This window comes from Papilio machaon, chromosome 14 (assembly GCF_912999745.1).
Source record: "Papilio machaon chromosome 14, ilPapMach1.1, whole genome shotgun sequence".
Lineage (NCBI taxonomy): Eukaryota > Metazoa > Arthropoda > Insecta > Lepidoptera > Papilionidae > Papilio > Papilio machaon.
In genome coordinates this window covers 1314719-2415505 of record NC_059999.1, presented here as the reverse complement: position 1 = coordinate 2415505, position 1100787 = coordinate 1314719, and the positions used below count along the sequence as shown (strand labels likewise).

The following is a 1100787-nucleotide window of genomic DNA, read 5'->3' as shown; positions in this document are numbered from 1 at the left end:
GGTTATTTTTTAATTTCCACAAAAGAAATCAAGTAATATAAAATACATATAGATCTTAAATATGAAGCCAATGTTCTTTTACTCAAAGAAGATAAAGTTAAGATTTAAAATAAAATCCTTAAACATGGACACAAAACATTTTACAAAATAATTACTCGATCATTTCATTATATCAATGAAATTAGCTCGGCCGTAGCGGGGTGAAGTAAGTGGGGGAGTAGGTAAATATGATTGCGGCTTTTTATGAATAGAAAGTATGTAAACTATTACTTATCTTTGTATGTGCGCGCACGAACACAGATATATTTATTGCACTCGACCAATAGTTTTTTTAGGTTTTTTATACAAACAGGTAATGACAGAATAACCCAGTATAGAATTACTTCCAAATCTACATTTCAAATGACATGTAAATAAGTTAGAACTTCTTTTATTTTCTCGTTTACTTCATCATTATTTCTTATCAAGCAAATAGGTACTGACAAACCCTCTGCAGATATACAGCGGACCCATATGTTAGTGGTAATTATGTCTAACTAGCTATCGCCTGCGACTCCAAACGAGCATAATTAAAAATAAGTAATAAGTAGCCTATGTTGTCTCCCAGATTATGCTCTACATCTATGCAAAATTTCATCACGATACGTTAAGCCGTTTTGGAGATACCTTCAAACAAACATCCATCCAAACAATCGCATTTATTAGAGTAAGATAAAATTTGCAAGTATAAACATTTAAAAGTAGGTCTTTAAGTACTTGCATATGAAAAGTCTTGAGTTTCCGCCGACTTGAACAGTAATGGTTTCAGGCTTAAGTTTGATGAAACAGGTAAATATGCAGTAAAATAAAAATTACTAGCATTTATTTCAATGATGTAAGTCTTTTAACTGCTTATTAAATTTAAGTCCTAGAATTTTTTTTCATTTTTACACAATTCAAAGAATAAGGAAAATATAAATTTCAAATAGCGGTCGGGCTTCAAAATGTAAACTGTACTTACACTGTACATCTGTGTTGTATGTTTGTTAGTTTCTCGAATAAAACGTGAACTAACAAACATATAAAAACAGCCAATCCTTTAAAATATCTTAATGTTCGGAATAATATTATAAATGCGAATGTTTAGATGGATGGATGGATGTTTGTTTGTAGGTATCGCCAGAACGGTCGCATGAATTTCGATGAAATCTTAAGTTTTTTTAATTCCGCGCGGACGGATTCCCTTGCGACAACTAGTAATTTTTTAATGTGTAATAAAAGAGATGTGTTTTCAAGATAACTGCACTTCATAATAATGTAAAGAAGAAAATATTTAATAATGTCCGAAAAAAAAAGTAAAAAAAAAACAAACGTATAAAAAAATTATTAAAAATATAACAAGCATATTATCTACGTGTTACCTACTGGAAATTTATTATTAAAGTCAGTTCTACTTTCCATACAAAAGTTGTAGGTCCCTTTCTTAATACTGGCCTATGTTGATAACTTTAAAAATATACTTTATTATAAAATACTTTGCACTGTAAACAAAATCTTTATCGGGACGTTAAACCTCAGTACTCCGTGACCGCGAATGCTGGAAAGTATTGAAACGTTGACAGTGAAAATATTTATTTATTTATTCTTTAGCACTTTTATAAGTACAAGGAGGACTTAATGCCTAAAGGCATTCTCTACCAGTCATCCGGTATATGAGAGGAAAGTATAATTATGTGCAGGGCAGATATGAATTGAAGATACTATAGAAGAAAATATTGAATTAAAACAACACGTAAAACAATTTAAAGTTCAGTTTAGTGCTTTTATAAACAAAATAAATCATTTTTCGTTAACTCCTGTCAAATATCAAACAAGTGAACTATTTCTAATTCTTTAAAAATATAATTGCGTTATAATAAAATATTTATTTTAATAACTTTGCTTTTTATGTAAAAAAAAATTTTATTGAAATCATTTTTTAAGCAAAAGATTATAAACTAAATTAAAAACATAATTTTATTCGCAAAAACTTATACCCTTCTGTTTTGGTTAACGAGTAAGATTCGAACATCGGAAATTCGGAATTTGATTTGACTACTAGCGCCATCTTGTACTGAAAAGCTATCATTACATAAATTCACTCGACAAAGTACAGGAAAATATAATTTCTTATATGATTAGTCATATTAGATTTAATTTATTGGTATTTTATATTCTAACTTATAATTAAGAATAGCATTTTATATATTTTCGGAGTAAACATAAAACTCGCAGGTTTACAAACAAACCCCTTACCATAGCTGAAAGACGTTAGTTTTTAAGGTCTACCTTAAGAAAATTAATTTTCCTTTCTAACGTGAGTTTTGACAACTTGGTAGAATATGAGTTTGATCTTATACTTTTTAGCACTTTCTTTTTCTAAGAAAAGCTACTTTGGATAAAACCGTAAACTTACCTTTACATTTCACCATTCATCAGCAACGCCTTCAACAAATTTTGAGATTTCCGATTAATTTTGAAAATTTGATAAAATCGTTTGGTTCGTGATCATAATAAAAATAAAGGTAAAATTTATTAGTTAATTTATTTATTTAAAAGTTACAGTTTGAAAACTAAATTCAACAGCGCCATCTCTTGGGGAATAGCTATAACTAAACAAAATATTTTCTTAATTTTCATTAAATATATTACTTTCAAAAATTATTAATTCTTCTACCTTTTCTGAACTATTTCAATTATTTTGTTGATTAATAGAAAAAAAATAAATGAATACTAATAATTGCTTTAATACCAAAACCAAACAAATGAATTTAAAATATTATCGTACACACAAAATAATATTTGTAATGCTTTGATATATTTTTAAGATTTGAATTAAAACATGAGTTTTTATACAGTTTCGGAGACTTCGTGGCCCCAAATGAAACTTATTAGAAGATTCATACATTCCAATAATCTTTTGTGATCTAGTATTGCATGAAAGATTAATATTGGATTTTGTTACTGTAGTACACTGGTTAAATAACAGATGGCGTAAATCTCAAATAAAAAAAATACATGTTCCAGATGACACCGTTGTCGTGTTAGTGAAATAATTAAATGCATTCTTACTTAAGGATTTTCCTATTACACGAATTATTTTTTTAGTATTCAAAATATCTTTTTATTTTCATTACTTTAAGTGTTTGCAATTAATAAGGTATTATTTCTCAAACTGTGTTGAAAAGGAACACATTAAGCGAAATAAAGCGACCATTAGTCTTTACTATCGTAGTAACGACTACATAGAGACAAGCGGCTGTCCAAACAGTAGACGGTTGTAATCAGCTATGAACCGGTTCAGAAGTTCAGCTCACTTAGACTTAAACCGTTGAGCTGCGGCTCGACAAAGTACAATAACTGTGAGAGCCGAGTGACTCGCAGTGTGCAGCTCGAAGCGCAAACTGGTCCAAATTGATCCAAGCAGTGAGTCGGTTCACTGATCTGCATCATACATGTGAACCGTGAACTGATCTGCAGGTCATCAATTTAATTGAGTTACCTATGACTACTAAACAGCAATGGTACTGCAGACTGCACTGCGCCATAATGTCTATTAATGAAGTACCGAAGTTGTCATGTTTTCTACATTATTAAGCGTGGTCAGACTCTAGGGAAGCTGGCAGATAAAACTTCTCAACATCACTCTAATTTGCACTGTATTTTGTGAAGTCCGTTGAAGGAAAATTAAACTATATTCCAATGGTCTTTAAGTCGAAATTTATTTGACGATTGTGTTAAATATACCTTGAATTCTGGTGGACATTTTAAAATGCTCTATTCAAACCGATGTAAGAGTTTAATGTACGGAATAAATCAGACTTGATGTCTCTTATTGTTTTGATATTTCTTTTATTATATTTCTTGCAAATTCTCGCAAGAGATTCCGGAGTAAACCAATGATTTCTAAATACAATAACATGCTTAAGCACCTTGATCAATCTAACATATAAAATTCTCGTGTCACAGTTTTCGTTCCCGTACTCCTCCGAAACGGCTTGACCGATTCTCATGAAATTTTGTGAGCATATTCAGTAGGTCTGAGAATCGGCCAACATCTATTTTTCATACCCCCCCCATTTTTTAACTGCGCGCGGACGGAGTCGCGGGCGACAGCTAGTTATTAATAATATTCACGCTTCGATAGTGAAAATACACTCCAATCTAAGTTAATAATTTAAATAGATTACTCAATATAGTAATCAGTCAGACAAAATAAATAATGTATCTTTTGAATAACACGCATCGAGCGTCTGGTTTTCCAATAAGAATAAAATTAACAAAAGTCATATGAATATGGATACCCTAGCGGCAGTGGCGAGACTGACCAATAGGCGGCGCGATGGGGACCCCGCCCGGCCGGACCCGCGCCGGACACTTGATTGATCTTTTTGTATCGCTGCATGCTATGTATGGACGGGGCAACGCGTAGTTATAGATCGCTGTAGATAGATTACAAGTTTATTATTTTGTTTTAACTGTAAATAAAAAAATACCACTATCGCTGCGATTGTGTGAAATAAAGAAGAGTATATTGGATGCTTGAGGGAATAACTTTATTTGTTATTGTAGACAGGTACAAATACTACTCGTATAATATAATGGATATATACTTAATTTACTTTAAACCTTAAAAAAAAATCAGAATTATATTAGTGTGAATAATTTTTAAGAGCGATCAATGATTTCTAGATTTAAATTGTAACTTATCTAACCGTTTTTTATCACAAAACTGGTTTTAATTATATTTATTATAATAATACATACTCTGCAAAGGTTATTATTTGCACTGGCCATCTGCTTTCGCAGACAATGCCCAAACGTTGGTCTTTCGCATGTGCAAAAATATAGGGTGAGTGCAATATAAAACTGGTTTGCAGTTTTCTAACTTCACCTACAAGTATTTCATAGAAATATTAGACAACGTAGGGTGTATAAATAACGGCCGCGAAAATAGCAGACCAATAGTGTAATTCAGCACTTAATCGTGAATTTCCGCCAATACACGTCTCAGAAACGGTTTACTGTTATCCCTGTTTATATTTTTTTTTAAACTAGACGTTGCCCGCGACTTTGTCAGAGCAGAATTAAAAAAAATAGCCTATGAAATGCTCGTATACATTAGCTACATACCGTCAAAGTTCGGTCAAAATCAGCCCAGCCGCTTCAGAGATCACTTGGAACAATGGCCTTGCTAACAAACAGACGGACAGTCAGATAGACAGAAATAATAAAAATTGTTTTTTTGTTTTCGATATTGCATACAGACATTCTAATTTTATTGTACAGATGAAGGGTATGGGCAATAAACTTTATGAAAGAGTTTCGACAATCGGTACTCAAAATGACAATGTCGTAAAAATGTGTTTACTAAACGCAAAAACTATCCACTGTCGTCTTTTTAGTACGTCACCAGTATATTCCAAATAGCTTTTACCCGCGACTCCGTCCGCGCGGAATAAAAAAAAGAAAACGGGGTAAAAATTATCATATGTCCGTTTCCTGGTTCTAAGCTACCTGCCTGCCAATTTTCAGTCAAATCGATTCAGCCGTTCTTGAGTTATAAATAGTGTAACTAACACGACTTTCTTTTATATACATATAGATAGATAAGTTCATTTAATTCTACAACCATCAATAAATTCTTATGCAATGTAAACTTGAACATCAAAATAATTCTTGTATTACTCCAAAAACACTGTTTAGTTAAACACGTGTTTCAACCCTTTGAGCGCCCGCCGTTGATTGATATTATTGACGTCAATGTGGTTATATGTTTCACCATAAATATGTATCACCACAATGCTTTCGGTATAAGTACTTCATTATTTATTGGTAAAGATCGCATTTCACAAGCGTACATAATGTTTCAATAACCATGATTTGTTAAAAATCCCCGACGGGCGCTAGAGTCAAGGTATAAAAGGGATGACGTATGTTTAAGCTAAAATAAATTTGAAACACTAAGATTTTTATAGTAAGGCCCTTCATATTTTTCTTTTACGTTTTTTTTTTTTTTATAAGGGATATTTATAATTACATTTGTAATAATTTAGGATCGTTTATTAAAAATGTAATAAAATTATTGAATCAATTTACGATTAGATAAAAATATATATTTTTATTGAATACTTAAAAAATTATGTTAAAATGTAAATAAATAAGTAAAATACACACTGACCCCAATACAAAGTATAGTCCAATTCAAAACCAATAAGTTATCGGGACATCAAAACTGACAATAAATGCGACAACACGCCACGACATATGTTCCACAATAAATAATAAAACTTTATTACTAGAAAATAATATTTTATCCCCACAAAGCGCACGCGCCTAAAGGGTTATAATTTTTACAGAAAGCTGGGGAAATGGGTCGCCGAGGTCACTCTGTTTTGGGGCCCACGTGAAGGGTTAAAACGCCCTTACAACTGAGTAAAAGGAACCTAATGTCCAATGAAACAAACCGGTTATGTAGCGACAATGTACCGTTTTTAATTATTACGATTATTACATTAATCTAATCTTTATTTATTTGAGTATAATATTTTATACAAAGTTAGAGGAAGACCAAAATAAATTTAGATGGTTTGTATGAAGAGATACGACGGCTGATAGGTATATGGAAGGCACGATTATGTTTTCATTCAAAATTTGTTTTGATATGGTTATACTGGTTATAAGGCCGGCAACGCATTTGCGATTCCTCTGGTATTGCAGATGTCCATGGGTGTCGATGAACACCTTGGTGTTCCCGCTGCTCGTTTGCCCCCTTCTCTTATAAAAAAAAAATACTGTTTTGTATGTAAGTACTCATTTAAGTCTAAAGATTTTGAAAACCACGCCATCGAAATTCAAAATCTTCATTTAAGACCGTCCCAAGGATGTAATCAAAGCAATAGACAAAATAGGTGTGCATAGTTACAGACGACCAGTATCCCCTGACCCCCCTCACCCCGCGATTATTCTACAATCAGATTAGAACAGAGGCAACAAATAATCCGTGAGAGGTCTAATTTGAATGGCCAAGTCGTTCGCTACACAATCCGAATCAAAATTCAAAACCGCGCTCTCTCTTAATCCGTGTTGAGGATCACAATAAAAGGTAATACATTTTAACTTCTGCAGTCTTGATATAGCATATTAGACTTTATTGTGAGCAGGCTTACAGTTAGAATGCCGTGTTTAGCACAAAAATAAGATTATCCAAGCGAAAGTAGAAGGTGAAAGGGAGACATTTTCTTCAAAGGCCTGGTTACATCAAGGGGAAAACTAGTATCACTGTAAATTACAAAAATCTACTAGTCTTCTAGTTATTTAAAAAAAAAAACAAAAAAATGGGACCCATCTGCAAGCACTTCCTTTCGATTAAAATAATTTTTATCAAAATCGGACCACCAGGGGCGGAGTTTCGCAGTCACACACATTAAAAAAAAATTCAGTCGAATTGATAATCCTTCTTTTTGAAGTCGGCTAAAAAAATAAAATTACAACGCTGATATAATAAAACGCATTTTAATAGTCGCATAACTGTATCATTTGATCTGAACTTATTTCTTATAATTTTATATTTTGGTATAGACTTTAGAAACATTTTGTGCAGACAGGATTTTTTTTGTACTAAATAATTTAAAGGATCCTACCTGCGTAAGTATTTTCTTATGATAAACTGAATTATTTCCTAGAATGCCGCCTTTTGCAATGTCCATCAATGGCATGACCTTAATTATTGCGCTCGATTTCACATACATATCTACAATACTACTGGAAAATCCTTTGGAAGTGTAGCCTGGTGCTATACAGAATAAAAATAGCGTTCCATCTTTCGATATTAAAACTTATACTTAACATCAATTGAGATTATGTGCAGATACTGTTTTATTTAGTGAGAGACATTAATATCCTTTGTGTTGTTCTCAGTGTGTTACTGCCCTTACCACAGGTGTCGGTCGGCGGGCTATGGCAGGCGAAACTCGCCTCGCTCATTTGTGCTTAGCAATTAACCCGCGGGATCGTGAGGCGAACTCATAAGTGCTCCAAATATTAGGCGGTTTTACTCCGTGTTATATCCCGCGCAGTAGTGTGTACATACCTTTATTGTAAAAAAGACTAAGGATAATCGGCCATATATGGTCAATGTGATTTTTATGATTACTATTAGATGGGCATTTTGTTCCGTCATCTTCGCACTGATAAGTAAATTGTTCCAACATCAAGGTTGATCAAAAGCTTTCAAATGTAAATGCAATTAAGTAATTTTACCGTCTTAAATTAATGGTAAATATAAAGAATGTTCTCCACTTTTACATCAATAACGATACAATATTATTATATTAAATTTATAATTATACTTTCTTCTTAAAAGCAAACGTCCGCAAACTCATTCAAATAAGTATTAAACCCAAACATAAATGAATCATCCTGAAGGTAGGTGGCGTCGCAGTGCGAGGTAAATAACAAAGAAATATGTAGCACAAAAGGCTTCCAGGGAGGGAGCGTGGACAATTTTACACGAGTATTTACAACCGGCTGTCCAACGGTCTAGGGAAATTGTGTCTCTAGGGACGTGCTGTGGTTGCGATACTAATGTTTTGTTACATCTATCGAATGTCGATAATTGTCATTTCTTCAACTTTACAGTGCTTTAATTATTTGACTTCATGACACGTCACAGGCACACTCACAATCTACTACACAAATTAATACACGTAAACCCGTACATTGGTCACCGGTAAAACGACGGTCAGTGACTTGTCAATCCTTGAACCCTTATTGGACGACTTTAAAAATAAGCTGCTAAGATGAAAATTAAGATAATAAGTAAATTCAATTTTTTATGAAAATCATCATCATCATCATCATCTCCCTGGCCTTTTCCCACTCACGTGGGGTCGGCACACAAGGTTATAAAACCTTAAAGTTTTGGCTTTAGTTTTTGCGGCCGGCCGCCTGCCTGTCGCCAACCCTACTTGGGAGGAAAATCATAACATACATAAATTATACGCACGATAGTTTTTTTATTTTTTATTTATTTAATCAAAGTATTATTTATCGAATCAACTCTTCTTAAATGCTATTAAAAGATTTTTTATCATGTCATACTTTAAATCAAATATTTGCCTTTTTTTCGAAAAACACCCCTACACCTGACAGATTTTCGTATTAATATAAGACGATTGAAGTATTAAAAAATATTTAATTGTAAAACGAAAATTATCGATAGATAATGTATATATGTTTCAATCCCTAGCAAACCATCATCAACACCGCATTCGGAAAATCTACACTCAACCAGAAGAGCCAGCCCTCCCATTTATCCTTACACTCGCAGTGTCCTGTGGGGGATGCCCCCCCACGCCGCAGGGGGACGGGGGACTAATTCGGGGGGCAAAGGGCAATGGGCGCTAGCGCAACCGACCAAGCGCTACAAGGCGTTAATTTCACTTTTTAAAGTATCGTGTGTTTCTTCATTTTAGCTTTATACGGGTTGTGGCATTATGATTAAAATCTTATAATTTGTAACAACGGTATCGGAATAATATAGATATAAATAAATACCAGCTTCATACCTCAACACGTTCCTGAGAAAAAGGGTCTTGACACACAATCAGACGGACGGACAACAAAGTGATCCTAGAAGAGTTCCGTTTTTATTTTCGAGATACGGAACCCAAAAAAGATTTAGAATCATCAGTAGTAACACACCATTTGATTATATAAAATAGCTTAATTATGTCATGATTGTAAAAATGACGATAATTTTATTTGCAATTACAGGGACGAACAATAGGAGAGCAGATTTATTTCATATCACTTCATATTTACGGAGGTGATTTTTTTTTTATTTTAGTATTTAAAAAGTTTCATAACACCACATATTTTTGTAACATCTAAAAGTATTATACTTTATTACAACATTTTAATGATTACCATAGTAATATATTTATTTAAACATACGTTGTTGTTATAATTTAGATTCTCGTATGTTAAACGGACTCAAAGAAAAGTTGCGGCGTGGATATGCCCCCATCCTCCGAATAGGGGAGGTTAGGGAGAGACGGGCGTTCCGGGCCATCAGTCTGGCCACGGCAATTCAGATGATGAATTAATCCAACAAATGTGACGCTATCACTTAGCCCTAATGTACGGGTATAATGTTACCCCGAAAATTCTCCTCGAAAACAGCTCGCTTACCACACTTCTATTACTGCGACTTGCTGTTTTGTTTATCCGCTAAAGGTTACGTATAATGTAATAAGCTGGTTACTTAACTTCATGCCACACCACATGGCCTTATATAAACTTTTACTTTAACTATTACTTGAACAAAAATTACACTTTGTTCCCTCTTTAATGATGTAATAACAAAATCATCCGTTGTTGAATCTTAAAACGTTAAGCTTATGCGTTAATAGCTGACTATGGTCAGATGGTTGATGATCGACAAATAATTCATTAACTTTCTAGTTAATGTCACATAAGCTTTGATAAAACATTATGTTATTTTACTAAAATTATAAATGAGAATGTTTAGATGGATGGATGGATGTTTGTTTGAAGATATCTCCGGAACGCCTCGACGGATTTTGATGGAATTTGTCACAGATGTAGAACATTGCCTTGAAGAACACATAGGCTACTTATTAAGGTTTTTTTTAATGCGGGGACAGAGTCGTCGGCGACAGCTAGTAATAAATAAAAATGTATATCGTACGTCACATAAGAAGTAGGTATCTTCAATGTACCTACAGTTCCAGCGTTACAGTAATTACCTTATATGTGTTTGGTTTTTATAATTTCTTATCAATGATTCTCATTCTGTGCATACAAAAATATATATTTTTCCTAAGAAATGTACTGAGTAATGTAAAAATATGCCTTCTCTCTATTAACTAATATATATGTAAAGAAGTATGAATTTGGAAAGGACCTATGTCAAACTAAAACTCGTTACAAAACGACGGTCCCAAATAAAGGTGTTGTTTTAATTACATTATCAGGCCGGGACACGCGTGGGGCCGGGGGGAAGGGGGTTTGGACCCTTCTCACGGCTTGAAACATTCAAATAATACTCTTCGGAGAAAAGTGGGACGTGTAGAACTGGGGGGAAGTTTTGATTGCGATCCTCTGTCACGCCTCACGCGTCTAATGAATCTAATGCGTTCGTGGTTAAGGAGTATTTTTGATTATTACACAAATGTATGATTACTTTTAGGAGAGCTTTTTAAGGTCTAGTTTGCGTCTTAATTCTTCATCAAGATTACTTTGAAATTTATCTAGGATTATCATGAAGATTATATGTTGATTAGATAAAGTAACATAAAAAAACAAATATCAGCGAATCGCCGCCGTTTTTTCTATACGACCAGGAAAATTTCCGGTGCGCTGTTTCAGTCTTGGTTTTTGTTTTGAGTTGTGGCTTAGAAGTTCCATTCCTAGAAAATTGGCTCTAATTTTTTAGTGTTAATAATCTATGTGTATCATTAAAAATAATTAAGAAAATAATTATAGAAGATCTATCTACCCTATTTTGTAAATATATTTATTCTCTCATTGTAGTTCTGTGTTACTTACCCACACAAACGCAAATTCGAACACCGCTTGTCCGAAGGGGTAGAGTTGACCAATAGCATGCTTTTAACCCTTCACTATAATAGAAGCATTGTTTCAAATGTCTTGTAGCTAAGGGTGTGGACACACAGATGATTTTTCTTTTTACATGCATTTAATAAGTATGTGGTTACTAAAATGCCTACTACATAAATCAATGGCAATATTAAAATATTTCTTTTTTTTATTGAAATAGTTAGCGCTTGACCACGATCCCACCCGATGAGGTGATGATGTAGTCTAAAGATGGCACGCGCTAGCTTTGTAGATGCCTATTCTAACCTATTTCAAGGTTTCATTTGCGAGGTTGAGCCATTTTACTGATTGGACTGTACAATAGTTCAAAGTAGAAAATCAAATTGATAATGAATAAGTTAATTAAGACTGTCTATTGTGAGCTTTTAACTCCAGATTATTTCAGCAGCTAAAAAGAGTCTTCAATTAACAGCCCAGGATAATAAGCAATACAAAGTAAAAAGTAATTAAATTATATAAGAATACTGTCCATCAAGGTTATTACATTCTGAACGATAACATTGTTAACAGGAAAGTTAGAATTTGAAATGGGCATAAATCATTTGAATGTAGAAGTTTATTAGAAATCGATAGTTTGCGAAACTATTATTCGTGTGCCGCTACCCTTAGCGGCTGAATTCGCAGTCGCCATATTGCCCATTTAAAATGGACGCTGGAACAATGAGGGGCTTTGTTCGGCCGCAGAAGCAGACGGACCGAATCGCGGTGACTGAACGAATGTACCCATTGTTTTAACGTTTTCTAATTTTAAATTTTTAATAGCGCCGTATGTCAATGGATAATTGTGATGCTTTTTTATTGTGAGATCTGTTTCAGGTATTATTCCGTTTTGCGACCGTTAAAATTAGAGCAGTGACATTTAAAATGCTGTTTCAGTTTTTGGTTTCTTTTATTGTGGTTTTTCATGATAGTTATAGAAGACTTCTATTATATAATAGAGTAGTATTCGAGTTCGATCCCAAGTTATATTATAAATCTTATCTTATATATATAAAAGAAAGTCGTGTTGAATCGATAAGAAAATCGATTTGACTGAAAATTGGTGGGCAGGTAGCTTAGAACCAGGAAACGGACATAGGATAATTTTTACCCCGTTTTTATTTTTTATTCCGCGCGGACGGAGTCGCGGGTAAAAGCTAGTTAATAATAATTACAATAGTATTAAACTTTTATTTCAAAACACAACATACCTCTGTCCTGAATGCTCCTTAGCATATAATGCATTATAATTTTGTCATAAATTGCTTCAAGATATCACGAACATATTGATATTCTTATTAAATATTTGTTTCGGAGTTTAAACAAAAAGGAAACTAATAATTTTCAATTAATAAATAACTAATAAATTCGAGCGAAACTAATAAATTCAAGCGATGAGTACTCATACATTACGTACACAATATTATCTGTCTAACTCATTTCATCAAATTGTTCCAAATCGTGCCCCATTTTTTAATAAAAATTAGATAGGAAAAATGTGAAATAAAACCGGAATTTCTCGTTCCAATTGTCACCTTTCAGAGCCATACTTCGGGGTCACGTAACTAGACCATTCTTTTGTACATCGAACGGCCAACTGCGCGGTGGCTATACAAAAAAACTATTACCCGATTTAGGGCAATATTGTCCAATTTTCGGTAATAAAGTTTTGTCAACACTGGGCGCGATGCCCCGACAACATTTTAGGGTTGTTTGACAAATTGTTGCCAGTTTAAATTAACGAGTGTTGATAGTTATTTTATAACATCGATCATAATTCAGGTTTGTTACATTTGTTTGTGGATTTTTGTGACATTAAAGGCGATAGAATATAAATTTAATTACAGTTTCACTATCACCGCTTCATTTTAGCTCTACTTAGCGCTATATTCTATAAATGAAACAACTTCTTAAAATAACTGTGAAAAATGCTATCAAAAAAATTTATCGATATTTTGTACCAAACAAAAAAAGACAACTCGTTATGAACATGTGTGTACATACATTATAAAGCGCGTCGAAAATTTTACACTTCGTTTTCAATTGATGCCTGAAGTGAATTTCAATTGTGTTGTTTCACGCGAACCTTATTTTGGTTTGTAAAACATTGTTTTGTTTGATTAAGTGTATTTCGAGGGTGAGACTGAAATTAAAACTGAGTGAGTGTCACATTGCAGTCGCAGAACTGCCGGCTGCGATTTACCAATTAGAAAGCTTTCACATAGGTGCCAATGAAAAAAGTCTTTATATTTGCGCCGCATTTAAAAAATTCAATTTGTTCCGTACAATAATATTCAAAATAGGTTTCACATTGGCTCATAATTCCCAACAATCATTTTCATTCCCATTGTACGTATGCATACTGTTGTTATTTGATTATGTGAGTTGTATATAATGTATATTTTGATTTTTATTACTTCATTATGTTTAGAAAAAGTTTAATTATATAGTTTCTAAACATGTGAACTTTTTGGCGTTAGTAAATACTGTCTTGACACATCAAAATTATTTTATTATCAAGGAACCCTAATTTAGAGTGAATCGTGCGATATTGTGACACTTTAATTAGCGCTAGCAACACTAAGTGCTTCGCAATTGCCACTTTTTCCCCTGATTGTGGGTTTCACCTTTTTTACTCGAATCCAATGACGTCACGTGGAACCTCGATGTGCCAATTAATGGTGATTGCGTGTAATTGTGGTTGTTGAAACCGCGTAGAGGAATAGCTACTGAAAAGAAGTACATAGTGATTGCGTTATTTTTTCAAATACGAAAAAAACAAAAGAAATTGTCATCAGTTTGTTGTTTATGATAAAAAGAATCTTAATCTTAATGAATATCCTTTTATTTATAAGACAATGTAGCAATCAAAGAGCAGGGACAACAAAGTAATGATCGCCGCCCTTGGATAACCTCAACACCACAGGAACTGCAGATGTGTTGCTGGCCTTTGGGTAAGAAGCAATAGGAACTAAAATTTTGACTAAGAACTTACACATTTTAGTCTAATAAAAGGTAAACAATATTAAGTAAAAAGAAAATTAGATTAGAAATATTTTAAACCAATTCCTTTTACGTTTTGCAATTTTGCAAATTCTTAAGTTTTTAATTTAATGTTTTGAATTGGATTTTATTATACAAGATAAATATATGTATAGTCAATGAGCAAGCTTATAATAGGTATTGATGAATGAGGTTACATGTTCCTGTAGCATTTTTTTAATGGAGCGAATGCTACTTGGGTAGCGCGCAAGCTGAGTGCAGTGGGGCACCGATGCGTTCCACCGGAGATCCCGGAGCCCTGTCCAGGTTTTAGTGGGTGAACCCCCACATAATCTTGCTTCTCTCCAGGAGCAGAGTAACTTTTTTTAAGATTTCTCCCTTGATACCAAAAAAAGGTATTGATTAATGAACATAACGATCTTCAAAAGGAGAACTAGTTTTAAATCGCATTCACAATTGAGAAGTAATAAACCAAGTCGATGAAGTCTCAAAAAAAACTTACAGAATGAAGGAAACAATTGACTCGTACAATAGTGGAGTATTGCAACCTGGTTCTTTTTCAGAATAAGTGCACGTTTTAGTGAAACAATAATCGGAATTATCGATCTGCCTGTAGCGCTGTTGGATAAAACCATCTACGGTTAAGATCGGGCCAGCACTCAGCGGGATGGTTTTCAACAAACAGTGACCATGAACTCGGGTTATTGTGGTAAACTTGATGTTACATCATCATCATCATCATCATCAGCTCACTATACGTCCCCACCGAGGGGCTCGGAGCCTACCCCAAGTTAGGGGTGACTAGGCCATAGTCAACCACGCTGGCCAAGTGCGGGTTGGTTGACTTCACACTTATCATTGAATTTCTTCTCAGATATGTGCAGGTTGCATCACGATGTTTTCCTTCACCGTAAGAACGTCGGATAAATGTACATATGTAAATCGAAAATCGAAAAACACATTGGTACATGGCGGGATTCGAACCCAGGACCTGCAGATTGCAAGTCAAGTGCTTAACCCCTGAGCCACCGACGCTCTCTCGGTGCGTCTCTGATGTTACATACGTCAGTTTAATAGAATATTATTAAGCCTTAAAACTAACTTTTTAAGCTTGCAGGTAAAGAATCCGATAGACTGATAAGATGGTAAAGTTGTTGTCGCGTATGTAAGTTTGTTTTCATGCATGTCAGTTTGTATGAAAATGCCATTGTGACAGCCTAAAGCCTCAGAGTGTCATAGTTATTCACAGTTCAGTTAGTGTTTAGCAAAATTCATATAGTGATATGAATTTTGTTTCGATAGACGTAGGAAGTGAAATTCTCGAATATAGTAATATGTATTCAACTATTTTTTACATCACTAAATGAACGGCTCAACGGATCTTGATGAAATTTCGCACAGATCTACAGCACATGTTCTTTACATCATCATACACATAGACATTGGGTAATAATTCCTTTTTTTTTAGATTCCAAGCGGACATGTCGCGGACGACAGCTAGTATTTGAATAAGAAAATGGTTTATTAATTGCGTAATGTCATCCATTCAGGGTTTCTTGGATTTTTTAAGCTTATGGTAATTTTAAAACCAGTCTTGTAGTTTTTGAGGTTATCTAGAACAAACATTTTCTCATAAATAATCTCTAAGTATAATATTGCAATAAATAAAATATAATATATTTTTTTTTCAAATAATCAAAATTGTTGTTTCAGTCTTGCATCGCATCATTTAAAGTCGAAGTCTTCCAACGAGCTATTATTAAGCGGTTTTTAATTCTTGATGTTTTCCACACACGCCACTCCATATGTTGATCTGAAACAAAAATCGATAGAGATTTGACAAATGGACAAAATGGTTGTGTTTAAATGTGATGTAACTCTAATATTTTTTTCTTGCCGTATTCAACAACTTATTATGTAATTTGCTTACACTATTACATAGGAAAGGCATAACTTTAAAATTATTTTTTAACTAGCGCTTGCCTGTGTTTTCACGAGTTCAGAAAAAAAAAATAGCCATAATATGCCAGTATGCGTCAGCTACCTTGCCGTCAAAGACTCGTTAAAATTGCGCCAAACAAACGTGGCCTTGCCGATGCGTGGACAGGCAGGCAGACAGACAGACAAAAATAAAAATAAATAAGTCGTCATATGTACGAAATATGTTTTTTTTATATTACATACAAACACTCCAATTTTATTAATAAATAGAGATGTTATGTTAATTCAAGTATTTGGGATTTCGGTATTATACTAATTGGTTTAAACATTACTTTTCGCTACGTTTTTTGAACTAAAACTAGTTTAGAAAATTAACCTAAATAAATTTTGACAAAAAGCTAAAAAGAATTTAAAACAATGTCAGAAAATAAAACAACTTTCCATTTACAAGTGAAAGAAATATCGTGAAAAAAAGCCGCAACGAAAGCGCAACACCGTTTTATTTATCTAATTAATGGAAAAAAAACTAATCCAGAGCGCATTCCGACTAAGGCACTCTATCACACAGGCAATCAACATTTCACATTAACAGACACAATAGCCGGTCGCATTAGAACACTACCAGTACATTTCTAACCCCAACAAACCGGCAACACTGCCATCATTTCTCCTTTGAAAACTGGCATAATGGAAAGGGTCTTTTGTTACGAGCCCGTACAGTATGGAGGTTGCATTCAGTGCACTCGAATCAGCTCATTAAAAGTCTTTCCTCTGCATCATTTCCTTCAGACATCTTGTTTTCCCAAACAAAATGTATGGCACATTTGAAGCATAAGTAGACGCTTGCTACGTCAATGTTTTTAATTTTATTACGAGAAAGAATGAAAAGAAATGTATAGTTTTTTTTTTTTTCTAAATGGAATATCTGCGGGCTCAGCCTCTTCTGTTCTGATTCTATTTTGTATGCTCATTTTCCGTTTTGTATTTGTTTTACTAAGCTTACTATTTATTTCTTAACAACATTTTTCCTTTAAAGATAATTTAAAGCAGAAAAAAATAATAATTGATATTTATTTTTTGCAACACATATTAGGAAAATATTATTAAATATTATATTAAAATAACTCTTACGGTTTTTCACACTATTTTTACGAACGCTCAAGATGAAAATTTTAATTCTGACTTTCTTTTGTTTTCTTTTGAATTAGTTCTAGGGCCACTCTTTTGACTCATCTATACTCTAGCACTTTTCAAAGATTTCTAATTCTTTAAGAACCATGAAATAGTAATGTTACACTAGATTAAAAAGTGTTTTTTACTATATGATTAATAGCTGATTTACCCGTATTCATACATCATGGAAACCTATTTAGACTTACCGTGGGTTTTCGAGAACAAAACTCACATTTAAAACATATTTTTATTTTGGTTTTGTCAAAGATAATGACAGGGAGGAAGATAGATGACAATAACGATTTATGGCTTAATGGGATCTTAATTAAACAACTTAAGTGCACTTGCTTTAATGAATATAAGATATTAAGGTTTTACCTGATTATATAATTATTAATCCATTTGATATTCTTAAAAAAATACCGAGACAAATGACATTCGACACCAAAAAGCCGCGGGAACTTAGTGAAAAAACAGCGAGCGTTCGACAAAGCGCGGCTACCGCCTTGTGTAGAGTCGTCAGTCGACACTTTGTGACTGACGACTCACTTTTTAATTAGCGTATTTCTCTTTGTGGTAGGCCGGTGTAAATTAGCCTGTGACGTCAAGTGCTACACATCGTGACACGCGTCCTACCCTATTTACTATGACTTGTGAGGCATTAGCAAATTACTGTTTTTATTCACCGATTCATTGTAACACGCCGCCTCGTTGATCAATGTACAGCTTTCTTTTGTATTAAAATGTTGTAACAATACGTTGGTATCTCTTTGAAGAGTTGTTCTATTAAAATCACGTTGTAATTATTTATCAGTCATATATTCTAAAGTATATATAAGTTTTTTTTAATAATTATTGTAATAAAGAAAAAACTACACCTAATTCCTATTTCCTACTGCGTCGTATTAATTCTGTTAACTTTGTATCAGAGGTTGCCAACCTGATTAGAACATAGAAATCAATATGCAACCAATTAAAAACTTGCTGAAATCTTCATAACAGTATATATCAATATACAATTATGTATTTTTTTATTTTGTTTACAGAGAAATCGTTAAATTATAAACTTAATCAATTATTCTTAGTAAATACCTAATTATATTAGTGTGATCATTGCGTTTGAATACATTTCGCTACTTTATGTTTTACGTATTTATATTTTACGTTGTTTGCTATCGACTGGTTGGCTACCCCTGCTCTATGTCGTTTGATACATCACCATGGTGAAGACACTTCAACATACACTTCAATATTCACAAAGATACCAATATCAAAAATAAAGGTACAAAGATATCAATATCAAAGATATTTCATTAATGACGCGATAACTCATAGCTTTGAATATAACACAAAGGGTAGAGAATTATGATTAAGCAAATTCGTTTTTACCTAAACGCCCGTCGTCACTTGAACAAATTCTAATACACAGCTTAACGGAATAATTAATTACTAGCTGTAGCCCGTGACATCCGCGCGGAATTAAAAATAATCAAAATAAGTAGCATATGTTTTCTTCCAGACAATGATCTACATCTATGCCGAATTTCATCGAGATTTGTTGAGCAGTACTGGAGATACCTTCAAACAAACATCCATCCATCCATATAAACATTCGCATTTATAATATTAGTAAGATAGTTTGTTTAGTTAAAGATGAGTAGTTTGACAACTAGCGCCTATGAAGTATCGAATTAATTTTGTATGAGGGTTAATCTTGTACTTAATGTACGGTTGAAAAACTATGAACTATAGAGAATCGGTCTTATATTAAAATTAATCCATCAAATAAGTACTACAATTTAGGTATTTTATTACTAATTGAATTTATTAGTTATTTGGCTATGTTTCCCACAGTTAATTAAAAATAAAACATTAAATACATTTTTTTGCTTGTCAAAACCTCAATTTTTAGTTTAATGTTTTATTTATTTATGTGGTTTAGAAGAATAAAGTAGGAAGAGAAAGAAAACATATTAATATTGTATTTCAAAAACAATAATTACGAAATGTGTTATGCAATTTCTATGAGAGTCAAGAACCATCGAAAATTGAAAACATTCATAACCGATTTTACTCAACCCATCACTAGTGAATTGTAAAATGAATTTTCAAAGTAATCATTCTTAAATAGACACACTATATACGACTGTTTAAATAATTATCAATGCAACAGTTATTGTTATAGATAGTCTACTTTTTTCTCCCGTACGTACTCGTAGTAGGATCGTAGAAGTTTTCAGTATTAATATTTCTATTGTATTGTAGTAAAACATATAGTGTTTTACGTTATTATATACAAGAAAAAGTTTTATAGGCATTTTTAAATATTTACTTTGCAGTTACAACTTATATCAAATACTCCGTTTGTGTACAAGTTATTGGAAGCAATACCACGCATGATTGCTTCGTGTTCTACGAACTACGTATTCTCTATAAATTATTCCGGCATGTTTTCTGTATTATATTACAAGTGAACTGAAAATGTTTTACTTTGTTTAGGTACATTGGCTAAGAGGTTCAAGAACATTGATATCCCGAGTAATGTTGTTATAATAATTTTATCACTAATTTTTGAATGGCGATTGCTGGGAATTGTTATGGACAAAGCATAATATTTTAACTGTATTTGTACTAACAAGCCATGTAGGGTTAAAGTAATACAATTTTTAGTACTATTTAATATACATAAACTTAGTAGTAATAAATGTAGATAAAATTGTATTATAAGTTAAATAAATTAAGTTATAATCCAGTGTTATAAGTTAGTTTGTCGTAAATCACATCAGCAAAACACAAACACTACCCAAAGGCGCTGTAGACACATTAGAATTTTAACTTGGAGCAGTTTCAGCGCAAAGATTAACTAATCCCAATCACGGGAGAGATTCGCGTATTCATAGCGAAGTTTGCCGCCCATGGAGAAAGAGATGGTGCGCAAAACTTAGGCTCTACGACAGGGATTGTAAACTTATAGTCCGCTAGTAAATATAATTTTAGTTAAAGCGTTTATACAAATTAAAAAATATATTGCCTTAGCTGAATAGGAAGAAAAGGCAATATACTTTGCGGTAGTTACTTTATATGAATTAACTATAAGTAAACATAATTATAAATTAAATATCGAATTGTTTCCTCACCCTGTACCAAGTCAGGATCTTTTAATGCTGTATATGTTCTTATTTACAAACATAACAGATTATTGTTTCCAATTCTAAATAGTGTCGAATAACTGACAAATGTACACAAACCTGATTCAAATAATTGTATGAAAATCATATAGTGAGTATTATTTCCAAAATATCCGTTGGGAATATAGTTGAGAACCCCTGTAAAAGAGCGAGACAGACATATTGCTAGGGTTGCCAGTACATGGCTCTGACATAATGATGTATTAATTTCTGTCGCGGGCTCCCATTGTTTTGGTAGGTATTTTACGATGTGACGTATGGTCATTAGGTTTCATAGTTTCATAAAGGCTCGAATTTCAATGGAGTCTGCAATAACGAGGCACTAACGGCTTTGTTTGTTTAATTTTCGAAATATAAACACGTTGGTGAATCCAACACTATTTACGAACATTAAATATTTTGTTTCAACTAATACGTATGGTAAAGTTTAACGTTGCCATGTTTTTTACAACTATATTACCAATCAACGCACTAATAAAATATAGTAGAACTTGAAATTTTATTTTACAGTACACTTTTTAATAAATCCTTTATGATAAAGAACGCTGATTTTTTTTAATTCAGCCAATGACATCTTATTAATATTATAAATGCGAAAGTTTAGATTGATGGATGGATGTTTGTTTTAAGGTATATCCGGAACGGCTCAACGGATCTTGATGAAATTTGGCACAGATTTAGAAAATAGTCTGGATGAACACATAGGCACTAGCTAGTACCTAATCTATATATATAAAAGAAAGTCGTGTTAGTTACACTATTTATAACTCAAGATCGGTCAAACTGATTTAGCTGAAAATTGATAGGGAGGTAGCTTAGAACTAGGAGACGGACATAGGAACTTTTTTATCTTGTGTGCATTTTTTTTATTCCGCGCGGACGAAGTCGCGGGTAAAAGCTAGTAAATGATAAAAATAAAATGCATGGTGTAGCGTTATTAAATAAATAACTATGAAACGGTTATCTTTGATTGAGTTATATTAGTTGTTTTAGGTCGAAATAATACTAATGGTTTTTAAAAATTCAGTAAGATTAATTACAGAACCCAGATCCGCTAAAAAGTTTATTAAACAAATAATAATTTAGGCAACCAATTCATAAGGTTTTAAATTTCTAACTAATAGAAAGTAACAAGCTATTATGGCTGCATCTCAGATGATTAGCGCGTCCAATGCGCACCCTCGACATATGCTTTAACGTTCTCGCAAGTCATCGCTTTATTTAGGGGATTACATTTTATTTACTTTAGTAAATAATTAAAATATATGCTATATAACATCTAAGGTAACATTACATCTTTAGTTTATTGAATTATTTCAACAGATTAAGCCTTATAATAAGGTGATAAGTGATATTTGGATTAAACTTTGAAAAAATCATCACGTAAGCTGTTACTATTTATATATTATTGTGCATTTGCGCTTGATATAATGTTTTAAACCGCTAAACTATAAGTAACGGTTCTTAAAAATAACATTTGAACATCATATTTGTTCAGTTCTTTTGTTTACTATTTTGGGAACGAAATTAAAAATTATATCTGTTTTACTTATCACTAAGTATTTAAGTAAATAGTAATCGTAGTTGAAACATATAAAGTTAATATATTTACTAATAAACGTATAACGGAACGTAATTCAAAAACAATCACTCTCCAGCCGCTCATTGCTGCGGACGAAGCGATTCCTCTAACTTTACATATTAATTACCCTGGTATAAGCAAACACAATATCTGCCTACACACACCCAACAAATATTTCACTTGATATCCGACATTTCTTATCCAACCCACTTAAAACATCCGAAGGGCAATGGGTCCATGGAGTGTCATTCATCAACAACTCGCTTCCAACTTTGTATGTACCTAAACCTCTTATTATTCGCCACCCCAGACTATAAAATTGGACCAAACGTATTCTTATACTAAACATTATATCCCACCTTATTCAATAGTAATAGAGTTTAAAATTAAACAGCTGTGTTTGTTTAAACACAGTCGTTTAAAGCATTAATTATCGCTTCGCGTCCCCAGCTTTAGGGTTACCCTTTACGAAATTTTCGTCCCTTGCTGGTCACCCTTCGAAGTCCAAGCGCGTGCCTTCCAGTCATTAGTATACGCTATATCAGCGAAGGTATGTTGAAAAGGTCCCGTTTAATTTCCTTACTGATATTTGCGACGCAATACTTGGAACTAGATTTACTTTTGTTTGGTTCTCTAAGCATTTGTATACTTTGCACATATTTAGTTAAATTATTATTCTTAACGTTATTACATTTTATTGTCACTTGCACACAATTTTATTCATTCCGATATTTTCATTTTACGAGTACATAGGTATTTTTCCATTCTCGCTTTTTCTATGGTCCGTCGATAGGGCTCATCAGTTTTAAATTAATAAACATAGTTGATCGTTGTTTACTTATAAAGGTTCTTATTTCCTGCGTCGTGGTGTTTATTTCGTATTTAAATTGGATTGTATCTGTCATCACCTGTCAGAGTATGAATGGCTTATAATCTTCACGGTGAATACGTCTACAAGTGCTCTTGTTCTAGGCGTATGTTGTGGCGAATTAGTTTTCCAATAAAGGAGCCCTCCCTAAGCCGTATTAGCTTATCTTTCCACTTGGCACGCTGTAAATTGGTCAAAATCTCGTTGCCTCCTCGACTTTACCACCTAATAGGGTGACAATAGGTTTTTACTAAAAAAAACAACTAATTAAAAATTATACACTTGTCTAACAATTTACTATTTTCATGTTGTAAAGATCGTAAAATAAAGCATAAGATTATTTCGTCACAATAAAAAAAATTATTGATGTCTTTCTTGATATAAATGGGTTTAGGTTAAAATAATTTATTCTCAAAAAGACAAAGAAAAAAGGAACTTAAATGAGAACTATATCGCACAATGTTCATAATTTAATGTAGTCGCCATTTTAATTCATTGATTTACTTTTTTTTACAACAATCTAAAATGTATTGAACTAGCTTTAATTTAAATTAAATAAATGAACTTACAATTTTTATAGTTGACGATAGCAAATTGTAAAGTTGTATTACATCGTATGTTATATTTTTAAGCCGTAGTTAGTTCGCAGTTCCGGCAGAACAAGACTTGCTGAGTGCTGCGCTTATGTTGATAACTTTATGAATGATAAGTTTTGATCTGTTTGTTGATATGTACATATACATATAGTTGATTAACAGTCATTATTTTGATTTCGTTGTAAATCTTGTCAGTTCTCGTCAAAAAAGGCTATTGGAATACAGGTTTTCGTTTCAATTAGTGGATTTATCCTAATTTTAAAATTAAGTTGGTATTCCTATTCAGCAGCCAGTGGTTCTAAGAGGCATATCAACGGCGTACGTATGCCCACCGAGTAGAAAGATGGTATCGGAATAGTTAGCAACAATAGGTATCTAAACACCCCGTTATTATAAAACTATTTATAAGTTGTATTAAACCATGTATTTAATTAATTAAGAACGGCTTAACTCACGTTTTGATCGTCCGGTGGCGGCACCGACTAGTTTCGGACCCATCGGGGGTCCATCTTCAGGGCGAGTGTTCAATTCGAGGACTTCGCGGTCGCGTCGCGTCTCGCACTGCGGGCCATAGCGCGTAGCGCGCGGCTCGAGGGGGCGGCGGGCGCGGGGGGCGCGGTGGCCGTTGCGTGCGTCGGCGACGGCGATGTCGACGAGTTCAAAATTGACGAGTCACTGTTGTTAACATTAAGTTAAGAGTTAAGCCGTTCTTAATTAATTAATTATGATGTCTCACGAAAGTTTAAACAATTTAAACCATGTATTGCATATTTGCTTCTGTTTTTTTTTTTACTGACGGTTAAATACACCGAAGTGATTAATCAGTATTATTTAATATAACCGCACATTAACACGTTACAGGAAAAAAATATAAGAGAGAGAGAGAAGGGAAGTAGAGAGTGACGACACACTTATTATACTCATAGCATTCTTGATACTTTATCGTACTTCGATGTCTACCAGAAGATTTTCGTAGTCCAAACCAGAATCATCTGTAATAAGACAAAAGATAAAGGTTGCAAAAATATAATAATGAAAACTAAGCACAAATTAAAGTACGTAGAAAATTAAATATATGCAATAGTAGATTACATCTTACTAATTACGAATATTGCGATGTATGGATGGATGGATGTTTATTGAACGGATCTCGCTTAAATTTGGGATATATGAACATAGTCTGGAAGAACACATATGCTACTAATTTTAATTCCGCGCAGAGGATATCGCGAGCAACAGCTATTTCAAATAAAAGTTTAAATTCTTCAAACTCTATGTTTCAGTCCTACCAACTTAATGATATTGTACGTATTACATTTAGAGTGATCATTATTGCCAACTAAAGTAGGTATGCGGCATGATCTGACCACATTAAAAGCATCGTCAAATAAAGCGAGAACACACACACCTCATATACGATTCTGCGAACTACATTAATATTTCAGAGCCGGGCGCAACTTGGGGTCCTTTCCAAACAGCCCTTGGTCTTCCAAAGTTATTCCAACTTTGTTCCCAAGTTGGAAACCTTCTCATTGGGGGCGCGTGTAAAGATTATTTCGTAGGATGAGGGTAGTGCCTTATCTTTAAGTTTTGGTAGCCTCCAGATTTTTGATAACCGTTAAATTATCTGCTAAATATTATTTGTACAATGCATGTTTTTCATTGTTTTACCTAAAAAACAGAAAAGATTATGCACAAAGGAATAGAAAACCAAGTGCTTTTATTAATCTGAGTTTAATACTCTATGAATATAATGCAGACGTATCCATGATTCAAATTCAATAATAATAATAGTTCAAGTCTACAGCTCGGACGGTCACGAGTGTAACGAACACTGCGCCATTGCGTGCAGATTCGCACACATGCAAATCTCTGCACAAACTAACAAGAACTAACAACACGTACACACACACTCACGCACACTTGTCCGTGGCCGAGCAAATTTTCAACATGGCACACCGAGTTAGGGGTGGACTACACTCGTGTCCTTCCTTTTGATTGCAATTAATTCGGAAACTCGGAGGAGGGGTGGAGATAGGGGGGTAGGGGGCGGGAAAGGGTTCCCTCGGCCAATGCGCTGGGCCGAACTTTGTTGAATTGTTCTACTCGAAGTGTTCGCTTTTGTTGGACTTTAGTTTTAATTGTTGACATTGTCCAAGAAGTTATTATGGATGCGAAATTTATTGTTTCAATTGCTAATAACTTAGACAATTATTTATGTCGACGATAAATCTTAAAATATGAATTAGAGACATTTAATTGTTGCTTAAAACATCGCTTAGTGTTGATTTTCCATACTAGATCTACACTTGATCTAGTATGGTCTTTATGTGACAGATAAACATGTAAGAAAAATAAATCACTATTTTTAACCCTCATTGTAGATATGCAGTTTTAATTTTCAGTCACAATAACTATTTATACATTCAATTAGTACACTTCAAATGTGTTTTCTTAATTTACCATAATAATCATAAAATAAATTAAATTTTAATAACATTACAAAGAATCCGGCCCTGTTTTGCCGACGGACTTTCGCTTGCACTGTAAAATATCCAAACATTTATACTTTGTGCTTACATCATATTGTTGTTGTATTTTTACCCTGAGTTTTCACTTCTACAATATTTACAAAAACATGTCGTCAACTTTCTCTTTTTCCTTGTTAATAGAGAGATATCTACGAATATATGTTTTTGTACATAAATTTAAACAATGAAAACACACGCGTACATTAAGTAACTTCTTCGCGACAAAACTTTTTATTTATATTGTTTTTGTGATTTTACTAAGATACAAAATATTATTTTGTATACTTTTCCTTCAAATCATTGTATAATCCACATTTTAATTAAACACGAAATATTTATATTTATACAAACCAAAAAAAAAAAATAGGATGTGCAATCACATTTAAATATAGAAGCATTTCAATTCAGTCATATTAGTACAATATAAGATACTGGGTTATTGCTAAAATTATGTCAAAATTGTAGACATCAATACGAAACAAAGTTTTAATTTACAATCGTCGTAAATAAAATTATTAACAATAAGTATTACTAAAGAGAAAAAAATATAACAAAACAGGATTGCAATTATTTATTCCCCAGTGTCCTGTCTTTCCGATTACTATTCCTATCTATTCTGTCTGTCCGGTTCTTCGCGCGGAAATTGTAGCGTCAAAGATGTTTTAAGCTCTAGATACTCAACCAGGGACATTAGAAAATCAACTTAATTAACTTATTATTGGTTACTTTGTAAAATCTCGCATAATCCAAGCAGTGTGAAAAAACTTTTTTTTATGTAAAATTTTCCGTCTCTGTAATTTAAAAATAAAGATTCGTTTAGTCGTGCAAAACCACCTCAAAGTTATAATACCTACATTTTGAAATTTTACTCTTGCGCGTCAAATTTGTATGGAATACTCTATCTGATTGTTTATAAATCTACGGTGGGCGTCTCATTTCAATTCCACTGGCTTCCAGTTCGGCGGACCGTTCACAGCCGGGCACCGCTAATTACTCGGACCCAGACAGCTCCATGTTTTTACTATCTTATTTTGTTACAGACGTTATAGTATTTAAAAGGAAAACTATAAGTAAATAGCAATATTTATGGAGTAGACATCAGTCCTAAAAAGATTCATAATTTAGTTTGATTGAATACGCGAATAAAAGTTAATCTGTTTTACGACTTTTTACTGTTCTGTATACTACAAAGTGGTCTCTGGTTGTATCCAATTTGGTATCAATCTGATCTGTTTATATAATTTAACAACAAATGCTATATATTGTAACTGTCAATTCTTTTACATAAGGAAATACACAATCAGTAGAAAGTATTATTTTCTACTAGCTTTTACCCGCGACTCCGTCCGCGAGGAATAAAAAAAAAAACAAAAAAAGAAAACGGGGTAAAAATTATCCTATGTCCTATTCCTGGTTCTAAGCTACCTGCTCACCAATTTTCAGTCAAATCGGTTCAGCCGTTCTTGAGTTATAAATGGTGTAACTAACACAACTTTCTTTTATATATATAAGATAGATGTTACATATAATATATTTAGTCTTAATTACACCTGACATTCTCATTATAATACGACGTAACGTCCCCCGGTGAGAGGTCAAGTGGTCATAACCTTTCACCTGAGATCACAGCATCAATGGACCGGCCGCATCTCGTAACCATCCCTTTGTTAAGTTCAGAACCGGTCAAATGAATTTGTGACACTGAGAGGGGACAAAAAATTAATCATGTCCATGTATAATTTTTTGTTGTCATTTGAATTTCAGCGTATTTTTTTTCCAAGTAAAGAAAATAGAAAATCTTATAATTAGTTTTCTAGCATGGTCTAGTATGGTTGATAGTTATGGAATTGTGACACTGTGTTCGCTGAAACTAAAACTACCCATGAACATGACTCAGACAATGAACAACAAAAAAAAAACAAAGATCAAGTTTTTAACGTTTCGTTAAAAACTTGATCTTTGTAACCGTAGATAAACTAGCCAAAAATTAACAAGTTTAGGTGAAACAATTTTAGTTTACAACAATCACTTATACTACTTAATATAAATATTAAAGGCAATCTTTAAAGAATTCTTAATATATCATCATCATCATCATCAGCTCACTATACGTCCCCATCGAGAGGCTCGGAGCCTATGCTAAGTTAGGGGTGACTAGGCCATAGTCAACCACGCTGGCCCAGTGCGAGTTGGTTGAATTCACACATATCATTGAATTTCTTCTCATATATGTGCAGGTTGCATCACGATGTTTTCCTTTACCGTAAGAACATCGGATAAATGTACATATGTAAATCGAAAATTGAGAAACATATTGGTACATGGCGGTATTCGAACCCAGGACCTGCAGATTGCAAGTGCTTAACCCCTGAGCCAGCGACGCTTTCCTTATTACGTACCAGAAGCCATAAATGAATCGTTGCATATCTTTGTGATAGTTTGTATGTGGCATGCCCGGGGCGAACGAAAACAAACTTCAAGTACATTCGTTACAATTACTGCTTGCCGCTCTACTAAGGCAGTTTTATCTTGGACGTGATTCTCCCTCACATTGTCTGGGCACAAATAATGGGACCTAAGTCATACATTGAAACATTGCTTGTACGTTCCATTAAGTATGTTTTAATTTCAATACTCGTCCAATGATCGGTTTAATCGTCATTTATTAAATTCCAAAAATTGTTATAAAATTATATTTTTCTCTACTCAATGTAATCAACTCTTCTCATAGACCTTAGTATTACTCGTAGCAAAAATATTCAACGCATTCAAATATTACAAACATTACAACGACTTAATAAAGTATTAATTACAAAATATAAACTCTATAACATACTTTTTAACGTACAATAAAAATTAAAAGTTCTAGAGCTATACAAAAAAAAAAACAATTCATTTGGAACGTATATCTTTTCGTAAGGTAAGTTTTTAGTTTCTTAATTGCAACACAATAGCCTCGGTGCATTAAACTACACATTTTTTTTTATTAAAATAAGTAACTACAATAAAAATTCTAACATTAAAATTTTAAAGTTTTGGCTCTTTTTATTTTAACAAAAGTAAAAAAAAAGTAATTACAGCGAAGACAACATTAAACAAAAACTCCAAAATTTTAAGTTTTGTAAGAAAGAAAATATAACTTATTACAAAAATACAAAACTTAAGTCTAAGTACAATATATACGTTTATAAATAAAAATACATATCAATATATACTTTGTTTATAGAATACATAGAATACATTTGTATATAGAATACATAGAACAACTAGACCCTAACCACAATGGTTAGGACAGAGCATGAATATGCGCTTTAACCCTTCAGGTCCACGCGGCAATTATTCAAAGAGAATAGTTTAACAGAAAGGATTGTAAGGATTGCTTTGTTTACATCTAAAAGACCTAACTAAATGCATAACACATTCAAATTTCAATCTTTTTACCATATATTTAGGTTCAAAACTCGTTGTGTTTTTCATTGTAGTTGTGATAAATTTTCATAGGAGGGAAGAAATTTTAGATATATTTAGAATGTTTATATATATGTCCGTAGTGGGTTTACATGGACACCCGTGTTGGATGAGGCACTGTAAGGTACATAATAGGTGCGGTGATTTAGTGCGGGCGCCGTCGGCTCCGGAATTAGTCTGGTCGAACGTTGTACACCATTTTGTTTACGGATGCCATTTGTCAAAAATATAGAGGTGCTTATATTTCAACTTAGAAACATTATAAAAATAATTTGTTATAAACCATGTTTTATAACTAATAGAGCGTATAAATATATTTTATCTAATATATAAAATTCTGGTGTCACAGTTTTCGTCACCGTACTCCTCCGAAACGGCTTGACCGATTCTCATGAAATTTTGCGAGCATATTCAATAGGTCTGAGAATCGGCCAACATCTATTTTTCATACCCCCCCCCATTTTTTAACTGCGCGCGGACGGAGTCGCGTGCGACAGCTAGTATACCTATAATTTTCCAATATAAAAGTCGTTGTAGTAGGTACATATTAGACTGATTGTATTTTATGAGAAACAATTTGGAGAAAACCTTATACCGCAATTTTTATGATTTTTTTCTTTGTATTTATGTTCAAAAGTTCTTTGGTAAGATGGGATCAATTAAGGAAGCTATAATGTAATGAGAGAAATCCATTTTATTCGGATTCAGCGTAGAATAAACGCATGATTGCATGCGTTACGTATTAAAACTTATGTAATTACAACGCATAATTATTCATTTAATGTGTTACGGCCTCTTAAAACGAGTCGCGTAAAATACCCAGTGTGGAGCCCGCATTCTGAGCGTATCTTTCATACTAAACATGGAGACGGACTTTTATTATATTTTAATTTAAAAAAATTGAGACATTTTAGATTCTGGAAAATAACAGCAATGAATTGGTACTTTTACAGAATTGGAAAATAAACGAAGCAATGACATGTAAAGGACCTTCTTAGACGTTAATTTAAAATATTTAAGTCGACCTAAAATTTAAAATAACACATCATCAAAAATTAAGCAACTTTTTAGGATATAATTGATTTAACTTCGGAGGATATTTCAATTGATATAGCTACATCAGCAAAATTATTTGGATTTTAATTATTCTTACTCCATACTTCCGTAGCTTTACCAAGGATATGCTCCGAAATTGTGGAAATGGCAATGACCATGCGAAATAGTAAGCATCAAAATTCCATGAGAGGAATACTATTAGCGGAGCGGGACGAGGGTAGCTGCAAATGTTTTTAGTTTCACACAACCCCCCCCCCCTTACCTACTCTCGGTATGTAGGACAGGGAATGCATTAAACATAATATAAATATTTTATTACTGACGACTGGAACATATGATACTTTACATTCTTTAACTATGTTACATGTCAACATATATGTAACATATAATAAAAATAAAAATAATAATAAAGCATCGAAGTACGAGTGTATTTATTGACCAGCGCATAAAAATATATTTCGAATAGGATCGTAACATTTTTTGCGTCCTTCAGTTGATTTTTACTACATTCTTTTATATGACTTTCATGAAATATGATAATAAATACAACTAATACTGCCGATGAAACACACATCGAAACATTAAACAGAAAAAAACACACTGTGAAAAAAGTTATGGCAAAATAAAAACCTACAATATCTTTTTGTATACTCCACGTGTAAAAATTTTCCTCAGCTACAAAAAACAATTACTTCCACGCATCCCGTCTGTCGCTCCGGAAAATTATGACTCTAGGAATGACCATGCGGAATGTCAACCGCCAAAATTCCTTCCGCGAAAAGAGGGGGCGCCTGCTACCCCATCCCCCAGCTTCCCCCGGCTTCCCTCGAACTGGCACCTAGAATGGCATGTGCAGGAATTAGTAATGCAATGTTAGTTTTCACGAGATTTCATTTATAAATGTTATGCGATTTGTATCTTTTAACTTTAAAATCACATTTATAATTTCATAGAAAATAAGCTTTTTTATCAAATCTAGGTAAGATGCAACCTAAGAGTGTACTCAGAGTACCAATAACGCAAAAGTAACCTAAACAAATTATTTAACTATCACAACTTAACTACTAAAAATAAATACATATTAGAACCAAATATAATGCCTTAATTTAGCAGGTCTACGCGTAGTGAAAATCCGTATACACTTCCTAACCCTAGTCCTTAGTTCCTGCCTTTTATGTCTATGTATGCATACATTTTGTAGTATGCATTTAAAGTATACTAGCTTTTACCCGCGACTCCGTCCGCGCGGAATAAAAAAAATGCACACAAGAAAAAAAGTTCCTATGTCCGTCTCCTAGTTCTAAGCTACCTCCCCATAAATTTTCAGTCAAATCAGTTCGACCGATCTTGAGTTATAAATAGTGTAACTAACACGACTTTCTTTTATATATATAGATAGATTTGCACAAACAAAATTGAGTTAGGAATTTAAGAAGTTTGTCTGTTGTCTTAAAACTCTGCCGTATTCTTAATCATAGTTTAATTTTGACATAGACTAAACATAATACACAGACATCAATTCTAAACGTATACGTAGGTTGTATGTATATGGTAGGCAGTTGCCGCACATCCACAAAGAGCCACAATGCGCCGTTACGTATTAATCATGTGACTTGGGCCGGAGAAAGACGGTCGTTAATCATTGGGCGGACTCCGCGCCCGCAATCCGAACCAGCCTATGTACGCTCTTTTTGTTAATTAATCTATGTACTTAATCGCTAGTTGAGTTAACACATAAACTGCCATACTCAAGAGTATTGTAATGTTTCTTTAATCCTACCTTAGTTTTGATTTCTCTTACTAAATCCACACTAAGCGGCTTCGCTTATTGACGATTTAACAATTTGTACGGCAATAATCACATACTTGCATTTAAATACATCTACTTTATATTTATAAATGTAAACTTTACTCATAAGATTTATATTTCTAATAAGAATTTAGATTTAAATAGACAAACTTTTATAAAATTACTAGCTTTTACCCGCGACTCCGTCCGCACGGAATAAAAAAAATGCACACAAGATAAAACAAGTTCCTATGTCCGTCTCCTAGTTCTAAGCTACCTCCCCATCAATTTTCAGCTAAATCAGTTCGACTGATCTTGAGTTATAAATAGTGTAACTAACACGACTTTCTTTTGTATATATAGATGTTTTTCAAATTACATACACATTTAATAGTAAATAATCAACACACATTTCAAATAGACAAGTAAAGATACTTCAATAATTTTCCTCACAGTTGCTAAGAGTTTTCCTGTTTCACAGTTAAAGGACAATTATAAAGGCTCGCACACACGTTCTGTTGATGCATTTACACCGTCGTTAGGCAATGTCTTTAGCTGTGACGCCATTCTAATGTCCGACCATTACGATCTGCCGTCTCACTCGCACAAACCTCTCACTCCACCCACCCCATGCCATAGGGCTATTATGTACCATTGGAACGGACACATCCATTTTTGCAACAAAAAGGGCAAAGGAGTGAGTAAATAAATGTAATTAATAATTTAACTATTTAAGGTATTTTAGCAAAAAAAAATTACTTTGAATAATAACTTTTAAGTAAGGTTGCAAATAAATAAATAAGCAAAATAAAATAAACTTTGTGAAAAGTTAAAAAAATATTTGCGATGCTTTTTTATCACGGCAGTAATTGTGTAAGATACACTTTTGTAAAATAACACAAGGATAATTAACAACTATAAATACTTACAACAAAAAATATATATAAGTACTACGTGTCGCCCGCAACTTCATCCACGCGGAATTAAATAAAACACTTAATTAGTAGCCTATGTATTCTTCCAGGCTGTATTCTACATCTGTACCAAATTTCATCGAGATCCATGTAGCCGTCCTGGAGATACTAAACATTCGCATTTATAATATTAGTAAGATTGCAAATATCTAATACTAGCTTTTACCCGCGACTCCGTCCGCGCGAAAAAAAAATAGAAAACGGGGTAAAAATTATCCTATGTCCGTTTCCTGGTTCTAAGCTACCTGCCCACCAATTTTCAGTCAAATCGATTCAGCCGTTCTTGAGTTATAAATAGTGTAACTAACACGACTTTCTTTTATATATACCTTATAGATAGATGAAATTGAAAACGATGTCGAAAATCTTATTAGAATTAATGTTAATTATCTAACAAGATCTATGACCGAAGGTTTAAAGATAGTGGTACGCCTTTAATCCAATAAGAGAATGAATAAATATACTAAAAAGGTTTTTGATTATAAATTCAAATTGTATAAGAACTTAAATAGAAGTAAATAAACTATTTTTAAGTATTTACTTATGAAATTGTTATTCATTTTATTTTCTGAAACGTTAGCATCTGAGACCAGGCAGAATACCCACTGCTACGATTTTATACATTTCGTTACGTTTTGCTTTTATTCATCCAAAAAATTAAAAAAAAAACATTCAGCGTGATTATTATTAGCCGACTGTCATTTAGTAATGTATTCCCGTGTATATGTAAAATTGTTTTTATGTGTTTGGGTTTGTATATATATAAAATTCCATTGTGACGGCCTAGAGTTTTAACAACTGAACCGATTTTGAAGAGTTACATGTCATTTGATTCGTGTTATTCCCCGGAATGTGATACAGTTTCGTTACAAAACACATATACGTAGAGGACGTGAAAGATAAAGTTCTAAAAAATTTGTGTTCGAATCTCACTCGGCATAATACTTTTTTGATTGCTAAATCTTATTTACAATATTTTTGAATATATTCTAAAATAAGGAAGTGTTTTATATAACATCACAGTTTATTAAGTTTAAATTAAAAAATTTAAAATCTTTGTTTTAAAATGCAGCCAATAGATGGCGTATTTCATCTACTAGCCTCAGGATGTCGGATTTTTGTTTTTAAACATTAAGGTTAGTTACTTCCTTTATTTAGGACAACGGTATTGTTATAACTATATATTTTTTAACATTATACTGCCTAATTTTGGTCGAGCGAGATCCAATTCGGTAAAATTAGGAATTCCGTCACCAGAGCTACTGAGGCTGAGACGAGAAATATGAGCCCTACGTTACGTGTCATGGAAAAAATTCACAAAAACATCGGACTGTCAACTTGAAAGTAACTTCAGCGTCCTTTACACATGACAAGACAGAAATAATGAGATGCGAACTACTTATATTTTCACAAAGACTATTGGTAGACAGACGGAGGCAATAAGATGTCCTTTGAGTTAGGATGGCGGAGTGAAACGTTTTTATCTCATTATTTTGATGTAAACAATTTTTTTTTATATCGCAAATAACATTTAAACGAAAACATAATATATAGTCCAGTCATTTTAGTAAGTTCACCTCGGAATTCGAGATACCCAGCTGTAAGTCTGTAAATACTTGTATATTGACACCCTAAATGTTGTCTCAAAACCTACATATGATAGGGTGTAAGCAACTATTAAATTTCAAGGTCAAAGGTCACAAAAATCGGGTTTTCGCGCTTTTTTTGGAAATATCTCATTTCCTATGGGTTTTTTGCTATTTGTATTTCTTATCAATATTGTAGAATACAAAATTCTCTACAAATTTTGTTTAATTTTTTTTTTTATACGATGTACCGTTTTCGAGATAGAGGGCGGAGAGCGCGCGGTCACAGCATCACTTCAGCCTCCGGTCGAAAACGCGCCATATAGTTGATGAACTATCAATAAACCAATTATTATAAATATTTGTAAATTTTTTATTAACTGTTATATTCTACTTTATCATTTTTTCCTAACTTATCCACTTTTTATTCAGTATTAATTTATTTAACAACACTTACCTGCCCTTGTAATTGCAGAATTGTTAATGAAAATATAGGAATTATATGTCGCTCTGATATGGTAGAGCATTGAGACAAGCTTGCCCATTACATTGGCCACAAGTTTAAGAGCATTGCAAGCCCGCTTTCCTGCATCGGTATCGCGAACCACAGCCACTCTTGCAGTTGCAGAAAATTGTATTTAGCAAATCTTCTGGAGCAGTTGGTAAAATTGTCATGATAGGCTCCAGAAAATCGTTTCGCATTGCCCAACCCCATACCTGGGGTTCCAAATCATGTCCTAACCAAGTTTGAACTTGATAATATACACGGTTGAAATGTTGATGAGTAGCTGCACTTGTTGGTGCAATATTTGAAAGCTGCACAGGTTTATTAAGTTTTGTAGACTTGACGTAATGCATGTAACGAAGATGATCGAGACTTTTTACAGATTTCGGAGCATTATAGACTGCTAATAAGGTTTGAGTTCCACTTTCTAATAATTTCTGGGCCGAACAATTTTCTTCCTCAAATGCTGCAGCTAGTTCATACAAATTTGTCAGTAATTAATTAATTTGACAAATATTTATAATAATTGATTTATTGATAGTTCATAAACTATATGGCGCGTTTTCGACCGGAGGCTGAAGTGATGCTATGACCGCGCGCTCTCCGCCCTCTATCTCGCAAACGGTTCACCGTATAAAAAAAATTCTTAAACAAAATTTGTAGAGAATTTTGTATTCTACAATATTGATAAGAAATACAAATAGCAAAAAACCCATAGGAAATGAGATATTTCCAAAAAAAGCGCGAAAACCCGATTTTTGTGACCTTTGAACTTGAAATTTAATGGTTGCTTACACCCTACCATATGTAGGTTTTGAGACAACATTTAGGGTGTCAATATACAAGTATTTACAGACTTACAGCTGGGTATCTCGAATTCCGAGATTCTTACCTAATTTAAGCTTAAATGACTGGACTAATAGTCATCCCTCTAGTTTTCTTTGAAAAATTGTGGTACACCAAAAAATATTTTGTTACCAGAATGTGTTTGTTTTGTTTTGTTGTTTTGTAATATGATTAAAAACCGACCTTTAAAATTATTAAAAGATTTATAAAAACAATCTTATTAATATTAGAAATGCGAATGTTTGAATGAATGGATGGATGGATGGATGGATGTCTGCTTAAAGGTATCTCCGAAACGGCTTAATGAATCTTGATAAAATTTGGCACAGATGTAGAACATAGTCTGGAAGATCACATAGGCTACTTATTAAGTTTTTCCGAAAGGACAGAGGCGGGCGACAACTAGTATTTTATAAATCAGTAAAATCGAAAACATGATTCACCACAGCATTCAAAACCGTTTATGGCGACGTCGTTTAGAACAACATACCGGTTAAATTGACCAAAATCAAAGGTCCTGGCTAAATGTTATATGACCGCTGTATCGAAAACATTGGTTTTTACGACATTGTTTACTACGACATACCGCATTAAGCGACCACATTAGGTTAATGTTTTCGGAGAATTATATCTGTAGAACGACCGGCTCAGCTGTATTGTAAACAGTTTGAATAGGTAACAGTATCCACATCTGGCACAGTATAATAGTCAAGTTTCACAAAAAACTATAGCTAACTGCTTTGGGCATGCAGGTTTTAAAGATCTTACAAGTCTTATAATAAGAACCTCAGATGATGTGATTGACGATGATGAAGCGGACAATATTTCTTTGGCTCAATTAGCCCAAAATTTACGACCTACTTTATCTACTACTGAAACACACGAGTTGATTGATGTAGATCAGTCTATTGCAATTTGTGCACCAGCTACGGAGGATGAAATTGTACGTGAAGTTCAAGAGGAAAATGAAAATGAACAGGAAGACTCGGAAGAACAATTTACAGTGCCAACTTTGATTGACGGTCTTAATGCTGTTAGTGTATTACGAAAGATTGTTCTTTTTAATGAAGAGTACCACATGCAGGGAAATTGTGACGATACGCTGATTAAAATCCAACGTGAGTTACAAAATGTGTATGCACGACAGAAGTGTTTCAAACAAACTAATATTACAGATTATATGCATACAAAAATGATGGCAAAATGATATTGTTCTTTAATATTATACGTTTGTATTGAAGTAAACAAAATGCGGTTTAATTTCCTACATGAATATACATATCTTTCCTATTAATACCTGTCACCGGTTGTTACAACTATCGGTTTTTACGACTCAATATGAGTAGTCCCTTCGATGTCGTTATAACAGATTTTGACTGTATATGTATTTGTTTATGCGTTTAAAAAATCTTTATAACAAATTTCAGTACTATTTTTATCAATGGTAACTATATATTCGAATTTGAATTATTTTTACCTCTATATTTCCAATAGCATTTTTAAATTAAACTTTTTTAAATTACTTTCAAGTAACGATTTTGACAGATGTTTTTTTGTTACATAAAAAAATGAGTGCTTACTGTAAATATTTTATTCGGTATTCAAAGCTTTGAGAGAAAATAAATCAACGACTAGTCAAATCAAAATGTAATTCAAACGCCCACTTTAACGAATTTTTCCGCGCCGGTTATAAAAAACGGAAGGGTTGTAACTCTATTAGCACTTCTTTCACCGAGATTATCAAGTCTGGTATTTTATTTACGTTTCTTGTAGTAAGTTTAATGTTTAACTATCGTCTTATCTATTTCTATCTTGTTCTTATATTTCACACTGGCAGTTGCACGCGACTTCGTCCGCGTGAATTAAAAAAAAAATCTACTAATAAATATGGATGGTTTTGCTTTTTAAAAGTGAAAGAATTTTTAAGTAGTTTCGGAATCTATTCAATGCAGACAAACATACACATTAATATCTTACCTCTTTATAATATTAATATGGAAAGATATGTGGTGAGTAGAGTAAAAATAACAAATAAATTTTCTAACCAATTGAAAAATTAGAAAGTTTTTTTTTATTTAAAAGCTTATTTCAAAATCTGTTAATTCGTATATAACAGATTGTTGGAATGTAATAATGAATTATTTAAAATAAGCAACAAGAAAACGTAGCTCCTCCCAGACGAATGTTCAACAGATAAACACATTTATACATCTATAAACTAGTCGATAATCAAGGCAAATTGGTCGTCCATATGCCACATGCGTCCAATAAATCGATCCGAGTCAATCAGTCCGCGCTGCCGATCAATCAAGTAACTAGATCTCGGTTCGGATATGGCGTTCCCCGCCCGTCCACCGCCTATTTTAACTCGCCGCTAAATGAGTTTTTGTCGAGGAAATAGCCAATATGGCCTAGGCCGCAAACGGGGAAGCTCCATTCGAGTTTCTACTTTGATAATGATAGGGAAGAAAATAGACAGTGACATGTCTGTTTGGATTGTAAGTCTTTGGCGTTTTCTTTTGTACCTATATGTGAAATTTTCTCATGTATATCTTCGAAAATATTATTTTGTAGTTTATTTTACGACTACATGATATTTGGAATAAATGCGTCTGAACCAAATTACATAGAAAAACAAAAGAAAGTTAAAATTAAAATTGAAAATAGTTTCGTATGCTACTTTTTTATATGCTCATAAAAATTGTCGAGAATTTTAAAAACAGTATTCTTATGAAATAATTTGAAGATGGGAACTGAAGCGTTCAAGAAGTCAGTCACTTTCGCTTTCGTCGGAAGTTCGTTGCATTTTTCACCCCGCGACTTCATCCACTTTCACTCACTAACTTTTATATAATATTGAAAACTTTAACTTCTTTAAGTTTTCAAAAACTCTGCCTGTTAGTTATGTACAGTTTTTGTTTATTTGATTATGTGATTCAACCTGAATTTCAAATCTGTTATAGATGTCATAGTATGTTAAATATAACAAGGACAGATTTATGAAATTTATAAATTTATATGTTTTTTACCAACCGTTAATAACATTGTCGTAAAAATAAAATATACTTTAACGTAGGATGACACACTATTTGATGGACATGTGTCCATCTTAAGTTTATGGAAAAGTCTAGATTCTGTACTTTGGTAATAACTAAGACTACCAAGTACTCGTATTAAACTTCCTTATTTTGTTTTAACACATTAAGCAATGATGGTAGCGACCTCTATATGCTATTAAGCTTCTGCTACAGTTTCATTCTACTCGACAATAGATGGCGCTTTGTAATTTCTAGTTAGAATTGGCCCAGCGACTAATTTATTTCTTCTTAAGATTACAATAATTGTGATTCAGTAACATGCAACAATAAGTCATAGTCAACAAGTCGATTTAATTTTTAAAATAATCATTTGAGATTGGATTATCTTAAGATCCTATATTAATTTTGTTGTCTGTAATTTGCCTTTATTTTAGACATTAAAACAGATTTTATTATATTTTTTACTTGAATCTCAAAGTAAGATTATTTTCTGAAAACAATAATTACACAACAAATATTCTTAATATATTTTCTAGCGATAGTTGACAAATTAAGGTCATTAAGGCGTAATTGTTATTGCAATCTTCTAATAATAAAAGTTATATCTTACTTAAAATAAAAGAATTTATGAGTAGAGGAGCAATAAAATCATACACTTTTCTGAAAGAAGCACAAATATGTTCTGGTAGTCGTTTTTTTCTGGTAGTCTTACTTACTCTACCACATCGTAGTCAGTAAGACTAGCTAGTCAGTATTTTGAATGGTATAGTCATAGTACATAGTTTCAAATAAAAAAAAGTAATATTAGAAAATATATTTACAGAGTTATATCTCGTTAGATATAAATAGGGAATAAATAAATCCCAAAGCAAATCGAAATCAAAACTACGCAAACGTACTCACTAGCCATGGGTCGATCCGACCGTCCCCCTGCTATTTAGTGTACACTGCCCACAAACAAAGTGCATAACTAATATGCACCTTAATTCAACTTGTACAAGGATCAAATTGTTATAAATAAACAGGACCGTTATAATGTTTTTTGTACGCCGAGGTTGTTTAGAGGGTGTACTGCCCACGGGGGGAGAACTGTCCGCAAAGGGTCGTCCGCCGTGCCGCGTTTGAATTGCGATATTTACTTGCCTAATATTTCGTTTGATATTTGCAAAACTTTAATAGCAAAAATTTTGTTAAGAAGGATATTTGTTTCTATTTAGTGTTAAAAGTTTAAAACACGAGAAATTATAATAATTAATAATTCTTTCACTAGTATTTACTATTCAGTGTTTTTTACAAATATGTTTTTAAGTCAAAAACCTTCTTTAACATTATCAAAGCATTTAAAGTTTGTTAAAAAAAACAAAATTTACTATGAACAGTAAAGTATGATTATTTATCATATCTGGATAATTTCTTTTTTTACGTAAATCCTTACAATACAAGATTTTATAATTTATTAACTTTAAAACTAATCAAGTTAAATGGCAATTTCATCTCAGTTATATCTTAACTGAAGCATTGCAAATGGAGAATATTTATAAACAAAAAATAGAAAACTATTGCCAATCACTGTGCAGAGACTATCAAGTAGCGTGGGAGGCAAGTTGCAAGACTCGGGAGGCAGAAGGCAGCACGGGACAGCAAGGGTAAGGCCGCTGTGCATACATTAAGGACAGATATCTCCAAGCTTTTTGGTAGGATTAAATTAGTTTAACTTATTTGCCTTCACTTGTTTTGTTTGATAATTAAAATTAATTTGAATATAGAATTTTAATTTTTCAACATTTTTAAGTTCCTAAATGTCACAAGTACATAATTAATATGTTTCTGCAAAACGTTTCATGTTTCGACTTTTAACAGATTATAAACTGATAGAAATACTGTCTTAATTCTAGCCACAATATTTCATTTTTAAGATGAAAGTGCTATGAAGTTTACATCATAACATCACTTCGTAGTCCGTAAGGGTAGGCAGATGTAACAGGTTTCCATTTGGCACTATAATGAAATACCTCACCATGAATTTACATGTAATTACTACAAAAAATATAGGTGTTTGGAATAGAAATTTAAAGTTAGTAAGCAAAACGTGTACCGAATACGAAAAGTATTTATTTTAATAAAAACATGATGTTTTGTTAGAAAAGTAAAAGGGCCCATTTGGTGTAGGGCGTAGGGCGGTGTAGAGTAAACAGCGGTAGTGTAGGTGGCCGGAACAAGACGTCCTGACTTTTTATTACAAGTTGAAAGGCAAGGGTCGGGTAATGTAGCAATATTTGTTTTGGTAACGGACGAATGTAAACCCGTGGTCCGAACTAGTACAGTCAGGAAAAATTTAACTGTTAGTTTTTTTTACACTAAAATTCGCTACTCATTTCGGAGACATTGGCATACGACTTTCGACTACAACAATAGTTTCTATTGTTCTTTTTACATATGAAAAGGATTAAAGTGCTAAATAAATCGTAGTTTATTATTTTTTTATTACAACGGTGTTATTTTTTGATATAGTTTGGCAAATATTAAGCACATGCTCTGCTTTTGGTCGTTGATACGAACAAGCACTTAACCCTTCAACGAACTGTTAACCTTCGCAGACTGTTAAATCTTTACAAATAAAAGTTTACTCATTTAATAAAAGAATCAAAGCGAATTGGGCTCCTGGTCAACGTTACTCAGCGTAATTAATTTCTTATAGCCGTATGACATAACGTTGAATGGTAATAATTACAGTAAGGTAGATCGTTTCCATATTCATCTGAAAGGCTTTTAATAGGAAAAATTCAATATCAAGATATATATTTCAATCGAGAGATTCTTTATGTTATCTATATAATACAGTAAACTTTGCGATATTTGAGATAAACAAACAATTGTTGCGACAGTACCCAATGGACACCGCAATTTATAAGGAGACGGGTCGGGCAATTCGGGCAAGGAAAGGGTTCGCGGGACAGCGGCTGTTATTGTATCGGAAGGTGGCCCGGCCTTAACGGGCTTAAAGCCAATTCAATAAAATGTTTAGACATGACAATCTTTTGGTGTTAAAATTGTTTCCATTTAACTCTAAGCGACTTTTATCATTTCTTGCAAGAAAAAATGCTAATAAAAATCAACATGCAGCAAAATTTGACATTGGAATCAAATAAATTAGAAATGACATGCCGTCTTAATGAATCCATATTATCAATTGAAAAAAATATAGGTGTCATCGTATAAAATGTTATTAATTTCGCTACTGACCAAAAATAGAAAATGCGACATGTTTTTTTATAATGGCGCATCTGAAAGGTTCTTAACTCTATCAAGTCACATTTGCAAATACAACGTCTACGTTTGTATTGGTGCATAGCTACACGTTGTCCCTTACCCACACAGATAGAAAAGGGACAAAGGTCACCGGCCACCGCTTTCTTATATTTGTTTAAGTCGTGTATTGTAACCAGAAACCAGTATTTTGCTACAAATACGTGTAGATGTGTTTTCTTTAGTTTAAGTGAAACTAAAACTAAATAAAACACAACTAGTACTTCATTATTTTTTTATATAAGGTGGAAAACAAACAAGCGGCCACCTGAATACGCTTAAAAAGCGAAGAGACCGCTGCCCATAGACATCCACAATTGCAGATGCTTTGCTTTTAATCGGCAGAGGAGGAGACGTACAGAAAGAGGATATATCTCCTTACTATACGTCCCCTCCTCCATCAAATTCACATCCCCTTCACATCTTTTCCTTATAAGAAAAGGGTGGGAAGGGAACGTGGGCTATAATTAGACCTCCGGCACCACACTGATCAAACGAAACACGGAATTGCCTCCACTTCACGCCTGTCTTCTCTGAGGTCGTGACATTTTTGTTTATTTGTTTTAGTTAAAACAAAAAATCTATTATAATAATTGTTAATAAATTTAAAATAACTATGAGAGATGCTCAAAGTATAGCTTGAGCTTTAATGTTTGGTAAATTATTTCAATAAAAATTAACCATCGGAGTGTCTCTTAACACGCTTACCGTGAGTTTCTAAGACTAAATTCTTTCTATAAAACATGTCGTCATTCCTGTCATTGTCTTTGACAAAACAGAGATAAATATATGTTTTAAACGGATTTTTTGGTCTCAGAAATCCACAGTTAGTGCTACCGACTCACCTACCGAGTTCACTATCTCATGAATAAATTCGTAATAGCAAAGATAAATTATCCAACGTGAGACATTAATTGTAAACACATGAAAATTGATCCATCCATTCGGCCTCGTAAAGCCCACTGCTGGGCATAGGCCTCCCCCAAAGATCGCCACAGTAATCATGGAAATTGATAGTACCACGATATTAGCAACAAATTGCATTTATCCATCGAAATGCCTATATTCAGAGCTAATTCGGTAAAAGTCCACCCGGGCCGTCTACGTAAATAGCGATCCAGTCTATAACCTCCTGAGGCTCAAACGTTCAATCAAAATGATAGGTAATTCAGTTAGACAACCGCCGGACGAATACCTATGGTACAATTGTGTACACAAGTGATAAGAAGTCAATTTACACCAATCAACATCTAAATTCCACATTCAAAGTGGTTAAATTACTAAGGGTACCTCTTAGTGTAGATTTAATATTAGGTGTGTACTCTAAGGGACTGCTTAATTAAGCATTAAACTCTGAGTAAGTCATATCCGTAAGTTGAATTATTATCAAATTGAACTTTTGTATGTGTAAGTTTTCGTACGTCTACCATGTAACAATAATTATTTTTCCTTAAAAATCTGAATTGCACCTCATTGTAACTGCACAGATAAGAATAGTAAATACGTAAGTAATGTTGCATTCGTTTTGTTATGCAATTTCGTTCATATTTAAATTTTATTTGCAGCAGTCGCTTAAAGTTTTTCGTTCCGATTGTACATGTCGTATCGTAGACCACTACACGTTTCCCCCCTATTCCCTAATTAATCCTGTATCGCTCGGAATCTCCGGAGTTTTGCTCCCGTAGGATGACCCCACCTTAACTCGTTTAAATGCTCAATCATGATACATAGGTAACAGCAACGTAGTTACAAACATGTACATACTGGGAGGTACTCCGTAAAAATAGTATCTAAAAGTGATGTATGAACACATGTACTCGTACTTTTGTTGATAAACCAAATAAATAAAAAAACTTGAGAGGTGTCAAGGGACACCTGGATGGAACGAAGTTCTTTTCGATTAATTAGTGAAGGAACCAATGTTTATTCTATGAATAAAAAACTTAAGTCTTCACAAGGAGTACATTTTATTTCTATGAATTTTCGTTATATATTGTCACGTCGTTGCCATGGTGAAGTAGCGCTCATTCGTCGTTAACATACTTACTATAGCAAAAAGTGTCGTGACAACTTTTCGTAAGAATTTTTTCCGTCTAGCCCCCTTTCACAACGCGCGATAAGGAACTTCGTTCCAAAAGTACTAATGTAAATAATTTTATTACGTTGTGTTTCCATTGCTGAAATACTTGTTTAATAACATATTATCAACGTTCTTATTCGCCTCGATAATACTGAGATGACTACCATTTTATATGTGTTGTGCCGGCAGTTAAAACGCACAGTAACGCCATCTGCTGTCGTATAAACTTACCTTGAATTATTAAATTAAAAGCACTAATGTGCTTGTTTGTAATAGTCTGTTTTATCTGTAAAAATTGTTATTAATAAAATTGTCCACGATATATCAAAATATGCATGGATAAATGGATTTTTGTTTGAAGTTATCTCCGAAACGGCTCAACGGATCTTGATGAAATTTGGCACAGATTTGAAACAGTCTGAAAGGACATATAAGCTACTTGTTAATTTTTTTATTAATTCCGCGCGGACGAAATTGCGGGTGACAGCTAGTTTAAAGAAGCTATAAGAAAAACTTAAAGTTTTTAACATGTCTCTTTATTTGAACTAGGCTAATACGTCTTTGCATTGAATAACTATAACTTATGTCATAGACAACAGTGTCAACAGGGAAATAATTTTTCATATCGGTTCAATAGTTAAGGAGCCTATTCGATGCAAACAAACAAAACTTTCTTCTTTATAATATTGGTATAGATGTGAAATAAAAACACAAAATATTAAATATCGTATATAAATAATGATATATAGCATACCCGGTCCTTTTGCGAAGTTAACTTTTAATATTTAAGCAACTTAATCTATCAAAAGCAATAAACTTTTGACCCGTGGGATGACCTTTCCTTGAATGAATCAGATGTAGCGATGTGAGTAACAAAAGGGATGTATCAACATTTCTAATACATGTATTTTAATCTATATATAATCAATAAATATGAAATGTCTGTATGTAATATCAAAAATAATTCTTGAATATTATATATTTTCGTTTCTAATTACGAAAATCATTGTCATTTAAATTTAAATCTTGAGTTTGCTGCTGTAATTTTCATTTGCTTTAACTAAAAAAATAAGTTATATATTTTGATTTATTATTTATGAAACTGTCATTAATAATTTATTTGATCATTATGTGGCTGCTATCTAGATCCTCTTAGCATTATCAGCTATTTATTTTATGAGCAACTAGCTGTTGCCCGCGATTCCGTCCACGAGGCATTAAAAAAAACTTTATAAGTAGCCTATGTGTTCTTCCAGACTATGTTCTACATCTGTACCAAATTTTATTAAGATCTGTAAAGCCGTTCTGGAGATACCTTCAAACAAACATCCATCCATCTAAACATTCGCGTTTATGATATTAATAAGATTAGTCCTATTGATTACCATAATTTAAGCAATTATTTTGTCGTATTAATACGATATAAACGATATTTAAGTTATATTTATATTACTTTAAATACAATAGTTACATTATTCCTAAATATGCAATTATTTTTTTATTTATCAATCCACAAAATGAATTAAAATATTTTTACGTCTTTGTTCATCAGGTATATGAAATTTTCAATCAAATTAAATTCCACATTTCCAGATTGCTCGTTCACTAACGAACCGAATCTCGGGAGACGAGTACGAAATTTCACAAAAAGCCCCGCGAACGTATAACCGGGCAAAGTTAGCGGATGTAATCGATACGGCCTTAGGGCATTGGGTATAAATTAGAAGTTCCATCGATCACTGAATCCCTTTGCCCAACGGCTCGTAGTTTATTGATAGTGAATGTTAGACGATAGTTCACTGAGTTATGGCTCGTAAGTGGGACACACATTTTTAGTTGAAAGAAGCTTCGCTTGTCATGTTATTACGATATTTTTAAATTTTGTTTTTACTAGCGTTATCTAAGGAACTGGCCAGCAAGAGATACATTCAATTGTTTTACAATTATATGTAGCGATAGTATTCTGATATTCATTCGTACTCAACTGCTATGAAAGGGAAGACGCAATGCAAAAAATATGTATCTATCACATATGGTTCGCAATATTAAGAAAATGTAACTTGTGCAGAATAAATATTAAAGAAGGGTAAGTCCCGCTCCCGTTTTAAAGTCCGAGGGTCATCTGGGGACCGCAATAAAATATTCGCAGCAGGTCGATATGGTTGTAAAAACGTTGTTTTTAGAACCGCTCTCAATAATGTATCCCAAAAGAAACGTTAAGTGCTTCTATCGGAAGTTTTAAGGTATCTATGATCGTAAAATTACACTTATACTATACTACATAATTATACTTTCCTCTCATATACCGGATGACTGGTAGAGAATGCCTTTAGGCATTAAGTCCTCCTTGTACTTATAAAAGTGCTAAAGAATAAATAAATAAATAAAATTTATAAGAATTCCATGTATTGGTATCGAATTCTACGCATTACATAATAATTACATAGACTATATTATTTAATTTTTAATTTGAAATTTTAATTTATTACATAATTTTATTTTAGATCTTTGAAACTACCAAATTTTCTTATCTCATGATCTACGTGGTTGATCCCGCGGGAGGTGCTTGATGGATGAAGTCGGCAGGGCAAGGGTTAACCTGCCCCAATGTAAATATTTGACGAAGTTACCTTTATTACTTATCTTGCCTAGTACGTATTAGGCTAGTGGATACAATTTTCCGTAAAGTTCATGTATACATTCAAAATCCGAGTTTTCACTTCCGAAACATTGAAACAAAAACAAATGGGCTTCTCGCTTATTTCCTTTGATAAAATAGAGATAATTATACGCGTATATTTGCGTACGATTTCGTCGAACGCTCACGGTTCAAATTGTACCGTTCGCTTCATAAACAAATATGGATGTATGAAGCTACGTAGCTACGATGCTACGAACTAACGAAAAAAAATATGTAAAAATGGACAATCTCTCTAGTACAAAAATGTATTAAATACGATGCCAGTTAAATAAAACAAACTTGTAGAATTTGATTCAAATGAGAAATACAGAGCAGTACGTGAGAATTACCCGGAGTTTTATCCCGAATTCGAACCCCGGGTAGTCCCCCGGGTAACCGCCGTCCGAAAAGTTTGCATTTGACCCTTACTTGTTGGGAATTACATAGAGCTGTTTGCCTTCTGTATCGATTAAATGAGTTTGTTATTATAACATAATCATTTACTTACCTATCTAAAGATTGCATTTTATAAAAAAATATTAACAAAACATTTTATATAAAAAAAAGTACATCACCGGCTACGGAATACTAGGACTCAAGAAATCAGTGGTCAGCTGCAGAGACAGCAACCTCCTCACTATGCGCGCGGTTTCTAAAATAACTGCCTTTTGTATCAGGCCCTTACTGCCAACTATTTAGCGAGAGCTTTTAAAGATATGGGTAGAAGCTCTTCGCCGTCAGTCCATTCATCGGTACGATTATCGCAATAATGGTAGTCGGTTTCATTCGCCACATAGCAGTAACGTCATGAGCCAAGTCTAAGTATTTTAGCAATTTAAAAAAATAAAAGCCAAAAAATAAAACAGTGCTAAGTAAGCCAAAAAGAACAGGTCCTGCGACATAGTTGCCATCTTTAGCAAGTACTGAGATCGTTTCGTTATTTCCGATTTTTAAATTAAAAAAATATTCATCGATGTCACATCTCTAGTGAGATCGTCGACCGCGATCCCAACAAGACGAGGCCAGTATCTCTCCAGTTTTCTTATCTACTTACTTCACAACATATAGGCGAACGAGTCCCTCGGGCGTCCGCCCCGCCTCTTTACGGCCTGTCAATGACTAGTAAATTTAGAACCGGCCCGCCATTGATATAAATGTTTTTTGTTTTCCCAAAACGACCCTTCAAATTGTAATTTAGTGACGAGAGCGGTCGAAATGGCCACGGCGGCAACGCAATATCGGAAATGAAGACAGGTACTACGACATCTTTTTAGTGACTGTACACAGCAATAATTTCACGGTGGAAAGTATGATAGGAATTGTACAGTTGTGTACAAAGTTTTTTTGCGAATTTTTTTACTGTCATAAGTCAGTTAAAAATACAGTGTAAAAAGAAAGTTTTCGGGTTTATTGAAGTTAAATCGGTAAAAGAGTTTGCACAGCTCATGTTTACCTGCACTGTGAGACATTTATATGCAGGTATTTTAGAAATAATTCAAATAAAATCGATGAGTGTCTGCGTCGGCACGGTCGAGTGACTCGGTGCACGCGTGACTGCATGTTTGAGCGCATTCGTAGCGACATATTAAATTTCAAAGGGATTTATTTCGCATTTGACGCACGCCTCCTTGAGCTCACCCCCTACAATTTCATTTGCATCGGAAATAAAAACAGTGAGTCGCTTTTTAATAGCAATGCAGGTTTGTGCTGCTACTGTGTGCGGCCGTGACGTCATCTGAGTAACGGTTTTACAATTTAAATTAATGTTTCTAATTATTTTTTCTTTCGAAAGAAAAGAAGCGGGTAAAAAGGGTCTAAATAAAGTGACCACGAATATCAACGGTTTAATGAAAGGTAATGTTTAATTTGAAAAATAACTACAATCAACTTAAGTCACTTAATGTAAGATCTTACAAAAATAATTATTAAAATTAAAATAAATGAAATCTTTACTGTATTTGTGTCGTCTCCGACAGTTTATCTTTGGAGTATTTTTGGAAACTAAACTATAGCTGTGCTTACTTTATAATGTAGTTAATCCACACCTGCCTATATTTCAATGACCAATGAGAAACGGCGTGCGTCATTTATTCACGTATCCCCTAACTGACCAATAGCTGACCGGTTCGGTGCCCCGCGTCGCGTGCGTACACCCCGATCGACCAGTACTGACTACTGACCCTTATTCAGTTACCATGTAGTAGTATATGAAAATTGGGACACAATACTTTAACCCTATAATAGGACAAGTATTTGATTATTATCTATATGTAGTTATTAATTTAAAGTATGAATAAACCTTGGTGATTATACTTAGCGAGTGAAAACTACTAATTAAATTAATCTCTGTATTCAAAGTCGGTCAATTCGGGACTATCCGTTAAAGTGATAAATTATGGTGATATTACACAAACTCGTGCCAACGGGTTTAGTTATGCTCTTATACCATGGACCTCGGATGTTGATCTTTAAAAGTTTTAACAAACAATATTTAGGATCGGTTTCACGTTTTATTCAGATAAACGGTGGTTTGACACGAGCCGTGGTTTGACCACTTGCGGTATTCATCTGACAGGGGATGTTTATTGAAGATTTATCTCACAAAAGTATGTGTCGCGTGCTTAACCTGTTTTATAAATGATCCGTGTAAAGTGGGAACCTGTTTAATTTTTTTTAAACGTGTAACAATTATTATAATATTTAGAAGAGAAGCATGATTGCAAATAGATGTTTGTGTTAAATATGTAAGAGGTATTTCTGGTAATTGATATGTATTATAGTATTGTACTGTTTTACAATAATGCCAGCATGGTGCGCACATCTATAACAATATTTATTTAGTAATAAGCTAGATGACAGACGAACAAATGCTGCCTCTTAGATTACAATTGACTAACATGTAGTCACGTTCCGTTCCAAAAAACTGCATAAAACAATCACGGAAATACTGTTCGCATTTTCTAAGAGTGCCCCGTCCCTGTGAGTTCCGTCCGCTGCGAGTTGCGAGGCGCGAGTCCAGAGCCGTCGTCATAATCCCGCCCTAATGCCCTGTCCTCTGCAAGGGACATTTCCATTTATTATTGAGCACTTAATTTATGTGTTTTGTTATGGACCAACAAATGGAGCGGTAACCGACTGAACGGCCTACTTTCTAATGCATTCCTCAAACAAATTTTAATCTTAGTACAATATTGTAAGGTTGAAGTTACCGTCAAAATGTATAGCTAAAATAACGTTATAGAACATGTCTAAAAAATTTACAGAGCGGTACATTTTGAAACTATTTTTAAGAAATTATATTCGGCTCTATGTGACGTATTTTTAACGTTGAATTTTGCGAGTCAAGTTTACGTCACTTCAATTCTTCTAGTTACGATGTTAGCGACATTCAAAAACAAAAGTCATTTTACTGATTTGCGAATTTGGATTAAATTCTCTGAGCTATAAGGTTGTTTATTCTATCTAAGAGAAAGGACTATAACACGTTACAATAGTACAATTGATCACTTAAGAATTGTTTAGACAATGAACGTGGCAATCCGTTCGCTTCAGAGCCAGGTTTTGTTAAAGAAGGGGTGAAATGACATTTTGGGATAATAGCAAATCCATTGGATTTGAGGTCATTTTTCAAAATAAGCTTTGGTACGTTTTATATTTTTCTTTGCATGGCATTAAAAACATATAGAGTAAAAAAGAACGTTTTAAAACTTCAATAGTAACTTTTATGTGTACCATAAAGGGTTTAATGGAACAAAACATAATACTTCGAAGATTATACTATTTTTGTTATAAGCATATTATGAGTCAGCTAGTAAAAGCTCAAATATAAAATTCAAAGGCACAAGTACGCTTTAAATTCAGCCGCCCACATAAGCCTATGAAAGCATAAAAAATCAAGAAATTTTCATGTGAACCGAAACACATGTAGAATAAACAGGCTATGTAGGTAGATACTTACAAAAATATGAAATTCACCACAACATTTGCTCGGGATGGGTGGAAGTACCGACTACAAAACAGTTTAAAAAATATTTTATTCATTTTATAAAATTACCTCTAGTTACTATTGATTTATGTATACACATGTAAAACTGTCATAATTTTACTGTAGGTGTACCATGAAAAAAATATTATAGAGTATATATAATGTTATCTTCTCCATATGGATTTAGTTGATCAATCGATCATCATTAGCTAAATCGTCAAATAATGATATATTACGAAACTGAACCTAATAAAATAAATAAATGAAAAGATAGTTTATGATTGTGGAAGGTTCGATACAATACATTCTTATGCTGACGGTACTGCGTTCACTCGTCCATAATGCGAGTTGATAGGTAGATGTATTAAAAATAGTATACATTAGACATGAATACGACATAATATGATAGGTAAGTTGCTATCTGTAGAACGCAAAGTGTATTACTGATTACTCACCCTTTTGATAAATCTATTTTTTTTTATAAATTTGTTTTATTAGATAAAATTATTTTTGTTGTATTCATCGATTATTTTCATTGGTTATATCCTTTTATGATATTATTCTTAAGAAAATAATAACATTTAATGTTAACTGACACTAAATACAACTTAGTTTCCCAGTTTTATTAAATTTATTGTCACCACTCGGTTCAAGCGTAAACTGTTGTAAGTGAATTTAGCGATAATTTTTCGTTGGGGTGTGATTAACTTTTAACTGAAAATTAAAGTAATCTAGTATTAAAAATTTAATTTTCATGCAACCGTTGGACCGCAAAATCACACCGTTTCACAAGTGTAAAGGCGTCGGTATCCGGACAATTTTTCGCGCATAAACTCGACTCCATCAATCGTAGAGCCGGGGTGGTCCGGGCTCCATTAGTTACCTATTGACACACCGACAGACAGACCACTGCGTTCCGCTTGTACTGCCTTACCACTACCAACTGTTTCTCGATGAATGCGAAAACAAGTTCGAGTAAAATTAAGAATTTAAATAGACTCAATTATAACAGAGGACTGCAGAAGGCTGAATACAATAATAATAACACTGCTTAGAAAAACTTACTTGCTATTATCTATCATAAAATAAATGTAAAGATAGCTAATAATAAACTTTTCAATTTTTTATAACAATTGAGTTCGAAATTTCAAAGTAGGGGACTATGTCTTTAAGATTAATGTAGTTAGGAGTTTTTACTTGAACTCAGACTACTGAGATAGAAAGAAATTTTAGAACCCATTCGTATTAGCATAATCTACCTGACGCACAAAAAGTCAATCGAATTGATGGAGTTTTCGTCGTCTATCAATCTCGAAAAGACGTCTCTAGGTCTGCTTTTTTATGTCAAAAATACGCTTATAGTTTTGATAATATATCACATAAAAATATTTTTTTAACTTATTATTCGTTTTATTTATATTAAATTAAAATGGACTTCGGATAGAAGACACCTCATTGAAATCATGAGACTCTAAGAGATTTCTCTGAAAAAAGTATATTGACGAAGACAATAACAAAATTATACCAAAATAACGAGTAAAAGCTTTGCCATCATAAGCCGAAAATAAACTATCGTATGTTACCCGCAAAATGTACTAACAGGGTGATAAAATGACGTCATAAACGGAAACACGAAAAACTGGACCCCTGTAACTATCAGTAATTTATCTCGGTCGCTGAAAAGTCCCCAGCTTAACCCAATACACTCTGTCCTAAGTAAACTTTAGGTAAACTTAAACGCCAGAGTCCCTTTCTCGGCCACATTCTAAATAAATAACATCTAATGGAGGACATTCATCAGCGTTTCCACGTTTTTAGAGGAGACCTCACCCCCCCATATTGTCTGCTGTTTTGGAAAACGAATACGCTAACGTACGCTAAATAAATTCATTCAAATTTCTACTTTATTTCATGTGAATAGAGATAGTTTTGTATTGTTGTCGTTTCGTACAAATTACATTCATAAAATACACAGATTAGCGTTGGCGACTGCTGAGATATTAGGGGGAAAGAATTGTGGGCGGCGGGTGGACCGCACCACCCAACTCCCCTCTCCGGCTTTTTGTTGCATTTTTTGCTTGAGCTCGTGTAGTTTTGGACTGCATAGGTGAGATATTTTTTTATTTATTGCCTTATTTATTTTTTCTATTTCTTACTCATAGAAATTTATATAAACACGTCTGTGAAATGAAAATGTCTCTATTACAACTAACGATAACGGATTCGTGATTCTTGAAAAGTTATTATTTTGCGTGATTTATAAAAATACTTTTGAATATTCATTTGGTATAATTAGTATCTTTCATTAAACAACACGTTCAAGTGCCTATAACGTTCAGATAGCATTAGATGTAAATACGAGAGGAAAAATCCTATTTTTTTTAATCTTTTTTCGTAGGCTTTGTCTTTCAAAACAAAAAGTGACATAAACAAATCAAAGTGTAACATTAGCAAGAAAATGTTTCCAAAGTGTCACAAGTGTAAAGTGTGACAGTTGACCGCACCGTCGTCAGTGCTCGGACGCGGCGCCAGATAACACTTGACGAGGGTCACTTGTCACACTTTTGGCAACGTAACTGTCGCGTTTTTGATTATTTATATTTAATTTATATTTATTTCCAAACCTTCCTAAAAAACTGACTGACCTTAAAATGAAGCACTACGTATCTTGTCATCTGATATTCTGAGATTCATTAACAGCCTTTTGCCCACTGCTGGGCAAAAGTCTTTCCCAATGCCTTCCACAGTAAAAAATATGATTTAGGTTAATTTTCCCACAAACAACCGTCTGTGTAAAAAATTGCTTTGTCTGTACAATTGTCTATTAAACTAGGCACATTACAATTGCGTTACATACTGCGAAATCAACGTAGTTAAGACCTCAAAGTGTCTAAAAAATTTTAATCGTTATTTATAACTATAGTAAAATTTCAGTGATGGATGAAATATTTTAAAACCTGAAACTTGTAGCGTGCAAAGTGTAAAATAAAAAAAAAAAACTTTATTCAGTAGCGAATCGAAATAATCCGCATTTAAATTTAGTTTCCCCCGTTAGATATAAAACCACGGTGACTACTGAACGGGGAAAAAAGAAAAAAAAAACAATTTTAAGCTTTTACTAACTCAAAATTTGCACACTCGAAACGTTCAAATGTACGGCGACAGAAATTGCAACATTACGAATTTGTACTGAAACCGACCGGTAACAAGTTGCGCTGTATTTTAGCAAGTTTCCGATCGCCAGGGTGACCATTTATATTTATGCTTAGTAATTAATTTATTTTATTTTAAAAGTAGTGTTAAGAACTTTAAAAGTATAAGATGTAGTTATTCAGAGAAACAAAAAGTCTGAGAGTTCTTGAAAGAAATAAACCACTATACAATTTGCATAAACGATTCGAGGTCTTGACAATGTCATTAATTTTTACTTTTTATACCTTCATAACAGTCACTCGCTGTGTTTTAATCTGCTTACGTCATATTATCAATTTACTGTCACGAAACTCGGTCATATATCAGGGACAACTACTCTTATAACAAAGACACTGAAAGTTTAATCTTCCCGAGTTTAAAACTTCAAAGAAATAAATCTCTTTTACATGATGCCTAACAGCTCTACGGACCTTTATGAAATTTGGCACAGAAGTATAACGTAGTCTGGAAGAACACATACGCTACCAATTAAGTATTTTTTTTAATTCCGTGCGGACGGAGTCAGGCGACTGCTAGTTGTATATATACCTTACATAATTAAGTCTCTGATTTTCTTTTAGTATTTCAACAATATCGTCACCCTACATCTAGCAGCTGCCAAAGGCCAGAGAGGAAACGCTAACTGAATGGAACTAAATTCCAACCGTTTCGAGTCGAGACGAGGCCGAGGCTGGACGGTGGGAATGTTAGCCTTCTAATGGCTCCAGACGACATCGCAACCAATTTGTAACTATTTTGTTATAAGTAATACTTGCTATAGGTACGAAAATCGCTTGAAATCATTAGAGACAAACGGTTAAAAACGTATGCTTTAGTTTTATCGTATCTAATGTATAAGGTGTAAGCAAATAAGTCTAGTCTAATTATAGACTAACAGAAACCCTTTATCAGATAGCAAGGTCTTTAACGTTAAATAGTCCTCAGTATTTTTTTTAAATATTTGTCTGTCTGTTTGTCTGTTTATCTGTCGGTCTGTCTGTACTTATATCTGTCCACAAGGCGGCGTTTGTTCCGGGCAATCTCCGCAACGTGTGGACCAATTTTGATGGGACTTTTACGAGAAGGTAGCTGATGCAGGCCGGCATATCATAGGCTTTTTATCTCGCGGTGACGAAGTCGCTGGCGACTGTTACTTTGTAATACAAATCCTACATTCATTATTAAAAGAAAACCTGTGAAAACCGTTAGTTATTCTGTGAAGTAACACACCAAAAAAACAACCGAAAGAACGAATCTGAAAGGAGACACCGTCTTTTGTTTTCATTGTGCCTACCTATAACGACACGGCGTACGCAACAAAAACAAAAGGAAATGGCTCTATTATGTGAAAACAAGCCAGAGACTACCGCGCTTATATTCACCCGTGGGCTGAATTTATACGATATATTCAATGTTCAACTTACCAAGATAACTTGACACCTATGATCCTATACACGTACGTTGTAGACATCCTCAGTGCATAGAGCTGAGGGGAGGGGTATAGGTCATGTTATTGTGGTTGAGGTAACATATTTCGAATATCCAAAAGTATAAATTCCAGCGGTAAGCTATCGACTTACTTTTTATATTCGGCGGAATCGCGGCGCACGAAACGGCCGCTGTTTTCAAGACAAACACGCCGCATGTTGACTGAGTATTAAAGAATGAGATATTTTCCAAAAAAAATATGGATACATATCATTTTATTGGTGTTTGCCGCTTGGGATTCATGATGTTCTGAAAGGACGATTGCATTTCGAAATCCTGAATCGCAAAAAAATTAAAAATCGCTCTACAAAACCCTACATCTCTAACATATTGGGTAATCTAAATTAATCGTCTTATCTAAAAAACAGAAAGTACTATTTACTTAAAGAAGAAGAATGTTTCTAAGTGTTTAATAAAACGGCTGAGAAATATTATCATTAAAGGCCTAACCACATACAGGGCATTATAGCTAGCAATGTACACAACAAAAGCGGTCTCCCGAACGCCCGTGTTCTCCAAACCTTAATCTTTTTGTGCCTCTAATTAAATTAACAAAACCCAGCCGCGTGGAAACTGGACACGCACACAAACAAACACCAAAGTCTGCGCTACACAGACACACAAACACATGCAAACGGCACTCAACCCTTCGCCTGTGTGGGTGAGATCGCTGTGCGTATGTATATGTGTGTGTTTTAGTTAAGGGTCGTCATTTCTCTTGGACCCTCCCCTGTAGTGTCCGCGGAAAGGTGAGTTAAGATAGAACTCCTGAGAGATGATACAACTTTACTTGATTTAGTTTTGGTAGAATTAACATAAATTATAAAGATTATAGAACATTTCATTATTAAACATTCAACTTAGTACACATTATATTCAGTTACTTTAAAATATCATAATTAATGGTAATATTAATATCTGTGTAAATATCTTGCTGTGTTAAGATTGCTAAACAATAAATCATTTCATGATTGTAACTTTAAACCTTGTCACTCGTGACTGTCATAAGGAGCATTTAGATATCGTTCTATATAGCATACTATAGAACGTCGGTGGCTCAGGGGTTAAGCACTTGACTTGCAATCTGCAGGTTCTGGGTTCGAATCCCGCCATGTACCAATGTGTTTTTCGATTTACATATGTACATTTATCCGACGTTATTACGGTGAAGGAAAACATCGTGATGCAACCTGCACATATATGAGAAGAAATTCAATGATATGTGTGAAGTCAACCAACCCGCACTTGGCCAGCGTGGTTGACTATGGCCTAGTCACCCCGAACTTGGGGTGGGCTCGGTGGGGACGTGTAGTGAGCTGATGATGATGATGATAGCATACTGTTACCAAGAAACCCTACTAACAAAACTTGTCTTTACCGATCTTCTGCAATCGTCATTTGAGAAAATAAAATAAGGTATAAAATGAATAACACGACGAAGTTGTAACATCTCAATAGATGTCCTACAGACAAACAGACATCCCCCGGCATCCTCCCTCGGACTTTAATATTGATCAGTGTCCAGCCGCGGTCAGGTAGTAGCCACGGCGCGGCGCATGCGTGCCACCAACTCTCGAGCCTTTATTGCAACCTCTATACATGTAACACTTTCCATAGTTTAAACTGGAACATACTCACGTACTATCGTAATTGATGAAAACTATTGCACAGTTTTAATGATAATTATTTCTACTAAAGAGGACGTAGGCATTAGTCATTTGTCTGAGATGTAGCTCTTTAATATAACTTGAGAAAAGTATACTAAACTATTATTTAGATATATTTAATACTCGTACAATAATCTGGTAATGGAAGTAATTACATATAATTCGACTAAAAAACTAAGATAAGTATTTACGTAAACTTCGGAATTCAAGATTCAGGACCGAATCCTAATCGATGCGAAAGTGTACCATCTAAACTTTTGTTATAACAGCATTGTTACATTTGACAATTACGAGTACTATAGTAACAGTGTTCTGTAATAATGTAAAGACTCTTTTAATTTAATAATAAAGGTTAAAGAAAACCGTATCAAAAATCGGCGACCACACTACAAAGTACCCCGACGTCACGGGAACAAGATTTCCCCCGATTTAATATCAGAAAGAAGTCCGTAAATTCCGTATCATGTAAAAGAACACTTTCAATATTGGAATTGGTATCCCTTTGGCCGTAACAAGGTTTTATTAGATCCCACTAAAGGGCATCTCCGCACAAAGGTAGCATAAGAAACCCTTTTTCTACCTTACTTCAAATATATTAACTGTCCCACTACCTTAGACGACACGGAACTACAACTACTGGATAAGCACAGATAAAATCTGAAAATACAAGGGTATTTTATAAAAAATGCAAACCTCTTGAAAATCTATATCTAATATATAAAATTCTCGTGTCACAGTTTTCGTCACCGTACTCCTCCGAAACGGCTTGACCGATTCTCATGAAATTTTGTGAGCATATTCAGTAGGTCTGAGAATCGACCAACATCTATTTTTCATTTTTTTTATCCGCGAGGACGGAGTCGCGGGCAAAAGCTTGTATGTTATAAAAATCTCAATAAAAAATTGTTGGTTTTAATTTTTATTCAAATTAAAATGAGATTCTGTAAACATGACATTTCCAGTGGGGTATAAAGCTTTGGACGAGGCGGCTATTTTCTATGCCTTGTACTTTTGTCGGGGGAAATCTCGTCTTATAACCGTTAGTATATTATCTAATACGGCGTTGCCTAGTGATCGTCGCGATGGTGACCGACTGGGATAGAAATAATCTTTAACTCGATTGCCTCTTATTACTTTTTTTCCTGTAATATTAATACGGTGTATTGTGAGTACGCCAGGTTTACTTGAAGATGGTTTTAGTTGTTTATACTCTTATTATTACGAGCTTATTATCTATTATCCTATGAGCAATAACTTTTCGTCTAAGAACATAATAAGTTGGGTGAAATTTATATTTAAAAAACACGTAACAAAAACTAATCAGTCCGCCATACCTGTAAGTACCTAATAACACGATACCCGATACCCTCGTAAATAAATTTCCGTTAATGTCGGAATATTCAACCCTTTCTAGGTAATAACATAACAAAGTCAATAAGGGTAGCGGCCGAACGGGATGGTAGCAAAAATGAATGCCCGGCCGAATAGCAAACACGCTAATGGCGTCGTAAAGTTGGCTATAACTCGCCAATCTAACATGACCCTCCGCCCCTCCCGCATCCATAGCTACGTTACTTCGATAAAAGGAAAAACAGTACCCGGCCTGAGATCAGAATAATCTAGATGCGTAGATTCAAATGTAACATCGCGCCATTTGCCTTTATTGGCCATTTGGCCAGTTCGAATTTCGAAATCTGCGTCCGCTCTAATTGATTCCTCCCCGTTCCATATTCGAATGATTGCGTCAGGAGATTTATTGAGTAAAGGGGAAGCCATATTGGAAAAATTCATCGAACCATCAGCAGGAAAAATAAATATTAATTAATCAAATCAAACGAAATGACTTGATATAATTATTGGAATTTTTTAATACATAATTAAAAGTGTGTTTATTTTTTTAAATACTCTACATATTTTGTTGTTTATACGTGTTCCTTAAGTTCATAAAACTTTTCATATTAAGATTTTAAAAACAAATTTTATATCAGTATTTAAACTAGCAGCACATTAACTCTTCAATGTCCAGATGCATTTTAGTGGCAGTAAATTATATTACCTTTGCCTTATGCATGGCGGTCTCGGCGAACATTGTGCTCGGGTCTTGGCAAGAGGGTGGTAAAGGGGGGGCTTCCACTGACCGCGACATTTGTAGCCTGTCTACGACTACCCGCCACACAGCTATAAGTAGATAGATGTTCTCTTACCTATCTCATTTAGTCTCTAAACATTTTGTGTCTTTGCTATTTGCATAACACTATAAGAGATTGCTTTTTTAATGAAGTTTAATTTGCAGTATGTGGTGTTTTTAAATCAATTGTATTTTCTTATTAGTAAAATATAACATAATATCTTATATCTATTAACTTTAATTGTACTAAAATTTTATACTTTTTCTAAAATTGGATTTAAATCCATTGTTCCAATGCTAATGGATTCAAATAAAATACGAATTTGCTAATATTAGTTAACTCCCCGACCCTCTATGCAGTCCGGGGGAAAATGGACAGGGATAAAGGCGCAGGGGCGGGTCCAGTGGGGACTGACCAACACCCCTCGCCCTCAAGCCGGCCTATTTACTGCGAAAATTATGCGCACGCCATGGCAGAATATGCTTCGATCGCTTGCCAGTGAATTAAGTTCAGTAGCGAATAACAATTTGGTGTACTTTTTAATTTTAAAATGCAGAGTAAAAGGAAAAAGTCAAATTTATTTTAGAGATACGTTGTAGTATAATAATGATTACAGTAATTTTTAATTAATGTTAAAATATAGCAGAAATACAGACCACAATGTATCTTTACTAAAATAAGGCAAAATATAACGTCAATAAGCATTTGTATACTCTAACAAGGCTCGTTTTACGCTGGTAACTTGACTAACAAACTCGTAGCATGCAGACATTCCTATGTTAAGAATAATTGGACCCATCCGAGTGGCTCAAGAAAAATATCCCACTATTTCCTCAAAAATATGTTACGTCGGTATCGAGCCATTGTCCTTTGAAAAAAGAATATCGCATAACGAAGTTGAGTTCCGACTTTATATCAAATATCACGCATGACACAACTCCCCGTCTCCCCCCCCCCAGACTCCCATCCCTCCTCCCGCCACTCAGTAAGGGTGGGCAATAAAAAATAATATATTGGAATATGTTGGAAATAACAAAGTATCCTTTGCATAGAAACGGAATAAGGACACTCGTATTTTGACGAGTCCAGCCTCTTTTTATTGTCTCGAAGGAAGATGCTGACGTGTGTAAGAGTTTCGTGTTTGTTGTTTTGTCTCGCGCCAACGAAATTATGAACATCTTTTATTACGACGACGAGTAATTTGTGAAATTGCAAATTGAGTCCCGGCTTTCATGATTTGGTGCGTTGGTATAAGTAAGCAATATAAGTAATATTGTTTAGTGAAAATAAAATCTATTTAAAAATACATAACGTAGGATTACTATTAAAATTATTTATTAGTAAAAATTAACTCTATTATAAATAGAGTTCTTTTTTATTTAGTAACTTGGAGTTTTGAAGAAAATTAGCGTCAAATAATATTTAAATATGTACAAATAATAATAAACAAATTATATAGATTATAAATTTTAAAATTTAGTTCACTCGAGAAGAAGAATCTAATTCGTATACACTATATAAGTTAGATGAAAATTATTAAATTGTTAAAGTTAATCTGCTAATTATAATTTTAAAAAAAGTTAAAAACAATCCACTCACCGTGAAAGTGCCAATATTTCACAAATACACTATCACTTTTATATTTTTAAGTATTATTACGTCACATTTCCTATCAGAATTTTAAGACCGATATTTTGCGCACACGCATCCACCGTAAGATTCGGAAAGGCAATGGATCAGGAAGTAAGGTAAGCCAAGGCGGGTCAGGTAGCGGGGCTTAAGAATTACTGCCGCGTTAAAGGGTTAACTGACAAAAAACTCGTAATTATTATTAAAGGGTTAAGCACAAAGACGAACGTAAGTTTCGGGTTACGTTGAGGTAACGAGTTCGAAGACTGAATAGTTTAATTTATGCCCATTCAAGATGAAATATTCAATGATAACTATAATTTTTTCAATTTGAATTTTTAAAAATAAAATTACCTACTCAAAAAAAACAAATACTAGTTCAAGAAAAAATCAAATTTTCAGAGGAAGCCACATAAACTTTTAACATTAAGAAATTATTAAATATATTTTTAGATATATTACATATTACTATACATATGTTGAAAAAAATATTTACTTCATTACCAAGCTGAAGGTAACAACGCTTCTAATATTTCAGTAACCGATATTGTCACATTTTACTAGTTAGATTTGCAAACTAATTTTTATAATACGTGCTAGCTATTCGCACTACCTGACGTCACATTCGCGTGTGAAAACTTGACTGTCATTTTGTTAATACCGAGGTAACCCTTCACATGTAGCTTAATGTACCTGAAACTTTCGAACCCAATAATTCATTACACAATACAATAGCAACACTAACTTGCTCTCTAGTAATAATAACCAAACCCTTTATACCGCTACCGTTGTCTACGCGACCCTTTGCGAAATTTCGCGACACAAATAAAACACCCGTTTGGAACACAAATATTAAAAAAAAACGCGTTCGCTTTTAACTTTGTCTCTGGCCATAAATCAGTTTAGAAATAACAAACCGTTGGAGAAATATATTCTATATTTGAACTGAAGCATGATCGATTAATATTTTTAACTTTTTTTTTTGATGAAAATATGCCGGTAGTATTCAATGACAGTTAAAACGAGACTTCTATGTCTATAAAATAAAGTAGGTTAATAATACACAAGCTATTTACATAAAATTACACTACGCTACTTGATATTTCAAAGAAATTTCAAGAGAATTATAGTTCTAACTATTTAGAAATTACAAACGAATTAAAACTATTCTACATATCACAAGGAACATGTAGTCTTTTAAAAAAATATTAAACAAACTCAGTCGTAAATAAGCAAAGAAAAACATAATTTACAATCAAACCGACTACGTTAGATTTGAAAGTAGATAAAACACAAAAGGTATATAATTTTGTACTTGACATGTGCCCTAATGTCGGCACTTACAAATTACTCGCTTAGTTTGGTTTATTGAATGCTAATAAGATCATCAGATAGCCCAAGAGGTACTTACGATAACGTTAAATTACAATGACGTGTGCTAGTGTAGGTACGTGATTATTTTAAGTGTCCTTATTCAAATTATGTACGCGGTATAAAATCATAAAAGTGGTAAGTGAAATATTTATGCATATCTTAAAATTAATAGTGTAATAGAATTTATTAATAGTTTGTTTCATAATATAATTTAATTGTTTAATTGGTTTAGTTTCAAATTAATTGTATATAAGCATTTGAGTAAAAAAATCATAACTTTTAATATTTTTAATTTGATTGCAAGAAAGTGTATTTCTCAAATTATAAATTGAAAATGCAATATATGCGTTCTAACGATAAACGATTTGCGTAATAAAAATACTTATAAGCGTGTTCTATTAATTCGTTTTTGAATACGTATTTTCCATTTATCAGACGCATCTGCTTCGAGCTTCTAATGCACTTTAAACATTAAAAGAGGGGTCTATGCAAAAATTGAATAGAAAGATTTCGCGAACACACGATGCCCCATTGTCATAGATCAGGTATAGGCAAAATTGCAACATTCAAATTAATAAAATAATAAAACTGGTCCGCACATAATGCAAGGGTTAACCCAGATTTATCAATAGTATAATATAATACGTAGAATATACCTTTAAAGCATAGAGCTTTATATATAAAGCATGCAATGCAAAGCAAGCAGTAAACGATTAGTGTAAAAGTAAAACATAAATTACTAACAGTTAAAATTATGGATTTCTTCATAATATTATAAAAATAACATTAAAACTGTATCAATTTTGCACCTACAAAATAAAATAAGGTTATTAAGGGTCATGAGAACTCTCGAAAATTTCACACCGATCGACTCTTGACACCATAAAACATTGTGATTTTTGCCGATTGGGGCAAAAAATACACAATATGGGGAAACGAGGGTTAAAAGGACATGTTTGGATACAAAAAAAAACGTGATAAATTGTTTGGCACAACACTAATTACGTTTGTATTGGATTCTGCAGTGGCAATTTGTTACCCTTTTGAACGTTTCGTAATTAATTGATATAACTATAAGTGCTGGAATTTAACTATCTTTTTTAATTGTACGATATTTAATATGTATTTCAGTTAAGATACAAAGGCTAAATAATTCTTAGAAATTTGTTACATTGTGTTGTTCATTGAAACCACATTGATTTCATACTTTTGACAAATTGTGTGTTTCACTTATAAGTTAATTCTTAAGAGAAATCAACTAATACACAACTAGCCAGCTCTACCACTATACTAGCTCAAAACTATACCATTGTACTGTGTTAAATAACTTACTTGCACTAATTTTTGTATAACATTATTTGTAATGTTACTGTTAAAACAATATTTTAGATCCTAAAGTATACAAAATCCTTTAACGGGAAAAGATGTAAAAAAAATGCGATTGTATTTAGTATTATGGTAGCTTACATCGCGTCTCTTTGAACAATTTTTTTGTCCCGCACCTAACTATTGTATCTTTTTGCCAGAGTCAACGAGTAACAGTTTTTTTATTAGTTTTTTTTTATAACAAAATCCTATTTCTCGGATTTAAAGGGATTTAGACACTTTGTTGTGGCAACAATGACATTTTGTGGATATCGTATTTGTTTTGATTTAGTATCGAGCGAATTTTAGATTTCCCACGTTTTATTTATTTAATGGCAACTCAATATAGGTTAGGTTAGTCATTGGTTTTTAGATTTGTTTCGAAACATTTTCTTATTGCTAATTTAGCATTAAAATGTTCGCGACGATGAAGTTAGTAGGAAATTACTAGATTTTTTTCTCTATATAACTTAACCAATTTTCTAACAACGCACAAACGAACAAAGTCACGCCTCTTCTAATTTTTTATAAAAAATTTTCAAATAACTGCAATACTAATATAGATAGAGTATTAAATAAAATAAAACACCCTATTGGCAGAGATCATGAAATTTTTTTTTACACAGATCCCACTATATTTGAAACACGCAAAAAACTTTTGCGACAAATCTTAATCATTTCACCCCATCCTCCCCATTGGCATCCAATCTCGTAGCCCCAATACTTGGCTTATCAACATTCGGACACCATAACAGGCATTTTCTAGCCTCATACATATTTTAGAGGGCGAACACCCCGCCTGGTCAACTGTCAGTAATGATTTGCTGCTTCCATCCCTCTGTACGCCCCCACGAACTATCGCCAAACTATACTGAACTACACATTAACAATTTTTTGAATCTGTTCCTTGATAAAATTGGACATACGAGACCAAGATAAATTGGACAGGTTATAGGGCAAGGGGCGTTTGGAAAAAGTTAGATTATCTACTATTTTTTCGGACGTACGGCTGCCGGGGTGGATATCGCTGGAAAATATGGCTTCCTATTCGGAATTATTTTGGATTCGCAGTTCTGTTTACTGCTTGCCTCTGCAACTCTTTAATATTTTGCATTTTTATTTTTGCGTTACTTTATTTTTGTGTCTACCATTTTTTTCCTGAATAAAAATAATATTAATGAAAGTGATGAATAATCTTTATTCATATAAATTACGAGACGGATTTTATGTGAATATTTGTTCTCAATTATGAAGTACAATCATCACACAATCAGAAAGATAAAAAAAAATTCTAATCGTATATGCGTCATTAGTTCGACCTATATAATGCTTTCTCTGTCGGGATATCAAGTGACGCTACGAGAGAGTTGTTTGCAAATCGGCAGACGCTATTTGCAATGTCGGATCCATCGGCCACTGTCGGCGTCACGTCGCCGTCGCTTCGGCTCACAACTCACAAACATAACACAAATACATCTAAACGTCTACGTCTGTTTGCTTTGCATACCGTGTATCTGCAGACGACGTCTTAAGTCTACCATTTAATACCATTCAGAAGAAAATTCCCATTCATATATTTACTAGCTGTATCCCGCGACTACGTACGCGCGTATTTAAAAAAAATCTTGATTCGCCTTAAAAGCCTATGTGTTCTCCTGGAATCATTCAAATTCGTTGAACCGTTCTGGACGTACCTTCCAATAAACATCCGTCCATCCATCCAAATATTCACATTTTTATAATATGTATTACCAAAATTTGTTCACTTCAAATTCCACACACCTTCGTATCGGCTGCGTAGAATAGGCGATTTTTAGATTCGGTTAAAATTTAAAAGTAATAAATTAAGAGTACACAAAATCACTTTTTATATTTAATGATCCGTGTCTTAGTAATCTTCCAACGAAATTGAATAGAAACCTATTAATTTTCACACTTGATCAGACAACGTGAGATCTTATAACAAAAAAGTACCGAAATATACAAAGGAAAATAATTTCACGCGAATCTTGGAGCATCTGCCGCCACCTGCTATTTGTCTAACCCTTGATTACCCTTCAACTTTCTGACACTCCTCTAACCCTGTAGCGGATATTAAAGGGTTTGGTCTTTTGTTCGACAACAGTTATATTACGGTCTAAGACCAGGTGGGTTGCGTCTTCCGCGTTCTCACGACTTGCCGACGGATTTTGCTATTTTTTTTGCTACGAAGGGGTTAAGTTGACGCAACTGTATTTGCTTAGGTAATAGTCCACGTTAACAATGACAAAGTCAAGAACTTACTACTACATATTTTTTAGGAATCCGTTAAGTTTACAGTCACGTAAAACACGGGTTGTGACGTAAAGAGCTAAGTAGATAATGGTAAAATTCTAACTGATAAATATAGAGAATGGACATATACAACTATTCTGTCAATAATAGAGGACTACTCAACACGCAATATTACTTACAGAACTTCAGTATTCCAAAAAGTGAACCTTGTGGTACTTCAAAATTTGTCAAGCCAGTCGTGTAAAAAAGAAAAGTCATCGATAGTTTACATAAATCGAATGTGCATTCGGAATTCAAAAGACATCGATAAGTGTCTCCGTGCGGGTCATGTGAGCTTTTATTCCAGTAGACGAAGCGAGTTAAAGACACGGTATACGTGTCTACGATGTACTGTCGCCTCTATGATATTTAGTCTATATATATTTATTTTAATTTTTATACCTATCTTGTATGCGCTTTTGGGAGACATGACTTTATATTCAACCAAATCATACATTGCGTAACTAATGAAATTTCTTTATTCTGTGTTATTCCTCTCCTTTAATGTTACATTAAGTTTAATTTGCTTAAAAAGATAGGGCATACAAGGTAACTGTCAGGACTTTTATTTAATTTTAAAAATCTGTCCTTACTTAGTTAACGTTCCATTTAATTCAAAATTGAAACAATAGAAAACTAAAAATTCCAAAATTTGGCATGTCTGTTTTTCGTTACTCTATGCCCTTAGTTTCTATACGTCTGGGGGCGAATAAACATGAACGTATTTTTTCATTTTGGTACGTTATAACAAGTTATGATAACTTATTTGTGAAGGTTCGGTAAACTGAGTGTGCAAACAAAATTGATACACTGTGCTTTGTCGGCGGCCTTATAACATTCATAACATGTTTCTTTTAATATATAATTTACGTAATGTTATTTATTTAGCTTTAAACATATTTATATTAGTCAAGATAGACCTTGTAGATACAATATTGAGATGTAAAATTAATGCTGAAAGATTGCAAACAAACGCAAAATACAAATCCGTTATCACGTATCCTCTTGATAAGTGCTTAATTTATTTACAAGAATTTTAGTTTAAAATTGCACTCACTATAGTATTTTTTATAATTAATTTTGATAGAATTTCGAAATGCTTTAATTTTAAACGTACGAATAAAACTTAATATTTTTTTTTAAATGACATTTCAATCGACGCATCAAACTCCTACAATACTCGACTCACTAAAGAATCAAATCCCACTTGAAATAATTAATACTCATTGAGATCACGTCATCCGACCCTTCAAATGTCAAAAGACGCCGGATATAAACTAACCGCCTTTTCTTTGCGCTTTAAAAAAAGAATAAAAAAACAACAAACGTACCGGCAAAGGTCTGCGCCTCTATAAAAAGTCTACCTTAGCAATGTTACGCCAATTTTGCTTTCAAGGAAATTAGATATCCTCTTACAATGGAGACGAGGCTTTTAACCCTTTGTCGGGTGTGGGAAATTTCGCCACATCGCATTTTTGATAGCTGTTTCGCTAACGGGATGTTTTAGAACGGTTTTTAACCTAGTGCTGTATTTAAATAAAATATATGTATGATAAAAAACGATTACGATTCATTTTAACCCTGAACTTGGATGTTGCAGTTAATTTATCATTAAAGGTATGCATACAAAGCATTTGCACCTTTCTTTTTGCGGATGTCTATAATCATTATTTCAGGTTGCTACAAATACAGATTAATTTTGTATCTAGACTCTTTATACAACTTAGAATCAATAGAAATGTCTGTATGATTTAAGTAAAGTAATATTTATTATTTAATTTTAAAATTCATCCCGCGTTATAAAGTTTATCAAAAACTAGCTGTGGTCTGCGATTTCGTCCGCGCGAGATTAAAAAAAATTATTTAGTTGCCTATTTGTTCTTCCAGAATATATTTTACTCGTACATTTATGCCAAATGTCAGCGAGATCCATGGAGCCGTTGTGGTGATAACTTCTAACAAGTATCCATTCCTCTATCCAAAATATTTTTATTAGATAAGTTAGATTACTTCTCTAACTTATTGTGGAAGCAACTAATTTTTTGGATTCTCCAAAGATCTGTTCACATTAATTCAAGAATGAACCTATATGAGACAGTAACGCGGCCAAATGCAAAGCAAGAAGAATATTACATGACGCCGGCAGCGCCGCGACGCGGTCGCCGGCCGCACTAATTTCCCACAGGATACCTTTCAACAGGGATGAGTAATGCCCCCTGGACGCTCCCAACTAATGTTGTTCCATTGCTTTTGTTCATTTTTGGTTTAAATAACTTTAATAAAATATTAGGAAGAAACTGCAATGACGTAAAAGAATTACAACTGTTTTTTTTTTTCTTCTAATTGTTATGTTTATTTACTATGTTTTGCATAGCCGTCGTTTGGCTTCTGTATAGTTTTGTACTAAGGATTGCACGACCATATCAAAAACAACTTAACACATAGATGAACCCATTTCTAATAGTAAAAAAATATTTTGATTAATGTCATTCTTTCATATATTCCTTCATAGAGAAGAAGTTTATAAAAAACAGACAAATAACCATGTGACCTACATTGAACAAAACAAATGACAGGAGTCTTCAACGAAGATGAACTGCCTATCGACTTCACAAGTCGGCATAATCGAATTACTGCTCCATAATCGATACACCGCGTATCGAATCGAGTGCCTGGACGTATCAGTATAATGGTATATTGATGATTCTAGCACAGACTGATTAATGATACCGTTACATAGAATACAATAAGCACTATGCCTACAAGCCACTTAAGGGTTGAAAATATTCGGTCATATCTAATAGCACGATATACATCACTGCTTCTGTGAGATCAAAGTAACAGTGTTGGGTTCTAAAGCAGCAATGTAATTTCAAAGATAGTAGAAAACTTAAATATATTATGTCATGATACGTTGATCGAACTCAGTATTGTCGCCAGTACAGTGACTAGTAATTTCGCGTTGTGAGTTATGTGACTCGAAAAAAACTAATGTAAGCTTGATAGCGTTGATAGCGTCTTACATATCCAAAAGAGTTATCTTTTTTTTATAGAAATAGGCAATTTTAATAATCTAGTTACTGTAAAAGATGTAGCAATAAATTTGAAAGAAAATATTTTTAAACCATTCGATTGGTTCAACGAAAATATATTTACAATTTTACCGTTGGTTTCTAAAACCAAAAGCTCTGTATAAAACTTGACGTCATCCCTGACATTGTCTTTGACAAAACAGAGATATCAAAATGTTTTAAACGGGGATTTTAATCTCAGAAACCCATGGTTAGTGTTGCTATATGTACGTCAGTATCAGAAGAGAAAGATCCTATTATTTTCTAAAAAAATATTCATTTTATTTTAAAAAAAATTTATTTCAAGCTTCAAAATATATTCGGACTTTGTATGTATGCACTCTTGGGCATCTGTGCACTGGGTTCTACCTTTATTTATCCTTCTTTTATGTAATTCCTCCACGGGGGTCCATCACCAACCCGCGGCGAACCTCAATTACCGCTCTGTGGGTAACTTGCACTTATACTAATTCGGACAGACTGGCGTCATTTAAAAATTGTAAGCTGTAATCAAATTTAAGTAAAAACATCACAAACGTATTTGTTGACAAAAACAAAAGAAGGACTGTAGTTTTAGAAATGTTAGACATTCCAGAGACAAAATACTTAGAAAATGATGAATTTCTTCATACAATACTCAGAAAAAATATTACCTATATATATTATTTTTTTTAATGATAAAATAGTATCTCAACATACACTCCGTATGTATACTATATGTTAAATAAAAATTATGAGAGCAACGCATGCAACACGCAAGCTGTCGCATCTAAAATCAATGGTTTTTTTTTATTATTAATGGTTAACCCTTTGTCGCTCTGGCACCAATCGATTTTCGAACCCCGCGGCTCAATACAATGCACATTTTAAAATTTAAAATCCGATATCTGTAGTGAATTTTTTTATAGCACAACGATGCATTTTTAACCCTTCACCGTATGTCTCTCATAGACAGTGCTTCTCAAAATTTCTACGACTAAGTTTTTTTTTTATTTAATCGGTAGTGTGTGCTATTATTCAAATATATTTTATAACAAAATAGCACAGATTTATGTTAAATTATTTAACAAAAATCAACTAATGACGATATCCGAGATGTTTTAAAATGACATGAGTAGAGTCTACCAATTTATGTTTTTAATTTCTATTTCGCCTACTTTTTATGAATGGACATTTTTATTGTAAAAAAAACCCCAGGTACAAGCTTATATCGAATGTTTCAATGTAATTCAATTCAATACCTATACCTAATTAGCAATCATATTTCCCATTTTGTGTTAATAAATGTTTGAGAACCATTAAACCCGGATTGTGTAACCGCTCGGTGTCTGTACGTGACAATTTAAACAAATTCTGGGCCATTTGGCTTCTGGGGTGGCTCGCTTTTTTTAAGGACTTATTTTGAATAAAAAAAACTACGCCATTGAGCCGGCTTCACCCGGTGGATGGTATGCGGGATGAGTGTGTGGTCGGTAATGAGAACCGAGCCATGATGTTTTCAATTTATACCGGCCGTTAGCTGAGCTCTTGTGCATTTCATTGTTAAATTTAAATACGTGTTGTCTTCTACAATCATTATACTAACCTTGTATTATTTAAGATAATAAAAAAAATATTACAAAGCAGCAAATCGACGAAAATATCACATATTGTCGCAGTAACATATGACTTTTTCATCAACTTGCAAAAAATTATTTTTTACTCAGAAATGATTGATTTACAATTGAAGAACAAAATCTCTGTACAAAACAAATCGACATCCCTATCATTATATTTGACAAAACAAAGATAATAATATGTTTCAAACGAGGATTTTGGTTTCAGAAACCCATGGTTAGTGATAAGTTGCTTTTTATTATTTTCAAAAACTTTAATTATGAAAAAAAAGAATGATTGTAATTGTTGTGTGTTACTGAACATATTTTTAAGAAATCCTTTTACATAAAGAGCTAATTGAAGTGTACTTCAGCTACTTACATAAGAAATCATTTCTTAGTAAATAAACATGTAAAGTAAATACTCCGCGAGCACATCGAGTCTCAATTGAATATTTTATATTTTATATGTGATCTCCGACGACAATGGCGATCCTATCTCTGAGATGCGCTTACGCCCGATAATCCCTCTCCGCTGGAGACCTGCTCCAGGAAACCATTACGGAAGACTCGGATTTTAAAAAACATTGTATAGTTACTGTATGAAGGTAAACTTAATGTGATTATTGTTTGATCTTACATTTGAAATGTTCACTTAAATATTTGGCCGGTGAAATATTTGCGAGAGATGTCATGTGTATATTTTTAATAGGTATGGGTTGATAAATTTTAATTTAATTTGGTCATTGACTCATCACCGTACTATCTTCTAATGTCTACGACTGTAATAGACTTGTGTATCGTTAAAAATTGAAACCAAATATTGTAGAAAATATTAAAGTAGGTACGATAAAAAGTTAAAGGATTACTCAAAAGTACAGTTCCGCACACAAACGTACACCAATCAAACACAAGCTTCACGATCTATCAGCACCACCGCCCACACCGTGTTGTTCACGAAACGCCATTTATAAACGACAGACAGATCAATTTATATAAAGCATAAACGAGGGACAGGAATAATTGAATGTAAAAAATCGTCCATTTGGCGGCCAATGTAGGGCGGGGGACGACACGCCTGAATTATTTTAATAATACATTATGTAACATACTGTAGTTATACAATTTAGATTTGTTTTTATGTTACATTTTTGCTTGTAAGCAATAATTGATGTGCAAACTAAATATAAATAACCAATTAATTGAAAAAGGATGAAGTCAAAAAACAAATTATTTCGATAAATTACTGGCAGGAATATATTTATTATACTTACGTGACATTAGACAGTGTTTTATAGAAAACTACGTATAAATTCGTGCAAAATCAAAAATATAAGAATGAGATCAAAGGTATAATATTAGTATTATAGAGGATGTATAGAGGCGATTCGACACAGCCCCTTCTGCATGTCCAAAGCTAGGCCGGTTTATATCTCCACCAGATCCCGATCTCCCTATGAAAATCACACGCTCGCCGACGCAAAAAGTATTTACCAATGATATTAAGATTCTAGATGCGACATTAACTTTAATATTCATTGATAGATTTTAATACGTCAAACAAATATTAAGTCCCACAAATGTAAAAAATTCTGTCTTTCTATATTTCGTTCAAATACAAAAGGTTTATCTATATATATAAAAGAAAGTCGTGTTAGTTACACTATTTATAACTCAAGAACGGCTGAATCGATTTGACTGAAAATTGGTGAGCAGGTAGCTTAGAACCAGGAAACGGACATAGGATAATTTTTACCCCGTTATCCATTTTTTTATTCCGCGCGGACGAAGTCGCGGGTAAAAGCTAGTAATTTATAATATTTAATTTTCTTCCCTAAATCGACGTTTTGACCGTACGACGTAACGAAGTATCAACTTGAAGTCGAATAAATTTTTTATCTATATCTTAAGCCATATGAAATAAAAGAAGCGTTAACAATAATCTATTAAAATATTAAATAATAATACACCAAATACATGTACATAAAATTATATCACATCTTTTAAAATGATGGAGACTTACCTCTTCCAGTGTTAACACATCTATGTAATCTTTGCTCACAATACAGTTTTTTTATATATTTTCTGATACATTTCTTTTCCAATGCATCTTCAGGGGAGATATTATTTGTGCGATAGTACCACTGAAGCGTTATGAATATAGAGTGTACTTTAATAAAGTAGTTCTCTTCCATACGTCGCGATTTCGGCCGATGTTCTGTGCGTTTGGTGTTCCGACTTCATATTGACAAATTATTCGACGCACTTCGAGGATATGCTATGCATGCATATATTTTTACGACTGATTTTATCTATGAAATTATTTACATAAAAATAAATATGTAGGTATTATATCTAGGTATTATTTACCTAAACATAAATTATTAATTTCTTATTTGAGATCAAGATGTGAGGTAAATAACCGCCATTAAAATACTGGTAACAATTACGTTATTTTTTAACGAAACAGTTAATTCTAATAATTAATTAAAATTTGTCTGCAATCTTAATAATATTATAAATGCGAAAGTTAAGATGGATGTATGGATGTATGGATGTTTGTATCTATGATCTTGATATCGGAACAGCTTAATGAATCTTTATGAAATTAGGCACGGATGTAGATCCTGGTCTAGAAGAACACATATACTCTTAAGTTTTTTTTAATCCCGCGGTGACGGTGTCGCAGACGACAGCTAGTCTTTTATAAATACGGAGTCATCAATATTTGTGTCGTTTATTTAAACAACATTCTCTGTCACTGGTAAAATATGACGAGACCTTTGAATAGCATAAGCCTAATGAAGGCTTGCTGTATTTTAAAGCCAGTCGTACATACAAATATAAGGTACACAACTGCGCGCTATAGAGACACAAAATCATCATAACCCTCTTAGGACGTCTACTCACGTACATCGCATAGCGCTAAAAGCTATATTCTTTATTGCATTGCGATCGTTCGCGAACGCGACACGATCACCGGTTCTATCCAGTTCGTGCTTCAAATTTTACGTGACCATTCGTAGGTGTGACGGGGACTTTACCTACGTAAAACAATCTTTTTATTAAAAATGATGACATTAATATTGACAGCTTCAATGACCCCATAATTCTTATTTTTCTTAATTTTCTTTACAATGTAGATACGGCGTTAGCTTCAATGAATTTTGGAGTTAAAAAGTTGTGGTAATCCAGACGTGAGTTAGCCACTCGCCCTTTAAATTTACATATGTGTAACTTTACATATCTTTTTTATAAGAGAAGGGGGCAAACGAGTGGCGAAAAGGACGAGGTGATCATCTACGCCTATGGACATCTGCAATAACAGAGGAACAGGACGTGCGTTGCTGGCCATTGATAAGGTGATACAACTCGCTTCTTGAAGGACCTATATAGTATATAGAACCTATCGTAAATTATTGTGTTTTATAATTCAATTCAAGGCTGACGTAAAACCATCATAGTTAGTACACTGACCTACATCCGTAAGGCATATTTACAACAAGAATTTGGAGCAATGCCGTAAAATGCACGTAAGCTCCTTAGGATAGGTATTCACTGTTAGTCGTAAACTCTTCGCCAATAATCTACCGTCAGCAGAAAAAATAGCCATAGTAAAACCTCCTATCCGTACCTAATAACGCGAGAATATTATCAGAGAGTCGTCGGGTCATAACCCGAAATTGGTTTCGGGGTCCGTAAGTCCCCAGTTTTATATGTCGCATTATGAAGGCCGTCAAACGAATTCACGTAGAAAATCGAATCTATATACGGTGATATTGCCGGCTCCCGGCCCTGGCTGTTTCAGATAATAAAATAATATACCTCTTTTTACGTTACCTTCCTCTGCTCGCATTTTTTTCTTGTTTAGTTCGCGGTCACCCGTGTTTTGAGATTAGGGTTACATATTGATACGCAATTTGTTTAACGTGTATTTGTGTACTACTAATTTGAGCCTATTGATATAACAACTCGCTTCATTTCTATTCATCATACTATTCGACCTACGACTTCAAAACCTTTTGGTCAAATTGATTATTTGTGATTTTGTCGATGTTTGACGATGTTTAATCCTTGCATAATAAAATAGCCTATCACGGACAGTCTTACTAATATTATAAATTCGAATGTTTAGCTGGATGGATGTTTGGTTTAAGATACCACCAGAACGGCTACATATATAAAGATGAAATTTGGCATAGGCATAAAACATAGTCTGGAAAAACACATAGGCTACTTATAAAGTTATAAGTTTATTTTTAAAATTTCGCGTAGACGAAGTCGCTGGCGCCAGCTAGTCTTAAATAAACAATTGAGAACAGACATAATGTACGCATAATTGTGAATACTTTTCAAGTCAATATAGTACAGAGCCACCCCGCGTGAACACATTATTACCGATAAGTGTACGGGGCGGAGTGCTCGCGAGGATTTTGAATAATATATTATATTCGTATGTAAAATGCCCGATTACAACCAGCCCAGAGATTTTTGCGCCGCCACAAAGAAAAGCTCCTTTATGGCACTTTATACGTTTTTGTTCTTAAATATCTCTCGTGTATGTGCGCCTGTTACGATGTCTATTGGGTATGAAAAAAGTTTATTTACCTCGTTACATTGTATGTGTTTATATTTTAAGGATATTTTTCATATTGGTTACTTCCTTATAACACAACGGTTAGAAAGCGTTATGGTGCGGCGTTGAGGTCGAATGCCGGTAAAATAAACTGTGTTTTAAAAAAATCACATAACCTCAAAAAACAAATTCACAACAAATCTGTCTTATTTTCTTTGAAAAATAGATGAATAAGTAAATTTTACTAGTGGAAACTCGCTTAAATATTAAGTTTTCTTAAACTTTACTAGCAGGCATCTTATGAAAATTTATCTTATAAGTGTAAGGTACATAAGCAATTTTTTGGGAAACGTAATCAAGTGGACCCGTCCATTTTTTGAAAAGGCAACGTAGGTACGTTGCGTACATATCATAGGTTCCGTAAGTTTGATAGGATTTAAAAGAAATTACGACTTCTTCTTAACTGTACTATCCAGTAGCCAGTAATCTCCAAGGGCAATAGATCATAAGATCATGAATCTTAAACAAGAACGCGCCATATAAAAAGTATCAACCGCGTGTCCCCGTTATTTGAATTATGAAAACTTGAATAAATATTTAAGAGGCCAGGCCGTAATGCGGGTGTTAAAAATTTCTCAGTATAGGCACATATTATCTTCTGAATTTTTATGTTATGTTAATATTACTTTTTATCAATATTAAAGATTTGTTATCGACAAGAAATTATCATTGTAGACAATTATATCGTATCTAGACAAGATAAGAACGATGTTACTACGAATTTGAAATTACACAAAAGCCTCCCTTTTAGATTCCAATCTAACACTTATGGAGAGGTATATTTAAAGATTGTTGTCGAGAAAATCTTAAATCTTATTAATAAAACAAAGCGGACGAAGTTACAGACGATCACTAGTGTAAAATAGCATACTGAAATTCTCAACAATATTCTACAGTTGTAAGACAGAGCAGTACAAACTGCAGTACCGCTATTATTTGATCGCACACATCTGGTCGTACTACTTGTTCTATCTCGGCTTGTTTCGTCAAACAATAGCAGTACTGTTCTGTCCTACTTCTCTGCCGCTGCCTTCGTGTGAGACTAGCATTATCGAGTAACTGTAGCCGCTTGATGAAAGGTTGCGGGGTTAGTGAGGGCTCGAGCGTGTATGTACGCTTTCCGGCGATTTAGATATTAACTCCCTCAGCCGACCCCATATCGCTTACTCTCTCTTAATTTATATTAAATTACGTCGAATATATAATTTTATTTAATCTTAATAAATAGACCTACGTTCAGCGGTAGACGAATTCAGGCTGATAGTTATGATGATGAAATGGGCAAATATTTAATATACACGAGATAACAAGAATTAATAACTTCAACATTGCGTACGGTAAAAATGGTAGTCTAAATACGAACAGACACTTACATGCCAAAGAAATAGCAAAGGAGCGGAAATACGTCTCGAATATGTAATAATATGTTGAAAAACAAATTAATAACGAAAGATAATAAACTAAATCCTACTCAGTACAATACTCATAAAAGTTATAAAATTTTGAGATAGTATAGCGTTAAGAGATTTAACAAATACTTATCCGCATTAGACTTCACAGGAATACATGCACTGTCTATTAGCCGGCATTCATCACCGCAAAGTGGATGTAATCATAACAAAGCGCACAATATGACGTCCGCGAGCCCTGCTCCCATATCCACAAGGAAATTGCTATACAGGGTGTTGAATAGATCCATTCTTATCTCTGTTTACATCTACACTTACAAATGTGTTACATCAGGACATACTTATCTTGCGCTTCGAGTTAACGTATAGGGTTGCCAACATAATAATAATAGAGAAATGATTATATTCCTATGTCTAAATACTTAGGACACTCAAACTAAAATGGTCTATTTAATTTGAGTAACAATTTAACAACATTGTATAAATACTTGAGTTATTTATACAAATTGCAATTAGACCGCGCGTAAGTACTACTCCGCTCCCGCTCCATTCGTGCGCGTCTCTGAATTGTTCTATACTTTTGGTTACATCGCCCCTCACCGCCCTTTGCACCGCGCTGCTCGTCGCAAATTTCGTTCCGGCGCCCGTCTGGTAACTGTTTCTAGCATTGCATTTTACTTGGAGTCATCATCATCATCATCATCAACCTGCCCTTATCCCTATGTAGGGTCGGCACAGTATGTACTACTCCTCCATACATCTCTATCAGCCGTCATATCTGAATTTACCCCCTTCTTACGCATATCCTCTTTCACACAATCCATCCATACTTTCTTTGGTCTTCCTCTACCTCTTGGAGTAACTTGCATATATTTTTGGTGAGCTTATCACGGATATATTGATTAGAAGTATATAAATAATAATTAAATGTAAATAAAAAAATCTTTATAAGATTTTTTCATTGGTAAATAATCAAAATTAAGATACGTATGACGTTCAATACATTTTTATCACCTTATTGTAAGTATTAAAAATAAAATGGTTATAGTCCCCTAATCGAAAAGATCCCCATATTATGTAGATTAGACTATTTACCTTTGACCTGCAACCTTTCACAGCATCCCTCGCTACAGTTTCGATCTGACATAGTCTATGGCACGTGGGAATTATCCTTATAAAAGGACACTCTCCCTAGGTCACTCTGGTCAACGAAACAGGTTTACAGCATCCCCTTGATACAGTTTAGATCTTGTGTCCATTGTAAAAAGACACTTGATCTCAATTCATATAGGGGTCAGTCTGTTCTTTGATATGTTAACAAGTTGAATTGAAATTATATCACCTGACAATAATGGTTGGAGTAAATCGGATGTTTTTTTTTTTTGGTTATTGAGGTATTGAAAAGGTGTTTGTTAGTTAAACTGTATGATGATTTTAAGGGTGCTACGACTATTTAAATATAAATTATGTATTCGTACGTAGTTAAATATCAATAACTTTAGAGATTTTTCTCCGTATCGTGCTTGGGGTTTTTAAAGGAAAACCAAAAGGCTTAAAACGACGCTTAAAAGATTGTGGTATTTCTAAAAGGGACATAACATTTAACCTAGTTGTGTAATATGTTCTTGTATATTACCCAAATTAATCTGAAAAGGCACTGAATTTCGATGACTGGCAATCCAAAACCGTGCGGTTATTGCGAAACTTTCTGCCTCACACAACCTCGTTGTAGAATTGTCTGTCCTCGGCGGTATTTCCAAACCGCTACGACTTAGGGTCTTTCAAGAAGCGAACGTCTCACATTCTCAAAGGCCGGCAACGAATCTGCAGTTCTGCTGGTATTGTAGATGATGTGTAGGGCATCGATGACACACACTCGGTGTTTCCGCTGCTCGTTTGGCCCTTTATCGTACAAAAAAAAACATCTGCAAAATGTTTACTCTTTTCATTTCTGACAGCCCTGAGCTCAAGTTTGTTAGGTTTAACACCATTTATATAAGTTTGAGGCAGTGACCAAACAGCCGGTCGCGGGACTGAACACCCACCGAGTGCTAGTTGACTTAACTAACGTTACTCATTGCTCATTGTCCCCTTACTTTAGAATCATACTCATCTAATGGATAAAGGTAATTTTCGTATATTACCACAACTTATTTTCACAGTTTTCAAACATCATTAATCAAATTGGAAAACATTCTGATGGCAGATAAAATATCTTTCAATGTGAGATTGCGCGGGAAGTGGCAGACGGCAAACGGCAGCAGCAGGCTGCGACGGCATTTGCCGCAACAGCAGACAGCATTATTTCGCAGTATTAATTTTTATGATCCAGAGTTCGATACAAAATTTGCCGTCTGCTGGGTCAAGCAAAACTACACATTAACCTTGCTTGAGTCTTCCGTCTTGTGTAAAAAAAAATCGTTGTATTTACTTTATAGATAAGAAATGTTGCATAGTGTTCATTGTCACACTATAAATAAGTAAAAATTATAAGAGCGGAAATTATAGCGATAAGTAGGTTTGTTTAATAATTAAAAATATTAATTCATTAAAGTACCTAATTTATAATATTATGACGTTAACAAACAATGTAAATCGGAAGGGAGATATATGTGACGCAATCTGTTCGAAGCTGTGAGCATCGGTTAAACCGGCGTCCCTTCGTCCCAAAGTTTTAGCTCGTATCTCAGTAGCGACCTTCGGAAGGGCGATACCTTATCTGTTATCTTACGCCGCAAAACTTACAACTACATGCTACGTACTATCATATGTCACATAGTATTATACATCATATAATAAAAAGTTCCAACACAAAATTTCGGAATTGAAATCCGTTAGTTAGTGTACAAAAAATACATGTTATGTCTACACCTAAAATTAAACACTGAAAATTTAAATCTTACTACTCGTAATATTATAAATGTGAATATTTGGATATATGGACAGATGGTTATTAGAAGGTATCTCCAAACCGGCTTAATTTGGCATAGATGTAGACCACAGTCTGGAAAAACACATAGTCTTCTAATTAATGTTTCTTAACCCGCGGAGACGGAGTCGGGTGCGACAGCAAGTTACTAAATATTGGTGACACAATTCATAGTATTAAATTTATATATACAGTAAAAAAGTAAAACTACTTCTACGAGAGAACGTCTACTGAAAACGATTCGTTTTCCGCTTACGAATATAAAAGGACGAAAAACATAATATAAAATTATCTGAACCCGATATGTCTGCGTATTGAAGTGTGTATTCAAGTTAAACAGCCAATGGTCAAGCGGTCAGATACACGAAAGAGATAGTATTATAAAAATGTACAAGAAAGCAAAGGATAACATCATTGTGTACACACAATGGGGATGATCAACCCTTTAGAATTAAGCAATAAGCGAACATTTTATACGGTATTGAAATATTGTGAAAATAACTATGAAATTACCTACGTTTAAAACGTAAAAAATCAGAATTTAACCTGTGATTATTTCTCTTAAATTCCATTGTTATATTAAAGTCACCTGTTTGTAGATAAATAATTAATTGTGACTTTTCTAACACTTCGCAAAGGAAACTTTAAAATGTAAAATAATCAAAGTTTCATATTTGTAAATAATAATTTTATCTGCGAAGTAGTTAATTTTCAAAAACCTTAAAAAATGCGTAGCCCGAAACATAGAAAATATCCATAATCGACAATTTTTTTATAAACTCCCCCAAATGAAATATATAAATGGCATATAGCTGAATTGGTTTTATATATTTGAGCTGAGTAAGGGATTACCAACAGAATTACTATTGATTTGGGCTCGCCAGCCGCTTGGCCGCCTTTCAAATGAGCAGACCCTTACTTACATCTCTAGAGTTGTACAATCGTGCGGATACAATTTTTAATTTCATTTTAGTAAGTGTTGTGAACAGCGCTAGGTGACAAAATGGTAACCAAAAAGCGATAGAGCTTTGAAACGCTTATTAGGAAAATACTAATTAAAATATTAAAAAATTAATTACGTTAAATAATTAAGTAAGTTATGGATTTAACTTACATCAAGGAAAATCTAAACGTTATTAGAGATAATGTTTTTTTTAAATATATCAACAATAACAACTCCTATAACCGAGGGGTAGGCGATCACGGACCTCCATTTGGCGCGGTGCTGACACACCGATTAAATAAAATAAAACAAAAAATATGTCTTTAAAATATACCTTTTTAAGAAACAAATAACTGTTGAATATAATACTAATAAATATCCTTATAATACCAGGTACGGTACTTACGGAAAAAGTTGTAATGTAAAAACATCTCTATGTGATGTCCATAAGAAAGTTTCGCAAGACCCAACCTGAATTTATTAAGCTGGACCCTAGAAAGGTTTGCCGTATGCAGATAAGGGATTTATTTAGCGGAAAGGTCCGTCCCTGGGTTAACGCTAAAACGCCTTTTGGGTCGGCGATGACCAGGATTGGGACGAAATTTATTGTCGCCTTTCGGCTTTCGCGTTGATTTATTCGGCCTTACTGAATGAAATCAGCGCCTCGCCTGATAACGGCTCTGCCCTATTTGTGGGACGACTTATATTTATCGCGTTATATTAACGATTTAAATGTCGGAAGATTGTATGCTTTAATTTTTTCATTGAACTTTTTATAAATTTGGAATCAAAATTTTATTAACATTTGTTTTGTAAGCTTGACACGGACCTACACTCTTTATTCTCTCCCTTGTTAATATAAGGCGTCTGAAAACTTACTGAAAGTGTCTCTTAGTGTTAATTGGTCATACTAAAACTATACATCTTTAGGAACTATTATCTGTGAGTGTGGCTGTAAATAATTAAAATACAATTTTTCAATCAGTGTTTTGTTTTAAAGCATGTACTAGGTAACTTGTAATGTTAACCGAATAACTCATCTAATCTTCGATGTCGTTGGTTTAACTGAGCCCTTTTAACCTCCCTGCGCCATATAACTGGATATTGGTTTGCGATGGACGTAAGACAGAAGCGTGTAACGAAGCGACGGCCAGGGACGGTAAATGGCGGCAATTACGCGCTGCCGGCTCGGCCCGCACGTGATTCGATTTAAAATGGTCGAAACGAGAATGTGCGGCCGCACGATAGAATAGCAAGGATTAAGAAAATAATTATTACTAAAATAATTTCAGAATTAGTAGTATAATATTCCTATTTGCGGATAAAATTTACAAAACGTCGAATTCTTTGACTGTCTTATAAATTCATAAAAAAAATAGCATTTGATAGAAAGATCTAAGTCTAGCTATCTAGCACTAAGTAAGAAGTTACGTTAATAAGACAAAAAATTTTCTGTGATTTTTGGCTTTTCTTATTGGAATTAGATAAACTCCCACAGCGCCATCTATGTTTTGAATGTCAATTATTGACTAAAAATCATTTTGTATTCTATTCGACAACAGATGTCGATATTAACTAAATATTTCTGAAGGTCAATTAATTATTTTTTCTTTTAGGTACTAATTAATTTTATATCTTCTGGTATTTTCGGGAGGGAAATCAAAACATTTTTTACCATGTTTCCACGTAAATCGTAACATTAAATCGTGTATTATAAATGTTTCTTATCCTCATTTTCTTATGATTTAAATTCGGACGGTCCTAACCCAAAAGTTGGCCCTTTAAGTTCGTACACATGTACCGCGGCAGAACACGCGTGCGTTTTACGACCGGCGGGCGGTCGTGCTATTGGAATCGTCCGAGAATAGTGGCCTTCCCAATTTTTTACCTTCGTGTGAAAAATTGCTTTCAGTTCCACAAGGGATGCCAGTTGTATTTTATTATTTTATTTCCATCAACTAAATTATTTTAGGAGAGTATAGACACTTAAAGACGATAAGATTTTTGTGAATTGATATGGAACGGCTTATCTTTTAATAATTTTAGTGCATAAATTCAACTATGAGAACACATCTATACTTTGCCCTACTTAATTTTATCATTGCATCTTTACCTCATATGACTCTTACTGAATTGTAGGGGTAGATGAAAGCACTATTAATTAAAGAAAGTATTTGCTTGCTTTTATTTCATAAACTCCTTTTATTTTACAAGGTTCAACTAAGTTTTGCGACAACCCTGTGCGATAGCTAGTCGTTAAGGATCGCCTATTCCTGCCCAAAACGTTTTGTTCGACCGCGACACTGTGATTGATGTGGCTATATATTTTATTTTCTCGGTCAATACACCGGCACACAAGCGTTCGTCAACAAATTGTACAATTTTATTTTACACGTAAAGGTTAACATATAATTTTGAAACTTAGTTATTAATTTAAGTAAATAATATACGACTACTAAATTGTTAAAGGTCAACCCTGATGTGTTTTGTATACAGTTCGTGAAGAATTGAGTTAAAAAAGGTGTCACGACTCAGTAGTATAAATAGACAAACTAAACACTCATCAAACAGACTATAACAAAATAAAACCAAATTTTAGCGGAAAAATGTCATTTATTCGAATAAACATTGAATTCTGTTTACATTAAGATTTCGTTAAGACATACATTTTCTTTACAACATCAATCTAGACACAAAATAGATACGATTTTCGGTATTAAATTTGAGTATTTACCGTGGGTTTCTGAGACCAAAGTGTCCGTTTGAAAATACATTATTATCTCTTTTTTGTCAAAGGTGACAGGGATGAAATGTTTTACTTACAGATTTTGGTCTCAGAAACCAACGCTTAGTAAATCTATAATTTTACACAGTCATTGTGTTTTATTGTCTAAATATATACGACATAAACTACACACAAATATATATTAAAAGTTTCCAAAGGATTAGGTAATCCTAGCTTCAAAAATATAACAAATAAAAAAAATATTTTAGGACATGCGTTAAACATATTATTTTAATGGGTAGAAAAACTGAAATCTCTAAGTAGGTGGCGCTAGCGTCAAGAGTGGGCTGTCATCTGTCAAAGTTGTTCTAGCGATTTAAGAAACGTATTTTTTCATTTTTGGTTGTAAATAATTCATGAACTATATTTTAAAAAGGTGTAATTTGATGGAAGCCGTTGCTATGACTACAGTCCAGAGTGTTTTATATAAAATAGTTTTTTTTTTCTATATCTGTGGTAGATTTAATGCAACTTCCACTCTTGACTTTCTAAACTGACAATGACCCATACGCAGTTTTTCATCCTATTAAAACTGCTTTTATCTCTATTTGAAAAAAAAAATCTTGTACTGAACTTCTTCTATAATACGTATCAGATATTGTACACATTTTTATTCTATCTTTTTAAAGGTAAATAACGATAGATGTATTTTTTTATTATCTTATTGTACTTTCTATTGAAATTAAATAATTGAACAGAAAAAGTTATGAGTTTTGATACCCTGTGGATTCCATCGGGCAAAATAAACATTATTATAAAAGATTTTAAATTAAATTAGGTATATTTGGCACCTAATGTTAAATAAAGATATTGTTAATGTATTATTATTTTACGAGATATATTTAGCTTGGTAATTAATAATTATTTGAATTGGAGGTAGAAATTATTGTAAAATATTAGATTTTGGTGAAATAAAAATAATATTTAAATTTGTAGACTTTATATTTTGAATACTATATATGAATTTAACAAAAGAACATTTTTGTCAGAATATTTGATTACAAAAAAAAAGAAAATACCAAACTAACCAAGGAGTATTTTCAACATATAGTATTTCAAAATATAAAGTCTACAAATTAAAACAATTTTTTATTTCACCAAAAATCTAATATTTTACAATAGAAATAAATGCGAATGTGTTATTTATTTGAATTAATTATTAATATTTAATTAATTTATTGATTACAATACAATATTTTTTAACTGATAAAATATTAATAAGAGATTAATTAAGAAACGGCTTAACTCACGTTTGATCGTCCGGTGACGGCACCGACTAGTTTCGGACCCATCGGGGGTCCATCTTCAGGGCGAGTGGTAAGCCGTTTCTTAATTAATTTATTATGATGTCTCACGAAAGTTTAAACAATTTATTAATAAGAGGTTAATATAAAAAATGTACAAATGTAATTCCAAATATTATAACGTATGTGTGCATTTACGTACAAAATATTAGAAAATGAACCCTGCAGCGCTTTAAGTAAACTTTTATAAAATATTAATAACTAGCTATTGCCCGCGACTACATCCGCACGGAATTTAAAAAAACTTAATAAGTAACCTATGTGTTCTTCCAGATTACATTCTAAATCTGTGCCAAATTTCGTCAAGATCCGTTCAGTGGTTCCGGTGATACATTCAAACAAACATCCATCCATCCAAACTTTGTTGAAATAACAAACTAAGCTAATTATGATATTAATAAATTATTTTAAACAAAACATTATTATTATAGACAATAAAAAAGTAAAAGATCTTACGTAAGGCAAATCAAAAACGCAGAAACAAGCTTTAATTTTTAATAGCTCCATACATATCATACATCCATACAAACTACTGATATTTTAACAACTTTAAAACAATAAAAGCCTTAACACTTAATACCAAAGAGCGTAAGCAGAACTGGACTTTTATTTTTACAATCGTTTGACATTTCATACATCATCCATACATCAATCCAATCCATTAAATTAAATCGCACATCATCTAATTGGAAACTTTCCACCAAGCACCGAATATCACCCGTCTTACAATCAGACCTTTAAGAGTTGGTACAAAATATTTTTTTTTTATTTCATCTAAACCGACAGTTATTAAGCAAATTAGGAACTGAAGCGATAACTCGCAATTTAAACTTTAAAAATATAGCAAATAACGTTCATTTTACAATATAAAACTACGATTTTGTTTTTATAAAATTAAATCGTCATTTATCGTTGTAGGATATTTAATATTAAAACGTAATATCACAAAATTAATTTAAACTTAAATCATCTATAATTTTTATACAAAGATAAAATTCAATTTATTTAATAACAAACTGTCGCACGCGATTCCGTCCGCGCGAAAATAAAAAGAAAAAAAAAAACATAATAAGTAGTCTATGTGTTCTTCCAGACTATGATCTACATGTCAAATCTCATCGAGATCGTTCTGGAGATACCTTCAAACATCCATCCATCCATCCATCCATCCAAACATTCGCATTTATAATATTAGTAAGATAAAAAAAAAACATAAAAAATGTACAAGCTAACACTTTATAAAATTTATATAGAATATAGATATCGAAGAATACGCTAATATCAAATTTTTTATATATTTTTTACCAGAATATTGAAATTTAAAGACATTGTTACAGAAAAAGAACTTTAAAAAAAATCCAAAATACACTTTATTCTTTTACAATACAAAGTAAAATACATAGCTAACGTAAAATTCGTCTATTCCGAGACATCAATTATTGTTGTCTCAGTTTTGACAATAACAATGAAAGGGGATAAAGATATTATGTATATATTTAAGATACACGATTGTTAAAATGGCAATTTATATTTTAAACTAACAGTCGACCACAATTTAGTCAGCACGGAATTAAAAATAGTCTATAACATGCCCACATTCATTAGCTACCTTCCTGTGAAAGTCCCATCAAAATCGGTCCATACGTTCCAGAGAATACCCGGAACAAACGCAGCTTCACGGACAAACACACAGACAGAATTTTTTATTAATTTAATTGTTTTTTTGTTACAATTAACATACTTAATGTTCACGATTTTTTCTTTATATTACATACTAGCTTTTACCCGCGACTCCGTCCGCGCAGAATAAAAAATAGAAAACGGAGTAAAAATTATCCTATGTCCGTTTCCTGGTTCTAAGCTACCTGCCCACCAATTTTCAGTCAAATCGATTCAGCCGTTCTTGAGCTATAAATAGTGTAACTAACACGACTTTATTTTATATATATAGATAGATATAGACAACCCAAGTTTTTTAAGGATTTGACTATTTATGACTATACCATGCATAGTAATCACTTAATATTTTTGGCTTATCCAGCCTTGTTTATATTTAATCTTTAGTTACAATTTGGACAATAGTTTTTATTATCTTATTTCCTTTTTCATAATGCAACAGATCCAAAGAAGGATCGTTAATTTTCTCTTCTAATAAATTGACTAACTCCTCTCGTATAGTTTTTAACATTTCCGCCACCTGGAAATTAAATTTTAATATATTTCGTCTAATAAATAAATGTACATTCGAACTCCATAAGCGAGAAATTACAGTGAAACTTCTACAAGCGAGAGAAATATTGCCCATCTTTAGATTCTCGCTTATCCAAGTTCGATTGTCATCATCATCAGCTCACTATAAGACCCCACTGAGGAGCTCGAAGCCTACCCTAAGTTAGGTGTGACTAGGTCATAGTCAATGCTGACCAAGTGCAGGTTGACTTCACACATATCTTTGAATTTCTCCTCAGATATATGTGCAGCATCACGATGTTTTCCTTCACAGTAAGAACGTCGGATATATGTACATATCGACAATCGAAAAACACATTGGTGTATATCGGGATTCGAACCCAGGACCTGCAGATTGCAAGTCAAGTGCTTAACCCCTGAGCCACCGACGCTCTTACTAGTTAGACTGTATTATTATATAATTCTTGCATATTTAAAACGCATCTAATATATAATTCATCTAACAAGATACTAGTAGCGCCCTCTACATGATAGAATATTTTTAAGAAAGTGCCATCTATCGTTAAAAAATTACAATTTACTTTATTTCTTGGTTTATATCTTATAATTTTGATCTATTTATTTAAAATTACTTGTTCTAGTAGGAATGTATACATACCTCATGGTTTTCTACTTGGAACATGATCCAGCCATCTTCCAGAGACACGATGAATGTACCGTTATGTAACTCTACAGCCAAACTGCAACCTGAATTAACACATTGTATATAAAAAAAGCAAAAGCCTAAAAGTATAAAAAACGCAGGAGACCAGTAAAAAGATGGGTAGACGAAATAAGGGCGGGACATACTTAGACCAGAACGACAACACAAAAAGAAGAATGGAGGAAGTTGGAAGAGGCCTATGTCCGTAACGGACACACAAATAATACAAGAAATAAAGAAATGTAACTATTATTATTATATTAAAAAATATATGTAATAAGAAATACATATATACATGTGGAAAGAATTAGTTTTTTAATTAAGATTTTTGCTTTTGTATACTTTTTGGTAGCTTATTTAATCTTTTGTATTGGCAACACTAAGAGAAATGTCATGTCTGACAGTTGATTGTAAAAAAGAAGTCACGATTTGTTGTTGTGCAAAGTTAAATAAAAATTTTCAAGAAAACCGCTTTATTTTAATAGCTGATCCCACATACATAGACCAATTTTTTTTTTTCAAATAGCCTATAAGAGCTTTCTATAAAGATAGGATAATTTTAATAAGATATATAGTAATAGAATTAAATTTAGATAACAAAAAGAAATGAAACCTACAATTTTAATGAACGAAAGTAATACTAATTTTTTCAACGTTAAAATAAAATATCCTTACTTTGATGTAGATTCATCATATATTTCCAATTTATATCACACGAAATTAAAAAAAAAAAAAACTTAATTAAAACTTAGTATGCGTTCTTTCAGATTATTTGATACATCTTTTAGAAATTTCAGAGAGATCCCTTTAGCCATTCTGGAAACTGAAGGTCTTAAATATCCATCCATCCATCTAAGTTTTTGCATTTAGTAGAGTAAAACCTTCAAAACTTACCAGAAAACAGTACCAGCGGCAGTTGTGGTACCATGGAGCACTCGCGTATAAACACCTTGGACGTCTTCACCTTCTCCTGGTACACTAAGTAGGGGCTGGTGAAGTGTCCCACCACAGAGTTAACAGATGAGGGATGCAGAGACACGTAGCCGTCACTCTTCGTCTTAAACCTGAGCTCTGCTGGTGTCGGCTGACGTGGTATTGCACCACCCACTTGCATCCTGAACGATTTCTCTGGAGTCAGGACCTGGAATGAAAAAGTTTTTAGTCAGAGGGTGCCTTTAATTGAGTGAGCGTCGGTGGCTCAGGGGTTAAGCATTTGACTTGCAATCTGCAGGTCCTGGGTTCGGATCCCGTCATGTACCAATGTGTTTTTTAGGTTCTCAATCTACATATGTACATTTATCCAATGTTCTTACTGTGAAGGAAAACATCGTGATGCTGCACATATGTAAGAAGAAATTCAATTAGATGCGTGAAGTCAACCCGCACTGAGCCAGCATTGACTATGTCCTTCCTAGTCACCCCTAACTTGGGGTAGTTTTCGAGCCTGGGGACGTATTGGGGACGTATAGGGGGCTGATGATAATGCCTTTAATTAAATACCCTGTAATATTAGAAATAAAACTAAAATTAATAATCACCTTAACAACGTTTGGGTACAACGCCGCGCACAAGATGGCCGCCAACAACTTCTCATTATTACCATTTATGTTCAACTGCAAAAAAAATTAACAGTAAATATTTTAAACGCAACAAATTTATATATTTCTAAATAAATTCTAATAATTTATTTTACATTTCGATTAATTAATAATATTATTAATCAAATAATTAACAATTTATTAATTAATTAATTAGCAAGCTATTAATTACCAATTTGACAAATAACTAATTAATATTCTTAATCAATCAATCAATTAATTAATTATACTATTAATTACTTAACAATATGTTATAATTTTAATTAATACATAATTATATTTTTATTAATCAATAACCTTTAGTTTCTTACCTCTTCGCCAGTCAAATCAGCGACGGAATCCCTCCTCATCTTGCGGCGCAGCGCCGGCATGTCAGGGACGAAGCCGATGGCTGCCAGCAGACCCAGCAGCTGGTGCTTGATGTCCGCCAACATCACCAGCGTCTTGTGCGACAGGTAGCTCTCACTTGCGAACGTCATCGCATCATGCATTGTTGATGATAAAGCATACTGCCATTTCTGTACCAAAAAATGATTAATTATATTTAAAAAAGAAATTGTTTTGCAATAAGAGCTTAATTGGTGTAAGTACTGAATAGTTATGTGAAATTTTGGAATCAGATTTGTAGTTTTTTTTTTCTGATATTAATTTAAATGATAGTTTTAGGTCCTAAAATAAAGAAGTGTCAATGTGGACATCTTAATAATATTATAAATGCGAATGTTAGGTTGGATGGATGTTTGTTTGAAGGTATCTCCAGAACGGCACAACGAATCTCGATGAAATTTGATACAGATGTTAAACATAGTCTGCTTAGGATACTTATAAAGTGTTTTTTTAATGCCAAACGGACAATATGGCGGGCGAGAGCTAGTTTAAAATATGTTTACCCTATAAGCTCGTAGTGTTGTCAGCTGATCGCTGTTAGCGCAGGAAAACTCTCTTCGTTTAACATCAGCTTCCGCCTATAAAAAAAAAGTTCCAATAAACAATTTCATTTCGTATTGTATGATTTTTTTTTATATTACAAAGTGGCAAACAAGCAAGCGACCGCATGAATTCGCCGAAATGGCGAAGCGACCGCTGGCCATAGACATTCGCAATTGCAGATGCGATACCCTCAATCGACGGAGGTGACGCACAAAAAGAGAATATTTAACCTTCCTATGCATCTCCTCCTCCGTCCAATCCCCCCTTCCCATACTTTCCTTATAAGAAAAGGGTGGGATTGGGATTATGTCGTTGTAAAGAAACAAGTCGAAATCTGTTCAGTCGTAGAGCCTATATAGTACTTCACAATGTAATTTACATACTTACAAACTCACATACATAAAAAAAAGTTATATTTTAGTCATTTAAATGCATACCTTTTTGCCAAACGGTGCAACGAAAGGACTCTTATGACTTAAACAAGCAGCTATAGTTAATGCGGAGTCGACACAGCAGAAGATGGCACCAAACAGCATCAGCTTGCCAATGCGCACATCTACAGGTAGCGCTGCGAGATGCTTGCCCAGTGCCGTAAGCGCCAGCGCCTTGTCCAGTGCGCCCACATCCTGTAGGCGCGATAGAGCGCCATCTATATTACTCTTTGTAGGCGGCTCTATTACTTTACCTATAAAGACATATGTAGATTTTTTTTGATATTATGTCAATTTCTACAGCTTAAAAGTTAAAAAATATAAAAAGTTGTAAACATTTATTGCTATAGATATAGTGGTTATAAATTTTATACACCGAAACCAATCTCGTTTATATCTTAATTTAAGGAACTTAAAATGTTAAGAAGCACGAAATATTATCTTCGTTCCCATACTATTTGAAATAACAGTATGGGATTAAATTCAAAATTAAATTTTAAGACAACTTAATCCAATATAAAGATAAACTTTTAAAAATTTAATTAAATAAAAAAATATATATACATAACCCACCTAAAACCTTATGTACATCCATATCTTGAAACAAAGGTAATATCTTCACTCTTAATAACAACTGTTCCAGAGGTATCCGATGTATTTCTGGAACTGGTTGTTCAGCTAAATGATGTTCATATCTATGTGATGTGAACAGATGTATGCAAACACCTTTCATAACTCTGCCTGCACGCCCTCGTCTCTGCTTCGCGTTAGCTCGAGACACCCACACTAAGTCCAGAGATTCCATATTACGATTGGAATCGAACCTGGGAATTAAGGTATTTCTTTAAATCAGACGATAGCAAACATGCAAGCTGTCCATACTGCCCATTCATCATCAGCTCACTATACGTCTTACTGAGGGGCTCGAAGCCTACCCCAAGTTAGGGGTGACTAGGACATAGTCAATGTTGGCTCAGTGCGGGTTGACTTCACACATATCATTGAATTTCTTCTCAGATATGTGCAGCATCACGATTTTTTCCTTCACAGTAAGAACGTCGGATATATGTACATATGTAAATCGAAAAACACATTGGTACATGGTGTGATTCGAACCCAGGACCTGCAGATTGCAAGTCAAGTGCTTAACCCCTGAGCCACCGACGCTCTCTATGCTTCCATGCTGCCCATAGACATCCGCAAAACAGATGCATTGACTACCTTTATTGAGAGAAGAGGAGACGTACATAAAGCTTTCCCCTTTCCTATGTGGTCTCTTCCACATACCTACATCCCTTGCCTTATATTTGTCTCGCGTATATATAAAACCCCCTTTATTTAATTCAAATTTCTCGCTTATGTAGGTCCTTCTTTCAGGACCGGAGAATGACTCTCGCTTTAAGAAGTTTCTCGCTTATAGTTCTTATTTATATAGTTCTCGCTTATCGAAGTACGGCTATATATTGTATTATTGAATTTTTCATTTCACTTTACATTAACGTTTTAATGTATTTTATGTAAAATCATCAAAATTAATAGAAAAATAATCTATATATATAAAAGGAAGTCGTGTTAGTTACACTATTTATAACTCAAGATCGGTCGAACTGATTTAGCTGAAAATTGATGGGGAGGTAGCTTAGAACTAGGAGACGGACATAGGAACTTTTTTATCTTGGGTGCATTTTTTTTATTCCGCGCGGACGAAGTCGCGGGTAAAAGCTAATTAAAAATAAAGGATTTCTAATACCTTTTCTCCTTCATCCTGCCGCAATCAACAACAAACACACAATCATCAATAGTAACTGATGTCTCAGCGATGTTAGTTGAGAGAACAATCTTCCGAGCACCAGGACGTGGCTTCTTGAACACTAGAGATTGTTCCTCACTTGATAAAGTAGAATGGAGCGGCACTAATACATATTTACGGTTCCTAAAATAATAACATAATAACATAATTAACTACTTTTAGAGTTTAAAATTGTCAATATTCGAATTTAACTTAAAATTAAAGAATACTGTTGTCTAAATTTTTTTTTGTCAAATTAAACGAAAAAAAAATTACCAAGGATTTTACCAAATTAAAAGATAAATATCTATTAATTTGACAAAATTAGTTTAGGTCAAATTAAATCAAAAAAAATTACAAAGGATTTTGTCAATTTAAATGAAAAAAAAAATAACAAAATTGGTTAAGTTAAAATTAAATGGAAAAAATTAGATTTTTGACTGACAAAGATTTTGCCATATTAAAGATAGAAAGATATTTATGGCGTCATGCGTAACTTTTAAAGAAAAAAATATTCTATTAGTTTAACTCATTATTTACTAGTGAATTATAAAAAAAAATAAAAACGAATTAAAGATTATTTTTTTTTGTGGAAATCCGAATAAATGCATAAAAAATTATAAAGACATCTTTTTAATTATTTCACCTGATTATATTTTAAATACCAAAACTTACTTTGGTGAGAAAGTGGGACTATCATTCAATTGATCATACAGACTCATGATCTCAGCTATTCCTGGTAGAAATACCAATATGGCGCCCTCTTTCGGCCATCCGTGATCTCCTTCTACTATGTATGTTAAAACATGTTCAATTAGCTCGAGATTTATCTGCGAATTACAAGAAAAAAAAATTAAATCACTAATTATTAAATTGTACCAATTTCCTAATTTAAAAAATAACGTATTACATCAAAAAAAGCTGAAATTTCATAGAATACTTTGTCTAATTTAAAGCGAATTTTTTAAGGATAGATTTTCAATGGGAAAAATAGTGTCTAAAAGTATGCCTATGTAATAAAATTATACTAATATTATCAATGCGAAAGTTTGGATGGATGGATGGATGATTTTTTTACTATGTATCTCCAAAATGGCTTAACAGATCTAGAACATATTCTGAAAATGCACATAAGCTACTTAATAAGTTTTTTTTTAATATCTCGCAAACAAAGTCGCGGTCATAAGCTAGTATTAACATTATTAATGCCATTTACTTTACCTTTTCAGTGTTCATAAGATACATGTTCTTGCAGGTGACTTTACTGCACTTTGGATAGCGGGCCATCATCTGCGGCACTGTCAAGTTCTCATCTCGTATGCTGACCTTCGGCGGCTCAGAGGCATCAGGCCGCACGTCACACGTCTCCAGTTCCACCTCCAGGTCCTGAAGGTGGTCTTTCTCTTCTGTAATGTATGTTTTTTTATATTAGCAGATTATATTTAATCTCCTAGATTCAAATCCATTTAATTTCTTGTTTAAGCCTTTCTTGGCGGATTGGGCGAAATTTACTAGTATTTCTTGCAACGATTTGAATTAAGGTAGTTATTTTTGTCTCTATATTAAAGTTATTTTGTTGTCATACTTGTTTAAAAACATTTCATTAAAAAATCTCTCACATTAAAAAAAAAAAAAAAAACAAGGACAACTTATTTGAATTCAAGAGCTATAACAGTGGTATTTCACTGTTCAGGTTGTCTTATAAAGATAAAATATAATATAAACTAACTTTTCTTCATTTTGCGTGAGTACGGTCCATTCTCTTCTAATACATATTTAGACATTTCCATTATGTCTTCCAAAAATATTTGTTCCACGGGAAAAGTCCTACCTAAAAATTAAAAAAAACATTAAATTACAAAAATTAAATCCATATATTTCACTTCTTACTAATATTATAAATGGTTAGATGGATGGATGTTTGTTTGAAGGTATCTCCGGAACCGCTCAACGGATCTTGATGAAATTTGACACAGATGTAAAACAAACATAATCTGGACGAACACATAAGCTACTTATTCAGATTTTTTTAATTACGCGCGGACGTAGTCGCGGGCGAAAGCTAGTAATAAATAAAAGTGGAGTGTCTGTATGTAACATCAATAAAAAAACATCATATTTCGTACATCTAATAACGAAAAACCTTTTCTTTTTTGTCTCTCTGTTTCTCTCATGTCAGTTTGCGAGGCCACATGTGTTCCAGGTAATCTCCAGAACGGCTGGACTGATTTAGACAAGACTTGGATAGAAAGGTAGCTGATGCTGGGCATATTACAGACTATATTTAAACTCTGCGCTGACCAAGTCACAGTTTAACAGAATAAAAAACCACAAACCTGGTATATCAAGTATGGGTATCTTATCAAAGTACTCGGAAAACAATTCAGCATTTAATGTAGCACTCATTAGTATGACTTTCAAGTCTTTTCTAACTTTGATAAGGTCTCTAAGAATAAGTAGAAGAAAGTCACTCTCTTCAGATCGTTCATGTACTTCGTCTACTATAACATGTGTGACTGACTCCAATTGGGGATCATATTCAAGTCTTCGGAGTAAAATACCAGTTGTGCAGAAAGTTAATCTTGTATATGATGATACTTTACTTTCCAGTCTTATCTAGTAGGAAAGAAAAACGATTTCGTAAGAGAAATGTCTATCTATCTATATATATAAAAGAAAGTCGTGTTAGTTACACTATTTATAACTCAAGATCGGTCGAACTGATTTAGCTGAAAATTGGTGGGCAGGTAGCTTAGAACCAGGAAACGGACATAGGATAATTTTTACCCCGTTTTCTATTTTTTTATTCCGCGCGGACGGAGTCGCGGGTAAAAGCTAGTACTTAATATAGCCAAGTTTTCTTCTATAACAATGAAATTAAAACTAAAAGGAAGTGAAATTTAATATTAAATAAGGAACATTTGACAACAAGTTACTTTTAGTGATTTTTTATACAAAAAATGGACTATTTTAAGAAGATAATGAGGAAAAAAAATATTCATCATACTAATATTATAAATTGGAATGTTTAAATGGATGTTTGTTTGAAGGTATCTCAATGGCTCAACGGATCTCGAAGAAATTTGGCATAGATATAGATCATAGTCTGGAAGAACACATAGGCTACTTATTAGGTTTTTTTTAATTCCGCGCAGACGGAGTCGCGACCAACAGCTAGTGTCATTACAAGTATTATAATAAATTACAGAAAATCAAAACACACGAAACCTTTTACATTCCCAATGATTCATTCAAAATTCCAAAAATTACACTGACAAACTGAAATTTTTTAAATTATCGACATTTGAAAAATCACTTGGTTAATACACTAGTTGCCACTTTACCTGGTATCCAACAACCTTCCCAACTCTTGATATCCTCTCATCTGCCACTCTCTCAGCTACTCCAATAGCAGATATCCTCCTGGGCTGTGTACACACTATCTCAGCATGTTGCTTGCCACCTTTGTTGAAGTTCTGCAGCCATTCGTCCAGAATGTACTGCGGAACTTGTGTACTCTTACCACAACCCGTCTCACCGCTGATGACTATCACCTATAGATTTTTTAATTAATTTAAACCCACTACACACCTTAGTTTCAACTGCTAAATTGAACTGAACAGTTGAACCATAAGTATAGTTAAAATATTACGGGTGTAGGAAATTTTTTATATGTTACCTAAACTCGTTAATAGTTACTCAGTTTTGCCTACATATGTCTGATTTAACTGTACAGTTTGACTGTGCAGTTAAAACTAAAGGTGTGTAGCTTTATAGTTATACACTTGATTAAATCCCCAAATTTAGGAATGCTTATTTATAGAAAATGGTTATGCCAAAGGCCATCTAATTTAGCTAAAATAAAGAATTAACTGATGTTCACAGACTTCTTCTACAAATTAAAATGTTGCAAAAAATGCCTACTTTTAGCTAGAGACATTGCTTTTCCAATAACTTAAGTATATACTAACAGATACTACTTCATAATCAAATAAAAAAATCGTTTTCCGAGCATTTCAATACCAACCTGAGATTTGCTCAGAGCGCTCAATATTTCTTCCTTCTTCTTCCAAGCAGGAAGTTCTTTCCTACTTGATAGCATTCTATTATATCTACTATTATCACGCTTTTCTAGCCAAATTTTAACTATATCTTTATTAATATTTATTATTTCATCAAAATCTACTTTAGATCTTGCATTATTTTTCTGTTCCTTCTTATAGTGTGAAGGGTGTTTCTTTTTGTCCGTACTTTGATCTCCAGTTAATTGTGGATACAAAGTTTCCGATGGATCTGGAAATGTTCTTGTATCGAATTGTATAAAGTTTAATATGTCATCTTCATTTTTTAATAGTTCCGCTAATGAGTATACACTTGGTACGCCATCTTGTGCTAAATTTTTTGCTTCGTCTAAAAGTCTTAAAGTTATTTTGAGTAATGTCAATTCCGGGATGATTTTTGTTGAACTCAACACTTTAACAAATATTAAAGGTGGTTGATATGGGTATACAGTTTCTTCGGAAAATCTTACTTCTAATTCATATTTAACACTTTCCACTGGATTCGGATCTGTAGATATTTGCGCACTGGGTTCTGTTTTGGTTTCATGTGAAAATTTACAATTAGCCCCAAATCTGCAGGGTCCTTTGAGATAAAGTTTACACACTTCTTTTTTCTTTTTCACATTATTATTGTAATTTATATTTTCTTTCTTTTTTGAAACATCTGGGGTTTGTTTAAGATACATTTTTGTTATGTAATCTAAATTTACATCAATAGACCAAATATTACTTTCTTTGGCTCTGAAACTACTGTCATATATAGATTCTAGGACATCTTTTTCATCTCTCCTCATGTCTAATAAATCTGAAACCGGAGGCAGATCATGTGGTTTATCTTGGAAATCAATTTTAAAATATTTGTGGAAAAGTATTTCCAATGCTTTCTCTAGATTCTCGCCGGCCACTTCCAAAGCTTCTGCACAATGTGCTTTATGAAAGTTATACCTGAAAAACAAATCATCATAATACTTTAAATCTTACTAATAATTTAAATGCAAATATTTGGATGGATGGATGTTTCTTTTAAGGTATCTCCAGAAAAGCTGCATGGATGTAGCTGAAATTTGGCATAGATGTAGAACATAATTTGAAAGAACTCATAGGCTACTAATTAAGTTTTATTTCCCCGCAGGCAACAGCTAGTACAATATACACATATAGGCATATGTGAAAATATAGGATATTCAATATGTATTCTGGCAACACTTTTTCATCAAAATTATTAAACGCACAGCACATATACAACTTATAACATATATCACTACAAATTAGACACATTTGTAACACAGCTTATAAAATGCTAAGCAAGTCAAGAAGAAATATAATAAGGCACACATTAGTTTGTATATAGTTTCATATTGAAGATTTATTTGTACTCACTTTTCTAATTTCGCCAAAGCAAATGCTCTAAGCCTTGCTTCTGATGTTTGTATGTCAGGTTTAGCTGACAATGAATAATCAAATCCACCTTGAACAACTAAGTTGCCTCTTTCCATCCAATAGCGATTACCCAAATTAGTACCTTTATCCTTTTGAGAAAATTAAAAAAATTATAACATAACATATGAGTATTCAAATTGTTAAATTTTATTGAAGCTTTAAGTTTAATTAGATTTACATAGATTTTGACATACAAATGCTTAGCAATATAATTTAAAATTAATACATATCAATTTCTGTTTGAGTTTTTGTGGTTTTTTTTTTGAGACAAAATAGCTTTTAGTCAAGAAACAAACTTGTTTTCTTTTAATAAATATTTAAATTCAAACAAATCTAAAAAAATCAGCTCAATCAGTTGAAGATATGCTTCGAAATAGAATTGCAAGATTCCACATTTTTATACATACATTGCAAGTTAAATAAATGTTTATAAAATAGAAATGTTATTTTAAATACTCCTTTTTTGTTATGTTTCGATTATTTTATATTTCATACCTTATAAACACTAGCACTTCCAAGTTTGAAATCCGGCCCATGGATAAATCTTAATGTGTCCAAAACAAGTTTCTGTGAATCGGAATTAAGACGGATCGTTTGCATTTCCACTTTAAGATTAGGGTTCGATTCTTCTTGGGGTTCATCTTTTGCTTTTCTGTAAGAAGTAGCATGAAAACATTTATAACACAATATTGCACCATATATTTAAAGGTTATAAAATGTCCCTACCTTATCCGCGCATCAACTGGTTCTCTTAAAAAGAAGTCCTGTTCAAATTCTCTGCTTTGATGATCCATTTTATTTTAAAATACCTAAATAAAAACAATAATAGTAATTCTGAGCTAAACCAAAACCAAAAATCCAAATTTGACAGATGGTAGGTGACAACTAGAGTGTTGCCAATGAACATTTTTACCCGGCCGTGTAATAAATCGTGTTTACGTGTGGCCCTAGCGTTACTTAAAAAAAAGGAAACATATTTCATTGCTCGCTAAATGGAAGCGCCATTGTAACGTTTTTAACTATATTTTAAACATTTTATTAAAAGATTTGCAATTGTTCCTCTTTTTTGATAAATAACACACCTTTTTAAATCAGTAATATTTTAGATAAATTTTACTATTCCGGTACAAATCATTTAAAAGCTATTTTCGAAATCGTACTCACAGTCCTAACTCTTTAAAGTGAATTGAAAAAAATCGATAAATAACAATAGATTTTCGAAAAGTCGTATATTTTACTACGGACATAGGGTTGTGGCCTTAGGCCGTACATTTTGTAAGTTGTCAGCCTGAAAGGCATAGAACACGGCAATTGCCATTGGAAACACTGATCCAGATACATCTGACATTAATAGAAGATAGTTTTTAAAATATCGATTTACAGCAAATTTCACAAAAGTTCAAAATTTTGATACTTTTGCTTTAGTAATTGAAATTTTAAAAATTTAGGTATGTTTTAAATTAATAAAAATCTAGATTACATTGCGTTGACAATGTAATCTAGATTTTTATTAATAATATTATATAACAAAATGTTGGGCGAATTATAACTAGGATAGGATCAGTTATGATCACAGTACCTAAACAATTTTCTAACGACTTAATAGGTATAGATAGAGGAGCGGTAGTAGACGCTGAGCTACAACAAAACATCAAAAGATGTTAAGGTCGAAGCCAGATTATCTAGATTCTAGCCAAAAGTATAATATAAATCTAGAATCCAAGTAATCAAACTTGATTTAAAAGTCCTACTTTCGCCAAAGTGTTAGATTAAACATGTTTGATATAAATGGGCTTTTGCATTTCCTAGTATAATATTTGTCATTTAATAAACTAATATGTGATCTCGCTGAGGTGCTAACATCAAAAATTAGGCTAATCACTGAAACACGCGTAGAACACGCCAAATATTCGTGTATTTCGCGTGCAAATCAATTTAGATTTTGTTGTAAAGCGCATGCGAATCGGGTATTTTCTAGTTTCGTAGTATCTAAATAATATTGTGTTATCACAGGTCTTAAAATTGGCCATAAACGATATCAAGGTAGTGGTCGCCGGAAAAATCTTCCCGACTTTTAACATCATTGTTTAAATGAATGATACTGTAACACAAAAAAACCTATAAGTACTCTGTTCGAATTTCATCTGCTATTGATTATTACTAGCACTATTACCATGCATAGAAATCTTTCTTTAATTTGTTGCCATCATAATAAAAAAAAGCAATTTGATAAATACCAACATAAAAAAATAGTAAAATACGCTTTCTATCACTGTTTTATAAGGAAAACACATAGATATATGTATAACCCATGGGCTATAGGTGGAGTGTTTCATACTTGCTTGACGTCTAATCGAGAGTCGATTACTACAAACTCAGAACACTGAGTTTGTGGTAATCGACATAGGCCTCCGGGATAAAAAGAAGTATCAGTGGCTCAATTGGTCAACGTGTGAATTTCAGATTACGGACTAGAGCTTCATATTCTTAGCACTAGAGCTTCCAGTTGAAACTTTTAAATTATACCTAATTCAATAGTAGACAGATAATTGACAAGAACCCCAATTACTTACACATGTTTGTCCACTTTTATGTATACGTTTGTTTTACAGATAGTTAAATTTTTTTCCTAACATTGACCATGGTAATAGAAGGCAAAGGTGAGTTGAAATAGCATCGTAAACGACATAACGAGGTAAAGCAATTATCTAATTAATTTTGCAATTTTGTTTTATATTAAAAGGCGCTCAATTCTGAAATCGCTCGATATTTACTCGACTAGGAATTTTTAAATATGTAAACTGTAAAACAAAATACCAACTGTTTATTTTTAATTTTATATTATGTTAAAGCTCAACGATTGAGACAGTTTTTACATGTCGTGTGTCATAAAAAATATAAATTTTAATATTTTCGTGATATATTCCTTGATTCAACTAGGTACATCGATTTTTAAAATTTTTGGAAAAACACTGACTTCGCTTGCGCATTGCATGACTGTACCTGTAAAATATGCATATATTTATGGTACAGTCATGCAATGTAAAATTTATTTTTTCCACTGATCTTTCGAGATAGCCACCCTTGACAGTCAGACATTCAATCAAACGTCCCCGCTACATCATTACGTATTCCGCCAGTGGCGGGTACTCGCTGAATCGTACATGATAGCACACCAGCGGTCATTACGCCTGTGATTAGAATACCAAAGCGATGTAGGAAGACAGTTTGTTGTACCTAACCGATGTCATTGCCAAACTAGAATAGATTTCTTAGATCTTGCTAAATTATCAAGAAAGATGTAGAGTCGAACATCAACTATCTCTCTATTTTTTATCTATCCAGAAGGATTGTGACCATCACTGCTTGCTCTGTTCTTTATTTTCTCATGAAGTCAAAGGTTTATTAATATAAGATTTTAATGGTAATACAGCTATAATGCACCTAGCATTATGCAGGTACATTATAACTGTATTACCAAAATTTTACGGTCAAGGATCAACAAAGAAACTAATTTCTGGATTTGTTTCTGGAGGTATTTCTGGATTTTTAGATCACCCCTTGTATTCTCAAAAACATAGCTAATCTCTAAACGAACGTGGCATTCTAAGGTTACTCATTAAAAACTTGGCATTGTGATTATAGTGGACAGTGTCAACAAAAGTGTCAAGACACTCAGCAATCAAGTAATCTGATAAGACTCAATTCCTTGGACATTCAACGACTTAATGAAAAAAGTCCTAATTGGGACAATATGACTGTTTATACTACATTACAAACATTGTTTGAATTTAGTTTATTTTACAATTCGCGGCCTCTTTAACGAGGTCAGTGGAACCTTTGTCACTGTTTATACTTTCATATCTGATTATCTGATGGATTATCAAGTTTTCATATCCTATAAAAATTTCTATGAGAATAGAAAAAAAATATACACTAACAGTGAGCTTATGTACGATAAAATATTGTTATTTCAGTCTTTTAAATGAGACTAAAAGGGATGACTGTAGGTCTTTGTGCAGAAGTTCCGACAGTGGAAGCCAACGGCTACTAAACGAAAGCTTCATCCAATAAATTTTATGTGGCAGTTGACTCTATAATTGTAAAGGAATCTTAATAAAATCTTAAAGACACAAAATACTTAATTCCTTCCCACCTGGATGAATTTGACCACCAAAGAAATTTCTTTATCCATGTTTTAGTCACTTTTTTATCACGTCAAGAGATCAATGACATTGAAACGCCACGACAAGTCCGTCGGTCAAATATTTGCTTGCAAGACTTAATCACGATTAATCCACGCATTAAAGAATTAGTGTGAAAGCCTTTAAACAGTCGTTAACGTCATGTCGGTCGGAATCTAATGCCTCGTGTCCATGATCGAACGTTTAATTTTATTATTACCAGCTTTTTTCCTGACTTTGTCCTTATTTAATTACAAAAAACAATTTCAAACAAAATGCATTCAAAAGTACCATAAAAAACAATTTCAAACAAAATGCATTCAAAAGTACCATAAAAAACAATCTCAAACAAAATTCACTAAAAAGAAACAAAATAATGACATGAAAACTTCTTTCTTTCTTTCTTCTCTCTTTCAAAAACCCTCTAAACTCTAAAGAAAGTTCTCTTCTTTCTTGTAACATGTCTATATTGTATAATTATTGTTATTTCGCAGTCGGTGTCGGCCGAAGTCAATATAATATTATACATTTTATGTCCCTACTTAGGCCGAAACCGACTCCAAAATAACAATAATTATACAATATAGACATGTTACAAGAAAGAAGAGAACTTTCTTTAGAGTTTAGAGGGTTTTTGAAAGAGAGAAGAAAGAAAGAAAGAAGTTTTCATGTCATTATTTTGTTTCTTTTTAGTGAATTTTGTTTGAGATTGTTTTTTATGGTACTTTTGAATGCATTTTGTTTGAAATTGTTTTTTATGGTACTTTTGAATGCATTTTGTTTGAAATTGTTTTTTATGGTACTTTTGAATGCATTTTGTTTGAAATTGTTTTTTTATGTTACTTTTGAGTACATTTTGTTTGAGATTGTTTTTTTTGAAGTCGGCTATTTTTTTTTCTTAAAATTTTTGTTTTATTTCACAATTTTTAGTGAATTTGAAGTTCAATTACAAATTTCCTTAATACGCATGAGGAAAGAAATAAGACAAATAAAGAAAAGGACTTTCCTATTTAATATGTGTGTACTCAAAAACTAATATACAATGCAGCAGATAACCACTATTCCTTTAAACAATGAACTAATTATCAAAATCGGTATACAAATTGAAAATTAACGAACTAATACATCGTAGCTTGCCTCTAATTTTGTCCAGCCGCGCGCCGCAGTAGCATTTTTCGAATGCGCGTAGTTTTTAATCATTTAATATCTTCCAAACTATTGATCAGAATTACATAGTTTAAAGGCTAATGTAATCTGCATTTAATACTCTAGCCAGCAAACATATTTATTTGGATAAGGATTCATATCGAATATAATATAATAGCGCCGTAAGTTTACGACGCTGTTTTTCGTGTGCATTTTAATCGAAGTTTGTTCACAATAACATGGTTTTTGTGAGACATCCATCGATGATAGATATATGCCACCTGAGACTTTTATTTAGCAAATTTAAGGATCTATAATTACTCCATACATCATTTTAATGTAGGTCATATAGTTTGACCTACGTAAGCCCAGAAAGCAAATTTGTGCTATTCATTGTAACGCGATGTAGCATTTTTCGTTTCCGCGTAATTTTATTCTTACGATATCTCCTAAACTATTAGACAGAATGAAATAGTTTGAATTGCAAATATAATCTACATTAAATTCTCTTGATAATGAACATATTTATTTACATAAGGGTTAATACTGAACTTGAATAATAGCGTCGGAAATAGGGCATGAATTTAATTAATGTTTCGTAAAGAAAAAAATGGTTATTGTGAGAAAACTATAAAAGATAGATATATGCTATCGCGGACTTTTATTTAGCACATTTAAAGAGCTACAATTCGCCATACATCATTTTGATGTAGGTCTTATAGTTTAGCCTACGTAAGCGCTGAAAGCAAAAATGTCCCTAATTTCCGCAACAAATTTTGAAGCTATATTCAAATTCTACTATTCTTCTAGTTATTTAAAAAAAAAAACAAAAAAATGGGACCCACCTGCAAGCACTTCCTTTCGTTTAAAATAATTTTTATCAAAATCGGACCACCAGGGGCGGAGATTCGCGGTAACACACATAAAAAAAAAAAAAAAAAAAAATTCAGTCGAATTGATAACCTCCTTCTTTTTGAAGTCGGCTAAAAATGAAACTGACTTATTATCGTACACGATATTTCGTAGCTGTGTCTATAACTAAATCCAGCCGTTCTGCAGTCACTTAGCCATAAGTATGCATACATCCATCCACCCAAACATTTCCTATTTATGATACTAGTATGGTTAATAAGTTTGTTGTAGTTCTCATATTTAGATTATTATCAATTTAAATTAATTTTGGACACTTTGTATATTTCAATAGTAATTATTATTATTATTTTGTAAAATGCTATTGCTGTTGCATAATCTTGCAATAACCTTTTTTTGTAATATGTGTTGCGTTATTTAATATTTGTGGACGCCAAGTAAGTAAAAGCATTAAATTTAAAGACATAATAAATTTAATGTAATCTGTCGACGGATTTAAAATATGAGGGATAATAAATACATTTTACCACGAATTTTTTTACTGCAGTTTATATAATAAATTTACATCGGATATTCTATTTAAAGTGACAGTTATTGAAAAGAAAAAAGTATACTTTTGAGATGAGAGTAACCTAAAACTTTTTTACATAATGTAAAATTCGCAGTTACTATCAATGGATTTCGCAAGCCTCTCAAAAATTATAAGAGAAAAAGTTTAGTAGTTCATTTGGTTTGCTGTAAATTACGATGTTTTATTCTTTTAACATGGTTTTTGTTAAATTTTTTTGATCGTCGGAGAAACGGTATCAAGTAAGATGATGGTAACGGACAATTCGGAGTCAGTCGGCTGTGACAAATGAACGCGGACGTCGTAGGAGCCTTGACACCAGTTTCTTTGTCTATAAGGGTTGTGTTACTTCATTGTGACCACCGCAGTTGTCTTATAATGATAGAGATTATTTAGTTTTTTACTTTAACCAAAACTTAGAACACGACATAAATATGTTATTGAATAATAATCCGTGGAGTATACAAGAGGGGTGGCCAGGATCAAGTAGGAGTACGGGAATTTATTTTTTTATATCATAAGGTGGCAAACGAGCGTGCGGCCACCTGAATTCGCCGAAATAGAGAAGCGACCGCCGTTCTTAGACACGATGCGTGAGATATTAAAATTGTCAAGTATCGAGGTCTTACACAAGTTACAAAGAGATTGGGAAATGTAGAAATGAGTTTTATAAATCAAACATTCCGTGATTACTCTTAGAATTTTACAGAATAAATGATATTATTATAAGAATCTTTGTTGACGGGAAAAACCTGTGATTTTATCCTACTTATTAAAATTCATACTATGTTGCTCGTGTTTGTATTATATTCTAATAGCAATTGAATCTCGGATTTATAGAAATGTCATTGAATTCGACCATTGTATTGTTATCTGACGATCGAACACAAATCTGACAAGGGAGGAAAAGTAGCACAGAAAGTGAATGTCAAAATTTAAATAAATTACAATTTTGACATGCCTACGACGTGTCGGGAAGCGACGTATGAACGCCCAACGATGTTTATGATGGAAGATCAGAAGGTTACAGTTGAGGAAGGTAAGAGAGATTATTCTGCTAATACGGCAGGTATTTTATTATTTTACTCTGTGCAGATTCTTATAATTTGAATACTATAAACTATCTCAAAAGGGCATTGATGACATAAATAAGACAAACTTAAGTATTAGTCAAATGTTCCGTGAAGGTTTTAATGCGTACTAAAAATTTCTCAGAATGCGTGAATTATTGGGAATTTTGTATACTGAAATATGACGAAACTACGGTTCAGTTAAACATAAACTATAGTTCTAATTAAGAGTTGTCTGCTGTCATGTCTATATAACCAATCTTAGAGCCAGTTCACAATTTCCCTAAATAACAGATCTGAAAAGTCAACAGCTAAAAAATATTTTTTAATAATTTACTTGGGTTTTCAGAGACTGTGTCAATAATTTAATGAGGCATTATTATACCTGCAATAAACAGGGAATACCGAATTAACGTCTATGGCTTTACACATTGTGATTAACATACTTTGCGAGTCGGTGTTGATTTTTTAAATGACTTCTAGTTTATAACGTTTAGATAAAGGAATAGATTAAGATCCTCTTGTGTATGTTACTTTAAACATAACCTAACCGACATGTGTCGTACAAGTGTAAAGTCCTGTCTTAACATTGGCGCAGTAACGATTTATATAAACCGATATTAAGTATTAAAATAATGGACGTTATGAAAATATCTCCTAATTAAAAAAGAGACACATGACGTGAAATTAAATACACAGCAAATGTTAACATCAACAATTACTGCATTGTATCTGCATAGACAATACTATCAGTACACGAATACGTCATATTAGTCAAAGCATCTTAGAGATTTTAATGAGTTTCATATAATTTATACCAAATTTTAGCCCACTTAATACATTTATCTATACAAATATAGATATTATCATTTTATAAAGAATACTTTAGATATGTTTAGTTGTATTACATTCAGTACTCTGTTTTCTTGTGATATGTTACTAATTTTTGATCGTAGCGTTAAAAAAGTAGCAAGAGTATAAAAATACTAAACTAATTACCCACATTATAACATGATTGTATAGTTACAAATGAGTTACAAGTGTTTTACATTGATAACAAAAACAAAAACGTTTATAAAACATTGAAAACGGAGCAGAAACATTTTTTCAAATGTAGGTGACCTTTGTCTCTATCCCGTAAGTTTTGATCTTTATGTGAAATTGAATTAATTTCAATAGATTTGATGTAAAATATTCAAACGTTTGTGCGACAAAAACTGTGATAAGTTTTATTTAATGAATTTGTGTATTTATTCTGTGTGTAATTTTGTAACCCTATCATCTTACGTGAGAGATAAGAGAAGAATTTGGTGTTTAAGCCGTCAATACTAATTTCTGGCACATTCCTAAGTCAGTACTAAAAACAAGAGATGTATAACTCTTCTAAATGGACTAAAAATAATTTTTAAGGATTATCTTTATGATGGATTAGTAAAAAATTGTTAAGAACAGATACAGGATATTAGTATCTAAAGTGCCTCTTTTTAACAATAGGTCTTTCTAATAATTGTTGCAAAATCATTAAGTAATATACAATCATATGCTGAATTGGAATATAGCTACTTCCAGCGAATTTAATGTCATTCGTCACTACAAAAAATAAGAATTTAAACCCATTTTCCGAGTGCATTGTCATGTTTGGGATGTTAAAAGTTACGTGCTTTGTGTGTGCACACAGTGACAACTGGCGGCCACGTTCAATGCCGGGAACTCCCGTGACATTGGCTCAGATAACCATGGGTTTCCACTGGCGAAATATTTGTACAAAAATATACAGTCAACTCTTTCATTCTCTTTGATATGACAGAGATTACAATACGTAGAGGAGTTTTACAAAACATAAATAAATTTCAAATACGTATTTTATTGACAATACTTTGTTTCATGTTTAGGTTAATATGATTAATACAAAAATAATACGTATAACAGCTCTCACCCGCGACTCCGTCCAGGCGCAATTTAAAAAAAATACTCAATTAATACCCTATGTGTTTTTCCAGACAATGTTCTACATCTATGACAAATTTCATCAAGATCCGTTGAAACCGTACTGCAGATACTTTCTAACAAACATCCATCCATTCATCCAAACATTCGCATTTAAAATATTAGTAAGATGACTATTAAATTACATTTTATAAATCAGAAATTGTTTTAGTAATGCTTAATTGTATAATTTTAGTGTTTATGTTGAATACGTAATAATTGGAAAAACATCCTATGACGTATGTAATAATAATGAGTAGACTATGAGTGACGGTGTTGAGATATTGAATCAGTTTGATATAATTGTTTTATTAATGACATTCATCAAAATGAGTTAACGATGCGGCTTAAACAATCAATCGTAAATATTTCTTTAAGTCCAAAGGTTATTTATATACACTAAGGTAACTTAATACATGGTTTACCTATTGTTAATTTCAGTATCAGCTAATTCGATTATTGTGTGTTATATAAAACTCTTAATAATCTATTAAATTACTTTCTTCTCAGTTGCATTTTTAACATATATGTATGTACCTAAGTACTTATATAAATATCTACTATACATAATAACTATGTAGTTATCAACTTCTTTGTCAACTTGTTAAAAATTATGATACTTAATTGTTCCGGATCCAATATGGAATTGCTCACGTAAACGTGTAACACATCGCCTTTTGCAAATTTACTCCCATGTCAAAAACCATTTTAACAATTATTTAAACATGATTTGATTGTAAATATGAGTTATTGTATTATGTACAATAACAATAAATGTCTGTCAGTATTAAATTACCAAGAAATCAACGTATGTCTTGATCAAATTTATTATTATTTTAGGTCGAAAAAATAACAGAAAGGTACCAGAAACCCAACTCAAGAGTCTCTCACGAGGGATTCATAGACATCTAATTACTTATAGGTGTGCTTGTACAAGGTGTTAAATTGTATACATCATGAATTAATTTGAAATCATTATTCAATATTTATAAAGCTTCGTCTTCGGTAGGGTTACTACGTATGCGCGTCATGTTAGAGTAGCGGCAAATTAACGACTTTTACATGTTAATATGCATTAAATTAAACTAAAGATATCAGATTTCAGGAAGACCTATCGGCAGTAGGTCGCCTACCTAGTGACCTATGCCTACTGGTCATTTAATGCATGATATTAATATTAATGATTTAGATTAGAAATATGTCACATTAAAACGCCCTTGCAGGATGATATATGCGTGTATTGCTTTACTTCATCTATATTAATATTGTAAAGAGGAAAGATTGTTTGTTTGTTTGCCCTAAATAGGCTACAAAACTACTAGAACAATTCACTCTTGAGAAGCTACACTATCCCCTGGTGAAATAGGGTATATTTATTTCTATTTTTTTTTTATTCCGTTCGAATGACTCGGATGAAGTAGCGGGAAATTGCTAGTACAGGTTTAAAAAGAACGTAAGTATTAAGATAAGCAAGAAATTTGCTCTCTTGTTCTTTGTATAACATTATATTTAAAGATAGACTTTTTTACTTGTTTTAACTCAGGCCTAAACTATTAATTTTAAAACATCAACAATATTATTGTTTGCAGTTTCTTTATTTGTTGAAATGAACATTGGTACTCGTAACGGCTAGGTAATTCTAACTACAAAGTCAATAAGGTCAAAATTGTAAAGTGAAAGATAGTGGAATCTTTCTTTGTCTTGAAATTTAAAAGTATAGAATGATGTAACAGCATCGCGTAGACAACCGCTATCAAGCGCAGAATCCTCTTTAATCCGCGGCCATAAACGGAAATCTTTCGTTTGAACGCGTTAGCACTATCATTGTATACATCAACTTGTACGTACGTATAGCAATAGCCTTACACATTATCCTTTACGACGAGTTAATGCGAGATGTTGCCGTCAAACATTTAGAGCTTGTTGTATAAAAAAAGGACGTATACGCGGGTGGACCGCGATTTGCGCGCGCGCGCCTCGGGAAATCATTTGGACGCATCGAGCGCTCGAGTCGAACGTCAACTCGAACTAAAGTGACAGTTCCTCTTTTTTTAATTTCAAACTTTCAACGATGTATCCACATTTATACAGCTTTAAAAATAAAGCCGATGTGCCATAGTGGGATACGTTTAATCTAGGACGATGTTTGGAAACAACGAAAGGTGTTTGAATCGTTTCACGAAAACTCTGAAGATATTACGATTTTTAATGCTGCAGTTAGTTTTACCAATGCAAGGAACTGTTTGGATTTTAATGTGATTAATAAAAAAACAACAATACGTGAATTATATTAGTGTAAATACTCCGCTGTGATAATTAACATAAACAGTAGTAAAATAAAAACGTTTCCAAGATGATGTCCAAAAAGCAACTGGCTTGTATGCTGGCCCTGCATATCGTTTATCTTCTTGTCGGTGCGAGTATTTTCTACCACATCGAAAGTCCCGTAGAATTGGCGCAAAGAGCCGAAGAAAAACTGGAAAGACTTGAAATCCAAAGTAAGTCCATTGCCATTTGTTTATTTATCATTCCTACACTCGCAGCGACCTTAGCTGTCAATCGCTACATTAGAAATTATATCCTTTTTAATGTACCAGCTCCATCTAATTGCTCTTTGTTCCTTAGAATAAAACAACTTTGTAACTAGTTGAAATACCTAAAACCAATATTTTTTAAGGACGGTATTTACAAAATATTTAATGACGTGAAGCAAAATCTAGTTTAATAACATCCTATGTTTTTAAACGAAAATTACAATTCTTAGTAAAACCTAGGCTTAATCTTCGAATTTTTTCATAAAGACAGAAATTCAAATTTCGAATTATAGAGCAGCAACGATTAAGCGTAGCAACTCAAGTAAAATTTATTGGTAAAAGATGTAAATTTTCTTTATATTAGAGAACTATTATATTGATGTATATTGCTCTAATCAGATAAGTGAATAAATGTAGTTTCCACCACTGCATACACTTCACTAATGTTTGTTCACATTATCGATCCACTTGATTTAGATTCCATATCTAGTGCAACCGTCCAGTAGACGTGTTATACTCAACAATTAGTACCATTTCATTGATACAAAAGAATCTCGAGTGTACCATCTTGTCTTACATGGTCGATATGTCCTCGTGTATTTAATTGCCAATAAACTATTTGTTTTCTAATCCTCAAAGATTGTTGCCACCTTTCGTGAATGTTACAAATTATTTTTATGACTTACACATTCTTTCGTTTTATCTAATAAGTTGCTTGATAGTTATTCAGTAAACAATATACTAAATTCCGTAATAATGTTTAATGAGAAGAGAGAGTTCTAATTCGTACTATTCTTAAACCGTACCCTTTGCGAAGCTACGGTACGTCCTTAAATACACCAATATCTTCTTTCTGTGCGAAGCCTTCTCCGTCCTTTAAAGATTGGCAACACATCTGCAATTGCAGTTGTCCATTGGTAGCGATCACGTCGGTATTTCGGCGAATACTGGACAAAAACAAATAGTAGTTGACTTTAAGTGGGAAATTTTCGATTTTGATCTTCAATAAATGAGATTAATTTCATCTCCTTTTAGTAACAAAGTAAAGTATAGTAAGTATTGTTATAACTCCCTCCAATAATTTCGGTAATGTTCAGTATAAAAAGAATGATTACCCTGATCAAACTTTTATTATTCAAATACGCGTTAAAACTTAAAAGACGAAAAAAACTTTCATGAATTCTGGACAATGTATAAACAAAGAAGTAGAATTCTGTTCATATAAAACTACTGGTCGACAGAAATAATAAATAGTTCGTTTGTTTTGAACAATAATCATTTCCTTCTCAACTGTAACAAGTCGATGAACGAAAAGTTTAGGTAGTTAAGTTTAGTAGTAAGTTTAGTTAGGTAGGTGTTAATTTCGATTTGATCGAATTGTGTTACAGGATGTATTAAAACAAAAAAAAATATTTTTATTTTAAGTGTTGCTTGTAATTTTACAGTTTCAATATCTTCACAATATTTTATATGTTCCATCATAGGCGATATCCGCCTTTCGTGCTAAAATATAACATCATGCGTCTATTGTTTCGTCTTTTCCACGGCTCTCGATAAAAACTTGAAACAATTGATGTCATAAATAGATTGTTCGCCTTCATTAAACACTAATAGTCCAGTCATTTTAGCTTAAATTAGGTAAGAATCTCGGAATTCGCGATACCCAGCTGTAAGTCTGTAAATACTTGTATATTGACACCCTAAATGTTGTCTCAAAACCTACATATGGTAGGGTGTAAGCAACTATTAAATTTCAAGGTCAAAGGTCACAAAAATCGGTTTTTCGCGCTTTTTTTGGAAATATCTCATTTCCTATGGGTTTTTTGCTATTTATATCTCGTATCAATATTGTAGAATACAAAATTCTCTACAAATTTTGTTTAAATTTTTTTTTTATACGGTGAACCGTTTTCGAGATAGAGAGCGGAGAGCGCGCGGTCACAGCATCACTTCAGCCTCCGGTCGAAAACGCGCCATATAGTTGATGAACTATCAATAAACCAATTATTATAAATATTTGTCAAATTAATTAATTACTGACAAATTTGGATGAACTAGCTGCAGCATTTAAGGAAGAAAATTGTTCGGCCCAGAAATTATTAGAGAGTGGAACTCAAACCTTATTGGCAGTCTATAATGCTCCGAAATCTGTGAAAAGTTTCGATCATCTTCGTTACATGCATTACGTCAAGTCTACAAAACTTAATAAACCAGTGCAGCTTTCAAATATTCCACCAACAAGTGCAGCTGCTCATCAACATTTCAACCGTGTATATTATCAAGTTCAAACTTGGTTAGGACGTGATTTGGAACCCCAGGTATGGGGTTGGGCAATGCGAAACGATTTTCTGGAGCCTATCATGACAATTTACCACCTGCTCCAGAAAATTTGCTAAATACAATTTTCTGCAACTGCAAGAGTGGTTGTGGTTCGCGATGCGGATTCAGGAAAGCGGGCTTGCAATGCTCTTTAACTTGTGGCCAATGTAATGGGCAAGCTTGTCTCAATGCTCTACCATATCAGAGCCACATTAACGAAGATGGAACCTTTGACCCAGAAATCATGGAAGAACTTGAGACAAATGTCGTTGAAGAGGATAATGAAGACCAGTTTGAAATTTACCGGCAGCCAGAAGACGACGATGAAGAGGAAGAAGATGATTAAAATTATAAATTGTAGTTTTTGTACCCTTTATTCCATTTTTTTACTTTCAATAAAAATTAATGTATTCAATGATATTTTTAATAAAAAGATTAATTCATAATTTATTCGTTTTTTTTTTCATCATGTAAGAAGTCATTAATATTAATTAGGTTAAAATTCAAATAAAATTCCTATATTTTCATTAACAATTCTGCAATTACATGGGCAGGTAAGTGTTGTTAAATAAATTATTACTAAATGAAAAATGGATAAGTTAGGAAAAAATGATAAAGTAGAATATAATAGTTAACAAAAAATTTACAAATATTTATAATAATTGATTTATTGATAGTTCATCAACTATATGGCGCGTTTTCGATCGGAGGCTAAAGTGATGCTGTGACCGCGCGCTCTCCGCCCTCTATCTCGAAAACGGTTCACCGTATAAAAAAAATTTTTTAAACCAAATTTGTAGAGAATTTTGTATTCTACAATATTGAAAAGAAATACGAACACCAAAAACCCATAGGAAATGAGATATTTCCAAAAAACGCGCGAAAACCCGATTTTGGTGACCTTTGACCTTGAAATTTAATAGTTGCTTACACCCTACCATATGTAGGTTTTGAGACAACATTTAGGGTGTCAATATACAAGTATTTACAGACTTACAGCTGGGTATCTCGAATTCCGAGGTGAACTTACTAAAATGACTGGACTATAAGTGCAGTTGTTTACAAGGAATACTAGAAATTACAGAAAAATGATCTTCTCTGATTAAATTGGTACTGTAAAAATGCTTCTAAAAATATAGCAACGGAAAAACCGTAAATTTTGGGGGATTTTCATATTTAAAATAAAAAAAACTATGGATTCTTAAGAGATGATTTATAACTATGAATAAAGTTTCCAGTATATAATAAATTAATAAAAGAAATGCTATGTTTTCAAACACTTCTTATCTAGATAATTCAGAGAAATGCAAATAATATTATCTCGCTACGTTATAACCTAAACGGGGATTTATGTGATCTCGCTGTTTGTTTCTCCATTTTGAAGAAATTCATTATATTTATAACACTAATATAACTGTAATATAAATAATGATAACAATAAAACTTAAGACAAGTCATTAGTTAGCCATATGCTGTGGTGGTTTTTATATGTTGTAATCTTTTTTCTTACTTCTTTTATAAAGCTCCAAATATGTCCCATATTCAATGAAAAAAATAACGTCCTTTTTCGTCAAATAAAATAAAATTATTATAAAAATAAAAATATACATGTTTTTAAGCTGACATCATCAACGTTTCGCAAATTTTTAATTACAATTTTAATACATATTTTTTTATTTGCAAAATTTACAAAAAGGTTTTATTCTATCTTAGTTTTTTTTAAACTTAATTTATTTTTAATAATTTTTCCCCAATTTCCCCATTCTTTAAGTATATATGCTGTATTTATATGGTTATTTCTTTCTAGGTCATTCAGTAGATTGATTCCAGGTCAATAAGATTTTAGATGTTCTTGCATTTGTTATGTTTTCGTTACTGGCTTCTCTCGCACATCATATTTAATTTTGGAATAGTCTTAACATTCTTTCATCAGTCAATCTGTCTACATCAATTGAGATGAAATGCAGATACTTTATTAGGATTAAATTAAGAACGAGTAGAGTGAAATTAGGTCATCTTATTTTAGCTCCGTATAAAACATCACTACTAAGATTTAAAAACTATCGCAATAAGCTATGATATCTTATATATGATTTAAAAAATACTATTTTAATTCTTTTAACGACTTATTTTGAGTATATATTACAGCATAATTTGTAAATTCAAAATCTACTAGTCTTCTAGTTATTTAAAAAAAAAAATGGGACCCATCTGCAAGCACTTCCTTTCGATTAAAATATTTTTTATCAAAATCGGACCACCAGGGGCGGAGTTTCGCGGTAACACACATAAAAAAAATACAGTCGAATTGATAGCCTCCTTCTTTTTGAAGTCGGCTAAAAAGGAACGAAAATTACAACTATAACTTTAAAGTAAAATACAATTTTACTGATAAGTAGCCATTATCAATTTCATTACTTGATTTTATACTAAAGGAAGAAAATAACTAAAAGCAATTACGTATTGTGTAGAATTTTCTATGCGTTATTTACGACAGGGATGAACCTCAAGATAATCCATAGCTCGTGCTGGTTAAAACTTTTACACGGCTAATAAAATTAACATACTTTATATCTTGTTTACGATACTCTGATAGCGTAATAAATGTGTAGAGATATTGTTTGGATTAGCAACTAATTTCCTATTGAACTATAGAGCTTTCTGTATCCTTTAACGAGATTTACGTGTTTTTAGAGATTTAGCCTCTATATTATTTACATTTTATAACATACTTATATAACTACTAACTGTCGCCCGCCACTCCGTCCGCGAGCAGTTAAAAAAAAAAATGAAAAATAGATGTTGGCCGATTCTCAGACCTACTGAATATGCTTACAAAATTTCATGAGAATTGGTCAAGCCGTTTCGGAGGAGTACGGTGACGAAAACTGTGACACGAGAATTTTATATATTAGACTAGTGTATTAAATTAATCGTTAAAACAAATGAAACTTTAGATATTAAAATGTGATCGTTTATGTTGTTGTTATTTTTTAAATTTTTACATACTGTTTGGAACTTTGTAGCCAGGTGTAGTCGAGTTACTAAATAAAGATCATACACTTCCAGCTTATGTATATGAAAAAAAAAAAAAAGAAAACAAAACAATAAAATATTTGTAGAAAAGAATCGTAAATGAATACGAATTCACATAAACCTTACGTAAACAAGTAGTTAGTAGAGTTTAATAAAATTCACGTGTTTTCTTTTATAACACACAAACTAATGTTATTTTCATCACATGTAAGAATTAAATGTTCAAAAAGTATTAATAACGATACTAGATTTTTCCTGCGTTGTTTTCTTCTTTAAGAACAAAATTTTAATGACTATTTTTATAGTCATTGAAAATTTGTTCAGTGAATAGAAACAAAATTTGATAGACATAGAAAAGATAAAACATAGAACTCTAAAAAGTAATTTCCAATTTTATTTTTCTTCTTCATTTTAAAAATCATTATTTTACGGATTAAGAAATCTTTACTTCCTTAATAAGAATTACAATTCACTTAATTATTTTTTATTAACTAAATTTTTTAGGTTTAGGTAGCATAGTTTTTTTTTGTTTAGGTTATATTTTTTTTCGTTTTCGTTGATGTACTAACGAAAAAATCATTCAATGTAACGGTGTAAAACTATTTCTATTTTATATCTATATTTATCATTAGTTATTTGTACTGTACCTAACTATATTTATTTATATCTCAGTATTTTCTCGTAATTATTATTAAAAAATATTTTGCGTAAATTATATATATAAATGCCATACTCATTCATTGTGTATGTCATGTCACTGATTCTATAAAAATAAATATGTGAGAAATACAAATTACTGGCAATTATAGTTATACGTTAAAATAACTAAACATTTCCTGAGATCACTGACACATTGAAAGAAACGTAATTCTAAACAATTAAACAAATATTGTTGGGACATTTATTTGTTTAGTTACAAATAACAAAAGATGTTCAATGGGCAATTACGTGACAGACGGTTTGCGTGAAAAGAAACATTTCCTTCAATATTGCCTAAGTGTTGAACAATAAGCGCTTCAGTATTTGTAGTATTGTTGAACAGAAGTATTGTTGTAACTAAGATATGCAGTACAACAATTATAATGTATAAGACTCCTAATACCTATGTAACAAAGAAATTAATGTTGCAATTTAAATAATGAGGTAGTTAATATTCCTGTTACACAAAGACGAAATGCGTATGAAGTTTTAATCGATATCCATTGTAATATTAGTTAGTCATCAAGAAATCATTTAATGAAGAATATAATCTAAACGATCAATTTTATTAAATTAAACTTTGTTTACATATGATATGAACACGATAGAGCTTCAAAGTGTAAAAATTGCGTGGCGCAATCAAATTGTTCGAGTTAAACACACTGTTAGTCTCAAAATTTCTTAACATAAACGGTAATAAATACTTGCATTAGATTTATGGATAGGATTAGCAAAATAGGCTCGATTACCTTAAATTCATAAGTCGGTCATGTTCGAGGTTCACCGTAAACAAGTTTCCTCTGCATGCTAAAGCGTTAGAAACATATGCTTATTATATCCACGATAAATATTGCTGTGGTTCGTAAACATATTCATGATATGGCGATATACTAAATATACCCATTTATCTACTTTGTTCGCGCGGAATTAAAAATAAACTTAATAAGTAGCCTATTTGATCTTTCAGACTATGTTCTACATCTGTGTCAAATTTCATCAAGATACGTTGAACTATTTCGATTTTACTTTCTAACAAACATCCTTCCATCCATCCTTTAAACTTTCGCATTTATAATATTAGTAAGATATATAAATTTATGAGTAAATAAACACTCTCAATAGACAAACACATTTTATGTGTTATATACTGAAAAATTGCTTTTGTGCTACTTTCAAATTCAATTGTACTTTTGTCTTAAACAACGTATGATTTAATGTAACGATCTTAAAATAAAATAGTATTGTTTTTATTTTGTTATTCAATTGTTTTTTACCTAGAAATTTCTACAGTTAGAAAAAAGCCACAATTTTTCCTGTGGCTAATCGCTAGCTAAGAAGGACGAACAGCGCGTGTGTTGTTTACAATTTCATGCGGAAATTAAAGTGAAATAAATATTATCATTCCGAAGTAGTGTCATCAGGAAGACATAAGGAAAAGTCGACGCCGACGCTCAACAAACGGACGTCCTCCCAAGTTCGCTGTCCACTGAATCTTTGATGATTTATGCGCTTTGAGATTCAATTTTCCTCTACTTTTTTCGTTTGGTCTGTTTTTATTAACCGTGTACAATAAATGTTTCGCACAAAATACAAGATATCGACCGTTATGGTAGCTACTAATGTTAAATTATTAACCGTTGGTTTCTGAGACCAAAATCTCTGTATAGAACATATCGTCATCCCTCTCATTATCTTTGACAAAATATAGATAGAATATGGTTTTGGTCGCGGAAGCCCAGTCTAAATAATGTTTTTTTTGTGCGGAAAATTTACTGTTATATCTTTTTAAAATTTAAGACTCCTTCTTTGATCATAAAACAAGGTAGTCTGGTGGCGTTTTTATGCGACAGTTTTAAAATTTTTTTTAAATTTGAAGTTGTATATCGTTTACTATAGCGTGTAAAACCTTGCAGGTATTACCCAATTACAGTTTTGTATTTTGTTTATGTTACACGATCATTTGTGACATCGCCAACTCTTTAGAGAAGATAGAATAAAATTTTCTTCAAGATTATCTGAAGGAAAATCGTGTCAAAAGATAATTCAGCGTTTTTATTTGGCGTTTTGGCGACACTGGGTATTCTTATCGCTCTATGCTTTGCCCTAAATTTAAAGTTTTTATATTATAAGATGGCAAACGAGCAAGCGTTCACCTGAATTTGCCAAAACGGCAGCGCGGGAGGAGACGTACAGAAAAAGAATATTTCTTCTTCCTATGCGTCCACTCTTCCATCAAATCGGAGTGGATTTTTAGCCTTCTTCCTCTTCCCATCCTTTCCTTATAAGAAAATGGTGGGAAGAGAAATAAGGCTAAAAAAGGAATCCGGCACCACACTCATCGGGAAAAACTCCGATTGCTCCGAGCGAGCCGTTTCGTGCAACAGATATTGTTTTTTCTGGCGTCTACCACTATTTGGTTGTCGCGTCAAGTATAAATAAATTTGCCATAATCATGTTCGCACATTTTAAACTTAATAAAATGGTGTTTTGAGAGAAGAAAAGTGTGGCAATTGAACTTGAAAATTTTCCACGCCGGAAATCATTGAAAATCTTCAATTTTATACTGTAGGAAAGAGGAAAATGGTTAACTATGAAAACCGAGACTATAATTGTATTATAATATGACCGTCACCATCTTGTAAGCAAATATCATTGGCCTCCGTCCACAATGCTTCGTGATCTCAAAATTAGTGTTTTCATTCGTCACGTCACAACTACACCAAGTGACAAATACACGTAAATAGCCTAACAATTGAGTTTCAAATTTGTTAATATCCCGATTTTTGAATACGGTAGCTTCCGGCTAACTTAAGGCTGGTCTACGAAGGATATGAGAAACAGTCATCGCAAACAAATTCAATGGACTTCCGAAAAACATAGAAGTTTCTGTAATGTAGAAAATATAATTGTAAACTAAGTCAATTGTTGTAGGATTCGAAGATGCAACAACATAAGCCCACAGAAAAGCGACAATTTATAGAAATTTATTACTTACCGTGCGTTTCTGAGAACACAATCCCCGTTTAATACATATACCAAAGGGTGTTTGTTTGAGACTTTTCAGACTTTGTATGCTTTAGTTGTTGTGAAATCTTGTAGTGTCTTTGTTATTGAGGTGTCGATCACCTTCTCCTTTTCAATTCTTTGCTGGATAAAAATACTCTTCTTTATAATTCTACATTTGCGAATATTGAATGAAACTACGTGACCGCTGTTAACAAGGCCCTTTTTGATCGTCAAACATTGTAGTTGGTTATAACGTTCACACAGTATCTAGTTAAGGTTCCGCTGCGGTTACGGAAATCATTAGCGGTTTCGATACCGCCGCTGTACATTGAAAGACTTTTATAGAGCGTTTGAAAAGAAGGAGCGGCCCAGCATCGCCGTCGATTGATTAACATCAAACGGACATAAAATCGATTTACGACATCGCGTCAATTCAATCGGCCAATAATGGATAACGGTTGAAGGTCGAACTCACTGTCAAGATTATCCGACATCCAACTAATAACTTTTTTGTTTTTATAATTTTTATAGAAATTATGCTATGATAAATATTATAATAATTTCATTGAAATTACTTTTACTGACGAACACAGAATCGTTAATTGATCACTAAATGATACCTTTAGTGGAAAAAGGGAGACCACTTAACTGCACTGCTAACATACTCAGGTACGGCACTTAATTTTTAGATTTTTAATCCTTCTGCTCTACTATGGTAATTTAATTTTTCTTTCTGGCAAAGTCAAAGTTATGTTACTTAGTAACTTAGTTTAGATTCCTAGGTGGGGGTTTTCCAAGTGACCATTACGACTCTATAACAGTAATTTATAAAATTTCCAAAGGTATGGACGATGAGTAAATATTCTATTAAGGTTATAAAATTAATTTTAATTACTTTATAAGTAATTATTGATTGATTTTATAACACTTGCGGTTTTTATTCATAAAATAAAATTTTAACTCTCGATGTTGATTAGCAATTAAAAATCAATGAATTTGATCGTCTATTGTTATTTTATAAATTGATAAATGGAAACTTGTTAATGTTAAACGACATTACAGCTTAGTGCTTAATCTTACTAATATTATAAATGCGAATGTTTAGATGGATGGATGTTTGTTTGAAGGTATCTCCGTAACGGCTCAACGGATTTTGATGAAATTTGGCATAGATGTGAAACATAATCTGGAAGAACACATAGGCTACTTAAAACGTTTGTTTTTTATATTTCCGCGCGAACGGAGTCGCGGGTGAGAACTGTTAATAATATAAATTAAAATGTTATCTGTTTACATAAATGTTAAAATTTTGCGAAATATTCCAATTTTAGATAGAAATTAAATAATTACGTTTTATTTACTGTTTTACTGAAGAAAAAAAGAAATAGCTTCATTCTTGATCACAACTATTAAAATCAAATACAGTCGAACCTGAATACTCGAGAGGCTAAGGAACGGCGATATTTTTCCTGGTTGATGGTGTTCCAATGTTCCAATGTTCAAATGGTTCCTATCTAACTAACCCAAGTTTCTCGCAAACGGAGGTCATCCGTCAAGACCGCACAATGACTCTCGCTTAGGTTCGATATCTCAATGGGCATGATTATTGTACCTACTAGTATCTTGGAGTTATTAATTAATTATAGAGATAGAAAGAGTTCACAAAAAATGACTATGCAATTTGCGTTGGTTCAACCATAAAATTCACGTCTGTAAAAAAGCAATTCGTACTAATTAACGCCCTCTCAGTAAATTCGTCGTGATTCCACAATTATTGCCGTACTTTGTTTAACGAGATCCTCACGAAATAGTAAATGCGGAGATGTTCGTGCGACAATTTTGTAAATGAAAACTGCAAATAATAGCAACGACTACAGTGTTGGCGCTAGATTTTTATTAGTATCTTAATAATATTATAAATGCGAAAATTTAGATGGATGGATGTTAGAAAATATCACCAGGATCTTTATAGTCACGATAAGCTGCCGCCTACGACTCCGTCCCCATGGAAAAAAAAATTGAAGGAATGAGATGTTTTATTATATTGGACTTAACATCCAAGTCCAATATAATAAAACATCTCATTCGGTTTTTAAAAAGTTGAACTAGTACTAGATGTATTAACTGCCAGTATTTTTATGACAGGTATATATAATTATGTATTTTTGTCATTCCAGATCTCTTATACGAGAACTACATCCCAAATGATCCTGAGAAGCAGGATAGTATACTGCGAAAGCTGTCGGATTATTGCGGCAAGTCCATGTTCAACTACACCACAGAAGATGAAGAGCCACCATTTAAATGGGACTTCTACCATTCATTCTTTTTCTCCTACACCGTCGTCAGTACTATTGGTAAGATTCTTTAACCCATGCTGATTGCATTTGTTTTCTTTCTCACATTTTATGCAAAGAAGAACAAACGCCTCTCATCATGATCATTATCATAATAGGATTTAGATCCTCGAGTGGACCCGGGTCTGATCCAGTAAATTTTTTCATGTCGGTCTACTTTGGCCTATTGTTTCCAACCAATACATTTAAGATCTCGTTCCACATTATAGAGCCATCTCAATTTCTTTGTCCGAGTAGTAGTAGATGTTAACGCGCCTTTACATTCATATTATTTTAAATGAGCGCTAAAATGTGGTTTTAATAATGTAACGAAACTAAGGAAAAAAGTAAATATACTTATGTCAGAAAATACATTATTATAATACCACATTTTACTATGTACAAAAATTAGATGTAAGTGATAGATAAACAGTCTGTTTCCACTGCTGAAAATTTGCATAACAACAAAATTTTCATCTATCTAATTCTCTAAGAAATCACAGAGATAACATGTTTTTAGATATGTATATCGGCAGTGAGATGTATATGATTTTTTTCAGGCGTGTTTTTATTTATTTCAGGATACGGTAATTTATCTCCAACAACACATTTGTCGCGAATCCTGATGATATTTTACGGACTGTTTGGTATACCGATCAATGGTATTCTTTTAGCAAATCTCGGCGAATATTTTGGATTACAGGTAATTTTTATACCTTATATATCAATAGGACACTACCTAATTTATTCTGTTGATTTTAAATAACAGTTGGAAGTATAAAACCTTTTTGTACATCTTTTTTTAAATTATTCACGCTCTTATTAAAGAAACCCCATTTATAAGATTATTTTCATTTTTTGGAAGAATTTATAATCAGTTAATAATTGTTACGCACTCCATCCTATTAATATTGAACATGTGTTTCAAAATTTTCTTAAGTAGAAAAACTTTAATTAAGGTCTGATGGTTTTGTAACAATTATTGTAAGCTAAGATTGTAAGTATTGTATCGTGAGCAAAAGGAAGCGTTCAACTTAGTAACTACCTTCGTGTGATTTAATGATAGGGCTCGTTTTTATATTCCAATTCTTTAATCTTCAGCTTATATCAACATACCGGAAATACAAGAAGAGAAATGAAAAAAGAGCTGACAATTTGGACTACTTCTTCAACAACCTCGGTATGCTGGGACAAATCATGCTGTACTTGATTCCTGGATTTCTTTTCTTCATATTTTTGCCCGCTTGCATCTTCGTAGTATTTGAAGGATGGGATTATGTGGCTGCTGTCTACTATGCATTCGTCACACTGACTACAATTGGATTTGGAGATTTAGTTGCAGGTTGGTATAACAAAATGTATTTTTATAAATTTGACGGCATCCGTCTATACTTTTACTTGTGTTCTGGGTAAATCGAATACTTTTCTTACATTATTAATATGTTATATCACCTTACTCATTTCAGGAACTGTCAACAACGGTTTCAAGTATGGCTACTACTTCACGTACCAGATATTCCTTATTATCTGGATTACCTTTGGCTTAGGATACATTGTCATGTTACTCGGATTTATTACCAGCGGAATGAGATCCGAGCGAATACACAAATTGGAACAGAAATTGGCATACCAGTTAAAATCGACTCAGAGTAAAATATTCCAAGGTTTTACAAAAGACATGGCCAATATAAGGAAGATCATCAACGAAGCAAATCTTTTAAAGTTAAAGGTAAGAACATTATTAACACATAATTATTATACGACTTTTTCAATAAAGAGAAGTTACGCATAATTTAATTACATCTTTTACATTTTATTAAATAATCCCTTTATTTTCAGCCAGTATATGTAGAAGCAGCACCGCAAATTCATAGAAGTGCAAGTTGCCCCATACTTACTTTTGACGTAGAACCAAGAGGGCCGATAGTGAAAAGAAAACGTGCAAACTCAGAAAATATTGCCCTTTCGGCGAGAGACATGCTTCGTATACAATCAGATACAGATTTACTTGGAATTGATAAGGAAAAAACATTTACAGCTTCTGCTATAGTAAAACCAGCAGAGTTATTAGCGAGAGTTGTTAATGTTTTAGGGGGATTCGAAGCGCAACAAGAGAGAGGTGTACATATGTTTGATGATGATCATATACTGGCAACTGAAACCCCGCCTATATTCAGCATAGGGCAAGAAATTTTATCTAGTTCTCCAAAAAGAACAAGAGCCCTAAGTGTTGCTGTACCTAATTATAGAAAAGAATCAGTTTCAAAATTAGATCATGATTTCACTTGGACAAATGGGGATACCGCAGAAAAATACAGAAAAGAGGCCAATATGAGAAGTGGAAAGCTATCGCTTCCCACCAACATTGACTCTACAACCACCGATAAAGTGCAGCCATCAAAAAGTTTATTTTCAAGACTATTCAGAAAACCAAGTGCACACGAAAGTCCTACAGAATATATTAAAAATTCTATGAAAGGCAGAGTTAGTCTAGCGCAAGGTTCTAGTGACAACATTCAAGAAAAAACTAGACGCGGTAGCATGTTCCCATCATTTGGATTTGGAGAATCCTCTCCAGAACACAAAAGCGATGAAAATTCGTACAAAGAAAAAACTAGACGAGGAAGATACAGTATCTTTCAAATGTTTGATTTTAACAAAGACGAAGACGATGAAGCAAAAGCTTATAAGGAAAAGACTAAGCGAGGCCGACATAGCATATTTCCAACCTTTGACTTTTCTGAAGATGAAGATATGGCTGCAGCCAAAGCATATCAACATAAACCAAAAAGGCATAGTATTTTTCCTACTTTTAATTTCAGTGAATATGAGAATACGTCCTCTTTAAACGATTACAAAGAGAAAACTAACTCTGGTAGGCGCAGTATATTTCCTACATTTGATTTCAGCAATCTCGATGAAGACGCTAAACGATACAAAGAAGGAACCAAACGTGGCAGACATAGCATATTCCCAACGTTTGATTTTAGTAACCCCACAAGTAATGACGAGGATGATACAGTCGATGAAGAGGAAGTACAGAAATATCAAAATCGAACACGAAAAGGCCGTCTCAGCCTATTTCCTACATTTGGAAAATCAAAGAAAGATGATGATGATACGCTTCCAGAGAGTTCTGATGAATTAGTCAACTATAAAGAAAAAACACGTCGCGGACGAAGTAGTTTGTTCCCTACATTTGGTAAAGATCGGAAAACTAGCTCACCGTGCGGTAGTACCAGTGATCTTGAAACCAGTATAAGACAATATCAAGACCAAACAAAAAAAGGTAGGAATAGCTTATTTGCAGGCGACATACAAAACTATAGAAATGCTACCGAAGGTGGTCGAAGGAGTCTTTTCTCTGGCGATATAGACGAATACAGAAACATGACTAGACGGGGTCGTCCGAGTTTATTTGATCCTGACGTAGATTTGTCTACTCTATCGGAATCAGCACAAGTAGAAGTCTTGGAACAAACTAGTGTAGCAGACTTACTTCGAGCTTTAGCAGCTTTAGAGACTGCTTCTCAAGTAGCTAACAATACGATCGGGACAGACGGAGTATCTGATAATGGACAAAATAGAAGGCGTGGATCTCTAAGGCCTGATTTTTGTTTACCGCCACTTCCTAGTAGATTCGAAACAGAAGATGTAACAGGGCCAAGACGTAGAAGAGTTTCAGCTAGAGCGGCCGCTCCACAATTTACACCGACCCTTGCTACTGTGGTTGCTGGTGCAGAATTACAAATTACAGCGAAAGCGGCGAGAGAAAACAGAATGTCTATGTTAAATCAGCCTCCGCCACCATACACTGAGAGTACACAAGAAGAGCCACAACAACCAAGGACTAGGAGATATTCGCCAGCTCCAACTGATTTAAGCCGTTCTAGTGGTCCCGTGCCTAGACTTTTTTCAAGAATACGTAAAGAAAGTACTTCCAGCCCCGAATCTAGTTCAAGGCGAGGCAGTTTAACGGATATTGTAATTGATAGCGGTAGTAGTAGTACGAGTAAAGATAAAACATAGTCTTAAATACGTGCCTTTTTAGTGCAATTTTACTTTTAAGTAGTATTTAAGGTCTATATTTAGTACCAAGCCGTCCATTTTTAAAGTTGCATTGTAACATTCCAAAATTTTACAATAATTGCCTGTTACATTGTGAGAGTGTTGTGTCGTGTTGTATTTTATAAAAAGGTTGTAATTTTAGTACAATTTAAAATTTCTATTTAATATACTTATTTATTATTATTATTGTAAGTAAAACACAAATTATATGTGATATGTTTTAATTAGTACTTCCTGATAAATTTAGTACAACTTTTATAAAAGTTGTATCTAGTCTTTACACTAATATAGTGTATACAATAAATATAACGTGGTATTTGAACAAAGTTCATCAGAAGTCACTTTACAGTCTACATCTTTAGAAATGTAATCAAACAACTTAACATTTTATGTATACATTTACATTTTATGAATACAATTTGTTTCAACATAATTTATTTATTAACTGAAATGAAAAATTAAATGAATTGAATCGTTCAAATCAATTTGATTTACAAAATAAAAAAATTATAAACAAAAATAACTGTAACATAATTTTAACAGATTTAACAAAGTTATATTTCATATAGGTTGTAATTTAATTTAATGTCTCTTAGTTAAGTATTCAATATCTTATTTATTTAGAACATAATGTACCACGATAAGTAGCCAAATATTAAAACGTAACATTTTTGAAATAGTACTGTATTTTGCTGAATTATTTACGTATTTAGTTAAAATTAAAGCAATAATTTGTTCTTTTTATATACTAACTATGCATTTAAGAAAATTAAGTGACGGCTCCTTAAGCTACTCTTTAACGTGAGTATTTTAACACTTATTGTTAATACAAAAAGGTGTACAATATAAACTTAACTATATCATTTTACAACAAGACAACAGTCTTACGATATTTACACCAAGTCGTGACCGCTTCGATACAATCCGTTTAGTCACCTGTCCTCATACAGTAGTACCTGCTACTGCCAATCTAATACACAATGCACACAAAGTCAAACGTGTTCAAGTTTCAAGTAGCTAAACTGTCTCTTCTAACGTTTTTATCTAAACTTAAGTTTGAATAGCACTGATCAATGTTTCCATTGTCATCCTTCGTCAGGGATTCGAAGATTGATATTAGATTGTTAATACCGATCAGATATCCATCTTCGTGGTTACCGACCTTCCATACAGAGTTGTGATCGATGGTCACATTATCAGGTACAGGAACGGTCTTTGCGAAGTCGATCATCCAAATGGATGCTTTCCTTTTGTCGTGGACGAAGAGCAATGAACTACCGATCAGTTCGTGTGTCTTGAAGAAGTGCGACTCTATGAGAGTTGCTCGAATGTTTTTCAGCCTTTCCAGATATCTCGGCTGTTGAAAAAAAGAGTAAGAATATAATTAACAAGAAAATATAGAACAACATAGAATCAGTGTCATATCGATTACGATATATTAAACTAACTGAATTCCCGATCAAAGGTCTCAAACAAGATAGAATAGATATTAATATTTTTAATGAGTTTTGAACAATTAGAAAAATTTACGTAAAAAACAAAAAATGTTAACTTACCACAGCGTTTGGAAAACTATTTGTGAAATCTTGAAATGCTTCTAAGATTTGTTCCCTCGTCTTCGTAGTTTTAAAGTCTTTCGAACTGGTTCCATCAGCTTTCTTGACTCCGTCTATTCTGAAGCCCAGAGTTGACGTGGAACTTATAGTCTCCCTCCAAATCATGTATCTCGGTTTCGTCACTCCTTTACTTCTATGTTCTTCTTCTGTTGGCGCCTTGGGGTCAACTTGTATCATTTTCTCATACATGTCCTGTAAAAAAATAAAGCTCGTTTTAATATCTCTGATTTATCATCGCACTGTTTTATTTATAAAATTAAAGTCCCCGAAGTGATAATTTTTTCATGTATCTACTACTACTAGCAGTCAACCGCGACTCCGTCCGCGCGGAATTTAAAGAAATTAGTGTATTATGTGTTCTTCCAGACTATGCTCTACAACAGTGCCAAATTTCATCAAGATCCGTTGAGCCGTCTATCCATCCATCCAAACATTCGCATTTATAATATTAAGTAAGAAAGTAAGATTTTGACATTATTCTTAAATCTATATAAATGTAAATATAATGTTTATTGCTTGATATTTTTACTATTTCTGTCTCAATTTACGTCAAAGTTATAAATATGGAGATAATATAAAATGTTTTCATTCGATCTTAAGTAGTAAATAGTTCGCAATGTTATCAATTAGTTGCCTTTATGATTATAACTTGACCTGAATTAACCAGCTTATAACAGTACATTAAAATAGAACAAACAGCTGTTGTAATATTATTTTCGTTCTTATCAGCTATAAAACGTTATATTAAGGACTAAAAATAAATCAACAAATTATAAAAATGTTGTGTTAAAATTAACTCCTGTTTAGATGGCTCATTAGATAAATTGGGTACTAAATATTGCAAGTCTTAGAAAAAATCGTCAGGTTTAACACAGCTATAAGCCGAAACTGTACATCAGTAAGAAGCGTTTCAAGTTACTTACTATTGGTTTCTGAGACCAAAATATAAAACATATCGTCATCGCTGTCATTATCTTTAACAAAACAGAGATAACAGTATGTTTTAAACGGGAAATTTGGTCTTAAAAACCCACGATTACTAAGGTTCATACTAAGAGAAAGCTTTTCTTTGTGACTGAGTAGTCATTGTTTGCCATGAAGAGGCATTTACAGTTTCACCGGGCTTGAGGTGGCTGGGCGCAGATGGCGCTTAGCCTAAACCTCGTTTAAGATTAACTAGGCTCGCGGGCTCCTTCAGGAGCCTCTGCTCGGGCTGTTACTTCATTATTATTACCAGATTGGGAGGAGAAAGCAATAGTCACTCAACTAATAAGTTAATAAATACATATATAGACATATACTTACTTTTCTTAATTTGGTTTTCTCTTTAGCTTTCGCTAGTTCTTCCTCCAAGTATGTCCTAACTCCAATCTTGCAGTCCATAACACATGGAGAATCGAAGTCACTGAGGAGGTCTTGAAGTTGAAGGTACACTGTTTGGAAATATTGGTTAAGGAAATTTTTACAATTTAACGATAACATAAATACTTTGCACTAATTCTAATCAAGTTAATTACGGTTCAATATATAGTAAATATATACTACTAGTGTAATACTAGAAATTGATGATTAATGACTGAAGTTTAAATATTTTCTGAAAATAATATTCGATTGAATAAAAAAAGGATACATTCTCCATCTTCGCAAGTCACTTGTCCTTTATATTCAGGTACAAACGGCCGGAGGATGTCTTTCATCAGCAACTGGAACGAAAATAGAATAAAACATGCATTAAAATAATGAACAATTATTTGTAAGCAAATTGTATCAGTATTCTTACTAATTTTATCAACAATTCTTAAAGTTATATAAGTTTATTTACGTCATACTCCGAGTGAATTCGTTGACCTTATGTTTTGTAGATAAAACGGATTTTTTTTATCATCAAATCGTAGCTACAAAGAAAATTCGTAATAAAGAAGACAGTTGAATCATCATCTCCCGGGCCTTTTCCCACTCATATGGGGTCGGCACACAAGGTTTTATAAACCTTAAAGTTTTGGCTTAAGTTATTACGGCCGGCCGCCTGCCTGTCGCCAACCCTACTTGGGAGGAATATCTTAAAATTAAACATAATAAATAAAAATTTAAACTAAATAATTCAAAATTAAAAATAATTAATTTAAAATTAGTAATAAAACATTTTAAATATAACACAACTTCATGTTCTTGTCTTGAAGACAGAAGACAGTTGAATCAATAAATAATATTTTTTATTACAAGTACAGTCATGACTACCTCCGTACATTATTAATGCAGAGCCTCCGACAGCGTCAATTAGTTTTATCTTAACAAGCGATTAATCATATTGCTTTTCTACACACTGGTATTTATTCATTCCGCTTTGAGTAATGTAAATACCTGACTTAGTATGTTGTGAAATTAAGTAAAACCCATTAATTTCAAGTGAGCAAAATACGTAAGGAAGCAACTCTTAACAAGACACCAATAATATCCCAATTGCAAACGTTTGTTTGACTTTTTACGTTTTCACGTTTTTTTAATTGTGTGCCATTGAAACTTTCACAGTTCCTTTCTTACTTTTGTCAAACACAAACTTTAGTAGATATTCTATCACTAGTTGTCGCCTGCAACTCCGTTCGCGCGGAATTAAAAAAAAACTTAATTAGTAGCCTATGTGTTCTTTCAGACTATGTTCTATATCCATGCAAATTTCATACAGATCCGTTGAGGCGTTCTGAAGATCAAACATCCATCCATCCATCTAAGCATTCGCATCTATATTATTAATAAGATTAGTAGTTTCTAAAAGATTTTTTCAGAGACGATAAGTTATTCGAAAATAAAATAATTACCAGTCGATAAATAAAAATAGTAAAACGTTTATCTTAATAAATTATAGTGCTTTAAAAGCTATTGATCAATTTTAATGTTTTACGCCAATGCCAACAGTTCATGTTTATTCATTACAGTGAGTAATTAAAACTGAATAATTCACTTTTAATTTATACGTGCGTCATTCTACAATCAATAGAGCGATCAATTTAAAAAAAAGTAAATAGAATTCTTATGTGTAATTAACGATAGGAGGTGTGTCAATCTGTACGTAATGGATGCGTCAGATTGCGACAACGAGGGTAAACAATGGCGATTTCAATATGAGCCGATATAGTCTGACCCTGCCGTGACATCTGAGCCTCACCCGTATTGTAGCTTTACTAATTTACATTTTATGAGCATTCAAAAATTGCTGTGATTGTGAAACAAAATGTTATTTTTTAATTATTACACCCAACTTAGATAAGTTTTTCATGTTTATTTATCATAAAATTCTGTCTACCAACTTCGACACTTCTCATTCTACTTAGGTTTATCTATTAGTCGCTATTAGAAAATACTGGAATTAAAAATAAAGAGCAATGAATCATTTCGAAAAAAGAATAGTTTGAGCGTGTTTTGTGCAGGGTGGGACTGACGTCAAAGTTTTGATATCATTTGTTATCAACATTTTAATTAAGTTTTTCAAGTTGAAACAGATAAATGGCATATAAAAATTAATTTGGCTAAAAAAAACTATTTATTAAAACTTAATAAATAGTTAAAAAACTAAACTTTAAAAAACTTAATTTAATCTTTTCATTCACATTATTATCTGTAATTACTAAATTAATGATTATTTTTTTAAAAAGTTAATTTGTTTTATAGTAAATCTGACTTTTTGCTTGAATTATGACGCATTTTAGGACTTGGTTATAAGATATACGTACTCGTGTCTTCGATTGACGTCAATACACGAATATATAGTGTAGAATTTTATACCTACCGCTTACATTGTGAAATTTAATATGTATCAGGAAAAGTAATAATCTTACGTCAACACTTTTTAATATTGCATTTACGATGTTACAGAGACAACTTAGTTTAAATGTTTATATTATTATTAATTTAATTGTATTAAAATAATGTAATTTCATTTTATTTTCCATTCATCGCCAAATCCGAAATTGTTTAGAATAAATAGACAAATAATGTATAGGTTGATCGTCGTCCATCTTTTGATAATTTAGTTTCGTCTCATTCAACATAATATTTTGCTCGTATCATAAAATTAATTGTGTTTTAAATAGCGAAAATATTATCGCATTTTGCCAGATGGTAAAACCCAACTGTCAATCATTTTTTCGTAGAAATTTTCCGAATAAAATGAGTAGTATAGAGAAATTATAAAACCGCAAACATTGACGTCACTCTAGAATGATTAAAAGACGATATTTTTTTATTCAGGACACAATATTAATTGTAAACCGCAAGGTGAATCCCTAGGTCTTGTTTGACGTAAATAATAGTGGTCTAAACCCGACCTGCTTCGTTAAACGCAATCCCGTGTCGCCTTGTGGTTTTGTATGAGACATACATAAATGTAGAACTACGCACAGTTTAATTGTGTCAAAGTAGACTTGTTTAGGTAAAAAAGTTTCTTTTTCAAATAAGATGTTTTGAGAAAGAAAATATATTAAACTAGATATTATCGTTTTCAAAGATTCCTCACCTTAAAACATCGCTCTTCCTGAGGGCATAGTTTCTTCAGTATAGTCCCTTGGTCGGGCCCAGCCTTAAAGTTCCCTTGGTGTCCAGCGAGTTGTATCCAAGGGTATCGCTGCTTCTTGTATGTCTGGAAGAATGGCGTCCACTGCACGATGTTACGGAGCTTACGCCATCTTTCGGACTGCTGAAAGGAGACAAGAAGATTCCTAAGTATACAAATACCATTTTACGAGGAGTTTATAATTAGACATTCCTAACGAATACAATTACGGTATACCTTTAAGTATGTCTTTGATAAAAAGACTTGATTTACAATATTCACTGATATTTTAATAAAGTTAGCTGCCTTTGGAACCCTAAATTGTTATGAACTTGAAAAGAAAACTAACTAAAATAAACTAACTAATTAGTGGTCGTCAGCCCATGTATATTCCATGTATACTGGGTTAAAAGCCTATCCGTTATTAGGGTTACTTGTTACACATATCTTTTAATATCTTCGCAGATATGTGCAGTTTGAATCACGATGTTTTCTTTCACCGTAAGGACTTTGAATAAAAGGTATACATGAATTTCGAAAATCGAAAAACACATTGTGGTACAGGAACCGCAGTTTGATAATCAAACGCTTAAACCCGGGGCCACCGATGCTCCTAATGTGACTATTTTATTTTATTTTAATTAGTCTATCGACAAATAAGCGGAAAATTTAATCAAATATAATTACTTAAAGTAAAAATGTCTGTCAATTAATAACAACTGTAAATCCTGGAAATTCATTAAGAGACTAACATGTGAGGAATTTTTCCTCATAATTGTGTTTATTCCATGATCATTCATATAGTGGCTTATTAATTACTTCGGGATTTTACTTTAACATTTTGATTGCACCAAGTTTTTCTGTATGACGTAGAAACTTCTTAAAATGCGATTTAATTTTCGTGTTTTCATGAGAGAATTCCAAATTTGTAATCGTATTTGTAATGAAATATGTTGCAAATTTAACAACCATGATTTTTTTTTATAAATATATTTTTAACCGATATTATTTTTGTTGGCTGTGGCCAGCCGTAAAATTTAAGCCAAAAACATTAAGGTTTATAAAACCTCTTGCGCTGACCCCACGTGAGTGGGATAAAGCCAGGCTGATGATAAGGTACTTAGAAATTGAAAACTTTAAAATAACTTAGTGTTACACCAAGTTATAATGTAGGTACGTAGGTACTACGCAAAGTTCTTATTTTAAATATTTATCGCAATAATTTACTTTTAGTAACATATAAAAATTGGCATCTTTTGTAATTTACAGCCTAATTAAATTTGAAAATACCTACATTTGAGAACTAAAATAATCTGTTAAACATAAAAATAAAATAAAGCATACCTTATTGTTTTGAGAAATGTAAACCCAAAAAACAACATCCACGAAATCATCGATGTGAAAGCAAATATTTCCAGACAACATTATCACAGATTATCACAAAACAAAATTATAAGCAAACAAACACTTTCACCAAAACAATTATACAAATTGTAATTACAGTCTTACGATATTTACAAATGGCAGTCTACACAGTACTGACCATTGCGAAGAACGGAACGCTAATATAAAACATAATAATCTGTTGTTCTGACTCAGTTGAAACCGCAAAGCTAGATGTGACGTCAGCAAGTGCGGTTCTTGCACGAACTCCACGGATTGGTGGAATACCGGACTGGTTAGGTGGGCGACGTATTAATTGCAAACGCGTAAAATATCCCTGTAATTACATAAGTTTACAATTGACATTTTTTTGTTTACGTATATCACAGAATCAATTATATGTAAATTTTCACATGTAGTTTTTTTAGTTATTTAAAAATAATTTAAGACTTAGGAATTCTGAATACGCAATTAACAAAATCATTAAAACATTATCTGGAATTAATTTTGATTTTTAGAGCTCGTCTCACAAATATTGAACAGATGGGATTATGACTTTAATCCATAAATGTATAAAGCAAAAAGTTAAAGGCAAAACACCTTGTAGACTATTTATTAAAAAAAACCCAAGGATTTTATTTGGTGGATACATTATTAAAATGTTCTTGACCTAATAACGCTGAAGTTGGAGTAATTGGTGAAAATATTTCGCGAATAACTGAGCCAGAAATTTTAAATGGAATTTAGCAGCATTTATTAAATGAAATTGCATTTCAAACCTGGAGAATGAAGTCAATTTTTATAGCAATCGCAACAATTGAGTTAGTATTAAGTTTTTGTTAAAACAAACAAATAGTACCAGTAATCAATTTTATGTGAAAGTTGATTGAAAGAAAACACTGTAGTCCTTCTAACTAATCTAAATTAGGTCAGTTGAAATAATAGTGATATCTAATATATTGTTTATGCAAATTCCCCAAAATTGTATCTGTGACGTGACAAAATGATACGTAAGGAAAATGACGAAATATTATGCGGTGATTTAGTTGAAATAAGTAAACGTTTCTGATAATTCCGAATTAGAATGACTCAACGCCTTTAAGTTACAGAGAATATGACGTATTGTTCACATATTGCCAAGTAATTTACCATCAATTTGTTATTATTTTCAATATTTTGATTTCAGTTCGTATAACCTAAATAACATGTACACCAGGGCTATTGAGATACGGCGAGTATCTGATTGTTCTTGCTTTTAATACACTGTCTTCTGCGACTCCGTCCGCTCCGAATAAAAACAAAACCTAATTAGTTACCTATGTATTTTTTTGATTACGTTCTACATCTATGAAAAACTTCAGCGAGATCCGTTTAACGGTTCGGGAAATATCTTCTAACAAAGACCTTCCATCCATCCAACATTCGCATTTATAATATTAGTAAGATAAGGCATATTCCTGTTCTGATAGGGCATTAGCATTAACGAAACTGAAACCTAACCGTAAGCACGAGGAAAGCACGCACCTAATCTCTACAATAAAAATGTAGCTGACTTATATACATATGACGTATATTCTCCAGATAAGCCTGCGCATGTCCGCCCTTGAGCAGCCTAGTGAAGATTACGTCGGAAACAATCTAACAAAATTCCTCACCTGTAAAATGTTAGGGATAAAGATACGTCCCAATTTCTTTCTATTTATCATCTTCTCCGTGCCCTTTTACCTACGGAGGATGAGCACAATATGTACTACTTTTCCAGGTCTCTATCAGCAATCATATCCGTATTTACCCCCTTCTTTCGAACGTCTAATAACTTTGAGCATCCGCTTTCAATATTATTTCTTGTTTATGTCCCCCTGTCTCTCTACATAATATTTTTATTCTAGGCTATGCTTTTTCTTCTCAATATCTTTATCTCTGGCGCATCTATTAAACTTCGTTTTATATCTATCATTGTGCATGTTGCCGAAGGCCTAATTTTAGTCCTCTTTCCCTTCCCACCCTTTTCTTATAAGGAAAAGATGGGAAGTGGAGGTGGATTTGATGGAGGAGGAGATGCAGAGGAAGGTTAACTATTCTCCTCCCTCGACGATTGAGGGTAAGCAACGCATCGGCAATTGCGAATAACTATGGGCAGCGGTCGCTTCGCCATTTCGGCGTATTCATGTGACCGCTTGCTCGTTTGCCACGTTGTAATAAAAAAAAATGTTACTCCGTGCATAGCATAGCATCAGAGTAAAGTATCTTAGATTGAAATCTCGAGCGTCAGTCAATTGGTGGCTCCATATAGCCACGCAGCCACACCGTGATCGTACAACCATGTCTTGATCCCACAATTGCCCTCGTTCCTTCTACATTAAATTGATTGCTTTGAATTTGATTTAATAACCACCAAACATTACTTCTCTGCGTGATTTGGTGAATGATTTAGTTGGCGACACTGATTACTGGCTAAATGTGACATCATGGATATGTGACTACAGTGATTTTAAAGTTAGATACGTTTGGAAAAGTTCCTTTTAAGCTTAACACTTTAGTTCGTCAGATATCGATCCAATTTCAACTTGAATTGTTATAAAATATTTTGTAAGAAGTTCATTTCTCGACAGTAGAGTCTGGAAGCTCCTTATTATAGCTTCATAAGTAATGCTCACAAATAATAAAAAAAATCATTTAAGAAACTTGTTATACTACATTATATTTCACATTAGAGAACAATTTTAACTCAAGCGCGTATGCTTTCCTAAATATATGAAACAATTGCTATCGTGCGATGCATAAGGTTTATATGATTAAAAATAAAAAATAAAGAATAATATTAATCGTCACGAAATATACTAATAAAATCAATACGCGAGTTTTAAGGTTACTGACATTTGTTGCTGTTAACGCCATTGAGGTCGGGTTCTATAAAAAATAGTGATGTTGTTAACCTCAAAATTTATCTGATTCGGTTTGTTGTGGTGCGCGCTAACGTAAATATGGTATTAAGAAATTAATACTTGAATACAAAACTAAAAAATAAGTGTGACAAAAATTATAGACCGATATTTTTGTTACTTCCAGTGTATGCAAAAAAATTTCACAGTGTTAATTTGACACTAAATAATCTTGTATATTTCTATACAAGTTATAATGTGCTGTTAGCTGTTACTGCTGTTCTAATCCATAACCCTCATGGCGGCTAGCTATTTCGTACAAGACGCTGCGCAGAACATAATTTTAGTTGCCTGTCTCGTTAATGGATTCGGGAACTGGACAACCCTGTATACGCTTTCCTCCACCAGCCTGCGAGGCTAATCACGAGCCGTCATAAAGTTTGAATCTAGTAATACGGATAATTTTACAATAAAAGCAAGTTTGTATAAGAATTTGAACGCTATGGGTGGGGATTATGTCAAGATCGCTCGTGACGCACGTTATGACTTTGGGCGAATCGACCAAGCGCGCTACGGAGGACCCATTGTTTACGCAATATCTATAGGTATTTATTTACATCAAACGATATATTTGTATAGGTGTTTAGGTATACATATATAAATTCATACATATATAAAAATTTTCATTGAATTTTTCTATAAGGTTATAGTAATTTTTAAACGAAATGTTATATTTAGAAACGATTATAACAAGTATATATATATATATATGAATGATAGTGATAAATAAAAAACAATACATTGATGAAAGGAAATGTGAAAATTGTTTTTATAAATTCGTGAAAAGGAAAAAACAAGACAATCTCTATTCTAATATTCTCCAATCATCAAATATCCCATGACTAAGTTTCGGCAGATTGTAACTTTATTGTAATATAACAGTTTTTTGACTTCGTCCACGCGGAGTTAAAAAAAATGTAGCCTATGTCACCCGGGGATAGTGTAACTTCCCAACAGTGAAATATTTTTTTTTTATTTGAAGTAAGAAATAAATAGGAAGAAACTGGACTTTAGACAATTCTCGACATATAGCATCTTCGATACCAGATGGTTATCTAAATAACGAACAAATACAAAAGTCAGTGTCAGCACAACTATGAAGTTGTATGCGTTTACAATAACATCAATGCCGCAAAATAAATACTTTATTCTGAGTTACAGTCAAACAAGGATATCTGGACCGGTGAGGGAGGCGTTGTTGTTATTCTGTCAGGAAATATGTAAAATCTACTTAGGCATAGATATTGAAAGAAAGAACTTGATATGACAGATACGACAAAGATCTTGTAACACTTTTGAGATTGACAGAGGGACGCTAGTGGGCCATCGTAATTTAGTTTGATGTAACTGGTCAGATAAGTTTGTCGATCTATAATACTGTCATATGATGTTTTCTTATATTTTGACGTCATGGATCATGGATTAACTATATATTGAACAATTATATTATCGTGAAGAAATAAATATCTAAATGGTTAATAAAACAAAGACGCGAATATAGTAATATTATTTGCTTTATCTTTTATGCTCAAAAGAATAAGGAATGATCTTTATCAACTAAGCAAGATAGTGCCTAACGGGTAGCATTGGGTACTGTGGGCCTAGCACAAATATTTTTGCACCTGAGATAAAAAGCCTAAAAATTCGTTTTTACATTCAATAATATTTAATTTTGATACGGTATATAAAACATATACCGTGGGTTTCTGAAACCAAAATTTCCGTTTAAAACATATTGCTATCTTGGTTTTGTCAATGATATTGACAGGGATGACGATATGTTTTATACAGAGATTTTGGTGTCAGAAACAGGTTAGTGGTAGCAATGGTGGCCAATTAATATATGGTTTATAAACACGGGTTTACTTGCACAGAAAAACTACATTACATACTACATGCAACATTATACTTTATCATTTAATAGGAAACTATTAACTTGACCAGTATACAAAGACTTTATCGATTACGTCAGTTGCAACAAAGAATTTGCATACATGGCACCACTGTTTAAATACATAAACCAGTAAGTACTTTTTACTCGCACTAACCTTTTTTATATCACGCAAATAAAACTTTATAAGTTATATTTCTTCATATTATATATTATAATTTAACAGCCTAAATATAAATTTCAAGCTTCTACCTGAAAAATTACTTAACTAAATACATCCATCTTTTTTCGCATTAAAAAGTAGCTTATGTGATTTCTCAAGCTCTAGACTTTCTGTGTACCAAATTTCTTTTAAATCGGTTTGATAGTTTTCTCTTGAAAGCAAAACTAAAATGTATTTTTAAGATTACGTGGTAATATAGTGGTAATTACGAAGAGACTTTGCGTCACATCACTAAAGCACACATCCCTAATTTGGTTCACATGTTTTTACCTGTATAATTAAAATGGCGGTAATTAGTATTTAAGCGGAAATGGATCATTAGCAAATAGATTTTCATAGAATTTAGATAAATCTAATAAAAAATAGCCAATAAATAATCAAAAATTCCTTGTGAATTATGTTAGTAAATACATTATGTTTTAACGCTTACGTTGTTTACGTGTGTATGGATGTAACTTCTCAAGAAGTATCCACTCAACACGATGATTAGGCAGCTGACTCACACGCTGTACCAAATATGGCGTCTTCTGGAACAGTTTCCACAACGAGTGTTCTGATGAAACCGTAATAAAGTTTATTGGATGAAATCATCCTCAATAACTCCGACGCCTTCATCACTGATGGGATGTACCAGATTATACTGAAGTCTCATTAATAAATCACACCTACGTTGCAATGAAATTTAAAATACATGTTTCCTTTGATTCCCTCTGTATGACTTTACAATCGGATAGCATTAGCAATTTACCTCCTACGGATTTGGAGTCAGAAATTATTCCATGTACATAAAAAGGGATACTATATTAGGATTGTGCTAATAATACGTTTGGCAGCGGTCATCTTTTGTCTGTTACAGGTTATTTTAATTATCCATCGTGTTAATAGTCTTAACATGACAAATTTTTGTGCACTTTATTCGATCTTTTATTACAGCGCCATCTATTTATCTTACTAATATTATAAATGCGAATGTTTAGATGGATGGATGGATGTTTGTTTGAAAGTATCTCCGTGAAGGCACAACTGATCTTCATGAAATTTAGCACAGATGTAGTTTAGAAGAACAGATAGGCTACTTTTAAAGTTTTTTTTTAATTCCGCGCGGACGGAATCGCGGGCGACAGCTAGTACATACATAAAAGATTTTTTTTTATGAAAACCTGCTCTAGTTCGTAGCTTCTTCTATCTTTATTCCCCTAAACTGAACTTTTTTCTTAACAGCTATTGGTACAAGATACATACATATTATTGATAAGCTAGTTCTTGTAATTTAGTAAGGTAACCAATTCTTTTCCTCTTTGACATTTTTGTTACAAAAAAGTGTTCAGTAACTCACTGACCGTGACAGAGGAATGACTTTGCTGACAAATGACTATCATGAATTAATAATGAAATCCATTGGCCTTCGATCATCATAGCACTTTTCCAAATCGGCTGACAGTTTTCCTCTACGTTGTCAATTTATTTGATTACCATCCTTATAGTCTACGACCTTCTATGTTACTAAAATAGTTCTACGATATTTACAATTCTTGTTATTTGAAACTTATAACTTTATTTAAACTTTCTAAAACGGTTAACACTCACGCACTTATCCGGTATCGGTAAGGACTAGTTTCGCTCTGAAGAAGGCACCCCAAAGAGCTCGAAACTATTAGTTGCCGTCATCTTATAAATTTATATTAGACACGAACTTGGGTTGCGTAGCCCGACATTAATATTTAAAACAATCTAATTTTTTTGTGATAAAGTAATCTTAAATAAAACAATCTTCATGACTGCAACAACTTTATCTTTTATATTGCACCGTGATTAAGTAATAAATCCGAAGTAAGCAGCTTTATTTTCGACTCCACGAAATAACATCGCATTAAAATGGAGTGCGTCAGATATCTTAGTAATAAATCTGGCGTCTTAACTTATCTATATTAATGTTTGTGGCGATGCGTGTAAACATACGATGCCTTGTATGGACCTTTTATAGACGCTGATAGAAAGACAATTTATTTCTTTAAAAGAGGTACAAAAAAGAATTAAGAAGTCCAAAGATCTGCAATGAAAATTTCATCACAATTTGTCAATTGGTTTAAAAATGTATATTAACATATTAACTTTGTTTTTATTTAAAAATATATATATATTTTTCTTCCCAGATAAGGATTGTATGACCAATGTATATGACCACTTTTTTACTTGTAGGTAAAGTTTACGAAACTAACTAACTAACTAATTAGGGTGACGCAGTGACCCAAAGTGGGCCTTGGCCTCCGACAACAAAAGTCTCCACTTTCTCCGATCCCGCGCCGTCCCGACCCAGTCTCGGACCTGTAGGTCCCGAAGATCCCTATCTACCTCATCCATCCAGCGATATCTGGGACGGCCAACTGGACGCCGACCACTCGGTCGTCCCATATATGCGCGTTTGACACCACGAACATCATCCATTCTTTCTAAGTGGCCGAGCCAGCGGAGTCGTTGCGCTTTTATCTCGCCAATGATGTTGGGCTCGGCCACCAGTTTCTCGATCTCAGTATTTTTTCTGATGCGCCACGTTCCATCCTCTTTTTGCACTGGCCCTAAAATTTTTCTTAAAATTTTCCTTTCGGTGACTAGGAGTTTTGCTTCTTCCTTTGCAGTGAGTGTCCAGGCCTCACAGCCGTACATTAGAATCGGTCTAATTACCGTTTTATAAATGCGATTTACGAAACAAGAAAAATAATTTATTATACGAGTAGAATAAGTATTAAATAAGACATCAATCATTCGTAACCATAACTTGATATGTTCAAAGACGTTGCGGTTTTGGTTTAAAATTTCAAACCGTGTTCTTTTAAATACTTTTGTGGTTTTAATCTGTGATATCATTATAAATAACCCGTTTTTATTTTATTAATATTTTTCCTATGTTTCTGTTTAAATTTACTTTCATAGGAGAGATGAGAATTTAATTTAATTTTTTAATTTTTATGGGGTTAACACTTTTAAAATTATACATTGAAAATGTTGCGAAAAACTTGTATAAGGTGAGCCGCTTATTTACCTTATTCTAGCGAAAAAAAAAATGGCACTTTTAGACGCAAGCTTTATAATAAATTGTACAAGCTATGTAATTTTATAAGTTAAACTCGATTAAAGCAAATCACGTTACAGTCAAAGCAGATTTAACCTACATTTGGATGATCGTAAAGCGGTCCAAGAAAAGACGTTAATTTTGTCTATTAATGGTTAAAATATTCAAATGAGGCGGTTTGCCTAGCTAATGAAATGCAATATTACCATAAGTATCGCTTCTGTTTCCAATTGAACAACCTATAAGGGCTAAGACAACTTGCTACATTAAAATTTGCGAGGACTTGACAGACAGTGCTGTTAAACTGATCGAAATAAACGATAATTTTATTATGAATAAATTAACATACTTTTAATGTAAATAAACAATTATTTAAGAAGAAAACATAACCAAGATTCATCGCAGAGTATTGTCAAGATTTACAAAAACATTACAAGGAAATCAAACAATATCAACAAGTCTGAAACTTCAGAACAATCGAACTCAATCACCAAATCTGACTTGAGGCGTGAAGGTTTTAATGAAATTAAGTTTTGTGGATTTCTTTTAATTTAACAACAAAAATGACAATGAGGAAACATTGACAGCTCAGCACGCGAAAGTTAATAGGCAAAAGTCGAAAAATTTATGTTACCATAAATAGGTTGCTTTCTGTTTTTTTTTTAAAAAAAACAAGTACGAGAGTCAAATATTTTAATAGTTAACGAAATTCATAACCGGATAAAGCTAAATAAAAAAAAAGAAATCTTACCAAAACATGTTCAATATTAGCTTAAAGCGCTTTCGAATTACCTGCAAAAAAGCAAAACGAAACAATTAATTAAATCTTCCAAGGAACAGCAATTCAATTACAATTTTTATAAATTAACTATAAGAGGTGTTGTAAAAAAAACATGACGTCAATCCTGGCCGGAAATCGTCATCATACAAAAAAAACCGTCTATTGTTACTCACTGGAGTGAATCGGACCGAATCGAGTAACTGCTGGTCGAAAAAGTCTTCCCAATGTTATAGTCATAACTGTTTAACATCTACCAAATTAAGATCTTTGACGTATATAATTTATGTATGTATAAATGTATTATACATACATATGTTAGCTATAATCATTATATTACTTTGGGCTTCCGGGACCAATATCCCCGTTTAAAACACTTTGTTATGTTTGTTTTGTCAAAAATAATGACAAAGATGACAATATCTTTTAAACAGAGATTTTGGTCTGAGAAACCAATGGTTAAAGACGTATTTGCAACAATTCATAAACATAGTGACTAGTCGATAAGCACATCCAATCTTTTTAGGAACGCCTCGTTGGTTTCTAAACCGACAGCAGTTAAGATTTTGGACAGGAAGAACTAAATGTCTAAATATTTAATACAAGATAGTAATTGTTATATCTAATTTAATTGTATGAGACAAAGTACATTTTGACAGTTAAAATATATCAAGATATCTGATCATATTCAACCATAGATTTGATAAAATACGAAGTTATTCACCGGTGACAAAATAGTAGATTCTTCTGTTGAAAAACCTATGCAAAAATATATTATTATATTTGAATTTTCAAATGAAATGAGAGATGAAATAGTAACATGATTTTAGAAGTCTTATAGCAATATAATCTTACGGTTAGCCGAATTAGCATGTACCAAAGAACATAAATGTGTAAGCACATTATAAAACACTTCGAACGTGTGTAAATTCAATATTGTTCGGAATACTTCACAATGAGATGGTACTTAAGTCAGGTAGGAATGTGACAAACATAAAGTGGGTCAGCAGTGACGTCAATGTATATAAACGGAGAAGTAAGCACCTCAAACAAGCGAGAGACACGTTTTAGGATTGCGAAGTAGCTACGATTGCGAAATCGAATAATTTCCAACTACGAGTACACATACACTTGTCGCATTGTTACATTATACTTAAACAAATGTGTCAAATTAAGGTTAATATACAATGTGACACGATTACGATGGAAGGTACGAATAATTGACAAATTGAAATAGAAAACTAAACCTCTAGCACCGACATTAGATACAGGATACTCACGTGAAGATGATAAATTACGGAATATAAAACTCCAGAAATTTAGAAATATCGAGAATTAAAAGTAATAAAAGTTTCAGTTGTCATATTTTTTCACCTCAATATAAATCCACTTTTTCTAATATTATATTAACGCATCTGAATGATATCATACATTATTATTGTGGCGCCAAACTCTTACTAGTATCTTGTCTTAATTACTATATCAAATCATATCTTTATCATTGCAATCTGTCATACTTTTTTTTACAAAAAGAATTATAATCGATTATTTGTCGCTATCATTTACGTCTATCAATTTATAATTACAGTGCAAAGTAACTTTACAAACTAGACCGTAAAACCAAAGTCTATATTTGGTCCTTAATTGCTAATATTGTATTATGCCTGTCGTTATTTGGTGCTGAACCACGACTATAATGTCTATGTTAGTTAACTTAAACTTCTAGACCAATTTAAGTTATTATTAACTTGATAAGTTGTCAAGTTTCTGTTTGTGGTCATAGTTAAAGTATTACTGCTTGTTATATGTTCCGAATCTAATGAGGGACAATGAATTTAGAAAATGTGTTTTACTCAACTAAATAATAAACTAAGCAAAACATTTTATATCTCAGTAAATAATAATGTACACTGATAAAATGTAAACAGAAATTTCGCACTTACTATTAAGAGACTCACGTTGGTCGAGTCATAGAATTCCGTAGCCGATTGTACAGTGTTCAAAATAGTTTGGGAATCCCTGATATAAAGAATAAGATTAATAAATAAATGAAACGCAATTGTAGGGAGATTCAATAGTAGACCTGCAGCAAGATGACCTTAGACACACATTGCAATATTCCTCAACTTCCTTCTTGTAGCTTTCTACTGCCGTGACACTTCAATTTTCTTTTTCATCGAAGTGTCAGTCTGCTTCTACGAGTATGGTTACTAATCTTCATCAACTTCCTCATAGATAACTAATAAGGTGGCAGTTTATCACCCAGCCGTGACACTGATCACTGTCATCAGACTAATCTGTTCCTAATTGACTATGTCATTGTCCGTGGCGGGAGCGTGTGGTAAACAAATTAATGACGTCATTCATGACGTCTGAACTTTATAGATGCATATTAACATTAACGAGAAATATCTGTGTTGATATACAACGCATAACAACTGCTTAATCGTCCCTTCTATCAAAAACTTCGTATCAAGAAATAGCTAGTATAAGAGTGCTATTGATGCTTACAATTTCAAAAGAGACGCTGCATAAAAATAATTTTACGGAATAATAGGATGTACATAGTAATAATAGGATGTAATAGTACATTTGGTGTAGACACATCTTCGTACTTTTCTCCAACTGCATAGGGCCTAACCTACAACCTAAGTACCTTCGAAATTACGCTTGCAGCTAACCACGAGCCGCAAAAGATTGAATGTTATAACACTCCTATAACTTACGACATGTTCAACGTTAGGCTGATATGTAATTATAACTCAATTGGAACGTAATTGCTTATATTTATTGAAAATATTTCTTGGAATTTAAATCATAGTGTCATTAGAGTTTGTCTAATTTATCTTTAAAGTTGCACATACAAACGATATTAAGTCTTGGCTAAATTTATACTCTGCAATGTCTTTTAAGAATATACACAGGAGAGCTAAAATTAGTATTAAATAATTTGGTTATTTACTCGTTTAAAAGTAAAAATAAATCGAATAAGATACGAAGTTGTATAATCTATTTAGTATATTCGTATTTAACTAGTATATTAATTATCAATAGTCCTTGCTCTTATTTATTTATTTTTGACATTTCTTAATTTATTTATGATACACTGTTACCTGGAAGAGATCGCTTATAGCGTTAAGGCCACCTTTGCTTTGTAAATCAGTTTTTAGTCATTTTTTCTGTATTGGTTATAATAGCAATAAGAGACAATAAATAAATAAATACGGCCTTAGACTACGAACCGTCAAGATGGGTATAAATATTTAGAGGGAATTCGGAGTTTATTCACTATTAACAAAATTATATTTAGCAGCTAAAATATATTTAAATGGTTTCTCAAAATACACCTCAAGGTTACCGAGAAATAGAACTAATGACCCACAAAATATACTTGCAAAAGAATGTGTTGTGAAAATATTAACAAAAGTAAACTGTTTTTTAATATACATGATTATTTGTTTATGAAAACCTCAATAAAATTTTAATAAAAAAATCTGCGACTATCCAAATATATCGCTAAGTAAATTAACTAATAATAATGACTCTATAGATTTAAATGTTGGTATAGTTGTAAAACTTTATAATGGGCACGTTTTACGTTGCAATTGTCTCAGGACCACCGCAGTTGCCACTTGTTGGACGATCATAAAATCACGTCACGCATTTAGACCTGATGAAGCAGAGTGCTATTACATATTATTTTTGTACCAGCAATAACATAGCTCAAGGCCTGTAAAACAGAAGAGATCGCAAACTAAAAACATTCATTAGGCGTAATCTTGGTAAACTTACATCTACGATAACATGCTAGTCAGTTACGGATACTCCCTATATCGTCTTTCCTTCTTACTCATATTTTTCACTACATGTAAGTATTCTGAGACGACCACTACCTACACTGCAACTCAGTTCTGCATTTAAATCTGACTAATATTATAAATGCGAACGTTTGTTTGTTAGAAGGTATCCCCAGAACGGCTGCATAGATCTCGCTTTCAATTTGTCATAGATGTAGAGCAAAGAAGCCTGGAAGAACACATAGCCTATTAATTTGGTTTTTTTTTATTCCACGTGGACGGAGTCGCGACCGATAGCTAGTATTATTATAACCTCAGTATTAATTTCTGTCTGGTTTAGTAGCTGATTTGGACTAATAGAAAATTAAAGATATTTATTTCATGTTATTACATTTATCTAAAACTAGCTGTCGCCCGCGACTCCGTTCGCGCCGAAATAAAACGTAATAATGTGTTCTTCCAGACTATGTTCTAAATCTGTGCCAAATTTCATCAAAATCCGTTGAGCCGTTCCAGAGATATCTTCAAACAAACATCCATCCATCCATCCATCTAAACATTCGCATTTATATTATAAAGATTAGTAAAATAGTAACTGATGTAAACCTGATTTTTAAATTAAAACTATTGCTGTAATATTATAGGCATACCCGTGTTATTTCAAGTACACATACTCGTATATGCATATCATATATTATTAAAAATATACATTTGTCTAACAACTCCTGTAACTGTAATAAAATTTAACGACTGACTTCCATCATTAAAAATACAATGATTCATACGTTTCAAAAGACAAAAAGTAAATTACTTATTTGAAGATAAATAACACACCAATAAAAGAGACGACTTTGTTTAAAAATTAAATATTGGTGTCCAATAATATTTTCTAGATTTAATATTTATTTTTTCATTAAATTTAAATTATTTCAAATGGTTTTATAAGTATTTTAGGTGAAACTAACAGATCTTAATCCCTCTGAACAAATAATTCAATACTAATGGTCGCCAGCGACTCCGTTCGCGCTTAATACAATAAAAACTTTGTAGCCTATGCATTCTTAGACACCACCATAGATATGCTGGACCGTTCTGGAGACATGTAATAAATATCCATTCATCTATCTAAGCTTATACATTTATAATATTAGTAAGATGTGTTGCAACACCCACAACAATCTTTATATCTGTAAACAAAAATACCAAATCAATGGTTCGTGTACTATTTTTTAAGGCCTTAACTCACTCAGTATTAAGTACGTGTGTAAGCGAAACTTACAATGTACAATACAACTGACAGTTAATATTTTACCTGTTCAGTTAAACTGTCGATTAAAAATGGACGACTATAGCGGGCTTTATATGTAAATAAATATCTGGTTGTTTTTTGCCCGCTGTAAATTGTAGATAATTTAAAAAGCGACGAGTTTATCGACAAGTTAAAAAAAATATTGTCGTTTCACTTGATATGGATATCCGCGACAATTGTTTACAATTGTTCCCATGTTGTCTGTTAACCGAATCCGTTTAACACGGATGCGCTTTTTGCATACAAGACGTATGGTAACACAATTTTTTTTATAGTTTGCATAATTTAAACATCTATCAGATAAAAAAATTATGTTAAGTTACACAAAAAGGGTTGTTTTGTTATCAAAATTAATAAAAAATATTCATATTAAAGTAAAAATTAAAAACTACGACTACTGTCATTTGTTAAATTATTTTTTCGTTACTGGAATAAATGACCTCGTAATATTAATACACTTGACAACCAAAGAATTTTGCTAAGCGATGCATTTCTAGTAATTTGCGTCACACTGCAGCAGCATGAATCCTTCAACTTATTACATATAATAATTAAATTATTAAAAAGAGGAAAGATTTGATTGTTTGTTTGTTTGCATTGAATAGCCTCTGAAACTACTGAATAGATTTGGAAAATTCTTTCACCCGACCCTTCTCCCGATTCTTCGACCCCACGTGAGTATGAATAGCTAGGGAGATGATAAGCTGTAAGAATAATATGTCACGACTTCTGTTAATGCTGTCTACAATACATTTTCTACAACTTCAGAATAAATTATTAGTTTAACCAGCCATTACATGAGCAATGATTAATCGAGGAAATGTATTGTTACTTTATATGGCAAAATAATTTATAATGAATATTTAATTATACGATAGGAATTTATATATTACTCATAGTTACAACATCAATTACATTATTCATGGAATGGTATTATTTTATTTTAATTAAATATATTTAATTTAATTCCACATTAACAGTAAATGCATCTGCAAATGCAGATGTCTATTGGCAGCGGTCACTTTGTTATTTTAGCTAATTCAAGGGGCCGCTTGATCGTTTGCCACCTAAGGCTATAAAAATACTAAATTAAATGATGGATTATTTTATCCTCCAACAAATTGCTCATTACAAGTAAATAAGTTGTTTTACTAGACACTAGCCTTTTCCCGCGAATCCGTCCGCGCAGAATAAAAAAAAAAAAAAAAACGGGGTAAAAATGATCCTATGTCCTATTCCTGGTTCTAAGCTACCTGCCCACCAATTTTCAGACAAAACGATTCAGCCGTTCTTGAGTTATAAATGGTGTAACTAACACGACTTTCTTTTATATATATAGATTACATATCTATTGAAGTAAAAGTAATATAAACCGAATAAATAAATAAATTTTGCGTTTTATAAATTCAATTGACACAATGAGAAGACATAGACTCAAATATGTACAGCAGTACATAAGGCATTCCTAACACAAACACTAAACAAACAGAATTTTAAAAAAAATTATCGTCTTATAACAATATTGAGGAATGTTTCAAATTTAATTAAAAAATCGAGTAAGCAATCTGCATTAATATCGGGACTCTCGTTTAACATCAATTTTTTTAGTTTAGCCAAACATGATTAGAAAAATTGCCAGATACACTGAAACATCGAGCCCTGATTTATGTTTGTGTATCAGAAGAGGATGTGTATGAGCTTACGATGATCAATTATTAAGAATTTATTTTGTCGATCTTTTCTAGAAGAATAACACTAAGAGATAAATTAATTTGAAGACATGTATTAACAAGCGCTAAAAGCGAACGCTGAATGTTTTGTGAATGTATGTAAACAGCGTGAAATTCAGTCGAGGTATTGTTTCAACATTTGCGTTGTTATGATTCATATGTTTTTGTGCGCTATTCGACAATTAACAGAATGCTCGGTTTTGACGTAATTATAGCTCCTCGAATTATAAGTGGTAATTCTTCGAATTGGAAACTTTTCTGCATCTCAATAATAGGATCGGTATTTAACTTACAACCGAACTCAAAAATCTATACGTAACATCGATCCGATATTTTTTTTTATTTGTTAAGAAGATCGTACAGAAATCTACGGAGTTAGTTATTGATGTTGTCGCGACGTCATCGTTAGGACAACGGTTTATATAGAACTTTTCGAAATCATTTGTAAAGCAAGGCAAAGCCGAGTGACCTTGATTGCCTTTGAATTTGCATTGAATCCCAGCTACTAGAAGTCGCAAATAAATCAAAGTATAACTGTCAAAATGTTGTAACTTTATCCCGTAACTCACCTTTTAATCGAATGTTATTTGTAAGCTTATAAATAAAAGTAATATCACGTAACTAGTAAAGAAAAAAAAACTTGAGAGGTGTCAAGGGACACCCGGATGGAACGAAGTTCCTTTCGATTAATTAGTGAAGGAACCAATGTTCTATGAATAAAAAACTTAAGTCTTCACATGAAGTACATTTTATTTCTATGAATTTTCGTTATATATTATCACGTCGTTGCCATGGTGAAGTAGCGCTCATTCGTCGTTAACATACTTACTATAGCAAAAAGTGTCGTGACAACTTTTCGTAAGAATTTTTTCCGTCTAGCCCCCTTTCACAACGCGCGATAAGGAACTTCGTTCCAATATATGTAATTGACTAGTTAACATTTGTATTAATATTATTTTAATTTTATTAATGATCACATTAACAAAATTAAAATTTAATGCATTACTTTTTTTTTGCATCAAAAAAACGTTTTTGCGAATGTTTACGTATTTATAATACACCATAGCATATCCGGATGCAATTCATCTCTTTGTGGATGACGTCAGTAATCCTACCTTATTTTATGAAACATTTATTAACAAAAGTTAAATAGGACCGCATTCTTCAGAAACAAGAAATTGTAAAATGCACATAAATCACCATACTAGTAGGTAACATGAAGTTACTTATTCACTCAAACATTCCGTTAACTTTAATGAAGAATTAATATTTTAATTAAAACAAAAGAAGAACATATAATATCAATCTTTCGTAGTTTTTATTAACATACTGTTCGTAATAAACGGGATTCTTACCACGATTAAGCGGTTTACACAAGTGAGTGTAGTTTGTCGAGCAAAAAGTAACATCGAGTGCGGACTTTCAGTGAGAACGTGAACAGAAGTAGTGGTCGCTGAATCATAAAAAAAAACCAATACGTACCTATATCTTTGACATTTTTTCACACTACCGCACAACACCAGTCAACTAGTGATCATGGCGCATGCAACTATGCCGAAATATCGGAAGCTCAAACAGCTTAATCGTGGTAAGAAATCCGTTTCTTACAAACATTATAAAAGTATAACAGTTATAATACATTGACATGGAATGTAGCAATAGATAGATTAAGTTTACAGTTGTCTTAATATGTTGTGAGGAATAATAATAGAAATTAAAACATATCTGACACCGATAAAACGTTGTAGCACACAGTCACGAAAGCGATCCGAAACAAATGCTTACCACATGCATACTGATTTCATATAAAAATTTCGCTTCGCTTTGCTTTTCGTTCGCTTTCGCTGCGCTACAAACGCTAGAGATAGTTAGCGGAGGTTATCGCAAGTCAAGATATCTCCTACGTCATTGCATAATTAGCTCTCAAGGCGTGGTATTGACACGTTTTACTCAATTAATTAGATAAAAAGCAAATATTCATTTTCTTGCACTTTACCATCCGTCGTAGTATAAGTGAGATTATTATTTATACACGTTACTAAACAAGGAAGGAGTTATTAAGAATAATAATTAATATGGAGCTTGCATTATATGGTATATAATGTAAGAGATAACTCTAATTTCATAAAAGTTACAAGGATATTATTTACTAGCTGTCTCTAACGACTCCGTGCGGATTAAAAAAAACTTGATTAGGAGCCTATGTGTTTTACCAGACTATGTCCTACATCTGTGCCAAATTTCATCAAGATCCGTTGAGCCGTTCCGGAGATACCTTCAAACAAACATCCATCCATCTAAACATTCGTATTTATAATATTAGTAAGATCTGCCTAAACGTCAAAGAGTGCATGATATAAAATAAGTACTACGTAAGTAGTAGTCATTCAAGACAAGTTATATTTATCAAGAAGTCAAGGAATGCTGTATGAAATTATAAATTAAAACTTAACAATATTCCCAAACCACACAATAGTGTTGGGACACGAGACATTGTCGGATACGATGCACAATGAAACGATAAATCTTTTACACAACCGATGTCGGATTGGATTATAACAAGTGAAAGCCGAAAACAGGTAGCTCGATGTTTTTTCTTTATAATTTATTACTGAATTAATACAACCAAATTATATGATCAAGTACTTAAAATATTTAAGTACTACTAGCTGTTGCCCGCGACTCTGTCCGCGCGGCATTAAAAAAATCTTATTAAGTAGCATAAGTGTTCTTACAGACTATGTTCTACATCTGTGTCAAATTTCATCAAAATCCGTTGAGTCGTTCCGGAGATACCTTCAAAGAAACATCCATCCATCCATCCATCTAAACATTCGTATTTATAATATTAGTAAGGTAGTATGTACTTCTTTTTAGAAGTGTATAATTTATACCGTTAAAATGTGGTAAAGGATAGGAGTATAGAGTTGGGCCTAGATCAAATATGTGGATCACAGATTCGGAGTTGCCTTTTTTACTTTTTGCAAGAGATGGGAAATTACCCTTTATCACTTTCATTTTAAAAAATGAAGTAAATAACTAATTAAATATTTTAATACTCATTAAATACTAACTTAATTTAAGCTAGAATTTTATTCAGGAAATTTTATGTTGCTTCCTTAGTATTACTTATTCAAATGGTAAGGACCGTGATTTACCGCGGAATTTATTGCTCTTTTATTGTAACTATATTAAGTCGAACCTGGATAAATTAGAAACCGCTAACAGCGAGAGTTATTGCCAGGCCCAGACGAACGACCTCCATAAGCAAGAAACTCGGGTAAGAGTGACATCTCTATAAGCGAGATTCTCGGTTATCCGCGTTCGACAGGTACAATAAGATTTTATTATGTTCAGAGTTACAGTTAAGCAATAATGCAATACACAATAACTTAAAAGTCATTATGCATTCAAGTATGCAATCACAAGTGTTTACATAATTAACTTCACATGAGTAAACTCATCAAATTACATGACTCGTCCTACGTTTAAATGTTAATTTTGAAAACCACCGTTTTTTTGCTTCAGGCGCATTCTTTTCGTTCTTTAATTTTAAAATTGAAACGTACATCGTTTTTATCGTTAACATCAAAATAAGATACATTAAAACTTTTTTCATAAACTTAAAGTTTTCATTCTATTTATTCCCTTTCATCTAATAATTAAAATTAAAATGTCTTTAAAGTATCTTAAATCGGACTTTTAAAGAACTAGCTGTCGCTCAAGACTCCGTGCGCACGGAATAGAAAAAAAAGCCTAATTAGTAGCCTATGTATTCTTCCAGACTATGGTTCTAGATCTATATTAAATTTCACCGAGATCCAAGCAGACGTTCGGGACATACCTAGAAATAAACATCCATCCATCCAGACATTCGCATTTATAACATTATTAAGATAAAGCAAAATAATTTTTATCTATCAATATATATAAAAGAAAGTCGTGTTAGTTACACTATTTATAACTCAAGATCGGTAGAACGGATTTAGCTGAAAATTGATGGGGAGGTAGCTTAGAACTAGGAGATGGGCATATGAACTTTTTATCTTGTGTGCATTTTTTTATTCCGCGCGGACGGAGTCGCGGGTAAAAACTAGTATTATTATAAATACAAGATGCATGCTGTAACAAGAGGTGTATCTTAATTAAGTAATTACATTAAGATAGAAGTTAATATACGTGGGAATTTACTACAGCCCAACAATGGACATGACGGAAATTAATAATGTAGGTATAAAAACAAAATACATCTAAATACCATCAACATCTAATATTACGTAAAACAGATTTACGTAATTAACAATAATACATCGTCATTATAACAGTCGTATTAGTTGTAGAAGGTCAAATTCCAAAGGTTTGTTTCTCTTTATTCCTTCCTATTAATTAAATGATCAATCTATTACTACCTAAAATCTCTAACATTTTTAACATTACAATGGTTTTCATGTTGAAGTTTTGAAAATTTTCAATTTTACACTAAAGCATAACTAACCTCAAACTCTAACAATGTGATTTCACTCTAATAATTGTGTAACGGTTGATGTCTTGTTGCATACCAACGACCCGACAAGAGGAATATCTAAGATCTGTTAATGAAATTAGCTCATTGACAATAAAGTGATAGAGACAATGTGACAATATGCGCCATGCGTGAAAGGAAAGGGGGCAATTGGAACAACAAATCTTGTAACTAGAGATACCATTAAATTCGCTTTTATAGGAACCAGAACAAAAATTTAAACGACAAACCGAAATACTTATATAAAAACAATTGTTGTTTCTGTTTTTTATATATTTTATATATACATAATATAACGACTACTTTTATACAAATATTTCGACAGTGGTAGTATTGGTCAATAACAGACAAATACTATTACAATTAGCCGCTTATTACATTTAAGCTACTCGATTTTAGAACCTAATTGATAATTGATCGATTTTATGTATATACTTTTTGTTAATGTTACGCAGTAACACGCACGCAAAATGAAGTTGTTTCGTGAATTTCGTTTCGATCACGACATGAATAACTCTTTTATATAATAGTAACTAGCTGTCACCCGCGACTCCGTCCACGCGCAGTTAAAAAAAAGAACTAAATGGGGGGGGGGGGGTATGAAAAATAGATGTTGGCCGATTCTCAGACCTACTGAATATGCTCACATCGGTCAAGCCGTTTCGGAGGATTTCAAGTTCGAACCCCGTGACACGAGAATTTTATATATAAGATTTTATCCTGTTCCCGGATATTAAATTATGGACATAGTATAGTCAACTAACAGTAAATTTATGTGTACAACACTGACACCCATTCGTAGTGAAAGTATCTGTGCTAACTACAATACGCATCGAAACGGTACACGACAATATCCGACTATCTTGATTCACTAGTGACTAGACAACTAAAGAGGAAGTGCTGATAGTATTATTAATTAAGGTTTAAGCAAGAACAAAACCAGAGCTATAGAATAGTTGGTCAAATACTAATGGTTGACAAATGTAATGCAGAGAACACGAGCTCAAAATATAAAGCAGATGACTATAAAAGTAAAAAGTTGGATATAAAAGTCAGATCATCGACGAACAAAACATGTTTAATAAAAATATAAATAAAAAATCAAGAAATACTCATGACCTTCAAGTAAAATGTTGGTATATTTCATTGCACATTTAAGACGAATCGAAGATTGACGAATGTTTTATAATTATTATATTGTATCAAAATATAAATCTGCATCATAATCGATAAACCTTTAGTGGAAGACTCTGAAACTACAACTAAATATAGCTGAACGAATGATTCCGAGACTATATAAAAATTATAAAGAAATATTAGCACTTGGAAAACCACAAAACTTATTACTTCAATTTAAAAAGAAACATTTATCCTGTTGTAAATCCCTAATTGTAGCACTTAAACCTTTAAAACCACATGACCTATAAAATACTTACGCAAGCTTTACCATTATTAAACTGTTTTATTTTTTATATTATTCAGTTTATTCGTCGTCAAGGTTAAAGCACGCAACCGGTTTTTATAATTAACATTTGGACTACCTGTAGAGACCTGGCTTTTGATAATTATAATCGCTTGTGTAAAGTTTACCAACGACATTTGTTAATCAACAGCTATAACAAAGCCAAGAAATATTTTTTGTACATATTGTTATAACACGCTGGTGCGAAATAACCTTCACCTTATTATTAAAAAGTTGAATTATTCGATTGTTAAACAACAATAATTAAAGTTAATTCTTATTATTTTATGCTGGTAGGAAAATTTATAGGTCTATAATTATTGAAAGGTGAAATTATCAAGTCTTAGACGAAATGTCGAGAACAAAGGAAAGTTGAAGAGGGGACTATAAGAATAGCTCAATGTACTACCAACTCTTAAATAAAAGGAACCGCAGACCTTAGGTTACATTTAGGATGTAAAGTTTACATGTAATTCTTCTGCTTGGTTATATTAAAAATATCATGTGTCATATTTATAGTTACTGAAAAATGGAAAACTTTTAACAATTATTATCATCTCACTGGCAAAAAGGATCAAATTACATCGATACACTGTAACATAATTTAGCCGATTCCTTTACTCAAGTTTGACCACAACATTATCCTAATCCATAACTATTATAAAACTGAGTCATGTTTGCGCATTGACGCATAAAAAAACCTACGATTTACTTGATTTAAAGTAAATTACTATTTTTAGGTCGTATTTTTATACGTTTCGTAGTTTTTAACAAGTTGGAGCTGTCAGTTTGGCTGACATTGGTGGCATTGGACGCGTTGAGATACTTAGATTTATTACCTCTTTGGTATAAGTTGCCAGTTAGTTTTTCCATCCAATTATGACATGGCTATTAAGAGAAGAGTAAACAGACTATTGGTAAACTATTACTCTCTTGGCCACACTGATAAGGGAACGTACCCATACTACGTGACCCGTTTAGGGGGGGGGGGGGGGGGCGGAGTCTTTAAAATACTACGGTCAGTCACGGGAGGGGGGGTGGTTCAGCTTTTTGTCACGTAGTCGATTTTAATGAGAGAAATCTCGTATTTTTTCGGCCTATATTCGAATATAGCGCGGTGTTTAGCGCTTTGTAAACTCACAGTTGGTGCATGGTGGTGCAGTGGACAATCTGTCTCGCGTGCGACCTCTGCGGATTCTATCCAGGAGGCTACAAGAAGTTTTATGTGTTTTGGAAGTCTCGTCTTTATTGCATAAGACTGCAATAAAGACGAGTATGAGTCAAATTACTTTTTTTTTTTCAATTTTTGCCTGTGAAATGATTAAAAATCATAATTATGAATTACTACGTGAAAACTAAAGGGGAGGGGGGGGTCTTGGCGTATACTACGAATGGTCACCGAGGGGAGGGAGGGGTCGAAAAATCTTAAAAAATAGGTCACGTAGTATGGGTATGTTCCCTAACATAGTTTTGTAAGCATTTTTCTTTGCTCGGTATAAAAATTAAAACTGTGATAATACTAAGAGATACTGAAATTACATCATCTTTGTCTATTTGCTTTAAAAGATAACATTGTTATCTAGATAGCCTAGTTAATTCAGTAGTCATATGTATTTGTAACCACAGAGATGTAACCTCAGTGGTTTATTTAGCAATAGTCTAATATAGTCTTTAACTTGAAGGCTTAGTGTGAGTTGTAGTTTTTTCATTAATAATATTAAAAAGTAACATTGTTTTAATGATTAATTTTAACTATATATACATCTAAAACTTACGGTTAAAGAAAGATACAGAAGAGCAAGAGATCAGATGAAATGATAATGGTTCGTACCGTAACAAGCAAATTCTTGACTTTGACGTCAATTATTTTTGCCTCCACCTTATGAGAGGTCATTGCTATTTAGTTTTTGTTCTAATTCTTTTTTTTAAGTTGGAACTTAGGAGCTGGTTACAACATACGTAAATTGAATAGGTTAGTAAAATAAATAAATCAATAGAGTGACTAGATATAAAATATAAATCCAATTATCTTACTAATAGTTTAGATGTATGAATGGATGGATGGATGTTTGTTTGAGAGTATCTCCAGAACTGCTCAACGGATTTTGATGAAATTTGGCATGGTTGTAGAACATAGTAAGAAGAACACATATGCTACTTATGAAGTTTTTTTTAATGCGACGCGGACAGAGTCGCGGGCGACAGTTAGTTTTTTTTTTTTTTAAATAAGCAATTTAGTATTTTTTATTGACTATTAATTCCATTTTATTAATTGTTGAACAATTCAAACTACAATGAACTGAATTATTAATATAATAATTAATTTCAAAACATGTCACAAAAAAGTTATATTAAAAAAAAAAAACTGTTACATTTTCTTTTCAGTACTGTAACAGGGTCAGAATATATGTTTTCGAAAAACTTCGTTTCAATTTGCAATTCAATTGAGTAAGTTAATTACAAATTCTGTTGTGTCGTGCCACTCTATAGATATCCAGTTTTTTACTCGTTTTTACGCTTTCAGGTTTCCAATGCGCACATACCGGCGCGGATATAAAAATATTTTTGTAATACAATATTTGTATCGACGAAGTCAGTTATTGTTACATTAATATCATAATATCAACAAAGAGAATGTCCAAATGATCCTGCGTGTATTGTTTACATATTAAATTTAATGAACCGTTTGTATTATGAGTATCAGTTATTTTTACCTTAGGTGGTGGAGATACCGGCTCCGGTACGTCCGAATCCCACTCCGAACTAAGGTCATCACTGGACGCTTCAGTAAAATCCTCATTCCACGGCACTTCTGATAAGGAATTCTTCATCTGATCGTACCCTGGCGACATAGTCGGCGGTCCATACCCTGGCGGCAGAGGACTGGATGACCTGCAGTCTTCACAATTACAGGGTTTAGGTCCGAACGTCTCTTTGTACTGCAAATCCGCTGTCAAATCAGACTTGGAGTTTCTTTTTGAGTCTCTTTTTCTAGCACTTCTTGGAGATAGTTTGTTATTGCACTGCGGAGGTATGTAATACCTGGTAGGTTCGGATAGCCGTCTACCGCTGTCGGGCGTTTCGATCTTGACAGGTGTCAGTAGGGACATCTTTTTCGTCAAAGGCTGCTGCCTTTCGCCACTCGGAGATCTGTCCTCGGGATCCATCGTATACCTTATGATGGGTATAGAGAAGGGGAACGGTTCGGGGCACTCTGGCATTTTGTTTAATCACAGAACACAAAATAGTCTTCCGCCGGTCTTCGGTAGAAGAGTTAACGACATTTTAGAACTGGTCACCGATTTGTCCAGATTCGCTCCGCGTCCGATCGGTTGGGCGATGCGACGCGCGCGCAATGCTCGCGCGTTCCTCCAACACTGGCAGCTGGCAGCGATCGTATGCTGCCTGTTCTTTTCGTAGGTTGTACGCGCACTAAAATAACTCAAGCAACGCGTTGATAGCGCGCGTTTGCTTTGAAACTGCCAATTTTTCTGTTATACTCGGCAAACGAGGTTTCATCGTTCAAGTACGAAACTAATTGGTTACGTTTTATTGCAGCGTATGTCTGATGACGTCGTGTGCGATAAGGCTCTCCCTGTTATCTTCGTTATGTTGGAGCGTGCTCACCGAGCGGTACATGTTATATTGTTTTTGATTAGTTAACAACAATTTTCTAATTTAACATAATCTTTTCTTTGAAATTTTCAAGAAAAGAAGTTAATAATTTAAATTTAAGTTATTTTTTTACACACATTTGTGGTAGTTGATATAATTAAAATTACATCATTTTTTTGCTACATTATTATTGTACCTTAAATTTCAAATGAAGAATATTTTATGATCAACCCGCTGTCGCCCGCGACTCCGTCCGCGCGGATTTAAACAAAAAACTTAATTAGTAGCCTTTAGTTCTTCCACACTATGTTCTACATATGTGCCAAAAGCCGGTCCAGAGATACCTTCAGACAAACAAACAGCAATCCATCCATCCAATCATCTAAACTTACGCATTTATAATATTAGTAAATTTATAAAGGTCGCACCGTACGTGCATACGATTATGGCTTACTTGTTTACTACTAAGCTAATAACTTTTTATGTATAATCTTCACGATGTTTGCTTATCTAAGTTCATAAAGGTCCATCTAAATATAGTCGCGAGCATTTGACGTAAATGTCGCGTTTCTTATTGTAATAATTTGTTGATTAAATTCACGGAGATGCATTTAGCTCAAGAATCACGATAATTTCTTTGTAAATATTGTCAGAGGACAAGATAAATTTAATTTTCTGAAGAAAACATCGAAATATAATAAGTTAAAATTTCCATATTTTTTTTTAAATATAATTAAATATATTTTTATTTAGAAAATAAATATGATTAAATATTTTGATGACGTTTTTTTTAAGAATTGTTTTCGAACCATTTTATTTAAACGTAACCTTTATGGTAAAGATTTATTTGTAAAAAGCTTTATAAAATATAGTAAATTTGTAACAAAGCTATATTGCGCCTACTGTATAAATTCGATTATATTTACTAAACAGTAACTGTACTATATAAATTATGTAACATATCAAACGTTAGAGGTGTTAAACAATATTTGTAATATCCACATAATAAAAATGTTAAACAGGTTGTTATGGGCAACGGGTTAGAGTCAAGTTTCAGTATACAGGCAGAGATAAATCGATTATATACTAAATAGGAAAGTAATACAAAGTCATTTTCTTAGTGTCATAAATATACGTGGATAGTTGACACGTATGTACTTTAGACGTACTTGGATTTTGGTTCTTGGGTTCCAGGATTCCAAGTTTGAATGTAAGGAATATAAGAAGCTTTCTCTAAATTTGTATTTAAATTAATGGTATTAATTAGGCCCTTCATACTCAAGGAAACTAAGATTCTCGAAAGACATTTAGCCGCTAAGCGACTTCGCAATTCGATTTCATAGAGCTTCGTACACAAGCACACGTCCTCGCTGACATTTCGTTCTTTCGCCACAGTCAGTTGATCGCAACTGATAGCAAGCGACTGTCTTTGATGAAACGGTAATAAACTTGATTAAAGGTAGGCAACGTATTTGCAATTGAAGACGTACATGGGCGCGATCACTTCGCTATTTCGGCGAATTCGAATGGCCGTTTGGTCGTTTTATAATATAAAAAAGAACACAATGTCGGCGACACGTATTTTACCTTTATCACATTCGAAAAGTCACATAGGGACAAAAGTCGCTGGGTTTTGATAAAATACATTGCCTTGCGTACGAATGGCCCAATAAGTGGCCCGCTTGCAACGGCTGGGTACAATTAGTATTTCGATGGCTCCTACGAACAAGGATGTGCAAATCGAAAACTTTTCAGGGGAGACTCTCAAAGTTTCAACCGCATAACAAAAAAGGGCCGCATAGGCCATTTTACTTCGTGTATTTTGTTTAATACATGTTGATTACTAGACTAAGAGGTAGCTTTTAACATAAAAGAGTAAAAATCATACATTTGTTACTTTGGCCCTTATACATAGGACCAATCGATTTAATTTTCATTTAAACTTTACTACATAGATAAAAATGTAGAATAACTTAATACAATTGATACTAGTTATAAAAAACTGCGTACTAATAAGATAAGATACTTTTTTGTCATCGGTTAACATTTTTAGCGATTGTATACTAATTGTATACTTCGATTGACGCACAAACCTGATTGTACTACAAGTATTGTAGTTACTCGGCCTTGGGTCGGGAATGCTGTGCCGTGTTTTTTTTTTTTTTTTTGTATTCGCCTACTACACTTTTTTATCCTTAAAATATGATATGCAAATTTGGTATTTAATTACAATGTACAGATGATCTATAATTTATCGATAAAAAAACCTACAATTTGTTCAAAGTCATCGTTTTGACTATCAAGAGCTCAAGCAGCAATTTCAGACAATCTAAGAGATGATATGGATGGTTCCTACGTATAAGGGCCAAAGTAACAAATTGATGATTTTTTATGTTAAAAGCTACCTCTTAGTTTAGTTAACAACTCTAAATAAAATACACATTTACTGGTATAACTTTGTATTTTTTTTACTGAAGTAAAAGGGCCTATATGGCTCTTTTCCTATATGGTTCAAACTTTCAGAGCCTCTACTGAAAAGTTGTCAATTTGCACATTGGCCCTTGTTCGTAAGAGCCGTCTGTATTTTTTTTATAAGAGAAAGGGAGAAACGAGCGGCTGAATCATCGACGCCAATGGACATCTGCAACATCAATGGAACTGCAGATGCGTAGCCGGCCTTAAGATGAATGTAATATTCTAGGAAGATTCATTTTGACACTGTTACAATCGAGGAAATCCGTAAAACCGAACAGTGTAATAAGATGAAAGGATTGTGGTTTCATTTTTTCAGGTTAGAATTTCAAAATAATTAATAGGTTCAACATGTTTGAGCGTATCATTTGAGATTTTTATTTCATCAGAAATATCACAGAAAATGACAAGGCCATAATATAATTAAAAAAACTTGAGAGGTGTCAAGGGACACCCGGATGGAACAAAGTTCCTTTCGATTAATTAGTGAAGGAACCAATGTTTATTCAATGAATAAAAAACTTAAGTCTTCACAAGAAGTACATTTTATTTCTATGAATTTTCGTTATATATTGTCACGTCGTTGCCATGGTGAAGTAGCGCTCATTCGTCGTTAACATACTTACTATAGCAAAAAGTGTCGTGACAACTTTTCGTAAAAAAATTTTCCGTCTAGCCCCCTTTCACAACGCGCGATAAGGAACTTCGTTCCAATATGAGTCAATTATACTACAAAGTGGTATACTTTTTTACCGATTTCAAAAAGAAGGAGGTATTATATAAAATCAGTTTAATGCAAAATGTTTAATGTTATTCTGTAATGTCATGTATACAACAATTGATACTTTATATGTGTTTTAAGACTATCATAAGTTTTTCTCTAACCGTGGGTTTCTGAGATCAAAATACATGTTTAATATATATTGTTTTCTCTGTTTTGTCAAAGATAATGACGATATTTTAAACACAGATTTTGCTCTTAGAAACCCACTGTTAATCATAATAATTTCGGTTTCATAAACGCCTATGTATTACTGAATACCGCCGTCCTATAGCGGAATTTTAAGTTACATAGTTGACATGTAAATACCTGCTTATAATAATGTTTAAACTTTTGGTGAAATAAAACGTATTATTATTGAAGTTATAAAAATTATAGCGAACTTAAAAACAGTATCTGTAATATTACTAAATTATAAGGCGTCGAAATCAATGTCATTAACGAGAAGCAAGTTACAAATTAAGGTTAATAGTTATTATAGTTAATTAAGTGTCATTGAATCTCTTATGGATCGTAATTTTATTGGCATTTCAACGCTGTTTTATGCGATAGACCACAATATCGGTTACTATCGGAAAAGATTTTTCGTTACTCAGATACAATCGAATTCGATGTATATGAGGAATTACATTTACACATTTCACAGGTTGACAATATCGTTTATTCCATTCAGCCTCGTTACGCCCACTACTGGGCATAGGCCTGCCCCAAAGATCGCGACTATGATCGGTCCAATGCAACCCGCATCCTGGATACTCCCGCAACCTTGACTAGATCATCGGTCCATCTTGCGGCAGGCCGGCCCACGTTGCGTCGACCTGCACGTAGCCGCCATGGCTATATCATTTATTATTAGGTGAATATACACTAGAGCATTTTCTCAAGTATTTCTATGTAATTTAACTTTCTTACTAATGGTTATGTTTGTAATATGGTATCTCTCCAGAACGGCTCAACGGATCCCGATGAAATTTAAGATAGATGTAGAACATAGTTTGGAAGAAAACATAGGATACTAATTTTTTTTTTTAATTAATCCCATCGACAGCTACAGCGAAAGCTAGTTGGTAATAAGTGCAAAAATGTATCTTAATTTTTAAATCGCATGGTCACCCAAATTATGTTAAATAGCTTAACATCAGATCTTATCAATTTAATTCATAATTCATCATATCGCCGATGCAATTAAATGAATTCACAATAACATTCTGAAATGTAAAGAAACTTACGCTTCTGACCTTATATAGTCCGGAATATTATGTATTAATTTAGTTACACATTTATACATAATATGTAGGTGGTGTAATAGAGCTAGTGTTATATAATAACTAGCTGTCGCACGCGAATCAGCTAGCGCGGCATTAAAAAAAAACTTAAAAAGTAGCCTATGTGTTTTAACAGACTATGTTCTACATCTGAGCCAAATTACATCAATATCCGTAGAGTAATCCTGGCGATACCATCTAACGAACATCCATCCATCCATCCATCCACCCATCTAAACTTTAAGTATAATATTAGTAAGATAAAGGTAGAATTGTAATAGTCAGAGATTCAATACAAGGTCGCCTCATAAATTAATGTACAAGAAAAAAAACAAGTTACTTAACTTAGGTAGCCTGAAGAAAGTAAGTGGCAATGGACATAATATTGATGTATAAAATACTCTTATAGATTAACAAACCCAAAAACTCTCAATAAATAGGTTTAATGGACAAACAGGTGATTAAAGAAAAACAAGGGAAAGGTACTTTATGACGTAAGTTTGACGCACGACTACATCTCTACATTCAGTTCGCGTCCGGTGACGTCACTAAGAACGAGACGTGCCGATTGTAATCGATTCCCATTAACAAAGCATTACGAACCCTAGGATAAAATCATAAAGTTCCTTTTCGCGATTTCTGAAGCAGGTAGTTCGATTTGTATATACGGGTACCGTGGACCAGTGTAAATACGTCAATTCGATAGACCGTGTCGATTGAAATTGCCTCATTATACAGGAATGGTGGTTGCATTAAAATTGTACCTCATTAATGTCACCGCAATGACTGTTACATTTTGCTGCTGGCGAATGGGAATCAGTTTGAACGGCATAAATATTTGTGGCATTTATTATATAAATTCTAAAATGATAGCAATAGTTATTAAGGGCTACTGCAATTACACAAACACATATCTAAAATGCTTAAAAACAATGTTAAATTTATATTTGTGGCTATTTTTTGAGTCTATAATTTTAGTCTTAGTCAACCATCTGCTTAATTGACAGGTAAAGTTTATACATAAATATTTGATATTTATTTTTACATCGTATGGTTTGGTATTAAAAATAGAGTTCAAGTTATAGCTTGAAGTTACAAAGTTACTTAACATAAATAAAAAGCGCCATCTGTTAGTTACTTTAGCCAACTCTTAAAAGTTAAGCGATCGAAGTATGTCACTTGGTACGATCGAATGAAGTTCTTAAAGTTACGCTAGAGGGCATTATCAGTCTCGAAACGAACTTTAAATAAGATTTATTGATATTATTTGTTGCAATTAATAACCAATTAATTTTACGCAATAATATAAAAAGTTATTACATTTAAAACAGTCTAAAATCTAAAATAAGTCATACTTTTATTGTGACATGTGGATGGAGTAATTTCATGACAAGTGTACATGCACGGAAACTTTAACTTTTAACAGATGATACGCATAAGTTTGTTATCAGTATGAGTGAAAAACATACCTTTTTAAAGGATTTATCCGCCAGGTTCGGCATGTAGAAGTCAACGATGCCCAGCAGACAGTCGTCACAGCGACACACATCACTCGGCAACGACGACATTGACCCGAAGCTGCTGCAGCTGTCTAGAGAGTCGGTCCGGACCAGCTTCCCCGTACTGAGCGCCTCCATCTTGGCGACCAGCAATGACTCCATCAAAGACCGCGGCCGAGCCGGAGACCGGGACCGCCTCGGGAAGTCCGGAGATAGAGTTCTCTCAAGTAAATCCGGTGACAGTGGTCTTAATCTCGAAAAATCCAGTGACAAATCGGGTGATAATGCCCGATGTCGCGATAGATCTGGCGACATGGGGCACGAGGACGTCAGGTCCGTGGACGACGCCCGCGACAGTGGCGGCGTCGCGCTCCTGCAATGCGACGACGTCATCTTCGTCGCCCGCATCTGTGACGCACTAAATGCTCATCTGCATTAATTACACATCTCACAGCACTACACGCTTGTCAATGTTCACATCAGGATTGTCACAAACGATCAATTTGCAATTTTATCGACTTCACTCCTTCGTATTGATATTTTAATATTGAGCTTTATATATGTCATACCGTTGGTTTCATTGACATTGTCCACAATATCACTGTCACGATCTTTACGATAATGGTGAGGGTGAGTATAAGTGCGAAGTTATTATGTGCAATATGGAATTACGATGTAGACACAAAGGGAAATCCTATAAAATGGTAAATAAAACCTTTACTGATCGTAATAAGAGGACATCAAGCTAATAATATATTACCTTAATAGTATTTTGTGATAGTGAAAGGGTATTAAAACATTAAATTTAAATATTTTTAGGACCAATGAATCCTTTTTTATATTCTTATTGCAATTTTTGGTTATACTGTTCTATATTTTGTATCAGAATCATAAAATACAATAAAATGTGTTGATTTTGTATTGGAGTGAAAAAGTGATATGAAATTTACCATAAACATTGTAAAGTTATTATACAAGTACGAAATATAGTAATTTACATTGGAATAAATGGTAATTCGTTTATCATAACAACGTTATAAATTTTAAAATAAACACTCGCTAGTGCCCACGATTCTGTTTGCGTAGAGGATAAATTTTCAAAAAACATAAAACATATGTGTGTGCTCATTTATTTCTATTGAAATAATTAAGACGTTTTTAAATTAAATATGGTGAAAACAAAATTGTACATAGAAAATTGTATCGCATACTTTAGACCTTTTAAAGTTGAATTTGGAATAATGCTTTCTAATAAGAACTACCTGCATGTGAGCGAACTAGTACTCAACTTTGCTACAGAAATCTCTGTGTAAAATTTCAACTATCTAGGCCCAGTAGTTTGAGTTAGGCGTTGAGATATCAGTAAGTCCATCAGTTTCTTATATTGTCATATATGTAAACATAGATTACGTAACAAAGGGCTGTTATTTATTCTGTCCGCGTAAAACGTAGCCTTGTTTGTTAAATGTTACTGAGGCGCGTAAAAGCGTACGCATTGTTGTTTTATTATATCGTAATATACATGGCTTATTATTGTATGGTTGAAGAATGCAAAGCGCGTTTTTAAAGAAATAATTGTACCTGCTATTATGTGAAAAGCTACGCATTACAATGTCTAATATTAACTAGAAGAATTAACACCAAATGCGTTGCTAGCTTTTTCTGATAAAACATAAGCTGGAGAAACCACTTAAAAAATGAATGAAATAATTGCTTTACTCAAAACACGGAACGGTATATTTTGATCGTCTATAAATTTGAGGATCTACGTTGCGACACACGGAAAGAAATCGTTATGTATTAAAACTTCTATATGCTATCTAGATGTTGTAGGTGGGTTTTGATAATTATCGTTGAAGTTAAGGATTTTTGAAATCACATGAACGAGGTAAAATCAAAATTTACACAAGATTACCTATTTTTTGGTATAATTTAATTTAAGTACAAGCCTACGTGCTTAATGTCACATGTAAAGATATATGAGTTGACAGTAGACAGTTTTCTGTTCATGCAAATTGTTTGGTGCCCGTTGTCTAAAGCTCTCGTTGCATAAAGCGAACATTTATCATTATATTTGATTTACTGAAATTAATGTATGTGGAAATACGTAGCGGAGCTTTGACAAGATTGAATGTAATAAGGACATTGTTTATATGTTTGAAATTTCAGTGGTAAATCAAGTCGCATTTATTAACAATACAACCGAAATGTCAAAGAATTAAACAATAGAATGACAATTATAATATAAAGCCCGCTACACACGTAGGTTTCAACTGTACAGTTCAACAGTTCTGTTCAGAATATGCAGTTAAAACTTAAGATGTGTGTCGTTTCATTTTAATACCTACCAATAAAATAATTCCGAGAAAGGCTTTTAATTTGTACACTTGTTTGTACATTTGTAGAGCTTGGTGGTCTAATAATTTTTAAAAATGTATTCAAATTAAGTATTTTGTTATTATTCTAGTCTTAAGTTTAGTGTCTCTCCAAACGCAAGCTAATTGCAAAACCTATTAAGTTATTAAAGCAGACCGAAACTTAATATATGTTTCGACAACTTACGTCCATATCTAGCGAAGGATCAGGCCTTACGGAATTTCCCGAGCGTTACGTTACGTTTGACATTAGCGCCAACCATATTACTTATGGTCAATCTATAATTGATAGAGATCTACAGGATTGTACGTATGACATTAACGAATAAATCTTGGTATGTAATTTTGACAATTTTACACACGTAAAAGTAAATGATAATTTACTGCCAGTTTATAAAGTATGAAATTTATAACTGTTTAGTAATAGTATTGTCACTGCATCCCTGGTAAAATAGATAATATTTCTGTTATCTCGAAGAAATAAGATTAATAATACCCAGTATAGTTTTGTAGATATTTTTAATTGTGCTTGTGGTATATAATGTACATTAAAATCCACGATTAGAATTGAAGTGAAAAAGAAATACAAAAATAATTTAGTGTCGTTTCATATGGTCTGTCTTGTCTTGCTTCAGTTGTTCATTGCATTTTCACAAACAAAATTCTAGTAAATATAAAATTTATGTTGTCTTCGGTGTAAACATAGTTATCACAAAACTAAAATTTTATATATACTTACTACTTACTTGAATAAATGTATATACAATTCATATTCCCTTCACTTGTCTTACAATTGCTATGTAAATGCTTCATTATATAAACGTATACATAAACAGCAGAACAGCAATATCGTCTATCAAGATAGCGATCTTTAAACACTGACTGATTGAATTAAATCAAGCAATTTGTCCCATAATATAAACAAACCTTATTTAGAACACATTACTATTTCATGAAACACTTTATAGAAACTCAGAGAAATTAATAACAATATTACTTTCACTTGTTAATTAAATTGAATTGTAAAATTATTCCGAGATTTCACGAATTTAACGCTCCTAATCAAGGGTAGACTAAAGTGTTTGACGTCTAAATGTCAAAGTTGGTAACGAATTACTGTTTTTTCAATTATTTAATTCAAACACTAACAAAAAAATAACACTAACACTAACACTAATAAAGAACAAAAATTAGTTATAATTAATTAACTTTTAATATTATTTGAACAAATGAAAGACAATTTTTACACTTTTGTTTTTTTTAACAATTCGTCTGCGACTGGCAAGCAGACTGCCAGGTAAGATTTTATGAAAAATACACTTGACAGTTATTACTAACATTAAATAACTATCGATTGTATTAATTTTATGTGTTTTAGTGTGTCAATGAGTGCTTGTGACTTTATTAAAAAAAAAAACGCGTAATCCATCAAAGAAGGTAAGTCACACACATATCACTTTTAAATTGTATACAAAAAGAAACAATTGCAAGGAATTAATGCTATATGGCAAATACTTATCCTCATACAATAATGCCGCCAAATATCATCAAGTGCGAAATTTGAATCAATATTCAAGAGGTAGTACCTATCGTTCACCAATAACAATTCGCAGCCGCAAAAATTTACAAATCTTAGTAGGAAAGAAATCAAACATAATATTTATAACTTGACAGTTTAATATTAAATTTATATTGACAAAATTGGGTTAACTTTGCACAATGATTAATATTATATTTATTATATTGATTGCAATATTTACTTCTCGCCGCATATCTAAGTTAATCTGACGGCTTGCAATAACACATGTTAAGTTCACGAAGTTATTTTGAATTTTTCTTTCGTAATAAAAATACTTTATAAGGTACAAGGATTGATTTTTACGTAGTAAGTATGCTCACTAGGAAACCATCGAAAAATTCATCGTAAAATTGTTTCACCGTTTGTAATAACTACCGAGAAGTGTTTTTTAACGAACAATGACTTGTTACGAAAATATGTTATTAACTTTATTAACTTAATTATTACTGTTTAAAAATGAAGCATCATTGGCGCAGTTGTTAAGCGCTTGATCGAACCGGACCGAAATCTATACGTCCAGGTTTGATCCCTGCCGTATACATATCAATGTGGTTTTCGATTTTCGAATTTTCTATGAACATTTACCCTTTTTATGTGCAACCTGCACAGATCTAGCAAAGATATGTGTGAAGTCAATCAATCCGCACTGGGCTAACGTGGTTGACTATGTCACCCTAGCTTACTTCGGTTAGGCTCCGAACTATTCGATATAGACATGTATATTGACGACGACGATCATACTTATATTACAAATGCGAAAGTTTAGATGGATGGATGGATGTTTTTTTGAAGGTATCTCCAGAACCGCTGCATGGATCTTGCTGAAAGGCAGATGTAGAGCATGGTCTGGAAGAGCACATTAGCTACTAATTAAGTTTTTTATTAATTCCGCGCGGAAAGAGTCGCGTGCGATAACTAGTTTGATATAAATTATAGTGCGACGTGGACGATTACGTTTTTAAATTTCGAACGGTAAGTATCGAATCGAAGACGTTTCGCTATGTGTGGTCGGCGCGAGTCTACTACTGCGAACCGTGATTGCAATTCAAATTGACCTATTACCAACTAATAAATATTTTACGAGCCTATGAAGTATTAGCAAGCGTATATAGACAGATGATATAACGAATTCATTTCAAATAATCGTGTGTGGTTTTCCAAATTTAATTTTATGTACGTAAAGTTCAACAAATAATAAGTATCTAAAAATGTAGAGATAATGATAATTCATCCGAATTATCACATTGTGTTCACATTAGGTTCACATCATGGTACATCAAATTCATAATATTTTATTATATATTTCTTGCCCCCCGCATGTTTAATTTTATTTATGAAGTAGAACGTTTTATTTATATCTGTAATAGAAATCCTTTAACAATGTTCAGTAAAGCCTCAATAAATCTATACGTGAACACTTTAAAACTATATATTTAAGTCGTTCATAATTAAATTAATTACAGTTGATTTAGGAATGTTGTAAAAACGAATGCCGCTAACGTATCGGTATGTTGTGGGTCGCATATTAAAATAATTAACTGCATTTAAAATCATTCCTTCGTTAATCTTTAACCGGCTTCTGAGACCAAAATATCTGTATAAAACATAATATTGTCCCTGTCATTATCTTTGACAGGATAGAGATAACATGTTTTAAACGTGGGTTTTGGTCTCAGAAACCCATAGTAAGTTAAGCAGTATACCGCCAATATATACGACGACTGTAACTAGTCATTTCTAAAAATCGATTGTAAAATTAAAAAGTTCAAGATCTAAGTTTGTACCTCAATTTTTTAGAGTTCCGTACCATGAAAGGAAAAGACGGAACCGTTATAGGATCACTTTGTTGTCCGTCCGTCTGTCTGTCAAGACCCTTTTCTTACTAAATAAGCTATTTAATTACGCTTTTATTTATCTGTACTGTTTACCCAATTTTTTTTTTGTTTTTACACATTCTCTGTACTTTTACATTAGTTTTTCATTAAGTTAATTTACATATCTGGTGCGATTATACAGGCTGTTCGAGTTGCGGTCACCATTAAAGGAGCCGCTTTCTGCTCGTAATGTCGGCAAAAAAACAACCAAAAAAGGCAAATACTTATACGTTGAATATAAAACATTTATATACAGAGAAACAGTTGGAATGAAGGAATTATTAATAAATTTAACCTTTTTTTTATTTAGAACGCCCTCAACCTATTAATTATTATTTTTGATAATGTATGTAAGATGAAGTAACGCTAAACATAAACAGTATTACTCCAATAAATGTGTGTACAGTTAGAAAATGTTTAGTTAATACATGTTTTAACCATTTAACCGCTGTTGATTTATATAATGGATGTTAACGTGGTTAAAAAAATGTGTTTTACCCTCAAATATGTATCATCAAAATTGATTCAGGTATTAGTAATTTGTTATTTATTTGTCAAGATTGCATTTATGTATTAAAATAATTCAAAAAATCATAATTTCTGGCAACATCTAATATCAACGTAAAATTTGACATGTGTTTAAACTAAAATGTAATAAAAACACTGTCTACGTTTTTTACGATTAGGCCCGTATTGTCTTTCCCAGTTAAAAAATACTAGGTTTCAGCGAACACGTTTTTTTATATTTTTGTTTGTACAACGAAACAATAATATGGAATATTATTAAATTACAGAGTACTTAAACAGTGCTGTGTGTACACTGTGCCCATGGATGGTAACTATGTGAATGGTTTGTTTTCTGTCTACAAACTGATGTTACGTATTTTTTGTATATCGTTGAAAGATTTCCAAATGATCAACATGTTTCATGAATGTTAATTATCATGTCGTCAATATTTCAAGTCGAACCATTGAGTTTTAGAAGAAATTTAGAAACTGTCATATTTTTATAAGAGAATGTTTCAAACGAGCGACGGGAATATAAGGTGATAACAGACCGTTCCATAACGCGGCTGTACGTGGCAGGAAAATTCAGCGAAATCGCACCGTTGAGAGATACCAGCAATCCAAGTAGTGTGGATGGTACCTTGCGGTCAGTCGCATCGGCTGCTGACGAAACTCAGCAGTAGGACCCGTTCCAAACAGTTCCGCGGAACAATGCATTGTGGAAACGTCTAAACAAAACTATATTGTTATCCCAACTTAAACAGAAAAAGAGGGGACAGTCATAGTAAGAAGTTTTGACTGTGGAAATCAACTAAGTTTCACGTTCCATGGCAGAGGAACCCACTGTTAATAACTGTGAAAATCTCTCGTCGGTTACTAAAATAAAAAAACATCTTGAGGACCAAAAGTACCTCATAAAATACCACCCGCAGTGGTAAATAAGAAGTTGTGTGTACTAACTGCCTTACTGAGCGACTTTATCTGCCGCTGCGAATTGTTCTGGATTCTCTCAACGACGCCATTTTCTTTATCAATAAATCGCGTATATTCTTTTCTTTTTTATATTTCTTAAAACTCAACGTTAATTATGTATGTTATATGAAAGCAAGTTGAATTAACAAGATGTGAATCGTAGAAGAAGGACTTTTTTAAGTAAGCGTTTATTATTACTAAATTAACTATTAAATACAGATTCGAGAGTTATTTGTTTTACATTAAACTACAAAGTTTTAGGAAGACTAGTAAGTGATTAATTGTAGTCACTAGCACAATCTCAATAGAAACAAGTAAATATCCAATCTAGGACAGGATAACACAAAATTCCTATACTGCAAAATAATTCCAAATTCATTTTTATTGCCAATAAACTATGAGACGTGTTCTATTAATACTATTCTACGTTTTAACGTTAATAAACTAAAATAATCTTAAAGTAATAAATCAAGCAATTTAACAAACGTTTACCAGTAAAATCAGTGATAAACGCGACTATTACAGTTCATATCCTCTCACCGCAACAACATTACTTATATTAAATCATTTATCCGACGTGTTAATAAGTCTATAGATAACGTTTAAGTATCGGAAACCGTTTAAATTATGAAGCGAAAATTATATACAGTTTAATATTATGTTACATACCTAGAATATTTTATGTAGCTAGCTGTCGCCCGCGACTCCGTCCTTGCGGATTTAAAAGAAACTTAGTAACCTATGTGTTCTTCCAGACAATGTTCTACATCTATGCCAAATTTCAGTGTGATCTATCTAGCTGTTCTGGGTAAACAAACATCCATCCAACCATCCTTTTAAACATTCGCAACTTATAATAGTAATAAGAAGCAAAATATAATATAATATAAATATAGTTTAAGTTTAAAATTGACGCAATTTATAATGCAAGTAAGTGGTGTTATAAAAAAAACAACAGTTTTGTAGTCTTTTGAATTATTATGGGTAAATTACTAGTATTTTAAGGGTTCGTGTTGATGATAATTAACATTCATGAATACTTTATTAATGAGTTCGCAAGCCGCTGAAAATTTTTGCATGTTTTCGACACTCAATTCCATCGCCTTTTTTATATTCAACAATTTAACGGACTTACGCACAGCCTCGCATGCCTTATACCTGCTATGAAGGACAATTATTATTAAACTGTTTCCAAAAAAGTATTTTAAAGCATACTAAATGTAATCATAGTGCACTTGTTAAAGTAACTAAACGATACTATAGATGTAATATATTTTGTATCTATTAAGTTATAGAAAACTTCAACAATATCTTAGAAGTTAGATTTGCTTTGAACAATCGTTCCCCAAAAAATTCTTACTCATGCCAGTGTTTAGATACTTGAATGGATGGATTGATGTTTAATAGAAGGTATCTCCAGAAAGACTTTGTAGAACATAGTCTGGGAGAACACATAGACTACGGAGCCGCGGCCGTCAGCCAATTATTACTAATAAAAAAAAAGAAAATGAATTCCAGATCGGACCTTGGTATTTACTGTTATGTTACTTAAAATGATTTTTCTCGGTATAAAAAGCGAAAATATTTTTTCTTTAAAGCATATAAATCATCAAAGTTATAAGATAAAGATCTTTCCAGAATATACGATTTCATAAAATAAACAACTATGTAAATATTAACCTGAAGACGTTATAACAAGGAGTTATTGCACAATAAATTGCGACGAACAAATGCGACTGTCGTCGTATATTTCGTTTTCCGATTCAGTACAGAAGTATGATGATAATACCCCATCAGTCTGCAGTTTACAATAAAATTAATGTTTTACTTCAAGGTAATACATTAATTTAAGAGAACTTTAAGGCTTGCTGCATACAGAAAACTGTGTACAATGACTTTTGTATACGTAACTTTACGGCTTAAAATATAGCTGGGGATAGTACATAATTTTTTTGAACAAAGGTCGCTATTTAGAAATAAAAATATTAACATGTAACACTAGCTAGCTGTATACTATAGAAATAGCAAACGTTTAATCGTTAGTACTCATTGTATAACCGCCCTAATGGAAATTGTCCCTCAGTTGATATTAAAGGCGAAATCTTTATATTTATACTACATAGATGTTCACTGAGTGGAATACTCGTACATTTAAAAGCACAGCACTAATGTATTCTGTATCCATCGTGGCTATCGAAATCAAAGGACCATTGTTTCATGCGTATTTATGGTCCAAAGATAATTAAGACATTAAACAGTTTATCGTTTACGTTGAATCGGCATGAACAGTTAACTGTGAAGCAGTTAATTATCCAGAACAAACTGTAAACGGGTTAACTGCTTAATTCGACCAATGCCGCGTTGTAACGGCGCCGAACGTATAATTTTCAGTCTTAAAAATAAACATTATTAGGGACGGCACTTTCATAACCGGCGAGGTGCCTCACAAACCATACATACGGACAAATTGCGCGGTGTATAATTATATAAAAACGACCTGTCTTGTGAGATCAGAAAGTACTGGTTTCCGGGTATTTAAGGATTATACCAATTTTGTGTAAGTTGCAACGTGTGAGGCCGATGTAATGCTTTTATCTTTATGACTTTATGATCGAAGAAATCTTATTATTGTGATATTTAAAGAGTCAGAACATTTTATTTATCTTAAATTGTAAAAGTTATTTTTAACTACACAAGCATTTAACGAATACTAAAATGTAAGAATGAATAATAAAACAATAACTTTAAACCGTTAAAATATTTTTGTTACTTACCAGGTAACTAAAGGCATGGTAACTAAAGCTAAGGCATTTAATTTAAATTTTTAGTTGAATTTATAAATCATTTTCTATAAATATCTTATGTAATAATATCAGCTATTGTATAAGCCTTGTTAGTGGTATGTTGGCTTGTTATCTGTCACATTATTTTTGTTAATCTTTAGCACTAATTACACAGAAACCAGTTTGTATTGGATCACAAATCACATACAACGGAACGAGGTATTGACTAAAGAAATTTCACGCCTGTCTCGCGAATCGATTCCGTTCGTTTTATTGATCCTAAAGTAATTAATATAAACTTGATTTGGTTTTTTTAATTATCTTATAAGGTGGTAAGTTGACTTAAATTATGTGGAACTTGGCCGATTTGTTTCCATTTTAATTTACATAATTTTGCCACTTAATGATTTTAATATAATTTTTAAAAGTTTGGTGAACCGCAATAAAAGGGCAGCGTACCTGAATATATAAGTATTGACTTTATTATAATTTATATTATACTAGCTATCTCCCGCGACTCCGTCCGCGTAGAATTTAAAAAAAACGTAATACGTAGCCTATGTGTCCGTCCAGACTATATTATACGTCTGTGGCAAATTTCATCAAGATCTGTTGAGCCGTTCCGGAGATACCTTCAAACATCCATCTAAACTTTCGCATTTATAATATTAATAAGATATTTTTTTTATGTAACACACCACGGCAAGTTCATATTATTAGATTCATCCTGATATAGTGTTAATCGGATTTTGTACTCGTATTTTATTTTAAAAAAAACTGTTATATATACCTCTAAAAAGTCTCAGTACACACATATGTAATTTTTCTAAAATAATTCATAAAATAACTCGTTATTTTGTGTGTTTTACCACAAAATTTATATGTAAATATTTTATAGTAGACCACATAACTATGCTCAGACGCTTATGTAAATCTGTTCCTAATAAACGCAATAAATGCCGTCAAAATTCACGTGAAATAATTATATATACAGTTGCATATAAGTCACTCCTTTTTTATTCGTGTCTTCTGCGTATTGTAAATTATGTAGAGGTAAATTTTATTACGCACCAAAAACGGTTTACGAGAAATGTAACAAGCTTAAAGATAACGATCTACCGTTGGTGAAAGAAAACAACATAATTTGTTGTGAATTATCATTCAACTACTTTTTACACATGCACCATTTATCAGGTCATGTAACTGACAGATATAAAAACATACGTCCCAGTTAATATTTATATTTCAGAGAAAGCAAAACTCGTTAAATCGGTCCGAATTGTTAAAATAAAAAAAAAATCTGTTTGCAACATTTTGGTTGGCATTTAAAATTAAGGCAAAGGAATGTGATTGTTTCGACGGTTTAAGGAAAACGTACTAAATCTGTCTTTATACGGACTTTGAGATATTTTGATCATGTCCATGATAAAGGTTTCAACCTCCTTTGCAAAGAAGTTAAGTTTCGGTTAACTGCTTTTCACATTATGTATACAGAAGCATGTATTTTAACAGTAGTAGATGTAACAAACCACATCTGTTGCATGAATGGGCCGGCTCATAAGGTGTATTACCACAACTACACAGAAGACAGGTGAGACGTGGAAGTTATTCCGCGTTTTGTCTGATAAGTGTGCGTTCCGTAGGCTTAGTTTTACTCCTCTTCCCCTTCCGACACTTTTCTTCTAAGGAAAGGAAAGGATGAGAATGGGGTGGGGAAGGGGGGTCGCATAGGAAAGGGAAATATTCTCTTTCTGTGCGTCGTCCATCGATTAATGGTAGGCAACGCATCTGCAATTGTGGATGTCTATGGGCAGCGGTCGCTTCGCTAGCGAATCAGGTGGTCGCTTACTCGTTTGCAACATTATAATGCATAAAAATGCCAATAATATCTATGAAGTATTGAATAAACGTGACATTTAACATTTGATCTCATAATCGACAGTCTAAAAAAGGAACTCAAATGAATCGTTTATTAATAGAATTACAATAACGATTTAAAAAAAAAGTGTATTGCGAGCAATATAATTACAGTTTACGACCGAATTAATCTCATAAAAATAATTAAAAATGGCGTCGTAAAAAATTTAATAGTGACAGCTTTATTATGAATACAACCCACGCTTGCAAATTGCAATTCATTAGTTTAATTTGTATAGTTGTGTATTAAGATCGCAGATACGTATAGGTGGGCGTTTGTAAGGCATTCGTTATTATTCTTTTAATTTAAAGAAGAGTTGTATTAAAGTGATTCAAGGATTAGAATGTCCACATTTTAAATGTTAGTTAATTTTGTTATTATTTCATTTTACTTATATTTCGTTGTGTGCAAGAAGATTCAAAGTTCTGTGGCGAAGAGTTATGCCTTAATCCGTGAGCTTCAAAAATGTATTTAACTTATTTAAATGCTGTATACAAATAAATTACAAAGTACTAGCGGTCTTATGCGACATCGTCAACTACATTCTTGTCAAAATCTCTAAATAATTGAGCCAGTTGTTTCTGAGATTACCCGGAACGAACGCGAATTTGCTGACGTACAGTCAAACAAAGAATTTTAAATATTAGTTTTTGTTTTCTGCAACGTAAACACATCACGTGTACGAAATATGTTTTTTTTATTTGATAATACATATGGACACTCTAACTTGATTAATATATATGCTCTGCATATATATTTATCAATACAATATTAACGTTACATACAGCTAACCTTAAATTAATTTTTATAATAAGAAATTGATAGTCACATTTTCATTAACTAAACCGTATTTTTATTTGATAATCTGTTTTGCAAACGGTGTGATTTGATTGATTTGTTTTATAGACAGATAAGTAGATTAATCTTTTTTCACTCATGCCGTATCTGAATTCTCTGTACGACAGCTGTGGCATGTATTATTAATGGTACTAAATGTAACGTCAAAATTACAGGTTGAAGTTTTTTTTTATATCGACCAAATGTGTTCAAATTGTCTTACTACTTTTTAATTTATGCTACCACTGTTTTTATTATCTCTACTTACATAAGTGGTCTTTTTGACATCATGATATGCCAAACAAAAGTTTCGTACCGCCCATATTAATTTCGTATTTTTTAATCTGTCGAACGTCTAGAAAATAAATCAAATTTCACTGCAATGTCGCGCTCACGTCGATAAGTGTTAAATACAGGTTGTGTATGATAAACTGGTTATTGCCCCGTCTTATAGAAAGTTACCATTTAGGCCCCTAACACACTGTCGTGATGGCGAAACGGATCATATTTGATAACCGGAGGGTGAATACTCATCCTCTTTCTCTTCCCACCCTTTCCTTAAAAGAAAAGGACGAGAAAGGCAGTACTTCGAATTAAATTAATTTCGTTCCGATGAACTGTTTAGAAACAATATCTAATATGCTTCGTTTTTATGTCTAACGCGATACGCTTCGCTTCAGTTCCGGTATTCGCAGCAGTATGTTACAGGCTTTAGGTTGCGATCGCTACAGTATCATTATCCGATGCATTTCATACTATAACATATATAATTGTTAAAAATACAGATATAACATCATTTTTTTCTCCATGTATATCACCAGTGTTAACTCATGGATACGCAAGACACAATGTGGGGAATCGTTTTTTTAGCGTTACGTTTAAACATATTATAAGTAAAGTAATGTAAAAGATTTCAACGCGCATTGACATTAATTTACAATTTAAAACATACAAAAATTGCAAATCTAACTTTTAACTTTGTATATATCATATTTTAATATACCATATTATATTAATTATTATGTTACATTATAAACGCAAAAGTAGTAGATAGATGGATGTTTGTTATAAGGTATCTCCAGAACTGTTAAACTGATCTCACTGAAATTTGACATATATATAGAACATAGTCTGGAAGAACACATAAGCTACGAACCTCGGTTTTTTAATTACATGCGAATTCCCGTCGAGGGCAAAACCTATTATACTATATATTTGAAATAAATACAACAGCGTGAATTAATAAACTCTTTTAATAAACATTACGTGATCTGTAAACACTAAGCTGGGCAACAAATATGAAATTAATTTAATGCATTTTATACGAAACTTATTGCTGACAACGTTCAAACAGTGAACAATATCACTGGAAATTACTGCGAGTTTATTGATTTATTGCAATAACTGACCACTAACAATAAATAAAAGTTAAAGATCTGATCAATGGTTGTCCGACCTTTTTGTACGTACGACACTAAAACGTAACAAATAAAAACGTAGTCTCTATTCATTGTTATTTTTAACTGTAATTATAGCTCTTAAGCAATTTTTAAGCGACCATGAAAAAAAAAATTATGATGCACTTCAGCAATCGTTATATTCCAGAATGTTGGAACTATTACTGAACCCAAATGTGCACAAGGTTCCCTCTCGATGGTGGGAAAATATAAGATTTATTTGAATGAATACTAGCGCATGGTATTTGAAACCGAGACATATTAATATCTATTCCTAATAAGGAATATTAGAAGCCAATGTATTGTTTGCTAAGTACTGCGTTCTTTTTGACCTAATCCTTGAAACAAAAATAAAATAAAGCTTTAAATTGAAAATTTGCGACGGCTGTTGACATAACGCTTTGACCAACCGCGCTACAAGTTTCATTATTTTTTATTCTAACAATTAGGATAGAGTTTTTTTTACTATTGTATAAAAACTAGCTAGCAAAAAAAACGCATCGACTATAAAATCGAAATTCAAAATTTCATTACTGTTGATAGAATTGAAACGAATTTTTTTTTTTTCGATTGGACGAAAAAGGCCATACGAGTTAGTGTTCGTAAGCCGGCGATTCTTTGCACCGACAGGGCAATTCGCGACTCGCGCTAAATTTGGCAAAGCTGGTAGTCTGAGAAATCCATTATTTATAGATATGTATAATTGAAGCGGCGATGTAGATAATTTTTTGTCTTTATACATTTGGATACGTTTATGACATCTTCGTCTTATAAGCAGAACTTTTAGTATGGTAATTTCGGACCAACAGTGTACAAATGTTTGACGTGAAATCTTCTTTTGGTACTGGACTAAGGAATGAACCGAAATGAATTCTGCTCATTTGCAAGTCGGAGTGTAATTCGCGATTACTTTGTAATACCTCATCAATACGAATATATCATTTATGTATATTTTATATATTCATTTATTGTATATTTTATATTGACTTCTAACTTTGTCAAATATCAATACTGCACAATATCAAATTATTAATGTAATGAAAATATGAATAAAAAAATGGAATCCTGCACGTTATACATGTCTTCTATATTTACCTCATAAAGTGGTTGCGCATGACCAATGCTAAAATTTTCAAACCCTTGTACGTATGATATTATTTATTGGCGTAATGTTTGACAAACACGAAGCAATGCGAAACAATTTATTGGTTTAACTTTGTGCATAATCGATCTCTGGCTCGCTCCAGTACAAGATATGTGACAATATTTATGACCACAGTGGTTCGTTAAATATTCATATGTGCTACTATAAAGCTATGTACACACTATCGTTATCATTTATATCATTTTCGTCCTAGGTAAAATACGACTATCATGACACTTTTTACACATTTTATAGCCTGTTTCTGCTGAATAACTAACTAATAAATAAATTAACTGACACATACTCGTAATACTTCCTGTTAAAATAATTTGCTTTTCACAGCTTATTTGGAGATTTATAAACCTTCAATATGACCGCATCTTTGCAAACAAAACGCGTAGTTGTGAACGTTTAAACATAAGATACTTGTATTACGTTGTTAAATATTTCTACGATGTACTTATGAATTTTTTTTTTCAAGTACGAAGTTATTATTATAATAAGACCAGATCTATTGCTAGGAAATTGCAAAGGAAAAAGACATCGTTATCAAGATAAAATACGAGTCTTTTTTGTCTTTAATGTGCGAATTTAATTCCATTAACAACTTTGATACAATAATTATTTATTTTAATACATAAAAAAAATCGTAAGAGTTTTTATTTCCAATATTTCATTTGTATAACATCCTCTTGAGATATGTTAGTATTTAATTTTCTTGAATATCTAAGATTTGAAATATCTCACATGAAGACTGCTACTTTGTTCATCCCAAGGCTTTGCTTCGCAAAGTAAATTTATTGCTTATCGAAAATGCCAGAAAATAAAGAATTTTGAATTTAAATTTTAATTAAAAAAAAACATAATATCATCTCGCTTTTGTTTTGGTATTAAAAACTTCAGCTGAATCATATTTTTATTCAATCTTTAACCCCTAGCGTAGTGGCCATTAATTTTGTCTTCGAAGTGTTTGTTGTAATAGTTCAGTATAACAATTTTACAATATTTTACACAATAAAAGGTTTGAAAGTTTTTAAATCCATATTAGGTGCAAAAATCAGCTGTTTATAAAACAAATATTGGATATCATTTTGCTAAGTTAATAAGTAAATGATTTTTCATACCTTGTCAATATATTCGTTATACAAGGCCATAGTTTGCGGTTTGTTGCGAGCAAGCTTATTTAATATGGTATTACAGCTAATGATGTTCATGTTAAGTTTACTTATATCGACATCGATATTATTAACGTTTGTTATGACCAATGAGGAAACATAAAAAAATTGGCTCCAGAACATTTAAATAACCAATTTTAACAAACTGTTTAAAACTAATTATTGCGTATTTTAAATAAAAAGAAGTACTTATTTTTACAATCTTAACCTAAAACTAAAACTAAAGAGGAAAGATTTGTTTGTTTGTTTGTTTGCTATTTAGCATTTACATATATATGGACTCCGAAACTACTAAATTGATTTGAAAAATTCTTTCACTGTTGGGAATCTATACAACCATTGGCTATATTTATTACTAGATTTTTTATTTCCCGTAGACGAAGTCGCAGGCAACTGCTAGCGTTGAAATGAATAGCTTGCATAAAGCAAGCTAACGCGGAGAAAATTGATGCAATTGCTCGTATATAATGTAGAGCAGAAATGGAAAAGGGTTTAAAATCTAATTCACACTTGCCACTCCTTTGCACATTCAGTTTGTTTACTTACTTATCTTTATTTATATATAAAGTGTTACAATTTCGTTATTTCGTTATTACAGTATTCTACAGTAATTGCATAAAATGTATTTTAACTTTGCAATCATTTGAGTATATTAGATATTAGTAAACCTATAAATAAAAGGTTCTTGACTGTCTATGGCTGTTTTGGTACAATTTTTCATTTGAAATTTAGTTTTATAAGTCTATTTAAAATGAAAGAAAAACATCGTATGATTACAATCACTGGTTACTTTGTTCTATTTTACCTTTTTGGTAAGGTTTGTTAAAGCGATTTTTTTTTTCAAAATCTGGATTAATATTCTCACTTTCAATTAGGTTTTAATTTATTAATGATTTAACTATGCATTATATCTTGCGAAAGAAATATACAGTGAGTTCTAATTAAAAACAATTTTAAATTCAAATCTTGTAGTTAAAATTTCCAGAATGTAACATGCTTCTAGTTGTTCAATCATTAAATATAATAATGTAAAATATCAGCTTTAATGTTATAAAATAATTATGTTACAGGCTAAATATCATAGCAGCTGTAAAGGCTACTAAAGACTACTTCATTATAAGACATCCATTTTGCAAACGTTGCTCAGTCCCTGTTCTCTCCTATGTGAGATTTAACATATTTCACGTCAATTACACCAATTACCGTGGCATCGATAAATCTCTAAGTGATTCGAGCAACGCACTGCCAACTGCCATAGATTAATATTCATTAAACTTAAGAAATTCTTACAATTTGTCGTTGAGTTTTTTACGGGAATTTATTACTGCACCATTTAGGGCTGTTTTGCATTTTATTGTATAAACCTTTTTAGAGCTTGCTATTAAAGCTTATGTAGCTTTTTTTTGTTTACTAATTATACAACGTTCACTATTCATGTTTCTAAAAGAGCTGTCATATATTAGTCATTATATCTCTTTTTATCTTTTACTACAAGTTGCCAGCGACTTCGTCCTCGCGGAATTTTATAAAATATAGTAAAAAATATAGCTTTTTGTCATCCGGGGATAGTATAGCTTTCTAACAGTGAAGGATTTTTTTAAATCCACAAACAAAAAACCATCAAATCATTCCTCTGCATAATATTATTATAGATAAAGTACTCAAAATGTTTACATAATCTTAATATTTAAGATTGCTGTATATTTTATATAAGATAGCTCTATTCTAATTAATTATATTCTAACAATAAGAATTTTACAGTATAACAAGCCATATTTTCTTTTAAGGCTTGAAAGTTTTCGTAACGCACTATTATAAACGTAGTAAGGGTAATATGGATACAGAAGCTTCTAGCAAATCTCGAAAGAATACCGAGACGTAGAAATAGAAATTGAGAGTAAATAAGAAAATTTATGAAAAAAAAATTTTAAGACCGCTGTAAATAAATTGATTTCTAAGACCATGGTATTGAATCCTTAAATTTAATAAACAAAAATATATATGAGTACTAGCTGTTGCCGGCATCTTCGTCCGCGCGCAATTAAAAAAACACTTAATGGGGTATGAAAAATAGATAGTAGCCGATTCTCAGACCCACTTAATATGCACATTCAATTTCATAGAATTCGGTCAAGCCGATTCGGAGGAGTATGGTAATGGTAATGTTAGTTACATTGTGACACGAGAATTTTATATATAAGACTAGCTGTCGCCCGCGACTCCGTCCGCGCGCAGTTAAAAAAAAAAAAAAATAGATGTTGGCCGATTCTCAGACCTACTGAATATGCTCACAAAATTTCATGAGAATCGGTCAAGCCGTTTCGGAGGAGTACGGGAACGAAAACTGTGACACGAGAATTTTATATATTAGATATAGTTTACTTACGCGACGCAATTAAGGTATTTGTATCATTCAACAGCCGTTAATGCGATTTAAATAGTAGGTAGGCAAATAAAATATACATTACGGTGTCCATTTCCAATGATATACGAGGTATTTAATTTAATTAAACGCGGTAATAAAACGGGGCCCATAACGAGAGAGATTCTTTACCCAACAGTGCGTAGCTTTTTGTAACCATCAATAATCGAAAGTATTTTTATTGATATTGTTTATAGCCGGTATTGATTGCAAATATTTTAAAAAGATTCGTGAATAAATGCGAAAGTAACTTTGTCTATGTGTCTCGGTTTGACACCAAAATTACTGAACAGATTTAAAAGAAGTATGGTATACACATAGTCTAGAGCTTGAGAAAGGACATATTGTGCTTTTGGAACGAAGCATTAGAAGTATTTTCCTTATCGCGCGTTGTGAAAGGGGGCTAGACGGAAAAAATTCTTACGAAAAGTTGTCACGACACTTTTTGCAATAGTAAGTATGTTAACGACGAATGAGCGCTACTTCACCATGGCAACGACGTGACAATATATAACGAAAATTCATAGAAATAAAATGTACTTCTTGTGAAGAAAGTTTTTTATTCATAGAATAAACATTGATTCCTTCACTAATTAATCGAAAGGAACTTTGTTCCATACGGGTGTCCCTTGACACCTCTCAAGTTTTTTTAATACGAAATTAGTGTGTAAGGGGTTGGAAGGGGCGATGAAAAGTTGTATAAAAGTAACGTCTTTATAATAGTCAGTAGCTTGAAACTTATTTTTTATGCTGTAAATTTAAAATTGAATAAATATGACATTCAAGTTTCTAAAAGTTTTATGCTAAAATTTGTATATATTTAATAGTGTTCGAAATAAAATTCTTCTATTTCGGCAATTAAAAACTTAACTTTTTGATATAAAAATTTTCCAGATATGTTAAGTGACACAATATATTTAAATACTAGATAAAGACTCGATTTTCAAGACATTTTTCTACAGCATCTTTTTATTTTTTCCATTACAGTTTTATTTTTAAAATACAAACATAACTTTTATTTTACCGTCCTAAGTGTACTAAGTAACTTTAATATGCTTAATATACAGTCAAGTAATTAGATGTGAAGATATGTCTGCGGGAGGTGGAGGACATTAAACAGCAGGGCAACTTAATCGTATTTTTAATCTGATTTTATAATTCTTGTAGTTATTTCTAAAGCGTCCGGTCAACGAATAAATTTTTTTATTAAATATATTTCATCACATTATATCGCTAAATACAATACGTTAAAAATCAATAAGTAAATATTGAAGTTAAAAAATGAAATACATAAATGTAACAAAGAATTATCGAGATTGTAAACTGTGATAACGTTAAATTTATTGTTACGAAAAGCATGTAAGTTCGAAATTACAATGATTTCGTATATAATTATGTAAGCTTTATCTATAAAGTCTTGTAAAATCTTTTTTTTTTTAAAAAGAAAAATATTCAAGTCATTCATCAAAGGAAAGTCATTTCCCAACAACTCAATAGTTAGATTATTGACGGTTTCGCTCAAGATTTAAATGTAAAAAAATCCTGCGTCTTTGCGTTAACATTTTAGGACTTATTAGTCCCACATCACACTAATTATTTTACCTTAATTCTGTTTTAATTCACTAATGGAAGATCATTAATTAAATTACATAAAAGAATTTACAATTTGAAAATTTTTGAAAACTTTAAGGATTTTTTTTAAAGACACTTCTCGTGGGTGTCAGAATAATGAAATAAAATTGTATACTTTAATATAATAAAATTGAGATTCAAATTACATCGCTTATCTGACAGTCATAATTTCTTAAAGCTTACGTTCGAATGCAATCGCACTGAAAGGTCATTTTATTACCAACTTTATTGATATTATTTTAAAAAGAAAAAATATTTTACTTAGATAAATTTTATATAAGCGCATTAAAATTACTTAATCTGTTCTCACTTATAATTTAATGTCTAATATATCTGATTGAATTCTTAATGTTTGTTTTCACAAATAATCTTCATTGATTTCTTCGCTTTAAAAAAACAGACATAAAAGCTTTTTCCGCAGTAGATGCCCACGCTAAAACTTTACCCATGTTATTTGTTTTACTGATTGCTTATTTTCGTTCTTGTGTGTTCTTGCGATATCAGAGCTTAATTGTAAATAATTGCCTGTAATAATGATGTAACATTTACTTATCTCCGATTAATGGAGTTCACTTATTGGCAAAATAACTTAAATTTATTAACTTTATTTGTAAGTCCTTATCAAAAGAGATAAGTTAGCTAAGTAATGTGTATTCATTTAAAGTATAATTTAAAATATATAAGCCATGTTTAATCATTTCTTGGTTTACGTTTAAGCAGAGATTACTAAGTTAAATTTTGCACTTTCTTTGTGCACATTACTTATAGTTTACTCTTGCTTAATGTGCCAAATCAACCGCCGGGTATTACATACTAACTTTTGCTCCCAACATCGTCCGCGCGGAATTTAAAAAAAACTTAGTAAGTAACACGTCTGTGTCAAATTTCATCGAGATATATTAAGCGGTATTGAAGGTATTTTCTAACAAACATCCATCCATCCATCTAAACTTTCACATATAATAATAGTAAGAAGATAGATTTTATTAACAATATGTATGTGTTGTTATCTGTCGCTGTAGTCGATTCAATTCGATTTTATTGATAATATAACTAACAATTTTTTTTTTTAATTCCAGTTAAAATCTCCTGTCTTCCACTCAAATTTACATCTTATGTTTTCAATCATTTTTATAACTTTACAGTTTCTATTAAAATAAATCGTAATTCGTTCGTAATTAATTCTACCAGAATACAGAAGAAATATGTTGTTTTATTAATTTATGTCTTATAAATATATCGATAGAAGGCGAACTAAAAAAGGCGCACATGTTTGGTTCAAATAACACGGCAACATCTGACTTTGTGTATATGTGCGAATATGCCGGCGCCCTCGACATATGTTGTGCACGTTTCAATGTTGTATATTTTTTGTGCCAAAATTCCTGTATACAATGGACAGTTATGGCTGTCGTGACGTTGTAGAAACAAGCGAACGTTAGCTCGACATATTCAATTTTTATAATTGACTACAGTAATTATGGTTCAATTGTAACAAGATTTACGAACGCGAACAAATTTCATAAATATAGCAGTTACTATAATTTCTAGGAAATTGTGTATATATTAAATTCATTTTATACTTAGACAGCGTACATAAACTGTTGAACTTTAAGTTATATTTTTACGTGTACCAAACACAACAATAAAAATTTAACAATAACGTTTGCTACCAGAAATTTGTTATGAACAACGGTGTTTAATATTCAGTCGTGAAATGTCAGACGAGATGGTGTAAATGCGATTTGTTGTTATGTATCACAATGTGATACATTCAGTAAAACAATGAAATACTTGGTTGAAATAACAATATATTTATCGATATATTTGTTCAAATACCACGAACAAATACTGATTTATTTAAGAAGCGCTCCTTAAGTAATTCTTTAAGTCTGAATACCTGAAAAATTTATATCTCTATTCATGTTTGTGATTATTTCTGGTTAAAAGTAAATATAAATGAGTTAATAAATTGTGGGCGAAAGTTTCATAAATAACTGACACAATTTATATTAAAATAGACAAATACTCGTAAAAAAGAAAAGTTCTTGTGTCGTATAGCATAGCAAAATCTGTTGACTAATAAATATTTCAAGTAAATTACGCAAAAAAAAACATAGCAAAAAATCTTTCAAAGATTTGTAAGCAACTATCGGTTACATTGTAAAAAAAATTCAAATATTTTGGAATATAGTTAAGTAGAGCTCACTCGTCTTATAAGAATTCGTTGTTGGGATGTTTTTCAACAAGTTAGCAATACACTTATAAGGGATTCGATTGATATCACTCAAGGATACGTCACTAGTTACTATCGATAAATTTTAAAGGGTTTTTATTTAACTTGATCTGATAATCTGTATCAAATGTAGTTATTCAAATTAGAGGTAGTTCCTGTTGATAAATTAATCTCAAATTTGGTCCACAACTTGAAATCTGGTGACAATATAATATTATTATGAAAAAAAGCTTCTTCTTTGATATTTTTAAAACGAATAATTTACAGTTAGCTGAACAATTAGATAGCTAAACTCTTAAGTAATTGAATTTAAATTGTATGAGACGTGTTTTAAAAAAGTTGTTTTGGTTATAATAACAATGAGGTATTGTTGAATTTTACAAGGCAAAGTTGTCACCTTCAACATTCTAATAAGTTTGGAAAAATTATATTTTGTTGAAAAATATAAACTACAATTTCGATTTAAAATTAATCTATGTATATGACAATTCATTTTCATATTTAAACAAATTATATTTTATTTAAATGTACTAATTTCATTTAAATTCTTAAATTTAATTTGAGCCATATATATTTTCTTTGGCCTGGTCACCCCTAAATTGGGGTAGGCTCCGAGCCCCTCGGTGGGGACGTATAGTGAGCTGATGATGATGATGATGATGATGATGATATTTTCTTTTATAAAATGTATTAAAGCTACCAATATTTCTTTCCTTATCTATAGCTATTAGTAATTATTACCTCTATTATTAGTTACTTAAATAGTAACTTACTATTTAGTAATTAAAATACCAACACAATTGGTGACAAAAAAAGGAATCATTGATTTAAAACTCAATTAAACCTAGATGCACTAATTTTTTATACGACGCTAACATCGATACAAATTCTTAAAACATATCGATAAAAAAAAATATCAATTAGCGTCACAACCCGTCGAGATCGGATTCAAAGATAACTTCCATCAAATCAAATAACGCGAAATCCGACACGCGTTACATCGTAAACAAGCGTCGTACTTATTTTACTCATCCAACGGTGCATTGAGACATTATCGATCAAAATATACCATTACATTTGACAGAATAAATAATAATAAATCAGATATCGATATAAAATATATTGTGTACTATATAGTGTGTTAACAAACCTAAAATTATGATTAATAATTATTGATGTCATGTGATACGTTACACACTGTCACCCTTCACTATAACATCGATATGAACGCGATTAATCGATAATTTGCGACATCACTAAAATTCACTTATAAAAATATCACGAAAATATTCAATAATACGAGGCGAGATAGCTAGTGTGGCGAACGTGCAAACGCCTCACGCGTTGATACACTACTGGCTAGGAGGTCTCTACCTTGGGGGAGGTAGTGGCTACAGCAGGCTCGCTATCCGCGACCAGTCTGTACAGCCTATGTCTGTGACCGATGTATTAATTCATGATCCGAGCTACTAGCAAATATGGATGGATACTCGTGGGATCTAGACGTTTGTTTTTTTTTATTCAAGGATAACGACACGTGTACACGGTTACGTTTTTCATACGTAAAACGGTCTGAATTACATATTCCTTTTATAAAGTGACTCTGACGCGCGTCTATTGTAATACTGAAACCTTGACATGGCGTCATCTTAGTTATTATAAGAAATGTTACCGTTGTAACAGCACCTTGATTTTTAAGTGGAAAAATAAACACTCGCATGGCTCAGCGGTTAGTACATAGGTATTTATCCAAAAACCTAGTGGGAGTTAGATTCGATTTTAGTTAATTATAAAAACGAAAAGATCATAATTCTGTACAAACTGAGTTTATCCTAATATCTTATCTTAGACTAAAATCCCCGTTTAAAACGTATTAATATCGCTGTTTGGTCAAAGATATTTATAAGCGTAACGATATATTTTATAGAGATTTTGGTCTCGGAAACCAACGGTTATTATCACTTCTTAATCGACCAAAAAAGAAACGATTATCTATTTAATTATATTTTACGTAAATATACCTGTCCTTCTAAGCTTTTTAGTATTGTAACTCCCAAAATATACTTTAAGTCGAAATTAATAGAATTTTATTTAAACATTTCGCTAGCTGACAATAACATTAATAGATTTATTTTGGACTGTTTTAGTGTTTAAATTGATGTTATAGACATGTCTGTTTTTTATAAGTGTTAGGTAAAATTACACATTTGTATTGAATTCGACAAACTATACGTATAAAGTTTTCACATTGCGAGTTAATACAGATCATGTCTGTTTCATAATTGTTCCTCTCACGGTTGATATGTTCAATAAATAAGAATTAAAAATCAAGCGAAATAAAATCCACAAAATAATTATTGAATGAATTTTTTCAATGTTTTCATAATTTTAAATGTCAAAGTGCTAAATAGCTGGTCTCCTTGTTACAATAAGTGAAATATGAAAAATCTATATATATATATTAATAAAATTGGAATGTCTGTAGAAAAATCGTATTTCATAAACCTGATGTATTTGTGTTGCAGATAACGAAAAACCATTTATTTTATTTTTGTCTTTGTGTCTGTCTATGGCTGGGTTTGTTCCGGATAATCTTTGGAACAGCTGGACCGATTTTGACGGGACTTATAGCTGACTGACCGCCGTCTGTTCTGTGCCGACGATATCGCGGGCAACCGCTAGTACTGTAATAAATCTTATAGGATTACGAAAAGCAGGCATTTCGTTCCCATTCATTAATTAAATAACTGCCCTTTGACAAGGCTGAAAGATTGGAATTTCATTTTTACTCCCATTCACTTGAAATTAACTTCAATGAAATTGAGGTCAGATTTAAATTTGGTTTTCATAATATGAATTATATAGCTCAAATAAAAAGAAATAACGAAATGATTTCACATAATTATACATTTACGCCAATGTTACGCTTATTTAAATCGTTTTTTGGACACAATTTAACATAATTAATGCATTTAATATTTATATCAATGAACTACTTTACAAGAAGTCAGTAGACAGAAAAAACATTTCTTGTAAAAATATTAAAGGTCACATTTAATACTTCGCATCTATTATTTTATAATCTTGCTAATATTATAAATGCGAAAGTTTAGATGGGTGCATGGATGTTTGTTTAATGTTATCTCTGGAAAAGCTCAACGGATCCAGTAGAACATAGTCTGGAAGAATACATAGGCTACTTAGTATATGTTTTTATTATTCCGCTCGGACGGAGTGTGGGGCCACAGCTAGTCATAAAAAAGTGAAAAGATTTAATATTTGTTATAGGCAAATTTTGTATCTTATCAAGCGATTTAATTAATTTAAATAGGAAGGATTAAATTATGTTTGCCCTTTAGAGCTTTCGGACGTCTTAACTTATGAAGCAAAATTATGAAATCATTGATTTCCAAAACATTATCAAAAAACAAATCACTTGACCACCAAACACGAGTAGGGCTGACTAGCTGTCAGTATCCAAAAAGCTTCCAATTCAAAATAAGTTAAGACAGCTTAAATGGCATGACCCTTGAACTTTAAATTAGAAAGTAAGAGCTTGTTTTTATTTTTTATTAATTATCCAAATGTGAACCGTGTATTTTGGACTCATTAAATCAAAGAACATTTAACATGACTAGTTGTTGCCTGCGACTATGTCCGATTTTCAACGATCACGATGCAAATTTCTAATGAAACAGATATTCACATATCTTAGCATGAATTTTTCAAATTCTGAAGTATGTTTTATGTTTCAATTATGCCTATATTTCTTATAATAAGCTAATAATTAGCTACTTTAATAAATAGAGAGACAAGGCATGATGTAGCTTGTTAGTTATAGATAGACCAAAACGTAATACCGAGCCGTAATGGCCGCTCGGCTAGACGAAGGTATTCGATATTTTCTCTTCCGCATTCATAGAATGATCTTATCTATATACGTTATAAGCCTACCATTTTAGGTGACAAAGTTACAGACAGTAAGATAACTGTAAGTTATTTTGTCTCGTATTTTGTATTACTATAGTAAAATGAAGTCTTTATCAATCCAAGGGAACGTAAATGTTTCGTGTTGTGTTCCAAACAAAAAAGTGGTGCTCTACTAGTGGAACATAGATATAAATAGAATGTAATTGAACGCTTTTTTCATATAAAATCGTCTAATATAATTGGTAAATAAATGAAATAAATTCAGATATATTAAAGTGATTGAATGATTTCGGACGTCTAATTTCTAATGCACCAAGAAATATTTGAAAAACAAACACGGAAAGTTGTATCCGCCATTTTGATTTTTAATGTGTCATTTTATGTTTGCGAATGGCCGTAAAATGTAATAAAGTGGTGCATTATAAAAGGAGCTACAAGCGGACCCGGTCCATTAGCCACCAAGTTCGTGTATCGCTTCCAACATATTAATTAATTACCCGACGTACCATATTTAAGCAGCTATATGAAATATTCAATGATTTTGTATCAAATAATCCACGATTTATAAGAAGCTACGAAATATAACAATGTATGGAAATTATACAGTTGAATAATTAACTTAAAACGTGAGTGTGATTTTTTGTGTTATACTTTGATATCTTTAGACGACCCCTCTTGCCATACTTTTATGACTCTTCATCATTTTTTATCCCTAAAGTACCTAATCCAAATCTTAGTAATATTATAAATGCGAATGTTTGTATAGACGGATGGACATTTGTTAGAAGGTATCTCTGAAACTGCTCAATGAATCTTGATGAAATTTGTCACAGATTTAGAACATAGTCAAAAAAAAGATAAGTCTCTATTGAAGTTTCCTTTTAAATTCCGCGAGGACGGAATCTCGTACTTTCATAAATATTGACACTTGTGTAATAACAATATGGATTATTATCATCTTCATAACATAAAATAATCTAGCAGTATTAGTAGAAGTGTGTAATGTCTATCCCACTAAAACTCCGAATCCATCTCCACATTCAATGAACACTCGAGAGCTTTTCGCGCGCGAGAATAAAGCAAAAGTAAAAGCCCGCCAACATTGTTTCCAACCTCCGCGTTTGTAATAATGTGAAAAAGATGCAAGTTTCACATATTAATAAGTATAAAAAAACATGGACACAAAAAATTTGAAATAAAAACTGTGTAAATAATTACCGATTCATGAAATAATTTCGATGCCTGTGCAATTTGATAACGCTAAACAAGCAGAAGTTACTTTTGCTATTTAAATTTATAAGGCACCATCAGATGTTAAATAAAAAGAAATTTATATTTAAACCATTAAATAACACATAAAATACTCCAAGTTTTACAAAATAACTAAATATAAATATTATTTTATTAATTATGTAAAAAAAATTAGAGGAAATTTCTTCATTCACAAAATATATTTCCTGCACGAGTATGTTATAGATTTGATATTAAACAATCTACGACAGATGTGTAAAATAAACAACTTACGTAAACGACTCAATAAAATTTATTCAGCATACATACATGTTTTAATAATGAACAATATAACAAATCACATAAGAGCGTGACAAATGGGAAACACTCAGGTTTTTTGACGTCACTAAAAGTCATTAATAGTCAACGTAATATAAAGTCGATAACAGTTTATAAAGTATAATAATATATATTTATAATGTAATAACAATTATTCATGAGTGACAATAAAAATTAACAACAGTAAATAATAAGGCAAGAAGGAATTTTGGTACTAAGTTTTACTTGGTTCATCGACGTTTTAGCAAGCATTAACACGCCGACCTAAAAATTATGTTGGAAATAAAAAAATAAACGAAACTGTAAACGTACATTAAACGTAAAAAATAATGCTGCAGATTACGCACATTGCAAAAAAAAAACGAAAATCTATTTTACATTCAAAATAATTACTAAATTCTAAAATAATAATTGATATGTTTCATTCTTTGTTATTCTTGATTGTTTAATTATTAAAAATTATACTAAAATGCAAAGTAAAGGAATGTACTAAGAAAATCTACAAAATAATACTTTAATGGTAAATAACTTAATAATTAAATAACTGTATACTTATGCTAAAATCTTAAGGGCTGACATGCACGGTTTCAAGCGTCGACGTTGGGTAATCAGCTTTTAATATTTGCCATACACGAATAGTGTCAACGCATCTGCATTTGCGGATGTCTGTGGGCAACTATCGCTTCGCTATTTCGGCGAAATCAGATGGCGAAGAAGTGGGCAGTTGCTTATAAAGAATGCCACGAGCATTACACCGACTGCATGAGCCAGTAAATTGCAGTTGTAACTTATTTTTCAATAATTATATTTTAAACATAATGAGAATCGTAACTTTATATTGCTTTTAGATGCTACTTATGCTAAATAATATATTTTCATACAATTAACATTTTTAACATTAATAAAGATGTATGTCAAAATGCGACAGAGAATAACATTCTTAAGGTAATTATTAAATATATCTTATTTGTAAATAATTGCACTTTGTATATAACAGATCTCTAAAATAAATATTACAAATATTCTATCGATAAACAAAAAAAGTGGAATGAGGAGGTCCGTTTTGCCACGACAAATGGAGGTCCGTGATCTCTGCCTACCCCTCTAGGTTACAGGCGTGAGTTGTGTGTCTATCGATAAACAAATCAAAATAGTAATAGAAACCTTTAATAAAAAATACTGTAGAAATATAAAACAATATATAAGGCAAGTTATGAACTTGCAAAACAATCACTTTTCACTCATAAGATTTTTAAAACTGGTATACGATCGACTTTTCATCAAATCGTCGGCCATTTTAGGCCTATAATAGACATTTTTCCATATAAATTTCATTGATTTACTTAGATAATTAACATTGAATAATTTATAATAGAATAACAATAGCTTAAGGAACAATAGAATAAAAAAATGCAATTTTTTTTTTGTTAATAAGGAACAATAAGAAAGAACATTTAACTGTATAGTTATTAAAAATATACTACAGAATATAACTCACTAACATAACAGAATATTAAGGTCGTAACGAATTAAAGAATGATCCTATCCGTTTAGACCTCACGGAAGTTGCAATTTAAAAACATCAAAAACGAATCCGCTTCATTTAACCGTACCAAAAAAAACTAGGTATAAATTAAATATAGGCGTACCAATTAAAAATATTCTAGTTGATATTGTATGGAATTCGACATTCTCTCCTTTAATATACTCTTTTATAGATTGTGCTTTATATAAATAGTGCGTGTGACGTCTAAACGGAATGGTCTTTCAACGATGAGGCAATTAGGTTAATATCAATATAAATTTAGTTGATTTCATTTTAATATCACAAAGTTTCGCAATTTATTTTTATAATGAAAACTTTTACATTAATAAAAGCAAAAAGATTTATAACATTTGATATCATTAATATCCAGAAGAAAAAAATATTGTTTTATTTTAAACGTCCTTTTGACATATCGAACTGGTATAATTTGACAAGACGTCTTTTTTTAATTAACCTAAAAGCTTGACATTTTTTTTTTCGAAAGTAACATTGGAGCAAAAAATGTTCTGGTTTAGTCTCTGTTTTCAAACGAAAACAAATACAATGCAAATGCTCAATAATATTAACAATGCAATTAAAAAAATCAATAGTAAACATTTAAAAAAAACATTCAAAAACAATTGAATGTTTTACAAATCAACATTTATAGCTAAATTATTTTGATTCGATACTTACCGTGGTTTTCTGAAACCACTATACGAAACATATTTTCATCCCTGCCGTTATTTTTTACAAAGCATAGATAACAATATGTTTTAAATTGAGATTTTGGTCTGAGAAACCCACAGTTAGTATACGAAAAATACACGTTCTTCTTAGATTTGGCTTTGAACACGTAGACAGTTGTAAATTCTTCGACTTGGCTTCATTGGTCTCGCCGCTCCCAGCCGCACCCCGCAGGTCGCTCAGGACGCCAAATGTGCCCGTCATTCGGTGCTTATGATCTGGAACAAGCAATTTTACTTTTTAATTCTCTCGAAAAACAAAATTCAGGGGATTTAAGGCATCCTGAGCGACCTGTTACGGAAGATGACATACAATTTATTAAGTAACTTGCGAACACATTACAACATTTGATTTGTTTAATTACGTTACTAAAATTACGAATGGTAGCTTATGAGCTAAAATGTCTTAACATGTTATTGCAAGTTACTTATAAATACATGTGTGCCTAAGCCTTAGTTGAAAATGAACTAAACTATTTAATACATATTAATTCGTTGGAAAGCGACGAATCTTTTGTCAATTTATTCAAAAAGAAAAAGAACTCTGCATAGTTTGAACAAGCTCAGCGTAGTTTTTCACAAATTAAAGAATTTTTTTCTCTCTGAAAAGTTATAGAGGACCTTGTTTTTTTTTCTTGATTGTTTTTCGAATAATAATTCGAATGAATTATGATAGCTCATTCTTAATTAATATTCCTACTCTCGTTTTTAACAAACAACACCATAAAAGTTTGCTTAAGCTTTAATAATTACCAATGTTCGTGTTAATAAAAAAATTAAACTGTTGTGTAAAAGTAATGTTTCTTCAACACAAATTGTTTATGTTGAAGCGTAATATTGTACAAGTTTATAAATCTATTTTATTATAAGTAAAACATTGACGGCGGTAATAAAATGTTAACATAGAATAAAACATTGTAGTTAGATAAATGTGTATGACGTCTATGAGATAATGTGCTCATAAAAATGACAATAACGTAGTATAAATTTTAAAATATTTACAGCCAAGAGTTCCCATCAACTTGAATACTCGAACTTTGTTAACCTTAAATACTTTTTTATGAGTTTTATACATAAATTAAAGTTAATTCACGAAGAAAATAAGTTGTCTAAAAATTATATTTCCTTTGCAAAATACTGTTCAAACTGATGTGATGTACGCAAATTCCAAAAGTAAAATATCATTAAGAATTGAAATATAACATATAGAATCTATATTAGATTTATAATTCGTCAGATTACAAGTACAAGATACTCTATTGTAAAATATTCCAAACTATAGTATCTATAGTCCCACCTATAGAGAGTGCTCGGCAGTGCGGCAGAAAACAAACCAACATTTCAACATAAACCGTTAAAAACCGCAGAGGGAACATTGACATCTATTTAAAGCAAAGTTCACATATTTAGCAATTTATATTTTCAAGGAAAATCCCTTTAACTCTAAAAGGGAAGAGCCGTTACTAAATAACGAGACATCGACATCAAATTCAATACGTTTAAAAAACATTTAGTTGACAATGCACAAGTGTGGTTTAGGCCTATTGAAATTATATGTTATGTATGCTTTGGAATTAAAGCATGAAAATTTGAAGTTAATTGACTAACTGAAATGACGACGTAAAGGACTTACGTGCCGAATAGAATTTAGCTGAGATTATAATTAGGATAAGCTTCATGACATAATTGAAATGAATTGTATGAAGATTTCATCATCATCAGCTGACATTGGAACGTGCCAACCGGAGATCTCAGAAATTAGCCTTATACCTTCACACGTCTTTCATTCATAATTAGTTCCTCGCAAACATAGTGCCGGCTGATGAAAATTAATGAAGGATAAGTTAATATACAAAATATATCCGAATAGGATAATACTACATATATGCGATAGTCATAAAAAATAATGAGAGTAGTCGGACATAAAACGCGATGCACAGCGGAGCACGCAACACGCACACTAACTCAACTAATACATTAATAACACCCGATCTGTTACATGCATCATCACGCTCTCGGTCAAACAATGAAATGTCCATTTTGATCGTATGCGCAGATACATTTCATTTGCAAAGTTTAAAAAGTAAATATAATCCTCATTTAGTACATCATCGTATTTTTAATTTACATAAAAATATATAGGATGAAAAGATAAGTAGAAAGAATGAATAACTAATAACTTCTTTTTCGTCTTGCTCTTATCATAAGACGACAAAAACGATGTGATAGTTTTAAAACATTTAGGTACACAAACTAGTAACCAAACCTAACCAACCCAATAAACACGTTATCCAAAGCAATAATTTAATTTCGACACATCATTGAAATTTATAATTTCGATTAATAGCTGCTACACAAGGCCTGTTTAGTTTGAACTATACCTAATATCTCGTGGTAGGATAGGGTTGTGCTTTTAAAACGTAATTATATTAGTTTGATAATTGTAATATTTTATTGACATTACAGACTACAATATTTTTTACATAAAATAGCCGCCTAAAGACATGGACTGTTTACATAACTTCCATACAAATTAAAATTATTTCCAATGAACTTGAACGCTGAAAGCGACAAAAACAGAACGTAGTAAATGATCTCTGATAAAGAAAAAAACATACCAGTAATTTCTTATTAACTATGATGCATTGGTTTGGAAAAGACGAAAAAACTTAACTTATGACGGCCTCGTCCAATGACTAGAATGAGATAAAGTTAGCTTGGATTAAACGTGATTATTGATTTTTTCTCCAATGTTTTGGTAAAAAAAACACTTCCTTTTAATTTCAAAATATTGATTGTATGAGCATCATTAATATTTGACTAATATTCTGGGCATTTTTCTTAGTAAGTGCCGTACTTCCATACCCTTGTGTCCGTACTGTACAGGTCAAATGGTCGTGGTTTTGAATACGGCATTCGATTTTTATCGCTAACTGTATCTTAGCACAAGCTTTAACCATAATTGATATAATAGTAATAAATTATATCCCTAATCTATTATCTTTAAACAGAAAAATAATATTAGTGGTTGATGTGACGGCCCTGTGCAGCCCACGCCACACACACGCGCCTCTGACCGGTCGCTTGACGTCAATGGCGGGCGGGGACGGGTATAAAAAAAATTAAACTATCGGTTTACTACTGCAGGAAACAGTAACCATAACAAGCCATTGTTTCCTTACGTACCTACCAATTAACTGTTTACTAACTAAACATCTCATGCATCGTTTTTGTGACGGTAATCATCCATTGAATGATTTATGTAACACTGCAAATAACAAAGTTCCCATTGTGTGATAGCATTATAACAATAACATTCTTAAGATGGCAATTTTCAATTATTACATAACAGAAATTAATAAGTGTTGAAATAAAATCAAAGTCGTTGATTAGAAAATAAAAACATTTTTATTTGATTCAATTTCTAACTATTCAAAATCTATTCAATTGTTTATGTTACAGAATCTTAATAAATATAAATAAAAACCGACATAATATGTACATACAAACATACCAACACATACAAAAACTTATCCACTCGTCAGTTAGAAAATTAAATTTGGAATCAATCGATGCGAGCAAAGAAAAGAAAAAGAACATCAAAAACTTTCATCAAGTACAGTCGTATACACTTAGCTAAGTACGTACGAGTAAAACACCGTTATTTGGATCGTTCTATTTTTTGGATTAATAATACTTAAGTAGTTATAAATCATGATAACCGAAAAAGATATTAAGTGTCGAATTATTTTTATATAACGAAAATTAGCAAGTTTAAAAATGTATTACATAAGGAAAACTGCTTGTTATCGATTTAACAGGAGTACATCTATTTTGAAACATCTCACCGTGGGTTTCTGAGATCAAAATCTCTGTATAAAATATATCGTCATCCCTGTCATCAACTTTGACAGAACAGAGATAACAATATGTTTTAAACGGAGATTTTGGTGTCAAAAACCCGCGGTTTGTGTCTTAAGAAAAATTAAATAAAATAATTTCCTACCTCTTGAGTGTCGCAATTTCAATAAAATGTATTCTTTGAAAAAAATATACAAAATAAATACAGCTTTTATCTTATACCTATAAATTAAAATAAATTGTTTTAATTTATCTCAAATATCTTTGAATTGAGATTATCACAACTTTTCACATTAAAAGAGCCTAAAATGTAAATTTTTTGATACTTTTTAAAAATTTTAATTAGTTTTCTATCCGACAAAAAAAACAACAACAATAAAACAAACATTAATGTTTAAAGCGGTTTAATTAAAGCGAAACTGTGTTAAAGGATTGACGTCAACGCCGTCCATGAGATGGATTCCGCTGTGACACCGGCAGATATGAACAAATTTACATTGCCTCTAAACGCTTTAGTGACTTTAGTTACGCTTTGTTAAGATAAAGGTTAAAATACACTATCGATAAAAAATCTTCAGTATATCATAATTGTTTTTATGTCTGCTACTGTTTACAGTTCTTGTACCACTGACAGGAAAGTAAATCCTGTTTATGTACCTACTAGGTTTTGAATACTGACTCTATAGATGGAAAGGCTATAGACCGTGGTATGTTGTGCCTATTTGATTTTCACCATTTTGGCGCTGACAGTTTCTGTTGGTAGCGGTGGTGAGGATTCGAACTAATAATAGATATATAATTATCTGTTAAGTACTTCAACAGGCGCATTTATGTCGGGATAAAGCAAAAGCTGTTAATTCTGAGCAGTGACGTATTAATAGAGATCATTGTTTTTTTTTTATCAGGACTTTGGTTCAGAGATCACTGTGTTTGCATGAATCTTGTTGTGTCATTTTGTAGTAAAGATTTCCTTTTATTATTCCTTAGAAGCTTAACGCTTCCACACACTGAAACAACCCACAAATGTTGTAATGCAGATAGGTTTGCGAGAATAGGGAAAATGTTGCTACTGGTCAATTCCCGAGTTATAGTACCCTAAATTTACATTTTTTTTTTGATAAAGAATAATCCTTAGGTTTACTAGTATGTACAACGCCTTATTAACTAAGTGCGTTTGTACAGTCAACATTAATCCTACTTTTGATGTTGACTGTACATCATAAGTTGACAATTAGTCCTGCTTAAATATCTTTTGTTAATTACTTTAACAAACTTGTGACGATGGTTATTTTTTATTTGTTTGTTATACGTCCGCAAATACGAGTAGATGATGTATTCTTATAGCAATATTTTGATTTTATAAATTCAATGTTTATCTTACTAATATTATAAATGCGAATGTATTGATGTTTGTTTGAAGGTATCTCCAGAACGGCTTATGTAGAGCATAGTTTGGAAGAACGCATAGGCGACTAATTAGTGTTTTTTAAAATTCCGCTCGGACGGAGTCGCGGGAGACAGCTTTCAATTTACAAACAGTATTTTCCAAAGGTCCGCTATATTGTAATCTTCTTTTCAAGAAATTTCTGATTTCAATAAATTAAACAAAATATTAAAATGGCACCTCAGGTACTAAGAACTCATTAGATACAAAATATTTCGTATTTTGTTATTTGCATTTGCTGCTGCTGCTGATTTGAAATTAATTTAAATTTCTGTGCCTAAAATTCGAAAGAATAATAGTTTCTCAGTAAAATGTACCACAAAATGTAGACATTGTGAGATAGTTACTTCGATCTTCTAGTTATCAAACATGCAACTGGATCAAAAAATACAGCCTTAAAGTCCATTTGACTATAATTGATTGAGATTGTCAAAAGACCTAAGCCTATTACTTCAAAATAAATGTAGATTTATTAACAAAGCAAATTATATTCAAACAATTTGAATTCATTCACAAAGGTAATATACTGAACTTCCAGTAATTTTGAATTTCTGTTATTTCACACAAAAAAATCACCGGAACAGGATAATTTAGACGTGTCTCGGTCCAGTTAACGCGGAGAGTGACATTATAGTGCACATTTGACGGATGTCAGCTTCCGCGCACAAATGCCTCGATGGCACGGGATTAAATATGTCATACCGAACCCATGATAACGTTCAATGGAAATGTTTGTTACGGAATAACACTTGTATAACGTCCTGTGATTTCTGATAACGAAACAATAAACATAAATGCGCTATAGTAGCAATAAAGTTGAGTTTACAGTTTATTTTTTGTTACTCTACTACTCAACCATATGAAAGGAATACAATCGTGTATATTGAGGTTGAAAATGTATTTCTCTATTTGTTGTATCTTTCAACTTATTAGGTGTCTTGGGTACTAGAAACTAGAAGTATACACGTGTATTTTATCGGCTGAAAATATCTATATGTTATCTTCGCAGTCTAATATATAAAATTCTCGTGTCACAGTTTTCGTTCCCGTACTCCTCCGAAACGGCTTGACCGATTCTCATGAAATTTAGTGAGCATATTCAGTAGGTCTGAGAATCGGCCAACATCTATTTTTCATTTTTTTTTAACTGCGCGCGGACGGAGTCGCGGGCGACAGCTAGTATTTATATAAAAGCATATATTACATACCCTGTCTGTAACATAGAAAAAGTGTGAAAATGTTATTGCATTGTTGTTTTCAAAACGTTATTACAATAGTATTGCCATCAGATTAATGATAATCGAAAACTTTTACATTTCAATTTTGTAAAAGTTTTATTAATCAGTAGAATCCTTTTATATACCAACGTATATATTTTATATAACTTTTACGTACCAACTGAACCATTATCAAACAAACAGGATAACCGGTTCGGGACCGCGTTGACGTCACGGAGGCCGCCGATAAAAGCTAAAGGACGTAGAATTAATTAACATTGTTCATTTGCCCACAAGATACGTTACGGTGGCACTTTCACTGATTGTCAAGTGTCAGATTAATATTAGGTCCTTACATATGAAATTGGCGTTTTTCGTACTGGCCACTTTAATCACGAATTTCTCCTCTTTGGTAAGGAATTCCAAATTCAAATTTGTACAGCTATAGACTCATGTATCTGTGGTTCGATGACCGTCATTCATTTGTTTTTTTTCATCTGTTTTTTTCTGTTTGCGTCACTCATTTTACAAAATGGAAAACTTAAAATATCGCATTATTTACGAGTACGAGTTCCGCCGTGGCACTAGTGCTGCGGAAACGACTCGAAGGGTGAATGATGTGTATGGCGGTCGTGTTGCAAAAGAAAACACAGTTCGTTTTTGGTTTCAACGTTTTCTTTCTGGAAATTTCGATCTGCAGAACAAGCCCCGTGGATGGGCTGAGACTCAAGTTGATAATGAAGAGTTGAAGGCTATTGTGGAAGCGTATCCATCGCAAACCACGTCCGAGTTAGCTGCAGGCTGCGATGTTAGTGATAAAACTGTTTTAATTCACTTGAAGCAAATTGGGAAGATTAAAAAGCTTGAAAGGTGGGTACCTCACGAATTGACTGAAGCAAACCGGCAAACGCGCGTCGACTGTTGCGTTACATTATTAAACCGGCTCAATAATGAAGGTATTTTAAACCGAATCATTACCTGTGATGAAAAATGGGTTCTTTACGATAATCGGAAGCGCTCAGCGCAATGGTTGGATCCTGGCCAGCCAGCCAAATCCTGCCCCAAGCGAAAATTATCCCCAAAAAAGTTACTTGTAAGCGTTTGGTGGACTAGTGCCGGTATTGTTCATTACAGTTTTCTCAAATCTGGCCAGACTATTACGGCTGATGTCTATTGTCAGCAATTGCAAACCATGATGGAAAAGCTAGCGGCTAAACAACCTAGGCTGGTCAATCGCTCCACGCCACTGCTGCTTCACGACAACGCTAGACCACACACTGCGCAACAGACGGCTACTAAATTAGAAGAGCTTCAATTGGAAAGTCTAAGACATCCTCCGTACTCCCCGGACCTTGCTCCAACAGATTACCATTTTTTTCGAAATTTGAATAACTTCTTGCAAGGGAAAAAATTCAACTCCGATGGGGCAGTCCAAATCACCTTCAAAGATTTTATTGATTCCCGTCCGACTGTTTTTTTTAGTAAAGGGATCAATTAACTACCTATGAGATGGCAAAAGTGCATAGAAAATAATGCTTCATACTTTGATTCATTAAATATATTATATTAAAAATATTCGACTTTTTGTTCCTCCCATACAAAACACCAATTTCATATGTAAGGACCTAATATAAACAAATGATATGTCGTTGTCGTCTCTATTTTTAACCAAAAGGTGGCAAAGGAGCAAACAGTCACTTAGGTTCATTAAAATAGCGCAGTGGATGTTTCCTACAGACTGCAGTAAGTTCAAAAGTTGCTCAGATGCGACGGAAACTTTGATTTTCTTAGACTGAAACACCTCTTTTTTGTTTTTGTTTATTTTTTAAATGTGAATACACTCACATATAAACACACAATGTCTTTGACATTGTGTCTTTATACGAGTGTTTCGGCTGTGAAAATTCTAGCCCTACTTGACGCAGCCCTTTCCATTTTTTGCAATGAAGAGAGCTCCATACCCCAATCTATTTATTCTATTTTCTATTTCTCTTAACCACATTGAGCCATACGTCGAGAAAAGACAAAGATCAAAAACATAGATTTTTATTAATATACCTTAATTTGTTAAAGTTAAATCCTTGTACGCAGTAAAAACAAGTGCAACAAACAACGGCTGCAAACAGCTGACAAACTATTATAGAATGGCATCTGTCTCGCAGAATGAATAATTAACACAAAATGTTATTAGATCCATGAACACGTGCATTTTATACGTTTTATGTGATTGTATAATTTGTTGATTACCATCTTATATTGTAGAAAAAATGTAAATATACAAACCATAAAACATGTTTCTTTAGCAATTAATTAATTTAAAATCATAAAACAAAATGCACAGCTTTTCTTAAGTACATAAAATAAAGTACTCTTTTGCATTCACTTTTGTACAGGAAAAAATACACTTGTGACACATTTATAGAACTTGTTGTTTAACTTATCTTGTATGATTAACTTAACTTACCTTGCTATTTACTATTTGTCGTAATCGAGTTGCAAAGATACAAAATAACAAATATCATAAATAAAACGAATAAGACAATCTTACCTTTTTAGGAAGCGTTGGAGACTCGAACTCCTCATCATCCCGGCTGGAGAGCGTGGAGCAGGAAGAACAGGCAGAGTCCGCAGATAGGGATCGCGCTCGCAGCCAGGCCGCCTCCTCCGCGGTGGCTCCCACAACCACGCCGTCAGAGTAGTCGCTGACGACGACGCTGGGCGTGCGCACGCAGCGGCTGCGCGTCTCGCAACCTTCACTGCCCTCGCTACCACGCCGCCCCAGCTGCACCACGTGCGCCTCCACAAGCGTGCGCTCGCGCCGCGGCGAAGGCGCTCCAGGCGGTGGCGTCACATCGCGCGGGTGCGAGTGACGGCGCGGCCGGGGCTCCAGCTCCACGGCGGAGTCGTCGCTCAGGTCGCGGCTACGGCGCCGCACCGCCGCGCGATCATCGTCGTCGGAGGAGGTGATGTCCTCGGGCGGGGTGGTAGCACGTGGGATCCGCAAATACTGCATGGGCGCAGGCTCGAAGCGGCGCAGAAGCTCAGAGACGCGCGGCTGAGCGTGCCGGAGACGCGCGTGCGGTGCAGCGCTCGCGAGCCCACTGCCGCTGACGCGTCTCTGCGCGTGCGACTGCGCCGGTACATCTGCCCGCGCCTTGTCCGGCTCAATGCCCGCGCTCAATTTCAGGTAGAACAGGCTGTGGTTGAGGGCTTTCTCGCGCAGCACGCGGCGAAAGTCCTCCGGAGGTTGTTGCTCTAGTCGCGGCATTGTTCCTAGAAAAATAAACATGCTCTTGTAATATAAGTATAAACAAATGATTTTTTTCTTTAATTACATAGAACACAGACAACATTTATAATAAAAGTGTCTATAAATTCATTCCAGGTTTGACAGTATAGATTAACTATAAGTACATATTCATTTTTATCGGTTCAAATAATAGAAATATGTAATTAGCCTTTATTACATATTAATACATTACTGGTTTGATACATTAATGGTTTAAGATAAAGTTGACAAATATAAATTACTACAAAAATCTGTTCTAATATCAAAATTTAATATATAAATCATAGAATGCTACTTTCAACAATTTTTGTTTTACGCAACAAAAAAAACAAAGAGGTTTATCTAAGAAAATCATGATGACAAATAATTTAATAAGTGTCTTAAAATCGCATATAGTTTCGACCTTCGACTGTCCTTTGTAGTAAATGATTTGATTAAAAAGCAATAAAATTAACATTTAAAAATTTGTGACAATATCCTATATACACGTAATTGTCGTTTTAAAAACAAATCATGTAAATTAAACATTTTGTTTCTCGTATTGGTGTTACGAAAAAAAATTCCACTCAGAGACAAAAGAACGAACATGTGCCGTGACTTGAAATAGGTCATTGTATAAACATGCTACTCCAAAACAAACTCGCTAAAGCTCTTTGTAGATGACTCCAATTATGTCCAAGTTTGTTTACAAATTACAACAATTGTACAAATTGTTTTATGCATCTGTCGATGCAGACGATATTATTACCTGTGTTATGTCACTCCGTTGCCGAAATGTCACTTAACATTGCATAGAATCTGAAACAAAGAAATCTAATATTAATGTAAACAAACGAAAACTTTACGTAAACTAAATATTTCCGTGTCAAGTATGAATTAAAAAATAAACATTATTTTATATTCAAATAAAGATCTAAAGAAGGATTTAAAATAAAAAATAACCTGACAATTCAATTTTTAAAGTAAAGTTGTGTCAAATAATATTTGCTCTTATAAATAAACTTCAATTTTTACTTTTTGAAAGATTACTTTGTTTTATTAAAGTGTGAATTCTCGGTATAAAGTTACGAAGCTACTATACAGTTACGAAATATAAAAAAAATTACACTTGGTTTATTAGATTCCAAAACGTGAAACGAATTGATACGCAAGGCAAACGAGCATAAATCTTTTAATGCACAACTAAACTGCCATACAACTTTTATGAATGATCTATCTATACAAAATTATTATGTACAAACATAAGCACTGCAAACGAATCCTTAGTGCATAATTATTATATTGTTAATAAACAGCAATCTGCATTGTTCATATCAATGTTCCTAACTATAATAATACCTTAATTTCTAAGTTAATACTCAAAGACACCAAACTTATTGCTGGAGTCTAGCAGAATATGTTATTTAAATACTCCTATGACCTCCATCTTGATAATATATGCAATGCACCCGCATAAACCTGATATACTAGAATCTTATCAACTATAACAACAATCAACTATACGTAATTCTCATTTATTGGTTATTTTAACATACCTATTGAATGCACACACAAGATATTATTTTTACCTTCAACGTTTTAGGGAAATATAACATCCTCATTAACACCAAAGCATCTTAATATCAGAGCTGAAGCACCAACAAGGCCCTTAACAAAGGATATTTATAATAAAAAATGTTGCCCCTTTCACGGTCTGCTTAACTCAAGATAATTCACTGCCGCATTCAACAGTTAAATTGTTGGGGCGTAGGGGCCAACGCCTACTAAACGACGCATTTATGGGACTTTTTTAACAAGCGGTAGGAAATTTGGTAGCATGCTGTTGTTTAAGTGGTTTAACCTAAAGCATTAACCTGTGTTATTTGATAACCATCGCCTACAAGCTATACTGTCACGCAAACATCAAAAGATTTTAAAAACGCTTATAGAATAAACAACAGTCAACAAAAAATAACAAGTAATGAAAGAAAGATTTCATGCTATTAATAGTACTACTAAAACTAATAGTTCTACTCATATGTTCCAATATCCATCTATAAGCTAAGCTTTTATATAACTTAATGATTTTTTTATAAATCGCGCTTGATATAGTGTGACAATGCCTTTATACGTCGCCAGTCACTCGCTGCGTGTCCTCATGATGTGACGTCAAAGCCAGCCTTGTGCCGGAGTAAGGGCGTTATACTCGCTCGAGAATGGCTTAATTTAGACAATATAACAAATTGTTTTGATAACTGTCCACGTAATTTATTTAATGAAGACAAACCATTTCCTGCTAAAAAAAACATATAACAATAACAAGCTGTATAATTTGGCTTTTGGATGTTTTGCGCATTTTTTTTTTATATCTAGTTACACGAAATATTCCGAAAGAACAAATTTTAACTTCAAATAATATTATATTTTGTACGAGTATTATTAATAATACTGTATTTTTCTCGCTTAAAGAGGTGAGTTTCTAACCCCAGTTTCTCCGTCGACAATGACTCTCGCTTGTAGAAGTTTCTCGCTTATCCAGGTTCGACCGTATATAAAAATGAATCCCTGTTTCCATCGATCAAGACATCACGTATAAAAAAGGCTGGGTCGATTTCGCAAATTCTTTTTTTTGTGTTTAGTATTGTCAGAAGGTTATTATTAAAAAAAATCTGGAAGGCTATTATCAAGTTTGATATTTAAATAAACGCGGACGAAGTCATGAGCAATGGCTATTATTAATAAAATCACAACACGAAGTCGCGAGAAAATATAGTACCTATATTGTAAAACATACCTGACGGCCTAGATAAACCAGATAAGGCCAAGCTAACAGCGATAGCAGACTAGACGGATCGGGGGCACGCGGCTAGTGTAAACACTTTTATCTCGAAATGCGGAGAGAGCTTTTAAAGATGTGATATTATATTTTGTTATATGAACACAATTTGATTACTCGAATGAATGACTCTAAAATCGATATAAATGTCTTGTAACTGTAACTCGTGTTAGATATTTGATGCAAAAGTATTTTAAAAGAAATAAACTAACAGCGAAATAGTGAATTTAACTCTACTTCTAAATAATCCTCGCAATAGTATAAATTCAAACCGAACGTAAGTAAACAAAATGTAACAAGAATGTCAGACGTTCCGCAATGACGGATGGAGAGAGACTGCCTCGAGCAGCAGCGCACGCTTCCTTATAAAACCTTTTGTGAGACTACCCTCGACAGTCTGTTAGATATTTGACATGTCTAGTGCTGCGCCAATACACCGGCACAGTGTTGATTTTTGTCTCTAACAGTTCGGCCATCCTGCATTTCCTTCGTCCTCGAAGGAGTATTGATCCTTGCTGCATCGTTTTACACGCTGTCCCAAGCGCCATGAAGAGCCAGAACACCTCCAAGAAAAAGGACCTAAAAGCAAATCAGCCCCGTAGGCAAAACATATAGCCCTGTAGGCACAACTTAGCCCCGTAGGCAAAACATATAGCCCCGTAGGCAAAACACAGCCCCGTAGGCAAACATATAGCCCCGTAGGCACAACTTATAGCACATTTTGTATCAACCATGTATCTGAAATAAAACTAATAATAATTGTTATTAAACATACGCCCCGTAGGCAAAACATACGCCCGGAGGCTAAACATACGCCCGGAGGCAACATACACGCCCGGAGGCTAAACATACGCCCGGAGGCAACATATACGCCCGGAGGCTAAACATACGCCCGGAGGCAACATATACGCCCGGAGGCTAAACATACGCCCGGAGGCAACATATACGCCCGGAGGCTAAACATACGCCCGGAGGCAACATATACGCCCGGAGGCTAAACATACGCCCGGAGGCAACATATACGCCCGGAGGCTAAACATACGCCCGGAGGCAACATATACGCCCGGAGGCTAGACATACGCCCCATAGGCAATCTTTGATTTTCTTTTATCGATCATGTGTCTGAAATAAAAATTTTATTATTATTACCAATCATACGCCCCATAGGCAATCTTTGATTTTCTTTTATCGATCATGTGTCTGAAATAAAAGTTTTATTATTATTACCAATCATACGCCCCATAGGCAAAACATACGCCCGGAGGCTAAACATATGCCCCATAGGCTATCTTTGATTTTTTTTTTTTATCGATAATGAGTTGCGACTACAACGATTATCACGGTAACGTTCTGACATTTTTCTCTTAGCCTTTATTTTCACGAAAATACAAACACAACCACAGAGTGAGCAAAGTGGATAGAATCACGAGGATCCTATCCCACTTCTGAAGTTAGATATTTGATGCAAAAGTATTTTAAAAGAAATAAACTAACAGCGAAATAGTGAATTTAACTCTACTTCTAAATAATCCTCGCAATAGTATAAATTCAAACCGAACGTAAGTAAACAAAAATGTAACAAGAATGTCAGACGTTCCGCAATGACGGATGGAGAGAGACTGCCTCGAGCAGCAGCGCACGCTTCCTTATAAAACCTTTTGTGAGACTACCCTCGACAGTCTGTTAGATATTTGACATGTCTAGTGCTGCGCCAATACACCGGCACAGTGTTGATTTTTGTCTCTAACACTCGTATGACCCAAAAGAAATTGATTAATTCAACTAAAAAAATTTTTTTTTTTTTGGGATCTTGGTAAAATTACATTAACTAGTGATGGTATAATTAAGTTAGTTATATGCTGCTATGTTATTTTCCAGTAAATTTTTTCGCATAAATTAATGATAAAAACATTGTTAGTTTCCTTTATCGTTCATTCATGCGAATAAAAAAATAGATTTTATATTTAAATGTATATAATTAATTTACAAAGAAGAAGTGTTATGACCATCAAGTTTAGTGCATAAAGCAATGCACCTACTACACACGTATTTTTAACTGTACAATCACAAACATAATTCTTTAAGTACTGTGAACTTATTGTAAACTAGTGGCGAATGATTCTTCACATATAAATCGTAACAATTGTTGAATAGTAAACTTTTTACAGTTAGGTTTTTAAAGCTTTTATGTGTTTTATTGTATCTAAAAAAGCTTTAAGAGCTTACGACGAAATAAAGCTTAACAATAAATATATCCAACGCTCGGTAAACGATCATTTCACGACGAAATTGTTTTGTCAAATTTTATGAGTTTCACCAATTATTTAAAATAAATATTATAACAGTTGATTTTTACCGAGTCATATAAAATATAATCTAAAGTAATATTTGGTTGTGGAAAATTAATAACAATAAGGTTAGTAATTTAGTGAAATCTACTTTCATCAGATTCTACTTTTCTCTGGAGATTAACATCGTGTTAAGAATTACCAGCGAGCACAATGGAAAGGAATTAGAAACCGTAACGTACGGACACCGCTCGAGCTCATTGTTTTAATAATGTATAGATTACAGTTATTACATTACCCTTGTTAGTATATCCGGGATTAAATCCCTTTCTCCGAACTATATGCAAAAATAAACAAAACACACTACTAATGTGACCACAAGTTTATAATATTTGTACGTCATATTTTATTATAAGTATAATTTGTAATCAGATTGAATTCGATTGAATTCACTATTGTGGTATAATTCAATTAAAGAAGAATTAATAATTTAATTCTTTTTAGGTATACAGTCTATTAAAGAGCGTCGATGGCGCAGCTATTAAGCGCTTGACAGAACCGGACCGATATCTACACTTTCCAGTTCGATCACTGCCACGTGTTTTTTCTGTTTTAGAATTTCATATGTACATTTGATGCAACCTGCACATATCAACGAATAATTTCAAAAGATATGTGAAAAGTGGGCCAGCTTTTATATGGTATAGTTTCCCGTTTTTATGCTATTGAAATGGAATGTCGTCTAAAGTACATTTAGAAAACAGGTGAACGTGAAACTAACATTAATTTAGTAACGCAATTACCGTGCGCTTCCGTTGGCCTTTGCGCTGACGAAACGTGAAATATGAGATAAAGTTTAATTTGCTGATAACGTGCCGCTAACGCAATACAGCCCGCTGCTATATTACTATCGTTTTACTGTCTAAAAAATATAATATAGGTGTATAAAACAAAGCAAATAGAAAGCTAGATAAAAATCGTTCACATATTTCATCAAACCAAATATACATTTATACAATTGATTTACTAGAGTTAGCAAACGCCGTATTACCCAAAGATAGAGCGAGCTAGCGGCGTACTGAGGATGCCCCACTACGGGGACATAGGACATTAAGTCAAGTTAAGTCGAGTATTACCTAAACAGTTTTATAATCAACTTTAAAATAATAACTTATAATACAGACGGAGTTTTTAACACAGCTATTCTTGACAGGCATATTCTATCATCAATTTATCTTTAGTTAAACTTCACTGTATCTGCAACCGTTATTGAAGCCTACAGAAATAAACTCGAGTCGTAGAATATACGGTCCAGTGTCAGATTGCTGACGTCATAAGATGGTAACAATAGCTGTACAGCGCAGGAGATTGATTTTAACCAAACTATAACAAGAAATTACCTTCAACATTGCACTAAACTTACAATAAGATGTTTAATATTGTTCTATAATATTATAAAATGTTATTGCACGTATTTCGCACGTTTGTTTCGATGAAAGAATAAGTACAAAATAGGAAGAGGGGAGAGAGAAGTATCTGTATCTCGCCAAAAAGAAATCCGCTGTTTCTGCGTGAGACGTGGTTTGTGTGGAAAGAATAAAGATAGCTTTTAATGCAATAGGGTAAAGTCAATATAACTTTAAAAACATTTCCAGTAACACACTTTTATTTTATATTTTTAAAAGTATATAAACTGTTATAACTAAAATCTCATCTGTTAAGAAATGAGTAAGATTTTGTTACACATTACGTTAAGCGTGAAACTTTGATAGGTGACTCAAATGTTACTGACGTTAATAACTTCGGAATTTGTATTTGCGTCATTAAGAGAAAAATATATAATCCCTCTTGCGATTCATGATGATTATACAGTCGAACCTGGATAAGCTAAAATCAAAGAAACTACGATATTCTTCTCGCTTATAGAGGTTTCTCCATAACCCGAGTTTCTTGGTTATAGAGATCGTCCCTCGGTTCCGGACAATAACGCTTGTTTATAGAGGATTCTTGCTTATCCAGGTTCGACTGTATTTGGAAAATGATGAGTAAAATTTTTGCGTAAAACGCTATTTACGTCACGTCTTAAATAAAAATTAAGTAAGTTATAACTGTCAAACTTATTAAGAAATGTACGCTAAGGAAGACCATCCCTTAGTATAGACTACTAAATCTCCCTTAAGATCCAATGAACGACGCAAACCGGTAGTAAGTTAACTGTCACATTACGAAATGGATCTTTGCATTACCATTGGGACAAAAAAATAGGCCCGGCCAGGAGGTTGAGCTTGTTACAGCGTTATAATTAGTTCGGTTATCGATGTGTTCATTAAATATCGTTGCGGGGGCGTTGCGTATACGTCCGATATGCAAGCGACATGATAACTGATTTCCTGCGTAAATACCAAATTTGATTTTCACGCGCGATATAGTTATAATTTTTAATTAATATTTTAACTAATCTCTATGTCAATTTGGGTGATCATGCTTTAAAATAGTATAAAGTATAATTTTTCATCATCATCAACTATATGTCACTACCGAGGGGCTTGGAGCCTACCCTAAGTTATTGGGTGACTAGGCCACAGTCAACGACGCGACGCTGACCCAGTGCGGGTTGGTCAACCTCACACATATCTTAGAATTTCTTCTCAGATACGTGCAGGTTGCATCACGATGTTTTCCTTCACCGTAATAACGTCGGATAAATGTACGTATGTAAAACACTGGTACATGGCGGGATTCGAACCCAGGACCTGCAGATTATAAGTCAAGTAAGTCAAGTGCCCCTGAGCCACCGACGCTCTTTTATATGTAATACCGATAATTTTTACAAAGCGAAGACAACAAAAACATCACATGCTGAACAGTGTGATGTTTTTATAGATTTTCGAAAGATTTTATTCATTTATGTATATAAAAACGTAAACAAGTCTGTTATTTTGCACTACCCTGGATGACATGACGCACAATAGTGCGGTGACGCAGTTTTGTGCATAAGTGTCCGCAAAGTGCGTCTCCGATCTAAGTAAATGAGCAGAACATTTGTAACTCTGACGGCATCCGTGCAAGGGTCGATATCCGGGCTAAACGTATGCGAATGCATTTTTTCATACGTACACCATGAATTTGTTAATTTACGGATAATCCTGTTATTTCCTTCATCCGTTTTTGACACTTAAAATTTAATTCTATTAGCAACACTAAAAATGATGAAGGTTGTCTTTCTTGTCTTAAACTAATAGACTCCTGTAATCTTAGCTATTATGTAAATTGCATCGACCAGTACAGGGTCGCAATTCAAAAACCCTTTCGTTATAAAAGACCTCAAAACAACATAATTTTTTGGTTGAACATTTCTAATCAATGTTATCGTTTTTTTTTAAGTTTGATAAGCACTATATTATAAAAAAAAACTGTAAAATCAATCCAATCATGGCTTATTGTTAAGGTATTTTTTAGAAAACATTCAATATGTAAGGACTTTTTAGGACTTTTTGTCTGTCATTTTAGCTCATGTGCAATGAAATTGAACATGACCTAAAATGTACTTTGATATTTTTTGTATATTTTCAAAAAATGATGGTTACTATCGGTAGATACTGCGATTTTTTTTACGCTGTGCTTGTAGCTAAGGCATAATAGATGCGTTTCCATTATTTATATGTGCCGTGACGGTGAGCATTGAGACAGGTTAGGTTTTCATCACAAACATATCAGGCAACTGTTTTTAACTTCCCATTATGAACAAAGTAACTGCGTAGGTGCATACAATCATTTCGACATATCCATTATTATTTCGACATTTAAAATGATCTGTTATTTCATTTTCATCATCCGTTCAATGATTTACTTGGTAAACTTTAATAAGTTTTTTTTATATTACAAGGTGGCAAACGAGCAAGCGGCCACATGAATTCGCCAAAATGGCGAAGCGACCGCTGCCCATAGACATTCGCAATTGCAGATGCGTTGCCTATCGACGAAGGAGGAGACGCACAAAAAGAGAATATATAACCTTCCTATGCATCTCCTCCTCCATCGACCACCTCCACCTCCCCTTCCCATCCTTTCCTTATTAGAAAAGGGGTGGGAAGGGAAAGAGGACTAAAATTAGGCCTCTTATTATTTTATTTATGGAAAGTCTTGCTAAGAATCGAAACAAGTTTGGTTAACATTAAAATTTATAATAAGTTATTTCCTTATTAAAGCAAATTAAAACAAATCGAGTGATACTTTATTTCATCTTACTCGTATTCACAATGTTGCTGGCCAGTTATTTGGCCCACTTTTTTTGTCAGCCATACTCGTTTCTCAGCACGTAAACTTAGGGTCAAGAATGTTCAGTACTAACTTTTTAATAATGTCTTGATCTAGTTCAAACAACTTATTACTTGTTACAAAATGGATACGAGAAAGAACCTTTTTATTTAATTTTTGCAACTTCGACACACAACGTTCTAGATATTTTCGTTTTGTTTTTACACACTATACGATTTATATTTCTGTTCAAAATAACGCAATCATTATGTTTCATTTTTATTCTTAACTACGTGTTAACACTACAACCGTCAGCGCTAAAATGGCAATAATCGAATAACATATTTAGACTAGCTGTCGCCCGCGAAAACGTCCGCGCGCAGTTAAAAAAAAAATGGGGGGGGGTTACGAAAAGTAGATGTTGGCCGATTCTCAGATCTACTGAATATGCTCACAAAATTTCATGAGAATCGGTCAAGCCGTTTCGGAGGAGTATGGCAACGAAAACTGTGACACGAGAATTTTATATATTAGACTAGCTGTCGCCCGCGACTCCGTCCGCGCGCAGTTAAAAAATGAGGGGGGGGGGATGAAAAATAGATGTTGGCCGATTCTCATAGATACCGGATAAGCACAAAAAATTTCATGAGAATCGGTCAAGCCGTTTCGGAGGAGTACGGGAACGAAAACTGTGACACGAGAATTTTATATATTAGATTACCTACCGTGAAACTCCACTGCGGTAATACTTGTATTGACACGTATTGCTGTCTCTGTTTTGTCAAAAAGAATGAAAGGGAGTGCAATATGTATCAAAACAAGTGTTGCCACAGTCATAATAACGTCAAAATTTTCGTCTAAACATGTTTGTCGTTATTATGTTAGACGAGGTTTGCAGGAATTCTTGAAATCATTAATACTTTATCAGAAACTTGCATGGTTACGTAATAATTCATAGTTACACATAAAACTACTTGCGAGTTGCGTTACGTTATTACTTTTATGGCACAAAATTCCAATAAGAATTGCAGTTTTAAAATTGATCGTTCCCGTCACGGTAAGAGGCAGTTGCAATATTACATGAAATCGGCAATTTAATGTCGACTTTTAAGGTTAAATGTTTAACTGTACGATATAAAATTATATTGGCGATATTTTCTTTTATCGAACAAACGTTTTACCTGACATTAGATGATTTCTTGATATTAATTTAATTTTTTACCATGGTCACTTGATATCACTTATTATTTAAAGTAAAATAATTTTGGATACAATTTCCTTAGTGTGGAAAAAACCCGCGTTTTAGATCTTTAAAAATATTTAAATAAAAAAGAGAATAGGTCGAGGCTAAACAATAGCTATGACTAAAATCGTTGCACAAGAAAAAATCGATCAGAAATTTAATTCAGTTGGAATTTCGAATGTATTTTAATTATTATTAAAAGTTTGTAAAACATTTGATGTTAGAGACTTAAAAAATTCAATGGATATAGGTTCCTGAAAGTTCTACAATCAACTAACACTCTCAGGGACAATTAAAGGTTTCTTAATATATCAGTCCGTATAATTTCTATCTATTACAAGTAGTTATATATGTTTTATATGGAATTTATAAAGCTAAGTACATAATTAAGTCTCATAGTTAAGATTTCTCGTATTCAATGTACACTAAGTTTTTTTTATATCAAAAGATGGCAAACTTGCAAACGGCCACCTGAGTTCGCCGAAATAGTGAGACGACCGTTGCCCATAGACATCCGCAAATGCAGATGCGTGGCCTACCTTTAATCAACGGAGAAGCGGATGCACAGAAAGAAATTATTTCCTCTTCCTATGCGTCCTCTCTTCCGCCAAATCCACTTTCCCTTCCCATCCTTTCCTAATAGGAAAAGAGTGGGAAGGGGAAGAGGTACTCAAAGTGATTACTAAGTGACCAAAAAAGTTAACGTCTCAGTGGTAATAAGAATAAGACTTCTGCTTTCATTACGTATATCAACATTATGAACTCTTGTATGACCCTATTCTGCACACTGTATACGTATCCTGACTAACACCCATTGCATCATTGTTAAACTCTATTCAAACACTTGTATTATCCGCTCTAACATTTTCTATTTCCTATTCTTTATGCAGATCGCTTATAAAACAATTACAGTACAAAGATATATTTATCATAGTTTTGTAACAATCTTTCTATTTAGATAAATAAACCTTTGCCGAACTACAGAAAGCGTTAGAAAAAAAGATAAATTTAACTTAATAATTTAATACGTATTTCATAATATCTTATTATTAAACAACAACACAAATAATACATATAAACCAGAGGTAGGCAGAGATCACAGATTTATATTTGGCGCGATACTTGCACTATCTCGTTTTTAGCCGACTTCAAAAAGAAGGAGGTTGTCAATTCGACTGTATTTTTTTCTATATTCTATTTATCATATCTTCCTAATTTTGTTGGTACAAGTTCATCTGAGAATCTAGAACTAGTATATCTTATAATTTGATAAGTAACAAAGAGGAGTAGTTTAGTAGTAGTTTGGACACGTCTTGTTTCGTGTGGGTGGGCATTGCGGTGTGTCCCGTTTAAATGAATGATCTTTCAATTGATCCTAACAACTTTGAAGTGCGATCAGCCAACAGCCGGCTTGATACTACTATTTATTTATTTAACTCAATTTTATTATCAACGATTGCCTAATGCATACAACGTGCACGTAGACAACATGTGTACAATAAAAGATATCAATGAATGTATGGGTTGTCATTTGATGAATAATTGTTTATTATTGACAATATTTTGATTATTTAGAAAAGCGTTGATGGTATATTGATATAAGTACCCAAGTAAATTTTGCAGTTTTATTTTTGCTTTTTTTCTTTATATTGAAAAAGTTAGCGCTTGATCACGATCCCACCCGATGAGGTGATGATGTGGTCCAAAGATGGTACGCGCTAGCTTTGTAGATGCCTATTCACTCTACTCTTGAAGGCCCCCACATCGTACTTCGACGGAAAAACTGACGCCGGCAACTTATTCCAGTCCTTAGCAGTAAGCACAAGGAACGATGATTATGTTAACGTCATTTAGTTAGTAGTTTTATACATTTATTTTATATTTCGTTTATTTAAATATTAACAATGGTAATAGTAAAGTTTTCGACGAAAAACATTTTCGTCGTCTTATTTCGTGAAATATGCACTTTCTGAAATCTTATAATTACTACTTAACATGAGTTGGAAATCTTGAGATTGTAATCTATAAAACTTTCTCATGTTAGTCGCATTTACACGCGAAATATGGTGCAGTTATATTGTGTGATGCAGAAGATAACCGACACTTTCTTAGATGGTTATCTTACAACAGTGTTTTTTTAATATTTTTTAGTTATATTTCTAGACGTTCACTATTTAATTTTATATACCTAAAAAGGAAAACTACTTGTTAACTTACAGTGTCTGTTTACGAAAAAAACATTATAAGGGTGTTTCCCAATTGGCCTATTGAATACATATGGGTTTTTTTTTAGTTGTGAGGATTCAATCGGACCAATGGGATATCATATTGGGTCGATTGGATTGGATCACGGAATCATTGGATGTTTACGGGTTCAGGAAGAAACAATTCACATCATTACACGAGTTCCGTTTTAATTTAGAAAAATATCGGACACGGTAGAAGATATTGACTGTCTTACAAAAAACATAGCGTTGCTTTTTCATAACGGTGACTTTCGAATGTTAATCATTAGTTCATTAGTAATTATCAGTGCAGACAGAACATGTACGGAAGCGATTGAATTCATTATTTTACGTTATAGTGTGTAACGATGTGTGCGAAATGTTGCGTGTCGGCGCCGCGGAAACATTGCACCTACATTTCTGTTTGTCTTAACCGTTAGTTCTTACCGAAACTTTTGAAAAATACATTTGATGTCAGCTTTTTAGAGAAAGGGGTAGGGGTCAAAAACAGATGTTTGATCTAATTTATAATTTACACTTTTGATTACTAATGTTACGTTCATATCATGTGTCGATTAAAACTACAGGTTTGTGATGAATGAATTAAGTAATACCAACCTACAAGAATCGCTTTTTTGGGTAACAGAAAAATGGCGTCAAAACGTTCTATTTTTAAACGACTTCAAAAAGAAGGAGGTTGTTATCGCCCGTATGTTTAAAGATTAGTACAGACAGACGCAATCGTGGGATTTTATTTTATAACATTGATTGTAATACAAATGATATTACGAGTATATTGTACAATTACAATGACTAAATGGAGATTAAGATGACAATACTTCCATAAACATTTATCATGACATAATGTAACAATCTCTTATTCTATGTTTAATTGCGTACTAACTTTAGAATAAAGTCAACTATAGAAACTAGAAGCGAGAGAATGGACTGTTAAAGTTAATAAAAAAATAGACAAATATAAAAAAATGTGTCGATTAAGAAACTTCTCCTTACCCCACTCATACCTTACAACAGGCAATAACATAAAGGTCGATCCCTTCCGCCCCATTCCCACCGAACCCGACGGACTTTGATGCTTTTCGTGGAAGTCTCGCATCTGCGACGTTTTATGCTTACAATTCTACTAACAACGTATACAAGGAGTAGTACAATGTACAAATTCCATGTAATATTCTATATTAAACCTCCTTGAATTTAAGGTCTCGTTAACAAGCCATAAAATCCTCAAAAAAAAAATAATCCTTGTTACCATTTTCTAGCAAGTAAGTAATTTGAATATAGTTCAGTTAGTCACTGAATGAGTCGTAAGTAATACCTGGAATCTTGGTGTTGGGATATTGTTAGGTCAATGGCATTAAACGATTTGACATTTGTAACAACATCGTGTAACAAAACAAGGTCAATAACCTTAGTAACAGAAACCTTTTGTAAGTGATAATACGGTGTCAATCAGAATTTTGTCACAACAATGATGCATAACGTATGGAAAAAATATCCTTGTTTCAGAAGATTACACGTTTTGTTTATTTTTACAAGCTCCTCTTCCCTTGTAATAATTCATCATCAGCCCACAATAAGTCTCCAATAACGAGCTGGGTGAATAGATTAACCAAGATGGCCCAATGCCGGTTGGTTGACTTCACACATATCTTTGAATTTGTACGCAGATATGTGTAGGTTGTATCACGATGTTTTCCCTCGCCGTAAGAACGTAGGATAAATGGATTTATGTAAATCGAAAAATATTGGTACATGGCAGGATTCGAACCCAGGACCTGCAGATTACAAGTGCATAATTCCTGAGCCACCGATGTTCCGACCTATTTATCTGCATTTATTTATTCACCAGCAATAATTAATGAAGGTATTTACACATTTTTATTTTTACTTACACCCCACCTTGCTGTTTCCACATGTTTTTCATCAACTTGCCGTATTCGGCAAGACCGGTGTCGCCCCTCTATCCCTTAAAAGGAATTCGCGTTGATCGAAAGGGCTTCTTTCATCGAAATGAATAAATTAATGACATTGGATGACAGCTTACACAATGTACAATCGTGTACAATTGTTTAAATGTGTTTTTTTTTATAACTACTTCAAATATATCAACACGATGTTCATAAGGTATAACACATCCATGTCCATCCATGTCATTATCTTTCACAAAACCAAAATAACAACATGTTTTAAACGGGAATTTTGGTCTTAGAAACCCATGGTTAATAAAATTGAAGAACAACCAGATTTTTAATTGAAACTTTCTCTTTTGATCAGAATTATATTATACGTGTGATAAAATAATTACGTTTACATTGGAAGGTTATAAACAAGACGTACCTACAGAAACGAGTAATGAAAAAATGCATTTACAATCGTTCAATTAAATGCATTTGTATGCGTCAGCTTACAAAATACAATGCAAACATAAAACTCGCATTAAAACAGTACAACAATAGCCAGAAAATAGTGCTAAAAATGAACACATAAACACGTGTTTTATTTGTTAGATTACAAAGTAATTTAAGGGCCGGTTAACACTCACCTAGATTTGAGGAGCGCAACAGTACCGTTAGAGCCACACAAACACCGTACTCATTCACAACAATACAGCACAGATTGATAACAATCAACAACAACCGAGCCGCAGATCCGCGACCGACCGTCGACCGCCGGCTGCGTAAACCGACTGCCGCTGCCTCGCCGCCAGCACTCGCCCGCCGCCTCAGATAACTGAATCAAGATAATGCACTAAGGTAAAAGCAAGCGGTCTAAAGGCGCGTTCATATTCGCACCACAATGCGCCATTCATGTTTTTTTATTTTTTTATCTTGTTCTGGCCACCTGTATCTTAACAACTCAACTTAATACTTTAGGCGCGTATAATATGTACAAGTGGGTTTGTATATATGTAATTTCCTTTATTAAGGCCTGGAGCCTAAACAATTGAACCGATTTTGACAAGTGAGGTATGAAACGATTCTTTCCCGGACTGTCTAAGTCAGACTGGTTTCTTTTTTTTTAAGTATATGCAACATGCAACATGTAAACAGAATTGCTTATGACATTAAGAGGACTTAATACTTTCTTCTTGAAGGTCTCTAAGAAGGTCATAGTTGAGCGAACACCGTTGATGGTAGTCGAATCCAGTTTTACCGTACGCGGCGAAACCGCCTCGAGCAACGTAGGTCGCCGAACATCAAGGTACTTAATGATTTCGGCAAACGAGTCTTTAATTTGTAGAATACTCAATTACTTATTTCATCATCAAATTAATGTTTTCACTATATTGATACTAATTAATTCTCAATTCGTTTTTTTTACAATTCATTTATAACTACCGTCACCAATAAGTGACATTTGTGACAATATTTAATTATGTTCTATATCCGTGCCAAATTTCAATAAAATCTGTGAAGTAAATATGTAAAAAACAAAACAAACGTATCCCCCGGGAACTGTTACTATTTCTGGGATCAAAAGTAGCTCATGTGTTTTCCAGTCTGTCTTACATCTATCATCAAAATCCGTTGTGCCGTATTGGAGATATCTTTTTAATGCAGATGACCTGAGGTGATGTGACATCTTAGCCTCTATACGTTAATTAAGGATGCAGCCATTTGGAAATAATTAGGTTAGATTATAAAGAATTAAGAGACGAGACAAGTACAATACAGTTCATGTGCTTTAAATCCGGATCTACAAACTCAAGCAACCATATTCCTTAGATAGGAATTACTTTTACTCTAAAATTCAAGTTATTTGCAAAATTATTTAAAAAATTTAATGTTGGGTAAAAAAACTTGCAACACTTGATTGTAGTTTTTCGTTATTCACGTGTACAATGGAATGGTGACTTTTAGTACAATATCTAGTTAAATTCAAGGACTCCTCTAATGTCAAGAGAACGGCAATCCATTGCGTGTTGCGTTTTACCTTAAAATTGCATTAGCTCCGCAAATATAACATAACATTTTAATGTGTTGCCGTGAGTTTACACAAAAAGGTTGACTATATGTTATCTCATCCGTACTCTTTGGAAAAACAAAGATAACAACATATTTTTGTAAATGTATTTTGGCAGTGGAAACCGATGGTTACAGATATTTGCACATGTTTGTTTTGTTCCACAATGAAAAGCTTTTAAATTTCTATACAGTAAATTGTAGAATTGTTGTGTGCAAGAATATAAGTATTTATGCAATAATTCCAAATTTGAATATGTAATAACAATCGTATTGTTATTTAATTAAAACATTTGAAACACAACAGTTAGTAGTTATTTTGCTTTTGTAGTATGGAGATGGATTTATTCAATAAAGCAGTTGCTCACCACTTCGTCCGCGCGGAATTAAAAAAACAGTAATCATAATGGTATAAAGCCTTATGCAGTAGAGATGATATCATGCAGAAGTTATATCGATTCAACCCGACGATTTTTAATTGAATCGCTTTTACGAAAAAAATGATGAATTTTTGCGTTGTTCCCATAAATTTACCTATAAGATTTTTTCGAAAAGAGGGCAATTAATTAAATTTTACTCACATTTCAGATGTTGTTATATAATTGTAACAAAATTTACTTTCCCAAAACGTAAGCAATGTTAATAAATAAAACTGTACCAGCACAAAAATGTCTGAGACGTCTGGAGAAAATGAAAAGTAGAAACTTTCCATTCGTTATTCTTTATTCATGTGAAGTGTAACGCGACGTTAGATTAAGTAAGTCATATAATATTTATAAAGATAATACGATAACATTTACAAAGCAATTACTGAATGAAAGATTGTCACAATATAATCTTTTGATAAATATTAAATATATTACAATTTCTTTATTCCGTCGGAGAAAAATAAATGAAACAAAACATAAACAATTTGAGACAGGATTTGAAAATGGGTAAAAATCGTTGAACAGAAAAAACTATTATAAGAAGTGTATGTATGGATCGGAGATTTGGGAAGTTAAATTGACGGATGAAAAGATAGTATGGAGCAATAATGTTGGAAAACACGAATTAAAGTGTAAAGGGTTGGAAGATGAAAACCTATTCAGACCACTCCATATAAAGTGGGAACATGGCAAGATGTTAACATAATAAAAATAATAATATTCGTATTTGAATCTTGAATTGCTAAATCCTAATATCCATTTAATCACCATAGTGAATAATTCGATTTACTTTGTATGTGGTAGTGAAGACCCTAAAATACATGAACAGGTCACCGGGCTTTCCAATTTGCAACTTAACAGCCGTAATAACTATCTTTCCTTATTCTTTCTCCCTCAAACATTATGTCAATCTAAAAAGCTTATGGACTATATCTTTTTCCTTTTATCAACTTCTAAATATAACCTTGAAAAGTTATAACTGCAAAAAAGACAAAGACATTATTGATTTAAATATCTAACGATTGAATATCTTTATCGCCTTATAAACCAAAATAAACTTTCGTTTTTAGCACGCTATCACGTGAAATAATAAACCTGGTGAATAATAAAAATGGTAATGGTGATTAATAGGAACGGTAAGACTTTGATTAAATACATTTTAATTAATCTCACATAGAAACTTATCGCACAGAAACACATTAAGGTTTATAAACTTTCATGTCTCTTCACCTCAGATCTTTTATCCATTTTAGATTTAGACGAATTCAGCTGGCGTCGGTGGTTCAGGGGTTAAACATTTAACTTGTAATCTGCAGATCCTTCAAAGACATGTGTGAAGTCAACCAACTCGCACCGTTTGGTTGACTATGGCCTACTCACCCCAAACTTAGGGTAGGCACCGAGGCCTACACTGAGGACGTCTAGTGAGCTGATGATAATGATGATTGATTTAGGAAATTAAAGGCTTCAGATATTTTTCGAGACGTATTTTAAAATGAAATGATTCTTACTTTTTTACAGCCTATGATGTTTTACTTACAAACTGCAAGTAATGAATTCATGGAATTATTTCTGTTTATAAAATAAATCTTAATTAAAGTAACCAAGACCCTGTGAAATGTTGTATAGTTTTTTCCTGCAAATAACGAGTTAACGAATTTTTATATTTCGGGGAAAACAGGCCATGTTTGATAGCACTAAGTGTTATGTTTTCACATGAAATCACGAACCACATCTTTATTGTACGTAAAATTCCACAAAACAGTATCGTACATTATAACGTAGTTATCTTTCGTCAACAAACGCGACGCGCACAAGCCGCGGAAGATTTTCACAGCATCTCTTAGACCTAAATGAACTTAAGCCCTAGATAAAGTTCGTAATCTAAGCGAGGACTAAACTTTCCAAAGTATGCAGGTCATAGCCTAGGTAATAACAAATTTTCCTATAAAATCCAGGTCATGTAATTAAGTTGTTTGATTTAGCTCAACTCTCATGGCAAGACTCGATTATGATACCACGTTAGGGTTGGCGAAAAGCAGGCGGACAGTAATTAAATCAAAACCTTTTTTATAAAACCTGTTCTTTTCAAAACCTTGTATACCCATCCCACGTGGGATGGATAAATCCAGGAAAACGATGCTAGAGAATATTTGCAACTAGACTTAAGTGGGCCTTTGCTTCCGACAGTAAATGACTTCTTCAAAGTCTCCTGAACGTGATAATCCTTAAGCTAAAGCCTTAAGCACACGCCAACCCTTAGTGATGCATATAAGTGCGCTGAAATTAATTTGAAGTAAAAGATGCTCTACAGATCTAAAGATGACTTACGCTGTAATGCTGACTCAGCGGTATTATTGCTAATCTTATAAAGCCATAAAGCTCTAATATTTTTTCTGATAAAATTTAATTGACGTAAGGAGTATCTGAATATTTTTATAAGATTACTAGATATAAATGATATAATGCGTTCGTATGTTTACTTCTAGATAGTGTAATGAACCTTCTCCTACCAACAGATAATAATTACACACCAAATTTGGTAATATAGAAATACAGCCCCATACATCTAATACGTTACTATTTCTTGAACATATTCTAACAAAGATATTCACATACGTATTGCAAAGAATTAAGAATAAAGATAAGTTATCTACAGTTATCAGGTTAATTCAAACATACTTAGATGTGACTGACAGCATGGCAAACAGTGTCGCATCTGAAAATGTAACAAACACGTAAGAAAATAGCCCTGACACGAATTTAAGCAAGACCATAATAAAAATTTTTTACTGTCCGCAATCTTCTTTTATATAAATGAAAAAATCAATAAATTATGAGATCTCTAGATCTATGGATTTAGTTTTAAGCTAGTGCTAGTTTTAATATATCAGGTATAACTCTTTTCAAATATCTTGGCTACCTAAGGGCATCCGGGCGTTGCGATGTGCTCTCACATCCTGCTACCTAAAATTGTGTTCTGAGTAACGACTCGCACGAAGTTAAGAGTGTACGTAAGAACACGTTTGAAAGCCAAAGTTATATCTAACACTAGCTTTTACCCGCGACTCCGTCCGCGCGTAATAAAAAATAGAAAACGGGGTAAAAATGATCCTATGTCCGTTTCCTGGTTCTAAGCTACCTGCCCACCAATTTTCCGTCAAATCGATTCAGCCGTTCTTGAGTTATAAATAGTGTAACTAACACGACTTATATATATATAGATTATAACTAAAAAAGGTTAACCTATAAAATTCAAGAAAATAAAACAACAAATTCAGCCACAGAAAGTTTTATTTTTATATATAAAAATAAATCTTAAAAATTATTTCCTTGTTATCTATTTTGTCCCTATCACTCCTCATAAGAACGCAGGTGGAAATAAAAATGTCCACTGATGGATAATGGTTTTGGTGTTAGTGGGACTTGAATCATGAGCACCAGTCGTCCATGAGTGACTTCAAACCTTAGCAGCTAGCCCACCGAGGGGTTCCGCCACTTGTTGAGATGATTTACATCTCAAAACACTCAAATGGAAACACCACCGCAGTTCTAAAGATGCTGCAGTTCGACGGCGCCATAATAATAGCCCAAATTCAAACAATAACCATAACACCATCCAAACTGCGAACTATCCCCAAACACCATTACGAAGTTAAACCTAATATTTACAAAAAAAAAGTAACAACTTTTTTTTTACAATACGCAGTTCATTTGAAAAATGACAGGAATTAATGACATAATTTTATTAAAAAAAATACAATCGAAAAGATTGTCAACTATCAATTTTTTTTACAGCATGTATCTAGAATACAATATCACAATTATATTTGATTCAATTATCTACCGAAATTATACAAATTTAAGAAATTACTACAAATTATTTGTATTATTCTACATTCAAGAAAAAAACATTAAAGAAATATAGAAAAAACCCTTCAGTTTTTTTCTAACCTCAAAATATAAATTGGTAACAAATAAATGTTTATGTCATAATGTGTAAGTTTTTCTATTTTTACTGCATAAAAATAGAATTTTTGGAGACAAAACAAACAATATTCTTATAATTATTTATAATTACTTCAGAAAAAAATTATATTTAATTGAAAAAAAAAAATACTTTGTAATAACTACGTAGTAATTATAATTTTTTTTTAACTAATTCTCATAAATCTTTATGAAAAAAGAGTTTACAAAAAAAATTGTAACAGTTAACATCAAATATGTTATGAAATAATATGAAAAACGTTTAAATGCAACATTTTAGTAATTTGCAATTGTTGAAATGTTTTTTTTTTTCACTTTAAGAACTAATAAAATGTTGCATTCAATTTTTTTCTTTAGTATCCATTGAATTACTCATTTTCAGAATTTTTTTTTTAAATTACATCTCAAAATTACAATCAACAGACTTTAAATCTGCTACTTAAATAAAAAAATGTTCAAAAGCAACATTTTAGAGCACCTTAAAAATTCTCAAATAATAAAAAGTCATTTTAGACTTTGTGGGGCGATAAAATGTTGCTTTTAATATTTACATGTATTATAATTTTACATTATACTTTTTATTAGATTTAAATCTAAATGATTTCGATGTCTTCAGACTTCATTATCAGCTCACAATACGTAGTTGGGACAAAGTAATCTCACAACTCTTATACTTAATATGTACACAGCAATAGATGTGCTTTATATAGTTCACTTAACAAAAGCTTCATGAGGTATTTTACCCTCAGATTGGAGTTTATTGAAGATGAACATTGCCTTTTGGAGATCCCAACCGGTCTCTTGAAGGCAGCTGGAAAGAAATAATTATATTTTGTAAGTGAAATATTAATATTTTGTAAGTGGTAGATCCCGCAACAACAATATTTGGTGGCTGCACGAATTGACCCGGTCGTCCGGTGCAATACCACGATCACACAGAAGACAGGCTTGAAGTGGAAGCAATTCCGCGTTTCGTCTGATGAGTGTGGTACCGGAGGCCTAATTTTAGTCCTCTTTCCCTTCCCACCCTTTTCTTATTAGGAAAGTATGGGAAGGGAAAGTGGATTTGGCGGAAGTGGGGACGCATAGGAAGGAGAAATATCCTCTTTCTGTGCGTCCCCTTCTCCGTTGATTAACGGTAGGCAAGACATCTGCATTTGCGGATGTCTATGGACAACTGTCACCTCGCTATTGTGGCGAATCCAGGTGGCCGTTTGCTCGTTTGCCACCTTATGATAAAAAATAAATACAATACACATACATAATTGTTTACCTGCGATAAACATAACCTACTTTTTTTTGAGTAAAAAATAATTTAAATAGTTGACATGGTTTTTGCAAATTATTTTTATACATATATATGCTTTAGTTTCATTGAAACAATAACTTTGATAAGGATATTATTAATTTCCAATATATTAACTTACTTCATACTCCAGTACTCGTTCATGCCGGTCTGCTGACCGAGGGCATTGAGCAGCATCTTGTGATGTTCACTGTGGAGGGCCATGGGCGCGGCGGAGGCTGGGGCAGGGGAAGGTGCCGGAGAGGGGGCGGCCACCGGCTCAAGTGCAGTCGAAAGTACACCGGATTGAAACATTTTCTCTTCCTAATTCACAAGTTTTTTTTTAAGTTTTCACAAACAACAATCGTTAGTAAACATTTATAACACCTCATATGTGTGTCAAACAAAATTGGGCGGTATATAACTTCAAACTTTCGTGGTTTTTCTTGATATACTGTTCGTAAGAAACAAGATTCTTACCACGATCTTTAATATTTTTCACACTACCGCACAACACCAGGCAACTAGTGATCATGGCGCATACAAACTATGCCAAAATATCGGGAGCTTAAACAGCCTAATGGTGGTAATAATCTCGTTTCTTACGAACAGTATATAAGATTGGACTATAGTCCGGTCGCGGAGCACGAAGAATTTCGTACATTGAACTCGCATTACCTGTCTCTGTCACTCCCGCGTAAATACAATTAGTCTCGCTCGCACAGAAACAAAGGCCACCGTCCTCAGGGATTGTAAACCTTTAGTTTGTTTGTTTGCATAATAAAAATTTTATGGGCTCCGTTAGAAGGATTACCGAAAAGGTTAATTATTGGATAGTTCGTAATGAAAAATCGAAACGAATACTTGAAAGACGAAAGTGCAGGCAACATCATCTATTTTATTGCCGGCTTTCCGTTACTTTTTGGTTTTAAAATATTATGCAAATGAATTCTTCACTTCTCGAAATTTAACAATAAAGCAAAGTAACAGTTACTCCGAAACAGAGGAATCGGATTCTGATTTTTGTTTTTTTTTTTTTATTATTAGATACTTGTCTAGATTTTTATTACTTGTATTATTAAATCTAAATAAATGATTTATATAATAATAATAACTATATTTTATAAGTTGGTAATTTTTCTTTCTCCTTCAAATAATTCATGTAAACCGCACTAAATACAAAAATGTTTGTAACCTCTGTCAGTAGGTAAAGAGGTCATTGTACGAAATTCTTCCTGATCCGCGACCGGACTATAGTCAATGTCATTATTAATTGTGCAAAAATATTAATCTTTTTTTGAACTAAGACATTGTGACGTCATATCTCTAAAAAATTTCCTGACGGGAAATAATGCACAATTTTATTGTAAAACAATTTAAGTAAAAGCAAGCTTATAGAGTCGCTAAGTAATATAAATGATTACCTGTTCCTTGGTTGTATTGGTGATGAAGACCATATCATTGACGATGCAGAAACCACCACCATTGTTAGGAACTATCATAAACGTCCGATGGAACGAACGACTAGGATTGCCCTGCGTCGTCGTCTCTTTGAAAACACCATTCATTGACACCATTATCATTGTTGGCTGCAAAAGAAATAAGGAATTTAATATTTATATGGATTTTAAATATAAAAACATGGTTAAAGTAATATAAATGACTTACAGTATATATAAGCACATCAACAGCGAAGCCCATGAGATCGTGTGTTGTCTTTGGTAGGTCAGAGAGGAAGGCAACCACCTGCAGCTTGCCCGTACGAAGGTGTCTTCGTCTTGACTCTCTATCTGTGATCCTCAATATGTTCCGACTGTTTGGCATGTACTGTTGTAACCTGAAGAAAATTAATTAAGAAATTAAAACCACAAGTACAGCAAATAGTAAAGGTCTTTACTCGAGTACATTTCATTTCAATGTAACGTCTAAATTTAATATATAAAGGAAGATCAAAATCATTTTTTTTTATATTACAAGGTGCTAAACGAGCAAGCGATCACATGAATTCGCCGAAATGGCGAAGCGACCGCTGTCCATAGACATCTGCAATTGCAGATGTGTTGCCTACCCTCAATCGACGAAGGAGGAGACGCACAAATAGAGAATATTTAACCTTCCTATGCATCTCCTCCTCCATCCAATCCCCCCTTCTCATCCTTTCCTTATAAGAAAAAGGTGATATGGTAGCTAATTTGCTTTGACACTTTTTTTTATTATTTTGTGAAAATCTATATATATAAAAGAAAGTCGTGTTAGTTACATTATTTATAACTCAAGAACGGCTGAATTGATTTGACTGAAAATTGGTGAGCAGGTAGCTTAGAACCAGGAAACGGACATAGGATAATTTTTACCCCGTTTTCTATTTTTTATTCCGCGCGGACGGAGTCGCGGGTAAAAGCTAGTTTTATAATAAATTAAGGTAATATTTTATATCATAATATACTTACTATTATTAATTACAAAAATTATTACTTACTTAGTAGCGGGAGAATTTCTTATATCATGTGTGAGATAAGTCGATGTCATAGACATTGTTGCATTTTCATGATAGGCATCCATTAATGTCTGTCTAGATTCAGAGTCATACACCGCGAAGTACTGGGCTAAGAACTGTCTCACAAAGTCCTGGGCCGCTGGCTCGATGAGGAACGACTGTTGCTGAGCGGGCAGCGCTACATCTTCTGACACGTCGAAACCGATTGCAGGCGGCAAGTCAACACCATCCTGGGGAATTGTGTAGCAAAGGAGATCAAAAAAAAAGAAAAAAAAAACATAGAATCTTTTGACATCAAGAACTAATTAAACAGCTGCAGATTTTGCAGCAGAGAAGATAAATCTTATTTCAAATGATGCTTTAATTTTTTAAATATCCACAACAGAGAAACACAGGTTAGAGAGAAACCCCCTATAAGGTAGAAAAATATTGTAATTCCTTGGATTCTTGCTTATCCGAGCTTGACTGTATTCAACTTTTATGATAATTGTATAAAATAGTACAATTTTATACTAAAGATAATGCTAAATTAATGTGAATAAAGTGAACAACGTAATAAACTTACCAGTCGTACAAGCTTGGGAAACTTCTTCCGCACAGTGCTGGACAAAAACATTGCAACAGGTGAACATGATCTCTGAAAATCTTACTCAAGCATCAGCTAAAATACATTAGATGTTTCAAAGCAAATGCTTTGGTAACATGCGTTCTAAGAAGCAATCTGTCCATACAACAACATATAGTATGCTTCCCATAAAAATGTGCATTTTAATGACCTGCCAAAAATTGCTAAAAGAAATTAATTCCAGAGAAAAATATTATGTTATATTGATGTGCCACCTTCATATGGCGCAGGTTCATGCACATTCTTATTTGAAATTAGTACTTATTCAATCTTCTTAATAATTCTACTTAGAACATTCATTACCAAAACAAAGATAAAAGCATACTTATAAAAGCACATAGTCATAATAGGTAATATTGGGCCTAGAAATAAAAATTAGGGAGGATGGTAACATGTGGCAAAATATTATAAAACAAAGCTTGAATTATTATAGTTAAAGAGAAGAGGAAATAAAAGTTGGAACCAATATCAATAGTCTTAAATCAAGAGATTAAAGTGATTGTATAATTTTTTAATTTCACTCAATTAAGATATTAATTCCAACAATAATTGATACATCAAAAGAGACCAAAGGATGACGGATTGGAGGAAAATTATTATTGGTAGTAATTACATCTGTACAACTTTCTTTTTATTAGACTGAATATGGCATAATCTGTAAATTCCTGATTTACATGTGAATTACATTTACATAGATTATCATAAGAAAACCGTTATTCAAAATTTCAGTCATTATCATTAACTAATATAGGAACGGCTAAAACATTAACGTACACATGTCCGGTGTCGGCTCCGACTAGTGTCGAGCCAATCGGGGGCCCATCATCAGGGTGAGTGGGACTGGTTTCGCGGACGCGGCGCGTCGCTCCCGATGAGCTCAAAACTAGTCGGTGCCGACACCGGACATATGTACGTGAGTATTTTGGTCGTTCCTATATTAGTTAATAAGAAAACCAATAACAAAGCAGAACACAGAAATTTGCAATGAACACTGTCTACACAATACTATGCAAAAACCATTTACAATATTATTTATAAGATTTATTTTATAAAATAACTCTACCATAATCAATGGCTGTGAATAATTTCAACACCCTTATGTATTTCTCCATACATTAATCAAATTATGAAATACAAAGTATAAAACATGATTTGTAGATTAATCAATTATTTTCTGTGCAATATAATGAAAAAGTTAATTAGACAGATTTTTCAGAATCATTTATTGCAAAAAGTGTCATTTTTCAAGGAAAAGGAATGTAGTTATGATGAAGATTACAAATTTGCCAACAAATTTCATCCATTTTGTAATTACATTATTAGTCGGCCCACAGTATTTCAAACATTATCAAACAAATAACTACATATTTAAATTATTGTCTGAAAGTAATCACTGTTTTTTTTTTCACTTTTTTTTCCATCTCCATGCCAATCTAATGCACAACTGAACCTCATTATTCAAAGAGTTCAATTTCAACCATGTTTCAAACCTTATAAAAGTAAATCCAAGGCTTCCAGCTCTTGGATCTTCACTCAAATGGTATTTAAATCAATTAAATATTACCTGACATAATCATCATGATCATTAAACCTGTTCTGCAACGGGTTGCCTTTAAGCATCAACTCCACTAGGGGTAGGCTTCTTAATGACTCCAGTGACCCAATAACAGGTATCTGTAAGTTTTGTTGTGAAAAACCATTATTTTTTTATATTTAAATCTTAAAGTAATATCTCCACATTGCCATGAGAGATAAAAAAAATACAGTTGAATTGATAACCTCCTTCTTTTTGAAGTCGGCTAAAAAAAACATTGTATGGAGTTGTTTTCCCAACCCATCATACAAAAAAAAAATAGAAACATATGAGATCTCATGAAACATGTAATGCTTTTAATGTTATGGGTTAATTAGAAAAGGTTAATTAAATTAATGCTTTGACCTTTCATCTGTTCGAAAAGAAAAAATAATATTACAAGTTACAAATAGCATACCCTGTTATCGCCTAAATATAAAATCTTCAAGTTTTTCAATTTTGTTGCCATAACCTTGAGATGGTCCAGTCCATGTAGTTTGTTATCATTGAGATTCAAGGCTTCAATGTCGGGTATGTTTTCTGCTATAATATCTATTGCTGTGAGCATGATGACTGGCCGAAAAAGGCCACAGAAGATTTCTGACAAATCTAACAAAAAAAAAAACATTAAAAAATGATAAATTTTCAACCAAACTTTGTTATAAACCTAAACATGATACAAATTTTAACCTTATTAATGATTAAATTGTTTAAACTTTCGTGAGACATCATAATTAATTAATTAAGAAACGGCTTAACTCACGTTTTGATTGTCCGGTGGTGGCACCGACTAGTTTCGGACCCATCGGGGGTCCATCTTCAGGGAGAGTGTTTAATCCGAAGACTTCCCTCTCCCTGAAGATGGACCCCCAATGGGTCCGAAACTAGTTGGTGCCGCCACCGGACAATCAAAACGTGAGTTAAGCCGTTTCTTAATTAATTACTTATTAATGATATTAATATAATAAGGCACTCACCAGGATCAGCATGAAATTTTGTCATGTCCAAGGCTTTTGTAGCTGGATTGTATCTTTTAGCCATAACCAATTTCATTTTTTCTTTCATATTGGCATCCACATTAACATTTGGAACAGAATTCCTCACTATCACAACCAATTTAAAGCCATCTGGCATTACAATCTTTTTATCCGCTTTAAACAAACTCTCTGCAGATTTAACATCATCCACATAGAAAATAGCAGCATTGCCATTATGTCTATAATAATGTGGAATGAAAATATCTGGCGATATGTAATTAAGGAGAGCTCGTAATATAACATCTTTCTCATGCTTTGCTCCATATGGAATAATTATTTGATACCAGGGCAGCACACCAGGCGTAAACTTCTTGCCAGCATGTCCAGGTCTTGGCGCAGGAGAACCGAGTCGCCCTCCGCGACCTCTAAATGGTTTTCTAGGCCCTTGTCCTCCTGACATGCCCATATCAACATCATCATCAAGTAATAACTTAGCATTTTTGTTCCAGTTATTAAATTTGTTCTTGCCTTTGTTTGTACCTGGTTTGAAGCTCACTCGTCTCGGGTTATGTGTTCGATCATCATGTTCTATAAAATATAAGCTTGCATAAGAACAACTATTGTTGTGTGATCACATTTAATTAGAAGAAAAAGTGTCATGATAAAATACACCGAAACATAGTTTTTTTATACAGTAAATTATTAAATGACAAAAATGCGTAGTTACCAAAATGATCATTATCAGTTTTCCAATTTTTCATACGTCCTCCACCACGTTTTGGCATGTTGAGATTTTTATAACTATTTTTATTGGATAAAACTTCAAAGTTGATTAATGTGGTTCCCCGCCTCCTATTTATTTAATTATATATTGTGGATTATAATATTAGAAAAGTAGAATATTTAAATTCGAGTTTAATAAAACATAAATTAACTTCGGAATAAAAACAAGACAAAGATGGCTGCTGTATCCTATCAAAGATTAAGCAAGTAACATGAAGCAAAAAAGCAGAGGTTCCACAAATAAAAAGCGATGGTGTAGTCTTTGACGGTACAGATAAAATAAGCAATAGTCCTAGAATTGTAGATGAAAATAATTTCAAACATTTCCCGCCTTATTACAAAACGTGGTCTAACTATAAAACCTGGTTTAAACCTACATTCGAAGTGGTTTATTTAAAATTCATATTACAAAACGTAGTTTAACGTTAAACCTGGACTATCTATGGTAACAACTTTAAACCATTGCGTTCCCAGGTTTAACTATTTAGACCACAGATTTAGACTTATGTCAGAAGTGTCGAGTTACGAGTTTTGTGCCTTATCGGGTTTTTGTTAAAAATCTGATTTGGTTAATTTAATGGACATGGAAGACATTGATGATATTGAAACAATGGAGATATTAGAAATGTCACGTCAACCTAATAAACGTCGAGTTCGTTTGGATCCTTTTGTCGAATTGTCGAATGAAGATTTAAGACAAAAGTACCGATTTACCAAACGTTTTGCGGAAAAAATAGTGGATGGAAAAAGTAACGCACGATTGTACGACTAATTGACGCAATATTTCATAAAATATTAAAAATAAAATAATTCTTCCGGATCAAAGAAAGTTTTTAAACGTAGTAGTAAATTAAGTAGTGGGTAATTAATTATTTACTTTCTTCTCAGAAGTCCAATTTGCAGATCATTGTGCATATTGTTGATCCATTTTCAATTAGTTTATTGACAATTACACACGTAAAAACGAAGATCGCGCGGGGCGGGCACTTTCAAAAGAATTCCGTTTGACGTGCTTTATTCTATTCCATTTTATTTACATACCCGATAAGAGATAGCCAGATGTTACAACTTTCGCAGAAACGGAACGTTTATTATCGAATGACATTTAGTGAGCGAATGATTATCTGTCATATGCGATTGACCGTGGTTCAAATTCATAGTTTATGAAGTTCTGGTTTGGTCTACGTTTTGTAATACGGATTCATTTAGACCATGGTTTTAGAGATTAAGCTAGACTACGTAGTTCGGGTTTAAACCAGAGTTGTTGAGATTTTTTGTAATAAGGCGGTTCAGAGAAAGCTCGAGGTTTTAGGTTAACAGTTCCTTAATAGCGTTTTACCATATATTTGTAAGACAAGTACAAAAAGAAGAACTTAATCGGCGGTATTAAACTATACTAACTAGCTATAGCTGAAACCGTAACGATTTTAGTTGTTGACTCTGATATGAAGGAAAATTCTCTGTTTTACAAGCTCACGAATTTTATATAAAGTATCATGTCTCAAAATAAAGATTAGTAATTGTTTTGTTTGCAACAATTTATATGTGTATTTTTTAAGCATTTTAAACCCTCTGATTGCCTCTAATTGGATTGTAATGGTACGGTGTTATTATTATAACCCGTGTTTTTATTTTATGAAGATTCTTAATCACATCTTTTAACATTTTTGTATGCATTGATAAGAAAATAAATTTACTCATAACAGTGATTGTACACCACGCCATGTACCGGTGCAGCATTTTCGCCTGAAAAATGCGTGAACGCCGCATAATCACGCGAAATTCTGTGAAGTTTAATTTTTTATCTGTATTCGACAAAATACTAGGTTTTTATTTGATTGAAAACTGAAAATTATTTCAAAATTATACTTCAATAAAAGCCTTAAATACATACTGGAATAAATCTGATAAGTGATTGCGTTTCTCTATGGCATAAGTTTTTTTTTCGTAAACGCAATTTTGTTATTAGTGATTGATTATTTCTGTTTCACCATAAGATAAGATTAAGGAAGAGATAAATCTTTTATTCGCATAAAATAAAAAATAAATATTTCATCTTTATTTGACAAAAGAATATATGTCTTCTTAAAATGGAACGTAAGAGAAACCATAAAGTTTAAAAATAAAACGACCACAGACAAAGTTCGTGTGCTTTTCATCGAGTCTGCCATGTTTTGTCCTACTTGTCGCGCTTGATCAACGCGTTCGCGATTTCTGTTCCAAACTACTATTTTTCTGAATGTATTACAGGCTGTGTTTTGTTTACAAATAGTGTAGTTTATGACTCTGTAATTATTTAATTGTAGCTTTATATTAAGCTACCACTTTTGATACTCGTGTGAATAATGGTGTAGTTCGTATTTCATCAAATTTTAAAACCGTTCAAAAGCTTGCCACAGTTGTAATCTGTATTCGGTGAATCCGTCGCAATTTTTGGAAACGTTTGTTCGTGTCTGCCGTGGTGATTACCCATCACATCGGTTCTGTGACGCAACCCACGTGCACATAATAGAGCAAGCATCTCATGCACATTTGTTATTATTTTGTTCGCGGCTCGCGAGTTCGTTTCTAAGCTGTGAGGATCGAATCGGATCGAAGAAGGGAAATCGCATCGTCTGTCTTGCTCCCTCACGGCGCGTTCCATTCTGTTGCATTTATTCATTTTCATTAATCGAAATAAGTTTTTTTTTCATTCGGGTGTGCATAATTGTTTTCGTGCGCGAAGGCTAGTGTTTGTTGGTGGTGCGAGCGCTGTGGAGGCGCACGGTACACGTGACGCGGGCCGAGTGTTTGGGTGTCAGTGGTCGGTGGGCGCGCGTACTCCGGTTGCACTCTGCAGTGCGGCGTGCGTCGTGCGTCGGAGGTGATTCACCGGGCGGCTTGTTGATCGTGCTTATTTACCCGCGAGTGCATCACAAGTGCGTGGAGGAAGTGCAAAGGCATGTGTGGCGCGCGACGGCGCCGATGACACCGCCGTCCGGGGCGACGGCGATTTAAAACAGTGAACCGTGTGTTAGCTATGCGTTTCGGGTTATGAGTGTGTGACAAAGTTGAAGGGTGCTGAGGACACTGGAGCCCCTAGACGGAGTTGGGCCCGCCGGGGCGGCCCTGGTGCTTCTTGGGGCTCCTCACGAAGGCAAAATGGCAGCGTGGAACCGCCATCACCACTTCAACATGCTCATGGATGAGAATGCCAAAAACAAATGTAAGTGCCACAACACAATTATAATTTACAGTAATCCAAATATGAAATATTTATCAGGTGCAGAAGTTGATAGTTTACAAGCAAAATTTCAAAGATGTGGTTTTTTTAATTTTATCAGTCTATAAATGTTAATTTTAAATTCTTTATAAAAAAACAACACTACACATCTAAAATAGCCTATAGTTAAAAAATTGCATTAAAAAAACAAGGTTATGAGTTTATTTAAACTACCCTTGTGTTTTATTTTCAATCTTTGATAATATAATTTTTTTCTTGATTTACTTGTTTTTGTTATAATTTAACAGAATGGTATTTATGAAAAATGGAGATTTTATAAACAAATTTTTGGATCAGATTAAAGTTGTTAAACTTATAACTACCCCAACAACTTATATTAGTGTACCCCCATTTAATAATTTTTTTATTTTTTACTTACAATAAGGTATTTTTTTTAATTGTTTGTTCAACTTTTCAGTTTTTAGATATTACAAAAAATATACAGACATAGATTGTAACTAAAAATATTAAACTGAGTCTCATATTTAAGGCAGATACACTTATGTGTAGTTTTTTTTTAAATGTTGAGAAAAAAAATTCTCGATGCATTCAAGGAATGAATAATACAAATATCATATATGCATTTATTCCTACATGTGTTTGAAATGTTTTATACATTGGGGATGATTTGTTGTACAAACATTATTTTCTTATTATTCTGGTCTATATTTAAATGTCTTCTGCACGAATACCAGACAACTTATGATAGAGAAGTAGGTATGAGTTAAAATGGGCTAATTCCTTTCCTGACTTTGATAGAACTAATACAACGCCTTCATTTGTATAATACTATAAATTAAATGATATTATGATGTAATGAATCCATATGATCTGTTATTTACATTTATAATATTAGTTTAGTATGATATGTATTACAGTTAGGTTCTTATTTCTATACACAAACATTGATAGACTTGTTGTGGAAAAACTTGATGGATTTTGTACTTAGCGCATTCAGCATTCAGTACCAGTCATAGACTGGATTAGATGCTGGAACCTATAATGATGCCCCAGTTGCACACAATGTGGCGATAAGATGATTATGTGAAATATTGTCAAGAATTATAACTATGCATGCTGGTGCAACATTTAGATGTTGCAGTCTTATATTAAATGGTCTTATGTAGTATTCAGGTTAGCTCAGATTATTTTTTACATAAAGGTCAGGTGATGTTCTTAGTTCTTAACTCTTAGGTAAAATTAATCAAAATAATTTTATATATATCTACGAAACGTAATGTCATAAATATACGAATTCTAATGATGTATAACCATATGGGTATCAAACCGGCGGCCGTTTGATGTCGCCGACGTGTAACGTTCCAATAAAAGCACGAATGCATCAAGTTACATGGACCCCTGACTCGTTGGGCACAATACAATTTTCCGTCCTATCACCTCCTTTACACGGCCGTGTACACAATTGCAAGTAGAGTATATCCTGTAGGTGTATATTATTGGATGCACACCCCCCCGCGTCCTGCGGGGGAACGCGGTGCCCTACATCCCTTTGACCTGATTTTCAACTGGCATTTGACTGGAGTTTAGTTGCGGTTCCGTTAGGTTTGATTGATCGATTTTACGGTTCTCCTATGATTTGCTTCAGTATATGTAACTATGATTTAAAATTAAATATTCTCCTTAAAGGCATAAAGTATATTTGAACTTTTAAATAAATAAGTACGTTAATACTAAATACTTAAATTCAAAATTAGTATGGAAAGCATCAATGACGGCAGTTTCAGTATGTTTAATTTCATATCGGTTACTCAACCGGAAAGCAAAGATTGTTTTACGACATAATTAAGAGTTTATTTTGGGACGAATTATGATCGTTCCATGTAGCCTCGACCCCAAAACTGCTTAATACGCGAATTCGACCTCCCCAACCTTTAACCTAATTCCACGTCCACCCCCGCAGATGATTTCTTGCATCGATGCTTTTATAAGATAACAACACTCCCACGCCATAGTCTCGACTCAACAATATACTATTGAAATATTATAGTGACTTTCATTTGTTGTTCTATTCATTGTTTATGGTATGACGATTGACGATGGTTACACGAGGCAGATGCGGGGCTTGAATACATTCGATTAACGCACCCTTTTATGAAATAAATTATATTAGAAAAGTTCATTAAGCGACAATACTGATGGAAGTGGAACTAACATTTGTCATTATTATAATACAGTCATAAATGTCTTATTGTGGCCGTCTCGAGTTCAGTCACTTCCCACGCTTTTGGCACTCAATTGGCGCTCATTATATTTGTCGGTTATTCCGAAATAACACAAATAAACCGCTCCCAATGACCGATTTCCAGGAAATTGGTGACATTATCTCTCAGTGCATCTTTTTTGTTTCATAAAATTAGCTTTTCTCTGAACACATTGGTTTTGTTTTGCGTAAATATTGTTTAAACTATTTATAAATTTAATCATGAAATGCAGCAAATACATAGAAACTTATTTATTTTGCAAAATGAAAACTCTTATTTTGGAGTAGAATTTTTGTAAAATAATTTCAAGTTTTCTCTTTTTTTTTCAACTACCTTCATGCAATAGCAAAAACAGAACATGGAGACGCTATGGTTGCGGCAGTTGCGATATTTGCAGCGGTTGGTGTTTGTGCGGCTGTGTTGGTATTTTTGCTTGCGCGATCAACTTTCGTTTAGCGCTGGCTGTCTCTATGCGGATGCTGGCCTCACGGTGTGCTGCTATTAAGCCCAAACGCTCGTGCACCGACCGCCATGTAGATGCTATCGTGCTCTTTGGAAAGTAACCGACAACGGTTTACTTCGGCGTTAAATCGCTCTCTCAATTTCGTTTCCGTGAACACATTTTGTATTTAAGTTGTCTTCAATTGGAAATTTAAGTCTTACACTCCATTTGAGGGAAACAGCAATCGGTATCCTAATTTTAATCACTTAAGTGCAAGACAATTGGTTAAAATGAACCAATTGCTGTTAGAAATAGAATTTATTTTTGTACCCTCGTCCAATTAAGAATACTAGTGTTTTAATGATTTATATCAGGCGCAGCTTCCAATCTAGAAAGGTTAACTGGAATCGACACGTTCTCTAGACGCCCCAGTTTTAAATATATCTCGAAATATCGAATCCAAAAATACGCTGGCAAATGATGTAAGGGAAAACAATGCTTTTATCATTTCCGCCGCTATAGCTTAACATCGTTTACGTCGAAAATACATCCCTGTAACACATGGTAACAAGTAATTTAACGGTATCGAGTGAAGTGAGCACAGCACGTCTCGACAGCGGCGCGGTCGGCGACGGTGAATGGTCACCTTTCTCCGACACACAGTCTAGACAACTCAGTTTCGACCCGTGAATGAATTTAACATTGGAATGCGGAACGACAAATTTTTGTCATGATTCATTGGCCTCTCGATGCGGCCGGTGCGGTGAAATTGTTTAGATTTATTACTCGCATCGTTTGCTAATGCAAGGTTCACATTTTTATACTACAAACAGCGTTATTTTATGCTCCGCAGTAGACGTGTATCTTTTAATTAACTGTTAATGTTTCTACTAATTATTTTAATTAAGAAATTATTTCACGCATTGTAGATTTATATTAAAAGGCTATCCTCGTTTAACTAAAGTTTAGTTGTTTTGTTAGCCTCATAATTTACCAATTATCCCGTTATTGGATATTAAAAAAGAGTATTATTTACTTTCACTGCCTTTCAGATTTTTCGCACCGAAGTTTCGAGATTTAAGTCGACTTTAGTCATTCTTTAAAAAAACTTTTTTCTTTACTTCATTTTGAAATTCTTTCTCAATTTCCAGATCAAATAAAGTCCACATCAAATGCTAATATTTGGTGATTTGCTATTGACATTATGCATCTACGTAGTGTTAAATAATCCGTTGGTTTTTCCCCCACTGTTCATACAACACAAAGTTCAACAACAATTCGTCGTTTGGTCGAGTACAATGCGTGGGCCACGTGGGCATGGTGGTCATTGTATCCTGTGTGGGCATTCAGGTACGCTATGCTAATGCTAAGATTTCTCCTGCGCGCCGTCGATGGACTCAAGCCATTGTATCTGTTCTCGAGGTTTCATTGCGCGCCACGAACAACCATTTGCATTTTAATTGCTTGAAATCTCGCTTACATATTACGTGCTTTTGGTCAATTTCATAGGAATAGTTTTTTAGTGAAATGCAACGTGACTTGTTCATCGATCATTGCTGCAGTTTTAATTGTATGCGACATAAGATAGCGTTTCTTCCGCACTGTTATAAAACTTAATTGTAAATAGTTTTTTTTTTTTTTTAATAAATAAAAAGCGAAGTCTAACTTGTGTAATATTGTATAAAACGTTCTCTACGTTGACGCTACATATCCGCTTTCATAAATACTAAAAATCATCACGTCTGAGTCGTACTTAATCGTGTGATTTTATATAAAATCAGTCGCTTACTGCCATTGGTATTGTGCAACAATAGTTCATTGAAGCGATTATTGTGTTTTATTGTTACTTTAATATGGTTCGTAATTTCCGCTTGTCACGAAGGAAAATAAACACAACGCAGTAAGCATTATCGTTGACCGCTCCACTGACGAGGTGTAACGAGACAGCCCTAAAGTGCCCCTCGGTGTCGATGACCGGCTACTAAGGTTTTTGCGCGGCGGCTGTGCTTTATATTTTAATAACTGATTGTATGGGAAACATCGATTAACGGTTGTAACGCCAACGCAACACCTTTATAAGATGCAGCTCTGGAACTTTAAAAATCCAGGGTAATTGTTCTATTAGAGCTGTAAATTTAGAAGCGTCTAGCTAATTAAAGTAGTTTAGAAGCAGTAAATTGTTAATATTAAGCACGCCTTCAACGCAAAGTATGCTAGGTTAGCCGTAAAAGCCATTTTCTACTGATCTTATAAACATCTTGAAATGCAAATGAGTCTTAAAGTTTCCAGGATATAGAGTTTATGATGTTTTCCAGTCGCAAATCCTGATGCAATTTGTCTTTGTTATTAGTAGAGAACCCTTTCAAGTTTCGTCATATTCTTTTTTGATATTCTTATGCCTAAATAACTTATCAGTTTGTTTTTCACGACAATAAAAATATACAGCGCTTAACGTCATTGGCTAAAGGACGAGGATACAAATGTTTCAAGTAAAACTTGTATACCGCTGACGAATGTTTTTCGATCCGATCTCTCCACGATGCCAGCTAGTATTTTTGCGACCTTCACACCTCGGGTGTTCGTTGCCCTTTGTGTTTCGAAATTCGGTTCGAGTTACGTGTCGGCTTGGACAATAACCGTCGCCTAATGGACATCAGAAAACGGCTTTCGTCTTGGTTCGCCTGCTTTGATAATGGAAGAATTGCGTAAACTTTAATACCTAATTGCAAGTTTTAGCGTTAGTCAATCGCTCCTTGTTAAAACTGATTGAGCTAGAGCTGAACGCTTCGAGCACAAGTATTGCATTCGCCCCTCGATTTCAATACAAGCGCTGCGGGCGGGTATGTCTGAACTGAAGCGGGAATAATAGATATGAACTCGATTGATATATCTAACAAAACAAAGTTGGTTACACGTTCCAAACTCGGTTTAAACTTATCTCCGCGCCGTACACGCTCCGCTTTACTTCCTTATGTAACAGGGAAGTGATAAGTTATTTAGATACTTTGAACAAATAAACCTTTTAGTGATAACACAAATGTGATTTGTTTTCATAATTTAATTTATAAATATCACCTTGATAATTATAACAAATTGTTAATAGATAATTATGAATGGACTTTAGTGTCATTTTGCATAACACAATTTACTTTTTTTAATCATTTTTATAGGATATCTGTAATTATCATAAAGCAGTTCTCTGCTCTAGTAAGCTCCATCTATAATAACCATTCTGAGTGTAACAAATTCTTATATCTATAAGAAATGTGTATTATAAAGTTGGATTTACATGACTACAAGAGATTACGTTTTATCTTGTTATTTTCCGCCTTGTATATATTTTATTGAAGTACTCGATTCGAGGACATGTTAAAGGTGGAGCTGTTCGCGTCCACAGGCATGACCACTATCTTTTGCTAACCACCCTGTACGTGCCCCCCGGGTGGTGCTAAACGAACAGCAATGCCGAGTAACAGGCGGCAGTCAACTAACCTGTCAAATGGCTATCACAAGCCAAGAAGGACTAAATCCCTTCTAAAAGAGTGATCGCGACACCTTGGGAAAGTGTCACGAATATCTCCTATCTCTTTTATTTATGGAAATGTCGAAAAATGAGTATGTGATGTCATGCGATCCGGCTAACCCCCGGCGCTCTCAGGTATCCGGGCTTGAGAGTGAGAAATATGTTACCGAAGACTGCGCAGGAGTGGGTGACCAGGCTCCTGGGTCAGTTAATGCCGCTGGAAGCTCCAAGAAAAAATTGATCCAACAAGCATTTCACCCAAGTATGTTTCTAAGGCCAAGATCATCATCCTTGGGAAGTAAACCAACATCTGACTCCAACCCTGAAGCACAGCCTATGGATGTATCTGCTTCCAAACCAGACGCCATCTGTCCTCCCTCATGGCAAAGAATACCCACAAACAGAAACACTAAGAAGAGAAAAATATCTGACAGTCGATCTCCAGAAATAATAAAAACGTCGAACAGATTTTCCACATTACCGACCAACATATCTGACCAAGAAACAGAACTTAAATCTAAAAAACCGAGCAAACCACCTCCAATAATATTGTATGGGATAGAAGATGTTAACAAATTAACAGAATTACTCCAATCTGTTGCTGAGAAAGACCAATTTATATTCAAAATCATCAATAAGAACCAGCTGAGAATAAATTGTGGTGATGCTGAAACCTACAAAAAAGTCATCACGGTAGTAAGGGAGAAAGGACTAATTGGCCATACCTTCAATAAAAAAGATGAGAGATGTTATAGAATAGTGATAAGAAATCTCCATCCAACTACACCAATTGGAATCATTAAGGAAGAAATAGAAGCAACGGGTAATAGTGTCACTGGCGAAATTATTAACGCCAAATATGGACCAGACAAAAAGCCCACTTCTACATTTTTCGTAAATTTAGCTCCTGGCCCGAACAACAAATGTGTAAAAAGTCTTAAATACATCTATCACCAATCAATCATAATCGAAGATCCTAGAAAGAGAAAATCTATAGTACAATGCCAGAGATGCCAACAATACGGACATTCAAAAAATTACTGTATGAGACCATTCCGCTGCGTTAAATGTGGAGAGTCACACAAAACTTCAGAATGTAAAAAACGCGACCGTAACACGCCTGCAACATGCGCCTTGTGTAACGGTCCGCATCCAGCAAATTACAAAGGCTGCGAAGTGTACAAAGAAATCCTGGCGAGAAGAAGCAAACAACACACACAAATTAAAACAGTAACCCACCACCCATGGCCAAGGTGTGAAATAAATACAAAACCACAACACACACATACGAAAACCTACGCAGACGCTACAAAACAATCTCCTGAAACTAGCAGAACCTACGAAAAACCGGAAACAAGCGAAACCTACTTAAAACCCAACCCAAACTACATTGAAGAACTATTACGCAGACAAACAGAAAAATTTGACGTAATCCTACAACAAATGAACACATTAATGTGCCTCATTACAAAACTCGTCGATCGTATCTCAAAATGACCTCCATAAGGCTAGCAGCTTGGAACATAAATGGTCTAGCTCCAAATATAGAGGAAGCTGTACTGCTAATGACAGAGCATAAGCTGGATGTGCTATTAATTTCCGAAGCGCACTGCACAGCAGCTACCTCTATCACACTAAAAAATTATGCTTGTTATGTGACCTGTCATCCTGATGGTACTGGACATGGTGGAACTGCAATAATCATTAAAAAATCAATCAAACATCACGAAATGCCACAATTTAAAACAGATCAGATTCAGGCTACGACAATAGCTCTGGAAGACTATTCGGGATACATCAATCTATCGGCTGTGTATTGTCCTCCTAAACATAAAATTCAAGAGACATCATATTCGACGTTCTTTCAAACACTTGGTGGCCGCTTTGTGGCAGGTGGAGACTGGAATGCAAAACATACTTACTGGGCCTCAAGACTCATATCAACGAGAGGAAGACAACTTAAATTAAGTATTGACCAAAATAACCTCATCGCAATCTCAACTGGCGAACCAACTTACTGGCCTACAGATCCCAACAAAACACCGGATCTTCTAGACTTCTTTGTCGCGAAAGGATTGACTCGACATTACTTCAAACCAGAATCCTGTCATGATAGCTCTTCGGATCACACACCGGTTTTATTGACCCTAAGTAAACTGATAGTGGAACATGGAATACCTGCAACACTTTACAACAAACGTACTGACTGGAACTGCTTCCGTGAATTTATAGAGACTAACATTGATCCACGAAAGCCGCTTAAAACACCCGACGACTTAGAAGATGCCACGGCATACATCACCATGCTAATCCAAAAAGCATGCTGGCTGAATACGCCTGAACTAGATTACAATGTAACGAATGATAACTATCCTCTAGAAATTAAAATAGAAATTGCCAATAAAAGAAGACTAAGAAGACAATGGCAACGTAGCAGGCTAAAGACAGATAGAACAGCTTTCGAAAAATCGGCCCAACTTCTGAAAGACAAATTACGAATTTGGCGAAATGAGACTCTTTCTAACCATCTAGAATCTCTCACAGCAACCTCATCGACTAATTATTCCTTGTGGAAAATTACAAAGAACTACAATAGACCGCAACTAGCTAAACCTCCCATCAAGCACAATAATCGGTGGATTCGTACAATAGAGGAAAAGGTGGAAACATTTGCCCAGCATCTTGCAAATGTATTCACTCCAAACGACAGCTGTATGGCTGAAACAGAAGAGGCGGTTACAAATATCTTAGATCAGGATCTACAAATGTCACTCCCGCCTAAACCAATTAATGTGCGTGAGGTCTGGAAGAACATAAAAGAGCTAAAAAACAAAAAAGCACCAGGCTTTGACCTTATTACGAAGGAAGTGTTAATACAACTTCCCAGGAAAGCAGTAATATTCCTCACCACACTATACAATGGAATCTTAAGAATTCAATATTTCCCACGACTATGGAAAATATCACAGATACTGACATTACATAAGGTTGGTAAGCCAGCTAATGCTGTGAGTTCCTATAGGCCTATAAGCTTGCTGCCAATTCTATCGAAGTTGTTCGAAAAAATGCTACTAAGAAGACTTCTACCTATCTTACAAAATAATAAAACAATACCGGACCACCAATTTGGATTCAAACAGCATCATTCCACCGTTGAGCAAGTCCACCGAGTTGCTGATAGGATACGAAAGACGCTGGAAGAAAAAGAGTACTGCTCTGGAGCGTTCCTGGATATACAACAGGCTTTTGATAAAGTTTGGCATCAAGGTCTTCTTTGTAAAATAAAAAACCACCTTCCCCACAGCTACTATGTATTGCTCGATAGCTACCTGTCCGAAAGACTGTTCCAGGTTAAAGAAAAGGAGATCACGTCACAGTTCTACCCGATCCGAGCAGGAATCCCTCAGGGTTCAGTACTGGGTCCAGTTCTCTACACGCTCTATACTGCGGACTTGCCACATGTACCGAATGTTACCACAGCTACGTTTGCCGACGATACCGCCATACTCGCCAGTAACAAAAATCCAGAAACTGCGTCGAAGGAACTGCAAAATGGTCTTGACTCGATATCGAAGTGGCTGAAAGAATGGAGGATAAAAGTGAGCGCAACCAAGTCTGTACACGTCACCTTTACCCTACGCAAAGGAAACTGTACCCCTGTCAAGCTGGATGACACAACTCTTCCACATTCAGACTGCGTCAAATACCTGGGCTTACACCTTGACAGACGACTAACATGGAACCAACACATAAAATCTAAAAGGGATGAACTAAAATTTAGGTATAAAAACCTTTACTGGATACTGGGCAGAAACAGCAAATTGTCCACTGATAACAAGCTACTAATATATACGACGGTCCTAAAGCCTATATGGTCATACGGTCTACAACTATGGGGAAATGCCAGTAACTCCAATATAAATATGCTGCAGAGAATGCAGAATATTATCCTACGTACAATAAGCAACACGCCATGGTACATAAAAAACAGCGAAATACATTCTAACCTTAAAATACTAAGTATCAAGGACGAGTACATAAGTTCTATCAAGAAATATCATGACAGGCTGAAACAACATCCTAATGAACTGGCGGCACAACTTATAAATAAAAATTATCAAAACCGGTTGAAGAGAAAAGATATTCTGCCGTATACCAATTCTTAAGTGTCTTAGCACTGTGCATCAAGGGTAGTTGGCCTTAGTGGAGGTCACACTCGTAAAGTTATGAATTCACACTTTCAACACATCTGATAAAAGTAGTAACTGATGGCAGATGAACACAAAAAAAAAAAAAAAAAAAAAAAAAAAAAAAAATGTTAAAGGTAAAAAGCCTTGGTGGTATACCCAGCGGGCCCCGACGTCGTTGACCGGCGGTTTTTGCTCGGCCATAACCACTTGCCTCCGCAAACTAGAGCAAAACTCAACACCACGCTATATTATCATTTGTATATTATTACCATAGGATTATCTTTATTTAACGTTATTATTTAGAAATCGTTATTCCATAATTTAATATATAGTTTTTTTCCAGATGAGTTCTGATACAGAAATAATGTCTACAAATATGATGCAAATATTTTATGGTAGTACTTGATTCATACATCTTAGATTCCAAATCAAAAATTACAGATCAGTATCATTTCGGCGATTAGGGATGAGACATTTCACAGTATTTTGCGTCAGTGGTGATAAGATTAACTGCAATGTCACATTAATGTCATACCAAAATGAAATGTGAAACGCTTATCTTTTTTAGCATTTCGCAGATGCTTTATAGAATTCGTCATATCTTGGGAAAAACGTTGGTTACACTAAGCGATTAATAAATCATAAAGTATGCGATAACAACAAACAACTCTCAACATTGGAAAATCCTTTTCTGTTTGTTTTTACCATTTACAATCTTCTAGACTTTGTATACGATCGTTACTGAGTAAACATGCCGTTTAAGCTTCGCTAAATAGGTAGAATACGCCACAATACAAAACGGTGTTGTAATTTCCTGGGGAGAAGAGAGAAGCTCTCTAAACTTGTATCTATTTTTACTTTTATTTTATTACTAGCTGTCGGCCGCGACTTAGTATAAAAAATACTAAATTGCTAACCCATGTCTTCTTCCAGACAATGTTCTATATCCATGCTAAATTTCATCCGGATCCGTTGAGCTATTCTGGAGACGCCATCATCCAAACATCACAAGGAGACACAAACGTCCATCCATTCAAACATTCGCATTTATAAAATAAGTAAAATTTGTTATTTACTAGATTTTGTCGGCGACTTGGTCCGCGTGGAATAAAAAAAAACTTTCTGATGACTAAAAATAATTAAATCGGTAAAAATAAAAATCATTCCTCTTTATAATATTTATTTATAGGTTAACCTAATTTTATCATGTGGAATTGAAGAAGTAAGATGTTGTCTTGATCAATCATGAGACAGAAATTCGCGTGTCATCGACAGTCGGGCGCGATAACGGCGCGGTGTTTTCGCGCGCGCTCGCCGAGGCCCCCGCGCGGGCCTCGGGTGAACGGCCAGACAGGCGGGCGGCCGGCCGTTAAACCTGCCCGGGACCCGTCCTGCGGCCTCGCCTCGCCTCGTGCCTTGTGCCTTGCCTCGACTCGATTCGCGAAACGCCTCACGAGTTATGACTGCGCCTCGATTAATGTCTCCACGATGCCGGTGCATGCGGTTTTTTTATCACACCCAGTGTAAGACTATTGAAGTGGGTATATAGATAATAGGGTATGTAGGTGGCATAGTGTTTATAAAACACAATACATGTATATTTTATCTTTATTAAACTCACCGTCGTAGTTACATTGTTAATGCTTAGTTTATACTATTCTAATAGAAAAGTAACCATTATTTTTAAATATTTCAAACTCAATTTGGAGACAAATCTAGTTTGAAAAATTATTACTTATAACTAACATATACATTTTAAACGTGCATTTTTAATGATAAGTATCATTACATTTGGAAAAACCAGCGACCACAAAACAGGATGGTTTAAAATTACGTGAAATATTATTTTTATAACTGAGTGTACATTTTTGTAGCATATCACGAAAAATGTTTCATTACAATTATAGCACACGTTTAATAGTATTCCATTGATGATTTGCTCAAGTACTGTTTAAATTATACATTATAGCCTAATTAGCATAACAATCTTAACAGACGTAGTAACTAGGCAATTAATTACGTGACGCTAGAATGTGTTGCTAGGTAATTCATTCAGTATGCCTACGTCATGCGGAGTCAGAGAGTTGTCTACATCTTTTATCATTTTAAAATATAGAGTTTTCTTACTACTGAACCTATCGGCGTAACATCCCTTAACATTTAGCTAGCTTAAGTTTTTTGCTTCGTATCGTTTTAATTAGAAATTGTTATATCGGTGCTAGCGCCACTGTCTAGGTACACCCCAGGTAGTTGATAATTCTTATTGTCCCAAGATTGTAAAAATTTGTGCATGACTAACGAGGCTCGTTTGCACCGAGGCAAATGAAATTAAAGGAAAGCTCTTTTAACAAAGTCCAAGACTGCAATCGTTTTGTTTTAATCACACAAAGATTTTTTTGCAGTCTGTTTTGATTGGTTTTGTAGTTGTTAATTATTCTCTTGTAATTTTTAATATTTTCTTTGTCTATATTTTCATATTGAAAGCGTTGGGGGTAGTGAATACTGCTATGTACAGGGTCAATGCATTATTGCATTTTCAATTTCTCCGGTTATCCCAGAATTAAAGATTTTAACGCCTAAATTCATTGCTCATTGGTTAAAACCATGATGTTTAAGATTTTAGTCGTATTATAATTTAGGTAACTGATAAGTTAATATGATGTCGATTGTTTATGAAAATGATAATCTATATATATAAAAGAAAGTCGTGTTAGTTACACTATTTATAACTCAAGAATCGCTAAATCGATTTGACTGAAAATTGGTGCGTAGGTAGCTTAGAACCAGGAAACGGACATAGGATAATTTTTATCCCGTTTTCTATTTTTTATTCCGCGCGGGTGGAGTCGCGGGTAAAAGCTAGTTATTTATAAATTTTAAATAGCATCATGATTTGCGAAGATCGTGCTGCGAAATGATGAAGCAACAATTCTACCTTTTTTCAACTTCTTTATTAATATATGAATTACTGTAGTTCTATACTAAACTATTATTTTATTTGCCATGATTTATAAAATAATTTAGGTGGTGATTCCTAAAGTTTTATATAGAAAATAATTATTTTAGATTCGTGGTTACGCGTCTATAATAATTGTGTCCTAGACATGTTTTCAAAACAATGCTGTTTTTGAAATAAAATTGCAAAAATGATAACAATTTAAGTCATCCCTTGCAGTATAGTGTACAATAGAAACAAACAGGAAAGAAAGTTGACGCTATCAGTCAGCTAAAATATTCATCGGTCGGCCGTCGTGTTCGCTATTGACTGATTTATTTCTCCCGGAGCTTCGACGAAAACAAAATTTGTCCGCAGACGCCGCGCCGCCCGGTCTGGCTGAGGCGATGCAAATGAGAAACACGGACGGTCTTCTCGTGTTTATGCGGCGCTTCTGACGCTATGAAAATCCACTAGATGCATTATTCTTTCGCCTAAGTGCTTAATAGAATATCCGCTGAATAATTCACCAGTCGAAGACGGCTAATAAAAGCATGGCTGACAAGACGTCGCTCAATATGTAAAGATATGAGATCCGTTCTTGAATAATATCCCGGTGAGACTGTTTGGGGCGCTAGTTCTCCCGGCGCGCAGTCGGGACACCGCGCCGGGGCACAGGTGGGTTCGGGCGGACGTCTGCGCCGGGTGCTCTTTCATTCTTTGTTTGCGCCAAGGATTTGCATACAATCGGAGAAATTGCGTAGCTGCTAGCGGCCGTCGGAAAAAAGGAATTCGTGTAGTTTTATATGCACACGAATGTTTCCAAGTGCGGGCCCTTACCTCGTCTTTTTCTTCTAACGTATCGCGCTTAAAAACTTTCCGATACTGTTTCCATGTATGAAAGCAACTTATTTTGTCTGGAAAGTTTTTTTTGTTTTCCTTAAATTTCGTGTTTACATCTCTGACGTCCTTTTTGCCTTAAAGTCTAACAATTTGAGAGAAAAAAACACAAATATAGTAAGTAGTTCGGTTTTACCGATTCCGTAAAATTGGCACAGTCAATCAGGGTGAATGTAAATATTAATGTTTTATTTTGGACTTCAAGTAAAAAACTTGTATGCGTTGACTTTATTTTCCTAATATATCTAATAAAATTTCACTAAATATTTATTTAATATCTGCATTTTTACCGAGTTGTATTTAATAAGCAAACATTAGTTATTTACATATATGTATCTGTCGTCGTATTCTTAAATGATCTTGATTCAGTATTAAACACGATGTACCGTAGACGGTGTTGCATAATTTTAATACAATGGAACGATTTGAAAACATTACATTGAATTGTTGTCGTAATGGGCGTTTAGTTGAACTGTGCTGCGCCGTCGTCGATGCCACACTCGATGTCAAGTAAATCGAAGTTATATAGAATACGGAAAACACTACTAATTAAACACAAATTGTGATTTCAAAATCGTCCTTTTTGTCTGTTTACGCTCTTGTAATTTCTGAGCATGGCGTTTTGAAGCTGTATACTTTGTATAACAATATTTTTTAGGGATATGTCGATTTCAAATTTTATAAATTAAGCCCATCCGAAGTATATTGAGTGAATTTGGTTTTCTTAAAATAAGCTAATAGTTAATTTACTTCAATGGTAGGGTACTAAAATAATTTAAAAAAATGCCTACATGAAGTCTAAGTTTAAAACTATGTCCAACAGTCTATTATTTCGGTTTGGACGCTTTTTAAATGCGTACTCTAATTTTAAATAAACGTACATGTCAATACAATTTATTGTCTATAAATAGCTTGTTTATTAGAGCAATTGCTGACAAGGAAGTAGGAAACGATCGCGTCGATAGGCGCGCGAATCATCGATAAAATCGCGGCGGCTATCGTGGAGTAAACCTGCATGTTTGTCATCTGAATCACGTGGCCTTCCGCTCTGTTATTACTGACGGCGATCAGCGACGGCGCGCGTTAGTTGAAGCGGGCTTGCCGCGCCGGCACACGCCGATGCTGCGTTCCAACGTTTGCGCTTCCCCACAAAAACATCGACACGTGCACAAACATTGTTGCACAATACGCGCTCGCGAAACGGAGTTGTCCACGATATGCGTTCGCGTTCTTTCAACACTTATCAAAACAAGTTGGCGCCGAATTTTACGTTTACCAGACGTTCAAAAAATGAGCCGTAAACCCTTCGCGTGCCATTGGCGAACGATAGCAGTGTTCTAAGTGTTGCAGTTTTGTTTCAAGTGGTCACTATTATTGTGTTATGTTTAGTGAGAATAGTGTGAAGAGATGATATCAATCACGGGAGACAAAGGCCATGAAAGTAAGTAGTTCGGACGAGCTGCGCTCAATGTCGCCATAGCTTTGTAGGTCCACGAATATTTTTCTACCAGCGATATGTCAAGGATGCCGACTTAATGGATTCCTCGAAGTGTCGGACGACGAACTGCGCAGTTATTACACGTTAACCGTACTCGTTTGAACTTCCAGCTAGTGCCATCATATGACCTTGTAATAGATCCGATACAGGGATGTCATAAAATAACACGTGCACTATTATTTGTTTACTATTTCGAACTGTGCCGATAATGTAAACAGTGGATAGGCGAAATTCATAAAGTAAACACAAATATGTACTTCTTATGCGTATATTTTATGTACTTAATATTTCATATATGTTTATATTGATTCGTATTTACATTCGTAATGTAAATAAATTAATTATATTGGACGAATAAGATCAGACATACAATGTACTACAAAAATTTTAAATGTAATTCTATAATGGAAACCAATCGGTAAATGTTGCTGTAGCTCTAAATTAATTTACTCTGAAAACTGCAATTGCGAGTCGTATAGGACGATGCCGACTGTGTTGAACCTCCCACGCCAATCTACCGGCGGCTAGTCGCATTCCACGCATACTTACCACAGGTTGTCGGCCGGCACCGTGGCCGGTTCCGACCCGCTTGCAGCGGTGACGTAGCAACTCGTCTCCGCGCGTTCGTCGGCCGCGTGATGCCATCCATGTGAGCCCTTCCTCCCCCCTCCGACCACTATATGCTAGCGGATAGAACGGGACATTCGAACACTATCGCACGGTCCCACTTACGCTGGTCGCCGCTACTGCGCAGTTTAAATGCAAACTAATTATAGTGTACCATGGGGAACCAAGATCGCGTGCGCTTTTGCCGCGTGCCACCTTTCTACGTCGAATTTGACATACGGCTCCGAAATAAGCCGTAAGGTGAAAGACATGTTTCACCTCTTTGGCATTGAAATCCAATAAGCCGAGTATTGATCCGCGGGAGTAAGTACGCCGTAAAGAACACAACATTAAATTTTATTCCGTTCGGAATTACTCTCTATGCTGTATAAATGTGACCTGTTCGCGTATAGTACGTTACATTTTTTTGACTTGGTAGGCACCCAACCAACTGAAGAGTTACAAATTGCCGAAAGTTTCGTGGTTTTTATTCGTTTTGTCGCTTTGAAACGAAGAAGATCTCACAGACTACGTCTCGGCGCTTTGTACGGAACAGTATAGACCTTAATGCTAATTCTTTGATGCGGCCTGATTTTCAATCGCGTATACGTCATTCATCACTGCGCCGCCATCGCGTTGGTTACGTGTGATGTGATGTTATGAGAACGCGCCGAACGACATTGATTTATTTTGATATACAGTACTCGTTTGATAAATATCTGACAAAAGGCCTATCAGCTGATAACTAATAATAATATGGTTTATCAAAAGCCCTTTGTAATATAGTTTAAACGTTAGGGATAAATTCGTATTACATAATGTTATTATTATCTACACACATACCTATATTATGATCACATTTCTGTAAGAAATATAAAAAACACGCAACCAACATAGATAAATGTTAATACAGTAAACTGCGATAGATTCTAGCTGGATCTTACAACATAACTGTCAGATCTAAATTACATTTGTTGGTGAAAATTGTTCTTTATAAATTACCTCACATATTTACTAATTAAAATATAAATAATTGTTATTAACAAGTGATTAATTAAGATGATAATAAGTCGGTGTTAGAACAACACAAGAGATTGCGCGATCATTCCGAGCGGCGACTAGCGACTGTTAGTAATATCATCTTCGCACACGTAACGTATAGTTTCCCAGTCAACTACGCAGTTGTTTACACGTGGACATGTGCAGTCGCATCATGCAGCTTGTAATACGTCTCAATATTACATAAGTCTTCACTACACAATTATTTCATTTGCAATATCTCCTGTAAAGTTTGTTATAAGATACATTACAGATCGGTTTCATTATTCTATTCGATGACATAAAAATTATATTTTACTGATGAGATTAATCATAGTTATTAGAAATCTGTATTCTATTATATCTTAAAATACGAACATATCAAAAAGAATCCTTAGGAAACAAAATAACAATGCATGATATCGGAAGTATTGCAGATAAATCGGATCAACTGAATTAATTTACTTGGTTTCTCTCAGACAACATTTTCCTCTTAACCAATAAAGACTCAGATGTGCTCTGGTTCTTGTGACATTAATTTATCATACTTAAATTATTACTTATTCAATAAAGAATTGTATCCAATTAATGAGAGTTGCAATTAAACTTTGTTTATAAAATGGAAACTTACAAGACATTCAACCAACTTTTTGCTCAGAGAAGTCGCCTTGAAATAAACGAGAGACTCGAACGGTGATGTTTTATTATGAAATGTCACGTTGTGCCAGACGGTACATAAATAAGCCTGAATTAACTCGTCTGCGACCTCTGGAGTGATAAAGTTCGCTGTCACACCTTGGATTAAGTTCTGGAAAACGAAGTTTAATTTTTTAAGTAAGTGATCAAACATTGACAATACCAATCGTATATGTATACGATTGTCTTTAACTCCAATAGCACCTTACCCTTACAATGCACTTTATTGGGTAACAACTTTTATGCATATTGAATCAAAACAATTTTTTACAGTGGCGCATGCTAACAAGGTTGAATTTATTAGTCTTTCGTAACATTTTGAAGTTAATAAACAGTATCGAGGCCAATGCTTTTAAAGTAAAATCGACACATAAAGTGAAACTGGAGATTTACTGTTTGAAGTTTTCGGAGCACTCCCCTAAAGTGAAAGTATAAGATTATATTCAGAGATGTTTTCGCGCACATCAACTCCAATGTAAAGTTCTTAAGAGGTTGATCGGTTCGCTCGAACACCTTTGACGTGATCAGAGCCAACCAAATTTAGAAGGCGTGTGAACAGAACGTGTGTCTATTGTCAACATTTTTCAAATTATGGTTGAGTCACGATTCAGGTTAATGAACTATTGAAAACGTGTTTGAAGGATTTTTTTCGAAAAAGAAAAAGAATTTTTAAATTTACTGGTAGTGGACCTTACTTTCTTTGCCTTATAATAGTGTGTTTCATTTGTCTAAAATTCTAAGATTATTTGTCGGATTTTACGAAAAACTTGTACACTGTACATTATTACGAGTAATATGTTAATGTAATTGATACGATTCATATGAAATAATTAGTGATTCACTTTCTGAAAATACGTGTCATATCTAAGTGGTGATTCATTTTGTACATGGCAAAATATTGGGTTTGTGCGATACGTGGGCAGGTAGATAGGTATCACCTAAGCCACTTGAAATTCAAACTTGTATTGTTGACTTGATTAAAACATAGCTCTCGATCGCCTTTACAGTCCAGTCCGCATTGTTAAAATTCACATGAAAATATAGGTTCTCAGTTATTTTTCGAAAATAAATACAGCAAGTAATATTTATTCACATTTTTGATTTACTTTGTCCAATAATAATAACACGTAGTTAATGTCTAAAAAACGTAAATGTTATATTTAAATCAATAAATTATGTATTTCTGTGTGTTTTCTCATCATATGAATGTTTTGTAAAAACGTTTTATTTTGTTATTGTTGCAGTGGGCGTTGTGGGCGGCGGCATGCCGGAGGGCGCGGGCGGCGAGCGGCGGCACGTGCCGCTGTACGGGCGGCTGGTGGCTGAGGACCAGCTGCCCTCGATGAGCGCGCCGTCCGACATTCAGGTGAGCGCTAGAGCGCGCAACACCCGAGCTTTCTGCCGCTACCGTTACCCTCAACAGGTAATTGACGCACGAGACGGTTAGCAAGCCGTATGCTGCACCGGACCGTTGCATCCGAATACCCTTAGCCTAACAACATATCTGAAAGCAAGTCCTCGATATGCGAGCAACTATTGCGTTTTCAATTATTCCATATTTACAATTTTTTGTGTAATAACGGTCCGGTACAGTACGCGGACGACTTGATCAGGTAAAACCAAAACTTAGCCCAAATTCTGAATACATATACGTCGAAACAACGATTCTATTGGTTGTCGTACACACAATAAAATACTTGAACAACCCTTGAAAACAGTCTACAACTTGCAAGTGAATTAAATTGAATCGCAAACCGCGACTGTATGAGGGACGTCTGAGGACAATAACCTGCGGAGAAACTCACTTTGAAAATGTTGACTAATTGAGACACAAAGTAGCGACAAGGTATGGCTCAAACTTTTCCAAGATTATTTAATTAAACACGTTTATACAACAATGTTTTCTTTATTTTAATTAAAAAAATAATAAGACGGTAAATTTCTACCAAATTTTGTTTCGGTGATAAAGAATCCCCCCAGTCTTGTAACATTATGTAAAAAGAAAAATCTATTTTTCCCTGCCGATTTCGACCCTTCTAATGTAGACATTAGAACAAAACGCTTAGTCGTCCATCATGAGCACTACAAATGAGTGGACTACTTGTCGGTGCCTTTGTTCGCGTCCCATTATGACGCGGAGAACATCAAGAAAAATGAGGATGGACTTATCGAAAATATCACCTATATAGATCAGATTTATATGATCGTAATAAAGAACCACTAGATGAATCAATGCTTAAAATACGATTAAATTAATTATTACTATTAATTTTGATATGTTTGTATTAACTATTATATATACAGTAAAACTGTTGTCTCGATGTTTTCTCAGTTAACTATTAATCAGTCTCGATTTCAATTGTCTGCGTGAAAATATTGGATTTATCATTTTTTACGCAATGTCATATCGTGAGTTAAGGATGTATTTATATATATACTGATTGTTATAGATATCGTTCGACTGTTTCTATGTATGAACCAATTGTTTATGAATTATTACCGTATGCGATAGGTGTTTATTTGAAACCGTCTCGTGTGTTAAACTCGCTTTTAACGCCCACTCTTTATCTTTTGATTTATGTTAGTATTGTTGTATTAAGTTTGGCTATCTTTTTTTCTCGTTACGCTTTCACATATCTAGTAGATTGTTCTATTTCGTATGCCTATATTTTGTAGATCGCTTTTAGCTATTAATCGATTTTTTCATTTTTCGATATCACAAAGCACACGTTTTCTATTTTCATCACATATCACCTTATGCATCTCATTTAGTTTTGCTTACGCAGGTTTTTGTCATGTGATTTTTAATAACCAGTTCTGTTTTGTCTAGGCCATGCAGGCGAGAATACCACACCACTTTCGAGATCCTTCAACAGCACCGTTAAGGAAACTCAGCGTGGATCTTATCAAGACTTACAAACACATTAATGAGGTAAGTTAATTCTATTTGACAATTTGTAATATAAATGGTATATATGTACACGAATACGGAAACTACTGTATAACCTTGTATGTGTAAAGATATAATTTTGGGCTTGAATGTCGTGATGTGTTTGTTTAAATGTTTAATTGTAACACGGAAAATATCGTTTTTCTTACAACTTGTAACAATTGTAAATATATCACGACTATAATCTACTAAGACTTGAAGAAAGTTGACGAACTAATGTTTACTGTCATCCACAAACACTTCGGTTGCTTCTTCTATATCTATTGATATATATACTTCTCGACGTTTTAAATATTCTGTTTTGATAAGTAAATGATGATTAATTTCAATGTATAAGTACCCAGGCATTAATTTGACACATCTAGCAGTAGATTGCTCTTGTTTATTTAGTCAAATATAATTTAATTGAAAAAGATTTAAAAATATAACCCGAGGTGGAAAAAATTAGAGTACGACCTTTAGCATTGCACTGTGGACTTTCTGACACGATTCTAGGAGGTGGGTGGCGTGGGAGTGAAATTTATAGCCACGTAAATAAGAAAAACTCAATGAACCAGTAAACTGTTCAATGAAATAGTGACCGGGTTATTGCGGCAACGAATTATAATTTTTACACTCTGTAATCGTGTTAACTTTGGTAATAAGTAGCTGTGTTTATATGAACGTTAGTACGTAAAAATACCTTTGATTTATGCTACTACTTATTTGTATAATTTGGCTATACGTTCTGTTTGCGTTTATACAAAAATTTGATAGAGATTTTTGAAAAAAACTAACGGAAATAATTTGTCACATCTTCCAATTTTAACTCCCTCTCATGATTAGTAGTCTCTGGGTAAGGTTATGAATATTACAAACATTAAGACATAAATTACTCAGACTTACCGGACTTAAAGATAACAGGTAACAATATAATTTTCGATGTTGCCGCGACATGATGACCTGTTTGATAACTATTTTGTCCATCTCCTAGTGTTTTCTTTTTGTACGGTTTCCATAACATTGCAATTATCCTTGTTTATCCTGTTTACAATATAATGCGCGTGTAGCTTCCGTGACCTTTAGCCCGAGTGGGCGTAGTTTTCACTGCAGCTAGAGTTGCGTAGGCGGTGTTCCTGCGTCATGTGAGACACGAGTAAGTACGCCACGTTTAAAGGAATTAATAGAGATTATTATCATTATTTGTTTATTTTTTACGGTTACTAATTAAATTATTAATATAAAATTGAAACAGGAATTTTCTTCTTACTAAAGCTGGTATAATTTAAAACAAGACTGTTCTTAATAAAGGTAGAATTGCAATTTCTGTTTTGTTAATATTCGTTTAATTACATCGTATTTAAACGGTAATATTCTATTTAATAATAATAGGCTAACTGTTGTTGTATTTGTGTCGGTGGCAAAATAAACTTGCAACCCAATAACTGGCAATGTGCCATTCGATAATACTCATCAGGGATAAAATCTGCGCCTTATTTATGATATATAGTTTCGTCGAATCTGGGAATCAATAAATTCTTTGAATGACAATTTTTGATGTTTTTCATCTAGATTTGATAGGATATATAGTCTTTAGAGCTCTTTACCATTTGATACTGCATTTTTCTTTATATATTTCTAAGATATATATTTATGGGCGCTTTTAGAGTCTTCATTTTTTATCCAAGTTAGTAAAGTATTTTCTTTTAAGATGGATATAAAAATAAAAGTTTCTCCAAACGTGTTGCTATACAAGAACAAAAGCCGGTGTAATTAATGTTGACGCCTGGCAGACACGTGGAGTCCTCCCTCCAAAAGCTCTACGTTTATATTTGAACGGTTTAATTATAGATTATATTCTATTTGCGTACGGTGCTGGTCGTTGCTCTATATGTCTATATGGTGCTCTGTTTACATGGCATCCTGCCAGTCTTTGTGTCTTGCGCCACGTCTTCTATGTAACTTTTAAACGTCATTGATTTTATATTTACGACTTCAGTTATTTCAAAACTCTTGAGGTGAAACTAACATTCTAAAAATAGTGTGTAAAAACTTAAACGAGAATCATTGTTTTGTATAGATTAAAAAAATATATATATGTGAATCTGAAAATAAATTATTTTTTACGTTAGTAAATCTTGCCACATCATCATCAAACTCGAAATTCTGAAAATCACTGGCGATTGTAAAAATTAGTTCCGTAACAAAATAGACCGATTTAAATGTTGTTCTTCATTTCAATTGTAGTTATTAACAATTTTCCTTAAAAACTGCTATCACTTGTTTCTTTTTTCAAGTTGTAACTCTAAAGTATTGCAAACAACAGGAAGTTTACGATTTAAAACCAATTGATTTTGTTGACCAAACCCGACTGTTGGCGTAATTAACAAATACGTTACCTATTGAAATAATAAAATGTGAAGTTAAATTTAAGTCTGTAAGCGCCAACGCAATTTCTACAATATCGGATTTAAAAACCAAAGATGTACTCCCTCGAACTATTACAGAAGAATTATGTACTATTAAAGAACACGAACATTAAAGTTTAAATGATATTAATTGTGCTGCAATTTTCATACACGAGTAGAAAGCGATAAAATGTTTGTTTTGTAAACTATCTATTTTAAAATAATAATTAGTGTTAAAACTAAATAAGTAATTTGGAGCATTCGAGTATTATTTAGCTGTTCTGCTGACCGCGTGAACGGTCTCGAATGACCTCAATTGCGTCACGTGCTCGACATTCCACTGACGGTAAATAGTTTTCAACCGAAATGCATACATTGCACAAATGCAATATAAACAAGTTATACTATTAAAAATATAAATGCTATTTGATTTGGTTTTTTTTTTTCAACATTCATTATACTAAACATAAGGAGACATTAACATCCGCCGCTTGTTGTACATCGACCTAAGTTAAACCAGCTAATCTACTGTTTATGTACACAATCATCACAAAAATACAAAAAAGTTTTTTTTTGATGTAAATTACGCTGAAGAGGACGTATAAGTTATTTTACTACATAATGATTTGACAACAGACTAATTCGAATAATGTCATATTTGTACAATAATATTTATATTGACGTGTTCCATTACAAATAACTGAAATACTAATATTCAGAATTTTCCTACCTAAGTACGTGAATTTTACTGACATTTTTGATTATTTCAAGTGACTTCATTTAATTTACACTTAAACATTTATGTTGCGTTTATGATAAGATACATTTTAACTCGCGTTAGCTAGATTACAATAGCGTTAATCCAATCATGAACTTGGTAATTTGAAATTAAAATCGGATTTCAAAAAGATTTTTTTAGGTAGGAGAGAGGTAGAGATTTAAGAAAGAATTTTTAGAAATTCAATTCTAAAGCGCCTAATAACGTCACGGGCAACGACACTGTGCAATAAGTTGTTTACGTATAAAAATATTGCAATGCGGTGACGCAACGGCGGCAGTCGGCCACCCGTACTAGATGCAGTAGGCGACAATGAGTAAGCCACTGGCGAAATTTCGCAACGGCCCGGTCGATGCCAGTCCGATTGGAGTCAAGGAGACCGCGATCAATATTTATAGCTAGGCTGTCGAGTTCGCTTCGACCTCTTTTTTATCCCTATCGTAAGAAATTTTATCTCGTGATTTACGATCTCATTATTGTTTCATTGCATTTTGCGGTATCGGATACGACGGCGTGGCGCGGCCTATCCTCACAGGAGATAGCGAATTCACTCTGCGTGCCGCTCGTACGCCGCCGCCGTCCCGCGCCGAGCCGGTTACAAATTATGTGCGTGTTATGTTAGGTTTTTGGGTTACTGTAAGATTAATGTACTTTTTCTTTAATACTTTGTGTCGTAGTTCGTTTTTATTTATGCTGAGAATACAGACACATGTGTAGTTTGAGAATTTACTGGAGGTGTGATTTGAGAATTTGTGATATTATTTCTAATGTTTGTTTTGCTACCAGTATAGTATTATCAAGTGAAACACATCACTTGATAATAACGAAAATACTCGCACTAGGCGGATATTCATTACAATCAATGTGCTATCAATTCTAACAATAATTAATTGTGACATCCCAGTAAGAACCATGAGCATTTCCACCCAGGTGTCTATTGTTGTTTTATTGCAGTCTGTACTCAATAACGTGCATCGGTACTTCGGAGTGAGGCGGACATCAGCTGTGGACTATCCGGCTCGATTAATTGCGATATCTAGCGTTCGCACTGGTTACAGATTAGAAATCATTGTTGTCTCACTCCATCTGTTTCAATTTGTTACTGTTATAATGTATATTTGTTATTTAGAAATGGCAAAAGTTAGATTTGATGATTGGAAACTAACGTCACTATTGTTGCGAATCTTTCAGCAGTATGTCTACACGAGGTTCAAAATTTTACATGTAAAATTTTACAACCAGGTCATCGTATTGAATAGTATTGTTCCGCAAACAGTAATAAAATCGTTTATTTATGTCAATAACGCTTGCATGTAAATGCGTAATTATAATAATATGATTAGCGGGCGCGTCACTGCTCGACTCTACGCTTGTTTTGGTGACGTTTTCCTGTTTGTGATGTGTTGCTACTCGCTTCAATGTCTGGATTCCGTCTGATTTAAATCACATTTCATTGTGTTATACGAAATACAAAATGTTCTTGTTCTAGTCAGAGTACGTAAAATTTAAAAAAGATACGTCACATCCGGTAACGCTTTGAGATTTGCCGCAAGACGCACCTTTCATATATTATATTCGTTCAGAAATAATTATCTCGTCAAAAAGTTTCATAAAACCTTTTTGATATGTGATAACTCTTCACGTATAGGTTTATTCATTAAAAAAATTCTATTAACTGATGATTAACGTTACCAATAGAATATAACAAGATTTCATTAGATGTTTGTAATGAGGAGACAAGCGCAATGCAAGCAAGCGGTACAAAGTGAGTCAAGGTGAGAACGCGCGTTGCTACGCGGAGCGGGCCGTCCGGCGTATGCCGTTGACGCGCGAATTATATCCGCTCATGTACACTGCTGGACATAGGGCTCTACAATATTTTAATAGTAATAGATGCCAGCAACAACAACAGTTGTTGCACGAATGGTCGGCGAATACCTCGACCACACAGAAGACAGGCGTCAAATGGAAGCAATTCCTCGTAGTCTGATCAATGTGCTTGCGGGAGGTCTAATTTTAGACCGCTTTCCCTTCACAGCCTTTTCTTATAAAGAAAGGATGGAAAAGGGAAGCGTAATTGACGGAGGAGGGGACGCATAGAAAAGAGAAATATCCTCCTGTGCGTCGTCTCTTCCTCTGTCAATTAAAGGTTTGACAAGCATCTGCAGTTGCGGATGTCCATGTGCAGCGCTCGCCTCGCTATTTCGGAGAATTCAGGACGCCGCTTGCTCGTTTGCCACCTTATTAAAATAATCACTATCTATCCGGTAAACATGCTTCTGCAACATCTTGTGGAATGCTGCAACTACTTGGATGTCATAAGTCGCAAAAATACCTGTTTAAAAAAATGATTTTATGATATTACACTATCTTTAACGTTGTGTAGAGATTAAATCAGGCCATTTCTGTGTATTTGCTCAAGGAGGTCAAATAATAACAAAATTGTTGCACATGTTTTTATTGCACGCAAAACAAACCTGATTCAACGTCCTTGCCTCGTAAGTAACTTTTACGAATTGCTGACGGATTTGCGTCAATCGGATAACGAGAACACTTCCTTAATATTTTTTTTGAGAATATGTGTCGTGATAGAGAAATGATCAGACATTGAAAATAATTTCGAAAGTAAAAAATTTGGAGCAGCCATAAAATTTGGTTGTATTGTGTACGGTTTATAAACGACAGATCGCGTGCACCAAAACAATGATCAACGCTAGTTATTGACCGCCTGTTATCAAAAAAATGCGTTGCGCATCAAAAATTAAGCTATTCGATGTCATCTTTCAATTCGATTTTCATCAACGCCAACTATAGTTGTTGAGAAAATTTTGTTTTTCTGAAAAGAAATGAGCCACATGTCCCTCGGCGGCTTGTGTTATCTGTGCCAAGGTACCACGCCGTGTTACTAATTGCGTGTTAAAATTTACTTGACATCGCTCAACCTTCGCTAGTAACCAATTCAAGTAGATCCTTCACTTCGTTATATCGTTTTACGTTAACAATACACTCTGGAAGGTCTAAGGCGAATGGCCGTCGAGTATGATTTACTCGGAAACGTTAGCGTTTACTATTACGTTGTTTCTCAGGTGGTCGTCTGTACAACCTTGTCACAGTTAACCCCAATGGTGGCGCATTGAAAGTTCCGCGGGAACGGGGACAAGCTCTTTGCCGACCGCTGACTTCATTGTTTAATTAATGAACCGGCCTCATTTTTCAATCTTTCATTGATAGACTCACATACCGTCAATAAACAATGAAATGATCTCGGACACATCTCACTGTCTCACGTTACTTCCCTCGGAAATCCTATATTCTTCATAAATAAACTTATATCGTCTTATCCAAAATTATAAGTTACTTATCATATTTAATTTACTAGTAATTACTGTTCACTGAAAACAATAACCGCTATTTAACATTTCGACCACATCCACATAACTTGCGTAATGACATGACTTGTTTCATTTTCAACTCAATTGAACGGTGACATTTCGTGTTGATGCAATGCACTTTGTTATGTAACGCGCAATAAACAACGAGTAATCTGTATCGACGGAGAGTAACACCTAGGATGTAGTATCGAGTGATATAAAGTAAAAAAAAAAGTTTTGTATCAGGCGATGGTGTTTACCGTCGAAATGTGTGTCATGTCCATAACGCGCCTGATAATAAACTGTTTCAAGGAGACGATTAAGTAACGTTATGTCTTACAACACTGGCCACGCACACGTTCAACTATTAATAAATCTTTACACCGTACGCATGTATGTACGCATAACTGTTCCTTAATTTAGAAATATATAAGCCATTTATTTAACTTTGCTTTAACCTATACCATACATTTTTTTTTTAAATTAAACCATCAACATTTCAAAGTTTTATAAACTGCCATATATTGAATAGTTTAACTAATAGACAACGTAGTCAATCAAATCTGATCACATATTTTAAAATGTAACTTCTTTTGTTATCTAACATAAATCATTATTTAATATACTTGAAAGATAAAGTATACTTGATTTCAGGATGTAAAAAGAAAACACTGACCAACACTAAGAATGCCATGTAAAAAAAAATCACTGGTGATTTTTTCTTTAAAAAAAAATCCCTTACAGTAATTGGATTGAGTCAGGATCGATTAGAGCGGCCGGAGTTACATCTCGCTAAGTTAGAGTGAATGCATTCGCCATTCCTCTTAGCTAAAGGACTAATCTTTTTAGTGATTAAACTAAAAAGAATATAAAGAAATGTTCAAACCAAGTTCAATCTTGTCCAGCTAATTGTAGCCCAATGAAGAAGTGCGAAAGAAAAACGACTTTTAACAGTTAAATACTTTTAAAAAAGCCAATGTTAAAACAGTGAGATAATTTTGAAATATTTGTTTTGATACTATAAAACGGCATGAGAATTATATGTATGGATGTGTGTTTGTATATTGAAGTGCGACTGATAGTAAACATTTGTCCCCTCTGACTTCACATCTAGACGTTTGAGTTAAAATAAAACATACAGCGAAATACCTGAATAGCCCTATATGAACTAAATAGATAAATGTAATGAACAGTTGGCGGTGCGGCGGCGTGGCGGTAGTCGATCGACATCCTGTTGTGCGGTTGTAACCCGAGAGCGGGAGCGGTGTGCCCGCGGCGCGGTGATAGTTCACGTTACAAGCTGTCGGCACCGTCTCCACAGTCGCGACACAGCCTCCGACTCTTTTCCCTTTGCCCGCACCTCTCCCCGCACCACCGCCGAATGAAACATGACGATGGAAGGATCGGTGCCAGTCTTGCCCTATAAATAAATAACTAGCTTTCACGTCATGCGAACCGTTTTGTATTGTTTTAGTCTTATTTCAATGCGACAATGTATATTTTACATTTAATTGCCCCCTTTCACCATATTGAAATAAAATGGAATTTCTATTTCTCGGAAATCGTTTCTATTGTCGACCTAGTTAGTGTTATGTATTTTAAACTATTGTTTATTCAGTTGACTTCTGACTATAAGTGCCATTTGTTCATACAAATAAAACCTTTCTCTACTGTAGTAACAATCAGTGTCGATATTAGCCTTTCAACCAGTCTGTTGTGTTTAGCTCATTGTTATTAATCCTGAATCAGAACATATACCAGGTCTTTAAAACTCTAAGCTTGAATGTTAAAATCCGGAAAGTTATATTGTTCATACCTAATAATCCAATTAAGCAAATGGATATTCAGCTTATGAAGCGTGCCGTCGTAATTATCACGGACGTGCCGGCAGCTAAGTTAACGGTGTCGATTTTACGATGATTACTTAGTTGCTAAAATACAAATGTTATCCCGACGTCTGTCCCTAATAAAATAAGGTCTATTAGTGGCGCTGTAAAAGGAATGAGTCGGGACTGGTAAACAGAGTTGTATTCGTTTAGTGCCTCTACAGTGAGCGTTAATCGCGTTTTTCGCAATTAGCTGGCGGCCGCCGCTATTGCTCGCTGCGGTGGGGCAAATACGTTTAAACGTTTCGCTCTCACTTTCTACTTTTGCTAACGAACGATGCAATTTCCAAGCCAGCAAGAAATTTTACTATACTAAATAACTTCGAAATGTTTAAGAAGTTGTCATTGTTGTCAATCAAAAGTTCGTCTTAAAATTGAAACTTAAAAGAAAGTTATGTTGTATGAGGTTGTACCTCATTTTTCACTAGCTTCGAATTTTATCTCTTACGTTCACTGTGTTTGGGCCTATGTATGATATCTGTGTCATTTCGGGGAAAAAGACGAATTGAATGACAGATCATTCGTTTAAATAGCTTAAATCGTCTAGGCTGTAGGCCGTTACAATGAAATTTACATATATACAAACCCACATAATTTTTTTCAACAAATGATAACTTTTTAACTATATATTTCCTTATCGTATTTATAACTCCTTATCCTTCTTATAATATTCAGGAATGTGCTACGTTTGTTTCCCGCCGGTAATGAATATTAAAAAAAGAAGTCGGTTTTCATGGCGCCCAGAAAGTGTCCCCCATATTTTATGTGTTCGATTTATGCTAAATTTAGGCGAGCTGCATCCGTTGAATAACGTATTGGGTCTACTTCCATATGCGTTCGCCGGCGATTCTTTTATATTCCCTGCGTTGTTGTGCGTCGCTCTTTGGGTCATCAGACCTGTGAACTTGCCACTGGCATTTATTCACGCCTTGGCCTTACTTGGAATTGCAGTTATAAAGTCGCTACCAAGTTCCTATTTGGTTTTTAAACGAGTAACAGTTTTTTTTTTGTCTCATAATTTGTCTAAAATATTATTAAAAAAAAAGTTAATTCACTTGCAAAAATGCTGACTTTAAATTTAATATGGTAAATTAAGAATTCCTTTTTTAATTTACTTTTGATTTTTGGGAAAATATTAAATTATTAAGAATAGAAACGAGCTTTGATGATGAATTTAATTATTTAGTTTCTTCTTGAATTGACGGAAATTATTTGAAAAAGTTACACTTTTCATGTATTCAGTTGAATGGAGTTGTAGTTTATTGCCTTATCATCGGCGCGACGCCGGCGTGATATTGGGGTTCAGATGGGATATCAATATATTATTAATTAATGACGCAAGTCGGAGGTGCGAGTGTGACAATACGTGAGCCCAGTTCGACGAACCGCGGCTGAGCCCGGGTCACCTTTGGGTCAACCGTGTCACCTTGTTGTCGAAACTTGATCGGCGACATTATTATCGCGTGCGCAAATACCTGGTTTTCATTCATCGTTATTGTTTTAAATGTTAATTGACTTTGTCAGCTTTGGAGAACGTTTGAAATTAATTTTGTATTTGACTAGAATTTCTAAGATGGGATATATTTTTCAAGTTAGAAAGTCTTTCTTAAACACGTTTTGATGTTTCTTTATCTATTATTTTACTGTTTATACAGTATAAAAAGTTATTTTTTTTCGTTATATATTAAAACATTAATTACCAATTTACAACTACTTTGTAAGTAGCAAGTTAATTTTTTTTTAAACTAATATAGAACAAGAAATTATAACTATCAATTATTGTATTTAATTTTGTTGTTGGTTTCTCTCGGTTCTTTGTTACCTTGTTAAAAATATCCGTCTCACAATTAGAGTCAATAACAGTCGGCGCGGTGCGGTGCATGCAAGGCCGTCGCCCGCCGGTGAATCAGCTGTTGCGACCGACGACCGCGCCGCGCCGGCCCCGCTCGTTTACATGTAAACGTTCTTATAACCATATAATTTTTAACGTATTTTAATCCGCCAATGAACTTTTCGATCCGTGGAATTCTCGGGAATTCGATTCCTGCTTATGTTATTTCTTTGTTTATTAAAATTATCAAGTCATTAAGATATATGGCGCAGACCATGGTGACATTTTTCTGTCAACCTAGCCTTCACTAACATCAGTTCTTATCTCCTGCTTAGTGAAAAATTAAAATATAGGTACTAGAATTAATAAAATAATTATACGAGGAAACAAACGTTTTTACATGATCTGATTTGTTGGGCTTAAATAATATTAACAGACTTTAGTTCTCGAAATATTAAAGTAATTAACATAAAATATGATGGTTTAACGCTTCCAATTTTTTTTTCACTAATGCAACGCAGGTAGTTTTTCAAACATAATGTCGAGGAAGGGAAATATGTAATTATGACGGCTAATTCCCTGAAGGCGACGAAACAGCCTTGTAAATGATTATAGTAGCGCGTCAGGTACAAGCCGACTGAATAGGTCTGCCGTACCTTTGGCCGCGTGGGATTGCGGATGTGTCACGGGTTTACCCAACCGGAAAATGTGAACGCCACCCATTATCGTTATAAAATTATTAAAAATAACACCGTCCAGCAAGTTTAATGCGACGCAAATAATGGTCAAATAAAACTACTATTGTAACACTTCAGTTCAAATTAAAAACCCTATGTTTTTATTAATCTTATTTTAATTGAAAGATAATGTTTTTTCTTAATTTGTCTGGCTCTAATAATTTAAATAATTTAAATTGTAATGACGTAATATTTTTAAATTACACTCAATACAATTTCAATATTGTTTGTTGTAATTACTTATCAATTCGGCGTATGAATGGCAAAAACCCATGGTTCATCTATTCAAAATTATGTTCGGTCCTATTTTCAGCTTAATAGATATAAATCATTGAATTTAAAGACAATTTAAACAATTTGTTATTCACTTATGATAATAAATTCATTTGCTAGCAAAAATAAATAACGTTTTTTGAAGTCTTGATTGTCTGATGAATAATATTCTTCGGAGCGGTACCACGGTTTCATTATCATAACTAGGTGTATCTTAGATAGAAGTGGGAAACAATAGAGTTTCCCATTCCCACTCGCAGGCTCAATGAGTCAGCTGGTGTGGTAATGTCAGTCTGTGACTCATTGGTGATATCACGATGCACGAATCTACTAGTCGGATACGGTATGTTGTGTAATACTCTGATGTAATTGCTATGTGCCAATTACTTGCGCTGCTGGGATGTGGCTTACACTACGATATATTGTGAGAGCAGTCAAACTGATAAACTAATTATATATTCAAAAGTAGAACAGAAAAATTGTTTTTAGATTAAGTTACGTTTTCGGATGTTTCCTCGCAACTACTCTTTAAGTGGTGTTAAGATCAGATTTACTATTTTTCTTGTGAAACAATTTAAATACGCTTTATTTTTTAGCTAAGTGTAAATATGACTTATCAAATCAATCATGTGCTACAAACAATGAAAATCCTATAGTATGATTGAAATCGATTGCGCAATTGTATAAAACATTACTGTAGCAAATCCCAATCAATGAACAGTGTAAACAACGATGACGGAGTGGCCGGTGATGTGAGAGGCGTGACTCCCTCTCAATGTAAACTGACGTAACTGATAAGCTGATTGCTGTCTGACATAGCGGACAGAAAGATGCTCGAACCTCAATCAAAACCTTTGCAGAGTTTACGTCGAATTTGTCAAGTTTTATAATGTTTCTATTGGATTCAGCTTTGTGTCGATTAAGTTTGAGCCCGTCAAATTGTGTACGAAAAGCCACAGTTTCGTAACAATGTGGATTTTCTTCAATGTAAAATTATCTAAAACAGGTGGCTTATGAAGTGCCTATAATTTTTTTAGGCGTTACATTACGATAATTTTATTTTGTATTGTAACTAGAAAATTATTTTTATATTTGTACAAAATGTACTCGCTAAAATTTGTCCTATATAAAAGTGAAATTAATTCTAAGTATCTTTTATTAAGATGTTAAATAGAAGTTAACTAAATAGTATAAAAATACACAGGTTTTTATTATATTTCAATTTAAAAAGCAAACGAGAAATAATTGGATTAAACTCGGGTGTACCGCCCTCGGTAATCCTCGCCATGGTTATTAAAGAACAAATTGGCCCAAGTAACATTGTTAACTTTTTTTTGTTGCAAAATGTTGCCATGACTCTGCGCCTTCCCTTCGATACAATATAAAGTGTAATATTATCGCGTACCAAATGGACTTTTATTAAAATACAAAAGCATATCGTTTTAATAATTGTTGATGGGATACTTCAATTTCGTTTTTACTGTAACTGTCAATATTGTAAACGATAAAAAGTAAATATTTAATAATTTCCTAATCATTTCTTTATTAAATTTCATTTAGAAATTATCTGGGCTAGATACCAAGTAACAAAACTTCAAGCATAGTTAGTTAAATAAAGAATATAAATTACCAACAATAATGATGGTGTATTCATAACAACAAATAATTGCATTATAATAACAAGACATCACGATACACGAATCACGTCGTTGTCAGATAAATCGCCCGCAGATTTTTTTACAAAAGTCGCAAGGTTAATAAACCGTTGGGAACTGACCGACTATCTTTTAAATAAACATCCGCCGATAGCCGGGAGCACCTTCGCACTGATAGCGGTCAACTGATAGTGAATGATTGACGCACTCGCAACCTCACCCAACCGCACACGTCGTCCACATGTTTGGATTAATATCCCAGTGAGAGTACGAAGGCTGTTGATAATTTAGCGTGTACCATCTTTTCAACTTTATTGATTTAACAACTTTAACCAAAAGATATTATTATTCTTGGCTGCGATTAAAAGAAAACTTGGATTATATCAGAACAAATGTGACTGATGTAAAAAAAAATAATCTAAAAATATTTTACTCAAGGAAACAACAGTAGCTTAGTTTGGCATAGAACATGATCCCTGTCAACTTTATCCATCAATCTTGTAATTATGAGATACTAGCTAACGCCGGCGACTCCGTCCGCGCGTAATTAAAAAAGAAAAAAAAGTTAATAAGTAGCCTATGTGTTCTTCCAGACTATGTTCTACATCTGTGCCAAATTTCATTAAAATACGTTGAGCCGTTCCAGAGATACCTTCAAACAAACATCCATCCATCTAAACATTCGCGTTTATAATATTAGTAAGATAACCATCTAGTCACTGGCCTAAATATATACCCAATACTTTAATCTATTTCGTAATGTCTTAACCTTAAATGATTAAAAGATTTGTCATAGCAAAAAAAATCATCCAAGCTGTGGATTATACTCAAATGTTTTATTTCACTGTGGCAAACGATTCCCTAGCATATTGTGAACTTAGGCTTTTCTGAAAAGTTCGTAGATGTGTAATCTGTTAACAAAAATATTGAAATACTTTAATACGTGATTATGTATATAATGAAAACAAGATGATGACAGGAAACTTTAAATTTTTGTCAACCGGTTTCGGAACTATCGATAAGCTGCTATTAGCCCGACTTCCGGCACCGCTTCCGGTTTGTATTTATATAATTGTATCGAATTGTTGTGTTGACGCGATGTCGCCGACGCCACAATTCTATTTGAAACAGACATCCGGTTGTTATCGCCTCCGCACCGCGCCGCCGCCGTGTGTCGCATGCACTCCTCGCACTCAATTACCTTTTGACATTCACACCTGACGGTCGTATTGTTTGACGTTTATTATTATCGTTATGTCGATATTTTCAATTTCAAATTGTTTTGTGACATTGTTGGTTTTGATTTATTTATTTCCTTTTTTCATTGAGCTCGAAAAATTACGAGCAGAAATCAATCTAATCCTCTACGGATTCGTTGTTGTAACACTGTCTTCTTAATTTTACTTTGATTTACCAAACGATTTGTTTTATTTCTCGTTTATCTGAATTAAAAAATTGACAAAATAACGCGATTTCTATAACAGTAGACTGATGTACTACCAATTAATTTTTAGATTTGAGCCGGTATTAAATGTTTAAAAATGTTTTGAACTAGCCCTTGCCCATCTTATTCCTCTTTATAGATTAACTAAAATTATAAGAGAAGAGGAAATATTGGTATTTTATTAATATAATTAATTAAACAATTTAATTTATTAATATACTAGCTATCGCTCGCGACTTTATCCGCGCGGCTTAAAAAAAACTTAATAAGTATCCTATAGTAACACAGGTTCCAGAACACGTTCCACATCCTTGCCAAATTTCAACAAGACCCGAAAATACCTTCAAACAAACATTCATCCATCCATCTAAACATCCGTATTTATAATATTAGGAAGATTTCAAAGACTTTCTAGATAATGTCTTCTTTCCAGGGACCAGATTAGTATGTGATAGTTTACAAAAGTTTTATTTTAATCGATCGTTCGATATTTTCCCTTATCTATTCCATTGAGTGAGATCTTGAATGCAGGCGCCGATCGTGGCACAATCGCACTGTTTTATAATATAGTCAATAGGGCAAAGCGAACAATGCCACGAGCGGCCAAACATCCGGCATGTTATCGCCCCGCTCATATACAATCCGTCCGCTAATCGCTATGAATGAAACTGACGTTTTTTTTTAATTGTACCAACGACTTGTTTTAACTCCAGGTACTATTAACAACCGAAAAGTGTTACGGAATCATAGCTCCCTAAATCAGAACGGTTCATTTTAATATTCTAGAAATTGGTAATAGTATGATGCATTCTTTTTTCGCCTCACATTAATATTTAATTTCATTATTACATTATTTATATTAAGTGCAAGAAACAAGGGAATCCTTAAAAATATTGTAACACCATCTTGCAACATTTTTCAAGTTTACTGTCCAAATATAAGTATTTTACTGTAGTTCTTGTATATGAGCGTAAGAATTTTAACTGAAGCGTATGTAAAATTATATTTTTCGTAACACATGGATGGCGTCATTATTAAGGTGTAATATCCGTATTTATCGTCAAACAAACAGACATTGATTCAAATTTAGAATTGATGACGTTTTATTAACACGTCCAACTTTATCCTGTTTGTTCACTCACGGTTATAATAGACTTAGTTTAGGCTCAACGGTATTCCAAAATTTGAATCAATTTGGCTGTGCAGCGAATGAATGGCGCGTTGCGCGTGCGTTGGTTGCGCAAATGGTGACGTAACGCTCAGGTCGGTGCATAGGCCGCGGACCGTTGCTAGTTAGTATGCAAAGCGAGCGGAATGCCCGCTCACCGTTCCTTCCAGACACACAACTTATACTCTACACCCCCTGCCACTGTCACACGTGTGGCACATGCTCCGTAATTGTTGTTTATGGCTCATTTTGAAAGTATAGGTTAAATATCGTCGTACATGACTCTGTATACCACAAGGAATATTTCTTATATAATTTAAATTTTCTCGATTTGAATCGCTCAGTACACTCTGACTAATATTTAATAATGCATATTTAAATATCAAGTCCATTTTTGTTAATAATTAATTATTTAAAATAAATACTATACGGTGACTACCTGCGCAGAAAAGCCTAGAACGCGCGGCGTGAACGGAAATCGTTCGCCGCGTTATTTTGCTCACGTCCACGGAACACTCGAATGCTCCTTCCCCTGCGACCTCGCTTCGTTATTATTACGCTATATACAAATGCTATATGCTAATAGAGACTATGTACCCAATAAATACTATATAATCCTAAAGATATTTTGATAATAAAAAAAATATTATAATTCTAACAACGGCACCACGTAACGTATAAGTGTAAACTTTATCGTAACTTTACACGCGTATGCAAATCATTAAGCCTATGTTATCTTAAGTGCTTCGTTAAGTTTTTGGTAGTTTCTACTTTGATGATTTTCATGCACCAACAAATTTCACACCTCGTTTTAACGAACACTTAAAAGCCTTTCACGTCAACTTTCTGCCATATGCCTACGTGGAGCGGCGTGAATAATTAAAATTGATAATATATCAAGACGTACATTCACACATAAAATATCTTAGTGCCATTAACTTTCTAATTCATCTAGTCTTCTACTGATTGTATTGTTATTATAAAGAATCGGGCCATAGTCTTAATATTTCAAAATATCTGTAGTTTATGTTGCTTTAGTATTTCCGCGCCTTCCATTCAATAAGAGCAATATTTATCACTTCTGAGTATTATAACCGGAGAAAGAAATTAAGTTAATTTGATACATTAATTAATAACCCGTTCCGAAAGTTGTTGGCGCACCGAAAACCACAGCAATTGTAGGTTCGACTATCAAGGAAAAACGAGTACGGATTTCACCCGCTACAATTCAAAGTTACGTCGCAAAGGAGACCGATGCATTCCTGGAAATGCACTGACGTGGACCGTATCACGCGCGATGTCTCCCACAAACGATTTTATACTTTGCAGCTTTGGTTTTAAAGTAGTTTCAGTTTGCAAGCTATACAAGGAGACGATTGGTGGGGCGTTGGCCGGTTGAGAATGTTGGCCGCTGACCTAAGTGGTCAATAATGATCTGTTATGCCGCTTATAATACTTATTTTTATTACTTTCCTAAAAGACTTCGCAAGAATGGTGGTACACCAAGACGTAGAAGTAACCTCGTTTATGATACAAAAATAGATGTCTGTTTTGTTTTTTATTAATTCGCCTCTTTACGGTATCACAAACGAAAATTATTATGGAACTTAATCAGTAAAACAACTTAATCTGATAATCAAGTCTTTCTCATTTCTTCCGCATAAGATAAAAAGATGCGATACTAAAATGTGTATAATATTTTGTATCATGATTAAATCCAGCTAATCTTCAATAACCGTGATTTCTTGTGTTATGATTAATTAATACATCATTAACCCCTGTTTCGAAAAAAGTTTTTTTTTTATTTAAAAAGTTGATTTTATACGACATGGGGGAAAACGAGTGGCGAAGTGATCGACATTCACGAACATCCGCAACACCTGAAAAGAGTATCACTAAATTCGCATTATTATCACATGGCCTGCGGTTAGCTGTGAATAAGCTACATATATTGTAAACTAGCTTTTACCCGCGACTCCGTCCGCGCGGAATAAAAAATAGAAAACGGGATAAAAATTATCCTATGTCCGTTTCCTGGTTCTAAGCTACCTGCCCACCAATTTTCAGTCAAATCGATTCAGCCGTTGTTGAGTTATAAATAGTGTAACTAACACGACTTTCTTTTATATGTATAGATACAGTCATTTAATACTGAGATATGTAGGTTCGTTATCGTATAGTTAAAACCAGCATTTACAGACTAATCGGTAATTTCGTACCGATTGCTTTAAGCGGTCGGCGTATGGTCTGTTATATTTTTAACTGTGCGTGTAAACTGGCGTCCGTGTCAATAGTAGTACAATTACTACCAGATTTCGCTGCTTAAAGCAGTAGGTGTGTGGCGGCCTTTAGTGGTGAGAGAGAGGTCCGCCGGCGCGGCTCGGTGTCCTAGATCGGCGCGGTGCCTGGGTGGTCGCAGAGCCCGGGATTTATCTGTTCGACTGCACTCGAGGATGCCCTTGCGGCGATTACTTTCCAATTTGCCCACACAACGATCGAGATTAGCGTTTACTTAGAATTAATCTGAAGACATTTCTAGAAACTGTAGAATGTTTATTCGGAATTTGGACCGGACGAGGATCTTTTCATATTGTTATCACTTATTAACATTGGAAAATAATTTATTCAAATTACGTCCATTTAAAAATAGTGCACAAAGTTTCATAAGGAAAAGGTGTTTGGGTTCAGTTCCAGTCTCATTTTTCTTGATAATTGTGTATAATTTTACATAAAATTAGTTTGATGGTATAATAAATTATTACATTAGTTTCAAAATAATCACATACAGTTACTCCTTAAGAAGAATTAGCCTTAACTGAGTGTATCTACGATACAGTCGTACAGTATTAAATATACTCCAGTGAACCAAATTCGGCACGTGTTTCCCTTCTGAATGAGCTGTCATTAGACAAATTGAGAAAATGCCTCGGAAAAAATACAGATAGACGTGTTGAAGAAATAATACCATACTTTATTTTATCCGGGAACATTAGTCGATTACTTATTTTACGTTAGTATTTTATTACACCTATTGTTAGTTAACGCTTATATTTAGTTATCATTATGAAATTGATATTCAATAAGTCAATTCAAACAGCTTCAAACTTTTTTTTAAATGTACGACACATACAGAAATTCAAGAGTCATAAATAACCGACTCATGATTTTTAAGAATAAATTACAAAAAATTTCATTAAAGTTAATTTCGTTGATATACTCCGACTCATATTAAAAAAATCTCATAAATTTCCTCGTGTTTCGTTTTACGGGCCGGCAATGTGTAAGTTTTATTTGAAGTCGGATACGTACACTTGTTGAATTGCAAATAAGCAAACCAGCCTTCAATATTATTCTCCAATTCTCTCCATTATTTAGGGCCCGGGAGGCGCTTGCGAAAATTGCCAAAGTGGATCAGATAAATATAGGCGTGTTATATTCATTACCGGCGATCATTCCGACTTTGCTACGCGGAAACGTTTTATCTTGTTCTTTACTGCTGCATCAGGATGTTGTGACTTTAAACTTTGTTGGACGTCTTCCTATTTAGATGTTTATCATTTTATATATGGACCCCTTATATATTTTACGCATATTTTGTCTTTAGATAAAAAACATTCATACGCTTCATCCTTTAGTTTTGAATCAGCAAGTCTTTTTTCGCTCTTATCGTTTTTATGACAATGTTTATTTCGTAAAATGATTCATTACGTTATTTACTTACTTAAGAATTTTCATTCTTCATATGTATTACATCTCAGAAATAACTTAAATAACATCAACAAATATTCTGTTGATAATAAAGCGTTAGTTCAACTGTAAAAGAATGTAGTAACACATTGAAACCCTCCAACGCTCTTCAAGGGCGCCTCTATTGTATAGAAATAGACATCGATTGGCCGTTTAAAAATAACACAAGCGAAGTTGCGAATCGTGAAATACGTAGGCGTCACCTTTGCTTATTACCTCAGGAGAGGCCCAGCTATTTATAAAACATAAACAAATTCGACGAAAAGGTGGCGTCTACCTGCCTTATGCATACCTGCTGCTTGTTTCGAGACCTTTTAATTGTGTTCCTTTGAATTTACTTGAAGTTTTTATTTTGAGTTCCGTTTCGTATTTAAATGTTTAATTTTATTTATCACTAAAAGGATATTGACTTTTCATTTATGTTCAAACGAATACTTCAATGGTATTGTTAGTTGTCACAAAATATATTAAAATAAATTTTAATATGATTATGCTACTGATTTCAAAATCTGAATTCAAATATGCTTTTTTTTGTTTATTTTGACAGTGTAAATCCACGGTTAGTATGCGAGTAGCAATAATATGTGATCAAGATGACGACGTCAGCGTATACGGCGAGGAGTGATTGCTTATTATAAGTATAGTGGAGCATTGACGAGCGTATGACGGATTCATTACAGTTAATACTATCAGTGACGTAGGCTGTGTACAATGTAGCGCTAGTATCGCATCAGCGTTGCTCTTACGTGTCGGAAGTAATATCGTTCGTCAATGCATCATAATGGAGCAGCGTAATATCCTATGATATAAATTAACTATTATTTTGAACTGATATCGTTACTGTTATTGACTGGTTATAAATATTGTAGTAAAAATGGGGCGCAAAGTATAAAGCTTTTTTTTTAATTAATTTTTATTGATTTTATTCTTGCGTGGTCATATTTTAAAGGTTTTAAAAATCTAAATGTATTATTTTAGTTCTTTTCTAGTTTCTGATGATACATTAATTTACTTTTTTTTGTACGAAAAACTAAGTGTTCTATCGTGCTTGTTTATTTAATCAGTCTATTTCCTACACAGAAAGGTTTTACTTTAAGATGGCGACGGCAAGTATTGGCGACAAGATAATGTAAATTATACAAACACAGAACATTTGTCTAGTAAGATGGGGGCGGTGATTACTCAACTAAAGTCGAAGTTTTATTCGAGCGTCGTAATAATTAATGTTTAAACGTTGCCGGAAAACAAATCGGCTGTCAAGTAATTGTTTCTGGGAATAGCTAATAAAAATGCGGCGTCAATTAGCCGTGATATTGCGGCCCGCTTTCCTGGAAGTCGGGAGGAGGGTGTTTGTTGAAGCGCTGCCTGTCCTCGGGTCGACGCCGAGCGCCGGCGCCGTCACCCCGCCGGACGCTTATCACTTCCGATTATTGTTTGCGAATACTCGATACGTTACTTTTGCGTTATGATCGTGGCTCCCTACTTGAACTGATAAGTAGTTTTCGCGGTTGAATTTCACCATTAACTTAAAAATTAACAACTTATACTTGATTTTCTGGACTTTTTTTGTGACCGTCTAATTTTCATTCTGTGAGTTGAATAAATAAAAAAGTTGAGCAATAGCATTCCGACGAATTTTCTTTATGTACATTTAAACTGGTTGTTGAATTAAAAAGCATAAATTAAAACATATTGTACCTGTCTCAGTTCACATCACACTAATTCTAACAATGTCTAGACTAGTCAATAGCCGAGATATGCAAATGGTTGTAAATGAACGAATATACCGCAACCGTCTGCAGTCATGTACGATACATGCCATTCACCCTGCTGTGTTATATAATAACCAAAAGAAAATCTTTTTGGATTTTGTGATATTCATTTTATTGTTCTACATTAATATACATTCGACCAACAAAATTTAAATTGATTGAACAAATGTATTAGAGTGTATGTCCCTTTCTGTATGTCGAAAAATTAAAGGTTATTGACGAATCTACTAACTTCTACTTACTACTTGATATACTCTTACTTTATCGGAATAAACTTATCTAAGTTCTGTAAGTTTTTAGAATTACCTAAGAATCAATTAGAAGATTATACGCGTATGTTAGGCTTCGAATAACATCGTTTGTTAATTAACTTGTTGAAGGTTATTTTTTGCTCGTCTCGATTTTTGTGAATGAATTTTTGTTTAAAAATAATTCGTTTTAGTGGTAAATGTAGATGAGTATAATTCATTTAAAGGCTAAATTAATTTAAAATTTAATTGTATTTTGTCGGCAGAGATAGGAATAGCTATTCATTTTTCGATGTTAATTCAATTGTGGGTTCAATGCCCCGATGACAATGTTATGTAGGTTTATTAATACAAATTTGTAACGTATTATCTGTTTTAAATGCTACGAACCACTTAATATTTGCTATATATTTTTTAAATAAAGTTACAGGGCAGCTTATCATTACTTCAAAAATATGTAATATTAAGGTATTACTTGTACGATTTCTGCTTATTTCCATTTCACAAATGTTTTACCAATATACATTGTAAGTACGAGACGAAATCATGTATTCGTCGAAATGCTTAAGCTCGTAATATCCTGCCTTATTTCGGACAATGGAAACGCTGGAGGGTGACCTTTCTGCGCGTCCTATTCAAAGAACTCTCGTCGCTCGTCTGGCCCAAACATGACCTTTAGCAGACCGACCTCAAGCGATTCATTATTAATGCCTTTAAAAAACCGCATAGCACTTCCTATTTATCTGAAACGCTATCATATTTACAAGTTTGTACAGTAAATTTCATTTGTTTTGAACACTAACTTATTAACTGCCGTCAAGTGACACTGAAGATCTTTAGTAAAGATTTGGTATAAGAAATCTGACTGAGGAGGAGACGCACAGAAGGAGTGTAGACTTCTCATCGTTTCACTATAGGAGAAAGGAAGGAAGGGAAAGAGGACTAGAGTCTAGAGTTTGGCCTCCGGCACGCACATTAAAATGAAACACGGAATAACTTTCACTTCAAGTCTGTCTTCTGTGTGGTCGTGGTACTTCAAGTAATGCTTCTGCGGGTTCTATCACTGTTGAAAATATTAAAAAAATAATTTTAAAAATGTATAAAATATTTAATTATAAAAAATACTATCCTATTAACATGAAATAATTGTTTTGTTATTTTAATTTCAGGTAAGGAAGTAAATTCATTTATAGCAGAAAATGTAAGTCATGTTGTTATATTTTTTATGAACTAAGTTTCTCGTAACCTTCACCTTTTGTGCGACATATGGTTACTTATTGGGTATCGTAGGACTGTAAAAAATTGTCGTACTAGACAGCTGCTATCCGTGTCTAAAATTAGTTGTTCACATAGATGTAGAAAGTATTTAGATACGGCAACAACAATTTAAATTTTAAAAACATGCGTAATTAATAATTATTTAATATTGATATTTAGCGAATATGCTAAAGTCTAGTGACTACGTCATTTCAATTTTTTTATGATTGTTTAACGTATTTTCCATATTATTGGCTAATATAATACAGAAGACGAAAAATACCAATTACAAGTTTGGGTTCCTGGCGATTATTAATGTATCCACGCATACCTATACATAATTCTCTGTAAATATGAAACTGCAGTGAATTTTTCCCTTTAAAACAGTTAAACATCGTTAACTAAAAAGGAAGCTTAAAAAGTATGGCTATTGTGTTGTTGTTAACAATTTACTCGGCTATCGCGTACAATTTACAAATTACGTTATACAGTTCAGAACGTGCAATGTTAAAAGTGCAGTAGCAATTTAAAACCCCAACTTTAAGCAGAGTAATACGCTTCATGCAACTTTTAGCCTTCGGTAAATATTCGAACCTTAAAAAAATGTTACAATTAATTTCTGTTATTTAAAAATATTTCTGTAATTTCTTCAGATGTTAATTTGTTTGAATTTCATTATATCTAATATTTAACTGCTATAATTTATGTTTACTACTTCATACAAAAGTTTAGTCGACATTAAAAGATTTTGTTTATTATAATTTTAGATTCGTAATAAAGAAAGTAATACATAGTTATACAATATCTTTTTTTACTTGATATTCTATTAAATTGATATTTAAATGATAAAGAATTTAGTTCAGACATCACACATTAGTAGACTATAAGCGATAAATCCGGTTACTTGGTTCCCCGGTATGTGATATCAAATCATACGTACGATATCATTCAACTAACGTAAGCGCCGTGACACAAAAAGTGCCACTCCTTACACCTTGCGGAATTCGACCTGTGCAAATACACCATATCGTAATGATAAGAAACCTAATAGATATATTTTATTCGCCAAACAAACAATCTCAGACTTGTAAGTAGGGCAAGTATGAAATATCTGCTAATCGTGTCGTGTAACAATTTGGATTATGGATTATGACCGTTCATGACGAGAAGCATTACATTTTTCGTTGTAGTTCTTTTAGTAAATGCTATTTATGCAGCACCTGGTGTCAACAGTTTTTCGTCTTCAAAACCAATCTATCAGCTTTCAGTAGCCCAACTGTCAATTTGTATTCTTGTCCATTTAAAAAAGTAACGCAATATGTATTACAAACGCATATTTTACTTTGATATTGAAGTTTCCCAATTTGAGTGCTATTAATAGAAGCTACCTCAACCTTTTAAACAAAGCTGGATGTTAAAACAGCCAATTAATCATTACTTAATTGTTTGTTTTTCGGCCATCTCTAGCTTTAACAACAACGGTAATTGCAGTCGGCAAGGTACAGCCGTTTGTTGGCAATGCCGTAGCAGCATTCACACAGAACCTGTTTTGGCGTAGATTATGAGAAGAGCCGTCAGGTCCATTCACACGGTCCGGACGAGGCCGAAACCTGTTCCCTAGAGGCAGGTGTCTCGCGGGGACTATGGGGGGTCGTTTTGTTTATTTTCGTATATAATTGCAGTGACCTTAAGCCGATGTCGGTGCCGATGGCTCTATCACGTTGATCCGTGATCGATGTGACGCACTTACTTGACGGACTGCACTATGCCTTGTTTAATGTGTTGGTGGTTGGTAAATATCATTTCTATATCATTGAATACCATGTAAATATCTTTCAAAATTGTTGTTACAATTTTCTTTTGCGTTTTTGATTGTATTAAAAACATTTATCACGCTTTTTTACACAATTCTCCAAAAGGAAATGTTTTTTAAAGTTTATACCTGTCTCCCAGTTTGCGTGAAACGGTATCAAGAAATTTAAGAAAACTTTTATCAAAAGACCTTTGAAGGAAGCCAAACTCTTATAAGCTAAAGCTTTGAGGCATGTGTAATGCTCACAGCGCGCCGTGTACCGGAGCGGCGTCATATTAACTTCTAATCTCCCGATATTGTGAAAAGCTTGCGCCTCGGGCATACTTGATTATATGGCTACCTATATGTGCCCGGCTGCCGACGGGGACTCTTAGCAAGAATATGCAAACATGTTTATATTGCTACTATACCTATCTGGAATATTCGTTGCATTGTAATTTTTTTATATTAACGACCACTACTGCGTGAGACCTTCTTTAAAACGCCTTAATTTCCGGTATGATTACTGAAACATCAACGATTCAATAAAAATCCAGATTGATGTTTTTACATTCAATGTCGTCAGATACTGTTAATAAGTTTTAAAATGATCGATGTTTCATTATATGCATAAAATTAATTAGATTTGTTAGCAACAGTTAACGTAAAATTGCTAGGTGGCACGTAATTTCCCAGGGGCGACAAAGAGCGCAACCAAAGGCCCTAACTCAAGACGGCCGAGCGAAAATGACGATCCGGATGAAATTTAAATATAATGTTAAAGATACCAAACTAACAATTGATATTTCGATCACCTTTGATCTGATGAACTTATCACTTCTATGAATTAAAGATAAATGGCGTCATATGATGAATGCATATGGGAAAGTCCTGGAAGTAGATAGAAATGTAATTATGATAATGATCTTATATCGAGTTCCAAATCCTTATCAAAATACTTCAAATTAAGGCGCTGCAATAATCTTTGAGATATATTACCTTTCGTTTATTGATAACACAACAATATTACATCATTTTATATACCTTTATATATATTACCTTATTATATTATATTTTATACCTTTATTATTGCATTCCTAAAAGGACTCTTTGTTTAAAATTAAAATGCTGTATTTTTGTATAAAACATACGTTCAATTCCCTAATCCTCAATATAACATTAAAAACATCTCTCAGTCAGAACACTTAAGTATATTTTGTGCGCAGGTGTCCAACCATCTGCGGCGTATCCCCGATCTTTATTTAAAAGTATTCGGCAAGGAAATTCTCTTATATACCCAATCTTTGTAGCCACAGTTCGAAGTGTTCCAAGTAAAAAGAAAACACGTAAAACTTCCACAATACCTACAGTCGTATAATTACACGGCCGCTCGGTATCCGAGTTATTTTCGTTGCTAGGAGAAATTTGCGCTACAAGGTCACTCGGTATCTCCACCCAACGCGGCCCGCGAACCTATAATTAATGCGAATGCCTTGTGGTGGCGACAACTCTATGAACTGGTATCAAGAACAGGCAAGTCTTAATTAATTTTAAACGCGTACCTCAATACCTGGTCGATTTTAAGGTTTATTTAAAAAGTTGCATAGATTATAGGTATAGTTTGGTGGGGAATTGCCTGCTTGAAGTGATATTGACGGATCATAACCAACGTCAGCTATTGTCTTTTTTTTTGTTATTGATTCATACTCAATATTCTACAAAATCAGACAAAACGCCGCTCCTCTGATTTCAAATAAGGTTTTATCACATTTTTTCAGAGATAACGTACACGCATTGCAATTGATGAAATACGGTGCAAATTACTTTACTTATTTCGTTTAATGTTTATTTAGTTTTAACACAAACTTTATAATTAAAATGCGTTGCGATGTTGCCTTTTAAACTGACCTTAGAATTATTTTTCACACGACCATGTAAAACGGCGTCTAATTATGTCAACTGTCATACATCACGTCAACAATGTAAAGAAGCGCGCCGCAGGAGGACCGCATTGAACTAGTTTCCACGCACTGATAAGATTAATTTGGCGCCAAAGCGTCAATTCTGGTGAGTCATGTTGAAGCAACAACATTGTTTATCATTTTGACGCTGTTGTCAACTGCAAGAGTACAGTCAATGTAAAAAGTTTTTATGTTGGTATTTTTTTAATGAAATACTTTTAATTTTAATATATACATAAATATATATGTCATGACAATAAAAGATATATGTAACACTAATTCGCGTCCTAACATGACAGTACAATGTTACCTGACATAGTACATTGACCACCAAACTTCAAAGTCGGACATATCCCCAGAGTACGGTGCCGTGTTGAATTTCTTGTTAAGTCACTTAATTTCGCCTATCGTCCAAATTACTATCAACCATTTAATTGACCGTTAATTTGTTTGTATAATTTATGGGTTTGTGACATGACTGACGCTTGATAATAAATATTCGTACTTTATGATTTGTTTCTGCTAGTAAAAGAGAAGTAAGATGATTTTAAAATTACCAATGCATATTGTAAAGAATAATTAAGAATACATCTTTATTTACTGGTGTTAAAAAAGATATAAAAATAATATTTTGAGTAGTAAACTATCAGATATAATTGTTGTCTAATATTATAAGCAACAATCATACATTTATTTACAAGTTATGACCGTTGCTCATATCCATAAAGATCCACGTGCCCGAGTGCATGTGTACTCGTGAACTGAACCTCACGAATTTCCCTCGTGATGCGAAACAATCGTTTGGTTATCGCTTGCCATCGATAGTGCGACACGCGTGCCTTAAAACGTTTCTAATTAAACAAATTAATCTATCGTAAACTCTATCAACGTTAATTAGCTCAAAGTAGTTAGTAGTACTTTGTACTTTTCTTGGTGTGTGTAAGTTTTTGGCTGTGTGTAAGGTTTGGCTGTGCAATGTTAGCTAAGATGGTCACACTTGAATATTGCTATTGCTATTTTTTTCTACTAGGTGTGCTTACAATTTATTGCAAAACAATGTAATTATTACTATATCGAGATAGCATCACTATTTAAGCAAAATCCTGCATAGAAAATTAAAGTTTATCTTTCCACTTAGCCGCCGTAAACATCATCAATTGAGATCAAATGATTTCATTATTTGTTGTAGTAAATTAAGAATTAGGTATTATAATATTCCGAAAGGCTACTATAGTAGAGCCAATACGGTCGTCCTTAACCAATACACGAAATCAATGGTGAAAGTAAACTTTTTTTTTAAAAGCGAAAAATCTACACGACCGACTCGGTTCAAAGACGAGTTAGCTTTGTGAGTTCGCGACGCCTCTCACCTGTCAATCACAGTACGTAAACAAAACACGCAACTAGACAACAACAAAGACAATTTTTGGCACAGTTGGCAACCGGGGCCAACCTTGCATACCGCGAGTTCCGGGTTTTCGAACCTGCCCTCGCCGCTGTTATATACGTTTCTGACTTTGATGTGGTGATAACTTTTTGATGCGTTTCAACTCTGCGGCGGCGGTCGTAAAGACCTCTTTTAGATGTAATAAGTCGATTTGTGTATAAACAAAATGTCAGTGCTGTTTCTTTATATTGTTATATTTGGGGCGTCAGCATTTAAGTCAATTCTTATTTGTTAATTATCTGAATATGAGATAACGGATTTCGTATAAAGAACATTTATATCTACAGATTGAAAATATTAATCTGTTTGTACCGATTTTGATAATGGTATTTATATAAATGTAATGTTAACTAAATCATTAAAGTGGAATGGTATATGTAACAAGTAAGTATTTTTATAAATCTAGAATGTCTTATAATAATACTGAAGCCATCTATCTATCATTAGCAATCCCCGGCTGACAACTTCTTAGATCATGACGTATCGCGCACATTCATAGCGATTCCTACGTATTTCGTTTCGAATACGATTTCAAAAAATGCATTTCGACGGGCGAAACAAATTTAATAATAGATTAAACAACTATTCCGTACCGTCAGGTCCAAATGTCCGGTGAGTCATGCCGTTTGGCGCATAATAGCTGTGTTTGCGACGAAATCGCGAATGCAATGGCGTCTGGGACCTATCGGAATTTACCAAATATCATAATTTCAACTTGAATTGTAATTTTTTTAGTTTCCAAGTTTATCCATTACTAGTACTAAGGTAATACGAAGTGAATGGTTACATTTAAAATGGATTTAACTAGGTTTGAGTAATACAATGATGACGTTGTTATTAATATCTTTTGTCGTTAAATCAAGTTAGTAGTCATTTATGATCATGATATATATAGGAAAATAATCCATTATAATGTTTTTGAACTATTAAATTTAACGCAAAGCAGTTGAGGTTACAAAATTGTTTTAAAATAGCTATTAGATTTATGATGAAAAGGCAATAAAATGTATGGAACCGCAAAACAATCTTCGTGCATACAGCGAAGTAGTGGGGCGGGGAATACCCGGCGTGGCGCCGCGGTGTGCCGTGACCGCCTCCACCGCACGCCAAATTGTTGAGCTCGTAAAATTAAATATTGCCCGGCTGACTTTTATGGTTCATTGATGAACATGCAAATTCAATTGATCGTGCATCATTTTATATGTTCCGCAGACATTTTTTTAAGTGCAGAATATCTTTTACATATAAAACTCCACGGTATAGTTACATCTGGTACCATACTGAGATTCCGTAGTTAAACATTCCGTAAACAAAAGTTCATAATATGTTCTTGAACATGTTATTTTCGTCCTATTTCTACTCACAAGTCTAATAATAATGTCTTGCAAATGTAAATAACATGCCGTTGTACTTTTATCCATGAGCTACTACCGCATCAGATGTTATCGACTAATGCGACCCTGCGAAAAAAACCTTCCTTATTTATGTTTGAATTGCTTTTAGCTGCGATTTATGTGGCATGTTCGTTTTTGCATTTATTGCGCTTACATCGATTTTTATTTTAATTTCTTTCCCTGTAATTGACACAGTTTAGATAGATTTAGCTATGTCGTAAATATTTTTCTTGTCAACCGACTAGACGACACACAAATTTATTTCCAATATTTCTTAAAAATTTAACTAAAATAAGAAGTTAACTGATGCTTTTCCAAACTAAACTATGTCCAAATTCTAAACTGCCAAATGTGATTTAATTTAATTATCTACAATCAGTTTTCCTTTCAATAATTTGTAAGATTTTTTTATAGTAACGGAATTATTCATAAAATGTCATGATCTTTCTCAGTATAACGTGATCGTAGTCGGCGGTCCAGCAATGTCTAGACGCGATAAATATAAGACGAAAACTATTTTATTTGGTGCGGGAGCTCGAGCCTGTCAGATTTCTTTTGTTGCCAAATTGCTATAGATCCCAGAGGCTCATTTGCATACTACTATAAATAATCATACAATAAGCGATTCTTTTGTATAAAATGAGATTCTTTCCGAAAATATTGTTCACGAAGCTATCAATGCTTTGTCAGATTTTTGTTGGAAATATGTAGATTTTTGTGATTTAGTATCACAGGATCTGTATTTAGCCTAATATTATAGGCTAAATTTTCTTTATTATGTCATTTTTAACAGCAGCTATTACGAGTACTAGCTAATTATATCGCAAAGCGCTTTTGCAATTGATCATAATCAAAGCGGTACGAACGGTACAATGTAAAGAACAAGCCACACCAATCGCTTTAAAGAGTTGTTTACGTTTTATTTACGCCCGCCGCTGCCCAATAATTTAATCAAAAGCAACGGGCCGAGCTCGAAGTATCGTCGCACTATGAAAAGGGATTGCTGTGAGACCGCGCTCCTATTGGAGCGACAGACGTTCGCTCGCGAACTACATTCGCCATCCTCTTTATTTGTGATCGTAACAATTGTATGCGACAATTGAAAAGTTGAAGCGGTCAAATGTATATGACGTACTTATTCGGACAATATGAATAGTTTACACATGAAGTTCTCATCATCAAAAGCAATTTCAAAGCAGTGCATTCAATTACCTTCAATGTATTGTCAGTAGGTGCTGCTATACTTGGTTTAATTACTGTATAAATGACGCCATTCTATAACCATATAAACAAGCCCTGTGGGCTATCGAGTTTCGAGCGCAGTGCACACAGAAGGTCTCTATGTCATGGCATATTCAAACCACTGAATAAGATGCAACGTATCCGAAATCTTTTAATTAATTACCGTTCACTATTTTAAGCGAAAGCGATACATACGCATAGAAATGCTCTAGGCTTGATAACTTTTTAAATAATGTTTTGGGCTTTTAAAGGCGTGACTGTTAATTCTCACCTCTGTTGCCGAAATTGAGGACTGTAAAAAACATTAATTTGGGACAACCCTACCTTAAGTGAGTGCTGAGGCTTTTGAACTGTCTTGTTTCGTTATATTGCTCGATCTTGCAAATTACCGCGAAAGTTTTTTTTCTTTATGTAAATAATTTACATACGCGTGTGATAAGATCTTCTGGTCCGGTTTAATCGGCACTTATTAATGAGGCTCGTATATGTTAGTCGCCTTTGCCTCGCATAAATCAGTACGGTAATATTTTAACCGCTCATTATTATATAATGGGGAAACGAGATTTTACTGTGCTCCTGCTAAATCTTATATGTACTGTTTGATATACCGCGTAAACATACATTTGTGTTGTAAAGTTTTTTTTTTGCTTTTTAATTAATTTAATTATTGCTTATTTCAATCTGACATTTGATGGTTATTATCTTGTCTTGATTCTTGATCTAAATAGGTAGTAAATGTATGTGTTAAAGATATTATAGCTATTTAAATCTTAAGAAAGCTCTTTTTAACAAATGGAGTCGAAGCCGACTTCATTTGTTAAAAATACAAAGTTTTAAGATGTAACTATCTAAGCGATTGTTTTATAAAACTATATACTTATTACTACTACTATATACTTGTTAAGAATTTACAAGACTAAAAATGAATATAAATTATAACTCCTCGAAAGCATATTCGTATAGTAGCACAAGCAGCTTACAGTAAGACTGTTTCCTGAGCTTAGTAAAATGAAGGCGTGGATAAAAACCTCAGGAAAGTCTCGAATATCCTCCAGCAATAGTGGCTAGTGTGCGCAGCGCCTTAGCAGACCTCCATATATTGGGCAAACATTTGACTACGACCCAAATTGCCCTCACTTGTCATGCGGAGTGTGTTTTCGCGTGACTGGGGAAAAATGTTGTATTACTTACCCTTATTGGCGCAATTAGTGTTAAATAAAAAAGTACGAGGTAGAGCGTCTCCCGATTTATTCGGTCGTACATAAATATACATTTTATCAAGATATTCTGGATAAACAATTTTTTATGCTAAGTACGGTTTAGGGATGTACATTATGATTTGTTGTGAGCCATGAAACAATTTTTCTACCGATCAGATTCAGTTCCTCTAACACGTTACTCTCTTTAAATGAGATAAAAATTAATTTATATATTACTCATTGTAACTTACAGCTGTCATTAGCTGCAACGCCCCTGAAATTCCATCGATGTTTTGAAATATGTGCAGATTGGACATTACTCACCATCTGTTACGAGTGTGATGTTATCGTTTGCCTCTGCTGCAGGTAAAAATTGAAGTCTTAATTATTGCCGCATAAAGTTTCTAATAGCATTCCGTATGTACAACTCGAAGATAATCTATTCACGGTCCCCAAAAATTCGCAAATGTATTTCTTGTTTTAATGAAGGCAAATGAACTCGTAGCAGCAGAATTCGTCAGTGCAGCGACGCAATTGCTCATCGCGAGATTCGAACAAACAGGATGTGCAGTGCACGGGTGACACAGTTTGATTGATTTCCCACCTTGTTTCAGTACCCACTGTAGTGTTTGTGTCTATGGAATAGATACAATTCACTGTCTCATGTACCACACTGGCAGGGACAGCTGTCTCTGAGTAGTTGAGTGACGAACGCGGTACGAAGCGGACGTGCGCCTGCGCTCCAGTGTGGTAGTGGTGAGCCAGTGTCTGTCCTTAATCATCTTTAGGGACCCTATGGTCCTACAAATGGCGACGAGGTGAAAAAAAAAAAAAAAAAAAAAAAAAAAAATAGAAAATTGGTAACTATGTCCGTATTTTGCGCCCTAAGTAATAAAATACTTGTGTGTAAATTAAAACATTGCAATCAAGATATTTAATTTGATGCCTAAAAGTAGAGTACAATTATTATAGATTTCATAATAGAAGAAAGATGACAATATGATACGGGGAACATTAGTTTACAGTTTATACGATTTTATAAGTTGTATACGTGTAAAATAGTAATGATGATTTATTGCAAGCATGCGATATCACTTCCGCCGTCGTTATCTATTTATTATGATGAGTATGAATATTTATCTATTAAAGTTTAGTTCACAAAAATTTTAATTGTCAATAATATTTACAAATTATTACAGCTAACTGTAAAAAATTAATTGTAAAAAAAAGCGATTGAAATTATTGTAAATTATTATACCTTCGAGTACTTACAATATCAATCTTCATAAGTGTAAGGAATGTCAATAAACGGCGGGGTCAACGGGTGGCCTGATTTATTTGTAAAGATGTTTTAAATCTGTTATATTAATCTACCCACTATTTGGTCATCAAATATTCTCTGTAACGAGACACATCAAATGCTACAATAAGTATCAACTGACATATTTATTTTGTTCAGAAATAATTATATTTCTGGCAAAGGTATTTGTGAATCTTCTTCAACGAACCGTTCTAGGATCTAAGACAGTGTCATACGAAATATGGGTCTATTATCTATTAACTGCAACTAAGTATTTCACGTAAAATGACAGGTACAGGCCGTATTTTGAAAATCGGCTATCATTTTAACTAAAACTAGCTTTTACCCGCGACTTTGTCCGCGCGGAATAAAAAGATAGAAAACGGGGTAAAAATTATCCTATGTCCGTTTCCTGGTTCTGAGCTGCCTGCCCACCAATTTTCAGTCAAATCGATTCAGCCGTTCTTGAGTTATAAATGGTGTAACTAATACGACTTTCTTTTATATATATAGATAATACAGATATGTAGTGTTCTGGATTTCCATTAAATTGGTGATATATCTTCGTCTATTTTGGATATCCATTAAATTGGATATATGAATGCGTAAATAGGTAAACCTAATAAGGTAAGGTAAAATAGTATTGAAAAGTATACATTTATAATTTGGATTTCTATTAAATTAGAGATATTCTAAACTATTTTATTACCGTTGTACAAAATGAAATTCATTAGATTGAATTTAATGTGTCTCGGACTTCTTTTAAATAAGAAGCATTAGTAAAAACAAAAGAACTTTTATTAAATTGAAGGTATTTTAGATTTTAGATTTAAATCGAACATTTTCAGTAGGAAGCAGCTGATATTGCAACGACTGCTAAAAAGAGAGGTACATTATTACAATAGCGAAGATAATTTGTTTGTTTACAACAAAAAAAAGTATACGCTAAAACGAGAGAAAATGAAGAAAGAGATAGAATAATTGTGTTAGTGTAATTATGATTTTTGCGTATATCGAAAGATTGTTTTAAAATTAATAGAATGTCGTTGAAAATAAGTCAAAACATATTCTTACTAATTGACTATAACGATTTTATAGGTGATAAGAAAGATAGAAGACATCACCCGCAATCGGTTGTTTTCGTTATGTCGTGGTCGTGTGACGTACACTCTGTACACTGAGAGCAATTTAACTTTATTTAACATATAACATTAGATCCGACGATATATCATCAGATGCTAGAAGTTATCGATGGCATCTCAGTTGTATAGTTTGATGCGTTGAGATATATCACTGGATTGGTTATATACTTTATTTATCAATGTTACAATAAGTTCCCTCTGATGTTAAGAAGTGTTATTGATAAACGTATGTTAATAAATAAAAAAGTAGTTAATACTAAAGTCTGTTCGTGGGTCCTTAGCAAAAAAATATATATATATTACCAAATTATACGTAAAATTAAATGTTCAATTGTGGGAGCATGAGCAAATGAATATCCGGGTGCAAATAGTAACAGATACATGTAAATACTGCACAAAAGTTTTGATTATTTTCTTTTGAATATTACCAGGTCTCACAGTTTAATAGAAAATTGTTGTCTAAATTTAGTTAACTCTAATTCCGTGACGTCGGAATGTCGATAAAAAAAAACTGAAAAGGTCATTTGTCCATCATTGTCAGTGTAGTATACAAGTGTGTGTAACTAGTGCACGCTGTCATGTGTATTGTACAGGCAGTAGTACATCGGCCCAATCGTCTAAGTTTTATTTGAATTTAAAATATAACTAAACTATAGATAGGTTTAGCGTTCGTCCGTGATTTCGTAAGCGCGGAAAAAATATAGCCTAGGTTCTATTGATAGTCTCGACAAAATCGGTCCATGCGATTCGGAGATTATTCATATGGCCATTTGCCTGATTGTCCCTTATAATATAAACAAAAATTAACTTTAACTGTCAACTTTAAATTGCGTTAAATATTTATTAATTAAAGGCTTTAACGATTAACGAAGTTACATTTTTATTTAACGAATTAAAGATTAACGAAGTTAACTTTTGCTTAACTGTGCCCACCTGTGACCAGGACCATAACAGGTTCCCAAATTATTAACATCCTGAAGGAACTCTTTAGTCGACTGGGCTATCCACATTCAATCACTGCAGATTGTAAATGAGCCAGCAGTTTGTAAATGAAGAGTTTAAAACTTTTTGTGAAGATTGCAACATTAAACTTTTAGTACTGTTCCATATTGGCCGCAAATGAATGGGGAAGTCGAGCTTCAAAATAGGGATATCTTAAAGTACCTTAGAATAAGTGTAAGCGAAAAAAGAGACACGAATATAAGAGAAACATTATATTAGTATTTTATGATGTATAACTCTACTCCTCACTCAGTAACAGGAAAGACCCCTTCAGAACTTTTCTTTAAACGAAAGAATAGGAATAAGATTCGATGCTACATGATATTATTATTATTATTCGGGTTAGTTTCGACATACAACATTTTTCAATTATTTAATTCAATACTTAATTTTGACATTAAGCTTGAGTGTTGTTGATACGCCGGCTTGATAATACATCATGGCGTCGGCCGGAACGCTGAGTGATTAGTGAATTGATACATACAAAAACCAATGATCTTATGACTTATGATAACATTGATACTTAGTAAAGCAACAACTGCAATTTAAAAAAAAAAAAAAAAGAAAAGGAAATGGATTAGCTAAGTGTGTGTAGTAGACTAACACATAATTATCGTGATTAAATAGTAAATACTTTATTGGCATGGCCGTTTGGTTTATATGAAATTTATGCATAATAATGCATATTATGCAAAAAAAAAAAAAAATTAGATTTCAACTTAATTTAAGGTTAATCTATATACTTTTCTTCGTACTATTCATGGCGATCATAGTATATCTTCGAGGGGGAGTTCATTGCAGCCACTGATAGTGACAATGACTCACACTGTTGTTGTTTTGTTTTTAGCCGACTTCAAAAAGAAGGAGGTTATCAATTCGACTGTATTTTTTTTTTTTTTTATGTGTGTTACCGCGAAACTCGGCCCCTGGTGGTCCGATTTTGATAAAAATTATTTTAATCGAAAGGAAGTGCTTGCAGGTGGGTCCCATTTTTTTGTTTTTTTTTTTAAATAACTAGAAGACTAGTAGATTTTGAATATAGCTTCAAAATTTGTTGCGGAAATTAGGGACATTTTTGCTTTCAGCGCTTACGTAGGCTAAACTATAGGACCTACATAAAAATGATGTATGGCGAATTGTAGCTCTTTAAATGTGCTAAATAAAAGTCCGCGATAGCATATATCTATCTTTTATAGTTTTCTCACAATAACCATTATTTTCTTTAGAAACATTAATTAAATTCATGCCCTATTTCCGACGCTATTATTCAAGTTCAGTATTAACCCTTATGTAAATAAATATGTTGATTATCAAGAGAATTTAATGTAGATTATATTTGCAATTGAAACTATATCATTCTGTCTAATAGTTTAGGAGATATCGTAAGAATAAAATTACGCGGAAACGAAAAATGCTACATCGCGTTACAATGAATAGCACAAATTTGCTTTCTGGGCTTACGAAGGTCAAACTATATGACCTACATTAAAATGATGTATGGAGTAATTATAGATCCTTAAATTTGCTAAATAAAAGTCTCAGGTGGCATATATCTATCATCTATGGATGTCTCACAAAAACCATGTTATTATGAACAAACTTCGATTAAATTGCACACGAAAAACAGCGTCGTAAGCTTACGGCGCTATTATATTATATTCGATATGAATCCTTATCCAAAAAAATATGTTTGATGGCTAGAGTATTAAATGCAGATTACATTAGTCTTTAAACTATGTAATTCTGATCAATAGTTTGGAAGATATTACATTATTAAAAACTACGCGCATTCGAAAAATGCTACTGCGGCGCGCGGCTGGACAAAATTAAAGGCACGCTACGATGTTTTAGTTCGTTAATTTTCAATTTGTATACCGATTTTGATAATTATTTCATTGTTTAAAGGATAAGTGGTTATCTGGTGTATTCTAAATTAGTTTTTGAATTGAAGTACACACATATTAAATAGGAAAGTCCTTTTCTTTATTTGTCTTATTTATGTCCTTATACGTATTAAGGAAATTTGAAATTAAACTTCAAATTCACTAAAAATTGAGAAATAAAACAAACATTTTAAGAAAAAAAAATAGCCGACTTCAAAACAAAAAAGCTATCTCAAACAAAATGCGCTCAAAAGTAACTTAAAAAAAAAACAATTTCAAACAAAATGCACTCAAAAGTAACGTAAAAAAAACAATTTCAAACAAAATGCACTCAAAAGTAACGTAAAAAAACAATTTCAAACAAAATTCACTCAAAAGTAACATAAAAAACAATTTCAAACAAAGTGCATTCAAAAGTACCATAAAAAACAATCTCAAACAAAATACACTAAAAAGAAACAAAATAATGTCATGAAAACTTCTTTCTTTCTTTCTTCTCTCTTTCAAAAACCCTCTAAACTCTAAAGAAAGTTCTCTTCTTTCTTGTAACATGTCTATATTGTATAATTATTGTTATTTTGGAGTCGGTTTCGGCCTAAGTAGGGACATAAACGTAAGTATGTCTAATACATCTCAAATATTAAATGTCACCTATTTACTTCGGCCGACACCGACTGCGAAATAACAATAATTATACAATATAGACATGTTACAAGAAAGAAGAGAACTTTCTTTAGAGTTTAGAGGGTTTTTGAAAGAGAGAAGAAAGAAAGAAAGAAGTTTTCATGACATTATTTTGTTTCTTTTTAGTGTATTTTGTTTGAGATTGTTTTTTATGGTACTTTTGAATGCACTTTGTTTGAAATTGTTTTTTATGTTACTTTTGAGTGAATTTTGTTTGAAATTGTTTTTTTACGTTACTTTTGAGTGCATTTTGTTTGAAATTGTTTTTTTTACGTTACTTTTGAGTGCATTTTGTTTGAAATTGTTTTTTTTTTAAGTTACTTTTGAGCGCATTTTGTTTGAGATAGCTTTTTTGTTTTGTATTTTCTGTACTACAAAATATATCTAAATTATACGTAAAATGTTGTTAGCAACAAGACCTACCGTTCTCCTATATCAGTTGTTAATTATTGTAGATATCCATTAAGTTGGTTGTACAGTCACATGCACGGAAATGTAAACATTGTTCTTGTTATGACGACATGACTTCTGATGGCGTTGTTCGATGAGTACATCATTTAATCAGATTATGTAAATTTCTTTTAATTTAATTAATTTTTATGACTACCATTAGGTTTAGGTTTAAAGATCTTTATTTGTCAAAAAAAAAAAAACAATGCTTCATTTACAATGAAAAAAAAAAAAAAAAAAAAAGGAGTAGATATGTTCGGAACCGTACCGCCGTGCGTAAACAACTTCTGTAAATCCGTGCTCGTAATTTTATTTAAAAAAAATATAGTTATGAGTAATTGCATTTATTTAAAGTAATAGTTATAGTTTTTCTGTGCGTTGTAAGGAAGGTGTAAGTTTAAAGCGTTTGCTATAAACAAATGTTTTGTGAAGTTTTTAAATGTTATTAAACTATGCTGAACAATTATTGATATACCCGAAAAATAAATATGTGTATCATACAGGCTTGCGGGTTAATACGTAATATAGATACAGAATACAGGATCAATATAAAGCAAAATAAACCTTAACACAACTATAGAAGAGAATCTAACTTGACAGAAATGACAAAGTTATATATGTAGATAATATTGAGAGATTATTACAGTTCAGCGATGATATATGATTTAAGTTTATTTTTGAAAGCATTAATATTGTTACAATTCTTTATCTCGTCTGACAGTTGTTAAACATTTGAACGCCTTCGAACGGAATAGTTTTATTCCATAGATAGTTCGCGGAGTAATAGATTTAATTTGTGTTTGTTACGTCAGTTATGTTTGTTATCTCGTTTTTCGAGTTTAATGTTAGACTTAATGTTTTTATTTGTTATGTTCATTATGAGAGTACAAGTCCTAAATTTAAACATTTGAGTGACATTAAGTAATTTTGTTTGTTATAAAGTTCATTAGTTGGAGTTCGGTAATCAAAAAATTAATTTGGTGGTAATGATTTTCAGTATATATGAATACATTAAATTGGATTAATACAGTGTCAATGAACACAGAGAATTCCATTCAATTGGAATTGAGGTTACCATTCAATTGGAATTGAGGTTACCATTAAATTGGAAACACTTAGGTTACCATTAAATTGGAAACAGTTAGGTTACCATTAAATTGGAAACACTTAGGTTACCATTAAATTGGAAACAGTTAGGTTACCATTAAATTGGAAACACTTAGGTTACCATTAAATTGGAAACACTTAGGTTAACATTAAATTGGAAACACTTAGGTTACCATTAAATTGGAAACATTTAGGTTACCATTAAATTGGAAACAATTAGATTACCATTTAATTGGAAACAGTTAGGTTACCATTAAATTGGAAACAGTTAGGTTACCATTAAATTGGAAACAGTTAGGTTACCATTAAATTGGAAACACTTAGGTTACTATTAAATTGGAAACACTTAGATTACCATTAAATTGGAAACACTGAGATTACCATTAAATTGGACACACTTAGATTACCATTTAATTGGAAACACTTAGATTACCATTTAATTGGAAACAGTTAGGTTACCATTAAATTGGAAACACTTAGGTTACCATTAAATTGGAAACACTTAGATTACCATTAAATTGGAAACACTTAGATTACCATTAAATTGGAAACACTTAGATTACCATTAAATTGGAAACAGTTAGGTTACCATTAAATTGGAAACACTTAGATTAGCATTTAATTGGAAACAGTTAGGTTACCATTAAATTGGAAACACTTAGATTACCATTTAATTGGAAACAGTTAGGTTACCATTAAATTGGAAACACTTAGATTACCATTAAATTGGAAACACTTAGATTACCATTTAATTGGAAACAGTTAGATTACCATTAAATTGAAAACACTTAGGTTACCATATTTAATTGGAAACACTCAGGTTACCATTTAATTGGAAACACTTCGGTTACCATTAAATTGGAAACACTTCTATTGCTGACTACAGAGAATTCCATTCAATTGGAATTGAGGTTGCCCCAAAGGACTCGAAATTTATGTTAAATAATTAGATAGGACAAACAAACTTGCAAGTACATTTATCTCTACGCCTCATGTAGTCGGAAAAACTACATGTCACGTTAAGGAATGAAGAAACTGGACAAATACTAAGAATGAACGTTACACATCTAAAAAGAGTGGAAGGGGAATGGAAATGTAATGGAAATTTAAATGAAGATACATCAAACATTAATGAATGAAACAATCTGGTTGGAAATTATTAATTTATAATTACAGTAAAAAATATATATAAGATGTTGATTGAGTTGAAAATAATAATAAAATAAAACTTGTTAACAAGGAAGGGATGTAGTGTTTGTGTCTATGGAATAGATACAATTCACTGTCTCATGTACCACACTGGCAGGGACAGCTGTCTCTGAGTAGTTGAGTGACGAACGCGGTACGAAGCGGACGTGCGCCTGCGCTCCAGTGTGGTAGTGGTGAGCCAGTGTCTGTCCTTAATCATCTTTAGGGACCCTATGGTCCTACACCCACTATATATTTTGTATAAATATTCAAACTTAGCGATATTTCATTTTACTACTAAAACGCAACACAGGATGTTTTATTTTTCGCTGTATATGTACTTATAATTACGTCTTTAAATTGATGATATGAGAATTGTGCACGTTTAGCCATATGACTTCTGAATAATAACCAGCATATTAGACTCGTAATTGGTTGAGTAGGGAGAGAGATTGTTTGACTTTCAAAATGAAACATCATCATAAACAATAACTGCACTAAATTAAAACATTTAAGATAAATACAAGCAGCGAGAACTAGAAACATATAGTTGGTAGTGTAGAGAGCAGACAGTGGATATAAGGGCGTTGGGGGCGCCGCAGCGGCATCGGGAGGCGTCCTTGACTCGCGGTCGTTGACGCCGGCGCCGCGGGGGGACGCGGCCCTACATTATGCACACGCGACTGCCTGATCGCTGGCACAGTCTAGCCGCCAACAGCGCGACTACTCTCCCGATGCGAACAAATGCTGCTATGGTTGACCAGTATTTAAAATTTTGTCAGTTATTACAACTTACGGGTTATAGAGTATTATATCTTAAACCTAACAATTGTTTTAATAAATGGGATCTTATGTACCACACCAGAATAACAACTATACTATAACTCACGCTCGTATCCCAAAGAGGTAAGCAGAGACCACGGACCTCCATTTGGTACAGTCCTTAGTCCTTAAATACCTACCTCGGTTCTTCTACATTCATAGATGCTCGTCGCTTTCGGGTGCTCCTAGCGCCCTTATTATCAGAGTAAGGTAATAAAAATATTAACAACTGCTTTTGAAATAAAAAAGAAAGGCAAATAATATTAATTTTAACAAGTATTTTTTTGTTACGGTTGATTAATATATTTACATTTTTAAAAGTTAGGTACTCTACTACTTTACTCTCTGCAGCTGTAGTGTGTACACTGTGGCGTGCGGCGTGCGGCGACCCCCTTCTGATCAGCGAAGACGTGCCGCGGTGCCCCGGGCACGCGCCGGCGACTGTTCATATGGCGTAGGGTAGCAGCAATCGAATGTGTGGATCGTCTCCTCTTATGATTCCCCACTTTACATAAAAACCGAGGATCGCATTCCAGTCCGGCTCCATGCCACTTCTACATTATTACTTCCGCCAGCCTCCGAGACCGGAGTGTCAATGGATATGTGCAAATAACCCCTAAGCGCCTGCCTCAAATAACCCACACGCCCAAAATAGAACGAACGAGTCACACGTCATCAGGCGCCATTAATATTTTTAAAAAGCTGTTCGTTGACATTGTAAGAGGTGCGTTACAGTATCTTCCGCCGCTTATCTTAATGTACAATGCGATTCGAGAAATGATTATTATTGTAATGAGGTTGGTAAAGAAATAAACATATAAGTGCTAATAGAAAAAAAACTACGTATACACACACACGACACGGCGGGTTTTTCCGCCATGAACTACATCCCTGAGGAAATTAGCTTCTTACGATACGCTTGCTCTTTGTACAGACGTTGACAATTGAATCTTACGTCGCAAATTGCTATATATTGCTACTTTACGATTGATCGGTGAAATTTATTTTTGTCTGGTCTCACCTGAGGCTTGCGACTCGATAAATGTTTCGTCATTGCCGCTTTAAATTACAAACTGACCCACATCCGCATAACGGACCGTGATATTTCCTCGAAAATTTTATATCGATCTGAACTGCTTTGTTTTTGCCCTAAAAATTCATTCATATTGAGATATTTTAGTACTCTGAGTCAACAAGTATAAACTTTCTTTACAATATAATATGGCTGATCTTAAAAAAACTTTAAGGGTGATTTCTTTGATCATCTTCCAAGTAACGGCGATAAGGTAAACACGTAAAAAAGCACTCGTGAAACTTTCCGTTGACAGCTACACTTTAAGTTGTTCTATACTGTGGTTGTAATGTCGAAACTATGCGTCAAACTGCACACAATAAAACTGTCAGTGGTTATATCTCCTCGGTGTCTCTTCGCCGCTTTACGAGCTCCCATCAAAACTTTCCTAGTCGTGTTTGATACGTAAAAAAACGAATCACTCGCTGCATTTTCCGAGTCGCACTGTGACTGAAATAAAGCTGTACGTGTTTATTTCGTTTAATATTTCCTCGCAAGATCTTTATTATATCTACAATCATTTTAACTTTTACTAATTGAATTCTTATTGAGTAATTACTTTACTAAAAAAATCTAATTAAAGAAAGAAAAAATCCTGGTCTATTGTCTCAAAGCTCTTCTTTTCGAGCTGTGTTGCTAGTCGGCCTATTACAAGTGGTTTACGACTGCCGATTAGGCGTCCGTTATTTTCCGACGAAGTCTTACCGAGTGCCAGCGACGTGCGATGCTAAACGCGTAGGGGTATAATAGTTCTCGTTTATAGCGGTTATATTTGGGGTAATTGCGAGCCGCCGCGCCCAAGGAAATGCCCCTGCTAATGTCGATGATTCGACTCGTTACTAACACCTCGGTAGCGCGAAATCGTAAAACACTAGCTGATTAAGCTTACTGTTATGTGCTTGTAGGTATATTTTTGTACCACACATCTTCATTCATAAATATTGGCATCGGAGTTGCGATATTGTTCCTACCTACTTTGTTTGTGTATACCATTTTTTATGGAAAACTGTATTATCCAATGATAAATAATTCAACTTACAGGAAACTTACAGAAAAAATTAAACTTAGACACCCTATCAGAGTATTATTATTAAATGAATCAGAAAAGAATCTAGAATGGTACTGCCAAACTGAGGCGCTTACATCGAATACTGTTTAGTTTTGAAACACTGTATGCATCAGTCGCTAACTTCGTTCAACGTTCTCGCTTTTAGCACCGAATTAGTTCCCACGATAGTTTGTTTTGTAAGCAAACCGGATTTCATGAATATTTATTTGTTTTTCAACTGTTGTATCACAGGGTGCTCTACTTCGATAAAAACAAAGAGACGTCTACATTTTCGATTGGGAACTGCAAAAATTTAATGTATATTTATAAAAATATTTTTCTATAATTTCGACAACCCTGGGTGTATCAAGGTGTTATTTTTTATAGCAAAAGGTGGCAAATGAGAAAGCGGCCACTTGAATTCTCCAGATTAGAGAATTGACCGTTGCCCGGAGACAAACTTGCATTTACTGATGCGTTGTCCACCTTTAATGAATAAAAGAGGGGACGCACAAAAAATTGACATATTCCCGTCCTATGCGGCCTTTCCTCTGCCAAACCTGAGGTAGGTCTTATCCCTTCCTTATAAGAAAAGGGTAGGAAGAGGAAGAGGACTAACTAACATTAGGCTTCCGGCGCACGCACTCATCAGACGAAACGTAGAATTGCTTTCCCTTCAGACCTGTCTTCTGTGTGGTCATGGTATTACGCCGGGAGAGACGACCCACTGTTGAAAAATAGTGTTGTAGATGTTAAAATATATCTGGAGGTTGTCGGAACAAAATTAGTATACGCATATAATAGTGTTATTTGCATTCGGAGGCGGCGGCTTGTTATACGTCCGATCATTTTTCAGAACTTGAAGTCGATCGCCGGTCGCGGCGCGGCTTCGTAATTTATGCAAAATGTCCTACGTGATTGGTGCGGTGGATCGTTTTAGACCTTTTTTTTAATAAACCCTTTGCTACATTTGGCAACGGAAGTACATTTATCTCATATCGTTATTATCACCCTTATTTTTTCTATATGGTACGTTTTTTTACCATAAAAAAAATGAAAATGGATCTAGTTCATTGTGCGCTAAGAAGGTTACAGTAAAATTAAGTCCATTTGCTTTCGCCACAAAATTAAACGTTTTGTTTGTGCAAAGAGTAAGTTTTTAAGTCACCTCAATTCGTAATTTTCTTTAGTAAGAAGGACAAATTATAACCATGTCAATTGTCGAAAGTAGGGCTTATCGTGCTTCATATCTCAAATTTTGTTTTTCTTACCATGTTTCGTTTGTTATCGATTCGCCTGAAATAAAACTAAAAAATAAATAAATACGTACTGCAATTAAGTCTTAATAAAAAGGGATTTAAAAAGATTGAGTGATGTCCTTCATCATCTGACTAGTTTAAACGAGTCTACATTAATATTGATGTCATGATGTAAAGTGTTATATTTTAATAAAACTACTAAATTAGATTAATTAGTGTTTTATTAAGAAGCGAGGGTAAAAATGTAGTTAACACAGATTAAATCAAAGTGACAGATATATGACGCCAGTGCTGACGTCTAAAGGTGCGTTCCATATCCCACACTCTCCCCCATCTATTCTAACTCCAAGCTTAAATCTTAGTAACTATAATTTATTAGAAGTAACTTAAATAAACAGTAATTGTTAAACTTACATATAAAATAATCTTACACAAAAAATCTTAATCAACTGCCTGTACATATTCTAATGACTGTGAGCAAGCCATCATTTGATTCACATGTCGTTTCCATTTTACACCTTCTACATCAATTATGTAACTTACACCTGGTATAGAGTCTTCTACTATCAAACCCTGAACCCATGGCTTGCCACCCTTCCTGTAATCTCTTACCATAACTTTCTGTCCTAATTCAAATTTTAGCTGTCTGTTTCCTTCCTCTCTCTTTCCCACTTTCTCCTGCACTATATCAGATATGGGTGGTGGTCGCAATAGACTAAACCTGTTTCTAATTTCCCTACCTAACATTAACCGAGATGGTGACACTCCAGTTGTATGCTGAGGTGTGCTTCTATAATCAAACAAAAACAAATTTACGGCTGAGACCAAACTGTGACCACTTTCTCTTATTTTAGTTATAGCTGATTTAAATGTTTCCACAAATCTTTCCGCCGCACCATTGGTTGCCGGATGGTAGGGTGGGGTAAACGTATGTTTAATTTGGTTTGACTTACAGAAATTAAAAAATTCTTGACTAGTAAATGTACGACCATTATCAGTAACAAGATGAACAGGATAACCAAATCGAGTAAACAAACTTTTAAAAACATCTATTGTACGGTTACTTGTAATATTTGACATTTCATATACCTCGGGCCATTTTGAAAAACTATCTACTACAACTAGAAACATCTTGTTATAAAAAGGTCCCAAAAAGTCAGCATGTATCCTATACCAAGGAGATGGGGGTATAGGCCATGGTTTCTGGGTTTGTGGAGGTGATTTACAATTTTGTAAACATATCAAACATTCTTTTGTTATATTATCTATATCTACATCTAGCGAAGGCCACCAAAAGTAGGATCGTGCAATTTCCTTCATTCGGACTATACCAAAATGACTTTTATGCAATTCAGTCAACACTGCTTTTCTAATGGGCTGTGGCACTAATATACGATAGCCCCAAAATATACATCCTCTATCTAAAGTTAGTTCAGTTTTCCTATTATACAATGGTAATATTTCACTATCTAATTCTTTTTTTTCTGGCCAACCATCTGTTAAATACCTAATTACTTTTGAAAATACTCTATCTTTTTTTGACTCTATTTGTATTTTCTTCCAATTTAATGTATCCATTTGTGACTCATTAGTATAACAAACTATACTAGAATTTGCTGTGGCACATAAGGAATGTATTTCTAATTTTTCATTCTCATTCTCTACTATTCTTGACAAAAAATCTGCTGGATTTTCTGATGACTTAATGTGTCGAACTTTATAATTAAACGCAGAGAGAAATATGGCATAATGCTGTAATCTCTTAGCGGCCATTTTTGGAATACTTTTTGTTGGGCCGAATATTCGCACTAAAGCTGCATTATCCGTTTCTAGTTCAAAATACCGTCCATAGATGTAATTATAGAATTTCGTTATTCCAAAAACAACCGCTAATGCTTCCTTATCAATTGTTGCATATTTCTGTTCAACTTTATTTAATTTCTTACTAGCAAAAGCTATTGGTTTGACTACACCATTTTCATCTCTGTTAGACAGCACTGCTCCCAGGCCTGTGTCTGAAGCGTCACAGGTTAGGATTAGTGCTAATGTAGGATCATAATGCCTTAAGTTACCCGCTGATGCTAATTTTCTCTTAATAATTTGAAAAGCTTTCTCACATTCTAATGTCCAACTGAAGTTATTTTTTTGTGTACATTCATATAGTGGTGTTAACACAGTGGCCATATTTTTTAAAAAACGAGCATAATAACTAATTTTACCCAAAAATGACTTTAGTAGTGTTAAATTGGTTGGCGTTTTTGCATTCAACAAGGGCTCAATATTTGATTTAATTACACTAATGCCATTTTTGTTTACATGAAATCCAAAAACCGCTAAACTAGTTGTGAATAATTTACATTTTTCTAGCTTCAATTTAAATTCACTATCTTGTAACTTTTTTAATACCTGACACAAAGTTTCATATGTATCTTGTACATCCTTTCCTTTAATATAAATGTTGTCTATGAATACAATTGTATTAGGGATATTTTTAAGTTTTCTCATCATTAAACGTTGAAAGGCTCCTGGGCCAGAACTAACACCATATGGTAAATAATTATATTTGAATGTTCCAGCTTCGGTTACTATAGTGGTACAATTTTTACTTTCTGAACTAAGCGGTGCCTGTAAGTAGGCCTCTTTCAAGTCTAATTCGCAGTAATATTCGCCCTGTTTGAGAGTATCCAAAATGTCATCCACATGTGGTAGTGGGAAATGATCAATCTCTAAGCATGGATTTACAGTTAACTTATAATCGCCACATAGTCTTACTGAGCCATCTGGTTTTAGAATGGGCACTACGGGAGTGCCCCATTCACTTTGTTCCACTTCAGTAATACGACCATTATTTAATAGTCTAGTAATTTCATTATTTACCTTTTCTCGAAGTGCAAATGGTACTCGCCTTACTGGTAAACAACGAGGCTTGGCATCTGGTTTTAGTTTTAAGGATATTGTTTCTCCTTTAAAATTCCCCCAACCCGGGCTGAATACTTCTGCGAACTCAGATTTAACTAGTTGTTGTGCATCTGAAACATTTTGTATTAAATTAGTTCCAATCTCAAAATTATTACTCAAATTTGGGGGCCATAGATTTAATTCATTTAACCAATCTCGACCAATAACTCTGGGGGCATTATCTTTTACAACAAATATATTAAGTATCTTAGTGACCTCATTATATTTAACAGATAAATTTGTTAGAATACCCAAAGGCTTTGTAATGCTCTGGTCAAAATTTCTAAACAAAACATTAGAATCCTGAATTATTAAAGAGTTGAAATACAAATTTTTGTCATTTATAGACATAACTGTTACATCTGAACCAGTGTCCAACAAAAATTTGAGGTCGAAGCCGCATATATTAAGTGTTATGTAGTGTGGTGGTACCCTACTTACGCTTACACTGTATGTTTTATATTCTTCTTGAAATGAATTTTGGATAACATTTTCTTCAGGTTCCTCTGCATCCTCCTCTGGTTGCTTTGCTTCCAGGGTACTAATTTGGCGTTTCTTAGAACACATCTTATAAATGTGTCCCTGTTGTCCACATTCACTACAAAACTTTTTGATTAAACGACAATCAGCTTTCACATGATTTTCTTTTCCACAGCAAAAACATTTTATACTATGCTGTTTACTGTTATTATTCTGCTTATGCTTAGGTCTTGTTCCAGTATTTCTTATTCTTTGTTGATAAAAGAATATATTTTCTGTCGATTCACTTGATCCATTTGCATGTAATAGCGCTGCTTCTACTGTTCTACCAATTTCAATGCATTTTTCCAATGACATTTCCACTTGACTTTTCATCAGCTCAAATTTAATTAACTTTGAGGATACACCATCCATAAACTTCTCTTTAACTTGGTCATCTGCATCTTTAAATTGACATTTTGCTGCTAATTTTTTTAATTCTAATACATACTCTTGGATTTTCTCATTGGGTAATTGATTTCTTTTCCGGAACTCTGCTCTTTCCAAGGTCGTTGATAATGGTTTGGCATATTTCTCCTTGAGTTTAGTACATAACTCTTCAAACTTCAGTTCTAATGGTTGAAGTGGTGAACATAAATAGGTTAATGTTTCAAATACTTTTGGAGACAGTTTAGTAATAAGCAGGGGTACCTTTTTATCTTCAGTGATATCATTGACAAGTATGAAACACTCAAGTTGTTGTCTGAATACCTCCCACTTCTCTCCCTCAAACTGTCTTATATCACCACAAGCTGACATGGTTATTTTCGGTCTCATGATAAGTTTAATGGAAACTGATATACAGTACTAGTATACAGTTACATAAAAATATTAAATTCTTCCAAAATGAATATGCGGTCCACGCCTCCCAGTGCACAACTCGGGTCGATGTTTAGCAGTTTCGTTAATAATGATGTTTTGTTGCTTTCACTGTTTTTATCGTCGCTGCACTTATGGTCCTTAATAAGACTCGTCGCCACTTGTTATATTTTAATAAAACTACTAAATTAGATTAATTAGTGTTTTATTAAGAAGCGAGGGTAAAAATGTAGTTAACACAGATTAAATCAAAGTGACAGATATATGACGCCAGTGCTGACGTCTAAAGGTGCGTTCCATATCCCACATAAAGTCTTAAGTATGCTCCAATAACAGAATTGTAGATTTAAAAAAGTTTATCTTTCCACGGGAATCTCGAACGGGTCGCTAGTAATTTCAAAGTTTGTAAATTTTATAATTTAGTGAAGCGATCAAAGCTTTAGATTAATAAAGCGAAATTCCCACCATGCGCCATCTGGAATAATCGCGGGCGCCGGCGAGCGAGGCCGCTGCGGCCCGGGGGAAGAATTTCAATAAGTTGTTTTCATTTGCAAATTGCGCTCCGCGGTGACACCTAATGGAATAGGAATCTAGCGCTCCGCTACCCGCGTCCCTCTACCCCCGGTGGCCCGACCCTGCGCTCGATGCCCGATGCGCTCCCTCTTATTGGATTATAGACTCCCGCTATGCAACCCCAACTACACACAGCCTGACCGCACTTTTGTCAACTAAAGAGCTTTCCCATTTTGTCAAATACGCTTATGCTTAAATATATTTAGGATATGTTTATGTGTATGATTGAAGTTGTTCGTATTACATTATCATAAACGTCCCTATTTATTGTACCTACCACTGAAATTAGTAATCGATACCTACTGTTCTTTGTGTTTTAGTAGAAAAAAAAAACTAACTTTTAATATTAACAAATTTGTGAAACGGATTAAAGATTAAGCATTTAAGGCGACCGGCATCAATAATTCACGAAGCCACAAAAATTCGTCTACCTAGCTTACCCCAACTTAAGTGTTTAATGTTTGTATAATACACGGAGACCATTCATTCTCGAGTTACTTAGGAACCGCCGATGGGGAAGGATCTTTGTCACGCGGCGCGCCGGTGAAAAATGCGCGGCACATTATTAGCAGCCCCGGGATAAATTGGTATGCCGCAAGCTCCCTTCTTCGACCTCTATTATTCATTTATTCATCAGACGTGTATACTTAGGAGCGTCGTTTTTACTTTATTATTATTTTTATCGCGACTTTACATGTAATTTCATAATTTACCACTAAAATAGTAATAATTGTATTCAAATTTTAGTTGAACAAACTAAAGAATGTTATCAACAATTGGGAAGACAGCGGTTGAGTTCTATGTAAAAGGGGGAACTACAAAATCAAACTGAAAGTCATTTAGTAACAAGCATTTTATTTAACCCTAATAGGTTTTGAATTTGAATCACGAATCCAATCGTAAATTACATACCGCGACCATTACCTACGCAAAGTGTAATCCACTTTAACCTCGACAAAGGGAGCGCAATTAAAAATGACTAACGATGAATTTGAATTAGATTAAACAAAAAACCTTATACGATATAACAACAGTTGTGCGTGTCGATTTATTCGCGTATCGGGTATTTTATGTTTACTCGTAACGGGGATACTGGCGTGAGGAATGCGGAAGCATAGTTTTCAATAAAGTCGGGCGCGCGACCGCCGCAATCTCAACCCGGCATTCCTGTTGCTCATTCGATAGGTCTAACGTACGCGGTACTGATTGCTTCAAATGTAACAGGGATTTTTTCTCGGGACTTTTATATAAACCGAAGTTTTATAATTGAGTTTATGAAATAAAGCCGAATCATAAAAATTGCAGGATTTTAATGATTTTACTTGTCTACAAGTTCATTCTTTTTCTCATATGGCAAAAATGTTGATTTGATCTTCTCAGTTATTTCGACATGAAATAGTAGTAGATTACTTCTCTATCCGTTCCAAATTTATATAGTTCAATAATCCAAACTCTGCATTTCATAAGATCGTTATAATGTACGATGTCGCATAACTTCTAGCCCAAACTGTTCTCTCAAAGTATATTCCTTCCAATAACAAAACATTGTCTATTTCCTATATGACACTGTATGAACACGGAAGTGAGAAATGCGTTACAATATTGAAGAGATTAACATCTGAACGTAATGCAAGCAATAGGATAATTCAAGATTTCCTGGACCGTACGGGTCGTCACAATAGATCCGCCGCATCCATCCTATGTAATAGTTAAATCATTTCCCTTGAACGGCAATTGCTTACGGTTGCGTGTAACGAGCTTAAACAAGTTACATGTGGGCAGCTTGAGGCGGCCCGCAGGAATGCTGGTGCAACCTGTGGCCCGTTTAGGGATCAAAGTTTGCTTTGTTGTTTGAACCGTACCCAATATACAGAGTTTGTGATTGTTCCTTTTTGATTCTTATCTCACCCTATTACTAACATGCAATTGTTCCAGTACAAAATCCAAAATACCCGTATGATTGTTCCGACTATATTCTAGGTGCTTTAACTCGAAGACGATTGTGTAAACATTTTTTTTTTTTAATTTCGTCTCACATTATACTCGTCTCTTATTAATGACTAAATCTATATATATATAAAAGAAAGTCGTGTTAGTTACACTATTTATAACTCAAGAACGGCTGAATCGATTTGACTGAAAATTGGTGGGCAGGTAGCTTAGAACCAGGAAACGGACATAGGATAATTTTTACCCCGTTTTCTATTTTTTAGAGTCGCGGGTAAAAGCTAGTTTATTTATAAATCTTTATAACGAAACCTTAGCGGCTTCAGTATATACTTACTTTTTTGTTTTTATACTTAGCTTTTCTCTTATTCATATCGGGCTGTACAGTAATATGCCGAAACGGGACGAAATCGGTCAGATGTATTTCCTGATGCGTTCGCACGACAATCGACTCGTAAAAATACTTCAAAAGGAATAACAGAGTCTTATAGATTTATTTATTTCTCAAGTGAGATGACTTTTACGCGGAATAAAAGCTTCTTTCGCGAATGTGTCATTGGTATGCTATCATAAAGCTTTCGGATATGGCACCGTGTATAGGTTAAATTTATGTGGAGTTCTTAGAAAAAATGTTATTGTGTTTTATGTGGAAACATTAATATTTTGCGCTGGGAGTTTTATTATTCACACAAGGATACGTATTTTCCAATCGACACTGAATCACGCTTTTTATGTTTCAATATTTCAATATCGATGCTCAAAGTTCCATACATTTATTTAAATAAGTTAATAGATAGTTAATAGATTATATCTAAATAAAAAATTATCATACACGAGACTCCGTCGGCGCTGAATTTAAAAAAAAGTATCCTATGTATTCTTCCAGACTATGTTCTGCATCTATGCCAATCCGTTGAGTCACCATCATCATTTCATCACCACCCGTTGAGCCGTTCTAGAGATACCTTCAAACAATCATCCATCTAAGCATTCCCATTTATAATAATAGTATGATTAATATATATATTTTCCTTGTAAAATAACGGGTTAGAAAATTTCATATAGACTGAAGTATAAATGCGGTGTATATTATATTTAACTTTATTCTTTTCGTGACCCAAATACATTGAAAATACATTTACGACGAAGCTAAAGACATCCGGCTTCAAGTAGGAGAATACTGAAAAGGAGATACATTATTTTAAATATTGCTTTCAGTTCAATGTCGACTTCTTTGCTTCAAGCTTGTGATGTAAAGTAAGACTTAATTGTATTCACTTGAAAATTGTAAATCTTTCTTTTGGCCTGATATAAATACAAATCTGTTTTAGTAAATAAAAATGTTCTTAAATTTAAAGCCACGACTTTTATATTTAGAGAACGTATTAATGACGAGATACGCCAACTTTCAGTACATACTAGACTAAAAACCAACTTATTTGAATCCTAATATTAAAAAATTGCATACTTGATTACTAGCTAAGCTTACAACTATTTCAGTTAAGTAAAAAAATCTTAACTGTGGACCTCATGTGTATTATCCGCATGAGTAGGTCAAGAAGATAAAACAAGTTTTCTACAATGCTATGTCAGGTTGTACTGAAATTATGTACATTCAGGCTCGGTCCTAATACGTGCCGCGCAATTGTCGGCACGTTGAAAAGGCACCTTAACACCTTGTGCCGTTTGCGTGACATTTCCGCGGAGTGCTAATTATCGCGCGTCGCCCGCAGTCGTTACGGCCGCGTCGCGTATCGAGTGCCCTCTGCCATGCTGAACTGTGCTGCTACAGTGTCGACACCGTGTTGCCTCCGTGCCGCAGCCACGATGCGTGACTTGTGCACGGTGCAACACTCGTCGAGGCACGTTGTTAAAAGGATATTTTTTTTAATTTTATTTCATTGGCGATAAATGAGCAAAGCTCTTCCTCGCTATGGTGTATTTTTAATATCTTTTTAAAAATATGGCCGACAAGCTTTTAATGCCTGAAAAGATGTAATTAGACTTGATACACTTATCCTTAGGAACGGAGGATCAATAGATTGAGCGCTTCTTGTGAAGATATTCCTTTTACTTCCATTTTTCGTTTCCTTCAATCATTCGTTGCTAAAATAGGATTGTGGTTATTTTTTTTTTAGATAAAACAAAATTTCTTCTTTCTATAAGTCTAAAAACAAAAGTATGTATCTCAAGAAATATTTGCAATAAGAGCATCGTCGCGACCTTGAACAGTACAGTTGCAAACGGTCCGTAGTCCGTCTGTCAATCAAGACGGCGGGTTGCTACATAGAACCCGACGGCTGCGGTTTCGTCAGCTGTTTGCCAATTGACCCAGAATGCGGCGTCGTCTCCTACGTCACGGATCGAATTGGGCCGCTGGGCTCGATGCGTCAATGCACAATGTATGCTCGCTCGCTCGGGACACTCGGCCTACGTCATCCCCCTACACCAGTATCGATATGAATTAAAATTTACAACGCAAACAAAATACAGTCTCCAATTTTCCTTCAGTAAATAAGTAATTAATTATTCATATAATTTCAATAACGTTAACGCATATTGTCTATTTTACCGTAACACGAAGCAATAGACCGTAAATATAAAAGATCACAGAATTGTAATCCGCAATGTTTCTTAACGATCAATATCCATAATCCATAACCAGGTACCGTGTTAGCGTATGGAAATTGCTTTTGGAACATATTGTTTGTAGATGCCGCCGCCATGGCTCATGGACTACGAGCAGGCACAGAGTCGGCCTCGGCTATTGTTATGAATGCAAAATTGATTCCGCTTATAAAAGATTAGTGGAGTCTAATGTAGAAAAGTAAGTCGCCTAGCATCTTTGTGATCGTGGGTTTAAGATGGTTATTCTAAACAAATAGAAAACGCAATAGTGAAGCTCTAAATACCCGTATTTATGATGTGTTTGTGATTCTCGGTCGCCGTATTAATATTAAGCAACTTTTTGTAATTGATATCGAAAAAAAAAATTCAACCTCAACATCTCATCCAGATATCCACAAAATGTGTTCTTAGCTAGACAGTGTATTTTGCTAAAGGCCCGTTTAATTTAAATCGGTTCCGCCATGAATAAAAGTTGCCTTCGACGTTGGCTCGGATTAAAAGTTCTCCGGAGCTCTTATGCGGGATTTAAATTCTTTTCCTTGCGCGATATCGACGTTCGCACTCCTCGAAAATCGTATACTTTTGCGGAGTTTCACCCATCCTAAATAAAAATTGTACTTTTGTTTTCCCTTGAAGAAATAGTACTCGCTGTTCTCATGATTAGAATTTTTTACAGTACCTACTACAGCTAGAAATGTTTAAAACAAGACAATTGTATCTATAAATGAAGAAAAATTAAAGGTGATGTCTTAATACATTATGTTTTTTGCTCCTTCTTGAAGGGACAATTTTATCTTGTTGCATAGTTAAAAAAAATAACTTGTTTATCTATTTAAAATATACCAATAGCCGACCTCAATAATATTTGTTGGTGAACGTAGAGAAATGAGATCTAGGCCGGCACTCGAGCCGCCGTGCAATGCCATCATATGCCAAAATGTCCGTAGGCAGACATGCGCTATGAAGACACTTGCCAAATGACGGTGTTACCTCAAGTTAAAGGTTTAACGTCACCAACATAAGTCTTGATCTAGGTTTCACCAAATCTAAAATTAATTCTATAAGCTAGTTTTATATTAAAATTCTTTCTTTTTATATGTGATTTAATGTTTTTTTCTTTTCTTTCTCTTGAATAGTAACACAAACTATAATAGCCAATAACGATACATTAAAACGAACCAAATTTCATCAGATAATTTGTGAAATTCACAGAACTTCACGGTGCCTTTCGTTGATCAGATTTGCAACGTTTGTAAATGAGCATCCGCTGCACAGCGTGGTTTTTTTTACTTTATTTTTCTCCAATCTTCGATGGTGGCGATAATTTAAAACGTGTTTACGTGTACAAAGAAAATATTCGATTTCTGGAAACAACGCCGCGGGCCGCACGAGAGAGATGCTACTAAAACCGCGGTAGGGCCTTTAATGTTGGGGAATACATTTTAATGAAATTAATTTTCAAATAGCCGACCGCTACGTTTTTTTCAACCACCCTTATGCGTGAATACAAATTTGAATAACACATGCTTTATTTCGATACCATATACGAGATAGGTAAACATTTTTTGTTGATAATACTTTTACTCTAATTGCGTGATAATTAGGTGTTATTAACAGGGGTGAGTCAACAAAAATTATTCAAACCACGTGCAACCAAGTCAGCCAGGTATATATAAAGTAATTTAAATAATAAAATACAACAATTATCAAACACTGGGCTTTAAAACAATCATAACACAAAAAATTACAGTTAGTTTTATGCCAATTGATGAAAACTATTTTTGTTTAGTGTCCAATTCACCTGTCCAAAGAAGGCATACGTTAATGAAATTAATCAGGGATACTTCCGATAAGTTGTCGAACGCGTGACGATCGACAGTAACCAAACCTCGACACAACAGCTCGTTCTAATTTGATGGCATCGAAATCGTTCCCAACAGAACTATATCCATTCGCCGGTCGAAGGAGCCAGACGATATTAATCAGTGTACCAACTCGATCGATACGGAAAATCCTTTATTGGATCGCCAATAGTAGGGGTTGTAATAAATATGGCATATGTTCACTCGCCGAATACAATTTCACTATCGGTTTTCGTCGGATTATTACCTTTGTGTATTGATGCTACTACAGAGAGGATAAATGAAAATTGATATTTGACTCTGGTTTTAATAAGATAGGCCAAAAAAAGGTTTTATTTGCATAAGTATTTTAGAAATATTTACAAAGGCAGTATATCAGTTTAATCACAGAGTATCATACGTTTTTATTCTATATGATTTCATCATCATCATCATCTCCCTGGCCTTATCCCACTTACGTAGGGTCGGCACACAAGGTTTTATGAACCTTAAAGTTTTGGCTTAAGTTTTTACGGCCAGCCGCCTGCCTGTCGCCAACCCTACTTGGGAGGAATTTTTTAAAATTAAATATAACATAAACATTCTATATGATGTAAATTTGCAATATAATTGAAAAATTTCTAAATCTATAATAAGCGCTGTGAACGAAAAAAAAATAGAGATTTGGCAATGTATTGAAATTATTTACGACAAATAATACGCTCTCGGTCGCGATCGCGTCAACTGTAATAACTTTCTCTTTGTAATAAGCAGTGTCCGATGCGGACAAGTATCTGTTTCATGTGGCAGCATCATTTCCGTTATAGCGATCTGTCAATAACTCGTAATATATACTTATATAACATAATCCATGGGAATTGTTTTGTATTTCCCTCGAACGCGATGATTGAATTACTATTGAATTAATAGCTGTACTGTTAACGAAATCTTTATTGTAAAGTTAATCTTAATAATATTATAAATGTAAGTTTAGATGGATGGATGGATGTTTGTTTGAAGGTATCTCCTGAACGCACAAATTCGGCACAGATGAAGATTATAGTCAGGATTAATGCTGCGCTACTCATTTTTTTTTTTGTTGTTATTAAATATTTAATGTGTTTTTATCTTTGCTCTCCAATTCAATAATTTGTGGTCTAACAATTTGAGATACAAGTCCAGCTATTCCATTTACTTTTCATTTTACAACGCAAATTGCATTGACAGTAGATTAACTTTTAACACACCTGTCTGTAATCGGTTCAAAGGAAACTAACTCTTTATTCGTTCACGCAGCGACCAAAGCTGTAGTTCGATTATCTTTATTTATTTTTCTTTTTACTTTGTGTAATGGTTCATTGTACGTACGGACGCGTCCTCGACGCCAACGGGAAATGTTATTGTTTGTAACTTGTATTTTACCGACTGTAACGCGTACACATGCGTTTGAAGAAGAACTGAATTCGTGGACAGCTGGTCCGTTTTATTTTATTGCTGCGCGTATTTACTGTGCTCTAGCTGTGTAGGCGTCATTGCGTCATTTTGTTATCTCACTTTCGTCACGTCAAGTCTAAATATAATTTTATGTTATGGTGGGTTTTGGTGTTGCTAGGCTTATAATATTTGACGATTTAAAAGAATATTTCTTCCTACAATTGTATAATATGTTACTTATTATGTAAAATTACACTCAATACGTGTTTGACAAGTAAAACGTTCAATATTTTCAAATTTTCATTAATTGTACGCATAATGGAAAAGGTGTTTACAAGCACTTTCTAAAATTCTGTTTTCGCCCTCTCCTTTATCTATAGAGTGATAGAAACACCCCAGGCACAATTCGTCCTAAAAGCTCGGCTCGCAATAAAACTGGCCTTGTCAGGCTGACGTCATTATTCAGTACGTCAAAACACGCGGCGTGTTGACGACCCCGATGACTTGCATCACTCGCCGCACGATCTCGTATCGATCTCGCAGGCCGCTAACCCATCCTCGCGTTCCTCGAAAAAAAAACCCAAGCATTCATATAAAACGTTTCATTGTTTCAGGTAAGTACCTACATCGAAGGGAGAGTCGACGCCCGCCAACACTTTTGTTCCGCGTATGAATTTTGAAATACCCGCCGGGCTTGCTCGCCCTCTCTCAGTGATACCGGTGGATCATCGGTGGCCAATTAAATTTAAATTTTAATGTATGCTTGTGTCGGTATCGCTTGTTTTTGGAACAGTGTTTATTGATTTTAAAATTATAAGTGGGTCAAACGTCCTACGTCAATTTGGACTATATCGTTTGTTTGGTTATTTAGTATGTATACTATATTAGGTCTATACAAGATACGGAGATAGCATACAAAAGGAAGTATGTAATTGGCTCTAGATAAAACGAATTTTGATCTTATCTCCAATATAATCGCCAATAAAGTGCATTTAGGCATAAATGATGTTGTGAAAAAATAAACTCATATTATTGCGTTTCCAAGGTAACATCCATCAAATCATCAAATCTATATCTATTCTAATACTAGCAAAAAGCGGTGCGTGTGGAAGGTTCTAAGTCATTTTTCCTACCTTGTCCAAATATATTATGATGAGTTACAAATACAGTAAAATTCTAATAAAATTAAATCTTCATTTTTAATGTAAAATATAATTTTTACGATAAATAACACATTTGGAAATAAATTAAAATTATTGTACCAAAATGCAAATCTAAAAGATTAATAGTTTCTTAGTAAAATGTATCACAAAACTGTAAACATTAGGATATTAGAGGGCTCTCTTCTCTCGCCTTAATCGCTCGCCCTAACAATGATAAAGAGGAAAGATTTGTATTTTGGTACGCAAAGAATAATCTTAAAAACTAATACACCGTTATCTAAAATTATTTTTCTATAAGAAAGCTACTTTAGTTACGGAGTAACAAAGGATATATTCATTATTAGACTAGGATTCACCCGCGACTTCGTCCGCGAGGATTTAAAGAAAAAAACTTAATTAGTAGCCTACGTGTTCTTTCAGGCTATGTTCTACATCTATGCAAAATTTCAGCGAGCTCCATGCAAGCGTTCTGGAGACACCTTCAAAAAAACAAACATCCATCCATCCAAACATTTGCATTTTATAATATTAGTAAGATGAATTCCGCGCGAACAAAGTCGCGGATAAAATGCAGTAACAAATAAATTGCCTACATCTATGCTAAATACAGGACCAGTACATCTGGCGCAGCCACGTGCTGGTCTGAACGTGTAAATATTTAACGTCGGTTAAACGGTTGTTACGCCGCCGCCATAATTATCATTACGCGCGGAGATTGATGGTCTAATAATTCAATAGACACAACACAAACTATACTACATCGCATGGTATTATTTACTTAATAATTTTTATTTACAGTTCTTTGAAGCATTAGGAAAGCATTCACAAAACTTTAGACTTTGATTTCTACAACTTTTTTCTGTCAACTCTTTTTTAGGTAACGTCGCATTGCTTTTCGTCTGTTAAAGCGTTACTCAGCCGGCTGTTCGGCACCTTCAATCAGCAAAAATGCTTCCGCTGCGTTACGTCGGCCCCGTCCATTCGAATAGAATTGATCGCGAGACCAATATCCTAATGTGAAACACAGACTTGGGGGCGGCCAGATAAAAATCAAATTGTGGGAAGCTTCAAAATTTTCTAATGTACATATATCACTATATTTCACCAAATGTTATTTATTAGTGTTATGTTCGCTACGTAAAACTAATTGTATACCATTTACCTTTAAGTTTTTATTTATAAGCAGCGTTTGTCGAACAATTTTTTATTCATTGTCATCTATTCCGGAGCTTCACGTAGTTTTCTTTTGGACCTAGATTTTCGCTAAGATGCGGATTTATCCGATAGTTATTTTTCTGGATTTACCGTGTTAAACATAATTTTGTGGTTGTGTATTGTCGGTATGACAACTACATCATAAGGTATCGATTATGTTCTATACTTGTAACATATGGTTTGATATTAACTGCCTATAAATGTTATTGTACCGCGGTATAAATATGAAAGGTGGGGTTTTGAGCTGGCGAAGCTGGTGGCGTCCAACGGACGGTCGGCGGTGGCGGGCGGTATCGCGGCGCCGATCTATTTGATGGAGTCGCTAGTCGCTGCCGTGGTGCGGTATAATCCCCTCCCTAGGTGTGCGTCCGCCACTAATCGCATCATGTGATCTAATACACACATGCCGATGCACGCTACCAAATATTTTGCTATCGTAACATATCCAATGTTTTATTTACGCTGTTTGCCTTTTTAATGTATTGGGAATTACGTATTTTCGCTTGTCTTATTAAAATTAAAATAGGTTTATAGTTAATTAGCAGATATATTATTGTGATGGCCGTTGATATATAGATATGTTCTACCGCCTGCGAAAGACCTCAAGGTTACAAACTATGGGCTTAGTTTTTTCAATGGATACTATTTATTGAAATATTGTTCTTTCTTCTGTTAGAAGACAGGCATTTAAACGCTTTATTTTTAATCCCCGTTCCCTTGTAACTTGATGAAAACTCAAATTTATTTTTTTAAATCCCACATAATCATTGACAACCCTCTTATTCGTCCACGTATTAACTTTATAATTTAATATTTTTAATCGAATTTCCTTTTTGACGAACGTTATAAATTTCCTTATTAAAACATTTTTTTATAACATAAATACGTTAATATCATAGTACAGAGATAAAGTATAATTAATTTTAGTGATACTATGTTCCTCTTGGCTAGCCGTTGAAACTTAGCGCGTAGAATCGCTCAGGCATAGGACATTAATTATGAACCTTCGATAATGAGATACCTGGCTAGCGCTCGGCAATTTGTTACTATACCGTGATTTAAATTTCAAAGCAGACGTCTCATAATAAAGTTAGCGGTAAAGAGGCAGGAGGAACAATAAAAGCGCGCGTGCGCCGGCGCCGAAACGCTCCAGTTGTGCGATGAGCGAGCGCGCTCAGTCCGCACCGTCTGCTCACACGCGACACACGAAAATGGACCTTAACAATATTAATCTCTAACGCCTCATATATATTTGCAGTTTTTTAAAATTAATGCTATCTGGAGCGTTGAACAACACACTTCTGAGTTTTTCGTTTTCTCGTTATTAATGGATTCTTCGACTTCATTCATGTTAAGCAAATAATACGTAACGATGCTTTTGTTGAAGGAAATTAGTTTGACTTGGTGTGAACTTAGTTTTGATCTTAGTTCTTTTATGTTTTGCAATAATCTTCGTTTCGTCGTATATTTATTTATAACTTTTACGGACGCTTAGTAATTCAAGAAAGTATTTGTAAGGATTTTTAGTAAATCCTAACGAATAAATACGAATTATTATTGAAAACTAAAAGAGCGATTGATATGTATTTTAACGAATTTCGTTTGTATTTTTTCATTGTCAAATAAAAAATAATTATTCAAAATTTATTTAAAAGGTTAATCTGTTTTACATTTTTTTACATGGAAAAACATTTTAAAACTTCCAAATAGTGTTCACAAACGTTAGAACCCTTTGCGTCGCAATTGCGGTTTCAATTCCCACCGATGCAAAACTCGTGGGTCGCAGTCGTTAGTCCAATTTGCAGACAGTTAACACTGCGTTACCAAGTTTCAGCCCCTTATGCGCTTTTTCGGTCTCTTCAACCACCATTGAACATTTTGAAAATCTCTCTCCGACCATTCAGTTGCATCAATGTGACGCCGTTTTGAGCGTCGCGACGGCTGAATTGTTACTTTTGTATTCATTTTTTTTCCTTTAAGGAGTTTTCTGGAACATGAGTATTGTTATTTTATGCATACAATATTTAAAGTAAGGGATGTGTCAGGGAGATTTCCTAATTCATATACCTACGCTAATTCTCCCAGTAAAATAAAAACAAGAGTATAATTTCAGTTACTAATATATATTTATATTTTTTTGCTGTATGAGAATGGTATTGTAATCGTAGTGGAAAAATAAATATTGCGACGCTCGAAACATACAATGTATTGATGTGAATGATTGACGTGCTGTAAATATAGGCAAAAACACCACGATATATACTGCTAACTTTCAAATGAAGAGGCACCAAAATATAAGTTTAAATTAGTTATATTTGTAGTGACGACTTAGGGGTACAATTATGTTAAATTGCACCTTATGTTATAGTAATTGATCACGGCGCGGTCTCGTGATCAGTTCGCTGACGTCAAAGGTGACGTTGCAGCATTTCCTTTGTTCTGACACAAAATGAACGTAAACGATAAACGTTCCGATACACGTGGCCGTTTCTCTGAAGGCAAAGCGTTGTGTGCATTGCCCGGTTGCGTCAAGCGCGACGTCTAGTCGTAATAAGGTTAATGTTAATTTGTGCATTTATTACTGTACTAGTCTAGTACCGGTGTATTTGAAAACAAACGGATGCAATATTCGAATTTATTGTGCAATAATTTCATTTGAGTACAATTTATAAAAAATACACGAAATAAGTAACCAATAGCGCTTAACAAAATCTAATAGAAGTTTTAAAACAAGAACCTTTAAAACAATCTAGAGTGGACGATTCCGAGTGCGACGGTGAGATATAAAAATAAAATAATTAAAGAATAGGTATTGGAGTTAGGCGTCATGTGGCCCAGTTAATGTTTGTAGACCTCAGCCGGTCAAAACTCTCACCGCACGGCATCGACCTCGGCCGCGATAAGATTGTTTCGATTCGGCTAAATTTGAGCCGGGCCGCGCGCTACAAGGTGACCGTGTGGTTGTGGTGCGTTGACATTCAGACGTCTCTATCAAATGGAGTTGCGAAGCGGCTGTGTATACCGCCTGATGGGCGCCGCCAGTTGCCAAGTGCATGCGTACGCGTTACGCGCCTTCTGTCTTATGAAGTGCGATGCTTATTATACTTTCGATAGCTTTGGTATAGGAACAATATGTTATATATGTTAAGCAGATCGGCCGCAACCACACGGGTAGATAATGAACTTGTCGTTTATGAATTCTCTTGATTTGATTAGGATGTCACAGATCTAATTGATAAAAAATATTTATACTAGTAGGTATATGAAATAGATGTATTAATATTTATAAATATAGAGATGATATAATACCGGAACCGCTTGGCATCCCAACTGGAATTCGACATCTTGTCGAAAGCCAATCTATCGGATAATGGCTGGAATTGTGCTCCGTCGCTCCATACATTTATTGACTGATGCCGTCATCGTTCCGTCAGACTTGGCCTTAGATCAGACGATTCTCTATAGACAGATGCTTATGATAACAATAATTTCACTTGATTTATTTAATATTCCTTAAATTAGATTTTTTTTATTCTAAATATTGAGACTACATTTTTCACAACCTATTGAGGTGTGCGCAATCGCGATTGTGTGTGCATACCGGTCACTTTGCTATTTTAACGTTATCCGGAGTCCGTTTGTGCCTTGTACTATAAAAATTGTATTGTTTTTTTTATCGCGAGTACGGTGCCGTCAGTTCGGTGTAAGCGTAGGCAATCATCTGGTGCAATGAAGTCTATTAGATCCGCAATCGCTATCTCCCCGCGTCACGTGATCGCTCGCCGGCGAGCCAAATTCTTTACGCCTATTACATCTGCCTAATGTCTATTGCCATCATTGCCCGCAGATAGTTCGCTTAATTTAGTTTTTAAAATATGTTTTTGATGATATCGTAAAGGTTAAGGAGGTGATAAATTTAATAAAATTATAAGTAATGTTTTAAAGTTTACGTAATAATTTAAATATTTTAGGGAAATTATTATTTAGATAAAAGAGAATTGAATTTTAATCAAAAGCATTGTTATGAATATGTTATTATAGGAATGAAATCTGGTAATAAGTTGCGGTTTTTCATTTTGTATATCAATAGAAATAAATAGCGTATACGTTATTGGAGGCATCGATTGTCGTCTGGGATCGCCCGAGGCCGTCGCGGGCCAAGGAAGGAAATAATGGAAATTATTCGTCGCACACAGGCCCACTGGCTGGTATCGACGGAGGCAAATTGCTGAATGCGGCTCTTATTATAAAAGCCTTTCTTTTACGTTTGTCTAAGCACATGGCAGTCGGATTAAATACTGAAGTTGAACAAACATATAATTAAAAAAATTATACGTACCTAGTATTTTATTTTTCATACGATAAAATTACATATGTTTTATAATACTGTACATTTGTCAACCAGGTTTGAACATGATAAGGGTTTTTGGAATCACGATTTGTAAACTTCCGAAGATTATGTAAATTTCCCATTATCAAGTTATTTACATGAAGTTACGTATTTAAGTAAGAAAGTTGTAACAATTTCTTAAATCAACGCTTTGATAAAAAAATATTATGTTGCAATTAATATAGATATGTCCATAAATGTTTGCAATCGACTTCGGCTTATAGTTGAATCATGATTGTGTTGACATATCAATCGGTGGTTGCAGGTTGGTTGATCCTCATATAATAAAATACAAACCCATAAAATATAACTATTTTGCGTAATAACTTCTTATGTAACACTTATTTATTATTAACGTTTTATTATTTTCAGTTATAAAATTGGTATGTAAACTCTAATTTCATTAAAACCGTAACATTAATTAAAACCAAAATAGAATTTTCCCCCCCGATTGAAATAACAGTCTCGTTCTCTATGCGTCCGTTCTGTGATGAAATGTCGTCTACGAGGCTCGCTCCCTACATCAAAGCGACTGATCAAAGGACGAATAAATGACTCACATAAAAATATTTAAGGTCCGCCTCGCATAATAATCCTGGAGCAACGCAAACACTTGGGTCGACGCGGCTCGGCGGAGATTTGTCGCCAAACGAGATAAGCGATTCATACAAATTTAGATTTGATGAAATTTTCTTCTTAAGTTTTATGACGTCTGTAAAGTATTCAAATTTATATTCAAAGATAATAACTTTTATTTTGCTATTGATAATAACTTTAATACATTGTAACCTATTGTATCAGACAGAATATACCTAATAGTGATTACTTATGTAAAAGTTATTGAAAAGATTGATGAAATTAAAGTTTGTTTTGTTTCGATGTTTTTAAATGAAAAATTGTACAAATTCTTCAATAAATTTTACAGCAAGGATAATGTGCTAGGATAAGGGAAATGTTTGATATAATACATGTGGGATAAATTAACAGATTCGCGCTATATAAATTGAATACCGTATTATCTGAAGCGTTTTGAGATGAAATTCTCTAAACTGCGTGCTCTATCAACGAATATTTGAGATGCCTTCATGGCGACGCCTCTCACGTGCATTTCCTTTATTTATCATGGCTGAGAATCCATGTGTAAATTAATCAATCTAAATCTACCTACATGGATATTATCTAAATTTTACATTTAATTGTAGAAAAGTAAATTTCGTTTAAAACTTCATCTTCACTTGTCTTTTTCTCAAAACTGAGCACCAATTTTAGTTTTTTTTAAAAAAAACAAATCATTATTATTTCATTTATGTTGAATGTTGTTAATTCCTAATGTTTATTCTTTATTATTTTTTCATCGGTATACGTCATCTCAATTGTTTCTTGTTATTTAAATAAATGTTATAATTTAATTTTATATATCATAATCGAAGAGTTATAAATGCCAGTAAACCATGTTGACCATAATATTTTTTTTTTTTTTATACCCACCATTACAACGCAATAAAAAACTAACATATTACAAAATAATTATAAATACATAAAACAGAATAAAATTAAAATTACACTAGCATAAAGAAACATTTATAATTAACGTTGCAATGCTGACCGGATAGGGTCCTCCCTCAGCTTTGTATGCTGGGTGCTCCTCTCTGGAACACTCAGCGCTGATCTTCCGCGAAAACCCTCACGACTATCCGCACGCCAGTTGCAGCGGTGGATAACCAAACATAAATATTTATATATAAAGATAAATAAAAATTTCAATATTACAAAAGATAAAATAAGATAAGAACTAATAAATAATATAAGAACTATGGTATAAAAAGAAGTTAAAGTTATGTATAATTAACGGGTCCTAAGTTCAATATGCAAGGTATTTAAAACAATATTAAAGAAAAGAAAAAAAAAAAACTTATTCACTATCATTACTTCAATGTAACTTAAAACAAATAGAAATTCTGGAACAATATTAGTCTCCCTTTTACATATGTACATTTCGATAAGCAGCCAGAGTGCAGGAAAAAAAAAATTAGAAAAAAGATTTATTATAAATTTTCTGCTTTTGGACTTCTAATAAAAATACTTTTAGCTTTCTTTTAAAAGTTAATTTAGTTAGCGCATTCTTAATAGGTGGCGGGATATTATTCCAACACCTCGTGGCAGCGTATCGAAAACTACCTCGAAATGCGGCAGACTTATGTCGCTTTGTGCATAGTTGCAAAGACCCCTGTCTTTGTTTGGGACGGCTACCTTTAGACCACTCAAGCTTACAAAATAGGTAACTAGGTGACTGTAAATTAATTATATCAAAAAGAAGACAAGCTAGATGCAGTTTCCTACGGTAACCGATCTTTAAAATATTGTTTTCATTGAAAAACGGCGTTACGTGACTACGTGGCGGCACATTAAAACAGAAACGGGCACATGCGTTTTGAACCCTCTGTATTATCTTTTCAGTCCTAGCATATAAACGCGGCCCATAAACTACATCTGTATAATTTAGTTTTGACAACACCAGCGTGTCCACCAACTGTTTACGAAGGCGTTCATTTACATATCCCCGAATTTTGTACAGTAATTTTAATCTATAGAAACAGTTGCGTACGATTTTAGATATGTAACTTTCGTACCGTAGGTATTGGTCTAGCTCTAATCCTAAATTTCGAGCTTCATAAACACGCTCAACAATCTCATTTCCTAACCTTACCTGGCAATCAGTCGGTATACTGTTAATTTGATACTTGGATCCGAAAATTATGTACTTCGTCTTGCCGGGATTTAGAATAAGACTGTTGTTTATGGACCAATTTTGTAACCTTTCAAGGTCTTCATTAAGAGATTTTATAGCAGAGTCCAATTCACTACTTTTAAATGAGATGTATATCTGTAAATCGTCAGCGTATAAATGATATTTGCAATTTTGTATGCACTTTATTATATCAGCAGTATATAAAACAAAGAGAATAGGAGATAGGATATTATGTGAAATAATGGCATTTGTTATTGATTGAAAAAATAGTATTCTGAAAACGAAACCTGCATAAAAACAAAAAATAAATAATTCTTCCAAATTCAAACTTATTTCATTTAAGTTAATTTTTTTGCTTAAATATTGAATCTGGGACCTCACATAAAATGATACGCGACTTCAGCTGATTTTTGGTTTGATAAATATTTAATAACGTATATACTAAGAAATTTATGTGAAATTATCGTAAAAATCTTTCGTTGAATGCATCGAAACGTATGTACTGATGCGCGCGATTCGGCCTAGACATAGTTATTGCTGCGTCATCGCATTTCGGGCCGCGCGCGCACTATTCTCGTTCGAAAGCCGCGGTAATGCACACGCAGAGGTCGCGTCCGGCGCCACCTTGCCACATATACTGCGTCCTTTGTACTAATAGCATATCAAAAGCTCTGACTTATTGCCAATAGTCTTATAACGAAAATAGTTACATCATAAGAGATGTCACTATTTCTGTAACATATCTAGCTTTTCGTTGAATCGGTCAAAGTGGTTTCGGCTATACGGACAAAAACTTAAGATCAGTCTCTGTTGGTCGTCAACAATCTTCAAGTATTAAGTTACTGGAATTGAAATTAAAAGTTGTATGTATTAACACAGTTTGCTATTTTTAACTCCAAACAAACCGCTCTGAAACTTGCTTATACGTTAAGATGCGTAGGTGTACGTACAGTTGAGATCGTGGGTGTTAAATTCAAGAAATGTGTACCATTATGAAGGAATAACCGAAGGAATATTTACTCACTTTGCGATATCTCACCAAGGAAGGTTATTCTTTGATCAAAATGATTTTTATTTTTAAATAATCTCAAATCGAAAAATCGTATAATTTGAACTGTTATTTTGAGTTCACTTCAATATGTAAAAAGTTGAAATATTTTGCGTAAATGTTTTCTATTACATGTTATATAATGTGACTTCTTGTATATAAATGTTACATGGATTGTTGATAACGCGTCCTTATATCTTTATATCGATAAGATCTTATATAAGAAGATACGACATGAATGTGTACATATTAATCAATAAGTAATATAAATTCCATCGCAATTTTTCTTTCATAATTCTTTTAATTAAATGTTTTTATTTAAAATTAATTTTGGTTATTTTTTTTTTTATTAATTTACAAATATAATATGTACTTAATTATATTATTTGAACTTACTATTTTCTTTTATGTTATCTGTTTTATTGACAACGGTAAAGTTTTTAATTTATTGAATAAAAGGAATATAAGCTATACACCTGCGTAAATTTATAGCTAAATGTAATTGCTTGGGTGTTATTTAAATTTTGGGATGTACATAGAAGAAGGTTTTGAAATGCAATAGGTACTATTAAAATTTTGTTGGAATCATATCGAAACTGTAAACAGAGAGAATGGTAGCCATTTACTGAATCAAATATCAACAAGCGGCCTCGAATAGTTTATAGAGTAAAAATATTTTTAGATAAAATAACTAACTTTTACGCTAACATTACAATATGTTATGAATTTAGCTTTACTTTCTGTGTATGTTTCAAATGTCAGGGTAGCATGTCTCAAACGGAAGTTTTATAATAATGAGCATGCGTTCCTGTGCCCTCGCCACCCTTATTATTGACATTGTCAAGTGACAGCATAATGACACCCCATTGTGCACTAAACATGGGCTCCGGACACCGGCTACACAGCGAAGCAGCGTTAATGGGCCACGTTTAACTTTTATAGCTTTGCTATTATCGAGTTAACACTATCACGATTTATAGCTAAACAATGAAATGTTTTCAATTTAAATTGTAATATATCTAAAAGGATATAGAACTTCTTCTGTTTTCTGTTTAGTTTACTAAGTGGGAATATAAACATGTACTTGACGAATACGAACATTAAGAAGAATTTCAGGACGTCGACGTATCCGGAAAAATCTCCCTGTCAACGACCGAACCCGATATAGTGCGGTCCCGTTACCCGAGTGATCGACCTGGACTGCTGCCACAATCCCGACGCGCCGCTAATTATACATACGCACCACGGAATAAACAGTCGAAAGCTAATCGTTGGAAGGAGCAAAGTCCCATGCGACGCCGTCTGTTCAACCATGCTAGCATTCTGTTTTGCCATTGTAAATTACGTGTATGCACACTAATTGCAACGACATCAAGATTCCGTACAGATTGACGACCTTTGTCGGACCCCCCGCCGATTTATACCGTATGCCGCAAGTCATAATTGTGACGTGTTAAATATGTTCTGCACCCCGAAAAGCAAAAGCTTAAGCGACAATCAACATTAATTTATTTAGATTATATTTGTTAAAGTGTTGAAATCGTCTGATATATAAATGTGATGCATTGTGGCAAGGAGTCATTGAATATTTTTAGTACAAAGTACACATGACGCGTACGGCATTTTTGTTTTCCCGACGAGACGCATTTAGGACGCCAGGCGAGTGACCAAAACAACGAGGCCGCGCGATCCATTAACGTACACCGGCTGTCTGGCGAGCTGAAGAATAGGTGTCGGCGCGATAACAGGCCAGTCGCGTCCTCGCGGCCGATAATTGCGGTTGCCGTTCAATATTATTATACGCACGTTTTTAATGAAAATGAGCGCGTGAGCAGTGGTCGAGTGCAGTGAACCAGGCGGGATGGTGCGCGCAGGGGAGAGGACCAGCGGTGAGTTGCTGGCCGCGCTGGCCGCCACGCTTCGGTGGCGGTCGCTCCGACTTCTCTCCTTGGTATGTTCACTACATGGACTTCTCCATACAACCGTTGCGAATACTTACTTTGTTTTCTTTATTTTGCCTTTAATGTGATGCAGATTTTGAATTATTCATAGTATGAATTCGTAATACGCGTAGTATTTATAAGTGTATGAGTGATACGGTTATAAATTTTTGTTTTTGAATTATTTAAATGTAGTATTAGTACCTCGTGATATATTAAAAAAATCAATTTTTCGGATTATTTGCGTTTGTAATGGCTTTTATATTTACACTTCACGATCTGAATTATAATATTTTTTACCAGTGACTTCGTTTAAAGCTCGTACACTTTCCTAGCGGCTCTCAAACTTTTCCTTGGGCTTGTTTAAACTTTACGCCGCTCGAAGTATTAATATGTGTGCAAACTTTTGTTGGGACCCATTCAATTGTTGTGCTTTATTAGCAGTGAGCGAGCTCGTTACCGACGACGGCTCGGACATCACAAGAAATTTGCGCGAAACTTTACGGAAAAATAAACCGCCCACCACAAACACCGCTTCATAATAATCAGTATTGTTTCTTAGAATATTTTGTAAATAATTGCAGGAAGGTGGTTATTATTGTGCAACTATGTAGATAGCAAGGCTGCAAGAATCTTGTGCACTATCTTCTCGTACGTGCAAGTTGAGTGTTTTACGGCACCTTCACGATGTGCATGTGATGTTCGACACGTGCCCTTATCGGCATTTATCGACATCTGACCTCGCTAAGATCACGTTGCTTCTATTGCTTACGCGTACGATATACGCCAGTGTTATCTCATGCAAAAGTGCGCCGACGCTTGCATTCGTTTTTCACCAACGAGTGGCAAAACCACATTAGCGGACCGCGTATACACATTTATAGGTTCTCTACCTAGATCCATCTTGTTTGGTTTTTTCATATTTTTCTTTTACAGCAAATTGGTTTGCATTCTTAAACAATATTTTAACATTTTTGAATATATATGTACACGCAGTCGTCCGCGACTCTGTTCGCGAGGAGTTTAAAAAATCTTCTGCATCTTACATCTCTTGAGGAATACCTTAAGTGGTTAGTAACTTCATGGATAAATTCAAATTCAATGTATGTATAACTAGCTGTCGCCCGCGACTCCGACCGCGCGAAATAAAATAAAAAGTAGCCTATGTGATATTCCAGTCTATGATCTATATCTGTGCCAAATTTCATCAAGATCTGATCAGTCGTTCCGGAGATACCTTCAAACAAACATCCATCCATCCATCCATCTAAACTCTCGCATCTATAATATTAGTAAGATATAAATCCGTATACGTCAATAATTACTTGTACGTTATGACTGTTAATTTGATCCTAAATTCGTTCAGAAGTAAGATGGTGTAAATATAAAGGGAAACAATACTATTATTTTGGACGAGGTTTATTTAAATGACTTAGATGACCACCATTCGTCCGCGGGCAAAGCCGACGGGTTGCACCCGGTGCGACGCCGGCGCCCGCGCCACAGCCCCAAGTTATTAATACAACGGTTACCTAGCCCCCCTACGATCGCCATACATTTACATTAACTGGGAATGTCTCATGAAATTATGTTCCGTTTTCAATACGCCTCATATTTTAATGTACGTAACTTTGGATTGTGCTATTTATATACTAAATATTTATATTTATATCACTATCGTTTTTTTCTTAAATTTATGAATTTCATAAATTCAATGAATCTTACTGCGACTTTCTGAGACCGAAATCTCAGTTTCTGTTTTGTCAAAGATTTTGTAAAGGGATTATAATATGTTTTATACCGAGATTTTCGTTTCAGAAACCCGCGGTTCATCATTTAATTTAAATTTTTTCCATTATCGTGTTACATAATGTAAAATATTTATGTATACTTTTTGATGTCCCTTGTGTTTTGTGATGTTTTATAGTTAGGTACAGGATGTTATATTTTTAATAGTGTGTAAACAATCGTCCAATTTTAAATAATTGTAAAAATGGTAACCCTACAGTAGACACAGACGTTTTTCAACACGCTAGCAGCGTGCCTGCGTAGTCCTCTACTTTGACTCTGTTCAGTACTTCCTGTTATTAAAAAATGTTTTGAAATTAGTGAAACAGAACTAAATTTGAGATGAAATTGCACAGGGGCTGATGTTTTTATGACGTTTTTTAATTAAAATTACTTGCATGCTAAGAAGTTTCACAAAAATTTACTTATAATTGACTGTTGAGAACTGAATAGATAAATGCATGGTCCATTATAGGGAAATGTAGACACATTTTTGTGTAACCGCAGCACTAAAATCTCAATTTTCATGTCTCACACAGTCGAACAACATTAAAGCGGCGGTCGGCGACGTCATTTCCTTGTGTAAGTGAGTCGATGCCAGAGACCGTCTCTCGGTCGCAAATAAAACAGTTTATGGCTGCGTTACTTTGCTTCCAGCCAGTATTATAATGTGGTGACTTTTATAAAATTCCACTTTACTTTTTCAGTCTAATACTTAAATATATTAAATCATCATTTACGTGAAGAATCGTGTTAGTAATGACTTTACAACATCTTAAGTAACTTGTTTCGAAAGTTCTGTAATAATGATCCTCGTATTAATTATTTTGAAGCCTTAATAACTTTCACTCGACTCCTAATAGTTCGTGACTTTCATACCTTTCTCAAATTACTTATCTCGATCTTAATATTTGCGCTAAATGTAAGTTGTGTTTGTTTGCAACACAAGTATTCGCTTCTATCGAGATTCCAATACAGTGAACAGCGCATTTGTCATTGTACAAGAGAGTCTAAAAGTAGACTGGATTTCTGCAGATAAAAGGAATAGAAAAGCAATACGGCAGTGGTATGAGATATATTTAGTAGCGTACGGATTGATCTAGGTTGTGCCGGTTATCGCGCTGCGATGCGATACATCGGACCGGTGGCGGCGGCGGCGGCGTCGGAGCCGCCATCCGCAGAGATGACTATGTTCGCTCTCATTCATTAGAGGGTGGCGGAGGGCGGGGGCGGGCGGGCATGCAAGACGTCGCGCGCCGCCCGACTATATCGATTTTGTGAAACGTCCCCCCCGCGCCGCCCGACACGACCCCGCTCTCAGCATCCGACCTCGAGTGCTCTCCTCTCGCACCTACGGACACCGCCGACACAAACTACGCCTTAACGGCATCACGCCACGGCTCAAAATGCCGACCGAAGCCGCGCGCGCCGAATCGCCCCGCCGAGCCCTAATCGACCCTCCGGCCGAAAGTCACTCGGTCGAGATTGCAACGACCCGCCGCAGCTACCCTCGTCCGCGCCGGTCGAAAAAATAAGCTTTTTGTTACAATTAAAATGGTAAATCAAACCAATTTTAGTAATTGCGAGGTCAAACTTTGGAGTGGCGACGCGACGAGTCTTGAGCGTTTCAAGCGCGTATGATTTTTAATGGTCCGTTCTTCCTTTATGACAAGCGTCGATAGCGGGAGGCGACGGAGAGCGCCCTCCCGATGATTTAATTATTAGTTTTCATGTTCCGATGGAAGTGGAGTTGCCGCTGCTGGCTGCATTCGGGGATTCGGCACTGCATGTTGAATATCATTGCACCACCAAACTTCGCTAATATTTAAGCCCCTACCCGCTCTCTCCTGTGACTTGGCGACTCATTTAACTAATTAAAATTCTTAATAGTACTATAGTGCATCGTAGGTCATAAACCTCGATACTACTAAAACACACGTAGGCACTATATTAAAATATGTGTGGGTAGCACATTAATATTACAATGACTTGTAATTTTAAATAATGATTAATTATTTGTTTTTACTTGACCAGTCATTCTTGAATGACTTCATTAGCTTTATTTTCATAGAATCCTAAATGAAGTGTAGGCGAGACTATTTGCTATATAAGCGAGACAATTCTTTTGCACATTACTTTTTAGTATTCAGCAAATAATGGTTAATGTAACGCCATACGTAAACATTTAATAAAATATTACTCTGCACATAATATGCGTTAAAACATATATGTTATCTCTCATATATGTTAATAAAACATCGAGTCCTCGTTCAAACGATGAATCGGTATAGAATGCTCGTGTATAATAAACACGTTTATCAGTCAACGTTACGGACGGGACTCAGTTATTTTTACAAATCGGCTTTGGGGAAAATTAAAAGGTATTTAAAATATCTGTTGAAATGTATTTACGATTGCAGATTGAAGTAACTCGTCGCATTTGTTTTTTAGGGTTCCGTACCTCGAAAGGAAAAAACGGAAGCCTTTTAGGATCACTTTGTTATCCGTCCGTATGTCCGTCTGTCTGTCTCTCAAGACCCCTTTTCTTAGGAAGGCTTGGAGGTATCAAGCTGGGACTTTTATCAAAAACGCAGGTCTACTGTCCCTTGTAGCTGTGAAAAAATCAAACTTATAAGTCAACACATTAAAAAAATATAACCGTTCACGCCGCAAATTTCCGCAAATTTACGACACTCGCAAGGTAATCAAAACCTACAGGATACTTCCCGTGAACTCATACATAGTCTTGAAATTTGGTACGAACCAACGTCTTATAGCACAGATAAAGAAAAAATTGGGAAAACCGTAAATTTTACTAATATACCAGGTTTTCTACAGAACACTCGGCGCGCGAGTCCGATTTGCACTTGGCCGGTTTCGCTTTTATAATCTGTTATTGATATATCGTTTATTAACAACTTACGAAAATGTGCTCATTGGACTTGTTTTGTAACATCTTAAGCTCATTGTTTCTGCAATGGAAACGCACGGCTACAATCTGTAATGTAAACTATGCTCGTGTCGATATAACACAAACTTACGTTGTAAATTTATGAGTCAGTAATGTTCATCGTCTCCGCATTGAATCGTCTGTAAAAGTTTCGCTACACTTAATTAATTTTGCTCAAACGACCTTAAGAATGTTTTCAAATCATTTTGTATTATTGAATAGTGTATTGTGCCGGAGACACAATGAGATTGTAAGGTGAAAGAGTCTTACAAATTAAGGTACAAGGATTCAATCCGCTTATAGTCCGCTCTCCATTGTCGCCATCGATGCCTCTACTGGTATTCTATCCCTCTACTTTTGTTTCATAGTAGTTTGCTTCTGAATGCTTTGCCGTTGGAATTGTGTCCGACGTCCGTAATAAGTCTTTACCAAAAATTGAATAGTCTATTACCAAAGTTTAATCTTTTTACTTTTTATTTTCCTTGTTATTGAAATATATGCATCTATATATTCAATTCTGTTCTAAAAATGCATTTCGTGTTATATACCCGAGGAGGCTAGTTCATGAAAAGAAAAATTTTGATTAAATATTCCATAAGTAGCTAAATTATAAGTCGATTAGCGGTCATATCAAAACGAATCTATTGTTATTGAATGAAGTATGGCAAAGTAACAAGATTTGTTTCCATTTCACTGTTCCATTATTTCGGCATCGAATAAGTAATTTAATCTAATTGATTGTTTACATCCGTTTTCAAACATTTTCTGATTCAGACAACAAAATGCGAGCATACGAATTGTAACATCATAAAATCGTATAAATTCAATAAATTAACCATCAACTCGCGAACTCATTGTATACAAACACTTTTACATGAAATATACTGTCGGATATACTTTTACGAAATACTCGAACAAGCTTTAGTGCTACTAACATATGATTTACGATGACAACGTCTTTTCGCCAGCTAGACTTTGAGAATTTGCAATGGCTTCCGACAGACTGTTAACTTTATTTACAGTCCCGGTTATTCACGCAATTCCTTATAAATTTGAATAAGCTGTGCAGTAGTTTATTTGGGTTCGAAACTTACAAATGTCCTCTGTTTGTTATTTTAAACTTTATTAACGTTATGCTATTAACGAATAGTGGTTTAAATACTCGCTCGGTTATTATGTAAATGTCCTTCAAAGCCGGCCTGACCTGCCGCACCAAGGGGAACGGTTGGGGTAGGTTATAGTATTGCATCCGATACGCCGACTGCAAGGGTGGCTTTGCATAAGTATACCGTCGTCTACAGTTTACAGTGGTGAATGTGTCTGTCTGCCTTAATCACTGGATTTATGAATGCCGGCCTGTAATTATGATCCCTGTGTGGGTGCGCCGCCTCGCTTTCGCTGTTTGTGCTGTTTAGACGCATTGTACCCCTGCCCATTGCATTCTTTTGTATGTATTCGGACTATTTACTAGACAGTTTATTCGTAAATGAGATGTGGTTTATTTTATTAGTCGAATCGATTGCATTTAAATAATCAAGAGCCTACTGTAAGTTTTAGGTTACCCATCTAGACTAGGATGAAAATAAACACTAGATCGATATGAGTGTATCGGCCCGGAGTCTGCCCCTTGGCTGTCCTCACTTCTCCGGACTCGGCTGCTCATCTCTAAAACGGTATTGCGCCTGCATCCACCAGATGATTAAAACAAAAAAAAAAGCATGCGTGCCCACTTGACGCACAGTGTTAGCTTTTTGCGTCGGTGTGCGATGCGGTGGTAGTAATGAAACGGGCCCCTACTGCACGCAGGCCTTGCATTGGGTCGGGTCAGTGAACCCGCCCGCCCACTATCGGGGTAAATATGCCGAATGCACAGATGCGCGCGCCGCCTCCCGCTACCCCCCGTCGTCCCGCCTGCGCCGCTGCACTCGGCACGCATCCACCCCCGCGACCCCTCTTAAAACTCCTAATTGATTGCACAAATTTTCTCGCAATATCTGTCTTTTTATGGTGTTAATGATGTAAAGTTGCGCAGTTCCGCCGCACTAATTGATGGCGTTGCGGCGACAGGCGACGGCGATGGATGACGGGCGACAGTGCGCCGTTCAGCGTGCGGGTGCGGGGGTAGTTTGCATATCGGCGCGGCGTCGTCGCCGGCCCTATGAAAAATTAATTAGCAACCGTATTTGCTTTTTTGGGAATCCACTGCGGCGCGTCTCGCGTCTGGATGCCGCGTATGCCGCCTACGTCATTGACACGCTTAGCTTATTGCAACTTTTGACACTATGTAAAACTAAACATAAAATTTTAAGAAATAAAAAATCGTAGGTACTATTCGTCACATCGTGATTTTTTTCTGTAAGGTCGTTGTATTTAACCGATGGAATTGGTCCACTCAGAAATGTGGGTTTGCAGGTTCCGCTAACATAGAATAATTGCCAGTGAACTAGATCCAAGTAACAAATAAACGACGTACCATTTCTAATATATTTATTAGAAAACTAGTATACAACATGCAAAAACTAAATTTCATAGTCCTCATGAATGCTTGGACACAGAGATAGATCCTAGTACAATATGAGGGATACTCCTTTGTGCAATAGTAATCACTTACGATGAGGTAAACACCTTGTACTAACTATACAAAAAAAAAATATATTAATGGTCGTGCACTCAACTCAACACGATCACTTTGACAATGAAACGCCAGACTGTTTCAAAGCAATCGCGATTGATTTCGCGATGATTCAGGCGGCGGCTTGCGGCGTGCAGCGCACCACGTGGACAGAGTCAATAACCCCACGCAATAACAACACACACTATACAAACTCGATACATCTCAATTTAATTAAATAAATACAAATAATATTAATTAATAGATTAAGTGAGCAGCAGTCGTAGACGAAGCCGGAATGAATGAAGGAATGAAATGAAAATTTTAAATAATTTGATCATTTGTAATATTATAAGACGAACTTATGCATGCGAATAATTGACATAAACCATAGTGAAATTTTACTGTTTTGTACAATTCTGACACATCATTATTCTACATTTCCTAAAAGAAGCCGTATTTTATCTTTATAATTAAATTGTTGCTCATATTCGGTAAACTTAGAAATATCGTATAAAAGGTGAAAATATCTGAAACGATTTCCCGTAACTCCTCAGTGCTAATAAGTCATTAGAAATGGCGTTGAGCACTAAACTGAACCAAGGTACTCTCAAAAGTTTTAAGTACTTTTATTTCGCAGTTCTTTTATTCGCCCCTGAAGTTGTAACCCAGTATCGGTTCGGCATCTTTACTATTACAATTACAATCCGTTTAAGTTTTTTGTTAAGTAGGTAAAGGAGGAACTGTTATTTATTATTATAGTAAACTAGCTGTCACCCGCGACTCCGTACGCACGCAGTTAAAAAAAAATGATGTTGGCCGATTCTCAAACCTACTGAATATGCTCACAAAATTTCATGAGAATCGGTCAAGCCGTTTCGGAGGAGTACGGGAACAAAAACTGTGACACGAGAATTTTATATATTAGATGTACAATTGTATGGGTACTGTTACTTTAATATTCTAAGAAAGTATTGTCAATAAACAATAGAATGTGTGCGATGTACTTAATAAAAAAATTAGCTTTAGCCTTGATCTGTTTCATGTATCATTGGTTGGGTTCATGTAATTGAATCACCGACAGACGCGGAAACAACGACTTGTCAACCAAGCTGGAAGTGACTAGTCATTTCTCAGTACTGTACTTTTTGACTCATATTATATACTAGCGACCCGCCCCGGCTTCGCACGGGTGCAATGCAAAATATACCTACTACAGAATGTCCTTATACACAACGTTCACAGCGTTCACATTAGAAACCTTTAAATTCATCAGTGTTTCTCTACTATATTATGCATTTATTATACATACAAACCTTCCTTAAGAATCACTCTATCTATTAAAAAAACCGCGTCAAAATCCGTTGCGTAGTTTTAAAGATCTGAGCATACATACGGACATACAGCGAAAGCGACTTTGTTTTATACTATATATTATATATTATATATGTTTCTTTATTATTGACTTTATAAATGCTGCTTTATAACATTATTAAGGAAAACTGAATGGTAATATTAACGTAAATGTAATTAACATTTCATCGCAGACAAGATGTCCAGTTACGTATTCAATTAATGCAGTTATTTAAACTCTTTTCAACACCTTCGTTTAACATAATAGATAATTCAATTAAATACTTATTTTTCTAAGGATATTGTTTAATTAATATATTCTTGTCACATCTAGAATTTTTTTATTAGGAAATCCCACACGTAGGTAGGTTGCGATCTTTTATGGCGGTGATGTAAGAGCGGGAAAAGCGGTTATTTTCACTAGACTTGTACAGTCTGATGGCGGGAAAGTAAAATGTCAGATGAAATGTAACTGTGTCGTGTGATTGTGCAATATTTTTTGTTTTACCATCAATTCTAATTCTTTGTTTGTCACGTACATTGGGAGGGGGGGAGGGGGAGTTGGCAATATTTCACTGTTAAAATTAACCCAAATGATATTTGAAATCAAATTTTGACGACTCAGTAGTGAGAATAAATTGTACGTCGTACAGTTTCATGTACGTTTCGTTACTAAATAATAACAATAGTACACTTTTATCGAGTACCTAATAAATATATGTAACTTGAAGTAATTATATTAATTTAATGCGATGTTAAAATTATCGTTCATTTTATACCTCGTTAGTGCGGCCCGGGTGCGGAGTGGGATTTCTCAACAGAACGTGTTCAACCTAACTACTGTTATTCAATTGTATCCAAAACTATTCCCACTTGACGAAACTTTAAATTAAACGCCGCTCGAGCACTGGCCTTTACATGATTCATAATGAATTTTTGAAGAGTTCTCGCATATTGTTCGTTAGTTATATTGTTATGAAACATAAACTATATATGTCGACTGATGAAAATTCTTTAAGGAATTAAATGATCCAGATCGACAGACTTTTGCTTATATCAAAGTTTTTTTTTATGTTAGTTATTGTTGGTATTTGACATTAATACTGACAATAGTTATTATGTACAAGTGTTTATATTGTTTCGAAGATACAGTCTAAAAGCTGGTACTTTAAAGCTTAGCAGCTGTTTAAAGTTAAGAATTAATACATATGATATTTATTCTTATTTCGTACTTATTTATATTCATCGACAATGTTTGTCATTTAAAATTTGTTAATTGGCAAGTGTACAAAAACAGTACCATGTGTTATTATAAAATCACGAAGTTTACAGTGTCGCGAAGCTTAAATTCGTATCGAGGTGGTCCTGTTGTTACGATTCGAACCGGACGGCATCTAAATAATTTACAGTGTGACTAACACCGCTCGCGGTTCGCATCTCGTCTGGCTTTGACTGTCGTCAGACAGATAATCGCCGAGCGGGCTGCGGATCCACGTCGAGCTGTCAGGTGCGCCGCAAACAAAACTGCTGAATAGAGACCCGGTTAAACATGCACGTCGGGTGTACCGATATAATTAAAGTTTAGGAGACGCTCACGTCGCCCGTTAACCTCGTTATCGGGCGCTGGAAGTGGGTGAGACGCGGCGGGAGCGCCGGCCTCGGACGCGGGGGGAGAGGAAAATCAATGACAGCCGCCGCGCGCCGGCTCTCCCCGGCCCGACGCGCTCATCTCGCGGCCACGTGCCGCGGTCACTGCCCCGCTCGCGCTACCATCTCACCACCACGCCACCGCCAGCATGCCACCGCGCCACTGTTGTCAACTGCGTCTTTGTAACCGGACCGCATCAGAGATATCATGTCTCCGAAACACAACCCGCTAACAGTCAACATCAAGGAAGCCGGGGAAGCCACGCATTTGACATCGTGTCACTGACGCATGTCCGGCTCTGCCACTCAACCGGCTTAGACTCGCTCGACAAACGTGTAGATTTGAGCCTCCTCGCTAGCCCGTTGCTCATAAATTAGTTATTGTTTATTAGGTATCTAGGCCGCACTCGGAAATTTGGGTTATCGTTTGCTTTGCAGTCGCCGCCGGTTCTACTGCCTCGTCGCCACTTATGTAACACCGGCCTGATACCAGATATTGTGTGCTAAGCGTGACGTTATGCTGACGTCTCGATCATAATATTTCAACCCAAACAATATCAATGAAAATATGTTCGATTAATTCAATCTAAGTACATAGTATATGATTACGATTAAAAGTAAAAATTTAATTTTTAATTCAGAATTCAACAGTGTCTACCCAATACATAATAGTAAATATGTGTTTTTAAATAACAAACATGTAGCGTTGAACCTGTGCGTTCGAAATCCACACATCCGAATGTTTTGTATAGCGGCATATCGCGACCATCGTCGATCAATGTCAACCGCATATTTAGGTCAACGTCCGTCCGACGAAATTCCCGCGCTCTCCGTGACGCGTCATTTCCTATAACGCATACGACGACTCGATATATGCTTATGTTACTATGTGCCTGTCTATTAACCTAATAATTTCGCTAACTTTTTTACTATGTTATTGCTTAAGGTGTTCAAGATTTGCTATTCGTATTAAGATACAAGTTATTATATTTTATGCGCGGGTGTTCCTAGAAATGAAAACGTTTATAAAACAAATTCGTTCTAAATCAGAAAATGTCTCTTACCAAGACAACATTGAATCTTTGAATTATGAATCAAAACGGAGTGAAATATCATAAACGCCGTTGTTCGGAAGCAATATAACTCTCGTTGAAAAGCTCTTATTGTACACAGTATATATCTTAGTTGCGTAGGTTGCCTAGACGTTTACAGCCTACGGCATTGCATCGTTAGTATTCATATTTCCTCGAAGGCTTTTCGTAAAATATGCCTCAAAATCACGCGTCTGCCTTACGCCGCTGCATTTATGATAAATTCATACACAGCGACTAGAGCTCGATGTGTAGGACCGTTTTATAATGATTACTACAAGCAGCGTCTTTAGCGGCGCTTGCAAACTACAATACTTGACCGACGAATATCAGCTTGTTGCATTTTGTTTGCTTAATTATTGACTGCCTTAGATAATAAATACGTTAAATTTACCGACTGTATTTGTTTTGGTACAAAAGATGTGTTCCAAACTTCAGATCAATGTATCAAAAAGAAGTGGGTGTAATTTAAAATTCTATAATTTGGTAGATTATATTGTTTTTACAAACGAATAGCTGCTTTTTAATGTTGCATACTCAACAAAAATATTTCCTTGAACAATAAAGTTTTTGTAACAACTTCTTTACACTCGTATTTTACTTTTTTAACCGTATGTTTCTGAGTCCAATATCTCTGTATAAAATATATCGTCATCCCTGTCTGTCTGTCATTGACTTTGAAAAAAAACAGAGATATCAATATGTTTTAAACGGAGATTTCGGTCTCAGAAATCCAGGGTGAAGAGCGTGGTTTTTTTTTAGTTTAAAATGTGTTCTATTAATTCTTCAAAGCTCTGATTTTTTAAATTTCATGTTAAAATATAATTAAAAGGAGAGGCTTTTTATTCTAAACGGGGTTTGCATCATCGCTGCTTTTTAATTTGATCCTGTCGTTGTAACATAGATAAGGGTGCTGTGTCAGCGATAAATATCGGCACTAGGCCCCTATCGATTGGATGCAGCGGTTGACCGACATTTCAAGGATATTTTAATCTCAACTATTCGATACTCTTAATACTTAACATAGATGCCTCTACTTTATTCATTCTATACATAAATATGTTAAGCAAAAACTTTACTACGGTAGGATTTGATCCATTAAAAATTATAATAAGTTAAAACTAACTAAGAGTAAACAACACAACCGAGGCGGAATCCAACATTAAAGTGAAGGGAAATGTTTCGAATGTCCGCTCTATAATTGATTTATTTGAATCTCTTCGCTTGTACTATGAAATTGATGAAACTATGATATTAACGATTGCTCTTCTTTTGTCTTCAGGTTTACTATGCAAAGAAGAAGCGGAGAGCGCAACAGTACCTTGGAGATGACGGTTCACATAAGAAGGAGAGAAAGTTATACAACGATGGGTACGACGACGACAACCACGACTACATCATCAAACAGGGAGAGAAGTTCCTGGACCGGTACGAAATCTCCTCGCCCATAGGAAAAGGATCCTTTGGACAGGTGAGTCTATCATAAACAGTTTGGAAGCTTACAAAATTATTACAAAACTGTTGCTGTTGTTTAGACTTTTACCGTGGGTTTTAGAGATCAAAATATCCGTTTAAAATACATTTTTATCTCTTTTGTCAAAGACAATGATGACGATGAGTTTTTTATAAACCCAAGTTAACAACTGACAAGTCATAAACAGATCAGTAGGGACATTTTTAGGCACCATATGGCATTAAGTTTATAAATAACTACTTTTCGAAAGAATTGTCACTTCACCTGCGGACTTTCACCTATAAAAACGGAAACATTATTTTTTTAAACAATGTAAAGTTAACATGGTATAATATTGATTGTTACTAATTATTTCATCGTAATACAATGTAGTTTAAAAGTTCTAGTGTATAAAAATAGGAATAAAGGGGCCATTGAGCAATCATTCCGGTTAAATGAGCAGTAGAGTTTTTTTTTTGCCCAACCCTAGTTTTTTATTCGTCGATTCTTTATTGCCCTCGCCGCAGAACTTGAGTAAGATTGCAGACATTTTTAACGTTTACTTAGCCACTTGCAGATCTTATAGTTTGTCTGTCTACGCTCACTACTACTTCGACTGAGAAAATTGAAATTTATGCAATGAAATTGTCCTAAAAATGTGTAAAATGCAAACAAATGTAAACAGTGTAAAAGTGTGTGTGTATACGATATAAGAAAAATTGACATGTTATTGTATGTTTTATTTCAGGTTGTGAAAGCGTACGACCACGAGGAGCAGTGTCAAGTAGCGATAAAAATAATTAAAAATAAGAAACCCTTCCTAAACCAGGCACAAATAGAAGTCAAGTTACTAGAAATGATGAACAGGGCAGATGCCGAAAATAAGTATTATATAGGTGAGTTACATATTATGTAGCTTTAAACCACTCTAAAGAGAATACGTGGCTGGAGATATCTGATATCGTCTAATGGTGCAGTATTACAATATATAAAGGTGGAGGGGTCTTACTAACATTAATTATAGGTACAATCTGTGACGAACCGAGCCAGGATCAAGCGGTATCTAACTAATAGGTTATTGTTGTCAATGGTTAGCCAACATCTTACTTTCTTATCAAATAGCTATCTTTAACAAATTGTTTAACGTTTGACAGTGAAACTGAAGCGTCACTTCATGTGGCGGAACCACCTGTGCCTCGTGTTTGAGCTGCTGTCGTACAACCTGTACGACTTGCTGCGCAACACCAACTTCCGCGGTGTCTCGCTCAACCTGACCCGCAAGTTCGCGCAGCAGCTATGCACCGCCCTACTGTTCCTTAGTCAACCAGGTCTGTATACATGTAACTGTCAAGTGTTTGTTGTGCCTAATCTGGAACACAAAATTAAAACTACATAGTTTAAGTTATAGGTGATTTCTTAAAACAACGCGTAATTCCGTAGTCAAGTTGCACCAATTCAAAATATTTTCCCGTGGAATTATTTCATATTTTTTTATTACATCAAAATGGTGTTTTTTGCTACAAAAGTAATTGATCTGATTTAATTAATTTTCTTTACAGAATTAAATATAATTCACTGTGATCTTAAGCCTGAGAATATTTTGCTATGCAACCCGAAGAGATCAGCCATCAAGATTGTTGATTTCGGCAGTTCATGTCAACTAGGTCAAAGGGTAAGTGTCTCTTTATTCTGCTTACTTTTATAGTTTTCAGAAATATGTGGTTTTTATCAAATTAAAAGAAAAATAAGCATCTTTTGTCACACTTGTGTCAACAAATTATTTACGTAGGAGTCGTCGAATTTTGTTTTTTGTTGTTTTTATAGAGCGTGGGATAAATCAAACGGCGATTGTACAAGGCAGCGCTACGTGGGTAGGCTTTTCATACGGACCGATAATTTTGATAAGATTATGGTTAACCTGGAAGAAAGCCTATGTTTAATGTTCCTCGTTCTTTCCCTCGTTACGCTATTGCGTCATAATTTCATTCGTTAAACATTTGAAGATATCAGAATGTTAGCAAATTTATGAATGCAATTAAAATCCATAGATGCCATATTTAATATCTCTGTTCTCGATTTATAGATTCAATTCTGAGTAGAAGCTAATTGTAGAGATAAATCACGCCGGGGCCTTCCGAGCCGGCGGCCGCGGGCACGGCAAGGGTTATCGCCAATTGCGCGTTAAATATTAAATTATTATTACGTAGCGTTTAAGGAACTGCCTTTGGCGGGTCGTGTTTGGACTCAGATAAGCGATTCATTGATGGGTCGCGGTCCTCCACTATCGCCAGCGCCCGCCCTCGTTGCGATACTGTTCTAATTAATTAAACGCTAATTGTGATTATTTTACGCAGCAGTATATCATTGAACAATTTGTTTTTAGACTTATTATTCCATTGCTTATGTAATTGTATGACAATTTGTTGGTTGCGTCAAATGTTAGTAGTACTGGTAATTTTTTGTGATAAAATAATGAATATATTTTAGACTTTATTACGAAAAACTCACCGCATGAGATCCACTATAATCAAAATGACAGACTTTAAATATTGTCTTTATGGTTTTTAGCAGTAAGTTGTGGGTGAGAAATTGAATTCTACCTTATTTGATACGCGTAGGATAGTAACCTGATTTTGCTGTATACGCCTACGAAAAGATCCCACACATAAAATATACAATAAAATAATCTTTGTAGTTTAGTACATTATTATTAAAGTTTGAACTTTATTACGATTGTCCAAAGCATTGATGGTAGTCGCAGCCGTAACATAAATTCAGTATTACATCATATGGATACGTCTTTTCTGTTTCAATTCTACGTTTCGGTTGTTACTTTTGTATATGGCATCCTAAAAATGTTTAAGTTCTGTTTTGCAAAATGTTACAAATACGAATAATTTACGTAGAAACTATTGAAGTGTATGACTTATACGTGGGAATTTTTATTGTAAAACATAATTTCCAGATATACCAGTACATCCAGTCGAGGTTCTACCGGTCGCCAGAGGTGCTGCTTGGCATCCCGTACGACCTGGCGATTGACATGTGGTCGCTGGGCTGTATCCTGGTGGAGATGCACACCGGCGAGCCCCTCTTCAGCGGCGCCAATGAGCTCGATCAGATGAACAAGATTGTCGAAGTGCTCGGCATGCCACCGGACCATTTGCTCGACCAGGTGGGGCTATTGATTGCAGTTGTGTGTTTAATTCCCCCAATTTTCATTAACTATATTCTAGTATAAGCCTAGAGCTTTGTTAGAACAGTTACAAGAAATATTAGTACATTTCAAATATTATATTAATATAAAAAACAGGTAACATGTTACAATAATATGGTAGGAATATGTTAAGGTAATTTTTGTTGTATTTATATTTTTTTAGGCGCACAAAACCAGAAAGTTCTTTGACAAATTACCGGCGTCAGAGGGCGGCGGATACGTATTGAAAAAAGTTAACGGAAAAGATGGCAGGTTAGTTTAGTATACAAATATTCTTTTACGAAATTCTTTTATGGTATTTATTTGGTAAGAAAATGTCAATGTGTTCATAGTATCTGACAATAAATTTAAAAGTTGACATTCTTGCTTCAAGTCAAACTTTTTTCAAAAGTCTTACAAATTTTAGAGAAATAACATTCGATTCTTTTTTCATAGTATCATATCATAGATTCAGATTTAGTTTGGTTTAATATTTTGTTTGTGTATTGTTTGTACTAATTTGTTATTATTTGTAGCGGGTACCGCAAGTACCGGCCGCCGGGGTCTCGGCAGCTGCACGACATCCTGGGAGTGGAGGGCGGAGGACCAGCCGCGAGACGTCGCGGCGAGCCTGGACACTCCGTCTCTGATTACCTCAAGTTTAAGGTCAACAGTCCACAAATTATAAACTCACTGAAGCCTGTTTGCAAAAAACAAAATACAATTAGCTTAGATTTTTTAGGGCATAAACCTTCTATGGCAGGAATGGTCAACCTTTGCATATCATTGTGAATTATTTTCTAAAGAAATGATTATAAGCTCATAGACCTGCCATCAAATAATTTTTACTTTGTGATTAACATTCTGTAACTTAGCGATTTCTTGTTTACCTGTTTGTCTATTTAATATGATCTGTGAGGTAACCAAAATATTGTGCCGCCATAGAACAGGAAACATACAAAATTTTCAAGACAATCTATGCAGCCATTTAAGTTCATTTTTACACTATATCTCATATGATATTAAAAATGTTGATAAATCTGTAAAAAAATGCTTTCCTTACTTTTAAAAGCAACCTATTTAACATGTAGTGTAATTAATGTAACATATTTCATATGCTCTGTATGTATAAATGTATGTAAATACAATTCCAGGATCTGATCCTGCGCATGCTGGAGTACGATCCGAAGCAGCGAGTGACACCATACTACTCGCTGCAGCACAACTTCTTCAAGCGCACCGCGGACGAGGCCACCAACACGCAGCAGGCGCAGGCGCAGTCCCACCACCAGCACGGTCAGTATACACCACAGTACACACCACCCACAACACACGTGTACACACAGACAAACACACATTATAAATAAGTAAAGTTCATTTTCCTACAAGAAATTCTCAATAATAGAACTATGACCACATTTCCAAAATAACTTTAAATCATACTGACATCATAGGTTTTTTTGAAGAACTATGCTCAAATAAGGATATTTGAACCGGTGAGGGGCGCTACTATCGCAGTTGGTTCTGTCAGAATGTATAAAACCTACTTGGACATAGAAAATTACGTGACAGCTACAGTGTAAAGAGGATCTTGTGACATTTTGACATTGACAGGAGGGCGCTAGTGAACTGTTATAATTTATTTTGACAAGCCCACCGGTTTAGATAGCCTTGTCGGTGTATAAACAGTTTTAAAACACAAAATTAAATAAGAATAAATTATAAAATATACAAATTAACTGAATGTTACATGTGTATCTTTGTCTAATATTATTATCTATAATAATAAAAAAAAATCCAAATAAATAATTGGCATGATTTGTATAGTATTGATGTTTATTGGGACTAACTTTATTTTTAACAGATTGGTGTTTATTGGCATTTATGTTATTTAAAATTATTTTCCATTCATTTGTTAACTGTTTAGTCAAATGTCATCATTCCGAGCTTGTGTCATGATCTATGCATACATAACGCTTCCACTACTTCCATTCCATCGAGATACGGGAACACTTTGGCCCCGGAATTTATACTTTATTGTCTTACTCAGAGACGTTAAGTATTCACTTAATGATTCTGAATGTGACAGTTTGAAAATCTAATTTGAAAATTGAAATGTTTTTGAACGAATTAATAAAGTGTTTCCGTTTATAAATGGTTTACGAAATGTAGGAATACATTTTCATTTATTAAATGGAAGAAAAGGCGATTAAAAGTATTTAATATTTAAATTTTTAAATTTACACGAAGCCTAGAATTAGAAGCCTCTTCTTCTATATGTCAGCTATGTTCAGTGTTTTTATATTTACAAATTTCATAAAGATAAAGTCTCTCTCGTCTCTTAAATCTATTATCTAATCAAATCCTCTTCCCTTTGCAAAGGAATAATTAAAAGGGAAAAGAAAATATCCTTTTATTCTCTCTTTTAGTGTTAAAAAAAGAAATAAAAGATTTAATGTGAGTGTTTGTGGTTCCCGCGGCAGATGGGCCGTCGGACCCGCGATGACTAGAGCGGTCCGGCGGCGCGCCCGCGCGTCATAGCGCCGCCAACTAGTGCCTAACATTACATGCCAGGTCTGCGTCTATCATCTCCGAATGTTTTATACCCCCTTCTCCTTTTATGTCATTGCAGGAAAGTCTGTTGCAAATTTACACAAACGTTTTATATGAATGCATAAAACGTATGTGTTTGTTTTTAAATTTTTTTTTTTTCAGATTAAGAACCTCTTTGGTTTAAATTAATTGTCGTTAATGATAGATTTGAGGTTATGATAATTTGTAATTAAACTTTTTTGCAATGATTTTGTGACAGTATTGTTCTGACAACATTATTTTAATGATTTTTTTATTCTTTTTTGTTTTTTTCTATTGGTATCACGTTTTTTTTCAAAGTTAATATGTTTGTTGGAACAGTCTGGATCAGTTCCCGTAAGTTGACTATAACGCGTACACTATCGCATGATCTTGTCAGCATTTGCATGGCTTTCATTGTGTATCAATCTGCAGCTACATTGGTATACGATGTTTGTTTTTAAACTGTTTTTTTTTTCTATATTTATTTGCTGTTTGTTTGCTCATGCGCTTTATACGAGTGCTTTTTAATTTTATTATATTCTGTATTTAAAAAAAATAATTAAAATGGGAAATGTTAAGATTAAATATTGAAATATTGGGATTTAACAAAATTGAATAGCATGTTTTAATAAGTAGGTATTTTTGTGAATACACATAATATGTAGTTGCAGATGTCGCAAACATTTTTAATATTAGGTAACACAAGACACAAAGTTATCTTGTTATTAGTTGTGAACGTGATAGTGTAGGAAGGAATTATTTGAGAAGATCCTATAGACACTTATATTTAGCATAAACCTTTACATTTAGAAGTAAACACAAGTATTTGAATTACGAATTCAAAATATTCTTGTTGGTTTCGTATTATTATAGAAAAAGTTATTACTGACAAGGATAGTTTTATCGTATGTTTAGTGTTAAATGACGATATGAACATATTAAGATTAATTACCATATTTTTTTACATTTAAATATTTTTTTTCATAATTATACTAGTTATAATTATAGTAGTAGATGATTTGTCAAATGTCAATTATCGTCATTTAATTTACGAATAATGTTGTAATGCAGAATACGAAGTTAATTCTAAATATATGTTTACACTCCTTCACAGTTGTAATAAACAATCCTTTAGAAAACATTAGGACTATACATTTTGCACTTAAGATTGCATTCGTCGTAATCTGCATTCTAAATTATAATTAATAATAACTTCTCTTATTCATAAAATAAAAGGCAACATTACTTCAACATTCACTCGATTAAAAAAGAGGCAATATGTCTATATCGATACAGATCTGAGATCTTATATTTTATGAATAAGAACATTGTAAAGATGTTGTTTCAAATATGTTATTGTGTAATGTGTCGTCAGTGGGCGGCGCGCGGCTGTGGGGCCCGGCCGAGCGCATGGAGGTGGAGAGCGTGCGTCGCGACGACGACATGCTGCCCGTCTGCCAGCTGCAGCACAGCCCCGTCGCCATACACTAGCGCGAGCTCGGCGCCCGCGCGCCCCCCGCACCTCCCGCACCCCACGCGCCCCACGCGCCCCACGCGCCCCATGCGCCCCGCGCACGACCCAAAAAGCGCAGGCGCACGCGGAAGCGGGCACGCTAGGCGCGGTACAGGGGGCTAGCGGGCGCGCGACAGGGCGCGTTGGACGCCACCGGGGCGTGTTGGACGCCACAAAGTGCGTCACCTGGTCGACAGTGACGCGAGCGGGTTGCGGCTCCCAGCCAATGTGAAGTGCACGTCATAGTGTGAGCGGGCGACATCGGTGGACACAAGTGATAGTGTCGGGACGATTCACTGAAGACTTTACAAGTGAGCGTTGCAGATACGTAACACAGGAACAGTGTAAGCGAGCAAACTAAAGTGCGCATTGTATCTAAGGTGTCAGGCCGGAATGGGACGCATTGATAAAGAGATTCTTATCTGCAACCAAATGGAGTGTGAGGCTCCTAGATAGGTCATAGAAAAACGATTTCATGACACTAATATGACGCATTCGCCTCGAATACAAGTAAACAAATGGAAATGGAAACAGCAACGCTAAACGTCTGCATACACGCAAACTCCGAAGCAGATTGTATCCCGCTCACACCGGCGCCCTACTTTAGTACTATATTAAATGAACGGACGGCTTCGAGCGCGTAATTCACTCGCTTTACAAATTTGGCAAGCTTGTGAATAATTCACAAGTGTATACAGAAGGAGCAAAGTATGTTTTCATACTTGGACTTTGAGAAATCTCAACCCGAGATATACGATAGCGGAATGCGATGATCGGAGTATGAAGTTATTTTAGTGGAACTGTTGTGTTTAAACGGAAATATGAGTGCAAGGGAAATGGACATGGAAGCGAGGTGGTGTACAAAGACGTTTGCGTTGTTTAAATGACATTAAAGTGACTTTTGTACTCGGTTTAGTTAAATTAGCGCGAGGGCGCGAGGGCGCGAGGGCGCGAGGGCGCTGCGGCTCTGCGCACACACACGAGTGGAGCGGAAAGCGGGTACGCTGGCAGAAACTGGCTTTAGATTAATTCATTGCTCCATAATCGAAGACGATAGACATAATTACGCTCTAGTATTTTATAAGCCAAAAGCGAACGCGACGGTTGGTTTAGGTTAAGTAAAGTTAAATCACTCTATATATAGAGGAACGAGCCAACGGACGGATGTAGTGATTAATTCTAGAGAAATCGGAACGAATCGGCTTTTGGAACTATCTCGTGTATGCACGAGACCTGGACTGAATCCATATTTATAATTCTATATTTTTATTTATCGCGATAAGTCTGACTGTAAAGAGAACATTATGGTGACGAAGTGTTACTTTGTAACATGTATTGTATTATTTCTTAATCGCTTATTTAGAAAAAAAGTCGTGAGGGTCCCGATGAGAGGGTCCCGATGAGAGGGTCCCCGTCTCCACAAGCGGACGCATCCAGGGCATGAAAGCTAGGTTTTTTTATTGTTACGCAATGCATATCAAGGACGCAATATGGTAGAAAATAAATATTGTACATAAAATTAGAAAACGAACTAATTACGGATACAGACTGCGAATGAAAACTGAATAATCTATAGTTTAGTTATTGTCTATGCTAGTTAAGCTTTCATTCAGTTATTATCGCAAGCTTTATATTTTTTAATGAAAAAGTGTCGACAACTGATGACTGAAGATAAATAAATAGGGCCAATTGTGAATTCGTTTTGTATCGAGAGTGAGCGCTGTTATTGGAAATAGATATTTGATAAATTAATATTTTTCGATTGCACAAATCGTTTCCATTTCGATACTGAGACGTATTAAATAATTAGAAACGTTGCCCTCGCATTACACAGTTGTATATTGTAAAAAAAGTTTTGTTGGTCTCCGGAGGTGGGCTTCGTTTGTTCAGTGGACGGGCATTGTCTTACTGTTATTCTGTTCAATTACTTTTGTCCCCTTGGAGTATTCAATATGTTAAACAAAGAATAGGTGTATAGGTAATTCTATTAAAAAATAAATCACAAAATGTACTTGTAGGTTACGGGAATGTTGAAATCATTTATATATATATATATAAAAAAAAAATTGGGTATTTCAAATAGGAGTTTATAAATTGAATTACTGACTTGTTCAACTTTTTTGGATTTGAATCTACAATAGACTAATTATTTCTTATATTTATGCGTATAATACACAATGTGGAACTAATTTGATGGATTTTACGACGTCCATGTTTAATTTCTGATGTTTTCCAGCATTTTACTATATTTTATAGACCAGGGACTAAAGTGTTCTAACATTTTGACATATTTAAAGATAAATAAAATAATAAAATTTTGTTTTTACAAAAGAGGGCTGTTGGTTTTTTTCTCCATGTAACAGTTAACTGAAGCTTTCAAAATATTTTTATACTATTTAGTGTTGTAATGCTCTTGAAATATCGATAGTATAAATGAGGTTTATAAAAAGCAATAAATGCATGAAATTAGTTTCACAAAATGTACAATAGACTAAACCTCATCGCAACAGACTGGTCGTAACTTTGTAAAGGAGATATTTTGTACAGCATACACTGAATCACTGCCTTATTGTGCCGGTAACTTTATATTGGTGAGGCACGCGACTGATTTGCGACTATTTACGTTTTCTAAGGTTTTATACGTCGAAATACATTTAGGGATGATCGATTGTTATCGATGTTTACATATATCGATGTTACAGCATATAAAATATAGTAACCTTTTTTATTTAATAGACATAAAGAAGCTAATAATTTTTTATCCAGTTTGGAAATTCTGATATGTCAAAAGGTACTGCCTTGATGATTTTGTATTAATAATCTTTCGTTTTATGTTCGACATAATATTTTATATCGATGTTGTGATATCGATAATAATATCGATGAATTTGTGAATCGATCGATCATCCCTAACCTCCATTCAAATATGCCATTATTTGTTTAACTGTAACATGTGGATTGAGATATTTTTTTAAGAATATACGTAATCGATTTAATTGTAACAGTTTGGAAAACGTGGGAATAGTCGTGACAGTGCCGTGCTGGTTTAGCGGCTCTATAGTGAAATGTTTGTTCTACAAGGATAAGTTTCATTTTAATGTTATTCGACTGAGGTTATATCACAATAGAGCCGTTAAAACTACGACATTGCAATTGTAAGATTTTTCTTTTAATTTCTGCAATGTTGCTACTTTTTTTTTTATTAAACCTTTTTCCCGAATGATTTTATGCTCCCTCTCCAAAACTATGGTGTGCAGTCATTGTCAGATAGACGATGTCCAATGTAGTCTGAAATGTTTACGTTTTTACCAAATTTAAATTTATTTTTCAATATGGTAACACTGGTTCCAAAAATGTTTACAATGTCTGACATTGAAGTAATATCAGTTGTAACGTTCGTGTGTAAGCAGAGATTGTAAACATTTGGCATGTGTGCAAGCCTGTGTCGAGGACTACTTGGATACCGTCTGTGGGTCGCGGCTGGCTCGTATTCGCACATGAAGCATCAAAGTATTTGTTTAGCCCACGTTAGTTTGGTGCGCGCGCCATTCCCTTCGCATTGATTTGATTCTATGTAGATTTGAATCTATTTCTAGTTATTATCATCCGTTTCGACAAGTATACATTTTTCGAGTGTCTGTATAATATTTACTGTAATACTTTTTTGCTTCATGAGGTTGTAGGATTGTTAGGAATATAAGAGATAGGTATGGGAAATCGGATCGAAATGATATAAAAAAATAGGTTGATAAATTGTATCGCGGGCAGGTTTCCGAATATAATTTATGTATTTAAACTGTATTTATTTTTATTGTAATAGTGTCGATATATAACTGTATACATAAAGCTCCTATTGAAGCGCGGGGTGCGGTAATGTTTTGCTTCATACGATTATTTTATACATAAGCATTATTATATAATCGATTAGTTTGTTCGCCGCTCGCATCGGTCTAGCTCCAGGCGCGAACCGATGATCCCACTTCACTCTGAACTTGACACAGATCGTTTGGACAACTTGGAACTCACATATAATCATCGAAACCGATATGACAGCCAATAAGTTAATGTCGTTGGCTCGACTATAAGGTCTAAGCCCAAACATTTCTCTTGAAATCCCCGTTGAGACTGTGATGGTCTTTGTGCAACTTGTTCTGCTTGTATCCAAGTGTGTGCCGATGCGAAGCGAGCGTATATTAAGCGATATCAGGGAAATCTGCCGTTGACGTGTGTATGTAAGAAGCTAGTCTGGTAACGACGATAAGAACACCGACCTATTTGAATAGTTCTGAATCCAATACGGAAGATGGCCCCCTAGATGTTTGCGCTTGAGTATGTAATATAGTTGTATTTATTTATCCTGTGACAGGCGCGGGTTGTGCGAGCTCGAGTGACGGTGTGCGAGCTAAAATAATGTTTATTTCCTATCGGATTGTCGGTTCGTGGGCACTGTAACAATAAAAGGATAGAGCTTTATGTCACTAAGTTTTGTATTTTAAATCAATAAACGATAGCAATGATTTTTTTTGGTATTATTTCTTTCGCCTATATATGCCTTTGTTTTTTTTAGTCGTTTGGTGAGTTACAGATGAAATACATAAAGAATCTTAAGAATACTTTGGTATTACATAATTGAAAGAAAAGAATAAGACCTAGTTTGCAAATGCAATATAAAAAAGAAGTAGAAGTAGAAAAAAAGATTGTACCAATTTACAAAACAAATTATAATCAATATTTATCATATTCAACATTAACATTTACAATGATGAATTCAGGGAAAGGGATTAAGAATTAATTAATTAAGAAAAAAGAAGGGGAGAGATCATACAATGACCCAAAACCGTAGCAACTAGGAGCAATTATGATTCATACATACATAGGTAATTAAGGTTGTAAATGTTTATTACGAAAAATTCTGAAATCTGTAAATAAAAACTAGTAAAAATTATACATAAAAATACTGTAAATGCAAACTAAAATCTACTTAATATATAATTCTGAAAAGTACTACAATCCATAAATTGTGTGAATAAAAAAAAATTGTCCATTATAGGTTTTTTATTTTTTTTACTGAATAATTTTGATAATTTCGTCCTTTTCATAACGAAAACCACCGTTCCGATAGCCGTGATCGTCTAGTGGTTAGGACCCTACGTTGTGGCCGTAGTAACCCAGGTTCGAATCCTGGTCACGGCAGTGTCTAACACTGTTACGGCGGAACATATTTTTTTGACTTTCATCCAATTATTTTTTAATAAAACGATTTCTACTTCATCTTCATTATCAGACTTTACCCACTGCTGGACTTTGGCCTTCGCCAATGCCTTTCACAGGAAGTGGAATACGTTATATCTACTTCATAATATGCTTATTTTTTTTTATTACATTTTATTGAGACGAATAAACGTAATTTTTTTAATGTTTTATTTTAACTCGCAGCTGTTTATCTTTTAGTTAATTTATTATTTACTTGAGCAAAGCGCCACCTGTAGTATTATAATGGAACCAATGCAACATTTTCATGACTGGAAAGTAGAGCAAAGTAAACGTTCATAATTTGGCACTTCACGAGTCATAGATGGCAGCACATGTATTTGTTTTGATACAACCACGCACCGCAGCTGTTCGCTATCATAGAAATCTGTAAGGGAAAAGGAGTGGTGATTAGGTCGTCTACGACGAAAAATTACGTATTTTATATGGTTCATGGCCGTATCAAGGCTTGTGTTTGTAATATGTTATAGTACAAATAGTTTGACAAGTGTGTTATTATTTGCAGTGCGCTAAACTAACGTTAAAGTGTGTAATTAACCAAGTTAACATTGGACATGACGTTTACTACGGTGTTTGCGCTTGTGTGACGTTTACTATAGTGTGAATGTGCGTTCTTACGGACGTCATTGCCGTTGGAGCGAATCTTTTAACGGGATGCTTTTTGAGAATTGTCATTTTGGTAAGTTACACATTGTTTTGATTTGGATCTTAACCTCTGATTTACGCGACCATGCTTATACTTTCGTAGGCTTGCGTTGACCTCAATATTTGGCAATAGTCGATCGCATTTCCCTATGAAATACAATATCTTTTTAAAATTTTTGAATTTCCTGTTTTATTAAACTTATTGGTTTCCTTTGAGTTGATAATTTCAACACGATTACTATAAGTAATACTAATTTGTATACACAGTTTCATCTGCTCTTCAAAATTTTTAAAGAATGTTATTATTTCTTATCATGTACCTACATATTGGTTAAATAATACACCAATAAAACTGGTTTATAAGTTCAATAAAACTTGTCCAACCTCTCTATGAATTTTATTTGCAATGACACAATAGTAGGTAGTGTCATAACTATTTTTAAATCGTGCAAAAAATATTCATTCAGTGGTTTGTATTTGAAATATAAAATCAGTTTATTGGTACGTGAAATCTTTTAATAAACGATTTACGTTAATTTTAGTTTTAAATAGGTATGTATCAGATAATGTTTCCCTCAATATAAAGTTACATAGGTACTATTATCCCAATTAAAACTACGTATATCTTTTATCCTAACTCATTTATATTTTATCTTTTGGCTTATTTTGTATATAGAGATATAATAAAACTTACAGAAGAAGATAAAAGTATTACAGTAGAATTGCTTCCGTTATTCTCTTTGCTTATTATGCTGTTTAAAACTGTTGTTAGTTGAAACAGTCGGGTTGAATGACTTGTCAATCACCGTGTACCGTTTATTTACTTCATAATCGTTGTAAATTATGTTCTTTTTTCGATTCTCGTTTCTCCTTATGTTTGCTTATAACTAAAACAATCATGCCTAAGTTGCCAAATCTATATCTATCTATCTATATATATAAAAGAAAGTCGTGTTAGTTACACTATTTATAACTCAAGATTGGTCTAACTAATTTAGCTGAAAATTGATGGGGAGGTAGCTTAGAACTAGCAGACGGACATAGGAACTTTTTTATCTTGTGTGCATTTTTTTATTCCGCGCGGACGAAGTCGCGGGTAAAAGCTAGTTTTTCTATAATTGATAATCGTATTAATATTATATATTTGAAAGTTCAGATGGATGGATGTTTATTATCACGTAAAACTATGGTTGAACGGATCCGGATCTGCTCTTGTTAAATACAATGATTTAAATATTATTTCATTCGTAATTTTGTTTAGCCTTTGTGTAAATAAGCTGATAGAAGACAAAGATAATATTCGGTATCGAAGGATGTATTAAGAATGTAGTATTGTTTGTCGAGTGATCAGTTGGAAGTGATTTGTTGCCAACAAAGCGCCCGCAAAGGCCATTGTTCGAGGTGGACTACCAACTCCCTACTTCCCCCCCCACACACTACTCTCAGTTAATTACTATAAAAGAAAGCAAAAATGTCTCTTATTTACGCTAACAGGTGCTTATTGTTTGCTTTTGTTTTGTTTCGGAAAACATTAGTAATAAGTTCCGTGTTTTGTCGGAACTCTAATATTTGTATTGAAGTCGAGAGAGCAATTTTTTCCCCCTGTGTTAGAAAAAACAAAATCATTTATTTAAAATATATAAACCTCTATAGTGTATAAGTTGATAAGGAAATTACTGAAATGACATTAACACGACTGACATTCCGATTTTTAAATATTAATTTGCTTTCAAATTTGTCATCCATCCAAAAAAACAGTTTTAAATTACAACCTAAAAAATTTCTAGTAATTTCAAAATTGCTGCCAATAAAAAAATTAAGAAGTTATTTAACTATTTAAATTGTGTGCCGCTTAATATGTTTACGAAGAAATCATCATCGAGACGTGTTGATTTGCCCGATACTTACTCGCCGAAGCCCGAGTACCTCCCGGACACCGCGCTCGCCGCTATCGTGTCATATAAAAAACAAAAAGACGTCAATGACTTCGTCAGCTTCGTACTGGACGCTTTAGAGAGGAACGCTCACTGGTTGAACAATCTGGTCGATAAACAGAATAGTTTCAGATGCGCCTTCATGATTGGCTCCGGACCGAATCGTTTTCAAATTAAACAAATAATATATCCACAACAAGATGCAGAATTAAAACTCGAAGTGGACTGCAGAGATTCGGATGATTATGATAAAGTAGCGATTGCTGCATTATTGAAACTCACCAGTGCTGATATAGATCGCGTACTAAAGTATACTAAGACTAGATTCTTTGAAAATACCTTAATGAGAGAGGAACTATATAAAGGTAAACTTATAGGAATAAGTTATGCAGTTTTGCGGCCTATCTATGATGATCAGTTCCGATTGTCTGAGAGAATCGTCATTGGTAACACATTGAGGTATGGCTCACCAATGAAGAGACGTCTTGTCGACAAATCGGTGACAAGGAATGTGAAGAAAGCGAAGAAAGTTAGCTAACACACTTCAGAATTGAGCGCCATATTCCAATCAATAAATTTACCCAATTTGGATACTGCAAAAACTAGAATTAAGATATAACACGCACAATTTCATTTATAATCGTTCTTATTTTAAATTGTTTTTTTATGTATAATGATTGTAAATAGATAAATGAATAATTCTAAAATTAGGCCACACGAGGTCGTTCTGAGCTACTGTTTTTCATCTGTCGGTGAAACGACGTCCGACTGAGATCAATATCGAAATCAGGGCGGCCGTGCGCGATCCAACTCGCAGCCACAAATCCTTCACCGATAACTTATTACAATGGCACTTTCCACTGCGCGTTCCTTGCCGATTCAACAATAGTTTTATCCATTTTACAGAGCACATTTTTGTTAGAACTTTTCGATCTGCTTATCTTTGGGTATAAATCAATTTGGAGTGAGGCTAAGTCCGGTACTGGACCCTTTTTCAGGAAACTTGGAGCACGGATTAAGGGGTCGCTGACCGCTGCCTAATTGGCGTAATAGTTATGAGATTTATTGGTTTCGGCAAATTTATGGCTTCCGTTATAATAGGATACTATATTTTAGTTATTGTTTCTGTATTTTAACCTTTATTATGTACCGTAAAATAAAGACTCATTTACGAATGTTCCATTTTGTTCAATCATTTTATTGCCGATTTCCGGATAAAAACTTGGAAACCAATAGGACTTACATGTAACAATTTAGAATTAATTCCTAGTCGTGTTGGTACCAATTTGCAGTATTTCAAAAATTTACATTATCTTGTAATTTTAAGTGACGCATATCAAATAAATTGCCCTTACCTTTAAATTTTTATTTTAAACATGGCGAGGGAATTTGATGGGAGCTGGGACGATATTTGGGCCCGTTATCTTTAGATTTAGAGCTTGTGGGCGATAATAGCCCGCCTCGGGAACTCCTCTGAAGACATAACACGGTAACAGTACGAATGTTCCCGCTACTTTGATTTACTGCCGTCTGCGGGAAGGATTTTATCACCTCTTTTTATTACCTGCCTATATAATCCAATGTATATCAGTCGAGACACGTGTGTTAATAAATTGAATACTAGAAGGCGCCGCCGACTGCGTCCACGAAGGATTCCAGTACAGTATTATCATAAAGGTGAAAGAATTTTTGCAATCGGTCCAGTAGTTTTTGAGTTTATACGTTACAAAGGAACAAATCGTTTTTCTATAATATTAGCGTAGATTAGATGTTTTGTAAATCGCCAGATCTACAGTAGGGCAAGTTTTTAAAAGCAAAGTTGCGATATAATGTATAGATATCGAATCGAGAAATTTATTGATATGAACAGAATTAATGTTCTATCTTCATCAATTCCGATGTTTTTGCAGTGTTTTCGCCATTCGGGTCCAAATCGTTAAATAAATTCGCTTCATAGGCAATTCAAATTGTCTTGTTGAACGCTTACACTGAATTATCATAAACACTTCACAAGACCAGTTCTGTAATGTCCCTATTGCGTCTGTCTTGATGATTTAATTTTAGTTTGTTCAGGGATTTTATTGGTCCTTCGGAAAGTCATTACGTTTTTATTTCTATTTTCTATGTTTAATAATGATTTTATCAGCTCCAACCGACCTTCCAGGACATGGTACGTCTTCGTCTAAAATACACGAATCCTAAGTCGAGAAAAAACGAAATGACTTTCTGAACGACCTATTAAAAGGTGTTGAAAATACAATGTTGTTTAATTTCTATTACTTTTCTGAACCATAAAAAATATTTTTAAACATGTCATATATTGATATTTTAGAATTTAGACCTATCGTTTTCGCTGTATTCTAAATTTACAAAGCCGCAATTTATACCTTGGAATACCAAGTACGCAACATACATGTATGACCATAAAGGATAGGGCATTAAAAAGCCGTCCCAACACATCTGTCCTTCACAATACATCGACCCTCTTAACCACCGGCCCACCTGCTTCCTGTCACCTCTTTTGACCGGCTTTGTACGCCTTGAATAATATACATTTATTTACGAGCTACCTGAATGTAAAATGAAATATTTTTTATAATTTTTTTTTTATTTACGTTTTCGCAGTTTGCGTAAGAAATTCTCGAAGGAGTTTCTTTTTAATTAAAGTAAATTAAAATATAATTCAAAGACCACATAGACATATAACAATGTAGTGAAATGTCAAATTGGCATTTTTAATGTTTTCTCTGAGTTTCCACTGTCATAATACCTGTTTCACAACAATGTTGCCATTTTCTTATTCAATTTGGCTATAACATAAGCAAAAATGTTCTCTTAGAAATTATTTCGGCACTAGAAACCGACTGTAACAAAATTAAAAATTCAGTTTCATGTTTATTAGCTATATTAAAGCAGTTTAAATTTGGTTTATTTTGTTAAGTTTTTATTGTGAAATAACACGAGTGCTTATCTAGCCGCTGGACTTTCTGTTAGCATAAAACCTAGGTCATTTTATCTGAAATATGATTTAGTTCCTTGGCACAGCTCCAACTTCTAGTTAAATTTATTCACGTTTTTGTGGAGGCTCAACGAATATCGTTTAGCTTTTAAGTGTGGTATAACTGCCTGCACTAAACGTATTTATTTTTTTATAATACTTTACTTACTATAATTCAAATTATTATATAAATGTGAAAACTAAATGCAAAAAGGTTAAGATGTATTTAATTTATTTAGGATATTTGTTAACTCGCAGAAATATCTTGATCGTCGGCTGCGATATTAAAATATACAATTTTTGTTTTTTATTTATAGGTAACAGAATCGAATATTATTTTATTTTATAACACTTCTTGTAGAAATAATCTAAGCAAGTTATTCAAAGACAACATTTCTTAAAATATTCAATAGTACTCTCCATTTACCAAGATCTTAAACGTTATGTCACTGCAGAACGTATCACTAAAGTGCCCTCAATAATCGTACGTAACAAGACCCTTTTATGCTTTGATAAATATGTCACTCGATCGTGCAATACGAAAAGGTCTAATTTTGTGATAATGTATCGTCAAAGGATCGGATTTGTGTTCGGATTTCGTTCTGACCGGACAGACGATAAGAGATTATATATGGTATAACTTTCTTGAGTTGAAACAAATTTTTTATCCTTAAAATTTTAATATTGTCTGGCTCATATTTGTTTCTATGATCTTAATGTTATCGGTGTAAACGGATCCAGCGTAATTTCTACGGTTTTAACAAAAACGTCTTCGGAAATTTGATCTTCAAATGTGACTTTTAACATCAAATATAGGTCAAAATATAATTGAAAGGAATACCAACTTTCTGAAAACAAAGTCTTAATAGGTCTTGATAATGAAACAATTTGTTCGTCGCATCAAACGAAGTTCTTATGGCCACCTTCAATATTCATCATGACATCATGTCAGGATAATATTGCATTGTCACGCAATTCATACATATATGCAAAATATCAATCAGTTACCGGAAAGAGGATCAAATTTAATTTACAAGATTTGATGCCAAACATCGGGATAAGTTAAACTAAATAAAAGTTTGTAAAAAAATCAAAATCGGTCAAGCTGTATACGAGGTTAGGTGAGTTAAGTCACATGAAGATATGATGTCTATAAATTGTAAAATAACATATACATTGTTTCCAATTCGAGAACATAGAAATGTGCCGCATATTGTTTTATTCATATATGTCAGGGCAGTCATCTATTCCCCAGCCGTTCGACAATATATCTGGCCATAAAACATCGAAAACTTTAAATATGAAAAAGGACACGGGGAAATCGCGGTGCTTTTTCAGAACGGCCATAAATATTGTTAGATAAATATGTATCATTGGCCGCTGTCGGGGACCCCAGGAATCGATGTTAGAACGTTATTTGAGAAGGGGAAACGCCAAATGTCTTCCTCATACTATGTTACTGACTTAAACAAAACAGTGTGTTATATTTTTAAAATAAATTTGCAGAAAAACTATAACAACATTCTATTAAGACCTCTCTTTCCGAGATCAGGTTAAGATTGAGTAATAAACGATTCTAATCTCGAATACTCAATTAAACCACGTTGCGAATATCTTTTAATAATTATAAATCTTTGTTTTTTTTTTAATATGGATAAAAGCCAACAAAACTATCGAGGAAATCATTAAAAATTTAAGCTTTAATGGTTTCTTGGATGTTCAACAACAAACGTTTTGTAATATAATGCTATAAATGTTTTAAAAGAAAAGTAATAGTCTTACATCGTTGGGGCCAGATGACAAATGAGGTTGTATTCGGCGCAGGACGGGTTATATAACGCGTAAAATTACTGTCTTCAGTTTCTTCACACGTTTAATGTGACGTTTACGTTTCTCGAATTGTTTATACGTTTCATATCTTCTGAATCAATATCAATAAAATTCTGCACAATTTACTTCAAATGTTTTTAGGTAAATAAACAATTTATTAAAAACAAATGCTAGACTCGTACGTTTTACTGCACAGAGTCATTAAAGGTAGTATGGTAGTTTCTCTGACTTTTCACTAAGACTGGTGATAGAGTCATACTGACTTAGCTATGCGTTTTTCTAAAACGCTTCTATTAAATTGAAACAAAGTGCGATCAGCTTGAATCTAAAACCAGCATACAGATAAGCACTGCTTTTAACTTAATAGGAAGATTACGTTTTACAATTAAATTATTTGACTCTGGTATTGTAGTCAGGGGACTTGCAACTTCGCAACTTGCAACAGTAGAGCGCGCATTTTGCGTATTGTCAAGACATAGAACGAGTCTAGACCAGACCAATTACCTGAGGAATCTCAGCTTTGTAGTGTTTGCAATCTACGCTAGCGGCTAACTGAGAAACTTAGGCCTCTAGCTGTTTTAATTACTTCGCTTCCTAGTATGTCTATTTTACTAAACAGAATACAATGCTGAGGGTCTAGCATGATAATTTTTAAGAAAGGATTCGTAACGAAAGAAATCAAAATTTTGTCGATAAAGTATCAAATCCGCCCCTATCGGGCATAAAGTGCAACGTTGAATCTCATACAAATTTTGACATATTTTGTCAATGACATTACATATAGGTATTCCGCGTTTCGTCTGATGAGTGTGGTGCCGGAGGCCTATTTTATTCCTCTTTCCCTTCCCACCCTTTTATTATAAGGAAAGGATGAGAAGGGGAGGTGGATTTGATGGAGGAGGGAGATGCATAGCAAGGTTAAATATTATCTTTGTGCGTCTCCTTCATCGATTGAGGGTAGGCAACGCATCTTCAATTGCGAATGTCTATGAGTAGCGGTCGCTTCGCCATTTCGGCGAATTCATGAGGCCGCTTGCTCGTTTGCCACCATGTAATATAAAAAAATACTCAACTCTCTTCTCTACCAATCTCTCCTATACTAAAATATTCTTAATAAATATACTCTAACATATATTTGTTTATCCTCACTTGCTAACGCTTTGTTTTTTTTTTTTCATTTTACGGTGATAACATTTTTAAAAACATAAGATAGGGGAACTCCAACAAGAAGGTAGTGTAAAAGTGCACTCAAGACGTACTTTTACAAATAAGTCTTTTAAAGTATATCGATGTAATGTAATTTCGTTCGTTTCGCCAAGACAGTATTGTGGGGTTTATTTAGGTGGAAGGAGGTGGCAGGGGGTGGTCACGTGCACTGCACTCAAGTTTAATTAAGCGGTGATTAAAGTTTGAGAGTGGACTCAAGTGAAAATTTACTCCGCGCACGGACTTTGCTTGACGCCCAACGTGGGACTTAACTTTTTTTTTTGTATTTAATTTTAAACCTATTTCAGATAATTCCTTTCTTCAACATATTTTAATTGAATTATGGGATCCATGACATTATATTCGTAAGAAATCCACTGCAATTTTAATTTTACAAGACCATAAAATTACGAGCCATTCATTACCTTTTTCATTTCGAAATTTTCGAATGAACTTATCACCGAGGCATCTTAAGACTACCAGTGGAATTGAAGGCTTAATTAAAAATTCAAACAGCTGGCATGTAGGCTCGTTGGGTAATAAGGGTTCAATTGATCTAGGGCAGATATTCTCAAACGTTTGAACCCCAAGGTTCACTTCGACGACTTTGGGAATCACTGATGCCTTAGAGGGGCTATCATGATACTCTCGTTTATTTTTATCCAGCCTTCATTGGTGCATTTTGCACTTTAAATTATGCTAAGCAAGTTAAATATTTAGATGGTGCGCTTTGTAGGTGATCCTATTGAATAATTTATTGGATGTTTAAAAAGGTCGCCGCTTTCACGCGAACTCTACCGGCTTTCGAACTAAAGCTTTTAAATGCAAATATTGTTTATAGCAATATTTTATTTTATACATAATGTTTTGTAATTTATTTTGTATTAAAATTAAATTAAACATCATATTTCATTGCAGAAAATATTTGATGTATTATTTCTGTTTAGTTGGATATTAAAATTGCAAATTAATTCGTTCATTGAACGACATAATGGTGAAAAAAATGTACTTAGGTACATTTCTAGCAAGATTTTTTTTTACAAGTTTACTAAGTATTTTGTGCCGTAACAGTTGGTCTATCTTCTTCAATACAGTTGAAAATAATTGTTGAATATGTTAATAGTTTGAACATAGTTACATACTTTAAAGGAATTCAAAATGATGTAACTTCTTTTATATTTAAAAATTAAAAGTTTTAGGATATTTTATTATTGTTGGTGTCCATGAATATTAATACTTGAAAAAAGTAAAAAAAAATAATTTAATGTTAGAAGGTAATGTAGCTTTTGATTTTTACACAAAAATGTTGATTTTAATTTTCAGAAAAGGTTCAGAGAATTTGTAATGAGATCTTTTTAATAACGCTTCATTTAAATATCGACATTAAATCATGGTAATTAAAAATTCCCCGAGAAAAGGAAATTGAGCTAAATTAGAGGGAGTCGGTCCTTGAAAAGATTTTATTTAATAAAGCTACGTATAACCTTTCCTACATAATTGTGAATTGATTGCGTTCTCAGGAAAAAGGGACCCCTAATTGCTAATTATGCGAACGATAAATTTAATATATTCTCAAATGAAACAATTGCGATTTCTTTATTATAATATAAATATTGCTATAAATAAGAACACTGTTTTAGAAAGTTATTCACTTTATTATTTTTCTTTTATGTACTTTCCTTATGTATGAAGTATTTTAGTACATATCACACCATATCACCCTCATTTTAAGAATACTTGGTTTAGAAATTCACTAAATCATAAGCTATACAACACTTGTAGTCGACGTCGGAAATGAAATTCTAAATTAATTTAAAAGGACTTCGAATCTCACAACTAATAACTTTTTTAAATCGTTAAATCAAATTTTGGATTTTTTTCATGTATTTTCTACAATAAACTTTTATTGTAAAATCAGGATTTATTAATTTTGTTTTGTTTTTATTTTTACAAATCCACCAATAGATGGCGCTGTCGATTGGAGCTTCAGTTAATCGGTTTTATTTTCAAATCAGAGTTAGGTCATTATTGAGGTGACGATATTTTTTTGTATGAATATTCAGTTTATAGAAACGCAATGTGTCATAGAATCTATTCAATTTGTGCTCCTTATTAGTGGTAGATTTGAGACACCAAAGAGGTCCAAGTTGTATTGATGTGTTATAACGAACTTCACTGAGGCGCTATTCAACTCGCTTCATTAGTGCTTCTTACACTACGAAGGGTTACATGTTCCTATGTTTTTAATTTATTAAACCCAGAGCTTCTTAGGGCATTGAACTCTTGTCAATTTGAAAAAAAAACAGCATTTTTTTTTTATATTACAAGGTGTAAAACGAGCGAAGCCACTTGAATTCGCTGAAATAGCAAAGCGATCGCTGCCCATAGACATCCGCAATTACCACTGTTTCTTTTTTAATCTCTTACTTGATTGGAGGTTAGTTACGTCAAGTAAATTTATGCGATCTTTAAACAAATTTTAACGTTTCTCCTACAGAACACCATCTTCCAAAATTACACTCTAAAAATTTTGCATTATTAAAATCTTACTTCTTACCAATATAATAAATGCGAGTGTTTAGATGGATGGATGTATGTTTGTTTGAAGGTATCTCCAAAACGACTCAACGAATCTCGATGAAATTTAGCATAGATGTAGGGCATAGTCTGGAAGAAGACATAGACTATATTAAGTATTTTTTTTAAGCGCGGACGGAATCGCGAAAACAGCTAGTATTTAAATAAACACAATACACGGAGTTTAAATGCGGATAATGGAATAGACTTGTATTCATTGTGATAAATGTAACGTAACGAAGCTCGTGAAAGTTGTTGGAAGTTTTGATTCGATTCCGCGCTCACGGCGACGATAATTTTTTTCTCATTCATCGGAATTTAATCAGCGTTCAGCCCGACGCCGACAGCTCGGGGAGCGTCTGGTGGCTACCGTCTGCTGCGACTTGAGACCTAACTAGATACAATAACGTTAAATTGAATATTGAAGTTTTTATTTTATATTTTTACACATATTTAGGCTGTAGATAATCTAGGTTTTTTATGATTCTACTATATTCTACTTCAGAAAAATTAATGTCTCTAATAATTAATAATTTAAGAAAAAAAAAGAAAAGTTTTGCGTTAATGTTGTAGAGTGCCAAATCGAAAGATGTTTATCGTGTTGGTAACTCTAAAAATTACACCAAATAGCGAGATCTTACTAATCTAGGAAACTCTTAAAGTAAACCTTCTAAAGATTTTAAATTCCTAGTTATGAGGTAAGTGTATACGAAAATCAAAGTTCTTCTTGTACGATATACAGTATAACTACATTCTAACTAAAATATTACACAAGCAGTGTATTATATTTATTCTGCAATCGTAACATCGTATAAACAAGTTAGCTAATAATTGAGTCCCTTCGGCGTAGTTCGGACATTGTCTCCGGACCTCAGGTGTTCTCGGAATTGTTTCTGTTCGAAATCATTTAGTCCCGGTCCCGGATTACTCTCTTAAGAACAATGCATCGTTACACCAATACGGATTGCAAGTTATAAAATTTGAATAATAATTATTTCCTTTTTTTTGTTCAATAAATAATTGAAGAAAAAGAAAATATGATGTTAATTATATTAAATTATAAGTTATAACTCTGAAATAGAAATATTCCTGAGATATTTTGGGAAACACATTACCTTTTTTAATGTTTCGTATTTTACTTATGCTTTAAGTTAAGCAAATCTTAACTTTCAACCAACGTCTTTCTATTGATCTTTAGAATTCAATTCGTTTGATGGAATTCTATGGCTAGTTTGAATGCATTCTGATTTTCCTATTCACGTCTTCACACTAGCTACGTACGATCCGATATCTGAATTGAATTTCAAAGCTAAGCTACTACGATTTCATATTCTTATTTATAGGTCTTTGAAATCTTTTACTTTTATTAGATACTAGCTTTTACCCGCGGCTCCATCCGCGCGGAATAAAAAATAGAAAACGGGGTAAAAATTATCCTATGTCCTTTTCCTGGTTCTAAGCTACCTGCCCACCAATTTTCAGTCAAATCGATTCAGCCGTTCTTGAGTTATAAATAGTGTAACTAACACGACTTTCTTTTATATATATAGATTATGCGATTTATATCATTAAATTTTCACATAAAATGTTTAAGTTTAAATTAAAAAAAACACAAAATGATATTGTTAATGTTAAGTCGTTTATTTAAAACAAAACGTACATATTAAAACGTATTAAAATAGTACAGGCACTAGAAACGTAAACCATTACAACCTCGGTAACCAATTAATTTGTTTCTAATTGACACATCTGGTTTTAACTATACGGTGTATAATTGCTGAGGATGGTTCAACCGCTGTATGAAATCACTATTACCAACCATTATCCTTTGTATGCTATTTTAAATATTCCGTGAAACTTTCTATAACTGTACTGTAAAATTTTATTGCCATTTAATATTTGAATAGTATTGTTAAAATTGTTTTAATTGCTTTTAAGGTAATAGAAGTATATTAATAAAGTTTGCCGTGTTTTAATTATCTTGTTTTATGGCTTTACTATATTTGCTTTGTTCATGTGCGTAAAAAAGTTATTGCTTAAAATATCAAAATGATTTAAGAATTATAAAATACTAGGTGTCGCCCGCTACTCCTTCCGTGCGCATTAAAAAAAAACTAAATAGGGGTATGAAAAATAGATGTTAGCCGATTCTCAGACCTACTCAATATGCTCACAAAATTTCATGAAAATCGGTCAAGCCGTTTCGGAAGAGTACGAGAACAAACATTGTGACACGATAATTTTATATATAAGGTTATAACAATATTTATTTATGATAACGTTAAGTATGAGTGTGGAGGAACACCGGTAGAGGTAGGCCTAGGAAGAGATGGATGGATTGCATGAAATGTGACATGATCAAGAAGGGGGTGACAATGGAGATGACGGCAAACAGATTGATTTGGAGGACGGAAACCTGGTGCACCGACCCTACGTAGGTGGGACAAGGTCAGGGAGATGATGATGATGATGATGAATATTTATTTATATAATATTTATTACGATGAAATGGAAATAAGAATTAAAAAAATAAAAGTATTATATATAGAATAATATTGAATTTAAACGATTTTCAATGCGCAGTATTATAATAAAGTCTGCTGAATATTTCAGTGCACAATCTTTTGTGGTCTCCAAATATCCTGTGTAAACGGAGCGGACGATGCTTTTACCTTTGTCGACTAAGTGGGGGATGAAATCGGAGTACCGGCTCAATATCTGCTCCCTCTGGAATTCAACGATCACAGACACGTACAGAATATTTTTCATTATTGTTTAAATATTAAAATAATTATTTTTTTATAGCTTTCCCGCTTTTAAATTCATCCGCGCATAAAATAGTTTTGCAATAAATGTAGCCTATGTTACTCAGTAATAATATAGCTTTTCAATGGCAAAAGAATTCTTGAAATCAGTCCAGTAGTTTTTGAGTTTATTCGATATATATAAAATACAAATATTTCCTCTTTGTAATATTAGTATAGGTAACACTTATGCTTGTTTCACATGGCAGGGCAGTGAAGCAGAACAGTATACTAACACAGCTGTGTAGTACTGCATTATTGATTGTATGAATAACTATTGCCTACTAAATTTTTTATTAGGTCCTTACATATGAAATTGGCGTTTTGTATGGGAGGAACAAAAAGTCGAATATTTTTTTAATATAATATATTTAATTAATCAAAGTATAAACCATTATTTTCTATGCACTTTTGCCATCTCATAGGTAGTTCATTGATCCCTTTACTAAAAAAACCAGTCGGACGGGAATCAATAAAATCTTTGAAGGCGATTTGGACTGCCCCATCGGAGTTGAATTTTTTCCCTTGCAAGAAGTTATCCAAATTTCGAAAAAAATGGTAATCTGTTGGAGCAAGGTCCGGGGAGTACGGAGGATGTCTTAGACTTTCCAATTGAAGCTCTTCTAATTTAGTAGCAGTCTGTTGCGCAGTGTGTGGTCTAGCGTTGTCGTGAAGCAGCAGTGGCGTGGAGCGATTGACCAGCCTAGGTTGTTTAGCCGCTAGCTTTTCCATCATGGTTTGCAATTGCTGACAATAGACATCAGCCGTAATAGTCTGGCCAGATTTGAGAAAACTGTAATGAACAATACCGGCACTAGTCCACCAAACGCTTACAAGTGACTTTTTGGGGTTAATTTTCGCTTGAGGCAGGATTTGGCTGGCTGGACAGGATCCAACCATTGCGCTGATAGCTTTCGATTATCGTAAAGAACCCATTTTTCATCACAGGTAATGATTCGGTTTAAAATACCTTCATTATTGTGCCGGTTTAGTAATGTAACGCAACAGTTGACGCGCGTTTGCCGGTTTGCTTCAGTCAATTCGTGAGGTACCCACCTTTCAAGCTTTTTACTCTTCCCAATTTGCTTCAAGTGAATTAAAACAGTTTTATCACTAACATCGCAGCCTGCAGCTAACTCGGACGTGGTTTGCAATGGATCCGCTTCCACAATAGCCTTCAACTCTTCATTATCAACTTGAGTCTCAGGCCGTCCAAGGGGCTTGTTCTGCAGATCGAAATTTCCAGAACGAAAACGTTGGAACCAAAAACGAACTGTGTTTTCTTTTGCAACACGACCGCCATACACATCATTCACCCTTCGAGTCGTTTCCGCAGCACTAGTGCCACGGCGGAACTCGTACTCGTAAATAATGCGATATTTTAAGTTTTCCATTTTGTAAAATGGGTGACGCAAACAGAAAAAAACAGAAGAAAAAAAACAAATAAATGACGGTCATCGAACCACAAATACATGAGTCTATAGCTGTACAAATTTGAATTTGGAATTCCTTACCAAAGAGGAGAAATTCGTGATTAAAGTGGTCAGTACGAAAAACGCCAATTTCATATGTAAGGACCTAATACAAATATTCATGGAATAGCTTCAAGATAAAACATAGAAAACTAAGTTTATTACTAGCATTAGTAATTGACATATTTCGATATGAAATTTTAATGTTTTCGTGGAAATATGACTCACATTCTATATTGTATTGAATTTTATAATACCATCATGTTTGAGATGTACATAATTTAACAAAGTCCATTGGTCGGTTTATATGTCACATTTCCGTTAGGGTAAAATGTTAAACAAGTCATAAATATATTAGCTGTACGCTCCGCCACTCAATTTGCTCAAACATCTGAGCCCCACTGCAACCTAATAGACTTTGTACTTTCGATGTCCACTTCGTAAAACTTGCTTGTTGGAAAAAAAGAGCTAAAAGCTATTTTGCAACTGGAAACATTTATTAACGCTACACGACCAGATTTAATAGTGTCAAATTAAAATTATAAGTTGGAAGTATTTACGAATTGCTTAAAAATGTATCAGAAGAATTAAAAAAAATCTCATGATCACCAAACATGTTTAAAATTATTGTTAAACAACGCCAATATATTCACTGTTACAGTGAAATTATAATAAAAAAATGTGATGAAGGTTTTTACTAATCTATCATTTCAAAAAAAAAAATATGTCTAGAAGATTTATGTAAGCATGGTTTTTCATAGAACGTACATTTACATGTTTAATAAAAATACTCGTGGAAGGATATGAGAAACGTTATAATACCTGAGCAAGAAAAAAATTCTTTCCCTTAACATACAGAGATGTGATGAATAAAATAAATTAAAATTTAGATGTTATAAAAAAAACGAATGTATTGTTGATTAAAAAAAAAATAATGCTGAAAAATTAAACGTTGCTTGCGACTTCGTTCGTGTGGAATCAAAAATAAACTGAGTAGCCTATTCTGTAATTTTCTTTGTTTTAAAATACAGATCAATGGGCCTAGCATGAATATTTGCGACTATGACCATCCTGTTGTGTTAGTTACGTGATAAAACACATGAATACATCTATCCATCCAACCTTTCACATTTATAACAGTGAGATAAGATTTTGACAATTCGTTGACAAATGAACCCAAATCGAAACCCGGATGAATCCAATGTCTTTATCAAAGTTATGATAAAATATTATCGAGTGAGTGAGTACTAAGACCACACATAAGGTTATCACTATTCATAATAAAGTACAGATAATTAAAAATTTCTTTTGTGTTTTGTTTTTCTTATTAAAATTATAAAAACGAATGCTTAAATGGATGGATGTTTGTTAGAAGGTATCTTTTTTTTGGGGGGGGGGGGGGAAATCTTCAAAAGATACCCTGCCTCCTGGGGGAAAAACTGGGCTATGTGAGACTAGACTCAGTAAAACCCCCTCGGTGGCCATCCTCAAGTGCAACTGGTAAGAGTCCCGGGATCTCCAAAGAAACGCACCGGGACTGTTAGAAGGTATCACCGAAACGGCTAATAGGATCTTGATTATATTTAGGAAAGATGTAAAATGTATTTACTAATTAAGTTTTTTTTTTTATTTTTCCGTGAAGGCGGAGTCGAGGCTAATATCTAGTTTTAGTTATAAACAAGATGAAGCCACTTAAACTACAGAACTATGAAAACAATTATAATGATAAGACGATAGTATACATATTATATTCTGAACTTGAACGTCCTGAATTAATCATACTCATATTGTAAATGTGAATGTTTAGATGGATTGATGGATGTTTGTTTGAAGGTATCTCTACAACGTTTCAACGGATCTCGATTAAATTTAGCATAGGTGTAGATCATAGTCTGGAAAAACACGTAGGCTACTCATAAAGTTATTTTTTTTAATTCCACGCAGAAGGAACCGCTGGCGACAGCTAGTTACAAATAAATTAAAAGAGTACCACATGTATACATTTTACGAAATTTACTTTGTATCTGGTTTCAAGGGCTTTATTTATCTTCGAAGTAAAGATTCTGTTTTGATATTTTTTTTTTATAGATTTGAATACAATATGTTTATTTAGTTGTTACAAAAAACATTAATCGAAAAAATCTTTGTTCATTTTAATCGTTTAACGAGTGCTAATATATCAAGAGTTCATTCAATGGTGTATTCAAACCAGCAAGCTTTATAGCCAATGTGGGCTAAGTGCAATAAGTAGTAGTGAACAGTGAGTACTGAGTGCAAGTCTCGTAAATTATACCGGAAAGAGCTGCCGATACAAAAGTAACGCGATACATAAATCGAGCCGAGGAAGTAGAGGGCGTTAGGGAATTACTGTGTTCAATAGCTGTGGAAGTGACACCTTGGTGTAATACAAGTCTTCTTTTAGAGAATCTTGAATCTCGTAACACTGGTGCTATGAAAATATTCCCATCTCTCTCATTATGTTTGAAAAAAATAGAGACAGCAGTAGCATACACTCCATTCGAGATTCATGGTTATGTTTACAAGGAACGTAAATATGATTTATGTTTGTATTCTTGACACATCGCGTGTGTTTCATATTCATAAACTTCCTTAGAGATGTTGTGATTTTCTTACCAATATCAATTTTACGTTTTGTTGATAAAAGGCATATGAAATGCAGCTTAGATTAACGGTATCAAGTTTTAATTTCATCGAGTTATTTTGCCTATAAATTCAATAAAAAGAGATCCAAGGATTACATTTTGGCACATGTAGTGAAACTAACTATACAATAAGAAACACCCCGGGATAAACAGCTAATTCCATTATGAGAATGGGCCGTGGCAGGGAGCTTGTGGACAGGGTCGTTGGGGCGCGGACGTAATTACACAGTTCTTAGTCCGGGACGTGATTACAGCGAGACGGTAATCCAAGGTGGCCCTACTAAACCGAACGGGTTGCCCACATCTGTCACATAATTAAGTTTATTCCGAAAATTTGATTGGATTCGACTGATTTTTGACATATGGCTAGGATTAGGTTTATGATAGGGAATTCATTACGGTTTCTTTGTATTCACTTCACTAACAACTGGTACAAAGATTTATATAATAGCGAACAATTTGAATGACTACGTTAAAAAATTAAGTGTTTAGAACGGAAGGCCCTATACTTAGTTAGGTACACTAAGCTTTACTGTCATAAATTATACCTATAAGTTCATGTTTGAGGAGTCAAATGAAAAATTTAGAGAGAGTAATGCATCACTAGGCGACAGCAGTTAGTGTATTATAAAAAGGCGGGACAAAATTAATCAGGCATAGTCGTGCAGTAGCACTTAGTTCGCGAGGCGTCTAGCTAATTTAGAGCTGTGGAATTCGCCTAATAAGTCCGCCTTTTCAAAGCGAGGCGGTGTTTGCGTTAAATTATAAAGCTTATTAAGCATTGTTCCCCCGTGTGTCGTAAGCAGCCGCAATGAAATGTTTCTTACCCGTACTTCATCCGGCTTCTCTCCCCGTCCCCTGCTGCACTTCGTCCCGCTAGTCTCGCCCCAGGTTAAATTATTTACGTTACACAGTATAAACAAGCCAAGAGAGAGTCAAGCTACTGGCGTCTTTAATTAATTCTATCAAGTCAGGTGTAAAAAGAATTTCAAATGAACTTGTAGCGTTTTATGAAAAAGATTTTGTATTCTTCAGTGCTGCTACTCGTTGGTTTCAAAGATCTATGCCATTTTTAGGGCAAAGACCCGTGATTTAATTGAAAAAAAGAAACAAAGCAAAAAATGAAGAATCTCCTTTCAACTTTCTGAATAATGTGAAATGTCATTTACGAATAATGTATCTGAATTTGACAGAACTATTTTTATAATCTATAACAAACATTATTTATACACATGAAAATAAATTTTTAATATTTAAATCACTGCCCGAGTAATGGACAAGGAAAGTTCAAGCGACAACAGTTCTGAAGATATTAGCAAGGCAGTGCAGACTTTGACTTCAGAGGACAACGATGCTTCAATGCAAACTCCTTCAAATGTTAATAATATTGTGCTATTGAATGTACAGTCAGCTGACGATGTTCGGTATGAAGACATGACCAATTTAAATTTTTATTTGTATGGTCGACACGGTTGCTATCATAGTTTTTTGGTGGAGAATTAGAGACATGAAAATATGTTTTTGCATCGTAAAACTACGATTAGATGTACCATATCATAAATGGAGATGGTCATAAAATTTGTTAGTAACGCTGCTAAGATATTCGATGACTGAGTGTTGGGGTCGAAATAGGTCTTTTTATCAGTTTTTCCACAATTTGCAGCGGCAAATTGTTTTGAAATTTATTTAATATGCAATTCCATAATCTTACTAATATTATAAATTCAAATGTTTGGATGGATGGATGTTTGTTTGAAGGTATCTCTGGAACGGCTCAACGGATCTGAATGAAATTTGGCAAGGTGTTGTTTTACGTCTTTTTTTAATTCCGCGCAGACGGAGTCGAGGGTGAGAGCTAGTAACTTAATATTTTTAAATATTGTAGGACAACAGTGTTACCTAATTTGGCAGTCGTGACTTCAAATCAAAAGGAGTCATCTGATATAAGCAAAGGAGATTCCCTATCGTTGGAACGAAATACAATGAAGAATGTAAGGTCGATGTCTAACCAGCCACATTCGAGTAATCGATCAAGTTTTCGACCGAGGGCCAAGAGAAGAGATGATCCAACGCATCATTCGGAGCCTAAAAGGAAGTCTCGTAGGGCAATCATTAATAACATATATTACGGGAAGCTCCGAAACTTGGTGAAACCATCAAGCGAAACGTGAAGATTTTTATGTGACTTTAATTTTTTATGGCTTATTAAAAGATTTAGTATTTTTTTTAAATAATAATTTATTCTCTTTTATTTAATATTGCATATACTTCGGTTTTATTAGTAAATGTTAATAAATTACAAAGATATTGTTCGTAAAGAATTAAGATTTTCAAAACCAAAGAACTATGAAACTCGAATGATTATGAAATCTATGGAATATGAATTTGTCTAATCCTGCAACAATTGCATTTCGAATAACCGTTGATTCGGTATCATTGGACGCAAACCCGACTCACCGGTATCGGTTAACGGATCGTATCATATCGGAAATTGAATTTCCGATCGGCCCCGAAGCGGACTGTGAACGACAAGATGTTTCGCGATTTGTGGGGTCCTATTTACTGGAACGGTTTAGTATATGAAATATAAAAACAATTTATTACCAACACATGTCTTGATAAAATTTACTTGCAGAATTATAGAAAATACTAAACAGTTATTACATTAAGATATTACAACCTTCAAGGCGCTATTTGCTAATTTTCCAGCACTGGACACGTTTTCATAGTTCGATTATAGATTGTTTTTTTTTTTTATAATAATTTTATTTTCTTTGGGGTGTTTAAATTTTGATTTCTTTTGAAACCTGTTCGAAAGATTGGAATTTCAGTAGTAAGGAAGCAAAGGATTCTATATTCAATAAAGAAAACAAAAACAAAGTTTGCAGCTAAAAATTCTGGTCTCCAGTAGCAAGCACCCATCAATGCCGACGCTCGCACGTACTGTTTGAACATGTTTAGACGGCTAATGTAATGTGCAGTTTGAGAAATTGGGTTTGAAACGCGATCAGGCCAGACGGGGGTTCCCGTATTAGTGATGACGTGAGAAAACAACAAGGCAGAGAAATTTTCACTGTTGTTTCACTTAATTTTGTCGAACGTGTACAAACATGTTAAGTGCTGCTTAAGTTGTTTATTTTCTTGCAAACTTTCACCGATCGGTTTGAGGTGTTTTCTTCGGTACTTATTTTTTATTAGGATTTTACTTGTACATGTATTGTGTTAATTTTAATAGTTTTGATATTTGTTCTTTATGCAGGCGAAAAAATGGTAAGATCTTTTGGAGATTGGAAAGTATTTGTGATTTGATAATAGCGTTTTAATTTTTTAATTAAATTATAACTGAAACACTCAGAGTTGATCTACAACATGTAACGTAGTTACAGTCAGAACTGTATGAGTTATAGCACTAACTCGTGTAACAATAAACTATGGTCCCCAACCGATCCCTAAACTACGGCCGGAAACTTTACCGAGTTAAATGACGTCACAGGACCCGACTGTCTCGCGGCGGAATGGACAACGCATGTTAATTGTATGTTTTGATTAGTTTAATTAGTTTTAGTGCGGCATAACTTAACATGCCCCTGGGATTTATCTTCTAAAAACGAACCGTGTATAATTACAGAGTATATACGTAGTGGGCAAGATAGGACGGATACAAAGCCCAAAGAGATTCAGTACATAGGTCTTTATCTTTAAGCTTTGTCAGGGCTGCTACCTCTCCGGGTTTTACTCGTATGCTTCAGTCTTGTATGGCCTCGGTCAGGCTTCGATGTCTTCTGATAGAAATGGATAGTGTACGAAATCATTGGTTGTCGTTTTTTAAGCTGCCAGTGTTTGGGTCTACGTTTCCTAAACGTTAGCAGGTCTTATTCACAATTGATTTCTAACGACAAGTTAATTTTCTGTGAGGCTAGTTTGTGACAATCGCCTTCGTTTCGTCATTGTCAATTATGTCAAAATTAGTATTAGATTTTTGGTGTACTTTGCGCCCAATAAGGGCGCTGCATAAATTTTAATAAAACAAATATTCGTGCTAGGCCCGTTCCGACTGATCCTAGTTTATACTGGTATTTATAGCAGATTTAAACGATATACTTTTTGTGATAAAAATTTCAATATAGCTTTACCTTTTCCACGACACTTCCATGTTTAAAGTCATTAATCATCAGCGGACTACATCCATCAGAAATTGGTTTAAATTGATTTTCATTTGACACCGGATAAAAAATATGAAAGAGTGATTCAGCGAAAAATAAATTACGATTAAGTTGGAAAAAAACGTTGGAAACGATTATTATTATTGTGTAATACAGCTAATCTTAATACACAAATAAGCTAACTGTTCAATATACTATAGTTATTTTCTGAAAAACTTATTTGACTACTTTAAAAATTTTCGACTATTTAATGATTTTCCAACATCTCTATAACAGTCATATTGTCAGTATTGTTCGACGAGAATTTGTTAGCCTTAAGGTTATTATATTCCTTCCATTTTATCCTTGATTAAGAGACGTTTTTAATCAGTAAACTGAGATTAATAACATGGAGTCTTAAAAAATTACCTTAATTAAAAATTACCTGTAACCTGTACTCGGATGCAACGGCGCGTAAAGTTCCGAGTTCTGCTAGTAGAGGAGACCCCCCTCCCGTCTGACTTGGAACGATGCATTAATTAATTCATTATTAACGCGGAAGCCAGGATCGTGCACCCATGTATATAGGGTTACCATAATAATAGGATAGTGCGAAAACAATAATGTGGATTCGATTTGTTAATATTGTTTAATTTTTTTTTTGGATCTCTAAATATTAAAATAACTGCTTGGCTTGCTTTAAATAGAAATTTTAAGCGGCAATTAACGATAGTTTTTTTACATCTTTCAATTTGCGCAGAATAAAAAAATGCTCACAATATAAAAAAGTTCCTATGTCCGTCTCCTAGTTCTAAGCTACCTCCCCATCAATTTTCAGCTAAATCAGTTCGACCGATCTTGAGTTATAAATAGTGTATCTAACACGACTTTCTTTTATATATATAGATTTAAAAATCGTGAAGCACTAAAAGCCACGTTTAATTGTTTGATTTAAAATTTGTAAATGCACGAAAAGTTTTAAGAAGTCGCAACAAAAACCGATCAAATTTTGACAACTTGGCCATATTTTTACACTTTTCTATAAAAAACAACAATTTGATTTATCAATTTTTGTTCCGACGCTCCTCAATTTTAGTAAATGTTGGAAATTATCCCTAAATATCCATTCGGATGGTCGCATTACAAATGAGTACCAGGATTTACATTCGTTTAGCACGCGAGTTAATGGAAAAGTGCTCTTGTAAGTCTGACAGTGACTGTAACAGAGGAGTCGTGTTATACGGCTGTAATTTTGTTCACTTCACGGTGCTTACTCCCGTATAGTTGCAGATGCGGAGGAAGGTGTAATTCCAATTTTTCAATTAAGTCAGACAGTTTGCATTAAGACTACTTCTTGTGCATGCTCTTGACTATCGTATACAAATATGAACTTTGTAATCGTCAACCACTGTAAGACCAAGAATACATGAGTCAAATTAGGTTAGAGATTACGTTTTAGAACTAGGTATTTATTTTTGTAGTTTATTACTCATAAAGTGTACACTGTTGCTGTTTAGTAGGCAAGAATTTTTTTTTTAATATTTTCGGCAACGGTTGCGTTAGTCGTTGACCGCTCTTAAAAAGATTATATGCAAAGTCAGCTGCCGCCGTAAAACCTTCCATCATTCTTTATAAAATCTCAATACAGCGTAGCCTTTCACAGTATTAAAAATGTTTTAGTGGCTCAAAGACGCCGACAAACTTGTGACTCGGTTCCGTTGTGAAAAAAACCCTAATTTCCTGCACCCTTTCATTTATATCCCGGCAATCTGGGAGCCTTGTAGCTTATTTATAGGGGTCCCGGGCATTTGATGGCCGGGAGACGGAATGCGTAATGATAAAGCTCATAAAAATGATCCTAACACGCGACAAATTTTTCGCAAGACACTAGTTCCTATCAAGATGGTACAAGAATACGACAAAAAGTCGTCTTTCGATTCTTATGATAATATGTAAATATTTTTATCATTTAATATAAATAGTAAAAATAAAAAGCATAACCAGTAAGTTTTTTTTAAACCAAAAATTTGTTGAAACCATGCTTTAGTGTAAATTAATTTTAAAATAACAATCTTACGCAAATCAGAAAATGATCTATTCTTGCAAAGATTTCAAACGCATGTGTAAAATTGTCGCTAGTGTGTATTTGCCCTGTACACGCTACAAAACATAAGATCGTGATATAGGCATTTTACGAGTCACCTCGACAGTTTGACCGTCACTACGACGTGTTATCATTGTCCGCTTATTTCTTATGCTATTGAGCTGTTCGTTTGATAGTGTCCTTATCCTACGAATTGCTAGTTAAGGCCATTGATAAATGACCTTTGTTGGACATTTTTACGTTATAGATATTTGTCACGGTATATGTAGACAATAGAGTTGTACGTGTTACAAATGCAATTGAGTATATTGGAGTATTCGGAATTCGGATTCGGAATAAAATAGATTTGTTATTCAAGTTAAACTTTTTTTAACATTGAAATCATCTAAATTACTACAAATATTAAATCATATTTGTTTTTTATGGCAAAATATTTTTCATTTCTTTGGTAAATTTAATCGCAAAATTAACAAAAAATGTGGATTACGAATTATATTTACAATTTGACATTTGTGTATATCAGTTATGTGAGTAAATAGTAACTTCGGTATTTTGAATTTCTCTTCTTATCTTGCTTAATTTTACTAATATTATAAATGCGAATGTTTGGATGAATGGATGAATCTTTTTTAGAAGGTATCTCCAGGTTCAACTGAACTCGATGAAATTTCGAACAGATGAAGAACATAGTCTGGAAGAACACATAGACTACTTATTAAGTAAAATAAGTGTTTTAAATATCACGCTCATGAAGTCGCGGGCGGCAGCTATTGAATAAAACTAAAATGTTTCGTAAAACGTATTTTTCTTGGCTACCAAACTAAACCGATGAAAGTTTTCTATTTCTTCTCTTTACATTAAACGACATGAATAGACGAAAGAAAATTCTCAAAACTAGTTACAATATATCACAACCTTATATAAGGGAGCTTTTACGTGTGTCAGGGTCTCAAATATTGAAAGCTTGAAAAGAAATACGGACCTTGTATGGCTCTTGACTTAAAAGCGCCCAACTAAAAATCTCCGAAATAATTTCTAGCTTTGGGCCGATAAATTTTCAAAGCGTTAGCTAAGCTGCTGTATTTACTTCGCTCTGAGCTCGCTGTAATATATTAAGAGGGGATTTTTTTCTATAATCCTTTTTTTTACAAATCACCTTTTTTACAAAACTCCTCTTTTACAAACGCGTTGCGCTATTACGATGTCCTCAGTGAATTTTAAAACGTCACTTTAATTACGCTAAGCGCGGATTAATTACGCGCCGTGTTATTTACTTTGAAAATTAATTACCAATGTTATGTATATTACAATTTTATGAAAAACTAGCTTTTTCCCACGACTTCGTCTGCTCGGAATTAAAAAATCTAGTAATATAGCATGTCGTCCGGGGTTAGTTTAGCTTCAAAACAGTGAAAGTTTTTTTCAAATCGGTTCAGTAGTTTCGGAGCATATTCAATGCAAACTGATAAACGAACAAAAAAAACAATCAAATATTTTTTATATTATAAGTATAGAAAAGAAGAAGCATTTATTGGTAGACTATTTATGACAGAAATGTAAAATGTAAGGGCATTTGTACATGACACGGCAAAGATAAGGCTATGTCACAATGAGCGGGGCGATGGAAGATAATGTCACAGTTCGCCTCTGGAACTTCGTATCTTGTAGTATTGTGGTATTGTTCGAGGTTCCAGTTATTGCAAAGGAAGTCTGTATATAGGAAGACGATGTAGACCATCGGCAGCAAATACCTATGATTTTAACCACAAATTTATAAATAATTTTTCGCTCGCATTATACTTTTCAATTTTTCTACATGTCTGTACCTTCTCTACTTTTTTATCCATTTTCCTAAGTACATTTTTCTAACTATGATGCCTTGCGATGTATGCTTTGTATATAGTAAGAAATGATTGCGTGCAATTGTACAATTATTGAAATGTCCTTGTAAATGTCATAGTGATTTTTATGACGCGCAACATCTAGACTAGTTAGATGTACCTATAAAAGTCTTGGAAGTCAATAACCTGTAATAGTAATAGACGATATTACTTTGAGTTGTCAATTTTAAGTATTTGACATAATTCAAATGTTTAATTGAATAATTAATGTTTTATTCTAGAAAATATTTACTAACGTTTTCAATGTATTTGTTGTTTGAACGTATTTGTTAAAGTTTTGTTATTGTTAAGATCAATTGATAATTGAGAGAGTATACATAATTTCTTCTCATTTGCTGAATAATAAAAGACATCTTTGTTATATTGTAATAATGGCCTAAACTCTACCATTCAACATAAAATCACAATTGTTACGGAGAATGGAACATGTAGGTCTTCGTAATTCGGTCGGCTATTAGTATTTTTTTGTGTACCGAAGGCCGTTGTACTCTGGGGCAGTTGCGCAAATGATACCCATTCTGTTTGGATAGCTTTAATCAACATTTCTTTCATGGCTCGTTTCTAACGACACATATCACTTGTCTGGTTTTACCTACTTCATGTTTTCCTGTCGGGTTTTTTTAACCACGTAGAAGTCTTTTCATTTTTCTTTTTCTGATTCTCTATACGTAAATGGTGATATTATTTATTTAATAAATGAATGAATTAGTAAGTAGAAAATCTCTTTAACTTTACGTTTACATATACATGATGAATAAAATACCATAGATTCTTTGATCGAAGTTGCTTTGTTTGGGCGCTAGAGGGCTTTGAAGTTTGCAAATTACAGTGTTAAAATACACCTTTATTGTAAAACATTTGTTATAAAATCATCATTGAAAACATGACATCCTGTATAAGTAACAGTCATTGTAAAACGATGCAAGTATAATAAAGGCTACACCGTTGAATCGCAATATATATGCTAGTTTTGCAAATATAGGGAAGCGAGGAACATCTTCGATATCTCATTATCTTAGTTTCCTTGCAAAGTAATCGATACGTTACGCTGTTTATGTGTCACGGAACGATCTCGGATATGTTCCATATGCTAGGAAAATCTCTATTTCCCTATTCACTAAATTCATTGTTATGAAGTTTTTATTCTCGCATCATCCTTTCACCCTAAACTTCAGAAGGGTGATGTAAAACCTAATATACAATTTAAATTGTGTCCCCAACTCGTAAACGTGGAGCTGCGGACTTATGGCATTTACGAAACCGACCCTTTACTTTTTACAGCGGTTATGTTTTGAATAAGTTGCAATTTGTGTGTCATGGGACACGTTGTATCTGTGGGTGTGTAGCTTCACGATTGTATCTATTTATTTTGTTATTATTTATCCATCTGCGAAACGAGGCAACTTGACTTATATACCTCAGAACAATAATATATACGTTTTAACTTTACTCTTCATTTTTATAGCAAAAGTTCTCTAAGCTGGCTTATTCAAAGGGGCTCATAGCATTAAGCTCTTGACTTGGAATCTGCAGGTCCTGGGTTCGAATCCCGCCATTTACCAATGTGTTTTTCTGCACAGATCTGTGAATAAATTCAAAGATATGTGTGAAGTCACCCCAAAAGCCAGCGTGGTTGACTAGGCCGTAGTCACCTCTAACTTAGGGTAAGCTCTGACCTCCTCAATGGAGACGTATAGTGAGTTGATGATAATGAATATGTTAGAAATTGTAACGATTTTGATTTGCTTGTTTTTATCTTGGTAACAAAAATACTTAATGCTGTAAAGACTGTCTTAATTTTGCAAAAACTTTATATTATTAAAACTAATTTCGTAATGGATTATCATTTACTCTCATGAAATAATATCTTCGTCGTATAATTTTAACTAAAATTATTACACTGTATATTATCTCGGCGAAGGGAATCTTAAACATTTTGCATTTTAGAAATATCTCAGAAACTTCGGTTATTTTGTGAGCGAGAGAGCAAAGATAAGTAACAAATTTTAATAATTAGGTACCCACTGTTATATCCAAAGTTAAGCAACGGGACGGGAATAATTAAAATATAGTCTAAGTACTCAAAAAGGTATCCGAAACATGGTGTGGTGTAAGTCAAAATCGCTCTTGTCTCAAAGAAATGTATTCTGAACAACACATAGAGTTTGTTTTATATAGCAATATTAGCTTGCGACAGGTTCTAAGTTATTCGTATTGAAAATTGTTTTTCCAAATTAAAGTAATTCTGCTGAATATAAATTTTTTCATGTCTCACTTTAGACCTTTATTGTTAAATATATAGGAAACGGTTTTCTTTAATATTTATAAGATGCTAGTTTTTGCCCACGACTCCGTCCCCGCGGAATTAAAAAAAACTTTATAAGTAGCCTATTTGTTCTTCAATACTATTTTTTACATCCGTGCCAAATTTCATCAAGATCCATTAAGCCGTTCCGGAGATACCTTCAAACAAACATCCATCCATCTATCCATCTTAACATTCGCATTTATAATATTAGTAAGATAGTGATTCTGAAAGAAACTATACTAGTCGCAATTCTAATACCTTAGCTTATAACTTGAGCCCAGAATATTCCTTGGCCCTTTCGTAAAGTTTATCAACTGCTTCCCTGGGAGTGATACAGTGAGTTGTGTAATTCTAACAAACGACACTTCTTGTAGGGCTACGTAGTTCAGGCCTGCATTACACACAAGTATTACTCGTATCCCTGTTAGGATTAATGCAGCTGTTTAAATTGTATATATTAGAGCTCTAAATCTCCGAGTCATTTTGTCTTTGAATCTCTTGTACTCTAGCGATTTTTTTTCCTATAAGCAATAGCTGTACAGTTTCCATTAACCAGTATTGAAAGTGCAAACTTTGCCGCTGTTGGAACAGCACTCACATTCATATATTTAGTTGTTTTATCTTTTTATCTTGAAGACACTTTGGCATATTTCTGACTTAATATTTTATACCTACCTAAGTGGTACATGTTTCAACGTTATTCGTCTCTTGAGAAATCTCACTAGCGACAAAGCGTCTCGTCAGATGGCGATGTTATAATGGAGATCAATTTACATAGTAATAATTGTAACAGATTGCTGCCCGGCGCGACATCAGCAGCGGGCTGGTATTCATTTGTATAATTTACCAACGCTCCGATGATTCCCTTTGATTTAAATGTGTTCATTACCATTGTTCTTGTTTTATAGTTAAAATAGTTTTCCTATGAATTTTAAGGTATTACTGGTAAAGTACAAGTTTTACAAAAAATGCAAGAAAATTAATATCTTGTTCCATTTGTACGTTTAAACTTCGTTGGAATTAATCACAACAGTGGGACGATAACCGCAAGGCGTGCGGTAAGCCCGGCACTTAAAATTATTTAAGTCTCGTACCCCAAGAACTTGGACCATAAAGCAACAGTCACATTGCAGAACATTTTTCATTAGAGCCGAGGAAAATTCGCCGCCGTTTCAAACAATAAACAATTATAAGACTTGTCCGGTTTGCTCAAAAATGTTCTGCGACTTATTGCCTTGTATTACGATAACAAATGCGGTAGAATATATTATTAGCACTGTATTTCAAGGATTGTGTCTTGAATTTCTGTCTTATTTTCTAGTTTCATATATAGATATACAGCTATTGTTTCGTTATTAATTATTAATAAAATATAGCTTCTATTTCCACGCCGAATTATTAGGACACAGAGAGTTTGTTATTTTTATCAACTTTGAATAAATTTTTGTACAAATGTTATTTATATTAATCTCGTTAAAAGTTAAAATTGCTTTCAGACCCACCCTTTAACTTTCAAATTCCATATTTTTTTAATTTAACAAAAGTTACAATTTGTTTTTTTCTCTCTCTTCTTATTTTAATGTCATAAGCTATGCCTGTCACTGGCAATAATTTTCATTGCTTACATCATTTTTGTTTTGATGATCTTCATTTGTTTTTGGCTGTGAAAGACAGTCTAATGGTCAGTCAGAGTCTAATGGTGATGTTGAGATTCCATCCATACATTTTTATCCAAGTAAAACGAGCAATATGTTTACTTTAATGTTTTTCTCATTAAACTAAAAACAGTAAAAAAAGGATGTTGAGATTTTTTTAAAGTTATGCAGTTTTTATGTAAAGCACGTTCAAAATACAAACTAAAATTATATGATTTACAATCAGTTTCGGGCGCATCGTATATTACCATGCTTTCTTCAAGTTTTCACACAACTTTTTCCATACGTCAAGTTGTTAGACGTTAGTTCCACAAGTTTGTTTTGCTTTAAAGTTTCCTTCAGCTAGAACAATTGTTTAAATTCTTTATATTGTTTTATAAACTCTGGAAATGACGAGAACTTGTTCTAGGTTTTGTTTTCTTACAAATTGGTATTTCTTTCAAATGATATGGTAATGTGGATTTATGAAAATTGTTTTTTTTTGGATTGTGGAAAAAATTAACATTTACCTTTTAATTGGGATCTTATGTTATAACAGTATATACCTAAATAATACAATTGATAAGTGATGTAAAATATATGACGCTATATGTCCTGATAATTGACTTAACATTTCAAATATGTTACACAAAAGTTAAATGTCTCGGTAAAAAATTGTAAAAAACATTGTTATTTTTTTAGTAAGTTTTCCTATTGAAGTAGTCAGGCTTGGCTCCCTTGTTTAATTTGGTAAATTTACTCACTTCGGAGCGAGAGAAATTGTTGAAGTTGCATTAATTTTTAAATAGAAATCTGACTGGTTCTGACCGTCCTTTGAACTTTAACTTCAAACTGTGTTACCAATTACAAAAGCGCTAAATTATACATATTTTAATTATACAGCTTCGTAAGTGTATGTAGAAATATTGGTTATTAAAAATATCGTTAGAATATCAGAGAATTTCACTGTAACCAGGTCCGAGCTAACCAGCGCATGATGTAGCCTAACTTCTAATATTATTGGATTTGACGGTTGAGAGAACGCACGGGAAGGGGATATATTCTCTTACTGAGCGTCAACTTCTCCGAGCCCGTTATATTAAATTCAAATTTATGAAATCCAATTTACAGAATTACAGTCTTCCTTTTTCATGGTCTTTCAAGTGTCGTATTGTCGATTTTGATCCTGTTGATTCCTTGTCAAAACTGAAAAGTACACATTTTGTGTACATATTTTAAATAATATAATTACAAAGTGAATAGAGTTTGCACAATTTAAAGGCCATTAATAAATCAGTGCAACAAAGAAGACCCGTGCAAAGTTTACAAGAGCAGTGCAAGTAGATGCCAGAAAGTTCCGGTTCATTGTTGACAAAGACGAAAGTACGGTCTCTCCGTCGGGAGTTCCGTTTATTCTATATACATATTTGTTTTTAGTTCCATAAAAGATGTTCTTATTTTGAAATTGAAAATGATAGAATTTTAATTATACTATTAAATTATTACTTTATGTATGTTCTTATGTTTTCCAGCTCGTAACTGTATAATACTAGCTTTTACCTGCGACTTCGTCCGCGCGGAATAAAAAAATGCACACAAGATAAAAATAGTTCCTACGTCTGTCTCCTAGTTCTAAGCTACCTCCCCATCAGCTAAATCAGTTCGACCGATCTTGAGTTATAAATAGTGTAACTAACACGACTTTCTTTTATATATGTAGATTATACTACTATTCATAATAGATAATACATAATATAATAAGTTTTGTTGAACGGCGTTGTAAACTTTTTTTTTTTTCAGTTCAAGCAGTTTTAATAATTTAGTTAGTTGTACTATGCATCATTAGATATGAATATTTATTGAACAGTAAGTTTATTGCATATAATTGACTAGCTGTCGCCCGCGATTCCGTCAGGGCGAAATTAAAAAAAACTTAATATGCAGCCTATATTTTCTTCCTGAGTGTTCTACATCTGTGCAAAATTTTATTAATATCCGTTGAGCCGTTCCGGAGATGAATATTAACAAACATTCATACATCTAAACATTCGCATTTATAAAGTATTATACTAGTACTTACTAGTAAGTAAGATAAACATCATGGATATATCCCAATAATCATATCTTTTCCACGTTATCCACTTCTTAACCTATGTACTCGTATGTATATGTTTTTTGTACATTCATCCTTTTGATAAAAGTATTTTAATTATGTATTTCTCGTAGTTCTCATAATTCTACGTAGAAATCTTCATTAAAAACAACGAAATTATTTAACATAACGAAAGTAACTTCCTGGCATTATTTAAACAAGATTGCAATACAATGCTTGTTATGAAAAAGATTCATGTTATATGTTATTTGTTTTAAAATTCATGTATTTATGTTACGTTTCTTTGTTCTCGTTAGAATAATAAATTACTTTTAAAATTATTTTACCAATAAAAAAAACTATTAATTAAGGGAAAAACTTTGCTTAAGTTAACTTTTTTTTGTACTATTAAACCTAACCTAGCGTAAATAAATTCAAAACAAATTATTTGTCATCGATAAAGTAAATCAGTTATTTTTAAGTACATTTTAATTTTCTAAAAATCTTCAAGCGACTATCCGCTATCTATTAAGGGTAAATGCGTAAAAGGAAACAAAGAAGCAACGGAGCTTAATTTAAAAAAGAGCTTTTCAAAGCTCGGCGTAATATTTTCATGAAAGTCGGAACCATAACGTTATCTGCAACCGTTTTTAATTAAATGCTTTAACTACCGACCAAATAAGGAGTACTTAAAAAGTAAGGAAGTTTCTTCTTGTTGTTATAAATATATTGAAGTAAGAAAAATTTGCATTGCAACGTTAATTATAAATGTTTCTTTATTCTAGTGTAATTTTAATTTTATTCTGTTTTATGTATTTTTAATTATTTTGTAATATGTTAGTTTTTGATTGCGTTGTAATGGTGCGAAGGATTAAATGTTATTTTATTTTTTTATTTTATTTTATTTTAAAAAAGCGAAGTTTAAATAGCCATATATAGACAAATTTTCGTCTCTTACCCACGTAAAAGTGACCACAATAAAACAAGTAGTTAATATTTATGTTGGTGGCTAAAGGTTGCATTTTTTTATTCTGGTAAAACTAGTACTTTCCCTAGCCTTTTTATATTCTATTTAAAGCTAGCAAACGAGCAAGCGGCGAAGTGACCTCTGCGAATAGACATCTGCAATTGCAGACTCGTTGCCTACCTTTAATCAATGGAGGACAGAAAGAAGCGCCTTTTATCATTACAACATATATCAAGGAAATTAAATTGATAAGAAAGCCAAAGTAATTGAATTCATTCAAAATAAAGAGAAGTCAGTGGGAAAGTCTGCGAGGGACACAATTTATGATTATTTTATTCCGCCAATGTTTATTCTAACAAAAGACTACCTAATTGTTGTACCGGACTGTAGTAGGTACCAAACTGTAGTACCGGACTGTATTACCGGACTGTATTACCGGACTGTATTACCGGACTGTAGTACCGAACTGTAGTACCGGACTGTATTACCGGACTGTAGTACCGAACTGTATTACCGGACTGTATTACCGGACTGTAGTACCGGACTGTAGTACCGGACTGTAGTACCGGACTGTAGTACCGAACTGTAGTACCGGACTGTAGTACCGGACTGTATTACCGGACTGTAGTACCGGACTGTAGTACCGGACTGTATTACCGGACTGTAGTACCGAACTGTAGTACCGGACTGTATTACCGGACTGTAGTACCGAACTGTATTACCGGACTGTATTACCGGACTGTAGTACCGGACTGTATTACCGGACTGTAGTACCGAACTGTAGTACCGGACTGTAGTACCGAACTGTAGTACCGAACTGTATTACCGGACTGTATTACCGGACTGTAGTACCGGACTGTAGTACCGGACTGTAGTACCGGACTGTAGTACTGGACTGTAGTACCGGACTGTAGTACCGAACTGTAGTACCGGACTGTAGTACCGAACTGTAGTACCGAACTGTATTACCGGACTGTATTACCGGACTGTAGTACCGGACTGTAGTACCGGACTGTAGTACTGGACTGTAGTACCGGACTGTAGTACCGAACTGTAGTACCGGACTGTAGTACCGAACTGTAGTACCGAACTGTATTACCGGACTGTATTACCGGACTGTAGTACCGGACTGTAGTACCGGACTGTAGTACTGGACTGTAGTACCGGACTGTAGTACCGAACTGTAGTACCGGACTGTAGTACCGAACTGTAGTACCGAACTGTATTACCGGACTGTATTACCGGACTGTAGTACCGGACTGTAGTACCGGACTGTAGTACCGGACTGTAGTACTGGACTGTAGTACCGAACTGTAGTACCGGACTGTAGTACCGGACTCGATATGATTATTTTAACGTAATTAACGTTGTTCTACAAATATGTCTCTGAGTAGGAGTTTGTGAAACATTAGTTTTGTTGTTGTTGATACTATCTAAATCCAACTGTAAAAAGCGCACTGTGATTTTTCATGACGTGTGACATTTGCTGCAACTAATTTTACTTCACCAAGCGCCTTTCCTTTAAGAGTTGTTTTTCTTCTTGTATTTCTTTAAAATAAAACAAAAGAGATAATAAGCTGTGTCCAAATTGATAAGATTTATCATTTTGTTGTTTAAATTTCTCGTAAATATTATTGAATCAGTGAACAATATCGCGCATCTGCAGATGATCACTGATTACAGCGTTGAATTACGATCCAGTAAGGGTTGAGGAAGCAATTTAAACTTCTAAATTGCCTTTGAAATTACAAAATTACGTTACTTTAAATAAAGCAGTATTTTCTATTATATTCCTTAGTAATAAAATATAAATTGAAGATGTTTATTGTCATTGCTTGTTTCTGTAAAAGACTTCTTTGGAGCTGAAATACTTCAAGTTGTTGCAATAAATGTTGTTGTTTTAAATTATTTTAAGATAATATGCTTTTATTCTACAACTTTTTGATGCTAGCTAATTCTGAGCCTCTTCAAAAATACCGGATTTATCTATAACATTTTATAACTGAATTAGTCTGTTTAAAGGACCGCGCAAAATGCGAGCCTTTGGTCTCTTTCTACCCCCTCTGGTAAACTGAGCTCAAAGAAATTTAAACTAGACTCAATTATATTTGTTTATGCATCAGTAAAAACTCAGGGTAACCTTGTAATATCAGAAAGTGAGAACAGTATCCGTTACTAAGTGTCAGATTTGCCAAGCTGCAGAGGTAATACGATTGTTCTGTCGCCTGCAAACAGCGAGCCAGCGTCGTTTGTTGTTTAGGTAAATAATTGTTACCGGAATTTCTGCTCACAATGGAACGTCAACAGATGCACCTTGTTTGTAGTTTATAGTATCAGATGTTAGGTAATGTTTGTACCATTGTTTGTTGTTCTTGTTAATGTTATTAATAGCATTGAGGACAATCAAAGCCTTCTTCTTCTAGATTATTACTTTTAATAGTAAAAATATGTATAATTACGTTTAAGTATGTCAGATTTTTAAACGTATTGGTTTTTATTTTGGCGATGACAAAGAAATTTAATATTCTATTATTTCTTTGGATTACGTCGCTGTTGGCTAACTGGTAGAAACTATTAGAAGAGACAAATAATAATGAAATTAAAGAGTACACATATCGTTACTAATAAAAAAGAACTTCTTTATCTTTAATTATTTGATCTTGTGACTCTATTTATTACATTCTTTCTCTTTATATGAAACAATATGGCTGGTATAACTCTACAGTTGTGCGAACAATGCCTTTGAAATTAATTTAAGGAAAACGTTTCACTTCTTTATTTATTTTGTTAAAGCTAAATGTATAAGTTAAGCTAACAAGGTTTTAAGTGTTAAACTGGAGGAAAGTTTTGTAAATATCATCAAAGATGAAATTAAAGGTACGATATTTTTATATACATAGGTGTTTCGGAAGTTTTATTCTTCCATCTTATGGCCTTAGAAAACCCGTTAATTCTTGATGGAATTTTTATTTTTTATTTTTGATATACACGGAAATACATAATATTTTATCTGCCTTGAGAACACTCATTTGTTTTGTATATCTTTCCTCTTAAAAGCATCCAAGAAACTTCAACCATACATCAAATCGCCGCAAGTTCGTACGCCAAGTTTTGCTTTGGTTTTAGAGTTAATCTTGATTCATAGTATGGAAAAGTTTCTACTTTGTTACTTACGTGATAGTAACTATGAAGTTATTTCAACACTATCATATATATTCTTATTTTGGACTTTTCTTCATAGCGCAAAACATACTACGAGTATGTGTTATTTTTACTCAAGGTTAATGGATGAAAAGATTCACACGGGTTAGACATAATTTTTTTTAATAACGTAGCAAACAAGTCCCAAGTAGAAGATCAATGTACGAATCTTTTTAAAAAGGTTTTTCTTTCAATCTTATTTGTCCGTCCACCTAGTCTTTTATTTTTACTTAAAATCAGTATTTTTGTGCAATTTGCTAGCATAGAACGAAGAGAGCGAATAATTCAAAAACATATCTGTCGCCGTATGCAAATATATGTAAAGTGTATGCAATTTACGTTTCATTACACATGCAGAGCGGGGCACGTTCTTTTGAAAATCATTGCTCATAAAGTTTGCGAACAAGTTATGTGAAAGAAATATACTCGTACAAGGTTGCTTCATTATTTCTAGATAAAACGACTGCTATGTTAGACTTCTTAAGATTTAGTTTAAGTTTTTACAATCTTCTTTATTTGTTGAAGAAATAGCACTTGCCAGCGACTTTATCCGGAAAGAATTGAAAAAAAATAGTAATAAATATATTCTATGTCACCAGGGATAGTATAGCTTCCTAATAGTGAAAGAATTTTTTTAAATAAATTAAGTAGTTACAAAGCCTATTCAATGCAAATAAATCTTTCCTCTTTCTTATATTAGTATCGATTAAGTATATAACTAAGGGGTTGATCAGAAATATTTAATGACTTGATATATATAAAAATATGAAAAAAATTATGTAGGGGAAAAAAAGCAAACAAATATAACTTTTGTTTGTTTAAGCATCTTTAATGTACATATATACTCAGATATGAAAAACTGTTCAAAGTGACTGAAATCTCCGAGTTAAGGAAAACAGACGTCTTTTATTAGAACCGCATTATAATGTTTGTATAAATAACTGGCATAAGATTAATTTAACTTCCCACAAAGCTTTTGAGCGGCTTTCCGAGAGTTTAAGTTATGATGTAGTATTTTACAAAAGAATAATCCTTTTGAGTAAAAGTTTAACTAACAAGGTTTTGTAATAGGAGAACTTTAACAAAGAACTGCTTTACATTTTGTTTTACTGATTAACGAAAACTTAAAACAATGTAAATTTTTTTTAATATCACTTAGTAGCGCAGCAAGAAATGTAATGTTTTGAACATATTTTTAAGTATTTCTAAGTTTTCTCAATTAATTATTACAATTTATTTTGTTGTAAAAATGTTTTTTATAGTTTTAAGTAACAGTACCCATCTATGACACAAGATATATACCTAAACCGTTTTGTTTCACTTCTGTGTAAACAGAGTTAATAGCAACCCTGATGTTAAGGCATGCTTCCACCGTGTATGTGAACAGACTGATCGACAGGGACGAAGCGCCGTGGAAATAGTGTCGTCTATGTACGTCTTTGTAACTTTGAGCAAATCACAGCTCTCTATCGACTTTTCACGTAAGTTTACAGAATCCTTCACAGTGGAAACCCACTTTAAACGGAGTTAATAGCATCCCCGTAGTAAGAGAATCATTTATAAGCGAGCGTGGACGCGGCTCGTAGTATTTATCATCTCTCTTCTCAGCTCGACGGAAACTTCGTATTTCCGCAGCGACTACTTTGTCTAGAAATTTTGTTTTGTTCGCAAAACTTTTGCGTCGTTTTATACGTTGTCTTTTTTTGTCTCTGTTGTTGTTCTTATTTCAAATGAGAAATATTTATGAAAGATCTAAGACGTTCAGAAGTGAGGGGCTTATTTATTGAAGTGTTTATTGTTATAATATTGGAACGAAGTTCCTTATCGCGCGTTGTGAAAGGGGGCTAGACGGAAAAAAATCTTACGAAAAATTGTCACGACACTTTTTGCTATAGTAACCATGGCAACGACGTGACAATATATAACGAAAATTCATAGAAATAAAATGTACTTCTTGTGAAGACTTAAGTTTTTTATTCATAGAATAAACATTGGTTCCTTCACTAATTAATCGAAAGGAACTTCGTTCCATCCGGGTGTCCCTTGACACCTCTCAAGAATTTTTTTTTTTAAAAACCATAGTAACAAATCATACTAAAACAAAACAAAAGCAGTATGTAACTATACTACTTAAGAAACGTTTGTATAAATAATGTAGTCGCAATCAGAAGCTCGGTACGACAAGATAAGTCTCAGCCGGGTGTAGCCACCATTCGTCATTGTCTGCTCCATCGCGGTCATGTCACCGACATTTCACACTTGCCTACGTGTAAAAGAATATTTCTGATTATATATCTTATAACGTACACTGACTTGCAAAAAAATAAAATAAATAACGAGACAAGTTTTATCTAATACATTGTTTTCATGAAAAATCTTAACAATGCTACTAAAGCCAGCAGAATCAGTATTAATTAATTCGATCGTTTATCTGCTTGAAGAAAACTATTAAATAACAGTCTTCCCTTCTGTTCTCCGTTTGCCTCTATATGCCTCTCCTTGCTTATCTGATTTTGCCTTTTATGCACCTTTACTATTTTTAAATCTAAATCTGGTTTAAATTGTTTTATCATTAGTTATGTTATAAAGCATTACTATTTATTCTTATGTGTTTGAATGATATTGTATTATACATGGATCTACTTTTTATTTGCTTAAAATAAAAGTAAATATAGAAAACAGTACGAAACGAAAATTGTTAGTCTCGAGAGAAATCTTCCAGTAGGCGATGACGCATCCCCCGACGCGTTTACAATAATTGTAACAGATCGCAAACTACGTGCTCACGTTTTTTAGTCGTTGTTTTTTTCAATTTAGACGATTTTGTGTAAAATGAAGAGATTTCAGTTGGAATTTTTTTTCATACTTGTACCTGTAATAAACATATGGTTCGTAACGTATATTAATCATCTATCTAAAGGCTCTTTAAGTTATCCACAAACTCTTTCATGGAAGTGATAGTACTAGTTTGGTATGTTTTAGTAACTACTTTAATATAAATAATAAAACTTAGATCTTCTAAAAACAACAACTTTGTATTTATTGGCTTCGGTCATTTAAATTTTTCGTTTGTGTCGTTTTTTTTGGTTGTTACTGTAAAGTTAAAATAAATTATTACATCCTACTGCATGGCTACTGCCACGTAATACCACTTAAGTCCAACAATACCGGACACGTATAATTGTTTGCCGTAAAATTGTGTCCGGAATTTGCTGGTATCTAATGAAAAATGTCCGGACTTTGTGTCTCGTGTTGTGCCGCGTTAAGTTTGCGGTGTGGTGGTGGAATTATTTTAAGTGCAGCATTTAGTATTACCGCCTTGCGGTCATTGTATTGTATACTCTACTGCATCCAACATTTTATATGTTTTAATGGAATGTTGGTTTTTCAGCTGTGTTCATTTTCAACTCGAATTTTAATTCAGACAAAGACAAAGTTACTGTGGATTTCATCTGCTGATGAGGTTCCAAAATGTATTGTTTTTTTTTTTTTAATAGGATAACAGGAAAGACACACGGTTATAGTAGTTACATATTTTACTAATATAATGCTAAAGTTTCGATGTTTGGACGGATGTTTGTTCGAATGTATTTCCAGAATTGCTCTATAGATCTCGATGAAATTTGACATTGATGTAGAACGTAGTCTGGAAGAATACAGATAGTCAATAAGTTTTTTTTTTTAATTCCGCACGGATGGAGTCGCAGGCGACATATAGTGGTACATAAATTGAGCAATTAGTACATGAGTACTAGCTTAACCCATAGTAGCCATACATAGATAAACATAATAATACATTTAAAACCAAAGACAATGTAGATACATTGTACTGGAGTTAATAATTAAGGAATTACAGTATAGATAAGTAAACAATATAATTTTTTAATGAATTTTAGACAAAGGACGTTATCAGGTGCCGTTTTTAATTAAACGTACCGACTATCAGACGGAAAATTTCCCTTGGCTTTTAGGTAAATGTCACTTTAATAAAATATCTTATTTATTTTCTTCTGTTGAATAAAAATGGCTGAGACTTTCAGTTTTTGTTTTATAAAAAATAACCTTTGGAACAAAAACGTCTTACCTTGTACAATATTATAAAATTGAGAACATCAGAATTAGAACTTGAAAGAACTTTATTAAGAGCAAGTTTTTATTTACTTTCTAGAACAATTTGACATAAACATTGAGTTACGTTGCGATATAAAAAAACTTTTTTTTGCTTGTTACAAACTTTTTAATGTTTTAAAAATGTATTAAACTTAGTCTCTTTCAGGTTTTAGGTAATTCAGACATTCTAGAACACGTTTTGTTTAGCTTACAAACATAGGTTAATTTTAAAGGTGGTTAAAGATTGATTAAGTTTACATCGTAAGGTTATAATTCGTACTTCGCCAACTTTTAATCTGGCAAGACAAGGCAAGGCTATAAAAACTGACAGTAAAAACTTAATTAACGAATTATAAATAATTAATATTTCGTTGTTTAATAGTATAATACTGTTGAGCAATGCTTCATTAAACAATGGTTTTTCAGTTCTGATTTTGTGGATATTTAAGGTATTATTACTGCTTGAATAGCCTGCGCTAAACTAATATACGAGGTTTTCGGTTTCCGTGTATTTTATGTTTCTAACTAATGTTAGTTTAATCATTTTATCAAACGATGCTATCAGGAAGTAATTTCAACTCTCGTATGAGTTTGGCAATACAGCATGTTTGCTCAACTGATGTGTTTACATTCAAATGTAGTGTGTAACTTGATAGGGTAAATTGATTGGAATTACGCACCAAGTTACTTTAATTTTAATACTATAAATATTGTTTTCCACTGCCGGGACACTTGTATCAAAACATATTATTTCTGGTTTTTTTTCAAAGATTATGATAAGTAAGACAATATGTGAGGGCTTGTAATGATCCGAGAATGGAAAAAATAACTGTATTTTGTCAACTTGTTTGTATAGGTATTGTGTCAATTGAAACTTTAAACAACGTTTATTTATAATTTTACTATCGGAAAAACATGATGTGATTGTTTAGAAATAAACAATAAAGATTGATAAATAACATTAAGGAAATGTATATGTAATAAATAAAAAAAATCCTCATTGTACTTTTATATATAGGTTTTATATAATTATGTTCAGTAATCAGTGTATTTCTGTTCCAGAGTCGTCGTGAAAGCACTGGGTGAGTTATAGAAAGCTCTGTAATAATGTAAATTGCATCTGTTGCCCGCAACTTCGAGTTAAATTGTTGCAATTTTGACTTAATGCTTTCAATGGTTCTTATAAGTACTCAATGTTCAACTGAGGACAAAATTATGGAATAATATAAGTTTAGTGAGGTTTGAAATGTGTTTATTGTTTTACTCTAAAGATCCAGGAGCGTATTCGCGATGTAAGTGGATTTTAGAATTCCATAGTAACCTTCTGTAGTCTAAACGATTGTACTGAATTTGACTAGTTATATGTAGTTCATTTGTTTTCTTCCACTGAATGTAAGGACAGTAAGTAAGGTTGATTTTTTAATTTATTGTGGATTTTTTTGTATGTAGTACTATCTTTTGCTCAGATTTTTCGTACTCGAAAGAAAATGTTTTTGATTACTTTACGATTTACGGCGATATTGTGAAAGTGTTACGATGTTTACAGTTTTTCTTAATCAACAGCAAAGTGTTGTCGCAGTCGGATGTTTGTCATAAGTTTGGAAAGTTTCAGGGAAACTTTATGGTTATGTTACCGCAATTAAAGTATTGAGTTTTTTAATCTCGTGTTTATTTATTAATCATCTCTGTGTGGATGAAAATTCGGTATATAGGTAAAGACTTTATAAAATAGTGTAATTTACTTAAAGTTGTCTTAGTTTTAAACATGACGTCTGCTCATTAGGGTTTATATCTTACTAATATTATAAATGCGAATGTTTAGATGGATGGATGGATGTTTGTTTGAAGGTATCTCCGGAACGGCTCAATGGATCTTGATGAAATTTGGCACGGATGTAGAACACAATCTGGAAGAAGACATAGACTACTTATTACGTTTTTTTAATTCCGCGCGGACGGAGTTGCGGGCGACAGCTAGTCTAAACATAAATGAAATAAAATTCTTTTTTTATCAACTATCAGAATTGACCTGTTAGTGTAATTGTCACGCAAGCGTTTCCGAAAATTGTTTGATTACGAAAGTGGTCATATAAGTATTCGATAAACTTGTTTCATTTTCTGATATTGTCCAAAAAATTATCTAATTGGTTATTCGTAACTGCCACGTGACATGCTTGCCGAAGTAAGTGTAAGTATGGGTTTGCGTTTTCACTGCTTCGACATAACTGGAAATGTAACTTTTTAGAAATAAAAATATGTATAACCTTTTTGTTGAAAAATTCTAATACCTCTTTAATATGTATACTGTAGATAACTGTAAATTAAGCCAGGGCCGTTCACCGCGAGCGCTGAGGCCTCCATTGCGACGTAAATCCCTGTATCGTGGCTTGTATTGTTCCCTGATATTTCAATTCTCCCCTGCCTCCCCTCCCTTGAACTCCCCTGCTCTGCTCCGATGCTCGCTTTGTTTCCTAATGAGACCCACGAAATGGAATAGACTCGGCTTTATGTATTGCTTCGTGCCTTTTGTCAAAAAATGCTCGTTTTAAGATACGATGTTAAGGTTTCGAAAACGACTGAACAAAAGTTAAATCCTATTTCGTCTGTTTTTCGCTTTTACGGCGACAAAAGTGACAAGGGGAGAAATCATTTCTTTTTTACTCTAACCGGACTTTACCAACTTATTACCCGTCGATAAAAACACATTTATAGTTTATGCAAAACAATACAATTTTATTAGTAACTAGCTTTTACCCGCGACTCCGTCCGCGCGGAATAAAAAAAAAAAAAAAAGAAAACGGGGTAAAAATTATCCTATGTCCTATTCCTGGTTCTAAGCTACCTCCCCATCAATTTTCAGTCAAATCGATTCAGACGTTCTTGAGTTATAAATGGTGTAACTAACACAACTTTCTTTTATATATATAGATATAGATATACAACTTATAGGTCATAAAAGGAAAAGCTATACAGTCCATCGTATGGTAACCAAATGTCTATATAAACAAAAGCAATTGTTTACACTAATTAATTTGATTAAAGGTAGAATATAAAAATGAACACAAAATATGTTACGAATTACTTATTGAATATGTCCTAGATTTTTTTATTCTAACATTGTTAATGCTTCAAAAGTTATTAATTAATACTTTAATTATTTACGTTGTAAGTTGTACCACTGGTTATATTACGCTGTGGTTGTTGTCGGGTGTCGTTAAGGGTCTATTTAGATTCACTCGACGCTCACTTTATACTCGTTCACGAATAATTCCGCTATTGTTCTTGTTATTTGCATTTATCGCGTAAATTGACGCAATTTAAGTTTATTTCTCCGTTTAAGTGATAATTATTAAATGTAGCCATTCTATTTTTACTTTATACTAGTTTTATGCTGCGATTGCACTTATTCCTTATGGTTTCTTAAGATGTTATGTTAATGTACCCTAACTTCATGTTTTAAAATCGACTATAAGTTCTAAATTAAGTGTGTACTAACACACTTATAAATGTTATAACCTTAGTATATATCCTATGTAAACGGTATGACAAGGAAACCTAGTGTTCTCTTGAAAATATTCAATTTACGAATAGCTTAGCGCTCGAGCTAAGTTATTTCTGTGTGGTGCAAAGTAGGGTTTTGTAAAACACAAATTTATACGTATTTTCGCTGCATTCTGCTAGTGGCAGACAATCTGAGGGGATTGCTTGCAGCTGCTGCCATCTCTTGATAGCCTGCCATGGTATCTTGCCCGTTCACATAAATCTGCTAAGAATTATGTTTTACATATTCTTAGTTAAGGAATGTCATATAAAGCTTTAGGCGATATTTCTTCAGTTTTTCTTGGTGAAAATCTAATATAGTGTGCTTGTGTTTAATTGACATATTATTAGATTTGGATTTAACTGCGGTACCTATGTTTTTCTATTATTTATGACTAGCTTTCACCCGCGACTCCGTCCGCGCGGAATAAAAAAAATGCACACAAGATAAAAAAGTTCCAATGTCCGTCTCCTAGTTCTAAGCTATCTCCCCATCAATTTTCAGCTAAATCAGTTCGATCGATCTTGAGTTATAAATAGTGTAACTAACACGACTTTCTTTTATACTCGTATATATAGATTAACAAAAAATAGGAATCAATACATTTTACATCCAGGTTGAATTAGCTACCATTTCGTAAGTTTATTTATGGTCTGTATTTAATTTGATTGAATCAAGTTCATTGATTTATCAATGCCTTAAACAGCTGTACGACGGCGGCAGTGAGGCGCGCTAATTGTTGAAGTTTCAAATTAATTTGTATTAGCAGGATGGATTGAGAGAGATTCACTAGTCAAGATTAGCTGATTGATTACTGTTTGTTAAACGAGTCGATATTGTTTAAAACACAGGCTTAAGATATAATATCTTAATAAGAATTGACAAATCAAGTTTACTTATCAGTAAGTAATTTTACAACTTTTGGATACATTTATGAAGCCTTAATTTAAATTAAGAATAAAGTCACGTGTAGTTAGGAGTGATTAATTTGATTAAATATTCGATTACAGAATTTTCCCGTGACCAATTATTTAGTCGGTTTATTAATATGTCTCATGAAAGTTTCAAGTTAGTGATGTCTTTTGTATTATATGTCTATAATGTGTATATGTTGAGAAGTGCTTACGATCTTTGAATTTTCATCGTTTTATTTGCCGTGATATTTAAATGGTAATCGCCCAACGCCGATTCCACTGGCATCGACTACTAAAAGCAGTTGATGTAAAATCCTAAGGGCATAGTTTAATAAGTCGTTAGCCCGCATGTCTTGGGCCATAGTTCTTGCTATTCCTATCCGCACTTTGTACTCGTCAACTAATTCCCCGCACGACGTTTGCTTTTCGACCGATCATTTTCACCAGTCGTTAAAATGTATTCGGAACTCCGCATACTGTATAAAGGCCTAGTTAACGAACTAATGAATTAGTGCCTTAAGTTAAACAAGTTTTTAATTGACGCGTCCATCGATCGATCTTCATTTCCAATTAGAGTCTGTTTTGTTCTCGCTCGGTGCGCTCGATTGCTTCCAAGTTTATTTATTTTTTATCCGTAAAACCGTAGTGCATTTTTCTAGTATAAAAGCTTCTTAATTAAAATTCCCTCCTCCGGGAAGTCTGAGGTCGAAGGAAACTATTTCCCAGGTCGGCGTCGTATTTTCACTTGATAACATCTCGACATGATTATTTATGCGAACATTAGGGGAACTAACCCCATCGATATGCCTCTTTATATGCGATTCCGGTATAATTCAGTAGAGAAGTGCTATGACATTTTAACATTTTTTAAAATCTTAATTATACAGAATATTTCTTTGTATAAAAAACTATATTTTCTCTTCATAAAAGGTTGATTACAAATATTAATACATTTTATACATATGTACCTGAATAAGTTTCAACCAATTGGATTAAAAATACCGATCGTTTGAGATCAAGTATTGATTTCAGATCAGATTCAGATCAATTTGAGTAGTTTCTTAATAGTTATCTTTTTCGTAGCTAATTCTTTAAACACTTGTGTTCATATCTGTACTCAACCCTAAGAGCTAGATAAGTTTTTCAGTTCATTCGTTAAGTGGGCCGTGAAAGGGCGATTTATGGCATCTTAACGTCGTAGTTGATAGTTGTTTCCCATTTGAAGGGAAAACCGAAAACAAAACATTTCAAAGTAATTACAAACATAATTGTCCAGTATGTCACTCTTCACTATGTCTATATATATATATATATATATATATATATATATATATATAACGGCCGGGGTGGCTCGCTATCAGAATTATTATTGATTGAGATCACTTGTGGGCGGCTATGGGTAATATCGGATTCAAGGAATACACTACTTATCACTTCTCAACTCGTTATAATTGATTCACAGGCTCATGTACAACAAACAATGCTTTAGCTACGAACCATATTTCCAGAATGACTAATGTCAGACGCGCATCGTACAAGAAGTCTCTTCGAACACAGCTCGTGTTCTAATTTCGATTTATTAAAGTTGATTTCTTCTTCTGATTGCGACACGGCCGTCCTGCGAACACCCGTCCTCGGGTGATGTTAGATTGCAAACACCGGTCTCAGTGTGCTCTTAGCATGTGAACATTAACTCAAGGAAATATTTTGTTACGCTCGGCCACTCCTGGCCCAACTTCTGTTATCTAACGGGACACCGCCGTAAAAATCAACTTAAATACTCTACAACGTTAGTTACTCCCAATCTCCCAGAAACCCACCGAGTAAGATCTCTAACGCCACGGCCTCTCGACCGAATTTCACTCAACGGCACTCTAGCCGAATCTTTCACCACGGCTTTCCCGCCGAATCTCTCTCCACGGCTCTCCGGCCGACCAAACACCTGTGTTACCGTGATATCACACCACCGATCTGTACAAATGGATAGGCTATTTGCTTGGAAATGATAGCTTTTGCTTAGTTCTGCCCTAAAAGTGCATGTTCACGTTTATTATTTCTATTATTAGTTTGAATCATCACCACCGCTACCAACCAAAAATACAGTCAACGCCAAAATAGCGAAAATCAAAAATCAAATACACAAAACACCACGTCTTTCAGCCTGTACATTTATATAGGTCAGTGCATCACACACACTGCGGTCCTCCAGACCTCTATCTCTGCCCGTCACCCTGTGACGTGGCAGTTCCACATCCGGTCCTCGAGACCTCTGCCTGTCACCCTGTGACATGACAGTCACAAACCGGTCCTCCTGACCCCGACCTCCGCCAGAGTAGAACGCGCACCGCTCACCCACGGACTACTTGAGCTGCCCCAAGAGATACCGATTTCCACAGGGCTACGGTTACGACGTAATAACTACTGGTACGGTCGAACACAATACGGCCGATAGAGATCTTTACCCGAGTTTCTGTTACAAATTAGCTTTACTAAATATCACCAAATTCATTATCAACTCGACTTATCTTGCACCAAGCTTTGCAATCCTGCAAACGTCGCTGGTATCCACCAACCGCTGCCACGCAGACGCTGCTGCAGTGGCTTAAACCCACCAGTCTCGGCCATACTGACATTAGCACGTCCCCGTGCTATCCTCATAACAGACTTCCTTCATATTGTACATCTGCAAAAACAAAACGAAACCGCAGAGATTACTGTGTCACACCGCTCGTCTTATTCTGACATCATACTTATCATTACGATTTACGAATAGTTAATAATCATATCAATTAACTAAGAATGTTTGACCTTAAGGACATTAATAACTCCAATACAAAATTCTCTCCGTTACTAACTCATGGCAACATGGCTCAAACAATCAAACCATCTGCACCAAATGTCATTTCGTACGATAACGTCGACAACATCATTTCAAAGATTTACTTCTTAAATTTAGTAGAAGTCAAACTTCCTTATTCACAATTTACAGATTTTAAACTTTTGACGTTAAGTGAAGGAAAAATAATCGGTAAAGAAATAACAATAATATTGGTAATGAAAACATCCTGTCATTACATGCCATATTTTCATTCAGTTAGTAGCAAACTCTAAGTCTTTTTTTTTCTTAGCAAGCATAGCTCCTAGGCACCAGATTCAAATTCTCGTAAGCGTATTTATGATTACGTTAAAACCCAAAGATTTAATATCAATGCCAACCCGTTTTTATCGATTTTACTGAATTGTACTCGTTAATTCTAACATCTTTGCGACACCCACATTAAGTCCTAGACACAAAACCGTTTCAACTAGTTAATGTCAACAAACCATTTATTTACTTGCACTATTACATCTTAAGACCGAAGGCCCAATCCGCTACGGGAAAGCCATAAACAAGAAAATGAATTTAATTGAACTTAAGACCGAGAAGAGTTTACTATCTGTCAAATCTAATCACGTCTAAACACATTTTCGCTTTTAAGAAACGGCTACAAGATTTAATTCATTTCTGTTTAAATAATTTTCATTAAAACTGTCAGGGTCATGTCAGTTGACATTCAAAGAACTCGCTATATTTTTAAAATTTTGACAATCAGTTTCATTTTTCTGAATCGTCAATCATTGAGAACAACATCCTTTAATTACAAAATTGACATTATTGATTAATGACAAATAAAAACCCCGAAATGTAAAATAACCGACTCACTAAATAACTCCGAACATAACTGCATTGCACAAATAACTGAAATACTAATTGAACTATTATTTTGGTGCCACACATTAAATCAATAGTTTTAAATTATCAACTTTACTAGAATACGTCACGACTAGTGCCCAATAGCATAACAGCTAAAACACACAAAATAGTACAGAAACGAACTCACCGGATGATTAAGTGAAGACCACCTGTAGGATGATTATGAACTGTTGATATGAAAGAACACACATTCACGCAGAATGCATTCAAAGCATTCAATAGGTTGCACGACCCAACTACTTTTGGGAGACCTCTAGACCCCTTGCGTCATCTTGCTCTTAAAGCCATCATTCTTTCTTTTCAATTTCAATTCGTTTCATTCTGATCTAGAATATCGTTTCTTAATTGTTGATGATCATTTTGGACTTCCGTATTAACCCGCATTGAATTATTTTGTCCTTAAGATTGGTTGAGATGGATTTCGGCTATCCGGTTTTATTCACCTCTGCTCCAAATAGTGATTCAATGCCCATGCCGAACCAATGTCTAAAGTGGCTTGTTATTATTAATGTAGCAATACATTTTTACGTAATCATTTTGCAATATCAACTTCATATTTTTTTCAATTATTTTCTTTTGACGTTTGGTTTCTAGAAGCATAATGTCATGGATCCACGCATGCGCGTTGAATTTTTCTTTCTTTCCTCGTAATTTATCCATTTATATAGGATTCCCAAATTACGTTAGCGGCTCACTTGTATCGGTCTGCGTATACCTCGTACTGCTACGTAGCGACTCATGCATACTTCGTTTACGTATTTAGTTGCTGAAACCTCTAGATCGTACACAAAATCAAATAATATTCTCATAATCTTCCACATCAATGTTTCTTACTTACGTTCTACCAAATTAATTGCGTAGTCGGAATAATTTTCTTTAATGACGGACGGAACGTCATGTTATTTCTTTTCTTTTCTCAATGTCATATTTCACGGAGAATTTTACAAATACCAACTGAAAAAAATTGCGCTCATCTCCATTTTCTCAATTACGACTTGAACCGATATGGATCCCACTTCTGATAACGGCCGGGGTGGCTCGCTATCAGAATTATTATTGATTGAGATCACTTGTGGGCGGCTATGGGTAATATCGGATTCAAGGAATACACTACTTATCACTTCTCAACTCGTTATAATTGATTCACAGGCTCATGTACAACAAACAATGCTTTAGCTACGAACCATATTTCCAGAATGACTAATGTCAGACGCGCATCGTACAAGAAGTCTCTTCGAACACAGCTCGTGTTCTAATTTCGATTTATTAAAGTTGATTTCTTCTTCTGATTGCGACATATATATATATATATATATATATATATATATATATACAGTGAATTGTCGAATGTCGTAGAATGTCACAAATATCTTGTTATGTAACCCTAGTTTGTATGACGGCTAGTTACGACTCTAGAAAATGTAATAAGTAATTTTGTATTTTAATCTATACATATAAAAAAAATTAGTGTTGTATGTAACATCGATAAAAAAATCATATTTCATACACACAATGTATGTATTTCTGTTGCTGATTGTGAAAAGTAAATTTTTAATATTTTTCTCTCTGTTCATAAATCCTCTTTTGTTCGCGATAATCTCCGAGCTGGGTTGATTTTGATGGAACTTTGACGGAAAGGTAGCTGATGCGTGCGGGCTACTTTTTTGCGCCGAAGTCGCGTTCGATTGCTATTTAATCAAAACACATGTTGTTTAGGAAAAACTTTGCTATGATACTCCTGGGGATAATCTAATAGATTACGGAATCTAAACGGCTTCACTAATTTAGAAATGGTTTTCACATGGTCATAATGAACTGGACGTAAAAACTTTCTCTTAGATTCTTCTGTCTTTAGATTAAATGGGTAAAGTGTGAGAAAACTTTACTTTTTGTCTTTTATTACCAAAGTATAATATTATTGAAGTTACAATGCTAAGTTATTTATTACTTTAATGAAATATAAGTTAAAGTATTTGGAAGAAATAGTATAACATGTTCAGGTCATGCGATTTGTTAAATAAAAAAAAGTAATTGGACATTTTCTATATGAATTATTTAATAAAAATTCTCTTTACCAAGAATGTTTCATATAAACGTTTACCTCGTGGTACGTAATATTTTTAAGACGTACATTTTATGTTATTTAATTTCACTATCTCATGTTTGTATAAATTCCCTCAGCTTCTTTCTCGAGTTAAAACAACATTCAAAATGTTTTTGTTTTTATTCTTGCTTGAATTACTCGCGTGTTTTTCTAACGAAAAATATCTGTATGTTTTTTAATTAAAAACAGTGAGCTAAAATTTAAATTTTTCTTTCAGAATATTTCAAATAGTTCTAAAAATATGTTTATTATTCGTAAAAATACCTAAACACAATTTTTGAATTATTATAAATAATCGAATCTATAGGTCTTGTTTAAGATTTTTTACCTGAGAAATCATTGAAGCTACGTTTGTAAAACATTTTTTTTTTGTTGTAAAAACCATACTTTAACTGTTAGTTATGATAGATCCATGAATTATTATATTCCAGGAAGATACATGATTAAATGATTACTTTGTGTAACTGTAAACTTTGATATTGTTATGCGATTAAAGTTACTAGGGTAGCAGCTGTTGCAAGAATATGTAGAGTCAAAATATAATAACGGTCTAAACTTAATCGCATATCACAGATTAGATTTATCGCTAAATTATGATTACTGTGAACCGTTGATACACGAGTTCGTTGCCTTGATGAAGCACAAGGCTTCCAGTTTACGAGCTTTGTTTATGAACCCCCTTCCCTTCCCCCCGCAACCCCCTCGTTACGCCTCAGGTCGGTAAATTAAACGGAACTGTTCTAAATAGGCATGCTAATTTGCGGCCTCCATTTTACCTTTTCGGCTTATAACAGTTTGTTGCGTTAGATGAAATTGATTGCTTTGTGAATAATAACTATATTGTAGGTGCTTGCATCATAAAAATTGAATTTCAAAATAATAGAGAATTCTATTGAGACAGTTCGCAGTATTAGGTACTGTGTTCTTTCAGTTTTCTAACATTATTTTTAAGTATATAAGATTTACTATATAAATATACTTCTTAAAATCTTTGGTGATTCTTGTAAGCATAATAAAAAACTTGTGAATTTCCTTCGTCTTCTGCTATAAAATTATAAACTTAATGAATACTGTATGGTCAAGTTTTGCTATTTAAAGTTCTATTAATGTTTACTGCAGCACCACAACTCATAACAATAACAGAGGCACGTGCAGTCCGTATCGTTAAAGCCCCACTCAGACTGGATTAGTCTCTCTAGAATTGTCTTCGTGAGCTCCTATAATAATATTGAATTTGTACGTTAAATTTCAACTTTTGTATACAATACCAGACACGATGACCAATTTTTGCTTCTTTATTTGACTGGTCAAAGCTGTTAATGTTTGTGTTCTTTGGTTAAATACTTTAATCACTAATATTAGCAAATTATTTAAAATGTCAGACATTATCATAAATGGCTCAAACATTCACCTATATATAGTCCGGTGTGCCAACACCGACTAGTTCGACATACGTGAGATTTTTAGTTGTTTATATGTTCGGTACAATTAGTGTTCAAAGATTTCTGAAAGCAAAAAGACCTTGCCTAGTATGATTAAAAAAATCATTAAAATGTATAAAATATTTAGCTGCATTTCACTGCCGAATATAGAATGTTGTCTTTAAATATTTTCCCGAATAAAGTTCATAACTCATTTGCGAGTAAATACGAATTAATTCAAAATAAACACAATGCACGCTCGCGCGGTGGAAAGTCGCTTAATTTTTGAAACAATTCTACCTTTTTCACTGGTCCGCTTTTATTGGGCTTAGCTGCGCATTTTATAAATTGAGCGCTTTCTTTTTAATTATGTCATCACGGTGAACGGAGAAAACTTTACTTTTAAAGCGAGATATCGGTCAGTAATAATAGTCACATATATAATAAACTTTGTCATGTTAAGACGACATTGTCAGATTACTTCCAAGCCGTCAGTGTTCGTCAGCATTTTTACAAGCGACTGAAAACTGCGGTCTGTGTATGGCGAACGATAACTGCGTATCGGCAACGTTCACTATTAAAGTTGTTGATAGCGTTGGTTCAATCAATCCGTGTATGTCAGCTCTGTACACAACATAAGTCTGTTAACACCACACATCATTAACAATTTCATGTGAATGTTTTTATCAACGTATTACATAATTTTGTATTTTCACACAGATGTATGTACATATTATATATATATATATCTTTGTTCGTGATTCAACGTTACTCTGCTAGGGATTCAGTGTATTAGTCCAGTGGGATTACACTTTAAAGTAACACTAGTGTGAAATACAGAATCTAGCCTTTGCGCTGATTTAACGGAACAACTGGGGAAGGATTTACGGTTTAGAATGATAGTTTCCGTTTAGTGGAATTTAAACGGATTGTTTTTCTTTTCAATTTATACACTAACCAGCCAGTATTGTATTAAAATTAATACAAAATTAAAAAAGACGACATTTTTTGGAATAATTTGTTATTTATTGTTATACAGAGTAATTAGGGCGAAATCTCGTATGAGAGAGTCAATTGAATGAAAACTTTTTGATTGATGTTATTGTGAATACATGTTTCGATACAAAATTATTTTAAATTTATATTTCTCCTATCCTTCTTTTGTGATTAGCTCATATAATGGCAAAGACGTCAATGTACATCGAATAAGTGCGTGTTACAGTGTCGGTTGGATTACGCAACAGGCCGTTAAAATGAGAAATCGTTCGAACAGCTCACCGTCTGACCTCAATCCATTTCCTGCCCTTTTATTTACTGATACTAATTTTATACAAGCGCTTTTCATTTAACTGAAATGTTTTGTTTGATTCCACGAACTATTGCTACTGGAAAATATTTTGCTTGTATTTACATTAAGTGGGTTAAAAAAGCAACAATATATTTTGAATGTAATTTTCTAATGTAATGTATGCAGAAATGTTATGATGTGATTTCACTATCTTCAGTCTCATAAACAGAGGTAGATCCCACAACAATAATATTTGTTGGGTGCACGAATGGCCCGAGTCGCCTGGTGAAATAACACAACCACAGACGTGTAGTGGTAGCAATTCTGCATTCGTTTAATGCGTGTGCGTGCTGGAGGCCTATTTTAGTCTACGTTCACTTCCCACTCTTTTCTTACAAGGAAAGTATGAGAAGGAGAAGCAGGGGAGGAGAGGCATACGTATTTCTGGGCGTCCTGGTCTGTTAATTAAAGGTATGCAACACATCTGCAATTGCAGATGTTCATGGGCCGTTGTCGCTTCGCTATTCGGCGAATTTAGGGGCCGCTTGCTCGTATGCCACCTTGTAATAATATAAAATATTCACTTTAAAGAACGTTACGAATGACATTTTGATAAAAGGTAAATTAATACAGAGTTAATTTAATACAAATGAAGTTGAAACGTTAATTCATTCACATGATATTGTAGAGCACAGATCGGCACTTAAAAATTAAATTTTTAATATAGTCTGCGTATCCAATCAGCGATATGAATGAAATGATATCAAAGTTCATTAATAAATCACATTATGTTTTTGCACGTCGACTAATTAAATTGTAAATGAGTTCCGACGTAAGACAAACGTAATTAAACTGGTGGGGGTATTGCCGATCGCATCGCCGGCGTCAAACTCTGGCGACGCCGTAAACTTTTACGTGAACGTTTATCTCCAGCTTTACGTTGGAGCCATGAACACAGCGATTTTAAGCTGTAAATTAGTGGAACTCAGAGATTATTTCCAATACTTCTAGGGTATCGTAAATATGACAGATGTATTGATACAAGAAATAGATTGTTTTTTGTTGTATTTCTCTCGTAGCGGATAAAATATATTTTATTAATAACCAAGGTTTTATTGGTTCCAAAAGAGAAAACAATATGTAATGCACTAGGTTATTTGTTGAGGAATCGTCCAAAGACAGTAAAGCTTAGCATACTATATCTTAAATTATTTAAAATATAGTTGAAATCGGTTGCCAGCGGTAGACTTAAATCACAAAAGTTTGGAAAATCGCGTATGTAAGAGCCGTGTACACAGTCAACCCTCATCAATCAATGGCTCTGCGCGCAGACATTGTAAACTGCGCTTAATTTCACTTTGGCTAATTAACTTTTATTATGTGCGAAATTAAGAAAACACAGCGATAACAAAAAGAAACTTTTTGTACCTGTTTTTTTTTTATAAGGTCCTATTAAAAAACGACGACCCTTAATGTAGGTAACTATAATTTTATAAAAATAAAATTTGAAATGTAATTTGTGAATGGATTTTATATGACAATAAGTTATATTTATGAGACATTAAAATGAATCAAGTTTTCTCTAGAATTTCCAGTTGTCCTTTCAAAAGATTTACGAAAGATTTTGATGATTTTCCATAGTTTAATGAAGAAGAATCCTTGTGGCAACACAGTTTCGATTACAACTAAAATTCGGACAGTGATCCATTGGAGGGTTGGTGAAACATTACGTATCTACGTGCCATTTAAAAAAAAGTTTATTGAAATCATAGACGTACTTTCAAATAATTTTAATTTTATAATTATTGAGATAGTTCAGTGTTGCAGAGATCACTCGCGTTCGCTTCATAATATAAGAACAAAAAATCTATTTCATACTTTTTTCTAGTGAATAACGAATTTTGTGATGAATGAACGTCCCCAAAATATCTTGCCTTGTGTCATTAACTGCACGCGTACCAATAGTTCTACATTTCTGATCCCTCTATAACTACACTGTATGTAGTACAAATGACGCAGCAATAGCAGGACACACAAACGACAAGTTATGTCCGCACCAACTAACTGTGAACGGTCAAAGCCAACCCTGACAGTTTGCCCACTCATGTGTATGTACTTGATTACACCATAATCAGTGAACAAGATACTGTTATGATATACAATTAACTTTTATAATACTGGTGTAGATACGGACATTGTTTATATCTAAGGGCACAAAAGTTTAGGGAATTGGAACACAAAGTTACAGGTTAAAGTAGCACAATAGTTGGTGAAAACTTAAGTCATATAAAATGTGTGTAAAATCATTTTTGGCTTCAATTTCAACACATTAAATTTCCATTTTTTCACAAGCAGCCCACAAAATTGGGTGAATTCCCGCGTAATATATACCTTAATAAAGCCCTACTTTGCTTCAATTAATGCTTTCTCCGATAAAATACAGTAATAAAATTTTTTATGTGAATGTAATAATAAAACTATCACGGTTTATGCGAAAGAAAAGTTAGTTTACAATAACAACCCATCCGTATAATGCAGTAGACAATACCCACATCAAAAGGGAGACTTTAATTACAAAAATTGCCCGGAGCCCGGTAATATTCATTCCAGTGGCTTTGTGCCCACTTGTGCTTGCGACTGTCCGTTTATGTCTGGCTTGATACAATACAATGTTATATTTCAGCAGTGAAATTTTGTTAACAGGCTTTGTAATTCGATGGGGTTAAAACATTAAATGTAGCAAATGACTTTAAAACAAACGTATACATAAACACATATATAGATAGACATTTTTTAAGAAAATGTATGACTTAATACAACACAATAGCGAATTTTGGACATTTTTTTTAAATAATTTATCTAACATAGCATTTTTTGATTTGTTTAAATTTTATTTATTAAGAATTTGTTTAATTATATTCTATTTTGTCCTTTTAGAATAATTTGCTCTGTTAGTTGGTGGAGTTAAATTGGACGTTGAAACTTAGCTTGTTAATTGTTTTAAAATGCCAACCGTAGCACCTGCGACTGCGACCAACAAGAACTTACTCTTGTCTAAACATTTACGTTTCCAGCTCCGTAAAATTCAGTTAGTCCGGCAAACGAGTGGTAGTTCAATACTACGAAAGTCCGTGCCAAGAAGAATTTATATGTCATTTTACTATTCAAATATTAGTATGACAGGACGTCAGTGCTTAATAAATTATTAATCAACTAAAATAGCCTGCCTGTCTGTTTAGCGTTTATTTTTCTTTCTGCTTTTAAGAAACCAAATCGTCATGTGTGCACGGCACTCAGTGCCCACGTCGAGACAAGTACGGCGGAGTCAAAGCGACTTCGACACTTCGATAACTCCTACGAATAAAGGCCAATGTGCAGATTGACAACTTTTCAGGAGAGGCTCTCAAAGTTTCAACTATATAGGAAAATAGGCTGCATAGCGCCTTTTACTTCAGCAAAAAAAAAAATAACATTTACACCTGTAAATGTGTATTTTGTTTAATGCATGTTGTTAACTAAACTAAGAGGTAGCTTTTAACACAAAAAAGTAAAAATCATTAATTTATTACTTTGTCCCATATACACAGGACCTTTAATTGACTTGAGAATTAATTACCTCATCACGCGTTTCAACAAACAGTAATGAATGCAAACACTCTGAATGAGTTTGCACATAGAGTTTGATCGTTGGAACATGCGGTCTCAGCTTGAAGTGCCAACTAGTGCAAAACCAACTCGTAACTTCTGGAAGTTCCGAGCGCATGATGGTTGCTAATAACCGCACCGACACTAACGAGCCGAGCGTGAGCGTACTCAGTCACTACTGAGTGTAACATACGTGACAAATTGTCTGTTTTTCAAAGTACGCAGTACTAATGAAGAAGATACGAAGTTTTATCACGCTTTTGTCTTTCTTTAGCTTTTCCGATCAGTACCTAATAATTATTGGACTAGAATTGTTGTAATTACTAGCTGATGAAAAAGGTCTATGATAGTTACTTAAATAATTTTCAAAATCAAAAATTATTGAATAAGAGAGAGAGAGAGAGAATCAAATCTTTTCTCTGTTTCTTCTTACAAGGCAGAGAAAACTGATTGAAAAGTTGCTTATAGAAGTGAGATTGGTAACATCTTTAGTTTGTATACTAAAGAGGACTATTATAGAAAAAGGCACCATTAAAATGTATGTATGCAGAAAAAGGGTTACTTACAATATAATGTGTACATACAAACTTAATGTGTGAAAGAGACCTAATGAAACTTGCGCCTGCCGGGGTCCTTATTTTAGTCACCTTTCTCTTCCCATCCTTTTCTTATAAGGAAAGTATGGAAAGGGGAAGTAGATTTGACGGAGGAGGGGACGCAAAGGAATTTGATTAAAGGTAGGAAATGCATTTGCAATTGCGCATATCTATGGGCAGCGCTCGCTTCCTTATTTCGGCGAATTTAGGTGGCCATTTGCCACCTTATGATATAAAACAGCTTTGTGCTATTAATTTCGTGTATCTGAGAAAAGTGTGGAATGGCTTGTCGCAGCCAGACATACGCGAACAGATATACGAGTAAGTATGAACACAAAGGCACCGAGATGAATGTTACCGAGCCTCCGGAATTTTTTGTAATTAAAGTCCGCCTTTTGATACGGGTTATTGTTTGTGGCGTGGTCGTAGATTGATAAACTTTACAATGTGCACAAAAATATCGACTACTATCGGTTTATATTTTTTATTTTATCTAAAACTTGCTAATTTCCCGCGACTCCGTCTATGCGATTTAAAAAAAAACCGTTAAGATGTCCTAAAACTGTGCCAAGATTCAATAAGATATGTTGAACCGTTACGGAGTTATGGAGTAAATATGTAAATCAAACGTATCCTTTGGTAACCGTACACATTTCTAGGTTCATAGATAGCCTATGTGTCCTTCCAGACTATGGTCTACATCTACATATATCAGATTTCATCGATATCCATGCACCCGTTTTGGAAATACCTTCTAACAAACATCCATTTATATAATATATCCAAATATCCACATTTATATTATTAGTAAGAAGTAAGATGGATCATAAAGGAAGTCTTTATTTAATATAGCACTGTGTAAACCAAAGGTTTTCATTTCAAATTTAAGTGTAAACAAGCCTAAAATGTTATTATTATCTTAAATTACCAAAGTTTTATTATTTCATCCCTAATGCGGTTACAAGACCTGATTCATATTTTCGCTAATTGTTATTATAGTCTTAAAATGCAACTTTCTTTTCTATTTCATTCATTTATCGAGCTTAGAATTGACTCTGTCTGTTCTGTTTGATTTATTCTCTTGTTTTTACCCCAATATATTATTGCAAAGCTGAGCTGCAGCCCGGCTTCGTCGTCGCTCTCAAATTGCCAACGTCAGGAGCAGACAGCGCGGAGAGTCGTCAATCTTGATCAGTCTGAACTTGTTCCCCTTTTCTTACGCCCTGATTGTCTTCGTCTATTATGTCCCTTTGAAGCCTGCCTTTATTATTTATTAGGTTAAATTGTTATTATATTGATTTTTATTTACTTTACAATTTAATTTAATTATTTCGTTTATATCGCATGTCTAGTTTGGTTCGAAAGCAGCATTTGCGATTTGAATCAAGGTTTCCAGAATTATTGGTTTAATGTTTTTCGTTTGTAAAATTATTTTACAATTAAATGTAAATGCACAATGAACTTTACGTCCCTTTTGAAAAATTGTACAAAAATGTTTATTATATGAACGAAACTTTATAATTATTTTTATAGATTGTATTCTGCCTGTGTTACACTTGCCTTTGGGCAAGCGAAAAAATTTTTAGGATTTTACAAGATTTGAGTTCATTTTGTTTTTTGAAAAGATTGTGACTTTTTGTAAAAACATTAACATTATAAACTACATTTTGTACTTTTCCAAAGAATTTTTATACATTTATAGCGTACCCTAAGCCATTAAACATGCATTATTAACTTTTATCTTATCTTTGTATTTGAAGGAAGATCCGTCCTGAGGTGAGCTCATGAGGATTTATCTGGAAACACATTTAAAGATAATAACATACTCTTAAGTGATAAACCAATGGTCCTTCCATACATAATGTATAGAGGCCATTTAACACTGCGTAGGTTTAAAGCGCAAAATTTTGCTTTTTATCAAGTACATTAGATAGACCACCGAAATCTGCAATTCTTCTTTTATAGTTTTAAAATCGTATAGAATTATTTATTTAGTTTATTAGTTACACAATAAAGTTTACAATCAATCATATGATCACGAAGTATTACAGTAGGTATGTTAAAGTCAAGGCAGCCAAAGTCAGCGTAACCAACATAGTAGTAGTAATAATAATGTGAAAAAAGTGACTAAGGCACATGTACTTAAAATTAATTATATTTCTTTGTACTTTTTAAACATTTCAAATGCCAGGGGTGATAAACCTTTGCTTATCAACGTGCCATTTTTCTGAAGAAATGTTTAATGAGTTCATAGACGTGTAATAAAAACATTTTGCCTTTGCGATTATTCTGAATTTTATAGCGGTCACACATGTTCGCTCCTCACATTAAGTATACATACTTCGCATATTTTTGTACTGCCTAATGAATTTTGTGATCAATCACGTGCTCAAAATATTATATCTACTAGTTCAATGGCACACGTGCCATTGGTTCCCCATCCCTGATATTGCTAATGTCTTGCTTGAAAAGTAGTTCTGTAACAAAGATAATTCTTACAGCTTTCTATTACAGAATTTGTATTAAAATATGTGAGTTTTGTAAGATACTAGCGACTCCGTCCGCGCAGAATTAAAAAGAAATCGTAATAAGTAACCTTCTTGTTCGTATTCTTTTAGACTATGTTCTACATCTGTGCCAAATTTCATCAAGATCCGTTCAGCTGTGCCGTAGATACTTTCAAACAAACATCCATCCAAACATTCGCATTTATAATATTATGTTATATAGATAAGATTGAAAAGGATGAAACATTAAGATAGTATAAAGTACGAAGTAGACAGTGTAGAGAGACTATTTCCTATATGTCATTGCGACTGGACTCGCACACAAATGACAGTCAATGCGAAAGGCAACAAAGCCTTGGAGCGGACGCTGCGATGCGCTCCGACAGTTTTGTAATGAAGAACAGCGGTTCTGTCGGTCTTTTCACACATGTTTAAAACCTTTTAGTATTGACGCTGTACACAATTTTATGTATACAGTGATGATAAAGAACGGAGGCCGGTATCCGAAAGTTTTTATCTTACAATACTGCAATTTTATAAACAATATTATTCTTTAAAATATGAGGTAAAAAGTTTATTACCATCTAAGTTCTCAAAAACTTAGGGTTCTATTCGAAGTGTCGTGATTCAGGTCGAGATTACAAGAGTAGGAAGTAGGTCGTATGCCAAGACTGTTAAAGCCACGGTTCAATAGGCAGTGTGCCAGAATGCCTCACAGCTTTGTATGCGACGATTTGAAAATAAATAGGAAGTAAGCAATACGGACAGAAATAATACGTTTGATATTTCTTTGTGTTTATTATTTTTTCTTAATTATTTCCTTACAAATTAACTGACGCTTTGTATGTTTATAGTTTACAGAACAAAAAAATTGCAATTTCTGTCACTATTTTCAGGATTAAAAAGTATATTATTTTTAAAAGATTCATTATTTTTAACCTTTATGTAGGCATCATCGCCCTGGCTTTATCACAATCATGTAAGGTCGGAGCATAAGGTTTTATAAACCTTAACGTTTTGGCATAATTTTTACGACCTGTCGCCGATCCCACCCTTAATAACCTTTACATAAATAAACATACAAGGAAAAACAAATAGTTTTTTGTACTTACGTTTGATTCGAGCACGATCGTTAGTGTGCGGTTGTTAGTCGCTTTGTATCCTAATGATCCACGTTCTAGCTTTTTTTATAGTAGTAATTCACTAATTTCTGTTAGTTTCACACTATTGCTCTACTGATTGTATATTTGCGAAATGTTTTGAAATACGCAGCAAGCTTTAAACATATAAAGCATTCCAATGTATCTTGATATACTTTATATTGCTTGAACAACTTATAGATTAAGTTACAGTATGGCAAAGTCGTAAAGCAAAGTTTGTTTAACAAAAGGATATATGCGCCAAGCTATTTGGCGAAAAGCCCAGCAACTATTCCTTACGTCTTGGTATGCCTGCATAGTTCAATGTCTTCAATATTCACTGACATATAAGTATTTGTTACAATGTAGATTAAATATGTCGGCGTATCCGCCAAAGTCAAATGACTGGTTGACTTTTTCAGCCAAGCGAAGCTTCACTGTCGATGGTTGTGAGGGCGGCCATTAAACAGTGTTGTTCGAGACGGCGCCCGCGCACCACGCTTGCGACGAATCGCTTAGCATCTAATTAACAAATTAAATCTACCGCTTAATTAAGTTGATGTCGCGTTGGTTAGACACTACAGTGTTCATTCCACTGTGTATTTTTGGTTACTTAACCCTTATTAAACAACTGCGATTGCAACAAGGACTTGTGATCTGCTCACGCCCACCTGCCGACATACCCGCTTTTATACTCGCACAATATGATTTCTGATGAAGGCCCTCCTGCCCCTTCATCAGAAGTGGGATAGGCCTTTCAGCCCACTATCTGCTTTCCAAATTACTTCATAAGAGGGTGAAAAAGAACAAACGGCTGTTAATCGAATCTCTTGCGTTTTTAATTAAAATTTGCTCGGGATGCATAACCGGTTTAGATCGCGTAGCAGGTCGGAAGGTACTCCACCACTGCGAACAAACGAGTCTCGCAAGAGGAGGCGTTGTGCCGATCGTAATAGGGATACGTCTACGTCTAGTGATAGTGATAGTGAACGATCTTCGGTGCATAGTCGAAAACGTTATCCGAGTCAGAGCCATTTATGTTGGATGACTTGTCCTGGATGTCTTGCAAATTGTGGTAAGACGATTATTGTCGTCCGAGTTAGAGCCCTTTAAGTTGGTCGACTTGTTCTGGATGCCTTGCAGATTGTGGTAAGACGAATATTGTCGTCCGAGTCAGAGCCATTTATGTTGGATGACTTGTTCTGGATGCCTTGCAGATTGTGGTAAGACGAATATTGTCGTCCGAGTCAGAGCCATTTATGTTGGATGACTTGTTCTGGATGCCTTGCAGATTGTGGTAAGACGAATATTGTCGTCCGAATCAGAGCCCTTTATGTTGGCTGACTTGTTCTGGATGCCTTGCAGATTGTGGTAAGATGAATATTGTCGTCCGAGTCAGAGCCATTTATGTTGGATGACTTGTTCTGGATGCCTTGCAGATTGTGGTAAGATGAATATTGTCGTCCGAGTCAGAGCCATTTATGTTGGATGACTTGTTCTGGATGCCTTGCAGATTGTGTTAAGACGAATATTGTCGTCCGGGTCACATCCACCAAAGGATTGACCTGTCCAATAGTACCGATTGTGAACAGTTAACCTACATGCTATTGAGTGACAAGGCGGTGTCATCTGACTTAATTGTCACGAGACGCTCGCCTTAAGTCTTAAGTATCATATGAGGATTGTAATGAGTAGTCCGTCAGGATGCCGAACGGAATAGGTACAACTGCAGTTCATTGTTTCAGAGAATCGCCCGAGGACGGTCGAATGTCAGTCCGGCCGTGTCGGCGTATCCGCCAAAGTCAAATGACTGGTTGACTTTTTCAGCCAAGCGAAGCTTCACTGTCGATGGTTGTGAGGGCGGCCATTAAACAGTGTTGTTCGAGACGGCGCCCGCGCACCACGCTTGCGACGAATCGCTTAGCATCTAATTAACAAATTAAATCTACCGCTTAATTAAGTTGATGTCGCGTTGGTTAGACACTACAGTGTTCATTCCACTGTGTATTTTTGGTTACTTAACCCTTATTAAACAACTGCGATTGCAACAAGGACTTGTGATCTGCTCACGCCCACCTGCCGACATACCCGCTTTTATACTCGCACAATATGATTTCTGATGAAGGCCCTCCTGCCCCTTCAAATATATACTTACAGTATGAATATTGATTTGATTGTTTGTTTTTTTTTTTGCATTGGATACAATGAAATTACTAAACCGATTTGAAAAATTCATTCACCTTTGGGAAGCTACACTATCCGCAGGTGACATAGACTATATTTATAATCTGCTGGTAACACATAAAAATATGGATTAACGTATTAACGTTTCAAAAGGCTTAGACGGGTAGATTTTTTAATATTTATCTCTTGAGTAGCTGTCGCCCGCGACTCCGTTCGAGCGGATTTAAAAAAAATATAAGTTGCCTATGTGTTATTCCAGACTATGTTCTACACGTGACAAACTTCATCACATCCGTCTACCCACTCCGGAGATACCTTCAAACAAACATCCATCTATACATCCAAATATTATCATTTATAATATTAGTAGGCCAAGGCCCACTTCGAGTCACTGCGTCACTAGTTAGTTAGTTATAATATTAGTAAGATTAATTTTTAGTTCGCAAATTTATTCGGTTTTTAGAATAAACTGTAAAGCTTGAATATATTTGACTTTACAACTGACGACTATCTAAAATTCTTTCAGTGTACGTCAAAGAAAAATTGTTGTTTATTTATGCGAGGTCAAAATGTTTCTATTTGGGTAGAGCTACACGTCCGTAGCGACACGTCATTAGAGCAGCGGCTACGTTTGTCAATTTGTTTAAGCCGTGCACCTGACTGCAACTGACCCAATTCTCGCGGGGACCAATTACTGAGTTGAATTAGATCCGCTTTAACGCGATGGAGAATTATTGTCTGTGTTGCCATTTAATTGTTTTCACTTCTCATTATTCTATTTTTGTTTTTTGACGCCATACCGATAGCTCCTACGTAAACTACTCAATGTGAAAAATTCAAACTTCACTTGAGTAATAATTATTTTATTTACATGTTTTTTTTTTTAACGCTCGGGTTCAGTTCAAAGTTGCCAAGTACTGAGTACAACTGCCAAAATGTTACCTCTACTCCTTCACTGCTCCTTCGACGCTGTTACGTCTCTAAGTCGACGGCTGTCAGTCAAGTCTCTACTAAACTATTTAAAGCAAATGATTGGAATAATATCATTATAAAATATATTCAAAAGCTAACGAAAAAAATTGTACTGAAATAAAACGGAAAAATAAAACGCCTAAACCTCTGTAAATAAAGATAATGACTGAAGATAAAAAAATCTACAATGACATAGACGCGCCCTGAAAAAGGGTTGACCCCAATTTAAGGGCCTACCCAGATAGCGCCTGATAACATTAATCAAGGCACATTACTCTTGATGCCCGAGCAGTGGACAATTTTCTGGTCAGAGCCCTTTTAATTTGCCGCCCCCTTGAAGTAATTTTTCACTTCAACTGAGATATGATAAACATTTGATTATCCCTTATGGAGTCTACCCTCTTTTAGCCTTAATAAAAAAGATGATATTTTTTATTTAATAGAAACATGTATTTTAGTACGTGTATGGTATGTGTGGTTTTAAGATTGCTTAATTTTTTATAAAATAGTCATATAAAATATTTACGATACGATAAAAATTTAAATAAAAAGGTAAAGGTGTCCGGTAATAAAAAGATGTAGGTTTTTAAACATAAGCCCGACGACATTTTGATCGCACTTAGTATGGATAAATATATCTGAATGATTTATTTGAACATCTTACTCATATTAAAAATGCGAATGTTTGGCCATCCAATCCAGTCATCCATCCATATGGATGGATGGATGTTTGGTTGAAGGTATCTTCAAACAAACGGCCAGAACGGCTGCATGGATCTCGATAACATTTGGCACGGTTGTTGAAAATAGTCTGAAAGAACACATAGGCTACTTACAAAGTTTTTTTTTAATACCGCGCGGACAGAGTCGCGGGCGACAGCTACTATTTCTATAAAGATAAGTAGGGTCTGGATTCTTATTGTGGCCTTTATAGTGTTTGATTTATTTCAGAATATAGTGATATTTGACAACAAAGCAACGTAAGATAATAATTATTATGAATAGCGAGTTAAGATCAAAGCGAACTCGACTCTAATGAATCATAATTTATATGTGTGCGGTTTCGTTCCGTATGTTTTGCCAAATCGAAAGTGATGGCGGAAATCTGAGACATAGAAATAGTACGTTTTATATAAAACAGTCAATGATAGCCGTAGATTTATACTGCTGAATTTAACAAAGGCTCTAGGATACTTCTAGTTATCGTTTAAAAAAAAGAGAGCTATATTTTTATTATTATTCGTTTCTTAGTCGACTTCAAAAAGAAGGAGGTTATCAATTCGACTGTATTTTTTTAATGTGTGTTACTACGAATCTCCGCCCCTGGTGGTCCGATTTTGATAGAAATTATTTTAATCGAAAGGAAGCGCTTGCAGATGGGTCCCATTTTTTTTAAATAACTAGAAGACTAGTAGATTTTGTATATAGCTTCAAAATTTGTTGCGTAATTTTATTAAAAGTGGTATTACATATTTCATCGTAGCACAATCGGTATTATTTTACAGATATTTTAATAAACCTTAAAATTTGAGTGGAGTTGCTAAGCTTTTGCTATAAAATCTTTTGCACAACAGACTCACGAAATTTTCAAGTTTAATAACATAAGGAACGCTTACGGAATGCAAATTTTGATCTTAGTTTTTTTCTTTGCAAAGCATTTAATATTTACCTTAGTGAAATCATACTAACAGAGAGTAACCTTAATTTTACAACATCGGTTGCACAAATTGGCTGCCTCGCCCGGTGCAATACCACGACCACACAGAAGACGGGCGTGAAGTGGAAGTCATTCCAAGTACGGTCTGATGAGTGTGGCGCCGGAGGCCTAATTTTAGTCCACTTTCCCTACCCACCCTTTTCTTATAAGGAAAGGATGGGAAGGGGAGGTGGATGTGATGGAGGAGATTGCGAATGTCTATGGCCAGCGGTCGCTTCGCCATTTCGGCGAATTCATGTGGCCGCTTGCTTGTTTGCCACCTTGTAATATATAAAAAAACTATGAATACAATTATGATTATTAGACTTACTGTTATTTTTATTATACTAAAGGTATAGGAGACCTGTTCTAATATTAGACATATTTTATTCTGCGGCAAAAACGTGGAACGTATAATCTTCCCTAGTATGACAACGCGGCTGACATTTACGTGGATTTCACGACCTTTCTGCTAATTGGTACTCAGATTTAGGTCGCGGGCATACTGAAGTCTTGCAGCTTTGCTGGGACAATGCCTCACTGCTCTATATGCTTATTGTTGAAGACTACTATTATACTTTAAAAAAGCAATTTTCTTTTTAGTAATTGTTATAACTCGCCTAGATTTAGAAGAATAATTTGATTATTAGTCTTTTAAGAGCTTTTTTATCAATTCTCTTGGGAAAAAGTTACCAATATGTTTTGTATAGATATTTGAGCAGTGAAATGTAAAGTAATTTGTTTGCAAAACAAATTGACGTATATAATTTTAACATTCGAGTTCGACAGCGAAAATTAAAAAAAAAAACAAAGTAGTGGATAATATTCCCATGAGCATCAGCTACCTTTCCGTCAACAGACAAGGATAGTCAGATCGACAGGTAGATAAATATTTTAAAAATTGGTTTTTCGTGATCAGCAAAACCAATACATTTTTTACATGTAAAAATGACAAAAGACACATAACTAAGTCTCAACCTTTCTGTTCGTGTTATAATTAAAATCACATTTTATATGCATATCAAAATTATGATCCATCGTAATTAAACGAGAGTAGTTCGGAGGAGATCAAAGTCGCGTTAAATCGAATCAAATGTAATATGCGCGCCAAGCTGACTCTGGATTAGGCTTAATTGAAGTTATATACATACATGACAGCTTGTTAATTTTACTAACCTAGAAACTTACGGAAGAACCCAATAACTAAACCTTAACTGATTCAAAGATTATTATTTTAGGCTAGGCTTTTAATACAAAGAAAAACGTCAATTGTTTCATATTCCTACTAAACTACGACTACGAACCAGTCTTATTGTTTTCCTTAGATCAGTGATTGTCAAACATATTTCTTTCACCGCCCCCTTTGAAAATCAATTATATTTCAGAGCCCCCTAATTTTTATTCAGCCCTAAAACTTAAAAACCACAATTTTATTACTTTAATTAATTTCAATGCCCCCCATCGCCCACTTTGAGGAACACTGCTTTAGATCGATAGATTTGAATAAAACTGGTTAAATATTTTATAAGCATAAGTAAAAATGGATCGAGATTGATTTTTCGATTTGTTAATTAAATTAAAAACGAAAATAATATCTGAAAGTAATTCATGTGACTTATAAATAAACGGTAACATTTAATCAGAACATAAGTCGATATCAACATTCGGCTAAGTGCTACTTACTTTGACGTTAAGTTATATCCAAGTCGAATACACCGTAAAGTTGCCGAATGAATCAACTTCTACTTATAAGATTTCCGATAAGTGATGGCAATTTATTCGTATGATTTACGATTTAACACTTTCAATGCTACTACGATTCTTACGTATTAGAATAAACTAAGGTAAGCCGGTGGCACTGAAAGTGTTTAAAAACCATAATGTTTTTTTTTTACAATCTCACTTAAAAATTATCTTTCGCTATGAATAGCAGTTACGAACTAAGTACTATATGCCTTTATTACTTCTAATTATATCTTACTAATATTATAAATGCGAATGTTTGATGGATGTTTGTTTGAAGGTATCTCCAGAACGGCTCAATGGATCTCGATGAAATTTGGCACAGAAGTAGATCATAGTCTGGAAGAACACATACTTTTTATTTTTTAATTCCGCGCGGACAGAATCGCGGTCGACAGCTAGTACTACATATTTTTTAAGTTTTATTAAATTTTTACAACATTTCAACCTCAATTATTAAATTTTACAAATCAACTAACGTAAGACCTTAAAGCTACGCAAGTTAAGCACAAAACTTTTTAATTATAAGAAACCTAATACAGAACACTTAGTCTAACGGAACTTTTAAATTCAACTAACATAATATTAGAGTAACTGTCTGTTAACAAACTTTTGTATTAATTTCATAATGTTAACTTAAGAAACTTGCCTGATATTCCACAGCCGAAATACTTGTACAAAAATATAATAGATAACTCTTTCATACATTTTGATAAACAGTGATAAAGTTATGTACTATTGGGGATACAGGCGTTATTCCACATTAGAAGGGCCAGTCGTTTGAATATTTTGTACTCATTAAGATGACTTGTATATGTACCAAGAAATATTGGTCAGTGGTACACGATAAATTGCTTTTTAAGTGTACCACAGCTACCTGATTGGTTATTTTGTAAGGGCGGAGTTTGTCTTATTGCAAAGAACAAGACTATTTATTCTTCTGTAAGTAGAACACCGTGAAAGGACCTGATTGTACAGATGTTTGTTGCGGGAACCTTCAGTCGAACAAAATCTCATCTCATCTGGGGCGCTACAGCCGCGGGTGGGCCTGGGCCTGGTCAAGTAAATTCCTCCACACTGGTCTACTTTGTGCTGTTTGCGTCCAGCTCTTAATGCCGATACTTTTAAGATCGCGTTCGACGTCATCTCGCCATCTCAACTTTGGCCTACCACGTGCTCTACGTCCATCCGGTTTACTCTCCAACAAGCGTTTAGGAACTCTGCAATCATCCATACGTGCGACGTGTCCCGCCCACCGTAGTCGTCCAATTTTGATAGTCTTGACGATGTTTGGCTCCTTATACATTTGGTACAGTTCGTGGTTGTATCGTATCCGCCATTGATTATCGGTGAAAACAGCACCATAAATGCGACGCAGTATCTTTCGCTCAAACACTAGTAAGCGCTCCTCATCTTTCTTACTCAAAACCCAGCATTCTGAACCGTATGTCAATATTGGTCTTAAAAGAGTCTTGTACAGGAGAATTTTTAGGCTTCTAGAAAGTATTTTAGAGCCAAAATATCGTACCAGGCTAAAAAAACACTTGTTCGCTGTTGTGATTCTCCTGCTGATCTCCATGGACATGTCGTTACCATTAGTTACCAGTGACCCTAGGTATACAAAGTCATCGACCCTAGAAAAGGTGTCATTTCCGATATTTATTAACGTCGGTTGTGGGCTTTGGTGTTTTGCAGCTATCAGATACTTGGTCTTGTCCATGTTTACTTCCAGGCCGGCCTTTGCGGATGATTTCTTTAAAGACAGGTACGCACTCTCTATAGCAGCCATGTTTCTGCCGATTATGTCTATATCATCCGCATATGCCAAAATTTGGACCGATTTAAAAAAGATGTTGCCTGTTGTCTCAATATAGGAATCGCGTACACACTTATCAAGCGCTATATTGAATAGAAGGCAAGATAGTGCATCTCCCTGCCTAAGGCCATCGTACGTTCTAAAAGGTTCAGATATGTCGGACTGTATCCTCACAACACTCCGGGATCTCTTCAGTGTCATCTCCGTCAGACGCACAAGTTTAGGTGGTATACCGATATCCATCATAGCCTTGTACAAGTAAACTCTATGGACGCTATCATACGCAGCCTTGAAGTCGACGAAGAGATGATGGGTGTCCACGTTAAATTCATGAGTTTTTTCAAGGATTTGTCTTAGTGAAAAGATCTGATCGATGGTGGACCGGTTGGGTCGGAATCCACACTGGTATTCACCTAGAGCTGGTTCTACATATTGTTTCAACTTATTAAAAAGTATTCTGGCAAAGATCTTATATCCATTATTTAAGAGGGATATGCCTCGGTAGTTACTACATTCCAATACGTCTCCCTTCTTATGTAGCGGGCATATCACGGATGTGTACCAGTCTTCAGGCATTTTCTCTTGCGTCCATATCTGCAGCACTAACTTGTGGAATTCCTTCTCAAAAAGACTACCGGCATTCTTGAGTAGTTCGCCTTGGATGTTATCGATACCAGGTGCCTTATTGTTTTTTAATTGGTACATGGCCAGTTTTGTCTCTACTTCAGTAGGTTCGTTGACACATTCACACGATTGTTGGTATGTTTGCTGGTTTTCAGGTGTAGGAGGATCCTCTGTGGTTATAGCCGGCCCTGATTTGTTTAGGAGATCAGAAAAGTGTTGTGACCATCTATTAATAATGTCAGATTTAATATTCAGTAAATTCCCATCTTGACTTCTGCAAGCCGAGGATCTAGGTTTAAACTCTTTCCGTCCTTTATTAATCTGCTTATAGAAATTTCTTGAGTCTTTATGACTGTGATTAGAAGCAATTTCTTGAAGATGTCTTTCTTCGTCCATTTTTTTCTTTTTCTTGTGTATCTGTTTTTCTTTTCTTCTTTTTTTCTTTGTACTCCACTATTCGTTTACGGGTGCCTCTTTGCAGCATGAGTCTATAAGCTTCATTTTTTTGATCAGTAGCGTGCTGGCATTCCCCGTCAAACCATGTGTTTCGCTTGGGTTTTTCTTCAAACCCGAGTGTGTCCTTCGCAGCTTTAGAAACCACATCTCTGAGATAAGTCCACGTACTATTAGGATCTTGGCTGTCTTGCATCTTCTCCACCTTTCCTAATTCTTCATTTATTGCTTCTACATAATCATGTATGATGTTTTGCTGTCCTTTTAACCTAGAAGTGTCAATTTTCTTGATTTTTGGAGTTTTATTGTATTTATATCTAGATATACGGGCTCTCATCTTGCATACAACAAGATGATGGTCCGAGTCGATGTTGGCTCCTCTGTGACTCCTAACATCAAGTAGATTCGAGAAGTGTCTTCGGTCTATTAGTATGTGATCTATCTGGTTGCGAGTGATTCCATCAGGCGATGTCCATGTATATTTGTGGATATTTTTATGTGGAAAATAAGTACTACCGACAACCATTCCAAATGATGATGCCAGGTCTATTACTCGCGAACCATTATCATTAGTATTGTCATGGAGACTGTGGCCTCCTATGATCGGTTGGTATATGCTCTCTTTACCCAATTTGGCATTAAAATCTCCTATAATAATCTTTATGTCACCTTTAGGAGATTTGGTGTACAGATTTTCGACATCAAAATAGTACCTCTCTTTCTCTTCAGGATCTGCTTCTTCAGTGGGAGCATGGACATTTATTACTGTATAATTGTGAAAGCGTCCCTTTAGCCTAATTTTACATAGTCGTTCATTAACCGCTTGGAAGTCGATTATTAGGTGTTTTAACCGATTAGTGACAACAAATCCTGTTCCAAAATTGTGCTCCTTCTCGCTACAGCTGTAATATATAGAGTATTCGGGTCTATCAATGACGCCCTGTCCCAACCATCTCAATTCTTGCACAGCGGTTATGTCGGCTTTGTGATTGGAGAGTTGTTTGCATAAAAGTTGGAGGCCTGCCGGTCTGTATAAGGTTCTTACATTCCATGTACATAGAGAAAATTCGTTAGCCGTTTTAACATAGCCTGGTCGTTTAGTAGAAATCCTGTCCATATAATTTACTTTTCCTTTCGCAATCGTTTGGTTTTAGGTGAGTGGGTGATTAACCCTCTGCACCCTAGGCCAATGGTGGGGCTGCCACCTCCGAGCTAATGACCTAGCTCCGTCCTAGCTAGCTAGTCGAACAAAATGCTTTACTTTATAACGACATCTACCAATTTACTTTTATTGTATTAATTTTGAAACCAACAGTTGTCTAGAAATTCATTTATATAGAGACAAAGGTAAAAGTAATCAGAAACCTTATTACGTATAAATGTTTAGCCAAATTAATTCAGTAGACTTGATGACGACATATAATTTTGTTTATGAACAAAACTTCGTCTCAAAATTCAGAATAATGTGTCCAAAACTTGTACTTGAACTCAGGATATTTATCCAATTTCGTAACCTGTAATATAATTTGATCAGAATTAAAAGAAAGGATAGTTACGAGTAGTATTTTGCTTTAGTTACTCTTTGAAGTTATTTTTGTGTGGCTAGTTGTAATATAAATTATTTTCCTTGGTAATATTTATAAGAGTGGAGCATCTCGCGGTAATGAAATTGCATCCATTTATCGCAGCTCTCATTCATTAGGTGCACAGAGTATACAACGGGTTTAGCTCTGTTCGTATTTTAATATTAAAATTGGGTTTTAATAAATTTAACGTCGCTGGATGAATGCATTTAGTGTGCGGGTTACAAAATTTTATGTATTAATCTATGTTTAATTTTAATTAATTATAAACGTGAAATAGGAACATAAGTGATTAAAAGCATTAATTTTCCTGTATTTTAATGTCTAGGAATATTATATTCAGTATCAAGTCATCTTAAAACGAATGTTGGGAACGCGTATTACTTATCTTTAGTTGTATGAAGGTGTAAAAAGGGTACTACTAGTAGGAGTTACAATCCTTCAGAAGGGCATATTAATCTTTTAACATCAAATATAGTCAACTAGAGGACAAAAATAATTTGACCTTTCATAGATTTGTCTGCAGTGCAACATTTCAAACTTGATTAGTAATGAAAATAAAATTTAATCATTTGAACCATTAGCCATCTTTGTTTCTGCAGACATTCGACGTCTGAGATCAAAAAGGTTCAGAATTACTAATCATGCTAATGTCGTCTGATACACTTCGTTTGATGCAGGTTCGACACCTCGATATATTATTTTTATGACTTATTTGATTGGTTAACTTCTAAAATTCTGTCTTCAAATAATTTTCATTTAAATTTACATCGAAGTGAATGTTTTTTCACATTACTGTTGAACACATTAAAACAAAAACTTTTTCGTTGTGGAAAAATGAAAGATACAATTCCTATATTCGGTTTTACTCTGACTTACGAAAAAGTCTAAAAACTTCCTTATCACTTTGTGACATCAAGCATGGATAAAAGCCGTGTCGTGGAACAATAGCATCGACTTCTATTCGTTAACGCGGCAGTGTGCTAGAGGCCTAAGGTTCTATTTTCTTTTTTCATTTTCCTCGTTTTCTCGCGACAAATTATTTTGGTTCCCACTTGACCCTTGTTACTCAATAATCTTCTTACTGTTGCGCTTAATATAAAAACGGATAAAGCTTTTCCTGTGTCGGAGTTTTAGTCCCGTTCAATTAATGTTTATAACGTAATCTGGAATAAATTTGAAATTCACATAACATATAATAAAGCGACTAAATAAAACTGAGAAAAGATCTAAGAAGGTTAAGGTTACATTAAATTCTGGGGAATTGTACAAAAAAAGTTAAGATTTCTCGGAAAGGACGTTTGAAGATCGCGATTAAGTAATCATATATTTAAATAATCATATATTCTTAAAAATTATCATTAAATTTACTGGGGCAAAGGAAACGGTTTCCGTATTCCCGTCGACAACATTTCCGGAACGATCTTAACTCGAAACTTGATTCACTTTGAAACCCGTCCAAAATTTCACACAAGCTAATTGACTCACCTTTCCTAATTCTACATCGACGTGTCGACTAATACCTATTTATTTCTTTTTCAGCGCTCAAAATACCACGAGCAGAGGTGCATTAAACTGTGAAAAAGATCAGACGCATTCAAGATGGCGGATCGAATGGCGAATCGACTCGCACATCAGTGTGTACAGCGCCATCTGTTAGCGGCGCTGGACAATCGCTTCAGCGGTTTACGTTATTTTAAATAGTCATTTGCTTGTTGACTTTCGTGTAGTGATGTGATGTTGTTTAGTGTTAAGTGTTGTGTTGTGTTAATTGTGAATAATGTCGGAGGAGCGGTCGCGGCGGCTGTCGCAGATTTTCGACCCACTGTCTCGGTTCACGGACATAAGCGGGGCGGGCCACTCGGCGAGCACGCCGAACAGCCCACGCCTGCTGCCGCGCCGCTCGAGAGAGCCGCCGCCTCCACCGCCTAGGTAAGCAGTTATTTGAGTATTTTAAAGTACTTACGTCCTGAATACAATGAAATATTTGTAACAAATGTAGGGTAGTACAAAAATGTTATAGTACAGTGCTAATGTACTAATCCGTAGCGTTGAAGCAGACGCTACGCAAGCTTATTTTTTACCTCTACCCTTGTACAGTTAACTCATCGATGAAGTGAGCTTATATCAAACGCGTGATCTACAATCTTAGATTTTTTTTGTAACGTCCTAATCCAAAATATCTAGCAACATTCAAAATCTATTTTAAAATGTTTCGTGCCATTGTAGAACATAAAGGAAATTGTGTCATACCAATAATAAAGTTTATGTGATATGAAATTAGTTTGATGCTCTGTAACGAGGAGGCGTTGAGTATAAGCGTTATATATGCGGCTCGCTGATTGCATAATATCACTTCGCTTATGAACGCAAGCAGTTCCATTATGCCTGATGCACACTAAGGCAGAGCAGTGCACAGTGCAGCATTGCTATTGTCACACTGAGAGGACACTGCTGTCAAAACAGTATTGTTCTGTATTGGCGTACGTGTTCTATCGATAGCAGTACTGCACTGTACAGTTCTGCCACACTTTCTGCCCTCGTGTGAAACTAATAGAGGAGTTCAATGTAGCTCCGCTATTCTATATGCCCTACGTCATCGCAATTCGCCCCTGTATGTGCACAGCTCTCTAACTTGCATATTGCGAGAATCATAATCGTATATTCTGCCTTATTAATATATGCTGAAATATGGGAAACTTGCTTTGCTGATTTTGGCTAATGATGATGTAGAGTTTTTCATATTGACTGAAAATAATTCACACGAAGGAACTTTTTATGTTTTGAAATTTTATAATATACTTTTTGAGGACTTAGTACGAAAACTTGCGAGAAAGTTATGGTAATGTCATCGACAAAACATGTATTAGATTTGTACAGCGCCCCTTTACCGGGCGTAAAGTACAACGGCAAATATCATATACATTTTGACATATTTCCGATAGCGTTATGAAAACGCATATCGATAATATTCGTGATATACCCTCTTTTGGGTTGGTTGTAGTAGGGAAAGTCGAGGGTAAAAGAGCAAGGGGACGATCGCCTATCCGTTGGTCTGACCAAGTCCAGACAATATTGGGGCTCAACATTCCGACCGCCATGAGACAGGCCGCGGACAGAGCGGTGCGGAAGCAGCTCGTCGACACATCAGTGAAGGCACTTCAAGATGAGCACGAAGAAGAAGAACGAACCCTCTTTTATTTAAAACATTCAGCTTGATAATACTAATGTTATCTTAAACTCGCGAAACACTGCAGTTTTAATTGAACAGTTGGACTATTCAGTTAAATTATACAGTTTTCAGTTTCGTCTACACACGTGTAGATTTTACACACACAGATTTTATTTCACAGATCCAGTTTTAATAAAATGTATTTATAATACCACGCAATCAATCCCATCCCAAATGATTTATTCACAAATTTAAATAATTGCGTCATTTGTTTGTTCTCTCATTTGTAAAAATCTATTAACACATGCGTCCGTTATTTGTCCAGACTGAATTAAATTTGTTCCGCTGTGCAAATCATTGAATATAAATCGCAAATAGGCTTGTATTCGTCGGATTAATTCATATATTAGGGATCGTGTTCACTGGGCTTCGAATATCGTATATGTGGACTATTTTAAACTATTTGATTAATTAAACCTTGAAATAAAGTAGACGTTTGTTGCCTCGAAGTATCTAAAGAAAATAATATTTTTGTTTTGTTATTAATTCGAAACCTTTAACATCAATGTATCACTGCTCTTTACGTGAAATCGATCACTGATTGCTGAAATATAAAAAGTGTTTTTAAATCTCTACATAAAATTAATGACTCGTTTAAGACAAAGATACTTAATTTTCAATGATGTCATTCGTTTGTGGCCAGTATCGCCGGTTCGAAAAGGTTTTTTAATAAAGCAAAATAAAATAATATTTGTATTTTATAATTTATATTTTCTTATTTACCAATTTTTAAACTGTAATACACATTGTTAAATATCTTTTGTGTTTGTGTAATTTACAACTTTTGTGTTTGTGTTTGTGTAATACATTATTGTATCTCATATTTGTTTCCTGGCAAACATATTTCTTTGGTAACTGTTTTGTTTATAATATTCATAAGAGCTATTGAGTTCTGGTCTATTTAATTCAATATAAGCTTTATTACGGTCTATAATGGACCGTACCCACGATTCGAAAGAAAAATTCCGGCGAATAACGACGGCTTTATCCGGAAAAATCCTATAACTACCGCAACTTTTACAAATCAAGACGAGTCGAATAGTCGAAGTATGTCTTTTACAAATATAATTCGGAAGAGAAATCTTGTAAGTGTTTAGTAAAAAATTATTTTCTTTTTTTATGATGAGTCTGACTTTAGTATTTTGAATAAATTTTGTAAATCTGGTAAATCTATAGGTAAAATGTTTTTTTTTTTTGGAACGAATTTCCTTATCGCGCGTTGTGAAAGGGGGCTAGACGGAAAAAATTCTTACGAAAAGTTGTCACGACACTTTTTGCTATATCACCATGGCAACGACGTGACAATATATAACGAAAATTCATAGAAATAAAATGTACTTCTTGTGAAGACTTAAGTTTTTTATTCAAAGAATAAACATTGGTTCCTTCACTAATTAATCGAAAGGAACTTCGTTCCATCCGGGTGTCCCTTGACACCTCTCAAGTTTTTTTTAAATTGTTTATTTGGTTATTTACTAACTTGTAACGATAAATTATCAGTTCAGTTAATATTGCTCTTAGCTTGGCATCAGTTCGTCGACCTCAAGATACCGTATCGTAAAAAGTCTTAGTAGCGAATTGATTAGTACGTAATGTTTTTATTCATGAGAACATCTCGAGGAGTTGCTGTTTGAAATTCCCATCGTTCTTTCTATATCTTTGTAAATATCACATGTGCAGTTACTGTCTGTCTCATTTTTTATTTATTTCAAAGCACAGTTTGTTGATGCCAAAACAATCATTATTGTGTTGTGTTCACTTTTTAAGGTTAGGTCTCGTCTTCATTGAGTGAATTACAGCTACCTTGAATCTTCTTTTGATATCTTAATTTGATTTAGGTCTGTATGTTCGATCTACCGCCTGTAGTCTAAACTTCACAACCGGTTTTAAGGATTCGTATTCTTCTTCCAAGTGTTAAAAATCTTGCTAATTCTTTTTTTTTAATGATCTTAGTTCATTGTAAATATATTTTGCAGACCTCTCGGCCATTCCTCACACTTGGATCCTTTGGAGTTTGAGCTGGCGGCGGCTGAGTTCGGCGGCGTCAACTGGCAGGAGAGGTGTCTGGAGCTACAATTGGAGTTGCACCGGAGTCGTCATCAGGCCACCAGGGTGCGCGACATGCTCAGAGATAAGGTATGTTCTCTTTACAATTGCGTACAGGATGATTTATCTTTATTAAAAACTAAATTAAAAAAAATGGTAAAACTAGAATAAATTGTGGCCCCGATTAAAAGCAAAGGTGAAATAAAACATGTAGATTTCCATTTTTTAGAGAGTATTTATCGCATTTGTAAAATAAATTTTAGTTACAACTAATTTTTTATCAAATACATTTAATAGTGACAGCGTACAAAGTGTTCGTTATATTTCTTGTTAATACGCAGATAAAAACTTAAGCCTTATTGTGGCCATTTTAAAGCAGCGCCACTGCCTCGCCAACACTATATTTAAAATGCTAAATAAGTTGAGCGAAGTTGATACTTAGCTTTGAGAGCTTTTGCTTTAAATCTGTCCCATTTTATAATCTCGTTTTAAAATTATTTTTAACTGTGCAAAAGATAAATATTTGTCATAGTTGTTTTTAATTAAATTCTTAAGTTATCTTTGTGGTTGTGCAAAAATTTTAAATAATGTTTTTAAGTACATTGTAATTATGCGTATAATAAGTATACTTTCTAAAAAGAAACTGGAACTGGTTTTGGTATTTAATTTCGGTGATTTGTTTAAGTTTTTGACTTAATTAGTCAACAATTATACAGTCAAGAAATTAAATTCCCTTCCCACAAAGAATCAATATATTGTCACCGTTAGTGCTATAGTTTTAAACATATTGGATGTAAAAATCAATGGATATAGTAGATTTAGATGGATATAGTTAGAACAATGAAAAGCGTTTTCATGGAAACTCCAAAACTCTCAGTTCAAACTACCAAAGTTACCAACATTCTTCGGAGTGTCGGCAACGGAGCAGAATCGAAGTCTGTGAGTTGGCCGTGAGATCGTCATCTGTTCTTTATAGCCGTGGGATTTCATTTACGTAGACATTATTCACGTTGACGTTAAGTTTTTGCGTTGTAAGTAGGAAAGAGTTTTTGATTGATGCCTTGATGTATTTTTTATTATAATGTCAAAATAAGTCAATTGTATAATGTGATGTTTTAAAACCAATTATAATGCTGCTAGGCGGAGATGAACAACCCCGATAATGACTTTTGACAATTTTTAGTGAAATGCTTGTTGTCTCCCGCGATTCCATACGCGCGAAATAAAAAAAAAAACTAAATTAGCTTATGTGTTCTTTCAGACTATGCTCTACATCTATGCCAAATTTCATAGACACCCCTTAAGCCGTTTTGGAGATACTTTCAAACATCTTCCATCTAAACATTCGCATTTATAATTAGTAAGAAGTAAGATTGTTAATAATTAATAATTTAACATATTTAAAGCAAGTGTCATTATAATTTTTTATGACTACAACTTGTAAGTGTTTGTATAACAAACATTTAATGCTCGTAGAACGATCAAAACAATCTAAACAAATAAAACTAGTTCAAAAAGAAAGCACTGACCTCTTATCTCTATACAAATAATCTCCACCGAGTTAAAACTGAGACAAACGTTTGTTTGTTCGAGTTTCGAAACAGATAAGATTCATGCTCGATGTAACCGAAACCATGAATATAGAGAATAGGACTAGATATCCATCGTTGTACTAAATTAATTCTGCCATTATTCACGGAATATGACAATCACACGTGTATCATGCTGACACGTCTTTAGTAGTACATACTTACTAAAAATGTACTTGTATGCAAGTTTAGAAGTTATTATTTTCATATAACAGTGGAGAACGTGAGCTTGACAGGTCCTGTCTTTTAAAATTCAAAGGCCGAAACATAGAGCTTTTTGTTTTACGTTATCAGGCGTTGTTTTCTAACCGAATGATTTTTATTGTTTTCATATACGGTATCGTGACGTATGATTTTGTTCGCTTCCCTTCGTAGTTAATGGTGCGAATGTAGGGTTTACGACAGACATGGTAGCGACGTTGCAATTTATGATTGGTTTTTCCTTTATATTTTCTCAAGAGTTTTGAAATTTCTAGTAAATTAAAGGTAAATGTTGTTAAAAGTTAAGGTTTCTGTTACTTTTTTCATTTTACTATTGACACAACACACTTTTGTTTTAATTTTTTATATTTTATTAACGATTTTATAACATAATTATCCGGGTAATGGGCGTGTACACAATAAATAAATGTATTGAACCATTTAAAAGGCAAGTTACAATGATTAGCCAATAAAAATACTTTTCAAAACAACTCCCCTAAATCAAAATCGTCTTGTTTTCGCCAAGGTGTAATTAACAATTTGACAATTCAAATTGCTCGGAATAATTTGTTGAACTTTACGAAATTGAAGGCGGAAACTTTTAATTAAGCAAAAGGAAAGTTGTAAAACGTCGTTCGAAGCAATTGTTAAAGTGGGATTGTCAACAGCGGCAGTTTTTGGAGTATCGCCGATTACAACAACCTAATCGACTGGGAATTGGAAATGTTTCGTATTCACTTTGATTTCGTTTAATTAAAACGTTCGAGTATTCACGTTCACTTGAATCTGTTTGTCTTACATGTGGGCGTTATTAATCCGAGTTTAATGATACGGGGGATTTAATTATTCGCTTAATGATTTTTTAATACTTGTTATAGTAAGAAGATATGACTGTTTCATCATCATCATCAACAGCGTTTATCTGTCCATTGCTAGGAATATGCCTTTCCCAATACGTGTTTATGCATACTGAATATTTATTGATATAACATAATGGGAAAATGACGTCCATCCTTTTTAGTCGGATATGTGAAAGATTTCAACGTGACAAAAATAAAATACAACAATGTAACAAATATTCCAGCATAATACGAATGACGCTGTCCGCAATAGTACTACAACCCATTAGTTCCGACTACGAATCATAGATGGCGCCACATATGTTTTATAATGCGGTGACGAATGTCGTTTGGTTTTACTTAATTCATTTATTATGTAAACGTTTGGATTAAGAGTCAAGGATCAAGAGTGTTCTAAGAGCGATTTTGCCTTGTATATATTAGCTTGCCGCCTGGTGACTAATTATATAAAGCGAATAGCTCCTTCTCTTAATATAGGCTGCTTGCGCTAGTGACGGCCTAACTTAATAAAATAACCGCTTGCTTTGGTTGTAACGGTTAATCAAATACCTGGTGTTGTTACTAGGCCAATTCGGCTTATCTCTCACCCATCCCCTACAATCTGGCGCCCAACGTGGGGCCAGTCGATTCAGCAGAGGAACATCTCCTACAATCTGGCGACCAACGCGGGCAAGTCGAATCAGCCGAGGTACATCACAAGGTCAGGACGACGTCAAACAACTACTGCTGACAGGACTACGCGTCAACTGCACAACATAGTTCTCAATCCTGAACAATTCCAACAGCTGCAATAGCGAATCTTCCTGTAGGTACCGAATAATCTTCGCCATCTACTCACCTTTTTGCAAACCGGTTCTTGGCATCGAAGGTTTATTGAAAATTTCTCCACTATCGCTGAACCCCTGACTAGACTGACTAAGAAAACCGTCACTTGGACATGGTCTACGGAACAGCAGAAAGCATATGACGAACTTAAGCATAGACTCACAACTGTACCGATATTTCGGCAGGCCAATGAGACCAAGCCTTTCATTATTAAGACTGACGCTAGCAGCTATGCTTTAGGAGCTGTTCTGATCGAGGGGGAGGGTGAAGATGAACATTCAGTGGAATATTCAAGCCGACTTTTAACTGCCGCCGGAAGGAATTATTCAACGACAGAACGAGAAGCTCTGGCAGTGGTCTGGGCTGTAATGAAGTTTAGAGGATACATAGAAGGAGTACCCGTCATTTTATTCACGGATCATCACGCCTTGAAATGGCTTATGTCCCTAAAATAACCTTCTGGTAAAGTAGCCACATGGGCCCTTCAGCTGCAGGCATATAACATTACCATTTATTACAAACCTGGCAGAACAAACGTCGTCGCAGACACTCTGTCTCGTCCACCATGTACCGATGAGACTAGAGCAGAATGTGTTACCTGTGCAATCTCAGTTGATATGCGAACTCACAGTGCCGGTGACATCCGCACAGAGCAACTAAAAGATTCATCCATAGTTCGAATCGTTGAAGCCCTGGAGAATTAGAATAATTTGATACGCAAGGAACACTACGATAAGACGCGGAGGAGCAGTCCCCAATACAAAATGGGAGATTTGGTACTTGCCAATGTACATTCATTTAGCAGAGCCTCTAAAGGATATAGCGCCAAGTTTACTCCCCGACGCGATGGTCCATATATAATAATGGAACAACATGGTCCTGCATCTTATAAAATTGCAAACGCAGACAATCTCGAATGATTGATTGTTACATACCATACGTCCGCACTCCAGCCTTATAAGAATACCGAAAGTACCCAATCATTGCCGGCTCCTGTCCGACCACTCAGAAAGAGAGGACGACCACCTAATCAGAAGAGTTCTATTTCCAGTTTCATCGTCGGGACTACTTCTGAAACTGAGGGGGAGATTGTAACAAATATTCCAGCATAATACGAATGACGCTGTCCGCAATAGTACTACAACCCATTAGTTCCGACTACGAATCATAGATGGCGCCACATATGTTTTATAAAGCGGTGACGAATGTCGTATGGTTTTACTTAATTCATTTATTATGTAAACGTTTGGATTAAGAGTCAAGGATCAAGAGTGTTCTAAGAGCGATTCTGCCTTGTATATATTAGCTTGCCGCCTGGTGACTAATTATATAAAGCGAATAGCTCCTTCTCTTAATATAGGCTGCTTGCGCTAGTGACGGCCTAACTTAATAAAATAACCGCTTGCTTTGGTTGTAACGGTTAATCAAATACCTGGTGTTGTTACTAGGCCAATTCGGCTTATCTCTCACCCATCCCCTACAATCTGGCGCCCAACGTGGGGCCAGTCGATTCAGCAGAGGAACATCTCCTACAACAATAGTTTTTTATATTTATAAAACTTTTCAAAAACATTCAAACAATCGTATGGTACACGAGCAGTTAAATATGGAAGATCTTAAGCACTTTACTGCAATTGAACAACCTAAGTCTCAGCAACAGAAAGCGGTACATTTGGTTTTGTATAAACAGCCCTTAAGTTGACAGTTTATAATAAAAATTTATAAAATCAGTGCGATATATCATTTTTGCAATAAAACCTTTTATGTTTAACGGAATGACCATTGTCTTTCCTATAAACAGAAGTAAAATTGTGTAGAATGGAGAATTTTAAAATACATTTATCAACGTAAACTTCCAATTTCCTACATCTGCCTGCATCGCATGTTGTACTACTGAAGACTCGGGGCTTTAGCTTTTACAAATCGTGCTCTGCAACTATGCACGTTTTGCACAGAGCAGCTAACTTTCAGACCATTCAGATTGCATGATTTTTTTTAACGTTAAAACCATTACATGGATGTGCAAAATATTGTAGACATATTTTAGAGTTTTTAAATTATTGTTTAAAGTATATGTACTAATTTAATTTTTTCTTTATTTTTAACAAAAGTTTATTAGAAAAACCCTTTCTGTGTCTATCTTTAATTAAAAAAAACATGCCTTTGTGGTATCTAAGGTGGAAATATTTTTTTATTTATAACATGGTGATTATAACACGTTTTCTTCTGTTAAAATGGTATCATTCTTTATTTGCAACTAGTAATTTTGTAAATAGAACGAAAAAAAATGGCATTAATTTTTTATTTTTTTTTATTATTGAAGCAATTTGTCTTACTTTCATTACTCTATGCTAATCTCAAAAGGGTCATACATCACGCGCACGGGCGCTAGCAGTCTCTATAAATCAATCCTTCTCAAATAGTTGCCGACTGAAACAAATATATTATCCAAAGAGAGATGACCAGCCTCAATACAGATATTGTGTGTCAAATGTATGATTTGTGACGTAAAAACTGTTATGATAATATTGTACGGAGAAACAACACGCATTTTGATATCAAATTTATTTGTTTACGTTATAAAAGATTTATGGATTAATGAATAATGATTGATTTGATGTCTCGATTATTATTAGTTATATGGAACGCGATAGAGTAACTTCCACAAACGACAACTAACTCTTTTACCGCGGGCTTCTGAGATCGTCATCCTTGTCATTATCTTTGATAAAACCTTATGTTTTAAATTGAGTTAAATTTTTATTAGTCATTCTAGTGCTGTTAAAGAAATAAATAAACATGACCTTTTTCCTTTTTTGAATGAAATTTGACAGAAGTCGTTGTTATGTCTACAATCCACATAGTACTTTGTACTGTTGTGTATACAATAAACCGTTTTTTTTATATATCTGTGATATATTTAGTGAGCAAAAGGCAGTTTTTCTGCCCATTGATCTTGTGACAGACACCAATTCGAAATAATATAAAAGATTCATATTACTGTATACATTTCTATTAAATTATTTTATAGGAAATTGATCGTTAGTTGAATAGTTCACGCTTCGAAAGCGTCGACGTTCGGAAATACTTTCAGTTCAGTTCCATAGTAATAAAGCGGTATGGAGTATGAAATCACGTCGGTAGCGTGGAGAAACTGCAAATGGAATTGAGATCGTGTCCATTGCGTACATAGTACCAACTGTATGTGTATACTCTGCTGCATTTAGGATCGATGTATACTATAGTGCAATATGATTGAATAATATTTGACCATGCCAGTATGATACTATTATAGATTTTTTTCACATATAAAACATTTATTTTTACCTCAGGACTTATGTCATGGGTAGGAAAAAACATAATGTATAGCTATTTTGCTGTGGCGTTGTGTAATGTAGTATGGCTTTTTATACACGCTTTAATATGTAGTGTATAATGAATTGTGTCAATACATAAGTCATAGGAGAAAGCGATTTCATATTTTATCAAAACAATTTCAGTCGAACCTGGATAAGTGAGAGTCTAAGGGACCATGACATTTTTCTTGCTTATAGAGATTTCTCTTTTACTCAAGTTCCTCGCTGATGGAGGTCATCGATCGATGCCGGATCAATGACTCGCTTATATCTAAAAGTATTTTTCTAAATTGAATTCACGTAAGTTTCTGAAACATAGCACACACCTAGTCAGTGTATTATCGGTTTCGAAAAGGAGAATAGATTTATTCATCCATCCATGATCCATCTTTTTTATCGAAAATCCAGGAATTCTATAAGTTGTTTTCAATATCTTGATATTCAAAACCAAGAAAAGACCTTTGCGTCACGAACTTTATCATTTAGTAACGATAAAGATTGTGATTAATTACGAAATTGCTATTAGCTTAACACTTGGACCATCGAAAAAGGCGAGTGTTTCCAATGACCGCAGGGCACGCAAATTTATACGTTGTCCGACCGCGGCGGTGCGGCGGCGCGGCACAGCCTCTCTTAATTACACGCGGCTAATGCGCTTCCGATGTGCGTCGGCCTCTCACTAATTAGAATCATGTAGGTGCCCTTATCACGTAATGTGTTTGCAAATTAAGACACGCGCTTTAAATGAACCTACGTTTTCGCAAATCTCTTTTGATAGTTGCCTCGACCATTAATGTAGCTAGGTCTTAAGCTTCACACCTTCAGTTTTAACTGTACAATTAAATGGTACTTGTAGACAAAATTTGATTTTCAGTTTTGTCTCAATACATACGTTTTAACTGTATATTCCGACTTTCCTGTTAAAACTGATGTGTAGCAGTCTTTATTGTCGCATACGTTATTAAAAGGCAACAAAATACAGCACGTCATGGTTTACTACGAAATGCTTTCGACATGACCACGAATACTGTTGTAAAATGATGCTCCTAAAAGGAGCTGACTTTTGAGGATGAAATTGTGAAGCTTGATAGAAACCCCCATGAATTTCATTTACCAACAAAAGTTGCACAGCTAATGAAAAAATATAATTTTACATAAAAGTTAAAAAAGCATAGTACATATTTAGTTATATTTTCGTTTGTACGTTTAGTGAAATAAAAAGTAACTTATTTCATAACACCAATAAAGTCGGATTAAATTTGCGTGATTTCAGGTTTTTGTTTATCAAACTGAAATCGTATGAAGCGTGACAGCTCAAAGTAATTAAATTTGACAAATAGAATGTAACTGGCCGTTTTTGTATAACGAGCTTTTACGTGATTAAAGAACGAACAGCGATTAAAAACTCATTCTAAATAACATTTTACAAAAATGAGTACACAAATGAAGTAGTTAAAACATCTATTCATCTCTGCCTTAGTCATATATGCTCTAATTTCTGAAACATTATTTTCACACAGATGGTCAATTTACCTTCTTAAATGATTCTTAAGGAAGCTAAAGAAAGCAATTTTTTTTATAAAAACAAAGACATTTTGTTCTAGTCCTTTTCTGTGGCTATAACATTGCATCTTTAAGAAAAATAATATGTTTTTCTTTCAATAGGCAATACGTTATCAGAACATGTCGCAGCAACATCGCCGCGTATGTTCATTATGGCCTTTTGATTCAACTTCGTCTGGCTCTAAGAATGGTCTACGTCTATAACATTTTTCTTGTCACATACGCAATATGTTCCAAGAATTACTAGTTATTATTATTTCTAGCTGTTGCCGTGACTTAGTCACCTGAGATATAAAAACGACGTAGCCGTCAATATCTGAACAGGAGAGAGGCGCTGCTATCGCTGATGTTTCTGTCAGAATTTAAATAAAACCTACATAGACATAAAAGAAAATGACAGCTATTTTTTTTTGTGACTGAGTAGTCACTGTTTGCCTCACAGAGGCATTTACAGTTTCCATGACAGCTAAAGTAAAAAGAGGATCTTTTGACATTTTAAGACGTTGACCAGGGGTGAGGGGTGCTAATAAGCTGTTATAATTTAGTTAAACTAATGCCCACAGGTTCAAAAAGCCTTATCGGTTTATAGAAGTCGACGTCAACGTCGAAGAACGTCTCGCTATAGGCGTAGGTGAAGGCGTGGCCGAAGGATTATATTTTAAATATTTTTTTTGTTGCCTGATTTTACACCAATTTTCACAACTTCCAAAGGGGTATTATAAGTGCTAAAAATTTTAATAAAAATGGGAATTTCCCTTTAATTTACAAATCCCCGGTCAAGGATACTTGAAGGTCTCGGGCGGAATGTAATTTATGATTTTACTTATCGAACTAAATTACTTTCTGTTCTTTTTACACTTTAATTACTTAGCACACGAACTAAGTCGTCGTTTTCAATTTCAATTCGTTAATGTAAATTTGATTGGATTTTACTTTTTTCATTATTTCCTAGCACCTGTTGTAATTCTTCGAACACTTTTTTACGAAGTCACGTATAAAAAAATTAACATTGACAGAGTAGAAGTCAAACACATTTAAATCTAGCTTTATTTTACTTTAGTTAAATCCTTATCTAAAACTTGAATTCAGTATAACCTTAAAAGTCTGTTTTTAGTCTGTGTTGGTTATTTTCTTCAAGAGTCCACTACTCGATCACTTACCCTTGAATAACGAGGGGATGCAGTTCGCTTACACCTTTCCTGAAGCATTACAAATTGCTAACATTAAACACTATCCAAAGAAATCGCTATAAGATCTTAAACTTCAGTTCGGATAAAGCGTGCTTAATTTTTCTTATCTTTGACAATCGTTCATGCTTCTTGGAATTAATTTAGTTCAAATGGATTTTACAAAAATGGTTTTGACATCTTATAATTGGAAACGTGCTTAAGAACCTCTCCATTTTTAGGTATAAGAGAAGACTAATCGAAAATCGTTCTAATTATTGTTTTTTTCTTAAATTGTTTGATATTTTGAAATACAGGACAAACTCATAGTAAATTAGCAGACAAGTGTGATTAAAAATGTTGACCATCTCTGGAGATATTCTTGCTTTTAAAGTGTCACAGCTTAGCCCTACTTATAATAGAAGTGTCATCGAGACTCGCTGTTATTGACCCTTGTCTGCACTAGTTCTAGAATATAAGTGACAAAAGCTCATTAAGTGGATAAAATGCAGTTCGAGACGAGTTTTTTTTTTAATCAAAATTTACTTATAGAATTAACCTCTACCGATATAAATTATTCAATTTGTTTTATTTCTTTTTTAATGTTTACACTTCATATAAGTTGCAGCGTAGATTAACATCGTAACAAAATTATACAAAAATAAATTAAAACTGTTAACATTTTTGTATTTCTAACATGGCTTTTTATGATTCAATCCTCCAAAGATCCCACTGTCATATTGACTAAGTAATATCAGAATACCGCAAACATCGTAGGATATCTCTGCAACTGATATGAGGACAGCTAAATGCTCTAATATAAAGTTGCGGTGGTTTGGCCAGCCATCATGACAGTCTGTGCCCGTAAGTTACACTCCACTATACAGTTCATGTGATAATTCAACGCCACGACAAGATTTTACTATCACGTGCAGAGCGCAAGTTAAATTCTGTTACTTGTTGTATGAGTTATTATATATCTCAAGATCTTTGGAATATATTGGATATAAATAAGGAGACAGTCTTATATATATATATAAAACTAGCTTTTACCCGCGACTCCGTCCGCGCGGAATAAAAAAATAGAAAACGGGGTAAAAATTATCCTATGTCTGTTTCCTGGTTCTAAGCTACCTCCCCATAAATATTCAGTCAAATCGATTCAGCCGTTCTTGAGTTATAAATGGTGTAACTAACACGACTTTCTTTTATATATATAGATATAGATTTAAAAATGATACATTGAAAAAGTGGCGCCCGGAAAGTACCATAAAAATTTACTACAAGTATACCAATAGATTGTGCCAGGGTAGGTTTAAATACTTAAATGCAATAAGGTTTTATGTAATTTAATAGAAAAGATGAATAGTATTAAAGAAGATATAAGAAAAAAAATGTGTGTAACTGGCCGATGATAAATTAGATAAAAACGACGTTAAAATCTTCAAATATTATAACTATATCGACACAGCAGTGGGTAAGATATTAACAATTGAAAAAAGCCTTCCCCGGTCTTCTCTTTATCAAACATAAGCCAGTCCTGCCGTTTGATTGAATTAACATAAAAAACTTTTTGGCCTGGCCTGATAAATTTATCGCTATGGATTTTTTACTCAGATAAAAAACCAAATTTAATTTCGTTCGTTCTGATCCTGTGCCGGTGGGTAATTTGTTCAATTTCTGGTTTGTGGAAATTAAAAATAAAATACTATGAAACGCTATTGATTTGATTAAAAAAAAAAATTGTCTTTCTCTGGTATGTCTTATTCCAACTAGTGTATTACTACATTAGACGATTAACAGTTTTAGTTTTTTTTTAATTTCTCTGAAATGTTGTTTTTAAAAGTTTGTTATGCTTCTCTTTTCCAGTATTTTTTGTAAAACACACAAGAGATTTATTATTAAACTACGTTACTAAAAATGTGCACATAATTGAAAGTTATAAAGCTTTTTTAAATAAAAACGATTTAATTTCTATTCAGTTTTTTAAGGAATAAACAAAATTCTATCCTATCTACAAATTACGTTCGTGTTTACGTGAGATGAAGAAGAGGGTAGACACGGAGAAAATGGGATATATAAAAAATGCGTCCTCGGCCGTTACCCGTCGGTCATTAAACAAGATTGCTATCATAATTGAATTAAAAATTCCAACACGAGTGTCTCCTTTTAGCCGTCTCTCCCCACGACCCTCGCTGTTTAAGATTGCTATTAAAACCGTGTAGGAACTCTTGAATACTTCGAGAACTGGTGAGTGATTCTTTATGATTCGTCGTCTTAAAGTTTTTCCATTAATATTATTATTGACTTGGTTATAATAAAGAATATTTAATTTAGTGATTATTCGGAAAATACAGTGAGTTATTAATTAATCTGTAGTCAGTAAATAATAACAGCTATATAGACTCAAGGATGTTGATATTTATAAATTCTATCTCAGAATTTATGAACTAAATTTATTAATTTATTTATTTTCTATGATCAAATAAAAATGAGTTTATACTATTTCTGTGAGTAAAATAAAACTAAAATTTTATTTTTATATTATACACTTTTGATCTTTATATACAACTAGACGTCGCCCGCGACTATGTCCGCGAGAAATAAAAAAATCTAAATTAGTAAGCTATGTGTTCTTCCAGATTATGTTCGACATCTATGTCGAATTTCATCGAGATCCGTTCAGCCGTTCCGGAGATACCTTCAAACAAACATCCATTCAGCTAAACATTCGCATTTATAATATTAGTAAGATTTTACTACGATTTGACAGTAATACTTCCTAGACAAGCCCCAGGCAAATAGCTCAGAGATTGGTAAACTTAGTGTATTACTGTAAAGTTAAATACAAGAGCTCTGGCTGAGATACCGCAACCCTTGCCGCTGATGCGTCGTAATCGCTCCGCAGGGATACTGTAAGTGTCGTATTCACTTTGTCAGGAGACTATTTGATATCATAGCTAGAATACTATGTAAATAACGCAATATAACTTCGTACGTTACGAAGACTGAAACTTCCTGAAATACGATAATTCAAAAAAATTAATTAACTTAATACTATTTATTTTATTTATTTTTTATTGCATTTAGTATCATTATTTATTTTATATGATAATTTAGAATGGTTGTTGTAAAGTTTAGTCTCACTTTTGTAAAGTTCTCAATTGATTGACTATAATTTTCTTGTTTTCGACTTCGACAAAAGAGAAGAAGATCTCTTGTTGTGGAGTCGAAGACCCACTTTGGGTCGCTGCGCCAGCGGAGTAAGTTGTCATACGGCAGCGATTTTAAAACGTAACGCTTTTTTATCGAGCAGTTGCATTTGAACGCTGGGCGAACGGAAGAAGGCTGATTAAAGCGTTCTTCGATGGAGAGCCGCCAATGCCCAGTTTAAACACGGCGTTAAAAATACATTTACAATAACTAAAATGTAACTAAACTAAATCGGTATTGCCGTCTCTCTCATTTTGTATAAAAAACAGGGATAACAATATCTTTTGTTACAGGCAGTGGGATTTGTTTAACTTTGTAGTTATAAGTTAGAGCATTAATTTTAACAACAGACTGGTATCGACTCGATCATGACATCTGTCGGGACGTCAAGTGCGGCGCGTAGCCGGCGGCGTTCTGTGGAGATAGCGACCAACTTGCAGCACTATTGCTAACTTGTTCGCCAGATTAGACTGGTTTGCTACGTAGATGTTAGTGGTAGTTAGGGAAATATAACAGCGATAAAAATTAAAAATCAATTCATTGCAAAAATCAAGAAAGAAACTAAATAGAATTTCCCTACATTTGATAATTATGACTTCGTAAATTTTGCTATTTCAAAATGATCACATTTTCATTTTAATTTTACAAAAGTAAAACATTTTCACAAAATCGACTTCAAAAATAACTTCAAATTCTTTGCAAACTCGGTCGCCAATACCAAACGAAATTTCGCTGCGATTCAATTAGAACGAATGCTTCGGAATTTCCCTTACTTCTGGCTTAGTGTAATAATTTCGTAGCGACAGCGTAGAGCTTTTACCTGCTAAAAAATTTCAAGCGTCTCTCCGAGCTTGTAATCTTCTGAAAAGTGACAGGCTCGAAAGGGGTGCGCGTTACTAACGATTTAGTTCAACTTTTTTGCTTTTAAAAAATTAACTTTTTTTTAAAAAGTCTAGCACAATACTTTGAAATTATAAAAACCACTTATGTGTATTTTCTTTTTAAATAGTAAAAGTGGAATGAGTTCTTTATTGTAAGTTTTATTTAATTTCGTCATTTCTTTAGAGACATGTTGTCATTTAGACATTTTAATAAAGAAAACGAATGAAATTTTAAAGCGTGTTAGCAGTCGTTAAAACGACAGCGCTAACATCTGTACTCTGCTTAATTTACGATATTGAATCAAAGACGCGGCGTCACCGACTTTCCTTGTTACAAGGACAATGAACTTCCTACTTTAATATGTGGAAACTGACTCTTGAGAATTCGTTAAATTAAAAATGAAGTAACATACATTATTGTCAAGTTGTTTTAATACTTTTTATTTTATTTACTAGAATTATTTACTGATATATTTTAGTTTTTATATTATATTTTTTAAGGTTTTTAGTTTTAGGTTCTAGAATAATTTATATTCGTTATTTACAAATATCATGTCATTATTTACTAGAATTTACATGACATTTTACCGCTAGACTTCAAGATAAATAGTAAACAAAATACATCTAGACAGAATCTTTTACTTTAAAGGGAATATCAAATTCAATATACAACATGGTAGATTCAAACTCAATATTTGTACAACCGATGAAAGCTATATTATAGTAACGCTCCGCTTTGCCCTACGCGCGATCCGCCCGCGGCGCTTACCATACCAAATTGAATTCCACACGTTCCTACAGTAAACTATCACGGAAGATACGACGTGGTAAAGGATATAGTTACCAAAAGCGTATTAGGTACTACTAAACTTTTATGTTAACACTTTGATTAGCAATAGGTACTACTTTTTTTGGTAACAAATTCAAGTCTGCCGATGTATTTCTTTGATCTTAAATCTGATTGCAACTAAAATTGCTCGACTTTGCTATTTAAAACTTAATAGTTAATTAGTAATAGAAAATAATTGCTATTTTTATTTAAAAGGCCTATGAGCACGATTTAAAGACGTTAAACTGATGGGATACTATTACCATAGTTGTCTTAAAACACTGTGTTAAAAAAGCAAAAGAAAATATTATTAAATATAAGCTAAAACCACCATTAAACATTAGATATGTAAAAAACAGTTTTAAAATTGTTCCCCTCCACGCGTTCCTCATTCATGCTCGATGTGTTTCACATTCAAATTTGGCTTTTTGTTCCAAACGGCACGTCGCTGCACGTAGCCCCATATTGTTGCTTAAACTGCTCGGATGTGTCTATGCATTAATGAGTACGGAAGGGAGAATTAATCTGACAATATGAAAAGCTACGAATGAGTCACCGTTTTAAAAGTTAAAATTGAATTTACGGTAACATTTTTACTGTAACACTAAAAGCAGTGGATCGGTATTATAAGCATTTGATAAAGAACCGAAAGAGAGAGAGCGTCGGTGGGTCAGAGGTAGAGCACTTGTTCAAACATCAGTTTTTGTTAAAAACAAATATAACTAAAATGTAGAAGAAATTGTGGTGGAAAATAATTACTCTACATTACATTAAAGTTCCATTTTTTTTTAACATATAAAGAGTTTTCTATCAGTTATTTGTATACTACAAAATAATATATTTTATTCCTGTGGCATTCTAATATGATGCTGCTTTTAAAGCAAGAAAAATTTAATCCGTGAACATCTTATTTCGAATACCATTCCTTCTAATCTTTTGTCGTAACTCGATATTGATTAAATTTGATCCCAATTACTCTACCTGAGTTTGTTCACGACGTGGCTTTACAAATTTCTATCTCAGAAAATTCAATGTTTTTTTACAGAATGCCTATTTTTGTCATCCCAATTACGGTAAGAGGTCTTCGTTTCTCGAAACTTTTTCAAGTTAGATATTTTTAAATGTCATTCCCAATTCTGAAAACCATTATTATTTATTTTATAATAATTCAAATGTCTAAAAATATAATATTTAAATTTGTTGAATTTGTAAATAACAAATTTTCCGAACCAAAATACTGTTATTGTATTGAACTATATAAAGTACTCTATGTATTGTTCCCAGTCAGCCACAGAGCAGTTAAAGATGTGCAAAAGCATGCAATAAGAATGCCATGCATGAGACACGTGGAATTCAATAAAGGTTATAAACGTGTGGAATTTAAGAATAAATATTCAATTCGAATACATTCCAACTTTTAAATGTTCAAAAAGTTTTGTAAAGTGCGATGTTTTTGAACCCAACAGGTTCTAAATTACATGTAAAGTTACTTCTGTATATTTCTCATATAGGGGCAAAATTATCTGCCTTACCTTTTATCTGTATTAAATAATAGTTCTTAATACATACGAAATAGAGTTCACGGGTTGTCATGCTACGTAATTGTTTACTTATTTCTTAATTTTTTTTTAAATAATTAGTTTATTAGTACTGATACTGGCCAAGAATACCTTAAACAAAAATAAAATGGTAGCTGGTATAAACCATAATTGAAAAATTTGCAAATTTTTTTTCAACTATTTATGTTTCGTAGTAATATATTGGGAATATTCTCTGCGGCGATGAATCACTTGAAAAGTACACATTTGGGGGTGCAATCGAAAGTTGCAGACGATTTATGTGGTGTTGTGTGAGCGATGGTCTCTATTAGAGCCATCCGTCCCACGGAGACTGAATTATTTATCATCACCGATGCACCTAAGTGCACTGCCCGCTTCCTATTGGTTTGGATTACTTTATTTACAGTTTATACTATGATCGGAAAAAAATACAAGTAATTTTTTTAATTTTAATTCAAATTTTTTAAAAAGTAGTATATTATAGGTTATGGAGTACTGAACGTTATGGAGTAAGAAGGGCGCTTCAAAATCGTGAATCTCTGGTTTTTCTTCTCGGATATTTATTTCTATTTAAAAAAAGTAAATATCTTGTAGTATGATAAATAAGAACAGTGATTCACTTATTTATCCATATCAATGTTTATCGCTATGCGTAAAGTATATAAATATAATTATTTAACTGTATACATAAACACATATGTACACGTATTAGGTCCTTACATATGAAATTGGCGTTTTGTATGGGAGGAACAAAAAGTCGAATATTTTTTAATATAATAAATTTAATTAATCAAAATATGAACCATTATTTTCTATGCACTTTTGCCATCTCATAGGTAGTTCATTGATCCCTTTACTAAAAAAAACCAGTCGGACGGGAATCAATAAAATCTTTGGAGGCGATTTGGACTGCCCCATCGGAGTTGAATTTTTTCTCTTGCAAGAAGTTATCCAAATTTCGAAAAAAATGGTAATCTGACGGAGCAAGGTCTGGGGAGTACGGATGATGTCTTAGACTTTCCAATTGAAGCTCTTCTAATTTAGTAGCCGTCTGTTGCGCAGTGTGTGGTCTAGCGTTGTCGTGAAGCAGCAGTGGCGTGGAGCGATTGACCAGCCTAGGTTGTTTAGCCGCTAGCTTTTCCATCATGGTTTGCAATTGCTGACAATAGACATCAGCCGTAATAGTCTGGCCAGATTTGAGAAAACTGTAATGAACAATACCGGCACTAGTCCACCAAACGCTTACAAGTAACTTTTTTGGGGTTCATTTTCGCTTGGGGCAGGATTTGGCTGGCTGGCCAGGATCCAACCATTGCGCTGAGCGCTTCCGTTTATCGTAAAGAACCCATTTTTCATCACAGGTAATGATTCGGTTTAAAATACCTTCATTATTGTGCCGGTTTAGTAATGTAACGCAACAGTCGACGCGCGTTTGCCGGTTTGCTTCAGTCAATTCGTGAGGTACCCACCTTTCAAGCTTTTTAATCTTCCCAATTTGCTTCAAGTGAATTAAAACAGTTTTATCACTAACATCGCAGCCTGCAGCTAACTCGGACGTGGTTTGCGATGGATCCGCTTCCACAATAGCCTTCAACTCGTCATTATCAACTTGAGTCTCAGGCCGTCCACGGCGCTTGTTCTGCAGATCAAAATTTCCAGAATGAAAACGTTGGAACCAAAAACGAACTGTGTTTTCTTTTGCAACACGACCGCCATACACATCATTCACCCTTCGAGTCGTTTCCGCAGCACTAGTGCCACGGCGGAACTCGTACTCGTAAATAATGCGATGTTTTAAGTTTTCCATTTTGTAAAATGAGTGACGCAAACAGAAAAAAACAGAAGAAAAAAAACAAATGAATGACGGTCATCGAACCACAAATACATGAGTCTATAGCTGTACAAATTTGAATTTGGAATTCCTTACCAAAGAGGAGAAATTCGTGATTAAAGTGGCCAGTACGAAAAACGCCAATTTCATATGTAAGGACCTAATATTTTTACTCTAAAAGTATATACCTCGTACTAACAGATTGCGATCCACACTTCGCAAATGTTTAAATCCATAGCATCGATACACTTTAAAACACTTAGCAATAAAATGTATATGGCCCTTAAACACTCGGTCGCTCACTACACGTGGATATAAACGCCGCAATAAAAGTAAAGTGCATTAGGATCGTGCACGCCGAACGTTTAGCACCCTCTTCATGCAATGCTCACTTTGGTGAGTGATGTGGGGATCCCAGAATATACAAATCTATACGTATTTTTTATTCATTTGATCAATGTATTTTTAACGGAATATCCTCTGTTAATGTTCAGGCAAGTAAATGTTAAGTTAGGCTCCGAGCCTCTTAGTGATATCACCATCAGCTCACTATACGTCCCCACTGAGGGACTCAAAGCCAAAGTTAGGCGTGACTAAGCCATAGTCAAACACGCTGGCACAGTACGTTGGTTGGTTGACTTCACACATATATATTATATATATATACGTACTCCCGCGACTCCGTCCGCGCGCAGTTAAAAAAAATGAAAAATAGATGTTGACCGATTCTCAGACCTACTGAATATGCTCACAAAATTTCATGAGAATCAGTCAAGCCGTTTCGGAGGAGTACGGGAACGAAAACTGTAAAACGAGAATATTATATATTAGATATACACTTTGAATTTCTTCTCAGATATATGCAGGTTGCATCACGACGTTTTCCTTCACCATAAGAACGTCGGATAAAATGTACATATGTAAATCGAGAATCGAAAAACACATTGGTACATGGCGGGATTCGAACCCAGGACCTGTAGATTGCAAGTCAAGTGCTTAACCTCTGAGTCATCGACGCTCTTTACAAACATTTCTTATGCTATGTAAATTAATTCTATTAATTGATGACTCGTCATTATCTTTTACCGAAGAACGAATTTATTGTATTATTTAATGGAGCTTATTATTTGTTATTCTCTTTCCCCTCCTGAACGGAGATTCACCGGCTCAATCTAAAAACAATATCGCTAAAGTATTCATGACAAATCGTTGTCTAACGAAGAGAAATAACAACATAAACACTGAGCGTCTTTAGCTAAGGGAGAAAGTCGTGGTAGGGCCACAGTTACAGAGTGGAGATATTATTTAAAGATACTTATATTCACTCAATGGTATATGTCAATGAAAGACAACGAATATTGCGCTATATTCCTATCTTGAAACGAAGATATAGTCATTTGTAACAGTTTTGGTACTGTAAAGGAACGTCCGCCCTCAAAAATTATCTAGTGGTTTCTTACAGTTTTTTAAAGGTATGTCTTGTGTAATAAAACACCATTCATCCTCTTCCGCAAGTAGATGAGAGATTGTAAATGCACTAATTTTATTAAATTCAGAACTAGTTCTGTATTTATTTTTAAATTAAAATTCTCAAATACGCTGTTAGTACCGCCACACACTTCTAAACCCACCCTACAACTGGGTGCGTAACTAAGTAACGCCATTTAGATTGATGGCTGATGCAATTTTCAACCACCTTGCATTTATAGACTGTGATAAAAGATACATTTGCGGTGTATTTTCGTTCGACGGAACAAGTATCAAGAAGGTGTATTTTGTAGAAGGAATACCAGGATACAAAGGTAACATCAGCACGATGATGTTTATTTTTCCTAACAACAAAAAACCTTTACAAAACATTTAAGTTGTTCATTTAATTTATAGATCAAGTGTAGGTATGATACTAAGGTATTTTTAAACAGTTACGATCCTGTATGTAGATAAAGTTGTGGTTGAACTGTCCTTAAACGAAACATGGTCTAAGATTATCCTTTTTGACCTGAACTTGAATGTTACAGCCAAATAAATGTACATAATTGTTAGCATTATCCAAAAATTTGCCACCGCATCAGATTAGAGGAACGTCGGGACAATTTCTTAATCGTCACGAGGGTGAGAGACAAATCACCGTCGCGCCGCGTACTGAGCTGTGGTAGCTGTCCCCCGGGACACAGGCGTAGTGTCCCCTATGCTATGTTACTGGGTTGTGGTACATGTTAAGAGCTTACACTTCTAAGGCAAATGAAAAAAACCGCCCATAGAGAATATGAAATGGAAGAATTTACTTAAGTTTAGTTGTAAGTTGTAAGCAAAAAACGTTTTTTTGCAGCGGAAAGTATAAAAATGGAGTAGGCTTTGTTGTAGCAGAATTTATTATTTTAAATTCTTATTACATATTTTCAAAGCTTTCAAATCGCTATTAGCTTACGTTTTAAGCCACAGTTTAAACTAGACAACTGCAAACAGCGGTAAAATGGTTTGTACGGCCCCCTAGTGCCGCTGACTTTGACGGATGCATCTACCCTTGCACACCTAATAAAGTAATGCGTTGTGGTATTGCTTAGTTACCCTAAGTAGACTTTAATGACATGAGGGAGGCTTTTTGTATTCAATAAAAGAAGTCATTCATATTGTTTTGATAGAAGGTATTATCTTCAAAAGGATTTATTGTTTACATTTTATGTAAAACTAGCTGTCGCCCGCGACTCTGTACGTGCGGCATTAAAAAACCTTAATAAGTAGTATATGTGTTCTTCCAGACTATGTTCTACATCTTTGCCAAATTTCGTCAAGTTCCGTTGAGCGGTTATGAATATACCTTCAAACAAACATCCTTCCATCCATACATGCATATATTATAAACATACACAATTATAATATTAGTAAGATTAAAATAGGAATATTAATAATATTAAGTGATTATGTGATGAAGTTATTGATGCCAGTCGACGACTAGATCAAATTTCTTGCTTGCACAACACAAGTACAAAACGCATCGATCTAATGCATTGTTTAACTACAAGAAAGAAATTTCCGATTTGCAAAAAATAGTGAAATCAAGAAAAAAGATCATTGTTCTTGCAAGACGTTTAATGAATTCTACAAGATATTAGTGTACTTATAACGCCTCATAAAGTTGGTGGAAGTATCGCTCTACAAATTTCAAAGAAGTTGATACATCGTCACAGCAATTCCCATAGACGTACAAGGTACTTGCGAAGAGCGATGGGCTCATAGGGGTGTTCAGGTGTGCTGTTGTATCAACTGATGGCACAAATCGCTTTACCGTTGATGTATCACGTTTTACATTGATGTATCATCCCTAATCATATAGATGATGGTTTAAATTGAGTGTCATAATTTAAAAAAACAAAGTTGGCTCTTATTGAAATGTTTTGTTTTATCTGGCTTTATATGTTCTAAAGTCATTATTATAAAGTTTAAGTTTTATACGAATATGTGTAGGCAGAGACCCTCCATAGGGATAAGGGCAGGTTGATGATGATGTGTAGGCTGAGATAACATATTTATGCGTGGTTTTTTTTGAACGTTTTTAAACGGCTTAAAAAATGCTCAATTTTTTTTTTAATTTTTGTTACTTCGTAATTCCGCTTCTGATTATCCGATTTTTATATATTTTTTTTTATTCCAAAGGTATTGTTTGTCATATGATGCCATTTTTCTGATCACACTATTAAAATAAGGATGACCAAACAAAAACTCAAATACAATTATGTTGAAAACATAAATTGTTACTCGTAATTCCAATTTATGTTCCCTAAATACATCCTTGACTGAGAGAAATTTGGTATTTTCCACGTGAAGCACCTTCCACATTCATCCGGCTGAAGTTTACGTCCGCCATGACACATATATACGATTTATTTTATTGTCCATTAGCCGTTTACGTTGCACTGGAGATATATTCCCCAGAGCGCGCTACGTGTTTTACAGCGACGTACAAGTGATTCAAAACGCAACTGCGTCAACAAACTATACATTCTACTATTGTATACGAATAATTTATATTGAATTATATAAAATTCCAAGGTATAAAATTCTATAAGACAGCCACATTGTAGACACTGTGACAAGTAATTGCTAATTTTTTTAAGTTTATATTTATTGCGTGGCAAAGGACTCGTGGGCACTCGTCGCCAACATTTTGGTCATCCAATATGTCAAGTATAAGTTTGAAAAATGAAAATGAATAATCGAAAACTGCTTATATTAATCACAAGTCAGAGTTGAATTTAGCTTACAGTACAAAAAACTGTTTTCACAAGACTTAGGAGACCAATGACGTTGACAGAATGGAAAATAAAATAAAGAGAATTGGGCTGTAGTAGTCTACTTAACAGTAGACATTCTTTATAGAAGGCTTTAAAGAACTAAATTCTCAATGTTCTTATAGAAATTTAATTTAGAATGTAGCTATAGTATACTTCAAAGCCGTCACTATTCTCGAATTGAATCAGTTTTTCATTAACGACTTTCGCCATTTGGGACCGAGCTTCAATTTGCTTGAAAATTGCTTTCACAGATTTCATCAAAACATTTAGTTGGCTCTGTTTCATTGGTCTGCAGACATTAAAACTATTTGATTAATGCCTGTAGATCGATTTACAATCTTGTAAGTACTCTGCATAGTTTTAAATCACAATTTATTACTGATTTACGTCTAGTATAATGTTAATTTTAATTAGATTCATCATAATTTTTAATAATTACACTTAGTTAATTATCGCTTATTTAATTTTTTTTTAATTTCATACAAATATAACGAAGAAATAAGTACAATTAATATAACTTAAACTATGTTAATTTTGGATGTCTTTTAATTGCATATCAACTATTATTTTAAAGATAATTTGTTCTTTTTCCTGCTCCATAATTATTGGTAGTAATTCGTGAAAACATTATTGCACAATAATATGAAAAATACAATAGGATACATAAACTGATACATTATTTGTACTCAAATAGAGCACACACAACGAGAGCTCGTATAAATCACTTTTATGTCTTTCTTGAGCTTAATAAAGCTATAAAATCCTTTGCGCAAACAAATACATTAGGACATATAATATCTTCTTGGTAGATACAAAGAGTTAGGTACGAATAAGCCAAATAACTTGAATTCGTCACATAATCCTTTCAAATATTTTTATTTTATTCCAGTACTTGAACTCCATTAGATAAGGTCGATCTGGTCATTTAGAGTGGCAGTATATTTATATTATAATCCTATATCTACTCTAATAAGATAATTTATAGACACAAAGGATGTACTGAATGTAAATTTTTACACCCAATCTCGTATGCAGCACTTCGGTGCGCATCTCCTTTGCATTTCCATACCAAAAGATGTCGGGTATGAACAGAAATATGCTGCTATGAAAAAATTAAATTACGTCCCTGACTTGTACCAATTTCCGTGCACGCGAAGCATCTTCATAAGTGTGATATCGATACTGGATTTTAGTTTTTATTTTCTAGATATTTTTTATTTTTTATTGTGAATTTTCATGAAGTATTCTTCACATTACAGAATAAAGTTACTCAGACCATTTATTTGGTATTTCAGACTGTTTGCAATACGTTTTGTAACGTCTATCTGATTTTTTTTTTCCCTTCAAAGTCTCTATCTTGCTAATATTATAAATGCGAAAGTTTAAGGGGATGGGTGGATGTTTGATATCTCGTAACTCCAGAACGTCTGAACCGATTAAGATGGAATTTGGAATAGTGACAAATTACAACCCAGAATATCGCAAAGGCTACAAAATAATAATATTGCTTGTTAAAACTATACATAACACAGTCTTGTAAAAGTATAAAATTATACAAATACAATATATTAGATATAATGTAAAGGTGTATATAGACTAGAGCATTTTCCCAAACATTTCTATGTATTGTAATGTTCTTACGAATTACAAAATACAGGTAAAAACGTCAGGTTCGTGAAACACTAGAACATATAGAGCAACTCGTTATTCTGTTAAAAATAAATGCTCTAGTCTATACCCACCATAATATGCAAGTAGATTTCATTAGTAAAATTACATAAAAAAAGTGCAATTATATGGTTATTGCAAGTGGGATGAGGCGGAATGCACGCGACTCGTCGGCTCACAAACTACCTTTGAATTCTAAGAGGAAAATTTAATCCCGCTTCCTTATGAAATTCTAAGCGTATGCTATCTAGATAAAATAATATTGCAAAGGTATGTTAATCTAGTGCATAAATATAGAAAATAACATACGATAAGTAAATTAAGACTTTTTTATCTACTTTATTACATTACAATAAAGTTTATTTAAACTAAACTTCTGCGTCTAAAATAGACTTAATAACACGTTCAGTGTTACCGACTTGCTCTGTCCATATAAGTCCATATTAAAACGAAACAATCTTAATGTCATAAATCATATCAAAGTTGAAGTTACCATACTACCCACCACCAGAAAATTAAATTGTAATTTTTCTATCATCTCTTATCGTATTAGAGCTATAATAAAGTGGCAACAACTGTAAGCATTGTAAAGTCAAAACTCACCTAATTAAACCCTTTCAAAGCTTGAGTTTCGATAATATACCCTTAATCCAATAAATTTGCTATTTTATTTTAACTCGCAAATCTTTAAACTCCTTACCGTAAAGTTTACAGCTCCGTTTATAAATCGTACGAAATCAGTTCCCGTACGAAGCAAACCTCCCTGGGGCCTAATAGGTACACCCTTCAGCAGTTCCAAATTAAACTTGCCAAGCTACAATTTGCCAAGTTTACAATATGTTGGCAATGATGAAAAAAGGGGGTTCGTAATGAACGATGTGCATTTTGAATAAGTTTGAGTTGTCGTATTGATTTTCTTCTATGACTTCTATTGCTTTTCCCGTTATTTAATAAGCGAGAGAGTAATCCACATTAGTTTTAAATATTTACATCTATATATATAAAAGAAAGTCGTGTTAGTTACACTATTTATAACTCAAGAACGGCTGAATCGATTTGACTGAAAATTGGTGGGCAGGTAGCTTAGAACCAGGAAACGGACATAGGATAATTTTCACCCCGTTTCCTATTTTTTATTCCGCGCGGACGGAGTCGCGGGTAAAAGCTAGTAATATCTAAAAGATTTTGTTTCCAAAGACGCAATTGACGTGGAACTTACAAGATTTATTGAATGATCAACGATAAGCAAATTTTTATCCAGTTATTGTCAATTATTAGGAAAATGGTAAATAGCAGTTTTTTTCCTAAACAAAGCCTTGAAGGTCTGTCTCAAATATTTTGAGAGTTCTATGGAACAGAAGTTAGATCTTTTGCTATGGCGTTGTTAAACGACTAAGTTAATTCTTCGATTTCCATAGAGCGTTGTTGTTAAAGTCTCTTCAATTTATTCTGTGTGCAAGCGGAGCCCAGTGGCGGTTCCCACGCGGTCCGACAAACATTTGCGGCCTTATTGAAAGTAAACACCATTAGACCGCCGGCGATTGTTCTACCGAAATTCTTTTTAGTTTTTCTTTTGAAGGTTTCAAGGAGTTGTTATGATTGGAAATTGGTTATTAAAGTAGGGATGCTTTGTATAGGTTTTTTTCCATGTGGATAGTTTTGGTCAAGTGTTATTTTCTATCCTTAAATTATTCAAACTTTCGTGAGACATTATTACTAACTTATATAGAAACGGCTAAAACACTCACGTATATATGTCCGGTGTCGTCACCGACTAGTTTCGAGCCCTTCGGGGGCTCTTCATCAGGGTGAGTGGGATTGGTATTATTTCGCGGACGCGGCCCGTCGCTCACTGCGCGCCTGCGCTCTTAGGGCGCGTCTTGAGGGGGCGGGGGGCGCGGGGTGCGCCGGCGTCGTTGACGAGGTTGATACCAAAGCAGTGTTGGTGTTGTTATTAGAGTTTCCAGGGGCACAAAATGTACTGATTATATCCACAATATCGTCTTCAGCACTGTTGATGTTGTGTCGCGCCGCGTTCATTAAGACGGGTTCCCATGTACGCGGCAGAGCCCACCCCTTGTCTCTGTTGAAATTAGGTCGACGACCTATTTCAATAGCCTCCCGAAGCTTCCGAGACACGAAGTTCCTCTCACGGGCCAGCACTTTAACTTTGTCGAACCTAATATAATGCGAGGTTCCGGAGTTAAGTGCGTGATCCGCAACCGCCGAGGTGTTGCCGTCTAATTTACGTATACTGCGGATATGCTCAGAGAGTCTCGACTTTATATTGCGCCCCGTTTCGCCGACGTAACTTTTACCACAGTCGCACGGGATCTCGTAGACACCAGGACTATCTAGGGGATCCCGGTCCTTTGGAGATCGCATAAGTTGTTTGATCTGTGTCATTGGGCGGAAAATTGTCCTGATGCTGAACCTACGGCGTAACAGGTGTCCAATTTTGTCCGTGACCCCTCGCATAAATGGTAAATAGACCGGGACCCGCTCTGCAACTTGAGGCCGTGGTTTGCTGGTCGTATTCGCTATTCGGTAACTCTGTCGCCAGTTGTATCCATTGCTCTCTAATACGTGCCGTACGTGCGTCAATTCAGCCTGCAGGAATTGAGTGTCGCATAAACGTATTGCGCGACTTTAGGGCGGACTCTCATCACCATCCATCTCAGCTATCTTCAGTGCCACGCACGCTTATAAGTCGCGCAATACGTTTATGCGACACTCAATTCCTGCAGGCTGAATTGACGCACGTACGGCACGTATTAGAGAGCAATGGATACAACTGGCGACAGAGTTACCGAATAGCGAATACGACCAGCAAACCACGGCCTCAAGTTGCAGAGCGGGTCCCGGTCTATTTACCATTTATGCGAGGGGTCACGGACAAAATTGGACACCTGTTACGCCGTAGGTTCAGCATCAGGACAATTTTCCGCCCAATGACACAGATCAAACAACTTCTGCGATCTCCAAAGGACCGGGATCCCCTAGATAGTCCTGGTGTCTACGAGATCCCGTGCGACTGTGGTAAAAGTTACGTCGGCGAAACGGGGCGCAATATAAAGTCGAGACTCTCTGAGCATATCCGCAGTATACGTAAATTAGACGGCAACACCTCGGCGGTTGCGGATCACGCACTTAACTCCGGAACCTCGCATTATATTAGGTTCGACAAAGTTAAAGTGCTGGCCCGTGAGAGGAACTTCGTGTCTCGGAAGCTTCGGGAGGCTATTGAAATAGGTCGTCGACCTAATTTCAACAGAGACAAGGGGTGGGCTCTGCCGCGTACATGGGAACCCGTCTTAATGAACGCGGCGCGACACAACATCAACAGTGCTGAAGACGATATTGTGGATATAATCAGTACATTTTGTGCCCCTGGAAACTCTAATAACAACACCAACACTGCTTTGGTATCAACCTCGTCAACGACGCCGGCGCACCCCGCGCCCCCCGCCCCCTCAAGACGCGCCCTAAGAGCGCAGGCGCGCAGTGAGCGACGGGCCGCGTCCGCGAAATAATACCAATCCCACTCACCCTGATGAAGAGCCCCCGAAGGGCTCGAAACTAGTCGGTGACGACACCGGACATATATACGTGAGTGTTTTAGCCGTTTCTATATAAGTTAATTTTCTATCCTTGTTAATTATTTATTCATGAAATAATTTTAAAAATTGTCATTTTACCTGGCATAAGGGTGCTATTAGTTTTATTTATTGTTGTTTCATTATTTTTCACTAAGTGTTTAAATAAAATTGTTGATCAATGACCTTGATGTGTGAAAATACACTAGAAATGTACTGACTTCAATAAAAAAACATATGAGAAAAAAAAATATTTATTCAACTCAGAGTCTGGTTTGCTGATTTTAGTTTAATTTTAAGATTTGACGTCTTAATATGGCGCGGATTCATGCACAATTTTATTTGTTCATTGTTTCGTATGTATAAATTCTTACAATTAAATAAATCATCAAGAACACAGTTATTTTATTAAAAGCAGTCGATTTGTGTCCAAAGCTATATGATACGAGTATGTTTGCACGCCGCAGGACACAGCGCTGCCTGGGGAGCCCTCGCTGCAACTACCGCTCATGTTTATTTTCTTAACGCTAACACGTGGAAATGTTTCTGTTACCCTAGTACCTTAGATGGTTAACCGAATTATTATATGCTGGATAAATTTGTTCTGGGTAAATTGTTATAAAAATTGTAGTTGTTAATAATATCAAGAATTCAAGAAGTCGAATGTGTAATGTGAATAATTTTCCTACTCTAGAATTATACACATTTCCAACTACTGTTAAAAGTTACTTTGTCTTTGCGATGTAAGAAAAACCAAACTATATAACTATTCATGTCTTCGAAATATTCGCATATTATATATTAAATGCCTTTGGCTATTGGATTAGATGTTAGTTAGTGGATTCATTACGCAACAAGACGAAATTCTAAGTGAATTTCATCCCGATGCCCCTGCGTGTACCCCTCTACCCGCCCGAGGCTGGGCTCGTAAAACCGAATTGTCAATTTAAATTTAATTTCCTTTACGAGTCGCAGTGAGTGACGACTTACATGCACTATTACGTACACGAATTCTATTATGTTTTATGACGCGAACGTGGCGTCGGCTCGGGGTCGTGACGTTTAGTGAATTACGACATACATATCTATAGCATTTGTGATTTTACCTCATATCAGGTTTTCCTTATAGAGGCAAAATAATCTTAAATTCCTTTCCTTTAGAAACTGATGAATATTATAGCATTATGTAAAATGATTTTCAGATTTTATCACTTGTAAAATTCTAATCATAACCTTGTTTTTTGTTTCAGGTACGTTAACCAGAATTATTTTCAACATAAATATTTAAGGCTCTACTAATTGACTTTCTTTTTATTGGGTAAGTTTTTAATTTTGTTGAACTTTCTTTGGCATCTAAGCCCACATTTGCACGGACGCTTTTTTTTACACCGCGTTGAGACGCTTCCAATTAGAATAAACCGTTATTCATCTATCTGTTCATACGGCAGCGCTTTTTAAACGCGACGCTTTTTTATCGCGTAGTGGTGTATTTTGACCGCTAAACGAAGGAGACAAGAGTTTTTACAGCGCTCATCGCTTCAGAGCCGCCAACGCCATAGTAAAAAAGCGCCCGTTCGTGGGAATGCAGGCTTAACCTTTTTAGTACAGAAAACAACTGAATCGTAAACCACCTAATAAAATAAGCAAAAAAAAAAATACTCTACCCATAATCACTGTTTCAAACATTAAATTTTTAAAGACTAATTTTCCTTACCTCGCACAAAAATCATTATCACGAACAGCTAATTTCTTAGTTTATTTGAAATGGAACTGCAGTTGGTTACAACTAACATTTCCTCCTTATCATCGAGGCCACGACTAAATGTTGGAGAGGGCATTATTTCATCGCACTAGTCCACAGAACACGTATCTGGTACTAACGACCTTCCCGCCACTGCGTTTTACGACCGCCATATTTAAGATGGCCGCCAGCCACCGCGCTTCACGCCTAACCTTGATGACGCCCTTATCTTATGGTTTAATTATTCAAGTCATTTGCTTTGATATTTTCAAAATCTGACATTTGTCAGAATAATATTGTGAAATTCATTTGTGAAGTATTTCATAGAGTATTTGATATGAAAAAAAGTTTTAATAGAGTTTAGCTTTTACAAGTTTTATAATAAACTAGCTTTTACCCGCGACTCCGTCCCCGCGGAAAAAAAATAGAAAACGGGGTAAAAATTATCCTATGTCCGTTTCCTGCTTGTAAGCTACCTGCCCACCAATTTGCAGTCAAATCAATTCAGCCGTTCTTGAGTTATAAATAGTGTAACTAACACGACTTTCTTTTATAAATATAGACTAGCTTTTACCAGCGACTCCGTCCGCGCGGAATAAAAAATAGAAAACGGGGTAAAAATTATCCTATGTCCGTTTCCTGGTTCTAAGCTACCTGCCCATCAATTTTCAGCTAAATCAGTTCGATCGATCTTGAGTTATAAGTAATGTAACTAACACGACTTTCTTTTATATATATAGAAAAGTATAAGTCAAGTAAATGAGTCAATCATTATTGCCCAATAAGAGTATTGACTAATAATGAACGATGAAATAGTTAGTTTCTTTAGTAGGTACACAACATAGGTATGAAACATAAGGCATACATTAATTATTATAATTTAAAACTTATTCGTCTATAACAATGACATCAAGAATTGATTGGAACTTATCGACTTGATATCATTTCTCATTAAATATCGTTCGATAAATAAATAAAGTACCCTTATCGATACACCATTAAAAATCACATTCCCCAGCCATCAAAGTTGTCAGGGCTGGCATCATTTACCAATCAAACTTTTACTGCACAATTTGTACATAGATTTAATTTATTTCACTAGATATGTCATGTAAAAAATAAATACCATTAATTTTTTATATAAAGAGGTGACAAGCGTTAAGTGATCTATTTTTAAACAAGATATGTCATCGGAACGGATAACGGATGTTTAGTTAAATGATCCGTTGATGTTATTCTTGGTTTTGAGTTCAACACCTTAAAAATCCAAGTTGTAAGGTGTCGACACCATTTTGTAGTGGTATATTATAGTGTAAAGTTTGTGTTTTATATTATTAATACTTGTTTTATTGCGTGATTTTCTTGAACATGGTTTACGGTTATTTGTTTAGTTATTGGGAACAACATACAATATTTTCTTATAAATATAGTGTTTGTTTTGATTACTTGAATCATTACCGTTTCTTTAAACATAGAAATAAAATGTTTTTGTTTGTCTTTTATAGCGGTCCACAATTATGTTATTATGTTATAGGTATCGTTGATGTTACTGCCCCCAAGTAATGTCCAAGAACAAACAGTTCTTATTTGTTCATATAGAATTCTTTTTTCATTTAATTGTATAAATACGCAAGTTAGAAATGTGTCAAAAAGTGAATTTGCTTCAGGAATTGAACCGTTGATCATTAGTCAGGTCAGTAACAGAGCACTTACTATTTTATCACGAGTTTATTCATTCTATTTTCTTAGTCCGGTATTTGATGTTTCCAGTCAATTACATTCCTCGCGCCGGCTCCGGACCGCTCGAGTTTTATAGCGTCCGACTTCATTATGCTAATAGGGGCTCGAATTTTCCCGCTCCTCCCCAACTGCCTTGCTACTAGTGATTTCTTAACTTTCAATTCAAAAATTCTATATCTGATTTATTTATGTAATTTTAATAAACCTACATTTCTACTTCAAAAAAAGATTGCTTAATTTCTACGTGTTTCAGAAATATGTCGTTTCTTTTTAGAAGTTCGCTAGTCACAGAAGACAGGCGTGAAATGGAAGAAAATCCGCGTTTCGTCTGATGAGTGTGCGTGCAGGATGCCTAATTTTAGTCCTCTATTCCATCCTTTTTAATAAAGTAAAAATTGGAAAGGGAAGTGAATTTGACGGAGGAGAGGACGCATATAGGGGGAATATTATTTCTCTGTACGTTCCCCCGTCGATCAAAGGTAGGTAACGCATCTTCAATTGCGGAAATCTACGGACAGCGGTCGTTTCGCTAATTCGGAGTATTCAGGCCGCTTACTAGTTTGCCATCTAATAATATAAAAAAATATTTCACTATTTTGCATGTACAAATTTGTTTCTTTTAGTTACGCATTTGCTTTAATATTGTGTACTGTTGATGGTGCAGTCTTCGTTTTTGTGTAGAATTTACGACTTGTTACGGTCTAGACAGGAGGCGTGGATAATGAGTCCATCTCTATTCATATTTCGCGTAGTACAAATTCTATGTATCATTGTTATTGCGTCGGCTCCTTTTAAGTGTTTTCGTAGTTTGAGAACGTTGCCGCACACATTATCGCCTACTTTACCCCATTCTCCTTCATGTGGCGCAACAATAGAATTTGAATACGTTTGAAGTGTGTTTATTTCGATAGTCTATGTATCTATTTTAGTACTGTTTATTTTGTTTACTCTGTGTGATGACTTCTAGTTCTTTGTTGTGCTGTAGCGACAATAGTGATGTATATTTTATGTTATTGTCTTTTACAGATATGTTTATACTAAAAAGGCAAGAGTAATTGTTTATTTACCTACGAGTTAGAATAATTATACTCTTAACCTTAAAAAACATAGTGAGTATAATGTTTGGGGTCGTAGGTTTCTAGGTCAGTCGAGCAATACTTCGTTTTATATTACACATTTTTATAGTTACAAAATATCTTAGTGCTACAAGTTCTACCTGATCTTATCATTTCAACTGAATTTTTATTCGTCATACACATATTATTGCCACGGTGACTTGCCCCCTATTTTTTTAGGAAATTTATTATTTCTTTACACGCACAAGTGTGACTGGAGACTGTTTATCACTCGGCATGTTACACTACTATGTTACGGTGGCCGTTGTTTAATTTAGATGGGGAATTCAAGCCTAAATTGGTAATTAAGATTTTATGCGTGAGGGCCTTTAAAATAATATATTCTGAAGCAAAACACGGAATGCGATAGTATGGCCTTGATAAAAAAAATTGATGATATTTTGTCGTTAAAGGTTTGGGTGCTTTTGTTCTTTTTAGTTTATGGCTATTATTATTTCTGAAAGCGTCGTTAAGACGGATTTGTGGATAAATCGCAGTGCGTGCGCTTACCGTGTCATATTTTTTTTAATTTTACATTTTTAAATAGGAACAAATTTCCTACGCATAAGTCCAAATATTTAAAAGTAAATTATTTTTTGATCATGTTTAAGTATGTGGCTATAAATTACAATAAAAATATATAATACGTTTTCAAATAGTCAAATATCTCGAATAAGCATTAAAATCCAGAGCAAAATGTAAATGTAAAGAGCAAATCTTTTACAGCCGTCCAACCAATGTTACTGTGGGGTCATTTGAATAATTTTATTGCGAGATTAGATTCAATTCCTTCGACAAACTACCCTATGAGAATCACTTACAAAGAAAAAATCTTGCCTTCGCTTGGACCTGTAAAGATACTTATCTATTTCTATCTTACTAATATTATTAATGCGAAAGCTTAGATGGATGGATGAATGTTTATTAGAAGATATCTCCAGTTAGGTGTTAATTACCAAAAGTCCTTTACAAAAACATATAGTTTATACTTTTTCAAAGAAAATTACTGGTCATCAATACGTTTTTTGAATGTGTTTCACTATTCAGGACAATGAAGACAATGATTATTTGTTTGTTTTTGAATAAATAAAGTAACCAACATCGTGAGTTGTAAAAGGATCACAATATATTACGTCTATCCTGGCGGATCAAAACGTACCCCCGCTTTCAGTCTCTGCCACTCCGCGGCAAATCCTTGCATTTGCCGCCTGTCGTCTGCCGCTATTAATAAAGATTTTCTTAGCAACGTCCGCGTAATGTCCTAAAGCCGACTGCCCCCTACTTATCTGATTGTGTCCATGCTTTATTTACTTGCTTTTATTATTATGGAGTAAAGGTGGTTGAGTGCTTACGACTTTGACCTCATGCGTTCTGAATTTAAAGTAGACGTATATCGAGGCAATTAATTTCTTTTAAATCTCATTATGAAACGAAAACGTTTGTACTTATATTAATCTTATTTTATTTTGACTTCTTTTTGGAGTAATGAATAAAATTTTGAGTGCATCCCGCACTCAAAATCACTATTTTTAATTCATTTGTAATATAAAATTACATTCAGTTTTTTTTCTTCTCGAAAAAATTAAAACCTTAAATATTACTCATGGAATACAAGACGACATGACAAGGTCTTCGCGAGCCTTATTAAAGCACCGCTTTTGCTAGTTTTAATAATCAAGACTAAAAACTTGCATATGCAATTTTCATAGTATGTCTCTCGAACTTTCCTGGGGTAACATTAAGCAAACTAAAATTTAATTTCACGGTCCATTAATGCAGTAAAATCTTTTCGTTCCCTACACTTCAGCACATTTACGTATCCATAAACATGACTTTCCGTATAATTCCTATCACCTTAAATCCTGTGGATAGTACCCTAGGGAACATTTCACGGGTACTGCACTTGTAAGGAAAGATTTTACCTCCGTACGAATCGTGCATTCCGTTCTCGGAACTTTTGTATCAAAATTATATTTCGTCTTTCATTTCTTTATCCAGTTAAATTAATCCAAGCTTAAAATTGATATAACTGTAGTATTACATGGTTATTGTAGTTTTGTAATAAAATTATTTATTATTTTATAACATAAATACCCTGAGGATAAAAGCTTTTTTATTTAATTATGTAATTAACCTTTGAAAACGCTGGCTCCTTTTTATGTTTGTGTAAAGGTGAATATACACTAGAGCATTTTCTCAAGTATTTCTATGTTATGTAACGTTTTAACGAATGATATGATACAGGTAAAAGCATAGTTTTCAAAGTACGTCTGGTTCGTGAAAGGGTGATACACAACATATCATAGAGCGGCTCGTTGTTTTGTTAAAAGTAAATGCTCTAGTCTATACTCACCTTTAAATATGTTATTCATTTTAATAAAACGAATAATCTTTTAACAATTAAACTATAGTTTAGTAAAAGCTTGTTTCTGTAACTTTTAGTTTTCATTAAACAGCGTAAAATTATTTGTTAAATAAACATCATATATAAGTCACATGTCGCAAGATTTCTGATACATTTAGTGTCCAATTAACATAGACCTCCGTAGTCCTTTGTGATGTAATACCTTCACTATGATAGAATGTTGATCCCATTGTATCGGAGAGGCCAAACATAAAAGGTGATAATGTACGACTCTGGCATTATCCCTTAGGGACGTTTAACACGAAGTTGGGGTCTTAACGCTTATCCTTCCAGTAATTACCGGGGCTGTGTTTATACTTGGGAGTCCACTTAAATACGTCAGCTTACTTAGACGTGTTCGAAGGAAATTATTTCTTTGTCCTAAGCTCTTAGAATGAAAGGCATTCTGGACTTGATCTTTTGAGATTATTTAGCTTAACTCTTGAGAAAGGAGTGAGGTAAAGTGGCTACTACAGATAAATATTTTTAGAAAGTAAATAAGAAGAAAATAGCAATAATGTATTTAAATTAAAACTAACACCATGACCAGTGGACCTAGAATGAATATTTGTGTCAAGCTCCTTCGTATCGTCTTCGTCAATTATATTTATATTTGTATAACAATTTTTGGTGTACTTTGCATCTGATAAGAGAGTTGCACAATTTTTTAATTCGTGCTAGGCCCACTAGTTTTTTTTCGCCTTTTATGTTCTTCTACAAGTAGGTACAAATCGTTTGTTTTATGTTCAATTTTATTTAGGTTAATAGTGACAAGACCTTTGTATTTAAATTCACTCTGTGTGTCAATTTTTGTGTATCAATTTATATTAAAAGTGAATCTATATCAAGTTAGTTATTCATCTTTTCGTAAAAATTAAAAATTATAAAACTTATCCGTAGGAAATTATATAAAACGATACAACGGGAAATAAATGTTACGTAAATTAAATCAGTATACATTGTGACCTGGGCAGTGACAGTTTGAACCCACGTCCCCGAGCAGACCGCGACATAGTTCCCTCCACAGACCCAAGCACGTGCGACTCTCCCCAAATCCTTAACACGTAGTTGAATTAAAATACCTCGTGACCCTTTTTCATTAATAAGAGATCTTTGCTCCATACTGAATATTTATAATCTGTGCGGTCCAAGTGCTAGGAATTTGTTAACCGTGGAACTATTTTATAATATTTTTTTTATAATACTTTTGTAACAAAATGGTTCTAATATTAAGAAAAAATTAAAATGGCGAAAGGTTAGACAACACATCTTCAAATGCGGCTGTCTATGAGCAGCGTTCGCTTCGTTTATCGCTTTCGTTATTTTGGCGAATTTATGTGGCCACCTGATCGTTAATTACCTTATACTATAAAAATGGTCGTAACATTGGAGTCCTTTAAAATTGTCCAATTAGTTAAATTGTTCCAGATGCAAATGACCAGGAATTAATCCTTAATCTCTATCTCTAATATATATCTTCTTAAATCTTTCAATCGAATTTTAGATTATTATCCGAATATAATTAGGTACGCGTATTTTTATTGTACCACAACTTGCGCATAAGAAGTGGCTACTGATTTTTGTGATACATTTTCATGAGGTTACAAACATGTACGGTTTCGTCGACTCTTCCCGAGATTGGGCTCCTAAACGTATTTAGTGAGATTGTCTAAGATTTAAGTGTTATTTTAGTAAAGGATATTTTGCTAATATTTATTGAAAATTCGGATTTTTGGATCGAATTTATTTGAAGGTATCAGAACGGACCTTTCTGAATCATAGTCTGGAAGGACACATAGACTAATAATTACGTTTTTTTCATTATTTCCGATTAGATTAAAATGTAAAAGCAAGAACATTTTGTCTGTATAAAACGATTAAAAAGATTGTTAAAATCTTACAAAAACTCAGGGCTTGATTTAATTAACGTACATAATCTTCTTATTTCCTCCATCTTTCGGTTTATAAAAGTCGTAAGCGAGCCTACTGGAGGCAATATCGATACAAAACAAAGAGTTGGTCAATGCAACACGTGAGCAAAATCCGCAAACAACATTTCAACTCGCGTTAGACTAGTAACTTATTCACATAAACTAACTGAGCTTTTGCGGTGAACTTTTAGGATAGCATACGCAACCTTTCCGTGTTTACTGTTTACTTAGCTAGCCACTTCACTAGCTAAATTGGCGATGTTACAATGATGTAATATTTGTCTAGGTGAGAGCATTACTATCAACTACCCAAGCTTTACTCGTATAGAAACTTATAGCTTACTAGCTGTCGCCCGCGACTCCGTCCGCGCGCAGTTAAAAATAAAAAATCTAAATGGGGGGGGGGGGGGTTTATGAAAAATAGATGTTGGGCGATTCTCAGACCTACTGAATATGCTCACAAAATTTCATGAGAATCGGTCAAGCCATTTCATCAGTAGCTCAGCCATATATCTTATTTTATAGCTTTATTCCTGTAGGCGTATATTTATAATAGTCATAATATTTTATGTTCAAAATATCTATTTTCCCTAAGATCATGTCTAGGACTATTCGGTCATAACCTTTCCACTTAAAATACACATTTTATCGAAGACGTTGAGGTCACATTAAAATCCTAACATAATGCTCACTATCTTATATTTATTGCTATTGTGTTTTTATTATATCGTCTGGAAAATTCTATTACTTTCATCGGAACGAAATATGAGTCTCGGCTAGACGCCAAAGATCAATGTAATTATTTCTTCAAATGAACAAGATTTTATCCTTAAATTACAAAGACATAGCCTGAATACTTTAAGATGAAATGTGATATTTTATTTAATTTTGTATTAGAATATAAATTCATAATATTTTTAACAAGAAAATATTAAATCGGAATATAATGTAAAGAAGGTCACTGATACTGGTCATTTATTAAACGAAGAAGTTTCACTTCATATTGCTAAATCTGTTAATAAATTAATTTCACCTTTTCAATTCTTTATTCTTATACACTAAAATTGATATGCTTAAGTTAAAAAGTTGGTTTCGTTATAGTAGATAAATATTTCTCTCAGTATATTAGAATTGAAAAGGAATAAATCTTTTAACCGAAATAGCCATATGAAGTGAAACTTCGACATTTAATAAATGACTAGTAACAGTAACCGTCTTCGTATATTCCGTGCCAAGCCGAATAGATCATCTTGAACTGGAAATATTTCCTAGGGAATGCAATCTCGGTATTACTTCCTATCAAACTTTTCATATTACCGCTTTGAAACTTACCACTACAGTAGTATAACCTATAGATAAAAATTTTCCTTTAAAACGTACGTGCCTACGACCCCAACTATTGATTCTTACTTGTAATTCAAAACTCGAATCTTGTATGTCTTGTGTAATTTGATGTACCGACATATTGTAAAGATGTGATATCTATATATATAAAAGAAAGTTGTGTTAGTTACACCATTTATAACTCAAGAACGGCTGAATCGATTTGACTGAAAATTGGTGGGCAGGTAGCTTAGAACCAGGAATAGGACATAGGATAATTTTTACCCCGTTTTCTTTTTCTTTTTTTTTTTATTCCGCGCGGACGAAGTCGCGGGTAAAAGCTAGTTTCATATGAAAGAAGTTTGTTGCATCCAAAAAGATGCATGTTTTTTGTAATACATTCAGGTCTCTTAAAATACGTTTATGCTTATGAAAAGTTGTATGTACCGGACGAACTATCCATCATTTTGTTAACTTCGTTTTCAACAAAGAGTGGTGTTTTAGAGTGTTCTTTTAACATTAAATATTAATTTGACACATTTAAGAATCATAATATTTAGATTTACTTGTTTCTTCAATTAAATTTTTTTCTGTTTTGTGACATATATATAGTAGGGGTCATTGGTTCCAACCGTTCCCGACATTTCAGTCACATATCGTAGTCGGATCTTTCTCTTTATTTCGCATGGACGGTGTTTTAAGATCTCTCCTGTGTTCAGAAGTCGAATACGAGATTTTGAGCACACTGTAAGTGGGCCAACTTCAACAACGGCCGGATTTGTTCGGGGGACTCTTTGTGAAATGCAAACTACGGCTTTATTCCCTTTTTTTACTTCTGAAATTGATACGCTTTTCAACTCTGGTTTGGCTTTCGTAGAATACCTTCAAGATATTTCTTTTTTACTTGTTTGTTATTTTAAAGTAATGAACTGTAAAAAGTATCATATATATCATCAAATAGTATCATATATCAAATATCATATATATCTTTTGCTTTTAATCATGTCCATGAAGATCTCAAAATTCTCAATGTTTGTCTGTTGGTTTCTGAAACCAAATCTCTGTATAATACATATTATCATTCATGTCATTATCTTTGGCAAAACAGAGGTAACGTGTTTTAAATGCGGATTTTGATCTCATAAACCCATAGTAAATCAGTTATCATTTACTCATATCATTATTAATGCCAGTCCCTTTTTAGTAATTTTTTTTTTTAATTATTGCATACAATCAAATCAGTGATCCTGGAATGGTTGCAAAACTACACCTAATCAAACAATGAACATAAACCGTAATTTTGGTATGGATATCCTTCAATAACTAAAGGCATAAGTAACCTGTATTAAACAGCATCAGTTGGAATACTCGATTGCGATTGTAGTTTATCAGTGCACTAATTATACGGACACATGTGCAGTCTCATCCCGGCACGACGACGATTATGCGTTTGAAATGGAAATGTGGCAACTAGCATAGTAAAATGTCTCTACCCCGTATACACTGTGTTGCCAACTCACGGATGTATTCGCGGTTCGTTTTACATTGCTGTTTTTTTGCGATATCGTTCTTGATTTACCTTATCATTCTTTCTTTATCCATTTCTCTTCGTCTATTTCATTCGTTTAACGATTGAGATTTTTAAATCGCCGAAACATTTTTCTCAGAAGTCACACTTTCTTACAAAGTAAATTTTGATTCGATGAAAGTATCTCTAATATTTGGAAAAAAAAATAGTTGATTATAATCGGTTTTAAATCGAGAGAGCAATGAACACAGATCAATAGATAGCTTCACAGGCGTTTAGATCTCAATTCCAATACAAAAGCAATTATTGCGTTTGTGAATTGTTGCCAATAAGGATCCAGTGTTAGATAGAGCCAATGTTTTATTGAGGTATTTGAGGCGATTTGAAACGATCCTACGTGCAATGGAAATTTACATCAGCAATTAGACAATAATCCTAACTACTAAAGAGAGGAACTAAATTTTCAATGGAATATATTTATATATAAAACTTTATTGGATTTAAGTAAAATTAATAAGGTTTTTTTTTAAATATGATGAAATTGATGCAATTTTTTCAATCGACAAATCTTTCTGTATTCTATGAATACAACGCAGCCAATCAGCAATATTTTATCTTGAGATTTGCATTATTTGTTCTTTAATGTAATGAGATACATAGAGATCAAAAGACGTCACAAGCAACAATCATCTGAATGACAGGACGGTTTTAATAAACTTGAGATTAGAGAGAGAACCGACGTACCCTAATTTCCGACGTATTCAGGGGAAATAAGATCATTTCATTCAAGCATCTTACGCTAGATTTTTATACAATACTAACTTTTGCCATTGACTTCGTCCGCGCGCAATTAAAAATAAACTTAATAAGTAGCCTATTTGTTCTTCCAGACTATGTTCTATACATGTGCCATATTTCATTGAGATTCATCCAACCATCCATCCATTTAAACAATTGCGTATAATATTAGAAAAAATGATTTTGCATTCACCTCAGTTTTTTTAATGATAATTTGATAACATTTATGTTATTTCTTACTAATATTATAAATGGGAATGTTTCGATGGATGGATGAATGTTTGTTTGAAGATATCTCCAGAACGTATGTAACATATTTTTATGTCGCGCGGACGAAGTCGTGGGCAACAGCTAGTCTATATATATAAAAGAAAGTTGTGTTAGTTACACTATTAATAACTCAAAAAACGGCTGAATCGATTTGACTGAAAATTGGTGGGCAGGTAGCTTAGAACCAGGAAAAGGACATAGGATAATTTTTACCCCGTTTTCTATTTTTTATTCCGCGCGGACGGAGTCGCGGGTAAAAGCTAGTTATATCATAAATGCGAATGTTTGGATGGATATTTGTTACTACGTATCTCCAGAACAGCTCAACGGATCTTACTGAATTGGCATAAATACAGAACATAGTCTGGAAAAGCACATTGGTTGCGGTAAATATGACTACGTAGTTTCAAAGTTAACTGTTATACAAGTAAGTAACATATAGTTACATTGTGATACAGCAACATCTGTGCCGGAAAAGGTTCTCTCTGTACTCCGGAGTACTTCTGAACTTATCACAAATGTTGCCGACATCTGTAGACGGCGTTTTGTTTGCCGACTAGTCTTTGCATAGACGATTCAGTCAAAAGCTAAGAAACATATTTTGATTCACGAAATTTATATAGTTTGTTTATAGGCGTCATTCTATCTCACTATTCAATCTTCAGTGATTCTATCAGGAGTATCTAATCCTATAAATGATGAAAAGTAGAAGTGAGAGAGGTGTGACAGGATCGCAACAATCAGAAACTCATCATCGCCAACCTAGCGCAAAGTATTATGTTATGTTGTTGTTTTCAATATTTTGTGACGTCATAAATCGCTTTTAATAATTTTAAATAAAATGTTACTTTCTCACGAATGCATTATCCTCATTTATTATTTTCATCCTCAATCCCCACAATACTGCGTCATTTCTTCAAACGAGGTATGATTTGTTCCCTAAACAGGCTCCTTTGTGGTGGACAGACGTGCTTTATCTAAGCATCCCATATCTCGGTACAAACCGCCTCCACTCCCCTTCCTCGGTGTATTCAATTAAAAGACTTGCACGCGGGAAAAGCAATTATAGGGGTGGCTGCGATCTTTGTATACTTCCTTCACAAGTTGTAACGTTTGACATTTGTTATAGATTGTAAATGTGGACAACAATGGCAGATTTAATTAAAAAATGGGGGATATTATTGAGTATGTTTGTGTTCTAATTGTATGAAAAAAGCTCGGAAAACGTAGAAAGCTTTTAATTTATTTTTTCACCGTCCCCAGGCTATATTATTTCGCATTTACAGGATATTGGTTCGCTAATAACGTTGAACAAGCTTTGGTAATATTAAGGGTAGCCTCCACTGTCCCCATCCCCACTATATACAAAACAAAAAAATGACGGTTCTGCCGACTTCAATTAGTATTTTTTAACTAATTTTAACAAAATTCAGTCACACATTCTAATCTGTCTGTACATCTAGGCATACACACAATAGCCACGTTAGTCAAAAAGTTAGTTCGCTGTACGAGTACTATACCTTCATACAATACTCAACTTTAAGTTTCTCACAAACTTGACGGGCGTCGCTTTTAGCTGTAGTGCGGTTGTATTGTTGGCAGGAGCGTTGTCCCGTTGCCATGGCGACGACGCCTCGACTTTAATTTCGTTATACAATGCCGCGTCGCTTTGCCGTACTTCCTTGTTCTTATTATTGTCCCGCTAGAAAGAGCAGCCTGTTTATTATTACTGCCTTTGAGACTATACTAAAGATAGTTCCTAGACCTTACGAGTTCATATTATAGTAGTGTTTCTTAACTTTGCTGTTTTTAAAACAATAGAAGCAGAAAAATATTTAACTTAAAACTTATCTTTATTGTGTCCTTAATATTAGCTTATAGTAGTTGCGTTTACTTTAAAAATTAACACAAAATGGCGTACTAATTTATAGCGATTAACCCGAGGAACAAGAGGAATTTTTAACCCTTTTCAGCGACATACAGAAATAACCGACTAATAATCCTTAATAGTCATTTAAATCAAACAAGTCATCAAAGTAAACATAATAATTTCCTTTAAATTTACAACTGAACCTCGAATTGTGGCGTGACGCATGCGATCAAGGAAACAAACGGTTTAGATTCGAATACTTTGCGAGGAAAATAAATAGGACCAAGTTGTATCGCATAAAATGTTGCCAGTGAAAAAGTTTCTACCAAATGAGTAGGAAAATTGTCGGACTTGTGCACGCCTTGTAGTTTTTCGGGTTTATGACGCTGTAAACAGAGATTAATTTTGTTAATCAGACATGCTCGGAACTTTATTGCCAGTTTTTTTTTTTACTTTAAGAATACATTTTCTTAGAATTTAATTAATGAAAGTATTTCGTCTTCTACAAAGTTAGAATTAGTACAATAATGTAAAACTACATAGTAGCTACATGTTCTAAACTAACATAAAGGCAATTTTAAAATTATGTTATGTTAACATTGTTTAACTAGCAATAATAAGGCGACTAATAACATTGTAAATAGTGAATTGGGAACGTGGCAAAAGTTATATTCGGTTTAGCGAGGACTAAAAGGAATCTCGCAAAAAGATAATAATGCGAACTCGCCGGAGAACTTCTCAAATAACACAACGGGCTGGGGAATAGCTGAACACGGACATAAATGTGATAATCTAGAATAGTCAACCTACATGTGCTTAATCATAAAAAATTTAGCCAATGTTTCAAATACATTACCAGAAATCACGATAATTGAAATAGGATTATGCATATATTAACTTTAAACAGTAGATTTGTTAAGGTTGTTACGTTACTTTATGGTCTAAAAGCCGCACTATAAGTGCCCGTTTCCTTTCTGAGTCTATTTGTTACATAAATCTAATCCATGGCAATGATTTGTTCATTTGGTAGTAAATGTATTGCTTTCGTAATATCACACTATTTCGATTCAGATGATAAATGAATCTTTGTACTATTATTCTTCTTAAATAAGACATATTGTGTAGGCACTTCTGGTAAATAGTTCACAACATCTTTGTACAAAACAGGTAACAGTAACAAGGTAAGTTTAATGCGGCCATATCGGAATGGCTGGAGTACAACGAGCTGCAAACAGCCGGCGGCAGTAACAACACTATTACACATCTTTTTATTGCCTACGCGCCAAAGACCACCTCGGCATGGAATTCAAATCGATACGTAATGAGTCCCGCGTGAACTACGCTTGTTCGCTATTGCGAATGTCTATTTAAGTGTCGCAATTGTCTTATTACGTCAGATAGCCGTTAAATCTAAAGAACAATTTATCTCCGCGTTGTTATATGTTTTACATTAGAAAATAATTTTGCTTCACTTTCCTTCCATTTTTTTACCTCACTAAGTCTTAACTTCAACCTGTTGTCTTTCATGGGACATGTACCACAAAAACTAGTTTTTGCTTTTTTGACACGAAAAGCGGTAAACCGATATAATCTGTTTCATTCACATTCGCTATCAAACGAAGACACGTATTTAAACTGTATTTGTAATGCACCACATATTAACAAAGTAAATTTCATGAGAATCATAATGAAATGTGTTCAGTGCATTTGTTAATACAAACGGCATGTTACTAAAATGAATCTAAACATTGCACGAAGTTCGTTGAATGTAGTTTGTGAGTTGAATGAGAGCGGACCGCATTCGACCAACTTTAATATCCAGGCAACAGTCGCAGGCAAAGCCCGTAGCTGCCTTTTGACTCGGTTATTAATGAAATTTTCAGTATACTGGATGTCTATTCGAAAATTTAATGTTATTTCGTTATTTAAAATTACTTTCGTGTACAATTGCAGTTGTCACGGACTTTCGTTTTTTATTTACATTGGTTTTTGACAAAATTTACTATTTTATCAGACTTTCGCTGGTAAAACAAAGTATAACCTAAAAAACGGTATATAGTTGAATTAGTTGCTATAAAAAGAATGATAAATCAAAGTGAATCTAGGGCGAGAGTTTGCACAAAATATTGACGTCGCTTACAGTATACGCGGGATATGTCCGATGTCCGTCCGCTAACATCGTTTGTCACGGCAAATATCAATATATCTGGCGCGGGTCGACGATAACTAATAGCCTTACTAGTAAGAACGCTCAACACCCGCTGAAGCGTTTTGCCCTATAATGTCTCGATATTATCCTCTAACTTTTTGCCCTCGTTTTGCTTCTCTTTTCAAGAAATACCATTTCATATGGAAATCTTTTAATCATCTTCGCGGGAAAGATCATCATTTTTTATAAGTTTTGGCATTTCTAATTGTTCACCACCAGTCCAGCTAAGGGCAAATACAAAGGCTGATGATCCTTTGTATTTGCCCTTAGCTGGACATAGACCTTCCTATTTTGTCGGTAAACTATAAAATTATGATTAAGATGGAGTCTGGAAGTCTGTCCGGATTAGTTACTTCAACAATCGTTTGTATAAAACACACTGTTATTTGTTGTTTTGTTTCACTCCGAAAACATTTAACGTAACTTAATTCTATTATCTGATCGATCCTCTTAGATATTTTTCTTTCACATAAATAGTTAAAGCACTTTTACAACAACTGTCTCTATTGACCCTTTTAGATAACTGTGTACACAAAGGGAATTGATGCCTTAAATAGGCCTTTAAATATCTTAAAGGGTCGTTAAAGACGTTCACTTCTGTTAAGTTTCTTAACGAATGGCTTCGATAGAAAACCTCCAACCAGTTTTAGGGAGACATTTGACGGTTTCTCTAACATTAATGGTTCAGCAAAAGGGTATTTAATTCAAAATTATTTTCCATTAGTGAACGCGACGGTGAAAGTTTGTAGTTGCTTCCCCCAGAAACTAATGCATTTCAAGAAAAGCTTACTTAATCAAGTGAAAGATTTACTTCATAGAGGGGACTTAGTAGTATACAGTATGTTTTAAAAAATACTACTATTAACTCTATAAAGTCTTAGAATACACAACAACTTTAAAGTATATTAGAGTTTTAATACAAGATCAATGAAACATGTTAAAACTTTTTTTGCTTTAGAAATCAGTTTCGTTACGTCCCACACAACTTTAGTGGTTGAAATCATGAAATGTTTTAGTTCGACGTTTTAAATGCAACATAATTTTCGTATTGTAGTGTATGTGAAATTTAGTGTCTTATGAATGCAAGCATGTACTAAAAAAGCACGTTTTCATTGAAACTTGATAATCAATCAGATATCTGCCGAGAATTAAAAAAGAACCGAGACTAAATTAAGGATGTGATAATTCCCATAGACCAGTATTTTTTTAAACCGATTGTTACAACATGTCCAATAAAACTCATCCTGTATACACAAATACTCGTCGAAAGTATACCAGTAGAGTTTATTTACAAACAGCGGTAGTAAATCCTGGCTACAGGCAACGGGGGATATCTCATTATTAAATTTGGGTGGACCCGCGCTAACCGACTTCCGTTACTCGCTTGTTATAACTTTGACTTCAAATATCCTGCTGTTATTTATAACAGAGTTAACCACGATACTAAATATTATGTTTTAGGAGGATGTACTTATTAAAAAAAATGTATTTATTTCAAGTAAATCTTTACAATTAAGTTGCCGGGGCTTCCCAAAAAGTAGTCAAGAGACACTTGTGTAGGGAATGCCTCGCTCTTCCAGTGTACATAACAGTTTCAATTAACATTTTAACATAAAGAGTAAATAATTTTCAAAATTAACATTTCTTTGTGTGATTTATGCGTGTGTTTGTGTGTGTGTGTATGTGTTTGTGTGTTTGTACTTATTGTTTTAAATTTTTTAAAACAAAATATGATATTTTATTTTATTTAAATAAAGTGTCAGCCAAATTCATAGTTGTTTAACGAATAAGCAGTCTGTTAATCTGAATTACGAAATCCAAATTAAGCTATGGTATTAAATAGTTGTTAAGGAACTCATCCCATTTAACTCTTTACATAGCAGAAAGACATATAATTATTCTCACTAAACTAATCACAATAAACTTCTGAAATAGAATCATGAAAAGAAATTCGTAATTTCCATTTAAAAATTAATAAAATAACTTGTTTTCTGTAGAAATATTTTTAAATAATATTCTTTGATGTCTTACTTTGCTCGTCCTTTTCTCGAAAGAACGAAGAAAGGTCTTACAATTAGATTATTAAGAGAACAACCTGTTTTAATATAAAGCAACGGGAAGGTGCCTTTGATGTGGAAAATTGTATCTGTTGCAAAAACACAGCCTTTCAAAGAACATCAAGCTTCGAGTTTCATTTAATGTTATGGTTTCATTTTAAAATGAATTTTCTAACAAAAAAAAACAACTAAGTTATCTTTTGACGTAAGTTTTATGTCCAAAATAAGCTTAGCTTAACTTACAAATTTGATTTTTTTGGTTACTAAACATTTATCCTTTTATAAAAAATTAAAACATCATTTGATGCATTAGTGATATAATAAAACTACGATATTAAAACAATTTATCTCTTTAAAATAATATAGTAAATGACCGCCGGAATTCGAGTTAACACGCGTCATCGCATCACACCGTCATATCTCAACTTTTTCTTTCACTGGAGTAATGCGAAAAATATATCGGACGGTGGAAAGGGGGTTGGTCGGAACTGCGTCCGTCATAAATCAAAGACTGCCCCCGGCTAGAATCGACTCGGAGTTCCATAACCGGGATACAGAGATCCCGGCTTTTAAAATACAACGCCATCTATTGTGATGAAAAATTACATGAACCTTTCAAAAATAAAATTTTTCTTTTAGGTATCCTTAATAGACATAGCAACTTTATTAAAACATATTTATAAATTACATGCGCACGATAACTATAGAGCAACTATCGCAAACCTTTAAAAAAAACATAATAAGGAAAGATACCAACGAAATTATTCAGTATAACTGAGAAGAGTCTGAAAAGACACACTCCATTCTTAATACAAAAATGGCAGTTTACGGACTTACTACCTACTATTTTTACTACGCGCGACGTCTACTGAAAGTTTACCAAAACCGCCAAAACGAATTCCACGTACATCGTGTTAACTCCGCTATAAAATAAACTCTTGTTTATAAACCGAAAAATACAGCCTCAAACTTCACATATTTTCCTGCGTGTTCACACCGCACACCGTCTTTAATACTTACCAGTTTAAGGTGACCTTTCTTGACTCTTGTTGTCTTATCGTTTGTATAGAACTTTCAGAAGTGATTATGAGAATGAAGGGGTCGAAAAGAAATGGCTAGTGCTGTAAAGCAGTACCATAAGTAACCATCCAAGAGACTTGCGTACTCAGAATAAATTTTCAATACTCTTGAATACGGATCGTTAGTTCTTTTCAAGGGTTACCATGTTTATGCACAGGGCTTATCTTTAGTACGGGTAGGCGTTATATAGAAGTTGGGGTTGGGAGAGAGTTTACCCGTAATGTATATTTAATACTTTATTTAGAGCCATTTGAAGCCTCAGCGATGACAAGGTGATTGATTTATCTGTTACGTATTGTACGTTCTATATAAAATAGGGTTAGAAATACAAAAGTTTCTGCCTAAATACCTTTTCATATTTTGCTTATTGAAAAAAAAAATTGAAAACATTTATAACATTGTAGATTAGTCTTTAATCTTCACGTGGTATTTTAACATGCCGAGAAAATTTTGTAAGTCAAAATTTTCATTATTAATTTTGAACAAACCAAATTTATCGACAGAGTACAAAGTAAATTGTTTGAGTTCGGATCATATAACTGGAATACGTCGAATTCCTGTACCCTTCAAACCACAAACTCTGCTATCAATTCAAGCTCGCCCATCCGTGTTTCCGAACGATCAACAAAAGCATAATTTCTTGATACAGCTGTGGTAAATTAAACTCTATTTGATTAACATAGTGTTTATAATTGAGTGATATGTTTGTATAACTTATTACATTTTGATATTTTAATATAAAATTCTGCATTGTGCATTATTTGTTGGCTGCGTTAACGTTTTGTTCTGATTTGAATTACATCGCTGCGCAGGAATTGCGTTTGTTGCATTTCCTTTTATGCAATAAATTACAATTTATTTTTGCCGCTTTGTTGTAAGAGCAACACAATATAAATAAAAACACTTTAAAAAACAAATCTGTCATTTACCGTTAAATCGCACTCTAATGTTTTTTTAATCGCTCTTTTTAAAAATAATGCCCTTTCTTAATGCTGATCATTGTATAATTACGTAGTGGCAAAAATTTATTTAACCTATGGATAAAACTCTAACCGTGGGTTTCTGAGACTCATCATCTCCTTGACCTTGTTCCACCTACGTAGGGTCGGTGCACCAGATTTCCGTCCTCCAAATGAATCTGTCTGCCGTCATTTCCATTGTCACCCCCTTCTTGATCATGTCATCTTTCACGCAATCCATCCATCTCTTCCTAGGCCTACCTCTACCGTTGTACCTCCACACTCATACTTAACGTTCTCTTTGCCACATGCGATTCTTCCCTCCTCATAACATGCCCATACCACGCTAACCTTTTACTTCTCAATTTTTCTACTACCGGTGCTACTTTCAGACTTTCTCTTAAATACTCATTTCGTATCCTATCCACTTTTGTTACACCACACGTGGGTTTTTGAGACTAAAATACTTTATCACTGTTATGTTTTATACAGAGATTTTATTCTCAGAAACTCGCGATAAATATAACAATACATAATCAAGTTTATCTAAATGTTAATATAAATGCTTATATACTATAAATTCATAGATATTTAACGTTATGTGTTAGCTATCATAGCGGTTCTGATATTGACAACAATAGAAGCATATTGAAACGATAGCTACAAGCTGCCAAACAGGTACATACGTATTCAGAGTTTACAACAATTGTCTTCTGTACATTGTACTGCTAACAAAGATGCCTGTGAATAATAATTAAATAGAGATAGCAAACTGTTCTGTAATACAATCTGCTTTAGTTATAATCATAATATCAACAACCACAAACATTTATGTATTACTAGCTGTCGCCACGCAGAATTAAATAAAAAAGTAATAAGTAGCCTATGTGTTCTTTCAGACTATGTCTTATATCTTTGCCTTCAAACAAATATTCATCCATCCATCCGTACATCCATCTAAACATTCACGTTTATAATGTTAGTAAGAAGTAAGATAAAAACACTGATTTATTTTGTAAATTTCAAGTGATAAATAAATACTAAGTAGCCGATGAAGGCATATTATCCTAGAGATGCATCCCTCATGCTGACGACGACCCTCAATATAAGAGAGTGACTTAGATAGAGAGAATTATATGTTGTAACAAATATATGTCATTTTTAAAACATCGAAACACAAAGTTCAAAAACTCAATGTACTTCCCTCCATTACAAAGCATTAACGGATATTATCGTTAAGAGAGTAAGACGAGAGCTTTTTGTAAGTGATGTTCAACCATTTAAACACAATCCTATTAGATCATTAGAGCGAGAATCGCTTGCACAATACTTTACCACCCCTTGCGTGTAGCACGAAGTCTAAACAAAACGATACGAGCGATTCTCGCACAGATTTATACAGCAACTTTATATACGCTATCTACAGTACATTTGAAGAAATTAATTTTAAGAATGTTCATTCGTGAGTGCAACATAACTTCGTTACATTATCTGGAGTTTCCAAACCAGTGGTCAGAGTAACCATTTTACATTGAGCTACGTAATACAGTCTTATTCTATGTTAAAAGTTTAACGTGGAAGGTCTCCTTTTGATAGTCTCGTAGTTAGGTTTCGTCTATTTAGTTAATATCGCTTCTCTTCACTTCAATGTATGAGAACGTGGCTTTTCTTTTCATTAAACTGATCTAGTTCGTTGAAAGTGTAATGATTGTAACATATTCAATAGAAATGCGAATTTTTGACAACCTATCTAAACAACTATACATTTATAATGCTAATCACAGACTTATTAAAAACAGCCATATTTGTCTCATCGATTTAAACAATAAAACTTTTCAAAAATAAATAAATCTTGCTCATATCATAAATGCGAACGTTTGTATGTATGGATTGATCTTTGTTACAAGGTATCACCAGAGCGGCCCAACGGATCTCGCTGAAATTTGGCATAGATGTAGAAGATAGTCTGGAAGAACACATAAGCTATTTATTAAGTTTTTTTTTTAATTTCGCGCGAACGGAGTCGCGGGCGACAGCTAGTAGACAATAAAAGTGAATTGCATACTATTTCTATTGAATTCAAGTATAGTGAAGTACCCTGAGCCAATGAATTTAGTGGCAATAATTTTTATTTAAGTCGATTAAAGGAATCCCTAAACAATTATAGATTATCAATTAAATAATACAACGTTTTAATGTATGGATGACATTATATTATTTAAATAGCTTTCGCCCATGACTGTGTTCACTCGGAATAAAAAAAAAACTTAATTAATAGTCTATGTGTTCTTCCAGGTTATCCATGCAACCGTTCTGAAGACACCTCCAAACATTTATCCATGCATCAATCCCCACATTTGCATTTATAATATTAGTAAGATGGAACTTGAGGTTGCTATATAACGTTGGTTATCGGTAGAATCTAAATTGCATGTAAGGTAGAAATCCGTGCGGATTCGTGTCGGATACGTCACGTGATAAAAAAGCAATTTGTAGCGCATAAAGAAACGCAGCGGTAACTGTGATCGTGCTGTTGCAGGTTAATAAATGTAAATGCATATTATCTCTTTATGTATAACATTACAAATAGTATACATTAATTTAGTGTATACATACACAATTAATCTAATATACTATTTAAGTATTTTAAACTAGCTGTCGCCCGCGACTTCGTCCGCGTGGAATTAAAAAACCTAATAAGCAGCCTATGTGTTCTTCCAGACTATCATCTACATCTATGCCAAATTTCATTGAGATCCGTTGAACCGTTCTGGAGATACCTTTAACCAAACATCCATTCATCCATACATTAGATTTAATATTAGTTAGATTGAAAAACTTCACTAATATACTTAATCCTTACTCCTAAAAAATTTGATTTTTACATGTGTAAAAATTTAATTAACATTAATTAACACAGTCAAAAAAAATCTTGCAAGATTCTAATGAGGTTCATATAAATGTCTTTCCTAAGTAAATGTCGTCGCCTTAAAAGACGTTGTTAAATTATACGTTGAGTGGTAGACAGCAAGTTGTGTCTTTAATGGATGTACCGTGTTACTTTGCGGGATATTCCTTTATTCATCATACTTTAAAAGTTTCTTTCAAGCAATACTTTTAATAAGTCTAGTTTCATTAAAAAATAATATAAAATTATCTTTTTAATTTGTTATTTAGCTGTCGAATTTTGTACTTGGATGATTAAATAGAAAAATATCTAGCTATGAATGTGTTTTGTATCTAATTGTACAAGTAAATGTACTAAAATAAAGTAAAACAAAGTTTTATATGGTAAAGTGTCTTGTCACATGTCAATCGCGTTGATGGGCCATTGACACCTCCCGCACCTGTTACCGTTCTTTTTATTATGACATTGTGTTTTTTTTTTTCAATCATCTACGGAACTTTTTTTAGATAATTCTTTTTTTTTTTCATTAAAAGAAAATTAAATTTACCACTGACATAATTGAAAATTTAAAGGATATTCCAAAATCATTTTCGATAACTATCAGTCCTAATTGTAATAAAAAAAATATTGAACAAAACAGTAAGCTACTAAGCTGCCGAGAAAGTTATAGAAAAAATTATTCGCTTAAGTTTTTCTATCGGATTATAATGTAGGTCTTCAAGAGCTAAGTTAATACTATTTGACTTAGCTAAGCACTTTAAAAGCTAAAACTATGACTCACTTTAAATAAGTAGGAATTAAGGTCAGGACCTAAGTTAACATAATTTCAATAAACAAAGGACTGTTAAAATAATTTAATACTAAAACGTCCATCTATTCACACCATTTCCAGTACACACGTAGAAAACACATCGCGAACCATTTCTCAGGTTTTTTAACTAGAAGATAAGGATGATAATATGTTTTCTTACAATTTTTCATCAGTGGAAACCCAAGGTTAGGCAATTTAATAACTGAAACATCGTTTGTTTGTTTGAAGATCTTTATAACGGCTGCATGGATCTTTATGAAATTTAGCATAGAGATAGAGCATAGAAGAACACATAGGCTACTGATTAAGTTTTTTTTCTACGCGGACAGAGTCGCGAACAGCTAGTCAGTTAAATTTACTCCATATTAAGCTATTGATACATTCATTAAATATGGATAGCCTGTAATAATGTAAATTGTAAGTGGTGCGGACGTAGCGAGATAAATCAAATCCGGAATTAATTTTGGTACATTCCGACATGAATATTAATGAGCCGAAGCCTGCCTAGGCATGCGTGTAGCACTAATGATTGTTTATAACGCTGTAACTTACAATCACAAGGACAGAGACAATTTCTAAAATCATCTTTGTTTATGGTAATGAGCAAGAAATATCATAAAAGTGGTGGGGGACCAATAAAATTTAAAACTAAAAAGATTTTGATGCATTCATCATCATTCAACAAACAAAATTGGTCTGTTTTAAATAATAATAATTGCATAATCTTCTTATATATAAATTTGTCGTGTCACAATGTTAGTTACCGTACTCCTCCGAAACGGCGTGACCGATATTTATGAAATTTTATATGCCTATTCAGAAAGTCTAAGAATCGACTGTTATCAATTTTCCATACCACTATTAAGTTTTTTTAACTGAGCGCGGGCTACAGCTAGTTATGATATAATTTTATATCATTTTTTTTATAATTATTAGGAAACTATTCGTACAATTTTTTTTATGAAATCTGCGTATGGGCATAACATATTACTCTGTGGAGACATAGTTTAAAAATGATGACGTAGTTATAAACATCGTTTTTCAGTTACATTTACGTGATTGAAATGAACACAAGGTTCTTTTTGTTATAAATCGCGTGTGAAACATGCGTAAACAAAAATACATTACGCGTACAGGCATCTGAGGGTCTTACTGGATTAGCATGTTGATTGTAGGCGTGTCAGGATCAAGATCCTATCTTATTGCTAATTATACCGTGAATGTTGCATATTTTTAAATAAAGAGGCAAATGATCAATGGGTTGCCTAAATAAAATGGGTTACTGCTGCAATCTGAAAAGATATTGTTACCTCATTCTGTTTAAAGAATTTGATGTGTAACAAACAATAGAAACCGACGATCTTTGGTTTCTGAGACCAAAATCCCTGTATAAAACATATTGTTATGACACATATTGGGATGACAATATGTTTTATACAGGGATTTTGGTCTCAAAAACTAATGATAAGTGACCTGAGTAATATCCAAAATACAAGAGCAACTGCAGATAATCAATAGTAAGCCTAAAATTCTAGAAAGGAAGAATTCTTTCTTTTACACATTTTTCAGTCGTTGCAAGTGACTATGTGTTAAATCGTATCATACTTACTTACTCCGCTGGCGCAGCGACCCAAAGTGGGTCTTGGCCTCCGACACAAGAAATCATGGCTGTACTTTATTTAATATTATCGTTATAATTTGTTTATTCTTTCACTAAAGCTAGAATAATAACGATGTGTACTGTGTAATAGTAATACGCACTAGACAATAGGTAGTTATGGGGTGCATAGTTAAGCTAAACTGGTGATTGTATACTGTCCCCAAAGCGTAAATCATTTTTATTGCATTTCGTGAACGTATTTACGACTTTCATACATAATTGTTAATGTCTGCAGTTGATAAAGGAAATTATACGATAAATTTAATTTCAAATACAAACGATGGTCTACAAATTTTAGTATTAAAACGTATTTTTTGTTTAAAACTGTTTTTTTTTTATAAACTAGCTTTTACCCGCGACTCCGTCCGCGCGGAATAAAAAAAAAATAGAAAACGGGGTAAAAATTATCCTATGTCCTTTTCCTGGTTCTAAGCTACCTGCCCACCAATTTTCAGTCAAATCGATTCAGCCGTTCTTGAGTTATAAATAGTGTAACTAACACGACTTTCTTTTATATATATAGATATAAGATAAGATATAGATATAATTACAATTAACAATATGTTTTATATTAATCTTTCGACAATGAAAACCCACATTTATTTAAAACGTACTCCATGTCTGTTTGATATATCTTCTGTAGCCTAAACAACTTGACCAATTCTGAAGTGTAAAGTGTTATTAGATGTGTCATCTTTCCCGAAACTTAACAGTAATTAGTTTGATTTTTTTAACATTGCTTGTTTAAATTAAAAGACAGGATTACTTGTATTAATTAAATCTTAAATTGTGTTCAAATTAAATCATTATGCATACATTGCGTTGTGATTAATATTCATGTTACAAAGTACTTAATCAATTACGGATTTGGAACGCTACATTAACTGTTCGCAAGCCACTTACGGAAAGCCATTAATAAATTCGATTGCTGCATAATTAATGATAATTCAAACGATGTATTCCTTGTGTCTTGTAATTATAAATTAACTAGCTGTTGCCCGGGATGCGTCCGTGTTATATTAAAAAAAACTTAAAAGTGTGTTACTAATGTGTTCTTCCAGACTATGTTCTACATCTGTGCCAAATTTCATAAAGATCCGTTTAGCCGTTACAGAGATACCTTCAAACAAACATCCATCCATCTAAACTTCCGCATTTATAATATTAGTAACTTTATAGTTATTTAAAAGAATACATTTTTAAGGTTTGTTGCTTTGTTGAGGGAACCTTTCAATTTAAATATTTTCCTTAAATTCATTTAACTTAATTTATACTAATGATGACTTTTAATAAATAATTAAAACACTCCCTATTTGCCAAAGAAGATTAGACAACATTATGACTAAATAACTGTTAACTATCAAAAGATGGACAGAACTCTATGATTTCATATTATTATACTTACCGCCTACGATATATTAGCAATAGAATGAAAAATTGTTAAATGGACAAGGTTTATTTAAAATTATTCCTGTAGATGGCATAACAAACGTAGCGTGAATGATGGGTTGGGGGAAAACGCTTCTATCAGTTGCAACGGTCAGCGTAAATTTATATTATAATTTATCATTTTTATTTCAGTATTATTTTTAAATCAATTCTTGTTTAAGACATGATATATGAAACTATATTATTTTTTTTTATTAATCTGTGGTTATATTGTTAAAAAAAGGTTTTATTGATTGATCCGAAACTTGATCAAATAAGTTTTAATTTTAATTGTTTGGGTTTCTAGTATGAAATAAAGTCAAATAGACTGTTGTAAAAATACAATATTTTGTGGACAATTTTATTTATTTAGCTTTATATAATCCATACATTGACTTACAGTTATGTTAACTTATTCTTTATACAATTTTTTTTTAAGACCTTACTTCATAGGATCATTTTGTGGACAATACTCTATCTGTATTGCCAACATGCAATTCGGGTATACCAACACAATCAGCTTAGGTAATAGCGGATATTGTGTATTTTTTTGATCCATAGCTGTACTAATTAAATTAACAGTTTTAACTGAACGATAGAATAACTTTATTCAATAATAGAATAAAATTTATATAGAATGTTGATAGGATTTTTTTTTTGTATATTTTCGTTAAATTTTCAAAGCAGACAGTATTTTTTTCGGTCTTCTCCTGCCTTTCACCATCTCCCTGATCTTGTCCCACTTACGTAGGGTTGGTGCACCAGGTTTCCGTCCTCCAAATCAATCTGTATGCCGTCATCTCCATTGCCAGCCCCTTCTTGACCATGTCACCTTTCACGCAATCCTTCCATCTCTACCCAGGGCTTCCTTTACAGTGTACCCCTCCACACTCATACTTAACCAGCCTTCTCCTGCATTTGTAACCTTTATTTTTCTGTTATACGCAGTCATATTTCTTTATTTTCATATTATTAAATTAGTACTTAATAGTCAAATGGTTGGTGAGGTCGGCCTGTTACTATTTTATACTTCAATTTTTGTTTTTATTTTGATGGATAATTTAAACTCGCGCATTCTGACGCCGTCGCATAATCCAGTAACACCGAATGTGAACGTTTTTTATTTACATTTGGAGCGTGCAGCTGCTGTATGTAATCCAAGCATAATTGAGAGTTATGTAAATTTGCTCCTGTGGTTTATCAATGCGCGTTGGAAAAAAATGCGTAATTTTAAATGTTGGGACTGGTTTACTTAATTATCATTTTTAGTTACGAATAACTTTTTTTTTAAACGTTTAACTGGCGTAATCTTACGGTACATATATAAAAAGGATTCCACAGTCGTAAAAATTATCTTTTAGAATGTCAATTAAAATATTATACTTAGTTGTTACATCACGTGACTTAATTTTCGCTAATGAAGACCTTAGTGAAGATTTGAAAATCTTCACTAATAGGCTGCTTGTTTGGTCCTTAAAAGACTAAGTAAGTAAAACTGAATGAAAAATTATAAAAAATAATACATAGAAGGTTAATTACAACCCTTAATTTTCCTATTTCTGCAACAGATTATCCCATTGGGTCCGATGTAGCTTGCAACATTATAATTCCGGGAGTAGATAAATCTTCACGCCATTATCCGCTGGGAGCGAACAGGGACAGGTGTTGTTATTTTTGCCCCGGAAATTGGACGGTCTCTTTAATTTTGGTAACGTTACATTGATTTATGGTTCGACGGGAGTGACTGCAGGTTGAAAGGGTTCATAAAACGGTTTAATTTTCACAGCTTATTTTGTTGTTGCTAACAATTTTCTGGTAGAAAATGTAAAAGTATAAATTCTCTGGTACTGATCCAGGTTTTCGATTTATATAAAACTAGCTTTCGCCCGCTACTTCGTCCGCGTGAATACTCTAAAAATTTTAGTAATTTTTCTGTATAATTTGTATTAGCAATAAGAGTTAATAAATAAATATATTTTTTTAATAATATTTTTTCTAATAATAAAATAATTTTTGAGATGGGTCTAGTTTATTAGTTTCATACAAAAATACAAATCTTTCCGCTTTATAATACTCTGTATGAATAAAAATAGTATAGATAATAAATAAAATTACTATATAGATGACATACAAAGTACAAAACGGCAACAAATTGCGAAGTCTTACTGTAATGTATCACGTCATATTGTACGGGTGTTTATATTGCTACTATTGTATAAAATTAAATATAGATGGCGTTGTTATCTAGGTCTAAATTATGTTATGTTTGTCTTGACCGAAAGAAAAAAATTATAACATAATTTTTTTTTTGTGAAGAATTTAGGATTTTTTAATTCAATATTTTGGTGTACCAAAATCATTAGTTATCAAGATATTAGGTAATTTGTTCTGAATTTTACGTTTTATCGTCACCTAATCGTTTATTTCAATGTTCATGACAAGAGCAGAGTGGCGCAGTGGAAGCGTGCTGGGCCCATAACCCAGAGGTCCGTGGATCGAAACCACGCTCTGCTAAGAAACTTTTTGTTGATTTTTTTTAAACGAATAATTTCATTACACCAGTATTACTTTTAGTCTAACGTACTAATTTAAAATTTTCATATGTAACAAATTAGATATTTTTAACCTAAATATTTCAATGCATTAAATATTAAATATTTCATTAGAGAGATTTTAATAGATATATTTAACTAGAATTCTTACATTTAAATGGTCCCATCTACCTTTATATTCCATTTCTTTTAACTAGTAATTTAAATTAATATTAGGGAAAACTTGTTAAGCGTTTATGTAAAAAATATTGTGCACACTTAACATGAACTGTAGTTCAAGTAATTTAGCCGAGAATAAAACCTCGTGTTGGACTAATTAAAATACTATCATAGTATTTTAAGTTGTCGTCGGTGAATGAAGTAAACGGCTTAATAGCTCCTCTAGTGGCTAATTGGTCTCCAGTACACCGCTAGAGCCGCCCACTTGAAATATGGACACTGTAAGACTTTAGAGTATGGTACAAGTGAAGAGCTGATTTTTCAGTTTATTTATTGTTGATTTTTTTTATACAGTAGTTGGAGCCGTTCATATTTTGATACTAAATCTACCCTAAGGAAGATTAGTGTAGATGTTCACTTTAAATATATACTAAACTACTCGCTTAGTGGCTAATTATTGATTATGAGCGCGGCAATTAGCAAGTTAAAAAATGGGGTGGGGGGGGGGGGTTATAAAAAATAGATGTTGGCCGATTCTCAGACCTATTGAATATGCTCACAAAATTTCATCAAAATCGGTCAAGCCATTTCGGAGGAGTATGGCAACGAAAACTGTGACAGGAGAATTTTATATATTAGATTGTAAGAAATAATTTTTTGAAGTCGAACAATGTACTCATACAGTATTTGAACAAATTTTTGCTTTTTATTTTTAATATTGTGATAAAATATGAATCGCTCTACGCTTGTAGTTTAAGCGACAGCAATGATTTTAGATGCATTACGGTGGGCACTTCCAACCTCCTTATCTCTGAGACCCAAAGTGTTAAACACACTGCCCAAGTAAAATAAAAAATACTTACGTAAATACATGACACTTTGACTAGGGCACTAAGTTCAACATTCTTTAATCTTAACGTTATGTTTCGAAAAGATAAAAACCATGTCCTTAATATCCTTGAGCATATAATGCGAAGTGGGATTTAATTTAAAACATCAATGCCGCCAGTGTATCAAGGACCTTGACGACGTTTATTAAATTCAAAAATCCTTTGACGTAATACTTGAGCGTTCATTTAGATTGAAGGTCAAGTTAGACTAGTCGTTGTAGTGGCAAAGGGTGAAATTAGGAATTTCGCTGAGCGTGCCGTTGCTAGGCGACGGTTTGTCAAGATATTACGGCATCCCAAATAAGCCTTCACGAAGCGAGTTTGAAATATTGACGAAGAAAATTGATATTTTAATGAGTTTCCATTTAAAAGTGTTCAAACAGGAAATGACATTTTGATGTGAAAATATTTACTGAGAATATTTATTCAAATAAGCAATGAAATAATGAATGCTAAAGTAACAGTATATGTACTGTTTATTTCGTCTCTTAATATCAAAGTATACAGTGTGTTGATTTCTTCTCATTTTCCCGCTTGCAAACGCCACAGATGTTGCAAGGTTTTGCGATACTTTTTCACACTAATTGCCATAGACTATAAAAAGCTTACAAGCGCCAGTTTTGGTGAGCGGCCAACCATTGCGCTTATAAAAACTTACACTTATTGTTGAATTAGATCTTATTACGTAAGCCATAAAGTTTATTATCGCTTGCCGTTCACTTTAGATATGTTTCGTGGTTACTGTCAAAATAGCTCATACATAGTCATGCAAATTAATAGTGCTAATTAAATTAATGGACCATAGTGGGATGGGACAACAGATGCGTTTTTCATTTATCTATATCTAGGTGTACTTTGTTTGGTAATTTTGTTAATTTAATTGCTTTGGTTTCAAATATTATCGAGTCTTAGTTTTTACATGTTTGCCATATTACAACTTTTATCAAGAAATAAAATTGAGTGATAATTATAATAGTAAAGCAGTGCTTTAGGAGGATTAGCGAAGATTTCTGCCTTGTCATAAATTCTAAAATATTAAGAAATAATTTATATCCTTTAATTTAAAGATTTTTATTCATCCAATACTCATTAATAACTATAATACATTTCATAAAAAAATAACAAAATATATTATATTAGAAATAGTATACCACCGGCTGCGGAATCCCATGACTCAAACAAACAGTGGTGAGGGCTAGGAACTAGACAGGAAACTCCTAACTATGAGCGCGGTTTCTAAAATAACTGCCTTTTGTATCAGGCCCTTAATTTAAATATTATTATTAATATGAGATATTAGACATGTCTTATTGGATTAATATTTTTTAACAGATGGCTTTGGGAATGCAATAAAATTATAATGAAATAAAATCTTTTGATTATTTTTTTATATAAAGTATGAAACATCTAGGAAAAGTGAAATTACTGTGCCAAAACCAAATTGAGAAATTGAAAGAGAGAGAGAGAGAGAGAGTAATTGTTTTTTTAGTAAAGTGAAAAATTTGATATAATTCTTCTTTGTTTCAGGTATTGAATAATCTGTTTCATGCGGTTTTGTAAAATGAACTAGTAGAGTATATTCGTAAACGGTATTGTAAATAAAAAAGATTCTTCGAAAAAGTATTTATTCAACTGATAAAACTAATATTTCACAGCATTTATACTTTGATTTCCTTTATCATGCATTTTTGTACAGATATAAAAAAGTACGTCTGGAAAATAATTTACAAGAATTACATCACCTGTAACTATTTTAAACTAAGTGAAGTGAATCCAAGGCAATGTCGTGAATCCAGTTGATTAGTTTCAAGGCCTTTGTCAATTCGCCGCTGTGTGTGGGTGATTTCTCTTCTCATACTTTATTTACTCTACGTATTGTGGTGTGACAAATCAATTTAAGCTGTAATGCTAAGATGATAGAATTCAAATTTGGTTAATTTATCTACTAGATTAGAGTACTTTATAGTTTGCATAGATAATAGTTTCGTGGGCGATGGAGCGTTTTTATAATTTGCTGCGTGCGTTTGCTGATTTCTTGTTGATGTATTTTAGACGTCGTTTTTTTTAATAGTTACGATAATGTTTAGTAATCGTGAAAATGTTTATAAATACACTTCGCCATTTGAAACATAAGTTACTTTAATAGTCTTTTTGCAACATATTCACAAAAATCTAGTATACGCTCTGTTGCAAAATAATGTAAATATCTTTTTTTTTCAAATGAAATGTAAAAATTTCAAGTCAAGATGAAACCAATTATTTTTCTTAATTTCAGTATAATGGTATTTAACAATTACATTGTGAAACTATGTCAAGGTTCAAAATTCTGGTACACTAGAACTAATCTAGTGTACCAGAATTTTGAACCTTGACGTTTAACAAATAAAACAATTCACATGTCGTTGAGAAGCAACTACCGTTCTTCATTTTATAAATCACTTACCGAGGGTTTCTGAGACCAAAATGTATCACATCATATCGGTTTTGGTCTCAGAAACCCACTGTTATTGAATTAAACAATTAATTGATTACTACATAAATCTGTACTAACAAATTTACTATCAAAGTCCATCCATGCGTTATGTGGTCGGCGGTTTAGCGACATTTGGGACCCATTATGTATGTAACATTAAAGAGTATTGCGTACCCATTTATTCTGGTAGCGGGCAGCTATACTGTCCAATTATTTTAGCCAGATTGTTTACCATTTCAATACTCCAATATTATCAATTTAATTTGTGGTTAGTACTAATGTTACATATTTACGTTGGTTTATGAATATTTAAATACTGTTAAATACTTTAATATTAAAATTTAATTTTAAGTAACTTAATAATATTCAATAAGTAAAACATCAGCTAAATATAACTATATATATAACCAACTATATTATTGTTTACTTTATAATTATTGTTTGCTTTATGAATGGTTTAATGAGTTTATTATTATTATTATTATATATGCATAGGCCGAGGTAATTAAGTAATGATTTTTGTTATAAACATTAACATATTATTTTTCTTTCTATCTTTGCACACTATGTCAGTGAAATTGCATCTTAAGATCATAGTATAAATACAGACAAGATTAGAAATCTTAATGCATAGTCAACAAGCTATGTTCGGTATAATTTGGGCTTATTAGAGGCTCATGATTAATGCACGGCCAATTTGTCGCTCGTTGCATCTGAGGCGATCGTGACGGATGAAACCAGACGTGCTCTATTAAGGATAAACTCGTCGTATTATGATTCGCAAATGTTACCTCGTACCTCTTATAAATAGGTTTATTGCGACGCTGATCGCTGTAATAGAGTATTAAGGTATTAACTCGGAATATCTTTTAATAAGATATTAAATGACATAAAGAGATAAATGGATTACTGATTTAGTGATCCTGGTGTTATCGTTTTTAATAATTCTACTGTTTTTTTTTCCTTAATTGCTTTTCTTGACGTTTATTTATGAAATTAATAGTTCACCACTTTGTCGTGCACTTATTCTAGTATTTTACTATAGGAAAAACTAACCTAAAACTATTAATTTAATATTTATTTCAGTCTATATAATTTTGGTAACAAGTATTGAATGCAAGAATAAGCAGCAGGTGTAAACTGTCAATAGTTTCTCAAAGGAGATCCATTTAAAACGTAACATAAGTTCGCAAGTTCGTACTCGAAGTATAAAACCAATCCGTCGTAGCTAGACGTAGCGGGCTACGGGGCTACGGGCTACGGCGGGTGCTATAGTAACGGATCAGTCTGAGCCGCGGTCGCGTAGGGCGTAGACGTGTGCTACGTCGCTGTATTTGTTTCCGACGCGTGTATATTTGAATATTTACTTTATTCAAAAGCCGGATTTTAATTAATGTGCAGAGTTTTTTTGACGACTGATGCGAAAGTGGAAGAAATCTTTGTGTGCTCTTTTTACAGTTTCGGGAATTTTTTCGAGTGTTTACATGTTTTTACATGTCCTTTAATTAATTGCTAGTGTGTGTACTTTTCTAGAACGTTGATATTAATTTTGTAAATACGTATTACAGAATAATTATTTTTTATTAGTCCCATATGAGTTGTTGTGAGTTTTAGTTTCCACGAATATGTTTGAATTGAAGTGCTTTAGTTTTACTGGTAGTTAAACTAAATTAGCTCATCGGATACAGTTCGCTATCTCGGTCACCTGGCTATCTCACCTCCAAGGCACTTTCTATTGTGACTGTCGGTCGATGACCCATTTCGAATCTTATCTTTGGCTTCTGAGGCATAATGGTTGACGTCTGTATTGAGTTTAGTTGATTTGATAATTAATTAAAAGCTTTAACAGTAAACATTTTGCTAATGATTGGTACGTACTCTTTTACATTACCCATTTTTTAAAACAAGTATTTTTTGTAACCAATGACGTTATAAATATGTTTGAATTAAAACTTCAAAAAATTAAGTATTTTTTATTTGTGAGAACAAAGTATTGTTATGAGTTATTTCGAATTTTCGATTAAGACTTTCAAGGTAACATTTCTTACGATGAAAATTATGTCGTTCCTAAGAATCGTACAAGCATAGATTTTGATTAAAGTAAGAGTTTAATAGCTAACTTTCTGTTCTAATATAAAACCAAATATTTTAAACCATTCCTCAAATAAATTTTTGCTACCGTTCTATAAACATAAATTACATAACACTAGCTCTATTATTCACCAATTCACCTAACCTAAAATTCAATAGTATAGTTTAATTTAATCTGCGTTCACAACGCTCGCTGCACAATAAAGGCCTTTGATGTAACCTTGTACTCGGTCTCAGACTGAATTATCAACCTACGTACGCCTACACGACACTCCGCCGACGAAGCGCGGATAATAAACCTTTAACAACACCCATTGAAGCGTTTGTACACGTTTGACAGGTGAAGGGAGTTATTAAAAGACGCACCGTGTTACGAATGTCGTGATTTTATAAGATGCACGCACGCTTCTTGAATTTAATATATTTTTATATTGCTCTTGGAATTTTTATAAAAACACGTCTTTAACATCGTGGTAGATTATGTTATGTTGGATATATTTATTAATTAAATATTATTATAAGAGACATAAATATAAAATAATCCATACAGGATTGTAAAAGGGTGATAAACAAATTTATTTACAAAAATAACAACTTAACTTAATAAACAAAATTAACAAAATAATTTTGTTTATTTTTATTATTTAAACAAATGAAAGACAATATTCAATTTTCTATATTATTATAGAATTATTTAATTTATTTTTAAGTTATGCACATAATTGTGACGTAGGCATGTACACGGATCTACAATTACGCGGAAATGAAACTGAATAATAACAATTGTAGGGACGCGTTTAATTGCTGCGGTAAGAAGCTGCTTTATGTCCACAATAAATGAATTTCCAACAATATATTTATACTGTTTATCCGCGGTCCAGTATCCGCGGTTAATGACATGACTATATTATCTCCACTGAACATTATTGTCAGCTCGGTAGAGTCAAAAAGAAAATTCGCCATGAACAGAGAAGTCATTGACCATAGCAGAGAAAAATACGGGTTATAAGCAAAAGGTGACAAATGTAGAGCTGAAAATCATGTTTCCTAACTATCGCATCTCTCTTTTCGTACTTTCTTTCTATTCACGTCCGTAAAATTTTGATGAATTAATTTGACGCATATCTAAGAGAAGTTCGTATTTTATGTATATATATTGACAAGCTAAATAAAAATTCCTTTACTTATATTAAGAAGCTCAATAAAAGTTCCTTTCACGTTTAAAAAAATTAAAAGACTTGTTTTATTGAACATACTTTTACCCCCGGGGCTACGTCCGCCCGGAATTAAAAAAAATAATAATTAGTAGCCTATGTATTTTTTCAGACTATTTACTACTAGCTTTTACCCGCGACTCCGTCCGCGCGGAATAAAAAATAGAAAACGGAGTAAAAATTATCCTATGGTTGTTTCCTGGTTCTAAGCTACCTGCCCACCAATTTTCAGTCAAATCGATTCAGCCGTTCTTGAGTTATAAATAGTGTAACTAACACGACTTTCTTTTATATATATAGATATATATGCCAAACCTGAGCGAGATCGTTATGCCGATTTAGAAATACCTTCAAACTAACATCAATTCATTCAAACATTCGTATTTACAATATTAGTTAGATTAGTATCATTTATATTAATCTCTAGGTTCCTAAGAAACTCTGTCAGAATTAGTTTTTACCATTTCAAACTTGACTTCGATTTTATTACTAATCTTCTGTTTTAATTTTGCATTTAAATGTTAACACATAAGCTATGAGTGTTTGTTTACATCTTAGAAGGTATATATATCAATATTAACATCTGTAACTATATGTTTATATTTTTGTACATGTCTATTGCTTTTGTTGTTCTATTATGACGTCATATAAAGAAATACATTGTTAGTTTGATGAAACTATCAACAATGTAAAGTATAATGATGATTAATTGTGTTTAAAAACATTCAACAAGATATTACGTTATCTAGGAAAATAAAATTCACTTCGAACGTGAACATTATATTCTAGTTCGTCTATTACGTGTTTTGTACAAGACATTGTTACATGGTTTCGTGAATTCAACTAATAAAATTGTTTTGTTTAGGTCATTCGATAAAGTGAGTGTTTATTTATTTATTTATTTATTTATTTATTTATTCCTTTATTGCATGTTACAGTATTTCTTGTGTGTGTGTATTTCTCTTGTGTTTTGTAATTTTTTTTAAAAAGTTGATATTTAAGTAAGATTTAAAAATAAGTACAACCTTATAAGGTTAGTAATGATAAATTTTTATAGTTAGTAATTTACAAAGATTAAGTGAATAATTTCGAAGTGAGGCTTTTTCAAAAAAGAAACTTCGAGTGTCAATAAGTCCTTTATATTCCTTTAACATTACATATTATCTAGCGTTTTTTTAATAGTGGATTTCTGCTTCCGGAAAACCTGTAAAAATCTTATTATCTCACCTGACATATATTCTTAGAAATGACAAATGTAATAATTTCTTTTTAAAAATGTTTTTGCAATGGAAATCTACTGTTATATTAACAATTGAATTTAAAACATCGGTACAGAGTTTGATGCTTTTTAAACATCCATTGGACGTTCGTAATTGACGAGATCCGAGGTCTCTTTGTCTGACCGATTCTTTGTAAATTTTCGTCAAATGAAAATGTTTTCTGTACGTAAATAGCGGTATATCAAAATGCTTTGGTACAATTGTCTTTTGTTTTAGGGGAAGCTTAAACGTAATTCAATTGTTTTGGTTTCCTTCTTGATAATAAATTGTATTTTGAAGGGAGTGTAAAGGAGTTTTCGAAGGGTAGGACAAAGCGGCTTAACAGACCCTTATTACCTTAGTTTTACGAGTCGTAATATGATTTTAATAAAGTAAAAGAATATTGAGGGTAAGAGTAGACTCTCTACAGTCGATTAATAAATTTGCTATCTTGGTATTGTTACAAATGCGAATGTTTAGATGTACGGATGGTTGGATGATTGTTAGAAAGTATTTTCAAAATTTGACATACATGTAGAACATAGACTGTATGAACATGGGCTACTTAATAAGTTTTTTTTTTAATTCCGCGTGGACGGAGTCGCCGGCGACAATTAGTATAAAAGAGAAAAAAAGGCTGAATCTAATTATTCAATAACTTTACTAATCGTTTGAAACATGTTAAGATTTGTTTGCCGAAAATTGATTTAACTTACCATTAGTAGTAAAATATTGTGTTATTGTGCTATTTTTTAAATTTTAATGACAATTTTTTGTACTGACTTTATTTTATGACAGATAAAGCGTACATTTGTATCGTAACTCGAAGTTTCCTCAACAAAAACTATCACCGGGACAAAACTTTGTAACTTTAATCGCTTCGACTCAGATTAATTATTGTTTTTTATACAAAACGCCGTCAAAGTTGGCAGACTGTAATAATGAGTGGCGAAAAAAATCACTTAAAACTTGCGAATTTCCCGGTGACAAAGGATTGCTTGGAAACTTCGTTTTTTTATGTAAAAGTACAAGAGAAATTCCTTTCACAATATGTTAGACAAAACAATACTAAGAATTTTGTGCATGTTATGTATTGGTTATATTTTAGTGATGGTAATGTTACTTGACTTAATACATACATACAAACTCATACATGAAAACACACTTACATACTCGAGAATCAATGAGACCCCTAATCAGTCGGGTAATATGATTTTTAAGTTCAATCAATTTTAACAACTATCACTTATTTATATCTTAGTCTAGCACATGTAATAAAATACCAAACTAGTAATTAGTAAATAATTAAGTTAAATAGTTTTCGTTGTTTTTTTTTCAACTATAATAATTAAAGGAATAATATTTTTACTATATTTCTACTCTATTCATCTCTATTATAAAGCTAATTTAGTACTGGTAGTAGTATACGAGCTATAAACTTGGCGCATTTTATTAAATCGCGAAGGTGATGTTGGTGGCTTTGTATTATTTCGTATAAAGTGAAGTAGCGAGATGAAAACTCCTGGAAAACTCCCAGCTTTATAGAAAGTTGCTAACATTAATTGCAGTGAAAAGTTTTAGATGCATTTTACAAGCTTACTTTGTATTTATTTTGAACTGAGAAACAGAATCTCAAGTTTCCTTCCCTACATTTAGGTGTTTGTTACTTAATTCCACTTTGGTATTTAAATGAAATATTAACTTGAGATTGTTCAAAAAGAACGTTGGAAATTTTCTTGACATAGTTAAAGTATTTAGAGACTGCAAAGTACAGTCGCGTTCTTTCGCAGTGTTTCAGTTTAAGAAATCACCTTGCACTTCCCAACGAACTTAAACTCCGCCCCTTTCCCTGTACAGTCAGCTGCATAAATATGTATACATTTAGAAAGCTTTAAACTTGTATCCATCTTCGGTTTCAAAAATATGTATGCACGTATACATTAGAATGCTTCCGAACATGAATATATACTAATGACTAGCTGTCGCCCGCGACTCCGTCCGAGCGCAGTTAAAAAAACTAAATGGGGGGGGGGTTATGAAAAATAGACGTTGGCCGATTCTCAGACCTACTGAATATGCTCACAAAATTTCTTGAGAATCGGTCAAACCGTTTCGGAGGAGTTCAAGTTCGAACCCCGTGACACGAGAATTTTATATATAAGATAATTACAAGCAACCGTATTTTTGAAACCGAAGAGACTACTTGTTTATGCAGCTGACTGTACATATACATATTGTTAGTAACAACAAAGTTTTTTTATAACCTACCCTATACTTCTTTATCTACCCAAGAGAAATTGAGGCGTATTGTTTATTGATTAATATTACGAGGTCACTTACAATCGATAATGCAAGACATATGATCTCCGGATGCGGTCACATATCCTGTGTTCGCACTAAACATAAGTAATTGACAACATCGATTAGTATTCACTGCATGCTCGCGGATTGCCACCTTTGTTGTGTTAATGATTCTGTTAATAGGAATCGACACCCAACTTAATAGCAACTGCATTTAACTTGCGAACATAAAATATGTAGTAATTAACGAATCGCTTATATACATTATGTAGTATGTTTATTTATGCTTTTTATATGAATATATATTCAAAATTATTTCCTACAATTTATTTAATTATTTAGTCTACCAACTGAAGAATTAATAGGAAATTATACATCTTACTAATAAATGAATAAGAATTTTTGGATGGATGGATGTTTGTTTGAAAGTATCTCCAGAACAGCTGCATGGATCTCGCTGAAATTTTTGCATAGATGTATAATATAGTCTGGAAGCTACCTTTTTTTATTCACCGCAGAAAGAGCCGCGGGTGACAGCTAGTATGCTTTAAGTCGCATTCGTCCTATATATACATTCTTATAGTGGTTTATATTGTTCAAAATTAAAGATTTGTTAGTTACTGAAAACTACTTCATAAAATTGTCAATTCTAAAAATGTCTAAAATACCCAATTAAATAATTATCTATAAAATACCCAAAATACTTTTATAATTGGAAAGTCTACGAACTCGTTAAACGTAATACAAAATTATTGAGGACTCTTCTAACTTTATAATGAGCTTATATCTCGAGTACTTGGAAAGTCCAATCAATTAATTTTATGATTTTTATTATTTTAAAATAAAATAACCATTTTAGTATTGAAAATATTTCAATATTGGATTTTCTAATAAATGATTTATTTACAAATTCTAAAATATAATTATTTATCTCTCGTTTTATTCAAAAACTGCAATGTCAATAATAGTCCATTACTTATTAAAGTAACAGGGAACATCAACGCAGCATATGACAGGCATAACTCCAGGGTATTGACTACTGTCGAACTGATCATGCTGATGTTATTTAGTATGCAGGATTTTTTTTAATTAAGGAAGTAAAATTCGTACTTGTAGAATTATGTAATGTATATTTTTTAATTTAATGAGAGTACGAATAGCAGTTTTTCCTTAATTAAGTTAAAAACACGGATTGAAATTTTGCAAATTAAGACGACAGTTAAGAACAGCTACATTACTGCTAAATTAAGAAGACATTCTTTTTCCATTTCGATTGTCTAACTATTACAGCTTATATACTCAATTCATTTTTATTTTGATGTATTTATGAAATAAACTTAAAGTGCAACGATTTTCTACGAACGTTTATAATGCATTACATCCTGTCGTTTTAACAGAATAAACACGTAACAGACGTGGAATTAACAATAAGTCCAATGATTGGAATTCGACACGCGTCTAAACCACGCGCACCAACTGTCACTCGTTGTTTCTATTTCACTGTACGAACAGCATTTGTAATGAAATACCGTGTTTAGTATTTGATTATATTTCTCCGCTACCAACTATGAATTAGAATATTTTACAAAACAATCGTATCATCGTAAAAATGCAAAATGTATCAGGAAGATATTGGCAGTGTTACACACTGGCGACAAAACAGTAGGCGACATCCTAATAGTAGTCTACTAATCCTAGTTTTTCCTAACCAAATGCTTGAGAAGAATTTCGTATTATCCTACGTGCTGTTTTTAAATATTTAGCGGCAATTACCGGCATAATAGTAAACAAATTTTTTATCCTTATCTTGTGTATCTAAGACGTTCGCTAATGCTTTGAATTTATGTCAAACACATCTTATGCAATATGCCACAGTGTGTTTTTAGCCTTAATAACTTATGCTGTTGTTATCTGTTGCGTCTTTATTATATTAGATAATAATTTAATACATATTAAGTTGTTTACCGAAATCATTTATTTACATTTTTGGTATTATTTATTGTTGTGAGAAGAAACTACTAAATCACCATCTTCCAATTACAATCTGATTGAAATAACTTCGTATAAAAATTAAATTTTTAGTACTTCAATATTATTTGGTAAAAAAAATTGTCTCATCTGGTTATCAGACGGGTGAAGCTTGACTCCCACCGGCTCTTAGACTATGATGTTTTAACTGGACCGTGGATTCTCCTTTAAAATTATAAATAGAATAATAAAAAAAACTCTTAAGATGTTTCTCGACAAAATTTAAGAGAAGCTGTATATCAATGTTGTTCTAAAATTATATTTTTGCGTGGGATTCGCAATGAAGAGTGTGTTCAATCATTCTAGAAATAAAAAAACACTTTTTTTTTCAAGGTTAAAATTAATTTTGTTTTACTATCTGTCAGACAAACTTCATTCATACAATATTACATTTAAAAATACTGAATTAGAATTATTAAAATTAATAACACTTATTTAATTCACAAATAACACAGAAACAGTTTTGTATAGATTGATATATATTTTCAGATAAAATTTCTAGAAAAGCAAGCTTTGTTACATTTAATGAATCGAGTTGAAAACGTTAGTTCACTTAACAAGCAGAAGTCTTGTATTTTTTCAGTCCCCTAATTTGAACACACCTGTTGGATTTATTTTCATTGTTTTATTTTTAATTTTGTACAAATCATTGTATGAAAATAGTATTAATGATAATGTAATTAATCTTACTAATATTCTAAACACGAATGTTTGGATGGATGGACGGAGCGATGGATGTTTGTTAGAAAGTATATCCAAATTTGGTATAGATGTAGACCACAATATGTAAGAATAGATAGACTAACTATGATCCCAGTTTGTACGGTTCCCATGGTATACGTTTGATTCACATATTTACAACGGTTCAACAGATCTTGTTAAAATTTGGCACAGATAAACTACCAAAATTGAGTAACATATAAGATATTTTACGCCTTTTTAATACTTCGCAGATGAAGTTGCGGGCAAAATCTAGTGATATATAAAAATGTATCAACTTCATTATTTTAATTCAGGTATAGTCACGTTGCAAATGCATGTTGTTTGGTCACTAAAAATGTTTTTAGTATAAATACGTGTGTAAAATAAAAATAGGTATCGTATACGGCACAAAAATGCGGCGCGTGCGTGGCCTCGAATGAACTTTCATTCATTCACTAGCTCGTGGGCGTTAATGAATGGATCAAGGCGAACATGTTTATCGTTCACTCTTCGCATAATATCTAACCGGTTCGTTGGCCCACAACTATGATAAAGACACGGTTTTGTTGACAATAATAGCGTTTGTAATGTTTTGATCTTAAATCCCGGTCCAGAATGCTCAAATTTTGTAAACAAAGATACGTCAAATTCTATACATGGAGGCCATTACTATATTATTATTTCGGCAGTGGAAATGCACGGTTAAATCAAACAGGTCACTAGCACGTAGTACACAACTTGTACATGGTAATAAGATATGCGACTGTCACAGCGCTGTAGTGCACCAAACGGAACAAAAATCTATTGTTGTGTAGAAGAAAGCCAAGTTCATTGCCTTTACTTTAAGGTTCCGCAAAGAATCGTTCCTTTTACATTTTGGACGTAAATATTATGTTATTCGAATTTATCTTTCGAAATATCAAACTTATTGTCATATTGATACGGTTTTGTTGGATGCATTTGACTATATTTGAAATGTTTATTAAATTTGAAAGAATTTCAAATATCTATAAGACAGTCAGATAAAAAAAACTTGAGAGGTGTCAAGGGACACCCGGATGGAACGAAGTTTCTTTCAATTAATTAGTGAAGGAACCAATGTTTATTCTATGCATAAAAAACTTAAGTCTTCACAAGAAGTACATTTTATTTCTATGAATTTTCGTTATATATTGTCACGTCGTTGCCATGGTGATATAGCAAAAAGTGTCGCGACAACTTATCGTAAGAATTTTTTCCGTCTAGCCCCCTTTCACAACGCGCGATAAGGAACTAAGTTCCAAAAATCTTTTGTTCGATAGTTCCAATCCATCAAATGAGGAATCCCGAGTTACACTTTTTGACCTTAGTCGTTGTACGTCGTAGGTATAGTCATAGGTAACGTGATAACACGTTGTCACAGACAATAGTTCGTTAAAGTGTCACGTTTCCTTTTTAGCGTTTGACATTCGTAGAGAATTTAGGTCGGAATGTGTGCGATGCGGGGCCTGAGTACACCGAATAGCTGGCAAAGCTAGCTCTTTACGTCGATCGAGGTTTTTCTATTAATTAATACAACGAATATTTTGGTAAGACATGTGTTGCCACAATTTGGAAATACCACAGTTTTATTAGTTTTTTTTATGTCAGAATCATTTTAAATATTTACGTTACATCTTACATATAGACCCCATCGTTATGTTGTAGATCAGGGATCCCCAAACTATTTTGGACAAGTGACCCCTTTTCCAAAATGAACTGTTACCTCGGACCCCCATGACCAAATTACCTACTTTTAAGATCAATTGTTATTATTATTTTTCATTCTGACTTAGGTCAATAGAAGAAGACAGAGTGAGAATTAGGAATGCTTTAAGTTCAATATCGACCCCAGGGGGTCGATATCGACCCCTTTGGGAATCCCTGTTGTAGAAAGTTAATATAAATTTTGATGTCTAAATGTGCTTTTAAGTTACCAAGTTATTTTAGCTATTTTGCAAATTGTAGAACAAATTTTCATATTAAATGGTGGCAAACGAGCAAGCGGCTGAATTCGCCGAAATACGCGATACGACCAATTCGTGCATCAGATGTTATTGCTGACGTCAAAAACTAGCGTTAGTCGTATTATTTCTTACTAAAATACAAAATGAAAACTCACACATATATGTATCTTACACACACAATTGTAGTATTCATTATTCCTCATTATGTTGATTTCGATAGCATTTATCGTTTTATATCACCTATCGTGGTTCACGGTGTCGTGACGTATAAAATAAAGCACGACGGCTTCCCATCAGCGGTCACAATCAGCATTCGACCACCGAATTATTTACGACCGCGTTTAAAAATAACGATGACTTTCCTGAAAATATCACCAGCTCCTACGACAGCCATAAAAATGGACTCCATTACCGTAATTGAACGCCCCCCAATTCGCTAAAGTAACATACACCGATATTTATACGAAAATTATACAAATGTCGCATTAAGGTTGACGGATTGCTTTAAATATTTGCTTTTGTTTTTTTTAACCAGAGATAAATGACAATTTGGTATTTATACTTATAGTTTTTTATTTTTTATGTAGCATATTTGTACGCTTTGGTATGCATGCAGACTTAACAATAAGTAATTTACGTCAAAAGGCTTAACTCTATCTTGAACAATAAGGCCCGTTGTACACAAGGCGACCAGTAATCGCGTTGCGCACGCTTAGAATACAAAACGTTGAATCATCGACACGCGTCGTCTATTCAATCAGTACTGACGCAACGACTACATGTCAACTGTATAGACATCTTGAATATCGCGGCGACTTTTCTCACGACAGTCTAGATAAACAGATTGCGAGCGACTAAGTATGTGACAGATAGAATTATCGGCGACGCGAGCTGTATACGTACCTCAATAATATTATATTACGTAAGTGGCTTAGCGACTAAAATCACTGGGCTTCGAAGACGTTGCCTTGTGTGTGAAGGGCCTTACACTTCTAAAGATTTTGTGAATAAAGTTAGAAACTCTTTGGTATAATCAAAATAAAAATCGTTTGTATATTTATAAGGTTTTAAAAAACATAGTGCACATTTCGTGCAAGAATTTGATTATTAATGTCTGGTATCATCCGTCCGAGACGAACCAAATTAAAACTCGATTCACGAACATTGGCGGAGAAAAGTGTATCAAAATCAAGTCTCCTGCGAAATCCTCTCCTCATTGAATTTGTTGTACAGTCACGTACAAAAAGTTATGGACACTTGCGTCGAGTCAATGCCACTGTATATACCAATCGAGAGACGTCTACCGCCTCTTATTCATTGCTATACGAAAAATTATTTGAAGGACTTTTTATTATTCTTTATGTAAACTTTATTTTTTAGAGGGCCCACCTCTCGGTTTCATGCGCAGTATCGTCTTATTTATACGAAAGATTTTATTTTAACATATCGTATCATGATTTATATTAGCCGAAACATAGTTTATATTTTTCTTATTCGTCTTCTTTTGCGTGTGTTATATTACCCCTACTAACTATTACTACGACGAGTATATAGCACTAAGAAATATTATTAAATGCAAATGATATCATTAAAGGTGAAAGACGACATTCAATATTTGCCATTCCGTATTCCTTGTAACATTTTTAAAGAAATGTCGAGGCAACATCCAATATAAAGTGTACCCTTATACGGTTGTAATCAGTTTTCATATCTGAGAAATGTTCACATCGTTGAAACGTTTTGAAATATGCAAACAACCCTTTTCCATAGTCAGTTGGCTTAGGTAAATACAATTATCTTACGTACACAAGGTTGCTTCCTTTGAGAAAATCTCGAGAGCCCGCATTTAGCGCCTCAAGGCATAGAAATTGCTTCAGATTTTTCACAGCTTAGTATACCTTCGAAAATATTTCAGTGAGCCTTTTTGTGTCGAGTTTTACAATTTTTTTTGTACTAGCTGTCGCCCGTGACTCCGTCCGCGCGGATTATAAAAAAACTTAATAAGTAGCCTATGTATTCTTCCAGGCTATGTTCTACATCTGTGTCAAATTTCATCAAAATCCGTTGTGCTGTTACGAAGATACCTTCAAACAGACATCCATCCATCTATCTAAAAATTCACATCTATATATATAAAAGAAAGTCGTGTTAGTTACACTATTTATAACTCAAGTACGGCTGAATCGATTTGACTGAAAATTGGTGGGCAGGTAGCTTAGAACCAGGAAACGGACATAGGATAATTTTTACCCCGTTTTCTATATTTTATTCCGCGCGGACGGAGCCGCGGGTAAAAGCTAGTTTATAATATTAGTAAGATATGTTTATGAACATAATGAACATCGAAGTAAAATATTACAATTAAGTGAAAAGTGTAGCATTATTTTCAATATATTATAGTTTAGTTTTTCTATTTTTTTATGAAATATATGAAGGTTTTTTATTGGTATGAGAGTATGTGGTTATAAAAATATGGTCGACATATCAAAGTCAAGACTAAACCTTTCTCGAGCCGTTGATAAATTGTATCAAATAATTCAGTCTGAGCCCGCATAACTCATCCCAAGACCAATCTATTATTAAGATCATGAATTAGTTACAAGTATTAGAGTATTCATTCCTTTTGTCTAGATAGCAGCAATATTTAAAAACTCTTTGTATATTTTGCTAATATTTATTGCTTTTTTTCTTTGGCTATAGTTTTTTTACTGATTGTAACATCATCAAGGATTGAGCAGCGAAAAGATTCGGCACCAAGATGAACATTCTAAATAGTCTGGAAGCTTCTAACAGTATTAAGAATCTTGGTAGGATAATTTTTAAATTGTTTGCCTTCATCTAGATTATTCGATCAGTCAAAACCATTCATAGTCTATCATGATAAGATGGAATCAAAGAATCTTAAGTAATAAGCCAAAAAACTAATGTGATGAAACCATAGACCTAGACTTTGAGATGAATGAATAAGTTAAAGCTTATAGGACAGAAGTTGCAGACATCTACTGATAAAACATACATATATAACAAATACAGAGCCGTACCATAGCCTTTTTGTTGGTTATTTTCAATTGATATAGAGTTGCAGTGTTCCGGCATTGTGCTCGCGAATGAAGTCCGCCCCTGGGACTTATTTTTGTAACAATACTGCAACATTGCAACGCTGAAAAGGAAATAAGAGTACATTTTATTTTTCAACAAATTCAACACCGCCGATGTATTAACTGCTACATTTAATTTGCGTGCAATCCAGTAAATGGTATTTTTTGTGCCTATAAATCTATATATATAAAAGAAAGTCGTGTTAGTTACACTATTTATAACTCAAGAACGGCTGAATCAATTTGACTGAAAATTGGTGGGCAGGTAGCTTAGAACCAGGAAACGGACATAGGATAATTTTTACCCCGTTTTCTATTTTTTTTTTATTCCGCGCGGACGGAGTCGCGGGTAAAAGCTAGTACGTAATAAATTCAGACTTTTTTAAGTTTTGATAGTCCTTAGGTGCATTACAAGCTAGTTAATAATTTTGAGACTTATTGATTTTTCTTGTTATATTTTCCTATTATCGAGTCACCTTAACAAATACATTTTGTATCTTTTTAAAGAGTAGCAGTTGTTCGTCCGCGTTGAATTAAAAAAAAAATCGCTTCAGTAGTCTCCGAGCCTATTCATAAATGCGAATGTCTGGATAGATGGATGTATGTTTGTTTGAATGTATCGTCAGAACTGCTCAACGGATATTGATGAAATTTTGCATTGATGTAGATCTATGACATGATCTGGAAGAATACATAGGCTGCTTATCATGTTTTTTTAATCCTGCGCGGACGGAGTCGCGGGCGACAGCTATTTACATATAACATTAGTATAGAAAATGTGAGAGAGTAGTAGTAGTAGTGTTTCAGCAGTTATAAGTCTAAGATGTAAATATGTGAAATAAGTGTCAAACGTAAACTTTTATAATATTACATCCACCCTTACTACTTTAGTAAAGATTAAATAGACGAGAGCTTAAAACATATGCATTCATATATGTTTTACAAAGTTAACATTAATGAATAGCTGAGGCCAAACAAAGTCCCCTTTATTGAGAGTTGAACAAATAGTAGCATCAATGTATGCAAAGTCACACCCGGTCTTATCTCAGTTTGTCCAGTGAGCAGTGAGTTGTAGGGAAAGTTTTGCTTGTTGCTTCACTCTATATTATTATACTGCATTTTTTGCAAAGATATTTAAGTACTTAATCAAAACATGTATAATACAACATTTTTACTATAGTTATCTCCGTTTTTTGAAAATTTTTTTCAGATGTTTCGTCACTGAAAAATCACTACAAAATGGAAGCATTGTCTGACTTTAGTATTACTACTAGTATTTTGTATACATTTTACGATGAATGTATTAAATTACCACAGAAAATTACAATGTAGTCAGTAATAAAATAAGTAGAGGTGGCAATTAACCGCAATAACCACTCATATCAAGCTACAGTAAGTTATAGAGTTATGGTTGTAATAGAAAGGACAAGCTCCGTAATACGATTAATTTTAACGGAAAGTTCTTCAAAAATATTACTAGTTTTACTTATCCTGTAATGTTAACATTATGCCTCAAAATCTTTTAATATGAACAAAAGTCACGTTTTACAAAATCTTTGATTTAAAAACTATCAGTAGACAAATATAAAAACGTTAAAACTTTAAAAATTCTTTCTCAAAAAAAAATATTGCGATTCGTGAGCATGTTTTTTTATTTCATTTTGTCATATCTGCACTTCGTATTCTCTCAGTTCTTACACTTTTATTCCAAGTCCTTTTGTTCTAGACTCGACTTTACACGGAACGAAACGTATCAAATCACTGTCAAGAACTTTGTTTCTTAGCAAATATGTTTAAGTCGTTCAAGTGCTTTTGTCTAGCTACAGTTATTATTTTGGTATTAAACCTACTTAGTGATTTTTACTATTCCTATCCCGTTATTTAAACATTCTTGTATTTATATTCCATTTTTTTAAGTTTACAGTATTTATGTGATCATAATTTTGATTTTAGAAATGTTAGAGAGTGTAAAAGTGCAGTCTATCTATGACGAACAGGACATAGTGTAATGTAAGTGTAAAGTGGAGTGTGTCACATGCGTCGACTTGAAGGCGGTGAGGTGCGGCTCACCTATGACGAATAACAATAACGGACTGAACGGGAGCGCACGAGGCATGCCCGCCTCCGTCGACATGGACTCGCTCGAGGAAATGCTCCGTAAGGTGAGATTTTTAATCTCATTTTAATGAATTTTTGAAGATAAACTTTTCTTTTTAACCAACTTAAATACTAAAGCCCTGCAAAATGTGCATTTTACAGTACCTACTTTTTTGTGTTATTTTTACATATCACATATCACATCTTATATATAAAATTCTCGTGTCACAATGTTCTTTCCCATACTCCTCCGAAACGGCTTGACCGATTCTCATGAAATTTTGTGAGCATATTGAGTAGGTCTGAGAATCGGCCAACAGCTATTTTTCATACCCCTATTAAGTTTTTTTTAACTGCGCGCGAACGAAGTCGCGGGCGACAGCTAGTATTATAATAAAAGTGTTCAATTCAAAATCATTGTATAATTTAAGCTTAGTATAATGATGTTTACCTATCGCATTTAAAAAAAGACAGCTGCTATGATATTGCGATTTGCCAAACTGCGCCAATATTACAAAGCAAAGGAGTTTTCTATATAATCCGTAGAGACTAATTAGATAGTTATTAAAAATCTGTATTATTGATAGAAAATGGTATCAAATACTAGTCTTCCCATTTACAGACTAGGCACAGAAAATACACATAAATATTACAGTACTGAATAACAAATATTTATGATATTCTTACTAATATTACAAAAGCAAATGTTTAAATGGATGGATGGATGTTTGTCTCTCCAGAACTGCTGAACATATCTTTATAATTATATGTGTAAATAGAAGCACACTTAGACTACAAATTATGTATTCTTTTTAACTCCGCGCAGACAGAGTCGCCTGCTACAGCAAGTCATTAATAAAAATTAGACACCGTAATAATATATTGATCACGTATCAGATTGCGTATAAACAATAGAATATCGAATTATTTATAATTTGTACTAGTTATAGAAATAATTAATAGCCAAGCGACAGTCCACTATTAATAATAGGACAACGTCCAGATACAATCGGCGACAAGTTGCACTAACAAGTGCTAGCTAGACATGCTATTATAACCTCTATGTGTATACAATAAATATTACATTCGTGTATGCGATGTTTAAGTGGCTGACATATCAGCGTGGGGCGCTGTACCCATGCGGTAGCTGTCACCTAAGGCGAATTAATTAAACTGCGGTATTTACTCATTTATTAATCAAGGCAGCGTTGCGGTACAGTCAGTGACACGATGTATTTGTACCAGACGATAATTTCATTTTAAAGTTGATAGCTATGCAATATTAGAAAATCTTTGAAAATTTAAGCCACACAACTATTTGTAATTAAAGGCGATGTACTCGTAATTTAAAACTGTGGACTTTAAACTAACAATTAACAAACAGAACAGGAAATGATGCAGAAAACATTATATATTATTATATCATAATATTAGTAAGTTATTTTTGGTTTACATTACAATCACTTTTTTATAAAGTTAACTACGACAAAGCTTGAGCTTCCAGCCTAAGTAACGTTTAAGTTACACTTACTCGGGGTACACCGCTAGTGGGGGCGTTACTGCACTATATAAATCATCTGCCCTGCCAGTTAGCTTACTCTGCAGTATGACTTGCATTCTACTCTTTTAATGAGTGTAATTAAATTCAAGTAGTTAATAAAGAGGCTTATACTCACTTTACACAGCTACCGTTATTTAAATATTTTTATAGCATGACTACTTGTTTCCTGCAGTAATATCCGCATTGATATATCCTTTCAGATAAAAGTTATTCTTTGTTCTGATCAGGTCACAAATGTTATAGCGTGATGTTAAAAAGTCTATAACATTCTGTAATAATTAGTCTATTAAATGTAAAAAGAATCTTTCGAATCCGATAACAAGATTCTGAGATTAGAGCGCACAAATAAACACTCGTGTTTCCTTGTATAAATATTTATTATACCTTTGAAATGTAAATATAATAAATTCTATTTCAATATTTATCTAAGTCATTTCATGAGTACTTGGACAGTTTCTTAATATAAATTTCCCATACTAATTCTACACTAAGGGGTTCCCTTGATGCATATTTAACGTCTCTGAGTGATACGGATAGGTTTGTATCTTCTCTGTCACCTGCTAAGACGGTTTGTAATATCTTGAGTTGAAAGTTTAATATATGTCGATTCGATTTGATATTGTTATGAGACGTTCCAACACTTCAATATCTGGCGTTCGCTCGTTAAAATGAAACATTTTCCGTCCGTTGCGTCGTTCGACACAAAAAGCTCGATATTGCACATGGTGACGAAATGCGCTCGCAGTCATGATATCTATTTTTTGCTTTGTACTCGACCAGTTATTGGAGCGAAAAATCCTTTATATATTTCCGACTCAGTTTATTGGGAGTTTTATTCAAGTCTTTTAATATTTAATTTACTTAATGTTATTACAAACGTAGAAAATCTTTAAACGAGATGTATTTCGAAATGACCAAATTCATTTTGTTAACTTAACATGACTAAAAGTTTATTTTGTTATTAATATTGTTATTAAGTTAATGTTTAACTTACGTTATAAAGTTGATTGTTATGAAATAATACTTAAAATAAACTAATGTTTTTCTTCCATAACTTACTCTGAAGATTTCATTTTCCAACAAAGACGACGTCTGTCTATATTCAAGCCGCGATTTTTGATATAAAATTCTTCCTTTGTTGTTGTCGATAAGTAAATGCAAAGTGTTTTGTATGGAGGAATTTCGCAGTAAGAAAATCTCCGCACATATTTGAGTAGCAAACAGAATGCACTTTATAAATCCATATGCATAGTAAAGTAGCATCCGATCCAATAAAGAGAGTACATAGTTTCTAGAAAAGCTAGTGCTGCGTTAGTGTGCTCCGCGGAGCCCTAGGACTCCGCTAGCTCTGTGGGAGGTCCACGAACGAATAGTTACTGATTATAAGTAAAAAAAATACAGTTAGAAAATGTTTAGTTAAACACTTTATTAACCCTTGGACTCTAGTGATTGATGGTTTGGACGTCAACGTTATAATGAGTACGTTATACCTTTTAATAGTCATATATTTGTGAAGGTTGCATTTCGGAAGCCTACTCATATTAATATTTCAATAATCATGTTAATTTTTAACATATGTTTAAGCTAAAATGTAATAGAAACATTGTCTAAGTATTTCATGGTTAGGCTTTTAAAATTTAAAGCATAGAGTTTCGACGAGAATATCTCCCGCTGTTCTCATGGCCCTACATTGCTAACCCGTACGTCACAAATCGTTGCTAAATTCATAACAGCGCTGTCGCCACGGCAACACAACATTCGTATTAAAAGTTACCGCCACCCGCCCTCAGGTCTCACTGCGTTTTATTATTTATTGGCCGGCATAATAAGTTCCAACCCCCGCCTTTATTTGTTTCTAACTCGTTATGCGAAGATTTGGCCCAAATTCGAAAACTCGATTATTTATTCATCGCGCAGCGGTTACGAGTTTGAACAGTCACGTTTTTCACGATTACGACTCGTTAGCTGGACGCTACTTATTAATATTATAAAATAACATTACGACCACTGTAACAAGACAAATTGAGTTGTTTATTCAACAACCTTTATGTGTTCTCAGATTTGCAAAACGAATTTATTTTTTTATCATAAAACTGTCTAAAGATTTTCAGAATAATTTAAGCGCATATCTTTCCTTTAAATGCATAATAAACGTTCCATTAAGACTGGAAAATATTCTTCATGCAAAATATGCAACACACTTTTGGAAAGAATCCAGGAGTGATTTTTTTTTTTGTAATTTTTCTTAACGTTATACTTTAAACTAAGCCTTGAACTCTCATACGTTGCTTTGAAATATTATGAAAATAATAAATTTATACATATAGAATAATAACCTTGTTTAAAAAAAAAAAACCCGACTGGTTGTCTTCAACATACAGCGCCATCTATTAGATGGTTTTTAAAACAAAAATTATACATTGTTTTAATTAATTTGAATTAAATAAACTCCTTTTTTTACATAAAGTACTTTAGTATTTTAGAATATAATCTCATAAACCGAATTGTTGTAGCAATGTGAAAATAGTTATCAAGACTGAGATTTGAACACATTTTACATTAAGTTAAATTTTTACTTCCTAGTTTTAGTCAATATTAATTAAAATCGTTTGGAGCGAATGGCGCGCTTCTATAACCAAAACCAAAAGTCCGATAAATGTAATGGGGAGACGTAAGCGTTGATATTTTTGTATATCTAGTGTAGCGCCGATACACCTGCATAGTGTCGTTTTTCCTCCTAACACTGAATGACACTCATCGAAATCGGTTTAGTCGTTTAGTCTCTAGGCCGTTACCATGTAAACAAACCCACATACATAAAAAAACTAACTTCAAACGCGCAAAAAACATGTAAGGTAGCATTCTATATGTAAGGTAGCATAGATTAAGAAACCGCGATTTGTTAAAATAAGTGTTATTTCACCATGGTTAGTATTAAAATTACAGTCACACAGTTTTTAGTTACCTAAGCAATTTTCTATATTGTAAAGCAAAGCTTATTAAAGGTAATTACACACTAGCACGTTAAAAACACAACAACAATCAGCAACTTGTAAAATAACGTAATAATTGTTTGAAATGAGGAAACTACGCGAGACGGTGTAGTTGAACATTTTTCCTCTAACTGCACAGTTGCGTGTGGAAGGGACATTAATCGGCTTTAGCCGACGCCGCGTTCTGTGCCGATATATTTAAGCTTTTGGGCTGCAATGCAGATACGGAAAAAATACTGGAATAAAGAAAATTACTCGCACTGATTACTTACTTTATATTGGTTACAGTTCTGGATGATTGTGAAACATTAAACAGCTCCCAACGCAAGTAATACGAGATGAACAACTTATTACGAGATTAAATTTGGATGGTTACAATGGTAGAGGAAGACCGAAGTATGGATGGATTGTGTGAAAAAGGATATGCGTAATAAGGTAGCGAATTCAGATGATATGATAGCAGATAGAGATGCATGAAAGAGACAGCAACGCATCTGCGATTCCTCTGGTATTGCAGATGTCCATGGGCGTCGATGAACACCTTGGTTTTCCCGCTGCTTGTTTGTCCCCTTCCCTTATATAAAAAAAAACATACTGAGACGACCTTCCGTAGAGAAAAGGGCAGTAAAATGATGATCATAATGATGACGAGAATAAATTCATAATCAAATATTTTCTCTTCCACTAGATATATTTTAACCTCAAAGTTCAAAGATCGAACTGTTTTAATAGTTCTATAGATGACAAATTGTTTACATGGAACCCCTCAGCAATAGACAGGAGTAATTGCGTGAAATTGTTCACGTATAATAAAGCCTTATCGGCGCAATAGCAGCCGTCGTAAAGTATAGAAATGCTATATTCACAGGAGGACAGAACCGCGAGGCTGAACGCATAATAGATCATTGCAATACTGCTGTTATTTAAACGGATATTTACTTTCATAATAGTACTGTTTTGACAGTAAATACGCGTTCAAACAATAGAAGTACTGTATACTCCTACTGCTCTACATTACTATTCTGCCTTCGTATGAAACTAGTATAACGCACGTCTGGACGCGATCCAAATTATCGATATCGAGATAACAACGAAAATTATTAACAATTGTTTCAATATACCTCGATAACGTTTGGGTAATGGCCTGGAACTTTCTTAGTCCATTCGGCCAAATTGAATTCTACATTATATAGGTTATACGATTAGATCGTGTGTAGTTTTATCTTTTTCATTAAGTAAAAACAATAGCGAATAGAATTATTGCTTTTTGTTTTACTAAATTATATCACTTTTTAGGTTAAAATAATAAAAGAAAATCGTTTCTTCGCATTTCTTGCATCTCTATTGGTATTTGTTATTATTTATGCCATTTCCTAATACCACCTAAAAAGATGTAACATTGACTACGTAAAAAAGTAAACGTTTCCGGGCATAAAAAATCCAATCGTATCCATTAATATGGCCTATCGGTTAACAATAAAATTTTATCCGATCAAATATCCAATAACATTCGTTCGTCGTCGGACCGATTAAACGCCGAATCTAGCCGTCAGGGGCGTTATACGATTTCCCGAAAGAATTACTTGCAACAATAAAAACTTAATAGACGTTTAAATTTATGTCACTTTTACGTTGCGCCGCGTTCTTCTTTACGGTAACAAAATGCAGTTTGTAATTTCACCGCCGGGGGGCGTTGGCGGCGAACAATGGCACTACGTTTCTTTTTTCAAATTTTATTACAGGCGCCATTGTCGCGATCAAAGGAACGCCTTAATAAAATGTTTGCCTCAGGCCGGACCGCCACGCCGCTTCGATTTTTTATGTAATAATACATGTAAAAGGGGTATACTTTGATGATAGAATGGTTTATGATCGGGCATAAAATAGGAGTGGCTTTATTGAAGAGGAACATGCCGTATATGTACATTTGTTTACACGAGATACAAAATCCAATACAAAGTTGTTAGCCAATAATGTCTTTGTTTCGGTAAAACTAGTAAGTAGTTGTGGATTTATTACATTGATATTTTAAACTAGTGGTGAACTTGGTCTCTGAATACGTTTTCCTGAGTCCAAAAGAAGTGCAGTCGAACCTGGATAAGTGAGAAACCTCTACAAGCTAGACGACGGCCAGCGTGAAACTCGGTTTAGAAAGAAACCTCTATAACCGTGGAAAATATCACGTTCCCTTGAACTCTCGCTTATCAAGGTTCGACTTTAGTTGTTAGAAGTTCAACAGTCATGAATAGACATGCATTTGCCCAGCAATGCATTCATTTGAAGCTACATAAACGTTGCAACTTTGCACTGTGGTTGAAATGCAAATCATGCAAAATGACCGCGTTTGAATTGTTGATTTCCATCCTTAACTATCTTCAAGTTAAATTCTCTATCGCAGTAACTTAGCATCGCTTTCACTATTTACATGAGTAACTTATTTAATGAATGTTTCGTGCATAGTAACTTTGCTAGCTTTCAAGAAAAGTTTCAATGGTTTTACGACGTTATTCTGTTGCTGTATAACAGATTTTAATGCACACAGCGCAATGAAAATGGTCGCATCTCTAGCGTCAAGAAAGTACATTACTTTAAGTAAAATTTTATAGTTACTTCTAATGTAATAGTTTGGTATGACAAATGAAAGTTTCTAAAGACCTGTTAATAGCGGTCATTTGAATAATATATACTTTTTGAAATACTTTGCACAAGTGAAACGTGGAATAATTAAAGAAAAAGGCCTATAACATGTCTGCATAAATCGGCTACCTTCAAGTAAAAGTCCCGTCAACATCGGCCCAGCCGATTCGGAGATTATCTGGAACAAACGAGGCCTTGCGGACAGACAGGCATAAACTTTAAAAATGGATTTTTCATTATAAGCAATGGAAATAGAATGTGTGTTTGAAATATGACATTTTTGCGAAATTACATACAGATAATCCAATTTTATTAAATATAGAGATATGTTTATGTAAATGTATTAACTTTATGTTACAAATCTTTAATAACACCATCAGTTACAACATTTATTTTTCAAACAAATCGTTTAATTTGAAAGTTTATTTCCGTCTTTTAAAAATGTTGAAATATCAACGTGACCAAACTAACAGTTCACTTTATAGGATTCATTTCTCGGGAACTCGATTTGATTCCAACGTGAACTGTGAACACAAAAGGAATTACAACACGACGTTTCAAGATGTCCGAATTTTAAACGAACAAAATTATACAGAAATAATTATAGAGTATGTATATGAAGGGCGAAAAATTCTTTTATTTATTTATATCTAAAAGATAGTAATTACTGTTTTTAATACACTCTACAAATTGTTCATAGAAATATATATATATATAAGCTATCTTAAGCAAGATAACTTAAAACAATTGTAGCCTTGAAAGAAATTATGTTGGTATTACTCCGAAAAACATAATACTAGTATTTATTAATTACTAACTTTTGTCCACGACTCCGCCCGCGCGGAATAGAAAAAAATAAGTAGCCTATGTGTTCTTCCAGTCTATGTTCTATGTCTATGCCAAATTTCATCAAGATCCGTTGAGCCGTTCCGAAGAAACTTTCAAACAAACATCCATCCATCTAAGCACTGGCATTTATAGTATTGGTAAGAAGTAAGATTGTGTAAAACAATTGAATCAAAGTCTAGCAATAAGCAAATATTCTAGATTTTCATTTGTTACAGAGATTATAAATTTTGTAATCATTTTACATATTTAATGATCTTTGATGAAGCACGAATTACGGTTGAATTTTCCACACGGTCTATCAAAGGAAATGAAATCGTCGAATGCGGTACAATTATGCTGTTAACGTAAATAAAGTTATTTTCTATCCTCATCACGAACCAAAAAAAGGGAACACATTTTTAAATGTCTATTTTTCGTATTTATCTAAATATTTTTAAAGGAATTAATTAAATGTTTTTTTTATTTATTTTTATGCATAAATGTAAAGAATACAGATGACAAAGTATATTAAAGAAAACAACAAACATTTCCAATTAAAGTTTATAAAATTTATTTTTGACTTAAAAAAAATATTATTGCTTACCTAATTTAGACTTGTCAACTAAAATCAGTTGTATTTTTGTGACATAGGTCAGTTGTATTGTAGTCTAGGAGCCATGTTTTCTCTTATTAGGAATTCGAATATTATCTCAGTGCAAAAAGAAAATACGTATATCCAACTTCGTAAGTTAACCAAGATTGGGTTTGATTTTAAACGTTCAGGATTAAACTCGTAGTTTCTAGTTCGCTTCCACAGTTTTCCAACGTATTGAATAAATAAAGTTTAATCGACTAACTTTTTCTCTACGATTCGTTTTTTTTTCGCGTTAGATTGAAACTTTTAATACTATTTTAGACTTTGATATTGTAAAATAGAATTGTCTTGTAAAAAAGATAGTTTTAGTACTTTCAAATTTACATTTGTTTTAACCTTAAACAATATTACTATAAATATTTACCCTGTCATTTCGAATTGAATGAGTATTATAAGAGGAAAATCCTTTGGGTTATTTTAATTCGGATAGTATCTTAACGTAAGAGCAAATTGAGGCTAACGTCAGTTCTCATTTGGCATTCATGTTTTATGTTTATGTATGACGAACCGGATATCCGGGTTGCCGAGTACCCGGGTACCCTACCCGTGTGCCCGGGTAAGACCCGGCCCTTTGATCCGGCTGTGCAGTGCGAACGGTTCGGCGCATGTATTGATTTATTAACGTTTAGCTCCTATTAGTTGAGAATATCTTTGCTGAATATCCTTCATATTTACTTTCACGCTCAGATCGTTTGAAGTTACTTAGCCAGTCTCTTATTCAACCAACTGGGTTACGGTACCGAAAGTTTTAAGAGACATAAAAAAAGTTCACTTTCACTATATTAAAAAAAATTATACGAATATACGCCCTCAGTGTAGTAATTTTAAGAAAGTATTTCCTTTAAACAGATTGTCTAAAATTTGTAATTCAAAGGTGATTGTCTCGTCGTAAGACAAAGGCTTAACGATAGCACCTCATCTACCCCACGTCTCAATACAAAGCATAATTTTATTCGACGTAAGCCGAGCCGCGATTCCGCCAAATGGCAGTTTAATCCGACGAAAACTAGGTCGTTAACCTCGAAGAAATATAATGGTCGCTTCAGAATTTATTCACTGTTAAAGAAAAGTTATTCATAATCAAATTTATTTAAGCATTACACTGTACAAGATATAATGTAATATTTTTTACTCCATTGTTTTTGTTCTATTTTAAAGTGGGTAAATGATATAGTTATTGCTTTGTTACAATATTACCTTCTAACCGCAAGGTCCGCTGTATAATGTTACTAAATGTAATAATTTCTTGGCTTAGAATCATAATTGGAACCATTACTTATTCACCGTCGCCTCTGTTTCGCAGATACACTAACATAACTATGTTAACATGATAAATGTGCTAGCTAGGGAAGATACTAAAGATGTATATATTATATTTATATATGCAATTTCTCAAATTCATAATGGATCATATAAATGTTAAATCATAAAAGAAAAACAAATACATAAATGCATTTTGTGAACCACTTTAGTGCCTTCAAACTTTCGTGGTTTTTACTAATATACTGTTCGTAAGGAACGAGATTCTTAATTGGATTGGTAAGAATCCCGTTTCTTACGAACAGTACACTTTAGTGCCACCGACTCACCTGACTAGTAGTACTGAGTGTGTTAATTCATTAATTTGTATTCTATCTACTGTTGAATGTAGCTGAATCTTTACAAAGACCATTCCTTTACCGTCTTCAGATAATTGTCAAAGAACAATAATTATGAGTATCACTGAAGAAGTCGTACAAAAAAAATTTGTTATCCTTCTTTTTCTCTCATATGTTTCGTACGGTTGTTGCTTTCGTGCTTAATGTTGACTGCTAGAAGAAGCTATAGAGGTTTACACGTGCGTAAGTGTGATGTAACTAATACTATTTAATATTTATCATGACTATGCAAAGAAGATTACGACACCGGTTAGGTTAATTACAGCCATCAATCATGGCGGGCGAAGCGCTGACGCCGGCGCCCAACAAACTTCGTAATCTCTGCGAACTTGTCTCAACTCAACTGAAATTGTGAAAATGGCAGACGTTAATCCACTTTGTACTTGTTTATACCTAAATTTGGTTTAAAACATTAATTTTGTAAACATCCTCTTATTATAATGTCAAAAGAACTGTCAATTTCAGCACATGTTTGAAGATAGCTGGCAGATTAATTACTATTTAGACAAATTAGCGTAATGTTACATTCAATGACGTCACTGTGGAGTTCTTTACACAGAAAGTGAAGGTTTTCTGTGTTTGTTATGTGCACAAAAGCATCCGTTAAGATTTTCACAAATGTCGATCATTACCATTTAAATTATTCCCCCACTTGAAATAACCGAATAACTAACGCCATCGGAAATGGCCTCGGAAATTGACCACGTGACTGCACCGGATGTGCCACCATTGGACGTGATGCGAACTAGCCAATCAGGGGGCATTCAATTACGCGTCACGCCCAATCGGAAACTGTTATATCAATTTTAACGTTACGTTCGAATTCTGAATTTAAAAACCTGACTGTGTTTTTTCGTTTCATTTCAGGTATGGATGAATTCGGATGGATACTAGCGGGATCGAAATTGCTCGATGAAGTGGTAAGACGGTTTTAAAAAAAAGAAGACTATTCAATACAATTTTAAGAGAATATTCGGGGAATGTAGACAATTACTTTGTAAAGAGAAGTTTGCAGATGTCTTAAACAACAATCTTTTTAAAGTTATATCTGCCAATTTATCAAATAAATATGGGATTTTCAAGTTCTAATATAATGAGCCAACGTGATGCTGCAAATAAAATGAATTTATCAAATTTCCACCTCACATTGAATACGTACCTTTCCTATTACGTTTATTTAAGGCTCTTACTGAAATATCGAGTGCTTTTGTGATTCGCGATCGAATTCTCCGAGCATTCAATGGGTGGCACAAATTGTGTTTTGTGTTAGGTGAATGGGCTTTTTGAGTAAAACTCACGTGCCGTAATCATGTTACCTCGTATACTATACAAAATTTACCCGTTAAAATAAAATTTACTGTGTTGAAAAAATACCAAATGAGAAGACAAAACAAAACATTTAAGTACTCGTGACTGTTTTAAATTACTGGTAGTTTTGAATTATAAAATGAAAAGAAAAACTTAATAAAATAGACTTTAAATTATTCGAATCTACCGTCCAATTGCTTAACATTTAATACACTTTAACCCAAATAACAGAAGATTGCATCTCAATTAAGGCTATCTCTGTCAATTACGGCAGTGATCGGGCACCGACCAAACGAATGCCACATAATACTCGGACGCTATTTGTCTTCGCCACAGCTCTAAGAAATCTATTCGATTCTAGAAAATGGGTGAAAATTTTCAAGCGCTATTGTTGTGTGAGCTGAATTTAAAATTGATTTATCCAGTGTTAGGACATTGATTTTATTGAATTGAAGCTATTTTAACCAATATACTTTTTAAATTTGTATTATTCATGGGTTTCTGTAACCTCTACAAAAACATATTATATAACAGAACGATGATGATGAATGAAAAAAATCTATTATCTAAAAAAATACCACATAAACTTCGAACATCTCCAATTAAATTGATGTATTATTTATTGGTCAATCCAAATACCATCAAAGTGTTTTCGTGAACTGAACAAATTTTCCGAGGCTGGCAGTCTGTCCAGTTTTATTGCAAAAGTATAACAAAACCTGTGGTTTCCGAGTGCGGACAACTGCCCATAAATCCATTATTATCTAATTTTCCTCAAGTTTTTGTTATATCGCTTTTATCTATAAATAATGGCTTTTAATAATTTTTTATTTGTTAATACCGTAAAAATAAAAGTTTTTTATTTTACTAGAAGTCGTACGTGACTCCGTCCGCGCAAAATTAAAAAAAAACTTAATATGTTCTTCTAGATGTTGTGTGTTCTTCCCTATGTGTTCTTCTAGACTATGATCTACATATACCTAAACCAAATTTCATTGTGATCCGTTAAGTCGTTCTGGATATACCTTTTAACAAACATCCATCCATCCATCCATCCATCCAGCTATTCATCCATACAACCAAATATTCGCATTATGATATTAGTAATATTTGGGTGGTTTCAAAGTCGAATTTTAGAACTCACTTTCAACTATGGTTATACGATGTATAAGTTAGAACATATTACTAAAAACTATTGTTGATTATTTGCAAAATATTTTTTAATTATCACGGCCCCCAAGAGGCAAGTAACAGATAACACCTCTTCCTCTATCCAAAGTTTTATTGACTCTATGTTTCGTTCTAATAAACAATTTATACTAAAAACACTTATATAGGTAAATCAACTAAACCTAAACGTAGATAAAGATAACAGTGATGCGAAAATAAACTTAATTAAAATACCTTTAAAGGTCAGATCAGTCAGGTCTTTTCTGTATTTATTTTTACTTCCTTATCATATTTTATTTATAAACGGGACTGATATATTTTTTTGTGCCGTCCGTCAAAGATGTTTGTCACGGAAATGAAATTGTTCAACTCAATGTTATTTGTGTTATTGAAGTAAATCCGTGCGGATGGAGTCGAAGGCGACATCTAATTAATTTATAAAAGGATATTCGCCTAGCAATTATTCATACAACAAACAATCCGTTCCTTATATTTAATTCCAGTAGAATATATCACCCGAGCTGCGTATAGGTTGCGGCAATACGCGTCAAAACTCGCAACGGCGATGTTATCGAAATCATAAAAGGTGTTTTATACCATCGGGTTGTAAAAATACGTCCATTATTTTATGTTTTATACCTTCATAAAGTTTATAATAAACGGGCCACAGTAAAAATCCGTCAGTAAACCTCTTCATATTGCGTGCGGGAGTACCGGAGAGTGAAACGAACATTATTTTTCTCGCCTTCGGGGAAACGCGCTGAACTGACCGGAGTGTAATCATATTACGATCATCTACATATACAGCATGTTCTATAAAATACTTTTATCTATGTTGTTGATACAATATCCATTTTTTTTCAATCATATGAGAAAAGTTGATAAAAAGGATGGTAATGTAATTGGGAGCTCTAATATTCCTAATAGATCTCGTATAATTATGATTATTATTGGTAATTATTATAAAAAAATCCTTAATATTAATAATAATAATAAATCTTTATTGTAATTATATAGTAATAGTATAAATCTTTATTGTAGTTAATAGTCTTTAATGCATGATTGCAACTTTAAATGTTACAGAATCATTTATCAATAAAATTTAGTTTATAAAAAACTTATTTAAAATGATAATTTCAATGTAATGCAAGTGTTTAAAATAAAAAAAACATTCAAAAATGTTCGTATTAAAAAAGGCATTTGTAACGTTTTACATATGTACAGTCCACGTTTTTGTGTAATGTAAGTATTTCTTTTTTAATTGTCCACATGACTGTACGTTGTCCGATAGGCGACAGACGCTCGCTTTAAAACTGAATTTAAACTGAATTAAAACCGGGAACGAGCTCAGCATACGAGATCCGCCCGACGGGCTTAGTGACTTGTGAATTTTTCATTGCGCGCCCAACTACTACCATGTTAACGATTTACGTGACCGTCACTGTACCGGGCGCGCCTTGGATTATGTTAATATAAATTCACGCATGACCGAAATAAACTCGAAAATGGTACATGCTGTCTTTATATTTTTTTACATTTACTAGTAAGTTATGAGTTTAATAAGCTTAAATAAATTAAACGCATAAATAATTCTTATTCATTAAAAACTTTAATATTAAAAAAAAACTCTTGTAATTTTCATGCATTTCAGGATTTGTCTATTTATCGAATGACTTCAGGAAAAAAGCAATAATTTTCAAAATTAGAACTAAACTAATTAAGGCCTTTGGAAAACAAGAAATGCCAAAAAGCTCGTTCTTTAGACGTTGATTTGTCAATAAAAGTTCAACGAACCTCCGAATATTGTATTAACGCGAGAGATTCCCGAAGTTCGGTGAAAAATAAGTGGGAATTGAGCTAAAATGGGTTACGCAATCAGAATGATCCCGGGACGGAGATTTATGGACAGATTTACGACCGATAATGACTGAAACCAGGTCACACGCACACAAACCAACTGCATTCACATCGATTCTTTTCAGTTTTACATGTGTTGTAACTAATATTAAGTTGTAAGTTACTGTTGTTACTAAGAGTAACACAACAGTGGTAGATCTGGCATCTACCACTGTTGTGTTACATCAACAACATCTGTTATGCGAATAGGTCGGCTCGTCCGGTGCCATACCACGACACAGAAGACAGGCGTCAAGTGGAATTAATTCCACGTACAGTCTAATGAACGTACATTCTTGAAGCCTAATTTTAATCCTCTTTCCCTTCCCATCGTGTTATAAGGAAAGGACTGGAAGAAGTGGTTTTTATTGAGGAGAGAATACGTAGGAAGGGAAAATAATCTCTTTCTGTGCGTCTTCTCCTCCGTCGATTAAAGGTAGGCAACACATCTGCCATTTCGGCGAATTCAAGTAGCCGCTTCCGCGTTTGCCACCTTATAATAAAGTTAAAAAAAGTTATAAAAAATAAAAAAATTACACTAAATTACTAATTAACTTAGTTAAGGCTAAATAAAGGCAACAGTCCTAAAACTGTTCTTTCTTTAAATGTTGAGCACTTCGCTTTCATTACTACTACTTATTACAAAAATCTGTACATATTAAACTTTTATCTTATATAAATCTAAAACTATTAAGACATATATGATTTTTAGACACAAATATAGCCTTATCCATTTAACATGCTCAAATCTAACATTATTACACTCCTTTGAACACGGAGAAACGTGCAATATTCAGTTATTTTCGAGTAAAACACGCTGTCAAATACCACTTTGAAGTTTGACACCGCTCCTCGATATAGAGGGTGAGTGGAGATGCATATTTCAGTTATCATTATCCAAAATAAACCCAATCATCTCATCAAAGGAGGGATGATCCCTCCCTGTATTCGAGTTAGAAGAAATTCTATTTCGTTTCCTTTATTTTTTAACAAACTGGGGTGAACTTAAATGATTATAAGAAAATATTTTATAAAAATACTGATGTACCGTCTTCTGTCTGTCATGAATACTTGCTATAAGCAGTTGTATATATTATTATATATAAAAAAATAGATTTTAAATGAGTCATTTTTAATAATTAATCATTTTAAATCATCAGTTAAACTCAATTGAAAGTAACAATATACTGTAGTTATTCCGCTCAAAAAACAATAACGAATCAATGTTCTGCCGAAGCACTCTACACGTATACTAATGTATGCCTATACATGTATGGAAGACATTTGGCCGTACCTTATGCATGGAATGACCGCCCGTTGTGCAACGGCTAAATAAATCACCTTAATACATGTCACTAAGCACCATTGCTCTAACTCTAAATCATTTCCACCGTTAATTTGGCCCAACAGCGCGCAGTATTAATGTACTGTAATATAGGCGTATGTGTACAAAGGTGAAAGCAAATTCCTGCGACATTTACAATTGTTTAGTTCTTATTTAAGCAGTCACTTAGTGTAGACAGATTATATAGGTATGTAACGACCCTTATGTTACGTATAAGCGCCCAAATAATCTTTAGATGGATTTTCGTCTTAGAGTCGATTTTACTTTCATTGTTAAATGACAATATGAAATGAATTTATCTCTAACCTGGAAAATAACAGTTATTCATTTGTTTTACGTATATTCAAAAATTCACGTTAAAAAGTTTCAATAGTACGCATAATAAATCGGAATTCAAATCATGCGTTATATCGTTTTAAGCGAGCATTGCGAATATTTTCACATTAAAATAATTTTTTTTACATCAAAGAGCTCTTCGGATCGAGACCGCGTCGATAAGTTCGCCTCGATTTTTCTTTTTAAATCCGTTTGAACAACAGAGACATACGCAATACACATCTTTAATATAATTTCCTCCATCAATTTGCTGTATTGCTTAAAGTGAGAAATTATTCTAAAATATGCAATTATTGCATTTTAAGACATTAACAATTAAGTAAAATAACTTTTTAGCTTTAAATTATCACCTAACACACTCTCTTTAAAGAAAACAAAAGACGGGCAGAGTTTCTAATACATTTTTCGACAATGGAATCTCACGATTACTGAAAACTTTTTCAACAAAAACCATTTGCAAAAAGCCATTAACAAAGCTCAGTATGTCCGGACTTGTTCTGTACATTTTTCATGAGCATGTAAGTAAGAGTCCGGACGTTTCCGGACGTGGATATATTACTGACGGACGCAGGTGTGGTGATGGTCCGGGACCCATTTGCGTCACTCACAATTTGTGACGACATACCGCTTGCGACATGTTGTTATCACGATGAAAGTATGTTACGTAGATAAATAAGAAATGTTATATTATTTGTTTTTAATTTTTACATAAAGTATAGGCAAAGGAAATGTATAAGAGTACCAAGTAGTATCGAATATTAGTAATAGTATTTAATATTAGTAGTGGTCTAGTCATACTCGTGAGTCTAATGAGTCAGAAGGTAATTCATAAGCTTCGTAAAATTCTATTTCGGTGAATATTGGTGCACATAATTACACCGCTTGCTGATTATACAAGTAATAATAATATTATTTAAAAATAAGACATTTAATCCGTTCGAAGACATTATAATACTTGCAATAATAATAAAATATAATTATAAAATATTCAAATTAAATGTTTAGGTTATTAATAAGGTTGAAATTAGATTTCGAAGCAACTGCATCATGAATCTTTATAAATAGTTGAAATCTGTTTTAAAATCGTTGAATTCTAAATCACAATTTGTAATGTTACATTTTTTAGCTTGAGTCACGCCTTTTTTTTAATTTTCATTAAACACATTTAACAAACCATGCGTTTATATAGATGTATAACTTGTGTACATAACTGTCACTCTTTGACCCAGTTTTTACGTAATTCGTTCCGTAAGGGAGAGGGTTGGTAACCTCTGAAAAATAAGGCTCTCAAATACTTTGTTAAAGTGTCATTGAGGACGCGGCGGGTGCTTCAAGTGTTTGAACGTGGATTTGTGGTGTGTTATTTTTGTCCTGGAATTTTTTTTGTAACAACGTAATAAACATTTTTTGTATTATTATATTTTGGTCGGAACTACAGAACTAACTACTACTACATTTATTTTCATATTTTATTGTAGTGTTACTTTGACATAATTTAAAAATATAATTTATGCATAATTAATAACTTAAGTATCATAATTAAAACTTCAATATACATAAAATTTCACTTATTTAGAAAATGAAAGGAGAAATTTTATGTAAAAACTTTGTTAACGATCGCTCGTCATCTGTATTGGTAATTACCAACATAAACACGACCATCATAATCATCAAGCCGTTTCATGCTAACCTATATATATTACACAAAGACTATTCCTAACTTTATTATAAAATTGTTCCCAGATTCAAACAGAGAATTCTAGATGTATAAATCCCAGTTATGGTTCATACATAATCACTCCATTCAACAATGTTACAAGTTCCTTCTCGTATATTAGAATAAAACAAACAACTACAGATCACAACTTACAAACTCAAAGCAATACGGAACAGGAACAAAGGGGCGACGGGAATTATTTAAACATCGCTTGAGGGCAAAAAAGGGAACGCGTTATCTGTCTGAGTGAATAAATCGTCGCTGGGGCTAAAGTCGAAACAGAAAAAAATATTGCGAAATTCCCGCACAATGTTATGTGGCTGAGCGTAGGCATTTGAATACTATGAATTGTTGAGGCGCAATTTCATTAGTCGATAACTCGGTCGTTATACAGCACATATAGTGCGAGAGATATCTTATTCGCGCATGCCATTACGCTCGCACGCGTAGGACGATAGTCCTTAGATTTCCTTACCACGCAATTTACTCGTTAACTGAGTCCCCGTACAACGCTTGCTTTATAACGACCGATCGTATATACCTATATTACTCCTTAGCCCGTAATCGTGGACTCCCCGCATGCTGTATAAGCAGTTGTACTTAAATAGTCTCGACTTTAAAGTCGCCAACATGATTAGTGAAGATAACAATTATCCCAATCCTACCAACGGAAATCCAACAAATAATTTTTAACATCGTCTTTTTGTCTAGGTAGGAATATTAATTGCAGGTACTTTCGATTATTTCCATGGAAAAATAATGGTTAAGTAATTAAAAACTTTAAAAAGCAAAGATAAATTAAAAATGCAAGTCGGTATTCGTTCTTTCGCCACATCAGCATAGGAATTTATTTTATTACTGCAGTTAATTCTTTATCGCAAGTTCGCCAAACGACCACATCGCTATTTAAACTAGATTCTTTTACTTTTTAACTTTCCGTATTGCTACACCTTTGCCATCTTCGCAGTCTCCGCGGTTAATTAAAATATTTTATTTTTTAGGCTTATTCTGTTAAATTACGTGTTAGGGTCTTAAGTCAATATTGCGTACTACATTGTTCGTCATTTTCTCCTTTTATTTTCATCTTAAACTACATAAAGAGAGAGCAGTAACAACTTCTTCTTTTTTTTACTGTGTTTCAGTTCTTAAACTAAAGTTCTAGCTTGATGTGAAGTATCTAAACTAATCTAAACAGCAGTCCCACCATAAGTTCATAAGTTACACCTCTTTAAACGTTAAATGGTTGCAACTTACACCAAACGTAGTACCGGACGGAAGTTCCCATGTGAGGCAACGTTAAAGCACATCATAGGAGCTTACTTAACTTCAAGCGTCGTTGAACGCGCATATATCTTCACGATGGCCGCTCCGTTCCTCTCGACGAGCTCAACAGCTCGTGTCTCGACTTTAGCTTCGGTTATTAGCAATCCTTAAGCTATATTCTCTAAGTTATGGTCATAATGTTCCGCTTTGGAATATGGAAATTTTCCTCGCATATATTCTGGTAGTGCGCAATTTCTTAGTGGAAATATGGCAGGTTATTGGAGTACATTTTAATATACAGCTATAGCTCGAGCAGACTATGACACTAAAGTCTATTAAATTTTTGTCCAATAACCATACTTTGTAGAAGACATACTGAAAGACGATACTGGAAGACCAAAGAAAGTATGAATGGATTGTGTGGATATGCGTAAGAAGGGGGTGAATTCAGATATGACGGCTGATAGAGATGTATGGAGGAGTAGTACATACTGTGCCGACCCTACTTACTACCCATACTTTAGTACATATCAAGTTACACCTAATTGAGTAGACAAATATCGCTGTTTGTTCGTTCGATAGCCAAATTAAATCATACTAATATTATAAATGCGAATGTTTAGATGGATGGATGATTGTTTGTTTGTTTGAAGGTATCTCCGGAACGGCAGAACGTATCTTGATGAAATTTGGCACAGATATAGAACATAGTCTGGAAGAACATATACTTATTACGTTTTTCTTTTTTTATTCCCCGCGGACTTAGTCGCGGGTGACAACTAGTCTCAAAAACTTTGTTCGTTTCAGTGACTCATAATTTAATTATCTATTTTTATATAGTTGTTATTAATATTATTGCGGGTTCTGTACCAGGATGTGTTAAAGAGGCGTTAAATAATTATTATGAACGAATCTATCAAAAGTAACAACATCAAGTAAGAATGATGTATGGACGGTCGACCGTTCCAGTTATATAGTACTTAATTGCTTTTCGCAGATGATGAAAAGTTCGCATGAAAATTGGAAAACCACCGTCCCGACATGTTGATGGATTGGAACCCACTCCGGTGATTGGCGGACGAATGTTGTTTTTTTTTTTTTGAATTTGTACTCCTCCTGTCTGTGGCATGGCAATGTCAAATTGTGCTTTTTTCCGCATTTGAATTTAAAATATCATTCAGTCAATTCGTTTTTGACCAACTATTGTTGCACATTCGGTTTTATATTCTTTTTAACCAGTATTGTAATGGTTTATCTGACATATTTTAAATTTAGTAAAACCATTCGAAAAATGCTTATGTTCAAAATTCTGTTATCTCAATTTGAATGTAAGTTGGTTTATTGGTTACGACTTTGAAACAAAGATATGACGAGACAGCAAGACAGTCTGTAATAAAGCTCAGCACAAAAACCTTTTGAATATTCCGAGATTACTTTAGAAATATTTTCACTATTCGCTTTCAAACGTACAAAGAACGGAGATATTGAAATGTCATGTACAAGAATAACAAAAATGTGAATCGAGTGTACGATAGAAAAATATAATATTGAGCAAAATATTTTTGAGCGAAGGCGCTCGCAAGGGGGGTTTGGCCGAAATCCGTTTCAATTTTCTGCATCGCGGCCTGTAGTGTTTGTGTCTATGGAATAGATACAATTCACTGTCTCATGTACCACACTGGAAGGCACAGCTGTCTCTGGGTAGTTGAGTGACGAACGCGGTACGAAGCGGACGTGCGCCTGCGCTCCAGTGTGGTAGTGGTGAGCCAGTGTCTGTCCTTAATCATCTTTAGGGACCCTATGGTCCTACAAATGGCGACGAGGTGAAAAAAAAAAAAAACACAAAATAGGAAATTGGTAACTATGTCCGTATTTTGCGCCCTAAGTAATAAAATACTTGCGTGTAAATTAAAACATTGCAATCAAGATATTTAATTTTATGCCTAAAAGTAGAGTACAATTATTATAGATTTCATAATAGAAGAAAGATGACAATATGATACGGTGAACATTAGTTTACAGTCTTATACGATTTTATAAGTTGTATACGTGTAAAATAGTAATGATGATTTATTGCAAGCATGCGATATCACTTCCGCCGTCGTTATCTATTTATTATGATGAGTAGGAATATTTTATTATTAATTTAATTGTCAATAATATTTACAAATTATTACAGCTAACTGTAAAAAATTTATTGTAAAAAAAAGCGATTGAAATTATTGTAAATTATTATACCTTCGAGTACTTACAATATCAATCTTCATAAGTGTAAGGAACGTCAATAAAAGGCGGGGTCAACGGGTGGCCTGATTTATTTGTAAAGATGTTTAAATCTGTTGTATTAATCTACTCACTATTTGGTCATCAAATATTCTCTGTAACGAGACACATCAAATGCTACAATAAGTATCAACTGACATATTTATTTTGTTCAGAAATAATTATATTTCTGGCAAAGGTATTTGTGAATCTTCTTCAACGAACCGTTCTAGGATCTAAGACAGTGTCATACGAAATATGGGTCTATTATCTATTAACTGCAACTAAGTATTTCACGTAAAATGACAGGTACAGGCCGTATTTTGAAAATCGGCTATCATTTTAACTAAAACTAGCTTTTACCCGCGACTTTGTCCGCGCGGAATAAAAAGATAGAAGACGGGGTAAAAATGATCCTATGTCCGTTTCCTGGTTCTGAGCTGCCTGCCCGCCAAGTTTCAGTCGAATCGATTCAGTCGTTCTTGAGTTGTAAATGGTGTAACTAATACGACTTTCTTTTATATATATAGATAATACAGATATGTAGTGCTCTGGATTTTCATTAAATTGGAGATATATCTTCGTCTATTTTGGATATCCATTGAATTGGATATATGAATGCGTAAATAGGTAAACCTAATAAGGTACCTTCGGAGTATTGAAAAGTATACATTTATAATTTGGGTTTCTATTAAATTAGAGATATTCTAAACTATTTTATTACATTGTACAAAATGAAATTCATTAGATTAAATTTAATGTGTCTCGGACTTCTTTTGAATAAGAGTATTAGTAAAAACAAAAGAACTTTCATTAAATTGAAGGTATTTTAGATTTTAGATTTAAATCGAACATTTTCAGTAGGATGCAGCTGATATTGCAACGACTGCTAAAAAGAGAGGTACATTATTACAATAGCGAAGATAATTTGTTTGTTTACAACAAAAAAAAGTATACGCTAAAACGAGAAAAAATGAAGAAAGAGATAGAATAATTGTGTTAGTGTAATTATGATTTTTGCGTATATTGAAAGATTGTTTTAAAATAAATCGAATGTCGTTGAAAATAAGTCAAAACATATTCTTACTAATTGACTATAACGATTTTATAGGTGATAAGAAAGATAGAAGACATCACCCGCAATCGGTTGTTTCCGTTATGTCGTGGTCATGTGACGTACACTCTGTACACTGAGAGCAATTTAACTTTATTTAACATATAACATTAGATCCGACGATATATCATTAGATGCTAGAAGTTATCGATCGATGGCATCTCAGTTGTATAGTTTGATGTGTTGAGATGTATCACTGGATTGGTTATATAGTTTATTTATCAATGTTACAATAAGTTCCCTCTGATGTTAAGAAGTTTAATTGATAAACCTATGTTAATTAATAAAAAAGTAGTTAATACTAAAGTCTGTTCGTGGGTCCTTAGCAAAAAAATATATATATATGTATTACCAAATTATACGTAAAATGTTTGTTAGCAACAAGACCTACCGTTCTCCTATATCAGTTGTTAATTATTGCAGATATCCATTAAGTTGGTTGTACAGTAACATGCACGGAAATGTAAACATTGTTCTTGTTATGACGACATGACTTCTGATGGCGTTGTTCGATGAGTACATCATTTAATCAGATGATGTAAATTTCTTTTAATTTAATTAATTTTTATGACTACCATTAGGTTTAGGTTTAAAGATCTTTATTTCTCATTAAAAAAACACAATGCTTCACTTAACAATGAAAAAAAAAAAAAAAAAAAGGAGTAGATATGGTCGGAACCGTACCGCCGTGCGTAAACAACTTCTGTAAATCCGTGCTCGTAATTTTATTTTAAAAAATAGTTATGAGTAATTGAACTTATCTAAAGTAATAGTTATAGTTTTTCTGTGCGTTATAAGGAAGGTTTAAAGTGTTTGCTATAAACAAATGTTTTGTGAAGTTTTTAAATGTTATTAAACTATGCTGAACAATTATTGATATACCCGAAAAATAAATATGTATATTATACAGGCTTGCGGGTTAATTCGTAATATAGATACAGAATACAGCATCAATATAAAGCAAAATAAACCTTAACACAACTATAGAAGAGAATCTAACTTGACAGAAATGACAAAGTTATATATGTAGATAATATTGAGAGATTATTACAGTTCAGCGATGATATATGATTTAAGTTTATTTTTGAAAGCGTTACAATTCTTTATCTCGTCTGACAGTTGTTAAACATTTGAACGCCTTCGAACGAAATAGTTTTATTCCATAGATAGTTCGCGGAGTAAAAGATTTTAATTTGTGTTTGTTACGACAGTTATGTTTGTTATCTCTTTTTTCGAGTTTAATGTTAGACTTAATGTTTTTATTTGTTATGTTCATTATGAGAGTACAAGTCCTAAATTTAAACATTTGAGTGACATTAAGTAATTTTGTTTGTTATAAAGTTCATTAGTTGGAGTTCGGTAATCAAAAAATTAAATTGGTGGTAATGATTTTCAGTAGATGTGAATACATTAAATTGGATTAATACAGTGTCAATGAACACAGAGAATTCCATTCAATTGGAATTGAGGTTACCATTAAATTGGAAACACTTAGGTTACCATTAAATTGGAAACACTTAGGTTACCATTAAATTGGAAACAGTTAGGTTACCATTAAATTGGAAACACTTAGGTTACCATTAAATTGGAAACACTTAGATTACCATTTAATTGGTAACAGTTAGGTTACCATTAAATTGGAAACAGTTAGGTTACCATTAAATTGGAAACACTTAGGTTACCATTAAATTGGAAACACTTAGATTACTATTAAATTGGAAACAGTTAGGTAACCATTAAATTGGAAACACTTAGATTACCATTAAATTGGAAACAGTTAGGTTACCATTAAATTGGAAACACTTAGATTACCATTAAATTGGAAACACTTAGATTACCATTACATTGGAAACATTTAGATTACCATTAAATTGGAAACACTTAGATTACCATTTAATTGGAAACACTTAGATTACCATTAAATTGGAAACAGTTAGGTAACCATTAAATTGGAAACACTTAGATTACCATTAAATTGGAAACACTTAGATTACCATTAAATTGGAAACACTTAGATTACCATTAAATTGGAAACACTTAGATTACCATTTAATTGGAAACACTTAGATTACCATTAAATTGGAAACAGGTAACCATTAAATTGGAAACACTTAGATTACCATTAAATTGGAAACACTTAGATTACCATTAAATTGGAAACACTTAGATTACCATTTAATTGGAAACAGTTAGGTTACCATTAAATTGGAAACACTTAGATTACCATTAAATTGGAAACAGTTAGGTTACCATTAAATTGGAAACAGTTAGGTTACCATTAAATTGGAAACACTTAGGTTACCATTAAATTGGAAACACTTAGATTACCATTAAATTGGAAACAGTTAGGTTACCATTAAATTGGAAACAGTTAGGTTACCATTAAATTGGAAACACTTCGGTTACCATTAAATTGGAAACACTTCGGTTACCATTAAATTGGAAACACTTCGGTTACCATTAAATTGGAAACACTTCGGTTACCATTAAATTGGAAACACTTAGGTTACCATTAAATTGGAAACACTTCGGTTACCATTAAATTGGAAACACTTCGGTTACCATTAAATTGGAAACACTTCGGTTACCATTAAATTGGAAACACTTAGGTTACCATTAAATTGGAAACACTTCGGTTACTATTAAATTGGAACACTTCTATTGCTGACTACAGAGAATTCCATTCAATTGGAATTGAGGTTGCCCCAGAGGACTCGAAATTTATGTTAAAGAATTAGATAGGACAAACAAACTTGCAAGTACATTTATCTCTACGCCTCATGTAGTCGGAAAAACTACATGTCACGGTAAGGAATGAAGAAACTGGACAAATACTAAGAATGAACGTTACACATCTAAAAAGAGTGGAAGGGGAATGGAAATGTAATGGAAATTTAAATGAAGATACATCAAACATTAATGAATGAAACAATCTGGTTGGAAATTATTAATTTATAATTACAGTAAAAAATATATATAAGATGTTGATTGAGTTGAAAATAATAATAAAATAAAACTTGTTAACAAGGAAGGGATGTAGTGTTTGTGTCTATGGAATAGATACAATTCACTGTCTCATGTACCACACTGGAAGGCACAGCTGTCTCTGGGTAGTTGAGTGACGAACGCGGTACGAAGCGGACGTGCGCCTGCGCTCCAGTGTGGTAGTGGTGAGCCAGTGTCTGTCCTTAATCATCTTTAGGGACCCTATGGTCCTACACGGCCGAAGATTGGAGTTGTGACTCGTCGAATTTTCCACTGGACTTGAGACTTTGACTCGGTCCCTTCGCACGTAAATAACGAGTGGACCTGTCTTAGCGGAGCGAAACTAAATTGGTTCGGCTTTAGACGCTTGTACCTTTGAAGGTCCACCTCAGGAGTAACAAATGATCACCGGCTTGAACAAAGTTTGAATAGAAATAGCTAGTAATGAAAATTAAAGTTGTAACAAGATGTAAAATTTAAAAACTGTTATTGTTACTGCGCAGTTAGTTTTTGTACTTCCCTGACCTTGAGGTCACTTTAACCGATAAAATAGAAAATCTCTATAAAAAAACATCGAAAGTCGTTTGATTTTTATTACCATCTATTTATCTAGTTCCATAAAAACTTTAGACATCCATCTGAAGTTTTTATTATAATTTTAAGAAGTACATAAAGAGAGGGCAATAAAAACATTTACAGAGCCTTATGCTATCCAAGTTAAAAAAAAGATTCCTCTTTTGGTCTCCGTCCCCGGGGTAAAATAAGATTATGAACAACGATCTCAATAGGTAACTATTTTAAAGATGCAAATTTTCAGCTCAGTAAGTCAGTGGGGAGCGTTTAAGTCTATAGATTACGTGTTAGAAAAGGTCTATATTAACATTAAAAACTATATTAAGCTTTATCTACCTAATCATAGGTTTGTATTCGGTTAAAACATTATAATTAAAATTAAGTGATCATCACTGTCCATGAACACCAGAAGCCCGATGACATTATTTTCATCGGACTATTGATGTACTTTGCCGGACGACGTCCTCCACTGAGCCTTATCAAATAAATTAGCAGTAATTGAAATTAATATTACATTTTTATGATGCCCTAAAAGATAAAATCTGCTTTAACCTAATAACATTTACCTTTATGTTGCCTTTAGGTCTTGTTTTGTAGCGATAAATGTTTACAGTAGACGTCCGTTTTACGCGGCGGTCGGGCGATAAATGACCGAGACGCAAGGAAGCGACGAGCGTGTTTAAATATTAACAAACTACCCACGTTACCGATTCAAATGTAGCTGTTTATTGCTGCGGCTCATGACTTCTCAGTGTTTACTGATCGTGTGCCAGGTTTAAGGATAACTTAATATTTGATATTCTGTTTCAAATCTGACAACTTATAATAAAATGAGAATCAAATTTGATTGTACAGTGTTTTTGCAATTAATACCTTAATACTTAGATGTAATTAAGTCTAGCCATGTTATAGGTTAATTAAATCCTTGTATTAATAATTAAAACAAATACTTAATCATGCTTTAATATTTTATCATCATCATCATCATCACTGCTGGACGTAGGCTTTCCCCAATGCCTTCCACAGTATGCGGCGCTCCACCTGCCTTTCGCATTCAACGAGTTCCAGCTCCACTAAGTCGTCGGTCAACCTGAACGGATTATTTTAAATTATGAATATTAGCTTGTGTTACAGCGGTAGACATCATCCGCGATATTTTGAAATAGTCATCATTATCATTTTAAATATTAAATTCTTCTTTTTCTTTTATTTCTCACAATTTAAAACGAGAAGGGGAGACCAGTCGATAAAACTTTAAAAGTGGCATCGTAAAGAATTGCTTTTAGAAAAATTTTAACGGTCCCAACTTCACAGGTGGTTTCATTCGGCGCAGGTGTGACACAAAACTGAAGTGATTCCGCCAAGTTTGAAATGTTCGTAACGGTGTAATAGGCTGCCATGCCAAAGGAATGTCGCGCCTAATGGAAGCGTCGTCATGATCGTGTATCATTTACTTTATTACAAGGACGGAGATGTATTACGGAAGATGAGATATGAAATCGCCTGTCAATTTCTAGTAGGAGCTTGTACCTTTTTCTTGAGAATGTTGCTTTTTTTCATTTTATGTTCTGTAAAATATATACAAATTATTTGACCAACATTTTGGTAACATTTAAATTAGTAAAATATGTAGTATATTTTTTGTTTATTAATTTATTTATTTGATTAATTGTTATTTGTAGCTCCCAATTAACAATAGCAGGAACTGATTTTTGACAACCGAAAATTAAAGTTTGCCTACCAAAATTTTTTAAGGTCTAGTAAAAAACCCATCGATGTCTATAAAATTTTTCTAAACATATCTAGATATCGCAAGCAATTCGCTAGTTCACAACAAATCCGTGCTATCGAATAGAATAACGTTCTGAAACAAACGTTTACAGGGCTGGACTCGCTCGGGGCCGCACTGAAGGCTGCAAGTGGCTACTGCAGAATTATTTATTAAAAGCCGTTGCCTCTGTTCAGGGCTGCTATAAAATCGGGTCGCAACGGGTTTTATTCTATCCTAGTCGCTTATATGTCAATGTAACACAGCAAATTACAGATTTAACATACTTATATGTTGCCATACAAACTTTCATACCCTATTGTTATTTTGCACCCTTGAGGGTGAAACTTTTACGAACTTTAAATGTCATATTTATTTATATCAAATTAACAGCTTAAAAATAAGTTTCAATTTTCCAACTGTAGTATACTACCATACAAATTTCAACCCTAGCTTTCAACTCCTTACAAGCTTTTTTCTTGTTAAAAGTAGCCTATGTTCTTTCTCAGGCTTTAAACTATATGTGTATCAAATTTAAATTAAATCAGTTCCAGCCGTTTAAGCGTGAAAGCGAGACACATGGAGTTATTTTCGCATTTATAAAATTAAGTAAGGATTATGATTTACACAACAGGGTCATCCCTATATTAGTTTTCATCAATCATGCAGGGATGGCGCCATTGTCGCTGTTGCGGTGCGAGACAGGCACATATATAACAAGCACTGAACCTTCGCACCAGCTGGTATTTACACTGACACACTACGTTAACTCGGCCTATGTACCTATTTTACTATGTATACCGTTTTCATTTACGTTCAGAACAGTTTAGTAACAAAAAATTAATCCTTTACTTAATTTTTGCAACAAATTTCGGGATAAATTGATGACTCAATTCTTTAAAATTAGTCATTTAGCAAGGAAAGCTGTAGAAAGTTCACAACGGGACTTATTTATGTTACATAGAACTGAACCTAATTGCAATTTTTTAAATCCATAATGACAAACAAAACTTACTTTGTATTGCATGTTTTATATTTGTCCCTTTCAATCCACTCAGTTCGTAGTAGACAGCCTATAAACAAACAGTAAAACATCGCAACATGTTATGTAGTGCTTGCCGAATGTCGGATCTCTCATAAACACCCGCCGTTGGCCGTTTGCACAACAAATGTCAATAAAATTGACGGCCTCTCTGTGACACTCTGACCCGAATGTATCTGTCGTGTTATTGTATTGTACTGATGCGATGCTAAGTATAGAAAGCTCGTTTTTCAAATGGAAATGACTTCGAATGTTTCAAATGTTTAAAAGTATTTGGTAAGCCTTTATTTTATGAGACTTTCAATTCGTATGCGTTTCTTCAAGTTACGTTCTATTAATTTAATGTAATGGGACTTAAATTGATTAAGTACTTAATATAATAAATAAATATTAACGTTTACTATGATCAATGATAGATATCGGAAGTAAATCACCGTCGTTTGCAAAAAGTTCAAAATTATTATTAACCTAATTAAAGTAATAGTACAACGGAAAATTTTATTTAAATTGTAAAATAAAGTCTGAATATTGTAAGTGCTAGAAAATTTTTATGTTAATTTTAAGTGTAATTAAAACATCTTGGTCACCCTAGTCTCGTAGTCGACGGGTGACATGTGAGCCGGACAGTTCCCATAAGTCGTGTGAAAGTCGTAAACATGCCGTCGCCTTGGTCCCAACTTGACGGAATATTTGGCGATCTTACGCCGACTCTGACTTAATTAAATGGGAATTGTTGAACTCCTCAAATTAAATTTAAGAGGATAAGTTATGCGGCGCGATCTGAACTTTCACTCTCAATGTTCACTGGACGTAAGTCAGATTAGATTGAAATCTTGATTAATACAATGAGCAGTCTACATAGTAATGAAAATTAGTAGTAGAAGTAGCCATGTTATTCCTTTTGGCTATTGCTTATTGACTCATGTGTAAGGTGGAGATATTAAATGAGGTGTTATCCTTTATTTATCTTCTTGTTACTATTAATTTCTTATGCTTCTTATGCAGACTGCAGATGTTGATTAGTTACTGAACTCTGGTCACCGAAATTATTCGATTATGATGCTTAGTACAACGAAATAAGGTTCTTAACCCACGGATATTTAAAAACCGTTTTTACATGAAGATTCTATCAAAGCTATTTAGTGTAATTCGTAATTATAAAATCTTAACAAGCAATAGTTATAGGCAAATTGAATTAAACGTGACTCATACTATATTAAACGGACATAGAGGTTCCATTAACTATATCGTTAGATTCCATTCTATTCGCTCATAGACAACGGACGTCCGAATATGTAGCGATCCCCGCGAGGCCTCCGACATGTCTGCCCTTAAATTAAACTTTGCACAGATAATAAAGTGTAGAGACATTTTCCAAAGGAATTTTCATTTCCATATTAATCGAATAATTTCGCTTAAAATACAAAAGTCGAAGAATGTTACTACCGACAAAATATTTAATGTCGTCTTTTATGACTAACAATAGCTATTTTTTCCGACGCTTTCTGTATATTGTATTTTCACCAATGTAAAGAAAATTATTTAAAACGGTTGTTTATAATTGATTTCGCTAAAAACAAAGCGTTTTATTTTTTTGTATTATCGAAAATAAATGAGACCTAGAATAATAGACCTATATTTATAATTCCTAGGAAATGTAGACAATATCGAAGCTATTTAAGAAAGTAAAAAAGATTTTTTTAAAAGATTTTTAAACATTATGGTGTGATCAGCTTTAAGAGAGCAATTTTATAGTTAAGCTCACCAGTACGTCAACGCACTTCTAATGTAATGTTACAAAAATTGTATTGTGTACAAAGTTTAAATAAATAAATAAATAGATTATTCAATATTCACATATCCTTGCTATATCTGAATAAAATTTCAAATTAACAAATCGTCAGATCGCTGTGCTAGCGTCGCGGATCCGGATGCGCCGCGGATGTTCAGAAACTGTATAGTTTTCCTAAGATATTTGTAAAACATGTTTTTTCACACGTTACTGTGCGATTTTAGGAATTATATCGAGCGGTGAAAGGCTATTTGTTTTAGCGACATTTTTTGCGATATTGACTTCAGAAAAATTCCCTGATTCTGAATATATATATATATATAAGTCAATATCGCAAAAAAATGTCGCTAAAACAAATAGCCTTTCACCCCTCGATATTCATTTACTAGGAATTATATAAACTGAAAGATTGAATACATACACGATTTAAAAAAAATCATTTAATTTAGCACACTTCTTTTGTTCCTAAATTCATGAATTTATTTCTTGTCAACTCATTGCGTAAAATGTTGAAATATTAAACTTAAAATGATGATATTAGATATTAAGAGAAAAGGTAGAAACGAATGTCTAAACTGATGTAGTAACACCGGCAGTTGATAATGTAGCTGAGATTAAACCAGCTCCAAACCTGTGAGCTTACCGTCTAAGCCTTACACTGGATCAGGCTAAGCACGAGTTATATGTGAATACGTTTGTGCCACCTTAAAGAATGCGGTAAGCAAACCTAACAACGCAGTTGAAATACGTAATAATATCCCAGTCCTAAACCTAGAGTAGAAATAAATATATTGTGTAAAATATAGTAGAAATTATATAAAGAAAAAAATAGGACACATATTTAACTACTATATACTCGTAACTACTAACGTAGTAACCAGTTAGTATTGGTTTTCATAAATTAAAATATTTTGCCTCTTGTAGAGTTGGGTAAAAGTTACTTAAGGATTCCTTAATGTTTTCTTTCACTAAATCACAAAACGATTTAATCTTCGGATATTGGAGATGATTTTTATAGACGTATTTCAAAATTTAATTACTTCATCGCAATCCAACAGATTTGCAGAACGACAAAATTTTAATGATTACATTTATGTGATTTTTCTGAACTTAATTGAGCTTCATCGTATAAAAATATAAAAGGTGCGTAAAACAACGTATCGATAAAATGTATTTTTATGTAGATGAGACATGAACAAATTATAAGGTTAATGGGCCGTAATGAGCCTGGTTTTATGTTAAAATTGCGACAGTTGTACGAGCACAAAATTATACAGTAAAATTATCCAGTTTTATTTTTTTGGAAATACAATAATGATATTAGTCTTATTTCTTCAATGTCATTATGTTGTAAATAAGTTATTATTTCTTAATAACATGACTTGTAAATGATACTTTTTTTATATGTAAAGGTGGGAAACGAGTAAACGGCCACCTGGATTCGCCGAAATAGCGAGACGACTGTTGCCCATAGATATCCGCCAATGCAGATGCGTTTCCTACCTATAGATATAATTAAAATAACGACTTACATATGTATATATACTCAATGCACGGCGAAGAAAGTTATAAGCATACTCCTTACAAATTTTTGTGTTACATTTTACATAAACTTTTACTTAAACCCGTAGCAATAAATCAGAAATAAAGCAGTGACGAAAATGCTTTTTCGTATGATGAAATAAACTTTTCGAATACAATCTAATTCCTTCCTCGACATGTGTACGCGTATATCAGTGTTACATTTGCAAGCAACCACCTTTTTCACCGCGCCGCCTACCGCACCCCCCACCCCTTCCCCGTGCCTTAGAAACCGCACGAATACTCGCTCTTACATAACAATAATGCCCTTTCTACAGCCTCCCTGATAAATAGCCCTGATACATAACTATACAAATCCGTACAACATTCAAATGCCACGTGGTTCAATAAAATACGACTTTAAGAATAGCGCCATCTGTTGGGTGGTGGACGAATTATTTCGGTAACTGAAACTGTTTTGGCGTAATGTTTGTATGTGATATCTGGAGACGCTTCTTTACAATAGATGGCGTGAGGTGTCACAAATATTTAAATGAACTGTTTTTGTTGCAGCTTTCGGAGCTGGAGCAGCGGGTTCTGGAAGCCGAGGGGAGAGCTGAAGAAGCGGAGGACAAGGTATGTAGAATTTTTTAACTTGTTTTTTATCTCTTAATTTATATTTAAGGGTAAACAAAAAAATTAAGACTTTGAACTAAGCAACTACTCGTAACTTAGTGTTTTAGTAATAAATACAATTCTATTCAATTAACTAAATTTAAAACTTCCTAAATTAGAACTTTTCACTTGGGAGGTTGCTAAAGTGCACTTTCCTGTTAAAGTAGCAAGGAACATATTTAATTTCAAAGCGAAGTTAAGTTAGGTTAAAGTATGAATAAAATTTCACACTACGGATGAAATGTAATAACGTACTTAAAAGTGTAATCGCATGAACCACTCTACTAAACTTAATTTTTAACTGAACTACAAGATAGAAGAAAACGTCGCAAATTTTGTTGAAATATATACATAATTTTATATTCACATAGTCACACATTCACAAGTCGTGTAGGCGTAAATTATACTAGAAATATCAGAAATTAATAAGACAATTCTTAAAGGCGCAGTTTCATTCGTCGATAACTCGGTCGTAATACAGCACGCGAGAAGTCTCCGCATACGGTCTAAGGACCAATGAAAATGATTGGTCGATGTAAAGCATGCATAGTGCGGGGACTTAGTTGACCAGTATAAAATGCGGAAAGGAAAAGTAAGGACTACAACCCAACGTATGCGGGCGCTAATGACTAATGAAAACCATTCTTATATGCGAGCGTAATGGTATATGTGAATAAAAAATTTCTCGCACCATGCATGCTATTAACGACCGAGTTATTAACTTATGAAACTGCGCCCTAAAAATAATTCCGCTTAATAAAACCAATATATAGTGAATTTGATTTATTTTGACACCTTCGCTATGAATTTCAATAGTGAGTTAAAGTTGGTAAATATTAAAATAGACGTAGTAAAATAGTATCAAATTATCTATTGAGAAATAAGAACCAATAACTTAACACGTCCCTGTCCAAAAACAAAATCCCTCGCTACGAGACGTGCAAGTCAGAGGAGAGTCAACAAAAAACGAACAAAACACTATCATTAATCCTCTCCGAGCCGCGGGCCGTCGGCGGTGCTTTTTGTTTGAAAATATAACAGGGCTCACAACGCCCAGCTATACTGAAACTGTATACAGACTTAAACCGCTTTTCCACTAAGCGACTAGCTTTCATTTTACAATCTTTATATAGTTTCACTTTCAATATTTAGTTTCACCTGTCCCGATGTTTGTACATCTTGCAAATTAAATTTGAAACATTTCCTGGCTACCAATTGACCTGAAAATTTTGTGTTCCATTTCCACTAGCGCAGCCGCGACTCTTACAATAGCGATCGAGATCTAGTGGAAAAGGAAACTAAGTATCGCTTTGTCTGATATTTTGCTTCTTTATCGATCATTAATAAAACATGTTTTGAATGAATTAAGAATATCACTCGGTCAATACAGAAAAAGCTTGGATTATTTCGAACTTTGTTTGGTAGCTTCAGTAAATAAGTCACAAACATTTTTAATTACGTGAAAACTCAATCTACGAGCCGGTTAAACCGCGTAAATCCATGAACGTCGTTTATTGCTCGATCGGACCAATAAAACTGTCAGCGTTTATTAACAAAATTCGATGTGCGTTAAATTGATTAATTTTTCATTGGAATTTTAGTGGAATTTAATGAATATTAATTTTCCTGCGGCAATCTCATTAATGGCTTCCAAGGGTGTGTAAAAGTATGAGAAACATTATCAGTGTCAATATCTAGTCAGTCACCGTGGGTTTCTGAGACCAAAATCTCTGTTAAAAACATATCGACATCTCGGGGGTTTGGGACTCAGAAACCCACGGTTAGACTGATTTGATATTCACTCGCTTTGACTAAAACAGACAAATAGATTTGACTTATAAATTCATTTTTGTAAAACTAGTTAATGTTCAAACATTGTACGAAAATTACAAGCAACCAGATTGATTGCATACTAAAAAAAATAAGATTAAGCTAGATGAGTGGCGCAAATAAAGTTCCTGTTTACCTTTTTAACTTGAATTCTAAAGACTATTTTTCATATTGTATGAATTCTATGATTATAAAATACTAGCAATTCACCGCGACTCCGTCCGCGCGGAATTAAACTTAATAAGTAGCCTATTTATTCTTCCACACTATGTTCTACATCTGTTACAAAATTCATCAAGATCCGTTGAGCCGTTCTGGAGATACCTTCAAACAAACATCCATCCATCTAAACATTCGCATTTATAATGTTAGTAAGATATTCATATTCAATCATACATAGAGTTTTAAGGTGTCGAGTTAGAACATCGTAAAAGGCACTTTATTGTGGCACATTTGTTAAAGTGCGCTACAACTGCGAAGTGGGGGAACACAACTCAGGGGATTTTGCAAGGGGTGTAAAGACCGTTAGCATAACAAGTATGGCAGTTGTAAGAAAAAAAACACATGTAATACGTTCAAATATTCATACAATTAAACGTACTCTTTTGTAACTTCAGCTTGCTACATACATAATATAATTATCTACCAAGAAGTAATTTCAAGTTTTATAAAAAAAGACCACCGCTCAAATCTTCATTTTAATCTTATGTCCTATTGTTGGTCCAGTAATTTACATCATTAAAGAAAAATATAGAAATCTTTAGAGACAAAATAGAGACATGTTTAACCAATTTCGAACATAATCTGGACGTAGATAGTAACTTAGTCGAAAGTATCGTTTAGTAATTAAACGTACATTTGTTTGCTGACGTTACGAAGAGAGTACATACTGCATACAATTGCACAGCGCCCGCCGATCCTCGGGATACCGTTTATTGATTTTAGATGTTGCAGAACTATGACTCATTCCCACGTGTGGGATGTTTTACTATGGAATTCATTTAGGTGACTGTTAATACAAACAACTGTTCAAATTGGAATTTATTATTAAATGTTTTATTCGATTTAATTTGTTAATTACTTTTAGTGAATTTATTATTTTAACTTATAAAAATTTTTAAGTAGAGCAACATGGTAACGCTTTCAATATTAGTGAAAATTATTTAAAATGTTTCTAACTGTTACTTGCAAATACTATGTTAAAATCTACGTTTGCAAAAATATTATCCTATTTCGAGTTATCTATATCTTAGCGAATTTCTCTGAAAAAAATAAGTAGCAATATACTGCTAGGATACAACGAAAAGTTCATTCATAAAAGAACGTAGTAAAAATACTGAAATTATGTCATACTAGTTGTCGCCTGCCATTCGGTCAGCACGGAATTAAATAAAAACTTAATTAGTGTGTATGTGTTCTTACAGACTATGTTCTACATCTGTGCCAAATTTCATCAAGATCCGTTCAGCTGTTCCGGAGATAACTTCAAACAAACATCCATCCATCTAAACATTCGCATTTATAACATTATTAAAATTGAATATAATTTAGGTCAAGGTAAGCATAAAAGAATTCTTAATATGAACTTTACCATTTTTTCGTCATTTGTTTTGACGTCCATGTTTAAACAAAATCCTAACTATGAAGAATTACCGTTCTAATATGCATTAAAACTTGTACTTTTTGTGGCCGCAATATTAAACGAAAATGCTTATCATATAACAGAATCAATGACATAATAACCTCATATTATTATTACCAGCCTTCAACCCTAATATAACGTACAGATAAATCTTGTCAAACGAGATTTAACTCTATATCATTGAATTAATAAAAACTATTTTCATTTAAATTAATCATCTAGCGTTGTTGATTTTTTTATATCAAAAATCTGGTACTGGCAACAATAGTCACCCCGGATAGGGGGCCACCCTTTCACGCATGCGCATTGCATGTTGTAACTTCAGAGCAATACGCCAAGCCACCGTCCTAACTAACTTCACACCTAAACTGTATATACATAACAAATTTCTCTTGTTATTTTAATTGTAAAATGATATAAAGAAACATCCTTAAAATCCGTCTTTAAACGTGTAACGTTCGCGCTACGTTTTTAGTTCAGTACTTACTTAGTTTTATTTAAAGCTTGTGATGCGACGCGTTATACGCCAGAAATAAATGTGATCAATAGAATCTCTTATTAATTATTTGTGTTTAATCTAAGAAAACTCTTTCGCTACATTCAGTGTGTGTTCGGGCCTAAAGAAAGCAACGAATTTTATGTAACATTCTCTCAGTTTTTCTTGTAGTATATATTTCATAGATTTGCCGTCCTAGGTTAGTGTCAGTGTTGATATGTCGAAACCTAATACATTGAAGGCACACAGATTGAGCGCCGAATTCGCAGAGAAACGAGCTCTTATGAAGAAGACAGATCCAACGAACACATAGCAATCACCAGTAAGTAAAAATGCTTTGAGTAATGGCTTAATATTTTTAAGGCGGCACATTTAGTGAAAGAAAATCCTTGTTTTTAACCTATAATTAACTAATTAAAAACCAAATAAAAGGTGATATATTTAAAATATAATTCTTAATTATTTCATTGAAATGATTACTTGAATTCTAGTTCTTTTAAAAAATCTTACTCTATATTGGAAATTCAACATTTATATTTAATTCTTCTTCTTAATTGAAAATTAATCTCTGGTAATTTTGAGTTTTCAAGAAAAAAAAATCTAAGTACCATAGATTGCTTTATTTTGTATTCCATTGTTTAGAGCTGTCAAAATGTGCTATATTTTCTCGTCTGGAGTCATAGTATCACGGTAGTGGACGTACAAACCGGAACTGCGGCACTAACTCCTACTTCCTTCGGCCTGATACAATTTAAGCTAGTCTACGCTAAAAATACATTACCGGGCAACACGAAAATCCGAAGAGAAACGAAGAAAAATAATCCTAATTGATTTCCTATTTACTCGTAGTGTGTATTGTGTATTCTGTAAAGCGATGAAACTATTTTTGTATGAATGCGTTTTGTATGAAATTTTCAATTTATTACTTGAATTTTCCACAATGTTTATAGAGTTTTTTTTTAATTCACAAACGAAACATGTAAATTAAATGACAGTCGTCGATATGTTATTTACGAAAATATGATGAAATATTAGTTCATGAAATTTGGGGGATAGTTGTATGCCTCTTTTTAAATACCTATTCTCCCGATTTTAGTTATAGTTTCAATGATCATTTTATTATGATTTAAAAAAGGAATATATCGGTTTCAGTAAAAAACGAAAATCTGAGTAAATTACAATTATATTTTTTTTATCATTCTTAAGACTTTTATTGTTCTTATTTATTTATTTAAGAAAAAAATTATTCCTCTTTGATTCTTAAAACTACAATTAGTAAATAATTTTACTATGTTATTGAAATTACGAAGACCTTCAAAAGTTCATCGTAATAACAATGGCTAACACATGTCATGTCATTCCAACATGGCCGCCACCGCGTACAGCTGTTCGTACGCACGCGCGGTGCTTTCCCGCCATCTTTGACAGCGTAGCGTACGTAACCTACTTGAAAAGTACTATTTTAACTGATGTTATCTGTATACGATTTACTATAACGTCGTAAATATGGTACTGTTTTAGAATGAAATCGTGAACTATAAACAGTTGTAATACGAAAGGTAAAATAGGAAGTTTTCACGTTTGTTTTAGGATACTATTTTTTTTTTGTTTTTCTTTTGTAAACCGGCAATTATAGAAACCAATCCATTTTTATTTCTAATTATCTATCATTATTCAATTAATTAAGAGCAATTTGCCTTTAGTAGAAACATTAAAGCTTTGGATTAGAGCAATACATCTTCGTTTATAACCACATCGGTTCGTCGTCGATGTCTTCTCTAGTTTATTATTTTGCTGCATCTAAGTTTTAGTCGATATAACTATGTTTTTAGTTCCGTACAAAGCACTTAGCGTAACTACGAATCGATGTATAGTTCTCGTAGCGCTCTGAAGTGAGTCACAGTGCAATAACCTCACAGCCAGACAGATGGCGTACTAGATTGCGTGACCACTCGCCCGATTAGTCGACCGATCGTACTAAACAAATTGCTGTCCATTCTAATACTTTGATGATCTCTTGTTTACATTTGTACAGAAGTGTCGAGTTATTACAAGTATCCATCCTTACTTATGTTACTTAGGTATTTATATAATCATAACGTCCACCACACCTGCAATGCAACACTTTTAATATCCACTAAAGTCATAGAATTGGCTGGAAACCAGAAAGCACACACAACAATGCAGATAAAAATTTGGCAGTAACTTTCATTTTCGCTGATGTTTTCGACATTCTTTTCTTTTGATCAAATAGTCTTATTTTTCTGCTGTATAATAAATGAGACAGTATATTTCTCATACTAAATTAAGGCACTCCTTTAGTAAATACTTAAAGACTATGCGTGCGGCGTTTAATCGTGGTGAGTCATCTTCAAGCTTGGGAAAGTCCTGTGTGTGTGATTCCGTGTACAAATCATGATAGGTAATTTATCGTATTGACGTTTACAAAATACGTACACTTTCGTATGTTTTACTTCGGACTACCCCTACTATGTACCCATTACTCACATTTTAGCAACTTTAACCCCCATTTGGTAAAATGTTGGATCTTTTAGACTACCCCTCCCCATATCTAAAATCACGTGTATTTATTAGTACAAAGTAATATGTATTGAAATTTTCGATATATTACTAATTTATTCATTAAATTTACGTGATAACTCAGAAAATAAATACACGTGATATACAAGTTTAGCTCTCCCGTGATGTGTCGTGATTTTTTCGAAACCCACCTTCGACATTCACATGATTAATTAACGTCTGTCGAAGAAGATATCTAAGAAATAAAAATGTATGTATATATGCAATATATACCTATATTTTCATACTAAAATAGCTATTACTTAAATTGTAGGATAATCGTAATTTTAAAGTAAATCTAGGCCATTCTTCCCATGGTACAGAAATCAAGTTTTAAACTTTAATTTTAATGTATTCTTGCAAATGAAAACATTGTAACCGTTATTCTCGTCGCATACGATCGCTCTCGGGTCACTGAGCAAAGCACATTAGCGCACCTCCGAGCACATTGTGTTATGAGGCGTGTAATCAACATTACATGCTTACTGCAATATGCAGAAGAGTGATATTTTAAATACGCGTTGACAGAGTTTAACATATTCAACGCTACTATGATTTTCACTTAATAATGTTGGCAAGGCTCGACGTACCAACTTAAGGGCTGGATCTCTCTGTCTGTAAATACTAACATGTTTTCTGTGAATGTTGCGGCATCGAAAAAGATAATAAATGGGCTAAATTATTATACCTTCAAGAATGCGTATAATATTAAATTGTACACGATGTAATAATTTGCATAAAAATATTTCTAGGAGTTACTTTTATAAATAAAAACCCGCAGTTCCATAAACAAAAATCCATAATTCATGAGGTCGTCTGTATGTCTGTGAGGAATTACACATTTCCATAGATTTCCGAACGTAAACGCAGATCGTTGGACGCATGTGTCGACGTAATAAATTTTATATATTCCCTCTTTTACTGATATTGAAATTATTTATATATATTTAAACCACACACCTTTGGAAATTGCCATAAAAATGTAAACAAGTAATTTTCATTCAAAAAAACGGAAAACATAACCTTATTTTTACCAAAATCACATAACAAACCCTGGCTGTCTCACGTTGTCAGGTTTTTATAGCTTTATGGCATTAACACGCTTATAAAATAAAGTTAACACATTTCTTGCATTCCTAATTGTTATAATAATAAATACTTATATTTGAACATTTATAAGATGCCTAGCTACAGGAAATCACGTCCGAAAGTGTCACAGGAAACACTCCGCCGCCATCGCTTCCTTCTTATTAACCTAACTTATCTATATTCGTGGGATGTCTGTCGGTCCATCAACGATTCTATAGTAATTACTACACAACGAGTTGTTTTGTAAGTTGATGGCACATCGTCCTGAACATAATGATTAGAATTATAAGTAGAAATTATAACTACAGGCTCATTTGTAATAACAAGAATGTACTAAACATTTATAAATGTTTAGATAAATACATATAAAAACCAGACATAAATTATTACATAAGACTGTTTATCCCCTAGTTTACTATTGAAATTAAAAATTATGGTTAATTCTTTTTCTTCAACGCTGTAGAGTTTTCAGACAGACTTTTTCAGACACAAATGTGCAAAAAATTCTGAGATTAGGGAGAAGTTGCGGTGGGTTGTGAAACGTGTCACTGATACTTGATGGTTAATAAACAATCACATATTACGTTGGGTCCTATGTATATGGGCCAAAGTAAAAAAATTGATGATGTTTACTTTTTTGTGTTAAAAGCTACCTCTTTGTTTGTTAACAATATGTACTAAACAAAATACACATTTACATGTGTAAATTTTATTTTTTACTGAAGTAAAAGGGCCTATGCGGCCTATTTTCCTATATGTTTGAAACTTTGAGAGCTTCTCCTGAAGAGTTGTCAATTTGCACATTGGCCCTTATTCGTATGAGCCATTGATTAAAGAGTGTCATTTTAAAATCTTTTGATTTTAGGATCCCATTATAACATGTCATCTACATATAGAACACGTTTTATTCCGTATGACAATTTTATCCTGACATTGGCTCGCCGCCAGACCGTGTTTCCTGTTCGTTTTGGAAGCTTCGGACACTGTTTGCTAAGTGATGAACGATTTGTTGCTGTGCTCCAATTTATGCGCTGTCCTCATATTTTATACTTACAGGGTAGTCAGATTTATGTTTAATTTGTACTTTTAATTATTATACTGATAACGTTCCAGCTGATTTTGACAAATGCCGATCATCATCAACCTGCCTTTATACCTATTTTTTTTTTTTTTTTTTTTTTTTTTTTTTTTGACTGAGTCGTCACTGTTTGCCTTGAAGAGGCATTTACAGCTTCACCGGGCTTGAGGTGGCCGGGCGCAGATGGCGCTTAGCCTAAACCTCGTTTATGAGTAACTGGGCTCGAGGGCTCCCTCAGGAGCCTCGGCTCGGGCTGTTACTTCGTTATTATTACCGGATTGGGAGGTCACCGAGCTCTTAGGTCGCTTCGGTGGACGCTCCATGGAGTGACTGGACGCAAGGGCCCCCGAGACGGGACCTCGGCTTGGGCTGTCACTCATTACGCGTTTAGCATTCCGATTCAAGGGTGCCCGAGAGGGCCGAACCTCGGCTTGATCGGTTGCTATTATCTGATTGCTATTATTAATACAGCTAACATTACTACCACTTCGGAAAGCGTTAGCGCTGGGAGAAGAAGTGGCGGAAGAAACTCCAGCAACGCTTCTACTATTAATAGGTGAAAACCTGCCTGCTATGAGGCCGTATCGCGAGAATGATTGTCGCAGCCGACAGCGACTGCGGCGTGTGATCTGTTTGTGATGTTTGAGCTTAGCCTGGGCGATAGTAATTGCATCGTCTTGAAAGTCAAGAACGTGCCTAGGTCTGCGATAATCCCGACGAAACTTACCGAGCGCGATTGGATTGTAGGTGGCGGCACCTACAACTAGCGGATTTGGATGACCGACGGCAGAGTCAAAATAACGACGCGACGCCAACTTCAGGTGTTGGGCAATGGTGGGCAAGTCCAAGTCTATATGAAGATTGCTGTTGCGCATGTACCACGGGGCTCCCGTGGCTCTGCGCAAGAATCTATTCTGAATCACCTGAAGTCGATGTATTTGTTTCGGGGCGATGTGCGCGAATACCGGACTAGCATACGTCATGACGGGACGAACTACTGATTTATAAAGTGTCACCTTGTTCCGAAGGGACATTTTACTCTTTCTATTAATTAACGCGGAAAGACGACCTAGGATGAAAGCCGCGCGGTTCCTGACCCGGGTCACGTGAGCGGAGAAGTTAAGTTTAGTGTCAAGTGTGACACCTAAGTATTTAACTTGGTCTTCCCAAGGTATTGGGCTGTCCATGAGTTTAATGGACGGAAGAGCAGCACCTTTCTGGCGTGAAAAGTATAGTGCCGCGCTTTTGCTAGGATTAATTTCGATCCTCCATTTCCGAAACCAAGCACCTAACGTGTTGGCAGCGGTTTGGAGACGTCGACATATAGCATCGGGGGAACGACCAGATGTGTATACGCAGGTGTCATCGGCGAATAGAGCTAGCTCTACACCGTGTACGCGGGGAATGTCATTGGTGTATAGGGTAAAGAGAACTGGCCCTAACACCGAACCTTGGGGCACCCCGGCTCGAACGGGGTGCAATTGTGAGCACACTCCCTCGACGCGGTAGCGAAACGTGCGATTACTTAGGAAGTCTCGTATTATGCATACGAGACGGTCGGGTACTCCGTACTCATATAGCTTGTATATAAGCCCGTTGTGCCATACTTTATCGAACGCTTTCGCTACGTCGAGGAAGATAGCTCCGGTGCTAAGGCCACGTTGGCGTTTGACAAGTATGTGCTCCGTGATGCGGTGCACTTGATTGGTGCATGAATGTTTGGCGCAAAAGCCAAACTGTTCTGCAATAGGCATGCCTTTTGTGTCCATAAAGGTGCGAAGGCGTGCTAATATTAATCGTTCATAAATCTTCCCAAAGGTTTTGAGAAGGCTTATGGGGCGATAAGACGTGGGATTGGAAGGCGGCTTTGAGGGTTTGAGGAACCCTATGACTTCAGCGTCCTTCCACTCGCTGGGAAAGACGCCTTTGGTCATTGCCGCATTATAAATGGCTACGAGAAGTTGTATAATGGCAATTGGAAATAGTTTCGCCACCCTATTGGTGATGCCATCTGAGCCGGGAGCTTTACGTGGACGTAGATTTTTAATTATTTTCTCGACTTCGTCGCTAGTAACCGGAGGAATTGAGTCGAGAAGGGGTTCGTTTCTCCTCCGGTCGACCTCGCTGTCCACCCGCCGTAGGTGGTCAGGGTCGACCGGTAGGCTACTGGGGGAACACTGGGCCTCGAGGCTGTCTGCAAGACATTCGGCTTTCTCTTCGTCCAGCATAGCTGGTGTTGTATTTGGGCGCGACAATGGCGGCATCGTTGAGTACGTGTCGCCTTTAAGTGACTTGGGAAGCTTCCAGAATGCTAAATGTGATGGCTTTATATTTCGAAGCGTTGAATCCCATCGTTCGTTCCGGATGGCAGCTATGCGTGTTTTTACTTCACGCTGTAATTTACGTAGCTGTTTTCGGTTCGATTCAGTGGGATACAAATCGTGAGCTCGGGTAGCCGCGTTCTTGCGTCTCAACAAGTCTCTGGCATCTGGTGGTAGTGCCCAGCGTTGATTGTCTGACTCTGGCATTTGCCTTGAGCAGTCCTTGATGGCGGTTTGGATATGACTTGTTAGAGAGCCGATCGCGACGTCCATATCGTTATCAGAATTAATTATGTCGGGGATGTCGTTTAGATGTGGGGAGTTAATATCTTTGAGCCTGGCACTAAGTTTGTGCCAGTCAACGACAGTCCTCATTGGGGGGTCAGCCGGTGCAGAGGGCCCTAGCTGTAGCAAAACTGGTCGGTGATCTGAGTGAAGCTCATGTATCACCTCAATATTACGTAAGGTTAGGTTAATATTCTTGATGATTGCAATATCAAGCACATCCGGAGTGTGCCCCAGTATGTGGGGGTAGTGAGTGGGCTCTAGTGGCGCTATGATTTCAAAATCAAGTAAGTCCGACAGTGAGTCAAGCTCACGGCCGCGTTTACTGATTCTGGTAGAGTTCCATCGAATGTGTTTGCTATTGAAATCACCAGCAAGGATGGTGGCTCCTCCGATAGATAGAAGCGATTCAAAGTCGGAGCGTATGATGGTTGAGCTTGATCTACAAGGAAGGTAGACCGAAGCTATCGTAATGGGGGCATGGCCAGTCATGGCTAGCTGACAGATCGAGGCCTCTAAGTGCGTTAACGCGGGCGTGTCAATCGGTACACAATGCAGGGATTTTTTATAGTAAATGACAGTGCCACCGCCTGGGGCGCCGGTCCTATCATTTCTAACGATATTGTAATTAGAGACTTTCGGGTCCCTCATAGCCGGTTTGAGAAAGGTTTCCTGCACGAGTAACACGTCGACTTGATGATCGCGAAGGAAGTTATGAATTTCGTCGCGTTGTTTTCTAACACCGTTCGAGTTAAAAAAAGCTACGATAATTGAACGCGGTTTGACTCTGCCATTATTATGCGCGAGGGGCGGATGACTACAATTGCTTAACGCGTTTGCAGCCATCGGAAAGCCTAATTGTGTTCGAGAGCACTGACGATGTGCTTGTACTTCTTAATCAAGTACAGTCGGGTGCCTATATTTCCTGACGCCTTTTCGTATTCGTCGGCGAACGTTAAGACTTCCTCCATGTTGAGGCCTGAAAGACGATTGAGGGATTCAAACGGATTCCCTGTCGTTTTAGGTGGCGTAGGCATTGACACCGGCTTGACCGGTACCGGTTTAGCAATGGGCGCGGTAGATGTATTGTACGCGGGTGCGCTAGCGGTGGGCCTGTTACTGCCCCATGCGGGGGTGTTAGTTTTCCACGATGGTTGAAGAGGTGGAAATTCGTTGGCTGACGGTATCGGAAGCGTTAGACGTCGCGACGGTCGCTGGGGTTGCGATTGGATTCGCTTTGGTGCCTTCGGGCATCCGTGATAGTTAGCGGTATGATCACCGCGGCAAAGGACGCATGCAGGCTTCCCGAAAGCCTCTAATAATGATTTGTCTTTCGGCCTTGTACAATCCGACGTTCCATGATCGCCCAAGCACTTAACGCACCTAGGGCGGGCGAAGCAGTTGCGGGCAGAATGCCCGTACAACTGGCATTTGTGGCACTGTCCGGGTAGGCCATTCTTGCGTGGCGGTTCAACTATGAGCCCGCTAAGGCCACAGATTGACTTAACGTCAAAAATGGCCTTCCCTTCGGGCGACAGGTCTAGATGTACCTGTACCAAGTCCATAGGCGATTTTGTACGCCTATTTGTCATGCGGAAGACGCTTATTACTGGATACTTTTGATCCTTGAGGGACTGGACTATGTCTTCTACCGGGATTTCCTTAGGGATGCGTTTGACCACCACTCTAAGGATACGCTCGTCGGCGAGCGTGTAAGTATGATAGTAAACCTCCTTCTCTTGGAGGAAGCGGGTTACGAATCTGAAGGCCTCGGCGGTCTCCAGCTGCATCCTGATACCTTGAGCTGTCGCTGCAGCGACGACCTTGAATTTGTTGGACATAGCCGATTGGATCATCGGCCATTTGTCCTGGGCTTGAATATAAATTGGCGGTGGCTTTTTATCGAGCAGCGCGCGGGCTGCGGGGGGAGCCGGACGGATAGATGACGGAGGCTGAGTACTTTCAACGGGGATAGCCATAAGGGCTGGGATTTGAACCGGCTGGGAAGATCCGGGTTCGAGCTGGGGACATGGGCGCGGCGCCTTCTGAGGCACGGGAGATGGGGACGATGATGATGCCGACGAGGAGGCGGGGGAAGAGCGCTTCTTGCGCTTCTTCTTGTTCCTCACCTCCGTGAACAGCCCGCCTGCATCATCAGGATTTTCGGGTGACAAGGGGGAGTCCAACTCCATCTCCTCAGTGTCGGTAGTTGATGGTGACGCGTTACTCGACGTCGAGTCGAGAGATTTAGGAGGCACTACGGGGGCCCCGGATTCCGATTCCAGTAGAGAGGCAGTTAATGCCTTAAACGCATCAGGGAACTTGGCCCTGAGGAAGTTAAGGACGGCTCCTAGACTTTGGTCCGCCATTTGGACTTATGGCTGACCGTACCTATTCTAAATGTAGTCTCCCGGTGGGATGCCGGGGTGTGTATCCCTAGCTCCCTCCCTGCTGGGTTAAGCAGGGAGGATGTGTGCCTACTACGTGTAGCCCTAGTGTGTCCGAGTGCCGATCTTATTGTGCACTCGGGTGTGTACTTAGGTCTAACTAAAGCTACCCGTGGGCTCTAAAGGGCCAAGCGTGGACCAACGTTGACTAGGGCACTACCCAAGGCCAATGATGGAGGTCCCTTCCGAATTACGCGGTTCCCTGAAGGGGAAACGCAGGCGAACGGGGCTGCCTGACTAGCTTCGTTATCACCGTTAGGTATCCGCTAGCCTTTCTCAAAATTGCGGTTATTAAGATATTGCTCAGCGCAGTGAAAACTGCACTTCACAATTTCTTTCACGCAGTTCCCGAAGTCGGAAACAATGACGTCACTATCCCAAGAAACCAGATGGCTTGCCAGATGGCAGAGCAATAATAGTTCCTTAGCGGAACAATAGACGTTACGACGTTCTACCTAGAAACTAGGATTAGCGCTTACCAGAAGGCGGGCGCAATAAAAATTGCGCGGACACAATCGGCTCGCGAACAAAGGACGGCGGCACCTTTTATGGCGCGCGCAGGTGCGGATTGCTCAACGTAATGTCGGGCGGAGCGACAGATGTGCGGCGAGCGAACACGTCCGTTCGCCTCAACAGTCTGTAGCGGAGTGTCCTTTATACCTATGGAGGGTCGGCACAGTATGTACTACTCCTCCATACGTCTCTGTCAGCCATGATATGTGAATTCACCCTCTTCTTACGCATATCCTCTTTCACACAATCCATCCATACTCATAAAGCCATCCACATTCAATCAATTCAATTCAATTCAAATTCAATAACCATTTAAAACAACAAAAGTTATTTTTTTTATTTAATGCGTAGATAAATAGTTAGTGAAAAGGAGACGAAAGTAATAGCAAAAATGTGTTTAAAACCAACGTTTCTTAAAGTCAAACTTCCTCTACACAAAATATTATATTCGATTTTAATAATTATTCGGTTTCGGTAATATTAAGTAATCAATAAAAAATAGTAAATAATATTATTATCTCAGCCCTATATGACTTCAGTTTGTAAAATAAATTAACACAAGCTGTTGATTTATTATCATCTTTTATGTTGCAATGATTTGCACATCAAAGGAAATCAAATCTTCACATAACTAGGATAGCTCAGTGACATTTGTAATAAGATCATCAGAAACTACCTATGATATAAAAAAACTAAAACAAATCTGTTCTATGAAGTAAGATGCGATTTTGTTTTATTTTAAAATTATGTCTCTAGAAATTTCTGGAAGCATTATTAAGCATCACATCCTTTGATAATTAACGTAAACTATATTACAATACGACTCTCTCTATTTCTGTAGCTTTTAATTTCAGTGTTTCCACCATCAATGTTTTAATTAATAATTGGTGAATACCAAAAACCAACTGGGACTAAGCACCTAATTGATTTTCAAATGAAAAATGTTTCTTAACGCGACATAGTCACAAGTCATAACTTAAGTATAGGTCTCGTAATAAACATGAAGTAAATCTTAGAATCATCTTCAGATGGTTGTTTGTTTGAAGGTATCTCCAGAACGACTGTATGTATCTAGATAAAATTCGACATAGAGGTAGAGCATAGTTTAATATAGATGTGTAGTGAATGAAACACGTAAATAATAAACGTCATAAACGCCTATTCTAAGCTATCGTTCGTCTCTTGTTTATCTTCACAGTTTATTGGCGATTTTATCCCAGTTCCCGCTATATTATTTACGACTGGAGGTGTGGTTGTTGCGCTTTATTCTTTAACTGCATCTCGTTTTACGCGAGATATATTTAGTATTAGAGCAGAAACTATCGATCTCGATATTTCTTCTTTTACTAACATGTTCGCAAAGTTTTCTAAAAATGAATGTAAAACTACAGTCTATTTTCTACACATACAGTGATAAATTCAAAAGCTACTAAACCGTTTTTCATGTTGTTTTTATACAACAAAAGTAATGAGAAAGGTTACCCTTGATAAAAAAAAAACCTTATCTATAATTGTAAGTGAAAATGATGGTTGAAGTATATACATATTTTAATTATAGGTTTGATAAAACTTTCATACTTTGCCAAAAATAAAAATCCAACTTAAAGTTTTTTAATAAAAGATTTCATAATAATTCGTATAACCATAATTCGTTCTGGTTTAAGCAAAGGTAATGTCTAATTCAAATATAAAAAAGAAACCTCTTCTTAAGATATACTACGGTAATAATTTCTCATTATCATTTTTAATTTGTCATCGAGTTAAGTAAAGAAAGTAACCCTCTCAGAGGTCACCCGGCCATGTAATGTCCTCATATATCAAACTTAGCGTTGCTATGAAATTTGTACGAAATTGTTCGTTACTCATCACCTCCCCTTATAATGAACCCTTCGTGTAATGACGTGTTTAGGTGCCGTGTATAATTAGGTCGATGGCTCAGGGGTTATGCACTTGGCTTGCAATCTTGCAATCTGTAGGTTCGGGGTTCGAATCCTGCCACGTACCAAGGTGTTTTTCGATTTACATATGTACATTTATCCGTCGTTCACTTCACCGTGAAGGAACATATCGTGATGTAAAAAATAACTGAGAATAGATTCAAAGATATGTGTGAAGTCAACCAACCCGCACTGGGCCAGCATGGTTGACTATGGCCTAGTCACCCCTAACTTAGAGTAGGCTCCGAGCCCCTCGGTGGGGACGTATTGTGAGCCGATAATGATAATTAGATGTGTTATGTTAATGAATCATTCATAAAGGTCATGTATTTGTAAACATGTTTTAAGCTTATGTTACATGTCATATATTTGCTTAGTAAAATAAAGCTCGCTTCACACCTTAAGTTCAACTGTAGAGTTAAAACTGAAGATGTGTAGGCAAGACTGAGAACTGTACAATTTAAATGACTATTTTTGACTACACACTTACTATTTAACTGTGCAGTTCAACTGTTCATTTAAGACTGAAAGTAGCGGGTTTAATAAAATGTTCACATCGAGGTAATTTGTGTGTAAATTGCACGATGTTTTAGTTAGTTAGTAGTAGGGGCTCAGTTCTCCGCAACTCCACGACAAGCGCGTATTTTGCGTGAAGGCAGGCTGTGGGTTACTCCAGCCAGCCCAGCTCGCCAAAGAACCCCAGCAAGCACGATAAAGCACGATGTTTTATTTAGTGTTCGATTTATCAATTTACTTAGAACACTTTAGTGAGTTGTTTTTCTTTGCATTTCTCAATAACAGATTGTGCTTAGATCATTTAACTTTTTAATGCCCGAAGCGAAAGTATAAAAAACAATGTATATTACTAAGATTGTTTATATGTTGAGTAAGGCTTTGGTTAAGTTTAACGCGCTACCCATTTCTAATCTTTCCTCTTCAATGTTTAAACTTGATATTAATTTTACTTGATAGTTTTCTTGTGCGCCGAGACGGCGCCGCGCAAGCCGTGACTGTATTCAGGGTTGTAGGTTTAGTAAAATAGTTAAAGTTTATAAATGTAGATATTTGTCTAATATTTAACGATATTACAATATTTTATTTTTAACAAATACAATTCAAGCAAACTTTAACAAGATTTTTGAAAATAAGATTGTTCAAATGGAGTTTGGATGATAATTTCACTTGTTTTTTCATGTATAAATTTCTAGATTTCCGAATTTTACTGTATATTTAAAAAAAGTTGTATTGTCAAATATAATACGAATTCAAACTTATTTTTAAACACGAATATTGAAATAGCCCATAAACATTTGATATAAAAAATTAATAATAATTATTTAAAAGTGACACCCCTTAATGGCTCGTAGATATAGCAGTCTACGTCGCGACATCGCCTAGTGTCATACTCTGCTCCCGCGCCACACTCTGGCCGTTCTAAGTGAAATAACCCATTCCCGTACCAATATGTATGTGCTTAAAGATACATATTTTTTGTATGCATTTTTTAATGTTCAAATTAATGGGTGGCTTTTAAAAAATAAATGTCTCAAAAACAGCAAATATTGAATCGTATTTCAAAAATATTTGATTCAACTTTCATCACATTGCAAGCTATTCCATCAGTTTATTGGTCAAATATTTGATGGTGTTCTGCAGTCAGACGAAGAGAATGCATCCACAAATAGAGCTTTTATCACGAACGTTCCATCTCATATAATTCTTAACACAATGGAATAAAGTTTAAAATCTCTCGTCATAATTCTAAACATGTATGAGTCAGTGAGGTAATACGTAGGGTCCATTGTTTCTATTAGGGTTGCTGCTCGTCTCATTGATCGATAGTTTTACCCTAAATATTGTAATGAAACAAGGGAAACCTTATAAAATAGGTCGCGTACGACCCGTCGTTAAATATTATTGATAAAATTACATCCAAAGAAATTTTATTGACATTGTTGCAACAAGATGTAGTACAGTATTAGTTAAAGAGTACACTCCGTGCTACCACTATTTCTATTGTTGAAACCCTTGTAAATGTGTTACTAACCCTGGGTATATATAGGTAATGTACCTAAAAAAATGATTTTCATTTTATAAGAATAAAATAATTCCACAAGTTAGCCATATTGAATAGCTATAGATAAGTCTGAATGCAATGCGACCGAGATCTATTATACGCGTCTACCGCATTGATGGAATTTTCCAGAACATCCTTTCTGGATTCTTTCCAACGTGAAATTGATACCCAATAGATTACCAACGTCCTATATAAATAGTTTGCTTTCGCCTTGATTAGAAAGCGTCTTATATTTCTTTTTCTGACAGCCTTATGGCTATATGCCAGAGTGCTTTTTTGCGAATTCGTGGCTAAGCAAAACTTTAGATTCGATTTTTGTATAGTAACAAAACAATCTACTTAATCAAAAATCGATTTCAAGTCTTCAGCACCACACTTAATAAGATGAAATGCGGAAGTATTTCCACTACACTACGTCTTCTGTGGTCTGTTCGTGATATTGTGGCAAGCGGGCCATTCGTGCAGCAGCTAGCGCATTTGAAGACTCTACCACTGTTAGATTCCTACTCAGAAAGATTGTAAGATGATTTAGTACACTAAGCACTTTTGATATTGATTGTCTTTTTTAGACGTTCATTAGCTTCAAAGACGTAGTTATACGTAAGTGTTATACGCATTACATAGTCAGTAGCGTACTGAACTCTTTTAACACAAAAAGCAATACAGTCTAGAATGTTCTCCGCTTAATAACTGTTATTTGACCAAGAAGCAGTTTCGCTAAGACGAAACTCGAGCACAGTGTGCATTATCTAGGTTCGTAAAACTGAATGGTTTTACATTAAACTAGAAAAATGTTTTTGTATGCACATTTTTTTAACATTTTCCTGCTTTCTGTTTCTTTGGATTTTTACTAAATTTCTATGTTACTTTAGTGATAGTATAATAATGTCACCATTTTTACTTTACTGCTTTATCGCTTTATAACTGATACCTCTGCCCATAATAAATAAACTTAAAAGCTCTACAAAAACATAAAATTTTAAGTTATTTGGAAGCTATCTGTTTGGTTTAATAAAGAACATACCATTATTTCAATGTATAGTAATGTAAGTTTAGCTTATCCTAAACAAAAGAGCGACGTCACACCATTACCAAGTAAAAAAATTGTATAAAATAAATCTGAATTCCATCTTGAGTATAAAACGGTATCGAGTTAGTGCTGCCATGTTTTCAAGGCGAGTCTAGCCTTGGCTGAGAGTCCTTCAGTACAGTTTTGGAGCAAGTCCAAGATGCGTCACACTCATACATCACCAGTTATACGAACACGACACTGGAACGACACAACCGACGCGACGCAATAAACCTCAACAAATGTCAAACTTATTTTTGCAATAAAACAACTGTGCAACAAATTTTTGGTGGCGACTGTACTTTTACGCTTTTTACGTGCATCATACACAGGTTTATTTTAGAATAGTACATAAATATGCACTCCAGCTTTCGCTTTTAACTTTGAGACTAGGTTTCCTTTTTGCTAAAAAAAATGTATTAATAGAATTTCATACAAAAGAATTATATTTATTTATTTTTAAACGCTAACCGCTTTGCAATTCATAACTATAGTAAATAAGACACAATCGAACCGCTTTCGGAAACATTTTTAATAGCTAATAATAAGAGAAATGTGAATTTGTCTAGCTTACCAGTGACAGACGGCTAGTAAATCATACCGACACAAATACGGCACGTTTGGAAATACATTTTCATTTAAAACCACACGACGCTTCAGGCGTATCTAAAACGACGTTGTTTACATGTATAATTTTCTATTTACATAAATAAGGTAAACGACATAACGTTTGAGCGTTCGAAACGGCTTCTTGTGTTTTATGAATATTAATGAGATTTTATGTCGCAAGTAATAACTGTACGCGATTGTACTTATGAATGGAACGTTTTGAAACATACTCATTTTTGTTTACTAGGAAAATTACAGTTACAATACTTTTGAACGTAATACTTTCATTATCAAACTTTAAAAAACCAAACTAATACCATATTTATTTATACCATAATGTAAAATAATAAATAAACTACATTTCTCGGTGACTAAATTACGTAAGATATGAATTAAATAAATTTCTATTACATTTTAGGTTAGAATTTCAAATAATAAAGTTATTTCATGTCATTTAAATTTCCCACCGAAACTATTCTAAATGCGAGTGCCCACAATCCCTGGGGCAAGGCACTAATGGAAAACAGGTGGAATTTTTCATCAAGGAAGCCTGAAAATGTTTTAAAATTAATTTACCAAAATAAAACCCTTTAAGGAAAACATTTTTGTTTATTTCTAGCATCAACTAAGTAATTTTTTTGAGTAACGATAAAAAAAACATAAATTTAAGAAAAAAAAATTAATTACACTATTATTAAAAAACTTTGGACTTATATAGAAAAAATATCTGTGAAATCTAAAAGAATTTTTTATAATCTGTTCAATAATACTTAGTTATCTGTGACGTATTCATTAATGGATCTATCAAGTTCACCGTTCTTTATCCCAAAGGATCCCGATAGAATTCATTAAAGTATAAAAATAAACAAGTTGGCGGTGGCATATTAAAAGCACTATGTAAATATCGATCCATAGAGTATACCCCACGTCCTGAAAAGAGTTACCATATTTGCATTGAATTTGACGGATATTTTTCGTATCATGATTTAAGAAATTTATTAAAAGAGATTGTAATTTTATGATGTATCAACAAAATGCTAGACAATTTATATGTAAAAAAAATATTGCATTTATCAAATTAAGTAAAAAAAAATAGTTTATTAGTAAGTTTTATATTCTAAAAAATTTTTCAGTTTCTCTTTTTTACTGGAACTGTAACTAAAAAAATCTCTCTTTATATTTAAAGTTAAAAAGTTGAAATTTTCGGTTCAATTTATCCTTTTCCCGATAGCTAGATGGTAACCCTAGTCCTGTAGGATTTCGTCGCCTGTGTTAGTTCGTTTCCGCACGGCGAACGCGTACGTCGGTTCTCGCTTCCCGAGTTACAAATTTAAAATTCCATGCGCCTTTGAGGATGGTCGCTTTTTAATTTTACGTACACTAGTTGGTAAAGTGTTTGTGAAGTTAGAAGAGTGATTTATTATATCTTAACTTTTTACATTACAAAAGTGACTACAGTGAAAAATATTTTGAAATTTTTGTGTTTTACTATTATCTATTCTAGTTTTTTTTTTTTTTTTTATGGTAGAAACATTTAATTATCTTCTTAGTTATAATCGTAAAAATCAGAACACACTACGGATGCACAAACAGTAAACCACCCAACTTATTAATGTATTTTTTTAAACATTTAAACGCAACATAATTCCAAAAGTATGACGAAATACAAATTGAATAATAATTGGGTTTAAAAAAGCCTGAACTATTTTTAATCTATTCTAGAAACGGAACAATAATTTGTATAGAACGAATATATTGACAATAAATTTATGTGAAGCAAATACCACAGTAATCGTATCACAAATTATTAAAAAAACACTTAATAAAAATAGTTTGCACGTATGATCAAATATTTCAGAATTGGCTTATAAAATCGTATGCTTCACGAAAACTTAACCCGGGAAGGGTTTTTAGAGAATAGTCTCTTAAAGTTATGTGACAGTAAATGCGACATTTGTTAATTGAAAATGTTACTAGAAGTTAGGGTTTCAAAATTAATAATTAGTTTACGGCATAAATTTACGTTTTACCGTGGCATTTACAATCATTAATCAAGTGCTAATGGAGACCCTTAATGTAGATTAAGTGTGAACTTATGAGGTTGTTTAAGTAACTACCAAAGTTTTTTAAAGCATCACTAAGCCTTTACCTCATTTATAGTACTTCACAATTCGAAAATGATATAATAAATCCCAAATTCCTCTTCACAATGTAAGAAAAACTATTATAAATGGAAAATATCCAGTTTTCAACATCAGACCGAACGCTGAAATAAAATCTACCGATTCATTAGCTAATGAGCGCATTTTAGCAAACTCACAGATGAATCGTTAATTTGCTTAGTAAATTCTATTTAGCGTAACTTTGCCACTCCATTCTATCCCCTAAAGAAACATGAGCTTCAGTAGCCTTTAATTTATTATCTGTGGGATTAGGGACTGCGGTCGTTTTGTCTTCATTTTAATTAGAACTTGAGAGTATGCACTAAAAATTACATTAGATTAATTAAACACTTAGAAGGATAGAGTTAAGAATTTCAATTCCGTATATACACTAGCTGTCGCCGGCAGCTCCGTCTGCGCGGAATTTAAAAAAAAACTTGATAAGCAGTCTATATGTTCTTCCAGACTATGTTCTACGTCTGTGCCAAATTTCATCAAGATCCGTTGAGCCGTTCCTGAGTTACCTTCTAGCAGACATCCATCCATCCATTTAAACTTTCGCATTTATGATATTAGTTTAAAATAAGTACTCATATTAAATATAGTAATATAGATTTATAATTAATATTATAAATAATATTTACGATTTTAACTAACGTTTAATTTTTTTATATGAATATAATTTAATTAATGTATAAATAGAAATTAAACAATTATAATTATTGTTGTATAAATGTAACTGTATGTAATAAAACCGTACAAAGTTATTTATTCATATGTATCTATGTATTTTATGTTATATTCTAAAATATGTTTCGTCAATAAGTGAGCAGTTGCTCTTAGAAAAAGCTCCATCATATTCGATATTGAAGGACTGCATCGAACCTTTTAGGTCAACAAGTCGCCCCTTGACAACTTGAAAGGCGTCTCATTAAAGGCAGGGACGGGGATCTGAGGGAAAGCCCGACAACACAATAGACTGCCAAGTTCTTTTTTATTCATCTACATTTTTTAATCTGTCTATAATATTTTAATTAAATTGTTGTTTTCGGCTGATCAATATATCGTTTTAATATTTCGCTTTTAGCACAGATAAAACGTATTTAAATAAATCCATCTTTCAGTGGATTAGCCGATATCATATTTCAATTATCGTTAATAACTCTCTAAACCTACTTTGCTTAAAATAAAACCTTTTATCTTACTAATATTATAAATGCGAATGTTTAGATGGATGAATGGATGGTTGTTTGTTTGAGGGTAACTCAGAAACGGCTCAACGGATCTTGATGAAATTTTGCACAGATGTAGAACAAAGTCAGGAAGAACACGTAGGCTACTTATTACATTTTTTTTAAATTCTGCGCAGACGGAGTTGTGGGCGATAGCTAGTTATTAATATTATAGATTACAAAAACCCCGAAGCTAAGAAAATCATGCAAAAAATGGTTACACATAATGTTAAAAAAAGACACAACAAGTTGAACAGTTCGTACAGATCTAGAGACTTCCGTTTATTCTGGTGAAAATTAATTATTCTCTCTTAATTCCTCAACACCGAAAACCTTTTACATTTTCTACGGTTATTGTTGTAAAAGCCTTACGTATAAAATATAGGTCGTTGTTGGTACTGCAGTGCGGCGTACTATATCTAAATATTTTTGGTGAGATGCAAAGCACTGTCATAATGCGGGAAACATGTGAATTTTGGCAATATTACACATTCAGGTTTTGAAAAGCAAACAATATCTGAAATATATGAATAGATATTTCTAGCTTTTATGTTGCATAAAGTATTCACAAAAGCAAGAGCGATCTATATTAGAATATAGATATGGGTAACTGAAATAAAATTGATGACCTGCAGATCAGCTCACGACTCACATGTGTATTGCGAGTCAGCTCAATTTGTACCTGCATACAATTATGGTTTGCGTATCGAACAAACTGCTTGTCACCAGGCAGCTGGCGTCTCGACAACTCAACATAGTCTTAGTATATTGGTAGAGATGTCAAGTTGTGGAACCGCAGCGCAACGGTTCAATTTTATATGAGCTGAACTTTTGAACCGATTCAGAGCTGATTTACACATGGCTATAAGCATATAATAGTGTTAATAAATATTTTCTAGCATATAACATCCATACAAAAACATATTCCTATCTTAAGTTTTCAAGAAAGAAAAGCAATAGCAATAATTTTGTACGAGTGGTCACATATTTATCCGAGTAACTGATCTCCATTGTCTAACAAACGTGACCGGTGTTGGATAACACTTGGATAAAACAACACCGGATGTCTCACATCCGAGACACTTCCAATTGCAAGCTCTTTGATCTATTTAAAGCGGCAAATGGTTCCATTCACTTGTAAACATAGATTGATAGCACATCATCCCTTAAATTAACAAAACAACAAATCCGTATCGGGAAAGCGCGCCATAAAATTTAAAAATGGAATCCGTTTTAGAACTTTTTATATTAAGAACGACACGAAAGTCACCAACATCCGTTTTAACAAGTTCTTCTTTTTTAAAAAAAAGAAATGACCATAAAGTTCGAGCTACACACAGTACATTTATATGATTTAATATAAGAGACATAGAACTTTTGAATAATATTATATCTGTCTAAAATATGAGTGCGAGCGGCGTGAATCATAAACAACGTGGCAAATATAACTATCTATTCTTTATAACTTCCGTTGAAAGCTTTCAGAAATTAACAGCTCATAACCACAGACCAAATAAGGAAGTTAGTAAATCAACGATTCATCACAGTTAGCTGGTAACAGTTTAATTAGTCGGAGTCTAGTAATGAACCAAGTCCTGTGTTAATCATTAAAACTTGTAAGTGAAATTAACAGTCGCGTTTATTATGCGAAGTCTCTATATTAATATTACGAATTTGAATGAAAGTTTGTTTGTTTTGTAAGAAAGTATTGACCATTATAAAATTTTGCATACTCCTTATACTCGCCAATTGTTAATGACATAACAATTTTCTTGAAAATGGAGTTATTTTCAAGAAACGTATTCTAAGTTTTGTATTTTGTAACTATATATGTTTTTATTTTGAAACCTAATTCTATAGATGTCTTAGAAATGCAAATTTCCACATAAGGAAAGTAATTTGTTGCAAAGTTAAGCTCGGTTTAAAGTGTACCATATATAGAGCTAGGAAACTTATCTCTCATTATCTTTCGTCCAGAAGTCTTAAAGGCATAAGGCCTTACCATAAAAAACTTACTGTTTCAAATACATTTTAACTTAAACATACGTCAACCCTTTTATACCGAGTCTAGCGCCCGGCGCGATTTTTGACAAATCATCGATCTTTACCAATAAATAATGAAGTACTTATACCGAAAGGATTGTAGTGATAAATATTTGTGGTGTAACATATAACCATGTTGACGTCAATAATATCAATGAGCGGCGGTCAAAGGGTTAAAACACGTGTTTAACTAAATAGTGTCTAACAGTATTTTTGGAGAAATACAGTTATATTTTAGTAGTATCTTAGGATCATCTCCATGGTTATTGCTTATTTGTGTTGTGGGGCGAAGTGTTGCCAGATTTAGAAAGCCGTCTGCCATCCGCGGCTTTCGGTCGCCGTCGCCGAGGCGCGCCGTGACTCAGGCAAATTACCGCGTTTGTGATTAATGATATCTATTCCTGTATTCTCTCTGGTCACATCATCCCTGCCCTTTGTTTATGGTTAACATTATTGTTAAAAGAAATAAGTTTAATTACTTTCTATTATAGGACAATATGACGACCATCTGAATTTATTATTGTTACTAAATTAAAATAATTGTTCTCATTGGAATTTCGATAAATTAAGATGCCACATATCCTAGTCATATTTATACAGAATATATGATAAACAAGCTGTCGCCCGCGAACCCGTCCGCGCGGAATTAAAAAAAACTTAATAAGTAGCCTATGTTTTGCCAGACTGTTCTACATCTCCATTCATCTAAACATTCACATTTATAATATTAGTAAAATTATAACTCTTCTCTTTAAATTATAGCTTTGTGAATTTCTCTGACTGATAAGATCGGACTAATCGATAATTAGTGATGCAACGGAAGTGTCTTACCGGAACCAGAAACGGAAACAGATGTCAAAAATAAATTTTAGCAGAAACGGAAACGGAAACGGATGCGGAAACAGAAGTGTAAAAAATAATAATAAAAACATATTTACAAAAATATTTGTTTCGGTAAAAACAGTTTGTTTTCGTTTTTAATTTATTAAGGTATTGGATATCGGTGTCCTTTAGCCTTCAATGTATGTATTTTTACTGCGCTGCAATAAGTTAAAATACGCGTTTTTTTTTAATTTATTTTCAGGAAACAAAATTACACTATATACAAATTAAAGTTCGCCAAACCACTCGTGTTGACAAACGACAAATATATTTCTAACTATATAATGATGATATATTACATGGTTATCACTTATTCAAAAGTACATTTAATAACTCGTAAGTATGAAATGGTCACATTTTGCCAGTTGTCAAATTTTATATGGACAACAACTAGACAGTTTACTCTAGCAAGAGAAACTGATTGTTTCAAAAAGCAGCAGAAAATATTACGCGCTTAAATTCACAAAATAGTACGTAAACAAACAAATGCGACAAGTGCCGAAAAGCCGCACACGGACTGCCCGTCTCGCGCCGCGCATTTGGATCTCTCAGCCGTCGTAAAGTTCCGTTTTATCTCCGTTATAAAAGTTGCGGAAACAGAAGCAGAAACGGATGTTGAAAAGCACGCGGAACTTCCGCACTTGCGGAAACGGAAACAGACATCCGTTGCATCACTATCGATAATGCGTAAAGACACTGTATAGTGAAGAGAACTTTACACAAAGTGAGTGAACGATTGAGTTCTAGGCAGTGGTTCATTCATTCAAAATAAAGACAGGAATCTTGCGGAATGACGGTTACAAAACCCTACGTGGACCTGAGTAAGTATAAAACGTGAACAAATTATGATGGTAACGTTCGAATTAAAATAAGTGATTATTCTTCAAAAGTTATATATCGTTACAACGAACATCCTTTACTATAGTGTGACATAGTTTTAGTTACTATAAGTTGACTGTAATATTTTAGGTATTGTGTAAAGAAGTGTTGTACATATCGTACCGTTATGCTTGTTTGACACATATCGTTGTCTCTTTTTTTATTCGGAGAATGCTAGTGATGACAATATAGGTATAAAAGTTATTTATTTATATTTGCGATAAAATTCTACTCTGCTCTCCGCCCCGTACTGTGTGATCCAACCCTTAGAGATTAGGAAACACACACAACATACATTCGCGTTGGGGGCAAACTGTAGACTAGAGTTTGCTATCGGTTCAAATGGAAGCCGTATGTAAGTTGATGAGGGTATAAGAAACCTTTGAGTAAACATTTTAATTCCACTAAGTAATTTTTTTTCTTCAATTACACGGTTAATAAAGTTTGAAAAATATAATTAAAGTTTGTTCTAAAACTTTTGATAAATCTGCAAAGTAAGCATTTTAATTAACTTGTGCTTGTAAATGCTCTTTACGATATTTTCCACGAAATCGAACATTTTCAGGATTTATTCATTCATTTAAAACTTCTTTTCCTGTGAATTCAATTCCTTATTATGGCAACACATCGATGTATTGGTCAGAGTTAATACATGTTTACAATCTCGTCTAAATTGGTCCCGTGAATTCTCTTTCCATTTATTTTTAAGGTAATCCAATGCTGTTTCAGTATGCTTAACTTAATCCATCCGTCTGAATCCTTAAGCGGATGCGCTTTTAATATCCTTTAAATCTCTCTTCGAATGTAATTCGACATTCAAACAGTAAAATCAATATTTAGAAATGGTCTTCAAACTATACACAAGATGGTATATCATAATGCTGCAGTATAGGTAAATTTTAATTAGCCGTGTTTTATCCGATATCGAGGAATTATCATTGAACAAGACACACAAATATTTTTCTTTTTTCATCTTCGAATTCTTACAAAGATGGGATTATAATCAATCATTATAATTGATCTAAAATAATATAATACTTCCGTATATTACTAAACTATATTATGCAGTATACATTGCATAGTCTAGATGCTGCGGTTAACCAAGGTTTGAAACTTGTCACCGCAGACTACTGATTCCTATCTAAATGTAGAAATATATATCGCAATTGGGTTTAATTTTAGTCATTTTGTACTCGCTTGCTCCAAATTCCACTATTTTATTACAAATCCTCTGATAAAGTACCTTAAATAATACAAGAGCAAATTATTAACCTAAATATTATTCTAAACTAAAGATATCGATATCTTTTATATCGTCTGTTTTATTAAAAAAATATGTTTATTATAAACGTAATAATAATAACTTTTAAATAATTTCAGGTCCGCGCCATGGAGCAGCGGCTCTGCGAGTGGCCGGCGGGTGCTGAGGGCGCTCCGAGAGCCATCTCGCGGCTAGAGGGGCAAATTGAAGAACAGGTACAACTATTATATTAAAACTATTATGCTTGTATTTTTAATAACATTGGAAAAGAAATCTTTTTTTAAGCTTGCATTGAAACCAAATAAAAAAATCCTTAATTATTTGTCCTGTTTCTAAACAACATTAAGACCTCGCATTCAAGCGGGTATTGCTGTCAACGGATTTTTTACGTCACAAAGTGTACGTCACTTTGACGTATTACAAGTTTGTTTGGGATTGTTTGTTTAGAATGCATTTTTCTATAAAATTATGAATTAAAACATAATCCATTTTACGCTCAAAGCATTTTATAATTGTTGGTGATTACAAATGATGTAAATCAAAGCAAGACAAGATGCAGGTAAATCTTTCTTGTGTAGTCGAATTTACTATTTCTTTATCCAATATGATTATATTTGTATTAAAAATTACTAGAAATTACGAAGAGCTTAATTCCAATTAAAAATGGAATGGAATTATGTCAAGTAATAATTTTATACGCATTCAAATAATTTTTACTTTCACTATCATGTCTTTGTTTACAACATTATTTCCAAGTTTTTCTACTTCATCATATTATTCCTCTTCTGAATGAAAATAAAGCTTACTCAAATAATTTAAGATTTGAAACTCATAATATGCATTAATTTTTGTCTGTTTGTATTTAGAATCATAGTTTATTGGGTTATGACATGTCTAATTTCTCCAGAAGCAGCTGCGACTCCAAGACGCGAAGCAGGTGGAAGCTAAAGCCGCCAGGATCAAAGAGTGGGTGACCAACAAGCTACGAGAGCTGGAGCAGCAGAATCAGCTACTGAGGGAGCAAAACGACCGCTGCAATCAACAGCTGGAACTCCTCAGGAATCACATCGCTACACAGGGCACCCGGAATTGTGTTGTAAGTTGAACTTTTAACTGCCAATGTTACAGATAAAATTATAGTATAGTAAAAATAACAGTTGAATTATAGTTATTTGAACCAAAACAGTTTTTTTTAAGTAAAGGTGAGCATTACATATATGTTATGTATATGTACATTCAAAGTATGCATATACAGCTTTAGCTTGATATGATATTTTGTGCATTAACTATGGTATTAGTCTATGTTATTAGTAAACATCACATACAATCCATATCCATATATATTAACATAAGTTTTTCAAATATCTATATGTTTATAATATTCGAAATAAAAGTAAAAAAACATAAAATTCCTTAGAAACATTTCTTAAAATCATTTTAGTAAAAATTTTATTATATAATTGATATAATTAATTAATGTATTTTTTAATATGTAAGACAACATTTTACAACAATATGTAATATTCAATAAATTCAAATTTACAACAAAGAAAATGGTAAGAATTGACAATAGGTGATGGTATAAAATTGACTTCTCAGTTACCTACTCGAGCGAGTCTATCCCTCGAGGTGAGGAGTGAGGAAGCTTCCAGAACTTCGACGAGCCTTTTGGCCGCGAACAGACGTCGATCAGAGAGCCTTGAAGGGCCCCAGGTAGTGGTTGTAATATTAGGAAGCTATGTGTTTTTGTTGCCAGCAGTTTTAACATTTGGTTCAGTCGCACCTAGATACCTCTATTATGAGTGCCTACTTCAAGGGGCCCTTACTGTAGATTTATCTATTCAAGGAACACACTAAGGGCCTTTCTTAGTTATCATTGAAAGACCCTGTGTCAGTTATATGTTAAATATTTCACTTTTTAATACAAAATTTTGTCTAACACTGGCAATTAATTGTTCCGAAGAAAAATTATCATATTTAAGTTCTAAAAATAATTGCACTTTTCTAGATTTGCTTACTTTAGAAATTTCTGATTCTAATAGATTTATAATTAGCATTTTTATTTATAACATTTAGGATGTTGTATACATATAAATCTTTCCCAAAATGCATTTTATTTATAACTCCAATATTTGTTATTGAAGTCTTTAGTACAATCACTAAAGTTATTTTTTCTCTTTTTAACATTTGGTTTTAAGAATATCAAAATATTGTAGTTATTAACTCAAATTAATAAATCTTTGAATGTTATACTAAAAATGTAATGTATAAGATCAAAAGAAACATCACCATAGAAAAAAAATCCTAGATAAACATATGATGTGTTGTTTTTATTACATTACTATAGGTTTCTGAAACCAAAATATCCATTTAAAATAAATTGTTATCTCTGTTTTGTCAAAGATAATGACAGGGATGACAATATATAAAGAGATATTGGTCTCAGAAACCAACGGTAAATATGACGTATGTAGTTTATTGAAAATCGTCTTACATACGTCACCACAATCACCCAAATTGAAGCTTTATTATCCTTACTTTGCATTAGACTAACAACGTAATAACATGACACAAATTTAATGACGTCATAATCCTCAGTTACCCAACTCGGAGCCTCACTACAGCACACCGGCGAGACATCGAAGGAACTTGTCTATTGGTGCTACAAATCTTATGCAGAGTACTAACGTTGCCAACCAAGCTCTTAACACTATGAATAGGACGATGGATGAGAGGACCACAGCTACCTTGCTTGCTGATGATTTAGCGGTAAACTTATTAATTATTTAAATCATTACCACTCATAATGCCACTAACATTTTGTCGTATGAAATTGAACACGCCAGATGGCATTGAACGTGTTAAATCATTAAAACACCAAGATTGTAAAATAACAAGACATGCGAGAGTTTCTTCACACAAATTACATTTTATATTATAAGTTGGCAAACTAGCAACCGGCCACCTGAATTTGACGAAATAGAGAAGCAACCAGAGCGGGGAGCACAGACAGAGAATATTTTCCCTTCTATGCGTCCTATTCCCATCTTATTTTAGGAAGGATAGAGGGTTTGACGGAGATGATTTTTTTAAAGAAAAGGGTGAGAAGGGATAGAGGACTTAAAGGCCTCCGGCATGCACTCTCATCACACTGTTCGTAGATTTACTTCACTTCACGCCTGTCTTTTGTGTGGTTCATCAATGTTTATTTGGTTAAATAACCAAATGTTACAAATTATAACACTTGTTTTTGCTTACGGTAGGTATGACAATATGTTTTTTTTTACAGGCTGCAGTAGAAAATCTAGTAGTTTTACCAACGACGCCTAACACATCGACTGACGGAGATACGACACACGATTACGCTGAGATTTATACACCTAGTAGAGGTATGCAAGCATTTGACACTTAAGACAATATCTAATACCCGGTTTCTGAAGTTTCTACTTATCTTTTTAAAGCTAATCTTTCAATAAAGTTATCTATAATATAAACGCCCAATACCTTATGAAAACAAGTATCCAATAGTATCAATTACTTTTTAATTTTTATTGTTACACTACCGCCCTTAGGGTGGTCACTAAGTAAATTCCTTATTGTAGATTTAGTATGAGATTTAAGCAATACGGGAGTGTTTAAGTCACCATCGAGTGAGTTGTCTTGCGATAGGCATATAGGTATATCAAGCGTCCCCGTAAGGGTGGTATGTGTAAGGAATTTGCCCACGAAAAAAAAGGTATATCAAGTGTGTAATGTGTACGAATGTGATGTCAGAACGTACACCGGCGTGGCAAGGCGCTGTAAACGTGGTGGTGCAGGGACACAGCCGCGGCTCCACTGCAGACAGCTCCGCCTCCGACAACCCGCGACCACCCACACCCCCACTGCACCGCTTCCCCAGCTGGGAGGCCAAGATATACCAGGTGGGTACGGATACTGGACATTACCAAATAGGACAAAGTGAACCATTCTCACATATATCTTATTTCTTCTAATATTATAAATAGAAAAGATTTGATTGTTTGTTTGTTTTGCATAGAATTGACTCCGAAATTACTGAAGCGATTTGAAAAATTCTTTCATTTTAAGGGAAGTTCAGAACTATCCCTCAGTGATATTGGCTATGTTTATCACTAGATTTTGTTTTAATTCCGCGCAAACAATGTCACGGACAACTGATTGTTTCATCGTGATCCTAGAATAATGACAGTTTTGAAATATTAACGAAATTGACTTCTTACTTTATTTGGTATAACATTGAAGAAAAAAAGTGACTATCTGATTTACACTTGTCTTTTAATTTAGTAAGCAAAACTAACAACGATTTGAAAGGGCTGTCTTATAAAGTATTTGTTTAATTTTAACCGTTTTAACCTCTAAAGGTGGCAGACGACGGTCTCCAACAGTCGGTGGAGGAGGAACTGAGCCCACCTCCCTGTCCTCGGCCAATGCACGAGTCCACCAGTTACCAGGATATATCTGTGCCTGTGTACGCCACGGTTAAAGGAGTAAGTTATTTATCATCAGCTCACTATACGTACCCATCGATGGGCTCCGAGCCTACCCTAAGTTAGGGGAGATTATAAGTATAGGGGTAATTTATTTATAACCTAAAAATATCACTAATTGTGCATCAATATAGAAAAAAACTTCAGTTGTAATAAATATAAGTTGTATTTTTAAACATCTCCAAAATAAAACTTTCCTTTCACTCAAAAAAATAACACATTTTTATTTATAAAATATTCTATTCTGTATTATTTTTGATTGTTTTAATTTAATATGTTAACTTTTGTACAATTACAGAGAGCGAGTCAGATCAGATCGATGCCGTTTACAGGAGACTCATCCGATGACTCCTCGGATGGGGAGGAGTCGATGGGCGTTACCGTTCACAACACGCCACATCACAATCCTTATGGTGAATATTACACTAAAACAATATAACTCAAGCTTGTTACCCAGAAAGGTAGACAGAGACCATAGACATAAATTTGGGTCCTGACTTCTTCTTTTTGGTCCTTCACTGCTTTCTCTTCATGATAAGCTTTTTGGTTGATAATCTTTGACTTACTAAAAACAATAGTAAAACGGGATAAATAGAATTCAATGGGTGAATAGAAACGAAAAGTCTTTACACTGTCTTTACACACAAAGATTTTCATTTTCATTTCATTTTCACTGTAATGTACTGTATTTTCGTTAACGAATTGTTGATTTTATCTGAGTTGTGAAATAATTGTAATTAATAGTGGTTTTAGTAACGAAAAATAGTCAATTCACCCTATTTTACAGTACTCAAGAACATTACTGACAAGCATTTATGTGAAGACTAGTTTCTCGCCCGCGAATCCGTCTCCGCAGAATTAAAAAAAAACGTAATTAGTAGCCTATGTGTTCTTCCAAACTATCTTCTACATTTACGCCAAATTCCAGCGAGATCCGTTGAGCCGTTTTGGAGATACCATCAAATAAATCCATCCATACATCCAAACATTCGCATTTATAATCTATATATATAAAAGAAAGTCGTGTTAGTTACACTATTTATAACTCAAGAACGGCTGAATCGATTTGACTGAAAATTGGTGGGTAGCTTAGAACCAGGAAACGGACATAGGATAATTTTTACCCCGTTTTCTATTTTTTATTCCGCGCGGACGGAGTCGCGGATAAAAGCTAGTTTATAATATTAATTAGATGTGAAAAAGTGTGGTGTCATAAAATCACAAGACATGGTAACACTTATGCCATCTTTGACCTCCAGGTGGACATTCATCAAACCAGATGCCAATGAACAACGTAACCATGACGAGCATATTACCAAGCTCCATACAGCAGTCGAGCCATGGTCTGCTGGCCAACACCAACGGTCAGTGCAGCTCCTCCGACACCAGCCTCAGCGCCAGCAGCCCCTCCAAGAGTGTGAAGACCAGCTCCAGTCTCAGTCCCGCCAAGAGATCCAGTAGTGGCTCTCCCAGTAAACAGAGCAAGACTAGAGGTAGGCAGTTCGTTAGATAATTATTGAATAATTAAAATTGTATCTAGTTTTTTTGCTATCGCAACTTAAATATTGTCCTATAATTATTAAATAGTGTCTTTTATAATTAATAAATAATACATGTTTTTTTTTAAATATTTGAAGCACACTTTGTGTGTTAAATTGTTGGTTTCTGAGATAAAAAAGGTAGGAAAGAAGGGATGATGATAAATTTAGACAGAGATTTTGGTCTCAGAAATCAACGATAAATCTACTGAAAAAGAAATGTTTGTTACTGGTTTTAAATTTTTCGTCTAGCTACATTCAAACTAGATTTTTTTGTTGTTTGTAACTATTTATTATTTCTTCAGACACGTCATTTGAGTCAGGCATGTCTGACGACTACGCGATACCTCCGGACGCGGGCTCGTGCGAGGGGGCGTGTCGCACTCCGGCCGGCAGCGGAGCCCCGCCCTCCGGACTGAACGCCCCGCCCATGTGTCCCGGAGCCCCGCCCCATGGCGCTGCAGGAACACTGCCCACCAGCTCCTTAGCACTCGGAGCGGGAGGATCAGGAGGCTTATCTGATTCCCCACGACGACATGATGCTTTAGAAAAGAGCGGACATCTTGCGAAATTGGGAGGGAAACTGAAGACCTGGAGAAAAAGATGGTAAGTGTTACTAAGAAAATGACTGATTTTTTTAATTTCTGTGATGTAGTTTTATGATGAACTAGTTGTCGCCCGTGACTTGGTACATGCAGAAAATAAACGTAGTCAATAATTTTCCCGTATACATCAGCTACCTTCCAGTCAGACTAACGTCAAATTGGTTTGACAGTTCTGGATATTACCCAGAGCAAACCCTGATTATTTGACAGATAAAAATAAAAAAAATATTTTTTTTTGAAATTTGAAATATGATTTTTTTTCAATTTTACTAATGCAAATGCGTATGTTTGGATATTTGGATCGATGTATGGATGTTTGACAGAAGGTATCTCCAAAACGGCTGCATGGATATAGCTGAAAATTGGCATAGACTTAGAACATATTCTGGAAAAACACATAGGTTACTTATTACGTTTTTTTTAATTCCGCGCAGACGGAGTCGTATGCGACAACTAGTGTATAATATTAACAAAAAACTTATTTATTCTTCCAGGTTTGTATTGAAAAATGGCACCCTATCGTATTGGAAGTCGCAATCAGAAGTGAACAGAAAGCCTCAAGGTCAGATAGGTCTGGGCGAGGCCTGCAAGATATCCCGGAATGAAGGTGCTGCCACTTTCGAGATATTCACTGGTAGCCGCACTTACTACCTCACAGCTGATAGTATAGCTACTATGGAGGACTGGATTAGAGTATTACAGGTAGGCATATTGGGTAGGTAGGTATTGGGGAAAAAAATCTGCAAATAAAAGGGTTGAAACATCTTCCCTTAGCTAACAATGTATAAATCATTTTTATTAATTTTACAGGAGACGAAAAAACTCGTCTATTTAAAAAGAATTGGTCATTTTTTTTTTTTTAGTAATTTCTTTATACTCTATTTAGCGGTTAAGAAATTATTTCTTTAGATTTTGTCTATTTACTTAATTTTAACTTTTTTACTATATTTCTTTATGTAATGGTTCGACATGTAATAAACATCTCCATCTAAAAGCATTCAAATTTGAAAACTGCTAATTTTCGATGATATGTTTAAGAAAAAAAAAAATTACAGAAAGACCGTTTAATCGTGGGTTTCTGAGACCAAAATCCCCGCTTAAACTTAACATTGATACTTTACACAGAGTTTTTGGTCTTAGAAACCGATGGTAAGTTTTTTAATTTTTTTTTTCAGAATGTACAAAGAAGAAATGCAACAAAGCTGTTGTTAAGCAAGGAGGACAACAAGCCGACTATCCAGGGTTGGCTGACCAAGGTGAAGAATGGCCATGCCAAGAAGAGCTGGTGTGTTCTCATTGGGAAAATGTTCCTGTACTTCAAATCACCCGGTGATCAAGTGAGTGATTAAGTTTTCTTCACTTCTTCTTTAGAAAAAAAACTGTTCATTCGATCTTTCATATTGGTTACCACTATGTCATCATCAGCTCACTATAAGTCCCCACTAAGGAGCTCGGAGCCTACCCTAAGTTAGGGATGACTAGGTCATAGTCAATGCTGACCAAATGCGGGTTGACTTCACACATATCATTCAATTTCTTCTCACATATGTGCAGCATCACGATGTTTTCCTTCACAGTAAGTGTACATATATAAATGTACATATGTAAATCGTAAAACACATTGGTACATGGCGGGATTCGAACCCAGGACTTGCAGATTGTAAAGTGCTTAACTCCTGAGTCACCGACGCTCTTACTTACCACGATATAATAAAAAAATGTGTTTTAGAATCCAACTGGTCAGATAAACATGAGGGATGCTCGTGTGGAGGATGTGGAGCACACCTCGGACTCTGACTCTGAGGAGAAGAACGATGACGCGCGCAGTCATCTCACTGTCGCCATCTACCCGCAGCATCAGGTAACTGCGGTCAGTTACCATCTTTTATATTTCTTATATACAGTCGAACCTGGATAAGCGACAATCCAAGGAATTCACGCTTAAGGTGAATATACACTAGAGCAGTGATTGTCAAACTTATTTCTTTCACCGCCCCCTTTGAAAATCAATTATATTAGGTCCTTACATATGAAATTGGCGTTTTGTATGGGAGGAACAAAAAGTCGAATATTTTTTAATATAATATATTTAATTAATCAAAGTATGAACCATTATTTTCTATGCACTTTTGCCATCTCATAGGTAGTTCATTGATCCCTTTACTAAAAAAACCAGTCGGACGGGAATCTATAAAATCTTTGAAGGCGATTTGGACTGCCCCATCGGAGTTGAATTTTTTCCCTTGCAAGAAGTTATCCAAATTTCGAAAAAAATGGTAATCTGTTGGAGCAAGGTCCGGGGAGTACGGAGGATGTCTTAGACTTTCCAATTGAAGCTCTGCTTATTTAGTAGCCGTCTGTTGCGCAGTGTGTGGTCTAGCGTTGTCGTGAAGCAGCAGTGGCGTGGAGCGATTGACCAGCCTAGGTTGTTTAGCCGCTAGCTTTTCCATCATGGTTTGCAATTGCTGACAATAGACATCAGCCGTAATAGTCTGGCCAGATTTGAGAAAACTGTAATGAACAATACCGGCACTAGTCCACCAAACGCTTACAAGTAACTTTTTTGGGGTTAATTTTCGCTTGGGGCAGGATTTGGCTGGCTGGCCAGGATCCAACCAGAAGCGCTGAGCGCTTCCGATTATCGTAAAGAACCCATTTTTCATCACAGGTAATGATTCGGTTTAAAATACCTTCATTATTGTGCCGGTTTAGTAATGTAACGCAACAGTCGACGCGCGTTTGCCGGTTTGCTTCAGTCAATTCGTGAGGTACCCACCTTTCAAGCTTTTTAATCTTCCCAATTTGCTTCAAGTGAATTAAAACAGTTTTATCACTAACATCGCAGCCCGCAGCTAACTCGGACGTGGTTTGCGATGGATCCGCTTCCACAATAGCATTCAATTCTTAATTATCAACTTGAGTCTCAGGCCGTCCACGGGGCTTGTTCTGCAGATCGAAATTTCCAGAACGAAAACGTTGGAACCAAAAACGAACTGTGTTTTCTTTTGCAACACGACCGCCATACACATCATTCACCCTTCGAGTCGTTTCCGCAGCACTAGTGCCACAGAGGAACTCGTACTCGTAAATAATGCGATATTTTAAGTTTTCCATTTTGTAAAATGAGTGACGCAAACAGAAAAAAACAGAAGAAAAAAAACAAATGAATGACGGTCATCGAACCACAAATACATGAGTCTATAGCTGTACAAATTTGAATTTGGAATTCCTTACCGAAGAGGAGAAATTCGTGATTAAAGTGGCCAGTACGAAAAACGCCAATTTCATATGTAAGGACCTAATATTTCAAAGCCCCCTAATTTTTATTCAGCCCTAAAACTTAAAAACCACAATTTCATTACTTTAATTAATTTCAATGCCCCCCATATTTTGGGCCTCTTATCGCCCCCTCCTAGGTTTCAAACGCTCCCAAAGGGGCGTCATCGCCCACTTTGGGAAACACTACACTAGAGCATTTTCTCAAGCATTTCTATGTAATGTAACATTTTAACGAATGTTATGATAAAGGTAAAATCATAGTTTCCAAAGTACGTCTGGTTCGTGAAAGAGATACACAACAACATATCATAGAGCGGCTCGTTGTTTTGTTACAAGTAAATGCTCTAGTCTATACCCACCTTAATAGTGGTTTCGCGCTTATCCAGGTTCGACTGTACTTCTTTCGTAAAAGCTTGTATACCATTTTGCTTTAGTTATTTTTGTTCTAATTTGTCTACTATTTTCCGATAAAGAAAGAATGGTAGAGGAAAGTAGATCTGTTATGGAAAAGGATGCATACGAAAAGAGAATAAACAAGTTGACGTTTATATGATGAGATATCACTTTTTAATACCTTTGTTTTACTTAACTAGTTATCGCCCGCAACTCGGTCCGCGCGGTATTAAAAAAAAGAAGTCTATGTGTTCTTCCAGACTATTCTACATCTATGTCCAATTTCATCAAGATCCATTCCAAAATCCTTCTAAAATCCATTCATCCATACATCTAAACTTTCGCTTTTATAATATTAACTAGTTGTTACACGCAACTACGTCCGCGCAGAATTAAAAAAAAACACTTTATTAGTAGCATATGTGTTCTTCCATATTATGTTCTATATATATGTCAAATTTCATCGAGATCCGTTAAGCCGTTCTGGAGATACCTTTTAACAAACATCCATCCATACATCTAAACATTTATAATTTTAGTAAGATTTCTGATATGACGATGAAATAATGAATATTGTATGTTTGAATACACAAGCATTTTAACACTGTATTGTAATTATATGTGCCGGGATTTTCAGTACGAATAAAGTTGTATCTCCTAATAGTGTTGGTTATATCATCGTATGTTTCTTCGAATAAAGTTATATATTTACAGGGTCCTACATACCTGCTGTTCGAGAGCAAAGCGGACAAGGACGCGTGGTTGTACCAACTGACGGTGGTGAGCGGTGGAGGGCTCAGCCAGGGCACACACTTTGAGCACTTAGTGCATAAACTCATGGAGACTGATGGAGACCCTAGTTAGTGCTAGATCACTTTAACTTATTTGACAAAAAGGGTTATATCTCTTATGAGAGTATCTCTATACTTCGGTTGAAAAGAGTTATATAATTCGAATCAGAGTTACATCTTCTATATCTAGTAATTAAAAAAAAACTAGCCTATGTCATCTTTTAGACTATGTTTGACATATGTGCCAAATTTTATCAAGATCCGTTGAGCCGTTCCGAAGATACCTTCAAACTAACATTCATCTAAACTTTCGCATTTATGATATTATTAAGATAAATATAACAGTTGAGTATATTTTTCCATATAGTTGTATTTATTTTTAAGTTATTAGTTAAGTTAAGTTTTAAGTTATTTGTTTGAATTAATTACATGTTATTTTTCAGATTGCGTGCTCTGGCGACATCCGACGTTGTTGTACTCAAAGGAGAACATTACGTCACCGCTGACGTCACTCAACTCTGAGGCGCTGCAGGCGGAGGCATTAAAGCTTTTCAAAGTATGTATAACAAAAAATTTTTTTTTTTAAATAAGATTACAAGTGGCCAGATTTATTCCTTGCTCGAACACTAAAGAGGTTAAATATGTGTTGCTAGTGCTTACAGCTGTTCATATTAGCGGATACCTTTACCTTTACGGATTAGCGGAACCTGTGGATATTATCAACCACTTCTTTTTTTTCAAATAAGTAGATTACAAGTGGCCAGATTTATTCCTTAATGCACCACTAAAGAGGTTAAATATGTGTTGTCAGTGCGTGCAGCTGTTCATGTCAGTGGCGGTGGAGCAGGCGGGCATCGACTACCACGTGGTGCTGGCGCAGAACGCGCTGCAGCAGTGCCTGGAGGTGGGCGAGCTGCAGGCGGAGCTGGCCGCGTGCCTGGCCAAGCAGACCGCGCCGCACACGCACACCAAGCACGGCGTGCAGGTAACCCGCCCCGACAGGCCCGCAGCTACCACCGCTACCACCTCTCGTACACGGACCGCAACCGCACATAAGACTAAGCTTAAAAGCGTAAGTTTTTTTTTATTTTTTTTCGGTGATGCGCTTTTTTATTAATAAATTTTACAATAAATGTGTTATTTTTGATCTTAACATACTATTGCGATTAAATCAAAATATTTTTTTTAAGAGTTTTGACAATATTTTTTTATTTCACATTTTACGAACTTAAGTTAACTTAAGTTGTGGTTATGTGGATAAAAGTAATTTGCTGTTTAATTAGAATTTTCTATAAATATATATAAATTTATACAATAAAGAAGCGCATTTCCCAGCAGAATCACTAATTAGAAGATTGCTCTTGTGTTAACTAACCTTTTAATATTTTACAATATGATGATCTATTATGGATCTGTTAGATTACGAAGTACGAACATATTATCCTTTTATGTGACCATAAGAGCAATCATATTTGTTTTTAATTTGCTATAAATCCGAGAAACAGTTTAAAAAGTATTTTTAATCGATAACGGCTATTAAAGGTGATTCATTATTTAATAGCTAATAATTTGGTACCTGTATCAGATTTCATATATAAAAATTAAATAATTCCAAAGCTTTGTATGAGATTTATTACTAGTCCTATTAAAATTTTAATTTCATCAGAATGGCAACATTTTAAATAAATTCATAGTTGAGGACTTGCTGTTTTTTATCTGTTGTTCAAATTGACAGCTGTCAATATAAATCTTTTTTTTATGTCAATATTAACTTATTTTATTGTATTTGTCATAGATTATAAATATGAAAACTGATTGTAATTAAGTAAATAGTAACAAATAAAAAACACGCTTTATATTATATGCCTACGCTCAAGCAACGCTTCAATGCTTTTCTCATATGCCATCATTACCTAATTCATTACACAATTTATCATAACCACTGTATAAATAGAAAAATGTACTCTAAAATAATTATAAATTCTTAAAAGTTTGGCTTTCCGCAAATATATGAAAGGCTAGAAAATTTTAGTGCTTTAAATAATGCTAAGTCTAGTGCACTGAAAGCACCTGTAAAAAGGCTTGGTGTAATATTTTTTTGCATTTGAATTAAAAATACACTAACAAACCATTATTTTCGAGAAACGCTTCGCGCTGTTACATGACAAATATAATTCGCTTTTGTCAAGTGGTTGATCAATTTGGAATAGTGTTTGTGATTTTATTGGCTTTTGAAAAAATGATTTTCTAAATAATTCTTCTATAAAATTTATATTTATGAAATTTGTGTACGGAATAAATTTATTCCACATTGATCGTACGGTTCTGGCAACATTATCACTCAAATGTCAACTGTCAACAACTGTCACTTGAACTATTCCGCGGCAAAAGTTTAAATTTGGAATAGTAAGTTAATGTTGCTCGAACGGAAAAAAGCAGTATTTTTTGTATCTTGTCGCAAACTATCAAATGGAATGTTGGTGTACATTTTCCCCCAATTTTTTTTATTTATTCTACTTTTTCTCCCAGAATGTTTGACCCTTACCTTATAGTTGTAGGGAATGATTTTTTTTTTAATTTATCGTATACATATCATTCATAATACTCATAGCTAGTTTCCTCGCACTGTTGGTGCCCCTTTTTTATGACAGATTGATGTTGCAAGTTTTTGTTAGTCTGATTTATGACTCAGTATTGTTACTTCTTATAAAGGTAAGTTTAAGTTTAAGGTCATATATAACTGCATATATCTAGTTTTGTAAAGAATTACGAATATATTTTACATATTGTGTGTGTTTATTTTGTTACGTAAATAATAAAGTACAACGTAAATATAAATAAATTAAAAGACTTCTTTAAAAAAAAAAATATTTTGAATTTTGAATGTAATTTTGTTATTAACACATTTCATATTGTTTTTTAATGAAATGTTCTTCTGAATATTTGGTTCAATGAAATAGTTGAAGTTTTTGAACCACATTAGAACCTAGTAAATTATCCTTTGGACTAATATCATGAGGTTATTTTTTTATAATTTCTTTCACTTTACTAGATTATCTTGTAATAGATCCACTAGATATATTGCAGTTATATTATATACACCATTATGTATTATAGACACTTTGTAAATAGAAATGGGATGGGCAAATTTTTTAGTAATTCCAGAATTTCAACACAGCATTCAATATCATTGGCATTATAGCACTGCAACTAACATGCAAAGAAATTAAATTAATAAAAAAATTACTGATCTTGTAACTTTATATACCGTTTAAAATTACCATAAGTAATAAATTTTTCCCTATATAACATATTTACCAATATCTTAAATTTGACTAAAGTTGTAGCCTAAATAAAATTTGACATTAAAACAGTGCTTTTACTAAATTCTAGTAAAACTATAAGGGTACTTTAATATGTAACCCAAATGAGCCCTATGCCATGTCCCATATAGGAGGCAATAGAACATGAGGGTTCACATATGTCCTCTGTTCAATAAGGGTACAAATCTAGTTAGTATATATGTATGTATGTATGTCCCCCCTCGTCACGTACGAACACCAACATTTCATTTGCACAGCAACTGCTGCTGTGCGCGACTCAGTCGCTGTTCACTTGCGACACGGGCGGGTCGTCTGTCGGTGACGCCAAGAGCGGCGACCTGCCGCCGCATGCTGCAGGCTCGCCCAGCTCCATACAGGTAGGCAGTTACACGGACACAGGAGTACTACCCAAGCTGGCTTTTAAATGAACGGGGGTCATTAACGCTCCCTAAATTTTTTAATATGTATGACAAATAAAGTTTGACTACGTAACTAAGCCGTGTGGGTTTAAAGTTATCTGCGAGGGTTTTAAATGACAGCCATAGTTAAGTCAACGAATCCTTACAAAGTGTATTTAAATTGACCAAAGAGGGTATAGAATACCCGCTTTTTTATTATAATCATAATTTCGAAAGCCAATACGATATTTTTTTGTATTTTAAAGTATCCAGTCATATGAGAAAAGTAGCAGAACATTTGTTTGAGTTTAATTGGTACTAAGCAAGTTTGTATACATTTTATAATTAATAATCATTTGTAATTTTTATGCTACATTAGTGGTTTTTCGTCTACCCACATTTTATGATATGGGTAGTCTACAAAGACTTGACAAATTGCAGGCGCCTTTATTGTCAGTGGACTGCAAGAGCAACCCGCCTACGTACAGCTTCGTGCAGGGCTGGCAGCTACTTGCTCTCGCCGTCAGTCTCTTTGTGCCAAGAAACAATCGGTTGCTGTGGTACTTGAAACTGCATCTCAGTAGGCACGCTGATTCTAAGTAAGTTCTTTGTGATTGGTAATGATTATGGGTTTAATGGTTAGGTTAACGAGTGTATTTAACCTTTTATCATTACTTAAATCTTTAATATTTCATGTAATTAATAATAGAACGGAATGCGGCAAGTACGCGGCGTACTGCGCACGCGCACTGGAACGTACGATACGTAACGGTGGTAGAGAGGACAAGCCGTCGCGTATGGAGGTCCTGTCTATACTGCTCAAGAACCCATACCACCATTGTCTGCCCCATGCTATACCTGTTCACATGCTCAATAATACATACCAGGTTAGTATTTTTCAAGAAATCCATCGTCAAATTCCATTCCATTGACATTTGTATTAAAAAAAATATTGTTGTCTTTTTTTTTTTTCAAATTGAATGCCAGGGCAATATGTCTTTATAGAAGAGTTTCGACAATTTTTTTTTTTAATTTAGAATGATATAAGACGCGTTATGTAAATCTCAGTCAGATTTCGTTACATGAGAGAGAAGGAAGATATAAAATGGATGGCGTAAGAATGAAACATACATATACTCCTATATTGCAATATATAAGAGTTTATTGTTTTTGGTAATTCGATCACTATAGTCAAATTTAAATTCGCGTCACGTATTTAGACTGTCTAATCTCTGTTATCTTTAATGTTTTTTTCTTATATATTTCATTGAACAGGTGATAAGTTTCGATGGGTCGACGACGGTGGAAGAATTTCTGTCGACACTGAGCTCAGAGTTGGGTTGTCGCGAGGCCGCAGCTTCGGGCTTCGCGTTGTTCAGCGACGACCCCATAGAGAAAGATCTAGAACATCACATCAAACCTGATAAAAAGGTACGTTCAATGCCTTATTACAGCGATGGTCTAAAAATTTTACTTCATTTTTCTTTAGGGTTTTGGGTTATGTTGCGTCACTATTTATAATTATAGACATGAAAATAGAATCTTAGTTCACAGATTTTTGTACAGTTCCTCAGAACTGACACATTATGATGTCAAATTAAGAAATAAATATCTGATCTATAGATTGACAAGGATATCTAACCCGGTGGTCATAAGTTTAACTAAATTATGACAGTTCACTAGCGCCTGTCTGTCAACGTCATAATGTCATAAGCTTTCGTGTTATAGTTGACATGTGATATTTCTCTTTCTTCGTATAGGTTTTACGTATTTTCTGACGGAGTTAACTGCAACAGTAGCGCCCCTCACTATTTCAGATATCTTTGTTTGATTACAAGTGATAATTACGATTAAATTAAGTAATAAATTCTATAGTTAACTAGCTTTTACCCGCGACTCCGTCCGCGCGGAATAAAAAAAATGCGCACAAGATAAAAAAGTTCCTATGTCCGTCTCCTAGTTCTAAGCTACCTTCCCATCAATTTTCAGCTAAATCAGTTCGACCGATCTTGAGTTATAAATAGTGTAACTAACACGACTTTCTTTTATATATATAGATAACTAGTATCTAGTTGAAAAATAAAAAAGGATTTAATTGAATTATAAGTTTTTTTTACTTAATTCTTGCAGTTATGCGACGTGATATCAAAATGGGAGACGGCACTTAGAGAGAAGGGTTCAGGCAAGTTTGAGAACTCTCGCGTCATCAGACTGACGTACCGCAACAGGTTGTATTTCAAGAGTTCCGTACGCACTGAGACTGACAAGGAGAGGCTGCTGCTCTGCTATCAGGTCAATCATCAAGGTATATCTCACAATATTACTACAGTTGTTAGAAACAGTGGTAGACAGCAACAACACCAGGTGCAATCCTTCAACCATACTGAAGTCACACCTCAAGTGGAAGCAATTCCTCGTATAGAATGATGATTGTGCATGATAATTTTACTCCTCTTTCCTTCCTCGCCCAAAAGGCGAAAACTTATAAGGAAAGGATGGAGTATAGAAGTGGATTAGACGGAGGAGGGGTGATGGGGTTATTATTTTTCGTGTGTACCTCCTCCGTTTAAAGGTGGGCAATATATCTGCACTTGCGGATGTCTATGGGAAAAAAACTATGACTTTTATTAAGTATGGGACAAAATGGGACTTTAAGGATATTTTAGTAGACTAATAGACATGTGTGGTTTGTGTCAGTGGTGGGGGGGAGGTTCCCGGTGACACGCGAGCTGGCGGCTGAGCTGGGCGCGCTGATGGCTCAGCTGGATATGGGGGACCACTCGCCAGCCAATGCGCAGCACGCGCAGCCTCTCGCACACCGCTTCTACCCGTACAGATATAGAGCTGGATTGAATAATGATGAACTGAGGTATGTAACATTGCTGGATCTCTTGTATAAAGGTTTTCAAACATCTAAGAAGCTCTGAACATCGCATTACCGAACCGATTACATATTTGAAATGATTTATACAAATATATTTGCTTTTCTTATTCTCTATGTAAAATCAGATTTAGTACATTTTTATACAGTTGTTTTTTTATTTTTTTTATCCTCATTTATTAAAGACTAGCTGTTGCCGGTGACTCCGTCCGGAATTTTAATTTTTTTTTTCTTCAAATTTCAAATTTAATTATTCCGTTGAACCGTTCCGGAGTTCAACATCCATCCATCCAAACATTCACATTTATAATATTAGTAAGATAAACATGTTTATTAATAGGGATATAGAAGAAAAGCTACGTTCTAAATGGATAGCACTAAAGGGGAGAAGTACCGCTGACTGTGTTAGAATATACCTCAACTGTACCAGGAAATGGCCATTCTTTGGTGCTACATTGTTTCAAGCTCGGGTAAGATTCAATTTAAAATTATCCATCCATCCATTTAGCCTCGTAACTGCTAGGCATAGGCCTCCCCCAAAGATCAATTTAAAATACTCATTTATAAATATACTAGCTGTCGTCCGCGACTCTGTCTGCGGGCAGTTAAAAAAAAATGTGAAAAATAGATGTTGGCCGATTCTCAGACCTACTGAATATGCTCACAAAATTTCATGAGAATCGGTCAAGCCGTTTCGGAGGAGTACGGTGACGAAAACTGTGACACGAGAATTTTATATATTAGATTGTTATCTCTGTTTTGTCAAAGATATGTTTTATACAGAGTTTTTGGTCTCAGAAACCAACGATAAATCTTTATATCCTGATAAAAATACCTATGTAAGATAGAATTTAAATTAGATAGAGAACTTGTTGTTGACATTAAATGTAACCATTCCAGATAAAACAACCCGATCTATCTCTAGTTTGGTTGGCGGTGTCTGAAGAGGGCGTTACTGTGTTAGAGTTGGCTTCCATGAGTGTCATCGGCAGATACACGCTCAACTCCATTGGACTTTTCGGCGGATTACAGGCATGTACAACTACTGTATTCTTAACTAACTAGCGCCCGCGACTCCGTTCGCACGGAATTACAAAATTAATCTATGTGTTCTTCCAGATTATGTTCTACATCTGTGCCTAATTTCATCAAGATCCGTTGAACCGTGCTTGAGATACCTTCAAATAAACATCCATCCATCTGATCTTTCGCATATTATCATAACAGTAAGACATAAAATAAAAGACGTAACAGAAATAAAATAAAAGATTTTAAGCATAATCCATCCATCATCATAATAATCCATCCATATCATTGTAATATAATAATTTGTAGTGTTTTTTTAATAAATATTTTTTTTATAGGACGATTTGATGATGTTAATAGACGCAGAAGATGCTACAAGTCCTGTACACAAGATGCTAGTCAGTCTCAACAAGCCTAAAGTAAGTTTTAATCTTATTTCCACTAGCGCATAGTCGTGCGACTAACCGTTTAGTGGAAATAGACACTTAAATCTCTTATTCCAAACAATCGGTGTGATAAAATTGTTTTGATTTCCAGATGGTTGAACTAACTCATTTAATCGCGGACTACAAGAATGCGCTCCTCCGCGCCGGGGGCACTGCCACGCCACAAATGAACTCACTCACAAGAAATGGTTCTCATCGTTCTATCCGCAAACCAACCTCCACAATACCACACTCCAGCCCCTCCACATTACCACACGCACATCTCAGCCACTCCCACACTCACCACACACATCACACAACAGGACATAACACCCTCAACTCACATGCCACCACAATGACACTAGGCTCAGATAGGAATGCGACTTTAACACTAAGCTCGCACACATCCACTTTCAACCAACACATTGAAGCTAGAGTCCTATCTCACGGACAACCCGACATATTAAAATCGACCCCAGATCATCATAGAAGTGAAAAGAAACGAAGTCACACACAAGATAGTGGGGTTGCGTGATCTTAAGTTAATATATCATGAAAAAAGGACTTTCTCGCTTGTAAATTGTGATGTAATTTTTTTTTAAATGTCTGAACGGTCGTATTCTAAATATACCTCATATTTTGTAGTCTGCCTTTTATATGATTGGCATTATCTAGCTAGGAATGTAAAAAGCCGCCATATTGCGGAAATATAATGAACTAATTTAAAACGATTGAGGCGCCATCTGGCTTTTTTATTTCAGTTAGGCTAGATCTAGATTAATTATAGAATGTCTGATCGAATAGCAGATAATAGCTCGCTTATACTGCCTTTAACAGTGTATTTATATAATTTAAAATCATATTTAAATTTGTAGCGTGAACACGTTGATATTTTGTTTAGTGACAAATCGCGTTTAACTATAAAAAATTTTACGTTAAGTAAAATAGTTAAGTTACTTGTAAATTTGATCTTAACATCAAAATCGTTAAATTCAACTTTAATAAAAATGTTTAATAATTATTAAATGGCAACACATTTTGAATAAAACCAAAAACAAAAAAATTATTTAAATATGACATAACTTCTTGCATTAACAATGGCAACACAGAAAGCATAGACAATATATCAAATCTTAACTAATCTTAATAATTACTCTATTGTCTATTGCCATTTTTTTTTCTTCCAGTGACAAAAAATATCAGCGTGTGGCACAGTGCAGGGTAATATGCTATGTAGAGATGTAGCGGTGACACAAAATGTAGTCATTTCGATGCTTTTACTGTAACTTGATGACGTCACTAAGTAGATTCATTTTTAAACTAAGAGTCAGTTTCCACTGGCGGTACACATGGATGAAAAAATATTGTTTTTTTTTTTCTTTTAGAATGAAAGAGATGATATGACTATATTGATAGTGAAAAGCAACATTACTTTGTCACAATACGTGAAATTATATTTGAAATGTTTTATATAAGGAATACGTCTTTATTATATAATAATTTATTTTTCCTTTTTTATTTTGTATTTTGATTTTAAATGAATTTTTATTAAAAAAAAAAACAAATTGTCATTTTATGTTTTTCGACAAATGCTGCATAAAATTTGTTCTAATAATATTTTCTTGATGGTTTTATAATAAATAAATAAATATACAACTTATAATGTGTTACCACTGACGAAATACATGTTTAAAAACATGTTTTTTTTTATATGAGTGAAAATAGTACGTTTTGTGCAGATATTCTTGCAGTGGAAACACAGGTTAAGACTGTCAAGAAAATATGTTAGTCTATTTATGAATTCCGAGTCTTATTTTCAATAGAATCTTTAATGAATCTCAACTTGTTTAATTATATTTTTTTTATGTATAAAATAAATTTTCTTTATAACATTTAATTAATAGATCTAAAATCAATTTACCAATTGATCTCATTTTTTTTATTCAATTTAATTTCATGCACAAAATTACATAAATATATAATAAAAAAATATCTAGTTCGTATATATTATGTAAATGACTAAAAAGGTACATTTCCTTTACGTATATTAAAAATGAATATACAAAAAATGTAAGTCTACTTTAGTATTGTAGCAATGTTTTGGTCATTTTATATAATGTACTGATTGTAAATAATGTATATCTGACATTTTTAAGATCATTTACGCTATTGATTTGACATTAGGAGCTTCCAAGCTGATAAAGACCGACAAGGTTATCTGACCTGATAAAGTGACACTATAAACCGACAAACTTATCTGACCTGTTGGGCAAAGTGACACTATAAACCGACAAAAATATCTGACCTGTTGGGTAAAGTGACACTATAAACCGACAAAGTTATCTGACCTGTTGGGCAAAGTGACACTATAAACCGACAAAGTTATCTGACCTGTTGGGCAAAGTGACACTATAAACCGACAAAGTTATCTGACCTGTTGGGCAAAGTGACACTATAAACCGACAAAGTTATCTGACCTGTTGGGCAAAGTGACACTATAAACCGACAAAGTTATCTGACCTGTTGGGCAAAGTGACACTATAAACCGACAAAGTTATCTGACCTGTTGGGTAAAGTGACACTATAAACCGACAAAGTTATCTGACCTGTTGGGCAAAGTGACACTATAAACCGACAAACTTATCTGTCCTGTTGGGCAAAGTGACATTATAAACCGACAAACTTATCTGACGCGGTGGCCATGAATAACTATAGTTCAATAGCGCCATCCTGGTAATGTCAAAAAAATGTCACAAGAACCGTGCGTATGTAGTTTTTACATATTTTCTGTCCGAACTAACCGCGATAGCAGAGCCCCTTACCGGGCCAGATATGCTTGTTGCACTATGACTGTAAATTTCAACCGTCGTAACACAAAGGACAGCATTGCTATCTCTGTTGTTTTCAAGGAGAGTGAGAGGGATGACAATATTGTTGTGATACAAGTGTAAGACAGTGGAGACTCGTAAGTAGATTCTAGTCATAAACACAATGGAAATCTCTAGAACAGATCTAACTTTTATAATGTATTATATTGTACATTATACCCAAGGGATATGCCTTACAAAATTGACAAATGAATTGTCAAACTAATTACCATAAAACGGTTAAGTAAAAATGTTATTGACCTTAATGTGTTATCTTGCACGTGTATGTACTATGTGTACATCAAATAGAATTTTTAACATCGTACTATGTAAATATTATTTGCATAAATTACAGAAAAGATCCATTCCAGCTGAAAACATATACTTTCAGTTAAAATTACTCTTGGAAAATACATCTACAATATAAAACCGACCTATCGGGACGACACCGATTCGTCGCGGCCTCCATTCGCCGTCACCAGTGGTCGTCGATTGAATAACTAACAAATATAAATTTGTTAACAAAAACTATATATCTAAATGAATTCAATCAAAAATAAATATACATATAGTCTAGTTTGCTTAACGACGATGACGAGGTGACGACGGGTGTACCACTCGTAGATGCCGCGGCGAGTTGTTGGCCTATTCGTTGTCAATATGTATGAGAAGCGGATAGTGTAACTGCCTATTCTAAAGCATAGAATTGACTATAAATCTATGTCTTTCCACCCGCGTATCATCGATTTGCTTCTAACTCCGGCCACACCGCCGCGCTCCTTACGTTTCTTTGGACAGTTGATATCTGTTTTAGAGAAAAGTTTCTCTTGATTATCCAGTTCCGGTACTCAAATTCCGCTAGACAATTACGCAGCACACTTGATAGCAGCGGAAGTTATCCAGCGGTACCACTACTTGTATTTCGTGGCGAAGATGTTATGTGGTAAGGACGTAAATTGACAATTCTTAACGAGACCATGTCTGAATAGTTCCAAGTTTCAGTGATTATAGACCTTCTTCTCATTTAGTTAAAGATCAAATTAGTGTAATATTTAATAAGCCAAAGCTTAAATATTCTGATTTTTTTTTATTATTTTTGTATATTAAGAATTTTCATGTTCGACTTTATGCTGCAGGTAATAAAGTCTGTATTTGCGTATTCTTGTGTAACTGTTAGAATTACATTCGCACTTTTTGCATAACACTTACTGTTGACATGATTGTGTATAGACTATATTAATGTATATTTTACATAATATATTATTAGTATCGACGAATTTTTCCCTTAATTTTTAAGCTATGTGTAATCTGTAATTTATTGAAATTTGTTTTTTTTTTTATTTTGTCTGTATTTTTTGTTTTAATTTCAATTGTTGTAATACGTATTTTAAATTTAAATAAGATTTTTTTTGTTAACAGAAGGCCTAAATAGCGACCTAATGTAATTCGACCTAATTTTTTTAATGATTGTAATTTTTTTCTTAATTTACTAAATTCATGTTTAATGACACAAAATAAACATATATTAATGAAACTTCTTGTTTTATTTATTAGCTGTTGCACGCACTCAGTCCGCACACAATTAAAAAAAGCTTAAGTAGTCTATGTGATCTTCCAGACTATGTTCTACATCTGTGCCAAATTTCATCAAGATCCATTGAGCTGTTCCGTAGATAACTTCAAACAAACTTCCATCCATCTAAACATTCGCATTTATAACATTAGTAAGATTTAAAAACCGAAACATAATATTTCTCTTCTATATCCTTGAGAACGGTCCAAAGATTAGTTTAACAAATTTGTATCAAAGGGAGTAAAATTTTTTTTAAGTTTTTATACCGCTCTAAACGAAAGATCAGAATTTTCGATTACTGTTAATTTTGTAGTAAACTAAATTGCTTGTGATTACTAGCAAAAGTATTTTTTTAATGTTATTTTTATCAAGTAAAACATTTTATGTTACGTCTTTTAGAATACTTTGTAAATTTGTTTTTTTATGTTTATGGATTTCTTACATTTATTTAGGAACCCTAAAATGTCGAAACACTCTTGCATGAAGTACAAATACTTTTGTGTATTAACAACTCGTCAGTATAACTTAGAAGTAGAGCAAAGAAACAACTGGCATAATATAAATTAAAAAAAAATCAATTTGTAAAAACAAGTTTGTTTTTAATAAAATGTCTTGTATTGAATTTACAGTGAACGGTGTCAAATGTTCAGGTATTTTTTTATTTCTTTTTTTTTATCGTAAATTATATACTAAAACATTTTTTGATAATATAATAAATTGTATGTTGTAACAAACGTCATAATCTTAATAATATTATAAATGCGAATGTTTAGTTTGAAAGTATCTCCGGATCGGCTCAACAAATTTTGATTAAATTTGGCACAGATTTAGAACATAATCTGGAAGAACACATAGGATACTTAGTATTTTTTTTTAAATTCCGCGCGGACGGAGTCGCGGGTGACAGCTATAATCTATGTATATAAAAGAAAGTCGTGTTAGTTACTCTATTTATAACTCAAGATCGGTCAAACTGAGTAAGCTGAAAATTGATGGGGAGATAGCTTAGAACTAGGAAACGGACATAGGAACTTTTTTTATCTTGTGTGTTTTTTTTTTATTCCGCGCGGACGGAGTCGCGGGTAAAAGCTAGTTTTATATATATTATGAAATATGATATAATATAGATATGTGGTAACTTTACGATTCACGCTAATAATGAATGCAGTGGCCCTAGAATTATTCTTAAAAACATCATTGAAGAGATAGAATGGATAATATTCGATCATATACATAGAATTAATTATGTTCTAAGTATTAATTGTGTATACTTTGGACGGACGAGTGGTCGAGTCAAGCTGGCCAATCCAGGTGTTGCTGGATAAAAGAGGTGGAATAAGATCTAAGGAAGCTCCAAATCCATGAATGGGTCGAAATGGCACGGGATCGAGGAAAGTAGAGATTTATTGATGGCCAATTCTTCTCCCTATGTCACTCTAGTTAGTTTAAAAATAAAAAAAAATTGTTAGTTAAAAATTTTTAAATGTTAATTTCCTTTACAAGTTAAAAGCAACAACATGTAAAAAAACTGTTTTTTTACTTGTGTTTAACCGTGTTAAAAGCGACCGTAATTAGCGGGTATGCTCGGTTTACGTTGTAAATACAATAATTAGAGGGAAACCTGTTGTTATAATCCGAATAACAAGGTTATTCTTGTTTTAATTATTAAGTACTCGAATTAGAAAATTTTATTTTATATGATAAAAATAACATGCGACTTCGTTTAAGTTATTTACCTACGGACTTACTTTTACTTAAGACCGTGATTGAGTTTTCATAAATTCCAAAACAGCTATTTATTTCTAATTAATAAGGTTATCAGATTTCAAGCAATTTTGCTAAAAAAAATATCCATAGAAACTCGTTCAAACCTAGAGGAGAAAAATTTCAAAAATAACTCTTAATGCCCACTTCGTCACAGAAAAATCTGTTTAAAAACGTCTATCATCCAGTTCTTCTGTGGCCTGTTAGTTTTGTGTTCATATATCGCTCGATATCTTCGTTTATAAAATGTCCAATAAAGTTTAACATATATAGTTTAAGTATAACATATTATTTAACATAGAATATTTCATCAACACTTATTGTTGAGTGAAACAGCGGGTTTACAGTATATGCAACAAACAAAAACCTTGTAAGTTAAACCATAAGCTATTTATGAATGTAGTAAAGTTATATTAAAGTACCCATAGATTGAAAATAATGTGTGGCCTCTAAAATAAATTATAGTAATTTGGCCGTTACTCTGTCGACATCTTAAGTCAGTTGAAAGATTGTTTACTTCCGCCGAGGTAAATATTTATACCTAGGAGCCTTGCTCAGGTTTGGCAATGACTCCCCTGCCTTTACCACCGTCCACGTCCCATGCTCGTCTGCTTTTTACCGTCAGATATAACGCAGTCGATACGCAGTTGTTATTTTTAGTTTTCATACTTAATGTTTTCATATTTTTTTGACAACCTTCCAACATTACTGACCATCGGCGCGTGTCGTTAATAACGTCACGTTAGGCTATGGACAAAGCTTCTGCGCATATGTAATATTAGGTTGGGAACATTTAACATGAAAATTCAAAACATTTTTTAATTAAAGTATGTAGGTGCAATTTTGTTCGATAACTTTTTACCATCTTTTAGGTAGGATAGGGTAGGTTATAAACATAAATCCACTGCTATAGAAATTTTAAGACTGCTGATCAAAAAACCTAGACAAGTGATTTTGTACTACTCTCGTGATCATAACATGACACTGGCTAAATATTCTGAAGAGAGCGAATCAATCGGAAATCTGAAGGTGCAAGGTCAGGACTATACAGCAAATGTATTAACACTTTTTCCCAGTGAAACTCTCTTAATTTTTCCTGTGTAACTAAATATGTGTCTAGCGTTATCATCGTCAAAAAACCATCCATAAACATTACACTTTATACTGTACATTGTACTTTTTTGTAGTAATTTTTTATTTAAATGCATCGAATTTCTTCATTACATCGCACACTTTCTTAATTTGAATTTGGAATTATCTTTTTTTTAATTTAAACTTTTAATGATACCAAAACCAGCCCAAATACAGATAATATAGCAAAAGATGTTTTATTACAATTTCATTTATACTATATGCGAAAAAACATTCCTACTTATTTTATTATTAATATGTATTACTCGTGTACTGTTTTTATTATTCATGTAAGTATGTAAAAAAACAAGAATGTAGTTTATTATCTTCCCAGTTTGTGAACATAACATAGAAACGTTGTCAAATTAAGAATAGCTAACGACAATACTCTACACTGACGAATTATAGTAAACGAATGGTATCATCTTCTATATACTACTATATAAAAGAAAGTCGTGTTAGTTACACTATTTATAACTCAAGATCGGTGGAACTGATTTAGCTGAAAATTTATGGGGAAGTAGCTTAGAACTAGGAGACGGACATAGGAACTTTTTTTATCTTGTGTGCATTTTTTTATTCCACGCGGACGGAGTCGCGAGTAAAAGCTAGTTGACAATAGATTTACAGTAGTTTTAAAAGCCATTTCATGCTTTCAATTTAAACTAATGTGTTTGCGACACATTGGACAGTTTCAAGGTTATATCTGGTACAATCTTAAAGTAAATGTCCACAGCATAATAAAGTACATAATCTACGAATCATTTAATTTATTACGTTTCTTTAAGAAACAGATTTAATTCACGAGGAGTGAACGTGAATCGATTTTAACTAACATTTTTAATGATTTTATGTGTTTGCGACACACTCGACAGTTTCAAGGTTATATCTGCTCGTTTGTTTACGTAGATGGTACAATCTTAAAGTACACGTCTACAGAATAAATAAGTAGGTACATAATTTACGAATCTTAATCTTACTAATATTATAAATGGGAATGTTTAGATGGAAGGATGTTTGTTTGAAGGTATATCCGGAACGGCTAAACGGATCTTGATGAAATTTGGCACAGATGTAGAACATAATCTGAAAGAACACATAGGCTATTTATTAAGTTTATTTTTAAATTCCGGGCGACAGTTGGTAATTGAATAAATTACTTTTGTTTAAGAAATAGAGTCAATTCACATGGAGTGAGCGTAACTCCATCATTGTGTCTCTCTCGTCAGTTTTTAAGATTTTGAGCTATCTAGGTGTCAATTTGTTGCTAACTTCACACATTATATTCGAGAGTCCTAACTACTATTACATATAATACTTCCTTATACTCGTACATACAAAAACCACCAACTTTGTAAGAAGAAAATTATTACTTTTAATAGTCAGTCCGTCAATACACTTAAGGCGTGTTTCCATGGTGTGTGACCTTGTTAACACAGCTGTAACAACAGTAAAGACCAACCGCTTAGTGTAGTCTTTTCGCAAGAGCTCCGGTATCTCCAAAGAATGCAAATGAAGATTATCTTACACACTTCACTATAGTGTGTATACTTCATGGTCAATTTCAGGTCTTACGCGGTATTACTTCTAGTTTTCCCATATTTCTAGTAAACGAGACAATACCGCGGGAAACATCGCTGAATGCATATCTCCGGTACTATCTATCCCTTCCGGGCACCAAGGCGATGTGTCACCAGGGCGGCTGCGGCGCTTGTATCGTAGCTGTACGCGCGGAGCGACCAACCACCGGCACGCTGGAGACATTCTCAGTTAACTCGGTACGTATACAAGCAATAGACAAAAACTTTATGGTTTCCAGTTAAATAGTGGCACTAATCCTTATGGTACTCCAGAAGTTTTTTTTGGAACGAAGTTCCTTATCGCGCGTTGTGAAAGGGGGCTAGACGGAAAAAATTCTTACGAAAAGTTGTCACGACACTTTTTGCTATAGTAAGTATGTTAACGACGAATGAGCGCTACTTCACCATGGCAACGACGTGACAATATATAACGAAAATTCATAGAAATAAAATGTACTTCTTGTGAAGACTTAAGTTTTTTATTCATAGAATAAACATTGGTTCCTTCACTAATTAATTGAAAGGAACTTCGTTCCATCCTGGTGTCCCTTGACACCTCTCAAGTTTTTTTTTTAAACTATTAACGGACGCTTAACCATCTGTCCAGTTGTATTAGGTTTACTAAGCGGAGGAGATTAATTTGAAAAACAAAGCCCGCCACCAAATAGGAATATCCAGGAAGAGATAAAAAAATATATGTTACCTATAACTATGTTACTTATAACTACATAACCTAAAAATATGTAAACCGTACGTAAGGTAGAATTTACCATTATTTGCGACCGTGGTTCCTCGTAATATGCAACAAATGTTTCGAAAATTGTTTTGCCGCCTCTATTAAAAACAACAATTATGTATTACGTACGATTTGTAAATTATACAGCGTTAAATGCGGGTCTAACCTAGAACTAAGTTGTAATTAAATTTCCCTAACAATATACTTTACATTTAAACCGGAATTTGTTAAATTATTCAATAGAAACTATTTGTTCCATTCTAACTTATAATAAAAATTATTATTATCGCTTTCCTTCCTTTTAAAGGAAGCGTAAATAAGATGTTTCTATATAAATGGCATTAAGATTTTAAAAAAGTGAAATTAATTTCGATACTAGTGCGACAACATTGAAATTTAAAAAATGAAATCCTAAAAATGTGACAGCACTACCCTATCTACAGCAAAAATAATTAAATTGAATATAAGGGCCATCATACACGAAACAGATTGAAGCAGTTAAAGTGCTATCAAGCAATTTTAGAGGCAACAATGTTACTGGCGGCGTACCTTAAAATTCGACTGCTTAAAATTCTCCGTGTATATTAGTACTAATTACTTCTGTTTATAGTGCTTAGTCCTCGTATTCTCCTGCCATGGCTGGGAAATCACGACTATCGAAGGTATTGGCAACAGACTGTGTGGCTACAGTGAAGGTCAAAAGAGAATCGCAGCATTTAATGGGACCCAATGTGGGTACTGCACCCCTGGTTGGGTCATGCAAATTTATAGGTATATATCAAATTGAACTTGAATTCTTTATGTGGTCTCCTAAGTGTGGATTTAGTATTAATCTAGTCCGAGCTAGAATATTCACGCCAGAAGTGATTGATAGTATTTTTTACATATATTATTCCTTGCAGCCTCCAAGACAAGCATCTCACAATGCAGCAGATGGAGGATTCTTTAGGCAGCAACACCTGCCGCTGCACCGGCTATAGGCCCATATTAGACACCGCCAAGTCTTTCGCAGTAGACGCGAGTCCAGATCTATGTGCTAAAGTTAAAGATATAGAAGATCTATGCAAGAAGAATATAGAATGCAAAAGAAAATGCTCAAGTATCAGCGAAAGTGATTGGTGTATAGTAGATAAGTTGAAGATCAAAAACGAATCGCTCATATCCCTAAACTTTGGAACGTCTAGATTTTACAAAGCTTTCTCTGAAAAGGAAATTTTTGATGTTCTTTCAAATTCTGGTGATGATTCTTATATGTTTGTCGATGGGAACACAGCAAAAGGTACCTATAGTCTTACTAATAATAAATTAATGTTAAAATTTAGACATGTGAAAACTCCTAAGATATTTTCAGAGCAATAATTTGTTATGCGTTATTTCTAACACATTCAAATTAAAATTCATATTAAAAAAATAAAAGGATAATAGACAAACAATGATAATAAAAAATTATAGGCTTTGTAACGCTTGTATTTAATTTTCCAGGTGTTTACAAAACATACGAACGCCCGAAAATAATGATCGACATAAGTGATGTCAGATCACTAAAGACGTATGAATTTAGTCAGAATCTAGTCCTGGGCGGTAACATCAGCCTTGAGGACTGTATCACGATATTTACGGATACAGCTAAATCGATGAATGGATTCGCGTATTTAGAAGAATTCGTAAAACATATCAAACTGGTTGCGCACATTTCCGTTAGAAAGGTAATTAATTACCGTAGAGTTACCACAGAATTACCGTCGGTGGCCAATGTTTTCGACATTGTATATATATTCCTATTTTTCTCATTAAAATATTGAGACAGCAATGTGTTTTTGTGTGTTTCGGAAGAGACAATTTACATTTTAATTTCATATTGAATAGATGAAATGACATACCAAAGATTGAGTGCTTTGGCACAATCGTGTTATCAGAATTGGCGGAAAAAATCTATTCTATTTTTTATAATGGCGTCACCGTAGCCAACTATTTTTCTACGATAGTTTTAGAAAGAAAGCATGTTTTTATTTTCAAATCATAGTTAATTATTTTATGCATGTTTCAGATCGGCTCTATAGCTGGTAATCTAATGCTCAAACACACTAGACCAGATTTTCAGTCGGATATATTTTTGCTATTCGAGACGGTAGGAGCGTATGTGACATTGAGTAAGTCAAAGTTTATTTTATTAAATAAACTAGTATAAACGTGGAATGAGGAAAAAAACTAAGTTGTGTATCTTTTAGGAAACTCGAGTAACAAAAAAGAGACGTTGTCTATGATAGAGTTTTTAAGCTCCAACATGCGAGGTCAGCTAATACTGAACGTGGAATTGCCACCTTTGGGCGATGGTAATATTGTCAGAACTTATAAGGTATGACTATTTTCAAGCTATATAGCAGTTTTATGAGGTAAGGGAATTAAAACTAGCCAGTAAAAAAACCAAAAGGCTTAGTAGTTAATTAAAAAAGCAAATACGCCGCTGACACTTCGGGGAAGAATACAAATCGAACGACTGCTTAAGATAGCCGAGGAGTTGACGAGTCCGCGTTAACCTTTAGACTATGATCACAATGTGTGTTTCAGATATTACCTCGTAACCAAAACGCCTTAGCTATAGTCAATGCTGGCTTCCTTCTAGAGGTAAACAATCATAACGTAATAACAGAAGCAAAGATAGTATACGGCAATATATCAACTGACTTCATCCACGCATATCACACAGAACAATATTTACTAGGAAAGAATATATATTGCAATGATAGCCTGCAAGGCGCAATACAAACATTGAGTGCAGAAATTATACCAGAACATCACCCACCGAAACCATCACCGGAATGTCGAAAGAAATTAGCTATCGGATTATTTTATAAGGTTAGTTGAAAATAACATAATTTAAAGGCTGGTTTCTTATTTAAACCTAGTACCATACTCTAGTACCGTAACAATGCTTCTGCACGGATGGACCACTCGCCCGGTGAAATACAACGACCGCGACAGGCGTGAAGTGGAAGTTACGAGTATTACTTCGCATTTCGTCTGATCAGTATGCGGCCGGAGACTAAATCCTTTTCTTAAATTAAGGGCTCTGAAGGGGAATTAGACTCTACATCCCCTCCTATGTCCGTTTAAGGTAATGACAACGTCTTCTAGATGTCTATGGCAGTATTCGCTTAGCTACTCGTATTTTAGCGAAATCAGGTGGCCGTTTACTCATTTGCTACCTTATACTATAAAAAACTACATTTAAGTTTCGGAAAATTAGAATTTTTTACTGTGGGTTTTCCGAAACACTCCTATCAAATTAATTGTTACATCTGGTTTGTTTTTCAAACAGGACCCATAACGGAAAATGTTTTTTATTGTTTCACAGTTCATTTTGAATATAAGCCCGGCTGGATTACCATGTCCCAAGTATCGTTCAGGTGGCACGTTGATAGAGCGTCCGCTATCCAGTGGTAAGCAAGATTTCCAAACAGACAAATCGCTGTACCCTCTCAATGAGCCATTGCAGAAACTAGAAGCGTTGATCCAAGCGTCGGGGGAGGCTCAATACGCTAATGATATACCGCCAACACGAAGAGAAGTATTTGCAGCTTTTGTGCTATCAACAGTACATGGAGGGGAAATTGAAGTTATTGATGCATCTGATGTTTTGGTAAGATTTGATATTATACTGTGACAAGAATAATCATTAATCACGTAGACTAGAAAAGCAGCCGTTAGATACCGTAACACAAGTCCGTATATTTGTGAAATCATGGCGAAGTAAATAGTCCTGACAGTTATATAGTTAGATTTCTACAACTAAAATTACCTCGATTTGTAAATACTAGATTATGAAGTAGAGATATTGTAGTTACCCCAAACTTTTTCAATTTTCGTTAACATTATTTTTTCTTCATGCCAACCTTTTTTTATTTAAGAAAATCGAAGGCGTACTTGCTGTATATACGGCAAGTGATATCCCCGGGAAAAACTCTTTCGGCTTTCCTGGAATACAATTACAATACGAAGACGAAGAAATACTCGCAAGTCGACATATTAAATTCTTCGGACAACCGGTAGCGATACTAGTGGCGAACAGTGAAGCATTAGCAGTTAGAGCTGCTAGAAAAGTTAAAGTTACTTATAAAAATGTTCCCAAAACACATCCTGTGCTCACCATAGACGCAGCAAAGAGCGATCCTAAAAGATATAGGGCTGGAGATTCTGGTATGACACCAAAGAGTAGAGGTGCTAATGTAAAAGAAGTAGTAAAGGGTGTCTATGAAATAGGAGCTCAGTATCACTATTACATAGAACCCATAACGTGTGTAGTTAATCCCGTAGACAAAGGTCTAGAAGTTTACGATTCAACTCAATGGATGGATTTATCACAAATCGCAATAGCTCAATGTTTAGGAATAAATGAAAGCGAGTAAGTATATTTAAAAAAACTCTAAATTATTTTATCTACTGATAAAAATAGTAACTATACGTGTGTTTCTAGTGTGCATCTAAAAGTTCGTCGAATTGGCGGTGGTTTTGGAGGTAAAATAAGTCGCAATGTTCAAGTTTCTACTGCGTGCGCGTTGGTCGCCAAAAAGATGGATCTGCCATGCAGATTTATTTTGCCGATTGAAACTAATCTTACTATAGCTGGCAGAAGACTACCCTGTCAATGTGTTTATGAGGTAAGGAGACCAAAGATCGAGACATTTTTAAAAAAGAACATTAAATTTCGTTGTAAAGAATTACATTTTTGCTGCGCAGGTTGGAGTTGATGACAACGGTAAAATCCAATACCTAGACGCTACTATAGTTGAAGATGACGGTTGTTCACACAATGAGAACATACTTAGTTATACAGCGGAAGGTTTTCCCAACTGTTACGTTACGGACACTTGGAAATTGAAAACCGGCAGTGTCCTCACAGATCTACCTTCAAACACTTTCGCACGAGCACCGGGTAAGTATATCACAAAACTTATCTTGATGTTGATACATGTAGTATTTATTAGTACATTGTATACAGTTTGCCTTTTGTAGGTACTTCAGAAGGCATCGCCTGCATAGAAAATATAATGGAGCACATATCTTACAAGTTACAAATAGACTCAACAGCTGTACGACTCGCGAACATGAGAACCGAAGACAACGATATCCCTCAACTAATAGAAGAACTAAAGATAGAATCGGATTACGACAAAAGAGTGTTGGAAGTTGAAAAATTCAACAAAGAAAATCGTTGGATGAAACGAGCGATACAAACTAGTGTCATGCTGTTCCCAGTACAATACTATGGCAACTACACAGCTATGGTATCGATTTACAGAGGGGACGGCACTGTAACAGTTACCACTGGTGGCATTGAAATGGGACAAGGATTAAATACAAAAGCTGCACAAGTTTGTGCCTACGAACTATCAATTCCAGTAGAAAACGTCACGGTTATACCTAACTATTCTTTCGTGGCAGCCAACAATGTTTTCTCAGGATCCAGTATAACGAGCGAGAGTGTATGCTTCTCGATTATAAAAGCGTGTAAGATGCTAAACTCCAGATTGGAACCAATAAGAAAAAGGTTGACGAACCCAACGTGGTTGCAAGTCGTGCAAGCGGCTGGAGAAGAACAAATCGAATTATCAGCTAAATATATGATGACGGATAAAGAACCGGAACTTCAGAGGTACAACGCGTTTTCGGTTGTCATTTTGGAAGTGCAACTGGACGTGTTGACAGGACGACATGAATTGCTCAGAGCTGATATGTTAGAAGACGTCGGTTTGAGTACTAACCCTACTGTGGATGTTGGTCAAGTATGTCATACAACAACTATACATAAATTAAACCCATAAATCATATTAACTTATTTATAAAATTAATATTTTTATTAAATTATATTAACTGGAATATTATTTTGTAGTTGGAAGGTGCTTACGTTCAAGGACTTGGTTATTTCTTAACAGAGGACTTCGTTTACGACAAAACAACAGGGAAATTGTTAACCAACGATGCCCTCAACTATGAGGTACCTCTTGCGAAAGACATTCCTGTTGACTTTAGAATAAAGTTCAAATATAATGCCAAAAATCCTAAAGGAGTGTTGGGATCAAAAAGTAAATACCATTCTAACATTAATTACAACAATGTCCAAATTATACATAAAACAATTTGAATAATTGTATTTTTTTTTTATTTCAGCGGTTGGTGAGATGGGTATGTGTACAGCACATGGAGTAACTCACGCTTTGCGGAAATGTATTTATGAATCTAGAAAAGAGTCTGGTTATGATCCTAAAGAGTGGATTAATATAGGTTTGTACAGTTTACGATGCATATAATAAGAATATAAAAATATAGATAACAATTGATGATACATTATTGGATAGTAAATAAAAAAATAAGCCCATGACGCAATGGACCTAAAAATGACCTAGAAACCTAACCACTCTTATTAAAAACATACTATTTTTCAGATCATCCATACAATACAGAAGCAATATTAAAAGCTCTAGATGTAAAATTAAATGAGTTTATTCTAACTTGCAACAAATAAGAGAGATCGAACGAGAAGTAAAATTTAAGAGCTTAGCGAATAAAGCATTTGAATTGAAGAATTAAGATGGAAGACATTATAATAAAAGGAAAAATGCATTTAAATATGTTTAATTTATAAATATGTAACAAAATATTATACAATATTTTCATCTTAACACTATTTCTTATATTAATTATCTTAGAATAATTTAATAAATAGATACATTTCAGATTTTTTTTTCTTACGTGTCTTCACAAACTCTATTTGCAACGAGGTTATAATACGTCGATATAGTTTTTACTCTTTCAGATAAACTGCCAGTAGTTCTATGTCATTTAAAAAAAGCATATCTTGTAATCCGAAATAATAAATGGTTATAAATATTTTTTTTCTCTGACGTTATAATAAAAAAAATTAAAAGAGACTTTATTCTTCATCATCAAAAGTCAATCTCTTCATATTTGTGATGACAAATCGTTTCTGTCCTCGTCTTTTCTTCGGTGTTAAAAATATTGTTGGTGATAAATTACATTTTGTACCGTTTGGTGTTTTTATAATTTCGTAGTCTTCGTTGTATCTATTTTGTGGTGTAGAACAACATTCCATCTTTGGTATCTTAGGTTTCTGAGGCGTACCTGAAATATATAATTTTATAAAAAATATGCAACAAGCTTTTTAATGTATCTACTTGCAACTTTTAAGAAATAAACGGTTGTAAATATATAAAATCTTTTACTAAATTTTTATTTAGCTACAAATAAACTTTAATACTTCGATATTTTTTTTTAATAGTCTTAAGGACTTTATGTTTAAAGAGTAAATTAGCCTAAATAGTTAATAAAAAAAAATATGGTTAAAAAAAATTAAATACATGATATATTAAAAAATATTTTTACCTTTCGTGCGCTTTGAACTTGTAACTGGGTTATCGATCAAGCGATACAATAGTTTACGACTCGCTGATTTACTGTTCATTTTTCAAACACTAACTTTAACTTAAAACCAGAACGTACTAAAAGTACTCTGTGAAGATTGAAGATGGAATGATGGAAAAATATTACAAACCACTATTTATATATCAATTGGTCAATTAAAAAAGGATTAATTGTCATTAAATTATTTACCAAAATTACAGCAAATTATATAATTAAAGCCTTTCATAATTATTATTATGAATGCAATTTGTTAATGAGTTTATTTTGCTACTGAAGAAAACATTATTATTAATTAAAGGCCATTAATTTAATTAAAAAACAAATACATAATTAATATTACTAATATTATAAATGCGAATGTTTAGATGGATGGATGTTTGTTTGAAGGTATCTTCGGAAGGGCTGAACGGATCTTGGCACAGATGTAGTACATAGGCTACTTATTACGTTTTTTTTTAAATTCCGTGCGGACGGAGTCGCGGGCGACAGCTAGTTTTCTTATAATTGTGATGTCAAAACTATAGTGACCTCTACCTCGTCTTAGTCTTTCCAGGATTTTTTCTCAAATTTGGAAAATGAGGAGCTTTAATATTTTCTTGTATTTTTTATATCTATTACTAGCTTTTACCCGCGACTCCGTCCGCGCGGAATAAAAAATAGAAAAATTATCCTATGTGCGTTTCCTGGTTCTGAGCTACCTGCCCACCAATTTTCAGTCAAATCGATTCAGCCGTTCTTGATTTATAAATAGTGTAACTAACACGACTTTTTTTTATATATATAGATAGATTATTTAGGTATGTGTTTAATTAACCGGGTGAATTTTTTGTGTTAGTTAAAAGAAATTTGAGTGAATAAAAATGAAAGAATACTTTATTTAAACAATGATTTATTTCAAACGACTTAAAGGTTACAAAAAACACAAAATTGATGACATCAAGCAATGTTTATGACAAAAATACATTTAAGGCATCTTAGATATTTAAATATTTTAAGGCACAATATTCTTAAAACGACTTACAAATTATACAAATTGTAAAACCTCAAAATTTAGAAATCTTATTAATTTTTGTTTATAATTGTACCTTTATAATGAACTTGGCTTCTCTAACAATCGCACTTTAAACTTCAAAATGTACATTCACAAAGAAAATGGTTATCAAAATAGTATTTTAGTGAAATTAAATTAAATACCATCATTATATTTGTAATAACTGAATTCTACGAGTATATTTGAAAATTAAACTAAGTAAATATGGCGAGATTATTATCATTTAAAAAAATCAATAGTCAAAAATTAATAAAAAAACGTGATTAAAAAGTACAATCAACGTCATTACTTACTTCGGCAAAAAAGTGTTTCTGAAAGTAATGAAGTTATATTGTGAATTTACTCTCACAAAATTTACTTAAAAATATCCATTTTCAAAAAAAAAACTCATTTTTTTGTAGATGTTAAGGTAAAGAAATCGCATGGTTATAAAAAAAAACATACATTATTTAATATCATACAATTTATGAAAAATATGGTTGCATAACAATTCTATGGTAAATCCATAGAAAGTCTTCTAAAAGATGGACATGCAAACCAGCACATACAATCAAAATATATATCATAAAGGTTATTTTCTAAAAGTTTAAAGTTATTTATTACTTAAAGCAAACATCCTGAGGAAATTTATTTTATTTAATGATTAAAAAGAAACTTCCTATGTGCTTTATCTAAAGCTGAAATTTTTTACTGCAAGTTATGACAACAGACAAAAATTTGTTTTTTTCTTCAATAGTTAATTTTTATTTATTAACGTCCAAAATTTTATTTAAGTTGAATATTTGGTGTTAAAATGCATTATTAATTTGGTATATAAAATAATTAAATGATTTTTTTTGAATTCATCTGCAAATTATCTTAAAAGGTTTTAAAAAGTATTGATTGTACTAGATATTTTCACTGAGTATGTATATTAAAATGTCTAGAATTGTTATCTATAATTGAATCTAACACATTTTAAAGATAATCTTGAAGTCTTCCTTGTATAAGTTTTATGCATGACTGTACTTCTTCACTATCTGCAACTAAATCCTGCAGCTTGTCTTGTGTATCAATTAGTACATCCTTATCCAGAGAACCTTTTTTTAATGACGTCATGCAGAAATTGATCAGAGCCTTAAAACACTGTTTCCTATGAGCATTATGTGGCTGATTATCCCATACTGGTGTCGCTCTTACGTAACTCCAAGCAAGAAATACATATTTAACAACAGATTCCCAATGCTGTGAGTCAATTAATGTTTTTCCTTGCTCAATTAAGCACTTCTTGAATGCAGCCAAATGTGTGGATGCACGTGAGAAAGCTGGTGAATCGGTTTTGGAAGTAAGTCTCGATGTTGGTAGACTTTTGAAAATATTTGACTTCAAATAGCTCAGTTTCTCTTCTAAAGGAGTAAGATCCGGCGTTGGCATTTCTCTTCTTATTTCCTGTTCTATTTCTGGATGATGCTGAGTTATACGTTTGATTATATTAACAAGTTGAGTTGGACTGAGACCTTTTAGAGCAACATCTATCGGACCTCTGAACTCTTCCACGGTTTTGTCTAATCTGAATCTTTTGATAGGCGGTGTACCTTTAATTGGGCTGGTTATTTTAAATTTTTGTGGTGTGCTAAGATCACTAAAGTCAATCTTTTCAGGTGTTAAAGGTATACGTTCGGTTTCGCCAAGTAATAGACGTTTTCTCGGTGTCGAACGAAGAGTCACTCCAAGTTTAGGAGGTGAAGTGCGACCAGGAGAGTTCTTTGGTGGAGTTCGAATAGTAGAATGAAATGTTGAGTTCCGTTTGGTGTCTATATCGGGAGACCATGTTACTGGTTGTCGTTTTCTTCCTGGTAGTAAAAATTATTGCCAGGATATTAAAAAGTCCCATGACAAGAAAAAAATATGAGTAACAAAGATTATCTCTGAGTTAGTATACTATGAATTTGTACATATTTCTATTATTCTTCATTAAAGAAAAGAAAAACAGGAATTCTTATGGAGTTAATTTATTAAAAAAGAGTCAAAATTTTAGGCTCTGGTTTAGATCTGAATAAATTCTATATATACCTTAGTCTACAAAGTGACCTATTCTTGAACTTTATTTAGTTAGTAGAGTATTCTGCTTAAACATATCATTTTTTTAGTTTTCAAAGCCTCATAGCAGTACTAATGCCTGGGCCTTCTCCAGCTCTACAATGTGGTTTGTGTTTACTGAAGGAAGATCCACATAACTATACACCAGTAGGGACTTTACAAGATGTGGAATAGGGACACATATTACTTAACTAGTAAGAACCTAATAACTTATAATGTGCATTATGGTACTTACCTCGCTGCTGTATACATAATTCGTCGGGAGAGGGTGCCGGGCTGAGGTAGCTAGGGGGCAGCGCCGGCGACAGCTCACGTAAGTTGGTGACGGGTTGAAGCGGAGTGACGCGGAGACGGTCCAGGCGCGTGGGGATCTCGGCGAGAGCGGCCCGGGTGCGACGCCCCGTCTCAGGCGTCGCCGCGCCCTCCATTGATTAAATAACTGCTGTAACGTTTGATAAAACAACATACGAAAATGTACTTCAATGTATGTTAAGGAAATACGTTATTTTAAAGTTAACAATTTGTATTTGAAGAATAAATCTCAACTTGCAAATGAATCGGAATATCAGGAAACATTAAAGTTACAAATAGATAAGATATGTTGACAAAAATGAAGTACACTTTCCCGCCTAAATTAATATGTGCATTACTGTTCATATAAAGCTTTCATATTAGCTGATCTGAATCAATTCATAACAGTCAGTAAACTATCAGATTGAACATGTTTTATAAATTTAAATAATTTTAACGTTACTTACCAAAACAGTAAAAATCAAAACAAAGCGTTAATCTTTTACAACAAACGTTATTCGCGCACAAATTGACAGTTGACCTCAAAACTTAAAATGACAGACAAAACAAAGTCAAATCAATTGCAATAAACAATAATCTATGGTTGTGCAGCTACAGCTGCAGTAGAGCAGCCATTGCCTCCCACCATTACAAACTTCAATAAAAAAAAAATTGAATAGTTACATCACATATTTCAGTAACTTACGTTTTAGTTATAATAACTGAATAAAAGTAAAACTGTAAAAATTTACTATTTGGAATGGTAATTTTTTTATTGTTCTCCGACCATGCTCAATTTATGACATTAGCTTATCTGTGTCTGTGAAATTATGAAATTGAGTATTGAGTTATGTATGTATGGGGTTTGTTTGCTTATTTTTAATTTTTAGTCAATGTTGACTTGAATGTCCTATAATATACAGTGTAGTAATATATTGTACATATATGTAATTTGTAATATTTGTTAAGAATAAAACTAAACTGATAATGCACTAGAATATTTCCTGTACGTGGACTTTTAGTGAAAAATTGTGACCTTTCTCGAAACTTTTTCTTAAACTCTAGACGAAACTAGCAAAAAAAGTGTTACGTTATTATATACAATCATTTCTTTATAACAAATAAAGTGCAGTGATTTGGATAAGAACTGCAGGTGGGAAGTAGGCCAATTTGGTGGTAAACAAAAGCTTTGCGCACTGATATATCGTAAGTTCTAGATTGGTTGTACTGTTATTTTGTCCGGACGATGGGCTTTGTATTGGGTGGTTGTGTTTAGCATATCATGGAAAGATTGTCTCATGACCTAAACCTGGCACTCGAAGAAAGTAACTGTGGCCGGCAAGAGCGGCGGAAGCTGGGGCTACGACGGCGCACCAGATCCGCTGGGAATTTGCGTTAGTTTTCAACAATTTCTTACATTATTTAACAATTAATTATTTTGTCAATAATAGTAATGACATGAATACAATGAAGTTTTGTCACTAATCCTTTCAAAATAAAAAAAAAATATTATTAAGAAAAAAGTAAAATTTTCACAGTATAACTTGACTAGGATAAAAAGGGTAAAAATACATGTAAGAAAACATTTTAATTTTGTGAATATTTTTTTATAGCGGCCACCGTAACAGTAAGTCTAGTAGAAGATGGAAGCTCCAGCAGTCCACCACAAGCACCACTCATCACACAACCGCTGTCTGACTCCGATGACCCTCATCTCAATCTGCACAAGTCCACCAACCTAAAGTCAAGACAGTACTGCCAAATCGGCAACTTTGAATCTGATTCATTCAATGAAAACTTCTCTCCCACTCGTCCAGCCAATGCTAGAAGGAAAAGAAAGTATAAGAAGATGCCAGTAGAATATATAGATGGAAAAAGGTCACCACCTGTTGAAATATTGAGTGTCACAACTGAGGTTAGATGCTTAAAATAGTATAAATAGTTGCTTTGTACTTTTTAATACAGTAGTGCTGATTTAAAATGTGTCTGGTTTTGGTATAGATCTGGTACTGCCATTCTCTAAATATGCTAACTATATCCAATTTAGGTAATCTATATATATAAAAGAAAGTTGTGTTAGTTACACTATTTATAACTCAAGAACGGCTGAATCGATTTGACTGAAAATTGGTGGGCAGGTAGCTTAGAACCAGGAAAGGGACATAGGATAATTTTTACCCCGTTTTCTATTTTTTATTCCGCGCGGACGGAGTCGTGGGTAAAAGCTATTTAAACATATTTCTTTTCCATGAGTCATTTAATAAATATTATCTCATTTTGTAGATGAAATGTAAAAATTTCAGAAACTTAGTTCAGATTTAATAACATCACAACACATAATAGTGTTATGAACTAATTGTCAATAATTTTTTCAGTTGAGTACTTCTCCAACTACAATACTATTACAAACACCAGGATTATCACCTTTGTTGCACATCGGAAAACATAAACAAGAAAGGTAAATAACTGTTATATAATTTTTTTCTTATGTACATTAGTCAAGTTTTACTTATGTTCATATTTTTGTTATCATGTCATCTGCTATAAAATATAATGATGACATGTTTAATGTTCTTACCAATAAAGTAATTTTTTTTTATATTTTGTAATTAGAATAAATACTATTAATTTTTTGTTTGATATAAAATGGTTCTTCCGTCTGAATGCATTTTCATGGTTCTGCTATGGAATCTAAAAACTTCAGCAGAAATGTGAGTAAATAATTATATTTTTTTTTTATTTTACACATAAATTTTCAATGAAAAATATAATTAAATAATTCAGACTGATATGTCAGTTATTTTATTAGCTTACAAAAGATAAAATGGCATAGTTATGAAGTAAATTTTAAATATTTTATTTTGTTGTTGCTAAAATTTAATTGAAAAGTTGGTATTGTTTTGAGAATTATTCTTAGAAATGTGATTTAATTTATAACTAATAAATTGTGTTTTAATATAGGAATGCATTGTGCGGTAAAAGAAAATGGTCTCACAGAGATAAAGGCGATGTTTGCGAAATGAGAGAAAGATCATTCAGCGGAGGCTGCTCTTCCAAGTCAACATTCTTCAAAAACGATTTCAAATCCAAAAGACACGACTCAGACAAGAAACGGAGAGACTCTATCCTACAACCAGGTAAAATTGTTCTTAAATCTCAAAATACAGAAGATCCGAAATGTTCAACGTTCACAAATACACCTTCGTTGCCAGGCAGTTCAAGTTTTAACTTTGTGTACAAGAATCCATCAAAAAATGGTACACCAATACTGTCAAAAATGACTGGCTATCGAATAACGACCGATCTACCACCTTTCTTTAATCCGACTGGTAAAAATTGTTTAGATGGAAAATATCAGAGGAAGATAAAGATGTTCAACAAGTCTCATCCGCCCAACTCCCTAAGGAATCCTTTGCAATTTGATGATTCCAACAGTGGAATGGATTGCACTGGTAATGAAAGTAGTTCACTCAGCAGCAGCGAATCAGATGGAGTGGTCACCAACGACAGCGATAGAGAAGGAGATGATGAACTAACAGACTGGCCTGGAATTGAAGAACTGAAAGTATTCAATAAGAGTCTAACATTCAAATCATCTAAAGTCAATAATAATTGCACAAAAACAGTTAGCAGCATGCCTCCACCAAAACGATTGAAGAAAGAGAATATTAGTGGAAAAAGTGCTTGGAGTAATTGTAAGAATCGATTCAAAAAGAAAAGAGCTAAAGTCGATTCCGGTAATGATGATGATATGATGTCAGATTCCAAAACAATAATCGATTTGGAAGATGAAGTGGTATCGAAAGAGAATAGAGATATTCTACAACCGCATTCGTCATTCTCTAGTTTTAGTGACATAAAGAACGCAGGAGTTTCAGGGAAGAATGCAGATGAGACGTTTTTTCAGTCCTTTCAGGTTTTCGTGGAGAAATCTGAGCAAAACGAGGAAGCTATCAATCAAACGCCGCGGACGAATTTCACGTTACAGAAGACGTCATCGAGCGATTTGAATATAAGCGAAAAGTCACCACAAAGCGATCATTACTGCAGTGAACATTCAATGGGTAATATACCAGTTGCAGAGATAAGGGAAATTCGGGCCGGATGTAGGAGGATAAGGGAGGAACGGCCCGGATTTCTTATATTGAGTGCGGCTAATGAACAGTTGTCTAAATTCCTTCAGGACTCTTGTCAAATTGAGCTGAAGCTGCCAAGTTTGCAAGATCCTGAGGAAAAGGAGAAATTGGAGTCTTTAGCTAAACTATACTCTTTGGAACTTGAAATGGAGATGGATCGACCAGTACTGAGGAAAACAAGGTATTTATTTCCTTTAATTTCAAAGAGTAGCTGTATATTAACTCGTTTAAAACCTTAAACTTATTCAAAAAGACATATTTTTCTTTACATGATACAGAGTAAAAAAAAATATATTTAATAATTTTCAGCAACACAATGCAAGCAATTCGCGTTGAACATTCCTGTCACAATTTCCCTTCAGATCACAAACGTAGATGTTACGGTGAGGATAATGATTCCAGCTTGAGTCTGAGTGATCAGAACTCGGTCACTTCAGCTCATGATTTGGACGAAGTACAATATCCAGCTTCCGAGGACCACAAATTGGAAGCAGAAGATAAACTATTGGATAACTTTTCAAGAACTTTAGTTGATAATTCCCTTCTAGATCCAGGTGATGTTGATTGAATTTTTTCCTACTTTTAGTTCAAATTATTTTGTATATAACCATGAAATTCTACTACAGTAATACTTGTATTAAAATATAGTATGTTTTTTTTTTCAAAAAAGGGTTTGTAAGATGACAATATTTAAATTAATACTTGTTTTGATAGTCCAAAGTTGAGACAATTTAAAACAATGTTTTCAATTTATCTGTAGCTTTAAGACTTTGTTATCTAAGTATTTTATAGTGAAATAGTTTTGTATATAATTATGTTATTATAACTTAACTATTTGGTCTTTATTTTTGTAAGTCTGAAATATAGTTATTACATTATTAGATTTCTAAAACATATACCTTGCTTATGTACTTGCCGTTTAGGGCCAAATTTCAACAATTTTAGTCAAAATTTTAACAAAATTGTTTACAATATGTAGTACTATTATATACTAGATTTAATAAATAAATAAACATTCAATAGTTTGTAATATTTAATTTAAATATGTATATTTATAGTTAACTATGGTTCATATCAGAGTATGTTAGTTTTTTTTCAACATTATTAAATGAAATAAAAAAAATGTCATTATCCTTACAAATATAAAGTATTATGTAAGTCTTAAATTTACTGAACATATTTAAATTAAATATCAATAAAAATTCAGTTAACTATGATATTATTAAATATAAGAAAAACTTTATAAAAGGTTATATACATAGATGTATGAAATATGTAATTGTATATAAATAAACTGTTATTATAGATATTTAGTACTTTTTATTACTAATTATTGACATTTGCAAATCTTATATATATATAAAGAAAGTCGTGTTAGTTACACTATTTATAACTCAAGAACGGCTGAATCGATTTGACTGAAAATTGGTGGGCAGGTAGCTTAGAACCAGGAAACGGACTTAGGATAATTTTTACACCGTTTTCTATTTTTTATTCCGCGCGGACGGAGTCGCGGGTAAAAGCTAGTATTATATAACAAAAAAAGAGGAGGGTAGACCGGAAAAAAATATCCTAGTCTTCCAAACAAAGTTTGTGTATAACATATTGTCATCCTTGTCCATTATCTTTGACAAAACAAGAGATAGCAATATGTTTAAATGAGGTTTTTGATCTCGGAAACCTACAGTAAATCAGAAATAACAACTTTATTGTGATAATAATTTATTTTCAATCATTAAATATACAAACATAAAAAAAATTAACAATGAAATATAAAAACAGTGAGCACCTGAAAAAAACAACTATTCATCTAAGTATATCCACATATTATTCTGATTTTTTTAATTGAACTAAAAACAAATGTGTACATTTTTTTTAAATATCAATTGCTTCAAACAAATTAAAATTGTCCAAAGTCTAATAATAATTATAGATACACTTAGAAAAAAAATGTAAAGATAATTTACGATATATTTGATACTTTTGTGTTTTATTTCCCATACTAAGAAACATTTAACAAAAATTATCTAAAAAATAAATAAAAATTTAGATGTTTTTTTTTTTTAATTTCGACAAATTCGCCATTTCAGTCTGTTTGGTCATAACCAAAAGGGGGGGAAAAAGTATTTTGTAAATTTTTAATCTATAAACTCTCTTATATTGTGATGTGATCATATCACAGTTTTTTTTTAAATCCAGTTAATCTGTAAATAACCATAGATAAAATAATTTGTAATATTGAGTTTAACTCAATTTCAATCAAATAATAATATTTTATAATTTCAACAATAATGTCTTAACATATTTAGGACGCGAAATTTACAAAAAAAAAAAATTGTATTAGCAAAAATTATATGGACTTAGGATTCAACGAATTAGAAATCTTAGTCCTTAGAATACCATGTTTACCGAAATCAACTAATAGGTAAGTATTCTCGCCTAATATGAAAAAAAAAACTTTTCCATAAGAAATCTAGTGTCAAATGTCATCAAAATATGACGTCATCCTGAAGGTTAAAATAAAAACTGGTAAAATGTGACATGAAGGAAAAAAACTTACACAAAATAATATTTTTTAGTCTTGATTCAATTTTTTACAATATTAAAAAATCCACTCGATTGTATTTAAAATAATCAAAGGAAACATTTCATTAAATTTTATCACAGCTATATGAAACCTTTGTGCGTAACTTTACTGCGCCATATTAAAAAAAATTAAAAAAAATTGTATATTCAAAGAAATAAATTCACTTCCCACTTACAATCAAACATCGTAAAATAAACTGTCACTATAAAAGTTTTATTTAGCAAGTTTGTAAGTTTTTAACTATTGCACTTTTAGTAAAATGTTTCATTGAAATGGGTAGGAAATAAATGTCCTCGACTATATTACAAATAAGATTCTATTCAATGGTGCAGATCAGATCATCTCCCTCTAACTTCTGTCCATTGGTAATGGATACAGTTTTGATGGTACCAGCTCTGGGAGCTTGGACGATCATTTCCATCTTCATAGCGGAGAGAACAGCTATAGGTTGTCCTTTCTCCACTTTATCTCCTTCCTTTACTTTGATTGCTATAAGGAGTAAAATAATATAAAATTATACAAGTTACCTTAATATCTATCTATATATATAAAAGAAAGTCGTGTTAGTTACACTATTTATAACTCGAGATCGGTCGAACTGATTTAGCTGAAAATTGATGGGGAGGTAGCTTAGAACTAGTTAATTTTATTTTATATCAAATTAAATTTAAATTAATTTTTTTTGATCCCACAGTCAATTTATTTTATATAATTTTGTGGGACATAGTTCTATTTTAAGTTTTTATTGTATTGTAAATAAATAAATAGGAGACGGACATAGGAACTTTTTTTATCTTGTGTGCATTTTTTTTCTGCGCGGACGGAGTCGCGGGTAAAAGCTAGATATTGAATAATTAGAAAATAACTTACTGAGAACTGTGCCAGGCATTGGTGCTCCGACTTGATCCTTGTCACCTTTCACCGCTTTAGGATGGATTTTCATTTCCTAAGACAATTTGTTATTTAATATATAATGCAAATCTATTCTATTATAAAGAGAACAGATTTGATTGTTTGTTTTCCATTGCATAGGCTCTGAAACTACTGAAACAATTTGAAGCTACAATCCTCCGTTGACATAGGCTATATTTATTACTAGATTTTTTTAATTCCGTGCAGACGAAGTCGCGGGCAACAACTAATATTATTTGATTTTAAAAGTAACAAGTAGATGTCTACTACAATCTTATATTCTTACAAAACTATTTATTTGATTGTTATTGGGGTAGTTATTTTTACTTATTTTAATGAAATATTTTGTTATTTTTTATGACCTTGAGATGACCTCTATATTTAATTACCTTGCTAGCATTCTCATCTCGTATGAAGACAGAGCGCAGCTGTCCGTTGAGCTCGAAGAAGACCTCTCGTTCTCCAGCCGACGTCATCTCATCAGATACAGCCAGAGTTTTGATGTCCAAAGTCTTACCACGTTCGATCTTTACCTCTATTGTCTCACCAACCTAAGGATAAAATTATAATAGATAAAGGGACGACAGAATACGTTCATCATCAGCGCAATATACTTCCCCCACTGATGGGTTTGAGCCTATCCTAAGTTAGGGGTGACTAAGTCATAGTCAATGCTGGCCAAGTGCGGGTTGACTTCACACATATCTTTGAATCTCTTAGCAAATATGTGCAGGTTGCATTAGTTTTTCTGTGACCTTTATTTTAAAGACGTCGGACGTATATGTAAATTGAAAAAAACATTGGTACATTGCAGGATCTGAACCTAGGACTTGTAGATTAATTATGTGCTTAACATCAGTCAAAGACACTCTCTAGATAAATAAATTGTTTTTCTGAAATAGTATATTAAACGAAAACAAAAATTAAACTTTGTTTTTAATATTTTTTGCTTGAAAACACTCCTTTATTTAGACTTTTGTATATCAATCAAAAATGAAGAAAGAAATTCAATGACGTTGAAGTCAACCCGTATTGTGTCAGCATTGACTATGACCTAGTCACACCTAATTTGGGGTAGGCTCTGAATTCCTCAGTGAGGATTTGTAGTGAGCTGATGATGAAATATCAAATAATGGCGTGGTCAGATATAATTACCGTGGGTCCAACGAGGAATGTCTTGGTGTCCAAGTGCTTGACGGGTCCGTATTTCTCACGAATGCGGAAGAAATCGTTAGCCACTTGCGGGTACATCGCTGCTGACATAACATCCTTGTCTGTTACCTGAGAAATGATTACTACTATTAAAAATGCAAATTTTTGAATGTATATAATAATGGATGGATGGATGTTTGTTAAATGTATAGATAAAGTACACAGTTTGGAAGAACTCCTTTGAAAGAATCCAGGAAATGTATACGGTTCATGTAGGATAAGTTTAATTTACATATTTATAACTCCGGAACGGTTCAACACATTAAGATTTGGCACAGATATAGGACATAGTCCTAAGTAACCTTTTCACCCTTTTTTACATTCTACGCAGACAAAGTCGCGGGCAAAAGTAAGTACAGTCAAAACCGTTTATGGCGACATCGTTTAGAACAACATATCGGTTAAATTGACCAAAATCAAAGGTCCTGGCTGAATGTTATTACATATCTTTCCTATTAATACCTTTCACCGGTTGTTACAACTATCGGTTTTTACGACTCAATATGAGTAGTCCCTTCGATGTCGTTATAACAGATTTTGACTGTATTACAATGACTCACATCTGGGAATGATTCCAATAATTCAGCCTTGAGTTTGTCGAAGTCCAATGGTGGTAGTTCTTGTCCTGGACGTCCTTCTATTCGCGGCATGTCCTTTAGTACTTTAGACCTAGTATTTTATAACACATTTATTTTAATCTTACTAATATTATAAATGCGAATGTTTATGGATGGATGGATGTTTGTTTGAAGATATCTCCGGAACCAATGAACAGATTTTGATGAAATTTGGTACAGTTGTTGAACATAGTCTGGAAGACTAATTTTTAAGTTTTTATTTAATTCTCCACAGACGGAGTCGCGGACAACAGCTAGTAACTTAATAACAATTAAATTGTGAAATCTATGAGATCTGATAGAAATCGAAAAAAGCAGGAGAATTTAGTCAAAAAAATTACTTGCTAGAATACAATTTGTCTTCTAAATATGGCGCAGGTTTGAAACATTTTCAAGATAAAATAAAGACCTCACTGTTTATGTTAAAACTAATATTTTGAACAAAAAGTATTAATATTAAGAGTAAATAAAATTACCTTAACGGTTCAGGGAATCCTCCGTAAGGTATACCAATAGCTCCCTGCAGGTACTCCACCACAGATTTAGGGAAGGAGAGTTCCTCTGCCTTGTCCTCTATTTCCTTAGCAGACAGTTTGTTCTGTACCATGAACTGAGCCAAGTCTCCCACCACTTTAGATGAGGGTGTCACCTTGATTATATCTCCTAGTAACAGATTCGCTTCCCTGGAAAGGAATTAAGAATTCTGATCTTTACCCTACATATCCCTTCCCCCGTCAAATACACTACCCCTCTCCAATCCTTAATTGAGAAAGGAGTGATTGAGAAAAGCATTCATGCAGCAACTAAAGTTCCCGATGACTCTTACTTTTAAAAAGTGTATTTCAATTTAAATTGATGACCTGCAGATCAGCTCACACGTGTGAAGCGGATCTCTGAACCGATTCGTAGATCAGCTCAATTTGTATGGAGATTTAATCGGTCTATCTGCGATTCGCATACATAGATTCGCATACATAGCATTGAGCCCTGATTTACCAATTTAAACTGTTTTATTTAAACTGAGCTGTAACTCAACGGTTCAAATCTTTTGAATTGGCTCAGAATTTACACATTTCTAGTATGTATCTTTTAGTGACCACCTGGAGCTTGTTATTTACCTGTATGCCTTTTTAACTTGTTCAAACTGGCTGCCCAGTCCAAGTGAGAATGCCTGGAACTGCAGATTGGTGTACTGTCCTCCGGGGATCTCGTTGATGTACACATCAGCGTTACCCGACTTCATAGTGGCCGTGCATTCGAACGGTCCATACAATGTACGCGCTTGTTCCCAATACGCTGAGTACTCTGATACATTTTGTAGAGGTATTCCTGGTAATAAACATCAAATTATATCGTTTGTCGATGGTTTTTCATAAACAATTGAACGAGAAACAATTTGTAAATATTAATTTAGAAAATTTTAGTACTGTTTAATTATTTTCTGAACATTTTCGATATTATGAATACCAAATTTATTTTGTACTAGCTTTTACCCGCGACTCCGTCCGCGCGTAATAAAAAAATAGAAAACGGGGTAAAAATTATCCTATGTCCGTTTCCTGGTTCTAAGCTACCTGCTCACCAATTTTCAGTCAAATCGATTCAGCCGTTCTTGAGTTATAAATAGTGTAACTAACACGACTTTCTTTTACATATATATAGATGAGTTTGTATGATTAAAAACACAAGTTTTTTTATACGAAATCCTGTCATTTAGAACTATTAAGAAAATACTTGGATAAATTTGTTTTGACTTTAAAAATTACAGGTTATTTTACGGCTTATTTTATTTTCCTTCGGAAAAATCAATAAGCCTAATGGAAAGCACTAGAAGTATAAAAGTTTTATATATACCAGTATCAAGTTTATCTCCCTGTAGAGATGCCACCATGGCACCCATACTGGGCTGACTGGTCAGTCCTGACATGGCATCAACAGCGACATCTACAGCATCAGCGCCTGCGCGTGCGCACGCCAACATGGCCGCCACGCCCGCACCTGACGTGTCGTGTGTGTGTACATGGATTGGGATAGACGGGTGCTTGTCCCGGATTGCTGTTATTAATAATCTGAAAGTAAATACTTTTTTAAGTACTTAACCCACTGAAAACTTTAATACATACTAGCTTTTACCCGCGACTCCGTCCGCGCGCAATAAAAAATAGAAAACGGAGTAAAAATTATCCTATGTCCTTTTCCTGCTTCTAAGCTACCTGCCCACCAATTTTTAGCGAAATCAGTTCGACTGATCTTGAGTTATAAATAGTGTACTACTTTCTTTTATATATATAGATTATTATCCCTTTCATTTTCTTTTATAAAACAGAGATCAAAGTTAAGTTACTTATACAATAGATGTATTGTATTTAAATAATTAATTTTATAAAATAGTTATTTTTTAGTAACAAAGTGATATCGTATTAGAATTAAATTTCTAAATTATTTTTTTATCGTAGTGAATTTTTTATTTCAAGTAAACACATACGTAAGAAATGAAAAAAAGTATTTAATGTGACAGATTATAAAATATGGTAACACAGATTTTATTTCAAATATATACCAAAAAAAAGGCGCGCTCGTTCAAGTCGCGTTCCGTCTCACGTAATGGCGAAAATTGGATTGCGGAAGTTCATTTGGCCACATCAAATCCGTAATCTCTGCCTACCCCTCTGGGTTACAGGCGTGAGTTACTTGTGTATCAAAATGTTTATTTTTTACGTATTTTCTTAAATAAATAATAATTAATTGAATAAACTTACTCAGCAGCACGTGGTTTCAAAAGACCAGCCATATCTTTAATTGCTAACACATGAGTTCCCGCTTTCACTAATTCATCAGCTAAATTCAAATAATATTTGAGATCGTATTTCTTTTTGTTAGGATCTGAAACATCTCCGGTATAGGAAATGGCAGCTTCGACGACGCCCCCGGCTTTGCCCGCCGCGTCCATACCGAGAATTAAGTTTGGAAGATAGTTGAGGGAATCAAACACCCGGAAGATATCCATACCGGATTTTACCTGAAAATTATTAATTTAGATTTGTAGTCAAACATTATATATGAATTAATGAATCAATTTCAGTTATGCATAAAAAAAATCTGTTATCAAACTTATATTGTTTTTTTTAAACAAATCTAGATTAAAATAATTGTCTACATATAGAAATCAAATAAAATATGGCGAATTAAATTAAAAATATATAAAACTTTCTTTTCCACGGCAAATATCTAAGGTTTTATAGCTTTCTCTTTCATTACAATGTAAATTGTCGACATAAAATTGAAAATTGTTATCATTAAAATGCAAATTGTTATCATTAAAATGCAAATTGTTATCATTAAAATGCAAATTATTATCATTAAATTGAAAATTGTTATCATTAAAATGCAAATTGTTATCATTAAAATGCAAATTATTATCATTAAATTGAAAATTGTTATCATTAAAATGCAAATTGTTATCATTAAAATACAAATTATTATCATTAAATTGAAAATTGTTATCATTAAATTGAAAATTGTTATCATTAAAATGCAAATTATTATCATTAAAATGCAAATTATTATAGTTTAACGTAATAATAATTGTGTATAACTGACAGCCATATCACAGAACTTGTAGACAGCGTTGTCGGGATAGTTGGTGTATCCGACGGCGTTGGCGCCTCGCAGTAACATCTGGAAAGGAATGTTGGGGATCAGCCGCCGCATATCTTCCAGTCGCTCCCATGGACATTCGTGAAGGAATCTGCAAGATTAGTAAAAATGGCATATATGTAGATATATTTTATATTATTTCTGTATCAAAAGAAGCAATTTGAATAGTTATGTAATGTATGAAATTATTAAAATAAGTTTGTTATAGAAAAAAATTACGATACGTAAATTTTTAGTCGAGTAGTTTATACCTCAATATATAGAAACTTAATAGTTTTTAACTTTATTAAATAAAAACATTGTATCTTAATCCTATATCTAGTATTTTTACGATAAATCCGGATTCGGATCCTAGGTTCTAATTTCTTATAATCCAGTAGGATTTCTATGAGAACATACCTTAACGCGACATCAAAGGTAGCTCCTCCCCAGTTTTCCAGCGCGTACAAATTACTAAAGTTGTGGGCGACGTATGGCGATACTGCGAGCAGATCGTGTGTCCTCACACGAGTGGCCAGCAATGACTGGTGAGCGTCCCTGAACGTGGTATCCATGAGCAGTAGACCTTTATGTTCTCGCACCGCGCGCGCGAATGCCTCAGGGCCACCTTCGTTTAGTATCTGCTTGAAGCCTTTTGGAGGTTGAACGGCTGCGGGTTTAAGAGAAATTATGTATCATGAATAAAAGGAACAAACTAGTATTTGGAATAATTCGTACAAAAACATATTTTTATTTCAGTTCTAAAACGGAAATTCCATATCATTATAATTTTTGTGTAGGAACCGTTATATCTAGACATTTTTTTATAGTTTAAGGTGACAAACGAATAAGCGGCCACCAGAATTCGCCGAAATAGCGAAGTGACGGCTGCTCACAGACTGCTGCTGCAGATGCGTTGCCTATATTTAATCAACAGAGGAGGAGACGCACAGAAAGTGGATATTTTTATTTCCCCTAGCTATGCATTCCACTTTCTCTTCCCATCGTTTCCTTGTCGGAAAAGGATGGAAAAGGGAAGAAGACTAAAATTAGACCTCTGGTACTTTTTAGACGAAACGTGAAATTACTTCCACTTGACCCCTGTCTTTTATATGGTCGTGGTGTTGCAGTAGGCGAGGCCATTAGTGCAACATATGTGCTAGCGTCTACAACTTTTTATTAAATTGTCTTAAATCAAAGACATAAAAAAGATTAACTCGTCAAAATCCCCTTCAACATTAAAATTAGTTAATATTAAAATGAAAGAAATCGATAAGAAATGGCAAATGACACGTTAGAGATGTTTTAATGATAATATTGCGTATTAATATAATTATTTGTTAGTTTTCCTCACCTGTGTTCTCACCAGTCAATTCCTGTCTTTTTATGGCCTCAGGGGAAAGGTCTGAAAAATATTATTAGTAAAATAAAAAATGAAAATGTGCCGTAATGTCTATGGCGTGCACAGATTAAAAAAACTAAACGAAACTAATCCGATATAAAAGGAGTTTTGAATCGAAATAAGTTAAATTAACAGTTAAAAAAGCAGTAAATAAAATATTACATTACGAAAATAAGCTTTAAAGAATGCTTGATGAAGATTTTTTTTTTTAAAATTAAATTTTCTGCGAAATTTAATTAACTGAGACATCGTTAAATTTTTGTGTTATATACTCTTATATATGTAAAAGTAAAAAAGTTTGACTATGTAAAATGGTTTTTGATGGGAAATTATTTTCGTTACTGCTTTGATGAAAAAACGTTCTAAATAATTATTAGACAAAAACCGTTACCACAACAAGAACAAAAACCGTGATGTTAATACCAACATATTAAAAAGTAGTGATGCAACGGAAGTGTCTTACCGGAACCAGAAACGGAAACAGATGTTAAAAAAAATTTTTAGCAGAAACGGAAACGGATGCGGAAACAGAAGTGTAAATAATAGCAAAAAAACATATTTACACAATTTTTTTTGGTAAAAACAGTTTGTATTCGTTTTTAATTTATTAAGGCATTGGATATCGGTGTCCTTTAGCCTTCAATATATGTATTTTTACTGTGCTGCAATAAGTTAAAATACTTTTTTTTTTTAATTTACTTTCAGGGAACAAAATTACACTATTTACAAATTAATGTTCGCCAAACCACTCGTGTTGACAAACGACAAATATATTTCTTTATTAATACATTCACTGCTGACCACTCGGATCCGAGTGGGCAGAGCTATTAGTAGCGGCGCCTCCCCCTCGGATCCGAGCGAGGGGCCCGTTCACTATGTAGTAGCCAGTAAGCCGCCGGCGTTTGAAGCAAGTCCATGTTGCTTTGTGTGGCCATTCTGGCAATATAGTCAACTAACGAAAAAGAGTATTAGTTTCATTCTTACAGTGTTGTAGTGATTAGAACCACGTTCGTACGGAGGCAAACATACAAATATCTTGTATCACATGAAGCTAAATCTGAACTTTATGTTATGTATGTATATTTTTTAAATATATGTATGTCCTGTATGTGTGTGTACGTGTGTGTGTATGCGTTTATGTTTATGTGTGTGTGTATACGTGTGTTTATGTGTGGGTGTGTATGAAATGTTACAAGATCTTGAACCGAGAAGATAAAAGCTGGTTTTCCTGGTTTTCCTTACATGTTTTACTCAATATTCTGGAATTTGATGAAAAACTTGACTTTGTCAAAATCTTGTAACATATTAGTACACAGAAATGCAATCGTGGAACACATATCTACATATTAGTGAACTAAACCATTGCCATCCCTAGTTGAGCGCTAGGGATGGCAATAAACATTATTAATTTAACACTCCCAGATATACTAAATAAAAATTCACCATAAAAAGTTTTGGCTCCCAGCAGTTACCTTATTTTTTATTTTGTAAACAGTGAATGTGTTAAGTATCAAAAACACCAAATCTAGATTAGAAAAAGATATAATTATTAGGCACTTGACTTGCAAACTGCAGGGCCTGGGTTCGAATCCCGCTATGTACCAATGTGTTTTTCTATTTAGATATGTACATTTATCCGACGTTCCTACGGTAAAGGAAAACATAGTGATGCTGCCTGCACATATCTGAGAAAAAATGTAATGATATGTGTGAAGTCAACCCTCTCTGGGCCAGCGTGGTTGACTATGGCCTAGTCACCCCTAATTTGGGGTAGGCTCCTAGCCCCTCAGTGGGGATGTATAGTGAGCTGATGATAATAATGATGATGATATATAACATGGTTATCACTTATTCAAAAGTACATTTAATAACTCGTAAGTATGAAATAGTCACATTTTGCCAGTTGTCAAATTTTATATGGACAACAACTAGACAGTTCACTCCAGCAAGAGAAACTGATTGTTTCAAACAGCAGCAGAAAATATTACGCGCTTAAATTCACGAAAAAGTACGTAAACAAACAAATGCGACAAGTGCCGAAAGGCCGCACACGGACTGCGCGTCTCGCGCCGCGCATTTGGATCTCTCAGCCGTCGTAAAGTTCCGTTTTATCTCCGTTATAAAAGTTGCGGAAACAGAAGCAGAAACGGATGTTGAAAAGCACGCGGAACTTCCGCACTTGCGGAAACGGAAACAGACATCCGTTGCATCACTATTAAAAAGCAAATGTACCCAAAATTAATATAAAAATCATTGTTAAAAAACATTTAATTTTACACATACCATAACCAGAGCGGACTGAAATAAATATATCTTTCGATGAAATGTGTGTGATCTTTAGTTTCTTTTAGTCACAATGTTAAGGTAAATAGGATTTTTATTCCGATGTATGTGCATTTTGCATAATAAAACAGCATAACGCAAGTAAAATATTTATCATATTTGTAGTTAGAGTTTAAAATTAAGTAACCTTTAATGTTTAAAAAGCCAAAAATACTATAATTATAAAATTTTACCATCATTAAAATTTTTACAACTATTAAAGTTTTTATCATCATAATTTTTTTAATACCATTAAAATTTTTACCATCAATAAAATTTTTACCATCATTAAAATTTTTATAAACATTAAAATTTTTACATCCGTTAAAATTTTTACAACCGTTAATATTTTTACAACCATTAAAGTTTTTATCATTATTAAAATTTTTTAATACCATTAAAATTTTTACAATCATTAAAATTTTTACAACCATTAAAATTTTTACTTACCGAGAGGTATAGGCGGTATATACGGCTTGACATCGGAGGGTGGTATGTTGGTGGCGAGAGGTGTGGCAGGCCCGTTGACCAGCACGTAGCCGAGGTAGTTGAGGATCTTCTGTGCTCTATTCTGCGATACTTTGAACATGAACAGCTGTGGGTTTTCATCAATGAAGTATGTGTCCACAGCGCCTGAGAAAAAGTATTTTTTTTATGTTATGATCATAAATTTAAAGGATTAAGTGGCAACATTATAGTTAATAACTGGTAAAGTTGGCACTTGACGTGAAGGGTACTCTTAGTCTTGACGTGCCAAATTAAATGCCATGACAAACTTTAGCCTATAAGTACCAAAGAAAACTAGATTGAAATAGGTTATATCTGTGATTCTTTCTACATGTATTTAGCTGAAAGAAAAGAAAAAAAAACACTATAGACTTCATATTTAACTCACCATTTAAGAATTTCTGATTTTCTAACACGTTGAGGAGGAAGGGGATGTTAGTCTTGACACCTCGGATACGGAACTCGCGTAAAGCGCGGTTCATCTTAGCCGCTGATGATGACAAGTCTTGTGCGTGTGAGATCACCTAGAAAATAATGCTTAAATTTATACGAACCCTAGAAACTAGCTAGAACGAAACGTTAAGATCAAGAGAGGTGTTAGTCTACATAACTTATTCTCGTTAAACCCCATCTTCCCCTATCTAAACGTTAGTTGTCTTTTACAGTGTTATCAATTTGGGGTAAACAGACAAGTTCTGATCACTTTGTATGATTTAGGAGACTAGTTAAGACTGTAAAATTAGTTATTAGAACTGTAAAATTAGTTATTAGGATTGTAAAATTAGTTATTAGGACTGTAAAATTAGTTATTAGAACTGTAAAATTAGTTATTGGGACTGTAAAATTAGTTATTGGGACTGTAAAATTAGTTATTAGGACTGTAAAATTAGTTATTGGGACTGTAAAATTAGTTATTAGGACTGTAAAATTAGTTATTAGGACTGTAAAATTAGTTATTGGGACTGTAAAATTAGTTATTAGGACTGTAAAATTAGTTATTGGGACTGTAAAATTAGTTATTAGGACTGTAAAATTAGTTATTAGGACTGTAAAATTAGTTATTGGGACTGTAAAATTAGTTATTAGGACTGTAAAATTAGTTTTTAGGACTGTAAAATTAGTTTTTAGGACTGTAAAGACTTACCTTAACAAGCAGGGAGTCATAATAAGGTGAGATGATGGCACCCGCGTATGTGGAAGCAGAGTCTAGCCGAATACCCATACCTTCACCAGACCTAGAAATTTCAATTAAGATATAAGTCTAAAAAATTATACTTTCTAGAAAAATCAAATTATATACGTTTTAATTTTTTTTTTGAGAAATAGATTAATAGTTCCAAAAAATAAGCAAATACCTGAAGACTTCAATCCTTCCAGTACTTGGTTGGAAGTTATTAGCCGGATCCTCGGTGGTGACCCTGCACTGTATCGCATACCCTTGTGTCCTGATCTTGTCCTGAGTGAGTCCTAGCTCAGGTAGAGTCATACCTTCTGCCACTCGGATCTGAGACTGAACCAGATCTATGCCTGTCACTTCTTCTGTTATCGTGTGTTCTACTTGTAATCTGTCACAATAATTATTCAAAGGTGGTCATAATTATTGTTTAATTCTTCCTATATAAATATATCTAGCCCAGTGACAGAGGCGCTACTGTCGCGGTTAGTACTGTCACAAAATATATAAAACCTATATAGAAACGGCTAAAACACTCACATATGTCCGGTGTCGGCACCGACTAGTTTCGAGCCCATCGAGGGCCCTTCATCAGACGGGCCGCGTCCGCGAAATAATACCAGTCCCACTCACCCTGATAAAAGGACCCCGATTGGCTCGACACTAGTCGGTGCCGACACCGGACATATGTACGTGAGTGTTTTAGCCGTTCCTATATAAGTTAATGATAATATCTCACGAAAGTTTGAACTATATAAAACCTACTTAGGTATAGAAAATGTCAAAATAAAACGTGTAACACAGCTATAGTACGACAAAAACAGTTTTGAAACTTTTTCGATACAGACTGGGGGGCGCTAGTGAGCTGTTATAATTTAGTTTCATTTATGCCCAAAAGGTCAGATTATCTTTTTTAATCGATAAACATACTGAGAAGAAAAAAGTTTAGACTAAAGAAAATAAAAGGAAAGATAGTAAACTTGTACATGTAATTGAATATCACGTTAACAGCTTAATGGAAAATATTAAAAAAGATTTTCTTACAACATCTGCACAAATATCTGAACTGCTGAGAAAGACGCTGATATGGGGTTTGATTTTGTCAGAATATATAAAACCTACATTAAACATAGAAAGACATGATGGCTACCGTACAAAGAGGATCTTGAGACATTTTTGGATGTTGACATGGGGGCGCTAGTCAGCTTTCATAATTTACTTTGACTTGCCACCGTTTTAGATAGCCTAGATAGACTAACCTAGCATTGACTTCTATGAAATAGAAGTTTCCTTTATCATCGAGTAGAAATTCTACAGTTCCCGCATTCTCATAACCCACGTGTTTCGCCAAATGTACCGCACAATCCACCATTTGCTGACGAACCTGTGGAAAGATTATTAAATATCAAGATAAATCAAATATCAAACTTAAAGAAATACCTAATTTAAACATATAGTTAATTTTTATAAAGTTGACTTACTTGAGGATCAAGTCTGGGCGCGGGTGCAATTTCTACGACTTTTTGGTGACGTCTCTGTACTGAACAGTCTCTCTCGTACAGGTGGACTACATTACCAGCTTTGTCACCTGTGTCATACAAATCATACATACATTTAAAAGGTGTATAATAAATTAAAAATATTCAATCTTACTAATATTATAAATGTGAAAGTTTATATGGATGTTTGTTAGACGTTATCTGCAGAACGAGTCAATGGATTTTGATGAAATTTAGCACAGATGTAAAACATAGTTTTTATTAATGGCACACGTGTATAGTCGCGGGCGACAGCTTAAAAAAAAGTGTAAAATTGCATTATAAAAGCTTAAATATAGCTCTTACGTAAACTATTAATTTGAAATTCAAATTTACACAGAAATAAGTATTTATGAAAATAATTAAAAAAAACATAAAACAGTAAATAAAATTCAAAATTGCGACATACAACAGTCTATATTAGAGCCATGGTAATTTTTAAAAGAATATAAAAAATAAAATAGATATATTACCTAATAACTGCACTTCAATATGCCTCGGCCTTTCAATGAATCTCTCTATGAACATAGATCCATTCCCGAACGCGCCCAACGCCTCTGAAGACGCGCGCTCGAACGCGGACGCGACTTCGCTCATCTCGCGCACTACACGCATACCACGACCCCCGCCGCCGTATGCGGCCTGACACACAAATATATACCTTATTACAACAAAATACAGCTCATTTTACGATAAAAGTAAAATTACAATATTTCGTAATTTTACTTTTATCGTAAAATTTTAATATTTAATAAAATTTTATATTTACCGGCCAAAATATTTTTGTCTCCGAGACTAAAATCTCCGTTTAAATTATATTGTTACCTCTGTTTTGTCAAAGATAATGACAGGGATGACGATATGTTTTATACAGAGATTTTGGACTCAAAAACCCACGGTTAGATTAGATATCTAATGTTAGTTAATAATTACTATTAAAAGTATGAAATTGAGTAATGGCCGCTATGTATGAAATAAGACGTTTAAATGTTTACAAGATTTAATTGTTCACTATCGGCAATTAATATTAAATTTACTTTATATTAGATGCAAGAACTAACCTTGAAAATAACTGGCAGACCATGTTGCTTGCAGAATTCTACGGCTTCTTCCTTTGTTGTTACTGGACCGTCAGTACCGGGGACGATAGGAACCTCTGGAAACATAAAAAAATTTACTAATATGTTTGTAACAGATAAACTCAAAAACTATTGAATCTATTTCAAAAATTCTTTCATTATTAGAAAGATACATTATCCCTGAGTAACATAGGCTATATTTGCTATGTACATACTAGCTTCGATAGCGGCTTTCCTCGCGGCGACTTTGTCACCCATTTGTTGTACCACCTTCGGGGAGGGTCCGATAAATCGTAGCCCCGAGTCGATGATGGCATGAGCGAAATCTGACCTGTTATGGACATATTTGATCTAATATTATAGTGCATTTTAATAGTTCTGTAATAATAAAAAACCTCTCAAACTTGGTACACAGTTTGTTAATATATTTAATTTACTATCTTGTTTTTAAAAAGAAATCGTAAATATTATTTGCATAGTTTATCTTAAAATAATGAACCTTTTTGTTATCTTTTTTCTTACACATTACTTTTTTGAAAGATATTACATTTCGTTCTTTACCTTTCTGAGAGTAGACCGTATCCAGGATGTACCGCGTCGACGTCATTTTCCTTGGCCACCCGGATGATCTCCGGAATGTTCAGATAAGCCTCGACAGGTGGGAGACCTTTGCCGACAACGTATGACTCGTCAGCTTTTTGTCTACGGTGAAAAATTAAGTTGATCATACAAATTTTCGAAACATAAGTTTTTTAATTAAAAACAAAATTGTTACTAATTATTACAAGAGTCTTAATAAGATAAATATATTTTTGAAATATATATGAATAATAGAGGTTTATTTTAAACAATTAGTTTCGTAAGTAGTTTCGTCAGAAACCCACGGTCAGTGGGGCTAAATCTTCAACGTACCTGTGCATCTGCAATCGATCCTGCTCGCTGTATATAGCGACAGAACGAATGCCTAGCTCCGTACATGCTCGGAACACGCGGATCGCAATCTCACCGCGATTCGCCACCAACACACTTCTTATAGGCTTGTATTCTACTGTTTTATCCTAAAAAAAAAAACATAAATGTTTTAAAAATACCCAAAAAGCGACATCACATGAGCTAAAATCACGCCATATAGAAAATATCTACCGTTCTCGGTCACGTGTGAGTATTCCCCCCCGCGGCTATTCCATCCCCCCCGCGGCTATTCCATCGTTGTGAGCGGCACCCCCATTGCTGTCGGGGGGACTATGAAATATCTTGGTCTCGTCCTCGACAGCCGATGGGGGTTCGGTGAGCGTTTCCGGATACTTGCACCAAAGCTGGTGAAGTATGCGGGAATGCTCACCAGGCTGCTCCCCAACTGTGGGGGGGCGGGCGGTGTATGCCGTCGCCTATACGACGGTGTGGTGCGCTCTAAGGCGCTCTACGGAGCGCCCATCTGGGCGTCGAGGCCCCTGAGCAAGGATAACATGGTCTTGTTGCGACGTGCGCAACGGACCATGGCTCAGCGGGCCTCCAGAGCGTATCGCACCGTCTCGTACGAGGCGGCATGCCTCATCTCCGGGAGCCTCCCTTGGGACCTCGAAGCCGGGGTTCTGGCGGAGGTTTACCGGAGAAGGGCCCTGATGCGACAAAGAGGTGTAGAACCCCTCCCGGAAGAGATCGTACGCTGGAGGAAGGAAGGACGTGACGATCTCTTCCGGCGATGGGAGGAGAGGTTGGCGGACACCTCGGTGAGCAGGCGGCTCGTCAAGGCTGTCCGCCCTGTCCTGCGCCAGTGGGTGGAGGCGAGGCACCGGGAGCCGACTTACTTCCTGACGCAGCTTCTCACAGGGCACGGCTGTTTTGGCCGTTACCTGTGTGAAGTTGTGGGAATTGAGTCGGATCCCGGTTGCCGACATTGCGCGACCGGCGCCGTGGACACGGCCGAGCATACGCTCGCCGTGTGCACGGCCTGGGACGCTGAACGCGCCACACTCACTGGCGCAATAGGACGCGATCTGTCGCTGCCGGTCGTCGTTAGATCGATGGCCGGCAGCGAGCAGAGCTGGGCCGCCGTCGCCTCGTTTGCACGCGAGGTGATGGCGGCCAAGAGAGAAGCCCTGCGGGAACGCGAACGCGCCAGCGAAACGCTGCCGCCCCGCAGGGCCCCAGCGAGGGGCCGCCGGCGTACAAGGTACGCCGCGGCCCTTCAACCAATTTGAGGTGGCCACGCGCGGCAGGTCGGGGGATCTGCTGCGCCGAATGTGGCGGATGCCCTCTCTCGTGTGTTCCGAGGGAGGGCATCATAGAGTGATGGGAGGGGGTGTTACATCCAGCCCCTCCCTACACGTGTCGAGCCCTTACCAAGGGGCTCCCCTAGCCGGGTCGTGGATAAACTAACGTAGATGCCACGGCCCGGTCAGGCGAAGGAGAACACCGCGGGGTTTAGTGGGTATTCCGGTCGCCTTCTGCGGCCGGCGAGTCCCACACGAAACCGTCCCTGCTGCCCCCGCAGCACGGACGGCGAAGTGCGTAAATGCATTCCCCGCGTCAACAAAAAAAAAAAAAAAACGTGTGAGTATTATGTAGATTTTTTTTTAAAGTTTAACAATACCAATAATAGACAGTTTAAGAAAAGGAATTGTAAAAACAAAATCTGTGCGTGAATACATTATTTGATGCATTACAAGATTAATTAATTTATAACTTGGTCTCAATGTATAAAATTTAACGGATTATTATTATATATTATGTTTCAAATCTTTGTTTTTATCCTGTATTAAGAAACAAGTACCTGTCATCTGTCTAATATAATTCTTATCGACAACATTTTACTTGATACCCGTGCTAATGAGGATTTAAGTCTTATCTTAATAATTTAACGTATACCCATGTCAAGATAAGTTATCTTTAATGCATACACGTCCATAGGTTACCTGATAAGCGGGGTATACAAATACCGTTACTAATTATCTGATTATTTCACTGCGAAAGTGGATTCCAATCATCTATCTAGTTTTAGGGGTTAGGTGAAAGACTAACGCACTTAACTATATGATAACCTAAGCAGTTGTTTAGCGTAGATCTCTCTTAGAATCCGTTCAACAAAGACCGGGGCGCACAGAGTAAATTTTTATCGCAAATAAAATTGAGATTTATGCGATTGAAACAAAGTTCAATTTTACTTTTCATCTCTTTTATACTCAACAAAATTTTGATAAACGTATTTATTATTTAAACTAGCTGTCGACTGCGACTTCGTCCGTGCGGAATTAAAAAACGTTAATTTGTAGCCTATGTGTTCTTCTAGACTATTTTATACATCTACGCAAAATTTCAGCGAAATTCCTTTAGACGCTCTGGAGATACCTTCAAAAAAACATCCATCCATCCATCTAAACATTTATAATATTAGTAAGATAGTAAAATTTAATGAAATATTCATTACATTTTCTAATTAAATTGTATATTTAAATCCAAAGTTGCGTGTTAAAGGTAAATTGGTCGACATAAATCAACTACAAAAATAAGGATACTCTAGTTACAAATGCCATTGTAGACCACACTTTAATGGATAGACGGACAAACAATTGATTAATATGAACCCTCGCAAGCGAGTCGCGTCATAAGGCAGGGATCGTTTAACATTGACATTGGAGGGAGTTCTAACGAGCTGAATTGAGGCAATAAGCACGCATATATCGCTTTTCTATTTATAACTCGACTATTAAACGGTCTTCGTACAATCTTGTAATGAAGCATGATCGAGTTACAATCACCAATTTAATAGGGCAGCATATACAAGTTTATGTCAAAGGTTACAACTGACCTACCTATTTATTGCAATTAGTTTATATAAAAATGAACTGTGTATAGAGGCAAGCGTGAGATTCTGCCATTGTATATACAAAACAATAAGTGATAATTTATTTAAAGACGTGAGATCTTCTGACTTGACTCTTTTGTTGAGTTTGTATATTTTTGAATAAATAATAGAATAAAGGTATATCAAGCTATTATTTGACGAGTTCAAAAGTTCAACACTTTAAAAGATTTTGTTATATCATCAGAGAACACAACAATATTATTGAATATGTTGTGCACAAATTGCCCGGGTCGACCGATGCAATACCACCACCTCACAGAAGACAGGTGTGAAGTGGAAGCAATTCCGCGTTTCGTCTGATGAGCGTGGTACCGGAGGCCGAATTTTAGTCCTCTTTCCCTTCCCATTCTTTTCTTAATAGGAAAGGATGGGAAGGTGAAGAGGATTTGGCGGAAGAGGGGACGCATAGGAAGGAGAAATATCCTCTTTCTGTGCGTCCCCTTCTCCGTTAATTAAAGGTAGGCAACGCATCTGCATTTGCGGATGTCTATGGGCTACGGTACGGTACGGCGAATCCAGGTGGCTGTTTGCTCTTTTGCCACCTTAAGATATAAAAAAAAAAATGACCAGTGGCCTACTGCGTGTGACCGGAAGAAACGGCTTATAACAATCAACTGAACGAGATTGATCCCTAATACGAGATGTACGACCTATAGTGCTCGAATAATTTGCATTTGAATAAAGACTAAATTACGACATATAAGCATTGTTTTATAAATATCATGGAATAAATTTGGTATTTAAGTTACATATATAGGTAGGTAGATCTCTCTGCAATTATCTAGTCCCTTGCCTCTTTTGCATCTTTGAGAATATCGTAGATCTCTCTAGACTCCATCCGATTTATTTGCAGTTGGAAAATTAAAGTAATGATCTATGGAAGCATTTTAATCGAGAAAGTTAATGTAAACAATTTCACACTTTTGGTCGTATCTCTGGTTTATTAAATTAATTGATACTTATTTTCTTTATTATATTGATTAGGAATTAAGTCATAAAATTGGATCTTCGATAATATCTATCGGAAGTTACAACCCTGATGACTATTATAATAATTATCTATAACGAACCAATAACTAATATTTGTATATGTGAAGTTTGCAGCGTGTAGTCACAATTCTTTCAAATTCATCTTTGTCTTATGTATAAATTTGTCTCGTTTACACCGAGTGTATTGCGTACATTTAACTTCACGCAACGGTATAGAAATATTTATGAGGTGTGTAATTCTTGTCCTGTCTATATATAAACTTTAATTCTACTACGTATAATTGTTATCAACATGCAGTGTTGGAGTGCAGCTTATATAATAAAATGACAATCTTCACATCAATTAAAGTTATATAGACATTTGTTTTTACATTATCATCGTACTAGAGCTGCCAGAAAACCTTTGTATTAATATTCTAGAATATTCATAAGAGCTTATTATTGCATTACTAGCTGTCGCCCGCGACTCAGTCCGCGCGCAGTTAAAAAAAATACTAAATGGGGGGGGGGTTATGAAAAATAAATGTTGGCCGATTCTCAGACCTACTGAATATGCTCACAAAATTTCATGAGAATCGGTCAAGCCGTTTCGGAGGAGTTCAAGTTCGAACCCCGTGACACGAGAATTTTATATATAAGATCTACCCTGTCTTTTTCTAAAACATAGTGTGAGGGAGAGAAAGAGTATTAGTTAAAATTTAATAAAATATTACTTACAGTAGTAGCGGTTCGGTACCGAAGTGAAGACCATGCTTGTAGCTGAGTCGCTGACGCCCTTAGGGCATATCTTGCGTTTAGTATTTGCATATTTTTTTAGGAACTACGTTAAAACTATTAAAAAATAAGTACAGGCTTAATTCTCACAGATTAAAAAAAATATTTCTTGATTTATTTCATTTTGAATTAAAAAAAATATGACTAGATTATATCGTATGTTGATTTCGTATCGCTTAGCTCGAGTTGTGCCTGGAAAGAAAAAAAAATATTTTAAGATTAACATCATCAACCTGCCCTTATCCCTATGGAGGGTCGGCACAGTATGTACTAATCCTCCTTACATTTCTATCAGCCATCATATCTGTATTCACCCCCTTCTTACGCATATCCTCTTTCACACAATCCATACTTTCTTTGGTCTACCTCTACCTTCATAGCCATCCACATTTAATTTCAGTACTTTTTTGTTTATATGATCATCATCCACATAACTTATATTTAAATGACATATGTATGACCTGAATGACATTGTCCGTGTAACGTTTATAGCAACAATTACAGCTTGTTATATGTAAAAAAATACATAACGCAGTTCATTTAACAAATGATTAAATAAACGTAGAATCAAAGAGCACGTAGTTTTTTTTTCGTTTAAGAAAACTTAAGTAAGTGTGTATAATATAATAGATAACTTTTCTCGACCCTATGTCTTTTATATTTATCGTGTCTATCCAGTATTGGAAGGTGACCTATTATACCTAGTATATTGAAACAAAGTATCCTATCTACATTTTTGTATTTGTTAAAAAATTTTAACTGTGACAGAAATTTAGATTCTTTATTACATTATAAGACGAAAAGTCATTACTTTTTGGTTTTCATTTTTTTAATACCTAGATTATAGTGTTATTGAACTCGACATCCCCGATAGCAAATATTATGTAGGTATTAACTGTCGCCCGCAACTTCGTCCGTAAAAAAACTTGAAGAACTAAAAGAAATAAAAGGTTTTATTAAGGACATTAGATCACACTTTTTTCCGTAATGCATAATTTTGTGTTCAGAGATGGGTCCAAAATATTGAGAAGCGTGGCATTTGTTCGTCATCCCTGTTCTATGTGTTATTCCAAACTGTTACAAATTTCATCCAAATCCGTGGTGATATTCTGGAATTACGTGACGAACGAAACGAACATCCAAACCATTGTACTTATAATTCGAGGGACGAGCAGTCACGCGATAACAAATATTATGTATTGAGAACATTATTTACCTTCGAGTTCTTGAAAAATAACAATTTTAAAAACATTAAGACGAAGTGTCGTAATCGCGATTGTCATTTGTTGAAATGTTTTTTTCATGTAAACAAAACATGTTAAACATAATAATAACCAAAAAAAAAAATTGTTTGGTTTAATTTGAACACTGGTTACGTCAGCTTAGATTACAAATTAAAAAAGAATATAAATTTCATCATCACCTATATTTCGTTCTAAACAATGGTGTGTAGGGTTCAATTAATCGATGGCTCCTACGTAGGTTACCGTAATCTTAAATATAACAATTTTAGGGTAAATTTGGACGTAATATTAAAAAGAAAAATTCTAGATTCAAATGTATTCTAAATTCAAATTTATCGTATAAAGTTTTGCGTTTCAAACATACGAAAGTTTACGTTGGAGCCATCGAAATATCTCTTCAACATGGCTTCTTACTAAAAGAAGTCCTACTACTGAAATTATAATTAACCATTGGTAAAAAAAAGATTGACAACAGCTGTGTACAGATTATATAAAAGAAGGACATAAATAAATACTCCGGACAATAAAGCAGGGAGAGAGAAACGTACGAGTAACAAAAGCAAATGTTATAATTAAAATGGTAGCGACTTGTGTTGAGGTAGATCTAATATTTATCGCAGAAACTATGAAAGTTATCGGCCATGACACCTCGGTTGACAGTTAGTTTGGTGCCAATGCCGGTCATTGAACTTTACCAGTTTTAGTGAGATGCCAGCATAGACAGACTGTTGACCTCACTCATTGAATATTTATCTTAAGAACAAATAATTGATGTATTTAGACTGAATACATTATATGACCATTTGACATATATACGACAAACATGTCCTTTTCATTTTCTCCGAAAAAACTGAGATATAATATCATTTATGTCTTACGACATTGAAAACGGTTTTGTTTATAACATATTCTCTCATATTCTATTAAAATGCAATTACTGTCTAACCAGGATAAGCGAGAATCCAAGGAACCGGGATATTTCTCTCTCTTACCTAGGTTCTACTGTATTTTTTTTATTTATACTTTAATTTTTATAATCGTATACATTATCAGACAAGGTTACAATCTTTATCAAGGTAAACGCAACAGTTTAAGTACACAAACAAAAATATTAGAAACATACAAGGAAGTACTACATACCTAAACCTTCATTTTGTTATTTATAATAAACGATAAACAAATTTCGACCTTGCTAGGGACTTTAATAAATGGTAGGATAAGTATTATGTGCAGTTCATTTTCTGTTTGTTAATAAACGACTGACTGTCCTCTGGCACTCTGGTAAAATCGGTTAAGTCGTTTAGTTTAGGTTAGAGGAGGTCCCAATAGGAAGGCTCCTTCTCTTGCCCCTTATCCCAGACATCTAGCCTAGAATGAATATTCAGTTAACAATAAATGAACTTCCTTGTGTACAAATGCATTAAGCATTCGCTAGGATTTTCTCATTCAAAATAAAATATCAATAATATTGGAGCCCTTTGTTTGTTGTGGTTTGCGTGTGTAGAAAACGACATTTAAATAATTATTCTACACGCAAATTTTGCATTGGCATGAACCAACCGGTACGAGCTGGGAAATCCCAGAATCTAGACAATTATGTCGTCTTGCTACTATTTTATGTTGTTTATTTTTATACACTTTACTATTTGTCATAGTTTATTTGCCGTAAACTTATTCATTTAATTTTTCATAATCTTACTCAGCAATTACCATCATTAAGCATATCAAAATGCAATCAATTATGTAGTTAAAAATGCATTTCGATTTACCTATTCAGCAATTTTAGAAGTCCTGTAAATGTAGTTAAGCAATACACGTTTTATAATTCGTGCTAAAATTCATTTCTTATTTTGTACATGACTCTCATTATATAATGGTCATAAAAACGTATTTATTTTCGGTGCGTTCCGCTAGAGAATTTTTTAATTAACTCTATGTACACAAATATGTCTGATTAATGGCAACAGTAATTAGAAATTACTGTATATGCCAATCTTTTTCGTTAGTAACAGGAAATCACACGTCTATTATACTGTGGGGTAAACAGCGGTTGTTTATTTCCATTTTGCGTGGTATTTTAGTTATTCAAGATGCATACATATTTTCTGTAATCTATTAATGCAACTTATTACTTACTCCAAGTACTATTAAATCAATTCATCGTATTTAGAAATGCCAATGTATTATAAATTGTTGTCTAGACATAGAAATTATGCCATCATCTATCTTCAGACAAGCATACAGAATTATCAAAACGCGTTCCTCACTTATTGCTATTCGTGACTGCGTAATAGCTGCACGTTTAATGGCAACACGAATATTGACTTACTATCGACTTAGGTTCAGTCATTTAACTACTTCGAAGACTTCTTACTAAATCTACACTAAGGGTCATAATTCTGAGGGCACATGTTAACACTTGTGGATGAAAATTTGTTGTTATTATACCTTAAGTGTAAATATTGAATCCCATGTTAAGAAATAAGATCTTTATTGATACGCAGGTCACGAGACGTCTGTAAATAATAACATGTATACGAGAACTTATTTAAATAAATCCAAAAGGAATTCAAGAGACTTTTGTATACATAAAGATAGTGTCAAAGCAAAGTTATTGTAAATTATGACTATGTACGTACGAGGGGAGGTCCAAAAGTTCGCGGAATGGAGGGGATGGAGTGGGGATAGGGTAGCTCGCTTAGTGTCATACTAATTGGGCACTCATAATTAGTATATATATAACATTTCAACCCTATAGTGCCATTCGTTTACGAGTACTCGCCTGCTGAACAAGTCAATCGGGAAGCAAACTGCAACTATGGAGAAAATTGAACATCGCGCTGTGATAAAATTCCTTACCAAGCAAGGAAAAAACGTTCAAACCATTTTAAATGAAATGGAAGCCGTTTATGGAGATCAGTGCCCTGGTAAAACAATGGTTTATAAGTGGCATGGTCTTTTTAAACATGGTCGAGATTCAATTGAAGACGACTCTCGCTCTGGGCGGCCAGCTGACGCCACCACATCAGACATCGTCGAAAAAGTCGAAAAACTTGTACTCGAAGACACACGTTTGAAGAAGAAACAATTATCTGCATTTGTTGGAGTATCAGATACAACTATTTTGCGTATCCTGCACGACCACCTGGGCATGACAAAAGTCAGTGCAAGATGGGTGCCGAGAATGCTCACGCCGCTTCAAAAACAGCAGCGCGTCGACGCGTCTAAGCACTTTTTGGAGTTGTGTGGAGACGAGCCCGTGCAGATTTTGGAGCGGATTGTTACTGGAGATGAAACATGGGTTCATCACTTTGAACCTGAGTCCAAACAGGAGTCCATGCAATGGCACAAAAAGGGTACACCACCTCCCAAAAAATTCAAGGTGTCAGAATCGGCGGGAAAGTTGATGGCCACTGTTTTTTGGGATTGTAAGGGAATATTACTCATTGATTATAAAGAAAAAGGTACCACTATAACCGGAGAATACTACGCACTCATATTAGAAAAGTTAAAGGAGTCAATTAAAGAAAAACGTCGAGGAAAATTGGCCAAGGGTGTGTTGCTTTTGCAAGACAACGCGCCGGTTCACAAGAGCCGAGTTGCCATGGCTGCTCTGCACACACATGGGTTCGAACCACTTGTTCACCCACCCTACAGTCCAGACCTGGCTCCTAGCGATTTTTATTTATTTCCAAATTTAAAAAAAGAGCTAAGGGGAAGGAAATTTTCCGACGATAATGAAGTGAAGGAGGCAATTTCGGCCCATTTTGAGGCCAAAGACAAAAAATATTTTTTCGATGGTTTAGAAAAATTAGTTCATAGATCGAATAAATGTATTAGACTTAAGGGTGATTATATTGAAAAGGAAAAATAAATTTATTGTTATATTTCATTGACAACCCTTTCATTCCGCGAACTTTTGGACCTCCCCTCGTACTTACACGTATGGAAAAAATCTAATAAGAAAATTAAATGGACTTCAATGCTATCACTTGTTAAAATACTTCGATTGTAAAGGAATAAAAATTACCTCAAAATATATTTAACAGAGCACCAAACACGTCCACACAGCGCGGCGGTTAAAGCGATACTATTTATGTATCTAATAGACGTGTAATAGGGTCAGAGCGACCTCTAACTAAGCTTATCAGAGAGTTCAATGGCAACTGTAAACTGTAAGTTACCATTGCTACTATCAGTTCGTGATTTGTTTTCTTAAATACCCTAATGTTATATGGCTTAAATTTGGACTTTATGTTACTAATAGTAATAAATTATATAATTTATTTCTTTATATATCTGGAAAATAGTCATATAAAATCTAGAATATATGACTGCCGTACCTTTTTTCGTCGTCGTTTACCTGCTGTCGTCCGCAACTCCGTCCACGCGAATTAAAAAAACTTAATAAATAGCTTATGTGTTCTTCCAAACTATGTTCTAAATCTGTGCCAAATTTCATAAAGATCCGTTCAAACAAACATCCATCCCTCCATCCATCTAAACTTTTGCATTTTTAATATTATTAATAAGAGTTATTATCAGACAGCAGGTCTCTTATTTTATGCCTTTTATTTGTTTTGCAGACTTTATACATGGTTTATTTTTAACTATGCTTCCTAAATCAACATTTTTATTAATATTAACCATCAAAAATTTACCCTTATTATGTTTGTGATATATTTATTTATCGGGGTGGGTTATCAAAGATAAAACTGTAACAGATATCAAATCATTTAAATTGCTGTTCCATCATACACAAAAGTAATGCCACTCCTTTACTGTAATATTATTTATATTTCTTTAAACACCTATATGTAACCTAACTATATATACTAACCTAACTATATATCATTCATATTTGTTCTGTTTTTTTATAGAATTAAAAAAAATGGAATATTTATGGGAATATCATAAAACGATACATATTAAAAAGTAAAAAAGCTGTAGATATTTGAAAATAAATAACCATTGGTTTCTGAGACCAGCATCTCTGTATGACATATATTGTCATGCATATTATTATCCTTGACAAAATAGATATAACAATATGTTTTAAACGGATATTTTGGTCTCAGAAACAAACAGTTAATATGTTAAATGAATTTTGACTTCTTGACCTTGATATAATTAAGTAATACAACAAATAAATGATTAGCTGCTTTACTTAGTACATTTACTATTAAAAGCAAACATAAAAACCTTGATCTACTCTCAGCCTTTATTTAATCAAGCACACTCATACATGTTAGGTATAAATTAGTTCAATGAACAAATGTTACTTAGAACTTAAGTGAGATTTTTTGTTATGATAAAAATACTAATGACTCCTAATTATGGATAATTTAATTTACATTTGACTTATGTTGTAAACTTATGTGTAAGTAATAAAAAAAAACAATTTGGTAATAAAATGGAATATGAAATGCATTTGTGATTGATTATACTTATTTGAAAATTATATGTGTGTAAATTAGTAATTTTTGTATGTTTGTATATCATACCAATTATTATTGACGTAGATTTAACGATATATAAAATTTTAATCAATGAAAAATTTCTATTTTAAAGAAATGTTTGTAAAAATATGTAAATGTCACATATAACATTGAAGGGTTGTGTTAAAGTTTGAAATAAATATGTATTAAACTAATAAAACTCAATTTTACTAAAACAGAATTAATAATAAGCAGTACATATTATAAATAAAGTCAGGAGCATAAGAAAAATGTTACGAAACAATATCTTAATAATGGATTCATTTAAATTATGAATGATCATAATTATGCTATTCTTCTCATAAATAACTCAAATAAAAAAATAAAAACAAAAAACTACGTTGTTCTTAATATAAATTAGAGAAGAGTTAAAGGAAACATTGTGACATAATTTGGTAGATTTGTAAAGAAATACCGTAGAAAATTAAATTTATAAAATCTTGCTTACCTTTTATTTAGTAAAAACTATTGCAAAGAAAACTACCTATAACTAAAACTTTACACACACGTTCACTTTTCCTGGAGAACTTGGATGATATTGAATTGATTGATTTGATGGTTGGTTGAAAAGAAAAAAATCGCAAATTCGTTTATTTATAATGGCAGCAAAACCAGTGCGGAACGGCAACACCATGAAACTTCTTATTTTCTTCGTATCCTAATACAAGATATTTTAGGACTAATATAAATACTGGTATATTTATGAGTTTTTTATACTTTGTTACAAAACGTGAAATATTTTATTACGTTAAAAAAAAACCCTTACTTTGCTTTCATATGCAATGTGCAAAAAGTATATATAATCTAGCTATCTTTCTGTAAATATGTCAACTGTCAATGCCATCTGTCATAATATCAACAAAAAAGTCGGCCAATGTTTCTACGATTGTCGAATATTAACAATTCTGTTTTTTATTTATTAATAGTTGTCAAGATGGGTGTAATTATATGTTGATCAGGTTATATAACGGAAACGATCTCTGTGTATATTTGAAATGTCTGAGATAATTGAGTAATTTATCACGTTGTGAGTTCCAAGTCTTCTACAATGGCTTCAGAAACAAGTTGCAAAAGTTTTGTCCACAGTTGCAGAACTTGCTTAAACGACTCTTCTACGCAACAATATAATATATTTGACGATAAAAAAGATTCCATTAATATAGCTCATATGTTATTGACCTGCACAGGTCTAGCGGTGAGTTTTAGTTACTTGTTAATTTGTTTACGTAATTCGAAAATTTATCAAACTCCAGGTTTTTTATTTACCTGTAGTAAATTTATTGGCACACCAAATAAATTACATTTCTTGTTTCCAGGCAAATCCTGAGGACTGTCTTCCAAAAACTGTATGCAATAGTTGTTACAATAACCTTGTTAGTTTTTACAATTTTTGTTTGGTTGCAAGGAGAATTGATACTCATCTTAGAAGTCAAATTAACTATGATACTAATGACAACTCAATATCCCTACAAAAAGATTTACTGGCAGATATTAAGATTGAATCAGAGGATGATAATTTTGACACACTTAGTGATGAAATGACAGAAATAAAAATAGAAATCGGAACAAAACTTGATGAAAATAAGAATTCCACTATTTACAATGATATTTCATATGTGAATAATGAAAATATTCAACAGAATGAAGTTAATATTAATTTAAAATGTGATATTTGTGAAAAGAAGTTTAAAAAGCTTTCCAAATTAGATCAGCACAAGCAAAAGCATTATTCATTAGATAATTTGTATGTATGTGACATATGTTCACAGAGTTTTAAACATCAAATTAAACTTGTTAATCATTTAATAATACATAGTCAAGAAAATAATGATAGAATAGAATCAAACGAAAACCAAAGTCAAACCAATGAAATTTTTAAATGTGACATTTGCTCATCTACATATAAATCTATGCATTCCTTATCAGCTCATATGAGAAAACATGTTAAAAAAGGCAGAGTACTATCTTGTAATGTATGTGCTAAAAAATTCAATAAAATAAGCCATTTGAAAAGACATGAACAATGTCATAGTGACAATCGACCATTTAAATGTACAATCTGTCCTAAAACATTTTTAAAACAGAGTTGTTTGAATGAACATATGAATAAACATAATGGTATTAAACCACATGCGTGCCCTCTATGCCATAAATCCTTTTCCCAGTTATCTACATTAACTAATCATATTAAAATACATAGTACGGATAAAGTATATTTGTGCCCGACGTGTGGTAAAAAGTTTAACTCTAGTACAAATCTCAATCAGCACATGAAGAGGCATATAGGGCATAAAACATTTGCTTGTCATTTCTGTCCCAAGCTCTTTATTAGTAAAGGTAAATAAATTTTCGAAATTTGATTGATCATAACTTTTCAACCATAAACTATTGCTTGACCTTAATTGCAACTTAAGTGGAAATGTGGTTAAAACATGGTGTTAATTAAGTGCTAATGCATTCTTCTTTTGACGGCACCAACAACATATTTTATTCTACAGGTGAAATGATGTCTCATGCAAAAACTCATACTGGTGAAAGATCGTTTGCATGTGACCAATGTAATGGGAAGTTCACTAAACGCAGTTCCCTTGTGAAGCACAAACAGCGCCATCTAGGTCTGAAGCCACATAAATGTGACGTTTGTCCTATGAAGTAAGTAATTAGAACTGAAAAGTAAGTAAGGATCCATATCCCATGATAACATTGGGTCTGTAATAAAAGCTGATTATGATATTTTGCAGTCAATCATGATTAATCATGATTGATCATGATTGGTCATTAATTCATAGATTAATGTCTTATTTCAGGTTTACTAGTAAAGATCATTTAAAACGACACTACCGTATCCACACTGGAGAAAAACCATATCGCTGTGAATTCTGCAGCAGAGCGTTTACACAGAGCAATGACTTGGTGAAGCATAGACGAGCGCATTTGGGTGACAAATTGTATAAGTAAGCAATAAGCATATTTATTGAGACCAAGAGGCGATAAATTAAAAAAATAAATTAATTAAACACTTTTTTCGTAATAACATATACATATGTAATAACACTATACTTAAAAAAATTACTAACCGTGGGTTTCTGAGCCCAAATTCTTGATTTAAAACATATTACCTCTTTTTTTGTCAAAAATAATGTAAACCCACAGTAAATATCTACCATGTATTTGACGTTTGTTTACATGATTTATCCATTCAATTGAAATAAGAACAATATTTTTTTTTATTTACAGATGTACTCAATGCAATGAAAGTTTCCGTTTGCAAACTGAACTTCGTCAACACTTATCCCAGCACTACATCACTAGGTATCTAGAGAAGAGAGATCAAATGGAGACTAGAAGTAATACAGAATCTCATACAGAAGTGCCTGTTATTAATGCAACTCAGTATACCGCTATCATTGATATGAGTCAATCTCAAAATAATACATGATATAAACGTTTATTAAAATTTATTACAACAAAGTTCTATAAATTTATCTTCCTCAGTAGGTAATAGTGAAAATAACAACCATCTTGTCTCGACTTCTCCATATTAAGATCTCTTATGGGTCAAATACATCTGTTACTAAAAAACTTTCTAGTTACGGTATTAATCGCATTTTGTACTAGTTTACATTTATTTTGGTGTTTACAGATTAGGGGGGGGATGTCTAAGGGTTTTGGTTAAAAAAGTTCTATGAAGAATTATGTTAGAAAATGGTAAAAAATAATCAAGTAAGCTCAAATGGAGCGGAGACTTTTTAATTAAAAGTTAATTGGATTGTTCTGAAAGTTTTAAAAGTGTGTTTCCACTGCCACTGTACATTTGCAAAATATAACTGGTGACTGTTTTTTTTTTTATGAGTTTTTCGGTTGTGGAAATCCGCAGTAGTAAAAAAAGGTGCTAAATAAGGTTCTATGAGATATTCTACACATTTTATAAGAATACTGTTACTAAATACTTATAAATTTTTAAAATTACACAGTAAATAATTATTGATGAAGTTTTGAATATCTTGTTAGTTATTTAAAAATGAGGCTAAAATTTTAAGGAAATGAAGATCTGTTTTTGTTTTGTATAGTTTTAAATAAAGCATTATAATATAATATGGTTATTATAACAGTAAAAGGGCTTCCATTTATTTTTTCAGCCTACAATTTTTTCAAGTGTATGACCTATAATTTATATACTAACAAAATTTTTAATATTTTTTAAATAACTCGAGGTATTAAGGTATAAGTGTTGTCTACAGAATTGGAATAAAAAGTTGACCTGTGTTTACATCACGGTTAAATGGTGAACATGCACATTTATTTTGTAAAATGTTACATTTTAATAAATAATTTGTATGAATTGATTGTCTTTTAATATAGAAAAAAAATCCTCTAAATTGCAAATGTAGGTAGTCAATCTCAATCTCATATGCGGTAAGTGCAAACTCAAGTTATCGTTTATAAATACCCACAAGGATAAAATTCGGTTCTTAAAATTGTGCAAAGAATATTATTACGCCTATTACAATGACGGAGTATGTTGATTTTATTCATAGTTAACATTATTCCAGTCCAGTGTTCATGTAAATCCAGCGCGAGTTACAATTGGAAAAAGAAAAAAACACGGAAGTTTTGATCGTTGGACTGGAATAATATAAACTGGGTATTACATAAATCTACGGACATTAAATTAAAAGTAAAGTGACTGGCGTTTTGATGTAATAAACTTACATTATTATAACTGAAATCAGGTTTATGTAAAAATTCTCGTCCTGAAATGTTTTTATTTTATTTGCACACTACAATATACCTATAATATTAGACCTTTCTCTGTCTAATAGATTATGCAATTACTTGTACTAGTGTCCATCGAAAGAGACAGTAAGTGAAAGATAAAATAACAAAAATAGTAACGAAGAGTTATGTAACGTTACATTACATTATTTTTTTATAAAAGGAACTTAATTGTAAAGAATCATGTACTTACATAAACCACGTAATTAACAGAAATAAACCTAGTTTATTCCTTAAACTTATTTCAAACATTATTTTGGCGAGAACTATACAAGCGGACTTGCGACAAAATGACCCGGATAAAGGTCATGCTTTATTATGACAGGATTATTAATTTGAACGTTGAAATAATAGTCGATTAGGTTTGAAATATAAATTGGTAAGTTTCACCGCCATGTGGAATGGTTTGGTGGTAAGCGAAGTTAGTGTGGTAGGGACGCAAAACGTCGCGAATAAGCGCGCGAAACGCACGCGCACGCCATCTTGATTTAAAAAGTTTGAGGCCGTTGGTATCGATTCGTTTTCGATTAAGTTTTCGAATTTTGTTATTCTATCGTGTAAGAATACGGATTTTATTTAAAAAGTAAGTTTTATTTTTATCACAATACACAATTTTTCTTTTACCCAACACAGCATGTAACGTTTTTTGAATGGATCTATTTTAATTATTTAAAAGTTAAATTATATACATTTAAAGATTTATTTAACTTGTTACCTAATTCAATAATTTATCAGCAATAAATATTAATTTAATTTAATTTTTCGTATTTTAATATATCTATGTAACTCTCTTAGATTTAAGTTAAATTAAATTTTAGGACATTTGAAGAACTTAATTTCTTCCAGTTATAGGGAGATTGTTATGTATTAGTAATGATATGATTTTAGGGAATAATACCTTTGTTTTATTTCTATACGACGTGTTTAATTATTTTTCATATTCATTTATTGTCTTAATATTATCTATATAATACATTTTATAAAAAAAAAAACAAAATATATTATATAAAAAATAGTGTACCACCGGCTGCGGAATCCCATGACTCAAGCAACCAGTAGTGAGGGCTGCAGAGACAGGAACTTCCTCACTATGCGCGCGGTTTCTAAAATAACTGTATTTTGTATCAGGCCCTTAATCCAACTGTTTAATGAGAGCTTGTTAAGATGTTGGTCGAAGCTCTTTGCTATCAGTTTGTTCAATTATTATTAATTGTTTTTATTATTAGGTCTATAAATATTGAATTTCACCCGAGCGGCATAAAAAATAAACCACTACAGTGACGTAATTGTTATAGTTTTTACACTGAAAGTTTTCAAATGTCGAAATTACGCCAAGAGAGTAACATTTTAAATTCCGTAGGAAAGTTAGACGGTTATTAAGCCAAATGAAAGCGGACATTTGTGGCGATAAAACATTTCGGCTAATTTTGTTAGCATATTTGCATTAATTATATTTTATAATCTGTAGGGCTTTATTAACCTACATTGAATTTGAATTATTCATATTTTTGTTTTTCCTTTTATTCTATAAGCAGAGGCAAAGTTTTTCGTTTTGAACAGCGCACTAGTATTCACTTCTTACTACCAATTTTACGATCTTGTATTTTGACTTTGTCAAACGTTCTTTTTCCACTAAGCGAATATAAGTGCACGACTTTATCATTATCTACGCATTTCGTTAATGCGTGTACATACTTTAGCGTCACTGGGTCCTTGAGAAAGGGACTCGATAATTTAACGGTCCATAATCTAAATAAATAACGGAAATTTTTAATAATTAAAGTGCATATTTCGCAAAAATTTCAACAGAATCGCCTTCACCTTTACAATGATCAAAACAAAATATTTTTAATTGGAGCAAATTCAGTGACAACATGGATACATTTATAAATGCGTACAATAATTAAATGTTGCTGTGGGTTTTTACCGTAGAAAAATATATTGTTTTTTTCTCTCATTACCATTGAACAGATAGCGGTATTTATTTGTTCAAGTGTTTAATCAGGATAGAGCTTTGTCGATAATTTTTTATAATTTGTTTGCGAGATCAAAATCTCAATTGAAACTATATTATTATCTCTGTTTTGTTAAATGTAATGAGAGGGTTGACGATATTTTTTATATGAGTACAATAAGGATTGGTATGTATAAGGATTTTGGTCTCGGAAACCAACGATCGATCGTTAATACTGTGGTTTGTATTTGGAATATAGGGTATCATTAATATGAAATATGGATTTCGTATTACTAATATTATAAACTAGTTTTTACCTGCGACTCCGTCCGCGCGGAATTAAAAATAGAAAACGGGGTAAAAATTATCCTATGTCCGTTTCCTGGTTCTAAGCTACCTGCCCACAAATTTTCAGTCAAATCGATTCAGCCGTTCTTGAGTTATAAATGGTGTAACTAACACAACTTTCTTTTATATATATAGATGCGAAAGTTTAGATGGATGGATGTTCAAAAGTATCTCCGGAACTGCTGAACGGATGGCGTAGATGTAGAACATAGTTTGGAAGAACACATAGACTACATATTAAGTATTTTTTTAATTCCGCGCGGACGGAGTCGCGTAAATAGCTAGCACTACATAATTATAACATGCAACCCTTCTGTTTTAATATTTATCAATTAAATTAGCTGCCATGTAATGCAATGTAAAATGTGGAAATTCTAGCATGCAATAAACAAGTACATATCAGTTCACTCTAGGACTCCTAAATATATGGTTTAAGCATAAAATCTGGAACACTTTCAGGTTATGTTAGGATCTTTCTTAAGTTTACCAATTGACCATAAATAATTTATTTTTATCGAATATTAGTATATAATATAAAATGTGGATATATTACATCAATATAAATTAGCAGGCGAGCGCATAAACATGCGATATGGAGATAACAGTTTCATGGTCGGCAGTTGGTTTCCATTTAATTACAACTTCCTACGCCTAAACCTAACTTATGAGGTCGACTTATTGTTCATTGAACTGCCATTAGAACATTCCAAAATCTTAAAAAATCAAGATAATAATTTTTTTCTTAAATTTAGAAACGTTATTTTTCTAAAGATATGGTTTTTGTTGTTGTAAATTGTGGTTTTCAACAAAATGTATTTGTATTCTTTTTAATTCTCTTGACAAAAACAGAGATAGTTGTGTACAGATGTTTCCAGAGGAAATCTAAGGTAGTAACAACATAAATAGCATAAATTATAAATTACATAATTAAATAATACATAAAGAATAATAATTAAAGAATACATTTTTATTAATGTTAAAATAAAACTTTATAAAAGCACAAACATTCATTTACAGTCAATTAGTGTTTAAGTACAAAAACAACAGACTAAAAATCTTTACATGTAAAATAACAGTTTTATATTGAAGATTCTTCTTTGTATTTAAAAAAATCTTCCGAAAAAACACTTAAAGTGTTTCTTTTCTCTAATGTTAAAATGTCCTTTGATTTTAACAGACAAATAAATAAGGATAAAGTCTGACATTTCATAAGCTCGAGGTCTGGTTAATTGTAAAAAAAGTAGTGCCATAAATAAAGATGGCGGTAATGGCGGCCACATAATGAAGTGATTTCTTGATGAGTTCATTTAGTTGGGATGAATCGATTTCTTACATAAATGCACATCTTTCAAGATTGGCACAACTGTGGCATCGTTTTTGGTCCTATAAAAACAGTATTACATCACTGTAATCGATTCTTTACATAAAAATGAGTAACCTACGACCCATATTTTTATTACTATGTAGAATATATCAGATATTCTTTTGTTATAACTGATTTTAGACCTTTCTAAAAGTCAAAAATTCGTGAAATTAAACAAATGTAAAGAAATTGACAATTTAAATAATTTGTAAAGTTAATTTTTTAAAGTTATTAAAAATTAAGAAATGTTTCGTATTATAAATTCATACATTTTTTTACTCTATGACTTATTAGTAGAGCTTATTACGTTTGTGTAGTAACATTTCTCAAACGACGTCATAAAGATCGCGTGAAAGGATGTTAATAATGTGTAAACAGACGTAAGTCGTAACTCGGCATCGGCACACTGACACCGCTCACACTCTCGGTTACGTATTACCGCGTAATAAATCTTATTGAGAACGTTTAAGAGTGAGATTGCTATTCGTTAACATATCGATAATTGGCAAATCACGGTTTCCTTTTCCGTTTTCTATACTAAATATAAAGATGACAGAAAGTCTGGTATTGGACCCAAATTAAAAAAAAAAAAAAATTAGTAACTATCAGACGAAACGTGGAAATATCACCTTTGTCTTCCGTATGGACGAGTCAGCTGAGATACGAAATGTGAACTCTACTAAGCATTATTGTTAAAAACACGCCATAATTCGAGGCAAAGTAATTTGTATGGCAGGATTGATAACTTTTTTCAAACAAGCTTTTATTTAATTTCTCATGTTTCAGTTATTTAGTTCGTTCGTGACCTAAGATGATGTTAAAACAGTTAGGGATAATATTAGAAATATTTTGATTAATTTTCTTTCTGTCTTCGTTTCGTTTAATGTGACACTAAAAGCACTTTGCCTTCTCAGGCGTAACAATAGATTAGATTATGGTGAGATACCTTTGAAAACATGAAATAACAAAATATTTTTTTTTTAGTCCGAAGAAACCACTTAAGAATTTATGTGGAAAAAATATAGGAACTGTATAAAATAAATGTAAAGTAATTTATTATTCTTAGGATTCCATGTTTCTATTAATATTATTTATTGCTATTATAAATAAAAACATGCTTTGAAATGAACTTATCGAAACTTTTGCTATTTTTTTTCTCGAATAAATGTTGACCATGAAAAAGAGACATCCGTTTCATTGTATATCTGAAATTAGATATAAAGTTATATCAATTTCAACAATAATACTGTTAATTAAAGGCTTTAATTGACGGTGTGCATTAAAGTTAGCTGGACTTATTGTATGTATTAAATTAAGAAGGATTATGTTTAACACACGAACCGCATTGATCCGATTATCTTCTGGCTTTAAAGCTCTATTAGGGCTCCGCAAGTGAGCCATGCCGCGCCAACTGATCCCATAATTGCTCCGAGGTCGTTTCGGCGGGAATTCCTGAAGTTAGGCACGCCATATATTACAACTTTGGAACTAGGTTAGGGGAGTACGATCTCTGATTAATTCTGGATCATTTGTCTATACTACGTATGTTATAAATCGGGACCTTGATAAACTTTATTAGAGATGTAGACATAGTCAGAGCTGAGCAGAGTAAGGAAATAAAGCCCTACAAATGAATTAATTGTATGCAACCGTAATAATTGTTGATGAATTTAAATCAATCGTCACAAAATGTATTTATAAATGAACTTGCAGTTGCCCGCGACTTCGTCTGCTAGGAATTAAAAAAGTCTAGTAATAAATACAGCTTAATATGTCACCCAGGGATAGTTTAGCTTCCTAATAGTGAATTTCCAAATTGCTTTAGTAGTTTCCAAGTCTACTTAATATCAACAAACAATGAAATTTTTCCTCTTTGTAATATTATAGAGTAAACATTCGTACGACTTGCAATTTTCTAATTTACCTAATAAGGAATTTTTAAAGAATATTTCGAAACATATTTAGAAAATATGGAGAGTTTAAGATGTGATATCAAGTATAGATAATGTTTATAATTGTGTTTATTTTTAAAAGATATGATTTATGATACGAGAAGTATTGGATATCCTTTTATTTATGAAGCACGTGTCTTATATTCATGTCCCAGTTTTATCGTAATGTAAAATCGTATTGTGATTCGAAATGAAAGTGACGTGAAATAAATATGCAAATCTTATTTATCTCATGCGTTTGTTGTTCTGTTGGAGATGCACAGATATATATATTGAGGAACAACTTAAAAAAAAGAAGAAAACTTGTTTAAAATATATGGGTTGATAATTATTTAATTGTTAAATAAATGAAAATTCTTTCGTAGATGAAAAGATTTCGAGTTAGATTCTTAGTTACTCAAATAAGAATCCGTAAAAATAATTTTAAAGCAATTGTTTTCGTTTGCGCTTCAGAACTTGCGTCGAGTGCGGGAAAGTTGTTAAGATAAACTTAACCTCGCCAAGATCGTGCACCGTGAAATGCGCTATTTTTACCCTCGATGATTTTGTACTGAGCATTGTTTGCATTTTATGGAAATTTTTGTGAATTTTCCAAAGATTGTCTTTGATAATAACTCTAAGACTTTGACTTAACTGTTTATTCTAGAGATGTCTACTATAAGATATAATATATATAATTAAAATTTGTTTGTTTATTTCTCGGCTTTATTTCACTAACAAGAAGTATGTACTTAAATGCGTAAAGGTAACTATTTTATTTAATCTCACTAATATTATAAATGCCAATGTTTGATGGATGGATGGATGTTTGTTTGAAGGTATCTCCAGAACGGCTCAATGGATCTTGATGAAATTTCCCACAGATGTAGAACATAGTCTGGAAGAACACATAGGTTATTAAGTTTTTTTTTAATTCCGCGCGGACGGAGTCGCGAGCGAAAGCTAGTAATAATTAAATTTGTTTATAGTTTTGTTTGCTTTAAAACCGGAACTATTCTTTAAATTACATAACCTAAATTTTTTACTTTTTGATAAAATAGCAAGTCACTTATGTCGATAAATGTCGCCTGTACACACATAAAAATCATGAATATAGTGATTTTTGAAGTCGTATTCAGAAATCATTTTTTTTATTTTCTCTTTACTTTTTATTACTACTATTATTTTTTGTAAATGTGCCAGCTGAAAAACAGCGCAGGGGCTGTTTAGTCTGTCCCTGCTTTGCTGAGCTGGCTCCCTTTTGCCACACTATTGTACCAAGTTTGTTTTATGTGTGTGTGTTTTTTTTCTTTTTGATTTTATATTCTTTGTATGGCCAATAAATGGTTTTTCTTTCTTTCCATTTTTTTATAAATATTTCATGTTACTAAAATTGAATTCTTTCGAATTTCGGACATAGTGAATGCGCTTTTACCAATGTAAGACATAACAACCGATATTCCATTACATTTACTAGTGATTAAAAGTCGAACGTATATATTATTGGGTATCACGAGTCGCACCTTGCAGCGGTCGACACGCCAGTGAAAATCTATGTCAAACTGCCCTCGATTTGTTAATATGCTTAGAAAGTTATAATTCAACGTAGATTATTATCAACTGTTGTTTGGTAACGATAACAAAATATTTCATATTTAATGCAAGAATAAGTCATGATCCAGATTTCTTTCTAGTTTATCACCAATTACGATAATAGTAAACAGATGTATAAAAGTCTATCCTCGACTTACTAACTCTATACGTAGTTACCATTAGTAACAAAATGGAAAATTATAACAAACCTGTTTTATAAAATTTTACCTTTATAATACTGTAATCACAGACTTATTAAAATCAGACATGATTGTATCATAAATTTAAATAACATATCTATACCTCTATATATATAAAAGAAAGTCGTGTTAGTTACACTATTTATAACTCAAGAACGGCTGAATCGATTTGACTGAAAATTTGTGGGCAGGTAGCTTAGAACCAGGAAACGGACATAGGATAATTTTTACCCCGTTTTCTATTTTTTATTTCGCGCGGTCGGAGTCGCGGGTAAAAGCTAGTTTCTAATAAATTCTACGATACATCTGAATTCACGACTTTAATTCTGTATATTTTATTTCATCTTTTGTCGTTGCTTTTCAGTATTATTTTCAAAGAAAGCTATCTTATTAAAAAGGCGTGACATTGGAGTGATATATTAACATGCCCGTAACATTACATAATATGTGGTTAAAAGTTGAAAGTTGTGGGGCTGAGGCCAACATGTTATCCCAGGCCATTTAATACGAATTTTAAATGAAGGTAAAATTGTATTCAGCCACCGAAAACGCATTTATTGGATCGTTGTAGTTCATGATTATGTGCGTAAAAAAATATTGCGAATGTTATTTAAATTGCAACAAACACTTTTAATGTATGATAGATATGTAATTTTTTTGTAATTTAAAAATGCTTTTAAAATTAAGGATTCAGAGTCGATTAGATAAATTTGAACCCACTGTTTTATCTTAAAGAATACAAAAAACAAGCACATAGCTATGTTCTGAATAATATGAAAAAATAAAAAAGAGAAAATCTTTGAAACTGATTGAAACTTTTTGTCGCCAAACGAACGAAAAAAAAATATTATGACTGTGCAAAAACTAGTTGGTGCATTAAGTTACAATCACGCCGTAGCATTAATTATTTGCCAACATTACTAAAAAGCGAATAACATTGTCGAAATCATCTCAACAAGGCGCGACCGAATCGCTCTCACTTTCACTAAGTCAATGTTTTTTTTTTCATCTTACAGATTCAGAAAGGTAAAGGAAGTGGCTGTTGGTGCATTCGCAGCGCAGTGCTGTGTAATAAAGTGATCGACTTTTGTGTCTGTGCTCTTGATAAGTGAATTGTCTATGGTGTTGCAAAATTTAAAAATTTAATTGTCAACAATGGTAAGCAATTTAACTTTTTTTTAATATTAAAAGATGAAATAAACGATCTTTTAAAGTTTACATTAACCTGAAATTTATTGAAAAATGTAATTATTTCTTATTTGAATATCCGTAGTGTGATTCCTAGTTCGTTTCTTTAGAATTAAAAATATCGACGTTAATACAAGGTTCGGGATTAAAAGAAAAGATCGATTTCCCGCCAATTCCACCCATCAGGTTTTTTTTGGAAAAGATAGGAAAGTAAATCAAATTTAAATAATAAAAGATAAAATTTGACAATAAAGAGATAATTAAATATTTATGTTTTATGATTATACTAGCTGTCGCCTGCGACTCCGTTCGCGCAGAATTAAAAAAAGACATAAAAAGTAGCCTATGTGTTCTTCCAGACAATGATGTACATCTATATCAAATTTTATTGGGAACCATGAAGCCATTCTGTAGATACCTTCAAACAAACATCCATCCATATTAACATTTGCATTTATAATATTAGTAACATTAGTAAGATGTCTTTGGTAACGAGAGGTAAATTATCAGATGTAAAATTCTTGTGAGTCAATAATACACTACCAAATGTTTTTACAACCGAACGTATTAAGTTCATAGCAATGTCACTCCAAGATCACTTGACTCAAGCCGCAAGCAATATTCATACTTCCTTTATCTTAATATTACTTTTAATACTCGCTAGCAATTGTTCCATGACAATAGATACTTAATTCCCCTTATACATTTTGAAGATAATCAAAACAATAGACGGAGAAATAAGGAAGGTAATAATATTGAAGGTCAATTGTAAAACATTGAAGGTCATTGTGAAAATACAAAACATAATTTAAAAATTATGCGCAAACATAGGCCGTAAAACAATGAGTTTTTTAGGTATTGTGAAATGTTTTAAATATACAATCGATTAAAATTTCTGTTGTAAGAGAAGATCAAATTTTGCAATCACATAATCTGCGTTGCGAAGATATATGAACGATGGTAAGGGAAGTGTATTAGACGGCTAGGACAGGGTAATATTCTCTTTCTGTGCGTCTACTCCTCCTTCGGTAGACAACGCATCTGTATTTGCGATTCGATTTCGGCGAAATCAGGTAGCTGTTTGTTCGTTTGTCACTTTATAATATAAAAAATACTATTTTCATTTCTTTATTATATTTAAATTTACTATGTAAAAATTAAATTCTCTCGTGAATAACTTATTTCATATTAAAATGCGACAATTACGTGGCTCTGAACTGAGGTCTGTGGCCGGAACTTTAATTGCATGTTGTACGGTCGGAGTTACGCGCGCGGAAATGAAAATGAGACAAATTTGCGTCCTTGACATTTTGGCATTGAGTCAAGTTTCCCGCCGTTTTTGTAAAGCGTAATACAATTACTGATTCTTTGTTAAATTAATTTGTAACTTTATTTGTGACTAGTTGTACCCCACGACTTCGGCCGAAAGGAATTAAAAAAAATATATTAGTAGCTTATGTGTTCTTCCAGACTATCTTCTGCATCTATGCCAAATTTAATTGAGATCTGTTTAGCCGTTCTGGAGATACCCTCAAACAAACCTCCATCCATCCATAAAAATTCGCATTTATAATATTAAATAGTTTTAATTTTGGAACATAGAATTTTAAGTCAATATTTTAATGGGATATCTGATAATAAACATGCTGTCTTCTAAATAAGTGGCAATTAGGAGATATTTGGAGAAAGAACTACAAGTAATACGGTTAGAAATACCACCAACTAAAGGATTTGTGGCATGGTATTTTTGTTTGTAACTCTTTAATATTTATTAGAAAGTATAAAACAATGTGATAATTTAACTTTAAACAGTACGAGTATACGTTTTGTATAATACAATGGGGATTCGAATACGTGACCCTGGCATAATTATTTAAAAGGATGACTGCTTTCACTAACTTTCTTTTAAATTAATTTATCCAAATTGATTAGTTCTATTATAGTTCTGTTTATATTAATTTAAAATTCTTTTATTTACCCAACCCAAAGGTTATGTTTTACATAAACATTCGTTCTATTTACTTTAGTATGTGAAATTCAAACTATAACATAATGTAATAACATAATAGCGTAAGTAGGGCGTATAGTGTTATATCACTATATGTAATATATATTTATGTATATGTAAAATATTTATCATAAGAAAATTGGATCGAGTTATGCAATAAAACAAGAAATAATTGTTTAAAATTCAACCTTAGCTATGAGTGATTAGATTGATTTTCAATTGATTAAAAGAGAATATCCGCATACATCAAAACGGAAGTTAAAATCAACTTTAATTTTTGGAACATAGAGTTCTATTTCGATTAAAATTGTGCAAATGGCGAAAGTGTTTAAGCGCCTTACATTTTACTCTCACTATTCATGACGGTCATGGTCGGTTTTTTATTGTGATTGTTGTAAAGCACATCCTAAATATTACAAGAGTACAACAAAGCAAATATTATATGATTCATAGTTAGTAGAAAGTTGACTCTTTCTTTATTTTTACATAATAGTTTTATATTCATTTGTTTTTGATTTATAATTATTATTATTTTGGTTACATAATATACTTTAATAGTATAATCAAAGGGTGCAAATTTGAAACACTCACTTTTAAATTATACACTCCTCGTGTTTTGGCAAATTGCCAAAGTATTTCTACAATGCAACCAGGATGCTAAAAGAAAATTATCGAATCTAACCTTTAATTGAAGGGCTTTAAAACCGTTTTCGGATTGTGTGTATAAAAGGAAAAACATTTCCCAGCTGTGCTATGCCAATTGTGTACAGGAAATGTACTGTCTACATGTCCTCGACCGTTTTTGAACTTTATCGGTTTAATATCGGACTAGGTCGGTACAATTTTAACGTGTCACATATATTATTGGTACTTGAACATAGGTATCTTAAAGGTTTTATAATTTTCTAACAGATGGCGTTAGAAATGCAATAAAACTGTAATTAAATATAACATTCTATATTGTAGTACAAAATAGAATTTTGAATAACAAATGTAGAAATAAATTGAAATTATTTTCCCAATGCCATCAGCCAATGTACCACAACACTGTAAACATTGTAGAATAGTTTAGGGCTCTCTTCGCTCGCCTTGAATATAAATAAGCTCATTGTGTTAAAAAGCCACAAATTTGTTAAAGAATCGTCTAGTTACTCCATAATTTCATTCAGTCCATAGCCCGACCTATCTAGTCCGACTAGAATCTGGCAAAAATAAAAATCGTTCGGTGACATGTAAACATATTGTATAATATCTGAACATATTGTGAGCGGAATTACATTGGTTACTTAATCTTAGGTTTATTCTTAGGTTCCGTTCTAGTTGCTCGTGTTATATAAGGTTCGGGAGAGTAACATTCTCACATTGCACAGAATGTAAAAGACATTACGGTAATAAGTTACTATTATTACGTTAAATGTGTTTCAGAATTTACATAACAGTAATTAGATCATTTGGTAGAGTTCATAATTACCTTGCCTCAATAAGGGAATGATATTTCTTCTAATCTTCTTACAATGAAGAAAAACATCGTCATGCAACCTATGAAGAAATTCAAAAGATATATGTAAAGTAAACCTGCACTGGACCAGTGTCGTTGATTAAGGCCTAGTCACCCTAACTTAGGCACCGATCCCCTCAGTGGAGACGTATAGTGATGATATCTTTAATTAAGCTACATCCGGAAAAATTTAAATTAAGCCTTAAGCATCCACTGATTAACTCAGACATTATGAGGACTAGGAGGAAAAAAAAACTCAAAAAGAAAGCAGAAATTGTGATAAAAATGGTATTAATATCAATCGGCCAAAATGTCCGGCTGTTGTTTCGCTTCAAAACCCAGTAGTGTGAATAAACAAACCGTGTTAAAGATACAATAATATTGATTTGTTAATTTATGATTTAATTTTTAACCTAAAAACAGTACATCGTAGTGACCTTGAAGTGTTATATTTTTAAATTGCTTTACTGTTTTGAATTTCACTTGTAAAATAACAAAATGTTAATTACTAGTAATTAAGTGAGAGGTAGATTAAAGTAAATGAGGTCAATTAAATAGGATCGCCCTACTTACAAGAAGATGCGATTAAAGTGTCTACAGATGCCCGGAAATGCTATCTACTGAGCCTTTATAATGTTAATTATTACAAAATTAAAATTAATTTTAATAACTCAATGAAATTAGAAGTACAAGAAGGCAAGTTTTGTATTCAAGATACCGTTAAAAATTATTAAATTTGGCACGGTTGTAGAACATAGTCTGGAAGAAAACATATGCTACCTATAAATTTTTTTTATACCTCGCGGACAGAGTCGCGGGCGACAGTTATTATTTATAAAATATCGAAGAATAATTCTGTTATTGTTACTCTTTGTTTAGAAATAAAAAGGTGTCTCTTTGTATCATAAATTTGAAGAAACTGAAATAGGTAAGATGAAATAATAGGGATGCATCATTAGTATACACAAAGCGTTAATAAGATAATTTAGGTTTTACAAATTACCGTAATGTACGAAGTTTACGAATACGCAATTTCACAAGTAATACATACCCGGTTTTATCTTACGAAATAGGGCTAATATGTTAGTTCTTACTAGGCCACATTTGCACTTAGCGTACGGTCATTAAGCAAGTTTATAGTTCGTTAAGACTTGCACGTCATTAAGTTATAGGTTAAGTTATAAAGTACATAAAGTAAAGTATATAAGGTAAATCAACTTATATCGTCTCAGATTACTTTCAGCTTGTGTGAGTAATGTAACATGTGTCCTAAGATCTAATGGTCTTTTAGGTTACCTTTTCATCAAGCCAAGGGTACGACTTTGATTATTACTTCAAGTAATTTTTGTATTACTTGAAGTAATTTTTGTATGGAAACTTACAAGAGGTAAATATCTATTTTTGAGTAAACTTATTTCCATTATGTTTGTAGTTGGCTGAATTTAAACAAATAGGTTTTTGGCTTAAGTGTTATGGAATAATCTGGCTATGTATATTTTATAGAGTTCCATCAAGTTAGTTTAATGTTTAAGCAAATTTTTGTTGTAATATTTTATTATATATATATATATATATATATATATATATATATATATATATATATATATATATATATATATGATTGTAATATTTACGTAAATAAACAGGAAACGCAAATAATAATATGATACTTTGTACGTCGTTATTTCATTACTTATATACGAGCTTCAGGAAAAATATCAATTGATGATTGCGCGGATTCGAAGGGAACTGAGAAATGGGTCCCAGATTACAAACGTCAGGACGTTTCGTTCCATTTCATTTGTTTTCAAACGTCAAACTTCGGAATATTATAAAGTTGATATGTGTGAATTGATTTGTAGAGACAAAGTAAAAGACTGTGAAGTTAAATACTAACTTGAGAATTATTAAATATTAACTGCCCTGCCGCGCGGAATCTATATATCTATATATATAAAAGAAAGTCGTGTTAGTTACACTATTTATAACTCAAGAACGGCTGAATCGATTCGACTGAAAATTGGCGTGCAGGTAGCTTAGAACCAGGAAACGGACATAGGATAATTTTTACCCCATTTTCTATTTTTTTTTATTCCGCGCGGACGGAGTCGCGGGAAAAAGCTAGTTTAAAATAAAAAGAACTTACTAAGTAACATATGTGTTCTCCAGACTATGTTCTACATCTGTGCCAAATTTCATCAAGATCCATTGTGCCGTTCCGAAGATACCTTCAAACAAATCCATCCATCCATTCATCCATCTAAATATTCGCTTTTATAATATTAGTAATCTTACTATTATTTATTTACTTATTAGTTAAGTAGCGAATTTTGATCTGTAACTGTTTAATTTTTTTTACTCTACTGACAAGAGGGTTACGTTTTTCGTGCGTATGTAAGTTTATTTTAAGGAAGTGGATTAGTATGTATGTAAATTTCTTTATAACAGACTAGAAGCCTAAACGACTGAAGCAATTTGGACGAGTGAGGTGTCTTGAGATCCGTCTTCTTTCCTCCAAACTCTTTTAACAAACATCCATCCATACATACAAACTTTCGCATTTATAATATTCGTAAAATAATACACAGTTACGTCATTTATCATTAATCATTTCTCGTGCATGTTATCCTTTAGACTATTCACGTCATAGAGGCCGTAATTACGAGGTGTGTAATTATTTACTTTCACTGCAAGTAATGGTTATTCTTTGTCACAATATGGTTACTTTTTAAATGACAGCTACCGTTAATACTGTCATTAGAAAGATAGTTCATAGACTGTAGACCTTCCCGTCAGATCGTGAAATATTACTAGTATTAAAAATGCGAATGTTTAGATGGATGTTTGTTTGAAGGTATCTCCGGAACGACTCAAAGGTTCTTCATGAAATTCGGCACAGATGTAAAACATAGTCTGGAAGAACACATAGGTTATTTATTACGTTTTTTTTAATTCCGCGCGGACGTAGTCACGGGTAACAGCTAGTTTGTTCATAATCAAACTTACCATGGTAAAAATTGTTGCCAAATGTGTAGTTTACTGAACGAAATATTAAAAATTTGTTATATATATACTTATTATTACTATAAACATATACTTACATTGGTTCTGCGTCATTATGTCTGCGATATGCGTAATTGATATTTATACAACTTGTTTTGTTGATTATTTGTACAAAACTTCAATTTAATTATTCTATCAAATTGTTTTATTTCCAATTTAATTTCCAATTTAATACTACAAATGAGTTAAATTATAAATTGAAAATGTAATTATGTCTTTTAACGTGACAATTAATTAAATCTACGCAACTAGAATTGCTCACAAATTAATAGAGATGTTATAGAGAGTTTAATTTACATATTGGGATATGAATAGCTTATAGTTTATTCCGAAAACTGCGCGAACCGTTCTGACATTTTAATTTAATTTTCTTTCTTCCTGACTAGGTCTAGATAACTAGGTCTAACTGGAGTGTCTTTATGTATAATATCAAAATGAAATTTTCATTTTTAATATTATTTACGTTTCATGTAAAAAAAAAACAATTTCTAATTTGTCCGTTCGTCTGTAAGGCCGTGTTTGTGGTAATACTAATGGTACGGCTGAACCGAATTAAACCGCTAGCTTATGTATACAGGAGTAACAGTCGCATCTTTATTTTAACGCTGACGCTTGCAGGCAACAGCCACTCGTAGTTCACAATATTTATGGTGGCAATATCGCACGTATTGTTCCGGTAAACTCGGAAAGGGTTTTCAGAGATATTTTGCTACATTACAGTGTTTTTATTACATTTCCTCCTAATGGCAAAACTTGTGTCTTTTACAAATATTTTTACATAAATAAGTGATACATAGATCTGTTTACATACGTTTATTTACATACATATAAGCGACTGTGCGTTGTGCCAGCCCTGTTCCATGAGTAAAATAAAGAACTACATCTGATATTCATTTAGTAATACGTAAATAATGATATTATGACAGGTTGTATATTAAAAAAATCGGATAGACATTTGATCTTTAATTTTTTACTTCTGCTAAGGACAGAATTTTCTTGGTCATTATAAATGTGACGTGGTAGAGTAGAAAAAGAAAAAGTCGACATATAAAATTACACAACAAATACTGTCTGTTAAGGATCGTTATTACGTAATCTGTACAACTTAAGGATTACAGACGCAAATCTCTTGAAGAGATAAGGAACAAGTCTCAAGATTGCGATGAAAGATTACCTCTTACATACTTTTCGGGCTTGAAGTTGTAACTTTTTATAATACATTCGTAATGTTTTAAAAATTCGACAAAAGTTTTCTACAATTGTGACACCTTATTTCACACGATGCACTAAAATCAAGCAGTTTTTAGGTATTTTTGAAGTCTTTATTAATTTTGATGATATTTTTCAATGTATTTTCCTTATTTATTCTTTCATTACGCTCAAATCACCGAAGCGTATACATTACTCAATTCTATTTATCATCTGTTATTAATGAGTTGTTGCAAAATGTTATATCACATATCCTTGACAAAATAACCCCGTATTTTAAAGCGAATGTGTCAATATATTTTTATTGCAACAATACAAAGGATTAAAAAAGTTTTCACACGTACAAAAATTTGTGAATTTACTATATCAATAAAAGTTCATTGTAAAAGACACGTTCAATATTTTTCAATAGCATAAATATTGTGTTAAAAATAAGATACGTATATAATTGAATACTTTTGAGTTAAAATATTATTTATTTAAATGAACTCTATTTCGGTAAATGTCTAAGGCATCCTGTTTCATAATGTAACATGGGACAAGCTAATCTAGGTTTTGCTGATAGTAGTATAACTTTTCAAGGCTTAATTTAACTCAGGCATATATAATATTAATTAGTTAAGACCGTTGGTTGCTCAGCTCTTAACTTGTAATCAGCAGATCCTGGGTTCGAATCCCGCCATGTACCAATGTTTTTCTACATACGATTTACATATGTACTTATAACAAAAAACCTCTACATATCTGCGAAGAAATTCAAAAGATATGTGTGAAGTCAACCAATCCACACTGGGCCAGCGTGGTAGACTTCGAGCTCCTCGGTGGGGACGTATAGCAAGCTGATGATAATGATGATGATGGTGATGATATATGAAGTGTCATATTTAAATCATAAGAGTTTTTGAATTATCAATGGGTCTCTGAACTACCTAATACTCGACATGCGAAGGTTTTCTTGGTCCTTTATATTAGAACAGACGTGCAAAATAAACAGATTTCTCTTCTTAAACTAGGTCAAATGGGCTTATGAAGATTAAAAAAAACTACTAATAGGATGTCTGTTATTGATTTATGAATTCAATATTGATTTATGTATAAGCAATTAATTTATCTTTAACAAAGAAAATATGCAAATGTTTTGCATATGCGTGTTTATTTAGAAGGTTGAAATTTGAATGCACAAATTGGATTAGTTTTTTATTATTTTTTTTTATATTTTTTATTTATAATTATAGTAAGTTCTTTGTGATGAATTTTAATGAGTTAAGAAGTACATTTATTTAAATTGAAATATGAATTGAATGTCGCAGTAATTTAATTTGGAATTTTTTAGTTTTACTAGTTTTTAAAAAGTAAGATGTATATGAAATTATACGCTAACTAAAATGTTGTCAAAACAATATGTATTTCAATTAAAGTTTAAATGTAATCTGTCAAGTATCCGATTAACATTATCTGGTTAAAAACGAATTTACTGAATCTCATTAGTAAAAGGTCAAAATAATTTGCCTATGTCGCTTTTTGTCTCACATTTTGCTGTCAAGAGATGCTGAGATTGATATTTACTAAATACTCTTCGTTATGAAATATAGACATCAACTGAAATAAAAAAAAAATCAAAGCCAAAACAGTTGACGATCTCTGCCTGCTTACCTGAGTTACTGCTGCGACTGTGTTACTTCATAGTTAACTTGAAAATTAATTATTAATGTTGAAAATCAAACTATTGTATTTACCTATTTCACGCCGATAACACTAATATAAAGCCTTAAAATCTTTACTATAGACAAAGTATATATTTTACACTAAATCTCTTAGGTAAATTACAAGATTATTGAAGTAAACGACTTTTTCTAACAAAACATTAGCTATCTATGAATAAATTTAATTCTTGGTGGCCAGTACGATATTTTACTTTTTCTGTTATTTCATGATATACCTTACTAATATTATAAACTAGCTTTTACCCGCGACTCCGTCCGCGCGGAATAAAAAATAGAAAACGGGGTAAAAATTATCCTATGTCCTTTTCCTGGCCGAATTCCTTTCCTTATCGATTCAGCCGTTCTTGAGTTATAAATGGTGTAACTAACACGACTTTCTTTTATATATATAGATATAAATGCGAAGGTTTAGATGGATAGATGGATGATTGATAGAAGGGATGTACAAAACGGTTCAATGTCGATGTAGAGCATAGTCTGGACGAACACATAGGCTACTAATTAAATTTTGTTTTAATTCCGCGCGGACGGAATCGCGAGCGACAGCTAGTCATACAATTTAACTTCACTTAATCTGATAATTTTCACAAATTAATAGAAAAAGTAAAATATCGTTATGGCTGCCATGAATTAAACGTTCAATAACATAATTTTGTCGATCAATTGAAATGAGATGGACCTGGGTCATGATGGTATAGAGTCACCACTCACGTTTTACACTTAGCGCCTTAATAATTGTGAATAATTAAGTTCCTGTCTCTGTAATCCTCATACTGGTTGCTTGAGTCACGGGATTCTGTATCCGGTGGGATACAATTTTTATATAATATATTTTGTTAATTTTTTTTATAAAATGTATTATATAAATAATAAGTTACACACACTTTAACAAGCTCAAGAGTTAAGAAGATTAATGTCAGAGTTATAAATGTTTTCCAACCCGTAGCCATATTACGTGGTATTAATATTGCGTTACTTCTGATTTTTCGATAACAGTTTTCGATTATTCATAAATGTCAGCAGTATCGAATAATAATTACATAAATCGATGTAATAGTGATGTACCGATGACAGGTCGGTTTGGTAAAATGGAAAGGTCGACTGCTGTAGTTTCTGAACTTAAACACATATTTAAGAACAATTTTTTCACGCACATTCACTTTTAAAAGGTAAAATACTTTATTTAATTATTTTGTTATTTTTGAAGATTGGCTTTAAATTGACCTGAAATCATTATGAGTACTTTTTCGTATTAATGTAGTGAAGGTAAATATTAAAATTATAATGTTCAAAATTACTTATTTTTAACTCATTAACGCAGTTTAGAACTGCATAAATGTGTGTACTTTCATAACCTAAACAGTTTCTTCCGTAAGCGTTATAGAGATTATCTATTTCGTAAGAATCTAATCTATATATCTATATGTATTAATAAAATTAGAGCGTCTGTATGTAATATTGAAAAAAAAAATATATAAAAAAGTTTACATAATATGTTTCTGCGTAGCTGATAATGAAAAACAAATTTTTAAAATTTATGTCTGTTTGAATGTCTGTCCGCAAGGCCGCGTTTGTTCAGGGTAATCTCCGGTATGACTAGACTGATTTTGACGGGACTAGGACAGGAAAGTAGATGATGCACGCTGTCAAATTAAAGGCTTCTTTTTTAGTTCTGCACTGACGATCATCTTATTGCGTACGGAATCTATATCATGTCTACCAAAGTATGTAAGGTCTAGTCTGGTTTAGCTATTTATGGATAAGTCTGGTAAATAATTGATACGTTGCATAAAGTTTTAACGAAAGTAACGTTGGAAGGCAACTATGTTGATTGACCAAATAACTAATTCAAGATTAAGAAAAAAACTTACTAGTGACTATTGAAAAGAATTTTGTATACCTCTAGGTAGAATTTGTGTTTGCATCGGATGTACATACCAACTGATATTTCTATTAACATATTAATAAAATAAATTGTAAGAGTTAACTCTTTACCATTAAAATAAACTCGTTGTTTAAAAACACGTTATTCCATACCGAGTTTTTAAAGTCGTGCTCGTTTTTTTTTGAGATTTTTTATTTAGTTTCTTTATGCCAACTATTTCCAGTTTAAATAATTGTGTTAAATGTAAACAATATGCGCAAATATAGGTACCACGTAAACTTCCCCAGACGGCCTTCATGCGACTGGTTTTCATCGAGTTTGTTTTATGATCTACCTTTCATTTCAGTTTACTTGCAGATTTTTATCCGATTAATATGACTAAAATGTCTTAATGTAGGTATTATAATACACTTATACAAAATTTTACTCTGCGTTTGCACTGTATAAAACATGTCTTCAAATCTCTTATGGTCATCATCAGCTTACTATACGTCCCCATTGAGGAGATCGGAGCCTACCCTACCCTAAGCCGGACTTAAGGATGACTAGACCTTAGTCAAACACGCTGATCCAGTACGGGTTGGTTGACTTCACTTATATCTTGGTATTTCTTCTCAGTTATGTGCAGGTTGTATCACAATGTTTTCCTCCACCGTAAGAATGTCCGATAAATGTACGAACGTAACGTAATATATAAATCGAAAAACACAGGTATATGGTGGAATTCGAACACATACCTGCTGAATTACAACTCTAGTGCTAAATCCTTGAGCCACCTTATCATCTTTATAATAAAATGAGTATCAATGGGACTTGAATTTTACCCTAGTAAGATGATTTTTTTGAACAGTGTGTAAATAGTTATTGTATTGTATGTTGTCATTTTATATTAAGAAAATCTTTATGAACTATAAAAAAATAGTTAATTTATAACGTAAATGTAATAATAATTAAATGTTATAAAATTAAATTGTAAATTATCTTCCTCATATGTTCAAAAGATGATATCTACCAGGAGTGCATAAATCTCGCTAGGTCACGCGAACATAATTGCGAAAGTGATAGTATATTGCGACAAGCTTATGTGGGCCGGTAAGAGGCGCTACTATCGCGGTTAATTCTTTCAGAAAATATATAAAAACTACATGGGCAATAAATGGCATAAAAGAAAAAAAAATGACATGAGAGCTGCAGTATGAAAAGAATCTTGTGACTTTTTTTTCATTGACAGAGGGGCGCTAGTATAATTTAGTTTTATTTGAGCCCACCGGGTAAGGTAACTTAGTCTATATGTTATCAAAAACGAACAAACGTTTCCTGCATCTGACGCTATCTTCCTCGAACGGTTACTATGGTTACGTGATCTAAAACCAGCTGTATTACGTCATAGGTAACACTGATATTGTGAGTGAAATGATACCTCTGTGGCAATAACAGATTCGATTATTTCCGTATTGATGAACAGTGGACAGAATCGTTTAAAGACAGGAAGTTATGGAATGGTTCAACGAATCGTGACTTAAACTTTCATTAGTAGACGGCTATGGTTTATGAAGAAAGCTATGATTTTTTGTTATTTATTCGCAGCTGACGCTATCAAGTTAAAAAAAATCTCAATTACTTTTTGTAATTTTAAATTCATAATTAAAATGCATGTTGTAATTGATATATGACAGCTAAATAAGGTTACGGAAACAAATATATATGTAATATATTGTAGGCTGCCCTTGAGCTGTTGTCCTGAGTAAGTTACCTAAGGTTTACCAATAAATTTCAACATTCACTCGCCCAAACTCAATGTCGTGCGCTTAATTAACTTGTAATAAGTCAATTATTTATAGTTAATACAAAAACAATAAGCAAAACTCTGTTTATAAGTTCATTGATATTTATTCGAAAGTTATTCGGATTTAAAAGGAATTTACTTACTAAATAAAAAATCTTTATCAAATAATTCAATGGGTCTCTGTCTTTTGAATGTTGTTTAAACCGTGCTGTGTTTAAAGAATACTTTATTAGAGATTCACATAAATAAGACATTATTCTTCGTATATACCCAAGTAACCCATATATTTTCAATTCGTGGGTAGTTTATAGCTTGTAAATTTTGCAATTGTATTGTATTCCGGACTCCAGAGACGTATTAACAAAGAATACATCCTATAAAAACAAATAACATATTACGTGCCAGCTTCACTTGTAGTGCTTCATGTCAGTAATGTACCCATATGTTGTAATGTTACAGCTATAAAAATAAATTAGTAAAGCATAGTTAAGTAGCTGTCGCTCGCGACTTCATTCTCGCTGAATTAAAAAAAATATTAGCCCATGTGTTCTTCCAGACTATGTTCTACAACCGTGCCATCAAGATCCATTGAGCCGTTTCGGAGATATCTTCGTACAAACATCCATCCATTCATCTAAACATTTCCATTTATAATATTAGCAAGATATAGATAGCAAAATCGAATTTCGTTTACGGTAAAGGAGTAAAAACTATTGTATTTTGAAATCTTTCTAATATTATAAATATGAATGCTTAGATTGATTGAAGGTTTTGCCGGAACGCTTCAACGGATTTCAATGAACTTTGCCATAGATGCAGAATACATAGGGATTTATTAAGTTTTTTTTAATTCCACGCGGACGGAGTCGCAAGCTACAGCTAGTAATTACATAAACCAAGAAATAATACACTTACTTATACCATAATGGTACTTAAACATTTAACAGTTTTCAAATAGAGCTTATTTAAACTAAGTTAATTTAATAATTTATGTTTTGCGTCATTATTTCTGCATGCGTAATTATATTAATTGTAAATACTCATTATCTTATTATATATTCATCAATAGACTATTTAAAGGACGCTTTTAACATTGAAATTAATATTACAGCCATTTAAGTATTGCAGATTTCATTGTGCGATCGTACAATCATACAACCGTATTGGTCCATAACGATCACACTAATGTTTGTAAACAATTAATTTACATAATAAATGGCTCGAGTCCGACTCTGTAATAGGTCTGTACCTATTCATATATTCATTTTAGATACGGACCACCATCGGCACGTACCAGATCACGTGTGCTGTCGGAATTCAGGATTCCTTGTCACGTGTCACGGTCAATGGAAACCAAAAGTGAATTGTTTGTCGACTCCTCGGATCACGTGGTTTTGGTCTAATGAGAGCATTGTTAAAACGTGACCTATCGGATGTACTTTCGACATTTTTAACTGAAGTTTTGATCCTCGGATTATGTATTAAGGGGAAATGTTGATCTGATTGATAAAAAAACAAAAATGTAAATCGTGGGCCTAGCACAGAATATTTGTGACTATCATCAAAATTAGTATGAGATTTTTTGTATACTTTATGCCCAATAGGAGGCGCTGTACAAATGTTAATACAATTCTTTTCTATGGCGTTACAATGTCGATTGTCGATGTACATTCGTGCTAGGCCCACTGATCTTTCACTTCGGAATCTGTGATGGTTCAATTATTTTCATTTTCTTTCCATTTACATTATTTGTATATGTAAGCAAACAGCAAAACTTGTTTTAAGAATTTTAATGAAAAGACGTATTTGCAAGTTCATTGAACTCCACTACAATGTTAATAGTTAACATTATATTTGAACAGATTTGAAGGTCGTTCATTTGAACGATTATTACCAAGCCATTAAGGCAAACCTTGTATTGACTATTAAATATTACGTCTATTAAAACGTTTAAATGACGCTTGTGATAAACTTCTATATTATTATTAAAAACCTGTTTATTAGGGTCAAATCTAGTAATTTAAATTAAACCCACTTTTTTGTTTTTAGTTTTGATGACAATAAAATATTAAGTAAGTAGGTAATATGAAAAAAAAATTAAGGAAAATTATGTTTTTTTCTGGATGGTGTCAATTGAAGCGGGCACTTAGTGGAGCCAAAATCGATGGCACCTACGAATAAGGGCCAATGTGCAAATTGACAACTTTTCAGGAGAGGCTCTCAAAGTTTCAACCATATAGGAATAGATGCCGCATACGACCTTTTACTTTAGCAAAAAACCACGTTTACATCTGTAAATGTGTATTTGCGTTTAGTGCATGTTGTTGACTAAGACGTAGTTTTTAACATAAAAAAGGAAAAATCATCAATTTCTTTGGCCCTTATATGTGTACATAGGACACATCGAAATAGAGAAGTCACTGTTGCCCATTGAGATCAGCATGCTAATCAGTATGCTAACAAGTTGCACATGTGTTTGCACATTTGTGGACAAGGGAGAGCGTAATATGAAAATGAATATATCTTTTTTTCTACATCCTCTTCCCCGTATAGAGGCAGAGTAAGAAGAATGAAAAAATTATCTTTGACTTCTATCTATAGCTTCTAGTAAAGGTTGGCTATCAACTGAATATAGCTGTAATTTTAAAGACGCTGTTTTTATTAACTTTATCACAATTTAAACAAGAAATTTTGCATAACACATTGTGAGAAATATTAATATACATCTGTTAATTGCTGTTGAAACTTAACACATGCTTTTGAAAGCTTATGTGTGAAAATAATTATCAATTTACATTGTAATTTTGGTATCTGACATCATGGAATTGAATTTTGAATTGAAGGTGTTATACCTCTAGTATATTCGAATAATTATTGTAAATGTAACTACATAGGTTTAGACAATATAAATTACTCTGGATTACGATCCAGGGTTTTTTTAGGAGGAGGTGCAAACGAGCAGTGGATCGCCTAATATTATTTGAGCCGACGCCCATTGACATCCGTAAACCATAGAAATCGCAGATGCCTTGTCGGCTTTTAGAGATATGTACAATCTTTTCTTGAAGGCCCTTATGGCTTAACTGTTTGGAAATACAGCAGAGGACAGAGTATTCCACAACGGGGCTGGTATTTTATGTAGGCAGATTATGATGGACTTTAATTTGGCGCGGATGTAGCGCACCATTCTCGCTCTTTAAAACCCTTCGTACACGAGGCAATGTTATTCGTTGGAAGTGGGTAATATCGTAATATTGTATGGTTGCGTCGCGGGGATGGTTTGCCGTGTGTCCCGTACACAAAATGTTGAATCTTCAACGCGAGTTGTCTATTCGGTCAGTTCAGGCATAGTGTCTATGTAACAATTATGTAGATTTTCTCCGCCATCTTGAAAATTGTAGCAACTTGTCTCACGACGAACTTGACAAACAGGTTGCGAGCGACTGTCTTTGGCGATGACAGATAGAAATGTCCGCGATGCGCGCTGTGTATAAAGCTCTATTGAAACTGTATTGCGTAAGTCGCTTAGCGACTAAAATCGAAGTTTTTAAGATTTACGTTGTCTTGTGTACGAAGGGCCTTACATATATAAACAGCCCTACTCGTCCTTTGTTGCAGCAACATATAATTATTCTTCTTGTTGCGTGTATTAATGGGTATCTAAAACATAAGTATTGCTGGCACGTTTTCTATTCAGAACTCAAAGTTTGCAATAAAATAAATAGTTGAGGGTAAGTAAATATGGTAATGAAAAGGGTCAGAATGTGACGGTCAGCGCTGACCTTTGGTTAATAGGGACCTTATGTTTGCAAAACCTTCTGTTCTATCATATTACACTCGATGTCATTTGTAAAATTTTCGTTATGTAGCATTATTCTGGGTAAATATTTACTGAGATGTATACGAGTGTAGTTTGTTTTATTATTACAAAAAAACAGTTTTAGCGATTTTTATATGTTGTTAATTTGTGTTACTAATAGTAGACAGATATACAAGCTGCTGTCAAGTGTATCAAGATTTCATAAAATTATTGTACCCAATTTCAAGGTTAAAAAAATTACTAATTAAAAGAAACATTTAGAAAGGCGTTTTGCTTGATAATTTTTCTTTCCAACGCTGAAAGGTTTTTATTTGAAGTATCTGCCGTCGTTTGTTATGGGATTTGATACCAAAAAACAAGTCCTTTTTTACATATAACTAGGCCTAAATATAAAAAAAATGTTCAATCAACTCTCCTACGTCACCGATCACTCTCGATTGCTAATGGAATTTTACGAAATTACTCGATGAAAAGATCGAACGATCAAGTGTTACGACACACTCGTCACCGTCGAACCGTGCAGTTGGCCGACAAAATGCAGTTTATCGAGAAATTAAATCAGCGATTGCAAACTTGTTTACATTTCTGTGAATTAGATACAGAAGGTACAACCTTGTCTTCTAAACATCTTGGTCATGTTATATGAAGAAAATAACTACACAAGTGTGATCCTAAAACTTAAGAAGAAATTAATTTTTACTATATTGCAAAAAAAAAGTATATACGTATTATATAGGTTTCCACTGCGGAAAAATTAGTCTGTCAGTTTTTCCTAAAGAAATGAAAGAGACAAAGATTTGTTCCTGTACGCAGATTTCGGCAGTCGACCTTAAAATTCTATATGATAATGTGACAAGTGATCAATGACGTTCAATGACAGCCTCTTCATGCGTTATTTCATAGGATTTCCATACAGTCGAACCTGGATACTTTCGCGATATTTCTCGCTTATGGAGGTCGTCCTTCGACTATGACTGTCGCTTATAGAGGTTTTTCGCTTATCCAGATTTGAGTGTAATTGTGTAAAACTGCTTTAATACATTCAGGTGTTCTTTTTTGCATCATAAAATTTCTTTATCTATCAATATACATTATTGATACATCTTTATTCTCTTAATAAATTAAAATAAATGAATTTATTGCAATAACAATCAGTAACACTTTAGATTTCTACGTTTATTTCGTAAGTGAGTTTAAACTTCGCAATAATATTACGTTAGATTTCAAATTAAAATTTCCAATTGTGCGTTCTATAAATTGCATAAGTTAAAAATGAGTTATTGTGTTACTTATTCCTTTTATTTGCACTACCAATAGACTTTTTTTTATCTTGATTCTACTTTCTAAACAATTAATAAAAAAGATTTTCATTCTCTGAAAAAATGGGCTGAACAATACCTATACCAATATTATGAAGGAGAAAGATATTGTTTGTTTGCAATGAATGTAATACTGATCCCTAGTTGACATAGACTATTTTTTTTGCTAATTTTTTTTTATCCGAATGGACGAACTCTCAGACAAGGATTCTAGGATATCAGGACAGATCTTAATTTATTAGATTACATTAAATAAAGGAAATGTTAAAAGTATTGTTTTCTAAGACATGAAATGACGAGTATATATCGAATATGTTTGACGTAAACATTAAAGTAACATATCGAAGTAATGTTAAAAGATCGTACGAGTTTTTTTTTTTGTAAAGAAAAAATCTATGTTTTCTTAGACAATAGGTATAGTAATGTGTAGAGTTGAGAGATTACTGAAGTAATTACTCCTTTCTTTACCGTGGGAAACATAAAGATTGCTTGTAAATGATCGTACACACAAAATTTTTTCAAGGTGTTTACATCACCGTTGTCTGGTTGGATTCCAATATTGTACAGTCTTCTTTTTCGGCTTGGAGCATCGGCTCCAAAATGTTGTACATTTTAAACAAAGATTCAAATATAATACTAGCTATAGAGCGGACACTACGAACATTTCTTTAAATATTTTAAAAATAATCCCTCATAACTGGCAGTACCTCTATCTGTCACAAGTGTCAGAGAACAGGAACTTTACCAGTAGTAGAGTTTTTTGAGCAATGTTCATTAAAATATATTTTTTATCAACTAGACATGTATCGAAGTATTTAAAAGATCTTTTGAAAATCGAATTGCACTCACTTCACGACATCCAATTGATTTGAAATTTTGCACGCTTAAATATTATATCAAGAATCGATAAAAAAAATAATTTTACAATTTGTGCCATTATTTTAACCATGTTCGTAAAGGTAACAAAATATGAAATTAAAAAACAAGCCTTTCTTTTTTTTAATTAATACACGTGTGTTTTTTTTACAGCAGGGGTCGCGATGGGAGGTGTTTTGGCTTCCAATAATGTTGGCGGCGTCTGTGTGCGGTAGTGACATACTTATGATCACAATGGGCGGCACCAAATCACATAAAATGCCCTTTTGGGAGCTTGCTAGAGGAATGATAAGAAGGTATAAAGTTTTTTATTGTGTTTTAAATATTTTCAATCATAAAAGTTAGTTCAATTATGATACAATCAATATTTTGGAACGTTTGTTTTTATTAATTTCATAAGTTTTAATTAACTTCTTAATTACTTGTTACTTGATTGTCACAACGTTATCTTCTAGAGGGCACAACATAACCCTGATGAGTGCGTTCCCTCCCGACTTTCACATCCCCGGATTGGAGGAGATAGCCCCGGAGGGTCTGGCCTCTTACGTGCGAGGGTACATGACCTTCGACCTGGTGGGAGCCCGAATGAGGGGGGAAGAGCCGTTACCACTTTACGATATACTTAGATATGGATATGAGGTAAAAGGTCTCGAACACTTGTTAAATATTCAGAGTATAGTCCTTTTCAAATATCTTGGCTGCCTAAGGATATCGGCGCGCTGCTCAGTTCCCTGACTTCGCATCCCGCAACGCTCCGCTACAACCAAAATTATGTTCTGTGCAGCGACTCATGCAATGTTAAGAGCCGCCAAAATATATTTAAAAACTATTACTTATATGATTCCTGGCGAGTCAAACCCAAAGTTCAATAAGAAAAAGTGAATAAACAAAATTAGGTAAAAGTAACATATAACTTGATTTCACTTCATTCAAAATAAATCCTACTTCTATGCTTTACCTAATTAACGTGCGCAAGATAAGTTACAAATCCTGAATAACTTAAATTTCTCTGATGTAATCAAAATGTTTTCTATCTTCACCAGGCTTGCGAAGCGTTTCTTGATGACTTCGAGACAAGATCCTTCCTTCGTTCTGGAAGAACCTATGATCTTATCATACTCGACGGCGCGTATCCAGAATGCGCGTTGGGCGTGGTCTATCGACTTAAAGTTCCCTTCATGTACATCAACACCGTTGGCTTCTACTCTGGTCCTGCCAGTATGTCAGGAAGTCCTGCTCCGTATTCCGTTACGCCATTCTTTGGCAGAGCTTTCACTGATAACATGGGATTCATTGATAGAGCATTGAACTCAGTTTGGCTTGTCGGGTCTATATTTGCTCATGGTTTCAGCATGACAATTCTACAAGGAGTTTTACGACGACATTTCGGTCAGCAAATACCCCATGTGTACGATATGGCAAAGAATGTCAGCTTTATATTACAAAATGGACATTTCTCTGTATCCTATCCGAGACCTTACCTACCAAATGTCGCTGAAGTCGCCTGCATCCATTGCAAGGAGCCGAAAAAACTGAATGCCGTGAGTAATTCTTTATTTATTTATCTAGGATTTTCTAAGGTCTCTGATAAATTGTTATTAAAGGCAGGAAACTTTAGATGTTAAGGATGATATATGTATTTAGTTCATTACTTTATAATAATTAGGCCCTTATCACGTCCGTAATAATATGTTTTGAAATAGACATATTTGTACTGCTTAAGGACAATTTTAAATAGAATAATGAGTTATGGATTGCCCAATTTTTTTATTAAATTAGAAAGAAGGACAGTTATGTGACAGTACGAAATTGTCAAGAGAATGCTGAAGATAATGAAGTTCATTATGAAGCTTTGAATTTATTACAGGATATTGAAGAGTGGATAGCTGGTGCAGGCGAAGCTGGTTTCGTGTACGTGTCCATGGGGTCTTCAGTGAGGACAAATAAGATGCCACTTGCAGCCCATCATATGATTGTAAAGGCCCTTGGCCGGTTGCCACAGAGAGTTCTATGGAAGCAAGACGCAGCACAGAACCTAACGGATATTCCTTCAAATGTGAGGCTATATAAATGGCTGCCACAACAAGATTTACTCGGTAAGTATAAATAAACAAATGAACTCATGAATACAAAACAAGGTAACTAATTAAGTGACCACACATATGGATGCTAAATATTATTAAAGACTTAGTTTAGTCGTTTAGAAATGGTGGTAGTTAATCAGCCTGATGGACCGTATGGACGTTGCAAGATGTTGGACCCTACAGATGCGAAAGTGTAAATAAGGACAAGTGAAACAGTTTGAAATTTCTTTTCACATTTAATCTAATATATAAAATTCTCGTGTCACAGTTTTCGTCACCGTACTCTTCCGAAAGGGCTTGACCGATTCTCATGAAATTTTGTGACCATATTCAGTAAGTCTGAGAATCGGCCAACATCTATTTTTCATTTTTTTTAACTGCGCGCGGACGGAGTCGCGGGCGACAGCTAGTTTTAATAAATGTTATCTATTAATAAATCCAAAGTCATCTTACTAATATTATAAATGCGAATGTTTAGATGAATGGATGGATGGATGTTTGTTTGAAGATATCTCCGAAACGTGTCAAGGGATCTTGATGAAATTTGGCACAGGTGTATGACATTCTGGAAAAAGACGTAGGCTACTTATTACGTTTTTTTTTTAAATCCGCGCGGAAGAAGTCGCGAGCGACAGCTAGTAAGGACATAATTGTATTCTAATGCATAAAACAAGCCACGTCGATAAAATTTATTATGTTTTCAAGTAAAGTTATTATCTATAATATGTCATTAGTAAGCATAGAGTATAATGACCTCTTAGACGTCAGATTGTAATAATTTTAAAGACCCTGAATCTGTTTATTTTATAAGCAAATAACATAATATGCAGTCTGTACCGTCTTTCTTAATGCGGTCATAGCAATTGCGTTTTATTTATTGTTTATCAGATTTATTTTAATATCCATGTTTTCATAGTAAACTGTTAAACGGTATTTTATGACTCTTAATGTATTCGATGTGTTAATAAGGCCTATGACAGATGATTATTATAAATTTAATCGTCCTTTAACTTTTTAACCTTTCTGATTAATGCTTTCCGATAATTCTTTAGTTTATAGAAAAATATTTATAATTATGTAGGTTGCCATCATTTATTTTCCTACTTATTTAGACTTAGTTGAATACTTTTAAATAAAGTCTTTATTTAAGAATGTAATTTTAAATAAGTTAGCTAGTCTATTGAATGTAAATTTTCAATATTTTAACTAGGCTTTTTGGTAATCTTAGGGTAATTTATCTTATACGCTTTTGGCAAGAGATTACTAAAAATTTTAGCTTGTGTCTCAAGTCCAATACAAGATATAATAAATGTGTTTGAATGTAGGAAAACAGCACATAGTGCAAATTAATATTGTCGTAGCTTCATAATAATTTTAAAGTTTTAAATATATTGGACTAGCTGTCGCCCGCGAATCCATCCGCGCAGAATTAAAAAGAAAACCTAATTAGTAGCTTATATGTCCTTCCAGACTAAGTTCTACATCTGTGCCAAATTTCATCAAGATCTGTTGAGCCGTTCCAGAGATACCTTCTAACAAATATCCATCCATCTATCCATCTAAAAATTAAAGGTCCTTCAATACTGATAGATACATGTTCACTAAATTAGCGACGCAGTGGCACTAATTGCAATAACAATGAGCCCAATTAGTATGCAAATGTTCAATGTATATAAGATTAGGTGCAGCGAAGAGTTATGCATTGTTTAATACTAAGATTGGATTTACATTTATTATTCTACAACACAAAATATTTGGGTATCTTCATCTGATGTTCAAATAACGTTCAGAATGTATATATAATTACCAACTTATAAAGACAAAATAGTATTGAGACATGAGAAAAAGCTTGTCTTATTGACAGATAATTGTTGACTTCCAATTTAAAAATACTTACTGTTTAAAACACAGTGAAAACAATGTTATTGTACATATTTTACGCAGTGGAAACTTACTATTACTAGTTTATTGACACAAATGTTATCTAATCAAGAAAATATCTCTCAGATATGGTGTTAAAAACCCGTTGTAATATACATATTTAACGGTTGTATTATGTCATAGTAGTGCAAAGTATCCGATTTCGCTACTGACCCGTTAGTATGGTAAGTGACGTAATATGACTGGTATTAAATACTAGCTTTTTCCCGCGACACCGTCAGAGCGGAATTGAAAAACAAATTAATAAGTACCCTATGTATTCTAACAGGCTATGTTCTACATCTGTGCCAAATTTCATCAAGATCCGCTGAGCCATTCCGGAGATACCTTCAAACATCCATCTATCTAAATATTCACATCTTATACATATAAAAGAAAGTCGTGTTAGTTACACTATTTATAACTCAAGAACGGTTGAATCGATTTGACTGAAAATTGGTGGGCAGGTAGCTTAGAACCAGGAAACGGACATAGGATAATTTTTACCCCGTTTTCTATTTTTTATTCCGCGCGGACGGAGTCGCGGGTAAAAGCTAGTTTATAATATTAGTAAGATTTGCTGAAATCGTATAGTTTTAGATGATATCTAAACTTGATTAGAAAATGCATACCGAAATTAAAGACTGTAAAAGCCAATTTTCCTAAATCTGAATAATTCATTGGTTTTGCTTTAATTATAATAAATGATCTAGATTCGATAGAAAAAAAGATTCTCTGTCATTCTTAAATCTTTATAACGTTAATTCCTTCATTATTATTAAATTGATTCTTATCTGTATTATGTAATACTGTTTATTCGAATTGGAAGATTCTTGAGTGATGTCAGTTGTATAGTCCTAAATACAGATTAAATTTAATCTTTAATTTCCAGGTCACCCAAGGATAAAGGCATTCGTAACACACGGTGGTCTCCTCAGCATGTTTGAGACGGTGTATCACGGGGTGCCAATCGTTTCCATTCCTGTCTTCTGTGATCACGAGGCTAACGCAGCTAAAGCAGAGGTCGACGGCTACGCTAAAATACTAAACCTTCAATATCTTACCTCTGATAAACTTTACAGAGCTATCAAAGAAGTTATTGACGAACCTAAATATAAAATTGAAGTAAAAAAGAGACAAATATTACTAAGAGACCAGAAAGAGACACCATTAGAAAGAGCCATCTATTGGACGGAATATGTAATTAGGCACAAAGGAGCCTATCATTTATTGTCACCGGCCAAAGACCTCAACTTCTTCCAGTACTACCTTTTAGATGTTGCTTTCGCTTTCTTTGTTATTTTAATTACTATTTCAGTCCTTATCTCTTTTGTTATAAGGCGCAGTTTTAACTGGCTAGTCGATTATTTACAAAGTAGACGTATGGACAAATTACTCGATAATTCGAGTAACATATTAAAAAGTTCTAAAAAGCTATATGACAGCAAGACGATAGTGAAGAAAAATTTATAAGTTTGAAATTGTATTTTATTTTTTACTTAGGTTAGATTAACTATGGCTCAAATTAATTTAATTCACTTTACGATAAAGAAGGCAAACGATAAATAAACTATTTTTACTCATAAAATTTAATAATAAAGAAAATTAAAAAAAAGTGTATATGCAATATAAATTAATATAAAATTTTTATAAAGAGAAAATAAATGTCTGAAACTGTCAAATATATAACTCTTAAAAAACTGTTTCCGTCCTTAATTCCTAGAACTTATTTTTAGTCAAAAGTATTAAGCAATAAGGTTATTAAATGTTTTGATATTATCCTTTTTTAGGTTACTTATTTTTATTTTAACAACAAGTTGATAAGTATGCTACTTAATTTGTTTGATAAAACTATTTAAGAGTATTATTTATAAAAAATAGTTACCGAAAGTTACCACACGAGATTTTTGGTTACCAATAATAAGTTTGGAATTAAAATTAAGTTATTCTGATAAAATTAAGTTAATTTTTTTTTGTATAAAGTGTGTAAATATTTGTGTACTTATTAAGTGTAATAAAGGTTTTGTAATATTTTTACATTGGGTTTTTACTTTTATTTAGATTTTTTAAAAACCTTTTCTTTAAAAATAACAAGTTAAGGTTTAGTTAAGTTTAAGTATGATTTCTTTATTCCACATCAGTTAAAATCTATTCAAATATATCGTCACAAATATGCAACCTAAACGCCTGCTATAATTTTTGTTCAAAAAGGCAAACATGAAAATTTGCTCTTAAGAAAACGTAGGATAAATTTTATTATTTTTAAAGTCGTTATTATGTAAATTGAATGAATCATGTATTTATTTATATACTCCTTGTTGTTAACCGAACCTAAATGTAATTTTTATTCAAGAATGTGAACTTTCAAGTGAAAAATACATATGTTAAACTTATATTTTTAGTACTTAAATGACAAAAGATGTGTACACATATGTTATGAATATAGCAGAAATACAATGTAAGTAAAATTTTGTAGTATTATTAGTATATTCTGGGAATTGAAACATATGGCGTACTTAGGATGATTTCCCTATCGACACTTTTACGGAAACTTAGAGACATAGTTGGAAAATATAGTATTTCCCTACTATTATTTGAAAATTTGGAAGAAATACATATCCAATTTATTGCGTTGAAACTTTAATGACTTTGCATTTTACATTTTGTAAATTTAATTAAGAAAATCATAATTTGTATACTTCATTTGAATATTATGCTCTAATTTAAATAAATAATTAAAACTTAAACAAGAAATTGAAATTCCTAAAACTTTCTCTTTGAATGCATTTAATCATAACATAAATTATTAGAGCGCGTAATATTCCAAAAGTTTTCATAATGATCTTATGATGAAATTTTGCTTGCACTGTGACATTTCTTAGATTATTAAGATTTTTGTAATAAGTTTTTTGTTTTTAAATTTCAATAATTACTTACCAAAAACCTAAAGCGTCAAAACAATAACTAAACTAGGCCAAGGTTAGAAATCTGTTACTGACAACTAAGGAACAAGGAAGGCAATGAAAGCGCGGGAAATAGAAATAAATTACAACACAGTTATTTATCAAAATCCATTAAACATAAACACCGTTAATTTTATGCCCTTTGTTACATAAAACCGTGTCTTTCTATTGCCGAAAGAGATGTAAAAAAGTGTCTATCTTCGTACTTGTTTTTTAGAAGAGAGAACGGAGACAAGATAAGTATTCCGACTGTGGATATAAACTCAGAGGTCTAATTCCATTTCTTCTATTTGCTTAGCAATTTTAATTTCTGTAATTCTTTATGTGACCACAGAAAACATTTAAAACAATCGTTGTAAATATTTTCTGTGGTCACTTCATTAGGAACCCCTCGTATTTTACAATAAAAATATCCTGAAAGTTTTACATTTCACTCATTTAAATGGGTTTTATATGTTAAGTTTATCCTCCCAAGTAGGGTTGGTGAGAGGTAGGCGGCCGGCCGTAAAAACTGAAGTCAAAACATTAAGGTTTATAAAACCTTGCTGACCTCACGTGAGTGGGAAAAGGCCAGGGAGATGTTTAGTTTATAAAGTGCTTTGTAAGCTTACATTTAAAATCACAAACAACTTGTTAACAACTTCCATGGCTAAGACATTTAATAATGAAAAGTTAGCGGAAAGTTTTAGTTGCAACTTCGACATATGCTTACATATTCAAATTTCGCTTTAAATGTAAAATAAGCGGTTTAAAATAGACATTTTAATTTATCGTAACCAGCTATAAGTTGACATTCTCGTTGAGTTCTCAAGAAACATTTGACGATATCTTGTTGAATAACTATTTTTTTTTTTGTATTAGTCTTAATACTTATTTTGGTAAATATGTCCGCGGCTTTCTGAATGGTTTATTTAACAACAAGAATGTTTATGAACAACAATGTTTAAAATTACTTCAAGAGTAATTTTCCCATGGGTATTCCCTTGAGGTACCAAACTCATGAATTTATATAAGGAAATTAGAAATTTTAACATTTTGTTTTCGCTCTAGCCATCATGTTTTACTGAAAATGTATTACGAGTCTATTCTAAGACGTAATATAATTACTTAAAACATCTCTTTAATTTTATGAAATTGTTGAATTTAAGTAAATTATTATACCCTTACTAGCTGTCGCCTGCGAGTTAGTTAGCGTGGAATTAAAAAAAAAAAGTTGACAAGTAGCCTATGTGTTCTTCCAGACTATGTTCTACATCTGTGCCAAATATCATCAAGATTCGTTGAGTCGTTCCGGAGATACCTTCAAGCAAACCATCCATCCATCCATCCAAACATTCGCATTTAAAACATTAGTAAGATTACGTTATATTCTTTGAGAATTATATTAATTAATTATTCCAATAAAACACATTGTTAAAAAACTTTGAACGTTTAATAAATTTATTTTGTGCGTGTAAGAATATAAACATTAAAACTAGTAACACATCGAATATAATATATAATTAATAATAATAATATTTATTAATTTTATGTAACACATAGTGGGAGAATGTTACATTATTTTTTTTTATAATATTAAGTAAAAAGGCAATAAAATAATGTGAATACCTATAAAAAACTAAACTTATATTGTGCTAAGATATGCATTTGGTGATTGTATCTAATGTGTGTATTGATAATTTATTTTTGCCATAGACTATAAAAAAATTACAACGATTAGAAAAATAGTGACTAAATTCAATACTAAAAAGACTTATACAAGTCTTTTCAAATATCTTAGCAGCACAACGTTCTCTTATTCAATCTAACATTTTGTTCTGCGCAGCGGCACGTAGATATGACTGATGTTTGGAGCTGCCAAGATATTTGACATCTACTATAAGCCTTCAATTCTGTGGGTTCTAAGAAAACTAAGGATTATTAGGCCGTGCACACACTTCACCGAGTACGTATTGTTTCACACGAAGGCAGCACAGCAGATATAGCATATATATTTGGAAATTAAGCAGTATTGTACTGTCTACAGCACTACCTCACTGTTCGGTCTCTTTTAAAACTAGTGTGTGTCGGACCTTATAACGTATTAAAGATTACATTTCAACTTTGGGAGGTTCCCGAGCTTCTCCAATGACGCTTATATCTCTCTGTTCCGTTTCCTCTGGTCTGATTTTAGCTGCTGAGTCGGAACCATTTGACACAGCGAAGCGCATGATGTTATCTGTCAAAATAAATTACACTCGTTTAAGTTGGCACTCACAACACAAGTGTACTCTTATCCCCGATGTGTCAAATGCCGGGTAATGTAATAACGTTAGTGACAATAGTATACAGTATTTAATGAAGATTTTAGAGTAACATTAGTGGTAGAGCAACATCTGATACTAAATATAAGGACTCTTGTTAAATATCCTCACAGAAGACAGAAGTCAAATATTCTATTTCGTTTTTTAATTGTTCTGACAATATGACCAGTGTAAGATATTAGAGTTTATAGCACGCTTTGTTCGATTTTACAAGCTTTTATTTAATGTCACCTGTCCCAATGTTTGTCATTTAATTATGTAAATTAAATTTAATCCACTTCTCGGTTACTGATTGAGCTGAAATTTTGGATAAATGTGTAAATCAAGTGACGATACAATATTAAGATGACATGGTGCTAGAAGGTGGCCATAGGAACTTCCTAATGAAAACAACCTCGTCGAGTTTGGTTTAGAATCGTCTTGATGAATAGTTGTTTTGTTTTTTGAATAAAATTTAACAGTCGAATTCTTCAATCATTAGGTATATGAAATATTTCGAATTTTATAAACGTGTCATTTCGCATTTATCATTACTTGTTTCCACTGATTTTGATTAGATTTATAATTAAATTATGCTTTTGATAAATATTTAATATTTGTTTTAAATTAATATGCTTGGAATATTACACATGTTCTGTGAAGCCTAATATTTATTTAACATTATACAGTATAACAAGTGTTAAGGTTGTTTCATATTAATTTTGTAATTTTATGTAAATTACAAAATTAATATTATTACGTTATGAATAGAAGAAATATTAAATGGAATTAAATTGTTTAATTTACATATTTATTTATTTTTGAAATTCTAATATCAAATTAAATCGCGATCAAATTAAATAAAATAGTTAGTAATAATAATATTTCAAAAAATTATTAATAGTATTTTATAAAATATAAAACTGTTGTAAAATGATCATTATAATTTAAAGTAACATTGTATTGAAATTACAATTAAATTTAATTCAAAAATAAACATTTAACAACGATACTCTATTTTGCATGATGATTGATGTAAGAAAGGATAAAAAGCATGAACATTTTCTTACATAAAATCAATAAAATATTTATGCTTTGACATAAAATTTACTGTAAATTGTTAATGCAAAAGTGACTACTACACATTTGGAAATATCTCTTGGATTATTTTTTAGTCTAAAATCTTCATTTTCTTACTAATCTTGACGAAATTTTTAGTAACTTATAGTTTATCATAATAAGTAATATCAAAAATTTAAACTTATCCACTAATACTTCTAGATTTAGTTCATAAACTATGTAAGTAGACAATTAATACCTTTATAATGAAATAGTATACAAGCCATTGCAGTGAGTAACCCGAATGAGACCAGCAACCATCGCAGCACACCCACCACGCGTTTTGGTATAAACAGTTGGTGCTTCAGCATATTTGTAAATGTTTTGTTCAGCGCTAAACCCTGTAAGAATAATTATTAAAAGTTTCAATGGGGCATTAATTTATATACATTTTGATTAGAGCGTTGACTCCTGAACTAGTTTGCCATTAAGAGGGCGGCATAAGGCCGCCCAAAAAAAAAATCTAGTTTGCCAATCTCATCCCCTTGCATTGATTCAATACATATTACGTTTAGTGTCTAAACGGAGAGAAAAAACATTACATTTAATTTTACTTTCAACATTAAACAAATTAAAAAGAGGAATAATGTTTTACACAGTTCATTTTTTTTCGATGTTCTGTCCGTAGGCGCAATAGTTATAAAATAAGACATGATGTAACTGTATTAATTTTTTATCCATAAAAATAAGATACTATTTTGTTCATACGCACAATTTTAAATACATTTTTTAAAACACTAGCTGTTAATTCATTTCAACTAAGTTGGGATGTGCTTTTTAATATATTTGTCACTCGCAAATTTTAAATACATTTTTTAAAACACTAGCTGTTAATTCAATTCAACTAAGTTGGGATGTGCTTTTTAATATATTTATCACTCGCAAATTTTAAATACATTTTTTAAAACACTAGCTGTTAATTCAATTCAACTAAGTTGGGATGTGCTTTTTAATATATTTATCACTCGCAAATTTTAAATACATTTTTTAAAATACTAGCTGTTAATTCAATTCAACTAAGTTGGGATGTGCTTTTTAATATATTTATCACTCGCAAATTTTAAATACATTTTTTAAAACACTAGCTGTTAATTCAATTCAACTAAGTTGGGATGTGCTTTTTAATATATTTGTCACTCGCAAATTTAACTGACATGACAGTATTTCAACTTTTTGCTTTTAAGCATATAAGAAAATTTCGCCGGGATTTTTCGAGTAATGATAATTACCTCCTCGATCCAGAATAAAGGTACAATAGTATCAGGTAAATCTTTGCACAGCTCTATTTTTTCGGTTTTCACCAACTTTAAATTAAACTGGACACGTTGTCTAGCAACTAGAGGTGTACCTGTGATCTGAAATTAGAAATACGATAAAGATCCAACACATAAGAAAGTTCCACATAGTTTCATACAGCTTCACATTCGTCATACTAATATTATGAATGCGAATGTTCAGATGGATGGATGGATGTTACTTTGGAGGTATCTCCGAAACGGCTCAACAGATCTTGACGAAATTTGGCACAGATGTAGAACATAGTCTGGAAGAACACATAGGGAACTTATTACGTTTTTTAATTCCGCGTAGACGGAGTCGCAGGTGATAGCTAGTATTATTATAATTCACTGTCATCTGTTGCGAATACAATTTACTTTTTCTAATTACTTGAAAATAATGTCTCATAAAGGTTTAAATAATCTTAATTCATTAAAATTATTTTATAAAATTTTGTGGGACATAGTTGTATTTTAAGTTATCATTGTATTACAAATAAATAAATAAACAATAATAATAATAATTATTCATACGTACCGGTTCAAAATCAATTAATATCTCATGTTCATTCACATCAGGGTTCAGTCCCTTCACGGATTCCCCAATCTTAGGGTCACAGTCTAAGAAATGTGGTAGGGAAACGTACAACGGAGCTCCCATACATTTAATTAGATCCATCATTCCCTTAGCCGGGCAAGTGTCCGGACTGTCACAATAGCACTGAAGGTCAGGATCGTTCGCATAATCTCCGATGTTAGCGATGTACCGATTGGTCTTGATTCCGGTGTACGATGACTCTTTTTGGAACCATGGTTTAAATGATCTGTTAGTTAACAAAAATTATATATAGTAATTAAAAATATGTTAAATATTTGTTCAAGTTCTTTTTGATGTGATTTCGTAGTCAATCAAGAAGATGATTATCAAATCTGGAAACTTTAGATCTAAGGCATGCATGACGAAGACGTTGATAGTTAATTCGAAAAAGTTCACCTTTGATTGTCAAAGGTCTATCTAAGGATATAATTTGTTATCTTAATGAAACCAAAAACAAAAATCACGAACAACACCTGCATAAATCTCCAGAAAACGACTCAAGACGATCAGACTGCGTTAGAAATGGAGGGAAAACAGTGCCATCTGTACCCTCGTACTCGTTACATTTATCCCTGAATATTTCCATCTTGGGTTTGCCGTCGATTGCTATAACTTTGCCGACGTCCATTACGTTGTTCATACCTCTCATGACTGTCACAACATGACTGTCAGTGGTACCGTTACGCTAGAACATGTTATAAATGTAAATTAAAATCGATTGATTGGTGTCTGTATATTAAAGTTAACTTCCAGAAATTGAAGGTTCCTCCATTTGAGAAAGTAAGAATAACGAAAAAGAAGTTTAGAAGTTCGTCGGTTCCTCAGGCACAGGAAGTATTAACATCCGTTAAAATATTAAAGGGTTGTCAAATTTTGAAGATTGAGGTAGTCTAGTATAGCTATTCAGGGTTCATTTAACAACTTATGAGCCGAATGGTCGTATGTCTACTTGTAGTAACAAACGTCTAGCTCAGAACTTACCATGCCAAATAAAGAGAAGACATATTGATTATTTGGCCCAAAAATAAGACTATTAGCTGCTTCTTTCTTTAGTGCGGCGCAAAGAGCTTTAGGAGCAAACTCCGTTCTAGCGCAATTAATGACGATGCCTCTAAACAATATATCCAAAGCTTTTGCGCGAACGAAAATGTCGGGTGGATTTTCGAAAATGCCATTAAAAGCTTTTCCGATCATGTTGAGCATCGCTGGCTTATCGCGGATTACTACTCCTATCGTGCCCTGTAAAAGAAAATAATACATAAAAATTAAAAAGAAAATTATGTTGTTGTGATATAGACACCTTTATTAACCAAAAAATTTGATAGTGAATCGGGTTTATTAATCTGGCTTTGAAACATGCCTATTCTGCATCAACTGTTGTTGCCAGTTTCAAACTTATACATTCATGATAAATGGGTCAATGATTCTTCATGATAATAGTAAAAATATATTACCATCATAAATGGGTGTGGCAAAACAATGAGCTCTTCTCCCGTCAGACCCGGTCCGCATAGTTCTTTCTTGAAGTAGAAAGTGTCCAATTTCTTGTACGTTATTGTGTCAGAGTCATCGTGATCTTCTACCTCGACTTTTTCCTTCCATTCTCTGCATAATAAAATAATATGATTTACAATTACACGACCTTTCTAAGATATTTTAAGAAAAATAAAAATCACAATTCGAGCCTATTTAAACTTCATGTCAATTAATTCATGCTCTGCTTATATCATTCTGAGTTGTATAAATTCTATCTGTGAATTATTTTAAATCGTAATTGGTGTAGCTGATGCATATGATTAAGTTATTACTTGGAATATAATCATATTAAAAACTAGTACATTCCATTTCAGCAACCGTTGTACGCTCTTTGACTGTAATGATTTCTACGCAATACTTTATAGTTCACACTAATCAAGGTTTGGCATTTGAAAAATATAGTAACAGCAATTTTTCTATCGATTGCGGTAAATAATAAATGCATTTAAACCTCTGTTGTTGGTCATGTCTCGTGTAAAATATTTATAGCCTGTCATAACGCCCTAGTTACAGTGATATAAATAATTAAGAATATTCTAGAATTTACAAGAGTCCTCATATCATGAATTCTTATAGCAAACATGTTTCATTTCAAAGGAGTTGTAACAATTTTTTTAGTCTATTGGCTTCCTCTTCTATCCTTGGTCATAACTACAATTAATATTTTTTTTAAAGATGATGTTTCAAAGAATTCGAGTGATATTTCAACTATTAGTTTACCAGAGTTCTTAAAAAAAATCATATTAGAAATTGACAAAAAGTAAGAAATAAAAACTTAAAAAACATGTTTGTTCACGAAGTGTAATTTAAAAAATGATAGACAGAACTTTAATGAATGTCTTAGATAAAATAATGACTGGACTGAATGAAGGTTTTTATTAACTTCAATACAACTTGTTATTATTAACAAATAACGTGTTGTATCGTGTAATTGGAATTGAAATAAAAAAAGCAAACAAAAACTGAAATCGATATTAAGTTGTGTACTAAAATAAAATAATACAATATTAAAGATTGTGAATAATAAAAATTATTTACTCAAAATAATACGGTCCAACTTCTTTTACGATTGGTATCGCCCCTTTTTGTACTTCCTCAGCATTTGTATAATTAAAAAGATATATCTTAAAATCCAAAGGAAACGGTATCTTTTGCCACATCTGACGAACATCTGTTTTAGGCGACAATGTCATTTGCTAGAAAAAAAAAAGTTGATTAATATCTGTCTTCATAGTACATAATGTGTCTGTCTGTCTTATCCTAATCTATGTGAAATCGGCACAACGGGTTTTCATCCCCCAAACAGATAATTTCAGTCGTTACTCCCTTCATATCACGTAATCTATCCATCCCTACTTAAGTCTACCCCTGCCGATATATCTCTCCTTATTTATTTTTAAAGTTCTTGTCTCATGCTCCTTTGCTTTCCTCAAAATATGCTGACCTTTTGGCTTCGTGAAGACAGTGAATATGAAAGAAAATTGTTTCTTTTTTTTCAATTTATTATTAAACTAGCTGTCGCCCACGACTCCGTCCGTGCGGAATTAAAAGAAAACGTAATAAGTAGCCTATCTGTTCTTCTAGACTATGTTCCACATGTGTGCCAAATGTCATCAAGATCCGTGGAACCGTTCTGGAGATACCTTCAAACATCCACCCATCCATTCATCTAAACATTCGTATTTATAATATGTATTAGTAAGAAGTAAGATAGACGCTGAATTTTTCTTACTTTCGAAAGTGGAATATGAACAAATAAAGTTTTTGTTCAATATTTTGTATTGCCAAAAATGATCGCGGAACTCGCAGTCAGTTTTAATTAATCTTAACCGTATAATTGTTATTGAATTAATTAGCTTTTATTGCTCTCGCTATTCCTTTAATTAAAATGTGAAGCCTTTATTAACTCAATTTGTGTATCGTGTTTTAATTTTCCTTACGATGTATATTTATCGTTATTTAAGGGAAGAAAACCTGTTATTTAATATTTAAGGATAAAAATTTTGTACGTTTTAAAATAAGGCTGTTTTAGAAGATATAATATTTTGCCACATTTTTGATGTTCAATTCAAACATTTTATTGGTTTTTTTTAATATCAAAAAGTGGCAAACATAAAACGACCACCTTGATTTACCGAAATAGCGAGGCGACCGTTGCCTCCGGTGGCGACCATCCGGAAATGCAGATGCGTGGCCTACCTTTAGTCAACGCTGAAGGACGCACAGAAAGAGGATATTTCTCATTCAAATCCATTTCCCCTTCTCATTCCTTTACTAATTATAATAGTTTCGATAAGACCAAGTTTCATACAAAATATTAAAAAGGATCTCTACCAAAATCAACTTTACATTTTTATCACAATATTATTGTACGTTTTTGTTAAGAGTGAATTCAAAACATGTGTTTAAAGTAAAACCCACTCAAAAAAATCTAGAATGTGTTTTGAAATTACGTTTTTTATTATGTTCGTGATATTTAAATGTACCTTATTGTAAACATAGGAATTTGTTCTTTCTAACATTTCGTTCAAAGCTTTGTCATTTGTAATATTAATTTACTAAAATTAGATACATTTCAATTTATTTCACCAAATATTTAACAAAGGACGAAGTATTAAAAGCGATTATAGAAAAAAAAAACTCACCTTTTTTAATTGACTCTTTAACACGGTAGGAAAAATGACCCATCCAAAAAGTACACCAAATACTGCTGTTCCGAGCGATCCTGCCGCGATTTTTATATGCGTTGGAAACTGCATCGTATTGCAGTTTAAACTCTATGGCAAAATTCTAGACATTATTAAAACATTTCATACTTTTAAAACCAAAGTTTGACTATGGTTAAAGGGATAAGTCACCTTTTTACAACAGGTGTGGTTAATAACCCTTCTCTAATGCCTTCCACCCTATATTCTAACGTTATATTATTTTAACTTCGTTTAAAAATACTCTACATATATACAATATAATCTAATTATTATTAAGTTGTAGTACAGTGTAGTTATACTATTTTTGGCAAGATAAAAAAATCTTGACAGATTGTGAATTGTATTTTAAAATTGTTGGAAATTAAAAAAAAGATGTTTACGTCACACGAATTATGCGAAAGGAAAAGAAATTAAATTAAGCGATTAGAGATAATCATAGAATAGGATTGGAATCGATAGAAAGGGCTGGTTATTGTGCAGGTTGCGAGGTTCGCACGGCAGATTGTTATTATTGCACGGGTTTAATAGACGCCCACGTCACCAACTACTCTGTCATTGTTAGACAAATTATAAAGAAAAAAAATCTAAAATCAATCGAATATTACACTAAAATTAGCATCGATAGTTTGTTATTGATTTTATTTACAGTTTTCTTAGCAAAATAGATTATTTAATGTTAAAAGCAAAGTATTTATATCACCTTAAACCAAGGGATTATTATTTTGTTTTAACAACAACGGTCTTCTCAAAGAATATTTGCTTCTTTTATAATCATATGATTTTGTTTTTAATATTTAGCTTTTGAACATTACTTAATATTGCGTTGCATTGCTATAAATCACACCTAATATTTTTAACGGTTTATTTTGAAAAATTACCCAACGTATCCAAGTAGCTTTAAAACAACTTGAAGAAAATGTGTTACAAAAAAAATTAAACTAATTTCACCTTAGAAACTAACGTATCATTTAAGAAACTACCAAAATGCAGATTGATATAATATGTAGGTACTATGTAAGTACGGAATTAAAAAAATCACTTACACGACAAAGTCCGCAAGCGAAGGCAGCTGTTGTATTACTTGACCGCGGTTGCAGCGCTTTCCTACGGCGTGGAACAGGGTACAGTCGTCAACAAAACTCAATATTCATTTTATTTGTTTAGAAAATAAAATAGTTTTTTTATTCACACCCTGGAGGTAAATTAAATTGGGTGTATAGTAAATAATAATCGTAATACATATGTATTTACTAGTAAATAAACTAAGTTTTAACGAATTTAAACGATTTTAGAAAAATAGTAGAAAGACGATGAAAAGTGTGAAAATAAATTTCATCAAGCTTCTAAAATTAAAAAAAAATCGTCGAGAGGTTATTAAATTTAGACTCAAAGTTATTCTACTTTCGTATTAAAAAATGTGTTTTTCTTAAATCAAAAAAAAAAAAAACACTTTTCTCGGCAAATGTATAAGATACCGCCTACAAACCTATGGTGGAGGAAATGTACGTCACAATAATATAATTAGAGTAAAAAGTAGGTTGCGTGTATACCTATCTTGGAAAAGAACTATCCTTACTTCATAAAAAAAAAGTTAACAAATCTTCAAGTCCAATCTATGAAAAATATTTTAAACGAAGGATTGAATTCAAATATAACGGCTGATAGAGATGGATGGAAGAGTAGTATATACTTTGCCAACTCTACGTAGAGTAAAGGGCAAGATCATGATGACTTCAATATAAAAGCTTAGTGTTTTTTAGGCTTTAAAAAAACTTCATTATTTAAATATGTATTACCGTTGATTGTAAATAAAATCATAATTATTAAGTCCTTTAAATGTTAATAATTAATAAGGTAAATAGTACGAAGTTGTAGCTTGTTTAAACTGAAACAAAATGATAGACAACTGGGGAGGGACCTTTGAATATTTAAACAGAATTGTTTCGATATTCTATGAAACAAAGAAGTGAATAAAGTTATGTACAAAACAAAAGTTTTTAATCGAAAAAAAAGTAAACATAAATTTTTCCATTTAATTTTTATTTTACCAATCCACAAAACATTAATAATACAAACAAAAAAGAAATTATAACACGTGATATTAATATTAACAAAAACTTGTAACGTTTAGAGACTTATTTGAAACATATTCGTTAACACAAAAACACTTACACAATTAGAGAAGTTGTTATTTTATAAAGACTTAATTGCCTCATAGTTAATACTGTTGTTAGTAGCAATTTGCCTTTATTAAAAAAAATGGAGCCATTCGAAAACAGTGTTTTTAAAGTGGCAAAAGATTGTTAGTAAAACACTTTAGTTCCGTCTATTTTTTCAATGTTTTCGTTTAATTCTTCTGTTAGAAACAATAACAGAAGTACAGTCAAACCTGGATAAGCGAGAGTCATTGTTCGGTTTCAACTGACGCCCTCAATAAGCGAGAAAATACGCGAGAAAAATATTGCGCTCCCTTAGACCCCCGTTTAGCTAGATTCAACTGTAAACTATAACTATAACTTATGTACTACGTCAGTTTAAAATGTTCCAGCTTGTGACCCATAGCCATAAAAATATTTTCAACTGAGCACGGATGTCCTGAAAACAAAAAAACATATACACAAGCTTGATACAACGACGATTAGAGTAACATGAATTTATGTTTTTAGTGATTGTAATACCTAATTCCACCCAATGATCATCATATCCTGCGTCCAATCGGCACAAGCGAATGGTTTCTCGTAGTGCGTGAGTGATGACTGCTGCCAAACAAAGTGCAGGTTCACCAGTCGCTGTGGAATAAATTTTAATTAAAGTATTGAAGAACATTTTAATTTTAAATTCCGAATTTTTCGATTAAAATTCAGTGTTTCGAAAATTTCAATTCAACTTTTAAAAACCGGATTCGTTTCTTCTTAATTTAGTCCAATTATTATTGCATTAACAATAATTATACCTTTCGACTGAAGAACACCAACTTCATTTCTCGAATTCCTTTGAAAGTAGATTCTGAAATCTGCAGGAATATCTTTTAATCCCGGAGGTTTGTACGTCCAAGTGCGATCCGTTAATATGTTACCGTTTGTTGGATCATATATTATGTTCTCTGATGTCCAGTACCCAAGTCCCATAACAAAAGCACCTTCGATCTAAAAGCAAAGGATCAAGATTGCTTGATAAGTTGTGTTCATATTTTTATGAAAATAAACAATTGAACTAAGGTTCAATCACCTGTCCTATATCAATTTCTGGACTCAGGCTTCTACCTGTATCTTCAAGTAAGTCAACTCGACGGATGTCATGATTACCAGTTAAAACATCAAGCTCTACTTCCAATACAACAACTCCATAGATCGCATAGGTTTTCAATGATGTATCTGATGTGTCATACATATAAGAAGCTTGTAAATGAACACCAGCAAGAAATGCTTCCTTTACAATTTCATTCCATGTAGCATTTTCATTTTTTTCTTTAAAGGGCTTCAATCTTTCTAGTATAGTTTCACAAGCCTTTATAACTGCGAATGCGACACATTCACTCCCAATGCTGCCTGCTGTAGCCATGCTATTTGGTGATGTAAAAGTACTGCTAGTTTTTACACTAACTTTTTCAAGTGGTATCTTTAAAGTGTAAGCACAAACCTGTGCGACTTTTGTATTGATACCTTGGCCCATTTCTATTCCACCATGAAATATAATAACAGAACCATCAGCATGACACACTGAAACTGATGCACTATAAGGACCTACATAAAATATCTCATATGTCATCGGCATCAATTTTATTGCTCGTTTCCTCCAGCGATTGCTTTTATTGAAATTAGCAATTTCATTTAGCCTATTTTCATAATCTGAATCCTGTTTAATTTGTTCAATTAATTCTGGTATAGGATTGTTTTCTTTGGTCATATTTATTAATCTTGTCTGAATCGGATCTTTACCAGTTTGATGAGAAATACGTTCCATTATCTCTTCGATCATAGCTATTCCTTCTGACGAACCTAAAAGGTATAGTTGTTTAGTAATTGTTTTGTTGTTATCTATAATTAATATTAAGGTTTTACTTACCAGGCGCCCTGCACCACGTATTTGAAGGTAAGTCAGATATAAAACTATTAGCTTCTACATACCACCTTTTATAATCATAACAATTATAGAAATGTTTAAAAACTATATAGGTCATTTTTTCGTTCCACGAGGCGCCATTGTTTTGATAAAAAACGTTTCGCAAATATTGAATTTCTCCTTCATTATTAATCCCAACCTGGAAATAAAACAAAATATGATAGGTTTCCACTGCTGAAACATTTAAACAAGCATATTGTTATCCTAGTTTAGTTAAAGATAGTGTGATGGATCGCATATATTTGTATAGTTATTGCGGTCGTGAAAGTTTATGTCACATTGTTCACTTACTTCGTATTTGGCATACGTTGGTGTTCTCTTTCCGATAATTTTCATGTTAGTTTTCAGTGACATGATAAGTCGGCAAGTTTTTCCAAGCAAATGTGATACCAAGGCCGCTCCGCAAGCTATTTGTCCTGACCTGGTTATTTTACCTCCATACGATCCTCCGACGCGACGTACAATCACATTTACACTGGAATAAAAAATATCTTGCTTAGCTACAAAGAATTTGGTTAGTTTTTAAACACATTTAAAACATATCGCCTATGTATTTTATTTATGAATTCTACTTCTTAACATAATTTTAGATTTATAAAACAATTTATACAAATTAAACAGTTACCTATTAACTGGGACATTTAAACATTGAGCCACTGATATACCTGTTACGTCAAGCCACTGTGTTGCGGCATATACTTCAAGGCCGTCTTCTGTAGGTGTTACTACGCAAGTTTGTGGCTCCATGTAATAGTGATATTGTGATCGGTAATTAAATTCTCCATACAACACAGCTTTAACATCATCTCCTTTGTCCGTAGGCTCAACAACTTTATCTGTTACAATTCTTTTATCCTTCTCATCAGATTTTAAAACATCATCAATTGTAAGTAATGGTTTGTTTTGATTTACTGTGTAATTCACTTTGACAAGCTCTGCTGCTTTATTTGCTGTCTTTTCTCTATCCGCAACAATAATACCAACTGGCTGACCATAAAACCTTACTACTTTCGAGCATAGAATTTCTTCGTCTTCAATTAATAGAGGTGTGTAGAAAGGTGTAAACGAATTCACACCAGGTATATCTTTGGCAGTGTAGAAAGCAATTACTCCCGGAATTTTCTGTAATGAAATTTAATAATTTCAACATTATTAGAAGTTATGAGGATTCTTTCCTATCTATGGTCTACTTACAAAAGCTTCTGTCGTATCAAAATTATTTATAACACTGCCTGGATTTACATCAGCTGTAACAAACGCTGCAAACACCTCACCAACTTGCTTTGGAAAGTCATTAGCAAAAGCCGCTTCACCACTACACTGACTTAAAGCTTCTAATTTAGGAATTGGTTGATTCAAAGGCCATAAACTTTTGTCTGTATCAAAAACTTGACTGCCTTTCGACGAAATTCTTTTTAATGTTTCACCCCCCGACTTGAAAGTTGGATTTATTTTATTTTCGGGACATAAGTTTAACACGGCCTGAAATTTTAACATAAAATTCATATTAAAGCCGAAAGAAACTGAAAAATGTCATGTCGTTCATAGTGAATTTTAATAGTGGTTTTATTTTTATTTTATAATTCATACCTTGTAAAATAGGGCGATTGCTAACATTTTCCTAAACGCAGCTGAAGGTTCTGGTGGTGCTTCAACAGGGATTAATTCTTCAGATAAAGTGGTTAAGGCTCGTTGTAATATTTCGTCAGTAAAGATATCATTGCCTATTAATATTGCTTCAGTTCTCTGAGCATGTACAAAGTCTGGAGCTATACCACCATATACAATACTTGTTTCCTTAATAGTTCCCGTGTTTTGGTCTAAGTTGAAAAGAAATCCGGCATTGACGATGGCATGTGCATTTTGAGACCTAGGCATAATCTAAAATAAACAGTTGCGTAAAATGTTTGTTCCTTTTTTATTGGTATTTCATTTTTTACATAATTATTTTACCTTAAAAGTTCTAACGAAGCAGTTATTGGGTAATGGCGGCAGCAGCACATTTATTATAATTTCTCTTTTCATATCAGTTTTTAAAAAATCCTGAAGAGTGAGCGTTCTTCTATTGTCAATATTATTTCCTAAATACAAAAATAAACGTAAAATATTACATAATTTGACTTGAGCTATGTTTGAACTATAGCAAATTTAGTGAGAGAAAGCCTAGGGCAAGATAAGCATAGTTAATGTAAATATAACGTAAAGTTAACGGTATGAAGACATCTCATAATTAATTTAGACACAATACTGAAGCCTTACCAATTGTTATCATGGCTCCAACGGTCTCAAATAGTAGGAATAAATCAGACGAAAAGTCAGGATTTGAATGTTTCAAAAATAAATTTCCGCCAATTGTACCAATCTGAAATTAAATTATTTACATTGTGCTTATTCTGTATTTTGTAAAATTTTACATACATTCAACAAAATATATTGGGAAGTGTCATTTTGTGTAACACAAATTGATAGTGATGAAAGTAAAATAGTAAATAAACGTTGTCGAAGTATTTTTGGTGCAATTTCAGTGGTACCTACGTTTTTTACAGGTATGTGGGCTACTAAATCCATGTGAGTGTAGAATTCTTTTAAATATGAGAAATTTTCGTTCTCTGAAGACATTTTGAGAAACAGTTCCATCATGTCAGACAATGTCATTCCAGCACCCAATATCAAATTAACATCAAGTAAGAACGCTTTAAGTTCGATAACATCAGAGATATCGATAATGTGCGTCGGATATTTTTTAACATGATATACTCCTAGAAGATTAAAAATATTGTTGTTATTTGTTAAAAGTAAAAATATTTCGGTACTTAAAGTCCGTAAAAGCCTATTATACGTGATTTATTCAGAGCTATTTTTCATACCTTGACCAGTATTACCGGCTACTATTTTGTAGTCATCGTTTTGTTCTATAACTTTGAACAAATCAGACAGTTTATAAACTTTAAACCATCTGAATGTGTCGTTTTTCACCATTAATGGTTCGTTTTGCATATTACCAAGAATGCACCAAGAGTCTTTCTTGGTATCTTCATCAAACTGTATTTTGACTGGATTTGACTTCTGTGAATTTCTGTAGGAACATATTTTTGTACATTTGACACCACATGCTTTAAATTTACAAATATCTTCTATGTCAATTAGTTTTCTAAGAATATCTTCTTCAGCATCTCTAGCAAATGTCTTAAAAGCATCTGCTATTGATCTGTATCCAGTACATCTACAGATATTGCTTGCGAAAGAGTTCTCTATTTCAGCTGCACTCAGATAACCATTTTTAGATTTGTACAAACTGAAAAAATACTTGACATCATCATAAAGTTCTTCTTATAGTTCTACTGCCTTTTGTGGACCTTGACTTGATCCAGAATTTTTTTTATCAAAAAGTATCAGAAGATTTTAATTAGTTTCACACAATATAAGTCTTATTGTAACTGTTGGAAACAATTTACTTTTACATATTTTAAATTGTATTTACCTGTACATATTCATGACCCAACCTGGTGTGCAATATCCACACTGAGTGCCGTTAAATTTAGCGAGACGAGTTTGAATGTCGTGATAGCCAATTGTTCTGTTTCCAATGCCTTCTACAGTTGTTACTTCCCAACTATGACATGACAAAATGGAAACTAGACACTGCAAAGACAAAATATTGAGTAAAAGCAGCAAATTCAAAAAGAAAAATTCGCTTTTCATGTATCTTTATGCCACGCATGAGAGCGTTTAATTATCTCTGCTGTATGACCAAAATCTGAACCAAGACGATCTATAGAGAGTTTACTTCCTTTAAAGGCGACAGAGTATTCGCAGTTCTTCAGATGTTGTTTAACGTAGAACAATTGAGGTAACTCTTTGCCTCTTTACTTTGCCATGAAGTATTAAATACCTACAGAATTTACTGAAAATATCTTCATTTCATTGTTAGGCTGCGCCGGAGCTTGTACGGCGACTACACATGCGCCGCAGCCGCCCTCGTGACACATTGCCTTGGTGCCGTGTAGTCCCGTTACCGTTCTTATGAATTCGTTCAAGGTGAAGTCCGGACCGTAGTTGCCGTCCACTAGAGAACATTTTAGATAACTCTAGGAAACTTACTAAAATAAATCTGTGGCAGTTAGTCTTTATTAAATATAATTTTACTCAGGTTCTTTATTTAGGATGTATCATCATGGGAGACATAGGCTAAGAATGAGAAATATTAAATGGCCATTACTTTCTCGTTTCAGTAATGACTGAGTACGTTAGTTAGTCAATTTGTGGGTTAAATTAGTTTGGCTATCCTTCTTTGCACTTTACTGTAATTTCTTAATGTAATTTTCTCCTTGAGCTAGATGCCAGACGCGACGAGCTGAAAGCCCGACCACCTGCGGCTATTAGCTATAATTCCGTGAACGGTGTGCTCTCATGTCCGCAATGTACGAGGATTTTCATAAACAAAATTGGATACATAAGCCACATGCGAGCACATCAACGTCAAAACCGGAGTTAAAGACAGTCGCCGTGGCCGATATCGGCCGGGATTACATCATCATCATCAATGCAAAATAATACTTATAATAATGATAAAAACATTATTCCTATTATTTCTTACCTTCATATTGGGTTCCGTTAATTTTAAATAAAATTTTGGACATTCTGCTAATGTTGATGACTGTAAATGAAATGTACGATTTATTAACAAACTTTTACAAAATTTCTATTTTTCTTACGGTTAAGGAAAACGTCGTGATACCCGAACATATCACGATACGTGTGAATTCCCGGGAAAAAAGTGGCGACGCGGTTCGCCACCCGTTCACGTTCCGTCTCCCGAAATGGCGAAACGTGGTTTGCGGAGGTTCATTTGGCCACAACGATTGGAGGTCCGTGATCTCTACCTACCCCTCTGGGTTACAGACGGGAATTGTGTTGTGTATTACAAAATATCATTTCTTATGGAAGAGTGAAGTGAATTTTATATATTTTAAATTTTTAAATAAGCCAAAAATATAGTGTAAAAATATTTGTGTATACTATGTTGTTATTACTTACGAATGTCATCAAACACAACTTTTTCTTTAGAAATATGACATGCGACTGTTTACACTGTAGTAGCAAAGATTATAACAATTATTGTGGCCGTGACAGCCCTGGCGTAACTAATGAGATAGTGTGGAAAATGTTAGTTACACCTAATAGGGTTGGCAAAAGCCGTGAAAATTATATAGTCATTACCGAACTTTGTCAGAAAAAATGAATATAATTTCAACAGCAAAATTATTTTGAGATATGAAGTTATTTTAAGACTGATTTTTACTAAGGATTTCAAAATCGCTATTGAACTCGAATCACTACAAGTCCCCGCAGAGGTGCTCGGAGCCTACCCTAAGTTAGGAGTGACTAGGCCATAGTCCGGCTGGCCCAGTGCGGGTTGGTTGGCTTCACACATATCTTTGAATTTCTTCTCAGATATGTGCAGGTTGCATCACGATGTTTTCCTTCATCGTAAAAACGTCGGATAAATGTACATATGGAAATCAAAAATCGAAAAACATATTAGTACATGGCGGGATTAGAACCCAGGACCTGTAGAGTACAAGTCAAGTGCTTAACCCCTGAGCCACCGACGCTCCTAAGTATAGTTACATTTTCCAACCGGGGATTCAATAATTACCCATTTCTTGGTCAATTGACTCTATACCGTTGATTTTGTTTTATTAAATTACAAATTTGTCGAATGATAATGCAAATATGATATGACGTATAATTTGGCTGTACAGTTTGACTTCAAAAAGAAGGAGGTTATCAATTCGACGGTATTTTTTATTTTATTTTTTATGTGTATTACCGCGAAGCTCCGTCCCTGGTGCTCCGTTAGGTAAGTAATTATTTCAATCGAAAGGAAGTGCTTACAGATGGGTCACATTTTTTTGACATTTTAAAATAACTAGAAGACTAGTAGATTTTGAGTTTTGCTTCAAAATGCGTTGCGAAAATTAGAGACTTTTTTGCTTTCAGCACTTACGTAGGCTAAAATATAGAACCTACATAAAACGATGTATGGAATAACTGTAGCTCCTTAAATGTGCTAAATAAAAGTCCGCGATAGCATATAATCTATCTTTGATAGTTTTCTCTCAATAAACATTTTTTTCTTTAGAAACATCACGTCAGCAAGAGTAACAGCTTCTTGATTTGGCAGTGCATATGCTTCCGCCCATTTAATAAAATAGTCCACAACGACAACAATATACCTAGTCAGGTCATAAATTCTGTCAATTCCGATAAGGAAATATATGCAGAAGCTAGAACAAATTAGGTTTTCAGAAATGTCGTCAACGTAAATCATTTGAAATTCATAGTGGTACGTGTAAAATGAAAATATTCACAGTAATTGTCTAATAAAAATGATTTATTGAGCAATAAAATGTTTTCTTATGATATTTCTTCGTCGGTATACTCGTAGTTACAAATCTCGAATGTCTCATACATCACAATACCGAACTCAAAACTTTGCTTACTATTTGCTGTCTTATTTCGTATTCAAGATATTATTCGTACTTGCTCGAGATCAAGAAGAAGTACGTGTATGTCCACCCTTAGGATAAACTTCTCCAGCTAAATCAAACACTAAGTGGTGGCTTAAGTACCACGACCCTGAGTATAATACCGATTAATGTTCTAATGTGTTTTCAAAAGTTTTGCCTGGATTTTTGAAAAATATGTTAAGACGATTCAAACAACCCCAAATTCGAAGTTTGGTCGTTTCATTGTGAAGTACCTTTAGTCGCCTACCGGCTCCGTCAACAGATTAGCACCATGTCATCATAATATTGAATTGTCACGCTATTTACATTTGTAAGCAAAATTTCAGCTCAATTAATAACTTCGATCGAATTTAACGATGAACATCGGGACAAGTGAAACTAAATAAAAGCTTGTAATAAAATTGAATTCTATTAGGTTACAAATCATAAGTAAAAATTACGTATTACAGTGAAATGGCGACAATTCTCAAACCCTTTTCCTAGTACTTGTGATAAAGCGGGTTCTGATTATTCACCACTACACTGTGACCTTTTGTAACAACATTCGTTAGAAGTGACTAATCTATTTAATATGACGTTATTTTTTTAAAGAGTTAAAATTAGTAGTAGCAGTAAAATATCTAATCTTTGGTCTTCATAAGAGTTATTTAGCAACAAATTTCTATTGCTAAAACATTTAAAAAAAACAACCTCACTTAGTGGAATTCGAAACAAAGATAAAATATTTTTGTTTAATAATTTCGCCAGAACACGGCAACGATTTTTACAAATAAACTGATTATTTTTATAGTCAAAGAAAGACAATTAAAAACGTCAAAGCGTTCATACATGTTAAAAAGAATTACATATATCCAGCTGAGATCCTGTCCATACCAAAACCGAACAGATAAAGAAATGCGTCATTAACCTATATCAAATCCTGTCCTACACAAATGAGTGTTTTAAATGAAGCATGAAAATAAAAAAAAAAACTTTATTTAACGAAGCTGACAAACGAGCAAGTTGTAGCGATTTAATCTATCTATATCTATATATATAAAAGAAAGTTGTGTTAGTTACACCATTTATAACTCGAGAACGGCTGAATCGATTTGACTGAAAATTGGTGGGCAGGTAGCTTAGGACCAGGAAAAGGACATAGGATAATATTTACCCCGTTTTCTATTTTTTTTTATTCCGCGCGGACGGAGTCGCGGGTAAAAGCTAGTAGGATATAATTGTGTCTTTTTATGACGAAATACGATTGTGTCTTTAAAGCCCGCGACACACAATCAGTTTTAACAGCATAGTTTTAACTGAATATACGAACTGTACAGTTAGGTGTGTAACTGACTTCAGAGAGACATGATTTTCACAATTTATCACATTAGCTTGCATTTATAAGTGCATGATAATTGAAGTAAATTCAGTTAATGTCTCAATTTATCTTTTTAATGAGCGGAACAATTTTGATCTATTATCGCTATTTGTATGTTCAGATTTACTTCTGATAGAATTATAGACAACAGATAAAAGGAAGTAAAAAAAACTTATCAATACTAACAGCTGTTGCCCGTTACTTCATCCGTGTGGGATGAAAGACAATAGTTAATTAAAAAGAATTATTTTTATTTCGTTGCCGCTTAAAAAGCAAAACAATATTTTCCATTGGAACAGTTCGTTTTTGTGGAAATGTGGAAATAATAACATTTAACTTCATGTATATATGTATAACAAAATCATTCTCTTGGACGACGTGACGTTTTCATAAAGAAAAAAAAAACTGGCCAAGTGCGAGTCGGACTCGCGCACAGAGTGTTCTGTATAAACCTGTAGGTACATCACTAAAAATTTAAGGTTTTTGCAATTTATCATTTATCTGTGCTAGGACATTGCTTGGTACCAAATTTCAAGATTCTAAGTTTATGGGAAGTGCGAGACTCAAAAATTGAGGAGATTTTTTATTTTTTTATATCATAAGGTGGCAAACCAGCAAACGGCCACCTGGATTGAAATGGCGAGGCGACCGTTGCTCATAGACATCCGCAAATGCAGATGGGTTACCTACCTTTAATCAACGGAGAAGGGGACGATCAGAAAGAGGATATTTCTCCTTCCTATGCGTCCCCTCCTCCATAAAATCCACTTCTCCTTCCAATCCTTTCCTAATAAGTAAATGGTGGGAAGGGAAAGAGGACTAAAATTAGGCCTCCGGTACCACACTCATTAGACTGTACGCAGAATTGCTTCCACTTCACGCCTGTCTTCTGTGTGGTCGCCGTACTTCACCGGTCGACCCGACCAATTCGTGAACCCAACAAATATTGTTGTTGCGGGATCTACCACTGTTAAAATTGCGATATAAACGGCTGCATCTTATAATTGCGTTGTCTTAGATGTTTGATATTTTCAAAGCTCGAAGGGACACCTACTTGATGTTAATTCCAGCTCGATACACACTCCATACGTTCCCGAGAAAAAGGATCTTAACAGATATACAGGTTACGTTTTTTCTTTTTGAGGTACGGAACCCTAAAATGGGACAGTTGACAAATCTCGTGGTGTTCAATTTTATCTGGAAAAACATTTCAAGCCACGTGATAAATTAATATCCCTTTAACGTGCAGTTAAGTTATTTTTGTATTTTAATTAAGATTACCTGGAAACGTTAGAATTAAGAAAGTCGCAGAAGAACTTATAAGAAGTCTTATGAACTAAAAAGTATTAAGCGATAAGTTTAACCAATTACAAAATTAATTTTAAGAATTCGTAAGGCACATGTTTTACTTCACTGCTAAGATTTCATTTGTAATGTTTTGAAACGTTTGCGTAAACCAATTCCGGATATTTTTTAACCAACTCAATCAACGTGCCTCACCACGTTGATGCTTAATTTAAATATAATCTTATAAGGTGTGTGTAAAAACGCCGGTGGCTCAGGGGTTAAGCAATTGACTTGTAATTTGCAATTCCTGGGTTCGAATCCCACCATGTATCAATATGTTTTTCTATTTTCATATATACATTTATCTGATGTTCTTACAGTGGAGGAAAACATCGTGATGCAACCTGCACATATCTGCGAAAAAATTCAAAGATATGTGTGAAGTCAACCAACCAGCACTACTGGGTCAGGCCACTGGTTGACTATGGCCTGATCACCCCTAACTTAGGGTAGCCTCTGAGCCCCTCAGTGGGGACATGTGTAGCTGATGATGTTCAAATTTAGATCTAAACTATGCAAAAAAACATATCGTTCCCGAAACTCGTTGACTTTTGAAAACAGGACCTGTCGCGCTTTCCCAATTGTTACATAGAAAAGAACAGTGAGCTTTAACGTGCTTGCTTGTGTCCTCGTTTTATGTGAGTGTGGAAATTTCTGAGTTCAGTATGCCTTCATAAAGACGTTAACTTTCGACAAGATATTATGCAGATTTACCTCACCCCCACGAAAAGTGATAGAATTTATTATGTAGCTCTTTGCCATGTCCGTTTCTAATTTACATATAGTGAAATCTGAAAGGCATGTCAAAGATTAATGAACAAACGTTTCAGAATCCCAAATTAGGTTTACAAAATTTAACCACAGAATAATAAGATTCAAACTGATTGACCTTTCGGACATGTTATTATTGTTTAATTTTCTTTTCTGGTATAAAGTTCTGTTAAAAGAGTTTTTATGATTCGGTTGTCAAAGACCAAAGGTGTTATTCAAATCTATTTGGTATTTCCTGACTTTAGCACAATGAATCTTAGTTAGCTTCACTTAAATATATTTTAATTTTTTTGTGATGTTCAAGGTCTAAAAATAAAAGTAAATTTCCGTGATATATTAAAAAAAAAAACGAAATTGAATGGAAAGTTGTATGACGCTGGAAAAGTTTGCAGTCAACGAAACAATTGATCCGTTAGTCAGCTTTTTCAAATTCCGAGTCACGGTAACGAAAGATTTGTCGACGAATGAAATTACTTGAAACCTCAAACGTTAACGTTATTTTCGTGGAATTTCTTGAAAAACGCACGTAGATATTTCGCAAAAATGTGATTCTTTTTTTTACATCTGCTCGTCCTCAAATTGCATTATAAAGGGAGAATTTATTTTCCATCACATGGCGAAAAGGTAATCCTAGAATCCTATTAAATCAACTATAAGGAAACATCTATCATGTTTATAAATTATTAAACAACTTTTTTCATATATGGTTGCGAAATCTGAGAGCAGATAAAATCATGACTAAAAAAATGATACCCAATCATCAGTTAATAATTTAACACTTTGAATCGACAATACTAACCGATACTAACAGACTGTCACGTGATTCCCGAGATTGTTGAAAACCTTCTTATACATATGACTTTAAAGTAGATACTCTGTGCTATGAAATGTTTGCTTAAATGCTTCAATATTATTGGTTCAATATTCAAATATTTGATTTCCATTACAGCGTACTTCATGTTTTCTTAATTATCTCAACCGTACGTTTACTAGCGGTTTTACTGTTTGATTATAATTAAGTTTTGTTATTTTTTTCACCAAGTCTGTAGAAAATTGAACATACATTATGATAGGCGATGTAATAGCGTACTTCGTTCACTAAATTTATTGCAGTATTTTATCAAATTATACAACTAGTCTACTCTCTTAACTTGCTATATCCAGTAGTCTATCTTTTGTACATGGCTGCAACTAAAATTCTTTAGTTTTAAAAAATGGTGGAAAGTTTTAGAGCTATGACCCTTTTTGACTGCAATCATGTGGATGAGCTGGAAGCAATTCATCAGTTCGATCCGGCGTGGAGACAAAATGCTCTTAGCTGTAGAGTTATATTGATACTCCAGCAAATGTATTACCTTAAGTAATTGTCGTTGTATTAATAATTGTTATTTACTTTGAGTTTTAAGTAAGCATTTTAGAATAATCAAGTATTATAATTTAAAAATTACCTTCACCAATTTCTTTATTTTCACGATCAGTCTAGAAATGCTTCATTAGAAGGAAGGGAAGGAAGATAGAAAAATTTATTTCAATCCATGACATTTAAATTTTAACAGTGGTAGATCCCGCAACAACAATATTTGTTGGGTGCACGAATTGGCCGGGTCGACCGGTGTAATACCACGAACCACACAGAAGACAGGCGTGAAGTGGAAGCTATTCCGTGTTTCGTCTGATGAGTGTGGTACCGGAGGTCTAATTTTAGTCCTCTTTCCCTTCCCACCCTTTTCTTATTAGGAAAGGATGGGAAGTGGAAGTGGATTTGGCGGAAGAGGGGACGCATAGGAAGGAGAAATATCCTCTTTCTGTGCGTCCCCTGTTCCGTTGATTAGAGGTAGGCAACGCATCTGCATTTGCAGTTGCCGTTTGCTCGTTTGCCACCTTGTGCTATAAAAAAAAAAATTATATGTGGGGAGATTTTAAACTCTAGTCCTCACTTTTGTGTACATTTTTCCATTTCAGTATAACATTCGTAACTCCAGAAAGCAGTATTTCAAGAACAAAAAGTGCAGATGTGTCTGCTTCTACATTTTGGAATGAAACAGTCGACATCTACCTCAAGCTGATGGCTATTACCAATGAACTGGTAAATAATGCAAGTCCTGTAGAAGCGATATTTGTTTGGAGGTATTTGATGTATGCCTTTTTATATTTGCCGAATACAATTGGTTGAATATGTACATTGACTATTAAATTTATGGTCTACTAACTTTCTACATTATTGATACAATCTCTGGAATAATAGTTATGATCTGTCAGTTATGATAAGGAATCGTGTTTACGGTCAAGTTGGAAATTAGTTGAAGTATTAATAAATTTATGTATATATTGTGAAAAGTATATTTCTATCTCTATGTGCATTGTTTCCTAATTTTTTGGTCTTGACTTCTTTTCTTTACTTTCTTCATTTTTTGCACTCCTCAGAGACATGTTTTCTATTTTTAGGTTCGGATTTATTCTTCGAAGGGAAACCAATGCTATTATGCGTCCATACTATAGTCTACCATTTGCAAAATCCGTATGGCTTTGTATTTTAGGTATTATTATATTGGTAACAATTATATTCTATGTAGTTCGGAGATGGGAGAATTTTATCGTTGGTCGTTTGGAATGCAATTTTATATACGAATTCTATATAGCATTTGGAGTTTTCTGTCAACATTGTAAGTATAGTCATATTTGATTCTTTAAAAACGATTTTTTAAAATACGTCTTCTTTATGAGTAAACGCGGTTTGACGATAAGCGTATTTTCAGTATTACATAAAATTTTCTAGTTATATAATAACCATTTGATATGCTGTGATCGTTAAATAAAATCAAGCTACCATTACCTTTATCGAGGTAGATAGGTAATGGAAACGCTACATATTTTGCCTCGAACCTAAGGTTCTAAAGTTCAATGAGCTTTTTAGAATTTATGAAAATTAACCATCCCACTAAATGAAGTCCAAAATATCAATGACCCAAAACTTGTTTTAAAATATAGTGTCTCTTAGTAGATTTTTTAATGATAATGAAATGACTTTACGTTTGTTTTCGTTTAAATATTTTATCCGTGGAAACTTTCGTTTCAACTCAAGAAACATTTCAGCTTTACCGTCGCCGTCAATTTTCTGGTCTCAAAGAATGGCTTACTTTGTCTTTGTCATCTTTGCTTACATTACCAATTCTTTCTACACTTCCAATCTCCTTTCATTCATCGTTACCGAAAAGGAAGGTGAAACGGACATAGAAGCCTTGGCTCATAGTGATTATAAATTAAGAATCTTGGAAAACATGAAATTGGCCACCGAAAGAAGAGTAAGTCAGAATTATAATTACTTTAAACTAGCTTTTACCCGCGACTCCGTCCGCACGGAATAAAAAATAGAAAACGGGGTAAAAATTATCCTATGTCCGTTTCCTGGTTCTAAGCTACCTGCCCACCAATTTTCAGTCAAATCGATTCAGCCGTTCTTGAGTTATAAATAGTGTAACTAACACGACTTTCTTTTATATATGTAGATAAAAAAAACACTAAGTTTGCTCCTTCATTTTTTTTTACAGTTAAACTCCGTTAATATAGAAATGAATGAAATGGCCAGGAAATTAACGTACACAAAATTTATTAATCTATCGGCCGGTTTAGAGGCAGTACGGTCAGAGAAGACGGCTTTATTGTGCGATTACCCGACTGTTTATTCTGCCATTGCCAGGAGTTAGTATCTCTTGTTCTCTGTCTTCTTTATGAAAATTTAGTTTTTCCACTTTAGTACTTGCACCATCAAAATTATGTAATTAGTGTAATTGTTGTGTGGATTATGCAAAAATTTAAAATAATTTTTTTAATTATTTTTACGATTTCTTATATATTTTAGCATTTAATGATGAAGAAATTTGTGAATTAGAAGAAGTAGATATATTTTCTAATGTACAAATGTATCTCAGTGTTGGAAAACAATTTAAGTACACAGAACAATTAAAGATGGGGTGAGTGTGTTATTTAAAGATTTCACATGTCGTTGATGGCTTCAATACGATTGCTTTCCTTAAAGCCGCATTCACATTTGTCTGACGTGTTGTGTCGTGATGCTTTCTGTCATGATGGCTACTGTTCACATCTATATGACGCGTTATGACGCATTTTTAATCAGTTCCGTTATAGCTCTCAGAGAGTTTACACATTCGCAATGTTTTTTCATGAAGCATACGATTCAGATTCAGATTATGAAGAAGATATGCAGTTATTGGCACTGGCAACACTTCTAATAAAACAAAGAAAGAGAAGAAGATATTGGATACATCCAGTAAATACAAAAAGAGAGACTAAAGGCGAGTTTCATCGTCTCGTTAAAGAGCTTGAGAGTGATGCTGAAAAATTTCATCAGTATTTTAGAATGTCTAACTTCTGACGCGTCACAACACAACAAAATGGCGCGTGCACACTAGTCCGACCCGCTGTGTCGTGTCGCTGCGCCGTCCCCCGCACCTCACCCATCCTGACGCGGACCGGGATCGCTTCTGACGCGACACAACACAAGCCATCACAACACACTGCGTCAGAGAAGTGTGCACGCAACCATATTAATTGTATGAGACCGATACCTTTCTGATGCATCACGACACAACACGTCAGACAAATGTGAATGCGGCTTCAGTCTCTTTAGAATCCGGCTCTTGAACATTAATCGTTTCATTTATTCCATCTGTCTGTTTGTTTTCAGAATACTTCGAATGAAAGAAGCCGGTGTTATCAAGAGATTAACATCTATGGATCCTTTGACTCCCCTCACTTGTGTCAGAAATAGGTTCTTCGTCAGCTCCCATTCCGAACATATCATTAATCCATTACTTATAATATTTCTATTTTATTTTATTGCTTTAATATTAATGATCGCTGAAATTGTACACTACAAAAGACACAAAACGTGGCCTTACATTAATTAGTGTTTTGGTATTTTGATTCATAACATGAAATATTTCCTTTCTTTATCTCTAGAAGAGTCATAAACAGAAAATGTCTGTATGTTAATTTGTTTCGGAAGAATTAAAAAAAAAAGAAAAATTATCAATTTGATCTTTAGTAGGTCCTTTTGCATTTAGATTTTTTTTATTTACATACACTTTATCTAGTGCCTGTAGAACTGTTTCCAAATGGTGATATAGAATTAGTTGTAAGGAAGTAAGTTCCAGGACTGCCTTTAGTCGAATTAATTCCCATGTATGTTAATTCATTTTTTAAACAATGTCCTTCTCGAAACATTGTCCAATTACTGCACTTGTGAGCTGAAATCAATTACATCTAATTAGATCTTAGTATTAACGACAAATATTACTAAGGCTAAGGCCTAAACCCTCTTATATCAATTAGTTTAGGATCAAGCTCCTAGGGTATGATCTGATTACTTATAATGATAAGTATTTAGATTTGTAACCATATGTATATCTAAAACAATTATCCAAATTTAAAAGGTATTCAAGAGGAATGGTGACCAAATTCAAAAGGTCTGCGTATGGCAATCAGCAGTAGACGTTCACCATACACGGACCACAGTTTGCAGACTCCGCTAAATAAAGAAACTGCTTGATGAAATGCATGTATGTCGTCTCTTATTAGACTACAATTATACAATGCGAAGTATAAATCAAATATTAAATTTAATTTTGATGTTTGAATATTGTCGTACCGAGAAAATGTTGAGGGAATGTAAGAGATTCTGCAAGTAATTCCCAAGCTCTACTGTGATCGCAGGTCGAAAGAAAACAACCCGGCTGAGATGACCCACCGTTAGGATAGAAATCTTTGTGACCTGTAATTTACAACACAATTAGTAAATGACAATTTTTTCTAAATTAATTTAGTAACAACCAATGGGCCTGGTAATAGATCAAATTTTTCGTCAAACTTGTATGTTTAAGAAAATCGTAAAACTATTAATTCATGAACAAAATCATCAAACAAAGCACCATACCATCAAATAATTTGACAAACACGTATTTGACGAATACGATCCAGCGACTACTAAGGTCACGTTATATTTGATACTTTTAGTTAAAGTTTTTATTAATGTATCCAAACATTTCAGGAACAAGAAGATAATATAGGATAATAATGAGAAATAATATCCAAACTTTTTCTTAACTTGTTATGTTGTGTTGACTTTGTCGTAACAAAACACGTAACTTAACTTGTATTTTTATTTATATCAATGTTTTTCTGATTCATTATTTTATTATTATTTTATTAAAAAGAACCCATTGACTGTTATAAGTAAAAATATATATACACATATATGTTGTAATTCTGGAATGTACGTCATTTACCGTTGGTTTCTGAGATCTCTCTATAAAATCTGAAATCTCTGTATAAAACATATCATCTCTTTAATTGTCTTTGACGAAACAGTGATAATATGTTTTAAACGGGAATTATAGTATCAGAAATCCACGATTAGAAGATAACACTCATGAAAGTTAATCTACCTTTTACATAAATGTTAGACTATTAAAAATTATTCGCGTGAAATTAGAAGTCATCTTTCCTAAACTTTCCTTACCTACATGTATTTACCTACAGGCTCTTTTAGTCCCAATATACCACCGTTGGTATGTATTACATCGACGTATACTGCGTCATCTTTGTCCAAACGGTAATCCCGACTGATGTTAATAAAACAAGGTCCCGCGGGATCCAGAGCTATGATACGACCAATGGCTTTACCCGTCAACTTTTTAATTCTTTTGCCAGCTATTCCAGCAATGTGCGCTCCCAGGCTATGTCCGATTATAATTATATTGTTTGAGTCTTGACCCTCTGAAAAATAAATAATGTATATCGCACTCAAAATACAAAGAACTATATTTTTAATATTTTGTGTTATTTCCAAGTATAACATTGATAATGAACACTATAAACTTTCACCTAGGTTGTAAAATTGGCGATAGGCGTTGGGTTTATAAGTTCAAAACTTCATCCAGATCTTCAGACTAAAATTATTAGGATATGATATTTCAATTGTTTAATAATGAGTTTTTGAGATAAAAATCCCTGATTCAAACATATTGTTATCTATATTTTGTCAAAGATAATGACAGGGATAACGATATGTTTTATGTAGAGATTTTGGTCTGAGAAACCAAGAGTAAATGTATTAAATCAAACTTACTTTTTATTATTTCACTTAATACTGATCCTAATTTTTCTCCAATGAATCTTACATACGTCGTCGACCGGAAATACTCGTATGATATAATATTTCGTCCATCTAAAACTAATACGTCCATATCTTTTTTCTTTAATAGCTCTGACGTCAGAGCTTTTGCCATTATCCCGTCCGAACTCTCCATAAAGCCGTGAGTTAATACAACAGTCATTTTTGTATTGTCTAACAATCTGTCCAATAATTCTGAAGCGGTTAAATTCAGTTTTACATTACCACTGTTCGTGACAAAATCGATGTTAAGGTTGTCGTAAAAAGGTACTTTTTTTTCTTGCATTTGATCGTACGTCAAACCGAAAAATCTTTTTATAGTTTCACCTAGAAAATAAACGTTATTAAACAAAAAAATAAGTTAACTGAAAAACAGCGGTATAGACGAAAAGAAGAGAAATAAGGAAAGTAAATATGTTTCTTTACGTCTATTTGAATTACTGTCGCTGTACACTGTGTACACTGAAATCTCACTGCCGAAACTGTTTTATAATATTATATTATTGTCAAGTATTACCGTCAAATTTAATCCAGGTTATGTCTGGTATATTTTTTTGTTCTACATCTACTTACATTTGTATGAACCAGCAGCAATTAAGGGATGTATGGCCGCAGGAACCACAGATTCAAACATTGAACTGATACTAAGCTTAGCAGATTCCTGACGACGTAAGTTCGCTCCATAAACACTGAGACAAAACACAATCCTTAAAAAATAAACTAAGTATAAATTTTTATCTGAAAAAGAAAAATAGATTATAGAAATAATAATTTTGAACAAATTTATATGATGAAGCCAAATGATACTAACAACCAATCATTTTACTACATGCGTAAAAGTCTGTACACAAAATGGTAACTGTGAAACTAGCATTACATGTTACGAAAGTGCGACCACGAAATTATGGACTTAGGTTTAAATGTAATAATCAAATAATCTTAATTCCATTAAATATTTTACAAATTAGATATCAATTTTTTTAATTAATTATTTTATTTTAAAAATATTTAGGCATCACATGAGTATTTAAGTTTAGTGTTCGAGACAATTATTATTAAATACCTTTTTACGTGTTAATGTTCATTCATTATTAAAATAGCTTCTTTGGTGTCACAATCAATATATTAAATTAAAATAATATTTAGTTAAGTCAACAATATTAGATTCGCACGTATCAAATCTATTTGTTCCGCCACACTTTTCATTTCCGTGCAATTGTTCATGTATCACAATAGTTTTTATTGTTGATGATAGTATCATAGAAATATAATTTTATGAAATATTTTCTATAACAGTAAAACTGCTTCTGCAAATTATATCGATGAGTCCTTTGTATAAGGGCCAAAGTAACAAATTGATTTTTACTTTTATGTGTTGACCTTTTCTTTAGCTAACAACATCTTCTTCTTCATCGCTGCAGTCTTTTCAGACTGGTCGTGGTCATCAGGTATCGGTGACCCGCTGTACTAATTGCCGCCACTTCTCCCTACTCTCTGCCTTTTTTGTACATTCGTGCAGGGGGACAGCTACAGCCGCTCTAATCTGGTCGATCCATCTCATGGGCGACCTTCCCCGTGGTCTGGTGCCCTCTAATTTCCCCTGCATCACCAAGCGCTCGATAGACTCGTCATTACGTCTGCAGACGTGACCGAAAAACCGCTAACAACATACACTAAACAAAATACACATTTACATGTGTAAATTTAATTCTTTGCTGAAGTAAAAGTTCCTATGCGGCGTATTTTCCTATATGGTAGAAACTTTCAGAGCCTCTCTTGAAAAGTTGTCAATTTGCACATTGGCCCTTATTCGTATGAGTCATTATCTTTCATTCGATGACGTCATAAAGTAGTGCTTACAATTTTTCAAAAGTTTTTTGATATATTGATATAAAATAAATTATATCTAACGCCTGAAAAAGGCGTACAAAATAAATAAATTTTATCATAAAAACAGAGTAAAAAATATATTGTGTACTGTTGTTTTGGTAGTGTATATTGTTTTGTTAAACAACTATAATTTGTTTAAATAGAAATAATATGAAAATTGTTTTGATACATTTTAACATTGTTTACAGTTTTAATGAGTAAAGTCCTAACCTCTTTGCTTATTTACTTTACATTGAAGCTATGTTAATATTACCTAATTAAAACTCACCTGAAGATGAATATTTATTCCAACTTTTCAGTATAAATACTGTTTTACCACAAGTTGTATACAAAAGTAAATAAAACTGTATTATTGTTTTTAAATATACATATGTAAATGTAATAAATTTTGGGTAAACTTTATTTTTACATTTAAGAATCAATTGTACAGTCAGTTGCATAAGTGTGTATACATAAACTTCAGAAACTTGTACACATATTCAAAATTATGCACCCATTTATCCGTCCGTATCCTTCCTACCATGAACACTTGCTATTGATGAATACGTGTACATGTTAGTATTTTTGAAATCGAAGACCTTTACAAGTTTCTAGTTACTAACAAAATGTCGGCAACACGTGTCTGGGTGACATTTTATTGCGCAAGTCGTTTAACGACTAAAAGCAACGGGTTTCGAAGATTTATGTTGTCTTGGATACGAAGGGCCTTAAGTATCAGTTTTCTGGTCTATTGTGTCGTGGATACTTTTATCATTTTTTTTTTGGATTTCAAATTAGTAGATAATATTATCGTTATACAAATGTCTTGGCAGCGAAAACTCACGTATAAAAGACTAGCTGTCGTCCACGCGGAATTAAAAATATAATAAGTAGCCTATGTGTTATTCCAGATCATGTTCTATATATGTGCCAAATTTTATCAAGATCCGTTGTGCCGTTCCAGAGATACCTTCAAACAAACATTTATCCATCTAAACAGTCGCATTTATAATGTTAGTAAGATTATTGAATATAATATCATTAATATTTCATATTAATTAGAATTAGAATCTATTATCTATTAAAATTAGAATCTATTATTATTCATTTACATATTTTATAAAGACAAACTATGTGTACTTTTCATCGTTACATTAGACCATAGAAAGGAATCAAGTAGGCTTGAATTGATCAAATAAAAATTATTATCTTTTTAACAGTTGTTTTCAATTTTAATATATAATTAAGAAAATGATCGTAAAATATTTGGTTCCTAAAAATTTTCTATGTTATTTTACTTTAAAAACGGGTTCACTATTTGTAGGCGTATTCATGAGTGTAAGTAACAAGTTTTAATGGACTGTACAATTTTGTATTAAATTTATTTGTTCACTAATTTGGTTGTTTGTTGGCCAATAATGATATGATTTATTACCTCGTAGAAGCAATATCTAAATTAGTTCTTCTTATAAATAATCTCTATTTGTGTATATATTACGGTGTATTAGAAATATCAAACTTGAATTAGGTATGAGAAATATTTTATTACAAATCTATAAGTTTTATTGTGATTTCAGTGTATCGCTTTGACAAGTTGCATAATTTTGCTTGTACAAGTATTTCAGTTGAATAATAAATTATGCCCGAAATTTGTATGGAGAACTGCGTTCAGTTTTCATGTTATAGCTGTTATTTATAACGTTATCATAATTGTTATAAATCTTACATTAATATGGGCAGTGTTAAAGGTAAGAATGTATTTTCTAAGTTCGTTAACTTCACACAAAGCACTTTAGTATAAGGAAAGGATGGAATTTGACTCGGGTTAGAGGAAATACCCGAAGAGGGTACTCTACTACTTTATGCTCCTCTGTCCATTTAAGGTAGGCAACGCATCCGCAACTTGTTGGAGATGTCTATAGACAGTGTTCGCTTCGCTATTCTAGCGAAATCAGGTGGCCGCTCGATCGTTTGCCCATTTAAAAAAAGAACTTCAAAAAATTGCATCATAGTTTCAATCATACACATATAAGTTAAGTAAGGTTTTTAAAAACGAAATCTTGCAAAATTTCTGTTGCATTGCGTTTTTATCTAATATATAAAATTCTCGTGTCACAGTTTTCGTTCCCGTACTCCTCCGAAACGGCTTGACCGATTCTCATGAAATTTTGTGAGCATATTCAGTAGGTCTGAGAATCGGCCAACCTCTATTTTTCATTTTTTTTAACTGCGCGCGGACGGAGTCGCGGGCGACAGCTAGTGTTTCATAAAATTTAAACGTTTCTGTTTTCTGTTGAACAATAAAACATCATATAATATGCACGAGCATTTCTTTTCTTTGAAAACAATGTATTATGCAATACAAACGAATATTCATACTAACTGCCTCACTAAGATACGTCTCATGGTCACTAAGGGTATTTCTTAAAGTAGAAATTCTATACTAAGGGATTATTTAACTGCTTAAATAATTCTAAATACGGCAGTTATGTTAACTTAAGTGCCTGTTAAGTGCCTAGCTGCAAATGTTTCACGACTCGAAGTATTTGTTAGATATTTTTCATTTTTCAGAGTAAACGAATACTGTTACTATGTTCGGTGATTATAACAGATGTATGGTTGGCACAAATGTTTCTACTACTAATTGTATTGCTGTGTATATACAGCTTGGAAGTAAGCTTCGTCACCTGGATACTTTCTATGATATTTGGATTATTAGCTATCGGTGAATATTAAAAAATGTTTAATTTAAGAAGAGACATAAGTCAAACTTAATTATGATAACTCACTACCGCCACTCTGTCAATGTCAAAAAAGTGTCAGAAGGTCCTTTTCTTATTGTAGTTGTGATGGATTTTTTTCTTTTATGCGATTTTCTATGTCCATGTAGGGATTACATATTTTCTGACAGTATTCACCGTGACATCAGAGCCTCTCTCTGACAAGGCTCCTTGTATCGGTGGGCATAAATCAAACTAAATTATGACAGCTCATTAGTGCTATTTTAGCGCCCCCTGTTAACGTCAAAAATGTCATAAGATCCACTTTGTACTGCTGTTGTTACTATTTTTTTTCTTGTATGTCGTTTTCTACGCTTAAGTGTAGGTTTTTTATATACCCTGACAGAATAATCGTGATAACAGCACTTTTCTCACCGGTTAAAAAGTCTTATTTGACTACAGGTACTATAGTTACATTTTTCAGACAGTTTTTTTTTATTTCCAGGAATTCTTATCTATTTGTCGATGGTTGTTTTTGGATATTGGATTGAGACAAAAGTTATTAAAGGACAAACATTATCAGTTACCATTAATAATGCATAGTAAAAATGCATTTTTTATTATTTTATTAATTTGAAATAAATAAATTGGTATTTATGAAAAGTTTTCATTGTAGATTTGCGCAAAACCGTTGCATTTCACTTTAATCTGCAATATTAAAAAATATATAAAACACTAAGAGTATGTAACTACTACGAAGTTTTTACATACTCTTTGATATAAAATGTCAATTTCCGCACATAACCTCAATTCACTTATGTAATTGCTAATCTAATTATTATATAAAACAATTTAAGTTTAAAGTGCTTTTATCGAACATGAATTGGGAAACTATTGCACCTAAAAAGTTCTTTTGTTACTACCCACTTAATACGGGAACATTATTCATAGCAGTTATCATGGCAGTAAGTAAAAATACTTTATTTTGTATATAAATTATTTTGTTTATTTGTATGTAAGAGGTACTACTAAATTGAAGAATAATTGTTGGTCTTTTTTCTTATTACTTTATTATTAATTTTTATTAACCAGAATATTTAATTTGTTAAGCAAACTGAGGTCAATACAACATAAAATTGTTACTAATTTATTTCTGGCCTAAATTTACACACCTCTTTGTTAGTAGGATTTTTTCATATTGAAGCGGTTATTAAAATCAATTTCAATTTCAGTGTTTAGCTTTGTTAACCGGCACATCCATAATGATTCAAGTTATAACAGTCCAAGGAGTTGAATGTGATAAGTTTGTTTTACGAACAGCCTACGGATTTGGTATTTCAGCAATGATATACAACCTACTTATGATTTTGGTTAACGTTTGGCTTATTTGGGCAGTGAAGAAGGTATTTGTTTAAATGATTATGCTTACTTAATTTAAAATTACACCTAACTATATCGATAATACCTAAAAGTATTTATATTTTTAAATTTTATGGGATTTGTAAGGTTGCGATACCTTATGTGCTATCTATACTTCTCTTACATACTGGTTACTTTTTTCTCTCAAGTGAACAAATCTTACGATACCTTGTAATTCCGAACCACTCGATCCGTTTAGGCTACAGGAGAACACAATAGACAAATATGTAATCAATAAACAGGTCTATAATATGCCCGTTTGCATCGGCAACCTTTCCGTTCAAGTCCCGTCAAAATCGGTCCAGCCGTTCCGGAGATTACCCGGAACAAACGCGAGATTGTGGATAAAAATTCAGATAGACAGAAACTCCAATTTTACAAACAGACAATCCAATTTTTTTTAAATATTTATAGTTTACTTGTAATTATTATAACTGTAATATCGATAGAAAAGGGCGACGGTTGTAATAGTATGGGTGGTTGTGAGCAGCGTGTGGCTTGTTAAACTGTTCGTGTTCGTCGTCGCTTTGATGATCGTACACGACATGGAGGTGGGCAAGACTGGTGGCACGCTGTGTTTACTCATTGAATTCATAGGATTTGGTCAGTATGCTCTATTTATAACGAAATATGAGGTCATATAATCCTTATTGAGTAGCTTCCCAAACAGCTACGCTTCTCTAGCTGCACTCGAATCACACGACTTCTATTTCTATGATCAATGGTTATTACAAATATGTCCATCCATCCATCCATTCAGCCTCGTTACGCCCACTGCTGGGCATAGGCCTCCCCCAAATATCGCCACGATGACAAATACAAATATGTAATTATTTCGAAAATCCCGGCGAATCGCTTTGAGGTAGAATGATCTAATCTCAACAGAGTAGACGTGCGGTTAAATTGAAAGAATTAAAAATGATTTATTGGTATTTTTTGCAGGTGTATTGATATATTTTATCTTCGTGGTCTTTGGATATTGGATAGAGATGAAGAAACAGAAAAGAGTACTTATCGTTCCACCTCCTACAGATAGTGCTAAGGAAAATGCAATTACTAAAGATGAAGTTAAAGATATTTCCACAGATAAAAAATAAGCACTGAGCTCTATAATAAATGTAAATTTCTTAAATATTTTATTATTTAAACTTTTAAATCCTTTTTTCTTGGATGTATTTCTCCAGTCTCAGGTGTCGATGTTTTTCTGTGATTTGTGTTGGTAAAATTAATCTTATTTCTTACTAATATCATCAATGCTAATGTTTTGATGGATGGATGAATGGATGTTTGTTTGATGGTATCTCCGGAACAGCTCAAAGAATCTTGATGAAATTTGGCACAGATGTAGAACATAGTCTGGAAGAACACATAGGCAACTTATTACATTTTTTAATTCCGGGCGGAGTCGCGAGCGACAGTTAGTTAATAATAAAATGAAGATCAATTCATATAAAGTCACTATAATAAATAAATTTTAAATTTTTATTACATTACATTTTAAAACTTCTTATCCGTAATTTTTTGATCTAAGTTTTTTTCTTTTAATAAAACATTTCGATGACTGTTCACTACCAGGATGAAATATACCGTTACTGAAACAAACGAAATAATTTTAATAGTTTTTTTTTTTTTTTGGGAAATAAGAGCAAAATTTAACAACAAAAAGGAACTACGCTGGTAAGGATAAGATATTGATGCTTTCTCCAAGATACATAGACTACTATAAAAGATACCATTTTAACGTACTTATATCTATTTTAAATTAAGTATTAGTTATCACAGTGGTAGACGCCAGCAACAACAACATTTGTTACGCGAATTGGCCTCGCTCAGTGAAATACCACGACCACACAGAAGACAGGCGTCAAGTGGAAGTAATCCCGCGTTTCGCCTGATGATTGTGGTGCCGGAAGCCGAATCTTAGTCCTCTTTCTCTTCCCACCCTTTTCTTATAAGAAAAGGATGGGAAGGGGAGGTGGATTTGATGGTGGAGGAGATGTATAGGAAAGTTAAATATTCTCTTTTTGTGCGTCTCCTTCGTCGATTGAGGGTAGGCAACGCATCTGCAATTGCGAATGTGCATTTCGGCGAATAAATGTGGCCATTTGCTCGTTTGCCACCTTGTAATATATAACAGCAACTATACAACTATTAACAGTTTTTTTCTTTCGATGGTCGGTGGTGACGACATCTGGTGATCCGCTTGCGATTTTCCCTTCACATAAATCATTTATATGAAACTCACGTATATACCAGAGCATTCCGAGTATAACAACTAACACTCTACTCCTCTGCCGACGCGATGTGTACACCAGGGCGAGCAGGATCATCATCATTAACATCACCACCACGAAGATAACTGCGTACCATATCCAGAGTGCGATCAGAAATGTGTCATCCTGGAATTAGATACAGGCTTTACTCATTTCCAATTGGAACGATTCCTGCCGCCGAGTTTCGTCATCGGACGACCCGACAGACCGCCAGGTACCATCCATACCATCTGGACGGCTGGCATTCCACAACAGTGCGGTTCTTGCGAAATTTCTTGCCGCGCACGACCGCGCTGTGGAATGGTCTGTCCTCGGCGGTATTTCCAAACCTTTACGACTTAGGGTCCTTCAAGAAGCGAGCGTATCACCATCTCAAAGGCCGGCAACGCATTTGCGATTCCTCTAGTATTGCAGATGTCCATGGGCGTCGATGAACACCTTGGTGTTCCCGCTGCTCGTTTGCCCCCTTCTCTTATATAAAAAAAAAATTCGTGCAACGAAAAGTGTTCTTTTCTGATCACATTATAGATGAACTATTTTTTATTGTTCTACGTTCTTCGCTAAAGTTATATAAATACCGACATATCTTTGTTTTGCTTCTTGCTTATGTTAACTTTGGTATGGTAGAAATTGACTACATTGTGTTTGATGTTAGTAAAAACGTTATGAAATTATTCATTCCTCTTAGAATTCAGACGATCTAAACTGATTTTAAAGTAGTTTGTGCTGAAGGCCTAATTTTAATCCTCTTTTCATACCAGCCTTTTCTTATATTGAGGGGATGGGAAGAGAAAGCGCACTGACGGAGGAGGGGCACATGGGAAGGGGAAATATTCTTTTTCTGTGCGTCCACTCCTCTGTCGCAATTGCGGATGACTGAGGCCGCTCGCTCGTTTGCCTCCTTATGATATAAAAAAAGGTAAAAACAATTTCTTATAATATGTTATTTGGTATTTTTTATGATAATTACTACATTATTTCAAGTTAGTCTCCTGTTACTACTTACGATAAAAACTATAAATAATAAGTTGATATAAAATGGAATAAATACCGTGTTAAGACCAAAAAATAAACAAACACTCGCAGCAAAGTAGCAGGCAACTAGCAGCCAAATTGTGACAAGCAAGTAGCTTAGTGGCATGAAAAATGAACATCCAAACGCCATCGGATGTACCTGAAAAATATGTTGAAAATAAATGACAACGTTAGGAAAGGTAACTATGGAATTAACAAACTGGTGGGCAAACCCAATATCATGGGAGGAGATACTTCGCTGGATGGGCCACTTGGTGAAAATGGAAGAGGATCGTGGAGACAAAGAGCATATCTCCGAACCTCGATTGGCTGCAGAGCCGGCGGCCGGCTCAGATATCGCTGAAAAGACGCCGTGACTTGCGCGAGATTCATTACGCGACAGGCAGGAAAGACGACGTTGGCGAACCTTTATTTCAGTGGTCAAGACTACTTTGGGTCGCTGTGCCATCGCAGTGAGTATTGGAATAGTCGATTTTATATTATTTACAATTAAATTCGAATTTTAAGTAATCTTTAAGCTTGTAAGTTGATTTATTTAATACGAGTTTAATACAATTTGAAATCCCGTACTCGCAAGTTATTTCACTGCGGCCTTCAAAAATTCGGAGATGCCCTTTGCGGTTTCTCGTTCAATTATCTCGTTGCTCCGTTGAAATTTAAGTTATTCCCTTAACAGGCTCTGTACAGGATCCTTTCGCAACTAGCCCTTGGGCGGATACAAAGTTAAAAGTATGGGCCCACAAATGTTAGACGAGTTCAAAAGTTGTTCAAAAGTCGTGTAACAATGTTTTTGTTGAATTATATATAATTTTAAAATTTATTTACATCATTATACAAGTAGAGAAGTCCTCTCTATGCTACCTTATCTAACATGAGTTTTTCTTTGATTTTTTTTATTTAGAAACATTTGATTTTTACTGAAGATTTATCACATAAATAGGCCTCAAAATGTGTTGCAAAATATAATTAATTAATCTTTTTCTACCTGTTTACTGTGTTTATTATTGATATAATAAATATTTATAAAGTTCTTACAATGCCAAGTGCTGCGATAATCAATGAACCCGTTTTAAGGTCGGTCCCAAAAAACGACATCACTTCAGGAAGATCTCCCAAAGCAGTCATTGTGTAACAAATAATTTATAAATATGCGTTAACATAAAATACAGCTTCAATTTATAAAACTGTCAGTTTGACATCTTGGTGTGTAGATAAAATATTAGATCATTATCTATATTACATGCACACTGATTTCTATTAATGGATAGGCCATTGCTTGGAAATCACAGCCTTTACGTAGTTTCAACTGCGCCTGTTTTAGTTCCTGAGAGTTAATCCTATAACTATTATTAGTTCGAATCCTCACTGCTACCAACCGTAACAGTCAACGACAAAAGGGCGAAGATAAAATAGGGGCTACGCTAAATAATGTATAGCAGGCTTTAGTCAAACACAGAGTTGGTTGACTTCACACACATCTCTAAATTTCTCCGCAGATATGGGTGGGTTGCATCACAACGCTTCCCTCATCGTAAGAACGTCGGATAAATTATCGTCGGTATTGAACCCAAACGTATAGATTACAAGTACGACGCTTAACCGCTGCGCCACTGACGGCTTCTTGGAACTTCTAACAATGCTAACACACAAAGAGTACTTTAAAAGTACAAACATAGTTAAATTAAATTCTTTGTAATAAGATACATATAAAAGACTTCGAAATGAGCACGAGGAATAAAGAGAAAACTTTCAAATAACTGACGTCAAAGGCATGTGATGTGAAACTAAAAGTAAAAGTGGTTGTTTCAGTGATTGCTTAACCGCCTCAAAGTAATAGAAAATAGACGGTGAGTTTGTTAACGAACCTTTTATTTTACTACTAACTTACTTGGTGATTCATTCCTGTCAGAATTGTACAATATTTAAGTACTAGCTTTTATCCACGACTCCATACACGCGAAATTAAAAAAAAACCTCATTCCAGATTATGTTCTACATCTATGCCTTTCAATGAAATGTGTTAAACCGTACTGGAGATACGTACGCATATCTCCAGTACGCATTTAAATTATTAGTAAGTTTTTGTTAAAGTAGCTACAAGTAATATGTAAAACATTTTGTTTGTAGTTATTATTAGCAAAATGTAAATTTAATTATTTAAAGGCGGTTGGTAAGATTCTTTTAAAAATGTCCTTTTCGGAAGACCAACTGGTAATATTGTAGAACAATATACAATATACTAACCGTGGGATTCTGAGACCAATATCCCAGTTTGAAATACATTATCTTTGTTTTGTCAAAGATAATGACAGCGGTGACGATGTTTTATATAGAGATTATGGTCTCAGAAATCCACTATAAGTCTTTGTCTTATCTTACTCACCAAGCAACGCAAAAATGGTAGGATCATTTAACAGTAGCCATGATGTACTAGGACATAATTATATGTCGTCGTTTTCTTAATAATAATAAACTAAAAGAAATATTTCGAAATTTGTTAAAAATGAAACATAAGTACTTATATACAAAATTTTTATTTAGGTACTATAACATTTACTATCCACCGTTTATATAAGAAGAGCTCAATATAAGAGTTTCGTTCGGTTGATTGGATTTTTGCAGATTAAATTCGTTAGTAAAGGATAACTCTTTGGCAAAAGCTGATGGGATTAAAATGTTTAAATTGATCTTTTATTTTGACAGTTGATAAAAACCGTTATACTTTGAATTTAAAATTTTAAAACACAGTTATTTAGGAATACAATTTCATTGTACAACTACCTCTAGAAGGTTACTCATGTGACCGGTAGTTTGAACCATTTTATCCAATGCTGAGTATTACAACTTTTGATTCTATGAAAAACTAGCTTTTACCCGCGACTCCGTCCGCGCGGAATAAAAAAATAGAAAACGGGGTAAAAATTATCCTATGTCCTATTCCTGGTTCTAAGCTACCTGCCCACAAATTTTCAGTCAAATCGATTCAGCCGTTCTTGAGTTATAAATAGTGTAACTAACACGACTTTCTTTTATATATATAGATGTATACCATGTTCATCTTCTTGTGCCCATCTCAGTCATGACTCCTTTTACATCCATTCATCTCTTCTCGGGCCTAACCTTATTGTAAGTATACTCCAAATTTATATTGAAAGTTCACATTCTCAAATGCAATTTACCAACAAAATACTGTAGAAAAACTAAATTCTCGCTAGTCTTGTCTTATCTACATGTATAAAAGAAAGTCGTGTTAGTTACACTATTTATAACTCAAGATCGGTCGAACTGATTTAGCTGAAAATTGATGGGGAGGTAACTTAGATCTAGGAGACGGACATAGGAACTTTTTTATCTTGTGTGCATTTTTTTTTATTCCGCGCGGACGGAGTTGCGGGCGACAGCTAGTTGGAAATATAGTATTCTAATATCTTACAATATAGTGTCCTGTCACTTTCTTTTAATTGTTCTTTTTACTATGACTGTACACAAATTCTTTGTGTAGCCGTCGCTAAAGCACTTTATTTTTTCATTTTTAAAAGTTCTTTTGAAGGGATTATATTAATTTATTTTAAATATTTTACCAGTATTACTTAAGCTCTCTTACAGTTTCGTTGTATTGCAAACTAAAAACTAACCAATCTTTTTATTTTTGTTATTTTACAAGACAAGGGTACTCGTCTGAAATATAATTAAAAACGTTTTTATTTTTATCCTTTGAATTAACGTTTATATGTACTTTGTTAAAATTTTCTATTTTTTTACTATAAACACTTGCAATTCATCAAAGGTGAATCCGAGGTATTTTTTAATATGTTCATTTATATAAATTAAAAGTAAACTATTTATTAAAGCGATATGAAGAAACATCGCAGATATGTAACGAGCTTGACGGACCCGGGGGGATAGCAAGGCCTGGTGGACGGCTTAGGGCGATGATAGAGGACAGTGTTATCATTGGCCAGACACATCATCTCAATCCGTCTCCAGTCGTATCGGTCTCTCCGTTCCACTGGATCAAGATGGGTGAAGACGAGGGTGTGCACATACGTTTGCGCGTTCGCTTGTGCACCTAAATATCTCCTGCGCAACTGACTGCTTCATGATTACATCATAAAGAAACAATTATATTATTATTTTACAATATCATTTATTTTGTGTCATCACAAAACGTTTAATTATTACTTTAATAATATTATTTACAAAAAGGAGATACTAAATCAAAAACAAGGCTTTAAAATTGTAAAAAATCGTAATGTTAGCCGAGCAATATACTTTTTATTTTCATTGGATCTTTTTTTATTTTGTAGAAATTGTTAAACAAGTGATGCGAAACGGCAGTTATGTTATGTGAGTTATATTATATTAAAATTATTATTGCAACATTGAATATGTATGTTTGTTGATACAATGCCTCCAGTAAAATATGCCTTCATAACATTGGCCCATAAAAGTAAACTGAGAATCCTAAACAAACATGGAGTATCTGTAAATGTCTATGCTCAATTTTATTTCAAACTAGCGGTTGCCCCCGACTTTGTTACCGTGATATATTAAAAAAAGAATAACCTTTGTTACTTTCGCGTGCATCAGCTACCTTCTAAATTAAAAATCTGATAATACTGACAGACTGACATAAATTAATGGGCAGCGGTCGCTTTTTTGTTTCGGCGAATAAAAGTGGCCGCTCGTCCGTTTGCCACCCTATAATATAAAAAAAAAATAAAAATCATTTTAATTCATTACAGCATCGCAAATATATCATGCTTATGTTTTTTTTCGGTATTGCATACAGACCACAAATCAAATTTAATTAATATGTACAGTATCATTTGCCCGTAACTACGTCTGCGCTGAATTAAAAGCCTATGTGTTTTTTGCAAACTATGTTGTATATCTATGCCAAGTATCAGCGATGTCCGTTAAACTGTTCTGGAGATACGTAGAAACCAAACATCCATCCATCCAAACGTTTTCATTTATAAAAATAGTAAGAGATACCTGTATACATATGACAGTCTCTATTTTGTGAAAGGATTAACTCAATTTATAAATAAAATAAAATAAATAAATAAAAAATGTTTTGTGGCAAAATTATGTGGCACCTAAAGGTAATTAATTTTGAATAAAAAAAATTTAATTACCTTTAGGAGCCACATAATTAAAATAATTATATATTTTTCTTTAGTTGTTTAAAATTATTTAATATGTTTTTTTTAATTTTATTTAGTCGCTTTCGTATTTGTTCTTGGCATTTGAAACTCGATGGAAACGTTAGAGAAAAGTTAAAGAAGTTTATAAAAAGGCCAATTAAAGTTAACAATGTGAGTCCAATTTTATCGTAATCCGTGATTGCAACAGGTTGGAACGGTTTTCCTATATAAAGGTTGTGCCGGGACTCTAAGTTCAGTATCTCCCTGGCTTTGGTCGCAGAGAGTTGTGAACGAATCGAAATATCGCGGAGTGGAAACTTCTCTTCGTTCTTTCTATAATTAAATTAAATTTATCTTTTATGGTACGTACATAACATTAGAATTATAAAAATAAGTTACTTGTTTGTTTTTAAAACTTTTAAAAGTCTTATTAGGAGTTGACCAGTGGTAGATGAAAATGTTAACAGTGGTGGTGCGATTTTTATCCAGCCAATGAGTTGTTTTGATTCAATTGTTTATTCATCGTGTCAGATGAATTTCAACTTTGTTGTCAATCTGTAACCGAACAAAAATCATTCTTATTGCACTGAGTTTAGAGTCTATTTACGTATAAGATAAAAAAATTAACAGAGTTTCTTTTTTTTAATATTTAACTAAAGCAGGAACTCGATAGTCACGCAATTGAGGTTCGAATCCCGGAACTTAAAAAACTAAATTCTACAAACAACTTTTAAATCTGGTTGTGTTTTTATATTTGTCGCCTCTCTACCAGTGGAAAACGCGACGAAAACAATTATTATTAAGGAGATTTGTTTTATAATATTGTTTATATGTTTATTTATTTTTTTGTTTACAATAAGATAAATTTATTTTTGTAAATTAAAAAACCTTTATTCTGACAGTCTCCTGTCAGAATAAATCATCGAATTGATATTATTGAGTTAATTTTACATTGGGGGTATACTTGGACATCTATAACACCAAGACTTTATAGATCTATGGTAATAGATGGACTAACTTAGTAAGTTAGTGACCACAGATCATATATTACAAGTACTAGTAGTAACTTAGTGGTTAAAATAAATTAATTAAAAATTATTTTGGTATTCTTAGGACGTGACAAAAGTTATCAGTTATTCCCCTAACGAAATTATTGTAATTTGCTTTAATCATTATTTGATATCTCAAAAATAAATCAAAAAAAGTTTGTACGGTAACCCGATTTTTGTATTAACGAACTTACGTAGCAAATGTGGCTACATTTAGAAATTCTAGTTTCATTGTCTCTCTTGTCACCACTACAGTGAATGTATGCAATTAAATTGCACTATTTACCTCGTCATCATCAACCTGCCTTTTTCCCTTCGTCTACTATTCTTCCATACATCTCTATCAGTCACATATGACTCTCTTTCTTGTATATTTACTCTCTTTCTCCCTCGGCATTTGTGCGCAAATTACATTTTAAAACTCAAATAACACCACTTTAACATCAAAGAATTGGGTATCGAAAGTTTTTTCCTTCAAAAACATTTCAATTATTTAAATGGCTTCGAAGCCTTATGGTGAAAAATTGTGTTATGATTCCCTAGTATTGTACACTAGCTGTTGCCCGCGATTTCGTCCGCGCGGAATAAAAAAATAAAAATTAGTAGCCTGTGTGTGTTCTTCCAGAATACGTTCTAAATCTATGCCAAATTTTAGCAAGATCCACACAGCCGTTCTGGAGATACCTTTTAACATTCATCCATCCAAACATTCACATTTATAATATTAGTAATTATTATAGGTAGTATATTATTATAGGTACATATAAAGAAATAAAAAAAATTAGTGTTACAACAGAATCATGGAACTGTATTGTTATTTTTTGTTCTTTTTAAAAAAAAATCACGTTAATTGCCAAAACGATGCCTCAGTGGTCTTAATAAAAGAAATAAACGAATAATTAATAAACAAACGAGACTGTAAAATAAAACAAATGAAGGCATTTCATGCTTCAATTTTAATTTCCGTTTTATGATTTAATCTGTGTTGTTTTTGATGTAAATAATTTTTACGGTCATTGTGATTCCTAATTTGCCAACGGCTATTCTTTGTCTTTAAATTACTTCTAATCGCACATTAAGTGTAATTTTGGAGAATTTGCAAACAAGGATTTATGAGATATTTAGACAGAAGAAAAAAAACTAGAACATTAACTCTTGACCACCCTTTAGGTTGATCCGCTCAATAAAATTTAGTTTTTTTACAGATGGAGACACTGTGCGACCTAGAAATGGAAAGATGAAAGCTGTAATTTATTTATTATATAAAGTTATGTAAATAACTATGTGATAATGACGTTATATCTGGAACAATTTAACGACACGGTGATCCGTACTACGTATGAAGAGTTTCCTCTTCTGATGCCTAGATGGGGTTACGTAGCCTCCGCTTTTGTTTTGTTTCTTATAGGTTTTTTTGGATTCTTCCTGAATCTTATGGTCATTTTGCTTATGTTCAAGGATCGTCAGGTGAGAAATATTCAATAAAGAAACTGCAATGAATTCATTAGACCTTATTTTGATATTTAATTAATCTGCTACATAGTGATTAATGATTTTTTAAATCACTTTGTTATATTGTTTCACAATTATACGATATAACAATCGATGTTTTAATTGACGTCATACGTATGTTTAAAATTTCGGTCGATCGGGAGCTTCGGTGGCTCAGGGGCACTTGACTTGCAATCTGTAGGTCCTGGGTTTGAATCCCGCCATGTACCAATGTGTTTTTCGAGTTTCGATTTACATATGTACATTTATCCGACCTTACGGTGAAGGATAGCATCGTGATGCAAGCTGCACATATCTGAGAAGAAATTCAAAATGTATGTGTGAAGGCAACCAACCCGCACTGGGCCAGCGTGGTTGAATATGTCCTAGTCTAATTTAAGGTAGACTCCGCGCCACTCGGTGGGGACGTATAGTGAGCTGATGATGATGTTTAAAATTTATCCAAACGAAATATCTCTTAAAAGATTAAAAAAACCACCCGTTTTACTGTACATAATAGATTTTTAATATTCAGATGTTACTTCAAGTTCTAAGTCTAAGTTCTAAGTCCTCCTTGTACTTATAAAAGTGCTAAAGAATAAATAAATAAATAAATAAATAAATAAATAAATAAATAAATAAATAAATAAATAAATAAATAAATAAATAAATAAATAAATAAATAAATAAATAAATAAATAAATAAATAAATAAATAAATAAATAAATAAATAAATAAATAAATAAATAAATAAATAAATAAATAAATAAATAAATAAATAAATAAATAAATAAATAAATAAATAAATAAATAAATAAATAAATAAATAAATAAATAAATAAATAAATAAATAAATAAATAAATAAATAAATAAATAAATAAATAAATAAATAAATAAATAAATAAATAAATAAATAAATAAATAAATAAATAAATAAATAAATAAATAAATAAATAAATAAATAAATAAATAAATAAATAAATAAATAAATAAATAAATAAATAAATAAATAAATAAATAAATAAATAAATAAATAAATAAATAAATAAATAAATAAATAAATAAATAAATAAATAAATAAATAAATAAATAAATAAATAAATAAATAAATAAATAAATAAATAAATAAATAAATAAATAAATAAATAAATAAATAAATAAATAAATAAATAAATAAATAAATAAATAAATAAATAAATAAATAAATAAATAAATAAATAAATAAATAAATAAATAAATAAATAAATAAATAAATAAATAAATAAATAAATAAATAAATAAATAAATAAATAAATAAATAAATAAATAAATAAATAAATAAATAAATAAATAAATAAATAAATAAATAAATAAATAAATAAATAAATAAATAAATAAATAAATAAATAAATAAATAAATAAATAAATAAATAAATAAATAAATAAATAAATAAATAAATAAATAAATAAATAAATAAATAAATAAATAAATAAATAAATAAATAAATAAATAAATAAATAAATAAATAAATAAATAAATAAATAAATAAATAAATAAATAAATAAATAAATAAATAAATAAATAAATAAATAAATAAATAAATAAATAAATAAATAAATAAATAAATAAATAAATAAATAAATAAATAAATAAATAAATAAATAAATAAATAAATAAATAAATAAATAAATAAATAAATAAATAAATAAATAAATAAATAAATAAATAAATAAATAAATAAATAAATAAATAAATAAATAAATAAATAAATAAATAAATAAATAAATAAATAAATAAATAAATAAATAAATAAATAAATAAATAAATAAATAAATAAATAAATAAATAAATAAATAAATAAATAAATAAATAAATAAATAAATAAATAAATAAATAAATAAATAAATAAATAAATAAATAAATAAATAAATAAATAAATAAATAAATAAATAAATAAATAAATAAATAAATAAATAAATAAATAAATAAATAAATAAATAAATAAATAAATAAATAAATAAATAAATAAATAAATAAATAAATAAATAAATAAATAAATAAATAAATAAATAAATAAATAAATAAATAAATAAATAAATAAATAAATAAATAAATAAATAAATAAATAAATAAATAAATAAATAAATAAATAAATAAATAAATAAATAAATAAATAAATAAATAAATAAATAAATAAATAAATAAATAAATAAATAAATAAATAAATAAATAAATAAATAAATAAATAAATAAATAAATAAATAAATAAATAAATAAATAAATAAATAAATAAATAAATAAATAAATAAATAAATAAATAAATAAATAAATAAATAAATAAATAAATAAATAAATAAATAAATAAATAAATAAATAAATAAATAAATAAATAAATAAATAAATAAATAAATAAATAAATAAATAAATAAATAAATAAATAAATAAATAAATAAATAAATAAATAAATAAATAAATAAATAAATAAATAAATACTTCCATTACAGCTCTGGACGCCGTTGAATATAATATTATTTAATTTAGTTTGCTCCGATTTCTCCGTGTCGCTTTTGGGAAATCCTTTTACGTTGATATCTGCTCTCTTCCATCATTGGATATTCGGACATACTCTATGCGTGCTCTATGGATTTTTCATGGCATTATTAGGTAAGTATTTTCTATTTTATTGTTTTGAAACTGCCTCTATAATATCAAACATATCCTTCCGCATATTTATCTTCGACAGAACTAGTATAAAGTTATGTATTTACAATTTTGTTGGAAATTCTTTCTCTTTAAATCCATTAGCAAAAGTTGTTATAAATATATTTAGCAATTACTGCCAAATGAAGCTCTATCAATATCAATTGATATAAAAAAAAACGTAATTTAATTAATTCTATTTTCGTTAGGTATCCTAATTGGTCGAAATAACCGAAACTCTTTGATATTTAATTCTGTAATTCGAACTCCGTCCTTTGTTTCAGGTATAACCTCAATCACGACTCTGACAGTAATATCCTTTGAGCGGTATATGATGGTAACGAAGCCCTTTAGCTCAAGGCATCTTACTTCAAAGGGTGCGGTACTGTCAATTGTTTTTATATGGGCGTACGCTTTGGCTCTAACAACGCCACCACTCTTTGGTTGGGGTAAATATGAGAATGAAGCGGCTAATATCAGGTAGGTATTATGATTTTAGAGTAAAATCTTTTTTGAATAATGATTATTCATGCAATTTTTTAATATTTCTCTGAAGCTTTATACAAGTTTCTCTTAAATACTCCAGCTTTTTATTTGTATTAGTTTCACTTCTATAATGAGATTAAATATAATATGTTTTTAACAAGCTTTTTGACTGTGTGATTCTATGGTTAATTAAATTTTATTTGTGTAATACAAATTGTACTGCAATGATCAATAACATTTTCTTTTACCAGTTGTTCGGTGAATTGGCATGAACAATCGTTCAACACGCTAACGTATATTCTCTTCCTCTTCGCAATGGGTCAGATCCTGCCCTTCACCATCATTACATTCAGTTACGTCAATATCATACGCACTATGAGAAAGGTAATTAAATAATTACATGGATATAATTATTCGCTCCTACGAAAAAGGGCCAATGTGCAAATTGACAACTTTACAGGAGAGGCTCTCAAAGATTCAACCATGTGTAAAAATAGACCGCATAGGCCCTTTTACTTCAGCAAAAAATAACATTTATACCTGTAAATGTGTATTTTGTTTAGTGCATGTTGTTAATTAAACAAAGAGGTTGCTTTTAACACTAAAAAGTAAAAATCAACTATTTGTTACTTTGGCCCATATACGTAGGACCCATCGATATATTTTTCGTTATTAGCATCGCAAATAATGAAACATGACATGTTTTTGATATTACAGACAGACGCTCCAATTTTTTATATGTTTAGATAGACATAGATCGGTTACATTATTTTGTCACATTCCATGGTTCTAAAACTGTCATCTAAGGTTTCTAAAACTGTCCAATTCGAGAAAATTTATTTTGATTGACAAAAGTTTTTTTCGGTCATTTAAAATAAGGTTACTTTTTAGTATGTTTTTTTAAGATTGTGTTTAATTAAATTTTAAATTGTGGTAATTTAATATTTGTTTCAGAACTCACAGCGACTGGGACGTGTGAATCGCGCTGAAGCTCGAGCTACTGCAATGGTTTTACTAATGATTATATCATTCACTGTATCTTGGACACCTTATTCTCTTTTTGCTTTAATGGAACAATTTGCTACAGAAGGCATAGTGAGTAGAATCAAACCAATAATTATACTAAACAAATTTTTATTCCCTAAAATATTCCCCAAATTTACAAATATGCACTTACAAAATTGGAGACAACACCATAAAATAATTCAGTAAATTGTCTATAATTTTAATGTAATAACAGGTCTCGCCTGGTGCAGGAGTTATACCAGCATTAGTTGCAAAGAGCTCTATTTGCTACGATCCACTCATCTACGTCGGCATGAACACACAGGTTAGTATAACATTCTAAAATAAGTAGTATTTGTTTTTATATAAATAAACACTATCTTTTGTTTCCCACAGTTTCGCCAGTCCATTAAACGTGTTTTCAGCATACAAACTAAATGTAGAAACTCTGAAACCGAAAGAGGAGACGTTAACACTTTCTTATCACCGAGTCATAAATTATCTGTATTAAAAAATACTACTTTACGAAATTCTTCAGAAACATTTATATTGAATACACCCAAAAAAGTTAATAAATGCGATACAAATTCAGATGATAAAATTAACATAACAATAAATGAAAAAGCTAACAAACAACTTCAGAAAGTTTCCAAATTATGTTTGATAGAAGAAAAAATGAGCGTATCAGATGCAGAAAGATCGGGCGAAACTATTTTTGATGATGATACAAGTAACAGTAATAGAAAACTAGAAAAATCTTGTATATTAAATGATCAGTCTCCTGTTCTTACAATAGTCGATGCTAACAAACTTTGCTTTACGAAAGTGGCCAAACGAGAAAATGAGAAACAACTTTATGAGGAACTTTTTACGGAAGTCAAAAAAATAGATAACACTGATCAGAGTTTTAAACGTCCCAAAACATTAAAACATAGTTATTCCCTAGATTTAGGTTCCATTTCACATGAAGGGAAACGACGAAAGTTTTCCATTGAAACTAAATTAGAATCTATTGTTGTACCTAAAAGTTTTATGGGAAAAGTGATGAGTAAGTTTTTTGAACAAAATGGTAAACAGAATAAAATAAAAACATATTTATGTGAAAAGCAAGATAACCAAGGGAATGAAGAATTAACTTAATTATTCATTTGAAAATTGTTTGAATTTCAAATGAAGCGGGTAATACGAGTTGGAGATATTGACGGTCATTTGTTAGACCAAAAGGCAAATTAAAGAAAGGTGTTTTAGATGTTTTTCTATTCATTATAATCATCATTATGAATCTGTGATAGTATACAAGTGCCAAGAAAAAATTTAAATGATTTTGAAAGATCTAAATTGTTTTTGAAAAGATCGATACGAATTAAGTATTTAAATATATTTACTGTAAAATGTTGATTAAAATTTACACCTATGTTGAAGGCAAGTTTTGCTTGTGATTCATCAAAAATTAGATATGCATATTTCTATATTTATTATCATCAATAAGATTCAATACTTTTCAATTTTGAATTGATTATTACTCGTTACATTAAATTTTAATATCAAGTTTATTAATAATTGAAAACTTATATAAATATATAATAACTCAAATTTAGGCCAATATAATAAACTTTGCATGTTTGAAATAAATTACATTATTACTCTATTGTTTCATTTCTCCATTCCACGAATTTTTCATATTACTTTTTGATTTTTGATCCTGCATTGTACCTATGTTAAATACACGATGTCGTGACTGTCCTCCATCCAAAAGAGAAAGAAAATAAGATAAAACTAGTATGTATTATTATGATCAAACGTTGAGTCTCTAAACATCAGTTGGAATTGTAGCTAAGACCAATTTCATTTCTTATTCCATCCCTTTGAGCCATCTCTGCTGCTAAAGATATACCACTTTGATACTTGGCAGACGTGAAAAAAATATTTGCCTTCTTTTTTCCCCAACGTGACCTGGCAGGCGTATTACTTCCCTCTGTTCTAGCACTTGAATTTGTCACTTTAATGTCACTAGGGATTGATTAAAGGAATCATTACGACGATACAGTTTGTTGATTTCCCATTAATATGAAAATGATGTACTCTTAGTCCCCTTTTCCACTGGACTGGCCGCGCTAGGCAATGAGGTTCTAAGGTAGAAAGCCAATTTAACACCAATTAATCATATGTAAAGCAGCAGTTGAACTATCTCGTTAACTTTCAGCCTCAAAGCCTTGTTACCCATTAATCAACAGAATTGTTTTATCTTTCCTTTGTGAACTTAATTTGATTTTAATGGTATTATAGTCAAAACGATTACATTAACATAGACATAATGATAAAAAGAGAAACGAAATACGTAAACAACATAATAGCACAGTAAAATACTAATTTCAGAGATGCTCTTATATTAAGACCACTAGAATGTACCTACCCTAATGTCGTAAAAATGAGATTGCTTATGTCACATAGATCCAGGGCGCCATCTTTGTTTTATTGGGAGATAATTCAACTATCTCAGCAGTTAGGATGTAATTTCTTCCTCGTAAATAACACAAATACGATGCCATGCGGTCAAACCAACTGGTCAAATAGACACCGGCCACGGAAAAAGAAAAAAAAGTACAAGAGTTCAAGATCAGAGGGCCAAGCACGAATTTTGGAACGATGCACAAATTTTACTACAAATTCTGTTTATGATACGATGGCGATTGTCACAAATATTTGTGCTAGGCCCACAACATCAAAATTCTGTGCTCGGTAGTAGAAAATGTTTAGCGACGCTATTAAAAACAGATGCTGAGGCTTATTTTATGAATTTCTTAACATTTTATGTCCACAATAAGTTTCTTGTTGTTGCCTATTGCTCCTTGTTTTTTCTTTTTGTTATTATTTTGTAACTTTCTTCCTTAAAAAATAGAATATAGCACGTTGAAATGATTTTAAAAATTCCATATATTAAAGTTTTGTCAATATATGATATAGTTTTATTTTTTTACTAGCATAAAAGTAACACTATGTAATTATTTACATCTGTTATTACGCCATTTTGGAGATACGTAATAACAACATTTATCCATCCATCCAAACTTTCGCATTAAATATTAATAGTAAAATAGTATGAGGTATGAAAATATAAGATTTTGTTATATTTTCGTATTTTAGTAACTCTATATTACACTGTTAACTTTTCAAGCCACAAATATTAAGTAATAGGTCGCATAAATTAGGCACACGTTCAACGAATTGTCCGAACGGTTGGAATAATTGACATAGTTTCGAAATGGCTTTTATACGAGTTTCTAATGCTTTTTATAGTTTTGGTTGTTTTCGTATATCTATATATTGTAGACTAATTGTCATAAATGGACGAACATGAATAGAATTGGAAAGTTTCCTCTTGAAAAAAAAATCTCATTATGTGATGTAGAAATTTTGTTCGAATTTGTTTTTTATACAGATATTGGACTGAAAAAAAAAACATACTACCAGTCGCCCGCGACTCCGTCCGCGCGGAATTTACACAAAAATTTATGTTCTACATGTGTGCCAAATTTCATCAAGATCCGTAGAGCCGAAAATCCTGGCGCAGGCGCCCTCCTCCAAGTTGGAGCGACAACTTAGTGAGGAGATGGAAAGTCGTTGTATGTGGAAGACAGAGTAGCACACACTGCATCAAGTTTATGTCTATTTGTGGACAGAAAAGGCTGATGACGATGATGATGATGAACTAGAAAGGAAATGAGAGAAAATGAGACTGGTTGAGATTATTTTTTTACATTATTCAATAACCAATAAATTTGTATATATGTGGTATGTCATAAGAATATTATCAACATAATTGTCTGCTAACTCGAGCGAAAACAAATAAATTATTTCGTATGAAATTCTTATATATAAAATAAGCAAACATCGTACAAACCGAGTGGAAAGAGAAAAGATCGTTTCCGCGTTAACCAAATAAATAACAGCGCTATGATATTTTCTGCGGCGCCTTTCAAATATTTTTTTTTTCGTTAATAAAATATTCATGAGCGGTGTGGTATGCCGACGCAGAAATAAAGGATTTATGACTCACAGATGTGTATTATCGAAATATTATAACAAATATGCCAAGTAAAATTATTATACAATCAGCATAAGATCGTCGGTGGCTCAGAGGTTAAGCACTTGATCTGTGATCTACAAGTTCTGGGGTCGAATCCCACTATATACCTATGTGTTATTCGATTTTATATATACTTTTATTCGACGTTCTTGCGGTAAAGGAAAACATCATCATGCAACCTACATATATCTGAGAAGAAATTCAAAGATACATATATATGTGAAGTCAACAGTTCCGTTTCCTTATAATATAGAGTGGGAAGGGAACGTGTGAAGCATCACCGGTCCTAACGTCACATACCATGGTTTGCGGGTTTAATTACTAATACTAATATCAGTTTTAAAAGAAAATATACTTACAATATCAAAAGAATATTTATAGATCGCCGCTAATGAAAAATAAATAAATATGACGTAGAAACGTAAAATAGTTTTAATATATTTTGAAGAGACTGATATCTGAGGTTGGTAAAGCTTTAAGTATTCTCCAGTCGACAATCTAGAATTTCTGACGTCCTTACGTCGTTTAATTATTTTAAACAAAGGAGAATCGGATTTACTTAATTTCACCATTTATTATGTTACTAACTATCGCCCGCGACTCCGTTCGTGCGGATTAAAAAAATAAAATTAATAAGTAGCTTATGTGTTCTTTCATACAATGTTCTACATATGTGCTAAATTTCATCAAGATCCTTTGAGCTGTTCCAGAGAAATCTTCTAACAAACATCCATTCATCCATCCATCCATTTAAATATTCGTATTTATAATATTAAGTAAGATTGTAAAGGTGAATATACACTAGATCATTTTCTCAAGCATTTATTTTTTATTCATTATGTAATGTAACGTTTTAACGAATGATATGATACAGGTAAAAGCACAGTTTCCAAAGCATGTCTGGTTCGGGAAAGGGTGATTTTGAACAACGAGCCGCTCTATGAAAGACATTTCATAGAGCGGCTCGTTGTTTTGTTACAAGTAAATGATCTAGACTATACCCACCTTAACACGATAAAATAAGGAAAGTACACAAGTTCTCAATAATTTCAGAGAAAACAATATTTTGTTAAGCTAAAAATTTTCAATTTCTGAGCGAGATGCTTTAGATCCAATAAATATACGATGAAATGGTCAGAGGTTAAATAATATAGGAAACTGTCGAATACTTTATTAAACTTACATCTAAATCAGTTGAAAATAATTTTTAGAATAGTATCAAATAATTTATGGACAAAATTTAGTAAATTTTAAATCATAAGTAAGTATTCAAATATGTACATATGCTTGTTATCGACTTAATGTTAATTATTTACTAAGAATCCATCCAAGCAAATTAAAATTAAATTATTATAAACAATCTCGATAAATAATGAAATGTTAAAACCAGAACGGATTTTCTTAGAAAATTATAAAAAATATATTTACATAAAATATGGTACATCTTCAACCGCAATTAAGTTACATAATGGTTAATTATGCAGTACCTTAGTGTATACTATCATTTAAATCTACACTTAAGGGCTCTCTTAGTAAACATTGAAGGTATTTAAATGCGTAGTATTAATAGATTTAATTATAATTAACACATTACTAGATTTAACAACATACCAGGTCACTCAGAAAGTATTGCGAAAAAAAGTTTTTATGTATGTGAGACTGGTCTGTTATAATTTATTTAAAAATATGATTAGTTATAAGTAAAAATAGGTACGTTCTAAATTCAAAACTACCCTACACATTTTCTGCGAGCTTATTAAAATTACCGTGTCTCATTGAAAAATGGATTTGCGTCGAGAACATTATCGCGCTATGATTTTTTACGATTTTAAATGTCGCCTGAAACCGGACGAATCGTACGATAGACTTCAAATGGTATTATTGGATGAAGGCCCTTCTAAGGCAACCGTGTATCGTTGATATAATGAATTTAAGCGAGATCGACTAACTTTGGGGGATGAAGAAAGAAGTGATCGCCCTTTGACGGCTGTTACGGAAGGAGACGTGCTAGCACTGAAAAATTTGGTCCAAGACAATAGACGAATTACATATCAAGAGATTCAGCATATACTGCAGATTGGATCAGGAAGCCTTAACGAGTTTCTACACGTGCATCCACGGGTGCAGAGCATAGTTTCACGCAGGGTGCCGCACAACCTCACCGATGTTCAAAAGCAGCAAGGGTGGATTGGTGCCATGATATGATAGACTAATTTGAAGCAGGCTAGTCTCGGCGTGTTTACGACATCGTTAAAGGTGATGAATCCTGGATTTATCAATTCGATCCAGAAACAAAGCGCCAGTCGACGGTTAGGGTGTTTCAAAACAAATCGACGCCTACTAAAGTAAAGCGACCTAGAAGCGGAGGGAAGATTTTGATCGTGAATTTTTTCAAATTGACTGGCTACTTGGTGTCAATTCCTTTACGAAACCAAAGAACCATTTACGCCGAATGGTATACTACCAAATACTTGGCAGAAGTTTTCTCTGCTGTGAGCAACAAGCGACCAAACACAGGTCTCCGCGCGCTACTGCTCCACCGCGATAATGCGCCCGCCCACACCGCAATCAAAATGAGGGACTTCCTAGACAGCACACCGGTCAAACTCCTGGGTTACCCTTCTTACAGCCCTAACCTAGCACCGTGTGACTTCTTCTTATTCCCAAAAATAAAAAATCAACTCAAAGGGATTCAATTTTCGTCGCCGGATGATGCGCTCTCAGCGTTGGAGCAGGCTGTAAACGAGGTGTCTGCGGCGGACTGGAAAAAGTGTTTCGAAAACTGGTTCAGACGCATGAAACTTTGTATAGAGGCTAGTGAAGAGTCCTTTGAAAAGATGTAATAAAAATATATTTACCTATAGAACATTTTTTTTTAGAGTCGCAAAACTTTCTGAGTGTCCCACGTACATATCTAATCATTTATAAAAATATAGAATATTATAGATTATAGATATGCAATTACAATAAACTTGAAATAATTTTGCTAAAGTTTATCAATTAAACATTTAATTCTTATTTATTACTTTGACTAGAAACAAATATTTAGCTAAAATTAATTACATTAAAATTATCCACATTTCAAATAGATTTCTCCTCTCTTAAATATTTCTTAAATTCGTTTTTTTGCAAGAATAGGATAGGATAATTTACGTATCTATAGGCACTGGCCGCCTATCACAGATCCTTGGCGATGTCCTTAATTTCAAATTATGATTAAATTTTATTTTTGTGCAAATAAAATTTTGGAATCTGTATAAGAAATTTCATTTTTTAATATTTGCGATCAACTATCCTAAGAAATTCATTTCACTCTATACAAGTTCTTACGTATATTAAACATTGATCTTATTTACTTACCTTAACAATTAACTTGTGCTTTTTTAGTTATAAATATTTTAATGTAATATTTAACAATGCAGCACCATCAGTTAATTCTAGAAATCTGGGATCGGATCACAAAAATCTAGTTAAAAACATCGTAGTTCATACTGATTCTTGTATACAATATGCTTAACTACAAACTTATGTCGTCGATGTATTTTTTATCATTTAAACATATACAATTCTTGAAATTAGAATCATTTAAATCCGGACTTAAATATTTGGTATCTTCCATATCCATGCGAAAACTTTTTTCTGGAATATAAGATTCTTGTTTTGATTTCACAGAAAATATGCGACCTTTTTCCTGAAAACAGCTGAAATCCAACGAGTAACTATGCTTCATAGTTTGGAAGGTTCTCGATATTTGAATTTTATCATCTAATCTTAACGCATCTGTTGAATGTATTTCTAATCCATTTATACTCCATATTTTCCATAGATCTTCAATATTGTTGTTACGTTTAACCGCTTGTGTTAGGAAAAATCCTTCAGAATCAACTATAGTTAGGATCAAGGAATGATCTGCCAGTTTACAAGTTTCCACGAAACTATCTGCTTTTGTTTGATCGTTACTCGTATCATCATCGCATACAGTATCGCCAGATTTTTCAGTATCCGATGGCGTTTTGGTTTCTGGAATTGTTGGTAGTTCGAGAATCTTTGAATAAGTTCTACTATTGATATCACTTCTTGTAGCATCATTTCGATTATCAGGTATTACTTGATTCTTTACATTCTTTTGAGGGGAATTTAATAAATTCGATTCAGATGTATTGTATCGAATAGTTATTTCATTGACAGCTGATAGTTTTTGTGTCAATATTGTATTGTGGCATGATTTTCCTGTTTCAGAATTTCCTCTGCCGAGCGTACTGAAGTATCTCCTAATGGATTGCCGAAACTGGAAAAGAGGGTCCGAGTTAATAAAAAAAATCCATTTCACTTGAAGCAAACAAAGCAATTTAGAATGGATGTGGTAAATTCATATTGAAGAGAAAACATCCTGAAAATTTAGCGTCAGAATTATAGTCAATATTTTAAAATGAAATATGTATAGACTATGTTCGGTACAGATGCACTATGGTTTGTCATCTCCAATAACGAAATATATTTTTGAATTTCGCGGTTCGCCTATACAGGTTTTATGTAGGTAGGTCGACTCATGTATGTTACAGACTGAACCCGTCGTGTATTTTTACAGACTACATTAAACTTTGAGCGTACTGTATAATTTAAGTTAGCAAAATTTATAACAGTTATCCTATATAAAAATGTGAAAAATTGTACTAACCTGTGTATTCATTCCAACATAAATAAGCGGATCGTAACAAATTGAACTTTTTGCAATCAGAGCTGGAATAACACCGACACCCGGAGATATCTGTAATAAAACGTTCTGTTATTATAACGCAAATATGAGAGTTTCATAATAATTTTGAAACTAATTCGTATACAAAAGGTTACTCTTCACCTTTTACTCAAAACATCGTACCCAAAATATTTGTGAAAAACAACTTTTAGTCACATTACCTCAAAAAATAATAACTATCTAAAGATCACAATCACATTTCACTGTATCTCTCGAGTATGAAAGAAAATAAAATAATATGGTAACATATTTAAAAAAACATTGGCGAGGTAATAGCGCAACGACTCCGCTTGGCTCGGCCACTTAGAAAGAATGGATGAAGTTCGTGGTGTCAAACGCGCATACATGGGACGACTGAGTAGTCGGTGTCCAGTTGACCGTCCCAAGTATCGCTGGATGAATGAGGTGGATAAAGATCTTCGGGAGCTACAGATCCGGGACTGGGTCGGGACGGCGCGGGATCGGAGAGAGTGGAGACTTGTTGTCGGAGGCCAAGGCCCACTTCGGGTCACTGCATCACCCTAGTTAGTTAGTTCGTTAGTTACATATTTACTTTGTTCACAAAGTTAAGGTCTTGATCTTGAATAAACTGCAAACAATATGTCCAATGCGTGGTTGATGTCACGGAGCTCTATTATTGTTATTTTAGTACATTATGTAACTAATTAATAACACTAACACATCATGATTACTCACAATTCCTTGTTCCGCAAATTGTTCCAACAAAGCGAATAGTGAGTACGGCGTCCAGGCAACTGTGAACGCTACAATCATTATGAAGACCATTGCAGTTGCGCGGGACTCCGCGCGACTCACCCGGCCCAGTCGTTGAGAGTTCTGTAGAATGCAATTATATCAATACAGTTATATACTACTTGATCTTGGTCTATAAAAGATCCATTTAGTTTACTTAAAAGTACACAAAATATAAATTCATATGTGACATAGTACATGGTTCATAAAGTAAATTAATTACCTTTTTCAAAGTCCTTATTATGTTAATATAGCTGAAGGTAATGACCGCAAAGGGGACGATCTGACCCATCGCGAAGAGAAACAGTATATATGTAAGTGTGTTGACTGACTGTTCGTGCCAGTTCACCGAGCAACTGTTAAAAAAAAAGATATTATAAGAAACTAGCTGTTACCCGCGACTCTGTGTGGAGTTAAAAAAAAAATAGTAGCCTATGTGTTCTTCTAGATGTTCAACATCTGCGCCAAATTTACAACCCTCATCACTTAGGGGTATGAAAAAACAGATAGTAGCCGATTTTCTGACCTACTGAAAATGCACATAAAATTTTATAAAAACCGGTCAAGCCGTTTCGGAGGAGTTTGGTAACTAAAATTTAACAAACATTACGAAAAAGACAACGATGAAAAAGTAAAAAAAATCGTCAAAATCAAGCAATGATTCACATTACAACTCAAATAATACGTCATTTTAATACGAGTATTATGGTTGATATTTCACTACTATAATGTCAGAAGTATGGATTACTGTCAGTTTCAAGACATTTTCGACAGCTTCAATCAAAATGAAATCAATGTGTGGATTCCACGAAAGATCAATATCTGGTATATGTTGCTATCGAATATTTCATTTCGTAATTTCTTCCTTTTCAAATATTAGTTTCAATTGGTAGCCTCGAATTCTTGGAAATCCAATATCTTACAAATTTATCATTATATATAAATATGTAGTTTAATAAATTGTACACATTGAATTTGAAAAGTTCTGACAAATTTTATTCGTATTATAAAAGCGAATGTTTACATGGATGGATATTTGTTTGAAGATATCTCCAGAACAGCTCAATGGAACTTGATGAAATTTGGCACGGTTGTAGGACATAGTATGGAAGAACACATAGGGTACTTATTATGTTTTTTTTAAAATTTCCTGCGAACTGAGTCGCGGTCGACAGCCATATATGAGTTATGAATCTAGAAGAGGTCAATGCATTACCAATTCTGTTTTTTTATTAAAATATTATTTAGAAAATAAGATAAAAAATTAATTTTTACTCCATTATCAAATCTTTGGTTAACTTCATTAGTTAAATAACGTATGTAATATTTTGAAATTCACAAATTGTCTTGAAAAATAAAAAAAAGTCTCGCAGAATTCAGACTGTATTTTTTACTTAAATTCCAAAAGATATATACTCTATGGCATTGGTAAGGATATGCTTTACATTCCAGGCCCGTCAAGAATTTTATTAGCTTCGTGTAAAGAAGGTAGCGTTGGCTCGTGTTTATGTTTTTCAGGAGTAAGAACAACGCTTATTACATTTAGCCACGACTAAGGTACTTGGTTGGTTAGGTTTTAGTTTTTTTCTGTCTAAAATCTTGTGAAAACACAAAACATTATTCACATCGCAGCCTGATACCAATTATTAATATGAAATGAAAAATCTGTTACCAATGTTACCAATGTTAAAAATGTTGAACTTATCTGGATGAAATTTGGAAAAGAGGTAGTACAGTCTAAAATGACACATAGGCTACTCAGGTTTTTTTTTATTAAACGTGGACGAGGTCGCCGGCAAAATTTAGTAACGTATTAAATCTACATGTTAACAAAAATTGTTGGATTAAAAATATCTTCTTTAAGCCAATTTACCTTATATTGGCAGCCTCGTTAACGTAACTTCCCCAGCCAATCAGAGGTGGAGTGGTGAGCGCCAAGGAGTAGGCCCATATGAACACAACTAATCCTGCTGCTCCTTTCGGACTGAGACGTCGTGACCGAAGCGGTCTGGTCACCATTATGTATCGTTCGAATGATATCACCATCAATGTTGTTATTGAGGTTATTCCTGAAGGAGAAAGGAACCTTATTATAATTATATGAAAATTTGAGGATACTTCATCTGCGAAGAAGTATGCTTAAGTTTTAAATTTAGGCATCGTAATATGAACTTCTGCTTCTATTTTCCTTAATTTATTGAAATTACCTGCCTATTTTGTGATTTAAATTGCAGCTCATAGTAGCATTGAAGATCTAATCAATTTAGCAGGTAACGCGAAGCAATGGCTATATTTTTCCACAACAATTGCATTTAAGAAAAATATCTTAGTTTTATATAATGATAGAAATAAGTATTAAGAAGTTGTTTTTGATTATTTACCTAACAGAGCCATGAAAAATCCATACAGCACGCACATAGTCCGTCCAAATATCCACCGGTGGGACAATGCCGAAATCAAGGTTAATGGATTACCCAACACAGATACTGAGAAGTCGGAACATACCAAATTAAATAGTATGATATTCAATGGTGTCCACAGCTGTAACAAACGTGAATAATTTATTTAGTAAACAACTCTTTTTGAAGCACATATTTATCATTTACCTTGTGTTCCAGAGACGAAAATCTCCTTTTAAAAATAAATAAAAAGAACCTAGTCTTGTTTCTATATGCCCTTAGTGTGTTTTTAAAAACTAACTTTATTGATTAAAACTATTAATTAAAAAAATACATTTAATTAAGACTTATAAACTACTAATTAAAAAAAATACATTTAATTAGGACTTAACTAACGAATACGTCCTGCCAATGCGAAGGCTAGAACAATATTAAAGGTTTGCTTACTTCTAATCGTTTAGGAAGTTATAAAGGAAGTTATAATCTAATTTCTTAAAACTAATGTTAGTAAAACTTATAATCTAATTCCTAAAACTATGACGCTGCACCTTTAGGTGCAGAGCCCTAATCTAAGCTGAGGGGCGAGCGTCCAACATAACTACCTCTTTATTGTCATCATAAGGTAATACAATATTTCAAGCAATAATAACACAAATAATATGATAACAATAAGCTACAGGCTCAGCGTGTACCACAAGGCATAGCCACGCGGAGCTGGTTTTCAGCCTGTCCCGGTTGGTCACGTTGCGCCCGTTCAGAGGTTTACAACATTAAGAAATGTAACAAGAGAAAAAAAAACAAACACAAAAAAGAACAAAAACACATTGTCATCTCTGTTTTTCAAAGATAGTGACAAGGATGGCGATGTGTTTTATACAGAGATTTTGGATTCAGAAACCCACGGTTAACAGCACTACTACAAAGACAGCGTAGTTATATTTCCATGTTTAACACTGTAAATATATAAATAAATAAATAGATAAATAAATAATAAATAGTGTATTTAATTGGAAGTATTTTAATTCTGAACTATTCAAGTTGATTACTGTGTCGAAGACCTCGTTAACCAGCAATATTTTTACCTCGCTCTTTTTAATGTCCACTTCTGCTCAATAGCTGATAAAATTATCGAAAATCAACACATATCGTTGTCTAGAATTTATGGGATGACAATATTTGTTCGTACAAGTGTCACAGCAATGACAAATGACCCGAGGCTTGAAATAGGGGGGGAGTTTCCGAAAAAAATCACGAAACATCACGAGTACGGGGGGCTTTTAAATTAGAAATCACGTGTATTTAACTGCGTAAATGTATTAAATAAATTAATAATATTTCGAAAATTTCAATATTACTTTGTATTTAAAAAAAGCGTGATTTTAGGTGTTTTGGAGTGCGGGGTTAGTTGTAAACTTGCTAAATAAACATCACGTAATTAATGGACCACCTCTTATGTTATATATTGCCAAACGTGCCCTCCACGAACGTCATATAAATCCAAATTAATCTAAAGAACCGAGGAACGGATACGGATCAACAGCCGAGGTACTAAAATTACTTCCGTAACAATCTGGTTTGATCAAAGATCTTGTTAACAATAAAAAGGAATGAAAGAAGAAAAATATTAAAAGGTACTTAAATCATAATAATCTTTTGAAGAAGCTTGGTTTTTAACTCTGGAGGAAAAGCTGCTATATGTTTACTGTTATGTAAGTACGAGTTAATGTCTCAAACAGCTACCAGTTTTAGTATTCAGAGTGGAACGTTGATACCTTTTGAGCACAGCGGGGCCCGAGTGTCAGTGTAACAACCCAACGAAACCTATGTTGTGTCGCGAGAATTCGCGTTCAAAAGTGTAAGGTTAAATACCAAATATTTTTCGTATTTCGCAAACAGATTGAGTATTCCTGTTGAGTCAGTTGAGTAATAAAAATTCTGCACGTGTTTACACATAACGTTAATGTGACCATTTATTAATAATTTAAAAGTAACAGCTTTTTTGTTTTAATTTAAAATTTTCTTTTTTATTTTAAAACATTCAAATTAATTATTCTCTCATAATTAAATATAAAAACATAATTAAACTAAAAGCTTAATTTATAAAATTTGATAAATAAAAGAAAAGATTTGTTTTAAAGGAAAAGGTTAAAAAAGTCTGTCTGTTCTTACCTGTTTGTCTTTATACATTAAGATGATGACGAGGAGATTCAAGAAAAATCCGAAGAATCCAATCAGGAACAGCACAAAAGCGGACATCACGTAACCCCAGCGCGGCATCAGCAGTGGGAACTCATCAACTACCCTCACTATTGAATCGTTGAACTGATCCGGATATGACGTCATGATTAATTCAGTAGTACCAACGTTAGCAAATCGTTTTTCTCCGTACTCATTTTATTTGGTATACAACTTTTATACCTTGAATGTTTTGATGGTGCTTCAAGCAACCTGCATCTGTAAAAGAAATAACTAATAAGTTTGTGTAGCAAATGTAGTTTCGTATTACCAAGAAATACGTTGTGGTCTAATTAAGACATAATTTAAGTATTTCTTTTGTATTGATAATATCAAATGTTTCGTTTGTATTCCAGATTTAAAAAAAAAACTTTTTATAAAATTGTATTACTTTATAGGTCATGAACTAGCGTGAAACATATATATTTAGAAACTTCTGCTTACTTATAAAGTTACTTTACGTTAGTTTAAATTAACTAAGATAAAATTGTTGGGTCGGATAACATGAGAACTAGTTGTGTAACTGGAGAAGGAAAATTACTTCGCAAAGTTTAGTTCAGTTAAATATTTGTGGCAAAATATATATATTTAAATTTGTAATATTGGCTACACTTGAATAAGTAATTTAAAAAATGTATTTTGCAATGAAATTATTATTATTGCATTACTATATATTATTTTAACTTGTAAATAGAGTTAAATGTAATGAAAAAGATAACGAAAAAGAAATAAAAAAAATAGATACATAGTTCTCTCCGTACTTCTCTTCTTAAAATAACATGATTCAAAATCATTACGTAGATACATTAATGTGTTTTCACAGGATTATAAATATTGGAACGAAGTTCCTTATCGCGCGTTGTGAAAGGGGGCTAGACGGAAAAAATTCTTACGAAAAGTTGTCACGACACTTTTTGCTATAGACGAATGAGCGCTACTTCACCATGGCAACGACGTGACAATATATAACGAAAATTCATAGAAATAAAATGTACTTTTTGTGAAGACTTAAGTTTTTTATTCATAGAATAAACATTGGTTCCTTCACTAATTAATTGAAAGGAACTTCGTTCCATCCGGGTGTCCCTTGACACCTCTCAAGTTTTTTTTTTTTTTAGCAAAATTTTTCTTTCACATCCTAATTAATTCTCTAAAATATTATGTGCTTCATAAATAATTTAGCTAATTTTAATTGAAAATAGATTTGTTTTCCTTTGCACTGAGTAATTCCGTACCCATTGTACATTATTCATTTTCAATATAACACAATTTCCGCTAAGTGAAGCAATAACAAATTCATTGAATAATTAATTCGTTTTCCGATATAAGCATTCCCACTCAATAATATGCAATCTCGAATATGCTGCTCTGCACACGACAAAGAGGTCTATGATATTACGAAGGTAATTCAGAAGATTCGGGTGCAGTGAGTTGGAAAGTTATTTACTACTGCATACTCCTAGTTCATGTATTTCAAATCTTTACTCGTTTCCAACAATATATTGACATTAAATTTAAATAACTAATAAAAAAATATTTGTCTTCAGGACGCTGTACACAACTGAAGATTCCAAGTTATTCATCAGTCGTCAGAGGCCTAATGTTAGTCCTCTTCCCTTTCCTACCGTTTTCTTACAAGGAAGAAAGGGGATGTGGATTGTGCAATGGATATAACGGGAAATATCCTCTTTCTGTGTGTTCCCTCCTCTGTCCATAAATACTTGTCTTCAGGACGTGATCTTTTAAAACTTTAAAAATCAAAATGAAATTATAAAAATAGAGACAAAGTTATAAAATAAGATGCGTTAAGCTTTAACAGTTTTAGTTATAAAATAATGAACAAAAATTAAAGGAATAGAGACATAAAAATGATTAATGCGACTGGAATAAATAACATTCAGTTTTGTAGCAGCAATAAAAATAAGTCGTCGAAAAGATTTTTTATTAGTTTCATTTCGCTTTTCCTGTTTTCGTATAGTTTAGGTTTAGGTTTGGCTTTTTACATCTAAAACAAATAATATATTACGATTACCGTATTCTTATCTATACTCAAAAGTGTCATTGCCACTCTCTCTCTGCCTAGCGCGTATCCCAGATGGTGGTGGATTCGGCTTTTCTATTCAGTTTCTTCCACTTCGCTCTGTTCTCGATATCTTTGTCTGAAACTTGGCACTCACTCATTTCTTTTAGCACTATTTCTTTCCATCTAGTTTACCAGTATCATTACCAAAAAACATGAAAATTAATTCAGTCGATACGTTTATTATTTTAAGTTCCACAAACATACAAATCAATGGCCGTCAAACTAATCAACATTTTTAACTGGTGACCTTTGATTATATAAATTAAATTAGATTGTATTCAAGAACTGTCATAGTTCTCGCTACTGTCAAACCCTTTGGAATCAGTATTGACATTGATATTTGCTCGTACATTTCTAATGCGAGGTCTTGGATCGTTACATAATTAAGTGACGGTTAATTGACTAAATGTATTTGTCAACACTTTTCCGTGCCGTGACGTATTTCAACCGCATTGTCTTGACATCAGTTAGAAATGTGGTCAATCATTAACTTATCCTATATTCCGAGACCCATTACCGCATCTGACTGCCTGTCTGAATAAGGAACTGATCAATTTAGTCAATCAAATTAAAAAAAAGCCTTAGGTAAAACTGAGACACTCCACGGACGAATACAAATGAATATACATTTCCATTTTTTTCAATAAACACAGACCTTAACACAAATAAAATAATTAAAAAGTAATAAAGTTATATGTGATTAATTAATTAATATGATTATAAATAATTAATTAATTATAATGCACTATGGACGCCCTCAGCCCCTCTATGGGGACATAGGACAATAAGTCAAGTAAGTCAAGTCATAAAGTTATTTAAAAACATAAAAAAATAAAGTAATTTTTATACTTCTGCCAGTCGGGAAATCATCCTTTGGCCTTCAGATTATTAATAAGTATTGATTCAGCGGGTCTAATAACAATATTCCATTAATTATCCACCATTATCGCCCGGAACTTCGTTCACTCGGAATTAAAATAAAATATAGTAATAAATATAACCCATTTCACATGGCGATAGTGTATTTTCCGAACAGTGAAAGAATTTTTCAAATCGATTCAGTAGTTTCGGGGACTATTTAATACAATAAAATAAAAAAAAACAATCAAATCTTTCCTCTTTATAATAATACTAGCTGTCGCCAGCGACTCCGACCGCGCGGAAATAAAAAAAAACTTAATAAGTAGCCTATGTGTTCTTCCAGACTATATTCTACATCTGTGCCAAATTTAATCAAGATCCGTTGAGCTGTTCTGGAGATACCTTCAAACAAACATCCATCATTCCATCTAAACTTTCGCATTTTTATAATTTTTATATTAATATTGCATTATTATTTTTTATTATATAATATAATTATTATATTATATATTAATATGATAATAATATAAATATTTATACAATAGCGCTAAATAACTATTTACTTGGCCAACATATACTTCGACCTCTCTTTGTAATTTGTGTATCGTTCCTACAGACAAAGCACCTGTTGTTTTCATTTTAATTGTACCTCTATATTTGTAATTCAGTAAACTAAAGTGCTTTGAGGATTTATGTTATTTAAATTTGATACAACTTCTATTATACCGTTGGTAAATCCTTTGTTTTCGATTTATCTTTTAATAAAAGTACTTAGACTATTTTCTCCTTGGCACATTGGAAAAGCCCAGACGAAGATTACTTTGAAATTATTGATTGAATGAAAGTTAATAAATATGAGATAAGGTATAATGGAAGGTAAAAAGGTCATCTAGTGAACACCGAACTCATAAATACGTTATATTTCACATCACATTTCTAAAAAACCCGGCCAAGTACGAGTCCACTCCCGCACCGAATGTTCCGTACGAATACTAAAAATACGTACTGTAGGTTTAAAATTTACAGTTTTAGAAATTTTTCCTTTATTTGTGCTATAAGACGTCGATTTGTACCAAATTTCAAGATTCTGAGTTCACGGGAAGTACTCTGTAAGTTTTGATTCCCTCGGAAAATTTGTGGCAGACACTTGACAGACAGACAGACGGACGGACAACAAAGTGATCCAACAGTTTATTCTAATTTAAAGAACGTTGAATTGTAATTTTTTTATATAAAGCTCCGAAACTACAGAACCTATTTAAAAAAATATTTCACTACAGGAAAGCAACACTATCCCCGAGTGACAAGGGCTATATTTATTACTTATTTTTTTTAATGATAAGCGAAGGAAGTCGTGGGCAAGTAGTCCGTAATAAATATCATACCGATTTCAAACGGTCCGATGATCTTTTTGTTTCTAAGAATTCTAAATATGAATAGAAATTGGATTGACTGAATATGGCTGACTTTGAATACGCCAAAGTTTCACGCTCTAGTGCTCATATTATTACCAGAAAGTACAAAATTATTTATTTCGATATTAAATAAATGCCTTATAGAAAAGAAAGACGAAAAACTAAATTGTTACGGTATTCAAGGCCGTTTTAATAATACTATACTTGTAGTTAGAAATGTTATAATGAAAAACATTTTCTTATTATATCTATAAAATATTTTTTTTTTACATATATATCAAACGGTGGCAAACGAGCAAGTGACCACCTAAAATCGCCGAAATAACGAAGCGACTGTCGCCACCGTAACAAATGTGTTGCCTACCTTCAATCGATCGAGGAGGAGACGCAAAGAAAGAGGATATTTACCCTTCCTATGCGTCCCATCCTCCGTCGAATCCACTTCCCCTACTATCCTTTCCTTAACTAACTAAAGGCTTAGGGCTCCGGCATGCACACTCATCAAAAGGCGAAATTGGTTCCACTGCCCGCCTGTCTTCTGTGTGGTCGTGGTATTTTACCGGTAAATGATGTGCAAAAGAAGAAGCATATGTAAAACCTTTACCAGGTTGTCCTCATGATGTTGATGATGTCTATAAATTTAAGTCGGTCAAAAAAAGGTACATGCCCATCATCTTGTTACATAAGTCTATAATGTTCTTCACTACGAATTGACAACAAAACAAACAAAATTCAGTTCCATTATTATAGGAACAAAATGCATTTTGTATTCTCGGAAAATACAAGCGAATTGCCTTTGCTTCACGACTGCGTCTTGGGATTCAAAAGGTAAGGTATGTGCCACATTTCTTCTATATTGCATCGTGTTGAGATAACCCCTGGGATATTTTGAAAATATAACATGTCAAATCAAAGTCTGGCATATATGTAGTATTATAATTAAATTTACTAAGTAAGGTTAGTGAGTTAATGGAAATGAAAATGGACTCAGCTGTCCGTGCAAAAGTCTGGTAAAGTAACGTAGTAATTACTAATTATGTGGTTAGTTGATCCAGTAGTTAACAAAAGTGGTAATTGTTGCTTGTAATAAGTCAAATTGTGCTAAACTGATTCTGAAGAACTGAAGTTATTTGGAATACCGTGTTCAAACAAGACCTTGTATAATGAATGTAGTTGCGTAATTAAGACGGTGTTTCTGAAAAGTTTGTTTGTACATTCCGCATGTTGAATTTTATTCAAATTCAGACATCTTTTTGGAATAACTAGGCTGTGTAAAATGTAATTGTACCTCTAATTGGCTGACTATACAAAACTGTATATAAATAAACCCTTTGTTGATAAACTGATGGTAAATTCGCTCCATGTCAGATTCATACGTAAATTCTCGTCTCAACTTGTTCAACTAGTAAATACTCTGAATAACCAATAACTGTTATTATATTAGATTGAATTTCTACGTTAATATTGATGAGTTTGAACGTGATAATTTTAGTAACAACAGATGGGATGACAGAATAATTAAATTCGTCAAATGCAAAATTAAATTTCTTAATTAGAAAGCGTTAGGCTTGTAATCCCAAGGTATTGCCAAAATAAAGTAAATTTAAGCAGGAAGAATGTGATACGCATTTAAACCGAAAGCGAATCAATGTGCAGGACACAGCTACTTCTTTTTTGAGCATTCATCTTGTGTGTTAAATGTGGACCCTCGTTGATGATACGTAACTTCATATTACGTAAGGTAACGTTTCCACTGAAATGTCAGTCTTATTGAAATATACCATTGTATATTTTGGAAGGTAACGTCACAGACGAAATCTACACGAACATTACATGTTTCCGTATGGTAATTAAATTCGCGAGAGAAAAACAAAATGCGAGAGTCCAATTAGGCCACGATATTTTTCTTGCTTATAGATGTTATTCAGATTCTTTACTCAGAACTTGAGGGTACAAAGACGTGCTGAAGCGACACATGAAGCAGCGCGACATCAATCCTTCGCTGTGGGAGCAGCAGGCTGCCAGACGGCCGGAGTGGAGAGCGCTAGTTAAATATAGCGTCAAAGAATTTGAAAACCGGCGGCTCCTTGAGGTAGATGCCAGACGCGACGAGCTGAAAGCCCGACCACTTGCGGCTATAAGCTATAATTACGTGAACGTTGTGCTCTCATGTCCGCAATGTGCGAGGATTTTTGCTAACAAAATTGACTACATAAGCCACATGCGAGCACATCAACGTCAAAACCGGAGTTGAAGACAGTCGCCGCGGCCGATATCGGCCGGGATTACATCATCATCATTATTCAGATAAGACTGTAGTCAAATTTAGTAGAAATTAGTTATTAGTAGTTATATAATAAAACCTAATGATATTATGTCACCTCAGACAGTGCACTGATATTTGTATAAATACACATTGCCAATATACCTTACAATCTCTTTGACAAAACAGTGATCACCACTATGTATTAATAAAAGCGTCCCTCTAATCCAAATCCACAATTATATTGATTTATTAAAAACTAGATGTCGCCAGCGACAACGTTCGTGTCGATTTAAAAAAAATATGTGTAGCCTGTGTTCTTCCAGACTACGCTCTACATCTATGTCAAATTTCATCGAGATCCGTGGAGCGGTTTTTTTAGATACCTTCAAAGAAACATCCATCCATCCATCTAAATATTCGTATTTATAATATTAGAGAGACCCTTTGTTTTATCACGTCGTTATAAAATATGTAACTTGTAAAACTTTAACGCGATTACTGTTTTAGAAACCTATTGAATTTATGTTCATGCTCTGATAATAATGTTTTAAGATTTGATTTTAGGCAGATTCGCGAAAATGTTTATTTAAATAACTAATGTCTTATAATTTATGATGGTTATTTAGAGTGTATCTTAATTGATGTTACTCCAAGTAACAGTAAGTATTGTATGAAGTTCAAATTATATTTAAAATAAAATAGAATAATAACTGTTATTATAAGTTATTTCAAACTTATTTTAATGATAGAATTTATATAATACTACTAGAAATAGCTAGTATTATATAAATGTTATCGTTACAGTACAGTACAGTACAGTACAGTACAGTACAGTACAGTACAGTACAGTACAGTACAGTACAGTACAGTATAGTACAGTACAGTACAGTACAGTACGTTAAATAGACCGCGAATTAGTCTGTGTGAAACTAAAAAAAAATATCCTTTGTTACTCTTGCATTCATCAGCTAAAGTGAAAGTCCTGGCAAATTTGATCAGACAGTTTCGGAGATTACCCGAAACAAACTCTGTAATGCGGACAGACTGACATAAAAAATAAAAAGGTTTTTTCGCTAAAAATAGCGTCAATACATCATATGCACAAAACATTTTGGAAGTGGTTTTGGCGGAGGAGAAAGGACGCATAGGAAGGGGAAATATCCCTTTCTCCGTTGATGAAATGAAGGCAACGCATCTGCAATTGCAGATGTTCATAAGCAGTGGTCGCTTTTCGGCGAATTTAGATGGCCGCACGCTTGTTTGCTACCTTAGTTACGCTAGTTTAGTAGGGGCTCAGTTTTCCGCTTGTTTGCTACCTTATAAAAAAAAAAAATTAAAAAATCTGTTTTATTTCGATTACACATAAATACACTTGAATTTTATTTGAGTTTTGATTTCATATCCAATATTTAATTATATTCAATATGTTCTGGACTAAAAATGTACAAAAGGATAAGAAGCTGTAGCATATGCTGGTATGGAACCAGACAATGAACATAAAATAAATATATTTTACAACGTTTATAAATAGAATGAACGCTGTGTCCGTTCCGACAACGTCGAGTTACGTGGAAAACATAATTAAAAGATATGTTGCAACTTTATTACAAGGGGATTTAAAAAGTATATAACGTCTATAGTTAATTACGGACATTTTCAAATTTTCTGTTATGATTTCTCGGACATGTATTATGTACATATGTTAAACACCAATAATACAGTGATTGTTTGTATTACTGGTGAGGTGGAGGTGGAGGTAGATGAGAACTCTCCTCTATATTATCTACTAACATACGGCAGATCCCAATAATCGATCCTTACGATATATCCGAAGACTATTTTAATTAGAAACACAAAACTTATCTATCTCCATTTAAAGTTAAACGATAGATTTTTAAATTTATAGTCAGATATTAGAAAAGATTTACATAATACGTCACTTTCAATGTCCAGGCCTCATCTATTGGAGTGAATAAAGTTTTGAAAGACCAATACAAAAAGATTAGGTATGAAGAATATAGTGGTGGTAAAGAATAATGAATCCGATGAAGTATGTGATGATCGATGTGTAGCGAAAAGAGCTTAAAGTTTCGTTCTATTACATTTTTTATTTTGAATTATTTAGCAAGTTATTTAGTTTATATTCAATTTCCATTTTTAGCAATTCATTTTAATTTTTTTGTTAATGTCATTTGAATTAGACTTTACACTGTTATTTTACTAGTCAAGTTGACATATGGGTGTTATGGTGGTTATGCTAAAATATGTCGTCCGCTAAGACATCCACATAAAAACTCACATACACGCGAAAATCCTTACCCTCTTGTCAGTCGACTAAAGAATTGGAATAAGCAGTTTAATGTTATTTTCATACCATAATGTCTCTAAAACGGGAATTTAACTTTACAAGTGATCATGTATAAATAAACATGCTCGCTGACCGACCTCATGTAATTACTTTAGTTTATCTTAGCGTAATGTGTTCTCTCGTGGCTTTAACGGGTGAGATACGAGACCGCACGCTCCGACAACTAACGATTCGGTTCACTATAATTGTATGTTCACTACGTCTACTTGTCACGTGTCTCGCAACTCTTTTATTTAGGTTTAAAATGTCTTGTATAAATCAACATATAACAAAAAAAAACAAAACATATCATCATTCCTGTCATTATTTGTTGGTCTCAGAAACCCACAATTATAAAACGACATTTCGGTTTTGGTCCTCATACATTGGTAGAACTTGGCGAAAGGAAGTGGACTAAAATGGTTATTGTTTATAGCACATGCTGACAATATAGATTTTGTTCAATCATTTTTGAAGAATAAAAAATGTTCATAGTAATTTTAACAGTGGAAGATGGCAACAACAACATCTGTTGCACGAATGGGCCACAGAAGACAGGTGTCAAGTAGAAGTAATTCCGCGTTTTGTTTGATGAGTGCGCGTGTCCGAGGCCTAATATTTCTCTTCCCACCTTTTTCTTTAAAGAAAAGTATGAGAAGGAAGTGGATTTGACGAAAGATAGGTAACATAGGAAGGGGATACGACCCTTTTCTGTGCCTCTCACCCTCCGTCGATTAAAGGTAGGCAACGCACCGCAATTGCGGATGTCTATGGGCAGCGGTCGCTTCGCTATTTTGGCGAACTCAGGTGTCTGCTAGCTCGTTTTCCATCTTAAAATATGTATGAAAAAAAAAACAATAATTATATTTGAATACAATAGTAACTAAATTGAATACCCTTAATGGATATTACATTACATAGAAAAAATATTGTTAGAGGTAACATTTGGTTACAAATGTCCTTGTTTGAACGTCTTACGAATTATATAAAGAAATAATATGTTTTTTGACATAATTTCATGTAACATGTAAAATGAAATATACAAACGACCTTTTTCTGTATGAGTAAAACAGAAAAATTCTACTCCATTTGTGAATTTTTTATGTAAACCATACCTTCAATAATTCTATAGTTTTTAAGAAAACAAACTTACAAATGCGAAATTGGATACAACGTAAATGTCCACTACAAAAACACATCTATAAAAAGATCGTTATCTCAATCTTTTCAACAGAATGGGAGGGATGACGAAATGTTTTTGCCAGTGAAGAACCAAGCAATGTATAGTTAAATTCAATAGAAATGAGAAATGTTAAAAACCTAACTAAACTACCTTTAAAAGTTTGTAATCGCAGACTAATTAAAACAGACATGTTTGTTCTATAAAGAACAATGGCAGAAAAATAGTTGAAAAAAAAATTAGCGTCTAGAAATGTCATATAGATACAATTAATTTACATATTTTTTTAATAATTTACGTAAATAATTCTATTTTTGTTGAAGCCACAGAAACATTATAATAATTTAAAGAATGTATTTTGACTAATCGGATTATCACCCATTAAAGTGTTCCCACCATTTAAAGAATGCCATATTTTCGGAAATATAAGTAGCAAAGTGTACGAATTAGAAATTGTTACTATGCATGATATTCCAATACTTACTTTCAAATAGATACTTATTATTTATAGTAGGTGTATACTTAGTGAAAAAAGATAGTTCTTTGGTCTTCAGGCATTTTTAAATGACTGCAAACCGCACTATGTTGTAACTATTTGCTTTTATGGTTATACAAATACTCCGCCTTGTGTCGGCTAAGTTCGTGTGGCGCTCGTAGCAAAGAGTACCAACATGCCGCGTGACAGCTAGTGGTACTCTTATATTTTTCGAAATCAGCCACATAACTACTCGTAACCACCATCTGCCAGATTTATAACGATACAGTTCTGATTTAATATACAAAATAAAATCACGTACTAGATATTTACTTAAATAACAACCTTCATTGCGAATTTTCTCAAGCTGTCATTATGACGTAACCTCAAAAAACGAAAAATTAAAATCAAAATATCTATTTTTTGCGGCTTCCTCGGGCCGAAATTCTTTCAGATATTTGCTCCGCAACTAATTCTTATCGTTTTAAGATATTTTTCATGCTTAGACGCTATCATTTAGCCTCAACTATTTTGATGTATAGGCGGCTGCCATTGTTCTTTAAACACTTAATCATTCGATCATAAAGCAACTTAAATCGTCGAAACTAATATTGTATGGTTGCGTTGAGAGAATCGCGTTGCGCACACTCTGTACATACAACATTCAGTCGTCGACGCGACTCGTCTTTCAGTCAGTACAACCATAGCGTCTACTTTTCAGCTATATAGATTTGCTCCGCCATCTTGAAAATTCCAGCATATTTTCTAGCGACGAACTTGACAAACAGGTAACGAGCGACTGTCTTTAACGATGACAGATAGAAATATCGGCGACCCGCGCTATGTACGAACTTCTATGACAATGTATTGCGTAAGCGACTAAAATCGCCGGTTATCGAAGGTTTACATTGCCTTGTGTAGAATAGGACTTTCCAAAACAATTCCACAGACAATAAATGACATTTTCAGCCAGTGTCAAGTGTAAATATAATTTCTTAAAACCACAATATTTATGAAAAACAAAACACGTAAAGTTTAAGTTTGTTGACGCTGTCAATACCCATAACGAACACCGAGCACTGGTAGGGCGGCCATCTTGACAAATCTGTCAGTTCGGTTTGAATCGTCATAAGGTGCGCACGCAACCACGTGCTCGGTGGACGTTACTATACTTAAATCCAATTCTATCTTAACAATCCTAAATTACTTTAGTAATGACATTAATTGTATCATCGATAGTTTTAATTGTGATAATTGTTACAACAGTTATTTTATTGTAATACCCGCAAGTCCACGCCCGTTAGAAGATGTCTGATAAGCCTGATGACAGTCGAAAGATTTCATCAGAAGTGGGATATAAAGGGCCACGCATATATAGTCGGTTATATAAAGCTGATCGAAGGGGCCTCGTACGCCCGGGCCACGCTATGATAGTTGGTAATGTATAGCTGGTTGAAGGGGCCTCGTACGCCCGGGCCACGCTATGATAGTTGGTAATGTATAGCTGGTTGAAGGGGCCTCGTACGCCCGGGCCACGCTATGATAGTTGGTAACGTGTAGCTGGTCGAAGGGGCCTCGTACGCCCGGTCCACGCTGTAATAATTGGTAATGTATAGCTGGTCGAGGGGGCCTTGCACGACCGATCCATATTACTTTGCAATGATGGTGAATTTCCTTCTAGTCAGGAAGGGCCGAACGAATGGTAATGGTGTATCTTTACTTATGGTGTATCTTTGCTTTTTGATCAAATAGAATAGAGGGAGAACAATGACATCTCATCACGGTGAAGCGCGACTCTATGCGCACGAGGTCGTGCGATAGTCAGGATTGGCCGTGTTGGCGCTGTCAATACCCATAACGAACACCGAGCACTGGTAGGGCGGCCATCTTGACAAATCTGTCAGTTCGGTTTGAATCGTCATAAGGTGCGCACGCAACCACGTGCTCGGTGGACGTTACTATACTTAAATCCAATTCTATCTTAACAATCCTAAATTACTTTAGTAAAGACATTAATTGTATCATCGATAGTTTTAATTGTGATAATTGTTACAACAGTTATTTTATTGTAATACCCGCAAGTCCACGCCCGTTAGAAGATGTCTGATAACCCTGATGACAGTCGAAAGATTTCAAGTTTTTTTATGTTTGTTTTTTGTTTACGATCCTTGTTTTCTGATTTGGAACAGTGTATAATCTAGAATACAGTGTTAAAGTAAATATATAAATATACAGTACTCTACCGATGAAGTCGCTAACTTTAGCATCATAAATTTTCTTCACAAAATAGTATCACATTGCACTAGAAAAATAGAGCTTACATCAAGTTCTTTTCAGGAATTTTAAGTCTAACGATGTCACTTTCAAGAATGTAACAGTAAGACTTCATCGAACTTAAAATTAAAAAGACATCGTTAACTATGACTGACATTTTAGTCTATACTTTAACACAATCTAAATCTGGATTTCTTTTGCCGGATACCTGTACAAAAGCATATACGACTCTTTCATACTCTTCGAAAAAGAGACCACAATAGGTTTTTATGTAACAAGAATATTATAGTTTAGTACTAATTTTTTTTCCGCTGTGATACTTGTAGATTTTAACATACAATTTTTTCTTAGTACTTATAGAAGTTATAATATAAATACGTAGCTTTTCTACGTCGTAAGCAGTTCCAGACAGTATTGTGACGCAGAAAAAAGTTCCTCTATTAAATTTTATTCACATTTCACTAAACGCGTTCTTAAAGATTATAAGAACGATGGAAAATTTCCATAGTCTGCTCAAATTGAACGTTTAATATTTTCTGTAAAGAAAAAAAACAACGTTTATTTAACAGGCATTTTTATTTGTGTAACAACATTAAATTCATAGAAGAATTTTATATAAATGTGCTATCAACATTTTTACATTTTTGATAATCCTATCAATTTATTGAAGAAAATTCTAAAAATGACCTTGAAAGGTAATTTGATATACCGAAAATGATCTATAAAGCAAATTAAAAAAATGTATGTTTTTGTGATTGTACGGGAGCATTTTAACTACTCATATATTTGAAATTAATACTATCTTTCCTAACACAGTATTTAATTACAACTATTGTACTGCAAACATACAACGTTTTAATTTGCGGGCCGGAAGTCGAATTCTCAATGACTACGAACAAATGGAGAAAGCTACAGCTGAAATGATTAATCGAGTCTAACTCTTCAAATCAAAGACTACTTGCGCACTCATCTTTCATTTGAAGAAGTATTATTTTTTTTCACCTTCTTTAACAGAATATAACCCGACTGAAATAGGGAGGTATTTTGCGCGAATGTAAATTTTATCTACGTAGATTTATTTGAAAGTTCCATTGTGTAGACCTAGAGCCTAAACATCTGAACCGAGGTGTCATTCGATTTGTATTCTTACCCCGAGTGTCAAAGAGTCTACATTCAGTTCTTTTTTTTTAATTAACATCTATTCTTAACAAGCGAGATATGAGTGCCAGGTGTAAGCTAAAGGGCTTCGTAATACGTAATCTCTGTCTGCACCTCGAGGCGACTTATTTAAGTTTAATAGTGTTTTCTATGTTTTTAATTATGTATATCATATTTTGATGAGACTTTCAGTCAGCCTATTGTTTTCTGTCACATTTATATATAATAACTATCGCCCGCGACTCTGTCTACGCAGCATAAAAAAACTTTATAAATAGCGTATGTGTTTTTCTAGACTAAGTTTAACATCTGTGCCAAATTTCATCAAGTTCCGTTGATCCGTTCTGAAGATACTTTCAAACAAACATTCATCCATCTAAACATTCGCATTTATAATATTTTTTGTAACGGGGAAATCTTCGTACCCTGCCATTTGGGATTTATATACTTAAATGAACAAAATTACATTCATTAATAGATAATATCAATTCAAATTATAGTTATATAATTCGTTACATAATATATTTTACAATAGTTGTTTGTTTTGCAACGAATTCCATTCACAAAAAGACATAAAATCGTTGTCATGCTATAAAACGATAATGTCACCATTTGTGATTCAATAAATTCGTTGATAATTCGAATAATGTTGGCTATGTGTAATAACTGTAAAGATTACTAAATTGTAACAGAGGAAATTTTAGTACGTTAATATTAACTTCGTTCTGATCGAAATTGCGACTAAATAATAAAAACTATATCATATTTTGACAATGTTCAAACAAACAAAAATTAAATTTAAATGTTATTTTTTGTTTTGTAACATTTTTTAGTATCTAAACTTTTGGAGTCTTACACTGTAACAAAATATCATCAAAACGAAACATTTTGTTTATTAGCAAATAAAATAGATTATCAAATAAATAGATACAGAGCAGATTATTAAATGTTTTGTAGATATTTAAAAAGTATTAAAAGATATTAAAACGCTCAAATATTCAAATTGAAGACATTTCAATTTGTCAGCGAATCCTCTCATTGTAATATATTATATTTAAATCCTTTTCGCTTTACTAATTTACTTTATCTTTGTAGCACATAAATCACGACAGAAAAAGTACTAATGTTAAGAACAAAACAGAAAAAGAAAAAGTGGTAATGTTTTACTTAAAAAGAAATGTATTTTTTACTACTTATTTTAATACCCCTTCATGTTGATTAAGGTTTTTGAAAATAATATGACGCAATTATTTTTATCATAGCTTAGCTTTTATAAATAAAACTTAATTGAGAGTAGTAAGAGTTTCCAAGTTTGAGTCGAGTGCGAGTACGGATCGTGTTGTGTCCAGATTAAGTCGTGTCTGAGTCCGGATTAAGTGGAGTTCAAATCGAGTCGAGCCCGATCCGATCCGAGTTAATGGTTACATAAATAGACGCTTATTGTAGATTTTTTTATCACTTCATTTGTGAGACTTAACAAGTGATTGCGATAGTGAGTCTTTTAAAAGATATGTATTCCTGTAAAGTATAGTAAAAAATTCTGCTCGTGAGCATACTTATTAAAAAGTTCGTCATGCACGAGACTTACTCAGAAAGCCGTAAACTCAATATTGAAACTCCGAATTTATAATAAAATCCCGGTAGTGTTCTGGAAAAAGTCGGAAACTCTATTAATATCTTGATTAACACTGTTTGTAGAGGTGACATTTTACACATAAAATATTGTTTTAAGTTCATCTGTATAATATTTTTGAAGCTCCAATTGCTTATCAGTTAAGAATATAGGCATCGGACCGGGTTGTCGTGGGTTTGAATTCCAAAATTCGACTATTATCTAACGAACTAGAATGGATGGCTAGATATATTAGTATATATATATATATATATATATATATATATATATATATGTATATATATATATATATATATATATATATATATATATATATATATATATATATATATGTATATATATATATATATATGTCGCAATCAGAAGAAGAAATCAACTTTAATAAATCGAAATTAGAACACGAGCTGTGTTCGAAGAGACTTCTTGTACGATGCGCGTTTGACATTAGTCATTCTGGAAATATGGATTGTAATTAAAGCATTGTTCGTTGTACATGAGCCTGTGAATCAATTATAACGAGTTGAGAAGTGATAAGCAGTGTATTCCTTGAATGCGATATTACCCATAGCCGCCCACAAGTTATCTCAATCAATAATAATTCTGATAGCGAGCCATCCCGGCCGTTATCAGAAGTGGGATCCATATCGGTTCAAGTCGTAATTGAGAAAATGGAGATGAGCGCAATTTTTTTCAGTTGGTATTTGTAAAATTCTCCGTGAAATATGACATTGAGAAAAGAAAAGAAATAACATGACGTTTCCGTCCGTCATTAAAGAAAATTATTCCGACTACGCAATTAATTTGGTAGAACGTAAATAAGAAACGTTGATGTGGAAGATTATGATAAATTTATTTGATTTTGTGTACGATCTAGATGTTTCAGCAACTAAATACGCAAACGAAGTATGCGTGAGTTGCTACGCAGCAGTACGAGGTATACGCATACCGATACAAGTGAGCCGCTAACATAATTTGGGAATCCTATGGCATACAATAATTTGAAGAAAAATATTTCGAAGATAAATTACGAGGAAAGAAAGAAAAATCCAACGCGCATGCGTGGATCCATGACATTATGCTTCGAGAAACCAAATGTTAAAAGAAAATAATTGCCAAATCATGAAGTTGACATTGCAGAAAGATTACGTAAAAATGTATTGCTACATTAATAATAACAAGCCACTTTAGACATTGGTTCGGCATAGGCATTGAATCACTATTTGGAGCAGAGGTGAATAAAACCGGATAGCCGAAATCCACCTCAACCAATCTTAAGGACAAGTCTCAAAATAATTCAGTGCGGAATTCCAAAATGATCATCAACAATTAAGAAACGATATTCTAGAACAGAATGAAACGAATTGAAATTGGAAAGAAAGAATGAAGGCTTGCAGAGCAAGATAGACGCAAGGGGTCTAGAGGTCTCCCAAAAGCAGTTGGGTCGTGCAACCTATTGAATGCTTTGAATGCATTCTGCGTGAATGTGTGTTCTTTCATATCAACAGTAGTTGGTTTCAACTTAATCATCCGGTGAGTTCGTTTCTGTACTATTTTGTGTGTTTTAGCTGTGATGCTATTGGTTTGAATGTCAACTGACAGTTTTAATAAAAATTATTTAAACAGAAATGAATTAAGTCGTGTAGCTGTTTCTTAAAAGCAAAAATGTGTTTAGACTTAACAGATAGTAAACTCTTCTCGGTCTTAAGTTCAATTAAATTCATTTTGTTGTTTATGGCTTTCCCGTAGCGGATTGGGCCTTCGGTCTTAAGTTGTAATAGTGCAAGTAAATAAATGGTTTGTTGACATTAACTAGTTGAAACGGTTTTGTGTCTAGGACTTAATGTGGGTGTCGCAAAGATGTTAGAATTAACGAGTACAATTCAGTAAAATCGATAAAAACGGGTTGGCATTGATATTAAATCTTTGGGTTTTAACGTAATCATAAATACGCTTACGAGAATTTGAATCTGGTGCCTAGGAGCTATGCTTGCTAAGAAAAAAAAAGGACTTAGAGTTTGCTACTAACTGAATGAAAATATGGCATGTAATGACAGGATGTTTTCATTACGAATGTTATTGTTATTTCTTTACCGATTATTTTTCCTTTACATAACGTCAAAACTTTTAAATATGTAAATTGTGAATAAGGAAGTTTGACTTCTACTAAATTTAAGAAGTAAATCTTTGAAATGATGTTGTCGACGTTATCGTACGAAATGACATTTGGTGCAGATGGTTTGATTGTTTGAGCCATGTTGCCATGAGTTAGTAACGGAGAGAATTTTGTATTGGAGTTATTAATGTCCTTAAGGTCAAACATTCTTACAGTTAATTGATATGATTATTAACTATTCGTAAATCGTAATGATACGTATGATTTCAGAATAAGACGAGCGGTGTGACACAGTAATCTCTGCGGTTTCGTTTTGTTTTTGCAGATGTACAATATGAAGGAAGTCTGTTATGAGGATAGCACGGGGACGTGCTAATGTCAGTATGGCCGAGACTGGTGGGTTTAAGCCACTGCAGCAGCGTCTGCGTGGCAGCGGTTGGTGGATACCAGCGACGTTTGCAGGATTGCAAAGCTTGGTGCAAGATAAGTCGAGTTGATAATGAATTTGGTGATATTTAGTAAAGCTAATTTGTAACAGAAACTCGGGTAAAGATCTCTATCGGCCGTATTGTGTTCGACCGTACCAGTAGTTATTACGTCGTAACCGTAGCCCTGTGGAAATCGGTATCTCTTGGGGCAGCTCAAGTAGTCCGTGGGTGAGCGGTGCGCGTTCTACTCTGGCGGAGGTCGGGGTCAGGAGGACCGGTTTGTGTAACTGTCATGTCACGGGGTGACAGGCAGGGGTCTCAAGGACCGTGGTGTGGAGCTGTCACATCACAGGGTGACGGGCAGAGGTCTCGAGGACCGTGATGTGGAACTGCCACGTCACAGGGTGACGGGCAGAGATTGAGGTCTGGAGGACCGCAATGTGTGTGATGCACTGACCTCTATAAATGGACAGGCTGAAAGACGTGGTGTTTTGTGTATTTGATTTTTGATTTTCGCTATTTTGGCGTTGACTGTATTTTTGGTTGGTAGAGGTAGTGATGATTCAAACTAATAATAGAAATAGAATTAACTGTTACTAACGTGAACATGCACTTTTAGGGCAGAACTAAGCAAAAGCTATCATTTCCAAGCAAATAGCCTATCCATTTGTACAGATCGCTGGTGTGATATCACGGTAACACACGTGTTTGGTCGGCCGGAGAGCCGTGGAGAGAGATTCGGCGGGAGAGCCGTGGTGAAAGATTCGGCTAGAGAGCCGTTGAGTGAAATTCGGTCGAGAGGCCGTGGCGTTAGAGATCTTACTCGGTGGGTTTCTGGGAGATTGGGAGTAACTAACGTTGTAGAGTATTTAAGTTGATTTTTACGGCGGTGTCCCGTTAGATAACAGAAGTTGGGCCAGGAGTGGCCGAGCGTAACAAAATATTTCCTTGAGTTAATGTTCACATGCTAAGAGCACACTGAGACCGGTGTTTGCAATCTAACATCACCCGAGGACGGGTGTTCGCAGGACGGCCGTGTCGCAATCAGAAGAAGAAATCAACTTTAATAAATCGAAATTAGAACACGAGCTGTGTTCGAAGAGACTTCTTGTACGATGCGCGTTTGACATTAGTCATTCTGGAAATATGGATTGTAATTAAAGCATTGTTCGTTGTACATGAGCCTGTGAATCAATTATAACGAGTTGAGAAGTGATAAGCAGTGTATTCCTTGAATGCGATATTACCCATAGCCGCCCACAAGTTATCTCAATCAATAATAATTCTGATAGCGAGCCATCCCGGCCGTTATATATATATATATATATAAATATATATATATATATATATATATATATATATATATATATATATATATATATATATATATATTTTAATTATTGCACAATTATACTATTACCTTAAAGGAGATAAAAAGTTGTACTATGTATATTTCTATACTTGTATGCCACTGCCCTGAGTAATCGTAATGATTTTTAATTAAATAATTTTTCAACAGTACTAGTCGCCCATTGATCGACAATTGACTATGATTCATTCACAACGTTTTTTATTTTTATAAAAAATAGCTTTACGCATTACTTCCCATCTGAACTTATTCTTTTTTAAATCTAAAAAAGAAATAACAAAGTTAGTCGCTTCACCCGTAAAAGGCGCATAGACATCTAATATCTCAAGTTTTAATTCATATTTTACATTTTCTATCGGAGAAATAGTTTCTGAACCCTTTAAAAGCAGATAATTAAACGATAGAGCAAATTCTCTCTTTCGCTACTATTTGTATAAATTCTTGAGCTATAAATGTCGTAAGACGGGCACCGTAAGTAAACATTACGATGCGGTGCTAGGGTTGTATGGGTCCAGGTCAGGCAATCTATTTGTGTATTTACAGATCTTATCTGTTTACTATAAGCTTACATTTTGTACCAATAAGCTTATAAAAATAAAACTACGTAATAAAAGCTTAAGTTATTCGAAAACATAATGTATAATAATTTACACTTAATTGAACACAGTACGAAGTGTCACACATGCCATTACCCTCTAGGGTACTGACGGTACAGGTAGATCAGGTCGTCGGTTCGATTTCTGTCAATCGACAATTGCTGTAAACCATAGTACAGGGATGACAAACCTTTTCGTATCAAGGTGCCATTTTTAAAAAAAAATTATGAATGAAATCATAAACGTTCTATCAAATAATCTTGCCTTTGTGATTATTGAGAACATTTCGTAGCGTGGGGATCACTCGCGTATGCTCCTCATATTATACCTACTTCACAATTTTCATTTGAAGTGAATATTGAATTTGTGATCCGTGTATCATCAGTGGCACGTTTGCCATTGTTTCGCCATCACTGTTCTACTAAAGCTTAGAATTTAAATGGAATGTTTACTAGAAAAATTATTTTTCAAATAATCTGGTTATGTTTAAAAAATCGTTACTAGAATTCACTTTTGTGATGCATTTCAATGTCGTGATTGAATGCTATAATTTCTTTACCTCATTAGGTATTGAAGATTCGTTATGAAAATGTACTTCAACGTATCGCTTATTCAACTTTAATGAGTCAAAACAAAAATTTAAATCTGAATACAAAAGACGAGGTATTTACTATGCGTTATCATACTCCATAACTCGGTCAAGGCCTCACGTAGAGACGTGCTCAATGCTCCCTTCAAACTTGTTACCCCTTTGTAATTTGTTAGCGGATGAATATAAAATGATTTAATCAATTTGCATGTGCATAGAGTATTAGAGAAATGTAAATTAATTACGACACAAAGATTTGTTTATCGTTTATAAGCGATTATAATTGTACAATGGTAGACGTCAGCAACAACAACATCTGTTACACGAATTTGTTGTCTCGACCGTTGAAGTAACATGGCCATAGAGAAGACAAGAGTGAAGTGGAAGTAATTCCGCGTTGAGACTGATGAGTCGCATACTCATACCGGATGCTTAATTTACTCCTCTTTCACTTCCCACCTTTCTTTATAAGGTAAGGATGGAAAGGGGAAGTGGATTTCACAGAGGAGCGGACGCATGGGTAGGGGAAATATTCTCTTTTTTCTTCACAAGAAGAACAAGACTAAGGGTAGGGAAGACATCTGCAATCGCGGATAAGTAGCGGTTGCTTTGATATTTCAGCATAATCAAGTTGTTATTTATTTCTCTAAGGCTACTCGTACCACCTTATTATATAAAAAAAAGTCAAGACTTAAGCTTAAGGTAAAAAATGAAAGTTGAATATTAAAGCTACAATTTATTAGGTCTTTGTTATTCATAGAAATCGTCCTGGTATTAGTCGATTCAAATGATTTGAACTTAATAATACTTGGAAGAGAAAACAAAGATTATAAAGTTTGAAGATACAAACTTTGAACTTAGGTAACTTAGATAAATATATTAAAAGGTCAAGCAAATAGTTACTTTGCTTTTAATAATTACGTACATATTGTGCTTTAAGCATTTAGACGTGTTCTACGAAATTCCGAACAGACTAGCGAAATATTCAAGAAGGACCGTTTTAGGGGGGACACCCCAAACACGTATGCGTAGACGTATGGGAGAGAGGAAAAAAAGGTGAATTCATGTGGCCGCTTGCTCGTTTTCCACCTTGTAATATAAAAAAACAAGACAACACCGTACGACTCCCAAAACTATATTGACAACCCTGGCAATATTCAATAGGGTTGTGTTATAAAGTTACACAAGAATTTATTTATTTTTTAATGTTAATTATTAATACGGATGTAACAAAATATTTATGACACACACGCATGTTCATATGTCGGCGGGTAAAATGTTGTAAAGTAATTTAATAAGAAAAAATATTATATATACTTTAAAGAAAATATTCAACAACGAAATATAATGAAATAATAAAATGTATCAATACATTTAGAGCAGAACTCTTTTCTTTTGTTTTCTTTCAATGTGATCAAACCGAATTTTTGCCATAAGATAATTCCCATTCCAGTTCACTTACCATAGTAAATGCAAAAGTTACGTTTTACTTCCAGAAGACGTCACTTTGTAAATGAACTCGTTCGATATGCAATTTGCTGAGTCTTTCAATTCGTCGAGGCAAATTACAAAGGAGCGGTGTGAACGTTTTGCCGGTGACATGTGCATACAATCCGGTCCATTGTGACTTTGTACAAAGATCAAAGCAAAAATCAAATACCTCGGTTTACTTACTACTTCAAAAGTTTACTTTAATAAAAGAAAACCTGACTTGCAAAAAAAAATGTCGATTTTATTTTAACCATATTAGCCTTTAACGGCTAAATATTGCAAAATGTCATAAATATTCCAATAACTTTAACGTTGTTTGTTCGCTTTTATTAGCTTCTTATTCCCTCTTGGCTCATATACGAGTAAGAGTATTATTCTGGAGAATAATATAATACAAAAATTGAAAATTGTCTTCCGTAGCGCGTAGCACATGCTACATATTACTGTAGCCCTCTCGTAGCATATAATGCAAGTGAATTTATTACATAATATTATTTCACTGTGTGATGCTATATTTAAAAAAAAAAGAAATTATTAAAAAATGCCTTAAACACTATGTTTAGTAAGCTATTTTTATTCCTGGCTTAAGAAAGTGTCGAAGTTCCCTTTTGTAGTTTTATTATACTCAAATTTCTCCAGGTCTATGTTGTATCAATACAAAACCTGGACATACCGGATTCACAAACGAGTGTAATTGTTGTAGCAAATCTATCTTTAAATCGAAATGAAATATTTATTTCATCGTTTATTCAATCGTGATGAGTTGGTTTTCGTACGTTAACTTTTATATGCTACAAAAAAATTCTTTCTGTTTATATAAAAATCTAAACATTTTGTGGATAGAAAAAATTCAGTATACTTTATAAAAATACGTGTCGGTATGTAATATGAAAATGAAAATGAAAAACAAATTATTACAATGCAAAAAATTAAGTTTAGGTTTACACTGATCAGTTAAGCTAAGAAACTTTATGGATACAAAAGGGTTGCTTTTATCAGTACCCTCGCACTAGGCGTAGCCTGTATAGCGAGGATCCTGCTCTTAGACGACATCAAATTAACTAAAGAAAACATATTCAAGTGCCATTTGTCTTCTCATACTTCAGAGTTGTTATTCAAATCACTAAAGCAAGTTTCACTTAACTAAGTTGCTAATAAATTATTTTTCAATGAAATAATTGCGTAAAATGATATTATTTGAAATTTCATGTGATTTTTCCGCTGTAAGAATGCATGGTGAATTAAATAATAAAATTAATTTATCACTTTAACTCAAACAGAAAAAAATAGTTGACTTTTATTAATAACATCAATTTATTAATTTCCATCAAAACAAGCCGCTTAAGATCTCTATATACTCATATTTACGTTGACAGACTGACGTAACATGCTTTAAAAGGTCACATGAGTCACAAGATTTATTTTTTCAAAGTTTTTGATCGAAGCTTTATAACTTTAAGTTAATAATATTTTTGGTTGTGTCCTATTCTATATAAATATACGTTCACTTTGCTGACTATACACTTGGCTGTGAAGCCGACAGTTGTAGACATTTTAAAATGTCCGTCACGTAGACATTAACGCTGTGTAGGCCTTCGACAAATTAATTTAGGATCAAGTCTAGCTTGTAAGTCCATTTGTAGTCTGAAATTTCAAATTAAATTCATAAATGTACTTTGATTTTTATGATCTAGATCAGCCAAAACGGGATGAAAAAATACTTCAAAGTCCAAGTTTCAAAAAATGTGGTTAAGTGAACATAGACATAATTTTTGTTGACATGACATTTTTTAATACAAATTTTATTTTATGAATAATAATAATAACTAAATGCACACTTCAAGTTTCTGGTCATGCGTCAAGTAGTAATAAAATCCCAACATTGAAACTGGAGAGGCTCATATAATATATGGTTTTTATATATTTATTTATTCCGTATTTTAACAAATTAACGACTATCCGGTTTCCTGTATCCTTATCCCACTTATTTAGGGTCTTCGCATCATTTATAGCACATCACATATATAACCTAAATTCTAGAATAAGCATAATAATTTAATGAAATATATATGTACTTCAAAACATTCTTGAACAAGAAAAAATTAAAATTTTATAGAATATACGGTATTTTCACATTATTCATTATCAACTATTATGAATTTACGATATTTACATACCACATTGATAGAAGAAAGAAAGAAAGAAAGAAAGAAGAAAGTTTATTAACACAAAAAAGATTAAACCAAAAAACAATAACCTTATACTAACATAAAATTACACATAATTAATCTGGAATATTAAGTTACCATTTATGGTATTTAGGGTAATCTTGTGATGCCCACACTAGGCATAGCCTGTATCGTGGGCACCGATATTCAATAAAGAAATACAATATTCAGAACACAAAATAACAAAAACCCTCATTCACGGCATTTTAGCATTTAACAATTATAAGTTACTCCAGTATACAATTGAAAAATAAATAAATAAATTTAAGTAAATGGAAAAATAACAAAATAAAATTAATATAGATACTATAAATATGTATGTATGGTACGGATTTATAAATAGATAAGATATAAATATATTAAAGGATCTAGGATTGTATCTTCAAAAGGTACTCAGTATCTTTATAATCTAAAGTAAGCAGCCACTTCAGTAAGGTGGATTTGGCTTGTGGCAACGATTTCTTTAATAAATCGCAACGCTTTACTACCGAGTTATAAATATGAAATTTCATAAAGGAGCCCGTGCGTTGTGCAAAGTAGCATTTAACTGATGGCACGGGTAAAAGGTAGACTCTGCGAGACAGCCTACTTTTGTGTTCAGCGGATCCAAGCACACTTTTATGCACCATCATCACAGTTTTGTATATGTATAATTGCCTTACGGTAAGAGTGCCAGAATCTCTGTATAGATCCGTCGTGGGGTACCGATAAGGTTTTTGCATCATGACTTTTAAGACGGAACGTTGAGCTCTTTCAATTCGAATCATAGTGGTGGCACTCGCAGCGCCCCAGCAAGATATGCAATAAGTCAGAAGAGATTGGCACAACGCAAAGTATATGCTTTTTAAAATATCTAAGCTGGTCACATCTCGTAATTTTCTCATGATACCAATTACTCTTTGCACCCGAGAGGTAAGCGATTCAATGTGGTCTTTAAAAGTCAATTTTTCGTCTATGAGGACTCCCAGATATTTTACTACACTTGTTCTTCTCAAGGATTCGCAGTCGCAGACGACGGTGTTACAAAGAGAATGATGTAATTTAATAACAGTACTTTGATCGGGTGCAGAAGCTGCTGTTTTGTGGAAGCAGATATAGTTGGTCTTTTTTACATTAAGGGTCAAGAGGTTATTTTGGAGCCAGACACTAACTCGAGACATACCTAGCTGAGAATTTTGAAGAGCTTCTTGCCAAGTCAAACCATCAAATATGATTGCAGTATCATCCGCGTAGCATATAATATCTGCATTACCTATTGATAAATCATGGATATCATTTATGTAAATGGTGAACAGCGTAGGACCTATAATACTGCCCTGCGGGACCCCAAAACTGATGGACTGCGGGCTGCTCATGACTTGGCCAATCCTAACACATTGCATGCGGTCTGAAAGGTAGCTTCTGAACCAGTCAAGGGCAATACCTCTTACACCAATATTAAATAGTTTTTGTAAAAGGATAGGAGCAGACACTGTGTCGAAAGCCTTGGCCAAGTCTAAAAAGACAGCAACACAACATTTTTTGTCACCAAGTTTTGAAGAAACGGTGGAAATTAGAAGGGAAACTGCATCTTCAGTGCTCCTACCCTTTTGAAAACCAAATTGTCTCGGAGCAATAACATTTTGGGATCTCAGATAGTTAGCCAAACGGTTGTTAACAAGTTTTTCAAGCAATTTCGAAAAAGAACTTAGCAAGGAGATTGGCCTGTAATTCTCAATCTGTGTCTTGGGACCACTTTTATAAACAGGGATTACAGCAGCTAGTTTCCAGAGAGAGGGGAAAGTGCCACTTGTCATGCTCAAATTAAGGATAAAAGTTAATGGCATTAAGATAGCATCCTTAACGTGTTTTATTAAGAGGTTTGACCAGCCATCAATGCCTGTAGCTTTTCCACTTTGAAGAGACAAGATTAATGAGTTCACTTCTTCGCAATCTGTAGGGTACATGTAAAATGAATTTGGCGGTGTTGTTTTGGGTTGGACTTTTTTAGCAAGATCCGTTTCCGTCATACTGATATCTGATAAAATCTGATTTGCAAGACGATGACCAAGGGTGGAGAAGTAAACATTGTGTTGGTCGAGGCGCATACGGGTGGTATTTGTGTTGTCTGCTAACAATTCAGTGGGATCGTGCCTTTTGTGAGTGATGCCGCACATTGTTTTAATTGACCGCCATAGCTTCTTCGGATTATGTTTGTTTTCATTAATTTCATTCCTTTCATGTTGTAATCGTATTTTACGCAAGAGACTAACAAGAAAATTGTGGTACCTTTTATAAGAGATTTGCAGGATCATATTGTATGGTTCTAGCTTTGCACGATGATGAAGGCGGTCTCGATGTCTCATGCAACGCATGAGTCCTGAAGTAATCCAGGGCTTGAGGTTATATTGCGTTCTACTCAAACGGACTTCACACGTATGCCTTTTTAAAGTAGCAACTAAAACATCCGAGAACTTTTTAACAGCTTCCTTTACGTTAGTATTAGTTGTGACATCACTCCAGTCTCTCTCTGAAAGGTCATTTCGTATGCCAGTAAAGTCTCTTTTAAGCACAGTCCGGTTTGGTCGCCTAAGGTTATATTTATTAAGGCTCAACCCAATCATAACAGGGAAATGATCAGTAATATCAGATTGGCAGACAATACCTACTGGGGTTAGGTTACGATGAAAGTTAGTGAAGTATATGTGGTCGAGACACGATGACCCTCTGGTAGATTTGGTAATGGCTGGAGTAAATCCGTGCTCAGCTAGGAAGCATTGATATTCTAGGACTCGAGAACTAGTTTTATCCAATATATCTATGTTTAGGTCGCCAGCTAGGATCAAAGGTATACCATTGTTATTTTAAACATAACTCTCAATGGAAGATAGAAAATTATCAATGTTATGACATGACGGAGAGCGGTAAATGGCGAATATGGTGGCTATATTTTGTATATTAACAGCTAGACAATTAGCATCGTTGATGGTTGGCTCTATAATTGACGGGTTCCAGACATCACTAACGTAGACTACAACTCCACTGTTTTGATTAATATTACGTTCTGTTTTGAAAGAAGTGTATCCTGGTATTTGTGGGACAATCACAGTCTCGTTTAGCCAGCATTCTGTCAGGATGAGTACATCGAAACTTAAATCCGAACGTGTTAGTGCAATGAGAAACGTATCAAAGTTTTTTTGTATGCTTCTAATGTTAAGGGCAAGTAGTTTGAAATTATGGCTTGATGTAAAACATTCTTTACATGATTCAATTTCATGAACAACACGGCAGTCAACCTTTAATGAGTCCAAATTATCTACCAATTCTTCTAGGATTTGATTGAATTTAATACTAAAATTATCCACAACTGTGTATTAAAAGAAACATACGTTGTTGTTTTGAGAAAGCTGCGCAAATTAATTGTAAGTGAATGTTTTAAATAGTACTTACAAGTGAAATATAAATAGGTTTGATAATGAAGATCCTGAAATATAATAGTTAAAGTTGTAATATATACTAGCCAATTACTTGTAACAAATATTAAATGATTTAATACTATTAATTTATTAGACGACATGATTATATAGTCTATTGTACGTGAATATGGAGTATAGATGTGATAAACATAATAAAATATGGAACAGCATAACATATAATAAGATATAAAAGACGTTAATTATAATTAAATAAAAAACTGAACTTCAACCGCCTATAACTCTTTCTTGTTTACTTTTAAACTAGAACGAATTCAAATAGTGAAACCATAAATTCTTGTCAGTTTCACAACAAAGTTTTCTCATAACTTGTTCACTTCCTTGTAGCAGTATACTTGAAGTGAATAAAAGGATCATCTATTATATAATACTCCGTCAAGAGATTTATAAGTCTTTATGACGAGCACTAGACTAAGCATCCTCTGCGCCCGGACACCTAAAGTCCGGTGAAGCTGCAAATGCCTCATGACAAACAGTGACTACTGTCACAAAAAAATATTTCTTTGACAGCCTAAATTTGCAAACTGTTTACAACTTGATAACTTCACTCAAAAAGTAACTTTACTGAAAGAATATAGTTAAAGATACGTCTTGTTATGTTATCGCGTGTTTAAATTCACTATTCAACTAATGTTCTGAACCATATCAGAGCATAATTCTCAAGATTTTATTTAACTAGAGCACGAAAAAAAATCGTTTTAATGTTCTAATTTATCCCTTTGCAATACTTTTTACTAAAAATACAATAAGATTTTTCTATAAATATTCTGAATTTATCTTTTAAACTTTATTAAATATAGTATACGTGGGTAACAAGAACGCGAAGAAGAGATTAGCTCTCTGCCATATTATGTTCATCCTGATTACAACGAGTGCATATTTTTTTTTTGTATTGTATTTAAACTTTTTTTTTATATCTCAATGCTCTTATTACTTATTCAAATACATTGTAATTATCTAATTTTATATTAATCATATTTAAAATAGAAAAATAAATATACAAACGTATGAAATAGAAAGAAAATTGTGTTATAAATATTGTAATTTTTTTATATAACAAAAGCTAACAAAATATTGTTTACTTTCATTAAAAATAAATTTAAAATCAATAAAGTAAATAAGGAATATTATTAAGGAAACATTTAAAAGTATACTAAATTCAATAAAAATAAAAGACCAGAAATTACTGAATACTTAAAATCTTTTCATATTTTTGTAACTATTTTTTACTTAAAGTTAATTTAATGATACAAATTTTAATAACACTTACCAGGGAAACATATAGTAACCAACGAATGAAGAAAAGTTTAAACAATACACTTCCGTATTCCGCTATATCGAGACGAGAGTATCTAAAACACGCGACACGACATTCTCGCTAGCCGGTCGAATAGGCACTGAGTCTACGGAGAGTATGGCCGCCTACATAATGTATTTGTGACAAGTAATCCTAGATACTCATTTTACGTAATTAGAATATAAATAGACTTCTTTATATAGAGTTTTATCTTAAGATTGAGTTATTTTTGGGCGCTTTATCATGTTAAAAAAATACATGTCTCAATAAAAAAATGGTGACATTATAAGTTATTTAATAATTGGCACACACTTAAACTATTCTGTTTTTTTCAATTTTGATACTTATTATAAAACTTGCTGTCAACCGCGACCGCGCGCGCGGAATTAAAAAAAAACTGAATAAATAGCCTATGTGTTCTTCCAGACTATTTTCTACATCTGTGCAAAATTACATCAAGATCCGTTGAGATACCTTCAAACAAAAATCCATACATCCATCTAAATATTTACATCTATATATATAGTCAGAAAGTCGTGTTAGTTACACTATTTATAACTCAAGATCGGTCGAACTGATTTAGTTGAAAATTGATGGGGAGGTAGCTTAGAACTAAGAGACGGACATAGGAACTTTTTTATCTTGTGTGCTTTTTTTATTCCGCGCGGACGGAGTCGCGGGTAAAAGCTAGTTTATAATATTAGTAACATTGTATATGTTGGTACATTTGTAAGTTCTGTTGTCAAGGGCTATTCGACAAAACAGGTTAAAGGATAGGATTATCGATTTATATGTTGGTACACTAACAAGCTTCGACGAGAACTTTAATTTACAGAGGATTTCTGAGAAATTCCCTGTAGGCAAGGTTTTGTTCATGGTTGTATCAAACAACATATATACCTTTGATCTTTTGTTAAACTTGATACTGTACAGTTTTAAAATTAAGAGCGTTTTAAATTAATTTTAGACAAGGTTAATTATAAATATTATATACAAAAATAAGGTATAATACAAATTGTTTCACGTAAAGAATATTAAACTCTAGCTATTTTTTATAACTATAGCTTTAACCCGCAACTCCGTTCGCGCAATTTTAAAAATTGAAAATGTATTTATTAGTGGTTTTTTTCTTCCAGATTATTTTCTAGATCCATGTTAAATTTCACCTTTTTCTTTTTTTAACGTGGGGAAATGACTACGCATATCCGACTCTATGGGGCGAAGAGTCGGATTATGACGGACTCAAACCGACTAAAACCCCAAGGTGGTCGCCACCGGCGCTAACAAGAGGAGGCGGGATCTCCGTTCGGAACACAACCGTCACCCCTTAATCGCTTAGCTAGTACATGTTAAATTTCACCTAGATCCGTTATTCTGGAGATACTTTCTAACAAACATCCATCCAAAGGAGCGTCGGTGGCTCAGGGGAGCGTCGGTGGCTCAGGGGTTAAGCACTTGACTTGCAATCTGCAGGTCTTGGGTTCGAATCCCGCCATGTACCAATGTGTTTTTCGATTTTCGATTTACATATGTACATTTATCCGACGTTCTTACGGTGAAGGAAAACATCGTGATGCAACCTGCACATATCTGAGAAGAAATTCAATGATATGTGTGAAGTCAACCAACCCGCACTTGGCCAGCGTGGTTGACTATGGCCTAGTCACCCCTAAATTGGGGTAGGCTCCGAGCCCCTCGGTGGGGACGTATAGTGAGATGATGATGATCCATCCAAACTTTCGTATTTATATTATTACTAAGATTAGGATAGGTAATTTTTCGCTTGCTTTTTATTTTAATCAATTCCTTACGTAGGCATTAGATTATGTTGCTACTAAAGTAGATCTTCTTTTATTTATTTCAAAGTAACTTAACAAAGATAATTTCGAAGTTGCTGTTTTATCAACAACTTCCATATAAACAATTTTATAACATAGGTAATAAAACAAACTTCTTTATTTTTCTATCTATTTTTAGATCAAAGCGAAATTATCTGTTGTAAGATTTGTAAATAAATTTTAGATCAATGACATCATAGAAACTATTTTTTTCATCCATCTTCAAACTTCAATGTTTTCTCACCTTTGTTTTCTGTTTTTGCTTAGGCTTACCACTTATTATTTCAGTGTTTTATTTAACCTTTATATGTACGTTACTTACATTACAATATTCAAAATTTGTATACTAAATTCAATAATAGTTTACATACTAATATTAAGAAAGAATAACAAATATGTAAAATCATTTTATAAGGACCTTCGTAATTCTCAATTTAAGAGGATTGAGATAAAAAAAGGTCAAAAAGATTACATGGATATTCTCTAAGTAAAAAAGACCTTTTTGGAAAAAAAACTATTATATGAAAAACTTCTTAAGTTTACCTAATGACCTTTAAGGACATGAAAGAAGTAAACACATTAAAATAATGTAATGAATGAATAAGAGCTTTTTTTTTATTCCAGCAAGATGTCTGCTATTATAATTATGTACTCTTTATTCATAGTCTCATAAAGGTAATGGAGGATTTACAAATAAAAAGCGAAGGACTAGATACGAGACTTCACGATAAATCAACAACGTATTATATTATATTTAAATTAAATCCATGTATATTTATTATAAATCCAGGATACTAATTTTAAATATGTAATGTTGATGTTCAAATGTTAGTAGAAGTGATAGTTTTTTTTTTTTATGAAGAATTATTCGTATATTAGAAAATGTTGGCACTTTATATAGATAATATAAAATCAACAACACATTTAAAACACCATTGTTGCTGCAGTTTTATAATAACTTGGGTCAATCCATTCAGTAAACAGAATAATGAAAGACACATAATCTGAAATATTTTGTTTAGCGAATTTTCACTAAAAGACTTTTACAAAAACATGTCGCTATCTTCGTCACTCTCGTTCCATAAAGAGGTAACAGATATTTGCACAGTTGTTAGGCATTGCAAACTGACAGTTAATTTTAGACCTTTTTTCCTTGGCACCATTACCTTATAAGGTAAGGATGGGAAGGGGCAGTGGATAAAACGGAGGACTGGTCGAATAGAAAAGGGAATATTCCATTTCTATGCGATCCCTCAGGTAATGCATCTGCAATTGCGGATGTTTATGGGCAGCGGTCTTTTCACTATTTCGGTAGGTCGCCGTTTGCTTGTTTGCCTTAGAATATTAATCTTGTCTAATATATATAAAAGAAAGTCGTGTTAGTTACATTATTTATAACTCAAGATCGGTCGAACTGATTTAGCTGAAAATTGATGGGAAGGTAGCTTAGAACTAGGAGACGGACATAGGAACTTTTTTAACTTGTGTGCATTTTTTTTATTCCGCGCAGACGGAGTCGCGGGTAAAAGCTAGTAAATATATAAAAAGACAACATGAACCGGACCTAAAACTAAAATACAACTTAACTGTGAACACAATCAACAAACAGAAAAGGCATCAAGCAAATTTTAAATTACGTTAAAGTTGTTTAAGAACACGACACCTAATTAATATTCATAGTTATGCGACACGTGTTGCATACAATTACAACATAAGTTTATACACAAAATTAGAACCCATTCAAGTAGATGAATGGTGGGTTAGATACTATTGAAACGTGACAAAACTTTCATGAAGTTGATTTCGAGTATAGTTTAAACTGACAGTATTGTCCGGATGTAGCATGTTCCAATTAGAAACATAAAGTTTGTAAACAATGTTATTTATAACTTTGCCACTTAACGTCTTTTTTCAACGTATTATAGTTGGAGAAATAAAACAGTTGTAACTGATGTGGAATTTAACCTGTTAACAAAAAAAGGTTATTGTCACGAAACATGTTCATCGCAGCGGAATACGCCTTAATTACTTCAACGCTATATTAAAAATTGTGTGTTGACGTGAATTCTTACTTGAGTGAAGTGAATCTACAAATGAGCAATTTGAAAATATTCATTCATTCGGTCAATTATTCATTCATATTAATCAATTTAATCGTTCAAACTCGTTCTTGTGCGTGTTTGGTTAATAAAATAAATCTGTCCCAATTTTTGTCATCGAATTTTGCAAATTAAATTTGATCCACTTACCCACACACTGATTGAGACGAAATTCTACACACATGTGAAATGTAAAACTGCACATAATGCAATTATGAAATGGTGCTGATCTCATGATTGTTTATAGGAACTTCGCAATATAACCCCACAACCTCATCTAGTTTGGGCGCGTTTGAACCATCTTGACGAGTAGTAGTCAGAGTAGAGAGTAGTTAGTCTTTTTTATGTTTAGTTCTTTTATTTTGAACAGTTCTTTTTTATTATGTCACATACTATGACTGAAACTTTGCATAAGGAAAAGAAAATTTATTGAATACATTTTAAAAACCTTTATTAACTTTTGTATCGCTTATTTTGAAGACAGTAACTAATATTTCTTTTATAATTTAACTTTGATCACAATTTCTTACTATAATAAAACATGATTGATGTTTCTTGTGACATGTGCGATACTCGTATTTGCCTCATTACACGCCGCGTTAGTCTCAACGCGAGCAGATCCTAGTGGACGGTCTCGGAAGATTTAATATGTCCACCTTACCAACTCACATGCTTATTTGTTTTTTATTTATAAGTTATGAATATTATATTACTTGAAATTTTGTTTACGAATACAATGTGCATTTAACGCTTTCAGTTTAAAGGTTAAAGAGTTTTTTCTTTGTTTATATTTTTCGACACAAATCTTCCCTAATGTTCTCATATCATACAAAACTTTTATATAAATCAAAAAGGCAATGACAAACATCTTACTCATATTATAAATGCGAATGTTTAGATGGATGGATGTATGGAAGGATGTTTGAAAGTATCTCAGGAACGGCTAAACGGATCTTGATTAAATTTGGCACAGATATAGAACATAGTCTGGAAGAACACATAAGCTACTTATCAAATATTTTTATTAATACCGCGCAGACAGAGTCGCGGGTGACAGCTAGTTATTTAATAACGACAACTTAATGGTAAATCAAATCAATAAGTCCTATTGAACAAATATATTATATACTCGTATATTTCATAACAAATATCGCAATTACCAGTCTACAAATAGACATCACAGATAAATAAACGAAAGTATTTTGACAGGTTTGTAACTTATTCTGAGCTTTTTTTATGGCAAGGATTATTTATCTTGGCTTTAAGTTGACAAATGACAAGATCGCTAAAAGCTTTTTTTTATAGACCGACAAGTTTACCTGACCCGGTGGGAATAAGTTGAACTAAATTATAATAACTAACGCCTTCTGTAATATCAAAAAAATATTAAGAAATGTTTGCCGTTGATTTTTTATGCCTTGGTATTACATATTTACGGACATAACCCCGATAGCAGCTGGTCTGTCACCGGGCCAGATATCCTTATTAGACTATCTGATATTGGATATTTAAATAATCTTATTCGTGTTTATTTCAAAGCTTAAATGTGGTTTGTGGTTATATTACCCGACAGACTAAGGACGGTTACTTAAAATAAAGTAAAGAAAAAAACATCCTTATTTCTTCTGTGTGTTAAATCTTGGTTATTAATTTCGAATTCATTGCATAATTCAATCTTTCAAGATATTTTAAGTCTAATATACATGTTGGCCGAGCCTTGACGTCTGAAGGCCAATACCAACGTTTAGACAGTGCATTTGCATTGTCGTGCTATCGCTTAGCGAGTTTTACATTTCATTTTGATAAATGTCCACATAATTTTTATTGAAAGGTAACTACTTAGTAAAAATTAATTAATACAATAACAACATAACTCAAGTCCGTACCTCAGCGGGGTAGGCAGAGACCCCGGAGCTTCTTCGTAATACATACAACTACGTATTTATCCGAATACTTTATCAATCTGGGTGGTATTAATCTGTCTGGGACCTTAATTAAAAATTAATTAATTTTATGTAACTATATTTTATAATTAGTACATGGTCTTGAAAATGATTTCGAAAATATCTTGAACAATCTTGTATAACATTTCGCGGCATTGCGCCGACAAAGCTTTCACATAATTTCCTTTAAAACTTTTTTATTTCAGTAGATACACAAGAAAGAACAAACATAATTTTGAAATACGTCTGAGCTAAGCCAAAGCTTTCTTCTCGGGGATTATAAAGTATATTTATACTATGGATTCCACGGAAAATAACAAAGCAATAGACTTCGTGAAAATGTAAGACGTATAGTCAGCTATAAGGAGGCATTTACGCAGTTTTTTAGTTGTTTACAATCTTTTGCGGTCTATTATAGTTATCATGGATTTTCGCTGCCGAAAAATTTCTCTACATCTCATCTCAGTCATGATTAGTCTTAATCATGACTAATCATGACTAATCATTTTTTACTTAGTTTAGCTCACGGGTAAGAAAATATAGGTACTATGTTTATTGCCGTTTTTCAAATCTTTAATTTTTTCTTTTAGTTTCTTTTTTTATGTTATGAAAATAAATAATTGTGTATCGAATTGGAACATGTATTACAACTTCATACTGATTTTATGTGTTACATTTTCTTGTGTCACGTTTAACGTAAGATTTATTTCTATTTTGTGTCCGACATAAATAAGTTCGCTTCCTTTGAATACGCAACAGGTTGCGGTTATAAAGATTGAGCGGAGCGGAATTGAAAGAAGCCGAGCGGGAAAATTAATAGTGTTTTAATGATAACATAAAATCGTATATCTAGGTTAGAGCATATTGATAAACTGATAGGTCAGCTACCAACTTACTAGTAAGTAATTCGTTCTTCTTTAGTTTTATTTATCTAGATCCAAATCTATATTAAATCTTTCAGTATTGTCTTCTCTCATTTGTAAAGGATTTTTAATAAAATTTCGTAGCGAAAAAATTGTAACTTGTTATATCTGAAACAAACCTATAAACATTTGAAACAGGAATAAGGATTACAAATAGAGAAAAAACAATACTATCTTTGCATCACTTTAACCATGTCAATGCAATGGAAACGCAGCCTTATAATAGAAAATTAATAAAGTACGTGGGTCTCCCCTCAATGTATTTATTAAAAAAACGATTTGTAATAAGAAAGTCGGTATTTTAATATACTTCACATATTTTTTAAGCATCTCGAAACTGTTTTGCTAGAGATTTTTTTTTATTTGATATTTACGTAAAGTACTTTCATAACTGCAAAACCAAAATTATTTTTTCAGTATATTAAAAGGTTTATTTTTATCGTTTATCATCTTACTTTCTTTACTATCTTACTAATATTATAAATGCGAATGTATAGATGGATGTTTTTTATAGGTATCTTCAGAACAGATTAACACATAGGCTAAGTTGATTATAATTAACTTGATTTTTAATTCCGGGCGGACGGAGTCACGGGTAACAGCTAGTAATATTTAAAATGCGAATGTTTAGATGGATGGTTGTTTGTTAGAAGGTATCTACAAAACGGCTAAACTTATCTCGCTGAAATCTGTGTAAGTAACATTAAATAAGTTTCTAACTGAAAATGTTAATAATTTGTTCAGTAAAAGTTATTCAAATCACTGATACGTAAAATCTCGTTAAGTTATAATTATTATTATTAGTAACATCTGGATTCAAGTAGATAGATATTCCCAAATTACGCTTGGCCTAATTATACCTTTAAATAGAACTTAATTAATACGACTTTCTTTCAAAATTGATTGTTTCCATGTTCTTGAACTTCCACCAACTTTTTCGCAGTGCGTTGTTTCAATAAACTCTAACAACAAATACAACAGAATTCGACATGTACAATCGGGGAAACTGGCGGTATTCCACCTTAAAAGCAACAGTTTTTTGAACGTTTCGTATGTATTGAGAGTACAACGCAAAAACAAAAACTATTGGGACGCAGCTTTTTTATATGTATGCACAAAAAATTTCGATCGTTTGCGAACTCACTGCTACCTATTTGATTAATTATAAAAAGGGTCGGTGTTTGTCTCGTTGCAAAAAAACAAGGTATTCAACTTAATTCTTAAAATGAAACACCGTGGATTTCCGCGACTGTACATTCCATTGTATCCTGTAGTCTAAAGGGCTGAACCACTAATACGATTGTCAATAGTTACTCTCTAAGGGATACTGTTAGTCAGTTATTAATATTTTTTGACACCTAGTACTATGTCAGATCAGAAATAAACATTAATGTGACTACGTCTGTTTATATTAAATCCAAAAGACCTTATTAATGAATTGATTCCTCGAAAATATCTGAAATACAGTTTCCATAAAATGATTAAATTATAATAAATGATATTACTTCAGTATTCGTGTTCGAGAATAGTTTGTAAAAACTTATGGAAACAACTATAAAACTTACGTCATTCGTAATCCATTACGTCCATGGGTTCTAAGTAAAACTATAAATTTTCCTAAAGTACGATGACATTTAATACACCTGCTTAAGATGGATTACAAATGTATTACTCCAAAAAATACTGTTAGACACTGTTTAGTTAAACACGTATTTTAACCCTTTGACTGCCGCTTATTGATTTTGTTGACTTCAACTTGGTTTTATGTGTCACCATAAATATGTATTACCACAATGCTTTCGGTATAAGTACTTCATTATTTATTAGTAAAGATCGCATTTCGCAAGCATAGCTCATCATAATAAATGTTTAAAAACCATGATATGTCAAAAATCCGCGCCTTGCGCTAGTATTAAAATACAATCATTATTAGTAAAATACAATCCAAAAGATATCTTACTTTTTTACGGATAGGTTATAATTCAAATATTAGATTTAGTTAAATTAATCTCCAATAATAACTTTCAGTTTTTAATGACTAATCTCCAAACTCGTTCAAAAGTATTTCGGGTGTAACATAATGTTCAATTAAGTGTCTAGATTTAGGCCGAATTTCAAATCCTTTGATCCAAATTTGCCATATTAGCGAGTACTCTCCAATTGCCGTTAACTTTTCTTATATTATAAATGGAGGAATGTTTAGATGGATAAACCTTAAAACAAAGATACATCCGTATTATTGTTTGAAAGTATCTCCGGAACGGCTTAACCGTTCTTGATGAAAGGCACAGATGTAGAACATAGGCTGGAATAACGTATAGGCTATTTATTAAGTTTTTTTAATTCGGCACAAACGGCGTCACTGGCAACAGCTAGTGTTTAAACAAGTATAATCTACATTTTAAATAGTCCATTTAAATCCGATTCTTAAGTTTTGTATTTAAATAAAAAATAAATTGTCCACTGAAACAATCAAAGAAAAATCAAAGTCAACATAGTATTAAGCAAATTTCTTTAACGCAGTGATATTAACAAAGGACATCTCGTATTATATTTCAAAGAAAGATATCAAAAAAGATCAATTTACAAATAGAAAATATCAAAATTCTATCGAAAAGACGACTAAAATCACCTTCAGAATATTTCAGAATAATGTTCAACTATTTTAGCTAACTAATAATAAAATAATAATAATAACACATTTTCTTATATTTAATTAAAAAAACTTACGTCATTTTAAATTTGTTCATTGTAAGCTTATATCTATCTTCTATCTATATATATAAAAGAAAGTCGTGTTAGTTACACTATTTATAACTCAAGAACGGCTGAATCGATTTGACTGAAAATTGGTGGGCAGGTAGCTTAGAACCAGGAATAGGACATAGGATAACTTTTACCCCGTTTTCTATTTTTTATTCCGCGCGGACGGAGTCGCGGGTAAAAGCTAGTATATAATCTCAAAGTTTTTTTAAGATCGGTCGAACTGATTTAGCTGAAAATTGATAAGGTAGCTTAGAACTAGGAGACGGACATAGGAACTTTTGTTTTATCTTGTGTGCATTTTTTTTACTCCGCGCGGACGCAGTCGCGGGTAAAAGCTAGTTAACTATAAAACAAATTTTATATACATTCATCTCTCTTAACATGTTTATGAGTTTTTTTCTCATTACCAGACTTACAAGGCGGGTAATGAGAAAATGTTTGTACATGCTTTTCATAGGTGTATGTGTATATGTGTTGTATGTGTGTTGTGGTATGTATGTAAATTTCATTGAGTCCGAAATATATTCGTAATTATTACCAGAGTGTCATAGTCGTGTTTATTAGTTTTTACTTTTTTGTGCGATTTCTTATTTAAATAATTTTATTTAGATTAAATGGCTCACGCAGAGTGATATTAAAGTGAATAAAAGCGTCACTTAGTGTGATTTATTATAAGAAATCTATAAAAAGGGACTTTTTCTAGTGCCATCTCCTATCGTAGGTTTTTTGTTATTGGTTACTAAGCTGTATAGTGATAATTTTCCTACGTCTAGTAAGACCTAGTAAAATTTCAAAATCCTTGATTTTCCCCTGTATTTTAAAGGTTATATAACTCATTGGTCCACTCCTCATCCCCGGCCACCTCACTATCGCCGTGACTTTTACTCCCCGCGGTGTTTACTGAGATTAATTAATTAAATTATAAAATTGCGATGCATTATGTATAATGGACGGTGCGCCGTTGATGAAGTGGTTTGTTTGATGGCGAGTGGACGACTCGCTGACGTCCCGCAGATCGCGTACCGTCCACTCATGTCAACAAAACAACGAGCAAACCAAAGCAACGAGTGGATGCCGTGGCAATCGCGAAGCGGAACGGTCCCGGGTGAGGGGGTTAGCTGATGAATCGACATCAACCGTAGGAATGTGTTTAGTTACTTCAATAAAGACGTAAGCTTGTCACGTTTGAACATGTACGAAAATAGGAAATAAATTTACAAATGAGTACTCATGTTACAAGAAGGGACGTATCTTCACGCAAATTCACTTCGAATGCGATGATGTGTTGAATTATAAATAACTTTGCGCTCGTAAAAATGTCAATAAGAAGTCCATTTACAAAATTATGTTTTACTTTTTTAGTTTAATAAAACCTAAAAAGTAAATGTTCATGAACAGAAAGCTTTTTTTTATTATTTATAAAAAAGCCTATGTGGCAACATTTTGTTTTGTTTTTTTTCTCTTTACCTGTGACGTGTGTGCGTGCAATGGCGCCAAGAAGTTTGTAATGTTGAAGTTTAAAATGTTTATGTTTGTAATAAAAAGAGTCTAATATAAACAACAAACGAGTTTATGTTAAAAGTTAAGGTTAAAACTTAACCTTAACTTTTAACCTAACAGCGCGAAGTCTAAACTAACGCATTATACTTATTTAGTATACACAGAGCTGGGCATTAACTCGCTAATCCGTTAATCGTTAATTAACGAAGTTAACATTTTGCTTAACGGATTAACTTTTAAGTTAACTTCAAAAAGTGTTAACGCTTTTGTTAACTTCCGTTAAACTCAACTTCGTTAATAAAAGTCCGTTAATCGTTAAATTAAAAACTTGGAGACGTGCTGTCATTTTGTTTAAATAACGTGCCACGCCACGCTCGTAAATTCAGCTATGTCGGCGACTCGAATGGTGAACGAACGAGTTGATAATTGATATATGTGAAGTTCGCGTGCAACTGTGATGCATCAGGGCGTCCGGGAAAGACGTGACCAACAGGACAAAATCAAAAGAAAGTTCGGAATAGTATATTTCATTACGAGTATATAAAAGCAAGAGTATGTAATAGCCCACATTCCGAACGCTCTTCGTCCCTGTAATACGCCACTTTTTGAGCAACTGTATTAAAACAGTTTTGTACTCGTGCTTTTTCTTTAGCTTTTCCAAACTCGTGCGTTCTCTTTCTCAACTGTCAAAATAATGTCTATTAAAAAGAAAAAACCAACCACGAAGTTTAAACAAAGAAAAAAAATCATTGAAGTTTTTATGATTCATGCAAATATTTCTAAAAAGAAGCTCCTAATTTGTTGCAATATCAGATTTAATGATTCAATGAATTAGGTTAGGTTTCATTTTATTTCATATCATTAAATTTCATTTTCATTTCATATCAATAAAAATAATCTACTGAAGACTTGGCTGTTTTGACATAGTTCCCTTTGCCTACCCAGAATGGGTGAAGAAAACAAAAAATCTCTGTTTGTTTTCTTCACCCATTCTGGGTGTTTAAATTGCTTCATTTTTTCGCAACTGTATTAAAAATAGTTGTTTAGTACACGTGCGGAACTGTCATTACAACTTGTTCCCACTGTCAACCCTTACCTTCGGCTGCGCCTGAGCTCAGGTAGACATTTGTTGGAACTCTTTGCAACAACAGGATTTCCGCACTCGTAATGAAATATACTATAATGCATTCATACTTGTCTCTTAAACTAATGTGTTATAGAATGTATGGTTAAATTACTATTTTAAACAAGTGTCGCCACAGTAAGTGTGAAATTAGTATGAATAATTTTGGTATGGTTAACTGTTAACGATTAACTTTAACTTGCGTTAAATTTTCGAAAATTTAACGTTTTAACGATTAACGAAGTAAATTTTTTAATTAACGATTAACGAAGTTAACTTTTCGATTAACTGTGCCCACCTGTGAGTATACACATAATATAATTAAGTACAGTAAATTGTTTGACCAAGTAAGTGTTGTGCTAGAGATAGATTATTTATAAAGTTCGCAAAGTTTTTCACTTTTAAAAAGCTAAGTAACATCCTCGAGTATTTATTAAACCAGTACAAAACTATATATTTATGGTTTAAGATTGCTAACGTGCAGGTGGCCACCTGAAATCGCTAAAATATCGAAGCGAAGCTAGTGAATGTCCGCCGAAACCGTACCTCTTTCATAATACCTCTCGATCTTTTTTTAAAAAGTGAAACAAATTTTTTTTGTAAGTATGAAAATCTTCAGTAAGAAGTAGAGTTTTATAAACTTTTAAAAATTATGTACCACTAAAACCTCTTTTGCAATCTCTACAAATAAACATGAAACCTTATAACTTGAGCACCAGACCTTTATTGTTATTTTTATTAGGAAAAGTTTTAATTATAACCTTTTTTCTTTCATAATTACTTTATCGTGTTACAAAAAAGGAACTGTTACGTTCTTAAAATATCGTAAAAACTTTCCATTCAAACTCAATGACGTTGTTAGGAATATTGATAATGTAGTCACGATTTGATGTTATTTTATTTCTAGATGTTTAACCATGAAAAGAAAATCTAGATTTATTGTTAACTACGCATTTAGTTTCTAATGGATGTTGAAACAGACATATTTCATCACTTATATTTCATAACACATATGGAGGGAATTCTTTATTTTCTACACTTTTATATTTATGACGTTGTCTCTCTGACCTCTATAAATGGACTTGACAAAGGAAGTTGTATTTTGATTATTTGATTTTCGCCATTTTGGTGCCGATTGTAGCGATTTATAGCGGTGGTGTGTATTCGAACTAATAATATAGACAGAACTAGCTGTCGCCCGTGACTCTGTCCGCTCGGAATTTAAAAAAAACTTAAGATGTAACCAGAGCTGGGCATTAACTCGTTAATCCGTTAATCGTTAATTAACGAAGTTAACATTTTGCTTAACGGATTAACTTTTAAGTTAACTTCAAAAAGTGTTAACGCTTTTGTTAACTTCCGTTAATAAAAGTCCGTTAATCGTTAAATTAGAAACTTGGAGACGTGTTGTCATTTTGTTTAAATTAAGCGCCACGTCACGCTCGTAAGTTCAACTATGTTGGGCGATTGTCGGCGACTCGAATGGTGAACGAACGAGTTGATAATTGATATATGTGAAGTTCGCATGCAAGTGTGACGCATTAGAGCGTCCGGGAAAGACGTGACCAACAAGACAAAATCAAAAGAAGGTTAGAAATAGTATATTTCATAACGAGTTAAAAGCACGAGTGTAATAGCCCACATTCCGAACGCTCTTCGTCCTTGCAATACGCCACTTTTTGAGCAACTGTATTAAGAACACTTTTTTACTCGTGCTTTTTCTTTAGCTTTTCCAAACTCGTGCGTTCTCTTTCCCAACTGTCAAAATAATGTCTTTTAAAAAGAAAAAACCAACCACGAAGTTTTTATAATTCATGCAAGTATTTCTAAAAAGAAGCCCCTAATTTATTGCAATATCAGGTTTAAGGATTTTATTCAATGACTTAGGTTGGTTTCATTTTCCCGTAGGAGTCGCCAGATCTCCTTTCGGGCGCGTCCCCAGGTGGCGGATAGGGGGACGCCACCCTCAAATGGGTGGTATCGGATATCCGACGCGGACCAAAACTGGCTGGGTTTGGGGCGTACCCTCGGTTCCTTCAGGAACTGAGAAACGGCCAAAGGTGGGGACCTGCGAGTCGGGTTTCAGGTTGCTCCCTGATTCCTTCTAATAGAGAAGAAACATGGGATGTGATTAGCGCGGTGATGTGTCAAGTACACTCGGCTTCAGTCGACACCGGGCAACCCGTAGGCAACGGAATCGGGGGCTCTGCAGGAGTTCTGAAGAGCTGCGAGGAAGACAACCTCTATAAAAAATAACCCCAATCCTAAGGTCTCGCGTGCTGATAGGATGAATGGCTGGGGGGGAACCTAGTCGCTAGCGCTAACTGGGACCACACCCATTAAAGGAAACCCAAAATGAATGTAGAGTTGAAAGATAATCTACCCCAGGGTGGTACCGGCGATACCGGAGAATCCACCCCCGGGCCTTGCCCGGGCAGCCCCAACGTATCTGGGGGGGGCACTGCTCTACTTCACGGCAATGCAGCTGTGCCGGCCGCGGGTCCATTCAGTGACCAAATAGCGATGCTGTGGAAAGGTAAAGTACCAACACGGAATAGACGAGGGCGAAACGTTCGCCCTTACACGACGACAGGAAGTCGGGTAGTTGAGAGTGAAAGTGAGGCATCAGACGCCTCATTCATGTCAACCGCCACGGCAACAACCGATAAAGTGAAAAAGATTTCTAAGCCAGCACGGGGAAAAAGACGTCTGTCCAAGACAGTTTGTTCAACCGACAGCGAGACACCTACCGCTCAACCGGCTAAGGTGCAGGCAACCAACGCGAACGAGATGAGACAACAGTTTCTTTTACCAAAACCTATGGAGGGAGATAAAACAGCCGAGGAAGACATGGAAGACACGGCGCGAGAGGCTGCAGAAAGACGCGCAGCCATCAACGTGGCTCCCGGTGTACCGTGTGATGATCGCACTGCTGCGGCGTTAAGCGATCAGGTACTTACCGACATCGGCGTAATCATGCAGGTGGCTAATAAGTCAAAAAATCTAAAAGGGACATTTGTACGGGCACTAAAAGACGCAGCTATGTCCATCAAAATTGCAGTTGACACCCTACATCTCAGAACATCAAGTGAAGAAACAGTCAAGCTACAAGAAGAAAACACTCGTTTGCAGGGTGTAATCCAAGATCTTAAGAAAGATATGGCGGATTTGCGTAAAGAGGTGGAGCATATAAACAGAAGGTCGACTCCTTCACCTATTAATGACACTGATACGTCCCAGGGAGTAGCCAGCGTCGTTTTGCGCCAGGTCGGGAGGATGATAGATGCGAGGTTCGAAGCATTGGAGGAGAGACTCCTGCCAGCGAGGCGCACTCGTCCTCCCTTAGCTTCTGATAAGCGCAGTGAGTCAGGGTTGGGGACGGCTGATGGCAGCAACCCGCAAGAAGAAAACTTAAAACGAACTAGTTCCCAACACGTCAAGCCCGAAAAAGTCAGTGAAAGTTGGGCCACTGTGGTGAGACGTAAAAGCCGAAACAAAAAGAATAAAAACAATGTAGGACTCCAAACCTTATCTGCGGGTAACAGTGGTTTAAGATCAGCGGAGAATAGTCGTTATCGGCAACCTAGACTTCGTACACCTAAATCCGCGGCTGTAGTAATTTCTCTCCAGCCCGGAGCTGAAGACCGAGGCATCACTTATGCTCAGGTGCTGGCAGAGGCTAAGCAAAAAGTTGATCTTGCAAGTCTCGGAATCACAGCGATGCGATATCGCCAGGCTGCAACTGGAGCTCGTATCCTAGAGATCCCAGGGGAAGGAAGTGGTGAGAAAGCAGACTCTTTAGCCGAAAAGCTTAGAGCATCTCTACCTATCGACGTTGCTAAGGTGACAAGGCCAATCAAGTGCGCTGACATGCGTATTACTGGCCTGGATGATTCGGTGACTGTTCAAGAAGTAATAGACGCAGTTACCGAGCAAGGAATTTGTCCTAAAGAAACAGTGAAGGCTGGCGAAATTCGTCGATCAACGTTTGGTACTGGGATTTTGTGGGTGCGCTGCCCGGTTGCGGCAGCTAAGAAAATCGGTAGTGAGGGGAGGTTGTTGGTGGGCTGGATTTCCGCGAAAGCTCAATTACTACAACCCAGGCCAACTCGATGTTACAGATGTCTACACAATGGGCATGTGCGCGCGCAACCACTGAGGTGGATCGTAGTAATCTATGTTACAGATGTGGTCAACCCGGCCACAAAGCGGTAACATGCTTGAGGGATCCAAATTGCCCACTTTGCTCTGCAGTGAATAGGCCTGCCGATCATATTTTGGGCAGTAAGCAGTGCTCTCCGCCTAAGCCAAAGAGTGGGAAAAGCGTAACTGCTAATCCATCGAATGAAAGATCTACACCGATGGAATCGATGATAATCAATTGATTCAATGGCCTCCTATCGTCTCCTTCAAGCGAATATCAACCACTGCGCTGCTGCTCAAGATATACTTTTACAGAGCATAAAGCAGTGGCTAATCGATATTACGGTAGTTTCCGAGCCGTATCTTGTCCCACCCTCGCAATATTGGGTGGATGATACAGACGGACTTGTGGCCATCATATCAGCGCAAACTGCTCAAATGCCTCCTCTGACTATAATAACTAAAGGTAAAGGCTACGTGGCAATTGAGTGGAAAGGGATTGTCATTATCGGAGTGTACTTTTCTCCAAATAGATGCCTGGCTGAATTCGAGGATTTTCTGGCTGAACTGGGAACTCTCATCAGGCAAGTGCAGCCTCGATCAGCATTACTGATTGGGGATTTAAATGCAAAATCTGGAGTCTGGGGGTCCCCTGTAAGCGATCCTCGTGGCGAAGTACTGGCGGATTGGATGACGATAACCGGCCTGCTGGTTCTAAATCAAGGATCAGTAAACACTTGTGTGCGAAGATATGGGGGATCCATCGTAGATGTTTCTTTCGCATCCCCATCTATCGCACGTCGTGTTCGAAGCTGGAAGGTACTGGAAGATGTCGAAACACTCTCTGACCATCTTTACATCAGGTTCGACATCTCTGATAGCTCAGAATTCTCCATCACAAACTATACGCGGAGACATAATACTTTGACGTCTACTAGAAGGTGGTCTGTAAAAGGATGCAATAAAGTTGCGCTGGAGGAAGCATCCATAGTTCAAGCGTGGTTGGACCCTCCACCTGGAAATATTGACGTTGAACAAGAAGCGAATTGGTTTGGACTTGCCATGGCCCAAGTATGCAACGCCGGTATGCGCAAAATTTCTCAGTGTTGGCGTCCGAAACGTCAGGTGTATTGGTGGTCTTTAGACATAGCTAATCTGCGGAAGCAATGTGTGGTAGCTAGGCGACGGTATGCTAGGTATCGTAGAAGACTACACCGCGACGTTAATTTGGAAGTCCAGCTATACGCAGAGTATAAAGAGCGCACCAAAGCCCTCAAGCAGGCCATCAAAGAGGCAAAGGTTCGATCGCGGGAGGAACTGCTAGAGACGCTTAACCGTGACCCTTGGGGACGCCCATATAAAACTGTAAGGGGGAAAATTCGACCGTGGGCGCGACCGCTTACAGAAACCCTGCAACCTTGTGTTTTGGAAAACGTCTTGGCTACATTATTTCCCGTTCAAAGTGAACACTCACCACCACCACCGTTAACGGAGTCTTCCCATGACGAGCAACTAGTAGTGGAAAAGACCTCACAAATGGAACTTGATAGCGTAATTTCTAAACTACGAACTAAAAACAAAGCTCCGGGGCCTGACGGAGTACCTAGTCGTGCATGGGTTATAGCCCTTGACGCTTTGGGAGACCGGTTACGTAGGCTATTTGACGCCTGTCTTGAGACGGGCCAGTTCCCATCCAAATGGAAGACTGGAAGACTCGTCCTCATCAGGAAGGAAGGACGTTCTGAAGACTCACCCACCGCTTTCCGCCCAATTGTCTTGCTAGATGAAGTCGGTAAACTTTTTGAGCGGGTCATTGCCCGTCGGATCATGGAACATCTCGGTTCAGTAGGACCCGATCTATCGGACCAACAATATGGCTTCCGAGTGGGTCGTTCGACGTTAGAAGCTATCATGCGAGTTAAGGCCTACTCGGACGAGGCAATAGCGAGGGGTGAGGTACTTTTAGCAGTGTCTTTAGACATCGCAAATGCATTTAACACCCTGCCTTGGTCGTGGATAAGGGAAGCACTAATATTCCACAGGTTGCCCCTCTATTTAAGACGGATAGTTGCTGATTATCTCTCTGGCAGGTATATTTCGTACACTGAACACACTGGTGATCTGGTGAGAAGAGAAGTGTCACGTGGTGTTCCGCAAGGCTCCGTTCTTGGCCCTCTATTGTGGAACATAGGATATGATTGGGTTTTGCGTGGCAACCTGCCCCCTGGCGTGAACTTAGTTTGTTACGCAGATGACACGCTTGTTACAGCTCGAGCAAGTAACTTCGATGACGCAGTCCGTCTCGCGTCCATATCCGTTGAGCAGGTGGTTAGCAGAATTAGATTTCTGGGTCTCAGCGTGGCACTCAATAAATCTGAGGCTATGTGTTTCCACGGACCCCGTCAAGCGCCACCCCGTGGGTCATTTATCAGTGTTGGTGACTATCGCATCGAAGTTACATCTAAAATGAGGTATCTCGGACTTATCATTGACAGCCGCTGGAACTTTCGGGAACACTTTGCCCAGCTAGCCCCTCGATTAATGGCTGTGGCTGCTGCCTTAAGGCGACTATTGCCAAACCTGGGCGGGCCTGAAGCGAGTAGCCGCCGTCTTTATCTGGGGGTCGTACGATCTATGGCCTTATATGGTGCACCTGTTTGGACGAGGGCCTTAACAGGACATACCGTCGCCCACCTCAGGCGACCACAAAGGACTATGGCCATCGGAGTTATACGTGGCTACCGTACGATCTCCTTTGAAGCGGCTTGTGTGATGGCAGGATCCCCTCCTTGGGATCTGGAGGCTGAGGCACTTGCGGCTACATATCAATGGCGTGTTCAACGTCGAATAGCTGGCGAAGAAATTTCCCCTAGAGAATGGCAGTTACAGAAGCGCTACGCCCAGCAATTGTTGCTCGATAGGTGGAAAGAAAGGCTAGCCCACCCTAGAGCAGGTTACAGGACAATTGAGGCCATAGGACCGGTTTTATCCGAGTGGCTAAATAGACGACACGGTTCACTGACTTTCCGGTTGGTGCAGATTCTGTCGGGGCATGGGTGTTTCGGCAGATACCTTTGCCAGGTAGCTAGGAGGGAGCCGACACCAGTGTGCCATCATTGTGGTTGCCAGGAGGATACAGCGCAACACACGCTAGCAGAATGTGAAGAGTGGGCTGTTCTACGCCGTGATCTGTCCTCAGTTGTTGGGGATGACCTCTCACTCCCAGTATTCGTTAGGGCCATACTTACGAGCGAGAGGTCTTGGAGCGCCGGTGTTGGCTTCTGCGAAGAAGTGATGTCGCAGAAGGAGGCTGCGGAGAGGGTCAGAGAGAGGAACAGCCGTGACCCGATTCGTAGCCGGAGACCTGGACGCAGAAGGAGAGCCTACCAGGCTCTCTTGCGCCCCCCATGAGCGTAGTCTAGACGGCGATAGCCATATGCCTATCGCTGTCCAAACCTAGTTCCGGTGAGGGACAGTTAATGTTGTGCGCTGGCGGGTATGGGAGTGTGTGCCGGAACTCGTGCAGAGTTTATGCCGTCAGGATCACGGTAGTGTGCGAGAGCGTTCCCGTGTTCCTGGCACAAGGCAAGAGAAGGTCACCGTGGGGTTTTAGTCGGTGCAAGCCCGACATAACCTCCCTTGTTCCCGCAAGGGTGGTATGCGTAAGGCATTTCCCCACGTAAAAAAAAAAAAAAAAAAAAAAAAAAAAAAAAAAAAAAAAAAAAAAAAGGTTGGTTTCATTTTATTTCATCTCATTAAATTACATTTTCATTTCATATCAATAAAAATAATCTACCGAAGACTTCGCTGTTTGGGCATAGTTCCCCTTGCCTACCCAGAATGGGTGAAGAAAACAAAAAAAATCTCAGTTTGTATTCTTTTACCTTTGGCGCCATTTTCCAAACATTTTAGTTAGTTGAGTTTATTGTGTTTTTATTATTATATTAAATTGCTTCATTTTTTCACAACTGTGTTAAAAATAGTTGTTTAGTACATGGGCGGAACTGTCATTACATTCATTCACACATTCATACATACATTCATACTTGTCTCCAATACTAATTAATGTTGTATAGAATTAAGATTATTTTTTTTTATTTTTATATTAATAAAAATTAATTTTCAAATTAATAAAAATTAATTTTCAAATTAATAAAAATTAATTTATATTAATAAAAATTAATTTTCATAATTAAAATAATCAAATTAATATTTTTAACAAGTGTCGCCACCATAAGTGTTAAAGTAGTATGTATAATTTTGGTATGGTTAACTGTTAACGATTAACTTTAACTTGCGTTAAATTTTCGAGAATATAACGCTTTAACGATTAACGAAGTTAAATTTTTAATTAACGAATTAACGATTAACGAAGTTAACTTTTCGATTAACTGTGCCCACCTGTGGATGTAACCTATGTTTTATTCCAGACTATGTTTATATCTGTGCCAAAGATCGATCGTTCCGAAGATACCTCTAAACAAACATTCAGACATCTAAACATTCGCATTTCTAATATTAGTAAGATTAACTGTCACGTAATATCAATAGGTGTTAAATAAGAACGAAGCAAAAGCTGTCATTTCCAAGCCATCGCCTATACATTTATAATATAGTAATCCATGCATTGTCTATTTGTGCTTTTTTTGTCAAGTGATATTAAAAAGGAAAGCCAGTCTTAACCTTAATCTGTTCTTGTAACTATCAAATTTAATATCGTACTATATTTGCAGTAAAGGGACGTCCCTTAATAGTCGTCTATACATCGTGGCAATTTTTTATAAATTCAGCAGATGTAGAAAACTATAAATTCCTTAATTCCATTCCTTTAATGGATTAGGTCGTTAAAAAGGGTCAACCTTTATTAGACAGATAGCCAAAAAGTTCAACTAATTAAAGATGTCGCCCATTGGTTGAAATTCGACCAATATTCATAATCAAAGATTTTTAACCTTACGGCAAGTCTGAACAGAGATCTCCCTCACGACGAGTTAATCATGTTAAAATTTTCAATGACAAAGAAAATTCTTCACTTTTTGTTTAAAATAAATTAAATAGTATTTTATTATTAGTTAAAACAAATTAGTAAATTAAGTACTTTTTTCACGTAAAGCGAGAAGTTAATTCATTAATTTAATTCATTTAGTTATATCATGACAAATCTAGTGATTTTTTTCTCAAATTTAATTCAACCTCCACTTGACACCTGGCTTTTGTATAGTCGGGGATTTACATCGATGGAGCGAGAAATTCATACAGCAGTTAATGCGAGTGAAAACTACCCCTGTTAAAATAAACTTTGGGTTTATTGTTTTAAAGTTAACAAGCAATATAAGATATAATTCTCTTTATATTATTTTTAAAATTTTCCTTTCTATTTAAGGCTACATTGTTCAGAATTTCATCTAAAGCTTAAAGATCATTTACAAAAAACTTGAGAGGTGTCAAGGGACACCCGGATGGAACGAAGTTCCTTTCGATTAATTAGTGAAGGAACCAATGTTTATTCTATGAATAAAAAACTTAAGTCTTCACAAGAAGTACATTTTATTTCTATGAATTTTCGTTATATATTGTCACGTCGTTGCCATGGTTACTATAGCAAAAAGTGTCGTGACAACTTTTCGTAAGAATTTTTTCCGTCTAGCCCCCTTTCACAACGCGCGATAAGGAACTTCGTTCCAAAAACCAAATTTTCTTTCGAAGTACTGGAATAAAGAAATGTGAATTGATTGTATTTCAAATAAGTTTATAAATGAATTAATTCTATTTATAAATTCTATTTGAAATGTTAAGCTCTTATTAAAACGATTAAATGAAAGCTAAAGAGTGGTAAAAGTATTTAGTTACGTTGGGAACTTGAAAGCGCGGTCAGTTTTAATGAGACCTTCACTACTGTAATTGCAAACACAATTATATTAATTGTATTTTCTAAAACGTAACATTTTATTTTCAGTATTGTTTTTAGTTTTTTATAGAACGTAAACAAATAGTTAGAAACTTAGGGAACAGTTTCATAAGTCGTTGACGGCCGCATGCGTGTTGCGAGAGATTTCTTGCTCACGTATGGCATAGTGCTCGTATACAAGAAACGTTTTCATAAGTTTCAGGACCAGGATCTGTCTGGTGATAGTCCTTTTCCGTACCGAGCTATATACACTAGGCTCCGTAAGACGTTTTACATCCACCGATCTACTCCCCGTATGCTGTAAAACTACCGTTTTATCGACTGTTGATACTTCCTAAAAATTGTTTTCTAAACGATGCATCTAGTAAGTCTGTGGGTTTCCACTGCGGTGACATTTGTTGACACAATGTGTCATATTGTCTCTGTTCTGTCAAAGACAATGTGAGTAATGAATGACATTAATATGACTGCAGTCAAATCCCGCAACACTTTTAACTTTTGCCTTTTATTCTTATACTAGCTGTCGCCCGCCACTCTTAAAACTTAATTATTAGCCTTTGTAATCTTCAGCGAGATCCATGCAGACTTTCAGGAGATACATTCTAACGTGCATCCATCCATCCAAACATTCGCATTTATAATATTAGTAAGAAGTTTATAATGAAGCAGTCTCTTATTCCCTTTTCACTTCTACTTCTCTGTCAACATATCAATCTGAAATAACCATTAAATGATCTTGTAATCTTAAAGAAAATAATCTTTTAATAAAAGACAGTTTGTTTTAAAAGGTTTTTATTTTAAATAGGATCTATTAATTACATTACGACAATTACAAATAGACTTATGCAATTCTGAACAAAACAATAAAAAATTTACACATTTTTTAAATATACTATAATTATGTCAAATTAATAAATTATTATTATTATTTGTTACATCGCGATCCGGTAACAATATTTGATTGAATTAAACATATATATACAGTTAAAAATTAAACAAAAATCAATGTTAATCTCAAAGGTATAAGATTCAAATTTGTTAAAAACTGGTCATGTAAATATATCCAAAATCATTCATACTTACATTTTCAATTTATTTCTAAATATTAAATATTCAAACGCAAATATTTATTTCAATTGTCATATTCAAAATGACGTCACACTTTTATTTTAATACTTTTTTGGGATAACACGTTTGGATATTGGAGCCAATGTTTGTTTGGATATTGGAGCCAATGTTTGTTTGGATATTGGAGCCAATGTTTGTTTGGATATTGGAGCCAATGTTTGTTTGGATATTGGAGCCAATGTTTGTTTGGATATTGGAGCCAATGTTTGTTTGGATATTGGAGCCAATGTTTGTTTGGATATTGGAGCCAATGTTTGTTTGGATATTGGAGCCAATGTTTGTTTGGATATTGGGCCAATTTTTGTTTGGATATTGGACCAATTTTTGTTTGGATATTGGGCCAATTTTTGTTTGGATATTGGACCAATTTTTGTTTGGATATTGGGCCAATTTTTGTTTGGATATTGGGCCAATTTTTGTTTGGATATTGGGCCAATTTTTGTTTGGATATTGGAGCCAATTTTTGTTTGGATATTGGGCCAATTTTTGTTTGGATATTGGGCCAATTTTTGTTTGGATATTGGGCCAATTTTTGTTTGGATATTGGAGCCAATTTTTGTTTGGATATTGGGCCAATTTTTGTTTGGATATTGGGCCAATTTTTGTTTGGATATTGGAGCCAATTTTTGTTTGGATATTGGAGCCAATGTTTGTTCCAATATTGGAAGACATTACTTTGAATTGATGAAATAAACAAATAAAAAAAAAAAACTCGATTAAACTTTAACTGGTTTAACTTTAAATTAACTCCATAGTCATTTTGTAATCGGAATTTATCAGTATTTTAAAATTATTTTCACTCGAATAATAAATGTTGGGGATCAGAAACTAATCCGTCAAATTGTAAACTAGTTTCAAATTAAAATATGTTCCATAAAGAGGCTAAAGTTACAACTTACACTGTTACGTAACAAAGTACAAAATCTGTGTAAAACTTACAAATTAAAAAAAGTTTTGTTTCCCTCAGTTAATGGCTTTATAATTTATACATTAAAATTCTAAAATCCTTTCTGTAAATTGTTTAATGTAAATTTATACTAGTATTTAGTCTTTTCGCAAATAACTGTATAAATGAAAGCGTAGAGTCTAGAAAATTTTTAAAAGAATTAAATTTTTCTCCAATATTCTATGGAAAGTCAAGTATATTTCAATTTGTTACTAATTTAAAGTATTTTTATGGCCATTAAATTTTTTATATGAATTATTGTAAAGTGATACGTATTTTCTAGTTATCAATATATCTGAGCATCTCGTAGTGGCATTATGAATCTTATGCGTTACGAATTAAAGTGCAAATTGGACTAAACCCCAGTCTTGTGCTATTCAGTCAAATATAAATGTTTAAAATTAGGCGAAATGTGCATACAAAATGGATTTTTTTATACAATTCGTTGTTCGTACAACTTGTAATGTGTTGAATTTTCATATTATTTTCTGAAATCATTCATAAAATACAAAAAAAAGACACCCTAAAATACATTTCAATCAATAATTTTCTATTTTTATTTCCATTCAATAATTATCCTTAGGATTTTTCACCTTCGAGAGAAATCCTGGAAAATCAAACCCGTTCAGTCAAATTATATTCTAACACTTAACAAATAGAGTTCAAATTCAGATAACACTGACTAATGTCATATAAGATTTATTATATACGAATAGATTTGCTTAACAGAAGTTAATGATTGGATTCAATGGTCGTGGAATATTCAAAACTTATTTAACCTCAAACTTCTTGTTAAACTCGATATTGCGGATAACGCCATCTATCTTCGTCTATCAACAACTATTTGACCATAAACAACCGACATAAATCACAAGTCTATAAACTTTATCACTCGTTTGACTAATAACGTTTCCGATTAACTCGGTTATATAGAAAAAAATCCCGTTTCAATTCCATCTCGGATCACTTCTGTCTCTCTCTGGAATCTTCTCTGCACACTCCTCTGGGCGGGGAGTCTCTTCCCTTGTGGGCTTTCGATGTCTTCCTTGACCTCTTGAACTTGGCTACATCATCACCGAAGACATCACCGGTTCTAAGCGCTGAGATGAGATCATCAAACTCCCCCTTCTGTCCGTTTGTGAGAGTGCTATCGCGGGAGTCACCATTATGTCCGTTACAGTCTGAATTAGCTTTGCCAAGGGATTTGCCAACTGAACTTAACAAACTGGACGCCTGTTTGCGTTCCATAGTTCGCTTCTTTAACTGTTAACAAAGAAATCATTGTTAAATTATTAACGAGATCGACACAGGTCTGAGTTAAACAGTTTCTTGTAACCCTCCCAAAGCTATGTTAAAAAAGGGGACACCTTAAAAACTATGTAAATGGCGCTGGTAACGTTAAAACTGGCACTGATCAAATGTTAATAAAATTCTGATATAATGCATTAAAAAAAATGCGTTTTTTAACCTAGATCTGTAGAAAAACGCTACTAAAGATTTGTATGATGAAGTTATGACGTCACAATATGTAAGGTATATGTGTGTACATGTGTGTCAGGGTTGTATGTGCTGTGTGTACGGGTTGTATGTGGTGTGTGTACGAGTTGTATATGATGTGTGTGTATGGGTTGTATGTGCTGTTTGTATGTGTGTGTATGGGTTGTATGTTCTGTGTGTACGTGTGTGCACGTGATGTGTGTACGTGCCGACCTCCTGTTCGTGTCGTGTCCTGCGCTCCTCGTCATCACGGCGACGTCTCGCGGCGTCACACTCAGCGCGCGCCTCCGTCAGCTGCGCGAGGAAGGCGTCGAGCGCACCGAACAGCTGCTCCGGCGACGCGCTCGCCTCCTCGCCGAATGCGTGTGCGCACGCCTCCAGCCGGCTCTTCATGTCCTGTAACACATTCATATATAGGTTACATCTTTGTGTAACATGTTCTTAAAGAAAGAGAAAGTTCCTACTCATTTAGTTAAAATCAAAATAGTAAAAAAAATCAATTTAAGATGTACCTTAAATAACTAGAAAAATACTACAATTATCTTTACTCTTCATTATAATGGACTAGCTTTTACCCGCGACTCCGTCCGCGCGTAATAAAAAATAAAAAACGGGGTAAAAATTATCCTATGTCCGTTTTCTGGTTCTAAGCTACCTGCCCACCAATTTTCAGTCAAATCGATTCAGCCGTTCTTGAGTTATAAATAGTGTAACTAACACAGCTTTCTTTTTTATATATAGATAATGGAAACAACAAGTAAAATATAAACCTGAAAGAGATCCTCCAGCTGTGTGAAGGCGCAGACGGCGTGTGCGTGGAAGTCCCTCATGACGGGTACGAAGGCGTCGTTGGGATCTGTGGGCGCTGTGGGCGCTGTGGGCGCGCGCGCTGCGTGGTACTCCAGTTCACGCGCCACCTCGCGCAGTCCGGTGCGTAGCGCGCCCACGTCACGCTCCAGTTGCTCCACACACACTTTGGCTGCGGCGCGCACGTGTGGCACATCCTCCTCCAGCAACAACACGTCGCGGAACTGTTTCCATTATACAACGTAAGGCGATGTGTTTTTTTTTTGCTAATTTAACACGATATAGTGTGCAACTTTTATTATATGTTTCATGGCACAAATTGTACAACATAAATGAAAAAAATGTATTAAATTAAAATTATTCAATAAAACATACACACACAAGTAACGTAATATTAAGCTACATGACCAGTCATAATAATGACTGATCGCGAGAGCAACATAATTTTTTTTTCTTTTATCCAACAATTGACTATGTTGACACAGTCAATAAACAAATAGATAGTCGAGTGAAAAACATTCAACACAATGATTCGGATAAAACAAACAAGAATAAGTAACTAGAAATACAAATGAGTCAATTTAATAGTTCACATTTGACATCTATCAATTTTAACTACATACAAGATGAGGTGCTAAAAACATCGATTAAAGTGAATGAAACTTCAAACATATGTAAATTGAATTCAGTAATAAAATATATATGTTTTTCGTTTACTGACGAAACATTGTGACAACGTCCCATTATTATTATATTAAATATGTAACAAAAATTATAAAAAAAAAGAAGGAAAAAAAGAATTGTGCAGTTGTAACTTTACAAAGTTGCTTTGTTTGATTTTAATGTAAAGTCAATAGTGACATATTAAAATGATCCACATATAGTAGTATTTTTATACCTTGTAAATCTGTCTTCGGTGTAATATGTTCTAGACCACCGATTCCCAAACTATTTTGGACAAGTGACCCCTTTTTCTAAAATGAGCTGTTACCTCAGACCCCCACATGGGCAAATTACCTAATTTTAAGATCAATTATTATTATTAATTATGATTTAGGTCAATAGAAGACAGAATGAGAATTAGCAATGCATTAAGTTCGATATCGACCCCTTTGGGAATCCCTGTTCTAGACGACATAAGTATGAGTTATTCTTGTTCTGTGTACATGAGAGGTACTGACCTGAGTCTCAAGCAGTTCTACGAGGAAGTGCAGCAGCGTGGTGCTGCGACTGACGCTGGACTTGGTGTCCGCCAGCTTGTTGAGCGACGACAGACGGAACCCGGACGCGTTTCCTCGCGCACCCCTATACACAAAAGGTGATAAAACCTTTTTTTTATATTATAAGGTGGCAAACGATCAAGTGGCCACATGAATTCGCTGAAATGGCGAAGCGACCGCTGCCCATAGACATTCGCAATTGCAGATGCGTTGCCTACCCTCAATCGATGAAGGAGGAGACACACAAAAAGAGAATATTTAACCTTCCTATGCATCTCCTCCTCCATCAAATCCATCTCCCCTTCCCATCCTTTCATAGGGTCAGTGCAAAAAGACGATGAAACGTGACGCAAAAGGAAAAATGCTGAGATCGAGAAACTGGTGGCCGAGCACATTATTGGCGTGATAAAAACGCAACGACTTCGCTGACTCGGCCACTTAGAAAGAATAGATGATGTTCATAGCGTCAAACGCGCATATATAGGACGACCGAGTGGTCGGCGTCCAGTTTGCCATCCCAAGTATCACTGGATTTATGAGGTAGCAATAGAAACTGACCTGTTCATATAGTTGCCGAGCGCGAGCACAATCTCGAGTAGCGCGCGCAGACGTCGCGAGCGCGTCATGTCGCGTGCGGCGCGCAGCACGACTGACGCGCGACTGGTCGCCTCCGCCGCCGCGCCTGAGAACTTCTTCTTGAACAGCAGCGTGCGGACACGCTGGGAGTAGTGGGGGATCCTGCAATATAGTCAAACAAAAATCTCTGTTTAGAACAGAAAAAAAACAATAAACAATACTTGTAGATAATGAGAAAAAATAAGTCATTTCATTATTTTATTTTTCCATAAGTTAGTATTAGACTGATTCCGATTACTTGCCTTTATATACTTCTCGTCTGTCACAATTTCATATTATAATAAAATAAATATAGCGCCTGCGAGACAAAAATAAAAACCTTACTTACATTTTGTTTATTTTTATCTGGCAGGCGCAAGAATATCCTTAAATTTCGTGCAAAATTATGAAACATCCACGATAGGACCGGTCATTTCTTCCTACAATAGCTGGCTATAAAACTACTATATAACGTGCAGTAACTAACTTGGAGATCTCGTATAGGAATCTGTCGGCGCGCGCCATACTGTCCAACTCATCCTGGTGTTCCTCCAGCAACGCCGCTTCCTCAGCGCTGGGAGTGAACTTCAGCAGCTGCTCCACCATATCGATCGGCAGCTGCTCATCCTTGTCCATCTTCAAGATAGCTCTACAAGTTACAAGGAAAACCAAAGATAAGACGTTGAATGTACGAATCACTTGAATGACGAAGACTTGAGAGAGAGAGTTACTAAACTTACTTTATCGAGCATACCTTTTATCAATCCTATTTCTAAGTAACCCTACGTAAGTACTTAAAATTAATAAGGTTGGAAAACAAAAGTTCATATTTGGTATTTACTTAAGCACTAAGAATTCACATCTTCATTAAAATAATACTAGCTTCAGTATTATTTACTTTAACATTAAATAAACTAAGTTAAAAATTAATATCTAGTAAGTTAGCTAAATTCAGTGAGACTTACCGACAAATCTCTTCATCAGTCATCTTCAGTTTGGAGAGAAGTATGGTGCAGTTCTGCGCGCGTCTACCGTCGATCACAGTTAGAATCTTGGTACGCGGTTTAGCTCCTAATTGTCTAAGATCTTCCACTGATCCCTCGTTCTGAAATTCATCATTCATTCATTCATCATCAGCTCACTATACATCTCCAATGAGGAGCTCGGAGCCTACCCCATGTTAGAGGTGACTAGGTCATAGTCAATGCTGACCAAGTGCGGGTTGACTTCACACATATCATTGAATTTCTTCTCAGATATGTGCAGCATCACGATTTTTCCTTCACATTAGGAACGTCGGATAAATGTACATATGTAAATCGAGAATCGAAAAACACATTGGTGCATGGCGAGATTCGAACCCAGGATCTTCAGATTGCAAGTCAAGTGCTTAACCCCTGAGAAACCGACGCTCTCAAAATTACAATAAATACATCAGAATTTGCTTTCAACTTAGAGGATAAGATTAAAAGCTTTGCAAAACCTTTAGTAATTCACATACTGATTACAAACTTATGTATAAAAGTATTTCATTTAGAGCTATATAGCTCATTTCTTTATCATAATTATATAAAAGTAACCTGTAATCCACACACATTAGCTACCTTCACCTTCTTCGTTTTATCATAGACGAGTAATAAAAAAATAATCACCTGCACGCCGTTCTTCTGGTAAGCGCAGAACATCTTGTCAATGGAATGCAGATCGATGGCGTTGTAGAGGCGGGTGTCGTCCAACTCCTGCCAGATGGTGCCGTGCAGCTTCGCATCGGGGAGTTTACTCCAGTTGAAGCTCTTGAGGGGGTTGGAGGGTGCGGGCACGTGCTTCCTCTGTCGCGGGGCGGGGGCGGGGGCGGCGGCGGGAGCGGCGGGCGGCGGCGGCGCGGGCGGGGCGGGCGGCGCGCGCACCAGCGGCGGCGGCGGCGGCGGCGGAACTCCACACGACTCTATCACTGCACTCTTTAAGTTGCTCACCTACAAATTTACACTTTGTATTTAAACAGTGATAGATCCAGAAACAACAATATTTGTCAGGAACACTAATAGGCCAGCTTCCCTGGTGAAATATCATGACCACACAGAGGACAAGCGTCAAGTGAAGTAATTCTGGGTGCAGTACGATCGGTATGCTTGTTAATGACCTAATTTTAGTCCTTTTCCGCTTCCCACCCTTTTCTTATAAAGAAAGGATAGAAAGTGGATTTGACGGAGGAGAGGGTAGATAGGAAGAGGATATAAATGAAGGATTAAAAAATGCATCTGAAATTACACATATCTATGAGCAGCAGTCGCTTCACTATTTTAGCATACTCAGGTGTCCGCATGCTCATTTGCGACCTTGAGATATAAAAAATATATATTTAAAAAGTAGACAGCTACTTTTGTAACTAATCAAGTTATATAAATTCTGCATGATAATGTTCCAAATACCTTTGCATCATCAGGTATACTGCCCTCGCTGACTAGCTTCTCAAATCGGGAGCGCTCGGCTCGCTCGTGACTCAGCTGAAAGTTGCACCACTCAAACTTAATAGAAGATAGCTAGCTTATAGCATAGAAAGTGACACTTGAATTTGATTTTGCTTGGTAATAATTATGATCTATATCTCTCTCATTCTCTCCCTTTCTCTTTGTCTCTCTCCTACCTGCTGCTCGAGCTGTTGCGCTCTCTCCGTCCACTCCATGTGCGCGGCCGTCTCCCTCTCTAGACGCTCCTTCATCCTCTGCACGACTCCCTCCAACTCCTCCTTCTCCTGCGAGCGCTCGTCCACTTGCTTCTCCTGTTGGTTAGTCATGCGCATGAGGCGGTCAGAGAGTTACGTGCGGTTGCTTTTATGATATGTCTTTATATATTAGAGGCAATGTTAATTGATGAAGTTATATTGGGAAAGAAAAACGACATTTGTCATATTTTTTTTAACTGTTTTACAAATTATCTCATTGATTTAGTCTTTCTAAGGGAAAATAGATAAATTTGTTCTTTTTAAAAGCATTGTTTCGAAAATATTTAATCCAGAACATTAGTTATTCATTAAATGGAAATGGAAAAGTGAATGTTTTCATCAGTATCACCATATCCAAATAAAAAAATTAAATCATTAAATCTTTTTAAAAGCTTATTTAATTATTAACGTCGTCACCTTGATAAAGTTACTGTCCAACACCTGTTATTATCTGCGTTCATCACAATACTATATCTTACCTTCTTCGCCAGTTCTGTAGCAAGATCTACGTTCTCTCTTTCTAGATTCTCCGCTTTTGTTCTAGCAGCGACCAGTTCTTCTTCTTTTGCTAGAAGATGAACTATTTCACCAACGTTGATTTCCAAAGGAGCCATATCCGGGTCGTAGACCTATAAACAAACAATAACGAGTAGACATTACATAACATGTAAGTATGATAATATAAGAAGACGTCCTAGCTTATTTATTTCTGGATAATACGAAAAAGTCAAACTCACAATAAAGTCTCATCAGATTTTTTTTTACTAATATTATAAATGCGAATGTTTGGATGGATGGATCCATCCAGGATGTTTGTCTGATGGTATCTGCAGAACGGCTCAACGGTCAACGACTATTCAGTCAGTATAGCCAAAGGGATTACAACTGTACAGATTTGCTACGCTATCTTGTAAATTGCAACGACATTTCTCACGACGATCTTGTCAAACAGGTTGTGAGCGACTGTCTTTAGCGATGACAGATAGAACTATCATCGACACGCACTGTGTACGAACCTTTATGATTAAACTCACCGGGTTCCAAACATTACCTTGCGTACGAAGAGCCTCAAGGTTAGTTAAAATAAGCTTACCTTGTTGTGTTCGGAGGAGTCGTCCTTGAGGGAGCCCTGTTCACTGGCGGCGCGGCTGCCGGCTGCGGCCTGCTGCAGCACCAGCTGCTGCACCACGCGGTCCAGCAGCAACCAGTGCTGAGAGTGCGGGTTGTACTCCACTACAAGTACAACACAGAGACTTATACGTAACTGTAACTGGTATGACGTGTGGTATGGCTGTGTAACTGATATGACCATATCGCCAAGTTTTGGTCCCTGATTACAATAAATGGATAGGCGATTGCTTGAAAATGACAGCTTTTGCTATGTTCCGATCTAAACGCGCCTGTTGATGTTACGTAACATTTAATTCTTATTATATTATAAGTTAGAATTCACAACGCAAAATGGCGAAAATCAAATAGGCACAAAATATAAGACTTAAATCCAGTCCATTTATAGAGGTGGCCGAATGGTCTTGTAATTGGTGTGTAATTTTCAGCCATTCCCCTGTTTTAGATCAGGGACTTGGGGTAAGAGGTGATGTGGTTGTGTGGTCATGTGGTAATTTGGTATTGTCGCCATGTAGCGGTGTGTGGTACTTACATGGCAGCAGCAACAGATGCTGCAGCAGCGACAAGAGATGTGGGTAGGCGGCGGTGTGACTCAACTTGCGGCGCAGTAACTCAAACATGGCGGCCGCACTCTTGGTGTCCACGTGCTGTTTGTCAAAACGTCGCGCCAACTCGCGCTCATCCTCATTGCGGACCATCTCGAAGAACTCGATGTGACGGTCGAGGGTTTCGTTCTCGTATTTACGAAGTTTTTCGATTACTGCCAAGAAATATGTAACATAAATCTCGTGACAAAGTAAAAAATTGTAAATGCAATACTAAATTCAAATACTTAAAATTGAAATTACGAATCGAACTCTGCTCATAGACACCCGCAATTGTAGATGTGTGCCTTTAATAGACAGAAAAGGATCGCACAGAAAAAGAATGATTTGCCCTTTTCATATCTCCCCTCCTCCGTCAAATCAATTTCCCCTTCCAATCCTTTTCTTATAAGAAAAAGGTAAAAAAGAAAAGAAGACTAAAATTAATTACTAACCTGGTTGTATCCCCAACATGAGCAGTTCGTATCGTAGATGCAGTCGGAACTCAAGACTGTCTTCACCGGGGCCGTAGTTAAGGACGGCGTTAACAAAGGACATGATGGCGGTCTTGAGACCGAGGTCGTCGCGATACGCGCCCGAGCTGCGGTCCAGCTCGTTCACCACGCCTTGGAACCGCGCACGCTCGCCTGCGTACTTCTGGTAGTTCACCATCGCCTCTAATACCTGAAATTATATAGATTTAAATCTTTCCTTTTGAAAAAAAAAAAAATTTTAGCTCCAAGAAACAGTTTTTAGATTCAAAATCTAACTGTGCAGAATTGAACTACTAGAACTATTAAATTATAACAGGTGCTTAATATATTTAATTGCTATTAAATTATTTCAGGTGATCTATGATCATCTAATTGCTAGTAAATTATTACAGGTGCTTGAATTTATCTAACAAATACCATGACAACTACTCCCCTAGCCCCGTGATACAAGGCTCATAATAATTTATTTTTCGCTTACCTTCTTATGTCCGCCGGGCACGAGGCAGACGGCACCCAGTATCTCTAGAGCCGCGACCTTTGTCTTTACATTCTCCGTGTCCAAGGATTGTGCGATGAGGTCGATACTCGCTGGGTGGGCTAGCACATGAGCGCGGCCGGTCTGAAATATTCCTTATTCTTGTACAAACAGATAGTCGATACCTATAAACTAATAAGACCTACTATTATCCATGTTCCATACTTTTGTACAATACTGTCTTATAGATAAAGTGACATGCGTTGAGTTCCTTTTTAATTAAGTTAAGTAATACATTAAGTAAAAACTACTAGTCTTAGACTACACACTAACATTATACCCGATAGCTCCCAGTGATATAATTTCGTATCCACCACCAAGACTCAAGAAATATTTTTTACAAGAGTTCTTTAAAATTCAACTTACCGAGTTATTCATAAGAGCCTTTATTCCGGCGATTAGATTATGCCTAATAATCGCTTCATCTCTGGGCGCTCGTTGTAGCGCGTCCAGTAATGTGGTAAGCCCCCCTTGCTTGATGAACCGTAGTACAAAGCTGTGTGCGCGAGTTCTAAGAGCGGTCTTCAAGCCGTCAACTAACGCGCAAGCTTCTGCTGGGAGACCGCCTTCGGAAGAAGCAAACGCCTGGAAGAAAATTATATTTATTGATCAGAAAACTTATTTCATATCGATTAGATCTTTATGTGTTTTGGTAATTTTATTAATAGCCAAGTTGCCTTTTCTTCTCTAAGTGACACATATGTTACTTACTTCAGCAATCTCTCCAAGCGCCTTAACGTACTCTTCGACTTGCGGCGCGCTGGCGAGCGGTTGTGTGCCGATGGGCGGGCGGCGGCTGCAGTAGATCTGCCACTTCTTGGCCGCCGGCAACTCCATCATAGCCGCCTTGTTCACCGCCGTCAGGTCTAGCTCCTCCTAATAAATAAACAGATTTATGAACATACAAACATATACATATGAAATCTTAGCTTGCTGCAATATTTGGGTAACGGACACAGTTCTAGCGTTATCAGATGACCCTTGTATTCGAACATTTTCAATTTTAAGTATAAGCATTTTTAACTTCATATTTCTGCTGCCAATTTCTTAAGTTTGTTATATAGTTGTCAAATGTTTTAAAAGTTTATACATTATGTAAACGCAAATAAACCTTGAAATTCTTAGATACTTTGATCATAATCACTGTTTAGAGTTTAATTACAGAACCACTCGACATTCTCGAAATCGCAGTTAAAAAGACATCAATTAAAAAAACTTCAACCAGTTTCTAAAACTTTAAAATCCAGTGTGCCTTAACCCGAATAAAAAGTCCTTGATAGCATTTAACCTAAATTCTCAACTAAATCTACGAAATTGAAATGTAAATTCGGTTAAAACTTCGACTAAATCTAATAAAAAGTCACTTGTAAAATACCATTCCTTAAAACTACGTAAATTGAACATTCATCGAATAAGGTGTTGATCGAGCACGGTTTTAAAACGTGTCGTATCGGAACAGATCGGAAATGGTAAGAAATGCGGACACAAAGAAACATATTGGAACAAGGTAACAAGGAATAACATTACAAGTGACATATAGCAAGAATGTACATTTATAACGTAAGTTTCCACATTCAAAACATATAGACAACATGAAACAAGTCCACAAAAATAAACTGTCATAGATAAAAAATATGTTTTTAATTACCACCACAACAGTTAACCTATTGTCCTTATTAGGAAGCAATACATAAGTAACAAAGAAACGTGTTCATTGTGCTCCGAGCTTTATATGGAAGCATAACGAAGTGACTGATATTAAAACCAATAGTAGCTTAAGATCCGAGCACTGAGACGCAGAGAAAGCATTGGACAAGGGCCAACGAATATAGTTCCTTCTAAACAAGTCGACAATACTTTATGGTACTTTCAACTCGGAGAGAAATCGTGCTTTAGCATGACTGTAAACATATTCGGAATACAATATTTAATCGAGATATTGTAAAACCAAAAATATATGATAAAAAAAAGTAATGTAATGCTTGCAACTATGCTTTTAATAAGCACCAACAGTACATTGGAACCCGGAATGTAGTCGGCAATTCCGCATTAGCTCGTGCGTTCTTTATTACTTTGATGCTAAAAGACACTTATACATTTCATACTGCTAGCATGTTTCTGTCGACCGTGTAAAAATTTCATTTTATAAAGCAGAAATATCCAGAACAATTGACGTCATAATTTAAAGAGGAAGTACGACCAAAATTACAAGAACTATTGGTAAATTATCACATAATACTTTAGCAAATGTTATACAAAGAATTTATCCTAAGTGCAGAAAAAATATTGACAAACGCAGCACAAACACTAATCTCTAGAAATCAAATATTAATAAATTATTTACAAGTCAAATTATATTCATAAAATATTTTACAAAAAGTACCAAAATGAATCGTAAACTAAATGTAAACAAACGACGACTTAACGTTGGTTTCTGAGACAAAAATCTATAAATCAAACATATCGTTATTCCTGTCATTAGCATTGACAAAACAGAGATGAAAATATGTTTTAAACGGAGACTTTGGTCTCAGAAACCAACGGTTAGTCGAACGCATGTATATTCACGGTAAATAAAACTAAAACAAACGCAAAGTATTTTCCATATGCGTCTTAATTTCTATTATTATTTGGTACCGGAGGCCTAATTTTAGTCCTCTTTCCCTTCCCACCCTTTTCTTATTCGGAAAAGATGGGAAAGAGAAGTAGATTTGGCGGAAGAGGGGACGTATAGGAAGGAGAAATATCCTCTTTCTGTGCGTCCCCTTCTCCGTTGATTAAAGGTAGGCAAGGCATCTATGTGTAACGGTCGCCTCGCTATTGCGGCGAATCCAGGTGGTCGTTTGCTCGTTTGCCACCTCATGATATAAAAAAAAAATTAACCAATGATTTGTTATAATCGTAAAAAACAGACATAAGAATTGAAAAACTCCTTATTTTTAACTACCTACAAAAGAGGTGAGGTTCTCAATTCCTGTGTTACCTCATACATTAAAGTCGGTTAAAACAAATGTGTAACAAATGATGTTAACCGGTTACCAAAACGCACGCCTGCATAAAATCAATTAAAGATAAACATACTGTAGATCACTTTGATGTAAAACGAATGCAACAAATATCAAATGGGCAATCATTTTCGTAATATTATACAAATATTAAACAGTCCGTAACCACATTTTGCGGTTAACCAATATGCCTTTAAAAGATGCGTTTATGGTACATAAAACTTGTTAAATAGGGATGTTCAAAGAAATGTTATAATTTGCCCTAATAATGTGGGTTTCCATTGTTGACACACTTTTATATATTGCTGTGGAATTTTAAGGCCACCATCTTAGACAGAAGTAAACTTCGTCGGAAGGGAAGAATTAGAAAATGGATTAGAAAATGTTTAAAGCTTGTATATTTGTTGCACAATCAATGCAGGAGGTCCACCGTAACCAGTAAACATTTTCAAAGGGGTCTACAATAACAAAGCAGAGAAATCTCAGGTTGGCAGTACGTTGATGAATAGGTAAAATACGTAGTAGGCTAGGTCTAAAGGCGACCTCGTATGTCACATAACTCAGGGGATTTCGCGCGAACTGACCGCATATCAGGCACTCACTTACCGTGTAATTGATGTTATTACCTTATATATGTATGTATATACTTCTATGAATGTGGGAAAAACATTATATAAGAAAATATGTTACCTAAGAATTGTCATAATAAGCAAGATAATTAGTTAGATTGCTGGCAACAGACCCTTAAGTCCATGTTTTACTGTTATTTTATCAGTGAATTATTTCTGTTCGTAACTAAAAGACATTGGTTAATAAATATGCTTTTGTTCAATTGTTTCCGTAATATAAATCTATTCATTTCAAACCCGAAGAAAGAGCGACTGATAAGAAGAGATTTAAACAAAAAAAATATAAATATTAAAATTCGTAAATGTTTTTATTTGGAATCGTATCCGCTAAAGTCTATTCCTTCACAAGACCATTGTACGCAATTACACATAACAAGGTAATTTGAAACGAAGCGATCGTAACTCTACAATAGACATAAAGTTGGTCGGTACCGAAGCTTCAATTTGCATTAAACATTTTATAGGCTCACAAACTGAGAATCAGTCAGCTTTCTACGTAGCATTCCCTCCGTAAAGTGTAGTCTATCATTAGTGCTTTCGCCGGCATCTGTGCCTAGAAACCCTGAGAAATTAATACCATCAAATATCTATGCTGTTGTTAATGGACAAGCTTGACCAGTTCTGCAGTGAGCATGTCATAAACATTGGATAAGCTGCTCGAATATGAGAAGTTTCGTCAGCGTTTTTTTAAACGCTTGAGTTCTAATACAATATCTTAATGCAGTAATTATTGATTAATTTGAAATGTAAACTATAACATTAACTTAATAAATACACCTAAAATTTAGACACTTAAATAAAATATTATCATTAGCTAGTCAAATGATCAAGTCACGTCAAGTTTGTAGACTTCTTAAGCTCTTTAGATGGCTCCTATCTAGACGCAGCTACTCGTAGATATGGCTACCGACACACGAAGCAGTTGTATTTACTCGGCCGAACATAAAGGGCTCAAAATGCTAAACCGCTTATTACAATTTTAATATCAAATACCGCTTTCAGTAATCTATATATATAAAAGAAAGTCGTGTTAGTTACACTATTTATAACTCAAGAACGGCTGAATCGATTTGACTGAAAATTGGTGGACAGGTAGCTTAGAACCAGGAAAAGGACAAAGGATAATTTTTACCCCGTTTTCTATTTTTTATTCCGCGCGGACAGAGTCGCGGGTAAAAGCTAGTATATTATATTTAGATATCTACGGTCTAATAACTAAGAACGCAGAAATACAGAAAAAGTTAAACCAATCAACGCAACATAAAAAACTTTACAAATGTGGTGGTCAGTAATTAACGTAACATTAGAACAAAAACATAAATGTTTCCGTTTTTTTTTCTCCTTTCCCATGACAAACCAGATCACATAATAAAGAATGTAAGGACAATTCTTGAAATAGCGACAAATGAGCGAAGGAAAGGCGCCATTACAGTAAAAGTACGATATCTAGAGAAGCCGAAAGACGACGATTATGCAAAGTAGAGCAAACACTCTTAGTTAAAAAATGAAGAAATATGTAAGATCATGTGAACAGTATATTTCAATTCCTCTTTTTTTATATTATAAGGTGGAAAAGTAAGCGGCCACCTGAATTTGCGGAAACAGCAAAGAAACATCTTTGCACAGACATCTGGGACTTCAGATGCATTGCCTACATTTAATACCCTTCCCATTCTATCTGTTAATCTGATGTTTCTATCGTCATTATGTAAATATCATTTTTTTAACAATCCATCATATTCGGCCGACGTAGTGCACAAGAATGTCAGAAACAGAATCCGGTTGCGATCGTGACTCGGTCCTAACCTTTATGAACCTGTCGCACTACAAGCACAGCTTTAGCAAATTGTCCCTGATTACTGTGAGGTTTCATTTGTAAGGACAATGTTCATAATCGAATTATGATGGTAATCACAGAGTTGTAATGTTATTTTAAAGTAAAATTCGACTGACGTAACGTTTAAATTATTTCATTTATTTGTCTCTGTTTTATCATTGTCAACAGCAGTGGAATTGTACAGTTAGGCCAATATTTTAAGTTACAATACATACTGCTATAGACAAAAATATACTATGACAGTCGTATTTTTTTAAGATTGTCATAGCTACAGACGCCTAAGTTGATGATAATAGTTTAAACCACCCAACCTTCAAAATGTTTTCTGAAAAGAAGACTATTCAAAAGCAAGATTGGCTAATTAATGAAAGTTGTCCAAAATCCAGTCACTACATATATATTGGGTTAAGGACCGGAAGATTATGATGAAAAACTTTATCCATTGATCTTTGATTATCACGAACCTTCAGGTAACGCGCACTTTATCCAACTCTATACATTTCTCGGATCTCACGAAGGTCTACATCTATTTGAATTTCAATAGAGATCTGTTTACGCCATGTGGTACGAGTAATGTTCGAATGCATCCAATCACAATGAATCAAGCTCAGCCTTGGTGAAGTCACGATCCTCTCACTAATCTTGATACATTTTTTACATAACTTGCAGCATTAGCTCTGTTTGACTTGGACATTGGACTCTCGATATTATAAAGTCTCAGATTTTTCAACAAGCTACATTCACTGTTTTTTTAGTAGATGGCATTTAATAAGGTTACGTGCCCAATTCGGCCTGCAAGTTCACTCTAGTACAAAATCAAAATTGAACGTGTTAAGGAAGAATCCAACTAATACGAAGTAAAATGTTACACTTTTTTTTATATCTATTAAGAGATGTAACTCTTTACGTCGGATGAGTGGATCTCGTCGATATTTCGCTCGGTCATCTTTACGTATAAAACTAAAGGAGACAAAAAAATACATCCACAAAAGATCGTATTTAGTACATGTGAAATTCTATTATAACTTAATAAACAATTACATTAATGTCAAAAGTCATCGGCAAATTCAAGTCGAACTTGACCTTCCCCGGGCACGTGTGTTGTATAGAAATGCGCGTGCGCAAGCAAAGTGTGTTAGTCGATAGGAAATATTTGCGCGCGTGAGAAACTTTACAATTGATGTCTTCCCTTCTTACATTATTTAACGACCGAGATAAATCGATGGACGGTTTCTTACACGAGGATTATAAATTCGTGTTACTTTAAGTTGAAGATAAAATAAGTGTTTTCGTATAAAAAACAAAAAGTTAATTTAAATCTTGATCTACTGTTATACAATACATTATATCACTCACAACCATACACATAGTTGGTTAATGAATACTTAAGCAGTAATTTAGTGTAGAGCGAATCCCTTAGTCATCAATTAACGTCATCGAGTGTAACAGTTAATTATCTTTTAAAAAAGTAACCATAGTAAACATTCCTAAATCTAACAACAACCGTTGCTAATTCCTAACAGGTCTATCAATGGCGAGGAGAGAAATCATTAATAACTCGACACGTTCTATACTGGTGCCAATCATTGAGTCAGATGAAAGTGTCTACGATGGGCGCATTTACCCTACTTATATCCCTGACGCAGCATCTATGGGTAACATGGGGTATATTTCACTTCAACAAAGCTATAGTTATTGACTCTACTTGATGCTTGATAATACACATTTCTTACTGTTGTCTTCTACTACCTAAATACATACTAAATAATTTTAAAATTAAAATGTGTATATAAGATTATTGAAATAAATAAATTGGTAAACATTCTTCAGTTGAAGATCTAAAGTATTTATTAAGATAACCGCATTTTTATTAATAACTAGGTGTCGTCTGTGACTAATTCTTAAGTTTTTTTTAATTCCGCGCGAACAGAGTTGCGAGCGACAACTGGTAAACTTAAATCGCTTTAAAGTGTTCATAAATTACTATTAATTTTAAACTTTATAATATAGTGATCACTCTCTGTTATCTCTTATATATATAAAAGAAAGTCGTGTTAGTTACACTATTTATAACTCAAGATCAGTCTAACTGATTTAGCAGAAAATTGATGGGGAGGTAGCTTAGAACTAGGAGACGGACATAGGAACTTTTTTATCGTGTGTGCATTTTTTTTATTCCGCGCGGACGGAGTCGCGGGTAAAAGCTAGTATCTCATAAACAATGTTTTCACATCAAGGTTATGTTATGTATATTTAATCGTATAATTACTGAATAGAGAAAGTAAACAATGTAATCGAAAGCCCGTGTTACTATTGCTATGACGTCAATATAACTGATAACACTGGCGCCATCTACATTAGTCCTGATTCAACCAATGACCTCTATAGGAACCTTGACACTAGCTATATATCTATTGGTATACACAACATTTCTAAGGTCCAACTTGTAAGGCTAATGGGTATTTTGTAATTCGACCTTAGGTTTAAAACAAAATGTAAGAGTTAAAGGTTTAAGTTACATGGTTTTACTCTATCTTGCCATTTTATACCTCTACATGCGTAAGAGTAGAATATAAGTAATGTAATCTCTTTTAAATCTAACTTAGGGTAGGCTTTGAGCCCAGTGGAGACGTACGGCTGATGAATCCTTTAAAAGTTATGAAGCTATTACTAAACCTATACTGTGTACGCACAATTTACGCTTTTAACGAATAATGACGTATCATACAACTCGGAATTAAAAATAAATAATAAAATTAAACTGACATAGAAATTTTATTTGAATCCATTTCCATTTTTAAGAGTTTCAAGCTTGAACACCAGAGAGAATATCGTGGATCAAAATCACTTCTTTAAATATTTTTTTTTTTAATATAATACTACACATATATAGTAATACAGGCCACTATATTAAGTTTTGTGTGACAGTTTTGCTAAATGCATAACTTAAAGGGCAAACTCTAGCATATATATGACAAAACTGCATGTGTAGTCTGAAACTTAGTTTTGTCCACATCCAAAATATGTTATCTCTACATTACCAAAAATTATAAATTTCCATTAAAAAGTCAATTAAAAAAACCATCATAAACAAACACATATCAAATTAATGTAAATAAAATGTAAATTTGAAAGCCTCTAAACATTCAGACAAGTCCTTACATCATAATTCTCGTCATTAGCCGGGTTGGCTATCACGCGAGCCGTCAAATTGCCGTCACATCACCTTCATGAGGTGAAAGTTGTTCATTATGCAATATCCGTGCCGTCCATCAAACTGAATTAACATCATAATCTTTCAAATTCAATCTATCAACACCCGCCTTTGATGTTCGAGATAAAATTTGCAATCAATTTTAACATCTATTCCTACATAATAAGGTTTATAATACGAATGAATGTATTGATAACAAATTCGACTACTGTTTAAAACCGGTAGAACTTTATTGGATTGCAATCTTGATCATTTCTCTCGTAGCGATCGTGAGCCGAAGATTTACAGATTGAAACATAACAACTCTTTGTATTGTACCTTTGTTCTCAAAATTAATAAAAAAAAAACTTTATCCATTTTTATTACATCGAAAGCTATATTCAATGGAATTTAGCAATTCATTACTGAAAAAAATTACTTTGCGAACTCTTATTTAATTTTGTAAAAACATTTCCCACGAACTTTATTTACTTCATGGTTAAATTTAATTAAATTAAAAAAGAAAAGGAAGCGATAAGATAAAAACAAAGTTATTAATATTTAATAAATAATAAAAAGTAAACATCTACTTCAACATTTAATCGTAGTTAATAAACAAAATATCGATGTCAAAGAACATCACTATTTTCAAACCACTTTACTAGTGCAGCATCTCGAGAACTATCGACATAAATTTTAAAATTAACGTCTCCCTCGACACCGGCTTTGAAATGCGACCGCAAATTTCTCGTCATATCAGTTTCCGCATTTCAATGTTACGCATGCGAACAGAAGCTCGCCGTGTCAACGAACTATACTGATTGATTTATAATCAATTTATTACTATAAGGGTTGGCACTAATTTAAATTATAATGAAATAATTGAGAAATTAAGTCATAAAACGGTGTGTTCGATACACTTAAACTTTTTTTATATTTAGGATTTTATTCCTTTAAAGCAGTTGATGACTCTACCAGTAACGTCCCTAATTAAACAGTTCGTATACTATACATTTTCTTACTGTGGGTTTTTGAATCCAAAATCTCTGTGTAAAACATATCGTAATTTCTCATTACCTTTGACAAAACAGCGATAACAATGTTTTAACTGGAGATTTTGGTTTCGGAAACCTACTGTTAGTGACGTAGACGTAAATGCGTGATACTAAACTTTCAAGCAACCCGTTCCTGGTGAATAAATAAACAATTTTCTCAGCATCAATCCACACCAGTTTCTACGATCGTGTTTTCACTCTCGTTCGATACAATTTGTATTGGCACATTGACACTCAAAAACTTGTTTATTATAATTTTAAAACATCAACATGTTAATGTCCTTGAATGCGAATAAATACACTATCTATATCTATATCCATGCATAGTTTACTATGTCTAATTTTTTAGTTAAAAATATTGAAAAGTTAGAGCTCTAGTAGTTTTTATCAAAAACTTTCTTTTCATTGGTTACTTTTTCTTAAATAATACTCATTTTATTGTTACATTGTTCCACAACATAAAACAAATACCATTAAACTTTAGAACCGCGACTTAATTTAATTGATCATAATTCAACTAACTGTATTCGTTAAATTCTTTGCTTGAGTAACAAAACTTAATAAATTGAAACAACTACAATATTACCAGTATGCAAATGGATTATTGCAGTACTCTCACCAAGGTAACTTTAAAGCGATCATATCGATTGTTGACTGCATTGAGAAACTATAATAAATAATATTGTAAATTACATAGATTATAAAGCTTTGTTCACACTAGATGTAGAAATAAAATCACGAGAATGAAAGAAAAATCAAGAGGAAAAGAAAGATGGACTTCGAACAAGATTTACAAAAGAAAAAGAAACGAATATAGACTATTCATCATTTATATCATTATCAGCCTCAGTTCGTCCACTGCTTAACCTGAAGACCTGAAGTCTCCCTCATCAACTGTCACAATGCCCGGTCCTGTGCGGCATTCTGCACTCCCGCAACCTTGACCAGTTCATCGGTCAATCGGAAGGCCTACCTACGCTACATAGACCTGCTCCGTGGTCGCTATTCTATTAGATACTGTTGCGAAGACCAAATTAATCCTAGTTACTTGAGACTTGAACAATGCCAGCAAAATAACATGAAAATTTCTCTACCATCAAAACACTAGTACAATACTGCGTAATAATTACTATGTTCCAGATTTGACTAAATTGTAAGTTATTTAAATATTCTAGTTTGTATCTAGGTTTTTCATATTACATGGAATATAGTTATTACAGATTTAAATGACCTATTCAAAATAAGGGCAGTATAAAAGACAGAAAAAATATGTAACTTAGATAATCTTTCATTACAAGCAAACCCTTTTACCAAAGCAAATGTATCAAATTAAGAAAAACCTTATACGTTTACTTCAAGGTTTCTTTTGATAATTAATGAGTAAGATTCAGATAAAGTAGATTTTGTTGTAGTCGTCAATCACAGATAACTTTTCAAGGTAAACTTTTATTACAAATTGAATTTAACTTACTTTCAGTTTAATTTACTTTAACTTTAAGAAAAAGAAACAAAGTTTGTTTGTATTGTGAGATAGTTAACAACTTGTGCCATAGTTTTCTATCTAATATATAAAATTCTCGTGTCGCGGTGTTTGTGGTTAAACTCCTCCGAAACGGCTTGACCGATTCTCATAAAATTTTGTGAGCATATTCAGTAGGTCTGAGAATCGGCCAACATCTATTTTTCATAACCCCCCCCCCCCCATTTAGTTTTTTTTTAACTGCGCGCGGACGGAGTCGCGAGCGACAGCTAGTTTTACTATAGCATTTAGGCAAAAAATAACCATCTTTCAAGTAAATCATTGTACCAAAAAAAATTGCTAAGATTCTCTTATTTCGGCGGATACAAACATCTATTGTATTGGGTCTAATTAAATAAATGAACAGTGAGAAAACTATGTGAAAGAGTTTAGAAACTTGGCAAGTTACGTAAGCTTACACGACCGCTAGAAATCGTAGAGTTCTAATTGCTACATTTAAATTTGTACTAAGATGGCTTAGTGACGTCATTGAGATATATTCTTGAACAAACACGACCGATCTTCTAGGAGAAGGAATTACCAGATCTTACTGGATCGTGCATATAATACCTTTTGATTCTCTGTCACGTTTGTCGTATGACTTTATTTACATAATATGAAGTAGGAATGCAAAAGGAGTAGGAAGGCATAAAGAAGTTACGTTTCTGCTCGTCAAATGGTCTCTGAAATTACCATCACAACACTTTTATGTGGATTGCTGCAACTTTTCGAAAATATGTAACCAAGAGACTATTTGTACGGTTTAGTACTCACCACCAGCTCAGCGAACTTGGCATCGAGCTCGTCCTGCGGCGGCATGGGATGGGTGGGTGTGACAGCGTGCAGAGCCAACGCACCTTCGCCCCCCACCACGCAGTACGTAATCTCTGGCGGCTCGTCATTCTGCAAACAACATATAAAGTTAAATATCAAAAAGTAATAAAAAATCGAGTTGAGTTTATCATCAAAGAGATATGTTTGTAATTTTGGAAACTGCAAATCTACATACAATAGCAATATATTGTTACACGTTGTGAAAATAATGTACAAAAAGCAATTACAATTGAGTTTTGGGAACAAAAAAATCTTCACATGAATCATGTGGACCGGACGAAAAATACCACGGATTTAATGTCTTTGCGAGATTCGATGTTAAGACATAAATCAGTGTCGATGATAATTTGTTCGCAGACATTTTCATTTTTATGTGAACAAATTTATTTATTTAAAATTATTTAAAGAATGCTTTAATTCAGCCATTTTTGTACACATTACATTTCCAGAAATAACAAAATATAAATCTTCACTAAAAACCCGACTTAATAATCACAATGTGATTATTTTTATTTCTGATTTGACTTTTATTAGATTACTGGTTCTTCAATAAACGAAATCAGCTAACGTTGCCAAATATATAAGTGATAAATGAGCAAACTAAATTATAAATAAGGTAAAAGACAATTTTAAAATTAACAACAAGTTTAAATACCTACATAAACCAGCATTGCGAGACTTTAGTATCATTTATTGCAAGTTTTCTATACAAACTACAGCTAAAATAAACAATAACATTTATAAGATAAACAGTGAAATCATTATTATAAAAGAAAAATAACAAAATGAAAAACACACTGAATTCATATCAACTTTACAATTCCTATATTATGCTAGCTCACACGAGGACAAGGCAAAGAAATAGTGCAATAGGACTGACCAGTACTGCTATTATTTGAAAACACACTTACGTAAATATTGCACTGCCTCAAAGTTCTGTCCCCATGTGAAACTAGCATAACGCTGAAAATATGTACGTGTAGACACAACTGCTTTGGTGACGTGAAGCACTAGACCTGTCTAGGCAGCCTTGTTTGAGTGTACAATAAAATACAATCATCAGCTCACTATACGTCCCCATCGAGGGGCTCGGAGCCTACCCTAAGTTAGGGGTGACACATTTAAAATACAAAAAATACAATACACTCTCAAAACGAAAATATACGAAGAAAAATTTATCATCATATTAACCACTATAATTATAATTTGAAAATACCAATAAACACGACTGACTACCAGACTATAATTTGTTGTATCGACACCATTTAAAAAAGTTATGTATTAGAAAAGATTAAAGAACAAAAAGATGAGAGAAAAAAGATTAAAGACAACAGATAAATTATTAAATTAAAGGAACCCGTTGCTATGATTCATGAGATGTCCCAAATAGGAAGTCAATTAAAAATCGATTGTTTCACGTAACCGGTTGTGCTTTCTTTTTATCCATCGTATATTCTTGTAGGACATGTTAACACATTATTGTCATCATTCATTAAAAAGTCTGAATATGAGGTTTTTTCTCAAAACGATCTGTCTACATCTTCATCGAAAAGATTTACAAACAGAATATTACAAGCCAGTTATATTTTTAGTTTCTTAATATTTCTACTTATAAAGGCATTTAGAGTCCTCCTAACTACTTCCTACTACGCAAAGTAAACTAACTAAATCCTATCTAATACAAATTTAAAACACTGTTATCAAGCTAACGTAAAATGTTATAACAATCACAGTCTAGCATCAAATTAGTCCGATACATGTTGAGTCACGGAGGTTAACGTAACAAGAGACGCGTTAGATTTATTACATACATTTCAAACGTCTTGCAAATTCATTAAATGGATTCACTTCTATAGGGTTGATGACCAAACGTAATACCAATATCTAAATAAATATGCATTGAAATCATATTTAAGAAATCTTAGACATCAGAAGAAAATATTCTATAGACCTTAATATTGGGAGAGAAAAATTTAAAGAATTTATCGACTTAAGGCACAGAAGACGCTGTATCGTAAACGCTTAAATTCTTTCAACAAGAAATTTCGCGAAAGATTAATGATTGTCAATCTTATATATAAAATTCTCGTGTCACGGGGTTCGAACTTGAACTCCTCCGAAACGGCTTGACCGATTCTCATGAAATTTTGTGAGCATTTTGAGTAGGTCTGAGAATCGGCCAAAATCTATTTTTCGTACCTCCCCCAGCTAGTATTTGTATAATATTGATAATTCTTCAATGGATATTGAAAAATGACATTCCCGTAGATTTAACGGCTAATTAATACCGATTGTAATTGCAGATAAAATTAGAACCATGACGCGTACCTCACATAACAAAGTAATCGAATACAAATAAAACAAGATTGTAAATAAAATATAATGAATATTACTCTAGAAACCCTTAGTATAACAATTGAATTGAATTCGAGAAAACATTTGAAACAAATCTACAAGTAAAAGGTAACCTTGTAGATGCAATGTGGACATTAGCCTTAGCATTGATTGTATTTAACATCGCAACGAATATATCCTTGGAGGTAATTAAACAAGCATTACGATGAATGTACAAACACAATAATGAGTTCATTACGATCATAATATTTGAAGAGTAGAACAATGGAATATTTAATTGTGTGTTCGCGATGAATGGCTGTTATAAAACAACGGAACCATTCGTTTCTATATTGTTGGAACGCGGCAGTTATAATGCATCAAAAACACCCTTACAGTACTGTCTCGTTAAAGGTATAAGCTATGCAAGTGGTGACTGTTCTTTGACTACCACCATAACAATAACAGTCCTTTTTCCAATGTCTAATCTGTAATATCCTTGCTGAACGTTTCCGTTGGTACCACTTGATTTACCAATTGTTACGTTTATGATTTAACCGTGCGTTTCTACTGCCGTAACACTAAGATATCAGTTATGTATTTCGTTTTTATATCTATCTTAACAATGAAATTTTATGTACCATAAAATATAGGAATAGTTTTATCTTATTATAAACTACATTCGACTGAAGAAATTCGAATAAGCTTTCTTTATAATTAACAAAAAAAAAAAACAAGTTACCAAGGCATTTCCTTAAAAGATAGTAAAAGGCAAAGACAAGTTTAGTCAGTACATACTCGTACATTTCGTAATTTTACCAAAATATACAATTGGAATGTAATAGTGAAATTGTGTCGACTGATATTTAACGATATATTTTAAATCTGTAGCATATTAATCTAATTTTATTAGACTGATAGTACTAATCTATTATAAATGGATGGTTTGGATGTATATATGGATGTTTGTTGTATGAAATTTGAAACAAAAATAGTTTTTTTTTAATTTCACGAAGACGAAGTCGCAAATAGCTAGCATAAATGACAAAAAACGTATGCAGTGACAACCCTATAGTCGGTTGTCTACAGACGTCTCAGTATTTTCGTCGATGACTTCACCGGGAGGACATCCCGAATGCGTAGTTTTATTGATGCACTCTCTATAGACGCATTTAAAAGCTACATTTAGACTACATTAGAAAGGGAATCGGAATTTTTATTTTCATACAAAAAATGTTCTCCCTCATTTTATTTTCACCTGGTTTAAAAATAGAGCGAAAAGTGTACTGGCCCCTAAGTTATTATCATTGAAGTTAAGGTATTTTATCACGGAGACATTTAAAGATAAACAATATACAGTGTAAACTCTTTATAATGTTATCCTTTATAACAATAAACTCCCTGTAACGTTGAAGTGAGCCCAACTTGGTTGGTTTGCGTTAAAACCCACATATTGAAACACTCTTTATAGCGACACGCCATTCTCTATTACGAAGAGATGTGTTCATATTTGTAGACAGTAAATATTTATTATCGGTGTTATTGTTTATGTTATGTTATCTTGTTAATTTGGTTGTTTTTTTGTTCACTCCATATAACGATAACTCTCTATAACGACAAAAAATGCTCAGTCCCTTGAGTTTCGTTATAAAGAGTTTACACTGAATTAGAAAAAAAAAACAATCAATGAAATTCAAACGTTAATCATCATCATCAAATCAATAAGATCATTGAGAAAAAAAATAACCAATAACGATAAAATTTATTTATCGTTATTGACGTTGTTATTACGTTATTTTTTTTTATTCGATTACAGACAAATAAATAAAAAACTGAGTTTAGGGGAACAAACGTAAAAACTACGCGTAGTAGTAAATTTAACGAAACAAATATTTAGAAAAAAATCAACAGAACATTGAAGACTGACTGTTGATGGGAAGAAAAACTCAATATCAACTTACTTGTGGCTTAGGTTTGTGGGATTTGATTTTTATAGAAAATATACTATATTTCTTCATAGTGTGTGCATGTAATTGACTCATAGTGGTCGCATAAGCACGCGTTAACGCATTAGTATGAAACATTTTCCATAACTACGATCCAATTACACTGAAACCTTCATACACTTGTCCCACAAAATCACACGAATATTTTTTTTTAATTTCACTTCAAACACGGATGACACACGGCCAGTTACATTCGCAAACTGTAATTACTAAAGGGCACTATCGTTAGTTACTACAGACTTTAATTAATTGACCCGAGCATGAACGTCAAGCGATGCGTCTCAATCAAGAAGTCGAGCGACGTCTGACTAACTTGGACTCCCCCCTCTTATGACCATTGTCTGTAATAGATTAACAATTAAACGTTCGTTAATTGATATATTCATTTATGAATAGCTCCGGTATTCATTGTTTACAACGGGCGGCAAACGATACGATAACATTCTTTTGTTTATGACAGCTATGTACGGTGGAAGAGCTCTGACGATTACTAGATAATTAACGAGGTGAACGATTCTAAGTACAGTAGCACTCTAGATTACGTGTTTTGTAACAGTGCAGTTTTGTCTAGCTTTAGGGTGACAGTTTGTTATATTACTTAGTGATAGAAAATAAAGTTCAAAAACAAATTATTTTTCTGTCACACTTTCAAATTGGGGTTTAACTATATCATTACATTTCAATATATTTCTCAGAAGTTTCAATATCGTAGATTACCTCCGATCTTTTCTAAATACCAGACTTAATCTAAAAATTGTAGAAAATTGTCTGACCTTATAAAATTTATAATAACCATAATGTCAAGGGTGAATACAATTGAAGTCCACACAATAAAAGTTTTAGACATTACTCTATTAGAAATGATCGTGTTTAGTAATTTATTACTTAAAAAAAAAACACCGTTTTGTTGTTCTTTGGTTCAAGAAAATAAATGCAGTTCTGATAAATTATTTATAATTTCTCCCACGGATTGAAGCATATTTACTCGGTATAAAGCCCTATTTTTTTTCTTATAATTACATATACTTTACAAAAAGTATTCAACACACTACACTACTAACTTCGTCTGTCTGGAGCGCCTGTCACATATGAAAGTTTAATTCAACGAGCACTCAACAACACAAAATGTGTTGAGACACGTGCCAACCCTTATGTTAAATTTTCACGAGGGCAGAACAGTAGACAAAACAGCATTACTATTATTTGAACGCACACTTTCGTCAAAACAGTTCCATCTCGACGTGTAACGCACACAAAAACAATAGCAGTACTGATCTATCCAACTGCTCTGTCTGCTGCTACTACTGTCCCCGTGTGAAACTAGCATTATGGTCCTTGTTTGTTCTGTTTTGAGGACAATTGAGATTCGATTTGAGGTCCCATTGTTGATGCAATTCATTTGTCCCCTCGCTTTAGTCTAGACAAACAAATTTTGTGTTGGGGAGGTCCCTCTTATCTAGAACTGCTTTAAAAACTTTACGTTTATAAAGTTTCAAAAAAGTTGTATCGTTTTTGTAAAAAAAAAAACACAAAAACTAATTAAAAACAAATATTCAATCTATTCAGCTATGTGCACATAGTCATGATTTTAAAAGATTTCATTGTAGTCATAATCCACAATACGTTAGATCGTGTTCATGCAGAATGGTGTGAGCTTGCCTCGATAGTACTACTACATACTTTACTAACGAGGCAAAGGAAGTAGGAATGTGTAAGGTACTGCACTTTATCGACCCCATGTTATCGTTAAAGTGTGTTGCGTCAAAAGAAGAATCCAGAAGAAATTTATTGTATAAAATTACTGGGCTAAAATCACATAATCAGAATATATCCCCTAATAATTAGCTTCGTGTCAATATCGCGTGTTGATATAGATCAATTATACAAGCAGTAGTACAAGGTAGTTATTAACGTTCCCAGTAGTCAGTAACACGTTGCGACAAGTGAAAGTGACACGCGAATCGAACCTGCTGCAGCTAACGCGATATCCGGTATCCTCATCAGAAACGGGATAAAGAAACTGACTTATCTGATGAATTAACTGGCGAAATGAGTTAAAACTCTTAAAACTACAAAAAAAAGTTATAACTCTTTTCGCTGATAACACGTAAGGTGAAAACGTTGGTTGCCAATGCTAACTTATAAAAAAAAAACATACGACCTCTGGTTTTATAAAGAGAATGACAATATATTCTTCATCACCTGTCACAATAGTATTTCACAGTAGAAATCAGTAGCTATATCCGTTTTGTGTACAAGTTTTATTTTCCTTTTTCATCCAAAAGTTTTAGGCTACGTTTGTGGATACCCCTGTAAGGCAAAAAACCTTTCTATTCCGGTAATAATTAATATCCTTGTTTATTGAAAATTATCAGTTGAAATAATAAATTATAGACATTAATTTATTTATCGTTCACTTGTAATGACATTCCATAGTGACAATTAGTGTTCATATTTCAACAAGGTCGTCCTATTACCAGAACAAACTATAAAATAATTGGCCATTAACAAAATTCAGCTATTTAACAGTAAATTAAACTTTATTATAGACTGCACAGTTATCTTCGGTTGTGCTAAAGTCTGTAATAATCTAGACTTCGTTTGACGGATAATTAAGTAGACCCAACGAAGGTTCATTGACTTGCTTGAATAATAGAGTGGAAAATTATAGTTTGTCCAATAAACTTTGACAGTTAAAATAGAAGGTGTATACTTATGAATGTGATCAGAGAAAACTAACGATAATATGTATAGCAAAATAAATGAACTGTTATTAAAATTGTAACAATTACGTCTCTTTAACAACTTCAACTTTTAACGGGAATGTATGTCCCATCTGTCATCTACTATAGTCATAACAGCTTGACCTTATGTGGGTTTATTTATGTAATTTCGTCTAGTAGGGAAACAACCCGAGTCAACTCATAAGGTCAACCTTCACTACGTGTTTTGCCTTCGTGTGAAACTAGCCTTAGTATTGTTACCTGTAGACAGGGGCAGAAGGGCCAGCGACGGCGCAGGGCGTGGGGCATCTTCTTGCGGGGAGCGGGGTCCTGGTCGACGGCCGGATCGCCGCACGCCCACCGCACGAGGCGCGCGCGCGCCGCCTCCGCCGCCTCCACACTGCGCGACCACGACGGTACACCCTGAAGGACAAACCAAATTAATTAATCACTAGAATTAACATTTGGGAACCAACGGCGACTATCAACTAAAAGAATTCTGTAGCGCGAGAATATCACGGTCATGTCCGTGATATCCCCACACGTCATCACTATAAGTGGCTTGGATACTAGCGTATACTATCTTATCAAGCGTCTTACAATCCTAACAAATTATCTATCCAACTATGACATTGTTGCAGGTAAGTTCTTATGATTCATCTTTGAAAAATTTAATAAAATATTTCAAGTAATATTATAACTCGTTTAATACTAAAAACAAAAATGTCTTTTTTTTAACACGTTAAAAAAATATGTCTGATAAAAAAACATCAAGCAATTAATACGTAAACACAATAAACCCTTTTTAATGGAATCAAACACAGGAAATATATATCAAAACTGTACGCATAGCATACGGTTCTATTTCTGATGCAAACACAAATAAAAGGTGCAACAACCTCGTCCATTGCTGGTTATCTTCTCACGCACCATTGTGCAACGAACACCTCATCATCACCCGATGGAGCAACTGTTACCAACACATTCTTTTGTATTGCAGACATTGATGATTCTCATAGAGTGATATATCAAATTCAAACTCTGCACTATTGTAACGATTTTATTAAGACACTTGCTGTCGACTGTGACTTCGTCCGAGTGGAATTAAAAGAAAAACTTAATAAGTAGTCTATGTGTTCTTCCAGACTATTTTCTACATTTATGGCAAATTTCATCGAGATCCGTTGAACCGTTGTGCAGATATGTTATAACAAACATCCATCCATACGTCCAAACTTTCGCATTTATAATATCAGGAAGAAAAACAGTGAAATCAAATTACTTATTTATTTATAAAATAATGATTTAATGAGCTTTCAATAAGAAAAAAATTGACTATAACATAATCAAGGGGAAATTTTATTAAAGTAAGTGGCTGCCCATTGGTCGAAATTCAAATTTAATTAAAGGTTTATTATTGTTTTACCATAAATAGCTTCTACAATAATTTTGGCTGTGTCAAATGTCATGTTCGTCTATCGCAATTTCCTTAGAAAGGGTACAAATAAAAAGCTTTCGCTTCACGTATCAATAAAATGAATTCCATGATATTTATAAAATCACTACATAAAGAGCTAATAAATAAATTGTCGAGTGCAACGAGCTATTAAAATTCTTATCATTTACAGATTTACATCACGAGAGAACATCATTTCTTGAACAACATTCATTTAAATAAAAAAGCCATAAAGTATCAACATACTTAGAATTAAGTCACGATATGGTTAATGCGTTCAAGTAGCAAAGAAAATAAAATAATGAAAAAACTTTTTAAAAAGGAGCCCAAACTCGATAGCGTTTTGTCGTTGAATTACGAAGTTCCTATGACCACTTTCCAGCTTTACCCATATATACAACATTTCAGCTCAATAACCGGGAAATGGATCAAATTTAATTTGCAACATTTGATGACAAACATCTGGACAGGTGAAACTAAATAAAAGCTTCTAAAATGTACATGTAAACAAGTTTTACGCCACGTAACAAACAAGCTTCTGTAATTTCATAACGTCTTTAAAACTAACAAACGTTGAAAATGAAACCATTAATCAACATACTTATCGATCTAAACTGTGTTAAGAGTAAAAAGATTCTAATCGATAAACAACTGCAGGGCTGTACTCGCTACTATTAAATAAAATTAAATAATCAAGCAATTATTTTAATTAACTGACCAATCTTTTTTAAGAATCAATGTATGTTAAATTACTGCTCTGTAACGTTAAAAATTACAATTATTTTAAATTACTACTGTGTATAAGTGTACAACAGATTACACGTATTTTCCTGGAACATCTTACATTTTGACGATTGATATTCAAAGATAATATAATAATCTATATATATAAAAGAAAGTTGTGTTAGTTACACCATTTATAACTCAAGAACGACTGAATCGATTTGACTGAAAATTGGTGGGCAGGTAGCTTAGAACCAGGAATAGGACATAGGATAATTTTTACCCCGTTTTCTATTTTTTATTCCGCGCGGACGGAGTCGCGGGTAAAAGCTAGTATCTGATAAATTCTGTCATAAACAAGCACTAGTTTATAAGCTTCATTAAACATTGGTCATTACTGTTAAAAAAAACCATATGCCTATTCCGGCCCTGGTCACAAAAACACGATGTGGATGGTCGGACAAGAATGCACAGTGATCGACTTTCCGGTAACAGCTAATAACGCTGACGTAACACGTTACAGGAAGTAACAGGCCATAAGGTTCTAATCACGTTTGACGACTTGTTTTTGCATTGATGGGAAACGCACGACTTTGTCGTTCCGTCAAGACAATTTACAGTATGCAGTTAATGTGTGGTTGTAGAAAAAGTTATGAATGAAAGCATACTAAGGTCTTTATTCTGTGTAATACATATAACTTTTCTGTTAAAAAAAAATCGTACAACAAATGCTATGTATAGGTATGTAGATGATAAATTCTATTGCTTTTAGAATTGCAGTAAATGTTTTTCGTGATACTATATAATTAAAGGTAAAGATTCACTTATTAATTTTAAGAGAATTGCAAAGCAATCTGATCAGATCCTTTATCTATATAAAATTAAATTCTAGAGGTACGCTTGTAACTATGTTTCTTTATATGATCTATCGTAATATGTACTAAACGTACACACAAAATCGTATTTTAACAACAAACAAATCGTTTAGCAAATTATAATTCCTGTTTTATTATACAACTGCAAGTGAACACAACATGCGTGTGAGCTATTATCAAACGGCTTTTATTAACAATAATCAGATACGTGCTTTCTATTAATGATAGGTTTATGTCGTTGACCGGAAGTAATCGTTTACTTCGTATATAAAGTGTGAAACATCCCTAAGCTTTGATAATGATATAGCTGTTAAAATAAAATTGCTATTAAAACTATTCACACATAAAAATGACATTGAGATATTATTATAAAATATTATTTATTTAAATACTAGATGTCGCCCGCGACTCCGTCCGCGTGGTATAAAAACAAACTTAATAAGTAGCCTATGCGTTCTTCCTGACTATGTTCTACATCTGAGTTAAATTTCATCAAGATCCTTCGAGCCCGGAGATACCTTCTAACAAACATCCATACATCTAAACTTTCGCATTTATAATATTAGTAAGATAGCGAGATATGCTTCGATACAAGATTTGTCTTCGAAATTAAATTGACGAATTAGTCATAATATAAGCGAAGTATCTTCTAAGGAACAGGTTGCTGATAGTAAGAAATACTATTTCAACTATTACACAATGTCTATGATAACGTTTCATACATTTGAAGCAAAACATGAGAAACGATCTCGTTATCTATACATTATGTTCTCTTAAGTAACATACTGTAACTAACCGTTAGCTAACTACATTTGCATATGTGTTAATGTTAGTTGGATTGTATTATCAATCGAACAATTTTCCATCATTAGTGTTCCAGAACAAAAAATGTACAGTGCAATACAAACGTAGAAATAGATTCAGAAACTTCGCTTACTCTGTGGTCGTTAAGTAATCCGACATAGTGTAGTTGGAAAAATGTACTATCTAGTAAGTTCACTACACTACTTACTAATACACTTTAATAGACTACATTATTGACCTAATTACGCCTCTATTGCGGCATTTAATCGTCTAATTTCTAGTTTTATTACTACAATTACAATTACAATTTTATTGGTAATATATAAATTACAGGTCATATACTCGTATATGCCGGTCATATTATGCCGTTCTTATATTTCACAGTAACTTTTATCAAATCTACTTCAGTGATAATTTACGCAATGTTAACCTTTATCTAAATCAAGGTACATTTTGTTGACAGTGACTTTGTATCGAATATAATCACAACAACGAGGTGTAGAAAAATACACGCCCACTAAATGATAAATCATTTACGGTTCAAGTTTCATAAGAACCATTCTGATCGCTGAAGGTATTGTTCCATTGAACTTTAGTGCCGACATTTAGTGAACTGTTGCAATTCTGATATAGAGACTATATGATCTTACTGGATTGGATTTTATGGAATAAAATAACATAATTGAACATCGGAAACCATTTGCGAAAGGTAGGAATCACAAGGAATCTATCATACTTAAGCTATCAAGAAAAAAGAATCTCCAGCAATATGGTAATAAAGAAATCAGATTTTCTTTAATACTTCTTGAGCTAATTATGAATAACGTCTAAAAGCGGGACTCCAACTTGAAAGATGTTTTTTTTAGATATTATAAGGTGGCAAAATAGCAAAGCGAAGGGTTTGGTTCAATAAAGTTCCTCTTCATATTATGTTAAAGTAAATGCACCTTTTACGTAATATAAAAAACTGTTAAATGAAAAAGACTTTTGTAAAAATATATGCGTATAAAAAATATTTCAAAAAATTTCTTGTTTTGCAAATTGGATATCGTTCCCAACAAAAACGAAAAGCAATGGTGTACCTATTCGGAAACGATGTGAACGGAACACGATCGTACATTGCCGACCTTCCCACCTGTTTACTTCCAATAGGTGCATTGACTTTATTTCCATTAACATTTACGTATAAACAATACAGTCATAAATTTAAAATAAGAACACAAATCAGCAATAAATATACGAATAAAGTATATGAAGCAAATTCAATAAGACGGCTGAAAACTAACAATGAATAGACGAGGTACTTTCTTGTGACCGTGACCGGCAGTGTGTTAGGAGGACATAGGGGCACGAAGCGCGCACGCCGCATCCATGATGAGCGGTGCTGGAGAAAGTGAAACACAGAGTAGTGCACTGTTGAGGCCCTGTGTGGTGTCATACATTGTTTTAGGAAGTCTCAAAAATCTATTCAATATGATAAGCGTCTTTGACAAAGTTATTAGAAAAAAAAAACTGTATAAATAAGAGCAAAAGTTATCAGAAATTTCTCACTTAACATTTATCAAACTAATCTTCAAAAATATTCCCTTTTTATTCATTCAAACTGCCAAACTTCAGATACGTTTTCATTGACAAAAAAACAAGGTTTTAGTAATAATTACAGACAAATCCCATTAAGATACTTCTTATATATAAAATTCTCATGTCACGAGGTTCGAACTTGAACTCCTCCGAAACGGCTTGACCGATTCTCATGAAATTTTGTGAGATTATTCAGTAGGTCATTTAGATTTTTTTAACTGCGCGCGGACGGAGTCGCGGGCGACAGCTAGTATAATTCTAATAAGAAATAACATGATAAACAAGTTATCGTAACAAGGAACCACCAGCATTGTAAATTAAATTAAAATTTTCTTAAGAGATTAAAGTCATTATAGTCACAATAAAACAAATTTTGTTATAATTTGATTAATTCAGATTCCAATGATTGCATCCTTGACATTATAGCAAGTTATATAAGCACAAGTTAAGTATGTGCTTATGACGAAGTATGCACTAGGAATATTTTATATAGTATACTAGCTTTTACCCACGACTCCGTCCGCGTTGAATAAAAAAAATGCACACAAGATAAAAAAGTTCCTATGTCCGTCCCCTAGTTCTAAGCTAACTCTCCATCAATTTACAGCTAAATCAGTTCGACCGATCTTGAGTTATAAATAGTGTAACTAACACAACTTTCTTTTATATATATATAGATACTAGCTTTTACCCGCGACTCCGTCCGCGCGGAATAAAAAATAGAAAACGAGGTAAAAATTATCCTATGTCCGTTTCCTGGTTCTAAGCTACCTGCCCACCAATTTTCAGTCAAATCGATTCAGCCGTTCTTGAGTTATAAATAGTGTAACTAACACGACTTTCTTTTATATACATAAGATATATAGATAGATATAGATTATGAAAGTCATATATAACTATAAATTCTTAGTTCTCTTGTTAGTATTTATGTGTGTGTAATTTTTTTTTCCAAATCTAATATAATATTTTTTCCAATATGTGTATGTACCTAATGTTACATAAAATAAATAATATTGTAACATAGAAATTATTACATCATTCAAATCAATCGGGTAATAAAATAGCCCAATTAACCTCTAACTAATCTCATAACCTACTTTGGTGGCTGTTGCTTGCTGTTTTCACTTGAAATTCCATAATTACTAAACGCGGAATTCTCATTTTGATACATTTCGAAAACCTTTGAATAATATTAAACGATTGCACACATGTTGTATAACATGTTACTAAACTTTTAATTAAATTTCAGTTCAGATAAAAAAAAATTAATATCAAAAAGGTCAAAATCAGTAGCTGTGGAATTTACCCGACGAATTTACAACACCAAGTGGTCTATAGAAAAACATCCTAGATTTCTTTATGTCTACTTTTCATTTCATAAAATAATTACATCTTACAAATATAAATGCGAATGTTTGGATGTATGGATGTTTGTTTGAAGGCACCTCCAGAACGACTCAACGGATCTAATAAAATTTGGGATAGATGTAGATCATAGTCTGGAAGAACACATAAGCTACTTACTATTTTTACCCCACACATACGGAGTCGCGGGCGACAGCTAGTATTTGATAAATATGTTGATATTGACCAAGTAATTAAATAAATTGTTAGAAAATCTGATCTCTCTTTATAATAACACTACATAACGGTAATTGGAATTACCTTTCCATTTCTATCAAAACCAGTTAAGATTTCTAAGTCAAAAAACTCGACTAAACTCATAACGATCTTAGTATTGTTTATATCACACACACCCTTTAAGGCAGGGCCCCTCGAAAGTAACTCCCAATACTATACAATCTCTAAGCAGGCATTGACCCCACGACAAGACCGGTCGTTATCACTTTCATTTCTAGCGCAAAAAAACAGCAAATCAAGATACTCGGTACAAACAGAGCAATGGAACAGGTACAAGCAATAAATTGTTATCGCAGCTTAAAAGCAAAACCGCACTTGCATTATTCATGTCATAACAGTCGACAAGTGGAAGGGTTGTCACTCAACAGCAGTAATATTACTAATATATAATGCGATAGTTTGGATGTTTGGATGAATGTGTTTTAGAAGATGTCTCCAGTACGGATCAACGGACCTCGCTGGAATTAATCTTTAAAAACATGTAGGCTACTAATAAAATTATTTTTTCAAATTTAAAACGGACGGAGTCGCGTGCAAAACTAACTGGCAATCTAAAAAAAGGTATTGGATTATTAAAGAGTTGCATAGCATAGATCGTTTATAGCGCCATAACACATATTTTATAAGGACGGTCATGCCCACATTTAACTTATAAATTTAGTTCTGGTTAATTAACATTATATACTTTAATGTTAATTTATCTATCTATCAAGACAAAGGTAAAATGTTTCCTAGGCCAGTCTACATTTTAAGACACTTTTCTTTTTTTTATTTGATTTTTATTACCTGTGTTATTTTTATTAATATACTGTGGCAGCCCTGTACAAACGTAAGGCGTTGGTCACAATAAGGTGCGATAAGAATTCTGAAAGGAGCCGTGAACTGTCGCTAAATGAATGTGGACCAAGACCAGGATGCACTGAGTTATTGGGAGCAGTCATCACAACAGCCTAGTCATATTGTTATTGTAGAATGCAACTTCAGTAGCACTTGTATTATAATACATATTGTAGTCTCCATTTGTCAAAGAAAATGAAAGGGTTGTCAAGATGTTTTAAAATAAGTATAACAGCAGTGGAGTTCTATGACAATATGCATTTATTCGAGTTATTTAAACAATCCGCTTCATTTAAAGTAAAATAACTTACGTCTTTTAAATCCGACTGAGGTTCTAATGGATGGAAAAACGTTACAGCGAGTGAGATTCGAACTTGTTTTTCACTAATTAAGTTTTTTTGCAGATGTAATATATTATTACCCTCCATCACTCGTTAAAATCGGTTATTATATTTGAACTTGCTGTTGCCCGCGACTTCGTCCGCGCGGAAAAAAAAGACTTAATAAGTAGCCAACGTGTTCTTCCAGACTATGTGCCAAATTTCATCAAACAAAACCCTTCAAACAAATATCCATCTATCCATTTATCTATCCATCCATACATCCATCCATCTAAACGCGAATATTCATAATATTAGTACGAAGTATGATTGAAAACAAACATGATATATACATTTACGACGTTAGTCAACCTGATAATTTCTTTGGAGACTTAAATTTTTTCAATAAGTTGTATTCAATCATCTCAAAGTTTCCAAAATTCTAATGTTGCGTCTAATTCTACAATGTGGACTTTCTGTTTCATATCTTATTGACTATAACATTGTAAGATTACATAACATACTAACTTCAAATAAGAATTACATAAATCACTTATTCAATCATCCAAGAAAGCAAACAAAGACAAGTTAACCGCTACACGTAGTGATGGATTACATTGTACAACTTTTTTTTATCGATAAAAAAAGTTGTGGGCGGAAGCTTGTCGGATGTTGTATAGTTACATCACTAGTCGAGCTGACCTCAATTAACATGCATCTAAATTGTTCCTAGCGGACTGATGAATACTTCCTTAATAATATTATTTAGTATGATATGGTATTCATCTGTATTATTGTCTAGTGATCTTCTGAATTGTTCCCCTAAATCATAATGATACAGGTTAGGTTGAAATTAAATCAACAAAAAATGTACCAAACAAAAAACGAATTAAAACCATATTTTAGTAGGAAAAAAAAAACTAAAAAGATGCGCATATTTAATTACAGTACAATTATCGCTTTGTATATTTGTATCAAGGAAATTACGTTTCCTTAATTCTGCCTCATCTTTTGTTTATTTTAAACGTAAAGGAAGTAACAACACTATAATTTTATGTGCATATACATTTAATTTAATTATTAATACATCAAAGGTATTTTCTAACTTTGCTTTTATATATGTAATCAAACATAATATAAATGACAAGGCGTTCTTTTATTGGACAGACTCTACCTTTAAAACGATGAACTATAAAAGATTAATAAAAAAAATTATAATTATTATTAGATATTTCTATCAACAGTAAATCTATTAAAAGACTTTATTATAAATACAAAAAGGTATGTATGTATGTAAATACCTAAATTATTAAAATACGAAATGTGTAATAACAAAAACTATGATAGCTTACTGTCGGTTGAAACTGTTGAAAGATCTGAATAAAAAAATATAGTTATTTCTCTCATTATCACTGAAACAAGAAGCAATAATGTTTCGAAACTTATTTCGCTAGTAGAATTTTACGGTTAGAAGCTAAAGTAATTTTTCATCAGGCTTACCGTGGGTTTCCGAGGCCAAAATCTCCGACAGGGATGACAATATATTTTATACTGAGATCATGATCTCAGAAAAATTATCTACGCTATTTAATTGCTCATTTCAAAAGAAATTAATTCTACAAAATTATATCCATGTCAAATTGCATTATAACTAATTAACTCACTGACCTGTGTCACTAACATGAAGCAATCAGATTAGTAGGCCGGGTCGGAGTTCAAATCAAGGCAACAAAATATCCATTGAAATTACTTTTCTATGGAAATTTTGTTGCATTTTAAATATTTAATTGTATTTCGCGTTAGTATTAAAATTTATATTTTTTGCGAGAATTCGTGACTCGACTTATTAATATAAAGTTTTCATTTGCATCATATCATCATTCTGCATAGTATTTATCGTAATTAAATCGATATAGGAATAGTAAGAAAGTATATGTACATCCGTCCATATCGATCATATATCCTTAATAACTTCTTCTTCCACGATATACTTAAGTTAAGATTCAATATAGCATTTATAAAAGACATCTTACTTCAGTATCCCATATTATTCTTTTGTCTTACTAATATTATAAATGCGAATGTTTAGGTGGATGTTTGTTAGAAGGTATCTCCGGAACAGCTCAACAGATCTTGATGAAATTTAGCACAAACATTAAGTTTTTTTTAATTCCGCGCGGACGGAATCGCGGCCGACAGCTAGTATAAGTCATAATAATTTTCATTACCAACCAAAACAAACAAGACACGATCAAAAAGTATAAAAACCAGTCTTTGTATCATCAATGCCTTTACTAAATTATTTCTATTCATTGTAATTCAATTACGCTTCAAAAGATTATAAATTCATAAACCGCGACCTTCCACAAAATCGCCTTCTATTGACAAATTATAAACACCCGCCCCTCGAATGCTGCTTTGACCCCCTAATAATGAGGCATACGTTTATTTTGCTGTTCAATGGCAATGTTCAACAAACACGCCTTATACCAACAGGTCAAGTGCAAACCATTTATTTGAGCTTTATGTATTACTACATTATTGACAGCAATAATAAGATAATTTAATAATTCAATGTTATGAAAAATACAGAACAAAAATTTTAAGAAAAAAAATAGCCGACTTCAAAAAAAAACAATCTCAAACAAAATGCACTGAAAAGTAACCTAAAAAAACCAATTTCAAACAAAATACACTCAAAAGTAACATAAAAAAACAATTTCAAACAAAATGCACTCAAAAGTAACCTAAAAAAAACCAATTCAAACAAAATGCATTCAAAAGTAACATAAAAAAACAATTTCAAACAAAATTCACTAAAAAGAAACAAAATAATGTCATGAAAACTCTCTAAACTCTAGTAGTTGCTCTCGTTGCGCTCTCTAATAGTAGGGGCTCAGTTTTCCGCAACTCCACGACAAGCGCGTATTTTGCGTGTCTCTAAACTCTAAAGAAAGTTCTCTTCTTTCTTGTAACATGTCTATATTGTATAATTATTGTTATTTCGCAGTCGGTGTCGACCGAAGTAAATAGATGACATTTTATATTTGAGATGTATTAGACATACTTACGTTTATGTCCCTACTTAGGCCGAAACCGACTCCAAAATAACAATAATTATACAATATAGACATGTTACAAGAAAGAAGAGAACTTTCTTTAGAGTTTAGAGACACGCAAAATACGCGCTTGTCGTGGAGTTGCGGAAAACTGAGCCCCTACTATTAGAGAGCGCAACGAGAGCAACTACTAGAGTTTAGAGAGTTTTCATGACATTATTTTGTTTCTTTTTAGTGAATTTTGTTTGAAATTGTTTTTTTATGTTACTTTTGAATGCATTTTGTTTGAATTGGTTTTTTTTAGGTTACTTTTGAGTGCATTTTGTTTGAAATTGTTTTTTTATGTTACTTTTGAGTGTATTTTGTTTGAAATTGGTTTTTTTAGGTTACTTTTCAGTGCATTTTGTTTGAGATTGTTTTTTTTTGAAGTCGGCTATTTTTTTTCTTAAAATTTTTGTTTTATTTCACAATTTTTAGTGAATTTGAAGTTCAATTACAAATTTCGTTAATACGTATAAAGACATAAATAAGACAAATAAAGAAAAGGACTTTCCTATTTGATATGTGTGTATTTCAATTCAAAAACTAATTTAGAATGCAGCAGATAACCACTTATCCTTTAAACAATGAAATAATTATCAAAATCGGTATACAAATTGAAAATTACCGAACTAATACATCGTAGCGTACCTTTAATTTTGTCCAGCCGCGCGCCGCACTAGCATTTTTCGAATGCGCGTAGTTTTTAATTATTTAATATCTCCCAAACTATTGATCAGAATTACATAGTTTAAAGGCTAATGTAATCTGCATTTAATACTCTTGCCATAAAACATATTTATTTGGATAAGGATTCATATCGAATATAATATAATAGTGCCGTAAGCTTACGGCGCTGTTTTTCGTGTCCATTTTAATCGAAGTTTGTTCACAATAACATGGTTTTTGTGAGACATCCATAGATGATAGATATATGCCACCGAAGACTTTTATTTAGCAAATTTAAGGATCTATAATTACTCCAGACATCATTTTTATGTAAGTCATATAGTTTGACCTACGTAAGTCCAGAAAGCAAAATTGTGCTTTTCATGTAGCATTTTTCGTTTCCGCGTAATTTTATTCTTACGATATCTCCTAAACTATTAGACAGAATGATATAGTTTCAATTGCAAATATAATCTACATTAAATTCTCTTGATAATGAACATGTTTATTTACATAAGGGTTAATACTGAACTCGAATAATAGCGTCGGAAATAGGGCATGAATTTAATTGATGTTTCTGAAGAAAAAAATGGTTATTGTGAGAAAACTATAAAAGATAGATATATGCTATCGCTGACTTTTATTTAGCACATTTAAAGAGATACAATTCGCCACACATCATTTTTATGTAGGTCCTATAGTTTAGCCTACGTAAGCGCTGAAAGCAAAAATGTCCCTAATCTTCGCAACAAATTTTGAAGCTATATTCAAAATCTACTAGTCTTCTAGTTATTTTAAAAAAAAAACAAAAAAATGGGACCCACCTGCAAGCACTTCCTTTCGATTAAAATATTTTTCATCAAAATCGGACCACCAGGGGCGGAGTATCGCGGTAACACACATAAAAAAAAAAAAAAAATACAGACGAATTGATAACCTCCTTCTTTTTGAAGTCGGCTAAAAATCATACAAATGTATATAAAAATATAAAATATATCTTACTAATATCATGGATGTGAATATTTAAATGGATGGATGGATGTTTGTTTGAAGGTATCTACAGAACGGCTCAACGGATCTTGATGAAATTTGCCATAGATGTAGAACATATGTAGTTGTAGACTGGAAGAACACATAGGCTACTTAGTACGTTTTATTTAAATCAGCGCGGACCGAGTCGCCGGCGACGACTAGTTAATTCATAAAAAGCACCACGCGCTGAGATTCGTAAACATATTACAATTTGGAACCATTGCAGCAGTTCCAAAATTATCCTCCTATAAAGTTTTAACTTTATACATGTAATTAATAAGATGACAAATAAATCTGTAAATATCCAAGTAACATTGTCGTACGATAAAGTACCATCTCAAATATAAAAACAGTAGTTAAAATTCATGCGACATTTAGCTACACAAACGTTTCGTTTTACGAACAATGCGACAGCTTTGATGGATATAAACGTTGTGAGAATGTCACTCCCAGATATGGTTTTGTTTTTATAAACGTTGTTTAATTTCAAGATATGATGCACAATAAATTGCAATACAAATTACTCTAAGTTAAAATCCTTACACTGGGTAATTTCCTGATAGTAATAATTAATAATTAAAACATAATTATATTTTAAGATGATCAGAAATATACATATCTTTATGATCAGTTTCTTTCTCGTAGGTATATATCTTGAGTCGTAACTGACACGAATTACTAACAGAATCGAACTCATAACAGTATTACCAAGCAATATATTTTAGACAAACGATAAAGACGTTGAAATGAAACCCATAATTAAATAAATAGATTTACTTTCACAAAACCATTGCTAGGTCCAGCAAGCCCTTGGTCTCCTGCCGCGCGACACCGATCAGGTTATGAAAATATCCGTCTGCAACTCCCGTTTTCTCTTTTTAACATAAGTACATTAATATTTACATCACCACCCACAAACTCACAAAACTACATTCCATTAAAAGTGAAAACTATAATAGAAATTTGAAATAAAAGTGAATTCTAGTTTTTTGAATCAGTTATAAAATAAGTTAAGTAATTCACTATTTACATTTGATTCAATCCATCAAAATAGATAAACTTCATCCATATTAGGTAGAAGTAATAGTAAGACTATTACTAATCAGTTGTCAATCGTTTCGTTGGCATATTTTTTTCCATCAAATTGCCGACCTCATAAACGCTTTTCAATTGTTAACTCTGAAGCAAAATAAATCCGAGCAAAACAGTGAAAATATATAATATGATCTTTCGAAACTAGATATAGAATGATATTTGCATAACAACATTAAAGCAAAGGATATCCTGGTATTGAACTAGTAGTTTAGAATCATCAGATAAAATCACTTCTTCATTATTAATCTAAATAACATGTTGAAATATAATACACACTAAGGTAAAAGGCGTTTAAAATATTTATTGACTACTGATGACTATGTTATTTCGTATAATATACTCCACACAAAGTAATGATATTGAATGTGGATGGCTATAAAGGTAGAGGAAGACCAAAGAAAGTATGGATGGATTGTGTGAAAGAGGATATGCGTAAGAAGGGGGTAAATTCAGATATGATGCCTGATAGAGATGTATGGAGGAGTAGTACATACTGTGCCGACCCTCCGTAGGGATAAGGGCAGGTTGTTGATGATACTCCACACTCAAATTATAACATTAGAATACTTAAATCAGAAGTAAACGTGAATTCAAACTAAAAGTCAATGTCTCACCGAAATATCCAAGAAAAATAAACACATAATGCTCTGCAATCACTGTGTCCGTAAACAAACTTAAAGTCCACAAAAAAACTGAACCACAAATTAAAAAAAAGTAACACTACGCACCTTCAAAGTCAATTCTGAACACGACAATACGCACAACCGAAGACAGAAGTATTATTACAAACCGATTGCATTGTCATACAAATGAACATATTAACAAAACAACAATTAAATCAAACACACGATGTCATCAAAAAGTAAATATTTATATGGACGGTCAATGGTTTGTACTGAACAATATATCGATGACATAAATAAAATAATGAAAATAGAAACAGATTAAGTCAATGTTTTGGAAAACAAAATGCATTTATCTAAGCTCACTGATCAATGACGAAAAGCAAATTAAGTAACAGTAAATTCTCTTCAATTTTCAATGTAGATTTGTCTAAAGTATCGTTAGTAAATCATCTAACATACTATTATAAACGAATACTTTATTAAAATAGAGCGGCAAAGTCCTTGTGTATTGAATAACATTACAAGTTAATAAACGCGTTAAGTGCATTGCGCCCGCATTGTCAGCTGAGCCAGGGAAATGACAGCACTCCATAACCGAAGTAATGCCTTTACCCATTACCTCGTCTCACGCATAACAGGGGCGTTCACAACACATCGATCATGCCGAAATGACCTCATTAATTAAACCTTTTAAATTATGACATTTCAAAGTCGAAATAGCTAGTACTACGTTAACAAACTTAATAACAAAACCTTTTTCTCAATGTACAAGTCGTTCTTTATCATTACAAATCAAAATGATCACCTTCTCGTCTAAATAATATTATAAACATTACTTAGCCATGACTAAATTAAGAATTAATTAATTTTGATAAAGCTATCAAAAAAGCTGTTAAAAAGCTGTTTAAAGCTTATCTATTTAAAATTTTATAAGCTTTAAACAACTGGTGTTAAAGTTAATAATCATCAATTTTCTGAACGAAGCAATATGTGATTCAATAAATAACTCGTTCTAACATCTTCTAAGGGCGTCCCTCCGTACTCACGAGCCTCTTGAGAAGAGAGCTGAGTGAAATCAGGTCGAGTATCACATAACGTAGTCAATGACCTGTCTACACCTGTCTGTACTTGAAAGATATAGTATTACTAGATTAATAACTCAGAAATCACAAAGAATCAAGAGAAAATACCAAAGAGGAAAAAGACTAAAGAGAAATAAAAAAATGAAACAAACTTTGACAAGCCAAAACAAATATCATGAACTGAAACATGAATAGAAATTTATGTATTTATGTTTTATTATCTCTGAATATGCTCTTGGGTCCACGTGTATATACAGAACAGTTGTAACATTATTTGCTCGTTATAATTTTTTAAATTGCCTAACTAATGCTTACTCCTTACTCTTGCATACCAAAACCAACACACAGAGAACCTTGAAACGCGTCTAGAAGCCATGACATTTTAAAGCATGAACTTTTTTATGAACCGTTAGCAACAGTTGTCGAACATCAAAACCAGATCATGTAACCTGTCAAAACAATGGATCAAGCATAGCTGAGGCGCGCAGGCGTTACACACGAGTGGGCAACCGTACCAACTTGCAGTGGACTTCCACTGCCGAAACATCCATACATAAATCTTCATGATAATATATTTAAGATATTAGGACCAGATTTATTGATCGCTGACATTTCTTAGTATCTAAGGCAAAAATTCAAAACTCTACCTATGCTTCTTTAATGAAAACTCTGACCTTTTCTTTGTCACAACTGTTGTAAAAATAAAATAATTCAGTCAGTGATATTCTGTCGGATATCGATTTGGGATATTCTATCCATATAGTATCTTAATCAATTAAAAATAGACAAAAAAAAAACTTGAGAGGTGTCAAGGGACACCCGGATGGAACGAAGTTCCTTTCAATTAATTAGTGAAGGAACCAATGTTTATTCTATGCATAAAAAACTTAAGTCTTCACAAGAAGTACATTTTATTTCTATGAATTTTCGTTATATATTGTCACGTCGTTGCCATGGTGATATAGCAAAAAGTGTCGTGACAACTTTTCGTAAGAATTTTTTCCGTCTAGCCCCCTTTCACAACGCGCGATAAGGAACTTCGTTCCAAAAATGTTAACGTTTATGCTCTTAATTACGTAGTGCACGTTTAAAAACAAAAGGATACACTCGATCTGGTGCATTATGTGTGCCAATCGTTTACAATTCAAATAGTTGTACGCCACATTCTAATTTTATTGTTTTAGTTTCGCTTTCCGCGGCGCGCATACAAATTGACCAATAACTTCGCTTTTATGCATCGTACGCAAGAAATACATTTTAAATTAACCTCGTTTCATTTAACATTTTGTTTTGTTCAAAGATTTTTTTCCTTACACAGCATACTACTTTTAAAACCACTAGTACCACATTTTGTTTTGCCTCATGTTAAAATAGCTACGTTAGTCAATACTAAGATACCTTTAGTCAATTATTGTCGATTCAATGTTCAAAGAGCTACATTTCTGTCGTCATTAAACCAAATTTAATATGATCAAGTTTAGAAATTGAAATAATATTCAGATATCCCTAAAGTACAAAACACAACTTCAGAATTATAACTCGTCGCTTCACTTTCACTGACCAGGCACTAAGAAAATAAGATACCTATTGCTTCCCACACGACCTAAGTCTATACAAATCTATACTGAATTCTCAACCATAATACGGCTCTGGGTACCTCCTAACGGTATGCTGTAAGAAGGTCTCTGTGCTCAATGGAGCTTAGCGGACAGATAATATGACACATTCAATTATAATACCGCTAATAAATTATTAACTATCCTCTAGATCAGGGATGGAGAACCAATGGCACAGATCAGAATATATTAGCAACGTCGTTAATCATAAAATTCATTATATACTACGAAAAAAGGTGGGTATAATGTGAGGAGTAAAGGCTATTGATTCTTCCGCTACACAATTTTTACAATAAACACAAAGTCAAAATGACTTCATCAAACATTCCTTTTGAAATATGGCACGGTGAAAGGTAAAGGTTCGCGATTCCTGCTTTAGATTCTTCGGTGTCGTCTCAAGACCAACCGTACATGAGTATACCCACTTACACTCTCACAAAAGTTTAATAACTTCAACAATATTGTAGTTTGATATTTCAGCCGGATTCAAACTATTCTAGGTCACAATCAAGGCGACCTAAAATAAGCTCATTACATAAGAATAATATTTTAATTCAATGATTTACCATTCACAAAGAAAATGAGGTGGTGGAAATTTTCCTAGAACTAAGATATGCTAAGTTTTTGATTTCCTGATTAAAAGAAAATTGGTAAAATGTGTGCTTATAATTGACTTACATCTATTCAATTAAGCAGCAAAATACAAAAAGGAAAACAGCAATGACGTAACCTTACTAAAAAAAACCTGAGGAACACCGAACACTTCAAAACATTAAAGCAAACTAGTAGTGTTATGGTCCGTCATTGTATCACCTACAAAGGTCAGTCATGTTAAACACGGGACTGCACCTCGGGGTATCAACGTGTCAAACATCAAAGTCGAGGGCGTCGACGCACTCCCACTTGTCATCGTATTAAAATGCTGCAGAAAAGACATGCTTTTAGACTTGCTACCATTACACCATACCATTAGACCATTACAAATCCAATGTCAATTACATCTTGTCTGTACTTAAAAGAATGGTTTACGAGTACAAAATAAAACTTTTGAAAGCTGTGAATGAAATAAAATTGAGTACAAGCGTATGGAATGCAAACTTCCACTACATCGCAAATATTTAACATAACTCCAGTATTTAATCCTTTTACAAATTTATCTCAAATCTTATCACGTAAAATTCCGAAGAAAACGAAGACTTACTTCGATCTTGCACAACTGAATTCGTGCAGGAATGCAAGGAATATCTCTTTTGACGATGAGCCAGATTTTATAGAAACAAGGTAAAAAGATTTCAAGTAACCCGCACTGAAAGTAAACGAGATTTAGTAGAAAGTGATTTTATAAGAGAAAGACAAGATTTTTTTTGTCGCTGACATAAAATCAGAGGTAAACGTACTTGATAGGTATATCAAGTACGTTTACCAAAAATACAAAAAACCCGTGATTAATTACTAAAGGCGTGTACTCTGCTAAATATCCTGATTCAAACTAATGAACTAAGTTATAAAACACAATTTTTTGTTTTTTGTGCTTGCTAATTAACGTAAATAAGAGTTTCTAAATAATAAATATACATCATCAGCTCACTAAACGTCCCCACTGAGGGGCCCGAAGCCTATCCCAAGTTAGGGGTGACTAGGCATAGAACTAGGAATAAAATAAAAATGAGTAAAAGAAGATACCCAAACTTTCAAAATATAGAGACAACAACTGTACAGTTCAATTCACATTTCAAAAGTATCCATAATGCAAGTATGCAAATCGACAACAATAATGTGAAGATTTTTATTGAATAGATTAAAATAAACCTTGTCTGTAGATGATCCAACAGTAAACAGTGTTGCCAACATTCGCTGATCAGAAATCAGCACTTTTATTATTATAAGACAAACTTAGTTTTGACTCGATGTAGTCAACTAACTGCATGCGCATGTTGGAAGAAAAAGCGGCTGCCAACGACTGCGTCTGCTTACGTCCTGTCATAAAGCTATGTATTTAAAAATATAAGATATTTATCACGGCCATATATAGAAAAGAAATAACAAAAAGTAAACTAGATATTAAACCAAAAAGAAAAATAGTAAAACTTAATTTCCAAAAAAATAAACGTAAATAAATTAACATGATATAACTACTATTTTCTTCATATACAAATAATCCAATAAAAACGCCTAACTTTATTTCAAGAATGAAATATAAAAAAAAAAAATTAAGAATGTAAGCTACTTAAAAAACCGGGTCAATGTTATAAGCGAATTGTATTGAAATTATCACGACTTAATTACATCCACTCATTATCTTAATAATAACATTAACTGGACCAGTTTATTTCTTTTTTGTTAAATTAATAAAAACAAGAACATGATCATTATTAAATCAGGGTTTGACTAACTTAAAACACTTGACTCCGACAGTAAAAAATGTTACCAAAATTCTTTTGTTTTTAAAAACGAAGCACTGTTTTGTAAACACTGACACATGAAATCAATTGTTTTGTCTTTCAAACATCTTTTTTGTTGAAAAGTAAATTTTCATTTGTTTTAAAACTGATAAATAGTAGGAATTAAGAACGAGTAATTAAAAAAGAAACAGGTTAGACTACTCACAGATCAATGAACTCGAATTAAAAAAAAAAACTTTCTATTTATTACTTTTCTTTTGATAAAAAAATTATTACAATATCTAATAATGATCAAGGTCGCAAAACTTAAAAAGAAACGAGTTGCTTGAATGTTTGAAAAACTTGTTCTTTGCAGTGTATTTTGAATAAGTACTAGCAATTGCCCACAACTTTGTCCGGGCAGAATTAAATAAAAAATATCTAAGAATATATATAGCCTGTAACCAGTAGATAGTGTAGCTTCCCAAGAGTAAAATATTTTTTCAAATCGGTTCAGTATTTTTTAGAACCTATTCAATGCAAACAAACAAATCTTTCCTCTTTATTATATGAGTATAGACATTGTAATAATGCATACACGATGTTTGAATTTATTTTTATTTTATACCAACTTTTTTTATGATGTAACGTGACCGAATATTAATGCAACATTCGATAACACGAACATAAAAAGTCAACTCGTATTTGTCTTGGACTTTTTAATTTAATGACAAAAAAGTTTCAGTTCGTTTTCAATTATTGTACGGTGACATTAAACAATAACGAAGAAGTAAAAACATTTTTTCATATCGATAAACGTTTTTACATTTAGATAAGTTACATCTGTCATCATTCTTATCAATTTATCTTTAAATAAGATGAGATTGACAACAAAAAAACCATTAGAAAAAATTTATAAAACATGACAAAAAACAAACAAGAGAAGACAAATAGTGACGTTCCCATATTAATTGAAAATCATAGATTTGGTAACATTTTGCTCGATATTCCATCTTGGGTAGCAGATTTTATTCCCCAACTGTGTCTAGGTAAAACTTATACGATATTCTTAATTGAAAATTTACTCACCACATTGATCTTTCCGAGGATGTGCGTTATCTGGTCCTTGCTGCACATCTTGACTTTCGTTTATTTCGTTTGCGCAAATGTCACATTTCATCATACGTCATCATCACTTTTGACATCAACACATTCAAACTAAAATATAAACATCGTTATTTTTACTTGAGGTTCTATTAATTATTCAGTAAGAACAAGTGTTTTAAAATAAAACTAATACGTTTTAAGATGTACAATCAGAGCACTTCGCGGCGTTCCACTTACAGAAAAATTGTATTTTTCTTTTCAAAGCTACAAACTCCACCCCTTCTAACAAAATAATTAATTAGATAAATAATGTCATAGCAGTAAAAAGCAATCGAACTTTATTCGTACAGACACAGACACATTTAAAAGCTGCGTCATCTCAATGCACCAAACGTTCAAATGACTGTCGCCATTAATATGGAATTTCACTAGATTCCCCGATAGTACCTACATAATATCTTTAAAAAAATTATAAAACTCTCCTCAAGACCACAATCAACATCTTAATTAAATTAAATTGTATTTTTCTTTTCAAAGCTACAAACTCCACCCCTTCTAACAAAATAATTAATTAGATAAATAATGTCATAGCAGTAAAAAGCAATCGAACTTTATTCGTACAGACACAGACACATTTAAAAGCTGCGTCATCTCAATGCACCAAACGTTCAAATGACTGTCGCCATTAAGATGGAATTTCACTAGATTCCCCGATAGTACCTACATAATATCTTTAAAAAAATTATAAAACTCTCCTCAAGACCACAATAAAATCTTAATTAAATTAAATCAATATAACTTTACATTTCTGTAGATAAAGAAAAGAAAGGTAAACATTTGGTCGTTAGAGCTAGATAGTGTTATCTCTGACAAACGTAACTTTCCATAAAACAACTAACTAATGGCAGACGAAACATGCATTTTGTGATAGAAAATGGTTACAATGACCTTTTCTAATCGCTTACAAGTGAGTCTTTTTTAAACCCGAATTGAAAAACGAAAAAAAAATGTAACATTTCGAAATATCACGCCAATGTCATTTGTGTCATGAAGTTGTTATTCTAATAAAAATTCGTCAATATTATTAATACATTAATTTTTATTATTTTTATTCAATTTAAATGAAATTATCGATTTGCAAAATCATAAGTTATGCGTAATATTTTCCATGATAAGATGACATTTGACATCTAAAATGCAAAGGTCCTCTAACCTTGACATTTACTGAACAAACGCATATATTGTTCACTCTGTTTTCTTCTATCAGAATGACAAGGATGACAATATGTTTCAATACATATGTTGACAATGTAAACCGACATTAACATACACTAATGACGTAAACAAATTGGGCCGCAAAAGAAAGCGCACGTTACGACTACAATCAATGAATATAGATAACTATCAAATAAATGAACCGTTCATAATTACAAACGAGCATAATAAGACTTACGAAATCCTTGATATGAAATATCATACAATGCTATGCAATACAAATCATTATTCACAAATCGAATCAATCAGAGCTTTAATTAGACATTAAATGCGTTTAATTATAGTAGACAAGATACGCGATATCAATTGTAACATTAATAACTTGTATGCGATTGTTAGGACATGGTATTTTTACTTATTGGTACTAAATAATACTAGTACTGAATCGTACAAGTTCAATAAACCACACAAAATATACATTTAAACAAACGTTAATAACAAAAAAAAAAATTCCAAATCGTTAGCGACAATAAATCGAAAATTATGATAATGAAAACATTTCCGAACAGTTATTTTGATATCCAAATTTAATAAATGATTTCCCTTTTAAAAGACTAAGTTTTAGAGAGCGACTGTAGGTACTTCACTATAATGAATATTAATGTAAGGTTATAACTCTGGGTCAATTGGAAAGCTTAAATTCTACATAGATAATCTGAAACTGTGTGTTTGTACCTTCAAAAAAAAAACAAATTCTTCAATAGAAAATACCTTTTGACAACATCTTTAAATACATAACTTCTAAACTTTGTTGTCCTGATGAATGTTTGTCTTATATACTAAACTCCTAGCAAAATCAAGATTATTTGTTCAAAATAAAGTTTATGGAAAATATATTTGATATATGAAATCATAATAAACCAAATCGTTTTGATAAAAAAGATTGCAAAAGTACCAAACTAGGTCAAACTAGGTTTCAAAGTTCAAGGTCGGATTTTACAAAGAGATCCGTAATCCATCTCAGAATGCTTTTCAATTACAAATAAAATGATATTAAAGCAATCAAGATCCTATTCATTTCAAAGTATCCAAAATCAAATACTAAAAGTTTTTTTGATATCTCGGTCAACATTGAATTCATAGTTGCAATTTCAATAGTAAAATATTCTCTATAATTTTTTAAAGTGCAATAGCAATTTTATGTCAAACTTCACATGATATGATGATGACAAAGTAAAATAAATGTCCCTACAAAGTTTAGACAGGGGTCGTTAAAATTAATTTATTTTAATATTAAACAAGTTCTTTTCCAAAAACAATTTACATTTCTACAAACATAAAGTAAGCATTAGCATTCATTCATGCAATTCAATTAAAAAAACAACACATAAAAGGCAGTTAAAATCGATCGACAACCAAAAAACTATTTTATAAAACAATAAAATCGATTAAAGATTGCATCTACAATTGCGCGTATTCAGGTACCTTAGAACATAAAAAAACACCGGTCTATTATTTTCATGGCATTTCCAAAATGTTCTAACACAATTTTACTCTCAAAAACTCTATGGTTCACAACAAAACATAGAATGCTCACATCCTGTTACAGCATAAACAGCACATAACATTTGTACACGTTACGTACGCCAGACAAGTAGACACACCGCTTTGATTGATCTTGTAACCAACATTATATAACATAATGAATTACTAAGCATTCCGATAATAAAGATTAAAATGACACATCAAAAACTGTATTAGAATTACACGGCAAATTCTTTCTAAATCTTCATAACTCTACATTACAAAAACTTGAGATGCGGAATTTGTTTATTGATCAATTGTATGTACAAACCCGTGATAAAATGAAGCAGCACTAAAAAAACTACTACAAAATATAATAATAATAATCTCTTAATAAATTTATCCAAACAAAGATGACATCTGATAGCTTCAAGACACAGGTTTTTAAATTAAACATTTAAAGGTTAATGTACCATAAAACTAATACTGGATTGTTATACTCTTAAAATAAATTTCCTAACATTTCAATTTTACAGATTTTTCGGCAAATTACAAACAGACAGACTGCTTTCACTTGTTAATAGAACTATTAATCATACCGCGGTGTTACTTGCCTTCTATCAATTTCACTTTCTTATGTAATTTTTTCATCCAGTGATAATGTTTTTTTGTTTGTTATTGATTGAGGCGCTCACCGGCTGGGGTTCTTGACCTCGATGAATCAGCACAAATATTTTTTTCTAATAAATAACAAAGATTTCTTTGTAAACATTTTATTTATATAAATTAGAACACCTAGATTAATATTTTAACCATGATTTAAAACACAATATAGGTTTCTAATTCTTTGATTATCTGTCATCTGGATTCAGAATCCCTTTAATTAACGTCAATAAAATTATTTTCTTGCAAAATATATGAAAATATTGTACACAGAGATGTCATTTAAATATTTAAATACATATCCTAAGTTCCCAATAGTACAATCCTATAATTAATCCAACACAACAACAAGACTGAGTTTAAGTGCGATTTAATTAAGCTACGTTAACACTAAATTACAAGCATCGTTCAATAGAGACGCTGTAAACAAATCTCGTTTAGAGAAGGCCGCAAGCTCTAAGGTCCGCTTTCACTACACCCAGACGTATAATTAACGCCATTGTTATGACCACCATAGAGTGAAAACGTTTCTTTACTGGTCGAATTTGAATTTTTATTCACGATTTTAAATTGGGAAAGTAATTTATGACGTATGATCGAATTCAATAGAAATGAGAAATTAGAACAAACCGATCTAAACTATTTTACGTATATAAAGCTGTAATCATAGACTTCTTCTAATATATAAAATTCTCGTGTCACAGTTTTCGTTCCCGTACTCCTCCGAAACGGCTTGACCGATTCTCATGAAATTTTGTGAGCATATTCAGTAGGTCTGAGAATCGGCCAACATCTATTTTTCATTTTTTTTACTGCGCGCGGACTGAGTCGCGGGCGACAGCTAGTAACTTATAAAAAGACATCTTGATGTTATCAATTTAAAAGTTAAAAAACACTGAAAATACCAATATAAATCCTGCCCATAGACATCCGCAATTGCAGATGCGTTGCCTACCTTTAATCGACGGAGGAGGGGACGCACAGAAAGAGAACATTTCCCCTCAAAACATTTATTGAAATATTAATCGATATTATAATTTCTGTTAGAATTGAGTCAAAATTTGCACAAACATTGTGAAACTTGAAAACCGCGAATCGAGTTAGCCGATTTAACTATTACAAAACATCGATATCGACATGTGTACGCAAATTTGTTGCATTTCGTTGCAATTGAGTTATACTTGATCAGTTTCTACGCGATCGTTTCTATTATAACGTAACAGCAAATGCAAGTTACAAGTAATGTATCACTTTTATAACATTAAAATTTCAAAATTTGAAGCCATATTAATCATAGGAACCAATATTATGTATTAGGACCTTCCATTTGAAAACAAAATCATTTGTCTTTATTCATACCTCAAGACTTTATAACATTCTTTAAAAATTAATTAAAAATAAAAATCGACCCAAGCATCTTCTAAGAGATGTTGTGTAAAAATGAAAACATGGGTAAAAATCATCACCATTTCTCTCGCCTTATCCTACTCACGTGACATTGGCACATAAAGTATTAGTTGGGAAGAATAAATTGAATATTCATTTTTTTTAATTTTTAATTTAAATGGGTAAACATTTTCATCGTTAATTCAGTGAAGAGCAAGTGCTGCCAGTAATTTGTACAAGAGTAACGAATCGCAGTCCGATAGCGCAACGTGTGGCAAAACATAGCGTTTTAGGTTCAGGGTTGCCAGTTTCCACTCCACACCGCAGACCGAATTGATTTTTGCATTAATATTTACGACATATCTTACGACAGAAATAGATATAAGAAATTAATCTTACTACCGCACTCAGAGTTTTTAATTAAGCGCTAATAAAGACGCTTAATGTAGATTTCTTAAAGGTATGAGAATTTTATATACTGCAAAATTCTTATATTTAAGCGAGCGTAATTCTGGTTGTACAATGTTACATTTTATTTTACGTACGATGGTGCAATTCGTATCGACGAACCATCATTGATATCTCAATGTCTGAAGATTATTTTTTATAGATTAATGCAGCAGAAATTTCATTACTTAATAAATAAAATACGAATTAAATTAAAAAGTATTACGATTTTATTACTCATGACCAATCTGAATTGTTTTAAATATACCTATACATCTCATTACTTAGACTTAATTTTCAAAACATAACATCTAGAGATTATAAATACAACTGCAGTCTCTAGATCTAAAGAACCACTGTACTATTGTCATGTATCAAAAAACGTAAATTTCTGTAAACTTATAGACATAGGCACAAAGACTTTTTACTTCTATTTCCCACGGAATTCGCAAATAAATCAGAAACAAAGACTGAAAAAAAATCCAAAATTCAAAGTACCTACATGCTTAAAAGATAAATCTATAATCTAGCCTTATATAAAGTCCATAGCTTACTATAAGCTATAAGCTTTAAATCCGCTTAAGTAAGCGTTAATCCAGCTTCAAGTAATTCTAACTTAAAACATATAAGGCTCTTTAGACTGTAACAAAGGACAAGTCTACCTTCACATTGATGGATAAAACTTATGTCACCGGGAAATTATGAATACCGCTCATTTGTAATTAACGTACGCCAATTGTACAGACTTAAATGTAAATTTGACGACCACATCAGTTAACTTTAAGTTGGTGGTCAAACGCTATGATAAAAAAGAGAGCAAAAATCGCATATCAAATTAACTATAATAATGTAACAAAAGTAAATGAATAACATTATTTTTATAACATCAACTAATTGATTTTTGTAGTAACACCTTTAGGGATAGCCTAATAAATATATACCATTGATTTGACGCTGTTTTGGTTTTAATGATTCCTTTATTTTTTGCGTATTTGGGAATATTAAAAAATCAAAATTGAAAGTCTGATAATGAAAAATAAAACACGTAGATAAAACTTGATTGACTACCGCGTCAAACTGAATTTTTATCACATCAAGGAAAACAATATCTAAGATAGGAATATATTCATATGTGCTATTAGAAAGATTCAAGAAAGCAGAAAAAAATATTTAGAAGTAGAAGAAATATAACACCTCCAAAATAATAAAACCAACGCCATCTAATATTTCTTTGCAATCTTAAAATTAATTTATAATAAAATACAATAGCAAATTAATAAAATGAAAAAAAAAAAGTTATTCAATACTAAAAAAATCGTATCTACCGTCACACACACAATAAACTTCATCAATATTCCAATAAAAAAAACTCAATTAATCACAATAGAACCTCAAGAAAAAATATCGATATTTATTCATCAAAAAAAAACCACTATAAACATAGAAACTGCGGATGAAAGTTTTTTTAAACGCGCGCGCGATTCAGCCAAGAGCCGGCGATAGACTGCCGCGAGCCGAGGCCGTGCAGTTTCAATATCCGAACGTATCGACCCGTCTCGGCTTGCGTACTATCTAGTATTATGATGCATTTGTGCAGTACTAAAGGACTAACTTAACTACTTACAGGACTAATTAACTCTGATTTTCAATAGTCGCAAAAATATGACGGATTTTGAAGTGGACGATAATATTAGGTCAAAGAATATATAAATAACTATTCTATTTTGAAAAATGACGGGAAGAAAAATTATGCACCAATTTTTTCGTTTTATTCAATGAAACAAAAACAAACTTCAAAAAATTCGTTTTTTATCAAATATTATTTTATTTAACTTTATCTAATAAGTTCTGGTACGGTACAATTAAAAGTAAACATTTTTAACAATTAAAATTTCATTCAATTTCATTGTCGTATGTCAAAAAATAAAAAAACACTACACAAAATAGGTCAAAGTTAACATCTAAAACGGAAGGAACGACACGGTATGCCGGAGAAAATTATAGAAAACAAGCTTCATCACTTACCGTTCACGGAATCGAACCTCGTCTATTATAGCGGACGTCACTCGCATGCAAAACGGACGGTTATCGCCCACCTGGAACAGAAAACGATCGGGGTCATGACACAAACAAAACGCAATCAAACTCACGTGGATGTCTTTTGTTTATATTAACGATTCGAAAACATTAATAAAATTTTACTAATATTACGAGTATAAATGCGAAAGTTTAGATGGATAGATGGATGTTTGCTTGAAGGTATCTCCGGAACGGCTCAACGGATCATGATGAAATTTGGCACAGATGTAGAATATAGTCTGGATGAACGCATAGGCTACTAATTAGGCTTTTTTTTATTCCGCACGGACGATGTCACGGGCGACATCTAATAAACACATATCGGTTTTTCAATTTATAAAAGACAGTTATATTTTTAGGTTAATATTTCAGGCCTAGAAATTAAGGTTACTTGAATGTTTGAACATTAAAAGACAATTATGCAATGTTCGAAACCCAACAGTATATAAAAACGCAGAGGTATTACTCTGTTAATTGCACTCAGACGTCCCACTCGTATTCCATACGTTTCAGGCACTGAATTGAACAAGCCACCCCGTCGACTTGATTTATCAAAGGGCGCTGCAGCACAGAGTTAAATGACGCAGATATGTATATAGTTAAATGAACGTAGTCACCATTTAATTCAATAGTACATAGAATTTATCAGATTATTGTCTTATATGTAAAGTTACCATTTACCAGAAGCTTAATGCGATTAAAGAAAGGAATGTTAGTTGAAAAATGTGTATCAACAATACCAAAATATATTAAATAAGATAGCGGCGTAGATGAGTTACTACCTAAAGAAGTCGGTTAAAAAACTTCAAGTAAGCCAGGGTAGTCATGCTAAGCAAGTATGGATGCAGTAAATTAAGGTCTCCCAGAACTTTAACGCATAGAAATCACTTACACCAGTGGGTTAAGGGCGTGAGTAGTTATATATTTTTAACAACCAGCAGTCAATAAATCTTAACATGTTCATGTATTCATAACATCTTTCTACTCAAAAACAGATCATTACACCTCAGGTCTTATACCACGTGATATACGTTTTAATCAGCATGTATGTTCCAGTATTGTTAGTGATGACACGGCGGCCGTGATTGCTGTCGGCGGCGGGCGTGAGAACAGCCATATCTTATCTTGATTGAAAGGCTGCCGTCTTCCGTGCACTGTGTACGTAACCAATGACTACAAGTGAACGTTATATCTCAATTATTATGAAATGAACCTTTGTCTCATTTGTTTTTTTTTAATATCAGCGACACCTATCATCATAATCACTAAACCTAATCCATTATCACAACATGTAAAAACATACCGTAACAACAAATAAATCTGGGGGATAGACAGTCGCCCGGCAAGATAATCAATGTCATTTCGGTATCAACAATTTCAATCTCAGTACTTTATATAAACAAATTTTACTAATATTACAAATGCGAATGTTTAGATGGATATTTGTTTGAAGGTATCTCCGGAACGCCTCAACGGATCTTGATGAAATTTGGCACAAATGTAGAACATAGTCTGTCATAGGCTACTTATTATGTATTTTTTTAATTCCGCGCGGACGGGGTCTCGGGCGACAGCTAGTACTTTATATAAGTTAAAACGCAAACCAACCAAATGATTGTAGTATGCAACAGAGATCATAATCAGAGAGCAAACTTTTACTTCCCTTCGAATACCTCATTAGACTGAGACCGCATTAAAAATCAAAAAACCTGTAGATCCGTGCGCCGTCGCCTCTTCTACATTTTCTGCAAATGTCAGTTTAGACGTGGAACGTCGTCGAGCGAAGACTTAAAGTGGGATATAAACAATGTGGCAGTATTTAGATTATAATCCATGCGTTCTCAAGATACGTATGATGTTGATCCTACTTTCTCGGTTACCTCGAACGCAGGAGTCGCTAGTTATCAATTTGATTCATCTCAAACTAATGACGGAGAGAGTAGAGCCTTTTACTTTTCTGAAAACAACAGTCAGATATGATGCAGTTTACTAGCAATATTTTATAAAATACAATAATATGGAAACAAATATTGTAGTATTTTTTAAGAGGGTTTCAGGTTTCAGTATTAGTTAAGAACTAGACTAGACATTAATAATATTAAATAATTATGTAAATGGATCATCAGTGATTATATTTGAAGGCACATAAAAATAAGCTTCTGTCATATTAGCGGACTGTATTCTAGACACAAAGACATTATGCCAAATAACGGTCACTCTTAATGTAATTTACATATTTAATTATATTAGAAGACTATGATTAATCTTCTGTAATTAAAATGTTTAGTTATCTTACTAATATTATAAATGCGATAGTTTACATGGATGGATGGATGGACGTTTGTTAAAGGTACCTATGGAACTGCTCAAGGGATCTTGATGAGATTTGGCACAGATGTAGAACATAGTCTGGAGGAACACATACGATACTTATTAAATTTTTTTTAATACCGTGCGTTCGGAGTCGCAGGCGACAGCTAGTAAATTTAAAAGTTATGGATATGATTGGCTGTCGACTACTGTGATACTTATATTGCAGTAATAGAATGAACGAGACATCAATGTAATAAACCACATGTCACGACACTTGAGTTCTACGGTTATTGTTTTAATGTTCATATAATTAAAAGGTAAGTTAGAAGCAGGCACAGCCCTAGTAGAAAAGAGTTCTAAGCCGCCTCTGATTGATTTGTCTGACAACTGGGGCGAAGCAGCGTTCTATACAGATAGATATTACAACTGTTTGGTACAATTTACACAAAAATAGCGAATTTAAAAGCTCAAAATTAACTACGAGCATAGAAATAAATATCCACACTCCTCTAAAATCGTCATATAAGTTTAGTCGGATTTATTGCTATGGTAAGCTCCAGATCGTTATAATGCATTGGAAATTAGCAACAACGTCGTTTTGTAACACTTTTCAATCAGATTTGTTTTCTTCAACATATTAATATCTAGATCTACGTGCTTTAGAATGCTGTATTCATTCTAAAATGTTGTGAGATTTTGTTGACGAGTAATACCAACGACAAATATATTAGCAAAAACTATTTTTACTTATTTCACTTCTTATTGCTTTCTTACATCTTTCAAAATTTTTTAAATAGTTAATTCTTCGCTTCATCTATTAAGTCTTAGTAAAGGCGTTACAATATCTCACAGTTTTAATTTCCTTACAAAACAACACCAAAACAAACTTGATGACAGATAGCTCTGACGTGAAGCTACCAGAGAACAATGGATTGAAGATGGATTCGCAAACAATGCCACAAAATATTTATTTACATTTCCGACAACAAACTTTGCAAAGACCGATATAATGGACTCCGTGATGATTTAATTTTCTTTCGAAAACTATTACGTAAAAAAATATTTAGGTTTATCCAATTCAATTCAATTTATTGTTTTCATAATTATTATCTGTATTCAATACAGTTTATTTAAAAAAATCATAATATTTTTCCACTTATTATTAACGTCAGTTTACATTGTCGTAAATCTGTGTACACAATAAAAGTTATTCATATTTTCGACATGGGAAACTAATCGTTACATTTATCTGTCACTGTACAGAAGAACAGCGCTAACACCTTCTTATCTATATATATAAAAGAAAGTCATGTTAGTTACACTATTTATAACTCAAGAACGGCTGAATCGATTAGACTGAAAATTGGTAGGCAGGTAGCTTAGAACCAGGAAACGGACATAGGATAATTTTTACCCCGTTTTCTATTTTTTATTCCGCGCGGACGGAGTCGCGGGTAAAAGCTAGTTTCAAATAGAAACGAGAAACAACGAGAAAAATTATACAGAGTAGCATCGTTTGTGTGCACTTACTGCCCTTGTCATGACGAAGGGTCGAAAATTGTAAAGAGAAGAGATCTCTGTCTACATTTATATTCATTTGAACAACTCGTCTGTGTTGTTGATGCGTCCATAATTATCTAGTACTTGTTTTCTCGTAAAATTCTCTTCTCGTAAGGAAACTGATTCAAAAACATACATCATTGAATCTCACAACAACATAGCATAATTTTTTTCCTCTTTCGTCAAATCAAAGTCAATCAATTTACATTGTAACTACTACGAGAAACACATTTACTTACTCTTTCATAGACTGGTAAATATAAATCTCTATATATGTATACATGGGTAGGGGATAGGGGTAGTCTTACGAAGGTGGATTGCGTGAAAGGTGACTAAAAAAAGAGTGACTGAGCTGATGTGACTGAGCTGTCTCAATCGGATTTGGAGGTCCAAAAACTGGTGTGCCGTCCCCATAAATATCGGGACAAGTGATTGTTACTCTGAGAATTTAATCGCTAGAAATATGATGTACGACATTCAAAGCTATAGTTTTGACACAACAAAAAACCTTCTTTATCACTTCTGTACATGCACAGAACATCAGTGCAGTACATCAACTGTGAGACATACATGTCTCGCCGGCAATATTTTCACGCAACACCATAAAGCAGATAGCCGCAAAAGGTGTGACCGTGATTTCGACACGCGCCCATCGCTGTTATTGTATTGTTATTAATAACGATGTAATCAAATTGGAAGTGACAAAATAAACCTGAGAAATGGATCGTAAAAAGTTTCGACTTTATAAAAATCTTAAAATTAGTGAAAATAAGTTTCTAAATACTTTTCAAATAAATTCACCAGTCTATAAATTAATTTACAAGGAACATCAATTGGAATTTTACCGTTATCTTTTCACATACAAAGGATTTTATTTAAAAAATATATCGTTTCCTCACTAGATTCATTGATGCTGATGATTCACTGCTTGCCTGACTTCCTACGTTATAACGTAGTAGTAGATATATCCTAGTAGTAGGATAGTATCGTAGTAATAGTATAGTAGTAGAGGATATATCCTAAGGTAACAGTCACACTCGAATGGATATTTCTAACTACTTCCAGTAGACGCGCGTTACTATATCGACGCTATGCTGCACTAATGTAGGTGCACCATGCCGTGAAACCTATGTGCACGTTAACCCAATTGAGATGTATATGGTATAGACAAAGCCTTTGTGCCGGCTCTATGGTGGACAGTTCGCGTTTCACCTTCAATCTTTCACAAACAAATATTAATACGCTCGTAAAGCTATTTTTACCTGGTTTATAAAATTAGACGATATTTATTTCAGAAAAATATATATTTTCTTGCTCAAAATTTCTCCATATCAAAATTATTCTACTTTCTTTTTCTCGGTCATAAAAAGTCGATGAACGCATGACCAACGCAATCTATAATCGAAGCGCAATGACCTTCTTGATAGACCATTGTAAGAGATAACCAAAAAGATTGGAATGAAAAATTCAATTTTGTTGTAGCGAGTGCAATTGTATCACGACGTCACGAAAGAACGTCATCCATTACATTATTGAGTCACAGATGAGCCTCTGGGAACACGTCTGCACTTCGACAATGAACAAAAAAATATAATAGCGCATATTTCGTTGCTTTATCTTTTTTTTTGTTGTTGTTTTGTTGTATACCAAGTACTTGGAAGATATACGACTTATATGAGGTGTTATGTTGAATTGCTTGCGTGAATTGTGAAACTTTGACAAAAATTTAATATAACTCAGTATTAGTTAAAGACGAAATTACTAACTTGGAAATGAAAAATTACTGCAGCTCCACACTTTACCACAGATTAGCAAAAGATTTTGGAATCATAACTATAGGAACACATACAACATTGGCAAACGATGTTGTCCTAGATGCGCAGACCTAGGCGCAACAAAGCGAAAAGCAATTTGAGACAACCGGAGCGCTGCCAAGCAATTTGTAATGTTTTGCAACAAATCCATAGAGTTAAGGAAAATAAACTGCACTAGAACTACGAGTATTGTAATTACTATGAAGATGTATCAATTAATTTAGTTGGCTCTTATCGTTAAAACATTCACAAGTCTGCTGTGAGACCACAAAATTAATAAAGTGTTCTAACGTGGATATTTTTCTGTTGCAACTAGCTGTCACCCGCGACTCCGTCCGCGCGGAATTAAAAAAAAAATTACAGCCTATGCGTTCTTCCAGACTGACTGGGATCTACATCTATGCGAAATTTCAGCGAGATTAATGCAGCCGTTCTGGAGACACCTTCTAACAAACATCCATCCATCTGTACATATAAACATTCGCATTTATAATATTATACTAAGATTATCTAACGAACATCAAATTTAACTTTAACTATTTTATCGTGGCTTACAAAAATATTAAAAAAATTCCAAATTAACAGGAAAACAAAAAAAAATCACCATGATACTGTAACGATGTGATCGAGATTTTAGCTTTTTTTCTAAACAACACACCGCATTATTTCTAAAACAGTCTATATTCGGCAGTCAAAAATTTTAAACCCTCTTAGCTATAATTTTAACGAATCCGTGTGTTCTCAGGAGTGGGATGTTAGTGAAATGCTTCCGCATGCTATATTTAAGTCCAATATAAATAAGAAATGGGCCGTTTAAATACGGAGACAGTGGTTGTTGGAGTGCATTTAAATTTTTAAAGATTTTAAAGGGTTCCGTTGGTGAATATGTTAAGATAATTTACGACATTAGTTGAATCCAAGTCGATTCTCCAAACCTTATTATTACTAGCTTAAGGCAGGGTAGGTGTTAGATATAGGATTTAAAACTTTTTGTAAATTAAACACTCTTTGAGTTCTCCTTCTGTTTTAAAGGAATTATTTTATTGTTACTCCAGAGTTTAATAAATTGTAAATTAAAGTTTAGGAGAGATACAAACGCTTAATAAAATCTTAATTTTAGACAATATAACAAATATCATATAAAAAATATTTATGTTCATCGTGGTGTGTAATGGATCTAAATATCTCTATTTAGGACGAAGTCACATATTTACGTCTGTTTGATTAAACTGTTGAAGGAACGCGACAAATTGGTTTCAAATGTATTTCAGGAAGAAACTAACACAAAAATAGTTGAGTATGGCAAAACAGATTTATAAAATCCTAATAAGAAAAAGGAAATATTGAGGAAAAGAATCCTAAAAATGAGCACAAGATTTAAAATGTAAAAGATGAATTTAAAAAAAATTAAACTAAAACCACTCATAAAAATTTAACGACATTTAAATGCGTATTCGAAAGGAAAAGTGTAAAAGGATATGTAATTCATTGAACAGTCGTAAAGCCAAATATGGTCGACTTTCGTTTCCCATATGGTCAAATATCTTGTCTTTTATGACTATAAAATAAACAGCCGCCAGTGAAACGGCAACAATGTCACTTAAGTGCTTGTGATGGTTTGTAAAACGATACTTGTTACATCATAACCTGCCTTTTCTTCGCATACCATAGCGATGACGTGAGGATGATATTTTACAGGTTTGGTAACATTTCCCTTATAAAAACATAACTCTTTTTTTCTATCGCTAAATATCTATTATATCACTTCGCTATTTTAGCCACCTTTTAAAATTTAAAAAAAAAATAAATGAAGAGGATTTTTTAGTGAATGTCTTTTTTATTAAAAAATCCTTAAATATGTACGTTTTAAAACATACTAACTAAAGCCTTATACTATGAATGAAAAGCTTATTAATTCCCATTTGTCACAATCCCGACACACCTCTTATGCTTCTCTCTTATTCTTGCAAAGCACCGTACATATTCATCGTGTGTGAAAATTTAGTATATGCCAAGAACCTGATCTTATAATTACATCTTGATGCAGCTTACTCTTTTTTGTGCCAGTAACAAATGCATCGATGCGCACGCGCCACATATCCGCTATTAGATTAGTTGACAAGCGCCGTCGTCACCGACCCTCGCATTAACGGAAGTTCAATCACACGGAAGTAAATGCACAAGGGCCAATATCACATTACTAGCGTCTTACAACTTACTACATATAGTAATCATAATTTACATACTAGTAGCTGTTGATATAGGGATTCATTTTTATATACTAGCTGTCGCCCGCGACTCCGTTCGCGCGCAATTAAAAAAACTTAATAGGGGTATGAAAAGTAGATAGTAGCCGATTCTCAGACCTACTGAATATGCATATAAAATTTTATAAAAATCGGTTAAGCCGTTTCGGAGGAGTATGGTAACTAACATCGTGACACGAGAATTTTATATATAAGACTAGCTGTCGCTCGCGACTCCGTCCGCGCGCAGTTAATAAAAAAAAAATAGCCGACTTCAAAAAAAAACAATCTCAAACAAAATGCACTCAAAAGTAACCTAAAAAAACCAATTTCAAACAAAATGCACTCAAAAGTAACCTAAAAAAACCAATTTCAAACAAAATGCACTCAAAAGTAACATAAAAAAAAAATTCAAACAAAATGCACTAAAAAGAAACAAAATAATGTCATGAAAACTCTCTAAACTCTAGTAGTTAGTAGTAGGGGCTCAGTTTTCCGCAACTCCACGACAAGCGCGTATTTTGCGTGTCTCTAAACTCTAAAGAAAGTTCTCTTCTTTCTTGTAACATGTCTATATTGTATAATTATTGTTATTTCGCAGTCGGTGTCGGCCGAAGTAAATAGGTGACATTTTATATTTGAGATGTATTAGACATACTTACGTTTATGTCCCTACTTAGGCCGAAACCGACTCCAAAATAACAATAATTATACAATATAGACATGTTACAAGAAAGAAGAGAACTTTCTTTAGAGTTTAGAGACACGCAAAATACGCGCTTGTCGTGGAGTTGCGGAAAACTGAGCCCCTACTACTAACTACTAGAGTTTAGAGAGTTTTCATGACATTATTTTGTTTCTTTTTAGTGCATTTTGTTTGAATTTTTTTTTTATGTTACTTTTGAGTGCATTTTGTTTGAAATTGGTTTTTTTAGGTTACTTTTGAGTGCATTTTGTTTGAAATTGGTTTTTTTAGGTTACTTTTGAGTGCATTTTGTTTGAGATTGTTTTTTTTTGAAGTCGGCTATTTAATTTTCTTAAAATTTTTGTTTTATTTCACAATTTTTAGTGAATTTGAAGTTCAATTACAAATTTCCTTAATACATATAAAGACATAAATAAGACAAATAAAGAAAAGGACTTTCCTATTTGATATGTGTGTAATTTAGAATGCAGCAGATAACCACTTATCCTTTAAACAATGAAATAATTATCAAAATCGGTATACAAATTGAAAACTACCGAACTAATACATCGTAGCGTGCCTTTAATTTTGTCCAGCCGCGCGCCGCACTAGCATTTTTCGAATGCGCGTAGTTTTTAATTATTTAATATCTCCCAAACTATTGATCAGAATTACATAGTTTAAAGGGTAATGTAATCTGCATTTAATACTCTAGCCATCAAACATATTAATTTGGATAAGGATTCATATCGAATATAATATAATAGCGCCGTAAGCTTACGACGCTGTTTTTCGTGTGCATTTTAATCGAAGTTTGTTCACAATAACATGGTTTTTGTGAGACATACATAGATGATAGATATATGCCACCGAAGACTTTTATTTAACAAAGTTAAGGATCTATAATTACTCCATACATCATTTTAATGTAGGTCATATAGTTTGACCTACGTAAGCCCAGAAAGCAAATTTGTGCTATTCATTGTAACGCGATGTAGCATTATTCGTTTCCGCGTAATTTTATTCTTACGATATCTCCTAAACTATTAGACAGAATGATATAGTTTCAATTGCAAATATAATCTACATTAAATTCTCTTGATAATGAACATGTTTATTTACATAAGGGTTAATACTGAACTCGAATAATAGCGTCGGAAATGGGGCATAAATTTAATAGATGTTTCTGAAGAAAAAAATGGTTATTGTGAGAAAACTATAAAAGATAGATATATGCTATCGCGGACTTTTATTTAGCACATTTAAAGAGCTACAATTCGTCGATACATCATTTTTATTTAGGTCCTATAGTTTAGCCTACGTAAGCGCTGAAAGCAAAAATGTCCCTAATTTTCGCAACAAATTTTGAAGCTATATTCAAAATCTACTAGTCTTCTAGTTATTTAAAAAAAAAAACAAAAAAATGGGACCCACCTGCAAGCACTTCCTTTCGATTAAAATATTTTTCATCAAAATCGGACCACCAGGGGCGGAGATTCGCGGTAACACACATAAAAAAAAAAAATACAGTCGAATTGATAACCTCCTTCTTTTTGAAGTCGGCTAAAAAACTAAATGGGGAGGGTATGAAACATAGATGTTAGTCGATTCTCAGACCTACTCAATATGCTCACAAAATTTCATGAGAATCGGTCAAGCCGTTTCGGAGGAGTTTAACCACAAACACAGCGACACGAGAATTTTATATATAGGTATTAGATATACTAGCCTACTACTATGCAGTATGTAATTTTAGGTTTATATATTTATAGCATCTTACTAACTGTGGCTTTCTGAGACCAAAATCTCTGTTTAAAACATATCGCTATATCTGTTTTGTCAAAGATTATGACAGGAATGACGATATGTTTTACAGAGAGATTTTGTTCTAAAAACCCACGTTAAGTTACTAAACGTATTTGAACATCCTGAGAACAACAACAGTATTACATTTCGATTGCCAATTGTAGCATTTTTTTGAGATCTTTTGTAATGTTTTTGACCATCGGCAAAATTTCAAAGTCTTTAAATGACAATATTTTAATAACTTTTTTTTATTTCATTTTATTTACAAATGCTGTATAGTGTTTCTTCAATTATATTCGACTATACATTATCTCTAATAGCCACCCTAATACCTTCTCTGGCCCTTTAACTTTAAATTAAGTCGTAAATGGGTTGTGCAAATCGAATTCAACTGTATTTTCTATTTTCTATTCAATACCAAATTAACATTAAACACCATCAAAGGCTAGACAAGACATACACGGAAAATACATCTAGCCGTACAAACTGACAGACAGTATATTTTCTTACATCCACTAATTGACATTTGAAAGTTGCGACTGATTCATTTCTGTTTTCTATAACCCTCGTGACTCTTCTATTAAAATTCAATTGCAAAAGTATCAATAAGGATAAACACATTACATGTGCAAATGATCAAATTGCTTTAATCCTTTTGAAAATTAATTACACATCATCGTATACTTCAACAAACTTATCTAAACAATAGACACGCTGATATCGCGGTGAGTTCTCATAGAAAATATATAAATACTACATAAGCATAGAAATTTATTTAAAAGAAAAAAAACATGACAAGCCAGCTACAGAATTTTATGAAACTTTTTTGAAATCACTAGGAGTGCGCTAATGATCTGATATAATTTTGTTTGACTTAAGACCACCGGGTCAGATAAATTTGTCGGTCTAGCTAACCATCATCTCCGAATAACATGACCATTAAAGTTAGATACAACTGTTTTATCTCCCATTTAAAATCCAATTTGCTCTTAAATATTTTATAAAAAGTACAACTTTATCAACATATCACGTCCAATAACAGTGATTTAACTATTGTATATAGATAAAGTATTTAAAAATCAATGTTTTTAATTTCAAAATTAATAGTAACCTTTGGTTACTAATGCCGAAACACTTTTACAAAATATTAGTGTAATTCTTCTCATTATTATAATGCACTATTGCAATTTAGTATTCCTTATACCTTACCTTATACCTACCGGGTCAAAAAAGTTTATCAGACTATAATTCGGTACATTCGTTTGCTTAGCAACTTCTGTTATTTATTGCTTGAGCAATTGCCCGCTACAAAATGACACTATTAAAGTTGAATGACTGACATATTACACTAATGCAACAACAAATAGTTTCAATTCGAACGTAGGAACTAACAGGTGTGTTCGTTTTAGGAATTTATTTCGAAATCTTTTAATATTTTTAAAACTTAAGTGTATTTAGTTACTTAAGATAACTTAGACAACTCTTACCACCGCTGACAATGAGTAACAATATTTTCATTAAAGCCTTAATCAATATTTTATTAGTTCAAATATGCCATGTCAATGTCATATGTCAAGCGTTTAACGACTGCGCCACCGACGCTCTTCGCGCTTCACTGCAACTAAATACTGGGACATACATTTTCAATTTAGTCGTATAACACGACACTTCACTTAGCCCGTACACTCACTTCCGAGTGAATATTTCACTCGCAATGAAAGGGAACGTCGGAGGAAAGCGAGGGAACTCTGACAAAGGGACAAGGCTTTATGCTTTTTTCATACGAGGACAGCACATTGGAACAGAACAAACTTTTGCTTGAACTCACACTTATGCTAGTTTCACACAAGACTGAACAGTATAGTGATTTCATTTAAACACAATTATAGTGCCTAACATATTAACGATATCGCTAGTAAAATCGAATAAAACATGTCAAAATGTATAAAAATAAACACGAGACATGCAGTTGACATATGTATTTTTAAACGCATTAAATAAAAAGCTTTACCGCACTGTCCTACTGATCTGTTTCAATGCTTTCACGTGTGAAGCTAGCATAAAACACCGCTTCGTTGCTCGCAGCACGTGTTGCAAGGATGCAAGCCTTTCTCTCGTGTTTACACGGATTGTCGCTTTCTGTCATTGTAAAAAGCCTAGGGGTTAGAAAGAAACATGTATAACAAGACGTACAAGGTTATTTTAAAATTCTATACAAAATGTACTTTCAAAAAAGAACTATTCTTTGGTTTTAAAAAACTAGAGTTAAGTACACTTAATTTTGACCATAAAGAAGATCATAGTGAAAATTTATATACTAAAACTTCAGCAAAGATACCACTTAAGTAACGTGTGCGGCTGCTCCAGTAAAATAATGCGTTTAATTGCATAATTCGTACAAAATCATGTTTATTTATATCACGCGAACTAAATCACGAGTGATATAAGAAAAAGCCGCATTACTAAATCATCCAATAGGGATATAATCATGTTATCGTTATTTCCGTGCGGCATAACTATTACACTATTCCAATGTTTGGCGTTACATTGCGCACGCACTTTCCAATTCAATAAAACTGGTGCAAAAAAAATATTCACTTACTCGCTTCCGAACATCGCATCGCAAATTGACAAATGAAACTAAATTTCTGTAAACTTAGTACAAATGTTTGTGACAATCCATTGCCAACGTATCGTCATTTATTAGTATACCTACTTTATTCCCAATAGGGTTGCACTAATATTAATACAAATTTTATCGATAATGATTCCATAGCGATTGTCACAAGTATACGTGCTAGACTCATTAAAACAAATAGTACTAATCCAACCAAGATTCCTCTATTTTTTTTTTGATATTTTTCTTGCTTTTATAAATTCCCTACTTTCCTTTAGGTTTTTTAAAATTATACCAATAAACCAGGAGATAAGACAAAATATATTTTTAGGATTAGCTATAGTTGATGTAATGTATCAAGGCTAATCATTCTAACAACATGATCTGCATGGAATGCAGGTCCCGTGGGCCGCGCTCATTGCTCAATCAGCCGACTAACTCCAATCATTACTTGTAAATGTTTTGACAACACTGTCTTAAAGCATGCACCATATAATCTGAAATGATTAGCAAGACACTGTATGAAAACCGACTTTCAAATCATTCATTCTATTGAAATTATATTTAGCTAATAAATTGCATCTAAATCATACCGCCTGCACTTTTTTTATATCATTAGATGGCAAACGAGCAAGCGACCACCTGATTCACTGAAACAGCGAAGCGACCACTGCCCATAGATAACCGCAATTGATGATGCTTTGCCTACCTTTAAGCAACGGAGAAGGGGACGCACAGAAAGAGAATATTTCCCCTTACTATGCGTACCCTCCTCCGAAAATCAATAGGTGGGAAAGGGAATTAAATTAATCCTCCACTCTAGATCCTTTGGTCACTAGCAGGTGAAATTGGTGAAAGATGATTTTTATTTTATTTATTTTTTATTCGATGTTATAGCGAAGCATTATACATCACTAATTAACAAAAATACGTCCAACTCAATTGATAAACCGCAAAAACATCCACAGATAAATATTAATCAAATTCCCGGTCAATTATTCTTACAACTTATGTCAAAAAAATTATAATTCCATATGTTAATATACCGTGAAGGTGATATTCGAAGTCTCCAAACATACACTTCAACTAAATCTTCTGATTTCATACAAATTGTTTTTTCTTTTATATCTGTAACTACGTTTTTCGATTCTCGATTCGTTTCGATGATTAATTAATTACCTGTCGACACTTTAAACGACTAGCTTGCCTTGCAAACCTCCGCATTCAATACACGTAGTTTTTTTTTTCTTAAAATCTCACTGTTTTTGCTCAATCGGTCTTTAATAATAAATTGTTCTAATTAGCGTTAATAAATCGCATTATATGATCTTAACTTCGATATTTCTTGTTCTGGATCAACTTCCTAAACCACGATCGATATTTTTAGATAAAAATATTGTTAATTGACTATTTTAAAATATTACTATTTATGAAATAGACTTCCTATAGATACACTAAACCAGACCACTGAAGTCCTAAGTATTCGCCAAATTAATGACAGAGTATCCGACTTTGTGGCAAATAGTAATTAGGTAAATTATAGACACCACAAAAACCACAACAAACAGGATGCGATAACCGTAAAGTTGCGAGCTTACAAACGCAACTATAATCAAAATTATTGTATTCAACATTTTTACTCATGTTTCGGCAGTGTAAGCCCACGCTATCGTGTACACGTTCCCATTTAATAAGTGTAAAAATAATAAAAAAAATTAAAATAAAATTATTTAGACTCGTAATTAGATTAATTTAATCTTAAAAATAACTTAGTGTTTATTATTTTTGATTAACTAAAGTTTTCCAGAATTGTTAAAGTTAATACTTTAAAAACTCTACCCGTAAGTATTTGACATGTAAGCAAGAAAGGGTCGTGCGAATGAGACGAGAACGGCAAAGGCTCTGACAGAGACGGAATTTAATTTACAAGTGAGTAGCGGATTACAAGATTATAGTGAAAGAAGAGAGTAGCAGCCCAGAGTAGCGACAAGCCCTCATGGAAGCAATTTGAATTAGTTTCCACAATACGGTAATAATTTAGAAATAAGTAATGACCTGAAGGCTAGCTATGAAGATATTGAACTTAGATACTCTTAATGAATTTAGAGTAAGCGCCATCTGTGCTTTCAAGCCACTTTCAGTTCTAAAAGAGTAGCTTCAACAATCGCCACCACCTAACATTTAAGTCCCACATTCCTGGTCGTTGCGACTGCAGCACAAATCATTTGACCTTGGTACACATGAAGCCAATCCCAGTTGCGCTCCAACTAAACAACCTATTGTTTCACCTCGAGCCTGCAAAAATAACACGAGTCGTATGCAACCGAATACGGACCTTTTAAATTGCAGTAAGTATACTATCGCTAATTGTCTTTTTATTTTGTTTTAATGTAAAAAGGGGTTAAGCTACTAAAAAGATATTAAATTATACTGGCAACATTTTATAGATAAATCGATTAATTAATCGATGTTTCGAAAAGGTTAAAGTGTGTTAATATTCTTCACTAAAAATGCAGAAAAAAAATTATATATCTCTAAATGTTGCCTTTATATTTTTAGTACAAAATGATAACTCAACATTCCAACAAACCACTAGTACTACGCTGTTTTGTACATCTCAAAACGAACGCTTTAAAACTGTATTAGTACGATACACAGAAATAATACAACACGTGTGTGTTAGTGTAAACAGAGCTTTCGTTTACCTCATTCAATGAAAAGTTATAGAGGAAGGGTGTTCCACGAATAAGTATTAAGTTTGCCGGTAAAAATAGACGGTGCATTCGACTTTACATATGTTTCTATGGTGCACGCGCTAACGAAAATTAAAATGAATTCAAAAGAAATGAAATAGTCTAAAATTAAAACGATCATGTTATCTATGAAAAATATAAACAAGAAAATGAAAATCCCGTGCAAAGAATATTTAAAAGTCAGCTAATATGTAAAGCAAAAAGAAAAAGCTTTAATCAAAGCAAAGAAGCCTTATAAATTCACCGCAAGTCGACCATAAGAAGGAACGCGCGATGTTGGCACTATTAGATTAAATATGTTTAGTAGAAAGTGGTCTTTTTTACTTGGTTAATTCAATTTTTATTATTACACTTTTTCTACATTATCCAATAAAGGAATAGATTATTTCTATCTCCATTTGCAATACAAAATTCTAAATCCGTATGTATTCCATTTCGTACTACGGTGTCGGCAAAAGTAATGCCAAGTTTGAAATAATAACTATTAGCTGTCGCTCGCGACTGCATCCTTACGGAATTAAGAAAACATAATAAGTAGGCTATGTGTTCTTCCTGACTATGTTCTACATCTGTGTCAAATTTCATCAAGATCAGTTGAGCCGTTCCGGAGATACCTCCAAACAAACATCCATCCATCTAACTTTCGCATTTATAATATTAGTAAGATATATTCTTTCGCAGTTTAGGTTCAACCAAAAATAAATAAACTAACTGAAAATATAATGTATACAAACATAATTAACGTGTTTCCAAAAACTTTTTAGTCAAAAAGGAACATGCGATACCTCGGAGAAAGGGGACCATCGTCGCATGTCCGGTGAATAACAATACATTTTATATCCTCGTAGTACGCACGTTATGTCCGCGCCCAGTGATGTACGATGCTCATCGATACATTACTCAATATGTATGACACATATCGATAATGCGATAAGTCAAATGATAAAGCTTTATTGCCTTATCGAATTTCAGTGAAAGTTGCTACATACAAAAGGAAAAACAGGTCGTAAACCTTAATACTATAAATTATGACAACTTAGATATTAAAAACACACCTATTGTGTTTCATTTTATATGACAATGCGATGTCGAAATCGTCATAGACATCAAACTATACGAAGATACATTATTATTTAATAAATAAATTATATCACTACATGTTACTATTTACTCTTTTTTAAGGAAATTGCGCGAATTAATGAATGTGAAATCGGACACAGTTAAACAGAATGTAATAAGAGCATAAAGCTATTTTTAACATATTATATATTTTCATATATTTTATTAGAAATAGAAATAGAAATTTTATTTTTTACGTCCACCGTAAGCGTTTTATGTTGATGTAATTATAGGTACCCAATGACACTTTAGAGAAGATGAATCAAATGTCATTAGTCATAATCGGTCCAGTCTTTTAGACTCTAGGACGTCACAAATCAATTTTTTTATTGTTCCGTTGAGGAAATTAACGTATCGAATAAAACTATCTATAGTTTCCATCACTAGCAATAGCCTGGGATGTGCGACGCATTCAAACACGCACATGTTCGAAGGCCGCGACGTGTTCCAGCAATAGAGGTCACCAGACAAACGGATGTAGACCGAAAATTTAGGTATAACTTTTATCTGAATAAGTGAAACAACTCTTTTAAAGGAAAAAGAGAAAATAATTTCCGCCTTAATTATAATATTAATATTGTAGAATATTACAATAATGTCTGAATGGAAAGGAAAAATAATAAACCGTTACTTTAAAAAACTCCGCGGTTTCTACTAATTTGCTCGAGATTGCGTACAAAGTTGACACTTTTTTGCATTTCGATAACAACGTGATAACAGGTAGAAACGTCGGATTGCTGACATCGACAGTTACCAATGTATTGATAAAGAAATCGAGATTCCTTTAAAAGGTTAAAAAAAACTACTAATTCATTAAACCTTCTCTCTGACTTTCTATACTCAAAGTTTCTTGTCAGTAAAGTTGCAAGTAAATTACTTGTCTAAATTGAAATCTTTCACTCCCTAGTTTCTGGACAGGGCCGGATTCGATTCGATCAGAAGTAATTAATATAACAGAATGTTTAATTTGCGATGGCTATTGCGTAATGAAAGATGGCAGATTATATAAAGGTGGAAAAAAAAAAACAGGCTGAAACGTAACGACTCATCACACGAAAAGAGTTTCATTTTCGTCGGATAGGTCGATTTCTTATATTGAATTTTTAAAGCCGTATTTTCTATTCTATTGTAAAGTAGATATAAAACCTAACATATAACAGCGAAAACTCGCTGGAAAAGCCTGTAAGAGTTTTGGCAAGTAAGTACAAAATATCACATATTGATTAGAGATTTCTACGACTTTCTGTACTGAGCGGGTCAATATAATAAAACTAATGAACTATTAAACAATAATATCTCTAAAAATATCTGTTACATCGGGAGTATTTATTTATTCAAACTATTTATTTATTTAAATGATTCTAAAGTCCAGAAATAATCCGGGTCCTAGATGTCGAAGAACTATTGCTGCTTAGACGGCTGTTACAGTAATCTTATTAGGAAAATTATGTAAGCAAAATGTTATTTCCTTATATGAATCATAAAGATATTGTTGTAGGCTAGGGTTACAAAGTTAACACATTTATCTCAGTACTAAGTATGCTTTGTCTGCTTACACTTAAATTTTAAATAATTAGTATGTCCACGGCCAAACCAAAGATTACCTGAAAATAAAAACGATACGTAAAAGTAATTTAAAAGCAAAATGTATGTAACAAAAAAAGTAATTTCGTCAGTAGATGCACCACAATAAATCTTATAAAAATTTACTGGAAAATTAAAACGATAAATTATTATTGTCAACTCAGTGGGTGGGCAAACCAGTATCAAGAGTCCAGATATTGAATGACTCTTCATAAATTAAATTTATGGTCTTTCATTGTTAATTACATCGTGACATGCCATTGTGGATGTTATTCTAACATGCTAAAGCGCCTACCAGTTTTAACATAGCAATAAATGTGTAAAGGCTTTGAATGTGGTTTAAAAATGTTTATTCAGGCGTTGCCGGATTTATATATTAACTTGTCATTACTTTGATATTATAACTTTTCATAGCTTTTAAGTATTGCACATTATACGTTAAAAACTTTAACTTAAATAACTTAGATTAGTTAAAATGTTATTACAAAATTATTTTATATTTTTTAATATAGATATTCAAACCTTAGTAAATAATATCTTTGAAATCTTTTCTTCTCTTTTTTGTATAATTGGAATGGTTTTTGAGCGTAAATTCATAAAATTATGATCGGCTTGGTAAAGAATTAATACAACTGTTGCTGTTGCTACTTGTTATGTGCAACCTGTTCCGCAATAAAACACGGTACGTGTAATTGTGGTTTATTGAAAAAAAAATCGTCTACTACAAATTCAATGAAAGTTAAGAATCGGAATTTATCAAATGCTTATTATTTTCCTTCCTCCCTTCCTATTATAAAAAAAATATCTTCTTAAGGGTGTAAAAGCTGTAGATTATATATATTTATTAATGTTATAAAATATATATAACATATTAAAACAAAATGAGTATAACTCGAGCAATAGTAAACAATTACATAAGTTATGAGGAAATGTCAAGCTATTGTTCTAGAAATGATTGCAGCCAAATCAACGGAATATGAAAACATAATACACGGAATTATATGTTGTAACCATTTCCTGCATTATTACGAAACGAAAATATACCTAAAATACTATTTCATTTAATATAAATTTTATTCACGGTTATAAAATAGACGAAAAAATAATGGTATCTAGAATTTCATAGTTCAATACTTGGGTTATAATTTGAAAGGGTCATTGACCAGAGTATAAAAATACTAGACACGAAAGGTAAAATTATTGATGAAGTAAATTAAAGAACAAAATTAAGAAATATGTTATACTAGCTTTTACCCGCGACTCCGTCCGCGCGGAATAAAAAAAAATAGAAAACGCGGTAAAAATTATCCTATGTCCGTTTCCTGGTTCTAAGCTTCAATTTTCAGCTAAATCAGTTCGACCGATCTTGAGTTATAAATAGTGTAACTAACGCGACTTTCTTTTATATACAGTAAAACCCGCTTAAGACGATTTCTGAGGGACCCCACCAAAAACGCGTCTTAAGCGAGAAAGCGTATTATGCGGGATAGCGAAAAACTTACTACATATTATTATGCATTTTGTTCTTATTATTTAAATTATCTACATTGAATACATTACATATTACAATACATATTGTATTTAAAATAATCACTTATTTTGGTTTGACAGAAAGATTTTGATGCATTAGCATAAAAGATTTTCAACATAATTCAACTTTTGCAGTGCGTCTTTACTTTGATCCAAAGAAGCAACATAGCGTCTTAAATCATTAACAGCTGATAGCAGCGTTTGACAAAACCGGAGTTGACTCATCTTCGTCTTCATCATTATCACTTATATAGGCCTCGTTTTGTGTGTTATTCACATTCTCTATAAGATCTTCAATTGATTTAATTTCGAACGGTGCTACATTGTCATCAATGAAAGAATATCCAGGAAAACCCTGCAGTATATGAGGTTCTTCTTCCTCCAACACGACGGCTCATCCTCCCCGTTAGAGCGCTCTCAGCTGGCCTCGAGTGCGGGCGTATGGCCTGAGCGAGGGCGTATTAAACGGGATGACGAATCGTATTAAGCGTTAAGAAATGTATGAAAATATGTCTCAAGTTGCAGGGACTGGCGTAAAGAGGCGTATTATGCGAGAAATCGTATTAGGCGTGATCGTATTAAACGGGTTATACTGTATATAGATAAATGCGAATGTTTAGATGGATGTTTGTTTGAAGGTATCTACGGAACGGCTCAACGGATGTTGATGAAACTTCACACAGATATAGAACATAGTCTGGGAGAACCCATAGACTACTTATTCTGGTATTTTTTTTAATTCAGGTATTTTGTTTACTGACTTTTATCACCTTTTCCAATCTCTTTGGTTGGTGTTGAAAACTCAATTGATTCTTTTTTCAACCTTCGTTCCTAATACGTTTACACACGTTGGATGCGCACAAGTTTATTTTCAATCAGATCATACGTATGGTAAGTAAAAACAGCCGGTCCCGATGTCCCCTTGCGCTCACTTCCGGTCGCGAACCCAACGACCGGGATAAATCGGGATACGAGATGACTCAGACCTCGACACACTACTTACGGGCTTGTTACAAGCCGTGACAACACTAAAGTCTAAAGGATAGATGGATTAAGATCGCAATATAACATTTAAATACTTACGATTACCATTAGGGAAAATCTATATATGTATGTATATTAACAAAATTGATGTGTCTGTCTATATAGAAAAAAATCTTATCTCCTACACATTATGTATTTCCGTGGCTGATAACGACTTCCGTTTTTCTGACCGCGAAAGATCGCGTTCGTTTCGAATAATCTCCAGAACGGCTGGACCAATTTTGACAGGACTTTGACGGGAAGATAGCTGATGTACGCGGGATTTTTTTAATGCGCTGAATAAATCGATAGTAATAAATAAGTTTAATACCTACTAGTAAATAAACTCACCAATAGAGTGTCTTACATCAACCAATTCGCATTAGGCCAGTGTCGTTGAAGCTAAATCTCCCTATTTTATGCCCGAGCTCATCGGTGGAAAGGAATAGCTGATGACGAACTAATAGATAATTGTACGGAACTTCTAGGACTTTCTCCTATACTGACTAGCTTAGTCATAATTTATCAAATATTAAACAAAGCTTAATATAATTTCACATTTCCTTACAATAACCAGATATTAGCAAAACAAGATCTTAACTAATTGCTTAAATGTCAAGCAAATTTCAACACTACTACTTATACGATACGATTCAAATTGATTTAGTAAGTATAGTGGCACGTGCACATTGCCCAAACGGCATCTTCCTGCAAGTCGCTACAGATGCAACACGTACGTAACACAATTAGTACAGACTCACGTGTTCGAGTAACAGTCCGCGAGATTTATTAAACTTGGAGCCGGCGGCGCTTTGCGTTAGGGTTGCCACAAATAGTTGTTGGTCATAAAAAAGTAATAACATGTATGAATGAAATATTAAAACTTTCGACTTAACAAGTTCGTTCCTGACCTGACATGACAGAGGAATAAATGACTCATAATTATTTTACTTATATTACTTTTACTTATTTTACTTTAATAATTTTATTAATGGAGTGAAAATAGAGTGGACAAGTCATCGGAACACAAAAAAATAATTTAAATAAAATGACAAAACAACTTTAGTACTGTGACATAATTTTCCTTAATTATTGTTGTACATACTTAATACGGAGTATTTTATTTTTAAAAACAATCAAAATTAATATAAGTAAGTTTATATGTAAGTTTATATTATAAGTAAGTTTACAACCCTAAGTAGGATGAGTCTGCGCTAAAATTATACTCATACTGAAGTGATTACGTGGCGTTTATTATTCATAAAAAGCTTAAGAGATTTGTCTGCCCCATATAGATGAATGTATTAAATTAATCATACAAAACAAACATTATTTCTGTGACTAACACCATCCCATTAAAAAAAACAAAATCCATTAAATTTATACACTTGTAGTTACCCAATATTTAACAAAGTGTCAATAAATAGAACAGTAAAGGCAATAAACTATTCTTCTAAAGATTTTTCTGAAACAACCTAAAAAATGATATCGCAAAAAGAACAAACTTTGATTTCTCTTAAACATTTTTTTCTAAAGTGTAAGGAGATCGTAAGTGGAAAAAAAACATTATATCCTTCAGTCAAATTGTCACTATAAGCGTAAAGATGGGGATTGCATTCAAAACTAACAGCTGCACAGTATCGATCAGGGCCACGCACATCTGCCCCGCAGAATGCATTAAATCAACGATGTTAACATAAATTAAGGGTTCCTGGTTCGAATTTAACAGTTATCCCATATACTTAAATAATTAACAAGCATATATATAAAAGCACTAATTGTTCATACCGGTCATAAAGTGTGTGAATTTTAGTTATAACAGAAATGTATTTAGCAGCTATTTCCTGCGACTCCATCCATGCGGAATTACGAAACATACTTAATTAGTTACCTTTGTGTTCTTCTAGACTGTGTTCTAAATCTGTACCATTTAACATAGAGATCATTCGAGCTGTACTGGAGAAAACTTTTAAGAAAAATCCATCCAAACTTCGCATTTATGTTAGTAAGTTAGTAACACGATCCTTTTTTATAATTTTTTATCGTCGATTTTTTACCGTTAAGAATTAAATAATAACTCATGCTCATTATGTTTAGTTAATATTCAATGTGTTAATTTATCTATATACTCGGTATTGTATTTAAATAGATACGAACATGTAGCACGATGACGGAAGTTATAGTGAACTGTCATTGCATAATGTTATTCATAGAAAACTATTTGTACAAAGAAGCAAGTAAAAAAAATATTAACATACATTGTTATATGATTCATGTGTTAAAGATTTATTTAAAAGTATTACGTAAGTAACACAAGTTCATATAGTTCAATCTCTACATTTCCTAGTCCTATTTGAATTCCCACCTAAGAGAAAGAAATCGTACGAGTTTTTACTCTTTAGAAATTTTACCTCACCTCTTCCAGACTAACTAATAACCTCTAAAAACATCTTCAATACATAGTTAGATATATTGTAGCATAGTGCGGTGAAACAGTACCGCTCGGTGTTCAGTTTCCATCGGCTTTCCATGTACGGAACACAATGCGTCGCCTCAAATTCCTATAGGGTTTCAAAATTCTGCACACTTGCACGTTACACTGCGTAATATGATCATTGTTTTGAACACATGTGTCATTTATTTTATTTCTTATTTAGCATCTCTTATTTCTTTAATCTGTGGTAGGTCTTTACCTATCCAAATACCTAAATCGAAATCTCGTACTTTATTGTACAGTATGTATTATTCTATGACACATTTTAATTGAATTTTAAAAGTAAAAATCTGTGACCTTACCTTTCTATTTAGATATACAAATGACTAAATGAGTATATATATATAATATATAGACGTGCACATATGCGTAGATGTATGAATGTTGTAGAAGCGAGAGAGGTGTGTCAGGACTGCGCCAAATTGAGGACCGTGGTCTCTACATACCTCTTTTTGCTACGAGCGTCAGTTATGTTCTTACTTTTTCCAATAGTTATAAGTTTTTAAACTATTTTAGATGCTCCATTTCTACAATCCACATTAGATCACTTAAAAAGTTCCTTCAAATTAATCACTTCTATCTCAAACACTAAAAACGGATTACATCATATAATTCATTATTTTAAACGAGACGTGCGTTGAATTACATGATATCATCGTAGGATAATCGTCGCCAATGATCCGTATAATACAAATAGTATTTATATTTATCTGCAATCAATTAGTAAGCTCACGTAGTCAAAACATAGCATACATTTTACATCCATATTAAATCACGATAACAATAGCTACATACAAATACATTTTATAATATCTTTGTCTATTAAATCAATGATGTAAATAATTAATATAAAATGAGACATGCACTGAGAGTGACTATTGTATGAAAGCGCTGATTAAGAGACTCATTTTCTTCTCCGTTTCATGAGTTTTCAGCTAACCATTCTCTTCCTATTTATTTCGTCTTTCCTACAGACATTGTAGTTTCACAATGCTTTACATAATTAATATTGTTATTGTCAGTATTAGTCACTTAATACGTTCAATTCCATTAAAATTTTTACGTACGAAATTGTACTCGTACAGCGAAGCGGTGATACTGAAAGTGTTGGGTCTATTGCATTCAAAAATCTTGTCGTTGTTATTAGTCCTTTACGATAAGATTTCATCACCATTTCATGCTTTCATTTATTTTAACTTCAAAACATTCAAAATGAATCTGTTACATTATGTTACGACAAATCACGTCACCGATAAAGTGGTAAAAACAATCTCAATATCATCCAGACCAGTACGCGAAGAGGATCGCAAAAAAAAAACTGGTCTCGACATCGTGATCGGGTAATGGACCGTACGAGAGATGCATGTGAAACATAACGAGAAACGCACACTAAGTTTAAATTTTAATCCATATATTTTGTTATCAAGAAAAACCCACTTGTATAAAAAGACAATGCTATCCCACTCACTCTTAAAAAAAAACAGATACATTGTAATAAATGTAGAATTTCACTGTTATAATTTTAAATAAGATAGGCATAAAATCTAGTATAAAAATGTATCTCCTAGTCTAATTATGTACTTTTAAGTAACTAGAAAAATAGGTTACAAAAGTTGACTATCCAGAACACGCGAATAGTCTATTTTAATTTAATGACCATGTGAGAACTAATTTCAAATCCCCCGGACTGTTTTTATGTTTGCTAATTTCAAATGCATGATATTGCTTGTTAAGTGTGTATGTCGCCTTATATTGATAAAGTACATTTTATTGTTTTAAATCGACTTCTTTTGTGCTTCGGCAGCTTAATTTAAATTCAACCTTGTACTCTCTGAAGCTATTAATAACTCTTCGTCAAGCAACAAAAATTTCCTTCCAAAGATTTTTCACATTCCGCTGGCATATAAAAGGGCTCATTAAAAAAACAATGTTACATGTCGTTCTGCAGACAAAGTGCGAGCATAATTAAGAAAGTGTTTCATCACAATTCCAATAAAATGATTACCTATAGTTGTAAGTTACTAAACATTGTCAAAGTTAATAAAATCAAATAAACTAGCTCTTCCTACTATCCAATTCATCGCCAGAATTTAAAACTAGAATGTACATCTTACTAATATTATAAATGCGAATATTTAGATGGATGGCTGGATGTTTGTTTGAAGGTATCTCCGTAACGGCTCAGCGGATCTTAGTGAAATTTGGCACAGATGTAAAACATAATCTATATGAAACACATAGGCTAATGTAATAATTTTATAAAAGGTAGTTTTAGTTTTCTTAGATGGCAGCACTGCTCGACCCCGCCACTCTTTTGTGACAACTTCCGGCGAATGGATTGAGAGTGGTGGGGTTGAAACAGCGTTTGATTATTGAGTCAGGAGCTCGGGCAGTCGTTGGATATCCGTCGATGTGATAAGTCGTCTAGTGGAAAGACAGTCGTCTAGTAGAATTGACCGTTAGAAATGTTGAAAATTGAATAAAAGTATTCACTGTGCAATGAATTGGAGTTTTTCTTGACATTTCAGAAGTGGGATATAAAAATCCAGGTATGAACGCCCTCAGAATTTTAAATACTAATTTACATTAAAAAAAATTACTTTAAAGTGCAAAGTAGCTATAACGCTTGTTAATTTTTTTTATTTTTATTTTTTTATATTTTTTTATTTTACTTTCGATACTGCACAAATATGACAGTCATACTGCATTTGATCACGGCTATTTTCCAAAAATACAAATTATGCATATCTTCTATATATCTATATATATAAAAGAAAGTTGTGTTAGTTACACCATTTATAACTCAAGAACGGCTGAATCGATTTGACTGAAAATTGGTGGGCAGGTAGCTTAGAACCAGGAAAAGGACATAGGATAATTTTTACCCCGTTTTCTATTTTTTTTTATTCCGCGCGGACGGAGTCGCGGGTAAAAGCTAGTCTTTATATATATAAAAGAAAGTCGTGTTAGTTACACCATTTATAACTCAAGAACGGCTGAATCGATTTGACTGAAAATTGGCAGGCAGATAGCTTAGAAGCAGGAAACGGACATAGGATAATTTTTACCCCGTTTTCTATTTTTTTTTTTACGCGCTAGTGTTACAAAGACTTTTTATTGAGATCATTATTTACGTCATTATTAAAAACATTTATTTAATGACTTATTGATTTATAAGTATCGAATGTGATTTTAACTCGTATTTTCACTTTTCTTTATTTATATTTATGCTACCTATTTTGAATTCTTTAGAATTTTAAACGTTTTACGGGATATTTGGAAATTGAATATGGGTAATGATTTCATAGTTATACAAGCGAGACCCCCCAACAGGGAAATAAATAATAGAGGTTTCTATTTTATTATGTATAAAACTTTATTTGTGTGTGAATCATTTACTTACTTTTTATTTATTTTTTGTTGTATTTATGTCTATTGAAATTACTCGCTTCGAACGATTAAACAGTGGAGAAATATCATGTTTTTGGGATACCGATTGAGCGAACAATGAATGTTCGCTGGATAATGATTGAGCGAACAATGATGTACGCTGGATAATGATTGAGCGAACAATGAATGTTCGCTGGATAATGATTGAGCGAACAATGATGTACGCTGGATATTGATTGAGCGGGCAATGATGCTCGCTGGACTGTAAGAATCGACTGAACTTAATGACTGAGTGAACAATGATGCTCGCTGGACTATAAGAAACGACTGAACTTAATGATTGAGTGAGCAATGATGCTCGCTGGACTATAAGAAACGACTGAACTTAATGATTGAGTGAGCAATGATGCTCGCTGAACTGTAAGAAACGACTGAACTTAATGATTGAGTGAGCAATGATGCTCGCTGGACCGTAGGAAACGAATGACTTTAAATTTGACTGAGACTGAACTTTGATGTAAATAAGAGAGATTGAGACATGATTCCAGGGATTTAATACATTTAGATATGACGTCAGACGATGACTAAGTTGGAGGTCATCGTCATCGTGTTTATGTACGTTTATAAAAGTAAAGTTCTATGTTTGTATCAAGGATTAAAAGGTTCTATACAATTAAATCAATGAGTATCATATGAAATAATATCTTTTGCATTTGAAAGAGGTAAGATTGGGCTTAAGAAGTATGAAAATTTTCCGGAAAACGTAGTATGAACTCTTGGCACTTCACATATATTATGTGCGGAGCGTTGAATGAAGATTAGCTCGTGATTGTATATAATTGATGAGTGATGATGAAGGATAAGAGCCGGTATATATAGTTGCCTTACTGTAAGAACTTTACATTCCCTGTGCAGGTTAGCTGTTGGATATCTGAATGGGCGGTTTGTGCTGCATTTTAGTATACCGCGTTCTGCTCTCTCGAGTGGAAAAAGATTTATTTTATTTGAACCTCCCCAAGACGAAATACAATAACTTAGCACAGACTGACATAGGGAATAATATAACATTTTAATGATGTCTTTTATATGCACAAACCCTGATGTTTTGAAAACTGCAGTTAATTTTCTGATTCGCTGAGTTAATTGATTACGCTAAGATATCTAATTGAGGTAACTTTTTGTATGGTCTGGCATTTACACATGATATTCGGGAACCTGTTTTGCCAGGTAGATGAGGTGTGTGCAAGTAGAAAGAGGGACTCGAAATTCTGCGGGTTCTTAATGGAAAATGTTACATGCTTTGTTTTTTCTATATTTAATGTTAATCTATTATTTCTGAGCCACATTGAGATGTTGTTAAACGCTCCCTGGGCTGATGCAAAAGTCTCAGGCCAGGTGTCTCCTTGGACAACTAAAACTGTATCATCAGCATAAGTGATAATGATACCGCGATCGACTGGGAGGTTGCAAAGCTCGTTTATATAAACTAGAAAGAGGGTAGGCCCTAGTATACTGTCCTGCGGAACACCACAGCTAACAGTTAAGGGGTCACTTATATGAGGTCCTATCTTTATGCTCTGTGTCCTATCCGAGAGGTAGTCTTTGAAAAGGTTAAGTTGAACATTTTTGATTCCTTGTTTTTAAGACCTTCTAACTTGTTTAAAAGTAGCGGTATTGGCACAGTGTCAAAGGCCTCTGCAAGATTTAGAAATAGAGCAATACTCTTCTTTCTGATAGTTTTTGGCGACATATTCTGTTAATGTTAGTACAGCACTTGAAGTCGACCTATTTCTTCGGAAGCCAAATGGATTTTTAGAGAACATGTTGTTGTGTTCTAGATAACTGACCAATCTATTGTTAATTATCTTTTCAAAAACCTTCGATAAATATGTTAATATGGAATTGGGCCTGTAGTTACCAACAATCATTTTATCATCACTTTTGTGCATAGGTATTTTTGCCATGTTTAAGAGATTTAGGAAAGACTCTTGACTGTAGGGAAAGATTAACAATGTGTGTTATGACTGGTGCAAGTAAGTAACTATTTTGGCGTAGTACAGCGGAGGGAATATTGTCCAAGCCCATGGAGCTATCGATTTTTAACGCGTTAATGGTGTTCAGAATTTCAGGTATATCGGCATCTGTTAGGATCACGGAATTTAGTGTTGTATTAGTTGGCTGTAGACTATTACTTATATCAGTGTCGGGAGCAATATTTTCTGCGAGAGCTTTACCTATATTAACAAAATAACTATTCACATCGTTGACTGCTTTTTTTTATAGTTGGTTATTTTCTAGAAGATCTTGTGATACCTTGGGAATTGTTTTAAAATGTGTAATTTCGTTTATGATTCGCCACGTTATTTTCATATTTTTCGCTTTACTAGCTTCCCTCAGACGTTCTATTTCATAATTGGCTTTTGCATTTCTAAGAAGGGTTTTACAGTGATTTCTATAACGTTTATGTCTCAATAAAAATAACATTAACAGGTTGATTTCGTAATTTCATATGCATTCGATCTCTATTTTTCATGCACCTTAATAGTCCTGTCAAGATCCAGAGTTTTTTTAGTGTCTGGTAATTGGTTTAGATATATTATCTAAAAGATAGTTTGTGGCCAAGTTACAATCAGCAGTAATAAATATTTTTGAGAGGTTTTGATTGTTTCCGAAACTTCTTTGTAATTAGTTTTGGTAACAGTGATAGTGAAAAAGGGTTTTGTTTGGTTAGTATCCATGACTAGGAAGGAATATGGTATCGTGGTCGGAGAGAGCATTTTGAACATTATGTTCATATCACCTGTTATTACGATGTTTTTTTTTTATAATTCTTATATGAGATTAATAGTTCTTCTAATGATTTAAGGAATGGTATTACATTATGAAATGATTGCGATCTGTTAATGGACTTTAGGATAATACCATTTTTTTATTTGTTATAATACAGGTAGCATCTGAAAGTTTATGTTCAAAGGAATCACAGTGTAAATAGTTTTTAGTGTATATCATTATGCCATCGTTTTGGTTTTTTTTTAAATTCTAGACTACTAGTATTGTACCCCTTTATTTAAGGGATACATAAAGAATTGTTAAGCCAGCATTCTAATAAAATAATGGTGCCAGGACTTATTGCTATTCTGGAAAGAAGTAATAGGAAACCGTTAAAATTGCACAATATACTCTTTATATTCTGTGTTAGAATCTTTAGTTTATGTGTTGGTGATTTTATTAACGAGTTGAATTCTTCAGATGTGCAGGTTTGTGCCTTAGATGGTACAGTGTTGTCGATGTTATCACTAATTATTGAGATTGTGTGGTACATTATTTGTATGTCGGATATAATTAAGGGTACATTAGTACTCCTACCAAAAAAATGAATGGATATAAGTACTACGTTTAGGGCTGTTTGTTTTGTAAAACATCAGAGTGCCTTAGTATGTGTATTCATAATACGACATATTAATAGAGGTTTAAATTGATAAAACGTATGTTTTGATTTTGTAAACAAAATTCGTGCTTCGTTATTAAGTAACAATAACAGTTATCATGAAGTTGACACTATTGGAGGAATGATGTTGTATTTTTATTGTCATGAGTTTTAATAATGTTAGTTTATAGTTTGAAATTGATATTTATATCATTGTATATAAGATATTGTAACAACTTTTATTGTAACTTTTCATAAATTTAGTGTACATGAGTAATATATAATGTTCTCGAATGGTAGTAGTAATAGGCCGTACTGTGTGTTGATGTTTACACAGTACCAGTATTTACAAATTAAGCAACCGTAATATGGAAAATTAATTTCTAGGTTAGCATACTTGTATGATAATCAAATTGGGGAACTAAGGTGAATTCTATAAGTATGCCTGGCATTGTACACTTCTATGATGCGGTGGTAGTATGTGTGATAAGAGTAAGTTGATTGTTGGCAGTTAATTGTATTATTTTAGGAGTGTTGATTTTTATGTTTTAGTAAAATGTGTCTACATATTACATTTATAAAATGAACAAGCAAGATAACATTATGGACGGTATATGTTATACAAATGTGTTTAAATATTGTACTACGTAGAATATTTTATTTTGTGTCCGTAATGAATCTAAGTTGATCTTCGTTTTTAATGACAATGCCCCTTCTGTTTTTCGTAAAAGTATTTTACCATTTTTAACCCAGCTGTGAGCGTATTTTTCTGCCTTTGCTAATTCTCTGGCGAGAAAATGTACTCTTCTAATTTTTGTTAATCTCTTTTAATCTTTATAACATGTAAACTGGAATGACTTCTCCGACGAAAGGAAGTTGCTTGGAGTTTAGTTCGTCAGTTCTGTTTTTTCTGTGCTTTTGACAGACGCTAGCACATCCATTTCAGTCCAAGTATTGGTAAATTCGACAACGACTGTAGACGTTGTGGAGTCGGCTCATCTTCTCAATTTGAACATCCAAAGTATTAGTTAGGCGCTCAAAAGTTTGTAGGAGATTGGATTTGGATTCTGCTTGTTTACCAGGGACGTTTCTTATTTCAACGGCTGTTTTTAGAGGAAAACGTTCCAAAGTATCTAATCGCTCTTCAAGTAGCCATGTCCGTTTTTCCAGATCGCCTCCTCAGCTAACGTAGATAACTTACCTTCAATGTTTTTTAATTGGTCCGTTAGGAAGTCTAGACTTTTATCAAGCTCTTGGTTAGATTGATCGACTTGCGATTTTAAATCTTTCATAAGAGCTTCTACTCGAGTCTCTAATAATTATTACGTAGGTTGAATACTTTTATGAGGAAAATAGATACTTTTATACCGTTTTATAATATTGTATTATAGTTATATTGTTAAATTAAATTAAGATTTTATTATATTGGCTTCAAAATTATAATAAGTAACTTAAGTTAGTAAGTAATTAATTGGCAGAGTTCCTGATGTTTTAGTGTGCCAGGAGGCTACACATTTCGTAGGATGGCCGAATGTAATAATTTTATAAAAGGTAGTTTTAGTTTTCTTAGATGGCAGCACTGCTCGACCCCGCCACTCTTTTGTGACAACTTCCGGCGAATGGATTGAGAGTGGTGGGGTTGAAACAGCGTTTGATTATTGAGTCAGGAGCTCGGGCAGTCGTTGGATATCCGTCGATGTGATAAGTCGTCTAGTGGAAAGACAGTCGTCTAGTAGAATTGACCGTTAGAAATGTTGAAAATTGAATAAAAGTATTCACTGTGCAATGAATTGGAGTTTTTCTTGACACTACTTATTACGTTTTTCTAATTACGCGCGAATGGAGTCGCGGGCGACAGCTAGTTAATTACACAGTACACATTTGTTGTTTTAGAACACGTTCACAAACATATGTGATACGAGACTTCCTTTTAAGAGGGTATTGTCAGTAGAAGCCCATAGTTATTCTGACTATAAAACTTTCGCAACATTCCGAAATCTTATAAATGAGGCTGGTTTTACAGTCACGCGTTTCGGCAGCGCCGTCGGAGCGCGCGCGCTCGGATATGTATTGGGGTATTAGTAGCGTTTCAAATTCGCGCGCTTGAGCAGCGCCGTTCGTTGAACGCGTCCTATTCGCGCGGCGCGGTCGAAGCGCGCGCCGCTCGTGCGCTTCTACGGCCATTGTGCGTTTTAGTCTCACGCCGTTGAGACGTGCCGTTAGGTACTGTTGTGTACAAAATGAATCACATCGATACGGGTCGAGTAATTGACGAAGTGCGAATTAGAAGATGTTTATGGGACCCGGCCGATGATTTTTATATCTTCGTAAAGAAAACTCTAACTTGCACAGTAATTCGTCGAAACTGCTGGTTGATAGGCGAAAATATTTATAAAATTTATAACTATTTTCTCGTAAATCAGAGAAAGATGTTACGTGTTCGCCTCTCAGTAACCTTGTAGCGTTATAAGGATCAACACCTACTGTTCTTCGACGTTTTTGTTGCCTTTTTTTCCATAAAAAGTAAATAGCCAGTACTCTAACCGCATTGCCGTTCATTTTGTATCTGTTTGTACACGACTGTCTCACAGCAGCGAAACGCGCCGTACTAATGTCGTTTTTTGGTGCACCGCTGTTCAAACGCGCGCTGTCCAACAGCGCGCTGTCCAACGGCGCGTCTAGCGGCGTGACTGTAAAACCAGCCTGACTAATGACTTACAAGTCATACAAAATCTTGCTACTAACTTATTGATCCCGTTTTGGCCGGAGCGTGCAGTTCTAAATATAGGCCGGGTTGCCGCTGGGGGAATTTGGGGGGGTTCAAGGACCGAGCGACTCACCGATAACGTCATACTTTACGACCTCCCTCAAGTTCAGGGACAGATAGATACGATAAAAATACATGAGACCTTTGTTCAATAGACAAAGAAACAGAAGACAAACAGTTATTAAGTTTTATTTTTAAATTATGCTGAATATTGTAAGCTAAAATTCTTTTCTCATTAACAAAATAGCAAGATATGGCTAGGTTTTTTCATTAAAATACCAATAAAACATAACCTAAAACTTCAGGATTACGGCACATCACTTTCCATTCCAATGAAATTAACGCCTACAATAATTGACATAATAATTTCAACAGACAGTCTACTTACGAAGCTACCGTAAATAAATCCTATTGAACATGAATAGCATAAACTCCAGCGCAACACTTCCTTACACAATAACCGTCATTGACAGAACATTCAGCTGCAAATACACTGATGTAGTCGAAGACGTTTATTTCCTACCCACTTCTATCAAAAGTCATTTGAAGCCCACAGTATAATTACGTTTGATCATAGCAACATTTACACGAGATAAATTAGTCTTCTTATGGTAACAGTTAATTGTATAATATTCGATCTTAAGTGGGAGACAAATTTAATTCTTTGACTGTATACTCTATTATAATGAATTCACTTGACGCCAGTGAGTAATATTTTTGCTTGCTTTTCACACTGACTAACTGGCGTGCGTGAGTAACAATTGACGCGAATAGAATAACAGATACGATCATGTATAAAAGACATGGTTAAGAAGAAACAACAATCATTTAAACACGCAAAAATACAATACCGAAAAAATAAATAAGTTATCTATATATATAAAAGAAAGTCGTGTTAGTTACACTATTTATAACTCAAGAACGGCTGAATCGATTTGACTGAAAATTGGTGGGCAGGTAGCTTAGAACCAGGAAACGGACATAGGATAATTTTTACCCCGTTTTCTATTTTTTATTCCGCGCGGACGGAGTCGCGGGTAAAAGCTAGTTAAATAATAAACCACGCTGAAACAGAAGAGATGCAAATAATGATCTCTATTAATGGTTAGGCGATTGCTTGGAAATGGCAACTTTTGATACGTTCCGATTTAAACGCACCTGTTGATGTGACTGCTAATCGTTTTCTTTTTAGCCTGACTGAATTTTTTTTTTTGTGTTACCGCGTAACTCCGCCCCTGGTGATCCGATTTTGATAAAAAATATTTTAATCGAAAGGAAGTGCTTGCAGATGGGTCCCATTTTTTTTTTATGAATTACACACACTAGTAGTGTACCTATATGACTTTATTTAGTAGTCTTACTTGTTACTTAACTTATTCATTTTCTAATATTACAAATGTTTTGATGAATGGATGTTTGTTAGAAGGTAACCAGATAGCTTAACGGATCTTCGTAAAATTTAGCATATATGTAGAACATAATCTAGAAGAACACACTGGCTACAATTTTTTTTTAATTCCGAGCAGATTGTGTCGCGGGTGACAGCTACTATTTTATAAGTTAGTGACCACCATGGTTGAGGAAAACAGATAGTGTTCGGTCAAGGAAAACATAATTAATGAGGTTATTTTCCACGTACACAAATGTGTACTTGGAGGTGACAACATATGCATTTATAGAGCGGAAACATTATCACATAATTGTGTTATGTTGTCTGTAATTATAAATATTGGGTTCACGAACTTTGTGACATAAGGTCCATTTCCACTTAGCTGCAAGCCACACGACTCTGACCGTGCAGGGCCCATGGATGTAGATCATGGTCTGGAATACATGAAACACGTAGACTACTAATTAGGTTTTTTTTAATTTTTTTTATTTTTTATAGGAGAAGGGGGGCAAACGAGCAACGGACCGAAAGTTAATTATTAATTCCGCGCGGACGGATCTCGGGCGACAACTAGTAAAATAATAACCTCTTTAAAGTAGTGTAACATATTTTAGTACAATATATTTTTATTATTAAATCACTTTCACGGTTTACCATTGATATGACTCTAATTGTAAATAACAAAAGGTTGCTTGACAAAGTTTAACGGCATATCAACTAACTGATTGTTAAGTCACGAACAATACAACTTTATTATACGCATAGAATTTCAAACAAAGTGACCACTTATTTATAATTAACTTTATCATAATTTCATAATAAAATGTTTAGGTTTTGTATTAAATGTAGGTTTATGTTACAGTAAGTTTCTACTGATGAAACACGTGTACAAAAATTACGACATAAACTACATGAATCTACGAATTCCTGGAGCCAATATAATCGATTTTTAGCCTAAGCCTGCGCAGTTTAATTTCTTATCAGTTTATGGATTCATGCGTACAATATATGTTCAGTCAAACAAACGCTTTATTATCTACAGCAGTGCGTGGGTGGGATGCGATAGAGGTTGCGTCAAATATCCTTATTGGAAAAGTTTTTAGTACATTGTAACATTTTTATACAATAAGGGATCAAACGAACAGCGGTTCGCCTAATTTGTTCACTGACACCCAGAACATCCACATTAAAAGAGCAAGCTGATCCAAGGTTTACTTAGGATATATTTCCACTAGCTGCTAGCGAACGATTGTCTTTTATATGAAGTGTGTACTATTCCACTAGCGTGGTTACAACGGTTACATAAAAAGTTAGCATCTAAAAGTAGACACTTAAAATTGATGCGCTCTGTAATTTGTAATCTGTAAGCATAATTTAAAACAAAAAGGAGCAAAACAACTTTTTCATTATAGCTCGAATTTGACGTTTTAAATAACAATTTCGTCTAATTTAACTGTAAGTGGCTCTTAATTTTATACGAAATCTTGATCGATATTAGTAGCGCTATTAAAATTAACAACAGCTTGAATGTATTACATATATAAATGGATAACGCAACTCATCCGACGCAATGATCCTTCTTGAATCTTCTATACCTTCAAAAACATTATTCACTCAAAGTTGCATTAAGTATACAAAATACAAATACAGTTTTGTACGTTATGGTTATGTTTTGTGGACATTAGACACATGTTGTTAATACAAATGGCACACGTGTTATCATTTCTGTACATCGAGTCATAACGATGTAACTAACAGTTAATTACATCAGTATTACCGGCATAGGTATACTTAGGCATGTCTTAGATGTCAAGGCTTTCAATATTTCTGGTATATTTTGTTTTAAGGATTGATCATCATCATCAACCTGCCCTTATCCCTATGGAGGGTCGGCACAGTATGTACTACTTCTCTATACATCTCTTTCAGCCGTCATATTTGAATTTACCCCATTCTTACGCATATCCTCTTTCACACAATCCATCCATACTTTCTTTGGTCTTCCTCTACCTTTATAGCCATCCACATTCAATCTCATTACTTTTAAGGAATACTAGTAAATTAAATTTAGCTTGATAAAAGGATGTAAGCATAATTCGTGTACAACTCATTTTTTTATACCTAAGACGTACGTTATCCAATAATAGTTACATTAAAGCATTCATGTACATAATTGCTACGTAATGAATATTGCGTATTACTTTTGCACATAAGCACCTCACACGTACTGATTGAAAGAAAGTGCGAACGCGTGCAATAATGCATTTAGCATGTTAATTTATATTGAAACGTCGGTGATGATGTAAGTCGCAAATTTTGAAACGGGAAGTGCTATCCTTAAATGTACGTAATAGGTACTTCGGCCATATTGATACAATCAAATTTTCAATCACAAAAACTGAATGAGTATGGGACATATTAGAGGTAAAGCTTAAACAACGATAAGGTAAAAGAAATCAAGAGAGAAGAGATAGTTTAGATTAGATGGATGGATGTTTTTTTAAAGGTATCTCCAGAACGGTTAAGAGATTTTGCTCAAATTTTGTATAGATGTAGAAAATAGTCTGGAAGTATTCATAAGCCAATAATTAGGTTATTTTTTTAATTCCCAGTGAACGGAGTTGTCGTCGACAGCTAGTCTACAATAATACAAGATTCGTCTTCTAGGACTGGATACTTTAAATCTTAATTTCAAATAATTAACTTCGAATAATAAAAAGAAGGAAATAGACGAAGTCTTGAATAATTCACAAATCATTTTGTTAGTCGAATTCCTATGTATTTCTTTTTTCCTTAAAAGAAGGGATGGTAGGTAATTTGCCTTCTTGATTCAGAATCGTTTGTCCCCTGAATCGTATTGATCTTTCATTAAACTGAATTAGAGAGGGGTGGCTTAATGATTTCTATGTGTGTTTATGCCACATTTGGTTTTTTTATGACTTAACTACGACCCTATTCAATAATCTATCTATTGTCTACATTCTGATCTGATGTTAAGAGAACATTAACTGTTGAATAAAGATAGGCGACGCATCTCCAATTACAGATGATGGTCGTGTCGCTGTTTAGGCGTATTCTCGCTCGCTAGCTCGTTTACCAACTTATGATATAAAAACACCTGAATTTAAGAATTTCTGTTTGTACTAGATATTAAAAACAACCATACACTTTGCTAAACAGCAGTTCAAGTCGATGAGTAGAGACGGCGCAGTAAAAATGGGGCAATAACAAGGAAGTCCCTAGATCGTTGTGGTCAACGATTGCCCGCATTGTTTTGAGTTTATTTGTATCCTTCCTTTGAACTTTAAATAATAACGTTACGCTTATCTCAAAGCAATTAAAATTTATACGCGTTTCAACAAAATCGATGCAACTAAATGTGCAAGTCTAATAACATTTTAAAGTTTGAGACTAACCGTTTAGTGTTTTTACTCGAAATTCTAGTTCATGTCGCAATACAAAATTGTTCATACGGTACTAATACATTCTTTACCTTTTTAAAACTTACGAAATGTATTACATTAAACTGTGCGTAGAATTCTGTAGTATGTTGCGTAATTTCTATAATAATACTAGTATTACGTATTTTATAGTTAAAAAATAATAAAAGTATGTCACGATTTTTCGTATCTACGTTTTAATTTTTATAATTATCTATTAGATTGTTGACAAAAATTGTTAATTGTAAAATTATTCCTTTTAGGTATACTGAGAAAGCTACATTATTCGATATCATGAACTGTGTGATAACAAATGAAGAGTTAACTTCATTGTTTAAGTGCAATATTAAAATTAGTTTTTTATTATTTAAAGGTCTCGAGCTTTTTACCTAATTGGGGTTGACAGATTCATAGCTTATACTGTGTGAGGTTTTATATAGACTTATAAGTCCAACTTGCAGTAAGGGAGGGGCTTATCAGTACGTCGTTGGGTGTAAACATTTATAATGCGATGCCTTGTTTTATGCTATTTTTTTTGTTTTCGAATTTATCCTTGAATTAATTTTTAATAACCGTCAATAAGAAGAATTGAAGAAACTTTTAAAATGTCAATGTTATCCAAGAAACTTTTTTTGGTAGGAATAATAGTAATTTATACAAACGAAACTCATTTGAGTATCTATCATCGATTTTTTTCACAAATATAAAATATATAAATCAAATATTTGACATTTAATTGCATATCAAGAATGCAATAAAAATGTCACACATTTTTTGCGTACGCACCTTTTAAAATCGGCGTGCAAAACGCCGGTATTCCAATAATTAAAAACACAAAAGTTCAACACACCACTAAAAAAACACTGAACATCTTTAATCACTTAAAAACGGCGTATTTATGAATTGATAACAGCTGTAATATCGTGTGCTGTCAGCGGTGTCCTTGGACGCGAACGTACGCCATGTTGTTTTGAGGACGGGCGCGTGGCGACTGCGCGCGGCCGCCCCTTGCGCGGCGCATGCGCGGTGCGTCATCCCCGTGCCGTATGTTCCTGTCACACCCGCAAATATCGCCCTTCCTTCCTTCTTCCTGAAACCTTAGGTTTAAATCTGATAAAGAGGACCACTTTACGACTATGAGTGCGGCAGAAAGTCCCTAAAAGTGTCCTCTTTATTTTTCCCTTTCAAGTTTTATTTTTCGCATGTTACTTAAATTAAAGGGTCTTGTTTTTTTTTTAACCTGACGATAGGGACGAAAAAAAAACAAACCAATCCTTTAAATTTTATACAAATTTTATTTTCCATTAGGTTTTGATATCATCATTATCCCAATCTGAGGTATTAGCGCAAGTCTTCCAAATCGATATATCATTCATAAGGTATCGCCATGACTTTTTTGAAATTATCCTCCATAACTTTCTATTTGGGATGTGCTTGCTTCGTTAAAATGATACATTTCGTTTCGGGACTACCGCCTACACAACACCTACGCCTTTCAAAGCCTTTAGTTTAGTACTCTACTATATTAAGCAAAATTCAACTTTATGTCAGGAGGTTAAATGTTATTTTCATTGCAAGGTAGAACTAGTTCAGTAAAATCCGATTCTGGTTTAGTGATCCCAGACCGTGGTGGTCGTATGTTTTGTTGTTTGTCATAATTGTGTTGATACAAAGCGCGACCGAAACGAGAATGGGTTTACGTAGGACGACACATGCATAAACAATGTATGCGCTTTACGACCCCTACATGATGTGTTCGCTTTTGGTTTTTAATCTTCTCGTGCTTAATTCGATAATTAGTCGATAGTTAGATAAGGCAGAATATATGGTATCTAATAGGTCATAAAACAAGCGTTTTTACATCGCACCAATAAAATTCTAATTCTAATTCAATAAGATCGTCAAGTTGCAGGCGAAACGGAAGGGCAATTCTTCTAAAAGTGTATTTTTATTGCGGTTATGAAGGGACCTGCTTTGCAATTTGCTATTTGCAGGGTATGTCCCTTAATATCCCTGCAATATTAATAAAAAATTTCATAATAATAATAATCATACGTTCATACACTTTTTATACATTCATACATGCACAAGTTCCTTACAAAAATAATAGCGACATCTTTTGCTAAAATATAAAAAGTTCAAAACGTCCTAGTAAACTTGAATTTCTGTGAGATGTCGCTGTATGGCCTTCCTCACAACCACATTTTTTTCTAGGTTGATAAACTGGTAAATTTATCAAAACAGATGTCTATCAGGATCTTAGCAAAAAAATTTGAAATTTAAAAAAAATATTTAATAATATAATCCAGTTACGAAACGTTTCGTTTTACGGGTCTTTTGATGTTAACACAAATGCCCGTCATAAATCAACGCAATTTTCAATGCAAGGCAGTATGACTTAGTTCCCTTGCCTGCTCTCTCGAGCGAATAACAAAAACATCAGCAAATGTCAATGTCAAATTTAAAAGAAAAAATTACGCGAAGTTAACAGCTGGAGTGTAATTAAATTTACTTATTATCATTTTACTTTTACAAAGTGAGATCATTAATTTATTTAATTCCAAGAAGTAACTTTTTTAGATTAAAATCAACTGATTAGTATCATATAGTTTTACCTAGACAATATTTAATTATGCCGGAAGATAAGAAATCTAAGTGAGTACACTATTGAAGCAAACTTTTAACATTTATATACTTTCATTAAATCATGAACTTTATATATTAGCCGTAAAAATGACCCAAAAGAGCAGAGACGGTCACGACGTCGTAACGATCAGCAAGTCGAAAAAAAAGAAAACAAACAGCCAGCAACAAAAGGTCAGCCAGTACCAGTGCAAAAGGAATCCGAACCTGCTAAAGGTAATGCTTCAACCCCAATCTTTTTAATTTCAAGAAAATAGTTAAACAGATAACAATTTATATTTCATACCAAAATATTTGCTTGAACAATCTAACATTTTAAGTATTAATTATCAATAGAACATTATCCAAAAAGGTTTTTTCTATGGTGGAACAGATAAAAACTTTAAGAGCATCTTCAGAGGAATTCTATACTAAAACCTTTCAATTTCAGCTCCAGGTCCAGATAAGCCTGCATATGAACCTCCTGGACCTGAGTTTTATAAAAACCTTAAGAGGGAGACGGATGAAATTCTTAAAATAACGGAGGAAGCTAACTCAAAGTATAAGAAAAAGGAGATACAAAGTAATTGGGCAAAATATGAAATGCCAATTGAGAGTTACAATGAAATTGAGGAACAGGAGAATATGGGTGCTGATTATGAGGTATTTATACATTTTATTTATATGAATGGTTAAGATATAATGTAATCTGATGAAACTATCAATAATTTTTAAAGCAACAATTGAATAATCACACATTAATTTTAAATCACCATCTCAAAGGCCGGCAACCCATTTGCGATTCCTCTGGTATTGCAGATGTCCATGAGCACGATGAACACCTTGGTGTTCCCACTGCTCATTTGCCCCCTTCTCTTATAAAAAAAAAAACTTAATTTAAATGGCCAACACTAACACTTTTAAAATCTCAAAAATGATTAATGAAATAGCTAACTGTTTTATATTATTTCTAAAGATACCTAATGAAAATTTAAACATTGATTTCAACTATAATTTTTACATATTAAGTAAATATGGATCAGGTGGTGGAATTGAATAGGTTAAAATAGAATTTTATTATATTGGAAATTGGATTGTATTTTTTTTTTAAATTTGATATAATGCATATTACTAGTTTAATGGTGGCCTAACCCAAACATAACCAGTGGATAATAGATAATTAAAAATATATTTCCAACATTCCAGGCTCTAATCCAAGCACCATTATCAGTTATCATTATATTAATTAAGTAATATATAAGAGAAGGTGCTGCCTCCCGAAACACAGTTTTAACTAGTTCAGGAGACAGAGCCCCACTAATTTTGTGAAAAATTGTTTTTAGTTAAATAAAGAATATTTTATTTATTATTTATTTAACTTTCCAGGCTCTAATCCAAGCGCCATTATCAGTTGGAGGACATTTTCAATTCAAACATGAAAAGTCATGGGATATTACTACAGGTCCTTCTTTATATGATAAATATTTCGAAATTGATATGGACAATTTAGCTATAGCTCTATCCACGATACCATTTTATGAAAGAAATAGTATTGATCAATCATTATTCAGTGAAACAGACATTTTGAATATGAATAACAGAGCTACGAAATTTAAACAAAAATATTACAATGATAAAAGTTATACTACACCAGAAATGGAAGCACAAGAAAGAATTTTACAGAAATTAAGAGAATCGGATGAAAAAGAAAGTAGTATGTCTGAAGAAAAAGTAGAAGTGACACCAAAAGATGTTGATTTTACAAATCTTGAGAACAAAAATGAAACAGACAACCAAAAAATGACAACTAATGAAATAACTTCTAGTCCTAGTCCTGTTAAGTTTAATGAAATTACTAAAATCGAAACTCAACCTGAAAATCTTGATACTAAGGAGATGGAATATGATAAACCATTTGCGAAAGTAGAAGAAAAAGTTAATATAAAACAAAAATCTGTGGACAATAAACATGCAGATGATATTGATGAAATAATAGCTGTTATTGATAACAAAAATGTAGAAAGCCAAGTAAGATCTAACCCAAAAGCATCAGTAAATACCGCAGCTGTGAAAGTGGTTGAAAGTAAGTAACAATTTCATAAGATTTAACAAATTTAATTATAGCTTATTGTTAGTAGTGAAGACATGTCCTTGAAAAATATTAACCCTTTACCTACTTAGGTCTTTAATTCAGCAATAGAATTATTGTTAGACTACTAGTTTTAATTTTAACTAAGTTTAACTCTTATTAATAAAAACAGTACATCTATGTATCTTTGTTTGAATTAACTTGTAATTTCAGATATCAGTCCAGTAAAGGAGCAGGCACCAGCAAAGAATCCTGTGATCGAATCACCCGAAGATCTAGAAAAATGGCTTGATGATTTCTTAGATGGCTAAATTATACTTCACCAACAATGTCTTGTACTTTTTTTAATAATGTATTTATTATAATTTTTTTGGTAAGTCTATATTTTTCATTGAAGTATGTCGGACATCAATATTCTTTTTTATATTACAAGGTGGCAAACGAGCAAGCGGCCACATATATTCGCCGAAATGGCGAAGCGACCGCTGCCCATAGACATTCGCAATTGCAGATGCATTGTCTACCCTCAATCGACGAAGGAGGAGACGCACAAAAAGCGAATATTTAACCTTCCTATGCATCTCCTCCTCCATCAAATCCACCTCCCCTTCGTTATAAGAAAAAGGTGGGAAAGGAAAGAGGACTAAAATTAGGCCTCGGGCACCACACTCGTCAGACTATGCGGAATTTCTTCCACTTCACGTCTTTCTTCTGTGAGGTCGTGGTATTTCACTGAGTGACTAATTCGTGCAACTGATGTTGTTGTTGCTGGCGTCTACCATTGTTAAATTATTTATTGTGTTATTTGTAAGGGTTTTGTATTTAACACGTCCTACGCCAATAAGATTTTTTCGATATGACAGTTCAGGAGATTAGATAGAACTCTTCTCAATTGTAAAGCTTGAACTTTTCTATTGTTTAAATATAGATAAAAGTATATATTTTTAAGAATTTAGTAAAATGTTATAATTCTGGTTATCGAAATTGAATTTTATTATGGACACTAAGCATACAAAACCTGATCTGCGCTATATCATGAACAAGTATTTAACATGTTAAAAAATAAAACAATAAAAATATTCAAAGTGTTTATTTTTCGTAAAATGTTCAAGAGTCAAAGCAATCGTTGATTTTTAGAATTAACTTTCCAATTTACATACATTAAAACTTTTTTCTTTTGCTACCTCTCAATTTTCAACTTACCTCCAGTACGTTAAGAAAAAACTATTTTCTTCCCCATTTCTTATATGCAACCGTTTTACTACACATACGAATACGATGCCTCTACTTAAAAGATGAAAAAAATACAAAGATTTCCAAAATCGAAATTATTTTCTACTCTCAAACTTTATGGATTGAACATTCGATCTAATATCTTCATCTGACGTATGTGACATAGATGATGACCAGTCCTTGTTGTCTTTTCCAACACTTTTAGTCTTTTCTTAGTTCAAGGTTTCATAAATTAAATCTCCAAAAAAAACTTTGGGGACGACTTAGTTTTTGAAGGAGGATCACTCATACATATATGTTCCTTGACTTTATGCTAAATTAATTTAAAAACCGATAACATAAAATCTTCTTACTTACCAAAAAACAATTACATCGTCTCCCGGTCCTCATCCCACGAAGACGTCGATTCAGTACAACAGGATGTCGTCCTCCAAATCGATCTGACATTGAAAAATAAGTTTAAATCTGAATGACCATGATATGATGATACCATTACATAATGTAGTTTTTTTATGTTATGTAACATGGTTATGTTTTTTTTTCAAACGATCATTGTCGCAATTACGGATGTGTTGCCTACCTTTAATCGACGGAGAATACACTCCCTCTTCCCATCCATTCCTTATGAGAAAACAGAAGGAAAAAGGGACTTAAATTAGGCCTCAGGAAAAGTTAGGTAGCAAAAGGAACTAAACCGTACTCAAGTACGGTGTAGTTGCTATTGTACCCAGTTTTGATTCTATACATAGAAAATTACAACACCCCAAATTCAAGAAATCATACAAATTATAACTTTTGATAGACTTAAAGGGCACAATGGTACATCTTTACAATAGTAATTCTACATCTTTATTCACGTAAATTTATAAAAATGACTTACCACATTTGCATTAAATCTGATGTAACAATATTTAGGTTCTTGATCTTCGGTTTTCTATATTCGCAGCTCCCTCGACGAAACTGCGATTTTCAATTTACTCTCTCCCGTTGACAAAACTTCATTACCTCGATTTATTCTTCCGAGCTGGACTCGAACAGACCACCGTAGTTACGGCCCCTAAAGCAATAACTTTGCAATCGCAGACACGTCTTTGCGCAGTTCGACTCTTGCTGTCAAGTTCTAAGTAACATTGGTCCTTGCACGTGAAAATTAGTGTTCTTCTCAGGTAGCAAAAAGCACTTAATAAAAAAGTTATTGGTGCGGTTCAATTTTTGTGTGTCAAGTTAACGAAAATTTTAATTAAATCTTGCGTTCAGTGAAATTTGTTTCAATCAAATCTAACACAAGCGCCTTTATTGCCGTCGCAAATGAATGCAAAGCGATTGCTTACCTCACATTGAAAGAACAATATGAATGATCTGAACCACACAACTTGTTTCTATTGCCGAAACATTCTAACATAAACATGACCTAACATCTCTCGCCACTTCCACATTCATACTTTTGCACCGGCATGCTCTCCAGTTACTTGACCTTTCTAACATTGACATTAAAATTCATCGAATAAAAGTAACTTCAACGACCATAGTGAACATGTTAAGAGTAAGTGATAATAAGGACTTAGGAAGGACATAAAAAAGAAAATGTATGCAAAAGGAATGTGTAAACAAATGCAAACTATGGTCTATAATCTGTGTCTACCCGCACGTTATAGACGCTATAGTTCTGTCACTTGTTAAATAAGAAGTTCATTAATTTTTTAAATCTATATTTGCCTTGGTATCAACAGTACAACACAAATTACACGTAAAGGTATTTCTAATTCACCTATAAAAAAAAATTTCAATATTTTTACATCCTAGGAAAGATTCAAGGGGATCGTAAACTTGAAACATACAAATTATTATTTTAATAATTTACATTCGAAGTATACTTATGCCATAACATCGCGACAAATGAGAATATTTTTATACGTAAAAAGTATTGTAAAACATCTTTGTCTCGCAATCAGTAATAATTTGAGTTTGTATCTTTTCAAAGCATTTTAGTACTTCAATGACTACTAATAAATGCTTCAAAAAGGTTTATTACTTTATATGAAATCCTTGAAATAAAAACGTCTTCCTGTGATAGAAGCATAGCACGTCCATCTTGATGTTACACCCTGTTGTGGCGCTTCAGATGACGTCATCAGCAACTTGTACTGGCTCTTCTTGCATTCATTATTCACGTAAAAATTAAAACCGATACTTGTACATCATATTCTTCTTTTATAACACATTTTCATACACTCAAATACTGCAGCACAGTTGTGTAAATTAAAAAAAAAATGTGGAAAAATCTGTAGATTGTAAAAACAAATTAATTTTATAAAGAGAAAGTTCGATAATTTCCATTATGAAAAAACGTAAGTACCAGATCCATACTTGGACGTTGTTAAGGCTTACATCATCACATTATGTAGAACATTTTGACCATGAGTTTCCATTGCAGAAACACCTGCACAAAAACATAGTTATCTCAGCTTTTTCAAAGAGCATAACAAGGATGACGGATGATGTTTTAGTGCATGTATTTAGGCAGTGTAAATTCATGTTTACAATACTATTGTAGAATTAAACTTCATTGATTAGAAAATTTGTTGTAAAAGCTGTCATCTTTACTGCCACCTCCGCCATAGTCGTAGCTGTTACCCGGTACTCGCCTGTTGAACTGAGAGCGTTGCGGCTGGGATTGCTTCAAAGTCTTCGCACGGGCCGCGAGTTGAGACACCAGCTGAGCGGGAGTAAGATGCGCTATTGAAATATGTTCATGGTTCCCGGCACCGCCACTTGGATTAAACACTGATTTGGAACTAAGCAAATCTTCGTCCACAACTTGAGTATGTACTGTAGCTGTAAAACTTTCACGATCAATGCTAGTATCGGCATCGTTGGTCTTCGTATTTTCACGTATATAACACACTTCGCAGAACGGGGTCGTCGTTTGAACTGCCGCATCAGCCATATTCTTGTTGTTATTCTTTTTTGAGCGTAAAACAATGTCACTTAACCCTATTGTTGAAATGATGTTATCAATAATTTGTCTATTTTTCCGCACTGTCTCCGATTCACAATCAGTTTTTGTGAAGTAAAAATCCACAGGTGCTTGCCTCTTCAATGGAGAGCAATATTTGGGAGTTAAGCTCTTATGTTCTTGTTCAAGAAGGGCATTGTTTAGAAATAAACGATTTGGCAACTCTAACTTACTAAGCTTAGTCAAAGCTTGGAGGCAGCGGTCTAACACTGTGAACGCAAAACATAGAAATGAGAATATAGCATTTAAATTGAACCAAAATTAATTTTTATGGGAAATTTAACTTTTCAACCTTGATACCTTCTTACTAGCTAGAGCACTGAAAAATCTTTATATACATATACAAACATAACATAGTGCAGTTATTATATTGACTAGAAAAATTAAAACTTTAAATAAATTTGATTAAAAAATTTGACACCTAAAAACCACTTTTTATTCTTTGATATGTGTTATTAATAGATTAAACATGAAAACTATTACCCACCCTTTACTCTGACTTGTGTAGCTGTAGCCTTCTCCATAAATGTACCTGAAATAAACACAATCAAATTCTATTAAATGAGGAGCTGATATTTAAAATAGTATAAAACTACATTAGTAAGCATAGAAGTTTTAATAAATATTGTGAATGTGAATTAACCCTTACCTTTATTTGGAGCCAACTTTAGATAGTCTTCTTTAGAAAGCTTGCCTTCGACAACCAACTGAAATTTTATTTTTTATTAATAAAGTTAACTAGACTAAAGTATATTTTGTTTAATTAACTAACTATAATTACTTTAGCCAATGCATCATAAGGTTTTTCACTTGAAGTTCGCACACTACCAGAAGGCACTTGTAGTGTAGCCAGGCTGCTTGCAACGGGAGGAGGAACCATTGATGGTGTTGCAGTCATGATCAGTGCTGGAGTAGGCTGTGACATTCCAATGTTCATAGAATCTGTTGGTGTTCCATAATCAAAACCTGCATTAGGAAAAGAACTTTGCATATAAGAATACCCCGGTGTTCCTGCAGGATATTCACTTAAATGATGATGCCCATAGAACTCTCCGTGGCTAGTTTCCCCGTCAGTATTTAAAACTGGCACTGGTATTTGTGACATCTCAACTGGATACAAAAATGAATCTTTCTGTTCCATGGACAATCTTTTATCGCTGTATTTATAATTTGAAGATCTTGGTGATCGACTTCTGCTGCGCCTACGAGGGCTCTGCCTTCGCGGACTGTATCGATGTGGGCTACGTCCTTTTGAGCTACGTCCTCGTGAGCTGCGTCCTCGGGGGCTGCGTAATCGTGGGCTGCGTCGCCGGGGACTTCTTCCCCGGGCTCCAAATGAAGGAGGACTAAGTCTAAAATTATTGCGAGGTCCTGGGCTATGTCCACCTCTAACATTTTGCCTTGGATAGTTGTAATTATAGTGTTTTTTCCAATTTGGGCTTTGCTGACGAAATTTGTGATAGGGTTTAAAATATGGATGTCCACGATGATTTTCATAATGTCTACTATTGTAATAAATTCGTTTATCCTTAAAATGATATTCTCTTTTGGGAGACTTCAAAAACTTGGGATCTCTGGGGCTTGTATGTCGAGAATGTTTTTCACGACTTCGCGATCGCGGTTTTCGTTTTGAAGGTGCAGAAGGTTCATTAAGAAAGTCATCAAGTTCAGTTCCAGGGGGTTTAAGGTCCTCAATTGAGTCCAGATGTTTGCTTAAATATTCTTTGACTTTCACTGCTTTATCTTTCCTTATAGCTTCGTTAGTTTTACGGAGGTCTCGACGACTTCCAGGCTTTATATAGTTGTCTAGTTGGCTAGAATGATGATAATGGCCACTATTACTAGAATACCTTTGGTTAGACGTCTCGCGCGGTTCGCCTATCTTGTTTTGATCCCGAATAACATCGTCGTCATTGGCGTGTCTGTCTTCTCTGCTGTCGCCGATCAGTTCTCGGAGGTCGCTTACGCCATCAATAGCGGCGGCGTTAATTCGTGATCTCGAACTTCGTGATTGCGGATTTTCTTTTACATCCCAACTGTCTATAACACTGAGACCTTCCATAAATTCTTCTTTATTAAAATCATCAAAAAAGTCGCTTGGAATATCCTCATCCGATATATCATCTTCTTTAGGAGTATTCATTATGAAACTTAAAACACTAGAAAATCAATCACTTTAACCATAGACTTATACCATTAAAAATTTAACGTATTATACCATTAAGCACTAAATAAAAACAACATTGAAGGCAAATATCTATATTTAAATGTAAAAAAAAATAAATGATAGTATTTTAAAGAATATTAAACAACGATACCGCGCGGAGGACCTGACATTTCCCAAAATACTGTCAAAATTGCTTCGCTTGTCTACCAAACTTTCAGTCAGCTGTCAGTGCTCTCTGGTCATCGATACAGTTATAGGGCACAGCACTGGCCTCTATAAAGATCATCAATCATCCCACTGATCTCTTTTTATTTTACGGCCGTTTCCAATAATCAGTCTATCTTTAGTTTCACCTACTTATGACAAGCAAATCTATCCTTTCATTCTAACATTCCAAAAACCTGCCACCAGATAGAATTTCCTATCAAAGTGATCTATTTATCGACAGGAGGGCAGAGAAGCACAGGTTTCAAACCTGTTATTTCAAATGATCATTTTGTATTTCCACGAATTCTATGAAAGTTTTAGGTAAAGTCAAGTAAATGTTTTTATTGGTTATATTTAACTTTTTACGGTTATTAAAGGCATTGAATCACACAGTAAACAAAAATTTTAATTCTCTTATAATATCAAAAGAGTTTTTAGCAGTATGGTTACATCTCCAAACAAATAAATATAATTTGTCTATGGCACAGGCATGTCAACATCTCTACTGTCACTGGTAATCTATGGTATATAGCTACGGTTTGTTTATCGTGTTGTTTAGAGTTTATATTCTCTACTACGGTGTATTATTTACGACACTTTTTAAAAATAATGTTTTAATAATAATATCTAAGCTTACTTTCAAAATAAATGCACAATGGAGTGTACACAGAGGATTGAATGTACACAAGAATTATGTGAAAATACTCAAGAAAGAATATTTCCTGAACAGGTACAAATATTATTTAAAATTTGAAGTATATTAAATATATTACTTATTTACAAGAAAATAAATTGAAATTGTAATAGTTGAGATCCCGCAACAACTGTTTTTGTTCGGTGCACGAATGGGCCGGGCCGACCGGTGAAATACCACGACCACACAGAAGACAGTCTTGAAGTGGAAGCAATTCCGCGTTCCTTCTTGCGAGTTTGGTGCCGGACGCCTACTTTTAATACTCTTACCCTTGCCACCCTTTTCTTATTAGGAAAGCATGGGAAGGGGAAGTGGATTTGGCGGAAGTGGGGACGCATAGGAAGGGGAAATATTATCCTCTTTCTGTGCGTCCTCTTCTCTGTTCATTAAAGGTAGGCAACGCATCGGCGAATCTATTTGGCCGTTTGCTTGTTTGCAACCTTTTGATATAAAAAGAAGATGCTGTTATGTTTTTAAATATTGTAGAAAAAATATGTTTATCAACCCCAGTAGTGTTTTTTTTTAAAATATAATTTCAGTTTTTAAGCTATAAATAGGATGTAAATATTATATACTTTAAAGTGTAAATATGTTAGTCTTAAATAATAGTTAAAAAATTAAGCATTATTCCTGATAATTTTTTTAAATAATGAACCACTTTTGTTCTCAGATTGGATTCTTGGGCATATGTGGAACAAAGTATCCAATAAAAAAAGGCCCAAATAAAATAGGGAGAGATCCGGAAACTTGTGACATTGTCTTAAACTTGAATGTAAGTACAATACCATGATGTCAATACAAATTTTTAAAATTCAACACATTTCATACAATTACAATTATTTTGTTCAAAAGGGAACTTGCCAAGCAAATTATTTTTACATGTGATCTAAAGGAATGCAATATTTTCTTATTTATGGTGGATTACTGCTTACTTCAGTTTCTTGGTTAAGCAAGTTGTCCTTCAGGATTAGACAGTGGCTCTTGCTTGTACTTTGTGTTTTATTAGAATCAACTCAAAAAAAAAATTCAGCAATAAAAATAAGAAATGCATTCATAACTATAGGTAACAGGTAGTAAATAAACTAAAAAAAAATGATACTATTTTTTTTATTGTTTTTTAATTTTGAATATAGTCAGTTTCCAGACAACATGCAGTTATAAACATTTTAAATTCAAAGGAATATATGATAATGGATTTGGGTTCAGCAAACAAAACTAAATTACTTGAAGTAAGTTATTTTCTTTAAATTAAATTATTTTCTTATAATTTTATACAGTTTGTTTTTAGTATTAGTTGTCACCCGTCCGTGACTTTGTGGGCGCAGGAAAAAAAAAAGGAATCTGTTCTAAATATGCCCGCATCTATCAGCTACCTTCCCGTCAATGTCCCATCAAAATTAGGCCAGCTATTCCATAGATTGCCCGGAATAAACGCGATCATGCGGCATCAAACAGATTAAAAAAAAATTAATTGATTTTTGACATCATGTTTACGAAATATTATTATTTTTCCTCAATCTATCTATATATATAAAAGAAAGTCGTGTTAGTTACACTATTTATAACTCAAGAACGGCTGAATCGATTTGACTGAAAATTGGTGGGCAGGTAGCTTAGAACCAGGAAAAGGACATAGGATAATTTTTAACCCGTTTTCTATTTTTTATTCCGCGCGGACGGAGTTGCGGGTAAAAGCTAGTATTACATAAAAACCCTCCGATATTATAATAGAAATCACAGAAGTTTATGAATTTCTGTATAGTCCTTTTGTCATTGTGTTTTTTTTTTTTTAGAAAACTCTACAGCCGTATATAGCACATCCACTGAAAAATGGTGATACAGTACAATTTGGACAAATTTTCGGTGTGTTTAGGTTGCTCGAGGATGAAACTGATTTACCAATGACTCAAGCTTTGGATATTCCAGACACACCAATTATTAATAAACATGCATCAAAATTAATAAATTTTCCAAATACTATAATACCTGAATCTCCAGATGCCAGTGACAAAGTATGTATATTAATTCAAATTTTTTTTAAATATATTTCAAGTAAAAATACGTAATTGATTTGTTTTTCCAAAAAACACGCACTTATTAAAAAAAATAAAAAGCATACAACCACAATGAGCCAAACGGTATTTTTTTTTTTTTTGGATTGTAAGGTAAATAATATTTACATTATTTTTGCAGGATGACTCCTTTGTTGCTCCATCACAGTCTAAAAATTATGAAGTGTTTAAAAGTCCTTCCCAGAAATACATAAAATCATTTGGCAAAACGATTGCCATACAACCAATAGGAAGTAAGCAAATTGACAATATCTATTGGAATTCTTCAAAAAAATCTATTTCCATTGACATGAATCTAGATGAATCAGATACTGATGTTCCAGCTCATATAAAAACAGCAGAAGTAGAGGAAAATATTCATGAAATGGAAACACAAATTCCTTTTCCTTCTACTATAAATGAAGATCCTGATGATTTATATTCTGCTGAGACACAATTGTGCGACAAGAATTCCTTGCCATCCAATAAATTAATATTAAAAACAAACAGTAATACAAGAACTGATATAGAAATAGACATGTATGTTGAAAACAAAGAAAATAATAATAGTATATACAACGCAGATACACAACAGTTAAATATTGTCACTGAAAAGGAAACAAAGGGTAAACCAAATAATACAGAAAATGTATCAAATGATACAGAAGAAACATCTAAGGCTAGATTAAGTATATCAGATGAAGAAATTCTCTTTCAGGAAGTTGATATGGAACCATTAGAGGAGGACTTTGCATCTCAGCCATTGTTATTTGCAGAAACAGTAGATGATAAAGAAAATCTTCCGATTTTAAATAGTGAAAAGTCAATAGAAGGAAATATTGATACGGAAAATAAATTTGTAGAAGAAGGTGAGAATAAATCTGAAGGATCTACTGATTGTGATGATGTTGATATGTTACTTACACAAAAAATTCCCTACATAATTCAAAATAATCCATCTACCTCTGGAGACACCAGTAATAGGAATACTTCTAATAAAAATCAGGACATAGATGAAGATAGTACTGATTGCGAAGATGATTTGTTTGACCATAATGACAAAGTTAATGTTAGTAACCAAAATACGGGATCTTCCAATTCAAATACTTTGAAAAAGTCAGAAATAAATACACAAAATGAAAATAAAACCAGTGAAACAGATAATTTAAAAGTTCAAACATCAGAAAATTTGAATTTCGAAGATATGCTCACTCAAGTTGTTGAAGTGGTGGATAATCAAAATGAAGTTGATAAATTAATAAATCCCAATGAATCTAGTTTCGAAGATTTACCTACCCAGGTGATACCAGTTGCTACTACAGAAGAAAAAAGTCCATTTAAAGTTCCATTTCAGTCCGTTAAAAGTATAAAAAGAAAAGAAATGACTAATAACTTTTTAAATACATCCATTAGAAATTCAAACATTTGTGATGACGATGAAGAAAAGTTTTATTCAGCGACCCAAGATGTACTTAATGATTTATGTACTCAGAGAGAAATAAATACAGAGAATCTGTCATCAAAAGGTGACAAGTTTGTTAAAGATAATCAAAATGAAGAAATGGATGTCGACAATGAACTAAGACTAACAAAACAAAAAAGTACAAGCAGTCTTAGTAGTTCTGACGTAGAAAGTACTCCTGATAAATCTCAAAAAAATCTTACATTCATGATAACAGAACCACCCAATAGTCAAGAAATCGTTAAAAGTATAACATTTAATTCAAAACCACTCGTTATGGAATCGTTTAGTGACTCAGAAGATAATATGTCTGAACAATCTACACCTATATTGTTCCACAAACGCAAAAGAATTAAAAACACTAAACTAGATTTGACTAAGAAATTTGAGTTAGAAAGTCTACCTTCGAGAACGATTACTCGAAAAAGGAAACCAACAGCTAAAGTAGAAAAAAATAGTACCGAAATTAAAAATACTTTTAAAAATATACTTGCGCCTAAAATTTTTGGAGAACCGGACGAAATTGTTGACAAAGAAATTATCGAAGCTAATATATCCCGAATAAAAAATACAAAAAACATGGAAGAAAAGAAAAAATTAAATCAAAACGAAAGTACAAAATCAGCGCAAACAAAGCAAGATCTAGTAAAATCAGAAAAAGTAGAAACAAGTGCTCCACAAATAAATGATAAAAGTCTTGTAAATCCTAAAGATCTGAATTCAAAGAAAAGCAGAACTGATACAAAACCTTCAAATAATGAAGGTAAAAAAACTAAATCTAAAAAAAAGGAAAGTATTAATTTAGATTCAACAAAACAAGAAGAAATTCCAGATACTTTAAAAACTGATACAACCAGACAAGGAAGTGCTAGAATAAAGCGAAAAGAAGACAATAAAAGTAAACCTAAGAAGGATATTATTAAAGTTTGCATAATAAAAGACAAAGGAAAACGTACTTACGAAGAAAAACAAGATGAATCACCTGAAAAAGAAGTAAGGAGAAGTAAACGACAAAAAATAAAGAAAGAAATAGAAACAGAAATGAGTAATACAAAGAAAGAAGAAAGGAAAAGGAAAACGAGAAGTAATAAGAAAGTACAAAATGAAGTATTGTCTCACTATGAAAGAGAAAAAAGTATCATATATAGATTATCAGATGAATCAAGATCAAGTTCTCCCAGAAGTGTTAAGTCATCTTTAAAAGAGGATGTCACTACAAATATAAATAAATCTGAAGCCAGTTCAGAGAGGAGATCATTACGAAGAACTGCTTTGAAAAATATAAATCACAAAGTGTTGTTCACAGCATTTTCACATCCAGACATCAAGATCTTGTATAATCTATTGGAAAAACTAAGTAAGTCATTTTTTATTTTCTTTTGAATTCATTTTTAAAATTTTCATAGTTTTTGACCTTAATTTCTATGGTTTCTTAAACTCCGGGCACCTAAATAGCTTGATTGTAGTACTCTTTGTTACTAAATACTCATTTTTTTATTATTATTTACTCCATCATACTGATATTATAAATGCGAATGTTCAGATGGATGGATGGATGGATGTTAGAATGTATCTCCAGAATAGGTCAACGGATCTTGATGAAATTTGACACAGATGTAGAACATAGTCTGGAAAAACACATAGACTACTTATTAAGTTTTTTTATAATTCCGCGCGAACGGAGTCGCAGACGACAACTAGTGTTTTCATATATCTTATTTTATACTGATTTAAATGATATTTTCTAGATGCAGTTATAGTGACGGATGTAAATTCTTGCACTGTAGTTGTGACGGTGGAATTAAAAAGGACTTTCAAATTGTTGTGTGCGGTCGGGTTGGGCAAACCTATTGTAGGCAAGACTTGGATTCAAGCTTGTCGTGATGCTAATATGATTGTGGGTAAGTTTTGTATGATACCAGAGTATATATCAAACTAACTTCTTAATTCAATAATCGATCTTGAACCATTTTTACTTATCTAAAGTAATTTTAATTAACATTTTAATATGTTTGTTTCAAATTTTAAAAATTGAATATAGAGCGATTCAATTTATTATTGTACTTCATTAACTGTTATCTAATAATGGTTAGGTTATTGCTTACAAATAACAGTTTTTGCTTCGTTCCGACTTAAAAGCACCTGTTATACATCTACCATTAGCGAGAAAATGGCGGAAATCAAATAAGCACAAAATATCACGACTTATAGCCTGTCCATACATAGTCTCCTTGCCATACAAAGTAATTTAACATAACTTCAGACCCTTGGCTGTACCTACTGAAAGACGAACCGAGAGAAACTCGATTCGACTTCGAGTTAGCGCGTACGCTGACAGGCAAGAGGAACTTCCTCAAGGGCTACAACATCACCTCCACGCCTAATGTCGAGCCACAAGCTAATGAAATGAAATGTAAGTCTAGTTTTTTTTTTTTTTTTTTCGTAAAATGTCATTTTTTGTCGAATTGAAGATCATTAGAGAAATTTGCACTGTCGTAATCGTGACATGTCAATAGGGATTAAAATTTATAGATCTAAGTTGGTAACGACGACGCCAAGAGTCGGTTGTCATCTGAAAAAAATTTTTTACATTCTCGAGATTTTTTAATCAAAATTAAAAATGTTTTGTTTTTTGATTATGCCGGAATGCAAGTACGTCTGGAAAAAACACATGTTTTGTGAACTATCTTAAAAAAAAATTTTTTTTTTAATTTTTTGAGTGAAAGATGGAAGTCGGTACTATGTATACAGTTCACAGAGTACTTTATATATAACGTGTGTTTTTTTTGTATATCTGTGGTATATTTAGCGTTACTGTCACTCTTGACACCTGTCATGCTGACATCTATACTAAGCAAAAGTCAGTTTTCTCAGTTAATAAAAATTATCATTTTCTTTTGACAGATTGAATAGGATAATAGTAATTTGGTTACATTTATCAGTATTAATGTTTTAGTGATAGTTGAATGTTCCGGAGGGACTTGGAAAGAAGGAGGGTCGCAATGGGTCTGTGTATCTACAATCGAAGACAAAGCTCTCTGGCCCTCACTGAAACGTAGAGGAGCTATCATTGTCAACCCCGAGTTCATATTAGGTGGTGTTTTACGTCAGAAAATAGATCTGAAGAAAAACATATTGTCTTAAAGATTTCTTTACAATTCCAATGTAATTTAGAGCCAAAAAAAAAACTAAGTCAGTTGTGACTTAAAATCATGCTTCCAATTAACATGAATTCAACAGAGGTTTTGTGTTTTGTAATTTAGAATTCAACTGTCGTATACAATTGCTAGATACATTTTGTGTCTGGTTTTTCATAGAGAATTAAAAAAAGTGTATGTGCAAATCTCACAGAGTAGAATTTCAAGGTTAGACAACCGCTTGTGCTTTAAAATTAAGTTAAAACTACCTCAAAAATATAACAGTTAACTTGCATACGCGAGAAACTTCTTTAAGCGAGAGTCTATCCGGTCCCAACAAACTCTTTAAGCGATACATTCAGGTTTGAGAGAAAAATTGCTGTCACTTGGACTCTCGCTTGTCCAGGTTTGACGACAAATGATATATACTTAAATATAGATTTCCAATACAAAAACTGAGCTTTAATTTTGTATGTAGAATTTATATGGAGTTTTCCGAAGTTTCTTCAAGTTTAAAAAAATAATAAATGTAAAGGACCTTAAAAGTACAAAATAAGGTATTTGTGTTGTCTATTATTTGTGTAAACTTTTCGCTGGTTCGATTTAATCTGGGTTTTCACTACTGACTCTTTGTTGGTATGGCAACAGTTTTTTTTTTTTTCAACATAAGTATGACATTAACTAAATGAGATCCAATGACCAGTAAAATAATGAAATATTTTTATTAAAATTTATTGCTTTCAACAAAAATTTATGAACATTTTATAATTTTAAATATTTTCTTTTAGGATTAAATCTCTATTATTCTAAATTCTAAAACTTTAATTATCTATCATGCCATATTATAATTTTTTTTATTATAATTTAAATGCTAATGTTTTATTTAATAATTTAGAAATACATTGAAGTGTTATGTACCTCAAAGTTTTTAATAATTTTTATTCAATGTGTTTTAAATGTCGTATTACGTGTCACCGTGCGTTTCCACTGCAGAAACATGTTAATGTTTCGATAATGCGAACGCGCTTCGAGTAATCGCAAAATTTATCTGTGTCGTTGAAATATATTTTATATTGTATTATAGATGTAAATAAATATAATTCAAATTTTACTCTAGACTTTTATTTTTAATATTTTTATTTTAGTTTAATTTGTATCAAAGGACTTTTTCAGTAAAAAAAATAAAGTATTTTTATAATTAAAAATTTATTACATTACAAATTTATAATGCATAAGTAAATAACTTAAAGATGGCATAGTTGAAAAGAAATACATTTTAAAGGAATGTTCATCAACAAATAAAGTAAAAAAAAACAACAAAATTAGTAAATACTTAATATTTTATAATAATTATATTACTTAAAATATGGATTTAAATTACATTATAATCAATAAATATATACTTAGACAAATATTTCACAATATGCAGTCGAACCTGGATATGCGAGAGACTAGGGGACAGCTATATTTCTCTCGCTCATAGAGGTTTTAACTCGAAGTTCTCGCTTAAGGAAGTAGACGGTCCGGACCATGAATCTCGCTTATCCAAGTTCTGCTGTACTAAAACTATATAAAAACGTAGTTCTAGTACTCACAATTTGAATTATAACCATGGGTTTCCACTGCCGCAGTAGTACATATTGCTACACTGAAGATATATGTATACATTGTACGAAAAATATACATAAGAAAGGACTTGACTTTAAGACTTTGTAGAAAAAAAGGGCAGGTTGATGACATAACCAATATTTTTAGTACCGTTATGATTTTTACAAATTACTTTAAAGCTAGTCGATGGCACTCAATGTATTAACACGAGAATTATACGTCGCCATCTTTTTTATCATGCTTTTGGGATGTTTAATATAGTTATGTGAGACTGTAATTTGTAGAACTGTGACGCCCCTTTCTGACCAGCGCCCTGGGCGGTGTCCCAACCGCGCCCTAACCTAAAGCCGGCCCTGTATACTGACCATATTAAAAAATACCTAAATAAAAATGCATATATTTATATCTTATTTTAAGCACACTGGTGCAAATAAAAAAAATGTGGTGAATTTATAACCTAAAAATTCATAATCGAATTATATTTAATACTTTATTGATAAAATATAAATATATTTTGTGCTAACAAACAAATTACTATTCATACTTACAATAAAGGTTATCATAATAAAAAAATACCTTATAAATAATATTTTGTATACATATTAATAAGCAAATTTTATTTTCTTTGGGCTTATTACTATTATTTATAAAAGACGATAAGCCAACTTTGCCTAATGCCAAAATGTATAGGAATAATTTTTAAACTTAAAAAAAAATTAATTAATAAAATTCTTTCAGTAATACTTTTTTTATAGTACTCAGGATTTAATTTGGCACGTCGGTATACTTAGTTCTACACCGTTCGACGTGCCAACTTAAGTGCTGACTTCTATAAATTAAATCTTCTACAATCCATACATTAAGCTTCCGGATTCTTCTTCATCAGCTCCAGGTCTGCGTCCATCATGTCCTTAACGAGCTGCTGGAAGGTCACCTTGGGAGACCAACCTAACTTCTCTTTAGCTTTACTCGAATCTCCCAGCAGAAGATCCTGAAATTACGCACTGATTAAGACAACATTGATAAATAATCAGATTACAAGAATTATAAGTAAAAATAATTTTATATATTGAGTAAACAAAGAAAATTTATTAAATTAATTTTGCATAAGGAGTAAAGACGTGAAAAGTAAAATTAAACCTTGTCTCACTCACATTATGCTCAATTTTATTTGTAACTAATGGTCGCCCGTGACTCCTTCCGCGCGGAATTGAAAAAACATAATAAGTAGCCTATGTATTCTTACAGATTATGTTCTACATCTGTACCAAATTTCATCGAGATCAGTTAACCCGTTCTGGAGATACCTTGTAATAAACGTCCATCCATCCATTCATACATCTAAACTTTTGCATTTATAATATTAGAAAGATAATCCTTCGACGTCGTTACTGGTTTTGAATTTACTCACAACTTCAGTAGGCCTGAAGTACTTCGGGTTGACCCTAACGAGTATATCCCCGGTGTTTGCGTCGTGTCCTGTCTCGTGTACGCCCTCCCCCCGCCACTGCACCGCGCGACCAACGTGCGCAAACGCAGCTTCAACAAACTCACGTACGCTGTGCGCCTCCCCTGTCGCTACCACGAAGTCTTCAGGCTGATCTTGTTGCAGCATCAGCCACATCGCCTAAATTCATATTTATTAATTATTTCGCTAATATAATATATAAAAAATATTATAGAAAGGCGAAAAAAGTATTAATTTAGGATGACTATGGGTAGAGGTAGAGCCACATTGCTTTTTGAGCAAGTTTTGGCGTCGCTTACTCGCTTGCCATCTTGTATTATAAAAAAAATAACATGTTTAATGCCAGCCATCATCATAAACATTTCCGATTTACTCTCCTTCACTAAATAAATACAGTGAAATAAAAAAAAACATCTCATTAAAAATTAATAACCTTACCTCTACATAATCCTTCGCGTGTCCCCAATCGCGTTTACTATCCAAGTTACCTAATTCCAAACAGGACATAAGACCTAGTGTGATCTTAGCGACGCCTCGTGTTATCTTTCTGGTCACAAAGTTCTCGCCTCGCCGTGGACTCTCATGGTTGAAGAGGACACCGTTGCAGGCGAACATGCCGTACGCCTCGCGGTAGTTCACTACTATCCAATAGCCGTAGAGCTTCGCACATGCTAGAAATTAGTGTTAAACTACTACGTGGAGATCTCCTATCATAGTTATACTAAGGGACACAGTTTATGAGCAATATTATGACAAATTTCGTTGACGAATGTGTGGGCAGTTAAAACTTACCATACGGTGACCTTGGATAGAACGGAGTTTTCTCATTCTGAGGCACTTCAACGACCTTCCCGTACAGTTCAGATGTCGAAGCTTGATAAATCTTGGTCTCTTTCTCTAAGCCGACCACGCGGACCGCCTCTAACAACCTTAAAGTACCAAGTGCATCCACTTGTGCTGTATACTCGCTCAGTTCAAACGATACTTTGACGTGTGATTGAGCTCCCAGATTGTAAATTTCCTTCGGACGTGTCTGGAATTAATTTATTCATATACGATAATTTTTTTACTATCTGCTTAATGCGACTTTGTGAACGTAGAAAGAAAGAGTATCCCGCTGTTGCCTTATATAAAAACAAAAAGAAACATATCCTACGGGTACCGTACAAGTTTCAGGGATAAAAGGTAGCCTATACAGTCTATAATCAATTATGAAGTACAAATATTCATCCATACATTTCGCATATCCAATTTTAGTAAGAAGTAGGATTGAAATAGGTTGAAGAAACATAACCGAACGCGTTTCGGGTGATAATAGAAAATAAATAAACATGTTTAGAAATTCAAATGGAAACGTGTTCAAACGTGTGTAAGATAACATTGTTGTAACAACGGGAAAGAATAGTGTCGTAAGTAGAGCATTTGTTGAAGAGTATTTACTAAACAAAAAAACGCGTTAAAACCTTGAATAAGTAGACACGAATTGAAGAACTAAATAAGATATTTGGTGACCTGAATTAGTTTATATAATCTGAAATACAGATGGCTATCGTATTATTTGAACCTTCATTAAAAGGTTTCTTTTTTAAACTAAAAGATTACTAATCGTTTCAAATGTTTAAAGATAATCTTATCGATAGTTAACACGATAAATCTAATAGCAATTTAGAATACCGGTTAATTACAAAAATAAAAAAAATAATCAACCATCGAAAAGGAATAATTTAACAAAGGGCGTAAGTATCACCAACTTCTGAATAATACAAAAATTATTAGATTTATGTTAATAAGCGATATTTTTATCTATCCAATAAATAAAGCGAAAAGTTTATTGAAGAGCTTAAATAATCCATAACTCAGTTGTTAGCGCGTATTTTATTTGACACTAAAGGTTAACGCGCATTCTTTCACTCCTCGTCCACCCGGCAACACCTCGCCACGGCTTTCACATGGCGCCGCTTCGACGTCGCCGATGGAGCGGGATAAATTTATCCGCAACAAATATGATTTTTTTCGCGAAGATGACGTCTCACAATTTCACTACGAGTGCATGTTGCGGGGATCGTGAGGTGGGGCGGTGTGTCGCTTAGTTGATGAATCGGCGTTAACCATATATGAGTCCATTACTATTACATTTCCTTTTCAATGGAATTCATAACTCGGCTCATATAACGTAAAAACAACTGATCATGTTCGTGTGTAACTGAAGCCAGATGTATCAATGTATAAAAAAGATAAACAAAGTCACTAACACTACACAATACTAAACATATTATCACAATGAGAGCATAAAATTTAGTTATGAGGGCGCCATTTTGTAATTATTTGCGCGGGTATTAAGTTTGGAACGTCATACTTTTTCTTCTCTCTTATATGATAAATTTAACATTTATTAGTGTTAACTTTTAAGACTTTAAACAGGACCTGGAATATTTATTTAATTAAACTAACCACAATATACTATAGCATGGACATCACACCAGAGGAACTGCAGATGCATTACTTAGACATACAGTCTTGGAATAAGCATTGTAGCTATATTTATTTGATTAATAATTATAATACTAAATATATGCTGGGGTTCTTTGGCAAGCTGGGCTGGCTGGAGTAACCCACAGCCTGCCTTCATGCAAAATACGCGCTTGTCGTGGAGTTGCGGAGAACTGAGCCCCTACTACTAACTAACTAACTACTAAATATATCACCACTCTATCACCATCTTTGTACATAAATTTGACTCTATAAGTTATAACATCAATTTTAATTTTACAGAAAAATTACATGAGTTCAACTTTGTTTTTATTTATTAAAGAGTTCAACTTTTCAAATCTGAATATTGCCAGCTCTATTGGAATTTAGAAGAAAGCTATAAGCTTTCATAAGCGTAGTTGTAATAAATTTGAGTATATTTTCATACAGTTTACTGCATAGAGAAGCTGTTACGAATGTTACAAGTTTATTGCATGTTTAACTTACCTTAGATATAATGCTAATTAGGCAGGTAGTGTCAGTAAGGTCACCATAATGTAGGTGCATCTTCCCACCAGTATGACATGCTGGCTGACCATACAAATGCTGTATGCGGCCAGTGTTAAATGATGAAGAACGCCTTAATATCCCATGCACTTCATATCCTTTTTCAATTAAAAATTCAGCTAAATAGGAACCATCCTAAAAAAATATTGTGATAAACATATTGTCCCAAAAAAAATAAATACTTAAGATGCTTAACGAATTAATAAATAGAAACGTAATTATAATTGTCAGAAATGTATCGTATCTTAGAACAATACATTAATTTTTTTTTTCAAATTTAAATGAATCGAACTTTTCGGTTCATTACACTATAGAGTATTAGTATTGATAAGGTTTTTTTTTGTACAGCCAGTTATTCTTAAAAATTCGTACACGTTTATAATACACTGTAAATTTTTAATTGTTCATAATAACTATCGAAAACTTACGTACCTGTCCTGTTATTCCTGTAATTAGTGCTATTTTTCTATCACCATTAGAATTGGAACTTTCGCCCGACATAGTATTTCGTTTTTGGATAAATAATAAATATTTTTTTAAATTCTCAAACCCAATAAAACCACGTCTCGCGCCGGAAAAGCCGGTAATACATTGATAAGCTTATCACCAAATTAACTACTTGTTTGAACTACACTTCAAATTATAATACAAAGGTGTTAAATTTACTTCGCGTAAAACCAATGACGAATACAGTAATGTTTATTAGAAAATTTTCATATCAATTTACAATTTCATTTAATTTAAAGCAACAATGAATTGAAATGAACCAAGTCAATAAACAAATAAAAATATTCTTGTCTCTTGTGTCATCACTTGTCAACTTGTCATTGACAAACATTGAGTCGCGTCAAAAAACAAAATTTCAATTCAATCGATTTTTCGAGGAACCTTAAGAGGTATTAAAAATTACATATCTCCTTTTAGCCGACTTCAAAAAGATGGAGGTTATCAATTCGACTGTTTTTTTATGTGTGTTATTAAAAGATTTTTTGAACTAAAAGTTTTCAATAATTGAAGTTTTTTAAATGTTGAACTTTCCTTCTGTTACATTTCATAGCGTAGTATCAAAGTGTCTGGACAAACCCACGATGGGTTTAAAGACACTTTTATTGTAACTTTGTATTTTGTACCCTGTTTAATATAAATAAATAAAAAAATTGCAAATTAAAATTACATCGACTTTGATACAAATTCGTGAAATTTATGATGATGACTCGTCTGTTTTATAGCGAAAGGTGATAAATTTTTGTAATCTGTAAATCCTTATCTTTTTTGCATTGAGCATAGAATTATCAAACAAAACAAAAATTAAAGTTATTAACAGGCATCAATCAGAATTTAAAGGAGAAATTTCTTGTTTTGATGTATCAATATCAATATTTTGATCTACATCACTATCGGTATGAAATCGTTTTTTTAAATGTCAAAGAATATGTCACGAATAAACTGATGTATTTGTTCATACTTACCTTACACTCTTTGATTTTGTCAATGTCATGATTTATAAACTCTGAGCTGCGTGCTGTACTGATAATGAAGGACAAGAAATTAAGAGAATTTGGTTCCAAACTCGGGTAAACTCGTTTGGCTGTGTAATTACAAGTGACGCAGATATTGTTTATTTAATTATTCTATTTTAAACAATACCATGTAAAGAACGATTCATTACTCAAAAGTTTATAGTAGTTTCAAAGTATAGATGTGCGATAAGGTATATTACAAAGGTGTTTAATTTAATGATTACGCCATAGGAAGTAATTCAAAGATCGTGATAAAAAAAATTAACTAAGTGCAAATAAGAACTTCATCAACATGCCTGATATAAAAATCACTCCCTTAGGAGCTGGTCAGGATGTAGGACGCAGTTGCATTCTTCTCTCAATGGGCGGTAAAAATATTATGTTAGACTGTGGCATGCACATGGGATATAATGATGAACGTAGATTTCCGGATTTTTCCTACATTGTTCCTGAGGGTCCGATTACAAGTCAAATAGATTGTGTTATAATATCACATTTTCATTTGGACCATTGTGGCGCATTACCTTACATGTCCGAAATGGTTGGATATACTGGACCAATTTACATGACCCATCCTACAAAAGCTATAGCTCCAATATTGCTAGAAGATATGAGGAAACTTATCGTAGAGAGGAAGGGAGAATCAAATTTTTTTACATCACAAATGATTAAAGATTGCATAAAGAAAGTTACTGCTGTCACATTGCATCAATCTGTGATGGTAGACAATGAGTTGGAGATAAAAGCATATTATGCTGGCCATGTGTTAGGTGCTGCTATGTTTTGGGTGAGAGTTGGCAACCAATCGGTTGTATACACTGGTGACTATAATATGACACCGGACAGACATCTCGGTGCTGCTTGGATAGATAAATGTAGACCTGACTTAATGATAACAGAATCAACATATGCAACAACCATCCGAGACTCGAAACGCTGCCGTGAACGAGATTTCCTTAAAAAGGTACATGAATGTGTTGAAAAAGGAGGCAAAGTGTTGATACCAGTGTTTGCTTTAGGTAGAGCACAAGAATTGTGTATTCTACTGGAAACATATTGGGAGAGAATGAATTTGAAATACCCTGTGTACTTTGCCTTAGGTCTAACTGAAAAAGCAAACAATTACTACAAAATGTTTATAACATGGACCAACCAAAAGATTAGGAAGACTTTTGTACAAAGAAATATGTTTGATTTCAAACATATAAAACCTTTTGATAAATCTTACATAGACAATCCCGGAGCTATGGTTGTTTTTGCCACCCCAGGAATGTTACATGCCGGTTTGTCTTTGAACATATTCAAAAAATGGGCACCTTATGAGCAGAACATGTTGATAATGCCTGGCTTTTGTGTGCAAGGTACTGTTGGTCACAAAATTCTTAATGGAGCGAAAAAAGTAGAATTTGAGAATCGTCAGGTTGTTGATGTTAAAATGGCTGTAGAATATATGTCATTCTCAGCACATGCTGATGCAAAGGGTATAATGCAATTAATACAATATTGTGAGCCTAAAAATGTGTTGCTAGTACATGGAGAAGCTCAAAAAATGGAGTTCTTAAAGGATAAAATTGAAAAAGAATTTAAGATCAATTGTTACATGCCTGCTAATGGTGAGACAAGTACAATTAGTACCCCTACAAAGATACCTATTGATGTCTCCTTAAGACTACTTAAAGCTGAATCTGTGAGATACAACGCACAGCCCCCAGATCCAAAAAGACGTAGAATAGTTCATGGCATCTTATGTGTAAAGGATAACAGACTTTCATTCCTAGACATTGATGAAGTTTGTAATGAAATTGGCATTAATAGACACGTAATTCGTTTCACAAGCACAGTCCGTTTTGAAGATAGCGGTCCAGCTGTCAAAACTGCTGAGAAACTTAAAGCATTACTTGAAGAAAAATTACAAGGATGGTCCATCACAATATCTGATGGTAACATATCAGTAGAATCTGTTCTCATTAAGTTTGAAGGTGATAATGACAATACAAAGAATATATATGTTTCATGGACCAGTCAGGATGAGGATTTGGGGAGTTATATATTAGGACTTCTTCAGTCTATGGCACAATGACAAAGCTCACACTCAGTTGAATACCAGAAGTTAACACCAGCGGTCTCCAAACCAACCTAATGATGTAATACTACAGCCTTGTACCACATTCTTATCAGATATTTTATCTGTCGTATTCTTTATATAAAAAATGTATGTATGTACATGTGAGTAAATGCCAGTTACCATGAGTTTCCAAGGCCGAAACACCAAAACAAAATCATACCATTATCTTTGTTTTTTTTTAATTATAGGGATGGCAATAAGTTTTGTTGTCAGTGTTTTGGCGATGATGATCTTGCAAAATATCTAGAGACTCCTGAATGTAGAATAAGAAAACTTTGTTTTAAATTTTATAAATAAATTTTACTTTTAATAAATAACTTGTTTTACAAATATATTTTATTTACACCATGTGATGTCAATATTACATTTTCCTTGATACCACAAATACTGCTGTTGATTCATTTTATTCAAGCCTGTAAGTTGCTCTGTTGGCAATTGTTTTTGTACCTGAAATAATAGTTATGAAATAATACACCTTTCTACCTACTAAGTTAAGACTATAAATAACCGGTAGACCAACATCTGTTGCACGAATGTGCAGACTCCACCTGTGATATACCACGACCACACAGTAGACAGGCGCAGAGTGAAACCAATTCCGCGTTTCGTCTGATGTACGTGCCGGAAGCCTAATTTTTGTTCCCTCTCCCTTCTAATCCTTTTCTTATAAGCAAGGAGAGATGTATTTTAATGGGGGGACGCAGTAATCTTTTTTACTTTAAATTATATTTACACTTAAAATCTCTGGCATTCATAAAACAAGAATTTCAATTAAAAAACGACTTTAAAATCGAAAGATTAAAAAGAAAAATAAACATAAATTAACATCGCAAAATTGTCTTGGTTAGAAATTAATTATTTATCTCATTACTCATCGAATTGAGCAGTCGTATATCAGGTGCCTTTTCGGCGATAATTTGTTGCCCTGAACATAAACTGTTCGCCATATACTTGTTAAGTAAATATTTGATAAGGCGTCTACACGTTGTGGGTGGGTTACTGATAAGAATCGTTACTACACAAGTTTTTAATGCGAAATCATTTACTTATAACTGTTAAGAAATAATAACATACGTTGATAGGCATATATCGATACTGTCAATTTGTTGTGTGATTTGTCTTGGCAATTTTACTTGTTTTAAACTAAAGAAAACACTAGAAGTAGCCGTTATCAAAACAAAAATATTTAGGATAAGAATTTTACCATTTCAGGAGGAAACAATCTTTTGAAGTCACCCTTATGTAAGAACTCTTTGTGAGCTTTGAGCAAACTCTTTCTCAATTTACCGCCAAGACAAGGCCTGCATAGACCACAGACTGGTGAAATTTCACAACGATCTCTGCATTTTGTACTGCATTCGTCACTCCACACCGCTATATTTTTCTGTGCTGACACCATGTTTTCTGCTTGAGACTGTTCCCTAAAAATAGTACAACATAGGTTTATTTGGGATATTAGATCTTTTTCGTAATTTACTAGCAAAGAATAATTTTATTGAGTAACGTTATCTCATTTGCTCAATGTTTTATTAAAATTTACCAGTCCCTTTTTGGCAATTGTAAGTTTTCTAGTTTCCTACATTTAACTATTCGTTACGAAGGAAGTAAAGATGTTTGCCGTTGTGCCGTTCGGACAAATGGGAATATTCGTATAATTCCCAATGAGCAGATCAAATCCATACAATCAATTTAACTAATAGGACAAATAATTCCGGATTGATCGATTGACCTATCGGCCCAACGGATCACTCGAAATAAACGCTATTTTTAAAAATAAATCTTTCGTACAAATATCTAGGATCACTAGTTCCTAGTGAAACTATAAAACTTTTAACGACAGATGCTTACATTACATGATGTTTGGGTATTACTTACTAAGGGATTCGTATCTGTGAAACATACGCCTAACCCCAACTATTAAATATTGAGCAACTTGTACAACTATCTGCTAGCTATTGTATAATTGTATAATTCGACGGCTTTTGTTGGTATTGAAAAAAAAAACAATCCTTATAACTATTGTATGACAATAATTTAACAGTCATCTGTGTGAATGACATGTCGTATGCATACAATTTATAATTATAATAATTAACAACAGTCTTAAAAAAATTATGACATAAGAATCATCGCGAAAATTAATCAGCATATTAATAGAACTACAGATTGACTGAGCATATGTCCGGTTTATGAATATTCACAATGTAATGCAGTAAAATATAATTAATATACATATAATATGTAAATAAATAATGAATAAAGATATTTTACCTTAAATCTGTATTTTCACGCCCATTCATGTAACTGGCAACACCAACCAAAGAGAAAAGATTATACAATACTTGTTCGTACAGCAGCTGATTTGGCGGGTAATGAGCAGAGCTAAGGTTAGGTGACATATTAGCTTCTAGAAGATACACTTTTAGATCCTCGTCTACGACTAAATCAAAGCGCATCATCTCAAAAAAGTTGTCTCCTGATGGATAGTTCTTTAGCTGTCAGAAAAAACATAAAAAAAGAGAATTAATTGGGTCTTTTAATTTATTTTTTGAAGGTTAACTATAGAAGATAAAAGAACTAGTGGATGCAAAAAAATAAACATTGAAATCTATATAGGTATATATAAAAGAAAGTCACACTATATGTTAGTTACACTATTTATAACTCAAGATCGGTCGAACTGATTTAGCTGAAAATTGATGGGGAGGTAGCTTAGAACTAGGAGACGGACATAGGAACCTTTTTACCTTGTGTGCATTTTTTTTATTCCGCGCGGACGAAGTCGCGGGTAAAAGCTAGTAACTTATAAAAAGAATCAAATATATTCAGGTGCGATTAAGTAAGATGTGATAATAATGAAGATAAGAGAGTATTAAAATAATTAAAATAAAATATATTAATAGAATCATTCCATTAAGAACAAAGTACAAATAAATAAGACATAAACTCACTGCCTCAATGATGTGATGTTCTTTGTTGAGAAATACTTCAGATATCGCTTTCTCCACTTCGTCCCACATTATTGCCGGATCTTTACCCTAACATATTTATTGATAATCAATTAATACACCAGCGAAATAAAAAAGAAATTTCTCTTAATTATAGTAGCGGTTAGGTTAATAACCATCTTGAAGGTATAAGTACCATCTTGACCCTTCTGAGGGTAAATTTAAAGCAAGGTAAACATTAAAAAATTAACTTTAGTCAAATGAAAGGAATCAAATCCAGTCATCAGGTATTAATTTTAGATTATTTTTTTACTTGTAAATGTAACAAGGTCGATAAAGCTACTCATTGTTTATTACCTTAGATCTGACGTAGGTATCGAAGGCTTCCTTCATAGTAAACCCTAGAGCGGAGTAGGGATGTGTAAGAGATGGCACCTCCCACGTTGGAAGGTAGTCATCGCCTACTACATACTTGTCTAACACTTTGGGATCAAATGGATAGTACTTTGCTGGACAGTATCTAAAACAAAGAATTTCATTGTCGCAGAAAGTAACGATTTGTAATATTATAGTTGATATCTGGCAAGTATACAGTTCAACCTGGATAAGAATGAAACCTATTTAAGCAGGAATCGTCCGGTCGACCCGACATCCATTAGTTAATAATAATTTTGTAGTCATTTCTGTCATTGTGGTCGTTCTGTTCCACAAAATTAGCGGTACCTATCAAAAAATAATTCTTTGCTTAAAAAGAAAAAATATTATTTTTTTCTACGTTAGTTTTTTTAATAAATTACAGAAAAGGTTGTTTCAGATTTTCTTAATTTCTATTTTTGAATTTCATTAAAACTAATCTTAATTAAAACTTACCTTAATTTATTAATAGGAGAGTTTATTTAGGTAACTAAGTTGGAAATTACTTTTTTGTACAAATGATTTAACAAAAGTTGGAAAAACATAGATTAAGTAAGATTCAGAGGGCAAATGGCTATGTTTATACGGTTAGATGCATTAGCTACTCTGACTTCATCAGTATCCTATCACATGTTATTGTGTGCAAGTAGTACGTATAAAAAGAGAAAACTATACATATTTACCTGAATAATACATCACCTTTGTAGTAATAAACTCTTAGAGGATTAACAGATGTAAGAACAACATACACGCCAATGTCAAACTTATGTCCGTCCACTAAGAACGGTTTTTGCACGTACTCCTGCACGAAACTTTCTCCACTTGACAAGTCTATTTCGCTCACATTCTTTAGAAATACTCCTCTGTGCTGATTATGTTTCTCCAAAAACAATGCATTTTTATTCATTGATGCGTATTTAAGAAACTCATTTTTATTGGCGGGTAATTTGAACGCTTTTGGTATGTATTTAGAATTCGATGTTGCCAAATCAACTTTATTAGTTATAAATCCTGTACCGGGAAAGTGATTGACCATCTGATTTGGCTTTAATCTATGTAAATTAGGATACAGTACTCGGAAAGGGTAATCGTGCGACCATAGAAGACTCCATGGAGTTGTGTTAGAACTTTTCTCATAACCTATTCTTTCAAGAACCAAATGGACGTGCTTTAATAATCCATTTTTATTCTCCACATCGTTGTAGGCAGAATATACGCAGTACTTCCGTCTGTCTGTTTTATATTCTTTGGTCGATATTTTAGAATTATCTAATTTTATATTTGGTATAATCAGCCCTAGGGAAACTGCTATAATAGATAAAAATAAATATACGTTACAATTTCCTTCATTATATTTATGTCGACCTAATCCATGAATGAAATCTGTCTCTTTATTATTTTCGTTGTTATTTTTTTCCTTTTCATATGTTTGAGATGTGTCCTATAAATAAATAAGAAATTTATTATTTTCTTCCTCGATAAATATAGTATGTTAAATATAATATGTTATTATTAATATATAATTAACTAATGTATTTTATTGGCAAATGGAAAAAAGTAACGAATAGGGAACAATATATTTTGTCAATCACAAAGTAATGTGTACATTTAAAGTTAATTTAATAAGTGTAAAAGACAGAAGTCTCTTAACATGAAAATTTACATTATCAGATAGGCTAACGAAAGAAAAGACGAGTTTATTTTGGATGTCTTGATTGTGTAAATACCTGTTTAAAACTTAAAATATACTAGACGCAGCATTTTTAACTCTTGATAATCACAAAATATAATTAATTATACTAATAATTAATTCGGAACATTAGTCTGTTAACCTAATTATAGTCTAAAAAAATGTTTAATGTGTTGTAATCTTTGGTCTAAAGATAAGATTCGATATCAATATTAAATCACAGTTATTTTTATAGAGTAATAAATGCATTATCATGGGTTAAAATTTTTAGAGATTTTGTAATTCATAACATTCTTTGGACGAAATAAGTTAATGTACATATATGTAAATACTATTTTTATTTTAGTAATTAGCACTAATATCTTGTTATAATATCTTACTAATATTATAAACTAGCTTTTACCCGCGACTCCGTCCGCGCGGAATAAAAAATAGAAAACGGGGTAAAAATTATCCTATGTCCGTTTCCTGGTTCTAAGCTACCTGCCCACTAATTTTCAGTCAAATCGATTCAGCCGTTCTTGAGTTATAAATAGTGTAACTAACACGACTTTCTTTTATATATATAGATGTGAATGTTTAGATGGATGTATGTATGTTTGAAGGTATCTCCGGTACGGATCTAGATAATATTTGGTACAGATGTAGAACATAGTCCGGAAGAAGATATACAATTTTTTAATTCCGCGCGGACGGAGTCGCAGGCGACAGCTCGTTATATAATAAATATGAAATATGTATAAATAAATATATCTTATTAAAATTTCATGGGAAACTTATATAAGATTTTAGCATTGATAAGTATGAAATTTAATAAATCATCTTATAAAATAAATAAAATAAAATTATTTTATATAACTTTGTGGGACATAGTTCTATTTTATCGTTTTTATTGTATTGTAAATAAATAAATAAATAAATAATAATAATAATAATCTTTTAAACTAAAATTTCACTTCAAGTCCATAATAAAATTCAATATAACAAGCCATAATTAAAATTATCAAAACATACCATTTCGTCCGTCTCTCGATCCATATTTCATAGACACTTTAAACCGCCAATAGTATTGTTTTATTTTTAATTTTGCGAAAAACAATACGCGCATCAGATGTTCTCAAGTAACACTGATTTGACTTCGTATGGGGTTGAAGAGAGACAACAAACATGTTCATAATGTGTGAGAGAGACGTGGTACACTTTCTAAAAACTTAGTACACAGTCGGCATACCGGCGTAAGGTCACATCAGTTGATGTTAAGTAGGCTGTACCGCTAAGCTGGTTTGATTGCTATAAGTGGCTATTTTCATTGAGCGACTAGTCGCGCGAGACAGTTATGGCCAGTGGAATTTCACTTAACTAATGTATGTACTATAATAATGGCTGTTCTGCGCGGCTAGTGAAAATAGACACTAAAACTATAAATGGTAATAAGTAAAGCTTACTTCAATTGAAAATCTAAACTGTAATAAGTTCGGTTGTTGGTTTGAATCCCATCATTTGACTATTGTCTTGAATATGGTTCACGTATGGTTCGGTAACACAAGCTGTGTTTATAAAAAATAAATATTTTTTTTCTTAAGTATATATACGAGATTATCTTACTTGTATTATAAATGCGAAAGTTTAGTTGGATGAAGGCTAAGTGGATCTTGATGAAATTTGGCACAGATGCGGAACATAGTCTGGAAGAATACATAGGTTTTTTTTTAATATCAAAAAGTGGCAAACGAGCAAACAGCCACCTGAATTCGCCGAAATAGCGAGGCAACTGTTGCCCATAGACATCCGCAAATGCAGACGCGTTGCCTACCTTTAATCAACGGAGAAGGGGACGCATAGAAAGAGAATATTTCCCCTTCCTTTGCGTCCTCTCTTCCGCAAAATCCACTTCCCCTTCTTCCTAGGAAAAGGATGGGAAGGTAAAGAGGACTAAAATTAGGCCACCGGGACTACACTCGTCAGACGAAACGCAGAATTGCTTCCACTTCACGCCCGTCTTCTGCCTATTCGTGCACCCAACAAATATTGTTGCGGGATCTACCACTGTAAAAAGGTTACTCTTAAAGGTTTTTTTTTAATACTTCGCGGACGGAGTCCCGGGCGACCGTTAGCCCCTTTATAAGACTATTTTAATTATTATAATATTGTTTGTAAAATATAACTCCAACTCGATAGAAAATAAGTTTAATCTATGATTTCTTTACTGAATTATTAAACTTATTTTTAGCATCACTTTCATGAAAACGTTTACTTAAAAAAGTTTTCGATTTTCGAAGGAAAATTCGAGACCATTTTATTACACTTCGCCCACTCACCTTTCTCAAAGATACTTCTGAATGTTGATCTTACAGACTTGAAAAGTGAAAATAACTATGATAAATGAAAATTTATTAACAAGTGCTACTTGTTAAAATGTTATTATTAATTTCACAAGCTTACAATATCATCTATTTCTGTCTTATAATACATTACATGAAGTTAACGATGGCTTTTCATTATAAACGATTCGTCTTGTATAAAGTGGAAAAAGAGCTAACGGCCACTTGAATTCGTTGAAATACGACGTTTGCAGTTACGTCTTCTGCCTACCTTTAATCGATTGAGAACACAGGGACTCACAGAAAGAGAATTATTCCCCTTCTTATACATCCTCCGTCATATCCACTTCTTCCCATACTTTCCTTATAAGAAAAGGGAAGGGATAGGGGACTAAAATTAGGCCTGGACGCACACTCGTCAACAGAAATGCAGAATCACATCCAGTTGCTGGCGTGTACTACTGTTAAAATTCTTAAATCAAATCTCAAATGAAAAAGGATACTTTATTACTTTTTATGTTATAGTCTGTACTTGAGTTGACATTTAGGTATACTCAGAGTCAATCTGGCATGCCGATAGAATGCTCTACCACTGCATAGTTTCTGTTCCAACAGATGTTTGTGTTAACCGCAATCGACTGCTATTGCGAGTGACATTCTTGATACACACTATTTAGGTATAATACTAAATATTTTGTACTAGCTTTTACCCGCGACTCCGTCCGCTGGGAATAAAAAATTACAAATCTATTTAGTACATATTTTGTCCAAAACGTTATGAATACTTTCACGCTTTATTTGCTATACCTTCTGATGGTGGTTTTCTAAATCTAAACGTCTTTTATGTCAAAGGCATTTACTATAGTTTACTAACAATAAAGCCTTGTATTAAAATACTGTTAGATCTCTTTCAACCTGCAACTAAAAACGAACGAAATGAAAGTGGCAACACTAATTTAATTAAGCGATAGTAATAGAGTGTGTATTGAGGCATTGTCAGTGTAAACAGGCGCAGATAATGTGGCGTAGACAATGGGATGCGGCAAGTTCGACTGTTTACTGTTGTTGCAGACGGGCCGGCGGGCGCCGCGTGCACCGCGCGCTAACGTATGTAGCTGCTTTATTATTTTAGACAGATGATTGTTTTTATAAATTTTAAATCTTATGGCACTTTTTATACGTTGACACGGGGGCGCTAGAATAATAATTTATTTTGACTTATGTTTTCTGGGTCAGATTATCTAATATATAAAATTCTCGTGTCACAGTTTTCGTTCCCGTACTCCTCCGAAACGGCTTGACCGATTTTCATGAAATTTTGTGAGCATATTCAGTAGGTCTGAGAATCGGCCAACATCTATTTTTCATTTTTTTTTTAAGTGCGCGCGGACGGAGTCGCGGGCGACAGCTAGTGTCGGAATATAATTTTAATGGTTATAAACCACTATTGTCAATTTTGGTCAAATAAAATGATCAAATTCCAGTCCTTTTTCTCTTTCCATTATTATTAAAAAATTATAAAGTTACACAACGTATTTGCTACCATCAACTAATTACAAATGTCTGCAGGCAACAAAATTTAAAGTTCAGGAAAAGAAAAAATATAAATCCCAATACAGCTACATACCATTGTATGTTGTAAGTTTGTCGACGCAAGCGGCGCCGTGGTGTCTCGCAGGGCCATCGATCGCCAATCCGACAATTCACAGCTCGCAGCTCGCGCCCGCCCGGCGCCGGCTCTCCCTGTCTCCTGGACCAGCCAACTTATGCCCATTCAATATATTCATGTCACTTTTTAGCACAGATAAATAACTTAATAAACGCGTCACATTCAGTTAAATGTTCCCGACTTGCAATATATAGTCAAAAACTTTAAAATTATATCACATACTAAGTGAGCTATTAGTGACAATTTTTCGACTATTACTATGGCAATTAATCTCAGCTCATTAAATTGATAACTTATGTTGTAAATTTCTCAACTTAGAGTAAAATAAGTTATAATTGAATCATGTAGCGCAACCTTCACCGCTTTAACTTCCGGTGTCAGTCGCTGAGGTTTGCGGATGATTGATTCTACACGTGCTGAGCAATTTATGGTCCTTCGTTGTGTTATTATAAAGTATAAATGTAAATTACATTTACTGCATTTAGAATCGATATCGTCCCACTTAGGGTCCTTTTAGTATAGGTTTAGTTTGATAAATATACACTTAGTGACGCTTTAATAAAACATCAAAGAAATAGCAAGATTATGCAGAATTTTAAAATAATTTAATCCAAACGTAATATACGTTCTAATCGATTGTTCCCGAGACCAAAAACCCTGTATAAAACATATTGTTATCTCTGTTTTGTCAAAGATAATGAGAGGGATGGCGATATGTTTTATACAGAGATTTTGGTCCCACAAACCAAGGAAGTTAAAATGGTATGCGAGGTTAATATTTAGTTATATTGACTTAACAGCGTCTGAACATAGTTTGTTCAACCGCCATTTTGGACAAGTTAAAGATGAATTGGCCAAATTGTGTCTTGTATGCATTACATCTTCAAGGTTACAGAAGCAGTCGCCACGACTACATCTGCGCGGAATTAAAGAAACTTAATGAGTGAGACATTTGACAATGACTCGTCTTACCAGGTTGTTCATAAAAATGTTGTCACTCCGTCCGCGCGGAATAAAAAAAAACTTAATAAGTAGCCTATGTGTTCTTCTAGATTATGTTATACATTTCATCAAAATCCGTTGAGCCGTTACGGAGATACCTTCAAACAAACATCCATCCATCTAAACTTACCCATTTATAATATTAGTAAGATTATGTTAGGTCAAGGTTTATGTTATATTTCCTGTAATCTAAAAATATGAAATTCTAATACATATTTCTCCACAGCTTTAGTAATATTAAGCACTAAATATGCTAATGCGTGCTTTAATTTGTACGAAAACTGTTTAACATTTGACTTTATAGGAATTTTGTGACCTTGAAAAATTTTAACCGGAAAAGTTGTAATAAAGGTGTACACACACTGTACGCTCAATTTCATCATTTTTATTATATAAGTTTAAACCAGAACAGAGAAAACATCTATTTGTTTATATCCACAATTTTTTTCATTTTCTTAAGTCTTCTTAACATACTTTTGAAGTTATATATTTTAGTTTAAGTTAAAGTTGGAGATTATTTGATTCATAATTTTTAATTAACATTTGACAGTGGTAGATCCCGCAATAACACTATTTGTTGGGTGCACGAATTGGCCGGGTCGACCGGTGAAATACCATGACCACACAGAAGACAGGCGTGAAGTGGAAGCAATTCCGCGTTTCGTCTGATGAGTGTGGTACCGGAGGCCTAATTTTAGACCTCTTTCCCTTCCCACCCTTTTCTTATTAGGAAAGGATGGGAAGGGGAAGTGGATTTGGCGGAAGAGGGCGCATAGGAAGGAGAAATATTCTCTTTCTGTGCGTCCCCTTCTCCGTTGATCAAAGTTTGACAACGCATCTGCATTTGCGGATGTCTATGGGCAACGGTCGCCTCGCTATTGCGGCGAATCAAGGTGGCCGTTTACTCGTTTGCCACCTTATGATATAAAAAATAATAATAAACGTTTATAAAAATTAATAAGGAATGATAAGAAAATATAAGACTCAAGAACTCTGTTAAATTTATTCTATTTTCTAACTGAGTTCGATTTTGAATTGGGCCAGTGTGTATGTACCCTTAAAATAATTTAGTATTTCACATTCCAGCAAAGGTTGACATGGTGTAATAAATTATATGTGCGGTCGTTGACCTCAACTCGAATAGTTTGTGATTAAGTATACTAATGGCAGGTATTCTTCGATATATAGACCTTTAGTCGTATCATTTGCGATTAAGCATACTAGTGGTAGGTATTCTTCGACACACAATTGTAGAATACACGTATATCGAAGGTCTACTGCTTTTTATGGCGTGTGTTCATCATTCATTCTAAAAAACCTTGATGCTTCGACCTTTGGAATATAATATGGCCATTTTTAGATCTTTATATTAATGTTGCTATCTTTGTTATGTTAGTGTGTTATAATGTTCACACTCTTAAGTATATATGTGGTGTGGTATAAGGTTATGTATTTGTTACTTTAAAAATAATTACATATAACACAATCAATTATATATTCGTATTATCTATATATATATATATAAATGAAAGTCGTGTTAGTTACACCATTTATAACTCAAGAACGGCTGAATCGATTGGACTGAAAATTGGTGGGCAGGTAGCTTAGAACCAGGAAACGGACATAGGATAATTTTTCTATTTTTTATTCCGCGCGGACGGAGTCTCGGGTAAAAGCTAGCTTTAGATAAATTAAGTAAATACTTTTTTTTTATTATTTTTATTCCTTATCGAATAATGCACCTTAGAATTTATTCCTATTTCACATAATATACTTAAGACTGCAATTACGAGAAGTAACCTTTATAGTACGCTGTAACATACACACAAATATATTTACAAGCGAAAAATTAATTTATTTAAAAAAAATAAGAAGAAACATTACAAGTTATTCATTGACTGAAAACCGTTTGTGTTTAAGTTAAACTGAAGAAAATTATCTATTAATATAGATCATTTATTTATTCCATGGTATATTAAAATTCATATCAGTTGCCAGTATAGAAATTGTAAGAATTTGAAACGTCGCCAAAAAAAGACCGCTTTCGTAACGTCATCCGGACATCCCACCCCTCTGTTTTCCCAAACTGAATCACGACTAAAGAAAAACTTACCCCCGACTGTGTATATAAAGGATGGTAGTTTCCTGAGTCGAGCCAGTCGCGATCCGCAACCCTTGGAGCGAGGGTTGCACGCTACTTCGAACAAATGAACAACTTTTTACGTGAAAATCTCGACACAAATTTTCCAACTTGATGTTAAGGTAAGAAGTGATTTGTTTAACAATATTATTTTAAAAAGTTACCTTTAAATACAGTTTTCATTACGTTTTAGTTTTTTATTGAGTATTAAATTTCGTAGAATTGATATTTAATTTTCAAAGTGTTTTATGAGTGAGGTTATCGTGAAAGTCTAGGCTTGGCTAACGATTATATGACTGCTTTTAGGAAATTGCTAAATTGTATATCTTGCATATTAACATACACGTACATTTTAATTTAATACATATCTACGTTACCTACGATAGAGTAACCTTGGCTTTATTTAGGTTTTATGCAACAAGATCTACCTATTCTTTTACACGTAACTAAAATTAATTAGATAAAATTAATCGTATCAGAAGTCGTTTAGTATTTCTTCACTTTAATTGTGTTGAAATTTTTCAATATTTTATTATAATTTAAACTGATCATTAGAAAACACGTTAAAATTGGTTTAGTAATATTTGAACGTATCTGAATTTTAAAAAATCCTATCCACTTAGAAATTTACATAAGATACTTATCTACTAGCATACTACAAAAGAACAAGTAGCGTAACAAATATTATTTAATACAATTTCTTCCTGTTGTAAATTATTATTCTTAACTCATGGTTATTCAAAATCTTTTCGTTTTTGCAACCTTACATACTTAAGTAAATCATAGAAATGCAACTTATGGATTTCTAGCTTTATATCATTTTCTTATATGTAAGACTAGCTGTCGCCTCCGTCCATGCGGAATTAAAAAAAACTCAATAAGTAGCCTCATCTGTGCCAAATTACTTGAGCCGGAGATAGATAAATAACATTGAAGTTAATCGAAGGTTTATGAGGCATAATTCACTAGCAATGTTTGCAGGGGTCGCCCTTGATTATACAAAGTTATATGTTGATCATGTTAGCGGCATCGTAAGTAAAAATAATGTTTGCATTGCCGAAACATTAATACAAATACGTATTGTGATAATGAAGTGACAATATTTTATACTATTTAGTATTTGAAGGTTTCATCTAATATATAAAATTCTCGTGTCACAGTTTTCGTCACCGTACTCCTCCGAAACGGCTCGACCGATTCTCATGAAATTTTGTGAGCATATTCAGTAGGTCTGAGAATCGGCCAACATCTATTTTTCATACCCCCCCATTTTTTAACTGCGCGCGGACGGAGTCGCGGGCGACGCTAGTATTATGTAAATAAAGCATAAGAATTTGTAGTACGAACATGAGATCGATTCCACGTCGACATTTGGCTTTGAATAATTTTATAACAAAAGTATAAAAAATAATTATATTTGTTACACGAACTTTGCTAATAATTTTCGCGTGATGTTACGTTATTAACATTCATAGTTGCTAACAAAGTCGCGACTTCTGACTGAATACTGGATAATATTTCTTAAATCTAAATCTACGGGCATATACGCTATAGTATGACAGGCAACACGCAATAACACGCTGGTCCAAATCAAAACGTAAACTTTGTAAAAGAATCATCATCATCAGCTCACTATACGTCCCCACCGAGGGGCTCGGAGCCTACCCCAAGTTAGGGCTGACTAGGCCATAGTCAACCACGCTGGCCGAGTGCGGGTTGACTTCACACATATCATTGAATTTATTCTCAGATATGTGCAGGTTGCATCACGATGTTTTCCTTCACCGTAAGAACGTCGGATAAATGTACATATGTAAATCGAAAATCGAAAAACACATTGGTACATGGCGGGATTCGAACCCAGGACCTGCAGATTGCAAGTCAAGTGCTTAACCCCTGAGCCACCGACGCTCTATTGTATACCATACCATACCATATTATACCATTATAGATTCTTCCCTCCTCATAACATACTTTTTAATTTCTCTACAGCTGTTTTTTTTCTAATTTTCTTCTGTAATTTATTATATCAGCATGTACTTATTTTGAAGATTGCGAATTTCAGCTGTTTAAGAATTTTAACTGTCCCAGAGATCCATCCAGTCATATTCGTTTTTCCTTCAGAAAAGAGAGTATTTTTTAAGGTTTCCTTTTAACACTAAGGAGTCAGTTAACACAGACCTTTAATCCCTTTTTACATTACTTACACACTGCTAAGAACCCTTCTAAGTCAAACTTAAGTAATTTTATATTGTAACCCGCGAATACATTACCCTTCTGTCAAATAAAATACGTTTATTTCGTATTATCGACTAAAAAGTTACCTAAAGAATCGTACTAATATAAAAATTATTTGGTAATCTAATGAAAGTTCATTTGTCAAAATTGGTTCAGCCGTTTAGGTTAGGTTCTCATTCAAGAAATACCATTAGATTCAAACCCAGATGACTTACTTAACTTCCTTCCTATGTCCCCGTAGTGGGGCAAAGGGTGTCCACAGTGCGCAGCCAGCTCGCTCTATTTTGGGCTCTGCGTTTGGTCTCGGGCCATGTCACTCGATTGTCTTCATGTCGGCTGCCACTGAACGCCACCAATTTTGTTTAGGACGACCACGTCTTCTTGTTCCAAGCTGAATCCACTCCAGAGCTTCCCAGGGAATCTGACTGGGATCCCGATGAAGCATGCCAATCCAAAACCACTATCAAAAACCCAGATACTTATAAAAAAACTTACATATGCTTGAAAAACATTACACTCTTGTCATTCAAGTAGAAACAATATTACTAAATATGTCCAAGTTAGTAAATGCGTGTCATTTATTTCGTCTAGAAGACATGTGAGTGAGGCCTATGTGAGTACGGAACCTAGATCTGCCATGTTACGTACATTATCGACATTTATTGCGTACAATACCGAATGACGCCAAATATATTAAGGAATAAATTAATTCAATGTAATGTTTCTAAGCTTAAAGATACAATTTCAGTTCTTCAAAAATTCATACCGTTTGTTATGTTTAAAATAAACAATCCCGCACTTTAGGTGGATTCTATTATTAAGTTATTATGATTGTTTAAGAGGTCAATGGCTCTAGAAATTAAATCATATTAATCAATAACCTTTAACAACAGAAAGTAAATATAAAACATATTTTATTTATTCACCTTTGTTAGTTGTCTTGTCAAACAGATGTCTTCCAGCTTCCATTCGTCACGATTTTTTGTTTTGTTTGACCAGATTATCCCTCTAATATTATTGATGTGCTTTGACGAAACGAAATAAATGTTGAAAAACTTTCAAGTACCTTCTTTGATTTGTGAAATGCATTAACGATTATGTAAACAGAAAATTATAAGTTTAATTATGTTTATAAAACACCTAAGTTGACCTGGATGCATTAATTTTGCGGCACACATTCCATAAGGCGCAAACCTAGTGGTATCAGCGCGGCGTCGCGTGTCCAGTCTGCAATGATCATGGTTAAGTCCATTTACTAAGTGTCGGCGTTATCGCCTGACGTTTTGCGGTTAAGGGCTAGTACACACTGAATTTTTCTAAGAATTTAATTTACATATGATAGTTTTATTTCAAAAATAATACGTCTGAAAGCCTGTTCTACTATTTGTTTTACGTTTTTACCATCTGGTTAGTGCGTCGTTTGTTGATTTGGTAATCGCATAGACAGTTTGGAGACTGGAGTTTAGTTATACAGAATGATGGCAAAAATAAAAAGTCGCAATAACACTCGATCAGTCGCAGTCCGCGTCCAACTTCACATGTACATATAAAGTTGCATACACACTGTTAGAGCGAACGTTTGATGGTCAAAAGACTTGCCCTTGTGACTGCGTTCCCGATCGATCGAACGAAGCTTTATAGCAATTACTTAAAGTTGTTTGCAATCTTTTTAATTTGTGGCAAAATTATTATTTGATTAATGTTGGCGCAGTAGTTGGTGAGTTTAATCATGTAATCTTAACGTATTGTGTTCAAAAATAAATTGACATTACACGTTTTTTCCACAGATGTTGAGGATCTGGGAAGGAGACTGCCCGTACTACGAAGCAGCATACGTCCCTCACTGGATTATTTAACAACGGATCATAAGTTTTAAACTGAACAATTTTTTATTTTAGAAACCGATGATCATGATGTTTCCATTGCATTAGGTATTTGTTGAATGATGAAGCGGGCGTGTGCACGGCCACCGCAAACGTGACCCCTCGTGGTCGCTCGAGCGGTTCAGCCCAAAGCCGAGCGACTACGACGGCCGCGCACGCGGAGTCTGCAGCCACGGACGCCCACCGCGCGCACCCCGCATAGCCTAGTAACATCCCTCTCGCTGACGTCGTGATTGTCGGTTCACACGAGTCATTTCGCCGTACCTCGTAGGTAGACGATAAGCTGTCTGAAACTGGGAAAGACCAAAGTACCACTACACATATTGTGGGACTGTGGTCTGGCGGTAACATTAAATTATATCTATGATATCTGTCGCAGGAGAGACGCTGAATGGGCAGCGTCTAATCGAGTTCCGGCTGGGCCATGAGGCGGAGTCGGAGCAAGGGTTGGCGGTGGCGCGCGCCGAGCTACTGGTGCGCGCAGAGGTGCGCTCTCGACGGCCGCGCTTCACACTCTGGGCCTTCACTGTAGCGGGCAACGGCAGCGAGACGCGCGTCGGTCCGCTGGCGGGCGCGGCACGTGGCGCAGGACGCGCGTGGCAGCGACTGGACGTGACGCGCGCTGCGCGGCAGTGGGCGGCGCGGGGCGCGCGTGCTCCCCTGCGCCTGTTGCTCGACTGCAGCGGGTGCGCCGGGCGCGTGCGGCTGCGGCTGGGCGGCGCGGCGGCGGCGCGCCCGCTGCTGCGCCTCACGCTGGCCGCGCGCGCCGCCCGCAGACGACGCGCGCTCGATTGCGACGCGGCGGCACGCGGCCGTTGTTGCCGGCAGACATATTACGTGAGCTTCCGGGCGCTGGGCTGGGACGACTGGATCGTAGCGCCCGAGGGCTATTATGCGAACTACTGCCGCGGCGCGTGCGCGCCCTTCCTGAACTACCACGCGCAGGTGGTGGAGGCCGCGCGGCTGGAGCGCGCCGCCTGCTGCGCGCCCGTGCGCTTCTCCGCGCTCTCGCTCATCTATTTCGGCGCTGACTCCAACATCATCAAGCGCGACCTGCCCGAGATGGTGGTTGAGGAGTGCGACTGCCCGTAGCCCCCTGCGCCGCCTGCCGCGCCGCCCGCCGCCGCACGCCGCCCGCCGCCCGCTTCCGCCGCTCTCGACTCAGATTTACTCCGACTCGTCGTATCGTTTATAAATAATTATTCAGGACCGGTGTAAGGTTGCCCAGTGGCTCGCGCCGGTGCCGGCTGAGCGCGCCGCCGCGGCCGCCCGCTCAGTTAATACGCCGTTTTGTTTCACCCCGTTTGGTGATCGCTTGTAATTATTGTAAACTGTATTATAATAATTATTATAATTATATTAATAATAAATCAACTTTTTCATAATTATTACAGAATATTTTACTTTGTATATCCTTCTAAATAAATATTTTAACATATAAACAATAAAGTACTTAAATATAATGTTGCCGTTAAATTTTGATATCTGATCCTTTAAATATCATTGTATGTATATTAAATATCCATAAGAATATAATAAAAAACATAATTTGAAATGATACATAGTTTTGTTTGCCAAACTGACCGCCATTTCGGAGTAACACTCTGCCAAGCGCAAAGCGCAGCTTACGAATGGTGTGCTGCGTAACGCGTAGCATTGCCACGTAGAACCGGCTAGATAGTCCCGCTACGCAGCAACGTACTACGAATGCAATAATAACTGAATCAATATAAATGAGTGAAATTTTAATTTCATACAAACATCTCACATAAAAAAATTGCAATTAAGCCAATAATAAATTTCGAAATAAAACTAAATAAATTACGAGCAGAAAAAAACACAATTTTTCAACTTACTAATATTATAAATGAAAGTTTAGATATGTGTTTTTATATGGATGAATGTTTGTTTAAATATCTGTAGAACGGCTCAACTAATCTTCATGAAATTTGGCACAGATGTAGATCATAGTCTGGAAGAACGCATAGACTACTTATTTTAAGTTTATAATACCGCGTGGACATAGTCGCGAGCGACAGCTGGTTTTTAAATAAACTGGTAAGGCGAATCAGTTACAAATGTCTATAGTGACGAGTTCTAGCAATCCCACTCTATCTTCACTCTATCCCCTCTATCTTTTGATGTCGTTAAAAAGAAACATAAACACTGTGCATTAAACAGTTCATTAATTAAACATTACTTACCTCTGCCACCCACACGATCATATCAGACAATCGTACATTTTACGAGCTTTCGTTTGCGTACAGCAATACGAATAAAAGAATTGACGTATAACCTCGAATAATAAAACGCCTACACGACGACAGCCTAGTTACGAATGTTCGACATTATTTATTAATTAGACAAATTATTACATACAACATAACTTATACGAACTAATTAAATTTACAACAAATTCACAATCACCCATTTTTCAAAAACGTTAGAAATGATGATGTATTGGATGAAATAAAGTATCGGAAAAATTATGAATTACAAATATTGTGCTCTGAAGTAGAAGTTTTAATAAAAATAAGCCCAAGAAGATAAACCGTACATACAACTGTGTAAGTCACATACAGACGTATAATTTATCAAAATAGACTCAACCTTTTAGTTTACAGATTACAATGGAACAGTAATAAATACTGTTACCCTTCTACCAGTCGGGTAAATGTTAATATTCCTCTATCTGTATGATACAGCATTAGATTTGCAATGACAATGTCAACATGGTGGTTGCATGATGGCCGGTTGGTTTCCGTGGTGACGTGCATTCGATCCGCTGCAGTAAATAATTCACGGGCGGCATCGCGAGCTAATTTTAGCCGACCCTTCGACCTGCCCTCACCTAACCCTTGCAAAACATTTTCTTTAACTTGAAACATTTTTTTATCATTTTTATTAGAGATATTTAGAGAATTTTACTGGTACAACTGCAGCATAAATAGTCCGTCTACAATATAACCTGTAATCTACTCAATGTTGGATGATTTAGACTATAAGAGACCATAAGTGACCAGAAGTTTTTTTTTATCCAAACTTCGAGGTTGATGGATTAACTGTACATGTAAAAAATAACGAAATACTACACTGAAATAAAATTACTCGTTAAAAAGATTTTATAAAAAAGAAAGAATACTTTTAAATATCAAAAGGAATGTTTATCCGTTTTAAAGGAACATAGACTTGGCAGACGAATTCTTTGGTATTGAATATCGTCAAACAGAGAGTACGTGAGCCTGAGAGAATTCATACGTGCGTCTTCGACCGCAGCCGCAGTCGCCGAGTGGCATTATACGTTGCCAAATTATTTTGTTAACTCAGTATACTGGAGTCTAGACTAGTATTTTATTATTTTAGATTTAATTTTGCGGCTTATTTAACCTGATTATCAGTATGAAGTCTTCGTTATTTTTTTTTTTATTTTAAGAGTCACTTTATAAAATTAAGTCTACTTTGCTGTCTACTTCTTGCTTGCTGCTTTGAACGTCATCGAAGTCAGAATTGCTTAATTGCCAATAGGACGTCCCTTAATGTAGTTCCAATAAATTAATCTCTCATTAAAAACTAAACAAAGATACTTTTATTTGTTCAGTTGGGTTGCTTTTTAATGCTCTTTAAAAATGTTTATGCAAGTCGCAAATTTTTCAAGCTTGAAAAGTTCAACATCCGTGAAGTGAGAAGTCATGCGTTTCCACAGCATATCTTCTCTGTCAAAAGCACCAGCAGGTTAAGTTTATTAAGTGTTTCTTTTCCTTATGTACTGCGAGTATTCACACAAATTATTGTACAACAATTAACTAACGGGAAGACCACAGAATTAGTACACATTAAATTTTCTATTTTAATGCCATCTATTGATTCTTTTTAATGATATTACGCCATCTAGTATGTTTTTAATAAAACATGATTGAAAATTTCTAATTACTGTAGGCAATGTTTCATTTGTTTCTCAAAAATTAAAAAATTCAACTTAAAATTTAGTTGAAACTAGCTCGCGACTCCGTCTGCGCGAAATTAAAAAAAACTTGATAAGTTACCTATGGGTCTTTCTAGACTATGTTCTATATTTATGCCAAATTTCATTGAGCCCCGTTGAGCCGTTCTGGAGATACCTTCAAACAAACATCCATCCATCCATCTAAACATTCACATTTATAACATTAGTAAGATGATCTTATGCATCTTTTTCGCGTCTTCAGACATTCATATCTCTTTGGTGATAGAGAGCAAATAAAAAATCATCATCAACCTGCCCTTTTTACCTACGTAGTGTTGGCACAGTACTACTCTACCATACATCTCTATTAGCCATCGTATCTGAATTTCACATCCTTCTTACACATATCCTCTTTCAAATAATCCATATTCAATCAAATAACAAATGAGAAATACTTATTTGAAAATAATTAACATACTTTATTAGAGACTAGCTTTTACCCGCGACTCCGTCCGCGCGGAATAAAAAATAGAAAACGGGGTAAAAATTATCCTATGTCCGTTTCCTGGTTCTAAGCTACCTGCCCACCAATTTTCAGTCAAATCGATTCAGTCGTTCTTGAGTTATAAATAGTGTAACTAACACGACTTTCTTTTATATATACAGATAGATTTTCTAATACGTGCCAGTGTTAAATAAAAAAATTAAGATAAAAAATATTGTAACTTTAGGAGGTAAACTTTATTTGTAATAATTCATATATATTTATCAACAATACTACATAAAGAATCTTATATAGACATAGTTTATAGCGATAGTATACATATATGCAGGAAACATCTCTACATCTACGTTCTAAGAAGGTTGTAAAGAGTAAACATATATAAAACATTAGTTAATACATTGTAAAACGTACATAAACATTATATAGTTCATCTAATAGAACATCTAAACAACCTTACATAAACATCAAATCGATGGCTCCTACAAATAAGGGCCAATGTGCAAATTGACAACTTTTCAAAAGAGGCTCTCAAAGTTTCAACCGTTTTACTTCAACAAAAAATAACATTTAAACCTGTAAATGTGTATTTTGTTTAGTGGTATTGTTAACCAAACTAAGAGATGGTTTTTAACATAAAAAATTAAAAATCATCAATTTGTTATTTTGGCCCTTATATAGGATCCATCGAAATATTCTTATGTACTTTATATTCATACTATATTTGTTTCAGTAGTTATATTTAAATTTAATGTTACGATGAAATCAAGTTAATTATTTTTATATTTGGCATTAACACAATCTTAATGTAAGCCCTGATATGAATATAAATAATAATTTCTGAATACAATAACCTATAATGTGCGTTAAATATTAATAAAATTATTATAAAAATAAATTCTGTAATTAGAACTTATACTTCTCAATTTATATAACATTACATTAATACATAATGCGACGAATATTAAATAATTTAAAAAGTCCATATGTTTAAACACAATATAGTTCAGAAAATGTCATTTTAATTTAATCACTTTCTAAGCTTGCGTCAAAAATTTTAGGAAGCAACAATGTTTAATTGAACCAAGAATATAATAGCAACACATGTAATAATGTTATCTCTGTTTGATTCAAAGAAGATGAGAGAGATGGCATTATAACACTAATCACAATTGTCGTCTCTTCCTTCTTTGACAAAACAAAGACAATATGTATTAATGTATTCGTCAGTCGAATTTAACCGTTAATTTCAATTATAACATACTAGCTTTTACCCGCGACTCCATCCGCGCGGAATAAAAAAAAATGCACACAAGATAAAAAAGTTCCTATGTCCGTCTCCTAGTTCTAAGCTACCTCCCCATCAATTTTCAGCTAAATCAGTTCGACCGATCTTGAGTTATAAATAGTGTAACTAACACGACTTTCTTTTATATATATAGATATATTATGATAAATTGTAACATTATCTGTTTTTTCAAGTATAATGATAGGGATGGAAATATATTAATACAGATGTTACTACAAATCGTAAGATAATCATGTTTTCTATCATACTACGGTAACTCCAACGCCATAACGGCGAGTGCGTCGTGAGGCGGCGGCACGTTGAATACAGGCCGGCCGTCCGCCCCGCAGTAGTCCGCGTAACACACACGCCGCAATGTACGCAGACCCAGCGAGCTACAGATGCGCTGCGAGTACGCGCCTGTCGCGTCCACTTTGAACAACTGAAAGGAATTATTTGATTAGTTGATCGCAGCAAGTGAATGTGCTTTTTTATATATTACTAGCTGTCGCCCGCGACTCCGTCCGCGAACAGTTATAAAAAAAATGAAAAATAGATGTTGGCCGATTCTCAGACCTACTGAATATGCTCACAAAATTTCATGAGAATCGGTCAAGCCGTTTCGGAGGAGTACGGGAACGAAAACTGTGACACGAGAATTTTATATAGTATTAGATAAAGTGACAGATGAATACGCGGCCAACTGAATACGCCGAAATAGCGAAGTGACCGCTGCCCATAGACATCCGCAATCGCAGATGCGTTGCCTTTAATCGAGGGAGGAGTAGACGCACTGAAAGAAAATATTTCGCCTTCCAATGCGTCCCTTACTCCATAAAATCCACTTCCCTATACCATCAGTTCCTTATAAGAAAAGGGTGGGAGGAGAAAGAGGATTATGTTTAAAGTGTCACAAGCGCCTTCCTATTATTTCCACTTCTTACATCCGTTTTTTTTTTATTCCTCCCCTGCAAATAAAAACATTGATAAATCAGTAATATCAAATCAAACCTTAAACTGTTTTTCCTTTGCAACATCGATACTTCGCTTCATCAATTCCTTGGCCAGTCCTTTGCCGCGCGCCGCATTCGACACTGAGATAATTCTACACTCCAGTATACGATCCACTTGGTACGTGCTGAAGAGGTTCAGATCCCTACTCACAGTGTAGAGGATAGTAAATATCTTGTTGTACTTCTCGTCCGATGATTGCTGTATCTTCTCTATAGACTGCTCTATGTCTCCGGGTCATAAGATGCCATTGAGAGCTACGCCGAGCACCTGGAATTAAATGAGAAATTATGTTAATTTTGGAGTTTTTACATAGATAATTACGATATTTCTTTTTATAATTTGAACAAACTTATCTATTGGGATGGACAGCGATCAAAAAGGCCAAGTAGACTGGGCGACTAATAGCTGACGAAGAACAGTAGCAAGTGATTATTACCGTGTCTCCTTGCATAGCAGCTATTGATAGTCCGTCAGCTATAGTAGCTGTGCACAGTCGCTCGAGCGCGGCGTGCGGCTGACCGCGCTCGCAAAGTCCCACCGCCTTGTTGAGAGGCTCATCAGCAAAGAAGCTGTCTCTCAAGTGTTGCAGTACAGCCTCGCCCATCTCACTAGTAATCCTTACGAAGTTCGCCATACCTGGAATATGGAGTTAATAGATTTAACACATGGAGTGGAGTGGCTGTAATGCTAGCAAAAAAGTTAAAGAAATGGCAGACAGATTCGTTACGTTTTTGTTACAAAGATAATTGACATAGAAATCTACTAGCTAAAACACGTTATATATATTCGTAATTTCGATTAAAAATATTGTACATGATGCATCTTACGACATTTTGGAGGGTTAGTAGTTTTTTTTTATTAATCGTTTAAATTAAAATTAATAATATTTCTAGTAAATATTACGATAGAACTTTTGATTAGAAATACATTATTGTTCTTAGTTTTGATGAATGACGGAAATTTAGTATTGTAAATAATGTAATATACCTTAGTCAATTATTCATTATGAATATAAAGAGCTTTAACAGTGGTAGAAGTCAGCAACAACAAAATCAGTTGCACGAATTGGCCTCGCTCAGTGAAATACCACGACCTCACAGAAGACAGGCGTCAAGTGGAAGTAATTCCGCGTTTCGTCTGATGAGTATGATGCCGGAGGCCTAATTTTAGTCCTCTTTCTTTAGTCTTAGTTTAGTCTTCTTAGGAGGTGGATTTGATGGAGGAGGAGATGCATAGGAAGGTAAATTATTTTCTTTTTGTGCGTTTCCTTCGTCGACTACCCTCAGTAGGCAACACATCTGCAATTGCGAATGTTTGTGAGCAGCGGTCGCTTCGCCATTTCGGCGAATTCATGTGGACGCTTGCTCGTTTGCCACCTTGTACTCTCAACTTCTCAAATTGTTCAAAGTTGATATCAAATATTATGAAAGGTTCTTACTTAAAGCTTACTCTGATAACTACGAATGAATTAACTACCTATGTTCCGTTTTTTCTTATTATTACTTATAAACTGAAATATTTAAAGAATTATTTGAAGACATTTATGACAACAATCATAGAAACTAAGCACATTCCTTTAAATAAAAAAAAACAAATAATACAATACAATTGTTACTAGCAATATATATATATCACAAGTTAAGAAAACAAAAGTGTAAATAAACTTGAAAGAATGCATCAATAACAAATCATTTCAGTCGAAAAAAATCCTCAAAGGTATATAGAGCTATGAACGGACATCGGTATTAAACTTCACAACAAAGAACAAATGGATTTCAATTTGATCAGAGGAATTCCATTAGGCGGACATAGATAAAAGGAGCCGGGCCTAAAGGGGGGACCTAGGGATGGGGACCTAGAGATGGGGGCTAGGGAGCGAGGCGTCAAGGCGGCAATCCCCGGGATATCGGGCCAAGGTCGGTCGGCAGCGACAATATACAATCCAAGGGCGTGTATCAATCCCTAGAGAATAAATAACCTATTCTATGTTATTGCATATTAATGTGATGTACTTACAAAATATGAACAGATTTACTAATCTCGATGATGACAGAATTACTGATCTAGATGCAATTTGGAATACATAGTCTGGAAGAACACATAAGCTACTAAATAAGTTCTATTTTAAATCTGCGCGGACGGAGTCGCGGGCGACAGCTAGTATAAAGATAAAAACCAAAGTTTGTATTTAGTCCTCTATGAGTTCATAAACCACTTTGTAGATTTTAATAAAGCTTTGGTGAGCACGCCTTAGAATGTTTGTATTTTAAAGAGCTAAGAAATATGTTTTTCTTACACAAAAAGATTTAATATTATTTATGTATTTAGTATTTCAAAGTTATTTTTACTGTCGACTTTACGAAAGCTGTGTTTAGTAAGTTACGATAATAAATATATCTTAGAAGGAATCTTTCCTCGCAATATTTAAGGACATTCTAAGGCCTGGCCTCAATACAAAAATCCCCGTCATAAATAATTCATTCTTTAAGCTGATCTTTATGGAATACCCGTCGGCTTTCAACAAGGGAAATTTCTTTCGTAACTGACCAAATTATTTACTGAAATTAATGATCGTACTTCAACATAATCATTATTTAAATATTTAAACTGTCTTATTTCGAATAAAAAGATTTTATCCAACTGAATCAGAAAGGTAATATTTTTAGCGGGAATGTATTTACAGTGAAACCTGGTTAAGTGAGACATCAAGGGACCTGCAATGTCGTTTCACTTATAGAGGTATTCCACTTACCCAGTGTCTCAGATATACAGGTATAAATAAATATCTGTCTCATTTACAGAGGGTTCCATTAATAGAGGTGAGAATACAGGTTATTTCAGTTATATATGTGCGATCATTAAATAAAATAACGTGGTATGTATGTAAATGAGTTTTAATAAAAAAAAATCAATTTTATGTTTACTCTGAATTATTCTACAAAGAGTAGATTTTGGCACATTAAATTCGGCACAAACTTCTTCGCGTGTCTTCCCACTTTCATAAACGGATATTAACTTCAGTTTTTCACGTAATGATAACGATTGTAGCTTTCGTTTTGACATTTTTCAAATAAACATCTGTATGATAGTAAAGCGAAACTAAAACTGAAGGTAATTGAAGCTCAAAATTTGTACTTACGTACTTGGAATTACGTGTGGAATTTGTGGGTAGAATAAGAATGAGTAAACAATCAATGTTATCTCAGTTACAGAGGTTTATGCATATAAAATTTACTCGCTGTCTCAGTTATAGAGGTAACTATGATGATAAATCGGAAGAACAAATCCCAGATATAGAGGTTTACCTCGTCCCACTAACAGAGGTAATTCAGTGCCAAAGTGTTGGGACCTCAGCATGAGTTCCAGTTATGGAGGTTTCTCACTTATCCAGGTCCCACTTAACCAAGTTTCACTGTAATAAGTTTGGTATATTATTTAACATGATTCAATAATTTTTTTTATAAAAATATTAATTTGAAATAGTTAATATTAAAATCATTGAATAGAATAATACGCATCGTTCAATAGAACAAATAAAACGAGCAATTAATTTTACATTCGGTATGAACTGAAGAATTTAATAATGCCTTTGTGTTTCACGGTACACGTGAAAATGCTCCCCTTATCCAAATACCTGGTTCAGGGTAAATAATGTTTAGTCGCAGATATTATCATCATGAAATTGATTTGTATGTATTTCGCAATATTATTTAATAAAACGTCTACGATTTAATTAAATTTTACTCGCAGTCAGTTTTATTGCGTCGTTACGAATTTGTAGTCGTACTAAACACCTCATCTTCTCGCAATAACACTGGTAATAAGGTTCGTTGCATTTGCTCAGTTAAGGTTGTTATTTGTATTAAATTTTTATATTAGTTAACAATTTAGAAAGTACTTGGTTAAAGTAAATACAGATATATTTACGTGTCTTAATTTAATGTTGAAATGAAGCAAGAGTGTTGAATAAAAATATAATGAAAAGGCGGACGATTCTTAACCTATAGCCCTAGTAAATTGGTTGCTCATTGTAAGTTGGTTCGCCAAAGTTTATTAAAGAACAACAGTCTGTTATCAAAATAAATTTTCAGTAAAATCAATCTAAAAATCTTGCAAACCTAAACAAAAATGTGCCACCGAACTAGCTAAATCAATAATTCAATTAACAACTCCCTAGGGAGAACTCCCCAGGGAGTACGGCCCCAATGTCACCCCACTAATATGAGTGACAGCCAAGTATTAGAGACTTCGCTTTGAATTTATTACTAAAAATATTCCCGCATTAATAATGGAAAAAACTATTATTATTATTAGGATCGATCATGTGATATAAATAAAAAAAGCTATATACTAGCTGTCACTCGCGACTCCGTCCGCGCGGAATTAAAAAAAAACATAATAAATAGCCTATGTGTTCTTCCAGACTATGTTCTATATCCATACCATCATCAATATCCGTTGACTCGTTCTGGAGATACATTCAAACAAACAGTCATCCATCCATCCAACAAAAATATATTGTTGTCTCTATTATTTCCAAAAGACTGAGAAACATGACAACATGTTTTTAAATCTATATTTCAACATTGGAAATTCACTGAGATGCCATCTTTTTTTGTAACGATTATAAATAAATATTCATTGAAAGGTCCGTATCTAATAAAGTGTAAAAGAATCCTATCTTAACTATACTAACATTATAAACAGAAATGATTGGATTGTTTATTAGTTTGCAATGTACAGGCTCCGAAACTATTGAACCGATTTGAAAAATTCTTTCACTTTTGGGAATCTACACTATCCACGGGTGACATAGACTATATCTATAGTAGGCAACTGCTAGTTTTATTCATAGTTATGAAAAAAATACGCTTTAGAAATAACTATAAATCTCCTTATATTTATATATGTTCCGTCGTCAAGTAGCGCGTGATGTAGGTCAACGAATAATTATATTATACTTATTTTAATCAAACAAAAACCTTTCTACAATATGTTATCTATTAAGGAGAAACATAATATAATAGTTGTCGCCCTCGATTCCGTTAGCGCGGAATTAAACGTCACAAGTAGCTTACTAGTGTTCTACATCTGTGCCAAATTTCTTCAAGATCCATTAATCCGTTCTGGAGATACCTTCTAACAAACATCCATCCATCTAAACTTTCGCATTTATAATATTAGTAAGAAGTAAAATTCTTTTTGATTTCAGAAAAGCATACACGTCGTAAATAAATTCTTAATAGACTTTTCTGGTCTCAAATATAATAAAGAGTAGGCTTATTGTCTCCGCCGGAAACTACCCTAACTTCAGATTAAGTTTTTAATTACAATAGTGTGAGGTAACTAAGCTTGATTCCCAAATATTATTAAGTTGAGAAAAAAGATCATTTTTAGGTGGCTGTTGTGATTGATATGTCTGAAAACTGCAAACTAACTGCGCATGTCAGATGATAGGCGAATAAGATGTCAATCAGTACAACTAGAGAGCTAGTAAGGTGATGTTATGTATACATTTTTAAATAAAGCATTGGAACAAATTTGTCTTTATATCAATTGATATTGATCATATAATTTTACATTTTATCCTCATTATCATTATAAAGGTTCACACTAAAAAAAACTTTAGTTGTTCTTTATTTCGTACATTAATTTGTGAGTTACAGGGTATTAAAAATTAACGTCAACAAAGAAATTTAGCTTCATTAAACGATATTATTTGGAATGTCAAAAAACAAACTAGACGGCTGAATTTTTAAATTTACTGCTAATTAGGAGACATTTTAGTATCGTCCATTCTGTTCACAAAATTTTCGATGTTAAAAATTCAGCTTGCATAGTCTAGACTAGATTTTCATCAAAAACTATCGATAAAAGTATAGCGACAATAAAAAAATTATTAAAAGCTTTTATTTTAGCTTTACTTCGATAAAATTTACATTTATTGCAATTATAGTTTTATTTCTAACTAAAAATAATGGATAACTTTTCCCCAACCTAATATTAAATTTATTTCTAACATGGAAGTAAAATGATTGAAAAAATGTTTACATTTAAACTATATCGATTAAATCAGTCGGCAAATTTACTTCAGAAAACCATCAATTAAATGAAAAGCACAAGCTTTTCAATCACTATTCATAAAATAATAATAATGAAAATATAACAAAGAGACAACAAAACACAAAGATAAAATGATTAAATATTACAAACACATGCATGTAATTCAAAATAAGTTAATATAATAATACAAAATATATACATTTAAATACGTATATATAGATAAAAAGTAAGTAACTCACCTCGTGCGTTACTGTGGACTGCCCCGTGCGCACTGAGCTCGTGATAAGTGAGGCGCGCCCCGCCCGCCCTAGCACAAAGAATTTAAAAACAGATATGCATTTTGGTATAATATAAATATTTTTTATATTCATTCAATTGGGTAAACTTTTTAACTACTACACTGACATTAATCTATATATATAAAAGAAAGTCGTGTTAGTTACACTATTTATAACTCAAGAACGGCTGAATCGATTTAGCTGAAAATTGGTGGGTAGGTAGCTTAGAACCAGGAAAAGGACATAGGATAAATTTTACCCCGTTTTCTTTTCTTTTTTTTTTTATTCCGCGCGGACGGAGTCGCGGGCAAAAGCTAGTTGGTTATAAAATCCATCTCTTAGTTTAGATTAAGTATGAAAAAGAACTTTTAAAAATTATTATGATAATTATATTGATGCTTTTAGGCATTTGAAATATATTGACTGAGCGGCTAAATATTTATAAATTTCCTTTTATAAAATCGGGGATCGAACCTTAACAGTTTAGCACAAAAAGTTATAGTTTTTTCCAATAACATAATTAAGAACTAGTTATGAAAGAGCAATAACCAAACAAAAAAAAACAATGTCTACCAAATATTTAAACACAGACCTATTTAATATAACTGATTGGTGTTATTTAAATTTTTTGTTAAATTAACTATAAATTAATTGTTTTGTTAATGAAATTAAGTACATTTAGTTAATTTAATTCCACTGTAACATAATTTACTTTCGTAACATTATTGTGTTCTTTTTCCTACAAAGTATTATCTTCAAGTATAAACTCGTAGCAAACGGTAGAGCTTTTGTGTACAGTGCTACGCCGGCAAAGAATAATCAACAAGCAGAAGTATCATTTGATTGATACAAAAATATAAATAATAATGGTCCCAAGTCTTGCTTTTAAACATCTATATATATAAAAGAAATTCGTGTTAGTTACACTATTTATAACTCAAGAATGGCTGAATCGATTTGACTGAAAATTGGTATAAGCTTAGAACCGGGAAACGGACATAGGATAATTTTTACCCCGTTTTCTATTTTTTATTCCGCGCGGACGGAGTCGCGGGTAACAGCTAGTTAATCATACATATAATAGCTGGTGTTTGAAAATATAAATGAAATTTAATGAATAAAAAAATCATACGAAGGAAACAATAATTTTTTAAATTGTATTCTATTAAAATTAAATATTACTATAGTAAAAATGGCATACTACTTAGCCTGATGGCAAATAAATAATAGAATGGAACTAAACAATAGTTAATTAGCAACTATTCATTGCAGGACTAGACGCAAGAAATGAGGTGAAGATAAAAGTGCGAGACTTTCAAGAACTTCAATGCACTTTTGCACTTTTCTGGATTTATTTATCTGATAAGTGGAGCATTGAGTGTACTCGATAGCGTGAAGTGACACCGGCGTCAGTTTACACGCCATGCAAATGCTTTTTTATTTAATTTTATTTTTTTTATATTTTTGATACCTTGATATTGTAGGTAGAGGAAATTTTATATCGTAAATAATTGTCGCCCGCGACTCCGTCCGCGTGGAATTTAAAAAAAAACATAATAAGTAGCCTATGTGTTCTTCCAGACTATGATCCACATCTGTGCCACATTTCAGCGAGATCCTCTGATACGTTCCGGGGATACCTTCAAACAAACATCCATCCATCCATTCATCTAAACATTCACATTTATAATATTAGTAAGATTCATAATAAATCTCGTTGGATAAGAAAAAACAATAAGAGATACCTTAAACGTTTAGTTCCAAAACGAAATATGACCGTTAGCATTTTACACAAATTTGAGATCTGCTGATAGAGGTTTAAAAAGCTAAATTACTTAAAATTTTATTGGTTCTTGAACCGTCAAAATAATTCTTATTTTATTACATCATGATTTGTTTTAATTTAATGAAGCATCGTGAATAATAATAGTTGCTATAGAAACCAAAATGCCAAAAGGTTTAGCCGGCAATCGCACGGGTGCTTTTTTTTCATCATACGTTCCCACCGAGGGGTTCGGAGCCTACCGCAAGTTAGGGGTTTTTTTTACGCCGTGTTAAAACGCGTTCAAAATAGAACGAGTGCATTTCCATGTATCTGTTCTGTATTATTTTTATGAAACTATTACTGTTTAAAGTCTCTAGTGCCTGTAAATATGTATTAAATTATGCCATTGGGGCTGTCTTATCCCGTTTATTCATAACATGCGTTAAGCAACAACCGGTTGGTCGTGTTATGACTAGCCGCTAGTCCGGACACGTCCTTATATTGACAAATTATCAAGGGATGACAACATTGATGGATCGATGTCAAAAATGTCAAGTAAAGATCAAAGATTGACAAAACCTTCCTAAAGTTTGTTATCTATGGTTTAGTTTTCTGTCAAAATAAGGTTCATAGGTAATAAATATATAACTATATATTCTAGAAAGGTTGTCTGCGTCTTATTTGAGAATCAATATTTTCCTTAGCTTTTTATTCAAGGTAATAAATTTTTACTTTACCATCGGTCTTTCTAGAGGACGAACAAACAGAAAATAAAACTATTTTTCTATTCATTTCAATATATTTTATTACATTTTTACAAGGATATAGAACATAAGTGATATGTATGCACAATCATTTGGAAACAAAAATGAAATTGCAGAAGTTTTATCCTAAAGTATTTTTAAATTTAAACCTATATAAATAATAAATAAATAAGCATACAAATTATTTCCGTATAGAAGGCACAATGCAGGAACTTTTTACATAAATTAGATTCAATTTAAAACAGTGTTGATTTGTATCAAAGTGACCGTGTATTTTAATTGCCGAAGTAAGCGTACAGAAACATGTCATCAACACTCATTGTCTTTGAAAAAATAGTGATAACGTTTTTGGGTGATTTTTTATTTCTACGTGTGGACAAATTCTTTGCGTATAAAGTGATGCCACCAGACCAGGATTTTTATATTCTTGGTTAGACTATATTTTTTGTTTCTAAAAATACATTTTATGATTATTATGTATATATGGGTTACATATAACGAAAAATTATTATTTTAAATTTGTCTGCCATCCGTAAGTCCACGTTCGGGATAAACTCCGAAAGCAGGTCCGATTATGACGGGACTTTGACTGGAAAGTAGATGGAACATAGCGAACATATACGAGTACCCGGGCTATAAAATTATAGGATTCTTTTTTAATTCTGCGTTGACTAAGAAAAATCTGTCTAGACTGCGTCTGTCAATATCGGAATCTGCCTAGATGGAGTTTGATATGTCACATGTCAACATTTGATAAGTGCTTTGTACGGTTGTTGTAACCTCGGACAGTCCGGTTATAAAATGACAATGTCCACAATTATCTGGTGGCACTAAATACTTAAAATATTTTCTAAATATAAAATAATACTAAATAATCATAGCCATATGAAAGAAGTTAATTTGATTTTATCATCTATTCATTTAAAATTAGATTAAAAGTCAAACCTGAATAAACGAGAAACTCTGGTAGGAGAAAAACTTAAGGATTTTAACATTGAGTGGAAAATTCGATTATTACAGTAATAATAAAAAGCGATTTTTGTATAAAAAAAAAATATCATTCCAAAAGAATCGTAAAAAATTTATAATAATCGATTTTTTTTTACATTCCTAGAATAATCGAGAAAAATATCAAAATCCCTTAGACTGTTATTCAGGGTCGACTCTAAAAGGAAATTATAATGCATTAGAATGATAAAATTTAATTTTTTTCTAATAATTTAAAATACATTTCTTATACAGAACTTAGTCATCTAAAAAACAACTAAGCTATTTATTTTTATAAGTTCCTTATATTCAATAAATAATAATAGAGAGCTTAAAATCGGAATAAGGCAACACTGATTCCTTATTTTCAGTCATTTTTACATATATATTTATTCTAATATCACCAATATAAGATACATAAACTAAATTATAATAACTATAAAAAAAGAATTTAGCCTAATTATAATTCACGTTCACTTCCCAACATTTTCTTATAAGGAAATGACGGGAAGGGGAAATATCCCCTTTCTGTGCGTCCCCTCCTCTATCGATAAAAGGTAGGTAACGCATTTGCGATTGTCTTTGAATTCAGATACACAATTTGCTATTTTTAATATAGAAATGAGCCAACAATTTTTTAATTATAATTATCCGACTTCAAAAAGAAGGAGGTTATTAATTCCACTGAATTTTTTGTTTCATAACTTAAGCATAACTATAGTCTATGGCTCTAACTATTTAAGTGTCATACTATAAAAAAAAAATTGTAAACATATAAATGTCAAATTTCAAACATGGCGGCCATTGCACTAACACATTTCAAAAATAGCATAATTTCGTAGAAATTACGAGTATTATTGTATATTTATAATTCTTGAAATTATTTTTCTCTTGCAAATTTTACAGAAAAAATCCACGAATGTTTGGTTTTTCATTTTATTAAGAACAAATAATACTAAGTTTCCTGCTGTGTATTTATAATAATGCCATTGGACAATCCATCATTGACAGTTATCATGATGTCAGTTTGTGTGACATTTTGTACATCGGTGTCAGTCTTTAGTACCATAATGGGTGCCACCATGCCATTCCCCACCGGCACTGTTGGTGCATTAGAACTATTAATATAATGTATTGGATAATGATGCTTTAAATCTCTCATTAGTCGAAACTTCATATGACATACTGAACACCTGAAAATAAATATATAATTAACTAGCTGTTGCCTGCGATTCCGTCTAAGATTTAAAAAAAAACTTAATTAGTAGCTTATGTTATTCCAAATTATGGTCTATATCTGTGTTAAATTTCAGCGAGATCTTTAGATATTTTCAAACATTCATCCATCCATACAAACATTTGCATTTATAATATTAGTAAGACATACTATACTCGATAGCAAAACTAGAAAGTAAATTTTTAAAACTCCAATTTTTCCTAAAGCATTAAAACTACGATTACAAAATAATCATTTCAAATCTTTCAAGTTATAACTTGATGTATTAATAAAGTTATTTGCTTAAAATAAAATTAAACATCATTTTTACAACTAAGACGTCCTTCGATTCGAATTATATATTGAAGTGTGAAAAAATATATAGTCTTTTTTTAAATTAATAAATCTGAAAATTCAGCTAAAAAAGTTAAAATTTTTGAGAGATGTAACTATTTTCGTAGTCTGTTATACATACTGGTATATATCCTGTCCGACGTGCATGCGCATGTGCTTGATGACGTCATTGCTCTGTGAGAATGCGCGCTCGCAGTACCTGCAGCGGTACGGCTTCTCCCCGGTGTGGATGCGCTGGTGACGCTTCAGGTGGTCTTTGCAGTTAAACCTGAGGGTCAGTGGAATTACACCTTAAATCATAGACTATGGATAGCTATTTTAGATGGCAACATTAAAAACATGTGGCGAATCTCAGTTCATAAATGATTTGGTAGTCTGTGATCATCTGTGAATGAATAATCTATGACAATTTGTCATAGATTATGCTTGAGCTTTTTTTTTTTTTCAAAATATTGACGGCCCTTAAATTTTAAATTGTGTAACTTAAGTATTACACAATTAAAAAATTACATCGAAAATATTATTATTTCATACATAAATTAAATTGCTTAACTTACTTATATGTATTATAAATGCGAAAGTTTAGATGGATGGATATATCTCTGGAACGGCTCAATGTATCTTGATGAAATTTGGCACAGATGTAAAACATAGTCTGGGAGAACACATAGACTACATATTAAGTTTTTTTTTAATTCTGCGGGCAACAGCTAGTAGCTTATAAAAAAGTGCCGCCAAACATTTAATTCAACTTAACAATTAAAACGCAAAATTCAAATGTTTCCTTTGTTTATAGATATTAGGTTTCATTTTATAATGATTTATACTAAATTTAACATACCTCTTATCACAGGTATCGCAGGCGAAGGCCTTGATGTCGCGGTGTATGAACTTGTGCTTCTTGAGTGAGTTAGGCTTGGTAAAGGCGGCGCCACACTCATCGCATTTGTGAGGGTGAGCGCCAGTGTGTGTCGCCATGTGGCTCACCATCTGACCTAAACATATGACATGTCATATGTTGTCATATACCCATGGGTAACCCAACAATAATTTATGACCTGCAGATCATCTCACAGCTCACATGTGTGAAGCAGATCAGTGACTTGCAGCTCAGCTCGATTTGGACATATATTGAATTATAATTTGCGTTTCGAGTTGTGAACTACTAGTCATCAAGCAGCTCACTGCTCGTTGACTCAGTCATAGTACATCGCAATGAGCTATGAGCTTTCATTTTAGTTGTTGAGCTGAAGCTCAACGGTTCAAGTTTATGTGAGTTGTACTTTTGAACCGATTCAGAGCTGATTTACTCATGGCTACACAAAATACACTCAATCATCTCTATGGACGAATAGGTTGCTTGAAAATTACAGCTTTTGTTTCATTTTGACTTAAACACGACTGTCGATGTTAATGATAATTAATTCTATTTTTACTTTGAAACCTCAGCACACATCGACAATATAGTTAATATCAAATCGGCACAAAATATCACGGCTCTTAGTCTATCCAATGGGTTGCAAATGTCAATGAATACACGAGATAAAGAAGAAATCTTAAAGTAAAATCGAAAAAGCAGTAATTCGCAAAAAAGATTCAGAACACCCCAGGGTGTATTAGAAATCCGATAAGGGTGTACTATAGCGTGAAGAATTTACTATAGTTTAGAAAAGGCGAAAGTATGAAAATCTGTCTCGTAACCGCGATTGTCACCTGAAAGGTCTGAGAACAGCTTTGTCAAGAATGTCTCCCCGGTTTAAAAGTATTCTCGAGTTAAAAGAGTTGAAAATAAATTCATCTAGATAATTACTAGGTCTTACCTTTAGTACTAAATGTTTTAGGACAGAATGCACACGAGAACGGTTTGATTCCGGAATGTCGATTCATATGTTGACGTAAATTAGAGTTGTTCGTAAAACTTTTTCCACATTCAGAACATAAATATGGTGCTTCTTTAGTATGAACTCTTAAATGTTCCTTCAAGGTACATAATTGAGCGAAACCTGAAAAAAAAAAAAAATAATAGTCGAAATCACTTATAAAAGACGATAGAATCGGTTACAACGACATTGAAAGAAACAGCCATATTCAGTCGTAATAAACTGTTAGCTGTATTATTAGTACTTTTTTATTTAACTTTAAAATAACTTTTTTTTCACAGTATTTGAAGTTCCACATACTGAACAAATATCATGATGTTAAATAAGCATTCTATACTAGCTGTAAAAAAATCTAGTAATAAATATAGCCTATGTCATGGGATAGTGTAGCTTTTAAATAGTAGAAGAATTTTTACAAATTGATTTAATAGTTTCCGAACCTATTCAATGCAAACAAATCTCTCCTCTTTAATAGTTGCTGTCCCGACCCTGTTTGTGCTTAATTTAAAAAAAAACTTAGTAGCCTATGTGTTCTTCTAGATTCTAGACTATTTTCTACATCTGTGCCAAATTTCATATATGTTAAGGTGTTCTAGACCTTCTAACAATCATCCATCCATCCATACATCTAAACATTCGCATCTATACATATAAAAGAAAGTCATGTTAGTTACACTATTTATAACTCAAGATCGTTCAAACTGATTTAGCTGAAAATTGATGGGGAGGTAGCTTAGAACTAGGAGATGGACATAGGAACTTTTTTATCTTGTGTGTATTTTTTTTTAACGCGCGGACGGAATCGCGGGTAAAGGCTAGTTTATAATATTAGTAAGATAAATGAATTTAAAAGGTTTTTTAATTACCTTTATTGCAATAAGAACAAACATGTGCTTTGACTTTATCATGTCTCTTTATATGTTCTATAAGTTGATCTTGTCTTGTATAAGATTTTGAACATTGAGTGCACGGAAACGGTCTATTTGTAGAATGTAACTTCAGATGTCGTTTCAACAGTGATTTCATTGTAAATATCTTATTACAATAATCACATTGAAAGGTTTTTTTCTTTGTTAAATAATTCTCATGTTTTCTTCTATGTGATATTAAAGTTCTTTCTTTATTAAATACTTTATTGCATTCTTCACATTTATATATTGTCTCTGACAAATCTGTATCATCAAGTATACCGTCAATGCTGTCAAAATCTGTTTCTAATTTGACTTCGGTGTTTTCTGTTTCGTGTGTTACCATATGGTTTAAATAATTCTTATGATGTGTATATTGTTTTCCACATGTTGGACAAACATAAAAATCTTCTTCGGTTTTTTCAATTTTCGGTAATATTGCATTTTCACAGATTTCTATCTTCTCGTATGTATTATTTTCATCTTCATCCTTCAATTCTTCTTTCAATGTATTATCAAAGAATATTAACTTTTTTAGATTATCTTCTGTTTTCAAAGCATTTGCTCTGAATGTTATTAAAATTTGTAATATATTTGCACAATCCGTACAAATGTTTTGTGGTAGACCATCTTCTTTTGTGACCTGGAAATTAAATTGTAGTAATGAAGCAAATGCACAAGTTTGGTTTGTTACCACATAACTCCAAGATGTCTAAAGAAATCTGGATGAAATTAGGAACTGAGATAGAATACCCTCTGGTGTTGGACATAGACTAATCTATTTTTTCTTTATACGATGGGGACAAAGACAAGGGCGACATCTTGTATTTAATAAAATAATGACCTGTTGATGTTACCCGCAATATTATTTTTGCACACCCTACCACCAATATATACATAAGATTTCTTGAATATTTTTTTCTTTTCTTTTAGATCCAATACTCTTCTTTCAGAATAATACAGGATAGGTTATCTATGTTCAATTTAACAAAAGACTGGGCTTTATTGCTCTCCTTTTTGTGAAGTGGGAACTCATTGATTTTATTAGATAAGGTTACCAACTAGCAGCAGGTACACCAACTTAATACATAAAACATACCTGACAATTTGAAGCTGTTATTAGTGCATCAACATATAACATTTCACAGTTATGTTCCATCTTCATAGGAACAAATAAATTCACAAGATCACCATCATTTTTCATACATGTTCTACATACAACTGATATATCCACCATTTTCAAACATTAAGATTTCTTGCTGTAAAAAAGGGACTTAAGGTCTCAGTAAAATTACGTTGATACTCTGTTGTCATATAAATCAATGATTTTCGTAATTATAATGATCATATTCAAATTGACTTGAAACAAGAGTAAATATTAAAACTGACCTGAAAATATTTAGACCTTCAATTAATTAATATTCAAGATTATATTTATTTTTTTATTTAAACGATAGTTTACTATAATATTAATTCTCTTGGTGACAAATGATGTTCATAATTCTGCCAATAAGCTCCTTTTATGCCATTTACTTTCCTTACTTAGCTTTGATAAATACTTTAAGCTTTTATGTTCTTGAAATTGTTTTTATTAAGGTTATTAGTGTATATTCCGATAAGATTTTTTTTATTGTTTTGTTTTCTAACATAAACAAGTTTTTTTTTCAGTTTGAAACAATCGCTATCGATAGTTTCCGTTAGTTAGTTTAAGCAAACATAGCTACATACCGATTAAAAATTATTAAAATCGAAGTCCTTCTTACATCTTACAATCACAATATTTATTAGGAATTTAAAGCAATAAAGCCGAGTAATACGAACCAATAAAATAATTTTTATTGAAATTTGACACTTCACATTTTGACATCAATTGTCAATGTCATAATCATAAGCAAGCCGAAGATTTCTCTTTTTGCAACACAACTATATTTCGTATTAATATCACCATATTTATTTCATAATTTATTAAATAAAAGCAGAGTACAAATCGAAATGAAATGTTTATGTTAAAAATTACTTTGACTGAGTGATGAGTGTGAAAATTGACACAAAGATACGATTAATGCCTGTCAACGTCAAAGTCATCTGTGGTGAGAAAGATGATGTGATGTGTTGCGCGAAGTTAGGAAATTAAGGAAAAATTGGAACGCAAGTTATTTTTGTAGACTTACAAATTTTCTTACTGTTACTTTAGTGCTAAAGTGCTTATATTTATTTGCTATGGACGATATAGTTTTTATTGGTGACTGGGTGAAAGACAGGATTTTAGGATCGGGAAGTTTTGGAATCGTGGTATTATGGAAACATAAACACACAGAGGAAAAACTTGCTATGAAAACTTGTAAATGGGGCCCTGAGTTAACGGCAAAACACAAAGAAAGATGGACCAAAGAGGTAGAGATGTTGCAATGCTGCAACAATCCCAATATAGTTGGAACGAAAAATCTGCCTCCGGAATTTCTTGTAGGTTTAGAGCGTGCTAATCCATCGAAATTGCCGATACTGTGTATGGAATACTGCAGTGGTGGTGATTTACGACAAGTTTTGAATAATCCCGACGCATGTGGCGGCTTGAAGGAATCCCAGGTGCGACAAATTCTCAGCGACATCAGAAATGCAATGCAATTTTTACATACGAACAAAATTACACATCGTGACCTTAAACCTGAAAATATAGTGTTACATATTTTGGATAATTCAAATAATAATAACCAAATGCAGAAGAAAGTGGCTTATAAACTGATAGATTTAGGATATGCCAAAGAAATTGACTCCAACTCTGTTTGTGCCAGTTTTGTTGGTACTTTACAATATCTTGCACCAGAAATTTTCTATAGTAAGACATACAGCAACTCTGTGGATTTCTGGTCTTTTGGCCTTTTGGCTTTTGAGATAATTTGTGGAGTTAGACCATTTCTTCCATATTTGGCACCGGTCCAATGGATGCCCCATGTTAAGAAAAAATCTCATGAACATATATGTGTGTATGAAACATTTCATGAAGACATAGAGTATTCAAATGAAATATTTTCAGAGAATCATATATCAAAACCATTGAAATCACTAATGGAGAAATGGTTGCAAGTCGCTTTAGAATGGGATCCTAAACTACGTGGTAGGGATGCACCTTCCAAGGTTACATTCAACATACCATCGGAGGAAAAGGAAGCTGCTAGTAAAGTTGTAATATTTGATCTACTTGAGGCTATATTAGCTAAGAAAATTATTCATGTTTTCTCAGTTACAACTCTAACAAATCTAGCTTACGAAATTAATGACTCTACAACAATAGAAACATTAAAAGCTTTGATTAGTGCAGACACCAAAATTCCTGATCAGGAACTAACAATAATTTCAACCACAACATATATTGATCTTGAAAATAATGATCAAGTTTCTAAATATTGGAATGACAGTGCAATTCCTATGTTATATGCATATGGAAAAAAAATAATTATTGATGATAATATAGAACCGATAGTACCAAGTACTGTAAGAAGATGCTTAGAACATCCTAAAGCTTTGTACAATTATAAAAACAGTCAAAATTTATATAGGAATGGATTATTTTTCATTCTTTCCCAAATGAAAATATATGATTATCTTATAAATGGTCTGTTTGCTAGAGCTGAATCATTAAAACATAAAAGCAAACAACTTCTTGTGAAACATAACTCTGTAGATAAAGCCTTAGGAAAGCTTCTAGCTCAGAAAGAAATGATTATGAAGATGACTGAAGTGGGAACAAAACATGTGGAACATTTAAAAGAGAACAGCATTGGTACTAATTTTCTTGGTGGTTTTGAGAAAATATTCAAAGATGTCCATGATCAATCGGAGAAAACTGACAAACTGGAGAATGCTTGGGCACAAATATCAATTAGATTGCAGTCCGCAGTAAGAAGAAGTAACGAAGCAACTTCTGCTGATCTCAACAACTTTGTAACGAAATATAACTTTACAACTATAGTAACTAATGCAATGCGTGCATACAATGCATTTAAAAAGAGTGAATTTTACAACGAGAATAGATCAAAAGATAATAAAAGTCAATATTACAATGTTTCTGATATTGTACGTGCATCATATGATTGTCTTAAACTTCGAAGTAAAATACTCATTGAAATGCAGAATCATGCATTTATTCTTAAAATGAAAGATTTATCTTTGGAATTGTCTAAAATTGATGATGTCATAACAAATGCGGCTGACAATACTGATAAACTTGCCACTGCTTTGACAACTTTGACAGATGAATTGACATCTTGCATGTGGTCTACAATAAGTCTTGTTATTAGAGATGCTGGAGATATATCTGATCTACCTTACAGCGTGGTGTCATTCCAAAAAAGGGATTTTAAAATTGGTGCACCAGTATCCAGTCATTACATACCTCATAGAGAAAAAGATTCACAACTGAAATCACTTATTCAGGAAAGTTTGAAGATAAGAAAAAGTCATTTAAGTCTTTGTGAAAGAATAAACTCACAACATACGTCTTTGCAAAAAGCTACTTTTGATTTTAGTTTCTTAAAAGATGATAGTGTTTAATGAGATATATATAATATCCAAAGAATTTAAAATGTGCCTTAAACTAGTATTTAAGAGATATGCATTTGTTGTGTTTAAAATTGTAAATTTTGTTTTCTTGTGTGCTATTTATTTCTAGTCATTGAAAGTCCTTTGAGAAGATTATATTATTTTTTATTTGTTCAAATAATACTTATTTTACAATTGAAAATAAAGAAATTTATAACAAGAACTCATTTAGTTTTTTTTTAATGTTCATTTAGATTCGGTAAAATTAATTCCTGTAAATTGTTCTAACCAGTATTTAAATTTAGTCATATTTTGCTCTAACTCATAGATACATGGTGGTGTTTGAAGGTATTCTTCGGGTGCAAATCTAGGTTGAGGACTTCCACATACATGCAACCATATAGAAAATAAAGCATCATCGATTGTTGTCACAGTTCTACGACAAAGTCTGGCCGAAGTCAAAGAAACTGTTACCAAAGCTCCTAGGCTTCCAATTGTTGCTACTTTAGAACTTTCCTTTCTCGCCGATAGAAAATAACTCTTTAAAAGTTTTTCAGCAGACTTGTCCAGACTTACATTAATTCCTGCAGTCAAATTAATATAGATCATAAGATTATTTATAGCCGTTTCTTCGTCTTTAGTCTTTTTTTGCTGTTCTAGGGCACCTTTAAGCATAAATTCTGCTATGTCATCATAATCTTGACCATAATCTCGGCAAATAATATGGAATACACTAGACATATTATTAAAAGGTATTTTGTTAGACTCATTAGATAAAGCCCAAACAGCGCACTTTAATTGAATTTCACTATTTTCTATAGTAATTTTATCGGTTTCTAGAGTTTTGAGAATAAAAGCTAATTGTTTCTGATTAGATCTATAAAGAGACAAAGGTAAAATGCAAATTCCAGCCGATCCACCTATCATTGATAGTTGAACGTTAGCATGCGGACCTAAATACACTGACGCATTAGCAAATTTTGTAGCTACATTCATTATTTCTGAAACATATTTAGTTTCATGACCAGTGACTAAAATATGAATTATAGATGACCCTAATAAAGAATTTGCTTTCAGGCTGACTAAACTAAGCAATAAACTAATTTTAACGTGCATAAAACAATGTAATGGGCACACACGAACTCCTATCGTGGATGCGAGATAGTAAATAAACTTCCACGGGACACCCTCACAAGTTTCAAACAGCTGTCCAATATCTTCGGGTATTGGATAAGTTATTGGTGCAGGCAAAATAACGCTTTTCTCTACTGACCAGACTTCTTTTTTATTCTTTAACACTACAACATAAAGATTATACATATTTCCGACGATTAACTTTGATATTAAATCGTCAACAATGAAATATTTCCTTGGTAAAAATTCATCATTCGATGTAAAAGTAGCAGTTACTTTTTCTCCACATCTTCGTAAGCCACTATTCTCAAACAAAACGCTTCGACAGACATAACATTTCGGTGGTGTTTTCGGAATAAATTGCAGAATAACTTCATTACCTTCACATGCTTCAGGGCATGACCAAACTGTATGAAAAACGTAAGAATTGGGTTTAGAAATATCAATAAGTAAACCTTTTTTGAGCATAATTCCTCCATAGTATGGTTGCTTCCCATTAGATAAAAACTGTGGTACGCATTTGAGTCTCAGATTTGTTGCCACTTGCATTAACTGTAAGTTATTTTTATTTTCACTATCTATAGAATTTATACATGCAAATAATATCTTGTTGCAAATGTATTGAAATTGCAAAGGTTCTTGTATCAAAAAATCCCCAAGGTCGGGAAAAACGTTAAACAAGTCCATGACGTCAATTTCGAGTAAATACCGTAGCGGTGGAAATTTGTTAGTGGCTTTGTCAAAACACTCATCTAAGAACGATTCACAGCTATTACCCATTTCAGTTAATACGCGCTTTGTATCCAGATATAGCAATAATTTATATTGTAGATCCATGTTGCTGCTTATTTTTGACAGAGAAACGGTTACTATAAACTATACAGAGGAAATAAACATATTTTCCCGCCAAAACTTTGCGTCATGAAGAATTAAAAAAAAATTGTTTAATTATTTTAGCGATCTATAAAAATGAAATATTTTAAGTCTAAAGTTTTAAAAGTTTTTAATGATTATTTCTTAAAATAAATTAGATGTCGACAAATTAAATTAAGCTTAATGTATAATTTCCAGATGAAAATTTTTCAATGCCAACTTTTTAGAAACAGGCCCAAAACCCGAAACCTTTTATTGAAAAAATGATTAACTATCATCTATCATAAAGGATATTTATTTCGAGCCATATAAAATATTTTTATTTGTCTAGAAAATTTTACGCAATATAATACTATTAATTCTTTAATCAAATATTGAAAATAGATTAAAAAGAATAATGATAATAAAAAATACGTGTGTATTGTTTTATGTACTTGCCTATCTAACCGTGCAAAGGTTCTTGGCTGTATTAAAAAAAATGCGAAATTTATGTTTTAAGCTGCAGCCTGGCAACCTGAATAAAAAAAATAAGTGGCACTAATTAAATTTTCCGTGTTCATAATTTAAAAAGATGTTGGTTTTGGTTTTGTTTCTAATAAGTTGGTAACAAATAAAGATATAAATACTTTGATACCAAAAAGTTAAAGAACCGTGTTAAGAAAAGGTTATTTAATATTTTACCCATATCGGTACAGCAAACTGGTCCCGTAATGTTAGGATCGCGGTCATAAAGATCAGACAACGGGTCCTTATTTAGATAACGAGATACGCGGGATATAATCTGTTAGATTTATGATACAATCGTCACTTTGCAACACTTGCTTCGCCTACACGGGACTCGGGGCGAACCCACGCGATCCAGATACCAAGGTCAATTAATACCTACATAACCAAATAGTTGATGGAAGTGATTTAACTGAATTCAAAGATAACCGGATCAAAATGACAAAAATTATATTTTCTCAGTCCAAGTAAATATTAACTATTGCGTCAATTAAATTCGATAACTATCCTAAAATTACTTTCGCCGTAAGTAGTTGCGTGGCTGTGTGCATGTCGGGGCACGTAGGGAAGCGGATGCAAAAAAAAGTCAGATGACCGCACCTCAAGATGTTAGGTTCAGGTCATCAGCGTTATGTTAGGGCGTGGTTGACCGACCGCCCAGGGTGCTGGTCGGAAATTGGCGCCACAGCTCTGCGAATCACAGAGTCCCACATAACCCTGTTAAACCCCCCAAAGACAAGGTAAAAAAGGGCGCCGTAGAAATCTGCTAGGGAGCTAGAGCTAAAACCGTTACTGCAGGTCACGACATAGTCAATTAAACCTTTGTTTTTGTGTCTTGTCACGGCTCATTCATAAACCACAATTCAAAGTATTTTAATTTAATTAGCGGAAGTTCTTATCAACAAAACATAATAACGATCATTTTGTCACCTACGCGCTTTGCTAAAGGCGACCGCCCACACTAACAAGCAAACGTAAGGCAAGGTAAGCCAACAATTAGCTATCAAAGTAAACGTTGAACGGAAATGCCGAAACCAATATGCTAATCCAATCAAAACCACCTAACTCCATGCTTTGCCGCCTTTTCATTCATTGTTAACTGTATAATTGTGCACATAAATGCTATATTACCAATACCTTATTTTATTGCCATTACAGTTTTTGTAGCTTATGAATTTAAAATGTTCTATTTAAATTTAGGTTTAATGTCAACGAAAGTCAACCGCAAGTTACAAGCCTGATAAATGCTTCAATGAAAACATAGATCTTTAATTAAATATAAATAAACAACACTCCTCTCAATATCAATCATACATACAACAAAACACACCCGTTAAGCACTTCATAAGCATTTGGCAATAATGAGAAGGTAATTTTCCCTCCCTAGAGTTAATCTCTGTGCTTAAGCACTTATCGCATTGAGCTTACTTAAGTCTAAGTGGGCGGGGTGAGCGTAATTTTGGTGCGCGGGCGTCGAGTGCGGGGCGGCTGTACGGCTGCCGGCATTGCGCTGCGGCAGTGGCCAGTAGTGCGCCGGCACTCGATGCCAGATCACGACAAGTACCAGTTGCGGCCGCGGGCAGCGCGTGCCCGCGAGCCCCGCGCCCGCCGTCCGCCACAACCCCTCAGCAAGTACCGCAGGAAGACCGCCAATGCAAGAGAACGGAGTCGAATGCGGGAGATCAACCGCGCCTTTGAAACTCTACGGCAAGCGGTGCCGGCTGCAGCCATCACCGGCGCCCCGGTGCCTTGCGAGAAGCTTACCAAGATCACCACATTGAGGCTCGCAATGCGGTACATCACCGCACTATCTTCCGCTCTCAGAGACTCCAGTCCGGACAGCGAGAGTGAAACCAGACTGGAGTGTTGGCCTTCGGACTCGAGTACGGATCGTGAGGCGGAGACCAGACCGGATCGCTGGCCGTCACCTCTCTGCTCGGACCTTTCCGAGTTCTCCACAGGGCAGGAGACGCCTTCAGAGTTCGCGGAGGACTCGCTTTCGCCCTTCGACACCTTCTTTGCGGAGTTCGACTATGTGGACGTGGACAGAACTTTCGCGTGACAGTGCCGTGTTGTGCCGGACTTGCTAGGTACCCATACAGTACGTTTGCCATAATATTATTAATTAACTTTATTTCATAGTCTATCGCATTATTTTTTATTTTTTGAGATTTTATTAATTTATATTATTTTTTTATAAAATAAATTGTTTTCGTTGTGATTTTTATTTATTTATTTATACTTGTAAAAAAGCTCCAGATTTTTATTTTCTAGATATAATCTATTTACAATAATACAAAGATAATTCAGGGATAAATATCAACATATATTTTATTTAACGAATAAAAAAACATAAAGTTTGGTAAGTTAGCAAATGTTATTTTTAGTTACATTAAATAACATTTGTACTCAAAAACTCACTAATTATATTCCATAGCCTCACTATATTACTTTTATTCGTAGAAAAAGAATAGCGGGTTCGAATCCAGTGTAGTTAAATTTTCAACTCATTGGAAAACTTTGAAATTGCAACAATACTGTTATATTAATCTAGCAGCGATTAGAGCTATCAGTTTACGATATAGGCTGTAGTTCTAGGCCCTGTGTCATCTACGCTGCATTCAAAACTACTATAAGTCTATTTGTCAGTCCTTTTCAGATATTCAAATAAATTTTAAGATAAATGGAGTATGACTTCATTAGTTGTAGAATTATGTGCCCTATCGCTGTAGCTTGAATAAAATAACATTTATTTTACACAATTACTTTAAGATAATGTTGCATAGTCCCTTATTATAATAAATTAATGTTCGTAGTTTGTAATAAAGAAATCCAAAATACATTTTTTGTTGTAAGTCTAGCGGTCGCCTGCGACTTCGTCAGTGTAGAATTTAAAAAGTAGCATATAATTTGGTCGTGTGCATCAGCTACCTTCCCGTCCAAGTCCCGTCAAAATCGGTCCACCCGTTTCGGAGATTAACCTGAACAAACGCGGCCTTACGGACAGACATATAGACAAACAGCTAGGGCGCGGTTGGGCGATCGCCCAGAGCGCTGAGCAGAAAGTGGTGTAGCACCCCTTTCCGTCTGCGTAGCACAGAACCTTATTATAATCCAGTTAAACCTCCCAAAGGCATGGTAAAAATAGAGCGTTGTAGTGCTGAAACTGGTTCAGTTTCATTCAACATAAAACAATTTTATTAATATTCTATGGGTCCCATGACTTCGTCAGTGTGGTCACTCCTGGATACATCAGCTACCTTTCAATCCAAGTCCCGTCAAAAGCGGTCTACCAGTATCCAGAAGAATACCCGGAACAAACGCTGATTTGTGGATAGACAGACAGACACAACATTTTAATAGAAGAATTAAATTTAATAGAAGATAGATACCTACTTAACGTCAATTGACTAGTGGTAAGCTGGTAAGACAATCCGATCACGTAGTCGTGGATTCCACTCTCGCAAATTATAATAAAAGTGGTATAACAAGTCTCAATTGTTATAAATAAATACAAGAAAATAATTTAATTTTTAAATAATATTTTATTGCAGGTGATAAAATAAGTTCACATATTACGGTCGTTTTATATTTCTTATTCTTGAAAATATCCCAGGAACTTTATCATATTAAGTTCGACACAGTTTCAAAACTCGTTTGCCTACACTTTAAAAGTAATAAAATGTATTTTTGTCAATCGTTACCAATTTTATTTTATATTTAAATTACTTAATATAGAGATTATTAAGCTCTTAAAATATTTAATTGCTATACAGCATATAACTCCGTCATAAACTGATGACAAATATTTGTGTATTGTATGAGAGATTTTTCAAATCTACTGATGACTACTAGCGAAAAGTACTAAGTGTTCTTACTCTTTTCAGTTTAGTGTTGAAATTAAAGACAGCGATGGTATTAAGTTGACATCAGAAACGTGATATAAGTTACTAAGAAAGCGATTCATTTGCTTCTTTACTACAAATCCAAAAAAGGATAAATCGACAAACGAATTAAATTGACAATCGGACGGTGACACAGCGTGTAGAACGGACGGTCTAAACAAATGTATGCAAATTATTCTGGAATGATTGTTACAAGTTTTAAAGCTTTTCATAGATAAAGTACTACTCTGAGGTCCTAGCACGAATATTTGCGATATGCGTTTTCTTATCGTCATCATCAAAATAAGTCATAATTTGTGTGAGACTTGTAGTTGTACTTTCACTGTAATTTTCATGATAGGCCCTCAGATAGTGACATGCCGTACGATCGAATTGATAATTGTTCGTAGCCACAGCTCGCAGACACGAACAGAAGGAAACAACTCAAAATTATTTGAAATGATAGACAGTCAAGACTAAGCGTAGTTAAGGCCTCCCATAAAATAGATCGATAATTTGGTCAAGGTTATAGGTTTTCTGTTATTATTACTTCAATGAATAAGTAAACATCATAAAGAAGTCAAACATTGACTTGAGGTTTCTCAACGCGAAACCAATGGCGCGGAATAATCGTTACGTGTAACTAAATAATGGGTCCAGGAAGCGTGGGCACGACTTACGAATGTTACAGAGTCGCATCTCAAACGATGCGTCATGCTAGATAGAACCTTGTGGCTGTAACGCGGCGCCTTGCCCACGCCAATCGATCTCTCTCATTGTTCTTCTAGTTGTCAGAACGAAGATAAATATATTGTTAGAGACACCATCTTAAGAACAAAATGTGGATTTTCTTTTATTTACCGCAGTTGTTCAAATGTTTTTGCCTTGTAATAAATGGTGATAATAGAAGTGTTACGAATGCAAGAAAATTGGAAAGTAAGGTATAAATTGATAGGAATGGAGTTTTAGACATTTGTCTCGTCTGATTAAAAGGCTAATGAATATTTAAGATTCACGTTTCTTTTGTGGCCAAATGTGTCACTGTTACTTTTCAATGTCTTTATTGTCACAGCCCCTATAACTATTTTATAATTTTGTTTTCGTCACAAACTACAATATAAATAAAATAAACTTAGTAAAAAATCACATACATTTGTATAAGCTTAGGGAAAATCCTGTTATTTAATTTTTTACATGGTGTTACCCTACTAATTGCTTAAATTTTATACGGTGATTATAATCTATACTAATAATAACTTTAATGGTTCAAGCTTTCTTATTAAAGCTTTTTACAGTGATTAAAATTATAGCAATAAATATCTTAAAAATGTTCGGAAGTAAATTAAAATAATAAAATTGATCTCCACAGCATGTACAGGTCACAAATCACAATCCTCAAGGCAAAGCTGAAAGCTCAAGGCTTGGCTAATGACAAGCGCAGACGTGTTTGTCTTCATTACGAGTGCGAGCATTGCTGCGTCCGCGCACTTAATGCATCAGATACACTACTGTAACCACACGTCTAACTACAAACGGGTCTGATTCTTAATATTAACTATAAGGTGCATTCGAAACCTTTCTCATACTTCCAATATAGAGGTTCACTGCAAGTATTAATCAGCAAGATAACTACTTTCTTTCCGGATTAATCCGAAATTATCATAAATTATTTTTTTTTCCATAAGTCACCAGGATTACTTAGTTATCCATACTTCATGATTACGACAAAAAAAAATTACTTATAAAAAAAACTACTACCTGCTTAATATAATAGATAAACAGATTTCCTAAATTAAATTAAAAAATGATGGTCGTATTATTTCACACAGGGCTTATGCTTAGAACTGGTGCAATTTGAAGCAGCCCTATATGACTTTATCGGATCTTGTGGGTGGCGTATAATTGTTATTACTATAATTTACTAGTAATACTCATCTATTTTAAACGGACACTCCTTTATCTAAACTACCAATACAAAACTTATCATAAGGAATGATAGTGGAAATCAGGAAATAACTAGTATTTCGATTAACTTGATCCCACGACAGCTGGATATAATAATATGGTAATAAATATTCGCAAATTTTATTTTGAGGTTATTAAATAATTAGTCTTATAAACATGATTGGTTGAGGATTAGTTTTGGCCTATGGTAATGAAAAACATTAAGTGAAAAAACCTATTTAAAAATTTGTATTACGTAGATGTTAGTACTTACATCGATGTGTTTTTATTTTATTTCGAAATAAATCTGTTTGTTTAAATACAGAATATAAAAATGCAAAACTTATGCAACGATCGTGTCATGCAATAAAGATCCAAAGAGCGGTATCCCGGCTCATGCCCATTTCGGTTTAAGCGGATTGCTTTCCCGCCAAATACGGCCGCCATGACAGTTCACTGAATTATGTGATTAAATGACATGACACACGACCAAAACGGCCCTCAGAAACGTGTTCGTGTTTTATTTTGATTTCGGCTATGTCCCAGCCGTGCAACGAACTGTCCATCATTTGTAGCGAAAAATAATAAATTTATCGATGACAGCTAATTGAACGTAATTGTCCGCCATTTTTGGTTCAAAATTTAGTCTCAAAAGCTTTACACTGCATTACATACACATTTAATAAATACTCAGTCAATTTAAAATAAACATTCGACGAATGATTTAAAACTTAATTTGTCAGAATTACTCTTTGATAAAAGTTTATTGTTGTGTCTATCAATTCCAGAAGACACAAAAATGAATAGTGAGCAAAATATTGATTTAATTGAAACCTAATTACATGGTGCTTTGATGCAACTAACACAAGCCATTCCATTATCCCAAAAATACAATCGTCGTGACTTACTTTTTTATTTCAAAGGGCATAATTTCTGGTATTGTTCACGGGTACAACATTTCTCATTGTTGGTACCATGGCTATGGCCGCGCGTGGGTAAACCGCTCCTGTCACAAACTCGTTAGTGACACTTGGAACTCGATTTTTACAATTTTGCTAACAACAAAACAACTCACGCCAGTAACTTAGAGGGCAGGCAGAGAATACGGAATTTGATTTTAATAGTTTTCTTACTCAAATAAAAATTATGTCATGTAAAAGTTATAATAAATATATGTAATTACGAAGACAAATCCGATATTTCTGACATCGACTAGCCCGACAGGCGATTCACCTCTCTATGTCTATAGACAGTTTGCTATAAACATAGAGTCAGAGTTTTTTTTTCTTTTATTAAATACAGAATACATAAGAAGTGGCATCATAGTAGTGTAAACACATAATTGTTATTTAGACTTTCATACTGTTAGCTGCTATATTAGTCACACACTCTAATGTCAGGATAATGTGGAACTCAATCTTACAAACGTGCTTTTCGATGGTCATCTCTTTATATTGGTCAAGGCAACAAAAATATCATTGTGACTCGAGGACTTTTGCCTAATTGTGGTGAGTATACCACTTAATAAAATCTAAAATCGTAGTTACAGATTTTATATGCACGAAAAAACAGGAGAAAATGACATGATTTAAATAACAACACTTACATAACAATTATGAAATAAATACTTGAAGTTCATCGTAATTTCATGACATTTCATTTCTTTTTAAATAAAATGGAAATAATGATGTTTTTAATGTAATACTCATGTCGATGTTGCCTTACCCTCCGGCGATGCGCGTGACCTTTTAAAATGTTGCATCTGATGTCATGTCATGACCTTGTGCGCTGGTGTAATGGGATGTCCTACTCAATTTCACACATAATTTTAAATATCATCGACTCATAGGCAAGTAAAAAAGCAATAATCTCTTTATACAAATCGCCTGTCAAATCTGTCAAACTCTTTACGCATATATTCTTCTTGCCCTGATCGTATTACATGAGTATAGAATATAGAAGCACAAAACAATGTACTTAGGTTTTATAATAAACTTTATATTGTTACTTATTTGAATGATAACAAAATCCCAAAAAGCTTTTAGATTAATAAACGCTATAATCCCTAAATCAATAACTTAATTATCTAGACAAGATATGGTTAGTAGGATGCGTATACTGTGGAAAATACATTAATGTTTACCTTGATAACCTATAAATTTATAATATGAATTGTGATTCATAACTCATTTCATCATCATCATCAACAGCTTTCATCTCCCAATGCTGGGCATAGGCCTTTCCCAATACCTTCCTCAGTAATTCATATATTAAGTTCGTAATAAACAAAAAAAGTATTTATTTCAATTTCTCTCTTTTATGTCCAAACATAAATATCGTATTAATTACAATGAACTTTGCACAAGACTTTTTAATAATACGTGGGTATGTGGCACTGTCATAAACTTGCAGTATAAAAAAAATCCCGCGCAAACGTAATTAATGGTGACGTTCCCGCCAAAGATTATTTAAACGTCGAATCAATTCCATTGGCCACCCGCGATATCACTTAAACCAACTTAATAACCAAAATTGACATTTATATCATGTGAAATACATTTTAGAGTGATTTAGTGCACGGGCTTTTTTACCAATATACGAAGAAAGTAATGTAAAAACAAGATTTTATTCCTTATTGAATCAGGCTTGTTTATATTTAAAAGAAAATTAACGTTTTTTTGTGTTTCCAAAAACTGTGGTTGAAATTTGACATGCATAATATTCTTTTAAAAAATTAAAACTTTCCATAACTTTTAATTATTAGCGATTAAGCATCAATATAATAAGCTTTACATAATATCATCCATCGTATAAAATTTAATTCCATTTTATTTCATGGCATAAAATCTAAATTGTCTTTCCATTTTTTGCAAGCAAAAATAAAAGAAGTACAATAAATAATGGTACTTAAAATATATTTTCGAATTAGTGACATCATGAGGCAAAGGCAATTCGGTGAGTCAGCCAACCATTCTGTTCAGATGTTATTATTTAAAGTTGATACACTTTAATTGAATTCCGGGAATTGTTTATCTAATTCTTGTTTATTAAATAAGGAAAATTATTAATAGAGCAATCAAGTGTGTACTTTTGCGAGGAAATACGACTCAATTACTTATTAAGTTTGTACATTGAGCCACTACTTGTTAATAAACACTCTTTTTATCTATGCTTTGCATACTTTCAAAGTTAAGTACACGATTAAAGGATAACGTAATAAATTCCAGGATACAAAAAATAAACACCAAAGTTGTAAGGCTATATGTGGCCACAGTCTGGCAAAGCACATGACTTACTAACATGTCTATGTGTTAATTGCTTTAATGCTTACTTACCAAGAAGAAGTTAAAATAATTAAACAAACGACCTTTGATGTAAACTTAATCTAGATACACGTATATTTACTAAATACTAGCAAACTCCGGTAGATATCTTAAAAAAGTAGATAAACTAACTTTAGGTAGATAATAATTGTTTTGTACCATTATTTCCGCAAGAGAAACCCGTGATAAGTTTTGCATTGTTAGCTTACTGTTAGTGAAAGATTTTATATTCGTTTATTAATTTATTATCTACCTATATATGATCCCAAGACTCAAGCAAACAGTGGTAAGGGTTACAGAGACAGGAGAGAGAGAAAGAATGTTAAGATTGCTTCTCGTTACCCAATCGATTTTCTGTAAATTTCCGTGGAGATCGCAGTTGTTTTGACTTAAAGCGGAACTTTTAAGAACTTTAGAAGTACTGAGGCATAAAAGCCATCACGAACATTACACAAAACTGACTTACTGACATCAAAAAGTCAAAAATAGTTAATTATAGTCGATTTCTTATACTAAGTACACCCCTTAGTGGTCATTGGACACTTAGGCAAAAAGCTACATTTATTTAAAATCTCAATTTCGTGCTGAATCGTTCACTACGTAAGTTATCAATTACCTACACGCAGATTGACGTCACTTCATTGTTGACATGCATAATCGGTGTAGGCAGAAGATACTATGGGCAAGTTGACCTTGTTATAAAAACATTCATATTACTTAAATTACTAATATTATAAATGCGAATGTTTAGATAGATGGATGGATGCAATCGTGGCATCCATCGTGGCATTGTGACAATCGATGGGGGAGGCCTACGTTCAGCAGTGGACGAAATCAGGCTGATTATGATGATCACCGGAACGACTGAACGGTCTTGATGAAATTTGCTACAAATGTAGAACCTAGTCTGAAAGATCACATAGGCTACTTGTTAATTTTTTTTAATTCCTGGACGGAGTCGCGGGCGACAGCTAGTTGACAAATAAATAATAAATAGTTACTATTAATAGTTTACATCAATCGTATGACTGGCTAAAAAGTTATAATGAGCACGTTTTTTATATGTCGACAGTATTTATTAAACCAAAACAAATAAATCATTTTTCCTTAAAATTATTAAAGCTACAACATGTTTGTGTGTATGTGTGTTTGATCATTAGTAAGTGTATATTAGTGCATTAGTGTTCAGCATATAGTTGTTAATTATATTTTTTCTCACACTTTAAAAATACGTATTTGGCTCATTTGTAAATATATCATGTCATGTCTTAATCTATTAAGAAACTGATATTTAAAAAAAAACATTCAGTCTATGGTTCGACGTTGTAACTAGCAAAGGAAACCAAAGAGGTTTTTCTATGTAGGAATCTTGATATAGAATCAATCTATGTTCGGTAGGAGCCATGAAATGATACCCGTTTTGTTTTTAATAATGCCGAGTTTATATATTTTTAGTAGTTATCTTAAAAATACTATAAATGCGAATGTTTGGATGGATGGATTAATGGATGTTTGTTAGAAAGTATCTGAAGACCGGTTTAACGGATCTAAATGAAATTTGGTATAGATGTAGAAGATAGCCTAAAAGAATACATAGGCTAATAATTAAGTTTTTTTTTTAATTCCGCGCACACAGAGTCGCGAATGAAGTCGTAGGTGACAGCTAATTAATAAAAAGTCTAAGTAAAAAATTCCAATTATATTAGTTTGTCTTGCTTGCGTGTTTTTTCAACTTTGCATGCCATGTTTCAACTGGTTTTTCAGAAATAATTATCGGTACAACCATACATTTTAATAATGATTAGAAAATCTATAACAAAAAGTAAAGAAAAAACCTAGCGGCAATTGTAATTGACAGTGAAGTAAAGTGAAGAATTATGGTAGAGCTGATACCACATCCTTTGCTAAACAATTACTTTTACAAATTTACAAATTACAATTAGATTAGAAACTCAAGTAATTCAAGCAACGAGTAATTGCATTTTATAATAAACCAAGAACCAATTGCAAGTCCAAGAAAAAAAATTCGTAGCAGTGTATACATGACCTTAGGTAACTCAGCAGGCGCCTAGCTGGGCCTCATTTAGTGTGAGAAAAATATCCTAACCCTCACCTAGATCTGCGCTTCACACTCGCCACATAGATGGATCTTACGTAAACTATCGTAAGTCACAATTTCGCAATTTAACCACTGTTTTATGATTTTCTAATTAACTGACAAAAACTAATTTCTGTGTAAATTTGAAAGTAACATTAGAAATAAGAAGATCTGCTTAAGAACTTTGCATGTTCATTTATGTTCGTTGCATTTGTTTTGCAAAATTTGCGTTTCAAACGTATGCTAGTTTACGTAGGAACTATCGACATATTAACATCGTATACGGCAGTCGACACCACCTTAGTGCAACTTAAAATAAAACCGGTGACAACATTAAGTTGTGCTACGAATTATTTAATATCGACAAGTACAAAAATTAACCATCTTTAAAAAATAATCATCTTGTAAAATTTATTGCCTACTAATTTTGTTTAGTAATTTTAACTATGTTGTTAACTTCTTAAAATCGTGACATGTTGCGTAATAAATTATTTAAATCCCTTTCTTAGTTTCCAAACAACCTCATTCACTTCAAAAAAGAAAGCTGTCCCCCGCGACTAAGAACGCGCGGAATTTAAAAAAATAAATAATTAGTAGCCTATGTGTTCTTCCAGACTGCATTCTACATCTCTGCCTTTTATCACGATCCGTTGAGTTGTTCCTGAGATACATTCTTCCAAACATCCGTTTAAACTTTCGCATTTATAATATTAGTAAGATTAATTATAAACTAAATAAACAGTGTAAATAAATCATTATCATTTTTTAATTATTATCTGTTGAATGTTTTAGTACGAGATTATATAACATTAAACCAGTAACAGCTACAAGTAAAAATGTCTTCTGCGTATTTACCTTTAGTACTTAATTTTAATTTATTTATATTAAACTAGCGACCCGCCCCGGCTTCGCACGGGTGCAATGCAAAATATACCTACTACAGAATAAATGCACAATTTATTTAAGGTACTTAAATGGATAAGGATTAATGCTGTATTGTTTAAAATCACTTCGTAAAATAATAAAAATGGTTATGCTGGGTTATCCCTAAGAGATAGACATATACCATCGCGGACTTTTTTGTTGAACTTTTTAAGGTGAACAATACTGTAGTACATTATTTTGGTCTATCTCGTAGGGTTCAGCCAGCGTTTGCAATATAAGCGCAAAAAAACGTGCTTATTTACGACATCACATTAGAAAACTTTAAATTTATCAGTGTTTCTCTACTATATTATGCATTTATTATACATACAAACCTTCCTTAAGAATCACTCTATCTATTAAAAAAAACCGCGTCAAAATCCGTTGCGTAGTTTTAAAGATCTAAGCATACATACGGACATACAGCGAAAGCGACTTTGTTTTATACTATGTATATTGATGAATCATGATAACTGCAATAAATCTAGACAAAAAGTTATAGGTCAGTTTAGTTCGCGGTTCAATATTAATTGAAACACATATACATAATGTCATATCCATTTATTTGAAATCATTGGAGGCGACCGAGTTTTTCTTGAAAACATGTTCGAACTAAGCATTTTTGTTTGTTCTCAATTCAAGTCGACCCTATTTCAAATAAGGATTGTAATTCATAGTAATCTAATTCTTACAAAATGTGGTTTTTTAAATTCTCAATGAGACATTATTTATTTATTTATTTATTATCATTAACTTATATAGGAACAGCTAAAACACTCACGTACATATATCCGGTGTCGGCACCGACTAGTTTCGAGTCCATCGGGGGCCCTTCATCAGGGTGAGTGGGACTGATATTATTTCGCGTACGCGGCCCGTCGCTCACAAAACGCTTGCTCTAAATCTAATAAGAGAGAATAAACAATGTACGATCTCTCTGAGCCCATCTGCAATTTCCTAATTAAACCAAAGTTTCAAGCTTACTGAATAGTTAATATTTTTTTTAACACTGACAACTTACTAATATTATAAATGCGAATGTTTAGTTGGATGGATGAATGGATGTTTGTTTGAAGGTATATCCGGAACGGGTCAATGGATCTTGATGAAATTTGGCATAGGTGTATGATATAGTTTGGAAGAACACATAGGTAGTCTACTTATTTCGTTTTTTTTTTAAAACCGCGCGGAGTCGGGGGTGATGAGAGTAATATATAAATACACATGTCATCATCTATTCACTGCCAGTCATAGGCCTTCTCTACAGCCTTCAAGCATTGATATCAAATAATAATAGTTTTAGGTTCTGAAATATTTTGGATTTCTAACACAATTTTTCCTTCTTCAATACACCGCCATCAGGTACACTGTTCCTAAATTAAAAGTAGGTCGCACGACGCAAAAAATACAACAGAATCGGCTTCTCAATGCCAATAATGCACTGCCAATTCTGGAAACAAACCGACGGTAATTCACGTGAAACAACCATCATGCCTAATACGTCCACATCAGGTGTATAAACCCTGTCACTAAGACAACATTAAAACCTTCTTTATAAAACAAAATAAATTGAAATATAAACTCTATTGTGAAGATTATAAAAGCTCGTTTAATTTGTGTCTATGAAAATTTAAATTTGTCTAATGACGCGCACGACTTGACGTGTGCTTTTGCACGACCAAATAGATCATAATATTATATTGTATTTCTTTATAAACGCTAACAAAATGACCGCATGACCATATGTAACGTAGTGAGTGCAAGCACGCACCATTATAAATGTATTAGAAACCAACGGGCTTTGTGGGCGTGGGAAATGTACCGCGAAAGTGGCGCCAAAGTTGACAGCTAGCTGGTATCCTGGTTCCCTGACACTCCCACTGACACTTCGGAATGACATCTGTCATATCAATTTACTAAGTTGACAGTTAATTAAGCGATGTTATCCCATAGGATGCGTAGAATTGTTTGAATATTTTTACAATGAAATGAAATCTCGTTCTTTCTTTCTGTAGTATATAGGCTGCGGAATTTCATATTTTTTAAATGACAGAATATAGTAGTGGAAGACCTTTTAAACTTATTGCATAGTATTCAATTTGCTTTTATTTTTATCTAAAACTAGCTTTTACCCGCGACTCCGTCCGCGCGGAATAAAAAATAGAAAACGGGGTAAAAATTCAAATCGATTCAGCCGTTCTTGAGTTATAAATAGTGTAACTAACAAGACTTTCTTTTATATATATATATATACATTATAATAATTAATAACTAATATAAAAACTATAAATTATATAATATCATGATCTTATGAATACATATATCTGTTAATTACATTAATGTTGTAAATTAATAATTAAAAATGTTCAACATAAAAATATATATCTGTCAATCAGGTGCATAATAGATAATAAATGAATGTACAAAAATATGTTATAGATAGAATATCGTAGTACATAATATATTATATACCTAAATACATATAGGATATGGACAATTTGACTCATTAAAATAATATATAAGCAAGATAAAATCCCTTACCTAACCCAATGTAGACACGATTCGGAATTATTTATACCACCCATGATTAGTCAAACCAGGTTAGGCGAAGTTAATAAATATTAATAGCATAACACTAAGATATATACAGTGAGTCAATCGATGCGGGGTTCCAGTAGCACGTTGCCTTTTAAGGTCATTGACCATATATAGCAGTAAGCGCAAAATCTCGACGATTTTGTGATACTGTGCCAATCTGATTGACAACTTTGTTATTTTATTTGACATTACATTTTATTACACCACTTCGTTATGCTGTATTTTGTTTTAACTTCGATCTTTGTGACTTACTGTTACAGAGATACTTTTTACTATTTTAGAGCTCCTATTTACATACAGCCAGTGACTTTTACATATGTAGGTTGGATCAATTGTGGAAGTATTACAGCAGAAAAAAAGAAAAGCGGTGTAAAGTTTTGATTTTTTTTTTTAATTTAATCATGTGCTGCAGACTCTTTTTTTATTTTAGGTTTACCTTCTGTTGCCTTTTTTCTTTATTAAAGTTTATTAAGCTTGAAAGCATAAAGATGCACATAAATAAACAATCACGTATATCAATTGATAGCAGTGATGTAATTAAAAAATCGGAAAAACAGCGAATTTTGTTTTATATGATTTTTATTTATTTTTTCAAAACCTAATTCTGATAACGAACCTATGCCAATCAGATATATCCTTAAGGTAGTTAGTATACATTAACATATACAAGCTATTTTAGATTTACTGGTCATTATAAGTTACCACGCCATGTTTACTATACTAAAGCGAATCTGTCTACGTGTCGCCACGCACCTCAATGTATTTGTCCCGAGTCCCCGTTGCATTAAGGATACGTTTTGTTTACAATAACGCCTCCGCAATAAATCATTGCTATAAATTTAAAGTGAACCTTACGAAACCTTCAAGCTGGCCTGTCAATCTCATCGTACTGCAAAGGTTCTTTCCTAGGGTTGCCACAACAAAATAATTAAGACATACTTGAATATTATTTATTGTTTGTAAAAAAATTAGGTAGATACTATAAATTGAATTATCTATAAAACTACTAGTATTTAAACTGAATTAATTACAAACATCATTCTTAGAAATTTTAAAATAATAATACATAAATTATTTTAAAATATGTATTTCCGTTGTTTTAGTCCAGGTGTCGTCGTTTATTACCAAATCTTCTGTACAAATTTCATTAATTACAATTATTTCGAATAAAAAAACCATATTCATGAACTCATATGAATAAAAAAGTTATATTATTACTTTCGTAAATACTAAAAAATTGTGGCAACCCTTAAAACTACACCCTTCAGTGTGCATGTAAACGATGTAGATTTCCCTTATAGAGGATAAAACAAAGTTGCCGTTACCAACATTGTAATGCGGCTACAATTCTAAATGATATGCAAATATGGATCTTACTAAATCGTATTAACGATTACAATAGCAATTTGTATATGCAAAGTTCTTATGTGACCTAGGTTTGAGCGTCAAAGCACTGTTTAGTTTTTGTAACGGGCTTAGGCACGGCATTATACGTTTTATTTGTATGTTGTTATGGTCATGAATCGCACAAACGTTTGTTAAATTAAACATTGACAAAAACAAATGAATTAATGACAATTAGAAGTAGCAAGCTTTTTGTAGAATGTCAGCGATTTAGAATTTTGTACTTACATATTAAGGTTGCAATTAAAAAAATTATAATAGAAAATTAGTTAATTATTATTACTACGCGATTACTTCGACCACTAGTTGTCCTAGAAAAAAGTTTTTTAATAACCATCTGTTTTTTTTCATTGCTGTCATAAATTTGTTTTGTTATAAAAAAAAATAATTTAGAATTTATCCTTAGCAAATAGTGTCAAAATTGATGTGGTTAACGGGGACAAAATATGAAAATAACTTTTGCCTGAATTTGCGACTCAATCCGCGCGGAATTAAAAAAAAAATCTATGTCAAAATTTTACCGAAATTAGCCATTTAGCCATTCTGGAGGTACCCTCTAATAAACATCTATCCATCCATCTCAACTTTCGCATTTATTGTATTAGTAAGATTGTTTTCGAAATACCATGTTCGCAATACGACCGCTACTTAAATGGTTTAAGTTTAAATATTTTAACAATTATTCTGTTTATTTTACAAATCGAAACACGTTAAATGGCGCGAAAGATAAATTATGTCCGGTGCCGATGCCCACTGAGTTAATTTGTCTATATTTTGCAAATTGGCAACACTTATCGTTCGCAAACACTTTAATTAGTTGGCGGAGGAAGTGAAAAAAAAAACAAGCTGTCATGTGCGACGTAAGAATGCATTAAAACTGTTCTTTGAATTAAATGCGTCATTAAAAGCTGAGAAAATATGATATATTGCCAATACTGTGTCTTCTTTGAGCTCACTAACTTGCTGTCTTACTGGTTTTTTGTTAATCTTTTTGAATTACTTATATCGCTACACAAGGCAATTTTCCGAGAGTGTTGCCTTCTTTAAAAATTTTTGTAGCCTATTATATACTTTATACTAATTGAAATAAGGTCTCTATGATAGTTTACAAATAGCAAATGAATTGTTTCGGTCAGATACCCTCCGGATAGGTTCCAATTAGCACAAACACAAGACTTTTCTACAATGAAGACGGATTCTGTTTTTGTTTCTTGCAAACATGACGTCGACTCGACGAATGTCCGTAGACTAGCATGTTAGTATCAACTTGAGTTTTCATTGCCGTATTCATTGTATCAAATTGTATGTAAAATTTTCTTCCAAAATTATACGTACTCAAAGTTAAGCCTTGTATGTATGTGTTTGTATGTCATCAAAGATTAAGACTTCTCTTACAATAATTACAGAATGAGGACAGAGTGCTTCAAATGGCCTGTCTCAATCGAGTTATAGGCTCGTCGGATTCAATTAAATAATTACACGTATAGTACAAAAATAAATTAAACCGCCTTAGCTTGGCAATCAACCTAAGTAATGATTGATCTTAAGGTGCGTTTCCACTTATAAAATTAGTACATGCAACACATATACATTGGTGGTTTATAGTGCTACGAAGTACCACCAACCCACTCATTAGTTGAAATTCGTCAATAATTAATTATTCAAAATTTTTATTTTTGATTAAAAATCTCTTTAGCCACTTCTTTAACAGTGTCAAATATCACATTTATCTGTGCACAATTTCCTTAAAATAGGGTACAAATTTTTCACTTTACGTATTATAGAAAGTGATAGCCCCTCCTCTCCTTTTCTTCTACTTTTAATTGTCCTCGCCCATTTCATCCCTAATTATATTTATCACAAGACATCACAATGAGAAAATCACCTCCTTCCTTTATTTAAAAAAAATACCACACTTACATATCACTAGTTTGCTGATATCGCGACAAGAAACATACTTTTTTTAATTTATATCATTAAAAATTTGATGAAATTCAAACGTGCAATAGTTTGTAAACGAATGGCGCCAACCGCCGGCGCAGAGACTGGTCTTCAATTACTATAATTACCGGCGCAGCTCCGACTGATTCATGTCAAAGCTCTCCATGATGTCGTAATGTAATCTAATTGTAACAATGTTTTATTAAAAATATATGTGCAAAAAAATCGAGAATTTCGCTACATTTTGCTAACACTTTCGGCAAAAAAAAATTGCAAAAGATTTAAGATCAAATACATTTGAAAAGAAGTTTTTATAATTCTTTATCAAGTAGTAAGGGATTTCATGGCAGTTTTTTTAATAATAATTAATTGGGAAAAGACCCAGTAAGTGAGTAATTCACACTGACTCTCTCCGACACAAAAAATAAAGATGCCTTTTTCAATGATGAGCAAGTTTTGTAAATTCTTAAGTTAAAACTTCTTAAGTTTTATTTAATTTGCTCAATAATTTAAAATGAGATACCAGTAAGATTCAGAAAAATAATACGAACTTGGTTATAAACAATTTTATACTTAATCTATTCGGTCTAGTGATCTAACAAAGATGGGGTATACGAACCGTAACACTTTACGATGCCTTATTTATTTTTAATAAGACAAGGCAAAAGATTCGTTACCATAATGCCAATGAACTCTTATTACGTTTTAATTTACTAAGAAGATAAGAATATTTAAATTTAAAATAGTAAAAAGTATTTTTATTATGCGTTATGCGGAATTAAGTTTTATAATCTTTTAATTCCATGCCCAAAGAATGGTTTTCTTTTTAATACATATTTCTAATGTGAATCTATGAATTAATTAATTTTTGTGACCTTGAATTAACTTTACTAATACTGCTGTGTACTTTAATTTGATAATTTTTTTTTAGTCTCTATAGATCTAATTTAGCGTCATTTTGGCTGCATAAAAAAATATATTTGATGAAAAATGTTTACGTATTAGCGTTCTAGAGCTTCTTTATACGTAAATTTTCGAAAATAGTGATTTTCTTAACATAAATATCTCGTTTAAAATAATTGATAATTTTAATACGTAGGTATTTAAATAAGCTGTTTTACCTTGAGTCCTTATACGCTTAAGCCCAAAATTGCGCAATTAAACATGATGTGCTTTCGCATCGTCACATTATCTCAGCGTCAACTCAGGCTTATCATTTCTACTGTCCAAACAATCACACAAAAACATGTCATAAGTCTGCTATTCACATTTTTTGTTTCATTTGTTTAAACAAAAAAAGAAAAACGTAATTGTAAATCATTTAATTTAAAGTATAAACTTAAATATCCTCACCGAATCCTTACCATAGATCGTTATCCTTACCGAAAAAATACAGGGCTCGTACTCTTGACCGCATATTTATCTCCCGCTGTCACAAATTAACATGCAAATCTGCATTAAGCCAACACCGTGTCAACACTTCACCTTATAAAGTAAATGCATACTTTAAACAACTTTTAAAACTTAGTGTGCAAGTAGAAAAAAAAATATTTTGTAACAAATCAATGTTGTACCTTTTAAATAAATTCTAAAATACGAATTAATTATTCCAAAAATTGCAATTTTATTTTAATTGACACTGCAATTGATGTGTAGCAAGGTAATTTTTAATGTCAAAACACCTTTACAATAGTTATTCTTATCTCTTTTTTTTACAGTAACAATGACAGAGATGGTATATGTTATTACACAAGTGAATTGACAATGAAAACCTACGTGTGTTTTTCATATCTTGGTGACTCGGAACATCGCACGAATCGTTGTGCATAAAATATTTGGTATACCGGGGCGTAAAGGGATGGCAGAGCTTAAGGTAATCGTTGTCCGCGATTTCATTCGCGTGGAATTAAAAAATCTAGTAATAAATATAGTCTGTGTCACCGAGGGACATTGTATTGTAGCTTTCCAACAGTGAAAGAATTTTTTAAATCGGTTTTTTAGTGTCGGAGCTTTATATATTCCACTTTAAAATATTAGTATAGAAGACAAGTATAGTGCAATTTTCTCCCATTTAAAATACCTTTTACTATTTAAATATTAATTAAACTAATATTACGAGTAATATGACTTTATGTTTATTGACGAGTCAATGTTAAATGTTCAAAACTAGCTTTTACCCGCGACTCCATCCGCGCGGAATAAAAAAAAATAGAAAACGGGGTAAAAATTATCCTATGTCCGTTTTTTGTTTCTAAGCTACCTGCCCACCAATTTTCAGTCAAATCGATTCAGCCGTTCTTGAGTTATAAATAGTGTAACTAACACGACTTTCTTTTATATATATATATAGACTAGCTTTTACCCGCGACTCCGTCCGCGCGGAATAAAAAAATAGAAAACGGGGTAAAAATTATCCTATGTCCGTTTCCTGGTTCTAAGCTACCTGCCCACCAATTTTCAGTCAAATCGATTCAGCCGTTCTTGAGTTATAAATAGTGTAACTAACACGACTTTCTTTTATATATATAGATACTAGCTTTTTCCCGCGACTCCGTCCGCGCGGAATAAAAAAAAAAAAAAAAGAAAAGAAAACGGGGTAAAAATTATCCTATGTCCTATTCCTGGTTCTAAGCTACCTGCTCACCAATTTTCAGTCAAATCGATTCAGCCGTTCTTGAGTTATAAATGGTGTAACTAACACAACTTTCTTTTATATATATAGATAGATTATATGATAATATTACCAACAGTACAGGATTTCACTTTTAATTTTTTATCATTTGCTTCGCAAGAAATGTATGCTATTTTAAATTCGATTTCAAGACTCAAAGGATTTGCATACATAATCATATTTGTAATGGACCATAAACAAAAATATATTACAAATACAACAAGTAATTTCAAAAGCACAGCCGAAGCATATCGGTGGAAAAAAAAATAATTAAGACCGATCAAGATAAGGTAAAAAGTTGAAAAAAAAAATATTACCGTTATATGACAGTGCGTGTAATGTATTAATTTAAAATTACTTCTTAAATATGCAGCCAGGCGTATTTATACCGCTCATAAATATGTATACGTGTCGTTCATGTAAGAGATTTTTTTTTTTGGAATATAAAATGCCATGTTATGTGTAGATAATTAATTCTTCTGTAATGATTCGAACAAGGAAAGTCTGTCATCATTAGGGAAAATTGACTAAGAACGTGAATATTACACCAAGCAAAAGACAAAAAAATCCAGAAGACACATAGTATCAACCCTCCGTAGAGAAAAAGGGCAAGAAGACTCAGAAAGAATTTATTAGTTTAATAGATAAAATTGTCAAATTCGCATCTCATGGAGAGAGAAAAAAAATACATATTGATTAATCAACTAGCAGTGGCCCGCTACTTCGTCCGTGCAGAATTAAAAAAAATCTAATAATAACTATAGCCTATGTTACCCGAGCATAGTGTAGCTTCCGAACAGTGAAATCAAACATACAACCAACTATTTCTTTTTTTATATTTATTGCCACACAAAGAAAATAAAAAAAAATAAAAAAAAATAAAAAAACACATATACAAGGCACAAACTTGGTACAATAGTATGGCAAAAGGGAGCCAGCTCAGCGAAGGATTGAGTTAAACTGCCCCTACGCTGGTTTTCAGCTGGCACCTTTACAAAAAATATTAATAATAATAAAGAAAAAATAAAAAAAGATAGAATTAGATTAACAAAAAACAATGATTCATAATATTAAGATAACCCAAGTCAATTTAAAGTATTTATAATATCTATATAATATATATATATATAGTTTCCCATTTAAAATATTAGGATTGATATTTATGTACACTCAATTGCATACAAGAGTCAGTGTAAAGCAAGAGTCAATATCGCACGATGTTCGCTACAGCCTGTAGGCTCATTGGCATTAATTTCAACTGGATTTCCTGACCTCGCTCCTCGTGTGAATCATTCGACCCGATATGTAGCCTCCTTTAACTGATTAAGCTATGGACTTGTATATTATCTTTTAATACCATCAGTTGAGAATCACAAGTTGAGATAACTTTACTTAATGAGAGTAAATATGTACTATAGATTATTTTATGTAATATAAACGTACATAGGCACATTAAACGTTACAATTGAATAGTTTAAATGTGTGCATGCAATGCATCATTTCAACAAAGAAGTAGTGTGCCGGAATAACAACAAAATAAGTGATCTTTGTCTGCGCCTCTTATATATAAGTAAGGTAAGTGTTACGAATTATGTTAAAAACACCAAAGAATTCTTGTTTAACTTTTAGTCAAGTCCATAGCGTTCGAGGTATCAGTGTGGGGTCGCCGGCGCCAGACATTCGCGGCAGATTTCATCTACAGCATTTATTTCGGCAACAATACGTGACAACCGTATAAGGTCTACCTTTATGCCTTATACTTAAGTTTTCACCTTAAAAAAAACTTTATCTTTAACACAGAGACTATTAAAAACACGACTAGGAACGATAATTTTGTGTTTTGTGCATTCATTGTCGTAACTTATTTACCAGTGAAACTATTTCGACATTAATTATGGGAATAAGTTAAAAACTTAATTCTTTATCTGTAAAACTTGTCGAAGGCAATTTATTATGTAGGATTTAACTAATATTAATTATATTATCTTCAAGCTTAAAACATCGATAACAATCAAAGGATTCTTCATGGAAAAAGCTCTTTCTTTAGGCTAGATATGGATAAATGAAAATTTGGATATATCCAATCAATGGATTATATTTACTGTTATTAATTTTTATTATTAACTAGCTTTTACCCGCGACTCCGTCCGCGCGGAATAAAAAAAAAATAAAAACGGGGTAAAAATTATCCTATGTCCTATTCCTGGTTCTAAGCTACCTGCCCACCAATTTTCAGTCAAATCGATTCAGCCGTTCTTGAGTTATAAATGGTGTAACTAACACAACTTTCTTTTATATATATAGATATATAGATTATACAAAAAAAAAAACTTATAACGTTCTATTAAGTCGAGAAACAATTGAAAAAAAAAAACAATAAATACACATTGAATTTGTATAAAAATAAAGATTTATTAAATCACGAAAGCTCGGTAAGTACTGTAAGTAGTGGCAAACGGATTTCGAAAGCCGAAAAAATGTTTCTGCAAAAGTCACGACCGGTCATCTCGCACCTAAAATGGAAGGACAAGAGTCGCTAAGGCGCAAATCGCTTGTGTCGTATACTCCAAGTGATTAATTTAAGACAGTACTTACAACAGTGTGTTCTTTTGCAATCTATACTTCTGTAATCTGTACTAAAGGGGAAAGATTTATATATTTATACGTAACGAATAAACTCAAAAATTACTGGACCTATTTCAAAAATTCTTTGACAATTAGAAAACTAAATTATCATTGAGTAACATTTCGGCGGGGACGAAGTTGGGGGCAAAATCTAGTTAAAAGTTTAATGGTCAATAAAGCGCCTCTTAGTATAAATTTATCATACTAATTCTGTACTGTCAGTTTATCAGTGGCCATTATCGAATTTTAAGTGTCACTTAATTTTTTTTAAATTTTCCAATTAATGTATTCATTTTAATCTACGAATATAAAATAATATAAAATGGTTTGCTGTTTTTAGTTGATTGTTTAATTATTATTATTCATTACTTTATGAAAAGAATTTATAGTGTAGAAGAGATATTGCTAAAAAAATATCAAAAAGGTATACAAATCAATGTATTAAATCGTACGTCTAAAGAAATAAACTTTTTAAAATAGAACGATCAATAAAATATTTATTTTAAGTTTACGCAATGGAGTAAACAGTGCAGTGATAAAATTCTTGAGAATTTAATTAAAGACAATATTTTTTTAAACTTAACAGGTATGATAGCGTTAATTAAGTGACAAAATTTCACAATTTACATTCTACAAAACACGTATTATATTCGTGATAAAATCGTAATTATGTAAAAAAAATTATCGACGTTTTACCAAATAAGAACGAACATAAAAACAAGAATAATGCCGAGTTTACATTATTCCAAACCAGCGATCGACTTCAGCCCTTGATTACATCTGGAAAAGAGTAAACCCACATAGTACATTAATTTAGACGAGGCAATAGTCTTATAAACTTCACCAGAGAATACAAAAACAGGCAATGTTTTTCTGTATTCTGATTAAAAAAGGAGATATGTATGTATCTACTTTACATAAATATTTTATGAAATAAAGTACAAAATTAAACTTCATATTATTTATTTATCAAGATCGCAATGGTCTTAAGTACATGTTTTTCTGATAAAGATTGTCTGTCAATATTTAAATCTATGAGCATTGTACTTAAAGTTGTGATGGTATGCATCGGCATGCTTCATATTTTAGTGTTATGGATTGTACAGTTTTACTCAAGAAAGTATGAAGAGATCAGGAGAATTTTTTTACTCTATAGCCATACTATTCGGCCGCATACTATTATACTAAGATGTTTTTAAAGTTCTTATAAGTCTCTTATAAGTCATTGCGATTATAGGACTAAATGAATTCGATTAAAATCACTTATGCCTTATAGTAAAACAAAGTTATCTGGACCGGTGAGACAGTACTTAGGAGGATCTTGTGACATTTTTCACTTCGGCAGGGGGCCCTAGTAAGCATTTAGTTTGACTTAGCAGCCCAGCGTACTGATAGCCTTGTCGGATTATGTTTAGTTGAAAAGGTCTGATTGTTTTACCTTTTTTAATGTTTGCATCGTCTCAACGACTCAGTCTGAGAACATTCGCACAATTCTCTCTGTTCTGTCAGTGTGACCAGATTTGGCAGAATTCTACAGTTTTAGCATAATTAAACCCCCCATTCTATACTTTCCAAAGAATATCGCAAAATTGAACAATAAACAATTTTTAACTCAATGTTCTAAAACCTAAACAGAAATTGAACAGGAAAAGATAATAAAAAAATTCCTGTGTCATTTCCATACTTGCACTGTAAAGTTTCTGTAAATGTTCAAAGCGAAGCTTATGCGTGATCTTAGAAGAATGCACATTCAGTGGATCTCTTCGTGTAAGCAGTAGAATGCTTAACATAAATCTGGTCACACCGCTGTTCGACGTCACATCCACTCATCATTATCATTGGGTATGTTCCGATATGCACTGCGAGCACTGCACAGTGCTATCACTGTAGAAAAATTCGTTCCGTTATGGACTGCCAGTATACTGCCGCAGTACCCTACGGAAATATATGACGTCATAAATCGCCGCCATATTCTACTGTGAGCACTGGCGTTTTTGAGGTAAGGTACTCGCAGTACTTTGATGACGTGATCAGTCAAAACCACTCGAGTGCCTGACATCTTATAAACAAAGCTACAGTTTAATCAGAAAATGTTAAAGTTCTGTAATTCGTTTGGATTAATAAATAAAACAATGGAAGAATTGCAAAAATTAACCTTATTAGACTGTGTTCATAATGAAAAACATATTCTTTTTTATGAAAAAGTACTTACTTTTATTACGTTATAAATTCAATTTATAATTAATATTAATTAAAATATTTTTAATTTGACAGTAGTCCAAAACAGTTTTTTTTAATGTACTAGAAAACTTGAATACACTCATTTGAATGTCGCGTCAAAAAATGCGGCTGACAGTATACGAGATTGTGTTCCGTTTTAAATCGTAACCAGTATAACTGGCTATAAAGGAACGGCTTCACAGTATACTGAATTGACGTCACACTCTACAGTGGTCGCAGTGCATATCGGAACACACATCATTTGTCATTGTTGTTTCGGTTTTGTTTTACACTTTTTGACATTGACAGCGAGTCAATGGCTGATTGCATGGTTGTCAGATGGAATTAAAACCATATTAAATATTTACATTCCATTATATTAAATATGAGGTGACGTGGATCTAGTTGAAGTTAAAAGTCTAATCATTCCAGTAGTAGTCATAAATATTTAATTGTATGTTAAAAATGGCGGGTGCCCCGGTCAAATTGGGTTCTATTGTTTCATTTTGTGTTCTGTTTTATGCGATGTATTATCGCCGTAATGACATAGGTGATGAAAGATTATCACCTGTGAAGAATCATTTGCTGTTTTTGGAGAGTGAGAACAAAGTTGGTGTTGGGAACAGTCAGCCGAAAGTAGCTTTAGGTTATGGAGCATGTCATGATTTGTTCGTGAATGCTACGTCGCTTCTGGACTACAAAGATCTTAAAGGCAGCCCTGAACACTTCAACGAGATCACAAACAAGGAGGAGTTTGTTAAAAGCTTTACTTACTTTTTCAAGCATGGTGCAGCTGCTGAGTAAGTTTTCATATTAAACAAATTATATATAATAAATAAAAAAAAACAAATAAGCGATCCCGAGTAAGTGATTCAGATGATTATGTATTTTAAGATGATACACCTTTAAGAACTTTTTTGATTTATGTTAATAGTTTTAATTTATATTATTGACAAAAATTATGGAGGTACAGTTTACAGCTCACTGTCTTTGCAATAATGCTCAAGCTTATTTATTTACTTTTTATCTATATTTAATATTTGTCAATTTATGTCCTTCAGGAGATTCATGTCTAATAGCAAGTTATATGATGAATTAGTGGAGCAAGCCCTTAAACTGCCAGACACAAGATGGGCTATAGGTGGAAATGCACCCTTAATGGCTAAACGATTCTTTCTGGAGGGTTGGAAAGTACTTTTTGGGGGAAAGATGAGTAAAAAACTGAAAACATATATCCCTGAAGAAATTCTTATAGTTGGTGATGATGAAAATGAAGAAGTGAAAGATGATATACACATGATATTAGAGTACAAAGCTGATGAAAAATTTGGTAAATACAAAGCACCCCGAGCAAATAGATACATCATGCATAATGATGAAAATAATCCACTTTTAAGTTCCTTAGAGAAGCTCGGTGAACATTTACCAAGCTTCAAACCCAATTTGCTAGTCATTAGCGGTCTACAAATGATGGATAACTTCCCATTCAAACAAGATGGTAGAGGTAAGATATTTTATATGGATAAATAGATTCCAGTATTCATAAAATCCAAGCTTTTGACTGTTTACTTTCATATCTTTTTGGTACTATAACAGCCTTAAAAATGTTGTAAAATTAACTATTTCATTTATCTTATCGGATAATAAGTATGTTTGTCTTCCTTATTGCAAAATAATTATATTGTTTAGTTTAGTATTTAATGATGAAACGAAAAAAATCATGAAAGAATTTGGTATATTGTCTCTATGTATTGTATTTTTCTGTTTCAGATTTAAGAGCAGAAAGACTAGATCTAGTCAAAGAACAAGTTTTATCACAACCTTTGAACACATTAGCCCATTTTGAGATGGCAAGTTATGTAGATCTGGAGTTACTGAAACATCTTACAACTAAAGTGTTGCCATTTGTTGATTCAGTTGGTATGAATGAACAAGAGTTATCAAACCTCAATAGTGTATTAGAACATGGCCGTGTTGTTGTCGTCGCTGACTCCAATCCAAGAGTGGCAACAGCACTCGATCAAATGAGGAACACATACAAACTCATACGTGAGAAGAACAACGCATTTGGTAGCAAGAGAAAATTGACAAGAATGCACGTACACACTTTAGCATATCAAGCTATTTTAACTGTACAAAATTCTGAATGGAAAAGAACAGCTGCGGCAGCCGCTAAAGCATCACTGACTGCACATAGATATGTCTGTAATTCACAGAATATAAACCTTGAAAAGACAAAGTTATTACTTGATGATAGTTTTTCAACGACTACTAATAATGATAACAATAGTAGAGTATTCTTCGAGCCTAATAAGCCTGTGGCATGTTGGGAGGAGACGATAGTAGGTGACAAAGTTGAGATATGTGTCGCTCCGGTTCTAATTTGTACAGAAGCTCAATTAACCGCAGGTGCGGGGGACAATATCTCTGCCGCAGGTTTGGTTCTACAAGTCGAAATTTAAATATATATAATATTTATTCCATAAAAATTAATGCATATAATGTTTAATTATAAAAATAGTGAGGAACAATCATATTTATATTCTTTAAAGTTCTTTAAAATTAAATTTGAAATGTAATAACTTGCCAGTTAGGAACCTATTATATAAAATTATATAAGTTAGGTATTTACAATTACAATTTACGTTCATTGGAATGGGTTCATTTAATATTCAAGGTTAAATGTTTTAAATTTTAGATAAAACAGTGACATATGAAGAAACAAAATGTACATGTGGTTGTTGGTACTTAATAAGTAAAGGTAGCTTTTTAGAAGATATCAAATTGTATTAAAAGTTTTCCGAAAGACATTTTACAACACACTATATGTACTTACCATAAAATTTTACTGCAAACATGTATCATAACATGTTAATGAGAATTTTAAACATGTGTTGTGACATTTAAAACACTGTATTGATTAATTGACTCAAACGATAGCAATATGCAAGGGTGTTATTACTGTAGCAATCTATCCTGTATTATTAAATTAAATCTCAGACTTAACAATATTTCCTCTCAAGATTCTAGTAAAATAGAAATCCTCGGCTAACTTATCAGTTTTTGTCTTTTTACAATAAATATTTGGTCAAATTTAGTAATTTAAATTACAGCCACTACCTATTGACCTGAAAATTGATTCTTATAATACAATATTGTATGAAAAAAACCCTTCAATATATTTTTATTTTTATGAACGAATTTATTATATTTATTAATAATCAAACTGTCATACTGTTTTTATACTTTTCTCAGTAAAAAAACAAAAAAAATTTAAAATAGAACAAATCAAATTGTGACTATCGGTTATTTTGTTAATGTTTTTTATATTAATGTAATTGTTATAACACTTCTATATGATGTTAACAAATAAATTAAAACTTTTTTATATATTTACTAGTCAGTCACAAGAAAAAATTGTCAACAATGGGTTTACACTATTGAAACATATACAAAAACATGTTTTTGAACAAGCATTTCAATGGAAACTTGTGGCAAATAGTTTCTTTTTCACTCAATGTTTAATGAGGCTTAGGGATTTGATATTATCACAGTTCTATGGATAACTTGGAAACACTATATTTGTTTACAATTTTTCGCCTTTGTAACACATTCCAAAAATATACTTTTAGGGGAACTTGAAAAAAGAAAAGAAAATTATTCTGATAAATGTTTTATTTAAGAATCTTTACAATATCTTGACAAAAAAGCGATAAATAAATTAGAAAAAACTACAAGCGTTTTTCAATTCCTACTACTACTACTACTATCCTTCATTTCAATTGAAAGCCTAAATTAAGAAGCACATCAAATTCCATACATCGCCGTCATTACAATATTTCTGACATTTCGTTATTTCGTAAAATTGTGAGTTAAAATGAAGTGATTGTAAAACAAGTGTAGTTTGTTCACATTTTATCACAAACATTATGGAATTTAAACTTAACAAGTTCACACTTTCTCTATTTTTTAATTTAAATTTATAATTTTTAAAACATATTTTTTTTCTACTAAATAAATTAACAAATATAATTTTACATTGTTAACCTAAGGAATAAGATAAAGGAATTTATTTCAAATTATCTTTTAACTTATTAACACTAAATAATCAATTACTCTTTATATTATGAGTATGCCTAATCTACTCAAGGTCATAACATACACACATATTTTATAACCTAAACAAGAATATAAAAAAACCGCACCTACCGCACAACAATCCCCTTTTATCCCTCTTTCTAGTGTGGGCAGAGGTATTCATTCCATATTTTAAAGAAATATGGTGTGTTTTTTATATTCCTGGCCAAGCTATACATTCAGATACATACATTGACAATTTCAAAAACAGGAAACTTATAAACAAATCCTTTGGTTACCTCACTTATTAATAGTAACATAATAAAACAAACTTAATTATTTTTTTCTCATTAAACCTAATAAAACAATGGTTTGTTAGTTCATACATAAATTTGCCATATTTTTTAATCTACAATCATAAATCTATACAGATCATAAAACTGGAGTGTTATATTTTGTGCACATAATTAATTTGCATTACTTACAACAAAAAACACAGTCGACTACTGCACCTTTGCTCCACATATTCTCTGAAATGACCAATCAGTTTGACGGGACTTTAAATGGAAGGTATCTTAGCTATTTTGTGCTAATGAAGCAGTTAACAGCTACTTTAATAAATGATTAGCAAATAAAACCTTACAAGCAATCAAGAGAATAAGAAGAGAACTTTGATCAATGAGTCGTAAATAATTTACAACTCATCTCTATCATCTTGATTGGTATTGTTATTTGTTGGTTTCTTTACAGTGTAGGGCTGATATCCAACATTTCTAATGTGTAGTCCACCTCGGATGAACCGCCTCACCACAGGTATGTCAAGCCTAGGTCTATTTTGGCGATCACATTCTTGCTGCCATTTAATCATAGCTATTTTCACACGCTGTAATTCCCCAGCAACAGGATACCTGGTTGGATCCATACCATTTACTTGCAGCTTTATCCATTGAAGTGAATTTAAAGCAAATAAGAGGAATAAATCCAGTTCTATTTTCACCGGAAGCGACAGAGTATTGTAATGGGCCTTAAGAGGCAAAAGTTGGTCCAATACCTCCTTTATTTCGATCAAGTCATTCTTAAGCTGCTCGGTGTTTTCTACTAAATCGATACTGTATGACAAATCGCCATAATTTATTTCAGGATCCATGTTGTTTGTATTCGTAAATCTCATATTTTCTCAAGCTGTAAGAACTGCAACAAAACAATATGTATTTTAGAACTTATGAATACATTTCTAATTGTTTTAATATGTATATAACTGCGTTACCTTTATTATGCGTTGCACTCCGATTTTCACGACACGAAAAAGCAAATTTCGTATTGACAACCTATGCTTTTGTAGAGTGACAAGTGAAGTGTTGCTTTACTTAAAATACTGAGACATTGGTCTCATAGTTCATAATAGAACGGTGAAATTCACCTGAACCTACAGAATGCTAAAATTTAATTAATTAATCCATTTTTAAACAAAATAATTTACGTTTGAACATGAAAATTATAAATTCTGGAGGAAATTCTTTAAGTTTAAGGCAACACATTAAAAATTATTGGCTACAGACTATAAATACAAAATGTAGGGTGTGGCTCGTAATAAAAAAAACCAAGTTTTATCTTGTTGATTTTCTTTATTTTTACTTATACTACATTTTTATCGACGTTCGTCTTTTCATCTTTCATCTCAATATATTCTAATCTATTTAAAAAACCTTCAAACAATAAATAAAGAAAAAATATGAAAAATTCTACATATATGTACCTAAAAAAATTAAAGGAGCAAAGGGAGATGAGGGCACTTCGAAGTGCGAAGATTACCTTGAGCCGTCGTTTACTTAACCTTTGGTAAAAACACAGAATTTTGGTTTAATTATTCATTAAATCCCTTGAATAGTATTGGTAAGGAATATTAGATAAATATACATGTAGAAAAAATAATTGAAATAAATAGATCTTTAATTTAAATCATTTATTTCACAGAAAACACATCAATAATTTTGAGTTAGTATGTACTTCGTTAATATTCTATGTTGTTTGTTATATAAACTTGTTCAATACATTTATGATTCATGTGGTCCTAAAACTAGTAACCTGAAGAACTTTAGGTGAAGAGACAATATCAATCATCTAAGTATTCAAATGGTTCTGGTGGCTCGGGTTCTTTTTCTTCCTCGGCCTTCGGGCCGAATGCGGCGACTGGTTCGACAAGAACTTGCTCCACATCACCAGAATGGTTGAGCATCACAATACCGCCAATTGTAACGTCCTTCAAGGGTACGAATCCGGAACCTTCGACAACTGTGATGCCCTTAAGTTGTTGCCTGACAACCCTCGCAGGATTGCTCAAAATCTCAAAGTTTGGCTCCGGTTCCTTCTTTTCTTTAGCCTCTTTTTCATCGCCTTCTTTTTCCTCCTTCTTAATTTCCTTTGATGTTCCAGCATCCTTGTCGGATTTACCGTGAACGGTTATATTAGGGTTGGGTGATTTCGTTGGTTTCTTTTCTTCCTCCTCAACTTCCATTTTGGAAGTAGTTGAGGTGGTGGCGCTGCTGCTAGAGCTTTCTGTGCCGTGCGCCCTCCTGCGCGCTCTGGCCGCGGCAATACTCAGCACGGCAGTGGTAACCCTCTCTCTTTCTTCACGTTTCTTCTCCTCCAATGGTGCAGGATAAGCATAAAGAGATGGCTTTGCATTGGATTTGAAATCAAGTTGAGGCATTTTCAGATCGGAGTTAAGTGCAATCAGACAGGTCGGGGTAAAGGCTAGTGACAAGCAGTGTGCAAGAGGGAACCAATACCAGTATTGAGTGAAAACTAGCATACCCACTACAGCCAACATATTCATATGCCCGGTCCTATTCTGAAGGGATACGGTGACATTACGTCCACCTGCGTCAATAATACCTTGAGCTAGAATGCCTCCGAATTTAGCCATGACATCTTCATGTTTGTTGGAGATAACTTGTGCGTATAGTTGGCGGAAGTAAGTAACTTTCGGGCAAAGTGTCTCAGTTTGTTGAATAAGTATCATTGCAGACGCAATCAAGGCTCCTTGCCTCACAAAGTTTACAGGGTCAAATTTGACCATGGGCTCCAGAAGACCAATAGCTTCACGATTCCCAGTACCGGCGCAAGCAATGCCCAAGGCCATAGCAGCGCCATAACGAACGTGAGGGTTATATGACTCTGCCAGCAGTGACACCACGGATGGGCACTGTTCAGGTGTTCTAAACAATAAAAATCCGAGAGCGGTAACGGCCGCACGACGTACGTCATCATTGACGTCAGAAACTGCAACATGCAGTAGAGTTCTAATAGAATCATTATTTCCAGTACCACAATAGGCAGTTGCAATAGTATAACACCCAGCTCGTCTTAACAACGGATCTTTATCTCTCAGTAGTTGTTGAACAAGAGCATCTGCCTCCTCAAGCCTTCCGTACATGGTAAAGGAAATGCCCACAGCTAAACCACGCAAGATTTTTTCGTGCTGAGTTTCTTGAGCATATGCAACCATGTCTTCTATGGCCGCTGCATTTCTTGACCCCAACATTACCATTCCCATAGCAATACCTGCAGCTTCACCAGTGACTGCATCATCTTGATACAAGTTAAATTTAAGCTGTTCATAGACATCTTGCCTGTGAGTACCCATTGCTGCAAGACCGAGACCAAGGCATCCACCATGACGTACCATTTCATTCTGAGCATCTTTTAATTGTGTTAAAAGATAGTCAATGATATTGGCACCATGGTTAGCATGAATCAAACCTAACGCATATAAACCTCCACCTTCTGAGTAGCCTGATGATGGTCCAGCTTCTTTTGGTAAATATGACTGCATGAGAGCCAGTGACTCATTTTCATGACCTCTATGGATGACGCCTAGAGAAGCTGTCACTGTAAGCTTAGCCCAGTTGGTTGCTCTGGCAAGCCATTCCAAGTTATCTCTTAAGAATTGATCACTGGTTGTTCCGGCATGCATAAAGGCATTCGCTATGACTGTTGCTGTGTGACATATTGAAACTCTGATTGCATCCTTTGTGTTTTTTAATATTAACATATCTGCATGATTGGATCTAATTAAGAACTGTAATTGCAAACCTATTGATACATCTCCTCCTAAGATTGAAATTAATTTTTCAACTCTTTTCTGGTGCTCTTTCTCTTCATCATTCAGGCTTTCAATATCTCTCTCTGGTTTTTTAGCTTCTTCAGTTGGTGCCTGGTCTACTTCCATAGAAGATTCTGGGAAAGGTCCACCCTGAGGTTGAGGTTTACCACCAAGAGCACTGGGTATTGGTGCAGTTGTTCTTAAAGCTTGCAAAACTCTGCCTAGGAATTGTTGAGTGGCGGAATCATACAAGTCAAAGGCTATTTGATAAGCCATAAGGACAGATTCTTGTGGTCCATGGGTCAATTTATCGAGGATTTCAGCAACTGATAAAGGATCCTCGAGGAAAATTAAACATTGACACATGTTTACATAGTCAGGGATATTCAGACCTCTATATAAACCGACCAGAGAGCGAAGGACTGTGCTACGGAATCCTCTGTTTTGAAGGAGACTCATCGCAACTGTGAAGGCATATTGAAGCATACCTGTAAAACAAAATATCAATTAAGAATTAAATTATAAACGTAAAAAGCATACAAGTTTTTCAATCATTTGTTGAAAAATTAAGCTTACTACATTATCCACTTCTGTTTCCACAGAGCTTATTGATCTTTTCTAAGTTTGTGAAAATTATCTCACCAATAACCCAATACCTTTTTAAGCAGCTTTTCAATTGTAAAGTAACAAAGGAGCTCTATGAATATTGCCATAGGAGATGACAAAACAGTGCTGTTTACAGTAATTTACATATGTTTGAGATACAGATTTTTTTGTAGCAACTGTTTATCTATATTAGTTCAGTATTATGTCTTGATTAATAAAATGTTACTTCATACTAATATTATAAATACAAATGTTTGAATGTATGTTCTTACTGAAATTTGGCATAGATGTAGACCAGAAGAATGCATAGGCTCTTAAGTTTTTTTTTAATCCAGTAAGGATGGAGTTGAGGGTGATAGCAAGTAACAATACAATTTTGTTACTATAATGTTTGTTCAGTGGAAATTACTGAATAATTAGATTTTGACAAATCAAAACTAATAAATCAAACAAAGAGATACATTTTACCTGATATGTCATCAGATTTCATGATGGACTGTTCAAAGATATCCATGCGACGAGTTTCCAGCGCAAGTCCAAGGGCTTGACGATACTGTCCATCGTCGAGGCATCGCTGGAACATCCGGTTCACGATGGCTTCCAAGCGAGGATCGATCGTCTCCGCTGAGTTATCCACGAACAAAGCCTTGCGTTTCTGTGTGTAGAAGTCGATTGCCTTTGCAATTGTAGTATCAACATACTCATTTCTTGCATTTACATCGAACAAGTCACCTGCACCGAGCGCGTACGTCAGTGAATCTTCAAAAGCACCCAAATGGTAGTACACCTTACTGGCCACCAACGCTGCAAGCTGGTGTTGTGAAAACACTTTATCTTCATGCAGTATCTCGATTTTCTCTATAGATTCAGAAATTTCAGGCCAAAACTGATCAACGATATTGTCTAATCGTTTTAACGCAAACTCTTTCACTTCATGCATAGGTTCGTCGAGCAGGGATATAATCCCTGCGGCTGATGTGATATTCATTTTGATTTAATTTCTGTTCAACTTTTTATTCAAATAAACAGCGATCACTTTTTCTTGTTACAAACTAATTCCTTTTGTATGCTGAGAATGATTTGACAAATTCGTTTCGTTTTGTCCACCATAAGCAAAAGCAATTCACTATATTCTGTTCTCAACGTGTGAATGGTGTATTTCAAGCACAAAAATAACCAATGAAAACTTAAGGCTACGTTTGTTCTAGATTATGATTGGTTGGTGGTTGATGAAAACGAGTACAGTTTTCCAGAAAGCTAAAAGCAAGGAATTGAGTATAGACAATTTTTTTGAATAAATAAAATTAGTTTCTAAGTACGATCAAATCCAATTTTTTACAATGAATTAGGTGATACACAGTTTGTTGCAAATGTGATTTCTCTTAAACATTTAAGTAATAAATGCTTGCCTAGTTAATTTATTCACAACACTGGAAACATGCAGGCAATACATGAACGTAAACGTCACACATCATACGTCACAACTCATTTGACAATTTACAATTTGCATATTGCACCAACTCATACTACGTAGCTACTTTGCAATCTGTTACTACAACTTACAACTTTCTTTACAATATTTATCCAAAATGCTCGACTTATTCAGCATCTTCAGTAAAGGTGGTATAGTACTGTGGTGTTTTCAGAGTACCAGCGAAATATTCTCGCCATCTGTAAACGCTCTAATACGGAGTGTAATTTTGCAAGTAAGTTATCTGAAGCCCTTCAATAAAACAATTAACTGAATTAATTTATATCACGTTTAAAGTTATCCTTACTAACCTCATTCAATTTATGTATTTGATTTATTTGCAGGAAAGATCAGGAAATAATACGTTTAATCATAATTCATTAACGTTACAATACAAACTCGATAATGAGTTTGAACTAGTGTTCGTGGTAGCATATCAACGTATACTGCAGTTGTCCTACGTTGATAAGTTCTTGAATGATGTCCACTTGGAGTTCAGAGACAAGTACAAAAATGAACTGCAGACTGGCCACTATAATTCTGATTATGAATTCAAAATGTGCTTTGACAAGGTCCTCAAGGAGTGCGAGAACTGGGGTAGGTGTTTAACACTAGCTGTCCTCCAAAACTTTACATGAAATTAAAAAAAATGTATTAATAGTCTATTATTATTAATATTCCTAGGGTCTAATCTGTTCCTAGGGTATCTTGGTAACATCTATACAGGAATTCATCCAAACTTGGCATTTTTCATAATATTAGGTATATTAAATCATAAATAATATTTTTAACTCTAGAAGTTAAAAAGTAAAGGCTTTTTCAATTATTTACTTTCTCTTATATAGTCTGCACATTACATAATAGCATTAATTTATACTTTCAACTTCATATTTATCTTACAGCTAAGTCACAAGCTAAAATTCCAAAACAAATGAGAACCTTTGAGGATTCTCAGAAATCTAAGAAGACTGTTGCATCTATGATAGAGAGGAAAGGTGATGAGAAAAATAAGAAATCTGGTGAGTTTTCTTGAAATTATAACGGTCTAGGATTACAAAAAATTGTGCAATTACACTGCATTGTACATATTGCACAATATTTTATGTACAATATTATTACATAAAAATAATTATTTCATAAAATCTTAATTCTTCAATGTCATGTCATGTCTTGATTTTAATTGAGTTAATAGTCATCTTCAAAAGTGATATAATTTGAAATTAAATTTAATTAATGTCAAATTCATAGTTTTTCTGAGTGTATAAATTCATTTTACTTTCAAATTTTATAATTTCTGATGCTAAATTTTATGTTATTATTTGTTTTAGTAAAAATAGTTGAATCAAAGAATCTTAGTAATGGCAAGATAGAGGAGTCTTCAGAGCAAGAAGACGATGTGATTGCTGCCAACAGAGCAAAGCTGGCACAGAAGCTTGCCTCCAAGGGCAAGAAGGAGACCAAGTAAGATATTTGGAAACAAAAATTACTATTATTACTAATTGAAAACTATTTTCTTTTAATTCTGGTAGATTTTTATGCAAGAATGTCAGTGGCTCAGGGGTTAAGCACTTGACTTCCAATCTGCAGGTTCTAATCCTGTCATGTGCCAATGTGATTTTCAATTTACATATGTATATTTATCCGACGTTCTTACGATGAAGGAAAACATTGTGATGCTGCACATATTTGAGAAGAAATTCAATGATATGTGTGAAGTCAACCCGCCCTGGGCCAGCGTGATTGACTATGTCCTAGTCACACCTAACCTTGGCTAGGCTCCGAGCCCCTCGGTGGGGATGTATAGTGAGCTGATGATGATGATTTTTATCCATTCATCAAAATCCTTGCATCTGTTGAAAAAAAACTTGTGCTAAATTAAACCATGACTGTTAGATTGGTAGAGCATACTCTTAAGTATTAAGGTTATAACATACTTATCAATGAGATTGTAGACTCATATGAGAAGTCGACAAGTACATGTTAACCTTTAGACTATTGGTACAATCAATTATAATATAAAACTGTGTAAAATATTATGTGTTCTAATTTTGCACATAACTATTGTATCTTATCTTAGTTTAAAACCATTTATCATTATAAGATTTCATTTAATTCCATTACTGCGAGTAATTCTTAGCATTCAGCCTTGGTTCAAGGTTAGGTACATGATAAACCTGTTACAGTATGGATAATAAATTCTAATACAAAGATTGATTTTATAAACCATAGAGAAATGCAAATTTTTTTACTAAAACTCTTAGATCACAAAATATTTTTCCAACGTAAATATTTGACACTACATATTATATATCTTACTAATATTATAAACTAGCTTTTACCCGCGACTCCGTCCGCGCGGAATAAAAAATAGAAAACGGGGTAAAAATTATTCTATGTCCGTTTCCTGGTTCTAAGCTACCTGCCCACCAATTTTTAGTCAAATCGATTCAGCCGTTCTTGTGTTATAAATAGTGTAACTAACACGACTTTCTTTTATATATAAAGATGCAAATATTTAGATGGATGGATGTTTTTTTGAAGGTATCTCCGGAATGGCTCAATGGATCTTGATGAAATTTGGCATAGATGTAGAGCATAGTTTGGACGAACACATAGACTACTAGTTAAGTTTTTTTTATTTCCGCGCGTACGGAGTCGCGGGCGACAGCTAGTTATAACTATATTTCTCATTTTTTATGTAAAATAGATTAATGGCCATGTTTGGAATTGATATTTTCTCCGTTTACATAGTTTCGGTTATTAATCATTCTACTTGTATTTTTTTTCGAAATGTCATACCACAGATGAGCGTATTTGTTTTGAAGTCGTAATTCTATTTGTCTTATGTCCTAACTGGTACAGAGTGTAACAATTTTATTTGGCAACTGTCCTTGAGCTTCGTAGTGCCTGTCCTCGCAACCTTTTACTCCCAGGTATATCTGAAATTGTGCTCTGCGCCGCCACTCATACAATGTTCCGAGCTGTCGAGATATACGAAAAACTAGCTGTCGCCCGTGACTTCGTCTGTGCAGAATAAAAAATGAAGTCTATAATATGACCGCGTGGTGCAGCTACCTCAAATGTTCTATCAAAATAGATCCTGCCATTCCAGAGATTACCCGGAATAAACGCGGCCTTGCGGACAGACATATAGACAGACAAACAATTTTTTTATCATCCCAGTTTTATTAATATAGATACAAAATCACAGATGTGATAATTGTTGTTGTTGTTTTTTTTATAGAAAGTCTCCGAAGAGTCCTAAAGCAGTGGATCGCGTGAAGAAGCCGCGCGTGTGGGAGTTGGGCGGAGGTAGCCGGGACTTGCCCACGCTCGAGTATACCACCGACAAGGATGCGGTGCCTAATGAAATTGTGGCCGATACACAGGTATCTACAGATGGCTAAAAAATTCCAAAACTAAACAAAATAAATTACAAAAAACTATCAGTTATAAAAACTTGCCCACGGTTGGGTATTGAGTCCCACGATGTAGTAAGAAATTTTAATTTTATATACGTAATCAAACTTGTTTTTTTTTTTATTAATACTAATGGGGATTGGGAAATTATTACAGCATTTGACATTCTAATTATTATGGACAAAGACAAGGGATTATTTTATTACACGATAAAATAAAAGAAGGAAATACTTGAGATACATATGAGTCAGAAATATATCTTGCTTATTTCAGCTTGTGGGTCAAATGACGGGTGCGATCAAGGACTTGGAAGTGGAATCAGATTACAGCAGCAGCGATGATGAAGTGGAAAACGCTCAGCCCACTGCCAAAAAGTCTGGCGGCATGTTCAGCTTGTTTAAGGGTAAAAAAACGAAAGAATTCTTGAATTAACTTATTTAAAGCTGTCTGAAGCTCTTTTTAGATATTTTCAAATGAAATTTATTTCCAGGTCTAGTGGGTTCGAAGGCTCTGAGCGAGGAGACGATGCGTCCAGTGCTTGATAAGTTGCGTGATCACCTCATTGGTAAGAACGTGGCCGCTGACATCGCTAACAAGCTGTGTGACTCGGTCGCTACCAGATTGGAAGGCAAGGTGGGGATATAATTTATTTCAATTTCCTTCAATGATACTATAAAAAAACATTTATTGTTTGCAAACTTTATATATTGACTTTGAATGAGTTTGAATATGGGCATTTATAATTGTTTTATAATTTTTTAATATTCATTCTTGATATTTTGCTAATAATAATCAACAGGCGCTAAAATATATATCACTTTTCGCTTTATACATTTTGCTATGTAATTTTTCACAGGCGCTTTTTAATATTTTGTAATTTTCCAGGTGCTTGGTACATTTGAGACAGTGGCTAAGACGGTGAGAGCGACGTTAACGGAGTCCCTCGTGCAGATCCTTTCTCCGAAGCGTCGTGTTGACATACTGCGGGATTGCATGCACGCCAAGCAAGAGGGGCGGCCCTACGTTATGACTTTTTGTGGAGTGAGTATCTTTCTACATCAAAAAGCAAACGAGCAAGTGACCATATGAATTCGCCAAAATGGCGAAGCGACCGCTGCCCATAGACATTCGCAATTACAGATACCTTGCCTACCCTTAATCGATTCTTGATGTTGTATTACTCTAAAAAAAATTATGATCCAGATGTTGTAACAACGCCATCTAGCGAACCATATAATTCAATATTGAACTTAAGAATTATAAATCAGCGCCATCTATTTAATTATTTTTCTTATATATTCATAGGTGAATGGTGTGGGCAAATCTACCAACTTGGCGAAGATCTGCTTCTGGCTGCTGGAGAATGATCTGTCAGTGTTGATAGCTGCGTGTGATACATTCCGCGCGGGCGCAGTGGAGCAGCTGCGGACACATGTACGTCGTCTTGACGCGCTGCATCCTGCGCAGGCGCATGGCCGCCGCATGGTGCACTTGTATGAGAAGGGATACGGTTTGTACATCATTATTTATACGATTGACAGCTAGAAAGAAGAAAGAAACTCGTTTATTACCACACAAGTACAAGAGAAGAAGAAAATTCGCACCACATATTTATGATATTTTCATAAATATGTGGTGCGAATTTAGAGAAATGTGGTAAAAGGGGCCAACTCAGCGTATGCAGAGACAGCCTAAAGCTGTCCCTGCGCTGGTTTTCAGTTGGCTCCTTTACATCCACCTGAATAATTACATAACATGGAAGTTAAAGGCATGTTTGATAATGTCCGAGTAAAATGCTGGAACACTAACTAATAGAAACACTATGTCATAGTAATTTTAAGTTCGATTATATAAAGATTTGTGAAAAGCTACGAGTTTATTTGATAAGTCCTAAGTTACTTATTCAGATCTTACTTGGACATTAAAAAGGCTTAATTTTTATGAATTTATGTACTTTGATTGATTTTTAAAAGTAAAGTGATTTACTACTATTTACATCTTAAGGTCTATTTCATCATCAGCTCACTATACATCCCTACTGAAGGGCTCGGAGCCTACCCTAAGTTAGGTATGACTAAGTCATAGTCAACCACACAGGCTCAGAATTTCTTCTCAGATATGTGCAGCATCACGATGTTCTTCACAGTAAGAACGTCGGATAAATGTACATATGTAAATCGAAAAACATTGGTACATGAGATTCGAACTCAGGACCTGCAGATTGACCCTTGAGGCATCGGTCTCGAAGATCTACCAAAGATATATTTAAAAAAACTATTTTTTTTTTTTAATTTCAGGCAAAGACGCGGCAGGTATAGCAATGGAAGCCATCCGATACGCAGCTGACTCTAAGATAGATGTAGTGCTGGTGGACACTGCTGGCAGGATGCAGGATAACGAGCCTTTAATGAGAGCGTTGGCCAAACTGATCACCGTCAACCAGCCGGACCTGGTGCTCTTCGTGGGCGAAGCCCTAGTTGGCAACGAGGCAGTGGACCAGCTGGTGAAATTCAACCAAGCACTCGCCGACCACAGTGCTACAAACGATCCTCATGTAATAGACGGGATAGTGCTAACAAAATTCGATACGATCGATGATAAAGTCGGTGCTGCAATATCTATGACTTATATAACCGGTCAGCCGATTGTATTTGTGGGCACCGGACAGACCTATACTGATCTGAAGGCCCTCAATCCTGATGCTGTTGTTCGCGCTTTGATGAAGTAAGGGACCCGAAGGGCGTAGCTGTAGGTCGTCAAATAATACACCGGTGCGTGGCTGTCAAACTGACAGCTGTCAGTTTTACAGTAGTGATGTAAAAATATCTATCGATAAATCAAGTGTTTATGAAATTTTTAAGTATTTTTAAGAATATTGTGACGATTCTTTTTGATGTTTTTTTTTTCTTTATGAATTCTCAAATTAAAACAAAAGTTATTGGCAAATCAGCTTGAAAGTCGTACTTAATTTTTTATTGTATTATTTTTTTTTTTAGAGACTGTACCTAAAACATTATATAATTCAGCTACGCCCGAACTAAGTACATTATGAAAAAATTAAAATTATCAAATATTTGTGCCTGTTATATTCGTTGTGAAGTTAACGAGATAAAATATTAATTTTTACATAAATCAAATTGGTATGGTAATAATTATTATATTAAATAAAATTGTTTATTTATACATCTTTTCTTATTAAACAATTGTTACAGGGAATTTTCTTTATTATTAATAATAAAACATTAGTAAAATATTTAAATGAAAATATATTAATTATAAAATCAATTCCATATGCTTTAATGTTAACCATATTATTATTTTTTCTTTGGATAATAAATATTATATTTTCGTTGACATTTCATTTAAGTTTTTTAATTTCCAGATCATGAAAAATAATTAAAAGCTATTAATATTACTAGTATTATAAATCATTTTTTTTGTTCCCAAACTTTATAATTATTATTAGATTTACTTTTTAAACAAACGTGCAATTTATTAATTGCTAAATGGAAATAAAAATTTTAAGTGCCTTTGCCCGAAGAAAAGGGAATCGAAAGTTTCAACAATGATTTCATCACTGCCCAATATCTTACGTTGTTATCAAATTAAAAGGTTACTGTGGAAAATATCACTCATTTATTTTCAACATAACACATCACATAGACATCTACAGATATATAACTAATAGATACCTAATCCGGCGAACAAATCTGAGGCTTAAAGGTCTCCGGAGACTTTTGTAGGGGAAAATTTCCTCAACTTTGTCATTTACTAGAAAATGACATTTCTAAAATTGACTCGATTAAACGTCAAACTTGTATGACACTCCATCGGCTACTCTAGAGCTCTGGCCGACAACTCTACTGCGCCCTTTATTGTGTGACATTGTGTAATTCAGACCTATGGAGGGACTCCATCTCATTCATCATCATCATCATTTCTGACCAGTGCCCTGGACGGACGTCCCATCGCGCCCTAACCTAACGCCGGCCCTGTCTATAGGTTGTATATCTAAGGTAGATATAATTTTGAACGTCATATTATAAAAGTACACGAACCTTGTCAGTGAAAATGATATATTAAGATATAACTTAGCTAATTATATATTTTTAAAATTATTTCGTAACTTCTTGTTTACAATCGTAATTATCATGGAATATATATGTACATTTAACGGACCAGCGATTTATAATTTTAGTTTATATAAATTAATGGAATGTTAGGAAGAAAACACATTTGCTACCATTTATTTACTGAATAAATGAATTATAAGATAATATGAAGTTTTATTTACACTAATTAAGAACTGCTTAACTCACGTGTGATCGTCCGGTGAAGGCACCGACTAGTTTCGGACCCGTCGGGGGTCCATCTTCAGGGCGAGTGTTTATTTTGAGGACTTCGCGGTCGCGTCGCATCTCGCGCTCACGTCAGTCTTACTTAATTAATTATGTCTCACGAAAGTTTAATCAATTTAATTATACTTTTATGAGTTTTGCAAAAAATAGCAATAACTACATCTAATATTATAAATGCGAAAGTTTAGATGGATGTTTGTTTGAAGGTATCTCCGGAACGGCTCAATGGATCTTGATGAAATTTGGCATAGATGTAGAACATAGTTTGGAAGAACACATACGCTACTTATTAAGTTTTTTTTTATCCGGAGCAGACGGGGTCACGGACGACAGTTAGTATCAAATGTTGGAAAATAGATCCGTACTAGTTTATTAACCGGTCTAAAAATATCAACAACATTATTGTGACATTGTACAAGCCATACGTAACAATTAAAATTTTTATTCGACCTTTTGATTAGACGCATCCTAATTATGTGATGTTTTCACATATTTGGGATGACAGTCGCCTAGTTGCCGTGGTCTAGTGACAGCTCAGTGTTTAAGGAAGATGGAGAAATTATACGACAATGTGAAAACTGCCATACTTACTTTTAAATTAGACTCATGTTGCTGTTTCGCGCCAATAAGAACTGGAGTCTTGATGACTGGATATTTTAACATATTTATATCGGTAAGATTAGTTATATTACGAATTTTAGATTTACCGTTGGTTTCTGAGATCGAAATCTTTGACAAAACAGAAATAACTATATATTTTAAATCGAGATTTTGAGCTCAGATTGCCACTGTTAGTACATTTATTTTATTACAAAAATAGTCTAGGAGTTAATTCGATTCCCAACAGGGACAAAAATATATATTTTTTATCGCATTTTGTTTTGTTAAATCTTAGTACGATAATAGATGAACTAAATATAAATATAAGTATATAATTTTTTCCAATTACCAAACTTAGAACGAAACTTTATGCCGCCATGTTGCAAAAGGTTTTAAAAATGTAACCCAATTTGTACCAGTTTACTCTTAAATGTAGGTGTCCACTATAGTACAACTTGTAATATACAATTTTTCACATTCAATTTGTAAAAAAAACACAGAACATATTTTAAAAAAAATATGTTTTGTCTAATGTGTTTACCAGATGTTGTCGCTAGTGGGCACCGCGGACGGTGGTATCACCCCGCCGCTGATGGCCGTGCAGGAGGTGATTCTGGATGACGAGGGCTCCAAGGTGATCGGAACGCTGGCTTACGGCACAGAGCTTGCCTTCAACATGCTACTATTGTGTGCTATGTACCGGGTAAATGCTTATTTACTTCGATATTACTTCCTAAAATTGGCCTTGGATTAATTCTAAATATAAGGCATTTCTCGTTATGCGATGTCCTTACAAAGTGATCGATTCATCTGTTAAAAGATATGAAGGCTAGAAGTCAAAAATATATTAGGATCTTAGCAAATAAAATCTATTATTTTTACCCATTACACATTCGTTATTTAATTATTTTGAACAAACGTATATTGTTTTAGAAAGATATAGTTTTACTGCGGACTTACATGTACTTTGGCATGGCGGCAGTTTTCGCATCTGTGCTCGTTTACTCTATGGTAATCGCCGCCATTACACTTCTCACGAAAATCAATGTTATCGTTAATTTCGGTAAGTGCAACATATAAAGTATGCATATGGAGAAATATGTCTCCAATTCTTAATAAAAAATATATTTTTACCTTTCCAGTATTCCAGTGTTACGTAATACTTCTCGTCAGAAGTGCAATAGTTGATATCAAAGAGGAACTCGACGAACAGAAGAATGGTCAAATCACTTTATACTCTGTGACAAAACTGACACCAGAGACAACTGTCATAAAAGACATCGAAACTCCACCAGAAACTGACTGTGATATCACAGAAGATGACAAAAAAGAAGAGAAGATAAAACTAGAGACAGTCAATGAGAATTCGAAAGAAGAGTAATTGGAACAAATAAAATATAATTTATTGTTTAATTTATTTAAATTCCATCATTAAAAGAAATTTTAATTGGAGATAAGTTTCCAATAATAAATGTTAACTTGCTTTTCTTAACCAATTTCCTACAAAAAATCTTTCCTATAACTTACTTCACTCAATAATTCGAACACAAAAAGGGGCTTAGAAAAAAATCACAATTACAAATTTATATGTTTATTTTTTCCTATCAATATAATTTTAACAATTATTAAAACATAATGAACGAAAAATTCAAAGTTATCAACTCAAAAAAAAAACTGCTATCTTTTTAAATTTAATACCAGACAAAGGTATCCCCAAAAAAAACAAAAATTATTCTGTTGTAATTAAAAAAAAATGTCTACAATACAATCACATAAGAAATGTCGTGAAAATAACAGATTATAAAAATCTTCACTTAACAAATAGCTAACTTATATACTAGTGAAATTACTGATTTAATCACAGTTTAAGAAAAAAAAATAAAGAAAAATAAACAAACAATGAGTACAATCATTTAAAAACTTAAACGATGTCAACAGGACTTAACTACAGATTTTATATTTTTATAGATTGCATATAATTCGTACCATTTTTATTGTGACAAAATAAAAGTGACATTTGTATTAAGACATTGTCATCTCTTTTCCTATCTTTGTCAGAAATCACAATATGTCACAGTCACAGTCAAATTCTGTCTAAGATAACCAATAAATTGTATCACATTGCCGCAAAAGCGAAACAAAAATAAAACGAACAACACAGGTGAATAAAAAAAAAAAACGCAGTATAATTAAAAAGAATTTTGTTATGTAAACCTACTCAATAGTTGACTGTAATAATAAATGAATTTCGCTTAAATAGTATTTCACTTTTACTTGAAGAAACAAAAAAAAAAGTATAAAAATTTCAAATCAATATGCAATCTATAAATACAGAAAAATATAAATGTACTTACATATATAATCTTCCGAGTTATTAATTATATAAAAGCACATTAGTTAACACTGAACATCACTGCACAATCACAAACTGGTCCAAATAACTTCCAGGTCCAAACATATGTTACGTTGAATTATAAACACTTTAAACAATACACTTTAGTATATTCTTTAGGCGTCGTTTTTCAGGTTAGAATTATAAAGAAAGAAAATTATCAGAATATATTCTGAATTCCTTCTATAAATTCTTCTTTAAAGTACATTACAGTACTTTTATTTATCAAGTTTCAGTCTATTCATACTACTTGATAGACTGCCACGACCTGAAATGAATTGATTTATTAATCTTACAATCTTACTTATATTATAAACTAGCTTTTACCCGCGACTTCGTCCGCGCGGAATAAAAAAAATGCACACAAGATAAAAAAAGTTCCTATGTCCGTCTCCTAGTTCTAAGCTACCTCACCATCAATTTTCAGCTAAATCAGTTCCACCGATCTTGAGTTATAAATAGTGTAACTAACACCACTTTCTTATATATATATATATATAGATGCGAATGTTTAGATGGATGTTTGTTTGAAGGCATCTCCAGAAAAGTTCAACGGATATTGATGAAATTTGGCACAGGTGTAGAACATAGTTTGGAAGAACACATAGACTACTAAGTAAGTTTTTTTAGATTCCGCGTGAACGGAGTCGTGGGCGACAGTTAGTTAAAAATAAAAATAACTTGACTGATTGTGATATTTAACATATTTCTAATAAGTAAAGGAAGGATCTGACAGGGAAGGGGATGCATAATTTCTTCTGTTTGTCAAAGTATGCAACCATTTTACTGCAAATTTATATGCATATTGGTAGTCACCTAGCTATATAAAACATCTTGTTTGTTTATCTAGTTGTTACACAACTCACGCCTGTATCCCAGAGGGGTAGGCAGAGATCATGGACCTCGATTTAGCATGGCCAAATGAGCCATTTTGTGTCTTTTTCTCCAGTTAATTCACACATATCTTTGAAATTTATTTTTAGTTGATATTTGCGAGTTGTATCACGATGTTTTCCTTAACCTTAACGTAGGATAAATGTACATATGTATATAGAAATATTTAAAAAAAAAAACAAAAAAAAATGGGACACATCTGCAAGCACTTCTTTTCAATTAAATTTTTTTTTATCAAAATCGGACCATCAGGGGCGGAGTTTCGCGGTAACACACATAAAAAAAAATACAGTCGAATTGATAACCTCCTTCTTTTTGAAGTCTGCTAAAAACATGATATATTAGGTCCTTACATATGAAATTGGCGTTTTTCGTACTGGCCACTTTAATCACGAATTTCTCCTCTTTGGTAAGGAATTCCAAATTCAAATTTGTACAGCTATAGACTCATGTATTTGTGGTTCGATGACCGTCATTCATTTGTTTTTTTTTCTTCTGTTTTTTTCTGTTTGCGTCACTCATTTTACAAAATGGAAAACTTAAAATATCGCATTATTTACGAGTACGAGTTCCGCCGTGGCACTAGTGCTGCGGAAACGACTCGAAGGGTGAATGATGTGTATGGCGGTCGTGTTGCAAAAGAAAACACAGTTCGTTTTTGGTTCCAACGTTTTCGTTCTGGAAATTTCGATCTGCAGAACAAGCCCCGTGGCCGGCCTGAGACTCAAGTTGATAATGAAGAGTTGAAGGCTATTGTGGAAGCGGATCCATCGCAAACCACGTCCGAGTTAGCTGCAGGCTGCGATGTTAGTGATAAAACTGTTTTAATTCACTTGAAGCAAATTGGGAAGATTAAAAAGCTTGAAAGGTGGGTACCTCACGAATTGACTGAAGCAAACCGGCAAACGCGCGTCGACTGTTGCGTTACATTACTAAACCGGCACAATAATGAAGGTATTTTAAACCGAATCATTACCTGTGATGAAAAATGGGTTCTTTACGATAATCGGAAGCGCTCAGCGCAATGGTTGGATCCTGGCCAGCCAGCCAAATCCTGCCCCAAGCGAAAATTAACCCCAAAAAAGTTACTTGTAAGCGTTTGGTGGACTAGTGCCGGTATTGTTCATTACAGTTTTCTCAAATCTGGTCAGACTATTACGGCTGATGTCTATTATCAGCAATTGCAAACCATGATGGAAAAGCTAGCGGCTAAACAACCCTAGGCTGGTCAATCGCTCCACGCCACTGCTGCTTCACGACAACGCTAGACCACACACTGCGCAACAGACGGCTACTAAATTAGAATAGCTTCAATTGGAAAGTCTAAGACATCCTCCGTACTCCCCGGACCTTGCTCCAACAGATTACCATTTTTTTCGAAATTTGGATAACTTCTTGCAAGGGAAAAAATTCAACTCCGATGGGGCAGTCCAAATCGCCTTCAAAGATTTTATTGATTCCCGTCCGACTGGTTTTTTTAGTAAAGGGATCAATGAACTACCTATGAGATGGCAAAAGTGCATAGAAAATAATGGTTCATACTTTGATTAATTAAATATATTATATTAAAAAATATTCGACTTTTTGTTCCTCCCATACAAAACGCCAATTTCATATGTAAGGACCTAATATATCGGGATTTGACCCTATAAAAATAAGTATTATCTGACCTCTGCCATGTCCTGCGATGAGACTGGGGAAGTTGGACTCAGTGAGCTCAGGCGCTGCACGGATCATGTGAGAATCTAAAAAAAAACATCAGAGTTTAACAAAAGGCTAAAGAAACAAGTAGACTTTTATGTACAATTTAAAAAAAAAAAGAGTTTAGAAGTCATATGTTGTTATCTTTAGTAACATTAAACATTGCTGTCTGAGACCAAAATCACTATATAAAATATATCGTCTGACAAAATTAAGATAACAAATAGGCACAGGACGCAGTTAATTGAAAAGTTAACTTCTAATCGTGAATGCATTAATTAAAAAATTAACTTCGTTAGGCGTTAAATTTACGAAAATTTAACTCAGGTTAAAGTTAATCGTTAACAGTTAACCATAACAAAATTATACTGCTTTTGGGGCTGAAATAAATAGGTAAAACAAGTAAAAATAAGATCTTTTGATAACTTTTGATAATATGTGCGAATTGCTCACACTTTTGTAAATTGAATTTATAATTTCACACTTGTTTCACGTTAACTTAAAAGTTAATCCGTTAAGCAAAATGTTAACTTTATTAATTAACGATTAATGGATTAACGAGTTTATGCCCAGCTTTGCAAATAAGAACGTTATATTCAAGTATTTTGATCTCAGAAACTAATAAGTCAATATTAATTAGTTAAATTGTATTTATAGTCATAAACACAAGTATATAAAACTTTTGTTTAAACTAAAAAACATATATATATTTTGTTCCATATAAATAATATAAAAACTTACAATCAGTCTTTGGCATACGCAATGGCACATGTACTCTCTTTTCTTTTTTCCTTCCTACAAAATCATAAAAAAAATATATTTACTATACAAAAAAAAAACCAACAATGTAGAAAACTTAAACAAAAAATTACACATTTTATATAATACAAGAATACATTACTAATAACTCAAAACAACTAGAATACTTTTTTAATGTTTTAACTCAAAGAATTATTTGTTCGGAATAAAACTTAAAAAAACTACTGTACAGATTAAAAAAATTCTTTCACTGATAATATTCTTACTTATAAATAAAATATATAAACATATAACTAATATATTTACCTCCTACTTCACTAACACTACTCGTAGTGGAATCAAGTAGTGATTCATTCACTGTAGATGTATTTGATGAAGAAGGTTCCTGTAATAATTATGAAATAAATCATACACAATTTTTTATGTATAACTGTCGCTCACGACATAAAAAAACTTAATTAGTAGACTATGTGTCCTTCCAGACTATGTTCTACATTTGTACCAAATTTAATCGAGATCTGTTTAGCTTTTCCGGAGATACCTTCTAACAAATATTCATCCAAACATTAACATTTATCTTTTTTTTTTTTTCATTTTTTTTGTTCCTTGTGTGCAACAACTTCTTAATTTCTTTATTTAAAATTAATAAAAACTAATACATTTATCTATATATATAAAAGAAAGTCGTGTTAGTTACACTATTTATAACTCAAGAAGGGCTGAATCGATTTGACTGAAAATTGGTGGGCAGGTAGCTTAGAACCAGGAAACGGACATAGGATAATTTTTACCCCGTTTTCTATTTTTTTATCCGCGCGGACGAAGTCGCGGGTGACAGCTAGTTTATAATATTAGTAAGATACAGTTGTAGAGGTTTAAGTGTCATCTGTTGAACAATGAATAAAGTATTGTCATATTGTGTCATAAATTTAAAGGAAGTTAGGGGGTTATGACATAATCCAATCAATTTGCACACTTTTTTATAATTTAATATCAAACTTATAGCAATTTTTTCATTCCCTTTTTGGTCTGTCTAAACATCTTATACATTTGACTGGCGACTCTATTTTCATCTTACAACTGAACCTTTTATGTTTGGAAATTTTATCATTTAACTAAGGTTCTTATGAAGAAGGATCACATTGAGATACAACTTGCATCATATCTGAGAAGAAATTCAATGATACGTGTGAAGTCAACTCGCACTGGGCCAGCATTGACTATGACCTAGTCACACCTTACTTAAGATAGGCTCGAATCCCGCTAGTACAGTTGTGTAATTAACTGTTTGGATGTATGTTTATTATATATATCCAAAACGGCTTAATAGATCTTGCTGAAATTAAGAACAGATGTAGAACATAATTGGAACACATAAGCTAATTACTAAGTTTTTTGTGGGCAAATGCTAGTTATATATCTAACTAATATTATAAATGCGAATGTTTAGATGGATGTTTGTTTGAAGGTATCTTTGGAACGGATCAACGGATCTTGATGAAATTTAGCATAGATGTAGAGCATAGTCTGGAAGAACACATACTAATAAAGTTTTTTTTAATTCCCCACGGACAAAGTCACGGACGACAGCTAGTAAGATATAAAATATTTACCGCAAAACCTGCAACACTCGGCGGCACACGACCTCTCTTCTGTTCTTGAAGAGCGTAAATACCCTGAAATAGACAATTGTTTATATTAACATCTTAGTACACAAAAATCTATATATATATATATATATATATATATATATATATATATATATATATATATATATATATATATATATATATATATATATATATATATATATATATATATATATATATATATATAAAAGAAAGTGGTGTTAGTTACACTATTTATAAATTGAACTTAATAATTTTTTTATTGATAAATGATTAACTAAGCGATAAATAATGTACAATTTATTTTTTTAAATGTAGATAAAAATACTTACACATAAAAAAAAGCTTGAAAAACATTTTGAAGTTTCTCAGTTGATAAAAAAATTTTTTTTTCGTGTAAATTTTCTCAAAACTGATAGATTAAATTGAAAATTTTCGATTATTTAATCAAAAACTCTTAAAATCGGTATACATGAAAGTTTGATGATGAATATCTTTTGAACGCTTAATTTAATCGCCAAAACATATGATACCATTTTTATAGAGCAGTTAATTTGCTACAAAAATTTCTATTGCGCATTCAATAATAGCCATTTCTTGTCGAGTTATAAAATTCATAAACAAAAGTGACATTTGACTTAAAATAATCAATCTTAAATCTTCAATATTAGTGAAATGGTGAGGTTTACGGAAAAAACATAAGATACCTTTTTTGTAGAGCATTAAATTTCCTACAAAATTCTTAAAAAAAAATTTTCTGTACGACCAATTAATGATGAGGAATGAATTTTTTTCTATTGGACTGAGAAAAAAATGAAAAACTGCGACGCGGAGGATCTTCCTATTAAAATTAAGAGTTCATATTTGGTGAGAATTTTTTTAAGGTGCCTAGTAACCCATTTTTCCGTATTAATTGTAAAAAAAAAAATAGTTGATATTTTTGACCCACCCTAATATATATATATATAAAAGAAAGTGGTGTTAGTTACACTATTTATAACTCAAGATCGGTCGAACTGATTTAGCTGAAAATTGATGGGGAGGTAGCTTAGAACTAGGAGACGGACATAGGAACTTTTTTATCTTGTGTGCATTTTTTTTATTCCGCGCGGACAGAGTCGCGGGTAAAAGCTAGTTTATAATAAAAATTACCTTAATTCTAAACATCTATTTGCAGGAATCTAACAGATAAATTAAAAAAAATTATTATTATGCTCTTAATCAGATGGATTAAGAGCATTATAGAAAAATACAGCGAAAATTTTACATCACGAAATGACTTTCGGAAATTCAGTTTTAATTAAAAAATCTCATAATTCTAAGTATTATTTAGAAACTTGAAATATTAAAATGAAGTAATATTTTTTTTTGATTAAAAAATCACAGTACAATCCAATCTGGATAAACGAGAGTCTAAGGAACAGTCTAGCTTATATATTTCTTTTACCAGATTTTTAAGCTATTATAATCTGTCAGGACTAAACAATGACTCTGGCTTATAGTTCGACTGTATATAAATAAGATAGAAAGAAAGAAAGACAGACAGACAGACAGACAGAAAGAAAGAAAGAAAAAAAAAAACATTTATAGACGAAAATTTCTCTTTTACTGAACATGTAAATTTTTTATGTAAGAAACTTAGGAATATTCTTAGCAAATTTTATCATCTTAGTTTTAGAGTCCCAAAAGGGACATTAAAATTACTTTATAATTCATTAGTGGAACCAATACTCGATTATGCTCTCGATTGTTATGGACTCACACATAAAACCCATATTTCTAAACTGGAAAATATTCAACTAAGATATGTTAAATTACTTGTGGATAAAAAAAGAAAATCAAAATATAATCAGGACTCATTCAAACTTTTTAAAATATGTAAAATACTTCCTGTTAGTGTCAAACATAAATATTTAATTGCAGTTAACAATCGTGAGCATACTTCTTTTTTTAAAAATATATGTAATACCTACAATACCCGAGCAATGATTGCAGGTAAATATATGGTGCCCAGGGTACATAATATATACGGAGACCGAACTCTTAAAAAACGTGTACCGTATATATTTAATAGTTTACCTGCATTCATTACGGATGAAAGTATCAAAGGTAAATTTAAAACAAAGCTCAAAAAATATTTATTACATGCATTGCCATAACTTCTTTTCTCGTAACTGATTTCATTATACTTTCTTTAAATTTATTTTAATTTTAATAATCATACTTATCTAATTTTATTTTATATACATTTAAATTTAAATTAAATTAAATTTAATTTTTAATTATCATACTAATCTAATTTTTATATTATATCAATTTAAATTTAAATTAAATTTCTTGATTCCACAGTCATTTATTTTATATAATTTTGTGGGACATAGTTCTATTTTAGGTTTTTTTATTGTATTGTAAATAAATAATAATAATAAATAATAATAAATAACAAATATGCAGCACAAATTTGATACAAAAGTGTGGCAAAAGTTAACCAGCTCGGCAAAGCAGGGACAGAAGGGGAAGTAGATTTGACGGAGAGGAAGAGAATATATAAATCCCATCCTCTGTCAAATAAAGGTAGGCATCTCATCTATAATTGCTAATGTCTATGAACCGTTGATTCAAGTTGTTGCTTGTTAGTTGTTTGCTTATGATATAAAAAAGACTAGTCTTTACATTGATTTTTATCTGTCATATTTAGAAAAAAAAAGATAGAATGACTTACTTCAATATCATATCCATGTGGTACATGTTTGCCAGGGACGAGGTCTACTCCGGCAAGAGCACAGCAAGCATCCAATATGGTGAAAGACCAGCACTTGATGCGGTACGAGCTGCATTCCACTTCCTTCTCCATCCCCAAATGGTACTATCACATAATTGGATTTAAAACAATGTCTGATAAATACAAAATAAACTGCGACTGATTGTATTGTTTATGGATGGATGGATGGAGTCAACGGATCTTGATGAAATTTGACACAGATGTAGAACATTGAAGAAATAGTCTACTATTTTTTTTTACTACCCGCGGACTGAGTCTCGGGCGACGACTAGTAACTTATAAATTATAATTTATAAATTAAAAAAGTTAAAACAAGCATTATTCCAAATTATAATACAATCTAATCAGGAAAAGCGAAAAAACTCTATAAGCAAGACAGTTACATACAACATACGTTCCTTGGACTCTCGCTTATCCAGGTTTGACTGTATACTCGTATATTTTTGAGGAATTATAACAGATTTAACTTACGTTTAATTAAGTTGCAATGCAAGAAATATGAAAAAAAAAAGTTTTTTTTAAATATAAGTAAGATATCATACCTCACAACCGAGTCCTGGTGTGTATTTGAATAGATCCTTCTGGAGTTGTACCAGTGCCAGAGATTCCTTTGGAAAACCCTCGTCCGTTCTCGTTTTTATAGAATTTATCAAATTGTAGAATAGAGTATCCAACCTGTATATACGATATACTGAATCATCCTCCGCTGAAAAATAAAGTTGTTGTTATTTCATTTTAAATTAATTCATAGTCATTATACATCCCCACTGAGAGGTTTTGAGCCTACCCTAAGTTAGGGGTGACTAGGTCATAGTCAACCATGCTGGCTAAGTGCGGGTTGACTTCACACATATCATTAAATTTCTTCTCCTTCACCTTAGGATAAATGTACATATGTAAATCGAAAAACACATCGGTATATATATCGGGATTCAAACCCAGGACATGCAGATTGCAAGTCAAGTTCTTAACACCTGAGACAACGACGCTCGGAATTAAAAAAACTTAATAAGTAGCCTAAGTGTTCTTCCAGACTAAGTTCTACATCAATGTCAAATTTCATCAAGATCCGTGATGCCGTTTTAGAGATAACTTTTAAGAAACATTCATCCATCCAAACATTCGCATTTATAATATTAGTAAGATATAAATTACAAAAAAAAAAAAAATCCATGAATCTATGGAATTTAACTATAATTTCAATATGTATAAAATTAAATACAGGAGGATAAAGTTTAACTAACAATGTTAAAACTTTTTAGTAAATAGAAGGCTCTTAAAATTAGATCATCTAAAAACACACTAAAATAGTATTTAAAAACATTATAGACTGAATTTACATTGTCGAAATCTATATATAAAAGAAAGTCGTGTTAGTTACACTATCTATAACTCAAGATCGGTCGAACTGATTTAGCTGAAAATTGATGTGGAGGTAGCTTAGAACTAGGAGACGGACATAGGAACTTTTTTATCTTGTGTGCTTTTTTTTATTCCGCGCGGACGGAGTCGCGGGTAAAAGCTATATTGTATAAAAACATTGCTAACTTTATCTTTTCAAAGAGAGGAAAAGCGATAATAAATTTGCATACAAATCTTTCGACAATGGAAACCCGCTGTAAATTTACATTCAACTTACAACTTCTGCTGCAAAGCTGTCTGAAAAAATCCCGAATAGGTAACACTTTCTCTGGCATTGTAAATATAGGACGGACAACTTTACTATGATTTCCTTTTTGTAAATAATCTAATAAATGTGCTTGAATTTCCAAATAGTCACTCCTCGGTTTACATTCATCCGGCATTTCTAATCCATTTTCCATACATCCCAGTTTCACATCATTCGCATAACCAGTTGGTATGAAGCCTGAAAAAAGAAGAATAAATTATTTAATGTCTAACATTAAAAAGCATTTTTTACTTGGAATTATCGGAGGAGTTGGAAAGAAAAACAATTTTATTTCAATCGAAAGGTAGTACTTGCAGGTGGGTACCATTTTTTTTATTATTTCTTAAAATAACTAGAAGACTAGTAGATTTAGAGTTTTTAAATTAAGAGAACATTGAATTGTTATATAAAAAAAGATACAAGACAAATACATAGTTATTATCATCATCATCAACCTGCCCTTATCTCTGTGGAGGGTCGGCACAGTATGTACTACTCCTCCATACATCTCCATCATCTGTCATATCTGAAATACATAGTTATTATATATTATATATTTACCTGGGTTAATAATTTTATGATACGTCTCCTCTATACCTCCGGCTAAACTGAATCTCAGCATTGAACATTCCCCAATTAGATAATGACTGTCGCTTACTTTGCAGTAATAGTTTATATCCATTATGTAAAATACATCACTAAGCAAAGCTTAAAGAAACAAAAAGAAAAATTTACTAACAATCAAAAGATAAATGTACAAGAGAAATTGTAAGAGACTCTATTCCTATTCCTAAAACTGTCTTATTTGTTTTTTTATATCATAAGGTGGCAAACGGTCACCTGAATTCGCCGAAATAGCGATAGCTACCGTTGCCTAGACATCCACAATTGCAGATGCATTGCATGCATGCACAGAAAGAGTAAAATCCACTTCCTCTTCTTTCCTCCATCTTCCATCCTTTCCTTATAATAAAAGGGTGGGAAGGGAACGTCAAATTTAGTTCAACTCCACACCTATCTTGTTACGTAAATTGCTACATTATAACCAAAAACAACCTTTGAAAAAAGTTACAACTCTTAAAACATATCTTATGATGTACCTCTTTTCGTGGCAGAATTTAAAAGTGGCATTATATTGATAATTTTTGCATTACCATTTAAAAAAAGTACAAAACATTCAAACGAGATTTAATTCAGGCGGAATATGACCTTCAAATGAAACTGTTTCAAAGAATTAAATTTGCTTCTCACTTAGAATCATATAACATATAACAAATTGTCATACTAAGAACTATTATGTAGCTAACACATTACCTTGATAAGCTTTCCTTCTCAAATTACATTTCAAAGAAATAGGTACAAAATAAACATACTGGACTCAAATTCAATGGAAATAAGAAATTATAACAAACATATCTAAACAAATTTAACCTTTATAAGGCTGTAATCAACACACAATCAACAATTTATACACACACTGTATTACTTCAAAAATACTGTTAGATAGTGTTTAATTAAATATGTGTTTTAACCCTTTGACTGCCGCTGATTGATATTATTGACCTCAACATGGTTATATTCACCATAAATATGTATCACCACAATGATTTCAGTATGAGTACTTCATTATTTATTGGTAAAGATTGCATTGCACAAGCCTACACATAATAATGTTTAAAAAACTAAAATCTGCACTGAGTTCTAGTAATGTTATAAAAGGGTTGACATATGTTTAAGTTAAAGTGTATTTGAAACACTGTCTCAGTTTTATATAAGGCCCAGAAATTTTCTAAAATTAATTTATAGACAATAAATAACTATGTCAACTAGTAATATGTGTATAAATTCTCATTTTTATTGAATTTGATACATACATACATACATACTATACCCAAAGAAATAACCAAATGCAATTAATCATTAATGAAAAAAAAAAATAAGCAAATCATAGCATCCAACAACGAGTTATATCTCATACGAGACCTAATAAGAGAGGTAATTCTTCATCACTTAAATCAAAATACATCGACCTTACTTAAACACTAATAATAACTTACTTCCATTCATGTGACTATAAGTCACAATATTTTTAATATCTTCTAGTTCATTCTCTTGTGCTTCACGCATTTCTCTCTCCTGGAGTTCAATCTGAGAGAGTGGTATACCTATAGCATACATTAATAAATTAAATCTTACATATTACACAACTTGCCCTGAATGACTTACAGGACTCGCCCTGAAGATGGACCCCCGATGGGTTCGAAACTAGTCGGTGCCGCCACCGGACGATCAAACGTGAGTTAAGCCGTTTCTTAATTAATTAATTACACAACTTGTATCAAAATGGTTACATTTACATTTCAACACATGAGTCAATATGGAAACACTCTTCTCTAAATTTTATCTTACATGTAGAAATATAGCAAGTATTCCTTCCTCCATAACTTAACAATATCTATACTATTTCTGTGTTAATGTTAAGGAATTGATAAGTAGTTAAATAAAATATGAAATTTTTAATATTAAAATCACTTAAAATACTTTTTTGAGGAATTATATGCCTTGATTTTATATTTAGTATTTAACTTAATAGGTTCAATGAAACTTAATTCCGTTACTTATATATTTTTAAGCATTAAAAATGAATAAATAAGAAATTTTAGTTATTTTTTTTTAATAACATAATTGATTATGTACCTGTGGATGTATACTTTGTAATGGGAACACCATTCTTCTGTTTTGCTTGTTTGGCCATAGCTTCATACTTTGAACGGACACTAGGTGGCAACTCCTAAATTCAAACATAAAAATCAAAATTTATCTAATATCTATAATATTCTAAATTAATACTTCCCTTGCTTTAGCTGCTGGATGACTTCATTCATATGGAATTTAAAAAAATAAATAAAAAGCCTAAACTTTATCCTGATCCATTCAGCCATTCAGAAGAAATGTGATAACAAACAAAGTTACAGTACACATTTTATTGACATGTCATTTATGTATGACTTTTGTTCATATAATCGACATTAAAAAACTCTTGAATCCACACATATTTACAATTTCGATTAGTTCTTTAAAATCACATGTGCAATAACTTCAAAACATTAAATTCCGAAGATATAAATCTTGAAATGTTCATACTGTATGGAAATTCACATTCTGTATTTATATTTTTATTAGAATGGACCAATAGAATAACCATAAAGTTACGATGAATGCATTTAACCAAAAATACACATTCAGTCCAATGTATTGCTTAGCATTTTGAAAAACATAGGTTTTTTTTCAGTAAATTATTAATTATTTGAATTACCAGAGACAGACAAAGGCAATTCCAAGATATTAATTAAGTATACTGGAATCACTCATATTATAGAAGATTATAAGTAGGAATATACATTACCCTCCAGGAGGGACCTGCAGCTTCTGCGATTTCAGCCATGTTTGCATAATTTATTCCTTTTTCTTGTTGTTCTTTTTTAAAATTAAGCATATAAAAGTAAAAAGCGTTTCTCGGTGCTTTCTTCGGCATTTTTCTTAAATGAAATACAGTGTCTTATAGATCTCTGAAATAAAAGTGAAAATTTTGACAGGTAACGGCCGGTAATTAAAGAAAAAAATACAACAATTTTTGGAGTTGCCAGGGGTTAGCCCTAAAATTCCTCCAAAAGCTAAGTTTTAAGAAAACCCCCAAGTTTTTTAAAGCGTTTTTAAATATTTTATAGTTAAAATTGACGTGCACCTCAATTTTCCTCCAAATATCCTATCGTTCCCGTTCACTCTACCAACCGGGATAAGACAAGTGGTAATGCAACAATTTTCTCCTTAAATCACCTGGCCACATAAACCATGTCCTCCCAAATTTGGGGGAATTCTAGTTCATCTGCAACAGCGCTAGGAAAGGAAAATAAAATCAAACGAAAGCTATATAAAACAATAGAGGATAAAATGGGACATAACAAAACATAAAATGGGGATATATTGACCAGTATAATCCAATTTATTATTGCAACATTTTACATTTACGCCAAACGAAATATAATGTCATTGTCATCTATAGTGCGACAATGCGACAAGATTACCTGAGTTGGTGAGAGAGTCGCTGCTATCGCGAATAGTTCTGTCCTAAAAACCTATTTAGGCACTGAAAATGCCATTAAAGAAAAGTTACAAGACAAGGCAGATATTAGTCAATCAAGGATATTTGACCCGATGAGAGCGGTGCTGCTTTCGGGATTGGCTCTGTTAGAAATACGTAAATAAAAATTAAATTTGCATCATAGACACTCAGAAAATGACAGCACCATGACAGCATTCACAACAGCTACGATGAGAAAAGAATCTTGTGACACATTTTTGACGTTTACAGGGCGCTAGTGAGTTGTCATAATTTGGTTTAAGTTATGGCCACCGGGTCAGAAAATTTTGTCGATCTATAAATTCCAAGCTCTACCAATTGTCATTTTGTTCTGTCATTGAATTGAATATTTTCTCTGTCCAATTTCCAATAGTGGCTCGATAAGTGCTGAGTTTGTCCGTTTTTAGTTTTTTCTAGTGTCTACCGTTATATTTTTATGTTAAAATTAGATATAATCTTATAAGTAAATGCAGACTAACATTGTTATTTAATTCATTAATATTAAAAAAAATTGTGAACTTTTTCACTGCGTATTATACCTTGCAAGTTACAACTAAGAGGTAAATTGTTTTTCGATAGCATTAAATCTCATCTTTATTATTAATAAATTAACTCACCTTACTCACTATCATTATTTTATTTGTTTTACAATTTGACATCTATGTTTTTTATATCGGAAAATACGTATAGGTCGATATGGAGCATACATTGTGTTCTGTGTTCTATTAGAAAGATTTGATCTAAATTGTCGGTATCCGGGCTGGATCCTGAATGAGTTTGTGCCTGATATCGTACGATTACATAGAGAGTATTCACATGGGTTTATATGCGACAAATATAGTGAATTTATGTTACATTCTAAATAAAATTACTAACATAATCTTGTAATATTTTTCGTATCTTGTAATAAATTATATTACTTTTTCATATGAATTACTTTAATTATTCTGCATCTTTTTGTAGTTTAATCTATTATTGTCATTAATATATTTTCATTGAAATGTAAAGACGCCCCTTTTTAAATTACAACTGTTTCTTCTTTGTATGTCATAAGTTCTTTTCCTTTAAACATTATTGAAAAAGATTTCCTTTTATAGTTTTTTCTATGTATGAGGGTTAAGTGCATAATTTAATCATAATAGTTTTCCTATTCACAAACACCTTTTGGTGAAAAAGTTCCATTATAAAAAATAAAACCATTGACATATCTATCTATATATTAGGTCCTTACATATGAAATTGGCGTTTGTATGGGAGGAACAAAAAGTCGAATATTTTTTAATATAATATATTTAATTAATCAAAGTATGAACCATTATTTTCTATGCCCTTTTGCCATCTCATAGGTAGTTCATTGATCCCTTTACTAAAAAAACCAATCGGACGGGAATCAATAAAATCTTTGAAGGCGATTTGGACTGCCCCATCGGAGTTGAATTTTTTCCCTTGCAAGAAGTTATCCAAATTTCGAAAAAAATGGTAATCTGTTGGAGCAAGGTCCGGGGAGTACGGAGGATGTCTTAGACTTTCCAATTGAAGCTCTTCTAATTTAGTAGCCGTCTGTTGCGCAGTGTGTGGTCTAGCGTTGTCGTGAAGCAGCAGTGGCGTGAAGCGATTGACCAGCCTAGGTTATTTAGCCGCTAGCTTTTCCATCATGGTTTGCAATTGCTGACAATAGACATCAGCCGTAATAGTCTGGCCAGATTTGAGAAAACTGTAATGAACAATACCGGCACTAGTCCACCAAACGCTTACAAGTAACTTTTTTGGGGTTAATTTTCGCTTGGGGCAGGATTTGGCTGGCTGGCCAGGATCCAACCATTGCGCTGAGCACTTCCGATTATCGTAAAGAACCCATTTTTCATCACAGGTAATGATTCGGTTTAAAATACCTTCATTATTGTGCCGGTTTAGTAATGTAACGCAACAGTCGACGCGCGTTTGTCGGTTTGCTTCAGTCAATTCGTGAGGTACCCACCTTTCATGCTTTTTAATCTTCCCAATTTGCTTCAAGTGAAGTAAAACAGTTTTATCACTAACATCGCAGCCTGCAGCTAACTCGGACGTGGTTTGCGATGGATCCGCTTCCACAATATCCTTCAACTCTTCATTATCAACTTGAGTCTCAGGCCGTCCACGGGGCTTGTTCTGCAGATCGAAATTTCCAGAACGAAAACGTTGGAACCAAAAACGAACTGTGTTTTCTTTTGCAACACGACCGCCATACACATCATTCACCCTTCGAGTCGTTTCCGCAGCACTAGTGCCACGGCGGAACTCGTACTCGTAAATAATGCGATATTTTAAGTTTTCCTTTTTGTAAAATGAGTGACGCAAACAGAAAAAAACAGAAGAAGAAAAACAAATGAATGACGGCCATCGAACCACAAATACATGAGTCTATAGCTGTACAAATTTGAATTTGGAAATCCTTACCAAAGAGGAGAAATTCGTGATTAAAGTGGCCAGTACGAAAAACGCCAATTTCATATGTAAGGACCTAATATATAAAAGAAAGTCGTGTTAGTTACACTATTTATAACTCAAGAACGGCTGAATCGATCTGACTGAAAATTGGTGGGCAGGTAGCTTAGAACCAGGAAACGGACATAGGATAATTTTTACCCCGTTTTCTATTTTTCATTCCGCGCGGACGGAGTCGCGGGTAAAAGCTAGTTGTAAAATAAATTAAGAAAAACTATAAATGCTATGCATATTGACAACTCAACTGCACTAGCTGTTAAAGTTAATTAAATCAGTCATTTGTTATCTGATATTAATGAACATGTAAAATGAATTTGCTCTTTTAAATTGTATTCTGATTTTTCTAATCTGTTTTGACTCAATATAAATATGATCAGTTTTGTGTTGTAAGTGATAGAGCAAGGATGCTAAATAGTAAATTCTAATTATGTTTTAATCATATAAATAAACTAGATTTAGCTTTTTTTGCACAATTTAATTCACACAGATTAAATATTAAATATAATATAGCTTATATTACCTAGTGATAATGTAGCTTTATAATGGTTAAAGAATTTTTGAAATTAGTCCAGGCATTTTTGTGTTTATTTGTTACAAGTTAAATTAAGAATCTTTCCTCTTTGTACTACAGAATGAATAAGCTTTTAGTCTTCAGTAATAATAAGATATAATAGTAAAAAAAAATTTTGTCTATGAAACCACAGACAGAGATTCAGACATGATGAAAATATTTCTTTCCATCTGGTCAGGAATTTATGGTCCTGGTAATCAAAGAAACATTAAGGAGCTGCTGGTTTGGTTAGAATAATCCATGTCCTACCCTCACACAAAGTAAACGCCAGCCGTGGAGTTGTGTAAACCATAGCCCATGGATGATGGATGTTTGTTTGAAGGTATCTCCAGAATGGCTCAACGGATCTTACTGAAATTTGGCATAGATGTAGAACATAGTCTAGAAGGATAAATAGGCTAATGAAGTTATTTTTTAATTCCTCGCGGACGAAGTTGTGGGTGACAGCTAGTACTACTTTAACAAAATTAGTTGTTTATCTACTAGTAGTAATAATAATAAGAATGATATTGTTTCAGGTGTGGACACGGAAGTGACAATGTGCCGGTTATCATGAAGCAGTATCCCGTCGGCCACGCGACTGTCAATGATTACCTGATGATGTACCTAGCCAAATGGAAGCGGGTTGCTGTTGTATTACTCTTTGTGTGGATTGTCGTCACATACCTCGTCATATCGCCGCTAAGGTAGGTAACAACACAACTCACACCTATAGTAGACCAATAGGGAGGTACTATGGACCATAGGGAAGAAAACGGACTTGTTACCTATATATTGTACCATCTAAATTATATTGAAAATCTTTGATTACTCCAAGTACATGGACTGTTTTAAGCAGTTGTACAATTCCTAGCATGTAAAGTAGACTTCAGGCATACATGGACTGCAGTTTTCATTTGCTAAAGAATACTTTGAACAGTTCATATGAGGTTAAGGGTCCATATCTTATATAACATGTAAAATAAATATCATATTCTCTTGAACATAAAATATTATATACGTTTTATGTACCTATACATGCATACGTGTACATACACGTCGTAAATAAATGTGCCCTAAATTATCGGGACATCGGAATTGGTCGTAAATAATTCAATACGCAGCATTCCGAAGTAATGCGGTTTAGCCAATATTTTTCGTATTATGTTGTTTCGCCTTTCGCATACTTTAAGATTGCACCTTTTGCAAATAGAAGACAATGAATTTAAAGTACACATATTCTTATACATGAAATTCTCATGTCACAATTTTAGTTACCATACCCCTCCGAAACGGCTTGACCGATTTTTAATGAAATGTTATATGTATATTCAGTAGGTCTGAGAATCGGCTACTATCTATTTTTCATACCGCTATTAAGTTTTTTTTGACTGCGCGCGGATGGAGTCATACTTATTTTTTTATCAATTTTAGTGTCATAATTATCATTTTAAAGTTTTAAATAATTTTCAGACAATGTTGAAAATATAAATATAAAAAATGTTTCCCATTTAAAATCACTAATTTCGTTTGTTCATTGAACAGCGAAATGTAACGTGTCTTTGTTTACCTAATTTTGTAAACATACGTTATATTTTCAAACATTACATAATTCAAGTGCAACGATCTCTGATTGAAAGACATTGGCATTGCGCTAATAAATATTTCATGACCTCCCGCATATAACTTGAATTCTATACCTTTACTAGCTGTCGCCCGCGACTCCGTCCGCGCGCAGTTAAAAAATGGGGGGAGGGTATGAAAAATAGATGTTGGCCGATCCTCAGACCTACTCAATATGCTCACAAAATTTCATTAGAATCGGTCAAGCCGTTTCGGAGGAGTACGGGAACGAAAACTGTGACACGAGAATTTTATATAATAGATTGATCTGTCGTGATTAAAGGTGCCACCTTTAAATGTTTAACTCGAATTCTTCATGGTCATATGTTGTATATTTCGGCTACGGTTTTTTTCCCAAGCCAGGGGTTGAAATTTCATGGATCTTCGTTTTTATTAGTAACCAGTGTTGGGGTCTAAGTTTATTGAAATTTAGATTTTAGACCATAGATTCTCAAACTATTTTCTCGTTTTAAAATATTGCAAGTTTCAGTGAACCTCTCGTTGCTACATTTTTTCTTCAGCTTGTGAACCTTTAGCTTTCCTGCCATCAAGGACCCAAGCTAGGTTTTCGGATAACTCCTGAGGGTCCAACTAAACTTTGGGAATCACTTTCTTAGACTATTAAACATGTTTGTTTGTCAACGATTCCACAATTTAATACGTCTTTCAATGTCCATTTCGCAAATATTAATTTCTTTATTTATTTGAACCGTAAATATCATTGACTCGAGAATGAAAAATGTGAAGGATATTTATTTCACACGTGCTATTTTTTTCGATACATCCTCGATTACAGCAACAATGATAATTGTTTAATCGCTGAATCCAACTCTTATTGGTCTAACGAGGCTTTTATTTTGTTACAACATTCATTTAATTAGTATTAAATACTGTTGAGAATATATATTTTAACAATCATATAAAACTACATATTTTTTAACAAAATCTGAGGTAAATTTCATCATCTTAAATCATATCTAATTAGTAGATATGAAAACATCACCTAGAGGTCGGGGGCGAAACACGGCTTCGTTCGCGCGGAATTAAAAAAAAAAGTCTATGTGTTTTCCAGATTATGTTCTACATCAATGCTAAATTTCATCTAGCCATTATTGAGCCGTTTCGGAGATACATTCAAAAAAACGTTTATCCATTCATCTAAAGATTCGAATTTATAATATTAGTAGGATTTCTAAAGATGATATGATGGGTTTAAGAACGTTTTGGGTTTAAGGAATGTAATTTTTTTTTCGATTTTACATCAAACTGCCTTCACTACTTGCCATTTAGCCTGAAATACCAAATTTTTCATTCATCCTTAAAATTACAAAAGTTACTTGTTAGTTGTAATTCCTTCCTTTTTGCAATACTTCGCATTCCACGGTTTTGTTTTGTAAAACCGTGTAATGTACACAAAAAAACATAACATTTTGACAAAGAATTCTTGTTACATATTTAAGCGTTTACTTAGTTTGTCAAGACCAACGTCACGGTAGCGTGAGTAAAAATTGATGTTGAATTATTCATAACTAAAGGCTACATTTGTTATTACAAGGTTAGGAAGAGTATAATAGGTATTATACTCTTCCTAACCTTACAATTATAATAAATGTACTACTTACTTATATTATAAACTAGCTTTTTCCCGCGGAGCCGTCCGCGCGGAGTAAAAAAAAATAGAAAACGGGGTAAAAATTATCCTATGTCCGTTTCCTGGTTCTAATCTACCTGCCCACCAATTTTCAGTCAAATCGATTCAGCCGTTCTTGAGTTATAAATAGTGTAACTAACACAACTTTCTTTTATATATATAGATGCGAAAGATTAGATGGATGGATGTTTGTTATAAGGTATCTCCGGAACGGCTTAGCGGATCTTGATGAAATTTTACATAGATGTAGAACATAATCTGGAAGAACGCATAGGCTACATACAATTTTTTTCAACGCGGACGGAGTCGCGGTTGCCAGCTAGTTTATAACAATTATTAACATAGGTAGATTGCGTAAGTGGTATCTGGCTATTATCTACACGTAAAGTTAACGACCAAATCGAAATAATAAGCGATGGGTACTTTTGTTTGTCCTTGTGTACATCCGTCACATTAGTACGGTGAAAGTCATGGATGGTGACCATTTGTTGAACTTTATTAAGGTCAGGTTTACACTGTCGAAACGTTTTTACAAAAACATATTCTTGTCTCATTTTTTTGAGAGAGATTGAAAGCGATAACAAAACAATTAGCTTATGTATATGTGTTTAGATAGATTATAAAAAAGGATCTGTTATAGTGTGTAATTTACAGGATATTTTTATAAAATATGTCCGTATTATTTTTAGTTCATAAATATTATTTCTAAGTCTATATCCTAGAGTTCCCATGGCTTATTGTCAGCCATTCCTTTAACATAATTAAAATAAAAATCAAATGAAGAATTTGTTTATATATTAAAATAAAAATTCAATAATTTTTTTTTAGTATAAAACTAGTTGTCACCCGTGACGCCGATTCGGAGATACCTTCTAACAATCCATCCATCATCATCCATCCATCTAAACCAGGGATTTCCAAAGGGGTCGATATCGAACTTAAAGCATTGCTAATTCTCACTCTGTCTTCTTCTATTGAAGTCAGAATGAATAATAATAAAACAATAATTGATCTTAAAAGTAAATAATTTGGCAATGGGGGTCTGAGTTAACAGTTCATTTTGGAATAGGGGGTCACTTGTCCAAAATAGTTTGAGGGGTCACTGATCAAAACTTTCACATTTATAATATTAGTAGGGTTGAATCAAAACATAATAAGGAACATTACTTAGTTGTCCATCTACAATTTTTTTGCCTATATATATCTTTAAATAAAAGTTACTGAGTACAAACTAGATTATTTACAAACCGACGGCGTACTTTGCCATATATAGTACTATAGCTTTTACCCGCGATTTCGTCCGCGCGGAATAAAAAAATGCACACAAGATATAAAAGATCCTATGTCCGTCTCCTAGTTCTAAGCTACCTCCCCATCGATTTTCAGCTAAATCAGTTCGACCGATCTTGAGTTATAAATAGTGTAACTAACACGACTTTCTTTTATATATATAGATATTCGAATTTAAACTAAAATATAGCAACGGGAAGATAATGTAAGTTACCGTTATATTTATTTTTGGGTAAAACCGTACCGAATAACAAATGGCTCACGAAAGAAAATATCTTAAATATGTTTTAAAATAACTTATTCTGTATGTCAAGTTTGCTTTTCTATTTTTTCCTGTTGTTGATAAATGTTGGTGATAAATAAATTTATTGAAAACATCAAATCATGAGGTAATAATGTTTATTGAACTTACTAATATACCCTAACCTACTCTTTTAAATTTCAAACACTTTAAAATTGACTCCAAATGCTTAGAAAATTCTATAGCCTTTCTAAAAAAATTTAATAATTCTCGTATTATGTGTAATTCAGAAATTCATTTTTTTCACCGTCGCGTCGTTATCTGGCTATTAACCCTAGGTCTAGGTCAAGCTTAAGCAATACATATCGGTCTAATGTTACTCAAACCGAAGCGTAAAATAAGCCGTTACAAGCGAAAACAATAAACCGATTTTCTTATCGGATCGAACTTGTATTGTTTTCAATGTGCGTCATGTTCAAGTAGAAAATACACGGTTAATAGGTAAATATAAACGACGTTGACCTAAGTTGAAACTCATCATAATTTCCTTGTTAACTTATATTATCAGAATCATTTATTGGAACGAAGTTCCTTATCGCGCGTTGTGAAAGGGGGCTAGACGGAAAAAATTCTTACGAAAAGTTGTCACGACACTTTTTGCTATAGTAAGTATGTTAACGACGAATGAGCGCTACTTCACCATGGCAACGACGTGACAATATATAACGAAAATTCATAGAAATAAAATGTACTTCTTGTGAAGACTTAAGTTTTTTATTCATAGAATAAACATTGGTTCCTTCACTAATTATACAAAAGGAACTTCGTTTCATCCGGGTGTCCCTTGACACCTCTCAAGTTTTTTTTTATTTAAACCGCGCGGACGGAGTCGCGGGCGAAAGCTAGTTGTGAAATAATTGGCAAAGCTAGATTTATAAACGTAGTTGCAAATATTTAGGTCAGTTACTTGACTAGAAATGATCCAAAACTATTTTAAGACTGTATTGGGTAAATGGTTGTTAAAAGCTGAGCATTTAGTTCGGTCCAGTTATATTTATGTATATTATGTGTAACCCCAAGAATCATCTTGATGCTTGACATTTGATAAGATATGACGTAAAGGATCAATACGACTGACATTGTAACCTTATTTGGTACTCTTAAAAGTTATGACGTATTAGGTGTCGCCCGTGACACCATCCGCTCGGAATTAAAAAATAAACCTTTATAAGTAGCCTACGTGGTTATTCCAGATTATGTTCTAATTTCATGCCCAATTTCATCGAGATCCGTTGAGTTCTAGAGATACCTTTTAACAAACATCCATCCATCTATCCACCTAAACATTCACATTTATGATAACACATAGATGAGTGTGGTTGCTTTCAATTAGTTTGTTAACTTAACAGTATTGTTGTAACGTTATTAAGTTTCAAATAATTTATCAAATTAGCTCCTTTATCGATACTTTAACAAATTATTATTGTTTCTGATGAGCTCTTAAGAAAGATAGCTCAGCTACGATGACATTAATAGCTTATATATAACTTGGCTTAATAATTGTACTAGTAAATGAAAATATAATTTTTCAAATCAGATTCTTAGTTGTTGAACGTACAATCAAATTCGTAAGGATTATTAGGAAAGGTGTCAGTTTGTGTAAGATTCGAGGATACTGCTTATACTATGATATCTTCCAGGTGTAATGGCGTTACAGACGACGTGCTGGACTTCCAAGAGCGCTATAGAAGCCTGTCCTCACAGCTGGAGTCGCTGCGTCAGCAGCACAGCAACCTTATCGCACAAATCAGGAAGTCATCAGGGTAAGTTACATGTACCATCCTCTTGGATCAGTGGGGCAAAAATCTTACTACTATCGTAATTGTGATTTTTTGTGTGTGGATAGATGGATGGATGTTTTTTAGAAGGTATCTCCAGGACGTCTGCATGGATCTTGCTGAAATTCTGAATAGATGTACAACGTAGATTGGAAGAACACAGAGTCTACTTATTAAGTTATGTTTTTTATTCCACTCGCGCAGAGTCGCGGGCGTCATCTAGTCATTTATTTGTTATATATCTTTTCATCTTAGGATAATGGATACTACTAGTCTATAGAACAAGATTTTTTTATCAACAATTATGCCCACAATTTTTATTTTATTTATTTATTTATTCTTTAGCACTTTTATAAGTACAAGGAGGACTTAATGCCTAAAGGCATTCTCTACCAGTCATCCGGTATATGAGAGGAAAGTATAATTATGTGCAGGGCAGATATGAATTGAAGATACTATTTTACTAATACAATATTATATAATACAGTAAAATATTAGAAATAAATAGGTATTAATAAAATATTGTATATAATATTAATAAAACATTGTACATGTAGAAGAAAAAGAATAAGATAAATAAAAGCTCTAGATTAATAAGTACAATAATAAGCGATAACAGCGAGAAGACTACTTATGAATGGAGTCTCCTAACATAATGATGCCGAATCAGGCGCTTGAAAATAATTTTGGAGGAGGCTTTTTTAATGTTAGGTGAAAGATCGTTCCACAGTCTAACAGCTGTCACAGAGAAGGATTTATCCAAGAAGGACGAGTGATGAATAGGCGCAGATAGTGAGAGATTGTCAGAGGACCGAAGAGAAAGCTCGTGATTTTCATACAGAAATTTGAAGAAGTCTTTTAAATAAGTGGGGTAATTTGTATCATTTAATACTGAGTAAAGAGTGCAGAGAATACGAACGTTCCTACGTTCCCTGATGGGCAGCCATTTTAGTTTTGATCGGAAATCCGACACATGATCGAACTTGCGAAGACCATAAATATATCGTATGCAGTTATTAAGTAGTCTATCCAGCTTATTCAGTAAGTCGGTATTTAGATCAATAAAACAAACGTCGGCATAGTCAATAATGGGAAGAAGAAGGGAATTTACTAAAGTAAGCTTTGTTTTGACGGGGAGGAAGTGTTTAAATCGGATGATAGAATGGAGAGATGCATAGAATTTGCGACAAATTTCTTTGACATGGGCTGACCATCGCAGCTCGGAGTCAATAATGACACCCAGATCCTTGACTGTGCTCGTAAACGGGATGACACAACCGTTGAGTGAAAGGGACGGGATGTCATCAGTAATGATTTTAGTTAACTGGCGGGAACTACCTATAATGATTGCTTGGCATTTGTGTGGGTTAATGACGATACCGTATGCTTCAGACCACTTTTGGAGACGAGACAGGTCATTATTCAGTGATAATATAGCAGAATTTAGGTCATTGACTGATGCAGCACTATATAATTGCAGGTCATCAGCATACATGTGGTAATTACTTTTGAGATGAGGGGAAAGCAGATTTATAAAGAGAGAAAAAAGGAGAGGGGACAGTAATCCGCCCTGGGGGACGCCCGTGTCCACTTCAAGCCAGTCGGATATAGTCTGACCACATCGAACAGCTTGACTGCGACCACGCAGATATGAACTGAACCAGTCAATGGAGAAGGGAGAGAAATACAGCTGGCTTAAAAGAGCTAGAAGGAGATCGTGGTCGACAGCATTGAAGGCGTTACTGAAATCAACAAGGACAAGCACTGTTATCATTTTAAGTTCCATGTTGGAACGAATATCCTCAGTAATTTTTAATAAAGCTGTTGTAGTACTGTGACCTTTGCGGAAACCAGACTGGAACCACAATGTAGTTTTTGTGATCATATTTTAGGCGCTGTGCAAATAGGATTTTTTTTCTAGAAGATTATCTTTTTGTGTTGCTTTTTTATAAAGCGTTGGACCCATTGAATTTATAAAACACAGTAAAAAATATATATTTTTTGTGCATAACTTCTTGCTAAGTATAATATAGATATAGGGTTGTTAAAACTTGTACCGGTTTATTGAGCTCGCCTGTGCGTCGAGTGGCTGGAAACTGCGTCGTTATGAAACTTGGGTACAATAGAAGTTAGCTGAAATTTTCCGACGTCCCCCTTCCAAACTATGTAGCCACATGTCTACGACAAAGCACTCACTGCTTTGTCGCAGAAATACATTGTCTAAGTTATATAGGGCTGGCCACTTTCAATAGACGTACACCCGAATATTTCGACTCGAAACCGAAGAGGGGCAGCCCTATCTCTTGTGATTATTGGAGTATACGTTTCTCTTTTGCTTTCTATATTATTTTTGTTTGTTGGAATTAATCATACAGTCATCTAGCCACGTGTATCAACTAACATCGGAAGCAATTTGGACAATAATGATAGACTTATTTCTATAGTAATTGAACAAATACAATGAGTTACCTTGAAAGATAATTTCATACTGAGTGTCTGTGTGTAAAACACTTTTGTAAATGTAAATTTATAAAATACTAGCTTTAACCCGCGACTCCGTCCGCGCATAATAAAAAATAGAAAACGGGATAAAAACTATCCTATGTCCGTTTCCTGGTTCTAAGCTACCTGCCCACCAATTTTCAGTCACATCGATTCAGCCGTTCTTGAGTTACAAATGGTGTAACTAACACAACTTTCTTTTATATATATAGATTATAAATGCAAATGTTTGGTGCTAGGTATTTCCAGAACGGTTCATCGGATCACTCTGAAATTTGGTATAAATATAGAACATAGTGTGGAAGCAAATGAAGGGTACTAAATGAGATTTTTTTTGTAAATTTTGTGCGACTGAAGTCGCTTCAAAGGTTATATGTACTATGTACTATGAGATTAAGATCATTTTTTTAACACTTTAAGCTCGACCAATCTAAGATTAATGTTTTTCGGGAGTATGTTTGACTGTAAATGTGAATATCTGTTTTGTGTCATAATAAATGTACAGAAAAGATATGTGTACACAATAATAGAGTAAGACCGTTATTCTGTCTGTCTAGTGCTCCTGTAGGAATGTACAAAGGAACTAATTGCAGTAATCTCGCAACGGATTCTAGAATGTTTCATGCCGACTGTTTCACTATAATTTGCCTCAGTCTCCGGTCTTTCCTTTGACGCCCAGTTTGTGTGGTGTTTCTTTTTTAATTGCGGGTAAAGTGTAAAGTTTTATGACTACAGTTTATCGTTTTGTTATGTTTAAAATATAGGTTTGATTTGTTCGTTCTTTATGTTTGAAATTGTAGTGATCCGATTTTGTTCAATAACTATGCAACATACATTGACATGATTGTTAGTATAACCCTGGATTTCAGAGATTAAAATTTCTGTATAAAACATATCGTCATGACTGTTAGAACCAAGAATTGTGTAGGTAGTCTAAAAAAAAAGTAGCTATTTTTGTTGTATAAAAATAGGAATATAACGATAATATGGAGTGAGGTAATTTTTGTGTTGAAACTGTATTATTTAAAAGGAAAATCCTGATACTCGAGGAAAATACGTTAATTTAATATTACAAAAATTATACTTTATAATACTGATACTGAGAAATTGTAATTTGACTTATTTTTAAAGAATATAAAACTAGACCTTATCATTGTAACTGGTTAACTGATGACCTTTTCTATATAAGTTCAATAGAACAATAACCGCTTACTTCATCGGTATACAAATTAACTATGTTTAGCTAACATATGAATTTATAATGAAATCTGTGGCACTCCGAATATTTTTCAATTCAATTTCCAAGCAGTGGCTTTTAGGTGTGCCAACTGGGCACTGATTGTTTCGCCAGTGTCGCGTTGAAGAGGGAGGCTCGAAGGAGATTGATCGGTGATATATGTTGCGAAATTTGATCAGCTATGTAGTAAAGAGAAGTTTATTTTTAACATTAGCCACACTCACACCTACAAAAAAACAAAAGGAACAAACATTAATTAATCATTATATATAAGAAGTATTTAATCGATAATACACTACAGTTTAATTTTATTACATTCTATATATTTACATAAAAATCTACAATATGAACTAAACACAAAAGTTAACAAATACTCAACGTTTACGGGACGAGGGATGTTAGGGGGGAGGACATCATAAAGAGGATGAAGAAGTTTGGGACAGTTGAAAAGGATGTGTGATACAGTGCCTTCATCCAAGCCACATTCACATATAGAGCTATTCCTTATCCGGAGTTTGGCCAAAAAAACAGGTGTACAAGAGTGACCAAGCCGTAACCGGGAAATAGTAGAGGTGACCCAGCGATCAGCATTCCTATATTTGAAAAACCATGGTCGAGTTGGTATGTCCGGCTGGATTGAGGCATAATATTTGCCTTTGATGGACTTTGATTAATTCCAGAGTGTATTCCAAGATCGGTTAAGATAAGTTTTTGCAAGACCGCATAAATCTTGAGCCGAGTTTTGGAAATGGTCAAGAGAGCCAGAGATAACAGCTAATTTAGCGCAGGAATCAACAGTCTCGTTTCCAGGGATACCGGAGTGGCTAGGGATCCAAACCAAAATTATGGTTAATCCTTTTTGATTACACGAGAGCAAAGCTTCCCTGATCTTCAAAATAATGGGAAATCTTGACTTGCTTCGAAAAGGATTTTCTTTTATAGACATTAAACAACTAAGGGAGTCAGTCAAAATTACAGTTTGTTTGAGGTTATGGGAATGTGCAAACAAAATTGCTTCCAATAAAGCAGTGGCTTCTCCTGTAAACACAGAAGACTCGGGAGGGCATTTAAACTTTAAAATTATTTTATACCTGGGAACCCAACAGGCAGCACCAACACAGCCATCAGGGGACAGCTTTGATGCATCAGTATAAATAAGAATGTGATTTGACCAATTTTGGTGAATATAATTTTGAAATTTATTGTTAGTGTCTGGGGCACCTTTAACCAGGCCAATATCAGTGATGATAAGAGGGTTATATACTAGAGCATTATAAGGGGTAGAAAACAATGGATTAAGTGGGAAAGTTGAAACCGGATGAGGGAGATTAGTGTATTTCAAAAAACTATCTACTAAATATGATGAAGAGTTACGGGATTGGGGAGCACTAGATAGTTGAGTTAATCTGGGCCAAAGGGGGTGGGATGATAATTGTAACATCTTGCTAACAAACCGGTCACAAAGGTACTGGCGACGAATTGTTAGAGGAGGATCCACACATTCCACTTGAAGTGCATTGGTGGGGGAAGATTTCATTGCGCCCAGTATAATTCTGAGGCATCTGAATTGAATATTATTAAGTTTTTGAACTGCGGATTTATTAAAAGGTTCAAGAATAAACATGCAATAATCCATATGGCTTCTAACTAAGGCATTATATAAAAGTTTTAAGGAGTATGGGTGGGCACCCCACCAGACTCCTGCTACTGCTCGTATCACATTAATCCCCTTTTCACATTTTTTGATAATATGTTCAGAATGTGCAATTCCAGAAAGGCGGTTATCAAGGTAAATACCCAAAAATTTTATTTTATCTGAAAGATGGATTAGTTGATCCTCAATTGAAAATTGGAAGGATGGAAGGGACCTTTTCCTTGTAAAAACCACTGCCTGGCATTTCCCTACAGAGAGGGACAAACCATGATCAGAAAGCCACTGACCTAGATAATATAAAGCAGAATTAATACGACAAGATATTTCCTCTACACTGCCAGAGCTGTGATAGAGGGCAATATCATCAGCGTATTGCAGGATGTTACAAAAACTGCTGACAGACAATTCGAGATCATGTGTATAAATGCTATATAGAAGAGGGCTGAGAACTGAGCCTTGAGGGAGACCTTTCCAGACGAGTCTGGGGGGAAGAGAGGATGACTGGTGTTTGACCACTATGGACCTGCAGAACAGCAGGCTACATATAAAATGTGTTAACTTCGGCGGGATACTCAGAGATTGCAATTTTTGCCTGAGTACCGGAAGTTGAACGTTGTCATATGCAGAAGCGATATCTAGAAAAACGCCCGCAAGGTACTCGCCTTTTGTAAAGGCTATCCGGATGTCTGTTGTCAATATGCCGAGGCTGTCAGTAGTACTCAGTCCCTTCCGAAACCCAAATTGGGAGGAGGGAAGAATATTCTTACTTTCAATTATCCATTCCAGGCGGTTTTTAAGAAGATGTTCTGTTATTTTTGCCAATGTAGTTGACAAAGCTATGGGTCTATAGGAATAAGAATCCAAGGGATTTTTACCAGGTTTGATAACAGGAATAACTATTTGGGATTTCCAGGAGTGAGGGACAGTACCAGTTTCAAAAAATTTATTAATTATATTGAGGAAATGGATTTTAGCTTTGTCATTTAGATTAGTCAAAAACGAATAAGGGACGCCATCTTCCCCTGGTGTCGAATCCTTTAAGCCATTCAGAGCAATTTGGAGCTCAGAAAAAGAAAAGGGAGCATCCATATCATCTGAAGAGGGAGTTGGAGTAAAATTTGGAAACAAGTCAATATTAGGGACATAAGGTGGAGCCAATTTGTCAGCAAAGTCATTAAGCCAATCCAAGGGATTGTTGGATGAGGGATCAGTATGGTTGAGGGAACGTCGAAATTTCCTAATATTCGTCCATACAATTGAAGATGGGGATCTAGGACTAAGTGATTCACAAAACCGAGTCCAACTACTTCTTTTCTTCCTTGCAACTAACTTTTTAACTTTGGAATCAAGCCTCTGATATTTAATAAAGTTCTCCTGAGACATACAATTTGAATATGTCTTTTCTGCAGATGTTCTTTGAGCAAATAAATCATTGCATTCATCATCCCACCAGGGAGAAGAAAGCAGATGATTTTTGGGAGGGTGTTTTTTAGGAATATGAGAGTCAGCTGAAGATATGAGAGATTTAAAAAAAAGATCGTAGCATGCTAAAATATTTCCATCACTTACCGGATCTGGCAAGGAGTCTATCAAGAAATCAACAGATCTGGCATATTCTGTCCATTTTGCTTTTTTAAGTTGATATTTTAAAAGCGGATCATGAGAAGAAGGAAGGAAGGACCTATTGTTTAATGAGAGAATGATAGGAAAGTGATCGCTGCCGTATGAGGATGGGAGGGTTTTCCAAGTAATCTGGGAGGCAAGATTAGGAGAGCAGAGGGAAAGATCCACGGCAGTTTTAGGGTTCTGATTTGGGAATACCCTGCGCGTTGGAGAGCCATCATTGAGGATGCAGAGACCTACATCATCAAGTATGTCAATCAGCAGCGGAGCAAACCCATCACAGCCATAGCACCCCCACATGGTGTGGTGAGTGTTAAGGTCACCCAAGGCGATGATAGGACTTGGGACCGAAGATAAGATTGATTGAAGTTCAGGAAGTAGAGATGGGGTAGGGTGAGGAATATACACAGATACAAAAGAAATGTCTAAGGCACGGACAGCAACAGCATTAATCTGTTGACTATGTGGAGGAAGGGGGATTTGGGAAAAGGGAAGGGAGTGCCGAACAAGGATGGCACTGCCTGCATACCCATCATTTCTGTCATCCCTCAAACAGGAGAAACCAGGTACCCGGAACCGGGAACCAGGCATGAACCATGTCTCCGAGATGGCAACAATGACAGGTTTATGCAGGTTAATGAGGGAGCATAACTCGTGTTTTTTGGGCCGTAAGCTTTTACTGTTCCATTGAAGTATGGTTGTTGGGGCCATCTTGGAGGATTTTAAAAAGTTTGGAAATGTTTTTGGCAACGTTGGACGGTAGAGGAATGTCACTACAAGGAGTGATAAGACTGAGGAGGAGAGTGGAAAGTTGTTCTAACATAGGTAGAGTTTCATTGGGGGGAGAATTTTGATTAAGAGCATGTCCATTCGGAAGGGATGAAGCACATTCACCAACAATATTCTGGTGAGCACCTCTGTCATAACCCTTGCCTGGTGGGGCTCGAGGGCGAGGAGACCGGAATGTTGTTTGACGGTAGGAAGTTTTGGGTGTGGGTTGAGTTGTCGGACAGGAGGGGGTCTTAGGTGAATAGGCGGGAGGAGTAAACATTTCCTTTGCCATCTCAGCATAGGATCGCCGGACAGAAGGGAATTGAGCTGCCGCTTCCATGTAGGATATATTATTCTGAGACATAATTACTTTAATTGATTGCTGTCTAGTGAATTCAGGACAAGCCTTGTCATTGGCAAAATGTTTGCCTGAGCAATGTAGACATGAGGCTAGATTTTTATCTATTTCACAAGATTCCCCTGCATGGGACTGGGAGCACCTATAACACCTGGGTTGTGATCTGCAGATTGTTTTGGTATGGCCAAAACGACAGCAGTTTAAGCATTGAATGGTAGGAAGTTTGTAGGTTTCGATAGGTAAGGACGTGTGGTAGGAATAAACTTTACTTGGAAGTATTTGACCCCTAAAGGTCAGGACAACAGACTGAGTCGGTATCCAGGTGGTGACATTTTCCTGAGTTGTTTTTCTGTTCAACCTTCGGGCTTTGAGCACCTCACCACAGCCTGGGGGAAGCTCCAAAGATTGAACGAGCTCACTCATCGACCAGTCTATGGGGACTCCCTTCACCAATCCCATTCTGGTCATATTATATGTGGGGATGAAGGCTTTGAATTTACATAGGGAGAGGATAGGATTGACAAGGAAGTGGTTGGCTGCATGAGCTGTCGAAAACTCGACGATTATTTTGTTACGACCAACGTTTTTAACACCATCATGTAAGATGGAGCTTATTTTATGTTTGTGAAGGAATTGACCAAAAGTAATGGCTCTTAACGAGGCTCCGGAAGTCGGGTCTTCGACGTCCCTAGAGACTTGGACGACGAATGGACCTTTATCATCGTTGGCGTAAGATTTAAGGCCTTCGGCAAATGACGGGTGAATATATAAATTTCCTATAGATGGGTTTGCTTGGGAGGGATCAGACAAAGATTTTTTAGAAGAGGAGGAGACTGTTCCATCGTCTGCTTGCCGTTTGCGGGAAGGAGTGGCTCCCGGATCGGGAGGTTCGCTTGGAGGGTCTGTTTCCATTTTGGTCTCACGAATTAACAAATAGTTTTCTACTTACCAGCAGCAAAAGAGTTAGTATTAACCAATTTAAAATATAAATAAGAACTTTTTACACTTAAAATGCAAAATAAAAACACCAAAACCTCGATACACGTGCGTCCACCGACCTGTCAAAACGTGAATCCGAATATTTTTGTTACACAGAAAAACTTTGTTTATATGCGCAAAACTCCAAATGCCAAAATTCAAATGCTCAAATGACAACGAAGGTCTTCGCTATTGGCTGAGGATTACCGTTACCATAGCAACCATTAGTGATGCAACGGAAGTGTCTTAGCGGAACCAGAAACGGAAACAGATGTCAAATATAAATTTTAGCAGAAACGGAAACGGAAACGGATGCGGAAACTGTAGTATTGGGAGACTTGTAAAATAAAACAACATCTTATGAATGCATATTAACGACTGACTTTATTAATCTACCGTCTTTATAACTCTCATTATTTATATGCCACAGAAACAGAAGTGTAAATAATAAAAAAAAAAAAACATATTTACAAAAATTTTTTTTTTGGAAAATCAGTTTGTATTCGTTTTTAATTTATTTAGGCATTGGATATCGGTGTCCTTTAGCCTTCAATGTATGTATTTTTACTGTGCTTCAATAAGTTAAAATGCGTGTTTTTTTTTTTTTTAATTTATTTTCAGGAAACAAAATTACACTATTTAAAAATTAATCTTCGCCAAACCACTCGTGTTGAAAAACAACAAATATATTTTTTTATTAATAAATTCACTGCTGACCACTGTTAAATACCTCCTGAAACCCATTTTGCTCTCCCTTCATTGTCGCCTTCAGAGCTACGTTAGGGATGCGATCCATACCCGGCGCCTTCTTATTCTTTATTGCGTTGTATGCGCCTACGAGTTCCTCGTTCGTGATTGCAGGGACTTCGGCGGCGTTTGCGGGTATTTCGTAGTCCAGCTCTTCTTGTTGTGGGAATAATGTAGTGACAATGCTATGACACATGTGTGTATGTGTGGGTGTGTATGAAATGTTACAAGATCTTGAACCGAAGAGATAAAAGCTGGTTTTGATTAGTATCCTTACATGTTTTACTCAATATTCTGGAATTTGATGAAAAACTTGATTTTGTCAAAATCTTGTAACATATTAATACATAGAAATGCAATAGTGGAACAAATATCTACATATTAGTGAACTAAACCATTGCCATCCCTAGTGCTCAAAATGATGATCCCTAGTGCTCAAATGCAAAAATGTGTTTTTTTTAAATAATTATAATAACATTATTAATTTATCTATATGTTCAAACATTCCCAGATACTAAATAAAAATTCACCATAAAAAGTTTTGGCTCCCAGCTGTTACCTTTTTTTATTTTGTAAACAGTGAATGTGCTAAGTATCAAATACACCAAATCTAGATTAGAAAAAGATATAATTATTAGGCGTCGGTGGCTCGTGGCACTTGACTTGCAATTTGCAGATCCTGGGTTCGAATCCCGCCATGTACCAATGTGTTTTTCGATTTAGATATGTACATTTATCCGATGTTCTTACGATGAAGGAAAACATAGTGATGCTGCCTGCACATATCTGAGAAAAAATTCAATGATATGTTTGAAGTCAACCCGCTCTGGGCCTGTGTAGTTGACTATGGCTATCACCCCAAATTTGGGGTGACTCCGAGCCCCTCAGTGGGGATGTATAGTGAGCTGATGATAATAATGATGATGATATATTGCATGGTTATCACTTATTCAAAAGCACATTTAATAACTCGTAAGTATGAAATAGTCACATTTTGCCAGTTGTCAAATTTTATATGGACAACAACTAGACAGTCAACTCCAGCAAGAGAAGCTGATTGTTTTAAACAGCAGCAGAAAATATTACGCGCTTAATTTCACGAAAAAGTACGTAAACAAACAAATGCGACAAGTGCCGAAAGGCCGCGCACGGACTGCGCGTCTCGCGCCGCGCATTTGGATCTCTCAGGTGTCGTAAAGTTCCGTTTTATCTCCGTTATAAAAGTTGCGGAAACAGAAACAGAAACGGATGTTGAAAAGGGTGCGGAACTTCCGCACTTGCGGAAACGGAAACAGACATCCGTTGCATCACTACAACCATCTATCTTTGCTGCTATTGGCTTGCAATTTTTGTCCCTTTTTCGAATAACGTTTTTTTTTTTTCAATTTACTTACTGCGTAAGTTTAATGGCGTGAAGATATATATAGCTTGTTGTAGTATAGGGCTTTTTATTACAAAAATAATTAATGAGAAATATGCTGTGATTGCTATGATCCTGTGTTATGAAGAAGTTTGTGTTTACGCTTTATTATATTTGTATAGATTACTGTTAACTTTGTATGATAAAAAATACTTTTAAGGACTTAATTAAGTGCTTAAAAGTATTTTTTTTACCCGTAGTAAAAAGTACTTACTTTAAAGCACAGTCGTTCGATAACTATGGGTACCTATTGAGATTCCCAGTTAAGGATAATTTAATTACTGATGTATATCTATAACACAACTTTGTAAATACTATCGAATATGTTTTATGGAAGTTAAGTCCATGTTAGATATTATACTGTCTATTCAATTAGATTCTTAGATTAGACTGTTTATGTACTGTCCAACAATTAATGTATTTCTCTGTCTTCACAAATTTTATGTGAACTTTGAGTTAACTCTTTGACTTCTAAATGACATGTGTGATTGGCATTTTTACTTTACCTCAACTCCTTCCGAAAATTGGCAGAATTGTATACAACGGAGGTTTGCAGAGTCCGTTTCTCTATTGTCAAAGGTTGACATGATGTTTCGTTCTAGGTTAAATGGTAACCTCAAAGACCTGGACCCGTCGCTATTTGAATCAGCCCAGGGCCCGAGTGAAGAGTATGAGAATCTTAGAAGACGTATATATTCCAACACAAAAGAGATATGGTACTACATCAGCCATGAGATCGGAAAACTTATAGCAAATGAGGTCAAGGTGGATGCATTGCAAGCGATTCTCAACCAAGTAGCTGATAGGAAAAGGTATATTTTTGGTTATATATGAAGGTAGAGCGTTGGTGGCTCAGGGGTTAAGCACTTGACTTGCAATCTGCAGGTCCTGGGTTCGAATCCCGCCATGTACCAATGTGTTTTTCGAGTCTCGATTTACATATGTACATTTATCCGACGTGTTCTTACGGTGAAGGAAAACATCGTGATGCAACCTGCACATATCTGAGAAGAAATTCAAAGATATGTGTGAAGTCAACCAACCCGCACTGGGCCAGCGTGGTTGACTATGGCCTAGTCACCCCAAAACTTGGGGTAGGCTCCGAGCCCCTCAGTGGGGACGTATAGTGAGCTGATGATGATGATGATGATGATGATATATGAAGGTATATCTCGTAAAATACTTTCAGTGCTAGTATTTTTACGTGTTGAAGTGAACAGTTTAGTTTTTTTATTTTTTTTTTTCAATCGTAAATAATTTATATTTTGTTACTCCAATAATTAAAGTCACTTCTATATGTTTTTTTTAATTTTCATAATAATAGTAACTTCTGTATATTGTTAGGTCGTTATTATCGGATCAGCAGAAGCTTCCAGAATTAGACGGGTACAAGGAGTGGCGGGAAACAGAAGCGGCGAATGTGAGCGAGCTGGTGCAGAGAAGACTGAAGCATTTGCAGAACCCTGTCGACTGTAGGGAGGCGAGGAAGGTCATTTGCAACTTGAATAAGGTAGGAACTAATGTTAGCTACAAAGGTAAAGGAAGACCGAAGAAAGTAGAGATGTATTATGTGAAAGTGCATATGTGTAAGAAGGAAGAAAGAAATACAGTGCAATGTGGATAAGTGAAAGTCCAAGAGACTGAGTTATTTTTTTTCTGAACTTCTCTCTTAGTCGTTTGTCTGACTCTCGCTTATAAAGGTTTCTTGGTTATCCAGGTTTTACTGTATGTGGAAGATTATTACATACTGTGCCTATCTTTCGTTAGAGAAAAGACAGGATGAAAATTTTAGAGACGAAATTTTGAACTTATCCATACACGGTGCGGTCGATTTACGGTCGGTTGCATGTTTATTGGCAACAGCAAACTGTGGTTCGTGTGTGGCGAACGTTAACTGATCTCTCATACTTAAGACAACTACGTTTTTAAACGTTATAATACAGTTTACACACGTGTTAATATTAATGTTCGATCGTAAATAGTTGGTAATTGTTTTAAATGTTCTTTTAGTACCATTTCTCACATACAAAGGAGGAATGAAACTCTCCTTACATTGTTAGTTTATGAGTGTTGCTAAGTGTTTGTCCTTGATTAAGTATTGTTACTAAGTGCAAATGGCTGAAACTGTAATTTTTTTTCGTTTTATCATAAACTAGCTTTTACCCGCGACTCCGTTCGCGCGGAATAAAAAAATGCACACAAGATAAAAATTATCCTATGTCCGTTTCCTGGTTCTAAGCTGCCTGCCCACCAATTTTCAGTCAAATCGATTCAGCCGTTCTTGAGTTATAAATAGTGTAACTAACACGACTTTCTTTTATATATATAGATGTATATTTTTTATGATTTAATATTGGTCTTAGTGAAGTTTTTTTGCCAAATTTATTCTACAGTATTTTATTGTGTAGGCTAGATGCAGATCGCAGACGGGTCGATGACATGTTTCGTCACCTGTCACACAAATTACCGTCAGATTTGTTTGGTTAGGTGTGAATTTTTTGATGGTAAACATCATGGTAGGGTGAATGAACTAGTATTTGGTAAGCAAGTAACGACATATGAAGTGACTATAAATTTAATTTCGTTTTTATTTAGTTTTTTCTTAATTTATATACCAGATAGCTCTCATACTTTATATAATATTTATTTATTTATTCACAGACATATAATTTTACAGAATAAATTCGAAGACGTTCTAAATAATACTAAATATAATTGAAAAAAAAAAGTCAATATAAGTCTCACCCCAAGAAAATAAGTTTACCCCAAGAAGCTATCTCTTTCGCTCACATACGATACGATTATGAGTTCTATCTTACAAAATAATTAAATTTATACGCAGCAGTTATAATTTTTCATTTTGACGACAGACTTATCCCTAATTAAACTTAATAAGCTCTGGATATGCTCGCTTCTATAAAAAAGGTTTAATCCACAGTCTATTTAAAGTCAGTAGTCATTGACATAGTTTTGTATACGATAGTACTAGAAAATTGTTACTCTGTTCTTTTGTGGTAGGGATTAGGGTGAAATGAACAGTAAATGGCTCGGTGATTTGTCGTGACTTGCACTTTTATTGTTATACTCGTTAGTTATTTGTACCAATTTTATTCTATTTCCTCTTGTCGGTAAAGAATTTGATGTGTTACGACAATCCAAGGAACTTAGACTGACACATTACTGTTCCAATTTTGGTTACAGAAGGTAACAATAGAGCGGAAATATGTAGTCAAAAAAACCTCTTTAAGAATTTCTATTTAACACTATCACTGCCACTGACTTGCCAGTTAAATTTAATTGGGCAGTTTCATGAGATTGCATTTTCTATATTTGTAAGGATGATGTCTTGCCACCGCAAGGTTGACACATTGTGATTGGAGTTTAATGTTGTGATTAATGTTCTCTGCCCCTTAAAATACATAAATTTAAGTACTAACACAGATATAAAACATGTTACTAACTAGGTATGTAAACCTGAAATTTTTTTTTTATAATTATTTATTTATTCCAGGGTTGTGGTTTCGGTTGTCAGTTGCATCATATAGTGTACTGTTTGATATTTGCATATGCAACCGAAAGGACTCTAATTCTGAACTCCAAGGGTTGGAGATATAATAGTAAAGGCTGGGATTATGTGTTCCATCCTATCTCAGATAGCTGTACTACTGCGTACGATGATAAAGTTATGCCATGGCCAGGTGAGTTATGTCTAAAAGTTTTTTTTTCAATAGCGTTTCTCTCTGCAATTGTAACACACTTTATATTTTTAATGTGTTAAGATGTAACGAGGTGATGGTTTTTATAATTTTATAGATTATTCAGATGAATTGTTAATGACATTCTGGAATTATATATTATTTGGTAAAGTTAAAAAATAAGATAGACTATTTATTCCTTATTATTGACCTTTATTTTTTGTTCATTTATATATTACAATTATCATATTACTAGCTGTCGACTGCGACTCCGTCCGCGCGGCATTAGTAAAAAACTGAATTAGTAGCCTATGTATTCTACATTCATGCCAAATTTCATAGAGATCGGTAGATCCGTTGTGCAGATACCTTCTAACAATTACTCACCCATCCATACATCCATCCATCAATTTATCCACCCATTCATCTATCCGTCCATCCAAGCATTCGCATTTATAATATTAGTAAGATTTCCATAAAGTTAATAATAAATTGAATTTGTTTTTCAGTAAGCTACGATGCGAAAGTTGTGTCCCTTCCGTTCATAGACTCCATATCTCAGAAGCCAAAGTTCCTGCCGCTCGCTATACCAAAGGATCTAGCACATAGGTATGCATAGGTTTGTTTAATTTTATATTACTTGTTTTTAAATTGAATAATAAATAAATTTAAAGTATTAACTTTGTATAGAAAAAGCAAAAAAAAAGAAAGCTTACTTTTAAATTTTTAAGTGCTGCTAGAAAATTATAAATGAAATATTAAAGCCTTTTATTCTTGATTTATAATTAATCTTTTTGATATACTGTTTTAACTGTTTAAATCAGGGATTCCCTAAGGGGTTGAACAACCCCTTAGGAGTCAATATAGAACTTAAAGCATTGCTAATTCTCACTCTGTCTTTTTCTATTGACCTAAGTTAGAATGAAAAATAATAATAATTTATCTTAAAATTAGGTAATTTGTCCATGTGGGGGTCTGAGGTAACAGTTCATTTTGGAATAGGGGGTCACTTGTTCAAAATAGTTTGGGGATCCGTAGTTTAAATAAAAATAAATTTTAAATTGAACTGTCTGTCGTTGTTAGGATAGTCAGGTTCAATGGCGATCCAGCCTCATGGTGGATAGGACAGATGTTGAAGTACATCCTCAAGCCGCGCACCAACATGCAGAAGGCAATTAATGAGACCATCGCCAATATGAACTTTAAATCGCCAATTGTGGGGTAAGTAGTACTATAAAAAAATTATATGACGACATAGTTTACAATTTGAATATTATTTTAAACTATGACAATCTTCATCATCCAGCTCCCTATACGTCTCCAAGTTAGGTGTGACTAGGACATAGTCAATGCTGACCAAGTGCGGGTTGACTTCACACATATCATTGAATTTCTTCTCAGATATGTGCAGCATCATGTTTTCTTTCACAGTAAGAATGACGGATAAATGTACATATGTATATCAAAAGAAAAACATATTGGGTATATATCGGGATTCGAACTTAGGACCTGCACATTGCAAGTCAAGTGCTTTAACCCCTGAGCCACTGATGCTCTCACTAATCATATTATAACTTACAATCTCCCTAATATAATAAATGCGAATGTTTAGGATGGATGGATGTTTGTTTGAAGGTATCTTTAGAACAGCTCATCGGATCTTGATGAAATTTGGCACAGATGTAGAACATAGTCTGGAAGAACATATAGGCTACTTAAGTTTTTTTTTAAGCCGCACGTACAGAGTCACGGGTAACAGCTAGTTATTTAGAAAGCTATAAATATTTAAAGGTTTTATATCAGTCGGCGTTTTTGTGCTTTATAAGGAATAATTAAAATGAGCGATAAAAGTAATGCGTTCGTGTTTATGATTGTTTAACTATTGTTGTATGAAACTAAGTACGATATAAAGTTAACTGGTGTAGTTAAATTTCATTAAAATTTTATATAGTTTTTATATATTACTAGCTGTCGATCGCGACTCCGTACGCGCGGATTACAAAAAACATTAAAAGTAGTCTATGTGTTCTTCCAAACTATGTTCTACATTTGTGACAAATTTCATCAAGATCCGATGAGTCGTTCTGTTGATACCTTTAAAAAAATATCCATCCATCCATCCATCTATCCAAACATTCGCATTTATAATATTAGTAAGAAATGATCGATTTTGCTCTTTACAACTTTCATACAATTACTCTTTCATATAGATGGGTGGATAAATGGATGGATAGGTGTATGGATAGATAGATTTATGGATGGATAGATGGATGGGTGGATGGAAGGACGGATGGATGGATGTATGGATGGATGGGTGGGTGATTGTTAGAAGGTATCAAAAAAAAATCAAAGCATAAAACATATTTTATAGCTCTATACAGGATGTTTTTTTTTACCAGAAAAATTAACTTTTATTTTTTTTTTAAATAATTTTCTTTAAAATCCAGGGTACATATCCGGCGTACGGATAAAGTTGGTACTGAAGCCGCTTTCCATCATATCCATGAGTACATGACCCATGTCAAAGATTACTACGACCAGCTGGAGCTCACTCACCCTGTAGATAAAAGGAGGGTCTATCTCGCTTCTGACGATGCTAATGTAAGTATATATTATTTATAATTATAATCAACAACGTACCCCTTTTTCCCTACGTCGTGTTGGAAAAGTGTACTCTCTTTTTTATATATATCAAAATGTGGCAAACGAGCAAAATGCCACCTGATTTCGCCGAAATAGCGAGGTGACCGTTGCCCATAGACATCCGCAAATGCAGATACGTTGCCTGCCTTTAATCAACGGAGAAGTTGACCCCTCTTCCGCCAAATCCACTCCCTATTAGGAAAGGATGGGAAGGAGGATTCTATAAATTTCTATCACCTGTTAATTTGTCTATCTTATTCCAATATAAAGAGTAAATATTTTCACCGTATGTAAGTTGTTCTAAACTCTATGGTACTCAGAGTTGGTAGACTAAGTGATTGTCTAAGTAACTTTTAAATGTGCCTCAAGACAGTAAAATTATACAATATTTTATATGAAAATATGATTTATTTCTTAATAAACAGTTTGCCATTCGGACTAACTAATGTCGGTCAAACATTCCAGGTGCTGGAAGACGCTCGCAAGAAGTATCCAGAATACGAGTTTATTGGCGATGCTTCAATAGCGAAGACTGCAGCAACACATCGCCGCTACACTCCTCTGTCTCTGGCCGGTCTACTGGTAGACTTACACATGCTATCTAGCTGTGATTACATTGTCTGTACATTCAGTAGCCAGGTATTACTACTACTATTCTGTTTATTGATCACTAAGTGACTCCCTTAGTATAGATTTTAAGTTAAATCAACTATACCTTTGTTTGACCTCATCTCGGTGCGATGGGAATCTCCTAGTTGCACTAAGGTGGCAAACGAGCAAGCGGCCACATGAATTCGCCGAAATGGCGAAGCGAACGCTGCCCATAGACATCCTCAATTAAAGATGCCTACCCTTAATCGACGAAGGAAGAGACGCACAAAAAGAGAATTTTTAACCTTCCTATGCATCTCCTCCTCCATCAAATCCACCTCCCCTTCCCATCCTTTCTTTATAAGTAAAGGGGTGGGAAGGGAAAGAGGACTAAAATTAGTTCTCCTGCACCACACTCATCAGACTGTAGTTGGAATTACTTCCACTTTCCGCCTGTCTTCTGTAAAGTCGTGGTATTTCACTGAGCGAGGACAATTTCTGCAACTGATGTCGTTGCTGACTTACCTACTGTTTAAATGACTTCTCGTACTAACTGTCGTAACTTAAAAAGTTCCTTAATGTACATTTCTTGATTTAATTTTACACTTAGGGATTCACTAATCATTGAATGAATGATTTTTTTCAGGTTGGTCGTGTGGCGTACGAGATAATGCAGACGAATAGAGTAGACGCGTCTAACAGTTTCTTCTCACTGGATGACATTTATTACTTTGGTGGACAGAATGCACATGACCGTGTAGCTCTAATGCCACACACCGCTAATGCTAAGGATGAAATATCCTTCAAGGTACGTCCAAAGTATCTAATTCTAGTGTTATAATTAATAACTCCTTCAAATTTAGATCTGAAATCATCTCTTTCTGTCCTTGGAATAACTACTCTTACCTCTTGTGTCTTTGATACAAGTCATTCATATTTTCTTTGGTCTTTTATCTTTATGGTATTCGACTTTCTTGTTTATATCGACGCTGGAAAGCATAAACGCTGTAACCCTTGAAATGGCGAATATGTTTTTCACACGTTAATAATTTCAACCATTATCAAACGATAATGATTTTATTATAGGTTAGCACAAACTACACAACATTGCTAAATACCGCATACTTGTAGGCGTATCAGCTCACGAGTTATCATTTTTTGGCTCTCCTGTAAAGTTCATACTTTCGGGGTTACAGCGTTTACGTTTTCCAGCGTCGATATGCCCATCATCTCTCCGCATATTCTCATCAAATGCTAGTGTAACAATAACTCCTTCAAATTTAAACCCAAAATCATCTCTTTCTGCCCTTGGTATACTCTTACTCTTACATCTCTATCAGCAGTTATATCTGAATTCAATCCCTTATGTATAACCTCTTTTATACAATCCATCCATATTTTCTTTGGTCTTTTATCTTTGTGGTCTTCGATATTCTTGTTATGCACATTATCTCTCATATTGCGCTAACTTTTACTTCACAATTTCTTTATTACTGAAATAAATTCAAAATCGAATTAACGATGAACAAAAAAACTAAAGAATACTAGCTGTTGTCCGCGACTTCATTCGCGAGGGTTTAAAAAAACTTAATAGCTAATATGTTTCTCCAGACCATGGTCTGGAAAAACATATTAAACATATAGAGCATGCTCTATGTCTATGCCAAATTTCATTGAGATACGTTGTGTCGATTTGGAGATTCTTTCAAACATCCATCCATCTAAACATTCGCATTTATAATATTAGTAAGATTAAGTCATCTTGATACTTTATAAAAAAAATAACTAGAAATAGGTGTCATGGATGGAATTTTATGTTCTTCTTCCAGTGCCTCTTCTTGAAGGTTGGCCGCCACTTGAAAAATTTATGTCTGTTTAATGCAGTGTTTCTCAAAGTGGGCGATAACGCCCCCTTGGGGACGTTTGAAACCTAGGAGGGGGCGATAAGAGGCCCAAAAATGGGGGGCATTGAAATTAATTAAAGTAATGAAATTGAGGTTTTTAAGTTTTAGGGCTGAATAAAAATTAGGAGGCTCTGAAATATAATTGATTTTCAAAGGGGGTGGTGAAAGAAAATAAGTTTGACAATCACTGGTCTAATGCAATGCTAAACAATTCCTCCGCTGTTATTGACTCTTATATAAATTTAGCTAATTTTAATTTTTTAGCTAATAGCTATTTTATAATTTAGGTCTGTTTGTTTGCTTGTAGGTGGGAGACTTGATAGGCGTGGCTGGTAACCATTGGAATGGTTTCGGCCGAGGTACTAATAAGAGAACTAATTTGGTAAGTGTTTTATTTATTTAAAAATACTAGGTTTTGCCCGCGACTCTGTATTCGCGGAATTAAAAAATTATCTATATATATAAAAGAAAGTCGTGTTAGTTACACTATTTATAACTCAAAAACGGCTGAATCGATTTGACTGAAAATTGGTGGGCATGTAGCTTAGAACCAGGAAACGGACATAGGATAATTTTACCCCGTTTTCTATTTTTTATTCCGCGCGGACGGAGTCGCGTGTAAAAGCTAGTAATTAATAAGTAGCCTATGTGGTCTTTCTTTCTATGTTCTACATCTGTGCCAAATTTTATCAAGTTCCGTTGAGCCGTTCCAGAGATACCTTCAAACAAACATCCATCCATCCATCCATTTAAACTTTAGCATTTATAATATTAGTAAGATATATTACGGCTTTTTAGGAACAATTTTTTTTTATTTATCGGCCATGAAATGTTTTAAGTATAAAGGTGAAGATCACTAAAAACTATAGAGTGGACAATTTAGTTTTTATTTTTTTCAGAATGGTTTAATCCCATGGTATAAGACAGCAGATCATCTGGTATTGTACCCGTTTCCGGAATACAAACAAGTGCCTTTGTACAGTGATACACGACAAAAAGGATTATAATGTAACAAAACTCAAATGGGCTTTAAACCAAAATAATTTCGTTGACAAAAGAAAATGGACCTTATGTTAGAACTGTACAAAGTTCAATATTGTGCTAACTTATTCTTGTTAACTCCATTCCATTCTCTGTTATTTGTATGGTTTATTCGAATGTGTGCTTTATCTGTGAGTGTTAAAGTTGATATTGGTAATATCGAGTTGGATTCTCGCGAGTATTTACTAAGAAAAATGTATGAACACATTAATTATTATAAAAAAAATCAGTAAAATGTAGGAGATGTCTAAAATAACTATAAACCATAACTAATTACGATAGCTTTTTTTTTCAAAGGTTAAACGTCAAATGCTAAATTTATTTAGTTGCATTTAAAATTTCAACGTTTTTAAGGCTAAAAATTTAAATGAATGTGTTTAATTCTTAATATTTATTTAGCATTCCATTTTATTTGTAGTCTAGACGACATTTTATTGAAAGTGAGGCAAACGGAGTGTTCACGAGTGTGAGAGAGACGGAAGATACGTTTGAATTCCGAACTCATATTTTCTCAGTGTGTCAAAGACTATTTTTTATGAAACGAGATTTTGACAGATTAAAAAATTAAAACGTCAAAGATAAAATCAAATCAATTAAATTTCGGAAATTTTCTAAAATATGTATTTAAAATGAATTTCTTTTCAAGATCTGATATCGCAACGTAATCTCGGAATTAAATTATTTAAATTTATTTTTTTTTAATTTATATACTATATTTTTATTCGAAAAATTGACATGATTTTTTTTTTAGCAATTTATAAAATATTAGGTCCTTACATATGAAATTGGCGTTTTGTATGGGAGGAACAAAAAGTCGAATATTTTTTAATATAATATATTTAATTAATCAAAGTATGAACCATTATTTTCTATGCACTTTTGCCATCTCATAGGTAGTTAATTGATCCCTTTACTAAAAAAAACCAGTCGGAGGGGAATCAATAAAATCTTTGAAGGCGACTTGGACTGCCCCATCGGAGTTGAATTTTTTCCCTTGCAAGAAGTTATCCAAATTTCGAAAAAAATGGTAATCTGTTGGAGCAAGGTCCGGGGAGTACGCAGGATGTCTTAGACTTTCCAATTGAAGCTCTTCTAATTTAGTAGCCGTCTGTTGCGCAGTGTGTGGTCTAGCGTTGTCGTGAAGCAGCAGTGGCGTGGAGTGATTGACCAGCCTAGGTTGTTTAGCCGCTAGCTTTTCCATCATGGTTTGCAATTGCTGACAATAGACATCAGCCGTAATAGTCTGGCCAGATTTGAGAAAACTGTAATGAACAATACCGGCACTAGTCCACCAAACGCTTACAAGTAACTTTTTGGGGTTAATTTTCGCTTGGGGCAGGATTTGGCTGGCTGGCCAGGATCCAACCATTGCGCTGAGCGCTTCCGATTATCGTAAAGAACCCATTTTTCATCACAGGTAATGATTCGGTTTAAAATACCTTCATTATTGTGCCGGTTCAGTAATGTAACGCAACAGTCGACGCGCGTTTGCCGGTTTGCTTCAGTCAATTCGTGAGGTGCCCACCTTTCAAGCTTTTTAATCTTCCCAATTTGCTTCAAGTCAATTAAAACAGTTTTATCACTAACATCGCAGCCTGCAGCTAACTCGGACGTGGTTTGCGATGGATCCGCTTCCACAATAGCCTTCAACTCTTCATTATCAACTTGAGTCTCAGCCCATCCACGGGGCTTGTTCTGCAGATCGAAATTTCCAGAAAGAAAACGTTGAAACCAAAAACGAACTGTGTTTTCTTTTGCAACACGACCGCCATACACATCATTCACCCTTCGAGTCGTTTCCGCAGCACTAGTGCCACGGCGGAACTCGTACTCGTAAATAATGCGATATTTTAAGTTTTCCATTTTGTAAAATGAGTGACGCAAACAGAAAAAAACAGATGAAAAAAAACAAATGAATGACGGTCATCGAACCACAAATACATGAGTCTATAGCTGTACAAATTTGAATTTGAAATTCCTTACCAAAGAGGAGAAATTCGTGATTAAAGTGGCCAGTACGAAAAACGCCAATTTCATATGTAAGGACCTAATATATTCAAAATCAAGAGAGATTTATTATAATTTTTTTAATGTGTTATCTGAAATATTATTAGGTCTATGAGATTACATTAGAATTATTAGGCTTTTTAACTTTATTTATGTCTTATTTACTTTATCATATTTTTATTATTTATTTACATAGAGTTATGATAGTTAATTAACTTGTATACAACTTTTCTAAAGCTTTTGGTTTTTTTTAATAATACAATATACACAGTCGAACAAATTCACCTGATATTAAATGGTTATGAGTTCATAAAACCCAAGTAAAGAAAGTATTTGAACCTTTTATCTTAGGTTTCTAAGACCAATATCTCTGTATAAAACATATCGTCACCCATCTTTGATAAAAAAGATGATGTATATGTTTTAAATGGAGATTTCGGTCTCAGAAATCTACGGTTAAGAGATTTCATTTTAATGAAAGGGTCAAAAAGGTGACACTAGTTGAGTACGGCATATTTCCAGTTGGTTAAAAATATAGTCAAGGACGTTAATTTCAAACCTAAAATTTTTTTGATAACCGTTTCCACTAGTGAAAAATGGTTAATTTTTAAATTTTTGTAATTGTCAAATAAATATATTCAGTGGAATTGACCCTTTATTGAGTTGATGAATTAATATTGCCATATTTGTATTTATCCGTTTTTAAAGATTTTTTTGGTGTAAACTTTTATAAGTAAGCTTGCTCAAAATAACTGCAATGTTTAAAAAAAAAGTGCTTTGAGCGAAGTAGAAAATAATTTAATGTTGTTTATTAATAACTTATTTAGATTATTTTAGGATTATTAATTTTAATATTTATAATATTAAATATATAAAGTGTGTTCACAATTTCTTACTTTATTATAAAAAAAACAGTGTTTCATCTGCCATGACACTTGTATTAACATATTAAATATTTAAAAGTCTATATATATAAAAGAAAGTCGTGTTAGTTACACTATTTATAACTCAAGAACGGCTGAATCGATTTGACTGAAAATTGGTGGGCAGGTAGCTTAGAACTAGGAGACGGACATAGGATAATTTTTACCCCGTTTTCTATTTTTTATTCCGCGCGGACGGAGTCGCGGGTAAAAGCTAGTATATATATATAAAAGAAAGTCGTGTTAGTTACACTATTTATAACTCAAGATCGGTCGAACTGATTTAGCTGAAAATTGATGGGGAGGTAACTTAGAACTAGGAGACGGACATAGGAACTTTTTTATCTTGTGTGCAGTTTTTTTTATTCCGCGCGGACGGAGTCGCGGGTAAAAGCTAGTTAAAAATAAAATATACTAAGTTACTCTCGCATACGTAAGCTATCTTCCAGTAAAAGTTTCGACCAAATCGGTTCAGCGGTTTCGGAGATTACTTGGAACAAACTTGGTTTAGATATTGCTATCCCTTTCATCCTCTTTGGAAAAACAGAGACAAGTATATAACAAGTGTCACGGTAGCCAACTTCTAACTTAATACAAGAAATTTAATTAAATATTATAACTAAGTTATTTTTTTAATTCGAAATGTTGTTAAATTATTATATTGTTACTAGCTGTCGCCCGCGACTCCGTCCGCGCGCAGTTAAAAAATGGGGGGAGGGGGGTTATGAAAAATAGATGTTGGCCGATTCTCAGAGCTACTGAATATGCACACAAAATTTCATGAGAATCGGTCAAGACGTTTCGGAGGAGTACGAGAACGAAAACTGTGACACGAGAATTTTATATATTAGATCTCTTAAGTTTTCAAAGAGAGTGATAGAGACGGCAATATGGTATATATTTTACATACTGGAGGCCTAATTTTAGTCCTCTTTCCCTTCCAAGCTTCCTATTAGGAAAGGACGGGAAGTAGGGACGCATAGGAAGGAGAAATATCCTCTTTCTGGGCGTCAATTTGTCTGTTGATTAAAGGTAGACATCTGCATTTGAGGATGTCTATGGGTAACGCTCGCTTCGCTATTTTGGCGAATTTAGGTGACTGTTTCCTCGTTTGTCACCTTTTGATATAATTTTTTTTTTGGTTATTATGAAATTAATCATTGCATTGTGACCTAAATAATTTTTAATCAATTTTTTTTTATGTATTTGGCACATTGCATTAAATGTAAAGCTTTTATATGCGGCTTTTTAATATAAAAATACTGCATCAAGGACCTAAATAATGTATATATAAGTTACATTGTATATAAAAGGGTTATTAATATAATTTAATATTAATTATATAAATTAAATAGTTAAAACTGTTTTGTCTTTTATTATATACTAGCTGTTACCCGCGACTTTCCGCACGGAATTAAAAAAAAAAACTTAATAAGTAGTCTATGTATTCTTCCAGACTATGTTCTACATCTGTGACAAATTTCATCAAGATCCATTAAACTATTCTGGAGATATCTTCAAACAAACCATCCATCCAAATATTCGCATTTATAATATTAGTAAGATTAGTAGGATTTAAATTTCACAGTAATTTTTTTTTACAACAATTTAGTAAAGCTAGTAGTCGATCATTAGTCGACTAGTATCAAGATAACTAAGTTAGGTAACGTATCTACAATTGCGGATGTCTATGGGCAGTGGTCGCTTTGTTCTTTCGGTGAATTCAATTTTGTTCGTATGTTCGTTTGCCATCTTTTGATATATATATAAATAAAAAAAACTTGTATCTAAAATATCACCAACTACACTTGAGTCGTTTCATTTACAAAAAAACTCCACTAAGAGAATCTTTTACCGTCTGTTTCTGAGACTAAAATCTTTGTATAAAACAAACCTGTCATTATCTTTGACGAAACAGAGACGAGATATGTTTTAAACGGAATTTTTGGTCTCAAAAACCCACGATAAATTAATCGTTTTCACGAATGCTATGAGAAATATTATTAAAGTCCTTTCACGCTAATATTTTATCGTTCTCCTGCCGGTACGGTATTTAGGTTTACAGGTAGACTGGAAAGTTTTTGATTAACATTTCTTTAATATTTCGAATGTCGTTAACTTGATATTGCAATGGAATTTGTTTTTGCCTACAGATCTGTGATTGGTTAGGTCGTCTGTACAGTCTAGATGGCGTTGGGCCACGAAGTCGACGGTATATTTATATAAAACTAGCTGTCTTTATTTCGTCCGCGTAGATGAATAAAACCGAGTAAATGGTCTATCTGTTATTTCAAATTGATAGCAATTTATGTTCCAAATTTCACTCATCCGTTAAGCCATTTTGCAGTTAGGTGATAACAACCATACATACATCCGAACTTTTGGATTTATAAGATTTTACTATTATAAAATTAACTTTTTTACCGATAGATGAGTGCATATTGGAATAGCAGTTGCCCACGACTTCTTCCGCGTGGAATTAAAAAATCTAGTAATAAATATAGCATTTCTCAACCTGGGATAGCGTAGCTTCTCAACAGTGAAATATTTCAAATCGGTTCAGTACTTTCGGAGCCTATTTAATGCGAACAAACAAATTTTTCCTCTTTAAATTTTAAGTAAAGATTAAAACGAATTTTAAATTTTAATATGCAGATTAATTTAAGTAAATTATTAAAAAAATACATATATCACTGTTCGTTTATATTTATTTAACGTTATCGTTTCATCACACAAAATAATGTAACTTTCACTCCGCTCGTTTAGTGGCCTAGTGTAAAGTGATTCCGGGGAAAGTAGCCTCTCTAAAGTCAAGTTCAATAACACAACATAACAGTACCGGGCGAGCCGGCGCGCGCGCATCATTGCATTCACCGTTAACGAGATCATCCGTTATTGCAAATCTTATTCACTTTGCTCTTTACCTTGATATTAAATGGATTGAAGATGAAATATTTAATTATATTATTTGTTCTCTGTTGCGTTATACCGATCGTTGTTCCAGCAAAATATTTACCTAAATGGAAAAAACAGGTAAGATTTTTGATGATTTTTGTAATCATGCATTTTGCTTTCGCTTTAATTTAGCTTTGTTTGTTTGTCGTGTTTTGATAATTCTTAAAAAAATAAAACTAACAAATTTAATGATTTATCTGTTAATGATTTACAAAATATAATCTAATTTGTGCAATAATGATCATTATTTTAAAAATAAGGTTCTAATCGTGGGTTTTGATATCAAAACCTTCGTTTAAAACATAATTGTTATGTTTGTTTTGTCAAAGATAATGCATTAGGGTCTATGATATATTTTATACAGAGACTTTGGTTTTAAAAACCAACGGTAAATGTGATTTATTAAATTCGTAACAAAACTAGTAAATCATTTTCGAAACTGTTTTGTTAGAAGGAAATTTTAAAATTAGTTTTATCCTAAACTGTAATAGAAACTAGATGGAGCAATTGAAAAAATTATTTTCTTTGGGTTATAAAAGAAACACTAGACATAGAGTAAACATAACGATTTAAGTTAAAATCATCTTCATTTTGAAGCAAATATTACCTTTTCATAATCTTATGATTATTATAACAAAATTTGCATGACAAAAATTGTGATTAACTTTAAATATGGCTGCTAATTTTTATTTCTGTGAAGATTTGACAATTTAAAGATTGTACGTTGTATTAAGTCTCTGTTAAGATTTTTTTAATTTAAGTAAAAGTCTTGTATAAAGTAGATATTTTTCTGTTTGTGTTGTTTAAAATATACAAATTACTTGGAAAATCTATTAATAAGAAAAAAAATCATATTAAAGGAAAAATTCATCGATTTATAATACATATTACATTATTTTAGCCTTATTGAATAAGACGATATTTGAGTGGATAAAAAAGGTATATAATCTTTACATACGTCATCTTTCATATCAAACACTAATTCTAATAGTATTTTTGTTATTACGAATGTCTAATTAAATCCATTAAGCTAAAAGTATTACCATAAAATAAATGAGATGCGTCATAAATCGTAGTTGGTTTTATCTTAGCACGTCGCAATGTTTTCTCCTTGGTTTTCCTCGCAGCATACTTTCTGCTGCTTTCTCGTTGATATTAGAAAGTGGCTGGTGTGAGTCATCGCGCCGCCGTCCTGGAGGAAAAGACAAAAAAACATTCCGGGTCAAAGATATATATTAGATATGCTAGGTCAATATGCAATAGGTCAATATTTGATTAAAGTTTGTCGAGTCATGACTTTCCATTCTATTATTCTTTGTTAAAACTAGTGTCTTTTGTTTACTTTCTATCGTTCTACTGCCGTCTTTTGTTATTCAAGAGATAATTGTCTTTGATGAAGCAGAAACAAGATAGGTAAGAAGTATAATCTTTCGACGGTGGAAACCATTATGAGTCTCAGATATGACAAGATCGGAGATTCACACAGACGAGAGACAGACATAATTATTTAGGGCTGACTGTCGCCCGCGACTCTGACTTATTACGAGAACTTAATTAGTAGAATATGTGTTCTTCCAGACTATGTTCTACATCTGTGCCTATATACCTATATATCTAAACATTTGCATTTATAATAATAGTAAGACTATTACGATTACATCTACTAAAATTAGGAACAAAGGGTACTTTCTAAGTATTTTGACTACTAGAATTACTACTTTATAAAAGTATTATTATAGTAGACATAGAAAACGAATAATTAGCTCTGTCTTTTTTAATAAGTTAAACTTTATTAAATTATTTTATTTGACGTTACTGAGAATCGAATCTATTAATTATATCGTTACAACCAAGTAAACTCACTATGCTATTGAGTCATTATTTAAACTAAACTAAGTCATTTAATTGGTTTAGTTAAGCAAGTCGTAAGTAGTCGCTACTGGAAGTTGTTACGTTCCTAAGATGCCTTAAATGTGGCAAAGGTAAGGCGCAGCGTTGCGCGCGCATAATCTGTCTTCTTTTTTTAACCTGTGCTCAACATTTATGTTAAAATGCTATATAAGGTAAATCATGAATAATTAGTGTTTTGTCGATTACTTTGAAATTCAAATCAAGTTGTACCAATGGCCTTTTTATTTCACTTAAAGTTGGTTATTTTATTTAACAAATTAGATCTGTGTGAACAAAACTAATCAGGGCTTTAATCAAAAGAGAATTACTTCACCTTTTATGACGTTAGTGGATCAGTTGTTCCTGACAACATTCAAAAAACGTAGATTCAAAAGAAATAAAAATAACAATTGACCAATTGTCAACCTTTGACTTCTTGGCGGAAGTTGAAAAAAAACATAAATTCGCCAATTCGAGTCAAACCCGAAGAGATGGCAACCCTGTTCCTCTGGGATTATAGTTGTTTATGGGGACAGGATCAGATAAGATTGGTATAAACACTAAATGCCGTTAGCGCTATCCCCTTACCATCTTTTTCTCGTATCTATAATGTTTTGCGTATAATTGAAAGTGGATAAGGTGAACAACTCTCTAACTCTAATGATGGCATTATCTGAATTGATTAATAATAAGCAAAATGTCATTTTATGAAATACTGCATTAAAAACAGTTTAGCATTTAGTGAATGTTAGGTTCTCAGTCTAATGTTGAAACTACTGTAACAAAAATATAATGTTGTCTCTGTTTTATCAGAGAGAATGAGAGATAAGAGAAAAAAAGAAAAATATACTATTGTATATTTCGGCATTGATTATTGTAGTTAAACATTTTAAAGTTATAGTCAAACAAAGGTATCATTTCTTGTGAGAGAGGCGCTGCTATCGCGGTGAGTTCTGTAAGAAAATATGTAAACATCCATGGCATAAAAGAACAAAACACGGCATTACGAAAAGGACCTTGTTATACTATTTTGACATTGAAAGGAGGGCGCTAGTGTGCTATTATAATTTAGTTTGACGTTTAACCGGGTCTGATATCCTTGTCAGTCTTTACAAACGCAAAATATAAAAGTTGATAATAATAAACTTATATCAAACTCGTTCATTCAAATGTTTCCGTTTCGTACATTCACTCCTAATTTTTAATCGATCGTTAGCGGAGCGAGGTCGCTTGTTACCGGGTTGCTCCTTCAAGGGGCGCTGGAGCGCGGGTCCGCATTGGCGGTGTTTGTTTGTATGAAAGTTGTCTCGTTCGAGCTAGGTCAGGTCATCTAAGCTCCGTTATGTTTTATCAGCTGGATATTAAAACTAATTTAGACCACATAAGAAAATCGAGAAAATTGGGGACTTTATTCTCAGAGGCCTACTTCGGGTCTCTTCGTCCTTCTAGTTAGTTTATCGTTTGAAGTCACATCTGTGAAGTCTCTTTTCAGTGCTTTCAGTTATTCTTCTTTTGAAGTGAAGAGACTTCACACATGTGAATTTAACCAGACCAGGTCCAATCGTGATCAATCTGGTTGATATAATTTAAAATAATGAAATGCTAACTTTTACACTAATCGGAATACTCGGAGTACTAATCGGAGTACATAAATCACATTCATGATCTAGCACTAACACAGCTAAATCTGCTAAAGGCTTCACCCACTCACTGCACGATGCACCTGTGACAATGATCTCGTTATCTCAGAAGCCATTCCGTCAGGCGTGCGAGTTGCCCGCTGTGCAGAGCGAACACAGCCACTACGTATGCGATGACAACGGCGAGCCCAAGTGCCTACCCGGCTGGCAGGGGGATCTCTGCGACGTACCCATCTGTAAGAAGGGATGTGATCCTTTACAAGGTCAGTAAATTTTTTTATAGTAAAAAGTATTGAAAAAGAAATTAGACCTGATTTTCCAGCAGCCCTAATAATTTCTGAATTGACAGTAAAAAATACATTCTGATCAAAGGCGAGAATTTTGTTGTTATTGATGTTAGACCTCGTACTATATTACTCTTTATAAATGAACCAATCGTACTTCAGTTGCTGCTGCCGTGGGACTCTATCACAGCTTGAAAGTAACGTGTTGTAATGTGAACTGTGCTAATTGTCCAGGTTATTGCAACCGTCCGGGTGAGTGTCGCTGCAAAATGGGCTTCTACGGCGAGCGCTGCAACAAGTGCATCCCTATGCCGGGTTGCCAGCATGGTTACTGCAACGTCTCCTTCGAGTGCCAGTGTCGCCCCGGCTGGGACGGGATATTCTGTACTGAACGTAAGTATAATAGAATGTAAAGTATAATTATTTAGAGATATACCAAGCATCAATTTTTCCACAGGATTATGATGACTTCCTTCTAGGGAAGACGAGATAAAGTTATTTTTTTACTGTTGTCCAGTCTATTATCACGTCCTATACCCTCAGCGGTTTAACCAATATTGTAAAGTGTATAATTTGATTCGTACTCTTCTCCTCTCTCTCTTTGAAATACTTACTATGTTTGTGTTCACACAGATAGAGATTGTAACAGAAGTTTTGTTTTACATGTTATTATACGTTTGTCTGTTGTTGCAGCAATTTGTCGTTCTGACTGTCACGCAACGCGCGGCTACTGCGAGGCACCGGGCGAGTGTCGCTGTCGGCTGGGATGGTCGGGACCTACCTGTCGCGCCTGCCAGCCGCTGCCTGGCTGCCAGCACGGCTACTGCGACAAGCCTTTAGAGTGCAAGTGCCTGCCCGGATACACTGGCCTACTGTGTCAGACAGGTTAGTACACGACACAGGTTGTGTTACTATCAAATACCGGATTCCTCAGCCAAGATTTAATTGTTTGGTTTGATTAAAAATTTTATGCCATTAATAATAGTTGCACTTTCGTTCACGTAACCCATCATGTAATAGATTGTCGCTTTCTATTCTTTCCATTTTAGTTTTAGTGCCAATCAATATGCCACGATTGACACGTGCGCATAATACACATACTCGTACGTTACATAATAAGAGCTTTAGGTGAAGTGTTCGGCAACAGGAGTACTAAACTGAATGCTTCATTACTTTTACAATTGAATCAGAATTTGATTTAAGTAATTCAATGTTAAATTAGCAATGCTTACGTTTTGAGATTATGGAAACTATATTACCGTACTACGGGCACTTTAGAAGGAAGGTGAGTGACATAGACAAAGAGATTGATCATTATTAAATTTATTATTATACTATTGCAATGTTTGCAGCGATCTGCGCGCCTGGTTGCCATGGGGAACGCGGCTACTGCCGACGGCCGGGCGAGTGCCGCTGCAAGGTGGGCTGGACGGGCAAGAACTGCGCGCAATGCCACCCCTACCCCGGCTGTGTGCACGGCACCTGCAACCGCCCCTGGGAATGTATCTGCAAGGAGGGTTGGGGAGGCATGCTGTGTGATGAAGGTAAGACAGAGCTAACAGTTACGACTTAGGGACCTTCAAGAAAAGAGCGCATTCCTTCCTTAAAGGCCGGCAACGCATCTGCGATTCCTCTGGCGTTGCGAATGTCCATTTTTCATTTGTTGGCTTCGTAGAAACCATTTGAGATGTCACTTAGGTTCAATTATTTTACGTATGACCTTTTGCAGAACTAAATTACTGCGAGAAGAATCCTGACACATGCAAGAATGGTGGAAAATGTCAATCATTGGAGGCAAACGATGGTAACTTCAGATGCAACTGTCCGTCAGGAGTCAGTGGCAAGTTCTGTGAGAACTTACCGGCTAACATGACCACACCGGCAGCAGAGAACAGCACAGAAGGAAGCGATATTGATGAAGTCACTCCAATAGAAATAGAAGTATCAACTAAAGAACCTGATAATCTTGATAATGAGACTGAATAAGAATATATAGAAAATCTTTAAAGAACTCATAGAAACTATCATAATGTGGGCTTCTACTGTCGAAAATTTTGTATAAAATACTATTTTCATTTCTACCAATCTCTTTGAAGATGATAGAGACAAGAATACGTTTTAATATAAGTGTAAAGACAGTAGAATTTCACGGTTATGTGAACTATAGAGTTTGTAAATTCATGCGTCAGAAGTAAAAGTTAATAGTTAAAATGTATCTTTATAAAGTAAAACATTTTTTTAAAATATTTTTTTAATAAATAAAGCATGTTTTTTTTAATTTCAAAAAAGAAATCTACTGGATAAAGATACATTTTAAAAATAAATCAACTTTTTTAATGATCGCAAACTTTTTTTGACGTGTGTACGTATTTGAAAGTGATATGAAATGTCTTAATTTATTTATTGTTTTGTTTGTCTGTATGTTTGTGAGCTGCTTTTATTTATTTTTCGCTAGATATAATATAGATTGTTAATTTGATTTGAGGTTTGATGAATTTTTAATAAAGTTTAATAAGTTTTTGGGTTTTAATTTTATTTTTGCGTATATATTTTTAAAAATAGTAACCCTTGACTTAAATTACGTATTAAAATATTTTTATTTAATAAAAAAGGCATAATAATAATAACTGTGACAATTTAATTCAATATTTATGCCTTCATGTTTAAGTTACGAGCGATGATGTTTTTTTTTTATATAATTGTGAGTTTTTGAGACAGAAATATCTGTTTTATCAAAGACTAGCTTTTACCCGCGACTCCGTCCGCGCGGAATAAAAAATAGAAAACGGGGTAAAAATTATCCTATGTCCGTTTCCTGGTTCTAAGCTACCTGCCCACCAATTTTCAAATCGATTCAGCCGTTCTTAAGTTATAAATATAGTAACTAACACGACTTTCTTTTATATATATAGATGACGAGGATATGTTTTATACATAGATTTTGGTCTTAGAAACCAACGATAAGCAGTACAAATACTAACATGTGTTCCATTCTATGGAAGTCAATCTTCAACATCGTACTCCGTAAATGCAAACTATACATATGTATTAACTTTGCCTAGTTTTACTAAAGGCGTTGCCGATCCCAACTGGTCTATTAAAAAGTCACCTTCTGACTCAGCTAATGCGGCTAAGTAACTCTCCGTTTAGGCATTTAAAGTCGATTTCTGTTTTTTTCCGTCTCATTTTTATTCAAAGCCACCGACATAGTTGTCAGTGGTAGTAAAAAATGTATAATTTCCACTCATAGTTTGTTAAAACATTTAAATTATTTTTAAAACGTGGACTCCAAATACTTGTGTGTGTAACTAAGTTTGGATTTTTAATATGCTTGTAAATTTTACATTCTTTGTATGGATGTTTTATAATAAAATCTTACTAACATTATAAATATGAATGTTTAGATGGATGGATGATTGTTTGAAGGTATCTTCAGAACGGCTAACAGGATCTCGATGAAATTTCTCATAGATGTAGATCATAGTATGGAAGAACAAATAGGCTAATTATTATGTTCTTTTTTAATTCCGTGCGGACGGAGTCGCAGGAGATAGTTAGTAATAAATAAGTAAATTTTCAACACGTCTAGTCTTTCTTAACCAATTCTCCAAGTGTTATTAATTTTCCCACCATTTTCCATAACGAAACGGAAAGTGGACATGACAAATGTATTGGAAAATATTCCTTTTTTTTACATCATCTCCTCTGGCCATTAAAATACTAGATCTACAACCTTCTCACTTATTGAAGATATCTGTAGGTTCGCTCGTTTGCCATTTTATACGATAAAAAACCTCAATCACGTCCTTCTTAATTTTAGTTAGTTACATAATGTCTCTCATTAGAAATGAAATAATTTTATTAAATATAGATAAATGTATTATTATCAATAGTATAAACATCCTGGATTAACTTGTGCTAGTTATGAAGTCCGCACAAAAACTAGACCCAAGTTGCACCACGTCCCATCCAACCTTATGATTCTTGTTACGAAGGCATTTAAAATGCAACTGTTGCTTGTAAATATAATTAATTGCCTCACCTATAATTACACGATTATGTAGTTTTTCTACCAGTTGAATAGTTTTTAGAAACATAACTTTCTTATGCTTAGAATTCACGTCTTGCTGTTAGAAAATAATTACCTGTTTTCCTGCTTATGCTTTTAACGTAGATGAATGTTTTTTAAACGATAGTTTTATTTATTTTCGGTGCAATATTCGCATTACATTTAAACCTAATTGGATATTTGAATAAAAAGAATAAAAGTGAAAGAAGAAAGGTAACATAACGCCATCTAAAGGAAAAAACACATTGACATTTTATTTAGAAAATATTAATCGGTAATTCATAACGGATTTGCATCGTAAAATATACTGTATGTAAATACGACAGAACGATTGCATCTCGAACGCATTTCGGTCATTGACCTGATTGCTTAGTTAATTAATATTAAAAAAACTATGTTCACCTTTATGCCCTTATAGAGGCCCTACCTTCGTTAGTTTTAACTTAACCGATCTCATTTAATATCTTATTCCATTAAAAGCACATAAATTATTGCATAACTTCGCTAATCTTTCCATTTTAGGATGAACGGATAACTGTTTACCGCTTGATGAAGAAATAAAACCTAACGCATAAAGTTAATTATATAAATACGTGGAGTATTTCTTCTTTTAAAACATATACTAATTACTAAGAGATGAAGGAATGCACAAGAAAATATTTCCCCTTCCTATGCGTTCTCTCCACCACCAAATCCACTTCTCCTTCCCATCATTTCCTATGTTTTTATATGAATGTTTTGGAAAAACCACAGTTACGATTTACTTTGTTTTAGGTTACGATATTTAAAGAGCGAAACCAAAATTGTAATCAACAAGCATGTGCGTTGATACGAATGAAAATTAGTCATACGCTGAAAGTCAGCAGTCAAATAGACAAGGTTAAAAACAAAACTAAATCTGTATGTAAATCTGAATTTATCGGACATCGAAGAAATGCTTGATGTTCTAAAGAATTAACAGTCACTCCTAAATTAGATGAATTATTGAGGGCAACTACATCGCTATTCAAATTTTAAAGTCTACCTAAAGTTTTTCAAAATTGGATTCAACATAATTTGCGTTCAGATACTGTACTAGTAGTTTAATAGCATAGCCATTTCTTTTTCTCATTAAATTTATATTATGTCCTTTTCGAAAAATCTTTCACTTAAGTTTATAAAAAATTAAAAAAAACTTATAAATAAGCCTCATATCAAATTAAAGAACTTAAAAAAACTCTTCTTCAAGATGATTCAAACGAGCCCAAACTCGATGAGGATGTAGCGTTTCATTGTGAAGTTCCTTTGGCCACCTTCCAGCTTCATCATCAGGCTACCTTCCAGCTTCATCCAGCACCATGTCATCATACTATGATGTTTATGTTATGATTTACACATGTATGCGAAATTTCATCTCAATAACCGGAAAGTAGATCAAGTTTAATTTGCAAGATTTGATGTCAAACATCGCGACAGTTGAAATAAAAGCTTATAATGATTTCTAGAAACGAATAGAATCGAGTATATAAATTCAAGGATGCGACACATTTTGTGACATAAAAACTTCGAAAGAAAATACTAGTTTTTTTATAAACCTTTATAATATTTTCATTCATATTTTTAATTACAATACAGTTAAGTTATGCGGAAATAATTTAGCAGTGGACTTTAAAGTTAAAGCTTTTAAGTTACCTGCTTAATATACGATGTCGCAAAGCTGCGGATGCTAATCCCGGTCAACATTTCAAGTCGAGCTTTACCTAACTTAGATCAGAATTAAGTAATCTATTGAAAATGTAAGCAAACTTAAAAACTATAATGTGATTTTCATTTTAGGGCGTTGGTATTCATGTATTCGATACTTAGTCGGTTAAAAAACACGATTTCAAGTTTTTGAACTGATACGATACGAAACGATTATGTTAAAAAATATTCACGTAAACGAATATTAACGCTTATGTCCAAAAGTAATGGTTTTCCAGTACTTTTTATGGTTAACCGTTACACCTTTTTATATAATATACTAAAAAACATAAAATATATCAAAATACTACATAGAGAATTGGTTCTACTTCTATGGTTCTTTTTTTTCTCTTTATTTTTGTTACTAACATTACTTATTAAGCCTTTACTAACCCTAGTATAATAATATGGATCTTTTTTAGTCTGAATTAAATAAACATTATTATTATTATTATTATTTCATACTAATTCTGTCTCCGCCTGGCTGGTTTTTATATGATAGATAAAGTAAATAAATAATGGTTAAATAAAAACTAATAAATATGCTACGTATTTACGATAAATACATATATATAAAACCTAAATTACACACTATACATACATACATACATACAAAAATAATTATTATTATTATTATGGGCGTCGAATCAAATAACTTTAGGCGGTCCGTTGCTCGTTTGCCCCCTTCTCCTGAAAAAAGAAAAATCTTACTGAAGCATGACTTAGTTATTTATTATTATTGGTAAAATAATAGTCGACGATCAGCCACTATAAGTCATCTAGTAACATCCCTTTTTATTATTTTCTATAATCTTCAACCTGCCCTTGTCCCTATGGGGTTCGGCACAGTATGTATATTTACATACCAGGGTAACCTTTTGCTTCTCAATTTCTCCATCTCGGGCGTAAAGTTCAAACTTCCGCTAATATTCACATTTTTAACTTTTTACTCGTCACATGACACATTCATCTTAACATACGCATCTCAGCAACATGTAATCTTCTTTCCTTTGAATCTATGATCGTCCAACATACAGATACATTATGTTATATATATAAATAGCTGTCGCCCACGACACCGTCCGCGCGCAGTTAAAAAAAAAACTAAATGAGGGGGGGGTTATGAAAAATAGATGTTGGCCGATTCTCAGACCTACTGAATTTCATGAGAATTGGTCAAGCCGTTTCGGAGGAGTTCAAGTTCGAACCCCGTGACACGAGAATTTTATATATTAGATTTTAAATTGTATTAAATACATCGGACGAGTATAGAGGGACATCTGCAAAAGTACAGTTCCGGAAAGTTTGTTTGACTAAATTATGTACATAATTTTGTAATAATTGGACGTCATTTGGATTTAAGAAAAGGTAATTTTTGTCTCTATATCGAAGCAACGGCTGCATAATACGTAAGTACAGCCACCGCTACGCTATATCGTATTACGGTAGAGAAAAAGTTATTATGTTACATTACTTAATCTTAAATGTGGGTTCCGATTGCTGTGAAACTTGTGTTGGTACATATTTTTGTCCCACACACACTCTTTGAAAAAAACAGTGACAGCAATACGTGCTGAGATACATTCATGTCGTAGGGCCGTTCAAGTAAGCAGGGTGTGCGAATCTGAACATTATTTCCGGGAGTAAAGAGGTCACTTCTAATCCAGAGCAAACTAAATCATTGTTACTCAACTCTGAGGGCCTAGCACGAATATTTTCTACACGCGCCTTCATAACGTGTAAGAATTTTCGTACTAGGCCCTCTGTTAAACACATCAGTTATTAACTTGCTTAATCCAGATAGTTACCTTAAGTACATACCTTTTAGGACTTAGAAAAGAAAAAGTCTATTTTAGTCCTCTTTTCCCTCCCTTTTCTTATTAGGAGTGGATGGCAAGGTGGCAAGTGGATTTGGCGGAAGAGGGGACGCATAGAAAGGGTATCCTCTTTCTGTGCGTCTCCTTCTCCGTTGATTAAAGGTAGGCAGCGCATCTGCATTTGTGGATGTCTATAGGCAACGGTAGCCTCACTATTTCGGAGAATTCAGGTGACTCTTGCTCGTTTGCCACCATTAGATATATAAAAAAAATGATTTATTAGAAAAAGAAGTCTATAATATTCCAGTATACAAAAGCTATCAGTGAAAGTCCCGTTAAAATTATAGACAGGTTTTACAGACAGACGGACAGACAAGAATTTAAAAATTGGCTTTTTGCAAATACAATGTGTTGGCGTAATATTATTTTTTTTTATTTTACATAGAGATACTCCGATTTCATTAATTTTATTACTTATTTTAGCAAGCGATAAATATTATTTAAGAAAAAAGGTACTGTGTAATTTAGAAATTACGATGTTATCTAGTTCAAAGAAAGAAAGGAAAAACATTTATTACCACACAAATAATATAAAACATAAAACACACACAAGGCACAAACTTGGTACAAGTGTGGCAAAAGGATGCCAGCTCAGCGAAGCAGGGATATACCAAACTGTCCTTTAGCTGGTTTTCAGTTGACATCTTTACAAAAAAAAAATAGAGTTAGATTAACAACAAACATCATATTATTAAAATAGTCCAAGCCTAGTTAGAGTATTTTGAATATAGAAAGTGAATTATTGGTGATATCTAGCGAATGTTTAGATGGATGGATGAATTTACGGTTTGAAGGTATCTCCAGAACGGCTTAACGGATCTTGGTAAAATTTGGTACGGTTGTAGAACATCATAATCTGAAAGAACACATGTGGTACTTACAAAGTTTTTTTTAATGCTGCGCAGACGGAGTCGTTGGCTACAGCTGGTTCTATTTAAATTCAAAAATAAAGTCAAAATCCAAAGAAGTCATTTCAGTTTTTGTTGTATTTTAGTGGTGTTTTAACGAATAAAACAATAACGAAACGATTTATATGACTCGCTTGATAGTATCGTCGATGTAACTTATTTTAAGATGTAAATTAATTGAGATGTAATAAGAACAGCGTACATATGTATACGGACCTTAAGTAAGTCGTAGGATCGTAATTCAGTATGTGTGCAATTACAGTACATACATCTATATAAGCCCGCTCTCTGGGATTTTGTAGGCAGATTGACTCCACATATCGATTCGTTCGGTTGATAAAATCAAAACGATTAAAAATTATTGTTTTTAAAAAGTAATGTGATTTGGCTGTGATAACTCGGGAATAGTTTTTGTTTTACGTCTTTCCAAAATGGCCGCCATCCCACTTTTGATGGTAAGGATTTTTTTTGTGATTCGTGAAATTTTTTTAGGTAATCTGTGTGTAACATTTTTTGTTACAAAAAATGATTTACAATTTCTTTAAGAAATTACATAAATTAATAATCTTACTAATATTATAAATGTGAAGGTTTGGATGAATGGCTGTTTATTAGAAGGTATCTGCAGACCGGCTTAACGGATCTCGATTAAATTTGACATAAACGTGGAATATTCATCTATCTATACATCTAAATATTTGCATTTATTAAGTTATTTAACAGTGTTAGACGCTAGCAACAAGAACATCTATTGCATGAATGGCCTGGCTCACCCAGGACAGGTGTGAAGTGGAAGTAATTCTGCTTTATGTCCGATGAGTGTGGTGCCGGACGCCTAATGTTTGTCTTCTTTCCCTTCCCACCCTTTTCTTATAAGGAAAAGATGGGAAGGGAAAGTGGATTTGATGGAGGAGGAGATGCATAGGAAGGGGAAATATTCTCATTTTGTGCGTCTCCTCCTACGTCGATTAAAGGTAGACAACGCATCTACAATTGCGGATATCTATGGGCAGCGGTCGCTTCGACATTTCGGTTAATTCAGGTGGTAATTTACTCATTTGCCAACTTGTAATATATAAAAAATATAATATTATATATATGCAGATACTCGTATAATTCAATTCAGAACATAAGTATCGATTTTATAGACATTTGAAAACCATTGCTCTATTTCTAGGGCTTGGGTGTGCCGTCGTTTCCCAATAGGTAACTTAGTTAACTTGTTAACTAGTCTAAGTCGACAGTAGGCCAAAATGTAAAGCAAAACATTATTATTATTATTAACTGATACATATCCTGCTCGTGCTCTGGATAGTTTACAACTAAGTAAAATCAAGTTGTAACTTAGATTGGGTTTGATTTATGTTTCTTTGTTGTTATTTAATTATATGTTGCTTGAAAGCTTCGATTTTCGGAAAGCATATAAAAGAGTATAGACTTTTAGTTTAAAGTTCAAATGAGTTTTTTTTGTTCCGGTGAGATTATTATCAAAATAGAATTAATTAAGTAATAACTACATCACAGTATAAAACTGTTTAATGTATGCCGCAATAGGTCTTAATATTTATTTATTAAGCTGAAACTTACTAGACGTTATCTTTAAGTCGATCGTACAAAGCCTTACAAAATAAAAGATTAAGGGTGCAATTTCTTTAGTCGTTAGTACCTGCAAGCGTTATTACTCGGCCACCGAGTCCCTGCACGACACTTGCTTTATATCGACTGATTATTTTCACTAGTTATTAGCCCGTATTCGGGGACACTCCGCTTATATAACGACCGGGTTATCGACTATTGAAATTACTTCTTAAGGTTTGAAACCACTCATACCTTAAATGGACAGAGTAATGAAAATATTGTATGGAGATGTTAAATCAAACATCACTGCAATTTATATTTATTTAATAATGCCAAATGAGCTGTTTTGTTTTTCATAATTTTACGTTATTCTTTTTTGTATCATACAAATTTAATTGCGGATATCAGTTATTTCATTCTGAACATCTATATCTATATATATAAAAGAAAGTCGTGTTAGTTACACCATTTATAACTCAAGAACGGCTGAATCGATTTGACTGAAAATTGGTGTGCGGGTAGCTTAGAACCAGGAAACGGACATAGGATAATTTTTACCCCGTTTTCTTTTCTTTTTTTTTTTTTTTATACCGCGCGGACGGAGTCGCGGGTAAAAGCTAGTATGTAATATTTGCAACTTTCCATATTAGGATATAATCATGATCGGTGTTTCGCAAGGATCTAACTACGGACCTGTCTTATTAGTAGGGTACGGCAAGAATTTTATAATTCGTTGCTAACTGAACATAGATGTCCGAATTAGGATAAGCAAAGGATATCCTGTGGACGTATAATATTTCATCTCAGTCGCTTCAGTCTTTATGACCAGTCTCGTGGTCATCAAGTAAGTGTCGTGACCTGTTTCACTAGACGCCTCCTCTATTCCCGGATTACTGCTTTTTTCGCATGTTTATTTTATGTTAAGTTTACAAAGATAATATTAGTTTGATAAAAAATGGTGCTGCTATATGTGAGTAAATAACACTATTTACAGTTTCAAATCAAGTAAATATGAAATTTTATAACTTTTTAATTACATTTTAAATTACATCTTACTACTTACTAATATTATAAATGCGATGGATGTTTGTTTGAAGGTATCTCCAAAACGGCACAACCGATCTCGATGAAATTTGGTATAGATGTATGTAGATCTTAATCTGGAAGAACACATAGGCTACTTATTACTTTTCTTTTAATTCCGCGCAGACGGAGTTGCGGGCGACAGTTAGTCAATCAATATATGATAAAATTAGTTGGTTATAATATTTAAAAAATCCATGCTGCGTTTGTAAACTTGCATTTCTTTTATTTTTCAAAATTTGAAAATATAGCTTCATCTAGTATTTAGTACATAAAGTTCATAATAAAATAATGTTCAGCACAAAAACGGTAAATAAATTTATAAATTCTTACTAGGTGCCCTTGTCTAGACTAAAAAAAATAGCTTACATTTTATCGGTTGATCTATTAGTTGCGTAATCCGAGCCTTGACCATTTATTACTTTAGTTAGCTTTAGATTTATTGTTTACCTGCATTGCTACAAATAGATCACTTTTATCAGAAAAAATAAAATAATTGGCATAAGCTAAAAATTTATGATAAAATTTATTCCAATAAATTGTGGTACTTAGATTAGATTAGAATCTAAGGTAGTATATGTTACAGTTGAAAATGTAAAACAACAAGAAATATAAGTTTGCTTTGGTTTTGTAAAGTCACCAGCCTTGGTCTCGATTTCGTATCGGTACTGTGCATTCATTCGAATCTTTTTCTGTAGAGTGTGGGACTTAAATTGCAATAGATTGTATTATTGTTTGTTTCTCACGATGTCAATTGTTTTCAAATAATTAGCGATTGTAATTAATGAATATTAAATTGATAAGTAGTCAAAAAGTAGGCTTGTCATTCCAATTCTCTCCAAGCACTGCAAATATTTGAGTACACCAAAATTACAGCTACCAGAAATTTGGTAGCTCTCTGAGATGATGTTAAGTTAATAAATATTTCTAACCTAACTTCTCTTCTTTTCAGTTACTGCTGGTCTGCAGCAGTTTGGCAAAAGAAGACAAATCAAAAGTTTCAGAACTTTTAGATAATGGAATCAAAGACGGATCGTCAGTAAAGGGAGTGAAGAGAGGCATCATCTCCACCGGTCATTACGGCCTCGACGGTGGAATTGGAATCGGTCATGGAGGAATTGCGATCGGTCACGGTGGAATCGGTCTCGGATCTGGTATTGGTATCGGTTCCGGTATTGGCATCAGTTCAGGAATTGGTATCGGTTCAGGAATCGGTATTGGTTCTGGAATAGGTGTCGGTTCTGGAATCGGTTCAGGAATTAGCGTCGGTTCTGGAATCGGTTCAGGAATCAGCATCGGTTCTGGAATCGGATCTGGCATAGCCGTTTCTGGAGGAGGAGTCGGTATCGCTGCCGGACCAGCGATAGCTGCCGGACCAGGAATAGCCATTGGGGGTGGAATTTCTGCCGCCCCGGCCGTGGCGGTAGCAGCTAGACCCGCAGCTGTTCAAACATCAGTCTCCGTTCAACCCAACCCAGTTATTCTGCGCCAAGAAGTCCCGAGATATATCACCAGGACAGTAACAAACAACGTCCAAGTACCCGTTCAAGTTCCGGTTCCCGTGCCCGTCGATCGTCAGGTACCGGTGCCAGTTCGAGTGCCTGTGCCTGTGGCAGTGGATCGACCGGTGCCCGTCATACACAGAGTACCCGTGGAGATCACGAGACAAGTACCCGTCTACTATGAGAGGAAAGTGCCATATCCAGTTAAAGTACCCGTCTCCGTGCCGGTGCCGTACCCAGTCACGGTCGAGAAGCAAGTAGCCGTCGACCGACCAGTGTATGTAGACCGTCAGGTGCCAGTACCACATCCCGTATATGTTGACCGCCCCGTCAGAGTACCCGTCCCCGTGCAAGTCGATAGGCCTGTGCCAGTACCTCAACCCGTTGTAGTTGAACGACGAGTACCAGTAGCCGCCGTTGCTGCAGCACCAGCCGTGGCGGTAGCGCCAGCGGTGGGAGTATCTTCAGCCGGCATCGGTTCAGGGGTAGCCATCGGATCGGGCATCGGCATCGGATCGGGCATCGGCGTCGGATCGGGCATCGGCATCGGTTCAGGGCTTGGCTCGGGCATCGGAGTGAGCTACGGCTCCGGCATCGGCTTAGGTTCCGGCATCGGATTAAGTTCCGGCGTCGGCTTAGGTTCCGGCATTGGCATTTCGTCTGGGCTCGGGTCTGGAATATCGCTAGGCAGCGGCTACGGCGGAAGCTACGGCCTCAGCTACGGCAGCGGACACGGTTACGGTCTGTCCTCCATCTCGTCTGGCATCGGCCACTCGATCGGCGTCACCAAAGTGATCTCCAGCTACCCGAGCATTCACAGTAGCCACTAGGGTATGTTAGTATGTTCGTATAAAGTTTGATACGAGTCGAATTGCAATACTGTAATATATTCAGAATAAATGATTGATGAACCAAAATATTTATTTTATTTTTTAATTTCATAATTTTTATGAATTCAGTGCAAAACCAATTCTCAGTCAGATATATTAATTAATGGCATAAATATAACTAAAATGCAGTTCAGCTTAACTCAAAAAATTCTCTGATACATTCAGTTTTGAACCTATAATTTTTGAACATTTAATAATGTCTTTGGTTAGTAAAAGACCTTTATAGCTTTTTACAAATTTTATTTACATTACGCACACAAAATAAGATCGTAGAAAATATTTTTTATATTAATAGACACTCTAAAACACTATTTCTAGTTCAAAATAATACAAACTTTTATAAAGATTTACAATTTAAATAAGGCTTAGTAACATTTCATAATACTGCTTTTTTAATATTGTTAAAAATTCGTAAAACATCACAACTCTGCTCGATTGCTAAGAAACTTCATAGATTATTTTGATAGTTATTTGTTAAAAAAAAAACAATCAAATTTTAATCTACTTCATTATAAAATTATTTGTTAACATGGGGCGGCTTCATTCCGTTAGCCTTCGAATTTAGAGACATCTTTTAGTTACTTTCAAGGTTATTATCATTACCAGTCTATATTAATCCATTAAATGAAATTCTGCCCTTATTGAAATACGTATGTCTACATATGTATGTACTGTCTAGTCTCTGTCTCTCTTTCTGCCTAGTTTTTGATCCATAGCGATGGGGTTAGCTTGCCTTATTGGTCTCTTCCACTTGCCACGACCGTCGACATCTTTGTCAAAGACTTGGCATTCATGTATATCTTGACCACTACATCATTTCATCTTGTTTTGAGTCCATCCCTGGATTTGCGACCGCGCGAAAGTTGCTGTGTCAAATCTTTGGTGTATTCCGGCAAAGTTATTACGTGACGATACTATCGCAGCCTACCCTCTCGCGTCATGTCAGCGATGTCGGGAACACCGTGGCTGCCTCGCACGTTCTCGCTGTGGATCTTATCGAGTCTGGTTACGTCACACATCTATCTCAGCATCTTAATTTCTGCAACTTGAATGTTATGCACGTTCTTTAGAAGATGACACATTTCTTCGTAGGATTCATAGGTGACTCGGGTGGACAGTTCCAGGTTCGAGAAAACTGTTCGATGTTCTGCAGGCTCCCTTTTACCCTGAACTTCAGCGGAGAATGCTCGTCTTCTAGACTCGCCTTTAAGGAATTGTTTGTTGAGACACCACACCATAGCTGAAGTGTAAATATAGTTAAAGCTCAGATGTAATGTAAAAATTAACAATAACAAAACAAAAGAGTGTGGTTCTTACTAATAAGAATAGAAAGAAGGAATCCAACAATTTGTTAAATGGAATATCTAATTTATAATTTTAACTCACATTTCCATAAGACATAAAGAACATTTGCTGTGGACTATACTCTTCAAAGCCAGGGAGCTTCGCCTCAGGTCCGGTACGACGCAGATGGCGTTCGAAAGCTGCGAATGCTTGTCTTATAGCGCCGTTGTCAGCTATATTCTCACCCAGAGTTTTATGACCGTCTATCTATTGTAAAGAATATAAGTTGTTGGTGGGCGTTTCTTTAAGATTTTTGACATCAAGGATCTTAAGGGTGTGTATTATTTACGTTGATATAGAAACTGTTGATAGAGACCAGCTATTTAGTTGTCGTTTAGAGCAACAAAACTATGTAGGGTTTATCATTGCATTTTCGTTGCAGATTTCATCTAGGTTATTGTGTGTAGACACTATTCTATTGCGCAAAAGATCTGTTTATTTTTATTTCTGTTAGAAACTTTAGTAAAATATACTTACATTTTTATCCAATTCAGGTATTTTAAATGATGAGTATTGTTTGACTAAACACTCCGTCATATTCTGATAGGAATCCACTGTTTCGTTTGACCACCAGTTCTTTGAATATCCATCTTTATCGTAAAGTCGACCTGTAAATTATTAATTATAACAAGTTCTGTCTTTAAACTATTTATTATGCTAGAAGTGAAAATCCTTAAAATTGTAAGTTGTTTGTGAGGAGTTGCTACTCTCAAGACAGCGACGAGAAAGAGAGAGAGTGGGAGAAAGAGAATAGGATAGAGGGACGTAGAGAGAGAGGGGAGCTTACCTAAGTTATCAAAGCCATGAGTTATTTCGTGTCCAATGATTGTCCCCAACGAACCATAGTTTAAAGAACTGAAAAACACTGTAAATTAAGTTTTTATTTCTTTAAAACATACAATAATTACTTTTTTGTTGCAAAAAATTTAAATGTGATTTAAGTATTAAAATAATCAAATAGCAAACATTAAGATATGCGCAAGCTTTTGAATTTCTTTCAATAAAACCAATCTAATTTTACATTATTTACTCACTCTAGACCCAAATCATAAAATGGATACCGTAATATCACCATAGGTACAGCTGCATCCAGGGAATAAAATGTAGGTTGAATATTTGGTTATTTTAATAACACAGAATTTAGGATCTAAAGTAATTTTGGTTTCACTCTTGATAGCATCAAATTATATGGAGGTTTGAAGGGTTTGGAGATAATTGTATTTGAAAACAAGGTTACAGAATTTCTAACCAATTCATATATCATTAAATGAAAAATCTAAAAGCTAAAAGTATTCTATTTTTGTATCGAAGAAATTATTAAAGCTTAGAACGAAATTTTACCTAATATTAACTTTACTTACTTATTGTATTCGTTGCGAAGACGTGGTAAGCGTTAACCACAGTAGGATCAATGTACCATAAATTTGGTCGAGGTTGTCTATAATCATCCATCTTAGCTTTAATTTCCATTTGTGCTATGCTGATCATATTTTCTAAATGTGTCTTTTTATTAACCTCTATTCCCTTGTAATAAGACTCAAGTTGTCCTTCTTCAAGCAACCAGTCAGGGAAACCTATTAGAGTTTTCATTTCTATTATTTTTCTGTACGATTTTAATTTAGTGTTGTCGTCCATCCATTTTGTTTTTCCTATTAATTGGGCTAAAGCGCCTTTCAGATTCTTTAGCATTACTTGTATCTGGAAATTGACATTTAATTTTATTAAGTAATGAAGCGAGCTGTGGTCAGATTCTTATGAAGTTAAAATTAGAAAAAAATCTAATTTCTTTTGAGATATTCCTTGGTATTAACTTTTTAAAATTTATGTAAAATAAGACTGCTTGTTTCTAGTAGTGATATATTATTTTGTTTTTTTAAAAAAGACTAGTACTTGCAAAAGTAATAAAATACCTCAGGTTTAACAACATTAATGAAGTCTGGTTCAGCGATGGCATACGCGACAGCCATCCCTAGCATATCATTAACAGCGTTAGCACATCGCAAACTTCGTGCTGCCACTATGTCGGTTGGGTAAATCTTTAAGAACAACTGGTACAAAGTCTGTGTGGTATCTGCAGCTAGCACTTCGATAACCTGATTAAAAGATGAGAGAGAAAAGAAGATAAGAGTAATTTGAATAAGTTTCACCTTTAAGAAAGAAATTAACTAACCTTCATCCAAATGTAGAGCTCTAAATGAATTGGCGCAGTCTTTGAAACGTAAGCTGTCATTAAGCATAAATATTCTAAATCGAGTTGATTTATTGAAATTTTCTCCTTTTCAAAATCTAATTTTTTATCTTTTACTGTAAAAATACCTTCGAAATATCTTTTCCATATAGGAATGGCAGTACCATTAGTTAGTGCTAGAACTGAATCTGTAATATTCTGGATTTGATCCACTGTGTATTCTCGTGTTTCATATGACTCTGTTTCGTCAGTTTCATTGTATGTCATAATCTATATAAAAGAAAAAAAAGCTTTAATATTGTGCTTGCAAAAATGTTCTTGTATTAACACATATTTTCATCCCTTTCATTTACTTTGACATAATAAAGACAATATGTGAGACTGCAGTTAAAACCTTCAGTTATGAGAGTGGTAATCAGGATTCCCACAAATCTAATATATAAAATTCTCGTGTCACAGTTTTCGTTGCCATACTCCTCCGAAACGTCTTGACCGATTCTCATGAAATTTTGTGAGCATATTCAGTAGGTCTGAGAATCGGCCAACATCTATTTTTCATTTTTTTTTAACTGCGCGCGGTCGGAGTCGCGGGCGACAGCTAACTTCACTATATTTATTGACAGCTTTCATTGTCATTGAGATTGAGTTAATAGTTATTAGCTACAAATTTGGAATTAAACAAATTTCATTGTTTTAATCGAAATAAAAGTTTACTTACATCATTCATGTCTTCATTTAAATCATAATATATATTTGCTACTTTCAGAAGATGTTCATTGGATACCGATTTATTAAAGTTCCTAACTTTTGATTCCTCTTCAATGAAATATTTCATCAATTCAACGTAAAATGTTTCACTTTTTTCTTTTAATTCTTCCTCATTTTTGGATGATACGTCACCTTCATTGAACGGGTTTACTTTGTTGAAGTTCGTTGTTGTACTGAATTCAAGTGACCTTGATATCTTTAGAATATGTGAATGTCTCCGTTTTATATTTCTTTTAAATACAACGTTTCCATGCATACTGAAAACGTTTAAAACTTATAAGAACATATAAATGATGTATGGATGGATGGATGAGTGAATGTTTGTTAGAAGATATCTCCAAAACGGCTCAACGGATCTCGATAAAATTAGGTAATAAAGTTTTTTTTATTCCGCACGGACGGAATCGTAGGCGATAGCTTGTTAATTATTAATAAATAAATGCTTATTCATATTCTACTTGGTTGATGCTATAGCCAATTTTATACATGGGATTATAAATAAAAGACAGCATAAACAAATCATATGTCTAAAGCAAGGAGAAAATGTAAACAACTTGTTTAAAACATTGTCTGATTGCTTACAGACGTAATTTCGATTGTATAATTTACCTGGGAAAAGGATGCGTGACTTCAGGCGCGCCGATCAATATTTTATCATTAGTAATGTTGTTTGAATCGAAAAAAATATCAAACCCAATAAGAACGTCCATTCCGAGTTTCTTTTTAATTTTGATTACGGCCTCCAGCCAGTCGAAAGTGTAGTTATTGAGATCTTCAGCTGGGAAAATATCCAATTCTTTAAAAATAAGTTTCAATTGAAAGAATGCTTCAATGAATATCTATTTAGAATTTAGGTCTATTAATGTTTTGATACAATTCTTTAAAGAAGGAACTTCATTTTAAAATACAACTACATTTTCTAAAGCGCTTATATTTAATCTAGTGTTAGATCTAACCTGTGGCATTAATGATTGTAGGAAAATGTGGAAGTCCTATTTCGTCTAACATGTTCATGACTGGTTCTAATCCACGCTCTTCTAACGTTTCTGCAATAAAAAAAGATTTCATCAAATTTTTATTATGTCTTCCACACTAAATCTGTCTACTTCTTTTTAATTTCTAGACGCACTTGTACCGAACAAATTGGTCTAATAAAAGGTGGTATTAAGAGCACCCAAAACCGATAAGCATTTATACGTAGATATATGAAGGTCAGGATCGCGACAAATGGAATTATGTGTTCTTTGCCTATATAGTAACGGAAGTCTGTTATGTTTTTCGTTGTTGTTTAGTTTTGGCGGAATTTAATTTTTATTTATCAACTTACTGACATCCATGCAAGCCTCGTACATTATCTTTGTCTGCTGTACGGGTTTTGGTTTCTTGTACAAATTAGGATCATCCGCTTCCAAAAAGTCTCTGACAGCTGCGTAAACTCTCGTCTCCTGGTCGGAGAACCAGTCGTATGATATGTACTCGTCAGGTCTTGGATGATTTTTCGGCCAGTTTCCACACATGTACTAAAAAAATAATAGCACAAAATTTCGAAAGTTTTTTTTACGGATAACATAATGTTGGCTGTATATTTTTCAGATTACAAGTTTAACCTTTGTGATTGCTTTTTATTTATTCCATCATCACCAATATTTCTATCATCATCATCATCATCGCCTAAAAACTCATTTTCCTTAGAAAGGGTCCGTTCATAAAATACGTCACGCTAAAACCAGCTTTTTTGACCCCCTCCCCCCTATTGTCACGCTGTCTCACACTTTTTGTAACCCCCCTAGAAATATTCCGTCACAAAAAAGAACCCCCCCCCTTCCTTAGTATGATAAATTTCAAATGATAGTACATAATTTTTGAGAATGAAAAATATTTATTTAGTTATTATAATAAAATTTAAAATAATGAACGGAGAACGTCACGTTGCCGTAGACCCTCCGTCCCCCCTTGTCACATCTTGTCACACTCAGCAAGACCCCTCCCTCCCCCTTGTATGCGAACGTATTTTATGAACGACCCCAAATTAGTTTTCCTTAAACATGTGCAAATGTAAAAAGTTTTTGTTTGTCTTTTGTTTACCTGGTAGAAATCATCACAAGGTTGTGCCGTCTTGTCAATAGAGAGCGCCAGGTTGGCAGCTGAGCGCAGGCATTCCTTCGTCATACAGATATTAGGCGGAGGTTTGAATATGTATTTGTAAACTAAAAAAAAAAAATACAGTCGAATTGATAACCTTCGTCTTTTTATTAAAGATTGCAAAAATAATCACAAACAATTATTCTAGAAACTTTCGGATATTGCTAACTTTTAACAGAATGAGAGTTATTGTGGAAAAAAACATTTAAAACGTACTTAGTGCCAGCATGGTTCCCATAAATATGATAGTAAACAATAGAATAAGAAGTATTAACCAATACAATTTTTTTCTATGTTTTCTACGAAACCTGGAAGAAAGAACTCTATTTTTAATTTTATAAAGGTCCATCAAAAACATTTTAGTTTTAGTCATTTTCTCGACGGCACCCTATTTATAAAATACAGTTTTTTACCTTGCCGTTCTGGACCCTATACCAATCAAATACCCTGTTTCTCTCAGTTCACCTCCATTTTTAAGAGGTGGATGTCGAGTTATTGTTGCCACACTAGGTGGACCTGAAAAACAGACTTTCGTTAATCTTACTTATTGTTAATATTATAAATGTGAAAGTTTAGATGGATGCATGTTTGTTAGAAGATATCACCGGACTGCCACAAAGCATCTTGATGACATTTCGGCATAGATTTAGAACATAGTCTGCAAGAACGCAAGAGCTTCTTATTAAGTTTTTTTTTTAATTCCGCGCGGATAGAGTGGCGGGCAACAGCTAGTATACATATAAACATAGTATTTATTTTGGTTTTTGTATGTTTAAAGGGTAGAGGGTAAACAAAGTACCTATATGCCGAAACACCAACAACATATGTGTAAACCCTCCAATTCTTGTTGAAACAAAAATTATGCTTTCTTTTGTAAAGTGAGATTTGTGGCGTTTGTTTGATGAAGATACCCGAAATCTCTGTCTACCCAGCTGGGTTACGAGCGTGAGTGTAATTTAAACCTACGCAATGCGGTCTAATGTAAAATGAATAGCTTCTAACGCGTTTATAACAAGTTAAGACATCGTTTAAATTCAGCGGAATAACTTACAAATTGCATTAGATCAAGTAAGTTACTTAAGTTCAAAGTTCAAATGTAATATTTAACAAAAAACATTACTACTATGTTACTGAGAAAGGCATTACGTGTGATTGAATACTTGTCGACAGATTAAAAGAACGAGTATACTTGTAAAAACATTGTTATCTCAGTTATGTACTAGCTGTCACAAGCGACTTATTAAGCGCTGAATTAAAAAAAAATGTTCTAAAACAACCCCGCATATATTAGCTAACATACCCTCAAAGTTCCATCAACATCGGCCCAGCAGTTTCGGAGGTCACCCGTAACATACGGGCAGATAGATAGGTAGACAAAAATTTAAATTTTTTCGTTATAAATAAAGCAAATACTTCATGTTCGCAAAATCTACTACACACAGAAATTCCAATTTTATTAAATGTTTAGATGCGTGTGTGTTATTGAAACCACGCTATGAGTTGTTTAGGTTCCTTCAGAGTCTCTCCTTTCGCATTGTTATTGCGAAGGAAATTGGAAGGTTTTAATCCTGCATTCCTATCTTCTGTTATTTCTGTCGTCACTTACTTCCGCAATTGCAGATGCGTTTCCTATCTTTAATCGATGGAGGAGGGGCGCACAGAAAGAAGATATTTCCCTGACCTATTCGTCATTTGTCTAATTAGTCTAATCCATACCCCCTTCCCATCATTTCCTTTCAAGAAACGGGTGAAAGGGAAAGGTGACTATGTTTTTCTTAGATTTTTTTGACCTTACAAATTCCCCCTTTTTTAACTCTACTCAAAATGAAGATAAGCAATGTAGCTGTAATTTTATTGGTTAATTATTATATCGTTTAAATATAAATAAACTATTGGCAATTTCCTAAAGCGGGAACAGTTGTATGTAGTCAACACACAGAATTTAACCATCGCTCACAAAACATTAATTTCTACAGCTGAAAATTTGTCCACAATCAATTTTTTATGAAGTCTTACTCTTTAGGGAAAAACTCTATTTTTGTACGTTTTCGATATGAGACCCACGTTAATAAAAATAATACGTGAACTTACGCGATACACTTGGACCCATTGCATCATCACCTTCATTTCCCCATGCATTCATTGTAACTTAAACTTAAATGATAACTTGAAAACATAAAATCTTTTTATTCCAGACAAAACTTAACATATTTTACTTTATTGACTATTATTATATATATTAATGTATCTTTAATTTTCCTTTTAATTTAATTAAAAATACGAATTAAGTTTTACGCAGTTTGATGATGTATTTACATTTTTACATCATGACAATTTTTTTGTAGTGGTAACACCCGAAATGAGCGTTCGCCCGCATGGCATCCGAGACACTGAAAGCCTGCGCTCGCAAGCCTGAAAAGTTCACACTATTGTCACCATAAAATTATTAACTATGGGACAATTCTTTAAATACATCTTTGGTTTGTTTTTGTGAGTCATTGAATTATTGAGAATATTATGTTGATTTAAAAAAAAAATAATTACATTTGGTAAAAATAATTTTGTTTTTAATTGGATATAAGAGTTCATTACACTTACTGCAATAGGGTAAAGTTTTACTGGATAAGGACAACCTTTTTTATATACAGGATGTATCTTGCATTGCTGATTTATTAAAGACAAAAATCTTTATCTACATTTCAAGTCATAGTAACTACCTATATAAGCAGAGGTTTTAAGTTTTATAGTTCAAGGTCTACTAGTTAATCCATGAACACCTTGACTACGCAATGTTATAGGAATCGGTATTCTATTAATTTGACCTTATTTTTGGTGAATTATTTATTACGTGAAATATCTGAGAATACTAGAATGAAATAATTATTATATTATAACTTGAAATAATGTTGACTGCGTCTATAAAATATGTAATAATTACTCTCGTCTATAAAAATTCTCAAATAAAGATTTTGTAACAAAATTTCGAGAATTTTACTTTTTTCTTACGTTTTTTCCTTCGCTCTTTTTCTTTCTTTTCTTAATTCTTGCTATGCATTTAAATACTAAAGTCGAATGTAATGAAATTGGTGGCCACAATAAATCAGATACCATTTCTAGGACAGTGCCTGCGGACGTCCCCGCTGGCACGCAATCGCTAGTGATGTGACACTACTATATCGATTTAACAGAGTTATGACGTATTTTTGTTCTATTACCCGACCAGCAAGCGTCCTCAGATAGATATATCAATTTGGAAACAATAGAGGTCAGACAGGACCTCGTGGAACTCCGCAAATCCTTAAATTGTTTAAACTTTTGTGAGACATTACAATAAATGAATTAAGAACGGCTTAACTCGTATTATCTTACGTGGATTAAGCCGTACTTCCACAATCCCGCACTAGTTTAGATTAAACATAATCAAACAAATGCAAACATGCTTTTTTATTTATTTATTTTATTTATTTAAACTTTGTACATACACATGAAGTATTGTACTGGAAAGCTTAACTCTAAAAGAGTTCTCTTACAGCTTACCATTATATAGAGAGAGGTTGTTTAATGGGTAATTTATTTATTTATTTATTTAATAAGTAAATGTGTGTACTAGTCGTCATAAATAACGTCTTAAATAATAAACTTAATAAATATTACATATATACATAATACATATACATAAATAATTATATACATACATACAACATATATAAATATATAGATAGACCTTTTTTGAAGGATGGCAGCGATGTACTTTCTCGTATGGACGACGGAAGAGAGTTCCACAGCGTAACAGCACGGACAGTAAAAGAGTTGGCAAAGCGAGAGGAAGTGTGTGAGGGATATTTTAAAAGATTTTTATGTGATTAAAGCGAGAGAAGTATGAAGACACTTAACAAAATATTATAAATAGCTCAAAAATTTGAGATGTTTTCGATAACGATTTGTTGTCATCGATATGAACATGGTGACATCACTATATAAATCGATTCAGTTTGTAACAAAATATTGAATACTTTCTGCATAAACGTTATCCATGAAAAAATCAATATCAATATCAAATATTGATTTTAATAGTTTTATTTATTTAATTTTAATGAAAGATTGATTTTACCTTAGAGATGACTGTTTCAATTAAAAAAAGATACGCCAACATTCATATCAGAATTATTTACTTTAGGATAATTTGTCTAAATGAGTCAACGGGTATTACTTTCAAACTATATCTAGCCTTTTTTAAAGTTACAATGTTTTTTTGTTCATTTTGATAGTCTGTTCCCACTGCTGGAATACCTGTCCGTAAATGTATATAAAGTTATGTTTATTTTTTCGTAGAGAATAAAAGAATTGACAACGCGTTGTTGTACAAGTTGAAATCTGTATGTAAGTAATAAAAAAAACAAATATGATTAAAAAATACTTTATTTGCACCACGCCCTTAGTACGGACATGATCTCAACGCTTAAAAATAAAAAAAAACTTGTAATTAAAAATTATTTACAACTCCCGTCCATTTACCAACCATGACCGTATCCGCCGTAGGAGCCGCCGTAAGATCCGAGAGAGAGGTACTTCTGGATCACAGGCTGAGCTATGGTGTGGACTACTGGGGACGCATGGACTATGGGCTGGGAAATTACTGGCGCCGCGTGGACAACTGCTGGGGCGGCATGCGCTACTTGTACTGGATGTACGACCTGCAATTGAACATTCTAGTTACAGAAGACTGATATATTTTTTTGTAATGCTACGAATTTATCTGGTCTGGTGGGCAAAAGTGAACAAAAGTAAAATACTTCATAACGATCCTTCTGTCACTTTAAAGAAGTGTCACAAAATCCTTGTTGGACTGTAGTTGTCTTGTCTTGTGTGACTAGTACCTTATGTTCTGTTGCAATTATTGATCAATCGTCTTTGCAGAAGGGTCACTAAAGTTAAATAATATTTATGTATGGATTTATTGACTTATGGAACCAACGTTATTTATTTAGTTGTATTTTACCTGTTGGAAGGAGGAGTAGCTAGTGGCGGGCTTGGCAATAGCGACTGGTGCCGCATGGACAACAGGCGCCGCGTGGACAACTGGAGCCGCGTGGACCACGGGCTGGGCTACTGTATATGTGGGCTGAGATAATGTGAGAGCTGGCTGGTGGAGGTCTAGCGATGAGAACTAAAAGAAAACGTTATAAGTATTTATTAAATGGGTTCATTTAAGGCCATGTGACCACAGTTGAGGCCATATCTAAGTTATGAAAATCCAACGATGATGTTTCAACATTATTTTATGATGGTTAATATGTTTCTTACTTTGATTTGTTTTGAGAGGATAAAGATTAGTGTTGTGATACTTACGCCATGGTCAAATGATGAGAACAGACCGCCGGGCTTGGGCTTGGCCAAAGCCACGGACACAAGGGCGAAGAATACCTGGGAGCGACATAAATATTTTTTGTTAAAGAAGCAATTTGCATCAGTCTGAATATAATACAGATTATAACTATTTTCTACTCTGAAAAGTTCCTCGAATTTTAATAGCATGTTTGTTGAACATAATTTTTCATGATGTAGGTAGTTTTCTAGGAGTTTTAGAAAACTCTTTATCTTAAGATCTTTGGATTTTAGTAAAACTAATCAAATTATTTACAACCTTTTTTTTAAGTAATCAGATAAATTCTTGGAAAAACGTATATTATTTATTATATAATAAATGGAAGTAATTTTTGTGATTTTTTTTGTTTTCAGATTTTTTGATATTAAATTATAGTTTCATTTTTTTTTCTTATAAAATAAATACTCACGATGTATTTCATGTCTATAGAGTACCGTTGCAAGTGCAGCAACTATGTGATGTGGGCAATGATCGGCGCACGCGCAGTTTATATACTGAATTTGGTAATTTGAAATAGAGCACGAGACTTGCAGGGCCGGGCTACATCCTGCGACACATACGTGACTCGAAATGCATATATTAGGGCGTAGACACACTGAGCGCTTATTGAACACATTACTTAGTGCATGTTAAATTAAATATTTTTTTTTAATTTGAATCTTTTTGAATTGAAAAAACATTGATGAAAATTTAAAGACATAGTTGAATGATAAGCAAAATTTTCGTGTTTTCATAAGTATTCAGTATCGAAAAATCTACACTATCTCCGTTTTTTACTTTTACCAAAGTTACTGATATAAGAGATCCGTTATTTACCGTGGATTTCTGAGATCTAAATCACCATTTAAAACATACTGTTATCTCTGTTTTTTTCAAATATAATGACAGGGATAACAATATGTTTTAAAAGGAGATTTTGTTCTCAAAAACCCACGGTTAGACAGTTAATCTTTACTACATATTAAAAAATAAAAAAACATTAATATTAGTGTTTAGTGTACACAGAACTTTATAAATATTCTTAAATATAAAAAAAATATTTAGATCAAATGCTTAAATTAAAGTTATTACCATTTTTGTATAATAATGAGGCAAATACACTTGTAAGGCTTAGGGTTATCCGATTCTTATGGTAAATGACCAACGAAGACCATAAAATACCAGTAATATCTATCTAGACATCAACATCCGATCTTTTATGACAGTATTCAAGGATATCTTAAGGTCTTTCCTATAAAGACTAACTGCCACACTCGCAGTCTCTCATCTGCCACTAACAAGACCCTTCCTGTAGAATTCTCTTAGTAAATTTACAATGCACTAAATCTAAACTTAATGACTAAGTACGACTTAACCAATTAGGACATCGATATTCATTGGTAAACGAGCAAGCGGCCACCTGGATTCGCTGAAATAGCGAAGCGACCGCTGCCCGTAGACACCCGCAATTGCAGATAAGTTGCCTCCTTTAAATCGGCGAAGGACGGGAATAACGAAGAAAGAAGCACGCACAGAAAGAGAACCGATTGTTTTAACTGATCTTGTATTAATCACAAACATTCAGATTTTTTAAAAAGTTTTTTACCGCGTAAAGTTATGCTCGTAGTAGACATATACATGTATGTTACTATAGACTCACATATAAGGCGTTGTATCTCGTTGCCAAATCGTTATACTTTTCTTGTGGTATTGACAAACAAGCTATGCCGATAAAGTTTGCACATAGACAACTTTCTTAATGCACATACAGACTCGTAATTAAGATGTTATTTGGAAATTAATGTTACATTTGTGCCTTTTGCCGTGGAGACTTTGGGGCCATGGGGTGCGGAAGCCCGTCAGCTGTTCAAGGAGATTTCCAAGGGTTGGCGCGCATTTCGGATAAAGGTTGAGCCTGGCCATTCAACGGGGAAATGCCGCCAGCCTCTTGGGAACCTTTCCCTGCGAGCGCAGCGATTTGGGGTCGATTTTTTACATTATTAGTTTTATTTTTAGTTTGGTATAAGTATATGGTTTATTTAATAGTTTTAACACATTATTCATAGCTTTTAAATACAGTTTTACTGAATACAAAAATGTTACTTTCATGCGAAGATTTATAACCTACTACTTAGCTGTCAAAAAAAAACTTTATAAGTAGCCTACGTGTTCTTCCAGACTTTGTTCTACAACCGTTCCAAATTTCATCAAGATCCGTTGAGTCGTTTTGGAGATACCTTCAAACAAACATCCATTCATCCAAACATTCGCATTTATAATATTAGTAAGATAAATATCTCATTTAGAGCACAATAATGAGAAGAAAATAACCATTTTGACATAATCGACTATGACGATAAGAAGGCGATTGACAGAAATATTCGTGCCCACTG

The 1100787-nt window shown here is 33.6% G+C and overlaps 46 protein-coding genes, 1 long non-coding RNA gene, 2 other non-coding genes and 1 pseudogene across 67 annotated transcripts; 27 read left to right on the top strand and 23 right to left on the bottom strand.

Moving 5' to 3' along the window:
• Positions 1 to 87632: 87632 nt before the first annotated feature.
• On the bottom strand, positions 87633 to 99689 carry LOC106720063 (putative ATP-dependent RNA helicase DHX57). The gene is made up of 18 exons (XM_045680821.1): positions 99536 to 99689; positions 99305 to 99461; positions 98750 to 98898; positions 97336 to 98314; positions 96653 to 96862; positions 95645 to 95924; positions 95038 to 95139; positions 94530 to 94714; positions 93984 to 94138; positions 93270 to 93452; positions 92093 to 92343; positions 91526 to 91773; positions 91049 to 91123; positions 90470 to 90676; positions 90099 to 90173; positions 89455 to 89701; positions 88516 to 88604; positions 87633 to 87864 (listed from the first exon to the last, which is right to left on the bottom strand). Exons 1-18 carry the CDS (start codon positions 99601 to 99603, stop codon positions 87721 to 87723), a joined length of 3804 nt encoding a protein of 1267 aa, XP_045536777.1. The 5' UTR covers positions 99604 to 99689; the 3' UTR covers positions 87633 to 87720.
• An 11005-nt stretch (positions 99690 to 110694) lies between these two features.
• On the top strand, positions 110695 to 126728 carry LOC106719813 (open rectifier potassium channel protein 1). Its single transcript, XM_014514255.2, has 6 exons — positions 110695 to 111131; positions 122405 to 122584; positions 123145 to 123266; positions 123665 to 123905; positions 124030 to 124292; positions 124403 to 126728. The coding sequence occupies exons 1-6, from the start codon at positions 110987 to 110989 to the stop codon at positions 126590 to 126592; spliced, it is 3141 nt and encodes a 1046-aa protein (XP_014369741.2). The 5' UTR covers positions 110695 to 110986; the 3' UTR covers positions 126593 to 126728.
• A 582-nt stretch (positions 126729 to 127310) lies between these two features.
• On the bottom strand, positions 127311 to 166175 carry LOC106720004 (inositol-trisphosphate 3-kinase B). Of its 3 annotated transcripts, none has more exons than XM_014514526.2 (6): positions 165503 to 166175; positions 132758 to 132937; positions 129878 to 129950; positions 129553 to 129680; positions 128188 to 128439; positions 127311 to 127988 (listed from the first exon to the last, which is right to left on the bottom strand). In XM_014514526.2, the coding sequence occupies exons 1-6, from the start codon at positions 165938 to 165940 to the stop codon at positions 127641 to 127643; spliced, it is 1419 nt and encodes a 472-aa protein (XP_014370012.1). In that variant the 5' UTR covers positions 165941 to 166175; the 3' UTR covers positions 127311 to 127640. The 3 variants fall into 3 exon arrangements, with proteins under 3 accessions (XP_014370012.1, XP_014370010.2, XP_014370011.2); XM_014514524.2 differs by lacking the exon at positions 165503 to 166175 and adding an exon at positions 158615 to 159429 and having other exon boundaries at positions 127316 to 127988; XM_014514525.2 differs by lacking the exon at positions 165503 to 166175 and adding an exon at positions 158615 to 159429 and having other exon boundaries at positions 127316 to 127988; positions 132758 to 132934.
• A 30095-nt stretch (positions 166176 to 196270) lies between these two features.
• On the bottom strand, positions 196271 to 221597 carry LOC106720005. Its single transcript, XM_014514527.2, has 4 exons — positions 221416 to 221597; positions 206773 to 206822; positions 205284 to 206008; positions 196271 to 196432 (listed from the first exon to the last, which is right to left on the bottom strand). The coding sequence occupies exons 3-4, from the start codon at positions 206001 to 206003 to the stop codon at positions 196415 to 196417; spliced, it is 738 nt and encodes a 245-aa protein (XP_014370013.1). The 5' UTR covers positions 206004 to 206008; positions 206773 to 206822; positions 221416 to 221597; the 3' UTR covers positions 196271 to 196414.
• A 6166-nt stretch (positions 221598 to 227763) lies between these two features.
• Positions 227764 to 235169, bottom strand: LOC106719815 (nuclear RNA export factor 1). Its single transcript, XM_045680859.1, has 10 exons — positions 234935 to 235169; positions 234208 to 234795; positions 233649 to 233839; positions 233222 to 233331; positions 231598 to 231634; positions 231015 to 231262; positions 230204 to 230372; positions 229960 to 230124; positions 228678 to 228859; positions 227764 to 228061 (listed from the first exon to the last, which is right to left on the bottom strand). The coding sequence occupies exons 1-10, from the start codon at positions 234990 to 234992 to the stop codon at positions 227962 to 227964; spliced, it is 1848 nt and encodes a 615-aa protein (XP_045536815.1). The 5' UTR covers positions 234993 to 235169; the 3' UTR covers positions 227764 to 227961.
• Positions 235170 to 237144: 1975 nt separating this feature from the next.
• LOC106719816 (serine/threonine-protein kinase minibrain) lies at positions 237145 to 349238 on the top strand. 4 transcript variants are annotated; one of them, XM_045680883.1, is made up of 12 exons: positions 237145 to 238195; positions 257547 to 257668; positions 259133 to 259234; positions 341745 to 341933; positions 342664 to 342811; positions 343070 to 343243; positions 343475 to 343587; positions 344881 to 345090; positions 345296 to 345384; positions 345648 to 345777; positions 346266 to 346407; positions 349061 to 349238. In XM_045680883.1, the coding sequence occupies exons 1-12, from the start codon at positions 238132 to 238134 to the stop codon at positions 349174 to 349176; spliced, it is 1599 nt and encodes a 532-aa protein (XP_045536839.1). In that variant the 5' UTR covers positions 237145 to 238131; the 3' UTR covers positions 349177 to 349238. The 4 variants fall into 4 exon arrangements, with proteins under 4 accessions (XP_045536839.1, XP_045536837.1, XP_045536838.1 ...); XM_045680881.1 differs by having other exon boundaries at positions 257547 to 257725; XM_045680882.1 differs by lacking the exon at positions 237145 to 238195 and adding an exon at positions 253539 to 253905 and having other exon boundaries at positions 257547 to 257725.
• On the bottom strand, positions 306759 to 308046 carry LOC123721639. 2 transcript variants are annotated; one of them, XM_045680885.1, is made up of 2 exons: positions 307198 to 308046; positions 306759 to 306827 (listed from the first exon to the last, which is right to left on the bottom strand). In XM_045680885.1, the coding sequence occupies exons 1-2, from the start codon at positions 308032 to 308034 to the stop codon at positions 306813 to 306815; spliced, it is 852 nt and encodes a 283-aa protein (XP_045536841.1). In that variant the 5' UTR covers positions 308035 to 308046; the 3' UTR covers positions 306759 to 306812. The 2 variants fall into 2 exon arrangements, with proteins under 2 accessions (XP_045536841.1, XP_045536842.1); XM_045680886.1 differs by having other exon boundaries at positions 306769 to 306827; positions 307204 to 308046.
• Positions 349239 to 354319: 5081 nt separating the features above from the next.
• Trnah-gug lies at positions 354320 to 354391 on the top strand. Its single transcript has one exon. It is a non-coding gene; the product is annotated as a tRNA-His (tRNA).
• Positions 354392 to 354849: 458 nt separating this feature from the next.
• On the top strand, positions 354850 to 591936 carry LOC106719817 (uncharacterized protein CG43867). Its single transcript, XM_045680941.1, has 30 exons — positions 354850 to 355148; positions 428580 to 428969; positions 432246 to 432405; positions 543423 to 543485; positions 572076 to 572171; positions 572864 to 573052; positions 573556 to 573669; positions 574555 to 574725; positions 575246 to 575345; positions 575731 to 575879; positions 576339 to 576464; positions 576763 to 576877; positions 577724 to 577957; positions 578308 to 578608; positions 579102 to 579309; positions 579783 to 579944; positions 580337 to 580477; positions 582994 to 583138; positions 583514 to 583626; positions 583882 to 584055; positions 586651 to 586770; positions 587233 to 587390; positions 587501 to 587678; positions 588067 to 588222; positions 588922 to 589096; positions 589489 to 589660; positions 590013 to 590142; positions 590573 to 590704; positions 591037 to 591117; positions 591236 to 591936. Exons 2-30 carry the CDS (start codon positions 428818 to 428820, stop codon positions 591656 to 591658), a joined length of 4638 nt encoding a protein of 1545 aa, XP_045536897.1. The 5' UTR covers positions 354850 to 355148; positions 428580 to 428817; the 3' UTR covers positions 591659 to 591936.
• On the top strand, positions 356925 to 357664 carry LOC123721645. Its single transcript, XM_045680940.1, has one exon. The coding sequence runs from the start codon at positions 356972 to 356974 to the stop codon at positions 357584 to 357586; it is 615 nt and encodes a 204-aa protein (XP_045536896.1). The 5' UTR covers positions 356925 to 356971; the 3' UTR covers positions 357587 to 357664.
• On the top strand, positions 490019 to 490090 carry Trnam-cau. Its single transcript has one exon. It is a non-coding gene; the product is annotated as a tRNA-Met (tRNA).
• Positions 591937 to 593441: 1505 nt separating the features above from the next.
• Positions 593442 to 594486, bottom strand: LOC123721647. The gene is made up of 2 exons (XR_006756282.1): positions 593816 to 594486; positions 593442 to 593772 (listed from the first exon to the last, which is right to left on the bottom strand). It is a non-coding gene; the product is annotated as an uncharacterized LOC123721647 (long non-coding RNA).
• Positions 594487 to 596136: 1650 nt separating this feature from the next.
• LOC106719818 (indole-3-acetaldehyde oxidase) lies at positions 596137 to 607379 on the top strand. The gene is made up of 16 exons (XM_045680825.1): positions 596137 to 596213; positions 600067 to 600236; positions 601385 to 601545; positions 601677 to 602053; positions 602257 to 602480; positions 602822 to 602924; positions 603003 to 603130; positions 603343 to 603630; positions 604130 to 604414; positions 604683 to 605176; positions 605249 to 605432; positions 605512 to 605707; positions 605788 to 606557; positions 606665 to 606857; positions 606943 to 607056; positions 607218 to 607379. Exons 1-16 carry the CDS (start codon positions 596171 to 596173, stop codon positions 607295 to 607297), a joined length of 3810 nt encoding a protein of 1269 aa, XP_045536781.1. The 5' UTR covers positions 596137 to 596170; the 3' UTR covers positions 607298 to 607379.
• A 2737-nt stretch (positions 607380 to 610116) lies between these two features.
• On the bottom strand, positions 610117 to 612184 carry LOC106719879. 2 transcript variants are annotated; one of them, XM_014514350.2, is made up of 3 exons: positions 612103 to 612184; positions 611580 to 611786; positions 610117 to 611097 (listed from the first exon to the last, which is right to left on the bottom strand). In XM_014514350.2, exons 2-3 carry the CDS (start codon positions 611770 to 611772, stop codon positions 610223 to 610225), a joined length of 1068 nt encoding a protein of 355 aa, XP_014369836.2. In that variant the 5' UTR covers positions 611773 to 611786; positions 612103 to 612184; the 3' UTR covers positions 610117 to 610222. The 2 variants fall into 2 exon arrangements, with proteins under 2 accessions (XP_014369836.2, XP_014369837.2); XM_014514351.2 differs by having other exon boundaries at positions 611580 to 611783.
• Positions 612185 to 612506: 322 nt separating this feature from the next.
• LOC106719826 lies at positions 612507 to 616339 on the top strand. Of its 4 annotated transcripts, none has more exons than XM_014514274.2 (6): positions 612507 to 613029; positions 613249 to 613550; positions 614011 to 614093; positions 614597 to 614772; positions 614848 to 615952; positions 616081 to 616339. In XM_014514274.2, the coding sequence occupies exons 1-6, from the start codon at positions 612918 to 612920 to the stop codon at positions 616337 to 616339; spliced, it is 2037 nt and encodes a 678-aa protein (XP_014369760.2). In that variant the 5' UTR covers positions 612507 to 612917. The 4 variants fall into 4 exon arrangements, with proteins under 4 accessions (XP_014369760.2, XP_014369761.2, XP_014369758.2 ...); XM_014514275.2 differs by having other exon boundaries at positions 612508 to 613029; positions 614980 to 615952; XM_014514272.2 differs by having other exon boundaries at positions 612508 to 613029; positions 614597 to 615952.
• Positions 616340 to 618585: 2246 nt separating this feature from the next.
• Positions 618586 to 645667, bottom strand: LOC106720019 (pyruvate carboxylase, mitochondrial). The gene is made up of 25 exons (XM_045681027.1): positions 645577 to 645667; positions 638330 to 638578; positions 633670 to 633815; positions 633319 to 633459; positions 632973 to 633088; positions 632740 to 632834; positions 632152 to 632320; positions 631622 to 631728; positions 631400 to 631524; positions 630322 to 630531; positions 630111 to 630201; positions 629355 to 629490; positions 628910 to 629092; positions 626090 to 626140; positions 625156 to 625405; positions 624700 to 624847; positions 623859 to 624118; positions 622954 to 623168; positions 622218 to 622428; positions 621576 to 621782; positions 621043 to 621151; positions 620426 to 620551; positions 619660 to 619821; positions 619229 to 619304; positions 618586 to 618847 (listed from the first exon to the last, which is right to left on the bottom strand). The coding sequence occupies exons 2-25, from the start codon at positions 638417 to 638419 to the stop codon at positions 618675 to 618677; spliced, it is 3597 nt and encodes a 1198-aa protein (XP_045536983.1). The 5' UTR covers positions 638420 to 638578; positions 645577 to 645667; the 3' UTR covers positions 618586 to 618674.
• Positions 645668 to 646008: 341 nt separating this feature from the next.
• Positions 646009 to 648799, top strand: LOC106719854 (gastrula zinc finger protein XlCGF57.1). The gene is made up of 5 exons (XM_014514314.2): positions 646009 to 646323; positions 646445 to 647465; positions 647627 to 647780; positions 647936 to 648082; positions 648366 to 648799. Exons 1-5 carry the CDS (start codon positions 646177 to 646179, stop codon positions 648565 to 648567), a joined length of 1671 nt encoding a protein of 556 aa, XP_014369800.2. The 5' UTR covers positions 646009 to 646176; the 3' UTR covers positions 648568 to 648799.
• Positions 648800 to 650265: 1466 nt separating this feature from the next.
• Positions 650266 to 683227, top strand: LOC106719871 (UDP-glucosyltransferase 2). Its single transcript, XM_014514341.2, has 7 exons — positions 650266 to 650487; positions 658310 to 658451; positions 677823 to 677965; positions 678125 to 678308; positions 678713 to 679210; positions 679537 to 679765; positions 682566 to 683227. The coding sequence occupies exons 2-7, from the start codon at positions 658449 to 658451 to the stop codon at positions 683144 to 683146; spliced, it is 1638 nt and encodes a 545-aa protein (XP_014369827.2). The 5' UTR covers positions 650266 to 650487; positions 658310 to 658448; the 3' UTR covers positions 683147 to 683227.
• Positions 683228 to 686411: 3184 nt separating this feature from the next.
• On the bottom strand, positions 686412 to 702929 carry LOC106720051 (xanthine dehydrogenase/oxidase-like). The gene is made up of 25 exons (XM_045681069.1): positions 702876 to 702929; positions 702175 to 702344; positions 701760 to 701920; positions 701146 to 701573; positions 700814 to 701037; positions 700538 to 700640; positions 700232 to 700359; positions 699869 to 700159; positions 699473 to 699760; positions 698904 to 699400; positions 698570 to 698753; positions 698222 to 698417; positions 697385 to 698154; positions 697110 to 697302; positions 696835 to 696945; positions 696682 to 696751; positions 694094 to 694223; positions 692487 to 692644; positions 691367 to 691517; positions 690894 to 691151; positions 690386 to 690597; positions 689853 to 690138; positions 689267 to 689392; positions 688237 to 688378; positions 686412 to 686854 (listed from the first exon to the last, which is right to left on the bottom strand). The coding sequence occupies exons 1-25, from the start codon at positions 702916 to 702918 to the stop codon at positions 686727 to 686729; spliced, it is 5448 nt and encodes a 1815-aa protein (XP_045537025.1). The 5' UTR covers positions 702919 to 702929; the 3' UTR covers positions 686412 to 686726.
• A 6571-nt stretch (positions 702930 to 709500) lies between these two features.
• On the top strand, positions 709501 to 712261 carry LOC106719819. Its single transcript, XM_045681068.1, has 6 exons — positions 709501 to 709646; positions 710249 to 710413; positions 710732 to 710949; positions 711380 to 711588; positions 711835 to 711985; positions 712146 to 712261. The coding sequence occupies exons 1-6, from the start codon at positions 709501 to 709503 to the stop codon at positions 712259 to 712261; spliced, it is 1005 nt and encodes a 334-aa protein (XP_045537024.1).
• A 1131-nt stretch (positions 712262 to 713392) lies between these two features.
• Positions 713393 to 717084, bottom strand: LOC106719820 (phospholipase A1). The gene is made up of 6 exons (XM_014514262.2): positions 716960 to 717084; positions 716052 to 716167; positions 715434 to 715805; positions 714839 to 715081; positions 713955 to 714077; positions 713393 to 713553 (listed from the first exon to the last, which is right to left on the bottom strand). Exons 1-6 carry the CDS (start codon positions 717082 to 717084, stop codon positions 713393 to 713395), a joined length of 1140 nt encoding a protein of 379 aa, XP_014369748.2.
• Positions 717085 to 718662: 1578 nt separating this feature from the next.
• On the top strand, positions 718663 to 720670 carry LOC123721669. Its single transcript, XM_045681067.1, has 4 exons — positions 718663 to 718685; positions 718925 to 719095; positions 719919 to 720072; positions 720573 to 720670. The coding sequence occupies exons 1-4, from the start codon at positions 718680 to 718682 to the stop codon at positions 720668 to 720670; spliced, it is 429 nt and encodes a 142-aa protein (XP_045537023.1). The 5' UTR covers positions 718663 to 718679.
• An 11613-nt stretch (positions 720671 to 732283) lies between these two features.
• LOC106719962 (parapinopsin-like) lies at positions 732284 to 737829 on the top strand. Its single transcript, XM_045680979.1, has 7 exons — positions 732284 to 732460; positions 734970 to 735129; positions 735450 to 735645; positions 735903 to 736035; positions 736606 to 736746; positions 736892 to 736981; positions 737053 to 737829. Exons 1-7 carry the CDS (start codon positions 732284 to 732286, stop codon positions 737794 to 737796), a joined length of 1641 nt encoding a protein of 546 aa, XP_045536935.1. The 3' UTR covers positions 737797 to 737829.
• Positions 737830 to 744260: 6431 nt separating this feature from the next.
• Positions 744261 to 780152, bottom strand: LOC106719822 (parapinopsin). The gene is made up of 8 exons (XM_045681066.1): positions 780136 to 780152; positions 750821 to 751105; positions 748634 to 748793; positions 748126 to 748321; positions 746476 to 746608; positions 746196 to 746336; positions 745422 to 745511; positions 744261 to 745031 (listed from the first exon to the last, which is right to left on the bottom strand). The coding sequence occupies exons 2-8, from the start codon at positions 750992 to 750994 to the stop codon at positions 744261 to 744263; spliced, it is 1665 nt and encodes a 554-aa protein (XP_045537022.1). The 5' UTR covers positions 750995 to 751105; positions 780136 to 780152.
• Positions 780153 to 794709: 14557 nt separating this feature from the next.
• LOC123721668 lies at positions 794710 to 796569 on the top strand. The gene has a single exon (XM_045681065.1). The coding sequence runs from the start codon at positions 794710 to 794712 to the stop codon at positions 796567 to 796569; it is 1860 nt and encodes a 619-aa protein (XP_045537021.1).
• An 8433-nt stretch (positions 796570 to 805002) lies between these two features.
• On the bottom strand, positions 805003 to 900410 carry LOC106711963 (disheveled-associated activator of morphogenesis 1). 3 transcript variants are annotated; one of them, XM_045681041.1, is made up of 21 exons: positions 900218 to 900410; positions 861420 to 861490; positions 833478 to 833639; positions 826094 to 826222; positions 814793 to 814957; positions 814448 to 814666; positions 814025 to 814165; positions 813508 to 813736; positions 813001 to 813228; positions 812434 to 812573; positions 811820 to 811969; positions 811263 to 811397; positions 811048 to 811122; positions 810271 to 810591; positions 809584 to 809723; positions 809106 to 809267; positions 808562 to 808741; positions 807965 to 808088; positions 806747 to 807007; positions 806190 to 806372; positions 805003 to 805742 (listed from the first exon to the last, which is right to left on the bottom strand). In XM_045681041.1, exons 3-21 carry the CDS (start codon positions 833523 to 833525, stop codon positions 805443 to 805445), a joined length of 3330 nt encoding a protein of 1109 aa, XP_045536997.1. In that variant the 5' UTR covers positions 833526 to 833639; positions 861420 to 861490; positions 900218 to 900410; the 3' UTR covers positions 805003 to 805442. The 3 variants fall into 3 exon arrangements, with proteins under 3 accessions (XP_045536997.1, XP_045536995.1, XP_045536996.1); XM_045681039.1 differs by lacking the exons at positions 861420 to 861490; positions 900218 to 900410 and adding exons at positions 854142 to 854270; positions 860720 to 860833; XM_045681040.1 differs by lacking the exons at positions 833478 to 833639; positions 861420 to 861490; positions 900218 to 900410 and adding an exon at positions 830449 to 830732.
• A 1552-nt stretch (positions 900411 to 901962) lies between these two features.
• Positions 901963 to 904487, top strand: LOC106711973. The gene is made up of 5 exons (XM_014504408.2): positions 901963 to 902086; positions 902157 to 902290; positions 902505 to 902716; positions 903440 to 904136; positions 904356 to 904487. The coding sequence occupies exons 1-5, from the start codon at positions 902064 to 902066 to the stop codon at positions 904451 to 904453; spliced, it is 1164 nt and encodes a 387-aa protein (XP_014359894.2). The 5' UTR covers positions 901963 to 902063; the 3' UTR covers positions 904454 to 904487.
• A 2845-nt stretch (positions 904488 to 907332) lies between these two features.
• On the bottom strand, positions 907333 to 910612 carry LOC106711994. The gene is made up of 4 exons (XM_014504430.2): positions 909173 to 910612; positions 909041 to 909098; positions 908879 to 908923; positions 907333 to 908600 (listed from the first exon to the last, which is right to left on the bottom strand). The coding sequence occupies exons 1-4, from the start codon at positions 910532 to 910534 to the stop codon at positions 907939 to 907941; spliced, it is 2127 nt and encodes a 708-aa protein (XP_014359916.2). The 5' UTR covers positions 910535 to 910612; the 3' UTR covers positions 907333 to 907938.
• Positions 910613 to 911308: 696 nt separating this feature from the next.
• Positions 911309 to 918723, top strand: LOC106711993 (signal transducer and activator of transcription B). Its single transcript, XM_014504429.2, has 8 exons — positions 911309 to 911495; positions 912130 to 912231; positions 912593 to 912688; positions 913253 to 913471; positions 913653 to 916329; positions 916721 to 916873; positions 917236 to 917385; positions 917929 to 918723. Exons 1-8 carry the CDS (start codon positions 911421 to 911423, stop codon positions 918114 to 918116), a joined length of 3660 nt encoding a protein of 1219 aa, XP_014359915.2. The 5' UTR covers positions 911309 to 911420; the 3' UTR covers positions 918117 to 918723.
• A 1729-nt stretch (positions 918724 to 920452) lies between these two features.
• Positions 920453 to 924988, bottom strand: LOC106711968 (GDP-mannose 4,6 dehydratase). Its single transcript, XM_014504400.2, has 6 exons — positions 924654 to 924988; positions 924162 to 924356; positions 921978 to 922218; positions 921624 to 921856; positions 921129 to 921344; positions 920453 to 920708 (listed from the first exon to the last, which is right to left on the bottom strand). The coding sequence occupies exons 1-6, from the start codon at positions 924720 to 924722 to the stop codon at positions 920577 to 920579; spliced, it is 1086 nt and encodes a 361-aa protein (XP_014359886.1). The 5' UTR covers positions 924723 to 924988; the 3' UTR covers positions 920453 to 920576.
• Positions 924989 to 925720: 732 nt separating this feature from the next.
• On the top strand, positions 925721 to 928126 carry LOC106711964 (integrator complex subunit 11). Its single transcript, XM_014504396.2, has one exon. The coding sequence runs from the start codon at positions 926034 to 926036 to the stop codon at positions 927819 to 927821; it is 1788 nt and encodes a 595-aa protein (XP_014359882.1). The 5' UTR covers positions 925721 to 926033; the 3' UTR covers positions 927822 to 928126.
• A 65-nt stretch (positions 928127 to 928191) lies between these two features.
• On the bottom strand, positions 928192 to 934121 carry LOC106711962 (probable tubulin polyglutamylase ttll-15). Its single transcript, XM_045680951.1, has 7 exons — positions 933933 to 934121; positions 931912 to 932669; positions 931172 to 931334; positions 930818 to 930904; positions 930138 to 930361; positions 929071 to 929287; positions 928192 to 928313 (listed from the first exon to the last, which is right to left on the bottom strand). The coding sequence occupies exons 1-7, from the start codon at positions 933954 to 933956 to the stop codon at positions 928203 to 928205; spliced, it is 1584 nt and encodes a 527-aa protein (XP_045536907.1). The 5' UTR covers positions 933957 to 934121; the 3' UTR covers positions 928192 to 928202.
• A 2205-nt stretch (positions 934122 to 936326) lies between these two features.
• On the top strand, positions 936327 to 945263 carry LOC106711986 (inhibin beta chain). Of its 2 annotated transcripts, none has more exons than XM_045680989.1 (2): positions 936327 to 936346; positions 944076 to 945263. In XM_045680989.1, the coding sequence occupies exon 2, from the start codon at positions 944535 to 944537 to the stop codon at positions 945261 to 945263; it is 729 nt and encodes a 242-aa protein (XP_045536945.1). In that variant the 5' UTR covers positions 936327 to 936346; positions 944076 to 944534. The 2 variants fall into 2 exon arrangements, with proteins under 2 accessions (XP_045536945.1, XP_014359910.2); XM_014504424.2 differs by lacking the exon at positions 936327 to 936346 and adding an exon at positions 940081 to 940172.
• A 4872-nt stretch (positions 945264 to 950135) lies between these two features.
• LOC106711961 lies at positions 950136 to 959134 on the bottom strand (annotated as a pseudogene).
• Positions 959135 to 961715: 2581 nt separating this feature from the next.
• On the bottom strand, positions 961716 to 966370 carry LOC123721667 (zinc finger protein OZF-like). Its single transcript, XM_045681064.1, has 6 exons — positions 966233 to 966370; positions 965092 to 965776; positions 964166 to 964348; positions 963187 to 963340; positions 962467 to 962613; positions 961716 to 961968 (listed from the first exon to the last, which is right to left on the bottom strand). The coding sequence occupies exons 1-6, from the start codon at positions 966368 to 966370 to the stop codon at positions 961731 to 961733; spliced, it is 1545 nt and encodes a 514-aa protein (XP_045537020.1). The 3' UTR covers positions 961716 to 961730.
• An 857-nt stretch (positions 966371 to 967227) lies between these two features.
• On the top strand, positions 967228 to 969713 carry LOC106711966 (inhibitor of nuclear factor kappa-B kinase subunit alpha). The gene has a single exon (XM_014504398.2). It carries the CDS (start codon positions 967354 to 967356, stop codon positions 969682 to 969684), a length of 2331 nt encoding a protein of 776 aa, XP_014359884.2. The 5' UTR covers positions 967228 to 967353; the 3' UTR covers positions 969685 to 969713.
• A 205-nt stretch (positions 969714 to 969918) lies between these two features.
• LOC106711960 lies at positions 969919 to 971643 on the bottom strand. Its single transcript, XM_014504391.2, has one exon. The coding sequence runs from the start codon at positions 971641 to 971643 to the stop codon at positions 969919 to 969921; it is 1725 nt and encodes a 574-aa protein (XP_014359877.2).
• Positions 971644 to 973693: 2050 nt separating this feature from the next.
• Positions 973694 to 974327, top strand: LOC106711980 (helix-loop-helix protein delilah). Its single transcript, XM_014504415.2, has one exon. It carries the CDS (start codon positions 973727 to 973729, stop codon positions 974243 to 974245), a length of 519 nt encoding a protein of 172 aa, XP_014359901.2. The 5' UTR covers positions 973694 to 973726; the 3' UTR covers positions 974246 to 974327.
• Positions 974328 to 998088: 23761 nt separating this feature from the next.
• On the top strand, positions 998089 to 1000292 carry LOC106711958 (ADP-dependent glucokinase). Its single transcript, XM_014504390.2, has 3 exons — positions 998089 to 998615; positions 998877 to 999319; positions 999586 to 1000292. Exons 1-3 carry the CDS (start codon positions 998272 to 998274, stop codon positions 1000275 to 1000277), a joined length of 1479 nt encoding a protein of 492 aa, XP_014359876.2. The 5' UTR covers positions 998089 to 998271; the 3' UTR covers positions 1000278 to 1000292.
• A 3548-nt stretch (positions 1000293 to 1003840) lies between these two features.
• On the bottom strand, positions 1003841 to 1007712 carry LOC106711991 (26S proteasome non-ATPase regulatory subunit 1). Its single transcript, XM_014504426.2, has 2 exons — positions 1007072 to 1007712; positions 1003841 to 1006485 (listed from the first exon to the last, which is right to left on the bottom strand). Exons 1-2 carry the CDS (start codon positions 1007589 to 1007591, stop codon positions 1004006 to 1004008), a joined length of 3000 nt encoding a protein of 999 aa, XP_014359912.1. The 5' UTR covers positions 1007592 to 1007712; the 3' UTR covers positions 1003841 to 1004005.
• Positions 1007713 to 1008082: 370 nt separating this feature from the next.
• Positions 1008083 to 1014305, top strand: LOC106711965 (signal recognition particle receptor subunit alpha). Its single transcript, XM_045680822.1, has 10 exons — positions 1008083 to 1008309; positions 1008419 to 1008671; positions 1008977 to 1009093; positions 1009403 to 1009535; positions 1011319 to 1011463; positions 1011768 to 1011897; positions 1011985 to 1012127; positions 1012380 to 1012535; positions 1012800 to 1013004; positions 1013792 to 1014305. Exons 1-10 carry the CDS (start codon positions 1008193 to 1008195, stop codon positions 1014220 to 1014222), a joined length of 1830 nt encoding a protein of 609 aa, XP_045536778.1. The 5' UTR covers positions 1008083 to 1008192; the 3' UTR covers positions 1014223 to 1014305.
• A 2051-nt stretch (positions 1014306 to 1016356) lies between these two features.
• LOC123721666 lies at positions 1016357 to 1017206 on the top strand. Its single transcript, XM_045681063.1, has 2 exons — positions 1016357 to 1016525; positions 1016997 to 1017206. Exons 1-2 carry the CDS (start codon positions 1016403 to 1016405, stop codon positions 1017204 to 1017206), a joined length of 333 nt encoding a protein of 110 aa, XP_045537019.1. The 5' UTR covers positions 1016357 to 1016402.
• A 184-nt stretch (positions 1017207 to 1017390) lies between these two features.
• LOC106711982 lies at positions 1017391 to 1017834 on the top strand. Its single transcript, XM_014504419.2, has 2 exons — positions 1017391 to 1017515; positions 1017595 to 1017834. The coding sequence occupies exons 1-2, from the start codon at positions 1017413 to 1017415 to the stop codon at positions 1017831 to 1017833; spliced, it is 342 nt and encodes a 113-aa protein (XP_014359905.2). The 5' UTR covers positions 1017391 to 1017412; the 3' UTR covers position 1017834.
• A 962-nt stretch (positions 1017835 to 1018796) lies between these two features.
• LOC106711957 (protein maelstrom homolog) lies at positions 1018797 to 1031876 on the bottom strand. Its single transcript, XM_045680936.1, has 12 exons — positions 1031684 to 1031876; positions 1030975 to 1031068; positions 1030335 to 1030442; positions 1028839 to 1028985; positions 1028248 to 1028475; positions 1027151 to 1027314; positions 1026549 to 1026692; positions 1023812 to 1023874; positions 1022505 to 1022583; positions 1022181 to 1022234; positions 1021409 to 1021483; positions 1018797 to 1019112 (listed from the first exon to the last, which is right to left on the bottom strand). The coding sequence occupies exons 1-12, from the start codon at positions 1031810 to 1031812 to the stop codon at positions 1019063 to 1019065; spliced, it is 1335 nt and encodes a 444-aa protein (XP_045536892.1). The 5' UTR covers positions 1031813 to 1031876; the 3' UTR covers positions 1018797 to 1019062.
• A 924-nt stretch (positions 1031877 to 1032800) lies between these two features.
• On the top strand, positions 1032801 to 1063486 carry LOC106711967 (alpha-(1,6)-fucosyltransferase). Its single transcript, XM_045680819.1, has 13 exons — positions 1032801 to 1032978; positions 1035992 to 1036159; positions 1041958 to 1042080; positions 1053988 to 1054197; positions 1054730 to 1054895; positions 1056897 to 1057083; positions 1057590 to 1057689; positions 1058164 to 1058301; positions 1059528 to 1059681; positions 1060189 to 1060362; positions 1060961 to 1061122; positions 1062526 to 1062600; positions 1063118 to 1063486. The coding sequence occupies exons 2-13, from the start codon at positions 1036026 to 1036028 to the stop codon at positions 1063223 to 1063225; spliced, it is 1731 nt and encodes a 576-aa protein (XP_045536775.1). The 5' UTR covers positions 1032801 to 1032978; positions 1035992 to 1036025; the 3' UTR covers positions 1063226 to 1063486.
• Positions 1045885 to 1051306, bottom strand: LOC106717237 (probable RNA-directed DNA polymerase from transposon BS). 4 transcript variants are annotated; one of them, XR_006756276.1, is made up of 2 exons: positions 1051190 to 1051306; positions 1045885 to 1046060 (listed from the first exon to the last, which is right to left on the bottom strand). XR_006756276.1 is itself a non-coding variant. In XM_014510997.2 (2 exons), the coding sequence occupies exons 1-2, from the start codon at positions 1048869 to 1048871 to the stop codon at positions 1046014 to 1046016; spliced, it is 768 nt and encodes a 255-aa protein (XP_014366483.2). In that variant the 5' UTR covers positions 1048872 to 1049066; the 3' UTR covers positions 1045885 to 1046013. The 4 variants fall into 4 exon arrangements, 1 of the variants encoding a protein (XP_014366483.2); XR_006756275.1 differs by lacking the exon at positions 1051190 to 1051306 and adding an exon at positions 1046214 to 1049066; XR_006756277.1 differs by lacking the exon at positions 1051190 to 1051306 and adding an exon at positions 1046150 to 1046229.
• Positions 1063487 to 1069008: 5522 nt separating the features above from the next.
• On the top strand, positions 1069009 to 1075140 carry LOC106711974 (delta-like protein 1). Of its 2 annotated transcripts, none has more exons than XM_014504410.2 (6): positions 1069009 to 1069222; positions 1072799 to 1072937; positions 1073193 to 1073351; positions 1073652 to 1073843; positions 1074311 to 1074502; positions 1074688 to 1075140. In XM_014504410.2, exons 1-6 carry the CDS (start codon positions 1069136 to 1069138, stop codon positions 1074942 to 1074944), a joined length of 1026 nt encoding a protein of 341 aa, XP_014359896.1. In that variant the 5' UTR covers positions 1069009 to 1069135; the 3' UTR covers positions 1074945 to 1075140. The 2 variants fall into 2 exon arrangements, with proteins under 2 accessions (XP_014359896.1, XP_014359895.1); XM_014504409.2 differs by having other exon boundaries at positions 1072784 to 1072937.
• A 6711-nt stretch (positions 1075141 to 1081851) lies between these two features.
• On the top strand, positions 1081852 to 1086608 carry LOC106711971 (fibroin heavy chain). 2 transcript variants are annotated; one of them, XM_045680950.1, is made up of 3 exons: positions 1081852 to 1081989; positions 1085148 to 1086189; positions 1086226 to 1086608. In XM_045680950.1, the coding sequence occupies exons 1-3, from the start codon at positions 1081966 to 1081968 to the stop codon at positions 1086525 to 1086527; spliced, it is 1368 nt and encodes a 455-aa protein (XP_045536906.1). In that variant the 5' UTR covers positions 1081852 to 1081965; the 3' UTR covers positions 1086528 to 1086608. The 2 variants fall into 2 exon arrangements, with proteins under 2 accessions (XP_045536906.1, XP_014359889.2); XM_014504403.2 differs by having other exon boundaries at positions 1085148 to 1086608.
• Positions 1086609 to 1087485: 877 nt separating this feature from the next.
• LOC106711956 (neprilysin-4) lies at positions 1087486 to 1095172 on the bottom strand. Its single transcript, XM_045681062.1, has 16 exons — positions 1095121 to 1095172; positions 1093443 to 1093545; positions 1093246 to 1093337; positions 1092973 to 1093094; positions 1092215 to 1092407; positions 1091844 to 1091933; positions 1091497 to 1091683; positions 1091039 to 1091144; positions 1090102 to 1090389; positions 1089842 to 1090024; positions 1089293 to 1089629; positions 1088966 to 1089014; positions 1088719 to 1088786; positions 1088405 to 1088539; positions 1087974 to 1088134; positions 1087486 to 1087827 (listed from the first exon to the last, which is right to left on the bottom strand). Exons 1-16 carry the CDS (start codon positions 1095170 to 1095172, stop codon positions 1087654 to 1087656), a joined length of 2340 nt encoding a protein of 779 aa, XP_045537018.1. The 3' UTR covers positions 1087486 to 1087653.
• A 2335-nt stretch (positions 1095173 to 1097507) lies between these two features.
• Positions 1097508 to 1098926, bottom strand: LOC106711984 (A-kinase anchor protein 14-like). Its single transcript, XM_014504421.2, has 4 exons — positions 1098825 to 1098926; positions 1098379 to 1098453; positions 1098029 to 1098196; positions 1097508 to 1097723 (listed from the first exon to the last, which is right to left on the bottom strand). The coding sequence occupies exons 1-4, from the start codon at positions 1098834 to 1098836 to the stop codon at positions 1097541 to 1097543; spliced, it is 438 nt and encodes a 145-aa protein (XP_014359907.2). The 5' UTR covers positions 1098837 to 1098926; the 3' UTR covers positions 1097508 to 1097540.
• Between the last annotated feature and the right edge of the window lie 1861 nt (positions 1098927 to 1100787).

What these genes read in the sequence shown, in the direction of transcription:
- LOC106719816 (XM_045680881.1), top strand. Translation starts at nt 238,132, where the DNA reads ATGGCAGCGTGGAACCGCCATCACCACTTCAACATGCTCATGGATGAG. An exon ending in GCTACCGTTACCCTCAACAG is followed by an intron (nt 257,726 to 259,132) that starts GTAATTGACGCA and finishes TGTTTTGTCTAG; the next exon opens with GCCATGCAGGCGAGAATACC. An exon ending in GCAGTCCCACCACCAGCACG is followed by an intron (nt 346,408 to 349,060) that starts GTCAGTATACAC and finishes ATGTGTCGTCAG; the next exon opens with TGGGCGGCGCGCGGCTGTGG.
- LOC106711994 (XM_014504430.2), bottom strand. Translation starts at nt 910,534, where the DNA reads ATGAATACTCCTAAAGAAGATGATATATCGGATGAGGATATTCCAAGC. An exon ending in CTTATGATGCATTGGCTAAA is followed by an intron (nt 909,099 to 909,172) that starts GTAATTATAGTT and finishes ATAAAATTTCAG; the next exon opens with TTGGTTGTCGAAGGCAAGCT. An exon ending in AAAGTTGGCTCCAAATAAAG is followed by an intron (nt 908,924 to 909,040) that starts GTAAGGGTTAAT and finishes TGTTTATTTCAG; the next exon opens with GTACATTTATGGAGAAGGCT.
- LOC106720019 (XM_045681027.1), bottom strand. Translation starts at nt 638,419, where the DNA reads ATGCAAATACTAAACGCAAGATATGCCCTAAGGGCGTCAGCGACTCAG. An exon ending in TATTGAAGTGCAGTTATTAG is followed by an intron (nt 631,729 to 632,151) that starts GTAATATATCTA and finishes TGTATGACACAG; the next exon opens with GTGACAAAGCTGGTAATGTA. An exon ending in GGGAGATAAACTTGATACTG is followed by an intron (nt 622,429 to 622,953) that starts GTATATATAAAA and finishes GTTTATTACCAG; the next exon opens with GAATACCTCTACAAAATGTA.
- LOC106719962 (XM_045680979.1), top strand. Translation starts at nt 732,284, where the DNA reads ATGACGTTATATCTGGAACAATTTAACGACACGGTGATCCGTACTACG. An exon ending in ATTTTTCATGGCATTATTAG is followed by an intron (nt 735,130 to 735,449) that starts GTAAGTATTTTC and finishes CCTTTGTTTCAG; the next exon opens with GTATAACCTCAATCACGACT. An exon ending in AATTTGCTACAGAAGGCATA is followed by an intron (nt 736,747 to 736,891) that starts GTGAGTAGAATC and finishes ATGTAATAACAG; the next exon opens with GTCTCGCCTGGTGCAGGAGT.
- LOC106719819 (XM_045681068.1), top strand. Translation starts at nt 709,501, where the DNA reads ATGGTGGAAAGTTTTAGAGCTATGACCCTTTTTGACTGCAATCATGTG. An exon ending in CAGCAAATGTATTACCTTAA is followed by an intron (nt 709,647 to 710,248) that starts GTAATTGTCGTT and finishes TTTCCATTTCAG; the next exon opens with TATAACATTCGTAACTCCAG. An exon ending in GAAGCGATATTTGTTTGGAG is followed by an intron (nt 710,414 to 710,731) that starts GTATTTGATGTA and finishes TTCTATTTTTAG; the next exon opens with GTTCGGATTTATTCTTCGAA.
- LOC106711965 (XM_045680822.1), top strand. Translation starts at nt 1,008,193, where the DNA reads ATGCTCGACTTATTCAGCATCTTCAGTAAAGGTGGTATAGTACTGTGG. An exon ending in AAGGGCAAGAAGGAGACCAA is followed by an intron (nt 1,009,536 to 1,011,318) that starts GTAAGATATTTG and finishes TTTTTTTTATAG; the next exon opens with AAAGTCTCCGAAGAGTCCTA. An exon ending in CTACCAGATTGGAAGGCAAG is followed by an intron (nt 1,012,128 to 1,012,379) that starts GTGGGGATATAA and finishes GTAATTTTCCAG; the next exon opens with GTGCTTGGTACATTTGAGAC.
- LOC106711991 (XM_014504426.2), bottom strand. Translation starts at nt 1,007,591, where the DNA reads ATGAATATCACATCAGCCGCAGGGATTATATCCCTGCTCGACGAACCT. An exon ending in GAAATCTGATGACATATCAG is followed by an intron (nt 1,006,486 to 1,007,071) that starts GTAAAATGTATC and finishes TTTGTTTTACAG; the next exon opens with GTATGCTTCAATATGCCTTC.
- LOC106711973 (XM_014504408.2), top strand. Translation starts at nt 902,064, where the DNA reads ATGCCGGAAGATAAGAAATCTAA. An exon ending in CCGGAAGATAAGAAATCTAA is followed by an intron (nt 902,087 to 902,156) that starts GTGAGTACACTA and finishes TTTATATATTAG; the next exon opens with CCGTAAAAATGACCCAAAAG. An exon ending in ATATGGGTGCTGATTATGAG is followed by an intron (nt 902,717 to 903,439) that starts GTATTTATACAT and finishes TTAACTTTCCAG; the next exon opens with GCTCTAATCCAAGCGCCATT.
- LOC106719826 (XM_014514272.2), top strand. Translation starts at nt 612,918, where the DNA reads ATGGAAAGATTGTCTCATGACCTAAACCTGGCACTCGAAGAAAGTAAC. An exon ending in GGAAAACATAAACAAGAAAG is followed by an intron (nt 614,094 to 614,596) that starts GTAAATAACTGT and finishes GTTTTAATATAG; the next exon opens with GAATGCATTGTGCGGTAAAA. An exon ending in CCAGTACTGAGGAAAACAAG is followed by an intron (nt 615,953 to 616,080) that starts GTATTTATTTCC and finishes AATAATTTTCAG; the next exon opens with CAACACAATGCAAGCAATTC.
- LOC106711962 (XM_045680951.1), bottom strand. Translation starts at nt 933,956, where the DNA reads ATGGATCGAGAGACGGACGAAATG. An exon ending in ATACCTACGTCAGATCTAAG is followed by an intron (nt 930,905 to 931,171) that starts GTAATAAACAAT and finishes TAAATATGTTAG; the next exon opens with GGTAAAGATCCGGCAATAAT. An exon ending in AACATCACATCATTGAGGCA is followed by an intron (nt 930,362 to 930,817) that starts GTGAGTTTATGT and finishes TTTTTCTGACAG; the next exon opens with CTAAAGAACTATCCATCAGG.
- LOC106711963 (XM_045681039.1), bottom strand. Translation starts at nt 854,189, where the DNA reads ATGTGCAGCAAGGACCAGATAACGCACATCCTCGGAAAGATCAATGTG. An exon ending in TGCCCGGCGGACATAAGAAG is followed by an intron (nt 813,737 to 814,024) that starts GTAAGCGAAAAA and finishes ATATAATTTCAG; the next exon opens with GTATTAGAGGCGATGGTGAA. An exon ending in ACCAGAAGAACGGCGTGCAG is followed by an intron (nt 809,724 to 810,270) that starts GTGATTATTTTT and finishes GATGAATTTCAG; the next exon opens with AACGAGGGATCAGTGGAAGA.
- LOC106720005 (XM_014514527.2), bottom strand. Translation starts at nt 206,003, where the DNA reads ATGCCGCGACTAGAGCAACAACCTCCGGAGGACTTTCGCCGCGTGCTG.
- LOC123721668 (XM_045681065.1), top strand. Translation starts at nt 794,710, where the DNA reads ATGAATGTAGAGTTGAAAGATAATCTACCCCAGGGTGGTACCGGCGAT.
- LOC106711968 (XM_014504400.2), bottom strand. Translation starts at nt 924,722, where the DNA reads ATGTCGGGCGAAAGTTCCAATTCTAATGGTGATAGAAAAATAGCACTA. An exon ending in TAATTAGCATTATATCTAAG is followed by an intron (nt 922,219 to 924,161) that starts GTAAGTTAAACA and finishes AATTAATTCCAG; the next exon opens with ACACGTCCGAAGGAAATTTA. An exon ending in ACTTCAGGCCTACTGAAGTT is followed by an intron (nt 920,709 to 921,128) that starts GTGAGTAAATTC and finishes GCGTAATTTCAG; the next exon opens with GATCTTCTGCTGGGAGATTC.
- LOC106711964 (XM_014504396.2), top strand. Translation starts at nt 926,034, where the DNA reads ATGCCTGATATAAAAATCACTCCCTTAGGAGCTGGTCAGGATGTAGGA.
- LOC106711980 (XM_014504415.2), top strand. Translation starts at nt 973,727, where the DNA reads ATGCCAGATCACGACAAGTACCAGTTGCGGCCGCGGGCAGCGCGTGCC.
- LOC106711957 (XM_045680936.1), bottom strand. Translation starts at nt 1,031,812, where the DNA reads ATGCCGAAGAAAGCACCGAGAAACGCTTTTTACTTTTATATGCTTAAT. An exon ending in ACAGCTTTGCAGCAGAAGTT is followed by an intron (nt 1,027,315 to 1,028,247) that starts GTAAGTTGAATG and finishes TTTATTTTTCAG; the next exon opens with CGGAGGATGATTCAGTATAT. An exon ending in CATCGCAGGACATGGCAGAG is followed by an intron (nt 1,019,113 to 1,021,408) that starts GTCAGATAATAC and finishes AATTCATTTCAG; the next exon opens with GTCGTGGCAGTCTATCAAGT.
- LOC123721667 (XM_045681064.1), bottom strand. Translation starts at nt 966,370, where the DNA reads ATGGTGGATATATCAGTTGTATGTAGAACATGTATGAAAAATGATGGT. An exon ending in TAAAACATTTAGTACTAAAG is followed by an intron (nt 963,341 to 964,165) that starts GTAAGACCTAGT and finishes TCATATGTTTAG; the next exon opens with GTCAGATGGTGAGCCACATG. An exon ending in TGCGATACCTGTGATAAGAG is followed by an intron (nt 962,614 to 963,186) that starts GTATGTTAAATT and finishes ACTGACCCTCAG; the next exon opens with GTTTAACTGCAAAGACCACC.
- LOC106719817 (XM_045680941.1), top strand. Translation starts at nt 428,818, where the DNA reads ATGTCGGAGGAGCGGTCGCGGCGGCTGTCGCAGATTTTCGACCCACTG. An exon ending in AGGGCACCCGGAATTGTGTT is followed by an intron (nt 573,053 to 573,555) that starts GTAAGTTGAACT and finishes TTGACTTCTCAG; the next exon opens with TTACCTACTCGAGCGAGTCT. An exon ending in CGCAGCATCAGGTAACTGCG is followed by an intron (nt 580,478 to 582,993) that starts GTCAGTTACCAT and finishes ATATATTTACAG; the next exon opens with GGTCCTACATACCTGCTGTT.
- LOC106720063 (XM_045680821.1), bottom strand. Translation starts at nt 99,603, where the DNA reads ATGGATCATCAAAGCAGAGAATTTGAACAGGACTTCTTTTTAAGAGAA. An exon ending in GAAGTGCTAGTGTTTATAAG is followed by an intron (nt 98,899 to 99,304) that starts GTATGAAATATA and finishes TTTTCTCAAAAG; the next exon opens with GATAAAGGTACTAATTTGGG. An exon ending in CTGATTTGACTGGCGAAGAG is followed by an intron (nt 90,174 to 90,469) that starts GTAAGAAACTAA and finishes TTTTTTTTGCAG; the next exon opens with TTGAACATAAATGGTAATAA.
- LOC106719871 (XM_014514341.2), top strand. An exon ending in TACTTAGATATGGATATGAG is followed by an intron (nt 678,309 to 678,712) that starts GTAAAAGGTCTC and finishes TATCTTCACCAG; the next exon opens with GCTTGCGAAGCGTTTCTTGA. An exon ending in AGCCGAAAAAACTGAATGCC is followed by an intron (nt 679,211 to 679,536) that starts GTGAGTAATTCT and finishes AATTTATTACAG; the next exon opens with GATATTGAAGAGTGGATAGC.
- LOC106719822 (XM_045681066.1), bottom strand. Translation starts at nt 750,994, where the DNA reads ATGACGTCATATCCGGATCAGTTCAACGATTCAATAGTGAGGGTAGTT. An exon ending in TAATGTATAAAGACAAACAG is followed by an intron (nt 748,794 to 750,820) that starts GTAAGAACAGAC and finishes CGTTTGTTACAG; the next exon opens with CTGTGGACACCATTGAATAT. An exon ending in ATGTTGGAATGAATACACAG is followed by an intron (nt 745,032 to 745,421) that starts GTTAGTACAATT and finishes CCTCTTTTCCAG; the next exon opens with TTTCGGCAATCCATTAGGAG.
- LOC106711993 (XM_014504429.2), top strand. Translation starts at nt 911,421, where the DNA reads ATGGAGTGTACACAGAGGATTGAATGTACACAAGAATTATGTGAAAAT. An exon ending in CTCCAGATGCCAGTGACAAA is followed by an intron (nt 913,472 to 913,652) that starts GTATGTATATTA and finishes TTATTTTTGCAG; the next exon opens with GATGACTCCTTTGTTGCTCC. An exon ending in ACAAGCTAATGAAATGAAAT is followed by an intron (nt 917,386 to 917,928) that starts GTAAGTCTAGTT and finishes TTAATGTTTTAG; the next exon opens with TGATAGTTGAATGTTCCGGA.
- LOC106719879 (XM_014514350.2), bottom strand. Translation starts at nt 611,772, where the DNA reads ATGGAGGGCGCGGCGACGCCTGAGACGGGGCGTCGCACCCGGGCCGCT. An exon ending in ATTATGTATACAGCAGCGAG is followed by an intron (nt 611,098 to 611,579) that starts GTAAGTACCATA and finishes TTTTACTACCAG; the next exon opens with GAAGAAAACGACAACCAGTA.
- LOC123721639 (XM_045680885.1), bottom strand. Translation starts at nt 308,034, where the DNA reads ATGTCAGCTTGTGGTGATATAAGACAGTTTGAGGGAGAGAAGTGGGAG.
- LOC106711958 (XM_014504390.2), top strand. Translation starts at nt 998,272, where the DNA reads ATGTTAAAAATGGCGGGTGCCCCGGTCAAATTGGGTTCTATTGTTTCA. An exon ending in AAGCATGGTGCAGCTGCTGA is followed by an intron (nt 998,616 to 998,876) that starts GTAAGTTTTCAT and finishes TATGTCCTTCAG; the next exon opens with GAGATTCATGTCTAATAGCA. An exon ending in ATTCAAACAAGATGGTAGAG is followed by an intron (nt 999,320 to 999,585) that starts GTAAGATATTTT and finishes TTTCTGTTTCAG; the next exon opens with ATTTAAGAGCAGAAAGACTA.
- LOC123721669 (XM_045681067.1), top strand. An exon ending in TAATATGGGCAGTGTTAAAG is followed by an intron (nt 719,096 to 719,918) that starts GTAAGAATGTAT and finishes TTCATTTTTCAG; the next exon opens with AGTAAACGAATACTGTTACT. An exon ending in ATTTGGATTATTAGCTATCG is followed by an intron (nt 720,073 to 720,572) that starts GTGAATATTAAA and finishes TTTTATTTCCAG; the next exon opens with GAATTCTTATCTATTTGTCG.
- LOC123721645 (XM_045680940.1), top strand. Translation starts at nt 356,972, where the DNA reads ATGTTTACGAAGAAATCATCATCGAGACGTGTTGATTTGCCCGATACT.
- LOC106711986 (XM_045680989.1), top strand. Translation starts at nt 944,535, where the DNA reads ATGATATCTGTCGCAGGAGAGACGCTGAATGGGCAGCGTCTAATCGAG.
- LOC106711984 (XM_014504421.2), bottom strand. An exon ending in TCTCATCATTTGACCATGGC is followed by an intron (nt 1,098,197 to 1,098,378) that starts GTAAGTATCACA and finishes GTTTTCTTTTAG; the next exon opens with TTCTCATCGCTAGACCTCCA. An exon ending in GCTACTCCTCCTTCCAACAG is followed by an intron (nt 1,097,724 to 1,098,028) that starts GTAAAATACAAC and finishes GTTCAATTGCAG; the next exon opens with GTCGTACATCCAGTACAAGT.
- LOC106711960 (XM_014504391.2), bottom strand. Translation starts at nt 971,643, where the DNA reads ATGGATCTACAATATAAATTATTGCTATATCTGGATACAAAGCGCGTA.
- LOC106720051 (XM_045681069.1), bottom strand. Translation starts at nt 702,918, where the DNA reads ATGTCCAAAATTTTATTTAAAATTAACGGAACCCAATATGAAG. An exon ending in CAATCGCCCTATTTTACAAG is followed by an intron (nt 699,761 to 699,868) that starts GTATGAATTATA and finishes TTAAAATTTCAG; the next exon opens with GCCGTGTTAAACTTATGTCC. An exon ending in TGATCATTGGGTGGAATTAG is followed by an intron (nt 696,752 to 696,834) that starts GTATTACAATCA and finishes TTTTGTTTTCAG; the next exon opens with GACATCCGTGCTCAGTTGAA.
- LOC106711966 (XM_014504398.2), top strand. Translation starts at nt 967,354, where the DNA reads ATGGACGATATAGTTTTTATTGGTGACTGGGTGAAAGACAGGATTTTA.
- LOC123721666 (XM_045681063.1), top strand. Translation starts at nt 1,016,403, where the DNA reads ATGGAGAAATTATACGACAATGTGAAAACTGCCATACTTACTTTTAAA. An exon ending in ATTTTAACATATTTATATCG is followed by an intron (nt 1,016,526 to 1,016,996) that starts GTAAGATTAGTT and finishes TGTGTTTACCAG; the next exon opens with ATGTTGTCGCTAGTGGGCAC.
- LOC106719854 (XM_014514314.2), top strand. Translation starts at nt 646,177, where the DNA reads ATGGCTTCAGAAACAAGTTGCAAAAGTTTTGTCCACAGTTGCAGAACT. An exon ending in CAAGCTCTTTATTAGTAAAG is followed by an intron (nt 647,466 to 647,626) that starts GTAAATAAATTT and finishes TTTATTCTACAG; the next exon opens with GTGAAATGATGTCTCATGCA. An exon ending in TGTGACGTTTGTCCTATGAA is followed by an intron (nt 647,781 to 647,935) that starts GTAAGTAATTAG and finishes GTCTTATTTCAG; the next exon opens with GTTTACTAGTAAAGATCATT.
- LOC106719813 (XM_014514255.2), top strand. Translation starts at nt 110,987, where the DNA reads ATGATGTCCAAAAAGCAACTGGCTTGTATGCTGGCCCTGCATATCGTT. An exon ending in GGAAAGACTTGAAATCCAAA is followed by an intron (nt 111,132 to 122,404) that starts GTAAGTCCATTG and finishes TTGTCATTCCAG; the next exon opens with ATCTCTTATACGAGAACTAC. An exon ending in GCGAATATTTTGGATTACAG is followed by an intron (nt 123,267 to 123,664) that starts GTAATTTTTATA and finishes TTTAATCTTCAG; the next exon opens with CTTATATCAACATACCGGAA.
- LOC106717237 (XM_014510997.2), bottom strand. Translation starts at nt 1,048,871, where the DNA reads ATGTCTCAGGAGAACTTTATTAAATATCAGAGGCTTGATTCCAAAGTT. An exon ending in CCGGATAGCCTTTACAAAAG is followed by an intron (nt 1,046,061 to 1,048,150) that starts GCGAGTACCTTG and finishes GTTTTTTTGTAG; the next exon opens with GTGTGAGTGTGGCTAATGTT.
- LOC106719815 (XM_045680859.1), bottom strand. Translation starts at nt 234,992, where the DNA reads ATGCCAAAACGTGGTGGAGGACGTATGAAAAATTGGAAAACTGATAAT. An exon ending in GATCATGATGATTATGTCAG is followed by an intron (nt 231,635 to 233,221) that starts GTAATATTTAAT and finishes GTTTTTGTCCAG; the next exon opens with CACTGTGCGGAAGAAGTTTC. An exon ending in AGAAATTCTCCCGCTACTAA is followed by an intron (nt 230,373 to 231,014) that starts GTAAGTAATAAT and finishes AATTTTCTTCAG; the next exon opens with GTTACAACAGTACATGCCAA.
- LOC106711974 (XM_014504409.2), top strand. Translation starts at nt 1,069,136, where the DNA reads ATGAAATATTTAATTATATTATTTGTTCTCTGTTGCGTTATACCGATC. An exon ending in GGGATGTGATCCTTTACAAG is followed by an intron (nt 1,072,938 to 1,073,192) that starts GTCAGTAAATTT and finishes CTAATTGTCCAG; the next exon opens with GTTATTGCAACCGTCCGGGT. An exon ending in CGGGATATTCTGTACTGAAC is followed by an intron (nt 1,073,352 to 1,073,651) that starts GTAAGTATAATA and finishes CTGTTGTTGCAG; the next exon opens with CAATTTGTCGTTCTGACTGT.
- LOC106719818 (XM_045680825.1), top strand. Translation starts at nt 596,171, where the DNA reads ATGTCTTGTATTGAATTTACAGTGAACGGTGTCAAATGTTCAG. An exon ending in CGATGGGAACACAGCAAAAG is followed by an intron (nt 602,054 to 602,256) that starts GTACCTATAGTC and finishes TTAATTTTCCAG; the next exon opens with GTGTTTACAAAACATACGAA. An exon ending in CTATCGGATTATTTTATAAG is followed by an intron (nt 603,631 to 604,129) that starts GTTAGTTGAAAA and finishes ATTGTTTCACAG; the next exon opens with TTCATTTTGAATATAAGCCC.
- LOC106711971 (XM_014504403.2), top strand. Translation starts at nt 1,081,966, where the DNA reads ATGGCCGCCATCCCACTTTTGATG. An exon ending in CCGCCATCCCACTTTTGATG is followed by an intron (nt 1,081,990 to 1,085,147) that starts GTAAGGATTTTT and finishes TCTTCTTTTCAG; the next exon opens with TTACTGCTGGTCTGCAGCAG.
- LOC106719820 (XM_014514262.2), bottom strand. Translation starts at nt 717,084, where the DNA reads ATGCAGGGGAAATTAGAGGGCACCAGACCACGGGGAAGGTCGCCCATG. An exon ending in TGCTGCTGGTTCATACAAAT is followed by an intron (nt 715,806 to 716,051) that starts GTAAGTAGATGT and finishes TTTATTTTCTAG; the next exon opens with GTGAAACTATAAAAAGATTT. An exon ending in GGGACTAAAAGAGCCTGTAG is followed by an intron (nt 714,078 to 714,838) that starts GTAAATACATGT and finishes TGTAAATTACAG; the next exon opens with GTCACAAAGATTTCTATCCT.
- LOC106711982 (XM_014504419.2), top strand. Translation starts at nt 1,017,413, where the DNA reads ATGTACTTTGGCATGGCGGCAGTTTTCGCATCTGTGCTCGTTTACTCT. An exon ending in CAATGTTATCGTTAATTTCG is followed by an intron (nt 1,017,516 to 1,017,594) that starts GTAAGTGCAACA and finishes TTACCTTTCCAG; the next exon opens with TATTCCAGTGTTACGTAATA.
- LOC106711956 (XM_045681062.1), bottom strand. Translation starts at nt 1,095,172, where the DNA reads ATGAATGCATGGGGAAATGAAGGTGATGATGCAATGGGTCCAAGTGTA. An exon ending in AATGGGTCCAAGTGTATCGC is followed by an intron (nt 1,093,546 to 1,095,120) that starts GTAAGTTCACGT and finishes TCTGTTTTTCAG; the next exon opens with GTCCACCTAGTGTGGCAACA. An exon ending in TCTTTATGTCTTATGGAAAT is followed by an intron (nt 1,087,828 to 1,087,973) that starts GTGAGTTAAAAT and finishes TTTACACTTCAG; the next exon opens with CTATGGTGTGGTGTCTCAAC.
- LOC106720004 (XM_014514524.2), bottom strand. Translation starts at nt 159,121, where the DNA reads ATGCCAGAGTGCCCCGAACCGTTCCCCTTCTCTATACCCATCATAAGG. An exon ending in AGGAAGAGCGATGTTTTAAG is followed by an intron (nt 129,951 to 132,757) that starts GTGAGGAATCTT and finishes TTTTCGTTCCAG; the next exon opens with TTGCTGATGAAAGACATCCT. An exon ending in AGAAAACCAAATTAAGAAAA is followed by an intron (nt 128,440 to 129,552) that starts GTAAGTATATGT and finishes ATTTTTTTACAG; the next exon opens with GACATGTATGAGAAAATGAT.
- LOC106711967 (XM_045680819.1), top strand. Translation starts at nt 1,036,026, where the DNA reads ATGAAGCAGTATCCCGTCGGCCACGCGACTGTCAATGATTACCTGATG. An exon ending in CCAAAGGATCTAGCACATAG is followed by an intron (nt 1,057,690 to 1,058,163) that starts GTATGCATAGGT and finishes TGTCGTTGTTAG; the next exon opens with GATAGTCAGGTTCAATGGCG. An exon ending in TCGCTTCTGACGATGCTAAT is followed by an intron (nt 1,059,682 to 1,060,188) that starts GTAAGTATATAT and finishes CAAACATTCCAG; the next exon opens with GTGCTGGAAGACGCTCGCAA.